Below are 1,153,433 nucleotides of genomic sequence, written 5' to 3' on the forward strand. Positions count from 1 at the left end.
TGCCTAGCTCAGCAGGAAGGAAGATGTCACAGAGGCAGAGGAAAGGAGACGACAGATACTATAGAGAGAGCAGGGAAGGTCTCTTTCAACTGCCCACATCCTGGTCAGCAGAGCCGCAAACATGGTTATCAGTTAGATGTGTAGGTGAGAGATGATGCTAAGTTTTAGCAAGAACATCTGGAAGATCAGAGGAAAGAATTCCCTGCCTAATATTTCCCTGAGTCCCTATTTGTAGTACACAGACGTCAGAGAGAATGAAAGATAGTATGAACATCATGAAGCCAAGGTGATTGTGGTACCCAGATACCAGTGCATGGCCAATCACTTCAACGATGTCCTCATTCACATACTGAACTGCCCTCATCTCCGTTCTGAAAAGGGAAATACAAAAATGTCATATCTCATCATGAAAACTGCAAGCTCATAAATCAAGGTACAGAATGACTGTGATGGGGGATGCAGGCATATTTGCCTTGGTTGTAGGAGGCCATCATCCTGCGCCAAGTTACTCCTATTCCCTGGCAAACCCCAGTGATGACTGGCCCTTGCCTCACTAAGCCAGATAATGGAGCATCCTTACTCCCCAGAAGCCTCACTCAGCAATAAACTCACAGCATCACCTTATCCTTGATCCCTGGGTCTGCCCACATTCTGGCCTCTGAGATGGGGTGGGAGGACCCTCTCCTTATGATGGACAGCGTCTCCCTTACAGAGTACTCAGGGCCCTTGGCTCTTTCCTGCCTTGACGCCGCCTTCCCTTGTCTTCAATCTATCACAGGTTTCTAGAATTTTGATGCTCTGCTTAGAAACATCCAGAAAAAGGGACTTCCAATCCAGTCTCCTCCCCCATAAGATGTCCACAGTGTAGGAATACAGCACCCTTCCCCCTTCTGCTCTCACCTACCTCTTTCTGGCCCCCCCCTGCTGCTCCCCAGTTATGTGTTAGTAGTTGTTCTTTGTCTGTCCCCCTGCCTCCCACCAAACACCCACACTTCTTCATTTTGTTGTGATGCAGAGTGTTGAACCCAGGTCCTTCCTCTTGCCTGTCAGTCAAGTTCTGTGCCACTGAGCTAAATGCCCAGCCCCCCCAGCCCCAACTTTCTCCTGCCACTTTCTGATTTGATTTTCCCCCTAAACTTATGTCAGATTTGTTTTTTTCACCTCGGGCTCCATTACCACCCATAGTTATTCCAGCCTTTGTCCTCTGGGGACCTAAAACATTTAACCACCTTCTCAGTGGCTCCTGGTTCCAGAGTCACCTTACTCTAATCCATCCTGTGTTGGTTGATCATTCCAAGCTACTGACTAGGTAATGGTCTAGTTTGAACAGAGAAATCTAAATTATCAATTTATAAATGGCACTTAAGCTTTTAACTTGATCATGAAAAGAGGTGAGGGGTGTCCTTATTCCTCTACAAAAGTAAGGTTCGTGAAGGCAATGCCTTTTGTGTTTTGTGAAGAGAGAGACAGACAGACAGACAGAATCTATGAGAGTATGAGGAGTTTGTGTGTATGTGAGAATGCATGTGTGTATGTGTGTGTGGATACATGTGTGTGTATGCATATGTATGAGGATACATGGATGCATTTGTGTACGTATGTGTAAGAATGAATGTGTACGCATGCATTTGTGTTTGTATGAGGATGAATGTGTGTGTCTGAGCATGCATGTATGTATGTGTGTGTGCACGTGTGTATGTATGTATCACACCAATGAATTTAATGAACACCACCTGCTTAGTTTTTGCTTGCTAAGCTCAAACCACAACAAAATAATACAGCATAAATTCATCAGCAGAGAATTTGATAAGGACAGGCTTGTTTTGAATTCTATACCGACCCAGGGACTAGGTGCTTGGTAAGCTTGAGTACTAACAAATGCAAAGAAAAATCTGCAACCCTATAGGTGGAACAACATTATGAACTAACCAGTACCCCGGAGCTCTTGACTCTAGCTGCATATGTATCAAAAGATGGCCTAGTCGGCCATCACTGGAAAGAGAGGCCCATTGGACACACAAACTTTATATGCCTCAGTACAGGGGAACACCAGGGCCAAAAAGGGGGAGTGGGTGGGTAGGGGAGTGGGGGTGGGTGGGTATGGGGGACTTTTGGTATAGCATTGGAAATGTAAATGAGCTAAATACCTAATAAAAAATGGGAAAAAAAAAAAAACTCCAGCCTTCCCTGCTATTTGCATGACTACAAACAAACCTCTAGTTTCTGGGCTCTAATCCCCTATGCAAAGGGCAGGCATGGAGGGAGATAGCCCTTAGCCCTTCTTAACTTTTAGCCATTAAAATCTTTATTCCAAACACCCTTCTCCGGCCTGTGCCTGTTTTACAATCGTATAGCTCCCCCAAGTGTCCAAGGAGATGAATGGAACCGGAATGAATGCCCGTGTTTTATGCACTAGTTAATAGTACCAACCCTGTGACGGGCCAGATATCGATAAGCAGCCTGGGTACACTTGTTTGAATTCTTACCCAAACACTACAAGCTGGTAATTGCTTTCATCTGCACCTTATGGGTGAAGAAACAGACACACGGCTCACAACCAAGCAGTCTGAGTGCAGCCTGCGCTCTTCAGTCTCTGTGCACAGGTCAGAGAGAACGAGCGGCCAGTTGGTGTCAGAAGCTGACTTGGAAAGCTGCAGCTGCTGCTACGTGTCAAAGGACCTCCCTTCTCCCGACCTCTGGCCAGAAAGCATTTCAGAAGCCAGTCAGGTCATCTTGAGAAGCCAGTACCTTTACCCATGTTCTCCAGACACTGACTGCTGTGAGGGAGCAGGCAGGCCTCTCAGCTCCAAGGGAAGAAACAGTTTACCTCAGGAAGTTTCCTTGGATCGACCATCTTTGACGGCACAATCCCAAAGTGCACAGAGATTGGCTTGGCTAATCAGAACTACAGTGAGCTTCCACCTCATTCCAGTCAGACAGCTATTCGTAAGAAAACAGCAAAGACGCTGCCTGGGATTTGAAGCGCGGATGCTCTAACAGTGCTGATGGGAATGTGAATTAGTCCAGCTAACATGGAAACGAGGATAAAGGCTCCAAAAAGAACTCAGCAGAACACCTGGGGATATGTCCAGAGAAATCCAAGTATGACTCAGAGACCTCTGCACAGTTGTCCATGTCCCCTGCAGCACTACACACAAGAGCCAAGGCATGCAATCAGCCAAGTCGAACAGGAGATCTTAGAGGACAAGGAATGTAACTGAAATTCATGATATATTTGTAGGAAACCATCCTAACGGAACCCTGCTTTGTCCAATGAATGTACTATTAACAAAAAAACAAACAAAAACCCCAAAATCTTTTAAAGGGCTGGAGAGTTATAGATGGTCATGAGCCATGATGTGGTTGCTGGGAATTGAACTCAGGGCCTCTGGAAGAGCAGTTGGTGCTCTTAACCGCTGGGCCATCTCTCCAGCCACCTGTAATTATCTTTTAAACATATTGTTATGAAATATAATGTGATGAAGGGGTGTCTTTGGCAGGTCCACGCCAAGGTGTACCTCCAAGAAATTATGCTATGCAACAAATCTGCTGTAAGAGGTTTTTTTGGGGGGGGGAGAGGGGGAGAAGGGGAAAGGTGTGAGGTCCTGGGGAAGGTATGGAGGCAGACATGAGGGCAGAGAAATGGGGCAGAGAGGAAGAGAGAAGGAAAGGCTGACTCAGGGAACCATGACAGGGACCACAGAGAACAGAGCTGGGGTGTCTGGTGATCTTTTTTGTCTGCAGCCCACTTGGAGCACCTGGTGGTGGTGGCAGCTGGTAAAGGAAGAAGGAACTGCTAGGTCCCTGAGAGTAGGCCAGTGGCCATGCCTGTACACTCACACACAGTTCAGCAGTATCAAGTATTTCTCATAATACTTATCCATCTCCAGAACTTTCATCTTATGAAGAGAAAACATGACTCAAATGTCCCCATTTCCAGCCCTGAGCAGCCACCATCTGCTTTTGTCTCTCCGAGTTTGACCACTAAAAGTGACTCATGTACGTGGGGCTAGGAAGCACTTGTCTTGTAGGACTGTCTGTTTCACATCATCTAATATCTTCAGAGGTTGTCTCTATTGGAACCTGTGTCAGGACTTCCCTTTCTCTGTAAGGTTGAGTAATAGTTCAGTGGCTGTGTAGCTGATGTTTTATTTATCCATCTATCTGCTGGTGGACACCTACCTGGGTTGCTTCCAAATGAACACATTGCCACCCCCATTGGTGTCCACATTACATTGGTGTCTCTTCAAGACACTATTTTATCCTTGAGATGGGGGTCTCTGTATAGTTCAGGTTGACTTCACCATATAGCTGTAGTTTGAACGAGCAATGTCCCCTCATAGGCTGGAGTATTTGCAAACTTGTTAGCTACGGGTACTGCTTGGGGGAGGTTAAGGTGGTATAGTCTTATATGAGGAAGCATGGCACCAGGGGTGGGCTTTGAGAGTAAAAAGCCTTGAGACACTTCCAGTTTTCTTCCTCTGCTTTGTGCTTGCAGGTGAAGAAGCTGTGAGCTCCCAGCTTCCTGTTCCTGCCGGCAAGCCTGCCACTTCTTCCCATGCCTCCCTGCCAAGGTTTGCTCTCACTTCTCTGGGACTGTGAACCCAAACTCCTCCTGGCCCAGCCTCCTCCGAGTGCTGCGAGAGCAGGTGCAAACCACCACACCTTTCTCTAAAGCATTGCTTCTAATTCCGTTGAATTTATAAGCAGAAGCAGAATCACTGGATCAGAGAACTCTCAACCTGCAGAGACAGGCCAGGCTGCATTCCCCAGCAGCCTCCCCAGTGCACAGGGTTCATCTCCTTGTTGTGCTAAGTCACTATCCTAATTGACTTGCATCTTCTGAATGTTCTTCTAAAGTCTCTTCCCTTTTAATCAAGTTGCTTATCTTATCGCTGTTGAATTTTAATTTTTAAAAAAATATCCTAAATGCTAGTTCTTTAAAAATATTTAAATGTTAACTGTGCATGTGTGTGCACACTCACATGCATGCACACACTTCATTTTGCCTGGAGCTGGAGTTACAGGTTGCTGTGCACCTCCTAGTGTGGGCATTAGGAACAGACCCTGGATCCTCTAAAATAGCAGCAATTTCTTTTAACCGTTGAGCCACCCCTCCAACCACATGTACATATTCTTTGTCATATACATAATTTGAAAATATTTCTCCCATTCTGTAGGATGCCCATCACAGTATCTTGATGTAGATTTTCTTTAATTTGTCCACTTGTCTTGTTGTCTTGCCTGTCTTTGGTATTATATTCAAGAAATTATGGCCAAATCTAGTATTGTAAACCTTTGTCCCATGTTTTCTTCTAAGCTCTTTGTAATTTTAGATCACAGATCTATTCTGAGTTGTTGTGTAGGCTCCATAATTCATATGGCTTTTCCAGCATCATGGGAAAAGCTATCTTCTCTTACTGGTCTTAGAACTCATTAAAAAAAATGTTTCTGGGCTTTCTATACTATTCCATCCATGTATACATGCATTTTCACATCAGTATATACCACACTGTTTTAGATTTTTTTTTCCCTAACCAATTGTTCTGGCTATTCAAGGTCTTTCAAGGCAGAGTTTAGGCTGCATTTTTCTTTTAGGCTCTATCTTCATGTCTGTTGACTATGTATGTGTATGTATGCCTGTGGAGGACAGAAGGCAACAGATCCCTGCAACTGGAGCTATTGGTGGTAGTTGTACGTAGCCTGATGGAAGTGCTGAGACTTGCACTCGGATTCTCTGGGAGAGTAACAAGAGCTCTCAAATGTTGAGCCTTCTCTCTGTAAAGGCTGAAAATTTCTATTTATAAAATCAAGTGCCATTGAGATTTTAGACTGGAGAGATGGTTCAGTAGTTAAGAGCACTATCTGTTCTTCCAGAGGACCTCGATTCAATTCCTAGAACCCACAGGGCAGTTCACAACTGTCTGCAACACTGGTACCAGGGGATCTGACACCCTTGCACACACATACAAGCAGGCAAAACAAAATGCACATAAAGTAAAAATAAATCACTGGGCTGGAGAAATGCCTCAGCGGTTAAGAGCACTGACTGCTCTTTCGAAGGTCCTGAGTTCAATCGCAGCAACCACATGGTTACTCACAACCATCCATAATGAGATCTGACGCCCTCTTCTGGTGTGTCTGAAGACAGCTATAGTGTACTTAAAAATAATAATAAATAAATCTTTAGAGCAGAGTGAGAGGGGCAACTGGAGCGAGCAATCTATATTCCCAGCAACCACATGATGGCTCACAACCATCAGTACAGCTACAGTGTACTCATATACATTACATTACATTACATTAAATAAATAAATAAATAAATGTAAAAATAAATAAATAAATAAATCACTAACAAAAATAGATTTTGATAATGGCATTGAATCTATACTGTCTTGGGGAGTGTTGACTTTATGGATGGAATTCCTTGTATGAAAATAAAGGGAAATAATAATGTTAATAATATAATAAGTGATATTTAGAAGAGTGTCCCTCAAACTGAATTGAGAAAGTGTAATGGGAAATGTCTAGGTTTTGTAAAACTAAGTAGCCCCTGTAAAAGTATGAAGCTACTCTGGACACAGTGGCACTGCCTTTATCCCCAGCTCTTGGGAGGCAGAGGCAGGCAAATGTCTGTGAGATTTAGGTCAGGCTGGTCTACACTCTGTTCTCTCTTCCACCATATGAGTCCTAGGGAATGAAGCCAGGCCACCAGGCTTGGTGGGTGGCCAAGTGCCTTTACTTCTCAACCCATCTCATAGACTCATAACTTATTTATGCACCCCACTAATTTTATAAAATAGGATCACCTTTAATAGCTTCTATTGGTTTGTATATATGATCATATCATTTATAAGAATATACTACTTATTTTCAACACAGTTGCCTTTTCTTCCCCTATTTTCGGTGAATTCCATTATCATACTTATATTAAGAGGAAACATTTTTATTCCTTTTTCTTGGAAAATGACTGTATGCTTTTGCTTGAGACGGGGTCACATGTAACCTAGGCTCATCTCCATCTCCCTATGTCAACAATGATGCTGAGGTCTGGCCCTCCTTCTTCTACCTGGAGTGCTGGCGTTATAGGCATGTGTGAATGCATTGCCCTTTTACTGTGGGCTTTTCTATGTGGTTTTCATACGTTCAATGTTCTCTTCTAGAGAAGTTGCGAGTCTCCTGGTCCCTTGCATCTCTTGATAAATCACTTCAGTGGAGAGAACAGGCTTGCAACTGAGGCAGTTAAGTGTAGGGACATCTCAGTGACCTAAGGCACTGACCCTGAAAAAAACAAAATTCTCCTATGGGTAATTTGTGGTCAGGTATTTCTTGAGAGGAGAGACAGAAAAGGCCGGCTGGGACCAGCATAGGAGGCAAGCACAGAGAAGGCCAATTTTCCTTAAAGTGGCCTGTCTGGAAATTTTCCAACTCATGTGTGCAAGATGTACATCTAAAGTAGAATTTACAATCAGGGTCAGGATCTGCCCCATCCCAGGATAGGCTCTTCCCATTATCTGGTCTCATAACCCTGGGGTCTTGAGCTAGGCGCTGTCCATCTGTATGCTCCCCTCCTATGGAGCACATTCCATGCTTTACTCTTACCTTTAGTAAAGCTATATTTTCACTGTGTCTCTTTCACAATTTTCCCCAAGACACAAAACACCTGGACATCACATCACAGATGAACCTGAGGCCGCTCCAGTGTCTCAACAGTGAAGAAACCGCTTGCTGTGCTTCGCTCCATAGTCAGAAGCAACCAGCGGTGACAGCACTGGAGGGCCCTTTTTGCTCACGTGGCTCCATATCATCCTTCTAATCAATGTGTTACTGCAACCACAGTCAGAGTAACGAGGCAGTATAAGTTAAATTGATAATTAAAGGAGAAAATACAATATTACTTGTAGGTTACTGACCACTTAAATATAAAACTGAAAACTATGAGCCTGTTATTAGAGGTAAAAGAAGACATGAGGGAGGGGCAGTGGCAAAATTAACATCAAAATCCAGCTTCTCTGCACGAAATCACATGACCAGTCATATAAGTGTCTGATAATAATCTTATTTTCTGCTATAACTCCATAGAAAAACTGTAATTGTACTGAGACAGGAAAGATTTCAGAAAACAGAAAGGAGTAATACTGGAACATGCAGATGGAAAGAAAGTAAATTTCCTGAAAATAACCCAACTCATGACTAAAAAGAAACAGGCAACTATCCACTATTTCCAACATTGGGACCTGCATCTGCATGGGAGGGTGGTGTTGCTTGTATGACTGTGTGTGATACTGTGTGTACCATCCAGCAGAAAGGGAAACAGACATATGCAAGTAACCGGGATTTAGTGTAAGCCTGAAATCATTTACATTTAATATGCATACACTAAACCCCTGAGTAGCCACATGAAAACAAGGAATCTAAATATATATTGTGAGAAATCAGTATAGAAATTTAAATGCTACAATAGAATAAATTTGCATAAAGTAAATCGAAACGATGGGAAGAAAAATGCATTTGTGGATAACATTATTTTGTACATAGCTTGAAAGAATCTATTTAAAAACTATTAGCATACATGAATTCAGGAGGGTGACAGGATACAAGATGTATGAGGAAAATGAGTTATAATCCATGGACTTTACAATCAATATTTAAAATTTAGGCTAAGAAGACTTAGTCCTGCTCATAAAACGTAAGAAAATATGCAGAAGTAAATGTAACAAATTGAAAAGTGCCAAACACTGTTTAGAGTGGAAGATCCGAAGAAACTGGAAGGAAACCGTCCCAACTCGTGGAAGATGAAGCCTTAGGAGGTAAACTGACCCCCACACACAACCTGTGGGGCCGTCAGCAGGCTTCTCTACAGAAACTGCAAAGCTGATGCTAACATCTGTAGAGTTAAGGTACAAAGGACCCCTTAAAGGAAAACAGCAACGGGAGTCAAGACAGACTGGGCAGAGGATCCAGATGTCAGTTCAAATGCCTGTGACTAGGGCGTCATCAGCAAGAGCGCTAAGAGTTCTTGATGAGGACAGAATGACCTCAGCAGAGGTGCCAGGACAGAAGGATGTCACAGACCAAATATGAAGTGCTCTCTTCATTCATACCATCTAGAAAAAAGTGGGAAGTGGGCCGGGATGTAAAGATATGACCTATAGCAATCAAACTCTTTAAGTGGGAATACTCAACGATACAGTGCTTTGTAAAAGTCTGGCAGCTACTCAGGCAGTAAGCATAGTACTGAGTGCCTTCAGGAGGCCGGAGATGAAAACATACACACATAAAAATATGCAAGTGAACAGTTAACAAAGGTGGAATACAAACATTAAAATAAACAAAAACAAAAACAAAACAGGTTAACAGGATCTGGCATGCTTGTTTAATGGCCATAAAAAAGGGTATTTACCTAGAAAGGCTCATCTCTTAATTTTCTCCTAAGGAGACCAGGTCTTACTCAATAGACCAGGCTGGCCTTGAACTCAAGAACCTCCCACTTCAGCATCTCCAGTGCTTACATTTTTTCAGATACATTAAAACATATTTATGTTATTTTGTGTGCAGGTATGCACACATGTGGAGGCTGCCAAGGTTGACATAGGGTATCTTCCTCAATCACTCTTCACATTCATCCATCCATTTGTTTGCTTCTAAGTTTCACAGTAAGCTCACAGCTTGTCTGTCTGTCTGTCTGTCAGTAGGTCATACTAAATGTACAGCTCACTGAGTTACCTAGACCAGCAAGGCTCAAGAACCCCATCTACTCCCCTCCAGCATCCCAAGTACAGGTGTGTGCTGCTGCACTTGAGGTTATCATGGTTGTTGTTATTATTAATTTTTTTAGACATGGGAGCTAGAGAGTCAAGCTCAGGTCCTCACGTTTAGCAAGCAAAGGCTTCAATGACTGAGCCATCTCCCCATCACTAATATTGCTGTTTTAAATTGTTGATGAAATGGTCACAGTAATCATAATGTAAACTGCTGGTCTGCCTGTAAAAGTACCTCATACATATATAACAAATGTGGGGCAGGACCTGTAGTTTTTCAGTCCCCTTATAAACAGATGTAATGTTGACACAACTCTGAAGTAGACAGGGAGGGATGGTATTGCTGCCTCAGACTTACACACAGCTTCAGTGTATATAAAAACAAGTGGCTGGTTCATCTGATGTAATACATCAAAAAGGTAACTGGCCAAGAACTAGAAATAAACTCCTTCCAGAAAGGCTGGAGAGCCAGTATTCCAAATGTGCCCTCATAGCCAATGTCTCTATTCTCTATGTTGCAGCTACACATTTGGGCAGTTATCAGTTCAAATTCAAAGGCAGCTTAAAGATTCTCTTGTGCAGTTTGCGAGCCATTCTAGCAACAGGCAATCTCTTAATCCACAGCCCCAAGTGCTGTACTAAATATAAGGACTCAGGGGTCTCGGGTAACCTCATCCTGCCTGTGTAAGCAATGCCAAATCTACTACGTTCCCAGAACTTCCACCTTCAACTCTCATGACAACAGAGCAGGCCTGGTGAGAGTCACAAATACAGGAGATCCAACAACTTCTCAGTCACACACTTCTATTGTTAAAGGTGATGGGGTTTTTATTCTTATTAGTCCTGGGGAGGGGCGTGTGTGCCACCTGTACCACCTGTGGAGGTCAGAGGACAACTTACAGGAGTTGGTTCTCCATTTCTACAATGTGGGTCCTGGGGACTGAACTCAAGTGTTGAGCTCCTCTATCTACTGAGCCACCTTGCCTGCCTTAGATAATGGGTTTTAAATAGCATGTTTTTATAGTTTTGGGTTTGAGTCTTTCAGCCTTTGTGTTCCCTACTAATACCTGAGGCAGAATTTTACTTCTGTAACCTCTTTCTGTTCTCTTATTTAGAAAGAATTTCCTACCCTGTGATTTTGGTGGGGTTGCACTCAGAATCAAATGAGATGAACAGACACAAGATATAGTCCTATGGAACGTGGAGTACACCTGTTCCTCCTGACACTGGCTCAAATGGGATGAGAACCTCTGAGGTACTACTTCCCTCAGCAGGCAACACTTAGCTAAGGAGCAAACACGAGAGGACACAGGACAGTGCTGAACCACTGTGGTATGACCAAGTAGGCATCAATGGCCATGGGAACACAGCAGAAAAACTCAGACTAGGTGGCTTCCCACCATTTCCAGGCTCCTGAGACTTTTGTGTTCACTTCCATTATGTAACCCTCCCACCCCACCCACCCCAAGGAGCTCCTCGGGCATGACCCCTATAGCCCTTTTTAACTGCAGTCTCCTCCTCACCCTGCTCTCCTCTCAGGTAGCAGTAAGAGATCCCATCTGACCTCTCACCCGGGAGTCTCAGCATCAGGAGCCTGGCTGGCCACACCAGGCCTAAGGTCACACCTGTCAACGCTGATACAGGTAGAACTGAACCTGCTTCCTGCAGCATTCTACAACCACAGTAGGTCCAGACACCCAAGTGCGAGCTTGAAAAGACTGCACCACAGCTGCTAAAAGAAAAAAGCAAGCTGTGCCACACTGTTACATCAGGGAAGAAGCAGAGGGAGGGGACGAATAAAGAAAAGAACCAGAAACTTCTGGAAGGAGATAACTCTCCTGTATATGAAATGCACAGATGATTTAATGTCATTTTTTCTTGAATTTCTTTCTCGGGGTATGACTGCAGAAAATCAGATTACAAGACCATCATCACAACCTAGATTTATTACAACTGACCTGCAGGCAAAGGGTAGACTATTCCATAAACATGTGGGCTCCATGGCTATGTCTTAAATAGAGGAAGGATTCAAACAAGAATACAGGATAAAATATTCCAAAGCTCCAAGAAGCAGTTATGTTACTGAGCTACATTTTTACAGACAAATAAGGCAATATCCCTGCACATCAGCTTTTTGATAATTTTTATATACTTTCATATGGTACAAGAGAAAAATAACCAGAGCTCACAATGTACAGTTCTTACACTATTTTCACAGTTTGTGAACACTATACACCCTTTTGTTTTAATAAAGATACATTGTAATAAATTCCTTGCCCTTAAGTTTATAGTTTATAATAATCTATGATTAATACACTAAAATTGCCTTTTTATGTGGCCGCCCACACAGCAGAAAGTGAGATAGCTCCTGGACAGTCAGAATTACTTTGATCTCCATTTGCATAACGGCAGAGTGAGGCTATACTGAGCCAGACAGGAAGCTGACAGCAGAGAAACAAATTCCTCTTGAGTCCTGGGAACAACGGAGGACAATGGCTTGGTGCAGCTTAAGGAAGACATCTCATGATGTCTCCTTGTGGAACACAGAGAATCTAAGGGTAGGGGGCCAGGGGTGGAAAATGGGAAAATTAGGCAAGTGGACCAAAAGATAGATCATTTTTAAATCCTCCAAAGAGAAGGGATGTAACTTCAAACAGCACCATTTTCCTTTTATTGTTTGATAGTACTTTGAGTGCCACTCTGGGGGAGACACAGCAGTGCCCACCAGGAATAGATCCTGGGAGGGCATCACCTGCATAGCAGGCATCCCCTGCACGGCAGACCACTACCAGTGCTGCTTAACTGCTATGCAGAGCCTGACGCTCAGTACCTGGCTAATGGGCTGAAGACAAGCAGCGGCACATAAGATGAAGTGGCTTCTTTTCGTTTTGTCTTTTTTGGGGGGTTTAGGTGGGTAGAATTCCACTTCCAAGGGAGAGAGTGAACTGGTAGAGGCCTCAGCAGGTGTCAGACATGCCTATCTGAAAGGCTGCCATTTAGGATCTTTATCCTGCTCAAGTATGCCTCTCCAACAGACTGCCTCTTTCTCACGTACAACATCAACTGGGCCCAGCTGTCTCAGCTTTCTGAACACCAGAGCACAGGAGAGATTCAGGGTTACAAATTGTGGTAAGTAGCATCCCTGGTAATGTTAGGGTTCCCAATGTGAAAAACAAGGCAGAATACTAGACTGAGCAAAAGCCGCATGGCGACAACGAACTGTGGGGAAGGGAAAGAGTTAGAAACTGAGGACCTGGCCCATGATGTCGAGAAGCAAAGCGTTGTGATTTGGTGTTTTGCTGCCTGCAGGAAATCTTCATCAAGGCACATTGCTACTAGCTAATTCTCCCTGTTAGTGAGTTACGATGGCTCAAGTCCCAGGCTTGGGGCCAAGGGGGAATCTATAGCTGCTACAAGCTGTTCTGGACAAAATGCCAGAATCAAAAACATCTGTAAACTTTGCCCTCAGTACTGTTTCCTTCCTTCAGTCCTGGTGGTTGGTGGCAGGTAGAGCATCAAGTTGGCAGCACCCTTCTATGACAGGTGGCAGACTCCTGTATCTTCCCAGAGAAGAGCAGGGCTGGAAAAGGACAAAGAACACATTCTGTCCTGTCTCAGTATTTTAATGTTGACCTCTCTGAAAGCAACATGGTTTTTGGTAAAGATAAATTCTAATTTAACATGATATTTTGAGTAGGGAATTTGGCTGAGCACATCGCGTGTGACGGTAAAGCAACAGCCTATCAGATGAGGAAATCTATTGCACTTGGTGAAGAAAGGGAATCCTTCCTCTGTCTCCCAGCTGCAGAAGGCAATGTGTCTCACTGGCTGTGCAAGCTCTTCTCACTCAAGCCCGGGTTCTCTATGCTCAGACAGTACATCCATGACTGTGTCTTTCCAGCCTTGGAAGTCTCACAAAACACCATTCCAGTAGCTGCGTCTCCAGGTTTTGAGTCTAGAAATGAATTAAGGTGTGATCTAATCACAGTCAACAACTTGATCGTACTGACTTCCACGCGTCATGAATATGTTCATCACAAAAGAGCAGGATGAGGTCTCTCTGACCAGCACTAACACTGTGATCAGTCAGGTATTACAGGGATGCACAGTCTAGATGACAGAAGTATACAGACATGATGGAAACGAACACCAGTCTTATTGCACATGGTGTCTGGGCGAGCAATAAAAACACTGTGATACAGGATGAAAACTCTTTACGTCTTGCTTCCCCTCAGCCCTTTTTTCTAGAGTCTGATGTAGCAGCGGTATCAGTCGACATACATGGGCGAGCTGGGAGTGGCTGGCATCTGATCCAGGATTTTACAAACATAGCATGCGACCTCTACAGTACGTTCTTCATACATCAAAATAAAGGGATGTTTCTGCGAGAAAATTGAACAGAGAAAGCGTCAAACATTTGTATCAGAGCCCTACGTCAGTGCTTCTCAATGTCTATACAATACAGTACTATAAGCTCCCAATCACACACAGCTTCAATATATCATAAGAACGGCACTCATCGCATGAACATTTCAGTGGATGGATGTGGACACCTTAAATGTGAGGTACTGCATCACCATCTGGAGGTTGCACCCTGGCAGTGAAGTCTCAGAACTGTGTACAGGGAGTATTTGCTAAAGAAGAAAACAGTTGTTTATTCCTTACCACACCACCTGAGATCCAAGGACTACAGGAATCTCAGTTGAGCTTCTTAGGACACTAGAGTAAGCCACTGGTAGCTCAAGGATCTTTGAAAAGGTTCTCAGTTTCAAACCTTCTGATTTCTACTTTTAAAAAAAGGCCAAGAGAGCCCTTCCCTGTGCTCTCCAGAGTCCACAGTCCTCATCACCAAGCCCTCTTTTTGTTCTCTATCACTAAACAACAGTCTTTCCGCAACTTCTCTTACATTACCTGATCCTAAGTTTGGCTTAACAGCCTTAGAAAGCCCTGAATGTGACAAGCAATGCAAACTTTTCGTCAAATGTTTTCACATCATTAGACCACAGACAGTACTTTCTCCTCTGCTCAAAGGATAGCCACACAAAGGAGCTTATCATGGGCTGAATTAAAACGTCTCAAAGGATTGTATTAGCAGAGTGGTGTGCATTACCAGAGGTGTGCATACCAGAAGCATCCTGAATAAAATTTCACTAACTTTGTCCTACAGGAATTAAACAAACTAAGACTGCACAATGAAATGTTTCAGGAGAATTTTCTAACATGATAAGGCCAAATTCCTTTTATGAGAAATGAGCTAGGAAGTTAAAGGTAACCACCGGTTTCTGGTTACAGGGTCCATACTTACCAGAAGCTCTTTATACTTTGGCCTTTTGGATTCATCCTTCGTAAGGCTAAAATAACATAAAAGTAACAGTGTTAAGACGAAGTCATAATGACCCAATTATTTTACTTTTTACAAATGAAAGGCAGACCAGGTCAAGGTCATCTTTGGCTATATAGAAAGTTCAAGGCTAGCCTGGGTTACATAAGGCTTTAAACAAAGCTCTTATGAGGACAGTACAGATATCCTTCAACTGCAGACATAATGATTCAGACAATTTTGACATGCTGAAAAATAAAAAAAGCATGAGACACTTATATTCACCACTGCTACCTGCTGTGACACAAAGAGAAACAAGAAGAAAATGTAACACAGTACTACATGCACACAGTAAAACCACATTGGAGGTCTAGGTATCAAAATAACAGAGCTGGGGAAATGGCTCAATGGGTAAAAGCACTGCCCTGCAAGCCTGTTGCCTTAAATTCAGATCCCTAGAACCCAGGAAAAAAATCTGGATGTAGTGTCTCACACATGTAGTAATCTCTACAATCCCAACATGGGAGTCAGAAGTAGGAGAAACACCCAAAAGTTTACAGACCAGTCAGTATGGAGTACACAGCACGGTGACAAAAACAAGAGGCCCAGCCTCACAACACAAAACAAGTAAAAGGTGAGAACCAACTCCCAAAAGTTGGTCTCTGACCTCCACATGGATGCTGTGGGGCCTGTGTTGTTGCACGCAACACATATAAACACTTTAAAATAAACAGTCTGTGATGTACATTAGATTCTTTTTCGCAAGTATTTCATTAAAATGGATATACAGAATGGCCAATATGGAGCTATGCAACTGCATTTTATATATACAGAACTGTCAGTGAATAGAGGATGCCAGCCAATTGTCACCCAGCAAGCTTTCTTCTACTAGTTCTTGCGGCATTCTGTCCCCTTTCTGAAAGATCACAATAGGCAGAATTTGGTCAGAAAAGATGAAAGAGACCTAAAAACTCCAATCAACAAACATCACAAAAGTGCTGGCGTTACAAGCAGATGATGTGGTCCATGTGGCTTTTAACGGTTTCTGGGGCTCCAGTGGAGTTCCAGGCTTCATATCTGCACAGCAAGTGCTTCACTCACTGAGCCATCTCCCCAGCCCTGCATATATTTGCTCTTAGGTGCCATGTGCATATAAAAAAAATGATGAAGTAGACAACAATAACAGGCATGGAGTCCAACCCTTCTTTGGAAAATGATTACAGAGAGCCGATATATTAATTTTAGCCCATAAATTTAAGCTTTGGACTTGACATTACTACACATACCTATACCCAGCTATGCTCTAGGTTTTAATCAGGCCAGAGACCCATGCCTTACAGTCTGGTCTGGTGAGTTACTTAGTAGTAAAAGCATCCAGGTGATCCTGATACAACCTCACCATGAGAAGGTTACCATTCTAATCCAGACATTTAACCTAGTAACTTTTACTCGGGACTGGAGATCTGGAGGCAGCTGCTTTGACCAACACTGTAGTAGAATACGAGGATGCTGCCTCTCCAAGCTGACTAGAACTTCTACACAGCAGTGACCCATAGTCCTAGCTAGGGGTAATGTAACAAAAGACCCCCTTGGCTCTGTAAAGCGTCTATGTAATTGAGATTAAGTTGCTTAACTGCTCCCCCAATTTGTGTTTGAACCTTGTCAAATACAATACTTACCACAAGTTGACAAAGTTGATGAAACTGGGGGAGAACTCCCTTTCTTCAGAATTACTCAGCTGCGGAGGGTCTCCTTTCACCACTTGTGTTAGCTGATCAAATACACTATTCCACTTTGGATAAGGAAATCGGCCTGTGGCCAACTCGTACTACAGAGAACAAAAAGGAAGCAGAAGACGACACCAGGCATGATTTACTAATCTCTATTGGAAGACTGATGTCAATACAAAGATCCAGCAAAAGTCTTTTAAAGCCATCCCTCAAACTGTCAGGTTAGGGAGGAGGAGTAGATCATGAAATGTGCCTCGACCGAACTCAAGGCCTTGGACTACAGGTGAAAGCAAAGGCTGTCTGGGTCTAGGTTCCACTACACTTCCATAATGCAGGCCCAACCCTTTGTATGAAAGGCTCTGGAAGGTTTAGTCTACAACTTCCACAGAAGACATTTTCACACTCTGTAGTCACCTGCATGGGAGTTCTCAGTCCAAAACAGTGGCCAGATTCCTTTCTAAGGTAAAAAGAACATTTAACAAATGAAAAGCCAGTCTGAATTCAAAGGAAAGAGTATTCAAATCCTGTGGTTACTTCAGCCTCAGTCAGGCTTTATAATTACCAAAGAAACTGAGTTAGGCTTACAGACCCACTAAAGGACTCACAACAGTACCATTAAAGCATACAGTGCGCATTGAAACAGTATAATGGTCTCAAAATATTTGCTAATAACCAGTATATCTAATATTGCCCTAGCTCTGATCTGAAATTCAATGTAGACCAAGGAAGTTGTACTTTCCCCGAAACATGGAGTCATGAGCCCACTATGAGGATGAGGCTCCAAAATGGTACAGAGAAATGGTTTGTTAAGAGTGACCATTCTTAAAAAACCAATTCCACTTCCTCCTTAGAACTGCTGTCTCTCCACGTAGACACAGGTGCACAGGGAAGTAAGAAGGCGTACACGTGCAGGCACGCGCACACACACACACAGGGAGAAGAGGAGCATAGCTTTGGCTTAAGCTTCTTTTCAGTAAAGCCGAAAATGCCTGGAAAGGGTAACTCTTACCCAGTAGGAATAACCTCACCAGCCTTACTCTGGAGGGCAGGTTGGAATAAGAAGGAAAGCCTGAATTATATGGTGAAAAGCTACTTTAAGATTATCCTATGGAAGTCAGCAACCAAGCAGTCCTAAGCATTGAAATACTTGGCTAACACAGCTTAAAGGAACTTACGTAAAATTTTTCTATGTTAAAACTCTTCCCAGGTTTGGGGGTGTGATGCGGTGATAGAATTCTTGTCTACTATGCCTAAGGACTTGGTACAACTGCCTCCCTTCCTCCCTTACAATACAAACCCAACCCAACCCAACTTATTAAACAAAAATTCTCTTTAGTAAGGAATAGCATACTTGCACATAGGTTTGTTTGCATCTCCCCCCCCCCCTCTCTCTCTCTGTGTGTGTGTGTGTGTGTGTGTGTGTGTGTGTGTGTGCGTGTGCATGTGCACATAGGGCTGTAGAGGCTCTAGGACAACTAGGAATGCTGTTCCTCAGGCATCGGCACCTGGTTTGTTTGCTTCCCCTTGGTTGGTTTTGAGACAGGATCTCTCTAAGACCAAGAATTCACCAAGGAGGCTATAGACTGGGCAGCTAGAAAACCCCAAGGATTGCAAGTCCCTGCCTTCCCAACAGTAGCATTACACATGCAGGTCATCATGCCTGGCTTTTTACGGTCTAACAATAACAGCAGGAAGGGAGTAGACAGGGACTTCTGGGTGCTTTATGTGCAATCAGCTAAGTGGGATCAATAGGTCTTCCTACATAGCCTGTGAACTGGTTTGACAATAAGAAATAGAAGAGATATCTGCAGCTTGCAGAAGCAAACTGTTAACCTCCCTATAAGAGAATCAACGCATTAGTCTGTCAAGAGTTTTCACCAAAACTAAGAGATATGTGATTCTCATTACAGAAGAAATTCCACTTTAAAAAATGAGATTGGTAAGCTACAAAAAGCTCATTGCTCTTAATACAAACTAAAGGACCTTGGTTCAACTTGAAAATGGGAGAAAATATAAGAAAAGGAATTTTGTCCCGGTGTGGCCTTTAATCCCAGCACTTGGGAGGAAGAGGCAGGTGGATTTCTGAGTTTGAGGCCAGCCTGGTCTACAGAGTGAGTTCCAGGACAGCCAGGGCTATACAGAGAAACCCTGTCTCAAAAAGACTGGAAAAAAAAAAAAAAGAAAAGAAAAAGAAAAGGAATTTTACATTGTCTACATCCTAGAATCCATATGGGACAGGCACTTCAGATAATACAGAAGCTAAGGACGCTGTTCAAAACAAGAAGCAAACAACAATCAAAGCAAAGGCCTGAGAAAACGCACCTTGGAGAGGAGAAAATGAGTGCATAAATAGGCACTGCTTAAACTGTGTCCCTCAACTCTTCTGGCCTCCAGAGGCAGGGCGTGGGGAAGCGACTAGGTAATCAGAGTGCCTCACAAACAGGGTCAGTAAACTTACGGGGCACCTCTGACGTCCCTAACCCTCTTTGCCATTTGAAAACAACAAAGACAACATCTCATTCTGTACAAAAAAGTCAAACCCTTGTTCTTAGACTTCTTAGTCTCCAAAACTGCAAGAAATAACTACCCAGTCTGACTAAGATACACAACTTATGGTATTTCGCTAAAGCACACAAAACTAAGGCAGATACATTTAAAATGAACCCAAAATTTCAACATAGTCTTTAGGTAAGGGTGAAGAGTTTTGGTTTGTTTGTTACAAATCACAAAGTTTCTCCTTGTCTTTCACTATTTTTTACCTCTTAACCTCTTACTGTTACATAACTATGACAAAGTTTAGCCAACAGAAACATACCAATGTGATCCCCAAACTCCAGACATCAGAGCGGACATCATACCCTTGTCTTGATGCACTTGGGTCTATTCTTTCAGGCTGGAATACAAAGAGAAGTCAACATCATTAGTTATGTGGACTGTGGTAGCATAGCTGGGGAAGAGACAAAACCTCAGCACCGTCCCAGAAGAACTCATGGCCACAGCCAGACCAGGGGTACCAGAGAGACACCATGTATTAGGAACAACTAGCAAAACCTCCACTGACCTCAATGGCTACGTCAGAGGAACTGTGTTAACTTGACACAGAGTTATGAGAGAAAGGGAGCCTCAATTGAGAAAATGCTTCCATAAGATCCATCTGTAAGGCATTTTCTTAATTAGTGATTGATGGGGGAGATACCAGACCATTGTGGGTGGTGCCCTCCCTGGGCTGGTGGTCCTGGGTTCTATAAGAAAGCTGGCTGAGCAAGCCATCGAGGGCAAGCTAGTAAGCAGCACCATTCCATGGCCTCTGCATCGGCTCCTGCCCTGTTTGACTAAGTCCTGACTTTCTTCATGATAAACAGCAACATGGAAATGAAAAAACCCTTTCCTCCCCAACTTTCTGTTGGTCATGGTGTTTCATCATAGCAATAGCAACCCCAAATAACACAAGGACTACATTATAGACCCTCTGAATACTCAAGGCACTGGCAAAGCTAAAGCTGAGAATGGTCAGAGGAGAGCAAAAAGGGGATGGGGACAAAACAAATAATTACAAGAACTGATTCCAGCAAATGCTGGTAAATAGGAAGGGGCAGGGGAAGACAAGAGCTACATTCTGATTTCCCAGCCTTTGCTCTCAATGAGAAGACTGACCACAAGGTACTTGTGACAAAAAAGAAAAACAGGAACTGTCATCACTGTACGACCCCGCCCTTTAATTCTTTTCAATATTCTTTGAATATCCCAATTACTTGTATTGCCTTTAAAGATACATGCCTATGAATCATTTTGGCCAAATTAAAGCACAATGTGTAATATATCACCTTGTCTTATGAACAGCAAAACAAACAGAAAACAAACAAACAGCAACTTTAGTAATTTCCATGAAGGGAATATTTTTGCATTTCCTTGAAATTAGGTACTATTTTTTACAACATATAACATAGATGCAGAGGAACACAGGAGAATATGGCAATGGCGCAGAATTCACAATGGGGTGGATCTTGATGGCCAATTGTAACTGCTACTAAAAAGAAACATCCCAAAAGTGTAATAGTTGTACCACACCACTAATTTGGAGACATTTATTTTAATTTGAAAAATAAGTGCTGTGTTGCACCAATATTCACTGAAAGCTATTTACATTTTGTTACAAATATAATTATATTGCTGAAAATGATACACACTATGTAAAAACACTGACTATTCACCCACAGGAGAAAACACTGTCCCAGCGTCACTAGTACAGACCTGGTGTACTGAGGTACAACATATACCTTCTTATACAGAATGGCAACGATGCCGAGCACATGTGCAGGTGATGAGATAAACTAAAAATCAGGAGTATCTTCAAACCCTAAGGAATATCTCCATATATTTGGAGAGAAAGAAAAAAAAACATAATACCACGTGGATCAAAGGAGTCACTTTACAGGACACAGCTGAGTCTTACTTGGAGGGAAATCATCTCCTTACAGCACATAACTGAAGAGTAGAGATCTCAGATCAATAACCCAGCTGTACGCACTAAGAACAATAAAACCAAAATTCAAAGAAACAAAACACCAACAACAAGCACAGAAGAAGAAATCAGACCCAAGGAACTGAGCACCAGGAAATAACAGAGACAGTAAGTGAAATAAAACAGTAATAGAGAAACAACAGAAAGACGTCAACAAAACCACGGCACTTCCTGGGCAATAACAGAACATACACTGTGGGCCAGCTCTGGTCAGACTAAGAGAACGAGACAGCCTTGACATCCGTACATAAGAATGAAGGCTGGGAATCCCTATTCATCTGAAGGAAACAACTGAAAATCTGTGATATGGAGCTGGGAGAGGTACGCTATGAGCCTTCATCCAGAACTGAGGGCCACTGACAGCTGAGCTTCCTGGAGTGAGAAGGGCAGGCCTTTTTGAAGGGTGTGACCCCTGATAGGTCAACCAAACTCCAGTGGACAGATGGTTGCACATCTAAGAGTATATGGTTAGTATAAAATAGAATTGATGTACCATTTAAGAAAAAAAACACCCACAACAAAACATCTAAAGGGGGGGGGGGGGAGCTGGTCCAGGGAGAGCAAGGGAGAAGAGACAAAGAGGTGAATATGATCTAAAGCACTATGAAGTTCTAAAAGAAATAATATATTTTAAAAGGAAAATGAAAACTTATCAAGACAATATATAAATACAAATACAAAAAACTTTAGAAGTATATTTTTTTAAATGAATTTGCCATTAAAAACTATCCCACAAGCTGTATGTCATGGCTCACAACTATAACTTTGATACTGAGGAGGATGAAACAGGAGGAATATCATGAGTTCAAGGCAAGCTTGGGCTGTATAGCAGGTACCAGGATAGTCTGGGCGACGGTGAAAGACTGTCTAAAAGAAAAATGGAGAAACAATAAGCAAAACCCACCTTCCCCCAAACAGACTCATAGTAAAGTAGGCTCTCGGAGCCTTTTCAAACCTGCAAGGAAGAAATATCAGCCATCTTATATGCATTCTACATCAAAAGACAAAAAAGGAGGGAGGGAGGGAGGGAGGGAGGGAGGGAGGGAGGGAGGAAGGACAAAAAAAGAAGGAAGAAAGAAAGAAAAGAAGAAAAAAATAGAAATGACAGGATGGTTCTCAACTTGTTTCCTAAGTCTCTTAGGAAAACCTGACACAGGCAGCGCAAGACAATGTTCCTGTACAAAACAACACAGAACGCGAGCAATAGGAATCAACCCACAGCACACGCAGAACTAATGCAGCAGAACCAGTGCACTGTCTCAGGGATGCTGCAGGGATGCTGCAGGGATGCAGGCTGCAGGGTTGTAACATGAATGGAGCACATATTCACATATTGGTAAACTCTGTACACGCTAAACCTTCTGACAAAATTCAATCCCAAAAGTACAGCAATAGCAACAAGTCTTAGCACACTATGGAGAGATAAAAGTTCTCACTTCATCAAAGAAATACAAAGTAACCTCGACTTAATTCCAAATACAACACTTCCTTTTTAATTAAGTCACTCAGAACTGAGTTCCAGCTAGTGCAACATGTAACGTACAGGTGTTACTTTTATTCAGAAATTTCTACAACCCTCTACATAGGAATTCTCTATTAAAACTCAGTGAATCTAAGTTAACAAGGTCACCAAAATACAAAGGCAACTTAAGACAACGATTGGTACTTTGACATAATAAAAGTGAGGTGGTTTTTTGTTTTGTTTTAAAGAAAGACTTCATTCCATTCCCAGTAATAGTAATAGTAATATCCAAATTCTTATGTTCTTTTTGTTTTTTTGTGAGACAGGGCCTCACTATGCATCTCTAGCTATCCTGGAACTCACCCTGTAGAACTGGCTAGCTTCAAATCCACAGATATCTGCCTGCCTCTGCCTCCTGAGTACAGAGAGATTGAAGATGTATACCTGTACTGACCAAACCCATGAATTCTGTAGCAATAAATTTAAAATGACTTCACGCTAAAAAACTATGGGCACTGCTAAGAGAGCAAAATATCTAAATGAATTAAGGAACTAAATGAACCAGGAACTAAACCTTGTGTCAACACAAGAATGGACAAGCAAAAATGGTAGAAGAGCTACACAACCCAAGCCTCTCAGCACAACAGCACAGGTACATCTTTAAAATATTCCAGAGAAGGCGGGTGTTAGCTGCCTTAGGCAGGAATGGGGAAACACATAGGACAAAGACAAGAGATAGTCAAACAAGAAGTGTTTTGTATCTTCACTGGTTCTGATGAGTGACTATTTGCCAACACTCCAAGTGTGCACTTAGAACAAGGAGCTACCATTCACAGTTACTGTGCTAAGATCACTCTGAACTCCTTTGTATTTGTCACAAACAAGCTAGAAGTTCTTGCAAGAGTGGACTATGCAAATATATCTCAAATCCGAAGCAGCTAAGCTTAGAGGCATTTGTAAGTCACCTATAAAATGGGTGCTAAGAACTGAAACTTGGGTCCTTTCAAAGAACAACATGCTCTTAACCCTTGAGCCATCTCTCCAGCCCTGAAGTAACTTTTTAGAAGTCACTGTGTTAGAGGGTAACACAAGAATAAGGAATCTTGGGGCTAGAAAGTTGGCTTAGTGGTTAAAAGCACTGACTGCCCTTCCAGAGGCCTGAGTTCAATTCTCAGCAACCATATGGTGGCTCACAACCATCTGTAATGGGACTCGATGCCCTCTTCTGGTATATCTGAAGAGAGCACCAGTATACTCACATACAGAAAATAAATAAATCTTTTAAAAATGAGAAATCTTCTGGAAATTAGACTTTTAAGTATATTCAAACAAAAAGAGAAACTGAGGAAAGGGGACACTATCTTGCAACTGCTCCCACTCTCTTTTAAGTGTTATAAGTCGTCGATATGATGTGCTTTGTCATGTGGTGCAATAGAAGGCAGACATTAGCTATGAAATTGTCATCCCAAAACAATCTATGGTCTGAACCTAATCAGTCTGAACCTAGCCTGGGGTAATGAGACTCAGGAAGAATGTGTGTGCTTGTGGAGAGCCTTCTGGGGTACCGCGTGGCAGGACTCTGACATTAGCCATGACAAGGAAGTAAACTCAGGCGGGAATCTGACTTCAGGGCATGATAGGAAAGTACATTTCAGCAAGACTCTAGCTTTAGGCTGTAAAAGGGAAGTAGGTTCATGAAGGCAGGAATTTTAATCTTAGGGTAGAACAAAGGCATAGGCTTCAGGCAAGAGTTTGAGCTTGATCAAGGAAATGGGCTCACATATTTTGGTCATTCTGACAAGCTCTAGGAAACAACGGTTGAAGGACTTTGCTTACTGCCTTGCTAGTTCCTTATTGTATTGCTCACCCTTAATACTTGCATGTAATTAAGATGGCATAAAAGTGGATTGGGAAAATTAAATTTGCCTTCAGTCCCAGAATTGACTGGGGTCATGCTGCAGCACTGTCTACTTGTCTCTTTCTTTTCAATCCTCAATCATGCGCTGGAGAACCTGTTGACTGAGTGGGTTTGGTCAGATGCTAAAGCTACTTCCAAAAAGGTTAATCCCATGGGAGGGTGGGAGGTCCAGGCCAGTCCAGACTGAAATAATAAATGCAAAAGCTGAAAACAAAGCATCAATTTAAGGTAACTATGTCTTGCACATTTAAGAAATGTAAGCATTGCCTATATAATACTACAAAATTCTTAAGTATTTTATGCATGTTAATGTTACTGTGGTCATGTGACAGAATATCCATCTTGGGAGAGGGACACCCAAGTGTTTGGAATAAAATGATTCAGCAAGCATACACCACACACATGCATGCATGAATACATTTATATATTTGTATGTGAGGGAAGAGAGCTTGCCAAACTATTAAAATTTCCATATAAAAGTATTATATAAAAATTCTATATTTTGGATTTTTTTATGTTCTAGAATTAGAGAGTAATCTCAGCTTCTCTAGATGGAGGAAAAAAATGTAAAAGTCTACTACAAGGGCATTTCTGGTGACTTCAGTACTCTAAGGTGGAAGCAGGAAAAGCTTAAACTTGGAGCTAGCCTGGACTGTGTTTCAAAAACACACACACACAAAGGCATTTCTTATGTGCTACAATATACCAAGGAGACTCAAGCCACCTCAAGGCTCTCAAAATTAATTCTGTATTTCTGTCTATCTCTTAATAGGTCGGCCTCTGTCCACCAGTGGCAGGACTATTTCATTTGATTTAGTCAACATCAGAACTACAGAGGCTATCATTGGCCTGCACATCCCAAAGTAGGATAGAGTCAGAAAGAAAAGTGAATCCTTACACCACTTCTCTTTTGGTAGGTGTGAAACCATATTTCTCCATATTTCTATACAAGAATGAAGTGCCTGTCTCTTTCTTTAAAAGTTATCTGAATAGGATCAGAGGAGAGGAGGACACAACATCTGCCCAACACTGGGGATTAATTGGGACCAGCAGGACCAGTGGGATCAGTGGGACCCAGGCACCCAGGAACTCCACCTGACTAGTGGCATGAGTTCCTTCTGGTCAGGGCCTGTGCCCTGAGCAGACCTTGGGCGCTAACTCCGAAGCCAGTCCCACAACACCCAGAAGAAGCTCCACTCGCAGGTGCTTTCACGCACCTAGGATCCCAGGATCCCAGGAACTTGATCACACCAGGATCTCAGGGTCCCAGAGGCAGCTGAACTCTGAGGAGTTCTGACACAACCAGGATCATAGGAAGGACAGCATCCAGTCAGATATAGCAAGGGCATGTAGCGCTAGAGATAATTAGATGGCGGGAGGCAAGCGTAAGAACCTAAGCAACAGAAAAGGTTACTTGGCATCATCAGATCCCAATCAATTCTCCCACCATAGCAAGTCCTGGATACACCTTCACACCGGAAAAGCAAAACTCTGATCTAAAATCACTTCTCATAATGATGATAGAGGACTTTAAGAAGGACATGAATAACTCCCTTAAAGAATTACAGGAGAACACAAGTAAACACCTAGAAGCCCTTAAAGAAGAAACACAAAAACCCCTAAAGAATTACAGGAAAACACAATCAAATAGGCGAAAGAAAGGAACAACCAAGATCTAAACCATCCAAGATCTAAAAATGGAAATAGAAACAATAACGAAACCTCAAGGGAGATAACCCTGGGATTAGAAAACCTAGGAAAGAGATCAGGAGTCATAGATGCAAGCATCACCTACAGAATTCAAGAGATAGAAGAGAGAATCTCAGGTGCAGAAGATACCATAGAAAACATTGAGACAACAGTCAAAGATAATGCAAAATGCAAAGAGCTCCTAACCCAAAATATCCAGGAAATCCAGGACACAATGAGTAAATGAATCCTAAGAATAATAGGTATAGAAAAGAGCAAAGATTCCCAACTTAAAGGTCAGCAAATATCTTCAACAAAATTATAGAAGAAAACTTCCCTAACCTAAAGAGAGATGCCCATCAACATAAAAGAAGCCTACAGAATTCCAAATAGACTCTACCAGAAAAGAAATTCCTCCCATCACAGAATAATCAAAACACCAAATGCATTAAAGAAAGAAAGAATATTAAAAGCAGTAAGGGAAAAAGGTCAAGTAACATATAAGGACAGACCTATCAGAATTACGCCAGACTTCTCACCAGAGACTATGAAAGCTAGAAGATCCTGGGCAGATCTCATACAGACCCTAAGAGAACACAAATGCCAGCCCAGGCTACTATACCCAGAAAAACTCTCAATTACCATAGATGGAGAAAACAAGCTACTCCATGACAAAACCAAATTTACACAGTATCTTTTTACAAACCTAGCCCTACAAGGGATAATAGATGGAAAACACCAACACAAGGAGGGAAACTACACCCTAGAAAAACCAAGAAAGTAATCTTTCAACAAACCCAAAAGAAGATAGCCACACAAACATAATTCCACCTCTAACAACAAAAATAACAACTATATAAAGAATCAACAAACCCAGGAGCTGGTTCTTTGAAAAAAATCAATAAGATAGATAAAGCCTTAGCCAGACTAACCAGAGGACACAGAGACAGTATCCAAATTAATAAAGTCAGAAATGAAAAGGGAGACATAACAATGAAATGTATTTTAAAATAATTATTCTGTTTGTTGAATATTAACAGTTGAAAATATTAAAATCATGTTCTACAAACATCATGGAAATACTGATAATTTTCCTCACTGTGCTTGAAATTAGCATTTTCATTTTCTAAATGTTTAACCTCAAAGAGTGTTTGCTATTTTGAAGTTTTTAAAATATACTTACTGATAAAATAATTTCTCTCCTAGAAACACTGATAATCTTTTGTAAGAAAACTGTTAGACAATGTACAGAGATATATAATGTGTTTGAAATACTCTCTATCATATCATATAATAGCTTTTGAATGTATTTCTTAAGGACTCATTTTTAATATTTTATGCTCTTTTACTATGCTTAACTACAAATGAATATTTTGTATGTTTTGAAACAATTTAGTATTCAACATTAGATATAGGATCCTCAGTTATGGATAGTATTAAATATTCATTAATAACATTTTTAAGGTATGAAAGGATATGAATATAAAAGTTGAACAGAAATTTTATGTAGTATTTGATTCTCAAAATATTCAATATTATATGTTTGCTGTGGAAAATACATTTAAATAATAAAAAAATAAGAAAAAAATATTATTTGGATTCAAAACAATTTGCTGTATCTAGGCCACAGCTACATTTTTTAGACTTGCATGAATCAAAAGTAATTCTTAAGCAATATCACACAGTGCTAATGTTTGGGCATGTTTTGTTCCTAAGTATTCAGGTACTAGAGGCGTGGTCTAAAGAGGTGTCAGTATTATGACAAGCCAATCATTTAGACAATGGGCCACTAAAAGGTGGGCCCACTAAAGAGGTTAGCTGGTTGATGGAGGACTTGGAAAGGATTGATGATGGGCTCTTAAGTCAGATCTCCTGAAAGTGGATAATTATAAAACAGAGCCCTTCAGCCCTTTCAGCAAGCGGACAACTCCCTTCCCATTTCTCTGCCAAACCGTGGTAAAACCAGAAGGCTCTCAGAAGCAAACAGATGAGAGATACTCAACTGTGAACTTTCAGTTCCTAAAACTACAAGCTAAAGATTCCTTCCCTACAAGTAACCAGCCTCAGGTATTCTGTTACTACACGAACAGCAATAAAATCATATTGTCACAGCTAAAAACATCCAGCTAACCTTAGCATTAAACCATCTCAACACAGGTAATATGCCCTAGGACGTATGGTTACTGAATGTGTCAATTATGCCAACTAACAGAAGTGTGTCTATTGATTTATTTCTTGCCTTTGAATCGGTTATACCATTTATTCCTAATTACCACAATGAAAATAGGATTTTCTGAATTGCATCTACCAAGTGAGGACAAGCAAACACAGTTCTAAAATAAAGTGTCTTTTTATGTACACACACACACACACACACACACACACACGAACAGTTCTAAAATTCTGTCAATAATGAAACATTTCCCACACAATGCTTTCTAAACAGAAAATCCGCCAGACAGTGGTGGCGCACACCTTTAATCCCAGCACTTGGGAGGCAGATTTCTGAGTTCGAGGCCAGTCTGGTCTACAGAGTGAGTTCCAGGACAGCCAGGGCTGCACAGAGAAACCCTGTCTCGAAAAACCATAAATAAATAAATAGATAAATAAATAAATAACAGAAAATCCAAGTATAATATAGCAAGAACAGGTAGTACTGTGTTTCACATGCATCCATACTGAGGTATGGAACAGAACTGATGGCAAACTGACTTCCAAGTGATGTAGGGAATAAAATATATTCAAGGTTTTAAATAAATATGAAATCTGAAGATGCACTGGGCCCATCCATCCAGAGCATGTTAGAAAATCTTGTACTTCTTGTTTGTGACTGATCTGATTTAAAATTTTTATAACACTTATAGAAGCAATCACAAAGGAAACACAGGAGGAAGATGTTTATTCAGCTCTTAGATAATCTTTAAAAAGGTTTGTGAAGGCAAGATAGCTCATTAAATAAGGACACTGAACAAGCCTGGCAACCTGAGTTCAATTCTCGGATTCCAAGTAAAGGTGGTAGGAGTAAAACTGACTCCATAAAGGTGTTCTTTGATCTCCACACATGCACCATGGCGTGATTGACCCAACAATGAGGAGGATCATGATGGTGATTTAAACAGTGTACAGACTGACATAAAAGGCCAAACAATGGCCAACCTTATCATCACTTATAGGAGCATGCTGATCTCTAAAGGACCAGGATATTAAAGGAAGAAACTGGAATCCTGGGTAGAATTAAAACAGACACCAAACACTAATCAAATGCAACTCATAATCCGGGCTGTGGGCCAGGCCATACAAGTAACACTAGGGTAAGGCAAATAGGGAAACTCTGAAAGAACAGCGTCCATCTGTTTTCCTGGAGGGAAGACATTGCTTCCTGCTAAATGCCTAAGGCCTCCAGCTTTGCATTTATTGGTGTGTTTCATCCATTCCTGAAGTGAGAAATTACAATTAAAGCATACCATCAGCTTTTGTAAGACATAGTGCACTCTTCTAGTAACTGTCTTCCTGTAACAACGTACTCATCTGTAACTTGCAACAGCATCTTTCACGAGTCTAGGACATATACCTCTCAACAGATACTATCTATTTTGGCAAGAAAGTATAAGAGATGTAAGAAAGACAAAGACATTGACAATTTAACACATGGTTGATTAGCTAAATTGAAAAAAGAAAATCAGAGAAGACTATAAATGCTAAAAACCAAACAAGAGAATTAATATGAATACAGGAGGGCAATGAAATAACTTAGCAATATTCCAGAACTGACAACTTGAGCTGGGAAATGCTTAGAGAGAGAAACATATTCTAGCACAGTGAAACTACATAGCTAAAGGCAGATCCCTTACACTCAGCACCAAAGGGCACAGGATCTCTATGCAATGACTGCCAAGCAGGAGGCTTGGCTGCATACTTACTGCCATATACGGCCTACACCCAGCATCTCTTGTCTTGGCAATAGAGTCCACAAGCTGTCCACTGATGCCGAAATCACAGAGCTTTATATTTCCACTTCTGTCCAGAAGAATATTGGAAGGTTTGATGTCTGCAAGAGACGCATGTCATTCAGTACGCAACTGATCAATCAAGTGACTCTAAAGTACTACAGTCAAAAATACTGAAAATTTGGAAACCTTAAATTCAGATATATAAGAAACAAACGTTCATTTAGTACATGCAACTATCATTCATGTTTTAAACACGTGTCAACAACTAAGGCCAGAGATGGTGGCTTACATCTATAATCCCAGTACTTGTGACATTGTGCAGGGAGGATTGCTAAGAGTTTGAGACCAGCCTTAGCTACAGAGTAAGACCCTGTCTATAAAAACTAAAAAGAGACTAGAACTATAATGTAACTGTCAAATTCATTTCACTATTACAATTTAACAAGCCGAAACACTTCTCTTAACATCTTCACACATATGAAATACAAATAAAATCATGGTATTCAGCAGTCAGGATAGGGTATGAATTTTATCCAATAATACACTAAGCTTACTTTTAAAAGAAGTCAACAATTATACAACTAAATATAAGGTATACCAGTCATGAACCTACAACTTTAATTTTATTAAGTATAGCTTTAAATTATGAATAGATTATTTTAAAGGAAGAAATTATTTAGTCTCGAAAAATATAATCCATTATTTCTAAGGAATTTCTTTTAAAGATTTATTTGTGTGTGTGTGTGTTAAGTGTAGGTCAAGTGTATGAGGAGACACTCAGAGGCGAAAATAGGACATCAGACCCCCTGGAGCAGGAGTTTTTGATCCCAACCCCCCATCCCCCATGTGGGTGCTGGGGACATGAACTTGAGTCCTCTGGAAAACAGCACACACTTATAACTGCTGAGCCAATGCTCATCCCGAGAGTCTGGTGACCTAAAATGTTCTCTCCAGTTTCTCCCAACCACCTTTCCCTTGGTCTCATTTCTATAGCTTTCAGAATGATTGTGTCTTTGCTCACCACACAGAAAGTCAAAGCTCCTCCTCATTGGCAATCACTACCAACGTGCCAATGAGCTGACTGTCACATTTTCCCCTATGCTCTCCAATTCTCTATTTCTATTATCATCATTCCATCTATTTCATTGTCAGCATCATGGAAAACAATAATTGATACACAGAAAAACATCTATATAGACCCAGAAGTTCCTAATCCCTCCATCCTTTCTAGTGACATCTGCATCTTGTCAAGGCCTCTATCCATATCTCCAAGACATGGCTCCTGGCAGGTTACCTAAGTCTCAGGCTCCTTGGCAGTAGCTACTCTTAGAGAAAGGGACAATTCAAGTAAATGTGACATAGAGTACAAGCATGTAGGAAAGTATGTCCTTGTTGCTAAAAGGGACACATGGGAAGTGAAAGTCCTTTCTTCAGGACATTATTGGATCTAGAAGCAATACTGGGAGCTGAAGCGGTCATTAATGCCATGACAATGATTTCATAAATAGGTCATGTTTTAGAGGAGTTTCAGTTTGTAATGTGAGTTTTAAATTTCTTTTACAAAAACATGTTCTAAAGTAAAGAGGAAACATTTCATAAGAAAAATAGGATGACTTTAAAATGCTTAAGTATAGGGGCTGGGAGTGTAGCTAAGTAGTAGAGATCACTTGTTCAGCTTGCACAAGGACCTGGGTTCAATTCCCAACAATGAAAAAAAGAAAAAAAAGCTTAAGGTGCTATGTGGTCAGATCTTTCTTTGAATAGCCACAGGGCCACTGTGAGGCTTTGACTGTATGCAGTCATCAATGATACTGGGCAATGAGAGATTTATTTTTAGTCATTTGTTTCCCTTTAATTAATTTTATTGGCACCTTTTAACTTTACAAAGAGGCTTTTTACTAATAGTAACTATTTCTAATTAAGATCATTTATTTGAAGGAAAATGTACTTTTTATATCTAATATGCTTACTACATTAGCTGGAAATGTATAGATTCCTGGGGAGGGAAAGCTGAAGTTTCAGAACATATAGCACTCGGATTGTGTGTGTGTTTAGCTAGTTGGGTTTTTTTTTTTTAAATTGGCTACAAACAAATATTTCATGCAAATTTATATAGTGTTATGGTAGTTTTCATTTTAAAAAAAATTTTTTTTTCGTTTTTTGAGACAGGGTTTCTCTGTATAGCCCTGGCTGTCCTGGAACTCACTTTGTAGACCAGGCTGGCCTCGACCTCAGAAATCCACCTGCTTCTGCCTCCCGCGTGCTGGGATTAAAGGTGTGTGCCTCAATGCCTGGCATTTTAAAATGTTTTAACCAACTAAAGGAGAAAAAGTTGATTCCTATGTAGTAGGAGTTTGGTTTTTTGAAAACACAGAAATGAAAGAATGTCTTCATTTTAATCCCAGATAGATGTGGGATATGGGGCTGCTTCAGATTATCCACAGCAGCTGACTATGATTTGCCTTGTGCTCTAGCAGGGGTATGATTTTGTACTATCTGTAGCTTATCTGTAGCTGTGTGACTTTGGAATTCTAGAGACTCTTCAGAGGGTATATAAATCCCAGAGCCTTGACAGAAGCTGCTGTATGTAGTTGGCCAGTTGGTGGCTGGCTATTGTTGGTTGCAGCTTGTGGCAGTTTGTCAAGTAGTTGTGTGCAAAGAGACAGAAAGAAGAAATTAGATATTCTGATGGCAAAGATCAAATTTGTTCGCAAGGAACTCAATGTCCCTAATCAGCAGGAAGGAGTCTAAGCATAACACCGCCCCCTTTCCCCTTTATCCTTTTTTCTCTCCTACCTAGTCTTAGGATGATGAAAGGGTAGAAGGAGAGGGGTGAAGAAGGGTAGAAGAAAAATAACCCACAACATAGCCAAAAGTCAAGCTATATTCCTATTCCATAGAAAGCAATCCATACTCACCTCTGTGAATAATTTTCAAGTTTTCTTTTAAGTGGTTTAGTGCTTTCACAGTCTAGAGAGAAAAAGAAAAAATGGGATAAAGATCTTTATTTAATAAAATAGCCCAACAACCTATCACAAGCAATATCCTTCAAAGCTCTCTGTATGCTTTCTCTATTTAACATATGAAATGCTATCCTTCTGTATATTGAATTATGATGGTATACAATTTTACATCTGACAAGCTGCCTTTTATATGGTCCTCTCTGACAGCTAAGGAAACAGTAATGTGACATATATTAATTCAGTAAAAAGTTGTATTGTTTTTGTACCTCAAACCTGTACAATCATAAAAGCTGGCTCTACTATCCATGATGGTAATAATTTTTATAAGTTCTCAGCTCCTCACAATCATTCACTAAACCCTTGAAGTAAGTTCTGCACAGCTGACATATCTGCTCAGGCTGTAGCAATTTGTCCTGTCCTGGGTCATACTACCCATGATTAGAAACCATAAGCTTCTTCAGAAAGGGAGGAAACAGAGACTTGACAACAGGCCAAGAAATCTGCTGTTTAAAAGAAAAGAAAAAAGATAGTCAAGTCTTTGTTGTCTTCAGAGGAATTATTTGAGGAATGTAGAAAGCACCACCTTGAATTGGTCCATTAATTAGGAGGAGACTTTACAGGAAGCAATTTAAAATGTTGTACTTAATATGTAAGGTGATCACCAAGTTTAAAAATATAAACACAGATGTACTAAGTACATATACCTAAGTATATATACTAAATATATAGTATGTATAGTATGTGCTAAGATATACTAAGTATATATACTAAGTATATACATCATACTCATACATGATAAAGTAACTTTATATTTGTATGCTGTAGGTAAGAGTGAGGTTATAAGATCAGGTTGTGGTGGTTTTAACCATCAATAACTTAAAACCATGTAAATACCAAAGCAAAATAATATTTCAAGTACGGTTTACCATCTGAAACAATAAGATATTACTTACCATAGAGTTACCAGAAAGATTATGTGATAGAATCTTGGATCAACACAAATAATATTCACTCACCATTAACTATTATCATTATTCAATTACTGTAGAGCACTGCAGTACTATTCTACTACAGTATTACTTCACCCCAATACTGTGAACAGTGGCAAGTTCCAAGACAACAGTGGCTTGGTGACTAAACTATTAATGTAAGGCTTACATATTTATCTGAACAATGAATAAGTTTCTAGTTCAGCTCAGTTTCCCTCTATAGAATTATATGAAAGAATATGTATCTCAAAAGTTAGCTAGCTCACAAATGATTTAAATTTAACCATTAATTTGGCAGGGAAAATTTTTTTTAGCAAATTATCAACTTTAAGATAATTTACTAACTACAAATTAATCAAAAGTTGAAAAGTCTACTAGACACACACATCTCTTACAACTGAAAGAGTTCAGGAATTGTTTATTTTCTAAATCGGTTTTATTAGCTTTAGAAATCACCAAATTGGCAACTGACAAAAAAAATTGGGGGAGTTTCTGATTCACAGAAATCATAAGTCTTAAGCAACCATATATGATTTAGTGCTCACATCAACTAACTACATGAGTATCTCTGGCTCAGAGTCTGGGGGGCTCTAAATATCTTAGTACTTTTGCTTTATAAAAAAATAAATTACCTATTCTTTTGTAAAAAAGTTGTACACACTAAAAGATGAGAGCAGAAAAGTGATTGTGAATTCATAACGCATACTCAGAGAACTCTTCCCCTTTTTGGCACTCTGGTAAATGCAAACTGGTCAAATCATAATGCTGGCTACTAACATTACAAGTTAACATCTTAAATGATTTAGACTGAATAATCTTCATTCTTAAACCACAGCAAAACACACTTGTCAAACAGCTTCAAAACGGACTTTTGCCACTCTGATGAGCTTAGGGATATAAACTATACAAACATAGTTAAAACAACAGGGGAACAAATATAAAATAGCATTCCTACTTTTCCTTAACAGTCCGTTACAGTTCTTTGCAATCTGAGTAAGAACAAAATTACAGTATTCACAGACCTTCCTTGTTTTGAAGAATGTTCCTCAGATCCATTATTTTCATTATGGCACAGACATGGCTTTATCTCTTATCCTACCACAAGTGATTTTCTCAGGAAGGCAACAAAAATTCAAAACCATGTGCATTCACAAACACACTAGCAACCAGTAACAGAGTTATACATCAGCAACGTGAAAGTCAGATACTTACTGCTAAAGTGATTTTGCCTAAGATCTCTTCCGGAATAACGTCATCTAACACACTATATACATATTTGTAAAACTTATCGAACGAGGTAGACATGAGCTCCATACAGATCCAACAGTCGCCCTGTAAAACAACAGATACTCGTCACCACTAAAATCCTGCTATTAAAGACTGGCATCTTCCCCTTACTTAGGACAGAAACAGAATGGAGATGGAGAACATCTTCCTCTGCTTTTACAGAGAATTTGTAAAACCTCTGCTGAACCTTTAGCTTGTGATATTTTTTTATTCATTATTAAGGACCAGGAAAGGATGTCCTATCTGAGCTTAAACATAAGTATGTGGTCAAATCCTATTTTATCTAGTCTTTTTTTTTTTATTTTATTCATTTTTTTTTAACGTGTCTCTGTGTGAGAGAGAATGCAATACCTTGGACACCAGGAGAGGGTGTCAGATCCCCTGGGAAATGGAACCTGGATCCTCTCTACAAGAGCACTCAGGGCTTTTAACAACTTAGCCATCTCTTTGATCCCTCTTTTACCCAGTCTTAGTTTACACAGACAACGTATATGCTTTAATAAAAATTTCAAATTCTGCCATAACCAAACATAAAATTAGGAAATAATGGAAGAGCATCCTTTTTCATTGACAAAAGAGCTTATCTGAAGGAAGGAATAGAACTGCTCATTAGAAAGCTTAAAGCAAACAGCAAATGTCATCTTCGGCTCAGAAGCCTCCTCCTCAGTGCGATGAGTCACTTTACTGAGTTCCTTTACCCTGTCTGTTCCCTGTGGTGCTTACTGTAGTCCAGCAGCTCGTCCCTCCTTCTTGCCCCAGCCTACAGCTGCTGTAAGATGCAGCCCCACCCCGCCCCAGGAGCTGTCAAAAATGGCGGCTCCTATCAAAATGGCACCACAACTCAGCCTGCAGCTGTCACAGGAGCTGTCCATGGTGACCACACCTTTCCTACCTCATGAGCACCTGTCCTTGCTGTCCTGCCTCAGTCTACAGCCTTGGTGAAACACCACTGCAGGAAATGTCCCACAGGTGCTGTCCACAATGGCAGCACCTCCTCTCCCGCCTCCCTGAGCAGCCTCAAAAGCAAATGTTGGCTGAATGAAGCTGGGAAGGACTTCCCATCCTAACCCATGGGCCTGATGCAGGGAAAAGGAAGTAAGAAGAGACCCACCAATTCCCGAACAGGAAAACACACCAATCCCTGAGTCCCCCAAGCACAACTTTAAGTCCAACCAATTTCCAATCTGGAAATCTCTGCTCTGAAAAGCTCTGCCCCCTCAGAAATCCTATATAAGCACTGCCCTTTGTCCAATCCCCTGCTGCACACTACTACTAGCAGAGGGCTCCCTGGATTCATCCCCCCTCCTTCTTCTCCTCCTAGATTCTTCGCTTCAGTAAATCTCCTTTATGAGATTTATGGCCTGGAGTGACTTTCTTATTGTAAGAAGCTGAGAAGAAAAGAAGCAAAGAAAAGAAGCGAAGAAGGAGCAGGGCTGAGGCTCCGAAGTTGCTCATCAGTTCAGCTGGAGATACCTGCCCTGGAAGCTGCAACACCTTTGCTGAGTATCCTCAGAGCTGTGTGGTTCCTGTGGGATGCTGTCCCACCTCAGAGCTGTGTGGTTCCTTGGCTTCTGAATCCCAGGATTCCATTGACGCAGAAACACTTACACTTAGCACTGTCTAAAAATGTATAACTGCTCATTTTTATGTTTGTCTCCAATAAATCAATATAATTAAACCAGTGTATGAAAGCAATCTTATCATGAAGACACAACACAGGAAGAAGTCCCTGCTTTCTTGTAGTCGATGTGATCTGATAACAGTACAGTGGTCTAGTGATAAGTCAAACTGTTGTTTATGTGCATAGGTGATAACACCCTGTGATGTCCTACCCCATCCACCACGGGTGTGAGTCATCATTTTATCCTATGTAACACGCTTTCTATAGTACCTGGTATAGGCACCCCATGTAGCCATCTTTCTACAGTAACCAAGTCAGTTATCAGAGTAACTGCCATAGGATCACAGTGCTGCACTTCAAGTATTGCTACGGTATTAGAATTGTTACACCGTATGATTAGTAAAATTATGATTATCATTTACTTTCCCAATATTCTGTTGAATTTTTTCACATGTATATATGCAAGAATAAACCATATATAGATTGGTAGTATGAGAGGTCTCAGGCACCCGCTGGATTTGTTGGGATGTACCTGTTGCAGGTAAGGGGCACCTACTGTAGCCATACTGACATTTGATAGAATCACCCTATTTCTAGGAATATCTTTAATATTCAATAAACACAGATAGAAAAAAACAAAAACTGGAGAACGCTAAGCTCAGAATGGTACACAACACTAAAAAGAGTATCTTAAGTTCCATTTCTGGACACTGAGGTAATAATAGAGGAAAGCAGGAGGGGTGTGAGAAAGTGAAGGCCTCAGCAGGCTCATCTGAACAGGGCACAGAGCACTGACCAAAGTAGAAAAGCTACTACCAGCTAACGACCAAATCATTGTCAACAACTTTTATGCTGTCACTAATTTAGCCCTCACAGCACAAGCATATTTGACTAACAAATGTGACGAGCACACACTGAAGAATGCTGGGATGAATGGCTAGGGCATTTGTCATTAGACAACTGGGGAACATGTCTATGATAAAGTATGTTTACATTTTCTTTCTACAGTGTTCTCGGAGAACAGCTCTCACAGAAAATCAAAACTCTTCACCAAAACACATACTCAATCTTATTTTGATTTCATGACACCAGTAGATTCACTAGAGCTTTTTATTAGAGAAAACTACAGGCCCCCACCAGAAGTAAAGTAATCTCAAAGGTAGAAAGAGCCCTGATGCTGAGATCCTGGGAGGCCAGCACCTTCTGTTTATGGTAATAAAATCTCCCAACAAGGAGAAGCCCAGAATTGGAAGCCTGAATGTTTGAATTCAATCAAGCCTCTACAGAGGAGCCACCACCAGCATCCTCAGACTGTTCCATGAAATAGGAAGGAAGAAACAGCAAACTCATTCTATAAAGCTGCCATTCCAAATGCACCAAACCCACATATACACATAATATTTTCAATAAAATACTTGCAAACTCAATTCAAAAACCCATAAATACCAAGCTGTTTTCAGTCCAGTAATGTAAGGATTGTTTCATACACATATTTATACATACTAGTTACTTTTCTGTTGCTGTTATAAAACTCCATAGCCACTGAATTACAGTTCCAGAGAGAGCCCAGCATGGTGGTAGGCAGCAGAAGCAGGAAACCCAGAGCTTACATCTTTAAGCACAAGCATGAAGCAGAAAGTTTACTTTCAGTAGAGTCTGACTATAGACGTTTAAAGCCTGTTCCCAGTGACATGCTGCCTCTAGAGAGGCCCTACCTTCTAAAACGCTCTGAACAGTGCTGCCAGCTGGAACTGGGGACAAAGCATCCAATGCCTGAGCTTATGCGGGACACTTACCATTCAAGCACTTCATGCAATGAAATACTGCCTATAAATAAGACTCAAGGAGAGAACTACATGATCATCTCAATAGATGCAAACAACCTTTTGACAAGTGCAACATTTCTTCAGGATGAAAGCCCATAAGAAATTAAACTTGGAAGCAACATAGCTGAGCACAGCCTAGGGCATACAGGACAAATTTATAGTCAAAACTATTGTGAATTAAGAGAAACTGGTTGCATTTCCTCTAACATCAGAAAAGAAAGAAGGTTGCCCACTCTCCTTTGATGTAATGCTGAAAGTCTTAGCTGAACACTGAGAGAAAAGAAAGAAAATTAAAAGAAGCAAAACAATCCTTATTTATAGAGGACATGATCCCCCAAGAAATTCTCTCTATAGTCCTGGCTGTCCTAGAAGTAAAACTGTAGATCAGCTTAGCCCCAAACTTAAAAAAAAGCAGCCTGCCTCTGCCTCTCAAGTCCTTGGATTTAAAGGTATGCACCATCATGCCTAGCTGAAATGATCCTATTTTTAAAAGACCTTACAGCGATCCCAGCACTTGGGAGGCAGAGGCAGGGGGATTTCTGAATTCGAGGCCAGCCTGGTCTACAAAGTGAGTTCCAGGAGAGCCAAGGCTACACAGAGAAACCCTGTCTTGAAAACAAAACAAAACAAAACAAAACAAGACCCTACAGATGCCACCAGAAAACCCTAGATGTGATAAACATAGTAAAGTAGCTTCCACTGTTCAAATGAGAGTGACCTCCATAGTCATATATTTGACCACTTGATCCCCAGGTGGTGGAATTATTTGGGAAGGATTAGGTGTGACTTGTTAAAGGAGATGTGTCACTAGGTGTGAGCTTTGAGGTTTGAAAAGGCCATGCCATTCCCAATTAGCTCTCTCTATCTGCTGCATGCTGATAAGGATGTAAGCTCTTACCTCTCAGGCACCATGCTCACACCTAGCTGAATGTTATCATGTTCCCCACCACGATGGTCATGAACTCTAACCCTCTGAAACTATAAGGTACCCAAACCTCTTTCTTCTGTAAGTTGCCTTGGTCATGGTATTTTTTTCCACAGCAATCAAAAAGTAACTAAGACATAAACTGCATTTTGTATTCTTCAATTATACTATATACCAGTAATAAATTTGTCCAGAAAAAAAAAATGGGTGCAACAAAACAAAAAACAAAACCTTATTCATCACAGTTTCTAAAAGTAAATAATAAAATACCTGTGAATAACCCTAATCAAAAGGATAAACGTGAAAGCCTGGAGGAAACTCAAGACTATATTAGAAGGTAGAAAGACCGCTCAAGCACACAGACTGGCAGAATTAACGTTGTGAAGATTAGATATACAGGACCCAAAGCAAATCACAGGCTCAGCATAATCCCTGCTCTGCCTGGCTTTACCTTGGCACATGCTAGCATCATCAGAGAGGAGGGAAGTCTCAATTGAGAAAATGTCTGAAGGGCTTTTTCTTAATAAATGATTTATGGGGGGGGGGGGGGGAGCCAGACCATTATGGGTGAGGCCACCCCATGCTAGTGGTCCTGGGTTCTATAAAAGAGCAGGCTTAGAAATACCATAGGAAGCAAGCCCTCTCCTCCTCATCCCCATGGCCTGCCTCCATCAGCTCCTGCCTCCAGGCTCCTGCCCTGCTTGAGTTCCTGCCCTCACTGCTTTTGATGATGAACTGTTGTATGGAACTGTGAGTGAAATAACCCCATTCCTTCCCAAGTTGCTTTTGGTCATGGTGTTGTTATCACTGCAATAGTAACCCTAACTAAGACAGTCTCCATCTAAAAATGTCAGTGGAATTTCACATAAAACTAGTAAGAAAAGCAAAACAAACAAACTAGTAAGAAAAGCAAAACAAACAAACAAACAAACAGCTAACAAATAGATGAATACTAAGTAATACTATGTAGAACAATGCTAGAGACATCCTAATATCTGACCTAAAACTATACCACAGAGTCTCAATTGACAAAAATAATTGTACTGCACAGACACTAATGGTCTACAAGACAGAACCCAGAAATAAATCCAGAAAGCTACAGCCATCAAATCTTAGATTAAATGTGTTAAAAATGTAATTACAAAAGAACCCTCTTCAACAAATAGTGCCAATAAACTGGATATTCAATGTAAAAGAAAAAAACTTTTCTTCTTCTACATTTTCCATTCTGAACAACAACAAAAAACAAGCAATACAATACAGACAGAATAAAGCAAGGACCTTAATCTAAGACCTGTAGCTGCTAAAGGAAAACAAACAAAATATTCAGAATATTCCAAGCAGAGAGGTGCAGGCAAGGTTTTTTTAAACACAGTCTCCAGCAGCATGTAAGAACTGACAAACGGGGTTACATGAAATTAAAAAGGTTCTACATGCCAAAGCAATCTATGAACAGAGCAAAGAGACCACGTTTTGAATGGGGAAAGTCTGTGTTGGTGATATAACTGACAGGGGAATTGCTATCTAGAATCTATAAAGAACTTCAAAAAAATAAACACTAACAACAAAATAAAAAAAACCACCTAATCCATGAGTAAGCTAATAAATAGTTCTCGAAGGAAGAAATATAAATGGCCAAGAAACATTTAAAAAAGAGTTTTCAAAATGTGTAGCCATCAAGGAAATACAAATTCAAACTGCTTTGAAGTTGTATCTCAACTTGTCAAAATGGCTGTCATCAAGAAAACAAATGCTGATGGCGATGCTGAAACAGAGTAACCCTTATAAACTGTTGGCAACAGTATGGAGGCCCCTCAACACAGAAGCAGTAGAAGCACCAGATGCTCCAGCCATCCCTGCTCTTAGGTCTGAAGATCTAAGTCAGCCTATCAGAGCTGCTAGCATATTCACATCTTTGTTGCACTGTTCACAGTCAAGGTACGGAACCAGCTTTGACGTCTACAAACAGATGAATGGATTTTTAAAAATATGGTACAAACACAAATGGAATTCTTTTGTAAAGAATGAAATTACAGCCTACACAAGAAAAGTGGATAAAACTGGATAATCATATGACGCAAAATGAGCCAGATTCAGAAGGCAAAGGCTGCATATTTTTTGCCACACATAAAAGATAGACAGACAGACACGCGAGCACATGCGCACAGGCACACACACCACACACTAGAAGTAGAAAAGGAACTTAGAGGAGAGGAAGAGGTCGAAAGGTAAGGGTGAAGCGAACAGGACAATGTAATGAGACACTGACAGGAGAACAGAAAGAGGGACCATTAGAAAATGGAAGGTGATCAGCCAGAAGGAGGAAGGGAATGAGGGAAGGACAGGTGGGTGGGACAAAAAAAGAACAAACTGTAATGAAATACACTTATAAAGGAGGCTAGTGGGAGGAAAGGCAAGGGGGAAAGTGACAAAGTCTATTTTAGGAAAAATGTATTTTTTAAAAACCATAACACACATTTCATTACTAACCGCCCCCCCCACCAAATTAAACAAAATAATTCTTAAAAATCTACATTGAAGTACTGACACAGAGCTGTGTCACATCCTTAATAGAAAACATAAAGGAAAAAAAACCAATGGCAGTCAGAAGCAGCAACCACAAAGACACAGAAATATTTACATATGGCTAGATAGATGTTACTATAAGAAGCTTTAAGTCTAAACTTCAGTGGCATTCCAAAACAATCCCAAGCAGAAAGAACCTGCAAGTTAACGAGGATGGTTCTGTACTATAACAAGAGGCAACTTTGTTATTAATGTAGAATTAATCCTACCTCCTCTTACTCATCCAAGTTAGATATGCATTTACCAGCTAAAACCCAAGCCGTTTCCCCATACCTCTCTGAAGAGTGCACCATAGAACTGAACAATGTATGGGCAATCACTACTCCGCATTACTACATCCAAATCCATGAGAAGTTGTTTTTGTTCTTTTTCATCCACAGTTGACCGAATTCTCTGGAAAAGAATAACAACAGATGTCATGCAAACAGAATAGTTTTAGAAACTGGAGTAAAACCTTTTCCGTAGTACTGAAAATTACTAAACCTCACAATATTAACCAGGCTAGAAAATTATCATGTTTCCTTATACTTTATAATTGTAAGTTTGATCACACAACAAAAAAGCACTCAGAAATTCTTTTAAGGGCACAGGACTCTAAGTCACACATTCACTAATGGTGGTGAGGCTTACACAATAACTCTCTGAGGCTCTGAGAATTATGCCCACATGCAAATACAAAGAAAATCAGAGTATAGAAGTTTTCACATGACTAATTGTAGGCTCCTTCACACAAATATATTTTTAACCATCATCTCAGAATTGTATAGGCTCTAGCATGCAATGCAACAACAGCCTTCTTAACTACCTAGCAGCATCTTCATTCACTAGATTGAGATGGGAAACAGTCCAGGACAGAAAAGATGAGGACTGGAATGGGGAGCATACAGATGAGAATTCAAGCCTTTCAAATCCGGACTGCCCTTCCTTCACTGAACTTCCTCTATGTTGAAAACAGGAAGTTTTCCCCACTTTCTATTCATGGTTCTGCATGCAGGTCAGTGTAACCTGGAGGAAATCCTAAAGTGGAGAAACAGAGGACTCCTTTTGTCCACTCCTAAGCTGAAAAGACAGTCCTCTGTATAGTACAGATCTGGAGCAGGGTCCTAACCAAACTATATAAGATTTATAAAATACATAAGATCTTATATGTAAAATCATAAATCTTATAAAATACACATGATTTCAAATGAACATTCCCCACTGTACTAGTAAGTAAGATAGAACAGAATCAAGTTCAGAAAATATATGACATTAATAATGGAAATACAGTTTAACATTAAAGCATGCAAAGTAGTTTTATTCTCATTTAAAAAAAAGTTCACAATGTCACACTGTGTCACTGTACACAACACAAAGCACATACTTACAAGGTAAGTTAGTATCAAAAAATATACAAGGTAGCATTTTGTCCTCCAAGACTTCGAGGTATCTGTCCTCAATGTTCTTGCAAGGAGTGAAGGCAGTCAATTAAATTCTTGAGCCAATTTTACAGAAGAGAAACCAGAGGCAGAGATACAAAAGAGTATTTCATGTGACACGAGAACAAGCAGTTAAAGAACAGAAGTGGGTTCTCTCAGTTTTATGTTTTGACACTACACCAGGCATCAATCCCATATTCTCCAAATATGTACTTTAAAAATGTATTTACTAAAACGCATACCTTGCTATCTAAGGTGTTTCATACCAAATGAAATGTCTTGACTTTAATTTAAAATGTTACACTGAACACCACAGTCATAGAAATAAAGTTAAAAGTAAGAATGGGAGACAGAAAAGATAACTAGTCCCCTCAGAGGTGAGAACCTTTTCTTTCTTTCACTCTTGTGTTCATATTTTCAGTGTGATAAGAATGACTTTGCTTCTAAATCAACATTATTATCTTGCTCCAAAAGAATATTTGTTAAAAGTCTAAGTAAGCAGACAAGTGGTTTATATTTGTTCAAAATATGGCAGAGATCATTTTAATTAATAATTAATAATCAGTAAGTATTTGAATTAACTTTTCTTTCTATTTTAAAATACAAGTTGGTTGGGTGGTTGTAGAAGTAGTCAACATGATTTTTTTTCAAGGAATTTTCTTATTTCCACATATCTGAATTTAAAACAAAGAGTTGATAAATAAAAGAAGAAGAGAAATCTCAAACTACCCTCTGGTTGAGAAAGATTTCTATGCAGTAGTTTATGAATTTTTACTATTCAAGTTTTTTTTCTTAATTATTAATTTTCTATCTTTTTTCTATCTACATGTCTATACTAACACACATGATTAGATACCATGATTGTAAATTTTGTTTTTGTTTTTTTTTATTTTTATAAAGTTTGTCCAAGTCTAAAAAAAGGACATTATAGTAAAAACCACAACAGTTCACATCCATGTCTGACTTCGGGAAGCAGATTTCCCAACTCTGCCATCACTAAAGAAAGAAAACATGCCACTCCTACTCCCGGCATGGGCCCCACTGAGCTTTCTGTCCAGAATGAAGGACAGTTCCTTAACTCTAAGCTTTGGCAGGAGAATCTGCTCATCTGCAATACCATTCTCAGTTCACTTCTGTGCATAAAGGAACACAGCTGCCGGATGGCTTCAGGTCAGCATGACCCTGCTATGCCCGGGACACTCTGCACTAGACTCCTGCCTCCTTCCCATCTCCCATTGTTCAAGTACTGTGGGTAGAGGTGAACAGCCCACTGCTGGGACTCCACCTGAATGATCTGAACTGAGAAAGCATTGCTCAGTAACTACAGTAAAGTTCTGGGGTTGAGTTGTAACATTTATCTCAATGAAAACCTAACAAACTAACCCAATTCAAGAGGCTTACCAGTCCTCCCAAAGGAGAATTACCTACAAGTATAAACCTACATTAACAGCACATTCAAGTTAATGACTCTTAGTTCTTGATAAATAACTCAGGTTAGAGAATATCTAAGGATAATGAGTGTATAAGTCAAGTAGTAAAACAGTTGCTACCGGACACTTGCTTATGGGAAATCAGAACAGTAGCATGGGAAAAGTTTCTACCATTCGCAACAAGTGAGGCCAACATGAGTTGAACTCCCATAAAGCTGAACACATCAGGAAGAACCTTCCTCTCCCTTCAGTCAGTCATTAGCCCCATCCGCAGGAAAAGAGAACTGCAAAGATGAAGCAATGCTCACAAGCTCCGAAGTTGAACCAAGGAACTCATGCATGGTTTCTAAGAAATGTTCGTTTATTTACACCTTAAATATAAGCTGATGGCGAGGATGTGGAGAAAGAGGAACACTCCTCCATTGTTGGTGGGATTACAAGCTTGTACAACCACTCTGGAAATCAGTCTGGCGGTTCCTCAGAAAATTGGACATAGTACTACCGGAAGATCCAGCAATACCTCTTCTGGGCATATATCCAGAAGATGCCCCAACCGGTAAGAAGGACACATGCTCCACTATGTTCATAGCAGCCTTATTTATAATAGCCAGAAGCTGGAAAGAGCCCAGATGCCCCTCAACAGAGGAATGGATACAGAAAATGTGGTACATTTAACAATGGAGTACTACTCAGCTATTAAAAAGAATGAATTTATGAAATTCCTAGGCAAATGGATGGACCTGGAGGGCATCATCCTGAGTGAGGTAACCCAATCACAAAGGAACTCTCACAATATGTACTCACTGATAAGTGGATATTAGCCCAGAAACTTAGGATACCCAAGATATAAGATATAATTTGCTAAAAACATTAAACTCAAGAGAACGAAGACCAAAGTGTGGACACTTTGCCCCTTCTTAGAATAGGAAACAAAACACCATGGAAGGAGTTACAGAGACAAAATTTGGAAGTGTGACGAAAGGATGGACCATCTAGTGATTGTCATATCCAGAGATCCATCCCATGATCAGCTTCCAAACGCTGACACCATTGCATACACTAGCAAGATTTTGCTGAAAGGACCCAGATATAGCTGTCTCTTGTGAGACTATGCCAGGGCCTAGCAAACACAGAAGTGGATGCTCACAGTCAGCTATTGAATGGACCACAGGGCCCCCAATGGAGGAACTAGAGAAAGCACCCAAGGAACTAAAGGGAACTGCAACCCTATAGGTGGAACAACAATATGAACTAAGCAGTACCCCGGAGCTCTTGTCTCTAGCTGCATATGTATCAAAAGATGGCCTAGTCGGTCATCACTGCAAAGAGAGGCCCATTGGACTTGCAAACTTTATATGCCCCAGTACAGGGGAACGCCAGGGCCAAAAAGGGGGAGTGGGTGGGTAGGGGAGTGGGGGTGGGTGGGTATGGGGGACTTTTGGTATAGCACTGGAAATGTAAATGAGCTAAATACCTAATAAAAAATGGAAAAAAAATAAGCTGAATAAGACAAATATTAGATTGGGCAACACAAGCCTTTATCTTTTCTTCTCCCCTTTTTTTAACTCCAAGAATAGGATGAAATGTCTATAAGAGACTATGAAACACTTTAAAAAGTCATTTCATGATTAAAGAAGTTCATTTATAATAAAATATCAGGGAAAATTCGGCCCAATTCCTAAGAAGCTGTTGGAAGCTTACTATCTTTTCTAATATAATGAAGCAACTAGAAGTTACTAATTTAACACTAACACACTGGCCTTGTGCAGAATGCCTTGAGTTTGTTTGGAGGTAGTTAAGGATGGAGAGCCCAGGCTTTGAGTGGGCTGGCCACTCTCACTCAGCCTATATTTAAGGTGTAAATAAAGGAACATTTCTTAGAAACCATGCATGAGCTCCTTGGTTCACATTCTGAGCTTGGTGAGCAGTGCTTCATCCTGCACTGGGTTTCCTGTGGCTGGGATTAGGACTGACTGTGAAGGGAGGGAAGGTTCTTCCTGACGTGGCTGGCCAGTTGCTCTACCACTAAGCCACATTTGCAGCCCCCAGTACCTTGTGTTTCTCCAACCTAGATTTAAATAAAGTACAAATACAACCCTTTTCACTGATATTGAACAATGATAAAACGTCAGAGTAGCAGCTGTCCTCTCAATTTTCACTCAGACCTCTGAGGTGGCTGGCTCTTCCCACAATGTACCATGCTTTTCTAACCCTGCCCCACACCTCCCACATATTTGGCACTCATGAGAAATGAACGGCTAGTGACAAAACAAATAGTAGGAGAATTCTCAAGTAAATTAAGATGCATGCTATCACGGAAAGGAGTGGGAGGAGCTCCTAACCTACAATCACAGGAGGGGCTGGGACTGGAGGCAGAGAAGCAACAGGATGGAGATAAGCAGCATAGGATCCAGAGGAAACTATGGTGACCCCTTCTTACTGGCAAATTTAACCTGATGGAGTCATGAATGTGCCCACTCCCACCCTCCACTTTTGTCTGCATTTATTTCCAGGGCTGAGGACAAAGACAGAGTGCAAGGAAGGAGCAGGATGATAAACCAAACCTCAGTGAGAGTAAAGTTAAAAAGACTTATATGTGACAAAGAAAGTAAGAAGAAAGGTTGACTATGGCTAAGGATGAATATGTAGGGAAAATAAAGTAAGAAAGGCTCACAGGAACTTCCTTTCATCTTATGAGTCTGTGGTAGTTTGAATAATAGCTTCCATAGGCTCATATACTTGAATGCCTAGTCATGGGGAGTAGTATTCTTTAAAAAGGAGGGTTAGCCTTGTTGGAGGAAGTGTGTCACTGGGGGTGGGCTTTGAGGTTTTAAAAGTCTACACCAGGCCCAGAGTCTCTATCTGCAGATCAGGATGTAACTCTCAACTACTTCTCCAGCACTATGCCCGCCAAGGCAGCCATGCATGCTACCATGCTTCCTGCGACTGAAAATAATGGACCCTCTGAAACCTTAAGGAAGCCCTTAATTAAATGCCTTTCTTGTCTTACAAAAGTTGCCATGGTCATAGTGTCTCCCCACAGCAATAAACAGTGACTAAGACAAAGCCTGTCTTTACACAGGGTCACCAGGAAGCATTTTGCTAAATGCTAAATAAACACAAGATGGTTGTAGCCATAACTGACTAAGGCTATTCCTTACATTGACTGAAATCAGGATTCTCAAAAATCTCCGCATTTCAAGAGGCAGCCAGAGCCTGCCTAAATGACTCTTTGTCTGGTGGACAACTACTTGGTCTTACCGTATCAACCCAGTTTTTCTTTCTACTACATTAAGCTATGAGCAAAGGTAAGGCAGAATGACAGCTCTATCTCTTAGATTATGTATGTGTGTGCAGTGGCCTCTGGGTTCCTGATTCCATTCCTGTCTGGAGAGAGGGAATTGGGTTATTACATATTCCAAAGATAACCTAGAGTTAAAAACAAACAAACAAACAAAACCTCCAAAAGATGGCAAGCAGTGTTTGCTATTGATTAGAAACTGTAGCTCCACAGGATGCATGACACATAGAACACTGCAGGCGAGAAGGACATGAGTCAAGAATCATACCAGAATCTAGAGCTGAGAAGATCAAGCACTGACTTCAGTTAAGCAGCCATGCCATGGACTTGGAAACAGCAAGGGGAACAAACACAGAACACGGCTGTCAGTTCTGTCACTTTGTTTTGAAATGAAGAAAATGTACATAGAGAGGCTAAAATAAAGGGGCTCTGGAATGGGGACGGTCACAGCCCTGTCCTCACAGACAAGTCCTAAGTCCTTGTGTGACCAATGTTTGTCAAGTTTCTGTATGGCTCAGCTGAGGGTGCAGAGGACAGTACAGGAAGATATTAAGGTAATTAGATCTCACCCTTGATGCACAGGTCCATCTTTCAGAGGTACTCCAAAGTAAAAAAAGCAGGTTTTCTGGTCAGAAATCGGGGCAAGGACAAGAAAGCTCAGCAAGGCGATAGGCTCAGGAACTGCTGAAGAAACCAGTGCATAAACTTTTCACGTCACCCGGGGCCCAGGTAAAGCAATCTAAGAGAGGATTTAAACAATCCATTGCCCATTAACAAGCAAAATGGTATTTTCAATGTACTGCCAACCAAATGCAGAAAATGGAAGCCATTTCCTCTTTATGTGGCCCATTCCTCTACAAAAGTTCCTACTGCCATGTTATCAAAATATGTGCATTCCATATTTTAAGCAGCTTCCAAATTCAAATTTGTGTGAAGACCAAAAACAACAACAAAAAACTACTCCCATGACAAAAATAAAAAAATCCAGTTATGATAGCTGTTTTACCTTTTGTGTTGACACTGATAATACTACCTATGCAAAATTCTAAAACCAGTTGTTAGATTAAGCAAATATATCACAGAGAAACTCTCCAAAGGGAAGGAGGGAACAAAGAAGGAAGGGTGGGAAGGAGGCAGGGAGGGAGGGAGGAAAAGATAGAATGAGAAAATGGAGAAGGAGGGAAGAGAGAAAGATAGAAACAGAGAAAAGGGGAGGGGAAAAACTCTGAGGGTCAGAGAAGCAAGCAAGCCAGGGAGGGAGGGAAATGTGCCTAGTCCTCGTAATTAACGTGCACCCAGACTCCTGCATATATACACACTGCTGTTTACTAAACATCTGCTGCTAACACCTCTGTCTGCAAAGAAGATGCAAGAGCAGATGCCCGCACCCTGCTCTACCTGTTAGAGCCCCATTACTCCACACAACCTTCCTCTGGACGACACACACACACACAAAATCTTAGGAATTTTTATTTTCTGTCTTCTATTGACTCAGATTTCTGCTGAACAAGTTTATCTTAAGCTGCTCAAGTCTCTACACAGATCACATACTTAACTTTCCAAGACATCTCATAGTGCCATGATCAACAAGAAGAGATGGTGACATCATCCAAAACAGAGAATGTGAGGTACGGAGAGGAGCATGAAATGTAGATCAAAGATCCAACATTTGTTTTCATGTCCAGAAGTAATAAATGGTGTCTACTGAGTATGAAATTACTATGGGTACTTGCATCTACTAAGTTCACAAGAACGTGAATTTTAGCTGAAAGTTCACTGAAGTCTTTTTATAAATGAAATCAATTTATAAACTTCTTGGCTTACTTCACCAAATTGATAAGCTAAAATTGGTATTTCCCATTTTTCTCACTAAAGACACTGGCTGCGCACTGAGAACTTGGGAGAATATGTTGTATCCCACCACAGTAAGGAGAGTAGAATGAAACAAGCTGGATGCGCCTTGATAAAGGGGCTTCTTCCTTCTCACTAAGCACATCATGTACATTCAAGCAGCACAATGTTGGCCAGGGCTAAGGATTCTAGGGTGTAGAGATCATGTCATCGTTCCTGTACCTATGACATTAAAAGAGACAATGAGCCAAATCTATAGGATAATCAGGAGCAAGGTTTAAGACAGCACAAGAGTTAGGAATTACCAAATATTAGTTCAGATATACGCAAGGAGGGAGAGCTATGATAAGCCTAGTATTTCTCCAAATAGCTATGCATGCTGGGATATAATTCAGTACCACAATTCAGATAGGTCTACTAAGCAATGGTCAGTTTTAGAAACTAGATTCAAGTATGATCTGAAACACACAATGGGCTGGTTAAAATTTACCTAGAACAAGCATTTCCAAACTACCTTACTCCAACTCTAATACTGTCTTTGAACTGGTATTCTCTGGGCTTCCAAAACTGGTAGATAAGAGCTATCATGTTTCCCATGGTCCTAGCCCCTTCCCTCATTCTATTTTATCTATCTGCTTGTTTCATGCTGAAGACTGACCCCAGGACTTGAGGCATGCTTAAACACATTCTACTACTTTAGTATATTCTCAGCCTCTTCTAGCCTCTACTGATTTATCTATTTTATTTACTGAGTTTCATGTAAAACTTTTACAAAAAGGAACTCACACTGAAAACCACTGACTTGGAGCTACCAAAAAAAAAAAAAAAAAAAAGCACAGATTTAATTCAAAACCCAGCCTGACAGGAGGCAGCTCTGTCATAACTGTGGAATCCCCACTCTTGGGCAGTCTCAATTTGTACTGTGCATAGGAAATACACCTCTAAGGTAATCATGGATTTCTTAATTTAGTCACATGATCTGGCCAATAAAATGAGATCACAGGATAATAGAGATCTTTCTCAAATCAAGCAACACAGCCATGACTTCTACATCCCATCCAGATTTAAATAATCAAATGTCATCACTATGGTCTTAATTGCTTAACAAAGCACTATATGATATCAAAAGGGAACTTTCTCACCAAAGTCACGTCTGTCACTATCCCATTAAAGGTTTTCAGAGCAATATGTAAGGCATAAATATAAACACTATAAAATAAACACTCTCCTCCCCCAGTGATTACTGACCATCAACCTCCACCAGAACCATTCACTGATGGAACTTCTAACAGAAACAGCCAAAGTGTACTTTTACCATTCCTGACTTCCCACAAGGAAGAAGGGCCACAAGGAGAATAAACTTAAAGACTCAGGATGCTCCTGAAGCTCACAAGATGGATAAGTGCCCCACCTACACACTCCCACCCTAGGGTTATACAAACAGAGCCAGAGAGGAGGTTCCTGCTGGCTCTGTCATACACAGGTTGTGCGGGGAACTCAAGGAATGGAGCTTTCCTGAGTCACCACCCACGCTGAGGTGGGCCTTTCAGTGATATGGATGCCTCGGAGTCACCAAAACTTCTATAAGTAATCCCTCACCTATGCTCCCTGTGAGTAGCACTAAAGAACTCTGGTTCACGGAGCTACACTTGGGTGGAGCTGCTTCTCTGGTCTGCCCCTGGAGTCCTATCTGGGGTAAATAAAGTGTTCTCTTCTCCCTAGGAAAAGTCACGCAAGTCAAGGAGTGAATACTGTTTGCTTGACTTCGCACCCTTTGAGAAGCCAGATGTAGCTAATGCAAAAGCAAGGGCCACCTTGAGCCTGTCAAAGGGAAGCACCAGCTCCAGTCACAGACACAAATGTGGCCTTGCTCCCCCTGAGACTAAGCCAGGCCAACTGGAGCAAGACAGAGACCGTCAGGGACAAAGTAAAAGCCCGGTACCCCATGATGGGTCAGTGGATATGACTCATGGACAAGGACTCCACTAGAAGGTCAAATGGGGTGTTGTTTCTCCTCCACACTGCTGTACTCAACACTGGTTATTTATAGTTTTTTATTTTCTTCATTCTGTATATCTACATTATATTTGCTCTGTGTGTATGTGTTGGGGGTGTACATAAGTCAGAGGAAATGAACTAAGGCCATTAGGTTGGCAGTAGGGGCCTTTCCTGCTGAGCCATCTCACCTGCCCAACACTCAGGAAAGAACTGAGACAAATGAGATCTTTTCATGCTGCTCTGGACGTGGGATAATATTTCTTCCTTTTTAAATACTCTTAGCCAGCCAAGAAACTAGTACTTGCTTAGAATAGGTAGCAGGCTTTCAGGGATCCTGTCTACATTCTGTAAAATGGTTCATTTATATAATGCTAGCTAGCCCTCAAGTGTCTTAAAAGCATCTGGAAGAACAGTAAAGAGTGTAGTTACGGAGCTTAAATGAAAGCGCCTTGTTGAGTGGCAAATGGTACTCTCAGGAGCAATAACGTTGTTGGTTGAAAAATCAGTATTAGGAGTTGGGCTTCCTTTTTGTCAGTTATCAGTCAGGGAGGCCCTGAGCCCCACAAGCCATAAAAGCTACTGCCATTGCTATTGGTTGCATGCCAGAACTAGAACTATGCTGATGACACCACTGCCTTTGCCTCAGACATGAAGGAATCAATCAGACTAGGACTGTAATGGAAGTCCTTTCCCTGCTGGCTTACTGCTGGAGTACAGGAAGGTACTATGTAGTTGTACGTAGGTGGCTAGGGGCTAACTGCCACTGACAGTGTTGCTGAGTTATGGAGCCTGTGACCTATACCAGCAACATGTCAGCTCAGATGTGCTGACTGGTGCAAGACTGCATTCTACAACTGTCATGGGTACAACCAACTGCCTTGTGATTGGATTTAAGGCCCTCTGCACGAGAGGGAACATGTATCTGCTACTATAGCCTACGGCAAAGACACATGAGGTAATAGACCCCAATGACAGGGGCAAAAAGAAAAACCCAACTTGTTTTGTTAAATAGATATGATGTGCCTGTCAATTTGTCTTTATAACATTTGTATTTACAACCACAGGTTACTGCTATTGTCAGCCTAGGTGACTCATGAAGAGAAATTTATTTCTTGCAATGGGCAGTGTTTAGTGCAGACTCACAGCCAGTCAAACTCCTGAGAGTAGATAACTGTTGCTGTAGCACAGTAGCCTAATCTTCAGTGGTAGATGGAAGAAAATAATTAGATATATCAATTATCTCTTCCACAGAGAACATGGCGCTATTAATAGAAAGCAGAAATATTAAGATAGAGAAAAAAGTAGAGCACTGTGTTTTGATTTCCTTCAAACAAGTATTTCCAACTCTGAGAGAGGAGGGAAGGTTAAGATACAGAAAACAAATGAAATGTAAACGGCCCAGAAAACTCCTAAAACTTAGAAGCCCTGGGGGATATACAAACAGTAACAACTGTTCTCCCCAGTAGGCTGAACTGCCTGAAAGAGTATTCAAAGAACACCAGAGATATAGCTTCCCCTAAGTGTTGGGCTGGGGCTTTTTACAATTCCCCAAGTTCTCCTACTCCTCTAAGTCCCTGTAAGTAATTCCAATAAACACACTAGTTCTCTAACCCTGGGCAGGAGCCTTTCTTTGGTCTGTCATTAGTGCTCTACTTAGGGTAAATGTTTATATACCGCTACAGAAGTGTACATACCACGCCAGTATCATCTGCACCAAGGGCAGACCTACCTAACCAGCAGATGGTAGGCAAGGGTTGAGCTGCAGGGAATACTGTCCTTCCCACTAAGTATCTAGGTTCTAGTTCAAGAACACTGAGGTCAACATCCAAATATCAGAGATCAAGTGGCCAGTCCCAAACTGAAAATAGTTAAATTAATAAAACAGAAAAAGCAAAAGAGCAAAGTTGAGGATAGGAAAAAAACTGAGACATATTAGGCAAACCAGCAACAAAAAGAAAATCTCTGAAGCCCTAACATACACTATCACACCATTGGCAGTCTGGTACAAGCATGCAAAGTAAACAAATGGCCTATTTTCCTGATTAGCCCAGAAAGTTCTCCAAGCAGAGGGCAGAGACAACACCATAATCCCCACACTCTCTGGGCATGCAGTACTTACTGTGGACAGGCCTAGCTGGATGATTCATGTCTGTCTTCCTTCTCATAGTAGCAGTGGTGCTGGTCACCATATACAAGTGTCAGTCTGAGTTACTCTATGACACCTAATTTGTTCTTTCTCATCTCCTCCCAAATCCCAGGATATGCCTTGTCTTCTGACTCTGATTACCTACATCCTGCTGGTATTAGGTGTTTCTCCCAGACATCAATTTCTCTAACCTTATAGAGAAATTATAGTCCTAATAGACTGAGTCCAAACCTTGATATTTACCTACTACAAACAACTCTTGTAGACAACTATGCAGAGAAACTGACTTTTCTTAGAGGATAGTGACTTCATGTTTGTTTCAATCTGTGACTACCCTACCATTGAGAAAAATATGCCATTAACCTCAAAATCTGCTGTAGTTCACAACATCCATAGACAAAAACAACTTGCACATCTAATTTCTAAGAGAAGTAGATAAAAAGAATGCTATGCATTCACACTGTGGAATACTACCCATCCGTACAACACAATGGAGTCCTGGTCATGAAGGCTCTGAGTGAGCCACAAGGCAGCCAGCTCTGTAGGCAAACTGCAGCTTCATTTGTGGAGCCTGGAAAACATTTCTCTCAGAAGCTGAGAAGACAGCAGTGGATACTGGAATGGGGGACAAAGAGAGCTATGGGTAAATGATAATAAATAGTTATTACTACAGTTAGAATTTCTCATATGCTATTTTATTACATAAGAATTAATATTTGAATAAAGAGTGTGCTTTATATTTCAAGAAACAAATTTGTATCCACCATAAAAAATGATAAATTTGGGATAATTGATTATTTTTAATTGAATTTTAGTGCTGCACTGTGTGTGTGTGTGTGTGTGTGTGTGCGTGTGTGTGTGTGTGTGTGTGAGAGAGAGAGAGAGAGAGAGAGAGAGAGAGAGAGAATCTCATTATGACTGTTTTGTTTTTATGAATCTGTTCTAGAATTTTTTAATTTAAAAAATATAACGACATTAAATAAATGTCATTTGTAGAGAATACTGATCAAAGTCAAGAATGAAGGAATACTCAGTTAAAAGTTGACAGCTGCCCTCTTTTTACAACACTTTAGGAGACCTCACTGCCGACAAAGACTTCTCTCTACACAGCTATGGCCCAATCATCCTGGCATGGGTTGACAGGCAAATTGTATTACCCACATTCACTAGCAAGCAATTGGTCTTTGCTCACTAAGTGTAATTAAAGCTTAGAGATTAAAAATGTCCACATCTTCCTGTGAACATATTAGAAACTGTCTAAGGACACATTTTATATGTTCCTTGTTGAATCTGATTATATCTTAGTCGATTTTCAAATTTAGTCTTTGAGATACTTATTTCAGGTAACTAAGAAGACACTTTTCATACATCTCCTGTACATAGCTAATGAATCTGAGCAAAAGCTTTTTCAAAAGTAAAAATGAGGAATCAAACCATGAAAAGAAATTCACAGTCCACTTTTGCACAGCTATTTAAAGTACATTTTGAAGATAATTTGTAGGGTAGACTTAACACCCAATACAACCATCCTTCTCCATAGAACTAAAATACATGTTCGGATGCTAGCAAGCACTGGGCTATTTCAGGAAATGTTTCTCAGTTAACAACAATGAAAAGTTACTCACTGTGTGGCTGTCTCTCTTTAACTACAACACACCAAATTTAACTCATCCTCACCCACTCATCCCTTCTAGATAATCATACTTGTCAGGGTGCTCTGGGTGCCTACATGATGACCTGTGACAGAAGACTATGTCTCTCTAAAGGAATACATGTTTAAAATTCCAAAGTAGGTGACATATATCATTCACCAACTGGTATTAAGGCATAATGATCCAAAATGACTTATTCTTCCAGTATTAATGAAGTCATGGAATCCAATGACATTCCCTGATCTGTCAAATTAAGCCTTACTGCTATCTTCTTATGCCCAAGCTGCTATGTGTGCTCAGTTACTTAAAGGAGTACACAAACAGTTCAACTAGAAAGTGTACATTTGACAGCTACAAGTATAGGTTTCATAACTGCCTCTGGCTGAGCACACAAGTCTCGGGATTTACATTAGCACTGCAAACGTCACCCTCAAAAGAGTCATTGGGTTACAATAGTATTTATTTTATATATTTATTATGAGTGTTGAACAACAATACAACATTTTCACTCTCAACACTTGATTAACCATTATACAGCCCCAAATGTGATCAAATTAGTCACCAAGGAATGTCACAATGAAGTGCTTTCTTTTTTCTTAAATCTTTTACTCATTTTAACGCTTATCCACATGACTAAATAACATCTGTGTGCTAAGCACCACAGATGAAGTACACAAAACCTAGGAAAGAAATCAGTAATAATCTTTAAAAGTATTTTCCCTCCTTCGTGGGAGAATGTAAAACTTGTGCAGTCCATGAAGCTTTCCCTCCACCCCTGCAACTGAAGTTGGACGCCCACACAGAGAGACAAGCCCATGAGGACAGCAGGACACTTGGCAGAAGCATCTAAATCCAATCATTTGCTCCCCTTACAGTGCAGGAGCACAAGATAACAATAGAGAAACCATTTCAAATTCTCAGAGGCGCATTTTGTATCATGGATACTCTAGAGCAGAGGTCCTAGTCTGTGCATTTTTAGAGGTCTGTGGGCTATATGCAAAATTTTATGAATGTATACACTTTTTCCTACCAAAAGCACCTTTCTCTCCACATTGTAAAAATATGGTCGAAACCAAGAAACTGGAGAGAAACATAAAATGTTTCCTCAACACTAATTTAGCATTATCCTGACATGACCCATCAGTGAGGAAACACTGAACACTGGAGACCTTCAATATGCTGCTGTAATAGCTCTCAGATAGCATTAAAACTGGGAGACAGACCCACTTCTCAGTGTCATCCCTGCAGGCCATTTTGACAGACAGGATTAAATTAGACTATCTGCAAAGCCACTCTCAACTGTTGTAAACTGAGATGGCATTTGTTCTCATGGGTATTTTGAGACATGAAATACAATATGGCCATATCTTGTTTTTTTCTTGTAAGTTTGCTCCCAAATTGCTAGTGTGCTGTATCTTAAACAGAACATAATGTTTTTTAAACATCTGAACAAACAAAGTACAGTTATGCAAATCCATTAAGAGCAAGATGAACACTGTCAGTTCATCACAGGTACAGAGGCTCGCTGGGTATAATTTAGACCGAATCTCCACTTCTGGCCTTTTTTAGGGGAAGAAGGTAAATGAACAAATCAAATGGCACAACACAATTAGGACAGAGGTGACAGTATTATCACAAGGTACACATTTAGATACAACTTTTAAACCAGGGAACAGGGCAGTACTGAGTAGAGATGGAATAAACCAACAGAAGCCGAGCCGGTCAGGACCGAGTAAGGTTGAGGTTAGTGGCAACAGCATGTGTGTGGTTTCCAGGAAACCGTCAGTAAGACTGCTGTTAGCCCTAGCCCCGCACCTTGCCCAGCCCACTGTGCTGCTTCTTCCTCCAGCTCCCGCCTGGCTCAGAGCAGCACTGCCCTGCTCCCAGGGGTGCAGCGGCCCAGCCTGAACTCACCTTGGCAGTGAAGGGGCCAGAAGTTTAAAACCTGTTAATGTATCACAGCAAAAATGTAATGAGCACACATACTTCACACACTCACATTCCAGAGCAAGAAAACATACAACCAGTAAGACAACCTTTACACAAAACACCCTCAGCAAAAGCAGAGACAGAATTTTTAACACCCATTATTACCACAGAGGTAAGAACAGAGCAGTGGTGTTGCTGTACCACAAAATTTCAGCTAATGGATTAAAGTACCAAAAGTAATCATGGCATCACCTACTTTAACTGCCATTATCTGCCCACTTGGTTTGTGGACCATTTTGTTGACAGAACCATAAGCTCCTCGTCCAATTTCTCCAAGGTCTTTCAAGTCCTCTGCAGTGAAATCCCAGTGTTGTTCAGGGGAGATCTTCAGTTTTCCTGATGACTCAATGCTGTGTGTTCTCAGTCTCTCTCTGTTAAAATATTGGGAAGCAATTTTTCCACATTTTAAATAGGTTTTAACTTTTTTTCTTTTAGCTAGCACTGAGTACGTGTGGGAACACTCATCTGATCACAAGCAGCCTGACCCAGTTCTAGAGCTGTTTGTGACATCTTGCTCTTTACACATTGAAATTTAATAGAATGCATTTAGGTATCCAGAAGGCACAGCTTCAAAGACAATCATACAACCCAGTCTCCTTTTGCTGATGAAACTACCAGTTTTGATTACTCAATTGTAGACCCTTTTCAAGCCTACAGAACTCTATTACCTCAAAAGCCCCAGAACTGAGAATTCACCTCTACAAATGCTTACCCTATCACACCCTCTAGCTGCTTAAGCTGTTTCCAAAATTTGCTGTATCTAAGGATAGCCTGACCTACTGTTTAAACGCCGAAGCCCAGGAGTAGCCTATAGCAATTAAAGCAGAGCATATGGGGTAAGCTGGAAAGCAACATTTCTAGTATCCCCAGTGGTTTTAGCAATACATGGGAGTGAGTACTTTAATACACTGTCCTGTTATTGTTTACACTGCACTAAAGTGGGGAACAGTTAAACAAAAGCCAGCTAACCCAAAGCAATCTGCACTATCTTATTCAAAGCCTTTAGCCTCTGTTCAACAGCAGGAGTAATGAATGGGCTTAAAGGGGAGTTGGTTACTCACAGAAAATGCAGGGATCACTTTGCATTAAATATCACACCCAAATCCCAATACAGAAACCAGACTTCTCTTTCTTCTCTCCCTTTCCCTACATGTGAGAACAAACTATGTCAAACTAGAAAGTGCAACACACATGAAGAAACCAGTGAGTATCAACAAGTTTTCAATTTCATATTAAGTCATAAAACTTGTTTCAAAGTCCAGCCCTGTGATAAGAGCAAAGACAGTTTACAGCTCACTTATCTATTTTGTTCTTGAAGAACTCTGGAATGTCTCCTGAAATTTGTAGAACTGTTTTCTGTGGCTAGTTCTAAGGGCCTCAAACACTTTAGAATGCTAAAATCTCGCTTCCCCCAAGCCCATCTTGATAATAAGTAGGATAATAAGTAGGACTAATGTTGATAATAAGTAGGATTCAAGGGTACAGTTAAAAGCTTAATATATTTTATCTAAATGACTTAGGGAAGCTGTGCTCCAAATAGGAGGTTCTCATGCTGCAAGCTTGAGAGTTCTTAGCAGCTTCCACCCCTGCCTTGGCACATCTACCTTCCAGTGACAGAAGCCCAGCAACCAAGCTCAAGTGACCACTTTAGTCCTGATGAAACCAGCACTGATCTCTGAAGATGGAAAAGGTATTCAGGTGATAGCAAAGAGATTTTTCTCAGTAATCTTTCCCCTGAAATAGAGTAAGCCAGGAAATATTCTAACATAAAGAAATTCCATATCACTAAGTGATACCATCTCCATGGCTCATGTTAATCGATGAAATACTACACTGGCCTAAAAGTGAAGCTATCTAAAATAAGATAAGTGAAATGACTTGTAAATTGGAAGCAATATTTTAAATATTTGCTAATGTGAGGGTTGTAGGGGTCACCACATGGTTCCCACCATCCTCCCCTCCTGGCCTCACACTGTTGGCAGGTTTCTCTTTTTGGAGAGGCAAATCTGTGAATTGCTTTGACAAAACACAGACATGGATCAATCAATGGGACCACTTCATGACTGCATTATGGCTATGCATATGCTACCATCCTTGAGAATGGAAATGAATACAGCACTCTTACATGAAAGCTTTATGTAAAAGCATGGAATAGCAACAGACACAATGCTCTCTAATGTTAAGAGCAAATTTTCGCATTATGGACACTCTCTGCTAATAGTTTAGGTTACTTTAGTCAGCTGCATAGCTTTGAGATTAACCACTATTTTCTTTTTGAAAGTGAACAGTTAAATAGCTAAGAGATACAAAATATCTTATGAAGTAATGAAAATGCCCAAAATTGAGTAAGGCATCAGATCTTCAACTTTGTGAACATAATACAAAGTCACAGAGAACATGTCATGGTTACATCACCACAGCACGTCACGTCACTCATACTGGGCCTCAAACCATTCCAGGAAAACTGAACCACTTTCTCAGCTTCCAGCCTTAAGAGCTTCCAAAGGATGATAAATTATTATAGCACTAGGTAGGAAGCCTGCCTGAACCCAACCATGAATTCTAGCTGCAGTCAATTTCTGGTCTAAACTACTTCAGGGGCTAGGGTAGTCTGAATAAAAACAGCCTCCATAGGCTCCCTGCATTTGCATGTTTGATTCCCAGTTGGTGGGACTTTTAAAGGAGGATTAGAAGATATATGGCCTTGTTGGAATAAGTATGGCCTTATTGGAGAAGTTGTGTCATTAGGAGTGAGGTTTCAAAAGCTCAAACCAGGCTCAGTCTGTCTCCTGCCTATGAATCAAGATGTAAGTAGCTCTTAGCTACATCTCTAGGACCATGTCTGCCTGCCTGCCTGCCTCCATTGCTCCCCACCATGATAGCCATGGACCGACCCTCTAAAGCTGTAAGCAAACCCCCAATTAAATGCCTTACTTTATGAGTTGCTTTGGTCATGGAGTTTTATCACAGCAATGAAATAGTACTAAGACAGGGGCCTAGAAAAGAAAACTTACAAACAACAGAAGACACATCTATCGAAAAGCTTGGCAAAAAGGCTGGCATGAAGGCTCAGTGGGCTGTGAGATTTGCTGCCACGACCAACCATCTGGGTTCAATTCCTAGATCATACATAGGGAGGAGAAAACCGACTCCCACAAGTTGTGTGCTCTGACTTCAAAATGCATGTCATAGCAGGTGTGCATGTATGTGCACACACACATACACACATACACAGTGACAAAAAATGGTATAAGTAAAAGACAAAACAAAACAACAAAGAAATAATAACATAGAAAATGTGTTAAGTTTATACTTTATGACTGTACTCTTGAAGAGAAAAAAAATAGAAGCAACAACCTGTTCTATCAAAAACAAAACAAACAAACATACAAACAAAACCAAAACCAACCAAAAAAAACAAAAACAAAAACAAAACAACAACAACAAAAAACAAACATCTTCCCAATAGCCTTCATTCCTTGTCACCGTTTTCTACAAAATGCCTTCAGTGAATAATGAATAATGTCTAATCGACACATTAGCCAGAGTATGTGGTTGATATAACTACCACGCTGTCCACCACCCTTTCTCCTCTCCATCCTTTCTACATGAGGCAGAAATGCTGTATGTCCTAACTATGTATGTTATGAACTAAATTGTGTTCCATCTCAAATGTCACATACCAAAGATACCTGGTGTGACTACATTATGGCCTTGGACATAATTGAGGTTAAAGGAAGGTTAGTAAAGATGGGACATACTCCAACAAGACTAGTGTTCTTGTAAGAGAACACATTAGAGAGCTTGCTGCTTTACCACATACATGAAGAAAAGAGGTCCTATGACCAGCCAATGAGGTGTTGGTATCAGGAAGCCATAGAAAAAGACCTCAGAATAAAACCTCTCTTCCTAGTAACTAGATCTTGGGCTCTCTAGCCTCCACAATTGTAAGAAATCAGTTTCTGTTGTTTGAATCACACTGTCAATGGTTTGGGTTTAGTTTTCAAACACTCTAGACTTCACCTGTGACAACACTACATGAGCCTATCTCTGTCTGGATGAATATATAGAAAAGGGGAAAGAAGTTACAAGGCTTCTGCCATTGTCTCTGTACTTGATGTTTATATGCACTCAAATTTACCCTGCACTAGCAAAGTCCCTAAGGTTATTGCATTTCCCAGTGATTCTCAAGGGAGGTGAAGTCCTATAGCCCTAGCATCTGGCATAGAAGGAGGCAGGTCAGCAGGGAAGCTCACCCAGCATCAAGTGGCTGGCAAACACTAACCTAAACGTCTTCAAGCCCACAGCAATTCTAGTCAAAAGCTCTGCCTTAGAAGTATCTGATTTCTTAAAGATATAAAGCTTAAATCTAATAAATAATTCTTGGTTCCTAAAGAGAACATGTACATTCACATAGTGAAAAACTGACATAGTACGTGTGCACACAAAAGAAATGTATGTTTATAAAAGTAACCCTGTAGAGCATGTAAGATTTTAAGTAGGACATTTGATATAGGGCTTGAATCCATTTAATACAGGCCTTATTATTAAAGTAGCATCAATGCATAGAGACTAAAATCTGAAATCTTAGACTTACCTTGTCACATGAAAGTCTGCAAACTGGCAAACTGATACATGACGTCTCTTCTGCTTATTTAGCTTTTGGGCAGATATGACCAAATTTTCCATTTACTAGCACTGCATCTATGTTAGCTGTCATATTTTCACTGACCCACACAAATCTATAATTTCCTAACAACTAGAGATTTTAAAAACAAATAACTGTGACATTATGTTCCAGAACATTAATCCAGAGGTAAGTTATATTTCTATTCCACATGTTTGGCAAAGCTGCATGGGGCTTTTTATATGGGTGGGTAAATTCCATGTTGTTTCCTGTGTAGGTAGGTAGACTTTACATTGCTTGTTTTGTTTTAAACAGTGACACAACCAAGGAGGTGACAAATGGCTCCAGCAGTACTCAACTCTTCACATCTGCTCTCTGTTAATACAGTGGTGTCCACTTTGCCAACTCAGCAGCAAACAGGTTCCTGAGCCACTCCTGTCTAACCAGATACCCTAAGCCAACACCCTTTGATAAGGCTCCAAGGGTAGAGAAAAGGAAAAACCTCACTCACAGTTCAGAAAGAAAACACACTTTCTGTTTGCATTTATCTATACTGTATGCATAAATTACAAAAGCTAGTTTACAAATTCCACCAAAGCATTCTAACTCAGCAGTCATTAGTTACAGCTTCATTTTGATCAGGGCTGAAGAACATTGCTTATATAGACTTGGCAGGACCAGCAACACCCACTAGTCAAGAGCCAACTTTTGCCTTGCATTCTAACTTAAATTGATACTAAGATTAAGTAACATTTTCCCTGTCTCTTTTGAGTCAGGTTCTATATAGACTGAGTTTGTCTCAAATTCTTGCCTCAGCCTCACAGGTGCTGGTGTTTCAGTCACACACACACACACACACACACACACACACACACACACACACACACACACGACTCTCTCTAGTTGTATTTTACTGTGCCTGTTGAGTAATAAGAAGCATTTCCTGTTCTCCTGCCTGAAAGAGCAGCACCACTGAGACCTGCTAGTTCAAGCAGTCTGCTTTGTCATTGCTCCTTTGCCCAATAAGTTCTTTAGAGTAGTGGTTCTCAACCTGTGGGTTGCAATTCCTTTGTGGGGTCAAATGACTCTTTCACAGGGGTGGCCTAGAACCATCGGAAATCATATACTTACATTATGATTCATAACAGTAGCAAAATTACAGTTATGAAGTAACAATGATAATAATTTCATGGTTAGGGTCACATGAGGAACTATATTAAAGTGTTGCAGCATTAGGAAGCTTGAAAACCACTCTCTAGAACCATAAATCTTACCCACCAAAAATGTTTCACAGGCTTGTTTACCTTCTCAATGAATTCAAGAATGTAAAAGAATTCAGCTATTTATGTTTTGAAATCAGTTATTTCCCTCCAGTTCTTGGCAACTGCTGTGTGTGAGTGTGCATGCCGCATGTACCATGGTCTCTCACTACTCCTTTGTTTCCAGATTCCAGAGAAGTCGAGCGTCCTCCTGTCCCACGCTCAGTTCAGTAATGAGTACTGCAGCTCATTCAGCCCAGCTCCTTCTTACAAGCTACATTTCACTTAAGAAACGGTTTTGATTGATTTATATTATTTTTTATGAGTTCTTTGGCTGCATGTATTTATGTGCACCACATTCATGTCTGGTGCCTTCAGAAGCCAGAAGAGGCTATCGATCCCCTAAATCTTCAGTTATAGACAGTTACAAGTTATACGTGGGTGCTAGGAACTGAACCCAAGTGTTCTGGAAGAGAAACAAGTGCTGTTAACCACTGAGCCATCTTTCCAACCCCTACAAATTAATTTTTTTTCATTATGAAGAGAATTAGTCCTGGCTAGGGATGGGTGAAAGAAACTATGTGAATCCTGAGAAATGCTGCTAAGAGATAGTCTTCCTAAAATCAGCCAAGATGTTTTCTATTGTTATAAATCCTGTTTCCTTGTGTCTATGTAGCACCAAGTTTCCTATTCTAGAGTATGGAGAGAAGAATGACCTCACAGCAGACAAGACAGACACAAGACACAATCTTAAGACACTAGGCATCAAGCATTGATGGTAGCAGGCCCTGACAGAAAAAATAATGCAACTGTCCCTAGCTCCTGCCTGAAGGGCTCAGACTACTATAAGGACAGAGATCCAGGAAGGTTTGTCAACACCCTTGTGTTGAGGACATGGATCTAGGAGTGTGGATAGATCATGGCAACTGGAATTAACAAGGCAGGGTACACATTAAAAAGCATCCCACAGACATGCAAACCTCCCTCTATTTTGTATCGTTGCATGTGAGAAATGCCACAAGCTGCTGAGGCAGACACCCAGGGCCTAATGTAATAATGCTAATATCCACAGCTCCAGTGCAAACTCTCCCACCCCTAGTCTCCTTGCTCTCTTCTAATAGCCTTTGAGCTGACAGCAGAAGACTCAAAAGCCTAAGTCCTGGTTTACTGCTACCTCAATCTTCTACTTCCATCCATAATGCTTTACTCATGATGACCTCATTTCCTAAATAAGGTGTGCCCCCCCCATCCATTCCTCTTCCCTTAAAGAGAAGAACTGTTGTTTGTTTGTTTACTGATTGATTGATTGATTGATTGATTGGGGAGGAAAGGTAACCTGAAACAGGGCAAGTAAGGCCACCTTTCCACAGGCAGCCTCTGACTAAGGAGAAAACTTGAGTAATTTTTATTTTTGTAGCCTCATAACTAGCATAACTGCCAATGGAAGTCAGCACCCTGGGGGCTGAGGCAGAAGGATCATAGATTCCAAGTCAGTATAGAACATACTGTTAAGACCTGTCAAAGAAGGGTAAAGAGTTCAGCATAACTATGATCTGTGATAAAGCAGCTTAATTTAATCCCAAATATACAATAAGCCTGACATACTCATGATTCCAAACAATACAACTGTTACTGAATTCAAGAAAATGTTAGTATTTCTAGAAAACTGCTTAGGCTTTCACATACAGTTCAACCATATGAACAAAGGTTTTGGTAAAGTGAAGAAAAAAATATTCTCGGGGCCTCCTACATCTCAACTTGGCATCCAATGTGAACATATTTATAGACTAAAGAATTCAACTAGAAAAGAAACAAGATTTCATTTGGTCTTTGCTCTCTGGGAAACTCTCCTTGGAAATCCTGGCCTGGGCTTCATGTTTCTTCACTGCATCTCTGAATGGAATCAGAATACACCAGTCCTTAGCAGAGGCATGACCCACAATCCAACAACACTCTCAGAAAGGATGGAGTGCTTGATTAGTACTTCCTTACTTTTAGTAAATATTAATTTGGATCTACTGCTAGTCGTTTCGGCTTAATTCTTATGATCACCTCTATTTATCAGGGGTTTCATTCTTTAGTATTCAGATGATGCTATGGGCATTAGCCCATCAAATTAAAATGGGGTTTTCTCTTTAAGACAGCATCCACACTGGGACCTCTTGTTTCCTGTTTGATTCTTCACCACACATACATACATCCCTTTTCAAACATGGACCCAAAGGTGGTGACTGAGATTTCTAGGGACTTCCAGGAAAGATATTAATATTATGACAATGGCTCACAAATGTGCCCATACAGGACGAATGAAACACTGCAGTCCTCCCAGCCTCAGCTGGTTCTTTAGATACTAGGGACAGTACCAACATCCCAGCAATAAACAAGCCTCAGGCAACTGTACTGAAGTGTCCCTTCTACGCCGCCATCTACTGTTTGCTTACTTGGTGCTTCTTCTGAATCAGTTTGTTTCCAGTGGCATAGCCATGAGTCTCTTCCCTCATAACTCAGATTCTTGCTTTGGTTCCAATCAATTTCATAAAACTCCAAATGTGTTTGTTACTGTTTGGAGTTTGAAAGCTGAGAGCTGAGGAGAGACATGAAGAGATGAGAAGAGGACGAGATAAAGATCCTAGTGCTGTCTTCCCTGTGAATTCTGGTGCTCTCCCTCTCCAGCATCCTAGTGCTCGTCCCATTGCCTCAACACCACATGGCCATGCTCTGTGGCTTATATGGCCCCATACTTGAAGACTGAGTCCAGTATCTTTCCGAAAAGTCGAAATCTCCAGCAGAATGTGTTCTTCACAAGTTTCCAAAGGAAGCTGGCCAGCAACTGACTAGCCTTAACACAGAATGTGGTTTAAGAAAACCACACCCAGATTTTGAATAATCCCCTGTACTCCCAAAATATACATCTATCCAGAACCACAGAATGTAACTGTATCTTTACAATCTTATTTAAGATTTCAGAAAGGGATCACCTTTGTGAGCTCAGGAGAGCCTGTCTCACCCCTTGACAGCTGCCACAAGCAGGAGAGCTGACTGGTGTGATGACCAACTCGGCCACTACCAAGGCCCAGATCCAGAGCTTTGAGTTGGCCCACCCCAGCATCCACCCCGTTTATGAATTGCTGGAACACACTAAGAGGGCAGGTCCTACAGATCCCAAGCTGCAGGATCTCCAAGGCACAGAGCGACAACAGAGTATCTGAGAGGAGTCCCCATGAAAATCCAGTGCTGATTATGTAGCAGAAGTCAGAGGCCTTGAGCCAAACCAATGACTCATTGCAATGACCATTTGTAAGTAAAGCTGTTTGGGCAAAGGGGATACTGTGAGACACACTGCAGCTTCTACAGCAAGAGTTTTTAAATTTTATTGGTGTGTTTATTTTTTGTTTTCTTTTGGGGAGGTTGAAGGGTAGAGGGTAGATATGGAGGGATAAGTGGGATTGGGGTAAATGATGTGAAATTCACAAAGAATCAATAAAATGTTAAGAAAAGAGAGAGAGAGAGAGAGACTTGATTAAGATAGATCCAAAATAGCAGAATTGCTGGGCGTAGTGGCACTGGGTAGGAACGGGACCTACAGGCTTGAGGCCAGCCTGGTCTACATAACAAGTTCTAGGCCAGCCTAAGGCCCTTTCTTAAATTAAAAAAAAAAAAAAAGGAATCTTACTATTCATACACATGGATGATTTTTCAGACATTTCAAGCATGATGTCTCTCCTTAAAGGAAACACAGAGAGAAAAACAAAAGGTAGTAAAGTGAAGATGAAGAGATTGTAACACCACTAAGACAGGGCCAGAAATGCTCAATATTACCATGAGGAGCAGAGAGGGAGGAGCCTTCTCTAGAGGCTGGAGAAGCAGCACTGCCCAGCCAACACCTTAATTTTCGATTTCTGGCCTCTAGTACTGTGATGGAATAAATTGCTATTGCTGTCACAACAGTTAGTTACAACAGACATAAGAATACATTATGAGTATCAAGCTTTTCTGTACAGCATCAGATAGTAATTACTTCAGGCTTCACAATAAGGTCTTTGCAAACAATCTCCATTGTAAACATGCAGCCAGATCACTGACTGTGTTCCAGTCAAACTTCATTTGCAAGAAGAACCTGCCATGGAGATACAGCGTACTGACAACATGACATAAATGTTGTCTAGTCATCACTTAAGCCTCTAAACCACTATATTTTTTAGATCTCTTTTCTTTTTTAAATTTATTATTTTATACCATAAGAAACCCTAATTATCTACTCAAACCCTACAAATTTATTTCAGAATTCAATCTTAAAATGCACTTGTGTTTTTTCTTAACTATCCTGACCCCCAGATCAACAGGATTAAGGATCTAACAACCTTCTTGAGGCTTTCTTATCATTTAGGCAGGTGCTTGGTGCAGCAAACCTCCTTATTAGCACATTGGGTGCTTCTCTTAGCCACTGTCTTTCAGCAGGTGATAGTAATCACCTTGATGGACTTCTTGCTCAAAATAAAAATCTGATTTCTTAGACATGCTGGTGCCTACCACCTTTCCTTTAAAAAGCAAGAGCCATCTTTTGCCTAGGCCCGCCTTTCCTCAGAATCATTTGATGTCGACTGAAGTAAGTGTACTTTCCTCGTTTCCTTACCACCCCCCCACCCCACCCCCCCAAGAGATGCACTTACCTAATTTTCTCTCAATGGCACCAAGCAGATCCTCCTTTCCAAACAACATTTTCCTTTTTGTCTTTAAGCAAGCTCCAGGTTACCAAGTCAGGATGTATGAAATGCCTCAAAGCTGTTTAACTCTCCCAACGCATGTGTATACACACACACACACACACACACACACACACACACACACACTTGCCAATCTTCCTTAGACAAGAAAATAAACATGCACATATCCCGATAACAATAACACAGCAACTGTTCCTCCCTGCATACCCTGTGAAGATCTCTAGATGAATACTGCTCTATGCATCCTTCTGCAATGCAGCTCTGTTAATTCCGGAAATTTCCACAGTAAACTCAGCCTGTCGGTTACCATGGAAACTGCCTGCTTCCTGGCTCTACTAACAAAATCAGAGTCTTTGCTTAGATCTAAAAAGCCGCAAAAGAAAGAAAGGTCACCAAAAATTTGCTCAAACAATCCAATTAGAAGCACTCACATTCTAATGTTCTTAATCAGAAAGTAGTAAGAAGCTGGTGCAGTGTGGTACCTTTAACCCTAGCATTCAAGAGGCTGGAAGCCCTCGGCCAGGCTGCGCTAAGGAGTCAGAGTCTGTCTCTTGGAAGGATGGGAAGGAAGATGGAGGGACAAAGTAGAGAAATATGCAGTAGTTGAGCCAAAACTGATTTAAGATGGAAAGGTAAATGTTTCCTCGCCAATGAAAAGAGCGATGTTAAAGAGGATGAGGCAAACACTTATGTTTTAATATTGCTGCTACAGCCAATGTATTTGCTAAGAGCTGACCTTCTACCAGCTGTACTCAAAGCTTAGCAATATAATCATTTCCCTGGGCTGTTTCACATAGAGGCACTCTTCAGACTGCCCTAAGCTAACTATGTTTTCACCTCAATCACCACAGCACTTAAAATGCTATCTAAGGAATTCCACTAAAGACTCTTGGCATCACACATTGTTAATCCATTCTTCTCCAACTGCATCTTCGTAAATGCTGGGCTTCTATGACATCACACACAACCTTCCACCCCCCATCCCCCCAAGTATCTTTTCTTTTTCTCTGCCTGCTCCTTCAGCCTCTACAACATTTCTTTGGAATTTGGCCCTATGTACATTTTTCTCATCAAAATAAAGTTCCACCTTAATACACAACTTTTATCATCTAAATCCTAATGATTTAATGCTTTTTTAAATCTCCAATTTTGCACTGACTTCTTTTCAGATGTATGGGTGTGACCAGTTACATCATACTCCTGACCACATGGAGTCACTCTTACCACTCTCTTGGCACAGTTGTAGTAAGACCCTCTGACAGCACAGGCTAAAGTCAGTCCTCCCTCTGAAGTTACTTCTATTACATATTTTGTCACAGTGAAAAGTTGACTATATATTTTTATATCTACTAAGTTTTTCTATAAGAATATATATGTGATAGATAGATAGATAGATAGATAGATAGATAGATAGATAGATAGATAGATAGATAGATATTCTTGTTTTATTAGGCTTGTCTTGGAAAAGAAGTAGTAATTGCACAAAGCTTACTATTTTATAATTTTCTGGATCGATGAATACTCTTATTTTTCCTTTTTCTTTCCACCCCCACACCCTTGGTTTATTGAGACAGGATCTCGCTATGTAGCTCTGGCTGTCCTAGAACTAATTATTTAGACCAGGCTAGCCTCAAACTCACAGAGCTCCACCTGCCTCTGCTTCCCAAGTACTGAGATTAAAGCATGTGCTGCCATGACTGGCCAAACTGAATCCTCTTACCTGAAGCATGTTATTTTTTTAAAGACAATATGTTCAACCTACATGGTAAGATTACACTGACCTCTTTTAAAAGAAAATGTTTGCTTGTTTATTGATTGAGACAGGGCCTCACTATGCTGTCCAGGCTTGCATCTTCCTCTTGGGCACAAGAGAACTACCTCTTTGGCTTTCTTAGTAGCTGGGACTAAGCTCATGATAGCATATCTGAATTCAAAAATATTCTTTTGAAAGCACACTAAAGACAAGTCTCCAATGTTATCTAAAGGAGCCAACTACCCAGATGCACACTATAATTGGCATGATGCAACAAATGTTCCAGAGTAGACTGAGAACCAAATAACACTTGATAACAATTTCTTTAAGTTTTGCTCAGGCTAATGTTCAGTGACTAAGAGTGCTTAATGCTCTTGCACAGAGCCTTTGTTTCAGTCCCAACACCTACATCAGATAGCTACCACCTATAATTCCAGTTCTAGGAGATCCAACACCCTCTTCTGGCCTTCTTAGGCACCAGCGTACACACAGTGCACATAAACTCACACAGGCACTCCTACATATATGCATAAAAATTAACTAAATACATTTTTCACAGACAAATCCCTCTATAGTTGGAGTCTGCCCAAAAATAGAAACCTTACTCTGACAGCAGTTTTAAGGATGAAATCACTAGCACTGCTACATAAATTAATTAAATGAATCATTCTAGGTTTCTTTCAAGCATTCTAGCAAAGGAAAGTGAATGAGCAGAAGTAACATTTGTCACAAACTTCTCCACTGGCATAAGAAGTGAATTTAACCAATACCTGTGTTCATATAATTATCACCAAGTATTATGGCTGCTGAAATGCATGTGTGCTTTGAAAAAAGGACAAAAAAAATCACTATTACTATTGAGAAAGGATAAATAATCTATCCATATAACTTTACTACTCTGTTTCTTTAATACAATATCATTTACACGTAGTGAAATATCCATATCACAACCATTAGGTTTTGGCAAATTCATACACACTCAGTTTTGTAAGATTTAACAAGACAGAAAACCTGATCCCTAGGTTGCTCCTTGTGCCATTCTTGTCAGTCTCCACAAGACAAGACTGTTCTCATCTCAGCCACCCGCATCGACTTCAGCCTTGGTCGCTCTGCAATCTCAGACAGTTGAAGAAACACCATGTGCTCTTCTTGTGCTGGCTGTGTCTCAGCACTTCTGGACTCACATGTGCTTATGTGGATCAGTAATTCCTATTGCATTCTAGTAAGACACAGTTTATTCATGCATTCTCCCATGAATAGACATTTGTGGGTTTGTTTGTTTTTTTTTGTTTTGTTTTGTTTTGTTTTGTTTTGTTAGAACCACGATGAACAGTTTCTATGACTGTTCAAATGCAAATTTTCATAAAAACATTTTCACAACGCTAGATCATGTTTTAACACATAAGAAACTATTAAGGGGCTTTCTAAAGTAGTTGAGCCCTTGTCTATTCCCTCCGCAATATGTGGATTCTGATACCATTATGTATCCTTTTAAGTTTGGGCACTTCTGGCAGGTTAGTAATATCATTATCATTTTTATCTGACTCTGCTTACTAATGTTAAACATGCCTTCCATGCATTTATTGACTATTCCTAAGTTTCTTTGTGAAATGTCCACTTAAATCCAAAACCCATTTAAAAGGATTGTTTGTTCTGAGTTGTTAATAGTTCATTGTATATCTGAAAGTCTTTTGTCAGGTAAATCTAGAGTATTTTCTCACTGCATGACTGGCCTATACAATTTCCTAAGAAACTTCTGATAAGTAGAGACATTAACTTCAATGAAGTCCATTATCTTTGGTAGCAATTAATACTATGTTCTTCTGTACTATCAACTAAGTATTTGTCTATGCCAGATAAATACATTAAGATGGTTTCCTTTACAAGTTAGATGGAATTTCTACTTTACCCTTTAAGGACAATGCTTTATTTCAAGCACATGGTGTGAATTAGGAAATGGGTTCACTCTGTTACAGATCTCACCCCAGTCTGCTCAATCATCATAAAAGGTCGAGCCTGTATGCAAAATTGTACAGGGATCTTAGACAAAAATTAGCAGACTGTACATGTGTGCTCATATGCTACACTTCCTATTCCATCTTATATACCATTCTTCTATAAGACTTTAGCTGTTGTATCTTCATTACTTTATACAAAAGTATTTTTCACTATTCTACTTCCTTTGTATTTCCACATAAATTACACAATCAAAATGTCAGTGTGCATTTGTGTTAGTGTGGTGTGTGTGTGTGTGTGTGTGTGTGTGTGTGTGTGTGCTAAGGTGGCTAAGATATTCCTGAGTTGAATTAATAAATGAGTGAGATAAGAACAGGTACCTTAATCACACTGTACTTTCTAATACAGGAATAAGCCACTGTTTTTGTCATGTGTGCCCGCCCATGGGCTTGAGGGGCTTGGGACACACAAGGGAATTACTCTGTCACTGAGCCACACAGCTTACCCAGAAGAGGACATCTCACTCATGTATTCAAGTCTTTCATGTCCCCCCAGTAATTAATATGTTGGCCTCATCATATTTCCTTTACTGTAGCAATAACTATTTTGTACTTTTTAAGCTACTCTAATGATTCTGGAACTTCATTTTCCAAGAGTTTATTTTTGCTAACAGGTGTTTACAGAAAGAACTGATTTTGTTACCCATATCCTTTGCTAAAGTCACTTAATAATTTTAGTAATTTTTCAAGATCAATATAGATTTTCTACATATGCAATTAAAACACCTGTCTGAAAAAAGGCTGGTTTGCAATCCAATCTTAAGTTTTTCTGATCAGCATCTAGGGTTTCCTGTCTTGTCACCAATCACAGACACAGCACTGAGTCTTTCATCACTAAGTATTATACTATCCATAGTAAAAGCATTTCCTTAGATGCCACCAATGAGTCAGGAACTACCCCTCTTAGTTTAATGGAATGTTTTTGATAATAAATGTTGTCAAATATTATTCTGTACCTACTGAAAGCCCACATATTTTTCTCCCTTACTTTATTAATATAGTGAATTATAAGGATCAAATATTCAACCAAGATTAATCCAAAGTACTGTTCATGAGGATTTCAAAGTGTATGTTTATTAACAATGGAATTCTGTGGTCTCCTTTGCTTTGTAACGTCTTTGTCTAGTTTCTGTCAATGCTATGCTGACTTCAAAGTATGAGTTGAGAAATGTTCCTTACTTCATTGTCTAAAGAGTTCTGTAGACTTAATATTATTTCCTCTTGTCTTTATTTCTATTCCTGCTGTTTGTTTCCCCAGGGGCTGAAACACATTAGGCAGGATCACTACCAGCTACTATACTTTACTATGCCCACAGCTCTTTCCTTTTATATTTGCTATCAGGTACAGAAAAACCACCAAGGTCCCACATTTCCTGTACGAGAATACTAAAATGTAAATTCAACTTTTTATCAGATGAGGAACTTCTTGAGTAAGCTTTTGTTATTTATGCCACAAACTAACTCAATTTGCCAAATTTAATATTAACTATCATATTATTCTCAGTATCTGTTTTACCGTGTAACCATTTGGCTTTAATTCTGTACCTACAACGTAAAAGAAAAAACTACTATTAGTATTCTATTTCATCTGAACTCAAGCTGCCAGAAAAGTTACTTTTAACTTGAAAGAGAACATATACACACACATATGTGTATATGTAGCTCACCGTTCTTTTTTTTTTTTTGGAGGAAGGATTTATTGTGGCTTCTGGTTATAGTGAATCACTGAATCATGTTAAAGAAGACATGCAAGCTAGCAAGGAAGAGGAAGCTGTAGGTACAAGGTCTAGGTGGTCACACTGTCTTCACAATCCATACTCAGAAGGCAGAGTGTTAACAGACGTGGGGCGTGCTTCAAAGCCTAAAGGCCCTCCATAGTGGTTCACTTCATACAAGGAGGCTCCATCTTTAAGAATTCTAAGCTCGTACCAAAAGGCACTACTAGCTCCATAGTACATGTTTAAACACACAAGGCTCTGAGGGCATTTTACATTCAGACTAGAACCCATAATATTTAGTCTATGGGCTCGGATGATTTAACCACATCAGGTCATGAATGTGAAATCTAAACAAAAAATGACACAGTTCCTAATTTATTCCTCCTCTGTTATCTTTTTCCATAGAAAGGAATATAATGTCCAAAGCAAGAAGACAATGTCGTTTACTGTTTGTTATAATTTAGTTCCTTAAATGAAAGCTCATTTTCTCCCATGTCCTTGTCCTGACGGTTTTCAGTATTCTATATTTTAGTCATTTCAATGTGTCACGTTTTGCTGAAACCATAAGGTATAGATTCCAGAGGGAAGGAATCTACGTTACAAACACTGTGGGGATTTGGTCTTTATATGTAATGTCATAGACAATGAAGGTGAAAAATGTTATGTAAAACTATTAGACATTCACACAGAAAGCAATTGTTTCTATCTTTCTTTATGGCCCGGTGTGTCTGTGTGGGTAGCTCAGGAGATACAGAGCTTTCCTTGAAGAACAAACACTTTCCTCTGAGTTGGTAGCTCACCATTCTAATTCAGTCATTTAAGTGCCTGAACATCCTGTATTTATAAAACTATATAAACAAAAAGGTTTAATCTTAAATATACTTTAGAAATCATAGTTTTATATCTATTAAATATGTATGATTTTAAAGTGTGTTTCTATCATTTTTACATATAAATAACTGTAATACATAAAATTATGTATCCCCTCCTATACATATTTTAATAAATTTACAGGGAAGAAATTAAAATTAAGTAGTTATGACTTTATGCAAAGAGAATTGGTGATGATATAAATAAAATTACTGTTTGTATCCATATAGAATTAAGAGAAGTAAATTTGCAAGTAAAGACTCTAGCTCTAGGATACCTGTGAAGATCGGATGACATGTTCCCTGGGTATGCGACTGCCTGTGGTACTGAGTACAATCCTTTTGTTTTGTTTTTTGTTTTGTTGTTGTTAAATGAGAGGGATGTTTCTAATAGTTCTATAATGTAACAAAGATGTCTGAGAACCTAAAAAAAAATACAAGGTATTCAATAAATAATAGTGGCCCTAAATCAAAAACAATAACTGTTTTATAAGTAGATAGTAATTTTTGTAGTAGATAGTAATATTTTTAATCATATTACTTTGTTTCTTTATAATAATAAAGCTAATTGGTATTCTTTAACTGTGTTAGCCAATGTAAAAATGCATTATTATTTTTATTAGTTACTTATGAAGAAAAACACCTGAAATTAAGTATTCCTGTGTAACATTTTGCTAGTAAGCAATTTAAAATAGGCCATGCAAATGTAAAAAATATACCTTATTTAAGAATAAAGATCATTCTAATTTCCTATGTGTTTAAAGTTATAATTTTTATGACTAATATAAGTACCTAGCCATGTTTCTTTAAACTTAATAGTCTAAACTAAGTACTTAAGATATTTTCTTGATTTGGACCTAATCAACTGAGGATCTTCTCAATGTAACCCAACTGATCTCTAAAGTTGTATCTACAGACTCTGCCCTGCTCCACTTTTTATTTGGACTATTACAAGAGTGTCTTAGTTAAGCATGTACATATCCTTAACTATAGTGTGTATGCGTGTGCGTGTGTGTGTGTGTGTGTGTGTGTGTGTGTGTATACACATATATATACATATACATACACACACACACACACACACACACACACACACACACACACACATATATATATATATATATATATATATATATATATATATATATATACACACACATACAATACATACACATATATATGCATGCATATGCCATAGAGCTTGGTTTTTACTACAGAAGATCAAATACAGGAAGCATCAGGGAGGTTCAGGACAGGATCAATCCCAAAACCTATTTAAACCCCTAAGACATCAGAAGTCACAGAGCCCTGGATGATGCCAAGCAAGCATGAGCCCTCTTTGCTTCAGGAAAGGCCTAAGGCTGGAGAAACTATACCAGAGGCACAAGCACAGGGGAGAGAGAAACACAGTAAACGTCTGGGATGGAGATAAAGCTTACCTTTTGCCCAGTTTGACTCCCAAGCATAAACCTTCCTTCCATCCACAACAGAATCTACTCTCTACCTATTAAAGGGGAGGAAGACAGACAGACTAGGGGAGATCAGAGGTGTCCTTGGGCTGCTTGAGGAATGCAGGCAGAGCTTCTCCCACCTCCAGCTAAGAAGTTCTTTGTCTTTCAGACTTTCAACTTTGAACATGAAGTAAAGAAAATACTTCCAAAAGAAATTAATTCTCTCCCTCCTCCCACCAAACTCTTCACCTTTCTCACTCTCTCCCTCAAGTCACCAAATGAAATAGAAAACACTGGTATTCTAAGTCAGGCTTGGACTGCACACACCAGCCAAGCGATTCACAGGCCAGCGTTAGTGATAACAGTGGGTAGAAGCCAGCACTTAGTTTCCACCTACTGCTCATATCTACAGAGAAGGTTAACAACAACAGTTTCCCAGGCATGCCAGCCCATGCCTACAGTCTCAGTACTCAGAGCTGAAGCAGGAGGAATGCTGACATTCAGAGGCCAGTCTGAACTAGAGTGGAAGACAAAGTTTCTACAATTTACTCAGGACTAAATGGCTTTTTCAGTGAAGCTTTACTGAAGAAGTGCATTACAGAATGTAGAATATTGGTGATTAAAATAGGACTTTAAAATGGAATCTTTTTTCCAATATTTCAAACAAAGATAAATGAGGCATTGGTCTCAACAAAGATTCTGAATTTAAAATGTAGCTGCCAGTGCTTAAGCCCCAAACATATCAACTCATTTATTTAAGTTAATATAAAAGTATAGTATGTGTGGTGCATGTGTATTTCATCTGTATGTATGTATGTACACCCAGTACCCACAGAACCCAGATGAGGGTGTCAGATTCCATGGCACTAGAGTCTCAGATGACTATGAAACACCATGTGTATGGTGGGAATTAAGCCAGAGTCCTCTGAAAGAGCAACCTGTGCTCTTAACGGCTGAGCCATCTCTCTTGCCCCATTTCCAAGTTAACTTTTAAACTTGCTCTCTCCCTATTGAATAACCGTACTGTGTTGTAGCAATATCTGTGCTGTGCGCACTTTAAACAGTTTTGTTCCAAGAACATCAACCATTACTCACCATGATAAAGGCACAGAACGTAACAACAGAGTATCTACTTCTACTTCTCTTCAGTTTACACTGAATAGGATTTTAGCACAAGTCTGTTACATTTCCAAGAATAGCCCCTGAAGTATATAATGAACTGGTATAATGAAACTCTGACAGAAATATAGAAAGGGGTCATTTTTCCCCCTTTAACCTATTTTTCTTTACATTCTTTGGGTTTATACAACTTTTCATTTTATGAGCCAAAAATCAAAACATTAACAGCTGTTAAACGTACAAGGGTCTCTAGTATATGGCTAATTTTTCACATGCTAGAAATATATATGGTAATTAAAGCCTAGTATATCCTAAAGAGGTGATCTCTTTATCCTCCAAGGACTCAAATGGGAAAAGGAAAGAAGGGAAGGGAAAAATGAAGGAGGGGAGTAGGTCTTACACTCTCTTGCTTTACATGTCAAGCATGTGGTCAGCTGGTAATGAGAATAGTAAAATGAACTATGCTTATAGATTCACCTTGGATTTATTTTCACCACAATGCTAGAACATGAGGAAAGAACACTGCTTACTGCTAGAGTATTGCCTGGCTAGGTACTGGGTTTTCTCGCTCAATATAAGCCCTGTTTCATGTTTCACAAGGAAAAAGACAAAGACTCACAGCCCTCTCCCTCCTCTCTTCCCAGTCCCACCTTTATAAGTCCCTCCCCCATTGTCCCCTCCCCTTTTCCCGGGGCATTTATTCCCAGAAGAACTAGGCACATCCTCTCCCACTGAGCTCTTATGAAAACTTAACTGTGAGTGGATAGCTTTCCCAGACAAATAAGGTATCCTTAATTCTAAGGTTACTTATGAAACCCTAAATATATATACACACACACATACACTCCTCACATGTACACATTACTACTGCAAAAATAAAGTATTTCGGTCATGCCTGCAAAGGTGACAGCGCACCCACTTGTTACTGTTTGCAAATACAAGGTCTACCTAAGTTCACAAGAGAGGAAGCAATGGCCATGTCTCTTTGACAACACTAGCAATATCTGAAGTCTAATAAAGCCTGAATGCAGGCATTAAGAAATTAGTTTTAAAACATAAGATACTCTGTTCCCAGCTCTGTTCCTATAACATCCACGGCTTGCTCTTCGCATCTCAGTACTAGGACTAGATGAATACACATATGAACAGAAGTCAAGCCACTGGCTGCCATGCTCAGGAAAGTCTGAGGAAAGAGATTACTATTTAATATACCACATCACTTAGACTGAAGGCTTCAGGAAACTATTATTCTCAGGCTATTAGTTAAAATCAACTAACACATTCCTACTATTTTCTGTAAGATACACTATCATAGCTATCTTTTTATTTGAAATATTAATTAATAACAGATGGCATGACGTGTATACTAACTTGAACACAACTTTGATTTGCCACATGAGTTTTCAAGGAAAGAGAATCTACATTCCCGCTAAGTGGACAGTGGTGGCTGAAAGTGAGAAGACAGCTGAATTCCTAGACATAACCTGAACTTTACCTGAAACCTAAAGTTAATTTAAAAAAATATAAGTGAGCCTGGGCCTTTGGCACTATTTTCCCAAGTAGACATTTAAAGAAAAAAATTGTGTTTATCAACTAAGAGTACAGAATCAGTAACTCTCTATTTAAATTCAAATAGTAACATTTTAAAGTATCTTAAGAAAACAGAAATATCAGTCCCTTGCTTTGCATAAAATGGAGCAGCCAGAAAGCCCTGCATTTAGTCACTGGGAGTACTCACATGTGTGGGTTCTGGACTCCTGTAGTATTAGGATTCAGAGTAAACCGTGCTGTCGATTTGACAGGTGGATTTGCAAAATTCAACTTCAGTGCTTTGCGCTTACCTGAGAAACAACAAAGGGAAAGTTTCAAATACTAACTACAGACATGCAAATTGTGGTAATTAAATTTAATTTTTTTTAACACTCAAGCATTATAAAACAGGTATTACTTTGAAAGCATGAGAAATTCAGTGAAAAAGAGAGAAACATGCCTTAATAAATCTTACTCAATATAGAGCAATGCTTGAAAAGGTACCAAATATCTTAAAATTAAAAAAAAAAAGTTATCTTATGCCCACTCCCCACAAATCTGTCTTTGTGCTGTAGAGCATCAGATGATGTTCAGTGCTTCCAGTTTACAGTGTCCAGAAACCTAAGGCTTTGCAGGGAAAGAACCAGTCACTGCGTCACCCATCCCAAGGGAGCTCAAGCACTGCTAAAAGGCAAATATCCTCAGTTTAACAGAAACCCCTTCCTCCAAATGCACTATAAATGCTGAGTGACAGACCTGAAGCATTCTGCAGCAGTTAGAGTGAAATCATCACGGTACAGTCTACTTCAAGTTAGCAACACAGGTATACCAGTAACAACTTTCTTGAAACAATTTCTTTGGGCTTAAAAGCAGGAAAGTATCAGCATTTTTTAATATAAAACTAAATCGTATCCATTATTAAAAAAAAATCAGAAAATTCAAAGAAAATGAGTTTTTTAAATGATAAACATACATGCAATATATACTATTTTCAAAAGATGTATATCCGTTTATCACTCTAATTAACCCCCCCCAAAAAAACGCATTAATTTCTGCTGCAAACTTTCCCTAAATATAGATAGATAGATTGATTGATTGACAGACAGACAAATAGATTATTTATATCAAAATCTCAATCAGGCTATGGTACTGCTTCAACATGTTTTCCTTGATAGCCATATTTCTTTCTGGGTCAATAAATTACATGAATCACTTCTTTAGGGTTTCTACAAAAGATCTGTAACAGAAAGGCTTTTTACTCTTGTATTGGCTAGTTTTGTGTCAACTTGACACAGCTGGAGTTATCACAGAGAAAGGAGCTTCAGTTGAGGAAATGCCTCCATGAGATCCAACTGTAAGGCATTTTCTCAATTAGTGATCAACGGGGAAAGGCCCCTTGTGGGTGGGACCATCTCTGGGCTGGTAGTCTTGGGTTCTATAAGAGAGCAGGCTGAGCAAGCCAGGGGAAGCCAGCCAGTAAGGAACATCCCTCCATGGCCTCTGCATCAGCTCCTGCTTCCTGACCTGCTTGAGTTCCAGTCCTGACTTCCTTTGGTGAGAACAGCAAAGTGGAAGTGTAAGCTGAATAAACCCTTTCCTCCCCAACTTGCTTCTTGGTCATGATGTTTGTGCAGGAATAGAAACCCTGAGTAAGACAACTCATTCTGGTTTTGTGTTCCTATTAGGGATACTGTTTCCAGCACTCCTATCTTCAGAGTGTTTTATACACACTTTTAGCTACTCAGCTAATCTCTGCAATCAATACTTTCCCACCTCAGTAAATTCTAAAGCTATACTCGAGCACACCAACTACAGATATGAGATTGGGGGATGGAGCAAAGGAATGTCCTGAGAATACACATCTGCTGTACAGTCCTGAGAGCAGCTCTGAGGGATGGACCTTTCTAGATTAGGGAGATATTGGGAATAGCCACTTTCAGACATGAGGTTGGTACAGGAATTTCCTCATGGTTTGCTGTTGCACATATCAAAATTTTACTTTTAAAACACTTTCATCTGACTTAACTAGGACATTCAAACTACATGCAAAAGATGCTCTGTGTACAAAAACATCAGATTTAATTTTAAAGCCATGTGTTACTAGGAGGTTGAGGGACAAAATGTTTTTCTTGTTTGTATTTAATATAGGGTCCCATGTATCTGAAAAATAACCTTGATGTGTTAATTTTCCTATCTCTACCTCCTGTGTGAATGCTGGGATTATAGATATGCATTACCATTCACAGTTTAAAACTTTTAAAATTAAAATCAAAATTTGGAGAAATCATTTGGAGAAAGCATCAAGGTATAGAATGGGAAAAGTTTTGTTTTGTTTTTTTAAACCAACTACATATCTAAGAGAAGGCTAATATCCAGACTATATAAAGAACACAAAACAGACATCAAGAAAACAAATAATCTCATTAAAAATGGGGTACATATCTAAACAGAATTCTCAAAAGAGGAACTGCAAAAAGCTAAGAAGCAGCACTTAATAAAATGTTCAACAACCTTGGTCCTCAAGGAAATGAAAATCAAAACTACTTTGAGATTTCAATGATTTGGGTCACTCATCCCAATAAGACTGACTAAGATCAGTGGGAGGAGGGGGAAGGAAGACAGCTCGCGCTGATGAGAATACACATTGCTAGTGGGAGAGTACAGCCACTGTATAAATCAGTGTTCTTCAGAAAAATGGGACTCGATCTACTTCAATCCCCAGCCATACCACTCTTAGGTATATACTCAAAGGATCCTACTACAGACACCTGCTGAATCATGTTCATTGTTGCTCCATATATATAGCCAGAAATTAGAAACACCCTAGATACCTGTCTTTAATGAAGAAAAAAAATGTGGTACTTTTATACAATGGAATATTATTTAGCCATTAAAAAATAAAATCATAAAATCTTCAGATAAATAAATGGAATTTTAAAAAAAATCATCCTGAATGAGGTAACTTAAGACACAAAAGGACAAATATATAGAATTTATTCACTTATATGTAGGTGTTAGTTGTGAAGCCATTGATAAGCAAGCTACAATTCATAGGACAGAGGCTAGGTAGAGTCAGGCACAGATGGAGGGAGGGATCTCTCTAGGAGGATAAACAGGATAGCTAGCTATGGACAGACAAAAGGGAAGATTGTAATAAGAAGACCAGACAGGAAAGGGGATGAAAAAAGGGGCGGGGGAGGGAATAGAGGGACAGACAGGTAAACTAAGAGCCATATGAAAGGTCATATGAAAACCTAATACAGTAGAAGCTAGAGAGAGAGAGAGAGAGAGAGAGAGAGAGAGAGAATGAATCTAAATGAAATGTCCATATAGCAAGGGAAACAGAGCCCCAACTGGACATCTCTCATCACCAAATGGAGCTTCCAACACCAGGAATGGGTTAAAGCTAATCAAGTTCTTGCCTAAAGAGGCTCCCAGAGGACTCACCAAACAATCCAGGCTATCTACAAGGCTACTGGTGGCTATCTAATCTACAAACTAACAGGAAGGTCCTGTGGCTAAAGACAACACCTACACAACTCACTGAAAACAGAGAAGTTGAGCTGGTGTCTACCTAGAGCCTGCATCCCTATGGACTAGTATTCATGATAATGGAAGGTATTCTCGTGCTGTCAAAGGAGAGAAAGGTAAACACCAAATCAGCTACAAACTTTTGATCTACAAGAGGGATCTGCCTCAAGATATACTGGTGTAATAATGACACAAAGTTTGTGAGACCAACCAACCAATACCTGCTTTGAGTTAAGGCCTAGTCCATGAGATAGAACCCATATCCAATGCTTTTGGCGTGGCCAAGAAACTGAGATTAAATAGGCTATGGACCTAAGGAAAAAAAAAACCCAAATACCACTGTTCTGCTAATGGAATGTAAAAATAAAACCACTCCTAATGACATTCACTATACTCATAGATCCATGCCTGGCTCAGCCATCATCAGAGAAGCTTCCTCCTCCAGACAGAAACAAATAGAGAGACCTACAACCAGACAATATACAGAGTGAGCACTCTGGAATACTCAGCCCTGTAAGGAGGTCTCCATCAAATCCCTCCCCTCAGGGAACAGGGGACTCTGTAGAAGAAGAGGCATAAAGAGGGTAAGACCCAGAGGGGATGGAGGACACCAAGGAATTAAAGCCTTCTAGTCACAGCAGGGCTGAGATACACATGAACTCAGAGTCTGGGACAACAGGCACAGGGCCTACACAGGTCTGCACCACATAAGGTCCTAGAGCTGAAATAAGAAGTGGACACACACCTTATCCCTGAGATGCTATCTCCAATTGATAGCTAATTCCAAATGAAAAGTTAGTTTTCTCCAAGGGAATCTCACTGGGGAAACGATTCTAAAGGGTAGGTGCAATGCTTAGCAGTAGATGGTCAGTCAACACAAAAGAGCTCATTCCAAAGAAGGCATCTTTGGAGGTTCTCTGACTTGTAATGTTACAAGCTCTTTGTGTATATATTATATTTTCTGGTTTGGGGTTTTTAAGAGTGTGTGAACATGTGTGTCTCTGCATCTATGGTCACATTCTGATTTTTGATGAATTGTATTGTATTATACTGCACTCCACTGTACTGCACTGTATTATATTGTTATTTCTTAGACGCCTGTTTGTTTTCTAAGGAGAAACAGGAAGGATGTGGATCTGGATGGGAAGGGAGGTGAGGAGAAACTGCAAGTAGGGGAAAGAGAAACCATAATCAGAAAGTATTGTATGAAACAGATACATTTCCAATGAAATATAAAAGTGGTTAAAATGCTTTTTTGGAAGTATGCAATAGGTATAGAGACAATCACAGGGTAACCCTGCCCAAACTGAAACTTAGACCAGGCTAGCCTCAAACTAACAATGATCTCCTCCTGCTTCTGCCTCTTATGTGCTGGAATTACAAGTGTCACAACATATGGCACAGCAAACTGATCCTCAACATTTAGAAACAAAGCAAGAGACAAACATGATGAGTATGGTGGCTCAGGCTAGCACACAGGAAGTGAGGCAAGGAATTAGCACAGGTTTGAGCCCAACCTGGTCAACGTAAGGAAGTTCCCAGCGCCAGGGCTTCATTCTGTGTGTGTGTGTGTGTGTGTGTGTGTCTCAAGCAAAGCAAAACAAAATTGACAAAGAACATAAAGATAAACCAGAAAAACTACATGAAGTGCTGACACCAAAAGCATTCAAGATGTTTTATTTGTTAAAGTCTGGAGAGCTTGTACTAAGTATAAGCTTGGCTAGAGAACATGCTGATCAGGGTGACTGGGTGAATGAATCACTAACAGCAAAACTGCTTTTTAAAAGAATTCAGCAATATAAAAACCCTTTTTAATGAAACACTCTTTTCTCCTTGGAAATCTGTCCTTGTGATTCTCAAAAGCCCCAGTGGGAGCCACTGTACTGGCCTCTAAACAGCAGTGTCTTCTGTGAGTGGGAATGGTGTTCGTGCCACCCTCTCAGCACTCGCCTGTGCTGTCAGGTCATTTGTTTTCCAGTTTCTAGGTCCAAATACAGATTACTGACCCAGGGATGGACAATACACTGAGGCTTAGCACTAACTGACTGAATGGTTCTGAAGACTGTCTGAGTTGATGCCGTAATGTGATAAAACTCTGAGGATATTGAGGTTTTCACATAAGATGTACATGACTAAGATCATAGTGTAGTGGGCTGAATGGTGACACCCCCAAGATAACTAAGACCTAATCCCTGGGAACCTATGAATCTTGCCTTATATAACAAGGGTAGCAGTGACGATTAAAGACTAGCAAGCACACACCTTATGAGCTCAAACCCAACAAAGCCACCATGTTGAAAGCTGAACACCATTTGTCTGTCATATGCTGTTCTTAGAATCATCTAGCACACACATAATGCAAGATCTCCATACACGAAGAAAAATTGGCAAAAGACAGACCAAACACGAGTCAAAGACGGAACAAAGAAATTTTACAAAAGCAAAGCACTAAACAACTTTCCTCAATTTGTGGGTGAGGGGGCAGCAATAGGCAAACTCTGCCTCCCGGGAATACTGAAGCATGGTGCTACCATGAAATCTCACTTGAGCTATTTTCTTGACAATAAAAACATTTAAAGTGCTGGGCAGTGGTGGTGTATGCCTTTAATCCCAGCACTTGGGAGGCACAGACAGGCGGATTTCTGAGTTCGAGGCCAGCCTGGTCTACAGAGTGAGTTCCAGGACAGCCAGGGCTACACAGAGAAACCCTGTCTCAAAAAGAAAACAAAAACAAAAAAAAAAAAAAACAAAACAAAAAAAAAAGAGGAATTCATTTTTAGCTCTAGATCTACAGTTAAATAGCAAATTGGAGAAAGGGACTTTAAAGATAATTGACTTCATAAACAAATGTACACAGTTTAATGCAATGTGATTTATACTAAATTAAATTTACATGCTCTACTCAATCTGCAAACAAGTATAAGTTCCAATCATTTACTAACAAACATATGAAAGAATTCTAAGTTTTCAGATTCCAGACACAAATGTCTCAGCTCCAAGGAGCCTAGGGAAGACACAGTTATCTTGCCAGTTTTCACGAAGACACATCAATCCTGCAAATGACCAACTGAGGATAGACTTAAAACTAGTTTTGTGGAGGAAAAGGAAAGCTACAAAGGCAGGTGTGACTAATGCAAGGGGGAGGTAGCCTTTCAGACCCAACATGCTCTTTGCAAACATCCACAGGCTCACTAGCCCTTCCGTCCCTCAAAGCAGCCCCTCTCCTTCCCATTTGCACCGATTTCTCCTTTCAAGTGCCCCAAAGTCACACCCTCAGATATTTGAAATCACACACACACATACACACACACTCACACATATACACACATGCTATACACGCACGCACAGGACACTACCACATATGCTTTTTAATTAAAAACAACTAAAAACAAAACACCAAAACTGAAATGATTTTTCACTAGTAGAAAAGAGCTGGTGTTATTCTATGGAGGGTTGGAAAGATGGCTCAGCAGTTAGGAGCACTAGCTGCTCTTCGAGAGGACCTGGTTCAATTCCCAGCACCCACATGGCAGCTCACAACCATCTGTCACTCCAGTTCCAGGGGATCTGATACCCTCAGAAGCAGGCAAAACACAAATGCACATAAAATAAAAATAAATAAATTATATTTCTAAGAAAGCCTATATAATAGATTTTAGTTTGAAAGCGATCAAGAGCTATACCACAGAATTGAACATAATGGATAAAAGCCATGTTTGTGACAATACCCTTTTGGTGGTATCACCATGGCCAAGTAGTAACAAGCCAATAGAAATAAAGAGAATTCCCCCTTAAACATGAGAGCTGAAATCAGGAACCATATTATATTTACACAGTAGGGTTTTTCTATGAGAGGACCAGGGCCAGAAGATGAAAATGTTTCCCAAGCTTACTGACGTGAGAACAGACATGACACACACAGCCCTAGATAACTCTTCAGCTGCTCAAGTAACTGTACTGGAAATGTGAGTGTACACTGCACTTGCTAGTGTGTGCATAGACCAGTGTCTGTCCTTCCCAAGAATTGTTCTAGGCACCACCCCTGCTGAAAAAACAATGACTAATTTTTTTTTCTCCTCATGACTCTAGAACGTAAGAACATTTGTTAATACTAAAAAAAATTAAACCATGACTGGCCTATCAGCTGGCCTAGGCAGTTTGGCAGCCCCAGCCCCAGCCCGAAGACCTCACTCTCAAGAGTTTTGTTGTTCAATCTGTGTCAAGAGAATGCCCTAAACTATCTAAAATGAGCTTTTACTCCGCCTACACATAATGTTCTCCTCAAAATTCCCATAAGGCATTGAGGAGTGTAGAGCCGTTAATGTTACAAAGAATCATGAATCTGAAAATTGGAGATCCAGGAGGAATCAGAAAGGGGGGAAGGGGATATGATTAAAATGCATTAAGTGTATTATACAGATATATGAAATTCTCAAAAATGAAAAATATATTGTAAAAAACCCACTGATTCTGAAGATCCAGATTTACCCAAGTGGATCCACAGAAGCATAGAAACGCTCTTCTCTGTAATTCTGAGCAATTACTGAGAACACTGAAGATAGAGGGAAACAAAAGCCATCCTTACTTAGCTTAAGCAAGAGGATAAAGAACCCTAAATAGTCTCCCTAAACTAGCTGCTCAAGCAACACAAGCCTTTAACATCATGTTCACAATTAGCTTCACCTACCTTACTGTTTGGCTTTCCTCAAGACCCCAATGCAGAAGCTCCCAATGGTGATAGTGTCCTACTCATGTACTGAATCTACCGTCCCAGTCATCCAGGCAACTGAAAACAGCTCTCACCCACCTTCTACAGGTGAGGAAAACACTTCTCATGATTCATTAAGAACCAGCATTATGTACAGTTTCAAAGCCACCAAGACTGGCTGGATGGCTGAAGTGCTGGCTGCACAGGCACGCGGCCCTGAGCTGAGATCCCCAGCACTCACAGAAAGGTGCAGAGCTGTCATCCTACAGCCCTAGGATACCTGGGCTCACTGGCTTAGCCAACTAGTGAGTTCCAGGTTCAATGAGAAATCCTGTCTCAACCCTGAGGGAAAGAGCAAGTAAGGAGCACATCTGACATCAACTCTAGCCTCTGCAAATGGACACAAGAGGCGTGAACCTCCACAGCCGGGCACAGACATCATTACCATCAAGTTTTTCCTCATAGAGACTATGCTCACACTGGTCCGCCTGCCTCCCTCTGACTCCCCCACTCCCAAGAGGTTGTTCCTGTGATTTGACTGTAAACCCTCTTAATTTTTAACTATCTTGATTTATCTCTGAAATCTGCAAATATGCTATACATGATAAGTACCTAAAACAAAGGAGTGTTAGCAAGCATTTATTGAATTCAAATTATATTCTTTTACTTGCTGGTATCTCAATATCCTCCAATTCAACCTAACAGGCTTAGTTTTTCTCACTACATCATAAGAAAGAAAACTCTATTATCTATATGATCAGAATTGGGCAATATAAATTCTATCTCTAAAGGCTATTTACAATTTATAAAACATCAGCAAACCCATATATCTTTAACACTACTCATTTCAAAAACTGGGAAAGTCATGGCTAAAATCATACCTATTACAGTTAGAGTTGAGGTCTTCAACGCCTTTAGGGGCATGAGTGGCTTTAACCAGGAGAACACAGCAGAAAGGTTGTTATTACTTCCGAGTTGAACTAGTCTGAGTCTAAATGAAGTATCTCTGCCCACAGGGATGTGGGTTCCAGGCATGCTGTCCACATAAGAGACTTTCTAAATGAATGCATGCTGAATTCCCTTCTCTCTGCCGCCTGTCTGAAAAGAAGTGAAGAATTTTCTCTGCCATATCTTCCCACTGTTATGGTAACTGGCCTGTCCAAAAGCCAAGGGTCAAGCCAACACAGGTTGAACCATCTTAAACCATGAGCCAACATCAATCTTTTCTCTCTTCACTCTTGTTTCTCTCAGGCCATAGCAGTAAGAAAAGTAAAACAAATGAGAACCTTTACTCCCACCATGGATAAATAGATCCTGGTGTCAATATTAGCAAAAGAATGCAGCAGTAGGCATCCTCTTTAAACTTGTCCAATCTGCCATTATCTGAGGAATGAAGTTCCCACCATATCATAACATCTGCCAGGAGTACAAAATGTCATTAGCTTACCTGTCTCAGCACTTGGTATTATGCCAGACATATTAACCTTCAGCACACTGTCACCGTAAGTGTAAACTGGTTCAAACGGCAGCAAGTAGCAGACATCTCAAAATATCCTTGACTAACCTATCACTCCATTTCTACAAATTTATGCTAAGGATATTAAAAATTATGCAAACAAATCGTTCAAAGCAGTGATAGTTACACTGCACTACTTATAAAACGTGTGGCACATCCATAACTGAAATATTGTATTATTGTCAAAAAAAACCCCAGCAATTAAAAAAAACTATTGGGCCAACAAGAGAAACACCTGCTATTAAGCCTAATAAAACTAGTTTAATTCTCAGAAACCACATGGTGGAAAGAGAGACTCCTCTAACCTCCACATGCTCACTATGGGATCCACTGGTGTATGGATGTGCATGTACACACACACACACACACACACCACTCTCCAAAATGTAACAACAATTGAAGGTGCTAGAATTATAAATTCTCCCCCATTTTAACTATTCTACTTCAGAAGGCTGAGAGGATGGCTTGGTCAATACAGCATTTATCATGGAAGCATGAGGGCCTGAGTTTGATCTTGAGAGCCTGTAACAGTCTGGCAAAATGGCACACACTTATATCTCTGGACCAGGGAGGAAGAGAGAGGATGATGCTTGCTAGCCAAGATTGGCCTACTTAGCGCCAGATCAATGAGAAACTCTGGCTTACGAAAGGAAGTAGATGGGACCTGGGAACAAAACCTGAAGTTCACTTCCAGCCTCCACCTGCACAAGTAAACACATGGACACATACATCTACACACATGCACACACATACATATCAAAACCTTGTTTCATATTTTCTATATGCAGCACTTATTGTTTCTATTTTAAATTACAATTTCCTTGTCACTTATTCCAAATCTCTCTAAAAGAAAATAGTTTTCTACAGTCATACTGAAGCCTAGAGAAGAAGATGGGCTTTTAGTGTCTTTAAAAATACAAACATACACATTTTCATATAATTGCTAGAACAGCCTGAATATTCATGCTCTTTTGTTTGTCATATTTCACAGTGTGTCTCTGGTTGGATCTGGTTACACTATAATCATTAATGTAACAGAAACATGTCACCCAACACTAACTGTCAGCCCTAAGGTCAAGCAGGAATGGTTTGTAGCACTGGGGATCAAACCTAGAGCTTTACATAATGGAAAGAGAGGGCTATACCAATGAACTAAACTCTATATATCTCCTCATAAAAAACATGTAGCCACATAACTCTTCATAATGAACACTTAGCACCTTAACCACATTTCTTTTTTTTTATTTTTAATATTTTTTATTACATATTTTCCTCAATTACATTTCCAATGCTATCCCAAAAGTCCCCCATACCCTCCCCCCCCCCACTTCCCTACCCACCCATTCCCATTTTTTTTGGCCCTGGCGTTCCCCTGTTACTGGGGCATATACAGTTTGTCTGTCCAATGGGCCTCTCTTTCCAGTGATGGCCGACTAGGCCATCTTTTGATACATATGCAGCAGAGTCAAGAGCTCCAGGATACTGGTTAGTTCATAATGTTGTTCCACCTATAGGGTTGCAGATCCCTTTAGCTCCTTGGGTACTTTCTCTAGCTCCTCCATTGGGGGCCCTGTGATCCATCCACTAGCTGACTGTGAGCATCCACTTCTGTGTTTGCTAGGCCCCGGCCTAGTCTCACAAAAGACAGCTACATCTGGGTCCTTTCGATAAAATCTTGCTGGTGTATGCAATGGTGTCAGCGTTTGGAAGCTGATTATGGGGTGGATCTCTGGATATGGCAGTCTCTAGATGGTCCATCCTTTCGTCACAGCTCCTAACTTTGTCTCTGTAACTCCTTCCATGGGTGTTTTGTTCCCAATTCTAAGAAAGGGGCACAGTGTCCACACTTTCTTAACCACATTTCTATCAGGACTTTTTTCAATCAACACTGTAAAACTGTATGTGCCATGACTGGATAAAAATATTTGTTCAATGCAATAAAGAAAAAGCACAATGTTCCTAGCTAAAGCACACTGACCTGCAGCTCCACTGAGTCCAGGTAACAGGGCTAAGACCTGCACGCGGCTGGAAGTAAACTATTCACAGCAACATATAAGCTGAGAAGCCACCAAAATCCACCAGGTCTGACTTTTTCCTCCTTAGGACTTTTGCTTAGTATAATATTATTAACCATGTAAGAAAGTCAGATTCTTGTCAAAAGTGAATGTGATCCACTTTACTTATTTACCCAATTACCACAGGGATTCCCACCAGTCATTAAGTAATTAACTCTTCTGGACTTCCCAACTCTACATGAACTTCATTAGCAAACAGACTAGGATAAAGCAAGCTTTACGATGTAGACAATTTCACAGTTAAAGCACCATTTGCTCAAGGAAAGAAAACACAGTCTAATTAAATCAAAATCTAACAGTGCTATTACCAAGGCAAAAGAGAGGGGGAAAGGAGTGGGCTCAACTGTACAAACTTAGTATACTGTGTATGTATAAACAGTTACCACAGTACTGTTCTAGCTCCTTCCACAATGCAAATTGCTTCTTCTGACCCTTATTCAATGCCTCCTGTCTCAGTCACTGTTCTATTTCTGTGGAAAGATACAACAGCCAAGGCAAAAGAAAGCAAGCATTGGGGGCTTGCTGGCAGTTTCAAAGGTTTAGTCCATTATCACTATGACAAGTGCTGGGCAGCACATATGTCCTTGGGGCAGTAACTGACAGTTACATCCTGATCAGATAGATAGATATAGACAGACAGATAGATGGATGGACAGACAAAGAGACAGACTCTGACTAGACCTAGCATGAACTTTTGAAACCTTAAAACTCACCCCCCCAGTGACATATTTCCTCCAGCAAGACCACACCTTTTAGTCCTTCTCAACTAGTGTTCTCCCTGATAAGGAAACATAAACATACTGGCCTACAGAGGCCATTCTTATTCAAATCACTACATCTTCCAAATTTAAAAGATGTAAATAAGACTTTCATTTCTTAGTGGACACAACTGAGCAGTATTTGTTGCCCATAAATGCATTCTAGGAATTAGTGTTTTTGAAGTTTAGACTACATTAAAATAGCAGGGGTAAATGGCACTCAAGAGGCCACACTGCACCCGACCTGCTTCACGTGCACAGTACACAGGGGACCCTGACTGACATGCTTCTTTCTGTCACATACCCACTCAAGGCCCAAGAAGGAAAAGCAAAAGATTAAGGCAATTTTAGAAGACTGTAGGAGACACACTTTATACTTCAAAGTCAGCATGCTGCTCCGATCGAGTATTAAGAAAGAGGCGGCTAACAGTGTTACTGTTGAACAGTTAATGACACCTGCTGGGCACTAGGAAAGGAGAAAATAAGAAAACTGAAAAGGCTAGTCTCTTGAATCAAAAGAACCAGCCTTGTACATGTACTGTTCAACTTGTTCCAGTAATGTCTTTTCACTTTATGTGACTTTTGATTTGATTTAGGAACTAAAAGATTTTGGGTTGGGTTTTTTGTTTGTTTGTTTTGTTTTGTTGCTTTGTTTTGTTTTTAAATTAGGGGACAGAACACCTGATTAAGGAGCAGGCCAGGGTAGTGAGACTGTCTCAATATACATAATTATCATCATCATCATCGACTTCCTTCTTCTTCTTCATCATGTACTCTATCATGTACTCTTTCTATCACCATCATCATCTAGTCTTTCTAGCACATTCCTGTGTATGCATGTTCACTTTCTAAAAATATCTGCTTCTTCAAAGGAAACTCTCGTTTTATTTCAGCTTCAAAGTCTCCAGCACACAGATACGATTACAGACAGGCCTCAATCATGCAGAGAGTAATGTTATGAGGGCCTCTCTAAAGGAGAGATATACTCGTCTACTCTTAGTCCTTACTTTTGGTAATGTCTGCTTGGGAGTCCCACCTGCTAAGAAGATCAATACCAAGACAGCCTACCTCCTTGGAAATGGTTATCTGAATTTGGAAAACACTCAGAAAACCATGTAGTAAGAATTCTAGCATTTACCACACCTTATTTAAAAACCCCATCCTCCATTTGTAAGCAAACATGAAAGCTCTAACTAGGAATGGAGCTGAGACAGGCCTCTAGAGCATCACTTCTATTCTCATCCATCCGGCCACACAAGCGCTGACAGACACCTAGTAATATCAACTGGCACATAAAGAAAAATTCTGAGAGAATCCCACTTACACACTTTCCTTCTTCAAAAATAGCATAGACTTAAATGGAATGAGCATTAGAAATCTTCCTTCTAGCAACAAAAATAATTTTTAGGGAGAGTTCATGTTCTAACAACTTCCAAGGTCACAGATAATTAGGCAACGTCTCTGTGATAGCGTATTACATACAGAGGGAACAAAGAGACCTCACTCTGCCCACAGACCACAAACACTTTGCTGCTGCTTTGTTCCCAGGAGGACTGTACACGGACACCATATCATGGTTCCCAGACAACATGATAAATATACCGGGGATCAGCCTCTATAGCTCATAAGCCAGCTCTACACAAACCTCTTGTCAACTAACTTCATCATCTATATCAATGTAAATAAACTATGCCAATACTCAAAAGCAGTAAATGTGTTCGTTTTGTTTCCCCATTTCTAAATGATAAAAGTTTAGTCATTAGCTGCAAGACTTTTTTTTTTTTTTTTTTTTTTTTTTGGTTTTTTTCGAGACAGGGTTTCTCTGTGTAGCCCTCGCTGTCCTGGAACTCACTCTGTAGACCAGGCTGGCCTCGAACTCAAAAATCCGCCTGCCTCTTCCTCCCGAGTGCTGGGATTAAAGGCATGCACCACTACTGCCTGGCTAGCTGCAAGACTTTTACTACCAAAAAAAAAAAAAAAAAAAACAAATTTAGAAATGTAATCAGCCAGGGCCAGAGAGAGGAATCTGTAGTTAAGAGCACTTACTGCTCTTACATAGGACTATGCTTCAGTTCCTAGCACCCAGTACCTACCCATATCAGGCAACTCACAGTCACCTGTAACTCCAGTTCTAGGGGCTCCAACACCCTCTTCTAGCTTACAGGCTCCTGCATGCATATGGTGCAAAACAGACAAGTAGGTATATATACATATACATAAAACAAAATAAAAATCTTTTTTTAAAGAAATGAGTTTTTAAGCCTTTATTGAAAACATGAAGAACTGGCCCTCCTCCACTACTTTTCCCTGGTTCTCTACATCCCATCAATAAAGCCAAAGCAACACCTTTACAAACACTCTAATCAGGTCAGAAACTATGAAGACTGAAAAGACTGAGCAAACACACTCCCTTTGGTTTCACTGCTATCTTTTTTGTTAGTACCAATTTAAAAACAGTAAGAGTTAATTACTGTAGAAGGCTCCACAATTAAAGGCATAAAGGTGCAGCGTGCTTGTAATCCCAGCACTCAGAAGCTGAGGCAGGAGGATCATAACTTTGAGTTCAAGCCAGCCTACAGTACACTGCAAGATCCTGGCAGAAAGAAAAGAAAAGAAAAGAAAAGAAAAGAAAAGAAAAGAAAAGAAAAGAAAAGAAAAGAAAAGAAAAGGGAAAAGAGAAAGGAAAAGAAAGGAAAGAAAAAGGAAAAGAAAGGAAAGAAAGAAGAGAAAGAAGAGAAAGAAAAGAAGAGAAAAGAAAAGAAAAGAAAAGAAAAGAAAAGAAAAGAAAAGAAAAGAAAAGGAAAGAAAAGAAAAAGAAAGAGAAAGGAAAATAGAAAATACAGTAAGAAGAGTCAGCCACTAGAATGACTCTCTCCTACACATAAACCTTTCCCCAATACATCAATATGTAGTGTCACCAAAAATGACTACCAATGTAGTCTAATTTCACTTAATACCATGAGACAACAGTCACCTCTGTAGCACATAGGTTTCTTAGTAACAGTTTGGTTGGAAACTAAGAGCACTGAACAGGTTTGTAATTCCAGCATCAGACTGCTGAAATGAAAAGGGTGGTTACAAAACCCCAAGGCCAGCTTGAGCTACAAGAAGTCTGGGTTATGGGTGGAGACATAAGTAGTAGGAGTGTGGTAATATTCTATTGCTATGCAAACATTCTCAAGCAAAACACTCTTAAAAGACACAAGAAATTTTTAAAGCAAACCGAAATGTAAAAGGCAAAACTACCAAAATAATACTGCCAAATTTTCCTTAGAGACCAAGAAGTCTTCTGCTATGGGCTGATATGATATAAAACTAAATTATTGGGACTGCCTCCTAAATGCTCCTAATGTGATTAACACAGAATTTCAGGTATTTCCGGAGAAAAATCCTAAGTCCAGGGATCTGTGACAGACATCACTCTTGTCCTCTACCCACCCCAAAGTCAACTGGTTGGCAGACCTTAGGCAAGCTTGATTTCTGTGAAAAAAATAAAAATAAAAAACAAACAAACAAAAAAACAAAACTTTTTCAAGAACATATTTCTAAGTAAACGTTTGCCTTCATTCCCGAGACTTGGTTTTATAAAGCCAGCAGATCATACTGTGAGGTTCATCTATAACGACAATAAATGCATTCAAACTTGGTCATACATTTTAGAAGCATATTTACATGAGCAATGGCAGTCTCTTAACAAGATTAATCAGTAGGCTCTAGCTGAAATTCAGTCTTGGAAATGCAGAAACTATACATCTAGAACTCTCACAAAAGTAAAGGTATTTCTCCTTCAAGTAATTTTAAATTCAAAAAAAAAAATTCAATGATCCAACAGTATTAGCAGAAATGTAACAGAATTATCATAAATTGTTTTTATTGTCTAAAATAAATATATCATCTTATTTATAAAATAAAAATCAGACATGCACAAACTGTAATTTACTTAAAAAACATGAGGTATAAAGTGAATATTCAGACTCTACCAAAATTTGGACCCCAAATTAAAAGTGGAATCTCCTACTACCTGTATATGTAAACACACATATACACATTTCCAGTAAGCTTTCACTAACATAAAGCAGGCAACAACAACAACAGATTTGAATCGTGATGTAGAAACATAAAGAACAAAAAGTGTGCATGTCAAATAATGGGACATTAATATCTCAGAGCTTCCATTAGTCATGGTCAGGTTAGAACACAACGTCCTGGCTGGGATGGGGATTGGGGATTGCTGCTCACCTGCACCTTTAAAATGCCTACTCTTCTGCACTTTGCTGCATCCTGTCCTACAACTACCATGTGGTATATACAGTGGTAATGAAGTAAACGGTTCCCTACCTCGGAAACATCCTTTGGCACTTCTGGAAAAGTATGAATCAACAGAAAACCTACTCAATTGATGTTTTCAAATTCTTAATTTTTTAAGAAATGGTGATCACTTTAACAAACTTAATGTTTGTATTCTAAAGCAAACTAGAAGACTGATGCAAACATCAGAATTTGCACTTTAAATGTTTTATTTTGTAAAATCACAGGAAAAGGTGTTAAGATACAAGTTTATCCTTATCCTAAAATATAAGCAATGATCTGTACAAAAACGAATGCTGCTGGGTGAAGGCTGGCCACCCCAACTCTCCTACTCCCCCTCCTATCCCTGACATGTGCATTTTTTGTCCTGAATCCTCCAGAGTCAGTCAACACAGACAGCTCTGTTTAACTCTGAAATAGGTTAGGCCCATAGCAGGATCCCTGAGCCTCCAGCTCTCAACAGAAAGCAGCAACTGCAAGGGGCATAGTGGAACATACCTACAATCTCAACAATTCAGAAGGATGAGGCAGGGAGACCACTTGAGCACCAAGTTCAAAGACAACTTTTGCAACAAAGTAAGACCCTGCCCCCACCCCCATCTCAAGAAAAATCAAGCAAGCAAGCAAGCAAGCAAGCAAGCAGTGACTATGAGACATACATCCTTAGGCCTATTTGTTCTTGAAGTCAGCAGAAACAAAGGCATCCTGGACACATCAGCTCCTGCTACCATTCTCACTCGGGACATTAATATCAGTTTCTAAGCAGTCTGCACATAGCATCAGTGTTAGATATTGATAATCAGTGGGGAGTCAACTCTGCCCACTACACTGTGAGGCCACAAGGGCAGGTGCCTCTTTCTATTAATTTCTGTACAGGAATCTCACTCACTATACAGTTCTTAGTGTCGATGTGCATCTCATGAAGAAGTAAATATAATGATATTGAATCTCAAAAGGCAGAAAATAAAAGAGGTGGGAAAGATAAAGGGGGAGTTGGGGGAAGGCAGGAGAAAGCAGGGACTTAGGTAAGCAGGAGTTGGAAAAGGTGAGCGTACAAGTGTGCCTGCATGTGCCCTCCGCACACTCAGTTAAGCTCCCATAGTTTTGGGGCCTCGGCCTCTCTTATTGGAGTCACCAGAAACAGTAGAGAATGCAGAGCTGCAGCAACAGGAGAGGGTGGAGCCACTCAGAGCCCCAAGTACTGCTAACCTATCTTAAGAGCTCTTTACAGAACTGCATACGTTAGAGTTAACCCAAACATGTGTCTCTTGTTTTATACACACAGCAGAACTAAAGGCAAAGAAAACAATGAATACAATAATAAATCCTAATTACGTCAGCCTTAAAACATGTAATAAGAGCTTTTAATTGCTAAGTATTAAGTAAGCATTAGTTAAAATGTAGATGGAAACTAAAACTTACTGAGTGTTACTTACTGGGTTTAGTACTTAAGCTAACAGGAAGATAATGAAGTGCCTACTAAAAACCGTTTATACTAGTATATTGCTGGCTCATCTCTAGCAGATAGCACATATCACATCCTGGGTAACCCTTTCAAGAAATAAACTTGTGCTCAATGCATTACAAAGAAAATGTCCTCAATATCCAGCCAATAAAAATTAAGCTTTCTGAACCCTCTCCCCAAACAAACAAAGAAGCTTTAATATATCAGAAATAGTTTAAACTTTCCCTACAAACTAACATATTAAGAATGATACACGCCGGGCGTGGTGGCACACGCCTTTAATCCCAGCACTCAAGAGGCAGAGGCCAGCCTGGTCTACAGAGTGAGTGCCAGGACAGCCAAGGCTACACAGAGAAACCCTGTCTCGAAAAACCAAAAAAAAGAAAAAAAAGAATGATACACATCAAATGGTCATCATTATCCTCAGACACAAAGAAGCAGAAGATAAAAATCATTTTGTAATGTTTTCCTGTAAGCTAGAGCAGTCTCCTTCAGATGAGACTTAAAAAACAAAAATTAAAAAATAAAAAACTGTATTTTATAATGTTTAAAATTCAAAATGTATTTTGTTTTAACTTTATAAATACTTTTTATTTTAAAAACTCTGTTCTATATTCTATGAATCAAAACATCTAGATTGACTGACTGACTGACTGACTGACTGACTGACTGATTGTGGTCCTGGGACTCAAACCCACTGACTGGCACTTATATGGCCAAAGAGCTAAGCCATATCCTAATATCCTAATGCGCTCAGTAAGTTTTAGTTTTCATTTACATTTTAACATAACGTTTGCATAACACTTAGCAAATAAAAGTTCTTATTACATATTTTAAGGCTGACGTACTTAGTCTATAAAGACTAACTTCCCAATAGAGGACAGCGGTGGGTTGGAATAAGATGGAGACAATAAGATTTGTTTTAAAGAGGAAAAAAACGTAAACATTAAGTCCTTTCAAATAAAAGCCTAATCTTTGCATGCAGTATGGGCTTTCTGTTCTACAATCTTAAAGGTGAACTTTCAATTTGTGATTTAAATTACAATTAAATCTGAATAGCTTCTTCTTTTTCTGGGCCCATATGCATCTGAATGTCTATACACATTTTTTTTTCCTATTTGAATTTCAAGTAAAAACAAAAACAATTTATAGTTAAGAATATAACTAAGGGTGGGAAGGAACAGAATGAAAAATGGAAGCTCTTTCAGTGCAAAATCCCCATGGTCTGTTAGTTGAAACAACAGTGGACACATTCCCAATACCAAGATGGATATGAGAAAAAAGTAACAGAATATCAAAATTTTAGCTTACTTTGTGCCTTTTCACAGAAGTTTATCTGAAAGCCTAAAGTAAAAGAGATAAGTTGCAGTTCATTTGCTGTAAGTCAAACAAATCAGAACATGACATTGCATCGTTATATTACACTATGAATAAAACTAATGCAAGAACAGTTCAAATCACTCTCCCCACCACACTGACAAGGAGAGCATAGGGCTCTGTCAGATACACTGCATTGCACTCACAGTTTAAATTATCTTATACCATCTTAGTCGTTATTTTTCCCACATATTCAATAGAAAGTTTTAAAGATGTTTCATCAATTTTTTGGTGTTCTCAACCTACAAATCCAGACTATATTACAAGTTATTTCCCTAGCTAACACTGATTTAGATGTCAACAAGCTAATTATTATCTATGACTAAGACATTTTAGTAATTGACAAGCTATTAAAACTTAAAACACATAAAACAAAATTTTCTAGACAATCTACTAACTTCAAATGTCAAGAGTAAAATCACTAAACAAAAGGCAAAAGTCTTCTATAGTAGGTGGGGTGGAGGAAGTGTGGAGTCCTTGCTGGGGTAATGACGTGCTTTGTAATTTCAGAACTCAGGAGGGCAGAGGTGGAAGGATTAGTTTGAGGCCGGCCTGGCCTGTACAGTAAGTAGGGCCTTATCCCCTCCCCTAAAAAAGGTGTCCTTAGAAATGCTATGAGAGGGGCTTTAGAAATTACAGAAAGAAAACCTGTGAACTCTCCTATAAACCTGTCTCCAGGTCTCATAGGATCTGCTTATACCCTAGGTACACACTGCATCCATGCATCATTATCTGTCAAATGCCCCAGTATAGTCGATCTCTTAAACAGTAAAGCAGCTGCAATCCCAGTACTCCAGGACAAGGCAGGGGATTACAAGTTTGAAGGCAGCTGAAGTCACACAGCAAGAACCTATTTCAAAAATCAAAGTGAAGTCCACTGCCTTTGCAAAACATTATCTACTATTTTACTGACTCTGTCACGTGGTTTTCTTAGCAATCTTCCTACACTTAGATATATTATGGCTTTGGGAAACAAAATGGGAAGAGAGTTAGTTTATAGAAATTCAATTAAAACATGTTTTTTAAAAAAGGTAAAGAGCCATATCTAAAGGAAGAAAAGTTTAACTAGTCTTTCTTTTATCCAGTAGCCAAAATCCTTAAGACTCTAAGAAGATAGCTACATTTTTACATTTAAAATACATAAAGGCTGAAAAACCCACTTACACAGTTACATAGTTACTTTCACACAACTAAGTAACCCAATTGCTGACCATTTAATTTCCCAAATGGCAATCAAAAAGGAAACAGAAATGGAAACTTCATGGTTACAAAGTCCTGGGAAACCTGGGCAGCAGAGCACTTAAGAGCCAAAGTCTACAGGAAGGGTGATGTACATCAGCCATGCAGCAGGAACAGAATACAGGAAGAAAACTAGATATGCATGCTCTTTAAGCTGGAGCTTCTAAAAGCCGGCCAGCCTCCTAGCAGTCAAATTAGAGTACAAGTCAGGAGGAAAGCACTCCCTGGATGCAGCACAGAAACACGCCAATCACCATTGCAGAAAGACTGAGAAACAACAATGTGAAGACAACAGTTAACTTTTTCTTCAAAGCAAATGGCTACTACAGGAAGGACAAAAAAAAGGAGAAGGCTGTGGTGGTACTGGAGATGGAGGAGGAGGGGGAAGAGGAGGAGGAGGAGGGGGAAGAAGTAGTGGTTGTGGTGGTGGTGGTGGTAGAACTAGAGAACAAAAAGAATGTAGCAAGAAAAGTAGTGGTTCAAGCCTTTAATCCTAGCACTGGGGAGGCAGAAACAGAGGCAAAAGCAGGCAGATCTCTGAGATAAAGGCCAGAAGGATCTGCAAAGCAAGGTCCAGGCCAGCCACAGCTACTTAGTGAGACTTTATCTCAAAAAGATCAAATAAATAAATAAACTTGAAACCTGTATATAAAAGTAGGAGTCAAAATGAGTACAAGGAGACACACACAGAGTAGTCTGTGATCAATTTTAAAAAGGGGGTGGGGTGGCTGAAGACTGGCTCAGGGAGGAAGGGAGCTGGGAATGCAAACGTTGAACCGTCATCAGTTATTTCTGTTTACGTTAGAACTAGCATAGTCTGAGTGCTAAGCAAAATTCCACAACTTTAAGGTCTGCCATCAACTCAGACCTGTGTAACTGAAGGTTCAAATGTATAGACACATAGGTATAAGCTTGTTCCTTTTATTTAATTATGGAGGAGGTAACTTAAGTGTCTGAATTCTGAGCCCTCATCTGTTTACTTCCACAAAATACTACTCACTCTGAAAGCAAACGGCAAATTAACCACAACACAGTATTTCACCATTTCCTCGGTAATTCTATTACTCTTCAAAACTTCAATTAAATGTGTTTTTAAAAGAACTATTCTAAGTAAATTATTTTTCCCCCATGTGTCTGTGTGAAAGACCCGTGCAAGTCAGAAAGTTAATGCCCAGTAGTTCACTGGGCTCATTTACACTCAAAGATCTTGTGTAGATGGTTAGAGTAAAACAATGAGGAGACCCACCTTCAACATCTTCACCTTTGTAGCTTGTACAGTACCACTAAATGCACACATTTATACAATTTACAGCTTCTCCCATCTTGTATACTCCACCCTATCATTCACTGACACTAAGTCCCCCTTCTAGGGAGTACTAGGTGTCAGGTTAATCTTTTGATAGTAACTGATCACTGCAAGCCTTACCTTAGTCTTTATATCCTTATCTACCCCTAGGACTCAATTTTATGACCCTCCATTTCAATCTCCCTACGCATACAGTAGAAGTCCTTCTATTTTCCTGGCCCTAGGCAAGTAAATCTCTGCTTCCCCCTAAGCAGAGAGACAGCATGGAGACTCTACTGCACCAAATGCTTATAAGGCCACAAAGGAAATATGAGGATTTCTCTGCCTGGGCTCATCCCAGACTTCCTCCTCATTCTTAACTTTCCCCCTCAATTCTGAGATCTCTTAACTAATCATGACTAGAAATCTATAATTTATGGTAGGGAAATGGTTCATAGTACTTTAAAAGCCTGGTCATACTGTAAGTAAAAATAAAAGCAAAAGCTAAGAGGCATTCAACAAGAAGTAACAAAACAACAGCTATCACACCAGCACTGTAGGCCCTCTATGGAACTTAAGTCATTTCACTTAAGCTCTGAGTGTCTGGGTTAAATATAAAGTTAAAGATGATGCCCAGTAACCTTGGGGTTGAAAGCTGTGGTTAAATCTAGCTTTGGCTGTGTATAGCCCTTCTGAAGTTCTGCATTCTCTCTGCACCTTTTCCTTTGGGTGGGCTGTATAGCACAGTACATGTTCTTCTCATCTGAGCAGTTAGGGGCTTTAAGCTACTGAATGTGTACATGCAGCTACAAAAATGCATCATGAGGCCAACCCTAACTTAAGAAATCAGAGATCCCTTACTGGCTCATGCCACAACTCAGTTACAAATCCTTCCTTCTAGCAGAAGCATAAAGATTATTGTTGTTGGCCACCTTCCCACTTTCACCTCAAAATCCTGGCATGTCTCTGACAGCACAGCTATGCACAGCATTGACACTATAGCTTTAAATCTAGCTAGTGTACTTGGCCAAACTTTCTATTTTCATTGTACTTCAGAGTGACTTTGACAAGACTTCTTTCCTGATCGTTCTATCTCCTTTTGATTATCAAAAGGGATCTTCTGTAAATTAGTAATTCCAGGTTGTCTACATCACTCAAGACAGCAGTCATCAAATTCTTCCCATGTGTTCAAATATGGGATTCTGTAGTCCATTTATGCCAGCTCTTTTTCTCCTTGTGGCCAACTGCCACCACCCTCTCTACTTTCTAGCTGTATAACTGAATACCACATTGTTTCAATGTATCACTGTTCCCAGGAGGAACAACTTAGAATTGTGATATTAAGTAAGGACTAACTTCTATCAGACTCACTAAGACCCAGAGGTGTTCTGGGCTGATTAAAATGTCTAGTGCCAGGAAAGAGCAGGCTTTCATTACTGTAGTCACAGCTGTCCTGGTCACTCCCTTGGATGAGCAACACTGGCAGTGTCTTCTCTGCCTCTGCAGGTGTTCATCAGAGCAGCTTAACCTACACAAAGCCCACCTCCTTTACATTCCCAGGAACCTAACAAGGCAACAAGGAAGCGCTCAGGCCAACCCCATACTCCACATTCTACCACCTTGGTACATATAAGCATGCTATATATGTATTTTGGCTTCCAACTACAATATGTGGCTGGTAACTCCCCCTCAGGTGGGCTATGGAAACAAGATTTTTCTCTTCCCCAACAGGATCTTAGCAGCTGTAATCTTCCCGGCCTTCTCAGTCTTGGCACTGAATCTCTCTGGCTACTGGGCATGCCACTCAGTGAAATACCATCTGCTCAGCATGCTTGAGAACCTGAGTTCAAACCCCACCACCCAAAAACAATGGGATTTTTCTGACCTACCCTTGTCCTACAGTAGACTGTAGAATCTTCCTCATTCCAGAGGAGTTCTGACCCATAACCTGAAGGGAGAAATGCTCCTTGGAGAGGCCACAACTGTAAAGTAGACCAGCCTTGTTGGGTTTCCCTATCTACACAAGTCTCCATATTTAGACCTGGAGAGTGACCCAAAGCTCCAGGCTCCTTCTCCTTATCTTGCTGTAGGTATCTTCTCTGTAGGTATCTTCTCTTGTAATATTCTTTATGATAAACCAGTGAACTTGATTCCTGGACCAGGAACTCCAATTTCTGGCCTTGTGACTAGCATATAAATATGGGGAAGATGACCAAGCTATGCAATCAATCGGTTTTGATCTCCTAACAAAGAACTAAAGTAGAAGTCACCAAGCAAAACAGGCTTGCTAGTAAGGAGAAAGCACACCTAGAAAGCTAGTAAGCACACCTGCTGACACCACAGCAGTCTTCTCTGTCAACATTACGGTGTGTGAACAGAGACAAAAACAGACACTATTTCATCTGTGGCTCTTGCTAGGCAGAGTCTGGTGATCCTCTGACAGTCCCTAAAGTGATTTTTTTCCTTACACATACCTGACCCAGATCCTAAAGAAGCCGCCAAAAGATCAGAGGAGAAGCTGAAGAGATGGTGCTTGCAACCAGCTGCTCTTCCAGGGCACCTGGGTTCAATTCCCAGCACCCACATAGTGGCTCACAACCATCTTCCAGTTCCAGAAGACACAATGCCCTCTTCTAGCCTTTCAGGCACCAGGCATGCCTATAATACACATACATACACACATACATGCAAAATATTCATACACATAAAATAAAAACAATCAGAAGAGACATTTAATAATGTCATTTCTTGGCAAAGTCACACACTCAATACATATAAGGATGCTATTTATTAGTGTGTACAACCCCCACCTCACCCCCAAATGTGTGCACAGACAAATACATGTAGCAACACTTTTCTTATTCTTTTAAAAAAATTGTTCCAGCAATTTTGAGTAAGATGAAATACAATAGAGCTGTAAAAGGTTTGTGCATTATCCACTTCTGTCCTCTTCCCTAGTGGTGGGAACAACGTGCTGTTCCTGAAGAGTCAAGCTGCTCATGTCTGTGCTCTCCTTTGAAAGGCTCACTTGGCAGTGTTAACTACCGGCTGATGCTCCTTTGCAGTGTCACCACAGTTTAGCTGATCTTAGGACTCCTTTCACCATGTCATCTAAGGTACATTAGACAAAAAGTGAGAAAATGTGTATTCTAAAAGATTATTTCTTATTCTTATTAAATATGCTCTCATTTTTAAAGATTCATAAGAGAATTTCAACATGCGCTGTAGGGGAGAACTAATTTACTAATAGTAAAAGAAATGACATTTGGAGCTGGCAGTAAAGTGCATATTAAAGTATTACCCTGTGTGATGGTTAATCTCAGTTGTCAACTTGCTATGATCTAGAACTACTTGGGTAGAGGATTATCTTTATTACATGGTTCTTCTCGGGGGTGAGGAGGGGCACGGTGTTCCTGGGCTAGGATTCTGGACAGAATGTGTAAAAAGAGAAGTGAGCTGACCACAAGCAAGCACCACCACTCTCTCCCTCATGACTGTGAACACAGTGTGGCCAGCAACTTCAAATCCCTGTCTCCATGACTCCTGCAATGATGGGACTGTACCCTGGAACTATGAGACAGAATAAAGCCTTCCTTCCTTGAGTTGCTTTTGTCAAGGTATCTTATCATAGCAACGCAAAAGTAACTATGCCAGTGCAAACACAAGGATCCAAGCTTCATATCTAATATCCACATAAAAGTCCAGGTACAAATGGCATGTGCCTGTAACTCCAGACCAGAGGTAATAGACACAGGGCTCCCTGGAGCTCATTAGCTAACCAGTCTACATTAACTAAAGGTTTCCAGGTTGATTTCCCCACCTGCCTACATCCTTACACACACACACACACACACACACACACACACACACACACTCACACACACACTCATACACATACCTGTGCACACCACATGTACATACAAAGAAACGGTATTCTAAAACAAACAAGCAACTATAAGACTTGGGACTCTTCACTGTCTGCTGTCAGTATCTATTGTTGTTTTAATTTTAAATTTTTTGGTGTGTGTGTGTGTGTGTGAGAGAGAGAGAGAGAGAGAGAGAGAGAGAGAGAGAGAGAGAGAGAGAAGGGGGGCAGAGAGGGGGGGCAGAGAGAGAAAGAGAGAGAGAGAGAGAGAGAGAGAGAGAGAGAGAGAAAGAGAGAAACAATCTTCTATATCCCAAGCTTGCCTTGAACCCACTATTTAGTGGAGGATGATTCCGAGCTTCTATTCGTCCCTTCTGCCTTCACATCCCAGCACTGGATCGCAGCATGTATTACACTCCGTTTACATGGTGCTGGGGCTAGAACCCACGGCTTCTTGCACATCAGGTTGTACTCTACCAACTCAGCTACATGTCCAATCCCAAGTTCGGTTCTTTAGACCACATACTAAATCAAAAACAGGATTTTTTTTTTTTTTGGTATTTGTTTATATATTTAAATATTGCAAGGAAGAGAAAAAGCAGAGTGATTTTAAATCCCCATTTTCTCTTAAAAGACAACCTTCAGGACATTTTAAAGTTTATGTTCTTACTTATATTTTTACTTAAACTGCCATATATAAAATGCTTATCCAAGAATGGGCATTAATCACATGCTATACAGTCATACTTAAGATTTAAGGAGAAGAATTACATTAGATCAATACACTAAGAAAATCAAGCATCCATTTATGCTCTAGCTAACTGTACAGAAAGTACTCTACAAATGGCTCAGCGCTGTTCAAAACCAATGGGATTCTAAGCTGGGTAAGCTGCTACATGCTTGTAGACGCAATCCTTATAAGAATTACACAAGTGCCCCATACAGGGCAAGACCCTATCTATATAAACAAGTAAATACATAAGTAAGTTTAGCTATGCTGATCACTTTGAAAAAAGCACTTTTAAAGAGATATTTCTCGATTACTCAAGTTTAAGGCTCTGGTTTTTTTCACAGCCTTCTTTTTTAATTTATTATGTATGTCCATCTATGCATTCAGATGTAAGTGCATCTATAAACCACAAGGCAATATACACTATCTTCTTCAATTGTTGTCCAACTTATTTTTTGAGACAGCATTTCTCACTGAGCCTGCTGACCAGCAAGCTCCAGAAATCTTTTTGTACTTCACTCCCAGGGTTAGAGCTATAGATGCACTCCGCCAGGCCCTGCTTTTTACGTGGCTGTGGGGACCCAAACTCAGGGGCTCATGCTTATGCAGCAGGCACTTTACAGACTGCGTCATCTCCCCAGTCTCCTTAAGGCTTTATAATAAATTCAATGTATCATATTTTAAGAATCTTTTAAATTCACTACATATTAAATGACCAGCCGCTAAAACAGGTAAATATCATTTCTAATAATCTTTACATTTCATAGTATTTTATGATATAAGACATTTCACATGCACTAATGTGATTTTTAAAACAGTCTCTATATAAGCTATGTATCTTCTCTTTTAATAGATGAGAAATTATGGGAAATTATAAAAAATCTGGTCTTTTCCCAAGGGTGCAGAGTGTGCAAAAGGCACACTCTAAACCTTGGTTTTTCCTAGTGTAAATGCAGCATCCTTTCAACTTTGAACTCTTGTTCCTAAGGCATTGCTCTATGCAGAGGTAAAGCCACTAGCACAGAAGAAATCAGCATGCAGTGTTTTCATTGCTGAAGTTGCTCAACTCTCAGCTGGAACGCTTTCTTCCCCAGAATATTTGCTATTCTCTAACATGCCCATGGTGACTTTATGGAACATTAGGTCTTCGACTTATACCCAGCTCACCTGAGATTGAGCACCTGATATGCTTTCACTAACTTGGCTAAATTCGTGGGCTTTTTCAAGATACCACTAGAAAGTCTCTACCATACCATGCAAGAAACCTCAGTTAAATTTATCTGTGATGACAAATTATCAATGAAGTGGTTTTTCAAACTCTTAATTATTGGGGAAATAATGTTTTCAATTTCTAACTAAATATTAAGAATTAAGGACAATTTAATAATAGCTCATTTGAATATTTTTTCTTACTCAAAAGAAGGCATATCCTAATGTCTAATATATTTTTATAATACTATTTACCCAACTTGCAAGCAGATCTACATTTTGATAGTTTTACTCACCAAATAATCAAAGGAAGAATGGGGGTGGGGATGGGAGAGCATATTCAGCTTGTAAATGTTTATACGTCTCTATATGGACATGAGGAAGTTCAAAAACAAAGTGAGTCAGAATGAATGAAAGCTCAAACATATGAGTAATAGCAAAATCAGCTACTATTCTCTATTAGCTGAGACTCTGTGGGAAGAATGCTTTAACAATAGCCAAATAAGAAGTACAACTGCTCTGTGAAAATGTAACGAAATGAACAAATGATGACTGTTAAGAAGCCAAAGCTGCTATAATTCCCATTCCAGCTACCCACATCCCACAGCCTATTTACAACTACAAGAGTACCTCAAACACAACAAACAGCATTATCATCATTTGAGAATCCCTGATCCAGAAAACAAGGTTTTAAGAGTTTGAAGTTGAACAAACTCTTCTCTGGAATTCTAAAAATTGGGTCCCTTAGTAGTGAAAAATAGTGACATCAACAGGTTAGAAGTGTCCAACCCACACACAATAAAGTCTAGAAAGGAAATGTGTAAGTTGGTCACAAGAGGCTAGGGACACAGGGGTAAAGAAACAGGGTCCAGTGGAAATAACAGATGAGAATGTTGATGGCCAACATGCATGGCATCTTCACGGTATGCCAGGTCCCATGCTTTGTGTACATTATCCTTGTACCTGTGGGATACGCACTATTCTTACTTTCCAAGTAAGAAACAGATGTTTAGAGAGGCTAAACACTATACTCACAAAAACCTTGAGTCCTGGTTGAGTTGGGATGAGGATGACCAAGGTTCTGGCCATTGAGCATTACAATATAATGGAAATAATGTTTCCAACTTTGTATCACAGTTGGGTCACAGATGTCAAGCTGTGCAAAGTACCTATCCTCCTGGATATCAGTCAATGACTGCTGAACTCTAACCCTGTCCTACTCCTGAATCTGCTGGTCAGTAAGACCTGACCATGAACAACTCCAAGAAAGGCAGTCTTTTGGATAGCAAGATTATGAAATGGGAGGCAGCCTGGAAAACACAGGAAGAAGTCATCTCAAAAAGAATAAATAAAAATAAATCCGAAGAAAAACACTGGTAGGGCTGGAGAGATGGCTCAGCGGTTAAGAACACTGACTGCTCTTCCAGAGGTCCTGAGTTCAATTCCTAGCAACCACATGGTGGTTCACAACCATCTGTAATGAGGTCCGATGCCCTCTTCTGGTATGTCTGAAAAGCAGCAGTGTACTCACATACACAAAATGAATAAATCTTTAAAAAAAAATGATGATGATGTGAAGAAGAAAAAAAAGACACCAGTAAAAAAAAGGGGGGGGGGAGGGGTAGTTTAGCTCAAACCTAGAAAAAAATAATTTGCTACTTAAACTCAAGTTTGCTAATTCAGATTATGCTACACAGCACCTTAAACATTTCAAGCATTTCTTTATTCTGAGCAATCAAAACAAGTTCAAAACACAGGATATAACTATCATGTTCCTGCCTCAAGGAAAGATATATCAGTATATATCAGTAAAGATAAAAACAAAAACAAAACAGGGTCTCAAGAAGTGGCTCAGGGCTTAAGAACACTAGTTGCTTTTGCAAGGGAGCCAGGTTTGATTTCCAGCACCCACTTGGTAGCTCAGAGCCATCTGCAAAGCCAGCCCCAGGGGTTTGATGACATCTTCTGACCTTTCCAGCACCAACCATGTGGTGTTCATACATACATACATACATGCAAAACACCCCCCTCTTCCCCTCTCCGCACCCCCACCACCTCTCTCTGGTAGGTCTTTTAAAAATTCAGCAATAATTCTAAGACAGTTTAGGGCCCCTTTAAGTAGAGTTCCAGATATCAAAAAGCAGAGATGGACAGTAAACATCAGAATTCCTGACCATGTGACTCAGAGTTCCTAGATGGTCTGCCCTCTTCACTGTTCTCATTGCCTAGGCCCCATCTCTGTTCTTTCCAGATAGGCTTTCTCTGTCATCTTATCAAGGAGATGGCCCTGTAATCTTCTATCACAAAACCCAGCCCGTTGCCTTCATTTTTCTTAAGCCATTTCTTGTTTACCTCCATGTCTTCCCTCCTGCATCCTCAAAGGGACATGCTCCATCAGAGGTGAGACAGCTAGGTTCACTAGTCTCTACACACTCAAAAGGGAGCTCTACGCTGGCTCTAAGCAGCTCCATCAGAGGTGAGACACTGGGTTCACTAGTCTCTACACACTCAAAAGGGAGCTCTACGCTGGCTCTAAGCAGCTGCTCAAGATTTTCTGAACAAGAAAAAAAAATGTATACAGATTTTTCAAACGGTCAGCCACGTCTCTCAAAACACACACACACATACACACACACCTGAAATATATTCATTGTTTTACTGAGTTATTTATTGTGTATTCAAGGGTAGAGGTCAGAGGACAACTTGAGAAAATCAGTTCTCTCCTGCCATGTATATCCCAGGGATTGAGCTCAAATCAGGCTCTGTCTCTACCCTTAAAATATTTAAACTTTAAGTCACCCACTGTGGACAGGGCAAAAGAGATGAGAACCCCAAATTATCTTAACAAACAGTAAAGGTGTGAGATGAAGAAAATCCATCTTGTATTTTGTATGGAGCATAGCAGGCATCCAATAACTAACTAAATTTGAATTAATTAGCTTAGGACCTGTACAGAATATATCTTCTGAATGAAATGCTCAATCTGTTTATATACTATCCCATAAATGTTTCTTATGGGAAGGGATGTAAATACAGATCGTATTTCTGCTGCCCAAATCATGGTATGCTGGCATAAACACGAAATTTTCAACATATAATCTGTTGAACTTCATTAGACACAAGGAGCGCTTTATGAAGAGTTGGTATCATACTGATACCAAAGATATCCAAACGACTCTAATAATTCAACATAAGTCGTTTGCTAAAGTTGTCAAGAGATTTCTGGGCTTGCCTGTGTCAATCCCCCCAATAAACCTAAGAAATGGACTCGGGCCTGTTATTTTCACAACACCCCCTGTCAAATCCCACACAGAGCTCCTAAGGCCTCCCGGTGAGGAAAGGCCATTACAGGGGAGCTGCCTCAGATGCCCAGACATGATCACTTTGACCTCTGCCATTCGGTTTCCTGAATCTCTCTCCCTTTCAGCCCAACTCGGTCTTCTATTTTTATCTGATTTTTCTTTTCTGCATGCGAGGATAAGACACATCTCGGGCCTGGGTCGAAACGCCTCTCCGGGGCCAATGGCTGTCTCCCCACCTTACAGGTGGCCCAGGGCCTCGCAACCCCCCGCCCCTCCCACGCAGACACCCTGCAAAGTTTTGGGGACGGGGGGACAGCGCAGTGGCCCTATTCCAGCGGCGCACCGTGAAGCGCAAGATGGCCCTGAGCCGGCCCCACTGCAGCGCGCGGGGGCGGCGGGGCCGAGGGCCGGGACGCGGCCGACCTGCGAGCCAGAGGCCCGGCCGCGCGCGTTCCCGGAGCCAGCGGGCGCCAGGTGAGCCGCGGGCGGGGGCGGCCAGGTGGGCCGGAGCGGGCAGAGCCAGAGCCGCCACAGCGTTCACCGAAACCCGGCCCGGGGCGGGGATCCCGGGGCGAGGCCGGGCCCGAGACGCGGAGCTCGGGCGGCTTCCTCAGACAGCCCCGGGGACGCAGCGGCTCCACAGGCCGCGGCTCGGCCGAGCGCCTCGCGAGGGGGCCCCGGGGTCTCTGCGCGCCCACCGTCCTTACCCTGCATGCTGCTGACCGCCGGGTGGCCAGAAGCTGGAGGTCCGATGGGCCCCGGGGTGCCGCCACCGCCCCCGGAGCCGCCGCCGCCGCTCGGGCTCGGAGCCGCCATTGTTGGAAGTGAAGAGCCGAGCGGCGCCGCGGCGGCTGCAATGCAGCAAGCTCGGCCTCTCGCTCCGCTGAGGGCGCGGCGTGCGCCGCCTTGGCCACGCCCCGGGCACGCCTCCGTCACGCCCCCGGGCACACCCCCACTAGCACTGACGCGCAGCCTGCAATACAGGTTGAGCTGCAGCGCCCAGCACTGAGGGCAGGGCCTGAAGTCCTGGATCAGGGTGACTCTCAACCTACCACTCAGGGACCCATAGTGGCTTGCAGAATCAGAAATATATGTGCATTGAGAAAAGGGAAAGACTTACAGCCCCAAAGCTTTAGAACTCCCTTCTCTGAACCTCAGAACCCAAAATCAGAACACGTAGAGTTCTACGAGATCTCAGAAGTCACGCTTCCTGTCCAGTCTCTGATCCATCACTGCAGAAGAGATGACAATAACTGTGGTCTCAACCCAGAGCTCTCTGTTCTGCTGGGGACTAACAGGAGTATTTCACTGACAAAAAAAAAAAAAAAAAAGTATCAGAACCCGAAAGAAAAAGTTCCGGTGTAGGCTTTTCAGTCCAGAATCCATGCCAAATATTTTGTTAATTTATTCTGTGTGGGAAGAAGACAGCAAACAGCAAAAGGTGAGGCTGTGATGGCCTTCAAACGCATCTCTTTTTCAAGCGCAGATCAGAAGGTGGCTTTCTTTGAAGGAAGTTATATTTTAGTTCCAGAAGAAGAATCAAAGAGCATAAAGCTGTCCGTGACGACACATGCCTTTAATCCCAGTGCTTAGGAGGCAGATCTCTCTAAGTTTTCAGTCAACCTGGTTTATGGATGGGTTCCAGAATCTTCTCTAAAAATGGTTTTAAGGATGAAAAACATCAAATAAAATACTTCTTCCAAAACAAATCGCCATTTTAGGAAACATGGGTGGACGCAAAAGAAAAAAAAAACAATATAATATAGTTGCGTTTTTATTTTTATTTTTTATTTTTAGCTTGGGCACTTTAACACCCAGGGGAAAGGCATCAAAGGTTCCATAATTTGCTAGCAATAAAACAAGAATCAGATCCTGTCACTACCAGACTCTGACCCCAGTGTGTCATGGCATTTGACTTGTCAGGAAAGTTTCCCAGCCGGCTCTAGTATCACTATGGTGTGTGAGTGTGGTGTGTGAGTGTCATTTCCACAGTTCCTTGGGGGCTGAAGCAATGCAAAGAAATAGCTTAGAGGAATTTGAATTTCCCTCTTTCCGTAAGCTTCATGAGCGTCCCAATCTCAGTCTTTGGTGTAAATAATAAATATCTCACAGTCTTAGGGAAAGTGCTTTTGTAAATCTCTCACCCCACTTCCAACAAGTTTATAGTTATTTAATAATGTATATTATATTATAATTATATGCATTATTTATATAGTATATAGTATATATTATAAAATATATATTATAAAATATGTATTATACTAGTTATATATATTACAAAATATATAATATGATATATACTTGTATAATATGTTATTATATTACATTATATTTTTTATATATTGTGCATATATATATGTATATATATATATGCACCAATCTCTTAAAGACATCACTGGAGTTTGAATGAATGCTAGAAGATGCATATATTATTGTTTCCAATATTCCCTTAGAAGGTGTATAGGTCATATAAAAGGACTTTAATCAGACTAGGGAAACATTGACCCACCATAGTTAAATGAACATGAAAGAGACAGCAAGTAACAAAGAAACCTGGGGAAAACACTCAACCCAGCAAGTTCATGAAGGTAAGGGTGTGTTCCTGGGGTGTGAACCAGCCAAGCAATTTGTCTAATGTTGGGCTTGTGATAAAGCTGGCCTGGATTTGCATCGCTGTTGGTATTGTAAACTAATAGATAAGGACTGAGAACAAGAACCTCTCATTAAGTCTACAGGTGGGCAGAAACAAGACAGGACTTGGGCTTGTTAAAGCTGATGAAGCTGTGTGCATGCCTTTTGCTTGTTCTTGTGTCCCTATTTTTCTTGTAAGTTTCTGTGTTGTGTTTATTATAGACTGAGTTGGATTCCTCAGAACTTGTTTGTTGAAGTCCTGAGCCCTGGCATTGTGACAAGGGCTGTGTTTGAAGATGGTAGGGTCTTTAAGGAGGTTGGTAAGATAGAAGAGGTCATTGGGGGACCGCTAGCCCACTCACTTGGTGTTCCTAGCGTGAGATGGTGCGTGGACACATAGGGAACGATCCACATGAGGAAACTGGAACATGGGGATCGACGAGCCAAGAAGAGAAACCACTTTGGCCACATCTTGATCTCAGAGCTATGAGCAAACAAATTCCTGTTGCTTGAGCTATCTGCCTGTGGTGCTTTGTTATGGCAGCTACAGCACACTAACATTGTATGTGGCTTTTAAAAATGAATATCTCGAAGGGAGCTTGGAATTTGGGGTAATAATAGTAGTAGCTAGCATAATTTGGGGGGAGAAAGGGAGGACAATTAGACAATGTGTATTAAACCCCAGAAACATCCTGTTTATAAATCAGTGTACCGGATCTCTGCATGGGCCTGGCAGTCTAGACTCTGCTGTGCAACCAGAGGACTGGAGAAGCACTAACACCACTGTCTAGAGTAATGTGGAGTGAGAGCAAGCTGCCTTGGAAGACGCTGCAGAGAAAGAGTCATGTTTGCCTAGCCGGTGATTAGGGAACCTCAGTGGCAAAATCTAGCTTGCTGCTTCTCTATGATTCATGTCTCAGTGGTTAGATTAAGAGTAGAGTTTTCAGGGGCCAGAGATATAACTTAGCAGTGGAAAGCATTAGTTTTTCTTACAAAAATCCTGAGTTTGATTCCCAGCACCAGCGTGGTGCCTCAGAACCATCTGTAGTAGAATCTGACACCCTCTTCTGACCTCTGCTTGCCCCAACCATGCACGTGCTACAAACACATAGGTGCAGGCAAAACACTCATACACAGGAAATAAAATAAATTTTAAACTTTGTAATTTAAAAAAAGAGTACATTTTCACTTTATATCCCAAATGAAATAAAAGTAATTTACAAATGGATTTCACCTTCGGACCCCAATTTCCAAATCTGGAAAAGTAAGAAGAGTAATAGCCCCACCACCACTGCCACCACTGCCACCACTGCCACCACTGCCACCACTGCCACCACTGCCACCACTGCCACCACTGCCACCACTGCCACCACTGCCACCACCGCCACCACCGCCACCACTGCCACCACCGCCACCACCGCCACCACCGCCACCACCGCCACCACTGCCACCACCGCCACCACCGCCACCACCGCCACCACTGCCACCACTGCCACCACTGCCACCACTGCCACCACTGCCACCACTGCCACCACTGCCACCACTGCCACCACTGCCACCACTGCCACCACTGCCATGTGGCTAACAGAGCCAACAGATATTCCCTGTATGTGTTCCATCAACAACTTTCTGAAAACTCATCTCCTTTCTACCCCAAGTCACCAAGGGCTTAGGACCAAGCCATTGCAATGTCTGTTGTGGCCTCTTCAGGCACAATGAACTGTGTGGTTTCTGGGTACCATTTGAGCAGCTTGTCAACTGGAAATATGACATGTGAAAGAGGCTTTGACCCATTCTACCACCAGAAGAGCCAGAGCTTCAGACAGAGTCAGATGGCCATTCAAGTGATATTACTAATGTTGCCAATAACCACGCATCTGTGTAGAACTGCAGGCAAATGTTTATCATGGCACTGTTTGTAACGATAAGAAATGAAACTCTTAAAACTCTAGGTCATTACCACCAAGGGAAAATGTAATATTGGTTGCACTGGCCATAGTCTGACCAGATACAAATATACTTCAAAAGGATGTGGTTTTATTTTACCAGAACTACATCCACACCCAGCACTTATAACCTGTGTCCTATTTCTCTGACTTCACTTTTTAAAAGAGAGGAATGCTAAGTGCTGTCATGCATGCCTGAATCCCAAACTCTGGAAGGGAAGTTAAGGCAGGAAGATTGTGAGTCCCAGCCTGCCTGGGCTAGATAGGGAGAAACTGCTTCAAGCAGAAAGAAGGGGATGGGATATCAAAAAGAAGGGAGAGGGGAGAAAAGACAAGAGGAGGAAGGGAAGGGAAGAGGGAAAGTAGGAAGTGAGGAAGGAAAGAAGAGGGGGAAACAAGAAAAGTCAAGTGAAGTGAAACCCCAGCATGGCAGGTTCCCAGCACTGGGAGGCCAGGGCAGGAAGATCTTAAATTCAAGGCCAGCCTGGGATACATATGAGACACTGTAGAAAAAGGAAGGAAGGGAGGGAAGAGGAGAGGAGAGGAGAGGGGAGGGGAGGGGAGGGGAGGGGAGGGGAGGGGAGGGGAGGGGAGGGGAGGGGAGGGGAGGGGAGGGGAGGGGAGGAGAGGAGAGGAGGAAGGGAAGGGGCGGTATGTAGGGAAGGGAGCAGTATGTGCTGCTTTGGGAGCAGAGAGCTTGGAGATGATAGAGAATTGGGACCATCCAGGGATGATGGTGATACTCTATTTCTTGAAAGGAAGTTCTTGAAGTATACACACATGGCCAAAAAAAAAAAAAAAAAAAGCTATAAATGGATACTTAAGATTTGTGTACTTTTTTACGTATATTATCTTAAAAAAAAACCTAATGAGTATCAAACTCTAATTGATTATATATTAAACTATTTAAGGGGGCCATGTAGTGCCTGAGAATGTGCAATAGTCTTTGAGAAGTGGTTGAGTTGAAGAACACCCCCCTGGGGGGGGGGGTGAGCAGATGCGTGCTACCAGAAGCTTTCTAAAATGTTCTAAAGCTTCTAAACTGGCAACATCTAGAGAAGCATACTGATTTGAACTGTAGTATTTTCAATTTTAATGTCTGAAATTTTCATAATATTACAAAAGTCAAAAGCACAAGACCACTAAAAAGCATTCTAAAGTTAAACATATTGCTACATTATGCTGTTGATAAAATTACAAAAGAATCAATGTAATTGGAAATCCACTTAAAGTTTGTCCTACTGGCTAGCTCTTGTCAATAGAGGTTAGAAATTGCTTAAGGGAGTGTGTGGAATGCTTTTGTTGCTTTCTGGTTGACTGTTTTGGGTTTTTGTTTGTTCATTTTTTTAAATATATAACAGTATGTGGTTTGAATTTAGTAACACTTCTTTGTCTCAATGTACCTTTTGCTTGAAGGCAGTCTTTCCATAAGAGCTCTTGCTGGTCTTATAGTCTCAGGCTCCCACATGCTAGGATTATAGGCATGGGCCCTCTTGCCTGCTGTGAAGGCCAATATTGATTATCAACTGGACAGAATCCCGAATCTCCTAGGAAACAAACCTCAGAGAGAATCTGTAAGAAAATTCCCAGGTTGGGTTAATCCAGGTAAAAAAAAATCTCAGTCTAAAATGTGGGTGGCACTATCTCACAGGCCGGAGTTATGACAAATAAAAAGGGGCCTATGAGGCTACTGGAGAAATGGTTCAGCAATTAAGGGCATTGGCTATTTTTCCAAAGGACCCATGTTCGAATCCCAGCACCTAAATGACAGTTCACAACTGTCTGTGATTCCAGTTCCAGGGGATTCTTACAACCTCTGACACAGACATACATGGAGGCAGAAGACCAAGGTAAATAAAATAAAATAAATAAATAAATAAATAAATAAATAACAAGGTTGGGGGGGGGGAGTGCACTCATCTCTCTCTGCTCCTGACTGCAGATGCTCCTGTCCAGAATCATGCTCCTGCCACTGTGCCTTTCCATCATGACAGATTGACTGCATCCTCACACTGTGAGCCAAATAAACCCTTCGTCCTTTAAGTCAGGCATTTGGTCACAGTAAGAAGAAAATTCTGGATGTACCTGGCCCACTCTGTCTTTCTGGTGAGAGATTGAACATATCCTCTATATACCTATACCATGCAGTTTACCCACCGACCTGGCACTTCTGTGATTTTTAGTATAGTCACAGAAGTCTGCAGCCATCAGAAGAAGCGAGTTTAGAATGTTTTCATCACACCCCCCCAAAAGAAGCCTATCCCTTTTACATCCACTACATGACTACCAGTCACGCCCTCTATATTGGCACAAGCTAGAGTTGTCTGGGAAGAGAAAAATCTTGAGAAAGTGCCTCCATCAGAATGGCCTGTGGGAGGTATTTTCTTGACTGTTGGTCGATGTGGAAGGGCCCAACGTGGGCTGTGTCACGCCTGAGCAGATGATCCTGATGTATGGGAAAGCAAACTAAGGAAACCCGCAGGAAAAAGCCAGGAAGCAGCGCTCCTGTGGTCAGTGCTGTGGTCACTCCTTCAGGTTCCTGTCTTGAGCTCTTGCGCTGACTTCCCTTCATGAGGAACTGTGAGCTGTAAGATGAAGCAGACTCTTTCCTCTCCCAGTTGCTTTCAGTCATGTTTATCGAAGGGATAGACACCCCCAACTCACACACCCTCCCCAGATCTAGGAGAGCAGAAATCCATTTCCTGTCTACACAGATTTGCCTGGCTTTTTGCACGTTGATCTTTTGGAGGACTTAGTAAGGGTACGTTGTATCAACGTGACAGATTTTTGTGTATCCATTTGTCCATTGATGGGCATTTCAGGGTGTTTTCACTTTTAGGTTATTCTCAACAATGTTTCAGTGAAGGTTTGTATATGAGGTTTCCTGTGGGTGTCAATTTTATGATCTCTAGGTATGCATCTAGGAGTGAAACTGAAGGCTCTTAGGGAAACTGTGTGCAAAAAGCCACTTAAAGATTATCAGACTCCTTCCCAAAGTGGCTGAGTCATTTGTATTCTCAGAATACCCGTGGGTTTCGATTTCACCACCTACATACAGATTGTTATCTGTTGCTCTTAGTGCAGCCTCCCTAGCTAGCCTTGTTCTGTTTGGGAGCATTTTGCCTACAATATCCAATGAACTGAGCAGTAACAGGTATTGAGTTTATATATATATATATATATATATAACTAGATAAGGAATATATAAAAATCACAAAGGAAATGTATGTTTTAAGACAGACTACCATGAACTTTGAGGTCATGATCAGTCACTTCTGAATGAATCACATCACAACAGATTCAAGCAGTCAGAGCTTAAGAAAGCCTTCCTCTTCGCATGCTGGAAGCTGGACTGTATACTAATGAGATACCGGTAATTAAAATCTGCCAGTAACTGAAAAAAAAAAAAAAAGACTTTATCATCAGCACAGATTAGCAACAATTATTTCTGGGCTATTTTTGGAATGTGAAAAGGAGTGGAATTCCCCAATTTTGGGGATTAATGAGCAGGAGAGATGTCACAAGAGGAAAAAAAAATCTGAATTGATTTTAAACAATTATATTTGATTGGCTTGGAGTTTTTTTTTCAGATGTAGTCTCAGTACTCAGTGAAAGCCAGCATGACCTCAGTCTCCCAGTTTCCCTACCTCGGCCACCTGACTGCTCAGAGTCCAGGTGTGGATCACTATGTCCAGCTACAGGACACTTTATAATTTTGTTTTGAATAAATAATTCATAGAAAAACTTTTAATTATTTTAATACCCAAAGAGCCCACAAGCCAATATGCTAACAGAGTGCAATAAAAATGAATAAAACATGAATGACTTATTTATATTTCATTATTTATAGCTTATGATTACAACTCTCATGTGTAATTGCAGTAGTGCACATTGAAACAATGATTTATTATAATGCTTTGCTTTAAAAAAAAAAGACAAAGAGGTGTTTGATAACTTTTTTATTGACTCCTCTTTACCGACACCTTTTTTTTTTTTTTTTAGACAAGGTTTCACAATATAGCTGTGGCTGACCTGGAACTTGCTACATAGACCAGTCTAGCTCTGAGCTCTCAGTGGTCTACCTGCCTCTGCCTCCTATTGTGTAGCAATTTCCTCCAAGGTAAAGCTTCCTGTTTTGAAGGGAAGCTCATTGAGCCTCAAGATGCTTTAAAAGTGAGTGGAATATAGGAGTATACAACTCAAAAGCTTCAGGAACTCCTTGAAACTAACCAGATTACTAGGTCCCTGCCTCTCCAAGAATATGTAGGCCCAGAGGATTGCAATCTTAGGCCATCAGAACAACCTGAAAGAGGCACTCTCGAACCTGTAGAGCAGCTTGAGGGATTTCAGTAACCTCTTAGGATTTCAGTAGGTTTATAGGTTTGGGGGCTGCCACCCATGCTGTTTTGGGCTCTGGTGATGTAACCGTCTTTGAGTAATTTCTGTTACAGTAACCCCTCACCTACATTCCTGTAAGTAATCCCAATAAACTCATTGGTTCACTATGGACTTGGATGGTGTTTTCTTGCTTTGGTCTGCTGTCTGTTTCCTATCAGGGCTGAACAGCCATTTGTTTACATCTCCTCAAGAACAGAGTCACGCAAGGCCTCCCATTAGCCATGCTTAAAGGTGTTCACTACCCACCAAATCCCATTTTTGTCGTTGTTGCTTTGTGGTTCTGTTCATGACAGGGTCCCTTTAGGTAACCTGTACCGATCCGGAGCTTTCGGAAATTCGTCTGCCTTAGTCTTTCAGATACTGGGATCAGAGTATTCATTACCGCATCCAACTTCTCTTTGCCTTAGTAGCATATGAGATATCTCAGATATAAGGCCTAGAACTTCACAGACAGTCCATATAACGAAACCCCACTCCTATTCAAAACTCTTCCATTTCTCACTCTATTTCGATTGTTAGCGAGTGGCTGAAAGGACTGATCTGGGTCTGTTTTTCAAAGAAAGAATGCTTGTCTAGCAAATGTGAGGCCTGCTTGCCTAGCAAACTCTCAGCACTGGGAGAAAAAGGAAAGGGGGAAAAGACTCAGACCTCTTCCTGCTGTTCATGCAACACAAGCGCATCTTAATGTCAGCCTGGAACGTCACCGCCTCCAGTTACAGAAAGTAAAGTTTGTTGTAAGGAGTTGAGATTTGGCTGTAGCTCAGGTGGTATGGTGTTTGCCTAGCATACACAATGCCCTAGGTTAGATTCCCAGCACCATGGAAAGCAGTGTGATGACAAACACAAATGCAGTCTCAGCACCAGGCAGGCAGAGGAAGAATCAGATGTTCCGGGTCATCCGCATTCCCCCTCCTACATGGTGAGCTTGGGGCCAGCCTGGGATCCTCATGCATTTCCTACATGGTGAGCTTGGGGCCAGCCTGGGATCCTCATGCATTTCCTACATGGTGAGCTTGGGGCCAGCCTGGGATCCTCATGCATTTCCTACATGGTGAGCTTGGGGCCAGCCTGGGATCCTCATGCATTTCCTACATGGTGAGCTTGGGGCCAGCCTGGGATCCTCATGCATTTCCTACATGGTGAGCTTGGGGCCAGCCTGGGATCCTCATGAATTTCCTACATGGTGAGCTTGGGGCCAGGCTGGGATCCTCATGCATTTCCTACATTGTGAGCTTGGGGCCAGCCTGGGATCCTCATGAATTTCCTACATGGTGAGCTTGGGGCCAGCCTGGGATCCTCATGCATTTCCTACATGGTGAACTTGGGGCCAGCCTGGGATCCTCAAACACCCTCCTACATTGTGAGTTTGGGGCTAGCCTGGGATGTTTTAATACCTAGCACAACTAGAGATTGCTAATGTCAGGTTTTCATCTTTCAGATGTCTAATTTGCCTAGTCTTTCCATATGAACTATACAGTCAGTCCAGGTTTTCACAGACTGTGAATAAAAGAGAATCTCTTTGTGTCTCCTATAAAACATGGCTAACTTATAGAAAGGGGGGAATTGTTGGTCCCTGAGTTGGTTCAGTGGGTAAAAATGATTGCAGTGAGAACAGATGGTCTGAGTTTGATCCACAGAACTCACGTGGAAGGAGAGACCTAGCTCCTGAAAGATGTGCTCTGCTATCCACACAGTGTTAGGGTATGTGAGCACCTGCACACACACACACACACACACACACACACACACACACACACACACTCACTCTCTCTCTCTCTCTCTCTCTCTCACACACACAGAGGCACACACACATGCATATGATAAAATTATTAAAGAAGAAGGAATTGTAAGTCATATTAAATGTGAAAAGTCATTTCATCCATATTATATAGAAATGGCAGCATGACCAATTTCACTCTCTTGGATTAAGGTAGACTGGCAAATGGTCGCTCACCAAATATAGCACGTTAGTAGACAGAGTAACATAACTGATTAGCAAAACCAGAAATAAATTCCAATATGTGCAACAATATAGTTTAATTAAAGATGGGCTCTCAAATCACAAACAGGCATCTGCAAACAGGTAAACTTTGATTTGTAACTCAAACATTAAATCAGGATACGGTACAATGGATCTGAAATACAGGGCTGTCCTCTGAGCCAAACTGCCATCATCTCAGAGCTTGGCCTGGTGACTGCTTACTTTCCTCCTAGAAGGACCCCAAGTGTCTAACCACCTCTCCCAGCCAGTTGTGTATATAGACTCGTATTTCTGAATACTTAGTCCTCATTTGATGGAATTCTTTGGGAAGGATTAGGAGGTGTGGTCTTGCTGCAGGAAGTGGTTTCTGGGGGTGGGCTTTGAGATTTCAAAACTCATTCAAAACTCACCCAATAAATTCATTCTTCTATAAGTTGTGTTGGTCCTTGTGTTTTGTTATAGCAATAGAAAAATAATTAAGACAGGGGTCCCAGTGCACCTTGGTTTGTGACTGAGACCTTAAGAAGAGGGGTAGATATTGTTTACCTCTCTCCAAGGGAAGACATTTTAGCAACAATTTTTTTTTAAAAATGAGCACATACACACAAACAAACCAATAATCAATCAAACAAAGAAAAAACCCCACAGGAAATCAATGCAATAAAGGATAGCACAAAAGTGATAGGGGAGAAAGAAAATGGTGCTTTTTGGCAAAGGGATGGTAAACAAATGGAGACCAAAGGGTAGGTGGGGAAAGTATGCTTCTGTTTATATCAAAGAACTAATCTCACTAGTAAAATATCCTATAGCACTAGTACAGTGCAGGGAGGTACGTGGTTAACATGTGCAAGGTTCTGAGTTAGAGCCCCACTACAAACACACACACACACACACACACACACACACACACACACACAGACACAGACACATACAATACAAAACAAAACAAAACAAAACAAAACAAAACAAAACAAAGGATGAGGAAAGTATTGTGAAGGAATAAAGAAAGAAAAATGGAGGAAAACAGTTTTCTTTTATTAAAAACAAATTTCTGACATACAATATATTCTGGTTATCATTTCCTTTCCCCTTACTCCTCCCAGTTTCTCCCCAACTCCCTTCCCATCCAGATCCACACCCTTTCTATCTCTCATTAGAAAACACATTAGCATCTAAGGAATAATCAGAAAATAAAACATGGTAAATCAAAACCAAACAAATCAGAAGATGACCAAGAACTTATCAAGAAAAAGAACCAAAGAGAAAGCACAGGAAAAGCCAATAGATGCAGAGTCACAAATGTTCACATACACAGAAGCGACATAAGGACTCAGAAGCAGAAACTATAGAATATATGCAAAGAACCTGTAAGGTAAAAACAATAATAAAAATGCCCTGACTTTATTATGAGACAAACCCTCCAAAGATGTCGTCCAGTTCTTTTTGTGTTGGCATCTATTGCTGAGCATTGCGCCTACCCTTTAGAATAGTTTCCCCAGTGAGATTTCCTTGGAGAAAACTAACTTTTCATTTGGAAGTAGCTATCAATTGGAGATAGCTTCTCAGTTAGGGATAAGGTGTGTGTCCACTTCTTATTTCAGCTCTAGGACCTTATGTGGTGCAGACCTGTGTAGGCCCTGTGCCTGTTGTCCCAGACTCTGTGAGTTCATGTGTATCTCAGCCCTGCTGTGACTAGAAAGCTTTGATTCCTTGGTGTCCTCCATCCCCTCTGGGTCTTACCCTCTTTATGCCTCTTCTTCTACAGAGTCCCCTGTTCCCTGAGGGGAGGGATTTGATGGAGACCTCCTTACAGGGCTGAGTATTCCAGAGTGCTCACTCTGTATATTGTCTGGTTGTAGGTCTCTCTATTTGTTTCTGTCTGGAGGAGGAAGCTTCTCTGATGATGGCTGAGCCAGGCATGGATCTATGAGTATAGTGAATGTCATTAGGAGTGGGTTTATTTTTACATTCCATTAGCAGAACAGTGGTATTTGGGATTTTTTTTTCCTTAGGTCCATAGCCTATTTAATCTTAGATTCTTGGCCACACAAAAAGCATTGGATATGGGTTCTATCTCATGGACTAGGCCTTAACTCAAAGCAGGTATTGGTTGGTTGGTCTCACAAACTTTGTGTCATTATTACACCAGTATATCTTGAGGCTGATCCCTCTTATAGATCAAAAGTTTGTAGTTGATTTGGTGTTTACCTTTCTTCTTTGACAGCACGAGAATACCTTCCATTATCATGAATACTAGTCCATAGGGATGCAGGCTCTAGGTAGATACCAGCTCAACTTCTCTGTTTTCAGGGAGCTGTGTGGGTGTTGTCTTCAGCTATAGGGCCTTACTGTCATGATTTCATTTTTAATGGTTGATTGGTATTCCATTGTGTAAATGTATCACATTTTCTTTATCCATTGATTCATTGACAGACAATTTAGATAGTTTCCAACTTCTGGCTATTATATTCTGGCTACAATGAACATGGCTGAGCAAAATCTCTGTAGTAGGATGAAGCATTCTTTACGCTATGCTCAGGAGTGGTATTGCTGAATCAAGTCTGATCTTTGGAATGATCTGCTACACTGATTTCCATAGTGGTTGTACAAGTTTACACTCCTCCCAGCGGTGGAAGGGCGTTGGGGAAAATCTTAGTCATAATAAAATGAATTTCAAATTAGAAAACACAATGAAATATGATGTTTCATAGACAAACTTTATCAACACAATATGTTGATGAGGGCGTGGGCAAGAGGCGTTCTTAGACATAGCTGATGGGGATGAGGTGAGATGGCTCAGTGGTTAAGAACACTTGTTCTTTCAGGGGATCCAGGTTTTGTTCCCAGTACAGTTTGTAACTCCAGTTCCAGGTGATCTGATGATTTCTTTTTGCCTCTGCAGGTACTGTACACATGTTTTGCACAGACATACATGCAGACGACCACTCATATGTATCATATATGGATAAATCTTTAAAAAATATTCATTTGTATTTATGTGTATGTGTCTGCTTCTCTGGTTGTGTGTCTTGTGCATGCAGCGCCAAGGAGGCCAAAAGAGGGCATTGAATCCCTGGACCTGTGAGTTACAAGAGGATGTAAGCTACTCAGTGTGGGTGTTGGGAACTGAACCTGTCTGTATCCTCTACAAGAGCAGCAAGTGCTCTTAATTGCTGACCTACGTCTCTAGTTTAAAATTGTGTGGGCTTTAAAGCATCCAGTCCTTGCTTGCTTGTCGGTATCTAGTGTCCTCCAACATTGGACCTATATTCTGTGCCTTTGATTACACATGTCTCTTCGTGGTCATCACAAAACTCTGCAGCATCTGTTTTTAAGTGTTCCTAAAAACAGACCTCTTCTGCTGATTAGCTTTTTGTTTCTTTCTGTTCTCCTGAAGCACTACATTCGAGAAATAGAAGTTTAAATAGAAGTGCTCTGGAGTCTGCTTAGTCCCAATCTTTTTCCCTCCGTGTGTTCCTGAGGATTCAGACCTGTGTGCTAATTAGCTGTGACAGATAACACAGTCTTGTCATCTCTTCAGGAGGAAGAAAAAAAAAAACTTGTTTCTCCACTGGTCCAGGGGACCTTCAGAAACCACCACATGCTCCTGGAGGCTTCTGTTGAAAAGAGGTAAGTAAATTCAGTCTAAAAACCCAAATCCAGACAGAATTTTAGCCTGGGCAGGCATCCAACCATCCCCAGTACAAGCAGCAGGGACAGATGGGACCGCCCACTGCTCACTGCTAAGAATTTTCAGAGTCCGAGTCATCAAGGTGAGGTTGATGTCACAGCAGGGTAAAATCTGGCTATTCAAAGTTGGCAGATCGGTCCCTTAAAGCCAAGGAAACATCTTAAAGACACTGAGGTGCAGACCCTGGGTTAGGTAATGAGACAAATAATCACACACTGGGCTGGGGTGAAACTAAGAGTACAGCACTGGCCCAGGCTGAGCTGGAGGCTCTGCTTCCATCCACAGTCAGCAAACCTAACAACAACGAAACAAAAGAGAACACAAATAGGAGCCACCAACAGACCTGGCCGCAGTTTCGCCAGTCTGAGTGAAGGCTACCCTTTCCCTAAGTAGAACTAAGGCTTAAAAAGCATTCAGTGTCTACTGACATTTTAAGGGTGAAGCCTTGAGGGCACGTGGGTATCTCGATGTGGTGCAGTGCTCTCATCAGACACATGAGAGCTAAGTCTTCATCGTCTTCTCAGGATGATTTCAAGAATGAAATGAGCAAATGGATGTAAAATTCTGAGGACAAACTGCACCTGGTGCACCATAAAACCTGGTGGTGATTCACAGAATGCCGGTATGGCTTGTTTTAGGAAGTGAGATTCCTGCAGGTGATAATAAAAACTAGAACTGGCGGGGTGGCGGTGGCACACACCTTTAATTGGGAGGCAGAAGCAGGTGGATCTCTGTGAGTTCTAGGCCAGCCTAGTCTATATATATATATAGAGAGAGAGTTCTAGACAGCCAAGTTTACACAGAGAAACCCTGTCTCAAAAAACCCAAAACCAAACACACACACACACACACACAAACTGAGCATAAATATTATTTTACCAAACTTCTTCCCATGGCATTTTAACATGACACCCCCAAAGTAAGATTCATAATGAGCATAAATGCCATGAAAGTCTCTAAAGGAGTGGGGTTATGCACATTGCAATATGTCCCGTACTGCTAGACGAACACCTCCAGGTTGAAACTCACCAGAAGAGTGACTGTTGCTTCATTGAGGAACCAGCTGTTGGTTAATGGGCTTCCATGGTAAGCTCTTTCTTTACTTGCGTTGTGTTCTTTCTGTCTTTTTAGCATCCTACTGCATCTGAGATTGCTATTTTGTTGTTCCAGCTTGTGGGGATTTTCAGAGGCTTTGGAGCTCTGGTTCATTTGTGCTTGTTTGTTGGAACATGCTTGTGCCGCACAGTCTGGCTGGCCTGAAGCTCTCCAAGTCCTTCTGTGGCCTCAACATTCGGAGCACTGGGGGTTCTTAAAAATATCAAGCCCTGGTCTCCCCTCTAAGAAAGGGCTTAGGGTTTTAACCACAGATACCTCTCCAAACCAACCATGACAACACATTCTATAGGTAGGGCTTGGCTCGGGAGGCTGAGGCAGGAGGATGACGATGAGTTCTAGGCCAAAGTGAGTAAAATTTTATTTTATAAGACAAACAATCAAACAAAGAAGTGGTGGCATCACTAGTTAAGGGTCTTTGAATTATTGCAGGCATGATTTTGGCTAATTTTTTTTTTAATGTATGTGCATGAGTGTTTTGCCTGCATATGTGTTTATGCACCATATGCATGTCTGATGCCCTTAGGGGTCAGAAGAGAGCAGTGGAGCCTCTGGAATTCCTTTTCGAGCCACCATGTGGTTGCTGTGAATTGAGCTGGGTCCTCAGGAAGAGCATGGAATTCTCTTAACCACTGAGCCAGCCAACTCTCCAGCCCCTCAGGGGTATGGCTTTGAATAGAAGAGTAGATACCACCGTACTTGTCTTTGGTTTCCGTGACATAAGTAGTGCCTTTATTACCTATACACTTCTGCCATGAAGTGCTAACTTGCCTCAGGATCTGAAGCTAAAAGGACAAACCATGATGGACCAAAATCAACCCAAACTGCAAACCAACTATTTCTTGGGTATTTATTACATTTGCTGAAAACTCACTAATATTGCAAATAATCACACCTATTTGTCTTTTGAAGATCAAGGTGAGGTTTGTTTTTTTTTTTTAAATGTGTTTTATGTATACATATGTGTACATGTCTGTTTATGCATACCATTAAGGGTGGCTTCAGAGTACAGAGCATCAGATCTCCAAGTGAGTCACTCAAGATTGGTGCGAGGATACAAACTCTGGTATTCTGCAAGAGCAGTATGTGTTCTTGACCACTGAGCCATCTCTCCGGCTCTCATGGATGAAGCTTTAAAATCATGAATTGTGGTTTTGTTCCCCAGATCAGTAACAACAGAACTGCGTTAAAACAGTTGTTTAAAAGATCCAGTTGCCGGCATTGCCTCTGAGATACTCTAATTTGGGGAGAGGCATAAATAATATGGCTTTTACATGCTCCCACTCTGTGCTGCGTGGCCAGAATGTAGTTAGAACAAGGTTCTGTACTTCTTCTGTACTTTTTGTTCAAGCACGTCAGTCAGTTAACTATTTTAAAGCTAATCTAGTAATTATCCTGTCCTCTGTGCTTATATATCTATGAAATATGCAAGAAAGCAAAAGGACAAGGTAAGAATGAAAAACACATATTTATTAAATAAAGTTCTTGTTAAAATATAACAGACACTGGATTTGAGCAAATGCTGTTTTGCTATTCTGGAATATGGACACTGTTAAGGCCTCCTTCTAAGTTTAGTTTATTTTTGGTGGTTTTAACCATTGTCAAAGTAAAACACCAAAAAAAAAAAAAAAAAAAAAAACCACTTCACAAAAACTGCAAATGGATAAGTTACATTATTAGCTACATATTTATATTTTAATATCATTTGTTACTATTAACTTCCATAGTCCCTCATATAAGTCAGTAGCTCTTGCAAACGAATTATGCAGTTTTCAAGTTTTAATAATTTTAACCAATAGTCTCACAATGAAAGCATTAAGATGTTTCATATGGAACCTTATATATGTTGATTCTTGCCTATTCAGACCCAAATAGGACCCATTTTCCATTAGGTTTAATAACATTTCATAAAGAACTTCATAGTTTGTATAAGTGCAAACTACAAAAAAGTTTTTTTCATGCTCTAGCACTACACACAAACACCATAATATGCACACATATAATCTTCACATATACCTTACATAGATTATCTGTATGTATAATCTGTATGTATAATTTACATATATATGTAAGCATCACATACATATTTTGCTGGCCTCTTGGTCATATCTGATTGAGTTAGCATTGCTCTTGATTCTACTATATTACACATACAGTATTTGATTACAAATTATGATTAAGAATTTGATTATGAATGTACTCTGGGGTCTGGGGATAGAGCTCCGTTGGTATAGAGTGCTTGATTAGCATGCACTAAATCCTAGGCGCCAAGCTGGCAAGAAGACTCAGTGGTCGACAAAGCTTCAGTTTAATCCTGGAACCTACATGGTGGGAAGACAGAACTGATTTCTAAAGTTGCCTTCTGACCTCCATACACACAGGCCTTGGCACAGGTACACATAATACATATGTGTACACACACGCACATGTATTCTGCCTTGCACCCTCAGTACTCTTACGTGGGAACTATTTGCTGCTGTGGTCCAGAGCTCAGAGCTCAGAGCTCTTTACTTTTTTTTCTTATTGTCTCCAGGCTTAGATGTTTGTTATTTCCTCAGCCTGGAAAACTTGCCCTGTACACTAGGTTTGCTCCTTAACTTCTAGTCTCAATTCAAGGTTGTTTTATCTGTTCGTCCTCCCTCATGGTACATAAACTGTAATACAACTCTAATACCACCTGTCTTACCTCATTAATTTTTTCCTACTTTTCATGACCCAGCATGCTTATTACCTGTGCATTTATTTACCTATTGCTCAGCTTTCTTCACAAAATAGTATTTTAAGGGCCAGAGCATTGCATGTGTAGTTCACTGCTATATCCTTATCGAATGGAATAGTATCCGGCTCCGACAAGGCAGCTGGTAAATATTTATGAAGTAAATGAAAATAGATGGCACTTTTCTATTATCTCCTCCGCTAAGTTAGATGTCTTCCTATTTTTAAAATGTGTTTTGCTTGTTCCGTCTGTTCAAAGAGTGTCATGCTTCTCCTCAATTGCCAGCTTAATTTTTAAAAAGTAGCTAAAGGGACAGTTCTAACTAGAACTGTCAGCTTGAATTTTGTGGATTCCAAGATTGCCTCTATTCTCTCCCTGAATTTCAGAAGGAAATGTGTGTATAGCCATGTCTCCATATTTCCCGTGGGAAAAGCCTCAGCTTCAGTCAGATTCTCAGAGGCTCATTGCACAACTCCAGGGTTTGAGTTACTCTGCTCTCCCTTGAATGTTGTTCAACTAAAGCCCAACACGCTTTACAGGAACCTTATTAGGGTCCCGACCAAACCACCTGATCTTGGAAGTGAAGTTCCTCAGAATTGAAAATAACCCACGAGGCGAGTCTCTAGCTAAATGTCTCTGCTCAATCAGCCAAGCTCTCCTGTGATAGACACTTCCGCCTCTGCCAGACTCGTAACCTGTCAACTACGTTTGTCTCTTGACGTCTGTCTGACTCACCGATTGCTTTAACCGGGATTGTGAAAGGTTTTCTAAGGAACTGCGAGCCTTTCGGCGCCAAGGACTTACTTTGAGTACTCGCTGAGTTCCTTTCCTACTGATCAGTTTTTCAGGCGTGTGCACATACCATGCTCCCCTCGCCCCTGCCGTGTTTCTTCGGAGATGTCCACCCTTCTAACCATGGTCTAGGGGGAGGACGCATCTCTATTCCAAAGCTGTCCTGTCTGTCAGCTACTCATGACTGAATACCTGGATTTGGACAGGAGGCTTCTGTCAACTGGGCTTAGTGATAAGAGGTGACTGCTGTGGCCCAGCGCAGGACGGTCTGAAAATGGGCGAAAAGGCTGTAGGCTCAGCCTGGGTTAGAAAACCCGATCTCGAGGAATGAATGCTGGTGGGAACCCGGAGCTCCCTGCTCCCTGCGAGGGGAGGGGTCAGACTCGGGTCGTGAACTGGGACACTTCTTGGGGAGCCAATAGGAAAGCCGGTCTCAGGTAGTCCCTCACTCGCCCCGCCCCGCCCCGCCCCTCGCTCCGCCCCGGCGCCGCGCGTCGCCAGGGCCGCGGATGCGCGCAGCCGTCCAGCTTCCGGAAGTGCCTCGGTGAGGGTGGTTAGGGCCGAGGTAAGCGCGTAGTTTGGGCGGATCGGAGGGCTAGCCGAGTCCTGGGGTCAAACCTGAAGTCGCTTCAGCTCGCGCACTGTCAGGAGCGAGCTGGGGCGGGGACAGCGGTCTCAGCCCCGTGCCTGTCGCGCTCGCGGACGGCAGGCGCGTGCGGGGGAGGGGACTCGGGGCGGAACGGAAAGTGGACTCTTCCGGGTTGCTCGTCCCAGGAGAGGGATCGGGTCTGTCCGGACTCCGGTTGGACACTGCCAGGTGGCTAACCGCTAGTTACTGGCCCTCAGTGATAACCCCAGCTACCCCTTGCAAACCCCCAGAAGGCTGCCCTAGCTCTTCCTGGGCTTGAAACGTTGCTGCTTGGAAGCCCTGGAGGATCCAGAGCTGTTAACTTTGTTTTTTGTTTTTGTTTTTGTTTTAAAGATTTATTTATTATTATATGTAAGTACACTGTAGCTGTCTTCAGACACCCTAGAAGAGGGGGTCAAGTCTCATTACGGATGGTTGTGAGCCACCATGTGGTTGCTGGGATTTGAGCCATCTCTCCAGCCCACTTTTAATACTTACTTTACAGGGCTGTCAGGAGGGTCATCAATGGCACAAGCAAAGCCTACAGTGGTCTGATAAACAAAGGGCCACCTACATGTGCAACCCTGTGTGCAACCTACGTGTGCATAGAAAAATTGCATTTCACTTCGATTTCTTAAAGCGTCGGTAATACAAATATAACTGATAAATCACGAGTTTCTTCTGTGAGGAGTGAGAGGTAGAGTCTCATCCGGACACAAATCCATACGTCTCTCTATAAGGTAATTTAATTTTGAGTAAATGGACGCCTTGTCACAGATGCCTGGGTGGTAGCCACCAGTTGGCCTCTACTGCATGAAGTAGTAGTATTAATATACAATTTAAATGTGTAAGATTTAGTTTCCCAGAATAGCGCTTCTTGAATAGTCTCCAGATTTGTGTTAGGAACTAATTCTGATCAATCTGACAGGTAGAAATTTTACTGACTGAAATTTTATTATTTTTGTAAAACTCAGGAAATCATTTAGTTAGTGAAGGGGTTTTGTGTATTTCATTTCTAAAAACAGAGCCTTCTTTGAAAGTTGTCCTCCTAAGCCAGTGATTCTCAACCTTCCTAATGCTGAGACTCTTTAATGCAGTTCTTTTCATGGTGGTGACTCCCAACCATAAAATATTTTTTGTTGCTACTTCATAACTGTAATTTTGCTATTGTTACAGATTATAATTTGAATATCTGTGTTTTCCCATGATCCTAGGTAACCCCCCATGAAAGGATCTCAACTCATAGGTTTTGAGCTGCTGTTCTAAGCTCATAACATTTGGTCAACTGTGATTTCAGGATCATTTTGTGTGAAAATATATTGTAATTTCCATTGCGATGTCTTTGACCACTGATTACTAATTTCTACAAGTTGGGATTTCAAGATCCCTTATTGGTGTTGATTTCTCATTTAATTACATTCTGTCCTGGCTAGTTTATGTCAGATTGAGTCATCTGAATGGAGAGAACCTTAGTTGAGAAAATGCCTCCTTAAGATCTGGCTGTAGGGTATATCCTTAATTAGTGATTGATGGGGAAGGGCCCATGGGTTGTGAGTGATAGCATCCTGGGCTGGTGGTCTTGAGAGTTCTCTAAGAAAGCAGGCTGGGAGGAGGAAGCTAGCAAGCAGCACTCCTTCAGGGCCACTGCATCAGCTCCTGCCTCCAGGATCCTGCCCTGGTTGAGTTCCTTCCTGTCCTGACTTCCTTCAGTGATGGACTATGATCTAGAAGTGTAACCTGAATAAACCCTTTCCTCCCAACTTGCTTTTTGGTTGTGATGTCTCATCATCATAATAGTAATAGTAACTCTAATTAGGATATCGTGGTTACAGAATACATACTTGAAGTTTCCAATTGTATGAAATGTGTGTACATGGTTTGTTTTCCTGAATATTTCTTATGGACTTCATTAAGCATACTAGAGCTGTGGGGTTTAGCTTTGGTGGGTACTAGAAGTCAGGACAGCACCTCACTCCTTTAATATCAGCATTGGGGAGGCTGATGCATGCAGTGTGATTGTCTTGAATTCCAGGCTAGACTCTGCTCCAGAGACAGACCCTATCTCAAAACAGCGACAGCCCCAAACACCTATCCTCAAACACATACCAAATAATCAACAAAAAAATTGATACTAGGTGTGTCTACACTTCTATTTCTTGATGTTCTGACCCATCTATTTTAATGACATGCCATCTTTTTTGTTTGTTTGTTTGTTTGTTTGTTTGTTTGTTTTGGTTAGTACTATTGTAGCTACACTATTTATTATTGATGAGCCAACACATTTCTCAAAATGAAATGACAACCCCCTCCTTTGTCTTTGTGTTGGCTAGTTTTATGTCAAGTTGGCACAAGCTATCGTCAACTGAAGGGACCTCAATTGAGAAATTGTCTCCATTAAGATAGGGCTATAGGCAAACCTATAGGGCATTTTCTTAATTAGTAATGAGGGAGGGCCCAGCCCGTTGTGAGGAGTGCAACCCCTAGTGGTACTGGGTTCTTTAAGAAAGCAGGCTGAACAAGCCAGTAAGTAAGGTCTCCATGGTCTCTTCCTGCCTCCCCGGTTCTTTGCCTTTTTTGGGTTCTTATCTTAACCACTTTGGATGCTTAACTGTTAGGTGAAAAGTGTTCCTGAAACCCTTTCCCCCACAAGTTGCTTTTGTTCACAGTATTTCCTCACAGCAGGAGAAACTAACAGATCTTCCAGTCAGCTTGATCACATATACTAATGTAGTCATACCGGTTTTCATATGCTTATGCCACATTCTGTTTTCATATACTATGCCAGCTCCTTGTAGTAGCAATCAAAATTAGGCTCAACATCTGTGGTTTATTCAGTTCAAGCACATAAGAAACACTAATGAAAAAATCGTAGGCACAAGTTTTTATAGAACTGGAAACTTCAAGTATGTATTCTCCAACTACAGTCTAATTTAAATAGAAATGTATTCATGCAGAAATATATTCATTTCCTTAATTTTTATTTTTAAACTATTTCTTCTGCCTAATAAATTAATTTGTGGTGCTGCGCATGGAAACCAGAATTTTACACAGGCCAGTCAAGTGCTTTAATCACCTGGCTACATGTCAGGTTATCGTGTCTTTATATTTACAATGTCTCTTTCAGATAGCATATATCTAGGTCTTGCTCTTTAAATCTGAAAGCTCTGTCTTGTAGTGTGAATGTTTGTCCCGTTTACACTTAATGTAGTTTATAGATGTTGGCTTTTACTCTACTGCATTGTCTTGTTTTCCATCACAATTTTTCTCTTTTCCTGTGATATTTCTGTTTTTTTTTGTTATGTTTTAAGTAAGTTATTTTTTATGTATATATGAGCTTTTTGCTTGCATGCATGTTTGTGCACCTTTGTGTGCTGGGTGCAGCAGAGGAGGCTAGAAGAGGGTGTTGGATCCCTTCAAACTGGAGTTCCAGATAACTGTGGGTCACTTTGTGGGTGCTAGGTACGGAGCCTGGGTCCTGAGTCGTCAGAAGATGAGCCAGTGCTAACACTATGCATCCTTAAGCTTTACGTAGAGTTTAACCTCTCAGGGTCTCTGTCATTGTGCCAGTTTTTATAGCCCAGTTCAGATCTGCCGGTTCTCACCTCTTACTTGACCCTCCCCACTTCCTACCTGGCACCCCTTCACACCCAATTGCTTCAGATTTTCTTTTTCCGATTTGGAAAGTCACATCTATATTAACAAAACGGATTCGTTAAATGTGTCCTCCCCATGCAATTTTAATATCTCTTAGGCTACTATTTTCTGAAAACCTTAAATGACATCATTTTGTATTTGTTTTATACATCAGTACACTTTTGCTCTTTTCAGACACACCAGAAGAGGGCATCAGATCCCATTGCAGATGGTTGTGAGCCACCATGTGGTTGCTGGGAATTGAACTCAGGACCTCTGAAAGAGCAGTCAGTGCTCTTAACCGCTGAGCCATCTCTCCAACCCTGACATGTTTTATTCGTATATGTATGTGGCTGTACACAGTGCACACGTGGAGTCAGAGCACAACAGGAGGAATTCAGTTCTCTCCTACTGTGTGGGTCCCAGAGGCTGAACTCAGGTTGTCAGGCTTAGCAGCAAGTGACTTGGCCTGCTGAGCCATCTCACAAGCCCTCATCTGCCTTTGAAGGAGGTTATCAGAATTAAAAAAATATATAGCATTTGTATTCACCAGACATTGACTGTTTTTGCTTCTTTTTATTCTTTTCTGAAGATAGGAGTTTTCTAGCAGTAGGAGGAATGAATGACCTTTATTCTTGTAGTGGAAATTCACTAGTGACAAATTTTCTGAGTTCTTTTTGAAAAATTTGTTCATGGCTGTGTGTGCATGTGGCATGTATGGTATGTGCAGTATGTGTTTGTGGTGCATGTATGTGTGGTGTATGTGTCTGTATATGCCTTTATATGTGTGCATGGTGTATGTGTGTGTGTGTCTGTGCATGAGTCTGCAGTGTGTGTATGTGTGTGCATGTGTGTCTGTGTGTGTGTGTGGTGTGTGCTTAGTGTGGACTGTGTGTGGTGTGTGAGTGTGTGGTGTGTGTGTGCATGTGTATGCTTTAAGGAGGACTGAGCCCAGAGCCTCATGTATGGTGGACTTGCATTCTACCTAGCTCTTGTAAACTGTGTATTTTAATTGTAGTTGTTAAAGGATGTTTTTGCTGGATTTGGAGGTTTTGTTTGTTTGTTTGTTTTTAAGCCCTTGACCATGTTGAAGTTGGTTTTTGTTGACTGCTGCTTTTTCTTGCCTTAGATTCATATTTCCTATTTATTTGTGTTTCTAGTAATCTCGTGTTACATTCTGACTCTCAGAGTGGGTCCGTGAGTGATGCTGAAGGCCAGTTATGTTCTTGAGGAATGTTGCTGTTTATTGGAGCAGGCAGCTAGGCTTTATCTTACACTTTGGTTAAGCAAATCTTTGGAAGGAGCAGGGTGCTTCCCCATAGCTTTTCACGCTGATGAAATGAAACTGCTATCTGTGGATCTGGTGGCAACTCCGTTTTAGGTTTTGTTAGGGCAGGTGAAAGTGGGTCTTATTGGAAAACCGCTCTTTGGGTTTTTGATACAGGGTTTCTCTGTTTAGCCCTGGCCATCTGGAATGATTATAAAAATTCCAGTGCCACATTCCTGATTGGCCTTTTATTTGTGTTCTGCCCTTTGTTAAACCTTGGTGTTTTATCCTGGTGATAGGCAGCCTCAAGCCTGTCCCGGGGCTTAGGGGACACCCCATACTGACATCTGTCTCTGTTGGCAAGTTCCTCCCTGCTGTGTTCTTCAGAGCAGACTCACTCCAACAGCTTCCAGCTGTGCTCATGTCTCCTCAGCCTATTGAAACATTGTGCTCCACCTGAGCTCAGCATCCTCCCCTCTGGCAGCAAAGTTGTCCCCACATAGCCAGCAGTTATGGCTGTGGGCTTCCCTCACCAGTTTCTCTCAGAACTGCATTCTCACTCGCTCCATGGACTGCTTAAAAATGGCTGTCTCACTCGCTTTCTCCAGTTTGGGAATTGGGTGTAGCTGGCCAACTAGTTTGTTTTATTTCACTTATTTTGCCAGGGCCAGAAATGCAATTCCCCAAATATGTAGTATTCTTTACTTTAGTAATGTTTCCTTAGTACCACTGAGTACTACCTGAGTATGTGAATGAGGTATGTAGGCTCTTTAAAATAACACCCCCCTCCCCCCCATGCATCAATTTAGAGAGGTCCTCATGAAAACCACATGCCATTAAGCTGTTCTTACCTCTCCTTTTTTTGTATCCCTGAAAGAAAATTGCTTTGGTTGGTTTTTGAATGTTACACTTGTCTTTTTTTTCCCCTCCTTTTCCTCCTCCTCTCCATCCTTCCCTCCCTCCCTCCCTTCCCCTCATGTCTGTCCTCCTCTTGTCCTTTTAATTTACTTTATTATTATTATATACATGTATTTGGTGTGTGTGTTTGTGTATGTGTACATGTGTCCACACATGTAGCATTAGTGTTATAGAGAAATGGTGATTGTTAGTATCTTCCTTTATGATGTTTTAAGGGTCAGTCCAGTGACCCACTCTTATGAGCACCTGTGACAGAGTCAGCTATTAACGGGATAAATGATCCTTTGAGAGCATGTTAATAATAACTTTAGCTCTTACTGCTTTCCTTCCCACTGCCTCATGTGCTGTCTTCTGAATCCTGAAGCTGTGTTGGCTAGCTTTGTGTCATTGTACAAATACCTCAGATAAACAACTGTTAAGGAGAGGGTTATTTTGACTTATACTTGGAACTGTAGGTTTTGGTTTATGGTTCCTTGGCTCTATTGCTTTAGTCACTGTGCCAGTGTATAGATACTAGGGATTGAACCTAGGACTTGGCTCATGTGAGGTAGGCACTGTACTCTCTGAGTTATATCCTCAGCCCTGAATAGCGTTATGTAGTAGCTTACAGGTACAGATATACAAAAGTATGTGTTTACTTGGAAACTCATAGTGAAATGATTTTGTGTGCCCATTTCTTTCATGTTTTTCTTTTAAAAAATTTAAAATTTTATTGAGTATGTGGGGATAATAATGCACATACTACAGTGTACACATGGAGGTCAGAGAACAACTTTTGGGAGTGGCTCTCTCTCTCTCTCTCTTTCTCCATGGGCTCAGGGATGAAACCCAAGTTGTTAGGCTTAGATAGCAAATAGTTTTATTTGCTGAGGCATCATGTCAGCTCTTATTTTTCTGTTTTGAAATAGGGTCTTCCTACCTAGCAGAGACATACCTTGAACTTGTTATATAGTCCAGGTTGGCCCCACACTCACCATCTTCTAAGTGCTAAGATTACAAGTGTGTGCCACCATACCTACCTATATGGTACGTTCTGTTCTTCTATAGAGTCTCTGGACATTTGAATACCAATAGAGAATATAAATGTGGGCAGGATAAAGCTGTATACTTTGCTTTGTACCTTCAAGTTTACAGCCTCTCAAAATAGAATTGTATACATGCTGAACAGTTACAGACCTGTGTGTTGTTTCTGACCATGTGTTGTTGTATTGTTCATATACAGCATCGGCTCTCATTCCTCAACATCCTAGAAGACACAGTTCTCTCCAGAGACTGCTCCATCCTGGACGCCTCTCACCTAAAAGATCCCGTGAAGCCAGACAATGCCTGTTGACTTGGGGCAGGCCCTGGGCCCGCTTCCTTTTCTGGCCAAGGCTGAGGATGCCACATTCTCTGCATCAGATGCTACCCAGCAAAGAGAGCTTGCCAACCCTGAGACTGCTCGCCAGCTTTTCAGGCAGTTTCGTTACCAGGTGCTATCGGGGCCCCAGGAGACCCTGAGACAACTCCGGAAGCTCTGTTTCCAGTGGCTGCGGCCAGAGGTTCACACCAAAGAGCAGATCCTGGAGCTGCTCATGCTGGAGCAGTTTCTGACCATCCTCCCCGGGGAGATCCAGATGTGGGTGAGGAAGCAGTGTCCAGGCAGTGGACAGGAGGCAGTGACGCTCGTGGAAAGCTTGAAGGGAGAACCCCAGAAACTGTGGCACTGGGTAAGCACACCATCTTGCCTGTGAGTAATGTCCAGGTCCTCTGGGCTCTCTGGTTCATTGTCTTTTCTTTCTTGACAGTTCTTATGACCCCAATTATATAGGGGTCATAACTGTAATAACTAATAAATAATAACTAAGGGGTCCCAAACTAATAACCAGTCCTTTGATTCTCTGATACAATCCAAGTATCAGCAAGTCAGTCCAGTTCTGATGGCTGTCTACACAGGACCAGAGCCCGGCCCCATTTCAGATGCTACCCACAAATGCCACGACCAGGTGTCTTAGCAAACTGGTTGTCCAGTTTGATGATCGGTGACCTGTAGGACCCAGGAATATGCCTGTATTACTTTACCAGTTTGTTATACAGAGTAAAACTCACAAGCAGATAAGTGGGAGAGAGAGACAGACAGAGTGCTCCCTAGTTCTCTTATAGTCTCTTCCCGCTTTCTCAGAACCTCGGGGAGTTCACCAACTGGAACTCCAGACACCCCATTGTTTATATCTTTTTATTTTCTGGGGGGTCTCACCATTCTGGCACAGTTGCTTAACTCATTTGCTATCAGTGATTGAATAGCCCTCTCCTTTCCCTGGAGTTAGGGGTGGGGTCAGCTGAGAGTTTTAAGCCTGGAATCCCATGATTGCTTCTTCTGGCAATAGGCCCCCTTCCTGAAGCTATTTAAGGGGCACTATGAGTTGGCTGCCCAGCAAGGACTTGGCGGTGGGTGAAAAGTCTGCATTATGCATGATGGAAGATTCCTGTGCTAAAGACAGGGGTTCAAGGAGCTTTCTCCAGAACAGAACACCAAGACCACAGTTTACCCTGAATTTAATTGTTGGAAGCTGTCTAGGAGAACCTAATATTAGCAGTATGATTTGAAGGGCTCTCAGACCTGGTTCAGGCCTCAGTTTCTGGTCTGTTTTTCTGGGTTAAAAGGGGCTTTTCTTTTTCTGTACCTGATAGCCATTAAACTGTCTATCTCATGGTCTGTTGTAGAAGGCCAGTTCCATTAACTCTGAGCAATCTTGACTCTGCATCCTTCGGTAATTAGTGCTGTTTGGTGTCCAGATCAGCACCCAAGTTCTAGGACAAGAGATTCCATTCGAGAAGGAGAATTTGACACACTGCCCTGGGGACAAGTTGGAGCCTGCACTGGAGGTGGAGCCCTCACTGGAAGTGGCACCTCAGGACCTGCCCCTTCAGAATTCATCCTCAGCAACTGGGGAGCTACTGAGCCATGGTGTGAAAGAGGAATCAGACATGGAGCCAGAATTAGGTGAGGGGCAGTTAACTGTTGTGCTATGTGGTAGTCTCTGGGAGAAACTTGGGGGCTGTGGTTAGTACGGCTGAGTGTATGGTGAAACAGTATAATGCCCCTGGAAAGTGTGGAAATGACGAGATCTGTATTTTAAACCATTCATGACTGGGTCGTACCATTTGGGGTTTGGTTCTTTGGAGGGAGCTGGGAGAAACATGGGTGAGACAGGAAGTTTGGAGTAGCGGGTGGTAGTTGTTAGTATGTAATCACAAGTCTTTGAATTTGATTGACACTGCAATCTGTTCTAATTTGTGAGGAATTTCACGGTGTCCCCTGGGGAGTGGTTAAGGGACTCTGAAAGCCTTCTATTCTTTGCCACAGCTCTGGCTGCTTCCCAGCTTCCTGCCAGACCTGAGGAGAGGCCTGTTAGAGACCAAGAGTTGGGAACAGCAGTTCTCCCACCACTACAGGAGGTGAGCAGAGGTCCTCGGCCGGTGTCCCCTGGCCCAGGAGGGTTGGTGGGGACATGGCTGCATAGGAGTTGCATAGCCACTGCTGCTGTCCCATAAAGAGTTGAGTCCCAGCTTCTCTCACCAGACATCTTGACAGATGGATAATGGAATCTGGCCTCTGGGAAGAGATGCAAGTTGCTTTCCCTGGTAGTTTCAGATTTTTTTTTTTTCATTACTTTGAGCTCATGCTAAGAAAGGGCTATTTCATTTCCTAATATAAGCTACCCACACAGGAGTCTGTTAGAAACTTGGAATGGTTATTTTTCATGGGTGACAGGTGAATTTTTTTCTCTCTGATATCGTAGAGACAATGTTGATACTCAAAACATATAGTTTAGTAAGTTCTGGTGTATGTATGCAGCCCTAAAACACAAGCACAATCAGGAATAACTATCTCCCTCACGTGCTTTTCTTTAAAAACATCACATCTTAAGTTTTTCTTTGAAGGTTTTTTTAAAACATATTTTTATTTTTATGAGCTGTTTTGTCTGGGATGTGCCAGGTGCATTTGGTGCCCACGGAGGCCAGGAGAGGGCAGATCCCAGGCGCTAGAGTTACAGATGGTTGTGAATTATCATGTGCATGCTAGGGATTGAACCCAGGTCTTGTGGAAGAGCATCCAGTGCTCTTAACTGCTGAGCTGTCTGGATAGCCCCTTTCTTGCTGTTTGAGTTCTTGTCTTCTGTCACTTGCAGTACCCCAGCCACCTTCTATTACCACATATTTATATTTTCTAGAATTTTATATAAAATGCAATTTTATGAAATAAGTCATCTTCCTTTCCCCTACATATAACATATTATTTCCTCTGTTTTTAAAATGTCTTCTTGCTGGGTTTGGGTTGTCTATCTACCTACATCTCAAGCAATTGCTGGGTTATCTTCGTTTTTATAAATATTCTCAGGATGCGGTTATTTGGACAAAGATTGTTCTATTTTGCTCAGACTTTTAAGGTATGTGGTGTGTGTTCTTTCAAGATGTCTGAAACTATGCATAACATTGTACATCATATGTACAGAGAGACTGGGCTCTTCTGTTATTCCTCTGATAGAGATTGATTTGTAAGTTAGGAAAGGTGAGTGATTTACATTGACATCTAAGAATGGAATAAATCTAGCATGCTCTGTAATGAGAGTTGCATGAGTGTGGAACCCTGTGTCAGTCTGTCTTACTGTAACTCCGTGCTCACCCTTTATGTGCAGATAGCACAGACTTGCATGCTGAGATGGAGTGAGGTGGGTAATAGAACTCTCACCCACCATGGCTATAACTTTGGCAATTCATGGTGTGACAGCAAAACTAGTACTAATGTTTTCTCTCACTCTCTCTCTCTCTCTTTTTTTTTTTTTTTTTTTTTACCATTGTATGGGTAGAAGACTTGTTCTAACTGTAGAACTCAGCAACTTCTGTGCGTGGCTTTTTCCTTAGTGAGTAGAGAATGTTTTCATTTTCCAGTTTATAGTACATACTTCATGACTTCTCTCAGGCATGGCCACCATCTCTTGCACTTCGCAGAGCTTCTCTTAAGTAAAATAAGGGCAGTTGAAGAGAAGCACTGATCATACAACTGTGGGTCTGTCAGCAAGCAGAGCTGCTAAGTAACAAGTGTGTGGGCAGTGTATGCAGAGGGATGTCTTGGTGGGCAGTGAATGCAGGGGCATGCTCTGGTGGGCAGTGTGTTCAGGGGGATGTCCTGGTGAGCAGTATCTGCAGGGTGGAAGTGCTGGTGAACAATGTATGGGTGGATGTGTTGGCTAAATTGACGACTCACATCCTGCTTGAAATTATGTCATCCACTCAGAATGACACACAGTTGCTGGGTGTGGTGGCACACCTGTATTTCTAGCCCTTTTAAAAACAAAGTGGTATGTGTTGTAGATTCAAGGACAATTTAGACTACAAAGTGAGTTTCAAGCCACAGTGAACTGTACTGAAGACACTGTCTCAAAAAACAAGCAGACAGATTATAAATGAAAGAATGTACAACTTAAAGCCTAGGAATTATTTATGAAATATTCCATTTGATGCTCTCAGTCATCAGTTGACAGTGGGTAACCGAAACCTGAGATGTGAAAATAGAGATGGGCAGGATTGTGGCTGAGCACCCGAGAAGTCTGCTACCCAGGGCCAAGGTTCATTTGAAAACTGTCTACTGATTCCTTTTTCTTTGCCAGCAGTCTCATCCCATGGTGTTTACTTTCTGCAGTACTTTGTAAATCCTGGGTGTTATTCCCTGTGTGAAGTGTGGCTCATAGGGATTTCCTCCCATCCTGGGGCTGTGTGTTCTGCTGCGTTGTGTCCTGGCTGTGCAGAGGGTTTGGATTTTTATGAGGTCCATCTGTTGGCACTTGGTCCTTGATTGTTTCTGACAGTTCCTATGCTGGCAGTGTTCTATTCAGAAAGTTCTTGTCTACTCCAGTGTCTTGAAGAGTTGTCCCTGTGGTTTCCTCTACAAGTTTCAGCACTTAGGGTTTTAAATTAAGGTCTTTGGTTCATTTTTTAGTTGATTTTTGTACAAGGTGAAAGATAAGAATTTAATTTCACCCTCAGGTAGATAACTGGTTTTGCCAGCACCATTTATTGAACAGCTATCTTTTTTCCAATGTAACTTTTGGCCTCTGTGGTAAAAAATGAAGTGTACATAGCTTTGTCATCTTACTTTTAGGTCCAGTAGACCTATACCATTGGCGCTAGTTTTATTTTAAAACCAAGCTGTCTCTCTCTTTTTTTTTCAACAATTTATCATTTCATTTATATGAGAACACTGTAGTTGTCTTCAGACACACCAGAAGAGGGCATCGGATCCCGTTACAGATGGTTGTGAGCCACCATGTGGACGCTGGGAATTGAACTCAGGGCCCCCAGAAGAGCAGTCAGTGCTCTTAACCACTGAGCCATCTCCCCAGCCCAAACCAAGCTGTGTCTTAACTTTATGAAAGGACTATTGCTTCTGGAGTATGTAGGGACAGTCCAGAGAATTGGTTAATATATTTAAACATTACAGACAGCATCCGTTACCTGTTCTGGATAACTTGAAAGATCAAGGCCAGGCATGGTGGGCACTTGCCTGTAATTCTAGCACTCAGAAGCCTGAGACAGCAGTATTAGCATTTCAGGCCAGTCACAAAATAAAACAAAGAACAAATATGATGATTACATACACATACACAGTGCCTGTATTAGGTAATTGGTGACTGACTATACACACCGGGTATTTGTATTAGTCAACTGGTGACTATACATATTTACAGCTCCTCGGTTAGCCAATTGACAAGTATAAATATGCACAGTGTCTGTATTACCTGATTAGTAGCTCCACACACACACAGTACCTGTTATGGCTGAATGATGACTCTATATACACACACACACACACACACACACACACACACACACACAGCCCTTATTAGCCGACTGGACTGGCAATTATACACATACACAGTGCCTGTATTAGCTGATCGGTGACTATATACACATGATGTATTAGTTGACAACTGCCTACCAACCACTGAGGTAAATAAGTCATCCTTACATATCCCAATAACTGCCAACCCCAACCATTATCAGCTTTAGCAAAACTTTCATATTTATTTAATGGAGTTCTTTGAAAAATTAAGGGAAATTTAAATAATCCCCTACCTCCAGTTTTGTCTGTTAATTTGAAGTTTCGATAATTGTTTCAGAATGCAGAGGGGATGTGATTATCATAGTATGTCATTATCAGAAGCTCTGACTGGGTAGAGTGCCCCTACTCTATTTGAGTTGACGGTGGCATAGCTGATAAGCCCACAAGATGGTGCTCTTTCCGCTTGGGAACAGGCTTTTCCATCAGAGCACACAGTGGACTTTGGGACTTTGAAAGGGAAAGGTACAGCTGCTGGTACCCTGCATCTAGAGTAGGGTTGCACTCAGGCCTCAGCTTCTTGGCAGTGTTGGAGTGTAGCTTTCAGCCATGGGTGCCATGCTCAGTGACTCTGGACTGTCAGTTGGCTGACGGTGATGTTGGAGCTTCCAGTGCTTGGGCTCTCTTGCTTGCCGCTTCACAGAGCAACAACTGTTGCAGTGCCCTGGGGAATGTCCAGTGTCCAAAAGCTGCCATCATGTCAGGGGCTTGCATGGCATCCTTTTCCCTGACAGCTCTCAAATGAAGGGCTTGTGGGTTCGACCTGAGGACTCCTGTTTCCAGAAGTTTCATTCATGTAACACTAACAAAATAATAAGTTTAAATTTAATTTTGTATTTACAGTATAGTTAAGAATTTTGAACTTTTGAGCATTCTGATGTTTTTCATACCAAAAATTCTCTTCTCCTTTCCCTGACTTCTCTCTCGCACGCTCAGTCTGCTAATTGCAGACTTCCTCTCTCCTGGAGGCCTTGCTGACGCTAGGTGGCAGACTTGCTTTAGGACTCTGGTGAGAAGCTCACGGTGTCCTGTGGTAACAGAGGTGCTTGGATTTCTTCTTTCAAACTTCCCAACACGCTTAGTGCAAACGGCCAGCAGGTGGGGACCAAGACCCCAAAAGGTTAAGTCACTTGCCCACGATCACACAGTAGAAAGTGGTCAATCTGGGACTTGAGGTCTAGTGTGTACACTCCACAGAGTGCTGCCAGTTACTCTGGGTTGCTAATGTCAGCTTCTTTGTGGGGAGAATGAAATTTAATTTTGCAAAGTAGATGGAATTGAGGTGGGTGGCCTTTCCTGTGTTGGGTCTTCAGCCTACAGTTGAAGAGGAGAAAGGCTACTTTGTCTAACAGTGGAGCACTGAGTAAAGCCAGCTTCCCTGAGTAAGCCGTTGAGGGACTCCAGGTGGATGCAGTTGTGACTCCTGATGCCTTTGTCTTGGAATCAGGGCTTACAGCTGTCAACTCTTGGTACCTTTTCGCTCATTTACAATGACCTTTCTCACTAATTTCCCTTTCACTGTTTTCCCTTTCTTTTGGATTTCTAGGTTGCTAATAGTGGGGATAGCTGGCACCCAGTGTCAGAAGAGCTACGGCTCTTGAAAGAGACAAGAGCAAGGGTCAGGGTGTGTGGTATTCTTCACTCCTAATTTGTTTCATAGAACCAAACCAAACCAAAACCCAGAAGTGCGCCCCTAATGTTTTATCAACTGGGCAAGCAATGGGGATCTGAGACCTGTCATCCTCCCATTGTTCTCTTTGTCCTTGACAGGGACTCACTTGCTCCAGTGAGTTCTTAGGTCTCCTGTTGACCAGGGTCCACAGCGCATGCCTTCCTCTCGGCTTTCTGTGGTTTGGAAGCAGGTTTAAGCACCTTCATTGGAATGATACATCTGTGATTTCCCCCAGGAGCAGTGGAGACACCTGGATTCTACTCAGAAGGAACAGTACTGGGATCTCATGCTGGAGACCTATGGGAAAATGGTCTCAGGAGGTGAGGGCATGTTGTCCACCTGATGAGAGGAGATGAAAAGACTGGGAAACTGTTAGGTATTCTCTGTGCATTCCAGGAGGCACCTGTTGAAGGGGTGTGTAACAGAAGGCATTGGTGCTGCTATAGAAAGTTGATGAGTTAGAAACAGCAGGCATATAAGAATGTCCCAGTATTTAAAGTGTTCTGTTCTCCAGGAACTGCGTGATTGTGTTAACTATAGTAATACCTTTCATTTATGAAACACATTAAATGGGCGTGGTGATATTACTATTCCCCACCCTCCAGCCCCATTTTTCCCCTTTTGACACAGGGTCTCACTAGGTAGCCCTGGTTGACCTGGAAATTACTAGATAGATTAGGCTGCCCTTGACCTTACAGAGATCCACCTGTCTTTGCTTCTTGAATGCTGGGATTAAAGGGGTGTGCCACCATGCTCACCCATAGGATTCCCTTTTTAAAGATGTTGGAAGTGAGCATCATCAGATCAAGGACTTGCTCAATCTTCTACAGCTCCCAAGGGCTGAGTTAATGTGGAAGCAGGTGTTACTGGCTTTAGGTCCATATTCTTTTTCCTACTAAACTGAACTGCCTCATGCAAGATACGAGTCCCTGTTTTGATGTTTGCACCAGACTGCCAGTGGTCCCTGGGTCCTTGTCACCTGTCTAGATTCTTGTTTTCATGGCATTCACCATATGTCCTTATCATCTAGTTCTCTGGTGAGTGTATATAAGTGACTCGATGTCTGGGCTTCTCTTTTGAGCTCCCAGACGTCACTGTTTATCTAAGCCCACAAAATTTCTCTCTCTCAGTAGCAGGCATTTCCAACTCCAAACCTGACTTGACTAACTTAGCAGAATATGGGGAAGAGCTGGTGGGCCTGCACCTTCACGGCGCTGAGAAGATGGCAAGACTCCCCTGCAAAGGTCAGTGGTATCATAGTCTCTAGCCATTTCTGACCTCTGCAGATCAAACTGCAGGTGGTGGGTGAAGTAGTTATTGCATTAATTATAGCTAACTGTGATCTTGACTACCTGCAGTTGCTGGCTGCAGGGCTGTAGGTATATTTATTTAACCATGAAAGAAAGAGCACATGTTGGATCTACTGTCAGTCTTGTCTATTTCAATAGTTTGCCTTCTCAGAGAGAACTAATATTCAGACAACATGAGGCCAATATAGGTAGTTAAAATTTCCTCAGAAAGACTCCATGTAATAGCCAGTACATCAGTAAAGAAATTCAGAGAAAATACTTTTTGGATTTGTAAAAAACTTGTATTTGTTAGCCTGTGTTTATGACCTGTGTGAGGGTATGCTGTGCCTTTGCATGTATCCCAAGGCCAGAGCGCAGCCTCATGCGGCCATTTGCATGAGTCCCGAGGCCAGAGCGCAGCCTCATGCGGCCGTCTCCACTGTTGTGGGGGCCGTCAGGCTTGGGTAGAAAGCGCTCCTACCACTGAGCCGTCTTGCTGGCCCAAACCAAACTTTCTCAACCCAATCCCAATCAGTGCTAACCACCTACTTCAGCAAAATAAACAAACAGAAGAGTGTTCTATATGGTCTCTGTGGACCTGGACTTCATTAAACAGCAGCATCAATTGATGCTTAGCATGTTTGAAGACTGGCAATAAATCTGAATTTTTTAAATAGGTCACTCCCATGTGTACACACATGCCCATGTACATGTGTGTTGAATTCTAGAATCCTGGAGAAGGAAAAGGACTCAGATTATCCTTTTCCTAATGGAGTCTAATCATTTTCCTCTGCTAATGTACTACAGACAATAAGAGTTGATAGATATGGCTTTATTATCAATTGTTTTTTTGTTCTGGGAGTCACGTCAGATTTTGTACATGCGAACCACACATTCCACCCAGTTCTGATTTTAATTTGGAGCAGTATATTTACTATTTCACAAGAGTTCCTTTGGAACAATCGATTGACACCTTGTCATGTCATCAGGGAAGACAGGCGAGCAAACTTGGGAGAAGGCGCTTCATGAGTGTTTCCTAGAAAAGGAGCCTGGGAAGACTGGGGCTATCTGCTTCACCTCGTAGGATTAATATTATAAATTTTGAATTTTAAAATTTTTGGTATATGGGTATTTTATCTGCATATATCTACACCACATGCATTGCATGGTGTTCAAGGAGGCCAGAAAAGGCCATCAGATTCCCCAGAACTGGAGTGCACACAGTTAATGAGCTCCCACATGGGTGCTGAGAACAGAACCCAGGTCCTCTGTAAGAACAGTAAGTGGTCTTATACACTGAGCCTGTTATTGTTATTATTATTATTATTACCATTATTATTTTAGAGATGATTTTTTTGACATATTTATATTCCCAGTAAGAGTGAGTAAGAACAGAGCTTGCCTAACCTTTTAGCAGTTGGGTTTTATTTGTGATATTCAGCTCATTATATCCCAGCTGTTTTCTGTTTGGCTTGGGGTTTTGTTGTTTTTTTTTCCATCCATCCTTCTTGCTGACTTGGCCCCATTAGATTCTGCCTTGCATAGCCTGTCTTTATAGCTTGAGATAGAACTGAGAGAAAGCGTAGTAGAAGTAAGTGTGGGAAGATTAATTTGGAGGTCATGAGGACAGATGGGAAGAGAACACTTGGAGAGAGAAGCTTGTACAGGGCCTAGTAGGGGTCCAGGTTTATAGGGAGAGAGACTGAACTGGGGCGGAGGCTACTGCATCAAGGTAAGAGAGGACCAGTTGGAAAATCCAACAGCTGGGCAGACTGCCAGATGTGTGGTAAGGCCAAGTGCAGAAGTCAGAGAGAAAGGCTGTCTTTGACCATGTGAAAGGAGAGTTCACAGTGAAAGCAGATCAGCAGGGTCAGCCTCAAAAAGTTGTAAACTGCATATGTAGTCAGGATACCCAGGGAATAAAACAACAGCAGAAAAGTAAAACAAAACAAAAACCCCAAACCAGTTGCGTGATTCCTAAGTAGATATCTTAACAGCAGAGGAGAACAGGGAGCCGAGTCGGAAGCGATACCTCGGGAAGGAGCCCAGGAAGCTGAGGTTGTCAGGTCGCTTCTGATGAAGGAGGCAGCCGGGATCCCTGGGCAGGAGCTGCTTCTCTGTGCAGGGCTGTGAGGGAGCTGCTGGAGAGCTTTGCCTATGCTGCTTAACAGAATAAGCTAGAAATCAATTTTAAATTTGCAAAAATAATTTGCAAAGTAGACACAAAGAAGAAAAAACATGAGTGGATATTTTATTTGCAGTCTGTTTGGATTGGAAACATTTTTCTAAGCATAGAGGTGAAAAAATCTTTGAGGAAAAGATTAACAGACTTATAATAATAATTTGCCTATAAAGTAAAAATAATTCTATACATCAGAATAACTTCAAACAAAAGTACTGCAACAAAATTGGTGTAAAACATTTTTGTGAATTTGATAGATAAATAATGGTCTGTTTTAATTTTTTTTAAAATAGAGAAAAGTTAAACTAAGTTGATGAGAACAAATTACTTTTTTCAGTAAAATTTGGACATCAGTCTTGGAGTATAAAAAGTAGCTCCCAGATGTGGGAGGAAAAAGATTTATCCTTTTATCACTGAGGAATTAACATTTAAAATAACAAAAATCCGTTTTTCACTGGTCTAAATAGCATACATAGAAAAAGCATTCAGTACTCAAGTATTAGCACCCTCCCATTTCTCCTGCCTAACAGCATAGCAGAAGACGGGAGAGCCCTGCTGAGAAAGTCAGGATGCCAGGAGGTGTTAGGAACTGCGGGGCTGGAGAGATGGCTCAGTGGTATAGGATTCATGTCGAAGAGCTGGGTTTGGTTCCCAGGATCTACATAGCAGCTCACAACCACCTGTAACTCTCACACACACACACACACACACACACACACACACACACACACACACAATAAATCTAAGAACAATTTACCAAACCAAACCAAACCATATTGTTCAAGCCATTAGGTATTGCAGTTGTGCTCTGAGGAATTCCTTTAAGGCATTGATCAGAAAATGGGTAAACACTTATGAAAAGAATTGCTTATTACAGTGATATTTATTGTAGTAAATAACATGACTAAGGGCATAGGTTTCCACAGTGGGGACTTCCTAAATTCACAATATATTTATTATTATTTCCATGGTGGCTGTTAATGCACTCTTCTTTAAAGACAGCAGACAGTACTTTACTTTGAATGGGCTCTGTCTTGGCACTCAGAGAATGAACATGTTTAGTTCTATCTCTGATCGGTGCGTAGGCCTGGCAGTTCAGGTAAGGTGAGAATAAAAAGAGAGAAGAAAACAACCTCTTGTTTGTTTTTGTTCAGTTTGGTTTAACTTTTTGAGGCCGAGTCTGAGGTAGAGCTGCTGGCCTTGAACCTGTAGCTCAGGATGTTTCCTTGTTTTTGTTTTTTGTTTTTAAGGATGAGTCTTGCTCTGTTGCCTGAGCTGCCCTTGAACTTGTGATCTTCCTGCCTCACCTTCCCACCCAGGAATTATAGGTGTATGATGCTATGCCTGGCACTGAATAAAATCTCAGATTTATAAGGATAAGGTAATTTTAAAGAGTTTAAATAAACCTTCCAACCAAAAGAAAAAATTAAAATCTTTACCAGATCAATAATAATCAGAAACCTGCATTATGAGAAAAGGCATAATTGTCTACACAAGTTACTAAAGCATGTATAGCTAGATGCGGTGTCCAGGGCTTGAATTCCCAGCTACCCAAGAGGCTGAGCAGGAGTCTGACCTGAGCTTAAGAGTTTGAGGGTAGCCTGGGCAACATAGCAAAACCAAAACTACTTACATAAAACATATATAAATAGCAAGGCACATAGAACTGCTCTAGTTAGCTGGTGTGGCACAATATAGCCTTATTGCATTGAGCCTACAATAAAATTATGGATACAATAAAACATTAATGAAGTTTATTGACTAAACTAATGAAATTTATTAACTAAATTTTCAATTTCTTGGGCGGTAATGGTACATGCCTTTAGTCTCAGCACAGAGGCATGTAGATCTCTGTGAATTCAAGGCCAGTATGGTCTACAGACCTAGTTCTAGGACAGCCAGGACAACACAAAGAAACCTTGTCTCAACACGTCCCTCCCTGCCCCCCATAGGTTTCTTATATGAGAATTCATGTTAAATATTAAATAGACCAGGGTCAATATTTACTATATAAATGTTATCTAGCCAGATATAGAACTGTGTTCAATATGACATCAGTTTTATCTAAAAGTAGGCTATACATATGTGCATGTAAGTGAAATTAGACTGGAAGTCCAGATACAGTGGCACTTTAATCCAGCACTCAGGGGGCAGAGGCAGGCAGATCCCTTGGAGTCTGAGGCCAGCCTGGCTGATGAAAGTTCCAGGCTAGCTGGGGCTGCATTGTGAGCCCAGTGTCGTATATCCCATAATAATTGGTAATGCTGTTGGGGTTGATTTGGGTTTCTTACATGTGTTTATTTTCTCCTCCTAAATTCTTCCTGTGTTTATCTTTTATATATAATCAAATAAAAATCTTGGGGCTGGATGGCTCAGCATTGAGAGCATGTGTGCTGCTCTTGCAGAGGATCTGAGTTTGGTTCCCAGCACAGATGTCTGTGACTCTAGCTCCTCTGTGGGTACCTGCACTCGTGGATGTACATATGCAAGCATACTTACATACACATAATCACAGATAATAAGAATAAACCTTAGAAAGAAAACCAACCATCTTAAGAAGCACTGACCGTATATAACTTTGGTGGTTGGGCCTTTAAGTGCATACTGTCTGCTTGTAGAGGAATCAGAAAAGCTCACTAGAAGCCAGTGCTCTTCAGAATGAGTGGCTCGGCTTCAGAGCCAATTGATGTAGCCTTGAACCAAGCCCAGGCAGAGTGAGTCTGGAGTGCTCAGGCACCTGGGTGATAGTTTTCTTCCACATTTATTGATACCCTTTCAGTAAAAAGAAACGTGATGCTGGCCTGGCACCATCTTTGCATCATTTGGATAACAGGGCATAGCAGTTACTGCCACTTAAACCTTCTTTTTCCTTTCAGAAGACAGACAAGAAAATGACAAAGAGAACCTAAACTTGGAAAATCACAGGGACCAGGGATGTCTGGATGTTTTCTGTCAGGCATCAGGTGAGGCTCCACCACAGACTGCCTTGAGTGATTTCTTCGGTGAGAGTGAGCCGCATCGCTTTGGAGGAGACAGTGTCCCAGAGGCTCTGGAAAACCATCAGGGTGAGGGAACTGGGGCGCATCTCTTTCCTTATGAAAGGGGCTCTGGGAAACAGCCAGGTCAGCACATACAGAGCTCGTCTTTGGGAGAACTGACTGCCTTGTGGCTAGAGGAGAAGAGAGAGGCCTCTCAGAAGGGACAGGCCAGATCCCCCATGGCCCAGAAACTGCCCACTTGCAGAGAGTGTGGGAAAACCTTCTATAGGAATTCACAGCTTGTTTTTCACCAAAGGACTCACACGGGAGAGACATACTTTCATTGCCACATTTGCAAAAAAGCCTTTCTACGAAGCTCAGACTTTGTGAAACATCAGAGAACTCACACAGGAGAGAAGCCCTGTAAATGTGATTACTGTGGGAAAGGCTTCAGTGACTTCTCAGGCTTGCGCCACCACGAGAAAATCCACACAGGAGAGAAACCCTATAAATGCCCCCTCTGTGAGAAAAGCTTTATTCAGAGGTCAAACTTCAATAGACATCAAAGGGTTCATACGGGTGAGAAACCTTATAAATGTACCCACTGTGGCAAGCAGTTCAGCTGGAGCTCCAGCCTTGACAAGCATCAGAGATCACACTTGGGGAAGATGCCCTGCCCATAGCCACGTCCCCAGGTACTACAGTCCACTGCAAGCCTGCTCACCTCTGCCTGGAAGAGCTTGGACCAGAAACGACCTCCTCCTCTCTGTGTGTTGGAGGGAGAGGAGCTGGGCACTGTTTTGATGTGGAGGGGATGTTGTTCTGAGTTGAGTCTAGTTTTTCTTTTGCACCAGGAAATAAAACAGTTTTTGTTTGTTTCAGCTGGCCTCCTATTTTGGACCCCCTGGGAAAGACATGCAGTGTAGATAATGACTTTAGTAGCTCTCCAATGAGAGCCTGACTGGCTTCTAGAGCAGGCTGTCACAGAAGGGGAGGTAGGGTCGACTGTGAGTGCATGCCATCTTTGTCAGACTGGTGACAGAGTTCCTGTCTAACTGTCCTTTATTTGAAATAAACTGAGCTGAGTTGGTCTCTATCTTCCTTGTAGCTGCCTTGTTCACTGTGTTTTGACTCTCACTTCTGAATATACAGTTTTCATAGAAGAGCCCATGTGGGGACAGAGCTCCAGGACCACCCCCTAGAAACCTATCAGGTTGGTCATGTAGCAGAAAGAAACTAGAAAGCAAAAGCATGGGCCATGCTGGGCAACCTTTACCTCAGGTAAGTCTGCCTGTCACGTGGTCACATGGCTCAACTCTCCTCCTTTCTCCTGGCATCCTTCTTGAACTGTTATTGTTGCCAGAGTGTTTTATGTTTTAAAATGTTCTTTATTACCTCATTTTGCCTGTAGGGTGTTAGGAAGAAATCAATAGTATCGATCTAGTTTTTAATACTGCCCAGGACTTTATTAACATATATATGTCTAACCTGCCCATTTGTCCTTGTAATCACAAGTTGTATATCTCAAAGTTTCCTTCCTTGGTACAGTGAAACTTCTATCAACACTCCCATGTACCCCTCCTGACTCCCATTCAAATTCATGCCCTCTATTTTTATCCATGTTAATGTATGCATGCAGAAATCTCTATCTCTATGTATATTAGAATCTCCTCGAATGACCATTGCTTTACTATGCTGAGTAGTTAGTTAGGTCTCCTTTTTGTTGAGTGGATTAGAGAGCTATTGGTTACTGCCAGGATGATGTGTGCTGCTACTACAGCCTTAGGGTTATTGTGCCATGCTGGTGGCTGATGTGGTTTGGAGGGGCTGTGTTGGGAGGTGGTGTAACTGGGTAGGACTGTTGGTTGCCTCTCATCTTTGGTACCATGAAAGTTACTTCGCAGTTCAGGTCAGATGTAACTCAGGCGTCTTTGAGCCCTATTTCTGACGTGCATAGTATTTGCAGCAATAGGAACCTCTACCTCTGGTGGTAACTAAGAACAACAGCGTAATAGGCTGTATATTTAGATAGCCCTGACCAACAAACTCAAAAGACAGCTTCTCATGTCTGCTGTTGGGGTTTTTGTTAGGTAGTCTTTGACTCTTGGAGGGAATGCTGTCAGTCTAGATAAGAAGAGTTCATTAAAACTGTATGCATATTTATATACGGAATTATGTCTATTATAGTTTTTTTTAAAATAGTATGATCCTTTGTGGCTTTTTCAGCCATCCTTAGTGCTGTTTTATCTACTTCCCTCCATCTTCTGGATTACCACCTTCCTCTTCCCTAAAGAATTCCCCTTTCCCATTTTTTTTTTCTTAAACTTTACCAAGTTGAGTCAAGAATTGTGCAAAGTAGGATTCAAGCTTTGCTCTGATAAGTCCTCCAGGGGCTTCGAGTGCCTGTTGTATTTCATGAAGCACTGTCTGAATGGTAACTAACTACTACTTCAAAGGTATGAAAGACGAGGAAGAGTGATCCCTGCTCATCCTCACCTTCCGTACCAAAGTCATTCACAGAGCTGTGTGAAACCCATCAAAACTGCACACCCATTTAATTTCCAGTGGTCATGTCTACAATGGGGAATCTGGACAGTTTCAGGTGAGTAGCTTTATAGTATAAGCTTCTCCTGGGGGGTGGGGTGGGTGTCTCACGAGTCGTATTCAGACTGTCAAAGCTAATAGGATCTGCTTGCACGGTTACAGTTGTACCCTCAGCAAACAGGGAGTACGAAGGTTATTTAGTAGATGTGTGACTCGATCCCAGGCTACTATGACAGGTGCCATACGACAGCTGCTACAATGGAGGTGATCTTGTTTTTGTGAGTCTTACTGGAGTGCAGCCACACTCACTTGGTTACGTGTCTAGGCTGTAACCCTGTTTGGGCCACAGCGGCCATATAGAAGGTTTCTAGCCAAGAATGTGGCTTGCAAAGCCTTGAGTATGTACTCTGGCTCTTTACAGAGCAATGCTGGTGTTGTAGCACTAATCCTTCTAAACAGGGCAGTGTTTCTCAAGCAGCGATGGCATGCAGATTATGATTGATAGATACTGCCTATGCGTGTGAGGTATCTGGGAGCCAGAGCACAAAGGTCCAGGACTGCACTGTGGAACAAGGTCTGTGGTCATTACCAGCTTGATTGTCTTGGTCTCTTTACCATTATTTATGACAACAGTTCTTAGAAGAGTTGAATAAATCACTTTATTTGAAAAATTTACTACTCAGAATTCTCCCATTATTTCTGGGCTCTCGAGGAACTCAGCCTCACTTGAGGCCCTCCAAGTTCCCTAGAGAAATTCTACAGGGGTTTAATGCTTATGACTTCTTCATAATAATCTATCACCCACCACCCACTTGCCTGTCAGGGAACTGAGAGCGGCCCTCCTTTTTTCTCCCAAGGACTCTTAAAGATGTTAAATCTGGAGAAGCAAGGCAACACCAGCCAGAACCCACTTGGATGGGTTTTCTTTAGTCTTCAGATTGAAAGTCCACACGTAGGTGGGTCCCCGCTGACAAGTCTTGTACACAGGACAAGCATAGACACTTCGACAATCTTGCTTATCTGCTGGAATGGCCTTGAGGAACATCACAGGCATGGGGGGTGTCAGGTCCTTCAGTTTCGCCTCTGCAATGATCCCAGTCTAAGAACAAGAATGTGAAGAGAGCCACCTTAGTCCCAGAGTCCAGCCAGCCCATCTTCCCCAGGTTCTGGCAGAACCCTCCCACTCTTCAGGGTTCTCCCGATAACCCACAGTGTATGAGAAGCTCTCATATTTAAAAATACATTTCTCTGTGCTTAGCATAAATCATCTTTTTTGCTTGTTTATTTATTTGAAAGGGAAGTCTTGCTGTGTAACTGACGCTGTACTTTAAACTCAGGATTTTTCTGCCAGCTTCCTGAATGCTGGGATTCTAAGCATGTGCTATTACACCTGGCTTTAAAGTCAGTTGCTGATACAGAACTCTAAAGTTTATCCATCCTGTACAGATTAATCTATTTTCAGATAGATTCTCCCTCTTTACTTTTTCATATATCCATTTTATCAGGGTATGAAGAGCAAGTTTTTGGCAGATGCCATGTTAAAGCTCTAGTCAGGGAAGGGAGTGCGGTTTCTGCCAGCACATGCCTTTGGGTTTGAGGTTATAGCTGAGCAGAGTTGCTACTTCTTTGAGATTTTGTTATGTGGTCATGTCACCTCTGGGGCATTTCAACTTTTTGCAAGGAAGGACTCCTCCCCTTCCCCCCAACTGGGGACAAGGGCAGGCCTTGGCCATTTTGTAACTTTTCAGATTATGGTTTTCTGGGCTGGCTTAGTAGACTTATCAAAGACCACTGTCTAATTGGCTATAAAGTTTTTACTGATTCTAAGATGTTCTCAGGAGCCAAAGAGTCGTTAGCCAGATAAATTTGGGCTTGCAGCAAACACACTGAAGATGAGATGCTCTCGAGTCTTCAGAAGACAACCTGCTGCGATCCCAGCTCTGCTTCCTTACCACATGTGCTAGATGCTTCCTGAAGCACCCCTTGGAAACTTGGGGAGACACTGATCCCTTTACCACATGCCCCTGGCCTGCTTTTGTTATGAACAGAATAATTTGGTTTGTTTTCATAAATGTATTAAAATGATTTGGCTTTCTAGTTCTCTCAGAGGTTGATGTAAGTTGTGGTGGATGACAGAACTAGTGAACAGAGGGACTGTCATTTGTCCCCAGGACAGAATGTTCAAGCTGAGGAGGAGCAGGGCAAGCTTAGACTGTCCTTAGCATACCATAAAGCCAGCCCTTTAAAAGTATATGGTTCAGTGTTCTTATAATAATATTAGTTTCAAATTATGTTCATTCCACCGGAAAGAAATGCAGTAACCGTTACCAGTTGCCATTCATGTTAGATATTCACACCACTTCGACTGCAGTAAAGACTTTCCCTGCCATGGACCCTCTTTGTAAACTTGTATACATTGTAAACTTTATAAGCCCTCAAGGTGGGAAAGTGGCCAGGGTCCTGCCTGAGGCCCCCTCCTCCACACCTCCCTAACTGTGATAAAGGTCATCTCTAGTCCTTTAACAGGATCCTCCCAAGATTGTGCTAATTTCAGGTGAAAAGTTTGCACAAAACCCACCAATCCCTGAGTTCAGGACTTGAAATCTTACCAGTACTCCTGGAAATCTCTACTGTAGAAAGCTCCACCCTCCAAGAACCCCTGCGCTTTGTCTAGCTCCCTGCTGTCTGCTTGCCCTGGGGAGCATAGGCAACCACTGCAGGATTCATCCCTCCACATCCTGGAGCCTCTGATCTCTTTTGAGATTTGCTGCCTGCTGTGACTCTCATTGGAGGGAAAAGAGAATCAAGGAAGAGAAAGGAAGCAGCCAGAGGGCTTGGGCTCCTGAGCTCCTCCGCTGGGGTTTCCCTCCCCTGGGAGCTGGACTGCCTGTGCTGAGGAGGCTTCCTCAGAGCCATTTGGTCCCTGGGCTCACCTGTCTCAGGATGCCTTTCCATCGGGACACTGTCCCACCTTAGAGCTGTGCGGTTCCTGGGTCTCCGTGACTTGGGATACCTTTCCATTGGGACAGCTTCTCCCCTCAGATCTGTGTGGTTCTTAGGCTTCTGAGTCCCAGAATACCTTCCCATCCAAGCAGAAAGGCCAGCCATCAGCACCATGGCCTCGTCAGCTGTCTTTGTACCAGATGCAGGCCAGTGGCTATTCTCCCATTTTATAGTTTGGTCAGTGGGGCACTTGAGAGGAAACACTAGACCACAGCCACATGATTGGTAAATGATGGTGCTGAGGTTAGATCCAGCTAGTGTGGTTGCACGGGCCTCATCTTAAGCAACCTTCAGAACCTTTGCTCTTGGATGGATTTAAAGAAAAAGGCTCAAGAAGAGAAAGGGCACCTAGGTAACAAGATTCCAGAGCACTGCACCGGGCTGTCAACATGCATGCCATTACTATACCTGTGTGTCCCAGCAGGCACCTTCCATGAAGAGCCCATAGATGTAGGCCCCTTCCCGAGGAGGGCTCCGGAACTCCTCTCTGTTCTTCTTTGTCACATCACACTGCAGGGCCATCTGGTCTAGTGGCCATTCATTCTTGCGGGCCATGGACTGCATGATGGCAGTCAGGAAGGACTGGGGGTTGAAGAAGCCCGTCAGCCACACAGTTGAGGGCATCAAGAAGTCGCCTGTCCAGGACTCCAGCTCTTTGATTCTGTTAAGCAGGTCTAGAAACCAGGCTGCCAGGCCTGCTGTGGAAGGGTAGGCTCGCCTGGCCCAGGACTCTGGGACCACATCTAGATATAGGGCATTCTGTAGGTTTTCCATCTCACTGGTCATGGTCAGCTCCCCCTAAAGACCAATAGGAAGAAAAAGAGTTAAGGAGGCAGAAGTCTCTGGAAGCACTAGTCTTTGTGTCCTTTGACTCATAGATGGGAGCTGACTCCAGCGGTACTGGCTGCTAGTGTGGTTCTGTCTTGTATTTGCTTTGCAGAATTTGTCTTACCAAGGCTGGTGCTTTAGAACATGCCTAGTACCCACAGTTGCCACTTCAGCCGCAGCAGTACAGATGTGAGCTTAATTCCTAGTGCAATTACTGGGCATAGGTACTGAAGGCTCCCATGGTAGTTCTAGCAAAGTCAGAAACTTTTTCATGGGCTAACACTTTCTAAGTCCTGTTGGCAGCATTGCATGTACCCAGTAGCCCTATGTGGCCTGGCAGGCATGGATGTCCCAAGTACCATAGAAGCTTCAACATGCATAGTTTTTTGCTTGGTCTTACATCCTAGTCTGAGTGAGGGTAAAGAAGTCATATGGCATAGCAGGGTAGAGAAAGATGCTGGTCTTCTCATTTGTCAGGGGTTGGGGGGTAAAATTTAAGCTGGCTCTTCTGGATACCAAGAGCATGTGTGACTATGTAATACATCAAGGGGCTGAGGAAATGCAGGAGGACAGGGTAGAGCTGATGTCTTGGTCTGTTCTGTACAGCAGAAATAAACAGAATAATAAGCCTGGGCATTAAATTAGGTTCTCAGAGTGTTCCTACTCTGAGTGGAAAGGCTACATTTCCCATTGATGGAGACTGTAGAATGTATGTACTTTTGCCAGGGCATGCTAAAAATCTTTTATGTTACAGCTTAAAAAAAGTATTATATGACTATAATATTACCATTTGCTTGCCAATCTGGTTAAGAGGATATGTACAAAAGTAATGGATTATTACAAAAAGCAAAGTACCACAGAGCCAACATGAAAGTGTGTGTATGTGTATATGTGTGTGTGTATGAGAGAGAGAGAGAGAGAGAATTCATAACCAAGGCTAGTTTCCAATGCACACTCCTTCTGTCTCAGCCTCCCAAGCGCTGAGTTTGCAGGTGTGCATCACCATGCCTGCCTGGGAAATGGTGCAGTTAAGTTTGCCTTTCCATAAAACTGGTTTGAGCTTTATCAAGTTTGGGTTTATCAATGGGAATTACTTACTGTACATGGGGAAAATTTCTGTCATGTGAGAAGATAGAGAATAACTCCATTCTGGATTTGTCCCAAACTGTAGCCCTACAGGATTCATAAGAAGCCATTAGGGCACAGACTATTGGTGTCACCGAAGTGTGATGAATATGCCCTCCTGGTCCTCAAGTGGCCTACTTAGAGGACTGTGTCAGAGTGAGACAAATCTATAAGTCATTCTGAACTCCAGACAGTGCCTACTGCTGCCCTTTGCTTGTACGGAGAAGTCCTTTGTTTCTGGTTATCTCCTCTGGCCAAGTCAATAAACACTTTGTTACCAGGCCCCTGTGAAGCCTGAAACCAAGGCTTTGAGTTTTAAGAAAAAAATGATGTGCTTACTATTAAAATAAGTATAGTGGGCTGGGGACATGGTTTAGTTGGTAAATGTTTGCCAGGCAAGCATGAGGACTTGCGGTATATTCCCCAGATCCCATGTTAAAACCAAACTAAACCAAACAACTAAACAACAAACAAACAAAAAACCAGGCATGAAGTTGGTGCTTTTGTGTTCCAGTGCTGGAGAGGTAGAGACTCACAGGTGCCTGGGACTCACTGGCCATAACTTTGTCTAATTGTTAAGTTCTAGGCTAATGAGAGTCCCTAACAGGTTGAATGGCTCCTGAGGAACAACATGGTTCAATGTTGACAGAGCTCTGGTCTCCATGTGTGTGTGTGTGTGTGTGTGTGTGTGTGTGTGTGTGTGTGTCTTTGTGTGTGTCTTTGTGTGTCTGTGAATACCTTCCCCAAACACACGCACATACATCCACACAAACTGACTTCCCTTCCACACAAGTGTGACCAGCAGTGAAACCATGCTTTATGGAACCCATAGGAAGGGCAACAACACCATGAGAGATCCCCAAGTGAAACATGAACTCAGTTGTAATAAATACAGACTTTGGGGATGCTAAGAGTATTTTGCGTGGTGGGACAAGGGCCTGATGTGAATCTGTAATTGCTCTGAACTTAAAAACTATGCTAGAAAAAGATAAGGTCTACTTTTTAAAAAATGCAACACTTAATGCTTAACACCCTTCAGAAATCTAACCTCCTTTGACAGCAGAGGTACACAGAGTATGTCACTTAATGCCTTAACAGTTTTCTCACGTCTTCTTGTGATATTATAATGTATTCTGACAGCCATGTGCACTGACTAACCTGAATGCCAAGCAAGAGAAACGGGAAGAATGTCGCGCCTCCCAGGCTTCCCCTTGTTCCCACAGAAGCAGGAACTACTGCGGAATCAGAGGCCCCTCATAGTGTGGTTTCGGAACCCAGATATTTTCATTACTTTGAGCAGAAGTAGAAAGGCTCAATTTTTAGGGAGCTGGGAGGCAACGATGCCCTTTCCCAACTCAAGTGTGCCTGTGTTGGCATCTTAGGCCCAGGGGAGTACAGTTTGTCCTGAAAGGTGTTCAGAACAAACAAAAGGACATTTTCCTAAGATGTTGCCAGGTTGGCGGAGGCTGTCATAGCTGGATAGGAAGAGTCTATGGCCAAACTCTGGGCACCAGGGCCCACTTTCGTCTTTTAAATTGTGTGTAGGTATGAGCAAATGTGTCTATGCCTGCCTGCATTCTCTGCAGGGGCCAAAAGGGGGTGTTAGCTCCCTGGAGCTGAAGTTATAAGCAGTAGTGAGCTACCCACCATAGGTGCTGAGAACCAAACTTTGGTCCTCTATAAGAACATGTGCTGTTAATGGATGGGCCGTCAGCAGCTCCTACTAGAGCTCTTCTTAAAAACTGTGGTACAGTAAAGAAAATGGTTTCCTAGCCTTCCCTAGCCTGGGTCTGAGCAGCACTGATTCCTGTCTAAACGGACTTACTCACATGGGGGTCAGCAAAAAGAAAACTTAGAAATCTGGTTCCTCCATCTCCTCCCAGGCCCGTGACACACTTCCTCGGCTTCCACACTGATGGGAAACTGGGAGACATGGCAGTCCATGTGGCACCTTTTCCAAGTCTGATGGAGGCAGCGTGTCTGTGACCTTATCTATTTTATTCATCCCTATAAATAAATGCTTTCATAATCTTTCTTTGATACAATAGAGTGAAAACTTTATTTTTTTTCCTATCGGCTCTCGTTCTTTTGAGTCACAGTGTGTTAGAAGCTAGATTCATAGGCTGAAGTCAGACCAAAGCAAAGGGAGGAGGTAGGCGGGCCGAGAAACCTCCATTTGGAAGGTCATCCGTAGGCAGGCTGTGTTCACACGGCAGCAGAAGCATTTAATCCAAAGAGGACAGGCTGGCAATGACACTTCTCTTCAGGGCTTCATGCCCCCTCTATCTGAGGGCTCATGGCCAGCTCCCTATCCATTCTTCTCAGGAAAATGGTCTTTGAAGCTAGCTTTCCCTCACCCCATCCCCACGCCATCCTGGGTTTTGAGCCTGATGCTTTCACACATTCTAGGGAAGCACTGCATCCCTGAAGGATCTCTCCTCTCCGTAGTGTTTAGGAATAGAGTTCCATTCCATAGCTCAGACTGGCCTTGAATTTGTAATCTTGCCTCTCAAGGGCTGGGATGGTAGACCTATAGACACATCATCCTCTCTGGGCCTGGCTTTCATTTACACAAGTCACCAGGAAACAGGAGATGGGGAGGAAATAGAATGATAAGGGTCCCACATCTTCCACGGTGGCTTCCAGACGGAGGTGGTCCACTGTCCGGCTCATCTGAATCTCTGGTAGAGAACGAGCTAGCCAAAGTCATCAGGCCTAGGCACGTGCCCAGGGGTGATGATCAAAGGCTCAGAACAAGGTGCTCCTCCCAACTTGATCTGAAGTCAACAATGTGCAGGACTGAAGACCCAACATCAGCCAGCCAGCCTATGCATTTGAACAAGTGCACAGACTTAGAAAAAATAAAACACAGGGGAAAAAAATTAAGGTCATCAATTATTTGAACAATGAGAAGTTCCAGACATGCCCTGGTGCCAGGCTAGCCAAGGGAAATGAGACTCATGGGGATTCCAAGATTTTTCTGGCAGCTGTTTCAAAATGTGAAAGAGGTGAGTCTAATTTTCCGAATGTTTCTTTTAATGCAATATACCTAAAATATCAAATATTTGGATAAATAATCAAATTATTAATGACACATTTTACAGTTTTTGGTCTTTTATCTTTGAAATCTGATATGTCACTTACATTAGTATCTACTGTATTCTATTGGTCAAGTCTAAAAATTTGGATTCTCACTTGTACCTCTGTAGGAAGAGAATTTTCTAGTCTTCTTTTTATCAGAATATGCTCCTTTGAAAATTACTAGTTATAATGGTTAAAAAAAAAAGAATCAGCATTTAGGAATTTTGTAGATCAAGCTTTTGTGCATCTGGCTAATGGGAATCAGGACACCTAGGAAGACTGAGAGCCAGATGTCTGACATTGGTGAATTCCCAAGAGAAATCCTCTCTGAGGGACATGTCGGTGGCCAGCTGGCTTTTCCCCAGATTTCTTCCTCCACCCCCACCATCTGTGTGCTTTGAGCTGCTACAGACCTTCAGGGCTGTATCTCATAGCTCAGCTAGGACTTTCCGGGCCCACGTGGTCTTACAGCCAGTCGGTTCTGATTTACTGGGAACACAAATGTTTTTATCATAAGGCTGAGGGTGTTTGGTGATTAACTCTAAAGGCCGGGCGTTTTGTGACTGTGATGCCTCATTTGGGATGGCAGTTGGCTTGTCTTATGTGCTGGGAGACTGGAGACGCCCGCCCACTTTTTTCCTACACTGAGCCAACATCAGCTTCAAATTGTGAAGTGACTGCGGAGGAGGGGAAGGGCAGCAGCATTGGCTCTTCCTGTCTCTGCTAGATTGTCAGGTCACCTAAGCCCATGCTTAGCTTAGAAGCAGACTTCCAGTGGTCCATCTAGCAGGTTCTGGTACACACCCCTCTGGGAGGCCGTACTGTTGCAGCTGTCCTTTGGGGGTCTCTTTCCTCTGCTGCTCCCTTCTGCTCTGAGCCTAAAGGCTCTCCCTGCTCTGACCTCTGCTTTTTTTTTTTTTTTGTCATGGAGGGCATTCTCTGCCCTTCCTCCTCCATGGAAGCTGCACTCATCTCCAGGGTCATCTGATGCTGCTTACAAGGCCTCACCTTGAAGTCGTCAGGGCAGACAACCAGACTGGTGATACAGATGGAGATGGGAGAGTGTGTTATATGAGTCTGATGGCCAGGCCACTCTGGGGACCATCCTCATGAAACTGTTTCCCAAGAGGATCCTGATTAGAAAATACCTTCCAGGTCATACAGGTTGCTTACTACTTCTACGTGGTTCTTCCATCACATGCTAGAAGTTCACCATATGCTGTTGCTTCTCTGGGTGAAATGTTTGCTTCTGGCGCAGCAGGTGGACTCTCAGCTCCTCTGCTCTGGTCTCTAGCAACCTTGTCATTTTGTCCTTAAATGTGCCTGTTCACCTTTCCTCAAAGGCCTCACTGTTCTTTCTCTGATCTATGGACCTTTTCCTGCTTCCTCCTCTAGCTTTTCTTTACGAACCTTCTATTGGATTATCCTGCAGGGATGACTCCATGTCAGTATCTTTGAATCCTTCCCCACAGAGTGCTGAGTTCTGCCCACAGAGCCCATCAGTCAACATCATGGGAGCTAGACTGAAGGGAGAGAAACTCCACACTGCCTCCCAATCTCTACTCAGGCATTCTTCATGATTGACTACACAGAGGCACAGTGAAAGTTCTTAGAAGAAAAATGACTGAACAAATTGGAAGTCAAATGGGTAAACAGCCTGCGCCAAATTGCACGGCTTCAATAGGCTATGACTGCAGCAAACCCACTCAAGATAATTGCTACTATATACCTGCTTACCCAGGAATAGAGATGCAAAATATGACAGGCAAGGGGTTTGCTTTACATTCGAGACTGCTGCAGAATTTTGCCATTTACCTGATTATATGCTGACATGGAATTTGGAAGCCATCAAATGCTGCCTACCCTCAACAGCCTGGGCTTTTCCATCTCATCTTCCATATTATTTTCCCCTGCCCATATTGTGTATGTGTGTGGGGATGGAAATTAAAGGAAACAAATCAAACAACCCTAGATTTTCTACTGCTTGGTAGTTTGTTTACACACACACACACACACACACACACACACACACACACAGAGCTATCATTGTATAACTTCCAAAACTAGACATGGCAGCATCAGCAGACTCCACGTCTGGAGTCTAGACTTTGGGGGCCTGACTGAACTTTCAATGTAAGCTACAAAAAGTTACTGTATTATATGCATACATACTTCTGAGATACCGGGGATCAAGCCCAGGGCCTTGTGCATGCTGGCCAAGCTCTACCACTGAGCTGGTCTTCCAGCCAGAGATGATAACTCTTTTACTAAAGATGTCAGTGTAGACGCATGCAAGTCATTACCCACGGACATAGAAGACTCCATTGAACAAGAACTGAATACTATGCTCATTCTTTCAGATGTCCCCATAGCCAGTCTGGCTTCTGTGTAGTGATAGCTTTCAGGCATTTGGATGGCTTTGGAAAAATTGCCCTTCAGTGCCCTGGCCCTTGGCTGTCTGTCACTCTGTCCCTGTGGGGTCCAGCCATGTCCTCCCGCAATGTCCCTTTTACTTACCTGTAAGCCAAGATGCAGCTCTCTTAGTGAGCGCTGGATCTCTCTGGTAAGGATGTTCATGCGTTCACACTCCTGGAGGGCAACTACAATGTAGGGGGTGCGTTCCTCCACCTTAGCCATTAGCTCCGCGATGTTAAATTCATCTGTCATCCGATCCAGTATTTCTTCCAGAAAGGTTTTGACCTGTTCCATGGCAGAAAATATAGAGTTAAGAAGGGATTCCATGGAAATACCTGCCTTGTATGGTAAATCTGGCTAAGAACCCCATGGTTGAGAAATTCAAAAGCCCCAGGGGTAGTAGACCCCTACTTTTATTAATTAACTTAAATGGCCACAGTATCAAGCTACCTTCCAAGTTCATGTCTCTGTACCCAAAGGTCAGCGCAGCTCTTCAACCTCCTCAGAGAAGCTGCTTTGTACAGTGGGCAAGGGTTAATGTAGAGTCTGAAGACCAGTCAAAGTGACTGTGGTGTGCTCAGTCACCCACATCTGTATCACTCCACCCCAGGTATCAGGAGCTGGGCAGAACAGGGGTAAAGACTGTAATAGCTGGATGCTGGGGAGAACCTAAGCAAGACAGTGTCAGGACACGGCAGGACGGTTGTATTTTCAAATCCATAGCAGCTATGGTTGCTTGCAAAAGACCTGCAAATGATGAAGCCACTCCACTCCCAGTCCTATGGGAGGTGATTATAAAAACCAACCATGACAAAAAGAACAACAGAAACCATGAATCTGAGGGTACGATAGAGGTGAGGTTCCAAATCTGGGTGGAGTTCGGGGTAAATGTGATCAAAATACATTGTATGAAAATCTCAAAAAAATAATATAATACTTTTTTCTTTTTTTAAATCAAGGGATTCCATCCTCCTGTAATGGACACTAAATGATGGTCACCTACCACCTGCCATCCTTCCTTTCATCACACACTGGCTGGCTTGCTTGGGTCAGCTAAGCCAGGATTGAGGAATGACCTCAGGACACTTCTCTCCAGAGGCTGACCAATCCCCTGTGACTTGTGTGACCAGCCTGAAAAGAATTGTAAGAATTGATGTTGAAAAACTCACAAGCTGACCCAATTAGCTATAGGAACTAAAGTTAGTCTTTGGCCTGAGATGCCCCTTGTAGGCCATGTGGGGCTGAAACACACAAGCACACATTGACAGCCTTCCAAGTCAGTGGTTCTCACATCCTCAGATCCAGACAACCATGGATCAAAGTTCAATCATACCTTGTCATTATTCCTTAAACAACACAGTATAACTATTTGCACAACTTTAGGCATTGTAACTAATCTAGGGGTGGCATAAGGTATATGGAATGGAATGGACTATACCTTACTAAAGCACTTGCCTATCATGCATAAGGCCCAGTACTGTATAAGGTATAAGAGGATGTACATAACTTACATGCAGATGCTAAGCCATTGCCATAAGGCATTTGGGACTTTGGCATCTATAGGGAAGGGCATGGGTACTGGCAGACTCCCTTCACTTCCCTCTGCTCTGTATTTCCATGAGGTGTTACTGTGGTTTTCTATTTGTGAATTCTGAAAGGGGAATGATCATCTATCACTTAAACACCTTCTTCCCGCAATTCCTTTTCTCTTACAAACTATCAGCTAATTAGGCCTGGGGAGCTAGGATAACCCTGGAAAATTGAAACTGAGGGACAAAGACTGTGGGTTATTTGGGGGCAAGCACTCAGAGGCTGAGCCTGCTGTTTTGGAGGAAATGAGCAAGCCTGGGAGGTTCATTAGCAGAGAAAGACAAATGAAGCTGTGCACACATCCGGGCCATATGGCCAGCAGAGTAGAGTGGAGGGAGCAGGAAGGTGTGAGCAGGTGAGCATGAGGCAGTCTTTCTAAGTTGTAAGCACTGAGCTGTAGGGGCCTGTGCCTTACCTGGCCTTTGTTAACTGTGACATCTCCACCCCTTCCTCCAAGAGCAGACCTATTTCTTCTTTGGGGAATACCTTCCCCATCTTTCTGGAGAATCACTTGTGTAAGCTTCTCCTTACTCAAGCAAGAATCCGATTATATTCTCAGGAGCATGAAAGTTTAAAACCTGGGATCCAAGGAGCCAGTGGGAGAAAGGAGAGGCCCTGAAGGGCCCCTCAGGCTTCTTCCACACTGAGACCCTGGAGCCTTTGGTTGTTGCCTTTTCTTTGATTGGTTCATTTGACATAGGAAAGTTAGTTTGTGCTTAGTTTAGCTAGATTGGTATCTGTTGCTTACCGCCAAGGAACCCTGACTGAGTTAACCCAGTTTTCATGGGATGCAAGTAAGTCAGTTAGGCCTCAGGTTTTCTTCTGTGAACATATCCACTCGAGTCTGTCTTGGTTGGCTCCCCTCCCCCAACTCTAAGGGGTTGACTTGAAGATCAAATCAAATGAGCTGATGGGTGTTGGGGCGTCTGAAAGCTTTAAGGGACTATATTCGTGTAAAGGATGATTAAGATTCACCTTGCCTTGAATTGCAAACACACAATCCATTCCCCAGAAAAAGAGCTGATGGTAGGAAAAATAAAAACTAAACCAAAAACCAAGAGCCCATCACCCCACAACAAATAGGTCTCTGGTTGCTATCAGAGCCAAACATGGAATGGAATTTTAATGGTACCTGAAAGCTGCTGCCAGAGCTGGAGACAAATGGCTAAATTTATATTATATTTTTGTCTCTGGAGTGGAATTGAAGAAACAGTCCTGTATCAGTGAACAGCCATTTGGCTGTGACTCACAATGAGATGAAGAGATGGTCTGGAGACATTGCTCCAAAATACACAAGGATGGGGACATTGAGTTCTATCCTGTCTCTTGTCAAGTGTGGAGGCCTGGGAAGGAGCTGTGGGTGAGGAGAAGCTGGGCGGAGATGGAGGAGGACTCTTCTTTGCTCAGGGAGCACCAGGAGTCCTTCAGAGAGAAGGGATGCCTTCCAAGGGATGAATTCAATTTCATTTCCATAAGCAATACCTCTGCTTTTCCTTCTTTTTGAGAAAGTAATATATATTTACCAGAAATATCAGGGAAAAAAGACTTCTAGAATCCTTTCTACCCATAAGAGAAAATACTATAAAGCTGCCAATGTTTGCATATTTTCTTCAATGTACCAAACAGTTCCTCTTCTTAGTCATCAGCCAGCCACATTCACTTACCAGTTATTATTTATGCATTTATCACCCATCCAAACACCACCATGCTTATCAGTTTCTCTCCCTCTGTCTATGCATAACATGTATACAACACACACACACACACACACACACACACACACACACACACACACACACACACACACATTTCTCCTCAGTACTGGGAATTGAATTCAGTACTCCACCACTGATCTACAGGTCTGTCCCCATGCATCCTTTATTATTGATTTACTTATTGAGACAGGGTCCCACTTTGTACATTGGCTGGCCTGGAACTTGCTATGTAGACTAGGTTGGCTTTGAACTTACTAAGATCTGCCTACCTCTGCCTCCCCAGCACTGGAACTAAAGGTATGTGCCATTGTGACTGGCTTCCCTATAAATGTGGATAAAGTCCTCTGTTGCTACTTACAGAATTGCTTTATTTAAAGTGTGTATTATTTCGCTCTTTTGATGTACCTCATTTATTGTTTTATTGGTAATTGTTTTGTTCACCATTCCTACACCATAAAAATTCTGCAATAAGTAAATGTAACTACATCATAAAATCTGTATACTTTGGGTGTTTTCACTGGGTGATTTCTAAGAAATCGAATCATGAATGGAAAACATGAACATTTTGAACTTTGGCAGCTATTGTCATATTGTTCTGTCAATTCGACCTTTGCCAACAGAGATGATCAGGACTTTCATTTTAGGTCTCACAACTGTTATGGAAAATGACATTTTGCTTCCCTTAGATGTCACTGAGATAGTGTCACTTTTCTTATTGCATGTTTATCTTTGATCCCCTGAGACTGGAATTACAGGTGGTTGTGAGCTGTCTGATGTGGGTGCTAGGACTAGAACCCAAGCAACAAGTACTACTCTTAACATCTAAGCCATCTCTCTAGCTCTTAAAATAATTGTCCATCAAAATTATTAATCTTTGTGTTCTTAGATTTTGAGGCTTCTAGAAACCTGAGAAGTACCTTCCTTGTACAACCACAAAGACATCCATGCAAGTGATCTTCCAATGCATTTATAGTTTTCCTGTTTTACATTTAAATACTTGAGAAATTTAAGCTATACTTTTACCAAAAGAGCCAGGGAACGGAAGCTGGTCTACTTTTCTCCAATTGGCTAGCTAGTTTTTCAGCACTAAGAAATCCTGCTTCATCACCACAGAAGGAAGTAAGGCTTACACCGCAGGGTATTACTGGAGGAGACCAGCACTCTGGCTGATCAGAATCCTCTCCAGGTTCAGATGTTGAACCCCAATCCTCAGTGTCTCAGAATATGACTGGATTTGGACATAGACCTTCAGAGAGGAGAGTATATGAAAAGGGAGCTATTGGGGTAGACCCTAATCCAGTCTTATTAGTGACGAGGAGGTATGGAAATACATATGGAATGGTGGAAAAGGATGGTTAGTAAGTATGCTCATTTACGCCACAGCCATCAGTGTACCAACTGCTGGGCATACATAATCCATGTTACGGTTTGAATCTGGAATGTCCCACGTGGGTTCATTTGGGAAGTAGGTAGGGTTTAAGCTGGCAGAAGGTCACCGGGATGTATTCTGCTCACCCCTGCATCAGGCCATGTGCTCTCTGCTTCCTGGTCCATTCCTCTGCAATTTACGCATCTACCTTATGCTCCCGCCTCCATGGATGCTGCTATTCTACACTATCCGCGTCTACCTTATGCTCCCGCCTCCATGGATGCTGCTATTCTACACTATCCGCGTCTACCTTATGCTCCCGCCTCCATGGATGCTGCTATTCTACACTATCCCCTTGAAACCGTCAGCCCAAACAAGCTCCTCCTAAATGGTCTCTGTTGGACTTTCTGATCACAGAGCTGTGACTATAGCCACTTAGCTCAGATGTGAGTCACTGGGTTCCCTTTCCTTTCTTTCCGGTTCTGAAGACTGAATGTAGGGGCCTTGTATTGCCAGGCAGGTGCTCTACTACCGAGATGCACTCATGTCCCTCAGAATTAGACTTTCAAACCTTAAAGCTCATTGCTAGACATAGCAAACCTTTATAACTTCGGTCTGAAGGATATTGTTCCCAACTTTTTACAGAACTCTAGCTCCTCCCCTCAGCGCCAGTCAGTTTGCTCAGAATCAGTTCCTGCAGCATTAATGTTTGGCAAGTGCTCAGCTCTTCTACCCTAACCTTCCAAGGCCGTTTCCTTATGTTTTCTCATGAGCCCCGAGGGGGCTGCAGTTAGGGCAGTGGTTCTCAACCCCCACAGGTGTCGAATGTCAGATACCTGCTATCAGGAAATTTACATCCTATCTGTAGCAGTAGCAAGATTACAGCTATGAAGTAGCAACGAAGTAACTTTATGGGAGTCACCCTGGCATGAACTGTGTTAAAAGGGTCAGAGAGCTAATATCCACTTATCAGTGAGTACATATTGTGAGAGTTCCTTTGTGATTGGGTTACCCCAGAAACTTAGGATACCCAAGATATAAGATATAATTTGCTACAAACATTAAACTCAAGAGAATGAAGACCAAAGTGTGGACACTTTGCCCCTTCTTAGAATAGGAAACAAAACACCCATGGAAGGAGTTACAGAGACAAAATTTGGAAGTGTGACGAAAGGATGGACCATCTAGTGATTGCCATATCCAGAGATCCATCCCATGATCAGCTTCCAAACGCTGACACCATTGCATACACTAGCAAGATTTTGCTGAAAGGACCCAGATATAGCTGTCTCTTGTGAGACTATGCCAGGGCCTAGCAAACACAGAAGTGGATGCTCACAGTCAGCTATTGAATGGACCACAGGGCCCCCAATGGAGGAACTAGAGAAAGCACCCAAGGAACTAAAGGGAACTGCAACCCTATAGGTGGAACAACAATATGAACTAAGCAGTACCCCGGAGCTCTTGTCTCTAGCTGCATATGTATCAAAAGATGGCCTAGTCGGCCATCACTGCAAAGAGAGGCCCATTGGACTTGCAAACTTTATATGCCCCAGTACAGGGGAACGCCAGGGCCAAAAAGGGGGAGTGGGTGGGTAGGGGAGTGGGGGTGGGTGGGTATGGGGGACTTTTGGTATAGCATTGGAAATGTAAATGAGCTAAATACCTAATAAAAAATGGAAAGGAAAAAAAAAGGGTCAGAGAGCATTAGGAAGTTGAGGACCACTCAGTTAAAAGGACTTGGCAGTGCTGTGGGGTGAATATGAGTTGGTGGATGGACAAACATCTCTTCTAAGTACAATCCACTGGTCTTGAAAAAAATTTAGAAGATTCACTCTGGGGGCCCATTCTTCTGTCCTCTGTTTCCCCTAAATCATAGGCCCACCCCAAACCTTTGGTTATCCTCAAATCTGAACCCACCCCAGTTTGCTTTCTACTCTGTAATTTTCTCCCCAGCTTCATGTGATTTCTTGGCCTTGTGCTTGAAGCACTTTGTATCCATTGATACTTGGGCTGGAGGTCGTTCACAGAGAGAGAGAGGTAGCTATCCAGATGGGGTCTGGTTAGTGGCTGAGTGGAGAGGGATTTTGCAGCCAACTCTATAGTGCCATTATTTTCTTTGCCAAAGAATCTGGGAGTGGTTCTCAAAGCTCCTAAGCCCTTCCTGCTCAGCCCTGACCTTCCCTTACTTCATTAGAGAAGCCAAATAAAATCTGACTTTGGACTGGTAAAACCATCTGCCAATCCCAATGGCAAGGACTTCCTCTGATTTAATCAGAGGGTCAGGGATGGGCTGAAGTAGATAGGGAGGGATTGTTGGAGCAGGGGAGCATCTAAGTTGGCTTGTGTATATGTTAGTCACCCTACCACTACTGAAGTTATTTGCAGAAAGGTGACTTCTTGCAAGCCTTGGGTTCCTCAAACTATTTCAAGCCATACTCACCTTTTCTTCCCTTGTGATGCCAGCTCCATCTCCAGCCTGGCTGTCCCGAGGCTGCATCTCCAGCACGGTTCGGAAGAGTTTTTCCGATGTCTGGGTCAGGAAGCCAATCTCGGCGTTTGGATGGAGGCCATATAGGTAGGGAGACTCAGGGGGCAGCTCAGCATCAATATACTGAAACCAAAGGCGAGATTGGTCAAAGAGTAACCAACTTGTCTCCCTTCCTGTGCAAGGGACACAGCACCACTGTCCTGGTGGTGGATTGCTGGATCTTTGCTTACTTCACATACCAGGCACAGTTACTACTCAGCACCATCTTTTTCTCACACTGAACCAGTGCCCCAAACAAACTCCCATACAAAATGAGGGCGAGGCTGGGCTGGAGAAAGCAGCCAGTTTTAAAAAACAGCGCTGCCTAAATGCATCTCTAGTTAATTCTGGTAGTCACGGTTAGTCTGCCTAAGAGTCTTAACCAGCTCATGGAGGCTACTTTCTTCACTGATTGTTTTTTGTACCCCTTCATGGTTCATTTTATAACCCCAAGAAGCTATTTTCCAAGTTAAGCTCCCTGAAGGGGCTTTCAAGATCTATTGGTGTTGTTACCAACTAGTTTAAATACTGCTCACTTTTTCAATCTGTGTTCTTAGCTTTGCATTCCCTCCAGCCTGTTCCTGGATCCTTGGCAGGTGCCCTAGGACCATCTCTGATCTGGTAGACTTAAGGGAAGTAGTAGGAAGGGCTTCCATCTCAGCCCTTTGGAAATGTGTAAGTCCTATTACTGTGGGACTCAAGACCTGAGCAGCATCCTCGAGGATGCTTAGGTCAGTGGTCCACAGACACCAGGGGATGCTCATGTATTGGGATCCTGGGCAAAGCCTTTCAAGGTGTTACAACTTGCTCATTTCTTGTAAGAGTTTCCTCATTTTGAATTCTTTATCACAGGTATGACTCTTCTGGATCAAATGACTTCTATGATTATGATTCTTAAGTTTTATGACTTAAAAACTTAAGTTTCTATGACAATTCTTTCCTCTTAAATTTGCTGTAAACATAGGTAAGTTTTAGTTCTTTCAAGAATGCTTAATAATCTAAAGTATTTTCCTCCCCCAGAATGCCTTTCTCTTATGTGGGTATGCATGCCTCTGTCTACAGCTGTCAACAGGAAATGGGAACAGTAAGTGATCTGGCTACAAGCTCACTTTCAATGAAGATAATGATAAAGTTTATGCAGAGGTCTCTAAGTCCTTACGTGAGAATTACCCCCCTCCCCCCGTTAATATTGTTTTCATCAACATCTTGACTCAAAACAAGTAGATCACTGCCCCAGATGTTATTTGTGGGGAAGATTGACAAGTCCAACTATGGAATTGAGCATCAAGGTTACAGAGGTCTCCAAGCTCAATTTCATCTTTAATTTGAGGCTGGAAATCCTAAGCCTCTTTGGTTGAGCCAAGTAATCTTGGGGCAGAGAGCAAGGTTGAAATATTCTCAGACTTAGCTCTCGGGCATCCTTCCCTGGCTTCCAGAGTGGGCATGTGCATGCTGAGCTGTGCAGGCCAGACAGGAGGAGTTCTTGGTGCCTCCATGACTGTCGTATTGCTGTAAGCAATGCAGTGCCTTACCTGGTGATAGCCACTGTAGTCCATGTTTCCTGGGAGTGGGAACCCCGGGGCCAGGGAGAGCTCTCCTTCTAGCATCTCTGGCCGAATGAATTCCTCTAAATAGGTTCTGCAGAGTCTCCTGTCCCAGTCATCTGTGATATGGCCACCGTACATGATCTCACCGAACAGGTAACGCAAGTCGTCATAGGGTACCTGAGTCAGAGGTGAGAGAGCAAGAATGATCTCCCCACAGGCTTTGGTGCTGGATGCTTCTTGAGATTAAAAGTGATACCCCTTTAAACTTTGTGTCCCCAGAACCTGGAAATATTAAACATGTTTGGGTTATATCAGGCTTTTCTGAAGTCCTTCACATAAGCAATGAATATCAGTTGGAGGATGTGAGGGCCATGAGCCCTTTTAAATTTTTTGTCATTAATTACAGGATCAGTTGTCCCCTCTGAATGTTCAGAGTATATAAAGTATAGTGTAGAAGATTGTGGAGTAAGAGTTAGGGAGGGAAGCCATTTGAGACAAGCCAATCCACAAAGGGGATGGATGAAGCTATGGTGTGGGGCTCCCTTGGACTCAGGGCTATTGGCAGGACTTCTTGTGGCATCTGACCTTGTGGTGCCCTTGCTGATGTTTCAGACAAAAAGATCCTTGATAGTACAAGCAGCCCTTTAGGTGGAAGTTCTTTAGCAGATGTTTCCCTGAAATGGGTCTGACAAAGAGGAGGCTGGCAACACAGTATGAATTTGGCCTTTTCTCCACCTGTGGCAGAACCACATCCACAAGAGGAGATGTGTATATCAATGAAAGCTCTGCTCCTTTGCTTATCAAGTTGGGTTGGGAACTTATATTAGGTGAGAATGGGGTCTCCTTCTGTCAATCCACAAATCCCTGCTGTGGTGTCCACACATATAATCAGTCTGATGGGTCTCTGGATGAATTCTCATGGGGCTGACAGTTTGGATTGCTTTGCTTCTTGGCTCTGATGTCACAGTAGGACTTCTCAGCCTGAGGCTGGTCCTCAGCTTGGAACTTCCTTATCTCCTCTATGTGGGGTCTTAGACCTTCCTCACACCACAGAACCCTTGTGTATGGGAAGTCCATATCATAATGATTCGCAGCCATACCCCTGTGTTTCACCTTTGTGTTAGCCTCCAGGAAATTATATAGCACATTCACAGAGATGGTGAGGTCCCCAGTGTTAAATGGATAGGACCGATTCCAGCCCTGTGGCCCAAACTTCCGTCTCTCGGCAACCACCGCATGAAAGTAGCACAAAGCAAAGAGGATGGTCTTGAACTCTGTCTCCCGGGAACACATCTCCAGAGTGTCCTGGAAGAGAAGCATCATTTACAATACTGACACAGATTGCCTTACCTAGGTAGGCAAGGGTGTGGTGAAGATCGGGGTTCACACCTGGTAAGGTTATGGTAAGTCATGTTTATGGTGTAAGACACAGTGAAAGGACTAGTTATTGTACTGAAGTGAGACAAGGTGGGGGTCCGGGCTGGAGGTAGACATGCAGAAAGATAGGTTTCAGATCAGCATTTGAGTTAAAGTTTATATTCAAGTGATAGTATGTTAATATAGCCTTGTGCATACAGATGAACCATTTAGGTACCTGAGCATAGCTAATATGATGGCAGCAGAGAGTCTGTGGATATGAGTGTTTTATTTATTCTATCCATGTCACTGTGTCCCATGTAGGAGGGGACCCTTACAATCTTGCTTATAAACTGTCCTTTCTTGCCCATCATCGAATAAGAATGTGTTCTCTTGTCTATGTGATAGGGAACCCTTGGCTTCTGTGCTGCAAAGCTTCTGAAAGGAGGGAGGGGTGGGATCCAGACTCACAGCAATGGGAGATGCTGTACATCCATGCACTTCCCTGCTCCTCCCTGCCCCTGCCTCCTGAGAAGGAGTGATCTAACATGAGGCCGAGCAAACAGTATGGAGGGGGTCTCGAGACTGCAGAGCATGGGGAGGGCAGTTATGGGCCCACGACGAAGGGAAGAATAAATTGGTAGAAGAGAAGAAAGAAGCAGGTGCTGGTTCAGAGGAAGTCAGCGAGGTCCTGCTTGGTGGACCTTAAGGAGTATTAGTGATGGGAGGCAGGGGGTAAGCCCGCATTTTAAAGGGATAGTGGGGAGGTTGTCTCTGAATCCTCTTAAGTAAAAAAGAAACAAAAACAAAACACAGTTTCTCTGAATGAGATTCTTTCTGTTCACTTTGGAGCAAGATGTGGCAGCCAGAGCCCAAGAAGGTACTTGCAGGGCTCCTACCACTAAATTTGTTCAGTCTTGATGCTAGTTCTAGGAACCACTGTAGGCTGTGTACACACAGAGCAGGGGCCACAGGGGAAACCAGACTGTGGAAGCTTCTGGTAGTGCTGATGTTCCCATGGAGACACTCCTCCATTCAGGTGCCTCTTTGGTGCCCTCACTGGGTCAGAGGCGGTATGGAGGATAAGATATTGCCTTGTGAAACTTTAACAACTGCTTTATGGGTAGAACAGCTCTCCATAAACTATAGGATGCTTTGTTACTTCCTACACATTTGGAAAAGAAAGATTCTGTGGGAAAATGTCTTTCAGCACAAATAATGTCTTTCATGCCAAGATTGGCTGACAGTGATACAATCACATAAAAGTCAGAATAAAACAACCACCCCCAGATAATGTAACTATCAGGGAAGCAGGGAGTGAAAAGGGGACCAAAGGAATTTATCTCTTACATGGTTAAAATGGGTCTCTTGGGGAATGGGGTGAATTTACACAGCCCTCTGCTGTAAACAATGAACAGCCTCATGAATCTGTCCTCAGAATGAATCTCTCTCGGTGGCTATAAACAGCGAGTGAACCTTTTGAGTCAGGGACAGCATAAGAAGGCAGAGACTATCTCTTCAGCTTTAATCTTTCTTGTGTACCATCCATGACTGGTCATCAGGAGTGCAGGGAGAAAAAACCAGGGACAATGACCTCTCCTAACTGGATGTGAAGAGGAAGCTGGGTGGGTGTGGTTACAGCTGATCAATTTATTATAAGAGGGACCAGTAGGTAAGGATCCACCACCTCTCAATCTAAGACCCTCAAGGCAGGACAGCTGAGAACGGTTTGCAGGCGATACCTTGGGCCTAGAGCCAGCTAAGTACATCCTAATGCTCTCCTCATTTCCCAAGTCCCTACTGCCATTTCCTTCCTTCTCTCCCAACCCCCATCCCTGCCCTTCCTAGCACTGGGGATTGAAGCCAGAGTTCATATCCTCCAACTTCTATGTTAACAACAACAACAACAAAATCATGAAACATGATGCTGTTGTTCACCCAATACTTCTGAGGGCAAGACTTCCTATTGGGGGTGGGGTGTGGACTTGAGCATGCATGTTCTTTATATGAAGAATATTAAAGATAGACATTTAGAGGTTTGTCTTTGTACTTGACATAGTGTACCCAGGAATTTAATGAAGTTTAATACCTGGAAGAAGGTAAAGAAAGTACCTCTGGCTAGGGAAATACCCTAGCTTCTGTCTTCTTTGCAGTGGGCAGAGAATTTCAAGCTAAAATAATTCCACATTTCCTGTAGTGTCCCTCCCTGTCAGATGGCATTAGGTATTGGAGCTAGGCAGGAGAGGACATGCAAAAGGACAACAACAGGCAGGTTTTGTTTCTCAGACCTTTGTGGAAGTTTCCCCTTCAGACCATGTGATTTCCCTGCTGTGAGTGTAACAATGGGGTCGGTAAAATCTTATGAGACTCTGCTATTGCCTTTAGCATATTGTACATTAAACCAGACCCCAAGGGCTAGTACTTCTAGTGGTCAACATGGGCCAGCTGGGGACTTGCTGCGTGGCATGGCCCACTTAAAGTTCCTGGATTGGACATGCATGTTAGCAGGACTGGAAAACAGAGACTTACTGGTGACATCAGAGAGAAAGACCCTTCTGACAGCTCCTAGAAGCTTCTCTGTAAATACCAATAAAGCTCATTGGGGCTTCAAGATTGTCCCTTGGCCTTACCTTCCTGTATTTCCCTTCCCAAGGGAGAGGCCTTCCCAAGAAGATAGGAGAGGTCTGAGCTGTAGATGCTGCACATAAGGGGTCAGCTACCCATGGGCTTGGCTTTGAAGTTGTTTTTTTTTTTTTTAAATAACCTTTGTGGTTAGCAAACAAAATAATGGGTCTTATTATGACATTTTCATGTGCATATATCATTGCAATTTTCTCATATTCTCCTGTTCCGCTGCCTGCACCTATGCCTCTCTGCACTCTTCACAGCCTCTGTCCTTCCTCTGATTTCATGTCACATACAGATACACACAGACACACAAGTATGCACACATGCATAGGTACACACACAGGTATACACACACACACTGCATATGACAGAAAGCATGCCTTATTTTGTCTTTCTTCTTCTATTATCCTCTCTTGTTTTCCCCGTTTCTTTCCCTTTCACCATTGTCCTCCCTTTCTCTCAATATGGCTTCTACTTTTATGTCTCTCTCTCTCTCTCTCTCTCTCTCTCTCTCTCTCTCTCTCTCTCTCTCTATATATATATATATATATATATATATATATATATATATATATATATATATATGACATATGCTATTGTTATTATTATTACTATTATTATTATTTTCCTCTTGGACTAGGCTTTAAATAAGTCCTCCACGCCTTGAATCTTAGATTACCAGTAACGGGAATTGTGGAAATGTCCCTGAGCCCTGAGCCTTGATATTCTGATTCTCTCTAGAACACAGAGTTCTCAGTGTGAGCCTTGTTTTCTGGAGCAGGGCCTGGGGATTTGCATTTTCACCAAGTCCATAAGTACAGTTCCCAATCCAGAGGTCATACTTTATTACTGGAACATTTGCATACAGCCCAAACCCAGCTTCCTTCTACCCAACATCTAGACTATTTCATCTCTTTGGTGTAGCTAGCCAGTGATAATAGCTGAATGAGTGCATCCTCCTCCTACTTGAAGAGAGAAAAGAGAGGGCGCTTAGCCAATAAGTATGTGTTTTCAGGTCAATTAGCAGCACAACAACGTTTCCTTTTTCATTTTGAAATGTTAGTTAACAGACTTGCATGGAATTTTCCCTTCTTGCTAAAGAAAGGCCTACCCTCAGCTCCTTGAGATACACCTAGAAGCTGAGAGCTGGGCAGTACTGAGCGGGCACTGGGTACCGTCAATGTCAGAAGGTACACATTTGTCCACATCAGTCAATGCAGATGATAGCCCCTGGCACACCTTGCTCCCACTGGATTTGAGTTGGCCCTTAGTGGGATAAGGCGCTCCTCACCCCTTCCCTTCCTGGCAGTACCTGAGTGAAGTTGTCCAGGGCTTTGTGTAAGTTGGCGTGCATGCCTGTGGGAGGCTCATTGGTGATCTTAATGGAGTTTTCCAGAATGCCCTGGGGAATGATGTGGCCCTCAGGGGAGGGTGCAGGCTCTGCGCTGATGAAGACCCTGAAGTCTGGGTGACTTTCCTCGCTGAGCTCCTCCAGTTTCTTCTCCAGGGTACTGAGCCACTTGGCCACCAGGTGGATGTTCTGTTGGGAAGGGAAGACCCCCCCCCAAGTAGACATGTGCTTATATCTATTATCAGTAAACAGCTATCAGGTAGGCAGCTAGAGGAGACACTATACCTTTCATTATCTTCATTTTTTGATAATTTTAAAATGTATATGTAATTACATCATTTCATCTTCCCTTTGCACCTCTCAATCCCTCCCATACTCCCTCTCAAATTCGCAGCCTTTACCTATGATTACTGTTCTTATGTACATATACATATACAAATGCACAGATACATAAATATAGCCTGCTGAGTCAGCAGTGCTCCATTACCTAGAGTGTTTGTTTGTTTGTTGTCTAGGGGTGTCAGCATGACTATTGGAATTGCCGTTGTTTGGATTTAGCTTTCAGTATTTTAAAAAAAATTCAATAAAATAGATAGAGTATAATAATTAACCACTTTTGACTGTTCAGTTATTGTTTTTGGTGATGCTAGGGATTAGACTCGGGTCTCATGCATGCCAGGCAAGTACCTTATTACTTAGCTGTGCCCTTGACCTATAACATACATTTTAAAGCATTCAGTAGAGTTATTTACACTTGGACTGCCAGGTAACTCATAGCCTTGAGCAGCATAGACAGAGTTGGGGGTACCCAGTAATGGTGACTCCCCCTCTGTCCTTTGATAATCATAAATCTAGCATTTGTGTTCTCAGACTTGACTGCGTGTGAATCCCCTGGAGGATGTCTTAAAGCACAGCTTGCTGGACCCTCCTTGTAGCTTCTGATTTGACAGTGAGAGTAGAGACTGGGGCTATTGTACTTCCAAGAACCTCCCAGATGGTACCTTATTGTAGTTACAGGGTTATTGTAGTTACTTTGAGTCTAAAACACTATAACATTTTTAATCCAATTCTCTACTGCCTGGATTATTTGAACCCCTGAGAACTAGAAAGGATGAATGAACATGGCTGCAGTACCTGTGAGTAGAATCTCAGGCCCCCTTCAGAGTTACTGACTCTGTGCATTTTAGTGGGACCTGCTAGTCCAGTGTCTGCATGTTCAAGATTCAAACTCTCTCTACCAAACTTTCTGCTCACCAAAACATTCTTCTAATTGTCACCAAAACTACCTCTCTAAGACACAGGGAGACACTGCTGTCAATGGCCCACAAAGGTCCTTACTCTCATCATGGGCTTCTCTGTCTAGCTTTTGAGCCCATCTTTTGATCCCAAATCTGGTCCCTGTCTTTTTTATCGAGACTTAGTTCTTCACACTCATTTGGAGATGGCACCTTTCCTTTAGTAAGTAGGTCCACTGGCTTCAAGGCAATATGTTTCCTAATGATGAACAGACAAAGGCTCCTCAATCAATATTTGAGCAAGTAGGCTTGCAGAGCCTTAAATATACAGATCAACACTGAGCACAGTACAAGGACCACGGTAATCTGGCCTCTGCTGCTTTCGCTTCTATTGAAAGAGAAGTTAACAATTCATGCTCTCTATACTTCATAGTTGTGCAAAGACCCATAGGCAATGAATTTGAAAGGGCTCTTTATCCTGGAAGCTGCTATGTGAGGGTTAGTAACAGATGGTGAAATGAAAAATTGTTAAGGAGTTCACTTAGAATCATACAATTGAAGCAGAGTTTAGTGGGATTTCTGGAGAGTCAGGGTTCCTGTTAGGTGGTAATATGAACAAGCTAGCAGTGAGAGACTGTAGGTGCTACAGAGCTCTAAGTCCCTATAGAAGAAGGCAGAACAGGGTAGGGCTTGGAGGAAGACCGGTTTCCCTTTGGAAGGAACACTGGTGGGTATTCAAGGATCCCTGGGACTTCAAGAACTGGGGCAACTCAACCCACAGCTATCAGCCGGGAAGAATTGAGACCTCCTGAACCTTGGCTGGATCCTCAGGTCCTAGGAATCCAGTGCTCCTGGCAAAGATTACTGATGTTCTTGGTTGCAACTTTAAGCAGCTTTTCCCAGTGTGATGTGAGATGGAACAGTTGTTAGATCCAATGGAGGAACAGCGACTGGAGCAAGAGTTCAGTGTCTTAAGCTCTCAGAAGCACTCGATAATTGATGCCCAACTCTTCTTGAAAGGGTTAATATTGTTCCATGTATTGTTCCATTTTGAAAGAAGAATGATTTCACTGTTGTTTTTCCCTTTCCCAGGAACTTTTTTGGGATGGGATGTTGAGACAGGCTCTCACTATATAGTCCATGCTTGCCTGGAACCTGATAGGTGGCCCAGGTTGGCCTCAAACTCAAGATCCTCCTGCCTCTCCCTCCTGTCTGTTGGTGTTGCATGCAAGTGCCACCATGCTCAGCAACACCAGGTAAATATTAAAACCAGAATGTCTAGGAGTCTCAGAATGTCTAGGAGTTTGAGGGGCCCTTCTCTTCCACCTCCACTCTGCAGTTTAGATATGTCATGTGTAGTCAATACCCATAATGTTTCACTCGAGAGGAAAAAACGGAGCCTTCAGATAGCTCCGTCTTATCCAGAGAACATTTCCCTTGGGGATGCTCTGCCACCAAGGATTAAAGAGGAGGTTTTGAGCTCAGACTCAGAGCTCAGAAACCACACCAACATGTGATGTTGGGAATTCTGGGTACCAAGGAAGGAGAGTCAGCTCCTTGTCTGAGGAACATTGTTGCAGGCAGGACCACAGTTTCAGAAATAAACTCTGATCAGCATAACAGGAGTCTGGGTTCCTTTAGTCTCCAGTGACCAGGAGCAGGTCTCCTGGCAGATGAATCTGCAGATTTGGAGGCTGTATCTCCCAGCACATGGAAGAAGCAGGGACCCCAGCTGTTGTTGCTGTGTCTCCTGGGATTCCTACTGCTCCAGAAAAAGGAGTTTCAGGGAATGGCAGATTTTTCAGCTGCCGGGCTCCCCATAAGTAAAGTTGTAATTAAGGAGAAGTCAGTAGCAAGATGTGGGGGAGTGCGTAATCAGGAGATTGATGAAGTTCTTGGTAATGACGTCAGGATGGGTGGATGACTGGCTTTTGCAGCTAATCTTCTAGTTTCCTCATTAATTGTCACCCAACCCGATTGTAAAAATGCATGTGATATACTTTAATCATATGTACCATCCCATTACTCTCTCCATACCCAATAGGCTTTCAAAATGATCTTATTTTTATGTATGTGTGTGTGTGTGGGGGGGGCTGGTGGAGAGAATATGTCTTCATAGTCTGTGGGACACCTGACATAGGAAGTAAGAATGGAGCTCTGGCCCACTGAATGAACAGCAAGCACTCTTAACGACTGAACCATCTCTCTACCCGCTCCCCCAGAGGTTCTGTTGAACAGTTTAAGGCAGTGATCTTGATGGTAAAGGTAAATAAGAAACATCATTTTCTCTAAGGAAATTTGGCAAGAACATATCCTACCACATCAGGCCAGATAGGACTTTAAGAGAAAAGAATAGTAAGTCTGTTGTTATGACTCAGCTACAGTTACTAAATAAGAAGCATGTGGGGGACACAGGCTTTGGTAGAAGAGTGAATGGCAGATTCTCCCTCTCCCTCTTGTTCCATGGAATCAGGAGGGTTCCTCACTTCCAGATGCCAGCATGAGCTCCCAGGGGAGAGGCTAAGTTTTAGTCTTATGGGTAGGTGACTCAGAACATACAAACACAGTAGGAAAGCACCACAGAGTAAAGCGTAAAGCACCATGGCGTTCAAGGAAGAGGTCAGTAGTTGAAAGTGTCCAGCTGCTACAGACTTTAATCAAATGCTAATTTCTTGAGCATGCAATCAGAGTGGAAATGATTTGCTCTTTTGCGTGGAACTCAGAACTGTTTGGAGACAATGGTTGGGTGGGTGTGGGGAAGAGTTAGTGGAGGAGGCCTCGGGAAGATGATGTGAGACTGAGGAGGTTTAGAGCAGAGTAGGAAGTCAAGGCATGGAGAAGCAGGTGGGTAAGAGTTAGAGGGCTTAGGAAGCCCAGGGTCTATGGAATGCAGCCTGAATAGGCAGGAAGGCACGACTGATCCATATCTGGGCAGAGGGACTATACCTGCAGAATCACCCAGTGACCCTTCTTAGCAGCCAAGTCCAGTGCAGCCTCAGCAACTACCTCTTGTCCTTGCCCTAGGGACACGTTGTGGAAGTTCCGATTGTTGAATGTATATCCAAGTTTCTTTCCTAAAATAAGCATGGAATTTAGTATCATTCCTTGAGTCTAATCATCCGAGCTACTGTTCCTAACAACCACCCTTATTTGTCGTCCCTCAAACGAAGGTATGCTTGGACCCACACTCCAGAATATTTTCCCCCATCAGAGGAAACCAAATCTTTTAGATGTGCAATCTCAGAGAAAAGACAACACTTTTGCACATCCAAATTGTCCCACCCCTGCTTCTTCAGCTAATCCTCATGAAAGATTTGTGATTGTTAGTGCTCCCTTACACGGTTCCTACTTGACGGCTGAGCATTGGCCCACTACCTACAAAGTGCTGATATAAAAAGGTAAAGTTTTTTTTTTTTTTTTTTTTTTTTTTTTTTGTGATTGTGAAATTGAAGAAGAACGAAGACCAAAGTGTGGAAACTTTGCCCTTCTTAGAATTGGAAACAATCACCCATGGAAGGAGTTACAGAGACAAAGTTTGGAGCTGAGACAAAAGGATGGACCATCTAGAGACTGCCATATCCAGGAATCCACCCCATAATTAGCCTCCAAACGATGACACCATTGCATACACTAGCAAGCGTTGGCTGAAAGGACCCTGATATAGCTGTCTCTTGTGAGACTAGGCCGGGGCCTAGCAAACACATAAGTGGATGCTCACAGTCAGCTATTGGATGGAGCACAGGGCCCCCAATGGAGGAGCTAGAGAAAGCATCCACGGAGCTAGAGAGATCTGCAACCCTGTAGGTGCAACAACATTATGAACTAACCAGTACCCCGGAGCTCTTGACTCTATCTGCATATGTATCAAAAGATGGCCTAGTTGGCAATCACTGGAAAGAGAGGCCCATTGGACACGCAAACTTTATATGCCCCAGTACAGGGGAATGCCAGGGCCAAAAAATGGGAATGGGTGGGTAGGGAAGTGGGGGGGGGTGAGGGTATGGGGGACTTTTGGGATAGCATTCTAAATGTCATTGTGGAAAATATGTAATAGTAAAAAATATTTAAAAAAAAAAGGTAAAGGGTAGTCATGTGGGTATTGTCTCTTCTGGGTCTCTTTGTCTTCTGAGTATATCCAGTCTTTGTTGGGACTTCCTAGGAATGTGTGCACAGCATTTAGTCATCAGTCCTGGTTCCTCCTTCCTCAGCCTCCCCCTTCCCTACTCACAATCTATGGGAAGCTTTGTGCCATTCTTTCATATAAGCAAGTGGAGAGAAGAAAGACACAGAACAAGAATGGGGTTGGTGTGAATGTTATACTGTGCTATTAGTGTAAGAAACAAGATACAACAATAATAACAACAAAATATAATAGACATGCCACAGAGGCAAAGACAATGCCATGAAGTTGCTCTTCAAGCCCAAAGAAAAAAGAAGCTAAAAAATGACCTTAATATAAAGAACCAATTCTCTTTATGCATTAGCTGTTAGTGCAACCCAATAAAGTTTGGGAAAGGTATATGTCATTCTTTATATAAAAGGATCATAAAACTGTGTAATATCATGAAGGAATCATTGAACAATTTTTTTTTCTGGGAAGGCAAAATGGAAGATAAGTTAAAAAAGAGAAAAGTAATATGAGTCCATATAAAAATTTCTTTCAGAAGAACTAAAATTACAGATATAACTTGATAACTCATGTGAGAAAGTTTTGAAAAGAAAACAGTAAAGAGTGGATATTTCTTTTAAATACTAAAACGCCTGTGTACCCTTCTTCAACCTTATACAAGTAGGATGATGACATTTTATATTGAGAAATAGTTATCATAGATTAGACTGAGATGAACCCAAGAAATGCCTTTATTAAACTCGATAAATCTTAGCTGGCAAACATTTGATGTCAGCTTTAGAGCCGGGGAGATAAGCAACCAGGCCAAGCAAACACCAGGATAACAGGTGTGGGGATTATTCGATGGTTTCCGTGACGTTTTGCTCACAAAGGAGCCTATTTATTTCCTTTATTTGCTGGAGAAGGATCTAGGGAAAGGGGTGCTTAATAAAGATTAGTGGGAAAACGACAGACTGGAAGGGTCGTGGCAAGGCAAAACCTAGCCGTGCAGAGCCAGCTTGGATCAATCTGCGTTAATCCAGGCTGACAAGAGAGAAATGGATCTTGTAAATGGTAGGAAGGGGGACAATTGATGGGGCTCTGTTTACTCAGGACTCAGCTAACTATGACTCTATCAGACATGAGCCTTGTGGTGTGTGCAAGGTGAACTTGTGGAATCCTTTCATTTGCAGCTGTGAGGCTCATAGACAATGTGGAGGGCATTAGCAAATTCCCCAAGGCATCAATGTGCTTTTGGGGCTCCACATTCATGCTGCTTTGTGGTATGGCTTCCATGTTCTTGCCTTACTGTGTGTGACCCATTTTTCTATTTCCTGATCTGTCTGACTCTCTAGATGGCTGTGTCACATCCAATACTGTAGACCCCACTGAGCTTCTCTGAGGGTACTTCATCTCCCTCCAGGCTCTGTGAGGATCCCACAGTTCCAGCAGCCCACCTTTAGCATTAGGGTTAAGATTAGGTTTTTTTTTTTTGTTTTGTTTTGTTTTTTTGTTTTGTTTTTGTTTTTGTTTTTGTTGTTTTTTTTTGTTTTGTTTTGTTTTTTGAGACAGGGCTTTTCTGTGTAGCCCTGACTGTCCCGGAACTCACTTTGTAGACCAGGCTGGCCTTGAACTCAGAAATCTGCCTGCCTCTGCCTCCTGAGTGGTGGCACCATGCCCGGCTCCCAGCAGCCTACTCTTGCATGCCTCATGTACTGATGGTAGTTCTGAGACAGGAGAATGCTTTTCTACAATTCTCTTGCTACTTGCTATGTGTGCTTTTTGGCTATTAATTTTTATGTTCGGTGCTTCTGCCCAGCTCCCTGATGAGACTGACTTTCATGAAGGGCTTGACCTGGTTCCTGTTTTATCGTTGTAATCAATGTCGGTTTGGACGAGTTGGCTGACGTTTGCCTTTGTGCCTCCTTATTTTCTTTAACCTTAGAGAACTTACTTTATTGCTGCTACCCCTCTCAAGGGTTGCACCCAGGATGTTCCCATCACTGAGAACTCTTGCATGGCTGAGCTATTATTCCCCATCCCTAACTGCTGCCCCGAGGCAGATTATTTCTGTGTAGCCCTGGCTGTCCTGCAATTTACTCTGTTGACCAGGCTGACCTCAACTCACAGAAATCTCCCTGCCTATGATAGGATTAAAGATGCTATGCTTATGTTGCCTCAAGACTATCTCAGTTGACTTCTAAGTTCACTCTGATTCTCTCTCCAATCAAATGTCCAGGTTACTGGGTCCTTCATTTTTTTTTTTTTAATTTTATAATCATCACCTTTTCCATTTGACTTAGTTTACTATAGACCCAATGATGCTAAATTTGAACCATGATCTTATGAAATCTTCATCTCCACTGTTTCTTTCTATGTCTTCCTTATGGGACCTTTAGACACCTTAGTTGCCACGGCACTCTGGTCGAGTCAGCTTGTCAGGCAGTGATGCCTAAAAGTCACTCATGAGGCAAAGAGTTTCAAGGAAGCTCTCCTCCTGGAGTCTGGTGTTCTCTCTGACCCATACATTAATTTTCCATTCCCGCGTTAGTCTAGTGTATGGATCCTCGTGCTCTATATTAGTATTACCCTATTATAAGTGCCTTTTAAGATTGAATTTTGACATAGCTAAAGCCTCCCCCAGTGTTCCAAGATCCCAGAAAATCCTGTGAGAAAGCAGCAAGGAAGTTTAACCTATTCAGTAACTAATTAAGCATTACAATAGACGAAGCCAGTGGCTCAACTGGTCTGCAGAAAGAGCCTGGAAATCTCACTGAGATAGAAATCTTTAGTACAGGCTACATTCCATACCTAAAGCAAGCTGGTATACTCTCCTGACAAATGGAGATTCTCCAGATAAGATAAGAATTAGCAAGGCCTAGAAATTTAGGGGTCCATGACATTGCATTATTCTTGAGGCCTGCCAAGAGTAAAACCCCCTGATGCTATTAAAACTAAAGTATGAAATTCTTGCCTGTCACTAGGCTGATCCTAGGCAGGACTGCTAATCTCTATTGTAAACATTTACTTGGTTCCTGCAATTCCTTTCGAAGTTATTCCTTTGTATCTGGTAAACTTCAATGTACCTTGCCTGATGTGACATGCAACCCCTGGTATTCTCTGTACTATAAAAAAGTCTGAAGCTCGACCTGACATTACATTCAGATTCAACACAACTTCTCCTGTGTGCATCTGTTTGTCAATTCATCTGACGCTTTGCCCACCTGCCCCAGAGACCCGTTCCACGCAGACACAGGGACCCAGAGGGTCTGCGGCACTTAGTGCTATGTGAATCCATTCATTAGTAAAGCAGAAAGTCAAATGATGCCTCTAGTGAATTGGTAGTACCACAAGCTCACGGCCCTCAGCCTCAAAGCTATTGGGAATGCTTTCCATGTATTCTGATGATAACCATGCCAGCCCTTCTCTCCATTTTTAAGCCTCCTTCCTGTTGTCAGCCAAATGTGCCACTTTCTTCTATGCCTTCTGTGGAAAGAACCCCTTCAGTTGTTTGCCACAACATCTCACCTTGTACATTTTCCCCCATAACAGAAGGGGCGCCCCCTTCTGCCCATCAGCCTGTTCTTTAAATACTGTCCTTTTGTATCTCCAGCTTTTCTTTCTCTCTACCCTCCTGCTCTCTGGTAAGACTCATGAGTTCTCTTGCCATGACAAAACACATACTCCATCTGTCCTCACACTGCCTAGAGACTAGTCTAGCAAACACTTTGCTGCCTCCAACAGAAAGAGAATGAGCCTAGGAACATGGATGAGAGGCTTAAGCATCATATTGATAATCTGCCTGCAAAGGGCAAGACTTTCATCTTTGAACTCATCTTGTGGCAGCCTACCCAGAATTTATGTGAGTTTGCCATTCTGAACACACAAGAGGACACAGAAAAAGCCAAAGGTGAGAGAGACTTTCTGATCACAAAATAGAAGCAGCTGGATTCATTTTCTCAACGTCAAGTACTTGGATAAAGGCAAAAGAGGACCAAGCAAGACCATGCTTCGGACATGTGAGAAGAAGGCCAGAGAAGAGCCCTGTGTGAGGATGAAGATGAAGCTGGCTTTGAAAGATGTGACAGGAGGCAGAGCGAGGCGCACACCGCACTGCCTTGGAGGATGGAAGCTGCGTCTCTGGCACTATTGTACTCTACACCCTGCTTCGCTTTTAACTTTTCAAAGTCTTTTTACATCAGAGATTTCATTTTTCATTTTATCTTCACAGTTACCCGAGGGGCTGGGGAGGCATTGTGGGTGATAGAAAACAAGGGGAAAAGAGAAAAAAAATGAATGTGCAAAGAAAGTGGTGAGAAAAGAGAGAGGGAACAGCAAAATCAAAGTGTTGTTAAGGGATTAATCCCAGTACTCAAGGAGAGATGTACGCAGTAGGGGTGGGAGAGTTCATGTTCAAACAGAGACCAAGAAGTGTGGATCCAGTTCTCTCCTCCTGCCAGTCCTTGTTCCCATCCTGCTATTTGTCCTCTTACTCTTCCATTCTCCTCCTCCCCTTCCCTCCTCCTCCTCTTCTTTCTCCTCCTTTTCTTCCTCTTCTTCCTCTTCCTCCTCTTCCTCCTCTTCCTCCTCCTCCTCCTCCTCCTCCTCCTCCTCCTCCTCCTCCTCCTCCTCTCTTCTCTCTCCTGTTCCACAGTGTTCAGGATGAGACATTCTGGAGGAATCTGAGTGGAGCAAAGTACCAGAGAAGAATAGACTCCTAGCCAAGGATTGTAGGTTAAGTTAAGGATCATGTCTGCAAAGCAGACTCATCATTCTGTTAGTACGAGGGCTCATGCATTTCAGCAGAGGAGTGGATGAAGACAAGAAAACCAATCTTTAGTCTTCACTTTCAGGGCTTTAGAAAACCTACCCAGATAGCAACTGCCAGAGTAAAACAAAGGAGAAAAGCAATGAATGAGCCAAGCTGAGCTGCCTAGGGATGTGAGGGGATACTAATATATTAAGAGCCTAAGCAGGGGGATGTAATGAACTACCTGTTACCCATACTGCAAAATGAAGCAAGGAGACAGTATTTAATATGCCAGGACTAAGGGTGATTGTGGAAACTGCTTGGGTCAGCTCTGTGGATTCCAGGTGAGAACAGGGTCTCATCAGGCAAACCGGTTAGAGTCAAGAAATGGGAAACATGTAGTCTCCCAGAGTCTACGTCTAAATGGGACAATTAGAAAATAAAGCAAATAACCAAGAAGAGAGAGGGCACAGGTGCATAAGTGGTCTCCTGTTGACGAACAGCAATACACTTCTAGAAAGTACGCATTCAGATGAAGCCAGGGGCAAGGCTGAGGCAAAGCAGAGACAGACAATGTAGATAAGGGCAGGGGCAGTCTGCCTGAGATGACAGGAAGCTTCCAGTAACGTGGTGGAATAGTTGGAGGTCAATTGGCTAAGAACAAAATTGCTCACGAATGGAGAATATGAAAGCTTTCAAAGGGAAAGTGGTGAGTGAAAATGAGGAAACCAAATGTATTCATTTGAGAGCAGCAAAGCCTGGGTAGATAGAAGGAACACATGCTCTTTAAATGTGGGGAAGTGGACAGAAGGAACACAGGCTCCGTAAATATGTGAACGTGGCTAGAAGGAACATGTGAACACATGAACGACAGGAATACCATAGTTATGATGAATGCTTTGTGATATTCATTAGCTGATTCATTTAACAAATATTTACTGAGTACATTCTCAGTGCTAGTCACATTGTGAGACCCTGGTAAGATGAGGACCAAGATGACATGGTTTCTGACCTCAAGGATCTTAGCAGCAGGCAGGCATGCAAACATAAAATCCGGCAGTGAAAGAATGGTTAACTTAAGATTGTATTAAGTGCTGTGGCACAAATATGCCGAGGGCCACGAGGAGATGTAGTGGGGAACCAAGTAGTCCTGCAGTGATGAGGTCAGGCTAGTCTTTGCAGGATGAGAAAGTGCTGCGCTGCTGAGAATGTTTCAGATGAAAGGAGCCACTTGCTGAAATGTCTAAAATATGGACAGGAACCTAAAAGAGTGAGTCTGGGGCAGGTAAGATCCAAGGCTGGACAGAGAGGCCAGGCCCTGTAGGCTCCATCAATCATGTGAAGGATACTTGACTTAACCTTTAGGATGGTGGGAGTCCACATGAAAGCTTTAGGGAGCATGATGTTACAGGATTTGAGATTTAGCAAGGGAACTCTGGTCACAGAGTAGCAAAGGATTTCACGGGGAGGAGGGCAGAAGGTAATCTTGATAATCCATGTGAGAGATTGGGGATATTCAGCAGAATCCAAACAAAAATTGAGACAATTTGATAGGGAATTTGATAGGTTAGGGGAAAGGCTGTTTAAAATGACTCCTTTTTGGTAACTAATGGTAGCATGTACCAAAAGCAATAGAGTAAAGCTAAGGAAAGACTTGTTGAGAGCCGAGCAGGTGAACAAGAAGGACCTGTAGGGAAACACAGCTCATGAAATAGAAAACAGAGCAGGTGACTTCAGTGTTCCTGGGGGGTAGAAATGGGTCACTGATAAAGAAACATGATACATGCTCACTCACAGGCAAAACTGGCTTCTAGAACACAACAGAGCCATGTAGCCAAAGTTCTCAGTAGAAATCACTTTGTACCCAGAAAAACTATCCTACAAATCTGGGGTCAAACAAGGGTCTAGAAATTTTATTTCTTAGGATTCTTTTCTGATGATGTGTATTAGCAAAATGAAGATGGAAAATAGGAAACAAGTGCTCTCTCTCTCTGTATATATATATCATATATATACACACACATATATAAAACTATGTATGCTTATCTATAACTATCTATATGTAGCTTCTTACTTATTCTATGTATTGAAATTCTAATTCTAGAAGGCATTCTTACTAGAGTTATTACCATCCTATTACAATATAAATCAGTTCTATACAATTTATATAAATACATATGTTTATATGATTAAAGTAGAAGATCAAGAAAATAAACCCAGGGTTATCAGCTTTCTATAAAGCTAAAATAGAATTCATTCATATTGTAATGGAATGCTAATATTTATAGTAAGAATGCCTTCTAGAGTAAAAAGAAAACATCTTTCAATATACAGAATGAGTAAGAAGCTAGTGATAATTATAAATAATATTTATTACTTTTCTCAAGGGAATTTGCAACTCCAGAAAAAACTGGAAACTCTCCAAAAAAATCTTCATTTACATATGAAACAAAGTGGAACTTTATATGATTTGTACCCCTCATTAAAAAAAAAAAAGAACTCTTCTGAGGATAGCTAGAAATCATGACATTGAGCCAGAAAGTAGAGAAGGTGGGTGTGCTGGCTAGTTTTTATGTTGAAAAGATGGAGGTATTTTGGAAGATGGAACCTCATTTGAAAAAATGCCCCTCCCATCAAATTGCCCTATGGAGAAGTGCATTTTCTTGATTGATGACAGATAGGGGTCAGCCCATCCCATAGGAGGTGGTGTCACCCCTGGGAAGCTGGTCCTGAATGGTTTAGGAAGGCACATGGAGAAGCAAGGCATGAAGAACAAGCCAGTAAGCAGCATTCCTCCATAGTCTCTGCTTCAGCTCCTTCCTCCAGGTTCCTGTTCTGACTGCCTTTGCTGATTAACTGTGATATGGGAGAGCAAGCCAAACAGACCTTTTCCTTCCAAAGTTTCTTTTGGTCACGATGTTCCAACATAGGAATAGAAACCCTAAATAAGTAGACCAGTGAGATGGCTTAGTGGGTAAAGACTCCACCCACTCCACGAGTTGTCCTCTGACTTCTACATACACCAGTGGCCCATGTATCCACTCTCCCAAATCATGCTCACATGCTTTGTCCTTTGTCTCAGAGGGGGATTTTTCTATTGACTAGGATAGGGGTATTTATTATTTTCAAGCTGAACTGTGAATGTTTTAGATCAGGCATGTATAGAATTAATGATATTAATGGAGGAAAATAAACATGTACTTGGCCTTGGTTATGTAAAAATAAAATCACAGCTTCACAGCTGAAACATGGAAGCCTTAGGATTATCTAAAATTTATAGAGTATAGCAGTGCTTTGGGGCTGGGGAGATAGCTTTAGGTGATTAAGTGCATGCCAGGTAAGCATGGGGACCAGAGTTCTATTCCTGGAACCCACATAAGAGAGACAGGTGTGTTGGTACATGCTTATAATCCTACTCCTGGGGCTCACTGGCCAGCTAGCCTAGTCTTCAGGCCAATGACAGGCTGTTTTAGCTTCTTTCTATTGTGTGATAAGACACCTTGACCAAGAAAATCTGTAAAAGAATGAGTTTAATTGAGTGACAGTCCCAGAGGCTCAGAGTCTATGATAGTGGAGTGAAGGCAGGACATTAGCTGAGAGTTCACATCTTGGTTCATTAATAGGGGGTAAAGAACATACTAGGAATTGTAGAGAGCACATTGGGGATGGAACACATGTTTTGAAGCGTCAAAACCTACCCCCAGTGACATACCTCCTCCAACTAGGCCACACCTCCAAATCCTTCTCAAATAGTCCTACCAACTGTGGACCAAGTATTCAAACACATGAGTCTGTAGGGTCTATTCTCATCCAATACAAGGACCTTGTCTCAAAAATCAAGATGGATGGCTCCTGAGAAATGGCACCTGAGGTTGACCTCTGACCTCACATTGACACATACCTGGACACACATACACACACACACACACACACACACACACACACACACACACACTTTACCCTAGTTAAGATATATACCATAGAAGACTAAACATTTCAATACATATATCATGTATATGGCTATGATGAAGTAAACAAAGGCCTGGAAAAAAACCAAGTACTGAAACACATGCAGCGAGAAATAGAAACATGGAACAGGCATAAAATGACAAGGGGGTTCAACTTCTAATTTTAGACCTTCCTGTTTAGAAAAGCCCAAAGCTCAATGGATACCTCTCCTAAGATTAGGAACAAGATAATGATACCCACATTTGCCACTTTTATTTAACATCACACTGAAATTCTCATCTGGACAATTAGGAAAGAAAAAAGGAAACAAAGAGCATTAAGATGATAAGAGATATTATCTCTACTTGTGGAGGACATAGTCTCATATCTAGAAATTTGTGTATGTACATGCATATGTATGTATGTACATGTGTGCATATGTGCACATGTGTATGTGTGTATTTGTGTATGTATGTATGTATGTATGTATGTATGTATGTATGTATGTATACAGCATCCAGCACCTAGAAAATCTTAGGCACATCAGTCATAAGAACACTAGAAATAACAGATAAGTTTAGCAACTTTTCTAATGGAAGCTCATATATAAAATTTCACTACTTGTGAAACTATAGTTAAGAAAATAAATTTTATATACAATAGAATCAAGACAAATGCAAGGTATGTGCACTACAAACTATGCAACACTGTCAAAATAAACTAAATTTTTTTTCCTTTTCCATTTTTTATTAGGTATTTAGCTCATTTACATTTCCAATGCTATACCAAAATATGGGAAGATGACCCTTGATCACATGTTAAAGCACTGCATATTGGTGAGATTGCCACATGTCCTTGATCTGCCTACATGGGAATCACAGCCATTCCCACTGAAATCTGAATACACTTTTCTTTAGTTTGCAGAACTTGATAAGCTAGATTTGAAAGTTCTGTGGAAACATAAGAGACTCCAAGAACTTCAAAGAGTCTTAAAGTAAAGAAAAAGCTGGAGGACTCATTTCCTGATTTAAAATTTTACCATAAGGCTCCAAAGTCATTATTGCTGTCAGCATACATAAATATATAGATCAACAGAATAGATTAATAGTCTCCAAACAAGCTCTTACACTTATGATCAATTTAATTTAAAAATTAGAATATTTCTTATTATTTCCATTTATGTATATGTATCTGTGCGGGCATATCCTAAGTGTGGTACCCATGGAGGCCAGAATAGTGCATCAGATCCCCTGAAGTTGGAATTCTAAGTATCTGTGAGCCATCTGAGATGTTTTCCTCCCTTTGGATGATCTTAACTTTGACAAGGGTTCCAAGACAATTCAACCTTTTCAACAGCTTGTCATGAGACAACGTAGCTATCCACCAACGGACAAAATTGGATGCCTTATATTATATGCAAATATCAGTTCAACATGAGTCACAGGGCTAAACAGGATGGCTAAAGAGAAACCCACTCTTCTCTGTGGTACATGATTCTGTGGCTTCGCTTTATCAGCTATCCTGGCTTCTGTCTGTCCTGCAAAGATAGTTTTACACAGTGAACCTTGAATGTAGATAAGGAAAAGCAATAGACCAAAGGATGAAAGGGCACAGGACAACTGCAAACTCATCTTCAAACCAAGCTCTCCTCACCTTGATTTTCCACATCCTTCAGTGGATCCACCCCTGGAGACAGGATGAAAAACATGGGAGTGGCTGGTCCTGACTCTTCAAATGAGGTTACAAAATCGAGTGCTCTTCCCATCACGTATTTGCTTCCCAACTTCTCCTCAACAAAATCTCTGCAGGAGGAGATAAGCATGTGCATCCATCCAAAAAAAAAAAATCATAACATTTGCAAAATGGAAGCTTCTAGAAATGAAAAGGCATGTTCAAGCTCATTGGCGTGACAGTTAAAGAGTTAGGAGTAGTACCAAGTTCACACCTTGCTAACATTTAATGTCTATACTGATAGTTCTAAGCCATGCATCTTAGATCCCGGCTCTTGACCACTCTTGACCCAGACCATTGCTACCTCCCTTTGTAGACCTGGTCTACCTCATCTCACACTTCTGGAGAATAAGGACCAATTTCTTTGAATAGCAAATCTGACCTATGCCATATCCCTGTGATGTGCCATCATGCACAGTGTTTAAGACCCCACTCTTCTTTCATATTCTATTCTTCACTGAGTTCTCTTCCACTTCTGCCTCCAGTGGCCTTTTTCAATCTATCCCATGTTGTGTCAAACAAATCCTTCCAGCTTACTAGATGTCTGACCAACTCCTGACTCTCACTGACCCTTCCACTATCTCTAAGACACAGTCTCTCCTGTGCCATCTTTCTTGGCTGGGCTTATTCTCCTGTACCAGATTGGCATCAGTGTTGGGCAGTGGCCACATCTTACTCATTGTCTAATGGTATCTTCAAGATACCGCCTTCCCACTTGTGTGATTTTGCTTAGACTTGTTTCCTGGCTGTGTCAGCACTAACAGTTCACACCAGTGCCATTTCTCATCCTATTTGGTCACTTTAACCATTCTCTCAACACATGGGCTCTCCTCTCTAGCCTGGGTGACATCAACATCTGTTTGGACAGACCTCACACCTTTATTTTTTTATATGAAAAAGATTATTTACATATTTTAAGTAGATGAGTATACTGTAGCTGTCTTTAGACACACCATAAGAGGACATCAGATTCCATTACAGGCAGTCATGGCCACTGTGTGGTTGCTGGGAATTGAACTCAGGATTACTGGAAGAGCCATCAATGCTCTTAATCACTGATCCATCTCTTCAGCTTCTATACCAATTGATTTTCATTTCTTACCCCTTTCTTTACCTAAATCATGGCCATCCCTCAATCCATGTCATTACTTGGGATTTTGTTTTTATATGTCTGGAAAAAAAATTCCCATTTTCCAACCAAAATCATCAAATCCTTGCAGCCATTGGTACCACACCTTTATCTCAACAAGCCTTTGCTTGACTGAGTGTCATGAAAAGTGCAGGGATTTCAGTTTCCAGGCCCCCTGACGATTTCCCATCAGCCCATTCTTCTTCTCACTCCTTTACCATCTAGTGTAGATTCTGTCTTATAATTCCTTTACTTAAAAAGTAATGTTTTGAGGTATGATAAATAACCCACATGCCTCACTTATGAAAGTGTATTACCCACTGATTTTTTTAAAAAATAAATCTACCAAGTTGTACAATCTTCTTGACAGTCCAGTATTAGAATATTTTCATGGCATCAGTGAGACCTTTCACGTTCAGGTGTTTCCCAAGTGGCTGTTAAGCTGCTTTCTGCTTCTGTAGACTCCCTACCTTTGACTTCTAATTATATCCTCATCTACCTTTCCCAACTCCCTTTTTATCATTTTGAAAGTACTAGAACTTTAGTTTGGGAACCATGTACCTCTGACTCTATATCTTGTGTGTGGGGGAGGATCCCCCAATGGTGATGACTGGTGCCATTACACATGTAGCCTTGGGATTCTTTGAATTTCCTTGGCCATACTTCTTTTTTCTTGCCTTCCATTCATCCAGTAATCTGCTTTCTCTCTCTCTCCTGTCCTCTTTCTCTTTTGAGATAAAGTCTCATGTATCCCTGGCTGGCCTCAAACTTGCTATGAAGCAGAGGATAGCCTTGAATTTCTGATGATCCTCCTGCCTCTGTCTCCTGAGTGCTGGGATTATAGGCTTGTGCCACCACGCCCAGTTTATACGGTGCTGGATTGCATGCTGGGTAGACGAGCATTCTACCAACTGGGCTACATCTCTATTCCCCCTTCTCTCTCATTTTTCACAGATCCATGTTCTCTCTTTTGCATATGTATTATATGTGCTCATGTAGGCATGTTCACATAGATGTAGGTACACATATATGTATAAGTACACATGCACATTTGTACATGTGCTTCTGGAGGGCCAGAATTGATATTAAACATCTTCTTCAATTGCTCCCCACCTTAACTATTGAGACAGGGTCTCTCACTGGTATCTAGACCTTGCTGATTCTGACTAGCTGACTTTGGCTTGCCCTAGGGCAGAGCTCTCAACCTTCCCAATGCTGCCCTTTAATATATTCCTCATGTTATATCGACTCCAACCATAAAATTATTTTCACTGCCACTTTATAAACTGTATTAATCATAATGTACATATCTGACATGCAGGCTATTTGGTGTGTGACTACTGTTGAGAGGGTCTTTTGACCCGTCAAAGGGGTCAGGACCAACAGGATGGGAACTGCTGCTCTAGGAATTCCCTGTCCCTGCCATTCACTGGGGTTACAGAAAGGCTGTCACACTCATTCAGCTTTGAAGTGGGTTCTGAAAATCTAGGTCTGGTCTTTTCACTTGCGTGGTATGATTTACCATCTTTTAAACCACAAGCCCCCTTTCAAACCTTCTCCATTCTCTTTCAGATATTCGGTCTTGCCATTTCCTCTCACACAAAGTCCACTGATGATCATCCAACTTTGCAGAGAAGTTAGAAGTCAAAGGAGAAGTCAAATAGCTAGAATTATAACTATCTCAATTTCTTTGTTTCGGTGATCCTAAATATAGGACTTCTATATGCCTTCTGGATCCCACCATATTTCTTCATATTTTATGTGCCTGGCATAATTTTCAATGTTCATATTGATGGGTATTTCCTCCCACACTTTCTATTAAGATATTAAGACAACAGATGGCATGCCCAAGGTAACTGGTCTCATAGGTTTTAGTCTTAGTACAAATGTGCCCATTACTATGTAAACATGGTCTTGAAGAACAGCTCTGCCAGGCTGCTCTTCCCGAGATTGTCCTGTATACATGCTTTCCCAGAGCCTGTACCCTGATTCCTACCGCATGGCATAGGTCATCCGGTCAGGCCTCATGGCTCTCATCATGCAGAGGCGCTGCAGGGCTGTCTTGTTCTTCCACTCCTGGGGAAACTTCTCCTTCTCGGGACACTCTGACTCCACAAACTTTTTCCAGCTCTTGGCAGAGCCTTCAATGTCTCGGTCCAGATTGCAGAATTCCTCCATTGATGAGAGTGCCTAGAGAATGCCAGAGAATGCTGTTCTAAACTGTAGGTTTTCTAGAAAGTTGTGGCTTGCACTGCATTGGAGGTAGAGGGTGGAAAGGCAAGTGGCATTCTAGACACAAAGCAGACTCACTTGCATGCTAGTCTAGAGTCTTGGATTTTCCTCTATAAGTAATCAAGAAAGTAGAAGAATATACTCAAGCTCACCCCTAATACACTGCTCACAAGTACCATGCAGAGTTGTAAATAAAATGTGAGGATTGGGTCACAGCCAGCAGCACACTGCTACTTATAAAAGGGAGTCGAAGTAGGTGCTGTAGTTTTCTGGTTGCAGAGCCCCAGCACCCAAGTCAAGGCTCTTCGTTATGTTTACACATTCAGTGTACCACCACACTCTGCCCATCTATCCCTCAGATGCTCCGAGGATTCATTTCCATGGTCTGTCTAATATGTAAGGATCAACTTGAAATACAGAATGTGGGAACCACACTTCTTCATTTAATGCCTCCTTCTGAGGTGTCTTGCTCCCTCTCATCCCAGTTGAGCTTTTCCTGCTTCAATCTTGGGTATGTGTCTGACTCCACCAATTCAGCTAAAGTTCTATCCTCTTTCTCTTTCTTAGACTCTTTCCCTTTCTTGTGCTGGTTATGCTAACTATTTGCTAAGGCTCTACAAAGTCCAGTTTGAAGTTGGCAAACACAGCACATCCTCTGTAATTTAGCACATGATGTTCCCGCATCTTTCCGTAGAGCACTTATAGCTATCCGTAGAGCTTAAGTTTCCAATAAACAATCACTCAATTCCTAGATGTTTGATTCCTGATGGCTTATGTCTTATCCCTTCTTCCTCCTCCTATTTGGGAAGGATAGGAAGCAATCTAGGGCACTGCTTCCTCTGAAGCTGGAGGGAACCTATACCATGCAACTTCTGCTCATGCATAGTAGCCCTTACTGTGGCTCAGTCATAGCTCCTATGAATGGTACTCCCAGGGTAGTCTTCATTCCTGGATTTCCAGCCATTTTTGCACTTCTTGGAAGCTTCCCCCTTCCTTCTAGAAAACCTCATTTTCAAAGTAGTATAAATTACTATGATCACACTTACCCCCTTTCCCCAGCATCTCCCAGATCCATCTCCACCTTCCTACTCACCCAATTTTGTTTTATCACTTTCTCTTCCCCTACCCCCAAATTGAGATCATATTTTCCATATACTCTTGGGTATAATAATTGTCCTAGAGTGCGGGTTACATACCAAAAGTCACATCCATAAAGAAAATTGCATCTTCTCCAAGTAGCTATCAAATGGCAATAAATCCTCAGGGAACTAACTCCTACCTCCTTCTGTATATGCTGGGGCTTTGTCTGGCCAAGCCGACATAGGCCTTGTGCATGCTGCCACAGTCGCTGTGAGTTCCTATGCACAGCTGACCTGCTGTGTCCAGAAAACACTATTTGCCATTATTCAACATTTCCCCTGGCCCTTAAGATCTTTCCGTTAATTCTGTTAAGATCCCTGACCATTGAGGTAACGGATGTGCTATAGACAGTCCATTTCAGTGTGAGCTAAGAGTAGTAAATCTTACTATGCCTTCTTAATGTGTCTATGGTATCACTAGTCTTGATATTGAAATATTGGGTGGGTGTTATGGTTTAAATATAGCATTTATTTTTAATGCTTAATCCCCAGCTTGTAGCCATTATTTTGGAAACTTGAGGAAAGGGCTAGCTGGAGAAAGGTCACTAGGAGTGGATATTTATGGGTATATTATCCCTGACCACCTTTGGTCTTGCTTTCTGGTCTACTACACTGAAAATTGAGCTGTCCCTCACACCTTCCCTATCCTGATGACCTGAGTCCTATACCAACATGAACCAAAATTATTCTTGATACCATAAGTTGTGCTGTTAGGTATATCATTGTAGTGACAAAAAGCAAGTGAATTCAGTGGGGATTTGACACCAGACAATGCCCTGATGACACTTCATGATGTGCACTGCTTCTACTCCCCCTTTATGTTTTATTTCTCCAACAGTAGATGGAGGGTCTAAAACACCCAGAGAATGCAATGAATTTTAAAAAGCTCAAAAATTATTATTTGAGCCCATCCATTTCAGTTAATTAATTCATGCATGCATTCATTTATTTATTCATATATTCTTTCAACATGTGTCAAGTTCCTACTATATTCCAAGAACATCAGAATACAATAGTGAAAAAAATAGGTATGTGCCTTCAAGTAGCTTAAATTTTTAAGGAAAAGGGAGATGAAGGAAGTTTGGAAGGCATGGAGGATTCTGTTAGGGAGGCACAGAGGTAGAAAGAATGAGAAAGCATCTTATAGGAAGGATAAAAGTGAGTCAAAACCTTGAGGGTGAGATGGGACCATGAGAAGCACGAGAGCAGCTGAGAATCCTTACTGGGAATGAGGACAAAGAAGGGCTGTGGAAGGGCTGGCTGTGCCTGTGTTCTTCTGTGGTGATGAACACACATCCTCTTCCTTGGGCTCTGTGGATTACTAATTCTACCCTAACCACATAGCATGAAAAACACCTTCTTCCATGACAAGTGATGTGGGGTGCTTTGAGGAAAGGTAGATGAGGGGCCGGGAGACAGAGTTCAGTCCTAGTACCACAATTTACAGATCACTGGATATGACATTTACTTGGGCTTAGGTTTGTTCACGCCAAAAAATGAGGCCAGGTGATCATGTGCCATAGCTTAATATTCTAGCATAGACACAAAGCTTTGAAGAACATAAAAGTTCCTTCCATGGAGCCTTGGCAGCTATTGGATTTCAATTGCTATATTACTCATCTCTAATTCCCATAAGACTGTGAGTTCTCTGTGGGCAAGAACATCCTTGGGCACAGGCAGCTTTTGGGAAATGTTTAAGGAAGTGTGATATCTGCAGGACCAGCAAGAGGGCTGGGCTGGGCTGGGCTGGGCAAAGCTGCACCTGCTGTCATTATTTCTCTCTGTGCTGAGGATCTGACTCTCATCTACTTCCAGGCTCTCTGCACCCCCCCAACCCCCCACCAGCTTGCAGCATCATTAACCCTTTGCCGTCCAATTGCCCTTATTGTGACCACAAAACAGAGCAATGTACACCCTGACCAGAGCTCCCAGCTGCCAGGACTGGGTCTGAAACCACATCCTTGAAGCTCTTTGATGAACACAATTGCAACATTTAATCTCTCAAATGAGGAAAAGGGATTTCTAGCCTTCTAATATGCTAAATGGAAATGACTAATTAACCTAATTACTTTGGACTGTGCAGCAAAATACAACAGTGCTAAATTGACAACCAGAGTGGCAGTCAGGGGCCTTTTCAAAGGCAAACAAAGAAATTCAGCACAGATGAGATTTTCTAATGAAGAACAGAACATGCCCATTACCTGAAAGTTCAGCCTTTGAGGGGACTGAAAACATCCTTACAAAGGATAACAATAAAAGCAGGATTTTATCACAGAAATGTCATTCATTACCTACTTATTAGTTCTTCTAGGGAAGGAAGCAAGGCAATCAACCTCCCTCATTAGATAGAATCCTTTAAAATGTTGTTGTTGTTGTTTTTTTTATTATCTCCTATTCAATTATACTCAGTTTGTTTCTTTAGGCTGCGATCCAAGGGAACACTTTAAAAGCATTCATCAAAAGCCTCCATGATGCATACCACATATTGCTCTGTGCCTCACCTGTGCACATCCCAGGCTGTGCTCCAGTTTGATGGATCAGGAGCTGCTGCTCCACACAACAAACTCAGAGAGAGAGAGAGAGAGAGAGAGAGAGAGAGAGAGAGAGAGAGCTTGAGCTTTGCTCATTTGCAAAAGACTTTAAACAAGCAGATGAGCTCAGTCCACAAAAACAAAACAAAAAGCCAGAATGAAGCTAAGCCATGCCAACAGTGCACTCTGTGAAAGGAGGGAAGGAAAGAATCTGTACCCTGCTGTGAGTGAGCTGAGCTGTGTAAGGTGGAAAACTGTGAATCGTTTCTTCACTTTTGTTGTGGAGGGCATAGTGAGGAAGAATACACGGAAAGACAACGGGATATGGCTCAGTTGGACAGTTCACATGCCTGAACATTTTTTCCCTGTGGACAGATTCTAATAGGTACACCCCCATCAGCCATAGCATGCATGTCCCCTATATTGGCAAAATTGATAATCAGGATTATTTTGAATTGTGTTTCTCAAAAGTTATACTGAAGAATTATCCTCCAGCATTGTTTGTCTTTCAATAAAATTAAATTTAAAAATTAATATGGTCTCTGTAGGTGTGCTCAATTTAAGTGGTTTTATTAGGGTAGGCCCAGGTCCACTGTAACTGGTATATTTACAAGAATGAAAGAGACACACAGAAGGAAGACAGCTTTGGCTGTGCAGGTGGAGCCTGAGCCTATAGGGCCCTGAGGAATGTCACAGGCTCCCAGAAACTGGAAGATGCAAAGACAAGTCCTGCCAAGAGGATTTAGAGAGCCTGGTTCTGCCTATATTGTCACTTCAGATTTCCAGGCTCCACAACTGAACACTTCTGTCCTTTTAGAAAGCTTGGCTTATAGTTCTTGACAACAACAGCCTGTGAAGCAAACACCACAACTATCAGCAGATTCTAACTCCTGAATGTTTACTTTGTGGAAGATGTTATGATGACTATTTTACATATAAGGAAACAAAGGATCCAAGAGTTAGGTAACATCCCAGAGTGCTTCCCCTGCACCCAACACATGCTGCTCAGGCACACAATCATACTCATACTTATATTTATGCACACACACACACACACACACACACACACACACACACACACACACACACATCTGAATCCAAGGACTAAGTCATCTTCATAGTTGCTCTTGTTCTGCACATGGGTTCATTCAGAACTGCTTTCAGATCAGACTTTTCATAAAGGCATCAGACACTTGGGTCAGGATTTCCAAGTCCAGCAAAGTAGCCACTATTATGTGCCATTAAACATTTGTACACTTGGAGAACAAACATGGAAGATCATAAACAGGATTCATCTTACAAATGTGCTATTTCACGTGTGCCCATTGGGTCTGTACTGGGGAGCTGCCTCCATAGAGTGCAGGCTTGGACTCTCTGGATCTAGGAGTCAATCATTCCTCATTTCCTGGTAGATATCAGGTCTGGTTCCAAGTGTGGATTCAGTCCCTACTGAAAGGACTTTCTAGCTTGTGATCTTTCCAACATTCATAAAATCTTAACTAGACTAATCTGCCTAACATGGACTTGTGTTCTGGATTTGCTATTTCTAAATGGTAAAACCTGTGTTTCACATTTTCATGTTAACTGGGAACAAACAAGACCCATTTCTCAAATAAACAAGAGGCTGAAAGGACAAGTAGCGTATCCCAACAAATCCAATATACACGAACTACTCTTAAGCGCTAAGAGTCCCAGGTTGGGAAGGATTCTTTTGCTTGGAGTTTCAGTTCAGACTAATGGACATGCCTAACAGAGCTCCAGCACCGGCCTGACTTCAGGAAGAGATATAGAGCACCTTCACAAAAGTCCCTGGGATTATCTGAGCCACACAGATTCCAGCCCTAAGCCTCTGCAGAGGGAAGGAAGCTTAGCTGACAAACAAACAAAACAAAACACAAAACATCAGAAATTTTGATTCCCTTCCATCCTTAAGGGAGAGCTCTCACCCTAGCATTTACTGGTTGCTTCTTGGCAGCCTGGGATAGGATGAGATTGTTGTGGTGGTGCAAGAAAGGGAACACTCGTGTGTTCAAAATGGCTCCATGTTTCAACTCTGAGAGAGACACACCGATGTCTTGCATTGAAGTCAAACCTTTGGGAGAGCATGACTTTTTCTAGGGATTGGTACTTACCTTGATGCCTCCCCAGGCCTGGTGGGACAGGAACTCCATTGGGCTGGGAGTCCCTGTCTGTACTGGAGCCCTAAGCAAGAAATCCAACTCTGCTGCATTAACTTCCTGGTTCACGAGGAGAATCTGCAATGTAGAACAACAACACTGAGATTCTTCAGCTGTGGTCACAGCAGGCTGGAGATCTTAGGGCTTGTCACTTAGTGTAATTACTGCTGCCTTGAGCTCTAGAGCTTGCCCATCAATTTTGGCTCTTTAAAGAGGGTGGATTAGAAGTGTATATTCATGCAAATTTCTTCTGTGTGCATCTGTTTTCAGCCAAAACACCAGAGCAGCTTAAATGCACACAGAGGATGACTATATATCTTGGTTAGCAAGTATTATATATCAATCATAAGTGCCATGGAGTATGTGCCTGCAATTTAATTGAGCAGATGACACATACAAACGACATGATTTGAAGGAAGTGTCAAAGCGACATATGAATATATGCAAAATAGAAGTGCATATATAAATCAATAAAGAGCTCCGAAGTAGAGGAGTGACTAGCAGGCACAAGAAGGAATGGATTAATCCAACTAAAATTTCTGTCTTGGGGTTTTGGGGAAGGTAAGAGACAGGGATGTTAAAATAGGAAGGGAGAACTTTCCAGGGAAAGGGGATTGAAGGTACAGGGACTTGAGAGGCATGAAGAGAGGTGTGTGCACGGGATGGAAAGCCTTTGTCTTGGCTGTGGAGATGAGTCACATGAGAGGTGGGATCCAGGTTTCTTTGAAGGTTATGCTGTCATCTGGGTCATACAGAGGGTGAGTGGTATAGGTGTGCTAACATGAACACATGAACTCAGACACTGAAACATACAAACAGGACAAATGGATGACAGGTCACTGGACTTTTAGCATTGAAGAGGGTCTTTGAGCTCATATAGCTTGTGCTATGCACTATATATATATATGGAAAAATCCCAATTCTGAGTGGTGAGGAAGGTACATACGAAGAAGGGAAGTTCTAAGGCTTTTTGATGGGATTAAAAGGTTTATTCCTAATGTTAGTTACAGTGACATAGAAAGTCTTAAGTTCTCAAGTTCCCAAGAATCAAAGCTGTTGAAAACTCCCCTAGTGTGTTATGGTGACAGCAATAGAAAGCCCGATCTATTGATTGTGTGCCAATCTATCGCTTGTATGATCAGTGCCAATTTGATTGGCTGGTAGTGGCTTCTAGAGGGACATTTTGAGGATCTCAGATTATCCAGTATCAGCAAGAAGAAAGTACAATGATTGATTAAACATGTCTGCTCTGAGTAGGACAATGGTCAGTTATGAAGGTGTGACCCAGCCATAGCTGGACTATGGTGGGTCAGTGCATGTGCCTACCTGGTTGAGCTCCTTTGAGAAATGCTCTCATTTCTTAAGCAAGCTGACTGAATGGTAAATATTACTCATGGAAAAAATTATTTGATTTGCTTTTACCTGAAAGGTGAGCTGGGCTAGGTAGGTCAGCTTATCACACTCAAAGAGGCCACGTGTGGTATACTGGTACACTGAGAAAGTTATGCTGTCTATTAGATTAGTCACTCGCTCTGTGACACTTTCACTGGGAGCTGCCTTCTCCACAGCTTTCTGGAAGACAATGCTGAAGGCCTGTGGAGAGAAGATGAAGCATAGGTGATTTTTAAAAGCCTCTTCCCTATGAAGAATATTATAATTTTCTAGTTGCTCATTGAAAGCTTTTCCCAGCGCTTCCTGCTAAGAGGAGACACCAGCAAGAAGCTGTGCTATCAAGGACTGGAGAGGTGGCTCAGAGGTTAAGAGCACTGGATGGTCTTTCCAGGGGACCCAGGTTTGATTCCCAGCACCCGCATTGTTGTTCACAACTGTAACACCAGTCTCGGGAGATTTGACACCTCTCTGAGGGCACCAGACATATTATTAGCTCTTAGTTTGTGTTTCCCAAAGCTCATATTGGAATTTGATCCCTACTCTGAGTATTTAAGAGGATGGAAACTTAGTGTGATTATGATATTCCGAGGAGGGGTCTTTCAGAGGTGAAGTCATTAGCAAATAGGGCATAGAAGTATGATCCCTGAATCTTACCAAATGATGTCCTATGCAACTTCTAGACTCTGCCAACAGACAGAATGTCACTATTATAGCCTCTGGAACTTGGACCAACAACTATGTGCCAAGATAAGCTCATCTTTATAACTTACCCAGTGCTATTAGGGACTGGAGAGATGGCTCAGAGGTTATTAGCAACACAGAATGGTTTTAATAAATGTGTGTGTTGAGTGTTGATTAGTGAAATCAATGAAAAACAAATGTGCTGTAGCCGAAGGGCTTGATCTGGTAAGTTTTTAATCGGATAACTACCTAAACACAAAGATGATAATCCAGCCACAAATGACTATTTGACTTAGTGATGTTACTTAATAGATGATGGCATAGAGACCACGTTCTCAACAACTTCCCTTTCTAAAACTGATCCTGACACATAGTAGGTAGTGAGAATGATTTTATTTTCTGACTTTTCCTCTCAACAAGAATCTTGGATGCCACTTGTTTGTTTCTAATAGCTTTGCGTTCATTCTCCTAAGTCCTTGAGAGTATCTTTTAATCTCACTGCCTTTTCCTGCAGTGAAAAGAACACTGCCTCCTTTAAGCTCCATCTCTGAGCTACAAACAGGGCATGGTATGAAATAAAAATGATGCGACTGCAGTGGAGATACCTGGTTGTGTCATGTGATGTAGACTTATGTGATCTTTTGCTGTAGCAGATCTGCGAGAAGACACATGATGTTTGGAAAGAGCATAAGCAGGACCCAACGGACAGTGATGGAACACTTGGATTCCTGGCTGTGCGATGCTTCCTTGGGCTCATGTCTTCTCTGATCTTCACGTCATTGAGAGACGCATGGTAGAGAACTGCTTCTGGCATTCCATCTGATTCTAATCACTCCTGCTGACTTGTGCTGATTTGGCCACTGCTGCTGATTCATGTTTGGTGACACTTTTGAATTGGTCAGTTAGGAACCTGATACTACTGAACTGGACTGCCTACATCTTGACAACAGAGATTGGAACTGCCCCCAAATAACTACTTCTAAACAGGTCCACATCCCCTTGTCCTGTTTATGATCCTTTCTCGCCTATTGTTGGATGGTGGGCTAGAAGTGGGATTGAAGCATTTGGGAACCCTTACTAAAGACAGTTTGAAAAGTCTAAGCCTACATGTGACTAATATTCTATCATTTGAAACTTAGTGATTTCTTATAAAAATAAATACTTGGGCCACTATATTTTAAGTGTAAGATGGATAGAACAAATAATGAAAGGAAATAAAAACCAATATATAAATTGATTTAATCCTTAGTTCTGCAGATGTCTATTTGTTTTCCCATTTTTCTTTTGTGGTTCCAAGAAGTAAAATAAAGACCTTTCAGTCTCTATAACATCAAGTATTTGGGCCTCAGTGGAAGCCATGTAAGGTTTGAGTCTTGGTGTTCTTCATTTAAGAATGGTGAGGGTGTTTCCTGTTAACAAAGTCTTAGGAACTTTCTTCGGTTGCTGGTGATCTCAGTGAGTCTTCTGCCACTGCTTAACCCAACCCATTGTATTTATCTCCCCTTGATAGAGTTTAAATAAAATAGTAGCTCATTAGAGGCTGATAATGTCCCCCGGGGCCACAGGGAGCGACGTGGGAAGCTTTCACTGGCAGAGCAGGTAGGCAGAGGGTCAGGATAGCTCGCCTTCTCATTGCCATTACTGCTATTTCCTCTAAAATGTCCTTCAAAGGCAGTGGTCACTAAATAACCTCGAGATACTGAATTTGAGTAAGGTCATTTATAATCCCAGAAAGTATTCAAAGAAAATATAAATCCTGGCTACATTTAGCATTTATTTTACACTACACATATGTTGGCTGCTAGTACATCTCCCTTTTGTTGTGTCAGTGTCTCTGGGGCTGGGGTTGGGCCCGACCCCACATTTGCAGCTTCCCTAGAAGGGCTCCCCTCCCAGAGGGTTTTTTTTTTTTTCACTGACTTTAGCTACCCTTGAAGATGCTCAAGAGTTGTTCTGAAACTTTTATGGGCAAAATCAAGTTTCTAACATATTAGTATTTAAAGCAATTCTTTCTACTTATGAGAAAATAATATGCACATTCTGAGAGTAGGGTTGGCTCTGGTGCTCATATTTCCCAGAATCCCACCTTTGACTTACTATAGGCACTGGAAAACACAGAGTGGATGACTGTGTCCCACTAATGCCTGAAAATTGTTAGAGAAAATGTAAAGGGGGCTCAAGACCAGGGCTAAAAGTCACCTACATTTATTTACAAGTGCTTTATGGAGCCTGGTATGTACGGAGTCTGGGCCCTATCTGCTAGGACTAAGAGCTAGGCTCAAGTCTCTTTATTATAATTGTAATTATTTTAAAAGATTTATTTATTTAAATTTTTGTGTGTAAGATTTTGTTTTTGCCTGAATGTGTATCTGTACACACCATTTACATACAGTGCCCATGGAACCCCCCTTCTTCCTCTTTTACCTTTCTGCTGTTTTAGATCTTATCACAGTTACTTAATCATTACACATTTAAATTTGTTCTCAAAGATCACATCAGTTTGTGAACAACTGTCCTTGGCATTCTTAACAACAACATCAGGATCCAAAATACTTTTCCCACTCTTCTCTTCTCTTTTTTCTTTCCTTTCCCTTCCTTCCTTTCCCTTCCTTCCTTTCCCTTCCTTCCTTTCCCTTCTTCCCTTTCCCTTCCTTCCCTTCCCTCCCTCCCTTTCCCTTCCTTCCCTTCCCTCCCCCCTTCCCTTTCTCCCCCTTTTCCCCCCTTTTCCCTTTTTCCCTTTCCCCCTCTTTTCCCTCTTTTCCCCTTTCCCCCCTTTCCCCCCTTTCCCCCTTTTCCCCCTTTCCCTCCTTTCCCCCCCTTTCCCCCTTTCCCCCCCTTTCCCCCTTTTCCCTTCCCTTCCCTTCCCTTCCCTTCCCTTCCCTTCCCTTCCCTTCCCTTCCCTTCCCTTCTTCCCTTCCATTCCTTCTTAGACCAATTCAGTATACTAAACTGGTCTTAAACTCATGATCCTTGTACCTCAGCACCACACCTCAAGATTGGCATTACAGGTATGCCACCATGCCAGGTGACTTCTTCATTTTTTGGAAGACATGTTTCAGAGCCTTCTGCATCAGACTGTTATCACCGTAAAACAACTGAAAACAACCCTTTGAAAGCATATTCACAGCTTTCACATGATCTTTTGTTTTCAGAAAGCATCATTGTGGCAGGTTCCTGGTACTGATAGTGAATTTCAACTACTCTTGAACTAGGAACATTGTTCTGTAGTTTGCTTATGCTCATTTTTATGCTGGCTTTTTACTATCTTGTAATTATTTGCATGTTCCTATGGTATAAATATGAACCTATGTTTATTTCTATAACTACAAAATACCATAAACTGAGTCTCTCCATGATGCAGAGTATCATGTAAGAAAGACGTTAGGAAACAGTGACAGGTCATCTCCGATTAAATGAGCCCCAGGGATTGGAAGCCTAAGGGTTTCTCAGCCACTATTACCAACCCTACATGCTGACCTTGACTTCCACTGTTGATTAAGTGGGAAATATTTTATGGAACTAAGGTATGCCTTCTGTGTGCATTCAGGTTTCAGTGTAAGGGAAATGCCCCCTCCCTCTAGTGTATGTGTGTATGTGTGTGTGTGTGTGTGTGTGTGTGTGTGTGTGTGTGTGTGTATACAACCTTTCTGCTTATTGGTTCAAACCAGTGATGTTGTTCAGAACTCCCCCACCCACGACATCTTAACGCCTCTTTAATTATGGTTTTGATGAATGCACTAGGGGATAAGATGTACTTTCATCGAGTCCCAAAAATTTATAGGTCTTTATTTTTTCATGAGTACAATAAGTTTAGTCAGCACTTAAAATGTGCTAAGAACTTTAGTTTTATGGGTATTTCAACAGCCCTAAGTAGTAGCTTTGGGAATATTAGGATAATAAGAAAAGTAATTTAATGCTGGCCTCTCTTAATTGCTAGAGTTGGTCTTTCATCAATAAAAAACAATATACATTTTGGATCTTCTCCATTATCTTTTAAGCTCTTTGGGGAGAGAAAAACTTCTTACACTTCCTTTGTTTCTTGGTACCCTTTGCTATGCATCATCCAGCACTCATGGATGTTCGATCTGCTTGCTGAACAAATGAGGCCAATATTCACAGCAGCATCCTCTTTTGTTATGGTTAAATTATGTAAGATGAAATCAAAGAAGTGAGGACTGTCACATAAGTCTAAAATCAATGTAGCTGCTTCTCTGGCTTAAATCTTGAAAATCTGTCATCATTAATGAAGAAGATGGGTAAATTCTCATAGTGCCCTAGGTTGATTGTGCTATCTTGATATATTATGATTATGGGGGAAAGTCCAAGTGAAACTTACCTTGAGGGAGAACTGATACATTGGATGGATCTTGCTGAGGTCATTCATGATGAAGTAGAGCAGAGATGCCCGGGCAGCTGCTGGCCTATAGTGCTCTCGGGCCTCATTAATTTTTACTTCTGTCAATTTGGCTTCTTGGACCTGGAAACACAGATCATTGTTTAAACCAATCAGGACTTTAGGAACGTATCCTCAACATTTCACCTATCTGAATATGGAGTGCAGAGAACTGGGGTGGGCAGAAGCTCAAAAAAAATTCACTGTGATATTCCTTAGTAGAACTCAAGTGCAAATGAAGATTATACAATCCCAGCTTTGCCTAACAGTGAGTGTGTCAGCTCCTCTAGTTGGGAAATATTGAAAACTCTAAGCACCATGTCTAATGGGATGATTTCTTGGAAAACTAAGAGATACATATCACTCGAAAGTAAGAAGTAGTAGAAGTCTGAGAAGGAGGCATACAATAATTTTCATTCTTGTGAGGGTGTGTGTATATTTGTGTGTGTGTGTGCATGTGTATACATGCATGCATGTGATAATAGGGGTTAATTCCAGAGACCTGTACATGCCAAAAAAGTATCTCATCATTGAGCTATAAACTTAGCTTTTCTTAATTTAAATGGAATAGCTATATACTAAGTCATAATGAAATTCTTTCAGTGGAATATTTTGTTTTCAGAAGTGTTCAAGTCACAGGTATTAAGAGAGTTAAGTATCCAGAATGTATATTTCTGTAAGATTGTGTCTTTACCTATTGACTTCAACTCTTTTTTGTCCTTGTATTCCAATATAGAATTAAAATATTAGGAATTGGAGAGCACATCAGGAAACAGCATGTTCTCAGATCAAATGATTATAATTTACAGTTGGAAATTGTGGAATGAGAATGGCTCCTATACCTCATGTTTGAATATTTGATCTCCAGTTGGTGGAACTATTTGGGAAGGATTAGGAGGTGTGATCTTGCTGCAGGAGGTGTGCCCTTAGGCATGGGCTTTGAGATTTCCAAAGCCCATGCTATTCTTAGTAAGCTCACTCTTCCTTGTGCTTATGGAAAAAGATCTAAGCTCTTGCATACTGCTCCAACACCATACTTAGTTGCTTGCTTCTGTGTTCCCCACCATGGTAGACTCTAACCCTCTGAAACTGTAAATGCTTTATTCTATAAGTTACCTTGGTCATGGTAATTTATCACAGCAGAAGAAAAGTAACTAAGACAGAAATTGGTACCAGGAAAAGGGCTATTGCTGTGACAGGCCTGAGCATGGTGAGTTTTGGAGGACTGTGAAAGACAATGGGACTTTGGACTAGGAAAGTGGTTGAACATTGTAAATAGGACTTAGTGAGCCATTTTAGTAGGAGCATGGAAGACAGTAGTGCTGAGGGCAGTGTCCACTATGAAGGCCAAGCTCAAGAGATGTCAAAGGAGGACAAGACTAGCAACTAGGCTAGAGACCATTCTTGTGATATTTTGGCGAAGTATGTGGCTCCTTTTTACCCTTACACTAAGAATCTGCTTAAGGCTAAATTGAAGATATGGGACAAATTTCATTGACAGAGATTTCAAGACAGCCTAATATTGATTCTGTCACTTGTATATTAGTAACCACTCATGAAGATTTACAATGAACAAGAGCAAGAGTGGAAGAAAATATAAAATGGTAATTTTTTAAAAGAAAGAGAACATCAGGAAATTTAATGTTAGGGCCAATGCTTGTTCTGTAAAGATAAGGAGAGGCCCGATGTGAAATGGAGTAAAGGGAGTGGTGCTATCATTTCAAGACCCAACACATCCTGCAATTACAAAAAGGAAAGCATATGCTTCAGCAAGTCAAAGAATATGCAAATGTCAATCAAGGGAGGGTCCAGGTTCCATCCCATGCAAGCAGCAGAACTTGGCTGCATCAGTCATGTACTTCTGGCTTTAGAGTCATGAGTGATACAAGAGTAAAGGAGCTGTAGAATCTTCTTCTGTTGTTAAAGCAAGCTGCAGAGGCCAAATGAATAGTCTGTAAGTCCTTACATGGAGACCAAGAGTACCCATAGTGTGAATCTGTAAAAGTAAATTGTACTGGGGAATGTCAGGATATTGAAGATGCCAGAGCTGTGGGATACCTGCCAAGGACAGCTGCAGACTGAAGTGGATCTAGAGAAGAGAGAAGTATGTTACAGTCAGCAAAGCTGGAAGGGAAGAGGCATAAAAGCCATTGGTATTAGACATAGAATTACAGGATTTGGTTTGCCCCCTCTGGGTTTCTGTCTTTGATACAGTATTTGCTCACTATGTCCTCTTTCCTCTGTTTTGGAATGTTAATATATATTGTATAATGGAAGTATGTAATTTGCTTTTTGATTTTACAGAGATTACAGTTGAAAGATTGCTGTGAGTCTCAGAAGAAAATTTGGACTTTGGACTTTTAAACTGTGAATGACTCTGGGGGCTTTTTGAATACATTTTACATTATGACATGGCCATAAGCTTTGGGTTCTGGGAAGGGAAATGTGGTGGTTTGAATGAGAATGGCCTTCATAGGCTCATCTGTTGGAAATCTTGGTTCCTCCTTGGTGGGACAGTTGAGAATAGATGCACAGTCTAGTTGGAGGGGATGTGTCACATTGGGAGTGGTTTTGAGCTTTCAAAAGTTCATGCATCTTTGCTTTGTGCTTGTGGATTGAGGTCTAAGCTCTCAGCTATTGCTCCAGCATCATGCCTGTCTGCTGCCTGCCCACCACTATGCTGCCTGCCATGATTGTCATGGGCACAAATGCTCTGGAATTGTGACTTCCAAGTTAAATGCTTTCCTTTTATATGATACCTTGGTCATGGTGTTTCATCATAGCAACCGAAAGTACCTCAGATAGAATCATTACCAAAGGAGAAAATTAGAAGACTTCTTCCATCTAGCACTTGGGAGACTAAGGCAGGAAAATCACAAGGTCAAGGCCAGCCTGGGTCACAGAGTTAGATCTTGTCTCAAAAACAAAGACCTTCTCTCTTCTAAAACAACCTCCTTCCCTAAAAAACATACTTCACAAAGATCAGTACACTAAGAATGGAAGGCAATTAAACAACCCTAAAACAACCATTAAATGAGTCTACTTAGAGCAGTAGATATACCAGAAAGCCTCCAACAAAGGTATTCAAAAAAGGAGCTGGCTTATCTGAAAAGGAACTGATAAGAATGCCTGAAAATAACACAGTTATTTAGATGCAATAGTGAATGAGACAAATAGTGGAATTGAAAATAGAATAAGGAAACTGGAAGATCTGAAGAATGATTAAAATGAACTCAGAAAGATACAAGAATGGAAAGTTGTGAGCATTTATAAGAATTGGCAGGTAGGGTGAGAGAGTCTAAATAAGTTTAACAGAAACATGTAGAGAATAAAGAAAATGAAGGAGAGGTAAGGTCTAAAGCTAATAATTTCCAAAATTAACAAAATATCAGAGCTTTTATTTGAAAGAAGTATATCCCTCTTATGATAAGGGTGCATCTTTATCATACAGTGGAATTTTAGAACATCAATGATGACATTAGAATATTAAAAGCCATCAGAAAGTATAAAGTACCTATAAAAGAATAGTAATTAGATTGAAAGCAGATTCTTAACAGCAATAACAAACCACAGGATACATTATGAAACAATAACAAGGACATGATTAAAATTAAAGTACTCTAAAATTGTTTGGGAAGATGCTAGATATATTGCTTAATTTTATACCTCATTGAAACATATATATTAAAGTCACACCTACAATGAAGTGCATATGATATATAAGCAAAAAAAAACATTTTAAAAGATAATAGAGTGACACCTTCCATATCATCAAAGAAAGAAGAAAATCAGTAAAGAGAAAGGATAATCCCACTTTAGTTTGAATTGCTATTAGCTCAAACTTTGGATGCATGAAAGGGCCATATGTAAACACAGCAGTTAGGATACTCATTTCAAAAATAAAACTTAAAAAACAAAGAGAGTTGGAATGGAATTACTCTGCACAGGTGAATCATGTTGGCCCCAGAAGACATGGGGCATGAGATACTGCCCTCCAAGTTATTTGTTCCAAGATTTCCCTGAGGTTTTTTTCAAACAACAAAGGCTATGACCATTGCCCTTGTTACTTACCACAACTATTGGGCAAGATCCTACTGCTAAAGAGAACACACACTGGCTGCAAGGACATAAAAATATCAGTCTCAAGCCTAACAGGAAAGTTGTCCCTGCTGGCTAGCTGTTATAGAACTGCAAAGTACTACGTGGTTGTTTGGGAGAAAAAACACCAGTGATCTTGCTCAATGTTTGATGATGCACACTGCATTGTTGGCCTGCCAGGTGAGATATTCCCACTCATGCAGTAGTGGGATGGACATTATGGGGTAACTACCTACCTCCTGATTGGATGGGAGGCCTGTTCTCTAGAAGTATATTTACACTTTTTAATTTAATCCTAGTCAAAACCCATGTCCAGGGAGGTCAAAGGGTAAAACCTTGATGTTGTTATTTTGCTGAATGGTTGTAATACTAAAATACTTCTAAATAATTATGTTTATGCCTACAGATCTGGGCTGCTCTCAGTCTTGATTAGAGAAGCAGCTTCTTCTTCTTCTTCCTTCTTCTTCCTTCTTCTTCTTCCTTCTTCTTCTTCCTTCTTCCTTCCTCTTCCTTCTTCTTCCTCTTCCTTCTTCCTTCTTTTTCCTCTTCTTCCCCTTCTTCCTTCTTTCTCCCTTCTCCCGTCTTCCTTCTTCCTTCTTCCTTCTTCCTTCTTCTTCTTCTTCTTCTTCTTCTTCTTCTTCTTCTTCTTCTTCTTCTTCTTCTTCTTCTTTTTTTCTTCTTTTCTTCTTTTCTTCTTTTCTTCTTTTCTTCTTTTCTTCTTTTCTTCTTTTCTTCTTTTCTTCTTCTTCTTCTTTTCTTCTTTTCTTCTTCTTCTTCTTTTCTTCTTTTCTTCTTCTTCTTCTTTTCTTCTTCTTCTTCTTCTTCTTCTTCTTCTTCTTCTTCTTCATCATCATCATCATCATCATCGGTTTTTCAAGGCAGGGTTTCTCTGTATAGCCCTAGCTGTCCTGGAACTCACTCTATATATAGACCAGGCTGGTCTTGAACTCAGAAATCTGCCTCCCTCTGCTTCCCAAGTGCTAGGATTAAAGGCATGTGCCACCCAACACTATCTGACACAATATCCGACAGAGAAGCTTATTTTTTTTCAGTGAATAAAGAGTCAATTGAGAGAAATAAAGATGGCCAAACTGCAGAGAAGAAGATATGGAGTGCTCAGCTCTAAACAAGACATCTCTATTACCTGCCCCACTCATGGTTCTGGGAACATCACAGAGGGAAAGCAGAAAGAATGCAAGTGTCAGAGGATGGGAGGGAGTATTGTGAGTCACTATCTTCTGGACATGACATAGCTATTAGAATCATTAATTCACAGTAACTCTCATTACCTTCATAGAATCTAAAGAATATCAAACCATCATGATCTCGGCATGGATGGAGTAGATGATCTCCAGGTTCCACCCACTTATTGAGGAGCTATTGGCAGTGGATGGTTTCTTGGGAGGGAGAATCATTCTGTATTGAGGATGTAGCCATTGCTAGGTTACCCATATTCCAGTAGATAGATGCATGTTCATGAGCATATGGACAACTCTATCTGGACATATTGGTTATCAAAACATGAAAAGAAATGAAGCTGGAAGGAATTTTATGGAATAGGAAGATTTTGGAGAAGTTTAAGGCGAAATAATGGGGTAAATATGTGCCTTAGTCACTGTCATATTATTAAGATACACCATGACCAAGGCAATGCTTGAAAGAAAGAATTTTCCTGGGGGCTTACAGTTTTTAGTTCCTTACAGTTTTTCTTACAGTTTCAGAGGTTTAGACCATTATCATCATGGACAGGAGCATGGTGGTATGCAGGCAGATATTGGAGCAGTAGCTGAGAGTGGCAACTTGATCAAGAGTGAGTAGGCAGCTGGTGTGGGCCTCTGGAGCCTCAGTGACATATTTCCTTCAAAAAGTCCACACTTCATGATCCGTATAATCCTTTCAAATAATACCACTGCCTGGTGACTATGCATTAAAATAGATGAGCTTATGGGGACCATTCTTGTTCAAACTACCACCAATGATCATATTTTATTGTATACATATATGAAATTCTTATGAACAAAGAAAAAAAACATAAAAATATTCAAGAAAATGGATGTTTTCCTAATGTCAATAAACCTTTTAAAGTTAAAAATGATGAACATTTTGTAGGGGTGTAGAAGGAGGATGCTTATGTACAGCTGATGGGAATGTAACGTACTATAGCTACTTGAAGCTCTTGCAGGGGATACTAGTTCAATCCTTAGCATCTGTGTGGTAGTTTACAAGTATTTATAATTCTAGTTCCAGAGGATCTTATACTGTTTTCTGGGTTCTGCACACACTAGGAACCTAAGTAGTGCACTATGTACATACACATTTTCATGCGCATAAAAATAGATAAATATTTTTAAAATTACTATAGCCAACATAGAAAACAGTAAAAAACAAAATATAAAAGCTAAGCAATCAGCACAATTCATCTTTGATCTACCACTGGACACATATCTAAAGGATGAGCTCCATGTGTCAGGAGATAGTTTATTGCAAACAATATTCTCAGTTCATGATAGTTAAGTCATAGAACCAACCAAGAAGTTCATTGACACATGAATAAATGAAGGAAATGTGATAATGGATTACTATTCAGCTAAAAGGAGGATTGTAGTTCTGATATTGGTAAAGTAGATGAAACTGGAAGGAACTGTGTTAAGTAAAATAAGCCAGGCATAGGAACCCAAGCATTTTGTGATTTTGCTAACTTGGAAAATGGATGACACAGAAGCAGAGATTGGATCGGTGATCGCTAGAAGCAGGACCCGGTGGGGGAGTAACACAACAGGGATTAAATAAGAGACACCCCCTATACAAATGGATTTGACATCCTATAGCCTAGAGTCTACCAGAATTTGTGATCTGTTTCAAACTCACTAGGAGGGGATAAAAGGTTGAAGAATACACAAACAGTAATGCTTGAGATGAAAATGCTAATTAATAAGAAACTCTAAGAAAGATCCAACTACCATATGTCAATGATGCTAATAAAAATAAATTGGTTAAGTTCAGTAGCTGAATCTCAGAAGAGCACTAAAAAATCACATAATATTCAGTCAGTGTCATTACAGATTTAGTTTTCAATGCCCCCCAACTGCTTAGCACTGCTCATTAATCTCTATGCCTCTAGTCAACTCTTGTTCTAATTTTCCATAAATATTATAAATTTTCACCTCTCTCCCAACATCATATCTCAACACTACTCCCTCACTTGTAGCAGATAAGATTGACTCCTGGATTCCCTAAAATATAGTCACAAGGACAGAATGGAGTTCCATATGGTCATACCATCCAGGGACAGCCTAACTAGTAGTGTCTACACAATGACCCTCTGATGTCCTCCAAGTGATACACTTATCAGAACATATCCCTGATTGCTAAGCCCCCATGGCTTTATAGAAATGAATTACCCTCATTTCTGCCTGTTCTTAGTCTCTAGTTATCTGCATCTCTCTCCAAGTTGCACACGTCAACCCATGGACCAGTTGTAGCCTTATGTTTGCCCCCTATGCCTTATGACATTGGCAGCTGATTCTCAATTTTTCCATAGACAAGCTTTTCATCTAGCCTGAATTATACGATCTCACCAGCCCCATTGTATTAAGCATTTCCTATCACTGCTGTGAATTTAAGGCCTTGCTTCAGAAGCCCTCCATCCCTTATAATCCATGCATGCTGCTTGTAGTTCCATGCTGTCATGGGATTTGGAATATGGCAGCTGCCAACTAAATATATATTAGATAGACGAGAAGGGGAAAAAAGAGCCTCTAAAATGGGGGGCAATATAGAGGAGAAAGCTCTGTATGGCATGAGGCAGGCAATGGTTCATTGATGATGAGGCAAGGAAGAGTGATGAGACAGGAGAGATCAGCAAGGCTGGCTCCACCCTCTGACCTACACCCTCTGTATGATCTGGGTCTCTCTAGACTAAAGCTTTGGACTTTCTATACTTTCAGACTTTCATGAGATATAGCTACCAAGATAACAGACAGTAAACCTTTGTCACAGAGCAGCCACTCAGCCAGGTTGGACTTTTCAATGCCATCACTGTTATTTCTTAGCTCAGACCTGGTTGATGGTGATTTGTCACTTGTTCTGTTTTTAACATTTTGGTGGTGTGGAGGACCGAACACAGGGTCTCTTACATACAAGGCTTCTCTTTCTTTTCTTATTTTGGCCCTACATTGAACCAAACCTTTCCTGTTTGGAGGAATCTTAGGAAGCAGGCAATTAGCACACTCATTCAGAGACATGTTTGCTCCTGGTTCCCACTGTAGAGAGTCTCAGAACTGGTCTGATCTGGGCAGGGAGGAAACACAGAAGGGCCCACACATGGCTGGGGTTTTGGTGGGAAGGGTGAAGAGTTGAGTCCTCTTTCTCATCAAGTCATTTTCTTGTCTCCATGTGGAAACAGCCTTCCCAACATGCTCTGCAGGAAAGAAGATATGCACTGGAACTACTTGCCAGGGTGATATTGCTGAGAGCTGAGTTTCCTGCAGTGGTGCTAAGGCTTTCTCATTAAAATCAGACTTGGAGATCTTTTTGTCAGCCCAGAGGATTGTCTTAGGACACAGTCACATCTGAATTATTCAATTTATGCAGCTATGGGATGATTCTACAAACTTAGGCGTTCTCTGTGGGTACCATTCCCTGCTGAAAAAGCAGAGCCCTACTCAGACTGAAGTGTGAACATCAAAAGCCTTTTCTAGAATGTAGTAGCTCTGTAATCTAGGATGGGCAGAGGTCACTCCAGGATCATGCCTGGATTTTTAAAACACCATTAAAAATTTATATTTTTTTATTCTTGAGAAGTTTATACATGTATATAATAAACTTGATCATTATCTACCCCCATTTTCCTCCTCTAATTTCCTCGGTATCACTTTCAACATGTCTACCTCCCAACTTGATCTTTGTGACAACCACAATATCCGAGTAGCACTGCCCACATGTGTGTGGAATTTTTAGAAGAAACTTGGGAAGATGGGAAACAGAAGCCAGATTCAGGTTCTGAGATCAGAGGAAGAGGGAACGAAAGGAGCATCTGGCCTGGGCCTTTAGGCCCTCCAGAGCCATGTACCTTTTCCTCCACATCTGCAGCAGTCTGCTTGGTGACCTCCAGGTTCTCCACCAAGGCTGTTTCTCCCAGGAAGTTCCCCGAGGCTGAAGAGAGGCGAGATAGCAGGTTGTCCTCTAAGGTTTTGAGGGTGATTTTGAACCCGTTCTGCTGCTTTGTGAGATCGGACTGTAAAACATCAAGCGAGAAGTCAGGTAGAGATGCCACAACATCATACTCTAGGACAGACTCGAATAAATAAATATTGGAAGGGGCAGGGTCTCTCCCTGCAGAGACAATGTACCAAGGGTACAACAGCAGAATGCTTTTGACCCTGAGCAGAAGTGAGAAGGTGAGTGGGGTCCCAGCTGTGGTTGTGTGGGGGGCTGCCATGATTCTGGGAGTGAAAATGCAAGTGGTTTAGCCTGAAACCATGGTTAAAGTTTCAGCTGAGTTGAACTTGCCTAGATCTATTCATGTCACTGTTCTCCAAACAGCAGCCTATGAGTAATTACAATGTAGTGGGTATTAGAAGTAACCTAGAGGTGATTGGAAGCATGTGAGAGGATGTGGGCATGTGCTACGCAAGCAGATTTTCTACATAAAAGACTGGGCCATCAGCAGTTTGGTATCTGAGAGGCTCCAGGATACAACTCCCCACAGATTTAGAATGGAGATCATGGGCTGGATTATGCTCTTTCCGTGTCAGTAATCTGCGGCTCCTGCTCCTTACAGTGCTATGCTTAATACAGTGCTGAGGTCACTGAAAAGAACCTGTGAGCAGAGAGTAACAGTTTCATCCTCCAAAGAGTTCTGTCTCCTGCTCTGCTGGCATTAGGTGAACAGTAAAGAAGTACTTAAAAGACAAGCTCATGTGGCTTGTGCAGTTCTAACAAGGTCCTCACCCGTGGCCAAGGTAGGCTTGGAATCCTGGCAACTCGCAGGTCCTCTTTGCTTTGTGATAGTTAGGCTGAGTATCCTAAAGCACTGAGCACTCTTTCTTTCTTTCTTTCTTTCTTTCTTTCTTTCTTTCTTTCTTTCTTTCTTTCTTTCTTTCTTTATTAAAGATTTATTGATTTATTATATGTAAGTACACTGTAGCTGTCTTCAGACACTCCAGAAGAGGGAGTCAGATCTCGTTACGGATGGTTGTGAGCCACCATGTGGTTGCTGGGATTTGAACTCTGGACCTTCGGAAGAGCATTCGGGTGCTCTTACCCACTGAGCCATCTCACCAGCCCGCACTCTTTATTTATTCACTGGCAGACAGGAGTTAGCTCCAGATAGCCCTAGCATCTATGACCTGTGAAACCTTTTTATCCCAGTCAAAAAAACAAGAACAAGAACAACTTACGACAAGTCCCTTCCGCTCGACTCGAGCCCCGGGCTACCTTGCCAGCAGAGTCTTGCCCAACACCCGAAAGGGCCCACACGGGACTCCCCACGGGATCCTAAGACCTCTGGTGAGTGGAACACAGCGCCTGCCCCAATCCAATCGCGCGGAACCTGAGACTGCGGTACATAGGGAAGCAGGCTACCCAGGCCTGATCTGGGGCACAAGTCCTTTCCGCTCTACTCGAGCCCCGGGCTACCTTGCCAGCAGAGTCGCCTGACACCTGCAAGGGCCCACACAGGATTCCACACGAGATCCTAAGACCTCTAGTGAGTGGAACACAACTTCTGCCAGGAGTCTGGTTCGAGCACCAGATATCTGGGTACCTGCCCTGCAAGAAGAGAGCTTGCCTGCAGAGAATACTCTGCCCACTGAAACTAAGGAGAGTGCTACCCTCCAGGTCTGCTTATAGAGGCTAACAGAGTCACCTGAAGAACAAGCTCTTAACAGTGACAACTAAAACAGCTAGCTTCAGAGATTACCAGATGGCGAAAGGCAAACGTAAGAATCCTACTAACAAAAATCAAGACCACTCACCATCATCAGAACGCAGCACTCCCACCCCACCTAGTCCTGGGCACCCCAACACAACCGAAAATCTAGACCCAGATTTAAAAACATTTCTCATGATGATGATAGAGGACATCAAGAAGGACTTTCATAAGTCACTTAAAGAATTACAGGAGAGCACTGCTAAAGAGTTACAGGCCCTTAAAGAAAAGCAGGAAAACACAGCCAAACAGGTAGAAATCATTAAAGAAAAACAGGAAAACACATCCAAACAGGTGATGGAAATGAACAAAACCATACTAGAACTAAAAGGGGAAGTAGACACAATAAAGAAAACCCAAAGCGAGGCAACGCTGGAGATAGAAACCCTAGGAAAGAGATCTGGAACCATAGATGTGAGCATCAGCAACAGAATACAAGAAATGGAAGAGAGAATCTCAGGTGCAGAAGATTCCATAGAGAACATGGGCACAACAATCAAAGAAAATGCAAAATGCAAAAAGATCCTGACTCAAAACATCCAGGAAATCCAGGACACAATGAGAAGACCAAACCTACGGATAATAGGAGTAGATGAGAATGAAGATTTTCAACTTAAAGGGCCAGCAAATATCTTCAACAAAATAATAGAAGAAAACTTCCCAAACCTAAAGAAAGAGATGCCCATGAACATACAAGAAGCCTACAGAACTCCAAATAGACTGGACCAGAAAAGAAATTCCTTCCCACACATAATAATCAGAACAACAAATGCACTAAGTAAAGATAGAATATTAAAAGCAGTAAGGGAGAAAGGTCAAGTAACATATAAAGGAAGGCCTATCAGAATTACACCAGACTTTTCACCAGAGACTATGAAAGCCAGAAGAGCCTGGACAGATGTTATACAGAAACTAAGAGAACACAAATGCCAGCCCAGGCTACTATACCCGGCTAAACTCTCAATTACCATAGATGGAGAAACCAAAGTATTCCACGACAAAAACAAATTCACACAATATCTTTCCACGAATCCAGCCCTTCAAAGGATAATAACAGAAAAGAAGCAATACAAGGATGGAAATCACGCCCTAGAACAACCAAGAAAGTAATCATTCAACAAACCAAAAAGAAGACAGCCACAAGAACAGAATGCCAACTCTAACAACAAAAATAAAAGGAAGCAACAATTACTTTTCCTTAATATCTCTTAATATCAATGGACTCAATTCCCCAATAAAAAGACATAGACTATCAGACTGGCTACACAAACAGGACCCAACATTCTGCTGCTTACAGGAAACCCATCTCAGGGAAAAAGACAGACACTACCTCAGAGTGAAAGGCTGGAAAACAATTTTCCAAGCAAATGGACTGAAGAAACAAGCTGGAGTAGCCATTTTAGTATCGGATAAAATCGACTTCCAACCCAAAGTTATCAAAAAAGACAAGGAGGGACACTTCATACTCATCAAAGGTAAAATCCTCCAAGAGGAACTCTCAATTCTGAATATCTACGCACCAAATGCAAGGGCAGCCACATTCATTAGAGACACTTTAGTAAAGCTCAAAGCATACATTGCACCTCACACAATAATAGTGGGAGACTTCAACACACCACTTTCTTCAAAGGACAGATCGTGGAAACAGAAACTAAACAGGGACACAGTGAAACTAACAGAAGTTATGAAACAAATGGACCTGACAGATATCTACAGAACATTTTATCCTAAAACAAAAGGATATACCTTCTTCTCAGCACCTCACGGGACCTTCTCCAAAATTGACCATATAATTGGTCACAAAACAGGCCTCAATAGATACAAAAATATTGAAATTGTCCCATGTATTCTATCAGACCACCATGGCCTAAGACTGATCTTCAATAACAACATAAATAATAGAAAGCCAACATTCACGTGGAAACTGAATAACACTCTTCTCAATGATACCTTGGTCAAGGAAGGAATAAAGAAAGAAATTAAAGACTTTTTAGAGTTTAATGAAAATGAAGCCACAACGTACCCAAACCTATGGGACACAATGAAAGCATTTCTAAGAGGGAAACTCATAGCTCTGAGTGCCTCCAAGAAGAAACGGGAGACAGCACATACTAGCAGCTTGACAACACATCTAAAAGCCCTAGAAAAAAAGGAAGCAAATTCACCCAAGAGGAGTAGACGGCAGGAAATAATCAAACTCAGGGGTGAAATCAACCAAGTGGAAACAAGAAGAACTATTCAAAGAATTAACCAAACGAGGAGCTGGTTCTTTGAGAAAATCAACAAGATAGATAAACCCTTAGCTAGACTCACTAAAGGGCACAGGGACAAAATCCTAATTAACAAAATCAGAAATGAAAAGGGAGACATAACAACAGATCCTGAAGAAATCCAAAACACCATCAGATCCTTCTACAAAAGGCTATACTCAACAAAACTGGAAAACCTGGACGAAATGGACAAATTTCTGGACAGATACCAGGTACCAAAGTTGAATCAGGATCAAGTTGACCATCTAAACAGTCCCATATCACCTAAAGAAATAGAAGCAGTTATTAATAGTCTCCCAACCAAAAAAAGCCCAGGACCAGATGGGTTTAGTGCAGAGTTCTATCAGACCTTCAAAGAAGATCTAATTCCAGTTCTGCACAAACTATTTCACAAAATAGAAGTAGAAGGTACTCTACCCAACTCATTTTATGAAGCCACTATTACTCTGATACCTAAACCACAGAAAGACCCAACAAAGATAGAGAACTTCAGACCAATTTCTCTTATGAATATCGATGCAAAAATCCTCAATAAAATTCTCGCTAACCGAATCCAAGAACACATTAAAGCAATCATCCATCCTGACCAAGTAGGTTTTATTCCAGGGATGCAGGGATGGTTTAATATACGAAAATCCATCAATGTAATCCATTATATAAACAAACTCAAAGACAAAAACCACATGATCATCTCGTTAGATGCAGAAAAAGCATTTGACAAGATCCAACACCCATTCATGATAAAAGTGTTGGAAAGATCAGGAATTCAAGGCCCATACCTAAACATGATAAAAGCAATCTACAGCAAACCAGTAGCCAACATCAAAGTAAATGGAGAGAAGCTGGAAGCAATCCCACTAAAATCAGGGACTAGACAAGGCTGCCCACTTTCTCCCTACCGTTTCAACATAGTACTTGAAGTATTAGCCAGAGCAATTCGACAACAAAAGGAGATCAAGGGGATACAAATTGGAAAAGAGGAAGTCAAAATATCACTTTTTGCAGATGATATGATAGTATATATGTGACCCTAAAAATTCTACCAGAGAACTCCTAAACCTGATAAACAGCTTCGGTGAAGTAGCTAGATATAAAATAAACTCAAACAAGTCAATGGCCTTTCTCTATACAAAGAATAAACAGGCTGAGAAAGAAATTAGGGAAACAACACCCTTCTCAATAGTCACAAATAATATAAAATATCTTGGCGTGACTCTAACTAAGGAAGTGAAAGATCTGTATGATAAAAACTTCAAATCTCTGAAGAAAGAAATTAAGGAAGATCTCAGAAGATGGAAAGATCTCCCATGCTCATGGGTTGGCAGGATCAACATTGTAAAAATGGCTATCTTGCCAAAAGCAATCTACAGATTCAATGCAATCCCCATCAAAATTCCAACTCAATTCTTCAACGAATTGGAAGGAGCAATTTGCAAATTTGTCTGGAATAACAAAAAACCTAGGATAGCAAAAAGTCTTCTCAAGGATAAAAGAACTTCTGGCGGAATCACCATGCCAGACCTAAATCTTTACTACAGAGCAATTGTGATAAAAACTGCATGGTACTGGTATAGAGACAGACAAGTAGACCAATGGAATAGAATTGAAGACCCAGAAATGAACCTACACACCTATGGTCACTTGATCTTCGACAAGGGAGCTAAAACCATCCAGTGGAAGAAAGACAGCATTTTCAACAATTGGTGCTGGCACAACTGGTTGTTATCGTGTAGAAGAATGCGAATCGATCCATACTTATCTCCTTGTACTAAGGTCAAATCTAAGTGGATCAAGAATCTTCACGTAAAACCAGAGACACTGAAACTTATAGAGGAGAAAGTGGGGAAAAGCCTTGAAGATATGGGCACAGGGGAAAAATTCCTGAACAGAACAGCAATGGCTTGTGCTGTAAGATCGAGAATTGACAAATGGGACCTAATGAAACTCCAAAGTTTCTGCAAGGCAAAAGACACCGTCAATAAGACAAAAAGACCACCAACAGATTGGGAAAGGATCTTTACCTATCCTAAATCAGATAGGGGACTAATATCCAACATATATAAAGAACTCAAGAAGGTGGACTTCAGAAAATCAAATAACCCCATTAAAAAATGGGGCTCAGAACTGAACAAAGAATTCTCACCTGAGGAATACTGAATGGCAGAGAAACACCTGAAAAAATGTTCAACATCCTTAATCATCAGGGAAATGCAAATCAAAACAACCCTGAGATTCCACCTCACACCAGTCAGAATGGCTAAGATCAAAAATTCAGGTGACAGCAGATGCTGGCGTGGATGTGGAGAAAGAGGAACACTCCTCCATTGTTGGTGGGAGTGCAGGCTTGTACAACCACTCTGGAAATCAGTCTGGCGGTTCCTCAGAAAATTGGACATAGTACTACCGGAGGATCCAGCAATACCTCTCCTGGGCATATATCCAGAAGATGCCCCAACTGGTAAGAAGGACACATGCTCCACTATGTTCATAGCAGCCTTATTTATAATAGCCAGAAGCTGGAAAGAACCTAGATGCCCCTCAACAGAGGAATGGATACAGAAAATGTGGTACATCTACACAATGGAGTACTACTCAGCTATTAAAAAGAATGAATTTATGAAATTCCTAGCCAAATGGATGGACCTGGAGGGCATCATCCTGAGTGAGGTAACACATTCACAAAGAAACTCACACAATATGTACTCACTGATAAGTGGATATTAGCCCCAAACCTAGGATACCCAAGATATAAGATATAATTTGCTAAACACATGAAACTCAAGAAGAATGAAGACTGAAGTGTGGACACTATGCCCCTCCTTAGATTTGGGAACAAAACACCCATGGAAGGAGTTACAGAGACAAAGTTTGGAGCTGAGATGAAAGGATGGACCATGTAGAGACTGCCATATCCAGGGATCCACCCCATAATCAGCATCCAAACGCTGACACCATTGCATACACTAGCAAGATTTTATTGAAAGGACCCAGATGTAGCTGTCTCTTGTGAGACTATGCCGGGGCCCAGCAAACACAGAAGTGGATGCTCACAGTCAGCTAATGGATGGATCATAGGGCTCCCAATGGAGGAGCTAGAGAAAGTAGCCAAGGAGCTAAAGGGATCTGCAACCCTATAGGTGGAACAACATTATGAACTAACCAGTACCCCGGAGCTCTTGACTCTAGCTGCATATATATCAAAAGATGGCCTAGTCGGCCATCACTGGAAAGAGAGGCCCATTGGACTTGCAAACTTTATATGCCCCAGTACAGGGGAACACCAGGGCCAAAAAGGGGGAGTGGGTGGGCAGGGGAGTGGGGGTGGGTGGATATGGGGGACTTTTGGTATAGCATTGGAAATGTAAATGAGCTAAATACCTAATAAAAATGGAAAAAAAATAAGATTTTTCTCTTAAAAAATAATGCAGTAGTGTACATTTCATCTAGAAAGAATATTATCATAGTTATTTTTACTAATTCCTTACAATAAATACTAAAATCATAAAAAAAAAAAGAACAACTTACATATTAGGGCTTTCAGCTATGCCATTCTCCCTCACTTTCTCTCTCTCTCTCTCTCTCTCTCTCTCTCTCTCTCTCTCTCTCTCACTCTCTCTCTCCCTCTCCCTCTCCCTCTCCCTCTCCCTCTCCTTCTCTCTCTCTCCCTCTCCCTTTCTCTCTCTGACTTATTAATCATGTATGTTACTTATTATGTGTATATGGTCTATATATACGCATGTATGAAGGTGACCAAAGAGGCTAGAAAGTATCAAATCTCCTGGGACTGGCGTTATAGATGGTTACGAGCTGTCTCCTATGGGTGCTGGAGACACATCTTGGATCCTTTACAAGAGAAGAGGCATTATTAACTACTGAGTCATCGCTCCAACCCCTGTTCATTCTCTTAAAAACACAGATGTTAGTCCAGCCTGAGAGTAGAACTGGCTATTTCCTTTTGGGAACACTGTACCTAGAGGCTTTCAAATTACTTAGGAATTAGCTCAAAGGCCAGTACCACATAGAAACTTTCTGATGACTACTAATTAAATTAGTTCCCTTAAACTGTATCTCTTGCATGAATGCACACAAGCACACACACACACACACACACACACACACACACACACAGATAATTATGAGTTTGAGGCCAGCTTGGCCCTGTAGCTTGCTATATTATCTAGTTTCATTTCCTGAAAATTTTTATTAGTAGCTAAAATGACATTATTTCTCGGGTTTTACTTCTCCTTCCTGTGTTACCCTTTACTTGGCTGTAAGCTCTGTAGACAGCTGTATGGTCTTCCTTGGGCTCTGTTGGGTCTTCACACTCTAATCTTATTTGTTATGGACTTGGGCTCCGGAGTGTGTCTTAAATAGTATACGATGGTCTGGGGAGAGTTCTAGGGAGCCTTGGACTCAATCTCACATGTGCTGTGCAAGATTGGTGAGTGGGGTCCCCTTGGCCTATATTATCTAATCTAATTACATCTAAAGAAAGGAAGGAAAGCATGCTCATGAGATGGACTGAACTGTGTTCCCACAAAGGATTTATATGCTAAGACTAATCCTCCGATTGACTGTACAGGAAAGTACTCAGGTGTCATGGAAGGGAGCCCTAGATAGATGGGATTAATGTTCCTAGAAGAAACATAAGAGAGGGGCTCCTAGATCTATACATGTACAAGAGTTTATGTGAGCAGGCAGCTGCCAGTAAGCCAGAAAAAAAAAAAAAAAAAAAAAAGAAGCCTCATAAGGAACCAGCAATATGGTCTCTAGCTCCCAGCCTTTAGAAGTGATAGGACCCAGGTGCTTGCCTTTTATACTGCCTGATATGTACCTTAAACTAGCTAAGACACAACCCCTGCAAAGATGACCCTGTTTCTGTTACCCATGCATATTTTAATCCTACTTGACTTTGGATGGCTCCACGTGAGTAGTGAGATCAGACATTCTCATATAAGAGCCCCAAGCCAGGCCCTGCTCTTGGGGACAGCAAGGTCACCTCTCCCAGCTTTCCCACTTCTGTTCTTCAGCTAAGCACATTCTTCCTTTCCCAAGTGGGTATTCCCAGGTGACTAGGTAGGGTTGGAACTCAACCAATGTCTTGAAGAACCCACTCAACTGGATTCCAGGAGAAACTTGCCCACTCCTGTTCCCCTAGTGGCTACACTGTAGGACCCAGTGCAGGGCACCCCCCTTCTTTCTTTCCTTGGTGAATCTCTGACACACCTTCAGCTGTTCCAGGTCTGGTCTCTCCATGCTGACCACAGCAGCCAGCAGCTGGTCCTCCAGGCCATCCCTGGTCACCGTGAAGTTGATCAGGGTAGCCTGAGCCTGCAGCTCAGGCTGGTAGTGAGGGTTGGCCAGCTTGGTATGAAGGATGAGCCGGAACTTGGGATTGAATTCACACTCCTTGTCTCCAATCTTGATAAACCTGGAACACAAAGGGTCAGATGAAGGAGGGGGTACCTTTGGTAGAATTTTAGATTGTTTTTAAAGAGGAGCACAGTCAATAGTATTATCATATTCTCACGGATTTTTCCTAATTATGTCTAACAACTTCCTAGGACCTTACTTTCCCTTAATGTCAGGAGCAGGTTGGAAGGATTAAGTTTTGTCTCATGCTTCATTTTATAGTGTGAAACTTTAGGCAGAGCGGTTCCCACTGTCAGTATAGACTTGGATATTATGAAAATGTCCCAGCAGATGGCAGCACAGAATATGGCAGAAGGGGCATCTGCTTGCAGTTGGCAGGAAGATCTTCCTAGGCATGCTAGAGGGCTTCCTTTTTCTGGGCTAGAAAGGGAATGTCTTTGATGGGTGAAAATAACTAAACACAGAAGCAGGTTTAACTTGAAACATAGAAGGGTAACTTGGGGACTCTGCAACCAGTAAGGCTCTTGCTAAGCCTTGGACATGGTTTCTCTCCAAAAATCCATGTACTAGAAACCTGGTCTTCCATATGATAGAATGGTTGTATACAGGCATATGTGTGTGTGTGTGTGTGTGTGTATGTGTGTGTGTGTGTGTGTGTGTGTGTGTGTGTGTGTGTGTGTGTGTGTGTATCTGAGAGGTGAGGTCTGGTGGAAGGAAATTGTAAGGGTTAATGCTGTCTCTTTAGAGGGAGTTGGGTCTAGCAGGAGTGGATTAGATTCTGAAAGACTAAGTGTGGACCCTCCACAATCTCTTGCTTTCTGTCTCATCATGTTAACAACCCACACCCACCTACCATGGACTCCCACCACAATGCTATCTGCCAGTTTATGATATTGCAAAACAGCTCTTATTGGATCCAGTTGCTCAACCTTGGGCTTTCTGTTTCTAAAACTGTGAACTACACATATGAATTTTCTTAAGAAAATACCTAGCCTTGAGTCTTTTGTTAAAGCAACAGAAAATAGGTAAGAATGGCCCCAGAATTAATCACACCTTCATGTTAATTAGCATGTCTATCATATGAGATGGAAGCCCTTCTACTTCCTCCCATTTTCTCATTTATATAAACTTCCTCTCTCTACCCTGTACCTGCTAAGCCTTCAGTCACAAATTGACTGGGAGCTGTGTTCTGAGCCTAATACATTTGGCTTGAATAAACTGTATGTCTTAGAAGTCTGTTGGTTTTGTCCATTTTTCCTTAAGGCTCCCCTCAAATTGTGCATTGTAGCCACTAGAAACAGGGCAAGGAGTTGCAGGCTTCTGGAACCCAAGGGCAATGACATGCCCTGCTGCTAGTGGCGAGGAAGGCAGGCCAGCTGCAGTGAACTCCTTGACCTGAGCCCAGGGGAAAAGGTTCTAGAAGTGAGCTCTCCATAGCTCTAACCAGGGCAGTGGACCCACTCTGAGTACAGGGCAGCTGTGCAGCCAAGTCTCACCGTCCTTTCTTAATGACTTCTCTCCCAAGCAGAGGTCCCAGGACGGGATCAATGGACTCCTCAAGGTTCTCAATCAGTACCACATCTCCAGCTTCCAGGGCTCGCTCTATGGTTTGAAGGCAGCTGAGGAGCAAGTTAGGCAGTGTGAGTCCATACCAATGCATGGATCTGAGGCCATTTAACAAGTCCACTGTGCCTCTGAGGGAAGTGCAGTGCTGGGCAGGGAGGCGTAGCTTCCAGAAATGTCTTCAGCTGCTATGTTTTTCTCTACTTAAAATGACATTTATGCTTTTTTTTTTTTTAATTTTTAGGAGTGGATATGACAAAATAAAAAGGAATATGAAAATTAACCATAAACCCTCTGTCTGTTATTTACAATTCACCGTTTACTGTAGACATCTGCTTATTTGGCTGGTCCTTTAGTACTGGGTGGTGGTGGGGGTTGGCTTGGGGCCCCATAGGAAACAAACCCAACAAGTGCTCAATTTAAAACTACTGGTTAAGTAAAAATGGCTATAGCCAATCTCTGGAGGGATTAGAAGTAGGTGGTCTTGGAGTTATATGGTTGGGGGTTTCAGAGAGTGGGAAGGAGAGAGAGAAAAGGAATGAGAGAGAGAGAGAGAGAGAGAGAGAGAGAGAGAGAGAGAGAGAGAGCAGAAGGAAGGAAGGAAGGAAGGAAGGAAGAAAGGAAGGAAGGAAGGAAGGAAGGAAGGAAGGAGGAGGAGGAGGAGGAGGAGGAGGAGGAAGAGCGGGAAGAAGAGGAGAAGGAAGCCATGAGAGGAGATGAAGGCACATGACCAGGAGAAACAGCAAGTATTTTGGGTACACTGCTGGGGAAGTAGGCAGGCCAGCAGTTAGAAAAGTAGATTGGGGCTACCCCCCCCCCCCCCAGTAACTGTCAAAGACAAATAAAGTAACCATAGTCTGAGTGCCATTCATTCATAAGCTAGACAGGGAAAGGATTAAATGGTTCAACTACATGCTTACATGACATGGTGTCATGTGTGCATATACTCTGCAGCCATCCTTCCATATATTTTTATTTATAATACTTGATCCAGTGAAATGTAGTGGTGGTTGCATAGGATTAAGCATGGGGGTGGTGTGCTTGCACATGCTTTGTACAGACACAGTTGTTCCCAAGTATTTCCGACACAGGGTTGGCTCTTTGTGCAACCTGTAGGTATGAAGAGCTGACCACATTACATTTTCAATTTTAGTTTTTGTGTTATTGGATTCATATGGCGCTTTTGCTTTATAACCTAGTTTTTTTATATATAAAATATAAACATTTCCCCAAGACACTGAATATTCTTCCAAAGTAATTTTTTACACATGTAAAATAAGACATTTATTATACTTAAGAACAGATTTTCATCTATTTTATGAAAACTTTAAAATGGCACATGGTGTATCCCTTTAGCTCACAGTACAAGCTGGTATGCTGCTGCTAGTTAACCCACAAATAGCTGTTTTTAAGTTTCACTTTGGGAGTCCTAGGAAATATATACTATTTATTCTTTAAAATTTGGTTTTTTTATTAGATATTTTCTTTATTTACATTTCAAATGTTAACCCCTTTCCTAGTTTCCCCTCTGAAAAATCCCTTATCCCCTCTCCCCTCCCCCTGCTCCCCAACCCACCCACTCCCATTCCCGGTCCTGCATTCCCCTATACTGGGGCATAGAACCTTCACAGAACCTAGGGCCTCTCCTCCCATAGATGATCGACTAGGCCATCCTCTGCTACATATGCAGCTAGAGCCACAAGTTTCACCATGTGTTTTCTTTGATTGATGGTTTAGTTCCAAGGAGCTCTGGGGGTACTGGTTAGTTCACATTGCTGTTCCTCCTATGGGGCTTCAATCCCCTTCAGCTCCTTGGGTGCTTTCTCTGGCTCCTCCATTGGGGACCCTGTGCTCCATCCAATGGAGGATTTGTTACTTGTATGTTCTGCATGCTTTTGTGTGACTGAAGGCTGTGAGAAGAGGAATCAGATCCCTTGGGACTGGGGTTCCAGATGGTTCCTGAGCCGTCACTGTTCTCTTCTTTTACGGACACTCTTCTAGGCTCATCCCTTCCTGGAGCTGCTGCCAGAACTCAGTTTCTTCCCATCACTTCCTCAGGGTACGGAAGCATTTTGCAGTCACTCTGGGGCAAAAAAACCCCAGCTTTGCTCTGGCCATTTTTCATTTTCAATGACACAACCTTACCTCGTGACTTCTCATTTATCACTGCCAGTCCCATTTGTGGGCAAGGGCTTCCCTTCTGTGATCTTTCCCTAAGGCCACATGATAGTCTGGTCTACTCATTTCCTCCTGAAAATTGTTTTTTTGCCAGGCAGGTCCTTGGGAACTTTCTTTTGTCCATTTATGGCCCTCATGCTTTGTACTCTCTGATGCAGTGAACGTGGAGTGATAACTGTCGGTCAGATGGCCTTCACTGATGTCATGATGAGCCTGCTGGTGCAGGTCTAACATCATGAGAATAGTCATGCTGTAGAGGGGGAACAAGCAGGCAGCAAAACTGAAGAGACCACGAGCCAGGCCAAACAGAGTTAACCTAATCTAGTGACCAGGTTTCCTTCCTCCCTCAAGAGCAGGTCCTGACTTCTGCTCGCCTACATTTAATGTGCCATCAGGCCTTATCTGGCTTAAGGAAAAAAATGTCTATTTTGGCACATGGGTACAGTCCATCAGGGGAAGTCTGGAGGGAGGACCTTGAGGCAGCTGCTTAAGTTCCATCCATAGCCTCAAAGGAGAGGGACTAGACTGTTCATGCTCACCTAGTGTCTTAGTCAATGATATTGCTGTGAAGAGACAGCAGCTTTTATAAAGGAAAGCATTTAATTTTGGCTGGCTTGGAGTTCAGAGGTTTAGTCCATTGTTATCATGATGGGAAGTATGGTGGTCTGAATATGCTTGGCCCGTGGAATAAGACTATTAGGAGGAGTGGTGTTGTTGGAGTAAGTGTGTCACTGTGGGTGTGGGCTTTGAGACCCTCCTCCTAGCTCCCTGGAAGTCAGTCTTCACCTGTTTGCCTTCTGATCAAGATGCAGAACTACTCAGCTATTAAAAACAGTGAATATATGTAATTCTTAAGCAAATGGATGTATTTGGAGGATATCATCCTGAGTGAGGTAACTCAATCACAAAAGAAGTCACTTGATATGCACTCACTGATAAGTGGATATTAGCACAGAAACTTAGAATACCCAAGATACAATTTGCAAAACACAAGAAAATCAAGAAGAAGGAAGACTAACTCGTGGATACCTCATTCCTCCTTAGAATAGGGAACAAAATACCCATGGAAGGAGTTACAGAGACAGTTTGGAGCTGAGGCAAAAGGATGGACCATCCAGAGACTGCCCCACCCGGGGATCCATCCCATAATCAGCCACCAAATGCAGACACTATTGCATATGCCAGCAAGATTTTGCTGAAAGAACCCTGATATAGGGTGTGTGTCTCCTGTGATGCTATGCCAGTGCCTGGCAAATACAGAAGTGGATGCTCACAGTCATATATTGGCTGGAACACAGGGCCCCCAATGGAGGAGCTAGAGAAAGTACCCAAGGAACCGAAGGGGTCTGTAACTTCATAGGTGGAACAACAATATGAACTAACCAGTACCCCCAGAGCTCGTGTCTCTAGCTGCATATGTAGCAGAAGATGGCCTAGTCGGCCATCATTGGGAAGAGAGGCCCCTTGGTCTTGCAAACTTTATATGTCCCAGTGCAGGGGAATGCCAGGGCCAAGAAGTGGGAGTGGGTGGGTAGGGGAGCAGGGTGGGGGGGGAGGATATAGTGGACTTTCGGAATAGCATTTGAAATGTAAATGAAGAAAATAATAAAAAATTGAAAAAAAAAGATGTAGAACTCTTAGTTCTTCACATGCCATGCCCACCTGGATGCTGCCACGCTCTAGCCTTCATGATAATAGAATGACTCTCTGAACCTGTAAGCCAACCCCAATTTAATGTTGTCCTTTATAAGAGTTGCTTTGGTCATGGTGTCTCATCACAGCAATGAAAACCCAATCTATGCAGACACACGGTGCTGGAGAGGTAACTGAAAGTTCTACATCTAGATAGGCAGGCAGCAGGAAGCATAAATGACAACAGACCTGGTTTGAGATTCTTAAAGCTCAAAGTCCACACTCAGTGACACCCTTCCTCCAACAAGGCCACATCCACTCCCACAAAGCCACACTTCCTAATAGTGTCACTCCCTATGAGCCTATGGGGGGCATTTTCATTCAAACTACCAAAGAAGCTTTCTCCTTTTTATATAGTTTGGGACCCAAGCCTAGGGAATAGTGCCACCCATTTTAGGGAGGGGGTCTTCCCACTCCAATCAACCCAATCAAGGGCTGGAAGCTAACCTAGACAATACAATTCCCAACAAGCATCCCAGAGGCTTAACTCCTAGGTGGTTCTGAAACTGTCTATTTGATAACCAATAACTGTCAAAGAGATGAACACCAGAGATGGTGAAAATGTATGCCCAGATAAAATGAGAAGGTACAGCATCCTTTTAACTGGCATGTAGTAGCTGTATGTCCTTGTGAGGTATAGAGTGATAATTTGATATATGTATCCCTTATACAATGGTCATGGTAGCACTGTTTCTGCTTTCTTAAACATTTACTGTTTCTCTGTGTTGGACCTTTGAATTTTTCTCTTCCTATGACACGTATAATAAATTATGAACTATAGTCATCCTATTGACAGTGCATGATTTCTAATGAGAACGAGCACAGAGCTGGTACCCAAGTCTCTCGCTTCAATACTTCTTAAACTGAGAAGGAAACCTGCAAGAAATCAGGATGCTTACCTGATGGAGAGTTCAGAAGAGGAAAAATAAGACACCAGGGTTTATGTTTGCTCCACACAATGTTTTCTTCTTATACAAAAGGCAACAGTGACAACTTGTGTGACCAGCCACTTACCCCTTTTGGCCAATCTGGGTGACCCGGAGTTCTTCTCCATATTTGTTCTTGATCCATTTAATGCCTTGCAGTTGAGGGTCGACCATGAGAGGCCAGCGCTCACAGTTGATGAGGATGGTAGCATTCTCCATGGACATGCGGTCAGCAGGGAGACCCTCATTCTGCCAGGCAGCCACTTCAGCATCATCGGTTAGCATCCTCAGGGGGTCCAGAGTTGGGGTGGTTGGAATGGGAACCTGATGAAGAGGTGACACTCTGAATGGAAAACTATCTCTGTGGGGGAGAATCCACAGTGTCTCATTGCATAATATAATGCCTTTAAAAGCAAGACCAACATCCTCCTGATGTGGGTGGGCTTACTTGGCTATGTTACTGTTGCTGAAATCACCCTGAAGGATGAACAATAGAAATTTTCCCTGTGACCAATTCTTTGTTCTTTAGTATATTCATTTAAGTAACATTCTTTTATATGTTATTTATGTCTTTAAAATAATTATTGCGTGTACATGCATGTATATGTATGTGGGTGGGCGTGCACATGATATGGCATGTGTGTCAATGTCAGAGTATAATTTGGGTGAATAAGTTTTCTCCCTCTACTATGGGTCTCTATGATCTGTCTCATGTAGTTAGGTTTGGAGACTGAGCTATCTTGCCAACCTGATTATTTCTATAATGTCCAAAGCCATATGAGCATTTACTTCTCTGCCATTTTCTGATTTCTCAAGTCAGTTTTCTGGTGACAGTACCAGCTCACATAGACCACTCTCTCCACTCATCTATTTTACCAGCTTGTAAAAGGCTAGGGAAGTTTCCTTTCCCCTAATCCAATCTTCCCTCCTCAAGACTGCTCACAACACCCCCTCCCCGAAAAGCAAGCATACCTTGAGTACATCCTCAGCCCTGAGAACTCCACCCACATCACTCTCAGGGCTGAAGAACCCTTTCTGTTTTTCTATTTTGGCCTCTCTCAGCTCACCTAATTCTTCTATAAACAACCTTTTTCATTGACTTATGAACTTTTAAAAGGAGGTAAACTTTACACAATGTAAAATGAACTACTGTAAGGTGTGCAGGTCGGTGGGGGATAGTACAGTCACAGGGCTATGCAGCTTTCAGCTTGGTCCATTTACTCTCAGGTATTTTCATGGCCCCAAAGGACGTTTTGGGCTCATTAAACAATCCCTCCCTGTGTCTCTCTACTGCAAGCTCCTGGCAATTACTAATATGCTTTCTGTCTCTATAGATTTTCTTACTTTGGATATTTAATAAAAATGGAATCTTATACTATGTGACCTTTTGTGTCTGGCCACTTTCATTTAGAATAATGGTTTTAAGGTTTAGACTTAACACCATTTAAACTCTTTGATTCAACTCCCTTTGTAGTTTGTTTTGCCTAGGTAACTCAGGGAAACTATTTAAACCATCTCCTTTTCCTTTAGGCATGTTCAAGTGGTGGCCCTGTGGCCACATGATATCCAGGATAGCTTTGAATGTGTCCTTCCAAAAATCATCAACTTACTTAAATCATAATGTCATTTGTGTGAGTTTTTTTCAACTCAATTAAATAAATCTAGAGTGTGAAGCTTATAGGTGAGAATATTATGCTACTATGTCATAGGTTAAATGAGTTTAAATGAAGGAAACAGATAGCCCATGATACAGCATCAAACTCATATTCTCTCTCTCCTTCCCTCCATCCCTCTCTTCCCCCCTTCTTTCTACCCCCCTCTCTCTCTCATCATTGAATATGCTTGGACCAGGGAGTGGCACTATTTGGAAGTGTGGCCTTGTTGGAATAGGTGTGCCACTGTGGGTGTGGGCTTTAAAACCTTGGAAGCCAGTCCTCTCCTAGCAGCCTTCAGATGAAGATGTAGAACTCTCAGCTCCTCCTGTACCATGCCTGCCTGGATGCTGCCATGCTCCCACCTTGATGATAATGAACTAAACCTCTGAACCTGTAAGCCAGCCCCAATTAAATATTGCCCTTATAAGAGTTGCGGTAGTCTTGATGTCTCTTCATAGCAATGAAACCCTAACTAAGACACACACTCTCTCTACTCTTTCGTTCTTTTCCTTCCCTACAACATTTTTACTATGTTGCTCATGTTGAGCTTGAACTCAGAATCCTCTCATCTCAGCCTAACTGTTGTAATTACATATATGTCACATATGTATAAGATACTCTACCAAGCTTAAAACTTGTTTCTGATCTGGGATTCATAGACTTTGCCAGACTACTTTATGTGGTTTGAATGTGTTCCCCAAAACTTAGGTGTTAAAAACTTAATCACTAGTGAACAGGCCACTGTGGCTCTGTTCTGTACATGGCTCCCATTGATATCATGGTAGTAAATTAGTTCCTGTGACAGTGGGTCACAAATGTGAATTTGATCCCATCTATCTCCTTGGCTCTCATTCTCTTGCTCTCTTGTCTACTGGCATACAATGTCAACATACTGAGGTCTGCAGCAGACTTACCAGGATGCTGCATCATGAACCAAGTAAACATCAGGTCTTTATTGATTTCCTGCTTTCCAGCACTCTGTTATAGCACCCCAAAACAGGCTAAGGCACTCCCAAAGGAGCCTGTGACACAAAACACTTATGAGTCTCAAACAAACCCAATCCCTCTATGTTGCTAAGGGCCATTCATCATCTATGATTGACAGTTCTTCCTCCATGAGTTCATGATGAATGAAATCACAGTTCAACTAGTGCTGTTCGCTCAAAGATTTAACACAAATAGTGCCACTAGTTACTGCTGAACTAGTATCTGTGCCATTCCTAGAACTGTAACCATTTTAAACCAGTCCATCAAAATGATCAAGTGGGCAGAATTTTATGAGCGGATCTGGGAAAACTTGGCTATCACTATACAAAATGCAGTTTGCATTATCGGGCTATAATCATGAATGGAGTTTGGGATACACCTCAGGGTACCGTGTGAATTGTGCTCACTCTTCCTGCTGAGGAAGTCTGTGGACCTAAGTACCTCCATTGGACTGTGAATGTACTTAAGCCCTCCTGGCCTGGGATGTCTTTTGCATTCCATTGACATGGCATGTTTGGGGAACTGATGAGCCTGAGTGGTAAGACTATACCAAGGGCATGTTGCATGCATGTTCCTACATGCCTGCTGCTCAGGTTGGAGTGGCAGTACATAGACAAGTACAGGAAGGTTTGGGTGATTGGGTTCATATGATCTCAGTGACACACAGAGGACAAATTCAGGCCTTACGTACTTTCAGTTGGCTCAGATAGGGTCTCCAGGTCCCATCCATGAGGCTCTTTCGGTACTTTTTGGTAAAGAAGCCCAAGTAGGAGATGAAAGCTGTAGTAAGCAGAATGTCGCCACATAACGTCCTTTCCTGCTGTCTGAAGTTCTGCACAGCCTCTGCCCACCTTATGTTCTCAGATGCAAGGCCTCCAACCTACCATTTAAAAGGCAGAAAGGAGAGAGAAGCATCAGATGGAGCCCACAGAGCCGGGTACTTAGTCTAGGAGGGTACATGCCATGTGCCCATGGGAGGAAGTCTCAGTAATCATTGTGCATATTCTTTGCCATCCTGCAGCCCTGCCAATCAGCCATGTTCTGGCTGCCAGAGCCAGGTGGCCCCAGCACACAAGCCCCTGCTCTGTGTCATGCATTGCAAGGGCTGTGGAATGAGAACAGGCTCTGAATGCGGGCTGCAGCGGGCTGCCTGTTCTACATGTGGAAACAGCTATATCAACTCTGTGGGATGCTGTGAAACGGGCTCATGTATGTTCCCACTCAGCACAGTGCCTGGTCTGTAAGACATTTTCGAAAACTAGCCTTTTCTTCTTTCTCCTCCCTAAGGGCTGGATATATGAAAATAAAATCACATCCAGGTGCCTTAAAAAGTTTCCCAGTGGATGGAACGATGGGGGTGAATCAAGGGAGCGATAGAAGGTGTATACACGTGAGTGCATACAAAATACCAGGGACTACAGAACACAGCTCAACTGGCCTGGCTCATATTTGGGAGACATCTCTCTTCTTGAGGAGAATATCATATATTGTTAGGGCTGGCAGAGGCAGAAGGGACTAGCCAACCTGACAAAGCTCTGTCATGTTAAACTAGAACAGTGAAGTCCAAGTTTCTCTACAGAATCGCTGTTGGTAGAGCCAGAAATGGCTACGGTGCCTGTACATCCATACACCCAGTCCCACAGCCTTCCATGGAAATATATATGGAGGAGTCCACAGCAATGGAGAAGGCTGTGCTGAGTTTTGAAAGCCAAGTAAAGAGCTAGATGGGAGGCTGACCAGCCAGACCTGGCTGATTTCTCGCATATCTGAGGAGTGCCCTTCTCCAAACCAAAACATTTGATAAAATTGATCATCTGATGGCTGCATAGCAGCTTGTCCTACCTGTAGCTGGGGAGACACATTGTTCTGCCTGTCCTTGCATTAAGCTGATAATATGCTTTGAGACTGTGTAGGTCTATGTACACAACCTGCTATCCTACTATGTGCTAAGCCTGTTTAACTCTAACCTAACCTGCCTTTATGAGAACAATGTAACCAACCTTACTATGCTTTGCCCTTCTTATGGAATCAGCTCTTACAACCTGAGCTAACAAAAGCTTTGATCTTAAATTTTTACTCCTATGCCCCTGACTCAGAATAAAGTGTGTGTGTGTGTGTGTGTGTGTGTGTGTGTGTGTGTGTTGTAGTAATTATTTGCTCAAGGCAGCCAACAGATTGGAAACAACCTTAAAACAAATATCCCCTAAATCATAAATATTGGAAACAACATGCAGATATTGGCTGATACATCTGTGAGGTTTTGGGAGCTATTCTGGGTCAGTCATGGTCAGTAATATAACCTCCTTCTGGTAAAATTTTGTTAAAGATTTCTGTTGAAAAATATCCCTTGTCCCTTTCCCATACCATTGATTTCTGTTCTGTTCAGTAGACAAGGAGCAAAGTCCTTTGTTAAGGACAGACAACATGTACAGACCAGATAAATACAACAGACAGGCCATAGACCAGAAAGTTGAGACAGGGAAGACATAGCGGGAGAAGCAAGAAATCCTACTTATCTCACTCTTGGTCTAAACTACTCCAAAAGGAACCTTCCTATCTTTTATTTTTATTTTCTATGTCTTAATGCAACATCATCACACACAACAACTGGAAAACATGTGGATTAACATCTTCACCAAACAATGGCTCAGTCCAGTGGTGGCTACTACACATGGCTCCTTAAAGGAAATATGGCTGTAGCTGGAATAAGCGAGGATAGTGATTGGTTATATTTCCCTACTTCGGTGAAGGTGGTGCTGCAAAGACTTGAGGCTAAAGGGAAGTCACTCTCAGTAGAAGCTGATCTCTAGTCTTCCGTGCTGGGGGTGCTAGAAATGCAAGCCATGAGGAATTTTAAAAGGCCACAGATTCTGTAACAGCTCATTCAAAGTTAGGTATGGTGGTTCTCATCTGTAATCTCAAGACTCAGGAAGCCACGGCAGGAGGATCATCTAGACTACAAGGTGAGAGTTCATCTCAAAACAAAACAAGACAGACACAAGACAGAAGTTATACTTGTCTATCTCCACATGAATATGGGCATGGGAACCCATAATTCAGGATTAAAGCTTTGCACTAGCTTAGGCTGTAAAAGCTGATTATATAAGAAAGGTAAAGCACGGTAAAGCTGGTTACATTGTTCTCATAAAGGCAGGCTAGAGTTAAATAGGCCAAGCACATAGTAGGATTGCAGGTTGTCTATTTCAAAAGTAACAGTGGTCTCTTTGTAGACACCTGAATTTGTAACTATTTTGGTGGAAGTGATTGGCACTGTGCTAGATTTTGGTTTCAGGTTTTATGAGAGTGATATATGTTTCTTGAAAAGCTGGCTTGTAGAGTCCTGCCTAGCATACACTTTAATAGAATCATCAGAGATGTTCCACCCTATCTGATGACTCTACCAGAGAGATTTCAGAGAAAGAGAGAGAGAGAGAGAGAGAGAGAGAGAGAGAGAGAGAGAGAGAGAGAGAGAGAGAGAGCTCTGAGTCCACTCTACTAGTCGTACCTGTTAAAGTATCTATCAGGTGAAGGAAGTTATTCTGGACTCTTCAACCCAGCCCAGCCCCAGGCCCGAGTAACACTGAATTCCTCAGGCATGAAGACAACACAGAAAGCTAAATTCTACCCAAATCCCTGCCCCCTGTGGTCTTTTGTTTTCTAAAACAGTTCCTATGAAACAAGAAGGGAAATCTTAGTCTTATAAACAGTGTGTGTATTGCAACCCTCCAACACTGGGTAAAAAATTCAGGAGACATGCAATACCACTTAGCCCCTTTTGTATCCTTCCCTGGTCCTTCCCCCATCAGTATCAGCTCTCTCCTACCTCACCCAAGGACAGCATATATACACTTTCCTCTTGGATAATTTGGGGGGGTGGGGTGTTGTTATATAGCAACAGATGCCCTGAAAGAAACATCTTTGTTCTAACATTTAGACTTATTTTCTCAGGAGGGCCAATTTCCCTTTGTGTCCGCATAAGTGTGTATGAATAAGGTCACATTGAGATATGCTAGGGTTAATTATTCCTTTCTGCGTCTTAGTCCCTAATCTTGTATGTGGATACAAACTCTAGGATTGACCCACAATATGATAGCTCCTCTGGCCCATGTTTATCAGAGAAGCATGGCCACGCCTATGCCAGCTGTCTTGTAGATCCAGTGTACCCTTCAGTCTAACTATCACCTTCTGACATCAGCTTTGAACAGAGAAGACTTGAGTACCCATATGTAACAGGTCACAGTCCCAGCATCTCCCCACATTTTAATATACTCTCCCTCCCACGGGTGAGTCAAAGCTGCGCTGAGCTGCGCTGAGCTCATCTATTCACACCTCTGAGGCACTTGACAAGCACCGCTAATGTAATTAGAGTTCACACTCACCAGACGGTTTGCAAGCGAAATGGTGCCTGCGGTCAGTTCAGCTTCTTGCTGACACTTGAGCTTCTCTGCTGTTGCTTTCTCAAACTTGGTGGTGAGCTTCGCCAGGTTTTCATTAAGGTGCTGTTGAGAACGGGACACAGAGCCAGTCAGTCATTTCAAGCTACCTCTAGCCCATCTGAGACAAAGCTTCATGGGGAGAGGATTGAGAAGGGAATGCTGGGTAGGGAAAGGCTAAACAACTAAGGATATTGAGGAAGGGGGACAAAGGAAGCCCAGTGAGGGGGTCATCACAGGGAGTGCCCAGAGGCAACCTCAGCTTCTTCCTGCAGGGGGAGCACGAGATGGAAGCCTAGAGATGTTTAATCAAAGCTGAGCATTCTGACTTGTGTATAGGCAATGAGGTGAGACAAGCATGCAGCAGAGGAGTGGGGTGGGAGTCCCACCTCTTCTTGTGATGGAGGTGGAGAGGGTTTCAGTGAGTTTCCAAAGCACAGCTGTTGCTGTTGGAGGCAAAAGCGCATCCAAGCTGGAGAAACTAGAATATGACTGCAGCCCCCAGGGTGGGCTTGGGAGTGCCACTGACACGATGTGCCAGATGAGGCTGGGCTGGCTGCCTTCTGCTGAAACTGTTACTTATCCCTCATCAATTTTACTCCAGCATCAGGAAGGGCAGGGTGTTTTTTTTTAGAAAAGTCATAGCTTCAAAAAATTTCCCTCAAATTTATCAAGAATTAGGTCACCTTAATGTCACCTTTAGAGTGTACATTCACCTAGGCAAACACACAGAGAAGCACAGCAGATGCTTCTGCACACATCCTGTGTCTGCGCAGTAACTGAAGTCCGGACTGCTTTGTGGGCTCTTGCTATGGTGTAAGATATATAGATGGTTTCTGAGCTTACACAACAGAACACGTTCAAAAGCAGGGGGCAACTCATAGGATTAACAAGAGCAGACTGAGCACACCCATCACCTTTTCTTCCCAAGCTATCACTAAAGTGACTGGGAAGCAATTACACCAGGCATAAGCTCTGTGCCCTCTGTGAGTCAATGGGCATTATTCAGGAGTGAGACGGTTCACTAGGATGGTGGAAGGCCATGATAATGGAGGTGTGGGATGGCTGGAGAAGGACAGAGGAGTCTGTGGCTCCCATAGGTCACCAGGGGTAGTATCTATCTGTACAGTCTTTCAGCAACTGGGGATTTTGGAAGTGTGACAGGGTGGGTAAAAAACAGGAGTCTATTAACAGCCCAAGGAGTATCTCTGCCCATAGGTAGAATTCAGCATCACCATGAAAGAGAGAGAGCCTCTAGTAGTTAGGGTGCATCCAGCATAGATCATCTAATCTTAGAAGTGAATCCTATCAGCTAGAGATGCCTTTATCTGCAGAGATAATACCAGCTTTTTAAAAAAGGTTTTCTTTAAATTGTTGACAGTTTCTGACTTAGGCACAGTGTATTGTGAATCATATTATTTCTACCCCACTATTCTCTCCTATCTTCCTGTTCTCGCTAGCCCCTCTTCCCTCCTAACCCCACCTCTAGCTTTCATGTCTCTGTAGTTTTTTCCACAGGTGATCCCAGATGCCATATGTTCATTACTACAGTGGCCATGGCATCTTCTTAGTTTCTTCCAAGACACAACAGACAGACGATGTTGGCAAAAGCCTAGATTAAGGTAAGCAGTGGCAGGAAGAAAAGATGAGACTCTCAATAGCAGCAAGAACAGCACTAAAGACCTCGTAACCAGTTCTCAGTCAGGTCCAAGATGGTTCAGCTATGACATGAGAACAGAGTTTTATTAAACGGAGGAGAGAACAAAACTGCTACTGGGAATCACCATCATTTTACTGTTATTGTAGTGATTTGAGTATGGGTAATAAAGATGACCTTAGGAACTATGCAAAGCTTCAGAAATCTCCCAGAAATCCTATAGAAACAAACAGTGACAAAAGATGAAGGAAACAGAGGAGGTTAAGAGGTTCAACACCCAATCTACCTGTATTACAGAAGATAAGATTTAAAAAAAGTGGAAGAGAGATTGCCAAGGAACAAAACAAAAATATGTCTGAGCTGAAGACTGTAGGTCTCCATGCCAGCATGAATAATATAAAAGATGTGGGTATTAAAAACAGGCAACATGAAAAAGATGGAGCTGTATTTGAGGAGGAAGGGTTTAAGAGAAGATACAAGTTAAGAGGGGGACAGGGAAGACAAGAAGGTGGGGTAGGGCTTATCTCAAGCTAAGGAGGTATGGAAATCTACTATGTTCCAAGCTTATTAAATCTATAGTTAAAAGAGTTTGGAAGGAGATATCCTGCATTGGGTAAACAATGCTCCTCTCAGAAACCATTGGTGAAAAGTGAAAATCTAAGTGCCAAGGCATGGGATGCCTCCTAAAAGCCATTGGTCAGGGAGGCCCCAGGAGCCATCCAAAACAATGCAGGCTATTGCCATTCTTCTCCATTGTACACCAGAGCTAGATGGTAATACCCTATTGCTGAAGATACCATAAACTTTGGTTTTAGGATAAAGAGCATCAAGCTAGGACTGGAAGCTTCCCTGCTGGCTAGCTTTCACAGTCCTGGGAGGTGTCAAGCAGGCTGCTGGGAGGAAAAAGTCCTTAATATCCTTATCCAGCTGTGAACCCTTCAAACTACAACCTGCTGAATGAAATGTGACTACTGGTGCAATAATGGCATGACTGCTACTGGTATGTGTACGTGCATGTGTGTGTGTGTGTGTGTGTGTGTGTGTGTGTGTATAACCAGCTGCCTTCTGATTGGATTGGAGGCTTGCTCCACAGGAAGAACTCGTACTGTAAACCTAGCCAAAATACCATGACCTGAGGAGACCACAGGCTCTGGGTCAGGGAACCTACTGCTGTGCTAAATGGACATGTTGAACCATCTTCTAAATATTTATACTTATGGGTTATGCTGCTGTCAACCTTGGTCAGAGAAGCTTCTTTTTGTGGTGGGTGGTGATCAGCACAGAGATTCTTAACTGCTCAAAGCACTGAAAGTTAACCTAAAAGAGACATTGACAGGACTTCCTCTGGGACTCAGAGAACATTACAGAAGTTCTCTCTCTCTCTCTTTCCCTCTCCCTCTCCCTCTCCCTCTCCATCTCCCTCCCCCTCTCCCTCTCCCTCTCCCTCTCTCCCTCCCCCTCCGTCTCCCCCTACCCCTCTCCCTCTGTTGATGTAGGAGAACCTAAAAGCTAGAAGATGGGAAATTGTGCTATGACATACTGTCTTTTGGACATGATATAGTTGTTCAACTCAAACTCGTAGCAGTTGTGGTTATTGCACAAGACTGTCTTAGACTGAACTTGTCATCATTTCACTATGGATAAGAGGAGTTGGTGAGGCTCCACCCTTCTCCGAGGGTCTATAGTTCTGGGGGAAGGGGTTTCATTTTCTTCAATGATATAGCTGCTGTAGATAAGTAAACAACCCTATCTATGCTCATGCAATCAACCCTAGTTATAAACACACACACACACACACACACACACACAAGCATGCACACACTGAAGCAGGAACAGGGAGTATGAGTTTCAGTGGGAAAGGAAAGTTCAGAGATATCAATAAGACATGTGTGAAAATGAGCAAGATCTATCACATACGTGCATGAAATTGTCAATACATAATAAATAATGAAAGCTAAATACATCAGTGCAGAGCATCAGATACTATGAATAATAAAGGCAAAGGGCTTCTGGAAAGGTGAGCAGGATGATGGCAGCTAAATTGCTCAGCATTTCAAAGAAGAGAAATGAGCAATTCAGATTTCGATAACTCTACAAAGTCTTAATTTCTTCTTAGCAAAATAAAGACATTCCCAGACTGTAACTGTCCTAAAAATTTACTTCTCACTTAACACAGCACTTTCCTGAGGAAGTGACTTGAGGTGAGGCTACAGCAAAAATAAAATGAGAAGCCAAGAAAGGAGATAGTCTGGGGTACAGACAACATTGAATCCAGCCCAAGAAATGAATCAGCCATTCTTGTTTATCCTCAACACTGACTAAAGCTCTGAACTTGAGAAAGATATTAAAGATAATGACTTGATGAGGATGGTGAATGGAGAATGGATGAATAATGGATGCTACACAAAAGGAAATAATGGATGAAAACGAATAAAGAAAGATAGAAACTGCATGGAGGGAAAAACTGTAAAAAAAAAATTAAGTTAGGACCTAGAGAAAGGTCTCAGTGGTTAAGAGCACTTGTTGCCAATATAGGGGACCCAAAATTCATTTTCTACATGATGGCTCATAGCTAGCTGTAGCTCCAGTTATAGGGGATTTGACACCCTCTTCTGGTCCCTGAGGACAAAGGGAACATGTGTAGTGAAAATATATATGCAAACACATATAACACATAAAATAAAAATATTTTTAAAAAAGAGAATATACCAAACATTGGACAGAGCTTAGAGACACTTATGAAAGAGTTGGAGGAAGGACTGAGGGCCCTAAATGGTTAGGAACTCAATAGAAAGTCCAATTGTCAACTAACCTGGATACTCTTAGGGGCTCTTAGAGACTGAGCCATTAAGCAAAAAGCATACATGGAATGGACCTAGGCCTTTGTACATATCTAACAGATGTACAGTTTGGTTTTCATGTGAGTCCTGAACAACTTCAAGGGGGGTTATCCCTGAAGCTGTTACATATCTGTGGAATCCATTCACCTAACTTAGCTCTCTTGTCTGGCCTCAGTGGGAGAGAATACACCCAGCCCTGCATAGACTTAATGTGCCAGGGTAGGGGGATACTCATGGGCTCCATCCTCTCAGAGGAGTAGAGGATGAGGGATGGGGGAGCGATTGTGGGAGGGGGACTGGGAGAGTATAGCATTTGGAATGTATAGTGAAGAGAGAGAGAGAGAGAGAGAGAGAGAGAGAGAGAGAGAGAGAGAGAGAGAGAGAGAATGAATATAATTATAGTGTATCACTTAGACCTGCTGGGAACAATAAAGACATCCACATAATATAAATGGAAGTTATTGATTTTTATAAAATTTCACAAATCAGTCTATGGACAGTGACAGTTTTGGTTACAGAAGCCAATGGAGATAGTTTTGGCTACAACAATCATAAAACAGAAATAATGTTGTGAGGTCAGAAGTTGGGAGATAGGAAGATGAGAGAAGAGCAGAAGTTAGGGATGATTGACAGTTTTATCCTGAAAGAGAAGGCTTCCAGGAAGCCACCTCCATGCAAAAAAGCAAGAAACAAACATGGTGTCATCTAAAACGGGTTGCCATAAGTTTTCGTGGAAGATGTCAAAATAAACAACTTAGACCCATCAGTTGCACCAGGGAGTAGAAATATAAACCTAGCATATGGAGAGAAGTCAAAGGATCGAGAAGATAACAAGGACCAGCCTGACGTCAATCCAATATCAGTAAACATGCACTGACCAGGCTGATGGCCAGGTACAACATGGTCAGCCATTTGCTCCAACAGGAAGACTGCAGGGCAGTGACTGATTATGGGAAGCTTTTGATTGTTTGTATAATGTCCAGAAATCATACCTCTATGTAAATTTTCTGATATTTTCAATATTAGCAACAGTCTTAATCACTGTTTTACTGATGAGAAAAGAGACCATAACCAAGGCAACTATTACAAAAGAAAGCATTTAACTGAGGGGCTTGCTTTCATAAGAGTTGTCTTGGTCATAGTGTCCTTCACAGCAATAGAATGTTAACTAAGACAGCAAGTTCTTCAGTCATGTGCAGATATGACATACAGACTCAAGGAGATAGTTCAGCTACCATGTAACAGGCTCTGAGATGGCCCTAACTGGTCTAAGCAGATCAAAGAATTAAAAGAGGACTGTTGCATCTAATAAAGACCGTTTTCTACTGTTTGATATTTCCCAATGAAAATGTCCAATCTGCTTTTATTACCACATGCTTTATAAATTGCAATGCCAATATATGCCTATTGTAGAAAAGATGGCCAAACAAAAACCACCCAAAACCTGCCAGTTGGACAAATGCTGTTAACAAAGAGAGCAAGCGTGTGTCTCTGTGTGTGTGTGTGTGGGTGCACGTGTATGGGATTTTGAACTCAAGTTACAGGTTACAGTTACAGTTACAGCTAGAGTTACAGGAGACTATGAGATGAGATGTCTGATATGGGTCTTGGGAACCTCACTTTAGCAAGTACTCTTAACCACTCTCCAGTTCCACAACTTGCTTGTGTGTGTGTGTGTGCACGTGCGCGTGTGTAAATGTAAGACTCTTCTTGGGAGAGTGGAGGAGGCTATGGTGAACAGCATCTGGAGAGGGATCTTTCTGACCCAGGTGGGCCTCCATATAAAGGATGGGTGCTGGCTCTTTTTCTGTGATTCAGTAGCAAGTGGTTGGTCATGTTCTTGGGATGTTAACAGGCCTTTGTATAAGCCTGGGAAGGAAAGGAGGTGGTTAAAAGTAGGAGATGTTTTGGCAGAAAAGGAACACTTGCTATGGTAGCCAAGTGTTCTTTTCAAAGTCTTCTTACATTCCCAGGTTGAGTGGGCCCATCATGTGAATTTGGCTACTGGAAAGGTATAAACATTTCGAAAACATCCCCTCTGTACCAAATGTTCCTTTAGTTAAAATAACTCAAGTAAAAAGTCTTTAAAATCTCAGTTCTTTACACTTTTCTGGGAGAGACAGAACAATATGAAAATTATTAGGAAGTTTTCTCCCCCCCCCAAAAAAAAAAGCTGCAATGGGGATGCTAAGGTTTTTGTACTTGCAGGAGACTGGTTATGATCATCCCCACCTGTTTTAAGTAAATGGTCCATGAATTAATTTCTTCACCCAAGTTATTATTGTTATTAAGATGCTATGGGTTGAGCCCACTTCTTGTTAAGCTACATCTGGTCTCAAGTATTTGTGTTACACAAAGAGACTGGCTGCAGTGGTCGGTCTCCCACCTAGAGATTTTATGTTCAGGTTTTTAGCAGACTCTCAATGAACCCATGCAACACATCACAGTCCGAATTCTCAGTCTGCATCACCTACGTTATCATCACCACGCATTTATAGCAGGAATCTCATGTGTTTGGGATGCATGTGGAGGAACAGGAGATCCTGAACAGTCTCTGGTTTGCACTTGATTGTGGCAGTAACTGAACTCAGACATGTGACTGGGTGTGCATGTGACTGACAGCACAAGAAACAGGTGTGGAGGAGGGAGAGAACAGTGACAGTGATGATCTTGGTCTCTAAGGCCCTTCTTGCTGTTTGCTTTGACACAGGCTGCCTCTGGCTCATGCTCCATGCATGGTTGCCTTCTGTTCTGAGGACAATCCCACAAGGCAGGTACTATTATTCTGTCTAGTTTCCTTCTGGGAGCTGAAGTCTGAGTACTCCAAAGACATAAAAAATAAATATTACAGCTGAAATTAAAGGTCTGTTGAGATGGACAGATTACTTATTTATTTAATTTTTTTCATGTAGTATTTTTTGATCATATTCTCTCTTCTCCCCTAACTCCTCCAAGGTTCTTCTTACCTCCCTGCCCAAACCAACTTCCTATTCTTTCTCTCTCTCTCACATTCTCTTGCAGAAAAAAGCCAAACAGGAAAACCAATAACAAATAAAATAAGACAAAACAAAAAATCAGTAGGATAAAAACAAGCAAAACAAATTTTTAAAAAAAAATTTTTTTTTAAAAAGTGGAAAAAGCCCTCAACACAAACCATAGAGATCATTTTCTGGTCATTTCCTGGGCTTACCACCTGCCCCGGAGTGCAGTTGTTACATCCAGTAGGGAAAACCGATTTTCCCTTTCTCAGAGGTATTCACTGTGAATAGCTTCTTGGTGAGAGGTGGGACTCGTGGAGATAGGCAGTTTTTTTTTTTTTTTTTAAACCTATGCTATCTTAAACCTTCTGATTGCTACCTCTCACTTCACTAATTTTTAATCTTCTTTTTGGCTGAGATTCCAGCCCAGGGCATCATGTGTGCTGTCTGTATAAGAGCTCTACCGAGCTGCCTGTGTTCTACCCAGCCTGATCCTATCCATTATAATAGTAAAAGTGAAATTTAGGTACTCCTCTCTCTAGTAAGTCTGAGCCCAAGGTCATGACAAGCCCTCAAACCTGAGTGAAACAGATTTAATCATGTGTGGTACTTATAAAGGCTAGCAAGCTCTGGATGGAGCAAGGACCATTATAATGCACAGCATACTATTCATTTACTTAATTTTATCTTGCTAAGTAGCTCAGGGTGGCTCAAACTCATGACCCTTCTGCCTGAGCCTCCTGAGTGCTAGCTAGCACTATAGACTTGTGCCATCAACATTCCTTGTTTTTAAGAACGTCCCTGAAACAGTAAAGATCTCACACTGTGCCCACATGGTCACACGGTAAAAAGTGAGACAGCTTCACTAATGGCCAGAACTGGAAATAATAGGTAGAAAAGGTGAAGACAGTTCCAATCTACATGTCAAGGAGGAAAACAGCTCAAAACCTTAACCTTGTAACTGCAACAACATTTAGTTCATATTTGGCTGATGAGGGAGCAGTTGAGACTCCATTGATCCCACTCTCAGTCTGCTAGGTCTGCTATGTGTCTCCAGGGCTCTACTTTCTTAATGGGGGTACAATCTCATCCCCCCTCCATTCTTTTGGCCTAGAATAATAAACCAATTGCACAGTTGGTTTTTCTTGTTTGGCCCATATGTGTTGGAGAAAGAAATGTAGAAAGTTGTCCGTGTTGAAAAGGGATGGATTTCTGCATTAACATTTGGTTTCTCCTTGGGCATTATACTGTCAGGCTCTGGAGATTGCCAGAGAGTGCCATGTGTTTTATCCTTTGGTAGTGTTAGGCAGGAGGGTTCTAGGTTCACTTACTGTGATCTTGGCTTTGATGGCTGCCAGCTTCTCTTGGGCAGTTGTGAGGTCTGAGGTGGCTTTGTTCAAAGCCTGGCGCTTTGGTTCCACATCACAGAAGACCTCATAGAACCTCACAATATTGATTACCCAAGAGCAGAGGCCTGCAGCTGCATAGGACTTGGTGGCCACAAACTCTGGGTTGAATGCAGGATCTTGCAGGTATGGCCTGATGGCTTTGAGGCAATTCTCATGAATGTTCTCCTTGTCGAAGTGGATTAGGGAATCCAGGAAGCTGTCCACCTTGGCCATGGTGATTTTGGCAGCCTTCCAGCTGCGGTCCTTGGGCACCTTGCCCCCTGGGGCCATGAGAACCATCACCGCGGCGCTGACATTGCTGACAGCCAGAGGTGGGGAACCAAATGACTTCAGCTCTGTCAGGTTGGTCTGAGAAAAGAGGAAGAGGTTGTTAGAAGAAAATGGATGAGTTCTCTTTGTCCTGGGCTGCTAATGGAGTTAGACTGTGGAGTGATCAATCTGTAAGAGCTGCTTTGAAGCCTGCAGCAGCCCTCTGAATTTTAAATATCATGACTCATCAAAAGGAAAGCATAGTGACTCCCCTGTGGCTGCAGACTTCCCTGAATGGTTACCCGAGACTCAGCTATGTTCTTTGAGCACTAAGTGACTTACAGCCCATTAGAAACACACCATTATTTCACATCTAGCTGAGAAATAAAAGGATGCCAATATACTCTGAAACATGCAGCCTGACATGAATAAAAGATAAGGTTATTATAAATTAATTTCCATCTTGGATTGAAGAGAATAGCACTGAAACTCAACTAATTTTTTTCTTTTAATTAAACTGCTTTCTTCTCTGAGCTCATTCTAAATACACTTGACTGTCCTGAATGCACGGTGGCAGTTTTTGCCAAGAAATAATTCAGACTGAAAGCTAGGAGTGGCTTGAGAGTCAGCTGCCCCTGACTGGTCTCAGGTGTGCCCTTTGCAGCAGAAAGATGTTGACCTTGATATCTAAGCTTCTCAGTCCTCGGTGTCCTCATCTGTAACCCGGGGCCAGGGCATCACTAATCTGGACATGCAATTGTGGCTGCAGGGATGAACACGTGAAGTTGATTCAAAGGAAAGCTGTGACATTCACAGAGAAAGACCGGAAAGCCTGTTTTTGCATGAGTGATTTTTAAAGTGGGGTGGGAGGACCTTGTTTCAAAGTTTAAGGTGTTCTGCCAATGAACTCAAACTGCGCTAGAGCCTGGAACTCCACAGGGAGGGGGATCAGTTCTAACACCAGGCCAAAGTAGAGGTGGGGGTAAAGCAGGTGGCCAATTTATATTTTTTTTCAGATTTTAAAAGATGTTTTAAATTGGAATAGAATTATATCACCTCTGCCTTCCCTTTTCTCTCTCCAGCCTCTTTCAGTTACCCTCCATTGAACCCATTCATGACTTCACCTCAAATTGATAGCCTCTTTTCCTTTGATTATATTTGGTGTGTGTGTGTGTGTGTGTGTGTGTGTGTGTGTGTGTGTATACATATACATATATATCATGCCTAGAGCTTCCTTGTTGGTTGTCCAGTCCAGAGTGGTCAACGTCGAAACTATCCTCACACAAACACCAATAGTGCACTCAGCAGGTTGCATTTACACTTCTCACATTTGACCACAACACTCTGTCAGGGGCAGGAGTGAAGAACAGTTTATCAACTAGTAAATTAGGCATAGTCAATGATGCAATTAATAGAAAACACGTAAAGATATAGGTGGGCTCTAATCCAGATCTAGCACTGTTACAATTTCAATGAAAAATTTCAACCCTTTTCTTATCCATATACATTGAGAAACCAGTGGAGATTATGTTGATCTAAGAGACAGAAACCTCCACTGGAGTGGACATGGGCTTTCTTTTATGGCTCATTTGTCTAGGAAGGGTGGGACAGAGAAAGGCAAAACCACATGAGTGTCCACAGGGAACTCTGGCCCTTCTCTTGCTTCTGGGTCTTACTGTGGGGTTTCATTTTCCACACTTTTCCTCATGTTGCAAGGCACATGGCTGACTCTCTGCCCTGGGACTCTTTCCCTCTTTCTCTACTTTCAAGTCACACATGCTTCCTGACAGGATTTGGAAAATGCTCCTGAAAGTGCAAAGCTTTGTTTCAAAGGCAGCATTATTTATTACAAGATGCACAGGTTGTTTCGGGAGCCTAGTGGGAAGTATCTGGTTTGTTGAAGCTTGCCAGATTCAGGTTTTTCTTTTCTTCTTGGCTGGAGGGTTAAACACTAGTCCCTACATTGATGCACCATCCTTGACAGAGACCTGATTTTGGTCTTGAGCCATGAGAACCGTAATCCCAAATAAGGCTGTATTTACTATAAGCAGCCAGTGTAAAGTATTTATTATAGTGCTGTGATACTGACTAAGACATTTCTTCTTAGTGGCTTTTGGTTTATGAAGCTCATTTCTATCTCAGGATCCCTATAAAAATATTTGTTCCCAAGACATTTATTTACATGGCTGATACTGCCCCATCCCTCAAGGTCTTAATTCAAGCATTTTCTATTCAGAGAGACTCTCCCCACCCACCTCTGTTTCTTAATCTTTTCCTATCTTAATACCAAGTTTTCTTCAGAAAACTTACTGCAATCCAAAACAATTATCACTGCCTCCTTGTTGACTTCCTGTATTTTTCTTCCTCATGAGAACAAGGACCAATGTTTGTCTAAGAACCTGGTTTCTTTTCTTTAGTGCTGTCTAGCAGACACTCTTCAAATTGGACTTAGAATGGTTGCAAAGCAAAAGGAAAACGTCTTTTCCTCCAACAGAAGCCAATACTTTAAGAAATGCCTAGGAAAAGATCTTGTTTAGTTAGGCATGGGCTTCAAGCCAGCCACTGTAGGGCAGATAGTTCTCATGTAACTAGGAGGAACATAAGGTTGGAAGGAACATTTCTCAGAAGGAAGTAGACACTATTTTCAGTGAACACACATTAGGAGCACTTGGCGTCACTCCACTCCTGTCTCATACGACAGATGAGAGGAATCCATCTCTCTCTGGGGTACTGGGGCAGGAGTCAAATATCATTTCCATACTGTAAATACTGCTAAATCACTGTTAATGTTAATGATGTTAACATTTAATGTTAATGTTAACGGCAGGTCTTTATTGTAATCACCCTCTTTTTCTTTGGGGTGTGTGTGTGTGTGCTTTCAATAAAACTTGGCTGAGTGCTTAGACCTTAATTTTCTTGCCATTTGAATCTTTAAGTCAGTAGGGGAAAAACATATTGCTGCAATCCTTACCACTATGGCATCAGAAGCAGGGCCCTCCATTTGCAGAAATGACTGCTATGACTGATGTGAACCCGCTTGCCACACCCTCTTTATGACTAAGTAAGCTATGCCACCTTCTGTACCACAGAAACCATCTGTCCCCTTCACCTTCATTCCCCAGCTGCCCGCCCCAGTAATCTGCTTCTCTGTTCCACATTTCCCCCTCATAGCATCTGTTATGTTTTAGATAGAGTAGTGATATTTGGCTCATTGTCTCTTGCCTCTGCTAGAATTTAAGCTTCTTAGGGGTAGGGAATATTACTTCATGCTTGCCTGGCACTCAAAGAGCAACCAGTAAGTCTTTCTTAAATGAGTGGATGAATAAATAAACACATAAATAAATGTATATGACCAGCCTTGGGTTAAATAAATACTTATTTTGGATGTGTCAAGTGTGGATTCGAGTGTTTAAAGATAGGGGAGGAGTTAAATAAGAAAACCAAAATCTTGTTACTCGTTTTAAGTGAGTAAAATAATGAAGAGATACATTTGATTATTATATTGTAAAATATTCTTGTACATTTACTTGTTTGTGTATGGGTGCAGGTCCATGTGTAATGGAGCACATATGGATAACATGTGAGAGTGAGTTCTGTCCTTACACCCAAGGATCAAACTTGGGTAATTGTTCTTGGTAGCAAGTGCCTTTACCTACTGAGTCATCTTGCTGGCACTTTTGTAGTGAGAGAAAAGCCACACATGGCAGTGTTGACAAGATGGGGATCACTTGGGACAGGAGGATCCCATTGTAACTAAAGTGATCTAGGGAGGTCTCTTTGAGCATTAACAGTCTAGCCAGGATGAAAGAAGTAGGAAGAAACAGCTTTGCAGAGATCTTTAGGAGACAGTTGTAGGCTGATGAATAAACATATTGGAAGGCCATAGCAAGAACATGTATGACCCAGGAGCTACAGTGCCCTGAAACTAAGACTGGCAATCTTCATCTCTCCTGTCTCACTCCCAGTCCTATAGCAGCCTGCCTGCAGGTGCCCCTTCTTTTATCCTACCTGCATTTCCTTGGGATTCTGCCAGCTCTTGGTGTGTACCAAGCTTAGCTCCACTGTGCTGACCCTCTTGTTCCTCCCTCCTTGACCATCCTCATTTCTTGTGTTAGCCATTGGTATACAGAAACACTTTCTACCAGAGAACCCCATTGGATACACCTGGAAAGGACTATGATAGGTGGTTTTCACTGTCCTTCCTGTCCTCTATTATGACCTCTCCAGTCCCAATCTCAGTTCTGCAGCAGCCTGCTTGCAGGTGCTTCTCTTCTCATATCAAGTCTATTCACTAGAGACTCCAACTCTTGGTAAAAACTTAGAGTCCCCTAGCCCTATCATTCCTGTCTCTCAAGACATATCATTTGTCCTACTGCAGTCCACTTATAGGAGCCTCTCCTCCCACCACACTTCTACTTCCATATCCCGACTTTTGGTATGGAAAGGATCCCCATATCTCTTTCTCATAGCTTCTTCTCAGACTTTTTTCTAGACCATCACTATTCCTCTCTGCCACCCAGTGACCTTCAGAAGTACTCTTTTCCAGGGAACCCACAACTACCACAGTTTCCTAACATTCAAGGAGTATAACATAAATCAAAGAATGGAATATCCACCAAATGAAGACCAGATACCAACACTTAGAATCACTTCAATCATCACAACTCCAGATGGTTAGAGACCAGCACAAAACCACAAACATGAACAAGAAAATATGCTTCCACCAAAATCCTACTACAATTGGCCCTGAGGAATGTAGTATAGATAAGCATAAAACAAGGATTTCAAAATAGCAATTATAAATTGTCAAAGACTTTAAAGAAGAGTGGAATACCTCACTTAATAAAGTCTGTGAAATACACAAAGAAGCAGTAGTATACAATAATGAAAACAGTTTCAGATATTAAATAGAAATAGAATAATTAAAGGAATCCCAAATTGAAGTAAAATATTTTGGAAGCCAAACAAAAACCTCAGAGGTAAACCTCACTAACAGAATATAAGACATCGAAGAGAACATCTCATGTATTTAAGATAAGATGGAAGAAATGGATACCTCAGTCATAGAAAAACCCATTAGACTAAAACCTGATTTTTCAATGGAGACGCTGAAAGCTAGAAAAACCCAGACAGATATTATTAAATGCTCTGAAAGATCAAAGATGTCATACAAGTCTACTATACCCAACAAAACTATCAATCATAATAGATGGAGAAAGAAAACCACTCAACAATATCTACCAATTCAGTTCTACAGTAAGCACAAGAAAGAAAACTTCAGTCTGAAGAGATTACCACACCCAAGAAAATACAAGGAACAAATAATCCCAGAAGAGTAAATCAAATGAAGGGGTGAAAAACCTACACCATAACAATAAAATAACAAGAATCAATAAAATATTCATTGATAACTATTAACATCAATGGTCTCAATTTCCCAATAAAGAGACACTGACTGACAAGATTATGAAACAGAGTCCATTTTTCAGCTGCTTTTAAGAAAATCACTTTACCATCCAGGATAGACATCTCCTTAGGGTAAACAAATGGAAAAAAATTCCAAGTGTGGCTATTTTATATTTGACAAAATAGACTTCAAACTGAAAATAACCAGAAGAGATAGAAAAACATACTACAAACACAAAAGGAAAACTACCAAGAGGATATTTCAATTCTAAATCTTCACATACCAAACAACAGAGCACACAAGTTCATAAAAGAAACAGTGCTACAGCTAAAAAATCACACTACTGACCCCTAAATGGTGATAATGGGTAACTTCAGCTCCCCAGTCTTGCCATTGGACAAAAGCTCAGCAGGGAAATGCTGGAGTTATACAATGTCATAAATCAAATTGACTTAGTAGACATTTACAGATCATACTCAGGACTGAAATTAGTAAAATATAAGAATAAAAAACCAAAAATCAAAACAAAGAATCAATGGGATGAGGAGAAAATGGTTCTCTGAGAAAACCAATTAAGATTGATAAACCTTTAGTCAAATTATCTAAAAGTCCTGAGAGAAGAGCCATATTAATAAAATTAGAGATAAAAAAGGGAGGCACCATAACAGATACCAAGGAAATATGTTTATATTACATAAGTACTTTAAAAATATATACTCCACTAAACTGGAAAACCAAAAAGAAATGGGTGAATTATTTGGTATATATGGCCTAACAAACTAAATCAAGATCAGAAAAGAAAGTTATAAGAATAGAGGAAGAAAAAAAAACTGGTCAAAGGCACAGAAATTACTTTCAACTAAATCACAGAAGAAAATTTCTCCAACCTTGACCAATGCAACTTAAAATAGAAAGCATTTAATCGGAAGCTTGCTTTCAGTTTCAGAGTGTTAGTATATGTGTTAGTTCATGACCATCAAAATGGCAGGCATGGCTCTGGACTAGTATCTGAGAGCTCATAGGATTCACAAGTTGCATGCAAATATATATATTATATATATATATATGAGAGAGAGAGAGTGAGAGAGAGAGCGAGAGAGCGAGTGAGAGAGAGAGAGAGAGAGAGAGAGAGAGAGAGAGAGAGAGAGAGAGAGAGAGTGCATGAGCAAGCAAAAGCAAAAGACTGGATCTGGTGTGGGCTTTTTAAATCTCAATGTCCACCCTCAATGACAGATTCCCTACAACAAGGCCATACCCACTCCAACAAAGCCACACCCATATTCCTAACTGGTCCACTAACTGGGGACCAAATATTTAAATATATGAACCCATGGGGGGGGTCACCCTCATTCAGCCCAGCCCAGACCTATAATCCCTAGTGAAATAGAAGGAGTAGTTAAAAGTCCCTTCCCCATAAAAGCACAGAATCCCATCAGAGCTGGCATGACAGGTTAGGGAGCTTCTAATAGCTACGTTTCTAAGTGGAAAACTGTTGCCTACTTGACTCCATCTTTCTATAATGTGGATTGTGAAAAATGGAGCATTATTTAGAGATAGTGTATGCTGAACTTACTGATGCCTTTACTAAGTGATGGGTAAGTCCCTTTTTATTCTTTTCCAATAAGACTTCTTAGAGGTTTGTATTGTTTGTTCAGCACATGCCCTCTCCTGGTTCCCATATACGTGTGTGCATATGTGCAGATCAGAAGACAACCATCCAGGTATCATGTGCTTTCTGTTTTTGAGACAGGTTCTCTCACTGGCCTAGAACCTTGCTAGACTAGGTTTAGGCTGCCTGACCAGTGAATTGGGGTATTCTATCTTGGCTTCTCCAGCCCTTAAGTAAGTGTGTACCATCATGGCCAGCTTTTTCAAAACGTGGGTTATGGTGAGTGAACTTAGGTCTTTGTGTTTGCAAGACTAGCATGTTATAGACTGAGCTACCTCCCCAGCCACAATACTTTAAAATTATTAGCAGAAATGTTAGTTCCAGCCATGAGTATTTGAAGGAGCCTACATATACCTGGATCCTTCCAACACTGAGTAGTATGTTTTAATTCTCATTTGATAGGTTACAAATGGTATTAAACATTGGCATAATTCCTTTATATAATTATATGTGGGTATGCATATTTACTAGTAATTCTAAACATTTCCTGATCCTTCTCTCCAGCTGCCCTAACCACTTTACTGATTTGTGCAGCCATTTGGATTTCTATTTTTTGTTTTTGTTATTTGCATATTTTTCTAAAGGTTATCAGTTTTTAATGATTACGATATTAGTCAGGGTCTTTGCAGGCAAAAACATGAGAAAACATACCAGCTCTTGTGAGGAAAGTTAACCAAAGGAGTCGACCATGAAAGTGTAGATCTACTTTTTTAAGGTCCTAATCGGCTTTTCTTTGTGCTTCCTAGACTCACATAGTGGTCTGGAACCAAAAGTTCAGAATGTTTTGCTCACTACATAGACAATTTGTATTTGTAGCCAGAGTTGTATAGCCACAGCCTACTCTTGTAAGAAGCAATGAGGTCTTTGGGTTAAATGCCATCTACTACAAAAAAGGCATCCATGATGAGATGTGAGAGATGCTCTAATCTATGAATGTAATGAGAAATCTGTAGGAGTTGGCTTAATAATAAGTTCTATTAGCAGAGTAATAGTAGTAGGTTCTCCTCTAGGGACCATGGCCTGTCTACTCACATGTGCTTGGCCCCAATTACCATGTCAGGAATGGGTTCATCTTGTGGATTGGGCTTTACAGGCAACCAGAAAGTGGTTGGTTACTCCCCTGGCATTGGTGCCACTATTGTGTCAATGGGCATATCTTGCCATCTGGTCATTACTTTATCTCACAGCATTCACATCTAATAAGTTGATGCTTAATTTTCCCTCTGATAGTACAGAACATATTCCAGGCATGGAAAGCTAGCCAGAAGAGATGAAGCGTCTAGGTTAATACCAACTTGACTTCCACGTCCGGTGGCTCAAATATGTGATATCTTCATCAATAGGGTCATACCATCAAGTTCTGGAGGGCAGCCAAGAGCAATGGCAATAGCTTGTAATGTTGTTTTGGGGGGTCTATGGGATCCTACTGTCCAGCAACTTCAATAGAGATAACCTATTCCTTACACTGTTTAAGGTATTGCGAATAATTGACCATGCTCTGTCCTAAATGGAACATCTATATTACACCTATCTCCCAAGGCTCAGGAATCATTTTGGGAGAAGGGGTAGAAATATTATAAGAGCAGAGGTGGTAATGACTATACAAAGTATGCTTGTCAGACACAAAAGGCCAGCTACACATAAGAACTCACAGTGATTATGATGGCATGCACAAGATGCCTACAAACTCAAAATAGGCAACCCCCATATATATATATACACAAAGTACCCCTCCTAGCTTAAGGTAATCAATAGCTCTCAGAAGAGAGAGAGGGAGGGAGGGAGGGAGGGAGAGAGAGGGAGAGAGGAGGAGGAGGAGGAGGAGGAGGAGGAGGAGGAGGAGGAGGAGGAGGAGGAGGAGGAGGAGAATAATAATAATAATAATAAAATAATAATAAAAGAGGGAGGGATGCAAGGAGAGAGGAAGAGGAAAAGACAGAGAGAGACAGAGAGATATTATTCTTTAAGGGTGAGGTCCTGGTAGGTCTAATACATTCAGGTTAATGGCCACACACTGAGTCCATAAACTTCACTAATGGAATTTTGTGGGTTTAGAAAAAGAAGATGAAGACAATGTTGAGTGGCTATGAAATGGAGCGTGGATCTTGGAGGAGATTGCAGAGGGGATGAAAATGTTTACAATACAACTTAGGAAATTCTTAAAGAACTAAGAAATATTTTAACAAAAGCAACTGTGTTTCAGCCAATCACAGCAATTGAATTTCAGCCAACCAGAGGTACCAGCTGCTAATAAAATTAGAGTTTTTCTTTTTTTTTTTTTTTTTTTTTTGGTTTGATGGGAAGCAGTTGGAAGGTTAAGACAGGGAATGAAGTGATGAAATTTTTGATTTGAAAGCTTGATATGGGGTTTGAAAACTTCTAGCAGGGGTGATGGCTATGGAAGTTAGGCAACTAAAGTTGTCTAGGGAAAAGAGGATGGGTTGTCTTAGGGTTTTTGCTAAGTAGATGAATGTGAGGAATCTGGAGGGAGCTGTTACATCCAGCTGTGGATGAGCTGGGACTGAAGGAATGCATGCCTGCATCTTCATGGCTGTTCTTCCTCTGACTTCCTGGACTCACAGGGGCAAACGTCAAAGAAAGGGGAGGACAATGGCACCATTGATACTCACCAGTCTTCTGGGTCATGGGAACAACAGAATGGGAAAACTGATGGGATGAATAATAGAGGGGAGAGATGTCCATGGATGCTTCCCAACACAGTTCTAAAGCTTTTCATATAGAAGGGCTATCTACCTTTTCTCTTACATACTGTGAGTTTCCTGCGGAATTTTATGGTATCTTGTACTCTCCAACAGTTTAAAGGTTTTGTGTTGTGAGATTTAGTACTATTTTTCACACTCACATTGTATTTTGTTTTTAGTCAAAGAAAGCTCTCACGAGTCTAAAACTTGAGCTAAATAACTTATGCCAAGTTTGCTTCTTTTAAACTTCCATTTCTTTCCTATGCATCAGTATTTTATAAGGCAGTGGTGTCTTGTTCTTTCATTAAAGGAGGATACACCATGTAGAATTCAGCAAAGAAAAAAATGAAACCAGACAGCATTCATAACTTCAGTAATAAAAGATATTTATGTCCTGGTGTATTCTATCTAGTAGGGTTTTTGTTTGTTTGTTTTGGATCTATCTTCCTGTTAGTCTTGTACCACACCCTTCTATGTCTTTACCTACATGTGCATATATTTATAGGACTTATGTGTACATGTTAGTCATTCTATTTTTAAACATCTTTTTTTAATTGAAAATATAAAACTTCTTATGCCACTATTTTATAAATCATGATTTAAAACGAACAATGCACTGTTTCTCTCACTTGAATATGTCATAACTTAGCCAGTTTCATGTTATCGAACATTCAGATTATAAAACTGATTAAAAATATAAACTTCTAATGACATTAGAGACAAACCAAAAACCAAATTGGACTTGAATTAGATTTATATGTAACTTATGACAGAGAAAGTAGTCACCACATTCCTAAGCTTCATCTGTGTCTTTTTCTGCACCATTTCTGAATCCTTCAAAAACACGGTACAGCTTTCTTCACAGTTTCAGCAAATTTCCTTACACTTATTTGTATGTTATGTTTTGGTTGTTATTTTGAAATTGTTTTCCAACTGGCTACTGCTGATATTAGAAAAGCTATTAAATCTTATAATTTATTTTCCAATAAGACCCCATCCCTTCCTTTTATTTGTTTTACTCTACTTCTATAACTTTTATGAAAAATAACACATTTATTTGCTATTCCATAGGATGTATGCAGTTAATACTTTTTTATTTATTATTGCATTAGATAAGAATCTAGGACAAATTCTTTTTAGTAAGAGTAGCAAAGGGAGTTTTGTTTTGCTTTTCCTATGCTAATGGGAATGTGTCTTGTGCCCCTTTGGTCTGGTTCTTTTACCTTGGGTTTGGTTAGCTGTCTGCTGTTAGCAATATATCCAAATTCTCTGTCATTCCTACCTTGCTAAGTAATGGTTATTAAATTGTATTAAACACCATTGTTACTGTTTGACTATATAATGTCGTGTTCCCATCTCCCTCCATCCCCAACCACCACAAAGGCTCATGATTTGAAGGCTTAGACCATAGATATTTGTGTTATTTGTCAAAGCTATAGAATCTTAGGAGGTGAAGTCAAGATAGAGATAACAGTCCCCTGTTGGTGGGTCCTTGGGAGTATATTGTCCCTGCTTCTTTATTGTCTTATTCTCTGTTTCTGTTTGACCATAAATCAAATAACTTCCCTCTATCGCATGCTTCTGCTGATATGTCTGTCTACCAGGGGCTATGAGGCTGGGCTTTTCTGAGATGTGAATCATTTGCCTCCCTTCTGCTGTTTCTGTCAGGCATATTGCCACAACAAGAGTGAAGTAGCAAGTACAGTCATTTTGTCATTTCTCAAAGGGACTTCCAGCTTTTCTTCTCAAAATATGATGGATATGGTTATTTAAATGGTTTATTATTGTCTTGTACTCCTTGTTTGCATATGGGTGTTTGATTAGATTCATGTGATTAGCATTTTGCACAGGCTTCATGAGACTGATCATAAATTAATCAGAGGTTTTATTTTCCTTATATAATGTCTGTCACTTTTAAGATTAACGTTATTTCATAATAAGGTTCCTGAGAAGTCCAGTAGGAAAAAAAGAATTCCTAATCCTTTTAAGCTGGAATTCCAAAAGTTATTTGAATATAAAATGTGTTTTAGTATTGCTTATTAATAAGATAGAAAGCCAAATGACAGATTGGAAAAGAGTATCACAATGTATATACCAAGAATTAATAGAAACAATTAAGAACAATACGTGTAAATTAGTAGCAAGAAGAAAAGTTATTTCAAGTGAAAATGGGCCACCTATGCCACAGCCAAGCTCTTGGCTTCCAGCAGGACCTTCCCTTTCTGCAACTACCCATAGGTCCTTTCTAGCCTGTCACTACAACCTCACTAGGTACCCCAATTTCCCACATCCTCCTCCAGGATTACATCTGTGGACCATTCCTTTTCCATGCTTTTTCTACAACTCACTAGATTTAGCCTGGGTACCACAACCAGTGCACTGGCCTAGCTTGGTCTTCTCTGAGCTCATTGAGAAGGAGTTCTAGGCTTAGGTCAAGATCCTCCCCATCTATTCCTCAAACCACAGGACTTTCTCATGTCATATATAACCTTTTAAAACCCAGGCAGACTGTCTTCTGCACTTTATGCTCTGAATATGATGCACTTCCCATATACCAGCCCAGTCCTCTCTGCCTATCTGACTTCAACCTGCCCAAGCCATTTTCAAACTCTAGACACAAGTTGCCCCCACATCTTCCCTTCTTTTCCACCCTACCCTATCCATAACAAATTCTGAACAAATGAAGTCCACATGGCCATATCTCACCACAAAGATATCAACAATATGAAAGATCAAGTCAACATGCTCTCTCTGAAACCTATCAGTACTGTCAAAATACTTGCCAATGAGAATTACTTAGATGAACTTTAGGACACAGAACTTAAAAGAACAATCAAAATCTTTATCAAAGAACTCAAGGAGTTTAAAGAAGATACTTAGCAACAGTTTAGTGAAATCAAGAAAAACGAGCCAGAGAATAAACATCGTGTGATGCCCAAGAAAACACAAACATGAGGGTGACAGAAATGGTGAAGACAACCCAACACTTGAGCATGGGATTCATCCCTGCCTTTACTCCTCTCAGTGATGAGGTGTGATCCTAGAGTTACAAGGTACAATACATATCTACTCTGTCCTCTAGCCCTACAAGTTGCTTTTAGCCATGATATTTATCACAGCAATAGAAACCCTAACTACATAGAGGTCAGTGTTAATTGTCAGTCTGAAAGAATCTAGAATTACTTGGGTGGTGGGTCTCTAGGCATGCCTGTGGAGGATTATCTTGGTTATATTAATAAATATTGGGAAGACCTATCACACTTGTACATAGGACCATTCCCCCAGCAGGGGATTTGGGCTGTATTAAACAAAGAAAACAAGCTAAGTAGCAGGTAGCATTCATTCCTTGCTTGCTGCTATCTTGACTACAGATGCTTTGTGGTCAGCTGTCTCAAGCTCTTGCCCCTGTGACTTCTGCTGAGATGGACTGCAGCATGGGACTGTGAGCTAAAAGAAGCCCTCCACCTTCAAGTTGCTTTCGTCAGGGTTTTGCATCACAGCAATAGGAGAAGAAATTAAGACAAATGCCACACATTCCCCAAGTATGTGAAATGGTTTTGTAAGTGTTCTTGAATAATTATTTCACTATGGACATTAAACCATCATGTTCCATACCTCAAATATGTACAATCAAAAGAGAAATTAAATTAGTAGCATCAAATTGCATTTATATTTATATACTTTTATAACTATGGTTGGGCTGGGACTTTCTATGTAGTCCTGGCCTTAAGTTTTCATCAATATTCCTGCTTCTCCCCCCCCCCAAGTACAGGGATTATTATTATGCAGCACACCTAGCCAAAATATAATATATCTACATGCACGTTCCCAGAAACGTGACTACATAAAGAATTGCTGGTGTGGACACCCTTGGATTGTTACAGAAGTCCTTCTGTGGGAAAACTGTGGCTGGGGGAGAGTTTTATAAATGGGAAGGGTTTTATATTTGACTCTGAAGGTTCTATGCTATTTGAATTATTTAGTGATAAAAGTGCTACTGCATATTTTGTATATAATAAAAATAAATTCACTGTAAAATGCATGGAAAATAGAAAATTACAGGTAACTCTGTGGAGGGAAAAAGGCCATGACATTAAAAGATAAAACACCCCTAAACTAAGGCAGCAAAGTTACACTGGATTTATTTCATCTCAGTAATAAAAGCAAAATAAAACTGCCATGATGGAGACAGAGCATGCAGAGTTACTACTGAGCTCTGACTTACAGGTATTGTTTATGCATCGGCTAAAGATTTATTCTTAACATCAAGAATAATAGGGAAGCAAACAGGGAAATGGTTCTTAAGTGCCAGAGTCCCGAGAATATCAAAGGGTTTGCGAATAATGTCCAGGAGACCTCCAGCTCCTGAAGCAGTGTATGCTCTAACTACACATGGACTGCCTTGACCCATCTTACTCCATCAACATGATCAAAACAAACAAACAAACAAACAAACAAACAAAGAGCCATTTGACCCTTGCCACCTGCGGAGGGTAAACATGCCTTACAGGTATACCTTACATATGCTGGGTTCACCTTTACAATGTCTCCTGTCACATCAGCATCAGACCCACCTACTTCTATACCTGCAGTTCACTCACACCATGTCCCTCATGATTTCATATTCTTTTGCAAATGTTTTTCCTAAGTGGGCTTTCCCTTCCTACCACTGACTCTGTCATAATAATATTTGCAATTTTAATTTAATTTCTTTTCTATTTCCTACATGGCAGGCAGATAGCTCTGCCCTCTTCCAAGCAGTCAAGTCATTGAAAAGGGTTTGTTTCTGTTGTGTATTATCTGTACGTAGCCTATAAACCATTATAGAAGTAGAAGGCTAAGGGCACATGGAAGCCCACAGACACTGACTGTGGCCCCTAGAGGCCACCACACACACTTTTCTTCACTGTTAGTGCCACAGTTGCCTTATCAACAAAGAGCATGCTCATTCATCTATTTTTTTTTCTATTCAGACATTAAGTGATTTTGAGCATAGAATATGATTATTTAACTTTAATGACCTCCATCTCTGAATGATTATATAAAATTTCTGGTTAACACTTGTGTGTATATAGTTATTAACATTGCTTTGGATTATAGATTTTCATGTATACCTTAATTTTCTGAAATTGATGTTTTTATTTGTTACTGTAATTTGAGAAAACACCTGACAGAAGAGCAGAAGAGCAGGGGATGAATATTCTGCACGGTTCTTTCAGAGCTCTTGGCTGCGGCTAGATTTATGAGGCTACAGAGAGAGGTTGGCATGGGCAGAGGAGAGCGGCAATGAAGACATAACAATTGGTGTGGTAGAAGAGGCAGCACAGGGGAAGTTTTATCATGTCGTGTAGTCAGGATGACCATTTTGGACTGTATTCTAGACATAAGGAAAATCAATGGAGGATCAAATGCCTGGTTTAAAAAGACTAGTTATATAAAGGATCATGGGAGACTTCCCTGAACAGTCATACCCCTATGTGGGAAAAGCTAGGAGAAATTGACCATTTTGCACATAGAAGAATGGGCCATGAAGGACTTTCGGGATAACATTTGAAATGTAAATGAAGAAAATACCTAATAAAAATTGGAAAAAAAAAAGAAATAGAGATTCTGAATAGATTGATAATGAGTGAGGAGATTGAATTAGGTATAAAAGTCCTCTTTCAAATAGATACCCAAGCCCAAGAGCTGGTGGGTTCATGGAAGAATCTCATTAAACCTTTAAAGATGACTTATCAAAAATGCACTGTAAATTCTTCTAACAACAATAACAACAACAAACTCAGAAACATAGAGGAAGAAATACTTTCAAGTTCTGTTATGAAGCCAGCATTTCTTTGACACCAAAACCACAAAAGACCTCACGGAAAAAACCATAGCTCAACAGCCCAAGATCTTTGATGAACAAAGATAAAAAAGTCTTCAATAAGGTGGTGGCAAGTTTTATTCCACAATACTTTTGGAAGGACCATTCACGAATATCAAATGGGATTTTTCCCTGGGATGCAAGGATAGTTCAATAATAAAAATGGATTAAAAGACGAAAAAAAGTCATTTTCTTAGACATAGAAAAGTGGTAACAATATTTTAACAATATTCAAGTGTTTTACTACAGAAATACTTGATGAATTAGGTATAGAAGGGATTCACTTCAGGACAACTCAATAAGAAAAAAGGATACACTTCACATAAGGTAAACACACAGCTAACATTATGTGCAATGATGGGAGACTGAAATTATCTCCTCTAAGGTCTGGAAGATGAAAATGATGCCCAACCTTGCCACTTTATTCAACACTGGAGTTCAAGTCTCTGTAGGAAAAATAAAGTAATACACACACACACACACACACACACACACACACACACACACACACTCAAAAAGCATGCAAGTAGGAAAAAGGATACAGTAAACTGTTGCTGTTTGCTGACAATACAATGCTATATATAGAACTTAAACAGTTAAGTTGTAGGAGACAAAAAAAATTGTACACAAAACCCAGCAGCATTTCTCCACATTGACTATGCTGGTTCCAAAACGGAAACAAAGAGAATCATCCTGTCTTAGTTACTATTCTATTGCTGTGAAGAGTCACTATAACCAAGGCAAGTTACAGAAGAAAGCATTTGATTTGGCCTTGCTTAAAGTTTCAGAGGGTTAGTCCATTATCAGCATGGTGGGGAGAGTAGCAGAATGCAGGCATGATGCTGGAGAATTAGTTGAGTGCTACATCCTGATCTATAAACAATAGGTGCAGATGTGCACACATGTGTACACACATGAACACATACATGCATACACACACAGATACACATGCATACTCACAGGCCTGGTATGAGCTTTTGAAACCTCAAAGCCCATCTTCTATGACATATATCTTCCAACAAGGCCACACTGTCTCATCCTTCCCAAACAGTTCCACTAACTGGGGACCAGGCATTCAAGCATATGAGCCTATGAGAGCCATTCTCAGGCCAACCACCACAAATCCCATTTATAATAGGCTCACAAAACACTTAGGAATAAATTTAACCAAGAGGACAAGAGAGCAGAACACTGCAAACTATAAAACAATCTAAGATAAGGGAAAAGATATCATGTGATCCTGGATTAGAAAAACTTACTATTGTTAAAATGTCTGTAAGACTCAAAGGGCTCTACATATTTAGGGTAATCCACTTCAAAATTCAAATGCCATTTTTATAGAAAAAAATCTGAACCTAAAGTACATATGCATTCACAAAAACCCAAATCCCAAAGAATAAAACTAAAGCATCATATTGCCTGAGTTCAAAGTCTACTACAAAGTGGTCTCTGCTTAAGCAGTAGACAAAGTGATCAATAGAATTAAATACCTAGAACTGAGCATCTTAGTCTATGGTCAGTTGATTCTTGATAAAAATGCTAAGAATATCGATCTCATTCAATAAACAGTGTGAGAAAACTGGACCTTCAAATGCAAAGGATTGAAAAGAATACTCATACCACATATGAAAATCACACTTATAATGCATCACAGATTCAAGACTAAGACCTGAAATCGTAAAATCATTAGAGATTAAACTAGGGGAAACCTATGCAACATTGTTTTGGACAATGCTCTTTAGATCCGATCCCTAAGACATGGGAAAAAAAAAACCCAAAATGGATGTTGATTATATAAAAATAAAAAATAATTCTTCATGAAAAAGGAAAGAATAAAGAATAAAAATGTACAGACTGGTAGAAAACACCTACAACCCATACACTGATTTGGAGCTGGTAACTAAAATACACAACATCAAACAACTCCATAGCCAGGAAGCAGTTCATTCATGAAGAGGGGAAGAGATGTAAATAGCTTTAGGTGAAATACCCTGTATGGCTCACAGCTTCAAGAGGCTCAGCATTCTTTAGAGAAACACAAGTTAAAATACTCATCACCCAGGCTTCTTACAGGGTTGATTATCACCAAATATGATGATGTGCCCTCTAACAAGGACACAGATCAGGAGAACCTTTGTATACTTCTGATGAGAATTAAGACTAACACAGACAATATGGAAAACAACACAGAGAGATCTCAGGAAAGCCTCAACATAATCACGAAATGATCCAGTGATCCTGTCTGTAGGTATTTATCCGGATGCTTTAAAAATCAGCATATCAAAGAAATGTTGGCACTTCCATGTTCGTCACCTTTCACAGTAGCCTCAGTAGGGACAAACTCAAGGCTTCAGTAGATGAAGTGGATAATATGAAAATCTGTCACTTGTGAGAAGACAGATGGAATCGAAAACCACTATGTTACACGAAATAAACCAAACAGAGACAAACATCACATGGTGTTATTTATGTGCAGAGTCTAAAATGGCACTTAAACATATAAGCAAAGACTGTAGCAGTAGCTACCAGAAATCTGATGGGTTGGGATAGTAGGTACAGAAGGCTTAAAGTCAAAGCATCAGCTTTGGGGGATCTATCACTGCAGGAAATAGAGTTAAGAGTTAAAGACTATATGATCGATTGTGTAGCATTAAGAGAATAAATTTCAAGTCTTATCAGTACAAAGTTGCTAAGCATTGGGATGATTGATAGGATAACTAGCTTAATTCAATCACTCCACAGAGACATATACATAAAAACCACCTTTATAATTTGTCAGTGTGTATTCAAGGGGAGAGAAAATCTCCTATCACTGTGAAGCAAACTGGAGTCTAGAGGTGTGCACAGCATCAGGACATGAGTGCGGTTCATCAAGCAGATACAGGAGAGGTAATTAAAGCATTTGGATCCTGAATGTATTTTAAAAATAGCATTGACTAAGTTTTCTATTTATTTCTATTTCTATATCTATTTATGTATAATAAAGAGCCCACTAATCCCTGTCATCCCCTTTCTATGTCATTGGGAAATGAAATGGAAGGAAGATCAGGGCCATCCCACACAGCTAGGAGGAGGAAATGACTTGTGCTATCTGCAGCAGGCAGTGAGTAAAGGCACTTCTCACCTCTTCTGAGGCAGAGGGATCCAGTGTGATTTCTGCATCTGATTTCATCACGTCTTGAGTTACTGATTTATACTCTGTATTTTTATCTACCAATCTATCAACTGAACAACCAACCAGAGAGTTTGCAGATTTTCATTGCAGGTTTTATGAAAGCCGAGGTGCTTATCCTGGCTATAACAATGTTGACAGAAACAAAGTTTTTCTTAGTGACTACTATTGATTATCTAGTTTTCATACATTATCTCGCCTAGTCATTATAGCAATGGGGGTGTTTCTATCATCATTGCTTCCTCTTAGCAAACGAGGAGGCAGAGACTCAGCAAAGATAGATGACTCCCAAAGTAACACAGTAAATGTTCCTATATTCGCTTCAGAACATCTTAGGAACTGTAACCCCCGCGTCAAAAGATCTTAACAAAGATGTTAATTTTCTTAGTAAGAAATAATCAGAGGACAAGTCATGGGTATACAAATAAAATATTTCTTTTTTTGGTAATCTAGAAATCAACAACAGAGTGAGGGAAGAGGGAAGGGGGAGGGGGACTAGGAAAATAGGGTAGAGGGGAGTAGGGGAGAGGGGAGTAGGGGAGTAGGGGAGAGGGGAGTAGGGGAGTAGGGGAGAGGGGAGTAGGGGAGTAGGGGAGTAGGGGAGAGGGGAGAGGGGAGTAGGGGAGAGGGGAGAAGGGGAGGGGAGAGGGGGGAGGGGAGAGGGGAGAGGGGAGAGAGGAGAGGGGAGAGAGGAGAGGGGAGAGGTGTGTGGAAGAAAGGCAAGCCTGCCGGACCTTCCTACCTTGTTGAGAGTGTTGAGGGCCGCCTGCGCTGCGGTCAGGGCTGGCTCGGCCTTAGCCAGGTCCTCTTCACAGTCTTTCTGTTTCTGCTGCACCTCCAGCATGATCAGGGCCACCTTCTGCTCCTCCTCGTCAGCAATGGCTTTCTCTCTGCTCACTTTGCTGGTCTCCACACCCACCACCTGAATCAGCTTGTCTGTATCTTCATTCTTGTGCCTCAGCTCCACTTCCTGGGTGGCAAGCTTCGCTTTCAGATCATCCACCTGCATCAGAGAACACAGAGCCCATGAGGAGCAGATCAGAGTCAGGGTGCTCACGGCTCCCTGGAACGAATTCTGTAGAACAGACCCGAGAGCTCACTCAAGAACGCACAGATGGAAAGCTGCATTCTTAAGTGAACCTAAACTCTTGGACTGGGGAAAAAGAAAAGGCATACAGGATATCCTTAGGTCTGGTGGACTATTCTGAAATCCACACATCTTCTCCTTGATGCCCAAATCATGTGGGACGCCTTTCACTTAATTAGCGCTTATGCTTGTTAAAACTCTACAGGGCGGCATCCATGTTTGCTGCTTGTACTAGACACAGTAACCAGGAAACGAAACCAGCTTAGGCATCTATCAACTGAAGAACTGTGAGAGAGGAGGAAGAGACCTTAAGGGAAACGGAAAATAAAGAGGAATAAAATGAATTCACGAGCAGAAACTGGGGGGAGGAAGTAGATTAGCCGGGGATGGTGTCTTGATTTGTTTCTCTGTTTCTGTGAGAAAATATTGACTAAAAGCAACTTGGGGAGAAAAGAGTTTTATCTTACAGGTTTCTGTCCTTCAGAAGGAAATCAGGACAGAAGCTTGAGACAGGAACTGAAGGCGAGGCCACAGAGGACATTGTTTACTGGCTGGCTTTTCATGGCTCATGTTGGGCTACTTTTCTTATTCAGCTCAGAAGCACCTGCCTAGGGTTAGTACCACCCACAGTGGGCTGGACCCTCCACCATCAATTAGCAATTAAGAAAATGCTCCACAGACCTGTCTGAAATTCCTCAGTTGAGATGCTCTCTTACCAGGTGACTCTAGTGTGTGTTAAGTTGACAAAACTACCCAGCACAGTGGCAGTGGGGGAAGGTGAAACATGAGGAAAATGTGTAATGAAATGTGTGAGGAGGCCATGATGAAACTCAACTAACTGTTTTCCATGCAAATACTAAAAATACTATTTTTAATTAAAAAAATAACTTTAAGTGCCATGTAGCCTCCTTCCACTCCTAGAACAAATTTAGAAGGAGCCCACATAAAACTGCCTAATGACTACTTCAGGAAGACAGCCTGCTTCCAGTCAGAGATGTAGGATGTCTGATTGATATCCTGTTGCCACAATTCAGAAAGACATAGTAACTCCTATGTCAGTGTGGCAGTTGCCTTCCTGATTCAATGGCTGGGACCTAATTAACAATAGACAACTAATAGTGGGATTATGTCACTTCCAATGGAGGACCAAAGAAATCCCTAACCTATCCCATAAAATGCTTACTTTGAGGGAAGACTGCCTTCTCTTCCCCAGGTAAACAAAATCTGGTCAGATTCTCTTTCTCAACTATAAAGCCTCCCTACTCCTCCCCCTGGGTCTTGCCTAAAGACAGGCACAGCTGTGGTGCCAGACTCCTGTGCTGTTAATATGCTCTGATTTGGTAGCTTTGGATAGCTTTCACGTGGGTAGGTTTTACTCATTTCCACAATCCTTAATTAATTACAAGTCGGTGACCACGTAAAGATTAGACAACTAGAGTACCAATGGTCATAGTCAGCTAGATTCCCTAGAATGTCTCTGATGTCAAATACCATGGGGAGGCATAATGACATCCTGTAAGTAGACTAGAGAGGGTCTAGTTTTCTGTGTCTCTTCAGATCAGCAGAGTGATGGTTTGAGACTGTGTTTTCTGGGTCAGCCCCAGCCCCAGTCCTAGCCCCAGCATCAGCATCAGCTCCAGCATCAGCATCAGCATCAGCATCAGCATCAGCATCAGCTCCAGCATCAGCATCAGCTCCAGCATCAGCATCAGCATCAACACCAAAATCATAGGTACCAACATCAGATTCAGCATTAGCATCATCATCACTGTCAGCATCAGCATAAGCACCAGCACCAGCAGCATCAACATCAGTATCAGCATTATCATCAACACCAGGACCAGCACCATTACTGTCGTCATCGTCGTCATCATCATCATCGTCACCATCATCATCATCGTCATCATCACAAGAACAAATTGACTATGCAAACACCTAGATCCTACTCCAGTCCCACTGAGTCAGAAACTCTGAGGTGAGGCCTTGAGGGCCCTGTTGATTCTGCTAGCCTAGGTTTGAGACAGGCTGGTCTAGCATAATGGCCTTTTCAAGTGCAAAGGGAAGACAGGCCTATTTATTCTGAAAAGCAAAGAAGCTGTTTGTGTTTGCAGTATGGCTCATAAACCTTGCGCTGCAGGCTGACCTCTTGCCTCTCATTTTCTTGCGGCGTATTGCATGCAACAACCGCAGATGACTCTGGAGCTCCTGGAACACGTCAGACAGATTCAAGAGCTTTATGATGCAAAATGCATAAATCGAAAAATAAAACTGAGGCTTAGACGCACTGATAATTCCCCTTTCATGGCAGATCAAAAGGAAGAAAAGGAAAGGGTGTAAAAAAAAGAATGTTCTTTAATTTGGTGTATTCATGGAAGCCAGAGCCCGTTTTAACCTCAGATAGAGGCTGCTCCTTGGAACAAGTCTTATATTCACGAATTGGAAGGTTAATCTGCTTCCATCTCCCGTTGTTCGGCTGCAGAGTTACTTCTGCAAGGACAAAGATGCAATTGTAAATCAAAATGATTGAGCAGCATAATCAACCCAGCAAACACACCAGTAACTTTTTGTTTCTTTTTAAATCTTGGGAGATTTGAGAAAATTGAAGTGTGTGGGTTTTTTATTTTTTTCTTCTTTTTTCTGTGAGGTTGTGGTTTTTTGCTGATTGCAGATATGGCTGTGACCTCAGGCCCAAGGTAAATAAACCTCTTCACCATGAATAGGATTTTAATAGCTCTTAAGCTGTGATGTGGAGTGACAGCAGGGTCCTGCCAGTCAGAAAGAGTTCACTCCCCAGTCACTACCAAAAAAGCCAGGAGCTCAGGTTCATTTTAGGATTCTTCAACAGAATAACAGATCAGAGAAGGCTGGTTTAAAGCTTTTGTTCTCTTACTAAAACATCCAAGCCACACTTTGCATTTCTCCTTACTTAATTCCACCAAAACAGAGTATTAAGGCAATCTCAGGAACCCAGAAAAGGCTCTTTCCCACAGTAAGGCTGGCTCCATGGATCAGAACCATGCTCTGTCCTCAGGGAAATGCCCAAAGAAAAGGTAAAGGCATGGGGGCTGTGGGCAAATCTTGGGTGTTTAAGGACCAAACACATACTGCCAAAGAGAGAGGCTCCTTCCCAGAAGGAACTACAGACAAGGGCATGAATAATTCCCTAAGCTTAGAAAGTGTTTTGGGAGGGAGAGCAAAACCACCCAGGATCAGCGGACAGTGCAGACATGGGTGAGGCACAGAGACAGGAACCAGCTTTGGAGTTCTGCTGGACAGAATGGAGGGAGAAAATCATAAATAGAACAATATGCAAGATCCCAGAACATAGCCAGGAACACAGTGTCAAACACTGTGTATTCGCTGATTTATTCATGCAACAGCTATTAAATTAGTGTCATTCTGTCCAGTCATTCTTGAGGTATTGCGTTCAAACAGACAAGAATTCCTGTCCTTACAGAGTTTGTAGCCAACTAATAGCAACAGACACAATTGATTATATAACAGCTAAGTAACTTAAAGGGTACGTCAGATAAGGGAGCCTACTATAAAGAAGCCTTAGGGTAGAATAACGAGGGGCAAGAGTAGAGAGAAGTGGCAATCTCTTCTGTAGTCATCAGAGTGGGACTTATTGGGAAGGTGATATGGAACCAAGACATGTATCGTGGAGATTCTAGAGAGATGTCCAGGCATAGGGAACAGTGACACTAAGTCCCAGTATATCTGAGAAGAGGATTCAGTGACAGGATGGCTGTTGACAGTTGCTTCAGAGATGGGTTAGTGGGAGATGAATTCTGGAAGCTAGAGAGGATCTATGAAGCCACTGGGAAGAAGAGAAGGGAACCATAAGATCTTGAGCAGAAAAGACATGGTCTGATTTGTGTTTGAAACCAATCACCTTGGCTGCTCATTTCGTGTCAGACAGCAGAGGGACAAAACCAGAAGCAGATTCGTGAGTTCTGAGGGCGTTATGACTCAACCAGGTCAAGACATCAGGAGCTCAGATGAGCTGGGGGCAGTGTAGGGAGTGACTGGGGAATGTCAATATATTGTGAAGCCTGAACTAGCGGGGCATTTTGATGTCTTGGGAGTGAATACAGAAGGAGAAAGGAATGAGCAGAGTTGAGGATGGCTCCAGGTATTTGGGCTGAGATGGATGATGGGAAATAATAGGAGTGGAAGATAATATGGAATGGAGGAGAGAGTAAGAATTCACTCTATCAGAAACAATCAGGCAGGAAGAGGGTTTTTTTTTTTTTTTTTTTTTTTTTTTTTTTTTTTTTTTTTTTGATAATGAATTGGTGAAATAGCCAAGTGGAAAGATTTTTGAGATAGATAGGAAACACACATAACTTGTGGATTCTTGGATGTGAGAAATTTCCAGTGTGAGTAATATCGGTAGCTAGAAATGGTAATCACAGATGTAGAAAATACAGAAGGAGAGAACTGGTGCTTGGCCATAGCAGATATTGAACCTGAGGCTAAGATTCTCCACTAGGCACACAGAGAGCTAGATTTAGCTAATGGGATAACCTGGCATTTGCTTTTTAAATAGAATTACCTCCACTATGAACATGAATATTGGTGCTTTCTTCATTGTCTATTCAAAGACATCTGAACAAAAGAAATATTAGTGTCTGCCACATGAGGTCAAGACATCATTCACATTCCTCATTCTCTGGTCACTACTCTTTGTACAAATAAACCAGCCATTCCCAGAGAGGAGGAAGCAGGGAGATGGCACAAGTGTTAGAGGAGGTGTGGAGAATGCTCTGAGGGCCTTGAGGTGATGAGGGGAGAAAGATAGTGGGGGGTAAGTGGAAGGTATCAGAAAATCTGGCATCATACTGGTAGTTATACTCTGCTTTTCTCTGGGAATTCAGAGACTGAAAAAAAAAAAAACAACCCAACAAAAAACAGAAGACAATGATTAAAAAAAAAAGCCCTTTCTACAGCACAGAGGCACATGTGGGAAAATGCTCGTGCATTGCCTGGAGTTCCCGTGCTCCAGTTTCCAGCTCTGAGACAGGCTGATGGTCATCACACAGCAACTTGATGACAGACACGGAAGTAATATCAATTTGCCTAGAGGAAAACCAAGAAAAAGAAAGGATGCCAACCCACAGAACAAACAAGGAAATGGTATATTCTAGAAGGCAGAGAATGAAACCATCAGCAGACTAGAGAAAAACGCCCCAAACCTGCTGGATTCAGAGGTTCAAAGAATCCCATGAGCCCATTTGTAAGAAACCAGACAAAGTAAGAAGCAATTGAGTGTACTGATAAGGAGGACACAAGAAAATGCTGTTAGGGCATTAAAGTGCAACAGTGTCATTAAAACTCCTATTGGAAGCACATGAAGCAGAAGCAATATTACATCCATAAAGCTAGTATTGTTGAAATTAACTTGAAGGCCTCTCCTGCAGTACAAAGTAAATGGCCAGCAGGATGACAGCCACGGTGAGAACATGAGCAATTCAGGCACAGGAACCAGTGCCATTCATGGCTCCTTGGGGCCAGCCCAGGCCAGATGAACGGAGCATGCAACAGCTACTGAATTAGTGTAGAAGAAGAGTACAAGAGGAGTTTTCTTTTCAGACTGTAAGAGCTCACTTCATCCCCTGAGTGAACTTAAGTCCCTTAGATACATTGTACTTTGAATCAAGAAACTAAAATGGGAGAAGAAAGAAAGTCCAGAGTGAAAAGCCCAAAAGCAGAATTCCAAAGGCAAAGTTTGTAGACAAGCGTAGGGACAGCTGTCTTCTGTTAATGTGGGTTGCTAATCAAGAGGCCCATGTATCTACAGGAACATATAATATTCTTCAAGAGGCCCATGTACCTATAGGAACATGTGATGTTTATCAATAGGGCAGCTATCTACAGGAACCTGTGATGTTCATGTTTATATGGTGAGTACAATGGCCCCTGAATGGTGCAAATTCACGAAATGCCATCACCCTGTTTAGCAGCTGACTTGGTTACTGCTAAACAAGATAGAAATGGGTCCTTGAGGGAAAGGTGTTCTTTGGTAAACATGGGTGGAGGCAAAGTAGGTACTGAAGCTCTTCCAGTCTGGAAGAATAGAATAGGGAGGAATAGAAGGTTGGAAAAAATAAGCCAGTTCTATTTGAAAGAGTAAATAGAAAGATACAGAAAGGACACAATGAAAATGGCCTTTTTAATAACCAACTACTTATAGAGTAAGAATGAATGAAATAAGACATGATTCATTTAAATAAGCACTTTTAAGGACAATTTAAGAGATACTGCGTGTGTGTCACACACACACACAGACACACACACACTGTTATAACCCTGAACCACTTCTTCCCATCATCTTTTTACTTTGGCTCTGAGTATGGAAGGTGTATGGTTTGGGTGTGACATGTTCCCCAAATGTTCATGGCACTGCAGTCCTTAGTGTGGCGGAAGGCAACTAGATCCTAAGACATCCATACTTACAAATGGATTATGCTGATTTTGTCTTTTGGGACAGGATCATTTTACATGATAATGGGTTGTTATAAAAAGCAAGCCCAGAATTTCCCAATTCCCTCTTCTGTATCCATTGCACATATCTGTGTGTGGTCCTACCACTACCACACAGCCTTCACTAGAGCTTAGCATAGAGTGGTGCTGTGCTTTTCTACCTCCAGAATGGTGAATAAAAAAACCTTTCTGCTCTTTATAAAGTATTGCACCTCAGCTATTTTGTTATAGCAACTCAAATAGACTATAACAGAAGGGCAGTGAATGAAAAGGAAAGAAAAATGGAGGAGAAAGAGAAGATGGCCTTGAGGAAGGGGAGAAAGTCCATTAGAGGATTCCAGCCCCAGTGGGCATGGGCAGACAAGACAGCAGCTGAAGCCATGTGCATCTGCTCTTGACTTTTGATCCTATTTCTGATGCTGTGGTGGCTTTAGATGACCACCGAAGGTTTTCAGACCTCAACTTTCAGTGCAGTGGGGCTGTTCTTCACTGGGCAGATGAGAGAGACATGGCTCACCTGGGCCGAGGTGCTGTGCAGTTTCAACAGCCCGTTCTCCAGCCTCTCCACCTTGGCCTGGAGCTCTTTTCCATTTCTCTCCAGCAAGCTCTGGTACAGTCTGATGAACTCCAGAAAGGACTTGGGTGTTGTGTAGTTGTATCGCTGCTCATTGGTCAGGTATGACTGGGATGTCTTGTTGACACTTATGTGGACAAAGGCCATGAACTTGCTAATTGACTGCTTCACCGCAGGCTAGCACCAGAAATAATGAGATTGAACATGATCACCCAACCCTTGACCATATGGAAAGTTATGTTCCATGGTTCTATCCAACCTCCAACTTTAACCTTGACCCCTGGATGCCTAAGGTGAGGTGGACCCTCAGGGGAGCTCTGTTCCCTCTCACCTCAATGTTCTTTGTATTCTGCAAGAATCGGAGGCTCACAGACTCTAGGGCCTCCTGAGGCCACTCATGGAACCAGTTGATAGCAGTACAGTTCACAATGGCTGGGAACTTCCTGCTTCGAATTCTCAGCTTGTTCCCCACAGGGGAGAAACAGAGAGTCACCTGAGATATTGGAAGTGGAGAGAGGACCAAAAAGTTGATATCAGAAGGGGAGGGACATGCTGAACAGGGTTAGACTTTCCCCATGCCAACCCATATTTATAGCCATATCAATAAGACCTGTTCATAAACTGTATGCTGTCAGTGCTGCTCAGCCAAAAGATCATTGTATCATCACCACATCATCTTGACACAGTCCAGAGGAGCAGTGTCCAATTTATCACATCGTGTAGCCACCTCTGGCAGTGTCCATGACCAACAGTCAGTCTTTCTGTACCTTAAGTTGTCGCTGGACTCTCTCTATGAAGAATTTCCAGCAGTTCTCCCTGCTGTCCATGAGTCCCTGGCTTTTGACCTCATTTCTCACATTGTTTATGATGTTCTCCTCTTCCTCATCAGAGTAGAGATCTGGGATCTCACCTGGGGATAAGTGGGGCACAGACATGTGGCTTTGAATCATGCTAATTGACATAATCACACAAAGAGAGTCATTTGGCATTAAGATATAGGTCGCTTGGTTTTCCACCATGTTCAACCTCATGTACTGGTGAAAGTGGGCATGTACCATATCATACCAAGACAGGGAACAAATGCATTCATGAAAGGAAGGGGTACAGGGTTTCTTTTTGTTATCTTGTGGTAACACCCCAACTAGTTATTTCTTCTTTTCTTCAAGGCATTTATTTACCAGCTACTATTTTATTGACCTTTATGGAAACTGGACCCTTAAGGAATCTTCTTCTTTGAAGGAAATATAAACCATACCTATGCATAAGACTTAGGGAAAAAAAAGGGCCAAAAGTAACATATGACTATGTGCATATGGTTAAGGAGAGGGAGGAACAGTCACTTCCTACAGGACACATGAAGCCAAGAAGGGACCCTGGAATGTAATGTGAAAACATAGTGCTTTAAGTCAACAGAGGTGGGGGGCGGAGTTACCTAAGAATTTAGCAGACTATATTTGCTGAACTAAGACTCACAAAACTCAGTATATGATTCTCATCTTAATTTTACATAGATTAACTGTTTATTAAAAATGGATAAAATGATGAGGAAAAACATTCTTAAGAGCTTTGAGTGAAAAAGAATTTTCTGAATGCAACTTTTAATCAACTTAAAAAAACTCATTTGATGCCCCCAAATGGACACATTTGGCATCTTTAAAAAAAAAAATGGCAAAGCACTAGCATGACCCAGGAACTACAAAGGACAGACAGCAACTCAGATTACTTACTTACTATATAAAGATATGCTTCACAAATGAGGATAGAAAAGGGGACTCCACAGTAAAGGAAATAAACACATGGTTAGGTGCCTACCCTCATTGTAATAACAAAAATGTTGACTAAAACTGCTCACTTTTTTGCTAATATAACTGAGGTTTGCAAATATGAAAAGACTCTATACTCACTCATAGTAACAGAGATATGTGTTGAAAGTATGCCAATTGTTGATTTTTAACCACATTGGCAAGATCTTAAAATGAGATAAAATACTTTACTGAGGCACTATATGGGAATATATTGTATGTTCAATCCCAGATGAATAAAATTTCAAAATCTAACAAATACATAAATTGGTATAGATAATAGGGATTTTTATGGAAATGACAAGATGTTTACATATTGGAAAACTTGATGAAAAGTTTGCTACATTAAAAGATTTAAGAAGCAAAACAGGGGTCAGTGAGATGGCTCAGCAGGTAAAGGCACTTGGTGCCTCTCCTAATGATCAGTGATTGATCTCTGGAACTCACATGGTCTTAAGAGGAGAGAGTTCATGAGTTCACTCCTTCATGTTACCCTCTCACCTTACATGCACTGTGGCACATGCACTTCTTTTTATTAGATATTTTCTTTATTTACATTTCAAATGTTATCCCCTTTCCCAGTTTCCCCTCCAAAAATCCCCTACCCCCAGCCCCTCCCCCTGCTCCCCAACCCACCCACTACCAATCCTTGCCCTGGTACTCCCCTATACTGGGGCATAGAACCTTCACAGGACCAAGGGCCTCTCCTCCCATTGATGACCAACTAGGCCATCCTCTGCTACAAATATAGCTAGAGCCACAAGTTCCACCATGTGTTTTCTTTGATTGGTAGTATAGCTCCAAAGAGCTCTGGGTTAGTTCATATTGATGTTCCTTCCATGGGGCTTCAGTTCCCTTCAGCTCCCTGGATATTTCTCTGGCTCCTTCATTGGGGACCTTGTACTCCGTCCAAAGGATGACTGTGAGCATCCACTTCTGTATTTGCCAGGCACTGGCAGAGCCTCAAAAGACACAGCTACATCAGGCTCCTGTCAGTACGCTCTTGTTGGCATCTGCCTAGTGTCTGGGTTTGGTGGTTGTTTATGGTGTGGATCCCCAAGTGGGGCAGTCTCTGGATGGTCATTCCTTCAGGCTCTGCTCCAAACTTTGTCTCTGTAACTCCTTCCATGGGTATTTTGTTCCCCCTTCTGTAATGGATCAAAGTATCCACACTTTGGTCTTCCTTCTTCTTGAGTTTCATGTATTTTTCAAATTGTATCTTGGGTATTTTAAATTTCTGGGCTACTATCCACTTATCAGTGAGTGCATATCATGTGTGTTCTTTTGTGATTGGGTTACCTCATTCAGGATGATATCCTCCAGATCCATCCATTTGCCTAAAAATTTCATAAATTCATTGTTTTTAATAGTTGAGTAGTACTCCATTGTGTAAATGTATCACATTTTCTCCATCCATTCTTCTGTTGAGGGACATCTGGGTTCTTTCCAGCTTCTGGCTATTATAAATAAGGCTGCTATGAACATAGTGGAGCATGTGTCCTTATTACAAGTTAGCACATCTTCTGGGTATATGCCCAGGAGAGGTATTGCTGGGTCCTCAGGGAGTACTATGTCCAATTTTCTGAGGAACCACCAAAATGATTTTCAGAGTGGTTGTACCAGCTTGCAATCCCACCAGCAATGGAGGAGTGTTCCTCTTTCTCCACATCCTCACCAGCATTTGCTGTCACTTGAATTTTAGATCTTAGCTATTCTGACTAGTGTGAGGTGAAATCTCAGGGTTGTTTTGATTTGCATTTCCCTGATGATTAAGGATGTTGAACATTTTTTCAGGTGCTTCTCAGTCATTCCATATTCCTCAGTTGAGAATTCTTTGTTTAGCTCTGTACCCCATTTTTAAATAGGGTTATTTGATTTTCTGGAGTCCACCTTCTTGGTTTCTTTGTATATATTTGATATTAGTCCTCTATCAGATTTAGGATTGGTAAAGATCCTTTCCCAATCTGTTGGTGACCTTTTTGTCTTATTGACAGTGTCTTTTGCCTTATAGAAGCTTTGTAATTTTATGAGGTCCCATTTGTCAATTCTCGATCTTACAGCACAGGCATTGCTGTTCTGTTCAGGAGAATTTCTCCTGTGCCCATATCTTTGAGGCTTTTCCCCCACTTCTCCTCTATAAGCTTCAGAGTCTCTGGTTTTATGTGGAGTTCCTTGATCCACTTAGACTTGAGCTTTGTACAAGGAGATAAGAATGGATCAATTCACATTCTTCTACATGATAACTGCCAGTTGTGCCAGCACCATTTGTTGAAAATGCTGTCTCTTTTCCACTGGATGGTTTTAGCTCCCTTGTCAAAGATCAAGTGACCATAGGTGTGTGGATTCATTTCTGGGTCTTCAATTCTATTCCATTGATCTACCTGTCTGTCACTGTACCAGTACCATGCAGTTTTTACCACAATTGCTCTGTAGTAAAGCTTTAGGTCAGGCAAGGTGATTCCACCAGAGGTTCTTTTATTGTTGAGAATACTTTTTGCTATCCTGGGTTTTTTGTTATTCCCAATGAATTTGCAAATTGCCCTTTCTAACTTGGTGAAGAATAGAGTTGGAATTTTGATGTGGATTACATTGAATCTGTAGATTGCTTTCAGCAAGGCACATGCACATTTTAATGTCTCACAATAAATAAGTAAATGAAATAAAATATTTTTAGAAGGATTAAAAGGACAAAACCATCAAAATAGAGGCAGAGTTTCTAATGTAAATGTAAAATGTACAAGGTCTGAAGTCTGAGATAGAGTGTTGTTGAAGGAAAGAAATGAAATCCTAGTAAGGAAAAGAGAGACATGTGCACATGGGCATAATACAGTGAATCCCACACCTGTCACAGAGACAAAAACACAGGGCAAAAATTGATCCTAACAGATACATCCCAGGAAAGACCTGGAAAAGCAGAGAATAGCTGGAAGGAGCTGATCACCCTGCCAGAAGCCAAGTCTCCCTGTAAAGCCAAGACTGTTAAAGCAATGTGAAATTGGTCCTGGGGTAAATTAACATAATAAAAGTGATGTATTTATGAGGTGACTCAGATAAAAGGAGTGACAACAGAATCTAATATTGAAGACTGACGTGCCATGGGAGAGACTAATAAGTAAAGATGCTAGGATAATTCAATATCAACACCACAGAGCAGTTAGATTACAGTTTGAAAATACATTCCAGGTAGATTAAAAACATAAATACAAAAAGGGAAGACAGGAGCAATTTAGATACTAAAATATGGGCATTGGGGTGGGACAGAACCCCTGAAAGAGAGAATGAGAAATCTAAGACATTTAAAATACAGTTTAATTTTGTGATGTTACACCCAAATTGATATGATGAATATAGACTTTAAAATGACATTTACCACCCATGCAATAAGGAGAGGTTACTATCCAAAATATAGAAAGAACCTCTATAAAGCCCTAAGAACCATCTAAGAGTCAACAGCAAACCCTGTAAGCACATGACACGTACCGGAGGGGTGGAGTTAATCAAAACAGATTTAGAGCTTGTGGAGGTTAGAAGGTAACTTAAAGGAATGAACTCCCTCTCAACTGGGTGGGTTACACATAGTGAAACAGGTCATCAGGATTGGTCGCAAGTGTTTTTACCCTTTATTTAATCTGTTTGGTCCCGTGAAGGCTCAATGCCCCAGTGTAGGGGAATGCCAGGGTGGGGGGGTGGGATGGGATAGGGGGTTTCTGGAGGGGAAACCAGGAAAGGGGATAGCATTTGAAATGTAAATGAATAAGATATCCAATAAAAGAAAAAAGAAAAAGGAAAAAAAAGCCAAATTAAAATACATACATACATACATTCATACATACTTTGAGTTGCATATAGTTCAAAGTGCCTTGCGCAATGGGAAAGGAAAATGAGATTTCACTCATTCATTGACAACCTAGTGTCAGAAAAATGGAAATTCGTTAAAGGTGGGAGGAAAAGATATGGGGAATACCATAAAGCTCCCCACAGCAGGGCGGCCAATTAGCATTACTACTCTTCTTGGTAAAGATGAAATGCAGATAATCAGACAACCAAGCCAGCCAGCCCCTACTTAAAGAAACTCTCATACACACAGGGGAAAGTTTTAATCTTTCAACATCATTTCCAATCCAAAGAGTGTTCCCCCCCCTGGTTTTGAATGTTCAACTTATTTTGTAAAGAAAATAGTCAACGTGGGGCTGATACTGTGAATATTGTGAATTTTATTCTTCAGATAATTTAGTCTAAGGGATCTAAGACTTGTTTGAATTTCACGTCAGAGGAAAAAAAATGTTTATATTTAGATAAGGAGAGACAGGTTTAGACACGTTTGAAAGCCAGGAAGCAAATGAGGCAGAAATTGAAAGAAGAGATGAGACAGAGAAAAATTCCAACTTGGGTTGTATCCTGCTCAGGTAGAAGGGCTGACTTTAGAAGGGTAGAAGGGAACTGATGAAGGCCAGGGGCACATTGCAATGAAACTCAGACTCTGTGAGGTCTGGGGAGACATGAGACTTGTGTGAGGACTGGGGAGACGTGAGGTTTTTGCTCAGTGGCGAAACTCAGTTGAAAGGAGGAAGGAAGCAGCAGACTAGCTGGAGAGTTGAAGACCATTGTCATGGTGTGAAGGCTTAGGGAGTATCGTGGCGCCAGGGATGCCCTTGTGCATTGCTGGAACAAACCATAAGGTCAGCATAGTGCTATCTGGACCCAGAACCACCCACAAGATCCTGATAGGTCCTTAACTCTTATGAGCTTTCGTTTCTTCTCCCAAACCAGCATGCTAATGTTAGTGTTGCAGCAATGCCAGAGATGGAAAAAGTTCTTAGGGTCACCCTGCTCATTCTCCTCTCCTGAGGACTTGAGGTCTCCAAAGTGGGTAGTTTAGCCAATGGTCTCCAATACTAGCTGCCTGGAATTATGATCTTGTCAATCACCCGACCTACTGCACATCCCTGAACTACTACCTCACCTGGAGGAAGCTTGGCTAATGTCACTAACCCAGGTAGAAGTTTTATGCCAGATAGCCTGAATTATTTAAAAGGTCAAAATGGGGCTGAATAGATGGCTCATCAGTTAAGAGCACTGGCTGCTATTTCAGAGAGGGTCAGGGTTTGAATTCCCAGCAGCCACAGGTGATATGATAGCTCATACCACCTAATTCCATTTTCAAGGCATCTGGCAATGTCTTTTGGCCTCTATGGTAGTAGGCACACATGTGGTGCACAGTTATATGTGCAGGCAAAACAAACACAAAAAATAAAAGTACACAAAAGTGAAAATAAAAATAAAAAAGTAGTTATGCCTATAAATACCTTGTGTTATCATTTGTCAAAATTATGGACTTCCAAATGAAATAATATATTTCAGCTCTCTTGATTAAAAAAAAGGAACCAGAGAAAACTTCTAGAAAAATAAGAGTACTTAGTGTGCTGGGAGTGTTGGGGTTCAGGGCACAGCTTGTGTTGTATTAGACAGATGGAGTTGGCTTGTGCCACCCTCACGGTTTCAGCAGTGGGCTGGGTTTCCAGCTCTGTGGCCTCTGCGCTCCTCTGCACTTCCTTGTGTGTAAGTATGTTATAGCCCTCCAGGTAGGGTATGGATTCCCCTTGATCTAAGACATTTGTAATTGACTGGTTCACATCCTTTTTACCTTTCCTTCATTTGAAAGATGCAAGGTTGATGTACTTTTGATGTTTCTCTAAAAAATGCTGCATATTGAGAATAAGAACTACGGCCTGCAGGCTAAGTTTGTTTGCTGTCTCTTTTTGGTGTGTCCTACAAGCTGAGAATGGAACATTTTTAGGCAATCTTTTATGTTTGAAATAAAGCAATATTTAGTGGCACACAAAACTTATGTGAAATTCAACATTTTATCGCCCATGAATCATTTTATTAGGTACAGCCATGCCCTTACAGTTACATAGAGCTTTGTTTATGCTTATTTTTATACTTCAGAGACAGACTTGAGTGGTTATGACAGAGTCCAGGTGACCTGAAAAGCCTTGTAGAGAAGGTTTGCTGCTCTGAACTTGTGAGCATCCTCAGTGACAAGATGCCCAGAGCTCTGGGGGCATTAGGAACGCATCCAGGTTCATCAGCTCCCCATGATTTCCTCAAGATCCTGAGAACCTAGAAGATCACCGGATGCAATATCTAGCGACATCTAAACTATGAGCAAAGTTCCCAATTTCAGATGCACCCTTCGATTTCTCCTGACAACATTCATGTCATTTATTCTGTGCTATATGTTAATACATGATTTGATAAAAGCTGTGTTATCTGTATAAAGGCAGAAGCTCTTTAAACACCTCAAAACCATCCTTGTAGGGCCTAAAGTTGGGCCTCTCCATCTCTACCCACAGGCACTTACAGGCTAAATGCTATAGCATCTTGCAAACTGGATTAGCAATATGCAATTGGGGTGTTTTGGTGGGACTCTGATACCTGGGTATGGTTCAGTCAGTTCGAGCTTGGGATGAAAGGGAAGTGTTTGATTCAGTATTACACTTGCTTGTCAGATTTGATCCCCACCTAGATCCTGTGGTTAAACAACAAACAAACAAACAAACAAACAAACAAACACACAAAGCCAAAACTGCTTCCTTTGTCCCCGGAAGAAAAATCAGGGGATTGTGATTGCCACTTGACTGCCCATGTTCCTCACTATGTATGGCATGAAAACTTACCAAAACATACTATTCTATAGTCATACCTAATATCTCACAGAATGTCACTTAGAATCCAAGAGGCATTAAGGACTAAGAAGGACATTGAAATAAAAGTTTGCAATGGATCTAGTTTTGTTAGCTTTCCATCCTAAACTAGATAGTAGATATTTAGTCATTATGTTTTTGTGTCCCTAGATTATTTGGCACTGTAAAATTAGCAAACAACTGATAGTATAGTTTTAGTGTCTTTAAAATTATAATCTTGTGTTAATATAGTGGGAATGAGTGTAGCCACCGATCTTTCAATAGGACAAGGCTACTCCTAGTCTTGAGTGTGGAACAGTGAAGGCATATTACCAATAAGACACTTGAGTGTTCAGATATGGGTGAAGAGGATATGATTCACAAGGAACAGTGGAGGCCAGGATTCTGGAATGAGCCTGCTATGTGACATCAAGGAATTAGGGACTGCTAACTCATAATCTGGCAATGAGGGTAGCAATGGGAGAAGGGGCAGCAGAGAGACTGTTTCCCTATACCAAGGGGATTTGGGTTGCATACTGTTCCCAGTTAGGAATTAATATGGGATCCTGGTTTAGACAGGCCCTGCCTCAACTATTATTCCAAGGGGTTGCCTGGGTTGGAAGGACATAAGTTAAGAGGTGTCAGAATTTGTCATAGCAAACATTGACAAAATGGGGTAGTCTGGATAGAAAAGATATGGATTCAGAGACGGATGGAGAGAAAACAGCATCAGTTTGCTATCTCATGGATACAGGTATTAAAGGAAGGGCTAACACTGGGGGCAGGGATCACTGATGAAGAGACTAGAATGCAAGAGAAAACAAGAGGTTGATCATTTAGGCTTTTCTTCTTCTGGTCTTTTTGGGGGGAGGTATTGCTGTCATGGCTTGATTTTGACAGTGATGTCATAATACTAACAAATGAAAATGCACAGGAGAAAACACCATAGCCTAAGGCATGAGGTCACTAGCTCTATGAAGCAGACCTTTGCAGGAGGGTGGAATCAGTAGCACACACTCGTACTTTTACAGCCATCCTGACTTGTAGATAACTACCACGTACTGAGTCATTGGCAGGGACACCCAAGGCCCAGCCTTTCATGGTGGCAGAGTTCTCTCTCTTGTCTAGAACCCAATTTTTCTGATCACAAGGTATAGTTTCCTTTTTCCACTGTAAATTCCAACAACCAAATGATCAGACAATCCAACGGAACTGAAGGATTACTGAGAAATGATTTAGAACCTCCATGGACTTGGTTGGACTTGTATCCAGTGGCTTTCCAGTCTGAAATTATTTATTTGAAGGTGAAAAGTAGAAGATATGCTCTAATCCTCCTTCCTAAGGTTGCTCATTTAAAAGGGAGAACATTATAAGAAGAAAACAAACAAATCCAACTTGCTGCCCCACTTAAACACATAGGCCCAAATCAGGATTTTAGGAAAACCAGCACCTTGAAGGGAAGATTGGGCCAGCAGGCTTGCATTTTATTCAGTGAGACTTCAGAAATTACTCTAATCAGCAGAGTTGTCTTTTAAATGAAATAAATTAAAGATACTTCACTGAGGAATGAAATTTCAATGGGCTAAAATCAAACAATGTTGGAGAAGGTGACCTGGCTGGATTGGCGCCAAGTGAAATCCAGGGTGAAGCAGGCACCATGCCCAACATCTCCAAATCTATAAGTTTTGGAATCTTTGTTTTACTCATTTAGTTTTTCAGAAATTAGGCTTTAAGATAGAGTTATTATAGGAGGAGAATTGGATTCCTATCTCACTCAATACAATAATAATTTTTAAAAAAAGGTTGGTGATGTTGTAGATCAAATATGATGATAAAATGTTAAAGATCACATTTAAGAATGGAAACATTTGTTATTGGGGGCATAAGAGCTAGCAGGAAAATTCTCTAGTATAAAGTTAGTTTAAACAGGATCAATTGGGAAAGATGTAAGTGTAGGCTCAGGGTTGTTCTAGGAGGCAACACAGTGAGGAATCCAGGGCAGAGATCCTCCCTTAGAAACAAGCCATTACAGAACCTGTTAGTGCATGTTCTGGGCCAGAAGCCAGGGCCGCTTCATGGAATGACTGTCAACTGCCATGGGGGGCAATGCTATATGCCATGAAGGAGACAATGACTCTGAAACAGTGACATCATCCTGGAATGTGTTAATGTTCTTTATGACCTGACTGACTTTTCTGATGTCAGACCACTCCTCTACCTTTAAATGACTCCAACTTTGTTAGTGGTAACCAAGGGTAAAGACTTTCTTACCAGATGCCAGGAGGTCATTGATGAGCACCAGGAACCTCTCGTCAGCCACATGGGCATCAGTCATAAGGAACACTGTACTGAGATTTTTTACCCCAGCTTTCAGACAGAGGCTGGCCAGGTCCACCTGCAAGATCATTAATGTCACAGATCCCTCAGAAGAGACAGACAACTCATTCCTCAGGAAAGGAACCATTTTCTTATCTATTTCAGTTGGAAATAAAACAAGATGACAGTGAGAGGCTGGGAAGAACACTGCTTTTCAGCAAGAGGCAGGGGAGATATGTCATGTTTTTAGGTATCAGTTCAATGGAGGTGAACAATTAAGATCACATACTGGGGTTCTTAATTCATACAACTACAGCTGCTGATACACTACAGCTGAGATCCTACAGAAAGTTAATGAAGGTGGTCCTTCCCAATGGTCAGGTGTGGTCCTTGCTCATCTGTTTTACTAATGTCATCAAGTGAGGGAATGACTTGTTCCAGAAGGGGCTACCTGTATGGGAATGAATGCATCCTATATTAGCAATGCCTTCTACTCTTATGACTGGCTCCAGAGAAAGATTTGATTGAAAAAAATGTGCTGGGAGACATAGACGTAGGTGTAAACACAAAACCATGCAGAGGAAACCTAGTCAAATCTGAAGATGGATGAAATCTGAGGAATGGGGACTTGATCTCACCCCAAGGTACAAGCACATCTCTTCCTCTTGTCTTCTTCCAGTGCATAACCAGTTTGAAGACCTATATATGCTTCCCCTTCTCTTTCTCATGAGCATTCTGAGGAAACAGCACCTACTCTCTGAACTTAGCAAATTATCAGACACTTACACACTCTTCTTCCATTGATCAGATCCTATCCAATAAAGATTCTCAAAACTATTCTTGGTCCACAATGAAAATAGACTTTAAGAACCAGTAAGGCTCTAAGCTGTAGCAGTCCTGGAAAGGGTTTCAGCAAATCAACCCTTCACTGTGTTAATGTTCTTTAATTATGGCCTGAATTTGGCCAGTGTATTCGGTCTTGGCTATTTGAACATAACTCTTACAAAGTTGTACATTACACCGTACTATGCTCCTTTCTCTCTAGTGCCCTTCATAATTTATTTCCTAATAACCCTAAACATTCTTTTACTGTAGAATTACTGTAGTGTTCAAATAACACGTCAAAGGCAACCAAGTTCTTTTTTGATTCATGGTTCTTAGCCCTCCTTTTTGCAGACTGATCTAAGATTTCTCAATTTCCATTAGGATCACCCAGAGGATGCTTTGAGCAGTCCCAGTGCCCATGTGGTTCCCCCATGTGAGCTAAATCTGAACAATTTGGGAAGGGAGGCAGGCATCAGCATTATTGGAATATTCCTAGAGATTCTGATCTATAGCCAGGATTATGCCATTCTGTAAATGCCTATTTACCATCCACTAGCTTGTCTTTGGAAATATGACGAAAGACCATGAGCCTGATTTATGACCTTGGATGCAGCTGGTGTTAACAAAGGGCTGTGGCTTCAAAGCAGAAGAGAACATCTGCTCTTATCACTGCCTGAGAGATGATGAGTGCAGGTGGGTAGGGTCTGGCTCAGGACTGGCTGGAGTTCTCTCAAGAATACTAAAGGCAGTTCCTGATGGGATTTATAACATGACTTTCTAAAAGTGACATGGCTCTGGCTTCGGATTCAAAAGACTGCTGGACAAGTGGCCTTTAAAAGTGGTGTATGCTTCCTTTCTTCATTGTCCAGAGCATAGACTATGACTTCTATGTGCCTATACCCTGAAACCAGGAAATATCATAGAAGGTCCCAGAGGCAACGGTTATTCCTGTCTATTACAATATGAATTTCTTATAGAACTTGGACAGAATCTCTGAATCCTTCCCAAGTCTATAAGAGCAGTTAACAAACTGTGTGCTAAATTTGAAACAGATTGGACAAGAGCCAAGCCACACTGATGTAAAAGATGAGGCTCCACAGATGTTGACCCTTGAAAAGACCTGTTCTTCTGCTGAGTCTAGTGAGAAAAGAAACTCATATATTACCAGCATAGGTACTAAAGAGAATATGGTTCTGGGTAGGAAATATGGAGAACCAAGGAAAATGACAAGGATTGTAGGTGGCTGGTGACTGTAGGTGGAGAGAAGCAGGGTGTTGGTGGTTTGAATAGAAATGACCCCCATAGACTCATGTGTTTGAATGTTTGGTCAAGGGAGTAGTACTATTAGGAGGTACGGCCTTGGAGTAGGTATAGTCTTATTGGAGGAAGTGTGTCACTGTGGTTGGGCTCCAATGCTCAAGGCAGGCCTACTGTAACTCTCCTTTCTTGCTGTCTACCAATCCAGATGTAGAACTCTCATCTCAGTTAGCTCTCTAGCACCATGTCTGCCTGTATGTCTTCATGCTTCCCACCATGATAATGAACTAAACTTCTGAACTATAAGCTAGCCACAATGAAATGTTTTCCTTTATAAGAGCTGCCTTTGTTACGATGTTTCATCACAGCAATAGAAACCCTAACTAAGACATAAGTTGGTATCAGAAGTGGGGTATTGCTGTGACAGGCCTGATCATATTTTTGTTTGGAGGAGTGTGGACTTGGAAACTTAGGGTTAGGAAACCAGTGGAATGCCTTAAGCACACTTAATGGACAATTCTATTAGGAACATGAAAGACACTGGGTCCGAGGGTAATTTGAACTGTGGAGGCCTAGCTCAAGTGGTTTAAGATAAGGAGAATATTAGTATGTGGCCTGGATCTTGAGATATTTTGGTGAAGAATGTGGCTGCTTTTGCCCTTGCCTGAGGAATCTGCCTGAGGGTGAATTGAAGAGTTTTGGATAAATTGTATTGGCAGAGGAAATTTCAAAACAGCCTAGTATTGACTTTGTCTTGTGGTTATTAGTGTTCACTCTTATGAAGATCAATAATGAAAAGGAACCAGCTGAGCAAAGAAAAATACAAAATGTACAGATCAAGGATAAAATGGGTACCAAAAATCGGAAGGTAGCTAAATCCCATGTTTAAGGAGATAAATACATTAAAGAAAAGCCTTATGTTAAATGGAATTAAGAGAATAGTAACCTCAGGCAAGCCCCTGCCCAGCTAAGATTACACTTGTGGAAAGGAATTAAAGAACAGCTTAGGACTGGATGTGATGGCACACACCTTTAATCCCAGCACACCAGTAGAAGAGGCAGGTGGATCTCTAAGTTTGAGACCAGTCTGGTCTATTGATCAAGTTTCAGGACAGTCAAGTCTAGGCAGGGAAGGAAACCATCAAAAACAGAAATCCAGTGAAGATACAATTGAATGATGGGGCTATATTCTAGCCCCAGCAGCTTCAGTCATATAGTTCAAGGATAGAAGAAAAAGACTTTTGTGACTAAGGAAAGCTGCTAAGGCCAGGCAGGTATCAGGGGTGTCCCTGTATGGAGGCCTAGAATGACAACTGTGTGAAGATATGAAGGTGAATTATGGATTGTGTTGGGAGACCCCAAATGTTGGAGATCTCAGAGCTTTGGATACATGCTGAGGAAAACTTCAAATAAGGAGTTGATCCAGACCAAGAGAAAAAAGTTTGCTGCAGTCAACAAAGCTTAAAGGAGTTGGAGATTTGAAGAACAGTTTAATATCAGGCACAGAGATGCAGAGCTTGGAGTTTGTCCAGCTGGGTTTTGGTCTTGATTTGGCCCAGTGTTTTCTCACTATGTTCCCTTTTGGAATGGTAAAGTTCATCTTGTGCTACTGTATGTTGGAAGAATGTTGTCTGTTTTTAATTTTGATATTTTTAGGGGATTAGGGCTAGGAGATTGCATGATCTCAGAAGAGACTTTGAACTTGGGACTTTTACACAAGTTTGAGACTGTTAAAGGCTATGGGGACTTTTGAAATTGGACTGACTGCATTTTTGCATTATGTTATGGCTATAAGCATATGGGGGCCAGGGAGTAGGGTTTTGCAGTTTAAATAGGAATGTCCCCCCATACAGAGTGGCACTATGAGGAGGTGTGGTTTTGTTGGAGTAGGTGTGGCCTTTTTTGAAGAGGTGTGTCACTGGAGGTGGGCTTTGAGGTCTCAAATACATAAGCCAGGCTTAGTATGACTATCTCTTCCTGGTGCCTACTATCTAGATGTAGAACTCTCAGCTACCCTTCAGCACCATGGCTGCCTGTGAGTCATTGTGTTTTCCACCATGACGATAATGGACTAAACCTTTTAACTATTAGCTAGCCCCAATTAAATAATTTCCTTAATAAGAGTTGCTGTGGTCATGATATCTCTTCATAGCAATAAAAATCCTAAAGAAGACACAGAGTCTCCTCCTACGCTGGCCAAACTTACCTTGAAGTCAGGGATTTGGTAGCCTTTGCGAAGGGTGATCTGGAATACATCCATGGAACTGATAAAAGCTGCCAGCTTTGTCAGACTCTGCTTACCACTCCCACCTACACCAACTAGCAGGGCATTTCCTCGAGGGGACTCCAGGATTCGGTTGATGTGACAGCTGGAAAAGGGTAAGCAGAGACATATCACAAAGTCCACTGTCCACAGTGAGAAGCACAAGGGGTGTAATGATTGGAGAGGTAATGGGAGCCTCTCCTGGAGGCACAACTGAACTTGGGGAACTTTCAGAGTTTGCCCTCAAACATGGTATCATCTTCTTGCTCAAGTGCACTGAAATTGTCATGGCTTTCCATAAAGCTAGAAGCCTAACTGGCGAGAGTTAGGGGAAATGGCCAGGGAAGGCTGGCAGGACTGAGAGGGTGAGTGGTGGAGTTGGAGATGGACTCAGGTGATTTTCTTCTTCTCTATCACTGGACCTGCTGCTTCCACATTGTCCCCTTTCTCACCTATTTGTGACTTTGGGTAAAAGAAGAAGCATGAAAAAGGAGAAAAGTAGAAAAAAAAAAAACAACACTGCTACTAGGAAAATAATCATAGAAGGCTCAAGCCTTAAAGACAAGGCTAGAAGTATCCATCTCATGAAGAATAAGAACAAATTTAAAGCATAGGAAGAAAGTAGGGAGTTCAGGCTTGAACCTCAGTCCTATAACCCTTCCCGGATGCTGATATTCAAGCAATGGATATTTGCTGGTGGATTCTTTCCCTCAAACATCTTAGAATTCCCAGTATCAGTTTCTCTACCTCAGCAGTGAGAAAGTACTTCAGGTCTCCTCTGGGCTTAGATCAACACCTATGAAGGAAGCCACTACCAACCCAAGAGTCCTTCTTCAAATGATACACCTGCAGCCTCCTTCAGACTTTCTTTCTAATCTTCCATTAATCTTCACCAGCAGTGGATCTTATATAAGGCACCTAATAGCTTCTCATTATACAAAATATATAAAATACAGGAAAACCCCCACAATTCTATTGTCTAGCAATAAATCCTACTGACATTAATTTTATGGCCTTGCGGACTAGTGTGTCTAGATGTCTGTGAATATATATTTGGAAATTACATCTTAAATGTCAATGCATTTCTATCCTGTAGCTTTTAAAATCCAAGGGCAGCTTATATACTGAGCATAATGTTTTGTTTATTTGTTCCAAGTCCTGGTGATTAAACTCAAGTTCTCAGAATGATACATGGTGCTCTACCACCAAGCCAACTCCTAAACATTGGGTACAGTGTCCTGAGACCAGTTTTTCACTTAGCAGTAGATTGTGATGACTTTTCTAAGCCATTAAGCAATTTGCTAGACCATGCCTTTGATGGTACAACACCACCATATAGAATTTCAATATTGTATTGATAATAAAAATACAATAACTTGCTTGTCTGAAATATCCTACGATTGGATACTTAGGCTGTTTCCAATATCTCTAGATTCATATAATGTGTTATAACATTTTGTTTATATCTCTAATCATTTCCTTGGGGTGAGCTTCCTAGATATAAAGTTGCTGAGCCAAACAGCAAGGCAATTTTTAAAAGGCTCAGGAAATTTAACGGGGGGTGGGGGGAAGCTGCTCAGAATGGCGGTGCCCATCTGTGCTCTTTTCAAGTAAAACTGATCCGTAATGCTGAAGGGTGAGAACACACTGGGCTGTATTCACTGAGCTACAGTGTAAGCCAGTACATTCTAATGTTGGTGATCTTGGACAAAAAAGAGTGCCACATAGCTAGCTGGTCTTTGCTACTTTTGTGGATTCTTCATTTCCCCACGCTTTATCCCTCTGGTTTCTCCCACAAACACTAGGTAGGAGAGAAACAAGGATAGAGGAGGAACTATTAAAATCCCTGGACCTAATTTCTTTCCTTTTGTGTCTTCTTTGACCATGGCTACTAGCAAACTGCATCCAACCTCCCTAAACAACCACCAACCACCAACCCTACCTATCGGGGCTCTAGCATTTATATGCCCTTTGGAAAGTTCCCAGAATTCCAAATGCCCCCCAAATCACAGAAACTATCTGCAACTGGCAAAATCATACCACGGCTCGAGCACAAGGTAAATCACAGTCAGCTAAAGCCCCACATCCAACTTCTGGGATTAAAATAATAACACATTCTTATAATATTTCCACGTTTTTGAAGAAACCAAAATTCCAAAATTGTCAGTACAGTGTGAGAATCAGAATTGGGGTGTGACACTTCTGGCTAAGAATCAGAGGATCTACTTGAGTTTGGATCCTGTACCTCTGCATTCCTGCCTGCGGTTAAAGATGCTACAGTAGATGCTCCGTATTCAGTGTAAACAGTGGTGAACACTTAAGGTCTGACTAAACTCAGCACAGAGCTGGTGCTTGTGAGTAGTTTTAGAAGATGTCTGACTCAGCCATAATCAGCATAAGAAATGGTGAGTTGGCAATGCCTCACCCCTGCGTAGTTGCTGTTGGGATGGAAACCCTTGAGTAGGTATTTGTGCATCAACAACCCGGAAATAGCACACTCTTGCCACGACCTTTTCATGTACACATGCACACATATATCTGAAAACTTTAAAAGCTAAATATTATAGTTTTAATGTGATTTTCTAGGGAATCGAATACTTTTCGTGCATACAAATCACAACGTTTTTCATCTGTGCATCTTCTGTTTTTCCCCACAAGGCTCCCTTCTAAGGCCCTTTCATGGGAATTCTAAGCTCCCATCAGTTTTTTACTTCCACCCTTTTGTTTTCTGTCTTAGACATAGAGAAATGGTTAGGACTTAAAACCATACGTCACTGAATTCTGTGTGGCTAAGACTTGTCTGCCTAAAATATCCAGGAGTTACTTATTGGTCTACATTTACATCTTTTATTAGTTCTCCTTTTTACTCCACTTATTTAATTGTGAAACTTATGCTCTGTCATTATCAGCTAGATTTACCCTTCCCTCGCCCTTCTATTAAACTATCATTTCCACATGCCTAAAGAGTGTGCAACATTCACTTTGTGTCCATTACAGAGCAAGCACATTGAAGCTATCCAATACAGTTTTATTACACTGAAACAATATCCAGTGGCTTGTGCTCAGTCTCACATATAAGACACTGTTTGTAATTCTTCATTATGCTCTGTATGGGAGATTGTTTCTTTTCTGTGTCTGAATTGGTGTCTGATGCAAAGAGACACTGGTACCAAGTATCCAGGCTCTATCTTCTCATCCAGGAAAGATGGAGGCTAGACTGGATTCCTGGAGGAGAGATGCAGGCTTGGAGGAAGAATTGGAGTACAATTGGGTTTCTGTGTTGCCTGGTTCACAGTTCTGTTCTTGAAGGCCTGGATTCAGCACAGAATGGGCTATGCTACTCAATATTTAGATGAAAAATGCATCCTTAGTGATGAAGTTTCTGAGTTAGTATGGGTAAGTTTGCAGCCGTCAGCATTAGACTCCAGCTGCAGCTTCATTAACAACCTCTGACAAGGGCAAGGGACTCTGAATTTAAATTACAAAATTTAAAAAGAAGATCAATATTCTAGAGGACTCCTGGGCCAGAAAACCAAGACTGTCTGTGTTAAGCCTATCACTGAATTTCTGAGAGATTAAAAACAAAAGCTGAAGATGCCCCATAGCACAGCTGGAGGAAGCTGAGTCTTTGAAGATCTCTCTCTCTTTCTCTCTCTCTCTCTCTCTCTCTCTCTCTCTCTCTCTCTCTCTCTCTCTCTCTCTCTCTCTCCCTCCCTCCCTCCCTCTCTCCCTCTCTTTCTGGAGGACTAATAAGGCATTTGGAACACAAAAGCAGTATATCCAAGGTTTGTGTGAATTTTAACTATTGTGATTCTAAGAGGGAAAAAGAACATGCTAAAAATACACATGAAGAGAAAAAAAAAATCAAAGAAGAAAAGAAAAAGTTGGATGAAGATTATTCCAAAGTTAAGTGAAAGGTCCAGTATCAAGACTGCAGCAAGGACAGAGCAGAATCTGCTGTTGAAGGGAGTCATCAGAGGGGCAGTCCGTTTCCAGAGAGAGAAGAAGGTACAGAGTGAGGCCAGAGTGCTTCCCGGAAGCTGAGTAGGGTAGCTGTGTAGATATTATGCAGTGCATAAACATATGTTAGATGGAGGGATGGGTGGATGTTAAACAAAGTGGAAAATCAGGAGAGACACAGCTCTTGGTCAAGGAGCATGAGGTGTGGACCTGGTCAGAGCATTTGACCTGAGTGAGTGGTAGGTCCGCCATGGGTACAGTGAGAGCTGCTTTGTTCCTGTGGCAAGAAGAGCCCGTTGAAGAGAGAATAAGAGGCAAGAAAGGGCAACAGGTATAAACTGCCTTTTTGATGGGTTCTGTTGTGCAGAGGTGCAGAGAAATTGGGGTCAGTAAATGAAAATGGAGATCATGCTAATGAATACCTTATTATATTTCTGACAAGTGAGAATGTTTGCATATGCTGATACATGTGACCCAGAAATTAGTGATAGGGTAAAGGGAAAGGAGGAAGGGGAAGGGAAATATCTACAGGAAGAAACAAAGTTACCTTGACAATGAAAGGGGATGGGACGCCATGACAGGTAGTGTGATTGGCCATCAGAAAGAACAGGGTGACTCTTGAGGTGAAACAGGAAGGCTGATTGGCCTTTGTGCGTGGAATGCTTGAGGCAGTGAGGCAGGGGGTTTTCAGGTTGGTGAAATGTGCATCATGGTGAGCATGAGCATTCTATTCTAGTTACTTTATTATCTCAGTAAAATAAGAGATGCACTCTCTCGCTGTAACTGAAGGCAAGGCAGGGATGACAGAGATTGAGGAGAAAGGGCAATCAGATCCATGCAGTTATCTCAGGAAGCTAACAGGAATGGAGTTCCCAGAGTAGGCAGGGAGGATTTCAGGCCACAATTAGGGTCTATCTGATATGTGGCCACAGAGATGAAGCAACATTAACCATCATGTTTGCGGGATTTTCCTCAAAAAATCGGGAGAGGGATGGAATAGGTGACAGTGTGGTTTAATGAGAGTTGTGTTTGGTCCCACACAGACACTCTGAGAGGAGAGTTAGAGAATCCTGGATTGGGATAGCCATCTGTTAACCAAGAAGATGTGACAGGGAAATGGGTCCAGGAGAATGATTAAAGCATCTGGCACATAAATGGAAGTCTTGGTGAAGTTGAAGAACAGCAAGCATTTGGAGGGTAGTAGAAGGGAAAGATGGATGTGGGAGTCACAGAGATGCCTGCAATTTAGACTCTAGAAGAGAGCACATCACTGAGAGTAGCCATGCTGGGGAAGAATATGTGTTTGAGGGGCGGGGAATGTAGCTAAGGTCACAGGAGCCATATTGACTAGGGAATAGAATGGTCAGGGCTGGATGTTGGGAAGGTTAGAAAGAGAAATAGGGGTGGGGCTGGAGAGATGGCTTAGTGGTTAAGAGCACTTACTATTCTTGCAGAGGACCTGGATTTGATTCCTAGTACCCAGTCATGGCTCACAACCACTTGTAACCCCAGTTCCAAGGGGTCTGATGTCCTCTTCTGGCCTCTACAGGCACTGGGCATGCACATAGTACACACATAAACATTCAGGCAGCACCCTTATACACATAACACATAAAAACAAATATCTCCTTTAAAAGGGAGAAATGGCTTAAATTTTGACACTGTAGTGAGGATGAGAGTAAGAGCCATATCCATCTCTGAGCTCTGGGGTTCTTGGGATGGGTGGGAAAGAGAAACTGCCTCCCTGGACTCAGGGGCCAGCCATGTGTCAGTGAGAATTTACCAGTGAAGACCCTGGGAACCTTGGTTAGGGTGGAAGAATATTGTAAGGCACCATGATCACTAAGTAGAACTCTGGACAATGTAAAAGGCTGGATCTGAGCCACATTATGAATATAAATTATCTGAGAGAGCTGGTGACTACTGCCATGATACACTAAATAGAAAGAGTATGCATAATAATATTTAAGTTTTGATGTACACGTGTGTGTGTGTGTGTGTGTGTGTGTGTGTGTGTGTGTGTGTGTGTGAGTGTGTGGAGATAGGGTCCTGGTGCCTGTTGGAGCTGAACCCTGTGTTCTACTGCCCCCTATGTCTATTAGCGAAACTGCAGCTATAGCACTGTCCCCAGCCATCTTGACCCTCACTGAGGGCTAACAGTGGCTGCCTTCAGGCTTTATGGAACTGTATTGTTGAGGGAGAATCTGGCCAAAATACATTGTATGAAATTCTCAAAGAACTAATTTATAAGCTTCAGAAAAAGTGACTTGGAATAACGAAATGAAAGCCCTGACCCTGGGAACGAGAAGCTACCATGGGGGTGGGGTGGGGGGGCAGGGAAGAGATGCACTCACATGTGACGTATGGCATCCTCAAAGAGAACTAGGTCCATCACAGCATTCACTTCATTGTGGCTCTCCAGGGCTTCCACCAGAGTCTGATTCAGAAGGTCCCATGATTGCACAGGCATGTACTTGGGCTCACCAATGCCATTTGCAAAGTGACAATACATGTTCAGGTTCTGGGTCTGCTTCAGCACCTCTTCACTATCCTGGAGAGAAGACACAGGGATGAGGGTCTTCTGTATTCCCATCTGGCACCCTATATGATGGAGATACCAAGATGGCTGCTTTCTCTCTCTACATACTTCAGGAAAATTAAGTATCCGTGCCTCTTTGTAACTTTCTCTTGACACTTCCCCGGGAGGTGGACTTTTACCATGGGTTTGCCAGCTCCAGGGATTCATAAGCATTTGTTATTTCCTATAGATTAGTGGTGGGAAGTAGAACGTCGGGAGCATCCACCTTTAAAGCACTGTAAGAATCTTCTTGTGTTTAGAAGAGCAGATGAGGACATGGCTGGAGTTCTCTGGGCAGGGCCTTCTTTGGTAATGTTGGATACAGTGTCTCACTGTCCAGTGGCCTCAATTACCCATCAGCCATTTCAATGGTTCTTATTCCCTAACCTACAGAAGCCTCATAAAGCATGGCTCTTGTGAAGTTGGTCCATCTAGAGAGAAGACTTGGTTTCTGAAGAACACACTAATAGCTCCCCATCCTTAATTTACTGGTTTGTATGTATGGTTGCTTCCAATATTACAATATTTAGAGTAGAATGAACTGTTTATAACACTTTCATAAGGATTCTGCCTTACTATTTGTCAAACCTTACTCCAGGACAAATATTAGCACATTGTATAATGACTAGTACAATTTAATTAATTAGTTGATGAGATAACTCTTCATCTCTTTATTAACAATTTATTCTCTAAGCATTTTAGAGGCTTCTATTGTTAGTTTGCATAACAGGACAAAGAGTAAATTATTTGCTTGTCAAAATCTAGATAATTAAGATTCCATGTAGGAAGAAATATTATAGAAGTAATGTATCCCAGAAAGGCTTTCTAAAATTCAGATTAGAAAATCCATGTTGGAAACAGGTAACCAGTAGGGGCCATTGCCAAAGCTACATCATGACCATGTTAGTCTTATAAATTCCTTGGGCAAGATCTACCAAACACAAAGGAGAAAAACCAAGCCTGTTGTCTGAGAAAAAGAATAGAGGGCTAAAAGACTGATTTTCAGATGTGCCCTGACTCTTTTGAAGGTCTTTTCAGGGCCATGAAAAATCCTACCCAGAAGGGGAATAGGGGAAGGATTCTGTGTGTGTGTGTGTGTGTGTGTGTGTGTGTGTGTGTGTGTGAGAGAGAGAGAGAGAGAGAGAGAGAGAGCAAGAAAGAGAGCAAGAGAGAGAGAGAGAGAGAGAGAGAGCAAGAAAGAGAGCAAGAGAGAGAGAGAGAGAGAGAGAGAGAGAGACAGTAAGTGGGATGTAATATGAATAAGTAAAAATAAATAAATAAATAGATAAATAAATAAATTTAAATAAAAAACCCTATCATATTGTGGCTTTGTTGATAGGAACGATTGCCCAGACATTTGAATAGGTGGATTGCAATGCAAAAGAGCTACTTTGTCTAGTTTAAGAAGTCATAGTAAGAGTCCTATCCTGGCTAGTTTTATGTCTAACTTGTCTCAAGCTAGAGTCATCAGAAAGGAGAGAAGCCTCAGTTGAGAAAATGATTCCATAAGACTATAGGGAAGCCTTTAGGGAATATTCCTAATTAGTGATTGATGTAAGAGGGCCCAGCCCACGGGGTGGGGCTACTCCTAGATTGGTATTTTTGGGTTCTATAGGAAAACATGAAACCATGAGTGAAATAAATGCTTTTGCCTCAAGTTGGTTTTGGTCATGGTGTCTTATCAGGCTAATCGTTATCTTATATAGGACAGGTCAGGAGAGATGACATGATAGCCGTTCTATAGGGCCCGGCTTTGAGTCCCAGCAACCACACGATGGCTCAAATCACCTATAACTCCAGTTTCAGGGGTCCAATGTCCTCTTCCAGCCTCCCAGGGTAGCAGGCATGCATATGGTAACACACCACACACACACACACACACACACACACACACACACACACACACACACACACCATAGAAATAAATACAGCAAATAAGAAAGCACAGGAAAGGAATGCAGAAATCCAGTTGTTCTTCTTGAGAACAAGCTAACCTACGGGGTTGATCCTGATGGGAGTCAGTTTACACTAAGGATCTATCGGGAGAGAAAGCAAAGTGTAGTTTTGAGAAGCCTGATCTACAAAGATCCTTTGATGAACAAAACAAGTCTACAGTTTAAGGATCAGAGCCATGTTGTATAAAAGAGAGAGAGGAAGCCACCTGATAGGGAATCAAAGCATCCTTAATAGTGATAACGTGTTTCACTGCAAGCTACAAGTCAGAGGGCTCCAGACTTTTAAAAAGGAACTTAATCACTCTGGGAAGAATCAGGCAATTTTGTCCTGATACCAGTGCTAGGATATGTGCAGGCAAGGGGCTTCAGCTGTCTTCACAAGTGTTGTTAGTTAGAATAATGGCTGTGTGAACTATATTTTGGTCTCTGATCAAATGATGTGAGCCTTTTCATCAAACCACATGAAGATCTGTACTTCAAAAACCAAGTGTTGTGACTTTAAAGTCCCAGCGCAGATCAACTCATAAAGACAAGGCTTACTTGCAAAGTTAACTTTAAAGTACACAAATTGGCTAACTCTGCAGTGCTCACAGGGGACCATCTAAGATGTGAGAGATCTGAACGTCAGGCCCCATAAAAATAACAAGGAAAGTAGAAGTGAGGGTGTTTACCTTGACAAGAGCCAGCCAAAAGGAAGCTACTGGGATGGGTTATGTGTAAATTAGAATGGCGTCAGAAGTACTACAGTTAAAAGAACTTTCTAGAGCAGTGGTTCTCAACTTTCCTAACGCTGTCACCCTTTAATAAAATTCCTCATGCTGTGATGACCCCCCCAACCATAAAGTTATCTTCATTGTCCCTTTATGACTGTAATTATGCTACTGTTATGAATCATAATATAAATATTTTTAAAGTTAGAGGTGCCAAAGGGTTTGAGGCCCATAGGTTTAGAATCACTATTTTAGAACATTATGTGCACCATCTTCAGAGGTGCACATCTCAGGAGAAAATATGCAGCTGATCCTGAGAAGGTACTGCAGTAGGAGTGTGGGCTGCTCCCAAAGGTTCACCTGTTGGCAGCTGGATCTCCAGTTAGCCATGTAATAGACAGTGGGCTCTTTAAAAGGTGGGGTCAGACAGAGGTAGTTATATCACTGGGGATACTGCTCTATGAAGCTAATGATTCTAATTTCAGGCAATGAATTGTCAGCTCTTCTGAGAGTATGTTGAAAAGTGAACCTGAGTCATCTTTCAGCATGCTGTCCCAACTACCTCTGTACCTGCCATCACTGGGAGTCCCCTCACAGAGACCAAACAAATGAAGATACCCTATCTTAAACTGTCAGCTTGTAATGTTGTGCTCCAAATACTACACCCATGTCTAAAATGCACAGCCTAAGACATTTTGTTAAAATGACAGAGAACAGGCTTATTCACTGAGTATGTATGTATATATATATATATATACATATATATATATATATATATATATATATATATATATATATATATATATATAGAGAGAGAGAGAGAGAGAGAGAGAGGGAGAATAGCATAATTACAGACAGGGTTTGGTTCTTTCCAGTTCAAGAGAGGATAGAAAACATGGCAGCTCTACAGAACGTTCTATGCTAGTTGCTGGGTAATTTTCTCGTTGGGAATGGCTGTGTTCCAGTGTCAACACTTCTCAAGGCACATTCCACGTGACATTCTCTCTGTGAGTTAGGAGCTCTTGACAAAGGCAAATGAGTTTCAGGGTGCAATGTGTTTGCAAAATGGTGTGTGAATTAGGAGATTCCCGATTTCTGGATTCAAGCATTAAATGCACTGTGAGTTTCCAAGGCAGAGATGCAATATGAAGCCCCTCTCCCCTGTTCCTTTCAAGACTTCTTTCAAGCTATGTAGAAGAGTATATGTTAAGGATCACAGTCACAGAACTATGGGGTATCGGAAAAGAGGATCATATGGTGGTGTATGCTTGCCATCCCACGTGCAAGGAAGTGGAGGCAGGAGAGCCAAGGGTGCAAGGCTAGCTTGGTCTGCATAGTGACACATAGTGATACAGAGTGGATCAAGGACAGTTTAGTTGTATGGCAAAATCTTGTCTCATAGTAAAGGAAGATTGAGGAGAAAAGGGAAGGGGAGAAGAGAAGGAGGAGGAAGAAGAGGAAGAGGAGGAGGAGGAAGAGGAGGAGGAGGAGGAGCTGATGAGAGAACAATCACCAGAAGTCCTTCTCTCTGATTTTTGGACAGGAAAATACAGTTTCAGTCATTAATATAAACACCTACTATCCAGAATAATTATAAATGCTTTGAGTTTCAGAATTATTCCACATTTCCAGTTTTTAACACTTTCAAAATGGCTATCATAAGAGTGATGGGGTCTCACAATCTCAGGGTGCTGAACACCATCCAAGATGTCACCTGGGGAGCTAGAAAGAACCTCAGTATTATAGCCTTTGGATCAGATGCTTTCTAGGGATCCATAGATGTGAAATGGTGTCTTGCCCATCATTTTTTTTTTTTTTGACTAGGCAAAGTCATGATAGAATTTCTTTTTGTAACCCAATCTCTGGCTTTCCCTGACTTCATGGACTAGAGTGGTTTTGGTGATCACCTTCATGGTCCTCATTATTTTTCAAATATAGAAAGAGCACAGGCAATACTTACATCAAAATTTTTCTTGAGGAATTCTGTTTGGATTTTGTCAAAAAGATTGAAATCCTTTTCTTCCACCATCTTATCCCGATAAACCCGACTTGACTCGTGCAGATAGAGTTTCACTAGGTCCTGTGTGGACTTTACACATTCCACGGAGGAGAAAAGAATGCCCTTGACAGGAGAACAGATAGCAAATGATGGTAACAAAATCTCAGAGCTACAACACCTAAAAGAACTTTTTAGATCACTATATCTCGACTTTCCTAATGCTGTGACCTTTTAATACAGTTATTCATGTTGGGGTGAGCACCCAACCATAAAATTATTTTCATTGCTACTTTGTAGCTGTAATTTTGCTATTATTATGAAATGTAACGTAAGTATTTTTGGAGATAGAGGTGTACCAAAGGGATAGGGACCCACAGATATAGAATCACTGTCCTAGAGTATTATGTCTAACCTGGGATGGCACCTCGGAATTATCTCACTAAGAGGTTTGTTACAGTGAGGGGGTAGACTTGAAATGTTGACAAGGAGTTTTGTCAGAAAGACAAGTCATATTTCATTCCTACAAGATTTGCTTTGCAAATTGATTTTGGTAATGATTGAACACATGAAATCAGAACAATGACAGATGATAAGAGAGGAATAGCTATCGTTTACAGGTCAGCAGCCAGTATGTTCATCTCTAATGAGTTATCATCTTATGTGTTACAGAGATGTTAATCTGTCACCTCTCTTTCCTATTATTAGCCTACAAGTAAACATCTGCTTTAAATGAAAAAGCAAATGGAGGCAGAGTTAACAACCTCAGAGGTCCTCTATCTAGCTTTGAACACATCACCTGGTTCACTCTCACTGCCTTCTTGTCCTGCAGGAGATGGGGGTCACTTAATGGTTCCTTACTGTTCATACAGGAATACTCAGATTTACGTACATGATGCAAATATCTGGTTATAACATTGTTATGGTCTACTTCTTCACAAACATCCTCATCATCACGTCCCAAACACCTTTCAGGTTTGTGTTTCTGATCATGTGCACTTTTGTTACCCCATTCTTCCTTCATTGTTCCCCCTGCTCATCTGCCATAATTTCATTCCAATGCCTTTGTGGAAAACTTATAAGCGTCCCCTCCCCTGATAACAGCACCCATGACCTCTAATATGTCCCACATGGTCTTTTCTATATAAATCTCCAAAATTGAGGAATTACTAGCTCTTCAGCTTATTATTTTTTTCTCCAAGTTCTTTTACTGCAAGTCATAACTCTCTCAAAGGGAAGCAGATGGATTTCAGTGATTGCAGTTGACTCTTGTCATTGCATAACCAGTGCCTAGAATGCTGCCTGACAGAGATTTACAATGGGTTCTCCTTTTGAAAGATTTATTTTCAAGTTGCGTGAATGTGTGTATATCTGAGTGTGAGTCTATGGACATAAGTTCAGGTGCCCAGAGTTCAGAGATGCCAAATCCCCTGGATCAGGGTTTATGGAAAGTTGTGAACTCCCTACCATGAGTGCTGGAACCTGAACTCAGGAACAACACATGCTTTTAAACCACTCTTTAGCTCCTCAAAATTATTTCTTATTAAAACAAAGAGTGGGCTAGTATTAAATCTTCTACACATTGTCATATGGCATAGCAAAAAAAACTTTCATCAAGATTTGTTTTAGTAATGACTGACTAGCTGATCACGGCTAAACCCTCTAAAATCGACAAGAAAAGCCAGGCAAGGTATTTTAAAGCTTCCTATTTTCAGTCATTACCTAGAAAATCACCAAGATAATGAAGACTTGAGGGGATAAGATGCCAGAGAAATGAATCAAATAACTAATACCACTTTTCCTCTTGAGACTTCTATCAGTTCACCAACTATGGACATAAGTTAGGTCAAGGAAAAGATGGAGACAGGGAGAGGTTAAAATCTTGCATGATCCTGTCTTATCTCATGGAGTCAGGAGGGGAGGATAAAAACTGGATACAGGTTTACAAATGAGGAGAACCATGCTTAAAATCCATGGGGGTGGGAGCGGGGGGGGGGGGGAGGCAAACGGGTGTGGTCAGGTCTTACAGAGGTGGAAGCTGAGGTGTGATCACTGTGGTCTTCAGTGATGCACAGACAAGCAGAAGTGTGTACCTGCCAAAGAAAACCATCATCATCTAGCCCTTGAAGTATCTGCCCATGGTAAACCAATCAGAACTGCATATCAAAAAAAAACTTATGAGGAACATCAGGACCAATAAGACTGAATGACTGAAACCAAGAAGAAAAGAAAAAGAAGCAGCTGGGTGGTAGTGGCAAATGCTTTTAATCGAAGCATTCAGGAGGCAGTGGCAGATTTCTGAGTTCAAGGCTAACTTGTTCTATAGAGTGAATTCCAGGGTAGCCAGGGCAACCCTGTCTCAAAAAAGTCAGATGACGATGATGATGATGAAGGAAGGGAGAAAGAAAGAAACAGAGAGAAGGAGAGCAAGAGTAGAATAGAGAGAGAAAGAAATAGAGAGAGACACAGGGGCCCAATTCATGAATATCTAGGTATTGGACTGAATAAACGCATTTCACAAAATTGTGATTGATACAGCATTCACTAGAGGAATAGCAAATAAAATGTATATCTTGAAAGAAGGAAAAAATAAAACAGCAGAAATACACAATAATTCCACAGAATTCAAGAAGGGAGGGAAAGGAAACAATGGAGGAAACATATAAAAGTAACATAGGACGCCTCACCCTCAAATGCATGACTGGGTATGACAGCATGAGCAAATGGACAGTATTCTGAAAAGGCACAACTGCCAAGCGTGTTTTCTAAAAGTCGAATGTATAGACAGCACTTACATTTATTCCCAAGCATAAGAGTATAGGAAATCTGAGCATGAAACAAAAAGAAGCGGTTCCTAACGATGGGTTCTCCACCCATGGTCCAGCCAATCTTGGATAACAAATATTCAGAAAGGACTACGTCTGCATCACATGTATACAATTCATCTCTAAATAACAAACAATCACAACTACCTAAGTAACAACTAGATTGTGTTAGGTATTTTGGGTAACCTAAAGATTATCTGAAGGGGGTGATGTGTGCGAGTTACATCAAGTTCCAAAGGAATGGGCAGAGGTTAGAAGATTTGTGTATTATGCTTGAGGCTTTGGCTCAATATCCAGAATTGGATAAAAGATAAAAAAAAAAACAATAAAATTCCTCTGATATTTCATATAAAGGACCTGAGCCTCTCTAGATTTTCATATAGATGAGGGATCATGGTCCAGTGTCTTCTGGACACCAATGGACAAGTAAAACTGAAGACTAAAGGAATATGGGTTAGTCGTGCTATCACCAGACAAAGTTAACTTTAAAGCAAGGGCTATTTTTGGAGGTAAAGAAGTACATTTAACATATGAGCAACAGTTCAAGAAGGTGGGCAGGTTGTAAGTATACTCACATATATGTGAGAAAATAGAGTTGTTTAAATTTCTATTTTTTGTCAACATAACTTTATTAGTATAAAAAAATGAATAGGAAGAAAAGGAGAAGCAGATATGTTCATATGTCCATACCACTTGGGAGATTTTCACAAATCTTTCTCAAAGGCTTATAGAACATACAGATTTTTTTTAAAAAAATCAGTACCAGTAAAATGTATTAAACTTAAGTTACATGATTTAAAAATGTGTACTAATTGATGTATTGATTAAACTATACCTGATGTCTGAGAACACATTTCTCAAAACTGCATGTTAATGGTATTGTTCGAACAATGGCAAATCTCAATAGATTTCACTTGAATGAAATCACATGGAATTTGCTGAAATTAAGTAGTTATCAATTAAAAAAAACCCCAAAACTTCTAAATGTTTGAGAACGAATGCTACACTGAAGATTTTAAGCTATAAACCATGCAACCGGGGAAAGCCTGAATGTTGCAAATGAAGTCGGAGGAAAATGTATAACCATAAAGTGAACACTATAGAAGACTTGGGAGGACAGTTACTGAGGTAAGAAACCCTGTCAATATATGAGAAAATAAACTAAAGGAATCCCATGTCCAAGTTAAATAGGAAAGCAACAAATAAAAGAGTAAATATTAGCAATATATATTTGAAAAAAAACAAGCATCAAACCCAAACAGTCAATAAAGTTGAATGTTGGATTCTTTCAATTTTCATTAAAAAACAAAAACAAGGACTGGCAATGGATAACTCCTTTGCAGAAGTAACACAGAGAAAAATGAATGCCACAGGTAACTGTGGCTGTGGTCATGAAGCCTACTGTATAGGCAGGCTGTCACTACCCAGACGAAGGCTTTTTTGGGGGGAGGGGGGTGGCGAAGACAGTTTCTCGGAGAGCCAGAATTCTGCCTGCAGAAAGCCTTTAAAGACAGTATAAGGTCAACAGGATTTTTTTTTTGCCTATTTTAAAATGATATTGTGGTAAATATATGATATAAAATGTAGTAGTGCTATGTATATCGAAAACTGAATTAATAATTTCAACCTTCTGCAAAGAAAACTCTAGGTGGCTGTCAACCCGGGAGGAAGGTATGATGCTATGTTTCACAAAATCTTCCAGAAGTAGAAAAAAATGGAGGAGCCTCCAAGGCATTTTATTTAGATTTTAGAACTTTAGGTTGGCAAGAAAGGAGATTTAGCAATTCAAATGTAGAGATTATGTAAGTTAGAAAGCTGAATCCTAGGGAAGGGTACAGGTAGTAACCAAGTTACTGCAGGAATACAAGGGTAGTTGACTTATGATTCTAAACTATTAACATAATTTAGCATAGTATCAGCCTAGGGAAAAAAACAAGACTTAATTATTTCAATCAGAAAATGAATTTGTTAAGTTGTTATACTTAGTTGTGAATATAACTCTTAATAAATTATAGAAACATCATCTTAGCACACAGCGAAGAGAACCTTCAGAAACCTAAGGAAAACACTGTATTGCTGAGCTGTTCAAGCGTTTCTCCCTGAGAAAGTAGGAGTGTGAAAGATTCTGCTCTCAGCACTCCTCTTTAAAACTCTACTAGAAGTTGGAGAAAAACACACACAAAACACACACACACACAAGAAAATAAAAATAAAATTAAGGGTTGGAAAGAAATATAAATGTAACTTTTGTTTGTTTGATTTTGAGACAGGGTCTCATTGTAAGGTTCAACTTGTTATGTAGACCTTGCTGGCCTCCAGCTCATAGAGATCTTTGGTGTCTTTGTTCACAATGCTAGACTTGATGGCCTATATACCATCTCATCCTGCCTTGAATGGAACTTTTAAATCCCACAATACAACTAAAGAAACAAACAATGAAAGAAATGTTGAATGAATTAGTAATATTCACTCAAATTTTATTGTTACAAAGTTTAAAACTAGGCCAGAACAATGTATGAAGTTAGAAGTCTGGACAATATTGATGGCTAGAAAGCAGAGGAAAGAGTCAATGAAAACCTTTGCATGGGGCGGTGGTGTGTTCTAGTTCTTGAGCAAGGTGTGATTACAAGGTGTGGTCACTTGTGATAATAACCAAGCCAGATATTTGGGACCTGTGTGCTTTTTTGCCTGCATGTTGTACTTCCATAGAGTATAAAAAAGAATTTAAAGAAAAAAAAATAAAGAAGAGTAAATTCCTGTGGCCCTAACCAGATGTGTACCTTAGCCTCTTTCTCCTCATTAACTCTCAGAGGTATCCACCTCAGATAAATAAAGATGTGGGGTGTGAGATAAAATGCCACTTGGGGGTCCTGGCTTCTGAGGTTTGGCACTTGACAGTGAGGGATATTATTTCTTGACCTTTATAGTTCCTGCTACAGTCATTGTCACACTGACTAGCAATAAAGTTCTCAGCAGCTGTGAACATGTCAAGGGCAAATTGTGTGCTGTCTTAACTTGTTCTATACTGCCCTGAGCAGGGAGAATGGGTTCATGATTTCTGTGACCACAGCCCACCAAATCCTACTGTGATTTCAATGGATAGAGGGAAAAGATATTATAAAGGCTTGAAATGAGCCAGGTTCTACAGGAAGGCTATTTGTCCAATTGGCTGTTCAATTAACCCCCTAATGTCTTGCATCAGGCCTTCAGACAAGCTGCCAAGAAGAAAACAGGAGGCAGTGGTCAAGGTCTGAACTTGAAGCTGTCCTCTGGGGTAACATGGGCAGCTGGAGTCGAAGGAGGCAGCACCCCAATGAGGAATGCACTTCTCAATGCTATGGCAGCTGGCTGACAGCTGATAGGCTGCCGAGAGGCCAGGCTGAGATACAGAACCCAAGGTGTTGTCACTTAGGCTCCTTGAGTTATGCAAAGGCAGACCAGGAGAACACCAGATTCAGCCTCCATTCTGGCATCTCTCCCCTTTCTAACTCTTCTTTGCATCCATTACACAAAGTAAGGTTGAAATAGAGTATCCACTTTCTGGAAGGCATTTTGTGACTCTAAGTTACTTATAGAAACTGACAATTGTATAATTTTTTAATGGAAATAGAGACATCCCTGTGGACTCATGGGGCACTGGCTCTAGGATGCTCTTGAGCTTCATAAACCGTGAAAGCTCAGGTATTTATGTAAAATACAGTAGTCTAAGCACATAGCCTACACAGATCCTTCTGTATACCTTCAACCATGTCTAAATAATCTATAACAGCTAATGAAGTTGATAAAGTCAATAGTTGTTATATAGTATACTATTAGTGGAACACTGATCAGGAAGAAAATAATATGTTGTGTAAAAATCCAAGTTTTCAGGGTATTTTCAACCCATAGTCAGTTGAATCTAGCTCTGTGGAATGCAAGATTAAAGACAGTTGACTGTGGTCAGTATTTTACCTTCTATGGGTGTGGAGAGGATTAAATAAGTTGATGAGTGTAAAGGCTAAGTGCTGTGCTTGGTAAATATTATACACTAAAGTGAAACCTTTTACAAGGGCCTCTCTTCAGGTCTCAAATTATCTTGTAGTCTCACCTTTTGCCTCCTCACTACCTGCCACTGTTCTTCCCACCCACTTCTAACCGTTTTGTCATTCTGTTAGTATCACCTTCTGCTTTTGTCTCTCTGTGCCTGTATTCATTTCCTTATTTCCTAGCTAGTAACTTCATCGAGCCTCTACTGAATTCAGGTAATAATATCTGCCTTGGGGTAGAGTTTCTACTGCTGTGGTAAAATACCATGATCAAAAACAACTCAGGCAGACATGAGTTTATTTTTCCTTGCTGAATGCTTGAGGGAATTAGGGAGGAACTCAAGGAGCAGGAACCAATAAGGAGGCCATAGAGGAATGTTTCTTGCAGGCTTGCTCCCCATGGCTTGTTCATCTTACTTTCTTATACAACCAAGGGATTGCACTACCTATGGTGAGCTGGACTTCCCATATCAATTATTAATCAAGAAAATGCCTCTCAGATTTGCCCACAGGCCAATTTTATGGAGGCATTTTCTTAATTAAATAGTCTCTTTTCCCATATACATTTAGGTTTGTGTCAGACTTGATAAAACCAACTAGAGAAACCATCTATTCCAAAGTATTGAGGTGAGGCATGAGTTTCAAGATATCTAGATGACAAGGCAAATGTCCCATCAAGACCCTAAGCAAGGCTACTTCTGATAAGGGGTGGTTTACCAGTTCTCTTTCAATGCTGCCACTGAAGAACAATATAAGCTGATTTTCATTTAGGAAATGTAGATAGTAATATCTAGGCTCCATCACACTACAGTGAGTTTAAGCATGGGGTTGTGATATAAGCAATGTCTCTCTCAACTACTGTTCAAAAATATAAGAGCTAATTGTGAGTAAGCACATACTTTGCCATGGTCTGGGAACCTCAGCACTTTACAGGGTAGTGGGGTTTTGCTTTCGATATTTTTGAGGTAAGATCTAATTGTGTTGTGTAGTCTGGCCTCCAACTAGCTGGGGCAGGTAGCTCTCAAGTGGGAGACCAGCCTAGACTATCTGAAACAGATTTGATCTGGAAATGAACCTGGACTTGTAGGGCTGAGGCTGTATCAGAAGATGAAAAAGGACTTTTAGGAATATTATAATACGTTTTCTATCTTGTGTGGCTTGGGAGACATTCTTTTTCATCATGAATACGACGAGTACCACAAGTGATGATTACTCTTCTTCTCCCCCCTCTTATTTTTATTTTCTCTTCTTTCCCCTTTCCTCTTTCTCTTAGGACTCCCTTTCATTATCTTTTCTCTTTCTTTCTTGTTGATCTTCTTTCACTTTCTTCTCCATTCACTTTCTACTCCACATTAGGAGTACACTAAATAATATAGCATTGTCTCGCCAGTGTTAAGCCTTGGAACAAAGAAACCAACTGAGGAATGTGTGCTTTTTACTGAGATATAGTATAGTTTCAAAATAAAACTTTGTTTTGTTGAAGTATTCCCCACAGATCCCATGACACTCTGTACCTACTTATGATCCCAACTCCATACACTTCTTGTCTTTGTTGAAAGAGGTTTGTCACTCACCTCTTTATTTGGTTAAGAATAGGAACCTATGAATCATCTTTAATATTTCATAGTATCTCATGAACTTACTTGGAAAATATTGGCAAAATCTCTGAGATTGAAGATGTAGTGAAATTTGATTGCTGTGGGCAGAAACGTGGTGGCAATTTTCTGATGGAAGGTGACAGCCAGGTTTATCAGAGGAGGGATGGATTTCTGCAGGGTGGTGGGAAAGTTTCCAAACTTCAGATGATGGGTCAAGATGGTGCTATAGATGGAAGAGAGGGCATCAGCTCCTGGGAAGCAGAGGGCAAACACGCTGAAGTGGCGCTGCAGGAGAAAACAAGGCATGAGGGAGAGGAGTGAGCTGATGTCTCTTTTCACCCAGTGAAGATCACTGCTCTAGGCTAGGGACAGTGATCAAAGATTCGCCATCAAAGTTTAGATTGAACATGAAGTGACTGGGAGGATAATGGCATTGAAGCTTTGATCAAAGATGGGGAAAGAATTTGAGTCCAAATCTGAGTTGACACTATGTGTCTGTATGCCCTTGGGAAGGTAATTCCATCAACCAGAAGTCTCTTCTATTAAGAATGAGGGAGTTGAGTTGTGCAAACTCTGCAAGCCCCTCTAGCTATAGATCCTTAAGATGCTGAAGTTTCTTTCTTATCTGAGAGATGCAAGTTGGTTTGCTACTTTAGTAGGCTAGCAGAGGGAAGGCCAGTTACCATTAGTAATCAAAGACCATCAGCCCAGACAGATAGCATTAGAACTCAGAGGTAACACCCATTCCTGCCTCCTTCTGTACCTGAAGCCTTGGGTTGATGGTAAAGCTGCCTGCAGTGGGGTTCATACAGGAGATGTATTGTACATTCATGATCTCCTTCAGAGACAGCTTGTTCCGATCATACCTGAAATAGAGGCCTCCAGTGAGCCACCTGTGGTGGTGTGCATCCATAACCCAGGTACTCAGAAGACAGGAAGCTGTGAGTATGAGGGCAGCCTGGGCTACAGAGTGGCATTGTCTCTAAACAAAACAAAACAAAACAAAACAAAACAAAACAAAACAAAACAAAACAAACTTACAGTGAGAGTTGCATGTGAGGGCAAAGGCAAGTAGCACTTCCTCAAGGTGAGGCAGGACAATTTCCATCATTCACAGGTTTGGCTGTGTCTTACCTACTTTCCTGTCACTGTGATAATACACCCACGATCAAGGACATTTATAAAAGAGAGTGTTTTACTTGGCTTATGGGCTCAGATGGTTAGAGTCCGTGATGGCAAAGAGAAGGGAAGGCTGAGAGTTCACATCTTAATCTACCACCTGAGGCAGTGAGTGTGCTGGAGAGTAGCATGTGTATTTTGAAACTGTAAAGCCCAACGTCAGTGACACATTTTCTCCAATGAGGCCACACCTCCTAATCCTTCCTCAAACAGTTCAACCAACTGGGGACTACACATCTAAACATACGAGCCTCTGGGGTTCATTCTCATTCAAAGCACCACAGGCGATTAAATAAAAAAGTTGAAATCGAGATTTACTGAGAGATTAAGAAGAAATAATAGCCCAAGACAAAATCACAAGAATTCCAATATCTACAGAAACAGTCCAGGAGGAGAGCACAGAGAAGAGGACTCACAGAAAAGAAGAAACTCAGGGGGATGTGGCTGCCCAGAAAGCAATGGTAGCCAGCACTCCTACATTAGAACTGCAGAGAAAAGAAAGACCTCTCTCCAATAGCGTCTCTTGGATCCCACAGAAATAGTTAATAGGTTTCTAGGAATAGTTCAGAAATTTGAGGGGTGGGAGAGTAATCAAAGAATGCATTGAGGAGCGAGTTGGAGACTAGGCAAAAAGCAAGAACAGAGAAGGAAATTTAGTTACACACAGAAGAGAGACTAGCCATAGGAAAATGACTTTTAACAAGCAAAACAAAGGTTTCCGTGACACGAGGGAGCCAACAAAGAGATGGGGACTGGCTAGTGCAGAGCTTACAGGAGCAGGAGTTGGTGGAACCATTACATGGGGGTGATGCTTTAGGCGAGATGTCATGGGAGGCTGGGGCACAGGGTTTGCAAGTCAGTGAGCAAGTTGTACAGAGCAAGGGTTGACTTGGCGTTAGTTTCCTCAGAGAAAGCCAAGTCATCAGCTTTGGTACGTTGGGAATTTGAGGAGAGAGAAGAGGGTCTGAAATAGATATTTCAGAGAAAGTACAAAGAGAAAGAGCAACAGGGTAGGGTTTCTGTGAAGTTTCTACTTTCCACTTAAAGTCCTTTCTGTCGCTCTATCTTTTTTATATTGATTAGTAGCTTATATCCTAGTGTGGAGACTGAGGGCAAGATGTTATGGCATTTGACAGAGATTTTAGGAAGGACTGAGAATCAACTCGAGTTGGCATCTTTACTATGACCCCTCTCTCATTTCTCTCTTGAACCCCACCCCATCTTTATAGAAGGAAGAAGGGGAGCCAGGAATGTTTTAGATCACCAACATTTCCTGTAGACTGTGTTCACTGTCTGCCATTAAAAACTAGGCTGTTTCAAGAGAAACTAAGACTCTGAATTGCTCTGAGGACATCAAACCCATGCAAGTCAGCTGGGAGTGTGCCTGTTATTATCAGAACATACCTATAGGAGGCCACAGTGGAGGTAAGTGGGAAGTTTAGCTCCGTGGTTAGAGGAAGTCTCAGAAAATGTAATTTTGGGATGTTTTCATTTTAAAACTGCGTGTCAAAACTTTATATTTGGTATGTTTCCATATATGTCTATAGCATATAGCCAATAAAATCCAAAATTCTCTTTCTAGTTTCTGTTCACTATTCTAATACACCCATCCCTCCCAGTTTCCATAGCACATGAAAATGAGTCCTGCAGAAAACTGTAGCTTCCTTTTTGGGTGAAATCTCAGTACCCCTCTGACCAGAAGGCCTGTCTGAGAGAGATCTCCAAGAAGCACAAAAGCCCCTGAGGAATGATGTTTACTCTGGGTTCCCTTTGTGGTATCAGAGTTAACAGAAGTTTATCATTGCAGCACCTACTGAGTTGAGCGTCCTGAAACCCTTCTGCTGGGGACACTTACCAGTGGCCATAGTCTAGGTGCTGCCTGATGACAGTGTGGGGCTGTACTGTGCCATAGGCATCCACCTCGGGCATATTCATGTCATCGATGAAATAGATGAGTTTCCTGTTGCCTGGAGGGCCATAATTCCTGCCAGCTTTCTTTTCTAGAGGTTTCTCCAAGACAGCTGAGGAGAGATCCAGTTAGTTAGGGAAGAAAGGCAGAACTTCAGAGGTGAATACTGGGGCAGTACAAGTATTCAGGACAAGATGAGGTGCCATCTCATGTATACACAAACAGTAGCGATTGTACTGGTAGGTCGGCCATTCTGTAGGACCAGGAGAGGAATCTGGAGTGACCAGGCAGCAATGGTGGCACCACCTGCCAGGCACTAAGCATTTTATAGTGTGTGTTGTTAGTGTTTATTACCTCATCTAATTCTGATAACATAGGATAATGAAACAAATCATATTTCACTTCGGAACGAGGAGTACAAAGGCACAGAAATGCTAAACAGCATTAATAAGGGAAAGCTAGGATGCAGAACAGAGAAGTTAAGCCACAAAGTCCATGTCCCTGCCATACTGTGGTTCCCCAGTTTTCGTTGTTTATAGGTTAGAAACTGAAGATGCATTCACAATCACCAGGCCAGGTCTTTAACCCCAAGAAATCCACACAAACCTGGACCCCCATAGACCTTTCCACTGTGCCCAAGACACAAAGGGGACTAATGGCCATGGCTCCTGTCCAGAGCTCAGCTGGGGGCCCCTTTTGACCCTGAAAGCTGCAGGAGGAATCACTGGATATTTTGCCAAAAATCTTTGCAGAATTTCCATCTCCTGGGGTTCACGGTGAGGGGGAGTGGAAAACAGCCTCAGAGAATGTCTGAGAGCATCCATCAGTGCCCTTGCCTGCCTTCAGTCCTATGGCCCCCTATTGGTGAAGAGCAGTGACTTTCAGAGAACTAAGTACAGGGCACTCTCCTGGATTCATCTCTTCCATTATCAAGCCAGAGGGAAGGAATCAGGCACACAGCTTCCAGCCTGATGGGACTTGTTGAAAACAAACTTAAGTAATAGGGTAGAGAGCTAGGATTTACTTTTTTTCTAGTAAAGCAATTAAATATTTATGGATCGCAAGAACCAACACTTCCTTATTACAGCTGGGAGCTCTAAGAACCATCTGATTTCTTCTCCTGAAGAACAAGTTTGTAAACAAGGAGAAAGTGTCAACAGACAAGGAAGGTGACAGATAGAAAGACAAGTTCCTTCAAGACGCTTGAATATTCTAATTTCCTGGGCCGAAGTTAATTTAAGTGTTTCAAATAGGAATTACATTTAAATTTAATTAGCATGCAATTAACATACACTATCAACCAATTAATCACCCAACACCTTCTCCCCCCCTGAAAGATATAACAACTATATATGAGATCTGTCAAAATGAAATATAATTAATGGGCTGCCAAGGACATGCTTTGAGGACAGTCCTGCTTAACAGGAAGTTTTTCCTTAGGAGTACTTATTTCTCCAACTTCCCCAGGCAATGGTATTTAAATCAGCCCCTAGAATTAAGCAGACCCTATAATTTGGGTTGATTAAGCTCTTTAGCCATCTCCAAGGCAGTGGAAGAGAAAAGCGCCCCAGCTAGCAAGAAATGGCCTTGGAGAGTGCTGGTTGTCTCAAATGGAATATGTGAAGTTCTCCTGAGGAAGACAGGGGGAGTGAGCCATGGTTCTCAGCCTTTCAAACTGCACTCTGCTTCTGCTCACATCTAAGAGGGAGGGACAGAGTGGTTCTGTATCCAGGTGGGCCTGAGGAGTGGGTGTGGCTAAAGTTGGAGGGAAGCTGTCAGATTCTGATATTGCAAGACAAGAGTGATGAGGCGAGTGAGCCTCTCTGAGCATTTCTGGTTGAGTTCTGACCTGTCACACACAGGTCTGAGCCATGCCCACCGCATTTATGCATTGTTGAACTTCTTGAGACATGCGTAGTATGGCACAGTTTAAGTCTTTGGCTTCAGGGAGCAGTGCTATCTTCTATGTGAAGACCATTTCAGTATTACTGTGGCTGCCATCTTTGTGCTCTGGCTGTCACACAGCAATTACACTACCACAGTCGGTCACCCTGATTTCTTCCTCTAATCTTCTATGCTTTCAGAACAACTGGGGAAGCCCTGTGAAGAGTGACCCAGATCATGCCAGTTCACTGCTTAAGATTTGCATGGCACCTCTCTTCGGGCTGAACAACCTCTTCACTCTCTGCTCCAGTTACCTGTTTCTGATATAATCACTGTTCGTTGCTCCAGAGCCTATCCTCTGGCTGTTTCCTATGCCTCATGTCTGTGTCTTCCAGATGCCAGCCTACTTTGCTTCCTCATTTATTTACCCAGATATGCCCCTTGCCCAGTAAGACTTTCTCGGTACTCTAATTAAGAGACCCTATCTGTGATGGTTTCTATATGCTTGGCCCAGGGAGTGGCACTATTTGGAGGTATGGTCTTGTTGGAGTAGGTGTGGCCTTACTGAAGTAGGTGTGCCACTGTGGGAGTGGGTTTTAGTACCATAGTCCTAGCTGCCTGGAAGCCAGTATTCTGTAAGCAGCCTTCAGAAGATGTAGAAGGCTCGCTTCTCCTGCACCATGCCTGCCTGGATGCCACCATGTTCCCAGTGTGATGATAATGGACTGAACCTCTGAACCTGCAAGCCAGCCCCAATGAAATGTTGTCCTTATAAGTCTTGCCTTGGTCATGGTATCTGTTCACAGCAGTAAAACCCTAAGACCTTATCTTTTCCCTACCTCTTTTTTTTTTTTTTAACACTCGTAACTATTTAGAAATTCCTACCCTCAGGAGCTTAGATTCTCCTATCTAAGAGCGGGTGAGATAACAAACACGAGGACAGAGATTATTTTGCTTTTTTCTAACACATTCTTTAGCACACAGAAGAATGCTTAGGAATTGTTTATTCAGTTGAGGGATGGATGAATATATTATAACAAGCCCTGAGAAACTGCAAATGCAATTGGAGTTAAAGGCACAGGAGTTAAGCAAGGCAGGGTATGCTACTTGTTGAAACCAGAATCTAGATCTTTAGCTATTGATCCCATTTATTTTTCCTCACTGGACATGGGAGTGACTTTTCTGATTACTCTAACAAACTACTTGATGGAAAAGTTTGAGAGTCTAGTCCATCATGGCAAAGGAGGCAGAAAGTAGTTGGTCCATTGCAAGCATTTTCAGGAAGCAGAGAGAGGTGAATTTAGTTTTCCTTTTTATTCAGGTCAAGACCCAAGCCTGAATAAAAAGCGCCTTTCATGTTGAGGGTGGGTTGTCCTACCTAAGTTAACAATTCTAGAAAATACCTCATAGATATGTCTAGATGTTTGTGGTTTTGGTAATTCTATATTTTGTCAATTTCACAATAAATATTAGCTATCACACTGAGTGAGTGAGTGAGACCTTGTGCCTTCATCCCCAGCCTCTCTGGGTTGTTCCTGACCATTCTGGTTCTCCAGTATCTAGATTCAAGAGTGATACATCCACGCATCCATATGGTATGCCAGAGACTTGCTGTGGTGAGCAGTTGACATGCACTGTGTTACTGATTATTCTTAGACCTCCACCCCACGAACTGTCATTACCTCTAAAAATTATTTCAGAAGAGAAGACTGAACTTTAGAAAAATCAAGAGGTTTTTACAAGATCAAATGACTACAAAGAGGCAAAGCAAGGGCTTTACCTCAAGTCTGCTCAGTTGCAGACTCTCAGGAAACCACAGCTGCCAACCAAGACTGTGCAGGCCTCTAATCTGCTTTCTGCCTTTAGAAATTCTCAGCTCATTGCCTGCTCCCTATCTTTTATAGATAGCATCAATAATTAATCATGGCGTTCCTTGCAATCGCATGATTTGTGTACTTGTGTTTGAACTATTTTCCTTTCAGATTATTTAAGTTTTTCATATGTTAAAACTTTTTGGTTGTATCTGTAAGGTCTTTTGATGTATTCTTTCAAGAAATAGCTTGGTTTGCATGACTATAAAAATCATACATATTCATTCTGGAAAGATTAGAATGCATAAAAATTCACAGTGATGAAAGTGACAATTGACCAAAATTTTTTCACCTAGCAGTTAGCAATTCCTTCAAAATTCTTGTGTCCTGTGCTTTATTCGAGATACTAGTTTTTATTAGATTTTTAAATCTCTACAAATCATAATCATTCTGAACATATTGCTTATATATATACATATATATCAGTTCTCATTTAATATATTATATAATTCTTATTATCAGGTTTTTTGGCAACAGAATCTCAGTATAAAATGCAGGTTTGCCTTAAACTAAAAAGCCTCCTGCCTCAACTTCTGGAGGGCTGGGATTGAAAATGTGAGCCATCATGTCTGGTTCCATGGCAAATTTCTCCATCTGATAATAAAGATTTGATTAAAGCATGATTTTAATGGTTGCGTGGCTGTGCTATGCTTCATAATTTATGGGATGACTTTTCTGTTGTCTGAAGGTGGGATTCACAGTTTCACTGTGCTTTCAGTCACCTAAAATTCCAAGCTGAATTCTTGCTCACTAGATGATGAATTGCAGAGGACCTAGCATTAATTTGTGTCATTTTCCCTTTAGGAAGATGTTGAGTAAAGAAAGCCATCTACCTATAGCAGTGTAAGCACAATACTCCTTTGAGCCAGATATTTGTGTAGACCTTTGAAGGTAACCAGTAACCTTAAGTTTTAATGGGCAGGTTACAGAGACTCATCTTACACTTTCAGACAACTGACTTCCTCTTTAATTAGTACAATTAAGCACTAAAGTATTTGTTAAACTAATAATTCAAATCTCAGTCAGACGACAAGGGAATACAGGGTTATCATGAGCACGAGGGTCAGCCAGTCAGCTCCTTCTGAGTCCATCGACCTTCACCAAGTGCTTTCCTCCCCCTTTTCTGTCGTGGTCAGTCTCTGGCTCTTTGCATTATTTTATTATTATTATTTTAAAAACTTATTCACATCTCATCTGAAGCAAAAATGACTACTCTAGTTTCTTTTTGGCTATGGTTAACAAGTGCCACCATGCCCAGTTGAGAGGGTTTGTATTTAAATAACATATAATTAGGTCTTGTTTTTTTTTTAATTTTTTAAATTCATTTTGACAATCTTCTTTTAACTGATATATTTAGAGCACTGACAATTAAAGTGATTATTGATATGGTTTAGAACTAAAAAAAATTAAAAACATATTCACATTTTCAAAAAGAATGAGAAGAGAGCAAATGGGGGAGACAGGGAAACAAATCTATGAAACCAAAGACCAAAAGGGACCACAAAGGGATTTGGAAAGAGAGATATTTGTCACAGTAATCTAAGATGACATAGTTATTATAACCCATGATACTTATCTCACATTTGCCTTTATGAACCACCTTTTTGAAAGCTCTCTGTTTAATTCCAGTAACCACAACTTCTTAGATTAGCAGGATAATCCCACCTCTTCTAAATGAAAACTTGTTTCAGGTGACAAATTCTTGAAGGTATAGGTCATAGTTATTCACAACGGAGATATCAGGCTATACAATGGTCTTCAACAGAGAAGATATTAAAATAAAGCTAAGATGAGCTTTCATCATAGTGACCTGCAACAGACCCCAAGGATAAACCACTTGTTTAGCAAAAGGAGGTAAAACTATACACCTGGTTTGTGAAGAGTCTGGTGGGCTGGAGATCAGAGACCTCAGCGATAGCTGTAGCCTTGCCAGCATGGCTGTGCATGGAAGGGAGAGCAGCTTCTTAAGGGATGAAGGGAGGTCCTGTTATAGTCAGTCAAAGAGGAAGATATGAGCACACTCCAGGCATTCTACTATGAAGATAAAGATGCATGCCTTACAGGGTATCACAATTGAAGGGTTATATAGTTTGATAAAATCAGGCGACTTTGCCATTAACTCTGACAAGAGACACATTTAAAACCCTAAGTCTTATGTGCTCATCTTATGAGAAAGAAAGTCACCATCAGAGCTGTGACTCTTTTAATGGCTCTTTTGATGCTTTCTAGCTGGGGTGACCATAGTGTGAAGAATGAGACACATGTACAAACCTATGATATTCTCGAGTGTTCTGCCCATCTACCTACCCAGCCATGAATCCATTCCACATCTATGCATGTATCCATCTATATTGGGTTGCCCCATAAAGCCCAGTATATAGCCTGTTTTGATTCACTTACTGCAGCTATGTTGCCCTCTTTGGAATGAAAATATAATGGATGAAGCAGAAGTCATTCAGTCATCTTGAATGATAAACCAAGGGAATAACAAATATTTAATACTGGTGTCATTAAACAATGGGTCTAGAGTTTGTAATTGTTTACTTTGTACTTGCTGGTGTGTATGTATTTTCTATGCTACCAACATTAGTTTTTCTGCTACTTACAACCAAAAGCATTACCAATAAAGTAATCCATTACAGGATGGGCTGGGGGATTAAGTAAACTAAAGAGGGAACAGATGGAGTTCTTAGCATAAGGCTGACCACATTAACATTGAATTTGTGCTGTCTATACATCTATGTGAGCTGCGGAAAGGCCTGAAGCACATTCCTCATTTGCATTTCAGTCACTTTGAAGAGGACTCAATGGAGAGTCCAGAACTGGATGCCTTGAGAGAGAAGAGAGGCAGGTACAGTCAGCAGCTGCCTTCTCTATACAAGAGCTTCTGATGTGGAGCAAAAAAGCATTTGCTGGACTAGAACAATGTGTGAGCTGCAAAATGTTCCTGAGATCCCTTGGGATTAGCCTGTGAGGTGGGGTTATTTCTTATTTCAAAGCAAAAACATCTCTTCCAAAAATATTAGCTTTTTTTTTTTAAAACAAGATGTATATTTTTGTTTGGCTTCTTTGTTAAGTAAGAAAAAATCGTTTATGCTCTTTTGATTCTGGCAGCTGTGGCTTATGAAGGATGGTATAATGTAGACTCTTAACTTTGACAGACATTTTTGTTAATATTATTATAATAATAGATTCCCCCTACTAAGCAGTTGTGTGTTAGGAGTCATCTGGAGTGATTTACAAATTTTATTCAAGAGTGAAAAAAATGAAGTATTGACATTGAATAACATGGATTATTCTAAAATGCAGCTGAGTGAGGAGACAAACATAAAAAGGAGCATATATGCTATTTTGGTCTATAAAATAATCGACGATACAAACTCATCAGCTCTGAAGGAAGATTGGTGGATGTCTGGCATAGGGCAGGGTGGAAAGAGAGACAGTAAAGGATTATCAAAGGACATGAGGGAGTCTAGAGGTGGGTGTGTTCAGCATTTCAATAATGACAATGATTTTATGGGTATTTCAAACCCTACCAAGGATTATACTTTTAATATGTAATTTATTATATTTGTTATAACTCAATATAAACCTTTCCCAAGATGAAAACTGTAAATTGGGAAAAATTCTTTACCAACTATACATTTGACAGAGGGTTACTATCCAGAATACACAAAGAACTCAGAAAATGAAACATCAAGAAAATGAACAACCTGATTTAAAAAATGAAACATGAAATTAAACATGGTTCTCAAAAGATGAAACACAAATGGTCGAAAAACAGTTTTTTAAATGTCCAACATCTTTAGTTATCAGAGAAACCAAATTAAAATTACTTTGGAATCTCATCTTACCCCAGTCAGAATGGACAAGGGAAAATGAAAACAAAACAAAACAAATAAACAATAATAAAAATCAATCCACAAATGATGATTAATGCTGACAAGGGTGAAGGGAAAGGGAATATTGAATCATTGCTGGCTGGGAGTACATGGTGGCACAGACACCAAAGAGATTAGAGTGAAGGTTCCCCGAAAACCTAGAAACAGAGCTTCATGGTCCAGATATACCATTCCTTGCACATGTACTTAAAGGAGTATATGCGTCCTTGCACATATACCCTAAGACAGAGGTACTTGCTCATCTGTGTTCCCTGCTGCTGTGTTCACAATAGGTAAGTCATAAGAATAGCCTAGATATCCAAGAACTGAGGAATGGGATGGGAAAATTGACACATTTATACAATGGAATATTATTCAGTTTTTAAGAACAAAGTTATGTAATTCTCAGGTAAATGGATGGAGCTAGAAATGCCCATTCTGATTGAGGTAACCCAACCCAGGAAGACAAACACTGCAGGTTTTTTCCTCTCTTGTAGATGATAACTTTGAACTTTCAGATATGTGTGTTTCATTTAAAATACTCATAAATGCCAAAAAATTAATAAGGGGTCAGTGTGTGTGGGGCATTTAGTTGTATAAAGAGTTAAGGGGTAATAATTTAATAGGGATTTGAGATGGCAGATGGGAGGGCAGGGTAGAAAAAGGAATATGGAGTGATAAATAACACTAAAGACCTTTCAAAAATATATGGAAACCAACTATAGTTGAGACTTCCTAGTATATGGAAATATACTTACATATAATAGATATAAATATGGATATATACTTATATGTAATAGATATAAATAGTTAAAATGGGGCTACCCTAAGAGGCCACAGTGCCCATAGTTGACACCACAGGCTAAGTAACAAAAAAATCTCTTTGGAGTTGTTGACCAGTGAGATCCACAGATTCCCCAAACATTAAAAGCAGTTGTGAATGCTATTACCTACCCTCTGAGACTTGGTGGTAAGACCCTACTGGTAATAACACCACACACTTGAGTCAGAGAGCATGAAGAGATCAAGCTGGTATTGATATGGAGGCTTTATACTACTTGCTCTAACTTCCATAGTTCTGGAAGCTTCCATGTGCAATACTGGAGAAGAAAGGTAATTACTAATCTTATCCATTTGTGAACCCTAAGAGCTACAGTAATAGCTGGCCCTATAAGACATGCTCACTCCTGTATGGATGATGTAGATACCATAGGAGTAACTAATCACTAATAGATTGGAATTAATTCTTCTCCACAAGATTAAACACATACGTGGCACTATTTTCAGGCCAGGAACCTATAGCTATATAGATCATAGGCCTTGGGTAGAATTTATTACTATTATTCTTCTAAATGAATATAATATTCTACTTACGCCCAATGACTTATTATTGTAGGTTAATGTACCTCTCCATCATCAGAGAAGTTTGTTCTTACAATAGATGGCAATCAACACAAAGATGCACAGCTGGTACAGGTACAGAGAGTAAGAGAATGTGGGATGCTTAGTGACAAATGGGACACCTGCATCACACTCTCTTCTCCCAAGACTCAGAGATCATGGTGTAAGATGGTATGGGAGCAATGTAGGAGCCTGAGACAGTGGTTGACTACAAGAATATAGAGTCTTATGACACAGCAAGGCACACATAAATTCACAGCAGTTCTGACAACATGGGCAAGTCTTGTGCAAGCTCCAGCTAGACCAAATCACAAGATGGAGAGAAGAGGCAGACAGAGCTCCATCCACAGTAGAGGAGCTATTGGCAATTGATAGTTACAGGGAGGGACAGAATCAGTTTTCTTTAAGATTGTGGTCCCTGATAAGCTGACCACGTTCCAATGGAAGGCCATACATCTAATATATGGGCAGCACAAATAATACTTGGGTTAAAATAGATAAAAGGAAGACACAAAGTTGGGTGGTCAGGAAAGGGGATAGATCTGAGAGGAGTTGAGTAGGATGCAAATATGACAAGAACACACTGTACATGATTCTTTCTCAAAGAACTAATAAAAATTTTAAAGAAATGTACACTGCTTTTCAGTAGGATGCTGGATAAAGAACTTTGATTTATCCCCACAATAGAAATCCATGCAGGAAGGGAAATAAAAGACATAGATCTGCATGTATCAAAACACTGATTAAAATAAAGTAAGCTGGGGCACGGAGTCGACAGACACCCCGAAGGTCCCCTAGAGGACTCTCCACTAGATCTTTGGACCACCGAGATTACCAGATGGCAAAAGGCGATTGTAAGAATCTTACTAACAGAAGCCCCTGGAGCTGAAGTACATGTTGTTATGAGCCACTTAATATGGGTGTTGGAGACTGAACTTGGGTCCTCTGCAAGAGTAGCACAGGCTCTTAACTCTGAGTCTCCTCTCCAGCCCCATATAATTTACACACACACACACACACACACACACACACACACACACACACACACACACACACATGTATGGATATATACACATATTTATTATATATTCATATATGAAATATAGTATATAATATATGGTAAATATACTATAAAAGAAATATTACATGTATATTTTTTAAATGTAGAGAGTGGTACACACACTGGCCTGTAGCCTGTATCTCCCTTTTTGTCTCTTGACAGTGTTGTGGAAATAATCCCAACTTTACGTTTGTGAAACTTTCTGTCTGTAATTCTGCAAATAACTCCATCATGTGAATAATTAGGTTACATCCATCTCTCCCACCATTGCAAGTTCATTGTAAATACCCATTGTTTTTGCCAATTTGCCACCTGTCTTGTGTAGCAAAGACGAGTACTTTAGTCTTCCTAATCCACAGTGCCTTCCATTCTAGCTGCAGCTGAAACACTGTCAGACTATGGGGTTTACACAGTGCCTGCACTAGTTCCCCTCTTTGTTGAGTGAGCCCAGGTACCTGTGTAGGGAATTCATAGGTGTCATTCAATGCTTCATTTCCCCTTGACACCCAGGTCTCCAGCTTTCCCCTTTCCAATTGTTGGCAGAACCATGCTCCCAGCACTTGGCTGCATGTTCAACAAGACCATTATTTAAAAAGAATAAACTCATATGTAACTATAATAAGAATAATGGAGTAAACCATAAAACTCACACCTTAATGAACTGGATGCCTTTAACCATCATCTTATGCCCTGGAGGTTCTTTCCTTTCTGAGAGGGTATGGAGCAGTGGGCAAGGTGGGGCATCTATTTCCCAATGACTCCATCTCCAACATTGTATTAGTATCTTGCAATGGGCTGTAGTGAGAGTATTCCCTTTATAGGTTTAAGCTTATCACACAAAAAAGTTAAAGTTAACAAGTCCCAAGCAAAATGATAATGACTTAGGTCAGACTATCACTCATTGTCAGATATACAAGCATCTTCTAAGTACCTACACTGTAGTTTTTCATGTCAGTGTTTGTATGTGTGCGTGCATGAGTGAATGTCTGCGTGTTTTATGTGTGTGTGTCTGTTTGTTATGTATGTGTGCATGTGTATGCTTGCATGTGTGTTTTTATGTTTGTGGGTGTTATGTATACATGTGCTTAGTGTGTGTGCATGCATGTATGCATGTGTGTCTGCTTGTAGGTATGCATATGCACGTGTGTGTTTCTGTTTGTTATGTATATGTGCATGTATGTGTCGATGTGTTTGTGTGTGTGTGCGCTATGTGTGCATGTATGTGTGTGGTATGTGTGCACGCGCACGCGCGCGTGTGGTGTGTGTGTGTGTGTGTGTGTGTGTGTGTGTGTGTAAATTATATGGGGCTGGAGAGGAGACTCAGAGTTAAGAGCCTGCAGCTACAATTGTTAGGACAGGGGTGAAGCTGTTCCTCCAGCCCCACTTCTACCTCTATTTTCCTGACGCATTATCTTGGATGGATCTTTGAAAGAAAGTGTGCTTGATTTTCTTTGTTTTCTGAGACTCTGTAGCTCAGACTACTCTGGAACTCATTTCATAGTCCACACTGGTGATGGACTTGGGCTGCCCTTCTTGTATCTGCCTCCAGGTATGGAGATTACAAACCTGTACTACCATTCAAAACTTAGAAATTTTTTTCTTTAATGTGTAGAGTATTTCTTCATAAATTGAGAACTTCTTATAAGAGAGGACCAATGAAAAGTGGTCAGCGTAAGGTGGAGGTCTGCACTGAGCCTACCTCCACTCAGAGCCAGTGAATGAACACCCAGGGTTAGCTCACCACTGACCTCAAGAAAATCCAGAAGATGGGATGCATAATGAGGTTCTTCTTGGTAAGACAGTAAGCAGCCAGCTTCCTAACCTGAGCTTCTGATCCTATCTACCACATTCAAGGGATGGATGAAGTCATATCTGTGGATGCTCCTAGCACTTGAGCCTACAAGCCCATGCAGACCTCCTTATGGTGCTGGGATGACTGCGAAGCCATAAGACTATTCTGATTGAATGTAATGGGTCATAGGGCACAGGGAGAAAGCTAGAAGGAGGAAGTGTTAAGGGATGCTGGGGACAAGGGACATAGGTGTGTGGGGCAAGGGAGGAAGCAGTGCTGTGGGAGATGGAGGTCCAGCCCTGAGAGCTCTGTTGGCCTTTTAGTGGCTCACACTCCAGGCCCTGGGGCTGCTTACCTTGCAGCATTGCTGACGTAGTATAGTAGTTGAAGGGCACATTTTTCACCATGTATTCCTCAGGGTTAAGGCTGGACAGCTTTGCTCCCACCAGCACAGACTTGCCTGAGCCTGCAGGGCCAACCAGCATAACCGGCCGCCTCCATTGCATGAGCCGCTCCATGAAGTAGCACACCCGGATGGTCTCACTTGTGTGTACCAAACAAGCCTGGAACAGAATGTGATAGGCATGTCACACAACATTATGTTCTGGGACACTCAAGAAGAGGAGATTCTGTCATAGGGAAGCCTGCCTAATAAGGATTTGTCTGAGTATCTTTCCTAACATCTACTATGTGTCCACCTTGTAAACCCACTGTTATTGCACCATGGAGTTCAGTAAAGAGTGTTCTCTGACTCTCTAAGGCATCTCCAAAGGGACAACAGTATCATCTGGCCTTACTATCTTCTGTCCTCCGTCCCTAATGATACTCACTGGGTTCTCTATTTGCTTCCTTTCCTACAGGGGACCTTGTGACTTCATTGCACGTATGAGTTGAAAAAAGAATACAACTGGGGACCAACTGGTTTATACAAGGTCAAGCACTCGATACCAACAGGGGTCGCTGCTGAGCACCCTCATGGGCACCATGCCATTGGTTGGCCATTCCCACTTACCTGCAAAGGCATCTCTGGGTCAAATTCAAACTGGGGGATGAGCTTGGCCCAGGGCTCAAATTTCTTGGTCTCTGGGTCTATGTAGTAGTCAAAGACAGTTCCTTGGGAAGGAAACTTGACTGTTTTAAACTCAGTCAGCCACCATTTGCTGAACTCTGCCCGGTAGTCTACAAGCTGCAAAAACAAAGCAGGTCAAGGTACAGGTGTGATAGAGCCCAAGGGGTCTATGTAGGTAGCTCTGGTACTGATAGATGTTGGGGTAGGGGCACAAAGAGTTCTTGTCTATGTATATCTTTAGGATAGAGCAGTTGCCTGGAATGACAGAGCTCCTGGAGCATCAAGCCTGTCCAGGACCAGAAGGCAGGGGATACCCTAAGGCAGAGGTTGCCCTCTGGCAGTTGCTAAGGTTTGTATGTGTCCTAGCACTTATATGCTAGAGAGTTGATGTCTCAAGTCATGTGTAACGGGGTTTCATGGAAAGGAGAATTGAGGTGAGATAAAGCCACATGGGAGGGCCTTCATGGTAGCTTTCAAAGAAGAGAGACTTAAGCTAGCAATTTGCTTTGTCATCCATGGAATGCCCTCTGCCCTATTGTGATACATAAAGAAAGCAGGTGCAGTGCCAGACTCCCAGAATTCTGGCCTCCAAACCAAGAGCTAAACTTATATTCTTTAGAAATAACCTAGCATTTGGTACAAAGAAAATGAAGTAAGAGGACCACATAGAAGTACTTGGGTTGACAATGTGGTTACAACATTGGCACTGGAATGCATCACAGCTCCCCAAGAGCAGAAAGCATTGAAAGGGGGAAGGCATAAGAACACAGAGGGGGTAAGGAACTCCCTTGACAATTGGAAGAACAAGTGTAAACCATTACCTCCTGAAGAAAGAAACTACTTCCAACCTTCCGAGACATCTAGACCTGTGCAATTTCATGACCTAAATTAAGGCTGACAGCAAAAACACAGAGCAATTGAGCAAGAAGAGCCACAGAGGCTAGTTACATTCTTCTGGGTCTCACTTTTGTTCTGTTAAGATGAAGGCTTTAGAAAAGAGCCTTAGAAGAGCTTCCTCCAAGACTTAATAGCATAGGAGAGGAGATAAAGCAGCAGAGGAGATAAAGCATATTGGTCTTTCTGACAGAAATAATAGGCTGTGTGTTACAATTTCAATGCCTTAATATAAAGCACAAACCCCTTAGAGGTAGAGTTGAACATCCATGCACTCCATTGTGTCCAAGTTAAAACCTAGCAACTATCCAGCATGCTGCAAATACCCAGGCATAGGAAATATCAAAGAAAAGATAGACTGACCATTGTTGGAGACACCCAGGGAGGATGGGGCAGAGACAGCATTCTAAGTCTAAATGAGTGATAGGGTTGGTGTGGAGGAATGAATCTGAATCCTGATGGTAGTGGGGTACTTCTCATTTACTGTCTTCTAAGTAATAGAATTCCTTTGTTTCAAAATGAGGATGGAGGCTGAACTGGTGGCACATGTGAGTCCAGTGATCCAGAAGGGGAGGCAGGTAGATCAAGAGTTTAGGGCCAGCCTGGTCTATAGAGTGGAACCCTGTCTCAAAACAATAAGAACCTAACGGCCAAGCAAAATAGAAAAACTAAACCAAAAATAAGAAATGAGAATGGAGACCAGCACGAGGTCACCTTGGGCGCGGAGTCATCAGACACCCCCAAGGTCCCTAGAGGAGTCACCAAGCGATCTTAGGACCTCTGGTGAGTGGAACACAACTTCTGCCAAGAGGCAGGTTCAAAAGCCAGATATCTGGGCACCTTCCCTGCAAGAAGAGAGCTTGCCTGCAGAGAGTGCTCTGACCACTGAAACTCAGGAGAGAGCTAGTCTCCCAGGTCTGCTGATAGAGGCTAACATAATCACTGGAGGAACAAGCTCTAACCAGAGACAACTATAACAACTAATTCCAGAGAATACCAGATGGTGAAAGGCAAATGTAAGAATCTTACTAACAGAAACAAAGACCACTCACCATCATCAGAATACAACACTCCCACCTCACACAGTCCTGGGCACCCCAACACACCCAAAAATCTAGACCTGGATTTAAAAGCATATCTCATGATGATGGTAGAGGACATCAGGAAGGACTTTAATAACTCACTTAAAGAAATACAGGAGAACACTGCTAAAGAGTTACAAGTCCTTAAAGAAAAACATGAAAACACAACCAAACAGGTAGAAGTCCTTAAAGAAAAATAGGAAAACACATCCAAACAGGTGATGGAAATGAACAAAATCATACTAGACCTAAAAAGGGAAGTAGACACAATAAAGAAAACCCAAAGTGAGGCAACGCTGGAGATAGAAACCCTAGGAAAGAAATCTGGAACCATAGATGCCAGCATCAGCAACAGAATACAAGAGATGGAAGAGAGAATCTCAGGTGCAGAAGATTCCATAGAGAACATGGACACAACAATCAAAGAATATGCAAAATGCAAAAAGATCCTGACTCAAAACATCCAGGAAATCCAGGACACCATAAGAAGACCAAACCTGCATATAATAGCAGTAGATGAGAATGAAGATTTTCAACTGAAAGGGCCAGCAAACATCTTCAACAAAATAATAGAAGAAAACTTCCCAAACCTAGAGAAAGAGATGCCCATGAACATACAAGAAGCCTACAGAACTCCAAATAGACTGGACCAGAAAAGAAATTCCTCCTGACACATAATAATCAGAACAACAAACACACTAAATAAAGATATAATATTAAAAGCAGTAAGAGAAAAAGGTCAAGTAACATATAAAGGCAGGCCTATCAGAATTACATCAGACTTTTCACCAGAAAATATGAAAGCCAGAAGATCCTGGAAAGATGTTATACAGATACTAAGAGAACACAAATGCCAGCCCAAGCTACTATACCCAGCTAAACTCTCAATTATCATAGATGGAGAAACAAAGTATTCCACGACAAAACCAGATTCACACATTATCTTTCCATGAATCCAGCCCTTCAAAGTATAACAACAGAAAAAAAATCCAATACAAGGACAGAAACCATGCCCTAGAAAAAGCAAGAAAGTAATCTTTCAAAAAACCAAAAGGAAGACAGCCACAAGAACAGAATGCCAACTCTAACAACAAAAGTAATAGGAAGCAACAATTACTTTTCCTTAATATCTATTAATATCAATGGACTCAATTCCCCAATAAAAAGACATAGACTAACAGATTGGATACACAAACAGGACCCAACATTTTGCTGCTTAAAGGAAACACATCTCAGGGAAAAAGACAGACACTACCTCAGAATGAAGGGCTGGAAAACAATTTTCCAAGCAAATGGTCTGAAGAAACAAGCTGGAGTAGCCATTCTAATATAGAATAAAATCAACTTCCAACCCAAAGTTATCAAAAAAGACAAGGAGGGACAATTCATACTCATCAAAGGTAAAATCCTCCAAGAGGAACTCTTAATTCTCAATATCTATGCTCCAAATGCAAGGGCAGCCACATTCATTAAAGAAACTTTAGTAAAGCTCAAAACACACATTGCACCTCACACAATAATAGTGGGAGACTTCAACACACCACTTTCATCAATGGACAAATCATGGAAAAAGAAACTAAACAGGGACACAGTGAAACTAACAGAAGTTATGAAACAAATGGATTTAACAGATATCTACAGAACATTTTATCCTAAAACAAAAGGATATACCTTCTTCACAGTACCACATGGTACCTTCTCCAAAATTGACCATATAATTGGTGACAAAACAGGCCTCAACAGATACAAAGATATTGAAATTGTCCCATGCATCCTATCAGATCACCATGGACTAAGGTTGATCTTCAATAACAACATAAATAATAGAAAGCCAACATTCAGGTGGAAACTGAACAACACTCTTCTCAATGATACCTTGGTCAAGGAAGGAATAAAGAAAGAAATTAAAGACTTTTAAGAGTTTAAAGAAAATGAAGCCACAACATACCCAAACTTATGGGACACAATGAAAGCATTTCTAAGAGGGAAACTCATAGCTCTGAATGCCTACAAAAAGAAACTAGAGAGAGCACACACTAGCATCTTGACAACACACCTAAAAGCTCTAGAACAAAAGGAAGCAAATTCACCCAAGATGAGTAGTTGGCAGGAAACGATTAAACTCAGGGGCAAAATCAATCAAGTGGAAACAAGAAGTATTCAAAGACACAACCAAATTAGGAGCTGGTTCTTTGAGAAAATCAACAAGATAGATAAACCCTTAGCCAGACTCACTAGAGGGCACAAGGACAGCATCCTAATTAACAAAATCAGAAATGAAAAGGGAGACATAACAACAGATCCTGAAGAAATCACAAACACCATCAGATCCTTCTACAAAAGGCTATACTCAACAAAACTGGAAAACCTGGATGAAATGGACAAATTTCTAGACATATACCAGGTACCAAAGTTAAATCAGGATCAAGTTAATGATCTAAACAGTCCCATATCCCCTAAAGAAATAGAAGCAGTCATTAATAGTCTCCCAACCAAAAAAAAAAAAAAAAAAAAAAAAAGCCTAGGACCAGATGGGTTTAGTGCAAAGTTCTATCAGACCTTCAAAGAAGATCTAATTCCAGTTCTACACAAACTATTCCACAAAATAGAAGCAGAAGGTACTCTACCCAATTCATTCTATGAAGCCACAATTACTCTGATACCTAAACCACAGAAAGACCCAACAAAGATAGAGAACTTCAGACAAATTTCCCTTATGAATATCGATGCAAAAATACTCAATAAAATTCTCGCTAAGCGAATCCAAGAACACATCAAAACAATCATCTATTCTGACCAAGTAGGTTTCATTCCAGGTATGCAGGGATGGTTTAATATATGGAAATCCATCAACGTAATACACTATATAAACAAACTCAAAGACAAAAACCACATGATCATTTTGTTAGACTTGGAGAAAGCATTTGACAAAATCCAACACCCATTCATGATAAAAGTCTTGGAAAGATCAGGAATTCGAGGCCCATACCTAAACATGATAAAAGCAATCTACAGCAAACCAGGAGCCAACATCAAAGTAAATGGTGAGAAGCTAGAAGCAATCCCACTAAAATCAGGGACTAGACAAGGCTGCCCACTTTCTCCATACCTATTCAACATAATAATTGATGTCCTAGCCAGAGCAATTTGACAACAAAAGGAGATCAAGGGGATACAAATGGGAAAAGAAGAAGTCAAAATATCACTTTTTGCAGATGATATGATAGTATATATAAGTGACCCAAAAAATTCCACTAGAGAACTCCTAAACCTGATAAACAGCTTCAGTGATATAAAATTAACTCAAACAAGTCAATGGCCTTTCTCTACACAAAGAATAAACAGGCTGAGAAAGAAATTATTCAACATAGTAATTGAAGTCCTTGCCAGAGCAATTAGACAACAAAAGGAGATCAAGGGGATACAAATTGGAAGAAGTCAAAATATCACTTTTTGCAGATGATATGATAGTATATATAAGTGAGCCTAAAAATTCCACTAGAGAACTCCTAAACCTGATAAACAGCTTCAGTGAAGTAGCTGGATATAAAATTAACTCAAACAAGTCAATGGCCTTTCTCTACACATAGAATATACAGGCTGATAAAGAAATTAGGAAACACCTTTCTCAATAGTCACAAATAATATAAAATACCTTGGCATGACTCTAACTAAAGAAGTGAATGATCTGTATGATAAGATCTTCAAGTCTCTGAAGAAAGAAATTAAAGAAGATCTCAAAAGATGGAAAGATCTCCAATGCTCATGGATTGGCAGGATCAACATTGTAAAAATGGCTATCTTGCCAAAAGCAATCTACAGATTCAATGCAATCCCCATCAAAATTCCAACTCAATTCTTCAACGAATTAGAAAGAGCAATCTGTAAATTCATCTGGAATAACAAAAAACCTAGGATAGTAAAAACTCTTCTCAACAATAAAAGAACCTCTGGTGGAATCATCATGCCTGACCTAAAGTTGTACTACAGAGCAATTGTGATAAAAACTGCATGGTACTGGTATAGTGACAGACAAGTAGACCAATGGAATAGAATTGAAGACCCAGAAATGAACCCACACACCTATGGTCACTTGGTCTTTGACAAGGGAGCTAAAACCATCCAGTGGAAAAAAGACAGCATTTTCAACAAATGGTGCTGGCACAACTGGTGGTTATCATGTAGAAGAATTCGAATTGATCCATTCCTATCTCCTTGTACTAAGGTCAAATCTAAGTGGATTAAGGAACTCCACATAAAACCAGAGACAGTGAAATTTATAGAGGATAAAGTGGGGAAAAGCCTCGAAGATATGGGCATAGGGGAAAAATTCCTGAATAGAACAGCAATGGCTTGTGCCATAAGATCGAGAATTGACAAATGGGACCTCATGAAACTGCAAAGCTTTTGTAAGACAAAAGACACCATCAATAATACAAAAAGTCCACCAACAGATTGGGAAAGTATCTTTACCTATCCTAAATCAGGTAGGGGACTAATATCCAATATATATAAAGAACTCAAGAAGGTGGACTCCAGAAAATCAAATAACCCCATTAAAAAATGGGGCTCAGAGCTAAACAAAGAATTCTCACCTGTGGAATACTGAATGGCTGAGAAGCACCTGAAAAAATGTTCAGCATCCTTAATCATCAGGGAAATGCAAATCTAAACAACCGTGAGATTCCCTCTCATAACAATCAGAATGGCTAAGATCAACAATTCAGGTGACAGCAGATGCTGGCGAGGATTTGGAGAAAGAGAAACATTCCTCCATTTTTGTACAACCACTCTGGAAATCAGTCTGGCGGTTCCTCAGAAAATTGGACATAGTACTACCGGAGGATCCAGCAATACCTCTCCTGGGCATATATCCAGAAGGTCTTCTAACTGGTAAGAAAGATACATGCTTCACTATGTTCATAGCAGCCGTATTTATAATAGCCAGAAGCTGGAAAGATCCCAAATGCCCCTCAACAGAGGAATGGATACAGAAAATGTGGTACATTTACACAATGGAGTACTACTCAGGTATTTAAAAAATGAACATATGAAATTCCTAGGCAAATTGATGGACCTGGAGGGCATCATCCTGAGTGAGGTAACCCAATCAAAACAGAACTCACATGATATGTACTTACTGATAAGTGGATATCAGCCCAGAAACTTAGAATACCCAAGATATAAGATACAATCTACAAAATACATGAAACTCAAAAAGAATGAAGACCAAAATGTAGACACTTTGCCCCTTCTTAGAATGGGGAACAAAACACCTATGGAAGGAGTTACAGAGACAAACTTTGGAGCTGAGACCAAAGGATGGACCATCTAGAGACTGCCATACCCGGGGATCCATCCCATAATCAGCCTCCAAATGCTGACACCATTGCACTCACTAGCAAGATTTTGCTGAAAGGACCCAGATACAGTTGTCTCTTGTGAGACTATCCCGGGTCCTAGCAAACACGTAAGTGGATGCTCACAGTCAGCTATTGGACGGATCACAGGGCCCTCAATGGAGGAGCTAGAGAAAGTACCCAAGGAGCTAAAGGGATCTGCAACCTTATTGGTGGAATAACAATATGAACTAACCAGTACCCCCCTGGAGCTCGTGTCTCTAGCTGCATATGTATCAGAGGATGGCCTAGTCGGCCATCATTGGAAAGAGAGGCCCATTGGTCTTGCAAACTTTATATGCTTCAGTACAAGGGAATGCTAGGGCCAAGAAGTGGGAGTGCCTCAATTCATCCTTGATCTATCTGCTTAGTTCTTGACCAGGCTGGGCTAAGAGCTCTAATTCTTCTTCCTGCCAACCCCATAATCTTGCACTTACTCTAAGCTTCCACTCTAGAGAGTAGGGGAGTGCGGGTGGGGTGGGGACTTTTGGGATATCATTGGAAATGTAAATAAGGAAAATACCTAATAAAAAATTTTTAAATAATATAAAAAAAACCAAATGAGAATGGAAAGAGGCTAAAGATATGAATAGATGTATGTGTAGTTCTGATTCTGATTTCAATTCAGATTAAGGGGATGCTGCTGTTTGCTAACCATAATCCCAGAAAAAAATCCCATTCGAACTCATGGATGAAGTGTTGGAGACACTTTTGGTTAAAAGGGAGATCTCAAGGTGAGGCTGCTTCTGGAAAGCATCCTTTCTGCATCCTGCCTCAATTCATCCTTGATCTATCTGGGTAGTTCTTGACCAGGCTGGGCTAAGAGCTCTAATTCTTCTTCCTGCCAACCCCATAGTCTGGCACTTACTCTAAGCTTCCACTCTAGAGACAGGGTGACCACAGCTGACGGAGCCATTTGGCTCCCTCAGCTCTGTGTGTGTGTGTGGGGGGGGGGTTATTGTAGGAACGCATTTTTATAAAATCTAGTCTCTCATGTGCTTCATGTTCTGCTATAGTCATGCTCTTTACACTACATAACAGTAGCACACATTACTAGCATCCCATTTATAGGGTTTGGGGTATGATTTCACCACATTCAGTCATCAAAATGCTCTGAATTGTCCTGGCTAGTTAGAATGATCCTTGTTTTGTATATATAAATAAGCTCTCACTCCCAGTCTTGTGCTCTCTCTACAATGTCCCTGTGGGAGATCACTTTCTGTGATTATTGCAAAGTATTCACCAGTAATGTGTTGCTATTTTGCTTTTTAAATTGAACCTTCCACACAGGCATAGGCTCCATTTTTGTTTGGTGTGTGGTCTTACTGACAGCTAGTTAATTGAGGCACCATTAGTAGTGCTGATGCAAATATCTGGCCAAATTCCTATTTTCTAATTTATATCACTCTTTGGTATTTGGCTTTAATGTAGGTTATGTGGGATTCCAGGCACTCCCTGGTGCTAAAAGCTTTCTACTGTGTCTCTCTCTGTGGGCCAGCATGGCTGGTCATAGTTCCAAGAGTTTAAAACACCTGGGAGAGTGCTTTCTTCCAGGCTTTTAGAAAGCGTGGAGTAGATTTAAATACCTCTGCTTAGATTGGAAAATTGATCAGTTGTCCTTATCCTGCTACCCCACTGCCAATGTAGCTGAGAAGCCCAGGAGTTGCTACCTGACATCTCAGCAGCTGGAAGGCTAGAGACTATATTTGATAGAAAGCATAGGTCGCTGCATTTTGAAAAAAATTCAAGTCTCATCCAACCTGCACACTCTGTCTTTGAGGGTGTACTGGCTACTTTTGTGTGTCAACTTGACAACAATTAGAGTCATCAGAGAGGAAGGATCCTCAGCTGAGCAAATGCATCCATGTGACACAACATTTTCTTCATTAGTGATCAATGGCAGAGGGCCCATCCCATTGTAGGTGGTGCCATCCCTGGGTTGGTAGCCCTAAATTCTATAACAAGACAGACTGAGAAAGCCAAGGGAAGCAAGCCTGTAAGCAGCACCCCTCCATGGGCCTCTACATCTGCTCCTGTCTCCAGGTTCCTGCCCTGCTTGAACTCCTATCCTGACTTCCTCCAACGAAGTATAAGCCAAATAAAACTTTTCCTTTCCAAGTTGCTTTTTGGTTATAGTGTTTCATGACAGTAATAGAAATCTTAGGAGTGGAACTTCAAAGCAGTCTGAAGACTGCGCAACATGCAACAGTGGATTGGTGCTAGAACAAGAGATTTCCCGTGACCAGACAGTGTTTATTCCTCACTCCTTGCCTTTTCAGAGTTTTCAAATATGGCTTTGTCTGGCAAGTCTGAATGTTTTCAGTTTTCTTGGACAAAAGAGCTCTAGAGGGCTTGGAAGATGTGTTAGTTGGTCAAGTGCTTGCCACACAAACATGGGACTCCAAGTTCAAGATCTCACACTCATTCAAAAGTTGAGCACAGCAGTGCATGCCTATAATCCCAGTACTGGGGGTCTCTAGGGTATACTGGCCAGCTAGTCTATCTAGGTTAGTTGATGAGCCTCAGATCACAGTAAGAAACTATTTCAAAAATAAGTTGAAGGGTAGTTGAGGGGGATATGTGACACTGACTCCTGATGTCTACATATATGTGCATACAGGTACACACACACGTGTTCACACACATATACACACACAGCTGGATCAGAGGGAATAAATCATCACTCTGATAATTACAGCTTGTCTGGCTTCCTGTTGTTAGACAGCACCAAATACTTCTGTAGACCTAAATATTTAGGATAGGAGATTATTGCTAGCAAACATGTATAGATACCAGCACTATTCTTATAACCTTCCAAGTATCCACATTAGGCAATTAGAACAATACCCTCATTAACAACCCAGGAGCTGTCATTATCCTCTGGACACACGAGGGGTGGGTGTGGGGTGGGCAGGGGAGAATAAGGAAGAGACAGGTTGAATATCTCACTCAGTATTCCATGTAGTATTGACAGTTACAATTCAAATACTGTTTTCTCTTTTCCTTTTCTGTTACCCTTCCTTCTTTTTTCCTTCTCATTTTCTTTCTCTTCTTGGTGGTTTACTGTTGAACTCTTTATTAATAAGTGGAGCTACACATATTCAATGGGTACAATTTAGTGTTTGGAGCTAAGCACATACTCATGAAGTCATTACTATAGTCACTGCACAAACCTGTGCAATGCCTCCCAGTCACCTTCCGCTCCTCGGATTTCTACTATGACTGTTGTGTTTTGAGAGAAGCATACCAAGCATACAATCTCTTTATGACAGGGTAAAGTTATCAGGGAGGTGTTATGTGAAATAAGTCCAACATGGAAGAACTGACCCTCCATATACGATGAATGTAAAAGTATTCAAATGCCTAGAAGCAGAGGATGGAATAATATTTGCCAGAGAGTGTGGGGAACAGAAAGTAGTAAGACTTTGCCAAATGTTTCATTCCTACCAGGTGAATAAGTCTACAATGAACAAACCTATATAGAATCGTGCCCATGGTTAATAACAATTTAATGTGGATTTTAAAAGTTGCTCACAATAGTCCATGTTCTTGACATCTTCATAACATTGCACGATAGCTAGACTCAGTGATAAAACACTGGTTTGTATACTCTTGAATATGTTATGTCTAGATAAGATATACTAAAGTAAAGAAAGGGGCTATGAACATGGGAAGGGTTAGGGAATTGAATGCTGGGGTCTAAGTCAATGTCTCTATTCATCAACAACATGAGGCTACAGTGATCAACACCCAATGGCAAATGTTACTTGGTTTCCTACTTACAGTTAAGTTAACATATGGCCTGACCTTCTCTGTGCTTAAGGGATATAGAGACTCTCTGGAGAACTCTGGCTGGCTACAGAGTAGCACATGCTTTTGAAGATTCTAGAAGGGTGAAGATAGTCCTTCCATTTAGATTTCTATAGTACAACATCCTCTGACCCCTCTCTATAAAGTCCAAGTCATCTGGCAGAGCATCCTATATACATCCCTGCAGTTGTCTAAGCCCCAACACTGCACAGCTTTCTACAAAAGCAGAGGTGTGCTCCTCAACTCAGAAAGTAATAGCTCCAAATACACTACGCTCTCCTCTGTCTCAGCCTGGGAGGCCTCTGCCAAGGGATCCATGCCGTTAGTGGCACAATGTGCAAGAAACTACTCGGGTGATTTCAAATAACCGCAAAGTTTAGTAGCCTACCCTCCAAGTCTGTGGGAGTGTCAGTTTTTGCTGCTGTATACTAAAACGTGCTGTTGATCTCAGTGTGCCATCTTACCTGATCTTGGATCACAGCACTGCCAAATGCCCAGATGGCAGCAAACACAAAATAGAGTTCATATATTTCCTTGGGGCAGTCTGCAGGGATATCCTCCTTTGTCAGGAGGCACTCAAGGAGGTAGCACAGCATCTGGATCATACTCTGCTCTGGGACTGGAATTATTTTCTTAAATCTGCAGAGAGAGGGGAGAGGGAGAAAGAGAGAGAGAAGAGCTAAGACTCCACGAGCATTCTGCTCTTGAGATGCAACTATACAGCCATGGAAGCCCATTGGTTTCCATGGAAGCTCATGGCATTTTTTTTATGTTCCTTAGGAGCACAGAGGATCATGTGTGGGCCTTCTCTATCCTCAGATACTCTCGGGTCAGTTTCCTTTTAGAGTTGATCCTGATGGAGCCTTCTGAGATAAGGTTTCTTGTCTCATCTCTCCTCTGATACCTTCTTTTCCTATCTTCTCCTTTGTTTGCATGGCAATTTATTTGGGGAATGCAGGTGTGGAACAAAATGAACCAGTGTCTATGTTTTTGCCCATCATGCAATTTCTTCAAAGCCCCTAAAAATGCTAAATTCTGGGGATTGTAGCTTAGTGGTAGAGAACTTGCTCACTATGCACAAGATCTTGGGTCAATCTCCAGCACCATCTGTGAATGTACATATACACACATGCATGTGCACACACTCATATGGCCATATAGTTAGTTTCTCTCTCTCTCTCTCTCTCTCTCTCTCTCTCTCTCTCTCTCTCTCTCTCCCCCTCTGTCTCTTTCACACACACACACACACACTTCTATTCCTCCTCCAACTGTGTGGACAGTATACATCATGTAAACATATAGCCAGTTCATATTACATTTTGCTATGGGATGCTGTCCTACTAGGCTGTGGGAGGCAGTCACTGTTATCCAGTATTACCAGATGAACAGCACTACCAATAGTCATCTTAAAACTCATTTACTGCCTTTGGGCCTCTAAGTTGACTGGCATCCCCTTTCTCCAACTCTTTTGTTTGCAGCTGCTTGTAATCTGTCTGTAGTTTTTACAACAGCATGCATGTGTGGTCTAATTGTAGACATAACTTCCATGAGTAATGAGGAAGGCAAGCCCTAATGACCCATTCATCACTTGTTCAATACATACTTGTGACAGAATAATAAAATGTCATCATCTCTGTCTCTATATTGGATAAGGCGCCAGAATAAAAGATACCAGTTGCCTCTCTACTACAAAATGCAATTCCAGACAACCCAGGTGGGACCAACTAGCAACTCTGACCTCTGGCCTTCTTAGTGGTATTGAGGGTCAAAGTGATTTCAGTGAGAACTTTGGTTTTCGGCAGATACACTATGTCCCACAGGGAGGCGAGGGTTTTTCCTGAGGGGAAAGCAGGGAACAGGCTTCAGTTGGGTTGCTCTGAGCTGGAAATTCTGATGTCTGAGAAACACAAGGGGCTCGTGGATTTGAGATCATTTGTAGAGAGGTTTCTGCTGAGGCATCCTGCGCTCCAGTTTGTCAAAGCAAGGGAGAGGAAAAGGTTTTGGGGTTTCCAGTGAGATCCACATGTATGCGGGGCTGTTTGTAGGCTATAGAATCACCTTGCAGAATTTTGTGTGACCAATAGCACATCACTAGATAAATGAGTTGGACACATATCTTTCAAGAAGAGTAGACAGGAGATGCTAGTGATGAGGAGGTCTACAAGGAGCTCCCACGTGTCCCAAAGGAAGGAGTTAGATTTTGAGAGCTATAGTTATAGTAGCCATGGCTACACAGTTCCAGCCAAGTGACATGTCCCCTTTCTCTTTGCACTATCTTCTTTCAGCTCCGAGGGATGAGACGGTGCTTTTACAGATGGGAAAGAACCGAAGATGAACACTGCCCTTCCTCACCATGGAGCAGTGCTTCTAAATCAGAAGTCCCCATCGTAAATAAGGTCTGGTTCTTTAAGTTTTCAGTACACTGCTGCATGCACATATGGTGTGTGTGTGTGTGTGTGTGTGTGTGTGTGTGTGTGTGTAACTAGAAGTGAGTATACAAATATTTATTACCAAAGAATGACCTGAAGCCCTGCAACCATTGACTCCAATCTTTTGTAAGTATTTGTTTGTTTGAGGCAGTCATTTTGGCAAGTAACTCAATCTTGTACCAGTCTTGTAACTCAATCTCACCACACCTTCCTCAGTTTCACAATTATACACTTGTGGGACCATACCTATCTCACACCTAGATCTTACTCAAGGGCAGGAGAGGAACCAGCTCTATGAAACAGTTTTGCAGGGATCCTAAAGTTGATTTATAGTTAAACCTTATTGAATGAATTATACCAAAGACCCTTACTACATGAGCTCTCAGATGATCAGTGACACGCAGGCTGCCAGTATCTTCAGGGAATAAACTGGGAGAAGTTTGATAACAGCTCAGAAGAGATGGGTGGCATGCTTCCAATACATATAGCTTTAATAGCAAATCACCTGGGGAAATTTATAAAGCAGGGGAAAGTTACACATTCTCTCAGAGGGATCTTGGCATGTTAGGGAGTTTTCCATCCCCTAGTAAGAGAGAGTGCCAACAGCAGGCAGCAGTAGGCACAGCTTAAGGCGAAGAGCCTCAGGAAGTCTGTACCACACTTTTTGAAACAGATGTTTTAGTGAGTCTACCAGAGTGTGTTGTAATAGCAGGAAGAGGAGCCATACTGGGAGAATCCTCTCTTCTTAGCACTGTAGGGGAGCAGCTGTGAAAAGCCATCTTACAAAGACCCATGCTGAGCTGGTGGTTGGGTGGCACAAGGCCATCTGCAAGCCAGTTCTCGAGAGACTCAGAACAAGTGTCATAGGATGCTATAGTGAACCTGGTCTAGAATTGTTTTAGACTGCTGGGAAGAAACCACAAGTCAGAGACATGCATGGTAGTCAGTGAGGTGGAAACATAATCAGAGCCAGAGACTGCAGAGGAATAAGTGGTGTGGACAACATGAGGAAGGACTGCCTGGGGAAGAGCCAGTGTTACTACCAGATTCTTGAAGCCCACCAAGAGGTGTGGCCAGTGTCTGGGTGCCTGGGAAGGAATACTGAAGGACTTAAGATTTGGAGCCCACAGAGTATAACAGACTAAAATCATGCTCTCTCCCCACCCAGCTATCTCTTCCACATTGATCCCTCCTTTGCTTTATACCTAATGCCAACTTTGCATGTGACCTTGCCAGAAGATGCAAAATCAGCTTTGGACAAAATTCAAGTGTCTTCATAATAAAAGCTTTGAAAACACTGGGAACAAAAGAAATACATCTCCAAATAACAACATCTGCATATCAAAATGCCTATAGCCAACATCACAGTAAGTGGGTAAACCTCAAAGCATTCCTTTTTAAGTCAGGGTTAAGGCAGGTTGGGTGTCCACACTTGCTCAGGATAGCACTTGAAGTCTTAGCTAGAGTAAATGAAAGAAATATGATTGGGAAAAGAAGTCAGAGTATCCTCATGTGTAGATGATATAACAACTCCCTAAGGAAACTCTTGGATATGATTCATATTTTTATAAAAACTAATATACAAAATCAGAATCATACTGGGGCAAAGGATCTGTGACTAGATAGGTCATAGGCCCTAGGAGAAAACCTACTAACATTCTGCTAAACAGACACAGTTTCCAAACAACTCCTATGACTCATTGCTGTACCCATAGATTAGATTAGTGCATCTCTCAATTCTCACTCGAGAAGATTCTTGTGGTAGATGGTGAGTAACCCAGAGCCTCACTCCTGTTCAGTGGCAAAGAATAAGAGACTGTGGTGTGTTAAGCCATAAACTAGAAGTCTGTACATCTCCCTGAAAGGCTAAGGGGTCATAGCATGAGAGGAGCGGGTGTGGCAGCAGTCCCAAGAAGGCGCCAGTGACTGCAGCTAAGTCTTATGACTTGCACCTGACTTCCTCATACACCTGAAAATAAGCCACAACCATCGTGAGAGCTGCACAGGTGCACCATGATGCTGGTGGTTTAAACAAGTCCATATTTGGTGGAGACATGCCCCTGCCGCCCTGATTGGCTGAAGCTGTGTGCCTGGTGAGGTGACGTGGCCTGCTGTGAGTGGATGGGGACTGAGAGTATATAAGAGTGAGAGGCCCGGGGTTCGGGGGAGATAGATGAGGAAAAAGATGAAGTGAGAGAGATGAAGACTGAAGTTTGCTGAATAAACTGTTGTTAGAAGGACTGGTGGTCGTGTTGTTCTTGCAGGTCGAGAGCAAACCCGACAATAGCAGAAGGGGTGGGAGGTGTAGAAAGATTATGAGAGCCAGAGATAGTAGGCAGCTATAAGAAACAAGCATTTGTTTTGTTGTTTGTTTGGTTGTTTGTTTGGTTTTTGATATGCGGGGTGGTTGAAAGTATGAATTTAAAATAACCATGACTACATACACAAGACTAACATGAGCTTAGGCCAGACAAAAACACAGCCTGGAGGAAAGGAGGTTGGAGAAAAGCCCTGACCTGGGTGAGGAGCTATTGGTATTTGGTAGCTGCTGGGAGAGGAAGCATCAGCTTTTGTCAAGTTTATTACCCGTGGCAGATCAGAGACATGGATCTGAGAGGAGTTCAAAGAGGGTGAAATAAATATGATTGGAAAATATTACATGAAATTCTTAAATAAGTATAAAATATTATCAAAACTAATATCCTTTCTAAATACCCATAACCAGCATGCCAAGAAAGAAATATGGGAAACACTTGTGTTCATAATTTCTTCAAAAATAATCCTTAACCTAACCAAACTAAGGAAGCAAAAGACCTCTATAAGGAGAACATGGAATATCTAGGAAAGAAACCAAACAAGATATCAGAAGCTGTAAAGGCTATCAGTACTCATGGATGAAAATAGTTAACATTGTGAATGTGTTACAGAAGTAATCTACTTATTCGGTGTAATATCTATAAACGTTCTAATGACATTTGTCTCAGAACTAGAAAAAATTAAGTCTGTATTGAAACACACAATGTAGAAAACAGTCTACTATGGATATTACTATGTGAACCTCTAAAAATACTAACAACAACCTACCATATGACCCAACAATACTATGCCTGGGTACTTACTGGAAGGTATCCAAGTCTACATATCACAGAGTTGAAGCACTATCCACAATAGCTGAAGTATAGACTCAACCTGTTGTTCAGCAAGGATGGATGGAAAAATGTGATTTTATACACACACACACACACACACACACACACACACACACACATATACATACACATACACATATTTTTTTCTCCTGTCATACAAAGGAATGAAGTTGTGCCATTTGTAGGTAAATGAATGCTATTTGTATTAAGAAATGATTATATTAAGAAAATGAAGCTGGTCACAGAAGGACAACTATAATTTTTCATTTGCAATTCCTAGATTTTATATAAACATGTAAGAGCATGTATGCATTCATGATGGGGAAACAAAAGTGAAACTTTTCCGGGAGAACAAAGAGGACTGATGGGTATGAAGGATATCCACTGAGGGTACAACATATGTAATTGCATGGCAATGTCTTTTTGTGACACAGTATCATGTATAATGAATATATGCAGCAAATCAAACAATTTTTTATATGTGTTGGTACACCTAGGGTCCATGCAGAAACTAAAAGAAGAGGGAACAGCTGTTGTACAGCAGTTTTCTTGGAGACTGAAACATTCTATCCTGTAGGGAAGTTTTTTAAGGTACAAGATAAACAACTCAAGAAACCCCTAGACTGACCATATTCCATAGGTCCCTCCATCTACAATAGTATATAAACAGGAAAGACTGCTGAGAGTCACTGTAAAACAGGCCAAGCTGCAAAGACGACTCTGAGACCAGACTAGCTGCCTGGAAGAAGCAGAAATGAGTCTAGATACCTGGAGAAGGTTTAGACCAACTAAGTCACTTGGAAGGGCCACTCTCCAACCTGTTGAACTGCCTGCAGGCTGGGCAGTGTCCTCAAGGTCCTTCCCAGCTTTTGTGAGCTGTTGCCCATGTTGGGATGGGCTTTGATGATACTGCTGTCTTTGAGTCATTTCTGCTTCTATAAGTAATGTCTCACTCATATTCCTGAAAGTAACCCTAATAAAACTCATTGCTCTGGTGGCATCCATACTTTGGTTTCTTACAGGCTTCCTATCTAGGACATGTGTATTGTGTCTCTCAAGGAAAGCTTGTGTCATACAATACCAGCCCATCTTGCTACCACCTCATTCTCCTTCGGTACTATAGCTGCATAAGGTGTTTGTTTGCTTGCTTGCTTGAGACACTACTGCCCCTCCCAGGGTCTGCTTGCTTCCAGAGATACATCATATATGAAGGATGCAGCACACAGAGCCACCAGAGGCTGAATGCTGAATGCTTTTCAAAGGCTTCAGAAGTGGAAAGTAGTCACGAAGACAACACCCAACAGAAAGTACATCAGAATCAGTATTTAGTTAAATATCTAAAATATACCACTATCTCAACTAGTTGGCTACAGCTCCATTTCTGGGTATAAAGAATGCATTGTTAATGGGGGTGTATGTGCTTTTTTGAGTGGGGGTAGGGTAGGGTATATAGAGTAAGAGTGTCTGGGTTCCCCGTGACTTTGCCTCCTGTTGAAATCTCCCTCCCCACTGCCTCTGTCTTTGTAAGCAACTAGAATCAGGCCACTGATGAAATAGATATTGAGTAGTGGGCCTTATCAATATTGTCTCTGATCGTCATTCTTGGCCAAATTATGGTGATAGGTCCCGGGGCTACAGAATAATGCATCAAATGAAGCATAAATGCATATACCAGCCAATAAATTATAAGTGAGAGAGAAGTAGGCTTTAAACTTGGGAGCCTCTCTGTTGACCTATGTCCTATTCTTGCTTTAATAGTTCTTTGCTTAGTCAAGCATAATTAGTCTTTTGTTTAAGTGACAGGTGGTGCTATAGTTTGGATCTTGAATGTCTCCTAGCACCAATGTGTTAGTAGCTCGGGCTCCAATTTAGTGCAATTGGGAGGAGTGGAGCCTTTAAGAAGAGGGGATTAGTGGGGCCTTTTGGTGACTGCAGATGTGATTTTGCAAAGATATGGCAGTCTGATTTGTTCCTTCTTTCTTTTACTTCCCAGATGTGAGATGAATGCTTTGGCTCTGACACATGCGCTGCCCATGTGTCTCTACAGACACCCTTAAAACAGGGTCAACCGATTATGGACTAAAGCTGCAGATCTGGAGCCAAGGAAAATCTTCCTTCTTCACAAATTAGTTATCTAGGGTGTTTCTCTTTTGCAGGAATGAAAACCTGACTAATGCTGGTGGTTAGAGTAAAAGCAAACTCCCTGAATCTAGCCTTGGCAGGACTGGTCAAGTGACCTATCACATTAGATCCCTCAGGATTACACAGTCATGAACAGGATATAGGTCTACATCCTTGAAAATTTTATCCTTTTCACCTAGTTTAGTTGGAGGGCCAGCTGCCTGCTCTGTAAGTCGAAGGCTCTGGGCCCAGGATGGCTGTCAGCTATTATAGACATTTGTCTCCCATAGACAGAACCATGTGGCTCTTAGGAAAAGCACTTTAAGCCAACCCCCTTCTTCCCTCTCCTCCGTTTCTATCTGGTTGATAACAGGCATCATATGGCCATCCTAATGTGTGTTTCCCTCTGCCAACTGCTGTGTCTAGAGGGCTCTGGTTTTAAGAACAGGACAGAACATCAGCAGGGTTTCAACTGTGAGCCAGAAAGTTCTTTATGACTTTACTGATGTAAATTTTTTTCCTGTTTCTTGACCTACCTGGTTCTGAGGGTGTCCAAGCAGGTAGGAAGATATTTGTCAAACAGGATGGTCAAGTTGGCTCTCTCAGTCTGGACTTCTCTCTGATCAATCCAGCTGCTTACTGGAGGGTTCCATCCCAGGTCTGCAGGGTTTATGTACAGGATCCCTGAGTACACAGGACATGTGGTTAAGTGAATATTCCATGCATGTCAGTAGATTCTTCATACAATAAAGACCACTTCTCAGTATGAAAAATGTGCAGAAGACTGGACGGGGACCTGGGTCTTTGCCTAGGTCAGAGATGCACATGGATTTGCTGCTGAGGACCAATGCCAAATCAAAGGATGAATGGAGAAGAGTGATGGATTAGAACCTGGGGAAAAGTCTAGATATGAGAAAAGAAACCTGGTATTAATCAGTAATGGTTGTCAGAACATGTGAATGGGATGTTGGCCCAGTGAGGGAAGTGGAGGTCCCCTAAGGATATGTCCACATCTTAATTGCTGCACACTCTCAAATTTGCAGTATTTACCAAAGGCCATTTCTGGATATAACAAAGCTGAAGATCTTAAAAGGAGATTGTCAAAGATTATCTAGATGGGACATTTGTCAATGTAACTACAAGGGAGAGAGGGAGAGAGAGAGAGAGAGAGAGAGAGAGAGAGAGAGAGAGAGAGAGAGAGAGAGAGAGAAAGAAAGCTGGAGTGCCAAGTGCATAGGCTAAGGGCTGCCTGAGCTTAGAGATACAAGGGTTAATGCTCCCAAGAGCCTCTGGAGGGAGCCCAGCCTTATTGTCCTTAATTGTGTATGTTTAACTTAATGGAAACATGAGCAAATACACTTTTGCTGTTTCCAAGGCTACCAAGTGTATATAATGTGTTACACCTGTCACAGCCACCCTGGAAAATGAACAGAGAAGGGACGCCACCTGCTCTCCAGCCCCATGTTCACCAACTTCAGTGTGGCTATTCAGAGAACATCTGCCATTATGTCTGAGATCATAAAGTTTGGTTTCTTTGTTATTTATTCTTTTATATTATTTTATAAAAGCTTTGAGTAGTTATAGTGAGATATCCATGATATATAAATTGTCACACATTTAATGTAGACTTCTTGTTAGTTTTGTGAATCCAAGTGTAACCTCTCACCATGATGGCAGCCATCAATATGCCCATCCTTATGGTTCTCATGCTCTGCTCTGTTTTTGTTTGTTTGTTTTTTTGAGACAGGGTTTCTCTGTATAGCCCTGCCTGTCCTAGAACTCACTTTGTAGACCAGGCTGGCCTCGAACTCAGAAATCCACCTGCCTCTGCCTCCTGAGTGCTAGGATTAAAGGCGTGGGCCACTACGCCCGGCTGCTCTGTTTTTCAGTAAGATCCTAGTAACTGTATCTTCCTACCTTCAGCCTGAACATCTCATCAAAAAGGCCCCCTTTTATCCTCTAGTCTCTGCTAATAAATTGAGTGGGTGCAGACAGGGGAGAGGTAGTATCACACTGCCATTTGCCATGAGGAGTTAATGAGAAGCAGCGATGATGCCTGTCTCCACTGACAAGGAGGCCAGACCTGGTCTGGATCTCGTCCAACTCAAGACATTCCCATGTGTGTAGAGTTGTACAGATCAGGGGCTATTCCCCCTTCCTTAGACAAAACACTTTTCCTGAAGGTACAAGGCCACGTGGGTGGCCTAAATCTCATGGTGCCTTTTTGCTCATGTGGGCATGGTTTAAGGGTTGAGAACTTGGCTAGAGTTTGAAGGATCAGGTTTGTAGCTCTTGTCTGGAGCTTCCTTCAACACATGACAAAGCCAATGTGCATCCTTAAGCACATTCCTCAATGGAGCCGTTTGACTTCACAGCTCAGCCATACCTGCTCTGGAGACGGTTGCTGGTGTGGCTGTGCGCAGGTGGCTGATCTCGAAAAGAAGACGCATTGTGGGGTTAAGGGGGATTCTCTCGTTGCTTGCCAGGGTCAGTACCTGCAATCCACAGAAGGGATAATCGCTTAGGAGGAAGCCGTGGTTCTGTCATGGTTTGAAACTAAAATGGCCCATAGGCTCATGGGAACAATAATTGTCAGCTCACAGTGCTGTTGGGAGGTTATGGAACCCTTGGGACTTGGGGTCTACCTGGTGGAGGTGGGTCATTGATGTAACCTGTGAGGGTTACAGTAGGGTGCTATTTCCAGTCCCATGTTCTGCATCCCATCTGCCAAGATGTGAGGCCCCAGCCCCATGTGTTTGCTCTTATTGTGTCTTTCCACCATGATGAAACTGATGCAAATCAGTTCTTTCTCCCTTAAGGTTCTTCTGTCAGGTGTTTAGCCACAGAGAAAAAGAAGTAGCTAATACAAATATAGTGGTAGCTAATGGGGTTTGATGGGCTCTTGTCAGCTGGGGATGTGGATATGCTACACTTTGAATATGTTCCTCAAACGCCCTAAGACGTAGAATTTTAGAGTTGGTTAGACCTGGAGGTTTCCATCTGGGTATATGGATTAATGCTGAAATATGGGCTCAAGTCTGAATTCTACCCTTTGCTTTCTCTTGTCCTTCTCCTGCCATTCAGGCCCAGCTTTCTCACCTGTAGCCCTGTGATCAGACTAAGATGGAGACTGGTAGATCCTGGGAGAGAAAGCAAGGCATGATGGCAGGTAGGTAAGTGATCACAGGCATCAGTGAACATGATGAGAAGAGACTCTTGGGAGGCAGCTTCAGTGAGACAGCTCATTTTAATGGGGGTGGGAGAAACTAAGGCTATTTAAACTTTTGGGGAGTGAGTAGGGGCTTTCAGGGTGAGTGTATAACATTGGACATGGCTAGGGTGCTTCGGGATGCCTCATTAGCACATGGAGGGATTCCAGGGGCTGCTGGGAATTACCTTATGAAGAGAGAAAGTTTAACCTGGCTACTGGGATACATGACATCCTACTGTGAGTAAAGGTGGGGCATAGGCTACACTCAGCAGGATATGCAAGCCATGGGGCAGAGGGGGAGCAATCGTCCTCCTGTCCATCTTAGGGTGAGATTTCCAGGGTTTGGATGCAGCTTGAACCTACTTTTGCTCAAGGCCTGCTCCCCACTGCTCCATGGCTTCCTTACTCCACATTCTTTCTTCTTGGGATTACACAGGATTACCTGGCTAGAAAGCCTCCATGAGGTATGGTCCCTTGATCTTAGACTTCCATTCTCTTAGAATTGTGAGCCAAATAAATATCCTTTTCAGTCTCCAGTATTCTGGCACAGAGCATGAAACATGGACAGGACTGGTTCTCACTACCCTTCTACCCACCATAGTATTACTATGTAGCCCAGGCTGGCCTCAAACTCACTATGTAACCAAGGTGCTCTAGAATTCAAGATCCTCCTGCTTCTGCCTCTTGAGGGTTACAAGTATGTGCTCTCACACACGAATGTTTTCTCTAACAATCCAATCCCCTCTCTCCATTCTTTTGTATCCTTTCTTCCCTCACCCTTGCACCTCAGTGAATCTGAAAAAAAAATGTTATTTAAACACTGCAAATTGATGCTGATGATTTGAATGAACCAGACCATATTGGAATAATAAAACTATAAAAAGAAAGAGACTTCTGCGTTATACTTCTGCTCTTCCTTCTCAGCAGCCCCGCTGGGAAGCTATGCATTTATTCTAATGATTCTATGAATCTGGAGTCATTTGAACATTTCCAATCTGGACATGGTTTTTAAACAAGTGTAGAAGCAGCTCCCAGCATAACAGTCATTTTACTGAGTTGCAGTTAGATTCCACTGTAAGAAATAACATTTACTCTCTGGGGATATGCATTTATCATCCCATAGGGTATTTGACAGACTCGAGATGTTTCTCATATTTAGTTCCCTTATTTATTAAGGGGAAATGAATTACAAAAAAGATTTGAATGGATGACTAACATTTTTCTCAGCTCTAAATATTAAATGAATCCACAGACAGGAGATTCTGAAAGTCATGAGAACCACACCAAAATTGGGGTGGGCACTAGCAAGGCCTCTTAAGCAGGTCAGAGTGGGGACAGGTAAGTGCTGGGGGATTTTACTGAAGACATCGACAGCTGCTTATGCTAGGCTGGCCTTCATGTGGAATCAGGGTTTCCAGGTGTGCTGTCACACTGGAAATTTGGCTTCTCAGGGGAACATTGCATGGGGGTCTCCCCACACCCCAGAGATGACCATGGATAACATGCCGCCCCCAGCATGATACCTTGTTATCATCCATGACTGTGTTCAGAGACTCTATCCACATCGGGTCTATATCGCCATCCAGTAAGATCCACTTGGGCCCATCATGAGAGATGATGGCAAGCTCTCTCATGATGGAAGAGAACAGTCCTGAAAGGAATCACAGACAGCTGCTTTTCCACTCCAGCACCAACCCTCCTTCTCTTAACACAGCTTCCTTGCATCGGCTACTACACTCTGGAGGTGCAAGCCGACGAGACAGGACAGACCCAGCTTTGTATCTTGCTTTACCTGGTACCTGACCCCCATTCCCGAGGCACGTTTTCTGTGTACCAGACTAGTGACAGCTTGGCAGTGAGGACAGATCGGTAGCGGCCTTCTTGATGGTTCAGAGTTTTAAGTTCCAAAGGACCCAGCAAGTCATTTCAGCAAGTGATCACATCACACGAGAGTTACACCACGTTTTTTGAGGTGAAGTTTCTGAGCTTTGTAATCCCAGCCTTAGCAAATCGGGTTCATGATGGGCTTTTGGAGACAATTTCTTTCACTCTCACTACCTCACTCATTACCTGGGGATCTATACATTAGTTTGGGTAGGATTGATTTGTATAGTAAATTCTCCTACTATATAATAGGGTCTCTCTCTAAAAGATTAATTCAGATATTGTCTTATGCACCAATACTAAAATGATATAGTTTAAAACACCTATTGCATTGGCCAAAATATTCCTGAATATTTCATATTTTTGACATTGATTTGAATGGGGTTTTCTTTGTGGTTTTCACTTTTTGCTAGCTATTGCTAGTAGAGAGAAAAGCTACCAAAGTTTACATATTTTATGTTCAATTATGTTTAATAAATTATCTTATTAATTCCAGTGATTTTTTTCCCCCAATAATGTCTTCTGGATTTTTCTTACTGTCAAGCTGCAGAATTAAAAAACTCAAACTTTTTCTCTTTTTATTTTTCGGGTTTGCACCATATGCTTCTTCTCCCCTGCCTCATCGCAGTCTCTGAGCCGCTGGAGCAGGCCTGAATAATGATGAGAAGAGGCTCCCCTGACTGGCTCCCCTCCCTAAGGAGGAGGATATGCATAGTCATCAGGGAGGGCTGCTCTTCCTGAGGGCTTTAGGTACAGTGTGTACCATATTGGGGGAAGGGTCCATCAGATCCCATTTCACTTAGAACTTTCTGCTATGGAAGCAGCTATGGAACTTTTAGTATCTATCAATCAAATTAATTTCTCTTTTACTTTATCAGTGCATTTCATCGCCGTTTTATAAAACCAATTGTCTGGCCTGTACTCGAGAACTCTTTTGAGACTGTTGGATTCTATTTATGGTTACTTGATTTAGAATTTTCACACCTACAGCCATAAGATCATGATTTTTTTTCCTTTAGTTCTACATAAAAGCTGGTATTGAACTTATTCTGGATCCACAAAATGATTTCTGAGCCGTCATCTTATGGTTCAAAAATTATTTGTTCTTGCCTCTCTTCTACCTGTACATGTTAATCTCCACTCATTTACTCAAGCTCCTTACTTGCTATGGGCCGATGGTGGCTAATTTCCATCTTTCTCAGGAGTATCTATCTCAGATCTTATGTCATCTGCCAAAACATTCTTCTTAAATCTTGTTTCTACTGCTTAATAATAGTTTCTAAAATTCTTAGAGCATGTCATACATGTGCAGATGTGTATGGAGAACACAGGAGAGCCTTGGGTCTTCTTCTTAGGTGCTATCCTTTTAGCTTTCCTTGAGACAAGGCCCCTCACAGACCTGGAGCTTCTTTTGTTGTTGTTGTTTTGTTTGTTGTTTGTTGTTGTTGTTGTTTTGTTGTTTTTTTTTTTTTTTTTTCGAGACAGGGTTTCTCTGTGTAGCCCTGATTGTCCTGGAACTCACTTTGTAGACCAAGCTGGCTTTGAACTCAGAAATCTGCTTGTCCCTGCCTCCCAAGTGCTGGGATTAAAGGCGTGTACCACCACTGCCCAGCAGGCCTGGGGCTTCTTAAGTAAGCACGGTTAGGTGATAGTGAGGCCCAGAGCAGTCTCCTTTTCTGCAGCACTAGATTTATAGGCAAGTGACACTGCAAGGCCTTTAAAATGTGGGTTATGAGCTTGGCTCTTGGCATTCACAAGTCAAGTACTTTTAAAGACTGAGCTATTTCCCTAGGCCTGTCGTGCCTCTTTGTGTACACATACACACACCCTCACACAAGCACACAACCTCACACATGCATATACATGCACACATGCACATACAATATACACTGTTTCCCCACCAAGAATGCTCGCAAGAAACTTATTGATATTAAAAAAGCCCCAAAAGCAATACTCAGTGTAATTTTATCTGTTTGTTTTTGATTGTTTGATTTGTTTCCTTCTGAATAATTTCAGATTTTATCTTCATTAGTTTCATTTCCCTCAGGTTTAGGTTAATTGCTCAGCGGGGATAACAATTTCCTTTTTTCCCCCCAGTTTATTTTCTTGATAGAGTTTAATAGGCTTTGGAGCTGAATATTCAAAAGACCCTCTGGATTCTGTGTAAGCTGTCGCACTCAATGGTTCTTTGATGGGTCTCACCTTGATCACCTTCATGATTCATGGTTAGAGAACCTATTTCTTGATTTTCAAGTAGGAGATCGTTTGGGGTTATTTTCTTGCTAGTTAATTATAATTCAGTTGCATTATCAGAGAATGTGGCCTATAACATGAGACTTTGGAATTCAATATGTTTCTCTGAAGTTAGCTGAATTTTAAACTTTTAAAACTATTCCATGAACCTAGCAAGAAAGAAATATTTTCTATTTATGGAATGCAAAGTTGAAAACTATGTATCATTTTTAATTCAGTGATATATTGAGGATTCTTCTGTGTGTACACTTCCTTTTCTCTCTATGGATTTTGAAAAGGGGTATAGAAAATAGCACACTATATTTTTAGCAAATTCTAAAAAAAAAAAAAAAACTCTAAAGGGCTATATGCCATTTGCCTTGAAATTGTCCTATTTACTGATTACAGAATCTTGATTACAATATTGTTTCTGCAAGTTTTCCAAGCATAATGTATAAATTAAATATAGTTTTAATCGGCATTACAGCAATGTTTAAAGTGTTGAATTAACTTATCAAGCTCAAAATTAATACGAAATAAACAAGTGTCTGAGAGCATTCCAAAAATTATAATAGAATTATGAGAGCCAGTTTGCCTCATCAGACTGTAAAATATGCCTCAGAATGGCTGCATCTGACATGGAATGAAACTAGCTTAGGAACAGGAAAAGTTGAGAGTGGACAGACTGGGGAGCCTGGAGTAGGAGGAGCTCAGCGTGCATAGGATTTAATATACACCAAGCTGGCATTTAGACTCAGATAGAAAGAATGGCCTCTTTAATAAATGGTACTGGCAGAATCAATTGCCCATCTGGAAGGAAGTAAAGCTGATTTTTCTACATTGCCTCTTACTAAGCCCCCAGATAAATTCCAGATGGGTTAAAAAACATGAATGTAAAAGAATCCTTATTGACCAAATTTATGATCTTATATGTGCAGCTGAAAATTAGACAGAGTTATAAATGAACAGGAATCCCAGCTGCTAAAAGAGTGAAACACACATAATTTCCTTTAAAAAAATGCATGATAAGTTACAGCATAAAGTTCTATAGAAACATGATAGGAGACAGCATTAGCAAAACACATAATGTATCATAAACAGAGTTGTTTTTAGGGCTTCTGTTATGTGTATACATATGAATATGTGAACTCTTATACACCGATACAGAGTAGCAAAGGGAAACAAAACACAAGAGGCACAGCAGTAATAGCAACAAGAAGAAAAACATCACTAACAGGGAAATAAAACCCAGAGAAGCAGCTCATTAGCTTTCCTTGTTCTGGGCCTTTGGCGAAAACTCCTAAATTAAAGAAATTCAGACAGTTTGACTCTGATGAAGTCAGACATTGAACAATTAGGGGAGAGTGATATCTCCTCACCCAGACCACAGGGTTTGTGAGTTTGGAATTCTCTGCATCTCTATGGAGGACAACATTAGACTACAAGCCCTTCTAGGATAGAGCGGTTATCACCAGGCACTAGATTCAGACACTGTGACACAGCAGGCATCTTTCTATCACTACCAGGGCAGTGGCTGTAGTGGGGAGGGTTCCTTTCTGGGATGCTGGCAGGTACCACTTCTTTGAGAATGAGCCACAAGCTTCCCTTTCTTGCATATCCCTTGAATCTATATGAGGCAATGCAGCCACTCTGGGTTAATTTAAGGACCTTTACAAGATGGGGCTAGAAGAGTTCTTAGGGGAGGGACATCTGGAAAGCCAGGGTTCTCCTCCCAGCCCAAAGTGGCTTCTTCCTTTTTGATGCTCCCCTAATCATCTTTGGTGGTCCCCACAACCAGCTCAGCATCCTCTTCTCTGCAGTTCACCTCTTGACCTTTGAGCCCGACTAGAACTCTATAGACAGAAAAGACTTTGCCTAGGAGTATCTCATTCTTACCATCCTTCCATTCTCGAGTGGCTGGATTGATGATGCCAAAGAGTTCATCATTTGTGACAGCTTTGGGGTTGAGGTCAGTCCACACAGGGCGACGTCTCATGATCTGATAGGTCTTGTGTAAAGACCTCAGTACCTGTGACTTCCCGGTACCAGCACCGCCCACCACGAACACAGAGTGCCTTACAGCTAGCAGCTCCTCCAGCTGGACCACCTGGGAGGGGGAAAAGCAGTGGGAGGGACAGGTTATCACGCCCACTCTGCTGTGAGCAAGGCTGGTGTGTAAAGTGAGGCTCAGAGTAAACCATGGAACAATGGGAGTGTTCATCACCAAATGGAGGAGTGTCACAGTTCCCTCATTTGTGCATGTGAGTATCAGTGGCTAACTTCTAAGAAGCTGCTAGGTGAGGGGCATCCCAATTGCTGCCATAGTCTGATAGGGAAGAAAGTCATATTGGAAAATCATAGTACATAGGGGAAACATAACACAGGTATTTATGAAGTGTGTGGGAATCACTGATCTTGAAGACTACAAGAATAAGGAAAGGTTTAAAGAGAGTAGGGCATTTGAACCAGGGTTCCATACACAAATAGGAGTTTGCCCAGAGGATGCACAGGAAAGATATATTGGGAGACATGGGGTCAGGAGTATAACAGCATACAAAAAGGTTTGCAGTACAATATAGAATATGATGTAGATGGCTGGGTGATTTAGGGAGGATGGAGACAGAAAACACCATGGAGAAAGCGGTAGCATCAAACCACTATGCAGATGACAGTCAGACACTAAATTAAAGTTCAAAAGAACAGACTTGTAGACAGTCACGCTCCTGCCATTGTCTGCTCCTTCAATGGCTACCTAAAATACTGGAGATACAGCCCTAAATCCTTAGACTGGTTTAGAAATCCCTTAGGCAATCTGCCTCAAACCAAACTCCATTCTCATCTCTCATCCCCCAATATGTACATTTCCACCCACACAGACATTCATGCTGCTCACTGATGCTAATTTCCATGTCTCCGCCTTGAGCTTACACGTGCCCTTTCTGTATCCCAGCAATCGACAAGATCAGAGTGGCTACTTTTCTGGCTCACTAATTGGCTGACAGAGGTGCTTAGGTAACTTAGATAGATGCTAGTTATAGGGTTTCTTGTGATACCCTATGAGACCTGGTTCATTCTCATGAGAAGATGGATATAAAAGACTCCTAAAGTTGGCCCTAGCCAAGCCTTTCAAGCTTCCTTCCCAGATGTGATTGCTTGCTTGACGTACTTCTGCCACTGCTGGTTACCATGTTGGCCCTCACAAGGGCTGAGTCAAAGTAGGTGTTATGCCCTTGAACATCGAGGTTCCTGACTCACCCGCACGTCTATCTCCCAGCTAGAAAACTTACCTTCTTTGCTCCTGACCCTTAAAACTCCATGAGAATGTACCTTTGGCTGACTCTACAGCATGCCCTCTGCTCTGTGCTAAGTCCTTTCAGTCTGGACCCAGGACTTGCCAGCTGGAGGATGCTTTTTCCTGAATCTCTGTCTGAAGGTATCCTATCCCACAATCCCCTCTCGTCAGTCAGAGCTGTACTTCTGCCATGTTTTCAGAGAATCACTATGATGTCCATTCCCCACTTTCTATAGTTCTATGAGCTATTTCCTTTGCCTTTAAGCACTTATAATATGAATTTTAAGGGATCACGGGATTCCATGAGGGCTCTATGAGACAGTTTTGGGGGAATTATTTTGCAGAAGTTGAGGTGGAAATGCAAATGTGAAAGTGAGTAGGGGATGCTGTCTTCTGCTTGAAGAACTTTTTAGCAGAGGGCCTCCATCTTATCAGAAGCAGCTATCGAAAAGGAGACAAGAAGAAAGCAGAATGTCAGACAACTGGCAAAAAGAAAGACAAGATACTGGAAGGAAAACTGCTGAAGAACATGGCAGGCATTGGGGTGCTAGATGCCCTGACCAGACTCCAGAAAGTCAGGAAAGACATGACTCTTCCTGATTTTAAAACATCTTTAGTTACAACTGTTGTATGAATCTGGATGAATTTAACTCCTCCTGGAAGAGGGTGCATCCTAGGATTAGCCACTTTAATAAAGGGAACACCCTCAGCCTGGCATTCAGAGCCCTCTCTTTCACAGCCCCATGCTATCTCTCCAGTCTTACTGCAACCCACACCCCAGTTCTCATCACCCCAGTACCTTTTCCTTTGTCACTACTGAGCTCCCTGATGTTGCCTGTATAACCTCTGTGTTTCCTGCACACAGCCCTTTGTTGACCCCTTTTTACCCTAAATAGAAGGCAATCTTGCCATTCCTTACTTCAAAAGTCCATCTATCCACTGAACTTGGAGGGCAGGAGACAGTGAGTGGGGGGGGGGGGCTGGGGGTTGGTGGATCAACTGGGTACAAAGGGCAGGTCATGTTTTCCTTTCTTCTGTAAAATGAAATTCCAGCAAGGAAAACACATACCTCATTGCACTGGGAAGGCTGTGCATCAATTCACTCTGAAATCTGTCTTTGCATAACTGGGGCTTATTCTCTACCAGTGAACATACTGTGTGTTGGAAAATCCTCCCGGAAGATCTTTGCCATGCTTCCCTCTAGGGTGCACACTTCCTCCCTCATAAAAGAAAGGCCTTCCTGTACTTCCTCGTAGCCGTTCATTGTCCCACTTATGAAATGCCTCTGTATCATCTGCCTCGGGTTGTTGGGGAGATCGAATGTGAGACAGACTATAAAACCCGTGTGGGAACTCCAAAGTGATGCACATGTGTTTCTCATACCTATTTTTTGACAGGAAGAACAATGTATGTCTTTGTACTTAGATACCTTGGCTGTACTTTTTAGCAACTGTCTTCTTTATGGCAACAGCCAGTAAACCTGTTTCTATACAAAGCAGTCATTTCTAGCATTTATATTTCATATATACCCTAGAACCATCACATTCTGCAAATTATGTGTGAAAATGACAGACTCATGGAAAACCAGGATGAGTGTAGGCAGGGAGACATGCAGAACACTGTTCTCCAAGCCCTAAAAAAAAAAAAAATCAGCAGTGACTCCTGACCCTAACGGGAAGATCGCACAGTTCATTTTTACTTTGCCTCAATGTCAGTAGGCACGTTGCAGGCTTAAATCAGTTTAAGCACTGGGCTTCCTCATTAGAGAGGCAGGTCCTGTTCTGTTGGAGACTATTTTAATATCAATTAAAGATCAGACCCAGATGGAACCTTCCTCATTAAGCCACTGTTTGAATGTGAGGGAGATGGTTTCCCTGGCTCTCTGTGTGCTCTTGCAGCTTTTGCAGCAGAGCACGAGTACCCTAAATTGGTTTTAAAGATGCCAGCAAGATATAAGGAAGTTTCAGCTTTTCCTCTTAAAGTCTTTACCACTTAAATACTTCATTTTCTATTGATGTTAATGGCAAGAGGATTCTTGTTTCTCTTGTCTTCTCCACTATTATTCCACAATTGTGGTCTCCCACTAAAGAACTAAGTATATTGAGCTGTTTCTAATTGGATATATATCTGTACATCTAAAATTCCATTGGAATGACGGATGGAGTATAGTGTGTGGTCCAAGAAAAGAATTCAGAGACAGAGAAGGCTTGTCAGGGAAAGCCTCACATACCTTGAGCACAAAGTTGTCCTCAGCCTGGAGCTTAAGGTCCACGATTGCTTTCCGAACCACAGCCTCAAAGTCCAGATCTCTCTTCCTGGGGACATCCAAAGCAGGAAAGAGGTCACCTATCAGACCCATGAACACCGGCATGTCATCTGTCACGATCTTTGGGATGTTGAAGTCTCTCAAAGAACGCATCAGGACTTGGTCCTCTGGGCGGTCAGGGTCTCCCCGTTTCAGTGATCCTGCTACCACGAGGACAGACTTAATGGCACGAAGTCCCCAGTCATAGTGATCCTGTGGGAAGACAGCACCACTAAGGCAAGAGTTGCTTGGATGTGGAAGATCATATGCATGGGCTACATAACTCACACAGAATTATAGCATGGTCACTACTGAAGCTCAGGTGGAGGGTGGATGGATAATTCTCTGAACACTGTGCTCTTGGTCTGGCATTGCTTATACTTTTCCATCTAGGATAACACAGCAGACATTGAACATTCAAGGGGATGGGGCCCTGGAGGATGAACAAGGCTCATTTTCAAACTGATCTGGTTGTTCCTCATATATTCAGAGGGCATGAGGGCTGTCAAGAAGACAGCATCTTAGCTGTTAGAGAAGGTACAGGTTGAGCCTGAGATTTCCCTTAGAGGCTTCCAAACTCACCAAGAATAGTTTTCAAAAGGATACTTCCTGAAGCTAGGGGCATAGTGAATGGCAGAAATCTTGCCTAGTACATGCAAGCTCCTAGGTTTGATTCCTAACACTACAAAAAAAAAAATGTAAGCGTTCCACAGTACCACCAGTGCTGATGATTCTGGGGCAAATGGATCATTGGCCCCAGGGTTCCACCGCATGGCAAGGAGAGGAGGTGGTTCAGAGTACAGAGCTTGATTTCATATGAACCTAGGTTCTTGTCCCTGCTTTGCCTCCCACCACATCACAACATGATTAGAGCTGTGATAAATGCCACAAAGGAAAAGGTTCCCATGTGCAATGAAGACAAAAGATGCAATAACTATACCTGGGGGGCTGGGGAACAGAGATGGTCTCCTGAAGGGAAGGCATTACAGAACACTAGAAGGAGCAGAAGTCAGTTAGGCACAGATGAGGGAGCACTGCAGTCAAGAAAACAGGGTTTCCACTGACTCAGGATGAGATGATAATTTATCTCAGGAAACGCCTAGAGGACTCAGGGAGGTAGAACTTGGAATGAGAACCATGAATGTGAGCTGTTGAGGAAGGCAGAGGATGGAGCATTACAGCCTTTAACAGAGGGATCACAATTTGTCTTGATGCTAAGACCAGTGAGGAACATTTGAAAATCACTACTTAGCTGGTATCTCAAGAATGGGTTGAGGAAGCTGACTTGCCAGTAGCAAAGTTATTCTAGAGGCAGGTGCAAGAGTCTAACAGAGAGACATGGCTACTTGCAACTAGAGCAGCTAAAGTGTGCATGGAAAAGTGTTGCTTGTTCTAGTTAGTGCTAGTCAGGATTCTGCTGTGGTAATAAGCATCGTGGCCAAAATGAATTTGGGGAGAAAGGTTTACTTTAGCTTACAAGCTATAATTCATCATTGAGAGAAGCCAGGAGAGATCCTCAAGGAAGGATCTTGAAGCAGAAGCCACTAAGAGCCACTTATTCATTTGTTTCCAGGCTCACAGTGTACCCTCTTTCTTATATAGCTCAGGCCAACTTGCCTAGAGATGGCACTGACCATGGTGATCTGGGCCCTCCTACATCAACTATTAATCAAGAAAATGTCCTCACAGATATGCCCACAGGTCAGAATGATGGAGGCAGTTCCTCCACTGAGGCTCTCACTTCTTAGGAGTGTCAAGTTGACTACCAAGATGAGCCATCACAAGGAGACTCCAGAAAGCATCATCAACATCACTTTGTTAATGATTAGGCTCAGCGAGAAGAAAGTCATGGATGAATCCTTGTGTCCCCCCCCCCATCCTCCCCTGTCCTCCCCATCCTCCCCATTAGCAAGCAGTGCATACTTCACATACTGTATTAGAGACAGCAGGGAAAGAAGGGTTGGTGGGGTTGGCAGGGAGGAACAACTTTGAATGGATGTGCTCTCTAGATGTAGGGAGAATAGTGGGGTACACCACTGACAATTCATGTTTAGACACAAAAGAGAGGTTTGTGACAGGATTATGAGTACAGAAGTCACAGGCCTGAAAGTCAGTGGTTATGGAGAACCTAGAGAGAGGAGGTGATGAAAAGGTATGGAGAAAACAGGATGCCTCTGTCTTGTAAATATGTGTCAGGGTCGATAGAGTCCACAGCAGTGAAGGTGATCAAAGCAAGATGACCCCCAAAGGGAGCATGAAACTTCCTGGGAAACTTTTGTGGTTATCTTCGACACCAAGAAATTCTCCATACAGGGTATGGACCTTGCAGATACTGAGTTCAATTTTATTAAGATGCTATTTCCTGAGTCTACCTTTACTAGAAGATGTTTTAAAGTCACACTACTAGGGAAAAGCACAAAACCACTCTCAGTACACATCCCATCCCATGTCCCTTCAGGAAGAACCTATTTCCTCCAGGGGATGTCACTTACCATTGCCATGTTTTTCGTGGGGCATTTGTCTGAGAAAGGCCATGAAGAATACTATTTAAAAATAATTTGGTGCTCAAAGACTCTGAACAAGTGCAGAGTTGAAAACTGAACAAACTCTTATTGAAGAAGTACTCAGAGCTTCTGTTATTGTATATCAAACCAGACAAGCTGTAAGATCGATCTAATCCATTGGTTCAGAGTTAGGCCTTAGAGCGGTGCTTGGTCAACAGCTTCCACAGAGATCCTACCTGTTTGGAGAGAAGTTCTTTACACAGCCGGTAAAGGGTAATGAACTTCCTGGCCAACAACCGGGCTTCAATGAATCCTTCTGCTACCAGCATAATCTCAGAGATCAGCTCAAAGTCTGGAACTACCATTGCACAGGGCCTGGATGCAGAAAGACAGAGGCTGAGAAACTGAGTTGAAGGAGAGACTGCAGGACAAGAGATGCTTGCTGTGACCATACAAAGAGCTGTCTTCAAGGGCAAAACTTCATGGAAAGACCTTTGCAATCACTCCATCTCGCACTTCTATGTCTGAGATGAGTTAACTAAGGATAAAGGGAGTGACCTCTTACCCCAGAGTGATGGATAATGTTAGTAGGAGTGAGGAAGAGTCAGGGATACAGCTCAGGTCTTGTGTCTTAAGGTCAATGTGCCTCATGCAAAGGCAAGGATTAACACAGCAAGCTGTCTAAAATTGGTTAGGAGCTAAGATCGGGGAACGTAGTCTCTCCCTGGGTGTCTGCTGGAATCAGAGAGTTTCTCATCTCCTTCTCCTCATGGTGAGGATGTCCTCCAGGTGGCCATGACTTATTTTGTATTTATTTGTATAGACATTTATTTAAGTTTCCAAAGCTAAGGACCAGGGTCAAGATTAGCGTCATCTTGACATTAGATAGAGTACACAAGAACACAGGAGAGCTGAGGTTTTCATCTCTATATAAGAATTTACTGTGGTCTTCTTTTCTCTGGCACTAGTGATATATTTTTTTAAAGTTTTAAGTGACTTGTCAAAGCTATTAATTTATTTGGTATGTCATGGGAACTTACAATTATTTAATTGTGTGTGCATGGGTTTGAACTCAGATATGGAGGACAGAAGTCAAGCTTGAATATGTTTCCTCAGAAGCCACCCATCTTGCTGAAACAATGCATTTCACTGGCTTGCAGCTCACTGATTCAGGTATGCTGACTGGCCAGCAAGCTCCAGGGAGATAGATACCTTCATTTTCTTCCTGGGTGCTGGAATGACTGGTACCACTCCCAGCTTTTAAGAAGTAGACCAAACTCAAGCCCTTATGCTTGTAACATGAGCACTTTACTGGCTGAGATATCTCCCTGTCAAGTCTCAATTGCATTTTTTTCCTGTGTTGTTAACATTTATTTTTCAAAGTAATTCAAGTACATATTGTCCTTTGAAATGTTTTGCACTACAGTCGGGATCGAAGAAGCCACCAGATATTTAGGTTCTCAAAATCACTTGGCAGTCTGAACATGAGGACATCAATGGTATTTAATGGGGCTGTGGAAAATTATGCTGCAGAAGGAAGATTAGCAAGTAACATGGGAAAATATTAATTAATGAAAGCAATATATTAAACAACATTGCCAGTTCTCAGCTTTAAAGAATAAATGCTGACACAGTGTGGGAAGAAAAATGACAAGAAATTACAGGATTGCCTCTAGGTAACAGGGCTAGGCTGAGAGGAGCCAAGGCTCTGGGTTCAAACTCCCATTCTGCTGTTATTTACCAGGGAATCCATCAATTTTCTCACAGTACATGGGGGAAATTAATAGTATCGATGTTACAGGGCCTTTGTGAAAATTAATGTAAAATAGATAGATGTTCATCTTACTATTATAAAAAATATCTTTCTCGGGGCTAGAGAGATGGGTTTGTACTTAAGATCATTTGCTATTCTGACAGAGGACCTGGGTTTCATTCCAAGCTCCCACATGGCCAGTAACAACCATCTGTAACTCTACTTCCGGAAGATACAATGTCCTTTATGGCCTTAGTGAGAAGCAGGCATTGTCTCAGAATTTTTATTGCTGCAACAAAACACCCAAAAGTAAGTTAGGGAGAAAAGCGTTTACTCAGCTTACACTTTCCCATTCCACTGCTGTTCATCACCAGAGGAGGTCGGGACAGGAACGCAAATGGCACAGGAACCTGGAGGCAAAGGTGATGCAGAGGCCGTGAAGGCATGCTGCTTATTGGCTTGCTTCTCGTGATTTGCTTGGCTTTCCTTTTTATTGAACCCAGGATAGCTCTACCCACCATGGGCTGGGTCCTCCCCTATTGATCACTAAGAAAATGCCTTATAGCTTTATCTCATGGTAGCATTTCCTCCACTGAGGCTTCTTCCTTTCTGATGATTCTAGCATGGATCAAGTTGACGCAAAAACCCAGCTGGTACAACATGTACGTGGTGCACATACATACATGCAGGCAAGATATTTATACACCTCAGATAAAAATAAATAACTCAAAACTATTGTTCTTATTTTTCTCATCTGTTTTCTATGTATATATTTTAGACTGCCAGAGTCTGAATAATTGTGCCCCCTAAGATTGTTATGGAACCCCTAAGTGTGATGAGATTGGGGAGTAGAGGTCATGAGCCTGAGACCGTTGGTCTGAGAGCAAGTTTGCTGGTTCTCTGCCACAGAGGAATACCTGAGGTGACCATCTCTTGAAACTTGGAAGTGAGCCATCCCAGAACTTGACCATCTGACCCTCTGAGACTTTGGACGTCTGGCTTCAAGCACCCTGTGAAGTGTCTACTGTTTAGGTCAGCTAGTTTACAGCAGCTTGAGATGACTTTAAATTAAAAGAGAAAACACAAAGAACAATTTTGGTTGAACCTGCCTGTATTATTGTTTGTCATACCTACCTTACTTAGTAAATATGGAAATGAACAGCCAACAGTGTAGTGTTCTGGGATGGTGAGTACAGCCTGCTAACATTTCAATGGTTTTTGTTTAAAGTAGGAGTTGCTTGAGTGAAGACACACCCACACTGGTGTGACAGAGAACTGCTACAATGGAGTGAGAGGCTGAGCCAGATGGGTGGTGGCACATAGTTACAATCCCAGCACTCAAGAGGCTGAGGCAAATGAATCACAGGTCCTAGGCCAGCCTGGGCTACACAGTAGGACTATGTCTTAAAGCAAGGAAGCAAGGAAGCAAGGAAGCAAGGAAGCAAGGAAGCAAGGAAGCAAGGAAGCAAGGAAGCAAGGAAGCAAGGAAGCAAGGAAGCAAGGAAGCAAGGAAGCAAGGAAGCAAGGAAGCAAGGAAGCAAGGAAGCAAGGAAGCAAGGAAGCAAGGAAGCAAGGAAGCAAGGAAGCAAGGAAGCAAAGAAGCAAGCAAGCAAGCGAACCCCCAAATCTGGGAGAGACTGGGGCAACTAGTGAGAAGTCTGTCAGGCTGACTGGGTACCATGAGGTGGACTCCACCTCCCCTGGAGAGGGCACTGTCCCCCAGCTGCCAAATGAGACAAACAGATTGTCACACTTCCCACTATCTCTCTAGGAAAAAGTTTAACAGAAGCTCCAAAAGCAGGAAACATCCTTCATTTCTCTCTTTGTCGGGCCAACTTCACTCGTCTGAAGAAAGAATGCAAACTCTAGCTCCTGCTAGCAAGGATCTTTATGTTTTCTTATCGAAATAAAATTAAAAAAAGATGTAAAAACATCGCCATACGCCCAGGCGACAAGGGTAAGGTAAAAGGGGTGTTTCCATGTGTCTTTACCAGGATGTAATTTGACACTGAGCTTTTTAGAAAGTAATTTGGCAATGTGTATCAAAAGCCTTAAAAATGTTCCCGCTCGTTAACTCTGTAATTCCACTCTGGGAAGCTAGCCAAACAAAATAATCATGCATACAGAAAAAAGATTTATATACAAAAAATGTACATTACAGAATTGTGTATGAATTTATTTTAAATGCTAGAAACATTTTTAATATGCAGCCATGAGGGGCCAATTAATTATACCATGAACCACATACTTGATGGAAAAATATGTAGCCATGGGATGAGATTTATTAAAAATACCCAATAGGAGAAAATATTTATGATAGGCTAGGGGATGAAAAATAAAGAATGGAATTGTATACAAGTAGCAAGTGTATATTGCAACTATATAAAATAAAATTAATATTATACATATGTGATATGTACGGGCTGCAATTAAACAAAGAATGATTTTACTAATTATGTCATTATAGTAAAAGTAGATCTTTAAAAATCTACTTTTGTTTTCCCTAATTAATTATTTTCATTAAATATATTTGATCATATTTTCCCTCTCCAACACTATAGGGCTTATGCACATATGAACAGACAGTGGCAGAACACATAAGGCCTGCACAGCTCCAAGCCAGACTAGGTCATAGGATAGAGAGAGGGAAACAGACTCAGGGTCCCACCCCAAACCATGAAGCTATTTGATATCTGAGGGCAAACAGAAGATTAATGGGGTATCAACTGGGGGGAAAGTCTGCTCTCTAAATGTTCCAAATTTTCTCTAATGTATAAACCACATTTTTAGTAGGAAAATGCAAGAAATTCCTCTTTGGGGAGTCCTTGTATAGAGACATACATACCTGAAAAGGGCCTTGAGGTTCTCTGGCAGTTCTGTGCGGCCAGCATAGCCTGGGTTCATGGTAATGAAGATGCCCACTGAAGGGTCAAGGCTAATCTCCTCTCCAAGGAAGCTGAACCTCTGCTTCTTGTCTCTGATTGCATCCTGGATGCTTTTTACCTGGTGGAGGATCAGAGGAAAAATGGATCCTTACATTTTAGTGGTGGTCAGTAACTAAAACTGGAAATCCAGACACACAACACAGGCAATTGTCCTATGGCCCCCCTGCATTGAAGGACAGGCATGGTGCTGGCATCTTGAAGCCTTTGCTGATGGCAGTAAGGAGTCTGGCTATCTACATCAACATTCCAACATTCATTACTTTGTGGTGACTAGAGAGAGAGAGAGAGAGAGAGAGAGAGAGAGAGAGAGAGAGAATGATTGTTCATGTGTGAGTGGAAAAGGCTATGGTGTTCTCAGCAGCACCAGGAGAGGGATCTTTTTGAGCTAGATGAGCCTCCATATATATGTATATGGAGAGAGAGAGGGAGTGACAGGGACAGGGACAGGGAGAGGGGGGCATGAGGGATGGGGTGCTAAGGATCAAACTCAGGGGCTTACACACGCCAGTGTTGTGCCTCCTGGCCTCATTCCTAGCTCTGAGTACTTTTTCTGCACAGAAAGCCATTCAAACATCATCAAGATACTTAGGGGGAACACTTCAACCCAACTCTTCTGCCTCATTATCATAAAGCAGAAGCACAGGGAGGCGAAGTTGTTTCCCACAGTTGCAGAGCCCGTCTGTGGGGCAGCAGGACTTGAATCCATGCCCCTTGTCCCATGGTGAGAATGCAGGTACCTGCCCTGCCCCCAAGGCTTGTTCCAATAGTGATGAAATCTATGTGGAAGAAAACAGCAGCATGTGTGGAATGTTTGAATGTGAACCTTGCTCCTGCAGCTGTGTTGATTATCTCAGCTTAAGCCATCTCTCCCCACATTGCATGTCTAGGGTGACATGATGAGTGAATGAAGTCTGAATGATTTTGTCTTCACAGATTGGAGAGTCTGGACTATGGGGAGGGGTGGCATGAGACAGAATGGCACAGGTTAGCTGAGACCTGATAAGGAGATTCCACTTCCTAATTGCCTCTGATGAAGCCAGGGGACTCTTGGCTGAAGCATTAAAGGGCTAGTAACCCCAAATCTTCAGGTGAGCGGAGAAACTCTGGACAGAAAGGTCAATGTATTGATAGACGTTGTAGGAGGTTAGGATGAGGGTGTTCCTGAGACCAAAGGGGAACCGATCTTCGGATGGAATCCTCCACCCCCAAAAGTTCCCCTTTGCCCTATAAAACCTCCAAGCCCTCCAGCCCCCACACTCCCTGCCCCTGCATCAGCACACACTTAGACTGCTGCCCTTCGTTGTTCTGATTAAAGGTCAACCTGCTTCTATAGACACCTGCCTCCTCTTCCTATTATCACCTCCACTACTCCCCATCTAACAAGTGTGACCTGGTTGGAGCTCCATTCTGGGTAGCTCTTACAGTGAGAAGAGCAACCAATGGAACTCAACTGAGTATGCTCTCCACTCTTCTTTGAAATACAGGCAAAAATCATCAGGAAGAAGATAAAAAGCACAGACCAGCAGGCTGACTTTGCTCAGTCAGAGGTCCCACAGCATCGCCGGGAATTTCTAGCTATGTGTGGGTCTGAGAAGCAAACCCTGAAGCTAAGAATGGGGCAGAGTTTTAAATGGACTTCCAGCATCTCTGTCAAGGATGGCTGCTAGAAAAGTCAAGGGTGTAGCCCTATTCTGCAGAGGGCTATGGAGTGTGTGTGTGTGTGTGTGTGTGTGTGTGTGTGTGTGTGTGCATATGAAGGTGGGAGAGAAAGGGAAGGGGGCACCATTGCCAAGATATATGGCAGTGATAGTTTGGCAATTAGGATTCAGCTCTTCCTCTGCGGTAACGTTCTAATGAGTGAATGTATTTGAGCTCACAGCAATTAGCAGGAACCTGAGGCTTTCCTATGAGCAGAATACCAATGTTACCCAGGCAAACCAACCTCCAGCAGCACCCTGAGCACTGGACACCCAGGCTGAACGCAGCTGATTCACTCTGGGCTCACAGCTCAGCCCTGCTCTACCTTGGAGCTCCTAGCTACCCTCAATATCTGAAAGTTAGGTGGCTGTAAATAAAGGCTGCTCCCTCCCTTCCTTCCTAGTCATTAAATCTATAAAATATACAGAGCACTTTCTTGGCTAGGGACAGGGAGGCAAGTTTAATTAGCGTTTACAAGCTGTTGTGCTACCTTTGGGTGAAGGCCAAGACTAGAGCATGGGACCCTCCTGCTGTTGGCTCTGACTCAGCAATCTCCACCCAAACATTGAAGCCCAGAAAGCCCACACTCAGCAGGAATTTATGACGGACTTTGGATTGGAGGCATCTGTGCTTTTGTGTAAAATGCTGTTGGGGGCTCTTGAGGGAGAAGACTGAGCAGGCTGGTGGATGTGGGTGATCATGCTGGAGCCTCTGTGTTGACAGGTGTTTCTCTTAGCCTGCTTCGTGCCAGGCAGGAGACCATGGCTATGACTTTCCTCACTGCCTCTGCAGCAACTGAGACTTTTAGGACAAATCTCAGGAATGTGACAGTAATCAGGATCCAAGGGGCCTAGATAAAGTCCAGAGGGTTGGGGGTACCAGGGGGGGACACAGTGCACAGGGAAGGTGAGGACTTAATGCAGGCCTTGCTCAGCAGAGGCGGCCAGGCCAACTCTGCACCCACATCTCTAAACTTGCATCACTTCTGGGGATTTTAAAGCCTTGGGAATAATAATAATAATAATAATAATAATAATAATAATAATATGATATTGTGAAGCACTTGAGCAGAACCAGCACTATTCTGAACCATGTACAGAAAGGGTCGCAGTCTCTGGAGATTGAGATGGGTGGTTTTAGACTCTATTTTGTAGGGGTGGAAGAAAGGTGGTTAAAAAACCCCATAAAACCATTCTGCTTTTAAGGTAGCATTGGGGGGATGAATAGAAACTATTATTCTTGGAACTTTTTAAAGCATCTAAAATTGGCTCAAAATAAAAAGTTAACCGGAAAAAAAAAAGATGGTTAATAACGAGCAGTTGCCAAGTGAGATAGATAGGCCAAATCTTAAAACCAAACAAGCTGAAAACAGGATGTATGCTTAGCCACTTCACCCAGAAGGGGCATGACCGGAGTCAAGCATGACCTCATCAGCCTCAGGCTGACATCAGTTAACTGATGATAGGTCCCTACATATTCTGAGACCCTAATAGACAGTCTGGTTGTTACGACTACCACAGAGAGTACTCACTAGGATCCTGTGGTATCACTTAGGTGACAGACTCTTTCTGCAAGTTTATTTGTATCTATTATGTACATGTCATCTGTTTTACTCTGAAAATAATGTCTATGACACATTATGAACATTTCCTATGACCAGGAAAAGATGTTCTTATCACCCATTAAAAACAAAGAAATGTAAATCTGTAAGGTTGATATGGTTCTCTACTGGGGACCATTTTCACCCATCTCCATGGGTGAATCTGGAGACATTCTCACAGCATGGAGGGAAGGACGCTGCAGGCATCTAGGTGGGTGGATATTCTACACTGCCCAGGACAGACTTTGGCAACAGACTGATCCTGGAAGTTGGCATTCTCAGAAGTCTGTCCTGTGTCCTCTGGCTCAGGCCTTGAATCTGTCATAGTGTATGACATATGCAAATTGGCTTATCTTTGAGCATGTGATAGAATTTAGGGAGGTCACAGGCTAACCCACGCTGTGTAAATATTCTCAGCTTTTCTCCCTACTCCTTTACCACACTCCTTCCATTCTAGGGATGTAACTCATTCTCTGGTTACTTTTTTATGAAGCCTTTGTCCAAATTCCATCCATTATTAAAATTCTGGCTGGATTCCACAATGATGGTGGAATGGAGTAGTGATGAAGGATGCCTTCAGGAAGAGCAACGCAGTCACTACTTTGTACATTTTGTCAGAGTTCTGTGTTCCTTTAGGATTAACATCTCTACAGAAGGTGCAACTTGGGGCATTCTCTTGGCTCTGAGGCTGGAGCATTTCTTCTATGCCTGGAGTCCTTGGAACTGTGCTGTAAATCCCTTGATAATAGATCTTCTGGTTTTTATGCATTTGGGGGAAGACAGAGCCTCATCAGCTAACCTTGAACTCAGTGTTAACTGGGATTTGCTGCCAGGCCTGGTTTGGATCTATCAGTTGCTAGGATGCTCCATGCCACAGCCCAGGATCCTATCAGTGCCTGTACCCACAAGTAGTAGGGACATCAGAGAATATGGGGGGAAGTTCAGGGGCTACAGGTTCAAGGTAATAAGTTGGACCTTGGTGGAATGTTTCCCAAGGCTCAGATAATCCAAGGTCTAGAGAACTGGCTGAGCCAGCAATGAGGAGATTCTGAAGAGAATTAAGCAGTATAATGCTTTTATTTTTAAAAAATAGCGAGTAATCTCTCTCGAAATTGCCACAATGAGGATTTTCCCAAATGGATATGCAATTCTGCTTGACCAACCTGACAGAGACATGAAAATATCCGGCAATGTAAACATTGGAGCATAATTACTTCTTCAGAAGTAGCTGGGATGAGGAGCAGAGAGGGGTGAGGAGGGTGGGGACAGCGGAGAACTGTCAGCAGCTGGCGCAGTTTCCAAACCAATATGCCAGCCAGGATGACTGTGTGAATAATTAAGCACAATTTTCTCCTTGGATGCTTATATGATTTTAAGTGTTACCAGCTCCAATTCTGCCTCAGCTGTCGTGAGACCACTTCCTCCTGGCTGTCTTTTAAGGGTGTGTCCCTAGGCTAGAATATGGCAGCATCAGAGAGTTCCAGGTTGAACATATTTTACTTAATTTTAGGAACAAAGGAGGATACTCCCTATACCGACCTTTCAACATAAGGTCATTTTGTTTTCTGGCTTTTGAGAAGTGGACCACAGTTATTGGGCACTCTTCCAATAGCTAGTGAATGGTTAGGGTTGATAAGATCATCTGGACATAGCCCAGCTAAGGATATGTGAGGCTTAGGTAGTATAGGCCTGTTTAAAGCAGGTGTGGACATTTACCCCTGTCCCATGGGTCACAGATATCTATTTCCAACTCTTATCCTCCTGTGTTAAAATGATGAGGACAGCAATCATCCTTACCACCACCACTACCACCATCACCATCATAGTAATCACACACCTTCATAATCATCACCTTCATCTCTAGAACCATAGGAATCATTATCACTATACTACCCTCATCATCATCACCAACCTTTATCAACATCATCAACAACACTTTCTTTACCATCAGCATCACCACTCACATAATCTCCAAAATCATCACCAGATTCATCATTACCTTCATCACTCCTACCACAAATACCACCACCATCACCATCACTAACACTAACACTACCATTGCCATTATCATCAGTTATATCATCATCACCATAGTGATGATGACTACTATCAGGATTATCACACTCATACTTGAGCATCTATGATCTATAGATCTTTCATTTAAATATTTTAGACATCAAATCTCTGAAAAATTATTATGAAAGAACTATGATTGGCTCAGTGAGCTTTCTGTGGGGCATGCTGAGAAGATTGCCTTTGAACACACAGGGAGACAGCCTGTGGCAAGCCACTAGCACTAAGCATCACCTTGAGACAACCATCAATGGAATTAGGCATCATGAGTATTCTGGCCTTAGTGGAATCATGAGTAGCAATGCCTGGCTGGTAAGAGCCAGAGATGTCCTCTAAACACTGTGGCAAGCAGCCAGAGGAGAGGGCACAGAAATCATGAATGCAGAGATGAGAGGAAGACATACAGATGAATGGAAATAGTAGGACGGCAGGCAAAGGGAACAGGAAGACAGATGTCTGCAGTGGGAGAAGTGGGAAGAGAAGCCCCAGGTACATGGGACAACAGAGAAAGTAGAGCCATGTCCAGGGAAAAGAAGAGAAAAGATAGTGTCTCTGCAGGTTTTCAGAGCCACTCAGAAGCTACCCAGGAAAGGGTTAGTACACAGAGAGATTCTACGGCACTGTTTGTGGTTCCAAGTGGTTCCAAAATGACCACCCAAGGGTGGAAACAACCAGAAGACATGCAATTTCTGGTATGATATGGTATGGTATGGATATGGTTTCGATTTGTCTCCAGGGGTTAATATATTGGAATTAAATCTTCATTATGAGACACTGAGAAGGAACTTGATCCAGCTATGGTAACTAGAGATCCAACTGTTAGGAGGTGGTTATGGTTAGACAAGGTTATTAGAGTCAGGGCTCATCATTGAATCTTGTGGTTTTGACAGCAAAAAGTCATTACCAGATGTATGTTCTTGAGAGTCCAGGAATGTGAGCCAAATGAACCCATTTTCTTTATATGCTGCCCAATTTCAGGTATTTCATTATAATCACAGAAAAAGATTAATAGAGTATCTTTCAAAAATATGAATATTCAGTTTCGGTTTAGGTAGTAGCAGGTTTCCATCTATACAAGGCAGAGGTGTGTTGATAAGTAGTTAACCCATTGGCTTCCCAGAGAAACAAGGCCTTCATATATAGAATGAGTTGGTGCCATGTGCTGTAGGTTTTGGAAGAAACAGTTACAGTGGTCACACCTAGGATTTTATGTCTATTAGGCATGCACTCTCCCATTCACCCACATCCTCAGCTCCAGTTTTTTGGTAGAAATACTTCCTTCCTAGGCCCTGTCAAGTCATGCAGAAATTAGTATACCAACTCACCAAGCAATGGCAGATGAGGCTGATGCAAGAGAGCTTTCAGGTCACACTTGGGCCTTGCACCCAGACCTTCACTGACTCCCACTGAGAAGAGCGAATCTAAAGGGAAAGTGCACTGTGCTTTGGGGAAGCCCCACTAAGGGACAGCTGGGGCAGGTGTCAGTGTTTATGGAGTAGCCTTTGGCAGATAAGAGAGCCCAAAGGACTGACTACTACAGAACGGGCAAGTGAAGGGCCTCTGAGGGTCCTGTGATGGCTCATGGCTCCCCGTGGCTGTTGAAGCCCAAGGGTATAGTGTTGTGAAATAGCCACTGGCAGAGGGTTGACCACTCCCCAGCTCTGCAGTTGCTTCAGTTCTCTGCTCAAAGCTCCACAGTTAGCCTCCAGTGACAGAGACAGCATGTTGGATGAGAAAGGTGACAGCTGGAGGTTATGTAGACAGAATCAGGCACTTACTCCGGTAAAGGGAATAGAGCTGCCTTGGCCAGTCCTTCCCATGTGGTTGCTCTGCCTGATGTTCCACCCCCACCCTTGTTCTTCCAACCCTTCTTCCATCCTGTATCCTTGCCAAAAAAGAAAAAAAATAAAAGCTCAGACCAGGTGAGTATTGTTCATATTTACAATTACACAGATCTACAGGGACCAGATCATAAACTTTCTCATAGCTGTAATAGCTGTAGACTCCCTTTCATTCTCTCCCCCACTTCTTTCTTTCTTTACTTTCTACTTCATATTTCCTCCTGTTCCTCTCCTTTCCCCTCCCTTCTTCTCTCTTCTCCTCTTTTATCCTCCTCCTTCTTTTTCTTTGTTTGTTTGTTTGTTTATTTGTTTATTTATTTTTTAGAAATAGTGCTACTTGTGTAATGCCCTAGAAATAAGCCAAAAGGGAGGACATTTCAGCTGTTTGCCTGTTTTGTATGCGGACACAAACCTGGAATTCAGCCTCTGCCTTTCCTCCTGTTTTCCTCTCTTTGTCCATGGGCCCCTAACCCTAATTCACAACCTCTCCAGCCAGCCTTTAGGGATTGGTTTTAAGATGGCATATTTCAGAGTCTTACTCTAAAGTATGGATATTCAGATCCATTCTAGAACACTGAAGTATTCACACCTGTCTCAAGTACTCATTTGGTTTAGAATTGGGTACCACCACTCACTTAAGTGACACTGTAGTCTTATACATAAATGAGTGGTTTGGGCTGAGAGTTGTGGGGCAAGTTGCTTACAGGCTTCTATAACAGATATAAGAGCTGAAACTGAAGCCCTGTTTTTACAGCAGTGTGCATGTTTTCAAGCAGCTGGGATCCACCTCCTTGGCTGATTCTTTATGCCCCTCTTTGAAGCAGGTAGAACAAATAATATCTGTTCCTGCTTTAGACACAGAGCAGGAGACTCTCCTAGTTAGAAATGGACATGCTTTGAGGGGTCATGGAGGGCAACTTGGAGGGAAAGGATGGAGAGAGGGGAATGGAATGGCAAGTAGGAGGAGGAAATGTTGCTGAGGAAGAAGGAAAACAACAGGCTATCAACTTCCATAAGGTCAGGCATGAAAACTGCAAGGCTCCCATTCCCTCCTAGTCCATACCTGGACAGCCACCACCGACAAGACCTCCACAGAGATTCGGTTAAACTCATCAAAACAGCCCCAGGCACCAGTCTGAGCCAGGCCTTTGTAGATGTTGCCACAGGACTGCAAGGAAACAGATAAAAGATTAAATGATGACAACATCTTAGAATCTTGTCCACAGTCATTTTCCAGCCTCTTTAATTATAGACACATCAGTCCCCTGAAACTTCAAGAACAATTACGTTTCTGAAGGTGATGGGTAACAATGCAAGTCATGGTATCAAACAAGCTTTCCACAATGCTGCAGTGAGAAACCCCTTTAAGATGTCATCAGGGTTTCTTCCGAAGCATTCTGGAACATTCAAAGTCCCAGGAAATGAATAAAAGATAGATTTTCTTACACAACATAGACAAATAGACCTGTTTGGGCTTTGGCACAACCTAATGGGAATCCAATGCCTGTATATTCAACCCAGGCCCAGCTGCACTCAGGTTTCCCAGCTGATGTGGAGCTGGGGATGTCAGCAACTGACAACAGTTAGAGGCAACGATGGGAAAATCTTGTCAAATGAGAGCAGGAAAAGAATTTCAAAGGGAAGATTGTATTTCTATCCTAAAATGAAAAGAAACTCTGGCATTAAAGAGGAGCTAGTGGGCAATGTGCCAGTGGTAAGGGAGTGGGTACAGGAGGCCATTGGCTACAGGATGCCTCTAAAATGCCAGGGATATGCAGTCATGGAAGTCCTGACATCTATCAAGAGGTGGTCCCTGCAAGGACTTGAGGGAAGGTGTTGGCAATAAGGTATACAAGTCAAATAGAATTGCTACAGAAGTATTGGTTCCCGTGAAGACTGCAGACTGCACTGTCACTGAGTCACAGAGCCCAGAGAGGAATGGGCCAGAGTACTCCAGTGTGATCAGTGAAGATGAGATGGCAGAACAGCAGCACATTCCAAGATGTGCTTTGTGGAATGCCAGATGTTCCTTGAGAGAAGGATTTTTGTTGTCAAGAAAGTTGGGAAACCACTACATTCCATAATCCACTTTTGCCAAGTTCTAAACATATACTATGGGCTGTGAAGGTAGATCAGTAGGAGAGCATGCATTTGTCTAATCTATAAAAGAATATATATATATATATATATATATATATATATATATACACACACACACACATATGTATATGTATATATATATAGTGTGTGTATGTATGTATGTATATACATATATATGTATATAATATATATATATATATCCCTCTCATCTTCTTTCTCCTTCTACACAAACATGCACACACAAACATACATACCCATACACATATGCATGTATACACTTTAAATTTCTGAAACAAGATTAATTTGTTACATGGCTGCAATTCCTTTTTCCTCGTATAACCCGTGATCTTCTCAGAATATACTCCAACAAAATGGGAGCAGTGAGAAAGCAAAAGGAGGCAGACAGACAGAACCTGAACAACTAGTTCCCGGAAGAAAGGGCTTCAGCATCCACCCTGCAGTGCATACTCGTGTCTGTGTGCTGACGAGAGGGGAAGGCTGTCCAGGAGGATAAAAGATTATGGAAGAAAAACAAGCAAAATAATGATGTGCCCGGAGAAAAGTAAAGGTGCCATTTGGGATGGAAAATTGATTACTAAGGAAAGTCTTAGTAACGGAAAGCCTTGAATTTATTACAAGGAGTCTTTAGAGGTTTGCATGAGAGACGATGATTAAGGCAACATTTTCTCAGAATCAGTCAGACAGTTACCTAGGCAAGGTTAGATGTAGGACAGAGTTTAAAGAGATCAGGAAAATATACCACAAGTCATATTAAACCCCAGGACTCTCAAACTCAGATGGAAAAGGCAAACATAAGAGAACCAAAAAGATCAGCAGTTGCCAGATGTTTTGAGGGAAGGGGTAGGAGGTAGGGGAGAGAATGAGACCCAGGTAGAGCAGAGGTAGAAAAGCTACTTACTGCACATGGTACTGTGACATTGGGTAGATGACATTACACACCTCCCTGAACCTATAGAACTGTATGTTCAATTGTTCTTCCAATCAGTGAATCGCAACATAGTCTTAGACTTCACTTTAGAGCAGTGTATTGACCCTGTTTGTGATACATTAACCTGTTGTCTTAGTTAGGATTATTGTAGGTGTGATGAAACACTGATGAAAAAGCAAGCTGGAGAGGAAAGGGGCTATTTGGCTTACACTTCCACAGCCTTGTTTATCACTGAAGGAAGTCAGGACAGGAACTTAAGCAGGGCAGGATGCTGGAGGCAGGAGCTGATGCAGAGACCATGAGAAATGCTGCTTACTGGCTTGCTCAGGCTGCTTTCTTATAGTACCCAGGATCACCGGCTGAGGCACCACGCACAATGAGCTGGGCCCTTCCACATCAGTTACTAATTGAGAAAATGCCCAATTAGTTTGCCTACAATCTGATCTTACGGAGGGAGGCATATTCTCAATTGAGTCTTCATCCTCTCCAGTGACTTTAGCTGTGCCAGGTTACTACACAAAGCACCTATAATTTAATTTGATATAATTTATAGGGGGCATGTGTGGGGAAGGGAGAGTACATGGGGGTGCTGTGTACCAGTTGTAATCCAAATTCGAAAATGCTCTACAAAGAAAACTACTAATAAAATAAACAAAAACGTGTTGTTCTTCTCATCTATTCATCTAACAAATACTAATTGAGAAGGTACTGTCTGCTAGATAATGCTTTGGGACATGAGGAATCAACAGTTCACAGGATAGAAAAGCAAGGCCTTTCTGGGGCTGACATTCTTGTGAGAAAAAAAGACAATGAACAAGAGCACACACATCAAATGGGGAGAGAGTCAAACTGTAGTCAGAATGAGGATGGCATGACAGCTTTAGAGATAGTAGTTAGAGATGTCTCCAGGAGAAGGAGGGGATATCAGGCATTGAGCATTATTCTCTCTATAGGTTGAGACTGTTACCTATCATCTATGTATTTATGTGTATATGTATGTATGTATGTATGTATGTATGTATCTATCTATCTATCTATACATGCATGTACCTATCTATACACGCATGTATGTATATATGTATGTATTATTTATCTATCTATCTTTCTATCTATCTATCTATCTATCTATCCATCCATCCATCTATTTATCCTTCTATCCACACACCCATCTTTTTATTTACGTAAGTATGTTAAGTATGTATGTATGTATGTATGTATGTATGTATGTATTCATGTAGGTGTATAACTGTATATATCAACCTGAAAAACACCATGGACCCTAAGTTAGAAATTCAGGAACCAAATCATATGCCTAACATAGTGGTTTGAAAGCATTTAAAGTTTTATCCCTTTTATGAACTATAGACAATACATAAAGTCTTAAAGGGATTTCCACAGTGTTCTAATCTCGTTATTCCCTGAGGACCAGCAGCAGAAACCATGTTATTATACCACTTGCTCACTGTACACATCTCTTGGTGTCATTGGTAAGTAGAAGCATCACCTGGCCATGAGGCAACTCTCTTGACCTGGAATCAGGACAGGTCACAGCAAAAGGATGAAAGTGGAGGATGGTGAAGGGGAAATCCATGGTGGTGACTGATTTGCACTGGGGAACTGAGGGTGTAAACGGGCAGGGTGATTGAAGTTTCCATCTGAGTGATGGGGTGAGAAACATGATAGGGAAAAGTGGCAAGCTCCTTCCAAGGTGGGGAAGACCCACTGTACCAGAAACTGTGTGTGTAATTGGAGCCAGGACTAGAATATGGGTGAAGACAGATGTGGAGTCATCAGAAGTTAAAATGGAAATTCTGCAAAAGGACTAGCATATGGGATGGGGAGAACAGGAGAGGTGGAAAAATGGCACTGGGGAAGCAGAGGGAGTCAGAAGTCTTGAGACACAGTCATGACTCTTATAGGAGGCTGGCTCTCCTATGGTTCAGAAATCATTCTAAATATTCTTGTCCTCAAAGACATTGGGTGATTCTGTAGTGGCTTCTGTATTAAGGTCAAAGGGAAATTACTGCTGCTGTAATATGAGGTGTACATGCCGTTCTGAAATAAATGGCCATGCAAGGTTACTTCTGCCTGCAAATAGGACCATTATATCATCAGAAAGAGCTCCTCTTAACAAGTCCTAGGAGCAGAAAGTGAGTACCAGGGTAGGACAGGTGGTTGTGCTGAGCCATTTCTGACTCTGGGTGAGACTATCATTGTCCCAGGGCTAGGCTTTTGCTAACCATGGTAAAGTAAGTCTGACTACAATTATTCCAGGACACTGCATCGTTGAAACACTGCCTGACAGTCCATGTGCAGAACTTGCACATAAAAGCAACTGTTAAATGACTCTGTGCAAAGTTTCTCTTGGATGTTTTACCCATTTGAGCTCTGCTACAGTGTTCTAATAAGCTCTATGACTTGATTCTGATGTCGGTGAATTCATTTATAGCTCATATGTCACCAACTTGTCAAATTTCATCCCTGGGAAGACCAATAGGTCTTCTCAGTGTTAATTGGCAGTGTTTTGGGACTCTGTCTAGCTTTGCAAGTATTCCATTTTCCCTCTCTCCACATTTCCATACTGTTCTAGGACCATCCAGGCCCTGCACTTATGTTCCTGGAGTTGGTGGGCTGGTGTCCTGATGGAATTCCTGCGACAGAAGTGCAGGAGGACACCACCTACAACTCTAGCCCTCCCTTCTAATGCCTTCATCAACCCTTCACCATGATTCTTAGCTCATCATTTGGCTTTGCTTCATTATTTCTTTCCCCTTTCACTGTCTTTGTGTTCAGGTTCTCTTTTTTCCTACACTTGATCTTAGCCAAAAGGCTGAGAAGCGATTCTCTCTCTTCCTGTCTGAAGAACTGCAACTTTCTCTCCAATATCCTCTCCACCTGTCTCTGCTCATGTGGACCCCCACAATGGCTTCCTGGCATGCCTCTCCTTTCCTGCTATTCTGAAGCCCACAGATTTTTCAGTAGCCCACTGCTTGAAGGGCCTATGGTCCTTGACATCCATACTCCATCCCCATGACCCTCTTTACATCCCCCAATGATCTGTAAGACTGCTTGGCTACTACACTATTCTTAATTCTAGTCTCTACTCTGGAGCAATGTAAGCAGACTCTATTATTGTTAGGATCATAACAGACATCAAAATGCATGACAGCTATACCTACCTCTCATTCCTTTCTCTCATCACTCCAGCCAGTCTAGGAGAGAAGCTCAGGAGTGAAGCAGATGAGGGCTGGGGTAGGAATGTTGTCAGCTTACAACTAGATCCTGGTTTTAAAGCTAGCTTTAGACCATGCTATATTAACGTGTTATACCCCAGGACTCAAACAGCCTTGGGTCTCATGAGCTCCTCAATGTGTTTCCTCACCAGCAACCACTGTGTCTGTCCTCTTGTTCTGGAATATTCTGAGGCCTAGAGTTTATAGGTTACTCATTCGTGCCCAGGATTGTGACATTTCAGCATAAACAATTAGTCTTATTATCAATTAGTCCATAAATGTCTTGTTCCTCCAGATAGACTGGGGTATATTCAACCTATGCATATACCTATCATCTTTCAATTATTGATCTGCATGTTCTACCTATCTATTCATCTATATTATCCAAAGGGTCCCCCCAGGGCCCTCCCCTGTTCCTTCTGTGTCCTCACTGAAAATCATAGTTCCATGCCCACTCTTGACTTAGCTGGCTGCGGGTTTTTCCAGCAGGCTTGAGTTTAAACAGGAGTCTTAGTATTCTTAGACACTGGTAAACACATTTAGGTTATTTCTCAAATCTGAAGAAACTGGCTCCAGTAATGAGGAAAATTTCTTAAACATCATAAGAGCCACATCTACTGACCTGCGGCTGAGGAGATTCCTAGACAGAATATCTCAGCCTGTCACAGTTCATCTTCAGAGATACGTCTCAGTACCCTACACATTCCTCTACTAAGTGTTTTGCATGGATCTCCCTGATATCTAGTCTTTCTGCCCTTCCTTTTCTTCCTTTCCCTGATCACCTGACCTCCTCTTCTGCTGGAGATTAAACCCAGAGGTTTATGGGTTTCTGCATGCTAAGTAAGCATTCTCTCACCAAGTGACACCCTAGTCTTTTATCTTTCTTTGGAATCTTAACCAGCCCTATCTTCGGGTGGCCAAGGACACCCCCCGGTGGAAACTCCCTTGTGGCTACTTTTGGAGCATCTCCAGCTGCAGTTCTGCAAGATGAAACCTCATTTGTTTTGGTCTCTTCCCAAATGTCCCACATATTCTCAGCAATGACAGTAACCAATAAACCAACTTACTTTGTTCCTGGAGCGTTCTATGATAAAATTTAGTTTCCAAACAGCTGGACAGTAAAGGAGAAAGGCTTGCAGAAGCAGTTTAGCGAAGCTATCTGATTACAATGATGTTTGATGCATAGGAAATGAACACCTTCATTTTGGGCTATCATTAGTCTCCTATTGATACTGCCCCAGTTCATGTCTGGTCTGGACTCAAAGATTGAAAATTAAGGGACAGCCCAGGTGAGCCAAGGACAAATTTTCTTCTACCCTGTACTTTTAGAGCAATCAGTGGGTTTAGGGACAATTGAATTTGAAATAATTGTGGTAAGTGGCCTTTATGATCCCTGGCCCTGGAGTCAGCTCCTCTCTTTCTGTTTGCTGTGCTTGGTTTGACTTTGAAGAAATCTGCTGATTTTCCGGCATGAAAACACACGCCTTCTACGTTCCAATGAGTGTATCTTCCACAATGCTTCCCTTGGGAGAGTTACTTATATCAGCAATCCTGCCAATAATTAACTATAGAAGAATCTAGAAGCTCAAAATAATCCTTAAGGCTGAGCTTATTTCTTTAAAGAGGAAGAGAAAAACTTCTTCCAGCCTTGAAAAGAAACATTATCTTAATGTATTCATCAATAAAAACAGCTGTGCTCAGATTTAGAGGCAGTGGCTCAGGGAAGGATCAGATGCAGGTCTGGATGCCCCTTCTGTTTGTTTGCTATGAGAAAACATGGCTTTCCAGGACTCTGTAACTTGTACACAGAAAGGGTATATACTAAAGTTAACCATGCCAGTTCCAGAAAGTGAGTGTTGCCTAAAGAATCATGGTTCGGTAACTGCAGTCTCTAAAATTATTTCTACATTAAATGTATTTCAAACATGAAATTTTATGTGATGTATTTCACATAACTATTTTCTACTCTGAAACTTTCACATTATCTGTTTATTCTCTTTACAAGATAAACATAAGGCATCTTATTAAAACATATAGTATGAGAAAACCCCTGTCTAGAGGCAGTGGGGCAAGCTGTTATTATGTATCTTTAAAATGAGTTTTTATTCATTTGCGAGTAGAATGTCTATATTTGAAAGTGACCTCATGGGCCTTTTGTTTCTCTGGCTTTTCTCCAGGACACAAACTAGAACACATTAGTTGTTTGAAGGAAATGAAGTACATAGTCTTTGTACTGCCTTTGGCAGGCTTCTCTTGCAGAGTAGTGGCTGATCTCTTCTGTTTACAGGATTCTCATCTGCCTTTGAATGATATCCTAGGAGAATGCCCCTCTTTACAGAGGAGCTCAAATAAAACCATCACCCAGAGATAGGTGTTTTCATCACAGCTACTCATAAGTCTTTCTGCCCTTCCACCTGATAGTAAATTTAGGACTTTGGGGTGTTGCTTGGTATCATCATTTTACAGACAACAAGAGAAACACCACCTTGTCAAATAATCCATTCGTTCACAAAGTTCATTAGTGGAGTCAGAATGTTTCGAGAGTGGTGCCTCTTGATTGCATAAGAGGTTGACAGGAGGCCAATAAGGGTTAAAGCAACCTTAAGTCTACTATGAAAGAGTCAGGAGAAATCTGTCTGGACTCTGTATCTCATGGGAAAGTAGGACCAACAAAGTATGGATAAACCATGCCCCTGATCTGATCTGCCACCCAAGTCCCAGTCTCTCCATAAGATGAGCAAGCTCATACCTTGTAGTCCATCTGCTCAGAACAGTTAAACACATAGACCATGATGCCGAGTGCTCTGCCCAGGTCCTTGGTGGTCTCTGTCTTGCCTGTGCCTGCAGGTCCTGCTGGAGCCCCACTCATGGTCAAGTGTAGAGACTGGGTGAGAGTGATGTAGCACCTGCAAACATAGGAGGGAGAGTTCTTTTAATTGTGCCATTGATGGCCCTGCTGGGTATCAGAGAGATGGAAGTTCAAGGAGAGGTGGGCCTGACTTACCATCTACAAAGGAAAGAAAGCCCAGAACATCTTCCCTGTCTGTTCCCCACAGAGCCTGAACTTCCCAGGGAACAACCCGATCTCGACTGCCTCCTGTTTGTGCACTGTGTAAAGATTATCTTTGTGTTATTCAAAATTCTAGCTTCTCTGCTAGTTTCTCTCATGTCTTATTGAAATCCAGGCATGGCATTGTAATGCTTATTCCAAATATCTCCTGTTTCAAGTTTGTGTAAACAATGAGTACCATTCTCTGTCTTTTCAATAAAAGCTGATCAGCCAGTGACTAGGCAGAAGAGAGAATTGGGTGGGACTTCTGCCAAACAGGGGAGAGGGAGAGAGAAAAGAGTAAGGGGGAGTTAGCTACTAGGAGGGCAAGAAAATTCAACTGAAGCCCAGAGAGCCAGACCAAAACTAAAATGTAAGTATCTTGGGGACTTTGGCTGGGAGGTAGTCAGATTATCTTAGAGGATTAAAATAGATCAATGACTTCCCAGGTACTGTGCAGTAAAGCTTGATTAAATAAATCTGCCTCAGTCTTAATCATTTGTGACCTTGCAGGGGGTAGAGAAAAACTACTATGTACCTTTTAAAATTACCATCACAACCTTCCTGTAGGGCACTGTGGCCCCTTGCTGGCCCATCTTAACCTTGACCACATCTTCTGCTCTAGCTGCATTCATTTCTCAATGCTTTGATGCTCTCTCCCAAAGTACACCAAGCTTTGTAGAGCAACACTTGCTTTCCAGGTGCTCTGAGACTATGTTGGCCTTCTCCTCCCCAGCCAAGCAACCCATTTGAGCCTACCTATCTGATTTACCATTCCTGTCTGTCTAGGCAATGGCTAGTAACTCCTGGCTAGGGATAGACATTAGTCCATACATTAAATATTCTCAGCCCCCGCAGGACTGTCATGAGTGAGAAGAAGCTGCTTAGCTGAGCTCCTGTTCCCCTTTCTCCACTCTAATGCCCACCATGTAGATCACACAGATTTCTCACATCTGTGTTGGTAAGAGTTATGAAGCACAACTTTCTTGTTCATTGTTTTACCTTCAGAACCCAGCACAGCTCTAGGCACATATAAGCCTTCAGTGACTCTTTAGGAAGAACATTAATGACTCCACCAGTAAACTGATAATCATTCAATTTAGTGTTACTATCTTCACCAATGACAATCAGGTAAAATCAGCTTTAGGATTAATAATACGGTTGGATCTAAGGAGATGGCTCAGTGGGTAAAGTGCTTATGCTGCTCAAGTAAGAGGACCCAAGTACAGATCTTCAGCTCCCATGTGAAATATGGGTGTTGGTGAGACATGCCTATATTCCCAGGACTGGGTAGTATGTGCATGTACATGTGTGTGTTGGGTATAGAGGTGGAGACATAGTATCCTTCATACTCACTGGACAGCCAGTGTGGCTGAAATGGTGTGCTTCAGGTTCATTCAGTAAGAGAGACCTTGTCACAAAAATAAGGGGACAATGTTTACCCAATGACATATGGACCCAAATACACATACACCACATATATACACACACACACATGCACACACACACACAAATACACACATACCCAACATACTACACATTCACACACTATACATGTATACACAACACCACACACACAAATACACACACCCAACATACTGCAAATACACACATTCCCACTTCACACACTATACATGTATGTATACACAATAGTACATACACATACCACACTCCACCTACATACCCACTAATCACACAATTATTTAAGGTATTCCAAGTATTCATAGTTTTCACAGTTCCATTTTGTTGTGCTCATTGGATAAAAAGCCCAGAAAAGATGCATTACCTAGGATGTTTATAATACAGAATATGGCCATAACAAATGTTGGCAAGGATTCAAGAGAAAGGGGAGATTCATATATTGCTGGTAGGAATGTTACATGGTGCAGTCACTTTGAAAGACAGGCTAAAAGTTTCTTCAAAAGAAGGGCTTTTCATATAATTCAGAAATTCCCTTCCTTGTAGATTCCCCACTCATTTATAGAACTCAATCATGGTCACAATATTCATATCAATAAAACTAAGTGAAACCCAAATGCCCATCCACAGTGGATAGATAAATGAAATGCAATATCCATGCATCAGAACACTCCTGGGCAGTAGGAAGGAAATGGAGGTGCAAACATAGCACAAAACAGATGAGTCTTCATTGCCATGCTCCACAAGGGGAAGAAGACAGGGAAAAAGATTGCATGAAACATCTAGAAATGAATGATAGAGATAGCCACCAAATCAGTGGCTGCCAGGGGAGGGGCTGGGGTGGGAGCAGGGATTTACCACAATACCATAAAAGATATGTTCAATTGAATTGCACCCTTTAAGACACTAAAAATATTCCTCAAGAAGTCTGTTAAGTTGTACCAAAGGTCTAACTTTTCCATACCTAGTGAATCAATACAGACTCTACTCATGATCTCAGTCCGATGGAAGCAGTGTCCAGTATTATCTGCTTGATTTGATATCTGATGCTTCAGGGTGACTGAATTCAGGGTAATTTGAATTAAGAATTGGCTTATTATGTAGAAGATAGACAAAACATTTTCATTGGTCTCACTTCTTATTCTATGACAATTTCATACATGTATATAGTACATTCTATTTCCTCCCATTCCATCTTCTCTCTCTCTCTCTCTCTCTCTCTCTCTCTCTCTCTCTCTCTCTCTCTCTCACACACACACACACACACACACACACACACACACACACACACACACCTGTCCCTTTTCCCTCTAGGTCCCCTTATCACAGTCATAGCTTTTTGTTTTGTGACCCACTGGTTTTAACCAGGACTACATTTCTAAACAATTTTAGTAATTAAAAATGATGCTCTATATCCACGAGTATAGGGATAGCACAAAATGGATTGGGGGAAAAAAAAGACACAAAGTTGGTAGTGGGTTAGGGAGGTAAGGAGTGGGTTTTGGAGGAGCTAAAGGGAAGAGTTGGGGTGAATATGATCAAAATATATTGAATGGAATTATTAATAAAATATTAAAAATGATGTGCCAGATATGAAGAAGTTATTCTTCAGAAAAACAAATGCAAAGCTGCCCTCCAATATTTGTGAACACAGTGAACTGGGGGGAATGTAGTTAGAGGACGATCCATATAAAAGGGACAGAGACTTTAACAGGTTCCAATACCTCACCATGAAAGGCAGCATGAAGAGAAAAAAAATGGCATCCACTTCAATCTAGAACAAATTTTCTTTTTTTTTTTATTATAATATTTACATTTTAATGCCTCATATTTACCATAAATACAATTCCGCATCTGTTTAGGTTATAAAGTCCTTTCTGTCTAGGGTGCACTTTCTCTTTGCTTATACAATCTAGGAAGTGTCTCTCTCAAAATAGGATGGGAAGAAATGGCACAAACATCCCAACTATCCCTGAGGCAATCTCTCTAGCCTAACAAGCATCGTGCCGGTAACTAGACTGGAGTGGTAATGACAGAGGCACATGATTTCTGTGTCTCACGTATGAAAAGAAATGCCAGAAGTGACATAGAAAGCCCAAAATACTTGTAACTAAAGTGCATAGAATTTCTAAATCTGGGAATTAAATGGGAAAAATGAAAGATAAATATGTAAAAAGTTCCATACTCACAAAAGAAATTAAGATAATTTAAGTCAAGAAAAAACAACACAAAACAAAACAAGACAAAAAAAAAAAAAACCAAACCAATAATACCCAAGCATCAAGTGTTGATAAAATGATATATTAGACTGCATCAAAATTTGAGACATTTGAACTTCAAAAGATGCTATGAAGAAAATGAAAAGATACACCATAGACTAGGATATCATGTCTGGAAGCATAGACGTAATATTTGCATGCAGAGCCTGCAATGACTTTTCACAGCTCCGTAAGAACACAAACAGATGTTATTGTACTGAAGAAGAAACTTGAACACTACAATGCACATGATAAACGTGGCTTGACATTTTTAAGCAATTGGAAAATGCAAACTATGAGCTGGGTGAGCGAGCCCTCCACACTGACCACCATGGCTGCAAGTCAGTCAACAATGACTACCATCATCAAAGATTCAGAGAAATGGGGATGCTCACTCGGTGATGGTGAGAGTCTAAAATAATACATCCATTTTGGAAAACAATTAGGAAGTTTCTCAAAGTCAAGCAGGAAAGAACATATGACATAATAGGTCCCCATCCAAGCAAAACCCACATCTACAACCCAGACTTGCATGAAAAATGTTCATATTAGTGTTGTGATAATGTCCACAAGTAGAGACAGTCCAAGTGTCTGCCACTGCCCAAATGCACAGACTATTGTGTGTCCATGGGGTTCCAGCCCTGAGGTCTTTTTTGTTTAGGGCTGAGAGATAATCATGCTCCTGCCAGATGGACAGTTTCCAGGTTTGAATAATACTTCCTCTTTCCTTTAAATTTTAATTTGGGCTGCTATTACTTGTAATTAAAAATGTTTTGATGAAACAATATTTTTACTCACTGTTCTCAACAGTCAAAACATTTACCGAAGAACTCAAAGAGGTTAAATAAAAAGCAAAATTAAACAATCTAGTAAAAGATATAAGTAAATATTATCTTTCTTTTTGGATATGGACTTTCTAAACCTAAGAGTAATTTATAAAGAACCTGCATGGTGACAGTTTAACCCTCAGTGGAAGAAAATCCAATCTCCAATCAACACACTACTCTGAAGAAGCTTGGAAGTAATTAAGGCCCAAACCCAAAGGAGATATAGTGTGACCAGCAAAATGAATTGGGACATTAAAGCAATACATAAAGCTATTTAATGTACCCTGCAATGAACACTTTCAGAAACCAGGGAGAGCAGGGACATTAATTTTCAACAAACAAAACCAACAGGGTACTGGAGAAATAGCTCAGTGGCTACAGTAACCTGATGCTCTTCCAGGAGACCGGAAATAGGATCGCAGCATGCATGTTACGTCATAGGACTTACAGCCACTTGTAACTCCAGCTCCAAGGGATCTGACACCCACTTCAGGACTCCATGAGCACTCACCCATACATGTTTGTGCGCCTGCACATGCACAGATGATGAAATGAAAGTTTGTGCCATTTGTTTATTTTCATCGTTATCATCTCAGAACAAATGGTAAGAACCTTGGGAGAACATTCAGAGGTGTTCATGAGACTTTATTGTTATAACTGAATGCTCCCACCACAAGGTTACATTACATAAACTATGGGACACTTGGAAGCAGACTGTGATTGCACTCCTGAAGTATTTTAGAACACCCCAAGAATATACATCCAGTTATTGCATGGATGTCACCTGCGGAGATGTGAACAGATGTCTACCCACCCAGTGACACTCCAGTGACAGACCATACACAGTGTTACTAACATTCCACTCCATAGACCAATGGTGGGTGAAGTGTTACTTACAGAAGTGCCAGAGAGTCTCACCTCAGCATGGATAACAACTTCCAGGAGCTGCATAGATGGACTCTCTCCCCTGGAGTTAAGCTTTCACAATCTATATACTTCATCACCTTAGAGAGCATGTGCAGTTGGGGTCGAACTACAGATATCTGGATCAGAGGTGGAGCAAGGAGGCAGTGACAGCAGACCAGAGCTCAAGGGTGCCTTGCAAGTGGTTAAGCTGCTCTGAGGACAATGGTAAAGGCTGCCATGTTCAGAGAAGAGCTTTTTACAACATGGTGTTAAGAAAAATCAGAAATCCCCCATGTCTCATAACAGCTCACACTATGATCTCATCTTGCGCGCGCCCGACTCGACCAGCAAGGACGACACATGTGGCTTCCCACAATCTCAGTCTCTGTCTTCAGAACCACACACAGAAAGAAGTTGGCCAACAGTGATGGGTCACCTCTGGGTGATTTGGCTTCTCTTCTTTTATGACTAGTGTTTCTTTAACAGACACACTGAAGAAAAACTTCCAGGTACTTGCTGGCTCTGTCCTTGTTCAACAAATCACCTTCAAAGACTCTTGCATCAATTATATCTCACTATGTGCAGTTTTTCCAGGGAAATTAAGAGGTGCTCAAAATTGATAAGCAGCTGATTAAAACTACTTAATATAGTACAGGGCAGAAAGGGGCATTTGTGTGTGAAGGGGAGGGAAGAAAATGGGAGGGGAATGGATGGAGCTCAACCAAGGCTAAGGGACAACCTAGAAGAATTGCTTTTGTTCAGCCTGAGAAAACATTTCCATTTGGTTCTTCAATTTAGTGCTGTACCTAAGTCCCGTGACAGCAACTGAGCCTACTTACATATTCAAGTCCCATGCAGGCAGTAGGAAATTCCAAAGACAGGGGCAGAATCAGTCGGATGTACTGTACTCGGGTGTGCTTTTAATGAATGTGCAAAGGTTGTATGGATCAATTGTTCATTTGATTAATTCTTCTGGCAGGAGTGAATTAAATGTCCTGATGCTACACACAAGTAAGGGCTGAAAGCTTTCTAAAATGTGACTTCCTATGTGGAGACTAATTTTATTTCTCTTCCTCCTCCTCCTCCTCCTCCTCCTCTTCCACCACCACCACCTCCTCCTCCTCCTCCTCCTCCACCACCACCTTCTCCTCCTCCTCCTCCTCCTCCTCCTCCTCCTCCTCCTCCACCACCACCTCCTCCTCCTCCTCCTCCTCCTCCTCCTCCACCACCACCACCACCACCACCACCTCCTCCTCCTCCAACTCCACCACTACCTCCTTCTCCTCCTCCTCCTCCTCTGTGTCCTCCTCCTCCATATTTTCCTTTTTAACTGGGTAAAATATTTCTTGAGATAATAATGAAAGTTAATGAGAAAGGGGAGATCATGTAAATATTCAACCACATAGACTGTCAGAAAGTCATCTAATGTGCAAAATGAGGTCAAGGTTTATACCAAATTCACCAATATTTTCAGCAAATCCTCCTTTCAAGTTGTTATTTGCAATATTCCACAGAAGAGAGAATAAATGAATAAACCCCTGTTTTAGAAACAATTCATTGCCAAATTACTCTTCCCCACTCTCCCAAAGACATTTGGCATGAGGGTACCAGCATCATCTAAACCCAAAGTACTGATTATCTTCTTCAGCTTTCAGGCAAGCACCAAGAGCCATGGATATAGGAGTCTCATACTTCCTATGACTCGAAATGATGTGTCTGATGGGTCAGCAGAAAGGAAGGAAAGTATAACTCTGAATGCTATGGAAAAGCAGCATCCATACCCCAGACCTTGGAACCTATTTCCCTGTATGGCCTCGGGGAGTCCTTCCTGAGTGCCTGTTATGGATAAGCACAGTGTTAAGTTCTGAGAGCAGAGCAGGGCAAACCAAAGTCAAGGCTATCACAGGACATGCCATCTAGAGTAGGAGACAGACATTTATCAAACTGCTCAAACATGTAATGGCTTCATTATACTGTTTCAAGTGATATAATTTCCCTAACTATTAGATCATATTCCATGGCAAGCCAGAAAACTCACAGTAAAAAGAAATGTGCTGCCAGATTTCTTTCTAATGATGGATGTCTTACTGAGAGTCACAATTGTAAAAGAGGTTTGGGAGAATTTAGTTTTACTGTACCTTGAATCAGGAAAACTTCCTTCATCTCACAGTGGAGGAGCCCCAGAGTAACCCAGTCCAAGTAAAACCCCGTCAACTTCTTCTTGATGCTGCCTGTTCTTATGATGGTCAACTTCCACTTTTAGCCTTCATTCATTCATTCATTCAGTCAGTCAGTCAGTCAGTCAGTAAATGCTGCTAGGTGCTGGTGATTTTACACCCAAGGCAGATGCAAGTCCTTGATCTCACAGAGAAAGCAAGCAGGCAAATGGATCATTTCAGAAGGCAGGGGAAGTTAGGAGAAAGATGGCAAGAGGTTTGATTAGGACTGCCTGGTTTATGTGCACATCAGATGGAAGAGGCTGCTTCTTAGAAATGGTGGTCAGGGAAGGATTAGGGACCATGGTGGAACAGACAGACTGGAGGAAGAAACTCCAGGCATGAAATTCCAAGTTAGAATGAACCTCTGGTGATGAGTAGAAAGGAGGTTTTGAACACAGTACAGGGAAAGAGGAGTAGGGGAATTGGCAGGGATTACCATGTTCTGCAAAAACTTTAGGCTTTAGTTGAAGTGCAGCAGGGAGCTACTGAAATCAGGGATGCAGCCTCATGATGATCACACAGAAAAGGAGTCAGGGGAATGAAAAGGAAATGACTTGAATGGGAGTCTGGGTATAAGAGACTTTTCAAACTGGGCTTGAAAATGAATGAAGGATGTGAAAACCTGGAGGCAAACAAGGCAAAAGGGTTTCATTTATAGAGGATGCTGGGTATCTATACTTTCCCAGCTCTATAAATAGTGGTTAGTTTAAGTCACTTGAAAATGTTCCTCAGATATCTGGAAACATGTGTGAGGATTTGACTATAAGACAGATGATACTACTTAAAACAGTAGCTAGGGAGCTGGTGGGATGGCTCAATTGGTAAAATACTGTGGTGGTTTGAATATCCTTGGCCCAATGGGAAGTGGCACTATTAGGAGGTGTGGCCTTATTAGAGGAAGCATGTTACTGCAGAAGTAGGGCTTTGAGGTTATATATAGACTCAAGCTTACTCAGTGTAAAATGCAATAGTCTCCTCCTGGCTGCATTTGGAGCAAGATGTAAAACTCCCAGCTCATCCAGCATCATTCATGCCTGCAGGCTGCCATGCTTCCTGGCATGAAGATAATGGACTGAATCTCTAAAACTGTAAGCCAGCTCCAAATAAATGTTTTCCTTTATAAGAGTTGCCTTAGTCATTGTGTCTCTTCACAACAATAAAACCATAAGACAACTACTTATCTTGCATGCATGAGGACTTGAGTTCAATCCTCAGAATATACCTGAAAAAACCCAAGTATAGTAATATGCACTTGTAACTCTAGCTCTGGGGAGGGAGGAGAAGGTGGATTTCTGGAGCTGCTCAGGCAGATTAGCTGACTGGCAAGTTCCCAGACCAGTGAGAGACCCTGTCCAAACCTAACCAAACCAAACCAAACCAAACCAAACCAAACCAAACCAAACCAAACCAACCCAACCCAACCCAACCCAAAAATCCTCAAATCCAAGACAATAGAAAAAGGTAGAAAATGGCAAAGGATAATATTTAAGGATGTCTTCTATGTGAGCCTACACACACACACACACACACGAAGAGAAAATTAAGGAAAATAAAACCATGGTACACTTCTTTTTAGCTCACAGTCTATGACAATCTCTTGTTACCTTTGTTACTCGGGTGAGCTACTCTTTCCAGAGAAAATCTCATTACATCTCCCCATGCCCTCTTCTCTTCATCCCCACTTCACTGCTGGATAAAATTTTGCCAGGTATTATTTTCATCATTACGTATTGGATAAAGAACACATCTTTTACATTCCTAATCTGACTGTGGTGGTGACTGGCTGCCTTTCCCAAACTCAGGAGTCTGTATTTTCCCAAAGTTCTCTCATTTCTATGACTTTGCTTTGCAAGATTCCAGTCATGATTACATATAGTTTTTTCACTTGGTGTGTGTGTGTGTGGGGGGGGGTGTCTACTTTGACAACCTACAAATGTGCTGTGTGTGGTGGTACGGGCCTGAGGAAGGATTATCACACATTTACAGCCAACCTGAACTATATAGTACATTTCAGGGAGATAGTGTCTTTAAAAATCCAGACAAACAAAGCAGATGCTAGAGTCCCTTTTACCAGAAAGAGTGATACAGACAGAGATTTTGCATGATGGCCACCCTGACAGTCTCCCCTGGGTCCAGCATGCCTTGAAGGTTTTTATTGTTGTTCAACCCTTTCTAGGCATTGCTTTCTTCCTGCTTTGACAGGATCCTCTGTGCTCAGAGGGTACACTCTGTGTCCCATCCCTGGAAATTCACAGCAAATGGCATTGAGTCTTAGTTGAGTCTGAGGTCTAGTACTTTTTCCCTCCTTGTACAATTTAATTTTTATCTGCATGTGTTTAACTTCTCCTGCTAGGATTGGTATTTAAGGACAGGGAATATTTTAGTCATCTGGAAATACCAGTGTGCAGCTCAGTGTGTGGCCTGAGTTCATTCGTGGATGGATCAGGGTAAAGGGTAGAGACTATGTCCTCTTGAAACACTGAAAACACCTTAATAGCTGCACATCTGTCCCTTATAGTATTTTGTAAGGTGATGAATAATGTGTCAGTTGAGAATGCATACGTATGTATTTTCAAACATAAGAAGTGGAGTCTAACTCAGGGTCTCATGTCTGCAGGGTGAGCACTTTCCCACCTCAGATATTTCCCAGCCTCCTCTCGTTAGAATTACTGTCTTATCCTCAGGAGTTGGGTGACTCATGTTAGGTATGCTTGACATTTGGGAAGACCAAATTCAAGGTTGCTTTTGGCATGGGTAAGCAGCTGAGATGTATTGGATCGGGTGTTTTGATGTGCTTCGCAGCCTCAGTGATTCTTCAAGAAAGTCACGGCTCAAAGATCTGCTCTGAAGCTTGTCCTAAGAAGACTGCTTTGCGTTCGTTTTAGTTTTGTTTTACTACTACTATGTGGAGGCAAGATTCCTCCACTCCCACCCCCGAAGCTATGTGAACAGACAGAAAATTATGGTGACCTTGATTCTGGATGACTGCTGGTTACCCTGACCAGAAATAGAGAGACCAATGAGTAGCTGACACCAGCACAAACCTATCAGTCAGAGGCGTGATCACTAGGCGAGGTGTATTTCCCAAGTACTCATAGGAATATAGAAACTGGGCGTCACAGATGTTAGCAAAGCAGTGCTTGGCCTCATCATCCCAACGATGTCGTAGCTGTGACAGCCAGAGGAAAGCCTGGGCATTGTCAACCTAAGAGAGGAATGACAGATCAGGTGGGTGAATTATAGTGCTTTACCGATAGGTAGCCCTGTGCTCATAGGAATGGAGGCCTTTGGGCAGCTTGGATTTTGTCTGATACTTGAGAGTGCAGGATGCTCTGACCCATAGCATAGAAAAGCATAGGCAGTTCTGATTACTGATGCTTCTCTGCTTATATGGGGGTTACATCCTGATAATAAACTCATGACAGATTGAAATGTTTTAAGTAGAAAATGAATTTGATCTATTTTTCCTATTAAACATCATAACTACCTTACACAGTGAAAGTATTTTCATTACTCTTTAGTTGGATAAATCCACTTTACATAATGTCCATTACATGATTGTTTTGAATAGCTCATGTTATTAATTATACCCTTTAATAAAAGTATAGTTACTAATAAGTGCATATTGCTTTTCTACCTCCATAAAGTCAAAACACCATAAGCTGAGCCACCATAAATCAAGTACCACCCCTATACTGTTGTGCTGGAAGGTTTGAAAGGTGGCAGGAACTACCATGCTCCTCACACAGCTGATGTGCACACCCAGGGGTTATATATATATTGGAGCTGGCCAGATGGAGCTTCTGCTTACAAGAGAAACATACCTTGTGATACAATGCCTACCTTTTGAGCAATCATCTTGGCTACCACATCCCGGGCATGCACATCGATGGTGCATATGGTCATGATCTTTTGCCTGTCCCCCTTGGAGAGCGGCCCAATTAGCATGGTGATAAGGGTTTTGAGTTGGGCCACTTGCTTCTTATAGTAGTCCTTCATGGCACTCTCATAGCCTTCCTCCAGCCTGGCAAATGCAATGCCCACCTCTGTCGTCCACCAGATCTGAGTGCAGGTCAGAGCCACCTGTGGTACCAAGAGCTGCTTAGTAAAGCCGTTACCAGGGCTGTTTCCAAGCAACCCACTCACAACGCAGCAAGAGTTCAGGATGTGACTGTGTGGGTGACAGGCCCCTTCCCTCCCTCTTTCCTGATCATTGACTAAGGCAACCATATGCTCCAAGTCCTCAGAGATGTGAACTAATTACAACGCAAATGGGAAGGGCACAGTCTGCTCTTGAAAGCTGGATCACAGTTGAGAACAGCCAAAGGCTTGCTCTGGCTGATGGCTCGGTTTCTAGGAATAGCTACAGGCATAACCTCTCATTTCCCAAAGATGGTACCTCTGCCACATGTGGGAGTACAGCCCACTGACTGAGCATCTTAGTGACGCTCAGCCTTTGATCTTTTCATGACCCAAGTACTCTAATTCAGACCTATATATTTGCTGGTGCTTAATATTTTCACCACATCTTTAATTTCTCAAAATATGCAACCTGAAAATGAGTACTTTTGAAGGTCAGGTGAGTACAACATACAATGTGGTCACTATGCTTGTATTTGTCAGAGATTAAAAATTAACACGGAAAGTGGGCTTTGAATCAACATTTCTTCTGTTGACTGCGAACTTCTACATGGAAAAAAAATACATCCTTTGGAGTATTTATAGTGGAGGATTTAGATGCATTGCTCATCAGTAGTTCCACTGGACTTTGGAGACATCGTTCTAGATAATCTACATTTACTAGCAGGAGGCATGTTTTTTTTTTTTTTTCCTCAAAGTCCTAATTCAGGAAACTATTAGGAACCCTCATGGGAGTTATTCCCTTCATGAAACAGGCATAGTTGTTGTAACTGTTCCATCCATTAGGTGACTTGTGTTTTCTTATGAGATTGCATCATCTGCAATGGTGCTTTGTCAGAAGACCCAATGGAACACATTTCTCTGTACAGCCCTATTTCTCCATGCTCTTTGTACACATCCCACTTCCATGTGGCCTGATCCATTGTTCTCTGCTGAAACAGCCTCATTAATTCATCCATGGATAGACAGACTTCATCCTTGCTTTGTTTGATCTTATAGAAGTAACTGGTAATTTGTTCCTCTGCCACCAACATCTCATTTTTAATTCCATGATGACTGTGACATGGACTTGTCTTTTAAAAAGATTCCTTGCTCCTTTTCTGTATTGGCCCCTCCTGGATTCTTAGGCACTTGGTGATGTTCAGAGATTGATGCTATACCCTCTCCTCCTTCCACCAAATACCCACCATCACTTTAATCTAATTCTATGGTTTCAATTATTTCTACTAGTCCATAACACCCAACTAAATCAATACCAGTACTACCCTATTACTATGATGCAAGAAGAGATGAATACTTAAGCCAGAGTCATTTAAAACTTTCATTTGTTTTTTTAAATGAGACCTTCTGGAGAAACATGGGCAGAATTCAGTAAAAATTTGGGATCAAGACAGTCTCTGTAATGTGGTTCATAAGAACTGGCTTCCAGTTTCCCAGGTGTACTCCATCAGTTGCCTCCTGCTCTCTCCCCTCCAGCTTCAGTCATACCCAGATCTTCTCTATTCCTCTCTGCTTTTTGCTTGTCTTAAATATATCCTCAGGAAGATAGTCTCAGACCTCACTAGCCAGTTGTAGGTGCCCAGAGAGTCCTGAGCCTACCCTGTGATCCCACTAGCCATATTTACAAGTGCCTAGGATCTGCAGAAGCTTGTGAGCACCAGCAGGGCAAGTTGCATCATCTTGTCTCCTGTTGGGCCTCCCCTCATAGTCAGCAAAATCTGGCATATAAGGGTATTCAGACTTTAATTGCTCATACCTTCTTCTTATAAGCAATTATACAGATACATAACCCAAAATTTCCAAAGCAATGATTGAATTCAATCATGGCTGTCAATGTGTCTGCTTGATCTTCTGGTCCTCACAATAGTCTAGGATTCAAGCTTTTCCTATTGTGAAGCACAGGGTGGATAGTTTGAGGTCCTTCACCCTCAGAAGGCTCTCAGAGGTTGTTGGAAGAGAAAGACAGATGAGTACAGAAGCCCAGGAAGGTCCACTTGGTAAAATACCTGAGCCGGGTAATCAAACAGCCACTGATCCCTGGGCTTTTCCTCATAGGCAGTGACCCCCTCTGTCATCTCATGCCTCACAGTGGCTTTCATGTGACGAAGAACACGGTTCAGCCATATTTCAACCTGGAAGAAGAGCTCTGGGTTAGATTTCAAAAGCCTGAGAAGGGTTGCTTGATACTATCTGTTTTCTTTCAGCCAACCTGAAAGAGTGAAGACAACGGAGCTCCAGCATTGTATACAAATCAGATGCCAGAAGGCAAGGGCAGACATTTTTCTATTATAATCGTGGATGTAATGGCTGGGAGCTAGGCTAATGTGCTAATGTGGAACACAGAAGAAAATGGCAATAGGTGGAAGGGGTGGTGGAATGCTAATTAGAGCTATACAAAGAACCCCAACTAAACCTGGATTGAAGCAGGTTTAGTTGATTCTCATGAACCTGTCTATACAGCATAAAGGGGTTAGCTGGGTTTGCATGTCTCAGTTCTTAGTCTATCAAGCGTGCCTATTCTGAATTAGAACTCAAGGTATCCAGCCACTTCCATCTAGCCGAGAACATTGGATTATTTTCTGATGGGAGAATTTCTCTCTGTAGAAACGTCAGAAAGATCTTCTTGTTCAGGCCTTACTCTTCATGGGAAGTGAGCCCCATTCCCTCAGGGACAATGCTTGGCAGTATCACTATAAATAATGAGCAGGGGAAGGAGTTTACTTCAGTGCTGCTGAGGGACAGGATGGGGTATAAGGAAGAAATTGTCCTATGATTCATGTGCCTGCAGTTAGATGTGAGAGGCCTGGAGGTGAAGTGGGACTTTCTTAGAGAAAGGGTGTATAGTGGGCTCTCCGAGGAAAAGAACTATGGGAGGAAGTAATTCTGGGTTCTATTTGCATGGAAGACACATCTCAGAGAAGGACATTTCTTCTTGAAGAATGCATCTGAGTTCCAGATTCCCCCACAAGGTGCTTTAGGGTTGCCATATTAACATGCTCTATACTGTCAATTATCAGAAAATACCCTCATAGCTGACTGCAGTGACTGTATGCATTTTATTTCACTGAGCACTGGTCTCTCCTGAGTGAAGGAACAGAAATGTTAACATATGTTTTTCTCAGAGAGAGGAAGGCATCAGAGGTAGCTCCAGTGTGAACCCCAGTCAAGGAAAGCTGCTCTCCCAGGTCACAAGCTCTGACTTGATGTTCACTGAACTTGGTCTGAATAGGAAGGGGTGGGCAAGGTATGAGGAGGGGAAAGGGCTGCCACTCACCTGCCCACTGCAGTCACAGGCCTCACTGAAGGCCACATATTCCTCCTCTTTGCTGTACATGCCAAGGCTCGTCTTGGTTGGGTTCTGACTGGCATCTAACTGGAACTGCATCTTAGCCATGTTGTCAAAGAGCTTGGAGAGGTGCCGTTGAACCTGAGAAAGGAAGATATGGCAAAGCGTTTGAGGATGCACAGGAAGCTGATTGTGGTTGTCTGGGTCCTGCCAGGGGACAACTCTAGCATAACATAGAAGGGTGAATGGCAAGAGTATGGAAGGAAGGTTACAGCAATTATGCAGGTATGAAGATAGGGACCAAGTGAGCTAGACAGACATGACCAAAAGAATATAAACCTGGTGGGAACCTTGCTACCATTGTGACTCCATCATGGGAGCCAGTGCCCTCTCCTGAGACCAGAGAAGAGCAAACAGGAGTGAAAGTGAGTGAAAACACAGACCTGTTTTAGGTTTTTAACCTAAAGAGAAATAACTATTATTTGGTTTTGCTCTCATTTAAATGAAAGAAACACAGGCACTGTAAAGCACATGATAAAAGATGGGCTGGTAAGAAACAAAGGGAACAAGTTCAAAATCAATTCACAGCAGTCTTAACAACACTCAAGGTTCAACTGACACAAACATTAAATAAAGAAGTTCTGAAGAATGCCAAGGAAGTAGACCAAGAGCTAAGTCTACACTCAAAAAGAAGAGGGTTTTTGTAGTGAAAAGCAGCAGACCTCACTTTACAGATGTTTGGCGAACCCAAAGGGATGGGAGCAGATCAGTATAATAGAAATGCTTTAACACTTAGTGGAAGAAAACTGTCAAGACAACAGAAGCCATGGTTTCCAGGCAGGGTTAAATCTCATCAAGTGTCACAGTAAAATAACAAAATAAAGCAAACACAGAAACAAAACCATATTTTATATATTAATATAAATTTTGATTTCTATAGACATCCAGATCAAAAACAAATTACTGCCACTATGACTTCTAAGTCAATTCATTAAGTTGCTCACCCAGAAGAGGGATCAGGGAATATCTTTATTGTGCTTCTTTTACTAGGGTATGGGAGGAGTGGATTATTTACTAGAACTAAATAAGAAGTGAATACTTAAGAATGAGTACCAAAGTGTGGACACTTTGCCCCTTCTTAGAATTGGGAACAAAACACCCATGGAAGGAGTTACAGAGACAAAGTTTGGAGCTGAGACGAAAGGATAGACCACCTAGAGACTGCTATATCCGGGGATCCATCCCGTAATCAGCTTCCAAACGCTAACACCATTGCACACACTAGGAAGATTTTGCTGAAAGGACCCAGATATGACTGTCTCTTGTGAGACTATGCCGGGGCCTGGCAAACACAGAAGTGGATGCTCACAGTCAGCTATTGGATGGATCACAGGGCCCCCAATGGAGGAGCTAGAGAAAGTATCCAAGGAGCTGAAGGGATCTGTAATCCTATAGGTGGAACAACAATATGAACTAACCAGTACCCCCAGAGCTCTTGTCTCTAGCTGCATATGTATCAGAAGATGGCCTAGTCGGCCATCAGTGGAAAGAGAGGCCCATTGGTCATGCAAACTTTATCTGCCTCAGTACAGGGGAATGCCAGGGCCAAGAAGTAGGAGTGGGTGGGTAGGGGAGTGGGTGGGGGAGCGTGTGGGGGACTTTTGGGATAGCATTGGAAATGTAAATGAAATAAATACCCTCCCAAAAATGTGTAGGTATCCCACATTCATAAATAGGAAAGTGTAAACAAGATCATGATAACTGAATAAATACATAGACTCAATTAAAAAAAAAAGAATGAGTACCATGGGTGCTAAAGCTATAGAAAAGATGAGGATGGTCTGACCCCTTCTACTCATGGATTTAGTACAACTGCAATCAGAATGCTGGTATGACATATAGTTCAACTCCCCTGTTCCTGGGCCACTGGGGAACATCAATCTACAGGCTTAAAACAGAAGGATTATGGATGCAAGGATGTGGCCCTTTAGGACAAACTTCTTACTAACAAGTAGACTGAAGACGGGTTGGATCTGCTTTTGGCTTTGTTGGAGAAACTCTCATGTGTGGTTGGTAGCAATGCCAAGGGGACAGTTCCTGTGAAGTGAAGCACTATGGTGCTAACAAGGCTGCTATGTATTTTCTTTCAGCCATCACTCTCTAGAAATATCCCTAGGTCTAGCAGAGGGGTCTCTAAAGCACAAGATTACCAATGCCACTTCATTTGAGATAGGAAAATAATAGTCATGTAATGGTATGACTATGATATACCAGCATAGAGTAGCATTTGAACGTTGAAATAGGGAGAGAGACAGAGAGAAATGGAGAGAGAAGAGAGACAGAGAGAGAACACTCATAATACTTCCTAAAACCTATAACTAAGTTTTTAAGAAAGGAACAAAATATAAAACCAATACCACATACAGGGATTCTCCATAGGCAGGAGCAGAAGCATCACAAGTTGAAGGTTGGCTTGGACCACAGAGTGACACTCTGCCCTTCCCTCATAAAGACAAAGTGAAAACAGGATTATGCAGCATGCTACCTTTTGTGTGAGGAAGGAGGGGTGATGGGAACTTATCTGAGTAAATCTGAGCATGACCCTTCCAGTTTTGCAAAGATGAACACAAGAAAGCTAAGTCAGGACCCAGTGAAACCAGTGATGGGGAGAATGTAGGGGAGATAGGGATGGTGGGGGACAACAGAGAAGAAGATGCTTCTCAGAGATACGTATCTTTTGAGATGGCTTGGCTCTTGGAATCAAATCAGTGTTCTGTATACTAAATGCATAAAAATAGTGTAGATGATATTTAAAAACCCAAAATCAGAAAAAAAAGGAGAAACAAATAGACCTCTTTGTTCTTCAAATGTATGACAATGTCACCCAGAAGGGAGGAAAGAAATTTAGCCAAGTAATTTCTCAATCAAGTGTTTTGGTTACACATCTTCAGTCTGAGGCAAAATTAAAGATCTATGAACTCATCTGTGCATAGAGGCAGCACCCCCACCATTTAGCAGGAGATGTAGACCGCATAGCCAATGGCACTACCTCTAAAAGTGTGGGTTCACTGAGGAAAACCTGCAAAAGACAAAGCCTACAGCCCCATATGGATCCAGGAAATCAGAAGTTCTGGGGAGAGGCTGAGAGGATGTGCTTGTATCAGACCTTCCACGGGGTTCTGCTACTTCCTCAAGTTGGAGGTCCACTGTCTATTGATGCAAACACCAAGAGAACTTCATCTAATTATTCTAACACCTTAAAACCATGTAATTCAGCAAAGCCTTGCAAAGCAATAACAGGCTATCTGGCCAACAAATGACTAGAATTAAAGGAGAGAGCCCCAAACCTGGGATTTCTCACAGGCTTTTTTGACTAAACCACCCTAAGGCTCAATCAATAAAATCGTTCAACTTATAAGCCTCTTGGAAGTTATAAGCATCATTTTTCTTATTTGTAACTGATACACATGCATATAATAATTGTACAGATTTATGGGGTCTGGTGTGACACTTCAACACATCTATATAACAAATATGATCAGGTCAGGATGGTTGGTATGGCTGTCACTGGTTTGTTCTTATATTGGAATTACTGAACTTCTATTAGCTTTTTTGAAATATGTAAACTGTTGTATGCTATAGGTATCTTGCTATGCTATAAAATTTTGGAAGTTATTCAGTCACGATACACCCAGTGCCTATCACTTACTAGCCATCCCCCCATCCCTCTGGTGACTGCCATTGTTTCTGCTTCAGTGAGATCAACTTCAGCCTCCACGTGTGACATTTGTCTTCCTGTGACTGACTTATCTCATTTCTCATCACCTCCTCTAGCTCCATGCATGCCATCCTGCTTGTGACAGAAGGTCATTCTTCATTATATAGCTGTCACCACTGACCACAATTGACTAGATGTCTTTTCAGAGCCAGATCAAAGGCATTCCTGATGGAGGCTTAACTTCATGCTCCTTTGCAACTCAACTTCTGTTTCAGCTGCTGGGGAAAGGGGTGGACTGTGGAGTGTGTGTGTGTGTGTGTGTGTGTGTGTGTGTGTGTGTGTGTTTATAGAAAGCTGAAGGGAGCAGAGTTATCCAAGGTAACATGGAAGAGGATGCCCCTGTTGGGAGTATCCCAGCCCTTTGGATGATCTTGAAGCTGCTACCCAGATTACCTGTTGTGGAGCTGTGCCATTGGAAAGGATGTCCAGCAGGTCAGAGGAGGACAGGAAGTAAAAGCGAGGGAAGCTGAGCCTCTTGGTGTCTAGATACTCTGCTAGGGCTTTCTCACACAGGCATAATCTGAGGGCACAGAAGACAGGTTCTCACAGTTTAGTATGCTTGTCCCCAGGCTGCACACACATTACCTAAATACAAATAAGGTCAGCCACCAGTGTCTAGGATTCCTCATCTGAAAGTCCAACTACCTACAGGCTGAAATATTTGGGAAATCTTCTCACATTGTTTAGAACACATTCAGTTTTGGTCATTAATCCCTACGCAATACAATATAACCATTACAAAGCATTTATATTGAGTTAGGTATTGTAAATAAGTCAGAGGGAGGTACAACCCATGGGAGGCTTACACGGGTTATATAAAATTATGTTTTTGCATAAGGAACTTGACCAGACGTTGAAATATCTTCAGGCTATCTTGGGAGCATTTTTGAGTGGAAACTGAAGGACAACTATATTCGTAATATGTAAGATATATGCAAACATAAGAAATAAGAATATCTAGGGATATTTGCAAACGGGCACATCTGTTAACACATATATCAAACCCCCTAGTGACATCATACCCTATATTACCCAAAACTGTAGGCAAAGCAAGGGTCAAGCATGCTCTAATTAGCAGGCAGTTAATAAAGGTCAGAGACGGAAAAGGAAAGTTTGCTTCTTCCCCACAGCAGGGGCCGTGAGCGAACCCACCTGCTTTGTATATCCTCCAGCTTTTCATAGAGACCTGACTTATTTGTGGCTTCCACCACATTTGGGGTTTTCTGAGCATCATACGCCAGCTCTCTGAAGTCAGAGTCAATGCCTTCAAATCTCTTAGAGTCCTAAGAATAAAACATACAGAAAATAGGTCTCAGTTTGGCCCTTATGGTCATCTGGAGGCAGAAATCAGTCCAATCCCACGAAGAGACTCGGGTGAGGAAGAGCGGCATTTGGACACGTTCATCTTGGAACCCTTTCTTTCATTTATTCAGGTGATCTGCCAACCTGTACTAGAAGTTGAAGTATTTTTAAAGAAAGTTTTAAATGATTTAATTCATTTCAACAGTACAGGTGATGTTAGGAAGGAGGAAGAAAGGGATATACAATAGGAACAATATAAAATACCAATATTTAAGGGTGTCTTAAAGAGCCGTAGGAATCATATTTTAACTATCTATTCCTAAATACCTATAATACATATAAGTCTGTATATAATATACATATGAAGTTTAAATGAAATTTCCCCATATGGGCTGACAGTGCTCTATGCAGGAGTCATAGACTATCTGACAAGTTCTCAATACCAGGCATGAGAAGCTCTCTTTTGCATTGGTCAGGATTATCCAAGAGACTCCTTAAATATTACAGCCATTGCTGATGCCCCAGACTTCCCCCTTCCCCTGTCAGAGGTAGAAAGTAAGTCCCTATTGCTAGAGACACCATGGAACAGAGCACTTAAATAACCTGCAAGCCTCCTTCCTGAGGACTAGCCTTCATGATACCAGAAGGTGCCACTCAAGTTCCCAAAAAGAAACCAACATTCCTATCAAGCTATTACACCCATGAGCTACAACCGCAACCAGCAAGGCACCACAATCCTGAGGGTACAGAAGTGGCGCTTATACCTTGGCAGTAACCAACAGCTCCCTAATTGGACTTAAGACTCACTCAACAAGAAGGAAGTCATGCTTGGTACTAGAAGCCTAGCCAAAATACTCAGGGCTAGTACTGTCATGAATCACAGGGGAGAACCAATACAGAAGTGGATGCTCACCTTGCTACTAAAACAATACAGTCCATCACTACATTCTAAATACTTATCCTTATACTGCTGATAAGTGTAGTTCTCACCCTTAATCAAGGAAACTTCTCTCTGCAACAAATGCAGACCATTATGAAAAACCACAACGGGCCCAACCAGATACATCTTCATCACAATGTCTGTGTCTGAAGCTCTGAGATTATTGTGACAGAGGAGGGTGAAAAAAGCCAGAGAACAGGGAGTTTGCTCTGAGCTTTCAAAATAAAAATTAAGATGGAACAATAATACATTGATCATGTTAGCATAATACTACATTTTAATATAAAATGTATATATAAAAAAGCTACCCAAACTGCTACAATGAAAACACAAATAGCATCCTTTTGCTTTCCTCTCAACCTCCAAATTGCTGTGCTGCCTGACTGAACAGAACTTGTCCGTGTTCCCTCGTGGGCTTCTGCCTCTGATTGACTTTGCTCTGACAGGCCATGGAACAACACAGGAGCTCATGTGTGCCCATGGAAGAACGGAGGTCAAAATGTCAAATAGCACGCAGGATCACTGAGGTAGTGTGGACCTTGTAGTCTCCTAACAAAGTCTCAGGGACTCGCCACTCTTTTTCTAACTGTCCAGTAAATTATTCCTAAGTCAGGTGGGCAGCAGATTAAACATATATGTTTATATGTGATATATATGTATATAAAGCCATATATATGTATATGTCATATGTCATTTTGGCCTAAATGTGGCACCTGGTAAAAAACATATGGCATTATTGCAAACAGCAATCATATTGCAAACAGCAATCATAATTGGATATGTCATGTGTATTGTTTTAATAGAATTTCTCAAAATAGGTACTATTGCTTGTCCCAACTTACATATGAGAAATCAAGGCATAAAGACATTCAGTAAGTTGCACAATGTGGGAGAGTTAGGGCTGAAGCCTCGACTTGTAAGCCACAGCCATTGCCCAAGAAGATCAAAAGACAAGGGACATGGGTAAAGTACATTATATGCCCCTGTAGATGAAGTGTTTTGCTTTGACTGAGAATGAAATGGTATCAAGGTGACAGAAGTATATGCAAAAATACCTGGCATAAATGTTCCAATGAAAAGAGCCAATCTGAACACTGTAATTACTCCCGAAGCAATTATGTAAAAACTGTGTGTATACATGCAGAAAAGTTGGAAAATAGACATAATGGATGAAAATAGTTACTAGTTAGGGAGTAATGCAACTGAATTCATTTCTGTTATGTTTTTAATAGGAGGGAAATGCAGGCGTTTACATGTTGTGTGCACAAACAGGTGGCACTATCCAGGGACCTAGTTCTTTAATGTTTTTCATAAGGGATTCTCAAAAACCCTCTTAAAATCTCTCACAGAGTCTGCGCCCGTGTCCTTGCCCTTTCTAATTAAGCCTATTCTTCTTCAGTTGCTGGTGTTTAGGATAAATAAAGTCTGGGACTGGCTTCATCACAGGCACCCTACAGAACTGTTCCCTGTTAGTTTCCATTGTGAATGTCAACCTTTAAGCCACCTTATTGCACTAGCATGTGTCACTAGATGTGACGGAGAACTACAGTGTTGGGTGGCATGTGCTTTAAGTTCTTAATAAGGCCTGGACAACTGGTGACATTTTAGAATCAAACTAATTTGTCAGCCAAGAACTGGCTGTGCTGAATGGGTACAGAAGTCTAGGGCCAAAAACGAAGGAATTAGAATCCTCTGAGATAGAGGTGGTTAATGACGCATTCATTAGGGCTAATGAGAAGGGGGGCAGACACGGGGAAGGTAATGATGACCACACCAATTTTAGGGAAATCTGGTGTTAGTCTTTAGCAGAGAGCTGATATCTGGCACCGTAGTGCCAATTAAAGGTTTGCAGCCTGGTTCATTGCCTGGGGAGGATTAGCTTGAACTTGCTTGGCAACAAGACTCAGTTTCTTTGAGTGTTTGTCCTATGAGACCTATACATTGGCCCATAAAGAGAAATTACCAAGCCACAGCAGCAGATATCTTCTACCTTTTTAGAGAGAGAGAGAGAGAGAGAGAGAGAGAGAGAGAGAGAGAGAGAAAACTTAATCATTCCCTTCTTTCTTCTCAAAGGCAACTGTTGCAAACATATTACCTTTTGTTTTGTTTTGTTTTGTTCTGTTTTGTTTTGTTTTGTTTTGTTTTTCATTCCTGGGCCAGGAGTTACCATGAGGTACAGAGAAAGGAAACCCAACACTTATGGGGAAGTGATGGTCTTCCCTTGACCTGGACCAGAGACTAGGTAGGATAGGATTCCCTGAGTGTATTACCTGGGGTAGCTGAGCCCGGATATCTTCTGAGCCAATGAATATGCTCTCTAGGTGAGACCAGGTGCGCTGCACCTCAAACCAGATAGAGATGACCGAGTCAGCCGTGGACAGCTTCTTCTGCCAGCTCGACACTTCTTCCAGGAAGAAAGCAACATATTTGGACATCATCAGGTTCTGAAGTTGCACTTGATTGTCCTCTAGGACCTCAATGAGATCCTCATCTGACTGCAGCAAGGGTACGCGGGTTCTTGCGTGGGACTCGTACTGGAATTCCATGCTGGCCCAGGTAGTCTGCAATTCCTTTAAGGTCTTCTCCATACTCATCTCTTTGACAGCTCTGTCCACAATGCCTCGGACCTCATCCTCGAAGTGGTGGAGCTGAAGCTGCAGGAGATGAGCTAAGGTGGTATCCTGATTCATGGTGAAATTCACCCCGGTGGCCTGCATCAGCTGCCTCCAGTGCCGATCCCGGATGGCAGGATTCTGCAGCTCCGCCACAGCCCTCAGGGACGTCAGGGTGTTCAACACTGTGCTTTCCAGGCCCGTGAATGCATCCCAGGACCTGAACTCCTTATCTAGGTTGCGGATGTGCCGGGCGAACTGCTTGCACTCTGAGTCCATGGCTTCCACACTGATATTCCTCCAGCTGGTGGCCTCCCAGGCACGGATGCTGGAGGTCACCATTCCAATGGTGTCCCAGAGCTCCTTTAACTGGCAGGCCTCCTTCCTGCACTGCCTCAGCTGCTTGTAGTCAGGAACATTGACTTCAAACAAATCAGCCGACTTAGAGATGGTTGCCATGGTGGATTCCATGTGCTGGATCTCCACGTGCCAGGCATCCAGCATTTGGTGTGGATTGATACTATCAAACCTAGAAAACACAACACATTCTCTTGGTAAGCACAGCACACAGGGCTAACTTCTAGAATCACTAAGGTGGCATCAGCTGAAATGTTTAGTATCCATGGCAGAGGAAAGGCTCCTAACATGGATTCTCATCCTGGGCTGAATCGAGTGGGGTGACCACTAGAGGAAGAGCGTTTCAAGAACATCAGAGAAGATGCAGGGAGGAGTGGCACATGTCTCTAATCCTTGCATTTCGAAGACTGAGCCAGGAAGGTCTTGAGCTTGGGGTTCATGTGGGCTTTACAGTGAAAACCCATCTTAAAAGCCAAACAAAATAATCATAAAAGAACAATGTCCTGCTTAGACCTTTTACCAAATCCAAGAAGATAAAAATAGACCTGTCAATGTATACTTCTCAAACGTAACCTCAGGACCCTCATCCAGGCCCACATCAGACTGTTCTGCCTTTGTATCCTACAGGGTCAGTGCTCTCAGCCTTGCCTGAGTGTTAGGACTTTCTGGAAGCTGCAAGCTTCCCCAACACAAACACCTCGCCAGATCTCTTATATCAGTGTCCTAGCTAGGGTTACTATTGTTCTAATGAAACACCATGACCAAAAGCAAGTTGAGGAGGAATGAGTTTCTTTAGATTATACTTCCAAATCACAGTCCATCACTGAAGGAAGCCAGGGCAAGAAATGAAGTAGGACTGGAACCTGGAGGCAGGAGCTGATACAGAGGCCATGTAAAGGTGCTACTTATTGGCTTAGTTCTGATTTACTCAGCCTGTTTTCTTATAGAACCCAGGAGCAACAACCCAGGGGTAAAATCACTCACAATGGGCTGGTCCCTCCCCCATCTAATTAATTAAATGCTCTACAGGCTTGCCTACAGCCCATCTTACAGGGATTTTTTTCTCTACTGAGATTCCCTCTTCTCTGATGATAATAACTTGTGTTAAATAGACTGAACCGTTGTCAATTTGAAACACAATTTGAAAGGGTTGTTAAGCCACAACCCTTTCTTTGCTGTTTATCCCCAAGATCACACACACACACACACACACACACACACACACACACACAAAATCACAATATAAAACATTTTACAAAATTAAAAAGTCCCACATTGTTACAAATTCAAATTTTAAAAGTTACCTCTTAGAGATTCCCCAGCCTGCAACAGCTCCAGATTTCTATTCATTCTCCTGGCCCTCTGGGCCTCTTTCCTCTCTCCCAACACCTGATCCTGACCCCCACCCATGCCCTCCCTTACCCTCCCTCTTCCAGTTCCCTCCCTCCCTCTGTCTCTTATGACTATTTTGTTTCTTCTTCTAAATCTGATTCAAGCATCTTCACTTGGGCCTTCCTTCTTGTTTAATTTCTTTGGGTCTGTGGGGTTTATCGTAGGTATTCTGTACTTTGTGGCTAATATTCACTTATCAGTAAGTACATACTATGCATGTCCTTTTGGGTCCGGGTTACCTCATTCAAGATGATATTTTCCAGTTTCATCCATTTGCCTGCAGATTTTTATGATGTTCTTGTTTTTAATAGCTGAATAGTATTCCATTGGACTTCTCAAGGAACTCCCAGAGACCTGGGATTGGGGAGGCTACTAGAAGTTAATGCAGGTGACTTAAGCCAAGATGCCAAACAGTGAAGACATGGACCCTGAAGAGGCCATTTCTTGTAGCCAAGCAGGGCCTCCAGTGGAGGGATAAGAACACCAACTCACCCACAAAAACTTTCATCCCAAATTTGTCTTGTCTAAAAGAAATGCAGGGATGGGAGATGGAGCAGTGACTGAAGGAATGGCCAAACAATAACTGGCCCAACTTGAGGCCTATGCCATGGGTAAGCACTAATCCCTAACATTATTAAGGATACAGACAGGAGCCGAGCATAACTGTCCTCTGAGAGGTCCTACCCAGCAGTGGACTAAAACAGATACAGATACCCACAGCCAAATATTGGACAGAGGTTGTGAACTCTTTTTTTTTTTCCGAGACAGAGTTTCTCTGTGTAGCTCTGGCTCTCCTGAAATGCTCTCTGTAGACCAGGCTGGCCTACAGAACTCAGAAATCCGCCTGCCTCTGCCTCCCACATGCTGGGATTAAAGGTGTGCACCACCATTGCCTGGCAAGGTTGGGAGCTCATAAGAAAGAGTTGGAAGAAGGATTGAACGTCCTGAAGGGGATGAGAACCCCACAGGAAGAGCAACAGAGTCAACTAACCTAAACTCCTGGCTCTCAAAGACTGTGAGTCACCAACCAAAGAGCATACATAGGCTGGACCAAGGCTGCCAGCATATATGTAGCAGATGTGCAGCTCAGTCTCCATAGCTGCCTTGTCTGGCCTCAATGGGCGAGTATGAGCCTAATATGGCAAAGACTTGATGCTCTAGGGTGGGGAGATACCCATGGGGGATTGAGAATCCCCCTTCTCATAGAAGAAGGAAAGGGAGAGCAGAGTCTGGGATGTAAATAAATAAATAATTGCTTCTTTACAAGTATCTAGTTTTCTTTAAAATGCAAAGTCTCTAAAACTCCAAAACTATTTTTAAAGTTCAAGCTCTCTTAACCGTGGACTCCTGTAAGGCTGAAAATAAATTACTTTCTTACTTCAACAGATAATAACCACAACAAACTCTCAATCTAACCTTCATGCCTTCAACACCAGCATCATCTGGGTGAATTTTACATTACCAAGCTCAGCTGCCAGCACGAGCTATAACCTTGGCTGCCTCTGCAACACAACTTCCGTATGCTGACCTGGAGGAAACCCTGCCCAGAAGAGTTCACCTCAGCGAGGATAGTCTCTTGTCAATCGGATGTGACTCTTCAGCCCCAGAGGACCAGCGTCCATCGTTCCAGCAGAAGAAAAGTTTCACCTGAGTGGTTACTATTGCTATGATGAAACACTCTGACCAAAAGTGAGCTGTAGAGGAAAGGGTTTGTTTGACTTACGCTTCCACATCATCATCCACCACTGAAGTAAGCCAAACAAAAATTCAAGCAACGTTGGATTATCAAGAAGGTAGATATTGGGGGTCTATGACTTAATAGAGAATGAATACACTCTTCCACACTCTGGACAGGGCCTCAGAGGCTCCTCAGGGGAAACGATGAATGGATACAAGAGACTAGAGAACTGGCGATTTCCTTCTCTCTACTACATGAGTGTTTACTGACAGGATACGGAAGAGTGAAATCGGGAAGAGGATGACATGGGGACTCGCTTTCATGAACTGTTCCTTCCTTCAGTTATCTCTAGAAATATCTGCCAGAACAATGGCAAGACATTCTATTTAAAGCCATTGACCTGAACTGCTCACTCTTTACTCCTTACTACTATGCAGCACAGTAATAATCACACACACACACACACACACATACACACATACACACACACACACATACACACACACACACACACACACATACACACACACACACATACACACACACACACACACACACATACACACACACACCACACACACACACACACACATACACACACACACACACACATACACACACACACACACACACACACACATACACACACACACACACACACACATACACACACACACACACACACACATACACACACACACACACACACACACACACACACACCCCATTACATTAGTGCCAGCTTAGCCTGGACACATGTTCTGCCTGCTGCCCACCTGTTCCTTCTGAGTCAGTTTTGGCTGTGGGCCATGACCACCAGGACATGTGGCTGAACTCCATGTACAGGTCAGGGCAAGCCTTTAGCATAGAACTTTGGGGTGGTTTTCAGAGTGGAAACAGTGCACAAGGGGCACAAAGGATTCTTTTGCTTTCTTTTCCTTTCAGAGATGAACTGTTGGTGTGCGTCGACTCTACTTTCTCTGGAGTCTACAGTAACTTAGAATGTGAAATTGACTATTTGGCGTGAGAACAAGATTTATAAAATTCAGACAAATGAAAAACACCTACACCCCCAGTAATTTATTATGGTGCACAATAGAGGAAGAAGTTACTAGACAATATGTGAGTTAGGGGATATTTGCGGGGCACAGAAGATTGTAGTATTATATGCTATTTTCTTTCCTTATCACAGAAACAGCTAGAAACTGACAATCATTTCTTAACTGTGTTTTTGGCATAAATTTGTTTGTTGTTTAAATTTGTGGAAGACCTTTTCCTATATCTGATCATGCACAAGCATCACTTTTGAGCAAGCTTGGAGGGAATCTGAATATGAGAGCAGGTAGCAGTATCTAACATTTAGAGTAAATTAAGCATGGTAGCACATGCCTGTAATCTCACTACTCCTGAGGCTGAGGCAGGAAGATTGTGAGGTCTAACCTGTACTATATAGTGAGACTCTATTTCAAAAAATGTTCCTTTATAACAACTTGTCAAGGTATTCATGAACCTTACTCATGTGCTAACAGCAAAGCATCTTTCCATCCAGGGAAAGAAATGAGTGTAAGAACAATGAACTCAGAGGGAGGGAGGGCAGAGTGGGTCTTTGAAACTGAAATAAAGATGCAATATGAGAGAGAGAGAGAGAGAGAGAGAGAGAGAGAGAGAGAGAGAGAGAGAGAGAGGGAGAGGGAGAGAGAGAGAGAGTGCGCAGGAAGGATGTGTTCTGACTCTTAGGAAGCTAGCCACAACTGGTCAATGCTGACTGCAGCACAGCATCTGTATGCAGGATGAAGAAGGATGTGCACTGCCCAATACTCTACTGGCGCACAAAACTGGAGACGCCCACTCTGAACTGTGATCCCCAGTCCCACACACTCTGTGCTGGCCCATCTCAGGACCAATGTCTACCCATTTGTCCAGTCTAAAAGACGAAGCATCCCATATTCTTCCCCCCCGTTCCTGCTGATTCTCTCTCCTGTTTCTCAAATCCAGTTTTGGACACTGCTTCAGTTCAGGCCTTAGCACTTTGATTCATAGCTGTTATAATGTCTCAGTTGATACCTGGCCTTCAGTTTGTCCTGCTCCATGTGAAAGTAAGAGTTATATTACAGACAAATTTCTAGTATCTGATGCTTCAATGTATGTCTTTTACTCTACAGTGGCAAAAAGGCAGTACTAATTTATTAACACTGTCATTTGGAATGTGGATTTTATTTTCCTTTTGGGCTAGAAATAGGCTTGCAGTTCAATTCTCTGCCACGATGCTAGAAAGCAGGTACCAGAAAACCAGGTATGTGATCATGAGGGACACAACTGACCCTTTGTGTCCTACTGTGCTGTTAGCTGTGGTGTTTGGTAGGTCAGGTATGTCAAATATTGCCAGAAGAAAGTCCATTGTATATCTCAAAGGCTATGTTCTCAGACTAGGTCATCTGGACCTCTCTCTCTACCTTCATGTCCCTGCATCTCAGCTGTGCTCTCTCTGAGCCTTCTACTTTCAGTCATTGTGTCTTTTTGTCCATGACTACTTTCTCTAGAACATCATCGGCATCCATCTTGATTATTAACCCCAAATGGAATTTACTTGCCATTGAATCAATAGACACCCAGAATGTGTGGGCAGTTTCAGTTAAAAATGGTACCAAGAACATGTCTCATTTCTTGTTTTTGAAATTATCCCTAAGGCTACAATTTGTTGATCTCAGGGGATGTATATTTCTGAAAAATTCTAGTGCTCTTATAATTCTTAGGTAACTCCACGGTTGAAGGCAAGTCCCATCTACTCTATGGAAACCTAAATCATACAAGCAAGTCAGGCTAACTGGTAAGTCAGACAAGCTGAACCAATAATATATCTTTATGTTAGTATTTTGCTATGTCTCTGGTACTAATTTAATGACCAATATGGCTCTATTCTCTAGTATTAGAAATGACAACAGGTACTTTGCAAGCAGAATCCACGGCCTCTTTTTCCCTCATGCTCCTGTGTCAGGCCATTAGGACAACTTGTTCTTTCTTGTTGCTGTTGTACACAGCTTCTACTGGAGGGCATCCTCAGGTCAGCTTTGCCAGCTGTCCACAGAATCTGGAGGCCAGTTGAAATCTCATAGGATAGCCTTTCTAGGCTATGAAAATCCTTCTGTTGCCTTGGACTTGAAAAGGTAGGAAGAGTTCTTACTGTGGCACTGTTCTTTAAGGTCAAGAAACCTGTGCTCACAGTCAAAGACTGATCAAGGGACTGACAGAAGCAGGGGACACTGGTTTCAGTACAATTCGTCATAGGTTGAAAAGGCAGTAGAGGGTTGTTGAATTTGAATATGATGACAGTTTAGTCAATTATTGTGGAGAGTGGGAACTCATCTAGGAAATATGCTGAGCTGTCTTAGAAGAACTAAAGGAAGAAGGAACATTCAACTTGGGCATGAAGCGGGAATCTAAATTTTAGAAGCCCAACTTTGTACAGCACCTGTCAGATGGCAAGGGCCTAATGAGACACTCATTTTCTTCTTCTTCTTCTTTTTCTCAAAGACAAGAACATTAGAAGCTGAGCATAGCCCACTGCAGGGACAGAAACTTGTATTGTCAGAGAATGCAGCAGGCTCTGGGGATCTATAAAGAGTCAAGACATATAAGAACAAGCCCACACTTGGCTACACATTTTACACACTCTCACGTGCAAAAGTTAGAAACAAAACAAAACAACACAGGATGCCTGCTAAGCTTCCCTTTAGCAAGTGCCCCACAATTCTGGTAGAGAAATCCATCAAAATTTCAGCAGCATTTGGTTTCTCAGTCTATTGCGAGAGTTCTTTTGGAAGCATTCTTCTCCAAAGATTCATCTGCATGTGAAATTAACAGATGTGAATTTAGAAAGCCAGCTAGGAGTAACACCATCATGGTAGGCACCAAGAAGGAGTGCTAATAAGGAAAAGAAAAACACAGACAGAAAGAAAATAGAATAGCCCAGCTGCTGAACAATACATACATGCTACTTACACATGAGTGATGACTAACACCATTCTTAAGAACCCACAAAAGGACACCATAATTGGTTCCTGTCAAACAGTCACTGTGGGGAGATATTTCTGTAAGCATCTATGGATTCATTTGAAGGATTTTAAGTAGACAGTTGGCATAAAGGCTGTGTATGGCTGCCATTGACAGGATTGTGATGGACACTGACCTCTTTAAATCCCATCCCCATTTGTGTTGCCTCCCTGTATCTGAGTTCAATTTAGAACTTTCACTGTACATGCAAAGGAAGACCCAAAAGATATGTCTTGAACTGTGAAAGAATGGTCCCCTGATGTGTTCCACAAACACTCTTAGCAACACACATTTCTTTGGAATAAAGGTATGACCTCCTAAAATAACTGTTAAGGTGCAGAGTCATTTGAAATTCTAGGTCCCTAGAATTGCATATTTGCTTCAAAGAAAACTAGTTACTGCCCTTCAGGGTAGTGATTCTCAAACTTGGCTACACAGGAATCATTAGAGAAGCCTTACTTGATAGTGGTGTTCAGGTCTTACCCCTAAGGGTCTAGTTTAGTGGGTCTTCAGGACAGGCTGAGCACTGTGTGCTTTCAAAGCTCTGCATGGTGATTGTAGGTGCATCCTGCCATTGAGCGACAAGCTTTATATATTCATATCATGTGTCGTTTAGAATCCTAATTTTGTCTGCCTCTTAGTGACAGCATCCTGTGTTTTGCAGATCCAATGGTGGCTTTAGAAGGTGGCAGCTGCTTGATAAACATTAGATGGTTGAGTGTTGAGAGCAGACCCTCACTGAGACTGAGGTAAAGGGGTTCAGAGATAGACTAGGAGGGAAGCCTGTGGGTGTTCTTTACCCAGAAGGCTGGTTATAGGCATGATTGTATGTGATTGTAAGATATGATTCAAAGCAGCTGGATGAGAGGATGTCCAATCTTTTTCATCACGAAGAAATAAGCAGTGTTTGAGGTGAGGAATATCCTCAATATTCCAAATTGAACTTTATATAAAGTATAAATGGGCCAAAGCATTATACCGTGTCTCGGAAGGTATATAATCTTAAAAAAAAAAAGATGGGACTTTCAGTGTTAAAACTTAAACCGTAGCCCACCAGGACAGCTAGACAACAACACACCGGGCCTAGCAGTCAACACTTTCAGCAATCATCTTGTTAATTCCACTAACAGCCTATGAGGTGACTGCTATTATCATCTGGAGCACAAACAGCCTGATGTGATATAGATGCGGGTAGCAGACCTGAAGAGATTGCTCAGTCTTTCTGTGTGCTTCCTCCATATGGAGATTTCTAAGTCTAAAACCACAAAAACTCAGCCCTGAGAAACAGACCACAGAAACAGAAGGGGTGGAAGGGGAGAGAGGTCCCTAGCTATTCAAACATGGCTTCACCTCCGAGGTAAGACCTGGAGGCTAAGCAGTGCATGGCAAGATGATGCCCCATAGACCTAGTCCCAGGAGTCCTTCACACAAGTGGGACTAAGACTCCTCCCACTTCAGCATTGCTCTGTAACTGAGGGCCTACACAGAGAAGGGAGGACTGTTAATGAGCCTTTTTCTGCTGCAGGAGCCCAAGCATGAGCTCAAGAGGAACATCACGACCCTGGCCCGTACCTGAAAGGGGCCTCTTTGCGGAACCTCTCCTGGAATTGCTGCTGCTCATCATCGAAGGCTGAGCACCGCTGGCGGAGTAGGGCCACTTCATTTGCCTGCAGAGGGGCCACCTGTTGCCTCACAGTGATGGCCATCTTCTTCATGTTCTTCCACTTCTCAGGAAGCTCCTGGGAAGGACACCAGGAAATGCTCACCCCCATACTGTTCGCCCCTGCCCTACTACTTGAGGCTGCACACCATCACCCTCTTGCTTTCACCCCTGCTGTAGGGCTCACTGGGATGTACTAGTTCCATGTTTAACTCTGTGTTGTCCCCCCCCTCTTCCCCCACTTACCTCTCCAGCTATCTTATCTCTCCACACTCATCTGCTTTGAATGCAGCACCCCTCCTGTCCCCTTCAACCTCTGACCTAGTAACCCTTGACCTTTCTTATAGTCCTTAAGGGTGTTTGGTTATTTTCTTGAGTTTTTTTTTTTTTTTTTTAATTCAGACCTTCTTACTATTACTAAGATCTGATTGTTTTCCCCAGATCAAATGCTTGGCTCAAACTTTTGTCAGAGAATGGCGCAGAGCAGGAATGATATCCGAGTTAGATGTTTGTTTGTTTGTTTGTTTGTTTGTTTGTTTTGTCAGCTTGATACAAGCCAACATCATATGTGAAGAGGAAACCTCAACTGAGAAATGCCCCCATCAGGTTGGCATGTAGGCAAGTCTATGAGGTATTTCTTGATTAATTATTTATATGGGATAGCCCCTTGTGGGTTGTGCAAATTATACTGTATAGTATAAGAAAAGCAGGCTGGTTAGCTAGAGGACAACCAATCAGCAGCTCTCTTCTATGGTATCTCTTTCAGCTCCCACTTCAGGTTACTGCCTTGAGTTCCTGCCCTGGCTCAGTGATGCAGTATGCCTTGAGAGTATTAGATGAAATAAACACTAGCCTGGGCTAAATATAAAAATCCTGTTTCAAAACAAGAAGAGTTGAGTTATCTTCAAATCTGGGGATAAAACTGGTATCACCATGAGTTCTGCCGTTACAATTTTCAGTAATTAATGATTTCCCCCCAAATGCTAGACATTACCCATGAATTATAGTTAATCATCCTAAGGCATGTACCTTGTGTCTGGAGTCATCACTGAGCCGTCCTTCATCTACTTTGACCCCACCTAGGTGCCCTCTGAAATCCTAAGACTCTCCTTCTGAGTTGTAAAGGATGGTCAAATGCACTGACCTCCAGTTGCTTAAACACGGTTTCTGGCAGCTCTTGTTCGTAGGACTTCAGCAGTTCAATCGTTTGCTTCAGGGGCTCAAACATGTCATCGGTGCTGCTCTGCCGTTCTTTAAGGGTGACAAGATGTCCCATGATCTCAACCAATCCTTGGAAATCTCCTTTCTCCACCCTCTTGAGCAAACCACTCTCGGTGCTCCTTATGAATGAGTCAAGGTCAGACAGGCTGGAAGAACACAGAGTACAGGGCTGATCTCCTTGTGCTCCTCTGGAGGAAGGCTACTGACATCTCTTACAGGAGCTGTTGTCACAGAAAGCCCACCATGGGCCTGGCACTTGGAGAGTCTAGCCCTGTGATTAATGTGGCTCTCTTCACCAGTGTGTAGCTTGTGAATGACGAGGTTAGCCCCAGCTCTTCAGGGTGTGAGTCACATAAATGCTCCTCAGTATGATCTTGGGCCAGAAAAATGTATGTGAGTGGGGCAACTTGTGTTGTCATGATAACTCTATGGATTAGTTACTACTTCTTCATCAATGATAACTCATGGTGTTTGGTCATGTACTGTGGGTAGACAAGATGGTTGTATTTGGGAAAGTAAGCACAAACAGAAACTCTTCATGCTTTTTCTGTAATTTTTGTTAAGTCTGAAATAATTTTAAATCCTTTAAAAAAGGTAAATATGAGGGCTGGGCATAGTCGTGCACACCTTTAATACTAGCAGTTGAGAGTCTGAGGCAAATAGTCTCTGTGAGTTTAAGGCTAGAGTGGTCTATATAGGGAGATTCAGGACAGGCAGGTCTACACAGAGAGAACATGTCTCAAAAGAAAACAAAGCACAAACAAATACAAAAAATAAATTCTTGCCTCCAAAGTGTTTCTTCTCTGTCTCTCTAACAAACAAGCAAATACATACATACATACATACATACACACATACATACATACATGCATACACACACACACACACACACACACACAGAGAGAGAGAGAGAGAGAGAGAGAGAGAGAGAGAGAGAGAGAGGGAGAGAGAGAATTATTAGAGAATTATTAGACATGTCACTATGGCCAAGACATTTAATCTCTCAGGTCCTTAGTTTCCTTACCTAGAACATTAGAAGACTCATCCTGTCTCACTAGCTGTTATGAGAGTTAAGTGAGGCACATTGTGTAATTAATCAAGTGTTCAGTCCTTGAACCATTAGGAGCCCTACCAAGTTCCCAGGGGTTGAGCGTAGAATGACAGAGAAGATGAGCAAAGTCCCTGCACTTCTGAAGCTTGCATAAAAGCAAGTCAAGGAAGTAGGAAGCAAACGAATAACACGCACTGTACAGCTTCACACAGAGATGAATGGAATTGAAGAAAATCAGGATGAAGGGATGAAGACTCAAGCCAAGACCTGATGTGATAGGAGGAGGGAGTCACCAAAGGTCTTTCTATGAGGGGCATATTGAGCAGAGAAATGAACGAGTAATGGAGTGAGCCAGAGAAAGGCAGGGAGGTAGAAACCCCAGTGGCTGTGGAGGTTGGTTAAATTCTGTGTGATTGAGGAAGGCAAAGTCAAGGTGGCAGAGACATAAGAAGGAAAAGAACCATGGAAGAGTGAAAGGGCCCTTGCAGACCTTAGTGAGCTCAGATCCTATTCTAAATGAAAGACAATACATGGTTTCATTCATGCCTATAGACAGCTCTGCAGATAGACAATAGACTTTGGCTGGAGGTCTACTGCTGGGGATGATGGCCTTGGTGGTAGAGAGACAGGAATGGAAGCAAAGGGGAGTATTCAGGGAAGTTTGTCCATCTGAAAGACAGTACTGCTCTTGACTTGGGTGGTACATAAAAGAAGTGATCAGATTTGGGATAATTCTTCACATGGAGTCCAAGACCAGTCAGTGGGTTGGATGAGACATATATGGGAATGAGAAAAATTCCAAGGAGCTTCTAGCAGTGACTAAAATAATAACACCATTTACAGATGGGAGGGGAAACTAGGTAAGGCCGAGTTATATTATAGGAAACAAGAAAGGAAAATGTCTTGGATGTTTAGCCAACCACAGACACCTAAAGTAGGTATCAGCCAGATTGTGATAGTATCAACTGCCACTTCAGTATGATCTAGTGTCACTAGAGAGACAAGCCTCTGGGCATGTCCATGAGGAAGCCTCTAGATTTCATTACTGAAGTATGAAGGCCCACCTTAAAAGTAGGCAGCACCATTGCACACACTGGGATCCTGGACTGAATATAAAGGTGAGGGCTAGCTGAACACCAGCATTCACCTGACCTGATCTACTTCCTGGCTGCCTCACAGCCACCACAGCTTCTCCACAATGATACTCTGGACCCTTTCTCAAAATGGAAACCAAAAGAAAACCCTTCAGTCAGCATTTCTCAAATTGTGGGCCATGACCTCTTGGGGAGTAGAACCATTCTCACAGAGGGGTCACATGAGACCATTGGAAATATCAGATATTTATATTACAATTCATAACAGTAGCAAAATTAAAAGTTATGAAGTAGCAACAAAAATAATTTTATGGTTAGGGGGTCATCACAAAATGAGGATCTATATCAGAGGGTCGCAGCCTTAGGAAGGTTGAGAACCACCACCTTAGGTAGCTTCTTGTTGAGTCCTTGGACACGGAAATGAGAGGAGTAATTCATGCAGGCAGTTACATATACCCCTGTCTGCAGTTTCTGAGAGATGATGCTTAAATTGTAAACCCAGTGGTTAGCATTTAGTTTCTTTGGGTTTTTTGACACAAGGTTTCAACATGCAGCCTCTGTAGACTTTGAGTTTAGGATTTTCCTGCCTCAGTTTCCCTAATGTGGAGATAACAGGCATGTGATACTGTATCTGGCACATAGATATTTTAAATCAATCAATCAATCAATCAAGTCTGTGAAAGGATGAAACCCAGGGACTCACACATGCTAGGCAAGTGTTCTACACCTGAGTTACAACACCAATTCTATAGACATTTCCTTTTATTTTTTGTTTTTTGTTTTTTTCGAGACAGGGTTTCTCTGTGGAGCCCTAGCTCTCCTGGAACTCACTCTGTAGAATTGGAAATGCCCAAAACAGTGGTGGTAGCAAGAGAAGAAAATCTAGGATAGAGGTTGTAGGAATTCCAATGCTTAGAGGCCTCAGAGATGTGCTGAACCTAGCAAAGGAGACCAGGAAGACATAGCTAGTGAGGTGATAGAGAAACCAGAAGAGAAATAAACTGTGGAAGTTTGAATGAAAACGGCCTCATAAGCTCATAGTGAGTGGCACTATTAGGAGGTGTGACCTTGTTGGAGGAGGTATGTCACTGGAGTGGGCTTTGAGGTCTCAGGTGCTCAAGCCAGGCCCAGTGGGTCACTTGGTTTTCCTGATGCCAATCCAGATATAGAATTCTTATTTACCTCTCCAGCACCATGTCTGCCTGCATGCTACCATGCTCCCCGCCATGATGACAACGGATTAATCTCTGAACTGTAAGGCAGCCCCCAATTAAATGTTTTCTCTATAAGAGTTGCTGTAGGCTGGGCAGTAGTGGCACACTTGGAAGTCAGAGGCAGGCAGATTTCTGAGTTTGAGGCCAGCCTGGTCTACAGAGTGAGTTCCAGGACAGCCAGGCCTATAACAGAGAAACCCTGTCTCGAACACCCCCCCCCAAAAAAAAAAAACCAAACCAAACCAAACAAAACAAAACAAAACAAAAAAACAAAAAACAAAAAAGAGTTGCAGTAGTCATGGTGTTTCTTCACAGCAATGGAAGACTGATTAAGAAAGCAAACATGAAGGCCACATGAGGGCCTCAGAGAAGTGTGTGTGTGGTGGGGAGGATTCGATGCTGATAAGCAGAAGAGAGACAAAGGTGGGAATGTCCCCAGAACTGACCATTTGAAGATTTCTGGTGACTTTGAAAAAAAAAAAAAAAGATCTCAGTGACACAACACAGTGAAGCTGGGTGGGAGAACAAATCAAAGAATCATGGGCTTTTATTTCTTGTGCAGTCCACAGGATGATATGACTACCTTTCTGATGGAAAACACTAAGACATTTGAGGAGATACTTCAGATCGATTAGCAGTGAAGCCAGGTGTGACACCTCAAGCCTGTAATTTCAGTGTTTGAGAGGCCGGGATGGGAGGATCCTTGCTGATTTAAGGTCAGCCTGGGCTGCAGAGTGAGTTCAGGCTCATCTAGGCTGTAGTGAGTTCAGGCTAGTCTGGGTTGCAAATGAGTTTAGGTCAGCCTGGGCTGCAGAGTGAGATACACACACACACACACACACACACACACACACACACACACACTCACACGCCCTCATTAACTGCCTGAACTGTGAATTAAACTGAAGGAGTCAAATTGATCTATGGTAGCTGCAGGAGCTCTCATTTCAGCTGTGGCAGGGCAAAGAAAGCACAGACAATGTCCAAAGCTATGGCAGAGCGCGAGGTTCTTCTTTAAGCACAATGAGAGCTCGAGTGGGAAGAGCAGAGAAAAGAAACCAAAAGAGTAAGATTTGAGGTGAGTTTGGCTACAAGTTCTTCTGAATTCCTGAAAGTCAGTAGACAAGATCAAGAAAGACCAAACCCAAAACAAAACAAAACCAACCAAACACAGTTATAATACATATAAAGAAATCCCCACAAATGTTTCAGTGTGAAACTTCAGAAGAGGGAGAAGAGGCAGGCATGAGGGAGAAGGGGAATATTTATACTTACAGTAACTAGTAGCAAAAGCACAATATATACCAGGGCACTGTGGAATAATATTTCAACAATCTAAAAAGAATGACTTTCTAAAAATCCTTTTCACATTTTTAAGTAACAAGAGCAAAATGAGTGTACTCAGATGAAGAATAGAGTCCCAGCCATAGATCCTTCTAAAGGAACTGCTTCTAAAGGAGCTGCTAGTGGATATACCTGAGGCCTGTGATATGAGTGGATCTAGATAAGAGAGAACAGGACAGTGAGGTCTAGGGCTGTGACTAGGGAAGTACCATAGCACTTGCTGGCATGTACATGCCTGGTCCGATCCCCAGCACTGCATAACAATGTAATACTTCACATAAGATTCGATTTGAGATGGTTAAAGAAATGTTGGAAAGTGATTTAAATGGCCGGGAGTGAAGGATATATTGATATATTCTGGTAGATAAATAATAGAATGGCATTCTTACTGTGTTTGTGTGTGTGTGCGCGCGTGTGTGTGTGTGTGTGTGTGTGTGTGTGATGCTAGAGCATAGATCCTGGTGACTTGCATATGCTAAGTAAGCACTCTAGCTCTATTTCCCACCTTCTGCACTGGTCTTGAGAAGAGTGACAATGCTAATGCATTTACCCATTTAGCAGTGCTGGTTAAAACAGTCTTCATAACTGCACAATAGTATAACAGGTAAGCTAGCAGAGGGGGAAATGGAATACAGAAATGAAAAATAAAATGTTCAACTCAAAAGCAAAGGAGAAAGGATTGTGAAAATAAAACAAATCGTACCCAATAAAATGCTAGAATTAAACTAAAACACAGCCCAGTGAGCAAAGTGAACAAAGCCCACTCTGAAAGGTGAACATGCTAAAAGCACTTTAAACATCCAGTTATGCCAATCCTAAAACTGTCTCCTAATGTAACTGCATGGCAAGGTTGAAAGCTAAAGGATAATGAGATACTCCAAGCAAGTAGCAATCAGAGGCAAGCTGCCTTAGCTATGTTCATGTTCAGCATTGCAGACTTTAACCACAAAGACAGAGCCTGGGTGAAGAAGGCTCTGATAGTCACTTAAAGGTTTAGTTTATAGGATGATATGTATATACATATATATCAAGCCAAGTGCTGCAAAATCATACAATATGGGACAATGGGAATTCCATGGATAGTGCAGATAGGCTACATAGCCTCAAAATGGAAGATGTGAGCAAAGTGAACTCAGCAATTGACATATTAGGCAGAATAAATAAAAAGTCAGCCAAGAGACAGAGATTTCACTAAAATTGTTAAGAAGCTTGAGCAAATAGCAGGGGCGTAGAGCATCATGTCCGTTACAGGATGTTCTCTCTTCATTTGTGCATGCAACAGAAAAAACTGGCGGTAGCGCCTATGATAGACATCAGCATCTTCCTGATGCTTGTCATTATATGCATCACAGTGCAACTCAGAAATAAAGCATAGAGCAACTGGAACAAACACCATTAAGATGAATGTTAACTGTTTAGAAGTAGATCATTATGAAATTATTGCACAGGAAAGGCAGGCGTGTAGGTAAACCTCCACAGAGAAGGGAACTTATGATTTAAAATGTAATCTAAAAGCATTCAAAAAAGGGACTTAAAATAAATGAAGCATTCATCTTAAGTCAGCAAAGAAATGGAAAATAAACCCAAAGGAAGCAATACTTACATGAAGTAATAGATTGTTGAAATAAATGTCAAGCTGTAACAATGGAATCAAGGAATGTATGAGGTAGTTCTTTGTAAGACTAATCAGGAGAGGAGCCAAGGAGAGCAATCAGAAATCAATAGAAATGAAAAAGGCTGGAATAGATGAGATAAGATGACGCTATACACTTCATGACAGTAATACGGTGACTAATGAGTGATGGATACATTTATAGAGTATGACTTCATAATGATGAGAAAATCTTTATATCTTTATAACCATTAAAGAAGCTGTAGTTAAAAACCTTCATGCAGAGAAAATTACAAGCCCCAATTCCTTTATAAAAGATTTAAATCAAACTCCCAAGGACCAAAGAATCCCAACATCACACAGCTCTCTCGTGGACTAAGCAAGGAGAACTGAACCCTAACTTGTTTCATGAAGCTGGCAAAATCTCAGATCCAAAATCAGACAGTATGAAAAGGCAGACAAGAGGATACAATTGTCACACAATTATAGGAAGTGCAGCACCAAAGGAAGACCTGGCAGGCAAACTCAACCCATGGATAGACTGAATCTGACATGTTCTGATGCGTTTACCCCAGCAATACTAGGTTGGCTTGATATCAGAAATCAAACAATGTTCTAGACTGAACATTTTGAGGGATTAAACAGAACTATCCTGGTATTCTTAGAGAAAGCACTTGAAAAAATTATACTTGCACTTGTACTAAATACTCTTAATAAGTTAGGAATATGACAGGACTTTTTGATCAATCAGGAGTATTCACACGTACACACTCACATACATAACCACACACACTCATATACACACCAAACTCACACATACACTTCCACACACACCACACTGCATACCGCATACATACATACAGGTCATATTTATACACACAAACACCCACATAAACATATGCGCCTCCTGTGCAATACACACACACACACAAACACATTTTCATAACAAATATAACTACTGGTAAAATTATTTTCAAAGTCAAGGTCAAAATATGGGTACCTGTCCACAAATCTGTTTCAAACAGAGACAAGAAGCCCTGGCCAGTATGAAAAAATAAGAAATTGAGATAAAAACACAATGATTGAAGAGAAAGAAATTAAAATCATAAAATCTGTAGGTGTGGCTATATACATAGCAAACCCCAAAGAGTCAACAAGTCATTTATTAGGATTATTAAGTTAATTTAGCAGGGTGTCTTGAAAAAACAATTAGTGTATTAAAAGAATTACATTTTCACCTAGATTATGACTTCAAAATATTTTGAACTAGGAGCCAAAAGGTACTGAAGAATAATCTTAACAAAACCACCTGTGAATTAACTGAAGAGTTATACAATTTTCTTGGCTAACAAGAATGGAGGAAAAAAATCACATCCTTACACATCCTTATCTGATGCTGTACAGATAACAATTCCCAAACTCATTTATGGTCAGTAAAGATTTAATAAGCATTTGCAATGGCACCTTTTCCTTTACAAAATGATTGACAAATTTTATATATATATAAAAAGAATGGCTAAGAGCTGTCAAGACATTTTTAATGAAAGTGAACAGGTGGAGATCTGTCCCATTAGATATCAAGATTCACTACAAAGCTACAGTAATTAAGGTTTTGCTGTATCCTTGAAACAATGATCTATTCAATGTGGGAGAATGTTCTAAAACTTTTAGAATATAAGAGAGTACTCTTGGGATCTCCAGGCAGGAAGAGAATTTATTCAACCAGTCAAGAGAAAAAGAACTCAATGCAGAAGAAAGATGTATTTGGCAATGCTGAATCTAGGAATTGTTCACTAAACATTACCATCCTTCTGCCTACATGGTAGGTTGTAGTTTTCAAGATCACTTGTGAATACCAGATGTAGGGGGTAGTTCTGATGCACTGATCATGAATCTGCCTGTGAACCGTAAAGGTCCTGTTCCCCAATTGGTTCTTGATTGATTAATAGGATGTTACTAGCCAATGAACTAGGCAGAATAGACAGGACTTCCAGTTTCTCCCCATTCCCCAACCGCCCAGGCAGGCTAACAGACACAAGGAAGAAGAGAAAGGTTTGCCATGCTTCAGAGGAAAAAAAGAGCCCTTGTATGAGGTAATCATAAATAAACTAGGGAGGGATGATTTGAAGATCCAAGGGAACTTAGGTGGGGCAGGTAGCATGTGCAGGAGCTTAAAGTGGAACTACACACTACAACCAAATTCCTAGACATCCAAATCCCTTCTGTAAAAGAGGGTGGTATTTGCCTCTTCCCTGTGCAAATCTTACCGTGTACTTCAAATCATTCCTCCATAGGTTATTTATGATTACCACATACAACAGTCAACACTATGTACATGGTTGTTATGTTATATTGTTTAGCACACAATCACCAATACTGTACATGTAAAGTTCAAATGCAGTGTTTTGAACATAGTTTTGATGTGAGGTAGTTTGGTTCTACACTGTAAACCATATAAATACAGATGACTGCCTTAAATGGAAGGGACAGATAGGCCACAAGACTAGAGACTGTATTGGCTAGTTGTATATTCATGTTCTATATAAATTAGCAAAATATCACACAGAATATATAAGTAAATTTTAAAAGACTCTATTTTTAATTTATGTGTATATGAATGTTGTACTTATGAGTTTTGTTATGAGTCATGGGTGCCATATTTATACACACACACAAACATGTACCACATGTGCAGTACCCAGTAGAGACAAGAAGAAGGCATCAGATTTCCTGGATCTAAAGTTAGGTAATTCTGAGCCAAAACACTATGTGCATTCTGGAAACCAATCCCTCGTCCTCTACAAGAGTGGACAATTTGGTTATCTCTCCAGTACAAATAGGTAAGTAAATAGCAACAAATTCAAAAATAAAGTCCAATAGAAAAGGGAACATAGGATACAAATTGCACAGAAAGAAAACAGTCGCCAAAGACATGAAAAGATGAGCCATCTATTCCTGATCAAAGTAATGTAAAGTGCTCAGCTACATGAAATACTATGGCACTCCCACAGAAGAGTCCAGAATGAAACAGACCAAGAGGTGCTGTGGATGCTGGGAGAGAATCTTCCATAAGGCTATTCTCTACTACAGAGTAGGGTTACCACAGCTGAGCTGCCCTTGACCCAGAAACTCTGCCCATATGTAGATATCCTAAAGGAATGCTTGCCCATACATATATTGATATGCATGTAACACTTCTTACAGCGTCATGGCTAATATTGGCAAAACCTTCAGAGTTTGTGAAGAATGAAGATAAGGGAGTCTGGAAGAGATGAAAGCATGAAGAACATATGTAGGTATGAGGAGGCACTTCTACCAGCAGATACTTAATGTTTCTGAATATGGGGCTGGTCAGAAGAACAGTTCGTTTCGGCTTCAGCTAGAATAAATGGCTCAGTTGCAGATGCAGAGTTTTAAATAGAGTCTGGATTTTTCAGGGTGGGAGTGGGAAGCTATGGTGAACTGACAGATACTGAGAAGCTGGTGGAATCAATGGGTTGGAAATTCTGATTGGTCTGAAGAATTCTGCACGGTGGGGCTGCCAGATAAGTGAGGCAGAAACATACCAGGTGTGGTCAGAAAATGGAATGCTTATCCCTGAGCTTTTGAGTAGAGAACAATTACTCCCCCATCTTTCTCTCCCATGCTGGGAGCAAAGCATAAAAACAGGTGTAGCTGTGTGGCAGAGAGATGGGGGGCATGGAAGAGTCAACAGAACATATCAGGTGCTCGGAGACTCGAAGGGTATGCGAGGTCACTAGGGTGATGGGAAAGGATGAGCCTGGTGCTGAGGACGAAAAAGTTAGAGCTTAGTAGGTGGCTCCAGCAAGGATGAGTGACAATTGGTACTGTCTGATAGTCACTTCGGTGGCACCAGTGATGTTGGGAGGAAATGGAGGGGAAGTGGCTTGCCAGCATCAGGTAACAGCAGGAAGTGCTTCTATCCTAGGCCCAGTGCTCAGAAAGATACAGAGTCAGCCTCCATCTCAGAGGGCTGTCGTGGCATCAGTTTTCTAATGGGACAACCAGGTTTCAGTTAGGGGTGGAAAGAAGGCAGAGGAACAGGGGGCTTTTGTATTGTATTGTATTGTATTGTATTGTATTGTATTGTATTGTATTGTATTGTGTTGTGTTGTGTTGTGTTGTGTTGTGTTGTGTTGTGTTGTATTGTTTGCTGAAGACCTATTGAAAGGCGCAAGGAGAAGTAAAGTGGACCTCTCCACAGCTGAGTCAGATTAGAGTCATCCCACCTAAGTGAGGTGAGAGTTTAGGTGAGAATAGAGGGCTAGACTTTGGACAGCAAGTGACATGCATAACAAGTAAGGCAAAATGTGGTCCATCCAGGCTACTTAAAAAAGGTAAAAAAATCTCCTATTTCCTAGGTCACAACAGATGCTCACTAATATATGGCTTTTATTCTTTTCTTACTGTTTCTATTTTTATCTGGTTCTCAACGATACAATAAAATACTCTCCTTAAGGCTTAGATAGTAGGCAGAATCACTGACTTGGTGTTTAAGCTGAAACCACTTTGTATTTTTTTATGTTTAAAAATAAGGAAGTAGGGTTGAAGGCAAGCACTCAGATCTCCTAGCTGTTCTGCTGTGGGTTTATCCTGTTAAATCAACCGTAAGGCTCCCTGAATCTATGTGGTGGCAGCCCATGTTAGCTCAATCACCATGCATAACAGCCAGTGTTTTTTATTCTGTCACATATACAAACTTACAGCCCCTGAGGGGACCACTCTGTACAGGAAGAGCCCACTTGAAGAGAGCCTTCTTGACTGACAAGCCCACCTTCCATACACAAACCAACCTCAGAATCTGCCTCTTATACCAGGCCCCTATATTCTGGCCATATTCCCCTGATCCTATCATCCCTGGGAAGGTCCTAGGCTCCAGAACCCAATAAAATAACTCACCAATCCTAGGTGAATTATTTGCCTCACCCTTTTCTTCCCCCAGAAACCACAGTAGGGGCTCTTACCCACTACCTCCCCTTTCCTTGCAAAACATAAATGTTCCCTGCATTGATTCGTGTAACATGCCAGGTGTCTTCCTGCTTGGAAACTACAACAAACACAGTTTGTAACATGCTCTTCTCACCCTAATAAAAAAAAAGCAAACTATACATAAAAAAATGTGTCCAGTGTTTATGGGTTACCAGGCCTACCAATGGAAGACCATAAAGCCTTCCCTTTGTGGTGCTTTTTCTACAGGCATCTATACCAAACCACCCACCAGCAATTCTTTCTCTTGCCTCCAGCTCCTTGGTTAGCAAAACCTTTTCTGAATGTACCAAAACTGGCTGCAGCTTCCTAAGGAACCCTGTTGACCCCATGAAAATCATCCCCATAATACTTTGCAGAGTCTTTGTACAGTGCTGGAGCATCACCCTGGCAGTCTCTTGGATGTCTTTTTGGTAGGTGATGCCTCAGTCTTTCTCTCTCCTTCGTGTTCTAGAGCACTGATTAGAGCTGATTCAGCACTGTGCAGGGTCAGCTCAGAATCCAGGAGTGGGGCCAGGCTGGCTTCCTTGCAAAGTCATCTGGCACACCAAGGGCGAGAATTAGACAGAGGGGCTCTACCTTCTCTGGACATGGACATTTCTCAAGATTTAGAATGGAGACAGATGGTGAGATTCTAGGGACAATGACTAAGATGAAGTGACCAGGGGACTGTGAAGCAGGTAGATCTTCCATGCAGAGAACAGAGCTCCAGATTAGAGGATACAGAGCAAGGTGGTCTGGGTCTCTGGAATGGCCATTCAGATTCTATGTGTGATGCCATTAGCATGGCACAGAGAGGCACACAGGAGCCTGTGGCTCTAATCGCTTCCACATTGCACAGCAGGAGCATCTAGAGCAAGGGTGAAGTGATAGGAAATAAAATCTAAAATGAATTTAGTCCCCCTCTGCCTCCGAGGCTTAGATTCCACCATCAGAGTTGTGAAGGGAATTAGATCTATGTGTATGGTCTCTAATGTTATTTACCACTTACTAGGTGCCTCTTACCCACTGAGCACCACTGTAGAAAACTACACAGACCATTATCTGCTGAACAAAGGAAGTGACAGGGCTGAAATTATCATGCTATCTGGAAGACTAGAGATGCCAACCAGCTGTTTTAATTTAATCAATGAATCAGCGGGTAGCAGGGGAGGGGGTGGTGGAGATATAAAGAGATTTCCAAGCACAGCATCCCTGTAGCCTGGGATGCTAGTAGGTAGCCAGGACAATGATGTTACCTGTTTGTGACAAAGTCAACAAGATGTTGCTTGAACATGAGGCTCCACTTCTTTATTGTGTTCAGCAGAGATGCTTTGAAGGGTCTCACATCCACTCGCATCCAGCCATCAAACACCTTGGTGGGTTCCAGGCTGACCACCTCCTCATAGAGCTTTTCATAGGAGTCTATCTGGTCTTTGAAGTGATGGAGGAGGGGTGGATTTTCTGGAATGCCGTCTTCGGCATGGGCTTCTATCTCTTCAGGTGTGAGGACATGCCCATAGAGCAGAAACTGACCAAGAATCTCCTTCCTATCCTCCACATACAGGTAAGAATACTGGCTGAGGGTATTTCTATAGCCACAGCAGAGGGTCATCATATTCTGTACCCTCTCCATGAGCACACTCCGAAGACCAGCTAAGTCGGCCATGTCCTCTAGGTCACCCTGGGGGAGTGAGATAACAGCAGGGAGGTTACACTGGTGCTTAGTGGGATCATACAGATGTGGAAGAGGGCAGATGTTGTCGTTCCAGTACCTGATAGTGAGGAGAGCCACTGTGTGGGGAAAGCCGTGGCACGAGGGATGGCATAGCAAAAATTCTGGTGACAAGACTCTGGACAATGTCATATAAGCCTCCCTTTACCCCAGAGTCCAGAGAGGGGTGGAAAACTAATTCTGGGGTGACAAGGTTGAGCTGTGCTTCAAATACTGGGGTGAGTCCAGGCTTGCATTCTGGAAAACAAAGCATCAGAATGATGGTGAATGAAGCAAGTGGGCAAGGCACTATTTCCTGAAACCTGGATTCAGACATTTCTTTACAGTGCAGAAAAATACAAATGTAAATTTTGCCTATAGAGGGGAGGGGGCAGTCCTGTAGTGTTTCACCACAGGGAACTGCTGACATTTTGAATGAACTTGTTCTTGTGTGGGGCTCTCCTGGGTGTTACAGAACATTTACTCTTCTTGTCTTGTCCTTGAAGAGCACACTCCAATGACTGACCCACCCGAGCCATAGAGCAGAAAATTCCCTTCTACATTCTTAACACCCTGTCTTGGTGTGATGCTGCTTTTCCTGAAGAAGAGACTGAGTTGCCAACCACCCCACCATCCCAGCATCCATCTCATGAGGGGGGGGGGGTCTGCGCGCACACATTCATACAGGAATGAACAACAAAAAGCTACAATCCTAATTTTTCTGTTCCTTTTCTATAAACATGGGGCTTACTTTAATTCTGTAGTCTTACCATGATAAAAATTTTAAAAACAGCATAAATAATTCACAGGTTCCTGATTACTTGCTAGAGGAAGTTGCCTTGCTAGATTTAAGTCAAAATATAACATGGAGCACGGTGTGCTATGTATAAGGCAAACACTTAACGTTTTATCAGTAACCACTGAGTACCATGCATCTTTTGACAATAGAAATAAGTGGGAGAGGGTTGTGGTTTGGACAGTGTGGGCAAAGGAGTCCCCTGACTGAGCCATTTCCCTCTTATTGCCTGAAAAAGAGCTAAATCTGGGTACATAACTAAATTCTCCAGCTCTTCATGGCATTAGGTATAGTGATGTGATTCCCACTAAGGTAAAGTGGGAAGGTACCTCAGAGGGTCAGGTGAGCCTTTGCTATATACATTCTTCTTCCCTTTCTATAGACTACAGCTTGAATATGATGTGACTCTCTTGACCATAGAATGAGGTCAAGACCTCAGAGAATAGCAGCGCTACAGAATTGGAGCAACCTGCCGCAAAAAAAAAAAAAAAAAAAAAAAAAAAAAAAAAAAAAAAAAAAAGATGGCAATTCTCATGGACTATGACTTGAGGTCGTTGGGTTTCTTTATCCCTTAAGCCACATTTTGGATGGAGATTTGGTTGGCATAGGTTGGCCACTCACGTTAGCTAAAAAAAACACAGGGTCCTCAAAGATGCCATTTAAGACTAAGATCTTATTTTCAAAACCACAGGTATCAAATATTGTGGGACTCAGGAGAGTTTCAACAAGCATATTTTAACCTAAAGGAGACAACTTTACAAACAGCCTTGCAGGTTTGATCTCTGGGGAGAGCTGAAAGAAAAATAATACAAAACAAGACAAACAGCAATAAAATCCTGTGGAATTCATCTTGAATAGGTTGGACATCACTTGTCTGAAATGCCTGGGGCAAGAAGAGCATCGGGCAGCACAGACTGCTTGTGGAGTGTTCCTAATCCAACATCTCAAATGGTCTGAAATCCAAAATGTCCAGAGCTGGGTTAGTATCTCAGAGCATTTCAGATTCCAGATCATTGGTCAGGGGTGCTCAGCGGGCAGTCACAGTGTGTTGCACATCACTGCAAAATAATTTGTTAGTAGATAAATCTGCACGTGGTTTACGACATTTATAAGATTTGAAAGTATATTGGAGGGCTATGGGACTTTTTGTCACATGTGCTGGTCTGAGAACTAAATCTCTACATCAGATATGCAGACATCATTACAACAGGAGGAAAATGGCCTGGCTTCCTCAATGGAGGTACAAGCCAGTCCTTCAGGAGGCAAGTTGTGTGGGTGTTTCTTAGTGTGGTAGGTAGCATGTGACCTGCTTATTATGCAAGATTTCAGCAGATTTGATGAAGAAGCCAGCCAAAAAACATAAACTTGCTCCTACTTAGGGAGACAAAAATGGACCACTTCACTGTCCCTCAGCTAGCCAGTATCTGTAAAATGTGTGTGTGTGTGTGTGTGTGTGTGTGTGTGTGTGTGTGTGTGTGTGTGTGTGTGTGTGTATTTGTTTGTTTGGAGACACGGTCCTTCTATGCAACCCAGCTAGCCTGGGATTTGTTATGTAACCCCTGGTGGCCCCAGACATACATTTCCCCTGCCTCCACTTCCTAATTGCTAAGATTACTGATATGTACCTCCACACCTGCACTTAGATTTTACTCACAATGCTTCATCTCAGGTGGCTATAAAGTCCCTGAGCAGCTACAAAATATTTACCACTCAAAGAATTTGGAAGGGCTATATTTTGAAGAAAAGGTATTCTTCTGTTTTCTGGTCTCCATGGAGGGAGCGTGATGCTGGTGATCTTGAGGAAATATTGCCCATCCTTTTGTTTACAATCTCATCTTCCATCAGAAGGAAAGTGGCACCCCAGGCCATTCCGTATCAAAGTCAGACAGCCACTAGTCAAGGGTGGAGTCACTAATCTGAGATGCCCTCTGTGGACACTGCCTGTAAAATGGCTGTGTCTTGATCCTAGGGCTAGTCGAGGACTGAGTGGGAGGGGGCCCAAAATTTCAACTTCGGAGAAGTCTGTCTAATTCAGTGAGGAGAGAACTGCTATGTTGGTAGCTAAGAGCTACCTCTTGGGTTTCAACATCTGTGGTTCATGCCCCAGGTCCTAGAAACTGATATCCCAGAGTGGATTGCCATGCTTCTTTCATTTGGAGCAGCCCTGATTCCTATAGGAAGTGTTTCCAGCTAATGATACCATGGGGTTGTTTATTGCAGACATACTGAGCTGAGCACAGTTCCTGTGTGCACCTTCAACTTGGGCACCCTCTTTCACAGGCTGGGTAATGGGATTCATGTTGGCCTGCTAATAGTATCTCTGCACTCAATTTCTCTACTTGGTTGGTCTTGACATTAAATGCCCATCTCAATTTGACCCCCTGCCTTCAAAATATTCCTTTTGCTGGTACAGTTTGACTCGTTCTTCAATATGACCCTTGCTAGACAGCCCAGAATCTACCAGAATGTGAAAGTCTAATTTAATTTTCAGTCTTGAACTTTTCTGCCCTTTCTATCTCACCATTCACTAGCCAAGTTGAGCTGCTATAAGAGTTTTGACTTTGGGCACATTACCATAGTTTGTCCAACCTAATTCAAAACCCTTACTTATATCTAATAGCTTCAGAGACACCTCATCACCTCTTAACATTTCTTCTTCTGAGAGCTGCCTTCTCCCTTGCTTCTTGTCTCCTTTTTATACATAATTCTGTTTCCCCCTACTTTACCTGGAAACTTCAAACCTCCTATGTTTCTCAAAGGTCACAGAGATAGAACATGGAGAGCTTGAAGGCACAGAACATCCCCTCTATCTGCCCATGAGTCAAGTGTGGAGGAAGGCATCCTTAGTAACCACTTCCCTCTGCTCCAGCTTCAGCACTCCTCTCCTGGACCTTTATTTTGATAGAGTTCTCATTTTGCTTTTGACATGTGCCTTATAATCTTGCAGCCTGATGTGTCATGTGATGTTTAGAGTCAGGCATCTTTTCTCTTTGAACCACCCTTTGCTCTCTATCACTCATAAAATACCCAGCACTTTGGCCACTCTCAACAAACTTTACTCTAATACAGCACGGATTGTTGCTGCCATCTGCCCCGTCATAGCCTGTAGCCATCAATCGATAGGTACCAGTGTTTTCCAATAGATATTTGAGAGAACACTCAATGGCAAGAAAAAATCCATCCAACAACATGGAATCAATGTAGTTCACGTAAGACTTCCAAATGCTGGATGCTGGGTCTGCTGCAAACAGAACCAGGTTTTCCTACAGAAGAAAGAAGACAGGGTATAAGCCATGTTTAGCAACACGGGAGAACTGGCAAGATCACCACCACTAAGAATGCACAACAAAAGCTTTCTGCAAAGGCTTTGCTCTTACATGTCCTTAGTCTGTTCTGTCAAAGAGGGATCTACATTGATGGACAAGATCATAAGTCCATTCCGTGAAGAAGATGTGGGGTCATATCTGTCCTTGATGGACAGGGTCTGGCTGTCTTCTCAGGGAGAATGCTGAGGAATGTAGCACATTGAGTGCTTTGCCAACTCTCACTGCTCATACTACTGAGGGAGGTGATCAGAGCAGGAGATAGAGTAGGCAGAAGGAAGACTTGGATTCGAGGATGCACAGTATTTCCTGGATAATCCTTTGAAATGGGCTGTGCTCTGTGGTTGGCATCTAATATTAATTAAAGGCCTTTTGTTACACTGAATGATTTACAAAACAAACCATACAAGAAATCTCTCTCTCTCTCTCTCTCTCTCTCTCTCTCTCTCTCTCTGTCTGTCTGTCTCTCTCTGTGTGTCTCTTGCTCTCACTCTCATTCTCTTGTGTACTCTCTCCCTCTCTCTGTGTGTCTCTGTCTCTCCCCTCCATCCTGGATGCTCTTCTCCCTCTTTCCCCCTCACTTCCCCTCTATCTATCTTTCTTCTTGACCTAGGGTACCCTAAGTATCACCATGGTAACAAGGTTTGGACATCAAGGAGAGGGAGCTTAGGTACTCAGTAATTCCTAGCACAGGCAGCCATCTGCTTTTCATCATTTTCATAATTATTAAGACTATACACCTTCTTTCCAGGGAGCTGATGTTTTCAGAGAAGGCAGTAGGTAGCCCGGAGAGGTAACTCTCTAAAGTGATTCATACTTAACCCCTTGAGGAAACACTGCCATGTTACAGATTTCGATGGAGCTTAGTGATTTCACGATTCTGCTTTTAAGTGTCATGGTTCTAAAATTTTTAAGATGCATTACCAATGCCTTTACATCCTAAGTAGATTTAAGGTTTTCTTAATGACTTTAAGCCCATCATTATGCAAATTATACTATGTGATGATGTGCAGTGGCTCGCAGGTGCTAGGATGTATGTTTTACATTAAGTAACTGGAAGGCTTATTTTATGTGACAAACTTCTGTTTCACTACAGAAAAAGTCAGACACAGAAAACAGCAGATTTGGGAGTTATTAGATGAGACCATTGTAGTTGTTAAACAACCAACCAACAAGGAAGCCAAACATGTTTTGCACACACCTGCAATTCTAAATCTCAGTAGGTTGAGTCAGGAAGATCAGGACTTTGAAACCAGTCTGGGTTAAACAGGGAGACCCTCATCTTTGAAACAAAACAACAACAAAGCAAAACAAAACTAAGAAACTAAAATAGCCTCTCAAATCTGGTGAGAAGGAGATCCAAAGAGCTTGCAACCTCCAAATGGGGTGATTGCAGCGAGAATCCACTTAGGCACATCATAGCCAAACTGAAAACTGAGAAAAGATTAAGCATCCATTAAAAGCAACTTGAGAAGAGGCAATACATCACAGAGAAACAAAGACACAATTATGGCTTGCTTCTTTTGGGACATAATGTGGGGGATGAAGACCAAGCAACAATGGATGAAAGAAAACAAGACTGCACAGGGTTCTAGACCCAGTAAAGCTGCCATTCCAAAACCAGGTGAAGTCAGGACACATCCCACCCAAAGCCGAGCCAATGCGTCACCACTATGCCTGAATTCCAGGAGACTAAAGAAGATTCCTTAGGTCTAAGAGGGTATGGATAGAAGCACAAATCTACAGAAAAGAATAAAAAGCACGACTTGACGTGTGTGTGTGTGTGTGTGTGTGTGTGTGTGTAAGAACACTATCAATGTTTCTAAGCTATTTTTACAAAGAAGATGGATGAATCACTTATAATGTAGTCATCAATGCATTTCCCTATTATTTTCTTTAAATTTGTATTTATTTTTGAATATTTCACAAGTACACATGATGCGTTTGAATATACCCACTCCTCATTGCTCTTCCTCATCTTTCTCCCACTACTTTGGACACCTTCTCTTCAATAAGACTTCCATCTACTTTTATCTCTTTCTTCTTTAAGATGTCAATGAGAAAAGTCTAGCAGTATTTAATATATTGGTGACTGGATGTGCTATTTTATTACATTTAATATATTGATATAACATAGATGCCATATAATGAGGGTGTCTTAGTTTTTTTCTTCTATTGCTCTGATAAAATATCCGATCCTTCCCCCCCAAAAAACAAAATAAGCCCTTCCTGAAAAACTACCACCACCAAGAAAAACAAAACAAAATACCCTCCCAAACCAATGCAACACACACATACATACACCCTGGAATGCAGGCGTGTTCATACTCACATACTTACAACCTCCAGTCCATCCTTGTGTGGAAGCCAAGGCAGCAGAAGCCTGAGGCAGAACATGGTGGAAGAGCAAAGAATGTGTGCTTGCATGCTAATGCTCAGGTTACTTCCTAAGGCTCCTGCTATGAACTCAGCCTGTGAAACTTGACCCACCCACATTCAGGGAAGGCCTTCTTCCTACCTCAAATAACCCCATTCACAAAATTCCTCACAGACTTGCTCAGAGGTCAGCCTAATGGAGATCATTGCTCTTTGAAACTCCCTACCTAGGTGAATAAACACTGAGTCAAGTAGAACATCCAAGCTAACCTGCATGACAGGGAGGGGTTAAATGGACCTGCATCCTCCAAGGTCTCTACAGCTCAGGTTAAAACGGAGTGGAAACCTAGATCAGCTTCTAGAAATGGAAAGGCAATAGTGTAAGAGCTGGAGTCTCAACTGAGCTGTCAATAGGATGCTGAAAATTTTGTGTGAACCTACAAGGACATGGACACAGAAAATCAGAGGGGAAGGAAGAATCAAAGCAAGTGGGAACATAACAGAATTAAATTCCATTACCTCTACACTGCACATAATCAGTCCAAACCCTCCGACTAAAAAATAGACTTGTTAGCCCTATGAAAGCATTTCTTGAGGAGATGGAGGGAGAGAGAGAGAGAGAGAGAGAGAGAGAGAGAGAGAGAGAGAGAGAGAGGAGAGAGAGAGATGGTGCAACACTTAAGAGCACATATTGTGCTCTTACAGGACCCCAATTTAGTTCTCAACATATACTTCAGATGGCTCACAACAAAATGGAACTGCAGCATCTGGGGACCCAGTGCCATTTCTACACTCCACAGGCACTGGTGCACATGCCTACACATAATTCTTTTAATATCTATGAAATTTCCAATGCATTTACCATATAATGGTTACAAAGGGAAATTTTTTGACTGTAGAGAAATAAGTAGATTGAAGGTATGAGTTTGGGGAGATGGACAATGCAGATAATACTAGGAACTAGGAGGGAAGGTTACATTATTATCAGAAAAAGGCAGCCTTCAAGATGAAGGAGCATCATTGGAAATCAAGAGAGACTTTCTATTTTTTTGTTGTTGTTGTTTTGTTTTGTTTTTTCGAGACAGGGTTTCTCTGTATAGCCCTGGCTGTCCTGGAACTCACTTTGTAGACCAGGCTGGCCTCAAACTCAGAAATCTGCTTGCCTCTGCCTCCCAAGTGGTGGGATTAAAGGTGTGCACCACCACCGCCTGGCTCAAGAGAGACTTTCACAATGATGGTACATTTAGTTCATCAGGGTGTTATGATGACAGTTATGCCAGCAGAACTCCCATGAAAAAATTTGATAAAACTAAAGTATTAAACAGATAAATCTAAAACCACAGAGATTTTAATATTCTATCTATAACAGTTGGTAGAAAAAAGATAGATATACAAGAACAGAAAGCATCCTAAAGATCCTAACAGAACCATCACATCTCATTTGGAGGATGCCACACCCAAAATGGAAGTACAGACATTTGTTATCAATGTTCCAGTGTCCAAGAAATCCTCTCCAAGTTAGGCTGTGGTCTAAGATATAGAACAAGTTTCAGTTAATTCCAAGTAGCTCTTTGACCATCGAGTTCAATTAGACATCAATTCTATTACAATATGCAGAGAAGCCCCAAAATGAAAGGAAATTAGAAAACACATTCCTAAATGACCATTGAATTAACGAAGTGATGCAAGGAAAATATTTGAAGCCAATGGTGACATGAGGCAGATTAAGACTGTGGCATGAAGGCAAGACAAGGCCAAGAGGGCATCATCAAAGGAAGAAGGAAAGGCCTACTGTCAGGATACCCAGTTTCTATCCTGTGAGTCTAGAAAACAATAGATAAGCAATACATCCTAAAATTACAAGATCTAGGACCAGATGATACTTTTAAAAATAAAGTAAAAGAGTTCTTCATCTTTCAAAGGCAAAATTTAGGAACTTCTTCATGTAATTGGTCATCATTAATATTTATGACGGGGCATCTTAATTGTCCTTCAAACCACACTTGTATAGAATGGTGATTTATTCCTGAGTGCTGGCATGAGTCCATGGCCTTTTCAGTAGTGTTGGGGATGGTGTTCATTTATCTTTCCCACTGTTCACAGTGAAGCTTCAGTTGTTGATTGTGGGATATGGGGCTTCCCTGACCACAGTACAGTACAAAAAGCTTTGCTGTATAACTGTGGCACTGTGATTTCTTTCTTTTGATCAAAGCCAGGGATGCCGTGGCACTCTCTCATCTGTCTGGGCTCTTGAGTGGTAGATCATAAGGATAATGTAGTAGAGCCACACCAGGCTGTATGGGCAGCTGTGGGTGGGTAGTGTAGTGGGTGATTTGGGATTTTTGTTTTGCTTTCTCCTTCTAGTTTGAGGAGTTGCGTGTGAGATGAGTTAATTTGACAGTGTTAGTACTGGCTCCTTGATTTGGGGGTCCTATTATCTATTAGCTTTAGTTATTTTACTATTAGTCTAGAGTTTTATTCTTGCCCACAGAAGACTCAGCAGCTATTGATTATTCTAATGCACAGATTCCCTTTTAATATTCAATTACCCTTCTTGGCACAGTGTCTAAGCGGTCAGTTGTTACCTGAACAAGAGCGTGAATCTTAAGGCCAGATTCCTGGATGAGACTGTAGTATTTTTCCATGTGATCCTGCTGATCATCCAGAGAAAGGGGCCATTCTTTTTTCCCATCTTTTCTCTTGAATATTGGAGACACCCATGTTTTCATGATGTTTTGAATCTCTTCCACATTGTCTTTTGTCTTCTGAATTCTTTGTTCCAGGTCATGAATGCTATTGGTTATTTGCATAGCATAATCCCAAATGCCTGCTCCCCAAAAGAAATAGAATTAACTAAAATGGCATATGGTGGTGGCAAAGCTGAAGGACTGTGTGCTAGGAATGACAGGATTTTATGTCTACGGGCTTTAGGAGACTTTTCTGTATAGATTACTTCTTTATCAGTAAAGTACTCCTTTCCCAGCATATTAAAAAGTCAGCCCCTCCCATAATTCCAATTATACAGGAAGATAAACCAGGAAATACTTAGCTCCTATGGACATAGGGATTTCAATTGTTAGGAAATATCAGATCAATTTAGTATTTTTTTTGATCAATCACATTTTGTTTATAGTAACTTGTAATGTGTTGTATGCTAAAAATGCTATCCTCTTACATATACTGGGTAAAGTCCTAACACATTTAGTGGAATCTTCTGGGACTTTGATGAGTTGACTATGATCTTCTTTTTAAGCTCTTAATTTTCTAAGGACACTAGTGTTAATTTTTTCCCTACTGCATCATTATTTACACTTCATTTTAAACTTTCTGATGGATTTAAAAAAACATAGCCAATCTTACATGATTTGGGTTATACATATCCTTCTGCCCTTCCACACACTCGAACTCTTTGGTGGTAATATACCACATGTCCCATTTTGTCCCTAGGGTCCCTCACAAGCTCACAATCAGCAATAACTAAAGATTACTGAATTTAACTGTAAGATGCCAGAGCAGTAAATGTGCTGTTTTCTTCTTTTCTGTGTTCATATGGTAGTTTAATAACCTAAACAGCAATGATGGCAATTAGAGTTTTCATTTATAAAGTGCCTGGCATATGCAGGAGAACATGGGGGCATATAGAACCTCCAAGGCCCTTGTGGTACAGGTTATAGAAGTTTCTATATTGACAACTTACATCTGGAGAGAAGAAGGGTGAAGATGGACTGTCTGTGTTTCCCAGCTTGGGTATATATCTGAGAAGAGGTTGGTTTTGTGTTTGCGACTCAGATCAGGGTCCAGGTGGATAATGGGGGCCGGGGTGTCTTTTAACTTCACTGGGTCTTTCAGTGTCCATATTCCTATCTGACTACAGATTGTTCTTTCTTACCTTCTGTTTTCCAGCTCAGAGTCTCCTCTGCAGCTCTCAGGCGGAGATCAATATTTTGCAGTTCTTCCTCCACTAGTGGAAATTCCACCTCCAGCAGAATTTTTATAACCTTGTTGTACCAATTTGCCATCAACTCCAAGTTGGCCACAAGCTGACGATAGAATTCCCTGGAGGAGAACATGGCTGCTGCGGTCTCGGGGATGGTTTTCACCTCACTGGGCTGAAGATAGTTCATTTCTTTCAACACTGAAATCAGCTGAGTAAAGAGGCAAACATGAGTAGCATCTGCAAGTAGATCAGCAAGAAAGTAGCTGTGTCCATGAAGGACCCTTAGAATCTTGGGGGCCTAAAGACCTTGAGCCTCTTGATAACCTTTGTTTCCTTGTTCCTTCCATGCAGCATCAGGGTGGATGGTTCAGAAGAGAGAAGATAGCTTGGAGGGAAGCCTAATGGCCAGAAGTATAAAACAGAAGAGCAAGAGGAAGGGATACTGAGAAAGTAGCCTCTGCCCCGAAAGTTCAAATTATCTAGTAACATCATAGTTGTTAGCGCTTGTATACACACACCTTATGATGTTGTACCATGGCAAAGTTGTTTAGCAATGTCTTTCTGAGGAAGTGTTCCTCTCATTATGCAACTCATGTTTGATTCCCTACTGTGCAAAATCAAATACATTGGTCAAGCCTAGAGGAATCATGAACATGAATACAATAAGAAAGTAGTCCAACCTGAGATTCATCCCCCTACAAGAGAGTATGGAGTATAATAAGTTCTTTCAAGTAGTGTTTGAAATTATTTTTAAAAATCTCTAGACCCTTGAAGTCAGTGGAGTGAAGTGACTGTTTCTGAGACCCCAGGGGAAGTTACTATCACCCAGCTGACCTGTGGGTTAAAGTTGACAGAGAGCTGCTTTGTGTTGGGGTCACGATGCAAAAGAGGTAGGGAAAGATTGTACTGTGACTTTTCAGATACCGTCTGACACCAGTCCTCATAAAGTCTTCTCTCATACCTGCAACAACCAGAGACAACAGCCACCTCATAAACAGGTTGTGAACCCCTAGCTTTTGGCCCCACTCTGTAATGAAATAACCTGGAGAAACAGATAGTGTCTGATCCAGCTGGGATGTGCTAGCACTTTTAGGGGCCCACTGATCTTTGAAGGTGGTTGTAGGCATAATGTTATTGTGTACGGTGTAAATCTTACCTTTATATATTATTCAAAGTCTAATTTCTCTATCCCACTATCTGGTTTCCATCTGGACATGGCATTGTAATGCTTATGTTAAGAATCTCTTGTCTCATATTTGTGTAAACAATGTTCTTCACTTATTCTATGCCTTGTCAATAAAAGCTGGAAAAGCCAATAATTAGGCAATAGAAAACATATGCCAGGGCTTCTGCCAGCCAGAGGAGGAGGGAGAGGAAGGAAGAGAGGAGTCACCACAAGGAAGGGGTCCAAAGCGACATTAGCCCAGAGAGCCAGACCATTACAAAAGTGCAAGTATCTCAGTGATCTGGGCTGAGAGGTAGCCATATTATATTAGAGGATAGAATAATGCCTAGTTATTGTGCTTTTAATTTGAAAATAAATCTTGGTCTCTCTGTGTTGTTATTGGGAAGCTAGCCAGGAGAAAGAAAAACAGTCACTGTATTAACTTACTGCATACATTTCTAATAATATACATTCCTTTACAGGTGGTGCCACTGCAATCAGAGAAGAATAGAAAGATTTCAATGATCTTTGGCGGTGGGGATGGAAGCTTTGTCTTACCTCCAGGCACATACAGAAAAAGATATTGATAACTGCTCTCACACTAACCTTTGAGTAGCTCGTGGAATTCATTATTCAGTCATTGCACATTGACTGGGTACATGCCATGTGCTGTGCTGGGAGAATAAATTCATGAATTAATAACCCATGATAAACCCAGCTAGTGGGGAGACCGCAGGAAGACGAGTAGAACACAGTACAGCAAAAATCAGTCTTAGAGAGTTGCCTTGGGTGTCAGGCATCAGATGGCAGGAATAAGGTGATCAAAGAAAGTCTCATGGGAGAGATGATGGAGCAAACCTTGACTCGGTCTCATGGCTGAGCAGAGGCGGTGTGATCAATCCCATTGGAAGCCATGGAGAGGTGTGGAAGTTGGAAACAGCCTGACTGAACTGGGAATAAAGGGTGAATGGTACATTGTAGACTGAAAGGAAGCAAGAACTGGGGAGCAATGGGGACCCCTGAGAGGTTTTCAAATGAGGCTATAGTGACATCATTGGATTTGGCTAGTGTGTGCATCAAGGGATACAAATAAGAAGGGCTGTCAGGAAGCTGCTACAGGTCAGTCCGGAGCAGATGTAGGTTTTTTTTTTTTTTTTTTTTTTTTAAAGAATCCAGTGATGAAGATATGAAAGGGTAAATACATTTAAGATATTTACAGGGTAAAGGGTAGATGTGTGGATCCCTGGCAGGTAGAGGAGCCCAGGAGTCTACTTGTCTAACCCAATGACAAGCAGTATCTGAATTTGAGCTTTTATACCTATACCTTACTCTCTAGAGCCAGGAGAAAGAGCAACAGCAAAAGAAGAAGGCAGAGCCATATTAGAAGAGGTAGCTGTAGACCCAGAACTTCTAAAAGATACACTGGGCTCCAGAGAAGGCACAATTATGAGCCCATGTGAAAATACCATTCTTTCTTATGCTTTCTCTCTAAAAGGATGAAGGACATATTTTGGAACTAAGTTTGCTCCTTGCAGTATAAACTATTGCTTTCTGTTTACTAAGCAGCAACTGCCGATTCTAGGCTTCTCAGAACACCACTCCATCTCACAAGGTTCATAGACCTAGGAAAGTGACACTAGGAACATATTTGTGTCCAGAATACAGCCACATTCTCCCAGAGACTTGTTCTCAAGGCCCTGTAATACTGTACTCACAAGTAGCGGGGCTATACCATACACTACACAATGAGATTTCATAGAGGATATGAAATATGCCCTATGAACAGCAAAAGGCATGGATGTTGGGGTATAGAGGTGAGGGGGTATGGGAATGTGGGGGTAATGGGGACTTGGGGGGGTGGAGTAATCTAAAAGAAGATGCAATCCTAGAAGCTGCTTACTCTTCTAGCAGGGAGAGCAAGTCTTCGTATTTTTGTATCATTCGCTTTCCTTCAGCAGATTGCAAGTACCTATCAATTCACAAGAAAAGGGGAGAAAAAGATATACAATTAGAAAAGGCCAAAATATTACCATCTATCAAGGCTACAGGCTACAGAGAAGGTATTGATAATTGGGGTCCTGAGGCAACAGGATCATGTGTCCCAGGCCTCCCTGGGACAAATACAGGGATCTTGTGCATCTCAAGAAATAAAACAACAATATCAAAAGACAAAGAAACCGGAGATGGAACAGCCTTTTGGGTTAGTTTTCAAAAGGCCTTGAAAGAGATTGCATTCTCCTCCCTGAACATCTTCCACAGGCCACTAGGGGGCAGCCACACTTTCTAAAATTCCGGCAGAACCCCAAAAGGCAAGGGACAGTGTGATGTCTGTTGCTGTGTTTCCACCAACTGCTGTCCTGGCTAAGCCGGTCATATATACACCAGGTAGATGAATTTTCACAAAACATGAATAAAAAGAAAGTTGAGGGACTAAAGAAAAATTCTAGGTGATGTTGTTTTCTGTGTATGAAGAAAAACATCCTTAAAACATTACCTATATGTATATGTGCTTATCACAATGCTTCATATAATAATATATAGGTAATAGATACATGATGACCAGTAGGTAGGTAGATAGACAGGTAGATAGATAGATAGATAGATAGATAGATAGATAGATAGATAGAGACAGACAGACAGACAGACAGACAGACAGACAGACAGACAGAGATCCCCTTTCCCTAGATAGGTACAAACAAAGGGTTTCTAAAATCTAACTAGGAGGACACTTGTTCAGAAACATTGCTATTCTATGACATGTTTGCATGAGGCCTGACCCACCTCTCTCCTTCTAAAATGTGTACACACACACACACACACACACACACACCCCTGCATGCAGAAAGCATCCACAAACACCGTTTTCTCTCACAGGCATGTCAGAGGCTCCTGCCTGGATGCTGAGGACCACAGAAGAGAACAGAGTCGACCCTGCAATACTCTTAGCCAGTGTTCCCCACTGCTTTTGACACTGGCTGCTATCGTAAATAAATGCCCAGTTCCTGGGGAAAACTGGTGAAGTCTCTTTAATTTTCAAATACCTTCACACTAACTGTATGGAGTCTGTTCTTTGTCCTGCTAGCAAAACAAGGCAGCTTATTGCTAAATCCTTAACATCCGTTCTCTCCATATGCCAGCACAGGTCTCTTCATGTGATCCCCAGAGCCGTCCGCAGAACCCTCCTCGCTCCTGCAGAGAAAGCACTGGGTTTCTTTGTTCCCTTTGGTGCTAAATGAGCAGCAGTATCTCAGAGTACTCCGGACCAGGCAGGTGGCTTGTACCTCGTATTCCCGATCTCCCCCACATCCTGCAGGATTTCTATAGACCTCACAATGGCCTCACAAGTCTCAGACTTGGATCTGGAGAGCCTGAGGCAAAGGTGCACACGGTTTACTTCACGAAGTGTCAGGCTACGCTGCCTAGTAGGTCTGAGGGGTCCTCAGACGCAATGCAATGTTGCTTCCATTTCACTTTTTGCTAGAAACCTACAGCATTCTCTCTCTCTCTCTCTTTTTTTTTACATTCTCTTTTTATCATGTTTTTAATTTTATGTGCATGAATGTTTTGCATGTGTACATGCCTGTGCACTGGCGTCAACAGAACCAGACGAGGGCATTGGACCGAGAGCCATCTAGCATATAGTCATGTTCTTTATGGTGAAACCCCAGGGATAAAAATTAGCTGAGGTGGGGACTCCATGCCTGGGTGCTTCTTAGGAGCTGTGCTCCTTGCAGGATGCACTGAAGCCTCTGATACTACCAACCATCAGCTCATTCTACCCACTACTCAGCCAGCCCTATTCCTTCTGTCCTTTAGCTCCCAAGAGCATCCTTTGCTGTCTCTGCTTCTTAAGAACCAGACCTATGACAGCCATGCAGTTCCTATGCCTGGAAGCAACCTTGACTCCTTCTTGCATGTCTTCTGTATTTGGCTCTAAGGCAGTGACTCTCTATCTTCCTAATGCTGTGACCCTTTAATATAGGTCCTCCTGTTGTGGTGATCCCCACACACCCCAAACCATAAAAATATTTTCATGTTTCCTACTTCATTATTGTAATTTTATTGTTGTTATGAATCATAATGTAAATATTTGATATGCAGGATATCTGCTACGTAGGATAACTGATATGCAATTCCTGTAAAAGGGTCATCTAACCTCCCCACCAAGGGTCCTTATTGCTTTACAGGGGGCATGTCTGTGAGGTGTGGGTCCTCAGCCCTACTCCTGGTCAAATTCTCTATGTCTAGGAAGTATTGAAAGGAACTGTAACTGGAAGCTCTCTCAGTTATTTCTTGGCTGTCTCTGGGACAGGGGGATGGGACTCACTTCCCTTCTTTCTCCCTGGTTTCTCCATATGCAACGTGGAAAGCTTACCCAGAACAGAGAAGAGATCAGCTCCTCTCCAATTTCAACTGCTCATGTTGAGACTTCATGTCTGACTCATGACCCAGGAGTGAGGTAGTGACTGAACCCTACAGTCGCCTCTGTCTCACATCTTGAAAGACATTTAATCTTGCTACCTGAGCCCAGGGTCTCTGTGGACATTCCCGACTCTAAGGAAAGCTGCAATGCCAACAGTCAGCTTCCAAATCCTTTGCCTTTGTTGTACTCGCCAATGCCAAGGGCTTTGAACAGGATCGAGGGATCCTACAAAGAGGGATCAGAGGAAGGCTGCCTGCCCCCGGGCAGGAAGCATCCCAAGCCAATGTTTCCTCTCATGCACTGCTAGCAGCCGGGAGTCCTCTAAGACGCTCAGCTTCTAGGACCAGTCACGAAGCAGGCTCATATTTCCCCACCAAGCCAGAGACACAGAGTCCCAGCACAGATTTAGACTTGACTGGGGAGGCCAAGAAGCTACATTTCCAACACAATCTTCACAGCACATTTGAGAAGCAGTCATTATTTCCCAACTGCCTCAGGGATGTAAAGAATTCTTTTCCCAAGAAGTAATGTTGAGGGCCTCCATAGAATGTGAGGCCCCTGATTAGTTGTCCTCTGGAAATCATCTATGGGGCTAAGCTTAAGTTAACCCCAAAGGACCCATATCTCAGCCCACATATATGACTGGGGTGACAGAGCCTACAGAGGGGTTGAACATAAAACAACAGGCAGATCGTGTGTGTGTGTGTGTGTGTGTGTGTGTGTGTGTGTGTGTCTTAGGTGCCTCTCAAGAATCAGATACTCACAGATGTGGTATGTTTTTGAAGTTGCCAAAGGGACCCTTGACGCGCTGCCTCAGTTCCTGTGCCCAGCAGATGCCGCCAGCCATAGTGGGCATGTTCTTGTGCACGGGGGAGAATCCTGGAGACATGAACAACTATCCTGAGGCAAGGGGTGGAGCCCCCAGCTCCCTCCACCTCAGGAGAGCCTTCTCTAGTTAACCCCACATTGCTATATCTATTTCCAGACAGAAGTCAAATGCTCTGCTAAAGAGACCTTTGGGAGAATACAACAGCTCAGAGAACACGGGTGCTCCGCCCAGTCCTCCTGATTGAATTGGTCTAGCGGCTGGTCATAATTATTTTTTAGGACACCTCAAGAGAGTTTTACATGAGCATTGAGGGTCGAGGCAGCAGTCTTAAACAGATAATTTCATCTCTCTGGGACTCACTTTTCTCATTAAAAAAAAACTGGGGTGGCATCTCCCTTGCTTAATAACAGCCAAAGGTTTCTTCGAGAATTCTGTCAGGTCATAAATGGACAAGCCATGTGAATAATGAATTATCCCAGCAGCCTGCGTATTATGATCTTAGTCCACATACTGACTTTACTTCTGTATAAACAGTTAACACAATTTAGCAAAGGTGAGATTTCATCTACAATCAAAACCATCCAGCTTCTCTGGTAAAATTAGAATTGTCCACTCTCTACTGGCATTTCTAACTCTCAGTCGGAGCTGAGAGGGGACAGTCCCTTTACCTCATCATGAGCTCCATTGCAGAGGTGTGACAGCTCCAGATTTTATTAGCTGTACACTCTATCTTACACATTTGAAAGTGGAACATGAGTTTGTTTCTGGCATGTTTCTCATTATACGCATGGCATGTGTGTGGGGATCTGGGTGAAAGGTCAAAGAATCAACATTGAGAAGTGATTGGTTTCAGCATGAGAGCCAGACCCTACCGAAGATGCAAAGAATGGCCACCAAAGGACTGTGGCAAACAGCTCCAAGGCTGGGTAGATGGAGGAGATGGTGCTGAGCCACACACAGATGCCAAGTGATGCCAAGGGATGCCAACTGTCCCTTATCAGCTTCCTACTAGTTTCTCCCTCCAGAGGCATAGTGGCTATGGCAGTGCAAGGGACAGGGAACTTCTTTTGGGGGCTTGTAAAATGTACACTGAGTTATGATGGCAATTAACTGGTGTGGCCACAGATCCATCAACTCACCCATCATGCCAAAGCCACAGCTGACCCCTGGTGGTCAAGATTTCACTGGTCTAGGTCACCCTGGCAATCTCAGCCTCCCACACTGGGAAATGAAATGCACAGTTCAGTGAACTCTACAATCACCCAAGATGATCTGGAATTTCCACCAAATGAACTATGCTGGTGGCTCTCAGAGGACATTGTAGATCCATGTGTGAACAGTTGAATACAAGATGAGTGAGTGCCTATTACCCATCCCAGTCACAGAGCACACCCTGCCCATCCCCCTGGCAACCACCCTACCATGCTCTGCCTCCTTCTGGATGTGCTGACTGTAGATGACCCTCACAGCATCCAGTTCTGTGCTGAACATTCGGATGAGGGCCAGGTATTTTTGTGATACATCCTGTGCTACCAGGGGTCTTTTGATGAGGGTTCCTGTGATGTCCAGTAGCTGTAGAGAGGGAAGATGATAAAGATAGGCACTTTACCTTTCCAAGACAGCAAAAATTCTGCTTCCTGTTTGACCTTCTTCTTCTCCTCCTTCTTATGTCTGAGTACATGAGGGATACACATATTTTATGGTGGGACTGTAGCTGTCCCACCAGCATGTGGATATCTGGAACCTTCCTCCTCTCCTTTCTTGGTTTCTTAGTTGTTTGGGGGAAGGGTAGGAATAGTGTTTTTGTAAAGGAAGTTCTCACTGTGTGGATCAGGCTTGGCCTGGGACTCATGATCCTCCTGCCTTAGCATCCTCAGTTTTAGGATTGCTACCCCTCTGTTTCACTACACCTAGTCTTTCTTTTGTCCTGCCGGGTATCTATCACATGTTCTTCTGTTGCAAGGATCTAAATTAAAGGAAAACCAAGAACACCAGCAAGGTATACTGAACTACACACAGAAGATAGGACACAGGAGAGAGGCGGTGATGGAAAGAGACAGAAGAAGAAAGTTTCAGGAATCAGCTGCCATATCAGTCAGACATGGCAATTTGAGGTATTTTTCTGTATAGTAAAACCAGGGCCAGGTGTCTCCTAAATCAACAGAAAATAGAAATGGTTTAATGATACCTGGGTTGGGATTTTTCAACTGTGATGCTGCCTGAGGCTAAGCCACATAGGAATTCGGCTGTTTTGGTATATGTGCTAGTCTTCCTAAACCCGAATCAATTAAATAAACAATTAAAACTGTGGTTGGCAACCTTCCTAATCCTATGACCCTTTAATACAGCTTCTCATGTGGTGACCCCAACTATAAAATCATTTGCATTGCTACTTCATAGTTGTAATTTTGCTACTGGGATTTGTTGTAATGTAAATATTTTTGGAAAGAGAGGCTTGTTGCCAAGGGGTTGGGGCCCACAGTTTGAGAACCATTGAATTATACTTTCTCATCTCTACTTCATACTTCAAGTCAGAGGGTCACTCAGCAGTGCACAGCCAAACTTGGTGCATGGCTTTGCTTCATGGGACACTTTTCAAATGAGATTTTTGAGAGAGAGAGAGAGGGAGAGGGAGAGAGAGAGAGAGAGAGAGAGAGAGAGAGAGAGAGAGAGAGAGAGAGAGAGAGAGAGAGAGAGAGAGAGAGAGAGGAAGGAATAAAAGAGAGAGAAAGAAAGAAAGAAAGAAAGAAAGAAAGAAAGAAAGAAAGAAAGAAAGAAAGAAAGGAAGAAAGAGAGTGGGGTAACTAAGAAAATATATGCTCTCAGTTGAAAATATTTATTCTCTTGAGTCTTTGCAGAAAATAAAAGCTGCCATGTCTTGCTTTAAGTCAATGAAAATGAAATAGAGATACAATGTTAAGTTCATATCCACAAATCCTAACACTGGAGCAAAATTGGCCCTTGTGTCCAAGACCCCAAAATGTTACCAGCTCATTTTCCACCAAGCCATTCCCTCATTACTCTTTAGCAGTAACCTTTAAATCCTACAGAAGGGGAGAGAGGGCAAATGTCAGGATCTGGTTAGCTTTGTTCAGAATCTCAGGTTGTTCTAAAAAGTCCTGGGTTTCCAAGCCATGCCATGGGTAATAGCTGAGCACAGAGACGATGCAATGGGGGTGAGGCAGATCCTACATCAGCTGTCTCTGCGGACAGATATCTTTAAGTCTCTCCCCAATGACTCCAGGTGCACTCTGAGCCTATATAAAGGTGCTGGCCCTTTTCTAAGGAAGTCTGTAGGGGCAGCCTTTTCTCTATAAGCAGATACAGAACAGAAAGTAGTAGATCTTGTGTGTGTGTGTGTGTGTGTGTGTGTGTGTGTGTGTGTGTGTGTGTGTGTATACAGGCCAGAGGATCAACTCAAGTGTCCTTCCCCCAAGTACCATCTACCATTGTTATTTTAAACAAGATCTCTCATTGGCTTAGAACTCAACAAGTAGGCCAGGTTGGCCAGCTACAAATATTCACTTGACTATATTTTCAGCACTGTGAAAGCAAGTCTGATTTCCTTTTAAAAATTTGATCTCTGGGAACTGAACTCAGGTCCCTGTGTTTGCAAAATAAATATTTTTCTAACTGAGCTATCTTCAGCCTGAGAAAGCCGCTCCCCTTTGACGACTGCATAAGAGAGCAACTGTGTTCTGTGCATTCTCTGCTGTTAGGGACTCAAGCCTCCTGTTAAGAATATGCAGACAAGGTGGCTGATAAATCACTGTGGCCCTCTTGCAGCACCGACTTGAGGACTTGGACTTGCACATCCCCTGACCATGACTTCCCAGCTACATATAATGTTAGATGATTATGGAGTGGTAACAGGAGTTAAGTGATCTCTCTGGCCAGCTCCCCAAATCCTAACAATTACTTATTTGTATTAATTTATATCCACTGGAACATTTGCACTGGGTGAAGAAGAGGGGAAGGTGTTAATTTTTCTATTTGTGAGATGACCAAAAGAGAGACATAGATTGGGCAGGAGGGACTGGCTGGCTGTGGTTTCCCTAGCAGTTTCCAAGAGCTGTTAAGAAGAGTTAGGGCTCGATAAGGGATATGCTTTTATGAAAACACTTTGAGAGTCTGGCCGCAAACAGAGATGTTTGGGACCAGGGCCAAGGCTATGAAGGGTTCATTGCTCTTTTGTCTAGAATCCTTGCTCCATGTTTTCAAGAACTGAACATTCTAAAACCTGTAGATAAGAGATATGCTCCTTGAATAAATATAGATGTTCATTATGGGAGGATCCAAAGAACGTCAGAAAGGCCCTAAACAACTTCCCTGTAGAAGAACTTCTGAAGGCACGCCTAGACACAAAGCCCATGTACCTCTAGACACATGCAACAGTGTCATAGGCAGAGTAAGGGACAAGCACAGTGTGTCACATGAACAAGTCTCAGAATAGCAGGTGCAGAGAAATTCCGAGATTGAAGTGAGTCATGTCAGTTAATGGTATATAGGGTTATTCTATGGACAGCCGTAAACCATTCATGATGTATAAAGAAGGATTGCTGAAATGCTTATTAAATACCCACCCCCCCCCACACACACACAGGACAGTAAATGGAATATGGCACACTTGGGTTATTTAATATTCAAGAAAAGCATAGATTTGCCCAACCAAAGTTTATGCCTCTTTGACAATTGTTCTATACATCATTTAGTCTCTGTTTGGACATTTTTAATAACTAGAAATTTAACTGCTTAAGAAAGTTCATTTTGAACAACATAGATGAAAACATCTCTTCTCTTCTGAACCAAAATGGCCCCCTCCCTGTGACTGTCTCCTAAAACAAGTCCTGAAGGCATCAGGCCTCTGCACAGTTCATTGGAGACCGCTCCCACCCTACTGAATCCCACATCTTACATCAGCATCCCAATTGTGTAGCCACTTATGCTCTCACCATCCTAAACCATCTCTCTACTCTTCTTACCGCCTGATATAGGGCAAACAGGACCAGGGCCAGAGTTATTCCACCTGCCAGTGCCTGAATCCTGCAAACCCCTTCTTCATAGAAGCTGTGCTCAAGGCTAAGTCAACCTAGCCTTAGTAGTTAAGCAGCCTTAATACTTCTGAGCTGTGGTTTCAAGACAGTCACCATACAGCACCTTTTTACTCTTAATGGTGACCCTCATGGAATCTAAAAGGAGCACTGACCTTTTCAAGGCATTTTAAAAACTTTTAAGAAAGCATAAATGATCTGCCTGAGAAGCACAATTATATATGCTCATTGCCCCTCCCCTCGGGTTTGCCGGAAGGAATTAGAAGGGCACACTTACTATCCTCTGATGCAAGATGAGGACACATGGGTGAGACTTCTGCTTCATTTGCACTAACCTTAAAGGCATGTTCCACATCAGGTGCATCATCAAAAGCTTGAATTAAGATAGTCCCCAGTCTCCGGTCAAGATCTTCCACTCTTTTGTTAAACTCACAGACATCATTTTCAAATTCCTGAGGAGACATCGCATGGACGTAAGAAAACCTTGTTTTTCTGCAACCCAATCTCAGCAGAGCCTTGACTGCTAACCTTTGTGCTGAAATCAGTTATACCAAAGATTTATTTAATTCACTAAACGTCACTGCATGTCCTAGTTTGCTCCTTTGTTGCTGTGATAAAACACTGAACAAAACCAACTTGGGGAAGAGAGGGTTTATTTGATTTACACATCCACATGACAGTCCATCATGAAAGGAAATTGGAGCAGGAACTTCAAGCAGAAACCTGGAGGCAGAGACTGAGGGAGAAGCCATGAAGGAAAGCAGTGTATTGGCTTGGTTTTTTTTGGCTTGCTTAGCTGTATAATACAGACAAGACCTTCTTGCTTAGGGCTGGTAGTGCCCACAGTGGGCTGGGCCCTCCTGCACCACCCAATCAAGAAAATGCCCCCAGAGACCTGTTCAGAGGCCAGTGTAATGGAGGCAATTCTCCAACTGAGTTTTCTTCTTCCTAGGAATGAATGTCTAGGTATGCTTGTCAAGTTGACAGAACCTAACTAGAACACCCTGGGAGCATGATGCTCTGGCCACAATGGTACAGTTGAATGAAACATAAAGCTGGCATCTACCAACCTTACTTACTGTGCTCCTTTCTCTCCATTTCTGAGCCCCTTTCTATTCTGCCCAGTGTCAGCTCATATTACCCTACAGATTATTGAAGCAGCAGCAGCCCCAGGGTCAACATCTTCTCTTCCTCCCCCAATTCGAAATGCAGCTCTTTGCCAGAGTCTCCAAATTAATGTAGTCTTTAGAAGGAAAGCAAACTAATTAAAATAATACTATTCCTTCCAAATACACCTTAATTGGCTAAGACGGCAATTAGCCATTGTTCTTAAGTTTCTTAATTTAGCAAATAAAAACACAGGGTACACAGTTAAATCCGAGCTGCAGACAAACAGTTATATTTTAGAAAATACAAGTGTCTCTTAATTATTGTTCTTTATCTGGCAAACCTAAGCATGCCTCACCTCTTAGGATGTAGCAGATTTCAAGAAAACTTTGATGGCTCAATGCTCTAATTTATACAAATACTATTTGTTATTATTGTTGTTTTACAGGAGTAATGCGTGATCTTACTTTATATTTTAGAGATTTAGCTCTTTTTATTTATGTATGAGAAACTGTCTGTGTGGTGTGCATGTGAATGCAGGCACATGCAAAGGCCAGAAGAAGGTGTCAGATCTTGGAATGGAAGTTCCAAGAGGTGGTAAACTGCCCAGTGTGGGCACTGGGAACTGAACTCAGGTTTTGTGTAACAACCATCACTTCAGCCCCCGTGTTTGTATCTTTAAAAAAAAAACAAAGAAAAGTAGGAAAATATAGAACATTTATACCTTTTTTTAAAGCTATATTGGCATTGTGGTATTATGACATGCTTTCATATATGTATTCCATGTGTGTATACACACATATATATGGAATATATCAATGTATATATGTGTGTGTATATAATATATGTATATATTATATATGTGAATATAAATAGATATATAATAAATAGGGTATATGAGATTTTATACAGTTGTAAACCCATCATATATATATATATATATATATATATATATATATATATATATATATATACATATACATTCTCTTTTGTAATCTATCTTCTTCTTTCTTTTATACTTCCAGCTAATAGACTTTGATTAAGTCCTGTCCCCCTGGATCTGGCCAATAACGATCCCTAGAGGCTGAATGTGCTAATAATGAACTCCTGCCCTAATTTCTGCTTTTCCTCCTAGATTATAATTTCTTCTTATGTAATCCTGCCCTTTTTGGGGGGAGGGATTCCCTTTCCCCATCATATCAAGTTCTTTCTTTTCCTCTGGCACTTGACTTTGGGGGAACATAGGTGAAGCCTGGACTCTGTGCCCCATCTTTAGAAAGTTCTTCCTTATCTTTGCTTATCTTGAATGGTCTTCCTCTATCTAATCCTGAACCACCAATAAAATTCTATCAATATGCTTGGTCTCTGTTCGGCAGTCTGTTCTTGAAGCTTGGAGTTTCTTTGCAGCCTTATTGAATATAATTGGTAAAACCATGTGTTTAAGCTTTACAGTGATGTTTTGATACCTGTACAACACTGTGGAATGATCAACACAATGGACTTACCATGAGTGGTAGGCTTAACATGAGTTTTTATTTAAAATCTATGATAACTTATCACCTCATATAACTAAAAGTTGTGTGTGTGTGTGTGTGAGAGAGAGAGAGAGAGAGAGAGAGAGAGAGAGAGAGAGAGAGAGAGAACTATCCCATCAACAGACTTCAGATGCACAATATAGTGTTATTAACTATGATCACCACATTGTACATTACACCTGTAGAAACCACTCACCCTACATCAAGAAACACTTTGTTCTCATTGACCAACTCCTCCCATTTCCCTCTCACTTCTCCAATGGTAAGGTCTATTCTAGTTAGCTCTGCATACCTGACAATTTGACTATCTTAGATCCCAGCTTTAAGTGAGGTTACAAAGTACCTTTGCAAATAGTCTACTTTGCTCAGTTTAAACCTTTGAAACCTTAAAGTAGCCACTACTTCCTTTGCCAATAACCATAGATAGCATTAGTTTAGAACAGTCAATGGCTGGGTCCTTCTGATTTATCTACCTGTATATAGAATAATTAGGATCTTTCTAATGACACAGAAACAACAATTTCTCCTGACAACAATAAAAAATAGCAGAGCCACTAGGACCACAGAGCCATATGGGCTTCTTAAGAAAAACAACAAAGCTTTTAAATGTTTGAGGGCTGCAGCTAGAGGCAGCTGAAGAAGGATCCAGATTTGTGATTTAGCCCCTCCAAATCCTACCGTGCCCTTGGGGTCCAAACAGTCATAGGAGCAGTCCAAGAAGACCTTGTACATCTCCTCAAATTCCTCATGCATGCGTTGGACTTTCTGACTCAGGGAGTTTCCTCTGAGGCCACTGAACTCAAGCTTTTCCAGATTGTTGAGATCCAAGGCTGTCTTCAGAAGATCCTATCACGACAGTTCACAGAACCATTGAAGGAGTCATCACTACCGTCCCCCTCCCCTCCAGATGGAGGAGACTGAAATTATAAGTGTTATGGCTCCTTAGGAAAGTGCAATGTCTGGTTAGGTTATTGTTAGAATGGGTTGTTTAAACTCCGTAACAAACTGAAGGAACAAGACAGAGTGGATTCACACAAGCCAGAATAAAGAAATAAATCATGAAATGTATGCTTCAGCATCTCTGTTCTACTACAAATTACAAAAGATCATCATAACTTGTATGTTTTGAGTGGATTTTTATTCAAAGTGTCAATGTCAAGCTAGACGTGGTGATGCCTGTACTTCAGGCACTGAGGAGACAGAGGCAGGAGGATCAAGGCCAGGCTGTTTGTAATAGTGAATTCAAGGCCTCATGTGTGAGACTATAGAGGTAAAAAGTTACCCCGAAACAGCCCAGATGACCAGTTCAGAAGGTGGCTCTAGCCTTCTTGCAACCCTCTTTATCATATAAGACCCCCATCCCAACACACGTGTAAGTTTTCTTGGCACACCAAACCACATTGCCATCTCAGTGACGGAAGGCAAATACTTACCATCTCTTTCCTGGGTTTCTTCATCTGGTGCAGGGTAGTGGTAACACTTGACACTGTGGTGGAAACTAGCTTGAATTGGTGTAGGCATAGGACTGAAGTGGCTTCCAGGACACCATATGTATTACTGTCATCATTGACATGCCACATCCCAGCTGTGCTCAGAATTAAGTCGCAGATGGATGAGACAGCTCCAAAGCCTTGGGGTGGAGTCCCTCCCAAGCCTATGGAAGCCATGTCATGTCTAATAGTAGGGATGTCTTCTGAGTATGCTGAATAGGGAAGACTGAATTCATCCCTTGTGAAGACACACCTAAAAATCACAAAACCTCCAAACCAAGATCCAAGATGTGTTTGCTGTCAGAGCTCTCAGTCTATATACATGTTACACATACACATTCCCCCACACACATACACAATACACACACACACACACACACACACACACACACACACACACACAGATTATAACTGTTATTTTGGAAACAGTTGATAAGGAGTCTTGAGAAGATCCTTTGACGTCAAGAAGTTGGAATGGCGAAAGCAAATACCTGATCTGTGAGACATCAGGTCCTGTCTCTACCCCAGAACATCCCATGGCCAGTGGTCACCGCCACTACTGACACCAAGTCCAAAAGGAGTGACAGAGACACAGCAGTGAGGAGGAGCCACAAACTCCTTAGACTGCCAGAAAGTCACCCACACAGCCTCTGGCAACCACTCAGAAGTCTGTTCATTCAGCCACGCTGAGGCATAATCAACAGAAAAGCAGGGAGAGCAGAGACAGCAGCAAGAAAGAGACAGAATCATCAGGATCAGAGCTCTTGCTTCCGTGTGTGTGTGTGTGTGTGTGTGTGTGTGTGTGTGCTCGTACGTGTGTGAATCACTACTCTAAAATATTAGGATTTATGTTAGAGAGAGCACACCTCTCTAGCAGAGTGAAACCTCCAGTTCTATCTTCAGTATTAGAGAAGTGGAGAAAGGCTGAGAAGGAAGGAAGAGAAGGAGGGAATGAAAATACTAGAAGGAAACACAGAAACACTTCAAGGCATCAGTATAGGCCATGGCTTTTTGGACAAAACCTCCAAGGCAGAGGACACAGAAGTGAGAACAGATCAGTAGCAGAGAGTAACAGAAGAGATTGCAGGACTTCTGCACAGCAAAGGAAGCAATCTACAGAGTGAGGAGACACGGCAAGGAGTCAGCTGCGGACCCACAAAGTATTTACATGTGATTCCCCTGATGGAAAATTAATACCCAGAGTATATAAGGAACTTGATAACTAAAAGCCAAATAATCCAATTATAAATTGGATAAAGAACATGAATTAGACACTTCTGAAAGAACGAAATTGTATGAAAAATGAAGCGAGGGTTAGACTCAGTGTTGGCTAAAGAGGTTACACATGGTGCAGTAGAATTAAAAATGATATCTTTTGCGTGCTGAAAGAATCCACCTGTCATACCAGAACACATTAGGAAGATAGTTATACTATGTGCAGCTTTTGATAAGTGAATGTTCACACTGTAATTGTTTTATTTGTGTAGTCTCTAACGCATTTACCTGAATGAGAGGAGAGAGTCTGAATCATGGAAGAACACAGAAAGGCATCTGTGTGTTGACAATGTTTTATTCTTGGTCTGTGGTGGTTGTGCGGGTGGGGTAGTTTGTGTGATCATTATTCATTAAAAGTTTGTATTTACATTTTGTTTATAAGTAAAGAAAATCATGAGGCTTTCAAATTCATAAAAAACATTTAACTTTACCAGCTGTTAAGGAAACTTAACTTAAAATCACAATGAGATAGCTAACCACAGTTAGGATGGCTGGATTCTAAAAGACACAAGCTAACAAATATAAAGAGTTTAATAAGCCAACAAGAGAGAACAGTATGGAGGGTCAACTGATCAACTGGAGATGGATCTACCATAGGACAACCCCCACCCATTCCCTTCCACATAAGTATCTGAAGGAAACGATTTTAGCATATTAAAGAGGCACCAGCATTGCCCATACTTGTTGCTGCACTATTCATAATTGGTAAAATATGGAATCACCTTCATGTCCATCAGCTGGTGAATAAGCGAAATTCGTTATAAATAAATAGTGACATGCTAGTATATGTGCCAAAGTATATAGAACTGTAGGACATATATGAGGTGAAATGTCAGATGCAGGAAGACAAATAAGTCATGTTCTGTCATATGTGGATGCTTAAAACAATGCAACCCAACAGTGCAGTGGTGACTCCTAGAGATAAAGAAGGTCACGGCAAAGGTGGGGGTGGAGGCTTCATAATTGGGACACAAACACAATCAGATGGGAGTAAGGTCTAGTACTCCCACATAATGGTGGAGACTGGAATTTCATCATAACACATCTGATAAAGAATAGAAAGGATGAACTCTAAGGAGGAATGAAGTATCTACACTTTGGTCTTCCTTCTTCTTGATTTTCTTGTGTTTTGCAAATTGTATCTTGGGTATTCTAAGTGTCTGGGCTAATATTCATTTATCAGTGAATGCATAGCAAGTGACTTCTTTTGTGATTGGGTTACCTCACTCAGGATGATATCCTCCAGGTACATCCATTTGCCCAAGAATTTCATAAATTCATTGTTTTTAATAGCTGAGTAGTACGTCATTGTATAAATGTACCACATTTTCTGTATCCATTCCTCTGTTGAGGGACATTTGGGTTCTTTCCAGCTTCTGGCTATTATAAATGAGGCTTCTATGAACATGGTGGAGCATGTGTCCTTATTACCAGTTGGAACATAATACCCATGGAAGGAGTTACAGAGACAAAGTTTGGAGCTAAGACAAAATGATGGACCATCCACAGACTACCCCACCTGGGGATCCATCCCATAATCAGCCACCAAACACACACTATGGCATATGCCAGCATGATTTTGCTGACATGACCCCGGTATAGCTGTCTCTTGTGAGGCTATGTCAGTGCCTGGCAAATACAGAAGTGGATGCTCACAGTCATCTATTGGATGCTACACAGGGCCCCCAATGGAGGAGCTAGAGAAAGTACACAAGGAGCTTAAGGGGTCTGCAACCCTATAGGTGGAACAACAATATGAACTAACCAGTACCCCCAGAGCTCATGTCTCTAGCTGCATATGTAGCAGAAGATGGCCTATTTGGCCATCATTGGGAAGAGAGGCCCCTTGGTCTTGCAAACTTTATATGCCCCAGTACAGGGGAATGCCAGGGCCAAGAAGTGGGAGTGGGTGGGTAGGGGAACAGGTCAGGGGGAGGGAATAGGGGACTTTCAGGATAGCATTTGAAATGTAAATGAAGAAAATATCTAGTAAAAAATTGAAGGAAAAAAAAAAAAAGAAAGAAAAGAAAGGAAGAACTCAAAGGCTCCACAGAGTAATGGGAACGTGAAATGCTGATCATCCTAACTTGATAACATGTATTGCATAAAGCATTGAAATATCACAGTGTACTCCATAACATTTCCAGTGCTTACATGTTTACGGACATGCTAACTACTCTGGTTTGACCACCATGCTTATAGACACACGACACATGATCACTAAACGTGCACAATTCAAATAATCATAAGATACTGGCTGGGAATCCTAACACATGTACAACCCTACTACTAGAGAGGCTGAGATAGGAGAACCATGATTTCTAGGCCAGCCTGGGCTACATAGAGAGACTTTGACTCAAAGAAACAACACTATTCAACTTTATATGTTTAGAAGAAAAGAAATGGATCCTATGGAAATGAAAATGACTCCATGGTAATTCATATCTCTTACTAGCTGCTTCATTTTACAGGAGGAAAATATTTGTGCCTTGGAATATTTCCCCAGTAGTCATTCTTCACAATTGTGTGGATGTCGATTTCAATTTGTTGAGAAATCCTCTCTAGCCATTTTAAGAAGACAGATGCATCTTGATATATTTGGTTATAGCAGAAAATGAGATGATAATTTCATTTTACTTTTTTATTCCTCAAGAAGCCTTGATGCATGTTCCTAGGTTGGGGGGGCATTCTATTGATAATCTAAGCAGTAGATCACGGAATCAGAGTGGTAGTTAATTACTGTATTTTCAGAGAAAGTTTAGTTTGTGACTTTCTCCAAAGTTCTTTCTTTGTCTTAAAACACCAAACCCCACACTATTGCTGATGCCATGAAGCGCTTGCTGACAGGAACCTGGTATGGCTGTTGCCTGAGAGGTTCTATCAGCACCTGACCAATACAGATTCAGATATTCACAGCCAACCATTGGACTGAGCCTGGGGACCCCAGTGGATGAGCCAGGGGAAGGACTGAAGAATCTGAAGGGGCAACCCCATAAAAGAACAATATCAACTAACTGGACCACTCAGAATTCCCAGAGACTAAACCACCAACCAAAGAATATACATGGAGGGAGTCATGGCTCCAGATACGTATGTAGCAGAGGATGGCCCTATCTGACATCAATGGGAAATGAGGCTCTTGGTTCTGTGGAGGCTGGATGCCCAGTGTAGGGGGATGCTAGAGTGGTAAGGTGGGAGTTTGTGAGTGGGTGGAGGAGCATCCTTATAGAGGAAAAGGGGAGGGGATAGAAGGGGGATAGGATGGGGGTTTTGTGGAGTGTTAACCATAAAGGGTGATATCATTTGAAATGTAAATGAATAAAATGATTTTTTTTAAAAAGGCCACATTTTCACTGCAGGAACTAGAGACACTACAACAGGCTATCCTGCCAGTTTCTGCTGCCCTCACTGTCACCTATAGAGAACACTGCTTCCCTAAAGTCAGATGTAACCTCCCCCTGGGGTATCTTGTTATTAGAAAATGATAGATATTTATGTTTTATCTAACTTAAACATATAGTGGATGAAGCATTTATTTGGGGCTCATGGGGAAGATTGGGGGGCTTTCCTTCAACTCCTATCAAAAGGGCTGGCTCCCCCTTTCCACCCCTCAACACCACCCCTCTCCTTTCTTTGTTTGAGCTTCTTTTCTGAGATCTTACTGTACTCAGGCATGATAATATTTAACATTATATTGTGTTAATTTCTACCCATCTTTCCCAGGAGTTTACAAATATTCCAAAGGTCTCCCAGATTCCCCTGTGCCTGAGAGAACCCTCAGAGCTGAATCAATATTTGGTGAATGAAGTCATGTTCTTTCTGCTTTGACTTAGCTACCGCACATGCAGCAGAAGGTGACAAAGGGACAGAAAACCTAGCGAGCAGGACTGCTGAGCAGAGAGTGAGAATGTGGAAAGCTAAGGCAGGACAGCCTGCTGTTGAAAGGGTCTTTGACACGTGCAAAGTAGATACTTTTGCAGTCCTACTCTGAGGAAAGAGGCAAATGACTGAATGAGCACAGGAACAGACCATGTAGGTTGAAGTTAGTTAACTGCTGATGTGTAATCATTTTAATCTACAAAAAGTGAGCAATTCCTGGGAAGCCAACAAATAAAGCACATAGCTTTCAGACAGTCCAAACAGACTGGGCTGCCTAGGCAGGCAGTGAGCTCTTTATCCCTGGGAAGATTCTGTTGCAATCCGCAGTGGATTGTGCTGTAGACAAGATCTCTGTAGCTGCAGACACAGACTTTGTACATAAACCACAACACATCTTGGTTTCTTAATTTACACATAGGCTCTTTTTACAGCCCGTTTAAAAGTCCTCGGTGACAGATAAAAGGCAAACTTAAACCAATAGGGTTAAATATTTTTTAAATGTCAATGGTTATTAATCCTTGTAGTAAAACCATGAAATGCAGTGTGCTGTGTACAGGATGTGCATAGGAGCCTTGGAGCTAGGATGCACGTCATAGAAGAGCTGTGACACTCATGCTCATACAACCCTGGTCCTGCTCTTTGCTGGCTTTGTAGCTTGGAGCAAGACACTGAGATTCTAAGGTTCATTTGCCTAATCTTTAGATGGAAACAGTGATATTTAACATACAGTGGGATTAGGGACAGTGATATTTAACATATCATGTGGTTCTGCAGAAGTGGCCAATGTAGGATGTCAGTAAAGTCTCAGCATTATAAATAATTGTGAGCATCCCAATGCATCCTGATGTCATTAGATACTGGATCAGTAAAGCTCTCGGAGACGCTGCCACTCTTTTGTAGGCAGGTATCACAAAGCGCCTGGGGTCTCAGAAGGCTTACTGGGTTGACTGGGACCTATTGTTATGAAAAATGATGCAACATTTAATAGTGGTAGCAGGTGGAGAGATGGGGTTCAATTTGTGCTCTGGCCCATGAGATGGGGAATCAAAACCAGAGGTAGTGGCAAGCTTCACCAACGGCTACTCTATTCCCGAAGGAGAGGTCACGCCGCCCGTCTTGAAAGAAATGTCTTCGGAATTCATTAAGGGAGAGCACAAAGCAGATACTCACAGATGAAAATCTCTAAAGGTCATTTGAAAAAAGGACGGGTTTTCTTTACCTTTCGACTGCCACCGACCTTATGCAGCTAATGGTCTCACACGTGACCATGTGTTCAAGCTGGGCTGAAAAGGAAGCCAGCCCAATTAGGCCAGGAATGAAAAGAGGATGGGCAGAGTGGCTGGAGATGGCAGAGGGACCACAAGGAAATGTGGTGTGTATCAGGTCAGCTTATTACCTCTCTCCCTGCTAATCACTCTGCATAAAGCCCCAGCAGGGAATCATTTTGTCTCCAAGTGAATCACAGCAATTTTATAATGAAAGAAATGAGGGCTCTCTCTAAGCGGCTCCCCACACCATTCGCAGGGAAGAGGCTGCAGGCAGAAACATAAACAAGGACGTTCAGATCCCACAATATTGTGGTAAAATAAGTGAACTGCAAGCATGCGTGTGTGCTTGTGCTGGAGTATGTTGCTCGGGAGTAGGAGGAGCCAAGGAACCCAGAGGCATGAAGAGATGATGGTTTTCTTCAGTTCCTTGGCTTCAAAACTGCAAAGATCTTGCGTACTTTGGATGTACCCCTAGGTCAATGGTTCTTCATGCATGGTTGCAACCCTTTTGGGGGTCAAATGAGCCTTTCATAGGGTTTGTCTAAGACCATCAGAAAACACAGTTATCTGCAGAGTTATGATTCACAACAGTAGCAACATTGCAGTTATGAAGTAGCAATAAAAATAATGTTATGGTTTGGGGTCAGCACAGCATAAGGAGCTGTCGTAAAGGGTCACCGTGTTAGGAAGGCTAACCACTGCCTTATGTGAAGCCATAAAGTCCAATAAAGCCCTTCCTCGGAAAGGAATCTAGAACTATGTGGGCAACTACTTAACTAAAAAGATCTAGAAACGATACCATTAAAAGCAGGGTATTCAAAATAGAAAACAGCAGAAATAACACCACAAAGCCAGTTTTAGCCAAATACGAAGGCAAGGAGGGAAGGAAGGATGGAGAGCAGGAGGAAAAGGAAGGGGAAGGGAGTGAGGGAAGGAGACATTTATGGCACCCTGGAACATATAGAAGTTTAGAGAGAAGATTACATTCTCCTGCAAACAAATCCAAGTTCAGCATTCTGCACTGGGTGGCTGTGCATAAATTAATTGATGTATCGGATTGAACTGGTTATTAAAGATGGGTATTGATGATTGGCTTTTCTGAGGACAGCAATGGTCCATGCTCTAACTGAGTGCCTCATCTCTCTCTGTTTGGAGTCTTCAGTTTCTACGACAAGGATTAGGTCGTGTGGAGCAGAGCATGAGGAAGAAGATTGGTATCCTGCTGTCCTGGGAAGCTGCTGCTCCACGGGCTGCGCATGCTCCGCAGACTGCGCACCTTTTACCAGCGCACACCACATGATCGCACACTGCCTTTCCACCTTGTTTCAGCAAGCACCCAGAAGGGAAGCGTGGACCTGTGCAACAAAATTCTCTTGTACAAAAGAAGCAAAAGGGTAAAGAGCATCACAGATGAGAGGATAGGAGGCTGGGAGCAGTGTGGATATTAGAAGGCAGTTCCTTGCACAAGCAAATAAGAGCTAAGGGTACCAATGTCATTCTATTCATCTCACTTCTATTTATTAGTCGCAGGTGCCAACACCATGGTGGTCATATATTGCATTAGAATAGACGATGAAGAAGGTTAAGTCCATGCTAATTCTTGCTGTGGAGAAACAGATTAATCCCATTTGAAACAGACATTGATCACCGCGATACTCGGAATGTTAACTAAAGGGCTACATGAAATATGCCAGAACACAATCGATAGTCCCTGGTCCTGCTGCACTGAGCTGGAGAGAGAAGAGATGGGGGAGGAAAAAGACAGAAAAGGGCAAGGGGGATGAATCTGAGCCAACACTGGGAAGATAAAAAAATAAGGAACAGGGGCACTGTGCCCAGGAGCAAAGGAGTAAGTAGCCCAACACACAAGACAGACAACTTAGGAAGGACAGAAGCAAAGGGACAGAGAGTAGGGGACATCAAGCTCTCTCCAGTCAAACCAAGGCAACTTCTTTGTATGCATCTGAGCCTTTGATTCAGAAAAAAAGCCCTAGAAGGGAATACTCTGAGATAATGATTCCCAGAGGTCTGTAGCCAGCTATGCTAATATTTACTGATACCCCGTGTACATTAGGAGCCCTTATGTTAGAAAGGTCATACCATTAGTACGTATGTACAGGGCTGAAGCCCCCTCCCAAACAGTCACTGGAGGCTTGTTTTGAGGCTGGAGATTCTGCAAACATGACTGCTACAAAGCCCAGAGTCCAGGGTGTCCATCACCTTGGCTACACAGCAGCAAGGAGTTGATGTGGAGATGAGAGAATAATGAATGGAGGGGAAAGGGACAAGGGGTTGAGCAGCAAGAGCTGTGCTGGAAGCAGCCGAGAGAAAATGAGGCATTTAGGATGATGCTACATGTGAATTATTAATACTCCCCTGATTCTGAGGAAGGGTTTGAGGTAAGTCTTTCATACAATCTAGCTTCTGGCTTTCTCTCATATATTTTTGCCTTTATGAATTTCCTCAGTGAATTATTTTTCTAGTTCAAAATTTATTTCCTCTTGTGTATTTTGCTATTTTTTTTCAAAGTTCTCCCGAGTTTGCCCTCTCCCCCACCTCTCTTTTGCTCCCAGTAATCCACATGTACTTTCATTATGACATTTAATTCACCCCAGTGAAGTTTACCGATCCTACCTCTTCTACCCTGAATGTTCTGTGCTAATTTATCTCTCTTCTCCTATACTATGACTACACGTCCAGACAGTTCTTTAAGCAATATTCTATTGATCTTTGGGTGCAGCACTTACCTCTGTGACTAGAATCTTTAATATGCATTTTTAAAAATTTGACATGAACAGGTTTAGTCTGTTATTGTATTATCTTTGTCATCTAATGGTTTTGTTAGGATCATTACAGAATTTCCACAACACATCTCTCTTGACCCCAAATCTCTGCTACTAATAGCTAGGAGCATAAGTCCAATACCCTTCTCTGTTCCCTCAACTATTGTTCTAATACTGAACTAGATGTCTTCAAGTTATTTCTAACTATGTATTTCTTATTTTGACCCTATCCTTTCCAAAAAAAAATTCAGTCAGGTTTCATGAACTACCTTTATTGGATGATTGTAACTTCCAGCCCTCAGCAAAGAAGCTTCTCTTTACAACACATGGAGACCATCACAGAGAACCATAACTGGGCATAATACAGAGGCCAACGAGTTGTGGGGAGCCCGTCCCTAGTAGATACATCTATACCACATCTCCTGCTGGGGGAAGACATGGGAAGAAGGGCTGGAAAGATTGTAAGAACCAGGAAGTGTGCTGTGGAATGTCTCTCCTAGCAATGATTGCATGAAAAAGCCCAGAACAATGGTCACATCAGTGGATACTTTAACAGGGAAGCATGGGAATTTTATTGGCTCCACAACTAGATGAAGAATTATATATAGCTTCTGGGAAAAGAAAAATTAGAGTCTCCCAGGAATAAGCCTCCTGATTAGTTGTCAAATACAAAGCAGTCATTAAAGACATAAATGACCCAAAACAACAGACTCAGCAGGTTGCATATATATATATATGTATATATATATATATATATATGCTGAGAGTGGCAGGAAGGAGGAAAGAGAAGTAAAGTGATAAAAATATTTTTAAAAAATCAAAATATAATAAGTAAGCTCATAGCTGTAAGACACTAAATTTAAAATTTAAAAACAAAATGTCTCATGTCTTTTCCCTTTAGTACTTAAACTAAAATTCATATTAATGTTTAAATATTTGGAGGCAAAGATGACTAGGAATCATACATGTTCTTTTTGCCCCAGGGATGCACCATTGTTGAGGATTTTGAGCCACCGGGCAATCTAGGGGGAAAGGGAAGTTTGAAGCAGCTGCTCTGTGAGAATGGGCAGCTGTATGTCGACCTGTTCTTTTAGTTTTGCACACTGAACTTTCCAACCTGGGTATGTTTGGAAACAAGCAGAATTCACAGACTGACTTCTGGGGCTCTCATCCTAAATGCCTATGATAAGAGTCTCAGACTTCTGACCGAATCACCCCTGCTTAATAGTAAAGCCAAATGACAACTATTTACTGAAACTTTCTATGATTCCTTCAGTCAACCATGGGTGACTATTGTGTTTGAATCTAAAACGTTACCCATGGGCTCTCATGTTTGGATGCTTCATCACCAGGTGGTGGAGCTGTGTTGGGAGGCTATCGAATGTTTAGGAGATAGACCAGAAGTAGATCAGGCCTTTGAAGTATAAGCTGTAAGGCTTAGCCAGTGGTTCGAGCCTTCCTCTCTGCTGTCAGTTTCGTCTCTACGTGAACAACCACTGCCATGTATTCCTGGTGCTGAAGATGGTGCTTGCTTTCTCGCTGACTTTTGCCTCCATGATAGACTAAAATTCTCTGTAACTGTGAGCCAAGACACATTTTTCTGGCCACCAGGAAGCATCTGAGGTTTTGTGCTTACTCCTGTGTTGGAGCCTGGGGTAAATGAATATACTCACCTCCACCATGTGCACTCGGCCCAGAAAGCCATCCAGTCGCACAAACACCAGAGATGCTTGGAAATCCCACACCCTGACTTCAGAATCCTCCTTGAAGTAAGTGTGGAGGTGCTCCCTTCTGTCCTGGAATGCCTGTTTGAAGAAGCTTAAGGTATCTGAGACCACTTGCAGTTTTTTCTGACTCTCTTCCACCTCACTTCTCAGGAGGTCTTCTGGGCTGAGGTAATTAGAGGCCTGGGAGGTAAATAAATTAGTATCTACAAGTATAATGGCAGCTGCAGGATAGCTCATAACTATGTCAACACTGTCTTAGAACCAAATAATTGCCCATGTAATATTTTTCACAAGTACACCACAGAAAACCTCTGCCCAAGCTTCCAGTTCCACAGGTGACCGTGGGCCAGTGTTTAAATCCAACAATCTACATGTTCCTTCAGTCATGGTATATCTTTGAACCACACTGGGATTTGACAAGTGGTTGGCCAGTCAGATACCAGGAGGCACCATGGCACTTGGCTTGGTCAGACCGACCTGGGCAGATATTAATCCCAACATGCTCTTCTGTGACTTAATGGCTTTAACAGCAGAATACTTCGAATGCAAGAATTTGTTGGGCCATGTCGATTTCTCTCTCTTTAAGAGACTCGATCCTGAGAACTGGGAAACTAGGCTACTGCACAGTTCCTGTCACCAACCCAGGGAGCAGCAGAAAGTACTAGGTTTGGATGGTATCATCTGGAACCACAATGTTAGTCAGCCTTCTCTGGGATTTTCAAAGCATGGGAGCTAATAGTGTTCTCTATTAATGCTCCAGTTTGTTTCCTTATACTTTCAGCTAGAAGTCCACATCAGTAGTGATGGCAACATGCAGATTGGGTGAGGCAAGTCCTGAACCTTGACCAACAGCTTTAAGTAAGTAATAAATTCTAAGACTCTTCTTGCCCCCTCATCTGATGACTGACTAGGATTATCAGTGTATCACCATTTTGTAGCCTCAACATGCTCAGAGGATGCCAGTTACTGTGAGCCATTCGGTGAGCTTGCTCATCGTTTTCTAAGGGTTGACCCAAAGAAGTCAATATGGAGGAAAGGTCACTAAAACCATCTTCTTGTTCCACTTAGAGATGCATTCGTTAAGATTTATACTGTCTTAGTCCTACAGGAATCCCTAAAGGGGAGCAGGAAAGCCAGCCTGGTGGTACATAGCCGTATTCCCATATGTTTGTGAAGATGAGGCAGGAGGATTGAAAGTTTAAGTTTAAAACTAGGCTGGGAAATATCACGAGGTCATGTCTCAAAATAAAATTTAAAAATACAGGCCTTGGGTTTAACCATCAAACAAAACCAAAACCAAAACAAGACAAAACACCACCATCAGCTACAAAAAGCAGGGGAACAATCTGTGCAATCCAAACAGCAGCATCTTGAGAAGTCCACCGTTAAACACTTTGAGCACTCGAAGGACACAGCCCTCATGGACATCATTACCGAAAAGCCTCTTACCAAATCCTATGAAACAGTTCCTTGTCGGCGCACCATTATGAACAGGACAATGAGGCACAGAGCAGGTCAGCCCCTTGTGTTAGAACACATGGCTCACATGTGCTAAGTAAGAAACAGAATCCCTTGACTTCAGAGGCTTCTGTCTTATTTACTAGGCTCCGCTGGTGACATAATACCAGTCCCTCACACAGATCACAAAGGAGGTTGCAATTTACCAGCCCTGCCTCAGGGCTTAGGCAGAAAGGAAGGAGATACTGAGCCACCCCAGTGTTAGCAGTAGGGAAAACCTCTTTATGACGTTCTGGCTTGTGAAAATATAAAATTCAAGTGAGACAAGTCTTTGGGCAGTAATTACTTCCGTGCCTAGGGAAACACACATTTTACTCCTCCAACTGCCTTTGTGCCAAGCAGCCCCTGAGGAGAAGTTCCTGGGATGCTCTGATCAGCTCACCTGCTGGATGAGGAGGTTGCAGATTTCTTGGAGCAGCACTGTGAGCCTCCCAGGGGAACGGTACCATTTGCAGGTGGCCCAAATCAGACAGACCACATGGAGCAGAGGCCGCAGCCTGCCCTTCACCTTGGGAAACTCCACGTTTTCCAGGATGTCCAGGTGTTGCTGGAGAGGTAACAGGTGCACATGGATGTCCTGGGCCTCGGTCAGGGCTGGAAGGAATCAGAGATGGTCAACTGTCCCTGCTGGGGCGCCACCTACCTCATAGAACCCCTGTGTCTGGAGAGCGAAGAGTTGGCAATGCCAAGGCTACAATTTCTTCCTTGCCTGAGAAGACAGCCAGAAGATGGGTTCAGAAAGCTTCTTGTTCCTCTATAGGAAGTCTGAAACTTAGAGCATTCTGAAAAATCTAGAGTGATGGACTAAAATTCTTTGACAACATTCTTGTATCAGGACTTCTTCCTGGCTTTCCCAGCCTGTCTTGATTATGTTTTTTCTTGTGGTGATGAAACACCATGGCCAAAGCAAAGTGGAGAGAAAAGGGTTTATTCAACTTATGCTCCCATATCACAGTTCATGGATGGAGGAAGTCAGGATGGGAACTCAAGCAGGGCAGGAACTGATGCAGAAGCCATGGAGGAGTGCTGTTTACTGGCATGTTCCACATTCCTTGCTCTTTCTGCTTTCTTATGGAATCCAGGACCACCAATCCAAGGATGGCCCCACCCACAATGGGCCCAGGCTTGCCTACAGTCCAATCTTACAGAGGCAATTTCTCAATGAAAGCTCCTTTATCTCTGATAACTAGGTTGTGTTGTTACCATAAAACACAGCCTCAGTCTGCAGCTCCACTTTAGCTGATCCTCTACCTTGATTAATGCCTGCTAATGACTTTGATGCTATCACAAAGATAACACATAGGCAGCTGATGAGACAAATGTAAAAACCAGAAGAGTGTGTCTTCAAACACTGACCAGGCACCTCTCAATTCTATGACTTCCGACACATTTAATATCAGCCTCAAAAGTAGGCTGCTCTAGAAGGTAATTTCACGAGTCCTCATGGGAACAGGAGGCGGTTATAAATGGCCTCTTCCTGGAGAGCAACACAGTGCCAGGACTGTACCCTTTCGTTAATAAACAGCAGCATCTCCTGTGAGAGTTCAATAGAAGCTTTTGTGAGTGAGTGCTTATGAAAGAGAAGTCACAGGGGATGGAGGAGTAGTGTGGCCTAAGGATGGCAAGATGCTTCTGGTTTTCAAAGCCAGAACTGTTCTGCCACCACTCTTGAACACAACTCTGAGGGAGAAGCCTTCAGCAGTTATTCTGTGGTAACTGACAGGGAAATGTGGGAACTCGGGTAGCATTGACATGTTCATAGCAACCCAGAGGAAATGGAAGCCAGACTGAAGGGAATAGCTCAGATGATTCCCTGGGACCGGTGGTGTCTATGAGAGCAGGAAGATAGATTAGGTCATATTATATGGATGAGGCTCCATGTCTACCCTAAAGGAAACTCAAAACATCCCTGATTTAGCTGCAACCTTCAATCTATCTGCAATTTCTCTACCACTAGGTATATGGCATCCTGTAAGACTTACTAATTCCCTAGGCTCACTGTGTAACCCCACCAGCCCTGCTTGCCTGGGCAAGAGGAGTGGTACCCCTGTTAATTCTTCTGAACCTCTGGTTCAATTGCCAAGAGGCCCAAGGGACAGAGGATATATGGGTATGGACACTTGTACTTTCTATCGCAAGTGGTATGAGTCAGTCAAATGACATGGCACTTGGACAAGAGCAGTAATTCTGTGTGGGAGGCTGACAGGGAGTATTAGAGTCATTGATTTGGGCAGAGGACCTTAATATCCAACAACCATTCTAAAGACCGTGGGCCCTGGCTTTGCATGCGTTGTTGAGAGCCAAGGTTGAAACACACACAGATAGGGCAGAAGAGGCTGAGGCATAAGCACAGGTGCCTTGTCTTTGTCAACCTGTATGGAGGGCCTTTAAAACTCAATTTCTTTACACAACTGGACATCTGGACATCCACTTGATTGTTTTAAGACTGTAATATTTGGGAAAGCATGGGTTGCTCCCTAGCTCAAGCAAAGAGTGATCACCTTGACTAGAAAAAAAAAAAAAAAAAAAAAAAAAAAAAAAAAAAAAAAACCAAAACCAAAAGACGATAGATAGAGCTAGGATTATGCCTTGTTTCATTGTTGTTTGTTTTAAATATATCTTTTCCTCGATTTCTGAAGGATATTGGTTGCTAGCTCCACTTGGATCCCCAAAGACAACATTTCTCAGTATGAATTCCTGCCCATGGAATAGGGCTTTCATTCAGTTACACAGCTATCAGTTACCCACCTAAACAAAACTACCATTATCACACCATTGGCGATCTCTTACTGGGCCAGGCTTTACAGTGGATTATTACCAATGGCTCTTCTCCCTTGGCAGCTTGCATAGCACCTTAAGATAACACTAATCCTAAGGGTCAGTTCTAGCTGGATTCTTCCAAACCCTCTGTCCAAACTGTGTCCTGCCTTCAACAATAGGGTCTTACCTTCAAGTTTTAGGAGGTGTACTGGCTGGTTTTGTGTCAACTTGACACAAGCTGAAGTTATCACAGGGAAAGGAGCTGCAGTTGAGAAAATGCCTCCATGAGGTCCAACTGTAAGGCATTCTCTCAATTAGTGATCAAGGTGTGTGTGTGTGGGGGGGGGGCTGTGGGTGGTTCCATCTCTGGGCTGGTAGTCCTGGGTTCTATAAGAAAGCGAGCTGAGCAAACCAGTAGAAGCAAACCATTAAGGAACATCCCTCCATGGCCTCTGCATCAGCTCCTGCTTCCTGGCCTGCTTGAGTTCCAGTCCTGACTTCCTTTGGTGATGAATAGCAACATGGAAGTGTAAGCTGAATAAACCCTTTCCTCCCCAACTTGCTTCTTGACCCAGATGTTTATGTACCTGACTAAGACAGGAGGCAACCAAAGGTAATGGTAAGTCTATATTCTTTGGGGAGTCTCTTGAACCCAACCAACAACTCAGAGATTTCCCATGCCGATTAGATAGTTATAGCTCCTGTGGGGAGAATTATCACCCTATGTGGTTAAAATATATATTTATATCCCTCTCTGGATGACCCTTTCTTTGCTTCTGCACTTGCATCGGGTCATACACTCACATCTAAAGACTCAATAGGAGCTACAATAAGAGAGAACACGCTGAGTTTGTCTTTTTGGGTCCAGGTCAACTTATTCAGTGTATTTTTCAGCCCCACCCATTACCTGCAAACTTTACAACTGACTTTCTTTGCAGATGAATAGGATCCCAGAGTGTATATGCACCGCATTGTCACCAGCTGAAGGACATTTAGGTTCCTTCCATTTCCTAACTACTCGGAACAGAGCAGCAGTGAACATGGCACTTAACTGTGGAGTAGGATGTCAGGTCTTTTGCACATATGACAGACATGGTTTAGCTAAGCCATATAGTCTATTTTTTTTAAGGTTTTTGTTTGTTTGTTTTTGAGACAGGGTTTTTCTCTGTATAGACCTGGCTATCCTGGACTCACTCTGTAGTCCAGGCTGGCCTCAAACTCATAGAGATCTACCTCCCTCTGTCTCTTGGGTGCTGGGATTAAAGGTGTGTGTCATCATTTTTAGTGTGCAGCTATTTTCAGCTCTTTAAAAGAGTTCTCCCCACTAATTGCTGAAGTGGCTTCAACCGTTTGCAACAGGGTTCTCTCCCCACACCCCAGTGCCTTCTGCATTTGCTGTTTTGTTCTTCGCACTCTGACTGGAGGGAAGCTGAATTTCAAAGCAGTTTTACTTTGCATTTCCCTAATGGTTAAGGATGCTGAACACTTTTAAAAATGCTTCTTTTGAGGAGTCTCTGTTCTCTTATAGAGTCCATGTTTCACAGGGTTGTTTGTTTTCTAGATTCTTTGTTCTTTGGAGATCTCGGCATATTCTGGAAATTCATCCTCCCGTGGATGTCTAGTTGATGAAGATTCACCCCCACCCTGTGGGCTTTCTCGTCACTTAATTGCTTTTTTAAAATTTGTTTGTTTGTGTTTATTTTCTGTGCAGAAGGTTTTCAGTGTGATGAGGCTGTACTCCTTAACCAGTCACTTTAATTCCTGAGTGAATGGAGTCCCACTCAGAAAGTCCTGTCCCTACATGCTGGAGGGTAGGTATTGCTTATGTCTTCTGGCTGCTTCAGTGTTTCACGATTCACCCTGAGGCCTCTGATCCATTTGCAGTTGATGCTTGTGCAGAGTAATAGATACGGGCCTCCTTTCGTCCTACTGTGGACATCTGGCTTTCACAGCAATGTTTGTTAACAATGCCTTCTTTTCTCCAATGTGTACTTGGGGCACCTTTGTCAATGTGAGACGGCTGTAGTCATGAGTCCTCATGCTTGTGTTTTCTGATTTGTTCTGTTGTTCTACTTGTATGTTTTTATGCCAGTCTCGTGCTATGTTTATTATTATAGCTTGAAATCTGATATGCCATACTGGTATGTATGTGTGTGTATGTGTGTGTGCATGTATGTGTGTGCCACAGGCAAAGGTACAAGCAAGAGCTGGAAGTCAAATATATTGCTGTATGAATCTCTTCCCCGCTTGAGACAAGGTATCTTACTGGATCAAAAGTTTTCCTTTCAACTAGGATGGCTGACCAGAAACTGTTGGGCTATGGATTCTCTGCCCTGCAATGCTGGGTTAACAGGGACTCATATCTACAGCCAACATTATCTAGGTGCCAGGGTTTGAACTCAGGTCCTCATGTTTGCAGAGAAAGTGATTGTCCTGAGCCATCATTCCACCTGTGCATTCTAGGTTTTGTATAGTTTTATGGTGCTGTATTATATTTATTTATTTAAACCTTGTCAGGCATGTGCAGTATTTTGCTGGTAAACCCTTAATAACAAATTATAAGGGAAATGCTTTTATGTATCCATTTGCTAATTTCTGATATAAATATTCACAATATGTGAACTATGTCTGGTTTTAATCTACTGGCTTATCTGAGTACTTCTCTGGAAATAGGGGTGGGAAATGAAGAGAGATGTACAGAAGAGTGGACCAGCCCTCTGTGGCTCCAGTGCAGCCCAGGGATTTGCCTTTTTCTCAGGCAATCTACCTTCAATTGGTTGGAGCTACGACTTCACTGAGTCCCCCTCCTTCCCCAAAAGTCAGGTGTTGAAAATTAGTGGTCAATGGGAAGAACTAACTAGAGGAGCTGATTAGGCAATGAGGGGTCCTCCCTTGTGGCTAGGATTAAAGGCTTCTTGTACCATTCTGCTAGCTTGCCTTCCACTTCCACATGTGAAGACAGAGCATTTCTCCCCACAATAGGATGTGCAACCAAGTGCCATCCTGCAAGTAGAGAGCAACTCTTACCAGACAACTGAACTCCTGGGTTATAGTCTTGATCGTCTCAGTTTCCAAATTCGTGATAACTAAATGACCCAGTCTGTGGTGGCTGTTAGGGCCGTTGAGGTACACCAAGACAATTGGAAACCAGGTTGTTCTGTGTCAACCGTTCCTGCTAAGGACCAGCAAGAGAACTCCCTAGCTAGATAGTCTTTGCCCTGAGGGGACAGTCATTTCTACTTGCTGTTTTCCAAGCATCTTCAACTTCTAATCAATTCACTTTCCAATCCTTAGTTCTCTGACCTGTGCTCACACCCAGGTACTCCACTTCCTCCCTTGCTCTTTAGTCCCTACAAGCCAATGAACTGGCCAACTGTGGCTAATAAGAATGATGAACTCACTGCACTTACTCAGGATAAAGAAAGCCAGATGTTCTGAAATTAGATTAGACATGATAAAAACCAGCCAATAGCCTTTAACACCTCTTTAGTTGTGTAGGCTCTGCCAAATTCCTGACCAAGGCGCTCCCTAACACCTATAATCTAATTTTCTTTTTCTCCCATCATGGGAATTGAATCACATATTTAAAGGACTTCTGCTGCTGCTGTACTGTATGTTTGATACTATCATAGTGCTGTTTGTTTTTCAAATATCACTCCCAGCGTATAGTAGATTGGAAAGAAAGGGTTGTTTGTTTGTTTGTTTGTTTTAAAGCTGGCCTATAGAAACAAATCTTTTCCAACCACAAATGCATGTGAGCAGTGAGTTTCCTAATGTGCTAGTGTGAGAGATATGTGTGAGCATGGAGTGACCAGTTCAGAGCACACTGTTAGCTGAGCTCTAAACATTAGGCATTTGCACATTGTATGTGTCATATATGTGCTGTGCACCCTATAGCGCTGCTTCCCCAGTGAAAATGCCCACATAAAATAGGTAAAAAACATAATGATTCCTTGAGGTTCATAGGGGGGGATCTATTTCAGGTCCCACTGCCAATACCTAGAGCCATAAATGCTCAATCTCCTTGTATCAAAGGTGTGCTATTTATGTATAATGTAGACACACAATGATGTATATTTGTAGTGTTGGCTTTTTTTCTTTGAGACAAGCATCTCATTGGTCTCAGATTTGAGATCTCCCAGTCTCAGCCTTGTAGACACTAGGATTTATAGGTATGCACGCACCACTATGCCTGGCCTTCCTGCATTCTTGAAATCTGCTCGTACTAACTAGTAGACGATAAATCCTATAGAGAAAGCTGTGCACTGTGGTATTTAGAGAATAATAACAGTAAATAAATCTATGTTTTTGGTATAGAACAAAATGAAAAGCATGGTCACTTGAGTCCATGAAGACCAACCTACAGATATGGAGGGCTGATTGTATATAAAATGAAAACTTATTTCAACCCCGAGTAGAAAAATGGAATAATTTATGGAAATAGGGCATTTTTAAAATCATTTTATAAAATACTTGACCAGTCATTTCTCAAATTCACAATGGTATACCGTAACAAACTCTGGTGATACCTGTGTATTTCAATGGAAGTTCAAATTAGGAGCATACATAATATCCCTGGCACACAGTACCTCTGGAGAAAGAGGGAATTGAAGCTTCAACAAACATCTTGTTCAAAGCAGCCATATCTGCTGGCTCAGGAGCCATTATAACGGCATGGGGAGGGGAGGGGCAGGTAGACTCTACAGACTCAGGACTCTATGGCAGCTCTTCTCTTTTGTATTGATCTCTTTAAAACTTCAGCATTGAAGCTCAGTGTGATTATTCATGCCTATAATTCCAACACTTAGGATTCTGTAGCAGGACACTGGAGTTCAAGGCCAGCCTAGGCTACATACTAACCTCAATGTCTACCTTAGGTAACTAGAAAGATGCTATCTTAACAACAACAACAACAAACAACAACAAAGAGACACACAAAGAAAAGAAGAGAGAAAAAGATACCCTGTCACTGGTTCTTTTATTCCCAAGGGCAGAAGGACAGAGTAAGATGACAGTGTGATCAGCTAGTGAGCTCTGGATATAGGACACCACCCTTGTTATCAGAACAAATAGACCTTGATTAAGTTTATATTTTGTACCTGCATGGAGCAGAGTATTTAAAGAAAGTTATGGGAGAAGAGAGTACTTGAAATTCACTGTTTGGATTAAGTTTAATTCATATGAAATTGAAAATACCTTCTAAAGCACATTTGGCCTTCAATATTAAGAACAAGAAGGGGTTTAGTAGAAAAATGGGGAGTGCAGGGTGGGGAGCAAACACACCAGAAAGGGAAGAGGAAACCCTGGGAAATGCGCCTATGTCTTGTCATAGACCTTTCTAGCTATGCAATTTTGACAAAAGCTGATCTTGTCTGGCACTCAGAGGGACAGGAAATTGCAGTCCCTTCTAAACAGAAAAGCCAGAATGGTGCTAGAAACAGACAGGAGATTTCTCAAGATGCCCAGGGCAGTGCAGAGGGACCTGACCTCCAGAGGTGAGATGTCACCTCTGTCACTGCATGTACTCATAGCTTGGTGCAGCTGATAACATTATCCCATCTAGATTATCTAACAAGCTCTGAGGGAAACAAGGAAGCAGGCACACCAGAGCCAGAGTTCTAAGCTCGGAGAGGATTGCACGGTTTATCTAAGGCCACAGGGCAGCTGACCTACAAACCCAGCTGCTTCCAGATTTGCTATTCCTGCCACCATGCTGTCTCATACCAGATAAGAAGGTAACAAGGAGGTGAACATGCTGACATCACAAAGAAAGAAGTAGACACGGTGCTAATGACAACTTTGAGTCAAATAGATTTGTGGAGACACTTGCCCTTACGGGTCCTCACCTGCTTCAACGTCTCTGAACATGGCTTTGAAAGCTGGCAAGTAGCTGCTCTGAAGTTTGTCCAGGAGTTCAGCCATTCCCTTCACCTTGATTGTCATTAGTTGATTATAAATGTGTTCCAGGTCCTCACACCTGCAATGCCCAGGAGGGGGTTGCAAGTGAGCACAGGAAAATGCTGTCACACTGTGACGTCCCACCCTCCTGCGGGCAGAGAAGAGCCCTGCCTCAGGTGCCTGCACAGAGACTGACCTCCATCCCCAAGAACCGAACTCAGACATCTGTTTCAGAACAGTGAGGACAAAGCCAGAGTCAGAAACAAAGGCTCAAAGCTCCAGCGACACTGCTGTGACCAGACCAGCTGGTGACCCAAAAGTTTGGCAGCTGGAGGTCATTAGTTCTTACAGCAAGGTTGGGGCAGGGAAACAGAATCATTGTTGAAATGGGACATCTAGAGAAGGGCTCCAGCATAGGTCAGGAAATGGTCAGAAACTGGGTGACCATGGGCTTCTCAGCACGGCAGTGCACAGAGGGCTGGAGCCCCACAGGACAGCTGGTCCTACGGATATGACACAGACACTCTGTTCTATGTAGGGTCAGGGACATATGCCTCCAACATCTGCCTGCCTCCTACAGAAAAGACTTACCAGCACAATAATAAATAGGAGTGAAGCCATGGAGGGTAGGAAGAGAAGTAGTCAGAATCAAGAGTTAGGTAATTCTCATCACCTTTTGGGGGAAAACACAGGGGATGGGAATGATGAGCTAAGACCCAGGACAGGCGTTCTGTGGCCAATGTCCAAAATCTCTTCTCCTCCCACTCCGAGCCCAGATCCTTACAGAAGTATACACATCTAACCTTGGATGTCCAAGAAAAGGGGAACAGAAATTAGAGTAAATGTACTAAGAGTCTGGGATGGAGAGATAGCTCAGGGTTTTGGAGTACTGACTACTCTTTCAGAGGACCGAGGTTTGGTTTCCAGCACACACATAATGATCCACAACTATTTTTAACTCCAGTTTCAGGGGACTGTACAACTGTGATGCACATACATACATGCAGGAACAACATTCATTCATAGAAAAAAAATCTTAAAAATCTCACAAAGGAGAAAAAACAATGTTTTCAGTCTCCATTCAATTACATACACATTGATTAAAGATTTCCGATGATCTGACAGTGTCCCAGAAAGGAAGGGTGGCTACTGAGCTTCAGGGAAAGATTGTGCCCCCAGTTTACAGAAAGAAACTGTACTGAGCCAAGGACACCCAGTTGTCAGCCCTAGGGAAGGTGAGAAATAACCGGAGGTGGGACCAGAGTCAATGGAGGCTCCCGAAGACCAGCCCTGGCTTTCTCTTCTGTAACCAGTTCTCTCCCAGCATCTGAGCATGTGCCTCCCTGCCTACCTGCTCTTCCAGAACTCCAGCTCCACCTTGGGGGTGGGATTTTGTCCTTGTATGAGTGCCTGAGAAGACTCCCTCTTGAGTACCACCTGGACTTGGTGGCTCCATTTGATCACTGCAGACTCCACAGCATAGAGAGTTGACTTGTCTATGGCATCTGAGCTACAAAAGACAAGAGAAATCTCCCAGTGTGTGTGAAAAGAATTTAAGCCTGTATTTACCTGTCCTCTGTGGCTATAACAAAATTCCCCAGGCTGGGAAACCTACAGAAAAAGTTCATTTAGCTCATGATTTGGAAGGTCAGAAGTGCATGACGAGGTGCAGGATGTACTGTGGCTGGCACTGTGGTGGTAATGAACACTTGGAGATTCACACAGCAATGAGGAAAGCCAAAAAGAAGTCAGGGGCTAGCTTTACCCTTTTATAACAGGTTCATCTGAGGTCCTCCAGGGCTTACATTAGTCCTCTCTGAGGGAATGCTCTTAACTGCCCTGCACTAAGCTCCAAGTCTTAAGTATCCCACCACCTCCCCACAAAGCAACACTGAAAAAAAATGCCAATGCACAAAACCTTGGGGGAACAAACTTAAGCTAGTTCAAGAAATATTCCTGGGTGTTCTCTAAAAGAGAACCTCCAGTCTTTTTTAAACAGGTGGAAAATCCCACCTAACCTACAAATCTTTTTGTTTTTTAAGTGTGTTTGAGTGTTTGTGTGGCTGTGTATGTATGTATATGTTCACATGGATGTGTATATGTTGGTGCCTTGCCTGTGCACATGAATATGGAGGCCAGAGGTTGCTATCTAATGTCTTTGTCATCTTTCTGCCTTATGTTTTGATACAGAGACTCTCATTGGTTTGGCTAGGCTGCTGGCCAAGGAGCTCCAGGGATCCACTTGTCTCCAACTCATTTATCCTCCAGTGGACACAATTTCATGCTCAGTGTTTTGTGGGTGCTAGGGAGCTAAACTCAGGTCCCATGCTTTTGTACCAGACATTTTACCAACAGAGCCCACTCTGGGGCCTTTAACCTATGATTTCTACCCCCTTTCCCTGTAATAGATTCTTTTAAAGCACATTAACAAACAGTCTAGATCCTTTTCTGAGTAAACATGCTTACTCTTGTGTATATTCAACATTTTCAGTACAGTCAAGGGTCCACTGATATTCTGAAGACGAATTTAAGAACTTTAAATGGCACAAAATCTTGTCAATGAATGAAACATTGAGAAGCCAGCCAAATGTCCATCCCTGCTTTGAATCTCACCCGAGGACAAGGTTCCTGCATAGCACAGAAGCTGATTCCTTGGCCAACTAGCTCTTCCAGGAGACAGTTTGACACATCTACCTCCCCAGCACTTAGCAGAATGATTCTATTCTCTCGTCAGACTTCCAACAAAGAATGGAATTCCTAAGTATTCCCCTTCAAACATGCATACACACACACACACACACACACACACATCACCCCCACACAAGCATGAACACACACTTACATACACATACTCCATGTACACACAAGCATGCACACACACAAACACACATACACACTTCATATACATACCCAGATACCACAATAATTGTAACTGCATTTTCATCTTAAATAAATTAAAATAAATCATGGGCTGGCTCCTCTTCAGGGTCTTAACAGGAAACTGTATGTGCCAGGCAACAGGGACACAGGAATGGAGAAAGGAAATGTATGGATGTATAGGTGATATTTTTACACTGGGAACTACCTCGACTTAATGTGAAATTCATATTTGCTCAGAAATGATACAGCACATGTGATTATGAAAGACATTAAAAGAAAATGCTTTCCTCCCCCAGATGATGCAGCCTGTGTGGAAATTATCTAACGATGACATACGAAGACTCAATGAGGATTGAATACACGAGATGAATGTTATTGAGGTATGGTATAGAAGAGCTAGGGAGAAGGGAAAGATTAATTGTATTTATTTTGAAAATTAGACATTTTTATTAAACTACAGTAAGTTTTCCAGTTAACTAGGATGCTACTTCAAATTATATACAGATATATAATTATTTCCCACATAAAACTACCGAGAAGCATGTTGCAATTGCATGCTTTACTCATTCTTCAGGTACATCAGAGCTCCTGAATCAACACAATGACAGCCAGACCACACTTATGCAGGGAGATGACCTATTATAACAAATGCATAGAAATGCTGGGTAAAAATATAAGAAACTAATATTTACATACATAGCCTGGATTGGAAGGAAAAAAAAAACACCTCTTGGGTACAAAGACAAAGAAAACTCAAATCTGAAAGAGTTGAGAGGAACTAGATGGAAAACATAATGTTGTAATGCAGAAGATCCAGTGTGTTGGCATAGGACTGCTACCCTACCCTTAGGGAGGTTGAGGGAAGAGAATCTTGAGTCTGAGGCCAGTTTGTATTATGTAGAAAACACTAGGATGGCTTAGAACAGAGAATGAGAGCCAGTCTCAAATAAATAGGCAAAACCAACATAAACAATGAAGGCTGTAGTTTTAATCTCCACTCAAGGGCAGGGGGCATTGACTTTCCAGTAGAGCCAGATTTGTCTGGACTTGAGGTTAAAAAACAAACAAAAAATCTCCAGGGTGTGAAAAGTCTGCAGCTGCTGGGAATGGAGGCTGGAATGGCAGTAAGAGCCTGTAAGCCATAACTGTGGCATTGCACACTGGGGAATGCAGGTAAGAGCTGAATAGCCACTGGATTGGCTATCAGCTGGACATCATCCATATCTCAGGAACACCGAAAATGCCATGGTTGATCTGAGCCCTGGAATTATTTGGGTAAAAAAAAAAATGCCACATTGCTAAGAGAACCTTAGGAGACCACAAGCAGTAAGACTGGGCAAGGGGCATAATCAGTGTGAATACATAGTCCAAGGACGTTGGCAGAGTCAATAGTGGGCTTGTTTGTGGACTGAGATATGCAGTCAAGAACAGGAAAAGCCCTGGGGAAGATGGTACAAATGAACCAGTTTCTGAGCCATGGCCAAAGCCTATGGGCTGGTGGTACTTACACTGGCTCACTGTGGCCATCCACAAACTCCAGTTTTTCTGAGCCAACTGGAAGAGGCAGCAAGGTTCTCCCCTTCATGTGCTCAAAGATCACTAGGAGGTCAGACTTCAGGGTGTGGGCATGATGTCTGATGTCTTGACATACCATGTGGGGCCATTCTAAATGGTTCTTTTCATTTGCCAGGACAGGAATAATGACCTGAAAGAGAGAGAGACCAAGAAAGCAAGAGGATTGCAAATTCAAGCCAGCCTGTGCTACATAGTGAGACTTTGTCTCAATAGGAAGAAGAAAAGAACTCAAATGGAATTACATTGCATGGGTAGATAATGCTGTTTTCAGAAGTCATGGGTTATTTAGCCTCCAAATTCTAGTACACCGGATACTTCCCTATGATCTACTGGGGAAAGAGCCTCCAAAGGCTCTCAAAACAATGCATCCTGCTTTTGACTGCTCACTAGAACTAGGCAGTAAGATCCTATTGCTGAAGACAACACACACATTGAATACAGGACATAGGGAAATCAAATGAGAATTGAACTAGATAGTATTGGAAAGTACTAGGCAAACTGTTGGGGAAGAAAAGTTATCAGTAATTTAACCCAGAAGTAGACACTGTGTATTACAATACTGACTTGCCAGACAAAATACACCCATTGATGGAACAGTGACATGACTGTTGTGGGTATAACCAACTGCTTCTTCACTGAAGCTGAGGCCCCCTCCATAGGTGGGAATGCATTGGAATTGTAAACCTGGTGAAATGCCCATGGTTGCTGAGGTTGTTGGCCCTATGGGAGAATCTACTAGTAGTGTTCTGATAAATGGGCATGTTGTTAAGTTGCCTTGTATAGTGGGGGTCTGAAGGAGAATGTCGCCCATAGACTCATGTTTGAGTTCTTTGACCCCACTGGTGGAACTGTTTGAGAAGGATTGGGAGGTGTGGCCTTGTTAGAGGAGGTTTGTCACTCAAGGTGAGCCCTTAGGTTTCCAAGACTTGTACCATTCCTATTATAGTGTCCTATTTCTTCCACCTGCCTGCAGATGATGTAAGCTCTTGGCTGCTGCTCTAGTGCCATGCCTACCTGCTGCTGTACTCTCCACCAGGATGGTCACAGACTACCTATCTGGGACTATGGGCCCCCATAAGCTCTTACATCTATCAGTTGCCTTGTTCATGGTATCACTTCACTGGAGCAGAAAAATAACTACAACACCTTCTAAACACTTGCAGGCTGCTATAGCAATAGGCCTGAGTCAGAAAAGCCTGTTGGCAATGGACAGTGGTTAAATTAGAAAATCATAACCTGTCAAAGTACTCAGAATAAGAGATTGATGAATACTCAGGTCTATATGGAACATCTCTATCACTCAAACCAAGGCCTGGGGGATCCTATAGATGAGGGGAAAGCAGGACTGTGAACATCATAGGATGAGGCAGAGAGCTATAAAATGTTGTCTTCTGGGTGTGGTATGGTTCTGGCAATCATGAACACACAGGAGCTATGATCATTTGAACAAGACAGGCACATAGACATACACACAGACACACAGATACACACAAACACACGCACGGGGGTGGGGCAACTGGTTAGGAAGAAGTGGTCATCAGGTGTAAAAGAAGAACAAGAGAAGGTAATGGAATATATGCTAATAGCAGGTTATATAAATTTAGAACTATCCATAATGAAAAACTAAAGAAGAATGAAAAAACAAAAACAAAGAAAGACTTAGAAAGAAAATATAATTAGAGGAAGAAGAAAGGGAGAAAGGAGGGGGAGGGAGAGGGGAGAGTGGTGAGGAAGCATTTTGGAGCCCCATATATATCATTTTTTCAGGTGGCTGAAGACCTTACATATTGCCTTGATCTTTGGGGAAGTCAGGAAAGTCCCCAACAGTCTTTCTCCCATTTTCTTCTCATCTCCCTCTTGGAAAATATCCCACAAACCAACAGTCCTCACTAAGAGAAATCAGATACACTAACAGCTTAGCCTCTACTGGACGGCTTCGATACCCTGCTAACCCCTGGGATTATTCACACAAGTCAATCACATACTCACACATGAACCAGGGCCACCATTTTGATACTATAAAGTACACCTCCCACAGTTCCCAGTTCACTCTGTTCCCAAAGTCAGCTCCATGTGGTCCTGTGTGGCAGACTGATCTGCTCCTCACACAGCAAAACATGTCAAACACTTTCCATGTCATCTGCTGTGTTGGGGGTCAGATTTTGCTCTCTCCACCACTCCTCCCCCACCAATCCCTCCATCGTCATCAGGGCAAATATGTGTGGACCGAAATCATCACAAAAGACAAAAAGTAAAGACTTTCTTTTCTTAAAAACTTTAGCCATTGTTTTTCTATACCTCAATGTTGAGGTTTGGTAGGTTGCTATGTATTGTAATGCTAAATACTGGCCTCTAAGGTCTGGTTGTCCCAAGAGACAAGGAGATCCTCCCCATACACCAAGTGATGCTATGTAACCTTGCTCTTAAATTTAAAATGACTGATTGAATAAAGATGCCTACAGCCAGTAGCTGGGCAGAAGAGAAGAGTAGCTGGTAGGCAGAGCTTCAGTTCCTGGGCTTGGAGTCTGAGGCAGAGGCCATGAGAGGACGAGAGGAGAAGAAAGAGGAAGATGTAGTGGGGTAGGTGGGTTGTAAGAACATGGCCATGAGGGCCAACCAGTTGGAGTGGGAGCAGCCCAGGCAGAACATGGCAAGTTATATCTTGAGTTTATTGACAGGAACTTAGACAAAATAATATAGAGGGTTGATATCTGCCCAGTTCTAGTGCTTGAAGGCTTATAAAAATTATAAAGTTTCTGTGTCTTTTATTTGGAAACTATTTGATCTAAGGTGGGATAGAAACCCCATTACTATATACCACAATATCACAAGTCCCTACTGAATTCCACTCAAACCTCCCACAACCTTTTTTTCTGTTAGTATACACTTGCCAATCTCTAAGGGATGTGCCAAGATGCCAGATCTTAGGGAAGAATGTGAGTACTTAAGGATCAATTGAGATTCAGTCTCTGCCTTTGAGATCCTAGAAAAGTCCTTTTCTTGTTCAGCTTTCTACCCTGATTCCAATATAAATGTGACTGACTTAGTGTGTGATCCTTTTTTGTTGGTTTTTCTTGAGCTCTCTATTTAATGATTATCTCTGCTCACTACCTATTTCCAGAAAGACCAGGCCAGAACTATCTATTCTGCAGCCACTGAGGCTTATTCATTAGCTCTGAATAATTTTTTCCCTATGACTTCTTGGACCTATTACCAGACAAACACACCCCTGTCTGTCTGGTATTTCCTTGCATTATATTAGTTGTACTGTAATAGAAAGTCTCTCCTTGAAAGCTGTGCTTTGCAACTTGTTAGTAATAGAGCTTTGTTTAAAACAGCCCTGAAACTTCAAGAGCAGCTTGATTCAGGAGCTGAAATGGCCACTAGGTCCTTTTTCCCTTGAAATTTCTCTCTTCTCTAAAGTATTTTGTTCTAAAGCTCCCTCTGGATCTAAGGTGAGTATATCTTATACTCCAAAGATTATACCTTATACACCTTTTAAAGCTCCAGATGAGTGTGAAAGAGATGCTTTCTCTTCTGTGAAAAGTTGGGACAAAGGCTGGACCTCACCCCCATTGTTGCAGATGAGTTCTGCATCCATCTTTCAATGTGGAAAGGAGCCCTAAAGAAAAACTGTGTTGGGAGGCCTTAACCAGCCCATTTTCACATTAAAGAAGGGAATCCTGATAATGCCCCCTCCAAACATTTCTCCCTTATTTCACCCTGAACTAGCACAGTGGGACAGAGAAGATGCTATGATCATAGCTTTTTCCTCTTACCAATGCCCTCTTCCCTGTTCATGCACACACTCTCACAGGTAGGAGTGCTGAGGGTGAAGTATAGGTAAGGCCCAGGCAGAAAGCAGCATGGTTTACAGCAGGTTTACATGAGGTGCATCCATCTACACATAGAGCAGAAGACCACTTTCTGGCTTAAGTGGTGTGCAGTGATGGGGGAGAGTGGGGGAGGAGGTCAGAAGCTAAGTAAGTTACTAAGAAGGAAGGAGAACACAGGCCAAGAGGCCAGCTTTTATAGGGATGTGGAATTAGCTCTGGGGTTCAGGACAGAAGTCGATGGGAAGTCTTAAGGATTCCTGGTACAGGCTTTGAGAAAAAGCCTTTGTGAGTAATGGACCCGAGGTATTTTAAAATTATTTCATTTAAGATTTAAATAGATAAACATTTACATAGTACAAGTACCATGAATCATCTACCCACCCTGTTCCTCAATCATTCAGTTCCCCAAATATAGATTAGTGTTTCCCTGTTCCCCCTGCTCTCTTCCTCCTCTCTTTTTCCCTTCACACCTTTCTCTGTACAGAATCTTTTATGTAGCTCAAGATATTCTGGGACTCACACTATAGTCCTGGCTGTTCCCAAACTCATAATAATCCTCTTATCTCAGTCTTTCGTGTACTTTCATTTCAAGCAGCCATCTCCAGTTTTCCATTCTCTTTAAATTTGTTGGTTTTCTTTTCTTTTTTTTTTTATTTAAAGTGTATGATTACATTGCCTACATATGTCTATGCATTGTGTGTATGTAATGCCCACAGAGGCCAGAAGACGGTGGTGGATCCCTTGGAACTAAGGTTACAGATGACTGTGAGCAGTCATGTGGGTGCTGAGAATCAAACCCAGGTCCTCTGGAAGAGCAGCCAATGCTCTTAACCCCTGAGCTATCTCTCCAATTCTTCATTTCTCTTTCTAACACAAATGACTACATATTATCTACAAATTCTGCACTTAAAAAAACCATATTACCACATTATTTACAATAGAAAATAACTAGAATAAATATTTGCCTTAGTTCGCTTTCCATTGCTGTAATAAATAACACAATCCAAAGCAACTTGGGGAAGGAAAAGGTTTATATTACCTCATACTTCCTAGTCACAGTCCTTTACTGAGACCCTCAATAACTCAAGGAATAACCTGGGAGCAGAAATTAAAGCAAAGGCTAGGGAGAAGTTCTGCTTCCTTGCTTGTTCTTTACGGTGTGCTCAGCCTTTCTTAATATAATCCAGGACCACTTTCCCGGGGATTGCATCACCCACAGTGAACTGGACCCTCCCACATCAACCAGCAATCAAGAAAATACCCCATACATATGCCCACAGGCCAATATGATGGAGATAATTGGGAAAATGTGTTATACAGTATAATATATTTGACATCAAACAAACAAAAGATCTGTTGTATTCCACAATAGGAAGAACCACGAGGGCATTGTTAAGTGAAAGGACCTAGTGGATCCTAATTGGCTAAATAAATTACCCAGTGGATCCTCATTGGCTAAGTGAAATGACCTAGTTAATGATAAGGATGGTGCTGCCTCTTAAGCTGGGCAAGGGACAAATGCACTGTTGTGGCAGAGGAACATTGTAAAGACAATAGATTGAGGTCCCAGTCACATGCAGAGAGTGATTTCAGGATATGGGGTGTGGGGATGGGGGGGTGGTTCAGGAAGTTGAAAAAGCAGAAGCACTGGTCAGAGAGATGGGGGTGCACCCATCACAAAGTGGTGGGGACAGGAGGAGAAAGACTCAAAGAACCCAGAGGCCATGTGACCGGAGCACCTTTTGATTGTTGAAATAATTAAGTGTTAAGTCAAGAGAAACATCGAAAGTCACAAAGAGACAGCTGCTAGGTGACTCCATTCACACAGGTACCTGTAGACTAAAAGAGTCACATTCAGGAAGACAATTTGGAGAATGCTGTTTGGGGAGTGTGAGGACAGGGACATGGGTGTTTTGGGTGAGTGTACTTTCAATCATGTTGGGTAATGGAGGTCTGAAGATGTATCATACTTGGTGTTTATGCCTGACAGCATTGTATTGTGTGGTTAGGAACTCCTGGGTGGAAGGATTTTATGTTGTTGCTTTTTTAAAAAATAAAAATAATACTTTTAAAGAGTATTCTCTATCAGTATTTCACTGTTTAAGTGCCACATCATTCATTCATTTACTCCTTAACTGTATCCTTTTGTCTTCAATCTAAATTACAAAAACAAAAACAAACAAATAAACAAACAAAAACAAAAAACAAAAAACAAAACCCATGGATTTTTGTGCTACATACCTGTACTCTCATCTCTTGGGAGGTGGAGGTGAGAGGATTGGGGGTTAAAGGTCATCCTTACTACATAGCAAGTCAGACCCTGGCCTGGGCTACATGAGGCTACATTATCTATCTCAAAACATAGATAAAGAAAAAAGAAAAAAAGAAAGAGAGAGAGAGAGAGAGAGAGAGAGAGAGAGAGAGAGAGAGAGAGAGAGAGAGAAAGAGAAAATCTCTTAAACTGTCTATTTTATGTATATATGTATGGTCTATGTGCATGTATGCCACATGTGTGTAGGTTTCCATGGGACACAGAAGGTGTCAGATCTCCTAGAGCTGGAGTTGGAGGCTGCTGTGAACTTCCTGACTTGAGTATTGTGAACCAAACTCTGCTCCCATGGAAGTGTGGTTTCATAAGCTGGAAGTCATTTCTCCAGCTCCTAAAGTTACTGTTGATTTCTGGGCTGGATTTCCTTGATTATGTAGTCCTGAGTTGTGCTCAACCCTCTTCACAGACTAGTTTGTGTCTGTCTCTAAGCCTTTAAAAAAATCATTTTATTTTATTTTTATTTTATTTTATTTTTTAAGGCTACATATCCATGTGTGCCTATATAAGTGTATATGTACATATGACTTCAGATAGTCATAGAGTTTAGAAGAGGGCATCAAATCCCCCAGATCTGGAGCTACAGGTGGTTGTGAGCTTCCTGATATGGGTCTTTTGCAAGAACATTATGTACCCTTAACTGCCTCTCCCTTATCAGAACTCAATGTAACACTAAGATTACCGCAGCCCCTGAGACTACATGGATCTGTCTTTCCTCTGAAGCCAAGGACAATTTCCTATCATCCTTTACCAGGGACATGACCTACAGATGGACTTCTGTACAGGTGGTATTCAAACATAACACAGTAATAAGACTATTCAATTTAAAACCATTAAAGCACTTAATGCTAGCCTAGCTTCCCCAGACTCTGAATGCTTGCCCATCCATCCTATTCCTCCTCGGGATTTCCCCTTTCACAGCAACTAGGGAGCTAACATTAGATGTAGCAAGGAAGAGTCATGTCCTGGCTTTACCACTAGGGCCAAAGTTTTAGAGAAGTGTTCACCCTCACTGTCTTCAGTTTCAAATACGTTGAACGCATGATCTGATGAGTGTGTTTGGGAAGCATCTCATGGATGGGAATTTATTTTCCATTTCTGTGCCGTTTCCAGGGCACTAAGCATACAGAACGCCACACAGCTAGTATCTGCACACACTCCTTTCACAACTGGCTAGACCTAGAGAGGGCCAGCCTCTAGAAGCACATGTGCTCAACTCAACTACCAGGAAAGCTTTCTTCCTTTGGGAAGGTCTAATGGGTTCAAGATTCTCATCTAACTACCATTGCGAAAATCCTCTGAGCTCTGAAGGCCCAGAGGCTCCACCTGTATCTCTTTTCCCAGAGGTGGGACAGATTCTTCCCAATGCCTGCTGACCAAAAGATACCCAACTGCTGCCAGCCCAAGGCAGTTCCATAAATGTTTGCATGGTAAATGAAGGACATTAAAATCAAAACCAAATCGCCTCCTTCTAAACTTCTTTGCAAAGGTAGATACTATTTAAAGCAGTGCAGCTCCTTCCCATCCAGCAGACAAACTTTAACTCAAAATTCACCACTTTCTTGTCCTTGGCCCTTGCGTGATGACTTACAAAGCTGCCAGGACTCAGGCATTCTTCACACTATGACTTCCTCTTGAACCAACCCCCTGACCCAAAGCTGGTTCATATTGTGGCCTGGCTTTCACCCAGACTTGTCCCCAGCTGGCACCCAGCAGATCACCAACCAGGGTCTTGGTTTACTGGCAGCCCTGCCCTTCCACTCCCTCCCAGGCTGTGCTCCAATCTCAGCCCTTTTTCTTTCAGACTCCACCACAGACTCCTCCTGTGACCCCGCCCACGTACCAATCCCTCTGCAGCGTCGCCCCACCTCTTTGGTTTTGACCCCGCCCCTCATGCACACGCCCCTCTTCCCCCTTCCCTCCCTTAGACTTCGAGCCTCTGCTAGCAAGGGGCCATCCACCCACCCTCACCTCTGAGAGCAGCGGGGCCAGGTGCTCCAGTGGCACCGCGGGTAGGTCCCCGCAGAGCACCGTGCCGCGGAGGCTGTGATTTCCCGGAGGCTCGGACTTAGTGCGCAAGAAAAAGAGCCCCTTGGCGCGAGCTCGGCTGGGCTCTGGTCCTGCGTCTAGACCGGGTGTCACCACCAGGCCCCCGGGCCCGGACTGAACCACCAGCAGTGGCCGCGGATCCGAGGCAGCGTTGTGATCCAGGAAGGCCTGCAGCAGCCTCCCCGCCTCGGCTGTGCCTGCACAGCGCTCCCAGGTGCCCGCGGCCGGACGCAGGCTCCGAGCCACAAAAGTCCCCAGAAGCCGCAGCCTCGGGTCTCCAGGCTCCTCGTCCCCAGACTCCGCCAGCGCTGCCTGCTCCTTGGCGCCGGGCATCGCGTGTTGCCAGCTGCAGCGTCTGTTTCCCTAGCGACGGGGATGCCAGGCCCTCCTGCCTCTGCTCTCCTTATATTGGGCACTGGACTCTAGCTCCGCCCCACTAAGTTAATAAGGTAGGCAGGGGCTGAGAAGGGGCGGGGTCGCGTCGTTGTTGCTGGGAAACTGGTGGAAGCTCTCACATCCAAGCTGGTCTGGTAGACTAGACGTGCTCTGAAGACTACAGGCACAGGCTTGCGTGGGATTCTTTTGTCTAAGGCCAGATTAAAGTCTTCAGACGCCTCCATACACAAAATGAATAGTTCTCTTACTCTGTCCTAAATATATAATTTAAAAAGTTAATCCCAACGCCAAGGATAATACCATGAATGCAATACAATTTTTTTCCCAAGATAACAACTCAAACACTTTCGGAGAATGCTGTTGGATAGAACTTTTTTTTTTTCCTTCAAATTATGAGCTTCCAGCGACACTCGACCTGTTGGTGACACAGGGCTTAATTGTTTCATTTAAATTTGCAATTAAATAAGCATGCGTGTCTAGCAATCACTTCGAATGTCTCCTCTTCAGACATTTATAATAAATTATTGTAAAAAATAATCTCCAGTACCTTGCTTTGCCTGCACCTTCATTTGCCAAAAGGGCAGCTGTGCTGGACAATGGTCTTCCATGCGAGTGGCCCGAGGTCAATTCTTAAATATACTGAAGTGCTTGTAAATATGCAGCGTGCTCCCCTTCTGACCTGGAAAATTATCACTCCTCATAGGTTTGATCCTTCTCCGTGATCAGAATCAATCACTTGGGTCTTTGTATGCGTGTGTGAACGAAGGAATGGATATGTGTGTGTAAAAAGGAAATGGACACTCAGCCAGAGGCCTTCCGGTCTGCAAGAATCTCCTGTCTGCCCCCCCACCCCCACCCCCGATTGTATTACCTCCCAGGGACTGCGGGATTTCTTAGTAAAGTGAATGTTTACATCAGGCTTCAAGGACTATTAACAGAGTAGCACTTATCAAAGGCAGCTTGGCTTAACAAGAACCACCCCCCCAGCCCCGCCCAGGACAACACCAGTGCCTGGAAGCTGAAATGATTTACTGCTCGATAACTGGGACCCAGGGGTTCTGTGATGAAAATGTTTGCATTAGAAAATGGATCTTTGTGTCTATAAAGAGTGTTTTATCATTGCTGCATTAAACAACAAGTGGAGCAATTAAGAAGAAAGGGGCAAAATGAATCTGATAATTGATATTCCCAAAAAGACGTTGGGGGAAAATAGAAATGTCAGAGGATTCTTACATATCTTAATTCCTTCCTTCCTTCCCTCCTTCCTCCCTTGTTTGCCTCCCTCCTTTCCTCTCTTCTTCCCTTCTTCCTATAAGGAGTAGTCATGCCATTTGGGTGGCAGATCTCCATTGTGTTAATCTGCTTATGTTTTATATATAGAGAGAACTCATCTACATTCTATTGGCTCTTCAAATAAAATTTGTGCCCCTCTCACCCTGGCTTTGTTTCCCCTTTATCTTGTTTGTTCTCATACCCCCAACATATATAAAAACTGGATGAATGATGGAACGGGGAGATGTGTTTGTGGATAGAAAAACTTACTTTGCAAGCACAAGGGCCCGAGTTCAACCTCCTTAGTGCCTGTACTAATGCTTTCCATAGCTGTGCACACTTTGGTGGTCAGGAACAGGTGGATCCTAAGAGCTCCCTGGTTAGTTAGCCAGCAGTGAACTTCTTCTGATCCACTGGAGAAATAGGGCAGAGAGCCATAGAGAAAGATTCCATACATCATACCCTGACTGGCATGGGGCATATCTGCACATATAAGCATGTATGTGAACACATGTGCATGTACCCAGAGAGAATGAATGAGTTCCTGAAGATACCTGCCTAAAGCAAACACCACCATCTGTTTTTGTTTCTCTATAACACAACTGTCCATTTTAGATGCTGATTTTTTCAATTCCTTAACATAGACATTTTGCAGTGGGTGAGGGTTCTGAGAAAAGCTTGTCTTGATGGTTGTGGATTAGGATTTTTACTGATGTTGAAGATAAAATAGCTCCCATTAGGAGCTCCATCAATCATTAGAAGGCTTGAGCAGGCTTGGGGTGTTATGTGCACTCTCCAAATTGGCAGGTCAAGGTTGAATGCTGGCAGGAGGTCTTTTTTCTTTATCCATAGCCTCTTTGCTTTTAATTGGTGTGTGTGTGTGTGTGTGTGTGTGTGTGTGTGTGTGTTCCTACGTACACACCTGCTTAGTCTGAACATTACTTGCCTATATATATTTTAGGGCTGACCATTTGGTTTTGGATAACCTGATGGTTTGCTTCCCTGGGGAAGATAGTTTCTCCTGCTCTCAACAAGTATTTGCCCGTATGCCTGTAGTTCTTTGTCTAGGGTTGAAGTCTTGTGAGCTTTCTTCATTAACATATGTACTGGCGATGCTCTTGTTCAGGTATAGGTTTTATTTTTACCATTCTTCTTTAACTTTACACAAGTTTATTTCCATATATATATATATCTTAGTCAGGGTTTCTATTCCTGCACAAACATCATGGCCAAGAAGCACTTGGGGAGGAAAGGGTTTATTCAGCTTACTCTTCCACATTGCTGTTCATCACCAAAAGAAGTCAGGACTGGTACTCAAACAGATCAGGAAGCAGGAGCTGATGCAGAGGCCATGGAAAGATGTTCCTTACTGGCTGGCTTCCCTGGCTTGCTCAGCCTGCTCTCTTATAGAACCCAAGACTACCAGCTCAGGGATGGTTCCACCCACAAGGGGACCTCCCCCTTGATCACTAATTGAGAAAATGCCTTACAGCTGGATCTTGTGGAGGCATTCCCCCAACTGAAGCTCCTTTCTCTGTGATAACTCTAGCCTGTGTCAAATTGACACAAAACTAGCCAGTACAGTATATGTATATAGTTTATATATATAAAGTATATAGTGTACAATAAAAATAAATAAATAAATATGTTTACAACAGTTGCTCATGCCTATAATTCCAGCATGTGGAAGACTAAGAGTAACCACAACCAAGGCTAAGACTAATCTGATATATATAGTAAGGTCCTATCTCAAATAAATATAAATAAATAAGCACATCAGCCTGGGCTGTGTGCTTGTGACCTCAACACTTAAAGATAGAGGCCAGAGGACCAGTAAGTCATTATCCTTAGCTACATAGTTTCAGCCACATTGTGCTATATGAGAATATATATCAAAAGGTGGGAAAGTTCACTCTATTTCATGGAAATGCTCATTGTTTTATTTGTAAAGTTATAATCAAATATCCTAGACATCAAACATCATAATCAAGTGTCTTTGTTAATAGTGGTGTCTTTGTTAGCCAATCTAGTAGGCTTTGTCTCTTAATGTGCTTATTGACTTTGTTCAGCTCAGTTGATTCATGGATAGGGAAGCATTCATCCTTTGGCTTTATAACAAGTACTCTTCTTTTTTCTCCTTTCCATGTAACCGCTTCTTGTTAGTCTCCTTGACTCTCTCCCCTGTTTCTGTCCCTTCAACGTTAGTATTGGGGTCATCTGCTTAATGCCCTCTCTCTTCTCAATTCCCAACATCTCCTTTCATGAGCTTGTTTATCCAAAACAACAATTCTTCCCTTTAGTCAAATGAGCGTGTGTGTGTGTGTGTGTGTGTGTGTGTGTGTGCGCACACACACACACACACACACACACACACACATTTATATACAGCCCATACTTGGATAAGGGATTGTATATTGAATACATCTTATCCCCTCAAACTGAAGCAGAATAAAAAGGAAAATTCCACTGGATATAGGCAGAGAAAATGAGCCCTTTATATCAGAGATCTGGTTTAAGTCTATCTAAACCATCAATAAAGGAATATAATCTCTTTTCTGAAACACACACACACACACACCACACAAATAATATATTAAACCATATTTAAATTCAAAGTATATATCCCAAATCCTTTGAATTTTTTGACTTTTTATCTTGTTTGCTTGTACAACTATACCATGAATTCCATAAGCCACCTCATAATATTATTTATTAAAGTTGCCTAGGTGAAAATATGTGTGGTGGTTTGAATGAGATTGGCCTCCATAGGTTCACGTGTTTGAATGCTTGGTCCCCAGTTGGTGGAACTGTTTGAGAAAGATTAGCAGGTATGGCCTTGTTGTATTAAAGTGTGGTCTTGTTGGAGGAAGTGTGTCACTGGCAGGTGGGGTTTGAGGTTTCCAAAGCTCATGCCAGTCTCTATCTATCTATCTATCTATCTATCTATCTATCTATCTATCTGTGTTATTAGCATGTAAGCTCTGAGACCCAAGACTGCCTTCCTGCTGCCATGCTTCCTGCCATGAAGATAATGGACTAACCTCTCAAACTTTACTCAAGTTGCTCCCAATTAAATATGACCTTTTTGTTTGTTTCTTTTTTGTTTTTTGTTTTTGTAAGAGTTACCTTGGTCATGGTGTTTCTTCACAGCAATAGAACAGTAACTAAGGAGAAGTTGATACTAGGGACTGGTATTGATGTAATAGGACTGACCATATTGTTTGGAGGAATATGGAAGACTTTTGGACTGGGAGTTAGGGAGCAGTAGAATGTTGTAAACAGGGATGAATAAGCAGTCCTAGTAGGAACATAAAAATAGTAGTGTTGAAATGCAATGTGGATTGTGAAGACCCAACTCAGAGGTTTCAGTGGGGAAGAACATTAGCAACTGGCCTAGAGACAATTTTTATGACATTTTGGTAAAGAATGTGGCTGCTTTCTGCCCTTGTCCTAAAAATTTGCCTGAAGCTAAATTGAAAAGTTTTGGATTAGTGACATTGGAAAAGGAAAATTCAAGACAACCTAGTATTGCTGTGTCACGTGGTCATTAGTAATCACTCTTATGTAGACCTACAATGACAAAGAGCAAGGAGGGCAAAAAGAAACACAAAATGTACAGCTTAAGGAGGAAAGGAGAATCAGGAACTGACTTGTTGGTGCCAAGTCTTGTGCTCAAGGAGACAAAATGTTTGAAGAAAGGTCTGATTCAAAATGGAATAAAGGGAGCACCCTCAAGGCAAGCCCAACCATGCTAAGCTTCCTTTATGAAAAATAAGTGAAGTATCAACGATAGAAAGATGTACAAATGCAATTTGAGGAGGGGGTCTATATTCCAGCTCCTGCAAGTAGGACTTGGTAGCTTCCACCATGTGGTTCTAGCTTTAGAGTCAAGAAGAATATAGGAAATGCAGTGTGAAATCATCCTCCATGGTTAGAGAAAGCCACCAAGGCCAGTACTGTGGCAGGAAGTCTCTGCATGGAGACCCAGAGAAGCCATTGTGTGAAGCTATATGGGTGAAACCTGGTTTATATTGGAGCCCCTGAGATATGGGAGTTGCCAGAGCTGAGGGATACCTTCCAAAGAGAGCTCTATACTGGGTGTAGAGAAACCACAAGAGTTGCAGTAAGAAAAGCTAGAAGAGAAGAACCATCTAAGTCTTTGCCATCATATTAGAGATACAGGATTTCAAGTTTGTCATGTTGAGTTTTGCTCTTACTTTGGTCTGGTATTTCCTTCCTTATCTTTGGAATAATAATGTGTATTCAGTATCATTGTATGTTGGAAACGTGATTTGCATTTTTGCTTTTGTCTTTGTGTGTGGCTACCGTTAAGAGATTGCTTTGAGATCTCAGAAGAGATCTTGGAACAGTTTTGAGATTGTGAAAGACTTTTGAAATTGGACTACATAAATTTTGAATTATGATATGGTTCCAAGCCTATGGGTATCAACAAGTGGGATGTGGTGATTTGAATGAGAATAATCCCCATAGGCTTATATCTTTGAACATTTAATGTATCTTTTTGAGAAGGATTATGAGGAATGGCCTTGTTGGAGTAGGTCTGCCCTTATCAGTGGAAGTGTGTCACTTGGAGTAGGCTTTGAGGTTCCTAAAACCTAAATCAAGCCCAATCCCTCTTTGTCTGTTTGCTTGTGGATCGAGGTATAATCCTTGAGGCTCAAGATTGCCTTCCTGCTGCCATGTTTCCTGCCATGATAATGGATTAATCTTCTAAAACTCTAAGCAAGCTTCTAATGAAATACTTTCTTCTATGAGAGTTGCCTTGTTTATGGTGTCTCTGTACCGCAATATAACAGTACAAAGACAATAAGTAAACCAAATATTTCTACTTAACCTTTTAAAGCCCTGAACAATGTAACTTCAAAGATGTACATATAGCTATTTTTAGACTATGGTTTCATAATTTTCCTCAGACACCTGTGCCCATACTTGGGTATGCACAGCTCTGGTGGCAGGGTGACAACCTAGCACTGCCACCAGAACACTGAAGAGGAGTTACCTGTTTCTTTTGAGACCTCTATTGAAGTATTATTGTCTCTTTGATTAGGTCACAGGGAAGTATTTATTTCAGGACAAACATGTGTGAATGAAAGATAAGTAAATATTTAGAGAAAGAGTTAAGTAGAAAAAGAACAGTTAGTATATGACCCCAAGATGTTGGTGTAGACCTCATGAGAGAATACTTATGTTACAATGGTTAGTGTACAATCTTTGGAATTTTAAAGTTACATTTCTCAAAGGATATGATTTATAACACTGCTCAAAAATCAAGTATTTAAATGAAGATTAGAAGTTTAAAACATGAGTTTGTCTAATGTTTTTAATTTTTTGACCATTTCATAAATATATTTAATGAATTTCAGCTATTTCACCAATCGTTGCTGTAAATGTTAGCTTTAATTGTCAACTTAACACAACCTAGAATGGGAAGAAAGCCTCAATGAAGGATGTCCATATTAAGTGAGCCTAAGGGCGTGTCTGTGGAGAATTTTCTCAGTTAGGTTCATTAAGCTCCTGACTATTGTGGGTAGCACCACTCCCCAGGCAGGGGGTGCCAAACTGCCTAAGAGTGGAGAAATTAAGCAGGATACAAACAATCAAGTGAGTACATATGCATTCATCTCCCTCTCCTCCTAGCTATAGATGCGATGTGCCTAGCTGAAACCCTCACCTTGAGTTCCTCACAGCGATGGACGATAGCCGGGAATTATAAGCTGCAATAATCCCCTCTAAAGATATAGTAAACCAAAACATTTCAGTACAGCCTAAAAGTTAAACATGTGTGAGCATTAGGTTATTTTCTGTCATAGAAACAGAAATCAAAGTAAATCTTTGCCTTCTCTAATACCCTCCAACTCCTGCTGAGTACAAGAAGTCCTCCTTCTATCACCATGGCTGTCGCATTTTTTGTTAGCATGAGTATGGGTGTAGGATTATTTTCTGGCACACAAGTGACTTATGATGGCCAGACCACTGAAGAAAATGACTCCTCTTACCCCACAGCGATTAATGTCCATGGTGGAATGTTGACAGGGACCATCTTGTGCATTCATCATGCAGGTTACCATGACTGCAATGAATTTATGAGTTCAATGTTCATTTGCTGTTCCAGTGTCAACACTATTCTCCAACTCCTAGTTACACATTCTTTTTTAGTCTTCTTTATATATATACCTCCTGTGTCTTGGGGGAGGGGTAATATACATGAGCTGAGCAGCCAACAGTCGAATATTCTCAACATTTTTGACCAATATAGAGTCTGTGCTTCAACCATTATCTACTGAGGATGGAAGCTTCTGTGACCAATGCTGAAATAAGCACTAAGATAAGTATAAACAGACATTTAGAAGGTGATTTGACATCATGTCCTCTTAAGGAAACACAACTAAGTTCTTCATTAAGGCCGATAATTTCACAGCCCTGGATTGTTGACTAGATGTTTAATGCCTTAAGTGGAGCAGGACTCAGATCCAAAGAGAAGGTGGTTGGTTACTCCCTTAACAGCCATTCTACTATTGTACTAGTGGGTATATCATTCCTGGTAGGTTGATATTGTAGTTCACAGGGTTCACTGGTGAATAAGACCACTGAAGTCTTTTCTCTCCAGCAGTGTGGAACATTATGAAAGATATGTAGCAGGGAAGAAGCTCAAGCCCAACTTCATTTCTCTACAGCATACAATTATAGAATGTGGTGTATTTATCTACTAATAGGCAGCTAAGAGGAATGACAATAACCTATTTTCCTTTAGGGGCCTCTGGAACCTCCCTATCCAGCAACTCAGGGAAGGATTACGCACCTGGAACTGGAACTTTATTACAAACATATGAGTTATGGGAACAGTATTACATACCCATGCAGTATACTCCCATTCAAACTATTTAAAATTATATTTTAATTGGATTTAAAATATTAAGTTTTGTACAACTGTTCACTTATCTTTAGTTTCAGTTAATCCTCCCTTTTAGCCCACTTATGCCCCCATTGTCCATCCACCCTTATCTCTGTTTAAACCTTTCCAACCCCACATCTACTTTTGAATCATTGCTGTTCTATGCTCTCCCAATTAAGTGATATTTATTTTTATTCCTTCCTCTAATGACCCTTCTCTAGATTCATAACATCTACCGGCACAACAAAGTAAAGATGCAGATCTAAATATGTGAAGCTTGGATCCACATATGAGCTAGCATACAGTATTTGTCTTTCTGGGCCTGGCTTAATTCACTATGTATATTGTAAGAATATCCTTTTCCAGTTCCATTCATTTCCTGAAAATTTCATTTCACTTCCATTGTAGCTAAATAGAATTCCACTGTGTACATGTACCTCAGAGTCCTGATGTACTTACCTCACTATGAAGTAGCAGTGAACAGAGATATGCAAGTATGTCTGCAGTAGGATACCAGAACAATTGGGCATGTGCTCAGTAGTGATGTTGCTGAGTCATATGATCATTCTTTCCTTTTGAGAAACATACACAGCATAACACAGTGGCTGAACTATTTTACAGTTTAACATCAAAGACATGTTCTCCTTTCTCTATGCCCTCACCAGCGTTTGTATTTCTGATGAGGGTCATTATTCCTGGGGTAAGAAAGAATACAAAAATCATTTTAAGTTGCATTTCTACGATAGATAATGATGTTGAATCATTTAAAAATGTTTGTTAGTTATTTGTATTTCTTTTTTAAAATTCTGTTCATTTCTATAGCCTATTTTGGGTTAGGTTATTTTATTGATGTTTCTTATTTTTGGATTTCTTTGTATAGTCTAGATATTAATCCTTCCTCAGATATATAACTAGTGAAGATTTTCACCCATTCTGTAGGCTGCTTTTTTGGTTGATGGATGGTTTCCTTTTCTATACAGACACTCTGTAATTTGTTATACAGACACTCTGTAATTTCCTGAGGTTCGATTCTGTCAGCTGTTGGTCTGATTTCCTGAACATCCAGAGTTGTATCCAGAAGAGCCTTACCCATGCTTGTGTTTTGAAGTTTTTTCCCTTCTATCAGTTTGTTATAGGTCCTACACTCGTATCTTCCATATACTTGGAATTGATTTTTGTACAGAGTGAGAGATAAATATCTACTTTCATTTTTCTACATCCAGATATTTAATTTTCCCAGTACCATCTGCTGAGAGTCTGTCTGTTTGCCAATGTGTATTTTTAGATTCTTTGTAAACGATCTTTGTAAATGATCTGGCTGTAGCTTTGTGAATTTATATGAGTCCTCTGTTCTATCCCATTGACTTATGTGTCTGTTTTTGTTCCAGTTACATGCTGCTTTTATCACTATGGCTCTGTAATATAACTTGAAAACAATAGGCTACTCTTCCACTCACCAGTGCTTTCGGCTATATAAGGGTCTTTTGTGCTTCCATATGAATTTCAAACTTTCTATTTCTGTAAAGAATTATGTTGGAATTTGGTGGTGGGGGGTTGTATTGAATCTGTACATTGCTTTTGGTAGGACAACTATTTCCACAAAATTACTTGTAATCCATGAACAATAGAGGCATCACTCTCTCTAACATCTGGAACAACAATATGAACTAACCAGTACCCCCAGAGCTCATGTCTCTAGCTGCATATGAAGCAGAAGCTTTCATCAACATTTGAAAGTTTGCTCTCTAGAGATCTTTACTTCCTTGGTAAAGCTTAGTCCCAGGTGTTTTATTTATTTATTTAGAACTATTGGGAATGGCATAACCCCCCCCCCCCCCATTCTTCACCTGTGATTACTGTAGAGAACTGTTATGCCCTCTTGATGGGTTGTATATTTAATCAGCACAGAGTGCCCTTCTTTGACTTACCTAACTACTTTTGTTTTGAAGCTTACATTTGTCAGATACTAGAATAGCAACATATCCTTGCTGCTTAGTTTTTCTGTGCCCGGAATACCTTTCCCATTCTTTTATTTTTTTTCTTTATTTACATTTCAAATGCTACCCCAAAAGTTCCCTATACCCTCCCCCCGCCCTGCTCCCCTACCCACCCACTCCCACTTCTTGGTCCTGGCATTCCCCTGTACTGGGACATATAAAATTTGCAAAACCAAGGGGCCTCTCTTCCCAGTGATGGCCGACTAGGCCATCTTCTGCTACATATGCAGCTAGAGACATGACCTCTGGGGGTACTGGTTAGTTCATATTGTTGTTCCACCTATAGGGTTGCAGACCCCTTCAGCTCCTTGGGTGTTTTCTCTAGCTTCTCCATTGGAGGCCCTGTGTTCCATCTTATAGATGACTGTGAGCATCCACTTCTGTATTTGCCAGGCACTGGCATAGCCTCATATGAGACAGATATACCAGGGTCCCTTCAGCAATATATTGCTGGCATATGCAATAGTGTCTGGGTTTGGTGGATGATTATGGGATGGATTCCTGGGTGGGGTAGTCTCTGGTTAGTCCATCCTTTCGTCTTAGCTCCAAATGTTGCCTCTGTACCTTTCCCATTCTTTTCCCACAAGATAATTAGCATTTGTCTTTGATGGTGAGGTGTGTTTCTTAGAAGCAACAGAGAAATGGATCCAACTTCTTTTTCTTTTTATACATTTATTTTGATTTATGTTTAACACCCCCCCCCGTGTGTGTGTTTGTTTGTGTGTGTGTGTGTGTGTGTGTGTACATTCATGTTGGGTTCTGATGATGCTACTGCAGTACAAATATTTTTGAAATTGCACTTTGTTTCTGATCTGTTGGTTTCCATAGTCAATGGGGATGAGCCTTACCATTTCTATTGCTGTTTAATTGTTGGTTTTCAAACTTCCCCAGATTGTTCCCTGTATACTCCCATTGGTAATACTTGAGTGTTTTCTGCCATCTTGAGTCCTCTTACTTATTGTTTTTCTTTAAGAATGTTCTTCAGGATCTCTGTGTTAATCAATCACTATTTACTGAAAGAAAAAAAAAACTCCTCTTATGCCAGATAACCCAATTTACTAATCTATGGGCATAATGATAAGTTATTAGGAGTCAGTTTAATACTATGCCCGTTTAGTTAAACAGAGAGACCCAAAACTGGACAGAAGGAATAGGAGCTTCAGAATGCTTAGCACTAACTGGCATCTATATTATATATGCTCCACCAGTAGATCATGATGGAAGAGGGCTAGAAAGAAAGTAAGAGTTATAGATAGTGGATGACTATGAGGAACAATGTTCTCTGGACACTACAAGGTACAAATGATCTCACAGTAGTTGCAACAGCATGACTTATGCAACACAAGACTTATGTAGGCTCATTCTAGACAAATGGCAGCATGTAAATTGGTTGGGGGAAATAAAGCCCCATCCTACCCCCATTGGCTAAGGAGCTTAGTAGTTGATAGTTTTTGGAAGAGGGAGAGTCAGTTTTATTTAAGAGTGCAGCTCCAGTGGGTTGACCACACTTCAGTGACAGCAATACATCCAAAAGTAATATGAGCAATACAAACTAAGGTGGATGAGTTAGGTAGGGAGACTGGGTAAGGTTGGATGGGTAGGGAAGAGGGGATAGATCTAGGATGAGTTAAGCAAGGGAGTGAATATAGTTAAATGCATTGTATGAATTTCTCAACTAATAAAATGATAAAAGACAGCTTTCTTTCACAAATGAAATTAGTTTTATGAAGTCATTGTTTAGATTTAGAGATTAAAGAAGGATGCTAAGATAGTAACAGTCAAGGTTAGAAGCATTTCAATCCTAAGGAGGTAGGGTGTGTTTTTAACATCCTTATCTAAGATTTCTTTAGGAAAACATGTATTATTTCTGTAGGCAGTTGAGTATCAGCTGTGTAAAAGTGTATTTGATTGCAGTCAGCAGTAAAGATGAACTAGACTCCATGGTGAGGGCTCTGTCTTCATGTCTTAGGTCCCTTTAGTTTTCTGTTTTCTATTCTCCTTCACAGACAACTGCCTTGTTCATAAGTGTGCCTCGGTTACTGGTGGTCGGGGTCTGGGCAAGGTGATTCCCAGTTCTAGGCTTCTTATTCAAGGAATTGAAATAGAAGCCAACATATTTGTAGAAATAACAAAGACCGTTTAAGAAAAAAGCAAGAAGACTCTGAGAGGGAACACATGCGTAAGATACTCAAAAGTTCTAAGTCACAGTCTGGAGTGTAAAGAAAGAAATGGTCACTAGCTGTGTTGTTTGTGTGTTCTCTGTTTTGACTGACAGGTGTATTAGTTGGCTTTGTATGTCAACTTGACACAAGATGGAGTTATCACAGAGAAAGGATGCTCCTTTGAGGAAATGCCTCCATGAGATCCAGCTGTAAGTCATTTTCTCAATTAATGATTGAGGCGGGAGAGGACCCAGTCGATTGTGGTTGTACCATCCTTGGGCTGGTAGTCCTGGGTTTGATTAGAAAGCAAGCTGAGCAAACCAGAGGAAGCAATCCAGTAAGCAGCACCCCTTCATGGTGTCTGCATCAGCTCCTGCCTCTAACTTCCTACTCTGTGTGAGTTTCTGTCCTGACTTCCTTTGGTGAACAGCAATGTGGAAGTCTAAGCTGAATAAACCCTTTCCTCTTCAACTTGCTTTTTGGCTATGATGTTTTGTGCATGAATACAAACCCTGACTAAGACAATAGGTTAGGTTCCTTCCCATTATGCACCTGGCTTTCGTCCTATGCATGCTCAATTATGTGTAGGCATGAGATGGTAAATAGATTCTCTCTGAAAGTTTGGACTGGGTCAGTCTTCCTTGTTTTTATACCTAGATACATTAGGGATAGATTCAAATAGAATCTGTCTAAGTTGACTTGTTAGAGACAGAGAAACACACACTGTTGACAGACTGGTGATATGACACCTGATGCAGAATTGGGTATAAGGGGATTTGAGATAGCTAGATACACTGTTTTGTAGTAATGCATGTGTATAGTACATACAGGTAAAGAGCTAGATTTCTGAAAAGGCATTATTCCTGTACATAATTAACACTAAGTAGGGTCTTGGGGTAATAAACTGTCTCTACAATATGCCTGCCTCAACTCTACCAGCTATTCATGAAGCTTAGGAGGAGGATCATGAGTTCAAGGATAGCCTGATCTATAGAGTAAGTTAAAAGTCAGCTTGCAACTTAATAAGACTCCTCTCCAAATAAAAGGAAAAGACAGTTGGGGGTACAACTTTTGATCATGTGTGAGATCCCAAGTTCAAATCCCCACTACATACAGAGGTGTGCCAGAGGAAGAGGGGTAGAGTCCCCTTTCATCTCTTAATACTTCAATATTAGGAGTTTCCTAATAAACTCCAAATATACATAATACCAACTGAACCCAAGTTCTTTTCTGTGATATAAGTCAACATCTCACATGAACCATAGGAGAATTTCCCCCAGGCGGCTCCTACACTTCCAGCTTATGCCTCTACTGCAGAGGAAACCCCTATAGAGATGCTGAAGTTAGTTTATGAGAGAAGTTGAAAGCTAGCTTGATATTTGTTTCTTTGTAGGTAATGTGTTGAAATTACCTGAATATTTGAGAGAGAGAGAGAGAGAGAGAGAGAGAGAGAGAGAGAGAGAGAGAGGAGAGAGGAGAGACAGAGAGACAGACAGAGTGGTATACAATATTTTGGGTCAGAAATAAAGTCTGTTTGATGGCTTTTGACCCCAAATTGAAGAGCATACTCAGTTCTCACCTAGCAGTGTTTCTCCTCAGCTGGATAGGTTATTCTATGGGGTGTTTTGTATTTCACATTTTGACTCCCTGCTTTGGTTTTCTGGTAATATAAACCAATAGAATGTGCTGGCAGTTATGTGTAGGGAATACATCGTGTCTCCATGCTGTCCAATGGTTCTCTACCTTGTGAGTTAGCAACAAACTCTGGGGAGCATAGATTCATCCTCAAACATTTCTTTGACTCTGAGTCACTTCTAACACAAATCAGAGACAATAGCTGTGATAGCCACACTATTAATTTTCTTATATTGCAATAGCCAAGCACGGAGAGGGAGAGAAAGCTTTGCATGTGTGTGTGTGTGTGTGTGTGTGTGTGTGTGTGTGTGTGTGTGTTTTAATTCTAAAACTTGGCTCTGAATATACAGGGTACAGTAGGCAGGCTAAGAGATTATCTAAGTAAGCCATAGACACAGACTACACTAAACAGATTTCCTCACAAAGAAGATAGAAGAGCCTTTTTTAAGATACAGAAGGAGTTTGGGGAAACAAAAGAGGAGGCTTGTAATCCCAGTGGTATGGAAGCTAGGGAAAGCTGGGAAGTTTGAGGTCTGTATGGGATATAGACACTTTAATGTCATCTCAAGCGACTCAACAAGAGCCAGTCACAAGCTCTTGTTCTCTTGATCTCTTGCTCCTCTCCTGCCCTTGCTCTCCCCTTCCCTATTCTCTTCCCTTCCCCTTCTCTTCATGTGCTCATGGCCATGGCTGGCCTCTACTTCTCTACTCTCTCCCACTCTCTGCTTCCCTCTGCCTCTACTACCCTCTTAACTCCCCTCCCCATGCCCTGAATAAACTCTATTCCATACAAAAAAGAAAAGAAAAAAGAACCAGTCACAAAAGAAAACATAATTTAAAAGGCACTTGAAATATTGCTCAGTGGTGGGATGCTTGTCTGGAATGCCCAGATCTTTGGTTTGATTGACAGCAGGACAACAAGTAAAGAAACAATAACACCTTGGGCAAAGCTGTGGCATTGTTTCAGGTAGGTCCAGGAGAAAGGAAGGGGCGTCAGAGATGGTGGAAATACCCAGAAGTCCAGAGAAATGTGATTCCTGGGCCATGCTTCCCCAGAAAGTCAGGGAAAGCTCCAGGCCTTTATGGAAACCCAAGCCTTGGTGTGTGAGGCAGCAGCGGCAGGACTAAGGAGAAGGACCAACCGTAAGCATCTTGATGACGCCATGTCCGATCCTGAAACAGTGACAGGAGCTGAAAGCTTTGACAATCTTTGTAGTCAGGAGGAAGAGAGCTAAAACCACTTAGAGGCTAGTTTGGGGTTACACCAAGGAGACAGCATAAGTAGCTATGGTTATTTAGAGGTGTTCCTAGCTGAAAACATATGGTTATAAAGCCTACATAAGGCCAGATACAGTCGCACATGCCTGTGATCCCAGGGTATGGGAGGATGAGGCAGGAGAATTATAAATTCTAGGTTAGTCTGGACTATGCAGAAAGATACTGCCTCAAATCAATAAACAAACAAATAATTAAGTCTATATAAAATGTCTTTTCAGCAAGAACAAAGCACAGTTGTATACCAAGTGACCCTTCACTTAATAGCTTGATCATGTATCAGCTGCCCAGGATCTAGAAGCACACCCACCCACCACACACAGAGTGACTAGTTAATTGGGCCTATGGGCCTGGCAAACTGTTCCCTGTAGCCACTCGATACCGGTGGGAAGGATCGGTGTTATTCTGCTTGAGAAGGAGCTCTGACAAAGAGTTCAGCATAGAAACTAGAATTTATAGGAGTACAGAAAGCTGCAAGGAAAAGGCTGGAGTGGTACCAGATCAGAACAGCAGCACACTGCCCTGGAAGTAGCCTAAATCTGTGGAGGACTGTGGGAAGCCATAGCACCTTGTGTCAGAACACCAGCTCCCAATCAGAGACATTCAAAAGCATGTCTACCAGAAACATGAAGGGAGTTTCTGGAAGTGATCACTCTGTCCTCAGAGAACATGAGCAGAAAAGGCATAAGCTGAATTTCAAATAAGCAATGAATCAAAATATTAGTAATACCCCAACTATTACATAAAATGCATACTGAAGTGGGGGCATACTTAATACAAAAATATCGCTGTTGGAATTTTTTTTTTGGGGGGGGGGTTGGTTTGTTGACTTTTCATTACAAAGTCTCACTGTGAAGTTCTGGCTGGCCTGGAAATTGCTATGTAGATCATGCTGACCTGGAACTCATGGCAGTCTTCCTGTCTAAGCCTCTCAAGTTCTGAGATTGCAGGAATGGGCCACTATGCCTGGCTTGTCCTTTGGTTTTGAGATAAAATTTCACTTAGTGTAACAGATGTGAGCCATCACAGCTGGCCACAGATCCTATGCTCTTCTAGTAACTGTTGGATAGTTTTTGTTTAAGAAACTCTCATTCCCTAGGCCCCGAAGTACACCAGCCCTAACCCATATATTTCCATAAAACTCGGCTCCCAGCTCTGCCTGAAGCAGGTGTCTTGGTTCATTTTTTATGTCTTGTTCCCAATCAACAATGCCTGATGCTCATTTAATCCCATTCGGACGAACAGTAGAGCCACGGTTTGAATGTTTGGTTTGAATGTTGACGTAAATGAGGGATTTCTATTTTCAAGTGGTTTTGAACTTGGGAGTGCAGAGAATAAAGCTTGGCAGCCACCTGGGCTCCAAGCCCAGGTAAGAGGATAAGAACTGTCTGAAGGTGGAACTCAGAGAATAGAAGAGAACTGGGAGATGGAGAAGAGGAAGCGAGTCCACATGACATGGCTTGGCCTCTAGATCTATCAAACACACACACACACACACACACACACACACACACACACACACACACACACACACACACATTTACACGCAGAACTTCTTTGTATCTGTCTGTCCCTCATTAAACGAGAGTAGCGACTAATACATAAAGAAATGAAATCACAGTTGTTTATTGGTAAGCCAGGAAGAGTCCTTCAAGGAAAGAGTTGAGTGAGAACACAGAGGCCACTTCCTGGGTTATTTCTGTAGTAGGAGGGGCTTTAATCCTTTCAGTTAACACATAAGAGCTGCAGATCATAGGCAGGACCCTCAGTTTGCATCCTGCTTTTGAATGAAAGCAGTAAACCAGAAATTAATATGGGCAGATTTTCCTGCATTAACTCTCTGCTCTATGTTTAATTCCCAAAAGCGTGAAAGAAATACTTACTTAATTAAACCTGCTAAACAATAATAGTCCTACTTACTTTCACATACACTTGTCTTGCAGAAATATGCGATGAAGAGTTGATGAAGCTATTTTTAAAACTGAGTTCCACATACTACTTAATTATAATCATCTATAGAGTATAACTTGCATTTTACACCACAGGATACGGGTGGGCAGAATCAGGAATGCCGCAGTGCAAATACACTTTCTTGGCTCTTTCTTTTGACAATTGTGAGAATTCTTTGGCTTGGGGTAAACTTTAGTTCTTAGACATAGCCCCCATGGTTTTAGAGGAAATTAGACTTCTTGCAAATCTATGGAGCCTTTTTTTTTTTTTTCTGTTAGTAGGGAGCTTATAAAGTTATGTGACACATATTCATTTGTAAATGCAATTTGAAAAATTATGTTTAGCTTTGAACTGGTCAGAGTGGATCAAATTATTTCCAGGGCACAGGGGGACAGTGCCCATGGAGAGGAGATATCTACACCCTTACAGGTAAATTCCATTAGTGTGTGTAGCTCTCTCTACCTGGCTGCTCAATGTGGCTGCAGCTTAAATCACCTGGGTATATTTTCATGTGTGACCAGGGGCTGGGGCTGGCAAGAGTTGCACAGCACATGTTTATTCACAAGGCCCTGAGCCTGGAAAATGATCACCCTTCCCTGTCCCAGAATAGCTGAGCCACTATTAGGCCCCAAACCTGGGCACTATTGGAAGATCTCAAGGTGACTCCATTGCTTGCCAAGGCAGAGACCCACTAGTGGATTGAAAAGATCTTTCTCTTCTAGGAAGAAATGGAGGCACTTAGATCCCTTTTCAATGTTTTCTCTTTTCAGCCACATACACAGGGGCTGGAGAAATAGCTCCATTAATAAGAGCACTGGCTGTTCTTCTAAAGGACTCAGGTTTGATTCCCAGCACCCACATGGTGCAAAGCTCATAACTGTATCTCCAGTTCAAGATGATCTTATGCCCTCTTCTGGAATCTGCAGGCATAATCTGCAGTGCATACACATGGTGTACAGACATATATGCAGGCAAAACACCAATTAAACACACACACACACACACACACACAATTTCTATTTGGCGATAAAAATAGGAAAAATGCAAAGAAAAGACAAAAGCAAGAGGCAAGTGATGGCATAAATTCCATTGGGAACACACTCTGCATCCAATTATTAATGATAATAGATGCTTGCCTTGTAACAAGGCAGGAACTACAAAAACTCAGGAAAAACACACCCTCTGCGACACACACACACACACACACACACACACACACACACAGAGCTGGGAGTTTAAAAAAAAAAGGGCCCCATGCATGGTAGACAACCACTGTACCACTGGGATGCTGCCTATCATTCTCTGTTTCCTAACTATTTTTATTTATATGAGCCTAGAGGGGTGACATACATCCAAAGAGAAAGCTAAGCCACTAAGCATAATTCTTATCCCTTTGAGATCTCTTCAGATCCTAGGATCTGTGGTTGTGGGTCAGGGGTAGAGAGGATATCTAGTGAGTACAGTGACCGAGCTTGTTGGCAGATTTGTAATCTCAGCATCTCTGGATGCTGAGAAAGGAAAATCCTGAGCTTAAGGCCTGCATGGGCAACTAAGACCTTATCTCAAAAAAGGAGAAAGAGGCAGAAGAGGAGGAGGAGAAAGAGGAAGAGGGCTGGGATATATCACTCAATGGTGGAGTGGTAACCTATGGTCATGAAAACCTTGGGCTCAGTCCTCAGAGAAGAAGGGGTCCCTTAGGTCCAGAGGCCGTGTCTGAAGTGAAAATTTACACTGAAAGCTTTGAATTAGAGAGCTAAGCATAGCTTTAAAGAGCCTTGGGATAGAATGATTACGTCCACTTTGCTCAAAGATGAGAGTCCTTGTTCCCAGGGTAGTTCTTAGCAGGCATACAGCAACAGAGGCAGGAGGAGCACCCAAAAACTTTATAGAAATGCAAATTCTTGGTCCCCAACTCAGCCCCACTGAGAAGGAAGTTCACATGTTCTCAGGTAATTTTGACGCATGCTGATGACACTTTTTAACCAGGCTCCATGGAGGACTCCCTGGTTCCCTACTCATAGAATTCCTCCTTAGTAAAGCAAGATCTTTAAGCTTATGAGCTCACAACTTGGTGGAGACCAATAGTGAGCCACATAAATAAACCCACCTGCTGCAAGACAACCTTCCCACACCACCACTCCCACCAAGTATATGTGACTTGTGTCTAACTAAAAAAGACAACCTGCATGAAAACCAGCAAAGGCTATGCAGTCAGAGCTTGACCTCCTCGGGGAGCCTGCTTCATAGCTTGTGTTTGGGAGATACTCCAAGGCAGATATAAGAGGGAACCATTTACAATGTTGCATCCTGACCAAAGGGTGCAGGTTTAAAGAAGCTCGAGTTGGGCTGCCTAGTAGTGGACCATCTCTGTGACTGGGTGGAATGCAGAATTGACTTTCTCTGCATTATTTTAAAATTGGGAGTCAGAGAAAAATTAGGGAAACTCAGTTATTGATTGTGATGCTTCATTTTGTACATGTCAACTTGACTGGGTTATAGGATCGTTGCATAAATAGCTAGTAAGACATTATTTCTGGGAGTTTCCAGAGAAATTAGCATTTAAATTGGTGGGCTGATTTTATGAAGCAGATGGCCCTCCCCATGTGGGTGAGTATCATCCAATCTGTTGAGGGCCTGGAGAGAACAAAAGGTAGATGAAGGTTGAGTCAATGCTGCCTAACTGCATGAGCTAAGACATTGGTCATCCAAACCCAGTGCACCCGGTGTCCAGGCCTCAGATCCTGCCAGAATCTATCCCAGTTGCTCTGTGACTCTCAGGCTTTCTAACTATGACAATGGCTTTCTTAGGTCTTCAGATAGCAGATGGTAGATTTGTTTCTCTAGGGAACTCTGACTGATACAGGAATATAAAATAATAGGGGGAATTTTGTCTTGTTCCCTCCCATGACCTATAGTGCTGAAACAGGCAGAGGTAGAAATCTGTGTGGAATTAAGAAGAGATCTGGGAGTACCAGTAGCACCAGTAGAGGAAACTCTAGGCACTATTTATTGAGCTGCAGTTTGAGAAGCTGTCAGTGGGAGTTCTAGAGAGTGAGCTCTGAGAGTTGGGAAGGCTGCCAAAGGCATTCCTGGGGTGTGGGGATGGAGTGAGCACATGACTTGAGAATTTTCTCAGTGGAATTCCTGTCCTTGGCAGGATGGAGGGCTTTGGCGAAATGTCAGTGCTTTGGTGGACAACCCTTAAAACTATGTTTGATAAAGAACAAAAATACTGGGCTGGAGAGATGATTCAGTGATTAAGAACATTTGCTACCCTTGCAGAAGACTCAATGTAGTTCCTAGTACTCACACCAGTGGCTTACAACTACCTATAGCTTCAGCTCCGGGAGTGTCTGATGCCCTCTTCTGGTCTCTATGGCTACTCACACACATAGTATATACTCTCTCATAAACAACATGGATAAGTGAAAATAAAAGTGAATTTTACAAAAAAAAAAATAAGCATACTTTTCTATCCTATGAAAAATGAGTAAACATAGAATTTATATAAAATTGCTTGGTAGGTTTCATCGAGTTATTGCATGTAATTTTTTTTTGTGGTCCTCAGTATTAGAAAAACTTTTTCATCGGGAACAACCTTGTAAGAGGAGTATTATAAATACCCCCATTTTATAGATGGCAAACAACCCTGAGTTGAAGCTACTGCTGGTAAAGTTGAGCTGCTAGTTGGTGCTGTGGACAAGCTGTTTCTCATGTCTAGGTGTCTAAAGGGTTGTATGTGTCTACATTTGGGAAAAATATGGGTATGAGGAAGACTTCTCACACAGTAGGCAGAATTCTTTTGTCTCTGTAGGAAGCACTGTCTTGTCTTTGCTAAAAGTAAGTACAGCCAGGACTGAAGAGCCTTGAGAAGACATGGAACTGCAGGAGACCAAAGAGGATTAGACAGCAAATAGATTCTGGATTTTACTTAAAACAACATATTACCCATATCTAACATATACAATTTGATGATTTCTAGACTGTTTCTATATCCATAAAACCATTTGTATAATAAAAATAGTGCATATCTCAACACCTCACTGTTGATTCCTGTTCCCAGAAACAAGTGTGTGCGTGGTCTGTCTTTCTGGAAGGTTGCCATCTTCTATAATTTAGTGGATAGTGGCATCAAGCACTGTGATGAGTGCCAGCCTCTCTCACTTAGGTCAATGACCTTGAGACTTATCCATGTGATTTGTGTCTCAAAGTCCATCTCTTTGTATTTCTGGGAAGTACAGCATCATTTGGGTTGGACACAGACACTTTTTAGCATTTCTCCATTAACAAACATTTGAGATAGTTCTAGCTCTTAGTTAATGCATGTTTTATAAACAAGTATTAAAAATGACACTTGTTGTGTGTGAGCACATGTGTGCTCCACAGTGTGGAGGTCAGATGACTTGTGATGCAGGTTCTTTGCTTCTATCATGGGGGGGATGAGGATTGAACTTGGGTCTTCAGACTTGGTGGCACACACTTTTGCCTACTGTGCTACCTCAGCAGCCCTGCATAGAAGTTTTTGTGAGAGCACATTTTTACCTCTTCTGTGTATATTCTGAGGAGTAGAATATCTGGATTATAGCATATGTGTGTTTATCAACAAAATACTCTGCATAAATGTCTCCCCAAATGGTATAATCCAGCCAGTAGCAAACAAGAGTTTTAATCAGCTCTGCATCCTTTTCCACGGTTGCTATGGTTCTTTCTTATTTTAGCCATTTTAATACCGTGAAAATCGTGTGAAGTGGTACCTCACCATGGTGCTGATTTATATTTCCTGAAGATTAAATGATCTTAAATTTTATTATTTAAAAAGCTTTATGCATGTATACAACGTGTTGTTGGTTTTTTTTTCTTTTTATCATTTTCCCACAAATTGCTTTCTCTCAATCCTGTCCCATGCCTACTGAATCCTTTCCTTCCTCCCCCTCCTATGCCTTTATGTTTATGATCCAGATGCCTTGCCTGAGCATGGTGGTGTTGTCCTTTTTAAACTGGAGCCTGGGTCACTTCCCAGTGGCAACATCACTGAATTAGCCTCTTAAAGAAAATGACTCCGCCTTCTCCTCTTGCAAGCAATGACTCTTCAAGGATGGGTGGGATCTCACAAGCCTTTCCTCTACTCACTAAGTAGCCCAAGCTCGCCTTGAAATGCCTGCAGTCTTCCTGCCTCACTTCCCAGAGTGTGTACATTGTGGGTGTGTATCACCATGCTCTAAGTGTGATTCAAGTGCTTTATGCAAGGATTGAATTATTTTACACTTACAAAAACGTGATTATGTGCAGTTATAACCCCATTTTACAGATAGGTTGACTAAAACAAAATGAGTGAAAATGTAAGTTCTGAGGGTCCGAGGTGGCCTGGCTTCTGAGTCAGAGTCCTTCTCACCCTCTTTGCTATCTCTGGTTCTTTGCACGGAGGTTCCCCCTAAGTGAGCTTGGTGTTTAGATGTAGAAAAGCTTCTGTGTATTTCTAGTTCCTGAACAAATGTGAAAACGGGAAAGTTTTCTCTTTCTGGAGGGATGAGCGAGGTCCATGCTGTGAAGCTTCAGGGAATGACATTTCAAATCAAAAGTAGCACTTTGCTTAGACCAGGTCACTTTCTGGTACCCATTGTCCAAATCCATCTAGGAATCTAGTTGGGAGTAGAACTGACCTTAGGTTCTGTGGGGGAAAAACAAAACAAACAAAAACAAAAACAGAAAAGAAAGATGGTTGGTCTTCTGCAGCCAGCTTGGAGGGGAGCTAATTTTCACTGTCTTTGATGTTCATATTTCATCTTATCCTGCAACAAAAGCAGACACTCACAACGGTATTGGGGAGCGGCACTGCATTTGCTGGGCCTGAGCTGTACCTGTTTCTTTAGCAAGAGCTTATGCCTTCCCAGTTAAGACTGATGTAATCACCTCTTATTGGACCAAATTGACATAATATCAGGGTAAAATGAAAAGAACCAGCCTATTATGTTTTTCTAAAGGCAATAGTAGTTGCTTTATGGAGGATATAGCAGGGAGTTTAGGGAACTGCATGGCTCTTTCTCAGGGAGGTCACTGCCCACCAGTCTCCTCTGGCCTCTTACTCAACAGTTCCTCACCCACAAAGAAGGCTAATATAGGAAAAGAAGAAGTCAGTCATAGCAGCACTGTCCCAGAAAATGAGGAGGGCCAGTGGTAAAGGCAGATGATGGTTAGACTTGGCTTCTCAACAGCAGTTATCCAAATCAGATCCTTCTTTGTAGAAGGAGTCTCAGCCAAAAATGGCAAGGAACATTTGCTGCTCTTTTGCAAGGGGGGTGAGGTGTTGTAGCTAAAGGAGAGCCTCCTAGTCCCACTCCATTCAAAAATTAAAAGAATAAATATCTTTGTTCCCATTAAAATGTAATATATGTTCATTATAAGACATTGGAAAACACATAAAAGTAAAACTATTTCACAAACTACTTACACTCACTATCATAGTTAGTAACTTGGGGGAATTTTCTTCCCAGTCATTTTGTGATACACACATTTATGTACATTCATATATATACATATATATTTTCAATATTACATATACCAGTCGTTATATGAAAAAAGTAATGTATGTTTGTAGAAAATTAGAAACTATAGAAATTTTTTTAATGAAGTCATACAAATTGGATAGAGTCTCATTACCTAGTGGATATGATAATTGATTTGCTAGTGTTAGCTTTTTTTTTAAACACAAAAACTCTCAGTCTAGATTTTCAAGCATAATACATACCATAATAACCATAATCAGATATGAAAAGGGGATTTTTGAGATCTATTATCTACTGCTACCCATTTTATTAGTCTACATTTGAAACAAAAACAATGATGTAGAGTGTGATGGCTATTCTTGGTTGCCAGCTTGATTACATTTGGAATTAAATAATATACAAATAGCTGAGCATACATGTGAGTGAGTTTTTTCTTATTTAAATAATTTGAAATGAGAAGACCCCCTTTTGATCCAGATCTTTTGAGGTGGGAAGATCCACCTTTAGTCTGGACTACACCTTCCTCTGGCAGCCATATAAAGGACATGGAAGAAGGATGGTGACTCTCTCTCTGCCTGCTTGGTCTCACGCTCAGTGACAAATCCATTCCTTCAATGGCATTAAAGCCTACTTCTTTGACATTCAGCCATATATTGAAGACCAACTGAGACATTCAACCTTGTGGGCTAAACAACTTTTGTATTCTTGAAAGGTTTGTTAGCAGAAATTCACTGTTGAACTAGATGGACCATAGCTTGTAAGCCATTCTTTTTTTTTTTTTTTAAATTAGGTATTTTCCTCGTTTACATTTTCAATGCTATCCCAAAGGTCCCCCATACCCACCCCCCCCAATCCCCTACCTACCCACTCCCCCTTTTTGGCCCTGGTGTTCCCCTGTACTGGGGCATATAACGTTTGCAAGTCCAATGGGCCTCTCTTTGCAGTGATGGCCGACTAGGCCATCTTTTGATACATATGCAGCTAAAGACAAGAGCTCCCGGGTACTAGTTAGTTCATATTGTTGTTCCACCTATAGGGTTGCAGTTCCCCTTAGCTCCTTGGGTAATTTCTCTAGCTCCTCCATTAGGGGCCGTGTGATCCATCCAATAGCTGACTGTGATCATCCACTTCTGTGTTTGCTAGGCCCTGGCATAGTCTCACAAGAGAGAGCTATATCTGGGTCCTTTCAGTGAAATCTTGCTAGTGTATGCAATGGTGTCAGCATTTGGTAGCTGATTATGGGATGGATCCCTGCATATGACAATCACTAGATGGTCCATCCTTTCGTCACAGCTCCAAATTTTGTCTCTGTAACTCCTTCTATGGGTGTTTTGTTCCAATTTCTATGAAAGGGTAAAGTGTCCACACTTTGGTGTTCATTCTTCTTGAATTTCATGCGTTTGGCAAGTTGTATCCTATATCTTGGGTATCCTAGGTTTGGGGCTAATATCCACTTATCAGTGAGTACATATTGTGCGAGTTCCTTTGTGATTGGATTACTTCACTCAGGATGATACCCTCCAGGTCCATCCATTTGCCTAGGAATTTCATAAATTCATTTTTTAATAGCTGAGTAGTACTCCATTGTGTAAATGTACCACATTTTCTGTATCCATTCCTCTGTTGAGGGGCATCTGGGTTCTTTCCAGCTTCTGGCTATTATAAACAAGGCTGCTATGAACATAGTGGAGCATGTGTTCTTCTTACCGGTTGGGACATCTTCTGGATATATGCCCAGGAGAGGTATTGCGGGATCCTCCAGTAGTACTATGTCCAATTTTCTGAGGAACCGCCAGACTGATTTCCAGAGTGGTTGTACAAGCTTGCAATCCCACCAACAATGGAGGAGTGTTCCCCTTTCTCCACATCCTCGCCAGCATCTGCTGTCACCTGAGTTTTTGATCTTTGCCATTCTGACTGTGAGTGAAGTGGAATCTCAGGGTTGTTTTGATTTGCATTTCCCTGATGATTAAGGATGTTGAACATTTTTTCAGGTGCTTCTCTGCCATTCGGTATTCCTCAGGTGAGAATTCTTTGTTCAGCTCTGAGCCCCATTTATTAATGGGGTTATTTGATTTTCTGGAGTCCACCTTCTTGAGTTCTTTATATATATTGGATATTAGTCCCCTGTCCGATTTGGGATAGGTAAAGATCCTTTCCAAATCTGTTGGTGGCCTTTTTGTCTTATTGACGGTGTCTTTTGCTTTGCAGAAGCTTTGCAATTTTATGAGGTCCCATTTATCGATTCTTGATCTTACAGCACAAGCTATTGCTGTTCTATTCAGGAATTTTTCCCCTGTACCCATATCTTTGAGGCTTTTCCCTACTTTCTCCTCTATAAGTTTCAGTGTCTCTGGTTTTATGTGGAGTTCCTTAATCCACTTAGATTTGACCTTAGTACAAGGAGATAGAAATGGATCAATTCACATTCTTCTACATGATAACCGCCAGTTGTGCCAGCACCATTTGTTGAAAATGCTGTCTTTTTTCCACTGGATGGTTTTAGCTCCCTTGTCAAAGATCAAGTGACCATAGGTGTGTGGGTTCATCTCTGGGTCTTCAATTCTGTTCCATTGGTCTACTTGTCTGTCACTATACCAGTACCATGCAGTTTTGATCACAATTGCTCTGTAGTACAGTTTAAGGTCCGGCATGGTGATTCCACCAGAGGTTCTTTTATCCTTGAGAAAAGTTTTTGCTATCCTCGGTTTTTTGTTATTCCAGATGAATCTGCCGATTGCCCTTTCTAATTCGTTGAAGAACTGAGTTGGAATTTTGATGGGGATTGCATTGAATCTGTAGATTGCTTTTGGCAAGATAGCCATTTTTACAATGTTGATCCTGCCAATCCATGAGCATGGGAGATCTTTCCATCTTCTGAGATCTTCTTTAATTTCTTTCTTTAGAGACTTGAAGTTCTTATCATACAGATCTTTCACTTCCTTAGTTAGAGTCACACCAAGGTATTTTATATTATTTGTGACTATTGAGAAGGGTGTTGTTTCCCTAATTTCTTTCTCAGCCTGTTTATCCTTTGTGTACAGAAAGGACATTGACTTGTTTGAGTTAATTTTATATCCAGCTACTTCATCGAAGCTCTTTATCAGGCTTAGGAGTTCTCTGGTGGAATTTTTAGGGTCACTTATATATACAATCATATCATCTTCAAAAAGTGATATTTTGACTTCTTCCTTTCCAATTTGTATCCCTTTGATCTCCTTTTGTTGTCTAATTGCTCTGGCTAGGACTTCAAGTACAATGTTGAATAGGTAGGGCGAGAGTGGACAGCCTTGTCTAGTCCCTGATTTTAGTGGGATTGCTTCCAGCTTCTCACCATTTACTTTGATGTTGGCTATTGGTTTGCTGTAGATTGCTTTTATCATGTTTAGGTATGGGCCTTGAATTCCTGATCTTTCCATACTTTTATCATGAATGGGTGTTGGATTTTGTTGAATGCTTTCTCAGCATCTAACGAGATGATCATGTGGTTTTTGTCTTTGAGTTTGTTTATATACTGGATTACATTGATGGATTTCCGTATAATAAACCATCCCTGCATCCCTGGGATGAAACCTACTTGGTCAGGATGGATGATTGTTTTGATGTGTTCTTGGATTCGGTTAGCAAGAACTTTATTGAGGATTTTTGCATCGACATTCATAAGGGAAATTGGTCTGAAGATCTCTATCTTTGTTGGGTCTTTTTGTGGTTTAGGTATCAGAGTAATTGTGGCTTCATAGAATGAGTTGGGTAGAGTACCTTCCGTTTCTATTTTGTGGAATGGTTTGTGAAGAACTGGAATTAGGTCTTCTTTGAAGGTCTGATAGAACTCTGCACTAAACCCATCTGGTCCTGGGCTTTTTTTGGCTGGGAGACTATTAATAACTGCTTCTATTTCTTTAGGGGGTATGGGACTGTTTAGATGGTCAACTTGATCCTGATTCAACTTTGGTACCTGGTATCTGTCCAGAAATTTGTCCATTTCGTCCAGGTTTTCCAGTTTTGTTGAATATAGCCTTTTGTAGAAGGATCTGATGGTGTTTTGGATTTCTTCAGGATCTGTTGTTATGTCTCCCTTTTCATCTCTGATTTTGTTAATTAGGATTTTGTCCCTGTGCCCTCCAGTGAGTCTAGCCAAGGGTTTATCTATCTTGTTGATTTTCTCAAAGAACCAACTCCTCGTTTGGTTAATTCTTTGAATAGTTCTTCTTGTTTCCACTTGGTTGATTTCACCCCTGAGTTTGATTATTTCCTGCCTTCTACTCATCTTGGGTGAATTTGCTTCCTTTTCTTCTAGACCTTTTAGGTGTGTTGTCAACCTGCTAATGTGTGCTCTCTCTAGTTTCTTTTTGGAGGCATTCAGAGCTATGAGTTTTCCTCTTAGGAATGCTTTCATTGTGTCCCATAAGTTTGGGTATGATGTGGTTTCATTTTCATTAAACTCCAAAAAGTCCTTAATTTCTTTCTTTATTCCTTCCTTGACCAAGGTATCATTGAGAAGAGTGTTGTTCAGTTTCCACATGAATGTTGGCTTTCTATTATTTACTTTGTTATTGAAGATCAGCCTTAGTCCATGGTGATCTGATAGGATGCATGAGACAATTTCAATATTTTTGTATATGTTGAGGCTTGTTTTGTGACCAATTATGTGGTCAATTTTAGAGAAGGTACCATGAGGTGCTGAGAAGAAGGTATATCCTTTTGTTTAGGATAAAATGTTCTGTAGATATCTGTTAAGTCCATTTGTTTCATCACTTCTGTTAGTTTCACTGTGTCCCTGTTTAGTTTCTGTTTCCATGATCTGTCCATTGGTAAAAGTGGTGTGTTGAAGTCTCCCACTATTATTGTGTGAGGTGCAATGTGTGCTTTGAGCTTTACTAAAGTTTCTTTAATGAATGTGGCTGCCCTTGTATTTGGAGCATAGATATTCAGAATTGAGAGTTCCTCTTGGAGGATTTTACCTTTGATGAGTATGAAGTGCCCCTCCTTGTCTTTTTTGATGACTTTGGGTTGGAAGTCAATCTTATCAGATATTAGAATGCCTACTCCAGCTTGTTTCTTCATACCATTTGCTTGGCAAATTGTTTTCCAGCCTTTCATTCTGAGGTAGTGTCTATCTTTTTCTCTGAGATGAGTTTCCTGTAATCAGCAAAATGTTGGGTCTTGTTTGTGTAGCCAGTTTGTTAGTCTATGTCTTTTTATTGGGGAGTTGAGACCATTGATATTAAGAGATATTAAGGAAAAGTAATTGTTGCTTCCTGTTATTTTTGTTGTTAAAGTTGGCATTCTGTTCTTGTGGCTGTCTTCTTTTAGGTTTGTTGAGGGATTATCTTCTTGTTTTTTCTAGGGCGTGGTTCCCGTCCTTGTATTGGTTTTTTTCTGTTATTATCCTTTGAAGGGCTGGATTCGTGGAGAGATAATGGGTGAATTTAGTTTTGTCGTGGAATACTTTGGTTTCTCCATCTATGGTAATTGAGAGTTTGGCTGGGTATAGTAGCCTGGGCTGGAATTTGTGTTCTCTTAGTGTCTGTATAACATCTGTCCAGGCTCTTCTGGCTTTCATAGTCTCTGGTGAAAAATCTCGTGTAATTCTGATTGGCTTGCCTTTATATGTTATTTGACCTTTTTCCCTGACTGCTTTTAGTATTCTATCTTTATTTAGTGCATTCGTTGTTCTGATTATTATGTGTCGGGAGGAATTTCTTTTCTGGTCCAGTCTATTTGGAGTTCTGTAGGCTTCTTGTATGTTCATGGGCATCTCTTTCTTTAGATTTGGGAAGTTTTCTTCAATAATTTTGTTGAAGATGTTTGCTGGTCCTTTGAGTTGAAAATCTTCATTCTCATCCACTCCTATTATCCGTAGGTTTGGTCTTCTCATTGTGTCCTGGATTTCCTGGATGTTTTGAATTAGGATCTTTTTGCATTTTCCATTTTCTTTGATTGTTGTGCTGATGTTCTCTATGGAATCTTCTGCACCTGAGATTCTCTCTTCCATCTCTTGTATTCTGTTGCTGATGCTGGCATCTATGGTTCCAGATTTCTTTCCTAGGGTTTCTATCTCCAGTGTTGCCTCACTTTGGGTTTTCTTTATTGTGTCTACTTCCCTTTTTAGGTCTAGTATGGTTTTGTTCATTTCCATCACCTGTTTGGATGTGTTTTCCTGTTTTTCTATAAGGACTTCTACCTGTTTGGTTGTGTTCTCCTGTTTTTCTTTAAGGACTTGTAACTCTTTAGCAGTGTCCTCCTGTATTTTTTTAAGTGAGTTATTAAATTCCTTCTTTATGTCCTCTACCATCATCATGAGATATGCTTTTAAATCCAGGTCTACCTTTTCAGGTGTGTTAGGGTGCCCTGGACTGGGCGAAGTGGGCGTTCTGTGTTCTGATGATGGTGAGTGGTCCTGGTTTCTGTTAGTAGGATTCTTACGTTTACCTTTCGCCATCTGGCAATCTCTGGAGTTAGTTGTTATAGTTGTCTTTGTTTAGAGATTGTTCCTCTGTTGATTTTGTTACCCTCTAAGCAGACGTGGGAGACTAGCTCTCTCCTCTGAGTTTCAGTGGTCAGAGCAGTCTCTGCAGGCAAGCTCTCCTCTTTCAGGGAAGGTGCACAGTTATCTGTTGTTTGGACCTCCTCCTGGCTGAAGATGAAGGCCCAAAACAGGATCTATCCCAGAAGCTGTGTTGCTTTGGCCAGGAAGGTGGCCGGTTGTCTGGAGCCGAAGATGGCACCGCCTCAGAAGCTTTGTGGCTCTCGCCTGTCCCAGAAATGGCTGGCCTTTGTATTCCACACCCTCACCCGTGCAGCCTGCCCTCCGCGGAGTCCCGGAGCCAAGGAGGCTCCCGACGGGGTCTGAGGCAGAAACCTCTCTGGCCGGGCGGACCCCTGTGCTTTCACCAGGAAGGTGGCTGGTTGTCTGGAGCCAAAGATGACGCCGCCTCAGAAGCTCTGTTTGTAAGCCATTCTAACAATGAATTAAAATATATAGTATAAAAAAATAATTATATGTTATATACAAATATTTAATTTTTATATGACATATATTTTTATTCTTATGATATATGTATAATACTATATACATATATTTATAACATATATTATATAGTATATAAATATAGATTTTTTTCTGAGACAGGGTTTCTCTGTATATCCCTGGCTGTCCTGGAACTCACTTTGTAGACCAGGCTGGCCTCGAACTCAGAAATCCACCTGCCTCTGCCTCCCGAGTGCTGGGATTAAAGGCGTGTGCTACCATGCCCGGCATAAATTAGAATATAGTTTTATGCAACATATTTTATTTTTATATTATGTATTTAATATATGTTAATATATTATATAATATGTATATATAATATATATTATATACATTGTATATAATATATATTATATACTATATCATATATAGTATATAAATGTATATTATATTATTATATATAAATATAATATGTATTTATTGTGTATATTTATGCTGTAATATATTATATATAAATAATATAATTATTATAAAAGATGTATTCAATACATATTATATATCATAATATTTGACACCATTATTTTGTACAATATAGTCATATAAATAAATATTTATGTTTTATGGGATACATATGGATACATATACCTTTTGTGCATTTGTTACTTCTATCAGTTCTATCTCTCTAGAGAACTTTGACTAATACACAAAATATCTAATATATTTCTGTTTGAATTTGAGACAGGGTACCACTCTGTAGTCTAGGCTTGGCTGTATATTAGAGCAACCCCCCGGCACAGTCCCTTTTCTTCTGGGATTACATTGAAAGTTTAAAAAAAAGAAAAGCTGCTGAATCCTGCCTGGCTGTGGAAGGAACAGCATGACACAGTTCCCACCCCTGGATCAGGGTCAGCAGAGCATGGGCCTCCACAAGGTTGATAGCTGTTGTAGGCATAAGGCTTATTTGTATAATAATGTACATGTTTTATGTTCCTCCTTCATGGGGAATGTCTTCTCTGCCAAGATTAGTGTCTCCATACTAATTAGAAACAACATAATTCCAGGAAGCAAGGATGTTGTTTCTGTGATGCTGAGACCTTCAGGACAGCCCTTAAGACTGTGGGAAAGAAGTCTGAAAACCTGACTTCAAGAATACATAAATCAGTGTAACAGCTTTCCTTTATAGGTGTTCTCAGCTATGCAAAATATAAGTATTCAATATGAATTGTATGAGGGGCTTCACAGACCTAAGAGAACAGAGGCAACTGTACTAATGATTCACTAAAGGGAAAAGAATATTAAAAGAAAGAAAAAAGACAAAACACGGCTCATTGTTCAAGTAATAAAGAGGCACAAGGAAGTGAGATTGTTGTTGTCTCAGGGTGTGATCCCACCCAGCTGTCTTAGTCAGGGTTTCTATTCCTACACAAACATCATGACCAAGAAACAAGTTGGCAAGGAAAGGGTTTATTTGGCTTATACTTCCACATTGCTGTTCATTACTGAAGGAAGTCAGGAATGGAACTCAAGCAGGTCAGAAAGCAGGAGCTGATGCAGAGGCCATGGAGGGATGTTTCTTATTGGCTTGCCTCCCCTGGCTTGCTCAGCCTGTTCTCTTATAGAACCAAGACTACCAGCCCAGAGATGGTACCACCCACAAGGGGCCTTTCCCCCTCGATCACTAATTGAGAAAATGCCTTACAGTTGGATCTCATGGAGGCATTTCCTCAACTGAAGCTCCTTTCTCTGTGATAACTCCAGCTGTATCAAGTTGACACAAAATTAGCCAGTACACCAGCCAAACTTATTGTTTGTGATTATAAAGGCAAGCAGATTTCTGAGTTCAAGGTCAGCCCCCAAAAAGCTATTGAGAGAGCTATTACAGCTCTTTTTAAAAAATTAGTAGGTTTTCTGATTTTGTTTGGAAAACCCAAGAGCTATCCTTTTCTTTTTTGTTTTTTGTTTTTTTTTTTAACAATTTTTTAATTTAACTAGGTATTTTCTTTATTTACATTTCAAATGCTATCCCAAAAGTACCCCATACCCCCCCACTCCCCTACCCACCCACTCCCATTTCTTGGCCCTGGCGTTCCCCTGTACTGAGGCATATAAAGTTTGCAAGACCAAGGGGCCTCTCTTCCCAATGATGGCTAACTAGGCCATCTTCTGCTACATATGCAGCTAGAGACACGAGCACTGGGGGTACTGGTTAGTTGTTGTTCCACCTATAGGGTTGCAGACCTCTTTAGCTCCTTGGGCTCCTTGGGAGGATCTCTAGATCCTCCATTGGGGGCCCTGTGTTCCATCCAATAGCTGACTGTGAGCATCCACTTCTGTGTTTGCCAGGCACCAGCATAGCCTCACAAGAGACAGCTATATCAGGGTCCTTTCGCAAAATCTTGCTGGTGTATGCAATGGTGTCAGAGTTTGGAGGATGATTATGGGATGGATCCCTGGGTGTGGCAGTCTCTAGATAGACCATCTTTTCGTCTCAGCTCCAAACTTTGTAACTCCTTCCATGGGTGTTTTGTTCCCAATTCTAAGAAGGGGCAAAGTGACCACACTTTGGTCTTCATTCTTGAGTTTCATGTGTTTTGCAAATTGTATCTTGAACCAAGACTATCTTGAGCAGAGACCTATCTCAAGCAAAGAGCTGCCTTGAGCAGAGACTCATCTAAAAAGCCATCTTGAGCAGACTACAAAGCTGTTAGTTTGTACCCCACCATTGACTTCAAGTTGTTTTTTTCTGCTGCTCCCAAAGACCTCTTTCTTATAACTCTCTCTCCAATCTGAGGTTAGTCCTTGGCAAAAGACCTTGTAAAATGGTTAATCTTGGCTATCAAATGATATACCCCACCCCTCAGGAAAAACCTAAACTGAAGAATTTTCCCCATCAGATTGACCTGGGCTGTATTGTCTTAATTGATTGACTGGTATAGAGAGCTCAGCCCACTGTAGGCAGTGCTATCCTTAGGTAGGTGATCCCTAGTTATAGAAGCAAGCTGGATAAGCACAAGTAGAAGAAGCAAGCCAGTAAGCAATGTTTCTCCATGGTCTCTGCTGTGGTCCCTGCCTGCCTTGAGTTCTTGCCTTGCCTTACTTCAGTATAGTCTTATACTGTAATGTGTAAGCTAAAGGCAAACATTTCCTCTTCAAGTTGCCTTTAGTTATGGTTTTATCTCAGTAACAGAATCCTAACTAGGGCAGCTAGGATTTGGTGGGTACCTCCATATACCTGCATCATGCCCATCTCCCAGTGTGTCTGACCTTTAGCATTGGTTTCTCAACTTTCACACTGTTCAGAGTTCTGGTTGTTCCTCTGAAGCAGCATAGCTTTGCTCTTGCCTCTGTGTGTCCATGGTCGCTTAATGACTTTTCTTTGTCCTTAGGATGAAGTAATGGTCTTTAGTAGTGGGACATGTGGTAATCCTTGCCAATATGAAGTGGTGTAGAGTTCCCTGAATTAGTGTATGCAAAGGCTTTGGAGCAGTGCCAATGTACAGCAAGTATCAAATGCACATAGCCATTATTGTACCCTCTGTTGCCTACACTCTTTCTCCATATGACCCTCCCTGCCCCTGGCGAATCACTGGCTGATATTGCCCACAAGGGCAAATGGAGCAGAGATGACAGACTCTGTGTGTGTGTGTGTGTGTGTGTGTGTGTGCTTTCAGAAGCCCTGTGAGTACATATAATAATAATGACATACCAGGACCAGCTTCAGGGAGACAGATCATCTTTACTTGGGTTAATTCAATGGATGGGGTTAAGGAGGTAGGGCTATCCCAGGGTGGGCAATGGTCATTGGCAGAAGGCTAAGGTCCCAAGATGCCTCATTAGTATGGGGAGGCATTCCAGGAATCTCAGGTCCTAGCTGAATAGGTTCTTATGGGGTAAAAGGAAACTCAGCCTGTAATCTTAACCAAGGCTAAATGACATTCTGCAAGTAGAGGTGTGTGTGGGATTTTTTAACTCACCAGACACAGTTAGGAAAGGAGAAGCCCTGTTAGTAAAGGGGGTTTGCCATTTTGTGTAGAGCCCAGAAAGCTATCCAGACAATGGTAAACTTTGACCTTAATTAGCAGGACAACGTTTCCATATTTTGTGAAATGAAGTTTCGGGTACCCCTGGGTTTATGTAACTAATTAAAGCTTCATTCCCTGAAATGGAAGCTATTTTCTCTTTGTTTCACTTTGGTCTGATCTGAGTCATGCTTCTCCACTGGTAGGCTAAGATCAGAGTGTGTGGCGAGGAGATGCTGGGTGTTCAGATCCAGGAACTGCCTCACAAACCACACACTGACCTCTGTCAGACAGGGGTAGTTTACTGAGCATGTCTCAGGACTGGTTAACCAGGCCCATGGTCCAGATTCAGGAAATGAACTATGACCCCGAGTTAAGATCTTACAGGGTTTTTAAGCCCCAAACCTATAAACATCTGTGCCCAAGTTATTTCACCAATCAAGATTTATGGATAGGGGATTTCCTTAGGAACATGTATTTGCTATACACTTACCCTGCTCCCTTTGTTGTGGTATTCAACTATGGCAGAGGACGTGCCTTGACTAATACTCATGTCTTAACTCGTCTACCAGGATGGGACTTGTCTAACATTCACATCTTAACTTGCCGAACTGGATATTAGTTATCCATGTACATGTCTCTTTCTGCCAAGTAGAATTTTAGTTCCTAGGGAGGTCTTGGGAATTTAAACTTTATTATACCACTACTCAAAATATAAGTCTTATTTTAAAGAGTTTCTTATATTGGTATATGTGTCTCTCTTACGTTTGAGTCCATCTCAAGAGCAGCTTATACAATAAAAGCTTATACACAGGTTCAGGAAGTGCTGTTGGGTGGTTGGTTTGGGTCCAAGCTTATTGTGGGTACAGTTCTACTGACTTCTAACATAATTGGTTCCCAAGGGCACAGGTCATAATATAATATGTCATCTATCTTGGCATTAGAAAGTTTTCTAGTAACAACAGAAACATAAGAAAGTTTTCTTATCATGGCAGGCTAGCCAGGTAACTGTTACCTCAGCCTTAACATTCCATCTAGGCCTTAGTATTTTACATTGGCCTTAATACTGGGGATACTGGGTGGTGGCCAGGACCATGTCTTTTCTTTTCCCATCCTATCCTGATATCTGTGGAAGAGTTGACCTTTAATTTGGGAAAGTCTTATCTTCTTACCCTCTATCAAATAATTTGAAGCAATTTCTTGTTCTGGGAGCAATATGCTCTTCCAGCAAGTTTTCAGCACAAAATTCTTCTCTCCACACAGGTCCTAAGCCACATAATCATACAGCAAGCAAGGAAAACATAGCATCCCACCAATAAACAACTTTATTTCTTCTTCCCATTCTTTGCTTTTTAGACTTTCTGTAGAATAAGAAGCCTCGTGGTAATTTCTCTATGTAATGACTAAATGCAGTCCATGATCGTTAGCTTCCAAATCAGTATAAAGCCCAACTTTCTTCCATACCTTAACTCAGGGTTATCTTAGGCCACAGTGGGAAAGAAGTCATGCCCAGCTCTGTCTCCTCTGTCTGAATACTCTCTCCTGTCTCCATCTTCAGCAAGCTCCTGAGAGATGCACTGTCCGTGATGTTGCAGCTGATTGACCACAGAAGCAACCATCGGAATCTGGTAGTTTTATAGAAAGTCAGACTATCAACCACTTTTAAGAATGTAAAACAATTTCAAACTTCTGGCTAATTTGCTCTTTTGAAATTGTAGTCATTTCCACAAGAATATGGTATTTATGTTAACACATCACTGTTGTGTTGTTATTGCAAAATGAACTAATAAATGTGCTTCCTTTTCACTTATCTTTATTGATAGATGAAAAATCATACATCGTTATGGGGTTTACAGGGTAATGTGTAATGTCGTAGTACATTTACATTTATATAGTGCATGTTGACAAGAGGATGCTTCAGTGTTCCATCATTACAAGCATTATCCATTTCTTTGTGATGAGGACATTTAAAACTGTCTCTTGAAGCTATTTTGAATTATGCATTACAATATTGTTAACTATAATCACACTTCTGTGTAATAGAACACCAGACTTGTTCCTCCCATCTGGCTGTGATTTTTATAAATAAAATTTAAATGTTCTGCATTTTAATCCTGAATATTAATAATTGTATACAGCATGTGCTAAAGAAGCAAAAGCTTGTTATGATCTTTAATACTTTTTAAGAGTGTAACAGGTCCTGAAACGAAACAGTATTACAACTCTTTTTGAAGGACTTTGAGCCTCAGGATATGCACAGAACAGCTTTGGATTAATGCAATTGCACAGGTATGCATGTCCTCATTTCTCTGTGTGGAAGTGCTTGCTGTTATAAGCTCTGAGATGCCTCTGGGGACACGTTGAAAGTCCCAGACAGGAAAATGAGGGCTTAGTGGCAGAGTTGAGGACTATCCCTTTGTATAGTCCTATCTTACAACAATTTACATGTTCCCATCTCTGCCCTGTTTGAACATTGGCCGTCATCAGGAATTTGCTTCCCAGAGGTCCATTCTGCCTACAGATCTTCAAATCTGTCTGGAAAATTTTGTTATCTACTTCCTCCTATTCTCATCATTTACAGCTCACCCTGTGAGGGATGACTATGGTGGGAAGTCCCTAAAAGAGTCCTCTCTAAATATTTTCAATGATTCTCTCCAGACCCTCCAACCCAAGCATAAAAGGGTTTTCTCTTTGTCTTGTATATCTGCGTAAGTTCCTTTCACATCTTATGTGTTCTCTACTCTGTGGCTTATTGTAAAACCTCAAACTTGCCGAGTTTGAATCACTGGTACTCAATAGTCAGCTTTTAAACATTAACAACACACCTTTCTCTTTCCTTTCTGCTGTGTGCCTCTTGAAAGTGCATAGCAGTTTTTGCACTTTGGGCTTGAAATGGTCTATTTTGAAAGTCGAGTTAACAAAGACTTCTTTCTTAGTCTTAGTCTGCCTTTTTTCCAAGGGCAGAGTAAAGGGTGGTTTCTGATAGTTTTGGCCTGGCTTGGAAGGAGATGAACAAAGGGGGGGAAAGGTACTGCTAAAGTTTATAATCATCACCCTGGGGTAGGAAATCTTTTCACATGATCCCACAAAATCTGCTATATGCATGTCACGGTCCCAGTCCTGTCTGGGGTCCTGGGATAGCACTGAAGAGCAGGTGCTCTCTTCTGGGATATTTCCTTAACAATTTAAGGAAGGCCCTCTACCAAGGATCTGTTCAGCATGGCTTCTCACCCTCACATCTCATTTTTCTGAAGCCTCTTCAGGAATATATGTTTGTAGCTATTTTTTTTAAAGTAAGTGATACAAGTCTCCTTTACTAGAGCTGCAGTACTAAGGACAGTCACTTGGCACAAAATGTAGTAGATTTTATTTTCAAAGTCAGCCGTATCAAGTGCTTCCATCAACATACATTCCTTTCGGAATGACCCTGCTATGCTTCCTTCGCACTGTAGCCTGTAGTCTATGACCAAGAACCTAGGCAGAAGCTCACCAATGTGACTCGGGGAGCATATTATATATGTATGACCTCTGAGAGTGCATCCTACAAAGAGACAGATGCACTGTCAGGCTCATTCTCTCAATATGTTTATCTCCTCTACCAGCTCTCTTACTTTCTCTGGACACTTGCTACCACAACCCAGCTACCATCTCCAAGGAAGCCTTTGTGGAGGGAACCCTTGTCGCATACTGAACAGGACGTCTCCGTTGAGGTCTGACAGCTAGCCTTAAGAGCCAGACATGTGCATGAGGAGGCTTTACAATTCTTCCAGTCTCTCACTGTCTGACTGCAGCTGTAAGAGACCCAGTTCAGAACTATCTTACAGAAACCAATTGTTTTTCCAGAATCATGACGCCAATTAATAAGCCACTGCTTATTAATTTTAGAGCATTTAAGGCTGAGAATGTAGCTCAGAGGTGACATTCCTGCCTAGCACGAAGCCTAGGTTCAACCCTCAATATTAGAAAAAATGTTAGGGGCATTTTTTAATGAAATCATGGTAAATGGACATGCAGACACTATTGTGTTTTTTCCATCAATTTCAGAATTTAGAGACAAAATTGAGGCAGTGGGCCGTAAGGGATGGGCAGGGAAGGTTGTTGGGGCTTAATTACTGAAGACATTATCTCAGTTTAGACTTTCTCATTTGAGAAAGCCATATATGAGAAAAAATGGAAGTTTGCAGAGTTGGAGAAAAGAGTGTTAGGCATGAGAGTGGGAGGAAGGATATTGTCATGAGTTGAATGGAGGAAAGTTCTTAGCTTTTGTGAGGCCTTATGTCTTATGAGCACTTTTTACATCTTATGCTAATAATAGATAATGATAAAATTCTCATTGTTTGCCTCAACTAATTTGAGTAATTTTTTTTATTTCTTACCATCAAATGACTACTGAATAAGACATTCAGTAACCAACTTGGAATAAAAGTGGACCAACCTCCAGATGTAGGAAATCAGCTGTAGAGAGCTCTTCCTTCCAAATACTCAAGAGGGTTTTGTTATTGCCATAGAAGGCATCATCTCCTATGTAAATTTCTGGCCTTTATCTCTAAACATAGCATGCCAACCAGGGTGGTTCTCAGTGATACTCCTTCCATGTTTCCCATTCCCTGTCTTTCTGGAAAGAGTAGAATCATACTTCTGGGCTCTGGTATGGTGTGGTAGAGCTAAATCCAGCCAAGAAAGCCTAAGTGCAAATGACATGTGTCACTCTAGACCACTCTTTAATACTCTGTGTTAGCCCTTCTAGTTTTTCCTTTGCCCTGTGACAGGTAACACTGTGGATCATGGCTGCCCCATCTATTTTGGGTCTTTGATTCAGGATGAGAAAGCACTACAGAAGCCCCACAACAATGGGGTAAAAAATAGTTCTATTATGTTTGAAGGAAGTTTACGGGTACCACCTCATCACAGTCAGCCCCTCACACACACTTGGCAGGCTCCTCCTCATGTGCTATGACTGGGATTCTCCAGGAATTCCCCCCTGGACTGCCTTTTCTCCTTCCTTCAAAATGGCTGCCCCTTTATTTCCCATGCCCAGAGTTCCTCCTATTCCTGAATCCACAATCATGTTCTTAGCCCCCTTTCTTTCTGCATCTGACACTCTTCTTCTGTGTGAATGGTCCTGTAGGTTCCTGTCTATCCTCATGAGGCTGTCTTGAAGAGTCCATATAGTTTCCTTGTATAATAAATTTTTATGAGTAATTTGTACACCAAGCCTCACTTTTCTCTTCATTCTCTACATACTTATTTCTTATAAGCTCATTTTTGTTTTAATCTGTTCACAGAAGCTAGTTACCTAAAATCATCGTGCTACAGAAATCATGGCCACTCTGACTACCAGAACTAAAAGCTGTTATTATATGGTCATATACTTTCAAAACTGAAAGGGAAAATTTATAACTGGTATGCTTCTCAATATTTAACATATATAGACTCATGTAGGGATCTTGTTTTAAGCAAATCTTAGGGCCCACCAGCAAGAATGTCAACTGAAAAAGTCTGAGGTATGCTCTGGTTATACATCTTCTCTTGAGGGCCTGGGGGTATTGATGAGTTCCACTTAGAGCTTTTGTTTTCTAAAAGTCTAAAATGGAGACCAGTGTGGGCCAGTGTTCTTTATGGAGAAAGGGAGATTTCTTTTCCCATGGTAGCTATGATGGACTCATGGGAATAGCTTGCTCTATGGCCCATAGGAGAATCTTTAAAAGACACTCAGTTCAGAGTGATACTGTTACTATGTCACAAATACTATTCATTGGTGTGTCTTGGATTTGAAATTGAGTTTAAGGCTCAGGGTTAAATGACAAAAGAAATAGATTCTCTTCTCCTCATGTTTCTAAAATGCAGCTAAGCTCGCTTTCTAAGGTCAGGGCAGTAACCCATGAACAGTCTAGAGCTGTCTGGGGAAATGCAGTCTTTGGAATTTCTGTGACAATCAAGTTGTAGGTTTTGAGAAATCATAACAAGTTAAGTCAACTGGGTGTAGTAGCATATACCTGTGATTCTGGCAACTTTAGGAGGCTGAGGAAGGAAAACCATAAGTTGGATCCTAGGTTGGATGATGGAGTGAGTTCAAGGATAGTCTGGGCAGCTTCAGGAGATACTTTCACAAGATAAAATGAAAAGGGCACGGGAGAATGTGATGTGCTGGTGAACTATTTGATTAACAGGAGACTGTATAACTCACTTTAACTTCCAGAACCATCAATGACAGTGACAATATATTTAAGTGAAATAAAAGATATTTTCCTCAAAATCTTATTCAAAATCCCCTTCCTTGGCAGCCATCTTTTGATACACGGGTAAATTTGCTGGTAGGTACAAAGAGTGTCTCATCAGTGGCACCCTCTCTGTCTCTCTTCCCTCACTAGTCTACCCTTTCACTCTCCTCTTTTCTCCTAGTTCTCCTAATTATTGTTCTCTCTGAAGTTTTAGTTAAGCTATAGGAATAATCGATTAATATGGTGAAGAGGCATTTCAGAGGGATTGCTTGCTTCTTAGATTGCCCTGTATAAGAAAATTGAGCTTTGAAGAAGTTTAGGAAAGTAATCTTAGCACCCAGGAAGCCCAGGCAGGAAGATTGCAAGTTCAATCAGTCGACTCCTGGTGAGATTTGAGACAGTTTGGCCTGGGGCCATAGCATGACACTCTAATGAAAGGAAGAAAGAAAGAAAGAAAGAAAGAAAGAAAGAAACAAACAAACAAAGAAAGAAACAAAGAAAGAAAGGAAGAAAGAAGGAAGGAAGGTAGGTAGGTAGAAGGGAAGGAAGAAGCAAATAAAAGAATGAAGAAAGGATGGACGTAAGAAGGGAAAGAGGAAGAGAAATAAGGAAGGAAGAAAGGTAGAAAGGAGAAATGGAAGGAAGGAAAGAAGGAAGGAAGAAAGGAAGGAAAGGATGAAGGAAAGAAGAAAGAAGAAAGAAAAAGGCAGGCAGCACAGAGAAAGGTAGGGTGGGAGGAAGACAACAAGAAAGGCAGGCCATTTTTGAACGTGCTTTTAAGTTAAGCCTTATTAGTTTTGTACGTTCAACAAGGGAAGTCTCTAGAGTTTCTTTTGAGGACTATTAGTATAATTTAGTCATTATATGTATTTGTAAGCATTAGGATTAAATCCTACTGCTTAAAAAAAATCCTCCAAACAAGAAATTTGTTTTCCCTGCGGTTTCTTTTCACTGATGAATATAGACTACAAGGACTTCTGCATGTGTAAGGTGTCAGTGCATGCGTGCACTTGCTATAAGTTGTTCCACGTTAGAGAGTCTGACTTGGAGAAGAAGAGATAGTGTCATGATGAGGGAATGTGTTCTGAAAATGTGGTACCATGTGCAGAAAAAGCAGCCAATGCTGTGCTGATTTCTGGAAAACCCTTGGGAATAGAGAATAAAAGGATTTCTTTGCAGAATTGAACCTAGGACACCATGCGTGATAACTGAATTCCCTACCACTGAAATAGGTCCTTAACCCATCAAATCAATCAATCAATCAATCAATCAATCACTATTGAGACAGATGTAGCTCAGGTTGACCTTGAGCTCACTTCTGATCCTCTTGTCTGAGCTTTCTGAGTAGTTGAGATTTGAAGATCTATACTACTAGGTCTGACTTGGGATTTAAAAATATCAGAACAATGCCTCTTATGAGGAGGATTTGGTTACAGGTGAATTGGAGGATTGGGAGCCTGGATTCTAGAACTACAAAGACACTGCTTTGTGGGGTAAAATAAATGCACTTCCTGGCAGCATTTTGTTTGTTCAATCTGTTTCGAGGCTTTGCTGATCAACAAGTAACCTTAGCAGCAAATTGAGCATGGGCCAAAGAAAATAATATCACAACCACACACAGAGACAACATCTTGAACAAAACTGCATATCTGAATCAATTTTCATGGGACAAGTTTTTTATGTTCCAGATTAAATGTCATGGGTCTTTGGCCACCTTTAATCTGCTCAGCCATGGTAACTAACTAATACTAAAATAAAACTGAGACCCAATATCTATGAATAATGGTGCTGGAATAGACCTATGTATACATCTCTGAAAAATTCATCTCTGGTCTCAGGTGACACTGTGTCCTGGGCCCAACTTTCTGCTTTCCTCTGTTCTAACTTTTTAAAGCTTGATTAATATAACATAGCATACAGCAATTATAAACATACACTTTTGTGATTTCCATGATCTATGTAGTTCTGTAGGCATCACCACAATGTAGATTTTATTTGTTGCTTTTTGAGACAACATTTTGATATGTAGCCCAGGTTGGCCTCAAACTCATAATCCTTTTGCATCATTCTCTTGAACTCTAGAATTACAGGTATGTACCCCTGAACTTGGCCACATTAGGATTTAGAGGATCTCATTACACCCAAAGTTCCATAGCAACTGTCTGTAGTCAATCTCTGCTTCCTCTCTCAACTACAGTTATCACCCATATCCTTTTTTGCTTTTTCATGACCTTGGTTTTGGCTCTGTAAATATGTGGCTACTTTAAGACACACAGGTTATGTTGAAACAGCTTTATTTTATTTTACTTTTTTTGATCCATAAATATCTGTTACTGACAAAAGTGGAAAAAAATCCTTAAGACTAAATCTTACTGAAGCAATCTCTGTTTACAGTACACATAGGGTGTGCTTTGACAGGAAAGGAGAATGGTGACTTTGTACAGAAGCAGTAATGGAGGCCTGTGAGTGATGGAGAAACTGCAGAGGTACAGATAGAAAGGTACTTTTCATAATACTACCATATAATAAACATAGAATCCATAAATCCAGCTAATGAGTAAAAATGTGCCTTAACCCCCATTAGGAAATTGTGTCCCCAAACTAAAAATGTTACAGTAAGAATTGCCTTTTATTAGAGAATTTCAAGAATTCCTTACTACAAAATATCTAGTTGAGTTTACAGGATAGAGACGTATTTGCCACTATGAAGCAAATGAATGAGTCCTCCTTTGGAGTGGCATTGGAGGGTTGGCAGCAGTGTTGAGCAGGGTCTTCTCCTCCCTTATATGAGGGAGGTTGTTAAGCAAACACACAGCATCATTTTCTTTTCTGAATGATGGAAGGTTAATGTGTTTGCGATTTACAAGATGGGTTTGATGACAGAGACTTGGAATTTCCATTGGTGCTTTGCAAGCCTTCATGGGGAGGGTGATAATAACATGAAGAGGGGCCGAAAAGATACTGGGATGGGGTAGAGACCCGCCTCCCAGTAGCTCTGGTAGTCATGCCTTGTCTTCTCCAGTCAAGGTGGAGCTTCAGCATCCAGATGTGGTCTTTGCGATGCATGCTGTGGCATGGGATATGATGACATCCCTTGCCACACAGAACCTCTGCCAAGCATGCTCCTTTGAGACATGGAACAACTTTCCCATTTGTCCTTAAATACAAATTCCATGCCCAAATGTCATGGTCAGACTTCTGGGCCATCTTTCAGCCTGTCCCCTCATTGAAAGCAGAGTTACCTCCCTCCAGCTATAAGGACAACATCAAAAATGAAAACTCCAAACTCAGAATTTCACAGCGACAGACACCCAGGTATTTTATGTATGTTTATATGAGAAGCTTTTGAGACACGTGATTGGTGACCCGTTGAGCGGTCAGGTTTTAACTTTCAGCTACAATGCCAAACCCATTGGTTCCATCCAAAATCTGGCGAGGAGTCTAGTGATGTTGCCACAGGGCGGGCAGAGTACGATGGGCACAGCTCAGTTGAAATGGGGATGAATTAGAGAAGGGAGCGTGGAGACTGAAAACCCTAGAGCATAAGAGCTGGATGAAACTTTGGGGGCTCATTTATCCAAAGCCTCTCATTTTATAAGTGAGGAAACTGAGGCACTGGAATGTGACTTGCCCATAGTCACATGGCAAGATGGAGACAAATGCCAGAACTAGAAGCCAAGGTTCTAGAGCCTCGGTCCTTTTTTTTTTCTCTCTCTCTTTGATATGCCATCTTCCAAAAACAAAGAGAGGGACCAGAAGGACTTGTCTTTCATGTTTAACCTACCATTAAAATGCACTGCTTATAAAAAATAACACTTAAGCCCTGAAAATACTTTGTTAAAGCATAGCAAGCCTCTTGAAACTATTCGGAAATCCTCCCAGATTCAGAGAGGATGGCAGAGTGGCCAATGTGGCCAATGTGCCTGCTCCTCTCAGAGCAGGTGCCTTCTAGGGTTCAAGTGATAGGCAGCCCTTTCAAACTATGACCTTGGGTTCAGTCCACAGACATCTGTGGAAGGAATGAATGATGAAGCAGGTGGCAGTCAAGAACTCTCCAAAGGCCATGGGTTGAGTTTGGTGGCAGCGATGTTGGGATGACAGCTCCTCATAATTGAAGACTTACAAGGTCCTCAAGTCTTTGGGATGAAGGGAAAGCTCTGATATCTACGAGAGCAAGAGTTGAAGTATAAGCAAGAGCTACAAGCATCAAAGGGGATGAATCTTTGGCCAGAGCAGAAGACTCTGGGCTAGTAGCAGTCTTAGTCAAGAGCTTCTTGAGTCGGGTAGTCTCAGGAGCCAAAGCTGATCTTTTGGCCATGACACCTCTAATCAGGCAGCTCTCTCCCTTCCCTTTTAGAGATCATAGGGATGTGGGGAGCCCAATGATCTCACACCTTGGGACATCATTTCCCATGTGAGGAAGTATAACAAACCAATGAAGCAAACAGAGGACTTGAACACAGAATGCCAGAGTCTTCACAGTTTACACCAAGAACTCTAATTCTTAAAACTAGAGATTTAAGCAGGCCCAGGTAAAAGGAATCAGGGCTGGAGGAAGCTGGATGATTGAAGAAAGAAATGAGAGGAAGGCAAGAGGAAACTGGCATAGGAGGTTAAGACAGAAATAAGAATATAAAGAAGGGGAGAGATTTCAGTAAGGTAAGGACTGGACCTTCTCAAGGGAAACACATTGCCTAAGACACTGGGGAATTCTAACGGTCAAAGTCCACTTAGGAGGTTAAGGAATTATTGGCAAGCTTTTGTGGCTCATGAATATATGCAGCCAAGAGTTCACTGGAGGGGGTAAGAAAGGAGTGGTGATGGATGGGTGTGGTAAGAGATCTTCAGGAAGAATACTTGGGGTAAGTGAGACCTATACATACCTAAGTCCAGGGCAGTGAAGACATGCAGAAGGAAGTCTTGGGTTTCCTTGGGATATGAGTGTTTATCACAAGGGGTCCGTGCCCCTCCTATGTGACAGAGGATACCAGCCTGCTTGGGTTAGAAGCAGTGACCAGGGTTCCAGCCCCAGACACTCTCAAGTGACTTCATATAGCAACAGAGCTAGCTGGTTCTGGAGTGACAGATGAGTTGAGGGGATCTAGTGGTTTTCCCTTATCACTGAGGGATAAGCTCCAACAATCCCATTGGGTGCTCGAAACCACACATAGTCCCACACTCTCTATATAGGTATTGTGTTTTTCTTCGTATACATACAATAAAGTTTAATTTGAAAATTAGGCACAGAAAGAGATTGACAATAATAAAGTAGGGCAAGTTATAAGAATATACTGTAATAAAAGCTATGTAATTGTGGACTCTCTCAAAAGAGTTAAGACAAATATAAATATTTCTGGATCATGGTTGTCTACAGGTAATTGAAATGGAGTCATGCAAAACTGAAGATGGGGGTTGGTTACTGTTTTTTCCATGTCCCAGTTAAGACACAGTTTTCTGGAGTTTGGAGGGGGGACTGGATTAACATAGTTTGTAGAGTTATATTTGTTATTGTTTTCCTTCCAAGGATGAAGCACAAGAAAAGCCTTCAGGAGAAGCAAGCATTACATTAGAATTTTCTGATGTAACTGATGCCAGGTACTTTATACCAGATGGTGATAAGGCAGGGATGAGAAATAGTTTGGAAAACAACTTATCAAACAGCCCCTGAGACAGACAGACAGACAGACAGACAGACAGACAAGAAGCTAGACAGACAGACACATTGTGAGAGCCAAGGCTGGGGGAAGAGCCTGGGATAAGGTCTTGCTCCCCAAAGGCTGCAAAACTTGGTGTCTGAAAGATTTTCCATGGGATGTACAAACACATGGGAGGGGATTCTTGCCCACCACAGTCTTGCCCTTCCCCCTTTGCACCAGCACATGGCCTTCAAAGAGACTGGCTAAGGGTTAAGGAGAGTTACAAGGTGCTGGGCTGGGGGCCAGCTGTCAGACACGCCTTTGCTTCTGAAAGTGAGCCATTCTCTATTTGGATTGAGTTCCTCTCTTCCTGTGAGCCTTACCTTCTGCAACAAATGCTCATAGACCCAATGGGGACCAGCCCTTAAGAAGGTTTGTATTTGCAGGGAGCAAAGCAGAATGGCCACATAGTGCCAGGGACACCCCCTCAGTGGGGAGGCTAAGGACTACCTTTAGAAACCCCAGTTTCAATCCTTCTGGGTTATGCAGAACATAGCTGCTCATGGAGGGGGGGGATTCTGGGAAGGGGCTCAGGAGAACCTACAGCTCTTGAAAGTAGGAAGGGAAAGCAGTCCTCTGGCTTCTCTGTGGCTCTCTAGACTTGGCTGGATTAAAGATGACCAGAGTGAATGCAAGCTTCTCACCATCTCACTTTTAAGGGTTATCCATGCAGAACTGGGGGCAGGGGTATAAAATCTGATGTAAGGGCATTGCTGCTGGAGTCTGGTAAGTGATGGTTTTATCTCTCCACAAGACATTCTGGACTGATTCTCCCCAGTCCCAGAGAGGTGCTCTGGCCCTCAGAAGTGTGTGTGTGTGTGTGTGTGTGTGTGTGTGTGTGTGTGTTTTGTCTCATTGTCTTCTTCCTTCTGATCTTGGATCAGTAGCTGGTTACATCTTGTCCCCCTTCAGGTTGGAGGCAAAGATGGGGCTGAGCTGGGCTGGCAATGGGGTCTTTCACAGAGCTGAAGATGCCTCTGCCATATGCCCAAGCATTCCTGCAAGGAAGAAAGCTCAAAACAGTCCCCAGAGCAACATCCTGGGACACCATTATTTATTTGCATCTGCCAATGGATCTTGGTCCCTTGGATCCACTGACTGAGAAAAGTAATGGAGCTGCAGACAGCAAGGTGGGAGATAGGTCTGGGAGAGAACAGAGGGAGAAAGAAAGGGTTCTAAACAGAAAAGGGGTGGTGGTGTGGGCAAAGATGATGGAAAGGACTGGGAAGGGTCTAGCATGACCACCTCAGAGGGTTCCTGCTTTTTTGAGGGCTAAGCTTCTTCTGTCTGTGTCTGGAAACTTCTGCCTGAGGCTCATGGATGGGGGGACAGGCAGAGCCCTAGAAAATGGAAATGGTGAGCCCCTGAGACCCTGGGCATCACAGTGGTCCTCCCGACCCTAGCTCTCTGCCCACCGCAGGTGCCTCCTGGGAGCAGAGCTCAGGTGAAGAAGGCAGGCCTGAGAGGAGGTCCTAGTTCAGACCTGAGGCCTGGAGGAAGTAAGGAGACAATCAGGCGGTTGCCGAGGCACCTCTAAAGTCCTGGCAACCTGTCGCTACTCCTCTCTGGAGGGCAAGGGCTAATGCCCCCTCTTGGGGGCAAGAGCTTAAACCCCAGAGAGCTTTGAGGAGAAACAGTGAATGCTGGGAGAACAGAGTCCCCACAGCAGAGGCAGGGGCAACCAAGCAGCTGCAGGAAGGGACCCCTCCCCGTTGTTGGGCTGCAGGGCTCAGCGAGGGAAGGGCCACTCGGTAGAGACCAGAGTTCCAGCAGGCGGAAGAGAATCATATTGTGCTTATGGACACAGCAGCTCTCTGGCTGAGAGCGAGCAGGCAGTTTTTAGGCACTAAGAGATTATCTGCGATGCAGTTGTAGATAAAGGAAGAAGACCGAGTAGCCTATTCGGTCAGCCCACTGACTGCACCCTCTAGCCAGCTAGCTGTTCAAACTCAGGCAGCTTCCGATTACCTTCAGGAGAGGGTCCACTGGTTGGCAGAACCCGCAGCTGAGTCCCCAGGAAGGGGCGGGGCAGGGACTGAGGGAGTGGTGTAGGTGTTCGAAAGACTTGAACCTCACTACACTTCTCATCTACAGGGGAAGTCTACTGGGAGAGAAAGAGCTTTAAAGAGCCTAGGTCCGTGCTTGTTGGACCAGGCATTTGGTGCCATCTCCCTGGGGGTATGGCTTTCTGGACAAAGGCAGCCCACCTCCAGCTTTAATGGGGGGATCCAGGGAGGGGAGGAGAGCAAGGCGGGATGCTCCTCGCCCCTGCCCTACTCTGCTCTGTCCTGCCCTGACTCTGCCAAGCAGCCCTGGCCACATTGTTGGTCACACGGTCACTTCAGTCTTGCTGGCTGTGTAGCAGGTGTGATGGCCTGGGATATAGTGTAACTGCTCCACCGTGTTGTGTCTGCGAGAGGCAAAGGCGTGGCGCTTGGCTGCTGTCTGGCTCTGGCCCAGGGTGGCATAGGAGTTATTGGAGGCACTGGGATGGGAGTGCATCTTGGTCATGCGGTAGCGGTCCAGCACTGGCGTGGACACAAAGACGTCCGTATGCGAGATGGCCCGCGACAGCGACTGCTCCGGGAAGGCTGTCCTCTCTGGGGACAGCAACGGGTCCTGGGAGTGCAGGCGCTCTGTGGAGAGCAGCTGTTCATCAGACAAGATGCGGTCATAGGGCATGCCGAATTCATCTGGCAATCCCCGACGTGGAGACAAGACCCTGTCCTGGGACATGGCCCTGATGGGCCTGCGTGGCCGTTCTCGAGGAAGTGGCTTCTGTTGAGACATCTGGATGACATTGAGGGGGAGGGTACCACGGGCTGCAAGGTCTGGCAGGTGCCTCCTTCTCATGTAATACTCATCAGCTTCCTTGTCCGCTGCGAGGAGACAGAGAGAATGCAGTGAGGTGATGGGGCAGCCACAATCCAGGGAGTAAGGTGTTCATGTGTGGTGTATACATGTGCACATGCGCAAGCAAACACCACATACCTGAAAACCTACAAGGATAATGAAGTCAAACTCCTTTAGTTAGTAGAGTATGTGGGGGAGGGGGGGGGCGAGAGACAGACAGGTGACCTTAACTCCCTCCTCTACTGTATACACAAACCAATCCTTGAGCGCTTGTGAAAGATGGGCCCTGATTCAGGGTCACTAACTGCCTTTGTCTCAGACTCCTATCTCCAGTGGGTCCCCCAATGCTGTCCTTCAGGGATCATCTTGGGGGTCAGTTAAATGACTTCCCCATCCGGCTCATAGTGGCACTGATGGCAAGCTCAGGGCATTCTTTTTTTTTTTTTTTTTTTTGGCTTGCCTGCTGTGTCTACTGCATGTGGTTCTGAAGTAGATTGGTTCCTGGTCTTGCTAAAAACAACCCAGGTAGAGCTGACAGCTTTCCTATGATGGATAGAGCACTTCTTTATGGAAACTGGGCACAGAACCAGCTTCTGTCAGAATTAAGTAGGATGCTCATCTAGGAGGCGTTTGTGACTAGCTTCACTGGTAACCTAGGAACCTAGTAACACCTTCTCTGGAGTAGCAACCAATGTACAGGGAACCAACACATGGGTATCCAGCCCCCACACAGCTATATCATCAGCCTACATGTACTCCTCGTGCCCACCAGGCAGCAGGCTGTAGCAATACTGGGTGAGCATTTTGCTCAGATGCATTGGGCTCCTGTCCTAGTCGGTTCTCCCAGAATTGTCCTATGGATCCTTGACCTTTCCCAGGGCATACATGAGGCTGCATTGTCTCAGATTTCAGCAAGGAGGCCTCCTACAAACAGCTTTTTGGACTCTCTGGCTCCTGGTAGGAATGCTGCTTCCTCTTTAGTGGGCTCAGGGTTCAGGCTAGGGTCTATCTTTCATTTCTGGGCACCTCTCTGATGGTTAGAGTTAGTTATTTGTTGCCATAAAAACTCAACCTTTCTCTGAATGTGGCTATGATGGACACGGGCTATACTGCTATCAGAGTGGATCACCCTGGAATTTCAAGTGCATGCTCAGCTGTGGAGCACCTACTAAAGTTGGGTAGCCATCCAAAGAGACCTGTGGAGCTGGGGGTACAGCTCAAGAGTCAGATGCTTGTATAGCTTACACAGGGCTCTGTGTAACATTTCCAACACACACACACACACACACACACACACACACACACACACACACGCATACACAGGTGGGGGTGCAAATAACACAGATCAGGTCAGTAAAGAAAAATGCCCCTTAATGTACTTTCTGACATTTTAGTGTGTTGTCTTAAACCCACCAATGCCAACACCCATTTCAGACTCCAACAGCAGAGGTGGATCCCTGGATAAAGCAGACTTAAATGACATAGTGAATGTCTGTGCATGAGCTGTGTGGAGGTTCAGGTCCTTGAGATGGTCTGGGCTGGGATAGAATGGTTCTTAGGGCCCTTGATGCCTCTATTACAAGATGACACACAGGAAGGCCCATGGTTTGAAGAATACCCCTGGTGAGCTGATACATGAATGGTAAGTGCAACTTATAGAGATAGACAAGGGTTCTCAGGGCCCTACAGCATCATCTTAACTAGGAAAGGGGTGTGCTGAGAACCAACAGAATGAAAGAAAGGCTATCCTCTTCATCCTCTGTACATCTCACTCCTTTGCTCTTGGGATTCCAAACTTAGTCCCTTGGATATCCGATAAGAGAGTGACATGGAAGAGAATAACTTAGAGACCCTTGAGACAGACCTATACTCCAGCCAGCCTTGACTTACTTAGCCTCTTCAGAGACGAGTACTTGCTTGGATTGGTTTTCACTGCAGATTCATATGATGGAGGCAAGTGGGCTAAGTTCTGGTAAGAGCGTGAGAAGGAGAGGTCATAGGGTTCCGTGGCCGACGTCAGAATGTTATTCATCCGTGGCTTCTCTGAAAAAGCAAGGGTATGGCGTTAGGGAACATAAAGGCACTGTGCCCAAATTTTCTCTCATCTTTCTGCTCCATCACTGACTAGAGTCCCCAATTTCCTATGTTAGGATCTAGTGGGGAGGGTCATGACTCAGTTTCCCCCTGCTTAGATCCCTGGGAGAAGGTGTTATCTTAGCTGCCTCTGGCTCCTATGGATATTGATCAGTCCTTGAAGACTCAGTTGGGACACCCAGCAACAGTTTCCTCCTCCAGATGCATCACTGGTCTGTCTGATGAAAATGAACCAGGTGCAATGAAAGAACATTGTCCTAGCCTTTTGGCCATTTGACACAAGGTAGTCATGGGAAGAGGAACTGCAGTTGAGAAGATGCTCCCATCAGATTGCTTGTAGGCAAGTCTGAGGAGGGCATTTTCTTGATTAATGATTGATGTAGGAGTGTCTGTCTCACTGGGAGCAGTTGTCCCCCTTGGGACCGTCACCCTACATGATTTAGGAAAGCAGGCTGAGCAAACAATGAAAGAGCAAGATAGTAAGCCGCACTCTTCCATGGCTTCCTTTCAATTCTTGCTCCAAGTTCTTCCTCTATTTACTGTCCTGACTTCCTTCAACAAGGAGCTGTGATGGGGAAGTGTAAGGTAGATAAACCCTTCCTCCTCAAGCTTTTTAGTTTGTGGGGCTTGCACTGTTTTATCACAGCAATAGAAAGCCTAAGACAAGCATCATAATGTTATCAATGTCAAAAGAGGAAAAAAGAATAAAGAGAGAAGGAAAGAAAGAAGGAAAAAGGAAAAAAGATAAATCTTTAAAAATGGATCTCTGAGTTTGAGGCCAGCCTGGTCTACAGAGTGAGTTCTAGAATAGCCAAGACTACACAGAAAAACCCTACAACAAAGAAATAATGTTACCTGTGTCTGTGTGAATGTGCTGTCTCATCCTAATAGCTAATAGACTGATCTAATTTTGGTACTGGCTAGTCCAGCTTGAGAGCAGCTGTACTGACCATGGAGAATCGGGGTACAGGACCCTAATCCCTTGTAACTGCAATTCACATTCTATCATCTCTATCATCTCTATCATCTCTCTCTCTCTCTCTCTCTCTCTCTCTCTATATATATATATATATATATATATATATATATATATATGTATATATATGCACACATACATGTTATTTTCTTTATTTACATTTCAAATGTTATCCTCCTTCCTGGTTTTCCCTCTGCAGATCCCTTATACTATCCCCCTCCCCCTGCTTCTATGAGGGAGCTCCCCCAACAACCCACCCACTCTTGCCTCAGCACCCTAGCATTTCCTTATGCTGGGGCATCGAGCCTCCACAGGACCAAGGGCAATCCACATTCTCTCCATGGTGCCATGCACCTCCAGGGCAGCTCCCTTAGGCCTTGCTATTTTCCATGTTTGGCAAGCCTCTGTGAGCTACACATTTACCACTGCTTTCTTACTTTAAGTCCTTTCTCAGAGGCTGCCTTAGGAATTTCTAAGCTCCCAGAAAGAGAAACTTGAGCAAAGCCTGCCTATCATACCTTCTTTTCTCCCACTTTCCCTGAGATAGACCCTGAGATTCAAAGTCAGCAGACACACTTTCCAGGCCCAGAGGAAGAGTCAAGAAAGGAATAGAGATGACTAATGGTCACCAGAGTGGATAAACGATGATAACATACTCAGAGTGAGTGGACTCTTGAAGAAAGATTAAGGATAAACACAAGACAGGAGTAAAGGGTAGGTCAGGAAGCAGTGAGCAGTGAGCATGGAGATCTGAAAGGTATGGAGGTTCATGGGAAGGAAACCAAATGCCTCCATGCTTGATTGACATGAGGAGGAGGAGGAGGAGGAGGAGGAGGAGGAGGAGGAGGAGGAGGAGGAGAAGGAACCATAAAAAAGAAGTCAACAGTTGGTTTCCAGGGAGATAGTGATACCATTCCCAGAAATGAGTAGGGAAACAGCAGTCTGGGTGTACCATCTATCCATCTTCTTTGTTTGGAACTCTTCAAAGCCATAGGTCCTGTAAGAGTGGAGCAGGGCCCGGGTTGGGCTAGATGTATAGGTAAATTGTGGTTTCCTATACCTCTTGGCAGAGAGTGTTGCATTACAGAACACAAGAATTCTGTTGTCCCTGGGAGAGAGAGTCACCTTCCTAGGCTGTATCCAAGGATTGCCCCAGGCATGGGAACTCCTGGCTCCTCTCTCCTTCCCTGCCTGCATTATCACCCCCAGAACTGGGGAGCGAGCCAGGGGATTTCAGCCAATAAGCTGGTGTTTGTGCCAGCTTTGTACATATGTGAGGGGGTGAGGGATGCTCTGTATCCCAAGAGATCAGAACATGCTGTACAGAGAAAGCCTCCCTGGCATGGACTAGGACAGATGCCAGGAAGTGGAGTGGGCATGAAGCTGAGAGTGCTGCTCCCTAGACTTGCTTAATAGCCACTAATCCACTACTTCTTGTTTCTTCACTTCTCACCATGCTGGAGAAGAACAGGGTTCCCTCTGAGTCTTGGCATCTTACTGCCAGTGAGGTCATTGCTCAGTTCTCTCTCTTCCAAATGCAGTAGGTTTATATACTATCATCTACCACTTATTCTGAATTTACCACTGATCTAAGGACATTCTGCCTTTTGTCCTGGCTGTGGTTGCTTAAGACCCCCTCAGATCAAGCTTGCCTTTCACTGGGATGCCCTACTTTATTTTTTTCCTTCCCTGATCACGGTCTTCTTTAACTAAAGGCTTGTGACAGTGACCTTGCTACACTTTGTCAGTCTTCAGAGATATCTGCTCTTCCACCTCCCACCCTCGTTCACTCAAGCTTTCCCTGAGCTCTAAGGACTTGACACGAATTGACTTGGGTCATCCCAAATGACTTCAGAGATCTTTGCATCAGTAGACTTGCTTTCTAATTTTCCTGTTTCTCTCCAATAGCATGGTCCAAACTAAGGATCTAATGAATGCTTTCGAGTTGATCAAGTAGATGCAAGTCTTTCCTGCCTCCTTAGTAGTTTCTAATGTTGGTGTTGGGGGAAGAGTACCACCATCCAAGAAAGGATGCAGCCAAGCTCTACTTCAAATATTCTGCAATCTGCTCAAGAACTGACATTGGGGCCCCATCTCTTCCCATTTCCTTGTACCAGCTGGAAGAGAGAAGACAGGAAGAGGTAGGGTACAGAACAGTCCTTCTGTTTGTCCTCTATGGCTGTGTTGGCTCTTCCTGAGGAGGCTTAGCTCAGTAGTTGTTCATTCCAGACTGTTACTGAACAAGTGGAAGCTTTCATTGCCTCCTTTTCTGGCTCTTCTTCCTACTCGCTAATCTGCACAGCATCTCTCAGACTCTCTGCCTCTGCCTTCTATTTCCCCCTTGCAGAATTCTTGCACTGAGGGGCCCCACTTTCAAGCCTCCTGTTACTCTCTTCAAAGATTAATGAAAACATCACTGGCTCCAACCTCAAACGACCTTTAGAACATTTTTTTTTCTTCTACAGCCATAGCCTATTCTATAAGTTCAGATTCAAATTCACTATCTCTAATTCCTGCACGCTGGCTATTTTTCTTATTCCTTAGATGATATCCATAGCCAAGCCTCCATTCTTCCAAATACTCTTGGCTCTCCATTTCAGTTTTCATTGATTCTCATTGAGATAAAAAAATTTTGAATGACAAAACCATCTCAATTCTTAATATGTTCCTGATCTCAGTTTCCTTATTGTCCCCACAATCAACACTATAACTGGCATCTTCCTCTTTGAACTGATCTCAGTTCTATTTTACTTATACCCTACAACCAGAAGCTTCTAAGAGTGTTCCTACTCTCTTAGCATGTGTACACTAGCTCATAGCACTGAAAAAGCATGTCAAAAAGCCCTATTCCCTTTTCCTAATTTAGATGTGCCCTAGCCTCAATGCTAAGGTGCTATACCATATGGCTTGAGAATGGTTATCCCTCTGCTAGGTGCTGACTGGTTTATTTTTCTCTTGCTGTATAGGGATAAACACTGGCCCTAGTACATGCAAGGCAAATGTGCTACCACTGATCTAGCTTTTGTTTTTGTTTTGAGAAAATAGCTAAGTTTCCCAATTTACCCTTGAACTGATTCTCTAGCTCAAACATGCCTTGAAACTGGCAATCCTCCTGCCTCATGTTCCTGATTATCTAAGATTGAACGCCTGCACAATCAGACCTGGCTTTGGATTGATCTATGTTTTGTATATCTCAAGAAACACCTGTTGATCATTATTATTTAATTACTTAAGCTGTCAGAGTGAAAAGACAAGCATGGCGGACAGATCACAGTTTACAGGGCTGTTATGTATTCTACTGAGGTTTGAGAGACTCCAAATTGTTTTTATCTGGGGGATCCAAATGTTAAGTTCTGGTTTTCTGGGAGGAGGTTAAAACCTGACAGGGAAAGATGGTCTTACTATCATTGTCTGTTTGCTAACAGCCCTCTGCTGGGCAACCATCAGCCTCTTCTCTGACAAGAGGATAAAGCTCAACTCAATCTCAAGCTTTGTTAAATATTAATTAGTTTCGGGGATGGTCAAGAAGGTTCAGATAAGTCTTGTTTCACTTCTCAATGGTACCGAAAGGCTTTAAGCAAAAGAGAACATTAATCTCCTTACTATAGATTTATAGAATCTGTGGCCACAAGAAGTGATGAAGATTACAAATATGAATGAATTGAAGAAGGGTCTCCCTTCTCTTTTATGGCAAAAAAAAAATCATTCTATGTCAAAAACACAAACATCCAGGGGACAATGTTCTCAAAGGAAGAGCGAAACTGTGTGGGCTGGGGGAAGGCAGGAACATGGCTACACCTTCTCCCATCCTTGGAATGGAGCCACTTGGCATGCAGATGGGATGCAGGGTGCTCTCAATCAGCTCTCACCATGTGTAGGGGTCTGGGTAGCGCTGCTTAAGATCGGATGATTATACTGACGATCACCTGAAAGTCACAGAAAAGGCATTTTAAAAGAAGTTAGGCATCCTGTTGGTTCTCCAACACAACAGCATTTCTCTTTACTCATCTCTGCAGTTTTTATCTGACTCAAAGGAATTCTTTCCCAGAAAGGCATGCAATAATATACTAGGCTCAACAAACAAACAAACAAACAAACAAACAAACAAACAAACAGCAAACTCATCCTGCTGTTTCTGTCTCTTTCCAAATACATGAACCTTTTTTGGTCACTGTGGTGAGAACCTCCTCCCTGCGCCCCCCACCCCCATCTTTGGATTTGGCTCTCTAGCCATAGAGGCTATATTAGGATATGTGTGAGTGAGGAAGGAATAACCCACTACAAATGGGAAGGAGATTCTTCTCTTTATATACACAGGTCTGACAACACCTGAGATGCAGCTCAGTCACTGTTCCCTGTCTGAGATCAGGAGTCCTGGGTTCTTGGCTTACACAGCCCGATAGTTCAAAAGCATTTTCTCTATTCATAACACAGAAGCCCACTTAGATTGAATGAACAATAAAATCAATAGAGCCAGGCTGCCAATGCTCAGAGTTCATGCCATTCCAAAGATTTCTAAAGTGGTTTGAATGAAGATTTGGCTTGCCTCTAAAGTATACTCCAACACTGTGTTATTACTTTAACACAGCATTATGTTCTTGCTTTTCATTGGTACATGTATCTGATTTTAGCCAAAACAAGGGGAAGAAAAGACATGAGATCTTTGCTCTTTGTTCCCTGAATTATAAGTCATGGCTCTACTGTCTTTGCAGGGCTGGGGGATATTATCTCCATCTCTGTGCATCTTATTGAAAGTGACCTTCCAACCCATGGTCTCACACTCTAGTCCCCTTTTCTCCTAAGTATTGGGCTTTTGTTGGGCCCAGATGTCTTGAACTTCATGATGAGTTGGGCTCTGGTTCATAACTCCATTTGTTGCCTAATCACTTCCAAATCACATGTATGTAGCCTGAATGTTAGCTCTTAAGCCATATATAGATCCCTTTCATCCCTCTGAAATCCATGCCCTTTACAAAATCACTTTGCCATCTTATTCTCCAAGGCTCAAGGTCTGGGCCATGACACTGATGCCCCATGAGCTTGGAATTCCAAACATTAGTCATCTTGGCAATTCTCTTCTTTCATCCCCCGTAGCCAATGAAACATAAAGTCTTTTTTTCGTAATAATCTCCTGAATACAGTCACAAGTAATTTCTTTTAAATCAAGGTTTCTCTTTCACCATTTCTATGACAAATTATTCTCTTTCCTCCAAACACACAATTCTAGAATAGGTGAGTGATGGCTCGTTTCCTTTATTAAAACTGGATCCTTCAAATCGGCCAGCAGAAGGGGAGTTGACTCCATTGTTGAATCCGTTCTGCCTCAGACCTGGTTTTAAGCAATAAGAGAAAATTCCATTTCATATTGTAGAGAAAGCAGGGGTGGGGGAGATAAAAAGAGAGGAGAGAGGTGAGTATGAGAGTGGGGGAGGAGAGTTTGAGACAGGGAGGAGAGAAAGGCAAGAGAGAACCTGTGTTGTGGGGAGGTTCTGTGGTCTCAGAATTCAGGAGGCTGAGGTACGAAGGAGAAGATTTGAGGCCAGCCTAGGCTACCTAATGAAAACCTGCATCCGAAGGGGAGAGGACAGCGGACAGGGTCAACATCTGTTCTTTCTTTGCTTATTTGGTTTGTTTTCCCATTTTAAAACAATGTGGCAAGAATGAAAAAGAGTTTTTTAAAATGGAAGTTAGTGGTGACATTTTGAATCTTCTATCTTAGAGTCCCAGTGACAACAGGAAAAGGTGCTGGACACCTGGCAACTAGGGAATCTTGTCTGGTAGCCAGTTGTACTCCATGACCCATGTTAAACTAGGATATTTTTTTTTCCGTTTTAAATTCTTTCTGTGATTTTAATTATTGTACTTTGTTGGGTGTACAGCATGCTGTGTAAAGACCCATGTACAGCATGAGTTGGTCAAACCGGGGTGATTAACATGCCCATCCTATTGATTTATGTTTGAAAGTTTTAAGCTTATCTCTTCTTATCAGTCATAGAATATAGCCTAGGCATTGCAAACAGCTTCTGCTACCCCCAAACCCATGATGCGAAGCCCTAGAACTTAACCAGCTCTCTCTTGTCTTGCTCCCCCACATGCTTTTCAGTTTCTAGAAATCACTATTCAGTTCTGAGATCAACTATTTTGACATCCACACGCAGAGAGAATATGCTGTAATCTGTCTTTCTCTACTGACATATTTCACCTAACATAATGTCCTCTAGGTTTGTTTGTTCTCACAAGCAACGTTTTTCTTGAATAATCCTTAAAATGGTCTCGACTATGGAGTGGAGTTTAATGAATATATACTATTAGTTTGTCATAGCCAGACACCATGTGAGATTCCCCAGGTACCGGAACTGTAATCTCTACTGCATCTTTAAAAGTTGAAGTCATAACCAGGCAAGTGTATGATATGTGTGGAGTTTTGCTCCTTGTTTGAGACTCACTGAAAGCAATAACAGTTGGCATTATTTTATCTGCTGGCATTAAGGAATCATATTTCAAATGAAGTACAGAAATGGAAATTAAAACTGCCCTATAATAACCACTGTGACATTTTGTTCTATTCTGTCTTATTTCCCTTGTTTCAAAAAGGGCTGTGCATTCTTCTCTCTCTCTCTCTCTCTCTCTCTCTCTCTCTCTCTCTCTCTCTCTCTCTCACGCACACACACACACATACACACACACTTAACATTATAATGGGCAATTGTGTGTGTGTGTATGAGTGTGTGTGTGTTTGTGTGTGTGTGAATTGTTTGTGTGTGTGTGAATTTTCATGCAGACTAATCTGATTTAAAAGAACCAAAACATGATGGTGATTTCATCTTCACATTTGCACAAAATGATAAACATGACAACTACACATTGCATCAATTCTACGTCAGCAAAAGCAAGGAACCAGCTCAATATTCATATTTGCATGTTTGTGTATTTATGTGATTTTATGTATATAGTACACACACATATACATAAATACAGAGATTAACTCTGTTCACCCTACATATTATTTTAATTTTTTTATGTTTAATGAACAACATTGTGAATATATTTTTATACTTTGAAATAATCATTGAAACATTCATTTAATGATTTCACCAAAGTTCTTCCTATAGGATAGTCTATCTTTTATTTCTATATGTCACATAAGCATAGTCTATTTGTTTAAGCACAGTGTAACCTAAGTATATTTGAGAATTCCTGCAGTTTGGGTATTTGGATTGCTTAAGGATTTAATAACGTTACCCCAGATAACCTTGAGCACAGTCTTTGGCTGAGTGTTATTTCCTTAGGCTAATAACTACATTTCTGGGTCAACACATTGTCAATTGCCTCCCAATGTGCCAAAGTAGATGGTAGATTTTCTAATGCTGAGACATTCATCTCCTCCCAGGACATACATGCCTTATTAGATTCTGGTGTTTTATTTTATTACAACTCTGGATTTCGTTTGCTCATATTTAACTTATATATGTATACACACATGCTCATAAAGAATTTGGATTTTCTGTGCTAACATCGTTAAGGTTTTGTATTAAAATCATGATTTTTGCAAAGCAAAGAGGTGCAATCTTTATCTATGGGCTCTTTATCATCTATGCTTCTAAAATACCTAGTATTTGACATACTGGCTACTTAGAGGGTCTGGAGGAGTGTAAGAGTAAAAAAATTGCTTGGTGTGTGTGTGTGTGTGTGTGTGTGTGTGTGTGTGTGGTGTGTATATCACTACATGTGTCTTTTGTGTCTCTGTGGATACAGAGTCCCTCTTTAGCAAAGTTCTAGAGGTTTGGCTTTTGCTTTTTCACTGACAACTTCAGAAGATCCATATCGGTGTCATCATCAATTTAGAAATAAGGCAACTGAGGTTGGAAATGGTTGCTTGAGGATCTATAGCCAGCAGCTGACTCTGGTGCTGGCATGAGCCCCTAAATCCTGACCAGTGTGTGTACTGCCTTCTCATACTTGGGAGTATAGTCCTCACACACTCATTCATTCATTCATTCATTCATTCATTCATTCATTCAATCATTCATTTATTCATGCATTCATTCTAGTTTTACTACTCTAAATTTAATTTGCAGTTTTAATTTTTTTTAAATCAGTGCTGAGGTAGCTCAGCAGTTAGGAATACTTGATACTCTTGCAAAGGACCGAAGCTCTATTCCCAGAACCCACATGGTAGCTTAAAACTGCCTAATAGTTCTGAGAGAGAGAGAGAGAGAGAGAGAGAGAGAGAGAGAGAGAGAGAGAGAGAGAAAGAGAGAGATATTCACATAGATGACATGCAGGCAAAACATTCATACACATAACATAAAAATAATATCTATTGGACATTGTGAAGTCTGTTAGTTTAAAAGTATAGACCCCCCCCAAAAGCTTCTGTTAATAAAGACACACCCCTTTTCTCACTTTGGGGGTTTAGCACGATATTTTTGGTTTAGCAGTTTATTCAGACAGCACATTTTTTTCAGCCTTCAAAATTATTATTTTGTACTTTGGGATTTGCTTATTCCTGCTTTTTCACTGTCTTTGGTTTGGTTTATTATTGTTTTCTAATTTCTGAGCTTGACTCTTCAGTCCACTTATCTTCTGTCTCTTCTGTTAATAATCTCAGGTCTTCAGCACTGAACTTACCTCTGGCACTGCCCCATCAGTGTCAGCACGCAGTGTTCTTCCTGTTGCTGGGACCTAAATGATCTGTAATTGCAGCCTTACTTTCTCATTGGCCAAAGAGTTATTTAGTAGAGTGCTGTTAAATTTCAAAGTGTTTGGGGTTGCTGGTTTGAACTCTTGCCATTAATTTTGTTTTATTGTATCGTGGTCAGAGAACTGAGCCTGTCCAAATTGTACTTTTTGGAACTTACTGGGATTTCCTTTGTGGGCTACTGTAAAATCAGTGCTCATGAATGCTTTACAGGCAGTTCGAGACAAGGTGTATTTTCGTTTCATACAGTACAAACTTGACATCTATCTATTAAGTCAGACACATGAAACATATTATTCAGTCCTTCTACACCCTAATTCATTCTTAACCTACTTAATCTGTCAAAGACTGAGGGAGGTGTGGTAAGGTCTCCCACTATTTCTGCATCCCTGTCATTTCTTCTCTGGATTCTTAACAGAGCTGGCTTTCTACATTGCAGAGCTACACTGTGACATATGAAAGGCTCAGGATGCTATGTCTGTGTTCTGATGCATCACCTTTACCCCCATTTGACAGCACTCTCTGTCCTGTTCAGTGCTTCCTCTGCCCTGGAAGCTCACTTGATTTAATATTTATATTGCCAGTCCTACTTCCTTTTTGTTTGCATTAGCCTGACAAACTTTGCATAATCTGTTATATCGAACCTTTCGGTATCATGTTGTTTTAAGCTTGTCTCTTGAGCATATGAATGTGCGTGTACACACACACACACACACACACACACACACACACACACACACACAGAGAGAGAGAGAGAGAGAGAGAGAGAGAGAGAGAGAGAGAGAGAGAGATTCCTGCCTTGTGGCTTGCCCTGGTAACTAACAGTGGTTCCTCTTTGAACAAGCATCCTGTTTTGGCTGCTATCATTTAGTAACATGATTCTGTACTTATCCTTGTGACCCAAACTCCAGGGACCTTAGCTGCTTTGGCCAGTCACATGTTCTCAATTGTTTCGATTTTTCTCGTTGTTAGCTGTTTTCAATGCCAAGGATTGAACCTCAAGTCCCCTGTTTAGTAGCCTAGTGAGCTGCCATTGAACTACATCCCCAGTTCTTTTTGACACCAAGGATAGGTCATCCCAGTGGACCCTGGCCACCACTATTGCTTTAGGAAAAGAAGACAGTCAGTAATGGTATAGCTGCTTTTCTGGGTTGAGAGGAACAAGCAGGAGTCAGTGAGTCTCTTTAGACTACAGTAGCACAGAGGCCAGTATTCACATTCTACCTAACACTGATTGTACTTCTGCACTGACTGAGGAGAGAAAAAAGTGAGTTCAAGACAAGACTGGCTACAGCTATCTAAGTGCTCAGTGTGACTTCAGCTGTTTTCAAAAGATACAAATTTCTTTCTTCCTTTCCTTTCCTTTCCTTTCCTTTCCTTTCCTTGATTGGTGTTGCCGCTGTTCTTTCTGGAGTCCAGAAGTCAGAGAGGCAGCATATTTAATGTCCAAAGCAGCAGAGAAGCAACAGCCTCTTCTTGAGGAAGAGCGAGATTTGGCTTTGATGTCCACTCTTTCTAGCCTTTTGGATAGGGACCACCAACATGAAATCTGTTCCATTTAGTTAGTTCACCCACTCCCACTTGCTGGTCCCCTCTGAAAATATCACCTCACATGCTAATCAGTGCTTTGTCAGTTCTCCATGCATGTCCTAATCCAACCACATTCACAATTACACTTACCCATCACAGTTAATGTCTGGAGCAATAGAATGGCTGTTGCAATTTTGTGCACTTGTTTCTTACTGAATTACAGGAAAAAATTTGCCAGTCTTCTCATTAAATCATGGAATGCTGTACCTATGTTCTAGAAAATTTCCATCATCCTCCAGATCCCTAGTAGCCTAGAGGCTTTGGTGTTCCATCAAAAGGATACTTGATGGAGGTTGAGCAGTTGTGTCTGTGTGCTTCTCCCCTGAGCAACTTAACAATATTTTCAAAACTTTTGATATTAGTAAAATCAATGAGCATCTGTGCAAGTAGACTATAATCTATGTTTACATTTCAGAATGTGCACCTATTTGAATAGTTGGAATATTGAAGAGTCCACCAGTTTGGAAGACATGTTACAGGATGGCACAATAGGTTTCTGATACATCTTCCATGGCCCTTACCTGCCATGCCCTAAGTGCAAGGCCAGTGACTCTCTGGACCTGTTACAAGAGGAGACACTGGCGACCCTGTCACTACTCTGTGCTCATGTCAGTCTCTGAGTGGCACCTTGAGGACCACGTATTACAATATGCCTTTAGCAAGCTATGTAGGTTTCTTAAAAGGGTTCCATAGGCCACTGTTCATGTCTTCATGTGCTCATGTCAGAGGTCATGTCTTCAGGATTCTGTGTCCTCATTGTCCCTCCTACCCCAGTGCTGCTTTTTTTTTTATTAATCTTCTGAGCTTTGATTTTATCTGAGTTCATTGGAAGAAACATTTCAACTGCCAAGAAGTTGTTTTAAAGCTATTGACTTCTTAGATAAGAAAAGAGGTCCAGAGACATTCAGTGACTGTAGGTGAGGCATGCAGTGACTGTAGATCCTTTTCTTTGATAAATACTTGTTGAAAACTCTTGTGAAACTCAGCCACAAATACCCTGTTTTTTATATTTGACCATGGAGCAAGGTGCATGTAGGAAATGCATATGTATCCATTTGGGTATTTTGGGGCAACTTCAATTTTTGGGCTATATTCAAGGATGTGAGCAGGAAGTCCAGAATGATGGGTCAGTACTCTGGAACGTGTGAGGAGCTTTATCTACCCGAAAGTGTATAGTGTGGGAGGACTTTGTATAATGCCCTCTGACTTTAGAAAGACAACGTACAGGGAAGTACTAAGGGGTTTAAGTATTCCAACTTCACTCTCTGACACTCTTCCATACTTTTTAGAGTATCTATTCATTATGCTCACCCAAAAGCCATGGTACAAGACAGCCCATCCAATGATCCAGAAATGTCAGCATCTGGAGCCAGTGGGTAGACAAGGCATCCACTGATCAAGAACAGAGAGTTAGTCAGAAAACCTTTCCATCCTAGGTCTGATATTTTCACATAGAAGAATTATACTTTACTGTACTCTGAGAACTTCTGGTAGGGTCTAGGGTGACAGTCAGAGGTATGTGAAAAGTAGGCTCTTGTACAGAGTATAGAAAAGCAGAATTCTTGGTGTGTGTGCCACAGGCAAGATGATAGATCCCAGGTTTTGCCAGGAGCTCTTGTTGGGGATGAGTAGACTGTGAATTTTGGCATTCTGTCCCTCCCCAGACATATCAACTGATGTCATCCATGCTCCTTCACTCACCCTGTTCCCCTCCTTTCCTTGCCTTAGTCAGCTCCTGAGTCTTGGCACAATGCCCAGTTGGGGCCACCAGTCTTCCTGATGGATGGAACAGGATAGCATAACAATTAATTAGTGGCCAGGCCTCATTGATTGATAAATTGACTGGGCCATAAAGTGGAAAAACAACCTCCACTTGAGCTCCAAGGCTCCGTGAAGGAAACAGGGAGCAGAGTGAAGAACTTTCCTCTGCCCACCACCAGCAGATGGACCCCTGGCAGAAGGAATAGGCCACTAAGAAACAGAATTTCCATCCTCCCATCAGCCACCAGTGCTGACTGAACTAGACATGAGTGGTCCATCCCTGGTACTGATTTATATACTATACTAAAGGAAATGGCCAGTTTTCTCTGTGAAATGCACTATGTACATATATGTGCCCAAGCATTTGTTTGCTTGTTTGTTAAATGTTTGGAGTAGGAAATGGTAGAAGAGGAGAGAGGTTGAAGCTGAGAGCATGGTAGGTCACGCATGCAATTTCAACACTTGAAAGAGGAAGGGTGCTTTGGTGTTTGGGGGCAGGGTCAGATACCCTTAATGGCAATTCAGTCACAAATATAACAAGTGGAATTCTTCCTCAGTAAGTCACAGAAATCTGGGGAAGGGTACAGATTCAATGCAAATTATAAGTTGTGGCTTTATTATGAGATCCAAGAATGCAGGGCAATACAGCATGCATTGAGTCTGGGCCCTAACACCACATGCTAGAATTGCCATGACAACTTTCTGATCTCTTCTTTCTTTCAGGCCCAGCCCCTTAGGGCCTGCTTGCCTGCCTGCTAGAACAGCATTTTTTTCAAGTCTGGCATAATTTCTCAGATTGCCAATCTGGCCTTGAGTCTTTGAATGCAGCAAACTCCCAAGAGGTTAAGTTTAGTTGATTAAAGCCAAAGAGATTTAATCTCCAGTATAACAGAGTTGTTAGGAAAAAACTATTCTGATCCACTAAGGCAAGTAGCTAGCACCCACGGTTCTGACTCATGTCCTCCCATCCAACATTCCATGGCCTCAGAGGGGATGGGCCTCCCTCTGCTTTGCCTCCTCCTGTTACCTCTGAAATGCTTTCCAACCACATGGGCCTTTTCCTTTCAACTCTTGCCATGTTTGGGAACAAACCTTTACTTTCTCCTCATACATCCATCCATGTTCAGATACTCCCAGGCAGTGGTGCTTCTCATCTTCTGGAAGGGGAGACTGAGTGAGCGCTGGCCACAGAGTCAGATGCTTGGTTATTCTATCGTCTTCCTTATTCACTTTTTCGAAAGTGATTAAATACTTCTCCGTCCAAGTCTCATCTCTCCAACAATTAGTGCACTGAACACTTACACGGACGAGATGAATTACATCTGTAATATTGTATCTTAGCCCTCTTAGGCTCTTGAAGTTCCTCGTGCAGATTTTTGAATGATATAATGAGTAAACAAATCAACGCTTGAGGCAGAAAAACATGGTGATTTTCCCTGCTTGCTGCCTGCTCTCTCCCTTAAGTGCCAAAGTGGGAACTTGTCTGGATCAGTTTTTATAGGTTACAATGCTTTATGTATATCAGGGCATGAGTGTGTATGGAGGAGTGAGGCAACACTCTCTTCCCACCATAAGTACGACACACACTTGGCAGTGATTGAGGATTGGCTGTTATTTTAACACAGTCCGGCACGAGAATTTCTCATCTTGGTATTATGAGATAGGATGAGAGGCAAGCCGTAAGGGTTGGCATCATGAGGGGACTCCTCCAAGGATAGGTGGGCTGCCAATGACATCATAAGCTCATTGATTCTGAAGTTCTCATCCAACCTCCATCCCTCCTTACTACATAGGTTCTTAAACAGAGTTTCTGGAATCTAACCCCCAAGCATCTAGCCTGTGAGCCCCTCCTGAGTAGGCTTGTTTGGCTTTCCTATTCTGGCAAGGATTTTCATTTTTAATACTGCTTGGAAAAGGTGATATTAAATGGGTTGCCATGCCCACATGGGGAAGCAATGTGTGTGTGTGTGTGTCTGTGTGTGTGTTTTCTATCAGATTCATTTTAAAAGGTAAACTTTGGGTCTCCTTGGAAGGGGTGCCTGCCACCTGCTGTGGTCCATTTCCTTAGGGTAGCAGGGCTCCTCTGTATCCAGAGATGCTGAGGCCAGTTTGTTCAGCCTCTGGTTATTGTAATCACTACAAAAGGATCATTTAGCATCCTCTGCTTAGCTCTAGGAAGCCAATCCTCCTCCTGGCACTGAGGCAAGCCCAAGTGTGTCCACTTGAGCTCTTTAAATCTTGCTCGTGAAAGACAAACTTAAAAAGTCTGGCAGTTTCCTGGAAGTGGGATCAGGTGGGAGCCTCAGGAGGTATGGGGTAGAGCTGTGAGAGGGTACATGAGACTTGACCTCTGTCTCTGTACCCTCCTACTGAATTGAAGCTAGCAATTCAATGGGCTCCCTATGGAGGCATAATGTCTAGGCCACTCTCCCAGAACTGGGCTTGTTGTGGAATTCATTTGCAGATTTCATATTCCTTTTTTTTTTACCTGGGCACTCCACCCTCCACCCTCCAGATTTCTAGTCTAGGCCTCCTAACTCTTTTACTGGGTAAATTTCAAAATATAACTCAAAGAAAAATAACTGGGACAGACAATGTCATCTAACATTTCAAGGATGTACAACACTCTGGAAACCCCAGAAATATCCTGGAACAAAGATGGCCATCCCAGGACCTGCATTTATTCTGTAATATTAGAAGTGTATCAGACACACAATGATATTTCCCTCTAGGCAATAAAATATCTGGTATTTACAGCCATGCTTAATTTTCATGCTTATTATATACATTATATTAAGGGAAGAAAGCTCTAAGTATGGGGGCTGACTTAAGAATCTACACACATTACTATTCTAGGATCAGTACAGTTTTGTTGTGATTTAACAAAGATTATCTGCCTGCCAGTCTGTCTGTCTATCAATAACAAGTCTTTTTCATTCATTTATTTATTTATCTATTTATTTACTTTACATCACAAATTATATAATTTTCACTGTTGCCCTTTTCTTCCTGGTACCCCCTTCACATAGCCCCTCCCTGACCCCACTTCCCCTTCTCCTCTGAGAAGAGAGAGTCTTTCCTGGTATTCCCCTACCCTGGCAAATCAAGTCTCTACAGGACTAGCCACATCTTCTCCCACTGAGGCCAGACAAGGCAGCTCAGTTAGGGGAATAGGATCCACAGGCAGGCAAGAGATTTAGGTACTACCCCTGCTTCAGTCATTGGAGGACTCTCATGAAGATAAAGCTGCACAGCTGCATATGGGTTGGGGTGAGGTGGCTAGGTCCAGCCCGTGTATGCTCTTTGGTTGGTGGTTCAGTTTCTGGAAGCCCCTAAGTGTCCAGATTGACTCTGTTGGTCTTCTTGTGGAATTCCTACCTGCTTTGGGTCCCTTAATTCTTCCCCCAACTCTTCCATAAGACTATCCTAGCTCCGTCCAGTGTTTGTCTGTGGGTCTCTGCATCTGTTTCAGCTAGCTGCTGGGTGGAGCCTCTCAGACACATCTATCTGACTTATTCACCATAATCTATCATATTCTCTATTAGAATTGCTTAAAGAATTTCATATATGGGTACTTTGCCTGAATGTATGTCTGTGATCCACATGTGTGCAGTGCCTGTAGAAGCCAGAAGAGGACACTGGATCACTTGAAACTAGAGTTACAGAGCACTGTTAGCTGCCATCGTGAGGCAAGAAGACAACATGCTTTTGATCTGGATCTTTAGGCTGGAAGCACTTTGGATTCCGGTCTTGAGGTGGGATGACACACCTTTAATTTAGATATTGCAGCACACCTTTAGTCTGGGCCATATCTTCTGCTGGAGGCCTACATAAGGACAATATAAATTCTGACATAATGTTTTCACCTCCTGAGCATCTGTTGGATGGATAAATCAGGCTGTTATATGGGGCAACTGGGCAGATGTGAAGATGCATTAGACACAATCCACATTGTCAATAAATATATTTAAGTGGATATATATATATATACACACACACACACACACATATATATATATATATATATATATATATATATAATTATAGAGAGTATAAAATGGTTTGAAATTTGTTGATGCAGTGAGAATGATCAAGGAAAGCGTTAATAAATTAACTGAGGTAATATGAAAGAGTTGTGTGTATAATTGTGTATGTGAGAGAGTGTGTATGTGTGTGAGCATATGTGTGAGTGTGTGTGTATGTGTGTATTTGAGTGTATGTGAGTGTGTAAGAGCATATGAATGTGTTTAAGTGTGTGTGAGTGTGTATGTATGTGAGAGTGTGTGCATGTGTGTGAGTGTTTATGTGTGTTTGAGTGTGTAAGTTTGTGTGTGTATGACTAGCTCTGCTGCTGGGAGAGCTTCAACTTCCAGTCTCTTCTAAAGCTTGCCCCACTTTTATCCCAGTTCCCACCTCCCAGATGATGCTGACCAAGTCCTAACACACATCACTACAAACTTTATTCCCTTCTACATCCTCAGTAGCAGAATTCCTCTTCTATGTCATTGATTCGCCATCCATCTGATTATGAGAATCTCTTCTTATTTCTCCTATTTTCTAACTCCTTCATATTTCTTCTGCTTGAATTTCACCAAGCATTGTTTACTTTAAGTTGGACTTTAGTTATTACAAGTAATGACTGTATGTGATTTTTTTTTCAGTTCAGAGTGATGTATTGATATGTGTTTATATTGTGAGGTGATTTAATTGGGCTAATTTAGACAGTCATTATTTTTGTATAGTTACCAATTTTCTCTAGTTGGAATATTAAGAATCTCATCATCAATTTTGAAACATGCCAGATGGTGTTGACACACACCTTTAATCCCAGCATTTGGGAAGAAGAGGCAGGAGGATCTCTAAGTTCTGGATAGCCTGATATACCTATATGGAGTGAGTTTCAGGACAGCCAAGACTACACAGAGAAACCTTGTCTTCAAAAATCAAATCAAAACAAACAACAAACAAGGAACACCCTGTGCTCTTAGAAAAAAATGGGTGATGGTGGTGGTGGTGGTGGTGGTGGTGGTGGTGGTGGTGGTGGTGATGGTGGTGGTGGTGGTGGTGGTGATGGTGGTGGTGGTGGTGGTGGTGGTGGTGGTGGTGATGGTGGTGGTGGTGGTGATGTTGGTGGTGGTGATGGTGGTGGTGGTGGTGGTGGTGGTGGTGGTGATGGTGGTGATGGTGGTGGTGGTGGTGGTGGTGGTGGTGGTGGTGATGGTGGTGGTGGTGGTGGTGGTGATGGTGGTGATGGTGGTGGTGGTGGTGGTGGTGGTGGTGGTGATGGTGGTGGTGGTGGTGGTGGTGGTGGTGGTGGTGGTGATGGTGGTGATGGTGGTGGTGGTGGTGGTGGTGATGGTGGTGGTGGTGGTGGTGCATACCTTTAATTTTGAAGTATGAATGGACTAGGATCATTATTAATTATAGTCCACATTCTGGGTAATAAGTCCTCAAATCTTACTCAAAGTCTATGGCATTGATTCTATACACAAAATTCTATAGGTGTTAATGTTATCAGTGTAAAAAACCAAATAACATGGTAAATTATGGGGTCTAAATTTTTTATAGACATTACTTGAACAATTACAGCAACTCCAAAGGATAGAAACTGATATCATCCTCATGGCACAGAGAAAAAGACCTGGCCTTGATGTGGCCACTTGCTCAGGTCACATGGCCAGGAAGGGCTTGGCTGGTGCTGCAGACAGTCCCATTGCAGACACTCATGTCACCCACACTAACCACATAAGCATTGTTTCTGTTTGCCAGCCCTGCACTTGATCTTGTCATGGTCACATTCTATTCAAATCAGGTTTTAAGACAACTGGAAAGACTTTATTGGTCTCCTGGGAACCTTGCCCATATGAATACTGTAATAAAATAACAAACTTCAGTTGATATTGTCAGTGAGAAGAAAGAGCAATTACTCAGTTCCCTGCTTGCTGTCCAATTCTACCTTCACTTGTCAGACTGAGAACTGTCTACCAGCATCACAGAGTTCTGCTCCATAGCCATGAAATATCCTTGCATTGGTGAAAAGTTCACACCCTGCTTTCTGCCTTTTCCCCTACCATGGACACAGAAAGCTGTGCACAAAAAAGGGCACCTTAAATAAATGGTCAGCCTTGACAACAGACATGTCAGTGACACTGGTAGAATGCTCTAGTGTGGGACCCTGGGACATTCCTTCCCCTGTAACAAAGCAGGGGGAAAGTGGTGGGAGCCTTCTGCATCTGTCCTCCACTGTCTGACTTCCAGGAACAGCTGAGGATCTCTGGTCTCTGAAAAACAACTCTAGTTGCTACAGGCTTTAATCTTAAATGCTATATAATTAACACATGCAATTGTTGAAACACTAGAAAGCAAAGCTAAGCAAGCAAGCAAACAAATAAATGGTGATTGTGCATTTTGTCCATAAAAATGGAATAATGTTGAGCCAATTATTTCTTGATAACAAAACAGTGACTGTTTTGAAGGGAAGTCATACACACTTCTGGGAGTGTAAATGGCAGCTTAGCCTTCAGCTACATGAGCACAGCACAATCCTTGCAGCAGTGTGTTCTTTAAAGCAGTTTCTTGTGCTAGATATTTACGTTGTTTCTATTGCAATGTGTAATAAAGCAATACTTTGCAGGAGGGCCATTGTTGTTTTCCCTAGAGAAACATCTCTAGATTCTGCATCTCTAAATTATAAAGGTTTCAGATAACTTTCTTGACAGAATTGCTGTGCACATGGATAACTCTTCCTATCTGAATGGAAATTTGATGACTGTTCTCTCCGCCCTGAACATTAGGTCTTTCTTTGAGGGGTTGTTTTCACCCACTTGAAGGACATTTGTGGGTATCCAGTTCTTACTATTGTATATCACTAATCACTAACATGAACATTCATCTTTCCACTTCACCTGTGTTTGGTAGGGGAAGGGTTTATCTATGTTTGAATATGTTTAATACACTCAATACTGTCTTTTGCACACAATACACCTATTAGGGTAATTGCCTTAGTTTTTAATCATCTTATAGAGTTTGATATAAAATGGAAACTGGCTCTTACTCTCCAACAATTAGTTTTCCCCAAACCCCTGCTTTGGTCTGTTATTTTGTTTCTTACACACACTATACATTCAAATGTGGTCAATATTTTATATCTTTGGTCATTTATTAATTTATAATGTGCAAAGTTTTTATTTTTCAGTAATTCTGGGATAATACTCAGGGTCTCATATGAGCCACGGCTCAGCACAAAAAGCAGTTTCTGAGTGCTGTCTCTGGACCTAGGTTAGGGTCTGCTCAGAGAGACTGTCCTGTTCTCAGGAAGACACACATCATTTTTCTATGCTTTTATTAGGGAATCTATTTGTTTTTGTCATGAGATAGGAATTTATTGTGGAATGGCTTAATACTGATTGGAATTCAGCCTTTTCTTTATTTTGCATGTATCTGTCTTAATTCCACACTGAATCATGAGCCATTGTGAAAGATGCCATAATTTGATAGCTCAGTACCTTGAAGAGCAAGTAGGGAAGGCTGTCTAGGCGGAGGAGTGCATAGGAAGAACTCTCAGTTAACCGCATCCAAAGCCACTCACCAATTTTGAGGTTATTACTATTCCACACAGAGACTCACTGTGTGTAGTGCAGGCTGACTTTGACCTTGAGATCCTCCTGTCTCAGCCTGGGGTGGGAGCACTGGGATTATAGTTCTGCTCACCAGGACCAGGGAGAGACCACGTGGATTGCAGAAGAGCAGCTGGAGGAGGGGAACACAGTGACCAGGACCAGCTAATGAAGTAAGCCACAGCAGAATACAAAAGAGCTCTGAATGAGGTCTGCTGAAGCCTGCCTCTTGTGGCTGCTGTCTGTCATCAGGGCTTGCTGCCCAAAGGCATCTCTGTGGGGTTTGAACACCAGCTGATATACTTCTGAATGCCCTTCCTGCTGTCCTGTGGGTGCCCACACTACACACACACACACACACACACACACACACACACACACACACAAAGACAAGCCAGTTCTTTATTATTAAGCGAACATTTATTTCCCCCCAGTGTCTATGCTGTGATGCTTTCCCTGTGGATTAAAATTCCCTCTTCAACTGCATGCTGCCGGGTTTATCTGTGTGCACTTCCAATTTCAATGTTCTGCTCATAAAAATGTACACAGCCTTTGAATGCATAGAAGCACAAACACCTGCCTGTAGTCTTAGATGTGTGCCTTGGCCATTTATTCTCGTGGATGTGTGTTTAATTTCAGATATCAGTTTTGTCATATGAACCAATTCAGAATTTTTGTTTAAAACTGTATTTGTTAATTAATTTGGAAATAGCTGAGAGTCTCCATTCAAACGTATGATATCTTTTTCCATTTAGTTAAATCTTTAACTTTCTATTAATCTTTATCTTTGTGGTGGTAAGAGTAAAGTACAAATTCTCAGGCATGCTATATAAGTGCTGCATCACAGAGCCACACCCCACTTGATCTTAGGCATAATATTTTAATAACTGAGCTTATATGTCATCATATCATAACCTTGTTATAACTGATGTCAGTGCCTAGTTTGAAAATGCTATAAAAGTATCTAAAGATATTATCTAAAAATTGGAAGTAACTCTCTGAGCTCATAGAATACTAAAAGTTCATTATCTTAAGAAAAATAAGAGCAACAATGAGACAAATATGTACTTGCGAGTAATGGAGGCTGATTGGTAGACTTGGCAATGGTACCTGACAAAATGATTTAGTTCAGGGCATACAGTTCTCATGGATACCCACACCCTGGTTATATTGGTTCCAGATAGAAGCCTGGAATGGATAGAAACAGGGAAATTCAATGCTTGGTTATTCTGGGAGCTTGTGAAAATGTCTGTCTGGGTCCATTAGCTTGAGTAATACCAAGAAAGATGTTTGTCTCTAATAGAAAGCTATGGATTGAATATGTAGCTCAGTGCTGAGAGTATATTTAGCACACTCAGAGACTCAGGTTCAATACCCACCATATACAAAGAAGAAGAAATCCTACATCATTCCTGTGATGTTGTTTTATCTTGGAGTCCTTAGAACTCAGCAATGGAGATATATATATATATATATATATATATATATATATATATATATATATATATATATATATGCATGCAGCCAAATCCCAACAAATCAAAGGAGAGCAGAGCAGGGTGTAGCTCTTGAGGAAGTGGCTTGACCTTACAGCTGTGTATAGGCCATTCTGCGTGGTGGTTCATCACAGACTACCAGAACTTACCAAGCACTCCATGTTAACTCCTACCTGCCTAATTCAGGAGGAAAATAGACCTTGCTTTCTGTGATGGTTTATATACGATAGGCCCAGAGAGTGGCACTATTGGAAGGTATGGCCTTATTGGAGTAGGTGTGTCATTGTGGATGTGGGCTTTAGACCCTCATCCTAGCTGCCTGAAAGTCAATATTCTGCTAGGAGTCTTCAGATGAAGGCATAAAACTCTCAATTCCACCAGCATTATGCCTGCCTGGATGCTACCATGTTCCCTCCTTGATAATGGTGAACCTCTGAATCTGTAAGCCAGCCCAATAAATATTGTCCTTATAAGAGTTGCCTTGGTCATTGTGTCTGTTCACAGCAGTAAAACCCTAACTAAGACAAAAGTTGATACCAGGAGTTGGGTATTGCTGTGATAGGCCCGACCATGCTTTCATTTAGAAGAATGTAGATTTGGGGACTTTGGATTTGGAAAGCAATAGAATGCTTTAAATCGAGTTTAATGGGCTATCCTAGTAGGAATATGGAAGACTTTGTTGCTGAGAGTGATTTAAATTGTACAGATCTGGTCCAAGAGGTTTCAGTGGAGAATTTCAGTATGTGACCTAGAGACTGTTTTTGTGGTGTATTTGGCTACTTCTTGCCCTTGTCTGAAGAGTCTGTGTGAGGCTAAGGAGAAGAGACTCAGATTAATTTGCATTGACAAAGGAAGTTTCAGAAACACCCAACATAGTCTTTGTTCTCTGGTTAAGTCTCATGAAGAGTGTTTTGAATAAGCATAGCAAGCTTAGAAAGGAACAAAATATAAAATATATGGTTTGAGTATTCACCAGGAAGTGAAATGGAGCTGAATCCTGTGTTCAATGATATTAAATTGAATTACTCAAGTGGTGAACTTGGGGCAAGATCCTACCTAGCTAAGTTTAGGTTCAGGCATGGTGCTACACATCTTTAATCCCAGTACACAAAGACAAGCAGATCTCTGAATTCAAGGCCAGCCTGGGACAGAGCAAATTTTAGGTGAAGAAACGCTTAAGTCCAGGTGTGATGGTATACACATTCAATCCGGGGAGAAAGACCCATGCATATCTGAGTTCAAGGTCAATCTATAGAGTAAGTTCTTGGACAACCAAGCTTAGGCAATGAGGGAGTAGGAAAAGAAGAAGTTAGTAGTAATGTAATTGAACAAGGGGGCCATGTTCTAGCTCCTGCAAGCAGTAGAACTTTGGTAGCTTCAGCCATGTGTCTCTGGCTTAATAGTAAAGATGAGAAGGAGACAACTGGGACAATTGATGCTGGTTAGGTAGGGCTAAGAAAGTAGCAGTGATTAAGAAGAGACCAGCATCACTGAGGTGAAACTTCTAGGATGTGTTCTCTGTGAACACAAAGAAGCTGTGTTCCAGAGATAGCCAAGGTTATATCTCGTGCTGAAGCTGTACGTTGTAATGTGTAACAATCACCAAGATGGTACTGGTTTTGAAGGCATGAAGGGGTCATGAAGAGCAGCTGAGGGTTGGCACTGTGAAAAGCCATGGAAGGCCATTGGTGAAGGTTGAAGATGATAGCCTAGGACCGAAGGGATCATGCAAAGGACTTTAGGCTTGGCACCATGAAAAGAGCCTATGAGAGGCTATTGATGAAGCCTAGTTGCAATTGAAGATGCTAGTATATTGGAGATGCCAGTATCATGGATGACCACCAAGAATATAAGCATCAGTGGAGTTGATCAACCAGAGCCTAGAGTGCTACAGAGGGCAGAGGTGAAGAAGTGACACAAACCCTTTGAAGGATCCCAGAAGAGCATGTGTGAATCCCATACATTGGAACAAGAAGCTGTGAAGTTGAAGTTGATGTGGAGACCCCAAGATGTTAAAGATGCCAGAACCGTGGGATACCTGTCAAGGACAGCTACTAACAGGGAGTGGATGTTTTCAGCCCAGGAGAAAGAAGTTTGTTGCAGTCAACAAAGAAAAAAAAGGGAGTTGGATATCTGAAGACCACCTTGAAATCAGACATGAAGATGCAGAGTTTGGGGTTTGCCCAGCTGGTTTACTATCTTGCTTTGGGGATTACAGTTAAGTGATTGAATGAAGCTCAGAAGAGACTTTTAACATTATTGAGATTGCTATATAGACTATGGGGACCTTTAGAACTGGAGTGAATGTATTTTGCATTATGCTATGTTTAGGTATGACCCCCATAGTTTCATATGCTTGAACATGCCTATGGGGGCCAGGGAATGGAAGGCAATGAATGGTTTGTATATGGGTGGCCCAGGGAGTGGCACCTATTAGAAGATGTGGCCTTGTGGGAGTAAGTGTGTCACTGCAAATGTGGGCTTTAAGACCCTCATCCTAGCTGCCTGGAAGGCAGTCTTCCACTAGCAGCCTTCAGATGAAGAAGTAGAACTCTCAACTCCATCTGCATCATGCCTGCCTGGATGCTACCATGCTTCCTACTTTGATGATAATGGACTGAACCTCTGAATCTGTAAGCCAGCCCCAATTCAATGTTGTCCTTATAAGAGTTGCCTTGGTCATTGTGTCTGTTCACAGCAGTAAACCCTAATTAAGACACTTTCCAAAAAGACAACTTTTACCCATTCCCAATTGCAGAGCTATTCCTTTCCTAGACATTTTACTCCAATGAATAAGCCACCATCTTGCTTATCAGCAAGAGGTTAGGTCCTCAGGTCAATGTTATTCTCCATTACTATGCAGAATGACAGAACTCAGTCCCTGTTGTTCTATAAGGACCCCTGAAATAACTTCTGTCTTGTGAAGCACTTTTGAGAAAGTGATATATTTGATGGGAGTTATCTTGATAGTATCTTCAAGTGTGTGTAAAATCCCAAGCAAATTCCTTATTCATTCTATGAGCCATTCATTCTTAAGGATGTTATGATGTGTCAACACAACCTGGAAAGTTAATGAGGTGGAGGCATGAGACAAAACATGCTCTAAAACATTGTGGGCTAAGATGACTTTGCCCCTGCTTTGTGGACTACAGTGTGATGTGTTGGCTTTTCCCCAGTACATGTGGGAAATAGATACAAAACAGTAGTATTGGTGGACAGTCTGTGGGTACAAGTTAGATGCAGGTCTTCCATCAAGATAGAGCAGCTTTCTTGCCAGGTTCTTTGGGTTCTGAAGCATACGTGAATTCTTCCCAGAAGCATTACCTGCTACCCACAGGCTGTCTTGCACTGCCGGCAATATGATCTTTACATCTCTCCCCTGTGAATGTGTCAGTAGTATGCTTAAGAGAAATGATGCCCAGGGAGAAGTGGAGAAAGTAAATATAGACAATTTGCTCATGCTGATGTTTAGAGCCACACTGTCCAAATCCAATTAGCAGAGGACAAGGAGCTCCTGGGATCATGTCACACCACCACCATTTATATTTACAGACATTGGCAATCTCTCCCTCCTTTGAAGACTGTGATGTGAAATAGGCCTTTGATGCCAATCGCTTCTAATAGCCTTTTTCGTCATAATACAACATGCTCTGGAAGAAAGCCCTGGGAAAAGGAAACCTGACCCTTATTCCAGTAGTTAGAGACCACCACATGGGTGACTGCTTTCCTCTTAGGGTGGCATAGATCATTTCACCAAGATGATGCCATTCTGTGGCTGGATGTTGGTATGGCCTACTCCAACCCACGGAGAGTGGATGGCAGGGCCATGGAGCTTAGCATGATCCTTGCTTTGTCTTTGTCCCCTCTGCCTCAGTTCTCTTCCTTTCCCTTTTAAGTAAGTCACTCTTTTACAAGGATGATTTCATTCCTTTCTGAAACAAGGTGAAAGATATATGAACAATATCCAAATCAAATTCAAAATAGCAACTGCCAAGTGCTGCTGGTCGTCCACTAGCTAGACTTGAGAATATCCTGGATCCACTGTCCTAGGGTTTCAGCAGGTAAGGGAATAGGATTCTAAAAATAGTCTCTAATTTCTTTTCTTCGAATGGTGATTAATGTTATCTATTTCCTTATTTAACCATGCTGGGAATTGAACTAGGGTCTTGTGAGGGCTGAACAAGTCCTCTACCACTGACCCATAACCCTGAAGCCCTCTTTATTACTGACTTTGAAATCTCAGATTATAGAAGTAATTGATGCTGCAAGGCATTTACAAATTACAGACAAATCGTAAAATGCAGTAAAATGAAATCCACGCCTGGGTCCATTATCCAGAGAAATATCTTACATCTTAAAACATGTCAGGTAATTTGTTATTCCTGAGTTTAGTCTGCTAAATCTGGAACTCTGGAGCAATTCTGGACCATGTCAATCTATAAGAGAAAAGGATCTGCTTGTCGCTGTCCAATACCATTTGTGCCCAACTTGGTCCCAAGACACTCTCTTGTAGTGCTTAACCTGTTGTTTCACCACTGCAGAGGCAGGAGCCAGTCCTTTTCTCAGCAGCTTTGGAGCCTATTTCCATTCAGATGGCATTAGTGTGACCTTGTTATAGGACTCAAACACATATTATTTCCAATGCCTTCAAATCATAGCTCCTTGCATCACTATCCAGGAAAGAGCTGACCATAAAGGAGGTAAACCCAAGCACGTTGGAAAAGAACACACAACAAGCTTTTTCCAAAGCAGGCACATATGCACCCACACAGGCACACTTAAAAATCGACCATGGTTAGCCAGACTCACCCAAGCTTGATGCCAAATTCCCCTGACAACACAAGCTACAAGCTTGACCTCTCTCCCAACGTTTGGGCCAATGTGAGTTTCTTCTCTATCGAGCATGCTCTGCTCTCTGGCTCTTGAGAGAGGCACCTGCCTGCGTCTGCAGTGATACTTCAGCACTTTCATTCAAGTACACTTTCCAGTGTTTTGGCAGATTTCCTTTGCAGAGTCTACTCCACCCACAGACACCAGGAAGAATAAATTGCTCAGAATACAAACAAGAGAAACTGCAACCTTGAGCAGCAGCAGAGACTCCAGCAGGCAGAGTGGGCTTTTCTCTCTTTTGTTCCTTTTGAGTTGGAGACTTGAGCAACTTCCTTGCTCAGCCCAAGAATATGCCTGTCACATGCTCCTGATTTGATTGCTGACAGGCTTCGCTGGTGGTTCCTAGAAAACACAGCGATGGGTCTTTTTAGGGCTCACGGAGTGTTCAGCTAAGTCTGCAGATGAGACGCCTGCCAGGAAATTGGGCTTGAGTGATTTTTTTTTTAATCTTTAAAAAATTATGTTTCAAGCAAAGCATACAAGTTGCTTTGGGAGAAAAGCTCTGAAAACAGCAACCCCAAGGCTGCCTGTGTGCTCAAGGCTTATCTGGAAACTCTACAGAGTAGAGGATTTTCTGGAAGCCTCCATGTAAGTATTAAGGCACCCAACCCAGTATAAAGAAATCCTGCTTGAAAATGCATCACTATATCAGGGAACAATAGAACATAATAAGAATGTAATCTGAAAAAAAAAGAATATAATCTGAAAATATAATGTCATAATGAGAAATACCAGTTAGAAGGCTAATTTTTAACTCCCAATGTAAAACTTCCATATATTTGCAACATGGGTTGTCTCATTAAGAATAAATGGAGAGAGCAGAGTTGAGGTCCAATTAATCACTGCATAGCTGCTACCTGAAAGGCAGTGTGTTGGGTAGTTTTATGTCAACTTGACAAAAGCTGAAGTCATCAGAGAGGAGGGAACCTCGATTAAGAAATTCTTCCATAAGATGGGCCTATAGGGAAGTCTGCAGGGCATTCTTAATTAACAAATAATCTGGGAAGGCAAGCCTATTATGGGTGAGACTATCCCTGGGCTGGTGGTCCTGCATTTCATAAGAAAGCAGGCTGAGCAAACCAGGGGAAGCAAGACAGTAAGCATCACTCTTCTATAGTCTCTGCATCAGCTCCTGCCTCCAGGTTCCTGCCCTGTTTGAATTCCTGCCCTGACTTCCTTCAATGATGAACTATGATATAGAAGTGTAAGCCCAATAAACACTTTCCTCCCTAGCTTGCCTTTTGTAATAATGTTTCATTGTAGAAATAGTGAAGTAAGGTAGGCAGCAACTGTATGAAAGAGTCTCTAAAACATTTAACTAGCAACTGGAAGTGATCCTAGAAGCATAACTGAAGTCAAGTTGATTGAAAGTCCCAAGTCCAAATGATGCTAAAAATGAAGATAAACTGATAGTATGAATTATTTTAAATGATGTCAAATTTTTATTCATTCTTATAAAATCTTTTTGCTTTAAGTACAAAATAAGCATTAAATATTAGCCTCAAACACTTTCAGAAGACAAATAAAATCCACGGGTTAATGAATCTTGATATTATTTACTTTAATGAATTTTTATTAGCTTAAAAAATGTGGGAAATAGGGGATTATAAGCGCTAGAACCTGGCCAATTTTTAAAAATCTCAATATAAACACAAACTTTGTCAAAGGCATTGTGTTTCATGGGGACATTACCTCAATCTGTCAAACAAGGATTTATTGAGGGTACCATGTCCTGGGAAGACACTGTCAGAAAGTTTCTAGAAATACATTACTGAGCCAAACTAATGTGACCTAGGTATGTACTGCATCCAAAGTTTATAGGAAGACACAGGTAATAATACGTTTGTAACAAACACATGAAGAATTGCTTTAGTGACAAAGGCCAAGTCAATGTCAGACATGAGGACTGGATGATAACAGAATGTAGTGTCTACTCCAGTGACCAAGGATGAATTCTTGGAGAAGTGTGAAGAGGTCTTGAGAATGATGACCCGGCTAAGCAACATGGACATAGGCTGAGGAAGAAAGAAGTGTGTGTGTCTAACAATTGTAGAGTTGGGGACAGAACAAAGCTAAGCTTGAGTTGAATACAGAAGTAACATTGAATGACCTATGGAGGTAGAGCTAAGGGCAAGGGGGAGACGGAGAAGAAACAGTTGGGATGCTGGGACAGTAAGGAGACCATGGCAACGGCAGAAGGAAAATGCTAATGGACCAACAAGCTAGAAAGAGCACAAGGTGGCAGATTCAAGGCTTCTTGAAGGCATCAATCAGGGCTGAAGGCAATGCATATGTATAACGTATATATCAAAAGCAAGGACATGAAACTGTAAATATGGGTGTTATAAGGAACTGAGAGACAGAAGGCATGCTATCTGAGCAGTTGAACAATTTCACTTTTGCTGAGATAAGGGAGAATGCTGAATGCATGGTTTGGGCTAGAGTGTAAAGTCCGAGGTTGTATTTGGAACGCATTAAATGTGAGATGCTTTTGAAACACCTGAATGGTGAGGTCAAGTAGGCAGAAGAATTTCAGAGCAAAAGATAAGGGCTGGAGATGCAGCTTCATGAGTCATAAAAGTGTGGATTGCATTAAAACTGTGAAAGTTGATGAGTTGCTCTGGGTGAGGACATTGCCTCACAGGGTGAGAGAAGCAGAGAGTTCTGAAAGAACTGAAAGGACTTGGATGCTCAAAGAACCAATATCTGACCCATGGACCAGATGCAATGGGGTGGAAAGAGTTAGACATAGGAGTGTTTGGTGTAATGGAAACTGGAGGATGGGGGCAAGAATACTGAGAGTTGACAGCAGGTTTCAGTGAGAGGATTATGGGAGGAAGAGAAAGGAGCAGTTTGCTGGGTTTTAAGCATATGTGTCAAGGTGACCTTGGCTAGAAGTTTGCTCGAATAGAGGAAGCAGGAGACAGATCGCTTGTGGGCTGAGAAATAAAGGTGAGGTTCTGGCAGGGAAGCTACTGTTTATAATGCTTATTATTATTATTTAAAGTTTTTTTAATTGTGGTAAAATACAAGATATAAAATGAGCATTGTTGCTGCTTCTGACTGGACACTCCATAGCTGCATATGTATTTCTGATGCTGCCCAGACGTTCCCAACCACCCAGCCCCAGAGTAATCCCCTCAGGGAGTCTGGCCTCTTAAAGGCTGACTGCACATGGGCCTCTGACTATTAACCTATAGATCTTACTGTTATTACCTTTTTTACTGTAGATCATATAAATAGAATCACATATTTGTTTCATGACTGCTCTATCTTAATAAAAGCCCTAGAGATCCATTCCTATTGAAGTGTATGTTACTATCTCATTTATCTTAAAGACTAAATAATATGTAGATGGCCCTATGCACCCATAGTTCATGTACCCACAACTCAACCAATCATGGACCAAGATATCTGGAAAATGTTCACATCTATACCGAACATACACACTCTTGTTATTGTTCTCCCAGGAACACGGCACTACTGGCATAGCACAGATGTCGTGGGCATTGTCTGTGACCAAGGATTGATTTAAGGACTATGAGATGATTTCACGGGTGCTGTGAAAACATGGAGCCATTTTAGAAAAGATGCTTGAGCATCCATCCATCCATAGATTTTGATTCGTCCAGTCCTGTACCCCCTTGTAACACCGTATGCTTGCTTTTTGCCCCCATTGATTCAACCATGGACAATATTTGCTTTCACCCCTTGGCTACTGTGAAAAGTGCTACAGTGATTTTTGGTGCCCAGGACAGCAACTCTTCCTGGCAAGAGCTGGAGGCAATGTACATACAGTCTTGGTTTTGCTCTTGGCCCCAAAGCTGTATGTTTTTATTAATGACTGTAAGGGGAAAAGATAGAAAGACACTGAGCAGAGAGAGAAACAACTACAGGAAGAAATAGTGATGTGAAGGAGGCAGCACTGGGGCAGGGGACAAGTACTGGCTCTGCAGCAGAGAGGAGGATGGCGTGGCCAGAGAAACTGATCCTTTGATAGCATTGACAGGTGTAAAGGAAGAGTCCATCTAATCACTCCAATTGTCTCTGAAGTGTGATGCAAGTCCATTGGCTGGGATTGATGGAGGAGAAGAGATGAGGAAAAGGGAGAAGAGGAGAAGAGGAGATGTCGAAAGAAAGAATGGAATGGTGTGCTACGGGGTGGTTTCTGATTTGACTGTTCCTTATCCTCAAAGCAAAATGTTCATAGTATTCTGTCAGCTGCTGCCTCTACCAGATTTTAATCGTGATTTAACTGGCGTTGGGTGAGGCCAGGGCATTGTAATTTTGAAACTCTCCTGTTTGCTATGTGTTATATGGATTGAGAAGGAGGGGAAGATGAACACTGTGTTCACTCTGTGTGACATCTGGAACAACGTTGAATACACAGTGTAAGGAATAGAAAGAGGGTAACGCCGACCTGGATCGGGAGTTAAAGCATTTACATCCTTACATAGGAACAATAACATTGCTTCTTTTTAAAATTGATTGCATAGCATGGTGAATATAGCTGAGAACTGTACTGCTTATCCCAATAAATCCAAGAGAGGAAATCTCAAACAGTCTCATCACAGAAACAATCAAGCATTTGGGGTGATGGATATGTTAATTAGCTTGATTTAATCATTTCACATCATATTAAGAAAGAACTCAGCATCACTTTGTACTGCACAAAACACCCACAACTATCATTTGCCAATATAAAACAAACAGAGGGCAGCTCCCCAGGTAAGCCTACTAGGTCATGTGGTGGAAACTGACTGTGTTAGAGTAGGAAAGTCAACTTGTCTGAGAGAAGTGGCAGAATTCCCAAGAATGTCAAAGCCCCAATTTGAGATCTGTAATCATAAATTTCAAGTGAAATGAGCCAGTGAAAATTGCAGTGTGTGTGTGTGTGTGTGTGTGTGTGTGTTCCCTGCCCCACGTGTAAAAAGTTCAGCAAGACTCTGCATTAGATTTTTTTTTCTTTTTCAATTGGCTCAATTAAGAGCCCATCTTTTTCTCACCAGTGCCACCATCTATAACAATAACAGTTAATGTCACTACATGCCCAGCATGCTTCTAGACACTGTGCCTAGCAGTCCTCAAGCAGTCCATGTATCTGCTCTGCATAGAAGAAAGTGAGGTTTTAAAAGAAACTCAGGCACATGCTGATGCACATAATTAATGAACCATAGCATAGTACCTGGCACTAGGAAATTTGGAACTAAAGTCTGTGTACATACCACCACCACCACCACCACCACCACCACCACCACCACCACCACCCCGAATGTATGATGGAAACTGGGACCTCCAACCCTGTCCTTGATACACAAATAAGACAGGAGAATTAACAAGAATTCGTTTAGGAAGGGCCCCTCATAGTCCTGGAAGAAATGCCTGGATAAACTGTTGGCACCAAGCTTGATGTGCATACCTGTATTCTGAGCACTGGGGAGGATCAGGAGTTCCAAGCTTGCCTGGGTGGCAGACTGAGATTAGCCTTGGTGACAAAGTGAGATTCTATATCTAGATAGATAGGTAGATAGATAGATAGATAGATAGATAGATAGATAGATAGATAGATAGATAGATAGACAGACAGACAGTAGACAGGCAGGCAGGTGAAAACAGAAAGCAAGCAAACAGAAAATGTTATACAAGACCTTCCAGGACACATGGTTGTAGTGAAAGGTGAAGGTTGGGTCTAGTCAAAGCTGACAGTGCAGTGGCTGAGCAGTGGCCTGCAAGAAATGCAAGCCTAGGGCCGAGCTAAGCTTTTATCTACATACTACAAGAGAAGGCTTCAAAGGCAAGCCAGAGGTCGAGTTGGAACCCCACACCTTCTCCATGGGATCCTGAGCATCCATACAGCTCCATGCTAAAGCCACTGAGGCAGTGAACTGTTTATAAGAAAGGTGGCCATGATGGGGTATAGGCCAGTGCTACAAAGTGGAAAGTACAGACAGAAGTTATTGTACTTGGTTGTGGTTCCAGGCGCAACCTGGACAGTCCCCTGGACATGAGCAATCTTGTGATCCACAGACTCATGAAACAGAGAATTGTCTCCACTTGCTCCCAGTCAGTCCTCTTTCTGCCTTCTAGGCTCCTACCCCCTGTACCGACTTCCCCAATCCCAAATGCTTCAAGTCTCATAACACATTTTGACATGATTTCTATTCCAGAGAGTATTGAAGGTTTATGACCCCTGGTTATAACGAGTGTTAACACATGGAATCCACCAACATGTCTGAAGGTTTGGAGGGACATGACACTAAGATTCTGTTAGCATTATTGCTGAGACCACCCATGGCCAGGGACAGTAGCCTTTCTCAGCCTCCCTTTCTAACTCATTTGTCTCTCTTTGAAGATACGGGGAGACATTATCATGCTGGATTTAGCACACTGCTGATTCTGTGCCTTGTTGCAATCAGGGGCTGCTATGTTCATTTGAAATCTAATCTCTGTTCTGTCCCTGACAATGAGCTCAGCAGGACTGAAGGAGGCAGAGTGAAGGAGGTGAGTTGTCAAGGAGTCCTTGATGGGTGCTCAGCAGAACGGGAATTGAAATCTAGTGTTTTCCACCAAAGTTCTGCACTCTGGAATTGGACTCTGATGTATTGTTATAAGGAGTCATTTTGGCATCTATTACCAATGCTTTACCAGGAGAGTAGTCCCATGACCACGCCCTTCTAGGAGAACAGAGGCTTCACCTTTGAGAAAATGCTTGAGGAACAGCCAACCTTGGGTGTATAGAATGACTCCCTGTGATCAGCGTGGAACACTGCAGAAGTGGTGGCGTTTATGAGCAATTTCATGTTAATGACTAGGATGATGTCATAGCACTTACAAAAAAAATATTCTTCCTCCAGTCTGTGTTTGGGGAGAATCCGTGGTTCTTCACTGCCCTTGCTCAGTTGGTACATTGTTTTGGAAGAAGTTGAAACAGAGGATCCTAAAGATTATATGAGGCTTGTGAGAAATGGGGGAGGGTTCTAGCTCCAGCCAGAGAATGAGTTTCTGCATCAGGAGGAAATTGGTGGGAAAGAGTCTTACCTCTCAGGACCTCCTTACTGAGAGAAATGTAGAAGACACTGATGGTAACTTTCTCATACCCTCCTTCTTCAAGCCCTTTGTCTCCTGCTCAGGTTCCATTGTCTCTTGACCATATCTGCTTTGTCAGTCTCTCTTTCTGTCTCCCTCTGATTCCCTCCATCCTCACTAAACTCACAGTTCCCTCCTGTATCCCATCCAAATACATAAGAACTTAAAGCATTCTGGCCTTGTGCAAGATAGACAAGGACTAAAAGCCTCTCTTGTCCAGTTCTCAGAAAGGTGTCCTGGTCAAAATCTAAGGCATCTGGCTAGGGAAGCATTGAGGGTGGGAGAAGGCTATGTTTGTGTGGCATGACATCTTTTACTTATGCTCTGCTCCAGGGTTCTCTGTAGTATCTAATGTAAAAGCAAGGTCCTCTGCGAAGACCACACTCACTTATCTTTCCACTCCCAGCCCGCTCTTTATTCTCCAACTTCCTTCCTATGAGAACGAGGTCACTCACTTGTCAGAGTTTTACCTCTCAGGCTCAGACTCTAAGAAGCCCAGCTTAAGATAGGAAATTCTTCTGGCTGGGAATTCAAGGGTTAAATGAAGTCTTAGTGGTCATTTGAAACATGTGTTAAGGGTTCTCCTGGCAACATGGTGATACAGTCGTAGAAGGATTTAAAGGATTTAGTGTCCTGAGGTGAAAAACCCTCATGCTGCCTGAAGTAACTGAATTACCCACTGTAGTCTCTGAAGGAGGCTCATGGGGCTCTGTCTGCCACCATATCAGCTCCCTGTGCCTGCAGCAAGACCTTCTTGGCCTCTTTAACACTCAGAGCAGTTAGTGAATGTCTGTCTGTGTGTGTGTGTGTGTGTGTGTGTGTGTGTGTGTGTGTGTGTGTGTGTGTGTGAGTGTGTGTGTGTGTTTGTGTGTGTAGACTGACCTCTGATGTTGGAGTATGAGAAGAACAAAAATCCAATATGTATAGGTAATTCTTTGCTGAGTGAAGTGTAGCATGTGGTGTGTGCATGGGTCTCCTAAGAGAAACACCAGTGCCTCATGACATTGTCACTGGAAGGGAGGCTGGAGTGCTTAGAATCTGGCTCCCACCCTCTACAGGCTGAGAGTCTCCCTGCTTTATTAATTCACTGGAGTTTCTAAGTTTCTGCTACAGTGACAATTGCTCTTGAGTTAAAAGCACAGACATGAACTTAAGATGGAGTGTCATCCGTGTGAAGGAGCCTGAGGTTACACAAAACCGTCCCCTGAAATTAAGCTTGATCGGATGCATGAAGCTAAGCCAGTGATGTGCTTGTATGGGGCCAAAGCATCTTGAAAGAACAGAATGATGAACAGCAAACTGAAGCCAGAAGATATCCTGCCCAAGGTTGTGATCTCATCTACGCCTTTACAGTGCTGACCAGGTAAAAGTGAAGGTGTTGCTGTGTCAGCTGCAGAGCTCAGTGCCCTACTGGCTGTTCCCAGGTAGGCACTGTGCAGGGAGAAAATATGCACAGTGCATTGGGTGTCAGAACATGATGCTACTAAACTTACAAATCCATAACCTGGCCCTTGCTCTGCTCTCCCACCCATAAGCCCTCTTAAGATGTCTGACTGTTTTTGCAACTTGCCTGCCAGGTAAAATATACTGGAGAGCTCAACGATTGTTTGGTCTGCCTGTCAGGTTTTTTGTTTTGTTTTGTTGTGTTGTTGTTGTTTTCTGTTTTTCCTCATCACAATGCATATTTAAGTGATGCACACTCGAGCCCTCCAGTGAGCTGAGTCCCTGTGAATCAGCCTGTGTGAAAACGAATCTGGAACACTGACAAGGTCAAGTTTCCACACATGTCAAGCCTCGGCATGACTTTGAGGTGTGGCGGTTCACTCAGATCTCACCCTGTAGGGCTCCTTTGGTCAGCTCTCTTGCCTTTCCCCAGCAAACTGCTCTCCAAACTCCTGTACTGCATTAATGAAGAGGTTGGAGAAGAAAAGGCTCAGATAGATTGGTAATAAATCCCCAGGTGTGACAATCTCCATGGAGTTGGGGCGGGGGAAGAATTTATGGCAGTGTCTGTCAATCAGAGATGAGGCACAGGCTAATGATGAGGGGGGGCTTAAACGTTAGGGTTCTCGTAAATGACACACATCCTTGTCTAGTCAATACAGGCTCAGAAAGGAAGACATACCATAGGAGTGTTTGGCTCATGATAGGTAATAAATATCGGTTGGATCAATGGCACACACTTGCTTCATACACTTATGAAGAAAAGATGCATCTCGTTGGGCAAATAAATGCCCCGAACAGCAAGACACCATCTCCTCGTCAGACTCATAAGCTTAGGAGATTTGAGATAGACTTAGTGTATGGCAAAGGCATGTGCTCCCTGAGGAACAAACTGTGCTCACGCACTCATTTCCAATTGTACAGAATTAAATGCAGGAATGTGCTCCCCCAAATCTTTAAATTATGTCCTCGGATTATAGTTTCCACTAACACAGGCATCTTATCTCCCACCTCACATATGTGTGCCTGGGAAGCAGGAGTCATGTGGAGTGGGTTCACTGACTGCCCTTAATGAAGGAGACTATGCACAGATATGAGTATTAGGATAACTTTGCTTAATTTACACAGTTTTGAAACTTAAAGTCATGTTGAGGGTTAATAATACCAAGCAAAATAGTATTGGCTAAACCACTTACCAAGTACCAGGTATGAGTCTCAGCCTTGTTCATACACTCTCTGATTTCATAATCTCAATTCTATCAGATGGGAGCTCTCCTTGGGCCCAATTAATAGATGAGAACAATGTGTTATCATGCAGAAGAGAAGTCTCATCCCATGAAGGAGATGGCAATTCCTAGTTTCAGAACACACATTTATTTGGAAGCTAGACCTTCAGTTCCTAATTGCTTAGCACCTTTTGCAGTGGTGGCATGAGTTACTGAGCCTGCCATTGCCTGAGATGTGTTGGCGAGGCACTAAGATCAGTCTATAATGACCTCCTATGACTTGCTTGTAATTTAGAGCGGTATTAGTGATTCAAGTCTAAGCCAGTGTCTTAGTTAGGAAGCTTGGGTGGAGACCCACTTTCATCAATGCCTAAGTTCTTTCTAGCAGGTCAAATACAGAGGAAAAGATACAACAGGGCATCCGATGAACCTTTCTGCACAGGAATTGGGCAGAACAAGAACTTTGCTTACCCATCAGTGGGTTTCAGAATCAGTGTAATCTACATGGGCAGCAGTGGGTATAAGAAGTGTTTTATCACTCACTGTCTACCCCATTTCTGCTTGAGGCTACTACACTATGTAGCCACTCAAATCCCTGTCCATCTCAGGAGCACCCCCACCCCCTACCCCTTGCAGCAAGAGCAGAGGCTGTAGCTCTTTGCCCACTGCTGGGTTCCTCAGCAGCAACATTCCATCTGTGATATTGAGAAACAGTTGGCAATGAGAGTTTGGTGAGGAACCAGAGGGACACAGCTGAGGAACCATCAGGGGACAGGGATGTTATGAAGTCACTGCTGTCAACCTGAGGTGCAGAGCAGTGCGTTATGTATGCCTTCCTGCTCCTCCTCCCCTTAATGCCATTGATCTCTGTGTCTCCTCTCTTGTCAACCACCCCAGATCTACTGTTCTTATCACTCATTTATAAATCCCACTTTCAAGTTGCTCTTCTGTGTGTCATGAATGATCAGTGAGACCACTAACATCCCTCTACCCAGGGCAAGGTACACATGTGCCTATAGTACCACAGAACATCAGGAAGCCAAGTAGCTCTCCTCACCCTTGCCATGGTCTTGTGGGGCAGTGGGCTACACACAGACAGTCTGCTCTCCAGTTGAGCAAAGGTCTGGAACCCTGGAGACCTGATAGGTGGTGATTTCCACCTACATGGGACAGAAGGTGTTCAATCATGTCTCCTGAGCCCCTGGCTCCTGTCAAAGTTACCGCCCCCACAGCCCGCCTCCCAGGAGTGGCTATCAGTGTGTGGCTATCAGCAGCACCAAGCCTTTCCACATGCAAATAAGGTTTCCCCCAAGCCCTCAGTCCCAGCAGATGCGAGGTGCCTGCTGTCAAACCCTGAATAACCCCTAAAACTGTATATAAGCCTGATTCAGGGAATTAAAGGTGTGCGAGAACTACTCCATCGTCTGAGCCTTTTGTTCCAAGAGATGTAACACTTGGGAAGAGATCTTCTCTCCTGAAGCACTCACTGCCTGAGGCTCTGCCACACTCCTCACTGTCTAGTCGGCCTCTCATTGATCCAGCCCAACCAGAATCAGTGCAGAGCAGCTCAGTTACTGAGTGACCTGGAAGGCACAGTGGAGACTTCGCCTCCCTGCCCGCACTTGCTTCCCTTCGCCAGAATCCTCGCACCAGGCCTGGCCAGAGATCTCCTTGGAAAGCCTCCTGTACTCAGATCCACATGGTCTCATTAATTTTTCTCTTTCTCCTCAGTTGGACGTCGACTAGCTCCCTCTGTTCCCTCCAGGCCAAGCCCAGCCTCCCTCCAGCTTTTTGCTGGTGTGTGTGTTTCTTTCTGATCACTCTTAGAAAGGCAGCTCAGAGAAATAGAGAAGCTGAGTGTTCAGTGAAAGAGGCTGCTAAGGGTTACAGTAGCAGCGCGTGTGGATGCTGAGTCACTACTCTCCTGGGTTTACTGGGACATGCTTGCTCCATAGCAACACTACCCACAAGTTGAGGCCCCTCAAGCATTTTTCCCAACCCTGTAAACCCAATCTCCTGTCTACCAATAGAAAGTGAAGTCTAGAACTCCTCACTCTGGACCTAGCCATGTTTGAGCACTGTGAACATCTCTTTGCTCTCATGCTCTGCCTCAAGTCCGCCTGTCATCCTCTCTATCTAGTAGACAGCAGGTCAGGCTGGGGAGCTGTCGCTGTCCTAGGTGCTGAACCCTGGTTTGTAAGCCATGGACTGCTAGTGGACATAAAAGAAAGATGCTCTCTGCTTGACTGGTTTTAGTTTAAAGTTATAAAGATATCCTATCATCTCAGTTCCATTACTGCGTGGTGTGAGACTACTGTTTGTCTAGTCATTCAACATTCTTCCAGGTCAGTGTTCCTCTTACTGTTGACAGTGATTTCAGAGAGCAACGCTGATCTCATCCTTACAACATCAGCTATTGCTCGGCTTGACTTTGTGGGGCCCGATCCTATCTAAGTCCTAATATGATTGTAACTGAGGACTTTTATGGTATTGAATGAGCAAAAATAACATCTTTTATTCCAAAGAAAGAAAGAAGTTATGTGCAAAAGATTTGTCCAACCCTAACTGATTTCTATGTGATGCCCAGAGTCTCTTAACCAGTGTTAGAGACTCTTCTGTTGATTTGTAGCACCTTTCCAAAATGATTCAGATGGGAGTCAAGGAAAGGGGAGAAGGAGAGAGAAAAAGAGGAAATGAAGACAGCTCAAAACAGACAAAGGAAGATGATGCAGAAAGGTCAGACAAGAAACAGAAGTGAGGTATCGGTGTGCTGGGGAATAAGAAGAGGTGGACTCTTCTAAGTATCACTGATGAAATTAATTTTCATCAGCTTCATAAATATCAGCCTTAGAAAGTCTCTCTGTCTGTCTGTCTGTCTCTCTGCTGTCTTTCATACACACACACACACACACATACACACACATACACACACACCCCATATTCCATTTCTGTGGAAATTTTCATTAGGATTTGCGAATTGTCATGTTACAACCACACGTTAGGGATAAAAGATTCCTTTCCAGCTCTATCATATCCAAAGCCTGTGACTATATAACTGCTTCTCACTTATCATCACACTACATGTCTTCCATCATTTAAGAAGTGCTTGGTCATGGAATCCTAGAGTGTGCCTGTCTACTTTCCAAGTCTCACTCCAATTCAACTCCCTTCAGGAAGCTTTCCCATGTCACCATATCTGTAAGAAACATCTTCCCCTAGGTTCTCCATGATTCTTGGACTACACTACTCTTCTAACTTATCTTAGGTTATTTTGTGATATGAAAGAACAGGTCCGAGGCTTTCTTCTTCATTTGAGTTTTGCATAATTTTTGGAAGTCAGGGGTCTATCCTCTCTTTGAGGATCCTGTTTCTTGGAACACCAATCTCATTGGTTTACAAATCAGGTACACCATGGTGCTTACGTGTCTAGAATATCTTTAGAACTTATGTAGGACTCAATTTATAGAGGTGGCATTGCCATGAAAGAGCCTTGAAATGTCTGACTCATGGTCCATTTTCAGAGTGTTGTAGACTACGAATATGGTGATTAAACAAGGAGGACTTAAAGGAGGGAAGATTCTAGACAGACACTATAGTATCCTCCTACACTAACTCAAAGGGCTAAAGTCTGTGGAATCCTACCCTCCACTTCTACAAGGCTAGCAGACAGGAAAATGTCTGCTTTTGCAATATATTCATGAACCCAAGCATGCCCAAGGAAGATATTCCTGGCAAGAACTTTCCTAATTGAATCTGAGTGTGAATTTGGAATTGTGGGAAACAAACCACATTTATTCCTACTCTCTGGAGGAAAGATAACTGCACACTGGAGGAAAAAGTAGTTAATCTGTTGTTTGAAATGTCTGAAAATTTCTCCCAACAACTCAAATAGATAAGACTCCAGCTAGATCTTTCTAGGTTCTAAACAAAAGGCTTTGTTTTGAGAAGCCACTAGTGCTGGAGAAGTAAGCCTCTGGAAATCTAGTTGTAGCAATCCCAGAGTAGGCACCTACAAGCTTCAAGGCAGTATTAGGAACATGTTTATGGAACATTCTCATGAGAACTTGGGTACTCCTGGGAAACAAGTGCTGCGGTAGCCTCCCTCAGATCCAATTTCCTACCCCACGGAAGGTCCAGAAGCATAACTTGTCTGGATTCAGCAGCAATTTTTAAATTCTAGTGTCTCCAAGACCTTGGCTCTTTCTCTTCACCATGAGAATGTGGGGGTGGGTGCGCTCCCCCCCTTCACCATCATGTTATTCATGATATGTCTGAGACTTTTAGCCAGGTTTCTAGATCCCTAGAAAATGGGAGACCAATGTATTAGGTTGTAACCACACATTCTTCTGTTTGCAACACCCCAATCCTCTACCTAGGCTTACCCATGTGATCTGTGACAAGCCACCCTCTTCCTCCGATCTTCACATCTCTGGCTCAGGACAGGAATGCTGAGTTTGTTTGCTTGTTTGTTTAAGAACTGGACTATCTCAAAATCTGAAGCATCCTCTAAATGGGCAGCAGAGAAAGCACTGCAGGAAGGATGGTCCTTCCTGAGATGAAAGAGTGTTTTCAGGGCAAAGGTTTGCACAGTAGTTTAAGCCGTTTTTCTGTCGTTGCTATTAAAGAGTGGGTTCCACGGAGTTTCTACATATACCAGGGAGCACAGTCAGATAATTAGCTGCCTCGTTTCTGCATTGTACTCTAGGATTTCATGCAGAACTCTAGATTATAGTGGTTCACCTGGCAAGCTTGTGGAGGCAGCCATCACTTTTTTCCCCCACATATATGAGCACATTCTTATCTGCCTACATCCACTAAAGGGTCAAGGAGTCTACAAATCCTGCCCAGGTCATTAAAGAGTCATTTATCCAACCCACTGTCTTTTAGTAATAACACATGCATCCATCCCAGATAAAGGAGAATCTCCCAAGGGTTTAAAAATCGCCAGAAGGCGCTGTGTTATTTTGGTTGTTTTATTGCATTATGAACATCAGTACAAGGTTAAATAAACACAGAGACAGACATCAGAAGGCTGCAAAGAGCATACACATCAACATATTTGTACATACAAAAGGGTACAGGGACACTGACAGAGCATACAGGTACACATACAATACAGACAACAGACAGAGGATGTGGCTACATCCTACTGCATTCTACATGAAACAGCATAAGGTACAAAGAGCAGATGAAGGTTGACAAACATCATAATTTAACATAATCAACATCCATTTTCGGTATACATTCAGCAACAGCACACAAAGCATTATTACATCTCTAGGGATTCAGAAGGTTTATGAAACTACAGAGAGCTTGTTGAGGGCCATCTCAGGCTGGGCTTGGAGAGTAGGAGAAGAAACCAACTAACAACACAAGCAAAGCAGTGGGAGGAAAATCCGTGAAGCTAGGTGGGAAAAAGGGGAAGCTGGATACTCAAAGGCACTATGTCCTTCAGAATCTTGATGATAGCAAGATCAAAACTTTGTCTCTGTGGCGCAACTGAGCTTTGTCCAGATCCCAAGTCCACACCCCATCTCTGTCTTCCAGCCTCCTTTGACAAATTTAGGGCTTGAATTTTGCAGTAAACAAAGAGGAACCTGCTCTTATTTTGCCATCTGACTAGGTTCCCAGCACTGAATAGTAGGCAACAGACATGCCTCTCATGTTGAGAACTCCCAATCAAAACCTCCATGTTGTCAGTCTCAGGGTTCCAGCTCTAGCTCGGTCACCGACCAGCTGAACTATCATAGGCAAATCATCTTACCTTTACGATCCTGTTTCTTTACTTGTAATATGACATTCCTAGCTAGGAAATGACCTCTAAGCCTCGTCAAGATCTTATACAGAGAAATTAAATTGAGTTTTAATAGCACCACTTTCTGAGGGAGAAATAAAACAAAACCTGAAATGGTTGATCAAAGGCAATCCAGCCTCCCAGCCCTTCTCCCTCTACCCACACTTATCTCCAGTGAGATTCTTGAGGCATGGTTCTGTGCCTCAACCAACCTCAAAAGGCTACCTCTTGTCCTGTTGAAGGAAGGCGTCTGGAGTTTGGCAGTCCACCGGAGCTTTCACAGTTAGATGTGACTCCAGAACCCCAGCCCAGAGCCTGGCAGACAGAGACTACTTTTACTTTGGATCATCTGCATCTTCACATGTCAGAGTGAATGGATTGAGCTGGAGATGCTCTCCAAGGACTGCAGCCTCATTTGGTGTTTCCAAGGCCCAAGAAAAAGGACCTTTGAAGAACCAAGTGGGAAAAAGGTGATTTGGTATCAAGGAATTATCTACTTCCCAATAGAGCTCTGGTGAGGGAATAACTGGTCCCTCAGCATGCCTATCCATTGTTCTTTCCCTTGTTTCCTCTGACTCTACCACCAAGAGAAAAAATAAAATCCCCTTTCCATTTCCCTGACACCGCTGGAACCTTCCAGGGTGGAGCCAGCCTTGAAGGAGACTACTTTTCTATGGTTATCTCAAGGTATGGTGGCCCACCTCATCTTCTTTTCTTCACACTCAGAAGCATGGCCTGTGAACACCAGAGCTGGCTTTGTTTCATGCCCTTTCTCTCCTTTGGCCTATAGCACCTATAGAGGATGCTACCAGCCCATCAGCCTCCCATTCCTAGAGATGGGATTACATCACCCCTGGGCTTTTCTCTTCAAGTATGCAGCAAGCCTCGTTAATTCCTGTAATTAGCTCCAAGCCCTTTAATTGTCTTTCCCATCTTGAGGATGGCATCTGTTTTCTTGGCTCAATAGCAATGCTGTAGTCTATGTTCTTTAATCCTTAAGTCCTGATCTCTGAAGTCAGACAGACTCAAATCCAAGTCCACTTACAAGTTGTGTAATCATAGTTGGTTACTTAATCCTGCAGCTTCCTCTCTAAGGCAGGATTCAAGGAAACACCCTCAGGCCAGCCCTAGTGATGACTGAAGGCACTTGTGCACGTCAGGACCCACAATTCCTGGCACACAGCTCACCCAAAAGTGTTTCCAGTTTTGCCTCCTGGTTTCTCTGTATACCTAAACATACTCCATAAACCTTCTGAGGTTATAAAAGTTCCAGCCACTCACCACAAGACTGATCACCCCAAACATGGCTGGTATAGCTCAGGAAATAAATTTTTAATTTGATTTCCTTTGAATTAATTTAAAGAGTTGTCTATGATCAATTATTTCTTTATCGGGATATGCAGAGCACTTTCTCTATGGCAATGTCTCTGCTACATACAAGAGGAGCATTGGCCTTATGAACACAATCCAAAAATGTGTTATGAAATACGTCCTGGGCTAGTGATGGACAGTCAACACTTTGATGGAACAAGGAGCAGGTTACTTCACTCTGTGCCTTGGATTCCTCATTCCAAATATTGTTGGCTAGTGTTCCAAGACCGCTTCCTCTGGGGGCTGCTGTATGTAATCCCACAAGCTGGGCATAGAGTTATTGCAGGTAGCTAGTTCTGTTGATAGAGACTACAGTGTGAAGCTCCCTGGAGTTTGAGAGCTGCATAGTCTTTCTAACCTCTTTTGGGCTTAACAAGGCTGCCTTTCCAAGCTGCCTCTGCTGATACCTGCTATTTGTTGGAAAGGATTTCCTCGTGACTTTAGAATGCAGCCTTTGATGTTATAGGACAGACGGAAGAAATGGGAGAAAGCATGCATGTGGCATCAGATCACATTCCCTTAGCCAAATACTTCCTGGAGTAGCCTCAATTGTCTGCTGAGGCCTCACATTCCACTGGCTGAGTGTAAGCTATTGCTCCCTGTTAATGCTCTACGTGTTTACAAGTCTTAGTGTTTATATTTGTTGTCTATTCTAGATAGCTAAGTAGCTGAGAGCTGGTCTGTTAAGGCAGAGATTTTTTAGAGCCTACCAGCTACCTTCTGATGATAGACTTCAGGAAGGTAAGGTTGAGAGTGAAGAACAGCTAACATTTGTGTCTATGTGTTGGTATAATGCACACAGAAGTCCTCCAGATGGGCTGGGAAAGTCTGTAAGAGGGAGCACTATCATGCTTCAAGGGATGCCCCTCTGCCTGGTGCTTGCCCTATACTGGAATGTGTATGTGGGTGTAGCTGTAATGGCCTCACGAGCCTCTCTAAGCCCCCTGCGCCTTCTGAAGTCAGTGATGCTTCAGATTCTAGACATGTGTTGCTCCAAGGTGGACCCTGGCATTGAAACATTCCTTGTACTCTTTTAAGAGATGCTTCTTGGCTGAGTGTTAGGTCCATGTCTTGAGGAAGCCGCTATGTGTTGCTGCTAAAGGAGAGGTGTAGCCTCAATCGTTTCCAGTTCCTCCATGTTTACAGGTCCTGGGATGCTCTGCTGACTGAGGAACATCTGGCAGCATCTTCTACTCCTCTGGACCTCACTCCCTTTCTGTGACTGATAACAACGACAGGAAAGTCACAGGCACACTTACTAAGAGAACACTAGGTCTGGCATTAAAGTAAACAGTGAAGATCCATCATCCCACCAGCTCATTCAGAAAATCTTTGGTGATTAGGGCCCAAGTTCAAAGGAAGCAAGGAGCCACATCAGTTCAGCTACTTATGTGGCTGCATGAGTAATGGATGAGTAGGGGTATGGGCCATATATAAAAGAGGGACTCTGAGAATTCTCTTTGGGAATCCTCTGTACACAGATGGCCTTAATAATTGACACTTCTCTCCCACAGCTTCTAACTGTGTGATTTAAAAGTCTGGTCTGCAGCCAAAACAACACAACTGGTATGCATTCCATAGATAAAGCAGTCTCCTGATGCTAAAAAATGAAGGGGATGGAGAGAGTGTGATCTCTGAACATATGAACTAACATGCCCACTTAGTTCTGAGAAATGACATGGTGGCTGGCCCATGTCAGAAACATGTTCAGCATCTGTCTTTATGTCACTTAATCAGACCATGTATATGAGGTGCAGCTATCACAAGAGGGACTCTGAGAGCGTATCAAGGGCATAGGGCTCCTCTGTGCAACATTCTGGCAACTGGTACAGGAAGGGGGAAGAAGAGAGGATGATACATACTATAGCCAACCAGGACCTGAGGCATGGGCCAGCCTCTCTTCCTCTCATTCTTCCCTGTTCTGTGACATTGAGAGAGTCTGTAGTTCTCCTGGACCCCGTAGAACACATTTTCATTTGGACTTCAGACCAGAAAATATAGCCAGTGACACCCCTCAGTCTACTGGCTCCATAGACAGAGCAGAGGAAGAAGAGAGCAAAGAGAAATGCTGGGTGGAAAGGCAGACTGCCCCAAAGTCACATAGCTGGGTCCTCCCTGACTCCAAGACTCTTTACTCAACGCACATATAAGACAGTTGAGGACAGAAGGGCTTTGTTCTGGGCTTTGGGCTTCTCAGAGTTAAAGCTGTGAAAAGTCTGCAGGAGGCTAGTCAGCACCTTGCCAGTTCCTTACCTGTTTGTAACTTTTGCTTTTATTTTATTCTAGAAGCCTTATCTCTCAGTGAACCATAGACTATGGAGCTCAGAATAGCAGGTCACCTTCACCAGAGGGTTCAGGTCCTCAGCCAGTAACAGTTCGTTGAAGAATGGACATTTTGATGATAGTAATGGCTGGCTTCGGACTGAAGGCCCTTTGACCCAATAGCTTCCAAACGTCTGCCTGTCAATCACATTTTCCAAGTGATTCTGACACACAGGCAGTCCAGGTGCTTCAGAGGAGGTGTCTGATATTATCTCCAGCTTATACAGTACCTGCTCATGTTGTCCCCATCCTCCCTGAGACCACTAATGAACTATCTGTTCACTAAAAGTTTCGTGCATTTGTGGAGTCGAGGAAGTAGCCGGAGATTGAATGTTAGGCAAAATAGTACCTCATTTAATGTAGGTACCCTAGCTAAGTAGACTACTGGTAAACCAGGAAACAGCAGAGCTTTGCTTTATAGAACAGGAGAGTTCTGTTTTGGTATGGGGAGTTTAGAAATGGCCTTGCTTTAGGTCCAGGTAGCCTGAAACTCACTATGTAGTCTAGGCTGACCTCTAGAAGTCCGTCTCCCAAGTTTAGGATTACAGGCATGGTTATGCCAGTAGTTGGTTGTTTGATTTTGCTTTGGTTTTTGTTGTTGTTGTTATTTGTTTTGTTTTGTTTTTAAGATAGAGTTTTGTTGCCTTGTCCAAGCTGATAAAACTCAGGAGATTCTTCTGCCTTTCTTCCCCATGGTGGGGTTACAAGTGTGTGCATCCCAAAGAGACCAGGAACTTAAGGGTTAGGTTGTAGGAGTCAGCCACATGATGGAAAGGGTCTGGACAAAAGGCATTTTACTAAAGACTGAGTGGGACACAGAGACTGTTGCAGGTGGGAAGCAGGCTCTTTGGCCCGGCACCAAGAGGATTAACAGCAGGGAAGAAGCAGGCACCCTGGCTCAGTCCTCACTTCAAACGCCATGTGACTGAGGCCTGCCTTCTGCACGGAGAGCCTGACTTAATTGGTATTTCTTCTAATTATCAGATTTAATCACCACCTCTCCAGTGAGATAATTTTTAACTCAAATGAGAAATTAGTATTATAAAAGAGCAAGTATGAAAAAAAAAGAGCAGAATTCAGTGAGGGACGCGTGTTTAAAGTGACTCTGTGTACTGGCACTTTACTCCCTTTGTCATTCAAGACATCTTACAAGCAGCAAAGGTCTGGGGTCTCTGGGCAGACTCACATCAGCTCTCTCCCATGGTGGGGGGAAGTCCTTAGCTGGCTGTCATGGTAGTCTTTCCACAACACAAGGAAATATCCAACATACACTCATTTGATGAACAAAATTCATTATAACATTTGGGTAGTCTGGGGGCTCATTCAATTTGTCCACTGCACGTGCTCCCAATTAGTTAAGAGATGTTGCAGACCATTGGCCATCCACTGATCAACACAGCATAGGTAGTTCTCTGGTCAAGAAACTATTGCTGGGTCCCAGAAATACCTCACCAACTGTAGGTACTTGTGTTTAGGCCTGGCTTTGATCTCGAGATCCCACAAAGTGGCAGGTGACAATAGGCTTCAAAGAGTGGTTCTGCAGCCTCTGTGTGCATGTGTCATGGTATGCAAGTGCCCCCAACACTAAATAACCTGAACGAATGAATGAGTTGAAGTGGAAGGAGGGTGAATCAGACTTCCACTAGAACACTAGACTGAGCTAGAGGAGACTGATTGCTTTGGAGACTGTTTTTAGCATAAGTGGACACTCGGCATCACATATATCATCCTTCTTTGACAGGACATACTCATAAAATTCCAAGAAAAATGGGGAAGATCAAGGCAGAAGCATCACTGCCCTCACTCCAGGGTCCAATGGCATCAGGCTTCATGTCCAATATCTTCCACAGGTTCCCTGCAGTTCATATACCTTGACACTAATTTTTCAAGTGCGTGCCAAATCCCTGAAACAAGGTTCTCGGGACTCTTTGAGTCCTTTCTTTCCACCATGTTCCTGACACTAGTCAAATGGATGCCTGCTGGTTTGTTTTCCTTATGGTGATCTTTACCTCAAGTCTTTTCCTTCCCAGTTACATCCTCTGATGCTCACAACCACGCATCATTCTTTTTATGAACTCCCCCTGGCCCATTGTGTAGACAGCAGATGTGTTCTCTGGGCCACTGAGAAGGCTGCAGAGCTGGGCTTGTGCCCCAGCTCCCATTTCCACATCTTGAAAACCTTAGCCTCTTAGAGAATATATTCTCAGAGAAGAGGCTGACTGGGGAAGGACCCCAGAAGAGCGTAGGATAGTGGTCCACTCCTCACTCTACACCTCCAGGCTGGTGGAAAGCTCCCCTTCTCTGCCTTGCACCTTCAGTGTATGGAGGAGGCCTACATGCTGAACATTCTCCATGGGTACATGCCTTTTCTTGGGATTCCTATCCCTCTAGGAATCCAAACTGATTGCCCATCCACTCCCAACCCATCAGAAATAGTCATGGCTGATGCTCTGCTCTCATTGAGAGTCTGGGAGACAGCACTGAACCTCTGCAGAGGATGCTGAGCCCAGATGTGGGCTCCTAGTGACTGTAGGAGTGTGTAAATAATGTTTCTGATTAATATCACACTCTCTGAAACTCACAGAGGTAGGGGGAGACCTAATGCAGCTGCCCAGTTAACACTGGATGCCCTCATCCATCTAGGTCCATCATAGGTTAATTCTGCTCTCATTTGTTCCCATCATCCCCTCACTTTCCTGTCTTCTTGTCCCTCCATGTGTCTGACCCCTACTCACTGTCTGTATTTGCACTTCATGTACAGTATAATAGGACTTACCGTCATTCACCTTTCCTTCCCTCTCATCCTTTGACCTCAACCCTCTGAGTACCAACAAGCCAGTGGGAGAACTTGGCTCCATGTCTCCACTGAGGAACTTGAGACACAGGTCAAAGAGTGGGCATCTTTGGCATGTGTGAACTAGACATGGAGGCAGGAGAGGTATCTGTTCTATTAAGTTGTGAATCAGGCCTCCTGTGATCATGAAGAAACCATGGTACTGTCCTGTCTGCTTTTATGGTAGAGGAAGGCTGTGAGGTCTGCATGGGAACTTGAGTTCTCCATAGACAGGTTAACATTTAGGGCTGGCTAATTTCTTGTGTGCATGGTGGGGCATGGTGTTCTTCCCATTGTAGGCTGTTCAGCAGTGTCTCTGACTTCAATCTATTACATGCCAGGAAACGGGCACCAATTCAACCTGAACTAGTTAAAAAAAAATGCCTTCAAACATTATCATATTTTCCCCAGCTAGCAACAAAAGCCCCATCTGAAAACCACTGTGGAAGCCTGGCTTCTCTCTTAAGCATCTAAGAGGCTACATGCCTGGGTGTTCAGGCCCTGTTCACTAGGATGCTTGTTATGCCTGCCCTTTGGCTCTGTCTGCTGCACTTAACTCTCAAGTGTTTCTTTTTTTTCCTTCCCATTTTGCAAATGGGGTCATTGCCTACTTCCCAGGATTAATGAGAAGAACAAATGAGATACAAACTATAAAGTACCACATAATATTACATGAAATATGTTTAATCACTACTCTGTTATTATATGCAAATAAGACTCTGGCTAGATACTCAAGGGAGAGTTAATTTTAAGTGATGAGGAGAGAAGGCAGGATGGGAATCCAGTAGATTGGATTGGGAGGTTTGTGCAAAAGTGTCTAAAGGGAAGAGGCGCTGGACAGTTGGGCTGGGTGAAAATAAGGAGCAAAAGCAGGAGATTTAGGTAGGTACTGGAGTCCTGGAATTGCACTGGGGCCAGGAGGATGAGGGCTGATTTGGGGCTCTTTCCCTAAGTAGAGGGAACGGTTGGGAACGGTTGGAGCCATGAAGGGTTCTGTCTTGGTTTGAAAGATAGGTATAGTGAGATGGGGTATTGGGGAAGACCAGAATATTGCAGATGCCTTGGCCAGCTCAAGAGGGAATGCCAGGAAGGTGGGGCTCACCCTGGTGTAGAAGCCTCTCAGATGAAAACTGGGAGAGCTTTAGAGAAGACACCTGTTCTCCTGGCTGCTCAGGTTCTCCTGCTCTGTCCTCTGGGAATGGTGCCGTGGTTTCCCCTTGGGGACTGTTTGTTTCTTAATTTTCCCTGGGCTGTGAAAATGGATTTAGAAATGAGCACCTAGCTCAAGTGAGGCCAATCACTGCTGATATGCTCCAGCATTGGTGCTCCCCCTAAATCTCAGGACATTAAGATGCTCATGTTTCCTGCTGATACCGTTAACCCAGAAGCATGTTGGGGACCCTTTCTGAGAACAGATTTATTAGTAATGATAATATCTGTTTACCAGGAGTTAGTCATGCCTAAAGTTCAATACTCATCTTCTCATAATGCATATCTAGGTATTTTGGGTTAAAATGAAATAATAGATTCTGTTATAAATTTTTGCTTAGTCCCAATTGAGTTGGTCTTCTTTAGTGATATAAGGGGTTAATGTAGGAAAGCATCCAGAAGGCTGGCAAAGGAATCAGGAGCCAACCTTGGTAGCAGAGGCTATGATACTTCTCCAACCTTCAGCTTGCCCTTTCTATATTGAACAAGTCCATGGTAAACACCTTTCCCAGAAGTAAACAAGACGAGTTATTGCTCTTACAGCCAATCATCCAGGCTTATAAGTATTAGGCACCAAGGTGTCCCCAGATCCAAGAAGGGGCAGTGTGTTGCTACTCAGTGTGTGGCTGGCCCTGTATAATGCTCCATTGTTTCAGTACTCCAGGCTCTTCATCCCAAAGGCCTCCTTACATGTCCCCCTCACTACCCAAACTAATCTGTAATATCAGACTTTCTCCTTTAGTATAGATAACAAATTTGGGCAAATACTGGGTCAGACTCCTTACTGACAGGTTCTTTGTAGCCTGGAGGGAAGCTGGTATGGAAACGAGGTGTCCAGAAAACTCCCACCCTAGCTCTATGGCTAGACTCCAGGTTTTCTGGAGGGGTCAGTACAAGCTAATTTTATTCCAGGATGGAACTAAAAAGTGAATGGCAGACCAGAAAGGACACTGCCAAGAGAGTCCTGGTGTTAGCAAATGGCTGAACTCAACCGCTTCCAATGGGAGACAAAGTACAGGGCATCTGTGTGCTCTGCCTGAGGCTAATCCTAGTGTTGAAAGCTTTTTCAGTGTGCTCTGACTAGAACCTGATGAGGAGCCTGATGATTATGGTAGGGGGCCTCTCTCCATTCCTGTCCCCAGTGTCTTAGCAAGATTTCCTGGGTACCCACATAAAGACAATGCACATTCAGTCCTTCCCTATCCTCCTTCCAAGCACATCCCACACTCATCCTCGGGCGGCTGCTTATGGCTAATTGCAATAAGCTAATGTGAATGAGAAAGTGCTGATGTTCGGTACAGGTTCAAGAGGTCCAAGTATGAAAGGCTACTGGAAAGTGATGGGAGCTCTAAGAGAACTGGGGCCTTCTGGGAAGTCCTTAGGTCACAGGGGTAAGTCCTCAAACGGGAGTGTAGAACTCGAATCTCCCCTTTCTTTTCCTGGCTGATGAAGTGGATGGTTTTGTTCTCCGAAAGGCACCCACCTCAAAGTGCTGTTGCACCACAAGCCCCCATAAGATGAGGGTACTCAATCGTAGACCGAGCCTCCAAAGCTTCTTCTCCTTATGACATAATTATCTCAGGCATTTTGTTAGAGTGAAGGCAAGCCAATGAACACAGAAAGTTCCTCTGTGGATGGTGGAGATCAGTAATGGTAGCCAACCTCTGACCTTGGTGTTCCAGCATTGGATGGTGCATTTCATGGGAGCTCTCCCCACGCCCACCTTGGCTAATAGGAGGGAAGGAGAGACTGTCATAGGGTACTACTTTTTTTCAGTCTCTCTGGGGCTGCTGATGGGGTGGTGATGGCCCACCTGGGCAGAAGCAAGCCAATGCATGTGTAGGGACAGGAATGTCTATAGGTCACAGGTCAGCAAACTCAATGTAAAGGGCCAGAGACTCCATACTTCAGTCTGGAGAGGTTTTGCAACACTGCTATTCACCTTTGGCACTGTGGCTCCACACAGCCATACACAATGCATAAACACACCAGCATGATTGTATCGCACTCAGAGTTGTGTGCAGAGCAGGCAGATCTACAAGGCAGTCACACTAATTGTCTGAATTCCAGGCTTATGAGTGATGTGGTGTACCGTGTCGACATACTAAGACAGTCTATTTTCTCTGCCCTCTTCTTTTGTCAGTGTTGGATTTCTCCTCTCCTTAATGAGTGACAGCAGCTTCTGATGAAGCAGATGACATAGATCCTTGAAATTCCCTCTGGAACCCTGACACCGGGTTTTGGAGTGGATGAAGAGTAAAGAAAACTCTGCCTCAGCATACCCATCTGTGATCATACCTTGGGTAGAGTTTCTACTCTTTATTCTATAGACAATGCAATTTCACAACTACTAACATGGAATTTGCATCAGAATCTAGAGATGATTTAATGTACTGAAGTAAATGAGGGCTTCAAGGAAGCATCCACGCTTGAACAGAATTATTAGAAGATAATAATCACAGGCAAGGTAGGGATAAACAGGTCTACTGATGGACTAAAAAAAACAAGGTGCGCATATACATGCATCTTTTTCTATCTATGTCTACAAGGCCATAAAAACTTAGAATGCAATTCATAAGAATATGGATAGAAACGGAAAACATTATGCGAGCTAAAGTCATGCACAGAAAGCAAATATCACATGATCACACTTACACATAAGAACTGAGGTTAATAGCATAGAAGCAGAGTGAAATAGTGGTTGCCAGATCCTGGGTAGGCTATAGAAGTAGGAGACAGGATGCTTCCTTAGATCAAGGGTGCAGGTATAGGAGAAGTATTGTCTGCTGATCTATAGTGGGGTTGACTTTGTCCATGTCTAACAGATAGTCAAAATGGCTAGTAGAGAGAATATTTTATTTTTGTGATAGCACTTTCTGTGTTTCCCAAGCTGTCCCAAAACTCATGATCCTCTTGTCACACCTTCCCAAAGTTGTGTACCACCACACCTAGCAGCAGACAGAAGTTTGAATGTTTCTCCAATACACAGAAACACTACATGGTGATAAATTCTATAGGAAGGTGTGCCAAGATTCCCATGCTATTTTATACAGGGCATTTGAACATCTGCAGGGCTTGGTGTCTAAGAATCCTGGAGTCTTCCATGGATGGAGAGCAATGCTGATTTATGCATTCAACACCCTGCTTTTCTCTGGTGCAGTGTTTAGGATGCTAAGAGTGGAGGAGTTTCATGATTACTGGTTGAATATCTTCCCATTCTGTGCTAGGCTCTGGGCTAGGCGAAAAAAAAAAAAAGCCCCTATTCTAGGCTCCAGGGAGTTCATAGTGTAGTTAACAGAAAGGAAACAATTACAGTACACTTTGGTAGCCGTGGTGACATTCTCCGTGCAAACAGTTCCATAGATTGACAAGTGGATCCAACGTGTCTTCAAAGGTGGAGAAAGGACACGCAGAGCACAATACTTCAAGAAAGGAATAACTCCAGAGAAGCTTTGGCTACTTTTCACCTGCTCAGAATCCTGGTGAGCCCTGGTCCTGGCCCTCCTAAGCAGGTTTTTATAAATGAAGAGAGGCCCATTCAAGGAAAAAAACCTCCCCCTCTTTGCTTCTTACAGCAGTTTTTGTTTATCTCATTATCTCCCAACCTGAAGAACAGGACCATCTGGCATGCGGGCATGTTAACAAGATCATAAATTAGGAGGAGAAATGAAGCCAGATTTCCATAATGGTCGCAAGACAGAAATCAACAGTGCCGTGCAGCAGCAATGGAGTCGGCTTGGAAGGTAGGGTGGGAGGGAAACAGCAAAATGAAAATGCTTCAGCATACCCAGCCTGAATGAAAAACACAAATCCAGACTCATTTACAAGGAGGGTGTCAAAAATACGAAAAGTGCTGGCCAGGCATCATCTCTCCTCTCTTCTCACCCCCTCACCCTACTTCCTGCCTTCTAGGTCTGCCTCTAGAAACTGGGCCAATCTGTATCCCCCTGTTCTCAGAGGTCGTTATTGTAATAATCATCTGGAACCTCATTTTGCAGGGGAAAAAGATTCACCCGCACATAGGCTGCCTGCCTGGGCCAGAGCCTGGGGCAGTGTTGAACAACTGCTCCATAGTATCACTGGGACTTCCGTGTCTGCAGGAACTCTGCACCTGGGCTGTGGTCAGGACAACCCTGGTTAGTGTGAGAGACCTGGCCCAACAGACAAGTGCATGTAAACATGCCCCCACACAGCTGCACACACACCCAGTTCAGCCTGCAGCATCTTGGTCTCTTGGCTCAGCCATTGCTTTCTTCCCAGTGCTATGTCAAGGGCATGCTAAATACCCCACAAATGGGTGGTAGGCCTGGCCTCCCTATCTGCTCCCTGTCTTTTAATTTCTTTTGCCTCCTTGGGAACACAGAGTATTTCCTTTCTTTCCCAGTAACAAAAATACTACTTCCCGTTAAATATTTTTATTATGTGTTATGTGTGTGGTTATGTCCCCCTGGGGCTAGAAACCCAACTCTGGTCCAGTGCAGAACAGTACACTCTTTCTCCAGCTGCAACTTTCTTCCTTTCAACAGTGGGGAAAATGACAGATGACATTGGTATGCTGGTTCTGCTTACAGAAGGCTGTACAGGAGAAGGGCTCATCCTTTTCAAGAGTCCCAAGTATACATGATAGACTGCACTGGAGAAACCATACGCATGCTGCCTGCTAGGTGAATTCCTCAAGTCTGAAATGAACTCCTTTTTTTCCCCTAGTGGATCACCCCAACACACATCCTTCTGGATACCTGACTTTGGAGAGGTCCCCATCATTTCTGGAGTGCCTGCAAAGCTGATCTCTGTTCAGAGCTTCTTCTGGAGGTAGTACATTGACAGATTCTTCAGTCTCTCCTTTGGGTGTTCCCTATTCAGGCTTTTAAACTTGTTTAAAAGTCAGTTTGATAAGGTCCAGCTTTGCCAGTCCCACAGATAATTGTTCTTCCTTTGGACGTGAAAGGTCCTGAATTTCTGTCTGTGCCTCTCATCCCATTTTGTACATTCAGCTCCCTTTCCCGTTCTTTCTCATTAATGCGGATGCATGCTTTGCCTATTTTATTTGTACTTTGTTTAATCCACAATTCTGGGACTGGCTAATCAATTCTTCTCTGTAATTTATTAATTTCTGCTTTTATCTTTATCAATTATGCACTTCCAGTTTCCCTGGATTTATGTAGCTGTGCTTCCATATCCGTCCATGATGAGGAAATTTATTTGTTTTCATTTGCTTCTTTGATTTTTCCCTCAATTCATGACATTTTCTTTACAGTCTAACTCAAGGTCAGACTTTGTAAATGTCTTCTGGCCCCTAAGAGAGAAAATGATTTCACTTCTCTCAACATTAGTGGCATAAATATTTGCTCATTGAATATTCAGGTAAGTGCAAACTTACCTACCTACCTACCTACCTACCTATCATCTGTCTGTCTGTCTGTCTGTCTGTCTCTCTCTCTCTCTTTCTATCTATCTAACTTGGATTTTGGATTGCTCAGAAAACATTTCCCCTTTAAGTATTTTTGTGAACGTTTTCTTCAATTCTAACCACTTTTGCCTAAAGCATTTGTATGCAACCTCATTGTGTAGTGAAGGGGCTGGTCTGTTATGTCTTCCTAATGGGTGTCACCTTGCATTTCATTGGCCCTAACCATTGTTTAACAACCAGCTTCTACATTTTGGGAGTAGCCTTGCTCTGGTTATAACTCCCACAGATAACATAAAGCCAAACCTTATTTCCTGATCCATTTAAGATTCTGTTATTAAATGCAGGGGCCAGATCACTTTTGTCTTTTTTTCCCACTTTTATATTTTCTTGCTCTTTGCATCACTTTAGAATGTTACTTTTATAAGATCATTGTTTAGTTAATACATGTTTATTTATCTGAAATTGTTTTCCTACTTTTACATGATATAAAGCACCACATATAGTTATTTAAGCTGTACAAATATTAGTGTACCTACTTTTTATAACTATCGAAGTCTATATGAAGCAGTGACTAAGGATACATGGGGACAGAGAATGCAGACTCCATACCTTCACATCTTTTTCTTCCTTTCCCACAAAATGACCCATTTAGTCCTGTCAAATAAAGTAGTTATCTCTGCATTGTGGCTATTGGTTAATTTGTCTGTAGGTTCTAAGAATCACTATATTTGTGTTGCCTTTGTGGAGGGAGGGTCTGTAGGGCAAATCCAGATTCCATTTTTTATTAGCACCGATCACAACTAGACTTTTTTAAGGAACTTTTTAGTTCCACTCTCAAGGTCAGAGTCAATTCTTGTGATTCTGACTCACAATGCAGGTACCACATAGTTTTATTTGCTGTAGGGCTGCAAGTGGAATGTAGAGCCCCTTCCGTTAGTCAAGTGTTCTATCTCTAATTGACAACCCAGCCTCACATAAACTATCTTAGTATCAGGGGGTGGCTGTTTACATTTTCAGAATTCATGCTCATCTGAGAAAGTCTTTGTTTTGTCTTGGAAAGTAAATGGCTTCTTGCCTGGTGCGTGTGTCACCAGATCAAAGCTCTCCACCCCCCCCACTCCCACCCCCTTCCCCCGCACTGGGCATTGCCCCCTTCTGGAATTTACTTGGAATGGCTTCATACTGTGGGAATCAGTGTTGCAAATTCCACTCCCCTGTTGTTCCCCTGTTGGTAGCTTTTTCCTTTGTTAATTCTTTGCCTAGACACTTGTTGAATTATTTTTTATTCACATAAAGAATATAAAAATCTTTATAAAATCTATATAGAATATACATTATATGATGTAATGAGTTGGTTAGTGGCTTGTGCCTTGGAAGTCCATCCCACCGACCTATTCAAGTCTTCCTAATTCCAGGAAAGTTTTCTTCCACTTTGTCCTATGTCGCCCTTTAAACTGGTCAAATTCGTTTGTATTCAAATTCTTGACCTAGATATTACTTTCACCCTGAAAGTCCCGGGGCTTTCCTCTGGCTTCCTTCAAGCTTCTGAAACATCTGCAAGCTGAACTTCACTCCCTGTTGGTTTTAGTTATGGAATGTTTAAGCTCTTCGCTGTTCCTCGCCATTTCTAGTGGCGTTCTCTGTCTCTGCACATGCTTTCCTTGACTCTCCGTGTGCTTAAGCAAGCTTCTATTTATTCTCTTGTCATTCTGTTTCATCCAACATTTTATTAAAGACATGGTCTTCTCCATTTCAATTAAGTAAATGCAATCTAATATGTTTAATACATTGTTCTAGATATTTTCAATAATTTCGTCCTAGTTTCTGTTGATACAAAAACCACATCTCTCATCTTAAAGGGAATAAGAGATCGTTTATTCTGGAGTCTTTTGGCGTGATCATGGGCCAGGACCTCAGATTTAGGTTATCTCAAATTCCAGGTTCCAGCATGGAAGCATTTTCATGAAGTTTTATAGTTTTCCCGTAGGAAGAAATTCATATATCAAAGCAAATTTAAATTATAATGGTGGGTGCATCACAGAGGCAGGCACAGAGAGATGGAGGGAGCTTTTATATAGGCCCAAGATGCTAGCTGAGCTTTTGGGTGGGTCAAAGCTATTGGTCTGCTAGGATAATAGATTCTAAAAGGTTTCTATTTATTAGTTGCATGATGTCAGTGTTGATACCAAGGGAGGCAAATGATGTCTGTTCTGAAAGGGTTAGAACTAGCCCATGGCAAGGTAAGTAGCTTCTGGACCCATAGCATCCAGTCTCCCCATCATGCTGCAGTTCCGACCAGTCGACAAGTGTCTACAGAGATTCCCTTCCTGGAGATCCTGTTCACACTCATTAACACCGATTATCATTTTATATGATTCATGCTTGTAATATAGTTCTCCTTTTTTATCCTTAACTGATTTACCTTGAAATACAACAGCTCTCTTCAACTGAACCACAGCCCTATAAGCAGTAAGTACTAATAGATTCTCCCAAGAGCCCTCCTCTACCATCCTGGATGGGGTTCCCCACTTGGATAATAAGTTGCTATAACTTACTATAACAACTAAGATCATGGATCCAGACAAACATGTGCACAGGTCCAGGATGGGACAATGATTACTGGGATATATCTTTTTGCCCAGGCTAAGCTTTTTGTGTTATGTACTGACAGTGTAGAGTGCTGTCCTATGCTGGCTGCAAAAGCTGCCCATAGCTGGGGTTGAGAGCCAGATGCATGGAGGGGCGTGATATCTGACGATCAATTTCTTGGTGGCTGCCGAGTGTTATGGACGTCACTTAGCTAGCTCCTGTTCATACTTTGGATTTCTGTTTCATTCATTCATTCGCTCATCCATTTATTTGTTCATTTTTTTATTCATTCAACAAGTTCTTCAAATTAATGCCAGACATCAAACTACATTCCCAGGAAGTTCAAAGACCATGGAATAGAATAAATAAAAGGAGGAGGAGAAGGAGGATGGAGAGGAGGAGAAGTAGGAAACTAGATATTTTCAGCCTATAGAACAGTAAAGTTTAAAAAAAAAACTTGAAAGACGTGAAAGTATTAGAGCTTTACCTCCAGAAGAACAGAGGTAACAATTATATCCATTTTTAGAAATAGCTAACAGAAAAATAGTAAAGTGAAATATTTAAGCTATTAAAATAATAAAGTCATCCAAAAATTCTGTATCCTGCAAAACTGTGCCTCAAAAGTAATGGATAAATGAAGACTTCCTTAGCTAAAGAAAAATTGAGATATGTTGCTATCAGTCCTGCATTACGTGGACTTTTTTTATGAGTCTCTTATATATTACATCCAACCACAGTTTCCCCTTGTTTCTGTCCTTCCAACCTTTCCATCTCTCCCATCCTCATCCCATCCCCACCCCCACCCCCACCCCCAACCCCTATCCTCATCCCCTATCCTCAGATTTACACAGAAAGAGGAAGGGGCTGGGTTATCAAAATGGATGATAAAGAGGCTATTTTCAAAGGAGACATGACAGTCCACAATTACTATGTGCCCAAAAAACAGAGCACTAAAGTATGTGTGTATATATATATATATATATATATATATATATATATATATATATATATATACATATATATATACACACACATATATATAAATCAAGACAGAACTGTGAAAAGAAATAGGTGAATCATCTCTTATCGTTGGAAACCTTAATAATTCACCATCAGAAATGGACAAATGAAAAGGCAAAAGAAATGAACAAGAGCACAGTTGAATTAAGTGAAACATAAACATTAACTGGTTGCAATGGGCATCTATAGACCATTTCATTCAGCAACAGCAGAATATACCCGCTCATAAAACTCACGAGAAATACTTGCCAAGACACAACACTTCTGGGCCATGAAATGCACTGTAATAATATTTTCAAGTATGAGAATAACAGTGTCTGCACTCAGAAAACAGTAGAATTAAGTCCAAAATCAACAGCAAAAAGACAACTAGGTTATCCACAAACACACAGGCACTAAACAACTCATTTCTTAATAATATTGAGCCAAACAATTAATTTCAAAATAAACCAGAAGATGTTTTGAAGTAATTGAAAGTGAAAACATGACTTATTAAAATTTGTGTTATTAAACAAAAGCAATTCTCAGAGAGAATTTTATACCATTGAATGTTAAGATTATGAATGAAAAGGGACCAAAATTAGTCACTGTCAGTTTTTACCTCAAAAACCAGACAGAAGGTGGAAGAAATATTTTAAAATTAGGATGGAAGTCACTGCAAATGGGGACAGGAAATCAACAAAATCAAAAGATTATTCTTTGAGAAGATAAATAGAGTTGCTCTCTAGCCAGGCACATGAGAAGAAAACAGACAAAGAACACAAATCACTAATATCAAATCCCAGAAGTATCAAAAAACATTGCTGTATATAATTCTATGCTTTCATATTTGATACTCTAGATGAAATGTATCAACTCCTAGGAAAACATCTGCCAAAATTTACACAAGAAGAAACAGTCAGTCTTAATAATTTTGCCTATGTTAAATAAATTGGAAGTAGTCATTATTCTTACGCAGATGTGAACCCTGAGCCGCATAACAACTGGCCTGGTAAAATATGCCCACTGGTGTAGTAACGGCAGAAATTATGAAAATAACTAATCACTTTTTGATTGGCTCTAAGGGCCATTCCATAAGACATAACTCATACCTAGTACCATTAATTAACCTCAGGGCCAAAAATCTGAAGATAGGTACATCACAGGCCCTAGCGGAGAAGCTATTGCTATTATTCTGCTAGATAGACAACTTATTAAACTAATTCCTAAAGTCTTGTCATTATACCCTTAGGTAAGTTCAAATCTCAACCCTCATCAGGGAAGCTTCATTTGCAGTAGATGGTGAGTAACAGACACACACAAATGGTCAGTGTGCAGAGAGAAAGCAATGTGAGCATGCCCATCCCTAATTATGGCATCTCTATAACACTCACTCTTCTCAAGGTTCAAAGATCATTGCAGAAAAGGGCTGAAGGATAGGGAGAGTGGATGGATACAGAGAAATGGTGTTTCCAGACACAACTGAACAGTTATACAACTGAACTTACAGAGATTGTGGCAGCATATACAAGACTAAGTAAATGGTTAGACAATCCTACCCCTAGCTGATGTGCTGTTGGCATTCGATGGCTGCTGGAGTCTTCACCCAGCAGGTTTTTTTTTTTTTTTTCTGAAATGCACAAATGAGAGGAATACTTATGTTCCAACAGATGACCCTACATCCATGCACATATTGGTAGCACTAATATACTCTATGGGGACAGAGAGCGAGAGGGAGGGGAGAGAAAAGGGAGGGAAGGGGGAGAGAGAGAGACAGAGAGAGACAGAGACAGAGACAGAGAGAGACAGAGAATAAAATTAGGAGGGACTAGTGATAGCAAAGGTAGGAGAGAACTAGAAAGAAAGGGAATGGGGGCATGGATTTGATCCAAACACATTATATACATGTGCTAAATTTTCAATCAATTAAAAAAATAATGAATACATTTCCAAAACAGACCACCAGGCCCAGAAACATCTCTGGGTGAATTATAGTAAGCTTTTAAGGAAGACATTGTAACAATTCTCCCAATTCTCTTTCAGAGGAAAGAAGCAGAAGGAAGATTTCCTATCTCAGTGTTAAACTAATACTCTAAACCCAGAAGAAAATATTATAAGAAAACTACCAATATCTCCCAATAGCACAGGACATCATCTCAAGAATCAATAAATGGAACTACATGAAATAAAATAACTTTTGTACATCAAGGGAAATTATCAGAAGAATGAGCAGCCAGCCTACAGGGATTACTATCTATAAAATGTAAAGAACTGATCAGATTAAACACACACATGCATGCACACACACACACACACACACACACACACACACACAAATTTAAAGAGAAACACATTTGTGTTTCAATAATGTATCTTAATGTTCATAATTTTTAACCATCAGGAAAATGCAAGTTAAACTTACTTTGTAATTCTATATCACTTTAGTCAGAATGACTATGATGAGGGAAAATAAAATGATCAGACAGGAGAGCAAATGATGTTTAATATGCGATATAAAGCAGAATTTATTTCCTTCACTGCTGGTGGAAGTATAAATTAGTCCAGCCATTATAGGAAAATTCCTCAGATATTTAAAATCGAACTACCAAATGACCCAATGATACAATGAAACCACTCCTGGACACATATATAAAAGACTCGTTCCTACCAGAGAGACACATGCACATTCATGTTCACTGCCAATCTGCTCACACTAGCCAGGAAATGGAACAAGCCTAGCTGTCCATCAACAGAACAATAGACAATGGAAATATGCCATAAATATACAATGAAATTTTACTCAGCTGTATTATATGAAATTTACAGGAAAATGAAATACAAAAGTTCCATGTTTTCTTTTGTGTGTGGATCCTGTCTTTTAATGTTGGCATATATGCAAATTATGGGGTGTGAGAGTGGGCAGGAGCTTTGAAAGTAGGTACACAGTTATAAGTGGGGAAAAGAGGTGCTGGGAAATGGGTGAGTGGGCAAAAGTGTGGCAAGAGAGTAGGGTTACAGAGAGACCAGTATCAAGATTAACATATAAAGGAAGCCCACATTATTGGTTAGAAACCCTTTCTTACCTGTTTTACTTATATGAAACACAGTATATGTGAGAAAGACCTCAATATACAAGCATGTGAGAAGGCATGAGAAGAAAAGTGCTATATAAATGACCTATAAGTGTGGTCCAGCACTTTAGAACGGGTACCTTTCCCAGCTCTCTGGTCCTCTCTTATTCTTGTCTTTCTTTCTTAATACACTACCACCTTTATGCAACTGTCCATGGGTTTTTGTACTGTTCATTGTTGGAAGACACAAGAGCCTATAAACTCCAGTGAGTGCTGTCTAAACTCAGATCCACACCTAAAATACAACGTCATGGGTAATCCGAAAGCAGACAGGAAGCTTCATGCATGGCAGGGCCCATGACTGAAGGGCTTTGTTGAGAAGCTGTGGGAAAAAGAAAAAATGAAGCAAATTCTGTTTGAAATGCCATTAGAAAGTCTAATTTTTTGTGTGCTGATAAAAAATAGTTTTAAGGAAAAGAAAACTACAAATATCCTGCCTAAAGTTTTATTTATACATAAAACTTCTCAAAATATTGAATCAAAGCCAATAGCACATAAAATCTTATTATATTCCATGACCAGGTGGGGTTTTTCCCAGTATTCAGGACTTTTTAGCATTCAGGAATTAATGCAAGTTGCCATCCTTTCAATGACTGGACCAAAAAAAAGTCACATGAGCAAAACAATAGATACAGAAAACGTATTTGAAAAAAAAAAATCAATCCCCTGGATTCATGATTTTAAAGTATCCTCTCAGCAAGCCAAGTGAGAACTTCTTTGACTTAATAAACAATATTTACAAAAAACCTACACCTCAAAAATATTTAATAACCAAAACTTGAAGCTTTCCCACTAAGGTCAGGATCAAAACAAGTGTATCCCCACTCATTGTTGCCTTTCAACATTGGAACTATCAACTGATACAATAAGACAAAGAAATAAGGCAGAGACCATATTGATTGTGAAGGAAGAAATAATAACCAGTTTGTTTGCAAACGGCATGATTGTCTTTGTACAGAATCAGAAAGTATCATTAAAAATACTCCTGGAACTAATAAGTGGTTATAACAAGGTCATAAGATACAGGGTTGACATTTGAAAGCCTATCATGACCTGGGGAGATAGCCTAGTGGGTAAAATGTGTGCTATGCAAGCATGAGGACCTGAGCTGAAATCTCCAGCACCCATGTAAATGCAGGGTGGAAAGGATAGCTTGACTGTAACTCCAAACTTTGGGAGCAAGAGATAGAAAATCCCAGGGTAAACTGGCTCACTAGGCTGGCCAGAATTGGTGAGCTCTGGGTTCAGTGAGAGACCTGGCCTCAATAAATAATTTAGAAGGAAATTGAGAAATCACAGAATACACAGTGTAAACTTTAGACAACATGAAATCCCTTACATGAATATACATTCATGCACATGCAAAAAAAAAAAAGACTTTTCCATTCAGTGATAATAAACACATGAAGTTCAAATTGAAAAAAAAAAAACCCCAAAAAACATGAGATGACTTTAATCAGGACTCCAAATTTTAAATAGAATAATTCAAACAGGAAATCTATATGAGAAATTCTGTCAATCTCATGAATAAAATAAAATAGCCAAGTGGAAGAATATTCTGATTTCATTGGTAGGACGATTCAATATTTTGAATCATGTTAGCTTTTACCAACTCTATTTACAAGTGCAGTACAATCTCACATTCACATTATACTATGGATACTGATAAACTGACTCTGAAGTTTATAAGTTCCTTGAGTTTATTATGAAGTTTATTGAGAAACTAAAAATCTGGAAGAGTGAACAAGTTACTGAGGAAGATAAGAGATAGAGAGCTGATACTAGCCCCACTTCAAGACTAAACATGAAGCTGCAGAAATCAAGGCACTGCAGTGTTGGTGAAAGAACAGAGTAACAGTCCAACAGAAAACAGAGATGAGAGAAGGCAGCCTACACAGACATAGTTAACTGAATTTTGACAGAATAACTGAGAAGCACAAAGGAGTCATGACAGCCTTCACCAGGTACAGCTGGAACTTTTGAACATCTCTTGGGATAACGTTTTTCACATTTTGTGTCTCTGTATTTTTAATTGTTCATTCTGTACCCGTAGAATTAAATGTTGGCAAGATTTTGGTATTGACATTTTTATGGCCCTTTTACCATGTTTTCCATTTTGAAAATATTCATCCTTCTTTACCTGCCTAAGGCAATCTTGAATTGTATCAGAGATTGTCTCACTACAGACGAGTTCTAATAAAGAGCTGATGGCCAATAGCTGGGCAGGAAGGAGGGGGCTGGTCCTAGCAGAGAGAATGATGCAGGAGAAGAAAGCAGAAGGAGGAGACCAGAGAGCATTCCGGAAAGCTGGGGAACAGCTATGGATGGACTAACAGAGCAGAGAAGGGTATAGAGCTAGTCATGTGGTGGGTCATAGGCAAGATAGTCATGCTAAGTTAAATAAGGTAGTTGGAGACTGTCTCAGCCAAAGGGCCAAGCTTTAAACTGTACTAGAAGTCTCTGTGTCACTATAATGCTAGCAAGTCCACAGGGAATCCTGCTATAACCATCCACACACCTTTAATCCCAGCACTAGGGAGACAGAGGCAGGCGGATTTCTGAGTTCGAGGCCAGCCTGGTCTACAAAGTGAGTTCCAGGACAGCCAGGGATATACAGAGAAACCCTGTCTTGAAAAACCAAACCAACCAACCAAACAAACAAACAAACCATCCACAAGGATGAACATGTGAGTCTAGACAAGCTTTCACTCTTCACAAACTTAACTCAGAATAAATTAGTGGACTTAACTGACAACCTCAGAACTATCCAACTTCTATGGGATAACGCAGGAGAAAACCTAGATGACCATGGATGACAAAGGCTCTTTAGGTACCATACCAAAAATATGAGCAATCAAAACAAAACAAAGCAAAACAAATTGGTAGGAGAGCCCTCATGAACATTAAAAATCTGTGCAAAAGGCATTTCTATTTATTGAGAAAGACAAGGTATAGACTAGAAGCATGCATGCAGAAAGCATCCCATGAAGGACTGTCAGCCAGAATATACACAGAGGTCTTAACATTCAATAGTTGCGTGGGGGGGGGGACCTACAAAGCAGCTGATTTTGAAAGTGACTAAGGAGACCAGGAGATGGCACAGTAGCTGAGATGGCTGTTCTTGCAAAGGAACTGGGTTCCATTCTCAGAACTTACATGGTGGCTCACAATCTTCCTGAACTCCAGTTCCCATGATTCCTGACAACTTATGGCTTGGTGGACACCAAACACATACAGTGCGCACGCACACACACACACACACACACACACACACACACACACACACACACACGCACACAAGCACACCTTTCATTCACAGAAAATAAATAAGTAAAATTAAAAGGTTACAAATTAAATATTTTAAATGGGCAAAAGATATTAACACTTTCTCACAGCGGTACAATTGGAAATTAGCTCACAAACAGACATGCTTAGGGAAATGCAAACTCAATCCAGGAGATGCCATGATACAGGTTGCAGAAGGGTCACAGTCTGAAAAACTGACATCTCTCATGCTGATGAAGATGTGGAACAAAGGACATTTCACATCACTGGTGGGCACATAACATGAAGGACAAAGTGGTGGTGGCTTCTTTCGAAACAGAAGACACACTTACTATATGATCCAATGATTACAAATTTTCATATTTCCCATAGAGGCTGAAAACTCAATCCCACAATTACTCATAACTATCCAGACTTTGAAGCTCTTTCATTTGGTGAATGTGTACATGAACTATAGAAATCCAGACAATAAAACATTACCCTGGACTAAAAAGAGGTGAACTATTAGCCAGAAAAAGATGCATGGGGACATAAATATATAGTGCTAATCTGAAGATGCTGGTGATATACAATTTCAGCTATCCAGAAATTATAAGATCGTGGAGTCAGTAGAAAACATCAGTGACCATTGAAGGTTTGAAGCAGACAGATGAACAGGAGAAGCACAGGTTTGTAGTACAATGAAAATTTTGCTTTTAGGATATGTCAAAACCACAGAATGGATGTACACTGTCAAGACTGAACCCTAATGCAAACTACATAGTCAATGGTAACGGCCTATCAATGGCATTGCAGCATCTGTAATAAATGTGGCATCTTGTGGGAGATGCTGATAGAGGAAGTCATGCATGTGAGTCGGGAAGAAGTATATGGGTAATCTCTCTACGTTCCTATTGTACAGAGTGTGGTCCAGGCACAATGCTAGTTACACCATATCCCTGTATTCTGCTTTCTCCTTCAGTAGCTCTAAGGGACCATCTTTGAATTATAGACTATACACTATGCTGAATCCTTCAGAAGACAACCAAAAGGGCAAGTACCATTACTTTGGAGAGGACAGAGAGGCTTCCTCTCTGCGGGTGGCATTTGATTTCCTCTCAGCAGGTGATGGACAGGAAGGAGCCTGGGGCATCAGAAAATGAAAAGGGAAGCCAGCATATTTACCTTCCACTGGCTCTCCAGGCAGATACCCACCATCTCCACTCTACCTCCTTGACATTTCATCGCCAAATGAGCTGGCTCACTAGAGAGAACAAGTAAGAGTCTGAAGGATGGACAGAGGTCAATTGGGCTATGTACCTCCAACTGCTATCCTTAGGCACACTCTTTGTGGTCCCTTCTCACCTTGCCTGGGTTCCAGTACTTAGCCCACCCCTGACCTCTTACAGTGCATACAACAACATTGTTGGCTCTTAGGAATTGCACCATCCTTTGTAAAGTCCCTGAAATTAGACTCACTGTTTTATCAAATGCCATTGCTTCCTGCCACAAGGGAGTAAAGCGATAAGGCCTCACACATTTGTTTAGAAGTGGGATGTTCTCTCTGCCCTGAGTTACAATGACCCCAGTGCTTAACACACCGAATTACTATCTCCTGCGCATCTTCCTGTCCTTGTTCTTTTATTCTTGCTGCTGGTGGGGATGTGATGCCCACTGTCTGGAAGCCTGGCTCCTGGCTGCTGCTCAGGAGTGTGTCACCATCCTTATGGGGAGAGAATTAAGACTGATAGGCCCTGTATGACCTTGGTGTCCCCTTCGGAGGGATGCTCATCCTCCGCCAGAACAAGCTGAAGAGCATCAGCAGTCTTCCAAATGTGTCTCCGGGGACTGGTACTATAAGGAACGTTCCCTGGAGAAGCTCCTGACCTCCTTCTCACTGTGTGTACATAATCGGTCATTTGAAATGGGGATGCTAAGAGTGGAAAAATGGCAGCAGTGCTCCAAATTGGCCCAACTGTGTGAACAGAGCCAAGGGTAGTGGAGGCTTCACTCTGAGTCAGAATCAGGATGAGTGCATTTACCTGCTCAGCCTCACTGTCCGAGCAAAGAGACTGTCGCAGACAGTGTGTCCTAAACAATGGTGAGGAACACAGGTCCTCCCATTCTAGATGCTTGAGGTCCAGGATCCAGGTGCCATTAGGCTTGCTTTCTCCGAGATATTTCCCTGTGGCTTGCAGGTAGCTCTTGTTCTCTCTTTGTGGACTCTGTGCTCACAGAGACCACTGTGGTTCCTTCTGTCCCTAGCTCTCCAGGCTGAGAGCCCCATCATAATGGCCTTACTTAACACCAGTTACCTTCTGAGCAGCTTTGCTTTTGAATATAGACATAAGGGAAGGAAATGGTTCAGCGTACGGAGTTTGCAGGGTGATGACCGATTCCATCACTAATGGTGGAGAGATGCAAAGTTGAAAGGCAGTGGCTGAGGACAGGCAGGAGACAGAATAGAGAAATTTGCTTCCTCCTGTCACTATAGTGTAAGATCAAAGCATGCTGGGGAAGGGGAGAATGAGGAGGGAAGAGAAGAGCCTGTGCTTAGAAGATGAGGCCAAGAAAGAAGCTCTGAGGTTGCCCTTTGTGTGGTCCACATAGGCCAGGTAATGGCAGGGACCCCCAACTCCTAGTCGGCCTCCATCTCCTTGGTGAAGGGTGCAGTAACCTGTTTCCTACTGCTGCTATGGCAAAGTAGCATAAATCCAATGTCTTAATACAACACAAGCTTTTACCTGGCAATACTGGAAGGCAGAAGCCCACAGGGGACTCATTGACCTGAAACCAAGGTATCACAAGGCTGGGTTCTCCCTGAAGGCTCTAGGGGCAATTCCCCCTTACCTAGAGCCTTCCTGCATTTTTGGCTCTTGGCCTCTTTCTTCTTTATCACAGCCAGCAGTACAGCATCTCCCACATTCTCTCCCTAACTCATGCTCACTTCCCAATGGATGTGGGCTTAGACAAGCAACCCATGATCACCTTCCAGTGTTATAATTCCTTTGACTTGAGAAAGACCATGTTAGTAAGTCTGGGAAATAGAATGTGAGCAACTTCTGAAGCCATTCCTTTGCTGTTACGATGAGCTAATTCTGCTGTTTACCATAGGCTACCTCCTCTGCTTAGAAAGGCACTGGGTCCCAAAGAAATGGTGGCAACCACATCTCCCAGATCAGGGTGAAGTAGTGATTGAGGATTCTTTCATAACCGTCTCCCCTGCTCAAATATGACTGAAAAGCTAGATAGACAGGAAGAAGTTGGGACAGATGAGCAAGTCCGGCTTCAGCACCTGACTGGGAGAATGTTTGACTCCTCACAGCAAATGCTTTCTGAGCTTGAAAATCCCAAATGGCTCAGAGCTGGGTAGCATGGCTGCCTAAGGACAAGGGTTCTGACTTCAGGGAGATTTTACAGGAAAGTTAGGTCTCTCACAGTTGGCACCAGATATCCCTCATCCAGTCTTTGGCATGTGTCTGGGTAGCACTTTCATGGTGCTCAGCTGGGAGTATTACATTACCCTTTCTCCACAATGTAACAATGCACTTCTGGCTTCTCTCTCATGAGAATCAGGCTCAGTCTAGCCTGCTCAATCCAGGCCCTGTCCTGTGAGAACCCAGAAATAACCCCAGAGAAGCTAGGCCCTCTTTCTCCTAAGATCAAAATTCAGATGAACAGTAGCCTCTAGGCTTCTTCCATTCTCTCTGTCCAATAGGATCAGGCACAGTAACCCACTTTTACAGAGCCCTAGCACGTGGGCTGCGCTTGGAGGTTGCCCTCAGCAGATTCTGTCCTAACTTAAAAATCTGGACTTTGTCATGCACAGCCTGTCTCCTGTGACCCAGCTAAGAATCCTCAAACAGGCAGAAACTCTGGCTGTACCCTAGCTTAAGGTCAGGTCGGTGAACCTATAGGTGGAAAGGCTTCAGAATAGCTAGGGAGACCCAGTGGGAAGCTAGCCTGGGGAGTAGAGGACAGGAAGAAGAGGCGACAGGAAGAAGGCAAGGCAAAGGGGCAATGGATAGAACCAATCAGGGAGCAGGGGGAAGCAGAGCGAATAAACTCGTCTCCCTGAAGTTGTTGAATTAGGAAAATTAAGAATATAAATTAAATACTGCATCTGTTCTCGGAGGTCCCTTCTTGCATTAACATTTTTATGCTTTTATAAGTTTCCAGGGGAAAAGAATAAACCAACCACTAATATCAAGGAGATTTTGAGGGCTTTAATAGGTTTTAGGAGCTGTATCTAACAGGAACAAGGATGTTTGCCGCATATCCCCGAAGGCCCACAGGGAAAAGCATACACTTGATTCTCCGCAGCCTGAGTGGAGGCTTAGCGTGAGCAAACCTGCGTCCAGACACTTATGTTAGATCCGCTCGACAGCACTAAGCCCAGCAGCGGGAAGATGGCTTTCTCCTTATATCACATGAAGAGAGTCCTTAATCCACCACATATCCTCACCTGGGGAGGGGCAAAGTAGTTTTGAGGGACTGGGAAACCTCCCTCTGAACTCTTGATGAGATCTAGTCCAATTGGAAGCTCAGAGGTCCAGAAATGAACCATATTTGGATGTCACAGTGTGTGGGAGTAGGGAGCTCATTTGTCTCACCATCTTCTAACCATCCTTCTTGGATGCAGGAGCTGACTTACCCTACATGGCTTTCTTTTCCATGTAAGAAACAACTGAAGGAACTGGTAAGTGTGCAACATACAATATGTCATACTGATGTGATATGCCCACAGACATTGCCTTCCCATAGACAAGGTAACACATTACAGGTGGTTTTAGAATGTATAAGCTGAAGGTGATTTATCCTTAATATTAAACATGAACTGCCTTTTATCTGAGAGTCCATGTGAGCATGCTCAGCCTTTATTATAGTTTAATTCTGAAATCCTCTTAAAGGTCTATGTATTAAATAAAGGCTGGGTCCAACTTGGTGTCTTTGGAAGAAGGCAGAATCTTTAAGAGGTCTGCCTTGGTGGGAGGTATTTGCATCACTTGAGCTATGCTATTGGAGACAAGCAAGCAAGTGTGAAGGCGCTGCTCTGCTTCCTAGTCATGAAGGAAGTAGCTTTGTTCTGTATGAACTCCTGCCAAGATCCTCCACCACAGGCCCAAAGCAATGGGAACCACCAACCATGAACTCAAACCTCTGTGGACCCAAGTGAACCTTTCACCCTGTATGTTGACTATATGATGTGTTTGTTGTAATAATTACAAACTAAATAACTCACTATTATAAAACCCTGAAGCTAAGGGCACTACTTGGACATAGTAGATACTAATTATATATTAATTGAATTAATGAATATTCAGGACAACAATAAATCCTCAAATCCATAGGAGCCAACTCTGTACAGATTATGAATAAATAAATGTTTCTAGCATCCTCCTAAGCCATTGGCTGTAAATAGTGAGTGTAAAGTTCTATTTTCATGGTTCCTTATATTCCTTTTTGGATTCTGAGATGGAGCCCCAGAGAGATGACATTACTAAATGACATTCAGGACATGGAAATTACTGTTTCCTCCATGGAGAGGTGGCAGTGGATATAGAATCTGATCTGCATAAAAGGTCACAGTAAGCAGAAGAAAAGAAGCGCCAGCCCCTGCAGGGGCCACGGAGAGGACCAGCCTCTACAGAGGCAATGGCCAACTCATTTCTAGAGCACACAGTGGCTGAAATAATTTTTGAAGTGTTTTCTGGTTATTTGTTTATCACTCTATTCTTTTAATCCCAAATTTTCATAATACATGCTTATAACATCATATGTAAGTGCATCTTTGGAGGGTAGGTAGAAAGAAGGGATGACATCTGGACTGGAAGAGAGAGAGAGAGAGAGAGAGAGAGAGAGAGAGAGAGAGAGAGAGAGGGAGAGAGAGAGATCACCTGACCAAAGATCAGTGATAGTAAGTCACACGGAGCAGCTTGCTTTGCTGTGGCCTGAGAATGTGTCCACAGGGGCAGAAGACTGATTCATACACCACCCCTTAAGGATGTCCTTGAAGTGTGTGCATTTGACAGCTTAGGCAATGGGGCTGTGAGGTTGTGGTTAAGAAACTTCAGATAGGAAAAATCACCCTGGGCCATCTGGGTGGGCTGACATAAACGTAAGGTCTTTATCTGAAGGACAGAAGCAGACAGTAGAGTGATGTGGTCATGAGCCGAACAGTGCAATAAACCTCCCTACAGAAAATAAGGAATGAATTTGTTCAAAGAGCACATAGCCGTTGTGACACCCTGACTGGAGCCCAGTGAGGCCTGTCTTGAGAGGTTTCTGACATCTAGCACTGTGGCATAGCTAATATGTGATCTAAGTTTCTAAGTGTACAGATTTTGTTAGCCTCTCACTAGGAAATTGATACATCTTCCACAGAGAATCTGGAAAACCTGCTGACTAGAGAAGGAAGGGCAAAGGCAAAGCACATAGGTGCGTCAGTAGAGGGGTGCAGTGGATCTCACTCCCACCACACCTGGGTTCAGGAATGACTAGCAATAATGTTATGATTCCCATCAAACACCTTCTCGGGAACTCAGCTCTCACAAGTTGCCCCCGTGCATGTTGTCAGGAGCTGACTGGATCATTCTGACTCTTACCTTATCAAAGAATGGACTGAAAACATGGTGGCTCTGGAGGAGGGACTTAATTACATTCTTTGCCTGTCTATCTTAGTCTGTCTGTCTTTCTATCTCTGTCTCTCCACTCCTGATCCCTTTGCCCCCTCCCCTTTCCCTGTCTCTTCAGCTTTTTCAGCAGTCAGATAAGCAGCATCCTCTACTGCACACTCTCCATTGCTGCAGTGCTCTTCCCTCACCTCACTCCCACAGCCGTGGAGCCAGCTTGCTGTGGACTGAAAACACTAAGCCATGCACCAAAATAAACCTTCCCTGTCAGACTGTTTCCCTGGGGTGTTTGTTGTAGAGATGGACACTTGACTGATAAGAATAGTTTGATCTTTTCCTTTACTTTTTCCTTTAGGATATATAATGGAGACCTATCAAAAAGGCCGAGGCATTGTGATATCATAGCAGAGCATTGTGGTCTCATCACAGTGCTCCAAAGTACTACCACACAGCCTCATTTTACATAATAATGCTCAATCTGCCAACACACCCAGGTTGTGCCATCATGGCTCTATTGTGACATGAAATGCTCTAATGTGACATTGCGATGCTCAGTTTTGCAACCACAATACTTCATTTCATCATCACAATGCTCCATTTTCTGCAACAGTATCAAATTGTGCCATCATAATGTGCCATCACAGCTATATTGTGACATCAAAATGCTGTAATGCAGCATCACACCACTCCCCTGTGGCATCAAAATGCACAATTTCACCTTTATAATGCTGCATTGTGATGTTACAATTTCACCATGACATCAAAGTGCTCTCTTGGGACATTACATGGCACTGTAACATCACAATGCTCCACTATGACATGACAATTTTAGCTCCCAATGCCCTACTGGGCCTTCATAGTGCTTGTATTCATTATTTGTGTGTGTGTGTGTGTGTGTGTGTGTGTGTGTGTTTATGTGTGTAACAGGGACTCTGAGCCAACACTATTGTGAACACTACACCAGGAACTTTGTGTGTTGACAACTAGGTGCTAACTGAAGACGTTGTGAACAAAGGTTTTGCAAAAGCAGAAGAATGCGTTATCACGGCACACATTTCCCTATGGTCCCTTGCCTACAACTACACTGTAGGAGACTCTGCTCACCCAGCTTGAGTTCTTAAGGATTGGCTTCAGAATGGAGGTGGCAGGAATGTTTCTGCCATCAGCAGAGTTGTATTTAGAGCAACAAAATGAGCATGGCCATTTACAAACACTAGTCTATAAGAGCTCTTCCAGAACTTGCCAGATAGCCAAGGCAACCACACTGGTAACAGATCTGAAGACAGAATCTGTTGAGCAGAGCATTGTGCTCTTCTGACTGCCATTATCAAGATATCCAGTGTGAAATTCAGCTTGAGAGAGGGTCTTTTCTACGCCACCTAGCACAAAATCTCTGCAGAGAAGACTCTGCAGTGGCCAGGCAATGAAAACTGAAGCAGAAGCGGCCATTGGAAGAGGACAGGAAAAGGAAAATCAGGTAGAAGTGAGCCAGGATTCGAGCAAAGCATGACTCCAACATCAAGAACACCTCATCTCCTGCCTTCACCTTCCAAGGTTAATAGATACAATTTCCTTCAACATGCTAACTTCCTGGCTCTCCCAAATGCTCCTTCTGTCCCTTTAATGGAAGACCAGGAGCTAATAATTCCCTTAATTTGGGCTGTGTCAGCTTTACTGAAGGCTCTAAGGACTGAGCGATATGTCTCATGAGACCCACCTACTCTATCGCTCCTCTACATTCAGATGACAACTCAACAGCCAGACGCTTATTGAATAAACTACAAAAAGAACTGTGGAACTACAAGTCATGCTCCTATGTTAGTGCAGTGGTTTTTAAAACATCCATTAATTAAGTGCTTATTATGTGCAGAGTACACTATATTGTTAAAAATGCCTTATGTGGTCTGGCCCTTGTCCTCTAGGACTTGATAATCTAATGAAGGGCAGAAGCCATATATATGAGAACAGTAACAATGCATGCTGAATATGAAATGCATAATGAATATTGGAAGAACTTAAGAGAGAGGCACTATTGTTATAGCTTCCTGGAGTGATAGCTTTTGTGCTAAGCTCTGAATGCATTGTTTGACTGGGCACAGGAAGGCAGAGGACAGACAGAGCAAACTGAGAAGCCAGAGGAATGTGGCATGTTGAGAACAGGAATGGAGTACTGGGGCAGATTGGGGGACATACAAGGCTGAGATAATCAGTGGAGGTTGAAGATGTTAAGATGTTGGTTTAATTTTTTGGTGGGTAACGTAGAACAAATAAAATTATAGGAGAAAATTAAAAAGATAACCAAAGTTGTAAGTTTTTAATTATTTTGATCAATAGCATGGATCTGGGCTTACACAAGGGGATTCCTTTAGACTCTATGGGCCTTTTCATTTTTATTCTTTTACTTTTTTTTTGGTATTTGCTTGGGGTAGTGGGTTCTACCTCCACTGTGGACTCTGAGACTTTTTCCTGTCTCCTTTCTTCAAGAAGCAGAGCACGGACGTGCCAGCAAGAAAGGAAATCTAGCAGCAGATGGAGGTACAAGCCACTCACAACCTTTACCTTTCCTATGGTGAAAAGACTTGAGAATCACCAGCAAGATGAAAAAATGGATCTTTCTTCCAGCATCCAGAACTCAAGAAGTACATTATTCTTTGGGTGATGAGTAGACATTAAGTCAATTTTATGGTATTAACAATTACAATGAGTTCAAAAAGTTTAATGAGTAAAAATGGTAGTCTACAGAAGAGAAGAAAATTGTTACTAATTGTACAACTAATGGAGTGTGTGTGTGTGTGTGTGTGTGTGTGTGTGTGTGTGTGTGTGTATGTGTTAGACAGACAGACAGACAGACAGACAAACATACAGATAGATAGGTCGATAGATAGAGATAGATAGATAGATAGATAGATAGATAGATAGAATATACAGAGAACTAATAAAATAACAGTTGTTATTTCTTCAAAGAAATAACACGAAATCAAACAATCTAACAAGTAAATGGGTCAATGAAATGAACAGATCTCAAAAGGTGAAAGACAAATGGCAAATAAACATATGAAAAAATGCTGACCCTCACTGGCCATCAGAGAACTACAAATCAAATTAAAATGATATTTAGTCTTGCTGCCATCAGCCATCAAGGAAAGGACAGCATATGCTGGCAAGAATGTGGATGAAGAGAACACTCACACTACTGGTGGGGATAAGCCAGCCCAGCCACTATGGAAATCAGTATGGAGATGTCTCAATAAACTAAAACTAAATCTACAATATGACACAACCATACTGCCCCTGGGTATTTAGTGAAAGTGCTCCAAATTGACATATCACAGAGGTGTCCTTTCATCCATGGTTACCACAGCCCTGTTCACAAGAGCCACACTATAACAGCAGACTAAGTGCCAGCAACAGAGGAATAGATAAGGAAAATGTAATGTATACACAGTGGAAAGATGTTGGTAAACAATCTATTAAGAATGCTTTAGTGAGCGAGATACAGTGGGCTCGAGTTGATAAATGCAGCACTCAAGAAGCTGAGGCAGGATGATCACCAGTTTTAAAGCCATCTGCAGTTACACAGTACTTTCCAGACTACACTGAGCTATTGTGTGAGATCCTCAAAACAAACAAAGGCCAGCTGTGGTGGCACATACCTTCAATCCTAGATCTTGAGTGGCAGACGCAAGAAGATCTGTGAATCCAAGTCTAGCCTGATTTAGGTAGCAAGCTACAGGCTAGCTAGGACTATATATTAAGAACCGGTCTCAAACAAAACAAACCAATAAACCGTGGGTATGGGGAATTATTTTGTCAAGTAATGAACAATGACAACTATTCCTCTTGAGTGTTTGCTACTTAGCAAACCTTATGTGGAGAACTTTATAAAAGTTATATCAGTGACTCAAACCCTTCTTGAATCAGATAATAGTATGAGGTCACTTTAGAAAGAAGTAAACTAAATGGTTTGAGCACCCCCCCCCCATATCAATGCATCATACTGAGATTGTTTTAGAGACTAGAACTCATTGTGTAGCCAAGGGTATCCTTAAACTTGAAATCCACTCACCTTAGTATATCAAGCACTGAGGTACAGACTTATACCCAAATGCCCATCTAAATAGTCTTCTTAAACCCTACATACTCTCTTATTGGTGTTTCCTAAAAGCCAAACTCTTCATTGAATGAATTATAATTGGACTTTACAAATGAGAAAGTGCAGGTGGGGCAAATGATTTGATAGTTTTCCTTTATCCCTCCTGTCCATCTTTCCATCTGTCTAGTCCATCCACCTGTCCCTAAATCCAACCTTTCAGCTCCCTGGCATGTTTCCATCTAGCCATGAATTTAGTAAGGGAGATTTGTTAGGTTCTTTGAACCACATTCAATGATCAGGTAAATCTCAAGGCACTTTTAGAGGAGAGTTTAGCTGCTATGGTGTGGATTCTCGTCTGGATGGGTTGAGAACTGTAAGGAAGCAAAGCAAGCCAGTGACTACCATATCCACTGTGGACACTGAACCCATAAGATTCATCACAGAACTCATAGGATATGAACCCTAAATTACTTACTTCATGGGGTGTCATTCCTTGGCCCTACTGAAGAGGAGAATATGCTGTGAATCGTGTGCCAAAAAGAGAACATCTCTGGGATGGGACTGTGTTAACTTACCATTACTGTGACAAAATGCATGAGATGGGTAAACTAAAAGAAGGAAAGGCTGTTTAGCTCACAGTGTCAGGTTTTTGGTTATGGGAAAGGGGGAATGGAAGGAAGGAAGGAAGGAAGGAAGGAAGGAAGGAAGGAAGGAAGGAAGGGAGGGAGGGAGGGAGGGAGGGAGGGAGGGAGGGAGGGAAGGAAGGAAGGAAGGAAGGGAGGGAAGAGAAGAAGGAAGAGAAGGAATGGAGGGAGGGAGGGAGGGAGGGAGGGAGGGAGGGAGGGAAGAAGGAAGGAAGGAAGGAAGGAGGAAGGGAGGGAGAGTGGGAGGAAAGAAGGAATGAAGGAAAGAAGAAGGACCAGTGTTGAAATACTCATTAAAGAACATCACCAGTGACTTAACTTCCATCTTAGGCCCAGCTTCTAAATCTCTAAAATAGACTCAGACCAGCCAAATTACCTGAAAGAAGCAGAGACAATCCAAACTGTCAGAAAAGAACCAAGTCACAAAGCTTCCTGGAAGAGGCTCAGGTATTGAACTACCTGCAAAAAAACACTCTCCAACATGTTGGGCTACGTGTATGCTATGCCATGTGCTGTAGGTACCCAGGTTTTGTGAACCATTTCACCCAGGGTGGGATGTGCATTGGTAAGTGCAACTATCTTTGAGTCATTTCTACTACTGTAAGTAACCCTTACCTATACATCTGTAAGTAACCTCAACAAAACTCATTGGTTTAAGCTGGAATTCAGTAGAACCTGTACTTGGTTTGCCATCAGTTTCCACTCAGGGGTAAGTAAATGTTTACAGCCCCCAAGGAATAGTATCATATAACACCCAGAAATTGTGGAAGATTATTTAATTCATAAGGCAGGAAGATTAGAATACTGTTGGTATATCTGTCCTAAGTATTTTTGCAAACTTTAATTCTTCTGAGCACCTAACCACTCCTAGAGTAGTTGCTCTCAGGCATGGGGATTTGATCCTCAGCAGATAACTATAGTGACTAGACAACACAACAGTTGTCATAACCAGAGGATTTGATGCCACTGGCCCCAAGAGGTGGTGACTAAAAGCATTGCTAAACACTAATATAATGCACAAGATAGCCTTCAGTGAAAAACTATTTCACCCCAAATGTTAACATTAACATTCTACCCCCATAAGAATTATTTCCCTCTAAATGCCAGCCATTAAAAACCAGTTTTTAATGTTGTGGTGGGTAAACCACTGGCCATGTAAAAATGAGGATCTTGATTCAGATCCACAGAACACATAAATACAAATTCAGTACCCAATGTCTATAAATCCAGAACTCTTGAATTACATGATGGGTGGAAATAAGTGAATCTCCAGAAGTTTGTACATGAGCTTGCACTGTATACACAATGGTGTGCAACAAGAGACTGGCACTTGTGGTTGTCCTTTGACTGCCACCCACAAATCATGGCACATGTAAGTTGCATTCACACATATACACACAACACTTAATACACGTGATTTTACAAAAATCACCAGACTCTGTTCCCCAGTGAAGAGTGAGCGTTGGGTGACATAGGTGACATAGTTTCTGAGATCTGAGTAAGGTGAGCATTACCAGCATTCCTTATGGTTTATGTGAAATGTCTCCCACAGGCTCATGTTTGAACCCCTAGTGGCACTATTTGGGGATGCTGTGGAACCTGTTGAATATAATACATGACTGGAGGAAGACTGGAAGACCATCAGTCTTGAAGATTATATCGCCTTCTGCTTTGTATCTATCACTTCCTTCTTCCTGGTCTGGCTGGGGTGTGACACATTCCACCAAGGACTCCCACTACCATGAAGGTGCTCAACCATCCCTGCTTCAATGGGCTGTGCCTCAACCATGGGCCAAATATTTCCTCCCTTCTCTCTGTCAGCTATTTTAGGACAAGATCAAGAAAAACAACTAATAAAATAGTAATTATGGTGATTATAATGACCATAGGAAAATATTAATTTACTAATGAATGTCTATTCTTCATTTCAAAAATGGCACCAGCTGACCAGTATCCAAAGCCAGAAGCCTGGAGGTTAGCTTTTTCCTCCCTCTGCTCTCCACCTTCACCTTCTTCCATGATCTTTCTCAAGCCACTGCTTCATCACTCCCAAAGTCCATCTTGAATGGATGTGCTGCACAAGACACACACAGTTTCTCTGGATTACTCCACTGCCGTGGCATCCTAACCGATTGTGCTCTTCTTGCCTCCCTGAGACTCAATCTCCATAGAGTTGCCAAAATGATCCCTTAAAACATTAGCTGAATCACATCATGCCCCTGTATTAAAGCCTCCCACTACTCCTGGAATAGATCCAAATTCCTAGATGTTTCTCGGAGTTCAGTTCCTAGAAGAAGTCATATTCTTCTCTCCTTGGGGCCTTTGTTGTTGTTCTGTATGTACCTTGTCACAAGCTGGCTTCCTCTCAGCTTCTGGATCTCCGTTTTTTTCCCTTTAGAGAAGCTAGACTTGATCTTTCTAAATAATGCCTCTTATTATTCTCTTCCACACACCCTTGTTTATTGCTGTCACCGCACTTAGCACAATGTGTAATCAACTAATCTCATTATTTTATTTATGTATTTTCTATCTCCCATTACTAAACAAGGGCAGGACCCATGTTTCTCATGCTCATTGTTATACCTGTTGCATCTAGCACCATGCATAGCAGGTGTTCCACAAACGTGAATGAGTTGCCTCTTAAAATTATATACCGTGTTGCAGTTGACAGACACTGTCAGCCAGAGAAGCGAAGAGAAGTTATCATTAAGGATGGCTTTATGTGTGCAAAGGGCATGGGGTAGAATTGACTGATAGCATCACCACAAGCAAGCCACATAAAATTGTATCCTGGAGTCAGTGGAGAGTGCTCTATCCTATTCCCTGTGACGACATGGAAAACAGCAAGGTGGAGATGGGGATTTGTGGTCTTAAGACACAGTGCAGCTTCCTGGCCATCCTGGGGAGAAGTGGTTACTTTAGTACACACAAAATAGTCACATGCATCCAACCTACAGCATATTCCATGGATCAGGAGTGCACATCAGCTTTGATTAAAGCTTTAATCTCTCCTGTCACTTCACCCACTTTTCTAAGTTGTTTGCTTTCATTCTTAGCCAGCTGTACTTTCACTGGCCATGTATATGGGTTTGTCTGGATATGCATTCACCAATATCTATCATTCAACACCCACAACTGCATTTTCTCACTTTCCATCTCTCCTCTTATATTGGTCTTTAAGACTCTAGACCATACTTTATCTGCCTTAATCACTCCAAGGCCAGGTACCCAATACTCAAGTTAACCCCTATGCTCCAGAGCCCCGCTGAAATGATCTGCTCTGACCCGCCATGAACCTGTATTCTTTCCTTACCTTTACCCTGGAATCACCCACAAGGTTCTGGTCAGGGTTCCTCCTTTTCCTACCAGCTAGGGTTGCTCCTTGTGCTACTTGCCTGCCATGAGGCCCTGCATGGCATGTGGCCTCCTTCTAGGAACTTCTGAACACACAGACTTCTTCCTTCACTCTATGTGGTGGTTTGAATGGGTAGAGCCCCCATAGACTCATGTGTTTGAATTCTTGGTCTTGTTGAAGTAGGTGCGGTCTTATTGGAGGACGTAGGTCATTTGGGGGCAGGTTCTGAGCTCTCCTATGCTCAAGCTATGCCCATTGTGACACACAGTCTCTTGTTGCCTGCAAATCAAAATATAGAACTCTTGGCACCATGTCTGACTGTATGCTGCCATGCTTCCCACCATGATGATAATGGACTAAACCTCTCAAACTGTAAGCCAGTTCCAGTTAAATGTTTTCCTTTATAAGAATTGCCTTGGTCACTGTGTCTGTTTGTAGCAATGAAACCCTAACTAAGACACCCCAGTTGTCCATGAACCTGTTTTCACATAGCTGATATAACAAATCTCAAGGGATGTTTTAAAACAACAGTGTTTGCTATTTGGATGACATTTATATTTATTATAATTAGCATAATTTTTAACAAAGTCGAGTACTTTGAGCAGACTCATACTCTTGGTTGGATGAAAACAGAAAATGGTAGGCAGCTACTCATAATTTAGACTACTAGGTAATACTTATAAATTAAACAATAAAATTCTATTTTAAAAAATCCCACTATATTATATGCACACTTGTCTTCATTGTTACAGCTAGTTATTTACGGCTTTCTGTTAAAAAAGAAATTGTTTTGCCAAATCCAGCCTCCAAGGGCCTCATGCCCTGTCCCCTTTCCCTGCCATCTAGCACACTTTCCGGAGCTCTGGATCTACTCTGAATGGAGATGCGCACAAGCTCATGATGTTCTTTCTCTCTTAGCTTCTGGGTACAAAGACTGTTGGGTTTCTCTAGCCTCAAGTATGTCATTTCCACAAAGCAGATTCTGAGAGACTGAGCTGGTTCTTGGCTGAGCTGTTGCCAGAAAGTGCAAAGTTCTTCCTTCCTACATCTGTCCCAAGTCCCTGGTGTGGCAGGTCATGCCCTTGTCCTCCTATCCTGGCTCTTTGAGCTGGGCACTGCTATCCTTCTTGTAGAAAATTTCCACAGCATTCCACACTGCTATTTGTTCGCCTCCACGATAAATCAAACAGATGGCTTCATCTTTTCCTCACAGGTCCCATTTTCTGGCCTTTAATCATGTTTGTTGCTTAACGTTGGCCAATCCACTCGGCAACCATTTGTCTGAGACCTCTGCAGCCGAGGCTGCCGACGGTCCCTCTTGAATGCATTCTAGTTCTGGAATTTGATGAGCAATTGCTCCTATCAGTGGGCAGGTTATTAAACAGCTGGGACTCTGCAGCCATTTCAGGGACTTGCCCAGAAGACAGAGAAGCAATCTCAGGGACAAGAAGCAATTGTTTCCAAGACTCCATCCCGTTGTTGGGCTAGGCTCTTGTGCCTAAACATTGGAGATGATGGAGGGAAGGAGCTGGGCTTTGTTTCACATACAAACTCTTAATATGTTCCTTGTTTCTCACTTATGTCACCAGCCTGCAGGACTGGGCACTGTCTGCTAGGAGTGTAGAACTTAACATCTCTTGTCCATCTGTAGGTATTGACCAGCATGTAAAATAGATCTGCAGTCTGAGGCTTGGCAGCAAGAAGGCATTGATTCATTTATTAAGCACTTACTGGCCAAGCACTGTGTCTACCTGCCCCAGAGATGGAGTTGGATCAGTAAGCAACAATGCATGGAATAACTAATTGCTATGCAGTGAAGACTTCCTCAAATGCTTTCTAACAGGGGCACATGGTATTACTCATAAGATAGTCTAGATGGGACAGATGCAAGGTTAATTCAGAGTGGAAAAATGAGGAGACGCATCATGGAAAGATGAGACAATTGAAATGAGTCTCTATTCACAGCACTTAAAAAAAACCAATGATTACTTATAATTTTCACAACTATGGAATGGCAGGGACAAATAGAGTTAGGCTTCTTTGCCCAGTGGGATACCAGGGTCACTGAGGATGAATAGCAGAACCACAAAGAGCCTGTCTACACCTGGCATCAGTGTGGTACCATTTTATTGCTGGGAGACACTGTAACCTTGGCCAGTTCTCAGAGCTGAGGACCAGGACACACAAGTGGTTTTGTTTATTACAAAGGGAGGTCTGAGGTTGAGGTGGTTGAGCTTATGAGTTTGATGGAGACCTTCATCCTGGCCTTCAGAACTGTCTGTACCAGGGCTCTATGTCCTCAGAGAAAATTGATCCTTTCTGCTGCCCAGCTCTGTCTGTCCTCATAGTGGTGTGTGCTGCTGATTTGAACATATCCCATCTTCATTATAAGTGCATGTTCATGTACATATGGTGACCTCAGAAACAACTGTTCTTTGGTTGCCTTGGGCTCAGTGCTCACTCCTTGGCATATTTAACTTTCCATTCCCTGACTGTGAAGCCAGAGTATGATAGAGTGGGGCAAAGGTAAAAGTAAACCATTGTTATCTGCCTGTCAACCATCTTTAAAGACATGTCTACCTTCCACACTGAAACAACTGGCTGAAGGGGACAGGCAATAAGAGAACAGAGACTGAGGAAATGTGGCTGTGACTTAGGAGACAGACTTATTTAGCTTAAGACAGATAAGACACCCAGACCCCTCCTCCCATCTACCTCAATGAATTTTACTTCCCCTTTTGAGGGAAATTCAAGCATCCTGGCTTGGGCCCTCATTATTTGGCTTCTTTGGTCTGTGGATTGTGGTGTGGGTATCCTGTATTTTATGGCTGATACCACTTAAAAGTGAGTACATACCATGCATGTCCTTTTGGGTCTGGGTTACCTCACTCAGAATGACACTTTCTAGTTCCATCCATTTGCCTGTAAATTTTATGATGTCCTTGTTTTTAATAGCTGAGTAGTATTCCATTGCATAAATGAACCACATTTTTTTTTACCCATTTCTTTACCACATTTTCTTCTGTTGAGGGACATCTTGGTTGTTTTTATAGTTTCTGACTGTTAGGGATAATGCTGCTAAGAACATAGTAGAGCATGTGTCCATGTGCTATGTTGGAGCATCTTTTGAGAATATGCCCAGGAGTAGAATAGCTGGGTCTTCAGGTGGAATCATTCCTAATTTTCTGAGAAACCATTAGATTGATTTCCAGAGTGGTTGGATAAGTTTGCACTCCTACCAGCAATGAAGGAGTGTTCTCCTTGTTTTACATCTTTGCCAGCATAAGCTGTCACTTGAGTCTTTTTTATCTTAGCCATTCTGATGGGTCTAAGGTGGAATCTCTGTCATTTTGATTTGCATTTTCCTGATGACTAAGGACCTAGCCTCCCTTCCCTGCAAGTATGTACCAGATGTGCAGCTTGGGCTCCCCAGCAACTGGAGTGGGAGCTGTCCCTGAATCTGTTGTCTGACTGTGGATTCTGTTCCCCTAGCTGGGCTGTCTTATCTGGCCTCAGTGGGAGAGGACTTACCCAGTCCTGCAATGATTTGATGTGCGAGGGTGGTTCAGTACCAGAGTGGGGGTGGGGGATCTCTGCCTTCTCAGAGAAGAAGTGAAGGGGCAAGGGGAGAGGATGTGACAGGCTCAGCTGGGAGGAGAGGAGTGGCTTCCATGCAGATGTAAAGTGAATAAATAAATAAACAAATAAATGGACTGAAAATAAAAGAAAGTTAAGACATACAGCATTTACTACAATTCTTATGGTGTACAAATTTCATTAATAACATTATATTTGTCATGTGTTACTATTTCCTCTACTGTCAGGAAATCCAGTACCATTGCCCTATGTACACCCTAACCCCAGGAAGTTCATGAAAGCTTCTATTATGAAAGGAAGACTTCCGAGTACCTTGCAGCCTGTAGTAGTCTATGGGGACTAGGGGTGTAGGCAGAATTCTAAGATGGTAGAGACTGAGGACTGGAGGGCTGGGAGCAACATCAAAGGAATGAAAGTGAAGAGCAGAGAGTGAATGACTGGGCTGGGGGGCAGGGTGTGCAGCAAGAGCAGGGACAGGAGCCACAGCCCTACCAAGGGAGCAAAGGCTGTATGCATTAGAAAGACTGCATGTAGAGAGGAAAGCAGACAGGGCCCTATGGAGCTTTTTGGACAGCATGAATATTCAGTTGGTCAACATGAATATTCAAGGAGGCACAGATTTGCAGATAAGCTTTTGAGAGAGCTGCAACTGACAAAAGGGTCTGACTTCTTTTCAGAATCTTCCAGTATCAAGGGACCATATGCCACTGTGAAGACGGGGATGGGATTGTAGGTGGAGGCAGAGACCTAGGAGTTTAGATGAAGAGAACAGCATGAGTGACAGCCATCAGAGGCAAAGAGCCCCACTGCAAAAATGTGAGAAGCATCCAAGCACACAGTAGGGCATGGGGTCTTATGGTTAGTATTTATGCACAATTTTGCAGTCTCTGGGGGATATGTTCCTGTGTGGCTAGTTCTTATGAAATCATAGGTATAAAGTGCTGGAAAGGAGATTAAGGACAGTCAAGGACTTTGGCTGCTCCTCACTGTGTGTGAAGGTCCATGAGAAGTCCCATAGCCTACAGTACAGCCTCAAGGTCATTTGCTGCTCTCACTAGGTGCAGAGAACAGTTTCAGATAAGGACAAGGCCCTACAACTACAGAATAAAATGTTGAGGAAAACAAACTGTCTTGTCCAAAGTCATTGTTTTATGGATGTGTGTGCACAGAGCTGGAGAAGGGACAAGGCCTGTGTATGCCAGTGACAGAACCCTGGTTGGAATTTAGTAACTCTGTTCACTTTGGCAGCCCAGAAGCATAGCTCTAAGTGACTCTGTCTATGAAGAAGACTGTTCATGGAATCAGAGCTGAGAGCTCATTTGGTGACTTTGAAGGAATTTGGAAAAGGGAGACTCATGGGTGGCCAAAGTTCTATGATCAAAAAGGGACCCCGCATCTGGTCACCTGGGTCAGCCTATAGACCTGATCAATGGGAAGGGAAATGAGGAATTGATTAGCAGGTATTTATAGCACAGTTTGTGCATCTTCCTCCCTTTCTGAGCATCCTTCAGTCTCTATCTCTCTCTGCCTCTCTCTGTCTCTGTCTCTGCCTCTGTCTGCCTCTGTTACTTTTTTAAATGCTTCCATTCAGTAAGCGTTTCCTGCATGCACAGTGGCACCCTTATAAGTATGTATGAAAGGACATACATAGGTTTTGATTCACAAAAGGCTTTTCTGATCATGCCCATCCACATCTCCAAGAGTAAGAGACTGAGAGAGGCGGAGGCACTTAGAGGGAAATGAGTGACAGGAAGTTGCTTTGGAACAATGTAGACTTTCTGTGCATCTGGCTCTGTTGTCAAACCTTAGTCCTTTAGGCTCACTGGAAGAAAATGGCTGACTTTTAACAGAGATGTGACTCGGGGAGAATGAGATAATAACACGGTGTTCCTTACCTTGAGATGTTTGATGCCTAGAAGGATCTGAAAGCAGTACATTCCTTGCACGCTCACAGTGCACTGTGGTGTGGGGTTCCCTTATAAAGCAGAATGCAAACTACAGCAATGCCAAGGAGAGAGAAGCTTTGGTGCAGTGAGAGCTAGCATGCCTGAGCTAGCTTGGAAAAAACTATGAAGAGCCTGCCCCTATAAGCAATTCTTTTGGGTGTGGTGCTTGCATTTGAGTTGGTGACTTAGTCTATACAGAGGCAGCAAATATTCTTAGAGGACCAAAGGGGTGCATTTGCCTAAGAAGGTTGAAAGCTCTTTTCTCATGAGCCTAATATCACCACAATCACCACCACTACCACTACCACTACCACCACCACCACCACCACCACCATCATCATCTTTGAAATAGGTTCTTACTATAATTCTGACTGTTCCTCAACCATGGGTTCAGTTGATCCTGCTACATTGGTCTCCCAAATAAATGGGACAACAGGTAGTACTCACAATTCCTGGCTTATGTTATTATGTGTTTAAAGCCCACCTCATATCATTATTGTGTGCCAGACCTTGGGATAGATGTTTGACATATCTTGACCCATTTGCCCTCTACCTGTGAGGTAGGTGTCATTCTCCCAGAAAAATTTCCATGAACTCCCCTTAGCTTCGAATGGGGTGTAACAGTTCTTTCTGTATCTATCCATTTATCAACTCAATATTTTAGAGTCAAGACTCCCATGCTTGAGGGGCTCTTTCAGGTAGTTGGGATTGGCACGATGAATCCCCTATTCCAAATGGTCTCCTCTTCTAGTTGGGAAAAGATAAATGACAAATGAGTGGGTAAATGCCTATAGCAACAACCAATTTGAGTAGGTGCAATACTGGATAAGAAGACCTGTTGAGAAAGTACCTTAAATGCTCCACAAGCCCGGAGCCAGAGGATAGACTGTCCAGATGTCCATGGGCCTTGAGACCTTGGAAACATTTTGAGAACTCACATGGAGAAGAATGTGAGAAAAGTGGAGATGTAGCATGGGCCAGCCTGTTAAGTGTGCTGAAGGTCAATTGCAATATGGAGTCATACCATGAGATGAGTGCCTAGAAGGAGCTTGTGCAGCTGCCTTAAGGAGAATGACTGTAGCGGGGAAGCAGGAGAGATTGTGGGAGTTAAAGCTTCGATGGGAACCCAAGCAAGAGATACTAATGACCCACTGCTAGAGGAGGGAGGTTGTGGCACTGGAGGAGATGGGCTGTTTGGGCTATTATTTGGACTTTGGATCATGAGGGAATTTTAGATCTATTGAAGGTGGGAGATGTGAGAATAGTGATATCTAAATTTGACTTTAAACACGAAATAGCAACCATTCTGAAAGCTCGTCAGACTTCTTAAGCTTATATCAGCCCGTGTAAATTACTGATTTAGCTCATAAAATTAAATACAAACTTACTGTATGATCCAGAAATCCCACTCTGTGCATTTATGCAGGAGAGAGGAATACTTACGTCCCCAGAAAAACATGTACCACAAATGTCCCCTAGTGGGTAAATCAATATGCACATTATGGTACTCTCTAACCCTTCAACGTTAGGAGCCATTGATCTGCTCTGGTTCCTACAGTCTGACTTTTATTTGAAAATGCCATGAGCATCGTTAGAATGCAGCCCATTGGGACTGGCTTCCTTCCTGGGTACATTGCCTTTGTGGTTTTCATGTTCTACCATGCTATGGGAACCTATTCTCTCTCACTTCTTGGGTAATTTTCCAGTGACATTTCCACAAGAAGCCAATTTCAGTATATGCAAATTCGAAAGTAAAAATGTAAAACATTATAAAATTGGAGTCAGCCTGGCAAAATGACCTTTGTCATCTATCACCAATGTCTGGATACCTGTCTCTGGTCATCGCTAGTATCTCTAGGAGAGTATCACCATGTGTGGGGACTACTTTTTGTATCCCTGAGCTTTGTCCAAAATTGTTAGGATGGATGGCTGAGTCACTCTAAGAGGAGGGGAAGGACTCACAGGAAGTCAATGTAGGTGTCTCAATGTGCTCTTAGTTCAGGGGAAAGTTGCAGGCTGTTGCTAGGGACTTGGATCCAGATGGAAGTGTGGAAGAAAATGGATAAGGAACAGAAATGAGAGGGGAAGAGGAAGGAAATGGGTGGAAGAGAAGGGGAAACAACAAGAGAACGAGGAAAAGGGTAGATAGATGGAAGAAAAAAGGAGGGGAGTAGGAAGAGGAGGTTGGTTCCGCAGTTTTGCTTGAATCACCTCTTTCTGGTGAGAATCTCAGGCCTCTGTTGGCCTTACCACACCTTCCTGAAGGGTAGTGCCACCGGCAAACACCGGGCACAAACTTAACCCCATCTGACTACACAACATAGGAAAGGCTATGTATTCATGGAATATGATGTATGGAGCAAGAGGCTGGGAAGAAAGATGCTAAATTATAAGTAGTTATTTCTGTTTTCATTGGTTAATCCTGAATGGGGATAAAAACCTATCAATGTAAAGAAAGATATTGAGGCCATCGCCCCATGGATTTCCCCAGAGATAGAGCACAGCAGCCATTCAGCCATTGGAGGTTCTTGTCTCTGATCTCCCTTCTCAAGAATTTCTCCTGCATCATGGCATCCTGCCTCTTCCCCAGTATTTTATAGCTTGTAGGATGATGTTATCTATGGGATTATAGGAACGATCTTGTGTAAATTCTAGGAGGTGAGGCATGTCAACTGCATGTTTGTAGTTATTCAAAAGGAATTTGCTCTGTAAAAAGGAAAAAAAAAACTTCAAGTGTCTCACTCAGTTTATAAACAGAAATACAGCACAAGTCCCATGTGCAATGTTAAACATTCTCATAGGAATTTATAAACCAGGTAAAGTTTGATTTAATAATATTAATAATACTTAATTACATATAGCCAAAGTACTAAGATCTCCATCTGCAATCCACAGAGATGTCCAACTGATATTTTACCCAATTGATATTTTCCCCACTTGTTTTATACTAAAGTCTTCAAAATCTTGTTTATATTTTAATGTTACAACACAAGTGAGTATGAAATAGCAACATCTGAAGGGCTCAAAAACTGCATGTGAGAGCCGGATGTGGTCATAGTCATTGTAATTGCATGATTTTAGGACATGAGGCTGGGAGTCTACAGGTTGAAGTCCATTTTGACCTTGTCAGGACAAGCAACATTTCAAGCCCTTCTCTTCCAGTTTTTTTTTTTAAGCTACCTGTGACTTCATTATGGGGCAGCATCTGTCTAGCTCAAGACATGACATGTATCTAGTTCCAAGTATTTTCTGAATGAAATGCCACAAAGCTATGGCTCCATGCCAGGTTCTTAGCCTCATGAGCAGGGATCTGAGTTGCTGGTGGGATTTTCTACCCCACCAGTGACTATGGCACAGAACATAAAGACCTACTGAGTCATTCTTACTCCTTGTACTTGGTGACAAAGCTTGGCTTTGAGTCCTAGCTGAATTCTCTGTACACCACCACCACCATCAGGATTGGGGAAGGATCTGGGCTTGCAGACATATACACAGAACATGCCTGTGTGTGTTGGGGGGGGTGCAGTAGCATTTGTTAATATACATGGAACACAGCTATGAGGATACTCTTGTAAAGGTATAAGAACAAACAGGAATCTCACAAAGAAAACTGTTTACCTAAAAGATGCAGAAGATGGGAAGCTGCTGTCTCCAGACTCATTCCTCTCGTGGAGCCTTCTGGGCTAGTCACCTTCTCTCCTGCAACCTGAACTTAAGTCTTCCCACCATGCATGATTCTGCACAAGAAGTCATTGGCTATCCCTCTAGGGGGGCTATTTCTAACTCCTATGGTCTTGTCTCCCTAGACAAAAGCTCTATTTGCAGGACATCTTTGATAAGAAATCCCCAATTCTCAGAACTCAAGGGCCCTACCACTGAGGATCTATAACCTTCTTTGGCAGTTCTCTCCAATGATGGTTGTTCCTGAACCTTGATCTTATCATCTCTGCAGACAGAGGTCATGGCACCAGAGTCCTCCATGATAGTAGTTATGATAGCCTAATGATCTTTTCCTTTTAAAAATTGTCTTGCCATATTGAGGACAGAAACTAGGGCCTTTCACATCCTAGGCAACCATTCTACCACTGAGTTTCATCTCCAGCCTCTTATACTTTTGTTTTGAGACAGAGTCTCTCCCTAAAATGCTTAGATTGACCCTTAGCCCAAAGCTACAGAAGCCTTGAAATTCTGATCCTCTTTAGCCTTCTAGTAGTTGGATTTCTCCATTTTCATATCTGTTTATTAACTTAATACCATATCACCTGGGTTATAACAATCACCCATTAATTCATCCTTGCCTTAGCTTTAAAGGTGCTCATTCCAGGTCACTCTAGGAGTATGCAGTCCCCACAGACTGGTCTCATATTGTCCTATTGCAGCTCTGAAGTGGTATATCTTCTTACCACTCATCTTCCTATGGCCACAAACATCTTACATGAAAAGGCCTCATCTTTAGGGTGGTTGTCTAACCACCGACCTGAGGTTTGCTTTGTGGAGCAGGATTCTGATAGGGTTGAGTAATAATAATTACACTCCTGGGCTGCAATTGGTTTTAGTGGAGGCTAGGGATACAGGAATAGCTTCAACACTTAAGGCTACCGAAGTAGCTAGAACTTGCCAGATCTTTATCACCTCCTCTTCTGGAAGACCTGGGCCTTTCTGAACTGAAGTGCTTTGGACAGAAATTGGAGGGCAGTTCAAGACATGGACATGGTATATGCACCATGTATCAGTTTGCACCACCAAGTGCAAGAGTCCATGATTTCTTACCAAGGGTGTTGTGCCAGTGGATTATCAATGCTTTTGTCTAGGGAGGTGGCACCAGAGGAATGGGGAAAACTCCACTACAGAGATGGTAATGGCTTCTCATGCACAACCATACATAGTGGTAGGACTTAAGACCAGTTTGCAGACGAGAATGTGGTTAGTCCAGGTGGCTCCACAAGAAGAATGAACGTTGGAGACAAAAGCTCACCACTTTCTCTATCTCCTGGATATGCAGACTCCTTGGGTGCCTATCTTTCTCTTGCTCTTGCTCTATAGAGTCCCTGTTCCATAATAAAACTGTCCCTCTAAGTGACTCTTTGTCTTGTGAGCCTTTTTGGCAATGGGATACTGAAGGCAGTTAGTGTGGTTACTCAAGCTGCTTTGAGATATGCAAAGTACAGCCTGCTCCCTCCCTCCCACCATCTCACACCTAATCTCTAAAGAGGTTTCAAGGTGACCTCCTCCAAGAAGTGTCAGCACAACTTTCTGCTTTGCTGATCATCACAGACTTGGCTGGGCAGGCTTTGGAGAGTGCTGTTAACTTTATTCTCCTGTTCCCTAGATTTGTTTCCTGTTGCTGTTGTAAAGTACCCCGACAAAAGCAGCTTACGGGAGAAAGGGTTTGTTAACTCAGAGTTCCAGGTTACAGTCACCCAATTTGGGAAGTGTAGACAGCAAGGACTTGAAGCAGCTAAACACATGTGAGTCAGAGCTGAGAGAAAAGACGTGTGCCTATGCTTTTGCCACTCTTGCGTAGTCTATCACTCAAACTCGGGATTGATGCTTTCCACTAGGGGCTGGATCTTCCCACTTCAACTGGTGTAATCAGACAGTCCCCGATAGACGTACCCAAAGTCCAACCTGATCTAGACAATCCCTCCTTGAGACCCTTCTCAGGTGACGCAAAGCTGTGTGAAGTTGACAACTCAAACTAGACATCACATCCATTTCTGTAGGTGTCGCTGTGCAATGCGAATTTCAATATGACCACTTATTAGCTAAATAACATGAAGAAACTTTATTTACTTTTCTCTGGTGTTTCTCTCTCCATACTTGGAGATGATAACGCCTATGGTAAGGAGTTATATTAACCGAACAAATTGTAAAAATGTCAAGAAGCAGACAGTAAACCTTGAGCTCTACTATTTTCCTATAATTTCGTTCCCTTTCCAAGGAAATGATAAGCATGAGAGAGAGAGAGAGAGAGAGAGAGAGAGAGAGAGAGAGAGAGAGAGAGAGAGATTTGAAGGAAAATTTACATACCACTCTCCCAAATCATCAAATCACATGGGACATAGACATTACAGCCAGAGAAAAGAATCCCATCAGAAAGCCAGGGGCACCACTAAGCAGGCCTTGGTGCCCTGGGCTGGCTTAAAATAATTTAAGTCTTTGGTGTTCTTTATTTATCTTGTCCACAGGGCCATTAGGCAGACCTAAGAGCACTGTGAGAAACAGGTAAAGTAAATTAGGTCTAGGGCTTGCTGATGACTCTCTCATAGGTTATTTCTACTTCTTCACCTCTGCTCCTACCATCGAGAAGGCTATGGTGGTTCCATTTCATGTTCTATCATCATGCCCCACCGAGAGCTCAAGGCTGCATTAGAAAGCTAATGAAGGGAGTGGGAATGAACATCATAGTGGTACTATTCCTTCATCTTATCCCTCTGCCCTGCATACTGTCAAGTTCCCATTAGTTGGCCTTCCCCTGAACTTCCAGCCCTTCATCTTCTCATCATGCTGCTTCTCACGCATGTGGAGGTATTTCCATTGGCAGCAACATGTCTGTCACCAAGTCTGGGTTCAGAATGGAAACACTCATTGAGGGGAGAGTGAAGCTTGGGAAAACTTGCTGTATGACTTTAACCTAGGCAACCTTCCTATTCTACAGCACCATCATTGAAGGCAAAGTGGGTATTTGTCAAATCAACTGGGAGATTATATACAGGGAAATATGAAATGCCTACCTTTTCCATGAAAAGGTTTAGCTGTAGAGAAAAGAAAACCTGCAGAGGCTGGAGTGGGGTGAGCTGTTAATGAATCTGGCATTAAGAGATTTGTGTTAACCCGAGGGAGGTGGCTGCGTTCCCAGATTTGATTCAGCCCGTTCCGGGAAGCTGTGGGGTATCTTCTGAGAGGTCAGCGGCAGTTAAGTTAAAATATTCAACTGCTCATTATCCCCACAGATTGCACCACTTTCCCCAGGGTATTTTGGGAAGCAGACAATAGGCCCACATTGGGTGCATTAGTCCAGCCCTAGATTTCTTACGATGTTGTCTCTAATTCAGACCCACCTCTTCTTCTTGCTCCCGGCCTCTGAATGCAGATGGGCACAGGCTACTCTGGTTCTGAATGCCACTTCAGTGGCATTCTCTATGCCCAAATGTGTATTGGTTGTGTCACATTTGCCTGTAGCTTTATTTACATCTATAGCTAGTTCGTCGTAACCAAGGAGAGGAAAAGCCTATTTCCTTTGGAAGAAATGAAACACCTTTTGATTGACATGAAGAGAGATCCAGAAGGAACTGGAAAATTACAAAGGAGCCAGACCACAGAGTGAGGATGTTCAGGTAGGCCAAAGCTGAGGAATATGACTGCACAGACTTTGCGTGTGGGTAAATGGACTGAAAGAAATAGGAGACTCTAAAAGTTCAATTTTACTGGCTTCTCCCCCCCCCCCATTAGTGGAAGATGAACACAAGCAGAGAATTTTCCTTTTCAGAAAAGACAGTCTGTAGCTCATCATTTGTACAAGCTCATGAAACCAAAGGCAAGATAAAAGACATTTCCTGGGATCTATGTGATGCTAAATGGATTAGGAGAAGCTGGAGGCTGAGCACAGACATGGGAGAGGAGAACAGTAATTGAAGACCCAGGTTAGCACAGCAGCAAACCACCTGCACTCCATACCTCTGCAGACACGTAGGTTTCATCCTAAACTGTCTGTAGCCATCTCCTTTCAAGGACGTTTTTCAGACATCAGCCTTTATGGACAGGAGACTTGGGGAAGTGGGTTAGGGATGCTCTGTTCTAAAGGCTGAAGACATTGTACAGACACACAAGTGAAAGTAAGTAGCACAAACACACTAACAAAGGATGGGCACAGACAGCTGGCACTGTGTGTCTGTAGCGTCCTGTGCCACTTGAGCTCTGAGAGATAGATATACAGTGTATATGGCAGTATCTCCATTGGTAGTAGAACAATTTGTGGCTCATGACTTGTACAAGTTCACAAAACAAAAGACAGTATAGAAAGAATTTCCTGTGATCTATTTTGTTGGCAAAAGAATGAAAGGAGATATGTACATCAGCAACTATGGAGTAGATTTGCACATACCTAGATAATGTATATCAGTCACTCAAAATGGCTTCTTGATACAGTTAAGAGACATAGTAAAATTAGCAGATGTACATGGTTTTGGGCTGATGCATATTTGTAATTCATTTTTATAGGCAATTTTCTAGTATATAGTAATGTGGCCATGTATGATCATCATCACATACTATGTCCCTTACATAGTTGTGTATTCTGTACTTCCCTAGGACCAGTGGTATAGTTTTGTTTAACCAGCATTGCCACATATATGCCAGCAATGTATAGCAATGTATGCCTCAGGGCAGCTACAACGTCACTAGGTCACAGAGATTCTTCAGCTTCCTTGTAGCACGTCAGGCTACTCTTTTGTCATTAATGAATAATCATGTATGACCAGTGACTATAGTTCCTGAAGCCCTGTTGTTTTGTCCAGTGTGTCTGCATATATGTATAACGCCTGGTGAGCTTTCCTGGTTTTGTTCATATGTAGATTCATGCAATGATCACCATGGCTGTCAAGAGACACACTTATGCAAGTACTGATTGGACTCATACTCTTGCCACACAGTATTCTTTCTTACTTGCTCATACTGTCTTTGGACAACTATTTACATTTCAAAATTTATTGTATATACTGCCAAACAAATGGTCTAAATTGCTAATCTACTTGTGTAGCCCCTTAAGAACAATGTTTGCCATTGGAGGCCTCTTTCCTTATTTACTGTCTTCACTTTTCCTAGTCTGTGAGGTTTTTTTGGCCAAGGACAGAGTCTCCTACGTCTTTGTATCGCCAGTACTTAGCATAGTACTGGAACAAAGTAGGGGTCAGTCATTGTTTGTCAAATATGATCTGATTTTATAAAGGATAAATGTCTTACTGCCTAGGGAAAACTGTACACAAAAAGCTATTATATAATCAACATTTGATATATTTGATTAGCTCAAGCACAATTTTTATGTGAAAGCATATTAATATTTAATTATGGAGAGTTAGTTTGCAAGGATTTGTGCATGGAGTATGCACACTGTGGTCAGATCTCCTCTGTTAGGAACCACAGTGCTATGTGACTATCAACATAATATTTGTTTCCCCATTCCCAGAGTTTATATGTTGAAATTCTCATACCAACGTTATGATGTTAGAAAATGTATCCTTCCTCTCCTGGGCATATATCCAGAAGATGCCCCAACTGGTAAGAAGGACACATGCTCCACTATCTTCATAGCAGCCTTATTTATAATAGCCAGAAGCTGGAAAGAACCTAGATGCCCCTCAACAGAGGAATGGATACAGGAAATGTGGTACATCTACACAATGGAGTACTACTCAGCTATTAAAAAGAATGAATTTATGAAATTCCTAGCCAAATGGATGGACCTGGAGGGCATCATCCTGAGTGAGGTAACACATTCACAAAGAAACTCACACAATATGTACTCACTGATAAGTGGATATTAGCCCCAAACCTAGGATACCCAAGATATAAGATATAATTTGCTAAACACATGAAACTCAAGAAGAATGAAGACTGAAGTGTGGACACTATGTCCCTCCTTAGATTTGGGAACAAAACACCCATGGAAGGAGTTACAGAGACAAAGTTTGGAGCTGAGATGAAAGGATGGACCATGTAGAGACTGCATATCCAGGGATCCACCCCATAATCAGCATCCAAACGCTGACACCATTGCATACACTAGAAAGATTTTATCGAAAGGACCCAGATGTAGCTGTCTCTTGTGAGACTATGCCGGGGCCTAGCAAACACAGAAGTGGATGCTCACAGTCAGCTAATGGATGGATCATAGGGCTCCCAATGGAGGAGCTAGAGAAAGTAGCCAAGGAGCTAAAGGGATCTGCAACCCTATAGGTGGAACAACATTATGAACTAACCAGTACCCCGGAGCTCTTGACTCTAGCTGCATATATATCAAAAGATGGCCTAGTCGGCCATCACTGGAAAGAGAGGCCCATTGGACTTGCAAACTTTATATGCCCCAGTACAGGGGAACACCAGGGCCAAAAAGGGGGAGTGCGTGGGCAGGGGAGTGGGGGTGGGTGGATATGGGGGACTTTTGGTATAGCATTGGAAATGTAAATGAGCTAAATACCTAATAAAAAATGGAAAAAGAAAAGAAAAGAAAAGAAAATGTATCCTTGCAGGGTAATTAGGTCATGAGTCCTGGACCCCACAGGTAGGACTGAAACTCAAGTCTCATTCTGTCATGTGAAGATACTAGGAAAAACTGTCACTCTATGAAATGGAATAGAGCTCTCTGCAGTATACCACCAAACTGGCACTATCATCATGGGCCTTTGGCCTCAAAAACCATAGATGATACAGCCATAGTGTTTCAAAGTATCTGTTTTTATAGGAACCCAAATGGATTAAGGCCCATGCACACATCCTTTCCTAAATATCACTGAGTTGTGCTTTCATGTCATATCTAATTTTATTCCCAAGGACATCCTTAAAAGGTCATACCTAAGACCCCTCTCTGAACCTAAATTTTTCTTTTCTATAAATTCATTAGTACCTTCTACATAACTGTTCTACATATCAAGTATGTTTCTTCTAGAATTTCACATTGAGAAAACATGTCCTCCTGTGGAACTGGTGAGCATTTCTCTTTCTAGTAAACAGATGTCTGTAACTCACTATCATAGCATAGTTTCTAGGAAGAACAAAATTATGTCTCCACTCTCTTTACTGATTCTTAGGTACTATGCTAGCTACTTTCTGACCTCCTCCTATGTCTTGGAAGAATTATAAGACACTATTTATTACTCTGCTAACTACTTTTTGACTTCCTCCTATTTGGGGGGAGGGTTATAATACACTGATTAAATTTTGCATATAAGTTAAATGGTTGGTGCACACTAATCCCAACACTCACAGGCTAAGATAGGAGAACTACAGCAAGTTTGAGGCCAGCCTGATCTACATAGCATGTGTGTGTGTGTGTGTGTGTGTGTGTGTGTGTGTGTGTGTGTGTGTGGTGTATGAGTGGGAAGCAAGAAAGTTGATTTTTAAAAGAGTAGACTAGATTAGTATATACTAAGACAACATTTTTTATAAGAGTCAGTCATTCTTTCTGTGGTGCAAGCTGATGGGCATGGCTGTTTGAGAAACAGGTCCATCTGGATTTGTGCCTTCAGATAGAAGCTTCTCCTTTGGTGATATAGGACTGAAGTTTAGAGTTTTAAAATTGTTATTATTTTTGTATTGTGTGGATCAGAGCACCTGAATCAACAGACCATATCCTGCTGGTGAGTAAGCTCTTGTCGACCTTACTTTGAATTGCTCTGAGAAAACTCCCCTCTCATTATAGTTTTTTTCCCCCCATAATCCAGGTAAAGCCACCTCGAGGTGGTCTGCATAAAGCATGTGACCCACAGACAAAAACTTTAATTTTCTTCTTCCTTTCTTAATCTTGATTTTCGTATTCCTTTGACTTTATTTCATGCTTGTCATTGAAGATAGGATATGTCAAATCCTTTATATCAAGGAAAAGTGACTCTACGCCCAGCTCTGACTGGGAAGTGAATAGCATATTTGTATATATCCAGACACTTGGCATTTATTCTGCAAATAATTAGAATCTTAAGTTATTCAGTGGACACCACGAACTAATAGGAATACTGAAAATCATGGCATCACTGCCGTGTTTGGGAGGGACATCAAGTATGCTTTAAAGGTGGGAACAAGAGAGAGGCATAGGAAATGGTGGTGATGAAGACTGGGTCCAGGATTTTGAATTCTGAGCCATATGCTCTGGGACAAGATGGGCAGTCTTTTTTATTTTATTTTATTTTATTTTATTTTATTTTATTTTATTTTATTTTATTTTATTTTATTTTTGAAGGCATGAAAGCAGCAAGAGAAAGGAAATTCCTTAAATTCCAAGGGTGTTCTTCAAGAATCCTGGAGACAAGGCTTCTTAGGCTAGGTCAAATGCATGTGTCAAAACTGTCAAATGCAGCTTCCATCCAAATACTCCAGACTGGGTGGGAGAGGGGGTTGGGGGGGGGGTGACTCTCTATCACTGGTCCTTCCACTTAGACTTTACTGATATGGAGTTCTTGGCTGATTGTTTTTTTCTAAAAAGTATCAAGATGGACAGGAATTAGTCTCATGCCTCCTTTTGATTCTAAGAAAGTATTAATGAGCAGCAGCTCTGTTATAAAAGACAGGTGAGATATCATTAGACTAAAAGGCTCAATGACAGTCCAGAACCACATTGTCCATAATGCAGCCTCATGCCTACAGGTTCCTTCCCATCATTCTCAAGGGTAGTGGGAGCCTTGCTGGTAGAAGGATGCTATCCCAAGCAAACTGTTATCACTGAATTTATTCGCATAGATTGTGCAAGGCAACCATACAGATCCTTTGCAACTGCATTAAGTGTTTCGTGCATGCTACTTTGCTTAATCCCTGTGGCTGCCCTCTAAGCCAGGAACACCATTAACATCATTTTCAGGTGAGGAAGCCAAAGACTGTTGATCCCATGTTTTATACAGCCATGAGTAATCTCTATTTAGATTTACATACATGGTGTGAATTGGCTTTTGTATAGTTATAGAAGAATACTTAATGCCACAAAGTTAGTGGAAGTCAAGCTAGGATTAGAAGCAAAGGTCTAATTTTCAGAACACAATGTTCCCTCTGCTTGTTCTTAAAACCAGGGCTCTAATGGAGTGAGGACAGGTAGGGTTCTATCTATCTATCTATCTATCTATCTATCTATCTATCTATCCATCCATCCATCCATCCATCTATCAAAAACATGCAGGAAAGAAATGGGTCAATAATTGGAGAGGCTCTATTAGTGGGCAGAGCCAAATAAATCATGTTTATGCTGGTCTCAAGATGATTCGTTGGTGGCCTTGTTTTCACTTAGCATTCATGTGGAGTTTGAGGCTGTTTGGTAGCTATAACAGAAGTATTACAGTGAGAAGACACAATTTATTACATGCCAAAAGGTTGGTGGGATACGTCAAAATATGGTACAAGCCTTATAAGGACAACAACAGTGACAAAGAAGGTTCTATATAGCTAGAAAGGGAGTGATAGAAAGAAGGAACTGCATTCTGTTTCCTAATTCCTGCCTCTGTCCATGACATGCCTTTAGGGAGTTGTTCAGAACACTGTACTACTTAGGCACATAAGGCCTCCAGCATTCTCTCATTATTAAAAGGTGGGATGTCTCAGAGCTGATCACTGCCAGCAGAAGATTCTCCTGGAAGTTTCTACTAACTGACTCCTTAGTGGTGGGTCAGAGCTATTCATCACAGTGCATGGACCATGCACAGGAAGTTAGTGTGAGAGTGGCAGGGTGTGAGATTTATAGCAAGTGAATGTGGCTGAAAGTACCTAATACTATGAGAGGCATGGCGAATCTGAGTCCATTTGGAGTTTGAATCTCAGATTTATGACTAGCCTTTTCCATTATCCAGTGTGTGCACAGTGAAGACTGAGCACACTTGAGGATTCTCAATAGACCAGCAAAATGTTGGGTAATTTGGGTCTTCCTTCTATTGATCATGGATGCTTAAACCAGGAATGACTGAAAACTTTAAGCAGCATCTCTGACAAGCCAGCCTGGGAGCTTCCCTGAGCTTCTGCTCCAGGATGCAGGATAATGACCATTTTAGCCCTTCTCTGCTGGTAGAAGCCATTGGCTTTGCCTGTGGCATCACAAGTAGCTTCATATCTTCCCAGTGCCAAAGAGTCCAGCTATGCCTTATACCTAATGATTTCCCAGGACCCTGATTCTTAGAATATCTGGCCCTTTCTTAAATAGGAACATCCTCATCCTTCCACAGTCTTTCCGATTCTTCTCTTTCAGAGTAGTTTGAAATCTTGTTTGCTTTCCTGCACTTTATATGTGAGGTTGGCCATTCTTGGGCAGACAGCTTTGTCTAAATCAGTTTCTGCAGCCTGGCTTTTTCTAAGCACAAAGACTGAGATGGACTTAGAGGTGGATTTATGAAGAGGAGATGCTCTCATCAAGGATGTTGCTTTATGGACTGATGGCGATAAGGGACTCAGCTTTAGTTTTCCTTCTTCAGTCTGCCGCTTTTCCTATTCCACAGCTGTCCCCTGTACTTCAGCAAGCTTTTCCTCTCTTCCTTTCTCCCATGTGATGTCCCATTTCTCCATCTTGTCACACCTTCTCTCATGTTTACCAAGAGAGCTGTAGAAAGAGCATGATTTGAAGTGTTTGGAGCAGCAGTGGCCAAGTCAAACTCTATAGGGATGAGCTATCTCAGACACTGGAAGCAGGCCAGTAATGGCATCAGAGGCAGCTCTAGAACTGGCAGAAGAAAAAAAAACACTCTCCATCCTTTTGGTAGCTTATGCTATATTGCAAATCCTCTGTCACCTAAGCCGGCTTCTTCATTCATCTGGGGAGTAAGCCTAGGTTGAAAGATATGCATAGGCAAGTGAGGAGAAGAGTGGAGGTGGGATCAATGGAGAATTGGCATGTTTTCTTGTTGCAATCTGGAAATTGTCAATTCTCTCTCCTCTCCAGTAAATCCATAAGAGCTGATGGGTCAATAGTTGTTGAGTAGAGTTTATTGCACACTCGTCACAAACATTTGCATCTGGTTCTCACCAGTCCCATTTATGCATTGTTTTGTTCTTTCTCACAGCCACTGAAGGAGTGAGATCTTCTGCAAAGAAGGTTGCCATCATGGTCAGTCTTTGTGCCTAGGAACCCTGGGCATCAGTGATCAGCACTTAACAGTTTCTTCATGAAAATGACTCTGTTTTTTTGTTTTTTGTTTTTAGCAAAGGGTCTTGAAGAAAGTGTTGTCATCAAGACTATTAAAGTCCTTCACCCACAAATAAGTACAAACTTTCAACCAAAAATGAAGCCAAAAGAGATAGATTTGCACCTAGATGGTTTCAGGAGCTGTGTGAGATTATAGAAGAGGAGCAGAAGATGGGGGTGTAGAGAAAAGCTGGTCTTCCTTAAGTTATAATAAGGGAATGGTAACTTCCTACCTACATAATAAAAGATAATTAAATAGTAAAATGAAATTTTAAGGATACTATAAATTACTCCTGTGCCAAGCAATATAAGCTGGAGCCTAACTCATATTTAGGAATACAAGACATAGGTAATGAGGCAGAAGATGATATTTAGGATTAGCTAGATTCACTGAATGACAGCATCACACAGTTTAATAGGTTGTATGCAAGTCAAAAAATCAAAATTGGTTCCAGTCTACTCAATTTTTAAAGGAGTCATTTGTTTTTAAGATTCCAATAATGACAGGTATGACTCTCCACCAAGAAATACTAGTAACTTCCCTCATCTCTTTGGAAAAAGATATCTAGCAAACACCGCCTTATTTTCAGTCTGGGAAGCATGGCTGGGTCAGGGTGTAAATGAGTGCTTTACAGAGAGTTGCTCTCCACTCCAAGTGTATGCTCCCCTGAAGTCAGGCAGTGTTGGTAATTCATCTCAATTCCTCTTGGCCCCCACACATTCTTAACACCTTTGGCAAGTGTGCTTTTGTATCCAATGGACATACTTGCTACTCTTTGAGTGATTTTTTGGGGGGGAGGGGGTTGAAAGGCATAGAACTCAGTGTCTCCTCTGCAGGTGAGGTCAGCTCTTATGACTTTGCATGCTTGCTTGCTTTATCATTCCCTGCTCTCTTACCAGCTCTGCTTCCTATGAGGCAGTTCAATGGTACACACAACCTCACCTCAGCTAAGCTCAACCCTTCCATGCTCCTGCTACATCACCTATGCCCCGTGTCTGTTAATGCAAGTTTTACTCTAGCTGCATGTAGAGAAGTTTTCCTCTCTTTGCTGTCTCACTCAGAATTGCATCCCTTCAAGTGTACAGTTGCCCACAGAATAGAGAAACATCAGTTCATCACCTGCACCCAAGGTGAAAAGAAATGGAATATATTTCTACAAAATAATGCTGATAATAGAGTATAATTTCCCAGGTGATGTTCACCATGGTAGCATCCCTCCTCTATGCATGCAGTCATGAGAATAATTATTTACCTTGTGACCCCTTCCAATCATAAGCAATGTTTCTTTCTTCTTTGGGATGGAAAGAGTTTTCATCCAGTAGTAGCTGGGAATGATAGACCATGTCCAGCTTTCCATCCTTTGAGTACACAGTTCTATGTACTTCACAGACACTGAAGCTTAACGGAGCCTCAGGCTTAATGGAGCCTTGACAGTGTAACTCTCTCCAATCATTTTTCTCTTTCTCACTTTCATCTTCCTGTCTTCCCTCATAAGTTTCTTTGTATACTGTCACTGCACCAAGAATCAGGTCCCTCCCTAATATTCAGCTCTCAGTAGAACAAAAAGGGGTGCTATTGAGAAACTCATGTATCATACACAAGAGGTTAATGATCTACCAGCCTGACCTTTTGGCTCTAGTTAGGAGTTGGCCATAATGTAAATAATCATTCATTTTTGCTCTTTAGAAGTTCAAAACAGAAGATGTGATAAACAGTCAATCAAAGAAATCACTCATCGCTAATTTCCCTTCTGGATTTATTCACAAACCAATACGTTCAACAACTGTTTCTCAGCATCTGCTCCTCCCAAAAGTCAGAGGAACTCAGGATGGACAGAGCCCCTGTCATCACGGAGCTGAGAGTCTGGCAGTATAATCAGACATTAAGTTGTTAAGTAGAGCAGTATAAATGCAACCAAAGAGAAACCCAGCTGAAAGTGAATGATACCTGATGGTCGGGATTGCTGTGCAGTGATTGATAAATAATTATCTATGGATGTGGGATACTCAGGCAGTTTATAGAAAACCATGTGGATGCAGGAAAAAAGTTTCAGATTAGTAAATATATTTATCTGTTTGAGTTATTATAACAAAATGCTATTGACTGGATTGTTTAAATACAAGGAATTTATCTCTAAGCATTACCAAGACCATGAGGTTCATGATGAAGGCATCTCAAGGTATGTTTCCTTCTGAGGCATCTCACAAACTGTGTTGTCCTTATAATCTGGTCATGTACTTGTATAACCTCTTCTGTATGTATATGAAGGGAGGAGGGAAAAGAAGGAGGGCAGGAGGAGGAAAAAGACGGGAAGGAGACAGGGAATATTGGACATCTATTCTTATCCGGCATTAATACCATCATGCATACCTTGCCCTCGTGGCTCTTTTCCAAGTATTATCACTCTGGGAGTGTGGACTTCAACATATGAATTTGGGGACACAGTGTCCATAACAGTTGCCTTTTTCAACAACCTTTACTTGTGTATCGATCTCTAAAGTCTGTGGAAAATGTCAGGGTAGAAAGAGTAGTCCTTCTCTTTTGCCTTGAGTACTTTCTGTGCATTTCCGATTCAAAGGTCATTTAAATACACCACAGAAGTAGAGACTTGGATGTTTATTGGATTTGAAAAAAATTTAAAACATGAGAGAAAATGCTATGGAGCTAGAAGTATAAAAATGATCAATTTTATTTTAGTTTCTGTGGTATACGGATAAAAACTAGTCATGACATAAGGAACAACTGGAAAAAGCTGAAAACAGGCTTGGGCCTAGCTATGCCTCCTGTTTAATGCTCAGAGGCAAGGGGATGTTAGCCTAAGGAGGGACTTGTAAAGAGAATCGTTTGGGCCAAGGTCAAGGGCTAGTGTGTTCAGGCTAGACCACTTGCACTGGTGTTAGACATCATTCCTATGGCAAAGGAACACTGGCTTTTGAGAGGACTGGGAAGGCAAGGCCAAGTCTGTGGATGTCTGGGCTCAATTGATTGGAGAAAAATAATTCCCCCAAAAGGAACTGTTTGTACAATGAATTTATGGAAGCTGGGCTTCTAACACCAGGTTTTCCTTTTTGGTAATAACATCTTGATTTCCTTATGGCCAACACTTTCTTTCTTATTTGGTGTACCCTACCATGGACAACATCCTCAAGAAAGGTCCGCAGGATGATCTTTCTGGGCTTGGCAACTTGTAGTCAGCAAATACAGACAAAAGAAGCTGAAGGTCTAACTGTGAGCATCCACTTCTGTCTGTGGCAGTCTCTAGATGGTTCGTCTTTTCGTCTCAGCTCCAAACTTTGTCTCTGTAACTCCTTCCATGGGTGTTTTGTTCCCAATTCTTTTTTTTTTAAGATTTATTTATTTTTATTATATGTAAGTACACTGTAGCTGTCTTCAGACACTCCAGAAGAGGGAGTAAGATCTCATTACGGATGGTTGTGAGCCACCATGTGGTTGCTGGGATTTGAACTTTGGACCTTCGGAAGAGCAGTCGGGTGCTCTTACCCACTGAGCCATCTCACCAGCCCTTGTTCCCAATTCTAAGAAGGGGCAAAATGTCCACACTTTGGTCTTCGTTCTTCTTTAGTTTCATGAGTTTCACAAATTGTATCTTATATCTTGGGTATTCTAAGTATCTGGTCACAGGGCCCCCAATGTAGGAGCTAGAGAAAGTACCCAAGGAGCTAAAGGGATCTGCAACCCTATAGGTGGAACAACAATATGAACTAACCAGTACTCCCTGGAGCTCGTGTCTCTAGCTGCATATGTATCAGAAGATGGCCTAGTCAGTTATCAGTGAAAAGAGAGGCCCATTGGTCATGCAAACTTTATATGCCTCAGTATAGGGGAATGCCAGGGCCAAGAAGTGGGAATGGGTGGGTAGGGGAGTGGGTGGGGGAGGGTATGGGGGACTTTTAGGATAGCACTGGAAATGTAAATGAAGAAAATACCTAATTAAAAAAATAATTTTATATATAAAAAAAACAATGAATTCACGAAACTTTTAGGCAAATGGATGGATCAGGAGGATATCATCCTGAGTGAGGAAACCTGGTCACAAAAGAACACACGTGGTATGCACTCACTGATAAGAGGATATTAGCCCAGAAACTTGCAATATCCAAGATACTTTTGCAAAACACATGAAACACAAAAAGAAGGAAGACCAAAGTGTGGATACTTCGTTCCTTCTTAGAATGGGAAACAAAATACCCATGGAAGAAGTTACAGAGATAAAGTTTGGAGCTGAGAAGGAAGGAAAGACCATCCAGAGACTGCCCCACCCATGGATCCATCCCATAAACAACCACTGAAACCAGACACTATTGCATATGCCAGCAAGATTTTGCTGAAAGGACCCTGATATAGCTGTCTCTTGTGAGGCTATGCCAGTGCCTGGCAAATACAGAAGTGGATGCTCACAGTCATCTATTGGATAGAACAGAGGGCCCCCAATGGAGGAGCTAGAGAAAGTACCCAAGGAGTTAAAAGGATCTGCATCCCTACAGGAGGAACAACAATATGAACTAAGCTGTACTTCCAGAGTTTGTGTCTCTAGTTGCATATGTAGCAGAGGATGGCCTAGTTGGTAATCAATGGGAGGAGAGGCCCTTGGTCCTGTGAAGTCACTATGCCCCAGTACAGGGGAATGTCAGGGCCAGGAAGTGGAAGTGGGTGGGTTGCAGAGCAGGGCAGGGGTAGTATATAGGGGACTTTCAGAGAGGAAACTAGGAAAGGGGATAACATTTGAAATGTAAATGAAAAAAATATATCTAATAAAAAATTTAAAATGTATTTAGTTTCATAAAAGAAGGAGAAGAAAAAGAAAAAGAAGAAGAAGAAGAAGAAGAAGAAGAAGAAGAAGAAGAAGAAGAAGAAGAAGAAGAAGAAGAAGAAGAAGAAGCTGCTGAAGGTCACTTTGATGTGTGAAGGAAACCCTTTGAGAAGAGCTCTCTCAAAAGCCCAGAGTTCTCAGTGACACTACTTCGGGTTTTATTTTCTTTTCCATCGTCTTTCTGAATGTAATCGTGTGTGTGTGTGTGTTTGTATGTGTGTACACCCACATGTAATTGAGCTTCGTCGAGATGCAAATTCACATACCATTCCCCAATTTGAAGTGTAAATGGTATTCACGAGATTTGAAGAGCCATGTACTTGGCTCTATAATCAATTTCAGAGCATTTTCAGGCCCCCTCCAGAAAGACACCACACCAAATGTCAGTTACTCTCTGCTTCCTGCAGCTCTCCATCCCTCTACACCTGTTCTTCCTTGGGCTCTCTCACTGTGCCTCTTCTGGGCACTGCACAGAAATGGCCTTGTATTATGGGCCCCTTTTGTTTCACACCATGTGTCTGTCCAAGTTCTGTTCATGCTAACCTGTGGGGCCAGGCTGCTTCCCTTTTTTGACTGTATGGTATTCTATTCTTTGGAGAAAATGTTTTATTTTATATCCGTTCATGGGTACACAAGAATTTGGGCTGTACTCTCTTACTTGTTTTCATAAGTTACTGAATTGCCTTCCCACAAAATGCCTCTTTACTTGCACTAGGTGGGCTATATTTCCATTATGTAAGGGGGGCAATCTATAACAGATGAATTTTTTCTCCACAAGTATCCATATGTAATGTGTATGTCAGGTTTACTGACTGTAGGATTCAGAGCCTAGTCCTGAGCCTCATTTAGCTTTAACCTTTATTCTTGTGACATTCAGGGATTCAGGCTTAGCATAATTATTGATGCAAAAGGTCAAAATGTAGGACTAGGAGAATGTCTTGAGTGTCTACTGCTTTGTTATTACTATTTCAGAGGACTCCTATGTACTCTAAAGGCAATATTCATGGTCAACAGCAGAATCCATCCTAAGTAGACATGCTGAGACAGAATACCATTTTCATTTTTTATTTTTTTTAGCTCCTTCTCAATAATTATTTGTCCACCAATACTTCCAAGTTTTTATACTCTCTCTTCAACAACTTTGTAACTTAACAGTATCATGCTCTATAGGCCTTCAGAGTAAGTTTGGATCTTTTAATTCCCTCTTACAAGACCATTATCTGTATAGGCTTCTATTGTACTTGAAACTCATTCTGTGAGAGGTAAGACATGTGACCTCAGTTTGTTACATCTGCAAAACGGGAAGTGTGGGAGTGTTTGGACAAGTCAATGAGCTTTCAACTTTACTTAGCAACAGAACCAGCTCTTCAAAGGTTCTTGTAGGTGGAAACCTAAAACACAGGTGAGGATGAGCAAGGTTAAGTCGCACATCTTTATTTAGACTTGAAATATCTAGATTACCTTCAGATGTTGTGTCATAGCGTTCTCCAGTGTCTGTAGACTGAGCAACATAGGATTTAGGAAGGTTCTGTCACATGGAGATGAACAGGGAACAAATATCTCTGGAGTGAGATCATCCTCTCTTGTAGGATTTTCTTTAAGGTGGGCATAAATGTATGGGGTGATAGCTTGAAGAAGAAATGGATCAGAAGACAATCTTGGATTTGAAACCAAACAAGCAACATTAGGAGTTGGAGTATCCATGATGTCTTCCCCTCCAGAAAGCGATGTTGTCTTTGGAACATGGGAAGACATGAGTATGCACAGGAAAATGTGAATTCCTGGTTAATGTATTGCAATCATTGTGTTAATTCTGATGCAACCACATAGCACTGTACTATGAGGGACAGAGCCATGAAGGAGAGTGAATACTGACTCCCAGTCCCTTCTGCTACTGCCTGTGTGGAAGGTACCATTGTCTACCAAGGGAATTGTACTCCCTAGGAACAACAACAGTCTTCACTGATGTAGGGGAGACACTTGTGAGAACCAACGTTGAACTGATGAGAAAAGCTAGGAGAATCCAGCCTGTCAAGGGGAGAAGGTGCGGGAATTTACCTCTAACTTGCACCACAAGCTACATTCTAGTTCCTCTTCATATTGCCCAGTCATGACACCCAAGCCTTGTATGAATCCGTTCCCATATCCATAGGAAGATCAGCTTAGCAAATAGCCACAGAGCTTCCTCAGTAACAGCTGAGCAGAACAGATGAAGGATGCTTCTCCACCTAGCCCAGTTCAGAAACCCACATTGTGCATGTCTGAGAGATCCTGGAAGGGATACCATGTCTGCTGTCCCTGTTATTTGCTGTTCTAGGGCAAGGGGAATTCAGAGTGAAATAGTGTGACCATTAAGTGATGCTGGCAGTCTCTATTTTTTTCTCATTATTCTGCCCAGTTGTGTGTAGAAATAAGAGTTGGTCAGTCTGCACACACTTAGATGCTATTCTCCCAGCCTGCCATAATAGTATGATATTGATTGACGAGGCCACCCCATCTCCTTGATCCCATGCTTCTTCATTTACTCTTAAGTGATACATCAAGGAGGATGATTTGGACTATACTGAAGTAGCAAACATCTGGTAGCTCCCAAATCCTAGTGATTCCCAATGATAAAGTTTCCTGTTTACTCTACATGCCTGCTGTACATTGGTGGGCCAGCTCTCCACCATCACTCAGAGATTTAAGTTCTGTTAGTGCCATTCCAATAGCTTTAGAAAGATCTTTCAATGCAATGCTTAGGCCTGGTGTGCGAGACAGACTCTTTTCTTCTGTTCACAATACAAGGGCTGCAGTTATTCTGAAGGTCCCATCCATCACAAGAAGACCAGGAGGCAATCTTCCCATGGGCCAGCAGGAAGGATTGGGGAAATGTGACAAACAGCACTAATGACCAAGACAAGTGGAGAGAATATGGTTTTAGAGGCAGGAAATCCTAAGCTTTTATTTGGGTACTCTATCCTTCCTAGATTTGTATGTTATAATGAGCAAAGTAGTTGAGTCTATGACCTTCAGTTTTGTCATCTGAGAAATAAGAACCTCACAGATTCCTAGGATATGCTAGGAATTCCTAGTATTGGGTGCATAAAACAGGGTCCCCCCACCCAAATTAGTTTTTTCCTGCTAAATATCTTACTACAGGTAGATATGTTGATTTATATTTCGAGTCAGGTTCTCTCTGTGTAGCTGAGGTTGACCTTGAACTCACTATATACTGGGACTGACTCTAACTCACATCAAATTTTCTGCCTCTGGCTCCCAAGTACTATGATTACAGGAACGTGTAAGCACATGGTTTTCAGGTAATTATCATGCTAGTTACTTTCAACCTGAAGGTTAAATGCATATAATGAGTTCACTGGGTTTTATTTTCCAAATCCCACAAGGGATATTTGTAGCTTGATGGGCAAAGTTCAATTGAACAGACAGGCTTTGAATACTGTGGAGTGAAGCCCCACAAATATTTACCAGGACTTCTACTCCCTAATATTAATGTGGTTTTGGAATTTCCACCTTCTGACTGTTGGCTATACCTAGTGAAGGAGTATCACCTTTTATTTATTTTGTAAAACACAGGGATTTCCATCTTTCTGCTAATGTCCCTTGGTTGCCTTGCCTCCAGACTACTCTGCAGACATACTGACATATTGGAGAGGTCCATGTTGTAAAAAGCTGAAGTCAGCATATAGACAGTAGCTATAGAGGAACTGAGAGATCCTTTCCTAAAGCCTGCATTGAAATGAATCTCATCACAGGGACCATGGTAATGGACCCTTCCCCTAACCTTCAGATGATGGGAAACCATGAGCCAGAATCACAAAGCTATACACCTAATTTCCAACTCACAGAATCCAAATTAACAGTTTAATGCCACCAAGCTTTGGGATAACTTGATATGTAGCAATACAAATACATAGCTGATAGAAATACAACTATATACCAAGCCTTGTCCTAAGTACAGAAGTCAAGATGGATGGAGCTTAGTACTTTTCTTCAAGAGTCAATCATGATGTCCCCTCACAGTACCCACTAAGTCTTTCTTTTATGTCAAGGCAACTCCTGCTCTGAATATATTAGAGTAAACTATCTGAAAACACACATGTATCTTTTTTGACTTTTGATTTTCTTTGTCTCTGCTTTGTTAAGAGACTGAACACATCTTTTTTTTTCCCAATCCTTATTGAAGTTCTTTTATTGAAGGACAGTATGGTATGGTTGTAAAAAATCATAGATTCTGAAGGTTGATGCAATCTCATTCATAAAGGGATTTTAGGGGGAAGGCATCTGGACTGAGATCTTCTTGTGTGTTGTCATGGAATAAATAGCACTTGCGCTGTGTGAAGGCCAAATGAGCACACCGGGTGCAAGCCTTTGCTTGCCTTTGCAGCCTACAGCATAGCCTTTGGCTGACAATGGGGCATTGTGGATGCTAGGCATCGTTCATCTCAGACTCAAGCCTCACACTACAGGCAGTTTATAGCAAGCATCCATACATCTTGATGCTGTTCTGAACTCATCTAATGAGCTCACTCTGAATTAGTAAACTATGGACACCTAGAAACACAGATGACCACAAATTCAGCTCTTGCCTTCATCTATAAACCCTTGCTGTAAGAAGGTTTTGTTTTCTTCATTTATGAACAGATTTGGGGTTTCTGTCATTTTCATCCCCCACTGGCCTTTACATGCCACTCAGTTCTGGTGGGAAGAAAGTTCTCTATCATAATTCTTAAAACTTAGGTAATTAACGCCAACACCTTATGACATGTACACAACCCATAAAAGGCAAAACCACACAGAAAATATCTTAAGAGAATTGATGAGATTATTAACTTGAGGATGTTTTTATTTTCATGAATATCTCTGGTTTGTGGTAAAACAGGACTTATTAAGGCACCCCTGGAGGGGTTGGGGGGGGGGGACTTACAATGAAAGCCAGTGCAATAATGCCATAGGCAGAAGGGAACAGAAACAGAAAGGGAAGGACATGAGAAAAGAGGAGCTGCTGGGTGTCTCTAATTAAAAGGCAGCCAGATAATAACTTTAAGAAACTTTTGCGTTATCCTCAGGACTCTGGTGCATTCACAATTTACATTAATGGGTAATGCTAGGTTGTTTGGGCTGTATCTTTTCAGCCTGCACAGTGGTTGATAGGAAGTAGCATGTAACTTTTGTTCGTTGGGGGACAGAAGAATTGATGAAGGGAAGCTGGAGAAAATAAGGTGAGGTAAATCAAGAACAGCTGGATTAGTGTAAGAGGTAGGGAAATGGCCCCCCTTAGGGTACTGCCCCCCACTTCCAGAATTATCTACCTCTCTGGGAATTGTATCTGGCAAATATTTACTGCTCACTATTATGTAAACATCTATGTTATTTTAAATGTATTACAACATTTATTTAGATTTATTGTGTTTTCAGAGTGGTTCAGAAATAAATGTAATTTTCTCTTGCAGTTCTGTGAAGATAAATGACTTACAGAATCTCATGTTCTATTTCTGGCAGAGGTGCCATCGGCACAGTTGATGCTTGCCGTATGCAGCACCATCTCTGTAAGTCTCCTCTGTGCCAGCAAGACTTGTGCTCCACAATCTGCAAATCTATGTAACCCCAACTTAAACTAAATACTCCTCATTTTCACTCTTTGGAAAGAGCAATATGATACACACTTCCCATAACTGTATCTTTCATTCCCATTAGAACTGAATTTGACTGATGTTTCAACAGCATCTTTTGAGATAAACAGCTCTCTGCCTGGTTGTTTTGATGGAATTGTGTTGTTGCTTGGGTACTTTCTATGCTTAGAATGCCCCTCACTCTTAAGGTCTTTCCATCACCTCGAATACTTCTTTCATTCTATACAACATGAGAATAAAATTATTAGGCTGTCCCTACTTAGCCTTCATTCCTGTAATTTTGTAGAGTGCTGGACATTTGTCACTTACCATCAACTCATCCCCTCACTGACATCTACATCCCAGTGTTCCTCTGGGGAGAAAAAGTGCTTTTCCATACTCATCGTCTATATGACTGAGATGAAGTTGTGTTCTGCTCTAGTACCCAAAGGCCTGTGTATCAAAGTGTGGGTTCCAGGGTGCTGTTGGTGGGAAATGTGGCCTGTAGAATGGAGATCTTTTAGTCGTTATGAGCATGATGCCTAAAGAGGACTGTGGGCTCAGTAGTCATTTTCTTTGCTTTATGGCCTGTGATGTCAACAGTCTACCTCTAGCATTCGACCTGTCATGATGCCTAAAGATTGGGACTAGCCAATCTTGGACTGAAACTTCCAAAATTATGAGCAAAAATAAACCCCTTTCTTTGATTAAGTTGTGATGGAATGCTGACTGACGCATGCTCATTAAGAGCATGGGCAAAGTGCAGGCTGAGCAGTACATTACCTGGCCCCATCTACAGTGAGTGACTCGATGGTGGCCTGAGTACATTCTCAAAGCTAATGAGACATGATAAATATTTTGCTGAGACTTGATTGAAAGAGACTTTGCTGTTCTTATTGCTGTAGAGACTCAAGAGGATTTAAGGGCTGGAGGGGTACCTCCACCCGGCTTATCACACGATGAAGACGAAAGCCAGCATGCCTGAATGCACAGGACAGAGATCAAGAATAAAGGTATCTGGAGGGCAGAATGTTGTTTCAGAAGCCTAAAGCCCATGAAGCTTAAAGTTGGACTGAGTTTGGAAGGTATTATATTGCAAAAAGAAGTACTCCACACAATTCTGATAAAAACTGCATGGTACTGGTATACTGACAGACAAGTAGACTAATGGAATAGAATTGAAGACCCAGAAATGAACCCACACACCTATGGTCACTTGATCTTTGACAAGGGAGCTAAAAGCATCCAGTGGAAGAAAGGCAGCATTTTCAACAAATGGTGCTGGCACAACTGGTTGTTATCATGTAGAAGAATGCGAATCGATCCATACTTATCTCCTTGTACTAAGGTCAAATCTAAGTGGATCAAGGAACTTCACATAAAACCAGAGACACTGAAACTTATAGAGGAGAAAGTGGGGAAAAGCCTTGAAGATATGGGCACAGGGGAAAATTCCTGAACAGAACAGCAATGGCTTGTGCTGTAAGATCGAGAATTGACAAATGGGACCTAATGAAACTCCAAAGTTTCTGCAAGGCAAAAGACACCGTCAATAAGACAAAAAGACCACCAACAGATTGGGAAAGGATCTTTACCTATCCTAAATCAGATAGGGGACTAATATCCAACATATATAAAGAACTCAAGAAGGTGGACTTCAGAAAATCAAATAACCCCATTTAAAAATGGGGCTCAGAACTGAACAAAGAATTCTCACCTGAGGAATACCGAATGGCAGAGAAGCACCTGAAAAAATGTTCAACATCCTTAATCACCAGGGAAATGCAAATCAAAACAACCCTGAGATTCCACCTCACACCAGTCAGAATGGCTAAGATCAAAAATTCAGGTGACAGCAGATGCTGGCGAGGATGTGGAGAAAGAGGAACACTCCTCCATTGTTGGTGGGATTGCAGGCTTGTACAACCACTCTGGAAATCAGTCTGGCCATTCCTCAGAAAATTGGACATAGTACTACTGGAGGATCGAGCAATGCCACTCCTGGGCATATATCCAGAAGATGTCCCAACCGGTAATAAGGACACATGCTCCACTATGTTCATAGCAGCCTTATTTATAATAGCCAGAAGCTGGAAAGAACCCAGATGCCCCTCAACAGAGGAATGGATACAGAAAATGTGGTACATCTACACAATGGAGTACTACTCAGCTATTAAAAAGAACGAATTTATGAAATTCCTAGCCAAATGGATGGACCTGGAGGGCATCATCCTGAGTGAGGTAACACATTCACAAAGGAACTCACACAATATGTACTCACTGATAAGTGGATATTAGCCTAAAACCTAGGATACCCAAGATATAAGATACAATTTGCTAAACACATGAAACTCAAGAAAAATGAAGACTGAAGTGTGGACACTATGCCCCTCCTTAGAAGTGGGAACAAAACGCCCTTGGAAGGAGTTACAGAGACAAAGTTTGGAGCTGAGATGAAAGGATGGACCATGTAGAGACTGCCATATCCAGGGATCCACCCCATAATCAGCATCCAAACGCTGACACCATTGCATACACTAGCAAGATTTTATCGAAAGGGCCCAGATGTAGCTGTCTCTTGTGAGACTATGCCGGGGCCTAGCAAACACAGAAGTGGATGCTCACAGTCAGCTAATGGATGGATCACAGGGCTCCCAATGGAGGAGCTAGAGAAAGTACCCAAGGAGCTAAAGGGATCTGAAACCCTATAGGTGGAACAACATTATAAACTAACCAGTACCCCAGACCTCTTGACTCTAGCTGCATATGTATCAAAAGATGGCCTAGTCGACCATCACTGGAAAGAGAGGCCCATTGGACACGCAAACTGTATATGCCCCAGTACAGGAGAACGCCAGGGCCAAAAAAATGGGAATGAGTGGGTAGGGAAGTGGGGGGGGTATGGGGGACTTTTGGGATAGAATTGGAAATGTAATTGAGGAAAATATGTAACAAAAAATATTTTTTAAAAAGTAAATAAAAAAAAGAAGAAGAAGTACTCCACATTAATCAAGATAATCTGAAGGAATTTTTCTGTCACTTGACGCAGGGAAATCTTTGCTACCATGTTTGTGGGAATATTCTTTTATGGCCAAATCTATAGCCATTTAAAACTCAAGGGAAGTGAAAAACAGTGCAAATGAGAGTCTTTCTGATTGGCCCTGGTTCCACTAATTAAAAGATGAGGAAGCTACAAGTCTGGTTAGGCAGCTGGTACATACATTCACATAGTTGCTAGGGTCAAAGTTATGGACATAGTCTACATTGAACATCTTTTGTCACCTCATTCCATCCAGACTGGAATGGGCTCTCCTTTTCCAGGAAAGTGAGAGTCCTTCAGGCTTCTTTCCAATTACTCTGGAGTACCCACCATGCTGAGCAACCTTCCTCCATATTTTCTTTCATTATTTCTATCCAGTGTAGATTAATTTCTGTAATTACTTTCTTTTAAAGTATTCCAAGGATTCATAAAAACACAAAATCATGGACATTGTATGCCTTCATTTAAGTTAAACAAATGCTAATGTTTTTGATATTTCTCCTGGATCTTTCTTTTATATTAAAAGCAAAAGGCAGTCCTAGAGGTTATACCTGAATCCTGATTAACAGCTTTTCCCTTGTTTTCACCGGATTCCCATTTTACACAGTGGCACAGCCTTAAGTGTGGTTGTGTTTTTCTTTCGACCACCTTGTACATTCAGCACTTGAATAGTATGTGCTTTAGTGCTGTGCTTCACAGTTTTCCAACATTAGCACTGTGCACATCCTGTTTGGAGCTTGCTTTTCTCACTCAGTGTGATGTCTTGGGATTGGTTGAGACTGAGTGATAGTTTAGCTAGCTACAGAAGGCTAGTATGATGGCTCTCTTACTGCCTTGGCATGGCACCATTCACCAATACTGTGCATGTTAAGAAGCCAACTTCAAGTTCAAATTCTTTCCCAGGCAAGGCCTTTGTCATTAGTTTCTATCTGTTTTAAAATAAAAGTGTATGGGGTGTTGTTTTGTCTTGTTTGGGTTTGGGTTTTGATTCTGAATGTCTTTGATTGTTTAGAGTATTTGGAAATTCTGGGTAATTATTTCACATCCATCCCAGGAGTTACCATGTTTCTTGAATTCATAGATTCATTAGTGCTGAGGGTACCATGACCTACACAGCATTGTTTCTTCCTTGTTCTTACATCAATTCTTCCTGGGGATGCTGTTGGATACCTGTAGTTTACAAATTTCACACTTTTTAGCTTACTATAGGCTTTATGTGACATCACCTCTGCTATCTCCTGTCCTCTACATGTTTTCCAACTCACTGATCCTTTCTTAAGTGATGCTTGAACTATTAATTTGTCTGCTCACTGAGTTTTTGTCTGCTCCTTTTTTCCACATTTAGAAGATGTTTAATGTGTTTCTTCATGGTTGCCTTTTCTGTGTTTAATAAGATTTTAATCTCTTTATTGGCTTAAATACTTCTATTTATATTTTCAATAATTCTCAATACACTGTTTACATTTTTTTCTTCACATGCTTCAACTTACAGAAGTCTAACTGCCATGAGATGTGCTTGGCCCACCTTTGGCAGATGTTCTCACTTACTTTAGAAACCCTATGGCTTCCCTTTTTAATACAGTTCTGATTTACCTCCACTGTGCATCCTAGGTGTGTAACTGTTGGAGAATCAATTTTTATGATGGATTTTATGATATATTTTCATTTCATGGTTCCCTATACCTCTCTAGAAATATAAAATTAGACTTCAACCCCTCAGGACATGTTTGCTTCTTAAACTGTATGTCCTGTAATAACAGGTGCTATAGCAGGCTCTGTGTCAATATCACAGGCTAGAACTATATTGCAATACTGTTCATCACAATTCATTTCACTACTAAGAAACCTTTTATTTTATTCTTGTAACTCCAGGTGCTAGAATGTGGCTTATCCATTAGCGACATCTTTGGATCAGGAATACATGTTTTGCACAGGTGCTCCAATGAGAGAAACAAATTTTGATCCTCAGTGCAATTTGCTTGAGAGTCTCATGCCCTCTTGCTTATAACAGAGAAAAAACTTTAAATTGTTCTGGAGACATTTTGCTCACACAGATCTGAGAGGGTGGGTGCTGTAGGCAGTGTGGGACTGGGATGGTACAGTGAGCACAGATGGGAAGACTCAAGTCTGACAGACAAGGTGTTCTGCACTAATATGGTGCTTTTATCCAAGGTTAAGAGGATTTATAATTCTTATAATTAAAAAAAATATATATTTGTGCTGCTAACTTAGCAAAAGAAAGAAATGTCAACAACTGTTACTTTTTTCAATGATGAAGAGGAGGCTGGGGAAGGAGAAGGGAGTGGGAGAGAAGGAGGGGAGGGAGGGAGGAGGGGAGGGAAGGAGAGGAGGAGAGGAGAGGAGAGGAGAGGAGAGGAGAGGAGAGGAGAGGAGAGGAGAGGAGAGGAGAGGAGAGGAGAGGAGAGGAGAGGAGAGAAAATTACAACTCTGTAAGCTTTGGATGGCAGACTCCCTGGACTTTAGCTCTAAAACCTGTTGTTCAGCATTTGGGCTAGACTATAGCCAGAAGATTCACCTGTCTCTGCCTCCCAGGCCATGGGTTACAGAGATATGAACTCATTTCCTCACGCTTTAAACACAAACACATCTCCTCAGTCCTCTATGTCTAATTATGCAACAGTTGGGGCTGATAGCCCAGAAAAGACTCTCAATCCTCTATGCTTCTGCCCCATGGTCACATTGTATCTTGGTGCCAAGTGGAGGTAAAGTGGCAATGGTTAACGGAAATGACATACAATACAAGAGCTAGGCAGTGCTGCGGGAGCCAGCGCCTATATTCCTGTTATAACCTTCAAGTCCTTGAACCACATGACCTACTGTTAGGCCTGCATAATAAACTTTAGCAGTGGCCATTGCTGGGGCCCAGAATCCTCCCTCCCCCACCTCCATGCTGTTATTTCCTCTTTCCTTTTTGTTGAACAAATTACCTTTCCCAGAAATGCCTCTCTGCTGAATCTGCAGGATGTGCCTGATAGTAATCTTCGTTTTAAATTTAAAGCTCTCTAAAATTTCATTGTGAAAACAATGTTCTCCGCATGGTGCTTTATCACCAGAAAAAAATGTTACATGGATACACAGCCTCTTAAAGCCTCAGACCAGGAGAGCCATAAGAATGTGCGCGCGCGCGCGCACACACACACACACACACACACACACACACACACACACACACACACACACATATATATATATGGGAGAGGCAGCATTTAAAAGACTTAGCACCCTCTGATGAAGACACACAAAGGGATGATGAGGGCCTGGGGACTTGGATGGAGTAGACATGGGACTCAGAATTGATAGTAATAAATTGGAGCCCCAAAAAACTAATTTAACCCACATGGTCCTGGAGGAGCTCTCTCCCTGCCCTTCCTATTCGGGAAGGAATTGTAAGAAAGGTTAAAGATGTTTGCCTCCTAATATTTAAACAGAGGAGGGTCAGATAGGCCACAATCTGGTTGTGCTGGCAACCTGAATGTAGTCAGATGATCTAATCTTAGCCAACTGACTGATCTCACCCAAGACTTCAACATAAAGCAGATGATGTTACATGACATGGCTACTTGGAAACTGTTTGGTCATCCCACTTTGAGGATCAGTGCTGTGGCCAGAAGCGGTGGCAATAGCAATGACCAACTACAAATTCTAGTACTTTGTGACATGTTGGTTCCTGTATAGCTTTTATTACAATGTATTCATTGGATTCAGTGTGATATGTCAGCAAGTACTGATAAAATACGGTTTCCTGTCTCCTTGTTTCCATCCTTCTTTATGGCTGAATAATATTTCATTGTGTATACAAATCACATTTCCTTTATATTCATCTGCTGCAGGAATCTGTGGTTTTATATCCTAAGCACTGTGAGTAGTAAAGCAATAAGTATGAGTGTGCAGCTATCCCTTTGATATACTAGTAGCATTTCTTTGAATATGTACCCAAGAATGCGATGAGTGGATTCTATGTTAGCTATATTTTGAATATTCAGCCTCTCTGTGAGGCCTCTGATATTGGTACATTTCTATTTCACTACTGTTTCTGTAGTTTTTAACCATCAAATCCCCAAAGCAGAAGGTCTAAAATTCCCATTAAAACCCCACAAATTGCTGTGTGCAAGGACATTTTATACATAGTCTCATTGTCCTCTGAACAGACACCCCTGAGATGGGGATTCCTCATTAACTATGCTGCCCAAATGAGAACAAATGAGTAGACAGGGATGGACAACAAGTGGATCTGGGCCGGAGCTTGTGTTTTCTTTGCCACCAGCTGCTGTGGTGTCTGGGCTCAAACTGAGATCATGATCTTGAAATGAAGAAAACTAAGTGCTGGTATTACAGTTCCAGGTCACTGGGAAAGCAGGTGGAAGTGATCTTCACTCTAAAACAGTGTCATTCCATTATCTATACCCTCTCCTTCCAAAGGATTTCTTTAATTAAATCTATTTGCTGCTTGGTTTGATGCTTATTTCTACGTGTGACATAGAAGTATAGAAATAGAATTTTTATGAGCCATGTTAAAAGAATTCAGAGTTTTTGAGTGCTGCACACACAAAAACAAGCCATCAGTCCTGCCTTTAAATTCTAATGATCTATTCAAGTTATAGCACCTACTGAAACAGTAGCCATGATTTAAACATCTCATAGTATGTGAATTAATGGTGGTACTGGAGACTCTCTACAACCTCCACACCCTCTCAATGTTCTTTCCTCAGTTCCCATCTCACCTGCCCTCTGCCCTTCTTGAGCCCTGTGATGTAATCACATCCTTTAACATTCTTGGCAGCCTCTCAATTCTTGGTACAGAAGAAAGCCAGGCAAGCAGGGGAATGGGGAAACAGACAGAGAGGAATTAGTAGTGATCATTGAGCAGGTAAAATGCAGTAAGAAAGAACAGATCTCCGTGGACTGTACAAGTAGTCAAGGGTAAGGAGAAAAAAATCCATCACGTATTCCAGAGTGTGACAGCAAGGATAGATGGATGGGATCATCAGGAGGTATTTCATTTCCTATCATCCTTTTCATTAAGCAAAATGATTAATACCTCCAATCAAGGTCATGTTCATGTCAATACAGACATGGGAGTTTAGGTTTAAACAGGACACAAACTTATATTTAGATAGCACTCTACAGTTTGTGAAGTGAAGTGGCTAGAGCAGTCAATCACTTCCTTTTACATATAGGCCAAACATCTCAGTACCATAATAAGAAATAGATCTTATGCTCCATTTTAGTATGGGGTGTTTTTAAAGCCTGCCAGTGGAGCAGGACCTAATAGGATCCTGTCTTCCTTAGCTGTCAGATAGTGTCTGCTTGCTTAGAAGCTCTCAGTTTATTCTAGGGTTGAAAAGTTACAGTGTGCTATGTGACTGATTCCAGGTATGTATGTATATATGTATGTATGTACGTATGTATGTTTGTATGCATGTATGTAAAAATAAATACATAAATAAATAGGCAAAAGAAAGATAGATAAATACAGAGGAAGGGAGGGAGGGAGGAAGGAAGGGAGGGAGGAAAGAAGGAAGGAAGGAAGGAAGGAAGGAAGGAAGGAAGGAAGGAAGGAAGGAAGGAAGGAAGGAAGGGAAGGAAGGGAGAAAGAGAGAATCTTTAGCCCCAGGATATATACTCATCTGAGCCAATAGAATGGAGAAATTTGGGAGAGGACAATACTAGACACTTCAGTTTTTCACTCAGCCAAAGAGAAACATAAAGGCCACAAACATGACCAGGAACATAACAGACACTGTTAGTGAGAAATCAGCACCCTGTAGATATCATCTCTTGTCCAAGCTGATGCCCAGCTCCTGCCAAACTGAAATCTTGCTTCACTTTCCTTATTCTGAGTCTCAGGTATATAACTCCTTATTCTGAAGTGAGGGTCACTGCTTCTCAGGGCCATTAATTAGTAGCATCAGGAATCAGGCTAATGTGATACAGAAGGAAGACAGGCTAGAAAAGAAGGAATGGGACAAGGAAAAAAGGAGAGATGCTATATAGGAAACTCTTCAAATCTGGTGAAAGGACCACGATGATAAAAATCCTCCTCTGCATATGATTCTATACCAAAGTGGAGTTCCAGCCAAGGAGAGGTGCATCACACACTCAGGCAAGCTAGTCACAGACTTCAAAACCCAATGCAGAGCCTAAAGGACTGTGACTGAGGTGTCACCCTTAATCATGAGACTCAAGACATGCTTTTCTTGTTTCCCCATGTGGAAGGCTTTTGCCTGTTGTGAGACTTGAGGTTTGGATAATGTAGGCTGGATTTATTTGGATGGAGCTGTACATTCTGAATTATATCCTATTTGCTTTGTTTCCCTGAGTCTCAGGTCCTCAGAAGCTGCCTTCCCTCCCTGACCACAATATCCATAGTGACTTAATTCAGAAAATTAACTGGCAAAGCCATCAGAAGATTATGTCCCTCAAGTGTCATACAGTCTACATCTGTACCAGCATCCCAACCTATAACTTCACATCATCCTAGAATGGTTCTGCAATTTCCATGGAACTAAACTGAACGTTCAGCTGGTCACCTAGCAGCAACAAGGCATGCATTTATTGTGAGCAAGCAGGTTTATCCTACATGACTCGGAGAGAACAGATTCAGATAGGGCTCCAACAGTTGTAGAGATCTTGCCTACCATGAATGTAGACCTAGGATCCAACCCAGAACTGATACAAATACAGAGGCTGCTTTGCTGGGGAGCACTGTCCTCTCACTTGGGCACAAACAGTAAGTGGAGATGTATGAAAGGCTGACATCTGTGCCTGTATCTCGTGTCTATGTCCCTCCTCAGCTGAACACAGAGAAGAGTCATTGATCTTTACTTTTCATATTGAACCATGCTGGATCCTTAGAGTCTGGGGAAAGAGCAAAACATTCTTCAGATTGCCCATGGGGCAAGACTCCACCTCCTCAGAGCTACTCTGTCCTCTCAAGTACCAGGGAGTTCTTTTCCTGCTTCCCCTTCTTCAGGTCTCCTATAACCTACGCTGGCCTCAATTTCCCCACATGGCTAAAGATGACCTTGAATTTATGATCCCCTTGTCTCCACTTTCGGAGTTCTGGAATAGGAGGCATATGCCATCTGTCTGGTTTTTTTATACAGGGCTGAGGATTGAACTCAAGGCTTTGTGAATGCTAGGTAAGCACCCAGCTAACTGAGCCACATCCTTAACTCCTGGTTGGTTTCTTAATCACCATCTCTGTTTAGCAGAAATGGATTCTACCCCATTTTAGAATTTCTGTCTCAAGAAAGTAATAACATTGTTATTATAATTATAAGCATTATTGCTGTTTCATCATCTGGGAATGGAATCCAGGACCATGCACATGCTTGGCAAGTGAGTCACCTCCAAGTCACAGACAGCCCTATGCTCCATGCCACTGTTATCATTACTTTATCAATCAAATTTGTATTCAAATGGTGGGTTTCTTATGGCTTCATTCTCAACATCCTTTGGTTGATTTACTCACTGTAAGTAGAGCATGGATTCTAGAATCATGCTATTTGGGGGTTCAAATCCTATTTCCTCTGCTTTATTACTTGTGTAGACTTAAATGGTTTGCTTTTTCTAGTATGTGGGTTTTATCTTTGAAACCTGGAAGTACACTTTCTTTAAATGGCTGTGAAAGACTTAACTCAGACATAGACATGACTTCCACATGGGAAATATTCCACATGTGATGCCCTCCAACTCAGTTTTATTACATGTTGAATCTGGTACCAGAAATATAGAGTAATACTCGAATATATCTGGGTATACACTATGCTTTTGTAATCTGCACAAAGAATATGGTGAATGAGTTTTGATATTGGAAAGCCAACATAAAAGTCATGTTTTTGTTCATTTTTAGCTAAGCCAACACAGGAAGCAAAAACATCACTAGAATGTAAACAATTTTCATTCAAAATGAAAGATTGCTTGGAAGGATAAGGAGAAGCTAATTTTGCTATACATTAAAATGATTGCATTCATGAAGGAAAACAGTAGCCCATGCATTTCTGTGGATATTTATGAAGCCCAAGCAACATCACTGACATCAAACTGACCAGCAAATGAACAGTGTGGTCAATTGCTCACTACTAAGTGATTATAGCCAACAATACAAACTACCAAATTCAGGAAATACATAGCACAGACTGTATGCTTCCAAGGCTCTGGCCAGCCTTGCCCTAAACAAACACAATGGATACAGTTGGAGCCTATACATTATGAGCTTTTTACCATGAGAACCATTGTTTCACACACACACACACACACACACGTACACATACATATATGAAATATATATTATGTATATCCCTGTATATGTATACATATACATACACACATATGTACACATTATATACTATATATACATAACATATAGGCCTCAACTGTATTCATTATGTTTCTTTAGGGAAAGGATGGTCAGACCCTTGGAAGCATTTGTGTGTGTGTGTGTGTGTGTGTGTGTGTGTGTGTGTGTGTGTGTGTGTGTGTATTTATGTATGTATGTTTCAAACAAACAAATGTGTGTGTGTGTGTGTGTATATATATATAATATATATATTAATGTTAAAGTTATAGAATGTTCATGTCCTCACCTCTCAAATTCACAAGTTAAAGACTAAATCCACAGCATGATGGTAGTTAGGGAACGTAATTAACTCACAAGTATAGAGTTCACATGAATGTGACTGGTGCTTTTACAAGAAATTTGAGAGGGAAGCTCCCCTCTCTCTGCTTACCTCTCTCTTCCCTCTTTTCTCTCCTCTGCTCTTTTTATCCCCCTCTCCTTCATCCTTCTCTCTTTTCTCCCCTCTCCTTTCTCCTTTTTTTATTTTCCTTTGTTCTTGTCTCCTTTCCTCCCCCTCCCCTCTCTCCCTTACCTTTCTTTTCTCCCGTTTACAGATGATGCAGATAAGGTAAGAGAGATCACCTCTCTGTAAACCAGAAAGCTGACCTTACCAGACATTGGACCTGCTGGCACTGTGTCTTGGACTTCCAGCTTCCAGAACTATTAGACATCATGTCTGCTGTCTAAACCTCCTAATCTATATATTTTGTTACAGATGTTCAAGATGACTACAGTCCACATATAACAGAGGTTACTAATCTCCTGTAGTAGTCAGTATTCTACTCCCTGTCCAAATATCTGACAGAAACAACTTAAGGGAAAAACCACCATTTCCTCTTGGTTTCAGATCATCTTGTTGGGGAAGGCACAGGGAGTAGCTTACATCATGGCCAATAAGAAGCATGGTGGAACAGTAATAAGAGGTGGGGGCAAGGCAGAGCCATCCAATGGATGCTCCACCAGGCCTTGCTTTGCACAATTTCAACCCACCTTTCCCAGTCATCCATCTCAAATTTGAATCCATCCACAAATTAAATCATTCATCATGTCCAATCTTCAAGACCAAATTCTCCCTGGAAACAACCTCAAAGACACACCCAGAGGCTGTCTGAACCAATCACTTCAGCAAGTCAAACCCAATCAAGTTGACAACAGAAACTAATCATCAGCTCTCCTAAGGAAAATCTTGAGAAATTCCAATCTGCCAGGTGACACCGAAATCCTGTGGTCCAAAACCAAAAAAAAAAAGTAAACAATAATCAGAAATGGTAAAACTCACAGCAAATTCCAGGCTAGTTAACGCCATTTAATACAGTAATACATAAATGACAGAGCTAATGAACAACATCATTAATAAAGATCATGTTTACAACTTTTTAGAACTATCAGTAATCATCTGGCTTGAGGAATACATTCTACTTCATTAAGGAAAGCCGTGGCTATTAGAGTCTGTGAATAACTGCAGATTAATCTGTGTTCCAATTGTCTTGGCTCTCAAACGAGGATAGCAGCCCAGTTACGATCATCTGGTGATGTCTATGACACATTAATTATTTTCTGTTTATTCACAATTCACTTTGCACGTGAATTACAACTTAGTGGGAAGTGGTGAATTCTGGTGGATTCAGGGTATGGAAACCCAGAGGTGACTTGAATACTGACGTTCCATGTGTCAATACTTTCCCTATCTGTGACTCAGTTTCCCCCATATCCAAAACGGGAATGCTTTTACTTTATTAGAGTCTGTGAAAAATGAGGTCATATGAAAATACTCATCACAGTGCTAGTTTTGAAAGTGCTTAATAAATGCTATCATTTTATGAACTTCAGATCAGCAGTTTATCATTTTCGTCCTTTTGCGAATAAGTACCCTCTTTATCCTTAGAATATATACAGCCACTGGAATGCCAAGACAGCCAGCACAACTCTGCAAACAGACTGGTATTTACCTAGGCACCATTTACAAATCATTTGGCTTTTAAGGGAAACTCCTCATGGAGGGTTATTATTACATGCCGATGTCTGAAGGCATCCTTTTATACCTTGTCATAGATGTGCTTCTGAGGAGAGCTGTGCTAATGCCAGGCAAGTCAAGCAGCCTTTCCACGCTCAGGAGTGCTTTTTAAGAGTTCCCGGTGACTGGCATTTCAATGAAAGGGAGGGGCAAAGGAAGAAAAGCAGCATAGTTTCTGATCACTTAAACACCTTCAGTGCCTCAACAGGAAGCTAATGCCTTTCTGAGGGCTGCCTGAGTCACAAAGAGTGCTTCCAGTGATTGGCCAACAGGAAGGGAAGAAGTCTGGGCTGCAGTTCTAACTGGCAGTTCACAAGCTGACAGAACAGGGAGGCTGGTCTAAGAACTGTCTTAGCCAAGTTACCAGGGAGGGATAAGGGTTACGATAGATACTGCAATGCATTTCAGTCTCCTCCAGTTTATCTTTATTCTAGGGTCTCATGGAGCTTACAGAAAGAAAGGAAAAGAGGATGAGAAAGGGAAAGAGAAGGTGGAGGAGAGAGGGAAGGAGGTGTAGAAAAGAGGGGAGGAGAGGATAACACAGCATGGAAGGAAAAAGGGAGGGAGGGAAAGGAGGAGGGAGGAAGGGAGGGAGAAAGAGAGGGAAGGAGGACAGATGGGCATGGGAAAAAAGTTTCTCCTCCCAGTGTGGTAGACTAATGGCCCAACTCCAGCCCTCCCTGTATGTACATCTCTATGTGGTGTGACTTTCAGCAACTCCTGTCCCAGAGCAGAGTCTTATTATCCCACTTTTTGAAAGCTGAGCTATCTTTGTGACTTGCTGAGGTCAACAAAATGAGACTAAGTGATATCACACAGATTCTGGGGCCAAAAAGCTGTGCAGGACTCTGCTATCCCCTGGAAATGCTGCTGAGCTGAGGTCCAGATAAGCCTGTGGCCCAACCTCCCATTCAAAGGGCTTGTTCCACGCTGCTGACTTGGGCTCACCAAGTACAGATACACATCCAGGGCATGTTGTCTGTCCATTTCCATGTCAGCGAAGTCAACAGCAGTTCCATCATGCCAGTTTGGCATGGTCTGTTAAGCACAAACAGTGATGCAATGCACGGGTGGATGTATCTGCTGATGTTGCCGGTTCTGCTCTTGCCCTTCCTGTCTGAGTAACTACATCTGGAGTAGCACTGGAGGCTGAACCATGTCACACCCAGAGCTTTCTGGCCATCAAGCAGTGCTGAAAGACCAGCACAGGCTTCTTGGTTTGTGAGTCAGGTAAAATCTTGGTAGCTGTATCAAGATGATCTGTGACTTATAGCTCCAAGGAATCGCTACTGAAACAAGTCAATGGACTGGCATGGTTGACAATGGCAGGTACAGAATGGAGCACTTTGAAGGAGCTGATGGTCTGAGAGGTGTGATCAGAATGACATCATTCATTCGCTCTGTCCTCTTAAAAATAATTCGTTTAGTTTTTGAGATTATACGTGACTACATTAATTCCCCCTTCCTCATGGACGCCCGCTTACTCTCATTCAAATTCATGGCTTTTTTTCTTTAACTGTTACATAGACTGTATGTATGAATTCACACACACACACACACACACACACACATATGTACCTAACATATGTATCTATGTACAGATATATTCTTAAGGATATCAATATAATATGCTCAGGCTGTATAATGTTTACTTATCTATATATGTTTTCTGGGCTATTTGGTATTGGACAACCAATGGGTGTGCTCATCTCCAGGGAAGACTATTTTTCATGCTCTCAGCATTCCTTAGCTGCCTGTAGCTCTTTGTCTAGGATTGAGGCCTCATAAGAGTTCCCCTTCACCCCACTCCACAGTAACATGTTTTATTGGTGTTGTCTTTGTCTTATTTTGGGCAGTCATATTAATAAGACTTCATAAGTATAATTTCTCTTACATGCTAAAAGACAAATTCTGACAACAAAATTACTATTTCTCTCAGTCTTACATTGTTTCTCTCCTCACTTCCTCAATTGTCCCCCAGCCTTAGGATATATATATATATATATATATATATATATATATATATATATGTATATATATATGTATATATATATATATATATACACACACACACATACATACACACACACAAACACACACGCATATATTGTGAACAGATGAACAGATGTTTTCTTGTTGAGGAGTGAGGACTATGCTTGTCTGTGAGTATAATAATAAATGTGTATAATTTGTTGTTAGGGATTGTGCTGTTTTAGTAAAGAGATGGTGTTCAGTTCACCTCTAAGCTCCATGACTTCACTAGCCCTGTGTAGTTGGATAGGTTTCTAGTATGAGGTATAATTTCCTTTGTTCTGAATGAAAACTAAGTCAAATTAGAGAGCTGTTGGTTACTGTCAAGGTATGTGTACCACTACTTCACCCTAGGGTTATGGTGTCTTCCCAGTTGTTGTAATTTGTAAGAATTATAGCTAAGCAGTCTGCTGCTTCCCTCCTCTGGAATCTTTCATGAAGCCCCTGATGCCAGGAAAGCTTTAGGTAAGCTCCAGTTCAGGGGACTCAGGACCCTGTGTCTGAAGTGCATGTTTGTATTCACTAATAGGGACTTAACTCCCACTTCTGGGGATGGGGGGAAGGAGCAACCAAAGGCAATAGCTATAGCCTATAATGTTTTGGGAGTATCTTGTACAACCCTGAAAAAGGATGCAAAAGAAGGCCTCTCATTGCCTAGTATTGGGGTTTTTCTTAGATAATATATAGCTCTTGGTGGAGCACTGTCATCCTAAATAGGGAATTTTCATTTAAACTATGTGTGTATATTATATATACAGACTTACACAAATTATAGGTATTTTAGGGATGTAATTAATAATCTGATACATTATGACTTTGTCAGGCATGCTTATTGTTATTTTACCCTCCTCCTACCTTCTGTATATATCTCCCTCTTCTGAATTACCCTCCCGTTTTTCTCATTTCTCCTCCATTTTTATTGTCTCTTTTACTCGGTTGTTTAAAAATGCACCGAGTGTCTATCTTCAGGCTTTTGCCTGTGGAGAGCCAGGTGGCTATGAATCATACACTATAGTCTGTCCCATCATTAGAAAGAAGATAAGGACCAGTTGACCTCTCTTTATTCCCTATTGTCCCATTTATGACCCTTCTAGTAGATGGTTCCTCCCTACATTGTAATCCTTTCTCTACTTGCTGGAAAGTGACTTTTCCTACGCCATCATCTGCCTATTCACTATACTGACACACTGGCCACAATCCTGCTATTTAGTGTTTCAGGATTGATCCTGAACTGTGCCCAAGGGAACACAAACAATACCTAGGGCCCAGGATGATGATTAAGGAGGAAATAGAGAGAGATCAAGGCAAAAAGCACGTTAGTAGAAGTCTCAGCTTTCTTTAATATCACTCATGCTTTATCTCAAAAATTAAAACCAAAGCTTGATTCATTTTAAAAAGGAAATCATATTTTGTATCTCATACTGTGAAATAACTGTGGTCTTTGAAGGACAAATTCCATCTTTATCTCGTGGCTTCTCTATATCTATTCTCTCAAGGAGCCCAGACCAGCCTATTCTCTATAGTAAGAAGTCAGCTGTTACTTTAACACCTACAACATGTTAATAATTGAACTAGACACTTCGCTCTCATAGGTCATATAACTTTCATTACAGCCCATGTCTTATTATTTGTTCCTTATTAAAGATGGAAAAAAATAAAATTTGGAGACTTAAAATCATTTTTCCCAAGGCCTCAGAACTGATGAAGTGGAAATGATACTTAAGCTCAGCACTGAAGATCTTCAAAGCTCATTTCTTACACAACGACTTGCTGTTAATAAGCAGCAGCCGCAGATACACACTCTTTTTCTTATCTTCTTCAAATATCCTTGAGGGAAAAGGAAGCTGAAGCAAAATAATGTTCCCTTGCCAAAAGCAAAGCATAGCTTGGTTGGCATTCATTAATTAGAGAAAACGGAAGGGCCAGGCAGTGTCTTGGAGCTTGCTTTTTCTTAAGTCACTGTATCCTGGGGATCTTAGAGACCATTTGAACTCACCTGTGGGGTATACATACAGTGAACAAAATTCTGAGGCAATCTTTGATACTTGATAAAGTCATAGTTAAGATGCAGGTGATGTCCTTGCAAAATGAAGAGGCTCTTCAGCCAGCCTTTGGATGCCTATGTTGTCATCAGTAAATTAAAGGTGATTTTGAAAAGTCAAGAAACAAAAGCAGCAAAGTAACTCTAGCAGTGTTTTAAAAGATATGGAAAGCAGAGAATTATAAAGAAAGAGAGTAGGAGAGACTCATTGGGGTGAATTTGGTACCTGTCAGTGTTTAGGATCTTCCAAGGCATGTCTTGGATGGCACGTCTAAGATCAGGCTCATATATCAAAATCAGTGCATATTACTTGTACAAGTGTAGATTAGGTAGACCATTCCCTATATTTTTGTCATTTAGTTTATCTGAAATTTTCTAATGTGTTCATGGTTGATACTTTATGGCAAGGTCCAGGAGTCATCCTTTGACCTCCATGAACTCCAAAACTATTCACAGATCTAGCCTGGAAGATTAGATGGTTGGAGAATCCTGGACCTAATGGATGGATGGATTGGTGAGTGTTCACAGACCATAATTCCATGTCATCGCTTGGCACGGTTATAAGAGTTCAGTTTATCAGTGTGCCCTACTTTTATAAGTAGGGCCAAGTGAAACAATGTGTGTCTGGCTGTTCATTGCTTTGCTTCCAACTCCCTAGAATCCTTTCGACTCAGTACCCTTGGATCAAGGAGAAGAAACTAGCTGAAGATATGGTTATCAGCTTGCTCAATCATAATGCTGGTCCATCTGGGTGAAGTATCAGTGGTACCTAAGCCAGGGGGTGTTTCTGGAATTCAGGGCCTCTGTAATTTTACCTGTATGTTATTGGAAAGTGGTCCCCAGAACAGTTCTTCAACCAAACACAACCCATCATCTCACAGAAGCAACCACACAGAGACCCCCCAGTTACCCTGACACTCAGGGTTCCCCAACATTTAGTGACCTTCTGTTTTATTCTTATTCACATGAACCCACATCTAATTTCTCTCTTGAGAGGATAGTTACAACCACTGCTCTCTCCAGAAAAAAAAAGATCAGAAAGGCAAGTGAGGTACTGTCTGACCTAGTTAGGTATGTAACTTCTAAAATGCACACGGGCTCCTTCAAAGAGAAGAGCCAAGTTATTTCAGACACTGGAACTGTAATGACACAACGGTGCATGGATCTAATGAGTAATTTTATCAAATTAATTATTTCTGAAAGGATACATTTTTATGCTCAGAACAAAAAATTCACTCCAGCTTTTCTGTATTTTGATCTCTGTAGCCAATTTTAAATATCCCACTGTGTGGGTTCCACGGGCTCTCTAAGTCTCTTCAGCTGCCCCAGTCAGAACCAATAACATTCACATTTGCCCCAGTCTTCACAGCCTCCCAGTGTGTCTTCTCATCCTGAGTGATTAAAGTTAGTTGGATAAATTAGCTTTCAGTACTACTCAGCTATTAAAAAGAATGAATTTATGAAATTCCTAGCCAAATGGATGGACCTGGAGGGCATCATCCTGAGTGAGGTAACACATTCACAAAGGAACTCACACAATATGTACTCACTGATAAGTGGATATTAGCCCAAAACCTAAGATACCCAAGATATAAGATACAATTTCCTAAACACATGAAACTCAAGAAAAATGAAGACTGAAGTGTGAACACTATGCCCCTCCTTAGAAGTGGGAACAAAACACCCTTGGAAGGAGTTACAGAGACAAAGTTTGGAGCTGAGATAAAAGGATGGACCATGTAGACACTAGCATATCCGGGGATCCATCCCATAATCAGCTTCCAAATGCTGACACCATTGCATACACTAGCAAGATTATGCTGAAAGGACCCTGATATAGCTGTCTCTTGTCAGAGTATGCCTGGGCCTAGCAAACATAGAAGTGGATGCTCACAGTCGGCTATTGGATGGATCACATGGCCCCCAATGAAGGAGCTAGAGAAAGTACCAAAGAAGCTAAAGGGATCTGCAACCCTATAGGTGGAACAACATTATGAACTAACCAGTACCCCGGAGCTCTTGACTCTAGCTGCATATGCATTAAAAGATGGCCTAGTTGGCCATCACTGGAAAGAGAGGCCCATTGGACTTGCAAACTTTATATGCCCCAGTACAGGGGAACGCCAGGGCCATAAAAGGGGAGTGGGTGGGTAGGGGAGAGGGGGTGGGTGGCTATGGGGGACTTTTGGTATAGCATTGCAAATGTAAATGAGCGAAATACCTAATAAAAAATGGAAAAAAAAATTAGCTTTCAGGATTCTCACAATTTTAATAACAGCACTACAGTAAGGCATCTGTGAGCAAGGAAGACAGTTGAGCTGCCCCAAGTAGGAAACCCCTGAAATAATAACCCAACTCCAGCCACACTTCCTACCTCCACCTTTAGGTCATGTGACAGTTTGTATACCACAAAATTAGTTTCTTGGGTCAGTAATGAGTCAATAGCTTCTATTTCTCAAAAGTTTCCATCTAGATCTTGGCCATTTAATGGAAACTTTACGCTTGGTATAGGATTACATTCCTAGGTAGCAAAGCTAACATACCATTTGAAGATACCACACCATAATGACAAATCCTCTGTGCCCCTATGCTTGCATTGCCAACTACTCCCATGTGACTCTAGTTACATGGCAAGCATTATTTCCATGCTTGACCAAATATATTAGTTCTTTAAGTCTTGGGATCTTAAATTTCAGCATGCATCAAACTCTTAGAGGATGAATTAGACATTGTGTGGCTGACCTCTACCCTCAGAGTTTCTGAGTCAGTAAATCCAGCCTGAGAATTTGCACTTCCCACAAGTTTCTAAGATATTCTGTGCTGCTGGTGTGGGACACACTTAGAGAAATAACATCTTACAAGTGCTGACTACAACATCAAGTTAAATGGAGAGAAACTCAAAGCAATTCCACTAGAATCAGGAACAAGACAATATTGTCCACTCTCTCAATATCTATTCAACATAGTACTTCACATCTTAGCTAGAGCTATAAGACAACAGAAGGAGATCAAAGGGAACACAAATTGGAAAGAAGTCAAACTATCATTATTTGCAGGTTATATGATAACATACATAAATGATCCTAAAATTTTCACTCTGGAATCCTATAGCTGATAGACACTTTCAATGAAGTAGATGTATACAAAATTAACTCACAAAAAATCAGTAGTCCATTTACAAATGACAATGGACTGAGAAAGGAATAAGAAAAACAACACCTTTAACTGTAGCCTAAAATAATATAAAATATCTTGGTATAACTCTAACCAAGCAAGTGAAAGACTTATATGATAAAAACTTTAATTCTTTGAATTAAAAAAATGGAAGAAGGTATTAGAAGATGAAAAGATCTCCATGCTCATGTGTCTGTAAAATTAACATGGGAAAATGATCACCTTACCAAAAGTAATCTACAGATTTAATCCAATTGCCATTAAAATTCGAATATAACTCTTCACAGACCTTGAAAGAAAAATTCTCAACTTCATATGAAAAATCAAAAAGCATAGTATGGTTAAAAACAATCCTGAATAATAAAAGAACTGCTGTAATTCTTACCACTCGTGATTTCTATTTGTAAAATAGAGCCATGTAATAAAAACAGCCAGCTTTAGCATAAAAAGAGACTTGTAGGTTCATTTAATTAAATTGAAGACCCATACATTAAACCACACTAATAGGGACATCTGATTTTTGATAAAGTCAGAATATGCACTGGGAAAAAAAAAGTCAGCATCTTCAACAAATAGTGCTTTTAAAGCTGGATGTCTGCATATAGAAGAATGCAAATACATCCATATGTATTACACTACACAAAACTCAAGTCCAAGTTCTCAACATAAAATCAGATATGCTGAACCAGATAGAAGATACATTGGAAACAGCCTTGAACTCATTGGCACAAGATAAGAATCTGAACAGAACAGTGATGGCTCGGGCACTAAGATGAACAATCAATAAATGGGACCTTATGGGACTGAAAAGATTCTTTAAGGCAAAGGACACCATCATCCTGACAAAGTGGAAAAGATATTTTTACCAACTCCACATCCAACAAAGGACTAATATCCAAAGTATATAAAGAATTCAAGAAAATAGGTAACAAAAATCAAGAAATCCAATTCAAAATGGAGTACAGATTTAAACAGAGATTTCTCAATAGAAGAAACTCAAATGGTTGAGAAATATTTAAAGAAAGAATCAACACCCTTCACCATCAGGGAAATCCAAATCAAAACTACCTTGACATTTCATCTTACACCTGTCAAAAAGGCTAAGATCAGAAACGCAAATGGCAGATCATGTTGATAAGGAGGTAGAGTAAGGGGAACACTCCTCCATTCCTGGTGGGAGTGTTTAACCTTGTTCATTGTGGGTTTGCTCATAATAGCCAGAAACTGAAACAACTTAGAGATTCCTCAACAAAAGAATGGATAAAGAAAATTTGGTATACTTACACAATGAATTATATAGCTTTTTTGAAAATGTGAATGGAAACACTAGAAAGAAACATCCTGAGATAACCTAGACTCAGAAAGTAAAATACTATATATATTTAATTATAAGTGGATATTAGCCATTAAGTAAATGATAAATAAGTTACAATCTACAGACCCAGAGAGGTTAGATATAGAGGAAGGATTGGGGGAGGGACAAATAAATATCCTTGGGAAGGGGAAATAGTTCGGGGACAGGTGGAGACAAGAGCAAGTGGATCAGGTAGGTTACAGGAAGAAAAATAGGGTAGAGGGAGAAAATGTGGAGAAAGGGCCAGAGTTGAAGGGCATTTGAGGGATGATATGGAAACCTGGTGGAGTGGAAGAATTCTAAATTTTATGCTGATGATCTTAAATGAGGTCTCCTAGTATTGGGAGATACGGAGTCTCAGCTGTCCATCTCTCATCATCAAATGAGGCCTGCGATAACCAGACTTTGTTACATTCAATTGAATTGTTGGCCAAGTGTGGTGGGGTCCCATGGAAATCCCCAGACAAGCCAGCCTGATGCTAAGACAATGTGTTACACTCTGCACACTGATAGTGGTACCAAGTACCAAGGATAACACCCACACAAGTCACTGAACGTGGAGAAGTCGGGCAAGTGCCTACATGAAGCTCACACCCCTGTGCTCTAGTAGTGTCTTTGGTGCAGGAAGGTACTCAACAGACTACCAAGCGAGGAACCTAAACACCAACCATCTGGAAGACCTTTGGCCCATAATCTTTCCTGACTATAAGATATTCTAGGTGATGCAGGGATAAGTTTTGTCAACTAATGTCTGGTTTGACTTAAGGTTCACTTCATGAGACAAAACCCATACTCGGCTACTCACTTAGGGTAACTAAGAATCAGAGACTAAATAGCCCAAAGACCTAGAGTAAAATCAAACACTACTCATCTGAGTAGATAGGTAGTGAGGGAGAGAGAGAGAGAGAGAGAGAGAGAGAGAGAGAGAGAGAGAGAGAGAGAGAGAGAGAGAGAGAGATTGCTATACTCTTAGGTCAGTGCCAGCCATCAGAGAAGGGTCCTCTGGCAGCAGATGGGAACAGATACAAAGACACACAGCCAGACATTTCACAGAAAGAGTCTAAATGTGATGCTTCTATCAAATCCTTTCCTTCAGTGCTCAGGGAGCCTTTCAAAATGGGAAGAAGCAGAAAATCTAGTCAAGCCAGGCACCTATGAGGTCACAGAGACAGCAGCAGCAAGCATGGGGCCTTCATGGGTCTGGAGCAGATCCTTTGCCTGTGAATTGTAGCTTTATCCTAGTGTTTTAATGGGACTTGCCAATGTAAGAACAAGTGGGTCTTTGATTCTAGTGCGTGTCTTTGGGACTCTTGTCCTCCAGATGGGTTGTTGTGTCTGGATGTGATGGTTTTTGCTTTATCTTGCCATATTTTATCTTGTCATGCTTGGTTGTTATCTCTTAGAAGCCTGTTGTTTTCTAATTGGAGAAAGAAAAGGGTTTAAATTCAGAGGCAAGGGGACATAGGGAGGAGCTTGAGTTTGGGGGAATTAGGGAGAAGCTTGAGGGAAGTAGGGAGGAGCATGGGGGAAGTAGGGAGGAGCTTGGAGGAAGTAGGGAGGAGCTTGAGTTTGGGGGAAGTAGGGAGGAGCTTGAGTTTGGGGGAAGTAGGGAGGAGCTTGGAGGAAGTAGGGAGAGGGGAAACTACAATGAGGAAATAGTGTTTGAGAAAAGAATATATTTTCAATAAAGGAATAAAGAAAAAAAGAACATTGAACAAAAAAGTACTTCCTACATTTCTTTTAAAATTTTAACTGTGTGTATGTGTATATGTATTAATGAGAATACTGTGCCAGGGCGACTGTATATGTTCATGTGGTGGTTGTGTATATACCTATGCAGATAGTCATACTTTGTGCAGTGAGGTCAGAGGTGGGCAGTGGTTCTTTTCCTTTATCACTCCCTGCCTGCTTCATTCCTATAAGGCAGAATCACTCCCTGAACTTAGAGGCTCACTTAAAAAAAAAAAAAAAACTAGGATAGAAGTTAGCAAGGGTCAGCCATCCTGTCTCTGCCCTTCACAGCATTGGGTTCAAGGAATGCATGGAACCATGCTATGTTTGTGTCAGAGGTGCTGGGACCAAAACTCAGGATTGGTAGGTGTTGCTCTTTGCCTTATTGCCTTAAGGTCAGGGTCCCTCAGTGAACTGGAAGCTACGCTAGCTATAAATAAATAAATAAATAAATAAATAAATAAATAAATAAATAAATCAAGCTTTATTTATTTGGTATCCGTCTGTCTCCCCTCCGTCCCCCATCAATGCTGAGGTTGCTGGTTTGTGCAGTCATGCCAGTGTTTTAAGAGGCTGCTGAGAATTTGAATTCATGTCCTAATGCCCACAGAGTAGGTGCCCTTACCCACCATCTCCCCAGCCCCAACATTATGTTCTAAAGTAAGTTTTAGTGATTTCCCATGTAACATAAGGGCTGATAAGGTAAGAAATTATGTCATACCCTTCTATCCCTTTCCAAGAAAAGTCTGGAATTGATGTTGGGTGAACAGATATGATCAAAACACATGTACCTGTAGCCAGCAAAATTCAGTACAGAACTGCCCATAGTTTACATCTAACATGTAATAAACTACCAAAAAGTTTCTATATTGGCACGGAATTTTCTAGGCTATCCTATATATTACGACTTATTAGTATATGTAGCAACTCAAGATGGATACAAGTTATTTGAAAAGTGAAAAATAATACATTGTATAAATGTATGAAAATTTCAACAAATAAACAAAATATATTGTTAATAAAAAAAGGATCAGAGGTGGAAAAGGTCGGTGCTCCCACTAGTTTCTGGCTGTTACCATGGAGATGGAAGAAGACCCTGTGTCTTCCTGGTCCAAGCATAGCATATTGCATTTGTTTATAGTCTGTATCTTGGAAGAAGTGGAGACATCATAGTACTACTCCATGTCTTAGTGTATCCAATGTGTGGCCCCCAGTGGAGAAGGCAAACACTTCATTGAGGACAGAATACCTTCTCAAGAGCATCTCCAAATGTGGGCAGAGGCTCCATCTCTCTAGTTGTATTTCAGCAAAGAACTGGAACCCCACACTGGAGGACACAGGGTAGCCTCAGGTTCTTGATGGGCTTGGGGAAGAATCATCAAGAAACAGCTGAGAGTAAAGTCATTAGTAGATGTGTTTTGGATTCAGAAGCATCAACCACACCCCCATTTCAGTACTTGGGTATTGTCTCCAGAGGCAAATGAAAGCCAGAAGGAAGACACAGCTATTCCCACTCCAAATGATCTTATTGAGGTTTTGTAGACAGGATGTCCCTTGAAAGTCTCTGCATCTATGTCCTAAGGAAGCAGGGTTTATGTGCATGTGTGCATGCATGTGTGCATGTGTATTTCAAAATGATTTAAAAGGAAATGGAAGTAGATGTACTTACCATTTGATGTTTGCCATAACAATAAGAAGGGGAATGCTGAAATGCCATCCTATATTCAAGGATCAAGTTTGGTCTGTTACTTGATAACACATGAACTATTTTATTAATACATTGGCTGCAGGAAATATGAAAAGTTCTATTGAGAATATTGGTTAATGTTTCTTTGGAGAAACCTAGTTTCCCAGTGTAGTATAACAATGAGGTAAAGACCATAACCCTGGCAGAGCTGGTCTCCTTGGTCCCAGTAGTGACACTGTTACTGACTAGCTGCCATCTTAAGTAAGTTCCAGCTCTGAGCCTTGGCTTCCTCACCTATTCAAATCAGATACAAACGGTTCTTACCTCTGTGGGGTGCAGTGTTGAGTAGATGAGTTAATATATGTAAAGTACTTAGCGAGTGAACACAGAACATGCTAGGTAAGTATTGGTCATTCTATTTATGGCCAAATATTGTGCTGTACTTTTTCTCTAGTTCTACTCAAATCTCTCATGCTAATGTTATTTAAATTGGCTAACGACCAACACTGCCATAATGATCTGCATAGAGCAGCACGATAGTTCTATAACCACCCTAATGACTTTGATTAGAACCAGTCACCAATGCCTGTTTACATACAGTTGCTTGGCAGGCTTTTGAAAGGACTGGGAATCCCAACCATCTCTTTGTAGGGATGAACTGGTTTAAGCGAGTATGCCAGTACAAAATGATCTACGATAAAACAGATAGTTCTCTGTATGCATGTATACTACCTAACATAAATCACAGAGACGAGGAATAAAAGCAGAAGGACAGTTAATAGCTTCAGTGAGTGTTGTCTGAGCATCTGGGCTGAGCTCAGACTGAAGCATGAGGATGCAGACTGAGAAGTGGATGAGGCATTCATTCCTACCGGAGAGGAGCTCACAGTCAAGTGGGAAAGGCAGAATAGAAAATCAATCACACTGCACAGTGCATTAAGGACTGGTGAAGGCATTCCCTTAGAATGCACAGGAGTGGCCTATAATTGTATTTCACTTGTTGGCCTGAGAAGAGAGGTGAGAGAGGGTGAATCAAAAGACAAGTAAGAGCCAGTCTGGCCACAATGTACACGAGAGCATTCCAAGTTGAGCTGTGTAAAAAAAGTTCAGAGATATTGGATAACACTGACAAGACTGTAAGCTGCAGTGAGGCAAAGCATCTCTTCCTCGGGGTTCTTGAAAGACTGAGAAGTATAAAATGATGGGAAAGATGAAGGGCCCGTGCAAGTGGGAGGCTCACTTCATGCGTGTGCTGTGGTTAAGTATTTATTCCTCGGTACAAATATACTATGTAGATTGCCCCAGGAGAGAAGAGAAGCCAAGAAGCCATAACCAACAATTGAGAATTAATTTTCTGTGTAAAAGGAATAAAGTAGAAGTACAGACTGCTGATACCACTATTGGTTATCTATGGAAATAGGTTTCATCGAGCTCTTCTGTGACAATAATATGTGCTGCCTACCTGCCTAGAAAATGTATGCAGTGCCCAGCTGCCTGGAAGACAGGCTTGGAGAGTAGCTGGTAAGGCTATGGTTGGAATGGGAGTTGAGCAATGGGTCCTAGACCCAGCCCTGTGAAAACAGCTCCCAGATCAATGGCTCTTTTTGGGAGTTGAACAATGTTATCATCTGGAGAGCTTTCCATCTGACTCATGTCTGAGCTGCCCCTCCAGAACTGTGGTATAGCTGATTAGGGTTATAACCTCAGAGCAGAGAATTTTCAAACTTTCTTAGATGATCTTTCAAATGGGGTTGAGAATTCAAACTCTATACGTTTGCTACCTAATATTTGTTTGTAGACCAGAAGCTGAGTGGAAATGTCACATCTCTTAGTTCAAAATCTGCCTGGTGTGTGTGTGTGTGTGTGTGTGTGATGTGTAGGAGTCCTTACCTAAGCTGGTATTTACAGAGGTCAGAGGTCAGTACTGTGTTCCTCAATGGCTTCTCACTGTCCTTTCTAAACTGGGGTCTCTCACTGAACTTAGAACTCATCACTTCATCTAGGCTGGCTGGAGAGCAAGCCTCCAGAACCTAACTGTCACTACACTTTAGTGCTTGGTTTACAGGTGTACATGCCATTGGAACTGACTTCTATTGAGTGCTGGGGACCCGAATTTGGATACTCACATTTGCTCAGTAAGCATTTTAGCCACCAGAATCTATATTTTAACATCTTCAGCTGATTCAGATGTACACAACCATTTGGCAAGACCACAGTTATTCATCAGAATTATATATGAAGCTTATTAAAGATGGATTCCCAGTTGGCATTGCAGATTATGATCCAGGCAATATTGGGTAGGGCCTTTAATGTACATATCTTCTAAAGTGCTGATGAGTCTGATATACATTTGTAATCATATTCCATTATCCTAGCTGGTTTTGTGGTGCATGCTTGTAATCCCAGCACTTGAGAGTCCCATGATCCTCTGGGATAACTAACTGTTGTTGTTTTTCTATTGCATAGTAAGTTATCTGGGGAAAGGCAGAGCATCCACCTCATGTACAGAAAGCTCTATTTAGAGAAAAGCTTTTATTGGAAATCTATGCAGGCCCTGATAGAAGAGCAGAGAGGCCAAGGTACAGATGAAGGGTCGAACATGTCCCCCATACCCATTGTTGAAATTATAACCTCAAAGTCTTAGGTTGACATTTAAAAGGTGGGACTTTTGGGAGGTGGCTGTACCATGTGGGTTTTGCCCTCATAGACCACCACAGAATTATTGAGTTATGCCAGAAAACGGTTCTAAGATTAACCTCTTTCTCTCTCTTCCTCTCCCCATCCCCTCTTTCTGGCTTGTTTTATCTATTTCACTTTGTGATAATCACTGTAACATCAGGTTCTAGCAAGGAGGCCCTTATTAAATACCAGAAGACATTAGCACGACATGGATCTCCTAACCTCCGGAACTGTGAGCTAGGATAGACCTCTTTGCTTAATAACTTAACTGGTCTCATGCATTTGATACAATAATAGAAAGTACACTGGGACATGAGTCATACCTGCACTATAAAATGACTCACAATTCCAATGTGGTCTTCTAGAAAAAAAAAAAAAAGCAAAAGTCAAAGAGTTTAAATGTCTTTGTGTTTCATGTATGGGGAGGAGGGAGACAGAGGGTGTGTGTGTTTGGCATCTCTCCATGCTTACAAAAATGTCTAGCCAGCTCAAGGATCTCCATGATTCATCCATCTCACTGACCTTCCCCATCTGGCCCACAATTGGTAGAAGGTTCCAGAGCTTTCTGAAGAGTGAGAGGGCAAATAAGGGAGACAGCCAAACACGAATAGCCATGGCAGTTAGCCACAGCCAGAAAGTGTCTAGTCTTCCCTTAAGACATTGCTGGGGCACCTTGGTGCTGGGATATGCAGATGGGAATCCCAGCACTGGCTTCCTCCTCATGCCACCTTTGTCTACACTGTCATTCTCTATCCCATAGATTCTCACTGACAGACCTTGCTAGCCTTCTGCAGGATCAAATGTACACAAGAGATGAATGGAGAAGAAGCATTCAGCTCCCCTTGCAATGGATCCTTTTATTCAATGGGGCAATGGTGCCAGTCTCAGCCTAACCTGGTTCCAGAGCTACTACTGAGACCAGCTTTCAACTCCCTAGAAGTTACCTGATATTTTCATTTATTTTCTTTTTACAGGAAAACTACCTCTTTAACCAAGGTATATAATTTCCCGTTGGTTCTTGGCTAATACCTTAGGCCCTGTTTTCAGATGTAAAAAAGCAGTGGGGAGAGCTCTCTGTGCCTGAAGTATGGCCTGGGAGGTTGAGAGCTTACTCTTCCCTGATTTCTATCCTTGGTGGTTTCCAGCCTCTGTGTTCTGGAGTGGCCCCAGGGGGACCTGCCTGGGACTCTAGGGTTGATTGACAGGAAGCCTCTGGGAATATCATCTAACTCTTCTTTTTGTCTGCTTCCAATTACTGAGGGAGGAAGCCGACTGAGAACATATTTAGAAAAACGTTTTCATTGTTGCTTTTAAAAATCTCCTCTGTAATTAGGTACTCAGGGGGTAGTCAACCACGAAAAGCCACAACCACCACTGTCAAGTTCCATAAAACAAAGGAGAAACCAATTAATCAAAAGTAAGAAGAGACAAGCTGAGCATGAGCACCTGTCTCAGTCACCCACTGCCCACTCACACTCATACCCACCCCTACCCATATCCACTCCCACTCATGTGGCAGGCTCCACGATCAGGCCAGCCCCACACATTGGGAGTGTTTTCAGGCCCTGTATGGCGAGGTCCTTGAGCCTTGGACTTTTGTTTTACAGACCCATCTTATCCACAACAAGGCTAACAGTATTACTGTGCTCTGGGTGTGACCATTTCAAAACCCAGAAAGAAAGGAGTCAATAAAGCAGTGAGAGTCCAAACACATTTTGAGGTGCCCTGGCTCTTACTGCTTGCATCCTTCAGAAGCGATGGAGTACAAAGCCCTGCTCAGATTCCAGCGTACTCCCTGATGGCTTTTGAACTTCCAACCAACGAGCCTTAGAACACCTTGGAAGCAATTGCCATCCAGCACATTGAATAATTCTAGTGAACTGGGCTCACAAGAGTGGGTCTCACTAATGAGTGTGTGTCATTCAACACTGCTGTTTCCTGTGGTCTTAGACTCCTCTTGCTATATCAACACAGACATTACAAAAAGTGCGCTTGCAGGGACATTCTTGTGTGGATTCCTGAAACTCGTGGGAGTTAGTTCCCACCCCGTATTTTTTTCTTTGAAAGTTGTTCCAAGGTATTAAGATCAGTGCAGCTGAAGAGGACCAGGGTTTTTCTAGAGTGTGCCAGGACTGTCTGTTTGTCTATCCTTGGCCTGAAAGGAGAAGCCATACCTCCTATAACCTTTTGGTCAACACCACTGTTTGTTCTTTTGCTGCAACCTGCTGGACTGTGCCTCCTAATTAGAAGCCCAAGTGTCCTCTTGAAATTGAAGCACCCTATACTATTCAGTGGCCATGCTGTTTCTGTATCTTCTTCCTATCCTAGTGCGCATGTGCATACATTACTTTGCTGGCTTGAAGTGTGTGTCAGGCCTATATGACTAGCTTTAGTCAATGGCATTGATAGGGACATCACAGAAAATGGAAACACTGAAGAACCTTTTCCTATGCTGCTCTTCCACAGCTACAGCAACTAAGAAGATTGGCGTTTGCATTGGGAAAGCAAATACCAAGGGCTGCAGGGCAACAGACTTAGGACACTTCCCATGACGTGGGGATGGAGGTTGTAGGCGTTCTGAGGGCTAGATGTGTACATATTTACTAGCATGTGGAATAAGCTGGAGGCAAAAAGGAGAGAAACTTCAGAACTGCATAATTGTCATAACAAAGGAACAGGAGCTCTCAGACTCTTAAGGATGCCAAGCAAGCCAGGACCTATAATTCTCTATGGGAAGCTGAGGAAGCCATGGGGTTTTAGTCATGTCGCATATAACTGAGGGAAGTAGAGAAAACAGAAAGCCTTTCCAGAGAACACCTGTAGAGCCTGGCACCATGGCACCCAATAGGCAAGGAAGCCCCATTCACTGAGAAAGACTGAATAAAGGAAACTTCTCTGTCCTGATTGTCAGACACTAACAGTGTCTGATCATAGCAATTTCAAAATTGCTAATGGCCGGTGGTCAGAAAGCATCTGTTTCTTTTTTCTCCTTTTCTCTTCTCTTCTTTTCTTCTGTAGTATGTGTGTGTATATGTGTGTATATGTGTGTGTGTGTGTGTGTGTGTGTGTGTGTGTGTGTATACACTCAGAGGGAGTATGTCTTTTGTTTCTCACACTTATAGAGTTGTAGGGGTATGAAGAGGAGACCTTGTAGACCAGATACAGACACTATCATGTATCACTCAGTGATCAGAGATTCTAAATTCTATACTATAACATTGGGCATTTAAGGTTTAGTGGGGGGATAGTATATTTTGTGTCCAAGAGAGAGCCATCTGTACATTCAAATCCCAGGCTACAATAGCATCACTTGAACTCACCATTGGAGATTATGGTCCTCTACTCCTAAAAGAGTGAAAGCATTGCAGTTCCTTGACAGGCTGCATTCCTCCTCCTCCTCCTCCTCCTCCTCCTCCCTCCCCCTCCCCCTCCTCCTCCCCCTCCTCCCTCCCCCTCCCCCTCCTCCTCCTCCTCTTCAGTGATCTGCATGATCTATGACCTGCAGCTACTGATGAGAGCTGACATGAGATGACAGTTCAGGGGACATGTTTTCAAGAAGCAGTGTCTATGTTTCTTCTTCTTTTACTGCATCAACAAAGAGGATGCTTGCTCCAGGCAGCTACATGATCCTACAGCCCTCAATGGTCTAGATTTCTGAGGCCATCCTGAAACAAAATGGCTTCAAAGGATTATTCAAATGTAGAGCAAAACTTGTGTGAGGTGGGGGAAAAAAAGTAGACCTTTGCTAGGATTTGCCAAGTCTCTCTATTGCAGTATCTCACCGCAGGCTGTTTGATGACTATAGAGATCCACCACATAAACGTGGGCCCAAGGTGATTTATTCTGAACATTCCATAAAATACGTTGGAAGCTATTTACAGAGTTAAAACATTTACCCAACCGAGACAAGGCCAGTGTCAGCCTTGGAAATACATATTAGATACAGAGGCCTCCAGGTAAGACTTGGTTTCTTTGCTCTGTACTATTGCCCTAAGTCTGGTTTAATCAAAGGGATCAGAGTTCCACTAAACACACATGGCATATGGATACACAGAGACAGTTAAGTAACGTTATGAGTCAACAAATGCTTTAAAGATTGGTATGCCAGTATAACAACTGCTCCAGGCTGCATATATGGGAAACCCTTTAGAGGTTGAAATGCATGGGGAAAAAATAGAGCTGAGATTTGTCTAGAGCAATAAAGTAAGTGAAGAATTAAAAGTCATTGAAAATGTAGGGAGAAAACATGTCTGACTGTATGGTTGCAGAAAGAATATATGTACCCAGTGAATGGCATGGCGCCCATGGGTGGCTTGAACCAATCAAAAGGACAGTCAGCATGACTGGGAAGTTGGAGAACCTGATAGTCCTAGGTAGCAGACTGGGAGCCCTGCTAGGACTGCAAGCAGAAGTCAGATGTACAGAAAATGGCATTAAAGGAAGTTTCATTTGCAATGGGCTGTGGGGAAGTGGAGAGCAAAGAGAGGGTTGGTAGGAACTTCAGGCAGGCAGCTATTCAATTAAATTAGATACGTGCCACTGCATGGTTCTGCTGAGGGACTAGATCAATGTGAAAGAACTCAAGGATACTTTGGAGGGGAATATATGCAATGAGGATGACATAAGAAATGGGCATCAACAGAATTGTGCAAAATGATATCATGATTTCTGCCTGGGAAAATGGAGGGGACTGTCAATGAACTTTCATTTAAGACAGCTGGGCCCCGAGGGAAGGAGTATGAGCCTCTGTTTGGGGTGAGGCAGAAAATGCAGGTAGCATTCTCTCTATCTATGCCTAATAACAGTTTGCTGCTAAAAGGCTTTGTGGGTATCTCACAAAGGGGTCTGGGCTCAGAGAGTGGGAATTTGGATGTCTGGCCTAGGAAGGATGGCAAGCAAATGTCTTAGTAAAACTAACAGGCTTAAAACAAAACAAAACAACAACCCAAACCACAAGAACCAAAGCAGAATTAAAAAAAAATTAAAGAAGATCAAATAACTTAGAAGAGTAGAAGACTTAATCTGCTATCAGACTTTTAAATATATATACAAAGCAATGCAACGGCAAGGAGCAATGCTTGCAAAAATCAGAAGTATGATCCTAGAATTTTATTACTGGATGAACTTTCCTTCACATACCAAGTCTATAGAGCACTGGTTTAAGATACAAGAATTTCAGGAACTCTGTACCCATAAGCCCTTCTTAAACAATGTGTCACAAGACGAATTTTACCCAACCAACAGACCAGTGAGTAAACTATAGAGGAAAAGTGATGGCACAGAATGTGAGTGTACATGTACATAAAATCATATAGTCATATATATATACACACACACACACACACACACACACACACACACACACACACACACATATAGTCATGGATGAAGACAGTGTTAGTAAACCAACTGCTGTATATACAATGTTGATAGAACTAAGAAAGGAAGTGTACATATAAAGCTTTCAAAAGAATTCACTGCTCAGGGTTGGAGAGATGGCTCGGTGGCTAAGAGCACTGATTACTCTTCCAGAGGTCCTAAGTTCAATTCCCAGCAACCACATGATGGCTCACAATAATCTGTAATGGGGTCCTATACCCCCTTCTGCTGTGTCTGAAGACAGTGACAGTGCACTCAAGTACATAAAACAGAGAAATAAATCTGGATAGATATTTTTACAAGTCCCATAAAATAGGAGTGAAGGAACACTTCTTTAATGAAAATTTATGTCTCTCCACAACTGTATATTTGCTTACCTATCTGCCTGTTCTCTCTAACTATGCACTTTTCTACCTAGCTGTCTTATTCCTAAGGAGAGTGATTTAGGAATAGTCTAGGGGTACTGCCCCTGGACTAGACACAGAGCAGAAGTGCCCCTCTGCACTGTTATCACCCGACACGCAGTTGGTGACATTAAGCTTATGCCAGCAGACAAGTGAGATTAATTAGGTATAAAGTAGAGAAGTTGTCTCGGTGTGCATATGATATGATACACTACCAAGAATGTCAATGATAAAAGTAGCCCTCGCAATGAAAGAAATCACCAGAGAGTCAGAATGTACAGCGAACAGAATCAATAATCTTCATCCACACAAATGCAATCGGTTACAGAGCATAAACAGTGCATGAACCCAATTTACAAATAGCAACAAATGCAGTCAGATATTTTGAAATAAACCTAATAACTTGTGAGCTTGGTTCAGGAACAGCAGTGACATATTTGTGTAAAAACTAGCTTGATACAGCTGCCTATCAGTGCCAATTTTCTGACTCTGATAATTACAGTGTGGTTATGAAAGGAAGAGTTAATTTTATGGGATATTCACTTGAGTATTTGAGACTAAGTGGCCATTATACCTGCAATTTATTTTTGATAATGCAGGAAAATTTCACATATGCTTAGAAAACCATATGTAATGCATCTATGTATATGTTTGCATGAGTGCACATAAGGAGACAGAGATAGAAAAGGCAAGAGAATGATGAAGCAAAAGTGAGCAAATGTTAAAATTTGGAAAACTGAGGAATATAAAATTATTTGAACTATTTTTATTATTTTCATGTATGTTGGAAACTATTTCTAAATAGCAACATAAAAAGCCTGGTACTGGCTATATAAACAATGGCAGGGTGTTTTGGTTTTTGTTTTGTTTTTTTTTTTTCTTCTCATTTTTGCTATCTTTTTAGTATATGTGAGTGTTTTTCTGCATGCATGTATTGTATGTACACAGTGTGTATGCCTGGTGCCCAGAGAAGCCAGAAGTGGGTGTTAGAGCCTTTGGAACTGGAGTTAAGGATGGTTGTAAGCCACCATATGCATTCTGGGAATCACACCCAGTTCTAGCTGAAGAGCAGCAAATGCTTTTAACCATTGCACCATCCCTCTGACTCCAAACAAGAGGGACCACTGCAGCCATTGAGGATAGAAATGTTGCGAGTTAAATTTATATGTGCAGTTATCAAGGTTCTATCCTCAAGAGAGGATTAATGTGTTCATTGTGATGGTGGTGTCTTTAGTGCAAGAATTTACTTGCTGATGATCTCTCTCAATTTCGGATTTCCTACCCTCAAAAATGTGAGCAAAATAAACCTCTGATAAATTACTTAGCAGTGCAGAATGAGTTAGGACAAAAGGAGTAAGAAAAGAAAATTCAAGTAGAGTTCTGTGTACTGGTCTGCCAGTCCAGTAAGGCTATTACATCCCCGGGAAAGGATGCTCATAAAAAAAGTCAGAGTTTGCCTGAGTGGGTGTACCAATAAGGAACCTTGAACAGCAAGCTAGACAGTGCAGGGCCTTGACGTTTTGTTTTTGGGTCATGCCAACCAATGAACATGGATAGAGAGGAGGAGAGTGTATATATTGATATTTAAGGGATTTTAACTCAGTCAGTACTTTTATGATGGATGTATGCTGTTCCAAGCTTCCAATAAAGAGCCTTTGAGAGTCCATAAAAATCAACATTCACAACAGATGTGAGTTTCTGGCTAAGTAGGTGAGGCAGGTAAAGTCGCATTAAATTGGGGTAGAGTAAGATCATTCTGGTTGCATAGAACAGCGTAGAATTTGGGAGAGTGCTTTAAAGAATGCTTCAAGAGATTTTGCAGATTATCTGGACAGGAAGCAAGAGAAGTGCAAACTGTAATACTGGCTAAGGGTCTTTGGCAGCCTTGAGTAAGACCAGATGATGGCAGCTGGTCAAAGGGGCCTTAGCTCTAGGGCCTTTTTCCTTAAAGCCAGACAGTCTAAAGCTCCACCTATTTCTGGACCAGTGTCTCACGTTTGGCTTCATGTTCTTTGCTCACACTGGGACCCTTCTCTTCATCAGCAGGCACACAAGCCTCTGCGAGATCTGCCCTCCTCCCCCAGTCTGTGCATAGCTGGCTCCTGTGTGGTGGCCCTGCACTTTAACACTGAATGGATTCCAGGCATCTGCGTTCAATTGCTCTTAGTGAAAAACCAGAAAAGCATTATGCTTCCCCAGAATTACTCCCCCAGGGCAAGAGAACAAATGATTCACTGGGAAGCAATGGAGAACACAAGCGCTAACATTCATCCGATCCAGGACTGAATACTTCATAAGCTCAGGGCCCTGTGAAGCCAGGCTGCATGTTTAAGAGCAGTTGGCAGAAGGACCTTCAGGGCTTAAGGATGAACTCCTGCTGTGAACCCTGGGGGCACCACCCTTATCTGTCATCGTGCTTGCAAGGATAAGGGCTTCTCATCACTACTTTTCAGAGCTGGCAAACAAGTCACGCTGACTACTCCGTGTTCTGCCTCTCAGGTCGCCTCCGAGGTAAAGCTCCCTGTTTCATTTGATGCAGCATCTTTATGTTCAGTAGTATATAAAGGATCCCAGAATATCAAAGGACCACGGTCTCATGAATCTCTAATTAGTTAGAGGAAACTGAAACCTGGCATGATGAAACATTTTTTAACAGAGGCTGTAGTTAGTCTCTATGGACCACAGGTCCATGCGCTTATTCAGCTCCTTCTAGCATTCTGCTGCCTGAGCTGCTGCAGGATAGATTCATGCAAAAGAGAGCACTTCCTAGGAAGAGACCAAGGGAGTTGCATGTCACTGCTATGTCCACATCTGCTCAGGGAGGAGTTACCTGACAATAGAGGCCCCTTTGGAGTGATTGTGTTGCTTTATAATTTGGTTTAAGAGTAAAAAGGAAGAGGGATGACAGGGAAGTGGTATCTAGAATATTTTATATTAAGTAAGTTCTTAATTGATACATGAAAACACACAAATATGTTTATGAGGTACAATGGTCACAATGTGGTTATCATATTTGTACCTTTAAATATTCAAATACCCTTCCTTCAGTTCATTCAAGATGGAAGCACAATACTGTTACCCAGAGTCACTTTGCCATGCAACCGCACAGGAGAATTCCTAGTCCCATCCAACAGTTCCTTAATGTCCACTCAGCACCCTCCCCCATCGCCCCATCTCTATTCTTCCAAACTCCCAGTAAATTTCAGTTCCTTAAATGTCTACTCAGCACCCTCCCCCATCACCCCATCTCTGTTCTTCCAAACACCCAGGAAATTTCTTAACTCAACCTAAACTTTGTGCCTGGAATGATTTGGGACTTGGCTTTCAGCCTATCTTTCTAGCTCCGATTCCTGTGCTCTCCCTGCAGGTGTTCTCTGCTCTGGCCACTTTCCTGCTCTGCCCCTAATAATGTCCTAAACTCTCAACTCACTGCCATCTCCACATCCATAGCTCTGTGGGTGCTCATGTGCCAGAAATGTATGTTCCATCCAACCCTTAGCTAGCCCCCTTTCTGTCCTACAGTGACCATCTCAGCTCTGGTGTCCTACAGAAGGCCACTTGGGATACTTCAGGTAGCGGCCAGGTTTCCTTTCTTTAACACCCTGTGTTCTTTTTGGGATCTCCTGCACAGAACTTTCTTCTTACATGCTAGATATTATCAAATTTCTCAAAGGCTGATAGTGTTTTTGATCATTTTATTCAACTTATAGATAAATATAAACAAAATAGGCCCATGTCTTGGTTCCATTTTTTTTTTTTACCTCCTATCTAGGATAAGGTGTTATAATACTAGGAAATAGCTCTGTATCCCCAGTCCCAGTTCAAGTACTCCTCATTTTTCAATTGTCTTCCTTCCCAGCTAGGGAATCTGGCTTCTGATGCACATGGTATGACAGACAAATCTCAGAAATGGATGTGACCTTCATATCCCTCGGGAGAATTTACTCAGGATTTTAAAAGGGAAATTGCTTTGTGTTGGTGTTCCTTAAGTCTTCGTGTGTATGTGAATGATCTGCAATCTTCTGAAAACAATGTTTCCCTGTCAGCCTGAACTAGAGCCCGAGAGCCTGCCCTCCTCGCTAGCTCCAGAGATGCCCTGCTGGGTGCCTTGTGTTACTCTACAGCACCATGACAGGGGAGCATAGAAGGCTAACCTTCCTTGAGTCCTTAGCATGCTGGTGCACATGTTTCTTCTTCAGTCTTCATATCAGCCCATATCACCCATATCAGTGGGTGGCGTCGTGATGTTATCTTACCAATAGATGTCATAGAAGTCCAAGCCACACAGGAGTGGAGACAGGCTTAAGCATGTATTCCTCTAGTGACACTCTTCTTTCTGCTATTCTTTAAAAAAATCATTGATCACATAATGAGGGGAGTTTATATTAGTATTTAGAAGGAAACATGACAAATCCTGGAGGCCATAGCTCTAGGCAGAAAGGCCTGGAGCTTATTTATTTCTCCATGCTATTAGCATGTGTAGGGAACAAGCTCCAGGATAACATGACTACGGTTCATGAGGTGAGGCTCTGGGAACATGTGTCCCACTTTTAGGCCACCCGTGAAATTCAGACAACTGTTTGTAGAAAGGAAACCCTCTCCTGGCCACAGACCTCAGTGACTTGGATGTAGTCTCACTGCTTGGCTGTTGTGACATGGCAGAGGACAAGGGAGGCAACTGCCAAGACTAGCTCATGGCAGGGGAGATTCCCAACTTGGATGACCAGTCAGCACCAAGGTCAGTGCTACGCAGATAGAATATCTGCCACAAACCTATTCTCCAAGCCAAGGCTCAGGGAAAGAGAGCATAAACATAGCTAGCAAGAAAATAGAAGGCTAACAGGCCAACGGTTGGTAGAGCAAGCATCCAGAAAAAACAAACAAACAAACAAACAAACAAAAAACCTGAAGAACCTGATGCTCTCGTCTCTCCCAAAGAGACCTGAGGACAGCACTGCACTCCAAGGTATAACAGGCTTTGTGCAAGCCTCCCTCCCATCTCAGAGGAAGTGGTTAGAATGAAAGGCATTGTAAAATAAGGAGTGAACTCATCATTCCAAAGTTGCCACAGCCTTCTCTCATATCCCACTACTGGAGACCATGAGGGATCTAGTAGTATCCAAGTTGTTCTGCTTTTAAAACAGGTATCCACACTTAGAGGGGAGAATTGACATTTCCTGAAGCAGGGAGCCTTTGCAGTACATCCTGATGCTTAGCCTACTTCCTCCACTAGCCTTTATTTCCGACAGAATATTTTACAAGCCTGGCCCAGATAGCCACATGGGCCAATGATGGAAGTCTGCAAATAAGCATTATCCAGGGACATGTGTGTCCCAGGACTCAGAAAGTAGATTAAGTTTCAAGGACACCATTCATCAAACCAGTGAGGGATAGAGTTCAGCTCAGATATCACGCCAGGGTTTCAGGTAATGCGTCATTTCAACCCAATCGGTTCTCAGAATGACTTGAGCCAAGGAGGGGTGAGATCTATTTCCTTGGCCAGCTTGTAATCTGACTTCTTCCATGCACAGTAGCCCATTTCCTCAAGTAGGTGCTACAGAGGCCAACAGGGTTGTATTAACCCACAGGTGGGCTTTGAGTGGCTAAGGAAATGTATGTAGGAATCCATGATCTTCACATAGCCCCCCATGGTTAAATTGCACTGGCACTGCTCTAGATAAGGACAGAGTTCTGGCCAGTTGAGTGTCGGCATTCTTTGCGTTTTCTACAGGGTAGGGGATATTCTTTTATTTATTTTTTTTAATTAGGTATTTTTTTCATTTACATTTCAAATGCTATCCCAAAAGTCCCCCAGACCCTCCCTCCACTCCCATTTTTTGGCCCTGGCATTCCCCTATACTGAGGCATATAAAGTTTGCAAGACCAAGGGGCCTCTTCTGATACATATGCAGCTAGAGACATGAGCTCCAGGGGTACTGGTTAGTTCATATTGTTGTTCCACCTATAGGGTTGCAGACCCCTTTAGCTCCTTGGGTACTTTCTCTAGCTCCTCCATTGGGGTCCCTGTGTTCTATTATATTATTAACAGGCCTATATCACATGAAGAGCTTTGTAGAGTAGCCACTGTTGAGCAAAATGGACGAGCTTGCAAACAGAAGAATCCAACTAAGACTCTCAAAGGTACTGTGGTGGGTTTTGTTTGTCTGGTTATCTTTTTTTTTTCTTTCTAAAAAGCAGCTATATCAGGAGATGGATTCACTGCATGAAGGCAGCATTCTCCATTAGTTCAGGAGCACCTTTGACTGAAACACATCAGTTTTAACAACCACATATCATGTGAGATAACTCAGTTATAATAAAACAGCACCACGTGATTGGCATGTGCTTTACTAACCACAGGATTTAGAGAATACCCTGTGTGTTTTCTAGGATCATGTGAAATACCCTTGAAAAACTCTGGATATTCCCAGCCAATGGCTGATTCTTGGTATTCAGTCACATGGACCATACATGAAAGTTGTCCTATGTATACAGATCAGGCAGCAAATGGTGGCAGCATAAGGTCATGATGCTTTTGGTTATAAATCCAAGAGTACCTCCTACTCTGTATCCATGGGCCCATACACTCCTCGCTCATAGAAAACTACATTACAGAATGGTCCTATGTAGTACTAGCTTCACACAGGCCATTTTCAGGCAAGCTGGTTGAACCTTCTCTCTTTCTTGCTGTTCATCCTGCTTCACTGTTGCCATGGAGACTAGGACGCCTTCTGAGCTCAGTGCTTTATCTGGAGTCCAGCCTTCAAATACCTTAGTACAGTTCAACCCACTCACTCCCCTGGCTCCTGTGAAAGTATGTCAGCTCAATTCCTTCAGTCAAATGTCTCAGGAGTCTCTTGCTACAATCTACTGAGATTCCAACGTGTGCATGGCAGCCTATGGTTTCACAGAGACCCATGTATACACATCTCTTATTTCTAGGAGAAAATACCTGATTTTAATCCTCACAGAAAACAGAACTACTATGGCATTTAACTAATGTACAGGTGGGAGATGTCAGCATGCCCCCAGAGTGATGTGGATCAAACTAGTGGATGAGCCTGATGAAGGCCTACAGGGAGACAGCATTGAGCTCAGACATAGAAAAGAGTGCTTAGTGAATGTCTCCTCAGTTGCTGTAGTACTGAAGTGTAGAATTGGATCTCTGAAAACAATCTTAACATCTCTCCTTCCTCCAGCCTTTCAATAGCACAAGTAGTCACTTGGCCCTGATCATCACCCAAAGCTATGAAGAAATACAAATAGAAAACTTCATACTTCTGTTTTCTTCTCTCCCATCCCAAACAAATGCAGCAAATGGTGGGTCTATGGGCATTGGTTTCCACCATACTGCCTTTTCAAATGTCCCTCTTAAAATATAATATCCCCGTCTCATCTCATTGACCATGTATTCTCTGATACTCTTATTATTGTTAGGCCATTTGCCCAGAATCACTGTTGGCTAAAATCTATGCATTTTATTAATTTTAAAGCCAAATTCTGGCTTCATTCCCTTCTCAGGGAGTCAGAGTTAAATTGGATGTTATTTGTGCAGTCTTTAGAATGTCCACAGCCCTAACACAGCTCTGGAGAGACATATAGCAACTTCCTTTGCTGCTGAGATTATTAACTTAGCATAAGAGCTGTGGGCCTTCCAGCTTGAAAATCTCAGCATCGTCCTTATGTTTCCTGCCTCGGACCTCATGATGTGTCTTACTAGACATCAAAGTTGATCGCATCCAGTCTCTTCTCTGGCAAGTATCACTTAGAGAAAGTTATTGATTCAGGAACCCTTCATGGGATCTAGAAAGATCTTTACTGTGCACAAGCTCTGATAGTCTCACCATGTCTCCATCTCCCAGGTAACCTTGGAACAATCCCAACACCTCCTACAGCCTTGTAGCTCTTCTGCTCCATAGACCAGAAACACTTCCTTCTCGTTTCTAATATGCAAGAAAGCTTTTACTTCAAGCCTTTCCCTTTCTAGGGTGTTGCTCTCTGTTCACCTGACCCCAGTACTCATCCATGGCAGGAATAACTCCCTCCCTCCCACATCATTTCTAGACCCTCCTCCACTGCCGTTCTCTTACATGCACTCAAGACCTGACTTTGCTTCCCAAGTGCAAATTGTACAACACAAGAAGACCTTGTATTTTGCCTCCTATTTTCTTCCTGTTCAATACAAAGAGTTCACAGCTTGGTGTTATGGCTTGAACCATCTTCAAGGGATTGGGATAAGAGTAGGAACCTACACAGTTGAGAAGTCTTGGTAAGTTGTTGGGTTACATTTGAAAAGCAGATTTCCACCTTCACTCCATGAGGTATAGATAATAGAAAGTCACCCTTCCAAATGGTGCTCAATGTCCTGACTTTCCTGATAATTCCTGCCTCTGGATAGCCATCTCCTATTCTGAAAAGAACTCACATGTACAAGATACTGTGAAAATCATGCTGTGTATAACCAAACATCTGGTCATAAAAGACACTGTGTCTTGTGTCTTTTTCTTCTGTGAATCAACCACTCCAACGATATCCAGCCAACACATTATGAAATCACTCAAGTAGATCACAGAGAGTGTGATGGGGTGAGACGGAGGCCTCCTGCCAATATAGTACCATGGAAGTTTGACATCTTGAAATTATATCTGCCAACAGCGGTCAATACTTTAGAAGATCCTGCCCTACCTAACATGGTCACTGAAAACTCCCAAGAGATCCTCCCAATTCCATAGCTCCCAAATCCCCAACCTCCAGAAACCATGGGAGATAATAAGTGTTTGTTTTACTTTAAAATGTTGAGTTTTAAAGCCTCTGTTTTGTAGCAATTGGTAATTACCACTAAGTGGAGATGTAGGTGCTAAATCCATGTTTCAGTTGGTGCAAGTGTCTCTGGGGTAGTTCGGTTGAGTTTAACTGTGTAGCCCATCCCCCATTCTGCAACAGCTGCAACTCTTAATAGCCACAAATGCCACCTGTATCCTCAATAAACTTTATTTAGACACAAATAGACAACAGAAAATACATACACAGATACAGTTATCGTTTTCTCTATAGGATAAACACACATCACAGGGAATTTAAAAAGTAGGAACACAGAAGGTAAGAAAATGTGAAGTCCTTGTTCACTCACACTTGAAACAGACAAATATTTCAGAGGAAGACAAAAATGGAACATCCCAACAACAGGGTTCACATTTGGTCTATAACAGCACACAGGTGTCAGGAAGGTAATCAAAGGAGTCAGGGATCCAGTGACAGAATGCTCACAACACTAGTAGGACTATTTAAACAAAAGACAGAATCAGGGAGGATTTCATACCCCTGCGCAGATGCTCTGCAAGCTGTCAGCTAGGTCGTAAAGCAGCTTGGCAGAAACGCTAGCTTAGCTTTCATCTTGCAGCTTGAAGGTCTGAATAACCTCTACCTTTGTGCCCACATCACAGAGTTTTACAGAGACACACCGAGGAAGCCGGAGCTGTCCACATACACACTGGCTTAGAAACTTAGTACAGAACATTGACATTGGGTATAAGATAGGACTTTGGAAAGGGAAGGGAATAACAGCCCAGAGGCAAACACAAACTTTACAAATACTGCATCCATTGGTAGCATTTCCCACCATGCTGCCTGTGGTCCCTTCCCACAGGGAGCCACCATCCTTTGTGTCCCATCATGTACAGAGCAGGATGGATGTGTCTTGGAGGTCTTTTGCCTTCTAAAGTCATAAATGTGACCACCTGGTCATATCTGTGCCCAGGGCATGCTGCCATGGAACCACCCCACTTATTCCAGATCCTGGGTAAGACTCAGGACTCTACACCATCTTCACATTTCAGATTGGGGTTCCCTAGGCAACCTCTGTATTTTAGTAAAAAATGGTTTCCACTGTACCCTTCGTGTGTCCTCTTCCTAATGTGACAAATCCAGATGAGATGAAGTTATGGAGATCTGGTCCTCCACTTCGGTAAGCATCCTTCCCATAATGCCCTGCAAGAAGATGGGCAGAATTACCTGACGCATTCACAAAAGCAACACAGAAGACAGTCACAGCTCCATCTTGCCCAACAATGATGGTGTGCTTATATTCAAACCAGCAGCTAAGCCACAAGGTCAAGGAAAATATTATATATATTATAATAAATATAATATATACACACATATATATATTACTGAGAATATATTGCTATATATAGACATATATACACATATGTTATGCACACAGCTTATATACATTATATATATAATATATGTGATATATATATATATGCATATAACTATGTGACAAAGATAATGCTACACTGGAAACAGAAGAAGAAAGGGCAAAAGGCAGTTTGACTGTGGCATTTCAGCGTGACCACTAAGTACACTAGAATGTTGCTTTATAGATGTTCTTCGAATTATAGTAGAGTTGTACCCTGATTAACTTATGGCAAGTTGAAACATCTAAAGTTGAAAAAGATTGCTGAACATTGTAGTTTGGCAACATGGCACACGAGAGTATCAGCTGTTTCGCCTGTGCTCCATGGTGGTTATCATTGCACATGAACACTAACCAGCATCACCAGCAATGACTGCAACACATCTTAAAAGCCCAAGAAGAGAACGAAAATCCCAGTTGTAAAAGCATAGCTACTTGTGACTGCATTTGTGCCATCCTGAAGAACAAGTCAGACAGAGAACCAAGCTAAGTGAGGACCCATGACTTTTTCCGACCATCCTTTCTTAAAGTTAGCAAGTGTGGACGATGTGATGCATTAAATACAATAACAGAGTTGTAAAATTTCAGGTGAGTATCTTACAAAAAGACATTAAAAGGTTGAAATAGGACGCACAGATTGAGACTGCAAAGATGGCTTAGTGCTGCACCCACACACCTCACAAACATCTCTAATTCTGAGAGTCCAACACCCTTTCTGGGACTCTGGGTACATGCGGTGCACTGGCAAGACATGTAAGCAAAATACCTAGACACATAAAAATAGGAAACCAAGTCTTCAAAAGTGTTTTAAAAACAGAGGATATGCAGCTACTTTGGAAAGATTGGCCCATGAGTGCTGCTTTTCTGTACACCCAAGATCTTGTCTACAGTTACTAGATGGTTTTCTTTTTTTCCTTTTTACCTTTGTTTTCTTCTCTTCTAAAGCAGGAAGAAATGGACCTAATAGTAGTCCCTTCCTCCTCCTCTTCCTCCTCCTCCTCCCCCTCCTCCTCCTCCTCCTCCTCCTCCCCCCTCTCTCTCCCTCCCTCCCTCCTTCCCTCTTCTCTTCCCTCTCCCTCTCTGCCTCTTCTCTCTGTGTGTTTGTGTGTATGTATGTGTGTGTGTGTGTGTGTGTGTGTGTGTGTGTGTGTGTGGGCACTCAAGCACATGTATATCCATGAATCATACACAACCCGTGGGACCACAGACTAGCAAGTTAAAAAGAAACACAGCAACAGCTGAGCTGGCAGGTGGAATGGTGGCTATAAAACACTGGCAACATCTTTCTGTTTTCCTTTCTCGACTTCATGCAATAAAGCTCTATCCTCTAACTGGCAAGGTACAGACATCTTCATATGCATTGAGGTAAGGAAAAGACAAGGGCAGGTTAAGGACCATGAAAGAAGAAATTTAGAGAGAAAAACGTTAATATTAGACTTCTGACATTCAAATGGGAATCTATGATGTGCTTGAAACACAGGCCTTGTAAACTGCGAAGAATTAACTCTACCAAGAAACACCCTCAGTATATACACACAGATATGAAGTAGAGTTACTAAGCATTCATATTGCCACCGTGTGTTTTACAAATTGAACTTGCAATATATAAATTTAAAAGGTTTTTGAAAATGAGATATTAATTATGATAACAACAGTATCAATCCAGTGCATTAAAAAAACACAGAGAAAAGTGATTGAAAGAAAATTTTGTCATTTAAGAGCTAATTATTTCTCTTTTTAGCTATTTATTATTTTGTAATTTCTTTCTATAGTGAATGCCAAATTCTCTAATATAAATACAAAAATAAATATCCAGAAAAAAATACATCTCATGCCAATAAAACAAAATTGTTTTTTCTTAGCAAAACATGTTCTGGAGACTTCAACACAGGGTAACTTTGGAATCACGTGGAATTCTGAAAAGTTCAGATGCTCAGACAAGCTTCACACATTCTGACTCAGAAAGAGTCCAGTGAATTGGACGTATTTTAAAATCAGCTCCTTTGGCCAGTACTGACACCCACTGCCCTCCTTAAGACAAATAGAAACAACCCAAGGTCAAACACTTATGTGAACAGGGAAAGTCACTGACCATTTTCTGGGGCCCCTGCAGGTGCTGTATATATTCAGGGCCCTGACACACTTCCTCTGGAAAGGAAACCCTGTCCTCAGCCCCTTCCTTCTTATCCCAGTTCGTAAACCTGAGCATGATCAGAATACTGGAAACAATTTAAATAGATGGATTCAGCAGACACGAGATAGAAATTAGGATCTTGCAATTCTATCAGGGTTCCTGGTTCCGGATTAACAAAGTCATGGGAATCCTGCATGAGGTCCATTGGCTCTGAAACATATTACGTCATTCACTCTTCAGCTTTTCACAGGGGACATTCTTGTTGGAGAACTGTAGTAAGGATTCATACCTGCATAGCCCTGCCTGCACTTAAGTGAAGTCTTCTGCCCAAATCTCAAGCTGTGTGACAGCTGCTAGCAGCTGGACAAGCCATCTTTCTCAAGAGGAGAAGGGAGGCATGGAAAAGGTCCATGCAACCAACCAAAGGCGCACCGGGACCCTCTCTTCCGTAACAAGCACAATTGTTCCCTTATTCCATCGTAGACAGGAGGAAACAATCCAGAGCCCTCATAAATTTGGACCTCATTAATTCAGAACCTGTGAGGCATCCTGCAGAATTTGGGCTGCTTTATTTTTGTGCTCCTTATAAATAAAAATTTTGATAAACAAATCAATACTAAGGAAGATGGAACATAAAACAGAGCCTGTGCTGTTTACAAATCACTCTCACCTGTCAGAAGAACAAGGTCCCTCAGGACTAAGCATTACTCTGGTGCTCTGGGGCTCTGCCTGTCTGAGAGAGAACAGCCGCTTCTGGATCTGCAGGCCAGGCAGAGAGATGGAGACTCCCTGCAAGCATGGGTTTTGACATAACAACAGATGACCTTTTATAGGACTTGATAGAATACACAAAATTTTTTTAGATACACTACTTTATTAACCTTTTAATCGATACTGCTTACAAGTCATTTATTTTGTTATTATTTTAATATCGCCTCCAATTTCATTGGTGTAAAAACTGAGGCTAACAGGGCAAATCTGGGAGACGCCTACATTTGTACTTGTATTACCCACCTGACTGTAAATACTGCACTCATTTCATTATGGGTACATGGCTTTTCCAACACCTCATAAAAACCCACGTTCCTAGAGCTAGTCAACAGTACATCCTCCATCCCACACAGGTCTGCTGTTTTCCAAATGAGGGCATCCCAGTGGCCTGAGAAGAACAGCTGTGACTCTGCTCCAAGACTGAACCCAAGGTAAATAGTAGAAACCCAAGGAGGAGAATTCTAGGTGACAACATCCAAGTTCATGGAAATTAATTCTGAATGGGAGAAAAAGAATAAATGGTATTGATAGCTAATGAGGCAGGACCAGGAGCATGGTAGAGGTTGGAAGAATTCTGGGGTCAATTCAGTTTGCAGAATTTTGAGTTAAACAATTTGAAAAGCTATGTGGAAACCTATCCTATAGAATCCTTCTTTGTTTGTCTTAACACAGGGTCTCATGATGGAGCCCATTTTGACCTCAAAGTCCCTAAACTCACACACTGGCCTACCAAGTGCTGGAAATAAAGGTATGCACCAACCCCACCCCCAGCTCCTATGTGATCCTCAAAGGCATCTCTAAAGGTGGTTTTCTAGAATTGGCTTCTGCGGTTCACATGGAAAGCACAGTGACCACCTCAACCTTGGTTTGCTCAGTGGTCCTCAAACTTGAGCAACCACCCAACTCCCCTGGATGGCATGAACATCACTGGGCTCCAGAATCTCCTGGGTGTGAGGTTACCCCTGATTACTATAGTTCTAATAAGTTCTTGACTATGATAATTAATCCTCTCGATCAACTAGACTGTATGTAGAATAACCCTAAAGATTAATGGGGCATGCCTGTGGGTGTGACCATGAGGATGTGTCCACAGAGAACTGAGTTACAGGAAAGACTCACCCTGACTGTGAGTCGTTCCACACCATAGGGCAAGTATCTGAAAATACTGGACATGGTAAGAGGAGAAAGCAAGCAGAACTGCACTGCCCTCTCCTCCCTGGCTCAGATCCACTCTGTCATGCCTTACCCACTATGGACTGAATCCTCTAGAGTCTGAGCTAGATCAAACACTTTGACTTTGAATTTGTTTCTGGCAGGTGTCTGGTCACAGCAACAGGACCAACATCCAGACGCCAGGGGAAACATGATACAGAATCCTCAAAAGCCACATCTTGTTGGGACTAGTGACATGTTAGTCTTCAGTCGGACCCAGACACAAGAATGATGTAAAATACCTCTGCACAAACAAGGGAAGACAGACTTTTACTAAAAAGAGAATCCCTACACAGGTGGCCAATCAGAAGAGAGAAGTCGGCATCTCTTCTGTTTCCTGATGATGCACCAAGTTGATGGACTGATGAGAAGGATATGAGCAGGTACCACTAATTCCACTGTATGTCACTCAAACAACCATTTTATTCTCCATCCAGTAGAAACTGCCATCAATCTATGCCTATCTGTCAGCTACCAGGGCCAGAGGAAAAGGAAGAACAGGTTTCTCTCTAAGCAAACTGGAATTAGAGAAACAACCATCAATGTGCCAGGGCTGTAGGTAGAAGTAAGCAAGTATGTTGGCAAAGAAGCTCTAGAGTCTCCACACCACAGGAGAAAAAAACATACAGTCCACACTAGGAGCAAAGTGGCTCCAGGCTTTAGAGCATGCATGCCACAATCTGCTGAATACAACTGGGTGGAAGACCACTGAGATGACATCTATTCTCCGTGATACCACCATGCCCTCATTGGAACTATTGACAGCTCTTTAGAAAACACTAAAGTTTGGTTCTGTCTCGGTTTCCACCCAGGCCATCTTGACTCCCTGTCTGAATTCTACGTCCTTCCAAAATCTCTTCAGGAGCCACAAGTCAGAGATAGTACCAAGGGGTAGCTGTTCCCAAATAGGAAGGTACTAAAGAAGAGAGGTCAAGACTAGGCTATTGCAGTTGGGTTGTGCTCCTGGCTCTGAAAAGAAAAGGCTAGAAAAACCTCTTCCTGTAAAGGAGAGTTGCCTTAAGAAACAGACGGGGGAAATGGGATTGTATCCGAATGGCAAAAGACTCAACAAAATTTTGCATCTGTGAAGTTATATTAGCAGTCATGAGACAGAAACAAACTAATCAAGTATGGATGCCTGCTACATTCCTGGACAACAGACTGGATGAGGAGGGAAACTGGTGATGTTGTGTCCAAGGAGAGATGCAGCTGCACATGAAGTGAGAAGGACAAAGAGATAAACAGTGGTAGGACACGGCAGACACTCTAGGATTCGAAATCCATTTCAAATAAGACTCCCTGAGGAGGGACAGAAGGGACAGTTCAGAAGCAATAATTAAAAGTTAATTGTCTGTTGTTTTCCTGTGCAGATAGAAGATTTCAGTCTTTAGATCCAGAGAAAGAAGCAAGTCTTCCAGCTATTCATCAGAAGGGATCAATATCTAAATATAGCCTCACAGAAGATGCTGTGGTGGTTTGAATATGCTTGGCCCAGGGAATAGCACTATTTGGAGGTGTAACCTTCTTGGAGTAGGTATGGCCTTGTTGGAGGAAGCGAGTCACTGTGGGGTTGGACTTTGGGACCCTCCTTCTAGCTGCCTGGAAACAATTTGCTCCTGGCTTCCTTTGGGTGAAGATGCAGAATTCTCGGCTCTTCAAGCACCATGTCTCCCTGGATTCTGCCATGCTTACTGCCATGATGATAATCAACTGAAACTCTGCAACTGTAAGTCAGCCCCAACTAAATGTCCTTTATAAGAGTTGCCTTGTTCATGGTGTCTCTTCACAACAGTGGGGACCATAACTAAGACAAATGCCATTTAAAATTAAGAAAAGAGATCAATCTAACCTCATAAAATGTGAAATCTATAGGAAATGAAACCACCCTCTTAATAATGTTGGAGAGGCTGAAAAGATGGCTGAGTGGTTTAAAAGCATCCACAAAGGACCAGTGCTTCCAGCACTCACAAGCACCTCTACCTTCAGCTCCAGGGCCTCCAGAACCCTCCTCTGGCCTCCATGGCACCTGTACTCACATACACATATAAACACATACATAAAGTTTTGGTTTGTAAAAAATGTCAGGACTACTCCTTTGTTCTTGGGACAAACATCCTTGCAGAGACACGCTTAAACCTAGAATTCAGTTGACACCCCATTTCAAATCTAGCCAAGCCAAATAGACATAATAATGTTACCCATGTCCTGGGTCTTTGAGAAGGTTAAATATGTTAATACACACAATCTATATTACTCAGCCCTCAGAAAGTTAGTGTTAGGCCTTTTTAAAGAATTTGTTAATACTTTAGAATAAAAATGTTTTACTTTCCTTTGCCTACTTTAAAATTCACTGGAAATAATGAAAAAGAGAATAGTAAAATTAATATAAAAAAGTGTAGTTTTTTGTTAAACAGTTAGGACAGTTGGGAAAATAGACCACCACAGTTAAATGCATAGATAAAAATACACAGAAAAATCAATTTGAAGAGGACTATAAGCCTAAATATACTACATCAACCCTAAAAGTTCTTAGAAGAGAATATAGGGCAATGAGTATAGAATTTTAAATCAGAGAAGAAACTATTGAGAAACTTTTAACCATGATACATCAAAAGCAATCATAATATATATATTATATATATATATATATGTATATATATTCAAGGCTAGAAAATACACAGATATTAATATCAAGAGATCATCAACATCTTCAAAGCAATCAAAGGGAAAACAAGCCAGATTGGTAAAACAAAACAAAAACCAAATAGGCAGCTTATAGAGGAGAAAACCCGATGGGCCACTACACAGAAAGTGGTGCTCGGTCTCACAAGCAATCAGGGAAACTCAAATTAAAACCATAATGAAGCAGCATTTCACACCCAGTAGACTGGCAAACTTATAAATGTCCAAGATTTCTGACTAGAATCCTGGGGGAAGGATAATTGCTAAAGCTGCCTTGAAAAGCCTCGTGCCAGTGGCTGACAGATTTGAGTATGGCTATCATAGAAGCCACACTCAGTGACTTTGTGTGTAGCTGTCCACACCAGACCATCCCTCAAGAGGTCATGAGGAGCTATGCATAAGCAAGTTCAATGCAACGCTGTTTGTAATCAAGACAGACAGGAGCTCTACAATCTCCTAAAATCTTATCCAGAAAAAAGGGGATAAACCATGGTGCAGTCATCAAATGTAGTTCTGCAACAGGGCAAAATGAAATGTAAGGAGTGGGAAGCAAAGTGACACTCCAAGTGTCAACATGGATGCTCTGAGCTCTAATGCTGAGCATACAAAGCAAACTGGAGAAAAACAGGGTGGCGTGATAGAGAAGGAGTTTTGAAATATGCAATACAGTATTTGATATTGTCTGAGCACATGGCCATGCATAATGTTACACAAATATAAAGACATTTGGCAAAATTTTAAATATACATTTCAAGGTAACAGTTGCTTCTGCAGTAAGGACACAAACGTAGTTAAGAAAGGCTATTGGGAATTGATCCTGTGTTCTGTTTCTTACACTGGAAAACTGGAGATGTGTTAGACTATTAAATAACTCTTTTATGTCTATTTATTTGTTCGTTTGTTTTAAAATACTTGCTATGCATCCTAGGATGGCTTAAAGTCATGATCTTTTTATCTCAACCTCCCCAGTGCTATAATTGAAGGCTATACTACCATGTGCAGCTAGAGGTCTGTTTGGCTGGTTGATTTAGTTTGTTTCTTTAGTTTCAGTGCTGGCAAGGGAATGTAAGACCTTGTACATAATAAGTGCTCTACCGCTGGCTTACCTCTCACCAATATATAAGCTGAGGACATAAGCACTCGGAGGTATGCTTATGAAGAAAGGTTTTATTGTAGATATGAGGGAGAGTACAGCCAGAGGCATCAGCAAGAGTCTGGAGCAGAGGGAGAAAGTAGTACACTGGATATGGCCAGAAGACTGGACTGGGTCATGAAAGGATCGGGGAGGGAGAGATAAAAAGAGAGGGACAAAAGAGGGGGGACCAAGAGAGAAAAATAAAAGAAAGTGCATGGCCGGAACACTAGGGGTGTATGGGAATAAAAAGCTGGGGGAGGAAAGCCCATGAGCTAGAGAAGTTTAGCAGGGTGGGAAGAGGTGAGAAAAACCTTCGGACTATGAAATAGGAACTTGCTGAGAGAGCCTAGAAGTCAGATGCACAAATGGCACCACAGATAGACATTTATTCTGTGTAGTTTCTTTTAGACCTGACAACCTCTAAATACTTTATTTATTTGCTGATAGATGTAATAAGTTTATAAGTACTGGATAGATGAATGGTTAGATGGATAATAGATAAAAGGGACACAGAGAGACAGGTATTGCTATGAGTAGGTGGTTTGATGATTAATAGGTTTGTTTGGATTGGTTAAGCTATTCTCCCTCGAGAATTTCATACATCGTCAGTGATTTCAAAAACAAAGACATTAAAGAGCCTCTACTTTTCAGACTACCCATGAGCACCTGCTGGGACTAATGTGCCAACAAGAGGCAAGCCATAGGCTTTCTGAAATCATGGTTGCTGCATGTGTTTCTAATCATCAACCAGCCTTGGAATCCTAACATTCCCCAAGGAAAGGTTGGTAAAGCAGACTGCACAGTTTTAAACACTTGCAGAATTATCTTTATGGACCGCAGTGGGACTAAAGGCTCCTGGAGCTGCCCTAGTGAAGGTGGTATGCAAACAGAGTGAGAAAAGCAAGGGTGGAATAAACCAGAAAGCCGCTCCAGGGACAGAGCTACAGCTCTCCAGCTTCGGAGCCTGCTTGCAATGCAGAACATGCGCTTAGAGCTCACATGGAGTGGGGCAATGAGCAGCTGAGAGACAGCTCGAAGGACACTGAGGGCCAGAGTCACACACATACACACACACACACACACACACACACACACACACACACACACACACACGAGAGAGAGAGAGAGAGAGAGAGAGAGAGAGAGAGAGAGAGAGAGAGAGAGAGCTGAATTACCCTGTGCAAAAATATGTCCCAGAAAAGTGAGGGAACACATTTAAAACCCCAGTGGGAGACTTCATTGCCTGGGATAAAGGGATGCCCCTGGCTTACACACAGTTGAATCATGTTACTGACACACCAACTGCAAAAAGTGTGCATCAACTAGAAACAGACAATTGCTCCCACTCGCAGCTGACTCCACCTGAGAACACCAGTGGATATATAAAATTATAACCAAACTTAACTCTTAATTAAGAAAATGAAATAAACATTTTTTTGGTTGGTTGATTGGTTTTGTTTTTGTTTTTTTGGGTTTTTTTTGTTTGTTTTTGTTTTTGTTTTTGTTTTTTCTTTTTACTCCAGTTCTCTCTACATAGCCCTGGCTGTCCTGGAATTGGTTATATAGACCAGGATGCTCTCAAATGCACAGAGATCTGCCTGCTTCTGCCACCCAAGTTCTGGAATGAAAGGTGTGCACCTTATAATATGCCTTTAAAAAACTAATCAATTTCACAAAAATCTAAGCATTCCATGATACCCAGTACCAAGGTGATAACACCTCTGTTACTTTGTGGAATAGTACCTATTTGGCTTGTCATCCTACGGCTGGGAAATTTCCCCTACTTACTTTCCAATTTTTCCTCAAGATATGAACCAGAGTAAACAGTACTGGGTTGATTGCAATTTGTTTTTAACCAGTGAGGAACAGCTACGCAAAAGATTGAGGCAGAGCAGTGTGTGCTGGTTGTGATGATTTCCAAGGCATGGGATAATGAGGAAGAGGAGGAGGGAAGTAAGAGGAAGAAAGGGGGAAGGAAAAAGAGGTAGCAGTACAAAGCAATGTCTCAGTATGATCCCTTTTATAGAAAGAATAATTAGAAGTCATACAAAGAGGGTATCTGCAGGCCCACTGCAAGTATGATGTCTTATGCAAGCAACATGCTTTTCCGGTAATAAACTTGCTTACAATATTCATTCCCTTGGGAGAGAGCTTAGGATGAAAGGAAAGAGCTGTTTGACTTTGATTTTTCACTAACTTACTGTTTGAAATTTTAAACATGTGCATGCGCTCTGCTTACTTTTCACAATATTTATAGAGTATCTGGGAACAGGAAGAGGGATTAGGCTCGGTGTTTGCCCCTCTTCTGTAACAATAAAAAATAAAATAAAATTTCCCAATACATGGCATTTTATGAACAGAAGGTGGTCCAGGAAGTTAGCCACTTTTCCTTGTGTAAATGACAGTACCTGACACCCACCTCACAGATATTTCAAGGGCTTCCTAGGATGCTCCAGGCTAATAATCCCCCCATAAATGACCAATGCTCTTGTTTGTTAAGCCCACTCGTTCCTCTTTCCCATTCAGGGAGCTCCTGAGGGCCTCTCACTTTGTATGAATTCTAAGCTGACCTTGACCAGAAAGAGGCCCAGTCAGAAAGAGATTGAGAGCCCCAGCTTTTGCATCCAGGCTGGGACCTCTTTCCCCTAGTGGACCAGTGGAGCTCCTTCTATTTGCCATGAACTTCAGCCTAGCTATATAAGGAGGCAGTGGCTGAGAACTAGGAGAGAGAGTTTCCCCAGGTAGCCTCTTTCTGGTAAGCAAACCAGGTGATTTCCAAGCTGATTCTAACAAAGGAGATTGAAGGACTACTGCTTTCTTTGCCTGTGGCCAATCCATAGTTTAAAACTCTAACAAGTAGCTACTAGAAATGCCCTGTTTATTTCATGTGAGGATTCAGGTACTTGCTCACACAAGCCTATGGTGACCTTATACTCCAGTGCCCAGGATGAAATACTCCACTGTGAACAACCTCCTTCTGAGGTCTTCCTTCTGCCTACGCCGTATGTAGCTTTGGAAGACAACAAGGACCAGGACCAGACATCAGTCCCCAAACCTCCATGGAGATGAGTACCCACAGCCGTGCGGACTCTGAATGAACAACCCTGGCTTGCAAGACTCAATCATGGACAGAGCAGCGAGCAGGGAGCATGCTCAAGGTCACAGAAAGCCTTGGACTTAACCTCACCGGGATAGAACTCTTCATCCTACAGTGCAGTTCTGGAAAGACGTCATTAGGTATAGAAGAATGAAGAGCCCAGATAAGGTGAGAGTAGAGACCAAGATGTTAAAACCCAGCTTGATAACCACCCAACAAGAAAGCTTCCTCCGGAAAGGAACTCACATACTTTTAGTTCAAATAAATGCTTTCTGTTTTCTTGGTATAGATGTTTTAAATTTTGAAACAAAATTTGAATAAACAAAAACATACATTTTTTTTTCCTATACACACCTCAAAGCTGTGGCAAAAGGCAAAGAAAGCTCATGGTTGATGGAAAATTCTAGGTCACTTTCATCCACTTAATGGGAGATTTTTTTCAGTGTGTCTTGAATATTATATATTCTTGGGGATAAATTGTGTTTGGAGGAGGGTCGTAGTTATTAATGTATTATGCAATTTAACTAAGTGTGGCAGCACAATCTCAATTATTCCATTGATGAAGGCAAGAGGGAGACAAATTCAAAGCCTGAGCTATATAAAAGCAAGTTCAAGTTCAGCACAGACAATCTGCTAACACTGTGTCACTGGACACATAGATCCCGCTAGCATATGCAAGGCCCTGTGTTCAATCTCTAGCACCAGAGAGTGGAGAGAAGAGAACAGAAAAAAATAAATAAAAAATTACACGCTATAGAGATAAAACTGTCCAAGTCATACCTTTTGTGCAGTCTAACGATTTGCCAAGGAGAAGGGTGAGAGAGCCCTTTGGAGGTGGTAATATCAAACTTCAGAAATTAGAGATGATCTAAACCCTTTGTCTAGTTCCTGCCTTGAAGTCAGAATCCAGGGAAGGTGAACAATAACTAGAGGTGTGTCTGAGGTCACCCTTTTTAAGCTCTGTATTGACAGATGAGAAAAATGATGTCGGGAGGGGTTGGCAGCCCAAAGCCATGGAGATATGACTTTTGGCCTCTGCCTTCCCAGGCCAACATTCTTCCCAATGTCCCTAAAAGCATACAGCCTGCCTTGTGGAGGAGGAAATGACACTAAAGCTTATTTCTACTCCAAGGGACCCCAGTGCACCATTTATTTTCTCTTCAGTTATTTTCTCTTCAGTTATGTTGGCTGCGATCCCCTTGGAAGGTAGCCCAGCCAAACCAAATCCCTGTCTTTGACTCTAATCAGAATCTCAGAGCTGTCTCATTGTCTTAAGCAGGACTCTGGCCAAGAGCAGTCCTGAAGAGGACCAGCAGAGGAGGTAGAAGATGCAGGAGCTCTCTGCAGGGAGAACAGTTCGTTCTCTAACTGCTCCAAATGTCTTGCAAGGTCATGGAGGTTAGGGTAGACCGCTGAGCCCTGAGAACTGAGTGATTTGAAGAGGCCCCTCTTGTTACCACTTGCTGATGTGCACTTCCTCAGTCCTGGGGAGGCTAAGACCTGTTTTTATCTGTTTCTACAAAACTACTGTGCTTCCTACAAGTGCAACCAAATTAACAGGCTTAGTGAAGGGATCCTGAGAAACTGCCACCACTTTGTTCAATTCAGACCACATGCCATGGTGCTAAGGCAGAGAAAACCTCTGATTATCTACAGGACAAATTGTGTCGGTTTTTCCTATTTTAAAGATGAGGAAATAGTCTTGGAGAAGTTAAAAAATCATCAAAGTCGGGATGGCTATGCAGTGATTTAGGACAGAGGCTCGTATCCATGCTCCGGGTCTCTACACTGAGGGCTCTTGCCATTTACCATGGTCCCAGGGAAGCTGAGCTTGAGGTGCCAACTAACTCCAGAGAGAGGATAAGAACACAAGCTTCCAATAAATCAGTCTGGCTCTGACACCACCTCAGCAGCTCTGAGCAAAGCCCTCGTGCTTTCTGAGCCTCAGCTATTCTCCTTGGTGAATGGGAGTGTGCCTACCTCATAAGACAGCCGTAAAGATTAAGGTAAATGCATCCATGCATATAATACACAGAACACTTATTCATTAAACATGATTATCGTCCCTAATACCACAGGAAGGTGTTGTTGAAGAACACTCGACATTTCAAAGTGCTTCAGGAGAAACACAAGAAGACTGCAATGATCCAAGGAACTCATGCTTCTAGGTTCATACTGGTGATCTCTTTATCCCTTCTTGGTTTAAAGAACTCGCTAAAATGCACGTGGAAATTATTTGGAAAAGAGAAACTAAGAAAATGCTGAATCCTGGTTCATATCTCATATAAAAGGCAATGGTGTGTCTCACACCTGCCTGCCCTGGAATTGTGTTCTTGAGTCCTTCATCTTGGTCATGAGATGCTGTGTGGATTGGGCCACCATTCTGGGAATAGGTCATTGCTCAGAAGTTACCAGAGACTGACATTGTTTGATCTACATGGCATCTTTATGTGGAAAATTTATCTTGACATCACCTACTGCTTCTAGTTCCTTGGAAAAATGGGTCATATGAGAGTCTTAGAGTTCAATTCAAGAGGCCCTTCTCTGATCTACTTCTATTTGAAATACTCCATCTCTTCTGAAATATTTAGTAGAGACTATCCTGCTGTAAACAGAACAGAGCAGGAACCAGAGAGAACAACTTAGGAACTATAGCTATTCTAGACTTAAACTCCTGGGAGAGACTAATTTGAGTTATGGACCATTAGACTTGAAGCACCTTCTTCCCCTGTCCATTTGAATGGCAATGGTCTATGCTGATAACCACCCATGCCTACATCATTCTATCACAACTGACCAGGAGAAACACCAGTGACAAAGCCCTATTATCATCTGCACTGAGGAGCCATGGGACTTCAAGGCAGTTATTGTTATGATCTGTAAAAGGATATGAGTTATACAACTTAATCACACTTGTTTTAACTAAATTAATCAACTCATATAAAATGGTTAAGACCCTAACTAGACATGTTAACTCAATAAGTGGTTGTCATTGTCATTCAAATCTAAGCAAGTGAGTCTGGCAGTGGAAAATGATACCTAGTACTAAGGACTGTCATATATAACAAGTGTATATGTGTGTGGGGGGTATCCTCTGTCAGCGGTGGGAGTAGGGGTTGGGGAGGTTACATTGACCATCTGGATTAAAATCTCAGTTCCAGCCGGGCAGTGGTGGTGCACACCTTTAATCCCAGTACTTGGGAGGCAGGCAGATTTCTGAGTTCGAGGCTAGCCTGGTCTACAGAGTGAGTTCTAGGACAGCCAGGGCTACACAGAGAAACCCTGTCTAAAAAAAAAAAAAAATCAGTTTCATTTTTTATTAGCTGTGTGATTTAAGACAAATTACTTAAAATTTCTAGTTCATTCATCAGTTATACATTTAAAAGAAAGAGAAAACTACTAGACTCTTCTTCATTGGCTGACTGAAAGATATTTAATGAATAGATAGACAAAAAAAAAAGCATGTATAGACAAAGGGTGTGTCTAGATCTGTAAAGGCCTGTATTCTTTCAATCAACTCTGCGTCTTTTTGGCATTTTCTAGAGGTAAGAACCACAAGTCAGGCCCCATCACCATCACACAATACAGTTCCCAGACTTTTTATGGAGTGTAACCTGGTGTGCTGACTGGTTTTATGTCAGCTTGACACAGCTAGAGTCACTGGAGAGGAAGGAGTCTCCTCTTTGATTTGAGGAGTGGCAATAGGCAAGCCTGTAGAACAATTTCTTAGTTAGCGATTGCTGTCAGAGGGTCTAGATCATTGTGGGTGGGGTCACCTGGGGTGGGAGACCCTGGGTGGGAAGCCCTAGGTTCTATAGGAAAGCAGGCTGAGCAAGCCATGTAGAGCAATCTAGGAAGCAGCACATGACCCCCCCCCCCCCCACACACACACACACACCATGGCCTCTGCATCAGCTCTTACCTCCATGTTCAGGCCCAGTTTGAGTACCTGTCCTGATTTCCATACATGGTAAACAATCATATGAAAGCGTAAGCCAAATAAACCTTTTCCTTCCCAAGTTTCCGTTGGTCACTCTGTCTCATCACTGCAACAGTAACCCTAACCAGGGCACCTGAGAGCTCCAGCATTTTCTGCTTTCTGTACCCTTCCGTTTCTGACTTTGCCCTTCTCCTGCCTAGAGAAGTCTGAGTGGGAAGGAATGCAAGAGGGCACTTGCATTCATCTCCTCTGTGTCTTTCCTGCGTTTTTGGTAAGTGAACTGTCTGCCCCTGTCACTGTTGCAGCCTAACATCCACCTCCGTTCATCTCCAGCTTATCCCTCTCCTCCTCGAAGCACCGATTTCTTTCCTCAATAAACTCATCCACAGCGGAACTTATCCCAATGCTCACAACCTTAAATGCAACTTCCCCTTTACCCCGCAGCCCCCTCCCCAGCCACTGCTTCATATCTTTACCAGCCTTCACAGTGAAATTTGACCAAAGCCATCCTGATAGTAACTTTCTCCACCCCAACAGTTCTCTTTGTGCTTGTAAATCCCTCCGTTCACCTCTCCATTTGTTAGCATAAGCCTTTGTGGGACTGGATTAAGAACCTCTGTAATTACATCAGCAAAAGTCCTGTTTACAAGTGAGATCAGACTCATAGGTGTGGAGGCTGGGATTTCAACATACTCTTCAGAGAGATGCTTAGTCTTGAATATGTCCCCAAAGACTCAAGCATTGGAAATTTAATCTCTGAATTCGTACAGTGATATACAGAGTGGGACCTTTGGCAGATAACAAGGGTAAGATGATGGTCCTTCCCTCCCCATGCAGAGCCCTCAGCCTTGATGACATGGTACAAAGGCTCCTGCTAGATGCGGTCCTGTGATCTTGATTCCAAGATTCCCCATCTCTAGAACCACAGAGAGAAAGCTTCTTTATAAATTATTCAGCTGGAGGCATTTTGATACAGGAACACAAAATAGACCAAGTCAAAAGGAAGTTTCATCATTTCAACAGTCCCCAAAGAGTTTCTCCCAAAGCCTTTCTCATAAGCATCACTCCACCCAAGATCCTTATCATCCCCATTTCTGATCCCCAACCCTTGAAGTTAGCAAATACTGCCATGACTCTCTGTAAATTCAACTCAGAGCCATTCTCTTCTACCTCATCAGCCAGCTACCGGTTAAAACCACAAGCAGTGTCCATCTGACCTGCAACAGTTGAACCAAGCTTTGTACTTCAGCTGAACTCACTGCCATCTGCTCATGATGTAACGCATGTAAAGTCACCTAAATAAGGGCATCAGATCATGCTTTGACTCTCAAAATCTTTCAGGGCTGCATATTCCTAACAGTAGAACACTATTCGCTATATGCTATTGCCCTGCTGGCTTCCCTCACTTATACCAACTTCCTCATTCCTCAGTGCAGGCACATCAAAAGATCTGCTCTCCCAGCATGCCCTGTTCAGATCTGACTCACAATCTTTTGCATTTGCAATCGCCTCTACCTGGAGCTAACACACATCCTCTCTCTGAAATTAGGTCTTTGAGAGTTTCAAACATACAACATGTTTCCATCATATTCAACATCTCCAGTCCTTGCTGAGTTATTTCCTTATCTGGCCAATGTCATGATGCCCCCTTTTAAACTCCCCGGGATCAGTGTTTGCTGCACCACATATTCTTGAGTGTATAATCTTTTACTGGAGAGTACCTGTCTTACCAAGGGGCTACATTAGAGAAAGCTGGCCCATTCTCTCCCAGGAGCTAACAATTGCAAATCTATTCAGGCTTGGGATGGGACTCTGTACCCAACCCCCTCTCCTGCTTGAGATTTGGTCTGGTTTGGGTTTACACAGGTCTTGTGAGTGCTGTAAAGGTTTGTACATGTAGCTACTTCACTATGTCCAGAGATGTCCTTACAGTCATCCACTGCCTCTGGCTTTTACCTTCCTCCTATACCCTCTTCTAAAATGCTTTTAACCACAGTGAAATATTACTACACATACAGAAATACCAAATGTTGCTGGGGATATGGAGCAAATGAAAGCCTTAGCACACTGCTGGTGCGAGGATAAAATCATCAACCTGTTGCAAAGTCTTGTAGATGAAATATGCCTGCTCTAGACCCCAACAATTCCACACCAAGGTATCTACCCAAGAAACATGAGTACACGTTCAGTCAGGTACAAGAATATTTATTACAGCCTTATTTATAACAGTGAAAATGGAAACATTGGAGTTCTCAAAAAAATACAGATTGAATAAATACATTCAAGCACGTGTAGAAAATACAGTTCTGTGCAAATAAAAACTATTAGCAAATACCGTAACATAAATGACTCACAAGCTGAAAATCCAAAGACAAAAGAATACATACTCTAAGATCCCATTCATATAGTGGCTAAAGCAAGCTCTTTTGAAAAGAGCCCAAAAGAAAGGCAAGACTATCTGATGATGACAGAAGTCAGAATAGTGGTTATCTTACATGTAGACTATAACTGGCCACAGAAGAATCTTATGGAGTGGTAGAAATGTCCTGTAATATTTTTTCTAGTGGTTCAATAAGAGGGAGATGTATGGACAGAAAGACAGATGACAGATATAGGTAAATATTCTGTTCAATACTTAGGTTTAATATTTTACATTAAAAATATTTTTCTGTATTTCTGTAGTTTCTTAAGTTCTATTGAAGTGAAGTATAGTATTCTTAGTATTCCAGCTCCCCAAATGTCTATATTTAGCTAGGTTTATAAACCACAGGCCCTCAAAACTACAAAGGTTCTTCACCTCCTCATTAGTAGGGGTGGGGTCAGGACAGAGGAAGTGAATTATAAAACATGGTGTTCAGAGGAAACTGGGTGAGGGTGAAGCAGCCCACTGCCTCTATTCTGCTCAGAGGGCCCACATTCGCAATTCTCCTGCTCAGAGAGTTAGGGTGTGACCATTGAGAGTTAATTCCCTGACAATGAACAGCTCAGGAAGCCTCCTTCCTTTTTTTTTTTTTTTTTTTTTTTTTTTTTTTTTTTTTTTTTTTTTGGTTTTTTTGAAACAGGGTTTCTCTGTGTCGTCTTGGCTGTCCTGGAACTCACGCTGTAGACCAGGCGGGCCTCGAACTCAGAAATTCGCCTGCCTCTGCCTCCCAAGTGCTGGGATTAAAGGCATGTGCCGCCGTCGATCGTCGAGGAAGCCTCCTTCTTAAGAAAGAGAGGTAACGGTGAAGGCAGCCAGAGGCAGAGGCAGAAGGGATTCCATGCAGGAGAAATGTCAGGATGATGGGGCCCTGAGCAAAGGCACCAACCAGCTCTGCCTCTAATAAAGCCATAGTTGCTGTGGTGATGAGTGGGTGAGACATGAGAGAGAAACTCCTAGAAAGTGTGGACCGTACAAGTCAGGAAGCAGAGAGTAGTCATCTCAGCAGCTGGCTTGAAGACATTTATTCTCCCAAGAAACTCCGTGCAACGGGTGACAAGGCATTTAAGGCTCAGAACTCCTTCAAATACTTAAGTAAAAAGTGTTCTCAGTGAAGGATAAAGTCGGACTGAAACCAGACGATATGTAATAAGTCTCTGGGTTTAGGAGACCTCTGATCCACAGGGAAGGACCTCATATTAAGAAATGGTAATCACTCTGTTTGTGCACTTGACTACGAGCATCATATAAAATCTCATTTAATTGAAATGCTGAAACCACCTCAAATCGCATGCATTAATTATCCCCATGTGGCACATAAGAAAGTAAAGTCCTTCTCGGTTTAGATCATTTGTCTAAAACCACACAGTGAGTAAGGTAAGGCTTGGGGATTTGAGCAAAGCTTGCTTTACTCCAAAGCCTGTGGCTTTTCAGACTGTCAGGAGAAATAAAGATGTACTATATTGCAGGAAAGTGAGATTAGTGAAGCCACAAGGCAGGAAGCCGATCGAGGTCAGGTTCCAAAAAAGTGGGCCCAGGAAGAAGAATGTGAGGCCAAGACTTAAGCTCAATAGTGCAAAGCAGAAAGATGACAGCACGTGAAGGTACACCAAAGCCTGGGCTGGAGCAACTGCTGACAATCCCCAGGGAGCTAAGGCATATGGCTAACAGTCTGTTCCTGTTAGAGGGTAGACAGAGAAACATCCCCGGATCCAGAGACTGTGAAAGCTCATCTCTATGCATACCTGCAGCACATGTCGTCTTCTTCAGGGCAGTGGTAGGATCCTGCTTCCCGGCTCTTTGGGTCTCACACTCTGGATGTACAAGAAAGAATGCTTCTCACCCTTTCAGCTACCCTGCATGTAGCCTAACACCCTGCACAGGCTGATCATCAGCTTTTCATGTTGAGTTAATTAATTAACAATTTCAGTTTGCTCGTTCACGGTCTATCTGAGGCTGAGTCAAGGCAGTGCCTCTTTATCTGCAGCAGGCAGATGCCTCCCCTTAAGCCACCCACGTAATTATCTCGGGTCTCTAAGCCCCTTTGAATTCCACAGCCATTATGCTAGGGGGAGAGCTTAGTGGTAGAGAGTGCGCTTCTCATGCATGAGGCTATGGGTTCGAGGCCCCAGCGCTGTGAAGCCTGTATTCAGGGATACAAGCCAAATAGTCCTTTATTCACTTGCTTAGCAAAATGCTGAGTGGAGATTAACTTTGTATGTCCTTTGTTTAATAACAAAGAGGCTCAAGTTTTCAGAGCCCATGCTATTTTTATAAAGAAAATGTCAGGGGGTGGAGAGACAGCTCAGAAGTTTAACTCACTTTTTGCCAAGTTTGACTCCTGGCATCATCAAGGTAGCTCACAACCATCCCTAACTTCAAATTTCCAGGGAACCAGATGCACTCTTCTCTCCTCCTCATGTATCAGGCATGCGTGTAGCACACATACATACATACATACATACATACATACATACATACAGGCAAAACATTCAAATGCATAAAATAAAATAACCTTAAAATAGAAAACTTTAAAATGACTTTTTATTCAAAAATAAATAGAAAGAAAGTTTATAAGTTGTAATTTTCCTTAAAAACTAATGAAACTTTGATTAATTTCAAGACAATTCTTATAAGAAAAATGTATATGAACTGAAGGATAAAAAGACTCCATCAAAAGTTGAAGTGGAATGAGGCTGGAGAGGTGACTCTATAGTTAAGAGTACTGGCTGTTCTGCCAAAGAACCAGTGTTCAATTCCAGCACCCAAATGGAGTTCACAACTACCTAGAACTCCAGTCCCAAGGGATTTGACATTCTCTTCTGACCACTGCACACGCAGGGTGAACAGACATATGTACTGAGCACTCTCACACAGAAAAATAATAGTCTTTTAAGTTGTTGTGAAAAACAAACCAAAACCAACCAGCCAACCAAACACCTGGGTGTCAGAAAGAAGTAAGTAATTTGGAAGAGAATGTAATCAGGTCTTGCACCAGGGAACATGAATTATAAAAAGCAGAGTGGTATGGGTGCAATAATAGGTAAATGGAAGAAAACAGATAAGGCAGGGAAGAGATGTTAGTAAGCTTAAGGAGTGAACATAGAGTAAAGATATCACTGAGGTCAAAGATAGAGGGAAAAAATGGATAAGAGCTAACTGATTAGGCCATAAAAATCAAACAGGCACAAGGGAAACTTAGCCTTGAATTGTGCTAAACCTTATATTATTTTTCCCTCAAGATTTGAAACTAAGAGTTTAAGTATTGTGCATGTAAAATGATACATAACTCCAGAGTCCCTATTAAGACACTTCAAAGTCATATGAAATTGACAAGTCTGTGATATTATAAATCGTGTGAAGGCCAAAAGCCTTGGACCAGAGAGGAAAGTGGCTATCTTCCTGATCTTTGGTAAGAGGTGCCCACTCTGAGATCAAATGAGGAAGAAATAAAAAATATATATAGTAGGTCACATTTGACAAAAATAGTTTTAGAAGATTAAAAGTCACCACAAACATGAGCCCATGTTCATAGCATTGTTCATATTGCAATGGTCAAAGAGTGGACCAGCCAAGGTGCTCATTCACTCAAGGATGAGTGAATAAGTAAGATGTGGTATCCATGTGCAATGGAATATTATTCTGTCTTATAGGGAACTTGTCACATGTTACAACACAGACGAAAGTTGAGGACATTATGGTAAATGAAATAAGCTTAAATCAATCAACCAAACAAACAAACAAAACCACATACTATATTGATTTCACATAGCTATTCAGAAAGGTCTAATGTATAGAGACATAAAGTTGAATGGTGGTAGCCAGGAGAGGAGTCACTGTTTAATGGGTACAAAGTTGTAGTTTTTTCAGGGTTTAAAAAAAATCCTGGAGATCCGTCCTATACCAATTAGAATAGATTATTACTGAACAATGTATACCTGCGGTGTTCAAGATGGTAAATTGAGTTACATGTACTTCCTCAAAATTGTTCATTTAAAAGCAAATCTGTTTACTGTATATTTTAAAAGTCCCTACAAATAAGAGCTGAGCTTCCTTGGGAACATTTGAAATATGGACAGGAAGGCAGATAAGTCACACAGTATCTCTTTAGGGCAATAGATGGATGAGTTATTAGAGTGTTAAAACATGCACACCCTTTGACTCAGTAATTCCACTTGTAGCAAGGGAATTCCCTTTCATCCAAGGGAAATAATTACAGACCTAGCAGAGATTTGTGTGCAGTGATTGTCATCACAGCATTATTTATAATAATGGAAAAGTACACCAACCTCAATTTGTTCAACGAGAGGATGGCTGAATAAATTAAGCTATATTCAAAGGGTGGATGCCACACAGTCATTTGCTGGGAGATTTTCTAGACTATTTTAATGTTAGGAGAAAGATTCACCAAGTACTATTAGGTAAACAAAATGTTTACAACGAATATATAATGTGATTACATCTTTGAAAATATAGAGAGAGGTACACCTAGACCAGGAGGAAGGTATAACAGTTACTCTCAAGAGGGTTGCTGCATGGGATACGATTTCCAGGTGCTTCTCAACAAACAAATATTTCTTCTATATTGAGAATCACTCCATTTTGGAAATAGGGTGTGTTTTGATGGGAAAGGGTAATCAACCACAGAGCAAAATGAAGTGGTGGCTTGTGTAAGAGCCACCAGAGCAAGGCCTCCTCTTACCACAGTAGGGTTGCTAATGGGTATTGCCTCCCTGCTGGCTTTCTGAAGTCATCTCTTGGCATAGAAAGCATAATGATGTGTGTACGAGGTTTGAGGACTTGCTCTCTGCCCCAATTCCCCTTGTCTGGGAAAGTCAGGAAAGCCATTCTTTTGCTAGCATACAGGTCCTCTGATGACACTGAGATAACATTAGACTCCAATTCACCTTGCAGAGACCTCACTGAAAGGGACACCATGGGACCTGGGTTCTGGGAGTGAGGGTTGGTGTCCTGAATCAACAAGTAATGTTGCACTGTTGACAGTTGACAATGTATTATCCACCTAGAGTCAGAGCCAAGACCAGCAGAAACAGACAGAAAGGCACACAGACTGCTGGAGTCAGCCATCAAGAAAAAGCCTCCCGGTTCTCTTGTTCATTTAGGAGAGACTAAGCCATTAACATGCTCATCTATTCGGTGTGAACTTTAAATAAGATGTTCCAGTGATGGGGATAGAGGAAGCTGCTTTGCTGCAACTGGGAAGAGAGTAATTGTGTAGGATGTTTGCATCTGCTGAATGGCAGCTCTGGGAGCTGGCTTCATGCAAGTGAGACAGACCATCCCAGAGAGTCCCAAGGAGACTAGCTGAAGGCAGCTGCCTTCGCATGGGCAGATTGCATGCGATCTCTAATTCAGACTGTCTAGACTGGTGCTTGAGGCTCTAAGTACCCAACTGGGGTGGGAAGTGTTGTATATCAACAAGGAAGATGGGATATTGCTGTTGATCTGCTCATTAATCCAGCCCTACAGCACATGGGAACAGCATATCCTATAGTTCATCTGTGGGTCTTATGTCTATAGAAAAATTCTCCACGTACAGAAAAACTTCACACCAGCTAATGTACACACATATCATATCATCGATGTTCACATCCTGTCTGAACACTGACGACAGCTGGTGTGATGTTTACTCCTCTGCTCTTTGCTGCCATGTTGCTCCTTGGACAGCATGGTAGAGTCTATACTGAGTGCAAGTGCCATTGGGGCATTTAAGTGCTGGCCATCATGCAGATCATCTTGGAGATGAAAAGGGATATATGCTGATCCCTGTGCCTATGTCTCTGACTGACCAGTTCCAAAGACTTGCTATCAGCTTCCTGTCTCTGCTCTGGGCCCTAGGGAGCTGTCTCTCTGGATTATAGGTCTTGGCCTCCATTTTCACCCAGATGTCAATCCTAGCATGAGTTTATGGAATGATGGGAGAAAAAAAAAAAGATTGCACTTTTGGTTTTCTTCTATTTGTTTTCTTTTCTTTTGGGCAGTTATTACATCCCTCCATGGGGCAGGCTCTAAATGCACTCTAGTAATGCAATACCCTGCTTCATAAGGCATTGGTGAATAGTAACAGTTTCCAACTACAAGGTATTAGAATAATACCTGGTGTGTGTGTGTGTGTGTGTGTGCGCGCGCGTGTGTGAGTGCACACACTGCCATGAATGCATGACAACACACACACACACACACACACACACACACAGAGAGAGAGAGAGAGAGAGAGAAAGAGAGAGAGAGAGACTGCAGAACTCAGAATAGAACTCCAGGGTTCATGCATTCTATTATTTTGCCCTTCCTACCCTTAATCCTAAAGTGATTCTTCTAGATAAAGAGCAAATTACATGTGGAGGAACAGTGGAGAACTATGTACTACAGCGGGATCCCTTAAGGAAGTCAGAAAGCAGGCTACAAGGAAGAAGGTTGGACATATGCTCACCACAGATGGCAGTCAGCAACACAGGCAGCACAGTCTTCAGGGTGTGTCAATAACAGTTGCCTATTGCCACTGTAATGTTAGTACCTTAGGGACCTACAGAACTGAAAGGCTGAACTGGTAAGAAGGCTGCCTGAAGACTTCATCACTAGCCCTAAAAGATAGACAGAGATATACAGGGTTCAGTGGTACACAATTTAGAGTTCCTTACCACCACCAACTTGGGAAGTCCACAATGTCGAGGGGCACAGAAGACTTCATTTTCAATATGCCCAAATAAAAGTAGTGAAAGGAAATCAGGCCCTGGCTTTAGAGCTTGGGGTTCCCATTTGGTAAAGGCACTTCTCAGAGTGGTGAGCTAGAACACTTCCCTGTTACCCAAGAACTGAGGGTAGGCAGAGTTGGCCCAGGCCATGGACTCTGCTTTTTCTCAGGTCCTAGGTGCAAGTATGGAATATGATACTCAGTTGGCTTTCTGGGTTGGGTGGGGGTGTTCATAATACGTTTTACCTATTATGTGCAGAGCAACGTTTGAAGTCAAGGAATAATCAGGAAGAATTAGTTTATCCTTAGTAATGACAGCTGCCTAGCCATCCCACTCTAGTAACTGGGACCAGAGGGGCATCTTCTCCTTCCCATTCTGCTCCACACCATGACCTTGCTTGCTTCTCAGAAAGCTGGCTGCTAGGACTTTTGAAGCCAGTTCGATGATTGAACATATTCACATCTGAGAGCTCAGTGGCATGCAAACAGAGAAGAAGCAAGCTTCCAGTCCTGTTTCATTTAAAAATGGCCATTCTGTTTCCGGAGAGAGAACAAATGGGGAAATCACTGTGTGAGTATGGTGGGGGTGCAGACCCATGCTCGAAAACAAGGCTCAGACCATCTGGTCCCATTAGCGGCTGTACCCTCTGAACTACACCCAGTGGACAGAGACACAGCTGCCTGAGCTGATGTGTGAGCTCCTCCAGGCCTCTCTGGTCTCTAGATGCCTGAGGCTTTCCGTGTGACCTCGAAGGCATTGCCAGCACAGCTCAAATGTGCCTCATTAATTCACTCCCATCTGCTTTACAAAGCCCCCAACGGACAGCGTGGAAAAAGGGTTAGGAGGTGGGTGGGTCCCTGCTTGGTGGGCATCCTTGTTAACAAGAGAAGGGGCCCAGGTAACTTCTCCTGTCACTCACACACTATTCCAGGATGTGTAGATTTCAGTGTTCTTCCAAGTGGGCTTCTTGGAGCAACAGCTTGAAAAATCACAGGTCTTCATTGGAAACCTACCTTCGTCCCAATAAAATCTGCATCAGGATAAGGGTCTCTGGTGATTTTTCTGTGCACTGGGATTTAAAAAGCATTAGTAGAGGGTGTTAATTCTATACTGGGAGTGATTGTGCACTCACAGGGGACATCTGTCAATATCTGGAAGCATTTTGAGTTGTTGCACTGGCAAGGGAGGAGGTATATGATGTCCTAAAATAGAAGTTGGAGTGATTTACCAACATCTGAAAAATGATCAGTCAGCCCCTTACAAAACAAAAGATCATTCAGTTCAAAACTCCCGGAGTGCTGAGGCAGAGACTTCCCCCAGTAGAAAGAAAAGGAAGAGTTTACTGGGATCCATCCCCAATGCCTCTGCACCTCATAGTTCAACTGAAATTATTTAAACATGAATTTCTACAGCACGTCCAGAACGACTCTGTAAACAGATGCCTTCTAGTATGTAATCCCAGAAGGCAGGGATGATGGCTTCCATTTCAGAACAACATTAAAATCTAAATTACAAACAGAAAAATTATGTTTCTTCTATTCCTCAAAGCATCCCTCATTTTGTCCCATTTACCAAGGTGCCCTCTGTGTCCACCACGGGGTAGCAACATTCCCTGGGACTATGGGCATACCGGTCAGTCTTTCCAGAGCTGGAAGGAGACTGCCTTCCTCTCATCTAGCTGTCTTGAAATGGACAGTTTAATACTACAGTCACACTCCTATGCAACAGAATGCCAGAAAGTGTTCATCTGAACTACAATTTTGCACCTGTTGTCTAACCTTTCCATCCCCCATCCTTCCCTCTCTTTGATAATCATGAATCTATTCTATCCTTCTTAGAGATCAGCTTGTTAGATTCCACAAACAAGACAGATCATATGGTATTTGTCATTGCACAATTGGCTTATTGCACCACAAATAATGCCCATCCATTTATCCGCATGGCTGCCAACGAAAGGTGTGCATCTGTTTTTAGAGATAAATACTATTCCAGTGTCTATACACACTGCATCTGTTTCCTTTATCCATTCATCTGTTGATAAACTGTAGTTTTATCTCACTAAGTCTTGCTGATTCTTCCATCTCATAGCTCAGCCCCATCCCTTCCTTAACTCCACTGTCAATCTTCTCTTACAGGACGATTCAAATCCCCTGCTTGCTATTTCTCAGCTTTTGTTCTATTATTCTCTTCACTCAATCACTGTAGACGATCAAAGCAATCTTTCTAGTACATAAATGAGGTCATGTCACTCTCTAACTCCAAATCCCTTAATGGTTTCTTGCTGACTGAAGGGTCGATGGCGAACTCCTTAACATAATATTAAATATCCTGCCTTTTTCTCCTGACATGCCTGACTTTGGATTTCTAAATATCAAATTATGTTAGGTTTCCTGAAATCATTTTTCTTGGATGTCTCTGCATATTGCTATATACCTTTTCCTGGTAGACCCAGTCCGCCAAGTGCTTATTCAGTAAAACCCTGCCTGTCACTCAAGCTTCACCTCCAGCACTTACCTTCTCCCCAGTCATCCCACAAATAGAATTTTGCTGTTTCTGTCATTTCCTAAGCATCTCCATTACAACTTTGATCAAAGTTCATTACAGTTGTCTGCACAGCTCTATTTCTTTTAGACTGTGTGATTCATAAGGACAAGAAATGTGACTCTTCTTTTCTGTGCCTCTGCACCCTGGCACAGATCCAAATGCATAGCAGTAGCCTAATGTATACTCATTGAATGAAAACGATTATGTCAGGTAGAAGAAGGGGACCAAACAGGCTTATTCCCATGGCCATACAACAAAGTTCCATTGATGAACTGTGTAGCACAAGGGATCCATGATGGTTCATGGTATTTTGAACATAGAGTTGGGATATTAAGTGGGAGAAGTCAAAAGAGGTAAGTCAAAGTTAAATGTTCAAGGTGGCAGATACATTAAAGTCCTCAGTAGATTATTGTATATTCTATCCATCAGTCAGACTGGAGGGAGTAAGGGGGGAGTAGAAAATCAGAAGTGAGGTAGCAGAATTTTCAAAAATGATTTATTTTATTTTCATTTAACATGAATGGGTGTTTTGCCTACGTGTATATCTTTGAATCAGTGTGGTGTCCGTGGAAGCCAGGAGAGAATTTCTGGAATTTCACCTACAAATGGCTGTCACGTGGTTACTGGGAATTGAAGACCCATATCCCGTGTCCTGGTCCTCTGAAAGAGCAGACAGTGTTCTGAACCACTGAGCCATCTCTCTAGCCACAGAAGTAGATTTACCAACCATTTCCTTGGAGATCAAAAGTGAGAGGCCTAAAGTCAGGAGAGAAAGATATAGGGGGAGGATAAATGTTGAAGAAAAGAAACTTCATAAAAAATATGATTTCAGAAGTTAGACAAAGAAGGGAACCCCAGAAAAGTGGGATCTGCTGGAAGATCAGGATAAAATGGACAGGATGCTCAGGGTGTTCCAGCTGGGGGATCAAGGAGAATGTCAACAAAAGGAACATGGTCAACAGTATCAAATATAAGAGGACAAATAGATCAGAAGAAAGCCAGTTTAAGTTTGTAGCTATGTGTTCATTGGTGCTCAAAAGCTGAGGAATGGGGCATAAGCATTTTGTTCCCTGGTTGACTTTTACAGCCTGAGTTTTTAGCATTGGTGGAAGCCTTGCTGCTGTGGACATGAAGAACATATGAAGCTGCTGGGTGAGAGTCCCCGAGCTATGAAGAATGAATAGCCAAGACACCAGATCACTAATGGCAAAAGAAGCCTGTTCAAAGAGGCTGAGCTTCCTGAAAGTGTTGTTCTTTTAGTGCAGGTAAGATCAGGGTAGGCTGAGATGGGTCAGAACTGTGGTACCTCTAGATAGTTTCTCCATCCATGCTATTCTTTACCTTCTGTAATGCTAGGAATTGAATAGGGCATCACATACAGGCTAAGAATACACAGAACCACTGAGCTATATCCCCAGCCCATTGATGAAGCAATTCCCATCAACTGTCCTCTCTAAACTACTACCGTATCTCTGAATGATGGTGAATTCTGTTTTTATATTTCCATACACATTGGCATTTGGAGCAATAGATGGTCTTATTTACATGAACTTCACTATTCAACTCCTGAACTTGTCGCCCCACTGCTGTCAAAGAAAAGACACAAGTTCCATGTTTCTGTTGCCATTCTGCATCCCACCCATTTTCTTGAGTTTCTTTGTAAATGACATGAGTTTTATCACTTTATTCTCTGCATGAGAGAGAGGGAGAGACACAGAGACAGAAAGACAGACAGGACCAGAGGGGCTGGGGATTCAACCCTGTGTATGATATGCAAACATCCTGCCACTGAGCATCACTCATAACCCTAGCACTTCTTTCTGGACATGTGATAACCAGAGATAAACGGAGATTTCCATCTGGCACTGAAAAATAGAGAGAAAGGAGGACACTAGTTTGGGCCGTAAGTATCACCATACTGGAAAGCAGAAGAAATGATAAAGGCAGTGGTTAGTTAGACATGGGCAAGGTGTCTCCATAGCCCTCTTTTATGTCTCTGGTTTGTAAGGCCTTGTGCAGGGAACTTTAAGGTAGGGTCAGTCATATTGACTCTCTATATACTGGATTTCTGCCTGACTCAAACCCATTGATTTGAATTTTTGAATCTGAATGTAGGACCTCTTACTTTTCTGGGTGAACACTCCACCACTGAGTTACATCCCAAGCCACTCTTTTTGTTTAACCTTCCTTCCTATCCGACAGTTATCAGACTAAGGAGACAATTGATGCTGACTGACAGGAAGGATACTGCAGACATTTGGAAAGCACTGGATCTTTGTAAACAAAGCCCTTGCCCTTAGCACAAGACTTAAGCATTATCCTAGGCTGCCGGGCTAGAGGCTGAGTCACTGGCATTTACAGTTTTCCTTCCAAATATTGAGCCATAAAATCCATATAAGAAATATCTGCTACTGTTACTCCTACCGTGGGTGCTGGGAGCAAAAATCTTACTCAGAGAACTTTATGTAAAGCAAGCATGCAGGGACACACACACACACACACACACACACACACACACACACACACACACACACCAAGAACCCTACATTGGTACATTTACTTCAAAACAGAAATCACAGAGTCTAGAGGTGTTAACCTAAAAAGCCATGAGCATGAGTCACCAGATGATAGACAGCTTCCTTCTGACCCAGAGGGAAAGCTGCGATATGAACACAATAATATGATGCCAACAGGTGATCAGGTCGTGCACTCTTCCATTGATGATATATGACAGAGAGGTGAAGTGGCAACCCGACAGGCTAGTAGCTCTACTTAAATGTTACGGCTAGCCAAGGTTTTATACTTCTTTCTAAGACAGAGATGGATGTGTCTATCTGATTGTGTGACATAAAACTTAGCCTGAGGTTTTTGTGCCACACAGAGCTATTAGTGTGTATTATACCCTGGCCAGAGGCCTCTTCTTTATGTATGCTCCAGGCTGTAGGAATTACACCTATGCTCTTTTGCATTAGTGAAATCGGAGCTGTATGAGTGGGAATTAAAAAATGAAGGCCAAGTTCCCAAATTCCAGTGCTGATATTTGTTTCTGTTTGTTCAACTCTTTGCATCAGTGTAAAGACTAAGCTGTTCATCAGATAATTACGTGGTTTGGAAATGAGAAATCTTGATACAAACATGAAATATATATTCCATTTTACTACTTAGGATCTTGCACATTAAAATATACAGATCGAGTAGACTGCTTAATACAGGCTCAAAAGAAAGCTATTTTTCTCTTTAAAAAGAAAGAAAAGAGAAAAAGAAAGAAGGGAAGAAGTCAGGCACAGATGAAGACCCACTGAATAAAAAGAAGAAAATTTAATTTACCAGCTCACACACTGGAAATCATGGCAGTATTTTTAAAGAAATTATGATTATATACTACTTAAATTTCTGTGTTAAGTAATTACTTTAAACACAGAGAGTACCAAGTATCATTTTACCAACAACTGTCCACCAAGTCATTGAATCCTGCTTTAGTAAGAGTCAAAACATGGGCCATGCCTAGCGGCCAGATGCATGTAATATCAGCCATAGCAGCTAAAAGACGAAAAGTTTAAGGCCAGCTGGAGCCACATGAGATTCAAATAAAGAATTAAACTATTATTTCCAGTCAGGATGCTCATGACTACAGGTATGAGGCCATTATTCTGTTCTCTAGAACTGTTAAGTTTTTGAGGAGACAGAACCACTTATCTTAGTTTACATAAGCAAATAATGAACAAATTCTTTTTTAGTCCTACAAATAAGAGCAATGATCAGCTTCTGCCTAGCTCCTGACTAGACCATCACAAATTTCAAAGCAACAGGGCCCAATTAAATGCTGTATCTCCATATGCGCTATCAACATGTGGAGGAGAGGGGGCTCATTAATTCAGGAGGACACATTTCTGATGGTGCCATTATGCCTCACGGAACCACTATATTCTGTAAACAAAGTAGACTTTCACATTCTGTTATGGATCACCAATTAGCTCTGTCAGTCTGAAAACAAAACAAAACAAAACAAAAAAAACCTGTTTACTGTCAGCCCAGCTCTGAGCTTTGGCTTCTGTGTCCTCAAGAGTCTTTATTTCTAGGTCAAGTCGGCTCATGGAAGTGGAGTAGAGGAGACAATGTGGGGGAAATCCCAAGAGATTTGGGGCAAAGGCAGCACTGGTGTTCTCCAATGGCACCCAGGCAGAGTCCCTAGGAGAAGAGTAGACAGTCTTACCCTTGAGCATAACTTTCTCCTCTAATGACAATTTCTGTGGTCTGGAATGTTCTAGACTCCTCAGGTGCCTGTCCCAGGATGCCTTGTCTTCATCAGATGTTCACCCACTTCTTTCTCTTTAGGGTTAGACTGGGGTTGCATCCCAACTTTGAAGCTGATGTTTACTTTGAACTTAGTCGAGTTAATCACCATTGCTATGATTGTGACTTCTCATCTGTGGGATCAGAACAGAGATCTACCTCCTGAGGTAAGACAAGAAGTGTGGACTACATAGCCTAGGTTCTGGTACACATTTGATTCCCTGATAAATATGATATGTAAAGTGTAATGCAGTATGTTCTCTACTAAGTTACCAAATAGCTTTACCACATGAAAACCTGAAGGAAGTCTGCTCTCTGCCAGGGAGACATCTAAGTTGCTCACTTACTGACCTCGCCATACTTTCTCTGTTTCCCTAGTCCTTCTCACTGCCACCATCTGCCCACTCCTGCTTTATCATCCATGCTTGGTTTCTAATCCTTCCTACCTGCTAATGTGGAGATCTACTCTCTGTGATTCCCCATTTTTCCCTCATAAGACAACACTAATCCTAGTGCTAGCTCCAATCTCTGTCTTCAGATGAGTTTCTGCTATCTACTTTCCCTGTGACCACTGGTTTGTGGAGTACAAGACATGTCCCTGTCACTCAGTGGGCTCAGTACAATGTATTATGCATTGTATCTAAAGGGAAAAACAATCCAAATGTATAGAAGTAACCACTAAATCATACAAGAAGATTGTGTTATCAAGCAAACAATCCTTTCCTACTAACTAGCATTCTATTTTAGATCCCATACCTGGCAACATAACCATTAAAACATCTGGGGACTCTGAGCATCACTACAGAATCGGACACAGGATGGAACCAGTTTCAGCTATAAAGGGTGCCATGTTGGACTAGAATTCATCTGTGCAGCCACCATTCATTATTGTTTTATTCTTATACATTCTAGTAACATCCTCTCTTGCCTTAGTTACTTTTCTATTGCCATGATAAGACACCATGATCAAGGCAACTTATAGAAGAAAGAGTTGATTCTGGAGTAATTATTTCAGGATGTTAGAGTCTATGATCATCATGATGCAGAGAGCATCAACATGGCAGCAAGCAGTTGGACAGGTAGTCATGGTTCTTGACAGTAGCTGAAAACTTATATCTGATCTACAAGCATTTGGGGAGCGAGAGAGAGAGAGAGAGAGAGAGAGAGAGAGAGAGAGAGAGAGAGAGAGAGAGGGAGAGAGAGAGAGAGGAGTGACATTTGTTTTTAAAGTCCCAGAACCCCCATTAGTGGGGGCACACCTGCTCCAAGGAAGGCCACACCTCTTAATCCTTCCCAAACAGTTCTACCAACTGGGGAAAATGGTCTAAATATGACATTATTGAGGCCATTCTCATTCAGTTGATCACATTCTATTTCTTGAGGCTTGAGGCCATATCATAATGCATAATGCATTTAGTCCAACTTTAAATGTCCCCATAGTTTTTCAGTCTCTTAACTGTCTAAAAGTCCAAAGGCTCTTCTGAGATTCATTACAATTTCCTAACTATTACTCACTGTGTACTCAAAATCAATAAATGTATTACATACTTCCAACATATAATAGCACAGAATACACATGACTACTCCAAAAATGAGGAAAGGGATACACATCAGCAATGCCAGACCGAAGCAAGATTGAAGCCCAACAGGATGAACTCCACATTCTGTAGCTCTATGTCTGAATTTTTAAGGCATAAAATGGTTCCATCTTTCCTTCTTTGCGCTCTCTCTTTCTCTCTCTCTCTCTTTCTCTCTCTCTCTCTCTCTTTCTCTCTCTCTCTTTCTCTCTTTCTCCCCCTCTCCCTCTCTCTCTCTCTCTCTCTCTCTCTCTCTCTCTCTCTCTCTCTCTCTCTCTCCACTCATTGTTTACAGCAATCCCTGTCAGACCTCTCATTGCTCTGGCACCTCTGACAATATCCTGGGGTCTATAACACAATCCAGGCTCCACTTTTACAACTTCACACGGTGGCCTCTCAGGTCCTCCAATCATAGACTCCCCTGTCACCTCACACACCTGGCCTCTGTAGCTTTCTTACCTGCAGAGGAAAATTCCATAGCCTCTTTACATTGTAGCCTTTAAGACTAAGACCAGAACCAAGTGTCCATTACTGCCAAGTTCAGCTGCCTACTTCAGATGGAGCCTGCCCCTTCCTTGAATTACATTTGCATGAGATTTGACTTGTTGTTGCTTTTTAGGACCAGAATCTTTCTCAAGTTGCAGGATTAGTTCTGTGTGTCCCCCTGCCCCATCCCCCAATCACCAATCCCTTTATTTCCTTTCACACCAAGCCTTTCCTTATCTCTTTTAGTATAAACCTTGGCACTGAAAGAAAATAAGATTTTGTATCTTGTGATTCATGTAAAAGAATTGTCTATGAGCCTCCGGCCAGGGGCCGAGAACAAAGCAGAACAGACAGGGCTGTTGTTAAGACATTCCTAAGAACAGCTTGATTATACAAGCAGGGCTATCTTATCTGGGTCAACACCACCTGGCCGGAACCTCCCCTCTGTCTACTGCTCGTTGACACCGGGTAGTCATACATCAACTGGTTGCTATGTGAACAAAGATAAGCCCCCCCCCCCCAGCCCACAGGAACAAAGTCCTGATGCCCTGTAATCTTTCTGTTAATGTTTAAATAAGCCAATAGTGTGTTGCTATGCTGAATTCCACACCCCTAATCCCCTTACCCCATAAGAAACCCCTAGCTTTCGAGCCTTGTGGCCGACATCCGTTATCTCCTGTGTGGGATGCATGTCGGTCCGGAGCTCCATCATTAAACGTCCTCATGTAATTACATCAAGAGATGGTCCTTTGTGATTTTTTGCGTGCACACCGAATCGGGAATTGGGTGGGGGTTTCCCCACTAGGTCTAACAGCACCAACATTAAAATTCTTTATGATCTTTTACTCCCCTGATGTAATTATACATTGTGAACTTCTCTTTTGCCTCACTTACTCTTCTTGAATGTAGATCTGCATAAGAGTGTTTATTAGTAACCAAGTGACAGAGTTGATACTAGGCTGTCTTGAAATTTCTGACAACAAAATTAGTCCAACACTTTTCAATTTAGCCTTAGGTTCTTAGTTACTTGGAGCAAAGGCAAAAACAAGATACATTTCTTGTCAAAATATCACAAAAATGGTCTCTAGCCCAGTGGCTAAATTTTTCCACCTCTGAAACTTCTTAAGCTGGCTCTTGGCAGTCCACATAACTCTTGCCACTACTGTTTCCCAAGCCTTTTCTAGAATGGCACATTAAACTCCACTTAAAGTTTCTAACCACTTTCCCAATGGAAAGTTCCAAAGTCTCCCACATTCCTCCAAAGAACACTATGGTCAGACCTGTCACAACAATAGCCTATACCCTGGTACTAACTATCCCTTGGTTAGTTTTGTTTTGCTGTGTAAACCCCATGACCAAAGAAACTTATAGAAGAAAGAGTTCATATGAGGCTTATAGTTTAAGAGGCTGAGTCCATGACCATCACAGCAGGGAGCATGGCAGCAGGCAGGCAGGCAGGCAGGCAGGCAAGCACAGTACTGAGCAGTAGCTGAGAGTTTCTATCTGATTCATAAGCATGAGGCAGATAGAGAGACAGAGACAGAGAAGAAGAGGAGGAGGGGGAAGAGGAGAAGGAGGGGGAGGAGGAGGGGAAGGGGAGGAGGAGGAAGAGGAAGAAGAAGAAGAAGAAGAAGAAGAAGAAGAAGAAGAAGAAGAAGAAGAAGAAGAAGAAGAAGAAGAAGAAGAAGAAGAAGAAGAAAAGGAAGAGGGGGATAAGAGGAGAGGGAGAGGGAGGGGAGAGGGGGAGGGAGAGGGGGAGGGGGAGGGGAGGGGGGGAGTACACTAACAAGAAATGGTACAGGCTTTTGAAACATCAAAGCCCACCAGTTAGTTCCATCAACTGAAGACCAAACATTCAAATATATGAACCTATGAGGACTGTTTTCATTCAAACCATCACACCACCAAACAGTGGCATCTAGTCTGGCTTGGTTCTGGCCTAGATGAACCTCATTATATAAAAACAAAAGGAAGGACCCCCCCCACCTCAAAACACTCTGAGTTTGAGACACATGGCAACACCCAGTGGATTCATCTGATGCCTCCAGACTCAGTCTGGGAACATTATCTGGAGACTTCTTGGGTCCACAAGATTAGAGTATCTGAAAGTATGAGATGATGCTTCATAGCATAGTGAGTTATAGGCCCTCAAGGGAGTTCTGAAGCAAGGTCAAGTTTGAGCTCAGGTATAATAGAGTAGGATCTCCCAGTTACTTGGGAGGGAAAGGGAATAAAAAAGATAGTGTCATTCCCACCTACCAGTCATTCATGGTTGATGCCCATTTCATACCCTCTGCCCTTCATTTTTGCCTTGGTGGTTGTTATGGTGACAACTGGCTGTGCACACAAGAGCTGCCTCAGAAGCTCTTTTCTCTATGTTTTCTGCCCCTGGTGGTGGTGGTGGTGGGGGGTCTCTGCTGGAATTCTGTTGGAATTGGCTCTACTATCCTACAGTACAGGAAAATCTGGGGCAAGGAGCTTCAGCCACCTCTGATCAAAGGGACAGAGATAAGTACTTATGGATAAAAACTCTGCTCTGAGCCTCCCTGAAGATATTTTTGAATTATCACATGCCTGCATAGCCCCCATGTTCTCATGTGTATAATGGCTTTACAGTGGCAGCAGTGACTTTGAAGGACTGACTGGAGCAAATCCGTAGGTAAAGGCTGTCATTGTTACCATCATTGTTACTGCTAATACCACAAGACCACCATGGTAGAAGAGTGGTCAGATTATGGGCCTAAGCTACAACCATCACCGAGCTCTCTGGAACTGTCTCGCCCTTGCTGCTAATACTAGGAGGATCGGTGTCTCAGCCAGAAAGCTGCCTCATGAAGTCTTCCTTGGAGGGCACAGTAGTATAGCTGTCAAGATCCACCAATTGCTAATCCATGAAGGGCCTTCAAAGAAGTCTCCAGACAGCTCCTTAGCTGGTGAGCATCATTTCTGCAGATGTAGCTGATCAGCAGAGCTTTAAAGGAGAGGCCAGTACAATCCTCCCCTTCTTAGACTCAACCTGCCCTGTTTGTTACCTCCCACTCTTGTGGGAACAAGCTGGGACATAGTGTTGCTTAAGAACACCTTCCAGAGGTCACTCTATGGTGCCCATGATTACAGTTCATAGCCCCAAGAACACCACTCATAATCATAGCCTCATTAAGGAGCATTTTGTATAATGGGGTATCATTTCTTTAGAAGAGAAATTATCCTGGAGGCACCAGCCTAGTAGGCTACTGGACTAAGCTGTCTGCAGATGATCCCCCAATAACCCTCATATTTCTCAGTGTTCATGTAGACACTCCTTCAGAAGGTCAAGCTTGCTTTCTGTCCCCTTGGTTCTGATCCTGCAACTCATTTGCCAAGCATTAGAAAACAGAAGCAAAGTGAGCCCATGTCTGGAGCTAGGCTGTCGTAGGTGTCTGCCTTTGACCTCTTGGAACACATAAGAACAAGAGCCTAGAAAACTGAATGTCAGAAAGTGCAAGAGAGAGAAGCCTAGCCCTCTGAGATAGAGATGACCTCAGGCCCCAGTTGCCCCAGCTAAATCAGCCACAGGAGCTATCTCTCCAATGCTAGAAGAAACCTAGCCATCCCCAGGACTACAGGACATCATAAAGTGTTATTTAATTCACTTACTCTTGGGATAACCTGTTATGCAGCAATAGAACCAATAGACTCTCGGATCTGCAAACAAAGCCCACATTGTACCCAGGTTCACTCCTTTTAACTGTAGGCTCTGGGCTGAGTTTCCCACTAGCAGTTGCTCCTTGGCCAATCACTTTAGGGCTAGAGACTTAAACTGCCCTGTAACAGGGGAAGACAGAGAGGTGATGCTAGCATGATCATGTCTTCAGTACCTCATGGCTTCCAAGGTCCTATCTAGGCTGTGTGCTGCCGAATCTAGAAAATTCATGAGCTCTCTGCTTTTAAAATGGTTGAGGGAACACTTATAGGAAGGCGAAGCTCAGGTACCCAAGGTCATCACACCTTAATTAGGTTGCCACAATTAGAACAGCAATTAGCCTTTAACTGTTTGTCCCTCTGTTTTCTCCTGGGTTATCCAGGGCTCTTCTTTAGCATTAACCTCTGAGTGCCTCTAACTTTCCGAGCTTGCCTTACTTTTGTCTCAGCTGCAGGTTAGGTGTTGTTATCTACTTTCTGGACCCTCAAAATCATGTCAGTTTGGATCCCATATCCACAGACTCAGGTTGTGTCCTTCCCTCCCTTCCTCCCTCCCTCACCTCCCCTCTTAATCTATCTCAAATAACTATCTCTCTATCCCTGTCTGTCTGTCTGACTCTGGTTATCAAATATTCAAAATGGAAATATTTCCACCTGCTTCCTCATGTCCTAGTGGCAGAGCTCTTCGGCTCCCTTCACTTCTCCCTGCAGACTCATTGCTCGCAATGCCACTCTGCTGGGAGAGGTGAGAAAGAGAAGGAAAGGACTAATCATCTCCCTCCATGGGCACTGCTGTGCACACAAAGGGAACGTGGCCCTTGTAAAAAACACCAGACATCACAAACCGAAAAGGGGGTGCTGATGGGTAAAACACTCAATCTTCCCACTTAAGCATTTGGAGATTTATTGTTCCTGAACTTTTCACTCATATTAAAATAATTCCAGTAAAAAAAAAAATCTTAACCATAAATACACACTGATTTTTAATTTGCTTACTTCACTTAGCATATTATAAACATATCTTCATGCCAACAGATACACATCAGTGATAGCATCTTTAATAAGCTACGGGCAATTTAGTGGCCTCGGGGTTTAATAATCCTCTCTTGCTATATATTTAAATTATCATTAGTTTTTTTTTACAATATTATAAGCAACATTGCATACTATTCACATACATTCATGGGTTCCATAGTGTGTGTGTGTGTGTGTGTGTGTGTGTGTGTGTGTGTGCATGCACACATACACGTGTGAGGGTATACATACACCTACATATATGTACATATATGTGAAGACCAGATGTCTACATCTGGTATCATCATTTATCACTCTCCACATTATTTTTTGAGACAAGGTCTCTTACTGTGGTGGTTTGAATAAGAGTGGCCCCCATAGGCTCATCTAGATGTGGCCTTGTTGGAGTGGGTGTGGCCTTATTGGAGGAAGTGTGTCACTGGAGGTGGGCTTTGAGGTTTCAAAACCCCATCTCGGGCCTAGTATCAGCCAGTGCACTCCCCTCTCTCCCTGCATACCAGGATACAGTTCATACAGTTCTCAGCTACTTCTCCAGCACAACACTTGCATGCCAACATGCTCTCTGCAATGATGGTAATGAACTAAGCCTCTGAAAATATAAGCAAGGACCGCAATTAAATGCTTTCTTTTCTAAGAGTTGCCTTGGTCATGGTGTACCTTCACAGAACAGGACACTTATTGAAACTGGACCTTGCAGTTTTAATTAGCCTGCCTGGTCAGTAAGCCAGGGCCCTCAGTGCTGGAATTATAGTTCCATCCTGTATCATTTACATTGGTGCTAAAGACCTAGTGATCTTTGGGGATTCCAGAGCTATGCTGGGAGAGATAATTTATGAGCTGATTCTCAGAGGAAAGAGACCCCTGCTTCTTTGGGCCTAGATGGAACCCTAGCTGTTACTAATAGATGAAAATGACCCATCACATCACATCTGCCCTGAGCGTGACCTCAGCAAAGCTGCAATGCACAGCTCTATGCAAGTTATAACTTTCCCATATCCTGTATGTCACGTGCCAGCTCTCAGCCAAGGTGCAAGCCAGAAGTAGAGGCAATTGATCCTTCAGGGTGGTGGGGACAGGTGGCTAATTGCAGCTCCAGTGTCCTAACCCCAAGGCTGGTGCTACAGTATGCTGCTAAGAGTCTGAAGAAGGGTTGGCTTCCTGATGCAATTCACAGTTCAACCACATGGCCTTCGATGAGCTCTTCCTGCTATCCTGTCAAACATTTCACTCCTTCACTTCTGCTCCTCAGATGTATTCCAAAACAAACTACCTAGAGTCAAGCTCTCGTCCTAGACCCTATATTTGAGAAAATCTAAACTAAGATATGTCCAAGTTTTTTGTAGTTGTGGGATCATAAGGAGGATTTGGATCCATATTAGATCAAAGTAATCAAAAAGAAAAGAAAACAAGTCTGTTTGAGGCTTAAGTCCCCTTCTGTTCATCCTTGTATGACTTTACGGTCTCAGTTAGTACTGCCTGCGACTACCTTGAACTTGAGGAATCCTGGTGTGTGTTCTCACCACCTCTGTGCTGCCTGCCCTAGAGGGCTTTACAGACACTGAAGCAGCTCACACACAGGTCTGCTTAATGACTTTCTGGAAAAAAATCGGAGGTGACATGAGCAATGTTGAGTATCGAAATGTGCCAGCTCTGAATCCTTGTGCCCTGGGCGACTGGGGAAGGACAGGACAGATGGCAACTGTCAGCCCTTTAATTGCATGATGTTCCTTGGAGATGGTCAGGGGACGGCTGTGTTTGTGGCTGGAGGGGAGGAGGGGGATTGTGGCTTCTCCCTCCATTTACCCCAAATCTTCTTTGTCAGCCTTTGCAAACCCCAGGCAAGTGAGGTTGAAGAACTGCATCTTGGGTTCAGAATGACTGTGGACTAACCTGGGTGTCAAATGGGGTAGTGAATAACATGTTCTATGAGCCCAATAAAGAAGGTTCTGGGGAAGGGTCCATCCAAGGCTGTGCTGATGACATCAGCATTACCTTTGATGATGTGTGCCCTCTCTTCACTCTCTCATAGAATGGCTCTTTTTGTTCCTGGTTTTGCTCTCAGCACCCCTCTTCATCCCACACTCACAGAAAGATTGTTTAGAAAAGCAAGCATTTGTAAGGTTAGAGCCATAAGGTATCTGTGGGGTTACCTGACACGTCACAGTTTCATAAGGTGTCATTTTCTGATGTCACTTGAACTTCTAAGCCAACATATTGTAACCCTTCCTTTATTCTACAAATGAGGAAGGGTAAGTTTAGAGATAGCATGTCATGCACAGGCTCCTCAGCAATGCATGGTGTCATCAGAGAAAGAACCCACTTGGTCTCATTCTCTCTTTTGTTTGTTGAACTCCTGGGCATCTGATAAACTTTCGGGAAATATTTCATGCTCATTAGAACAATGGCTCTCAACCTTTCTAGAGCTACAACACTTTAATACAGTTCTCCATGTTGTTGTGACCCCCCAACCATAAATTACTCCTTTTCTACTTCACAACTGTAATTTTCCTACTGTTATGAATCATAATGTAAATGTCTAACATGTGATATGAGACCCATATTTTGACCCACAGGTTGGCAACCACTGTCTTAGAGGGTAGTTCATTGAGAATCAAAGTCCTTGCCACAAGATCCCATGATAGAAGAATCAAAATATTTATGAACATTGTACTTTGCTGCTCTCTTCTTACCTTAAAGTCCTGCAGCCCCAGAGATCACGACAGCACACCGGTTCAAGGCTCCACTGCTCTAAGTTCCAAGTGCTCCCCATGCAATCACAGGGAGGAGCCCATCCATTCAGCATCATTCTAGCTCTCTTGCTCACCAGCATCCATTGGTCAGAGACTTTATGCAGCTGGTACTCAGAGGGAGGACTGAGCATCTGAATAAACACGTGCAATGAAGCATGTGTTCTAGCAAAGAGCTGGGCAAAGCTGTTAGATCCCAGGACCAAAGCCAAACTCCAAGGTCAAAGGTAGATAGGGTTTTGCAAAAGGGAAGAAAGCCCTAGCTTTATACTTACGTCTCTGAGTTATAAAACTGTCATTGTTTCTGAGTTGCTGAGGGCAGGCTCTTCCCTGCAGTCTTAGAGGAGATATTAAAGTGCCACCTGTCAACATGCACAGAGTGTTTAAGGAATCTGTAGCCCGCCATGAAGAGGCCAGCATTTCATCATCACCTGCTCTGAGCACTGGGGACAGAAATGATGCTGTAAGATCCAAGGGCTTCTAGGAAGGTATCCCTGTATCCCTATGGCACAAGCACACGCACACATGCTCCTCTCCTACATCTTCAAGAACAACCTGTCCTGGCTAGAATAGCAGCTTGCCTTTGGCATGAAACCTAAACCTAAAACCATTGCTCTTCTGGGAGTGCAGACAGAGTCGATTAAGCTGCTCCTGTATTGCTACAAGATCTTACAGTGTCAAGATTAGGGAGAGTGAACACACACACTGTGAGGCCAAAACAACAGAATTTCAGGTCCCAGGATCTGATATTTTAACCAAACTTTAAAAAATACTTTATTACATCTGTCTGTCTGTCTGTCTGTCTGTCTGTCTATCTATCTATCTATCTATCTATCTATCTATCTATCTATCTATCTATCTATCATCTGTCTACTTATGTACCTACTCTCTCATTCTGTCTCTCGCTGTCTCCTCTCTCTCTTTCTCTCTCTCTCTCTCTCTCTCTCTCTCTCTGTGTGTGTGTGTGTGAGAGAGAGAGAGAGAGGGGGGGGAGAGGAGAGAGAGGAGAGAGAGGAGAGAGAGACACATTTTTTCAACTCTCTAGGCACCAACTGGATTTTTAACAATCCAATTCACTTCTTATATTAATGGACTGGAGTTAGGGCAAACCTCACAGTTTAAAACCCCAATCCCACAGGATAGCTCCCTTTTTGAGACTCCGGTTTCAAGTTTCAGGCTCCTCTAATTTTGACTTCACTATAAATGGGGTGCTCCCAAAGGACCCCTCTGCAGGCTCAGTGATTTTCTAGAATGGCTTACTGAACTCAGGGATGCTTTTTACTAAATGTGCCAGTTTGTTATAAAAGACAGTCCTCGGGAACAGCCAGATGGAGAGATATACTGGACAAGGTGAGGGCTGGGGTGTGGGCCCCTCCCCCCCAACACTTCTGTGTGTTTCCCAGCCAGAAGCTTACCAAGCCCCACAGTGCAAGGGTTTAAAGAGGTGTTCTCAGGTGTGAAGACAGATTGTCCACTCAATTCTCAATCTATTCCTGGAGGGGAGGGCAGGAGCTGAAATCTCCAGGGTTCCGATCAGGCTTGGTCTCCCTGAGGACTCGCCTCCTGCTGGAGTTCTCTAGAAGCTCACCAGAACAAGAAATGCCCTTACCACCCAGGACACTCTGAAGGAGTTAATTCTGGGTCAGGAAGCAAGGACAGAGACCAAAGAGTAGAACACGCAATATTCCTGTCAGTCATGAAATGACAAGATTTTAGGATCTCTATGTCGTGAACCAAGGACAAAGACCAAATATGTATTTCTTATTGTGCCTTACCCACCAACTCCTTGGCTTTCACAAGTCTGCTCTCTATACGGCCTAGAAGAACTCACTCATTCTCACATTCTGAGCTTCAAAGACGTAGGCATAAACATCCCTTATATTACAAAACCAGGTCCTGTTTTTGAACACCCTGAAAGGGAGACTTTCGACTATGTATTCATCACATGGCAAAAATGTGGTACACTAGGAAGCAAACCATCTCCCGAAGATGTCTACATGCTGACCCTACTGATCAGTGAGGGTGTCTCTGTTCCCATCAGTTCTTCTGAGCATGGGTAGCTCCAATGGTGTGAGGGTTCTACCACTCAAGGACAGTAGCACTAAAACTTCCTATGAGTTTTGGAGCTAGAGATTGAAAAAGCTTCCCAAGGAAGGGCATGTGATGGGCAGCTCTCTTGAGTCCCACCATTAACTTATCCATAGTTTTTCCAAAATATTAGGAGTGAGCTGGTAACTGATCTGGTAATGTGGGAGTATTTTATAGCTCTGTGTGTAGCCTACCCACTTCTGCTTAGTCTTGTCAACTGGGAAGAGCTCACTGCCAGCCAGTTCCCAGGGAGCTGCATCTGTCTCAGCAAACAAAGAGAGCAAACTCAACTAAGAGTGAGGGTGGCAAATCAAATATGGCCAACATCTACTCTGCATTATGGGAAGTAGGAGGTGCCAGGGATGTGTTTATTTTACAGCTGACAACTAACAAAGGAGCTTTTTCAAAAGTTTTGGGAGTCCATGGATTGCAGCCAAGCCCTGATTCAGTCCATGATTATTCCAAAGTGTCCAGACAAAGAATTTATCATTTTACCCGGAGGGGTAGACAAAAAGCAAATTGTCCCCAGTCTATGCTATGCCCAGAGTGGCAGAGAGCTGGTGTTAAAGCAGAGAGCCCACGAATGACTCGTCCAGCTAAGGGAAGGTAGATGGGCTCTTGTCTTTCCATTTTGTTTCCCAGCTCCGTGCTACTGTCTGTTTGCTCCAATGAGACGGGTAACGTTTTAATTAGGAGGCTCACTTGTCCTCACTTTTCAAGCAACGTGGGGAGAGGGCGGCAGAGTTGAGATAATTGAATCCATAACTCCTATGGTTGTAAGTGCGCACAACTCATCATCGGGAGTGTGTGCTTTGCAAGGGAGAAGCAGGAGGAGGCAGAAGGGGAGGGCAGGAGGGAAGCTAGGAAGATGGATGAGAACCCAGGGAAGAGAAAGCAAGAGACTGAGGTCTGACTGACAGCGAGTGTGTCTGTGAATGAAAGACACAGAGTCAGGGAAGTAGTCTCTGAGACTCGTGTTTGGGTATGGAGCTGGGTCAGGAAGAGGCTGAGGGATGACAAGACTGGGTGTCTCTGTGAGAGATGCAGCTGAGTGGGGAGAGATGGGAACAAGAAAGTGAGGAGAGAGAGAGGGGAGAGAGGAGAAAAGAGAGAAAGAGACAGAAATGGAAAGAGAAACCCAGAGCAAATGAAGTGTGTGCCTGTGAATGGTGTAACACTGAGCAGAGAAGGGCGAGAACAGAAAGAATGTGAGCGCTGTGATCCGTGTACAGCTTAATGCATGCCATCTTTTCTATTTTAACTGTGCATTTTTATTTAAAAAAGAAATAAAGTGCATAGTCATTAAAAGTAGGAATAGATAGAAAGCTGCAAAGAGGGAATCACCCATAGACCCACTTTTCAAGAACAAAGAAAGCGGGCTCTGCCTTTCTTACTTTAAATGTCATTGTAAATCCTACTTAATTGGTCTTGCAAACTCCGTGGTGAAATTCACCTGAGATAACTTACATGAAGCATTTTGCAAAGCCCAGTTGACAGAAAGCCAGTTCAAAGAGAGGGCTGCAGCTGGTTCTGTCATCTTTTGGCCGGCAGTTTCCAAGAGAAGAAGCTTTGCAAAGGAATAGCTTATGTTCAATTAGAGAGTCAGCCCGATAATGATGGATAATAAGGAACTAGACAGTCTCAGCCTGGTAGGCTTCCTGCAGACGCCATGGGATGGAGAGCCATTCCAAGGTCCATGGGGGTGGTCAGTTCAGCCCAGTGAGGGGCAGGGATCACATGGGATTTGATGGTGGGGCTTCTGACACCCACCTCAGAGACTGCCAGTTAGGTCTGTTAGCAAAACATCTCCTCCCTTCCTAACTTCACACATCTCTGAACTGCACAGGAATTCCAATGTGTTATCTTCCAAAACTAGACTTACCTAGGGATAACTTTCCTGTAGTCTGCGTGTAGAGTTTGTGCTCTGACCTGAAAGTACTCAAAAGCAGCAAACCATATCCCAGCACCATCATGCAGCCTGACATCATTACTCAATATGAAACAACTGTCAGCTATTTTCAATGACGGGGTGTTTTCTGGGTTTTATCCCTGTGCATTTATGCTGACAAGTCAGACAAGCTGCACCAGACCTGACAACTTTCTTCCAGTTCTTTTGAGACCAGGTCTTATTCCTCTATAGTCCAGGCTAGCCTTGAACTCACACCAATCATCTGGTCTCTGTGTCCCTTTACACACTTCCAGGATGACAAGTTTATTCCACCATGCCCACTTAAGGATGTGGGGCTCTCCTCTCTGTGTTTGTGCCTGTAATGAAGAGCTTCCTTCATTTGGCAAAGCAGGAAAAGTGATCTGCGCTTTGTGCTTTTGACCACAAATACCCTAAGACTGATGTAGGCTTTCTTAAAGAAATTTTCTTAGAAAAGAACACCTCTAATTTTATATCTTTCCTTAACTTTTCTATCTCAGATCTTCCCCCTTACCTCGAAAATATCACTCTCAGAAGGGCAGAGAGAGTCGCAGTGAGCTACCCCGGCCACTGTCTGGATACTAGTAGATGCCAGTCCTCCTCATTCCCACTGGCATCTCGTGTAGACCAGGTGGAAGGATGAGTCTTAATTTTAGGGGATCATGTCAGACTCTATTCACAGCAATACTGCTTATTGCTCTTGGCTCAGAAGGGGTGTTTCCTCCACTCTGGAGCTCTTGAGTGACAACTGGAGGACTGTAGTCTGACCAATAAGAGTATCCTATCTCCCAATGCTGGTGTAGTTCTTGGCCAGATGAGCCACAGTCTCAGAACACTTGCTGGCAATACAACAAAAGGGAAACTTTTCCTTGGGCCTATTGAGCAGTAGGGAACATATAAGATGGATGGTACTGGACAGAGGCCACATACCTCTGGTGGGTTGAGCAAGATAATGAGGCCAGAGATGGTAGTGAAGGGAGAGGACCGCAGAGGCAGAGGCAGAGGCAGAGGCAGAGGCAGAGGCAGAGGCAGAGGCAGAGGCAGAGGCAGAGGCAGAGGCAGAGGCAGAGGCAGAGGCAGAGGCAGAGGCAGAGGCAGAGGCAGAGGCAGAGGCAGAGGCAGAGGCAGAGGCAGAGGCAGAGGCAGAGGCAGAGGCAGAGGCAGAGGCAGAGGCAGAGGCAGAGCCAGAGGCAGAGGCAGAGGCAGAGGCAGAGGCAGAGGCAGAGCCAGAGGCAGAGCCAGAGGCAGAGCCAGAGCCAGAGGCAGAGGCAGAGGCAGAGGCAGAGGCAGAGGCAGAGGCAGAGCCAGAGCCAGAGCCAGAGCCAGAGCCAGAGCCAGAGCCAGAGCCAGAGCCAGAGCCAGAGCGAGAAACACCCTGGAAGCCTCGGATAGCACAGTCTCTGCTTGGTGTAGGTAGTTGCACAGATTTACACCTTGATTATTAAGTACCCCAGCTAACTGTGCCTGGACACAATCTCTATAATAGGTGTGAATGCATTATCTTCCAAATGAGTTGGGTTGATTTTCTCTGTCCTACAGCAGCTATCCTCTATACAGCAGACTTTCTGACTCTGCTGGAGCATGGTACGATTTTTCTCCTGTTTCTACTGAATGGGTCACTTCGATCTCTTAATGAAAACACGTAAGAAGAGTTGTAGCCAGCGTATTCATTCCCAGGACCTTTTCTAGCTGTTTTCTGAGTGAAAACTTCATATATGTGTGTATGCCCTGTGCTGCTGCTCACTTCTCTGCTCTCACCCTTTCCTACTCTCTACACTTAGCAGACAAGAAGCAGGATGGGTGAATAAGGATGTCACTTAGAAAGGCTACAAGCTGAGTTGTCTCTCAAGGGCTAATCACTTAGACAACAGAGATGGGTGCCCCTGCACACATTAACTCCACAGACCAGATGCCAATTTGTAGTTTTTGAAATCCAGTTGAGTCAGCATTGGAGTGAAATACCCCAAAGCTTTGGATAGCTGACTGACTCACAGGATATGATCTGTGGGCCATAGACAATGGTACTGCATTCAAGCTTCTTGGGTTCATTAATAGACTTCTGAAGAGGCTACACTAGTGACTACTTGCTAGTCAGATAACATTTAAAGTGAGAACCCTGTCCTCTTTTCTATGTTCCGTCTTTGAATATCATCCACACTGATTTAAAACACATGCCCAGTACAGTAAGGTAAGGGAGGAGAGAGCATGCCTGGGTTGTGTCCTTAAAACAAAACAAAAACTCTCAAGCACTCTTTATTAAGCAATGTTTTAAATTCTCATTGTTGCCATTATAATCACTATTTGTAGCAGGAACACAACTGAGCAGGGGGAAGGAAGCCTTTACATTCACTTTGCCAGGAACACTGGCCAGGATGGTGGAGGATTCTCCCCTCTCCTCGGTGAGGGTTGTATGGAGGATCGCTCTCCCTACAATTCCTGCTGGCCACTCCTGGGCCTTTTCTCCTTGTCCACTACACATTTCTCTCCCTTTTCTCCCCATGCTGATTTTTCATCTGTATGTTGTCTCTTCTTCAAAAACAAACTGAGAGAAACTTGGTTGTTTTATCATCGATGGTTTTTACTGAAGTTTTTGTCAAAGGATTCTTGTTATCTGTTTCATGATTTTTACACAAAAATTCTCTCTCTCTCTCTCTCTCTCTCTCAACTGAGTGGTTAATATATTCTTACTCCTCAAGAAATATCCATGAGTTTTCATTCCCATTTTGAGATGAAGAAGCAAAGAATGCATGTGTTGGTCAAGCCTGGGACTATGCTGCTATCTGGGTTCTGGATCCTTTCAAGTCTAACCTCAGAGCTATGTCCTTCCTACCTCATCACAGGAGAAATAATGCCTTAACATGGTTCTGCAAGATCAAAGATGTGAGGGAGCCTGCATAAATATGGCTAAAGTCTAGAACACCATGCCTTGCCAACATGCCCTCACATCCTTTGTTGGTCATCAGCCCTTTAACACAGTTCATTATCTTCACTTGGAAACTGAAGAAAGTTTGGTACCAACCAAATGATGGCGGGATTTGGGAAGGTAGTAGAAATTTGGGAGGTGGAACCTAGCTGGAAGCAGGACACAGGGGTGGTGGGGACTGCCCTTGAAGGTGGTCCCAGGTCCTCTTTTCATCTTTCTCTGCCTCCTGGCCAGAATGAACCAGGTAGCTTTTGATTTTATATAAATATTTTTTATTTTGATTTTATATATATATATATGTGTGTGTGTGTGTGTGTGTGTGTGTGTGTGTGTGTGTGTGTGTGTATCATGATGTTCTGCTTCCCCATGGCTGAAACCTTTGAAACTGTGAGTTAAAATACCTCCTTTTGAACTGTTCATGTCAGAAATAGAAACATAGCTGGATGGTTCAGAGTAATAACTGCCTTTGCAGAGGACACTGTTTCAATTCCTAGTGCCCACATGACTGCTCATAAATGTTTGTAACTCCAGTTCTAGGAGATCTGAAGTGCCCTTCTGACCTCTATGGGCCCTAGACATACACATGGTGTACAAACATTCATACAGGTAAAATACTTATATACATAAAATAAATAAGCCTAAATAATTTAATCATTAATATCTGGTATTCCATCCCAATAATGGCAAGGCTAGCAAATCTGTCTCCAAAATCATGTATGTGAACAGTTCCTTGTCGCATGGCCTCTACAGAGGATTTAGGTGGATCTCAACACCAGGCTACCACTTATTTCCATCCAGAAACCTAAAATGAGCAGAGTTCTGTGGCCAGGACACAATTGGGAACTGATTCTAATAAATTTAACATTTGGGGATAAATAATAAGGTTGACGCTTTTATGGCAAGAAGTCTTTGTACATCTGATTTGCTATTTGTAATTCCAGCATTCAGGAGGTTGAGACTGGAAGATCAAAAATTCCAGGCTGAGCTACAAAACAAGACCTTGTGTTGAAAACAAGACATACACATGCACTCAGACACACCATTGCCCTAGGTTATTTCTTTATAATCTTCTTGCCTTGCTAGAGACATGGGGGCTGGGTATAAGACAACGACAGTTTGCCTCTCAGAGAAGGCTCCTTCAGGAACACTGGGAGCTGAATGGGTGGCCCTAGAAGAAAGGCCTTCCTGATGCATTCTTAGCAATGGGTAGTCAGGGCAAGCCTCCAAGGTGAACAGGGTGCTGTTCAATTTTTTCGCACAGAAGTTTGAATACCTGGAGTCCCTTATGCCCAACGGGCACTAGCTGAAATGTACTCTGGGCACCTTTCCCTTTGGAGCCAAACTATATCTACAGACAGACTACAGAAGTCAACAGGTCAGTCTCAAGTGAATATGCTTAGTCCTACCACCACCAACCATAAAACGGCTTTGTTGGTAATTAACCATAACATTCTCTGACTATAGTCTCTACCTTCTTGTCTAATTCTCTAGGCGTTTAGAAAGCACAATATTACCCTTTACACAAACTACACATATGAGGACTCAAAGATCTGGAAGGAAGAGTGAACTCATGAGAGGACACACGGCTCAGGGGAAAAGGAGAAGGCACTGCTGTCGAGTCTGGAATGCTCAATATTTGGTAGGATCTTGAAACACACAAGGTTGCCAGGCAGGCACTCAGGTATGGAACAGGGACAGAGCATCCTAAGATAGTGACTGTGCTTCTTATTGTTTTTAGCAATGCTAACTAGACAGCATGTATAAAACTAGGCGTTCAGAGCATAAAAGAGAATCAGAGACCATCTAAGCCAATCCATTCATTGTCCCACTGAGAAAGTCAGGCCCAGAGAGGAAGTAATTTCTCCAAGTTTAGTGACCCAAATTGATGTCTCTTGATTTCAAGGCTTTTTTTTTTTTTTTTTTCAACATGGCACACTTTTTTCTACAATCACTGTGCTTCTCTGGACTATAAAACAAAGTAGATGGGGGAAGATTTATTGCTACTTTACTTCCTAATTCTGCCTTTTTTTTAAAAAAGGACAGCCTATGCCTCTCCCTCTTTATTGTTTGGGATAAGCTTCCTGAAATAAGAATGGACTTGATTCCATTTGATGTTGTCAAGCTTCCTTCCACCTAGAGCTGTCAGTACTAGGGAATTGGGGGCTAGAATTCCAGATGGAGCTGGACAAGAAGATGACCATTTCTGGGTCACCCAGCTGCCCAATGCCCTCGGGTAGCTGCAGCAGCGGGGAGGGTAACCTAGTTTGCTTAGGAAATATTGTGGATGTCCCAGTTTATCAGTTACAGTCCTAGAAAAGTATTGGCACTGTCCTGTTTCTGCAGCTTGGCCTGCAGTTCCACCTGCCAGTCCCCTGCTGCCCCTTCAGCCTGAGAAACCAAAGCACAGAGCCCAGATATTCTGCTCCACATTTGGGTCTTGGTTTGCCCCCCAGTCTCTCATTTCCCTTTGGGGGGGTTCCTAGCCTGGATCAAGGGTAGGCTGGCATGCTAGGGTGGTATGTGAGAATGAGGACATGTTTCTATTTCCAGGGACATTTGGCCTTTGCATAAGAAGCTAGAGACACACATTATACTAGAAATTCAGAGGCTGATCAGTTTGCTTGACTGTGAGGACCAAGCAGGCAGGATGAAGATGCTGAAGAGAGTCACCAATGTAGAGAAGGTACTAGAAATTGAAGAGACAGGAGACTGGAGAGCCTGCCCTAGCTGCACTACAAACTGGCCACTTCCCTTCGGGCAGCTTCATCCTCTCTTGAGTGTTCTTTATCCTCTCATCTGAACTGATGATGTTCAACCATAATGGAGGTTGTGGGAGTGACTTGACATAATCATTTTGAGCTTTCGAAGTCAACCTAGAGTGCATACATTGCTGATCTCTAGAGTTTAGTTCTGGGTTCTCCAACTCAGTCTTTCAGATGTTCACAGAAAAACGCCCAGGTAAAGTGTGAAAACACAGTATGGAAGGGTAGAGCAAAAGGTGACACAATCAACCACGCTCCAATCCCTAGGGAGAGGCACAGGTGTGTCCCCAGCACATCCTCCTCACCAACCAACCAAAGACACAACAGACTTTCAGGACAGGAAAATCTTGTCATCATCGGGAAGGTGGACATTTCATTCACTGTGAGCTCTAGGGCAGAGCCCCTAACCAACAACTTGCCTTGCGTGGCACAGCAACCAGGAGAAATTCAAGAATGATTTGCCAGGTGGACAAGAAAATATGAGTTTCTTCTTTTTCCTTTCATGCCAAATTCACAGATCATTCTCCCTGTGGGTGTGATGTTACAGGGGAAAAGAACGGTGTCGCAGACAGGAAAGAAGCCCCCCCTTGCGTATGGGCATCATCTCTGACAGCCTACAGGTGCCAGTCTGACACACTTACATGAATCTCAGATAGGACAAAAACCCACACCAAAGCTGAGAAGAGCTGCAGATGGGTGGGAAAGATTCCCAAGAGAGTTTGGGCCAGAGATTTAGAACTGTGGGTGTTCTTGCGTTGTTACTGCCTAGAAATAGAGATGCCTGTACCAGTGGGAAGACAGGTGTCAGGACTCCCTCCGTCATCTTATTTGGAATAGCCCTCTTCTAAACTTGACAGTTTGTGAACTGGGATGCAGACTTAAGGTTGTGGCGAAAGTATAGGAAAGTTGAGGTTTGGTGGTACTTGTTTATGTAAGCCCTATATTCTGAAAACGTAAGCAAGGGAAATACCGTGAGTTTGTCATCCTGGACTACAGAGTAAGGCTCTGTGAAAGAAAGAAAGAAAGAAAGGAAGGAAGAAAGAAAGAAAGAAAGAAAGAAAGAAAGAAAGAAAGAAAGAAAGAAAGAAAGAGAGAGAGAGAGAGACAGAGGGAGGGAGGGAGGGAGGGAGGGAGGGAGGGGGGGAGGGAGAAAAAAGGAAAGAAAATATAAAATAAGAAAAATGGATTCTTTGTCAGATATATAAACTAAAGTTAAGTTGTTTTTCTTTTTTTTTAATGAAGCTCAGTGACAGTTGGGATAGTAGATCAGGGGCTATGTTCTCACTGGGGGCAGCAAAATGTATTACACACACACACACACACACACACACACACACACACACACACACACACAAGAAGGGTTGATAAGCTCAGCCTCAAGAGACCTAGAATAGGAGCACAAAGTATCCAAGTTCAGGGTGTCACCTTAGCCAGGCCCAGCATTGTGTTCCTTAGTAATACTTCCTCTCTGTCTCAGGCTCCCCTTTTCTAACACAAAGGTAGCAGAACCTGATGGGAGCCATCTCTCATTATTTCCTGGTTTGGGAATTATTTTAAGATAAGCTACTCAAATCCAGGCAAAATTAGAACTAGAACAGTGTTAGTTTTGAAGAATTCACCCTGTTCTCATTGACAGATCAAGGAATTCCATGTTCCATTGTGACTTTGGATAAGGATTTATAAAATGTTTGTTCCTGTGGGCATACAGTAAAAAAGGCTGGTGCACCTGATCTGTAATCACTTTCCACAGAGCATAATAAGTGAGACCCACTGCTGTCAACCCCTGACCCAACTCTCTTTCCTTTTCTCCCTTGAACCTTAAGAATTTCTACCACACAGGGACATAGTTCAATGTAATAAAGGCAATATACAGAAACCTACAGACAACACCATCCAAAGAAAAACTCAAAGCATTTCCACTAAAATCAGCAATAAGACCACTTGTCCACTCTCTCCATGTTTATTCAACACAGCACTTGAGTCTGAGCTAGAGTAATAAGACAACTAAGGACATCAAGTGGATACACATAGGAAGAAAGTGGTTAAAGTAGGTTTACTTGCAAATAATGGGATTTTCTATATTAAAGACCATAAAGACTACATTGAGAAAGTTGTACAGCAGATAAACACCTTCAGCAAAGTAGCAGGATACAAAATTAACATACAAAAATTAGTAGCGTTACTATACACAGATGACAAAAGACTGAAAAAGAAATCAGAGAAACAATACTTTTCACAGTACCTCAAAGGAAAAAAAAAATCCCACACAATAAAATATCTTGGGATACCTCTAACCAAGTAAGTGAAAGATTTGTATAATGAAAACTTTATGACACTGAAGAAAATTAAAGACACCAGAAGATGGAAAGATCTCCCACATGTGTAGATAAGTAGGACCAATATTGTAAAAATGGCCATTGTACCAAAAATCAATCTTCAGATTCAATACCATACCCATCAAAATTTCAACAATTCTTTACAGTAATTTAGGAATACGATTTTGAACTTCATATGGAAATGAAAAATTCCAAGACAGCTAAAACAATCCTAAATAATAATTAAAAAAAAAAAACTCGAGGTATCATCATCCCAGATTTCAAGTCATACTGCAGTGGTATAGAAATAGAAGCAGCATGTTATTGGCAGAAGAACAGACATGTTGATCAACATAGTAAATAGACCTAGACATAAATATACACATCTATGGACACCTGTTTGTTTGTCTGTTCATTTTTACAAAGAAGACCAAAATACACACTGAAATAAAGAGAGCTGGTACTGGTCACACTGGATGGCTACATGTAGAAGAAAATGGAAAGCTTCTCTGTGTTCCAAAAGACAGATTCAGTTGAGTAAAGTAGCAGCTACAGAATGCAGAAAAAAAAAATCTCTGCCAATAACTCGATTGAGGGTTAGTATCTAAACTACATAAAGAACTAAAAAATAAAACAAACAAAAACGAACCCATAACAACAACAACAACAACAAATCCTGAGCATCAAGGAAACAACCCAATTTAAAAATGGGGCAGAGTACTAAATAGAGAGTTCTCAAAGGATGAAACACAGTGGTTGAGGAACTCTTTTTTAAAAATGTGCAACATCCTTAGTCATCAGGGAAATGCAAATTAAAACTACTTTGAAATTTCATCTTACCCCAGTCAGAACGATAAAATAGATGACAGCACATGTTAGCAGCAATGTAGGGAAGGGCAACACGTACTTGTTACTGGTGGGAGTGCAAACTCCTGCAGCCCCTATGGGAATTAGTGTGGAGGTTCTTAAAAGGGGATAGAAATTGATCTAAAACAAGATCCAGCTCTGCCACCCTCGTGCATATACTCAAAGGACGTTGTGTCCTACTACAGAAATGTTTGCTCCTCGATGTCCATTGCTGCTTTATTCATAATGACCAGAAATCAAAAACGTCTAGATACCCATCCAATGATGATTAAATAATGAAACTATTGTAGATTTATTCAGTGGAACATTATTCAGCTCTCAACAGAAAGGAAATTTGTAGTAAGTGGATAGAGTTAAATCAGTCATCCAGAGTGAGGTAACCTAGACCCAAAAGACAAGTATTCTATTTTTTCTTATATGTGAATATTAGCTTTTAAGCATTAGACACCTCTGTTCCAATATAAATAACCACATATATTAGTTAACTACTAAGGAACCAGTGTGGAGGGAGGGACCTTTTAAGGATGGGAAATAGAGTACAGTGTTACAGAGAAATAAAGAGGAAAACTAGGGTTAGATGAGGGGAGGGAATGGGAAGGAAGGATAAAGGAGGGGATATGGAGAGGAACAACTAACACTAAAGAACCTTTAAAAAAACATATGGAAACCTACTACAATAGAAGCTTCCTAAATTGTATACATATATGAAAGAAATATAAATGGAGTCACCACATACCAGGGGAGACATTATCCCATCTAGACATCTTATGCCAGCAAATAAAATCTTTAGTATCATAAATAGGTTACAACTTATTGAGTTATTGGCCAAAGAGGCCACATAGACTCCCTACACAGGCTTTTGCTAAGACTATTAGTTATTCTTCATAACCTGTTGGTAAGACCATATTGCTGAAGACACAACTTATTTATGTCGTCAAACTTGGAGAAATCAAGCTGGTGCCTAACTAAAAGCTTCACATCCACAGATTAGTGTCCATGGTTCTAGAAGGCACTAGTACCCCAGTCAAGGAGAAAGGTAATCACACATCTACAAACTCTGTGGCCTACCACAAAACTCTACCCACAGGATATGCTGGTGTACTAGTGGCACGGGTGTTATGAGAGTAGCCAACCACTTTTAAGATGGATTTAAGACCCATTCTATGAGATGGAACCTATACCTGACACTGCTAATGTGGTCAAGAACCTGATCCTAGATGCGTTATGGACCCTTACTATAAGGGAAGTAAGTAAGGGAGAACATACTATTACTCTGCTAAAGGAACATGGCAATAAAATAACTCCTAGTGGTCTATTGCTATACCCATAGAGCAGAGCATCACTAATCCTCATCAGCAAAGCTTCTTTTCGTGGTACATGGTTTTTAGAACAGAGGTCCACAATCAGTGTGCAGAGAGTGAGAAATGTTGGAGCACTCAGTTCTCAATGAGACGTATTTATTAAAACTCTCCTCTCAAGACTATGCAGAAAAGGAGAGTTAAAAGATCATACATGACCTAGACCAAAGCCAGACAAAATCCCCAGCTTGGAGAAGAAAAAGTAGACACAAAGTCCCATTGCTAAAGAAGCTATTTGTAATTAATACCTCCTAGAAAAAGAAAATCATTTTTCTCCAGTGGAGTATAACTGGGAATATTAACTACACATCAGGGTAGGCCCTATGCCCAGTAGTTGTTGGCCAGCACAATACGGACTCCATATTTTTTGTGTCTGCATGACTGTTGTTTTGATATTTACCATGTTAATGGTTTTCCTTTTCAGTTTGTCTATTTCTATTTTCTTTTTTTTTTCATTATTATTATTCTTTTTCTTCCTTTTTAGGGGAAAAAAGACACAAAGTAGGGAAGTGGGAGAATTTGGGAAGAGTTAGGGGAGGGAAAAGAATGTGGTCAAAATATATTGCATGAATTTTTTTCAAATAAATGACTTTTAAAAAAATGTCTCCCCCCCAAAAAGAAAAAAACACTTCAAAATTAACTTCTAAAACAAGAATCTCATAGACATCTATACCAGATTCACTCTGTAAGAATAGACATAACTCAAATTTTTGCTAGGATCCTGTCTTAACATTCTTTGTGTAGAAGACTTGAGTATGTTAAATTCATATGGAAAAAAAAAACTTATTCTGCCCCAGTTATAGAGGCTGAGAAATTCAAGTCCACAGACCTGGCATCTGCTGTAGCCTCCATAGTTTGCATATGGTAGAAAGCAGAGGCCAAGAGAGAAACTCAGTTCTTAGCAGAGGAAAACACACCTATTCCTACAGGCCCCAGTGACAGCAGCTCAGCTAAAGCCACTTTCAAAGGTGGAGCCCCCACATATCCCACCTCTCAGCACTCTTACACTGGGAATTCATTTTCTAACGTATGCATTTTGAGAGAGCCACACTAGGACAGTAACAGTGACTCCAGCAGACTCCATGTATCTTTAGGTAAAGTACTCGATGAACAAACTCAAAAAGAAACCTGCCATTTTGCACTTGAATCAATACATTTATAAATAAGTCAAATTCATTTATAGTGAACCAAATATATTGAGCTGGCATTTTTCAGAAAAGAAGAACGTATTGAACTTTAATTAATAAAACTAAGTTTTTAATTCTAGTGTTATTGTAGAGGGATAACAGGTCAGTATCTTTAGTCCTAACAATGATTTCTATTGGGCTAACTACCTGGAGGTTACTATAACTTCTAGACAAACATAGTAAAATAAAAGTTAAATTATTTGAAAACAGTATATAGGGAAAGATCAAAAGTAGGCAGAAACTGGAAGGGTCAACTCTTGAATAAAGAGAACCATATCTGGTTAAATATGAATTTATATAGTGTGTCTCAACAGAAAAATCATACAACACGTTTCTGTGAGTTGCACAATGCACATGGATGGGAACATTTAGAATTCAATCTTGGTGCCAAAGTATCATTCCTGAATCAGATGAGGGAGTCTGCTGCTTTTAGAAGGGCTAAAAAACAAAAAGAAATTTCTGGAAATGAGGGGATCATGTGAGGTGAAAACCTCAAAACCTGTACTTACACTCCTTCAAACGCTCCATTGACTTCTGAGAGTGGGAGAGAGAAGCAAGAATTACAAAGCGAAAGAGTCAAGAAGAGATGCCAGTGGCTACAACCTTGAGTCCCAGGTTAGATAAACTCAACACACAAATTAAAGTTTTAAACACAGATCAAGGAGATCATACCTTAGAAACAGAACACATCTCAGAACCAAGGAGCTTACTCTGATATTTAAGGCTAGTCCCCAAAGAGACCTCTCCATCCAAAGAGAACAAAATCAAGCACTTGAGAAGTCATAATCCATCAGTCATCTAAGCAACTGCTAACAAAAGTCGCAACACCCTTCCAAATGTAAAAACACAACACAAAATCTCTACACAATAAATATGACACATATTGAAGAGAAGCACATGACTTGATTTTTGGAATAATATAAAGAGAACTTTAAACTATGTTGAAGAAACATCACGATAGGTTGTATGGAATAGGCAACGAAATGAGAAATTTCAGAAGACATATGGAAACTTCCAGAAAAAAAAACACAGAAGTTTAAGCTAGAACCATAGAAGTTTTAAATTTTAAATTTTAAATCAGGACTGGAGAGATAGCTCAGTGGTTACAGGTCCATGCTGCTTTTTCTGAAGACCTGAGGTCAAGTCCTAATATCCTCATGACCTTTCAGAACCCTCAATAATTCTAGTTCAAGGGAGTCTAATGACCTCTTCTAGCCTCTCTGAGTATCAGGACCACACACAGTATACATTCACACATGCAGGCCAAACACTCATCTATCTTTTTCAAAAGCATACAGACACAGAGACATAACACTTAAAATCCACAATAAGGCCTCAGAATGCAAAGGGGAGAGCCATCATGGAAGAGCTACTAGTAGAGTGTCCTTCCGTCTATGAACACATATGAAACTGGACAGAATGTAGGAGGTTTCAGGTTTGAATTATAGAGGAAAAGCACAAGACATGGCTTATAATCACCCAAATGGAACCCAGCCAGCTCCATAGTTATTAAAGGACTTTTGCAAAATAGAGAAAACAGTATAATGAGTCTCTATGGTTGACAGGGGCTGGCTCTACAACTTGATAAAAACTACAGAGATGTATGTGAGCAGAGTTCAGGTGTGAAGCAGAGCATAGGTGCTTGGAGGTGGTGTGCTTAACAGAGACTCCAAAATTCTCTCAGTAACTGGCGACTACAGCCCTGGTTGGACAATCAGAGCTAAAGAGGCCACAGCAAAAGAGTGAAGTACTCTATCCCTAAGGTACCATCTACAACCTGAAACTATACTAACAAAGGTTAGAAGGGGTTTGCAGTCCCATTGGAGGAACAATAGGAACTAATCAATACCCCCAGAGCTCCCAGGGACTAAAACACCAACCAAAGAGTACACATGGAGGGACTCATGGCTCCAGCTGCATATGTAGCAGAGGATGACATAGTTGGTCATCACTGGAAGGAGAGGCCCTTGGTCCTGTAAAGGCTCTATGCCCCAGTATAGGGGACTTCCAGGGCCAGGAAGCAGGAGTGGGTGGGTTGGTGAGCAGCGGGAGGGGACAAAGGGAGGGGAAACCAGAAAAGGGGATAACATTTGAAATGTAAATAAAGGAAATATCTAATAAAAAACAGAAACAAAAAAAGAAACTCGAAGAATCATCTACCTGACTGGTCATAAAACTATTTGCTATACAAACATGGATGATATCCAAAGGAAATTACACATCCAAACCTTCAGCTACATGTCACCCATATTGTCTAACACACAAATAAAGAATAACTGGACATAAAAAGCAGCAGAAACTCAAGAAGGGTGAGGCACGAGGGATAGAGTATTTGAAAGCTGCTCAGGCTTCCCAGAGTTTCAGGCCAGCTTGATGCTATAGTGTAAGGTCCCAGGCTCAAACAAATCAACCAGCTGATAAACAAGCAGCAGCAGGGGCAGGTGGCTCATGGCCAAGGAAAATACCATGTAGATAATAGAATTATAAACAAGGATCTTGGCACAATAGTTTCAAATATGTTCAAGTGTCATATGGAAAAATGTTATTAATAAGTGAAAGACAGGAAATGGGAACAGAAAAAAAAAACATAGAAGTCCTAAAACCAGAGTTGAGTGGGATCCTGCAGGTGGAAAAGAACAGTTACTGAAAAATGAAGTAAATTCAAAGATGTCTGAAGGGGTCAGTGAGCTTGGGAACAATTATCCAATCTAAGAAATAGGAAAAGCATCTATGTTTAAATGTCAAGAGCCTATAAGGTATGCATCATTGGAATGGAGGTAGAAGAAGAGGAAATAATGCAAAAAATAATTGTATCTGAACAAATTATTGGCTAAATTTCCCCAAATTTGATGCTTTTTATACAGTAACCACATATATAAAAAGATCAAAACTCTCAAGCAGGTTAAAGAGGAAGAAAGGATTTGTAAAGTAAATATTCTTCAATGTACTGCGGTGAAAAAAAGCAGAGTATGGTGCTGGGAATATGCATGAATATAAGGCTTGTATTAGCAATAAGCAAAAAATAGAGTGATACAGATGGGGTGAAACTCATATTGTGCACGAAGCATATGATATGAATGTGTGGTGATGAGGAATCCTCAAAAGTTAAAGACACAGTAGTTCCTAGAGTGGTCACAAAATTACTGAGAGAAAAAAAAGTCTATCTAAATATACACCACAGGAAAGAAAATCCAGGGAAAGGGCAGAACAATAACAAAACCATCACTGGATAATGTGGCTGGACAGAGGGACGAAACACAGAAGAAGCAGATTGAAAACAAAGCGTGTGTGCACATTTGCACATACGTGTGCATCTGAATGCAGTGCCCATGGAGGCCTCTTGGCACAGGATCCCCTGGAGCAGGAATTACTATTTTGAGTCACTTTACTTCTGTGCTGGGAACCTAACTTGGGTTCTCTACAGGAACAGTACTTGGGACATGCTCACCAGCTGAGCCATGTCTCCAGCCCCAAGGCAGGAAATTTGCACCCAACTCTATAGGTACATCTGTCCTGCAGTATCCAGTGGAATCTGATTTGGATGGCTCACTGATAGCAAAGTCTACAGGTGCTCAAGTCTCTTCTATGACGTAGTGTGGTATTTACATATTATCTAACGTCCCACCATTTACATCTTATAATTATGTATAATACTGAATACAAATAGAATGCTTTTTTTAAAGTCATGATTGTGTATCACTTAGGGATAAAAACCCAAATGTACACTTTTCAGGGGAGTGCAATTTTTAAAATGATATATCTAATTGGTGGTTTCCTGAGCCCACAGATGTGAGACCCAGAGATATGGAGGGCCAAGCATAATCACATTAAATATGTTGTGTAAACACTACGATTACAAGCCAGAGCTTGCCATGCTATCGATAAAAACAAGATGTGCTCTCGTGTTTGTTATAGATGTCCTTTAAATGCAAAGTGAGAGACTGAGATGAAGGGGACAAATAGAGTCACCATGCCAAACCTCAAATCCTTGCCTGAAATGGGCTACAAATATAAAACTTATTTTCTCTTTTGTGTGCCTGAGTTCCCCAAAGAAGCTGGAAATGTCAGCTATTCCCTTCCCTAAACTTCTTCATATAGGTGTCCATAGTATCTAATCCCAGGATATAAAACATAAATAGAAATTGCCTCAGACTGCCTTAGCTTTCTTGATAAATAAAGACTTAAACAGAAATGCAAAATCATCCTTTATCTTCACTGCCCTGCTTTGAATGTTAATGAGACACATGGCTCTATGGCAGCCACCTTGTGACATGGGAGAAAAGATGACAAAAAATGACAGAAGTGTCAGCTAATATATCACTCCAGGCCTCCCATTTTGAGGAGAAAATAGATCTCAATTTGTTCCTGCTGTATCAACTGGGGATCTGTCTCTCCTCTGCCCTATACCACCCCAGCCCTCACACAGGATCACTAGAGAAGCAAGGACCAGAAGACCAGAGCCCATTATTTTCCTGAAAGCAGAATGCCTGTCTTTTAACTGATAAGCATCAAGGGTATCTAGCAAGCATCCCAAAGAGAGTTAAAACATAGCTATACCAATTGGGATTGCTTTCTTCAACATGTCTAGATCAGTGACATCAATCCAACCCATGGTAATTCTTTCACTGTCTGGACACAAGTTCTTGACTACAGAATGAAATCAAGTAGTAGCTTTATCCCAGAACATGAGAGAAAACAATTATTTACTCTCTCTCTCTCTCTCTCTCTCTCTCTCTCTCTCTCTCTCTCTCTCTCTCTCTCTCTCTCTCTCTTACAAATACTTTTGTGCTTTCATTTTTTGATGCCAGAGATCAAAGCCAGGGTCTTATATGTACCCAGTGAGCACACTAACACATGGCAATACCTTCAGGGACTCAAAAATTTGCTCTCTACATTTTCGGTATTTAATTACCATGATCACTATAGCCCTGCAGTTTGTAACCTACCTGTTTACTTCCATCACACAATTCACTTAATTGAATTGACAAGGGAAAACCCAGACCACTCTTATTTTAGTCTCCAATGCCTAACAATTGTAGTATAATCTCAGTGATTGTCAGCTAAACACTTTGATGAATCAGTGAACATATTTTGAATAATCCTTACATCTCATGCATAGAGAAACAGAATAATTTGAATAATCATAAAGCTATCATGCCATTCATTTCCCTCCAGCGTGTAAAAAGGGGTAGGCCCATGTTGCCTTATTCAGACGAAGAGAACATTCACTTCAGAAGGAGGTAATCCCTAATTTTCAGTTCTTCGAGGAAATCCAGGAGCATGGAAAAGAAGGACTAAACAGAACCAACTGAAGAACCCCTAAAGAGAATTGACTCAAAAAGCAGAAAAGATCTTTAAAATAAAATTAGTTCCTTCAGCGATATCTGAAAAGGTTATACCTAAAAAATAAGAATATCTTCTCACTAAAAAGAAATATAGCTCTTGGGAAATAACACATCAGGAAAATGCAAACCCCTGTGAAGTGCCGAAGAACACAGGAGACAAGCCTGAGTACAGATTAGCAATCCCTAAGTAAAATGACAGGTTAGAATCATGACAATGACATAAAGAGCCATTGAAGACAGCTTGAGAGAAAAATATCTAATAAAAAGAGGCGATCACCTTTTTCTTTGGTTGTCTCCCGGTAAACCTCTATTGCTGAAGCCAACACCCACTTTGAACATAGGTCTCGAAGGAACTGCCCTGGAAGCTCCTCCCTGAGAACGAGGTCTTGTAGTTCCAGATCCAGAAGGTGCTATGCCAGCCGCTAACGGAGAAAAGCAAGCAATAGCCCTACCCAGCTGTAAAACCTATGGACCACAAGAACAACCAACATGGCAAGATATCGCTAAGCACGCAACCAAAGCACTTACACCTGATACTGACCAACAGCCCTCTAGTTGTACTTAGGGCCTTCTCAGTAGGAAGGAATCCATGCCTGGCACGGCAAACCTAGCCAACTACCTATGGTTGGTGAGGTCACGGACTCTAGAGCATAACCTACAAAAGCCACTTTTCTAAACAGTGTACGTTCTAGATTCATTTTAAATTCTTCTTCTCCTCCTCCTCCTCCTCCTCCTCCTCTTCTTTTTTTTTTTTTTTTTTTTTTTTTTTTTTTTTTTTGGTTTTTTGAGACAGGGTTTCTCTGTATAGCCCTGGCTGTCCTGGAACTCACTTTGTAGACCAGGCTGACCTCGAAGTCAGAAATCCGCCTGCCTCTGCCTCCCAAGTGCTGGGATTAAAGGCGTGTGCCACCTCCATCCGGCTTAAATTCTTCTTTTAGGAATAACTTAAAATACAAATTAAAAAATTTAAATACAGAGAAGCATAGCTCTTACTTTCCATCCAAGAAGTCTCTTTTGGCAGCAGACTGACACAACTGTAGTAATCTACAACTGGTCAAAACGCAGAGAATAACTGACCATCTGGTATTCACACCTAATTGATCAATCCAACGCACCACACCTACATCTGAGGCTCAGAGAACATCATGGAAGAGGGGGTGGGAAGACTGTACGAGCCAGAGGACAGGATATCTTCTGCAGACAGTGTCTTCTACATATGACACGGAAGCATCATCCCCTATGAGATCTTAAGAACATGGTCATCTGAACAAGACCTGCACAATCTCAACAGGGCCCACTTCTGGATGAGCAAATAATTGATGGCTGCTCAAAGAGGAAGAGGTGGTCTTTTCTGGAGATGGGCACCCAGATCTGTTATACAATCCCAAATGGTCAGCTCTACATGAGCAATACTAATTAGATTCAGCAGGTTGTGTGTGTGTGTGTGTGTGTGTGTGTGTGTGTGTGTACGTGTATGTATATATGCCCATGTGTGTGCCTGCATGCATCTCTCTCTCTCTCTCTCTCTCTCTCTCTCTCTCTGTGTGTGTGTGTGTGTGTGTGTGTGTGTGTGTGTGTGTACGTGTATGTATATATGCCCATGTGTGTGCCTGCATGCATCTCTCTCTCTCTGTGTGTGTGTGTGTGTGTACGTATATATGCCCATGTGTGTGCCTGCATGCATCTCTTTCTCTCTCTCTCTCTCTCTCTCTCTCTCTGTGTGTGTGTGTGTGTGTGTACATGTATGTATATATGCCCATGTGTGTGCCTGCATGCATCTCTCTCTCTCTTTCTCTCTCTCTCTCTCTCTTTCTCTCTCTCTCTCTCTCTCTCTCTCTCTCTCTGTGTGTGTGTACATGTATGTATATATGCCCATGTGTGTGCCTGCATGCATCTCTCTCTCTTTCTCTCTCTCTCTCTCTCTCTCTCTCTCTCTCTCTCTCTCTCTCTCTCTGTGTGTGTGTGTGTGTGTGTGTAAAACAATAATAAATCAAAGAAAACACATGGTGGAACTTGTGGCTCTAGCTGTATATGTAGCATAGGATGGCCTAGTCGGTCATCAATGGGAGGAGAGGGCCTTGGTCCTATGAAGGCTCTATGCCCGAGTATAGGGGAATGCCAGGACCAGGAATGGGAGTGGGTGGTTTGGAGAGTGGGGGGAGGGGATGGGGATTTTCAGAGGGGAAACCAGGAAAGGGGATAACATTTGAAATGTAAATAAAGAAAATATCTAATAAAAAATATATATATTGGACCAATTGATGCTGGTTAGCTGGAGCTAAGAAATTCATGGTAATTAAGAAGCCAGCATCACTGAGGCAAAATCTTCTGGGAAGTGTTTTCAGAGAGCACCAGACTGCTTTGGGACTTCCTTTGTCAAAGCAATTAATAAAAATCTCTTCACCTTAGCACCAGGAAAAAAAACAATAATAATAAATAGATCATACCTTTGGGAAGGAATTAGGGAACTTGGAAGAAGTTATAAGGTGGGGGGAGGGTAGAAATGATGCAAACACAGGACTCATATATAAAATTCTCAAAAAACAAATTTAAAATTAAAAGGACTAAAGTGAGAAATACTTAAAAAGGAAAGAATATCAAAAGGACAGGCCAGTTATGGTGGTACAGGCTGGAATACTGGTTAATTGGGAAGATTGTGGTAAGAAAAGTGGGAATTCAAAGCCAGCCTGAGTTTCAGAGACAACAAAGACTCTGGTTCAAAAAAAAAATTAAATCCAATTCTTTTAGTTTACCCAGATCAGAACAATAAATTCACTTACATAAATAAGTGGGTATTACACATAACAAATACACAAATGGATGTCAGAAAAAGAAGTTCGGTGTGATGATGATAATGTAATCTAATTTTAATATAAAAGATTATTTTAGGGTAATAATGGTCTTGTTATATTCAAGAAGGATGTCTTAATCCCCTTCACACAGAGAAAGAGAAGAGAGGTGTGAATCTGAATGAGAAGGAGGGATGAATGAAGGGAGTGGTGGCAAGGAAATTAGAGGGAAATAAAGCAGAAAAGCACACCATAGCTGTAAAACACATCTGATTATTTTTGCAAATATTCTCTTTTTAGATTAGCTTTCTGTTTTTTAAGTATATGTGCCCTTGTGTGAGTATATGCAGGTGAGTTCAGGTGTCCGTAGATGGTAGAACTGTCAGAGTTCCAGGAGCTAAAATTACAGGTGGTTTTGAGCCACTCACAGTGGTTGCTGTGAAGTAAGGTCGGGTCCTAGATCTCTTTACCCACTATCTTGTGATATAGCTGTCTCCTGAGAGGCTCTACCAGTGACTGGCAAATACAGAAGTGGATGCTCACAGTCATCCATTGGACAGAGCACAGGGTCACCAATGGAGGAGCTAGAGAAAATGCCCAAGGAGCTGAAGGGGCTTGCAGCCCCATAGGAGGAACAACAATATGAACTAACCAGTACTCCCAGAGCTCCCAGGAGATAAACCACCAACCAAAGAGTACACAAGGAGGGACTCAAGGCTTTAGCCGTATATGTAGCAGAGGATGGCCTTGTGGGACATCAATTAGAAGAGAGGCCCTTGGTCCTGTAAAGGCTTGATGCCCCAGTATACAGGAATGCCAGGACAGGGAGCAGGGGGAGAGGGGTTTGGATGGGAGGTTTTTGGAAGGGAAAGGAGGAAAGGGGATAACATTTGAAATGTAAATAAAGAAAATATCTAATAAAAAAAGAAGTAAAAACAAATAATAACAGGTAATCATGTATACACATGCCAACACCATCACTACCACCATTTAATGATGGGCATATGTTCTGAGAAATGATTCTTCAGCTGATTTTGTTACTATGCCAACACCAGCGTGTACTCTTATACAAAGGAAGACAGCTATGATGTCACTAAGTAATATAATCTCATGAAACCACCATCATGGGTACCACTGGCCACAAATGCCAATACTCAATATTTGACTGTATATGTATCTTTAGTGTGCACATATACATAAATATTGTCTATTATATACATGCTGTAAACAGAAGGATATGAAAAGGCAGAAAATAAATAAAACTATTTTTATTATTATTAAGAAATCAATACTGGAAATGTTAGGGAATTAGGCAAAGCAACAAAACTATCCAAAGTGATAAAAAGACAATATTATGTTTGGTAGAACCACTGGAGAAAAGTATTAGTCACGTTGATTATTTTTAAACAATAACAAAATACAATGGAGAAACAGAACTACTTGAAGAAATAGAAGCAAGCTAGACAATACTAGTTACAATGTAACAACACTGATTCCCTAGGCTATTTAAAGCATTAAGCATATGCTTACATAGGATGTATATGTTTTACACAACAAAGTGTACAAATACCAATATGTAGCTGAAAAAACATAAAATGCCTTTTTAAGCATCTATAAAACATTTAGACGGATTAATCACTTAGCCACACAAAGAGCTCAGTAAATCTCTCAAGGTGAAAAATCTTTAAAAGACATCGACCTCAAATCAAAAGTAAATATTTGTAAATGAACAATGGCCAAAATGATGGCCATCTGGAAGATTTTTCAGCTGTTAGCATGAGAACTTTTGAATAATCATAGTGTAAAACAGATACTCGTGCTGAAATTACACATCGTTTGGAACAGATACTATATTTCAAAATTAGGAAGGCGTGATCAAAATCTTGCTTGGAGGAGAAATCATACCCTTAAATTCAATTGTAAGTAAATAAAAAGTGAATAAAACCAATAATCCTAAATAAACAGATGGATGGAATTAACTAACCCACATAGAAGAAATCCACCAGATGTGGCAAGACAGAGCAGGTTGTGAGGCCATGCCCACCCTACTGCAAAATCCAGCAGACAAAAGGTCAGAAAGGATGGTCCTAGCTAGATGAGGGACCATCTAAAAGCACCAAGAGCGGATGATCCTAGCTAGATGAGGGGACGTCTAAAAGCACCAAGAGCAGTAACAGAGGGGTAACAGGAGCGATGGCAGAAACTCCCTGGTGGTGTTTCTAAAATACCATGTTCATCATTATGCCACCAAGTTTAAAACATTAATTTTTGCTTAAGTTGGCACAAGATATAATAAAAATTCCCATATACGTAACAACCAAGTTCAAGAACAAACATGGAGCTATTTCCCTTACAGTCAGGGAAGCTCAGATCATTTCAGGCCTGAATTTGGTCAAATTTTAAGAAAATATGGGACTTCTTTGATATATAAACCACTTCACAGCATTAAAGGAAGTATTGGGGGAGTGGGGTTCTGACATTCTTTGAGTTTAAATGATCAAATGTCTTTCAACAAATAAAAGAGAAGTGTCAGAATTCTCTGTTCAGCTTCTCATGACCAAACCCAGGAGGGTTGTCAGGAGAAGGGAAGGTCCAAAGCGAGCTTATTTATAAATCTTGATACAAGGATTTAAATGAACTCCAAGGACACAAATTCCCAGTGCAATATTAGAATAAAATGCCAAGGCAAAGGAGAATTTGTTCTAGGGTGGAGGTGAGATTCAACGGGAGAAAAATCAAAACAAGTTACATAATACTCATTGTTTAAAAAGAAGATAAACACAATTGTAACAGTAGGTATAAAAATTCATTTTAAAAATATTTAAAAGATAATTTTTAGTAACCTGCAATAAAATCTCATAAAATCCCACCTTTGGTTAACTCGAAATTGTTATCTTACTGATGAAGCCGAAAAGATATTTCTATAAGTACCTGTTACCAGGCATTTTCTTATGGAGCTCACAATAAATATATTGAGATTTTTAAAAGCAAGATTAAGCAATATTGAAATAGATAACATAAATCTGTCATTATTGTAGATGATAGGACAGTTATAAAATTCATGGATGTCAATATGATTAAAACTCTGAGTAAAATTCAATAAAGAGAGCAGATATAAGTAAAACACAGAAATCGATTTTTTTCACACAATGGCAAAATCCAATGAAAAGTAACTCCAGTTATTTAATAAGAAAAATGATGATAAACTCGTGAGAAGTATTAGATAAAACTCTGGGAACTTTGCTAAAGGGGATAAAGCATGAGCAACTGCAAACAGGAGCGGTGGACGGGAAAACCCAAGACAGCTGACGTGTCAGCTCTCCCCAGCAGAGACAAAGGCTTCATTCAACCACTGTTAAAGTGAAGGGGGGGGGGGCGTTTCTGACAAGCCAACTCTATAAGTCATATAGGGAAATGAATACACATGAATATTCACCAGAATGCATATTTGTATGAAAGAGGAGCATGAGAGATTTACATTTCCAGACCCAAAATGTATTTAGAGCTCCAGTTTAAAAATACCATGTAAAGATATAAAGGTGCATAGTAAATGACATATATAAATTTAGTCTCCTTTATTTATAGACCAAAGTAATTTTAAGATTCATTTTAAAATTCAATTATCCACCCATCTAAATATTGGAAGAAAAATAATAAAATCACATATAAGAAAAGGGAGATCGTCCTAACTACAACATGTAAAGTCAGCACCAATAAAGAAAAAAGAACAAATCTAACTTTGCTCTTGTGAGTGTGTGTGTGTGTGTGTGTGCACGTGCATGCACGCGTACATACTCACCATAGAGTCTTATGCACAAATGATAGTCAGAGAACAACTTGAAGGTGTTGGTCTCTCCTTCCAGAATGTCAATTTCAGTATTGAATTCAAGTTGCCAAGCTTGTCAGCAGTGCCTTTACTAGCTGAGCCATATCACTGGTCTTAGAAGATTTAAAATTTTAGTACTTACATAATGAAATCTGCTATAATGACTGATGGGAAAATATTTGTTAAATGCATAGTAACATAGTAACTCAGCAGTAAATCTATATACCTCCCTCAAAATCATCTACACCCAAAAGGAAAAATAGTTGCCTTTTCGGTCCTCAGATCCCAGCATCCAGTTCTAACACTACTGTGAAATGGATCACTAGGATTAGAGCACTCTCAGATCCTTTGCAGAGGTCACGCTGCCATTTGGAAAACCTGAGAGGTGTGTATCAATCCCCCAGCCTCTGCACACATACCCCTTTCCTCCACCACCTCAAGTCCCAGACAGAGTATGCAAAGGAGGGTCACTTATATTTATTAGATTAGCTCTCAGATAACTTGTTTCAAACTTTTAATAACTGTAACTGCCTGGTTGGTTACTTGCTTCTGGTCATTTTATTCCTTAAAATATAAGCTTTCTAGGGCTGGGACTAGGATCTGCATGGTTCATTTTGGCAGCCTTTGCAGCTAAAAGAATTTCTGATACGTAGAAAGTGCTAAATTAAAATGTTTAAAAACTTAAGGAGTGAGGGTAATATTAGGCTATTCACAGAAGTATCAGTGGCAGTTAACACATGAAAAAATGAAAGTAAATAAGAGTGAAATACAACTTTAATACTCCATATGGGAAAACAGAATCTTAATATTCAGGATTACTGGAGCAATAGGAAGATGTGCCCTGCCTTACTCTGAGGGCATGTATCAATTCAATCATTTGGAAGCAATTCGGCTTTTCCCAGGGGTGTTCTGAAATCAGTTTAAATTGATTGGTACCAGCTTACAAGGGTATGTAGTTAATTATTGAAGACTTTTTTAGAGCAGTCGGTGGCCTGAAATCCCCCCACGGAGGCAATATTTGCACCATGGAAACAGACACATGATAGATAGATGGCTGACGGTGCTGGTTAGACACTCTGTTTAAATCATATCTACGTCTCCAAAAGCAAAATGTGTGTAATTTTGGTCTGATAGTCTGCAAAAAGTATTTCCCAAGAAAAATATAAATTAAAAAACTGCAGGCAATCTAGATGTTCATTTCCAGGGAAATAATTTAGCAAACGTATCCCAAGTAAGGAGAGACTCATTTAAGAAGGAGCCAGGTCTGGTGATTCAGCCATAGCTTACTGCTGAATAAGGAAAGGAATCGGGAAAATGTCTATACTATTATGTTAGCAGAAGTAACAGCATTTACAATGTTTCGTATGTGTTTGCATGAGGTCTATTTGGACTCACTATCTCTAGGACTGACACAGAGATGCAAAGGAGGTGGGTAGACTTTGCTTTTTAATTGATCTATAAATAAATGGTGTGCGTTTTCAAAACAACAGCAGATGGTGTTTCCAAAAAAGTGTAATCTGAAATAACTTTGGGATTGAGGAGATAATCAAATTGTAATTACAGACTCTTTAAGAATCACAACGATGAGCATAATATAAAGCAAATGCGATAGCAAGTGGCAAAAGCTGTAATAAAGAGAAAATTCATAGCTTTACATAATTTCATCATTAAAAAAACACATGGTAATACATTAACAACGCTCATAACTCAGAATTTTAGAAGATAAAATCCAAGGAAATCAAGGATAAAAGAGCAATTTTCTCAGGCAAACACTTGTAGGATTCCTCTCTACACAGCAGCCAGGCAAGACCTTTGCCCAGCAGAAACAAGACTTGTTTCTTCTGCTCCGGATATTTCCCACCTCACTAGGTGAAGCACAGAGCTGGCCTGTGTTCAACACCCTTCTCCGAACCAAGGTCCCAGCACTTCCTTTCGTCTTTTGACTCACGCTTCTTCCATCCAAGCTATTTAAGACTCCTGATGTTCTCCCAACAACCAAGTTTCAGCCCAGTCTTGGGGCCTTGCCTTCTCCATCTTGGATGTTCTGGAACACTGCATTTAAGGGGCAAGATTGGTCATCCCATATCCCTTCGCCTGCCTCAGAGAGTTTGCATTAGGTTATTTGCTGTCAATCTCCTTGAGATGACAGCAGTACCACAAGTAGGACATGGGCTCTTGGGGTCTCAGATCTAAAACAATGCCTGACCCAAGGTTATGATTGAAGTTGTATTGTGAACAAACAAACTTGGTGCCCATGGCACATGTAATGTGCACTGCCTCTTGCAGCCTCTCCATTTTCCACGGCACAACTACAACCTGATTCTTGGACCACACACGCTCCACACCCTCACCTTCCTTGCCCTTACATTTGACCTCCCCATATGACCTTAGGGTATGACATCACCTACAGAAAATCAGAGTCCTGTGTGCCACTTCCCAGTTGAGACTGAAAGACAATGAACCTGTGCCCCCAATCCCATGTCCTTCTTCCTTTAAACTGAAAAGATAACTCTGGAGTGTGTAGGCTAGGGCTAAGGCTTAGAGTGCTTAGAAGAATGAATAAATGCTAGGCTTTTGTCTGTAAGTATAACAGAGTATTATTAATAGTGTCAGGGATTAATGCTTGCTTATGGGATAGGACTCAAGTTACTGGTTGGCCATTCTCTCAGTCTCTGCTCTGTCTTTGCCCTTGCATTTCTTACAGGGAAAAAATTTCGGTCTAAAGTTTTGGGATGTGTTGGTGTCTTTATCCTTCCACGGGGGGGGGGGGGGTGTCCTGCCTGGCTCCAGGAAGTGGCCACTTCAGGATCCATATTCCCACTGCTAAAGTCACCCCCATAGACTCCTGGGAGCCTCCAGCATCCCAGATCTCTGATGCTTCCTACCCACACCCACCCATTCATTTCCTGGGCTCTCTGGCCCTCTCTCTTGCCTCTTCCCCACACCTGGAATCTAAACTTTCTCCTTCCCACCCCCATCTCCTTCCCCCACCCAGTTCTCTTCCTCAGTCTGCCTCCTGTGACTTGTATTCCCCCTTTTATGTGAGACTAGCATTAACAGCCCTCTGAGACACCCAGCAGCTGATTGAAACAGATACAGAGACCCTCATCCAAACATTGGACAGAGCTCAGGGGGTCTTGTGGAAGAGTTGGGGGAAGGAGTGGAGGACTTGGAGGAAATAGGAACTCCACAGGAAGACCAACAAAGACAACTAACCTGGACCCTTGGGGGCTCTCAGAGACTGAACCACGAATGAAAGACCATACACAGGCTGGACATAAACCTCCCCCCACCCTGCACATACATAACAGATATGAAGCTTGATCCTCATTCACGTCCCCCAACAACTAGAGGAGGGTCTGTTCCTAAATCTGCCTGTGGATCCCATTCCCCTAACTGGGCAGCCTTGTCTAGTCTCAGTGGGAGAGGATGTGCCTGACCCTGCAGAGACTTGATGTGCCAGAGTACGGGGATAAGGGAGGGGGCATCCATCTTCTCAGAGAAGGGGAGAAGGAGAGGGGAGATAAGGGAAGGACTTTGTGAGGGGCGGACCAGGAGAAGGGAGGGCTGTGATCAGGATATAAAGTAAGTTAATTAATTAATTAAGAAAAAAGACTAAAAAAGAATGAATAGATGAATGTGTGAAAAAAAATGAATCCCATTCTGAACATTTCTACTCCAAATTTGGGGAATAGAAGCCAAAGGAATACAAACAAACCAAAAGATTATTCTTGAGACACTCTGCACAGGAAAAACTCTAAGAGGAGCACTATTTGTTCAATGTGCTAAGCAAGACTTCACAGGATGCCAGGGCAGAACAATGCCTGTGTGGGGAATATCAACATGCTTGATTTAATGAAGAGCCAAAGTTATTGACAAACCACTCTGTAAATTATTGATGATGCTTTAGAGTATGGCCACTTAACACAATTCAGTTATCACTCACAAGAGGGGGAGAAAATCTAATATCAAAAGTTTAAAACAAAAAGTATCAGAGACTCAAAGCCCAAACAAAAACAGCAACGAAAGAGGTGGGGGGGATTATTTACTCAGTGACATCACTGCTCGGGCATCTCCTTGTGCCCCAAAGAAAAAACTCAGCAGGCAGATCACTTTATGAGAAGTGTCCCTGGTAAGATGGATACAGTCCTAATACACAAAAAGTCTAATCAATGCAGTTATTGCAGAAAACAATTGTGATTAGACCTGGGAAGCATCTGATTCTTCCCACAGGATGAGAGAAAGTTCTGCCAAACCTCAAGCAGCACACACAGACATACATTTCCAGAATGTCTGGGAGATGCAAGCGAGTTCCAGCAGTCATGCTGATTCTTCAAGACCTAAGCATTGGCCGATGCATGAGACTGAGACCCTACTGTTTACAGATAGTCTTGCCACTGTGCCTGCAGGTCCAGTCTGAAAGGCTGTCTGGTCTCTAGTTCACATAACGAAGTATTATCTTTACAGCTGTTGCCTGCTTCTCATCGCCACCAGGGCAGGAGAGAGTCCCTTGTGGATACTTACCAAACAGAACTACAGTACTGGCTGCAGCCTGAGCCCTGGGCAAAGATCAGCTATGAGATCACGGAGTTTCTTTATTAAAGAACAAATCACACTGGACAAACTTGATTGCCTTTTGGATCAGGTGGTGCAATGAGAGGCTTAGCGAGTGTGGTGGAGTTCAGTATCTGGGGGGTATTCAGTGCGTTCTGGACATTTCCCAGGGAAGCCTCAGATGCCTCGCTCTCAGTAGAGGAGACTAAGAAAACGCTCTGGGTCTTTTTGGATGCAGAAGGCATAACACAGCACTTGTACTAGGTACAGACAGATCTGCTACATTCATTAACACTCCTGAGGATGGAAGGGATGACCCACCGTAAGCAGGTATTGTATGTTCAGGGATCCGTGGTCACACTGAAGAAGTTCTGTAGATATCTCTCACTGTACATCTACCCAAGCATCTGCTTCCTACGCAGAGCCATCACCCAGATGGAAAAGCAGGAAGAGGCAAGACACCTGATGGAAATTTAGGACAGAACATTCTTCCCTCTGGGCCTCAGATTTCTCATGTGTAACAGTGGTGGCTTGATGAGGAGGTCTTAGGGCCCTTCTATGCCTGGTTGGTCGTAATTAACTTTCATGATGCAGGCTTCGAGTCCCTGGTACCCATTTCTTTACCCTACTCCGAGTCACACTGTCAGAGTGATAGCTGTGACATCAAGCCCCATGGTATTATTTAAAGGCACCAGAACAGTCAACCTCTTCTCAATTCCTTCATTTGCTTAAGCATTCTTATCTATGAAACAAACTGTTTTCTAAAATTTCTCTAAACTTATTTAAACAATAGTTCTGGTCATTGAAAAGCCCTTAACACTATTTTTCTACACAGCATGTGCCATTATGTGAAATTATGTGAAGAATCTGAATACTTTTTGTGACCTCAGGTCAGGATAGACTTCATGATTCTATAGACTTCCTGCCCATGGCATGGATGATGGAGACGGCTCACTGATCTCCAAGGCAAGAGAACCACAGCCTGATGCCCAAGGGCCAGCAGTTGTCCACACACATCTCCCTTTCTCTTAGGGGTGATCATGTGTCCATTGCCTCACCAACAGAATGTGACAGCCCCCAGTGCCACTTCCAGCTGAACCTGACCTGAGGTTGACTGCCTCCTCTCTCTTACCTTCCTTTTTCTTTTATGTGGAAAGCTGATGCCAGATTAAATCAGGACCATGCAGATTGATAAAGGCAAAGAAACAATAGGGAAAGAACCTGGGTTTCCAACATACAGCACTTCATAAGGCTTATTTGAAAGTAGGCTGTGTTGGCAGCAGTTGTCTTGCTGGGGTCTCTGAATTTGCCATCTCTGCATTAGTGCAGGTTACCCCCTTTGTGATACCAGAGAGGAATGTTACTCCTTTGGCACTCTGCAAACAGATACGAAAAGAAAATTAAATTTTACACCTTTGGGGAAGCAGAGTTGAAAAGGCTGCCAGCTGCTGTGTCTTGAACGGCAAAGGGTAGAAACGTTTGCTTCAAATCTTTCCTCAAAAGCTTGCCAGTCATTTCAGTGAAACCAATCCATGCATCTTTCCGCTCAATATCAACTAAAGGCTTTACAAACTAAGGTTTAAAATGGCCTTAAATATAGCCACTGAGAAGACAAAGGGGGGCAGGCACAGAGCCATAGAAGCAAAAGATAAAGCCATGTTTGAGAAATGCACTAAGACAGGAATCATGAGTCTGATTCCTCCACTATAGCCCCATACTAGCAGGAAGTCCAACAGAGCTGAAACTGTACATCAGATGCCTAAGAAAGACTGAGAAAGTTCTGGAAATACCTGTGACTATTTAATGCTTCAAACAACCATGTTAAGAATAATGGTTTTATTGTGGACAAGACGAAAGCAGAAGGAAGTTTGCCCTCCATGATGGTGTTCCCACCAATGCCTACCCGAGCATAGTCAAAGGGGACAAAGAATGTATAGGAGACAAATAGGGTCATGTAGCATAGTGGTGATGGACAATGACCCTCCCTAGGAGTCAGGATCAAGGTCTCTTTTACTGTCAAGTCAAGACTCCCTTCCAGTAGAACCTGTAACTGCAGTGGGTAAGTGCTAACTGCTCTGCTTTTCTGAAGCCAATATTATGGAATTTCTGTCTCTGCATCACCATTGCATGTTATAGGATGAGGTATGGAAGAGACAACTGGAGGGAAACAGTGAAGGACACCTGTCTTAGTTTCTAGACATTCAGAACTGTGAGGAGATTCATCCAGACCTCACGGAAAGAGAACTGCATGAGATTTGGGAGTCCTGACCTCTGGCCTTAATGTAATAATGGAAGGAGTATGGGGTCATTTTCCTTATGGATTCCTGTCAGAAAGAAATATGCACAAGCAATTGGTGTCCAGAAGGGCAAGGTATGAGGTCTGGACTGTCAGATGCTCACTAACAATGACTTCTTCCCTCTCTCATAGCTAGACACAGAGAGCAACAATGCATGCTCAGGGCAAAGGCTGTGGGACTGGAAGCCTCCTCTAAGCTCTCTCTCCATGGGGACAAGAGTACAAGTGGCTAGAGCTTAGCTCTGACTCTCCAGATAATGCTACTGGCTTGGGGAATGGCAGAGATGAAGGGAGGGAGGCAGGAAGGAAGGGAGGGAGGGAAGAGAGAGAGAGAGAGAGAGACAAAGTCATAGACAGAGAGACAGAGACAGGGAGACAGAGAGAGGGGAAGGGAATGGAAGATTGTTTCATTCAATTCCTGAATTGCATGTTATATCTCTCTCTTAGAACATTTTAATGAGTCATTCAAGGGGCCTTGAGAGCCCAGACAACTGTGTGTCTGTTCATTGGGAAAGGACCTAGACTCTGCAGCATGGCCCTGGGTCTTCCTCCTCATCTCAGAGCTCTGAAGCAGAAGCCAAGTTTAGTGTCTATTAACATTGTTCCTCTTCCTCCTCCTCCTTCTCCTTTTCCTCCCCATTCTCCCCTTCTCCTCCTCCTGTGTTGCTAATGGCTTTTGGAAATGTATTTAACTCACTGAATCTCGATTTCTGTAAAATATGATTATCAATTCATAACCAGTAGAATTATACAGAGGTCCATAAATAGCTAATTTTACCAAACACAAGCAATATACTAAGTGCTTTATAAAGGCTCTTGCTTATTCAATACAAACAATATACTCCCAATGAGGTTGATCTTGGAAATCCTGCTTTCCAAATGAGGATACTGAGGCACAAAGGATGTTAAATAACTCATGAGAAGATACACTACGGGCATTGCTTTGCTTAGCCAAGAGAGAGATGTGCTGTACATGGACATGCCTCCAAATCCCCAACACCACAAGTCAAAGTGACCTTGAAGCCCATCACTGCTAAATGACTCTGAAACACAGAAAATCTAAACACGGCTGTTGGCAGAGGTAGAGGTCAGAGGAAGCCCATTAGCAGACCATCCTTAGCTCCCTTCGGTCTTCTTTCTCCAACCAGTCACCCAGCAGTTTGGTAGGGAAAAGTCTCACTTGGCTACAGCCAAGGGGTATGGGACTTGATTGCACTGTCCTCAGAACCACCTCTACATGGGCAGTTTTATCAAGATCAGGGATGGGTCCCAAGAATTACATCAGATTTTCTCTCCTTACTCTTTCCTCAGTAGCTGCCCTGCCTGTGTTACCGTTCAGCATTGAAAACTCCATCATATCCTCTCCTGACACTAGCTCATCACCAACCACTTCCTCTCCAAGAATCTCAAAATGCTGCTGAAAACTGCCCTTCACACTTCCTTTGTACCCTGTGCTCTCTGCTTCTTTCTGGAGATCCCCTATATGACCTTAGCAATTAAATTATTCCTTTCTGCCTCACAGGATCTGCAAACTCAAGCTCAACCTAAGCAACAACAGCCCTTCTCTTGATTATAGGTGTTGGGACCCAGGCTCCCAGGAGAAGGTAGGTCTTCAATCCAGGGCATCAGCTATCAAGATGAGATTTTTGACACCAGCTCAGGCTTTCTCATCGAGCCTCTGTCTTCTTGTTCCATCACTTCATGGTACCACTCATCTTCCCACTCATCTTCCTGGAGTGCTTGGCTAGTTCCTACCACTGATACCCTTGGGCCATATTACTCAGTTGGTTTCTGTTACTCTATCAGGGAATCAGGAAAAGTGCAAACTTTCCAGGGTCTTCAAGGTAAGTGTTCCTATCTTCAGGGGGCCTCTGATACCACCTTCTTATCTCCATTCTGCTCTTCACAAGTAGAGAGTCTGAGGTATTAATTTATTAGCTTCTTCACATTTAACATCTCCCTGCCCTTCTGGGAACTTATCTGTAATCAGCTGAAAGATGGCCTTCCTTGGGTCTTCTGCCTAGTGTTCCTGTCTTAGCAACTTTTCTATTGCTGTGATAAAAGACCACACCCAAGACAACTCAAAAATAAAATGTTTAGTTGGGCTTATGGTTTCAGAGAACTATATCCCATGACAGTGAAGTAAAGGCATGGTGGCAGAACAGCTGAGGGCCAACATCTTGATCTGCAAGTAGGACGCTAACAGAGCATAGGGAAAGTCAAAGATTGCCTCGCTGGCAGCAAGGCCACACCTCCTAATCCTTTTCAAACTGTTCCATCAACTGGAGACCATGTATTCCAACATGAATGTATTGGGAGAGGGGCATTACATTCAAACCACAATACTCCCAAAGCCACTTCACTCTCCTAGAATGCAACTACATGGTACAGGCCCAGGAGGACAGCCTGTCCCTGGCCCCACTCCTACACTTGTATTAAGTGTCCTACTCCAGTACAGGAAACTCGGAGATTGTCCACATAGCCTTGTTTCTACTCTCATCAGTGCTATGGCTATTTAAGGACAAGAAAGCATGGTGACAGCTGGGGCTGGGGCTCTTGAGCAGAACATGTATATGTATGTGTATGTGCATGTGCATATGGATATGATGTATATGTATATGCATATGTGTATGCATATGATGTATATGTATATAATGATTATGCCTACATCTGTGTACATATATATATATATATATATATATATATATATATATATATATATAGAGAGAGAGAGAGAGAGAGAGAGAATAATTACATCATTTCGCTCCTTCCCTTTCTTCCCTCCAGCCTCTCCCAGACCAGAGATTCTTAAACATTGGTCATGATACAATCTGTGGTCTCAAAACCAAAGGTGGGAAGTCATGAAAATTTGGCAATAGTGAAAAGCTTGGGAACAAAACACCCATGGAAGGAGTTACAGAGACAAAGTTTGGAGCTGAGATGAAAGGATATACCATGTAGAGACTGCCATATCCAGGGATCCACCCCATAATCAGCATCCAAACGCTGACACCATTGCATACCCTAGCAAGATTTTATTGAAAGGACCCAGATGTAGCTATCTCTTGTGAGACTATGCCGGGGCCTAGCAAACACAGAAGTGGATGCTCACAGTCAGCTAATGGATGGATCACAGGGCTCCCAATGGAGGAGCTAGAGAAAGAACCCAAGGAGCTAAAGGGAGCTGCAACCCTATAGGTGGAACAACATTATGAACTAACCAGTACCCCGGAGCTCTTGACTCTAGCTGCATTTGTAACAAAAGATGGCCTAGTCGGCCATCACTGGAAAGAGAGGCCCATTGGACACGTAAACTTTGTATGCCCCAGTACAGGGGAACGCCAGGGCCAATAAGGGGGAGTGGGTGGGTAGGGGAGTGGGGGTGGGTGGGTATGGGGGACTTTTGGTATAGCATTGGAAATGTAAATGAGCTAAATACCTAATAAAAAATGGAAAAAAAAAGAAAAGCTTCTAAATGTGCAATGATCAAAATTAACTCAAAACCAAGTGCATAACGAACCTGGAGTTGTGTACAGCCACGCCTGCCCCTGACAGAGCATATGACATAGCAGCAGCTTTGGTTCCGAAGACATCAAATGTACAGTTCACACCTCATGTACTCTCACACCACACAATGTCAATGAGCACCGCCTGCAGCAGCAGCTCACACTCAAGACTATTAGCTGTTATCAATTGCAGGGTTTTAACTGTGCATACAAAGTTTTTTGCTCTTAGAGAAATATAATGGTTTAATTATAGAAAACAACGACTTTTTAAAATTTTTCTCTCTCATTCCTCAACATCTATCAAATTAGTGCATCTTTTGATTATATTGTGCTAGACCAAACAAGCACATACATCTCATTAGAATGCAAATTGGCTACCATCTTGCATAAATAAAACTATATGTATTTCAAAGAATTGTTTTAAAATAAGTTGATGATTTACTGCCAGCAAATGTTTAGTTTGTACAGCTAGTTAGTATACCTATATAAAAGGGTTGCGTTAAAACTTCCTTGGGTGAAAGAGGTCATAAAAGAAATCCTACTGGAGAAGACTAAATCTGACAGCCCATTGCATCTTGGAAGGTTCTCTGGCTCAGGCCCAGGGTAAATCTCTCCTATGTACTCTTAGACAGGGGAGATTTCTGATTAACTTTTGGTGGAGTAAGATGAGTTCAAACACCACACAAATTATTCATGGGCACCCATACACAACTACACACACAATCATGCAATCATGTATGCAGACTGACATATATACACTTCAAAATAAAATCATACACACACACACAGAGCCAAGCAATCACAAAGAATCCCAATTCCTACCACATAATCTCACAACTACACTCTGAGTCACACACGCATCCACAGTCATGCACTCAGTCCTATACTAATACACCCCTCCACCACCACACGAACATACACACACACACACACACACACACACACACAAGCATAAAGATCTCAGTAATGCATGGAAGTAGGAAATTATCACCTTCCCAGTCACACTCATCTTCTTTCTCAGGAGGCCTTCAGACATACAAGGAACCACTGTAGCAGCACATGTGCATGAGTGGTGATAGTCACTATCCTACAAGACCTAGGAGAACTTTATTTCCATCAAGAAGCCTCAAACTTCAGACACTGCTCCCCACTCCACCTGGATTAATCTCTGCATCATTCATTACGCCCATATCGTCTCTATAGCAACCTACTGTCCCTGGGTATTGCTGCCATTACTGTTGCTGTTGCTGCTGCTGCTGCTGCTGTTGAGAGAGCTATGACACTATATGTAAAACTACCAATTTGGGAGCTGTCTTCTCTCCAGAAGTGGAGCTATTCATGCTGGAAGCAACTACATGCTTGGACCAGTCCAGATGTTCTAGGGGCTGCTAGCTAAAACTCTCCAGCTACCTCCCACAATACATTTTTCTTGTTCTTCTCCCCCTCACGAACCCCCCTGCTTTTCCCTGTGCTCCCTCCCTCCTCCCAAATACGCCTAGCCAGGAATTGCTTGCCTATTTTAGATACTTTAATACAGAGATACATAGGTAGTCAAGTAGAGAATGATCAGAGAAAAATATCTGCACGCTCAGAACCTAGGTTCTTCCCATTGGTCTGCCACTTCCAGACGGCTGAATGCTGGACAAATTCCTCATCTGCACAATGAAGACTTTGTGCTTGATGAATTTGGGTGATTCCTTCTAGCACAGCATTCTATGGGCTCTACGGGCTTTTCATTCTCTCTCCTCCCCTCCTTTCCCCTCCCCTCCCCTCCCCTCTCTCCTCTCCTCTCCTCTCCTCTCCTCTCCTCTCCTCTCCTCTCCTCTCCTCTCCTCTCCTCTCCTCTCCTCTCCTCTCCTCTCCTCTCTTCCTCCCCTCCAGTTTTGCTGTCAGGAAACCAAACCTGTAAAACATTTTCATTCTTTCAGAAAGTTCCTGGCACAAGCCTAAAACTATACTCCAGGCCACTAACTCCAAGATTATGCAAACAAGAACCTTTTAGCTTGTAGTCTACCTTACAGGGAATCTTTCCTTGAAGCTGCCATGCCTATAATCGAATTTTTTTTTCTACCTGTGTGACATTCACTTAGGTTTTCTCAAGGACTCATCCTGCTTGGAGGAGCCTCCATGGGAACGCACCAAGTGTGGGATGGTGTTCTGACACCCTGACACTGCCTCTGGCTGTAGGAGGCCTGGAAGGCAGTAGTAATGAGAACAACTGAAGGACAAAAGCCTTGTACACGTGATGTATTGGGTACTGTATTCCCCACCCTTACACAACTCTCTGTCCAGCACCTCTGCAAAGGGGTTATTTAGGGGACATATTGACCCAAACTTCTACAATCATTTAGACCTGCTCATTAGGCCTTAGTTGAGCCTGGAGGTAGGTGGCAAAGAAGTAGAAAACCAGACACAAATAAAGGTCAACATTCCATGCCTTCTGGACGCAATGGGATTTTTACCCACCTGGGATACCCTGGAGAATGTGTGGAAAATGGTCATAGATAGTGCAGCGAAGCCCAGGGGATCAACAGTCTAGCTGTGGGCTAAAAATCCACATCTCATTATCCAGCATCAGCATTCCACTGCAGGAAAGAGCACCAATGTGTGTCTTGCATGAGTGGAAGGGTCTGATGAAGGCTTCCAGTGATTTTCTGACACTCAGATACGATAAGGCCTAGATGAAGCTGGGGATGGAATGACAGGTAGCCCTAGTAAGAACTTCCTTTGGCTTTGAGACTTCCAAAAACCCATCAGAAGTGTTACCCTTGACTGATATTGAAGGCTGCTTGCTTTCATTCTGTATGAACATGCTGTGAGTTTTCTCTCTCTCCCCGACTATACACAGGACTCAGGAATCATAGTCTGTTTTTGAAGCCAGGGCAGACAGTGAGGGAAGGCAGAGTTATGTTGCCCAGCCACGGGGTGTCCTGCATCCTTTTCCTACTGTCTAATCTCCGAAATGATCCGCAACCCTCACAAGGACTCAGAGTAAGATGCTTGATGGACTTCTAGTTACCACATTACAAAGAACATCATTAATTCCCCTAAACGGAACTCATTAAGGCCACTAAAAGGTCACTGGAACCACAGTGTAAGTCTTGAGTGTCATATCTAAGTGGAATCTTAGGAGTCAGAACGGAACAGGACGGGAGGTTGTGCATGCTCATTCAGATTCAGATCAACTGATTGAACCAATAAAGATATTGCCAAGAAGGACTCAGAAGCTTCATCTGGACTCCAAGAGACACAGGGGCTCTTCTTGGCCAGTTGCTGATGCTCCACTGACAGCAGAAGAGAGGCAGTTTTCATCCACATATATCTCCATCCTGGTCAATGCAGTATGGGAATGCCAAGAGCTTACATCTGTAGTGGTTGAAAGCTTGTGCTTCAGATATGTGTAAAAGACAAAGTAATATATCCTAAACATATTTATCTTCTAATTTCTAAGCCTGTGACTGTGTCCTTTTACAGAAAAAGGAATTATGTATATAGAACCATGTAAAAGATCTTGAGATGGGGTACATTGCTAGGTGATGTGTGTGGGCTGACCGAATTTTAAAATCCTTGCTAGTGGAAACTGGTAAGACAGTCATAAATTGCAGAGAAAGTGCTAAGTGAATGGTGGCAACAGAGACCTGATGGAGGCTCTCTGAAGATGGAGGAAGAGGCCATAAGTCAAGGAGGATAGGCAACCTCCAGACACATTGACAAGATACGAATTCTCTCACCTACAGCTTCTAGAAAGGACCAGCTATTACAAGCTCCTGATGCTAGCCCACTGAAACTTATTTTGGACTTCAGAGTTATAAGAGAATAAATTTGTGTCATTTTAATCACTGGGAGTAAATTTGTGCTGTTTAAGTCTGTAGTAATTTGTCACAGCAGCGATAGGAAATGAATATGGCATGTTGCTTATTCTCTGTGTCTATGTTCTTTCATCGAGAAAAACAGAAATAATGATATCTACCTCAGATGGAGCTGTCAGGACAATTAAATGTAATATAATATATGTAAATCACCTAGAATACCATCTGGCACTGAGTGATTCTCGATAAATATTAGCTATGATTATACTGATCCGATCACTTTATTTTATAGGGGAGAACATTAAAGTCCAGACAGAGACTATAATGTGTTAGAGGGCACAGTGACACCAGAAGGAACTTTGGTCATTCCTCATTTGCTGCCACTGATGTAGCCATCTTATTTAATATGAAAGGACCATGGTAACTACAGAAAATTCAGCTGCTCCAAAGTCACAGAAGGAAGAGGGATTCAGAAGTCAAGTATACCTTTTGGTTGACATCAATTTTCTACTGCCCCTGGACAAGTCAACACATCCAAGAACATGGGTGCAGAATCAAAGTTCTCCCATCCCCTCAACCCAGTAATAAGCTTTGTCTGGCTGATCGGCAGCTGTAAATAGATCTGGCACATAGTTTGCTCATGGGAGCTATTTGTCAGAGCCCTTGGATATCCCTGGGTCTTTTCCCAGACGTCCAACTCCAGACTCCCATCTTGGGTCTTGGATTACCAGAATCTATAAAATTCTCCAAACTCTCCCTTGAATGTCACCACTATATCACTCCCTAGCACATTCACATCTTCAGTTTGCCTACTGTGATATACCTAGGCTCTTTCTTGTCCTCCTACCCAGCACCACATTCCTTTTGGGTCCTAAGGTCTATCATGCTAATGTTGGTATTTCACAGTCTCCAGCTCCTACCTAAATATGTTGTTGCTACCAGTGTGTAGCACTGATTAAACCTGTGTGTCTCTTTCTCTGTTCCAACTCTCAGCAGCTGAACTTGAACTTTGATGGTGACAACTGAGCAACTGAACTCATTCCTATCACCTTAAACTTGTGCTTGAAATTTCTTGCCCTGTCAAGTGGGAAACATCCTACTCCAGCCTTATTTCTCTGATCTCAGAGTAGTAGCAGTTGATACAAGGAGTAAGGAAAAGGGGTGGAGCCAGTCAAGCTCAAGCCCCAGTTGGGGTTTAGCATTTATGGGGTAAAATCAAGTACCCAGATCCCCCTGAACTTCCACATTCTCTTTTCTTCTTTGAATGGCCATGTAAATGAGTGGGCAAAGGAATTTTAGAGTCAAGATCCGTGCAGAACACTCCTGAGTGCAAGCAGTTACTCTGCTAAGCTTAGTTAGAACTCTCAGGCATCCCAGCATCTATCTGATAACCTCACCTTCAATACAACAGAAAACAGAAGCCACTAACGGGCTGGGAATATTCTTGTTTCTCACCACCTGACCTGGAAACCCTCCATCATCAACATCTATTTTCTTTCTTCTTGGTAGCACAAAGGATTAAATTGTTCTCTTCTTTTGCTTAAGGCCAATCTCTCCTTACCCTACCTGGGGATTCCATTCTTTCTGGCTGTCAGAATCTGCTGAAGAGAGCTCAAATTTGATCAGAACTGAAGACTAATGACTGCTCTTCTACACTGAGAGAAACTGATGTTCGGCCAGTCACAAGAACAGTAGAGGTTAAATATTACAGATCCTGCTCTATTCTGCAGCTAGGCATGACCATGTGAACAAGTTCTGACTCTCTAGACATAAAGAGAAGTGACACCTGAGACCTCCCAAATCACAGTCTAAAGAGTCCAGCTGGCTCCTTTAGTGCTCTGCTTTCACCATGAAACCTGCAATGTGGATCCAGCGACAGCTTAGTCTGAGACTCTGAACAAGGACTCTGGAGTTGGTGGGAGCAAGCTGTATGAAGGAGCTGGGTCTGTGAATGGCTTTATAAAGAAGGAGGAGGAGGAGAAGAAGAGGAAGAAGAGGAAGAAGAGGAAGAAGAGGAGAAGGAGGAAGAGGAGAAGGAGGAGGAGAAGCAGGAAGAGGAAGAAGAAGAAGAAGCATAACATCCCAACCCTGGAAACCATTTTGTAAAGAAAATAACTAACTTTCTGTGTTATCTGAGCTACCACCGATGAAGGTTTCCCTTATGCAACTGCAAACTCACATGCACACTAATTGGCTCAACTTTTCTTGGATGTAACTCCTCTATGTGTTCTTTCTCTGTAGTTGGTGTTGTACTATCTTTTGGATAGAGCTCAATGGCAGATGCATATCTGAGATCTCACTGAAAGAGGATGCATTCTTAACTGCATGTCCCCTTCAGCACCCTTCTTCATTTCCTTTCCAAGCAAGAGTTCCCAAAATGTCACCTGTATGTTCAGTGACATTTCTGCTTCCCCAGCTCCACCTCTTTATCCCACCAAAATTGGCAAAGCACCGTAGAGACTTGTTTTCCAGGGTTTCTGAAGGCTCTCATGTTACAGTCCTTTAGAGTGTCTTTCCGTTCTAAGCTGCCTAGCATCTACACAGCCATGGATAGGACAAGTTATTCCCCTCCTCCAAATACACTTTCTTCTTACTTCTGGAGCAATGCAACCCCTGGGCTTTCTTCTTCCTCCTTCCTTGTCAGCTTCCTTCTCTTTTAACTAATCTCAAGCTACAAGATGTCAGCAAGGCAAGTTTTGTGTTCACCTTTGTACTGATTCAATATTCCCTTCCCAGGAGACATTACGCTATCACTTCCATCATTAGAGGCAGACAACTCACACCTTTATGCCTCAGCCCAAGCTGTTCCTCAGCACTCCAGATATTAATCCCAGGTGCTTATGGATACTTTCAAATGTTAATTTTTAGCCTCCAGTTTCTGACTGTTGGCTACTAACTAATCTTTGGGTTCATTAAGTGGTTTTGATAGTTTCATACTGTGATCTATCACTATTACTTTTTCTATTTCCACATGCAATGCATAAACAAACTAAGCCCACTAGTGGCGAGAGTGATCATTCCTTTACTTCATCTCAAAACTCATTAAACACACAACTATTCTCTGTGTGTCTCTGTCTACAGCCTGGACTAAGCCGTCCTACCTGAACTATTTAACCTTTTGTGATGGCTGTTTGTGGTTGTCAACTTGACTATATCTGGAATAAACTACTATCCAAAAATGGAGAGCACACCTATTAAAGATTTCCTGCTTGGTTTAAAGCGGCATAAATCAGCTTCTAGGGGTCGCCATCTTGGTTCCGTGACTCAGCAGAACTTAGGAAATTAGTCTGAACAGGTTAGAGAGTGCGCCAGAGAACCGGACAGCTTCTGGGACGGGCGGAAGCACAGAGCCGCTGAGGCAGCAGCCTGGGCGGGCCGCAGACAACCAGCCACCATCCGGACCAGAGGACAGGTGTCCGCCTGGCTTGGGAGGCGGCCTCAGCCTCAGCAGCAGCTGTCGCCATCTTGGTTCCGGGACTCAGCAGAACTTAGGAAATTAGTCTGAACAGGTTAGAGGGTGCGCCAGAGAACCGGACAGCTTCTGGGACGGGCAGAAGCACAGAGCCGCTGAGGCAGCACTCTTGGCGGGCCGCAGACAGCCGGCCACCGTCCGGACCAGAGGACAGGTGTCCGCCTGGCTCGGGAGACGGCCTCAGCCTCAAGAGCAGCGGTCACCATCTTGGTTCCAGGACTCCCTGGAACTTAGGATTTTTGTCTGCACAGGTGAGAGTCTCCACCACAGAAGCTGACATCTTCTAGGAACTGCCAAAGCAACACAGCTTCTGAGAGAGGCCCTGTTTTGGGCCTTCTTCTTCGACCAGGAGGAGGTCCAAAAACAAGATATCTGCGCACCTTCCCTGTAAGAGAGCTTGCCAGCAGAGAGTGCTCTGAGCACAGAAACTCAGAGGAGAGAATCTGTCTCCCAGGTCTGCTGAGAGACGGTAACAGAATCACCAGAAGAACAATCTCTAAACAGAGTCAACTATAACTACTAACTCCAGAGATTACCAGATGGCGAAAGGTAAACGTAGGAATCCTACTAACAGGAACCAAGACCACTCACCATCATCAGAACCCAGCACTCCCACTTCGTCCAGTCCAGGGCACCCCAACACACCCGAAAACCTAGACCTAGATTTAAAAGCATATCTCATGATGATGGTAGAGGACATCAAGAAGGACTTTAATAAATCACTTAAAGAAATACAGGAGAACACTGCTAAAGAGTTACAAGTCCTTAAAGAAAAACAGGAAAACACAATCAAACAGGTAGAAGTACTTACAGAAAAAGAGGAAAAAACATACAAACAGGTGATGGAAATGAACAAAACCATACTAGACCTAAAAAGGGAAGTAGAAACAATAAAGAAAACTCAAAGTGAGGCAACACTGGAGATAGAAACCCTAGGAAAGAAATCTGGAACCATAGATTTGAGCATCAGCAACAGAATACAAGAGATGGAAGAGAGAATCTCAGGTGCAGAAGATTCCATAGAGAACATCGGCACAACAATCAAAGAAAATGGAAAATGCAAAAAGATCCTAACTCAAAATATCCAGGAAATCCAGGACACAATGAGAAGACCAAACCTACGGATAATAGGAGTGGATGAGAATGAAGATTTTCAACTCAAAGGACCAGCAAACATTTTCAACAAAATTATTGAAGAAAACTTCCCAAATATAAAGAAAGAGATACCTATGAACATACAAGAAGCCTACAGAACTCCAAATAGACTGGACCAGAAAAGAAATTCCTCCCGACACATAATAATCAGAACAACAAATGCACTAAATAAAGATAGAATACTAAAAGCGGTAAGGGAAAAAGGTCAAGTAACATACAAAGGCAAGCCTATCAGAATTACACCAGATTTTTCACCAGAGACTATGAAAGCCAGAAGAGCCTGGACAGATGTTATACAGACACTAAGAGAACACAAATTCCAGCCCAGGCTACTATATCCAGCCAAACTCTCAATTACCATAGATGGAGAAACCAAAGTATTCCACGACAAAACCAAATTCACACATTATCTCTCCACGAATCCAGCCCTTCAAAGGTTAATAACAGAAAAAAACCAATACAAGAACGGGAACAATGCCCTAGAAAAAACAAGAAGGTAATCCCTCAACAAACCTAAAAGAAGACAGCCACAAGAACAGAATGCCAACTTTAACAACAAAAATAACAGGAAGCAACAATTACTTTTCCTTAATATCTCTTAACATCAATGGTCTCAACTCCCCAATAAAAAGACATAGACTAACAAACTGGCTACACAAACAAGACCCAACATTTTGCTGTTTACAGGAGACACATCTCAGAGAAAAAGATAGACACTACCTCAGAATAAAAGGCTGGAAAACAATTTTCCAAGCAAATGGTATGAAGAAACAAGCTGGAGTAGCCATCCTAATATCTGATAAGATTGACTTCCAATCCAAAGTCATCAAAAAAGACAAGGAGGGGCACTTTGTTCTCATCAAAGGTAAAATCCTCCAAGAGGAACTCTCAATTCTGAATATCTATGCTCCAAATACAAGGGCAGCCACATTCATTAAAGAAACTTTAGTAAAGCTCAAAGCACACATTGCACCTCACACAATAATAGTGGGAGACTTCAACACACCACTTTCACCAATGGACAGATCATGGAAACAGAAACTAAACAGGGACACACTGAAACTAACAGAAGTGATGAAACAAAGGGATCTGACAGATATCTACAGAACATTTTATCCTAAAACAAAAGGATATACCTTCTTCTCAGCACCTCATGGTACCTTCTCCAAAATTGACCACATAATAGGTCACAAAACAGGCCTCAACAGATTCAAAAATATTGAAATTGTCCTATGTCTCCTATCAGATCACCATGCACTAAGGCTGATCTTCAATAACAAAAAAAAAATAACAGAAAGCCAACACTCACGTGGAAACTGAACAACACTCTTCTCAATGATACCTTGGTCAAGGAAGGAATAAAGAAAGAAATTAAAGACTTTTTAGAGTTTAATGAAAATGAAGCCACAACGTACCCAAACCTTTGGGACACAATGAAAGCATTTCTAAGAGGGAAACTCATAGCTCTGAGTGCCTCCATGAAGAAACGGGAGAGAGCACATACTAGCAGCTTGACAACACATCTAAAAGCTCTAGAAGAAAAGGAAGCAAATTCACCCAAGAGGAGTAGACGGCAGGAAATAATCAAACTCAGGGGTGAAATCAACCAAGTGGAAACAAGAAGAACTATTCAAAGAATTAACCAAACGAGGAGTTGGTTCTTTGAGAAAATCAACAAGATAGATAAACCCTTAGCTAGACTCACTAGAGGGCACAGAGACAAAATCCTAATTAACAAAATCAGAACTGAAAAGGGAGACATAACAACAGATCCTGAAGAAATCCAAAACACCATCAGATCCTTCTACAAAAGGCTATACTCAACAAAACTGGAAAACCTGGACGAAATGGACAAATTTCTGGACAGATACCAGGTACCAAAGTTGAATCAGGATCAAGTTGACCTTCTAAACAGTCCCATATCCCCTAAAGAAATAGAAGCAGTTATAAATAGTCTCCCAGCCAAAAAAAGCCCAGGACCAGACGGGTTTAGTGCAGAGTTCTATCAGACCTTCAAAGAAGATCTAATTCCAGTTCTGCACAAACTTTTTCACAAGATAGAAGTAGAAAGTACTCTACCCAACTCATTTTATGAAGCCACTATTACTCTGATACCTAAACCATAGAAAGATGCAACAAAGATAGAGAACTTCAGACCAATTTCTCTTATGAATATCGATGCAAAAATCCTCAATAAAATTCTCGCTAACCGAATCCAAGAACACATTAAAGCAATCATCCATCCTGACCAAGTAGGTTTTATTCCAGGAATGCAGGGATGGTTTAATATACAAAAATCCATCAATGTAATCCACTATATAAACAAACTCAAAGACAAAAACCACATGATCATCTCGTTGGATGCAGAAAAAGCATTTGACAAGATCCAACACCCATTCATGATAAAAGTGTTGGAAAGATCAGGAATTCAAGGCCCATACCTAAACATGATAAAAGCAATCTACAGCAAACCAGTAGCCAACATCAAAGTAAATGGAGAGAAGCTGGAAGCAATCCCACTAAAATCAGGGACTAGACAAGGCTGCCCACTTTCTCCCTACCTTTTCAACATAGTACTTGAAGTATTAGCCAGAGCAATTCGACAACAAAAGGAGATCAAGGGGATACAAATTGGAAAGGAGGAAGTCAAAATATCACTTTTTGCAGATGATATGACAGTATATATAAGTGACCCTAAAAATTCCACCAGAGAACTCCTAAACCTGATAAACAGCTTCGGTGAAGTAGCTGGATATAAAATTAACTCAAACAAGTCAATGGCCTTTCTCTACACAAAGAATAAACAGGCTGAGAAAGAAATTAGGGAAACAACACCCTTCTCAATAGTCACAAATAATATAAAATATCTCGGCGTGACTCTAACTAAGGAAGTGAAAGATCTGTATGATAAAAACTTCAAGTCTCTGAAGAAAGAAATTAAAGAAGATCTCAGAAGATGGAAAGATCTCCCATGCTCATGGATTGGCAGGATCAATATTGTAAAAATGGCTATCTTGCCAAAAGCAATCTACAGATTCAATGCAATCCCCATCAAAATTCCAACTCAATTCTTCAACGAATTAGAAGGAGCAATTTGCAAATTCATCTGGAATAACAAAAAACCTAGGATAGCAAAAAGTCTTCTCAAGGATAAAAGAACTTCTGGCGGAATCACCATGCCAGACCTAAAGCTTTACTACAGAGCAATTGTGGTAAAAACTGCATGGTACTGGTATAGAGACAGACAAGTAGACCAATGGAATAGAATTGAAGACCCAGAAATGAACCCACACACCTATGGTCACTTGATCTTCGACACGGGAGCTAAAACCATCCAGTGGAAGAAAGACAGCATTTTCAACAAATGGTGCTGGCACAACTGGTTGTTATCATGTAGAAGAATGCGAATCGATCCATACTTATCTCCTTGTACTAAGGTCAAATCTAAATGGATCAAAGAACTTCACATAAAACCAGAGACACTGAAACTTATAGAGGAGAAAGTGGGGAAAAGCCTTGAAGATATGGGCACAGGGGAAAAATTCCTGAACAGAACAGCAATGGCTTGTGCTGTAAGATCGAGAATTGACAAATGGGACCTAATGAAACTCCAAAGTTTCTGCAAGGCAAAAGACACCGTCAATAAGACAAAGAGACCACCAACAGATTGGGAAAGGATCTTTACCTATCCTAAATCAGATAGGGGACTAATATCCAACATATATAAAGAACTCAAGAAGGTAGACTTCAGAAAATCAAACAACCCCATTAAAAAATGGGGCTCAGAACTGAACAAAGAATTCTCACCTGAGGAATACCGAATGGCAGAGAAGCACCTGAAAAAATGTTCAACATCCTTAATCATCAGGGAAATGCAAATCAAAACAACCCTGAGATTCCACCTCACACCAGTCAGAATGTCTAAGATCAAAAATTCAGGTGACAGCAGATGCTGGTGAGGATGTGGAGAAACAGGAACACTCCTCCATTGTTGGTGGGATTGCAGGCTTGTACAACCACTCTGGAAATCCGTCTGGCGGTTCCTCAGAAAATTGGACATAGTACTACCAGAGGATCCAGCAATACCTCTCCTGGGCATATATCCAGAAGATGCCCCAACTGGTAAGAAGGACACATGCTCCACTATGTTCATAGCAGCCTTATTTATAATAGCCAGAAGCTGGAAAGAACCCAGATGCCCCTCAACAGAGGAATGGATACAGAAAATGTGGTACATCTACACAATGGAGTACTACTCAGCTATTAAAAAGAATGAATTTATGAAATTCCTAGCCAAATGGATGGACCTGGAGGGCATCATCCTGAGTGAGGTAACACATTCACAAAGGAACTCACACAATATGTACTCACTGATAAGTGGATATTAGCCCAAAACCTAGGATACCCAAGATATAAGATACAATTTCCTAAACACATGAAAATCAAGAAAAATGAAGACTGAAGTGTGGACACTATGCCCCTCCTTAGAAGTGGGAACAAAACACCCTTGGAAGGAGTTACAGAGACAAAGTTTGGAGCTGAGATGAAAGGATGGACCATGTAGAGACTGCCTTATCCAGGGATCCACCCCATAATCAGCATCCAAACGCTGACACCATTGCATACACTAGCAAGATTTTATCGAAAGGACCCAGATGTAGCTGTCTCTTGTGAGACTATGCCGGGGCCTAGCAAACACAGAAGTGGATGCCCACAGTCAGCTAATGGATGGATCACAGGGCTCCCAATGGAGGAGCTAGAGAAAGCACCCAAGGAGCTAAAGGGATCTGCAACCCTATAGGTGGATCAACATTATGAACTAACCAGTACCCCGGAGCTCTTGACTCTAGCTGCATATGTATCAAAAGATGGCCTAGTCGGCCATCACTGGAAAGAGAGGCCCATTGGACACACAAACTTTATATGCCCCAGAACAGGGGAACGCCAGGGCCAAAAAGGGGGAGTGGGCGGGTAGGGGAGTGGGGGTGGGTGGGTATGGGGGACTTTTGGTATAGCATTGGAAATGTAAATGAGCTAAATACCTAATAAAAAACGGAAAGAAAAAAAAATCAGCTTCTAGTTCTAACTTTTGAGATGGGAAGACATACACTTTTGATCCAGATCTGAGGCAGGAATACAGTTGCCTTTGATCTGGATCTGAAGGCTAGAAGATGCAGGCCTTCAGTTTGGATCTTGAGGCGGGAAGAAATACCTTTTATACGGGCCATACCTTCTGCCGGAAGTCTATATAAGGACATAGAAGAAGGAAACTTTTGCTCTTTGCCTGTTTATCCTTGCCTTGCCAGCACATCCATTCCTTCATTGCCGAGGGAGCCTGCTTCTTCAGGGTTCCAGAATGCACAGAAGAACAGCTGAGACATCCAGCCGTGTGGGACTGAACAACTACAAGGTTCTTGGGATTTTTGTTCACAGCTAGCCATTGTTAGATTAGTTGCACTGCAGCCTGTTACTCATTCTAATAAATCGTGTGTGTGTGTGTGTGTGTGTGTGTGTGTGTGTGTGTGTGTGTGTGTGTGGAGAGAGAGGGGGAGGGAAGGAGGGAGGGGAGAGGGAGAAGGAGAGGGAGGGAGGGAGGGAGGGAGAGAGAGAGAGAGAGAGAGAGAGAGAGAGAGAGAGAGAGAGAGAGAGAGAGAGAGAGAGATTCACTCCATAAGTTCTGTGACTCTAGAGAGCCCTGACTAACACATCTCCCCTTCTCCCCTTTGAGGTGGTTTGCCAGGATTGCCTCCAATCACATGTTATACCATCTATTCATTTATATCAATTTCTCATCATTGATACCATGGTTTGGCTTTAAGATACTTGTGGTTACACCTTTAGTCCTAGTATTCTGGAGGCAAAGGCAGGTATATCTCTGTGAGTTTGAGGACAGCCTGATCTAGCTACATAGTGAGTTCAAAAACAACCAGAGCTACAGAGTGAGAGCCTGTTTCAGAAAGAAAGAGAGAGAGAGAGAGAGAGAGAGAGAGAGAGAGAGAGAGAGAGAGAGAGAGAGAGAGAGAGAGAGAAGGAGGGAGGGAGGGAGGAAGGAAGGAAGGAAGGAAGGAAGGAAGGAAGGAAGGAAGGAAGGAAGGAAGGAAGGAAAGAAGGAAGGAAGGAAAAATGAAAAGAAAAAAGAAGTTTACAGTGAATTTTGTGTTTGAATTCTACTCTGGAATGGAAGCATATTTGCTATATACTGCCTGTCTCTCTCTTACTAACACTAGCCTTAGAGTTTTTGACATTAGAATCTTGTCTCCAGCTACATCCCTAAATCTTCATGTACTTAAGACATTTTAGAGACTCAGTATACATTAGTAGAATGAATGACTACACATTCATTTAGACCCCATGGCTGTGATTTTGGTACATGGAGAGAGAAACTTGTGAATTTCTCTTGTTGGCTGTCAATAGTAAGAAAATCCAGCTGTGAGCCAGATGTATCATCCCACTTGGGAATGATGTGAATCCAGGTCTACAGCTTTACCCAAAGGCCCAGTTGGTAGATGGAGTAATCCTTCCTTTCTGGACACAGCCTTGTCATTGGTCACAGCTTCTGACTGACTAAAAACAAAACAAAAGTAAAAGTAAAAAAAAAAAAACAAAAAACAACCCTCTATCTCACTCTCTGTGCCCCCCAAACCCAAGTGGATAAGTCACAGCTCCTTAGACTCACCCTGTTCCTTCCCATATCAGGGATGGCTCTCTGCCTAATTCCTCTCCATGGTCTTTTTATTCTGTTTTCTCATGGTTACATTGGTGTGGCATGCATCACCAGAAATTTTTAAAATATTTAAATTAAAAAATTTAAATATTTTTAAACTCTTGTTTTGATTTGAGGTTTGCAGCACAATGCTATAGATGTATAGGGATGGTAAGTGATTACTTAATGAAACAAATGAGCATATCTGTCATGATGCATGCCACACCTCAGCATAAAGTTGCTTCTTGAGGCTGCTGCAGGCTGCAATATGTCTCCCCAAAAGTTGTACGTGGAATCCCCACGCCTCAGTGCCCTAGAATGTAACCATAACTGCATATAAGGTGTTAAAGAAGTGACTAAGTTCAAACGAGGTCACTAGAGTGATGGAGGGTTGTGGGACATTAGTTCCAGGATACAGACTTAATTTGACAGGAAGAATAAAGTCAAGAGATCTATTGTGCAACTTGGTCACTGTAGCTATTAATCATGTGCTGTGTACTTGAATGTTGCCAAGAGTAGATTTTAAGTGTCCTCGGTACAAAAATAAGTATGGAAAGCAATGCTTATATCAAGTAGCTTGCTTTAGCCATTCCACAGTGTTAGACGCCTCAAAACATTATATTATTAGCTATTGGGATTTATAATTATTGTTTTATTTAAATAATGTATTTATGGTGGGCCCTACACCAATTTGACTGATGTCCTATAAAAAGAAAGGTTTAGTACACACAAGTACAGCCGTTGAGAGAAGACCATGGAGGGATACATGCAGAAATGGATCACAAGCCCTGTGATAGAGAGGGTCATGTGGGGATACATAGAAAAGGTGGTTCATGCAGCCAGTGACTGAGAGAACCATGTGGGGACTATAATGGATACCAGAGACATTGTTACATAAGATTTCAGCCATTCTTCACAAGGGGCATCTGTGTGAGATGACAGATATGCTCATTTGTTTCATTAAGTAACCACTTACCAGCCCTATACATCTACAGCATTGTGCTGCAAGCCTCAAATCAAGAGTTTAAAAATATTTAAATTTTTAATTTAAATATTTTTAAAATTTCTGGTGATTCATGCCTTTAATCTCAGCGCATGCCTTTAATCCCAGCACTTGGGAGACAGAGGCAAACAGATCTCTGCAAGATCAAGGACAGGCTGGTCTACAGAATGAGTTCCAGGACAGCCAGGACAGGGCTGTTACTCAGAGAAACTTCATCTTGAAAAACCAAGACAAAGAAAGTTTAGCTAAAATTCAAAAGTTACTCTTAATACCTTTTAATGAGTCACTGTTTTAAAATAAGAACAACTTTAACACACATTACGGGAACAATGCTGCTAGAATATGTGTGTGAGAGAGAGAGAAAGACAGAGACAGACAGACAGACAGACAGGCAGGCAGGCAGGCAGGCAGGCAGGCAGGCAGGCTATTAGCAAACTGAGAGATAAGGAAAGGCCTCAGAGGAAAGCAACCTCCTGGCACCTTCCTCATATAGGAGGAAATAAATTTCTGTTTCTTAAGCCCCTAGACATTTTGTTATAGAACCTTAAATAGGCTCAATAAAGGCATTCCCAGGATCCAGGACTTCCTAGCACATTCTCCTCTGGAATTCTGACTGCTGCCTTGCCTGTTGACTGTCCACCTCCTTGCACCTGCAGTACGGAAGGAGTCCCTTGGCAGACAGCTTCTAGATGAAGGAATAAACAACACCCCTCCCCTAGGTTATTCTAAAGAAAGCTGGAAAAGACAAGACATGGAGAAAGGAGAGGGGGAGTAGTTACCAACAGAATAAAAATAAACTGGCTATCTTCCAAACCACTGGAGAATAAAAGAGGCAAAAAATAGCAAAATAGTTGAAGGAAAATAGTAGGGAAGAGATTTTTTTTAATGAAGAGTAAAAAAATAAAATATATGAACTAAGTACAACAGCTATCAAATAAATATACATTAGAATATAGCATAGTCTTAAGTGCGTCTCCCTTAGAGACACAAAGGGGAACGTTCCTCTATACTGCAGCCAAGAGATGCACCTAAAACAGGAGGGTATGGGAAGATGAACCAAGAGGAAGGAGCAAAAGTACACCATAAGGATTCTACAAATAAGCAAGGTCAGGGCTGATGATACTCATGTGAGTCCATAATTGTTTATAACACTTACATACACAAGTATTATGCACAGATTCACACACACACACACACACACACACACACACACAGAATGAGAGGGAAAGTTGGGGACATCCATTGTGATGTGAACTCTCATAATATTATAAATTGAGCCAGGTTCATGTATTTCCAGTACTCAGGGAGCTGAGATAGAAGGAGCACAAGTTAGAGGACAGCCTGGGCTACATAGAGAATTGAAGCTGAGATAGAAGGACCACAAGTCAGAGGACAGCCTGGGCTACATAGAGAATTGGAAGCCAGCCCAAGATTCATGAGGAACTTTATCCCAACACATGCAAACATGTTTACATACGCAGAATTTACAATATTTAATGGTCTGTGCAATAGTAATTAATTATGTGCATACCAAAAAAGAAAAACATAATTACAATGCAAACATTGGTCCCTCTTTCAACTTTGATCAAATGAACCAAAAAAGGACAGAATAGCTGATAACATGGTTAGTTATTTTCTTTTATGTAATTTACATTAGTCATAAGTAATGTCCTTTTAAATTTCCATATAATATCTTCCAAAAGTGGATCATATCCTATTCCATATATACACACAAAACTTCAAATTGTCCATGGCTGGACATAGCATACTTCACATGCTATATCTAAAATGAATTGAAATTACACATTAATATCAAAATATGAACAGATTTCCTTACCATTTAAGGAAAAAACCTTCAGGTATTTTAATTACTGTGCATGCACATGTGCACGTGAAATGTGTGCATGTGTGTGCACACATATATGTGTGTAAGTGTGTATGGGGATGCAAATGTGAATGTGTGCATGTGTGGGTGGGTGGAGGTTGGGGTATGATGTGTGTGTGTGGTGTATATGCCATGCATATGCTACACACACCTGGGGAGATCAGAGAACAATTTGTGAAAGTCATTTATATTCTACCATGTGGGTCCAAGACATTGAGTTCAGGTCCTCAGGTTCAAGGAAAGTACCGCTCCTCACTGAGCCATCTCTCCAGAGCTTTGGGTAAAATTGTAACTCAGAACAGCAACCCTAGATGCTAAGGACACTCTAGTAACAGAAATAGTATATATAAAAAAAAAAACCTTTATATTCAATTATAGCTGCTTTTCTCAACTAATTCACAGTGTTAACCTCTCTTATAATTAGGCAGCAACCAGCAACGATAAAATTAAAAGAATTAGAATCCAATTCTAATACATTCTATGAAACGACTAATTAAATCTCTGGCAACTGCAGTCAGAAGGGTTCGGGAGCATAGTGTTCAGTGATACAAAAGAGGAACTGGTCCCTGATGAGCCAGAGAGCTGTTTTAAATGGTAGGGAGCTGCCTGCATCTCCAGGGCAAGATGCTCAGCGGATCAGGGTGATTTCCTTTGAAAGTATAAATTGCCAGAATTAATTCAAAAAATGAGGGAAAAAATGGCAATGACCATGGAAGAAATTAACACACTGTCAAGAAATGTGTGTGAATACACATTTATCTATGAGTGCAAATTTAATAGGATTCCTGCTTAATGGAATAACATAGGGATAAGCCTTTAAATTTTTCCAGACCATGGCAAGAGAGACATCTCACCAATAAAAATCATTCTTATTCTTTTATGGATCCAGGCCTGGTTCCCATCACCCACATGGTGCCTCACAGTTGACTATCTGTAACTCCAATTCCAGGGGGATCAGATGCTCTCTTCTGATCTCTGAAGGCACCAGGCATGCGTGTGATATATAGACATATATGCAGGCAAAACACTCACGCATAAAAGAAAACAAGTAAGTCTTTTAAAAGAAAACTCTTTCCAGAACAAGAGTACTGGGTTGAGAGACAGGAATGATGTTAAGAGCGAGGGAGAACCTAAGAAAGAATTGATGGAGGTGAGAAGAAGGAAGAGAGGTGAGAGTCTTGCCCAACACCCGCAAGGGCCCACACGGGACTCCCCACGGGATCCTAAGACCTCTGGTGAGTGGAACACAGCGCCTGCCCCAATCCAATCGCGCGGAACCTGAGACTGGGGTACATAGGGAAGCAGGCTACCCGGGCCTGATCTGGGGCACAAGTCCCTTCCGCTCGACTCGAGCCCCGAGCTACCTTGCCAGCAGAGTCTTGCCCAACACCCGCAAGGGCCCACACGGGACTCCCCACGGGATCCTAAGACCTCTGGTGAGTGGAACATAACTTCTGCCAGGAGTCTGGTTCGAACACCAGATATCTGGGTACCTGCCCTGCAAGAAGAGAGCTTGCCTGCAGAGAATACTCTGCCCACTGAAACTAAGGAGAGTGCTACCCTCCAGGTCTGCCTATAGAGGCTAACAGAGTCACCTGAAGAACAAGCTCTTAACAGTGACAACTAAAACAGCTAGCTTCAGAGATTACCAGATGGTGAAAGGCAAACGTAAGAATCCTACTAACAGAAATCAAAACCACTCACCATCATCAGAACGCAGCACTCCCACCCCACCTAGTCCTGGGCACCCCAACACAACTGAAAATCTAGACCCAGATTTAAAAACATTTCTCATGATGATGATAGAGGACATCAAGAAGGACTTTCATAAGTCACTTAAAGAATTACAGGAGAGCACTGCTAAAGAGTTACAGGCCCTTACAGAAAAGCAGGAAAACACAGCCAAACAGGTAGAAATCATTAAAGAAAAACAGGAAAACACATCCAAACAGGTGATGGAAATGAACAAAGCCATATTAGAACTAAAAGGGGAAGTAGACACAATTAAGAAAACCCAAAGCGAGGCAACGCTGGAGATAGAAACCCTAGGAAAGAGATCTGGAACCATAGATGCGAGCATCAGCAACATAATACAAGAAATGGAAGAGAGAATCTCAGGTGCAGAAGATTCCATAGAGAACATCGACACAACAGTCAAAGAAAATACAAAATGCAAAAGGATCCTAACTCAAAACATCCAGGTAATGCAGGACACAATGAGAAGACCAAACCTACGGATAATAGGAATTGATGAGAATGAAGATTTTCAATTTAAAGGGCCAGCTAATATCTTCAACAAAATAATAGAAGAAAACTTCCCAAACATAAAAAAAGAGATGCCCATGATCATACAAGAAGCCTACAGAACTCCAAATAGACTGGACCAGAAAAGAAATTCCTCCCGACACATAATAATCAGAACAACAAATGCACTTAATAAAGATAGAATATTAAAAGCAGTAAGGGAGAAAGGTCAAGTAACATATAAAGGAAGGCCTATCAGAATTACACCAGACTTTTCACCAGAGACTATGAAAGCCAGAAGAGCCTGGACAGATGTTATACAGACACTAAGAGAACACAAATGCCAGCCCAGGCTACTATACCCGGCCAAACTCTCAATTACCATAGATGGAGAAACCAAAGTATTCCATGACAAAAACAAATTCACACAATATCTTTCCACGAATCCAGCCCTTCAAAGGATAATAACAGAAAAGAAGCAATACAAGGACAGAAATCACGCCCTAGAACAACCAAGAAAGTAATCATTCAACAAACCAAAAAGAAGACAGCCACAAGAACAGAATGCCAACTCTAACAACAAAAATAAAAGGAAGCAACAATTACTTTTCCTTAATATCTCTTAATATCAATGGACTCAATTCCCCAATAAAAAGACATAGACTTACAGACTGGCTACACAAACAGGACCCAACATTCTGCTGCTTACAGGAAACCCATCTCAGGGAAAAAGACAGACACTACCTCAGAGTGAAAGGCTGGAAAACAATTTTCCAAGCAAATGCTCTGAAGAAACAAGCTGGAGTAGCCATTTTAATATCGGATAAAATCGACTTCCAACCCAAAGTTATCAAAAAAGACAAGGAGGGACACTTCATACTCATCAAAGGTAAAATCCTCCAAGAGGAACTCTCAATTCTGAATATCTACGCACCAAATGCAAGGGCAGCCACATTCATTAGAGACACTTTAGTAAAGCTCAAAACATACATTGCACCTCACACAATAATAGTGGGAGACTTCAACACACCACTTTCTTCAAAGGACAGATCGTGGAAACAGAAACTAAACAGGGACACAGTGAAACTAACAGAAGTTATGAAACAAATGGACCTGACAGATATCTACAGAACATTTTATCCTAAAACAAAAGGATATACCTTCTTCTCAGCACCTCACGGGACCTTCTCCAAAATTGACCATATAATTGGTCACAAAACAGGCCTCAACAGATACAAAAATATTGAACTTGTCCCATGTATCCTATCAGACCACCATGGCCTAAGACTGATCTTCAATAACAACATAAATAATGGAAAGCCAACATTCACGTGGAAACTGAATAACACTCTTCTCAATGATACCTTGGTCAAGGAAGGAATAAAGAAAGAAATTAAAGACTTTTTAGAGTTTAATGAAAATGAAGCCACAACGTACCCAAACCTATGGGACACAATGAAAGCATTTCTAAGAGGGAAACTCATAGCTCTGAGTGCCTCCAAGAAGAAACGGGAGAGAGCACATACTAGCAGCTTGACAACACATCTAAAAGCTCTAGAAGAAAAGGAAGCAAATTCACCCAAGAGGAGTAGACGGCAGGAAATAATCAAACTCAGGGGTGAAATCAACCAAGTGGAAACAAGAAGAACTATTCAAAGAATTAACCAAACGAGGAGTTGGTTCTTTGAGAAAATCAACAAGATAGATAAACCCTTAGCTAGACTCACTAAAGGGCACAGGGACAAAATCCTAATTAACAAAATCAGAACTGAAAAGGGAGACATAACAACAGATCCTGAAGAAATCCAAAACACCATCAGATCCTTCTACAAAAGGCTATACTCAACAAAACTGGAAAACCTGGACGAAATGGACAAATTTCTGGACAGATACCAGGTACCAAAGTTGAATCAGGATCAAGATGACCATCTAAACAGTCCCATATCACCTAAAGAAATAGAAGCAGTTATTAATAGTCTCCCAACCAAAAAAAGCCCAGGACCAGATGGGTTTAGTGCAGAGTTCTATCAGACCTTCAAAGAAGATCTAATTCCAGTTCTGCACAAACGATTTCACAAAATAGAAGTAGAAGGTACTCTACCCAACTCATTTTATGAAGCCACTATTACTCTGATACCTAAACCACAGAAAGACCCAACAAAGATAGAGAACTTCAGACCAATTTCTCTTATGAATATCGATGCAAAAATCCTCAATAAAATTCTCGCTAACCGAATCCAAGAACACATTAAAGCAATCATCCATCCTGACCAAGTAGGTTTTATTCCAGGGATGCAGGGATGGTTTAATATACGAAAATCCATCAATGTAATCCATTATATTAACAAACTCAAAGACAAAAACCACATGATCATCTCATTAGATGCAGAAAAAGCATTTGACAAGATCCAACACCCATTCATGATAAAAGTTTTGGAAAGATCAGGAATTCAAGGCCCATACCTAAACATGATAAAAGCAATCTACAGCAAACCAGTAGCCAACATCAAAGTAAATGGAGAGAAGCTGGAAGCAATCCCACTAAAATCAGGGACTAGACAAGGCTGCCCACTTTCTCCCTACCTTTTCAACATAGTACTTGAAGTATTAGCCAGAGCAATTCGACAACAAAAGGAGATCAAGGGGATACAAATTGGAAAAGAGGAAGTCAAAATACCACTTTTTGCAGATGATATGATAGTATATATAAGTGACCCTAAAAATTCTACCAGAGAACTCCTAAACCTGATAAACAGCTTCGGTGAAGTAGCTGGATATAAAATAAACTCAAACAAGTCAATGGCCTTTCTCTATACAAAGAATAAACAGGCTGAGAAAGAAATTAGGGAAACAACACCCTTCTCAATAGTCACAAATAATATAAAATATCTTGGCGTGACTCTAACTAAGGAAGTGAAAGATCTGTATGATAAAAACTTCAAATCTCTGAAGAAAGAAATTAAGGAAGATCTCAGAAGATGGAAAGATCTCCCATGCTCATGGATTGGCAGGATCAACATTGTAAAAATGGCTATCTTGCCAAAAGCAATCTACAGATTCAATGCAATTCCCATCAAAATTCCAACTCAATTCTTCAACGAATTGGAAGGAGCAATTTGCAAATTTGTCTGGAATAACAAAAAACCTAGGATAGCAAAAAGTCTTCTCAAGGATAAAAGAACTTCTGGCGGAATCACCATGCCAGACCTAAAGCTTTACTACAGAGCAATTGTGATAAAAACTGCATGGTACTGGTATAGAGACAGACAAGTAGACCAATGGAATAGAATTGAAGACCCAGAAATGAACCCACACACCTATGGTCACTTGATCTTCGACAAGGGAGCTAAAACCATCCAGTGGAAGAAAGACAGCATTTTCAACAATTGGTGCTGGCACAACTGGTTGTTATCATGTAGAAGAATGCGAATCGATCCATACTTATCTCCTTGTACTAAAGTCAAATCTAAATGGATCAAAGAACTTCACGTAAAACCAGAGACACTGAAACTTATAGAGGAGAAAGTGGGGAAAAGCCTTGAAGATATGGGCACAGGGGAAAAATTCCTGAACAGAACAGCAATGGCTTGTGCTGTAAGATCGAGAATTGACAAATGGGACCTAATGAAACTCCAAAGTTTCTGCAAGGCAAAAGACACCGTCAATAAGACAAAAAGACCACCAACATTTGGGAAAGGATCTTTACCTATCCTAAATCAGATAGGGGACTAATATCCAACATATATAAAGAACTCAAGAAGGTGGACTTCAGAAAATCAAATAACCCCATTAAAAAATGGGGCTCAGAACTGAACAAAGAATTCTCACCTGAGGAATACCGAATGGCAGAGAAGCACCTGAAAAAATGTTCAACATCCTTAATCATCAGGAAAATGCAAATCAAAACAACCCTGAGATTCCACCTCACACCAGTCAGAATGGCTAAGATCAAAAATTCAGGTGACAGCAGATGCTGGCGTGGATGTGGAGAAAGAGGAACACTCCTCCATTGTTGGTGGGAGTGCAGGCTTGTACAACCACTCTGGAAATCAGTCTGGCGGTTCCTCAGAAAACTGGACATAGTACTACCAGAGGATCCAGCAATACCTCTCCTGGGCATATATCCAGAAGATGCCCCAACTGGTAAGAAGGACACATGCTCCACTATGTTCATAGCAGCCTTATTTATAATAGCCAGAAGCTGGAAAGAACCTAGATGCTCCTCAACAGAGGAATGGATACAGAAAATGTGGTACATCTACACAATGGAGTACTACTCAGCTATTAAAAAGAATGAATTTATGAAATTCCTAGCCAAATGGATAGACCTGGAGGGCATCATCCTGAGTGAGGTAACACATTCACAAAGAAATTCACACAATATGTACTCACTGATAAGTGGATATTAGCCCCAAACCTAGGATACCCAAGATATAAGATATAATTTGCTAAACACATGAAACTCAAGAAGAATGAAGACTGAAGTGTGGACACTATGCCCCTCCTTAGATTTGGGAACAAAACACCCATGGAAGGAGTTACAGAGACAAAGTTTGGAGCTGAGATGAAAGGATGGACCATGTAGAGACTGCCATATCCAGGGATCCACCCCATAATCAGCATCCAAACGCTGACACCATTGCATACACTAGCAAGATTTTATTGAAAGGACCCAGATGTAGCTGTCTCTTGTGAGACTATGCCGGGGCCTAGCAAACACAGAAGTGGATGCTCACAGTCAGCTAATGGATGGATCATAGGGCTCCCAATGGAGGAGCTAGAGAAAGTAGCCAAGGAGCTAAAGGGATCTGCAACCCTATAGGTGGAACAACATTATGAACTAACCAGTACCCCGGAGCTCTTGACTCTAGCTGCATATATATCAAAAGATGGCCTAGTCGGCCATCACTGGAAAGAGAGGCCCATTGGACTTGCAAACTTTATATGCCCCAGTACAGGGGAACACCAGGGCCAAAAAGGGGGAGTGGGTGGGCAGGGGAGTGGGGGTGGGTGGATATGGGGGACTTTTGGTATAGCATTGGAAATGTAAATGAGCTAAAAACCTAATAAAAATGGAAAAAAAAATAAAGCAAAAAAAAAAAAAAAAGAAGGAAGAGAGGTAAGGAGAGAGCTAATGGGGGCAGTTTTAATTCACTCTGCAAATTTGCATAACCTAACCTCCAGTCTAAGATACTGACAGACACCAGTTTAAATCATGAAGACAGATGCACAGACTCTGAGTAAATAGTAAAAAATAGCAGCCAGCGTTATTTTAAAAGAATGACAAACTTTGGGCAAACTTGCTTTGCATTCCAAGACTAGAGGACTAGAGAGATGGCTCAGCAGTTAAGACTGCTTGCTGCTCTCCCAGAAGACCTGAGTTTGGTTCCTAGTAGCCAGGCTGGGTGGCTTAGAACTTCCTGTAACTCCAGCCCAGGGAATCCAATATCTTCTTCTGGCCTCAGAGGGCACTTACACATATGGGGCACACAGAAATACACATACAAATACATACACATAAGTAAAAATATATCCCAAGAATAAAGCATCTATTAGTATTAATTTATAATATTAAAGGGACACTAAACTGGATCCCCCTATGATCCCCTTCACATTAATTTTTAATTCATAAATATATCTGATGGTGAGTTTATATTACAATGAAAATATAGCAAATACATAGTCTGCATGTTTACCCTGTGGAAGACCCTAGGCTGGCTATTTGATGCCATTTGCTAAAGAGTAAGATGGAGCACAAACCAACAGTGTCTTTGAGGTAAAAATAAACCATAAACAGCCGTTTCCACTCAAGTGTTGACAAATGCCTGACCATCATTTAGCCTTCTCTGGGAAAGCTAGCTGCTGGAAGTGAACATGAAATGAGTAACACTCAAAAGCACTATGTTAGCATTCGTACCAACCGATGGCAATATAGAGCATAGACTTTTAAAATCCAAAGAAATTAATAGAAGAACATACCGCATTTCGTGTCTTTCAGAAAGTTTGACAATGGCAGCATCAGACAGAAACATGAAGCTTTTTGGTGCTGCTCCTGCTGAGATTACTACTGCTGCACTCCACCCCAGCCCTGAAAACTTATCTTAGAAAAGGTTGTGTATTTATTTATTTATCTATCTCTTCATTTATTTGTGTGTTTGCATACACATGTTGTGTGAGCTAGTTTTATGCCAACTTGACACAAGCTAGGTTCATCAGAGAGGAAAAAAACGTCGACTTTAAAAAAAAAAAAAACTGCCTTCATACGATCAAGCTGTAGGAAACCTGTAGGACATTGTCTTCATTAGTGATTAATGTGGAGGGGCCCAGCCCATTGTGGCTGGTGGTCCTGGGTTTGATAAGAAAGCAGACTGAAAAAATGAACAAACAAGTAATAAAAGCTAGAGGGGGGTGGGGTGGAGCAGGCTGAACAAGTGAACAAGTCATACTTGGGGAGCAAGCCAGTAAGCAGCACTCCTCCATGGCCTTGACATCAGCTCCTGCCTCCAGGTTGCTGCCCTGTATGAGTTCCTGTCCTGATTTCCTCCAATGCTGAACAGCGATATGAAAGTGTAATAAGGCCGGGCATGGTGGCGCACACCTTTAATCCCAGCACTTGGGAGGCAGAGGCAGGCGAATTTCTGAGTTTGAGGCCAGCCTGGTCTACAGAGTGAGTTCCAGAACAGCCAGGGCTACACAGAGAAACCCTGTCTCAAAAAAAAAAAAAAAAAAAAAAAAAGTGTAGTAATCCCTTTCTTCCCCAACCTGCTTTTGATCATGGCTCTTCATTACAGAGATAGAAACACTAGGACACATGTCTCATGATGTTGATGTGGAGGTCAGAGGACAACTTGCAGGAGTTCTTTTTTTTTCTCCCAACCCCCAGCTGCATGGATCCTGGGGAATTCAGGTTGTCTAGCTTTGAGACAAATGCCTTTACCCATTGAACCATCTGACCAACCCAAAGCTAATCATTTAATATCAGCAATGAACAGCTATTTGTGGCAGAGACGAAAGAAAGAGAGGAGAACAACATCTTTCACCAAAAGATTCAGTATTTTAACAAAAATAAAATGAAATAAAATAAAATAAAATAAAATAAAATAGGAGAGTTTGAGTAAATCATATCTACTCATATACATTAGAATACCTGTGCAGAGATAGCAAATTTTTGGTATTATAATATAAAAAGCCTTTTAAAATTAACCTATCACATAAATACACACTAACAAAATAAAATCTAGCCCTGTTACAAATTTATTTTGACAAACCAATTCTAAAGTTTACACAGAAGAATAAAAATAAAATGGCAAGAATAATTGGGAGCTGGCCTAGCATTTGCGAACTGCAGGAGTGTAACCAGGAGAAGGGAGACTTGGGGGTTTGGATTAAGAGCTGCTGGAACAGCTGACACTCTTGAAGCTTATCCTGAGAACATAATTAGACAGATATTTACAAATTTTTGTAGATGCCATTTACCGTAGAACAGTTTTTAAGAGTGGTTAGCAGAGTATGAGTGAGTTTCTGTTGTCAGGATTGAGGCACTGGTAAATAAGTCATGCTCCAACAGGAAGAGAAAGACAAGGGGCAACAGAGGAGATCTCAGCTAGGTGTGGAGGCTCCCAACTGCAATCCTAGCACTCAAGAGGCTGAATCAGGGGGATTGTCATGAGTTCAAAGCCAGCCTTGGATACACATTGAGTTCTAGGCCAGTCTAAGACTGGCAGCCAGGGCCCAATATCAAGTCATATCAGGGGGATGCTGATGGCTTCCCACTGAGAAAACAGCATCATGAATGGGCTTTTTTCAGAGTCCCTTTTAGAGACTGGACCCTGAGCAGTCAGTGATGAGCCTTATAGTGCTTGCTTGCAAAAGCTGAGTCCCAGTGTTGTGTGTGTGGTTGCATGATGATTGGATGCCAGGATGAGCTCCGAGTTGACAATCTAAAGCCCCTGAGTGACAGAACCCAGGAGTTTGTTCATTAGGCACACATATTCCATCTGTTTTAAGTGATGGTTGAAATTGTCTATAAAAGAAGAGAGTTGCCAATCACAGTGCTTTCTGGGCGTTCCCTGAGGTGTAGAGAGAGCTCCAATCCATTAAACAAAAGACAGCAAGTTTGGAAATACCATGGAAAGTTGAATTCCATTCTAAATTTCAGATATGTGTGCATAAAGACCAAATGTCAGCCGGCAATTTTGAGTGTGATTATTAGGAAGGGGGAAGTCCTTGGTGTATTTTCACTGATTTCTGAAAAGGAAAGGGGTTTTCATAGAGTCATTTCCAACAGGAGCATAGGACAGTCATCTTTCTAGTGACACCCCTCCTTCCTCACAGCAGCAACCCAAGCCTGAACACCTGTGGCAGGCACTGGGGAGGACACTCGCTCCCCTCCTCTATTATTCCCACAGCACTAAGAGTCCCTTTCCTGTGCTCTCCTTCCCAGGCTGCATGCAGAAGCTTGCATCTGTGAGCTTCCTGAAAGGTTGGTCAGCAAAAGAAGTATATGGACTTTTGGGTTTCCTGTCAATTCTCTGGCCCAATGGGTAGGCGTCAAAATACATGGTCTATCCCATACAAGACCTGCGACCAGGCTGCAGTTCCCTGTCAGGGAAGCGGGAGTAAATCTTAAGCCAAAAGAGAAAAGTTTCCCCTCCCTTCTAGCACTGTTCCCTTCCAGTGACAAGCCATGAGATTCCTTGGCTGTGTTTCAAGAGCATCCAGATGCTCGACTTCACTAAAGGGCAGGAGGAGTGGGAGCCAGCCTAGAGGCACCAGACAGAGCTGTAGCTGTAGCTGTAGAAGGCAGGGGTGGGCGGTGTGTGCCGAGGAAGACTTTCAGAAGCCTTGGAGTGTGACTGACTGGGACTCCACAGGTGGCAATGGGATGTTGAGGCAATTCCTAGAGCAGAGAATATCAAAACCAAAGACTAGGAGCCGAGCAGACTAAGAAAACTGTGCAGGACTGTGTGCCCATCTCCCAGTGGACCTCCATGTATTCACAAAGCCTCGTCCCAACAAGCTCTGGTCTGGGAGATACTATAAAAGATGGATGGGAAACTGAGATATATGGGTATGGGTGGCCACAGGACCCCCAAGTCTTCCTCACAGGCCACTTTTATTCCTGATTCAGTGGCAAGTGTCCCAGTTGAAGCATCTTCTAGGTAGGGCCTCACCTCCATTTGTGTGTGAAATGCACACTTACACTCAAGGATGGTTCTTCCTCCTATGCCTCCCATACAGCCACCAGTTTCTACAAAGTGTCACAGGGCCATTTGTCCTCTAATGCAGTGCTTGGGCATGTTTTTGTTTTGTTTTGTTTTGTTTTGTTTTGTTTTGTTTTGTTTTGATTTGATTTGATTTAACAGAAAGCAAATCCTATGGGACTCTGTATTCTGCACAGGTGCCACACATACTCAGCAAAGAACAGGGAGAGAGAAAGACCCATCCCATAAGCACCCTGTGCAAATAAAGCTCTCATTAGCATCTATTGTATTAAACTGGATCACTTTGCCTCTGAGAATCAGTAGGATGTATTTTTTACAAAGCTGTCACTATTCCAACCCTACAAATGGCACCCTTCACCTACCTCTTTAAGAAGCAAGCTTTCCCAACAGCACAGAAGGGATTGCTCCTTACAGAGAATGGAGGGGGTGGGATCTTCTCCCCAACTGTGTTATTTGCAACAGCATGCAGGGAAGGAAGAGAATGCAAGGTAACAACACCTCCAAGACTCAAGATGAGGAATCAGTCTCTGGCTGTCAGACACACCAAATGGGACATGAGAGTCTAATCCTAACTCAGACTTCTAACAATGCATCTGAAGTTCTTCAGATCAAACCAAAGCCAGCAGAGAATGCCGAGCTTGAGAGTCTCTACAGATATATTGTATATTTGAGCTAGTGGATCAGTTGAAGATGAGATTCCATGAATAGTCCCATGCTGACTTCCCATGTGTGAAAGGCATCCCGTGTTAACAAAGTAGTAGGTACCAAGGCCAACAGCTCAGTATGCTGCTGAGCAGCAGCCTGCCTATAGGAGAGGCTCAGTTAAAAGACCCGAGATATAAGGTACAATATACAAAACATATGAAACTGAAGAAGAATGAAGACCAAAGTGTGGACACTTTGCTCATTCTTAGAATTGGAAACAATCACCCATGGAAGGAGTTACAGAGACAAAGTTTGGAGCTGAGACAAAAGGATGGCCCATCTAGAGACTGTCATATCCAGGGATCCATCCCATAATTAGCCTCCAAACGATGACACCATTGCATACACTAGCAAGCCTTTGTTGCAAGGACAGTGATATAGCTGTCCCTTGTGAGACTAGGCCGGGGCCTAGCAAACACAGAAGTGGATGCTCACAGTCAACTATTGGATGGATCACAGGGCCCCCAATGGAGGAGCTGGAGAAAGTATCCAAGGAGCTAAAGAGATCTGCAACCCTATCGGTGGAACAACATTATGAACTAACCAGTACCTCAGAGCTCTTGACTCTAGCTGCATATGTATCAAAAGATGGCCTAGTCGGCCATCACTGGAAAGAGAGGCCCATTGGACATGCAAACTTTATATGCCCCAGTACAGGGGAACGCCAGGGCCAAAAAATGGGAATGGGTGGGTAGGGGAGTGGGGGGGGGGGGGAATTTTGGGAAAGCATTGGAAATGTAATTGAAGAAAATACGTAATAAAAAAAAAAGAAACATAACTGAAAAAAAAAAAAGAGAGACCAAGACACTTAGGTCTTCTTGACCACGCATTTGTCTCATGACAAACATTGTACATTATCCAGACAAGAGTCAAGAATCTATCAGCTGTGGAAAGGAGAGCTAGAGAATGTGGCAGACCTTCAATGAGGAAGACCTGCCCTGAAACCATCACCAAATTTCTCTCTTGCAAGATGAAAGTCTTGCCACCTGATCCAGAGACTGGGTTGAGTTTAAATAGGATCATGTCAATGCAAACATAAGTGCTTGGAAGACCTAAGTCACTAACAGAGTCATAGAAAACAGTAAATTGTCCAAAAGTCGCCCCAATTATTTTATTATGGGGAATTTGATTAATGTTAATTAATTTTATATAAGCAGAAGCCCCTTTTCATAGAGGACATCTAATGCAAACTCAGAACAAAGACAAAATGACACCCCAAAGTTGTGGCAAGCACCATACATTGTCCAGACAGAGGTTAATTTAGCTTGTTCCTTTTGGACAAACAACAATTATTTGGGGTAGCAATATGTCCTGCTAAATAAGGGTCATAGGCACTGTCTTTCACTGATTGCCTGGAAAGTAGCTACCAAGCCTGGAGGTAGGGCAGCTATCCTGAGGTCATGAAGTATCAAGCATAAGGAGGGAGGCCAACTCAGTAAGGATGATGGAAGAAGAGAGGGACAAGTAGAGTTCTCGGAAGCCACTGCTGAGCAGCTGAATCATTCCAGAAATGGCCTGACCTTTAGAACTGATTAGCAAAGAGAGCAGTCTTCATTTGCTAATCACTAACCGGTCAGTTGTCTGTTACTTGAAGTTGAACATGACCACAAGTAATAATATAAATTATTTCACTCAGTATTTACAGGCCAATGGGAATGTGCATGGGGAAGGGAGTGCATGCAAGTGTATGGGTACTATGGCTTCAATACAGAGCTTTTTTGCAAAACAAAAAACAAATGTATTAGTGATTGAGCACGTAAAATGTAGGAGGATTTAAAAGGGACTTAAAAGAAACACGTCCCCCAAACCACAGGGAAGCATCCATGCACCTTTACTCGATGTGATCTACATTCTTGGTGCTCTGAGTCAAAGGGTTCAGCAACAAGTTCAAGTGCTTTTTAGTCAAGCATCCTTGTTTACATGACTCAAATAGCTGTATGACTAGCAAAGAAATGAATGTACCGTTAACAGCATACACACAACTCCAGCTTTGCTATAGACTGTTTTGCAGTATGCCTCCATAATGACATTAGAAATCAGAGGAGAAAGTTCCCCTAAAGAACAGGCAAACAGGACCGTCAACCCCTGAGGGTCTGTGTTACTGAAATGTGGCAGGTTTCTTATTTTGATTATGGCCACCTTTTGTTGGTCTTACCGGGCTCGGCGACTGTACTTTTCCAGCATCTATGCATTCTGAACCCATACCTGGGTTCACAGAGCCCAGTGTAAGGGCTGCATGCTTTGTGTGGCATGAGCTAACACCACTTCAGTGTGACTAGGTCCGCTTACCTAATTCAGAATGGAAGGATTAACATGAACAGTGATCATTCATTCAGCATTAGGCTTCAGATTCACTGGTAAGTTCTGCAACAGACAACCCAGTAGGTGAGGTATAACTTGGACTAAATAGAGATGGAGAAAGACAAATGAATCCTGAGTCTGGAGACTGAAGTTCAATTCTTGGATGTATTATCTAATGGCTGCCCGATGGCCAGAAAAATCACATAGAGTTCTGAGATCAGGATGAGCAATTAAACATAAACCATATCTTTTTTTCTCCATAGATGGATATGAGGAACTTAGACTTGCATACTCATTTGTGCTAAATGCTGAATAAAAGTGTGTATGTACTATGCATGCACTGAGGTCTTCCTTGTCTAAAAGGATAGCAAACATCAGTCAACCTTTTGTAGGGTCCCTTGTCAGTTTGTAGCTCTGAGAAACAGAAAAATCTATCTTTAGTTGCTAAATGAAAATTCTGAAGATTAATTTGATTGTCTGACTGTAACTGTATCAGCTCAGCAAGCTGAAGCCATCCAGCTCTGAGTGAACTACACTCAGAGGATGTTCAGGGTCAGAGGGTTCAAATGTTTTTTTAAGTTATGCTTTCTTGGTTAAATTTGTTTGGATAACCTAATAGCTGTGTGCCTGTGAAAGAAATTAAGGCAAAGGTAAAAATTCTTCTATTTAAATATCTCCAGGCTTAAGTGGATTCACTGGCCAATTCTACAAGCAACCTGCAATACAGAAAGGATGAAGAAACACTCCACACATAGCATGAGGTCAGCGTTACTCCAACAACATATAAAATGACTAGAAAACAGAATGGCACAAGGCTTAAGAACACAATTGTAAACAGCACTCAACATTTTACATTTAACAATATCCAACATAATAATAAATCCAATAAAGCGTTATGACTACGTAAAGTCTACCCCAGGAATCCAAGAACAGTCTAATATTTAAAATGAGTCAACATATTCACTCTGTTAAGTGACTGTAAGGGAAAGCTATGTGCCATCTCTGTGAATAGAGGAGGGGGGGTGGAAACTTTTACTGAACCCAACATCAATTACTGTCCAAAAACCCTACCCAAACTAGTAATAAAAGAAAACTTCCTCATCACGATAAAAACATCTCTGAAAAACACAGAATGAAGCAACAATCACAAAATGAAAGATGGTTCCCTGGTAAGACCAGAAATAAAGCGGTGACCACTTTGATCCAGCATTGTACAGGCAGCCCTTGCCAGTGAAATAAGGCAAGAAAAACCAATGAAAGGTTCCTGGATATGAAAGGACAAAGTCAATTAGCTTCGGTTACAGGCAACATGATTTCTCTGAACAGAATCCCAAGGACTCTATGAAGCAGCTAAAACACACACACACACACACACACACAGAGAGAGAGAGAGAGAGAGAGAGAGAGAGAGAGAGAGAGCACAACAGCTAGAAATGTGAATGGTCAATTGTTTGTAGAAGGTGAGTGTAAAAGTGAATTTTAAAACTATTCTCATTCTGATACTCTCTGAGCCCTGGCATTCAAGGCCTCAACAAGCCTGTTTCCAATTCTCTTCTCCATTATCTCTCTCTCCTTCCCACCCCCAATAAGCACAATGATTCTAAAAGGCAGATCTGCACACTCCTGTATGAAGCCTTATGTTTCTATCCTGGTGAGGTTTTCTCAATTCATTCCAGTCCTATCTTGCCCAATGTCTCCAAAGCTCTGTGACGCCTAAGCCTTATCTACCCTTCAAGGTCACTGTCAATACCCAACACCTCTCAGACTGCCAATTTGGACCATTCCAGACTCTTGGCCCAGTGCCTGCTATGCAGAAGGCCCTCCACAAGGCCTTGGAGAATAAATGAACTCACAGCATGCTTGCTGTTCAAATGGATTCACATGTTAGAACTCTGATCCGTGGGATGCGTGAATCTCATTTGTGCCCACCACCCACATCATGCACACTGGCTCAGGCAGGTTCTGCAACCTCGTCTTCCAGACAACTGAGTGTGTAATGATAGAAATCAGGGACCACGTCTACAGGCACAGTCACCTATAGCATCAGCACAAACATGGCTCAACTGGGACTGCAAATTCTTTCTGACCAAGATGCCCGTCATCTGTTCCATTTATTTGCACTACATATTTTTTCAGAATCCACAGAACAACCAATAAATATAATAGCTGATCTTGGATCCATGAATCTTAATCTACATGGAGTAAATTTTACTCTTAGCAAATCCAATACCCAGAAGCAACTGAGAATAAATTAAAAAGTGCTCTAACAAATCTTTTTGTGATAAAAGCAGAAGCAAAAATGCCATGGAGGCTTATATATTCTGAGGGTCCTGTGCAAGGTTGTACATGCAAAAGAAACTCTTCCTCCTGCATATAGAAGGCCCACCCAGTCTCTCGGGCCTAGCTACCCCTCCAGCCTCCCAAACTCACAGAGAGTTTCTCTCACAAGAAAAGCAAGGAAGCCAGGTATTTTCCCAGAGAGCCAGAGTCTTCTAAAGAGAGCAAATGAGAATGCAGGTCACTGCCCTTACCACAATCCCCTCCTCCTATCCTCTATACAGTTCTTGGTCACAGTGACCTTAGATCTGTGAATGGAAATAATAATAATAATAATAATAATAATAATAATAATAATAATAATAATAGCAGGGAGCTTGAAATCAGGGCCCAGCCAGGGGAGTGTAGGGAACCTTTCTAACAAGCTAAAAACACTGCCAAGACAAATGATTTGACCTTGACCTTGAAAAGAATCCAACCGTTGTACATTTTGCCCATGGCTGAGGTAATGCCATTACTGACTTCCTAGAAGCGTCACCCCAGGATGCTCCCCAGCTTCCTGGACCACAGTCATAGAGGGAGAACCTCCATCCATGTACAGTACATTGCCCATCTAGACTCTGGAATGATGAGACATAGGCATAGTCACTCAGTGTTTATGGGCAACACTCCACCAGTTTCCAGCAAGTCAATGCTAGAGTTCTCACACAGAGAGAAACCAGTCGAGCTGGACCTTCAAAAACCTCTCTGCCCAGTGTTAAAGGCCTCTCCTTTGATAGTCACAGGCCCTGTGACACTGCTGCCTTGGCATTCTCACAGGGAACCTTCCCACATGAATGTGCTCAAGGAACAGGGACAACATTCAAGCCAAGAATTCAAATGCATCTCTTAGGGGAGGGGTATCCACCAAGTAGCAAGGTCTGCTGGTTTGGGTTTCTTTCCATAGAAATTGGGAGGGTGCTTCATTGCCAAGAGCTGTGCCATACCTCTACAAACGGCCCCCTCCCCAAGCTATGGGCAGGTGGCATTTCCTGCCTACCTCAGCCACGAGCTTGGCCTTTCCACCTTGCCAGCCTCCACTAAAGCCCCATTTCCTTTTATCTAATTCTTAAGGGAAAGAAACGGCACGTTTATTAAAGCACTGGCTTATCTAGTTTATCCTGGATCTAAGCTGCTGTGATAAGTCCCTGAGCTACGTGCACACAGAGAGAAAGGCAAAGCTCGAGTCCTGATCAGAAGGAAGAGGTAAGGGCTGGAATGGGGTCTCAGCCTGCAGGTGTGGGTTCCACCCCAGGGAAGGCTCTTCCCCTCCCCTCTTTAGGGAGTGGGCTAGGGCTGAGGCAAATGCCCACATCCATATACCTTCTAGATCTGTGGTTCTAAACTTTCCTCATGCTGCAATTCTTTAATACAATTTCCTCGTGGTGTGATGATCCCCCAACCACTAGATTGTTTTCATTGTTACATCATAACTGTAATTTTGCTATTGTTGTGAATCATGATGTAAGTATCTGTGTTTCCAGTGGTCTTCGGTCATCCCTGTGAAAGAGTCGTTTGACTCCCCACTGAGGGGTCTTGACTCACAGGTTGAGAATACTGCTCTAAGTAGTTCTGTTCAAACCTCTACACATTTCATTCACAGTATGTGGCTTCTTGCATGTTTCTGAGTTTCTCTCCATTCAGCATCTGAGGCTCTGAGACCCCAGACCTCCTAATAGACTCACTGATGAAAATAGCAGCCTCTGATTGGAGGGACATGGGGATAGGGACTCTCCTGACAAGCATCCTCTGGTATTATGGCATTCCTGTAGAGCACCTCTCTGTGGGATCCATGTCACCATCTACAGTTAAAAAGAGCAAGGAGCTGTTGTGTTTACCTAGCAGTGGCCTGTGGCCTGGCCTGGCCTAGCATCTAAGTCCTTTCAAGGATATAGCCATCTGAAAGGATTGTGGGAAATAGAGGTAGACACAAATGTTCGTCATACCTGGTGGCTTTTTACACCATGCTTTCTAGTATGAAAGGCCACATGGTCCTCTTCCAGACACCTGTGACACAAACCATTAACTGTCTCCCAGGAGCTATTTTTCACTATACAAGATACCCCCATTTTACCTTTCATGCGTCATTTAAAGACCATTGGGTATATTGACTATAGGACTCGTGGGCTACTTTAAGCAAGGATCTGGTCTGATCTGATCTGTAGAGAAATAGGACATGGAAGAATCTGGAAGGGGGACTTGGGAAGGCCTACAGGGAGGGAAGTGATCTAACTATATTTTAATTAAAGAGGAAATAGTACTAGGCAGCCCTGATGATGTAAACCTTTGAGCCTAGCTATATGGTAGGCTGATACGGGAAGATACAAATCCTGACCTACTTGGGCTATACAGTGAGTGAAGTTGGGGCTGGAAAGAATAGTTCAGTGGTTGAGAGCACTGGCTGCTCTCCCAGAGGATCAGGGTTCAATTTCCTACACCCACATGGCAGCACAGAACTGTCTGGAATCTGACACCCTCACATAGTCAAGAACCCAGACAAAAATACCAATACACATGAAGTTAAGCTAATTATTTTTTAAAAGATTAACTTGGTCAACTTTGTGGAACCCTGTTTCAGAATTTAAAAACAAGTAAGAAGAGGAATGGGAATAATGTGTAAGGCTAGAGTGCTCATCTAAAACTGTCAAGATAAAAAGGAAAGCAAGGAGCGCCATTTCGTTTTCCATTTCTTGTTGATGCCTGAAAGACACACATAATGGCATGAGTTTGGGCAGCCATCTTGGGCCATGACACAAAACTGCATGCTTAGCATACCAGAGTGACCAGATAGAAGGAGTCTGGTCCTCTACACTGTGAAAAGTGCTATTCCTAGATTGATTCCATCTAAAGCAGAGAGGTAGACGTCTTCGTTGCATAAACAACTGTTATTTTAGGTGTTCTGTCATTGCCAAGCACATGTCATAATCATCGGTGCAGCAAACGAATGTACTAAATATGGGCAATTTATTCTGTCCTTTATTTAATCAAAAAATAGTTACCTAGGATTTACTGAGTGCCAAGACCTGTGCAGAGACCTCTGCAGATTGTATTACACCCTGGGAATAGAGTGAGTAACTTAGGACTGGCCCTGTGTTCAAAGCACTTAGAATTGAGTGAATGATTCTGGGTCTGTTTTGTAGGATGAGTAGAAGAGATGTAGATGGATACAGTCAGGTCCAGATCCCAGAAGGAGGACATTCTGTATTTACACATAGCAGAGTGTAGAGGAGACTCTCTTGATAGTTCTGGCAATAGCTTAGAGGACCAACTTTGCTCGCCTGCTCACATATGGTTCTTCAGGGAAAGACCTCTCAGCTATTTACTTCAAGTCCTTCCACAGATCTGACTAATTCCATTAACTATTCGATTTGGTCCAAGTAGTTCAGCCATCTTTATCCCCTCTGCTCCCTGATGCCCCTCATGTGATCTTCAGCAAATGCTGTCATTTCTAGCATAAGATAAATCTCAAGCTCTTTATCAATATTGACCATTGAGAGTCAGTTTTATAAATCTGATCATTCTATTATGGTTACACAAGGGAACCATCTTGAACTAAGATGGTTACATGGTAAGGCAGTTTAGGAAGGAAGAGTCATGATCCAAGCCACTGATGCTCACATGGTTCAGTGATGATGGTGGTGATGGTGGTAACCAATAACGGTAGTGATAATAGTGATGATGACAACAGTGATATTGATAGAGATGGTACTGGTGATGATGATAGAAATACAGTTGCTGCTTCTGCTGCTGCTGGTGGTGAAGATGATGCAATCATAATGATGATGGCAATAAAATGACGATAAAGAAGAGGACTGAGAACAGAAACAGAGTAGAATGATCAGAACTGCTAAGATGACACTGCTAGGCATTGCATCTTTCTGACAAATTCCCCATTGGTTGGAAATTGCTCAAAATAATAAGTTGAAAACAAGTAAATAAGTAAGGAATTGTGTTCTTCTCAGTCCCTCCACTATGAACATCCTAGTAGAACTCTCCACCTCTCTCCCCTCACCCAGATGACACTCCTTCCAGCACATCCACCCCCCCTTTGCCACTTGTGAGTCCATTGTCAAGATGCCAACATTCCTCTTCTGAGACCCTAACAATGGAATCCCATTATATCCAAAAAGAGCCCTCAAGACTCTGATGGGATACACAAGGCCCTACCTTTCTGACCTCCATCCCTGATCTTTACTGGCCACATTGGGTCTCTACATAATTTCTGCAACAGTCACAGGCATCTCCATCATTTGGGTTCATGCTTTAGCATCTTTCCCACAGACAAGACTCCTTCCTGCCTCCCATCATTCTCTACTGCCTCCAACCCAGTTACTCTTCAAAATATTTGTCATGACTTGGCTTTAGGTTACATGTTTGTGAGTTTAGTTTTTGTCTTGGGGTAAATGTCAGGGACTCAGGTCTTTTGTTCATGCCCACCCAACACCCAGAAAGGCACCCAAATTACTTCAGAATGAACAAAGATATCAAAGTCCCTCAAATCCCTCCCTCTCCTTGATCTGGGTGTCAATGTGAAGCTAATGAAGATGCAGTCCTTAGGTCACCTCCTCTAGCCTGTCACCATAGGTCATCACAAACTTCTCCTTTACATCCCCTTGGAAGGTACAACCTCACTTGTCCACATTGTCCTACACCACATGCTCATGTGTCTCCCCCACATAGGGGACAACCCACGAATTTAATGAAGGAAAAAATACTCCCCTGCTCAAGACAGCTTTCTCCGTAAGTACACAAAGTTCCATTTCCTTCCTGAACTTTGTCCTACTTCTTCAATCACTGCTGTCTGTTGACAGAAAATGACAGCCAATCTCTCCAGAGGAATCAGTCACTGCTTCTTTTCCTGGTCTTTAGGCCCATAAGCATCCCTCCCCTCTAGGATTTTGCCCTTAGTTCAGCATCATCCATGGATTCCTCCTGCATCCTCCTGCCCATTCGGTCCTTCTGCTGCTCTTGCTCCTAATGAAGTCAATGGTGGTATTGATGATAGTGACAATGCCCACTCTTTCTCAGAATGCTTGGAGCTAATAGCTTGTGATTCTAATGGAGTACCAGTATGGCTGATGACATATTTGGTTTGAGTAAGGTCTTAAGCTTACATTTAAGCTTCTGAGCTAAAATGTGATATGTATCTTCTCATGCCCGTGACAGTTAATGCATGCTCAACATACCATGAATGACTCCTGTCTGGATTCAGGTGGCTGTCTCTATCATCTTCGAGTTCCAAATATCCTTTACTCTGCATGTGATAGGCCTTGCAAGGAAAGACCTCTAAAGGCCACTGGGCTAGAAGCTGGGCTCTCCCTGCTCAAGAACACTGACCACTGTGATGTTGTGAGTATGCATCCCAAGTACAAATCTTAGATGTCTACCTCCTCTGGGTGGCTTTTTGAAAGGTGGTGTCCAGTGGGAGGTGTCTGGGTCTAAATATCTGAATGACTTCCTTGTGGGACTGGGCTAGCTCTCACTGGATTCTGTCCTCTCTTCCATATACATCTGTTCATCCTTGTTTTTCTGCAATAAGTTAAAAGGGTAACAAGAACACACCAGACCATAAAGATGTTTGCACTGCTCTCTTGAACCTCCCAATCTCCAGACCGTGAGCTATAGGAGCTTCTTTTCTTAGTAAGTTACTCAGTCTTTGGTATTCTGTTACAGCAACATACACAGACTGAGAGTCCCAGAGCCCCAGAAGTTGCCATCCTTCCTGTGCCTTCTACACCTCACTTCCTTGCCTGGGTTCCCAACTTTCATCATGACATCACATTCTGTTGGTCTCTTGGTTTAGCCAACTCATGGAGGTGCCTAGAATTCTAACTCTGTCCTTGGTGCTTAGGCATGTCCTTGGACCCACACTTCTTTGGGGGGATATCTGGGCCATATTTAAATCTACCTGCTTCAAGAGTCACTGATGGACATCTCACGGAGCATTCTCTTTCTCAGGGATACAGAATGAGGCCTGTTATGCCCGCCTCCACTCAGTGTACTCTTTGGTGAAAAGATCAGGGGTCTAGCATACATACTCCTGGCCAAGCAGCCAAGTCTGTGCAGCAGCCAAGCAGGGTGACATTCCTGGAAAGGAAGACACATGGGCATGGTTGGCCTAGCCAGCTGCTGGAAGGAACAGCTCCTGGGCACCAATGTTCCAAAGATACGTTGTACTGGGTAAGGCTATTTGTGGTAGCTAATCCTAGCTGTCAACTTAATATACTTAGGAGACAGGAACCTAAAGAGAGGAATCACCTCTATCAGATTGACTTGTGGGCATGTCTGTGAGGCATTTTCTTGATTACTGATTGATGTGCAAAGGGCCCAGCCTACTGTGGTTTTTGTCACCTTTGGGCAGGGTAGCCTGCATTGTGTAAGACCAGTGGTCAAGCAAGCAAAGGGAAGCAAGCCAGCAAGTAGCACTCCTCCATGGCCTCTGCTTCAGTTCCTGCCTCCAGGTTTCTGCCTTGAGTTTCTGCCCTCAAGGATGGACTGTAATCTGTAAGCCAAATGAAGCTGTTTCTCCCCAAGTTGCTTTTGGTCCTGGTGTTTATCACAATAGAGGAATAAACTAGAACAATGTTCCCTCCCTGGTATTGCCATACAAATCCAGCTTCTGGGCAACATGAAAATATAAAGTAGGAATCCACTTGCCACTCACCACACTAAGGATAGGGATGGGGGTTTTGGTTCTGCCTGAGCCCCCAGGATCATAAGGAAGTGTGACTGGGGAGAGTGAGCTCCAGACATTACTGTCCAGATAGAACTTAGATCCTATCTAGATCCTGGGCACTATGGATGGGAGACCCTATGCCTTTATGCTCTTACAGTTCATCTCCCAGGAAGATAGCATTCACATAAACACTTCAGTACAGCAACTACAAATAGATAGGGCTCCAGGGTCACCAACGCCTAGGTTACTCCTTGTACTGGTTAGTTTTGTGTCAACTTGACACAGCTGGAGTTATCACAGAGAAAGGAGCTTCAGTTGAGGAAATGCCTCCATGAGATCCAACTGTAAGGCATTTTCTCAATTAGTGATCAAGGGGGAAAGGCCCTTGTGGGTGGGACCATCTCAGGGCTGGTAGTCTTGGAAAGCAGGCTGAGCATGCCAGGTGAGGCAAGCCAGTAAAGAACATCCCTCCATGGCCTCTGCATCGGCTCCTGCTTTCTGACCTGCTTGAGTTCCAGTCCTGACTTCCTTGGTGATGAACAGCAGTATGGAAGTGTAAGCCGAATAAACCCTGTCCTCCTCAACTTGCTTCTTGGTCATGATGTTTGTGCAGGAATAGAAACCCTGACTAAGACACTCCTCTACCTGCTTAAGGCCTTCACAGAGCTGCTTTAGGGATCACTGAGAACACCATCCTAGGCAGAGCAAACAGTAACCCCCTTGAATATCCTCCCAACAGCCCCAGGCCCATGCACAAGGCCACCAGGATCAGCACAGATTCTCAGCCACAAGACAAGCTTCCCACTACTGGAATGGGCTCCAATGCCCTGTCTGTAATTCCTCGGAGACTATATTCTAGGGTCAGTCTGTCTCTGTTTATATAGGACAGTGAAGCCTCCTCTTGTGTATGTGATCACAGACAAGTAAGAGCTTTTACTATCCCAAGCCTCCATTTCTTCCCCTATGAAGTTAGCATGATAGTGTTTGGCTCATAGGGTTCTTTCAAGATTAAAATAAGTCAGCCAGTGGGGGGTGCTTTAAAAATTCCTCATGCTTTCCAGGCCAGGCAGGAGGATGAATGTTTGAAGTAGTACATTGTAACTCGTGGCCAGGAGAAAAGGAACATACCTCGTTTCCAAAAGCACTCATGTGCCTGTTCCTCGGCACCATCCTGGGACTCACAGTTTACCTGCTGCTGTGCCCGGGGACCTGGTAGATTTTCAGACACAAGGGTAGGAGTTTTGCTCTCCTACTTAGTTCCCAAATGGTCAGTACAAAGCTCACGGATGCTGGGCTCTGAGCCAGGCCAGGAGATTGAGGGATGTGCTAGAGGTCAGGAAAGCACCCGAGCCTCAGGACACACGTAGAGTGGGTTCTGCTGTCGTAGTTTACAGAACAGGAAACTGAAACACGGAATGTAAAAGAAAGCCAGGAGCTTGGCTCTGAACTGAGCCAACAATCCTCACTGGGGTGTCCACTACTTCTCTTTAGGATCCTGAAACCCAGATGCCACAGGGAAGAAGAAGGACTTAGAGTCAGAGGCCTGAGATGATGCCTGGAAATAGAGGTGGCATTCAGGGAAGTTGACAAGAAGAGAATGCTCCAGACAGAGCAGAAAACAGGATACTGCTGAGAAGCAGAGGCCACTGGGAACGCAACCCCACTAGAACCAATTTGTTCAGGACTCCAGAGCTTTGGTCCCTGAGGGAGTGGCCTGGGACACTTACATATCCAATATGAACCAGCTCCAGGGATACTCCCTATACCCAAAGCTGTACCAAGGGGGTATGCTGGCCCTGATCCAATGTCTAGGTTGATGCCATCTAGGCTGTCATTGTTAGATGGGACTTGAACCTTGGCTATAGGAACTACTGTATCACTCTGACCCTTCTGCCAGAGAGCAATACCTCTCCTCCCAGGTAGTGGGAGGGGCTTTTCTTTGTTCACTGCCAATACTTGAACTCAGGTGGAGGTAAGGTACTGGTGACCTTTGTATCAGCTCTTTGAATGGAATAAAATGTGAATCACTAGGATACAATTGCCTTTGAACACTTTAATAACTGCAAAATAAAAAGAGGCAAGAAAAAAGTCAACTTTAATACTTAATGCGCACCAGCCTAGTCTAAGGGTACCAACACCCTGGCCATAGCATCCTCTTCACACGAAAAGCTATCCTACCACACTGGACATTGGTATTCAAATTGACACTGACGTTGCCTCCCACCCAAGTGACCCCTATGGGCCTCCATTTTCACTCTGGCCAAGAGCAGGTTGGGATAACCAATCTCAGTCACCCCAAAATGTCTGAAGCTGACAACTCAGAACTAAACATTCTTGCTCCTTCATATGACTGATATAAAAAAAAGAGCCTACCTCCCACCAAGATAAGAGGTGGAGTGTACCCAGATGTTCCCCAGAGTTCGAGGGCATAGCACATCTTTCTACTTCTACAGTCAGTCCTAAACTTGTCCCAGACAAGAGACTTTGGGACATCTCCCATGGGAAAAGGGTGAGCAGGGTAGGTGGGTGGCCTGGGTTACAGTCTCTCTGAGCCCAGCCAAAGATGCAAAGCTCTCAGCCTATGGGTGTGTCAGCCTGGGGGCATGGGGGAATGAGGACTGTGAATACTTGGGTCCTGGAAATCAGGGCCTAGAATCAGCTAGCTCCCTGTGACTAGCCTTAGGTCAGCCACAGAGGCCAAGGAGCTCACAGCCCTTCAGAGAGAGCAGAGTCACCCAGTGAGTGTTCAAGTTGAGTAGCCGATCCTATTCCCCAGGTCCCTCCAGTGAAAGACCCCATTGTTTGGAGTGTAGTTTCTACCAAACAGGCACCAAGCTTCTAGGAGCTTCCTGGTGGTATTCTTGGCTTGAGGAGCCCAGAGCAGTGACGAAGAGATAAAGTCTTTGTCTATACAGAGTGTAACTTACATTCTGATGGAGACAGAGGCTGCAAACAAATGAGCACATAAGTGATCCTAGCTGGGGCAGACCGTGTGAACAGGTGAGGAGTCCACACAGGCTTCTGTGAACATTGATGTCACCTCCCAGATGTCTGCTGCTAGGAAATTCAGAGCCATGCCACAGAGAGGGACAATACCTTGAGGTCAGAATATACAGAACAAGGGCTGGGGCAGGGGTGGGGGATAGGGAAGTCAATGAAGTGCTTACCTTGCAAGTGTGAGGACCTAAGTTCCATGTCAGCACTCATGGAAAACAAACAAAAAAACTGGGCATGGAGGTGGATAAGCAGATCCATGGGACTTGCTGGACAGCAGCCTAACCGACCCGGGAGGCTCCAAGACAGTGAAAGATGATCTCAATAAAACAAACTAAGCAAACAACAAAATCCATGGACAGCAGCTGGAAAATGATGATACCCAAATCCCTCTCTCAATCTCTCTCCTCTCACCCCCCCCCCTCTCTCTCTCTCACACACACACACACACACACACACACACACACACACACACACAAACACACACACAGACAACCTGGCTTATCTTATAGTGCAAGAACAAGCTAGCAGTAAAAGCTAGTAGCCACAGTCGCTTACAAGGAAATCAGAAGGGCATGATCACAAACGGTACTCAGAGGTACTCCAAGCATACCCATGCTTCTCCTTGCTTCTCAAACTCAAATTGCTAAGCTTTCCACCAACATACAGGGCCTTTTTCTGCAGGTGAGATTCTGGGGTATTGCAGGTCCTGCAGGGTTTCTGAATTCCTAGCTGATGCCAGCCAGGCACCTGGTTCCAGGACAGCATGTTGAATAGTAGAACCACTCCATGCTCTGATGCCTGCCCCCTTAATATCCCCCTAGGACCTCAGCCACTCTACTACAATTGGTGAGTGGTTGATCTAACGAGTGGGAATATCACAGTAAATTTCCACTTTGAACGTGTGCCCAAAAGTTCGGTTTAAACGGCGGCTGCTCAAATTGCAACACTGTGTGGCAAAGGACCGGCGCTATTTGGAAAAGTATCCTGTTTGATACCAGCTATAGAAGATGAAGCTTGTTGTGAAATCGCTTGTACATTGCAGCTCCACTACTGAGAATGCTTCCCAGGCATTCTCGTCCCAGAAAAAAAAAAAAAAAAAGCTAAGTGGAGAGTTGTAATTTGAGAAATATGAGGAGGGATTCTTGAGACAGAACTGAGTCATGTAAGCAGTGCCTTTCCCTCTCAACTCACCAGAAGAATGTATATAAAAAAAAAAAAAAAAACCAGAAGAGATGAGAAAGCTCCCTGCCCAGTGAAGGATATTTAAGGGCAAACCAAGACTGTTCATTGAATCCATCTGTAAATGAGACAGAACAAAATTTGAACAGAAAGGTGAGAATCAGCACTCAGGGGCACTTTGATGCCTTGGGTGGCCAGAAATTCCAGAGTCACAAGCACAGTTCTTCGGGGAGACTGGCTTCAAATGATAAATATTCAGATAAATAAAAATACACATAGCTGCCAAGAACATTAAAGTTAGGAACCATTTTCAATGGGCAATCCCCAGAGCCAACTGATTCCAAACTTTGCACTAGGGGATACTTTAGACACCCGCCACATCAATTAAGCCATGATAGCTGAGGATGGGGCTTAGCTAGCCTTAATTTTTATGGCTTCCTACAGGATTCCAACATGTAGCCAAATTGGGGTGTTGGGAATTGCAGGCTGGTCTCCAGTCGAGCTGAGGTCTGAACCCTGATGGTCATAATTCACCTACATGATACAGTAGGTGTTCCCTCATGCTCCTGGAACTCCGGGCCCTGCCTAAGGTACCACCTCCCACAGCCCTCACAAGAGAAGCATGGTCAGTAGTCACATAAGCAATGGCTCAAGCTCCTGACCTTCAGGTTAAACTCCTCCCCAGTTACCTAGCAACAGTGAAGACTATAAAAGGGGTGCTCAGCCCCCACCTTGCTCTCTTACCCTCTCATTCCTTTGTCCTCTCACTTCTTACACTTCTCTCTCCTCTTCCCTTTCTCTTTGTCTTCTCTCCTCTCTCCTTTCTCTTTGTCCCCTCCCCTCCCCCTCTCCCCTCCCTCTGCCTCCCCCTCCCCCCCTCTCCCTCTCTCTCTGCCTTCTCTCTTTCCCCTTGCATTTCTATAATAAAGCTCTTAAACCATAGAGTGTCTCTGCTCCTTCAAGTTCTGCTGCGCACTCTGGTTAGTGTTGGGAACTTCTTCCCCTATTCCCTCTCTCCTGCAACACAGTCAGGGGCTGCCCCTTTTCCACCCCCCCCCCGCTGCATGGGTCAGGCATGCCACCCGGGGCCCTGTGGGAAAGTGTCTGGCAGCTCTGCCTGCATCCACCTGCCCAGAGCACAGGCACTCTGGCCAGACGTTAGGCACCTTTTCCTCCCCTACTTTTCCCCAGCACCCCCCCTTTATTTTGTTCCCAACATTGGGGGATTTGGGCATTTCGTGTCTTTGCTCACAACAGTGACAGAATCCAACTAGACCACTGACTCTTCACTCTGGTTACATGCCAAGATCACTTTGTGGAGGATTTTGAAACACTATGTTTGCCTCGTCTGTAGAGATTCTGCCCACACTATGGCTCTTGGACACCAGCATTTTTTAACATGTTCCTAGGTGTTTCTAATGTGTACATAGCCTGACCGGTGGTCAGATGCTTCTACCAAGATTCCCTCTACTGTTCCCATATTAAGGATCAAGTGTATTCCAGCTGAAAATGCACTGGAGGAGTTTTCTGCCCAGCAAATTCACTCATCTTTGTATGTGAAGCAGGGACACCTAGCTTTGGAGGGGTATATGGACCCCTTTAATCCTCCACAAACTATTAACTAGGTGTATATGTATCTGTACTCATAGGCATACATATTCAGAGAATACCTTTAGCTTTGATCAGATGCTCAAAATAGTTAAAACTATTATCTTAAAGGCAAGCACAACTTGATAAACTCAAGAGAATTAAAGCATAAGCAGGATAATTTGATCTCAGCTACAATTAGGATTTGGGCACACCTGCTGCCGCCTGGTGGTTTTACATCTTTATTGCAGGCTTAGTTCAGACCTGAATAAAATGACAGATGTTAAGGTAACAGATGTGAAGACTCTAGATCCAAAGCAGAAATCGTGTGTCTGGGAGTGAGATCAGTACTAAGCTAGCTGACAATCTTGTAGGGTTATAACCTTCCAAACATACTGGTACATGGGACACCCATTCAGAGAGTTTACATTGCTGTCCCTAACTGGGGAAGGATAGACTAGTTTGGGAGTTTTTTGTTTGCTTGGGTTTTTTTGTTGTTGTTGTTTTTTGTTTTTTGGTTTTTTTTTTTTAATCTTTTTATCCTGATTTTTTTTGTCTTGGTTTGAATCCTGATGTTCTCTTACTAACCATGTAACCTTAGGAAGTGTTATTTAACTTTTACATTCCTCATATAAAGTAGGAGATAAATATTTACAAGATTGCTACAAAGAATAAATAATAACACACCTATAAAAGCCTCTGAATAATATTTAGATCAATATGCCAATATATTACTGGCATTTACAGGTTTTTCTTTTCTTCTTGGTACAGCCTACTGATCTTGTCCAAGTTACTGAGTTCCCTAAACTAATCCATCAGAAAAGTAAAGCCAAGCCTGCCCAGTTTCCTTTACAGTGTTAACATGACAATGAAACAAAACAGCAGAAGGCAGCTCAGTCCACCACATCTGCAGTTATGAATGCAACTCCAAGATCCACCCAGCCACACAAATCAACCCAATGGCATTCAACCCACCATGAATCAAAGCTATTAGCCCAAATTCAGCCTTACTGAACAGCGATACACTTTTTCTCATCATTATTTCCTAAAGCCCTTGGCAGAGTGAGCAAGTTTCCTAGTGTTGGTATTGTATTAGATACTCTTAGGAATCTGGAAACCACTAGACAAGAGGATTTGGGGGAATTATGCCAATAGCAGGCCATTCATATATAATTATATAAGGGGCTTGAGCATCTGTAGAATTTGGTATCCTCCGTTATCTCAGATCCACTTCCCTACTTATGTAGAAGGATATTTCATCCTAAATACAGGGAACCTATATCTCACAGGAAAGGATCGTCCTAAAAATACAGATACCATTCCTGTCTTTCTGAGTTCCAATAGCTGAGCAGCTTCTGCATCCAAATACAGCCTTTCTTTTTACACATCTGGCATTCTGGACAGGGCCAGTCCTTCCTGTCACTTGTATAAATGGGCAACCATAGCCCACCGTGGCAGCTGCAAGCTCTATTTCACATTAGAGAATTACACCAGCCACTAGAGAAATCACAGATGGGCCATCAGACCTTGTCCGTCCCAGAGCTGGTCTCTCTCATACCAAACCTTCCCAAAAAGATAATCCCCAAATGCTTCCACAAGCCTTCCCTATCAGGATATCCACCACTGCACAGTGCTCCATAACCTGTCCAGCCAGAGCAGAAACATCACTAGAACCTCTCAGCATCATCAGTAAAACTTTGAGATGAGCAACTCTCACTTACCTGGAGTCTGCTTGGCTGTGCGCACAGGGGTGTAGTGGTTTTTGGAGGTTGATCGGACCGGCGTGTTCTCTTTGGGAGAGGTATCGATGGCCGAGATGGTTTCTCTTTCACAGTGTGCTATGGGGATTGGTCCCTGTTGTCTTAGAATGTCAGCCAGAGCCCTAAAGAAGGAGAATACACAGTGAGCCTCACTGAGCAGGTGCACAGAACCACAAAGAGGCAAACTTACAGTCATAGGCACTCAGTTTTGAAACCATATGGAAGGAGCCAGAGATAAGGAAGGAGCCATGAGCACTCAAAAGACAGTTTCATCTTTTGCTGGCCTCAGGAGTGAGGTCAGCATAACCCTGAAAGGCTGTGAGCATAGTATCTTGTTCTGTAATTCATTCTACACCTGTAAACAATAAGCTCTCTCCAAATATTAGTTTTCCTGATACCCATATATGCCCCCAAAGCACCCTCAGTGTCTCAATGACCCTACAGGAAAAAGCAGACGCTACTGGCCTTACATTGAACAAGAGGTTACTATCAATCAGGTGGCCCAACCTCTCTATCCCCAAAAATATGTCATGTAGCATGTGTTAGAAATTATTGACTTGCAGAAGGGCATCATACAACCTACAGCCACTGCTGCTAGAGGAAACTTGTTTCAAGTGCCAAGACAGAAAGGACGGATTTTTAAAAGTTAAGCATCAGGATTCACGGATGAGAGCAGACAGTGAGGGTAAACACATTTTTGAGGAGGAGGAGGCATGTACGAATGGGAAGGGACACAAAGAAACTGCCAGAGTGGAGACTCGGGAACAAGAGCTCTGGCTTGACTGATTCACACCAAGCTTCAGCTTCCAAACGTGCATGTAGTGGGGACTCAGCAGGCATCAGTCGCTCCAGGGATGAGTGGAAAGGTGCCTAGTCCTGTCCTCTGGTGACTCACAAATTAAAGCAAGTTCCTCTGCCACCAGGTTTTACAGATGAATGCCTCATTATGTGTGACACGAGCTACCCACTGGCTCTAGGAAAGAGAGACATTGGGGAATGATCAAAGGGAGCAGCAGAAGAGTGTGGCAAGCCACCACAGAGCACCCCTTCTCAGTGTCACACCCGTTCCTGGTAAAGCTCTATGCCTCAAGTTTTGCACAAAGGGGGCATAAACCCTTCTGTTTTCTCAGCATCTCCCTAAGGCACCAGCCTTCAAAGTCTCTTCCATTTGAGATATCCCAGCCTTCCCATAGCTTCCATTATCCCAATGTCCAGCTCCAGAGCTCCATCTTCCTGGAAAGTGACAACCACGGCCCCTTAGATGTACCTAAGCAAATCGTTCCCTTCTGCTGTGCTGCCGTTGACACAGTGAACCTGCCTTGAAGAGCACCAAGTTGGCAATCTTATCAATTAGTGGCACATATACAGCAAGTTCACATTTTCAAGAGCTTTCCCCTAGCTGACCTTCTGTTCTCTCAGCCTGTCAAAGGAAGAGCAGACACTTGCCACCCACCACACTCACTCTGCTGAACTGGCAGCAGGAACCAAAGCTAAGTACCCTGTGAAGGAAGCTCAGCTAGCCTAAGATCCAGGGCCAATCTGGAGAGCCATCATTTGTGGCCTGAGAAGAAGGAAGGCAATGTCCCAGAAAGTCACAGAAAAGGTCTCTCAGCTCTGCCACTGACCAGTCACAGACTTTCAGCAGATCTTAATCTTTGACACAGAATTTTAATAATTTTCCCCATCAGTGAAGCACTAGGTTTATACAAAGACAAGCTTTAAGATCTCTCCTGATTCTAAAACTGAATTCTTTCATGCATCCTTTTCAACCCCACATCCATGTGTGGTAGCTTCATTTCTTCACCCTTATAATTATTAGAAACATCTTCCTATCATCTTTCCATAGTTTAAAAGGCTCAATTATGAATTATGGTAGGCATAGAGACCAAAGAAATATAATTGAAAACTCAAGCACAAACTTCTACATTTATAGTCAATTCGGTTTAGTTTCCAGAACCCAGGTTGAGTTGCTCATAGCTGTCTTTAACTCCAATTCCAAGCAATCCAACACCCTCTTCTGGTCTCCTTGGGCACATATATGGTTCATATAAATTCATGCAGTCACACACATGTGCATACAAATTAAAAAACACATCTTTGACTTTTTAATTAAATTTTTTAAAATACCAAATATCAGTGGAGAAAGATCATTTTTAAAAATGGCTAAGAGTTACTAGTTAGATCCCTGATAGATCTTAATTGCACACTATACATACAAATCAATTCAAAAGGGATCCTACACATAAACACTGATCCAAGCACTAAAAAGACTTAAAATAAGTCATTGTGGATTTTTGATCTGGAGATGATTTCTTACATGTGACACTGAAAGTCTAAGCAACATAGTGATGTAAGAACAAGTGGAGATATTAAAACCATCACTGGCTCAGAGGAAGCCTTCACAAAAGCTGATGCAATCCGAAAAATGGGAGAAAATGCTGTAAAACATCTGATAGGCAGCTGGAGAGGCGGTTCAGCGTTTAGGAGAACACTTGTTGCTCTTGTAAAGGACCCAAGTTCAGTTCCTAGCACCCAGATGGAGGCTCACAACTATTCAGAACCCCAGTTTCAGGGACCCAGTGGATCCTTCTGACCTCTGCAGGCACCAGGCACACGCAAGGTTCACACACACACATTTGAACAAAACACTTATATACATAAAATAGGTCTTTAAAGAAAAACCAACAGAAAGAATCTTAAATTTCAATAAAACACTCTTCAATTTTATAACGAATACAAGATTCAAACAGGCATTTCTCCAAAGTGTCCGCACCATTAATCCTTAGGGAAACTGTCTATCAAAATCACATTGTGGTGCCCATGCATACGTATGAAGATAGCCAAAACCAAACAGGAAGTTCATAACAGGTGCCAGCAAGGACACAAATGTGGCTTCTCCACACTTTGCTGTTGGGGATGTAAGAAAAAAAAAAAAAAGCACAGCTCCTCTGGTAAACAGTTTAACAGTTCCTCAAAATGCTAAGAACACAGCAAATACGTGGCCCAGCCTACTCCTAGGAGAAATGAAAAAGATCTGCTTAGAACTTATGTATGAAGAAGGTTAAAGGCACCATGAAAAACAGCCAAGGGGTAGGTACAAGCCAAATGTTCATTGGTTGATGAAAGGATAAACAAAATGTGTTGTACCCACATAATAGAGTATGAGTTGGTCATAAAAAGGAAAGAGAAATGATAGACCTCTTAGCATGGAAGAGCCTTGAAACATCACTCCAAGTGAAAGGAGACATCACCAAAGCCTAGACTTATATAAAGCACCAGGCTGAGTAAGCCCATGGACAAGAGGACTGCTATAGGTGTGGGCTTTCCCTTGCGGGTGATAATAATGCACAAAGTTTAAATAATGGTGACAGCTGCACAAGACAGAATAAAACAAAAACCCACAAACTTATACATTAGGAAAGGTAAGGATGAACAATCCATTGGGGAAATTTCAACTCATTAAAGCTCACACTGAGGAAACATCTTACAAAGACTCCACCCTACTTCTCTGATGTCCATGAAGAAGAATAGACTTCACATGGTTCAACTCTTGGGTCAGGAGGACTCACTCTACTCTTATGTGGGAAAATTTTTGTCCCCTCCTTTCTAACTTGGGACAACTGTCCATATATGGAGACATCTTGGTTGTCATGACAAACAAGGAGGGAGGTACTATTGGCATCCGGTGTGTGGAACTCAGGGATAGGGCTCAACATCCTATAGTAGGCAGGACAGGCAGCCCATCATGAAAAAGTTATCAAGTATCAACAGGGGTGAGGTAAGGGGCCCCTGTGGAAAATCTGCTCTGCACTGTGTGAACTAGGTGGCTAACTCCACAAACATCCAATCAAGACTGAATGCCAGCAGGTTCTGGGGACACAACGGGTCTAAGAGACCCAAAATTGAGTGTCTTTTCTGTTGGATACTCCATGGTCCCTCAAGTCTTAGTACTTGCTTGGATGTGACAGAGAAAGGAATAAGATACTGGGGCGCCATAGTTTTGTCAACAGAGACAGTTTAAGTGGGATTTCATGAGTGTTTTAACCTTACTGTCTATCCCAGGACAGTGAGGCTCCTGGGACCCATCCCTCAAGAAGACTTGCTTAAATGGCCACCTTCTTAAAAAGCAGCAGGCCCAGTAGATTTCAATGAGTGAGGTCTGGCTAAAACTTGGCAATGAGTTATAACTCTGGGATTCAGCTGAGCTGTGGCCTCTAGTTCCTAGGCCATTTGATTGATTACAGGAAACTGGTTCAGTGTGATCTTCTATGGTCCAATGAACTGGGATGAGCTAGGGTCCCAGCCAAGTTAAAAAGGTGAGTTTACTGGTGTATATATTTCTCAAACCTCCTGTATAGTAGCATATGACCTCTTGAACATCTGCTATTTCCACAAGGGAATGCTGACCAGCCATAGGCTCCTAGTCTCTACCAGGTCTTTAACATTCTCCAGAATTCAACTTTTCCCACATCCATCCCCACCCACTATCACTTTTAGGAGGTCCGAGGGTACATCTGCCAGCTCCCCTTCCTGCCCTTCCCCTCAGCTCAGTGACCTGCCTCTTTGCTCTGCTTCCTCTCCACCTTCCACCCCTCAACTCTCCAGGGTGTTTGATAAATATTATTCTAATTCTGAAATGTGTGATCCTGGTCTCACCTAATTAATTTGGATATGCCAGAGGAAATGGGTTAAGGACTGAGCTACTTTCTAACCACAGGAAAGAAACTTGGTCGCTGAGGAATAATTGAAGAAGCTTTGAAAGAGTGGGCAGCAACTTTCAGGGTCTGGGGGACCAAGGCGGGGCAAAGCAAGAACAAAGAAACCAGTCAGGTAAGAGAGAACATAGGATAGTAGGGAACAGGAGGGGAGGAGAAAGGAGGGGAGGGAAGGAGAACATGGACTCAGACCAGAAGCCAGGGCAGGAGAGAGGAGGGAGGGAGGGAGAGAGGGGGGAGAGAGAGAGAGAGAGAGAGAGAGAGAGAGAGAGAGAGAGAGAGAGAGAGAGAGAGAGAGAGAGAGAGAGAAGCGCAAGAGAAAAATGGGAACCAGAAGAGAGGAAGGGAAAGAGAAAGAGAGGGAGAGAGCCATTCAGAGCTGCTTCCTGCTCTCTCCAGCTGGCCCTGCTAATTTGGCAAATGCCAGGTGATATCTGGGCACGCAGAAACAATTAGCAAATGAGTGATTTGGGTCAAGACCAGTTTATTTATTTGCTTAAAATCTTGAGTAATATTGTCAATGGTCTCAAGGAAATGTGGATAGAAAGCTGTTACAGAAGAGAGAACTAGGGGAGACTATTAGAGAAAAGGAAACCCAGAGAGGGAGAGACAGAGAACGGGTCATGTGAGGGAGCAAGGGCAAGGCTCCACCCCACCAGGAACCTGGTGCCCACCACAAATGAGGGCAACAAATGTACCTCATTTAGGAAGTTGCGGAACACCATCACCCCAGCCCTCTTCCATGTCCGTCATGCTGGCTGCACTATCTAACGTATCAAGTCAAGAAACTCTTTTGCCTGAAAAAAATCTGTTTTCTTGCTGATTTCACTGTTCCCGCCTCTTCTATGGTTTCCTGTGGCACACGCTTCATGGGGGAGAGTCAATTAATTGGGAAAGAAATCCAATTCTGATCACTCAGACCAGGAACCGTGGGCCCTCTTCAGTCCCAGGCATTGCTTTAGTCATCAGGAGGATGGAAATGCCAGCTTACCTTTGAACAGCACTTGGTCTCCCAGGGTGCTTTCCTGCCTAGCCCACTGCCTTTGCTTCTAGCACTGTGACATTTACAGCTATAGTACCCTACATTTTACTATGGATTTAAGACCCACACTTAGCTCACTATTTAAACAAATGAAACAGAAATTCAATGTTGTGCTTCTGTCTTGAGCCTAGGCATCTTCTTTTGCAGAGACCACCTCTTACATATATCCCACTTTCCTCTTGATTCTTTCTGCTCTCCCCAAATGTGCGTGTTATTATTATTTGTTTGTTTGTTTTTATGTTGTTACTGTTTTTTTATTTTGTTTTCTGTGATAAACACCATGACCCAAAAGCAACTTGGGAAAGAAAGGGTTTATTAGTTTATATATTCCAATCACAATTCGTCATTGAGAGAAATGAGGGCAAGAACCTGGAGACAGGAATGGAAGCAGAGACCATGGAAGGATGCTGCTCACTGGCTTGCTCCCTATAGCTTGCTCAGCTTATTGTCTTATACAACCTAGGACCACCTGCCCAGAGGTGACACCATCTAGAGTGGGCTGGGCCCTCTCACATCAATCATTAGACAAGAAAATGTTCCCATAGACTTGCCTATAAGCCAATCAGATGAAGGCATTTAAAAAACAAAAAAACAAAAACTGAGGTTCCCCCATCCCAGATGACTTTAGGCCTTTTAAGTTGACAAACAGGAATCACTGTGACATTGCAGGATATTTGATACATGAACCCTGAGATGGTGTTGTTTACTAGAAAAAAATCCTGTTTCTAGTTGCAGTGTGGCTCACCCTCTTGGCACACACCTTTAATCCCTCTGACTGGAATACAGACATGCCCTTAGTACACACCTTTAATCCCAAACAATGAAGGTAAAGTTAGCTCGTAGAAGGAAGCACTCATGGTTAAAAGTGATGTCTAATTGAGTGGCAGACAAAGTGACAAATCAGAGAAAGATCTGACAGAATAGAATATGCTCAACTTTTTTTAGAAGAGAGAGGAAGGGGATGCTACTTGAGGGGTAGTTCAGAAAGGAAGGAAGGAAACAATTTTACCTGGACAGTTATAGAGAGCAGGGGCAGAGAGAAGGAGAAGGCAGTTTTACTGGGAGAGATTTACAGAGAGGTTGAAGCAAGATCAAGCTAGACACAGGTGAAGACAAAACAAGTCAGAAAGGGAGAAGAAGCCATATCAGAACAGATTGCCAGAGTTCGTTTGAGGCCAGAGTAATTTCATCAGAGGCCAAGAGGGAAACCAGGTTGAATCATTCAGCTTTGTGAGAAGTTTGAACCAGAACTGAGTTGAATCAGTCAGCCAGAGATCAGAAAGAACAAGAAAGGGTGAACTTACTTAGCAGTAAGTCTCAGAAGCTGAAAACCCTCTAGACCTAGATTAGATAGTATAGAGTCTAGAAGTTTCCAGGACTGGCCTAGGTTAGTTGCCTAGGCAGTAAGCCTCTGAGATGACAATTACATCAGATGAATAAAAATTACTTTTCCACTATGGCCTTCAAGTTTAGCAAATGCCAAGTGATAGGTGGGCATGCAGATGCAACTGGTAAATGACTGAGTTAAGACCAAATATTCACTAGCTTAAATTTTAGCTGTACTCACTTATTCATTCATCTACATCCATCCATTCACCTTCCAAGCCATCCATCCACTCTACCTATCCATCTAACCATTGGTCCATCCATCCATTCTCTCATTCAAGTACCCACTTATTCTTCCATGCACCCATCTATTCATCTTTGTTCCACGAGTCTACCTAACCATCCGGTGCATTTACCCACCCACTCATCTATCTCCCCACGTAACCATTCATTCATTCCCTCACTCACATTTTCGTTAATCTTGTTCCCTCACTGATCTATCCATTCTTCCTTCTAGCCTCGCAATCACAGTTTTAGCCCTCTATGACCCTACCATGGTCTTTGAACAATAGAGCTTTACAGAGTGTTCGATCCTTAGTGGACCTCTGACCTCAGCTGCAGCTCATCTTCTCGGTTCTATTTGTCACTGGGAGTCATTAACACTGTCCACTTCGAAACATCACAGATTTTAGCAGCTAACCTTTTGGTCAAATGAAATCCTACCCAGGTGCCACTATACCTCATTAGATCACTGCTCTGCAGGAGGCCAGAATGGGAAACTAAGTACTGCTTTGCCAAGTTCTGGTCTCCTGGTATACTGGCTGGTTTTGTGTGTCAACTTGACACAAGCTGGAGTTATCACAGAGAAAGGAGCTTCAGATGAGGAAATGCCTCTATGAGATCCAACTGTAAGGCATTTTCTCAATTAGTGATCAAGGGTGCAAGGGCTCATTGTGGGTGGTGCCATCCCTGAGCTGGTCGTCTTGGGTTCTATAAGAAAGCAAGCTGAGCAAGCCAGGGGAAGCAAGCCAGTAGATAACATCCCTCCATGTCCTCTGCATCAGCTCCTGCTTCCTGACCTGCTTGAGTTCCAGTCTTGACTTCCTTTGGTGATAAATAACAAATCTGTAAGTATAATAAACCCTTTCCTCTCCAACTTGCTTCTTGGTCATGATGTTAGTGCAGGAATAGAAACCCTGACTAAGACACCTGGCCTTCATGAATTTCCAAGCTTAAAAACAACTGTGGCAACAGAACACAAAATGAAACTTTAGATTTTTGATATACGGAGAAACTTGGGACACCCCCCCATCTCATCGTATAAATCTTTGGTCTATTAATACCCTGTTGATGGGGACGTGGAAATAACCCACGTGGCCTCTAGTAGCAGCTACATTCCCAGCTGAGCCACATAAATGCTTAAGTCACATAAAGGAAGAAAATATGTTCGGCTACCGTCCAGTAAGTTGGCTCACATCAAGAGCAAGGCTAGCTGGACAGGCAGCCCCCAGTCATGTCCTTTCTCCTTTGGGGAGAGAATGAGAAGAAACTGATGGTGTGGTGGAGGAGTGATAAAATGCCAAAGCTAGTCTACAAATAAACTATTGCAGCAAATGTTCTTAGTCCTGAGGACTCGTTAGAACTCTCCTGATTTTTGAAAATTTTTCTCAAGACATCCCTGCCTCTGTAAAAGAATACAACTAATTCTTTTATATTATTACTAAGAATTTTGGTTCTTGATGAGAGGGACCATCTCGCATCACTTTGGTCCTTCTCACAGAGAAAGCAAAGTAAAGTGTACAGTTCAGGAAAGGGAACTCATTGTCAAAACTGCAAGGCAGAGTATGGAAGCTGGCTTTTATTTTCCCTGTGAATCTCTCATAGCTGCTTCTTTTACATTTCCCTAGTAGTGACGTACAGGTATTCTAGTCTAGCTAGATAAAGGATTCCAGTTATTTGAGTTCCAGATAACTGAGCTCTTACTGGCACTAAACTTAAGGACAAGCTGGCGTCCTCTTTGACCTCTCCTTTGACGTTCTCTTCTGGGCAGTCAGAGTGTTTTTATCCTCCAAAATCTGCAGTCAGGACAACTGAAATGAACATATTTTTAATAACCTCAGACCAAGGAGAATGGCTTAATTTATTTTTCCCTATTCCCAGTTCTCGCACAGTCCACTTGAAAAACACAGCTGCTGGCTTTGTGTGTGCACAAGACCGCTCTTCTCACACAGAGGCATAGAATGGATGCGGGATCTCATTTGTTGGTTAACAATGTCTATGCATCTGCATTGAGCTGTTCTGCAGGTCTGAGTTGTCCCCAGCACAATTGGAATTCATCACGGCCAGTAAACATCTCTGCAAGGAAAGGGCGGCCTGCTTGTTATGTTTTTCAAGTAAGTAGGGCCAGTTGCTGCTGCTCGATGTATGCCCGTTCTGAGGCTCTTAACAGGTGACCAGCCAAGAATCTGCAGAATCTGAAAACCCATTTCCAATAGCATCATCTCCATGCACTGCTTCCAGACTTCAGAAATCATAATGCAAATTTACCCATGTCTAAGAAATACAGAAGCATCAAGACCAAACAGACTTTCCAGCAATCTTTGGATGATTTGAGAATGAATCAGATTTGAGTGTGTCAAGTCTTGCTACTGGATAATTGAAAATAGGGGCCTGGAGACTAGAGGGTTGGGGCGGGAGACTAGAGGGTTGGGGCGGGAGAACTGTTACCAAGATGTGTTAGCATAACCACACAGCCAACCACATGACAGGTGAGTTTATAAAAGCACCTGTGTGTAAGGTACAAATTTATTGTATATTCGGTTTATTTTGTTTGGCTTTGATGTTCTGTTTTGCTCTTTGCTTCTGCTAAAAGACCTCTGTTTTGCCTTGCTAAAGTCTCTAGGTGAGCAAAACACAGACAAGATAGCCTGGTGACTAAATACTGGGATTCTAAATATGGAGCCTTTGTTGGGACAGTGGCCATTTCATACACTAATGCTCATCAGCCAGCTACTTATTATACTCCCATGGCTCTGTTTCCTCATTAAAAAATTAAGCCAAGGTAATAGGGCAAAAAAATAATATTGCCTACCTCTTAGGAATGTCATGAAGATTAATAAATTAGTTACTATTAGTGAAACACTGGTGCCTAGTAAGCACTAAATAAATACTTGACTAAATAAATCTTAAATGGGCTCAGCCTAGAGAAACACAAGCATAGGACAGGTGGAAGAGGGAAATCATAGAGAACGATCCAACAAAGCTGACATAACAAAACTCTCAAATCACACAGTTTAGCTACATGCACGTACAGCAAGTGTTTCTGAACCCTGTACTTGGACCTGGAGAGGCAGGTGCAAAGACAGTGTGTGTTCTTTTGCACTAGGCCATTGCAGATCAGAGCATGTTTTGTCTGTCATACAAGGAAGCATCAAGATAAAGGCCCCTAGAGAGCCAGAGGACCCACAACAGGAGCCATCCATAGATTTCATCAGGGACTTGGTTGGACAAGCATATCAACCTGACTAAGCAAGTATTTCCTATAAAGTATTTGGTTCCTTTTCCTTCTCTCTCTTTTTCTTCCTTTTTGCTTCTATCTATTCATCTTTTCCTTCTTTACGTATAAACATTATCATCATGTTCATGCTCTAGTAAATAATTACTTGTAAATGTTACTCAGTCAGTCAGTGGTTGGCATTATGCTGGGTACTCTTCTGGTTTAACCAAATGAGGCTGACACTTCCTGACTAGCCCTATTGATGGGACTTGCAAACAAGGAAAGTTGCTTCCTTGAGCCTCTTTCTTCCACTAACTTCCCTAAAGAACTCTTTGGATCTTTAAGCTGCGTTTGAGTGGCTAGGATCCATGTGTGGTTGTTGTGGTAGACAGATGACCTCAGCATAGCTAGACAGACTTAAAGTCACGGTCCATGGGAAGACTCACAAATATGGATATTGATTCAAACGATGGATTCTGAAGAGATGATGGCGTGACTGCTGGCTAGGAGATGTTTTGCAGTCTTGTGAAGGTGAAGACTCAGTTTGGGTTCCCCATGAACGTTAACTAAAAATGCATTCCAAGAGTAGACCAGACTGTCTGCAGAATAGATAAATGAATGAACACTTACACTCTAAGACGAGAGGAGCTGATGACCAGAGAGAAGAGACTAACAGGGCATTCTGAGTCCCTTTCTGCCAAGAGTATCTATAAGATAAACACGCTAAAGCCAAGCATGCTTATGAGGCCATTTGCAGAGGACATTTTTGTCCTTCAACAAGGACCATAAGGTACAAATACAGGAATGTATAAGGAAAAGTGCATTCTCCTCCATCCCCAGGGATGCTACGCTTTTAGCTGAAGATGTCACCTGGACCTGTTGTCCTGACTTTCCAGGTGTACTGGGGTCAGAATGAGCCAGAGAAGCCCATTACCACTACAGTGTATTCTCCCTTATCGCACTTCCAGCTAATAGACCAGAGGGGCAAAAGGACTCACCAAGATCATGGAGATGGAGTGATGGAAGTGGCTCCTTATCTTGACATTTAGAAAATGTTCCACAGCAGGAGAAGATGGATGACAACCCCCAAATTAAGAGAAAAGAGCTCTGTTATCTGTCCCTGGAGAGCACATAAGCAGATGAAGGGGAGGATGTCAAAGTCCTTTATCTAGAAGAGGCAAGGATGCCTGCTGACGGCTTTCAGAAGCCGTGAAGCTGCCTCCTCTGAACAGTGGTGTTGGGACAGCGATTTATGTACCCAAGGCCACTGAGCAAGACCCTCAAATGGAACAAAGCTCCTCTGTCCCCCATAAGTAGGGCAAGCTGTCCTAAGTAGGTCCCAGTCTGAAAGCTTGGGACCCTTTCCTCGAAGGGTCAGCTGGCCATCCTGCAGCTATGACAGCGTAAACAAACACTACTTCTCAAAGCTGAAAAAGTTGTGGATTCTAAGAACATGAGAAAATGAAATGAAAAAAGAAGCAATAGAGAAAAATCTGCAAGAGTTCCTGGAGGGAATTCCAACAGCGTTTGAAGAGAGTTGAGCAACACTCATTCCATAGCAATTTGGGAAGGTGATACGGGAGAGAATTGGCAGACACATACAGGGTAGAACTGTGTGTGTGTGCACACAGCTGGGCACAATACTGAAGATTCTACCTAGGACAGTGCGTGGGAAGCAAGTACTTCATTACAGGCCATCTTTGACTTTTTTAGTTTGAGATAGGGTCTCAAACTAAATTGCTCAAGTCCAGGTAGGCCTTGAACTTGTGGTCTTCTGGTTTCTGCTTCCAGAGTAGACGAAAATGGGCCTAAGGCGGGAAATAACATGTTTACTGTTCCTTGAGCCATTGTGCTGTTTTAAATGAGATTTTAAAATAATAAAATAAAACTGATCTTTAGAAGCTACTTTATTGAGTAGAGATGAACAATTGGTCCTTAGCATGCCAATTGTCTACCTGGCTGGCTCAGACAATCTGTCCTTCTCTGTAGCGTATGTGCCCTGCACAGAGTTTGCAGTCTTGTCTGAGCGATTAATCGGCTCATCGTAGTTTTCTATCAAACAGAGAAAGGAAAAAACAACTTTGTCCAGGTCCAATTTGGATAAATTTTGAATTAGTGGCATCTGAATCAATGCTATTTAATGAAGTCACAGCTGAATGGATTCAAGAAGAAGAGCTGGAGGAGGTTAGAGTTAGAAAGACAAGAGAGAAGTGACCAGGAATCAAGAGAAGGAGAAATGGGAAAGCAGTGGTGGCAGAGGAGACATGGAAAATCACAAAAAGATACATTTTAATGATGTGACTTGAAAGACAAGAAAGAAACATGATGGATTCTTTGCTTAAATGCTCCAGGTTACAGAGAAGAGATACTCACTGCATGGACATGTGTCCTGGCTGTGAGTCATCTAAGCACAAATGACCTGTACTGGCTCCTGAAGCCTATGGGCTGTTAATCCCAGGACACTTCAGGCAGCTTTCTTGCCATGGGAATAAGTCAGAGACAGGCGACTAGGAGCATAGCAGGAGAGCAGTGCTCCGTGGTCCTCCTCCGGTTCTGAAGCAACATTGGCATCTGGACTAGCAGCCTGCCAATCATTCCGTGGATGGCTTGGTGTGAACCTCATTCATCCTCCAAAAGAACAGTCAGTGTGAAGTCACAACTCTCTCCTGCTGACATCTGACCCTGACTCCAGAACTGGGAAAACAAACAAACAAGCAAACAACAAAAGCTTCCCAACAACTGTCTCTTCCCCAACCCCTCTCCCCTGAACCCATCTACTAAACCCAACAAAGGTTTTAAGGCTCAGGACCTAGGAAAGGAGGGGATGGGAGCATTAGAGAGGCTCTCTCAGATTGTACCTAATGAATAGCCCATCCCAGGGTCCACGTTCCTCTTCGGGGAGCAGCTGGAATGCAGGAAGAGGGAGAAGGGTGGACACCACATTTCCCAGAAGAGGACATTTGGCTTAGAGAACAACAAACATGTCCGGAGGACAGGTGTTCTGAGTAATGAGACTTTAATGCAGAAGCTAATAGGAACAAGACATGAAACCAAATGCCGAAAGCCCAGGGGATAATGAGCACGTTTGAGAAGGCTACAGGAAGCAAAGACTCTTGTACCAACTTTAGGGAACAGGGCCAAGATTCTAGCCACCTAAAGCCTTGCTGGGGCTTTAGCTCTCAGGCACTGGAGACAGGAATAGTGGTTCTATTAGGCAAGGAGGATCCTGGAAGAGCAAAAGGCTGGAAGCAAGCAAGAGGACCAAACCAGTGCTGTGCAGAGCTAGGTTTCTGGAGGCTACTGAAACAGCTTCCTTGGTTAGAGACTCTGCTCCCATACCCCTGCTATGGTAGTACAGACCAAAGATGTCAAGGATATGGGCCCTGCCACACTGGCACTTAGGCACAACAGCTGGAGGCCACACCCCGCTGTGGCTGTTAGGATGTCTCAGGATTCTTTCCTCCTCCTGTGCATTCTGACCTGAGAAGGAAGGAAGGAAGGAAGGAAGGAAGGAAGGAAGGAAGGAAGGAAGGAAGGAAGCAGAGACTGTAGAAGGAGCCTAGTATGGAGTTGGCCTGGTTAGTGGGACAGGAGTGAGAGGGGATAGCTCAAGTGGGCATGAGAGAGTTGGCTGCAGCTCTCTTTTGCATGTGCAGCACCTGGGTGTTATAAATGGGGAAGTGGGGTGGAGAGGGACTATGATAAATGGACCTGTTAGCAAGCTACGAGCCTCAGTAATTAAAACTGGGGGTGCCCTGAGGTCCATTCTCCGTGGACCTCATCTTTCCTCCACTTCCTAGCTCCTCTCGTCTCTCTCCGAGACTATGACTCATGTGCACTTGCCCAGGGCTTCCTTCTGAACCACACAGGGGACTGGGTTCTTTTTGTTTTTCCTTCAATGAACTTCAAGATTTTGTCTTGCTTTTTACATCTTTGTAAGCCTTCACCATCTCAGCCAACAGTATTCACCCTTGAAACAAAACCCTCTCACTGTTCTGGGCACCTCTGTACCCCACTTGCAGTCTAAGCAGGGGTGTTACTAGCCCTGGATAAGAGGTCACTGACCCTGCTGTCCTTTATGGTGACATCTCATCCCAGGGGCAGGTAGAGGGGCTGCTTTCTTGTGCATTATGTGGTATCTCTGATTCTGTCAGGAAGGGGGAAGACAGCTATTTTTCTAGACCCTAAAGGAAGATGGAGATGAGCGACATACTGGTAGCCTGGCCTTGGGCAAGTCATTATGGTTCTCCGAGTAGGTTTCCTCATCTGTAAAATAGGGCTTTATACTCTGGGGGTGGGGGGAGTTTGAAGGGAGAGGAGCAGTGAGACTTGGCTTGGCAAATGCAGAACAGGACTTCTGGTGCACAGTAAGTTTTCAAGGCCAGGCACTATTGCTTGAGACCTCATCCAACCGAAACCTCAGGGCCTCGTAGTTTTTCCGGGTGTTTCAGATGATGGAAGAGTGGAAGTTCCTCACAGGAAGACACCCACTGACTTGTTCATAGTGGAACGGACTCCCTCAAGAGTATTTCAAAGAGGCCTCCACATAAATTGGAGGGGCTGTGGGAGTGATACATACGTCCAGGCCCCACTTTCCCTAAGCCCTGACTGAAATGGGGAGGAATTACTTATCTCCAACAGCCCAGTCACGACTGTCCCCAACTTCATAGACAAGAGTGGGTGCCCCCCTGCCCCTTTTTCTTCATTCAGTCAGCCCACTCTGGCACCAACTAATCCTATCCCATAAATATTTATGGGGGGGGGCATGGGAAGAAGGCAGCCATGAGGAATGGTTTCTATGAATCTCCTAGAAATGCTGTGGCAGCCTCATCTTCAGGGATCTGCTAATACCTGTGCTGTCTGACCCAAGTGGTAACCCTATCTGAATACAGAACTGCAGAGGCAGTGGCCCTGTGACAGCGAGCAGAGGGCGGTGAACAGGGGCTCTGATCCCAGGTTTCCTCTCCGCATGCATCCCAAAGAAACTGGGTCCCTTTACCCTCAGTATCAAAGCAGGAAGCTAAATTGAGCGATCTGTCTACTATTTTATGCAGAAATGTGGGACATTCTTTTTTTCCACCCTTTCTGAGCAGTTATCTGAAATGTTTGATGCATATTCAACTCCTTCCTTTTGTCTTCTTTCCCAACTGTCCCACAGCTTGCCCAGCACACGGCTGTCACTTGAAACTGGTCTAGCCTAAGAGGCACTTCTCTGCCCACGTGAGGAGCAGCCCAGTCCCACATGGTCATGGCAGGTGAGGGGCTCTTTCTCCTCTGGTCCTTCCTACCTTTCCAGCTCATAGAAACGCTCCTCCTAGCAGCTCTTGTTAGTGAAGGCACTGTGGTTTCCCATCACCTGGTCCATTCGTCAACCTGACCCATGACTTATTACAGCTTAAACGAACCAGATCTCCCTGGGAGGGTGAAAATATGTTGTGGTTCTGAAAAGTCAATGTGACGGGACATAGAGTCTCAAAGGATTTCCAAGAGAGGTACTAGGGAGCCATTTGCAGAAGAAGAAACAGCACGGGGTCTCTCAAGGAGACTGCTTGGAAAGAGAATTCAATGTACACAGACACTCCACTTCTTTCAAAGGGAGGATCTGGCATATCAAACGTAAAGTCCCCAAGCATCATGCCATACAGATTCATCTCATATAATGATGGGCCCAAACTTCCAGCTCTGTTGGCTGATGGTTTCTTGATCCAGGGCAGGGAACTGTGTTCTTGTGTCTCAAAGGGTGATCTTACACATACCTAGAGGGTAATTCTGGACAGGCAGACAGACAGACAGACAGACAGGCATGTGCATGTGTGTGTGGGCACACGTGCATGTGCCCACACACACACCCTGAGGATCTTCACTGACATGATGAATCTCAGCAACGTTCCCCACCTCCAGGTGAGAGCTGAAGCATCCAGAGCCACATTTTTTATTTCAAACTTGTACCCACACTGTTATTCAGTGTTTCCTTGCCCTGGTCCACCCTCCTTTGGCATATGCTGTATTTCCCTTCTTCAACAGTCTGCATTACTCACAGCTTATTAAAGGATTATGCTTAGATCAGGTTATTGCCCTTTAGAAAAGAACGCGGAGAAACTGTATAAAAAGACCGGTCGGGGATGGTCGCGAGAAATCCTGTTGGTGGATGGAAATACAGAGGCCAGCCAGCAAGACTCAAGAGCTAGGACAGAGGGAAGGGAGTGTGTGTGGGGGAGGGGGGGACCCTGTCATATCTCCAGCTATCTAAAAGTTATTTGCTGACGACTAAGAACCAAGCCTAAAGCAATGCTCTGATAAAGAGGAGAAGGAGACTGAGCCTGGACCTAGGGTCCGGACACCGGGGCTTTCAGCCAAAGCTAACTCAACTAGCAGCTGGGACATGTGTCATTGTGACCTATGCTCTGTTGATTTCAAGTGGCTCACTTATAAAATTACAGAGTTAAATTGCCTGTAGGAATAAGCCCATGATTCTGTACCTAGTGGAAAAATAATAGAACCTGTTAGTCTGCCTTTTCCTAAGACTTTGATTTCACTTGCAGAAAAATTTCAAATTAAATTAAATTAAATTTAAAAATACAGTTAACAATCTGCCTTGACTGCTTTTACAATAAACCTACTAGAGGCTCAAGGTCATGGGCCTTGGACCCTGTGAGGGTTTGATGGTAAACTCTCCATGCCCAGCCTTCTTCCCCTTCTAAATACCTGCCAACAAGAACAACACAAATAGGAGGTCATGAATGTAAGTCAGGGAAAAATAATAAACTTGAGCTTCTCAAAGTAAAGTGAAGAGGGACAGACTCACCAGAGAAGGTATATCTGCGAGGAAGGTAGCCGTTGTGTATACCCCTGTGAATCCCTCCCCACCTCTGAGACCTCTTACGCAGCCATAGCGGCAAACCATGATTTTGTAATTTCACAAAACATACATTGCCAAGGAACGTGACAAAACTGTAAGGCAAAGCGTCACTTGAGTCTGACGATTTCAGACACAGGCTATTTAGAAATTTGAGTAGACAGGATGGACATAGGAAAGAAGGAAGCTGGCAACTGTCAGAGACAGGAGCAGAGAGCTAACTCCAACATGCAGTAGATAGAGGCTCTCGGGCTATAAAGACTAAGACCTAAATAACAGCTTTCCAGGCCCTTGAGAGAAAAAAAAAAATCAGCCAATGGAACTAGATAGGGAACGTTCTTTTAGGTAACACTGTCTTTTTATTCCAGATATGTAGGCATGTCTGTCTGCCTGGGATCATTGATGGCTTTCAATCACTGCACATTTCAGATATCTTAAACTGTGGCTTTCTGCGCAGTTGATCTAAACCAACAACAACCCAGTCCACGCAATCTCTCCTTCAAGTCAGCTGAAAACAGTGAATTTCATTTCGTCTTCTACAGGTGCCTTAGGAGACTAGAACTATGGGAAAGCTCTGGGTTTCTTAGCAGCAGACTCTCTGAGGTGAGTGTACTCTGAAACGGGGCAGGGTGGGGCAGATGTGCAAGTTTTCTGAGCTTGGGGGCAGTGCAGAAAAGAACCATGAAGACAGTGAGCAGCACGACGATTGTTGAGGAGTGTTTGCATGGCTGTGCTGCTAAAAGCAAGAAGGGAACCTGTTAGCCTGAGTGTCAAGGGTGTGTGCTTAGGAGTTTGAACCATTGCTTGCCCTCCTAAGGCGAGCAGGCTCACTCGCCTGGTGTCCACATATTTCCAAGAACCATAACAAAACCACGCCTGCGGGAGGATCTATAGTGTGACTCCACCCCTCCTGTGATAACTTTTTGTCCAATCTCTTTCTCTCTTTCTTAGTTTTGTTATCTTCTTTCTGCCTTCCTGGGGTCCTGGCCCTAATCTTCCTTCATAAAACTTCTGTAATTTCCTAGCTTTCCCTATGTGCACTTTTTTTTTTTAAACTCACAGGGAAAGGGAAACATAAAAAAGGATAAAGAATTCCAGTCCAAGGCAAGATTTGTTTTTCCCCCTTTCCTTTCAACTTTCTGAATTTGGAGGAAAAAAAAACAAAAACAAAAAAACAAGTTGGCTCTGTTTAGATCAATTCATTATGGAGAGCTCACTTCAAAAACTGGAGTATTTAGGGGCTGGTGAGATGGCTCAGTGGGTAGGAGCACCCGACTGCTCTTCCGAAGGTCCGGAGTTCAGGTCCCAGCAACCACATGGTGGCTCACAACCATCCGTGACAAGATCTGACGCCCTCTTCTGGAGTGTCTGAAGACAGCTGCAGTGTACTTACATATAATAAATAAATAAATCTTTGAAAAAAAAAAAAAAAACTGGAGTATTTGAGAGGATTTGACAGTTTGTCTCCTGGTATTCAGAAAGAGTTCTTCACTTGCTCAGCTCTGGAGTGGTCCTGTTACAGCAGTGTTGACCTGAAACAGAAAGCAGGGCTCTCCTGGCTTGTAATTGACTTCCAGACAGAGCAAAGGCAAAGGAAAGTTTTCCCTGGCCTACTCTAAAAATCAGAAAGTTAATTTGAAGATGGACTCTGTAGATGAGTTACCTCTTAATACCCTCCTCTTCTCCTGATACCCAGGCTCTGCTTCTCTGAGCATCCTCCCATCTCCCCTGCCCACCTTCCATCATACCCACAGCCCTGTACAGGTACCTCTGACTTTGCCAACTGTGTCTAAGCATCTTAATACCTCCCTAACCCATCTGTTATTTAGCCACTTAAAAAGGGAGCCACACGGCTCCTCCTTAGAGCAGATTCCCATCTCCAAGACATTGATGAATCAGCTCATGGTGAGGAGGAAGAATAGGTTTGGATATGTTGGATGTGAGACAGCTAAGGGCAGAATAGAATGTCAAAGGGGGCCAGCCTCCTAGGCTGGATGCTGGACAGAGCCCATACTCCTGGAGCACATGGTCATCATTCTCTGAGCAAACAGCCCAGGTAACAACCTCAGGGACACTCAGGAAACTATGACAATCGGGGGATGCCTGTGGTTCCGGCCTTAACCGGAGACGTTCTAAAGCAGAAATAAGAAAAGAATATACCTTCTAATAGAACTGGGGTTCCAGCCTGGAAGGTGGGACACCCTCATCCAGCTCTAACATCGCCTTCTCCTCCCCGGAGCCCAACCAGCTGGATATGGGTGTGCTCGCTGCTAGAATTCCCCAGAGAGCTGGCTATCTCTACTCCAGACACTGACTTCTCACTCAGAAACACGCTAGGGAGGGCTAATCACTTCTTGAAAAAAAGCAAAATCTGTTCTTCCCTGCAAGGGAGGGAGAGATGCAAGAGCCATGAGGAATACACATGCGTATGGCAAGCAGAGGGCTGCCCAGCCTGCGAGCACCAAGGCAGAGCAGATGGCCTATCTCTCTTCCATCTTTTCTCAAACTCCCACAATATCCCTTTGCAGTGAGGCTTTCCTCACTGAAACTCCCTCAGACACAGGACCACTTGCCCCAGGGCAGGAAGGGCCCAAGTCTGTCTATCATCAGGGAGGCTCACACACTGCAGCAGCTCTGCTCTCCCTTGCAGTAAAGACACATCACATCTCGGCTGCACTACTTCAAAAGAGCAGGAAACTGAAGCACATCCTATCTCCCTACCTGACCTCTGACCATGACCATTCTTGTTTCTCCCCACTTTCCCTAGGAAAAACTCATTACTGTGAATACATATCTCCTACAACCTTGCCTCTCTAACAACACAGACTACACAGCCCCCAACCCCACCTGGGTGGGGTAAGCAGTGACTTCTGAGGTCTAAGCAGAAGAAGATGAGCCCCCTCCCGCTCCTGCCCAGAGGAGCATGTGAGAGCGATGTGGGCACGCATCCTGACACACTTGGAAGGAAGACGTCCGGGTGATATGCTGTCTTGCCAGAACTAAAAAACGAAGTTCCCTAACCTACTCAAGGTCACTCCTGGTGTCCTCCTATCCCCAGCCCCCACCTGCTCACAAACACTGATAAGTATTGTCCCCTACACACCCAGTACCAGAGTGATGGTTTCCGTAGCACCCACCAGGCGAGGCTGCAGCTGCTGGAGAGGTGCTGTGAACTGAATGAAATCAGGGGGTGAATTTGAGGGAGAAACATTGCCTATTTCCATAATGATCTGAGGCCTGAAATTCAGCTCTTTCCCCCAGGGTTCACTCTCTCCTTCTCCCAACCCTAGAAACTGCCCCCTCCATGTGGGACAGAGACACTATGTGGGGAAGAAGAGAGGAACATCAAGAACCTCTTCAAAACCACATGGCAATGTCCAGTTTTCACAGGGATTCAATCTCAGACTTTAATCTCTGAGACTACAACCTTATCAACGTAGGCTGTCATGAACAAACTGAATAAGGAAGAAAGGGGGAGGGAGAGTGCGGGGATGGGGGAGGAGAAGGGGAGGAGTGGAGGAGGCAGGGAGAAACCCCAAGAGATGTTCGTGAGAATCAACTAGAAAGTGGTGAGAGCCAACGTGGGCTTACTGAGTCGAGACAGGAAAGAGGAGATGAGTCCCCGAGTCCTGGGTCAGAGGTAACACACGAGAAACAATGCACATCTGTTTCAGAAAGGCACCTGCCTCTAAGCCATTCTTTGCTTTGCAAACTGAGCCAAGCGAGAATTCACTGCCAGACCAAACAAACTCCTAAAAAGTGGTGTCTTGCTCTTAGTTTGTTCACAGTGCCCATCTTCTACATAGCAAGGCATGGAGACCACAGACTGTTGCTCACAAGCCTAGTCCAGTTCAAAGGGATGCTGAGTAAGCCCATGCTGGGAATAGCTACAGGAAGACTGTGGTGGCAAGGTCAGGTAATGAAGGGTTAAGAAGGGATGTTCCCTCTAGAGTGCATCCAAGTCTAGTCCTTGACATCTCCTCTCAACACCCACCAGATCAGGGTGGGAGAGGCAGGCAGAATCAGCTCTTCCAGCATGCCTAGAAATTTCTGCCTGCCTTCCTCTTTTCAGCAAGGTAGGGGTGATTAATGTTCAGAGCAGTGACAGGAGGAGGTTTAAGCCACGGAGATAATAAGCAATGTGCAGATATGAGCTAAAAGGTGGAGGGACCAGGCCAGCCTTGGTGGGTCAACTCACAAGCAGTGGGCTGGGGGCTGGGCCTGGGAACTAGGGCAGTGCCCACTCTGTGTGCCAGAAATGGAAGTGTTTCCTGGGGCAGGGCTTTTCATTGGAACCACATCCAACCATTCATCTTCATGGGGACGCTGGAAGCACAGCTGATTTCGCATCCTCTGCCTGTGCAGTTCCGAAAGGAGAGGCTGGGCTCCTGTTGTCCCTTTGGCTTTGACTTTCCAATGATCTCCCTGGGGAGCCAGAGACACGGGTGGGAGGAAATCAGAGTGGGACTGTGACTATCAGGTTTTCAACTCCTGTTACACATTTTGGAAGGGGACAGTAGACACTGTCTTTACCATGTGTGCAGTACAAGATGGCCTGAACATTACAGAAGCATGAACTCAGGGAGGTCTGCCTTGGGAGAAGTCCTCCAGTCTCATCAGGAAAGACAAGCACCCCACTGGGAGACCTACCCTCTGTGCTCTGTCAACACGCAATGGGGAACATTCTTCCAGGCAGAGGCAATTGCCCTTTCCATACCATCCTGCACTTAACACCTGGGAACACCCCCAGCTCACACTAACCCGCTTGCTGTTCTTTTCAGTGAGGTGCCCACACTGCTCTGCTCTTTATATTAAAGTGGCACGCCAGTTTTTAAAATAAATTCAAAAACAAAAAAACAAAACAAAAAACCTAAGCATGGTACAGCCCATAGTAAAGTGTCCACGAACCATGAAATACAGCCTGGGGATTATTGGTGAGATTCTTATCCTTGAACATCAGGAACTCCGTAGACTGGTACTTTGTGTTGCCATTCTTTCTAAAACCAAAAGCACACCTAGCTGCTTCCTACGGAATGCGGGAGAGCCTACTGCTCCTAAAGGAAGCGACTGTGGAAGTGACTTAGAAGGGGAGAGGTAGTACGCGCGAAGAGGACAGGGCCAGGCCCGTTAAGGGGGGCGCGAGGCCTGGGAACCCAAGGCAGGCACCCAGTAGCGCCTCTCACCTGTGGATGTTCATCTCTCGCGGAGGGCGGTGGGCCTTGTCATAGGAGACCTTGGCGAAGACGCCCGCCACGATGACGAAGGCGATCACCCCGCAAGTGATGTAGACGGTGAAGTTGGTCTTGTCCTTCTCCGGGTCGTACTTGTTCTCGGGCCCCGGCGACACTACCTTGGTGCTGGGCGTCTGCACCCATACGGGGCTTTGGTAGTTGGTGCACTGGCGCTGGTCCAGCTTCTCGTGGCGCTTCTTGCAGCAGAAGCGATAGTAGCAGGTGCCGCAGCAGTACAGGTAGCCGCTCTCGCTGTTGTTGCACTCGAACTCCTTGTCGTACTGGCCGCTCACGTCGTAGTAGCCCCAGCACGTCTCGTAAGTAACAGTCGCGCTGGCCGCCGCCGCCGCCGCCGCTGCCGCTGCTGCGGACTGTCCCCGCCGGCTGCCCGCCTCCGGGACGCCGGACGCTCGGGCGGTGCTGTTTAGTTCGCGGCCGCCTCGGGCCAGGGCGCCCCCAGCACGCCGACCTCCGACGGCTCCCGCGTTCAGGGTCCGGTTCCCGGAGCGGCCGCGGGCGGCGTCTGCGCCGGGCGGCAGGTGCAGGGACGCGAGCGACAGCAGCAGCGACAGCAGCAGAGGCGGCAGCAGGAGGCGGCGCAGCGCCATGGCGGGGCCGGGCGGGAGGGCGCGGGCGGACGCGGGCTGCAGGCCGCTGCCCCGGCGGCTGGCCGGGCTCCGAGGGCGGCCGGGCGGGCTGGAAAGGCGAGACGGACCGGTCAGCGGCGGGGAGATGGCGCCATCGAGGCGCGGGCGGCGGCGGGAGCGCACGGAGCGGCGGGGCGCGGGCTGCGCGGGGCTCTCAGGCTGCGCGCCGGCTCCGCGCTCCCCCTGCGGGCTCCGCGCGCCTAGCGGGCAGCCCCATCCCCCGCCCGCGGCAGCGGCGGCTCCGCGCGACTCGGCTCAGGCCGGCCCCGAAGCGCGGCTCCCGGAGGCGGCGGCAGCGGCGGCGTGGTCCCGTCCGGGCAGGTCCTGCGGGACGAGACGGGGCAGCGGTCACGGGGTGCGGAGAGCGGCGAGCAGCCGGGCGGAGAAGGAGCGCTCAGCCCTCGAGGAGTGCGTCCCGACTGGGACAGTGGCCCGAGGACGCGTGGAGAACCCCTGGGGAAGCCACCGGGCCGCCGAGCCCGGGGACGGTGCTGCCGACTGAGGCTGGGGTCCGGCGGGCAGCCGGGGTGCGCGGCGGCTGCACCTCAGTCACTCACCATGCCGGGCTGCGACTGCAGCGGCGGCGGCGGCTAGGCGGGAGCGCAGCGACCGGAGCGAGTGAGCGGAGCCGGGAACCGCCTGCACTAGTGCCGGAGCGTGTGCGATAGGAGAGAGGGAGACACACGCACTCACACAGCCGCACACGCGGGAGCGCCGCGCGGGGAGGGCGGGGAGGGAGGCCAGCCGCTCGCCGCCGCCCACGTTTCCACGCCTGGGCGCCCGGTTGGGGGACGGCAGGACTTCTCTTTGCCTCTTCCTCTCCCTCCTCCCCACCCCCCGCCTCGAAGCTTCGCGTCACCAACGCCGGGACACCAGTTAAGCGACTAAGATGGCAAAGAGGGAGCTCACCCCCACTACCTTCACCCCGGAGCAAGGCCAGAGTGAGCCCTCTGGAGCCGGCCAGCGGCAGGGTTAAACCTACTCTGACATTGCCCTTCTAGCCCTCTGGTCAAGTATTTCTAACCCTCCCTCACTCCCCCGCTTTACTTCAGCCTGGTCTTTGCGCTACCAGAAAGCAAGTTGGGGTTTCTGCAAGCCTCTGCCTCTCCCTAGTGGTGATGTTCACAGCCAAGATAAGAGGTCAAGCCCATTGCTACAGGTTCCTACACTGAGGCCAGGGGTCAAGTGGCTGTTGGGCCACCTAGTGTGATGAACTTAGGCTCCTTTCTCCTCCATCGCTCGTGCAGGAGTGAGATAGCTCCAGCTCTGGGTGACACCTCGAATTCCCTCTTTCTCCAACTTTTTTTCTAGCATTGAGACGAGAGTTAAAAAATAAATAAAAAGAAATAAATAAATAAAACTACCTGGGTTTTAAAGATTTCTTTGGAAAGCCCTACATTCCTGTCGTTGCTGCTGGAGGAGACAGATTAGAGAGTCCCTTGTGACCAGAGTGAGACCAGGCTGGCTGAAAGGAGACCCACGAGTCTGGCTTTCTAAGCTATGTGGCCACCCCAAGGGGGAGTCAGAGTCTTAGTTTGCTGTGTGTTGTGTGGAGAAGGTGGGAGACCCGAGAAGAGGAGCAACAGCCAGCCCCAGACCGTAGTCCTGAGAACTTTGGTGGGAGACAGAGGCAGGCTGTTAGAATGATAGTAACAGAGAATTTCCCTGAAGTGGTCTACTCAGTCCTGCTCACGATGTGCCTCAAACAAACTCTCAGCATTCAGGGAGTCTGGTGTTAAATGGATGGACTGAATTGGAGCTGAAACCCAGAACCCACGGCACAGAGGGACATTTTTACCTGAGATGGGAAGAGGGGGACTTCTCTGGCCGACCGTTCTAGAAACTCTCCGTGTGCTGCTCATTCTCTATCCCCTCCTCCTTCCTCTTCTTCCTCGGCACTTCCTCCGATTTCCTCGGCTTCGTCTCTTAATGGCTCTGTTAACAATCGTTTTTAGTGCCAATCCTGCCAAGCACACTGGTAAGTGCTAAGATAAGGAATGACAGTCCCTTCTCTCAGGAGTTCCTTTACAGAGGAGACAGTCAAATGACTTCTGCGTGGCATGTTTGTGTCATGACCGAGATGGGCACAGCCTATTCTGCGAGCAGGATACAGGCTTCTAGCATCACCCACGAGGGGAGCAGTGAGGGTCAAATACAGTTCTTGGGGTGCTAATGAAATGCCTGGTGAAGAATGGTTAGGAGTTAGAAAAACAAGACAGAATAAAGATGCTTCCAGCAGAGGCAGGGAAACTGGGAGAAAGAGGGTGGGTGAGCTAAGCATACACAATGGTGAAAGCCATAGGGGGGTTTCTAAACAAGGGCAGCCAGGAGGCACTGTATTCCTGCCAAAGAATTTGTGTTTAACAATGGCTGGGAAAATATTGGTAGGTTTGAATAGAAGATGCCATCAGATTTATAGGTTTGTTTCATCTTCAAGTCTATTGGAAGAGTGAACACTGACTGACCTGGACACAGAGAAAGCAGTCTGGAAGCTGTTGTACCCAGGCACAACATAAGGAAGCCTATGGGGCAGACATGTGAGAGGTGATACCTACTATGGAGATAATATTCTTACATCATCCAGAGCAGGCTCAAGGCAGTTCACAGTGGTCAGGCAAAGTGCCTTTGAGAGGTCTGCCCAGGGCAAGAGCAGAAGACTCGGGGGGCCGGGTAGGGGGGAATAGGCACACTCACTTGGTACTCAGGAAAGTATATTTGAAGAAAACACACACACACACACACACACACACAAACACACACACCTTTCCACCTTCTAATGTAAATACTGTGTGTGGTTTCTAAGCCAGTCTCTTCCTGTCCTCTGGTGTTTCCATCTCCTTCATTAATCCAGAAACCCCATTTGTGCATCTGGCTGCTCTCCGAGGTAGAAGAGTAACTCGTTCTCCCGAAAGACTCTAATGAGATTTTATCAATGACACAGAGAGAAACTGACTAGGTTCCATAGGGGCAATTATGTTGTGAATTCCTAGGTTCTCAGCGACATCAACAGAGTCACAGAAGTAATGTTTAGGTTGGCAAACAAGTTCAAAGTTATTTATTCCAACCCTTTTTGTAATGCATTTGGTTTTTATTGACTTTATTGATAAGCTGCCTGTTCCTTCTTTAGGGTTGACCAGGCGACTTAGCCCCCACCATGCTCCCTCCTAATCCCATCCCATTTTTCCGTTTTGTTTCGACATTAGATTTTTTGACAGTATTTGAAACCTCCTTTATTTGTGGATCTGACCCATTTAAATGTTCCAGAGATGAAGCGTCTTTCCCTAAACCACGCCAACTTTCCTGAGCCCCAAGGCTGTGGGGAAAGTGCCCCAATCCTTATTTTTAAAAAGTGTGTTCCAATTGGTCTGAGCCAGCTTTTCTAACAAGGAGTAGTTAGTTAGCAGTGGTTATATGATTTAGTTCTAGCTTGTGTAAATAAAGGTATTCTGTTGGGGGAGGGCGTTTGGGTGGATTTCCTTGATGTTAAAAATAGGGATAATTTACCTCTTCTAAGCATGCTTACTCTGGATGGCAGGGGGTAAGTTGGAGGTGATTTCCAGTTGGCTTGATATTATTCATTGGTACTGCTTACTGGATGTCTCTGCCCTTCTAGCATGCAGTGGAGTTGCAACCAGAAGTCCTCTTGTAAAAGGCCAGTGCCCTGCCTCTTTTTTTGTTTGCTTGTTTGTTTATTTGTTTTTGTTTTATTAACACAAGCTAGAGGAAACCACAACGAAGCAAAATGCTTTGATAAGGCTGGCCTATAGGCAAGCCTGTGGAGCATTTTCTTAATTTAGTGATTGATATGGAAAAACCAACCCATTATGGGTGATGCTACGCTTGGGCAGACAGTCATGGTCTATGACAAAGCAGACTAGGCAAGATGTGGGGAGCAAAACAGTGAGCAGCACTTCCCTGTAGCCTCTGCTTCTGTTTCTGCCCTGACTTCCTTTGAGGAGGGACTCAGATGTATAAGGGTAAGATAAAATAAACTCTATCCTATGCCAACTTGCTTTTAGGCATGGTGGCTTTTTTTTTTCCTCATAGCAAGAGAAACCCTAAGACAGTAAGATAAATAGACAAGTAGTGCTCGTTCAGTGGGTTGTGACTAGAAATTGTCTGTGGTGTTTTTGAAGCAGAGCATCAAATTGCAGTGGCACCACATCACACAGTCCCTGTTTCCTTCTGACACAAAAAGACTAGCAAGCTTCTGTATGACAGTGCTTTTGCTACCCGAGGTCCTTAACTGACCTAAGCAGACATAGCATGAATGATAAAATACATACTTTAGCTTTGTTTTTCATTTTTCGTCCTTTCCTTTTCTTCCCTCCAACCTCCAAGACAGGGTTTCTCTGTGTAGCCCTGGCTGTCCTGGAAACCACTCTGTAGACCAGGCTGGCCTTGAATTCACAGAGATCCACCTGCCTCTGCCTCCCAAGTGCTGGGATTAAAGGTATGCCCATGCATTTCTGCTTTTTACAAGGTTCTAGAATTAAAGTCTGTGAACTTTGTATATCTTAATTCATCCTGGCTGATGTTCTGAGGATGATGGATGGAGTGATATAGCTACCCATGGACTTATGCCCAGAGCCCTTTCACCTCTGCTTTCTTTGTCTCTCTCTGTGTCTCTCTGTTTTCTCTCTGTGTCTCTCTCTGTGTCTCTCTGTCTCTCTCTCTGTGTCTCTGTCTCTGTCTGTCTCTCTCTCTGTCTCTCTCTCTGTCTCTCTCTCTCTCTCTCTCTCTCTCTCTCTCTCTCTCTCTCTCCTCTCTCTCTCTCACCAAACCTGTTTGAATGTGGATTTTCTATTAAGTGTATCCAATAGAATTCCTAATCTATGAATTATATCTCATCATTATTTTATCCTGATTTTCTCTAAGATTTTGTATTAGCTATGCAATGTTGCACTGACCTATCAGTTCTATTGGCTTTGCTTTTCACCTTTATAAAAGAGGATCTGAGCATAGCATAGGGATTATATCCAAGAAGACTTATCTACTGTCTTTTTTCATTATAACTCACTAGAAACTTCACCATGGCCTCTACACATGAACTGGGCCCTTAAGCCCAGTGTAAGCTGGTTCTTAACTGTCCTAAGCCCCTTTCCTTCTAGTATTTCTTGATGTACTCCCTCCAACCACACTGGCACCCTTCTTCTCCCCGAGAGCCTTTGTATAAGATGTACTCTTTGCCCATTATCCCCTCCTTGCAGGCAATTGTGGGATTCTTTCTTCCACCCTGTGGACTCTGCTTAAGTAATGATGAATGGAAAGGGAGCAGTGCCCATACCCAGAGCCTCTTCCACTGCCTTGGGCTTGCACATCCTTCTGCTACATTTTCCATCACATCATTTATGAGTAGTAGACTTTAGACAATTCTGTTCTGTTCTTCCAGCTAGAATGCCCGCTTTTGATTCTGCTTTGTTGACTGCTGTATTCTAGGTGCCTACAACCATGACAGACATCCAGTAATCTATGACAGACACTGAAAGACTTTCTTCCAGCTAGCTGTCAGGTCCTCTGGGATCTTCTTCAGTTTCAGCAGTCAACTCTTCTGGGAGCACACAAGCTTCCCTAAGAAGCCTACATGCAGTGACTAATCACAGTGGAGGTACCAAGGCATAGCCATTTCAATTCCCAACAAAAATTCTGGTAAACTTATTTTATCTAAGGTCCCAGGGCACCCTGGAACCTTGGTTTTATTGGGTCTATATCACAGCTAAACACAGTCCTGTTCTCCCCCTCCCCCCTCATTCTCACTGGTGTTATTCTTTTAGAAAAGCCTGCATGCCAAACATCAACTTCAGGAAGTTATGATCTTGTACCACAGGCATTCAGAAATATGCATTGAATGAATGTGCCTGAGTCCCTCATTTCTTTCAGCGCTGTTCTTGTTAGCAACCACATGGCTTTTGCTCTGTTCCTTAGAGTGACAAGTTAGAAACTATCTCCCAAGGCCATCCGTTCTGATGTTAAACATAACAGTTGGGAAATTAGAGTGCATTGTCTTTTGTTAATGTTGCTGATGGGCAAATCAATCTATTGGCCCATACATAGCAAGCATGTAATTTAGAATGGTCCTCATATTAAGATGACATTTTTGCATTCATGTGAAATTCAGCCTACACATTTTAGCTCAATTGAAAAATTCAAGCCCATTACTTGAGAATTGTGTGCCTTTGAGGAACTTCTTGTGCGGTATAATGTTTCAGGGCACCATTGTCCCTTGTCTTTACTTTAGAGGTTTGTTTTCCATTGTTCCCAAGGGATGCATGGTGTCCTGTATGTCCCACAGTGAAGCAAAGCACACATTAGTCAACCTGGATATTCAGAGTGAGGTGGTGACAGAACCTCATCCAGTGAGATAAGTGACAGGATATGAGCAGGGCAGGAAAGAGGCTTACTCCCCTCCCCCCCCCACATACACACACACACACACACACACACACACACACACACACACACACACACACACGAAATGGTCTGTGGCTGCTGAGGTCCTCACAGGAAACCCAAGGAAAGTACTGGTCTGGGACTAGGCTAAGCCAAGAAATGCAGAGAAACATGATCCACCATGTTAGCACCGTTTGAGTCTTGAGTGTTAGCATCATCTGAAGTCTGCCTGCAGGTATACTTTTAAATTTGCATTTATTCAGGGTGTGTGCACTCGAGCATGCATGCACACCACAGCATGCCTGTGGAGGCCAAGGGATGGCTTTGGGAGTTGAGTTTCCACCATGTGAGTGAGGGGAATCAAACTCAGGTCATCAGGCTTGGTGGCAAGTGCCATTACTATCACCCATCTAACCAGCCTGACCACCCTGTACTTCTATGTTACCTGAGAAAATACATCCCTGCTTTATTTAGCTTCTACTTTCTGGGATTATCTGGAACCCAAAGGGTCTTACATAATACAGCCTCACAGCTTGTCGGCCTGAGTTCAAGCTGGGAGATGTAGCATAGCTGTCCTTTGAGTGGGCAGGCATACCCTCTGCTCTGTTTACAGCAAGTGAGCACTACAGCTGAAGACGAAAGGAGCAGGTCACATCAGTATGTGGGAGCAAGGCCTAGTGAGGGCCCTAGAATGTCAAATGACAAGAGATCCCATAAAGAGATATCCTGGAATTCCACAAAACAGCTTGAACATTTTATTACCAAGCAAGCTCCCAAAGGAATATAGCCCTGCACTGAGCCAATGTGAAACCAAAACAACCAACCAGCTGAGCCCCAACCAAAAGTGATAGATCTCAGGAATGCCAGGTGTTTTAAGCCATTCAGTCCTGGTGTGCTGTCATGTCACGGTTGCCAGCTACGTCAAATCCAAGAGTTCAGGTTAAAAACAGATATGGCTTAGAGGTAACTTATGTCCACATAGATTGCTGAACCCATTTTTGTCAGGTAATGGAATGTTGTCCTAGGCTGAATAACAGAGTACCACAAAGTGAGAGGTTTAAATAACTGAAATGTGTTCATGGTTCAAAAAATTGGCAGCTTCTGAGGACAGAGAGGGTAAACTCTGTCCAGGCCTTTGTCCTTGGGGAAGCCTGTGGCTGGCTGGCTTCTTGTTCTTAGGATGCTCTTTCCGCTTATAGATATCTGTCTCCAAATCCCCTTGTGCACTCTCTGGCTCCCTCTCTTTCTTTCTCTCTTTCTCTCTTTCTCTCTCTCTCTCTCTTTCTTTCTTTCTTTCTTTCTTTCTTTCTTTCTTTCTTTCTTTCTTTCTTTCTTTCTTTCTGGAACCCAGATACCAACCTGGGAATGGTTGAAAGCCCTATAGCTTCAAAGAACATGGATTCTTTCCATTAGGTCAGCACTACAGGATGAGAAAGATGTCTTTGAAGATTCAAACCACCTCATTAGATGCCCTAGAAACATAACTGAATGGTCTAATACATAGGTCAATTATTCCCTCAATATCCTAGCAGCTTGTAGACATATGATCCCTCTAAGGAACTGCTTTGCTGTTGGTACAATCTAGAACCATCCAATGTCATTTTCTTACTGTTTGGTGCAGTGATACTAAAGTGCTTAGAGTCCTGCTGGTTAGAGTTGATACAGATCTTAAGAATAAGATGAGATGAGAGCATCCAACAAATAAAAGTTTTGTGTTTTCTTTTAACATACACACATACACACACACACACATATATACTATATACATATATATGTGTGTGTATATATACATACATATATATGTATTATAAATGAGTCTTTTATCTGCACACATGTTTTGGGTCATAAGACAATTTGAGTTATGTATTTCCTCGGTGAGTTTTTAAAGAACTATTTTCAACACACATTTAACTGGGTCTGTGGAATGTGATCTTTCTACTTAATATTTCAGTTCACCCCTGTTCCATACTATAAGTCCCCCGCACCGTGCCCACAGCAGACATCACTAATCAATTATAGAACCCCTTCCTGCTGAGACCAGTTATAGCCTCAGAAAACCTGACAACATACAGAGCTTCAAATAGCCAGCAGGCATTAACTATAGTTGGAATTAGCACACAGAGTTAATCCTATTTGCCTAACAGCTCAGTGAGAGATGGCAGTCAGAATAGTTCAAGCATGGCTTTATTATTTTATGTTGACATGGATTTCAGAATTCCGTTCTAACTCTGCAGCTTTATTGTCTGAAACAGAAACACTTGTGAAAGGAAGGGGTAATCCCGCAAGGGACACCAACAACATGTACTAAACGATGCCACTGCTGTCCAGCTCCAGGAGATGCACAGTTGGATTAGTTCTTCCAGAAAGGGGTGGTAACAAAGAATGTGCCAAATGAGTGCTGGAAAAAAAGTCATGTCACCACCCCCATATATGCCTGCGTAGATTCTGGGCCTTGCTGTCACACTTGCCCTTTGGTTGGAATTTATTCACACTTTATTCGAAACCACAATGAATTAATAATTCAAAACATATTCCCTCATAAAAATAAGAAGAGCCCTCTTACAAGTGCATTATACATAGATGAGGTATTTCCTTGGCCTGAGAATCCTATCAATCATGTCCCATTCTAGAACGTGCATTTTATGTCATTCAGCTCACCTTGAGCTCCATTCTGACAACTGTGGAACATACCACACAAAGTAATATTTTTAGTAGCAAAGTGCATATGATCTTTTGAAAAATGTTCTTTAATGTCCTTTAAAGAGAAAAAAAATCAGCTTGTAATTACATCTCACCCACTGATCTAATCCTATTGACTAGGTACAAACTTGCCATTAATATACTCAAATGAATGAAGAGCAGTTCCCGATTCTCTGTCAGGAAGTAGACACCAGCTCCCAGACCATCTGCTGGGTCAGTGCCAGGAAAGGGTGAATTACTCAACAGGCAAGTACCATCATTAAAAGAACTGAGGTCACTCAGCTGAAAGGGGCCAATTTTGTTATTGTTACCTAGCATCAGATTTCAAAATTGCTAATTGGATCCTGGAATTGTTTCAGAGGACAGATGTCTAGTCTGACATTGAAGACCCTGAACAAGACACCGCAGAACAGCGTCATGGTGTTGAGGCAGGTTTTGTTAGAGCCCGGTATCAATTAAAAGAGGGATATCTTATTCAAAGCTGCTCGGTGGGGAAATTAATAGATGACCTGAGGACCTTTGAAAAGAACTTTTAAGGATCTAGCTGCCTAACCTATTTTTACAAGTATAAGCCCATTTCACATTTTAGTTCATTCTGCAGCCCCTGCTACAACTCTATTACCTACAGACAAGTCTTGGGAACAGTAGATGAACTTCCTACAAATTCTCTACCAGGAGGACTCACCTAATAGCAAAAAATACCAAGGGCTGAAGGCGAAGGTTGTAGTCAGATTGGTGTGGTGACCGAGACAGCTACTGGCTTGTGAAGAGTCATAGATCTAAGTGAGAAACTGAGCCTGGGATAATCCTGAGCCGTGTAACAGCAGACCTGTGCTGGAGTCACTTGAAGTAGGCAATCGTCAGTGAAAGCGCATGTGGAAAAAGGAACAGAAGACGCATTTGGAACCAGGCAGTCAGCCCAGACAGTTTACACCGAAGAAAGAGGTCAAGGCAGGGCAGTGAATTAAACTCGGCAGACAGGAAGACCTCGGAGCAAGAAAGATGATTCAATGTCCATCTAGCAGCTGGGAATAAGGACATCCACAAGAACTGACAAAGCAGGGCAAGACATCGTCACTGACCGGGTCAAGTTACAGGGACAATGACCCTGGCTATGAAATGCCTTGCAAACTCTCAGCACAGAAAATACTAGTTGCAAGCCATGGATTCTCTACTTCTTGCAGAACCTGGAGGTACAGCTGCAGTGCTGGAGAAATCCAAGTGTCGAGAGAACCTAGCCCTCAACCAGTGGGCCTCAACCTTCCTAAAACTGTGACCCTTTAAGACAGATTCTCATGTTGTAGTGACCCCAACCATAAAATTATTTTCATTGCTACTTCATAGCTGTAATTTTTCTGCTGTTATGAATCATACTGTAAATATTTTGGGAGATGGAGGTTTGCCAAAGAAGTTAAGAGCCACTGGTCTACATCATCTCTACCCCAAACCTGTCTGAAGGTCTCCCACCCACCCCAAGTGCATGCCTCAAGTAGACATGATATGGTGCTTGCATAGCGCCATGATTGAAAGCTCCTAGTTGACCATTGTTGATTTTTGTCATAACAAGCTTCATCCCAAGTTTTTGGCCTGATAACTTCTCAAAGTTTTGGGGTTTTTTCCTATTCATATATTTCCATTGTTTTCACATATCCCACCTGGATATGGTTAAGACAATTAATTTCAGAATATACAAAATATATATGACTTCTAAGAAAGAAAATTTGGCAAAGGAATAAAGGACTTGGTCTTAATTCTTATCTCTGTTTTCTGTGTCCCATTTCAAAACCACAGACAGTACTTCTTTTTTTTAAGATTTATTTATTTTATTTATATGAGTATACCAGAGCTGTCTTCAGACACATACCAGAAGAGGGCATCAGATCTTATTACAGATGGTTGTGAGCCACCATGTGGTTGCTGGGAATTGAACTCAGGACCTCTGGAAGAGCAATCAGTGCTCTTAACCACTGAGCCATCTCTCCAGTACTTCTTAACCTAGGATTGGCAATAAAGCAGCAAGACTTCATTGTACAAGTGTCTGTGTTTAGAAGCTCTTTCATCAACCAAACAAATGAATTCAAAACCTTATCAAAGAATATATGTGTAAATATAATGTACTATGGTGGCTAGTGTTGTCAAATTGGCAATCTAGAATCATCTGGGAGTGGGGCCTTCCTTTTGACATATCTGTGGGTGTTATGTGTGATGCCCTGTAGCTCAATTTTCTTTGCTATAGAGTTTGCTGTAGTTTAAATATGAATTGTCACCTCATCATGTGTTTGAAGACTTGGTGTCCAAGTGGTGATGTTGCTTTGGAAGGTGGCAGAATGTACAGGGTGTGGCCTAATAGATGGGACTTGAAGGTGATAATCACTTCTTGCAGCCTAAACTCTCTGCTTTTCTGTCTGCCACATGGCTCCACAGCACTCAACCCCTCATGCTTTCCCTACTAAGACAGATGAAAACCCTTAGGTAAAGCAAATCTTAGCTAGTAGAGAGGGATGCTGACTTGTGTGGCAAGCCCTGGCTTGTGCGTTCAAATGGTATCCTAAATGTGAAATCAATTGGGAAACTCAGAAGTCCAGTAACAGTCTTAGCTTTTTTATTCTGTCAAACCTCTCAGTCCCATCAAAGCAGGGTCAAAAGTCAAGCTGAACCAGTTCTGGCAGCAAGGGACATGCAGTTTTAGAAACACAGGACACATCCTCCATGACATTAAAATCTCACCCAATTCCTCATTAGCTTTGTGTACGAGTAGAGAGGGGATGGAAGCAATGTGGCAGTTATTCACTTTATTAAATTAATTATCCAGATATTTAGACAAATGCAATTATAAAGCCTTGCTGCTCTGTTCCTATCTAGAAACCCAACTCTCTACTGCCACAGAAACATTACCAAGGGCACATTCCTTGTGTGAACAGCTGTCCCATGGAGAACAACTGTTCTATGAGGTTACCACAATTATCCCTGTATGACATTGACTTTATTACCAGTCCTACTGACAGCAGACTTCCAAGTAAAGGGATGAATAGTTCAACAGTTTCACTTCAACCAATAATGGTTGGGGCCCAAACAGATCCCCCCCCCCAACCCACAAAGGATGCAGGAAATTAAGACCCAAGTGATCCCAAGCTAGCAAATTAAACAATAAACTTAGGGAACCAGGCCACACTTTATTACCAAGAGAGTAACACCTTTTAATTGCTTAACACAACAAATAGAGAGGTGGCAGCTCTGGGAAGCGGGCTTTGGATCCATCAGCTTAGCCATTAGGCCGGTTTAAGAAAACAAAACCCCTTCCTTACTTAATTTGGAAACTGTGATTTTGATTATGAAACAAGGGGTCACTGAGGAATAGGGCAGCAACAGCAAGAAACAGAAGGCAACTTTCCAGCTGCTAAGAACTAAATTTATTAGGACAACCTCGTAAAGGTATGTGTAATTGAGTGAAAATATAACTTCATCAGTTTAACCTTACAAGGGAAACTTCACTCATAGAAAATCAAGGAAAGGCAAAACTCTGTTTCTTCGGATGCATATAAAAGACTTGAGTTGTGTGAGAATTTAAGTGTGAATGATGCATAAATCAACTTCATGGATCCACCCCTGAATGTGCTTCCTTGCCTCAGTTATCCTACTCTGTCAATAAGGCTATACAAATGTATTAGGTAGCTGAAAATACTGGTCTTACTTCTAATGAAGACCATCTGTACTTACAAGCATTAGGCAGTATTGTATTTTAAAAGTATTGTTGTGACTCTTATAATGAAAAGATTGGCTGTGGAGGTGGCTCTAATGACCATTGTCAAGGGTCTTCTTTTTTTGAAACCTGGTTCCAGTTCCACACTGTAGTAGTTGTTCACAGGGGCAAGAAACAACCCTGGCACATCCACTGCAGTCCATACTTCATTCTGGTATCTCAAGTGCTCTCTAATATCCCTTTTCCACTTCAACATCCCACTTAGACTTCTGTATTTTGTTTAGTTCTTGTAGCTTAGATTCCCCGAGAGCAGTGGTTTTCAACCTTCCTAATGCTATAGCCCTTTAATACAATTCCTCATTTGGTGGTGACCTCAACCAGAAGATTAATTCATTGCTACTTCATAGCTATAATTTTGCCACTGTTATGAATCATAAATAACTGATATGCAGGATATCTGATATGTGATCTCAGTGGAAGGGTCATTTGATTGAGAAGTCTAAGTGGGATGTCTAGCATGAAGAGAAATCTTAAGAGTTTGAAAAGCACCACTGGGGTGTTTTGTTAAAGATCCTAGAATTTGGGTTTGTCTGACAGTTTTGTTTCCATAACTAAGAAGTTTAGAAAGGAAGACTACCAATGTGATATCGTACGGACAAAGGATACATGCTGTTAAGGATGGTGCTGATCTTGACCAGTTCTAGCAAGACATTATTGATGACAATTTTCTCCATTGTAGTTAGCTAGTTATACTTATTCATAACATTCATGATTCATTTTCTTCCTCAAATTCTTGCAGCTTTGTCCACTGAGTGCTTCATTAAGTGGCTTGTGTATCAATTAGACACATCCGTCTAGGTTTTAAATTCCCGTCTTGATTGCTTTCTGAGCACTGCCTTCCTCCCTAGAACCACAGGGCTCTCCAGTCTGTGTGTTTCTCATACTAGCCCTGGACCTGGCCTTTCTCAAAGCCCTCCTGATTCACCTGGTTGGAGAATACCATTATTTCTCTTAATTGTCTTTACCACGATCTCCCTGTCCTTCCATGTCATGTCAGGATCACAGTTACTTTCCCTTGCCTCTTAGAAATCCTTGGAGCACCTTTAAAGATGGCCTCACAGATGTGTGGAAGATGGGCAAACTTCATGGCACTGGGACCCCCTTCTTTCACATCTCTTGCTTCTCTGCTTCTACTAACATTGACATTTTCCCCTCCCTGCACCAATGAGTGCCAGTAGTAAATTTTTTTACAAACTTTTTACAAAGCATAGAGTGGCTATTAGGAGAAGTGAGCTCCAACTATCTCAAGTGACATATTTTTTTAAATTAATGCTGCTCCCATTTTCTCGCTTTCTCAGACACATTAATGCAACAAGAATCATGTTGGCGTCTGAGGAAACAAATGGAGAGAACAGCAATTTAAGGGGAGGAGGTGATCGCCTCCATTCCCAATCTGGGTACACTCCGGGGCAGTTCACAATACGCATGCAGAATGTCAGAGCGCAGCATGGAAGTCTAGTTGGAGTTCCAACTGCTGCAAGAACACGTTTCCTCTGTGACTGGCACCGATGCTTATTTTCCATCACTCTGGAAGCCTTTGAAGAAGATGCTCTGCTGATGGGTTCCCTGCAACGACACACAGGGCCAGATTACAGGGATCACGGAGATGACGGTGAGCTGATAAGTGCTCCATGCACAAGACCCTGGTGCTCATTTCCAGATAGACAGACATGAAAGGACATGAAAGGACATGCCCCCTCCCTTTTTGTTACCTCAGCTCAGTATTCAGTCTTCACCACTTTTCTTTGTCTGGAGGATTGATTTTGTGCTATCTCTAAGAAAGTCGGCCATTCACCAAATATTTTTCAGCGTTCAGGGTTAACATAGCCAATTCATTAAGGAACAGAATATTCCAGAAACAGAAAGACATGCATTATTGATATATTGCACAATGTCAGTTATGTGTTATCTTATATTCTATATATGTAGACTCTGGATTCATGCACTTTTTAAAAATATTTTTATAAAGCTAGGCATAGTGGTGCATGCCTATATTTTTAGCAACTGGGAGGCAGAAGCAGGAGGATTGCAAGTTCAAGGCTAGCAAGGCCAAGGCCAGCTTGAGCTATCTAGTGATTTGAAGAACATGTTCATGACCAGTCTAAGCTATATAGAAGAAAGACCTGTCACAGCAAGACAGAAACAACACTGACAAAATCTACCTTTTGTTTTCAGACATGTGTACTTATTTACCACCTCCTAATTTCATAGGCAATATATAAATGCATTCTTATATTTTAAAATAAAACATCATAGATGAAGCCAAAGTTCCCTTCAACAGACACACTGTACCCCTACTTTCTCCCACAATGCACCTAGGCCACTTTTCTTCCCAGTCCCTCAGGCAAATATTGTTTAGAGTTTTGTGCATATCTTCCCAGAAAAAAAAAAGGCCAAAGTTCCCTTCAACAGGCACACTGTACCCCTACTTTCTCCCACAATGCACCTAGGCCACTTTTCTTCCCAGTCCCTCAGGCAAATATTGTTTAGAGTGTTGTGCATATCTTCCCAGAAAAAAAAAGGAGTATTAAAAAATAGATGCTTGACTTCAGGGCTGTCTAATTCAAAACAGTACAGCTGACAGTCACTGCCTTGCTTCGTCCTTCTCTCTTTCACATTCTTCTGTCACTTAGCCAGAGTTGGTGATAACATTCCAAACAGTGCTCAGAATGTGGATGAGATAAGATGGCTTGTGTTAAAATGGAATCATCAGAACTATAGAGAAATCCTGGGGTTGACCAGGGAGTACAAAAGTTCTTGCTAATTAATCCAGACTGGTCTAGGTCAAGGAAGCTAGACCCAGAAATGAGCAAGGATGCAAATATCACCAAAGGATGCTGTTAGGAAAAGATGCAAAACTGTAACCCAGGCACCGGGCAACAGATAGTCTAGGTCTCAGTCCAGGTGTTACTCTCCAAAGCAAACCAAACACACAGACTGGCTGGCAGCTGAGCAGATCAAGGGTCAAAGATGCCTTTCCCCTGGAGAAGCATTTCCTTCCGTCCAGGGCGCGCTACCATGGATAGCTTATCACACCTTTTGTGACACTGCAACCCAGAAGCTACTGTTGTCCCCCCCTAAAAGACTCAAAGATTTTTCTGGGTAACCCTTTTCAAGGTTTTCTGTGTTGGTCCCAAAGATTCCTGCAGGACAGGACAGGTTGGGGAAAGGTCATGTTTATGTGTTTGCCAAAGGGAGTTCTTCCTATTGTAGAAAACAGAAACAAGATTTTTTTTTTTAAAGCTTTCATGTGTTTTTCTTGCTTGTCCTATGTGCATGCCCTTCTCCCTCACAGACCCACAGCATTAGGGAAGAGAAGCAGCTGCATTGATAAGGAGCAGATGCATAAAGTCTGTTTTGGAAAGGAAGTGAAGAAGAACTTCTGACCTTCAAAATCCAGTGCCGTGTGTACAACACAGCATAGAGCCAGGCATTATGGGGAAGCAGCTATTGTCTAATTCTCCAGTTCCCTGTTCACATATCTCTAGCAACAGACAAGCCCTGAGAGCTCCAAGTACAAAAGTCTGGGAAAAAAGAAGAAGTTAAAATTGGTCTCCGTTTTTAACCATTGGAGTGTACCAGAGCTGAAGGCAAACAGAAGGTAAGTAGAGGAGAGGAGGAGAGATGATTAGATGTGCAGCTGGCCCCATTTGCTCTTGTTCTTTAAAAGGTTGATGGAGATGTAGTAAACTTTAGGATGTCTAAGTAAGAAGCAATTGTGAGCCGGGCATGGTGGTGCACGCCTTTAATCCCAGCACTTGGGAGGCAGAGGCAGGCAAATTTCTGAGTTTGAGGCCAACCTGGTGTACAGAGTGAGTTCCAGGATAGCCAAGGCTACACAGAGAAACCCTGTCTCGAAAAAAACAAAAACAAAAACAAAAAGAAGAAGCAATTGTATAGGCCAGGCTGGCCTCCAAACATGTGATCCTCCTGCCTTCACCTCCTTCAGCAAATCCCACCAGCCTGTGCCACCATAACCAGCAGGCAGTCATATGGAGGAGTTGGGGTATGGATTGAGGAACCCAGAGGAGATAAGGACTCCACAAGAAAACCAAGAGAGTTAATTAACCTGGACCCTTGGGCCTCCCTGAGACTGAACCATCAACCAAAGAACATACAAGGGCTGGACCTAGCCCCCGCCATACATATATAGCAGATGTGAAGCTTGGTCTTCATTCAGGTCCTCTACCAACTGGATCTGGGGCTTAACCTGACTCTGTTGCTTGCCTATGGATCCTGTCTCCCTAACTGTGCTGTCTTATCTGGCCTCAATGGAAAATGATGTGCCTAGCCCTACAGTGACTTGAGGTGCTAGGGTAGGTTGGTACCCAGGAGCAATCTCCCCTTCTCAGAGCTGAAGGAGAGGTAGGGAAGGGTAGTAGCCATGTGAGGGGGGACTGAGAGAAGAGGGGATGTGATCAAGATGTAAAATTAATTAATTAATTAGTTAATTAATTAGAGAAAAGAAGCAATTGTAAATTAGAGGACATCATGACAAAGCTTCAAACAAGTGCTTTCTGAGGATAGAAATAAAGGAAAGGCAAGTGGAAGTTCATTAGTTGTGAATCAAGTGTTAGCTACTTTTCATTGGATGAAATTGGGTTGTATTTTCTTCTATGTTAACATTTATAAGGAAAAGTTAATTTTACTTGCTTACAAATCAAGCAATTTAAATAAACTCTGAGGCTTCACTGGGTTTGTATGCTGGGAAATTCTTTGGACTTGGTATCCATTTTAAATTACATTTGTAGTATCTAACTATAGGTATTATACACAGTGATAGATAGATACATAGATAGATAGATACATAGATAGATAGATAGATAGATAGATAGATAGATAGATAGATAGAAACAGATGATAGATGATAAATAGATGATAGAGATAGAAACAGATAGATGATAGATAAATAGATGCAGATAGATGATTGATAGATGATGATAAATGATAGCTACAGATAGATAAATAGATGATAGATAAATAGATGATAAATACACATAGATACATAGATGATAAATAGATGACAGAGATAAACAGATGATAGATTCAGATAGATCAATATATGATAGATAAGTAGATAATAGATGATAGATAATAGATATATCTACCTATACTTTATAATATAAAAGTCACAACAATGTACAACATCCATGCAGTTAAGCAGCAGAAGCTTTGACTGGGTCCAAGTCTGGCTTGTTCCTCTGAGCTGCTCTTGGACTCTTGGGTGTATGAAACCATTTAGTCCCCAGAGACCTACTGGAAGGAAGAGTCAATGACCACATAGCAGACACTGGGAGAGAGAAGGCTTGAGCATGAGAGCAGCACCAGCCAAGACATAGAGGAAGCTGAGCTGGTAGAGATGGACTTTAGGTCGTGAACCAAACAAGGAAGAGAGGGCCAAAGAGTTGTAACTACAGACATCAGCACCAAACAGTAGTAATGAATCCAGTGACAGGACAGTACCTCAAGCTACATAGATACCTATTGAAGGTATTCTAGCCAGTCTGAGTATGGCAAACAGGACTCTGGCAGGCCTTCTCTTCCATTCCTTCTCCCTTGCTTAAAACAAAACAAAACTAAACTACACAAACAAACAAACAAACAAAACATTAGATTACATCAAAGTCCGTTCCCTTATTCAGCCACTTTTTCCTCCTGAGGCTGACTACCAAGGTCCAGCTATCAAAGCATTGAAGTCCAGCAAAGTACTCAAAGTATTGAGTCCCCTTTTAGCTCATCCAACTAACACTGGTTTCCCAATTTACTTTTATAAACCTTCATTTGCCTGTGGGCTACATCTGTCTCTGCTTTATCCAGTGGCAATCCTTTCTTCCCCCACAGAACAAATACCCTTGCCTCCTCTCCCATGTTCCCTTCCTCTTCTCCCTTTTCCTCTATCTCTTGAATTTGTCTCTTATTCCCTGCCCTTCATCTCTCTGGAGCAAATAAATCTCCTTAGTGCTAAGAACTTGGTCCTGGACACCCTGCATGCACCCTACCAATTTTGAAACAAGGGGAGGGATTTGTAAAACCAGGCAGCCATCTCTGAGAGACGAAAAGTTACAGAAACTGTGAAAAGGTGAGCTAGAGTTTAACTTCCTTGTACAAAGCCACAAGTCCACCTTTTCCTCAGCTACCTCTAATTTTGCTTTGAAGAAATGATGGTCTGGCTCTAGACAATGAAGACTATGGCAAAACATCAGTTGCCATGTATACAGTTAGTCATGTCATGATATTGATCCTGTGAGTGTCTTAGTTCTTACTTAAGAATAAGAGTATGTCTAATTTCCTTGGGGAGAGAAGAAAAAGGAATGGGGAGGGAGGGAGACAGACAGGCAAACAAACAGGCAGGTGGGTAGACAGACAGACAGTATTAGTATCTCCTCTTAGTAACTCCTGCTTGAATTTTTCCCTTTTATCACAGAAATAGGACCAAAGGACCCATGAATTTCCATCTGATGCCACCATGCATATGTAATGGAAGTCATATTTCCTCTCACATCCTCCTGCTAGAAGGAGCTACTGACATTCTTGGCCCTTGCTTCTCTAAGAGCACCACACTCCCTGGGCCTTCTGGCTGGCATTTTTGACAACTGCCTCTCTGTGTATTGGGTATTCCAACTTTGCAGGGTAGCTTAGCTGAAAGCCAAGCCCTAAAATCTACTCGTCCTTTGTCATTCTTGTTTCAGGGAAGAGTAAGTATCCTGTGTGTTTCCTGACAAGGCTCCTTGTACAGCTATTACCAGTGGTAGTGAGGAAAGGAGCTTGAGATGGCTCACAGAGACCACCGTCTGCCTGCCTGTCTTCCAGGATCAGCTAAGTAGGCAGCCTGCTTCTGCAAGAGCTAACTTAATAACCATGGCCGTGAGGGGAGCATTATGTTCCAAGAAGCTACCTCCTACACAGTCTTCTCAGATCCCAGGCATGGAGAAGCAAGGACTTCGACTTCGGAGACTGGCTTCCCTCCTGAGGCAAGAGCCAACTTAGATCAGTCTAGAAACAAAAGGAGCAATGTTAAACCTTGATCACAGGGCCGTAGCTGAGGAGAACAGCAAGCAGGTTCAGGACTCCACTAAGGTCTCCAGACAGCACAAAGGATGCAAGATTATCCTGGTCCACATGTTGGTCTCTTCATCAACAGAGTTTTAAAATCACAAGTGACAAACCCATGCATGGATCTCAAAACACAGCCCCTTTCTATCCATAGCATTTGAGCTGAGACAGGCACCAAACTGGCCTGATGGCCTGAAGTGGAAACTTAAGGGTTCTTTGTATTGGATGGTGTTTTGCTGGGGCAAACATGTGAAGGAGTGTTTTCCTAAAGTGGACATAGGTAATAGACTAAGGCAGACTCTTGAAGGAACCTTTAGCTGAAGCAGACACAGGCAAAAGCGTGTTCTGCTAAAGCAAGCACAGGAAGGGACATGTGATGAAGGATTCTTTGCTAACAACACACATGTATTGGTCTGCCTTACATAGCAGAGTTGAACTGCATTTGTCGGGACTCCATAGGGAGAAATGCAACAAAAACTTCTGGTGGTGTGCTGCAGTTTCTTGCTGCTTCCGTGGGCTCCAGCTGATTTGCAGAATGTTGTCAGCCGAGGCAAGACATGTAGAGGACACGTGATATTTGGAGTGTGTAAATAGGACACAACAGACAGTGACAGAGGCTAAGCTAGGCTTGCCTATAGGGCTAGCTGTGCAACACTTGTGGGTCTCGTTTCTGCTGATCTTCGCTTCTCTGAGAGAGGCACAGCTGAGAACTTCTCCTGGTCCCTCCTCATCCTTTCTGCTGACTGGTGCTGAGGCTGGGGACTGACTGTCTCTGCTAGGTAGTGCCACCACTGCTGATTCATGTTTGCTATGCCGACTCTAGTGAAATGGATTGCTGGTGTATCCATGAAACGTTTGCAAGTAGATCGAGCTGCCACTACTAACGTGTGAACTGAACTGCCAATTTCCAGACAACACAAACAGGAGTTGCTCTAAAGAACCTTTCTAAATAGGTCCACTTCCCTGTATCCTTTCTTTTCCACTACCTCTGGTGGGTGGTGGGCTAAAGAGTAGGTTAAATCATTTAAGAACCATCATTAAAAATAAGTTTTGGAAAAAAGTCCATGTTTGCCACAACACATCATAAGACCTTTAATGTGAGGCTGGATAGATGGCTCCACAGTTAAGAGGTCTAAGAGCACTTGCTCTTCTCAAAGAAGACCCACATTATTGGCTTGAACCCACCAATAATTCCAGTCCCAGGGGGATCTTCTCTTTGGTCTCCTTTGGCATCCACAAGTATGCACATATTCACAAACACATACACACACTTTACCTATAAATATAAGCAATTTTTTAATGCAAGAGTTTAAGAACTACATAAAAAGATATTCAAAGTGGTATATGGGCCCAAAGGTGGTTTTTGAAAAATGTCATTGGATGGAAGCTAGGGAAATCTTCCACTTGTCACTTAAGTGATAAAAGACTTCTATGGCTTGTATGATTACAGATTACAAGCCATTGCCCAAAAGCACACAGAGAAACAGAATCACTCTGGGGGAACAGAAAGGTCTATGAACCAAACTCCTAGCAGCTGAATACTTCACTGTGTTTAATTAAATCACTTTCCTAGTACAAGTTTTTACTGCCCTTATTCTGTAAAGTGATTAAGAATATTATAGTCTAATGTTCTATTTGTAAGCCACCTTTCCCGTGTTCAGAGAACACCTTTGCAGCTGACATGCTTAAACAGTATGTATACTATGTTCCTTGTTTTCTCCTGAACAAAGTAAAGCTTAGCTCATTTGGACTTCATAAAAATTAACTTCTATTCTCTACAAACAACTGTTAAGAAACTAGAACAAAAAGCTACAGGCTGGAAGATTATATTTTAAAACTACATGTCTAACCAAAGGCTATTATTTAGAATAAAGAAAGAAAGGTCAAGAGTGAATATTTTTTAAAAACAAAGAAGGCAAAGGAGAAGCAGGAGCAGGAAGAGACAATGAACAAAAAGCCCATCTAACTAACGGGTGCTACAGAGATGAAACACAGGCTTACGAAAATGTGTTGAATAGCAAGCTGTGGTCAGGAGGGAAGGGAAACCTGAAATGATAACGAGAAACCGGTCTACTCCCATCAGAATGGCTAAAATGAAGAACAGTGGCTTCTCCGAGTGCCCATGAGAGGACACAGAAATGGAGTCACTCCTGTTCTGTCAGTGGGAATATAAAAGGTGCAGCCATTCTGGAAAACTCTGTCTGTTTCTTAGAAAAGTAGATGATGTGAGTTCATGACTCAGTACCTGTACTCTCAGACATGTGTCCCCTGAGAAATAAGAGCAGGGTTTTGCATTCAGACATGAGCATGCTTTACTTGTTAAAAACCCAAAATTAGGAAAAGAAAAAGTCTTTCAATAATGAACAGCTACGCAGGGACATACATGCATCTTATAACACTGAGAAAGAAAGCCAAACCCCAAAATGCTTCATGTATCTGTCAGCCTCGACTTACTACAACAAAGTGCCTGAGACCATTCACTTACAGAGGAAAGGTCTCTTGGACTTCAAAGGTCTCTTGGAAGGCTTGATTACAAGTTTGGACAACCTGGTCGGAGCACCCAGTGGAGTGAGGGGGTCACATTACAAGGTAGAAGGAAGAAAGAGAAGGTGCAAGAAAAAAAGAAGAGACATGAAGATAGATGAAGGAGAAAAGGAGTAGGGAGAATGGGTGAGGGTCATGTGGTTCCCTTTGAGGGCACACCCTAAAAAAACATAAAGACCTCCCACTAGGTATAAGTCTTAAAGCCCCATAGTACCTCCTAATGCCTCTACCCTGGGGATCAAGTTTTACAAATGGACCTTTGAGGTACACTCTTCCAAGCCATAGCACTATTTTCTATTTCCATAATGTTTCTTGAAATAACAAAGGGATAAGGGTAGAGAACAGACTCATGGTTGCCAGGGTTTGGGGGTTGAAAGTCGAGTAGGAAGAAAGTGACTGTTTTTGTTAGAGGACAGTGTAAGGGACCCTGGTGGTGATCCTGCTCTACTGTTTCTGTGGCAGTAGATATAAAGAGCCACACCTGACCATACTCAGAACTCAGGGCACACAGCATATGCTTGCTCCAAGCTAGTGGTACCTGCTGGATGTTGACAGAGCCTATCGATCGATGCAAATTTTGTGCTAGTGATGCTGCTGTTAGACTTCGAGAAAAGTAGAGTGAACAGGATTCAGAATTATGTCCCCACAAGTACGGGACCAACATTTCCTAGAAGAGATTGTTGAGATTTTAGGTAAAGAAAATTAACAATACAAGTTCTGAATGGGAGGGATGGCCTACAGAGTCAGGTCAAAGACAAACAGCAAACTGACAAAAGACCTGTGGTTCCCTCCAGATGATGTGTTATCTTTTCTGATACCTGGGGAGCTCCTGCCTCACATTTAGGACAGACATAGATGAAAGACTGCTCATTGAAAAGGATGAGATGACTTAAACCCCACATGTTCAGATATAGATTTCAGTTATAAGTGGAAACTGAAACCATACCATCATATGCTGTATCCCTTCCTTCCCTCTCCTTGCCCCCCACCCCCTCCCTTCCCATTTCTTTCCCTCTATTCAGTCCTGAGGATAGAACTCAGGGCCATTTGCATGCTGGGCAAGTTTTCCACCACTAAGTTGTATCCCCCACTATCATAACTCTTTTTGTAAGTACTCAAACTGACAATAATCAAAAAGAGCCCCATCCTGGTGGCTATGCAGGGGGAGAGGCAGATGGGTAGAATTCAAAGGGCTTAACTTCATATGGAGAACAGGGAGACATCTCTCAGAATCACAAGCATGCACTTTCTGTCGACTCAGCAGCTCCATTTCTGCCAGTGTATTCTTCATGTAAAGTCATACGCATGCAGAGTGGCACATGGATGAGATTATTTATGGAGGCACTGGATGGAACAGGAAGATCAACAATGTGTGTGCAGATCCTTTGGAGAGTCTTTGAAGAAATAATGCCATAAAAGCGTAAGAAAGCTTTTTAGAAGTGGATATGAACTTATCTCCATGAACAGGGATGAGAAGAGCCAAGGTTAGTATAACATGCATCATCTGCTACTGCTTGGATGATGATGGAAAGATACATGTCCTTTCCCTGCCTGTAATGCTTAAAGTGTAGGCAGAAATGGGGCCACTGAGATGGCTCAGTGGGCATGGGCACTTGCTTAGCAAACCTGGTGATCTGAGTCCATTCCCTGAAACCCATGTCAAGGTGGAAGGAGAGAATACACATGTATATGTGTACAAACACAAACATGAGAACACACAGGTATGTGTGCACAAACACAAATGTGCACGCACGAGCACACACACACACACACACACACACACACACGACAATAGTAAATACATTTTTAAAGAAATGGCTCAGGAGGCAAAGGTGATACCACCTGATAATTCGCGCCTGATACCTGTGTTTGATCCCTAAAGGCTTCATGAAGTTGGAAGGAGAAAACTGATTCCTCAAACTGGCCTCTGATAGTATACCTTGGAGTGTGAGCACACACACACACACACACACACACACACACACACACACACACAGAGCATACACATACACAATAATACTAATTAAATTTTAGAAGAATGTAGAAAATCACTTGGTATGGTTTTGGAGAGAACTTTTGTGATGTGAGTTGAGAGTATCAGGGAGACCATTTTTGTCTATGTACATGGTATATTGATATTTAGATGTTAAGCTCTGCATCTTAATGATACACCCACCAAAAGACAAATGACTAGGCTGAGGGTGTATACTCAGTGTCATGGTGCACAAGGCTCTGGCTTTGATCTTTACCACCACCAAATAAAAATTCAATTAAAAAGTGATATTTTTAAAAGGAGAGACACTAAAATTTAAGAAAAACCCATTCTGTATCCTCAAAATTGAAAGCAAGCTGAGCCATTGTCATTACATGCGATGGGAGTTGGGGTGTGTGTGTGAGATGATCATTAGGGAAGTGCATGGGGACAAGTAGAAGGTGACACAGTCACCCAGTGTCTGGTGGTGGCACCTGCCTCAGTACTATGTTGATAAGAAAACCCAAAGGACATGTTTATGCCCTGACTGATATTTCGTTTTTAATGCGAAGTTATTCCTATATGACCTGATTTCACTAAATGCATTTATGAGATACCTCCTGTTTTTTAACTTACCAATAGAGTGTCCAAGCAGCCTGGGGCAATTCCAAGAAAAGGTGCTTCCAAAGCTCAAGGGTTGCTTTATCCTCTCTGCAAGACAAGCCTAGATCAACTGGTGCCTTTGTAGTTCCTCTGGATGCATCAGATGCTACAAAGCCACAGCCGAACCTCTGCCCTGAATCTGAGCCTTGACCACAGTGTCTAAGCAATGACATCACTAAAGTGAGCAAGGGAGATTGCCAACCAGCATACTGCTGCCTACCCCATCCATTCTCTTGTAAAACATTTTATGCCTCTTGCCCTTTGAAGAGCCTCTTTCCTACACTGTCATGGGAGATCCTGCTATGTTTTCTCCTTCGACTGCAAATGGAGTTCCTAAGGTTACATTACATGGAAGGTTATCACATCCATTTTCAATTTCTCTCTATAAAGCTAGCTGGGTAGACTCCTCTCTGCATCCCCTTCTCATGTGTAAAAATCAGTGGCGCCATTTTATCCTCCACTTATTCTTTGAGCAACTATGCAGTTACTTTGGTATAAGTGGACAGCGGCAATGCTAGCTTGTATTCAAAGAAGGGAGAATAAACTGTGGCCCAGGTGGTTCACAGAAAGTGTCTGTACAGGCGGCAGGTTAAACACACAAATCCTAACTAGAGTTTCAGCTTACTTGCTTAATATATTTAAAAAATGACTCAATTTATTGCAAACTAAGGTTTAGGAAGCTCAGCTTCCAGGATGACAAACTGATGCTTGTCTCCACATATCTCACTATTTTGCATAATTAATTCTTCCCCATAGTACACAAACATCTCCATCTACAACCCCTCCCTCTCTCTTTCTCTCTCTCATTCCCTTCCTGTTCTCATTCTATAAATAGTGTTGATTCAGAAGATGCAGATGATTCTCCAGGAACTAAGAGGAAGATTGCCAGCAGTCATTCTCAGGTGTCCACAGCCCTGCTTTCTAAAGTCTCACTCAAGAGAAAACAGGGAAAGGAGAACTTGAGTCATAGGGAACAATGCAGTGCTGATGCAATGGGTTTTCCCAGTTCAGATGAGACGAGGTGCTGCAGCTTGCACTCCAAAGAGGAGGAAGGAACTGACTAAGACTGGATTCAGCAGTAGAGAAATTTACTGACTCATTTGCCTGAAAACTCCACAGGTGGTCTTGGATGTGGATTTCTCTTTCTTTTTGTAGCAGTTCATCAAAAAAAGGTTGTTTTCCCTAAGTCCGACTCTTCATTCCAATATGCCTTGCAGAAGTTTCAAGGGCTTAGATGGTTCCAACAAGACACTGGCTATATTTGTTCCCAGCAAAAGTTCAAAGTGTCCCTGTAACTGGATTGACTAAGGCTGAATGAGCCAATTGCTACAGCCAAGCTTCGCAAATGCACAACTTGTTAAAATGGGTGGGGTCCGCATTTCCAGAACAGCCTGAAAGACTAGGGACTGTTAGGAAAAGAAAAGTGTTTTGGGGGAGGGGGTGGGGAAGGGAGAACAAAAAAAGCAAACAAACATGTAGTACTGGCTAGTTTTATGTCAACTTGATACAAGCTAATGAATGTCATCAGAGAGGAGAAAGCCTCAAATGTGAAAGTGCCTCCATAAGATCAGGCTGTAGGCAAGCCTGTAGGGCATTTTCATAATTAGTGATGGATGGGCAAGGGCCCAGCCCATTATAGGTGGTGCCATCCCTGGGCTGGTGGACCTGGATTCTACAGCAGGCTGAGCAAGCCATGAGGAGTAAGAAGCACACCTTCATGGCCTCTACATCAGCTCCGTGGTTGAGTTACTGTCCTGACTTCTTTTGATGATGAACCGTGATGTGGAAACATAAGCTGAATAAACCCTTTCCTCCCCGAGTTGCTTGGTTTTGGTCATGATGTTTCATCACAGGAGTAGTAACCCTAAGTAAAACATGTATTGATTGCAGTTGAAGAAGATGAAGCAGAACTGAAGAGAAAGAAAATCTAATTATTGAGGACATTCAACATATATTTCCTTAAAAACATCATATATTATATTTATATTTCTTTCACATATATATGCCTTAACTCAAATGAGGTCTGCAAAGTGCTGACAGGTACTCCCTTGAATGAAGAGATTTGATTGATTGGCAATTAGCCTCTCAATTATATGTACTTTATTTTTTTCAAATAGGTACCTTAAAGGAGGCTGCTCTTTGAAGAAAACCATACTCAACCACCCACTCATGAAATACAGCTCATTTTTATGTTTTGAAACCAGGAGATCACTGGGGTAAGAACGGGCAATGCCTAGTAATTAAGGACTTGAAAGATCACTCAAAGTGACCAGCTTACATGTGTTTCTTCATAGAATTGAGAGAATGAGGGAGGATGGAAGGCCATGCTGGAAGAGTCTGGTGAAGGACAGTGGATGAGGACAGAGGGTCTAGATGTCTACCAGATAACACTTGATAGTTTCTTAGCATGGCTGCCATCTTTAACAATGGAAACACAATCTCAATGATTGTTCTCGAGCCAATTCTCTTATGCAGAGATTGAAAAAAAAACAAACAAACAAAAGGCGGGGGAGGGAAGGAGAGAGAGACAGAGAGAGACATGGAGGTGATTGATTCTTCCTGATATGGTGAAACCCCAGGAATATTATAAATAGAGATGGTAAGGAAGGACACACCTGATTGTCCTTCTGCTTGCCCAAAGCAGTGATAGCTAATCAATCCATGTTTATTTACTCTTCTGCTAAGCTTAGAAATGAATTGACAATCTTTCTTAACAAACTGCCCCCTGGGAGCCGTAGTCATTGATCAGACCTGAAAGTTAGGATAAAACCATCTTGACATAACACATCTCAGCTGACTCTTTCTCATGTTCATTTCCTGGAATGTTTTCTCCTAAGAACAAATTTGATGGCTGAACTAAATGTCCTCTATAAACCTTTCTTTTGAGGTAATTGTCTTTCTTCCTGGCTCTTAGGTGTCTCTCGTGAAATTGTTTATCCCAAGGACTAAAAGTTGTTTCCTTTATATGTTTGATTACATTTATTCATTGTGTGTTCGTGTGTGTGAGTGTGTGTGTGTGTGTGTGTGTGTGTGTGTGTGTGTGTGAGTGTGTGTGTGAGTGTGTACATGCATGCATGTGTTCAGTGCTATGGTATATGGGTCAATATCTGAGGAAAACGTGCAGTAGTCCATTCTCTTCTACCATGAGGGTCCCTGGGATTAAACTCAGCCCTCAGGCTTGGCAGCAGGTACTATTACCCATCCCATCAGCCTCTCAAGGATTATTCTTGAGCATACCCATCTATTCTCTAGACTCTCCTTATGTCGAGTCTACGTGGAACTTCCAATGATGACTTAATTTGAACTTCTTCTCAGTATCTACCTCATTCTCTTTTGATGGGAAGGTCCTTGCTCCTGACCTCTATAAAAGAATAGGTGCACAGCATTTCCTTCAGAAGACCTTCCTCATATTAAATAAGTGCGTCCAACTTTGCATGCTGTGCAAAGCTTACTCTATTTAATGTGTTCTTATCATTTCTCAGCATGGAGTCAGTGTTCCACCTGCATCAACATTTGCTAATGTGTGGGTGGGTGGGGTGTCCTTATTAAAAAATGCCATTTCCAGCCCTTTCTCTGGAACCATGAATCAGAATTTCTCATCTGATTTTTTAATTGATTTCCCAAGGTAATTTCATGAATCTATTCAAGTTTGAAAATATCTGCTCTAAAAGAAAAGTTAGAAGGAAATTGTGGCGAATCTATCTATACAGGAGTCTTAAAAGATTTTAACAATGGTGTTCTCCCAAGCTCTATTGATTTTGGGGGAAGGAAATGCAGCTGTGTTCTTTCTTAAGCCATCTCTGACTCCTGTTTTGTTGTTCTTTTCTTCAGAAAGTCAGGAGATTACATGGGAAGAGTGAGAGGCAGGTCCAAGGAAAGTTCCATGCCAGACAACAGCCCAACATGGCCACTGAGCCATCACTAAAAACAATACAAGGCCAGAGAATGGAACCCAGAAAGGAACATGTGTGAATTGGAAGGAACAACTTGTTGACCTGCTCGAGAAGAAAACATCTAAGAAGCTCATCTGAATATTAGCAAAAACAACAGTAAAGCTCCAGGGCCTTCTATAAAAAGTAGATGTGTGAATTATGTAACTTTGTCCTTTCTACATGGAATGTCTAAGATTCCGGCCAAAATTCAATTATCCCGAAGTGAACATTGGGTCCCTAGTGCCTATGGCATGGCCTTCCTTGACTGCTTAACTACTGGTATAGCCAAGTGTTCTTCTGAGTTAATAGATCAACTAATACACATCAGTTTAAAGAGAGAGCAACATTTTGACCCTCTCAGGAACTGGACTATGTCTGGTCCTGTCAAAGCCGTCTGACCTCTTGCTTTTACATTGTCAGTCTTGATCATTTTTTCTACTTGGTCTGAATGCCCTTCCATCAAACCTTAGCCAGGACTTTAGAGACCAGAGCATTGATGCATTAAAAATAGAAAAAGAACCAATTAAGCCCCTACACTCTAAATCAGAGCTATTTGCATCTGTGAGGGAACTCTGACAAGCGTGACAAGCAGCCAGAGCTAATGAAAGTCTCAGCTCTCCCAGAAGTCACATCAGGTCATTTGCTGACACCTCTCGATACTAGCTGGGGCCTTTGAACTGAGTCTAGAGCCAGGTAGGGGCCCTTGCCCAGTTCCTTTCACATTCCAAAGATATATCTCTTGTCTTCAATATATTCAAGCAAAAAGACAGCTAATATACTAGCTTTTTCTTCTTTTACTCAAAGGGCCTACACTATGCAACACAAATTCTTCATTGAAGACTTAGCTCTAGAACTTTTCATGCTAATGGAAAAACCATATGTTATAGTTCCCTCCCACTATATGATGGTGTCTCTTCTGCTACTCAAGTCTGTGAGAATCAGGGCCAGATTCAACTTTTTTTAGAAAATGTAACGCTTTCTCCTAGAAATTTTCATTGCAGTACACTTACTGGATGAATTCCCCTAAATAATTATTTTTATAAAATATTAGTAGATGAGAGACAGTCTTTGTTTTCTCAGTGCTCCTAACACTATCTAAAATGAAGATGGAAATAAAATGAAATGAACAAATGCACAGCAATCCTTTTTACCATTGTGTTCTGTTTCAGAATTTAACAGGCTTCTGATTCAAAATGGCAGCAGTCTGAGCTGAGCCTATACTTTCACTTCAAATTTTCCCAGAATTACCTGAATCTCAATCTCTCTCTCTCTCTCTCTCTCTCTCTCACACACACACACACACACACACACACACACACACACACATACATACACACACACACACACACACACACACACTCACTCACAAAACACATGTATGTACATATATAGTCACAGGTACATGCGCAAGGTCATGAGAGGTGGATAGGTACCACTAATAACTCTTAAATTCTGGAGTACGTCTGATTTTACCTAATGGACAAAGATGAAGTAGAATACATAACAGTCAGAGCACCAAAGCCAAGCTTGGGACTTTTCAAAGATGAAAGGGGGGGGTCAAGTTAAAGCTTTTAAATGGAAGAACAGACTCAGCGTTCATCTTAAAGCTTTTTTATAGGACTACGTTTTATCCCTACCAAGGCTCAATAGAGTTTATGACACTATTTTATCCTGGAGAAATTAGCTTGAAAAGTCTCCATGATGAAAGTTGTCTTTCTGCTGCAATGAAAAATATGAAATGAGTAATCATTGCTTTGGAAATTATCACTCTAAAAGGTAATGCCGATGATGATGGTTTATTATCACTCATGCCTTTCTGTGGGTTGACTGAGTTCAGATGAATGATCTCTCTATCAGGTGCATGCAGAGAGATGAGATGAGGTTGGCAGGGTCAGCCGAAGGCTTCCTCATCCATGTGCCTGGGAGCAAGCCATTCACATATATAGGAAAATTTTCACCTCTGTACAACTCCCTGAGGCTTCTTGGGCTTCCTCACACTATGTTGGTCTCTGGATACTTGAATGATTTACATGTCAAATAGATCTTCCATAGTTAAGTGTTCTAAGAGACAGGAAGGGAAAGTTGACTCAGGCCAGAACTGATAGAATTACTTCAATTGTACTCTGAGCTAATATGCTTACAGACCCTCCCTAACTCAAGGAAGGAGGCACCAAAAGCTGCTCTTCAGTGAGAAAAACCAACAAATGGTTATTATAGAGTGATTTATACTTAGGAAGCTTCTAAAAAGGAATTCAAAGAAAGAAAGATAAATACCAAAGGTGAGGCTCACAGGACTCCCTTCCCCAAAATAATCTTGGCACTGGCAGTTATGGGGATCCTTAACCTTTTCCTTGTTCCTGCTCTTCAAACATTCCAGGGCACATCTGTCAAATCTGCTGACTGTGGTCTCTTCTAGTCTTTCTTTTTAAGAGAAGCATGGACAATGGCTGGGAAGATAAACATCAGCTACCTATCTGTGTCATTAAATTAAAAGAAGGACTTGCTAACAAAGATTGAAAGCATAAAAATTTAAGCATAAAGTACCAGGAAAAAGAAATTGAATGATCAGTGGAAACTCACTAATCTCAGAAGAAAAGAAAAAATGTAATCTGTAGGAAGAAGATTAGGACTATTTAAAAATATTTCTGCTGATTGGCTCAAAAATATATTGTAACAACACATTAGGATTAATGCCTTTTGAAAAGAATATTTTAAACTTGACCAAAGTTTGGTAGGAAGGAATTTGGAGGTTAAGTGTGTATGGAATGAAGATTTTTACAAGATTGAGAAACAAACTGAACAAGTCAAGAATCTCAGAACTTGGAGCAAAAGGGAAAGTGAAGTGTACAAATGAAAAATGGGGAGATGTGTGGCAAATCTCAGAGACCAAGGAATAATCCTAAAAGACTTTCTGTCAGAAACAGAGGAATCAAAAAAAATTGTAAATGGCTGGAAAAATGAAACATAACAACAACCTCCTGGAGCTGAGGGCAGACTCCTAAGAGAGGGGAATGCTGAGAATAACGTAGCTTAACCTACAGGATAAAATGAATGTCCTCAAAGCTTCTAGATACCCAAAGAGGAAGTAACTCATAGAAAGACAAGCAGACAGCCATTTCTGGTCAGGATCTCTGAATTCTAGGCAGAAAAGTAATAATATACTCAAACTTCCAAGGAGGAATTGTTCTGGATTCTATACCAGGCTATCATCAACAGTTAAAGACAAGAACAGCAAAGGCCTTACATTGACAAATGTATCCAACATGTTTGTCTTTTTATTTCTTATATATAAAGAATCAGTTCACCAAAGTCCTCAAATAAAACAAAGAACAAATATGGGAGAAAGGTTGGCAAGGGCAATACACAGTCAGGGTCAGATGAGGATTGGAAGAATCCTTTAAAAGAGGCTTTAAAAAATAGTGTGCTTGGGAATTACAGAGAAGAGATTGACAAGTGAGAGGACCCTGGCTTTTAGAGACTTACAGTCACAAAAATAAGGCTGAGAAGTGAATTAGCAAACCAGAAGAAAAACAGTATTTGTGTCATATATGACAAAGACTGTACAGCATGTGGAGTATTTTTATAAAACAGTTTTCAAACTAGAAATGGAAAGATGGACAACTATCACAAAAAGGGGGGGTGGCAAATTGCAAAAGTAAACTGTAAATGGAATCGGATAAACAGTGACATTCTCTGTTTTTCTTCCCTAGAGATTCAGTCTGAATATTTTTTTTTTTTGAGACAGGATTTCCCTGTGTAGTTCTTGGTGCCCTCTGTAGACCAGCTGTAGAACTCACTCTGTAGACCAGGCTGGCCTTGAACTCGGCGACCTGCCTGCCTCTACCTCCTGAGAAAGATTAAAGGTATGTGCTACCAGGGTCTGGTTTAATATATACTTTATATGTGCTGCTGGGAAAGAAAAGTTGGGCTACAGAGAATTGTTAATACGCTTGAGTGTGCCTTCTGTGTGTGTTTACTAATAAATAATCAAATGTGTTCCTTACATCCTGATGATATCGTAACTTCCAGAAAGTAGCACTCAGAACTCTTACCACTTGACTTTTTCATCAACATCTTCAGCCATATTCTGTCCAATCTTCTTTGCATTCCTATTGTTACAACCTGGACAAATAAATTGTTTAACTTTCTATTCACTCTTGATTCAAAACTTAAGGCAGCCTAAGGTTTTAATCCGACATCCCATTTTAAATTCTCTATCTCCTCTAATCAACTTTGGGAGTTCATGGCTTTATACTGGGAGAGTCTTCTTTTTCTGTCCTCTCTTTGAGGGTTGATAGGGTCACGACCTCATCTTACTTTGTCCTCATTTGTTTCCCTCCTCCACTGCTCTTCCCTATACTCCCTGCCCTATATAGATTTCTTCAAACCACCTTGCAGAATAAGTACTGGGGGATTGACCAACCAGACCACACCTTAATCAAAACTCCTTAATCATGCATACCTCTGCCCCTGGCTAGTTCTTTTAAATCCAAGGTCCCACTGAAGATAGACTTGGGTTTCCTGAACCCTTTTATACATCTTTCCAAAGGTGGCCACATTGATTAAATCTCAGTTTTGTTTTTTGTTTTTTGTTTTTTTTTTTTCCATAAGGTACCTCCTGAATCAATTACTTGGGATGGGTAGCCTTGCCTAATTGGTTTAAGTTTTCTCCCAAAAGTGCTTATAATAGCTCCCCTGAAACCTCCCATTTCTAATGCCCTTCTTGTCTGCCTTAGGACCAACTGTCTCTGTGTCTTCAAACTGTTCCTGGCTATTAGTGTATGCACCTGGCTGAGGTATAAGCATATCTCTTCTAACTCTGTTGTTTTTTTCTAACTCCCATAATCCTCCACATAACATTCTGAGTTTCACTAAATTCTTCTTACTCTTGAGCGCTCCTAGAGTGATGCTTCTCTAGTCTCCGTCTGGCATCTTTCACGCTCGAGGGCTAAGGGCTGTGCCTTTAGGAGTCTCCGAGGAAGGGCTGCCTGTCAAATGCACAGCCCTCTCCAACAACTGGGTCAGATCCTCCTGAGAATTATCCCGTGGTACCTTGCTGTAAGGATACCAATAAAGTAGCCTTTGGTCTCCCAAGTAAACAACAGCAGAGTGACATACCCATCTCTCCTTCCAGCAGGAACTCAAAATTTCTCTCTCAGACATTCTTGGAAGCATTCCTGTCCCACTCTTGGATTTTGCTAATGGTTTGCTTAGTTGAAGAATAAGCTTCCATGCTCTCATACTCTGTAGAGAAGAGCCTCAACTTTGGGTGTCTCCACCCTTAGGATGGGGCAAACGTAATAGGCATTCTGTAGGAAAACTACTTCAGATTTTGAATTTGCTCTGCTCCCAGGCTATCTAGAGGTAGGAATAAACCCCTTATAATATTGGGCAGCAGCGGCAGTGGCAGCAGCAACCACAACCCCCAAGCAGCCATGTGATCATACTGTCAGGCTGGGATGCTTGGAAAGTGAGATCTACACACCGAGTTTTCTACTTAGGATATTTAAGATAGCCTCAGTGTAGGACCAGCTTATCTGGACATATCCCATTGCATGCTGAACAGAACCTAGGCTTTAAGCCTCTTGTGATTTTCCGGTCCATGCTTTCGTGGTAACATTCTACACCTGTGCCATTCACTGAAGCAGACAGCTTCCCAGCTTCCATCTGTGCTCCCAAATCGAAGGACTTAGTTCCACTCATAGACTGGGCCCTACTTACATTTGTCCCTTGGCTTTGGAGGTGACTTCTAAGGCAGTCTGTCTCTCTGTGGAAAAGGAAAGCCCAAGCCTGCATCTGAAACATGAGGCTATTTCTTGAAGACGGCCACTCATATATCAAAAACAATTCATCCTGACTTGGTTTTTGTCTCTTTCCATCTGAAAAGACAAGAGCATTAATTAACATCCGACTTGATGTGAAAACACAACTAGAAATCACAACAGAAGTTTAACCTTTAAAGAGTTTGCATTTAAATTTTCTGAGAGAGAAAGCAAGTGTGTATTCTATTGATGCATTTTCTCTACCAACTCTCAAAACCTGCAGGTGTTAAATTAGCTGCAAGAACTGCTCCAGGCTTCCAAGTCTGTAGGAGAAACATGCTAATGAGGACTGAAGGAAATTAATGGAAGAGAGTCCAGGACGCTGGGAGAGAAGTTCAGCAATGCTTCCTATGTGCGGGATCTTCAGAGAAGCAGCTTCAAGCAGCCAAGAGCTCCTGAGTGAAATAGACTGTTCTGCTCTTCACACTTAAGCACTTCCTTCTGATGCTCGGGTCTGAAATCTCCTGAAGGTAACATGAGCATCTGAGGTTCTAATACAGGAATGGGGGAGAGTAAGAAGAGGCCCTCAACACCCCTAAACCTGTACCCCTTAAGACTATATAATAAGAAGAAAGACATGTGTTATTATATAAATTCTGACTTGAGTACAGAAGATGAGTCAAATGTCAAGTTTTCAACAATCCCCACCGTCTACCCAGATCAAATGTCTCACTTTATACGTGAAAAACTAAGGCACAGAAAGACTAAGGATGATCTCTGAACACAAGCATCCTGGTTTGTGACTCTCTTGAGACTTGAATTTGTGCCTAGGCATATTGATGGCAACGAAGAGGCTCACAGGGGTTTGACATGGATGCTCATGCTATTCCAGTGGTGCCTGTGACCAGAGGGTAGTAATTTCAATGAGAGTGACCCGGGGACCATGAATCATGCCTTTATTTGTATTATTGTATCCAGTCAATTGGGTCTGATAGACATCTATTGAATGCCTGCTATCCAAGAGCCTTGGAGATGTCATGGTTGATCAAGGGAGACAAATGACCGATACGCAAACAAATAAATGTTATCCAGGGTAATAAATGTTGAGCAAAGTGCTAAGGGAACAGTGACAGGGGACAGTTTATTCTGCCCAGGCACAGGAAAGTGAGGAGGCATTCTTCAGACAGTGGGGAAGCATGCCAAGTTTGTTTGTTTGGTGAGATGTGTTTCTATTTGAGTTGCCTCTTTGAATGATAGAGTATCTATGAAGAAAAAAGATGGTGTGATATCGTAAACAAAAACAGGCCCCAGAAGGAGCTCAGTGAGTCTGGAGAATGATGAGTGAGAGTCAGAAAAAAAAAAAACTGGCTGTAGTTCCACTGGGTTGATAAACCTCCAGGTCACGGAGGATTCTGTTCTACACATTACAGCAGTGGCAAGATAATGGAGGACTTTTAGGATGCCCTGGACCAGATCAGATTTCAGTCTTGGAAAACAATTCCACGGGTGGTTCAGGGGATGGATGTATAAAGGAGCCCAGAGAGTCCAAAAGCATAAAAATCAATAAAACAACTATAATAATATACAGGGAAATAAATGCTTGGCTAGAGTTGTTCCAGGGTGGGTGCAGAGGAGAATGAGTCTGGGAGCGAGATGGAGTCAGAACTGACAAGGTTCAGTGCTGATTGCGTGTGACAGCTGGATTCCTCCAACTCCTACCCCGGAGTAAAGCTGATGTAATGTTCACTGTGGTTACGAAGCTAATACTCCAACCTGCCAGTCATGGACCACTGGTCTCTTCTTGGCTGCCTAATGGGTTTAATTTCTACTTCTGCCACGTTCACAGTCTGCCATTATTATATCACTGGACGTTTATCTTCCAAAGCTAATTAAGAATTAAATTGTGTCCCTTCTCATCAAAATCCACATGCAGGAGTCCTAACCCGATAACCCAGAATATATGCTTGCCCCAATATAGAGTCATGATTGAAGGATTCAAGCAAGATAAGGTCCTATATGAAAAGGAGAATTGAAGATCTAGATGTCCATACAGGAAGAGTTCCAAGTGAGGAAGGCAAAGGTCAGGGAGATTCCCCCTCCAATCTACACTGGTAGCCAGCAAGTCTCCAGGAATATAAATTAACACATTGCTGCCCGGAAAGGGAAGCCACAGCAAAGTAAACACTGGGCTGCACTCAAGCACTTCCCATAAGAGGTTATTGCTGTTCTCTGTGAGCCCCTCAAACCCAGTCAGCTTTTCACAGCAACAGGTTTTTACTGATCACTTAACCTACATCAGAGCTTCCCAGTTACAAGACTTTGTTCTCTTGTCTTCACAGTGTTTAATGCTACCTTATGATCACTATTAATGTAATGTAATATTTGATATACCCCTCCCCCACCTCTCACCCCAGACACAGCTTACCCTGCTGCCCTTAGAATATACATTCCAGGACACTGAGATGCTTCTTGGTATTTGCTATATCTTTAAATACTTGGAGCAGTAGTTCTCAACCTGTGGCTTGTTGAACCTTTGGGAATCAAATGACCCTTTCACGGCAGGGGGTGGGGGTGGGGGGAAGTCTCATCTCATATCAGATATCTTGCATATCAGATGTTTATGTTATGGTTCATAATACTAGCAAAATCACAGTTATGAAATAGCAACAAAAGTAATTTCATGGATGGGGGTCACCACAGCATGAGGAACTATATAAAAGGGTCGCAGCATTAGGATGGTGGAAAACATTGCTTTAGTCTCTGCTCTCCCCTGTTCCAGAGGCAGCCACATCTTTTCATACAGTGCCAGCCTCTTCCCTTAGACATGATGGTGAAGGTCAGAGTGAACAGATTTGGCTGTATTGGCTGCCTGGTTACCCGGGCTCTCACCTCATCTAATAAAGTAGAGATTGTTATCATCAACGACCCCTTCACTGACCTCAACTACATGATGTACATGTTCCAGCATGGCTCTACTCATGGCACACTCAGTGGCACAGTCAAGACTGAGAATGGGAAGCTTGTCATCAACGGGAAACCCATCACCATCTTCCAGGAGCAAGATCCCACTAACATCAAATGGAGTGATGTTGGTGCTGAGTATGTCCTGGAGCTTACTGGTGTCTTTACCACCATTGAGGAGGCTGGGGCCCACTTCTGCCAACTCCCCCAGGTTTGTGAACCAAGTGTGTTGTGAATCATGTGTGAACCACAAGAAGTATGACAACTCACTCAAGATTGTCAGCAATGTTTCCTCCACCACCAATTATTTAGTCTGCCTGGCAAAAATCATTCATGACAACTTCGCCATCATGGTAGGACTCACAACCTCAGTCCTTGCCATCACTTCCATTCAGAAGACTGTGGATGGCCCCTTTGGAAAGCTGTAGCATGATGCCCATGGGGTTGCCCAGAACTTCATCCCTGCATCCACTGATGTTGCCAAGCAAGGCTGAAGGCAAGGCCATCCCAGAGCTGAACAGGATGTTCACTGGCATCTTTCCTATGCCTAGTGTGTCTGTCATGGATCTGACATGCCACCTGGAGAAAGATTCAAAGTATGATGATATCCAGAAAATGGTGAAGTGGGCATCTGAGGGCTCACTAACGGACATCCTGAGCCACACTGAGGACCAAATTGTCTCCTGCATATTTTAATAGTGACTCCCAATCTTTCACCTTTGATGATGGGACTGACATTGCTCTCAATGACAAATTTGTAAAGCTCATTCCCTGGTATGACAAATGAATAGAGCTATGACAACAGGGTGGTATACCTCATGGCCTACATGGTCTCCAAGGACTAAGAAGCCCTGGATCACCCATCCCAGAAAGGACACACGAGCAAGAGAGAAGCCCTCAACTACTGAGGAGTCCCATTTGCTACTTAGCCCCTTACAGTTTCCATCCCAGACCCCCATAACAACAGGAGGGACCTGGGGAGACCTACTCTCTTGAATACTATCAATAAAGTTCACTGCACCCACAAGAAAAAAAAAAGGAAGAAAAACACTGTGTTACAGGAATATGGCAATAATAGATCATCAAAAATAGTTCTTCAAGTTAACGGAGAAACTAAATTATTAAGGCTAACATCAATGTCATTTCAACTTAAATGTCAGTATTTCTTTCTACTTTATAATATTTGGGAGGGTCTACCTTTTTGAATAGAATCATCTGGGACCCTCTTACTCAAGTATCTGGAATGACTTGAAGTTTGGATGTCTCTACTAGAATTCTAGAGGATCTCTTCTGTTACCTTCCCACATACTAGCTATGTGGTCTAACTGAATTCCTACCATGACTCATTCAACTTGGAGGACAGGCTGCCTGAAGCCAAATATCTTTCAAGATGTACTGGAGCTAGTTGGGTCTAAGGTGTCTGCCAGAGTGACTATAACTTCCTTATAGTTCTATGTTCATTCTAAATGGCATGCCCTCTCCTCACTGTCTGTTGTTGATTCCCATGGCTTGAAAGAACCATGGGAAGAGTATGGGGTTAGAGCACAGTTCTTTTCCCATTCTCAGTAAAAAATAAACAAACAAACAAACAAAAAAAAAAACCGGTGAACATTCTTCCCTTTTACTAGTCCAGCACACACACACACACACACACACACATCACACACACATATTCTACAGTTAGTGTTTGAGAATCTTGTGAGTGCTTATCTCTTGTCCAAGCCTAAAAAAATCTCAGACTGCTCAGTTGGTCCTTGCTTTTATCATGGGTGGATTTATGGAAGCTCAGGACTCCAAGTAGGAGGGCTGTTGAGAAGAAAGTGGAAAGAGCATTGCTCTTATGAGCTTCAGAAGCTACATGGTGTCACTTCCATAATGCGTTGTTGATGCAAACAATCCTGTCTGTATGCAGATTAAAGGAGTGGGGTCACAGCCTATGTCCCGATGGCACAGCCACAAAGATCCCCAACAGACGATGGTTCGGAATGGGAAAATTTTCATCTAGCTTTAGAAAATAGTTACCATTGATTTATATTCCAAATCTGATTCTTAGTTCTGATTCCTGGGCCTCAGTCCAAGATGAGAAGACCTTTCTGGGCTCCTGGGAATCAATACTGTCAGCAAACATTCTGGGTGTTTTTTAATGCTAAGGCACATGACCCCTTGTATGAGAACCATTCTAGTACCTGCTTAACACTCCCTGGCAGGCAGTGCTCAATTCTGAACAAGGCAATTTGTTACTGCGTTCTTTCTAAGAAAATAAAGCTGAGGCTATGGGTGGGTGGAGGGAGAGATATCTTGGCAGTTAAAGAGCACTGACCATTCTTGCAGAGGACCCAGGTTTAGTTTCTAGCACCCACATGTTAGCCCATAACCATAGGTAACTCCAGTTTCAGGGGATCCAAGATTCGAGGTACTCTTCTGACTTCTGTGGGCAACAAGCTCACATATGTGCATGCAAGCAAAAGCTTCACATATTAAATAAATCTTTTTCTAAAGTTTAAAAGAAAGACAAATGTAGAGAACAAGGAGCCAAATGCCAGGGCTCCTTACTCCATGACAATGTATGGTGATAAAAATTGCTATATTTATGTTTTAAAGTATGATGAAGCAATTATACAAAATGAAAACAAAAACCCAGAAACCAAAATTTAGGTCCTCTATAAATGTAATTGTTTTCAGTGTCTACCTAAAGAAATTGCTAGCATTCTCTTGAGTGCTAACTGGTAAGTTTATTGTAAGTCCCTTCTAAGTTTATAGACTTTCTTGGGGGGGGGGGCATTTGCATACTATCTATAACCAGAGAACTGCTTTAAACCCCCCCCCCCCCCCTCCTCTCCACACACACACAGTTCTTGCAAGAGATTTGGTCTGGTTTCTCCTCTGCGTTTCTGAATTACACTGCTTTTTCTTTCTCATTGTTCTCCGATTTGCATCCACCTTGCTCTTCAGTCAACATCACGATGCCACATGCTGATATGATTGTATTAATCTAAATCACTAGGATTAGCTTATTCTGAATTTGGATTTCCTTACAATATTTTTACCATTTTTTTTTTTACAAGCAATCACATATGACTTGCAGGCCTTGGTAAAAAATTACGTGGCTTTTTTTTTTTTTTTTAAAGCTTGTCAATTCTTTGCAAAGGTTGAAATCTGTCTTTGCAGCGATTGTCCCTCAGTGGGTTACACAACCCCAGCACCAACGTTCCAGATTCTGTAGCATACTCTAAATAAAGCAGACCCGTCCTTAGGCGAGGATGGCCCGGCATTTCCTGTGTTTGGTGAGTGCGGGCTGTTCTGGACCTCCTGTGAACTACAAGAGAAACAGTTAAGGGATTTGTTCAGTCTGCTGAAGGTATTCCTCCCAGAGTGCTAAATCCTACAAAGTAGAAATTTAGACCCAACAACCCCTGCAGGGCAGAACTGGGAGGAAAAGAGGCCAGGCTGATGCTGAGAAAAAACGATGAGTCAAAAACTCAGGGGTCCGAAGGAGTCAGGTGAGCTGATGGTAAACTCAGCAGCACCCCTGGAAAGTGATCAAACAGAGTAGAGAAGCAGGAAAGTCTTCCGCGAACAAGTAAACTAGTCCATTCATAGCCTTCGGGCTTACGGAAGCCCCCTCAGACTGAGCAGTGTAGAAGCCTCAGAATAGAGTGAGTGATTGCTCAGGAACCTTCTCTGAAGTGTAGCCTCAGATCCCCTGAATTGTTCCACACTGAGTCTCCCAAGGCCGTCTTTCTAGCTTCTTAGGCCCTTTACTTGAGCACTTCCCCTTTCTTCCCTGAGCTCCCGAAAGCAAGGGTCTCTGGAGTGAAGAAACTGTGCACTCACTCACAAGGGAGGCATCATTGTGGTTTCCGGAGCAAAAAGTGGGTGGGAGGCGGGGCATCTCTGAGCCATCCGCAGGATGCTGCCCTTTACAACGTTAATTAGGATTTCACTTGTTTATGATAATGACGGTAATCATGATTACTTTCGAGAATTTAGCTCTCTGCGAAGAATACCTTCCGCAGATCTGTGTGGTTGTTTTCTTTGTTGTTGGAGAAGCTTTCCTTCTCCATCCTTTTTGCCCCTTGGCTTGATCGAATGCTCACGCGCCCGCTGCCCACCTTCTCCTATCCCATTTCCTCTCTCACATCTTCCGGGCTTAGAGCAACTAAGCTTAGAAAGTTAGAGAAACATAAGGAAGTCTACTAGGACTTCCTTGTCTACCTTCATCCACCTGGACCATCTGCATCCAGAGAGCAGTGACAGCTCTGGTTGTTGTCTGGCATGTGGAGGATCTGAGACAGATAGCTGCACTCCTGGGGCCACCTGAGGTTCTATTTGATGCTTTATACAGCTGTCTCTTCCGCTTGCTATTTTTCCGTTGCCTGCCAATCCTCCCTCTCCTCTTTCTGCCTCCAGGAGAGATGGGCAGGCTCCTGAGAGCTCCTCAAACCACAAAGGTGATGTGTTTGTGGTGTGAAGAGCTTGCAAGTGGCAAGAACTGCAGGCCAGAAACAGCCATCAGAAGCCCTGTGGACACTCTGCCCAAACCTGCCCCAACAGACACCCACACTCCCCTCCCACTCCAGCACCTAGCTCCCAGGGTCATTCTGACTTGCAAAGTGAAAATTACTTGTGTGGTGGTGGCTCGCTCCAGGAGCCACTGATTCCCAACTGTCAGTGGCTGACATTATTACACATAGCAACTTTTCTACTGCAAATGAAGCTGCAAATGAAATGCTAGTTTCCAGCAGAGTGCCCCCCCCCTCCAACCCCAACTGTGTGGAATTGTTGGCAGGCATGCAAGTTCGCAATGCCAGCCCTCTTCTAATCCCCCCTTGTTTTGCATTGGCCAGGGTTGTGGATGCTAGGGAACCTCCTGGAATTCACCCCTACAGACCAAAGTGACTGAAGCCCCAGCTTCTGCCGCTTCCTCTCACGGTGGTGCATCTATTATGATAATGGACTCCTGAGAGGCTTGAGCTAAACTGAAGCTCAAGTCATCACCTCCTACCCTTCGCCTTGCCTTGTCTAGGACATAACTCAAACCCAGGTGAATTAATATGCAATGAGTTAGAGAAACTTGAAAAGCAGAAGATAGGAAGGGGGTGGTACTTCTTGTGCTCTTACTGATAGGTCAGATTTAAAATTTGGGATCTCAGCTGGGCGTGGTGTCGCACGCAGTTAATCCCAGCGCTTGGGAGGCAGAGGTAGGCGGATTTCTGAGTTCCAGACCAGCCTGGTCTACAGAGTGAGTTCCAGGACAGCCAGGGCTACACAGAGAAACCCTGTCTCGAAAAACAAACAAACAAACTTGGGATCTCTTTAGTTTTCAAGGGGGCGGGGATTTAAAAGAAAGAGAACTAAGACTCCACATGGTGTGGAAAATGCTTTGTGGTCTCTTTCCAAAGCCACATGCCAGCTTTAAAAGAAGTAGCAGTTAGTCTCCTCATGCCTCATAGAATGAAGAATACCAGTGCTAATGGTCCACACAACATAGCCTGTGGTTCCAGGAGCAGGGTGGGCGATGGTGACAGAACCATGTGCTTGATTCTTTGTTTCACAGCTGGTAGAATCTAGGCAGTACAAGCTGGCGTTGTACACAGAAACGGCAGAGGATGTAAGACCTTCACTCAGCTTGGCACTGGCTAACCAGTCTGCCCCATCTTAGGCTTAGAAGCCATCTTATAGCAAAGGCAAACTAGTTTCATTCCTGTTTATGATTAAACTTCTGTTTCTAAAGGATTGGGATATGCTCACATGTAACCTTAGTGACAACTGGTTCTGTACTGCCTGTCCCAGAAACAACACCCATGTCTTTGTTTCAAAAAGTTATAACCACCTTGCAATCCGACTTTTATTTCAAAAGGTTGTTATGACTACTTGTTGTTATGACTACCTGTTGTTATGACTACCTGTTGTAATGACTACCTTATGACCATCTTGCAGTCATATCTTTGTTTCGGGAAATCCTTATGCCTAACTTGTTCTGCTCTTGTTCTTCTGTAACCCTGCTGACTTTGCTCACCAATCCCCTACTTGGAAATCCCCTACCCCAAAGCTATTAAAAAAAAAAAAACTTGTCTTCCTCAGGTCCAAAGATGACCTCTGGAACCCTGCGTTAGTGGGAGGCAACCTATGTATATGAATAAAAAAGCTTCTTTAATCAATTGCTTGCTTGAATCCATTTGGCCATGATGACTGTGATTGGTGGTCTTTCTCTTTGATTCTTTGGGGCTAACATTATGGACTTTACTTTGTGCCCTGCTCATCAATGGCTTCTTTTGTTCTGAGTTATCTTCCAGGAGCTAAAATGTCTCCTATAAACATCAAACAAACCACGGAGTAAAGAGGTCCCCCACATGCCTGCCTACTGTCTCAGAGGTAAAATTCAACTCAGGTTTCCCTGTATACTTGTTTGTTTCTACAATAATAACTTCACGACTAAAGCTGGTAAGAGCTTCATTTGGGTTTTCCATGTAGGAAATTATTTCAAAACCAATCTTATATACCCTCAAGTTACATACACCCTAGAGCCCTTTTCAAGACATGACAGATATTGATATTATCATTTCTATTACCACTTCTCTGACAAGTGGCATTCCTCGGTGACTTTCATAGTCTTTGTCAACTTGACACAAACCCAGACATATGTGGGAGGAGGAATCTCAATTGAGGAATTGCTGCCATCAGATTGGCATGTCTGTGGGGCATTTTCTTAATTGTTAATTGATATAGGAGAGGTCGGTCCACTGAGGGCTGTATCATTCCTGAGCAGGTGGTCCTGCGTTGTGTAGGAAGGCAGGTTGAGCAAGCAATGGGGAGCAAGTCAGTAAGCAGCATTGTTCCGCGGCCTCTCTTTCAGTTCCTGCCCTGACTTTCTGCTTTGGCTTCTCTTGATACTGCCCTATTACCTGTAAGCCAATAAATTTTTTTCCTTGAGTTTTTTTGTTTCGTTTTGTTGTTGTTTTGTGTTTTTGTTTGCTTGGTTGGTTGGTTTTTCAAGACAGGGTTTCTCTGTATAGCCCTGGCTGTCCTGGAATTCACTTTGTAGACCAGGCTGACCTCGAACTCAGAAATCCACCTGCCTCTACCTCCTGAGTGCTGAGATGAAAGGCGTGCGCCACTACAGCCCAGCCCTTGAGTTGTTTTTGGTCAGCATTTTATCACAACAGAAAACAAACAAGAATAGTCACAAAAATCATCTTGTTTTTAAGGTCTTTTAATTCTTTGGAACACAGATCACTATCAGCTTTGTTTAGTTATTATATGTCTGCTTTCTTTGCCTATATGGGTCTAATACTTATATACTTTGTTAGAATACTTTGTTAGAATCAACTCAGTAATATTTATTTATGTGATTATTTTGATAGCATCAAGATGATGGGATAATACCAAATTTTCCACTAAACTCCAAGCCCGCATCGAGTGACTGTTACATAGCAGATGCTCAGTAAATGAAAGAATGAATAAATTAGCACTTTGCTTTTTATCAGACCAAATGGGAAGGCTAGAAAGCCTTCAATTTTACAATTCTTTTAGAATGATAAAACATGTATAATAAAGTGCTCTTGCTTGGGCCTTTGCTTCGTTCTCTACAAAAAGCATTTTGACAATTAGTATCCCATCCTGAGATTTCTAAGGGGAAGGACCTTTAAAAGGTGATTAGGACTCAGCCTAAAGAATGGATAAATCTCTTTAAAGAGGTTGGTAGATCCATGGGTTCATAGATCTTCTCAAGAGTATGTCTATTATAGAAGGGTACTACCTCTGTTCTTTGCATTACAATAGCCTGGCCTGCTGTAGGACTGTGCCACAGGTAGCCTTTAACTTACTTAAGAACTTGTGTCAAAACAAACCTTTCTTGCAGCTTACCTACTCTCTGGTTTTATGTTGTGGGCAACAGAGAACAGACTAAGACAATCTTTTTAAAATGATTTGTTTATTTTTATTTTATGCGTATGGATGCTTTGCTTGCCTGTATATTCCTGCTACAAGAGGCTAGAAGAGGGTAGTGCAGCCCATGGAACTGGAGTTGGAGATGGATGTGAGCTGCCATGTGGGTGCTGAGAATGGAATCCAGGTCCTCTGGAAGAGTAGCCAGTGATCTTACCCACTGAGCAATCTATTCAGGCCTGGGCTGAGACATCCTTTAATCTAGATATTTTTGTAATCATTTGCTAGTTTTCATTATCTAGCATGAAAAGCATGGGAGATCTGGGTTCCAGACTTAGTGCAGCCTCCCTGGGTACTCCATCTACAGCTGCTTTACCACTCAGGCTTAACTATCCCTGCCTCTAACTGTGCTGGTATCAGGGAGCCTCTTATCCCCTTCATGTCTCATTCTCTGAATTTTACAAGAAACTAGTAACTATGTCAGACCAAGGCTGCTCTGACATAATAGAATTTACTCAGATATTGTAACTAGTTTTTTTTTGTTTGTTTGTTTGTTTTGTTTTTTTCCTAAACTCTATGTTCATGGAATGAAGGATGTGGAGACTTTCTTATATCTGAACATCTTTCTGTTACTGAATGTATCTTTCCCTTTCTTTGCTGGTTTGCTGTGGATGATTGGCACCACTGATACCTGGGTGTCTGATACACACATCCAGTCCTGGCTTGTGTGCTTCCCTGTAACACTATAGGGTTTTCTACCTAGTCCTATGGAGTTAATGCCCTGTGACTAGTTTGCCATGCTAAGCTTCTCACTTATTTGTGTGGGCAGAGAAAAGCTTAGATGAGTGAGAAAGAGAATTGTACAGAAATTAGAACATTATTTCTCACAGTGTCTTCCAGGAAATATTTGACAAGTGAGTCCCTGAAAATGTTTATCGCTGACAGTGAAGTCTGGAGATTACTGCCTGATAGGCCCAGCCAGTTTCTAGAAACCCACAGTGAACTCAAAATATCTGAGCATTTGAGTATTGACACAGTAAACATACCTATTCAAAGTTATATGACCCTGATTCTGAAATAGATTGTGCCATAGATGCCTTTTTCTCCCCTCACTATTCTTAGTCATAATTCACAAATTTTCCCTATCGCATATATATGGGAAATACTGAGGTCCAGTAGGATGGGAAGCAGTCAGAAATTATTTGCAAAGAAAGTAACCTGTGCTTAAAATATGTACCAATTTCACTTTCTGTACTCAGCTCTTCCCCCAAAACCAAATAAGACTTAGATATAAACACCGCCCTTCAAACTCAAGGGCAAAGCATTAGGGAATTATGCTGGACTTCTCATTAGAGTGTGTAAGTCATTACTTTCTGGTGTGTAATGAAATATATACTCATGCAGAGAAAGTCCTAAGTGGAAAGACAGGGTGTGGCATCAGTGCAGAGGAAGGATGTGGCAATGACATTTAGAGACAGTTGAAAATGAGAACTGACCCTGCAAGGAAAAGAAAAATGTACAAGCAACATATGGACAAATTATAGCAGTTGTCCAAAGGACATAAGCAAAGGGGAGGTAACTCTAGCTAGAGACATAGCAGATAATGTGAGCAGTGGCTGCGAAATCAGCATAAAAGTATCATGCTTACAGTAGACGACAGAGCATCTTAACTAAACAGCAACACTCCAACATCCGCTAGAAGAAGATGTTCCTCAGGTGAAGAAGGGCTTCTATGTATACAGAAAATATCAATTGATGCCCCAAATCTGTATCCCTTCTTTTGAAGGATCTAGCGAAAAAAATTAGCTACAAACATGCAATGCAGCATTTTAGATTTAAGCAGTTTCCTTTCTGTTGCATCCTTTCTGGGTTTGATCTTGTTTATATGACCATGGTATGGCTTAAAATGGAGAAATTTTTCTAAAAACTCTGTTCTGTGAGGAAATATAAAGGTAAATATTTTTATTTATGCTTGAACCACTTATGAAAGCAGGTGATTTGCACCAGCATGGGAGGGGCAATGACCTTTTGGGAGAGAGATTCAGAAAGACCAGGTGCCTGATGATGTGGGAATTTAACCTGCTAGCTCTTCTTACCCTATACTCTACCTGCTTCTTTTCAAATACCAAGGTTTTCCTTCAGTATCAAGGTTTTGTTTTAGAAAATACTGGCTCACAATATTACCTATTTTTGTTTACAAAAGAAAAGAGATATGCCACATATCGGGCTACTTGTTGAATTGTGGGCCAACTTTTTTGTAGGAAGCTTTTATATGTTTCCTGGGTCATCTTCAGCAAAGGCACCAGTAATTGTGCATGACTCAGAAATCTACTTGCGTTAAGTAAGGTAGGAGGACACAATAGACCCAATACTGTTGGGTTAGGCTGTCTCCATGGTACCATTGGCTCTGCTTCTAGCCATTCACTCCAGTACTTTATCACCATAATTAACATTGTTGCATGGAAATAGCAAGTATGAAAGAAACCTGGGGAGAGAGCTTAGGTGCTAATGAGCACATCAATTATAATAATGACGAATCTACTGTCATTCCAACCATTGATCTTCAAATCACTCAGCTGTTGATTGCAAATGAGGAGAGGAAGGAAAACTCTCCTCTAATCCTGCCACCCATTTAATTACCATTAGCTTTTACTTGTAAGTCTTTTGAGACTTTATGCTGTGCATGGTTTTTTCTTCTTTCCACATGATTTTTGACCATATGCTACATTTTAAATTGCACATAATTATTTAAAAATTCACCTACTTTTTGACTTGAAAAGGAGAAGATATTCATGGTAGATAACTTTTAAAGTACAAAAGGCACAAAAAAAAATATTTAAAATCATTTAAATTCCCAGCAATCAGGCATAACATTGCTAGCATTTGGAGCGTCTTCTAAATTATTTAAAAACCCTTTATTGTCTTTCTGTATTCCAACAGCTTTCAAAACATATTGTAAAAATTCAGACTGAACAAAAATATGTAAAGTAGAAAGTAGCATTCTCTGTCACCACACTGTCCCCAAATAAGGGTTTTCTGCAGGATTGTTCCACTGTTTAAGCCCAGACAAGTGTTTGTTTGTCTTACAGAATTAGTTACACTGTGCCCTTTCTTCCCCTCCCTTATTTTCACATTGAATGAGTTGATGCGGCAGCACTGTTATTTATTCTTAAGTTTCCGCTTGATTCATGTTTACATTCTTTTCCATTTTTCTGTATGAGCGAACCTGCAAGGAGTATCCTTTTATCTGTGTCTTTTCACACGTTCACACTCCGTAGGAGCCACAGCATCGAAAGCTTATAAATGAATGTGTGGAGAAAAATGGACATTTTAAAGATGAAAAATTTGTCGCTGACTAAATGGGATGTTCTGGCCCTATTCTCACCAACAATGTATGAAATTGCCTGTTTGGGTAATATCCCGTGTCTTTAATATTTTGGAGATTAAGAATATTCATTTGAACTAACTCCCACCATTCATGGGAACATTCTCTTGACTTTGGAGAGATTATACTCTCTGGATGTTTTTCTTCCATCTGGTAATTTCTGAAGATTTTTGTAGCTTTATTTAGATGTGTGTACTCCGTATGCAGACAATCACATGTGTGTAAGGCCTGGAACCTGATGAGCTTCAACACTTGTGTAGAACCATGATACCATCACCACAATAAATTTAATAAGCATATTTATCACTTTGAAAATTTTCCTGTGTCCCTTTGGAAGACGAAGAATATCTATTACGAGCAGTGAACAATATTTGCATTGGAAACAACAGATTCTACAATGTAATGGATATTTCTGGACTTTTAATTTTGTATAATATTAACTCATTAAGTCACAGCATCCACTTCTGTCTACTGGTAGCCACTCTTCTATTATTAGCTACTGTAAGTATGGTGACTTTATTATCTATCTATCTATCTATCTATCTATCTAGTCTGTCTGCCTTTATCTTCTGATTATCTGTCTATTCTGTCTATCTATCATCTATCTATCTGTCTACCTATCTATCCATCTATCTATCTACACACACAGACACACACACACAGACACACACACACACACACACACACACACACACACACAGTGTGCTAGGGGCTGAACACAGAGATTTGCATATACCAAGTAAGCACTATTCCATTGTACTGCATCCCAGTTAGGCTGCTTTAGATACCTCACATCAGAGTATCAGATCAATAGTTTGCTTTGTGTGACTCATTTTATTCAGCTTAATTTCTTCAAGGGCCATCTATGTTGTCACAAATTCAATTGTTTCCACCCTCGGGTAAAATGTTGAATAATCTACCCATTCATGTATTTGCATATTCCATGTTTTCTTTGCCCTTGTATCTTTGGGTAGACATTTGGATTGTTTCCACACATAAGATATTGTAAACATCATAGCAGTAATGATAGAAGGGTGCAGCTATGACTTGGAGATCCTGGTTTTGATTCTTTAGGGTAAATAAACTAGAAAATTGCTGGATCAAAAAACAGATGGAAGTAAATATAATCAAAATACACCGTGTGTGTTTGGGAAATTCTTAAAGATTTAATAAAACAGTATATTGAAACCAAAGAATCTTAATTTAATTCGCATTTATTTCACAAGTGATAAAGCTGTCAATCCTTTTTACATCTATCATCATTTTCAGTTTTCCTATTTATTCTTGTTACAATTCTTTCTTTTTGTAGGAAGATCATTCCTTGCTTTTTTGCCTTTTTAAAATTTTTCTTTCTTGTAGAGCCCTTCACACTGCATATGTATATGTATATGTGTATGTGTATGTGTATGTGTATGTGTATGTGTATGTGTATGTGTATATGTATATGTATATATCTGCTTTAGTATAAGTTTTAAGTAAACAGAACATTTCTACTCAAGTCCTTTGACAATGAAAATCATCACATATTCCTTTTGGAAATTTTTCTTAAAACAAAAATAAAGACATTTGATTAGTAATTCTCCTGGGGTTGCATGCCAAACATGTCAATAATTTGAGCTGTTCCTAACAAATGGCACAGACAGCAATACCAGATAGCATTTGAAATGATCAACAAGCTTGACAAGAATTGTGAGGTGGATAACATGGTATGAGACAGCATACACTGTGGGAAATATATTTCTAAGAATGAACAAGACGTCACAGAGAAAGACCTACAGAGCTAGACTGACTGCTGCAGTGGCTAAAATATCCTCCTGAACCTACATAAGAATTGGATTCTTAATTTAGCACCAACGCTAACAGAAATGCTTTCAATGTTAGGGTGAGATCAAGGGTGGGAGAAAGGGAGAGGTCCCTGCCTGTCTGCCCCTGTGCAACCACAGGCCTTCATTTCCACTTCAGAGCCAACTTTGAGATTCCTATATCTATTTATATATACAATATTGTTAATTCTTCGAGAATTTTATACAACATATCTCAGTCATGTATACCCCCACTCCTCCTAGACCCACTCTGGCCTCCTTCTACGTTATTATTAGAAGACACTATATCACAGCAAGCATCCTGGTCCTCATACAATCCTTTTACCATCTCCGTTTTGATGTTCCCTGAGCCTTAAGGGTTTGTGTTGTAAATGTATTCATTGGGGATGGGCACCCCGTGGTCATTTGATCTCTGCAGTTTGACAGATTTTGGATTTCTGTATTGATCTGTCTGCTCAAAAGGAAGCTTCTTTGGTGAGGGATTTGAGCTAAAATTAGCTGTGGATATAAAGATAATGTTTAAAATTCAGTTACAGATTATACTGGTTTAGGAGATTGTCTATAGTAGATTCTCCTTTAGAGTTCATAGCCTCACCCCACCCCATGCCCTACCAGCCATAGGTACTTGGTTAACTTTAGTGTGCCAAGCATGAATTCCCTCCTATTGATTGGGCCAAAAGTCCTGTTAGGTGTCTGTTGGTTACCCCAGGATGGAAGTACCACCATTGCAACTTTAGGAATAGCTTGTCATTATTGTGGTCTGTTGTCATTGTGAATAAATAGGACTATTAATTGCTTTCCCCTACTGGCAGTTTGCATGGCTCCCTGTGAAACTGTGAGAAGTGGCCCTCAGGCTTCCAGGTTGGATCTAGACAGATCTTACCAGCCCTGTGTGCCAAGTATGTGATGTCTTAAGCAATAGGGGTCTTACTCTTTTTAAAAAAAATCTTTTGCAGTAGGGCAATGTTATCCTATGTATGTATGTTATCCAATGTAACTTTTATTGAAAAAAAAAAGTGAAAAGGGTATGGGTGGGGATGGGGGTGTTGAGTACTTCAGTGTACAACCATGATCTCAGCATGTGCAAAGACTTGAGTCTGATCTCTAGTTTTGTCCCATTGTTCTGGGAAAAGAGGAGGAGCCTTCTCCATATTTTAAAAGGCAAACTTGCCTGTAGCATTGCTCAGGCAGTCTGCTAAGATTGTTTGCAATCCTGGATCAGCAGTCTTGAGAGGCACATAAAGTTCCCTCCAGTGCTAGACACGGATTTGACTGCTGAACTTGGAGTGCCGTACGTTTGCATCTTTTAAAAATCTTACAATTTTAATAGGCATTCCTGTGGGGAACTTAGATTTCTCAGGAGCTGCTAAGGGGAGCCTAATTACTTCTTTGAAAGGCAAAGGCTGAAGCATGTATATGTGTCTCTGTGTGTATGTAAGTGCACACACTTAATTACTGCATACAACAGATTCGGAAAGGTGCACAACACCGCCTAACAATTTTGGCAAACTATGTATAGTTGTGTCAACAGCTCTCAAGAGTCAGAACATTACATGACCTCTGATGTCTATATTTTATCAACTTTCATGATTTATGACATCATAGAATAATTGTCCTAGTTTGGGTTTCTATGCTATGATGAAACGTCATGACCAAAAGTTAGGAAGAAAGGGGTTTATCTGGCTTACACTTTTACATCATAGTTCAGAACTGAAGGTAGTTAGCACAGGAACTGAAGCGCTCAGGAACCTGGATGCAGGAGCTGATGCAAAGGTCGTAGAGGGGTGTTGCTGACTGGCTTCTTCCTTATGTCTTACTCATCCTGCTTTCTTATAGAACCCAAAACCATCAACCCTACTACCTACAATGGGTTGGACTCTCCCACATTAATCATTAATGCCCTACAGGCTTTCATAAGCCAGATCTTTGGGAAGCATTTTTCTCAATTGAGGTTTCCTTCTTTCTGATGACTATAGATCGTGTCAAGTTGACATAAAACTAGCCAGCACAACTGACCCCTTGTCAATTTGACACACAAACACACCGCTGTTGAGCCACAACCTTTCCTTTCTTGTTCTTCCCTAAGACAACATCAGTATAAATATCACAATATAAAACCATTTTATAAAGTTTAAAAGTATCATAGTCTTTACAAATTCAAACACCTTAAAATTCCTTCTATTTAAAAATCCAAAGTCTCTTTTAAAATCAAAAATCTTTTCCTTTTAATTCAGTATATCAACTGTGGGCTCCTGTAAAATCAAAAATAAATTAAACACTTTCTCTTCAAGAGAGCAAAACTAGGGCACAATCACAATCAGATCAAAGCAAAACCAAGCTTCAGTCATGTGAATAACTCAATGTCTAATGTCTGGGATTCACTCCTGATCTTCTGGCCTCCTGCAAATGGCTTACTTAGGTCACATCTCTTGCTTCACCTTCTAGAGCACAAGCAGTTCGTTTTCTAGACTCAGGCCAGCTCAGTTTCATGGAGGCTGCTACACTTGGCAGCTGTCTCATGGTGCTGCCACGTCCAAAGTGCTGGGGTCTTCTGCTGCAACTGGACTGCACGTTTACTGGTAGTGTCTTATGGACCCTCTACACAGTGCAAAGCATCATCTTTCTCCATGATCCCTTCAAGCCTGGGACTTTCACTGGTACTCTGGTTGTACCTTTACCAATGGTCTCTCCTGACTTCTCACAGTGCCCAGCCTCAGCTCTTTTTCACAATCACTTCGTGCCTTCAAAAACAAAACAAAACAAAAAAATACAAAAAACAAAAACAAAAACAAAACAAAAATAATAGCACCAGGGTAACCCTTACTACACATTATCAAGTTAGGCTCCCAACAAAATACAACCTTAGCTGCCTCTGGAACATAGCTTCTTTGTGCTGACTCCGAAGAAACACTTGCCAGATTTCACCTCGGTGATACTAGTCTCTTAATCACCACTACTTTCTCAGCCCCAGCTAACCAGCATCAATTATCTCAGCAAAGCAAAGGCTTAACTTTAATGGTTCTGGTATCTTGTCTGTCACAGCCAGTTCTTCAGGTCCATCTTGACCACACCAACTGATTTTCACACAAAACACCTGGTAGATGTTTGCTTCGCTCTGAAACTTCACAAGCCGGGCCTCCGTTGTTTTCACTACTTTTAACATTCTTATCTTTCAAGCTCTTACAGAATAACCCACTCAGCTCTCAACATTCGGAGGCTTTTCTAGCCCAAAGTCCCAAAGTCCTTCTGTAATCCTCCCCAAAACATGGTCAGGTCTGTGACAGCATTGCCCTATTATGCTGGAACCAATTTCTGACCTAGTTAGGATTAATATTTCTGTGATAAAATACCATGAAGAAAAGCAAGTTGTGGAGGAAAGGGTTTATTTTATTTGCCTTACACTTCCCCATCATTAAAGGAAGTCAGGACAGTCAGGAAGTCCAGCAGGGCTGGATTTGGAGGCAAGAGATGAAGCAGAGACCATAGAAGGGTGCTGCTTATGGGCTTTTCTCCTCATGGCTTGCTCAGACTGCTTTCTTATGGAACCCAGGATCACTTGCCCATGGATGGCACCACCCACAATGGGCTGCACCCTCTCCCATTAATTACTAATTAAGAAAGTACCCTACATGTTTGTTTGCAGTCAGACTTTATGGAGGCATTTCTCTCTCTAATGACTATAGCTTGTGTTAAGTTGACATAAAACTAGCTAGCACAGTAAATTTTGCCTGCTCAGAATCTTTATAAAGGTAAACCTGTATATTGAGTATTATATTTATATGGTGTTACTTCTTTAACTCAACATTCATCTTGTGAGAGTCATCTGGACTGTGGTGTTCAGTCACAGTTTGTGTACTGCTGTATAGTATGTCATATGTGATTATATCATATCTATTTACCCATTTATGACCGCTGAACATTTGGGAAGTTTCAGTTTATGGTCCACAATGAGCAGTCTATTACATATTTTTTTTATACCCATACATACACTTATAAGTAGACTAACTGTTATAACATACACACCTATTCACCCATAGTAAAGTCGTATCATTTTTCAAGGTGATACTCCTGTCTGATGCCATGATCAGCAGCCTATGAGAGCCCCAGATGCTCTGAAGCTGTGTGTTTTCATCCTTTTCAGGTAAGCAAGTGGCCATAGGAGCAGATAAATAGGAGTTTGATCAGATTTTTGCCATTATATATCAACTTCATAAGATATTGACTCAACAATTTTGCCGTAAAAGTTGAGTTTTGTTCAGACACTCTCTTACTCATCAGTTTTCAACTTGTAAAAGGTTCACATTTGTTCTCTCAATGAACCTCACAACCATGGAACCACAAAGAAGGAGGTAAATACATCTGCTCTGCAGATGGGAAAGTGAAATACAGTCAATGAAGATGACCAATGTTGATAGCCAACTTGACAGAATCTAACTTCACTCCAGGTATGGGCCTCTGGTTCTGCTTGGAGGGGCTGAACATTATCTTGATTGGAGTTTAGTTGAGGTGTGAAGACCTGCCCACTGTGGGTGGAACCATTCCCGGGGCAAGGGAATCCTAGGTTTTATAATAGCAGAGAAGGTAAGTTGAAGATGTATCGTTGCTTACAATTCTTTACTAGAGATACAACATGACTAGCTGCTTCAGGTTCCTAGTGCTTTGATTTCCCCAGTGAAGGAAGATGAGCTAAAATACTTTCTCCATTAAGAAAAGACACCTTCAATAAGACAAAAAGACCACCAACATATTGGGAAAGGATCTTTACCTATCCTAAATCAGATAGGGGACTAATATCCAACATATATAAAGAACTCAAGAAGGTGGACTTCAGAAAATCAAATAACCCCATTAAAAAATGGGGCTCAGAACTGAACAAAGAATTCTCACCTGAGGAATACCGAATGGCAGAGAAGCACCTGAAAAAATGTTCAACATCCTTAATCATCAGGGAAATGCAAATCAAAACAACCCTGAGATTCCACCTCACACCAGTCAGAATGGCTAAGATCAAAAATTCAGGTGACAGCAGATGCTGGCGTGGATGTGGAGAAAGAGGAACACTCCTCCATTGTTGGTGGGAGTGCAGGCTTGTACAACCACTCTGGAAATCAGTCTGGCGGTTCCTCAGAAAATTGGACATAGTACTACCGGAGGATCCAGCAATACCTCTCCTGGGCATATATCCAGAAGATGCCCCAACTGGTAAGAAGGACACATGCTCCACTATGTCCATAGAAGCCTTATTTATAATAGCCAGAAGCTGGAAAGAACCCAGATGCCCCTCAACAGAGGAATGGATACAGAAAATGTGGTACATCTACACAATGGAGTACTACTCAGCTATTAAAAAGAATGAATTTATGAAATTCCTAGCCAAATGGATGGACCTGGAGGGCATCATCCTGAGTGAGGTAACACATTCACAAAGGAACTCACACAATATGTACTCACTGATAAGTGGATATTAGCCCAAAACCTAGGATACCCAAGATATAAGATACAATTTCCTAAACACATGAAACTCAAGAAAAATGAAGACTGAAGTGTGGACACTATGCCCCTCCTTAGAAGTGGGAACAAAACACCCTTGGAAGGAGTTACAGAGACAAAGTTTGGAGCTGAGATGAAAGGATGGACCATGTAGAGACTGCATATCCAGGGATCCACCCCATAATCAGCATCCAAACGCTGACACCATTGCATACACTAGCAAGATTTTATTGAAAGGACCCAGATGTAGCTGTCTCTTGTGAGACTATGCCGGGGCCTAGCAAACACAGAAGTGGATGCTCAGTTAGCTAATGGATGGATCACAGGGCTCCCAATGGAGGAGCTAGAGAAAGTACCCAAGGAACTAAAGGGATCTGCAACCCTATAGGTGGAACAACATTATGAACTAACCAGTACCCCGGAGCTCTTGACTCTAGCTGCATATGTATCAAAAGATGGCCTAGTCGGCCATCACTGGAAAGAGAGGCCCATTGGACACTCAAACTTTATATGCCCCAGTACAGGGGAACGCCAAGGCCAAAAAGGGGGAGTGGGTGGGTAGGGGAGTGGGGGTGGGTGGCTATGGGGGACTTTTGGTATAGCATTGGAAATGTAAATGAGCTAAATACCTAATAAAAAATGGAAAAGAAAAAAAAAAAGATGCTGTTGTCAGAGATTTTATCACAGGCCCCAGGAAAAGAAACAAGACACCCTACCAGATCTTTATCTTTGTTAGATACACCAAGATCTTGTGGCTTTCACTCAACTGTCTATTCTCTGTCACATCAATAGTCATAGTTAGTGTTACTATGAAGCACCAGCTGTGACTTCCAGAGTTTGTGATGGATCCAGAGCATTGGATAACAGTTAAGACAAGAAGGACAGTGCTAGTATTACCATTACCATAGACTGACCAAATCCATGGCTGCAGCATGTGCCGAAAGACACAGGACCCAGGCACTGATTTATCACACCTGGAGAGTGATGAAATCTCAGAAGAATTTGAAGATGGCTTAAGAGCAAACTATTAGGAGTTATATCACTTCTTGCCTTGTCGATTGGGTTCAAATCCCAGCTATGCCACTCAGTACCAATAATCTTAGGTTACTCTTAGGTCTAAACTTACTTTTATTTTCTGTTCAGTCCTTTCCCTCCCCTTTCCTTTCTCCCTCTTTCCCTCCTTTCCTTCTCTTTTCTTTTCTTTTTTAATGGAATAATCATAGTTTCTAATTCATGAAATTGTCTGGGTGATTTACTGAATCAATATATATAATAAATTTTCAGGAGATCATCTGGCACATGGTAAGCACTATGTTATGCTCATCAATAAATTATTAACTGGAAATATTTTATCTTTATAGTCTGTCTGGTCTCCACCAGCAGAGACCTTATGATTCTTATATGAAATTCTTGGAGTACCAAGATCACCCATAAATCCTTCCTTTATCTTCTTATCCTCTTCTTTCTGTTTCATCCCATTGTCTCCACATCTTTTCTTTTCAAGTCAAATTTGTGTTCTGCCTACAGCCTCTGATAGGCAGGTACATTTTAACAGTACACCTTCTACCTCTGCATTTAGCCAAGGTGGTATGACCATTAGCTAATCAGTATGATTTAAAGTGAACACTTTCCAAAAACAAAACAAACAAACAAACAAAAAACAGAAACAAACACACAGAAGACACAATAACCTAGAAGTCTTTTGTATCCATCTAAAGTCTCCGGGAAATTCTGAGAATACTTCAACATAGTATTAATCAGCTTTAATGCATCTATAACCATTTAAATATATAAATAAATAATAACTCAAGAGGCCCGACATGTAAGTCTGGACCAGGAAGTGAGTTTCTTCAGTGATCTCCTTATTCCAGTTGCTCTCCATATACCAAATTACCACAGACCAGGCAGTTTATAAAGACGAGTCTTATTTAGCTCATGTACTAGTGGCTGGAATGTTCGTGCCATGCTGCTAATGGGGACTTTGTACTGTTCATGGTGTGGTGCAATTCAGAAGAATACAGTAGCATGCAAGAAAGAGGCAAGCTCAGGTTTCCCTTACAACAACCCGTGCTTACTGTAACTGATGCAAGCAGCCCTGAAAGAGGTAACACAGCACCCCCAAGATGGAGAGGGCTCTCTCTCCATGACTGAATCACCTTCTCAAGATCCCACCCTCTACACTACACAATGTCAGTCAGATTTCAGTGTGAGTTTCAAGGTAAAACATCCAACCATAACAGTATCTGATAACAGTGCCTCATAGGTATACAATTGCTTCTTATATGATAATTCCATTTGAGAAAGCAAAACCTGTGTTGCTTAAATCTAGTCTATGAGCTAATTAAAAGTAAAGCTGTAAAATATATATTGGTCCAGTAAAACATGATTGGGTCAGGGGCATGGTGGAAGTGTTTGTACTGGACTTGAGTCTTCAAGAGTGGAAGATCAACCTCCATGGCCAATGAGAGTGGGACTTTGCTCCCTGAAGAGGAAGCACCATGCTTTTAGAGAACAAACAAATGGCAGTAAACTTGACTCTAAGAATTAAATATATTTGACTTTGGTGGCTCAAGTTACCTACATTTTAACCTTGAAGAAATGAATAACCTCTGTAGCTTCTATCACCTGCTGATCCAATGGACTGACTCCTCTCTAATTAGATTAGATAATGCATGGGTTTTAATGTGTGGTTCATGGTAGGCATTCAATAAATATGGTCAATTTAAGAGAATGTCACATCAGGGGGGGTCACATTTATCTACTCAGGGATAAAGTTGCAGATGTGTCTGTATCTTTGGTTTTGGTCATTAAGGTTTCCATGTTAGAAAGATGGGTACATCATTCCTACTTTTAATTTCTCATTCTTCAAAGCCTAGTCTTTGTTTCCAAGAGGATCTAATCTGAGCTTTAGCACAAAGACCTGGGCATAATACTAAATTGAGTTTATAATGACAGTGACAACTATTGGGTGGATAGGTATATTCTGATCATTTCCATAAGTCATTGATTAATTAATTGTCCAGGAGACCTCAGATAGGCCATTAAAATTCACAGAGGGTGCACATCTACATATTTGTTTAGTGATAGAATCCAAAGAAGTCTTTAAAGTTATTAAAAGAGACACACAATATATTACTGTCTAGTTAAGCTTCTTCTTTCTGTGTGTGTATTTGTAAATTTTTCTTTTATTTTAGATAGAAGAATTATTGAGTAGGAGAGATGGTTATGTTGTGGGTAGTCCCTCCATTCTGCCCTCTTTGCACATTCTAATGACATGATGCCTCTGCTTTCTGAAGTCATAGTCTCCATGACATCCCCATTGCCACTCTTGTTATGTCTTCATGGAGGAGTGAATTCCCACTCTATCATATTAGATGAAGAGTGTAGAGGGATGCCCACAGCTGTCCATGTTCCCAGTTCCCCATCTGGAGAAAGAGGAGGAATACCTGGTTAACAAACATGCTTGGAAGAAGAAATGGAACTTGCTTAGCTTAAGCTCTTCTCTCTTCTGCATCAATTCCAATCCTGAGGACCAGCAGCACAAGTGCTCTGTGTGTCCATACTTCACCATATGAGACAGTCTCCATTCCTGTGGTTGACAACCTGTGGCTGTACAATCTGATCAGGAGGGGAGACATTAGAAAGGTCTTTGTACCCTAGCCAATCACACATGTGTATCCTATATCTTGAGAGGGGGTCATTAATGAAGTAACTAAATAGCAGAGACAGATTTCTTTAAACTTGGGAACTTATAAATCCAGGAACAATGAACCATAATCTTAGAAGAATATAAAAAATAGTTTTACTTATTCACAAACCCAGTAAAGATACTGTGCAAGAACCCACATGTATAGCAGCCCACTCTACCACAAGATCCCTGTGTGCCAATGGATCCCAGTTGTGTGGCCTGAAAACATTTTTCTTCTAACCAAAGGAGCAGGTCAAATTCTGACTCTTTGCCATGCCCTAAGAACTTCCACAGGCAGCTTCCAGAATCCCGTCTATTGACTAAGAGCCATAGCCACTTGTTTTTTGCACTGTGCACTGCCCCTCCCCAATCTCCTCCTAGAATCTAGGAAGCTCTATAAGAAGAAGATAGTTGGCACTTTAGACAAATATTGGAATACTTGTGGTACAGAAGCAACACCCTGTGTCATAGTTTAAGTGAAATTGAATTGGGCCAGCCTGTTTCACCCATATTTGGACAAGAAAGAAAGTTGTTCCGCACCTTGCTATACTCCTATGTCTCCTATCAATCATACGCATAGGAAATGCCTTCATTATGTTCCATCTCTGCTGAACTTAAAGGAGTTCATCTGAAATTAGCAATGCTTGCCAATGAAGTCACTGGGTTGGACCTCAGTGTGTATTGTGTTTCAGACACTGAGCTCCTAAGTCAACACTACAAAGGGATAATGTAACAGATGTGCCCATATCTTTGGTATTGGTCTTGAAGGTCAAACAGAGGCATAGGGAAGGAAAAACATAGGCAATTCTCTAAAGGAAAAACCCAAGGTTTAGAAATTCTCCATAGTCTAGTCACTGCGGGGATAGTGACAGGAAATGACAGGTTCCTTTTATTTCCTAGATTATGGTGTGTTGATAAGTTGAAAGTTGTGGACGTGTTAATACGATCAAATAATGCAGTTACTGAAAAAAAACTCTGACTGACATTTGTCAAATGTAGACATTACAACTCACTGCTTGAAGAACTTCCAGTAAGCTGTTACCTTCCCTATGTCTCTGTTCTTCATTTGTGCAACACTCTTAAGGTTCCCACTACTCAGAGTCATTCTGAAATTCAGTGAGATAATGTCTTCTATCTTGGTTTGGTTTTCATTCAGTTCAACAAAAGCTAGCATCAAATGGGAAGAGGAACTTCAGTTGAAAAATGCCTCCATCAGATGGCTTGTAGGCAAGTCTGGATTTTGTTTGTTTTTGTTGTTGTTCTTGTTTTTGTTTGTTTGTTTGTTTGTTTTTTCATTTGGTTTATTGGTTTGTATTTGCTTGTTTTGGTATTTTGTTTGGTTAGTGATAGATATAGGAAGGTCCATTCCACTGTGGGCAGTGCCATCCCTAGGCAGATGGTTCTAGGCTGAATAAGAAAAGCAAACTGAGCAAGTCATGGGAAGTAAGCCAGCTGAACAGTTTTCCTCCACAGCCTCAGTTCCTGCTTCCAGGTTTCTCCCCTGTTTGAGTTCCTGCCTTGGTGTCCCAAAATGGTAGACTGTGATCAGGATGTAAGCTGAATAAACCTTTCCTTTCTCAAGAGGCTTTTGGTTATGGTGTCTTTATCAAAACAATAGCAAGCAAATTAGAACAATAACAAAACCTTAGAAAGGCCTCTAGCACAGAGAAAGTAGTTAATAAATTTACTCACCATTTGGGGGAGTTAAGTCACATTATAACTTTCTACATATGAATTATCATCACTGATTCAATCAAAGTTCTGAGGGTCTGTTTGGATAGAAAACTACAGTGTTCAATTCTTATAGTACAGGGATTCCTCTCAGAGGCTAGAAAACTAGAGGGTACAATGAGCTGAGAGAAGATTGCACCATGGGTCAGAATCTCCATGTGAATTTCAGCTTCCCTTTGAGGGACACAGCAAGCCTGGACCATGTTTAGCAAGTCCCAGCCTGCAGTGGTGATTATTGCCTTCAAAGCACCACCATTTTGGGCATCCAATGAGATGATGTGCCACAGGCCACCACACACCCTGGCACTTGATGCGGAAGAGATCGGTGACCTGTTACCAACAGAGAGAAACTGTCAATGTGCAGGCTAAAGAAATAGCTTGAGTCACTTCAGACTCATTAACACCATCTGCTATGCCATCTAGACTTGGTCAGCTGGAGAGGACGCCTAGGTTATTGGCACCATGGGGACCTTTCAGGGATTTATTTTCCTGCTGTTACACCATGGATACTCTTTGGGAAGGACATCTAAGTGTGCCCATTACATGCCAGGATAGGAAACACACTCATTTATGGCTTGTAATTTAAGGCCTGTCTTGACTCTCTATCCCCCAAAGCCTTGTTTTTTCTAATACCTCACCACCCACCACTCTATCTGCTCCTATCTGTCTGGTGTTTCTAATAATTCTGTCACCACTTCTGCAAAAGAATAGAGGTAGCCTTGCTCTCAGAGGTCACTCTAAAGTAAGCTGTGATGCAATTTCTTGACCTGGGAGTAACTACCTCTAACCTTTCTTCACACATACTTTCTCTTTTCCAACCTTCTGCTCATTCATTCATTTGGAAGTATTTCCCAGGTGCCTACTGTATGCCAGGCTCTGTTGGGTGTTGAGGATATGGTTGTGAGCAGAAGAGGCACAAAGAAAACATACACTCTGATATAAAGTTTGGAACATGAAAACAATGAGATTGGTTCTGACTGAGATGGGTGGCATAGGGTGGGGAGATGAGCCAGGTCTATTGACACACACTGCCTTAGCTTAACTCTTAGCAGCTTCTCTTGTTAGTTGTATGGCCTTGGGCAAGTCATTGAATGGTCATAGAATGTGTCCTGGCTTTCATAATGAGGATTCCAATAGCATTCTATTGTAGAGCATGTTGAGGTTTGTTCTGTTGCTATGTATTGTAATGCTAGGTGCAAGCTCCAACACCTGGTTCCCCCTTACAAAAGACAGTCCGGATGTAGATGCACATGACACTATGTGACCTTGCCCACAAGTTATTTCTGATTGGTGAATAAAGATGTTGATAGCCAATAATTGGGCAGAAGAGACATAGGTGGAGTTTAGGGTTCCTGGGCTTGGGGTAGGAGGAGAACACAATGGGAAGGAGAAGAAGGTGAATGGAGGAGGAAGCCACCATGGTTAGATGAGTCATAAAATAATGGCCATGTGGGTTGGCTAATTGGAGTTAAGAGCAGCCCAGATGAAACATGGCAAATTATATAATGGGACTATTGCCTGGGAAATAGATATAATAGCATAAAGGATAGGTATCTGCCCAGCTCTTGTGTTGATCAGGCTTGTGATAAATATAAAGGTTGTGTGTGTCTTTTATCCTGGAACCAAATGGTCAAAGGCAGGGTAGAAACCCTGGGTGTGACTAAATTTTTCCACAGCAGAGCATGAGATTAGTCTTAGATTATGGGAGCCAGCTGAAGAACCAGAAAAGGAATGTTCTACTCGGAGGAATAAGTAACGACAAATGTCTTACAATGGAAATAGTCTTAAAGGATTCTGTGTAGGAGAAGGCCCTTCACTTGCATACTGGGGGGTTCTAGTTTGCTTTCTCTGATAGTGAGGAACTACTCTGATCAAAAGCAACCTGGGGAGGAAAGGGTTTATTTCAGCTTAGAGGTTAGTCCATCATCCAAGGAAGTCAAAGCAGGAGGTTAAGGCAAGGGCTTGAAGCAGAAAACAGAGAGGACAGCTGCTTACTGGCTTGATTCTAGGGTCATGTTCAGTACCTTTCTTATACAACCCAGGCCACCTGCCTAGAGAGCATCATTTATAGTAGGCTGGCCCCTCCCTTATTAATGCGAAATCAAGAAAATGCCACCCCATAAAAATGCTCACAGGCAAATCTGACCCTGACAATCCCCCAGCTGCTTCAGATAACTCTGGGTTGTGTCAAGTTAACGGCTGGCGCTGATGAAGGGAAGGGATAATGATGATAAGAAGAGGGTAGAGTGAGCAGAGAGGCTCTAGGTCATGGTGACCATAGACCAGTGGTTCTCAGCCTTCCTAATACCTTTAATACAGTTCTTCAGGTTGTGGTGACCCCTGCCCCCCCCCACCCCCGAAAACCATAAAGCTATTTTGTTGCTAGTTCCTAACTGTAACTTTGTTGCTGTTATAAATGAGAATGTAAGTCTCTGTGTTTTCTTTGGCCACCCCTGTGAAAGGCCAAAGGGGTCTCAATCCATAGGTTGAAAACTACTGCCTTAGAAGCTATGCTGAGAATCCTGGATTGATTCTTTCTGATTAGGCTTTAACATCCTAAATGTACAGCCTGGCCCCTGATCTGTCACTTATGGAAATCTTGATCACAATCCCAGTACCTCATATTAATTATGAGTGTAAATAGCTCACCAGTTGATGAGCTCCACTCATTCCAGAATCATGTGAAGTGTTTTGCATAGAAGATGTACCTACCCTTTGAATGGTAGATGGATGGATAGATAGATGGGTGGATGGGTGCTTGACCATTATCAGTTTCAGAGTGATAGTCAGATCTGCAAGTCAGAACATCAACAGACAAGAATAATAGATAGAGAAACTATCACTTGAAGCAAAATGTAAACCAGAAAGTACCAGGGAAAATGGGAGGGCACAAAGACTAAACAAGTGGAACAGAACTTAGTGTTTTGATAGACTTAAGACTTCTTTTTCTTTGTTTTGGCTGTAGCTATTATTATATGAACTTGGGAAGATTACTCAAAAAAATATTCACAGTGTTTTACTTATCCAGATGTTTGACTTTCAGCAACCTCAATCTCTAACTTGCATAAAGCAAAACAACCCAGAAAAATAGAAGCCCTCAGAAAACAAAAAGACACTCTAAACCCCCAAAGAAAGAAACAAATAATTAATTGGAGGGAAAACTCTTTTACTTGAACCTGAGATTGTGAGTATAAAACAGACTCCAGAATGAGATTGTCTTCAGTGCACATATTCTGTTCCTCTCTCCACCTTCACTTCCCCTTCTTTACATATTGACTAAGCATCCATTGGGCATCAAAAACAGAGCTGATACTGTTGATGAAGCAGTGAAGAATATGATTGTGTCCTATTTTCCCTGAAGGTCATAGATTTCCCATTTGCTTTTGCTTTCCTATGCTCTGACTCTGACGCCCTTCCTTGTCAAAATCATTAGATTTGAAGCCAAAGTTTCAGGGGTCAAATTTCTGTCTGTTTCACTTAATAATCTCTCTCTTCTTCAAGCATCAGAAGCCATTATAAGGGAAAACTGAAGCCTGGGCTGGAATCTGATTCTCATGCCTTTGAGCAGGTGCCATGTTTTCTCTGGCCCCCAGTTTCTTCGTGGACATAAAGGGTAGATACTTTGCTGGTATTCTAGGACTCTGGGCGGTACCTCTACAAATGACAACTATTCCCCCATCCCCGATAGTCACATGCTGTGGCATTTGATGAAATCATCACAAGCCACATCTGCCAGCCCGTTACAACACCTGTCTGGGGGAGAGCTTTAAAGATCTTAACAAAAAACGGGTCTTTTTTCATTTCTCTGATGAAGACGCTGACTTTAAAGCTGAGAAGAGACAACGATGTGCCATTTGATAGGATTCAGAACATTAAAGGCGGGCAAGTTGGTGTTTGGAACAATCTCTCAGGTCAAATCTAATTTTATCTGAGCTGATGTTTCCAAACTCTGGTAATTGCTCCCAGCACAACCATGGATGCCTTGCTATGCGTTTGTAAAGGCAACTGCTGCAGGGGACTCCAGGGGAGGGTCTGGCAGATGGCTTTTGTCTTTATTGCTGTTAGGCCTGGGACACTGAGGAGCTGGCTGCGAGCTGTGGGTTGTAGCTGACCTGCAGAAAAAGACACCGAGTCTGGACCTGGGATCCTTTGCTTCAGTGTGTGGCTCTACCACAGACTTTCAATGTACTCCTCTTTAGATTCGCGGGACTGAACTTGTTGATTTTGTGTCCCAGCTTCCAGAAAGACTTTACTACTGAGGATTGATGGGGAGAAGGTTGGGCTTTTTTCAGCAGAGAGCTATCTAACCTACTGAGCCTAATAGAAACGTTGCACAGGAAAGAACACTGGAATATATTTCTAAAAGAATCAGGAGGCTATCAAGCGAGAAAGACTTCTGCACACTTCTAGATAATTCCTGTAGTATGGTTGGCCCCACCCATAGAACATCTGGCATCTGGAGTTACAGGAGAGGGTATCCTGATAATTCCACCATGCCCTAGGCTTACGGTGTACAATAGAAGATTATCAGAGTTTTGTTTTATGGAACTTCCATTTATTTATTTATTTATTTATTTATTTATTTATTTATTTATTTATGCTTGCCACCCTTGATAACACCTCTCCATCCTTTTCAACCTGCAAAGTCTCCTAGAAACTCCTACTCTACCTGCTTTGAACCTGTGTCTCAAAAATAATTCCTAATGCCTAAATAAAGGGATATTTTGCTTTTTCCATTTTTGAGGGTGAGCTGGTTGCTAGGCCATGGGAAAGGCAAAGTCAAGAGATAGAAGCCCAAGATGGCACAAGGACTCTGTCCATGGCTGCTTCAGTGACTTGGGAAAAATGTATTAGTCTAATGTTAGGAGTCATTTGGAATTGCGGGAGGATAAAACAGTTGGGCAATATGGCCTTATGTCTTCAACAGACTCTTGCATTCAACAAGGGAAGTTGAAGAACTAGAAAGATGGTTCAGTAGTTCAAGCACTTGGTTTACTTTTTCAAAGGACCCTGGCTCAATTCCCAGAACCAAGGTTGGACTCCAGCACCAGGTGTTCCAATGCATATGGCCTCCTTGGGTCCCTGCACTCACTCCTGTGCACACACTCACATACAAACAAACACACCTAAACATAATTAAAGGTATTAAAAAACAAATCTTAAAAAAATAAACCAAGGGAAGTTGGATAGAGAAATGTATTTGTAATAACACAACCATGGTCCTGAACAATCCCTCTGGTTGAGTCTGTCCCTAGCCCTTGCCAGAACACATAGAAATAATTCTATTAGCCAAGTATAGCAGGAAGGCCTTTAAATTTGGGAAGATTTCCTAATATAGGGAGAGGGGGGCATTGCGCTCCCATTACTATGCCCACTCCACTCTCACAAGTTTGGAAATAAGAATAGCTGCTGTCCCTCTTTCTGCCTTCTCGTTTTGTGAACATTCTAGATTGAGGGACTTTTGTCCTGAACATGGCTTGTTGAGGAAGAGCACCATAGTACACATGGGGACTGGGGACAATTACCTAAAGTGTCTCTGGCAGAAATTGTGTGCAGGAACAAGTTAGATGTCACTGACTCTAGTTTAACATTATATCTTTCTTTTTATAATTAAAGAAGAATATTCATATGCACCTCCTATAGACTAAGACAGCACAAAGTGAATAAAGGAGCCCAGTTTAAGACTTTTAAAGTTTGTATTTAATCTCTTTGTGGTAAATCTATAGCAGAGACCATAACCTTGATTCTTATAAACAGGCATGTAGAAGGGTAAAGGTAAAATAAATATTTTGAACTTCAGGAAGCTTGTTCAGAATATCAAGAAGTAGTGCCTAAAGAAAGAGGGTGAATTTTATTTTATAGACAAGAGGTTACAGAGAGGAATTTTGAAGAAGGGCTAAATCCTGTTCTGTAGAAAGTGAAAAGCAGCATGTTTTGACACATAAGTCATCAATGTTTCCAAACCATGAAACTGTGCATATGTCTTGGAAGTCTTGGGAGAGAGATGGGTGATGACAAGCCATGGGCATGACAAGAAGTCATGCAGAATCAGGAGCAGATGTCCACAGCTTGAGGATATCAGCCACACCTTGCTTCAGTTACCCCAATAGCTGTCTCTGTTCATAACAGGTACGTAGGGACACACCATCACTAGTCCACTTTCTATTGTTGAGATAATCCCCTTGATCAAAAGCAACTTGAAGAGGAAAGGATGTGTTTCATCTTACAGTTTACAATCCACCATGAAGGGAACTCGGAGCAGAAACTCCAGGCAGGAACTGATGTGGAAGCCATGAAGGAGTGCTGCTTCCTGGCTTTTCCCACATGACTTGCTCAGTTTGCTTTCTTATAGAACCCAGGATCACCTGCCCAGGGGTGGCTCCACCCACAATGGGTTGACCCTCCCACATCAATCATTAACTTAAAAAAAAAAAAAAAAAACCTCCCTACAAGCTTGTCTACAGGCTAACCTGAGGGAGGGATCTTCTCAACTGAGGTTTCCTCTTCCCAGATGATCCCAGCTTGTGTCCTGTTGACCAAAGCCTACCCAGCTCAGTGCCTCAACCCCTATTCCATCTCATAAACTTGGCATTTTCCTATCTAGAAGGATGGCAAGGGATGAGGAGACTCCCTAACATGAATGGAGAGCTCACCTAAATGAAAACAAGCTTTGAACAGCAGCAAATGAGTCACCCTGAACCAGTAAGGTCTATTTATTTATTTATTGTTATTACTATTATTATCATTGTTTTTATTATTAATATCAATAAGCACGGTAGTTTGACACTAAAATCAAGAATTTCATAGGTGAAGTTCTGTCTTTCTAACCCTAATTTTTTTCTGTCTATGATATTATTCATATTTTTAAAAGTATTTATTCTACCATGTATTTATGTGTGTCTGTGTGTCTGTCTGTCTGTCTGTGTTTATGTATACATGCATGCTAGTGCTAGAGGAGTCCAGAAGAGGAACAAGAGTTACAGGCATTTGTAAACTTCTCAACATGGGTACTGGCAGCTAAACTTGAGTCTTCTGAAAGAACAGCAAGTGCTCCTAACTGCTGAGCTATCCAGCCAGCCTCCATTCATATCTTGATGCCACTGGTGGAAATAGACCAGGTATGCTGGCCTGCATGTATACATGGATCACAGCTCTGGGATGCTATGGACAATCTTGGTAAGGAAGCTGGTTGAAAAAACTATGCAGAGCTGAGGCTGTTCTTGGCATATATTATGTTGGCTACAGCTTGGCATATATTATTTTTCTTCCTATCCTTCATGTTAAGATTAATTTAATACCAGTTACTAATCATTGATAATCTAGCCCTTGTGCCAAGCACTTCAGTTATTTTGTTTAGGGTGCATCATATTGGGTTGAAGTTGATGATATCTAAGGTTTTATGAATGAGAACACTGAGGGTGGGAATAGTGGCAGAACTTAAACTCTTTCCTACCTAATTCCCTTTTCATATATGAACCATTTTAATCAAATCTATCTGAAGAACATGAACACAGAACAGAATAGTCTGAAGGACCCTCCTCCCTGGATCATTTTAATTATTAGGAATTTAAAGTATTGACCTTTACTTTGGTTGCCCACCATCTCATCTTTTTCCTGTGCTTGAGAGATTTCTGTGTTGTGGTTTGGATGGGAAAACTGTTTGTACGGGGTTTAGGTTAGCTCCAGCAAACATTGCTTGTGATGCCTGGACATTCCAGGGCAAAGTTCAGCGCAGCTTTCCATATTACCTGTTCTCCCATCACCTCAGCGCTCAGCACTGAGACCCATGCAAGACCTGAGGGCTTGCCATGGGACTGTGCACCAGATAAGGGTCCTCACCTCTTGCTTATTCCAGTTTTACAGAACAAACATGGAGTGATTTTTGCAAGTAGCTAATATACCGTATGGATCTGGGAATGTCATCTAACCTTAGCTGCCCTAAACATGCAAGGAGGTAACAAAAAATGCCAGCTACCTGACACCTGGAGACTCGGGGGCTAGTTGAGATCATTTGCAAACTTTCCCCTTGCAGAGAGGATGGCATCCCAGCATTGGCTAGCTCCTTGCCAGGCAACTGAGTTTCACAGATTGGTTAGGTAATTCTGCTGTCTCTCCAAGTCTACAGGCTCTGCAGTTTCAAAGTCTTTCTTTTAGGAGAAATGATGGGCTCATATATAAAACATGAAGAAAGAAAGCATTATTCAACCTCCATTTCTATCCATTTCCTGCTACAAGAAAAGATAATGTGCGGCCTTAGGCAACATCTCTAACCCAGCTTTTGCTCATTCAGGTGATTTCAATTCAAGCAATGAGACCCATTCATTTCCAGCTCCCGAACCTGCTCCGAAGAAACCCATTTGCTCACATGTTCCTAGCTGCCAGGCTCAATACAGGCAAGCAGTGGCATTTACTGATAGATGACATGGGCCTGATGGAGATGAATACATTCAAGAAAGAAGTCATGTCCCCTCTTTTCTTCTCCCTCACAACCCAGGTGATGTGGCTTGTATGTATAATATGCCCCAGAGACTAGTATATTTAAAATCTTGGTCCCCAGCTGACAGTGATGTTTGGGAAAGTTGTTATGCCTTTTAGGAAGTGGACTCTTCTGGAGGAAGAGGATCCTGAAGGGTAGGCCTTGAGGTATTTTAATAGATGGATCCTACTACCTGTTTGCTCTCTTCGTCCTGACTACAGGCCTCATGTTCCAGTGACTATACTTTCCCACCATAATGGAACCAACATAAACTCTTCTTTATTGAGTTGTCTTCATCAGGTTGTTTTGTCCCCGTGATGAGAACAACAGTTAATACTCCAGGTATCTTGTGGTGGCTACCTCAGTGCCTCAGTTCGTGCTTCACTCTGTACTGTCCCAGCAAGGGTTTAAAAGGACAGACAGACTCCACTAGGGTTGACAGAGCTCTGAGGATACTAGCTTCCACATCCAGGTCTACCTCGAATGTTATTTGCACACTACGCTTCAGCCACCCGTGGGTTGAGGACCAGGAGCATGATAGAGATGTGCAGCTGTGATTGTTCATTAGGTGAGGTCTTCCCTCTGAGATGCAGGTTGCTTATTTCTTAGGAACTTGATCTTAATAAGCATCTCTGCTGAACCTACCTGGAGTGGTGCTGTCACAGCTTGTAGGTAATGCAGGAAGAGCTGTCTCTTTCTGTCTCACAGGTTTGACCATTTGAGTCTACGAAGCACCTGGCAGTTGGAATATTAGAGACAAGGTGCATAACAGTGTGAATATGCAAACACATGAATGCTATGTACAATATACTATAAAAGGAGGGTCAGAGCATTGAAAGATGAGTTCCATTTTCATTGGAAGAAGTGAAGTGGGAATGTAAGCAACTTTGGAAGAATTGTGATTCCTTTCTTCCCTTTGTTCTTTCTTTCTCTTTTTCTCTCTTTCCTTCCTTTCTGGCTTTTTGTTTGTTTGTTTGTTTGTTTAGACAAGTTCTCACTATGTAGCTCTGTCTGGTCTTGCTACATAGACCAGGCTGGCCTGGAACTCAGAGACCTGCCTGCCTCTGCCTCCCGAAAAATAAAGCCGTGTGCCAGCACTCCGGAAGTAATGGTTTTTAAAGTTGATGCCCTATCTTTGGGTCTTTGGATATTTGCCTGTTCTCTGGGTATGCCATGAACTCTTAGTTGTTCTTCCTGCAAGTCAGTCCTCCAGAGAGCAGGGACTTCAGGTAGATGGGGGAACTTCAAAGGAGGCTCCCTTTTCTGCCTTAGAAGGGAGGAAAGGGGAGAGAGTCAGAGTGGAGGTGGGTGCAGGAGAATGTCCTTTTGTTTGACCTGTCTGTCTGACTTTGCAGAGGTCTTATACTTTGAGGTACCTTTTTTTTCTAAACCCCAAACACTTATAATGAAGGTCTCTGAAGCTACTAGCATCATTTTCATGATCATAAAATCTTACTTTTCTCTTCGTTCTTTCTTTCTTTCTTTCTTTCTTTCTTTCTTTCTTTCTTCCTTCCTTCCTTCCTTCCTTCCTTCCTTCCTTCCTTCCTTCCTTCCTTCTGTTCTTTCTGTTGTTGTTGCTGTTGTTGTTGTTTTGGAACTCAGAAATCTTCCTGCCTCTGCCTTCCAAGTGTTGGGATTAAAGGCGTGCACCACCACCACTGCCCGGCAAATGTTACTTTTCTTAAGGAGCATCATACATGTCAGGTATTCTCTGGAGTGTAAGAAATACAGAGTTGAAACTACTTCGTTTTGCTTTAGAGGTGATCGCCGTTTACAAAGGCATATAGGATTCCAGTATGTAGAAATGTTAGGAAACACAAGGGGACCCATGCCAAGAACCAGGCCAGTGGAAACAGGATGCTCCCATGTTCAGGGAGGGACATTTTCCTGAGTCCTGGAACACTCTTATAAAGTTTGTTAAAGATACAGAACTAAAGATGCACTTTGAAGAACATCTCATTTTCTTTAAGGAATGTTCAGTAGGTACACAGAAAATGAACTCCACAGGATATTGTACATTCACTAAAGTTATAACAGAAAAAAAACTGGATAACTGGAAAAATGACTTATGCCACTAAGTGGCCCAGTGATAACTTTTTAAAGCAACAAACGTCGGGAGGTAGAAGAGTACCTCCCACCGTGTGGGTGCGGTTTATTTCTGGGCTAGTTTCTGCACTTGAGTCTGTTGAATAATTGCTCAGACAGAGTTATTAACTCAGAAATCAGGGCTGTTTTGACTGAATGTGCCAGACAGGCATAGTTAAAGCAAGATACCCAGCCAGCTCTTGGTTTAGGCAAAATACCAGCAACCTTTCAAGTCTTTTCTACCTAAGGTGACAGAAGAAGGGCTTTTAGACTCAGAGCAGGACGGGCTTGGGGGCAATGGAAGAATATCACCCCCTCTCAGGCTTCACTGCCAGTAGCCACACCTCTTGTCCAGCCTGCCTACTCAGTGGCACTTTCCCCAAAGTCAGCCGCTCATGAGAATCTCCATTCCCAGCTGCTAAACAAACTGTTTTCATGTCTCCTTTAATAGGCTTAAACCTCTTCCAGCACAGGTGTGGAGTGCCTCCCTCTCTTAACATCCCTAGGTTTCTGACTAGCAGCAATCAATGGTCCCCAGCAGGGTCCCCAGTGTGGGAGCAGTTCAAACAGAAGGGCCTAGCTGCCATACAGATCAAAGAGATAAGCCACTTGTTTCCAGATGAATTATTGGCCCCAGTAGGTTGCAAGACATTCTCATTTTTCTTACAGAGAACAACCTTGGAAAGGTGTGTGGAGGGGCAAGAGGGTATGGAAATTCGAGAGATCTCAGCATTTAAGTTGTCAGAGCTTCCCTGGCTAAGGCATCTGAGCCAAGCTTGAATGGAATATCATCCAAACTTTCTCAATAAATTATTCTGTCCTTAGGCTCAATCTGGGGTTTAAGAAAAGGGTGTGTTAAAGAGAACTGGATACCCCCATGTGGCTGGCTTCAGCTTTCTCCTGCTTTCTGAAAATTTCCCCCAAGTCCCACTCTTCATGCAGGACTTCCCTGAGTATTTATGGATAGTCCTCTTAAGTTCTTCCCTAAGCTTCTCATCTGTGTCTGTGGCAATGTGGCAGCTTGGCTGAAGCCCTACAGCTGAGGATGCTGGGATGAATTTCCATGCAAAACCCCACTATTTTGCTCTTATGGCTGTTTCCTGGCTCAGCCCCAGCTGCAGGGCACCAAAGCAGCAATCTCACTCTTTCACTGGCCCTCAGTGCATTGATCTTCAGGCTGATTACAAGAATGGCGTCTCAGACCTCTGCTTAGACACGAAGCATGGGAGCATGTTTTCACATCCCTAATTATGTTTCTTTTTATTTGAGCTTCAAAACCACCTTAACAGTATCCCACATTACTTCTGTTTGTACGTTCAGTCCTTTTGTTCCCCACAAGGTGGTCCACAGCCTGCCTTCTGTCATGTTGCCTTTCAAGAAGGTCATTCTATCTCCTGAATCTCACTATGGTTTGAATCTGGTTTGTTTTCTCCATGATTGATGTTGGAGTTTGATCCCCACTGTGAAGCATTAGTTGGGTGAGATCTTCCATCCAACAGTGGTTCATACAGTTATCAAGCTGTGACTCCCACAGTTGCATCTGGTGACTTTATCCGAAGAGGGAGAGAGACCATCGGATACACATGCAGACTCCCTGCCTCTCATCTCTCTACCAGCAGGGTCATCACCAAAGGCAGCCTTTGACCTTGGCCAGAACCAGGAGTCCAGTTGAACCTCTTTGCTTTGTGGCTTATTAGGTTGAGAGTATTGTGATATTAGCAGCAGAACATGGACCAAGACAAGCTGGTTTCAAGCAATTTATGCTAAGACACACTCAAGTACCTGTTTTAGACTGCTTTTGCTTCTCTGTTGCTGTGATAAAACATTGATAAAACCAACTTGGGGAGGAAAGGTTTGAGTTCATTTCTCAACTCTCAGCTTCCACTCCATCACTGAGGAAAGGACAAGGCTGGAACTGAAGCAATGGAGGAGCACTACTTACTGGTTTTCTCGACATGACTTACTCACCTTGCTTTTTAATATAATTTAGGACCACCTGTCTGGGGTGGCGCTGCCCACAGTGGACTGAGCCCTCCCACATTACTCATTGGTTAGAAAATCATTTAATGGAGGTGCTTTCCTCAATTCAGGTTTCTTCTTCCAGCAACACTCTAGGTATGTCAAGTTGACAAAGGAATTAACCAGCACAGTAGCACAGGCATGATGCTTGCCTGTCTGTAAGACTCATGCAGACTTCTCTTCTCTATGGCCTCAGGTTTCTTGAATTCAGACCTTTCCCCAAGAGTAGATGCTGGGAAATACTATAGCACAGTCTACCACTCTCTTCTCTTCACGGTGCTTCTCCGCTGGTACCGCAGAGCACAGCATCCCTAGTTTTGATCATTGCTCTCAACTTACGTATGTCTAAGACCAATGGAATTCTGAGTTCATTTCCTGAGCTTCAGAGAATTACAAATGAAACACTTCGTCAATTAGAGAGGGTCTCTGATTAGATAAGGTTAAACACATACCCAAAATTTGTTCTAATCAAGTAGGGAGAGATATGTACACATTGAATGAACTGGTTTGAAAGAAAAACAAGTTTTATATGTACAGTCCATAGAATTAGGAGGCAGGGTACCTCACAGGAGGCCATGTTTACAGAGGGCAGTCAGGAGAAGAGTTTAAGAGAAGGGGCTCGCACTGTGGTTTCCATCGAGAGAAATGGAAACATTAGGTCAGAAGCATAGAACTGATTAATTTAACAACTTTTTTAGGCTTTAGAACATAGAAGCTGTCCCTTGTCTGATATCCCATATATGATATGACACTTGAATAAAGGATTAGGGAAGGTAGATGGTGCCTTGGTGGGTAAGCACTTGAAAGAGGAGGTGCTTGGTGTGTAGCATATGGACTCATTGAGTTGTCTGTGGAAGTCAGATTTGCAGATGTCCCTTCTACTATCTTCAGGGCTTGCCCAATCCTATGAGGAAATTTATTCCAGGAACAGCAAGACTTCAGCTGCCAGAGCACCAGAATGGGAGAAAATACTCACTGCGAACTATCACATAACTTTATTACGATTATGTTCTGTTGAAAAACTTTAAGTCTCAGCTCTGTATTCTGTGTGTTTACAGTTACAAGGGGATCAAAACTAAGAAGGAAAACTGAGTGTAATGATTCCTGCATAGCCGGAGGCAGGAGGATCACACTCAGTGACTTACAGCCCAGCCTGGGCTTCACAGTGATTTTGCAGTCAACAGAGGCTGTAAGATTAAATTCTGTCTCAAATAAAATAAAATAACAGAACTGACTGGAGAGATGGCTCAGTGGTTAAGAGCACTTGCCACTCTTGCAGGGACCTGCATTCAGTTCCCAGCATCCATATAGTGACTCACAACCATGCATAACTTTGAATCTAGGGGCCAAGATACACTCTCTGACATTCTAGGGCATCAGGCATACATGTGGTATACATAAATACATTCATGTACATACGCATATGCAGTCAAAACACTCATACACATAAAATAAGTAACTTAAAATATAAATAGCAAAGCAATACAAATCTAAGGAGAGGGTAGAGATTCAAAGAGCAGAGACCCTCCCTGGCAATCACATAGCATCACGGTAGCTTAATAGAAGGGAAGACACTAGTAAAGGGCACCCTGGTGTAGTCTCCCCTCCATCAGCAGCTCGTAGCGAACAGTTTAACTGAGATGGCAACTTGGGCTGTAAGAGAGGAACTAGACGGGCGGAAGAAAGAATGGAGGCAAGTCAAAGTCACTCTGATCAAAGCTCAATTTTTACTGTTCTGACACTCAGTTATGAAGGAAGGGGGAGGGGACCCGATTCCCGCTAAATAATCTCTGAATCCAGTAGCAGGGTGAGCACGTGTGTGGCTCCAAACAGCAAAGCAGCATGGTCCAGCAGTGGGCATGGCAGAATGAATGAGCAGGAAGCTCCACCCCTGAACAAGCAGGTTTCAGGCTGGGGGAGGGGAGGCTAGCCCTGGATGTGAGTGTAGAGAGGAAAGATGCAGTTCACACCACAGGATATGCACAGAAGGCTGCAAAGCAGCATCCTTTCCTCTGTTGTCTGAACTGTAGGATACTAACTGGAAGCAGACAACACAAATGCAGGCTTCAGTTAGCCACATTCTTCTCCAGCTAGACAACTAGCACCACTTGTCTCACCATATTTTGCTTTGTGGTGAATTTGGTAAGGGGGGAGAACTCTGTTGTAATTGAACTGCAATCCATTGAAAAGCAGCCTCTTAACTCAGTTTTAGACCAAAGTCACAGATGTATTCAACTGATTGACGGCAAGTCTATTTCAATTGCTTGTTATTATTGTGATTGACTTTATGTCATTGTCCTTTTAAAACCAATACATCTTCTGTCAGAGACTCTGGGAACAATGTAAAAACTCACCATAATTCTTGCATTTAACCTCTGTGAGTACCCCAGGATCAAGTATTGTCCCAAGGTTTATTCTACCATTATTGTATCTTTCTTTTACGAATCTCTTCATTTCTGGTACCATACATTGAGTGTTCTTACTATGCCAAGCCTGTCCTGTGGACGATCTCTTTTTAAAACTGCCAACTGAAGCTTTGAGGAGGAGTTGACGATGGTTGAGCAAAATTCTATCCACCAAAATTGTGTTTGCCAACTTTTTGTCACCATAAAAACATGACTGGGATAAGTAACTTACACAGAAAAAAAATTATTTGGCTCTCAGTTTCCAAGCTTTCAGTCTATGACCGATTGGGCCCTTCACTTCAAGACCAACAACAGGGCAATGACATCACAGTAGGAGTGTGAGGTAAGCAAAGGCACTCACCCCACGTTCAGACAAAAAAAAAAGAGGGGCCTAGAAGAACCACAATTTCCTTTAAGGACAACTAAAGGCCTAATGATCTTCTACTAAACCCTGCATCCTAAAGGAGATACCAATGGCACATTGGTGATCTTCACCTCTTAGAAACACCACGGGCTTTTAGAGAACATTTAGATGAAATCCTGCCATTTCCCTAACACTTATGAACTGCCAGGACCTGTACAGCTTTAGGGGTTGACCTGACTGGGACAATCAGGAAGTGAGGAAAGGACAGACTGTTCAGGCAAACCTTGAAAGAGGTGGCACCGTGCTGGTTAATGAAAGGTTAAGCTCCAGCCAGTGTGCTGCCACATGCTGGGAATCAAGGCTTTTGGGTTTTGGGTACCCAAGGCAGTGTTAGCACAAGGGTCTCTGGTGGCAGAGAGAACAAGTGGGGGGAGGAACAAATGGCTACAAAGGAGGGGAGAAGAAATGGCCAGCAGAGAGACTTTTAAGGTTTTTAGGATTATGTCTCTTGGGGGTAGCAAAAATATTAATGCGTTCCTGTGTGCCTGTGAGGAATGCCTGGATATCTAAGTTTGCTTCTGTGGACTCTGTTCCCATCATGGTACCGAGAAAGGCCTTCTGATCACCTTCTACCCTATGCTGTGTTTAGCACTAGCAACTCACTTGCGCCCACACTCTTTTAAAGATCTGAGCACAGGAAACACAGTAAAGGTCACAGAAATCCCATTTAATGATATTTCCAGTCTTCAAATGAGCTTTTTAATTTGATAGCAAATATTTTATGCCAGAAAATGAGAGAAGATGTCTTTGAGTCCCTTGCCATAAAAGCCCCCTTCAGATACATTTTTATATGTAAACATGTATTTATAAATGTTAGGCTGTGCAACTTCCAGTCGGCCAAGTTGATGGATTGTTGTGTGTGCCTTCCACCGTGTTTGCTTGTATGTAGGCACATATGTAGACCATAGACTGTTATTATGAAATGGTGATACTGTTTCAAGTGACATGACTGTTAAAATGACAAGAAAGGTGGGTACCCAGGGCAGTGATGCTCAACCAGGTTTGGTTTTGTTCCACAGGGGACATTTGGTGAGATGCTTACAAACATTTTCAGTTGTCACACCAGACTTGAACTGCTGCTGGGTACCTGAAAAACAGATGTCAGGTGTGCTGTCAAACAAGCTGCAAGGAATGGTCCCCATACAAAGGTCCCAAAGTGCCAACAGTGTCAAGGTTGAAAATCTGTTTGGGGGGCAGGAAGATTGACACACTCTTGCTTGATCAAAGCTTATAAAACTGCAATATGCAAGCATCTAATTTAGTCAGGGTTCAGAAGCAAGCATCTGTTTGTTTGTTTGTTTTCTAGATTCAGTTTATTTATAGTATTGTAAGGGAGTACCAGAATAAGCTTCAACAGGGAACATTTGGTGTACAAAGAGCAAGACACTCCTAGGGACCAATGTAGGAGAAGCTCAAGCGCTAGTGTGGTTCTCTGAGCTAGTAGCTGACCCTACAGTATTGAGGCCCAAGTGGCTACTAGGATTAGGAAGGAATTGAGATCTCACTGTTGGTGACTTGAATCTGTAAGCTTTTGTTTCCTCTCAGAGGGAACTAAAGGACTGAGCATCCTAACCTATTTGCTACCCCCCCCCCCGAAAAAGTGCCTTGTGGGCCAAAACCAGCTGAAGTCTGGAGTCTGCTAGTACTATGCTTGCAGCTCAGCATCCTCTTGTAAGAAGGCAGGGTGAGGAGGAGTGGAAGTGGACAGGGATGAGGTGGAGGGAAGTAGAGGCAACAATAGTACCTGTCCAAAATAACTCATCTTAAACAAAAGTTGCTAAGTTTCATAAGGGAGCCCCAGAGGAAGGGCTCTGGATTTCCGAGGTACGGGGGAGGAGGTTCTCTCTAGTGTGAACCAGCCCCTGGAAAACTTAGTAAAGCATGTGACATTTGAGAAAATGGCCTCAAGGATTGAGCAGAGTAACCCACACACCAGCCTCTTTCCATTTCAAAAGATCACGTTATTCTCACATGTGCACGACGAGGAAGGTGTAGTTCACACACCTCCCCGGACTCCACCACCACCACCACCTCCTTCCTACAGCTCCAGCTCTGGCCTTGGACTGTTTTTCTAGGAGGCAATTTCTCTCCAGGATGCTTTTTTTCTTCGGCATAGACACCCACAGGAAGGTAAATTAGGCAGATCCAAGTTTTCTTCATTCCACATATTCTGTCTGTCCTTTTGGTCTTCCTAGCTAACTATGTTTCTATCCATCTGTCTGTCATCTGTCTATTAGCCTAGCTATCCTCTATCCATCTTAGCGTTTCCTGCCTGCTGCTTGTCTCTTGCATTGGTTATTTTTGCTGTTACAGTGTTAAAACACCATGACCAAAGCAACCTAGAGAAAAAGAGTTGCTTTCACGTTATCGTTCCAGAGATATCATTCATGACAAAGAAGTCTGTCATGGTGGGAAGCATGGTGGCCGAGCAGCAGGCTGAGAGGTCACAGCTTGACCACCAAGCAGAAAGAAGAGCATGAATGGCGAGTAGTGAACAGCTGGGAATTTAAACTCTGAAAGTTCACCTTCAGTGACATACTTCCTTCAAAGAGACTGGTCCTCCCAGCATCTCCTAGACAGCTTCATAAGCTGGGAATCAAACATTCGATTTCCAAAGACTGTGGGGGGACATTTTCAATCTAAACCACCACACCTCCCTATCACCCAGTCAGTCATCTTCATATTTATCCCTTCATCCATTTTCCTGTCTGTTTTCAGCTTAGTGCTTCTGTAAGACTAGTCGGCCATGGGCACTGTACTAAAGGAGCAGATACTTGACACTCTGTACCTGACATGCCTTTGCTGCAGCCCCAGGGGAAAGCATATGCAACATAGAGCTTATGGGATACACCCTCCAGGCTCTAGGCTAGTCCCTAGTCTTCTCCTGAAGAATGGCAAGCAGCCATTCCTCATACCCTCCCTCTTATACCCTTCAACTCATTCAAGAAGGTCTTGCTGTCTTTCCTACAGAGCCTCATCTCAGTGCAGTCAGCACCTCCCTCCATACAACCCCCGGTTATTTATGATAATATCCCAGGGAGGACAGTGGTAAGGTTAGCATCTCATGTCCCACTAAGCCTCTGGGGTGTAGGAGGATGCGCTTCATCACCTCCCCTGCAAGTCTCCACACTGCAAGGTGTTGTATACAATTCTCGTAGTGTATTGATTACTCACTGGAGAGCTAGGAAATTTGTTATGAATACACACACACACACACACACACACACACACACACACACACACAGAGGCATGCACCCCTCCCAAGAACCAATATTAATTATCAAAGATATTACATTCTACATCCATAAAGGCAGAAGAGGTGTATTTCCTTAATGTGCCTGTAGTTGTCAATGCCTCCCATCTGTGTGTAATTAACACTTCATATAATGTATCTTTGAACAGGGCAAGAGCCCTCACCCTCTCTGAGGGAGACCCCTAGGGTCTGTTGGAAATAAGAAATGGGCCCATTTTCCAGCTTTATATCTCTTAAGAACCGCTCTCATGACTGCACAAAGGCCGAGCAGAGGCTTTATAATTACTTCTTGAAAGCACTAGATTAAATTCTTAGCCAAGGGCCGTTCTCTTCTCCGGTGTCAGAGGGGAAGGATCTTTTTGTTTTCCTAGTAATGTAAGATTTTAAATTGAGAGACTAGAGCCGCAGTGGGAGGATTGATACTGGAGGTGGAAAGAACAATGGGAGCACGAGTAGAGGGTGGAGGTGACAGACGTAGCCTAAACAAACCTTGTTTAAAAATGGGAAAGTGAGTAATTGTGTGGGGGAGGGGAGTCAAATGACAGGCGCTTAATCCGTTCCTTTGAAATGGTTTTGCATCAAGAAGAAAATAACTCTACCCAGGTGATTTAAAAGACAAAACTTCCTAGAACAGAAACACAAAGCCATCTTGTTTTTTGAATTCCTGCTATTACTTTGATAGTCAGCTAGCCACCACTATCCATAGAGGTTCTTCATGGTGCTTAGGTGAACTCCATGACTGTTCACTTTTACTTATTACATCCATATTACACTCTTTCCCTTAGGTACAGTCCTATGTTATATTTTCAGCCATTTTATATTTTGGCACAATTCAAAGGAGGTGCATATATGATGCATGTTATGAAGTAAATAAAATTTAAATGATATTATTTCAATTTTAATAGTCATATGCAAAAGACTCACTGAGTCCATTCCATTGAAAATCTTTTAAAGATTCACTATATTAATACTCACACCTATCTCTGAATATATAAAATCACCAAACTGTACATTTTGAGCTATATATGATATATGAACTATACTTCAATAAAACTTTTTGGAAAAACCAACTTGACTTTTATAACCAGCTTTCTGTTTAGGGCAATTCTGATTTGGACTCCTAAGAAAAAGTAGTAATCCAGAGACTGGATCCACAGAGCAGGACTAAGGAAAAGATTGACTTCCAAGGGCTGATGGTAAAGACCAGGAAGGCTTGGGCCTAGCCACAGTTGTTCCCCAGTTGCAGAACAAGAATAAACATTAAGTTATATGACACATTCAAATGAAATTGACCTCTATTCTGTTCTCCCTTGATCATTAAGCCAGCACCGTCAAATGGCCTCTTCATCTCTGCCTGAAGCAGTAACAGCTACGTCCAACAGGTATGCCTGGAAAGGAAGATAGACTCAAGGAATGGAAAACTTTATGGAGAAAAGCACTCCCATGAGACCGTGGCTCAAGTAGAACAGAGAGATCATGTGCGTGCCCAGAGTTGACACTTCAGAGCCGAGGCCTGCTGAGGGATGAGCTTAAGTATGCAGTGAAGGCTCACAAAACCACCCAGACTCAATCAATCAAAAGTGATTCTAGAAAAGAAAATTTATCCATAGCATTTATTGTATTACCCAGATCTCTCCTTGGGAGCATCTTTCTTTTTCCTCTTTGATCATAGAAATAGTGTTAGCAGTGTTCTCCAAAAACAGTTCCGGAATGTTCTAGAAGCTAATGTTATCCAGGACTTTATAAGGGCCTTCTGCTACTCCTTCCTCCCTCATCCACCAAATACACTCCCTACATACTTCTGCAAATTCTCTGTGAGCCATAGGAGGATCAAATCCAAAGTGATTGTCTGGGCTGTCAGGAAGAGGCAGTGTCTAGCCAACTCACACAGCCTCTGCAGCTCTGGTCGTCTCTTCTTCAGCCTTGCAGTCTACCTGAACCTAAGAAGAAGCACTACCGCCTGTCTCTTCTTGCCCTCTGTTGTTTATTTTAGATACCTAACTTTTTGACCCGTCCAGCAGGTCCAGTTATTCGAGGGTCTCGAGGGGACCTCCTCCTAATAACCAAATGGGGGGGGGGGTAGAGAGAGACGAGAGCCTTGTGCGAATAACGACACAGAAACCGTTCTGGAATGCATCAAAGCCCCAAATGTATTAACCAGGCCCGAGGTTTAAATGCACAAGAAGAAGGGGAAGTGCCTTTCAGCAGGAGGAATGGGGCAGAGGAAATGCACCTCAGCAGGAGGGATGGGGCTGCGGAAAGAGAGGAAGTACTTCTCAGCAGGAGGGATGGGGCAGTGGAAATTTTTCTTTTGGCCACTACAAGGGGAAGCAGGAACTTGGTGGTATCAGGGTACATCTTGAAGTCAGGACATCCGGCGCTGACTTTCTCAGCACTTTTGACCCCCTTTTCTTCTCGGGGGAAGAGGCCCAATTCAGAGATCAGGACAATAGCGTTGCCTTAATAGCTCCCAACAACTTTTGAGTCATTTAAAATTCCTCTCTGTTATGGAAGCTATCTCTACCCTAATACAAAGGACAAGCTTGGACTAGTGGTTTGGAACACATTCAGTGGAGGGAGGGGAACAGCATGTATCTCATTAATGTCTGTCATTTTTTCATTTCTTCTATAATACTGAGTAGCCAGAAGATATGATTCTCTCTGTATGCTGTTTCCAGACCCTGTCAGGCTTTTAAGAATGATGGCTTGCTTGCTTTCTGTCTGTCTTTTTTTTTTCTTTTTTAATTTCTTCTTCTTCTTCTTCTTCTTCTTCTTCTTCTTCTTCTTCTTCTTCTTCTTCTTCTTCTTCTTCTTCTTCTTCTTCTTCTTTTTCTTCTTCTTCTTCTTCCTCCTCCTCCTCCTCCTCCTCCTCCTTCTTCTTCTTCTTCCTTCTTCTCTCTCTCCTCTCTCTCTCTCTCTCTCTCTCTCTCTCTCTCTCTCTCTCTCTCTCCCTCTCCTTTTTCTCTCCACCCGCCTCTACCTCTCCCCACTGCCCTCTTTTTCTTTGAGACAGGTCCTTTCTATGTAGCCCTGGCTGTCTTGAAACACACTATGTAGACCAGGCAGGCCTTAAATTCAGAGAGTTCCACCGGCCTCTGCCTTCCAAGTTCTGGGATTAAAGGTGTTCACTACTATGATGCCTGGCTAGAATGCTGGTTATTTCACAGTGGGTATTTACTAGTGTTTTTAAAAGGAATGACCCCACTGTACATTACTCTGGATTAACAGATATACTACCTTAGGACCCATGAATGCTATCTGCCCATCATATCTTGCTGTGGAGTCCTGCTGACCAGGAAGAGTCCCCCATGAACTGAAGTAGCTTCCTGATACTCAGGCACTGATCACACTAGAGTTAAATCTCTTGATGGCTCCCTCCCTTCACACTGGAGAGAAAAGAAAAGATGTGCTTTTTGCGAACATGACATTCCTCTAAAATGCCACCTCCTCTCTCTCTCTCTCTCTCAGGCTTCTTTTATGTTACAGCACTGTGTGGGGAGTAGGTAGGTAGTGCTAGCTTTGCTGAGTGTCATCCTGCTCATACTCCAAAGGAAGGGAAATGACAGCAGAGCCAGTGATCCCCTCAAGTGAGAAGGTGGGTGTTGGCAATGTTTAGTCTCCATTGTCAGCTCCTGGCGCACACACTGGTTGGCCTGTGAGGAGACAGTAAGGGCTTTGACTCAATGGTTGGTTTAACCTTTGTAGAGAGGATTTTTCATGAGAAATACCTGTCAATAAAAAAACTCTATGGCCAATGAGTTGAGGCAGGAAATAGGGGGTGGGACATTGGAAGGAAGAGAGGATTCTGGGAAATAGTGAAAGAATAAAAGGGAGAGATTTGAGCAAGACCTGGAGGGAGATGTTGAGGGAGACTCTGAGAGAGATACCGAGGGAGAAGCTGAGGGAGATGCTGAGGGAGACTCTGAGAGAGATACTGAGGGAGAAGCTGAGGGAGATGCCGAGGATGACTTTTGAGAAAAGAAGCAGGCTGGGACTGAAGGAGAGGTAACTAACCAAGTGGTAGACATAGAATAGTTTGAATAAGTTACCAGCTAGTCAAGAAATGAGCCAAAGCTCATTATTATTATGTTATTAAATGCCAGGCATCATTTAATAACAAATAATTAGTCTCAAAGTTGCCATTCCAAGAGTGGGGGAGAAAAGAAAAAAGGCTTTATCATCATCATCATCATCATCATCATCATCATCATTTTTATAAACCTTCTGATGGATTCCAAGTCTAAATAGGTCATTAAGAGGCCCTGGGACTTCTGGCCTATTTGAAGCAGAGATCACTGGAGGCACCATCCAGAAGGCCATGCCTTGTGCTATCTCGTCCCTGGCTACCACTGAACCGTTCTGTTCTGCCATGCTCCTGACTGCATCGACTGGCACCTTACCCTCTTGTTTCTTTGAGGTACTTTGCCACAGTATGGAGAGAGGACGTTTCTTCCTCACTGTGGTCATAAGTGGCAATCACAGACAGAGGATCCCTACAAGTGCACCTATGGGACCAAACTCCCAAGTGCATCTATGGACCAAACTCCCAGCGAGATGTGTTACCTCTTGGGAGAGACTTGGAGTTAGATGAGCCAACGGGAGCAGGGCACCTGTGGTGGGATTTGTGTCCTTATAAGAACAAGAGCGGTCACAGCACGGTCTTCTTCCCCCACCTCTTCCTTCTCTCTCACAGTACAGAGGTCTGGTGAGAAAGCCATAAGACAGAAGCCAAAGAAAGCTTTCATTAAGAACCGTGTTTGCCCTCGGCAGGCACTGTGATTTCAGGCTTCCTCTAGAAACGTGAGCATCTGCTGCAGGAGCCCGGCAACGTGGCATTTTGTTACAGCAGCTGAGGGTGAGAGGATCCTCACCAGTTCCGAAGCTAGGCCGCTTGCTTCTCAGACTTGCCTCAGATTCTGACGGATCTTCTGCTCCGACTGAAAATGGAAAGTGACTCACTTGCATGCTGCAAGAGCTCAAACCAGGCCCCAAATGGTCCTCGGTGTTTGCAAACTGGGCTCAGGTTTCAGTTTTGGTGGAGAGGTAGCTCCAGGGCAGTTCATTGATAGGGGCTTTGTGGAATTCGAACTTCCTAGTGTTTCCATGGAAGAAGCACCCGGTATTTTTCTGTTCCCCAGAATGAAAAGGATTGAGGCCTAAAAATATCAACAAGGAAGAGTAGAGAAATGGAGGCCGACTCTAATATACCTACATGACTAATGGAGCAAGCGAAAACTCTTGACATTGGTGAATTTGCCCATGGTAGAAAACTGAACCAGATTCTGCAAGAAGTAAAAATTGAGATGGGACTAAAGGCATAGGATCTTTTGGGGGAAATACCTGGGCAAAATAATAATAACAATAACAGCAACAACAATAAAGAAGCCAGACATGCTAGGAGAACCACCAAACCATGAAATAAGTTTGACCTTATAAAGAGAGAGGAAAAGAAGGTTTGGTGGAAACGTCTCAGACTTTCCTGTAATCTTTCATTGTTTTGGAAATCTTGGGGTGTCTGAGGAGACCTAAGGTGGCCCTGCTGGGAATGAATCATTCCTGATGTCCCTGACACACTTGGCTGTGACTCTGGAGCAGTCAGCCTGGCCTCCATATGCTCAGACCTCAGAGCTCAGCAGTGGGACACCAGCCACTGTTCTTCTAGGAGGACTGTCAAGTACAGTGGTTCTCAGCCTTCCTAATGCTGCTATCCTTTAACACATTTCCTCATGGAGTGCTGACCCAAACCATAAAATTAGAATTTCATTGCTACTTCATAACTGTAATTTTTGACACTGTTGTAAATCGTAATATAAACATCTGATATGCAGGATTTCTGATATTCGACGCCAAAGAGGTTTTGACCCACAGGTTGAGAACCGCTGGCAAAGACCTGACTTATGGTCCTGCACACATGTTAAATGTAAATGATTTTTTTCATTGATGAAAATCTTTTCGCATTTCTTTTCAAGAAAACTTCTTCACAGAATGGTATAGAAGCAACAAAAGAAGGTATAAGAAAATTTGATGGCTTCCAAAATGATTCTTTATTCTGAACCAAAAATAGCACAAAACAGCCTGACCACCTATCACAAAACTTATCAGCATTCACTTTGGTTCTAAAAAAAAAAAAAGGAATCTGCACGTAACTGATAAAATTGCCACTATGAATGGTATTTCAAGGAATATTCTATAGGACCTGAGGCCAACTCCAAGAATCAAGTCTACATATTCTGAGCAGCAGTAACATTATAGGAGTTAAATATATAGCTTTCAGCTTTCCAAGGTGACTTTATTCCCATTGGGAATAGAATTCCAGGAGTAATATTAAGAATTAAACTAAGCTCCAGCTTCCACCATCTCTTCCCTGTGTGTGCACAAGCAGATGGCTATGTGGGAAGATTATTCACTTTGTAGCTGTCGGGGAGAGCCCTTACAAGGCTCTGCACCTCATTTTATATTTGTACTTTTGTATAGCATTTATCAAAAGGGGGTTCAGATGTTATTAACACACCCCTTGGGTTCGTGATACCCTTCCTCTCTCAGAAGTGTGTGGAGTTGTGCGTGCGCACCTCAGTGTGCTGAGCACTTGCTCTGTGCCTCTTCCTGAGCTTGGGCCTGGGTGCATATGTTTCTCCATCTGGGCAAAGCTTTGCTGCACTGGTTGTTTTAAATGTCTTTGGGTTGCTGAATAAAAAGAAGTTAAAGGGTGTGTCTGCAGAGAAAATAAAATAAAATAAAATAAAATAAAATAAAATAAAAAGACCTGTCTAGACAAACCTCTGAAGCAGGGGGTAGGATGGGGGATGGGCAATTCCTCACTTCCTTCCTGGGAACTCAATCTTGGACGTTTCTTGTAGGGAAGTGGGGGTGTTGGGGGGGGGAGCGCTTTCTTCATACCACTAGAGGGCATCAGTGTGCAGACAATGGTGATTCAGACAGGGTGCTGAATTAACTCCAGGGAGTAAGAAAGATGACCCACATTCCTGCGCCCTCTAACTCCCGCCTTGCCATGGCAATACATCCTGCGCAGCCAGGATGCTTCGTTCTGGCTTCAAATCATGCTAGCATTTCCTCCCAGCAGCACAGCTCCCAAAGACACTCTGTCTATTCTTCTTCCAAAGTATTTGCTGTGGAGCCATTGGGCCTATAAATAAATGAAGGTCAGATAAGCTCATTGTCCTGGGGCAACAGACCATGGATACACAAAGACCTTGGGGGGGATACTGAACTGACTTGGTAGTCTTGGACTCAGGCTCTGGGTCTGTCATTGTCTAAGTGATGTTGAGAAAGTCACTTGACCTTCCTGAATTTAGGCATCTTTATTTGTAAAACAGGAGGGAGGATCCTGTAACTTCTATAGGTATGTAAGAGCAGATTTGGCTCTCATCGAACACCCTCATGGCAAGAGTCTAGTTCTTACTGTCGTGATTGTAAGCAAGAGAAAAGAGTGGTTAAGAGCTTTCATTCTAAAGTTCTAAAATCCAAAGAAAGTTTATAAACTCCCAGGAATGGAATTCCAAATGAAGGTCCTATTTAGTTTTTAGCACATCGCATAAGGAGCTTTGAAGTCATTTCTCCCTCACATACCAGGAGAAAAAGCTGACCAAACTAAAAACCAACAGCTCTTCCCAGATCATCAGAAAGTTGCTGTCTCCCAGGTGAAGAGACCAATAGGCAGATGCAGTGAGCAGTCTTTACTGGGGCAAAGCAGTGAGAATTAGTACGCCTTCTACACAGTATACCTTGTCTGGCTTACAATAAAAAAAATGACAAGATTAAGGGCCTAGAGGCATAGCTCAGGGGTAGGACACTTACCTAGTATGTAAAATGTCCTGAATTTAATCCATAGTATTTCAGTTGGAAAAAGAAAATTCAAGACTTACTGAAAAATAAAAACACCATGTAAAGAGAAAAGGCAGGCCCCAGAATCAAATATGGCAGAGATGCTGGAATTAGACTGGGGATTTGAAACAACCGTGATTAACATGCTAAGGGCTCTAATGAAGAAGCAGACGATGTGAAAGAACAGATGGGTCATAAGAGAGAGAGAGAGAGAGAGATGGAAATTCCAGAAAAATCAAAAGTAAAACCGGAACCAAAAAGCATAATAATAGTCCTTAGGAACTTAGAAGAGGAGAAAAGAATGAATGAACTTGGAGAAATGTCACTCAACACTTCCACAAGTTAAACACTAAAGGAAATAAAGAGTGAAGAGAAATAGAATAGCTAAGCTCCATGGGAAGATGGTAAGGATGTCTCATGGGTGCAGTGGGAAAATCAAGCCTCATTAAGAACTTCCATACCACCTGGCTGCTGACTGCTGCTCAGCCATTCTGCTCATGCTGAACATAACACTCTAGTGTGCAAAGCTCAGCCATAGGATGGATAAAGGACCATTGCCTATCCATCAATGAACTGTTACAAATGATTTCCACTTGAGAAAAATGAAAGACTTTATAAGGGCCAGGAGAGACTCTGAGGAATAATGGGGCTTACCTGAGAGACGTCACTTACATGGATTTGAAAGCACCTGTACCATCTCACGTTCTCTGACAGTGGACTTCATCCCCAAACCAAATCCAATCTGTGGCCAGTGACCTCAGAGCTATTTCTTCACCATATCATTTCTAGTGGGACTTGATTTTAAGCAAGAAACACAGCGGACAGGTTTGGAGTAGCTCCTCAAGAGGTTCCCCTGTCTGTCCAAAGAAACTGTCCAGAGGTGTCCACCTTCTGCTTCTTTCCCTCTTGCTGGTTCTTCACTTCAATCGTTTTTATTATAAATGTCCAAAGTACTATTCAGAGCTTGCCATGTGTCCATCCTCAGCCTTAACCCTCATCCTCTTGCATTCACATCCTTCTCATAAATCTCCAGCAGGAGCTTTCTTCAGCGTGACTTTCAGGGTCAGTCTTAACCTCATGGAATGGCCCACCTTATCCCTCTGCCCCTCTTGTTTTCATACCAGGAGCCAGGTCCCTGCAACACTGAGTTGTTTGTATTTCCTCTTGCTCTGGCTTTACATATTCTTCTCTATGATGGTGTCCAGTTTTTAGACAAAGAATCAACACAGTGCCCACCTTCACCACTGCCAGGACATCTTTCTTAGAAACCTGTACAGGTTGGTGTGTCTTCAATACTTTCCCCATTACACATTCCCTGGACATTCCCCTGCCTATCTCCTTCTGGGACCACAGAGCTTCCTCTGATTGGTTTCAGATGCCTAGAAAGCAGGACAAAGATTCTCCCTAGAATACTCTGAGCAATACTGTCCTGCCATCCAGGACAGATATGGAGCAGGCTTGGTTATGTGGACGGAAGTACAGTCACCGACCTCATAGCCACAGGTTCAGCATCTGTAAAATCAACCAACTGTGTGATAAAAATACTTGAAGAAAAATTGTGTTTGCATTGAATGTGAACCAATCTTTTGTTTTTGTCATGATTCTCTAAATACCACCTGAGTCTTCTATATAGCAACTCCACTTTATTATGTACCGTGAGTAATCCAGACAGAATTTTAAGTATACAGGAGCACATATGTAGGTTTCTGAGAATATTACAGTCTCTTATATTTTGGTATTTTTGGGAAGATCCAGGTGGCAGTCTCCACTGAAAACAAATAAAGGAGTAAATAAATGAGTTGACAAAGTGGGAAATCTCAAAAAGTAAGTTGTGAGCTACACAGAGATTTGCACTAAATATGTAAGACCCATAAAGCTCAAAACAAACAAGACCCCCAGCATGGAGCAGGGTGTGAGCCTGAAGGCCCAACCCCTAGCTCAGGAGATATTGGTAAATGATAGCCACCAGGAGAAGAATTAGTTCTCTTTAAAAGTGTGAACTCTGGCAGGTCTAACAAATTCCACTGATGGCCACACACCGAAGTATATACATAGTACTAGCTGGACTAAACGGAGTTCTTAAAAAATAAGGACATAAGTTGGTAGGGTATGGAGTAGGAGGATCTGAGATGAGGTGAAGAGAAGGGGACTATTACTGAATTATAATGTATGAAATTCTCAAAGAGTTAGTAAAAATATATAAAACATAAGTGTTGAAAAGAAAGTGCACATAGACCCTGACTGAAGAGAAGGTCACAGAATGAAGTCAGACAGCACAAGCCACACTTTGTTTTGAATGTGCAAATTAGATTTGTGTTTCAATTCTGATTCTGATAATTAAGGAGATATGTTTCAAGAAATTGTTTCTAAAAGGCATTTTAAAAGAAAATTAGTGATGAAAATCAGTAAGACTAAAAGATGGCATGCCCCTCAAAATGCTAAATACTTTTTATCAAAAATCCAAAAGCAAATCAAATATAAAAGATATACAAGCATGGAAAGATAACAGAAGAAAGATCAAACATAATGTTCCTATCAGTAGCACAAACATACCATGCTTCCTGGGGAAAAGGCAGATTAGGTCAAACCATAAACATATGTGTGTCCTATCTGATATTTATAGACATAACACAAAAGTATCTAAGGAGATTAAGCTAAAAGTAGAGGCAAAGATGCAGCTGAAGTGTTCAGAAGAAAACTATAAAATATAGAGATTATATTAAGAGAACACAATGTATAAATTCAAAGTTAAAGGCATCATATGAGCCAAAAGTCTGTTTCTTCAACACAGGCTAATGCCAAGGCCATGTTAATTGCTCTTCAAAACCTAATAGTAAGGCCTGAAGACAATATTTACTTGTTTCCTCAAATTCAGAGAGATTAAACTGGTGCCTCATAAGAAGCTTCACCCCCTATTAAATAGTGTTCATGGCACTTGAAGACATTCTACACACTCCTGGAGGAGAAAGACAACAATTAATCTCCCCAGATACACCCTGTGTCCTGCAACAGTGACATGCCTGTAAAATAGGACAGTACAATAGTGCTACAAATGTTACAGGAGAAACCAACTACTTCCTGATAGAATTTTAGCTCACTGAAGGAGATAGAATCTATATCAGTCATTGTTAAAGTGGCCAAGAACCTAAGACTAAATAGGCCATGGCTCTAGAGGCCCAACACTTTTATTCTGTTGAAGGAATCCAGCAATAAAATGACTGAAAATGACATATTACTTATAGTGGGACTTTCCTGGACCCACCAGCAGTATGAATAATGACACAGAGGCTTTTTTCCCCATTTTTTATTAGGTATTTAGCTCATTTACATTTCCAATGCTATACCAAAAGTCCCCCATACCCCTCCTACTCCCCTACCCACCCACTCCCCCTTTTGGCCCTGGCATTCCCCTGTACTGGGGCATATAAAGTTTGCAAGTCCAATGGGCCTCTCTTTGCAGTGATGGCCGACTAGGCCATCTTCTGATACATATGCAGCTAGAGACACGAGCTCCGGGGTACTGCTTCGTTCATATTGTTGTTCCACCTATAGGGTTGCAGTTCCCTTTAGTTCCTTGGGTGCTTTCTCTAGCTCCTCCATTGGGGGCCCTGTGGTCCATTCAATAGCTGACTGTGAGCATCCACTTCTGTGTTTGCTAGGCCCTGGCATAGTCTCACAAGAGACAGCTATATCTGGGTCCTTTCAGCAATATCTTGCTAGTGTATACAATGGTGTCAGCGTTTGGAAGCTGATCATGGGATGGATCTCTGGATATGGCAATCACTAGATGACACAGAGGCTTTTTAATATTTTAAAGTTTAGGCCTTTTGGCGAGGGCTGTCTCCCAGCCAGCTATCTAGCTTAACCTGACTAATCCTGGCATGATGTCCTGCCACATGGCTAGCTCTATCTCTCTGCTCTGCTCTGGTCTAACTATTCACTTCCATGTCTGCTGGCAAGTCTTTTGCATCTCATTTCTTTTTCTTCTTCTTCTTCTTCTTCTTCTTCTTCTTCTTCTTCTTCTTCTTCTTCTTCTTCTTCTTCTTCTTCTTCTTCTTCTTCTTCTTTCTTTTGCATCTCATTTCTTCTTCTTCTTCTTCTTCTTCTTCTTCTTCTTCTTCTTCTTCTTCTTCTTCTTCTTCTTCTTCTTCTTCTTCTTTCTTTTGCATCTCATTTCTTCTTCTTCTTCTTCTTCTTCTTCTTCTTCTTTCTTTTGCATCTCATTTCTTCTTCTTCTTCTTCTTCTTCTTCTTCTTCTTCTTCTTCTTCTTCTTTCTTTTGCATCTCATTTCTTCTTCTTCTTCTTCTTCTTCTTCTTCTTCTTCTTCTTCTTCTTCTTCTTCTTCCTCTTCTTCTCCTCCTCCTCCTTCTCCCCCTCTTCCTCCTTCCTCCTCCTCCTCCTTCTTCTCCTCCCCCTCTTCCTCCTTCCTCCTCCTCCTCCTCTTCTGCTTCTTCCTTTTCTTCCTTTCCTTCCTCTTCTTCCTCCTCTTCTTCTCCTTCTTCCTTCCTCCTGCCCCCTCTCACCCCCGCCATTCACTTCCTGTCCTATTATTGGCCAGCAGGTCTTTATTACAGCCAATGAGATACAATTCTAGAGTGCTTCTAGGTTAGTGAGGAAAGACGAATATTTACAAAATATGAGACCAGTGATGGTCCATAGAAATAACAAGACCAAGATCTTGCAGGCGTTTAGCCAGGACTGAATTAACACTTGAAGATACAGAGACACACCTCCGCACAGTGTACCACAACAATCACTATTCCTGTAGATCCATGCCTTGCTCAGCCATCAGCAGATATGCTTCTCTTAGCAGTAGATGAGAATCAACCCACAGCTGAACAATGGGCAGAGAATGAGACTCTAAAGCACTCACTTCTAAATGGGATGTCTTTATCAAGACTCTCTCCTCGAGGATGAAGGATGCACATGGAAGAAGAGATGAAAAGATTGCAAAAGCCATAGACCATAGAAGATGAAGAGGAAATAAATGGTGGCTTTCAGATACAACAAAACTGGTGCACATATGGACTCAAAAAGACTGTGGCAGCAGACCCAGAACCTGCATAATATTCAACGCAGACAGAGTTCCAGCACCTAGAGTGGGGAATGGACATGGTTAAGCTCCTACCCATAACCAAGAAGTTGTCTGCAGCTAATACCCACTGACAAAGGAGAAATCTGTTTTCTCCAATGAAGTTTCATTGGGTATATCAATCACACTTCAGGGCAGGCCCCATGACCAGGAGTAGTTGGCCAATACAAAACAAAGTCATGGGTATTTTTGTAGACCTTTTCTCCCATTTTGTTTTGTTTTGGACATTTGTTTTGTTTTGTTGATCTTTAGCTTGCTTATTTTTATTTGTTTGTTTATTTGTTTGATATGCTTGTGGTTCTTGGGGTTTTGTCTTTGCATTTTAGTTTGTTTTAGAGAGAGAGAGAGAGAGAGACAGAGAGAGACAGAGAATGTAAAGATGAGCGGGTAGACAAAAAGGCAGAAGAGGTGTAATAAGGAGAAAAATTTAAAAAATAAATAAAACTTTCCCAGAAGCCCTGAGTGTGACTCTCATCAGTAGGCACTGTGTCATAGGGTCACCCCTAACTGCCAGGCAATGTAACAGCACATACATGTTTAAACAGAGGTGTGCTGCCTGAATAAAATTGAGGTTTGGATAATAAGGCAGAAAGAGAAGCAGACATTGGAAAACCTAATCGATAGTGTCTGTCACTGGTGTTTTTAATTGTCATTACTGTGTAAAGAGTGTCAATAGAACACATTAGGAACACTTCCTTCTGTGTACACCTTCCCCTGTAGTCAATGCCTGCCCCATTCATTTGTACTTCCTTCAGGTTGTTTGATTCATTCTTGAGCTGGTGGGATCTCTCAATATAAGACCTATGCACTGAAGTATGTCAAATATTCTATCATTTCATTTTCAGGAGGGTTGTGACACACATTCTCCCTGGTGCTGCTATTGGCAAGGATTTAACTGTTGCCCCTCTCTCTGTCACTCTGTCTCTCTGTCTCTTGTTGTGTCCGGCCAGCAGACCACAACCTGGGTTCTAGCCTGGAAAGGCATTTTGGAAACCTGGAAGAGAAGAGGGGCTAGGTGGCGAGAGAAAAGAATGTAGCCAAGACAGTTATTCTGATCAAGGCTCAAATTTTATTGTTGCGACACTAGTTATGAAGGAAGGGGGAGGGGACCCGATTCCCGCCGAATAATCTCTGGTCCAGTAGAAAGGTGCACGTGTGTGGCTCCGCAGGTTCCAGCAGTGGGCGTGGCAGAACGAATGAGCAGGAAGCTCCACCCCTGAGCAAGCAGGTTTCAGGCTGGGGGAGGGGAGACTACAGTCTCTCTCTGTGTCTCTCTGTCTCTGTGCCTCTCTGTGTCTCTCTGTCTGTCTGTCTCTCTGTCTGTCTCTGTCTGTCTCTGTCTGTCTCTGTCTCTTTGTCTCTCTCTCTCTGTCTCTCTCTCTCTGTCTCTCTCTCTCTCTCTCTCTGTCTCTCCCCGTGTGTGTGTGTGTGTGTGTGTGTGTGTGTGTGTGTGTGTGTGTGTGTGTGTAACTACTCAGATTAGTTTGGAACACATCCCTTGGATTTTAACTTTTTTCTAGAAAGAAAAAAAGGCAGCGGGGGTGGGGTGGGAGTAGGGGTGGGTGGGTCTGGAGTATTTGGAAGCTTTTCCCCAGCATCAGTTTCTTGCTTTATTTCCTGTCCTTCCCAATTCCAGTCTTATTCTTATTATGCATTCTTGGTGACCTGCTTCCCACCATGCCTTGTGTAATTTTAGGATCTGTATTGGTAGGCGTTTTCCTGAAAATGGGATCCAATAGGATCTAGGACCAGATAGACACCAAAGAGAAAATGTAGACAGGAGCCCACTGACCGAGAGACCCTAGGACATACTACCCGAGAGGTGGAGAGCCAGGAGCATCTGTGTCTGAGGACAGGAAAAGATGGACATGACATCTGCACAAGGAAAAGGAGTGAAAGCCCCCCAGCCCACTATGCTTTTTGTTCTACTGGGGCTCAGCAAATTGGAGCATGGCTCCCAATGGTGGAGGGGTTTTCTTCATTAGTACTGATTAGTGATGACTGGCTCACAGCCTCGGAGAATTCAGCACACACATCACAGAGAGGAACAAGAGGAGGATGCTGTTCTCCTTTTGACCAGTGTGGGGCCAGAAAACCCTGATATTGAGAAAACCAATCAGGAGCAAGAGTGAGGTCGAGACTGTCCAAACCCCCAAAATCTCTTCCTGTGACTGGCAGGAGTAGGACTGCTTCCTTCCTGCTCTGGGCATGCATGTCCCAGCACACATAGTCTTAGAACCCCTGCCATCCTTGAGCTAGTCACATAGCCTGGTGGCCAGTTTACAGGTCAGACTTACTTTCTCCTTATAAGGACATGTCCAACAAGCACCGGGAATTCCTCTTCATGCATACCCAGGACCTCAGCATCCCCTGAAAACCCTACCTACTCTTAGGGTTTATATAACCCTTGTTACCTCCAGTAAAGGATACTGTTTTGCTGGAAAACATCTCCAGAGAAGGCTATTTCTCCTGGACTTGTGCTGACCAAGATCCTGCTAACCCACCCGCCTTCCAGTCCAGCCTGATGTGCAATGGTGCCTGGATGTATATAGGGGAAAAGCAGACCCAGCCAGCAGACCAGGACATAAACAAAGCCCAGGAGAGGAAAGACAATCCCACAATCCTCCATTATATCACAATGACTCAAAGACATGAATTGGACTTTCTAATCCATCAAAAAGTTCTCTCTCTTTCCAGAAGCACCAAGCTAGGACCTAGCCTTTAACACTTGGGCAAGAAACAAGGTCACACTGTCTGTGTGGGCATCTCATAGACCAATGAAATGAATATATAAAGTGACCATTCAAGATCTGGCCTCCAGGACCAGCAGCTTTGCTAACATGTGTAGTGATGTACACACTAGGCTCTGGGTTAACACCTCAACTAGAGCCTTGTGTCATTCAACTAAGTAGAATTTATACCTCTGCATTCTCCCATATCCCCTTAATTTGAGATTTCTATAACTAAGATGAACTTAACAGATGGAGTCTACCCTCAAAATAATAAAGAAATAAAATTTCTTTATTATTTTGTTATAATTTCTTAAAGATTTGCAACTGTGACTTCCAAAATCTTGTTGCACTATGAATTATGGCAATTTAGTTTTTAATTTTCAAATCTGTTTCCTGATCTTATGTTTGTTTCTCAGATGAATTGCATTCTATTATTCCCAAGGATATTAATTATACTTTCTTTAAAGTTTATCCTCCCCTCCGCATTTTCCCTATTATTTCTTTGCTTTTATTCTTCAAATAGGAAGTTCTCTTAATTAGTGTATTATTGTCATGATGAAATACTATGACCAAAAGCATGCTGGGGACAAAAGGGTTTATTTGGCTTACATATCCCAAGTGATAGCCTACTGAAGGAGCCCAAGACAGGAACTCAAGCAGGAGTAAAATCTGAAGACAGAAGCTGGTGCAGAGGCTGTGGAGGAGTGCTGCATGCTGGCCCCATGACTTACCTCTCGTGACCTGCTCAGCCTGCTTTTTTATATAGCCCCAGACTACCAACTCAGCGTGGTTAGAAGACACAATAGGCTGGACCCTCACACACATCAATCACCAATTAAGAAAATGCTCTACAGGGTTGCCTACCAGTCAGTTTTACGATCTTTCAGAGGCATCTTCTCAATTGAGGTTCCCTTCTCTCAGATGACTGTAACTTATGTCAGATGGACATACAACTAACCTGCACAGGTTTCTTCAGAGACATAATATTGGCTCTCAGTTCATATGATTTCATTCACCTTTAAGAATCAAAAGCTACAGTCAGACTTGGTGAACTTCACTATATGACAAACGTGAACTCATGCCAGTGCTGGTAGATTTTCTATCTAGGGGGGTGGGGAGGGGAGGCAATGTTAATTTTGTCCAGCTTTTCACCAAGAGCTGTGAAGTAGGTCAGTTTTCTCATTACTTGACATGTACTCTTTTGGGTGATTCCTCTGATTTATGTCCTATATCTCATGTTAACCTTATTCAACTATTAGTGTCCATTTCAAGGCACTCTGGTTTCAGTATTTTACAGTGTTTTGTCTCTTATATTGCCAGTCATTTCCCAGCTATTTCAGATAGTGAGGGCAGTGCAGAGGGCACTGTCTGTGGGTTTGTGGGTTTTGTGTCATCTTCCTTGATTTCTACTCTTCTGAGAGAGCGTGCAGTTGGACACAGGGTTCACTCTGGACACGTCCTTTGTGGTAAATGACTTTGAACTTCTCCCATCACTAAGCCATTTAATATTCATATGTTTGCCTGTCTCTCCTCTAACTGCATCTAAGAGCTGTAGAAGCCTTCTGATTTAGTTACAGATAGAATTCAGATGCCAGTTTCCCTCCGGAGTTATGAGATGACTCTGAGATGAGACAGAAACCAAAGCTACCTTTTCTTTACAATTTTCAAAACCAAAAGCTTCATTTTGTTTTGCTAAAACTTACAGTTTGCAGTGAGCATTAACTGACACAAACTTTTATCTGAATAAAGAAATGTTACATCAAAAATCTGTAAAAGCAAAATATTTGATATTCATAGAGAAATTGACAGAATTAGAATGTGCTGAGAAACCCATTATACCTCTTTAAACCTTTGGCAGATGAATAGTGGAAAAAATAAGGAAGTTGAAGATCTGAATAGTGTAATTAATTAGTTTGATTTGAAAGATATGTTTCAAACTCTGTACTTCATAGAGAATTAAAAAGAACTGAGTACAAAGCCCAGTAATGGATCCAAGAACACATAAGGCCAGATGCCATCAGGAAGCTGGCATTCAGAATCAGTAGTTAAAAGGTAGGTTATTCAACACACGGTGTTGGAGAAATGGGCAAATGATGTGGAAATAGAGAGACAGAAACCAATGCTTTCCATCTTTTACTTATTGCTGCCAATTCTTGGCAGAGTTTGATGACTGGGGCCTTTCCCAAAGAATTCCTGTTTCCAGGCCTTGACTGCTCTGAGAGGCCACTTTCTAGGAACTCTGAACAGCACTCAGCGTCAAGCCGTTTGGCTTCAATAGAGCAGTTTCATGTCTGCAATATTAGAAAGCCAAGGAGCCTTTGTGCTGCAAACCTCCATGCTTTTGACTTGGTCACTGGGTCCACAACTCTTTCACCTTAAAGATTGAGAACATCGGGAAGACCGCCATTGTGAAAAGGATGAGTGTGGATTGCCACAGCTTCCTAGAGCCTGGTAACACTGCCTGAGCAGCAGGGCCTCCTCCAGTGTCTAAATCACCCCCAAATATTCACAGCTCAGCAGAAAACTCCCAGGTACTCTGAATTCTGTCTGAATATGCATCCTCTTCTTTCAAATGGGTGTTCAAAACATTCAACTCCCATTCCTTGCATCGTTGGCACCAATCTATCTCAACAAGGCCATGTTTTTAGTGGAGAAATAAGAACCAGACCAAGACTCTTTCTAAGAGTTGATACCCACCAAGGGAGTGCCCTGTAGTTCTCTTCACATCCTTGCTCCCAAACTTCATCCTGTTACAGCATTATACTCACTCTGAATTTTTACATTCTCTCGAGTTGGAATGCATTCTATTCTTTAGGATACCCTTAAATTCTTCAGCCAAGCTGTGTAAGGATTTTAAAGATCATTCTCGATTTCTCTCTAGAGGACAAAGACCATCTTTTCTCTTCAGCCTCTGTCATGTTGTCTTTCAGATAAATAATTTTCCTGGTCAATCATGGAAATCTCTGGAGAAGGTGCACTTCCTATGTGAGACCTAAGTGGGGACAGATACAACCACGGACACACTAGGGAGGGACATGTTTGAGTGTTACAGTCTGGATATTTTTGCTCTTATAAAATCCATATGTGGAAATCTCATCCCCAGTGTAATAGTGTCAGGAGGTGGGTCCTTTGGGACATAACGAGGTCATGTGGATGGGGTGCCTCGTGGAATTTGTGTCTCTATAAAAGAGAACTGAGGAGCTCATCTGATCTTTCTATCATTCGAGAACACACAAAGAACACCCACGATAGAGATCAGTGATGGCCACACAAAGAATATGCCAGTGTCTTGACCTTGGACTTGATGGCCTCCAACATTGTGAGCAACGCATTGCTTTTGCTTTCAATAAGTGGTTCTCAACCTGTGAAGGGGTCACACGTCAGATACCCTGCATATCAGATACATTACAATTCATAACAGTAGCAAGGTCACAGCTATGAAGTATCAGTGAAATAATTTTATGGTTGCGGGTCACCACAACATGAGGAACTGTATTAAGATTGCAGCATTAGGAAGATTTTGAGCCACTGCTTCAGATGATTGGCATTTCATTATAGAAGCTCAACTGTCTGAGACATGAAACATACCCCAGATGGCTCGTCCATATTGGAACATCTTGCTTTTCACGTGGTAGCAGTTTTGGTAAAGAAGTCTTTCCCTCTTCTCAGCGACTCAAACTCTCTCTCTACTTGAGCTTCCCTTATGCTGCATGAAGGAGCCAGTGACTCTGGGTGCTCAGGGTCTGAGAGCTAAGTGGTAAAAAAAAATCCTTTCCTACAGGTAGTGCTGGGGATAAAACTCAGAGCCTTTCTCTCTCTCTCTCTCTCTCTCTCTCTCTCTCTCTCTCTCTCTCTCTCCCCCTCTCCCTCTCTCTCTCCTTATTTGAGTGGCTTAAAAGCTATAGCCTGGGTAGTCTAACCATGACTGTCTCCTGATGGAAAGGCCAAGAACCTGGTATTTGTTTAATCGATGAGACTGATTGTCTCAGCAGTCCCAATCTTGTGCTAGAATGTCGGAGGACTCTTAAAGGGCTTCTGGCCTTTAGTCTACTTTTAGAATCCTGAAGAAGCAGCTTCTAATCCTAGCAAAGTAATGGCCCAGATACAGCATAGAAGAACTTACTAGAAAAAGTGAGGGAAAGCATGTAAAAAGCAGAAGCTTCATTTTTCCATAGCTGGTCATGTGGGCTGCCACCAGAAGGTGTGGTCCTGTGGGCTGCCACTAGAAGGTGTGGCCCAGATTTAAGGTGTTCTTTCCCACCTCAAATGATCCACTCAAAAAAAGTTCACAGGCATGCCCAGCTACTTGGGTTTTCATCCATTCCAGATATATGTCATGTTGACAACCAGACGTCACCCTCAAAATAAGCAAAGATAACTTAGGAAGAAAAGAGTTTATTCTGGTTTGTGGCTTCAGAGGGCTAAGAGTCCATCATGTCAGGAAGGCATGATAGCAAGCATTAGGCATGGCAGCAGGAGCAGGAAGCTGAGAGCTTACATCTTCAACTGCAAACACCAAAGCAGAGTGAACTGGAAGTAAGGTGAGCCTGTGAACTTTCAAAGCCTACCCCCGGTTATGTACTTACCACAGAAAGGCTGCATGACTTCCTCATACAGCACTACCCACTGGGCACCAAGTCTTCAAACACCTGAACCTGTGGGGGACATTCCTCATGGAAACCACCACAAAGAGGAACAGTGTGTAGGTTCCCAAAGGCATATTAGGAGCCAAGCTCAGAGGCAGCAAATTTATTTTCTACCTGTACTTCACTGGCCCTAACTCAGTAGCATGTCCTTCAATCATAACCAAAAGTTGGGGAATGAAATTCAGTTTGTTTTCAGACAGAGGAGATGGGTTTATGAGATTCTAGGTAGACCTTTTCCTACTTCATTACAGCTTTTCTAAATTGGTGACAAATCTGCAATTACTCTTAATCTTTTAGGTAAAAGGACATTTCCATCATAGTTGTGTTTGCCCCTTTGGGCAGTTTTTCTTAAGTCTTGGTATTTCCTGAAATTGGTGGGAGGGCTCGTTCAGTTGTAGACTCCTGGCCCCACTTCTAGGAGTTCTGATTCAGTGGAGCCAAGTGCACACAGGGCACTCAGTTTTAAACCAGAGACTGAATTGAAACTGACACAAGTGTTCTACAATTCATAAGTTGAAAATACGGACTTACAAGTTCAAGTTATTAAAACAAACCAGATGAAATTTCTTCAGAGAGAAATTTCTCTATAGATGTTCAAGTAGATACAAGAGGCCAAATCTGGCTTGGAGTCAAGAAAGTCAGAAGTCAAATGCAAAAAAGACCTTATTTTCCCTCCGTGAGAGAGACAATCTCAAAGGCATGCCCACATACAGCTCAGTACAACGCTCACTTAGCCTACAGTGAAGGTGTTTGGAGTTTACTTTTAAGTATATCTTCAATTTGAAGACTATCACTCTCACACTTTAATATTTTAGATGCCTGATGTATCTTATAATCTGTAGTGTTGATACTTCTCACAAGAAAAATGCTATAAGCAGTAGTGTACCCTAAAACCTTCACACCCTATGTTCATAAAGTGGGGTGTCCCGGCATAGATGGTTTTGGCTATACATGTGCTTGATTTTACCTTGAAAGCTCAATGCTTTCAACAAGAATTCATACTGCTACAGAGGCAAGCTGGCATTGATGGAAAAGCCCAGGGTCCAGAAGTGGCTACTAGAAGTGCTTTGCTTATCTTCAGCTTTGCAAGATCTTTAATCAATATCCATCAGTGTCACAAATGCTGGGAACAGATTTTCATGGGTGAATAATGGGTGCAGAGGAAATATGACATGCTGACTGGATAGCCCAATGGGAGAGGCCTTGCTCAGCCTGTGCAAAATTGTGAGTTCAGTTCCCAGCATCACAAAACAAACAAAACAAAAGGAATGCTGCTGAAATGGCTCAACATAAGCAGCTAATAAAGGTTTTAGATAGTATCTCAATGCATGCATCAGAAATGGTTAATGAAAGACCATCGTTCTGGGGAACTTTGGCTACTGGATGTTAGCTGAAAAGTCAATTGAAGCCCACTGAGTTCTGTTGACTTAAGCCTGTTGTACAGAGTAGGCAGAGAGCGGGACTCCCCTGAGCTCACTTGACATGTTACATGAATTGCCTTTGTACTTTCCTGTTAAATGCTTTTGTCTAAAAACATCTAATAAGAGATCTTGGAGAGAGCTTCTGAGGCGGCGCCATCTTCAGCTCCAGACAACCTGCCAAATTCCTGGTGAGAGCACAGGGGTCCGCCCGGCCCGAGAGGTTTCTGCCTCAGGCCCCAGCGGCGGGAGCCTCCTTGGCTCCAGGACTCCACTGAGGGCAGGCTGCACGGGTGAGGGTGTGGAATACAGAGGCCAGCCATTTCTGGGACAGGAAAGAGCCAGAGAGCTTCTGAGGCAGCGCCATCTTCGGCTCCAGACAACTGGCCACCTTCCTGGCCAAAGCAACACAGATCCTGGGAAAGATCCTGTTTTGGACCTTCATCTTCAGCTAGGAGGAGGTCCAAACACCAGATAACTGTGCACCTTCCCTGAAAGAGGAGAGCTTGCCTGCAGACACTGGTCTGACCACTGAAACTCAGAGGAGAGAGCTAGTCTCCCACGTCTGCTGATAGAGGGTAACAAAATTAACAGAGGAACAATCTCTAAACAAAGACAACTATAACAACTAACTCCAGAGATTGCCAGATGGCAAAAGGTAAACGTAAGAATCCTACTAACAGAAACCAGGACCACTCACCATCATCAGAACCCAGAACGCCCACTTCGCCCAGTCCAGGGCACCCTAACACACCTGAAAAGGTAGACCTGGATTTAAAAGCATATCTCATGATGATGGTAGGGGACATAAAGAAGGAATTTAATAACTCACTTAAAGAAATACAGGAGAACACTGCTAAAGAGTTACAAGTCCTTAAAGAAAAACAGGAAAACACAACCAAACAGGTAGAAGTCCTTATAGAAAAACAGGAAAACACATCCAAACAGATGATGGAAATGAACAAAACCATACTAGACCTAAAAAGGGAAGTAGACACAATGAAGAAAACCCAAAGTGAGGCAACGTTGGAGAGAGAAACCCTAGGAAAGAAATCTGGAACCATAGATGCCAGCATCAGCAACAGAATACAAGAGATGGAAGAGAGAATCTCAGGTGCAGAAGATTCCATAGAGAACATCGGCACAACAATCAAAGACAATGGAAAATGCAAAAAGATCCTAACTCAAAACATCCAGGAAATCCAGGACACAATGAGAAGACCAAACCTACGGATAATAGGAGTGGATGAGAATGAAGATTTTCAACTCAAAGGACCAGCAAACATCTTCAACAAAATTATTGAAGAAAACTTCCCAAATCTAAAGAAAGAGATGCCTATGAACATACAAGAAGCCTACAGAACTCCAAATAGACTGGACCAGAAAAGAAATTCCTCCCGACACATAATAATCAGAACATCAAATGCACTAAATAAAGATAGAATACTAAAAGCAATAAGGGAAAAAGGTCAAGTAACATATAAAGGCAAGCCTATCAGAATTACACCAGATTTTTCACCAGAGACTATGAAAGCCAGAAGAGCCTGGACAGATGTTATACAGACACTAAGAGAACACAAATTCCAGCCCAGGCTACTATACCCAGCCAAACTCTCAATTATCATAGATGGAGAAACCAAAGTATTCCACGACAAAACTAAATTCACGCATTATCTCTCCACGAATCCAGCCCTTCAAAGGATAATAACAGAAAAAAACCAATACAAGGACGGGAACCACTCCCTAGAAAAAATAAGAAGATAATCCCTCAACAAAACTAAAAGAAGACAGCCACAAGAACAGAATGCCAACTTTAACAACAAAAATAACAAGAAGCAACAATTAATTTTCCTTAATATCTCTTAATATCAATGGTCTCAACACCCCAATAAAAAGACATAGACTAACAAACTGGCTACACAAACAAGACCCAACATTTTGCTGCTTACAGGAAACTCATCTCAGAGAAAAAGATAGACACTACCTCAGAAGGAAAGGCGGGAAAACAATTTTCCAAGCAAATGGTATGAAGAAACAAGCTGGAGTAGCCATCCTAATATCTGATAAGATTGACTTCCAACCCAAAGTCATCAAAAAAGACAAGGAGGGGCACTTCATACTCATCAAAGGTAAAATCCTCCAAGAGGAACTCTCAATTCTGAATATCTATGCTCCAAATACAAGGGCAGCCACATTCATTAAAGAAACTTTAGTAAAGTTCAAAACACACATTGCACCTCACACAATAATAGTGGGAGACTTCAACACACCACTTTCACCAATGGACAGATCATGGAAACAGAAACTAAACAGGGACACAGTGAAACTAACAGAAGTGATGAAACAAATGGACTTAACAGATATCTACAGAACATTTTATCCTAAAACAAAAGGATATACCTTCTTCTCAGCACCTCATGGTACCTTCTCTAAAATTGACCACATAATTGGTCACAAAACAAACCTCAACATATACAAAAATATTGAAATTGTCCCATGAATCCTATCAGACCACCATGGTCTAAGGCTGATCTTCAATAACAAAATAAATAATAGAAAGCCAACATTCACGTGAAAACTGAACAACACTCTTCTCAATGATACCTTGGTCAAGGAAGGAATAAAGAAAGAAATTAAGGACTTTTTGGAGTTTAATGAAAATGAAGCCACAACATACCCAAACTTATGGGACACAATGAAAGCATTCCTAAGAGGAAAACTCATAGCTCTGAGTGCCTCCAAAAAGAAACTAGAGAGAGCACACATTAGCAGCTTGACAACACACCTAAAACGTCTAGAAGAAAAGGAAGCAAATTCACCCAAGAGGAGTAGAAGGCAGGAAATAATCAAACTCGGGTGAAATCAACCAAGTGGAAACAAGAAGAACTGTTCAAAGAATCAACCAATCAAGGAGCTGGTTCTTTGAGAAAATCAACAAGATAGATAAACCCTTAGCCAGACTCACTAGAGGGCACAGGGAAAGCATCCTAATTAACAAAATCAGAGATGAAAGGGGAGACATAACAACAGATCCTGAAGAAATCCAAAACACCATCAGATCCTTCTACAAAAGGCTGTACTCAACAAAACTGGAAAACCTGGACGAAATGGACAAATTTCTGGACAGATATCAGGTACCAAGGTTGAATCAGGATCAAGTTGACCATCTAAACAGTCCCATATCCCCTAAGGAAATAGAAGCGGTTATTAATAGTCTCCCAGCCAAAAAAAGCCCAGGACCAGACGGGTTTAGTACAGAGTTCTATCAGACCTTCAAAGAAGATCTAATTCCAGTTCTTCACAAACTATTCCACAAGATATAAGTAGAAGGTACTCTACCCAACTCATTTTATGAAGCCACTATTACTCTGATACCTAAACCACAAAAAGACCCAGCAAAGATAGAGAACTTCAGACCAATTTCCCTTATGAATATCGATGCAAAAATCCTCAATAAAGTTCTTGCTAACCGAATCCAAGAACACATCAAAACAATCATCCATCCTGACCAAGTAGGTTTCATCCCAGGGATGCAGGAATGGTTCAATATACGAAAATCCATCAATGTAATCCAGTATATAAACAAACTCAAAGACAAAAACCACATGATCGTCTCGTTAGATGCTGAGAAAGCATTTGACAAAATCCAACATCCATTCATGGTAAAAGTCTTGGAAAGATCAGGAATTCAAGTCCCATACCTAAACATGATAAAAGCAATCTACAGCAAACCAGTAGCCATCATCAAAGTAAATGGTGAGAAACTGGAAGCAATCCCACTAAAATCAGGGACTAGACAAGGCTGTCCACTCTCACCCTACCTATTCAACATTGTACTTGAAGTCCTAGCCAGAGCAATTAGACAACAAAAGGAGATCAAGGGGATACAAATTGGAAAGGAAGAAGTCAAAATATCACTTTTTGCAGATGATATGATAGTATATATAAGTGACCCTAAAAATTCCACCAGAGAACTCCTAAGCCTGATAAACAGCTTCGGTGAAGTAGCTGGATATAAAATAAACTCAAACAAGTCGATGGCCTTTCTCTATACAAAGAATAAACAGGCTGAGAAAGAAATTAGGGAAGCAACACCCTTCTCAATAGTCACAAATAATATAAAATACCTAGGTGTGACTCTAACTAAGGAAGTGAAAGATCTGTATGATAAGAACTTCAAGTCTCTAAAGAAAGAAATTAAAGAAGATCTCAGAAGATGGAAAGATCTCCCATGCTCATGGATTGGCAGGGTCAACATTGTAAAAATGGCCATCTTGCCAAAAGCAATCTACAGATTCAATGCAATCCCCATCAAAATTCTAACTCAATTCTTCAACGAATTAGAAAGGGCAATCGGCAGATTCATCTGGAATAACAAAAAACCAAGGATAGCAAAAACTCTTCTCAAGGATAAAAGAACCTCTGGTGGAATCACCATGCCGGACCTAAAACTGTACTACAGAGCAATTGTGATCAAAACTGCATGGTACTGGTATAGTGACAGACAAGTAGACCAATGGAACAGAATTGAAGACCCAGAGATGAATCCACACACCTATGGTCACTTGATCTTTGACAAGGGAGCTAAAACCATCCAGTGGAAGAAAGACAGCATTTTCAACAATTGGTGCTGGCACAACTGGTTGTTATCATGTAGAAGAATGCGAATCGATCCATACTTATCTCCTTGTACTAAGGTCAAATCTAAGTGGATCAAGGAACTCCACATAAAACCAGAGACACTGAAACTTATAGAGGAGAAAGTAGGGCAAAGCCTTGAAGATATGGGTACAGGGGAAAAATTCCTGAATAGAACAGCAATGGCTTGTGCTGTAAGATCAAGAATCGATAAATGGGACCTCATAAAATTGCAAAGCTTCTGCAAAGCAAAAGACACCGTCAATAAGACAAAAAGGCCACCAACAGATTGGGACAGGATCTTTACCTATCCCAAATCGGATAGGGGACTAATATCCAATATATATAAAGAACTCAAGAAGGTGGACTCCAGAAAATCAAATAATCCCATTAAAAAATGGGGCTCAGAGCTGAACAAAGAATTCTCACCTGAGGAATACCGAATGGCAGAGAAGCACCTGAAAAAATGTTCAACATCCTTAATCATCAGGGAAATGCAAATCAAAACAACCCTGAGATTCCACTTCACTCCAGTCAGAATGGCTAAGATCAAAAACTCAGGTGACAGCAGATGCTGGCGAGGATGTGGAGAAAGGGGAACACTCCTCCATTGTTGGTGGGATTGCAAGCTTGTACAACCACTCTGGAAATCAGTCTGGCGGTTCCTCAGAAAATTGGACATAGTACTACTGGAGGATCCCGCAATACCTCTCCTGGGCATATATCCAGAAGATGTCCCAACTGGTAAGAAGAACACATGCTCCACTATGTTCATAGCAGCCTTATTTATAATAGCCAGAAGCTGGAAAGAACCCAGATGCCCCTCAACAGAGGAATGGATACAGAAAATGTGGTACATTTACACAATGGAATACTACTCAGCTATTAAAAAAAATGAATTTATGAAATTCCTAGGCAAATGGATGGACCTGGAGGGTATCAACCTGAGTGAAGTAACCCAATCACAAAGGAACTCACACAATATGTACTCACTGATAAGTGGATATTAGCCCAGAAACTTAGGATACCCAAGATATAAGATACAACTTGCCAAACGCATGAAATTCAAGAAGAACGAAGACCAAAGTGTGGACACTCTACCCTTTCCTAGAAATGGGAACAAAACACCCATAGAAGGAGTTACAGAGACAAAATTTGGAGCTGTGACGAAAGGATGGACCATATAGTGATTGCCATATGCAGGGATCCATCCCATAATCAGCTTCCAAATGCTGACACCATTGCATACACTAGCAAGATTTTGCTGAAAGGACCCAGATATAGCTCTCTCTTGTGAGACTATGCCGGGGCCTAGCAAACACAGAAGTGGATGATCACAGTCAGCTATTGGATGGGTCACACGGTCCCTTATGGAGGAGCTAGAGAAAGTACCCAAGGAGCTAAAGGGAACTGCAACCCTATAGGTGGAACAACAATATGAACTAACCAGTACCCGGGAGCTCTTGTCTTTAGCTGCATATGTATCAAAAGATGGCCTAGTCGGTCATCACTGCAAAGAGAGGCCCATTGGACTTGCAAACTTTATATCCCCCAGTACAAGGGAACACCAGGGCCAAAAGGGGGCAATGGGTGGGTAGGGGGTTGGGGGGGTGGGTATGGGGGACCTTTGGGATAGCATTGAAAATGTAAACGAGGAAAATACCTAATTAAAAAAAAAAGATCTTGGTTGGATTTTTTTTCCCTTAGACCCTAGTTATTTCCAACAACTACTTCCCCACTTCCAACGACTGGATGCCACTAAGCTGCCTAGAAGAACTGAATGCTTATATATAATCACCTTGCTGTGTTCACAACACATGAGCAGAGATCTGATTCTGCAGGACTGGAAGGCATGGGAGGATCTGCCCGAGCCCTTAAAGGTCAGTAGGCAGAAACATCAGCCTCTGATTCTGCCTGTCACAGCAATGTGAGCAGGGCAGGGTGGGGGGAGTAGTGAATGAATTAAGGGGAAGAAAAGGGAGGAGAGGAGGGCTTGCTCTGCAGATTTAGCGGGGAGAGGTGCCATGCTTTTGTTTAGCAATGGAGGCACCAGCTGCAACCTCGCCCTTATTTAAGTATCACTAAGATCACAACTGGGGAGGATCCCCAGATCCAGACAGCACCATAGATAAGATCTTATTCTAGCAAAGAGACAAGAATGACCATAGCTCTTTGGATATGAATAGCACCTCTTTGGAGATTCCTCAGAGGTGAGCAGGGGAAAACACTGTGTGGAACATTAGCTGGATAGATGAGGAAAGGTGAGAACAGATTTCATCATCATTTGAGTCAAAGTTTCAATGAGTTGCATTTTGGGATATTAAAGTTGAATGAATTTATCTGAGATGAATACTGGAGAAATAGGACTGTGTGTATTTGGACTGAAGTAATGCAAGCAAGCCATTAGAGTGTGTGTGTGTGTATGTGTGTGTGTGTGTGAATTTGATAGCTGCTATAGGTGAAAGACAGGGAGAATTATGTCTTTGACTGGTTCTTGAAGCTCACTATGTGGTGACATAGCAATAAAACCAGGCTCCAGATCAAATTCTACAGACTGCTTGGTTATAAAAAAGATGCAAGTGCACAACCTTTCCTTGGCTGTTTGCTTTTTTCACACCATAAAATACCTCTACCAACACTTTGCCTGGGTTTTAGAATAAGCCAGTTAGTTCTCCAGGCATCCTTGGTGTGGGATTCAGGGCATTAATGTTTTCCATGATGGAGAAAAAAACTGCTGATAGTAGCTGTTTGATTCCCACAGAGCAGTGGTGCTGTAAACTGTTCCTAGCTAGTCAGTGGTACTGATCAAATCTACTTTATTCTAAACCTATTCTCATATATGTGAATATATATGAATATATACACATATACATATATATTTATATATATCGTAAGGATATCCCTTATAATTTTTATTCTTTAACAATTTTATACATGCATATAATGTATCTTGATCCTCTCCACCTCCAACTCTTGATAACAAAAAGTCGGGAAGGTTGTGTGTGTGTGTATGTGTGTATGTGTATGTATGTATGTATGTATGTATGTATGTATGTATGTATGTATGTCAGCTGTTAGAATATCACATAAAATTGAATTCTGATAAGATTTTAAAGCCTAAAGCAATGAGTTGTGACTAATATGTCAAAAGGGAGATAAAATAATCCAAAATAGAATCCCAAAATAGTAAGGCGAACAAATGGAAAACAGATAACAAAAGGATAGATTTAAGTACAACTATGACTGTATTAATATTAAATGTAAATGGTTTAAAGCATCCAATTAAAAGCTGGTGATATCATTCATTTGGTAGAGTGCTTGCCTAGTGTTCTCCAAGCCCTGCTCTTGGATTTCAGTACCACATAAACTGGGTAAAGAGGTATATACCTATAACCCCAGTACTCAAGAGATGAACTCAGAATCAGAAAGTTCAAGGTCACCCTTGGCTACATAGTTTGAGGCTAGTTTGAGCTAAATGAAATATTACCTCAAAAAGGTGTGGAGTTGGAGGGATGGCTCAGTGATTAAGAGCACTGGTGGCTCTTCTAGAGGTCCTGGGTTTGATTCCTAGCACCCACATAGCAGTTCACAACTCTCTGTAACTCCAGTTCCAGAGGATTTACCATTTTTCTGGCCTTTACATGAACTGCAAGGATGTGTTACAGAGACATGCATGCAGACAAAAACACCAATACAAATAAAATGAAGACAGCTGTAAAAAGTAAAACTCCAGCTGAGTAGTGTGGTCTTTGATCCCAGCTCTCAGGAGGCATATTCTAAACAGATTCTAATGGTCCTCATCTGATCAGTTGCTTCCCATCAAGACATTTCATATGCAATTTTTGACCCAAGCCCAATATATGGGCTTGTGCTAGTTTATTCTCATTTATATCCGTCTGGTCATACTGAAAGATATTTTAGGTAAATCAACTCAAACAACACATTAGGCAATAAGAGCATAAGGCAGTTTCTACAGTTAGGAAACAGAGAGAGATGAATGATGGTTCTTTTGATTTCTCCTTTTTCTATTTTATTCAGCACAGGAAGGCTCCCCCAGGAAATGATGTCACCCAGTTTCAGAGAGGGATTACGTATCAGTTAAACCTCCTTGGAAACACTCATAAGCACCCAGTGGTATTTCTTCTAATTTATAATAAATCTAGCCAAGTTGATAATGAATGCTAAATATTAAAAGTCCACTACCTACCAACTTGACACTCAGTCATATTACTGTATATATTAATATCCTACCCCCTGATCCACAAATCATGTCCATCTCATGATGCAAAATTCATGTAATTAATTCCCAAGAATCAACTAAGTATTAACATTCTTAACATTTCTCAGAAGCCCAAAGTCTCTTCCAAGACCTAAAGAAATGTCTTCATTGTGAGCCTCATAAGAAAATAATAAAGTTGCATACAGCCGGCAATCAGTGGCACGGAGTTAATATTCCCATCCCAAAGGGGGGTGCATGGGGGATAACAGAGAGAGTGGACAGAAACAAGATGCAAACCCAGACAAACAACAAACCCAGCAACTCTGCGTCCAACATCTAGAGCTTGTGCTGGCAGCATCTGTGCTGCCTTAAGTTGGATCTGTCTGTCCTTCTCAAGCTCTGCCGCCTACAATACACACAGCCTCGCTCTCAATATGGCCCCTCTCAGCACATGCAGCTTTGCTTCTCAGACATCCTACAGTCCTGGCATCTCCAGGGTCTCAAATTGCAACTTGGGCTTAACTTTCCCAACTTAATGTGATAGTGTCTTGGGATCTCTTTGCAAGGACTTAGATTCTGCCACTCATTTCCTGACCTCAGAGGCTTTGTGGAACCTTGATTCAATCCTTTAAGACTCTAACTCTTGAACTTTGAATTTGTACAAAACCAGATGGATGCTTCTGCTAAGTTCTACTAAGAGCTTAAGGTATAGCCTGGCCCCCTTCCACCATCGCTTCAGTGGCAGAGTACCTTGAGAGTTCCATCAAGAGAAACACCTTCTGAAGGGAGTTAGCAGTTTTTGAGCAGGGAACCCTTTCAACAGCATTCCTCAGTTTCTCTCCTTTGAATGAATTTACATTTCTCACTTCAGATCCATCACTGGATAGCATCTTGTCCTCAGAACCATTCCTTTTGTCTTAGCAAAGGGTGGAGATTTCTTTATAGCTCTAATCCACTTACCAGGTTTAGTTGCTTTCTCTGCACTCACTTCATTTGCACGATTAAACTCACACCCCTTTCCTTGCCATTCTGTAGATTTTTTCATCTTTTTCTGGTCTCTCCCTGAATATTTAATGGAGAGCAGTGAGGAGACTACCACAGCCTAAAGAATGTGTCTGTAGAAACATCTACGAAACAACTTGTTCCCACAAAGTCCTTCTTGCCTTCTGATACCTTGTGACCCATTTACCATTGGTCCAAGCTTCTATAAGAATGGCTCATAAAACTCAGCTTGTAGAATTCTGGGACTTTACAAACATTCAGTGCCAATCCCTTGTCTAGTCCTGCCACAAGGGCTCTGACTACTTGATTAGATTCATCACAGAAATTTGGCATGTTTTTCTGTATTACATACTTTTCTCATTATAGTGACCATATACCTAACAAAATCAACATAAGGAAAGAAGAACTTATTTGGGATCATAGATTAAGGGTACAGTCCATCGGGGTGGGCACAATATGTGACAGTAGGGGTGTAAGGCCTCTGGTCACATTGTTTCTGCAGTAGAAAGAGATGAAGGCTGTTGTTCTGCTCACTTCTCTTTCTAGCATTTGTATTCAGTAAATAAAGCTAGAATGATAGGTACCATTCATTTTAGAGTAAGTCTTCCCCATCAGTTAAATCTTTCTGGAAACACTCTCAATTAGATAACACCTAGAACTGTGTCTCCTAGTGATTTAAAATCCAGTCAAGTAAACAATGAAGATTGATCATCACAACTGGGTTGAGATATCAATGTCTCCTTTATACCTAAAACCTTTCCAGGCCTATATCATGGGCAAAGGAGTAGTTACCAAGACAGCTGGTCTTGTCTTAAAATAATCTACTCTTAAAGTAACCAATGAAGTCTTGAAAAAGCCAAAACCTAATCCCAGAAGGAAAGTACCAATTGCACTAAAAAACCATAAGCACTTCTCTTAACAGCTTCATAACCACAGAATTACCATGCTGGAGAATTAACTTTCAATGTGAGTGTTGGTAGAGGAAGCCACTTTAAATGATGGTGTTTGTCATAATGGGTTACTATAATGGTTCCCATGTTGTAACTGCATTGGTAATTCACTCCTTACTGCCAAGTAGAATTCTACTATGTGGCTGTGTCACATTTTGTTTTTCCAGCTTATTGGCCTTTGTCTTTGTCTTAGGGCTTCAATTATTATGATAAAAATACCACACCAGCTCCCTTGCTCTCGTGCTCCCCCTCTCTCCCCATTCCCTTCCCCCCTCTCTCTCCATGTGCTCATGGCCAACCTCTGTTCTTCTCTTCTACACCTCTCTCTCTCTCTCTCTCTGTCTGTCTCTCTCTCTCTCTCTCTCTCCCTTTCTCTACTACCCTCTTAACTCTCCTCCCCATGCCCTAAATAAACTCTATTCTATACAAAAAAAAAAAAAAAAAAAAAGACCAAAAAAGGGTTTGTTTCAATTAAACTCCCAGGTCACCTCTCCATCACTGAGAGTACTCAGGGCAGGATCCTATACAGGAACATAGAAGCAGGAATTAAAACAGAAGCCATGGAGGAATGCTGCTTATTGGCTTGCTCCTTGTGACTTGTTCAGATATTTTTCTTATGCAACACAAGACCACCTGCCGTATAGTGGTTCTACCCAAGGTGAGCTAGGCCCTCCCACATCTATCATTAATCAAGAAAGTATCTCCCACCATGCAAATCTATCAGGGGCATTTTCTCAATTAAAGTTCCTTCTCCCCAAATGACTCTAGCTTGTGGGAAGTTGGCAAAAAACAAAAATTCACTAAGACAATCTTGGTTGCATGAATAATGCTGCTAATAAGCATGTTTCTGTGTAGACATAGCTTTTTCTTTCTCTTAGGAAAATAGATAAGAGTGTAATTGATGTACTTTGGTTAGTTGGTTTTAACTTAAAAAAAACACAAAATTATTTTCTGAATGATGTACTGTTACAATCCAATGAGCAGTTGCATTAGGCTTTCAAATTCTCCATAGGCTCTTCAACACTCAGAATAATTAACTTGTTGGGTATGGACTTTTGTATTTGGTACATATTTGTATTTCATGACACTCCCAATTGAAATGCTCTAACTGCTTTTATTATTCTTTCATGTATTTAGCAGCCCTTCATATATCTCCATACAATGTCTGTTTAATTTTCTCTTCCATTTGTAATTGTACCTTTCCCATATTTTTATTGAGATAGAATATCTTTTAAGAAAGGAAAACTTTTATATTCTCAGCATAAATTCCTCTTTTTATATTTAAATTTAGAAAACATTTCCTCCTTTTTTCCCATTTGCTTAGGGCACCAATCTTGGATTATCCTTCCCTTGTCACTTACACTCATACTCTCATCTAATTTATAAGATAAACTTATATAAGAAAACAGATTGAATTGGGAGCTTGCTTACATTTTCAGAGGATTAGTCCATGATCATCACAGTGGGAAGAAGACAGGCATGGCACTGTGGCAGTAGGCAAGAGCTTTACATCCTGACATGAGAGCAGCAAGCAGAGGGAGAGAGACTGGGCTTGCCATAGGCTTTTGAATCCTCAAAGCATCCCCGGTAACATACCTTCTTAAACAATACCACACCTGCTCCAAGAAGGGCACACCTCCTAATCCTCCCAACAGTTCCACTTCTTAGTAGCTGAGCATTCAAATATACGAGCTTATGAGGGCCGCTTTCATTCAAAACACCATAATGACCAAAGCAGCTTATAGAAGAAATTTAAAGCTCCAGAAGGAAATGAGTCTGTCATGGCAGAAAGCATGGTAAACAGCAAGCCTGGTGGCTACAGCAGGAAAGTGAGGGTTTACACCTTGAACTATAAGTCCAAAGCAGAGAGACTGAATTTTAAAATGGCATGAGTTTTTAAATTCTCAAAATCTGCCTCCAGTGACACACTACATCTTAAAGAGAAGAAACTGCATATGAACCAAAACATACCAATGGCTCATGTATGGAAAGCTCTTTCTTTGTGAGTGACCTCTTCAGGATTCCCTTGAAAACATCCTGTCTGCAGCTAGCCTTGCTTGACAGCCATACAAGGTCCCTTTGTAGGTGCTTCTCCATGATGTCAGAGTCTGGCTAGGACTCTACTTCATCACCTACTTCAGAAATACCAGGGCAGCTTACTCTCTTGTGTCAGGCTATGGGCCTTGCTTAGACTGATTTCTCAGCTATGTTTTCTGCCGGCCAATCTTTCCTGGTATATGCCTATTGAAACACTTTGTCTCAAACCTTTGCATTGCTCAGTACTTACCCATCTCAACCCCCTGTAAAAGCAGATACATCCCAGACAGCAGCCATCTGCCAACTCCTCCAAACCTCCAACAGCTTCATTTGCTACTTTTTGTTTTGTCCAGTGGGTATCTTCTATCATCCAGGCTGTCTCTCCAGATGGATCCTGGTTGGAATCAACCAATGAGACTGTGAGCAAGAGATCTAGACCAGAGAGCATGGCCAGGATGTGCTTTCCTCTCTCCCACTGAGCTCTGACTTCCCTCTGTGGCTGTTACTCCTACTGTGTGACCTTGACCATCCTGTCCCATCTCCCATGTGTCTCCATGAATACTCCTTTCTTCCTGTATTCCTTCAGCTAATATCACAGGGAATGTGATAACTTCCACCTGTGGCTAGTCTCCGTGTAAGATTTTTGCATCCTGAATCCTACCTACATTTTGGCAGCCATCCCTTCACACGATTCTCTTTGTTTAAAGCAGTTGTACTGAATTCCCTTACCTGCTGAGACTTAGATGAAATGAAACATAATTTCAGGAAATAGGGTGTGTCATTGTGTATGGATTGTGGTGCCTCCCACCATGCTGAACATCAGTGATGCTGTGGTAGTTACAGGATGGCACTCGCGCTCCTGTTGAGACCATAGGCTTTCTTGTTATATTCTCTTAAAAATATATTCACATACATGTGAGTCTACGTGAGTTGGACAATCTCCTGGAGGCTAGTGGAGTAGGGTGTGGTATGGCTTTTCATAATTTCCCTTTCAAATGTTAGGTGCATCTTTTTTGCACCACCTCAGTTCACTCTTAGTGTCATCTATCGTGTCATCAAAAATTTAATGACCAGGTAGGGACACAGCAGTTTCCTCATGCTCTAAACTGTTCAGAGAAATTTTCTATGTATAGCTCAAACATCAAATGATACCCCTCAGCCTGAGCAAATGAATGAGTTACCCAGATTCTGATTCTGTGGTTAGAATAGTGTGAGACAGGATCTACTAGGAAAGCCTTCCAATTTGCAAAGGGTAAATCAAGTTTTACAAATAGATTGAAAGTCCCTCTCACTCTACTCAGCTTTCCTCAACCAGAGACACAAGGATACTGAAAGAAGAGTCAGGACATAGGTCCTTTACCTTTTCCATAAGCATATATGAGCCCCAACATTTCAGGAGTCTACAGATTTCAGGGAACCCTCAGGAGCGACAAACCGTGAGGTGCTGTTCCTTGCTTTGGCAGAGAAAAGCAGACTCTTCCACATGGTCTCATACCATTTGCTACTAGCTCCACAGCATGAAGATGAAAAGACACGAGGAGAATAGAGTTTCTACCTCCCCGAACCCACTCTTTCCAGCAGCCTGCTGTTTTGGGCAAAAGTCAGCAATATGCCAGAGAAGCTTACAGACAGGCTGGTGGTACCCAGAATAGTAAGAGGAGACACCATTCTCCTGGAAAGATCTTGTAGGTCTAGTGAATGGCAGACCTGGTTAGTAATAACTACATATGCATTAGTTTTCTTCTTCATCAAATGTCCAGGATCCTATCTGAAACACCAAATTTGATCTGTCTAAGGAATCTACACTAGCCTGTTCTGGTTCTTGGTCATTGGCTTGGATTTCAATACTACTTTCTAAGGCTATTACCATACATTTAACTTGGATGAAGTCTCGGTCTTTTTACCTACAAATCAAGCCTAGCTGCTAACATCTGTTGAGCATTGACTGGTCAATGTCCCTGACAAATCTCTCATGTGTTTGATTCCCAAGTGGTGATTATCTTTTGGGTGCTTTTAGAAGCTTTAGAAAGTGGCAAGCAAGTCACCAGGCCCTGCTTTTAAAGGCTATATCCGGTCTCTTCCTCTCACCTCTGTCTACTATGAGATGAACAGTCTTACCCTCTATATTCCTGTTACCTTGATACTCTTCCCAAGGGTATGTGACTGAGCAAACAAGCATTTCCCTTCTGAAGCTAAAAACCAAAATCAATCTTTCCTTTTCTTCAGTTGCTTATGTTAGACATTCTGTCACAGCAATGTAGAATTAACTAACATAATTTCAATTTATAATATATGTTCAAAATAAATTAATTAAATTCTTAATGGATTTTCTCTTTCTTTCTGATGATTTTTCTTCCCCAGTATAAAACAGATATGGTATAAACTACCAACCAGTGATGTTATATGGTAATGCCTATGTTACTCAAAGATTACATAGGTGGATATTTAAGCAATTTGATATGTTTGTTAATAAATAAAATTAATAGGAGGATAAGATAAATTCTTAGAAAGACATGAAATACAAGCTTTCAATTATCTGAAGTCATATTTCCTCAGACGACAAGCTTAGCACTAAGAAGTTAGTTGAGAAGCACATTAAAATAATATTTTGATAAATGTATGCAATGACACATATTTATAATTAATTATTTGCTTTAATTATTGTTGTAATTTATGTGATTCTACTACATTTCAACTTAGTGATATAAAACGGCATCTTATTTTTATATTTACCATAGAACCTAGCATAATGGTTTGCATGCACATAGTGCTCCTGAGTTAAATTAATAAGTAATGAATAAATAAATAAATCACCAAAACCCCGTGGAGTCATTCTACTGGGCTTTAAAACGTGATGAATGAGGAGCTCCTTCCCTCTATTTTACCTTCCTCACAGTGCTGGAAAGTTCTCCAAACTAAATTGTCTTCTTTAAATATCTGCGATGAGCTGGGCAGTATGGCGCACACCTTCAGTCTCAGCATTTGGGAAACAGAGGTAGGTAGATCTCTATGAGTTCAAGGCCAGCCAGCTCTTCTCCAGGACAATCAGGGCTACATAAGGAAACCCTGTCTATATTTGTGTGTGTGTGTGTGTGTGTGTGTGTGTGTGTGATAAAATTGTAACCTAACTCATATAGCCAAACACTTAATGTCACTGGACATTTAGGGATAAACACAAAAGATTTCATTTCACCATTATATAAAGTTCAGTATGGATCCTAACAACCAGGTGGCTCTTCCCTGTGCTCTGACTGCCAGGATTCTACTGTGCTGAGATTTCTATCATTGTCACGTGTAACTGCCAAGGATCCATGTGAATAGAAGGACTTCAAATTAGGATTGCAGTTTATTTAGGGATGCAGTGTGGATGTAGTGGTCATCACACCATTGGCAGATGTGCTCATAATGATGATAAAATATTCTGAAGATTATAGTGTGGTCCTGTCTCTGTGTGTAGATGTCAAAGACGTATCCCATCTCCATAAAGTAGAACTTTAAAAACAACAGAAAGTAGTAGAAGACAGAATAATATGTACCTTTACAGCGAAGGCTTTGGATTTACATTGCCAGTTCAGATTTCTCTGCTGCACCTCACATATACACAACTGTACTCTAAGGCTTTCAAACCACCATTCCTCCAACCTTCAAACTATCTTGAGGTTCTTTCCAAAAAATATTAATTATCACTAGAGGTTCCTTCTAATAAGAATGACATTATTTGTTGGAGATTCTTATGTATTTTGAGTACCATACTATGGTTGATGATTTTCTCCAAAGTTTCATGTATTGAGATCCCATTTCCCAGAAGAATGAGACTAGATGTGAATGGGGCCTTGAGTTGATTGGGTTATTAGAAAATTGAGTGTCATTCTCCCAGGAGTAGATTTCGCTCTCATATGCCAAAGTTGCTAGCTGGGTATTGCAAGCAGAGGTTGCTGGATGGTGAAGCTGCCTCCTGTGTTTTTCTTCTGTCCATGCAACTTGTCCTTCTCCTTTCTGCCAGGAGATGAGGCAGCATGAGCCTACTACATGAAGTCATGCAGAAGCCTTCAGAACTCTGATCTATTCACCTTAAAACTAATAGAAGTAGTCCTTGTGTTCCATTTTCTAGCCCACTCCTCTGGCTGCATTCTCAGAAGTCTGATAGTACCAGGGACAACCAGCTAAGATCCAGCACCAGCCCCACTCCTCTGCCTGCCAAGTCTCCCTAAAGCACATCCAACAGCAGTAAACTGCGCCCTGCTCTCTGAGCTCCATTTTCCAGCCCACAACTCTGCCTGCATTCACAGAGGCTTGTTAGCACCAGGGACAAACAAATGGCTAAAGGCCAGTGTAAGAACACAATCAATAGGAGCCAGGGCAACAGAGTACCACCAGAGCCTAGGTATCTACTATAGCAAGCCCTTCATATCCTAACACAGCTGAAACACAAAAACATCACTTTATATCCAATCTTATAAAGATGATAGAGTCCTTTGAAGAAGAAATGAATAAATCCCTTAAACAAATACAGGAAAATACAATCAAACAGGTGAAGGAAATGAATAAAACTGTTCAAGACCTGAAAAATGAAAATAGAAGCAAAAAAGAAAACACAAACTGAGGAAACCCTGAAGATGGAAAATCTACATAAGAGAACAGAAACTACAGACACAAGCATCATCAACAGAATACAAGAGCTGAGAGAATCTCAGGTATAGAAGACACTATAGAAGACATAGATGCATCAGTCAAAGAAAACGTTACATCTAAAAAGTTTCGGACACAAAACATCCAGAAAATTTTAGACACTATGAAAAGACTAAATCTAAGATCAATAGAAAGAGGAGGAGGAGGAGGAGGAGGAGGAGGAGGAGGAGGAGGAGGAGGAGGAGGAGAAAGAGGAGGAGGAGGAGGAGGAGGAGGAGAAAGAGGAGGAGGAGGAGGAGGAGAAAGAGAAGGAGGAGGAGGAGGAGGAGGAGGAGGAGGAGGAGGAGGAGGAGGAGAAAAGGAGAAGGAGAAGGAGAAGGAGAAGGAGAAGGAGAAGGAGAAGGAGAAGGAGAAGGAGAAGGAGAAGGAGAAGGAGAAGGAGAAGGAGAAGGAGAAGGAGAAGGAGAAGGAGAAGAAGAAGAAGAAGAAGAAGAAGAAGAAGAAGAAGAAGAAGAAGAAGAAGAAGAAGAAGAAGAAGAAGAAGAAGAAAAGAAGAAGAAAGAGAAGAATCCCAGCTTAAAGGTCCAGAAAATATTTTCAACAAAATCATAGAAGAAAATTTTCTTAGCCTAAAAGAGCAGATGTCTAAAAAAGAAGGTTACAGAACATCAAATAGATTAGAATAAAAAAGAAAATTCTCCTGCTATGTTATAATCAAAACACTAAATGTACAGAACAAAGAAATAATATTAAAAGCTGCAAGATAAAAAGGCCAAGTAACATATAAAGGCAGGCATGATAGAATTACACCCAGTTTCTCTTCCTTTCCTCCTTCTCCTCCTCCTTCCTCCTCCTCCTCTTCCTCCTCCTCCTCCTTTTCTATTAAAAGCCAGAAGGGCCCGAGCAGATAGATGTCTTGCAGTTTCTAAGAGATCACAGATGCCAGCTCAGACTACTATACCAGCAAAACTTTCAATCACCATAGATGTACAAAACAAAATATTACATGGCAAAATTAAATTTAAACAGTAACTATTAAAAAAAACCCAGCCCAACAGAAGGTACTAGAAGGAAATTCAAACCTAAGGAGGGTAACTACACCCATGAAACACAAGAAATAAATAATCTCACACCAGCAAAACCAAAAGAAGAGAAACACACACATATAAAAATGTATAAACACACACACACACACACACACACACACATACACAGACACACTCACACACAAACTACCGACAACAACATCAAAATAACATGAACTAACAACCATTGGTCTTTAATATGTCTCAGCATCAATGGACTCAATTTTCCAATAAAAAGACACAGATCATCAAGATAGATGTAAAAACAGGATCCATTCATCATTCTGTAGCATTCAAGAAAATTTTTATCTAAACATCAAAGAAAGACATTATCTCAGAGTAATGGGCTGGAAAAATATTTCCAAGCAAATGGACCCAAGAAGTAAGTTAGAGTAGCCATCTAATAACTAATAAAATAGACTTCCACCAAAATTAATAAAAAAAGATAGAGATGAATATTTCATACTAACCAAAGGAAAAGTTCACCAAGATGATGGGTCAGTTCTGAATATCTATGCCCCAGGTGCAAGGGCACCCACATTTGTGAAAGAAACATTACTAAATCTTAAATTACACATTGAACCACACTTATTAATAGTGGGAAACTTCAACACACCATTCTCATCAATGGACAGTACATCAAGGCAAAAACTAAATGGGGGAATAATGAAACTAACAAAGGTTATGACTCAAGGTTATGACATAACAGATATTTGTAGACCATTTTACCCAAACACAAAAGAATATACCTTCTTCTCAGCACCCCACGAAGCCTTCTCCAAAACTGACCATATAGTTTGTTACAAAGCAAACCTCAACAGATAGAATAAACATGAGATAACATCTTGTATCTTATTAGACCACCAACAATTAAAGTTGGACTTCAACAACAATAGAAACATCAGAAAGCCTACAAATTCAGGGAAACTGAAAAACTTTCCACTCAATGACCACTGGGTAAAGGAAGAAATTGAACACTTTCTAGAATTCAATGAAAATGAAGCCACAACATACCAAAACATATAAGACACTATGAAAGTAATAATAAGAGGACCGTTCAAAACATTAAGTGCCTTTATAAAGAAATTAGTGAGATTTTATACTATTGACCTAACAGCACACCTGGAAGCTCTAGAACAAAAAGAAGCAACATATTCAAGAAGAGTAGATGGCAGAAACTAATCAAACTCAGGGCTCAAAGCAATAAAATAGAAACAAAGAGATCAATGCAAAGAATAAAGGAAACAAAGAGTTGGTTCTTTGAGAAAATCAAAAAGATAGACAAACCCTTAGCCAAATTAACTAAAAGGTAGAGGGAGAATATTCAAATTAACAAAATCAGAAATGAAAGGGGATATAACAGCAGACACTGAGGAAATCCAAGGAATCATTAGATATCACTTCAAAAATCTGTACTTCAAAAAATTGGATAATCTAAACAAAAATGATGTTTTTCTTAATAGATGCCACTTATCAAAGCTAAATCAAAATCAGGAAAATAATCTAAATAGACCTATAACCTCTAAGGAATGGAAGTAGTCATTAAAAGCCCCCCAACCAAAAAAAAAAAAAAAAAAGCCCAGGGCCAGAGATTTTAGTGCAGAGTTCTATGAGAGCTTCAAAGAAGAGGTAGTACCAATTGCTGCACAAAAAAGAAACAGAAGGAGCACTGCCAACTTTATTTTATGAGGCCATGGTCAACCTGACTACACAAAGAGTCAATCAAGAAAGAGAATTTCAGACCAATTTCCCTTATGAACATTAATGGAAAAATACTCATAGACTGAATCCAAGAACACATATAAAACCATGATCAAGTAGTCTTCATCCCAGAGATGCAGGGATGATTCAACATACAAAAATCCAGCAATATAATCACCATATAAACAAATGGAAAGAAGAAAAGTACATGATCATTAGATGCCAAAAAAGTCTTTAACAAAACATATCACCTCTTCATGATAAAAGTCTTGGAGAGGTTAGGGATGCAAGGCACATACCTAAACACTATAAAGGCAATAAATAGCAAGCCAATGTCCAATATCAAATTAAATGGAGAGACACTCAAAGCAATTTCACTAAAATCAGGGACAAGGCAAGGCTGTCCACCTTTTCTATTCAATTGAAGTATCTATTAAATATAATGCTTAGAATTTAGCTAGAGCAGTGTAAAAACTAAAGAATATTAAGGGTATACAAATTAGAAAGAAAGAACTCAAAGTATCTATATTCATATGTGTGTGTGTGTCTTCAAAAAAATCTACTAGGGAACTTCTACAGCTGATAAACACCTTCAGTAAAGTGGCTGGAGATTAAAAAAATAATAACTAAAAAAATCAATAGCCTTCCTATATGGAAACAACAAACAGGCTGAGAAAAATTAACTTTTCATAACTGCCACAAATAATATTGAATATCTTGATGATATTTAACTAAGCAGGCAGAAGATCTGTATGACAAGAAGTTCACGTCTTTGAAGAAAGAAATGGAAGAAGATATTAGAAGATGAAAGATTTCCTATGCTCACGAAACTATATGATTAACATTGTAAAACTGGGCATCCTACAAAAAACAATCTACAAATTCAACACAATTTCGATCTTAATTCCAACACAATTCCTTTCAGAACTTGAGAGAACAATATTCAACTCCATATGGAAAAATGAAAAACCCAATATAGCTAAAAACAATCCTGTACAATAAAAGAAATTCTGGAGGTATCACATTCCTGGTTTCATTCTGTACTACAGTAATAAAAACCACATGATACTAACATAAAAACAGACATGTTGATCAATGGAATATTACTGAAAAACCAGAAGTAAATTTACATGCCTATGGACACTTGATTTTTGACAAAGAAGCCAAATAATACAATAGAAAAAAGAAAGCATCTTCAATAAATGGTGCTGGTCTAACTGGATGCATGCATGTAGGAGAATACAAGTAGATCCATGTTTATCACCTGCACAAAACTCAAGTCCAAATGTATCAAATACCTCAACATAAAACCATATACTCTAAATCTGATAGAAGAGAAAGTGGGGAATAGCTTTGAACACACTGGTACAGGAGATACCTTCCTAAGCAGAACACCAGCAGCTTAAGCATAAAGATCAACAATTAATAAATGAGACCTCATGGAACTGAAAAGCCTCTGTAAGGCAAAGAACACTGTCAAAAGGACAAAATGACAGCCTACAGAATGGGAAAAGATTTTCAACAACTCCACATCTAACAGAAGGTTGATATGCAAAATATATAAAGAACTCAAGAAATTAGACATCAACAAACAAAATAAGCCAATTTTAAAAGGCTGTGCAAAAGCTGAATAGAGAATTCTCAACAGAGGACCTCTAATGAATGACAAAGAAGTACTTAAAGAAATGTTCAAAAAAACAAAAAAGGAAGAAAGAGAGAGAGAGAGAGAGAGAGAGAGAGAGAGAGAGAGAGAGAGAGAGAGAGAGAGAGAGATTCAACATCCTTAGTCATCAGGGAAATGCAAGTCAAAACAACTCTGAGATTCCATCTTATACCTGTCAGAATGACTAGAATCAAAAACTCAAATGACAACCCATGCTGGCAAGGATGTTTAGCAAGGGGAACTCTCCTCCATTTCTGGTGGGAGAGCAAAGTTGTACCGTTACTTTAAAAATCAATTTGGCAGTTTCTCAGAAAACTGGAAATAGTTCTATCTTAACACCCAGCTACACCACTCCTGAGCTCCACCATACCACAAGGATACTTGCTCAACTGTGTTCATAGCAGCTTTATTTGTAATAGCCTGAATCTAGAAACAACATAGATGTCCCTCAACTGAAGAATGGATAAAGAAAATGTAGCACACTTATTTAATGCAGTCATTAAAAACAATGACATCTTGAGATTTTTTTTCAGGCAAATGGTGGAACTAGAACATATCATCCTGAGTGTGGTAACCCAGATCCAGACAGACAAACATGATATGTACTCAGTTATAAATGGGTATTAGTCATAGATTACAAGGTAACCATAGTACAATCTATAGACCTAGTGAAGATAAGTAACAAGGAGGGCCCAAAGGAGGAACACTTTAATCTCAATAGATTAAATGTCCTAGGTGGATGTAAGGAGGTTACTGAGTGGGGAAGGGAGCAGTGATGAATACAGCAGGAATAAGGTGGGAGAAGACAGAGGGAGAGAGAACTTGGAGAGACAACTGGTTTAGGGGACTTTTGTGAAAAGAGCTACAAACCTAGAACAATGGAAACACCCAGGAATCTATGAGGGTGACTCTACTATGACTCCCAGAAATGGTGAGTAGGGAGCCTAAACTGGCCATCTCCTGTAACCAGACAAGTCTTCCAATGGAATGACTGGGACACCAACCCAGCCACAAAACTTTAGACCCTCAACTTATCCTGCTTAAAGGATATGTAGGGTTGGAAGATGGAGCAGAATTTGAAGGAAGGCCTAACCATTGACTAGCCCAGCCTGAGACCTGTACCATTAGATGGAGCCCACCCATGATACTATTGATATTTTCCTATATCGCAGACAGGAGTCTAGCATAAATGTCATCAGAGGGACTTATCCCAGTAACTGTTGGAACCTGATGCAGAGACCCACAGCCAAACATTGAGTGGAGCTTGGGAAATCCTGTGGGAGAGGGGGAGGAAGGATTGAGGGAGTCAGAGAGGTCAAGGGAACCACAAGAAAACCTGCAGAGTCAACTAAACTGGGCTCCTGGAGGCTCAAAGAGACGGAACTTCCGACCAGAGAGCAGGAATGGGACAGACCAAGGCCTTCTGCACATATGTAGCCGTTAAGCAGCTGGGTCCTCATATGGTCTCCCAAAGCAGAAACAGGCACTGTCTCCAACTGCATTGCCTTCCTTTGGATCCCTTTCTTCTAACCTTGTCTGCCTTGGCTACCTCTGTGGAAGAGGATGCACCTAGACTTGTCGAGCGAGGCTTGATATGCTGGGACTGGTTGATGCTCATGGGAAGTATCCACTTTTCTAAGCAGAAAGTGAGGAGGGGTGGATAGAAGGGAAGAGGAGATAAGAAGGAAGGAGTGGGAGGAGAGAAGGGAGGGGAAGCTTGGATCAGGATGTAAAGTGAATAAATAACTTAATCAATAAAAAATGAACAAAAATAAAATTATATATTAATTGTACAGAATCTCGGGTATCACTATGACATTTTTCCATGTGCCAACGATGCTTGATGGTGCTTATCTCCTTGGCCCAGTTATCATCTGACACTTGTCTTCTTCCTTTTGTATGACAGCTCCCTCCTACTTTCATGGCTTCTGGTGTTTATTCATTAGGAAGAACAAAATCATTTCCTTTGCAGAAAAATGTATCAATTTTTTATACTCATCATTTTTAACTGAAACTAGTCAGACTCTGAAATACAAGGGTCATATATTTTTCTCTCATGTGTGAAATATGACATAAATAAATCACTGAGGAATGAGTAAACTAACAAACTTCTTTCTAAATCACTCCAGCCTAACATATTCTTGTATAGCAATAGAAAATGAACCAGATACATCATGGTGGTGTTAAGTATGCAAGTTTTACATCAGATGCTGACCACACATTAAATTTATTTTAGCAGAGGTAGAGTGCAGTGTTTCCTTTGAGGAAAGTTTATGACCTCCAGAAGAATTAAGCTTTGTCAGCCAAGAGGGGCGAAAAGAAGGGCAAGTACAAAACACAAAAACTCCTTCCACGTGTGGGTGGTATAAGGTTTAATAGAACAGAAATATGTTAAAATGGTTTAAATTTGTTTATTGTGATGTGAATAATGTAACTCCTCATCTACATAATCTTTAGTAATGCCTTGTTCAGTAAAGCCTTTGAGAGAATAAATTATTTTATATAGAAAAAAAACCCTCTAATTCTTATCTTACTCAATACCATGAAGAACAAAGACAACATGCAAGGTTGAAAGAACTAGAAAATAGAAAAGGGTGTGTCCCCTAAGTAATCGTGTAAATTGTGAGGATTGTATGATGGCTCCTCTTGGTTGTCAACTTGGCCCTCCTGGGAATAGGATATCTCAACTGAGGAACTGCATCCATCAGATTATTCTGTGGGCAAAATTTTGAGGCATTTTCTCAAATAATGGTAAGTATGGGGTGGTCTAAGCCACTGTGAGCAGTACCATCACTAGGCAGATGAACCTATACTGCATAAGAAAGGGAGTTAAACAAACCAGAGGGAGCAAGCCAGTAAGCAGCATCCCTCCATGGTTCCTGCTTCAAGCTCCTACCTTGAAGACCTGCTCTGTCTTCCTCAATGGTGAACTTTAAATAAACTCTTTTATGGACACTTTGTTTTTGATTATGGTGTTTATTGCAAACACAATAAACTAAACTAGAACAGCGTCCTTAGAAATCCCTCATGCAACGAGGTGGATAGAAGTGGAAATAAAGGGGAAAGATGGCTACTGTCTGGCTGCAGAGATATGTCAGACTCGGTGAATGACAACAAGGCACCCACAAAGTTCTTCAAACCCTACTGAGTGACACTGACCACAGAGACATCTGTAACAGTTTCTTCCTGGGGTGATGGTGTAGCTGAGCCATAGAGCACCTACCTAATAAACACAAAGCCCCGACTTCAATCCCTAGCACAGAAACAGGACTAGAAAAGTTTTCACACACATACATATACAAATGCCAAGTGTCCTTGTCAGCATTCACTCTATTAACTATCAGTTTAATACAGCCTAGAATTACCTGGGAGGTGGAGGGGAGCTATCAGTTGAATAATTGTTTTAAGTTGATCTGTGGGTATGTCTGTGAGGAATTGCCCTGATTTTTAACTGATGTAGGAGGACCTAACCCAATGTGGATGGTACCATCTCCAGGTTGGTAGTCCTGGGCTGTATAGAAAAATTAGCTGAGCATGAACTTGTGAACCAGTCAGAGAGTGAGCCAACAGGCAGTGTTCCTCCAAGTATTGTGCTTTGAGTTACTGCTCAACTTCCTATCCTGACTTCCCTTGATGATGGCATGTGACCTAGAATTGTAAGCCAAAACTAACCCATTCCTCTCAAGTTGCTTCTGGTTGTGTTTTATCACACCATCAGAATGCAGGGCACCACCAGCAAATCCTTTATAAATTGTTGAGTTCTGATTCTTCTCTGCCTTATTCAGATAAGACCTAATTCAGTTTCTAATTAGTCGTGCTTCCAACACTTGGGCTCTTTCTGTACCTCTTATGCCCTAATTTATGTCATTAATATCTCTCATGTGAACATATAGGACAATTCCAGATATCGTCTCCTTGACTCCACCTTCCACTCATGCAAATTGGGTGAAATATAAATGACTCTGAATAGCCATTCTTCCTCTCTTCTTTTCCACATGAATCGCATATCTGCTAGTGTACCTCATCTATGAGGCAGTATGTCTTGTCTTCCCTAAATAAAGTTCATGGTTCACTCTTCTGCGGCTCCACTGAAGCCTGGATTTATTTTATCCTTCAGGTTCACTTGTCCATGTCCTTTGTGAGAATCATGTGACAAGGTCTGTGGGACTTTTCTCTATTTTTTTTTTATCTGTCATGGTTTACTGAGAAAACAACTTAAACCAGTCATTTTGATGGAAGAAATTGAATGCAAGGCATTGAATGAATTGAGTGAACTGGCTGAAAGGGCAAAGACGAAAACTTTTGCTTAGAAACAAGAATGAGTCACTAGGGCTGGGAAATGAAAGACGGAGATAAGAGATAGTGAATCTCAAAGTAAATCTTCATCTACATCTATGGGTCTACAAACTGTAGCCTTGTAGGGTCACAAAGGGCATAAGGTTTACAATCAGCAAAGGCAATGTATGTCAACACAGCCCAGTGTCCCATGCCTGGAACCATTCAACATCTGGGAAATATCTACCAGATGAATGACACCATTAAAATGAGAATCTGTGCTCTGTACCAGGAACTGACTAGAATAGCTAGGAATATGTATGACAAGGCACAGAGAAAGGAATGACACCAAGGATGGAGCTGCTATCTTTCAAGCAGTGCCCAGTTACTTCTGGACAAGGGCAGGTCTCAGCAAATTCTGTGAAGACACATCTTATCAGAGTGTAGGTCCCATGACTGGGAAGGCTCTTCAGCATTTGGAGAAATTGAGGAGGAAATTCTAGCAGTTCGAACTGATATTGCTGATTCAGAGGTTACAGGGATGAAATGGCATCATCCCATCATGTTAGTAGCATGTCAAGGCCATTTGCTAGGCTAGGGGAAAAAAAGTTCACAGTATGGCTGGCCTTCAGCATGGGCAAGGATGTTTCTGCAGGGTGTGGATGGAGAGTGAGGGAGGAGGCTGAACAACCCTCTTACTCTTCTGGGTAAAGGTCTGAAGAAAGCAGAAACTAGGAAATCATGGGGGAATTACTCTATTAGCTATTTCTCACCCTGTAGACTTTTAGCTAAAGGAACTGGGTCATTTCATGTTCAAATAGTGTTTTCAAATCACAGGGACAAGAATAGCCCCCAAGGAGCAGAGAGGAGACAAATCTGTCTGGCTTGTGCATATGGATCCTGTTGAAATTGAAAAGCTGATGAAGAAAACGTGATCCTGTGGTGCAGTTCCAGTGAGCACAAAGAGAAGAAAAGATGAAAGTGAGCTCTCCTCCCAGGCCTCAGCTCCCTTCTTCACCCACCACACACACCCCACCTCAGCCCTGGTCAGGACATGGAACCATTGAGCTGCTGAGTTAGACTGATGCTAGCGAGAACCAGATAAATATATGGTGGCCCACAAGGGCATCCACCATTCAGCTATGATTCCTCTACTTTGATATGGCAGTAAAAAGTGAAGGAGCAGTAGAGATCAGAACAAATATAAAATAACACGAAACACAGCTTAGAACACACACTATTCAAAAAGAAAATTCATGCAAATAGGAAATGAAGAATCAGGGACACATTCATTATAAGCAATCAAAAATACTGACCGTATAGCAATATGGAATGATTAAAGGAGTATGCTCAGTAAACAGAAGATGTCAAGTTAATATATGAGAAATAAATGTGGTATGGGATCATGGACAGAAAAGGTAAAAGAGAAATCCCTTCAGAGTTTATAGCAGCAGTTAGAAGCAAGGAGGAGAATGGCAAGAGCTGCAAAATCGAATTGTGCAATGTGCACAGTTTTGATTTTAAAAAATCACCTATAATCACCATAGAGGGAGAGAACAAGAGGATGGATGCAATCAGACATTAATTAGAAGATGAAAGGAAGACAGAGGAAATTTAATAATATAGATAACCATTTCCTGGCGAAAAGAACAAGATAAAAGAAACAAAAATATTTCCAAAGATATATGAAAAAGAAGATGCCTAGAGTTGAGAGTTCTGAGTTTGTGCATCCAAAGAATTCATTGATTCTTAGGCAAACATAACAAAAGGAAACAGGTTAATTATATTCTACACAGCTGCTACACTCACATGATGACATTTCATCTGCTGATCATACTCTGGTGAAAAAGAATTAAGCAGTAAAGAATCCCACCGTCATTTAGGTAGAATGATCCAATCTTCTGCAAAGAAAAAGAACCCAGAAGAACCTCTGGGATCCTTCAATGTTAAATGACAGAAATTTTTTTAAAAAGCACTTAGAAAATTCTGAGAGGAAAATATTTAGCCTTATGAATGCCATCTCTTACAAAAGTACTATTTTTCAAGTTTAGGAAAAGATACACACCAGTTTGGGAAGTGTGTGGCCCTTGTCCTTAAGAATCTCTTGTAGAAAGGGTGACGTCCAAGCTTTGGAGAGAGAAATAGCAACGCAAAGTGGGTAAGCATGGCCGTGATAAAGAACCAACCATTGGGAACTACTATAACAAAATGCCTTAGACTGGGTGGTTTAAAATTCTCCTAATAGAATGCCAACAGTAAGATGGGAGAGCATTGGGTGATTATTAAGAGGCACTTCCTGGCTTACAGGTGGCATCTTCTCACTATGTCCTCACATTGTAAAAGAACTCTGGTGTCCTTGGCCCCTGATCATGCGGCCTCTAGCCCAAAACGCCCACCTCCTAAAGCAATCACACAGGGAATGATTAAGAATTGATTTTTGCATTTTGCAAGGATACTGGTATTCAGAACACAGCTAGACCAAATTCACATGCATATGGAACAGGGTCTAAAATACATGTAGTAAATGTAGTTATAAGATAATAAAAATAATACGAATTGCTGCCTGCTGCGAAAGCCAAACAGAGATTATGACATGACACCAGAACAAGTCAGAGACTTCTTCAGCCTTGGTAGAGAGAGGAGAGGGAGGAGGCGGGTGGAAAGCAAGGAAAGGTGTTAAATTCTCCTGGCAAGGAGCTAAGAGTAACTGTTACATTATTGAAGAGCAAACCTCAGTAAATCCAGATTTTTCAACATATTTTTTTAAAGATTTAGAAGAAACTCCTAGCAGAACAAAAATAGCATACTCTCACATGACCCAAGAGGTGATAAATTAAATGGACTGTACCCAGATAAACTGGAGACTTCTTTAAAGGCAGGTTCAGAGAGGGGCCAGGACTCTTCATCTCTGAGTAGCTGTGCTGTTGTCCCTCTTGGCCATAGCTACACTTGTAGAAGGACCCCGACGATAGCCATAGACATGTATATCCATAAATTCTGAGAGCCCTATTTATAGAAAGTTACAACACACCAGACATCTCACAGTACTTAAATATGTGGCAGGTTTTTTTTTTTTTTTTTGCATCTACACCTTTAGCCACATGGGGTCTCCTGTCAGAAATACTTTCCTTTCTCCCCTGTTACCATGAGCATTCTATCCAGAACCTAAGCCAAGGTCTACTTCCATCATTTTGGCTCCATTATGCTCCCTGCATCCCTTGGCCAATTCATCAGCCCTTTTGCTTAATTAACCCTTATTCTATAGAACTGCCATGGAACTGTGCACAACCTGCCGGTGTCTGTGTCCTAGCTCCCATGTAGAAATGCAAAGATTCCAGGCGAGAGAACTTACTTTACTCGACAGCCATTACTTGTAACACAAAACAACTGCTTCCATTTCCACTCAGTATTGAATATCTTCAGTTGAGGTAAGTTGGTTGGGAAATAAACACTGACTCGTAAGGCCATGAAACTACATGTAAGTGCTTTCTTCAGAAAGGCCTTTACTGATAGTTTGATCTGTTGTTATGTCTGGAGTGTCTGAACATTACTGCGGAGTACTGACTAATTAAGGTGGCAAATCTATAAATGCAGGCAAGTTTGTTCTGTGTACCAACCAAAAAATCACTCAACGCCATCAATAGGGAGCATGTAGAAGAGCAGGCTGTTCATTAACTGAGCTCTTCATCTCTAAACCATTTGTTTTGACTTGATACAGATCTACTAAAAATTTCAGTCCCCAAAGTACTAATTCTCTAAAAATTCACAAGTAATTTCTTCCATCCCCTTAATAACACATTCCATTTCTCTTCAGCCAATTTCGGTGACAAATCGAAGCTTATATTTAGAAATAAAACATACAGTCAAAAAGATAAAGATCATGAGAATGATTTCAACCTTTGTTTTAATTACATTTAATCGGACTGCATAGAGAGCGATCCTATTACATTAACAGATGACAAAGAAATACTGTTCAATTTCTGTTTTGTCCTACTGCATCGGGAAAATTATTTTTTGTAGGGAAAGCTACATGTATCATGACCAGGAGGCATTTAATGCTCAGATAGCAGCATCTCCGTAGAGAATTCCTTTTTGAGTTAAAACAAGAGTCCCAGGTTTTATACACTCCAGTCTTCAAAATACCAATTTTTGTTTTGTTTTTTGTTGTTGTTGTTGTTGTTGTTGTTGTTGTTGTTTGGAGACAGGATTTTCCTTAATGTAGCCCTGGCTATCCTGGAACTCACTCTGTAGACCAGGCTGGCCTCAAACTCAGAAAGATCTGCCTGCCTCTGCCTCCCAAGTGCTGGAATTAAAGGTGTGCATCACCACCACCTGGCTACCAAGGACATTTTAATCTCCCTCTTCTCTTGGCTCCTGCTTCATATGTTCAATCTGCAGCTGGAGGCAACATTTGGGGAGATTGTGGAAACATTAGAAGGGGACCTATTGGGGGAAAGCATATGACTGGAGATGGCTGTCTGTCTGGGAATGTACTGCCCTGGCCACTTCCTTTCTTGAGTGCTGCTTCCTGCTTACTCAGAAAGACCTTTCCTTCACCAAATTCTTCCACCATCAAGATGTGTACAAATACATGGGACCCACAGACCATGGAATGGTGATATTCAAAACATAAGCCAAAATAAATTCCTCTTCTCTTAGCTGCTTCTCTCAGGTATTTTGGTGACAGCAATGAGAAAGTAACACATACACACACCTGTAGGTGACCAAAAGCACAATGTCTTTCCTGCAGAACTCAGGGAGAGTGTCACCAAAATACTCTTGAGAGAAACCCAGAATGGACAAACATACCTGACTTCTTCCCCCAACATAATATTTTTATTAATTATTTAGGAATGTCATACAACACATCACTCCTCATTCCTCCCAGACCCACCTCTCACCCTCGTGACCTCACTGCCCACAAAAAAAAAAAAAAAAAAAAAAAGAAGAGGAGGAGGAGAGGTAGGATGAGAAAGAGAGAGGAGGAGGAGGAGGAGGAGGAAGAAGTGAAGGTGGAGGAAGAGGAAGAGGAGGAGGAGGAGAAGGAAAAAGAGGAAGAAGAAGATGAAGAAGAAGGAGGAGGAGGAGGAGGAGAAGAAGAAGAAGCAACAAGTTCAATTTGTGTTGCCTATATATTCCTCACTAAAGCATGGTCAAACGGCCAGTGTTCCAGTGGCCAGTACCTTAAAGATAACCTAGTTCTTTCCAACCTCCCCACCCCCAGCCCTGACTGCTAGAAGACTTGAACTGTGAGGTACTTACACTTCAGCATCTTTTGTTTGTTTGTTTGTTTGTTTGTTTGTTTGTTTTTCAAGACAGGGTTTCTCTTTGTAGCCCTGGCTGTCCTGGAACTCACTCTGTAGACCAGGCTGGCCTCAAACTCAGAAATCCACCTGCCTCTGCCTCCCAAGTGCTGGGATTAAAGGCATGCGCCACCACTGCCCGGCGTCTTTTTTTTTTTTTTTCACTTCAGTATCTTTATCACAATTTTTAAAGGACTGTCTTCAATGGCTTCCTGTCTCTCTCCTCTCCTCTCCTCTCCTCTCCTCTCCTCTCCTCTCCTCTCCTCTCCTCTCCTCTCCTCTCCTCTCCTCTCCTCTCCTCTCCTCTCCTCTCCTCTCCCCTCCCCTCCCCTTTCCCCTCCCCTCCCCTCCCCTCCCCTCCCCTCTCCTCTCCTCCCTTCCCTCCCCTTCTCTCCTCTCCTCTCCCCCTCTCTTTCTTTGTTTCTTTTTAGAGGGTGTGGGTATAGGTCATCGCTGAGGCCTTCAATATCTCTCATTCCCAAATATGAGTCTGCAGTCACCAACACCACTACAAAAAAAGTTTCCCTGTCCACAACAACCAGCAGCAGTATGAATCATGGACTCCTACATGGCCTCTGACAATAGAGATTACCACAGACATTGGCATGGTCCCCAGTTGCAGGATGGACCATGGATCTCATCATGGCCTCTGGCAGCAGCACAGCACAGATCATAAGCATCCATATGGCCTCTGCCAGCAGTAGGTACTACAAACATCAACATGGGCTCTGACAGCACTGTAGACCATGGCCTCTGGTAGCAAAATGATCCTTGAGCATTGACCCGGCCTTTTGCAGCAGCATGCACCATAGAGATTTTTCAAGTAGGCCCAATCCAGAAATGAACCATTCTCTATCTTGGACATCCTACCATCCACCATGTTGCCTACCTTTCCATTGAATATTTGTTATTAGAAGTGGCTGCAAAGTGCAGGGTGTCACACAGTGTGTGTGTGTGTGTGTGTGTGTGTGTGTGTGTGTGTGTGTGTGTGTGTATTTTACACAAATAGCTTTACATGCAGATACTTATTGCAAGGAGTCATTCTGGTTCAAGGTTTCTGGTTTCTGAAGCACCGTAAATACTGGACTATCACTGAGATTCATCTCAACGACAGGATATCCTGTTGTTGTCCTGAGTCTGGGTGATTTTGGGGCTGGGCAGTGTGTCAGGGGCAGGATCCATGAGAGTTCCAGGCTACTGCAGACTTCTCTGTTTTCTGTGAAGGGTGTCCCAACACATCTTAGTTGCCTTTCATCAGCCCAGGCTTGCCCAGCCCCAAGTAGGATGAGGAGCATGGGAGCTGCAGTAATAGTAGCCCCTTGCTGAGGGCCAGGGCTGCTGGCCCTAGCCTCCTGGGGGACAATGGACCTGTCCTATGAGCTGCTCTATTGCCCCTTGGGTGCTGGAAGCCACCACCAACTTGAATCAATCCACATGCTTGATTTTTTAAATGTGAATAATGTGGACTTTTTTATTTGTCTGTCTGTCTGCCTGCCTGCCTAACTGCCTGCCTGCCTGTCTGACTGTCTGTTTAGATAGGGTTTCAGTATATAACTCCAGGCAGTCTGGAACCTGCTATATAGACCAGACTGGCCCTGAGCTCATAAAGATGTGTTCCTTATCTATCACATTAAGATTTTATTGATCACACTAAAACTACTCGAGTATTTGTAAAGAATCAGAGATCTGTAGTAATTGGGATAGAGACACTAGAATTATACAGAACATTTACATTTTCCTTTAAGTAGAAACACTGGCCTGGGAACTGAATAAGCCAATAAATAGATCACACACCTTAGCCCAATGGGAGATGCAGCAGGAGTTTTGCCGCATTATTTTGGTTCTGGTCCACAGTAGCCCGAGATGTACCTTAGTAGAGTAACACCCAGGTGGAAACTTCTGGAAGCCTGCCACCAGGATCTGATTTTTAAGCTCTTCTGCTGGTCATATACCAAAAAGGTGAATTTGAGAATGTCATGCAGTGTCTTATTGTTCTTCATTTTGTCCATTAATTTTAAAGTTTCAAGTCACTAGTGAACTTTAATTCTCCCCAGGTTTGTGGAAGCACCTGGGCAGACATTGCCACTGTGTCAGGCAATATATGGAGAACCTTGAACTTGCAGACTTTCCTCGGTTTTGAAGACTCCTCTTCTTTGTCAAATGATTTTAACTACATCTTAGAAACCCCTCCAACATTTGACAAAGGCAAGAGCAAGTGTTCTAATTTGCTCAGGACTGGTTGGGGTCACCAAGATATAAGGCATTCAGTAATAAATAAAATGGGAAGTCTCTGTATTCACTGAGGCAATTGCATGGCCCTGATATAAAAAACTCCTTCCGTCTTCTTTGCCACCACTCAGAAGTTTGTACATCCCTTTCTCATGACCATGAGCAGCCATGAATGGGGTGGGTAGCTTATTACATTGTTGGGTATAGGAGAATTTGCTTCCAATGTGATATATATTAAAACAAGAACCCTATCTTTTTAAAAAAAAGTATATGTGGTATTGGGCTTCATTAAAGCAAACATTACCTAGAAATTATTTAAAATGGCAACGGTGGATATCAGGGTATATTTGTATTAGCCATTATAATCTAAAGAATGAGAATTCATGAAACTTCTAATTGCATTAGGAGACCCCCAAACCTAGAAAGCATTGTTCTGCCCACTCCCAACCCCTCTCCATAGTTGTGCTATGTTACCCAGGCTGGTCCTGAACTCTAGAGCACTTGAGCTTATGAACGCCATTTCAGACTTCCTTCTAAGCACTGGGCTTACAGATGTGTGTGAGAACAGACAGCTCTGCGATGCCTACCACCCTGGCTTTACTCTCCAATTCGTACATGTAAATCAATAGTCTCAAATCAGAACTGATTCACATAGCATCTCACAAAGACAGTGGGAAGAGATCCCTCTCCTGCTGCCTGTACAAGAGAAAGGTGATGTCTCCAACACCCAGTAAGCTTAAAGAAGTGCAAGTTCTCCTTCTGGGAAAGCTCTATTCTAGGACTGTTGCCAGGACAGAGGATTTGAGAACTGGGATAGGGAAGAAAAGTAGCTCAATTTAACATTGAAGCACGACAGTTAAAGGTGAATCTGCTATAGGTACAAACCAGGAAGAAGGCAGAGGCCAGCCTGGACACTCTGACCAGAAGACTTGGGCCAAAGAAGGTACACAAAGAACTCCTGGAAGAAAGATGTTTGGCCTGGAGTTAGGGTGTCCATACCCATTCTACAGAGACATAAGCTGGTATTAATATTGCCTCTTATGGGGTCACCTTTTAAAAGTAAAGCAGCATAAGGAGGATGCCCCACACTCTGAGGATCAACTTGAGGTTGGGAAGAAGGCAGCACATGGTTAGTTAAGACTAATCTACTGTGTTGCCTTCATCACTGTTTCTAAGTATCATACACAGAACCAAAGACTTGTAAGAGGAAGTTAATCAGGAGACAGGGTGAAGAGAGAAACATGTGGTCATGCTAAGTCAGGACTAATATACATTAGAAGATCTAAGAAGGTCTGGTAGGCTAAGCAGCAACAACCCACCAAGAAATCTATGTTCTGACAACAGACTCCTATGGACAGCTTGTTAAATGCAGACATTTTAGCTGTACAGGTGGTCTAATTTTGCAGACGCACCACATGAGATGCAAAGTAAGGGAATAAGGAGACAGGTTGATGTGGGGCCTCGGAGTGTCAACACAGTTTATTTTTAAAACATCTAAAGCCTGCGACAAAATGTTAACATCTGTCAAATATCAGTGTGTGTTATACTATTGCTGCAATCTTTTGTGTGTTTGAAATATCGCATAAGGAACTATTTTTAAAAGTTGAAAACAAAAAGCACATGCCCCATGGAGTTGTCCCTGTCCGTTGAAACCTGGGGGATCCAGTCCTGGCCACAGATGGTAACCACCTTCTTCTTCCTGTTCCGTGCCAGCTGTCAGGAAAATGAACTGCAGAACTCTTGCAAGGAGTAGGCTAAATTGCCAGCTCTTTGACACCCTGAACTTGCTTCATTCATTCAATATTTTTTTTGTCTTGTTTTGACTTAATTACTGAAAGAGTTGATGAAACTTATCTTCACATTCACATTCCCTTGTTAGTGTGAACTTGCCAGGCCTGGATTCTTCATCTTGTCTTAGGACCATGGAAACTTTGCAGGGCCTGGAGAGATGGCACAGCGGTTAAGAGCACTGACTGCTTTTGCAGATGACCTGGGTTCAGTTCCCACATCAAGAAGCTCACAGCCATATGAAACACTAGTTCTAGGGACTCAGCACCCTCTTCTTGCCTCTGTGGGCACACGTGTGGGGATCTGCCAGATGAGGAGGCACTCAGACATACATGTAAAATAAAAACAAATCTTTAAACACCTTCATGTCTTCTGATTTTTTTTCCACACAAGAACCTATTATGTGTTGGAAGCAGATTGTCACATTGAGTCGCAGATCTCAGAGTCGCTGAAGAATGAAGTATTTGCTTCTCTGCATGACAAGTACAGGACCCATATGACAAATACGCAATATTCCTGACAAGGGAATGTGAATGTGAAGATAAGTTTCATCAACTCTTTCAGTAATTAAGTCAAAACAAGACAAAAAAAATATTGAATGAATGAAGCAAGTTCAGGGTGTCAAAAAAAAAAAAAAAAAAAAGAGGACTCGAGATATACTTTGAAGGATCTGAATCCGGCATTTCAAACTAGTGAAATGGGATTCTACACTGCGCTCACCCAATCCATGAGTCTGGAAAGTCAGGTTAGAGTGGCTCTTGTTAGGAATGGAACCCTGCCTTGCAAAGTCCTAAACCTAAACTTTTCTCACCCAGCACCAAGTGGCTTCAGCTGTCCAGCCAGCCCTCTCCACCAGACCCACATTGTTCCTAGCCTTCTGCTCCTCCGGCCCCAGTCTGGCAGCTTGACATTTCATGGTTGTTCTGTAGTTGATTCAGCAATGAACCCCCAGCTGCTTTCAAACACGGGAGGCAGAGACTGAGAGATGGGGCAGGAGGTACAGCAGGAGAAACAAAACAAGGAAGCACAAAGGCACTCTCCTCCTGTAGCTTTCTTAACAACAAAGAAATAACTTTGATAAGAGCCCTCCAGACAAACTTCTTAATTCATAAATTGGTGACCCAGGCTTGGGGCATTGCAACTCCAAGAGAATTTGAGAAAAACCAAGTGTGAAGGAAGAAGATTGTTTTACAAGAAAGGGAGCCTTTCATAGGCATGCTACCTTCGGCAACTGTGAGCTAAGCAGAGAGCATTAAACATTGCATGTCCTGGGCTCTCTTCTGACTGTAAAAAGACATTAGCTTTTGGGAGCTGATATGTAAAACCCACATTGAACAAAACAAAGGCAAATTTGAAAATGAAATTTCCAAACCCTCTGCAAACACAAACTGCAATGCTCATTGGCTTCCCCAATCTATTGTACGTGACTAGAAGTATGTACATTTTGTTCTATTGGCGAAACAAGCAAACCTCCACTCTCCTTAAATTACACTTACTTTGCATTTGATTTATCATACAATCTACCAATATTGAGCTTTGGTGATTGCTCAACAAATGGTCAATATGAGTTGTCCAGTCAAAGGTTTTCAAGTGCTATAGGAAAGTCTGCAAAATACATATTGCAGGAGCAGTTTCAATCTACCATCCCTTGTTTGGGTAACCAAAACATAGTAGATTATTGATATGAAATATAGGGATCAATTGTTCTTAACATGTGGCTTTGGAGGGGGAGGTAGGGTGAGTGATCATGTAAGTAGGCTGAGCTACAACTCAGGCACTGTTTCTCCTGAATAACCCATTAGGATGGCCATGGTGGGTGACTAATTTCCTGGTGAGGGAAGTTCAATCATGGACTCTTCTCCAAGTTTTGTGATTGACAAGTGAAAAATTGTGTTTGTGTTTGTGTGGTACACTGCCATGTTTTGATGTATGAGCACACTGGGAGATGATTAAATCAAGCCAATTAGCTTATCTTTCACCTCAATACCTCTCATTTTTTGGAGAACATTTAAAATCTCTCTCAGCAATTTTCAGGAATATGACACATTTATTATCAACTGCAGTTGCCGAGTTATATGATGCATCTGTAAAACTTGCTCCTTGTAACTGCTTCTTTACAGACTCTGGCAAATACTTCACCACTCTCCAGCCTTTCTCTGGGACATTTTGTGGCTTCTATTCTAGTTGTTGCCCATGTGTATTTAATTCTTTCACATTCTATGGTAATACTGTCAGGCATGGTGGCTCATGCTTTTAATTCTGAAACTTGGAAGGATGAGGCAGGAACATTGCCATTAATTGGAAGCCAGCCTGGTCTACAGAGTGTATTCTAGGCTAACTTTGGCTACAGAGTGAGACTTGTCTTAAACATGGAAAGTGAGAACATGCATATCTGTACATGGTTTGTGTCACCTAGTAAAATGATCTCTCAGTTTCTTCATGTGCAGCAAAAAAATTTCTTCCTATGCTAAGACTGCATAATACTCCATTGTATATCTATACATGTCTTTATTTTGTACTGTATAATATTCTTTCAAGAATACTTATGCTGTGCTGTTATATATCTAGGACTATGCTAGTTGTGGAAAGTCTTTTGGAAATTTTCAGTGTAAGTCGGGGCTATAATTGGTCTTATTTCTTTTCAGTTTGCTTCTGCCTTCTCTAACATCACTGTTGTTATTTCAACCAGGAATCAACTGTAGAAGCAGAAAACCTTGACAGGGGTATAGGTACGTAGGTTGGCATACATGCAGAGAGATAAGGTATAATCATATTTATACTTGACATTTGACCTTGGGGAGGCTAAACTGACTCTACATGATTCTTCACCTTTGATTCTGGAGCTTTGGGTTCAAGGGTAGATAGTTGAAGAGCAAAGACTGGCAGAGGAACCTAAAAAGTTTTGGAACCCAAACACATAATCTGGACTCATGGAGTACACCAGAACATCCTTCATCTCTCAGAGCATCTATGACCTTGGCCTCAGGGTGCTGTAGAAGCTATGATGTTCCATCACATTACTGAACAAATGTGGCTAGTTGAGGAAAAGATGGAGGGAGATGCGGAGGATGTAGAGCAGGTGTAGGCACTGCTGCTTCCCACACTATCAAGGTATTTTGGGACGGCATTGAAAGCATGTGTGAGCTATAGAGCCTTGATACCAGCCAGCCCTTGGTGCTTATCACAGGCTGTGTTCTCATCCTGACCATCAAAATCAGGAGGGATAGAACTGGCCCTGTGCTGGTTCTGCACTGCAAAGGAGAAGAATGGTAAGGTTTGATTTTCCCCAACACAAAACCATTTCTAGTTCTCAACACATCCGTCTCCTTAGAAGCTTCTCCTACCATGGAAAGAAGGACCATAGATTAACAGCTCAAGCTAATTAATACTTGGTGAATGTTTGCTCTTCACTAGACACTGAATATATTAAGCCTCTATCGTATAACTTCCTACCAAGTGTCCCTACAGTCTCCCTTTCATTCTGCTCCATCATGCAACTCCATAGCCTAGAACCCCTGTGGCCTCTATTTATGTGTGGGATAGAGCCTAAGTCTCTAGGCCTGGCACCATGAGCCCGTGTCCACCTGGTACTTTGTACCCCACCTTCATTGCTCTAGTGACATACTAGCTACTTCTTAGCACATGATTCACTTTGACATTCTCTGGTCTTTTGACTCGTCTTTAACACCTTCTGTCTGTTTCTCAGATTCCTTTTGAAATGGTCTTTCCAAAGTTGTGTTCCCTAATCAATACATCACTATCTCTTTCTCAATGACAAATAACTGGGCACATTTTTGTAAATTTCTGTAAACATACATGAAAACAATGTGTAATGATCAAATTAACTTATTAATACCATCACCTCAAACATTTACTATTTCTTTATTGCTGAGAACATAAAAAAAAATTCTGCCCTCCATTTTTTTTCTCACTACGTAGTGCTGGATGTCCTGGAACTCACTGTGTAGACCACGCTGGATTAAAACTTATAGAGGTCTGCTTGCCTCTGTTTTCCCAATGCTGGAATTAAATGTACACATCACAATGCTGGGATCTGTCCTCAGTGTACTGTTGCTGACTCTAGTCACCTGCTAAGTGACACCAGAGATATTCTGACTATAGGAATCTACAACTTGTACTCTCTTTCTACTCCCTATTGGTCCCAGATTCAAGCCATTCAACTCCCCAGTTCTACAATCTTAACATTTCTTTGATTCCCAAATGAGTGGGATCATATGGTATTGTCTTTGTGCATCTGTTTTATCTCATGAAACAGCACGTTTTTAATAGTGCATGCTTACACACACCATTTACTTCAGTCCCAGAACATACACTATTTTCTTTTTTTTTTTTTTTTTTTTTTTTATTTTCTTTCTTTCTTTATTTTTTTTTAATTAGGTATTTAGCTCATTTACATTTCCAATGCTATACCAAAAGTCCCCCTTACCCACCCACCCCCACTCCCCTACCCACCCACTCCCCCCCTTTGGCCCTGGCATTCCCCTGTACCGGGGCACACAAAGTCTGCGTGTCCAATGGGCCTCTCTTTCCAGTGATGGCCGACTAGGCCATCTTTTGATACATATGCAGCTAGAGTCAAGAGCTCAGGGGTACTGGTTAGTTCATAATGTTGTTCCACCTATAGGGTTGAAGATCCCTTTAGCTCCTTGGGTACTTTCTCTAGCTCCTCCATTGGGAGCCCTGTGATCCATCCATTAGCTGACTGTGAGCATCCACTTCTGTGTTTGCTAGGCCCCGGCATAGTCTCACAAGAGACAGCTACATCTGGGTCCTTTCAGTAAAATCTTGCTAGTGTATGCAATGGTGTCAGCATTTGGAAGCTGATTATGGGGTGGATCCCTGGATATGGCAGTCTCTACATGGTCCATCCTTTCATCTCAGCTCCATACTTTGTTTCTGTAACTCCTTCCATGGGTGTTTTGTTCCCACTTCTAAGGAGGGGCATAGTGTCCACACTTCAGTCTTCATTTTTCTTGAGTTTCATGTGTTTAGGAAATTGTATCTTATATCGTGGGTATCCTAGGTTTTGGGCTAGTATCCACTTATCAGTGAGTACATATTGTGTGAGTTCCTTTGTGATTGTGTTACCTCACTCAGGATGATGCTCTCCAGGTCCATCCATTTGGCTAGGAATTTCATAAATTCATTCTTTTTAATAGCTGAGTAGTACTCCATTGTGTAGATGTACCACATTTTCTGTATCCATTCCTCTGTTGAGGGGCATCTGGGTTCTTTCCAGTTTCTGGCTATTATAAATAAGGCTGCTATGAACATAGTGGAGCATGTGTCCTTCTTACCAGTTGGGGCTTCTTCTGGATATATGCCCAGGAGAGGTATTGCTGGATCCTCCGGTAGTACTATGTCCAATTTTCTGAGGAACCGCCAGACTGATTTCCAGAGTGGTTGTACAAGCCTGCAATCCCACCAACAATGGAGGAGTGTTCCTCTTTCTCCACATCCTCGCCAGCATCTGCTGTCACCTGAATTTTTGATCTTAGCCATTCTCACTGGTGTGAGGTGGAATCTCAGGGTTGTTTTGATTTGCATTTCCCTGATGATTAAGGATGTTGAACATTTTTTCAGGTGCTTCTCTGCCATTCGGTATTCCTCAGGTGAGAATTCTTTGTTCAGTTCTGAGCCCCATTTTTTAAGGGGGTTATTTGATTTTCTGAGGTCCACCTTCTTGAGTTCTTTATATATGTTGGATATTAGTCCCCTATCTGATTTAGGATAGGTAAAGATCCTTTCCCAGTCTGTTGGTGGTCTTTTTGTCTTATAGACAGCATACACTATTTTCTTTGTAATTTTTAAAAATTTAAAATATAACTGTATCATTTCCTCCTTCCTTTCCTATCTCCAACCTCTTCCATGCCCCCATGCCCTCCACCCAACCCGTTCAAATTCATGGCTTCTTCTTCTTCTTTTTTTTTTTTTAACTTGCTGCTATGTACATTCCTAAAGTTATTGATGAAACTGGCTCAGTCCATATAATGGTGTGTGTGTGCTTGTGTTTGTGTGTGTGTGTGTGTGTGTGTGTGTGTGTGTGTGCACGCGCATGCGCATGCATGCATGCATGCATGCATGTGATTTCAGGACTGATCACTTGATATTTGATAACTACTGGGGGCTCTACCCAGAGTAAGACTATTTTTCTTGAGGACTAACTTTTGTGGTACCAGAACATGCCATGCAAACTTCCAAAGGAGGGAAGCACCAACACTCATACCCATCTATGATGCTTATGAACCAAAACCATGATTAGAATGGCATGATATCCTTAAGAGTGTAATATTGGCATGTATGCTTTGGTAGCAACAATTATCTCTCTAATTGAACCCAAGATCTACTCAACAAGAGAGAAACCATCCCTTGCCACTAGAAATCCAGTCAACTACTCAGCACAGGTGAGGTCATGAATCTTGGAGGAGACTCTACAGCCACAGTGGTCCTTAACTACTTCTCTAAGTATTTATCCTTGCATCTACAGATAAGTTTTCTCCCCTTAACAAGGAAACTTCCCTTTGCAACAGACAGAGACCATTACAGAAAAGTATAACTGATCAAAATGCCCAGTCCCTGAGGAATATATCTACAACACAACTCCCTGAGAGTTAGGGATAATAACAGAAGAGAGGATGGAAAGACTCTCAGAGGCAGGGGAAAGGGAAGTTTGCTGTGAGATTTCTAGAAGTCGGAGAAACAATACTCATGAAGTTTTAACAACATAACCACATAAACACATCATTTACTCAATGCCGTCGTCTCTATCTGAAGTGATACCCCATGTTCCTCTCTCTCTTCCCCCACTATAATCAAGAATAGAGGACATCGCTAGGCTTGTCTAAGCATAAGTGCTTTCAATAAATATCCTTTACATGTGTCTATCTACAGTAAATAGTTAGCCAGACAATAAGGAACCTATTTCCTGCCCGCCATTTTACAAAGGATGAGATACAGAGTCAGAAAGATGGGGTCATTTTCTCAGGACTTGGAGGAGTGGAGCTATAGGCAAGCCCATCATTCTGTCACCACTATTCACAGATGAAAAGCTCCGCAGTACTGTAACTAAATTAAGCAATGCCCCTAAAGTGAAAGTATCAATTTTATAGGCATCTCATAAACTGGCTGCACTGTTTGAAAACTATTTTTCTTGTAATAGACAACTTTATTTGGCCACCTGGCTGTCTACTCTCCTGATGATCCTTAAGGTTACCCTTCCCAACCAAAGCATCCACTAAATATCATCATCCAAAGCTAAATGTTCTGCCTATAAGCCTTATCAAGCTTTTTTTCCCCCTGCCTTAAAGATCCTTGGCAAAACCCTATTTTTAGCCTGTTTCTTTCTTTTAATATTTAGCTTCAAGTGTGTTCTATCTCGTTACATTTGATGTGTCTTTTCAGGTAGCTTTAAATCTTCCCCAGGACAAGGTTAAGCATAAATAATTAAATGAGAATACCTGTGGGGCACATTCCAGTTGCAACCCTCCGAGTAGCACTAACATTTAATGTAGATAAAATCATGAGATAAAATTTGAGTTTCAGTATTAAGAAGCCAGAGGGTAGCCATTAAAAGTGATGATCCCAAAGACTGCTAAGTTGCTTACAGGATAACATGATGAGAAGCGGGATCTAAAATGTGCATTAGCTCTGGCTTCAGAGATTGGAAGCACTAGACTAACAGGGAACACAAGCACCCTCCATTTTGTGCTGATTTGAACTGTATAAACAGAAAATGGTGTAAGACAAAAATACAATATCCCATACCATAAATCAAACTCCGTGCACGTTTCCCCCTGAACTCTTTATTAACAGAGAGTTAAAAATGTACACAATACAGAATTACAAGACCCATGCCCAGCACCCAACTTCAACAGTCACAGGCTCCCTGCTACTCTCATCGCCTCTCCAAGTCCACCTACTCGAAATTATTTTGACAATGTGTTAAATTTATGGATATTGTAATTCAAAACATACACGGACTGTCTTAGCACCTCTGAAACTCACCCCTACTACTCCATAAGAATTGTTGGTGTCTTTTCCCACTTTTTAAAGGTCACTATAATAAATTTTTTTTATTTTGTATATTTATGGGCTTCATTTAAAAGGAATCACAAAGCATGAACTTTTTGGCTCCATGGGAAGCCTATGATATTAGTCCAGCATATCACCTCTGCACTGACGTAGCCAGGTCCTCTGTCCTCTCAAGTAGCTCATGTTGACCTATTAATTTTTTTTCTTTCTTGAAACTTGAGAAGGGTGTGGGGAGCAAAAGAAAATCAGGAAGGACAGGTTTAGTTGAGAGGCAGATTCAAGGCCACCTTGTGTCACTTGTGGCAGGTTGAGTTTTTCAAAGACCGAGCTGAGGTGCCTTCAATCACAGAGGCACTTGTAACTGTTTGAGTAGTTTTGCATCCGATAATGATCGTTTCCTGTTCATTGGTAACACTGACAATTTTGCAATTTCTCTTTTTGGTCTGAACCAACCTTGTGACATATCAGACTCCTGATCTTTTCAGAACTAACTTTTCAGTCTCCTGTGGTAGAAAACACTCACAATTGCATCTCTTGGGAGGCAGGGGCAGGGGGGAATCCATGCAAATTTGAGGCCAACTAGATCTGGATATCAAGACCTTATCTCCAACAAACCAAACCAAACCAACCAACCAACCAACCAACCAAACAAACAAACAAACAAACAAACAAACAAATAAACTCCAGACAAAACCTCCCTACTTTTGGCCTTATTGATTTTTGTTGTTGTTGGTAGTGGTTTGGTTGACTTTGGGTTTGTATTGTTTTTTATTCTCTTCTTGCTCAATTGTTTCTTCCCACTTTCTCTGGGGATCCATCCCAACCATCATTTGTGTTTCTGAGATTCAATCCAAGCTCCTCACACATACCAGACACATGTCCCACCACTGAGCCACATCATGCCCTTAGGGATAGCTCAACCATACCTTTGTCATCAGGGCCAGCTCCACTGCGTTGCCCAGTCAAGATACAGAGCCCATTCTCCTGAGCTCCTATAGCTGTTGATAGCTCTCTCACGATTTCAAGACCAGCTCTCTGACTATCACAGGTGGTAGTAGTGATGGCATGATCCATCCCCTCTGCTCCCAAGCTACCTCAGGGCGTAGAAATGGTGGGGCCAGTACTCCTGCTCTCTCACTCTCAGAGAGGCTAGCGTGCACCCACACCACCAGGGCAAGCTCTGTTGTGATGTCCAGGTGAGGTACAGTCCTCTCTCTCTGTAGTCCTGTAGCTGGCAAGGGGTAGTGTCACCTTTCCAGCTTCCATGATCCCGGGGCCAGCTGGAGTCAGTTTGCACAGAGCATCACCTCTACACTCTGCACCTCAGAGCAGACAAGTGGTGGGGCCAGCTCTCCCTCATTCATTATCATAGGGCAGCTTACCTGAGCTTCTGCCTCGAAGCCAACTCTACTGTACTGCCCAGATGAGGTGCAAGGCCAGCTCCCCTGCTCTCATACTCCTGTGGCCAGATCCCCCAATTGCCGCAAGTGGCCAGGGGCAAGTGAGGGAGAGAATCACCTCTGAGTCCACACCACCTCACGGCAGAGTGGCAGAGTAGCAGGTGAAGCACTCCAATGTGGTGAGGAGCACCTGTACCCTCACCACCAGGGCCAACTCTACTGTGTTGTCCAATCAAGGGACAGGGCCTGCTCACCACCACTCTGGGGTCATTTTCCCAACTGAAGTTCCATCTTCAGAGATGACAAAGGGTCAGGGAGGAAAAGTAAGTTATATTATAGTTTTGGAAGTCAGTAATCCAAAGCAAGAATAGAATTAAGGGGTCATCAGGGCAATGTTCCTTTGGAGTGTAAGGAAGAGTCTGTTTTCTTGCCTTCTTAACTTCTAGAGATAGCCCACCTTAGCTGTGTCCCTTTCCTCCGTCTTCAAAGCTAGCTGTTTCTCTTGTGCTGATCTTTCTCCCAAGATTCCCTGGATGAAATTAGTAGGTCAGAAGTAGAGCCTAGGATTTACACTTATAACCACCTTCTAAGGGACTCACTCCTCTCCTGTTATGCTCTGGCTTCAAAAATTCTGTGAATCAAAGGCATATGTTTGCTGTATGTTCCTTGTGATTTTATTTTTGAGTCAAAGCACATCTTAAATCCCAGCTAATTTTTGGACTATGTAACCTTTCTGTTGCCAAATCTCTCCCTGTGTAAAGTAGACATCTTACACTTCATAGAGAAAGTTGTGGCTATCCAGTGACTTAATAACATAAAGACTTCTTAATGCTATAAAATACCAAGAAAGGAGAAGAAAAACCTGTCTTCAAAGCAGAGGGAGGGGACTGGAGAGATGGCTCAGAGATTCAGAGCCGTTATTGCTGTGCCAGAGAAATGGAATTTCGTTTCTAGCACCATATTCAGTCAATTTACAATGACCTGTAACCTCAGATCTCTTGGAGCCTCCACAGGCAACTTCATGCACATCACACACGTACATACATACATACATACATACATACATACATACATACATAGAGAGACAGAGACAGAGACAGAAACAAACAGAGACAGACAGAATTTAAAATAAAATGAATCTTCAAAGAGTGGTTTTTTTTTTTTCATACATGGACTTGGTTATACAGATAGTGTCAATAAAAAGCAATGGCGAAGCAACAGTTAGAAGACACAGCCACCTGAGGAGCAGAGGCCATGGGAGATATTTCTGGTGTTCAGCCTGAAACACTGTGAGGACCACCAAGTGGGAGCAGAGTAGGAGAAAGATCTCCGAAAAAGTACTAGTCAACTGGCCCCAAACTAACTCATAAATCTTAGGAATAAAAAGAGCAAACGGATTCCTTCCGAATCCTTAATCCGGTTCATTGATTTGTCTCAGCTAAAGGGTGGTTCAGGCAATCCCCATTCATTTCCCTGTCTTGGAACACTGAACTCGGAAGCAACCTTTCAAGCAGGCACAGAGAGAACATCTCCTCCCACAGACAATCTGTGCTGGTGTGCAGTTCTGCACAAGGAGTCTTGTTAATTCCTGAATGCTGTAAGTGTGTAGTGGAGCAGCCCTTTCCATACTCAGGGGAGGCCAGAAAGTACTCAGTAAGATGTGCCCAAGAGAACAACCCCCCAAGAACATGGCTAGAAGCAGCTCCTGAGTGTAGCTTCGGTTTGAGGATTGCAGTGTCTGTCTAGATTTCCCTGACTATGCTTCTGTGTCTCCCAAAATGACTTTGCCATATTGCATGAGGCAGGTGGCTCAACATGTTGGAATGTGCAGCAGCCAGAGACTGTGCAGTATCTTCTATGTAGACTACAAACTCCTGTATAGGAACAGCTAAGAAAACAGCCACTCCTTTGGGGGGGGGAGGGGGTAGGAATGGAGAAAAGATAATGGCATTACAGTGCTGTCCTAACCCAGTGCTGGTTGGTGGGAGCTGCCAGATGAACCTGAACAAGCTGGACATTAAATGAGCCAGAGCAGACTGAGTAATCAGAACAGGGAAGGTGTGAAGCTCATATACCTGGATGAGCACACCTCTGAGAAAGTGGGAGCACCTTCCTCTTGGGCTTCCTGAGGAAATATAGGAAAATTTAGTAGGCTGCTTTGCTCTAATGGACCTAGCACCACTATCCCCCCCGCCAACCCTCCACAGTGCTGGGAATGGAACACAGGACTTTTGTAAATGCTACATAATTGTTCTACTGTTTACAGCCCTGTCCTGAGGGTAGGGGGTAGCATTTTGAGATTAACAGGTAGGTAACACACTATCTTGTGTGACCTGCTTCTCTGGGGAATCTCTAAACTTCTTCTGTCCTATGACCTACTAAGAAAGCCATTCTCCATTCCATAAATGCTGGACAACAGCACTGTCCCTAGATGCAAAGAACTGAGGACAACTCTCCCTTTGATTTCTCTGGAGCCCAGCTGCTTTGTTCTGTGCTCTCTGGAGCTCCTGCAGCTCTTGAAGGGTCTGAATTTGCTGTACCCGAGCCCCTGTCTCTCTCCATACTGCCTTTGTCCACAGTAGACAGTACATCCCACGACACTCTGGATCTCAGGTGGTCGTTCACCCTGTCTGCTCTGAAGCTGAGCTCAGATGTTCAAGGCTAGAACCAACATCTAGTCCATACTCTCTGCTGGTCCCATTTCTTCACTGACTTCCCAGGTTGAGAACTGTTTCTTCCCGTGCCACTGTGATTCATGCTTTGATTTACTTCTTTCTTCCCTCCCACCCTCCCTCCTTTCCTACTTCCCTCTCTCCATCCCTCCCTTCCTACTTCCCTATCCATTCATCCATTCCTCTTCTTTCTTCCTTCCTTTCTCCTTCCTCCTCCCTTCCCTCCCATCTCTCCCTCCCTCTCTCCTTCCTTTCTTGCTTCTATCACTAAATAACGACTATCTTATCAGTGAGATTTAACTTTTGATACTGATCCAATAAATGTATATTGTCTGATAATAAATGTCTGAAGATGACATGTGATTTCATACCATAGTCATGCAAGTCCTTTTGGTACCAGAAAAGTGTGATAAGTTCCTATTGGAAGCAAGGTGACTCCTCAGTTACAGCAATGGACTGACACAAAGAGATGAAGGCTACCATCAGCCTTGGAAGGAGCTGTTCTCAACAAATGACTTCAGACTAAAACTTGTGCCCTAGTCTCATCATGACTGCCATTGAGTGAGAATTTTATGGGACAGCCATGACTTAGGACCACCGAGTCTGGCTTTCTTTTTCATAAATCTTCAAATTCCTTAGGCATTAATAAGGTCTGGAGTCCACATTTTTAAGCCACACCTCAAATGATCATAACTAATAAGACGCAGAACCTTTAATAGACACTAGCTGTCGAGATTGTCCCCGTGTTTATTGTGAGCCACAAAATATCAGACCAGAGACTTCTGAAGAGCACAGCTATCTCATAGCTTCCTTCCTTCTAAAAGGGGTTTAAGCCAATTAGCTTTACACTATAGAAAGAAAGCCCAAGATTGCATTAGCGAAGATAGTAAAGTGGAAACCAGGTCACTGTTGTTATTTCTGACAGCCTCTAGACACAGTATAACTTCTCTGGCCTTTCACAGGTCTGTGTGACTAAGGAAAAAAATACAGAATTATAGATTGTCTATTTTCTACTCATTCAAAATAAAAAAATCAGGCAGCCGTACTTGATTGACTGGGCAGCAACAGTGGTAAGGAGGGAAGAAAGAGATATAACATAGACTCACGTATCTATCTTCTCTATACCCTAGACTGAAGTCTTACCTCAGTCCCCAGAATTACCTTTCCAGTCCTACCTAGAACTGGCTCCTGTGTGACTCACAGTGATTGAAACAAAAAGAGTGGGGTGGGCATTGTGGGTGAGTTCCTCCTAGCACGTTCTCCCTAGCTAGGCAACTTTTCCTGTACAAGTGTTATTCCACCACCCCAAGGTCTGGGGCTCCTGGGGAAGCAGGAAAGCTGCAGGCTCTGGAACCACTCTTGTTTTTGTGCAGCCCTCTCTGAAGCCAGCAATTTGTGAGAAAGACAAAGCAAATAGATATATTGAGTTGGAGTGTAGAAAATAACACCTCTCCTCTCACACTCTTAGTGACTTCAGGATCCGCACTGGCTTTTATGCCTGCTAAAAGGTGGTATTTTTCAGCCCCATGGGGGCTCCTTTCATCAGGTTGACTGAGTTGTTTCCACAAAGACCATAGAGCCTAGTAACCAGATCTTGAACCCATGTGGAAACTGGAGTCAGGAGTGGCTTCTATAGTGAGTTCCTGCTACTATGCTGGGCCTCTTAGAACATTTAGGAGAAGAGGAAAATTGACAGCAGAGAGAAGAAAGAAACAGAGGCAGAGAGACAGAGAAAGTCAGAGAGAGATGGAGAGAGAGCAAGAGAGAGCCTAACTGTTGCATATAGAACACTGAAGACTGGCATTACCCCTGGATGAGTCTGTGGAAGTTGCTAGAAAGGTAACAAAGCCTCTGTCTGGCACAGGGTAAACCTCAGAGAGTGGCAGTGTCTGGCAACCAACAGGATGATTCTCACAAGTCTCCAGGATACCATTTCCTGTCCTTACTGCCTTCCAGGGATGAATGGGTAATTGGAACAGTAAACCTTAAACAAAGCCTCCTATCTGAGATTCTTATGCGTTAGAGGCAGCCATTGAGTTATGACTGTCTCTGAGTATATAAAATTCAGAATACTTCCAAGTCTAAAACTTTTTGAGGTATGTTGCTATTTGTTATGTTTCTCCTTTTGGAACATTTCAGGTTTTTTTTTGTTTTTGTTTTTAATTTTGAAGATGCCCAATCTGAAATAATATTGTGTGGTGGTTAGACTAAGAGTGGCCCCCGTGGGCTCATATTTGAGTTTAGTCACCAGGCAGTGGCAATATTTGAAAGGATTAGAAGGACTAGAAGGTATGACTTGGTGAGAGGACATCTGTGACAGGGGATGGGCCCATGCAAAGACTCTCTCTCTCTCTCTCTCCCTGAAGATCAGGAGTTACCTCTCAGCTACTGCTCCCGCACCCACATGCCACATTGCTCCCCACCATAATAATGGACTAAACCGCTGGAATTGTATGTAAGCCCCCAATGAATACTCTCTTGTATAAAAGTTGCCTTGGTCATGATGTCTCTTCACAGCAATAGATCAATGACTAGAACATACTGTCCTTCAAAACATACAAGTACTATGTTAGGAAAAATAAGTAAAATAAAGGGCTGAGGTGTGGTGAGTCCTAGAACACTTCCTTGCCAAGAATGTCCATGGCCTTGACTTTGATCCTTAGCAACTGCAAAATTAATTAATTTTAAATGCTTTATAAGAGCACATTTCTTTTCTCCTCAGATGGTACTACTTTTTTTTTTTAATGAGTCTGGAAACAAAGCCAAATGTATTAAGTTTCCAGTCAATTCTTATCTCCCCTCAAGAAATGGTGCCCAGGGAATCCCACCTGTTGAAAAGGTTTGAAACTAAGGTGGAAGTTGTAGGCTAGGGGTCAAATCCACTGAGCTCAGAGCTTTAAGGTGTGTCTTGGAATTGGAGAGGTGCTGGCCTTGAGAAATTTGAGGGAGATCAAAGAAAAAATGGATGGCCACAAAGGCAGAGCCATATGCAATTTGTCTAAGCAGAACTTGACTAGGGCTGCACAAAATCGGAGTCCCTACAGCTGGGGGAAGTCCAGAGACTCTGAAGGAGGATCTGCATCCAGAAAGAGGAGAAAGAGGGAACCCTCAGGATGTCACAGATGAGGCTTATCCCAGGCTAGACTGATCAGGAGCAATGCGTGGAAACTGACCCTGGGAGTGCCAGAGACAAAGGTCTTCATTTGCTGGATGCAAATGAGACAGCATTCTTGATGGCTATAGATCTGCTTGTCTGGGCCATATCTAAAAGAATTGAATTTATGAAAATTGACACCTTCCTTTTTGAATGAGAAAAACCTAGGGATCATTGTGGAGATGCTATCTTTGGGTTTTACAAAACAGGAAGAGATAACAATTTCCAACCTAGATGACTGTCAAAGTGTCTTTAATGCCTCTGGACAGTGTTAACTCTATCCAGGAAAACGATGGAACTACTCCAAGGATTTATTCAAATTTAGCCCTTTCATGGCTACTATTCATTTGTATGTTTTGTAAAATTTTTTTCATTTAAGAAAATGAAGCAGCAGGTGCTTCTTAGCTGGGAAGTTTTAAAATGAAAGAACAATACCTTAGCCACATCCCCGACCCCCACCTACTATGTGTCTTCAGGCACTGTCAGATGCCCTTTTGGTGTAGCGAAGTGGCCAACTGTGTTCCCGGTTGAGAACCATTGCCTTATTGGAACTTCTGTCCTGTTGTTTTGCTTCTGTTTTGTTTTCCAAAATAAAACCATATCAGAACAACAGAAGACAAAGTCTCCTTGCAAGAAGAGCATCCCGTAACATCTCCAACGTACCTAAGTACTAGATAAGGGCCATGCCTCAGTGATGCTGTCTTGAAAGCTCTTGCTAGAAGTCATCCCTTGTTCCCCTCACAGCTTCCCTCTCTGTTAAAGTGGAAGTTCCTACAGCATAAGCATCAATATCATTGATCTTTATGTTCCTAGAGAGCCCCGCACAGCACTTGAAGCACCATCACACTGTGGATGACCGTTTGTTGATTTGGACCCATATTGATTCTGACCCCAACCTTATGTTCACACTGCTTATACTAGAAATTGGCCTCTTGGAGGGAGCAGCCCAGGTGAGTGTCAACCACCAACACGTCTCGCAGAGCTGCTGCCCAGACATAATGCTCTGTAACAGTTTCCTGAATCAATGTGTCTCTCAGAATCAATGTGTCTCTAAGGTGCTGTAGCTCCCAGTGATGTCTCATTTTCCCTCCATGGCTCCCCCAGACCTCCATAAAGTCTCCACCTGCCAGAGGAAAGCAGCTGTCTCTCTCCAGAGCCAGAATCTGGCCATTTCTCAGAAGTCTGCTTTGCTTTGTGGGAAAGCCAGCACCAATTATTAAAACTCATTTTTCAGCAAAATCTGGAGCACTGAGGTTCCCAGCCCACTGGCAGGGCTTCCTCACAACAGAGCCTTCCTATTGGCAGGGGAGATGAAATGAGAAACATGGAAATTTAATATCTTCACATTATGCAGATCTGATTTAATCAGGGACGAGGGTGAGACGCAATAAAAACTATAGTTTCATTAAGTTTATGACTTTCAGACTGGATGTCAATTATTCTGTTGCCATGGTCACAACTGTTACAGCCGCTTTAGAACTGTTTCCCCATGGCAACTAATAGGGGAAGGGAGAGATAAGGGGCTAGACTGTATTTCCCATCTTACAGCCTCTTGGGTTGGAGGGTTTGAGAAAGGGTAAATCAAGATGCAAGATTCTCCTCAGGAAACGCCTGAACACAAAGTGGGACATGAAGTCTGTGCTTTGGGTTTACTTATTCCAAGATAACTCATGGATGCATCCTCCCTCTCCCCCATCCCCACCCCCAACCCCATGAGCAGTTCTGCCTAGTAGTACAGCCATGCATCAGATAGCCAGGTCTCCAGAGTTTGAGGGTTTACCCAGCCTGTCTTTCAGTCACCAACACTATGAGAACATTTAGAGAATGTATTGTATGGAGCATACCACTAGCCACGCAATATCCATTCCCAATCATTCCCACAGGCTGTTCTCTGATTCTCTGCAGGTTAACCCTTACCATTGGGCCTTTAGTGTGAAGTGTTCCCCCTATGTGTGTATGTTTGGTTCTTAGCTGTTGGTGGTTGTTTTGGAAGTTCTAGAACTTTTGGAACATGGAACCTAGCTGACAAATGTAGGCCACTGGGATAGGTCTCAAAAGTTAAGGACGTCCACTTCTGTATTTGCCAGGCACTGGCAGAGCCTCACAAGAGACAGCTATATCAGGGTCCTATCAGCAAAATCTTGCTGGCATATGCAATAGTGTCTGGGTTTGGTGGTTGTTTATGGGATGGATCTCCAGATGGGGCAGTCTCTGGATGCTCTTTCCTTCCGTCTCAGCTCCGAACTTTGTCTCTGCAACTCCTTCCATGGGTATTTTGTTCCTTATTCTAAGAAGGAACAAAGTATCCACACTTTGGTCTTCCTTCTTCTTGAGTTTCATGTGTTTTGCAATTGTATCTTGGGTATTCTAAGTTTCTGGGCTAATATCCACTTTTCAGTGAGTGCATATCAAGTGAGTTCTTTTGTGATTGGGTTACCTCACTCAGGATGATATCCTCCAGATGTATCCATTTGCCTAAGAATTTCATAAATTCATTGTTTTTAGTAGCTGAGTAGTACTCCATTGTGTAAATGTATCACATTGGATGTTCACAGTCATCTATTGGATGGAACACAGGGCCCCCAATGAAGGACCAAGAGAACGTACCCAAGGAGCTAAAGGGGTCTGCAACTCTATAGGAGGAACAACAATATGAACTAACCAATACTCCCCAGAGCTTGTGTCTCTAGTTGCATATGTAGCAAAGGATGGCCTAGTAGGCCATCATTGGGAAGAGAGGCCCCTTGGTCTTGCAAACTTTATATGCCCCAGTACAGGGGAATGCCAGGGCCAGGAAGCAGGAGTGGGTGGGTTGGGGAGCAGGGTGGGGGTAGGGTATAGGGGACTTTCGGGATAACATTTGAAATGTAAATGAAAAAAATCTTTAAAAAAGTTAAGGCCACAGGAAGCTTTTGATCTCTCTGTGCCCTGGTCCACTAAGATATGAGCTGTGCCTCTCTGCTATACCCTCCCCCATCTAGACAGAGTAGCTCTTATATAAATTAAATTAAATTATTTCTTTGTTAAGTTGCTTCTGTCAGTTATTGGTCACAGTGATAAGAGAAGTAACTAACGCACTTGGGAACTGCTCCCTTATTTATAAGTTGGCTCACCAAAACAGCTCAATGTCCAATAGTCTCATTCAGTAGAGGGCACTGTTGGGACATTTCTGGCCAATGATAATTAAACAAAGGGTACCAGAAGACACCTGAGTCTGTCAGAAAGGACCAGGCATTGATGTTTCTCAGGTTAATGTTCAGCCCGTAGAGCCTGAAAACCAGCCGAGTGATGTCACTCCTGTTCTCCAGAAAGGGAGATTTAGGAAGTAGTTTGCATGAAGCTCCAAGACACCGAAGGACCTGAGTTCTCTACAGCACTGATTGCAGTGATGCATCCTTTGTTGGCTCCTCCTGCCCTGTCTTACTGTAGTCCTCCTCATACAATTGTGTACTGGGCTTTTGTCTTCAATAAACTCAAGACATAGACATCTACATCTTTCGATTTACTTTTTTTTAAATCTAAATAAACACACAAAGAGTACAATCCAAACTTGACCATCATGAATAGATGCAAATCTCTTCCCTTCTACTAATTCATTCTTCCCCCACTATCTCTGCACTCATAGCAAATATACTAAGGTCCTCTGCCTAAGCTTATGGCCAGTAAGCAATTTACCTGCACATATCCTGCAGAGGATTCTCTGGGTGAGACTTTCTCTACAAATAAATGTAAACTTTTCTAGGGTATGGGCAATGAACATATGTTTCTAGGTACATTCTACTACTTGGTGTGCTGTAAGTAAATGCCCACTGACTCTCTGTGATTATTAAATGGTTTGGATATGCATCTGTAAAGCCATGTATTAGTTACACCATGGGTAATGGGGTAATACTAGGAAAACAAACATGGGTGCTATTTAAAATGCTTTTGGTTGTAGGGTATTTCCTACTCACACACACACACACACACACACACACACACACACACACACACACACACACACCCTGAGACTGGCTAGGCTTCAAATTGGCAGTTCAGGAGACTAGGCCTAAATCTCTGTTTCCAAGAACAGTACAAGTTCAGGCAAATCCAGATCTCAGAAGCTGCCCCACCACCTGGCCTGAGACAAGGACAATGGATCAGCAGCAGTTTCCAGACCTCCTTAGCAACAGTTTCCAGCCCTCCAGGCCCCAGAAATGGTTTTGGAATGTCCCTAGAGATAGAGCCAAGATTAAGATAGAGGTCACCTACACCCCCCCCACCCCCAGTAATTCCTCTAATGTGCTTTAAATCAGGTCTTTGAGCTCAGTTTCAGGTCTCTCCATCTTTGTAGACTACAGTATGCTGAACTTTTGCAGACTAAAAGACTCTTTGTGTTTACATAGTGTTTGAGTCCAGGATATATAGCATTCTTCAGCGAATCATGGACCATACATACATACATACATACATACATACACACATCATATATCTATACATCATATATCTATACATATATACATATACATATGCCTTGCCTAGAAAGATGCTCATTGTATGCAAGAATTCAGTTTAAAAATATATAAAACAAAAACTGCCGATGTGACTTTTCCATAATAGGGGAAGGTCTTTTTATAAATATGAAAGAAAGAACAGCCAGAGGCATCTGGAGGAATCCAGAGTAGAGCAAAGTAGACTGAACATGACCAGCAGACTGGACATGGTCAGGGCTATTTGTGAGAGGGTAGAATAGCAGGGAATAGAGAATAGAGAGCATAATGATAGAGAGAATAGCCTGGCTATAACAAGACTAACCAGCTGTGAGGAGGAGATTCCATGAGCTGGGAGGAGTTTAGGGTAGAGAAGGAGACAAGAGAACCACGATTTCAAGGTATGAACCTTGAAATGCTTAGAGGAACCCCAGGTACATGTTAGTGAAGAGCCATATGTCCCTTTTGCCAGAGGAAAGAGGAACGACTTCTTGGGGCAGATGGGAACCATATTCCCAAATTCCTGAGGAATGCTGGCTTTTACCTAATGGCAGGAAATCCCCCTATAGTCTAGGTCAAGCTAGGCCTAGACTCAGTTTTAGATAAATCAATGGGTCTGCCCTTTAGACTTGACACTCATAAATCAAGTTTTCTCTATCACTTTTCCTTCTTTAGTTTTCCTTGCCTTTAAGAAAACAAAACAGTGTCTTAGAAAAAGATAAACCCACTGAGCTTAACAGAAATGGATCCAGTTGCTGACCCGATATGGTCCATACCCTGAGCATTTTTTTTTCCTTTTTCTCACTCTCAGATTTTATCCTGCTGTTGAGTTCAGCAGCAGGCTAGCTGGGTAGTGATCTCTCTTATCTGCAGCAGCTTGCTTTACAATTCTAACTCCAGGCCTCTTGCCTCTCTTTTATGCCTCTTGCTCCTCATTTTCAGCTACAGGCTAGAGCTCCCCTGACGTCATTCTCACTTCACGAAAGGAGCTTCCATTCACTCTTATTTACTCACTGTGCACAGGAATCACACACAGAAAGATCGTTTTGATTTCACTTCTGAGACTTTGGGCAAATAATTTAATTACTCTGAGTCTCATCATTAGATATGATGGGAGAATTATGGTAGTAGCTTAATGGGAAGCGCCAGGGGCAATGATGTTCCCCTTACTTTGTTATTATTTGCTTTTCCATGGACATCAAACATAGTGGACTCTTTTGGGATGTGTTCATTAGGGAGGCAATATCCCGGAATGGCCAAGCATCCAGCTTAACAAAACACAGACCCGTGAATAGTAACTATTAATTGTAGGCCTGAAGGAGCTAGAGGCACCAAGGAAATGGGCTTCTGGTTTTGCCCGTGGGAAATTATCTTGATTATGTTAATCGATGTTGGAAGACCCACCCACTGTGGGTGATGTTATTTCCTGATGAGGAATCTGGGCTGTGCAAAAGGAGAAAGAAAACTGAGCCGCTATTGTAAGGTTATGGTGTGACTTCTGGGATTAGGTTATAAAGAAACTATAGCTTCCATCTCTCTCTCTCTCTCTCTCTCTCTCTCTCTCTCTCTGTGTGTGTGTGTGTGTGTGTGTGTGTCTCTCTCTCTCTCTCTCTCTCTCTCTCTCCCTGAAAAACAAACAAACAAACAAAAGAACAAAACATAATGTAAGTTTGTAAAACATTAGTAGGATATACAAGAGAGGCTCAGTAGTATGAAACAGGGACTTCCTTCCTCTGTTTCAGTAGTACCAATTAGCTTGCTCACTCTGGTCAAGTTTTGGGGTGATGCTGACAGACATTTTGCCACATGAGGATAGACGCTGGCCTGGAAGCATCCAATGAAGAAGCTCCTGGATTTCTGCTTTGGAAATTCTATGAGATAGTAAATGGCTCTCTTAAGCCTCTAAACACGGTTGTAATGTGTATGGGGACAACACATAGCAAGTGTGTGCCTATGTTGTTATGATGAGAAGTATACAGGAACTTAATTTACTTATCTGCATAACAAGAAAGTTGATAGTATTTATTTCAAAGTGTTAAGAGGCTGGGTTCTGAGCTGGGTATAGTGTTTCTTAACTGCAATCCCAGTACTCAGGAGGCTGAAGCAGTAGAATTTGGAGTTTGAGGTCCATCTGAGCTATGGAATAAGACCCTTTCAAAAAAAGAAAGAAAGAAAGAAAGAAAGAAAGAAAGAAAGAAAGAAAGAAAGAAAGAAAGAAAGAAAGAAAGAAAGAAAACAAACCACCACCAACAAAAACTGACAGTAAAAAATAAATGAGCTAATGTAATGTGTCAATTTGAATGCTCCTAAACACAGCAGTGTTTAGAAGTAACACTTATACTGATGAGAAGTATTCCCTGACTTTACAGTGCTTATGACATTGGCCTGAAATGTGTTAAGAAGCTGATTTCTGACTCTCATCCAATTATGTTTACAACAGGAGGAACATAACTCTAAAGGGACATGTGATTGTCTGATTGAGGAATCATCTGGCCTCTAATGATCAGAGATCTCCCAGACCAAGGGACAGTGGGCCAATGTAATTTAGAAGCCAAAGTACTTGATGTTTCTTAGCCTTATGTCTTAATTACTTTTCTAATGCTGTGATAAACCATCATGGCCAAAGCAACTTATAAAAGAGAGTGTTTAATTTGGGGACTTGTTGTTTCAGAGGGTTAGAATCCACGACCCTAGGGTAAGAAGCATGGCAAAGAGCACGTAGGTAAGACATAGGAACAGTAACTGAGAGTTTACATCCTTGTCTACAGTATGAAGCAGAGAGAGAGGGAGAGAGGTATAGGGAGAAGAAAAGAAACAGAGACAGGGAGAGAGAGAGAGACAGAGACAGAGACAGAGACAGAGAGAGCACTAACTGGGAATGGTATGAGTATAGAGGCTTGTGTTCTCATGTCAATTATGTTACCCAAAAAAAAAAAAAAAAAAAAAAAAAAACCCTGTTTACAGTGTCCTGCACATAGGCTAAAGGAAGCTTGCCTCCAGTTGGTTTTGATTGGGAAATAAAGGTGCCAATGTCCAATGGCTGAGCAGGAAGACAGAGGCAGGATTTTTAGATTTCCCAGCAAAGGACTAAGAGGGAGAAGCAGAAAGGTTAGACTTAAAGGCTCACTGACAGAAAAGAATCTGGGAAAGTGGTCCCAGGGGCCACTCCCACGATCATGTCTGGGGTAGAAGATATAAAATGTAGATTTAGTAAATATTAATTTGAGAATACCAGAGGGAGTGTGTGCTGGCTGTGGGGAGGTTTGAAAGTGCCCAGCCTTTGAGCTAGTCAAGGCATACTAAAAATATCACTGCATGTGTGTGTCTTGATAAATCCAAAGCTCTTGGGCAGGTGCAGTGAGCTCATGAGCCACCAGGAGCTCAAGTGGTTTAAAAATTCATCACTACATGTGAGTTTATGAAACCTCAGACCCCACCCCAGTGACACACTTTCTCTATAGGCCATACATCCTAATCCTTCCCAAACAGTTCCACCACTCTGGGACCAAGTTTTCAAACATATGAGCCTATAGAGCCATTCTTATCCCAACCATCATACCTACTAATGTACTTACAGAGTTAGTATCCTTTTCATTATTCTGTGTTGAATCTTAGCTGTGCCTAGTGTTAAACAAGTAATGATTGTTTGTATTAAAATCTAAGACTATAGAATCATTCTGGCCTCCACAGTTCTATAAATCAGAATCTTGTGATGATGGATTAATTTCCAAGGGACTCCACCAGATGAAGACCTAGAGTAGCCCAGACAAAGAACTGTGTTTTCTTTAGGCTTAGTGAACTGCAGAAAGCAGAGGGACCCCTAGAGTCTTCATTCCATGTTTAATAAATAAAGACAGACGTTTTGCTTAACACTGAACATGGCTAATACATAAATTAAGTTTTTTATACAAGACAGTAGGCTAGTGGGAACATGTGTAGCAAGTGTCACATGGGACTCCTCTATACTGGTAATCAATCTGCAGTGGACGATTAACAGGTGGTGTTTGGGCAGATCCCCAGTGACCTTGAGGTATAGCTTGTCTGTGCTGGTTGCTTCATTGACTTCCAGCACTGAATACCTTGAGATTTTCAGAGTGCCTAGAAGTTCCTGCCTCTCTCCCATCTGTTAGAACATGGGAAATGGACTTTCAGTCCTATGACTACTTCTCTCGGATATCTTCTCCATAACGTTTCAATTCATGAAAATATACAAAAGTTTTATACACACACTGTTATGAGATGATGATGAATATTCAAAAGTAGCCCCCACAGATTAGGCCAGATCCTCTGCTCACCACGGACTGATTCATGCTGATGTGAGGACAGAGGGATGGAAAGATGGACAAGGAGATTGTTGTTCTAGGTCATGGTGATGATCAGCTCACTGTAGACCTGAAGCCTGGTACCTCTTCAAGGAGCAAAACCCAACTTTCTTCATCATTACAACACAGAGGGAACTGGGTATGACTAAGCCTCATGCTCCTTGTGGATACCATGTACCTTAAAAAACATCCACTGTAGTGGCGGACCTATTTCCTCTAGGCTCTGCCAGTCATACTGAGGGAGTAATTTACCTCTGGGGTTTCTGGTTGTTGTTTTCTAACCTGGAAAAAATGGAAACATCTACTTGATGTAATTTCCAGGCTTCTGATGTGAGTCAGAGGAAGGAGAAAAGCATCCAAATTTAAATGCCACTGTATGCCTGTCTTTCTTTTTATAGATACCATTTTATTTCCTTCGTGTGCAACCTGTGAGGTGAATGTTTAGTCACTGCGTCATAAATGAGAAAGCAGGAGTCCAGCCACTTGACGCAACCCTCCTTCTCCAGAGCACACACCTCCATCTGTCATCTGGCCTCCCACAGCTAAGAACATGTACATGCTGCCTTGGTGTTCCCATCTCATGCTATGCACTTCTGTTATCACACCATATTATGTTGTATTGTTCCATGTGGGTTCACACATCTCTTTGGAAATCCTTCGGAGCAGAAGCTGTCTCTAGACTGTTCCATGGTCAGGCTTGGCATTCTGTCTGATACATGGCGGGGACTCAGTAAATATCTTCAAGCTGTGTTTGTAGCATTATATGTTTTTATTTGTTTTATCCTGGAAAATATGAAGGAAATGTAAATCACTGTCCTGCCGTCACCCAGGGCAGTGTTCAACAAATGAATGTGTCATATGAACAATGTAAAAAGCGTCCACATGGAACCCAAATGGATAAGGAATATTTTTCTTCCTTAGATTCACTAAGTTCTGTAAAGAGTTACTGTGTCTCCCCTTAAAAATCCTGAAGATTCTTGCATACCCATATCCTTATCATATTGGTCTGTTCTTCTGTCCTTGTATCAAGATTTCACTCCTGTTGCAAAAGTGTAGGGGGAGGAAGGGTCTTTTTCTCTATACCAAGCAATCTTCTGGTGGATCACTAGGGGGGTGTAGTTCATCTTAGCTCTAAAAGTACCCCCCCCCCAACACACACACATACACAAGGGAAGTGCTTAAAGGGCTGATTCATCAGACCGCCCCTCTCCAGAACTCAGGTGTCAATCAAATCCAAGACTATTCTCTGTGCTTCTCATTGAGTCTATATGGATGATTCCAGAACCCACCACTCAAGTTAGAGTGTCTGTTGAGGTGGGTTACAGGATCCAGGAAGCATGGAATTGATTTTATTGTCCATTGATTATCAAGGACAGTACTTAAGGACAGCCATTTTGAAGTATGCCTAGACCAGGGCACAGAGATACCTATCGTGCACATTGCTTTCTCAGGACCTCCAGATGTTGACTATGGAGCATGATCGTTTCATGCTTCTTAGAAGAACTCATTACAAAGATATGAATGATTGAATCACTGATCATTGATCTTCAACTAACTTCAACTCTTCCCAGTCATGAGGCTGGAAATTTTCTGTACTCAAATCACATTTCTGGTTCTTTTAGAAACTAGTTTCAATCCTTAGGGGTATATTCAACAGATTATATACTCAGGAGTGGTTCAACATGGCTTATTATAAACAACAAAGAAGTATCCTTTTGTTTCTCAGAACCCTTATCACCTAGACAATTATAAGACATTTAAAAGAACATTAGATGAATAGGTTGTTGAATAGGTAGATTGAAATTATAGATAGTATAATTTACAATAATAATTACATATCATTATAAATTACAATATCACACAGAGATGCTGTTTCATCATGCTGTGTTGGGTGTGAAGTCAAATGTCCATAAACTAACCTTCCATTCACCTGCTCTATGACAATTGTCTCTCCTCTCCCAAGGTTAAACCTCAATAAATCCCAAAGACCCTTTCCTCACTGATATTATCAGCCTTTTCCCCACTTAAGTTTGTGATTTATCTTGACAATCTCTCCAGCCCCCATACACTTCCCTTATGCCACCATACACTACTAGTTCACCCATAGATCTGGCCAAAACATTCCTTACCTGACAATGTGGTGCTAAACATGTTTGAAATGAAGCACTCAGCCAAACTGACTGGTCACATTAATTAATTAATTATTCTTAGCATTGCTCAGGCCTTAGTTGTAGGCTTGCTAATACCTTATTTTCTTTGTTCACTACATCATCTTTTGCATTTGTCTATTTGCTCTTGATATTGTTTTCTATTTCATGGAGGATTTCCATATATTATTGCCACCTACATAGCTTTGGGCCTCTGTGATCATTGGTTTTTTTTTTTATGATGGCAGGGTGTTTTTTGTCAGCTAAGGTCAACTCTATCATCTCAGACTTTACTACATACTTAAAATATGACTACATTTCATCATCACTATCTCTGTCAATCTGGACCACACAACAGAATGATGCATCCCATAGTTTCTCCTTTATGACCAGAAATGATGATGCAAAACTGAGCTATAAATAAATGTAGTAGAACATACGTTAAGTCCCTAGCTCTTGGGATATGGACAAAAGAAGATCATAAATTCAAAACTAGACTGAATTACCCAGGTGAATTCCAGGCCAGCATCTCTACACAGTAAGACCGTGTCTCAAACAAATCAATCAATCAAACAAACAAACACCTAAAACTAAGTTACTATAATTGTGTTTATTATGGAACATGATATAATGCATTGTGTTGATCTATGTATACGATGTAGAGAGATTTGGTACCTTTAATTAACATGATAGAGATCAGCTTTCTTTTACTTGACTTTTTAAAATTCACTCAAACCCATCTCCCATGGCTTCATCTGCTCACCCCAGCAGGCTGGCCTCTGGCTATTCCTAGAACACACTGGCAGCCCCATTCACAGTGTCCCCTCCATAGCTACTCTTTCCCCTTCTACACCATTCACTTCCACTAGTTCATTGAGATTAACCCCTACCTCTGTGCATTCTTTGTACAATTGAAAAGCTCTTGGGTCATCTCAGCCTAAATATTTATTCCTATTAATAATTAAATTTAGCTTTCACTATATAAAAGCTTAAATTGAGCTCAATTGTCTTCTTATCTCATAGAATTTCTCTTGTTTTCTGGATTGAGAGTGGGGTTAGTACTGTATGCACAGAGGTTCCTTCAGTTTACAAGGGCCCATAGCTGGTCACTGTTCCCTCGGAGACTCCATGGCTTCTCTTCCTCCTCACCCTCCTGTTTTCCTTAGAGGATTTTGTTTGTGTATTTCCTGTGTCCTCTATTTTCCTGAATCCTTGTTTCTTCCTGATGATAATTACCTCCCCCTGATTACAATTACTCCACTGTTCCTGGATGTGTTTCCTGTCTCTAACAAGACCATGGTGATGGAGAAGTTTCAGTCTGGATTTAGGCACCTATACACTCTAGAGGCTCCAGTGCTCTTGATGTAACCCTCCCCAACTTGAGGACAATCCATGGGATCTGGTAAGACTCTGTCACATATACGTGCTTCTAAGAGTGATGCCAAGGGCTCCAGTAGAAACAGAGACTCTGCAACTGGCACTTTTTAAAGGCCTTGGTCTTAAATTGTTCTGCTTCCTTTTGTTATCAGTGGAGTTGCCATTTTAAATTTTAGTTTGCTCATCCATTACATGTTTGGTCTATGATGGTGGTTTTAATAAGAATAGCCCCCATAGGTTCATATATTTGAATGCTTAGTCCCCAGTTGATGAACTGTTTGAGAAGGATTAGGAAATTTGGCCTTGTTGGAATAGGTGTGGTATTGTTGGATGGAACATGTTGCTAGGGGTGGGCTTTGAGGTTTCATAAGCCCACATCAGTCTCTCTCTCTCTCTCTCTCTCTCTCTCTCTCTCTGTGTGTGTGTGTGTGTGTGTGTGTGTGTGTGTGTGTGTTTCTCTGTCTCTCTCTCTTTCTCTCTCTCTCTCAACTGCTGCCTATAGATCAAGATGTAAATCTCTCAGCTAAAGATCCTGTACCTTGCATGTCTGCTTCTCATCATGATAATAAAGAATTAACCCTCTAAAATTGTAAGCAAGCCCCCAATTCTAATAGTTGCCTTAGTCATGGTGTCTATTCACAGCAGTACTACAGAAACTAAGACAGTGTGGGTAGAATTTAGTATTATCTCCCCCTGGCTCTTAAACTTTGCTCTTTGACATGAAAGAAAATGTGCATATTTCAGAGGAGGGGACAGAGTGTGATAGAGCATCTAGTCAACCATATGACCTTACGTGTTAGACCAGGGACAAAAGGACTGCCAGGTACTTCACTTTGCTCACCCATTCAGCTTCAGCCTCTTGTACAAAGCAAGAGACTTGTCCCTTTACTTGTATTGCATTAATTATTAATTTGTGAAAACATCAGCATGGCTCTCCTTTCAACTTACAGAAGTTGGAAAAGCTGAGACAGTGGCAGAGAGAACACAAGCAGAGTCGAAACTGATTCAACATAGTCAATGTTTTAATCCATTGCTTGATAAAAACTTAGTGTCAGACCCAGTGAGACCATCTAAGCAAGGCTGGAATTGTTTCCAAGGTGTGGGTTTTGCCTGATGATGGTATCTGCAAACTGAGGTCAGTCGTGGATGCTTTGTACAGAAAGCTGCCTAGTAAATCCTCCCAGAGACAGCATCCAGACACAAAGTATGAACCATCTTGCAAAGTTGACCAGCTGCTCCTGTATGGGCCTTTGAATAGCAGAAAAGTTATTAGGAGGAAAAGTTTCACATTCCCTTTAATATGCATTATTATTTTGAAAAGTCAAGCACCTACCATTCGAAGCTCCTTATGATGTTGGGAAGCCAACTGTTTTGCGGTCAGTCTTCCCCACAAGGGTTATCTTGGCATGGGTCCCATAACCTGAAGGAACCAGTTCCTTTGCTCTAGAAGCTAGCCCGTGCTTCACCGCCTTTTCTCTTGTCTACACTGAGTCTTCTTAATTTAACAAAGCCCTGCATTTGACCTTCTGAAACGTTATTTTACTTGGCTATGTGGACTGAAAGGTATTTTGTATTATAGCTCCCCTAACTCATGTTAATGCCTTAACCTGCAACATGATGATTGCATTTGGAATGGGGCCTTTGGGAGGTAATTAGCTTTATCGGAGGTCTTGTAGGTAGAATTCTTTTTTTTTTTTCTTTTTTTTTTTCCATTTTTTATTAGGTATTTAACTCATTTACATTTCCAATGCTATACCAAAAGTCCCCCATATCCACCCACCCGGTAGAATTCTTAAGATGGGATTCTATAAGTAGATAAAAGGAGAGAAAACTTCTATATACTCCTGAGGGGAAAATGTAAGCTCACAGTGAGGAGGAAGCCCTGCAAGCCTAGGGCAGACCCCCTCCCCTTAGAGCTCACCACTCTGACCCCCTATGTCTCCAGGCATGTAAAAACTATATTTCTGCTATTTTAGTCACTCACCCTGAGGTATTTTGTAATACCACCCAAAGAAGACTAAGACTCATGTAGCATTTATTACCAAAACTTTCAAACATATTTGCATAACCAACCACATCACTTTTGTTCTGGATGCACTTTATTTTTAAGTCTGTGCTTTATTTGTTATTTTCACCCCTCTACTCTTTATTGATAGAAAGATTTTTGTATCAATTTATAAATCTTTTACCTAGCTATAGCTTAATAAAATAAATCTTCTAGATATTTCTATCAAGTCTTTGTCTCCAGAGAATCAAGCACTGAAATTTTGGTGGACTCAGTTCAAGACGCTCCATCGGCTATGTGTTATTTGTAGAAAACAAGTAGATTGACTTGCAAACATGTTCAAAGCTTTGTAAATCTTTTCAATGGTTTAATCTTTGACAGTTTCATCCATGGATACAATGTATCTATTCAATGTATGGAATGAATGAGTTAACCCCATTATCCTATTTGATCCTCCTCCCTTCTCTTGCTAAAACATTTCTCACCCCCAAGATCCCATCCTACTTTCATGTCTTTCTTGTGTGTATTGGCCACTGGTTTAAAAAGAGCTTCCGGTGCCGCCTTGAGTTGGGGTTAGTCGCTGCAGCATGGGCAACTGATGAGTGGTCACACCACCGCCACCACCGTGGAGCATGGCAGGCCTTCATCCAGCTGCCAGTCACTGTCAACAGTCCTTCCGAGAGGGGTTATATGAGTTGACTTTTTTAAAAGGCAGAAAATAAGGGTTTCTGTTCATCCTCCTTATACTTCATTTGTTTATTAATTATTTTCCTGTATGTAAATTTCAAGTTCCATTGTTGTAACACTTCTTTCATTTTTCTCAAAGTTGGTCAGAACTGCCCCCTTAAGGAGGGGGAAAGGTCCCTAAACAACCAGTGACCCCCACAGTCTGAGAGAAGTGCAGCCCTAAACTGAGAGCGAGCGCTAATGCTCACCTGCTGGAGAAGGTAGCAGTTGATGATAGGTTCATGCTAAGCCATGCAATCAAGCATCCTGTTCCAGGTACCACGTTCCAAGTCTACTTTGTGCCCTGAAATTCCACCACAATGTGCTCAAGTTACTTACAGCCTGAAAACATGGCTTGCAGACTGATGTTCTCTGCCACCATAGAGGGAACTAGATGCTTCAATCCGGGCTGCCCAGAAAATGTAGAAAACAGGAATACCTAATCTGCCCAGATTTTTGGACTAGTCCAGTTGTGACCTTGTATAAGTGAAAAGACATTTTAGAGCATTAATCATTTTGATTTGAACAATTAAGACTTCCATTAAGTCCCCTCCAGTCGTCACATTCTAGGTACAAGAAGTACAAGCATCCCAAAGGTAAGTTGAGTTCAAGGATGCTAGCTTGGTCCCTGCCTGGTGTGCTGCTCCCTGCAAGGGGTAAACAGAGCAGGGAACAGGTAATCAGAGACACAGGTAAACAGAGAAAGTTCTTCTGTATGTGCAGTCCTTCCCAGCATGAGCAAACTTGAAGAGAAAATAGCTAGTGATTGGCAGAGAGCAGCCCCGCCTTCCCTCTCCCTGTGCCACCTGAGTCAGTTCCTGTTGCTGCCAACACATCCCAGTGGGTACCCTCGTATTTCTAGGGGATGTAAAAGAGACATGCATACATTCCAGCCCCTTTCTGCTGACTCTGGGATTGCACAGCAAGCTGCAGCCATTATTTTTATTGCTGATGCCACTTCCTATCGAAACAATTTGGTGCTAATAAGCCCCTATAATAGTAAGCAATGGTTTGGCTGAATAATTGTCACTAAATACCATTCAAGGCTTTGTTGCTTCTTGGGCATATTGCTAATTATTCTGCATCTGAAATAACACCCAGCGGCCTACTGAATGCTGGTAAATAGGGTTTCTTCATGCTCCTGGAGCCTGAGCCTGGGTGTGACTAGGAATGCCTAAACTCTAATCCAGGAAACAATGGATGCTGCACAGTCTCAACTCCCACAAAATCACAGCCTTTTGCAAACTGTACCCTAGCTCAGACAAACCAAAGCATCCGCCTGGAGCTGGAATTGGCGGAGGAGAGTGATGGGGGTGGAGGTCTCCTTGGGGCTGCCCAGGCGAGCTTCTGGGGTGAACAGAGGACTGGTGCTACAAAGAGTAAGCTCCGTGGTCTAGATAGTTCCCTGCAAAACTCAGTCTATGTCATTAATACTAAGTAATAACTGAGAAGTCAAAGGCTGGTAATACAAAAGGAGGGAGGTGGGTTGGGAGAGTTACACTCCCTTCATCAAACTCAGCCCTACGTAAGTGTGCACAGACTTCATGTTCCCCTAAGAAATACAGTAGATGATTCTGTCTTCTATCTTCTGGAATTGAGCCTCAAGGAGAATACCCCCTATGACTTGTATGCCACCCTCAGGATGCTTCTGTTACCCAAAGGTGACACTGCATTCACAGGATTCTGCAGAGGGACAAAGGACTTTAGACGAACCACATGCTGGTATATGCATATAGCAATTTGGAAAGAATGTGGGAGAAAGAGTGATACTCTGTCACAGGAGGGAGATCAGGAAACTGAGGCATAGGGGTGGAGTAGAGAAACACCTTGTACACCATTTTGTGATCTCTGAAACTACAAAGCATGGTTGGAAAGAAGTCTCCATGGGTGAAACACTTGCCACACAAACATGAGGACCTGATTTCAAAACACAGAACCCACTTAAACCCACACGCTATGGTATGCATTGGTAACTCTGGTGCCAGTGCTGTTACCTCAGGATGAGAGGCAGATGCAAGAGGACCCCCAGAAGCTCATGGACCAGCCAGCCTGGCATACACAGCAGTGGACAAAAGACCCAGTCACAAACTAGGTGGAAAGTGAGGACCTTCACACAGGCTGCACATGCATACTCATACAATAAAAAACTATAAAGTGATAATATATAATATATATAGTGTATAGTGTATGTGACAAAAGGTTTCAAGCATTATGGCACAGACATCACTCTGAGTTACTAAGGTAAGTGTGGACATGGGCAGGTGAAAGGGGACACAGTGGGTAGGTTTTCACCTAATTCCTCATCTATCTATCTATCTATCTATCTATCTATCTATCTATCTATCTATCTATCTATCCATTCTTTATCTCTACAGGCAAATTCAAGGCTCCACATTAGAAGTTATTCTTATGCTAAAGCTTCTAATTCTCAGAAATTAATACTGAGTGGAGGGTCTGGAGAGATGGCCAGGTGGTTAAAAGCACTTGCTACTCTTCCAGGGGACCCTGGTTCGTTTCCTAACACACCAATGACATTCTTCTGGCCCATGTTAGCCTAGTCATGCATGTAGTGTATAACATAAAGGCAAGTACTCATATGCAGAAAATTAATATAAATAAATCTTAAGTGCCACTCATTGAAGGAAAGATGAAAAAAATTATGAACAAGTGTAAGACAATTTGATTTTACACTCACTTGTAAGATACAAAGGGCTCTGGAAACCTAAGGCAAGGTAAGGGCTAAGAAAACCTTCTAGAAGGCAGGAAGGGGCTTTGGGGTGTGGAGATTTGTAAAGACTATAGTGTAACTATGTAACCTATAATGTATCTTTGGGCATAAAAACACCTTCTGTGATTAGAAGAGATACTATTCCATTCAAATCTAAGGGCATTTGGAAACTGATGGAGATTTAAAGAATGGCATGCAGTAGTACACCTTCATGCTTGTTATTCAGATGAAGGAGCACATTCTTGCATCCTAATCAGGCCTGTGGTCTGACTGGTGATGTGGAAGTCAAAGAGGGCAGTGGGTGGAGTGAGAAACACTAGCCACTCAGAGGCAGATGTCAAGAGCAATTGTAGCTACCTGGAGGTAGCTGTCATTGGTTTCCTTGCCTGGAAGACAGCAAGCACATATGAAGGAGAAGAGCACAGGAAGGAGCACCTGGGGTGGAGAGGCAGAAAGAGGAATTGTTCTGCGTGGGTCCAGAGAATGATCTACAATAGCCATGCTTTAGGTTTGAAACAGATTCCTTTATTAAGCACGTAGCAGACAAAAGTAAATGAGCAAATAGCAACTATCAGAGAGATTGAGTCCACACAGAGAGAGCAAACCAACTGGAGCCTCCTGGAGCCAGTCTTTTGCTATTTTGTGGGTTCTTCTTTTCTCTTCCCTTTATCAGCCCCCACTCCCAGTTCTATCCTCCCCCAATCACTAGATAGGAGAGAGAGAAGGATAGAGAGGAGAGAGAAATAGAGATCTCTGAACTATTTTCTTTCTCCTTGTTTCTTCCTTGAGCCTGACTACTAATGAAAAAGTAAAACATAAAAACAAAATTCTAGGCCTTTAGGCCCAGGCTTGGGAATGTGACCTTTGTGACTCAATGCTCCAAGGTATGCTAATCATAAAACAGATAGCAACATTCCTCCACCCACCTGCTTCCTGGGTTCAAAGAGTGTTCATTCAAAGAATGTGCTATTGTTAGGGGCTCTTAGAAACTGTCTTGAGAGATAACCTGAACAATTACCAGGTATTCCTTGTGACACTTGTGACTTTGCACTTCCTTGTGACTCTTAACTGGTATCTTTGGTATTTTCCAACAATGCCCTCCCCACTTCCTTGAGTTGTGGTTTCTTCCTTTAAATGCCCCCTTACCCAGCTACTCAAGGCGCCACAGTCCTCTACCCCTGCGTGGTGTATGACTGTGGGCCCGAGAGCGCTCTTGAATAAAAATCATCTTGCAGTTTGGAGCAAGACCGTTTCTTGTGGGTGATTTTGGGGTGTCGCCTCTCCTGAGTCAGAACGTTGTGGGTCTTTCACTAACAAACCACAACCAACCCCCTGAATGACAAACAATCATCAACCTCACTTATTAGGGCTCTAGGATTTATAAACTCCCTGAAACTTTTTGAGATTTCCAAATATCGCATAATCGCAGAAATTATCTGCAGCTGGAAAAACCATGCCTCTGTTAGAGCACGAGGAAAATCAGAGTCAGCTGATATGAAGCAGCTCCATATTCCCACACCTGGGATTAAAATGAAATAATGTTCTTATAATATTCCTCTATTTTTTAAAGAACCCAAAATTTTAGAATTCTCACCATAGTATTGTAACTGAGAGAGCAAATCAAAGATAACATCATCAAATTTACATATATCCAGCAGGAATAGGTTGGGGAAGTCGTGTTTAGGGACTCAACTGGAGTTTCTGATGAAGAGAGTCAGGCACAGTAGAGTGTCCTTTTAGATGAGCTATCAAGTGAAGAACAATTAACAACAGCTATAAATGATATCATCAAACTTTGCCTTTATACCATCGAGCTATGACTGGGGAGTCCCTACTTAATCAATTGCACTGGACTTCCTAAACAAGAGCTCTAGACAGGGCAAAAAATTTTCTCCCTGGGTGAGTTTTCCACTTCCTGTTCCCAGGCATTTTTATATTGAGGGATAAGCTATAGTAACTTCTGGGCATGATTCACCTTCTAGCTATTCTCAAGAATATCCTGTTCTCGTGCTGGTGAGATGGCTCAGTGGGTAAGAGCACCTGACTGCTCTTCCGAAGGTTAGGAGTTCAAATCCCAGCAACCACATGATGGCTCACAACCATCCGCAACGAGATCTGACTCCCTCTTCTGGAGTGTCTGAGGACAGCTACAGTGTACTTACATTAAATAAATAAACTTTTTTTAAAAAAAGAATATCCTGCTCTCATCCTCAGGCAGTATTGCCATTATCATCCATTCTTGTCACAGAATTAGGAGTGCCAGTCTTTCCCTGGACAACAGGCCTGGGATGACTCCTGAAATTATTGTTAGCCATCAACTGCTAATAGCTCCAGTTGTTGGTAAGATGATTTTTGATTGTTTTAATTTTGATTTGTCAATCCCACATAAGCTAGAGTCATCTGGGAAGAAGGAACCTCACCAGAGAAAATGCATGTATTAGATTGCCTGTAAGTAAGGTTGTAGGATATGATTTTTGATTGACAATTGATGTGAGAAGGTCCTGCCCACTGAGGGTAGTTTTACTCTTGAGCAGCTGGAGCTGGCTTGTGGAAGAAAGCAGGTTAAGTAAGCCACGAGGAGCAAGCCAATAAGCAGCATTCCTCCATGGCCTTTGCTTCAGTTCGCGCTTCCAAGCACCTGCTTTGATTTCCCTTCCTGATGGGCTATAAATGTCAGCTGTTCAATGAAACAAATCCTTTCCATTCCAATTGCTTTGTGTCATGGTTCACATCACAGGACTAAAAGGCAAACTCAGATGGCTCTTCAGCTTAGAGTGGAGACTTGGAAGACACAACCTCTTTCATGATGTAACTTTTAACTGGCTTAAACTTGTATAGGTACTGTGCAGGTGAAAATAACTGCTGTAAGTTTGTATGTACAATCAGCACATCATGTCCACTGGGCAGCACTTCACAGTGCTCTTCCCCATTCTCAGGCTCTTTCATTCTCTCTATCCCTATGATGCTCCTTGAGCCTGGGATAGTGTGACGGGATTGATGCCCTATCTATGACTGAACACTCAAAGTCTATTATTCTCAGCACTCTGAACAGCAATGAATCTCTTCATTAATTACTACCCAGTGCAATAAGAAGATTTTTTGATGAAGGTTGAAGGCAGTACAAATCTATGGCTATAAACATAATATTTAGAAGGCAGTTTAATAATATGACCATTTAATGAAACATTAATTGGCTCTCCCCTTGGGCTTCTGGCTTTCCTAACCATGGGTTTTGACCATGTTTATAATACAAGGGGAAGATCCCTGATTGTGAAGTAGATTTCAAATTCAACATTCCATGATGCTATTTCACCAGTGAGCACATCTCGCCTGGTAGATTGGTATTGCAGCATGCTGGATCCAGTGCTAGGTAATACTAGCTTCCAGACTAGTTTTCCAGCTAGAAAAGACACTGAAATCTTTTCTTCTTCCATAGCATACACATAGCATCTTCTTGAACTATAAAAGCTAAGGACCAAAGCTTTAACATTTTTATGTTTATTTTAACATGAATATTTATTTTTATTATAACAGCCCCCCTTCAGTGATTCAGGATTCAATTCTTTGGAGAATGGTGTAGTAACTACTCTTGGCTACTTCTGAGCTAAGTAGAACTGTGTGTATCCCTCCCTTCACACTAAGGAGAGGCAGGATATAAGGCATTAGTTGGGATAGCCCAGAAGACCTTAGTAGAAGGAGGTTGTAGTGGTTTGAATGAGAGATTTCCCTCAAATGCTCATATTAATAGGTATTTGAACACCTGACCTCTAGTTGGTAGGTCTTTTGGAGGACATGATGGAACCTTCAGGATGTGATGGCTTTCTTGTACAACACTGGTGTTGGACTTTGAAGGATAATAGCTGCTCCCTACTTCCTGCTTTCATTCTCTGTATGCTGACAAAATGTAACCAGTCTCTCATCATTATAGATGCTATCCCTCTGGAATTGTAAGCCAAAATAAACTCCTCCTTCCTTAAGCTGTCTTTTGATCATGATATTTTATCACAGCACCAGAAAAATAACTAATACAGAGGTAGTCATGTTAGTCAAGGGTTAGCATCCCTTAGTATCATTTGAATTTTGAGGTCTGGAATTTGGAATCTATTAATAATAAATGAACAAGGGCCAAAGACATGGTAGAATTAGAACAATATGGTTTCATATGAGAGGATGGTGTCTTGTGATCCAATCTAGGGGAGATGGGCCAATATTGATGTTGTATTATAATCTGTTTTATTCTGAAAGAAAGAAACCAAATCAGACATTTAAGAGGACAAGAAAGACTTGGCTTGGAGGGCATGGAAATTTATCTGAATTTAACCCTTGGGGTTCCTTTTGAAGAGAAAGTGTAAGTCTTAAGTTTGCTTCTTGTTTTTGTGGGTCTCCTTTGATTATCAGTTTGAATACTTTGTGGGAAAATGGTGTTTAATCTTGTCCAAGTGAAGCCAGTTAGTCATTTTATGAAACGTTACAGATTGTCCATTTTAAAGTCAGTCAAAGCTGGAAGAATTACTTTATGGTTTTTGTTAAACTTTCCTCTTGGCTATGTAAAACCTTGTAGGTTGCCCTAGATTAATTTCTTGTTTTCGTTTTTAGTCAGCCAAGAGATATTTCATAGCTAAACCTTAAAAACTACCAATTTAAATGTAGGCATAGCAAGTGCTCCTACCACTTAAGAATCTATTCTGTAAAACATTTCACTTATACACGGCATCTAAAGCAGGAGAACTGATAGAAAAGGGGAACAGAGTTGTAGATTCCTACAGAGTTGCAAGGGAAGTACGGGGAGATCTCGTTCAATATATAAGGTTTCAGTTATACACAATGAGTACATTCTAGAGACCTGTTTTACCACATAGTACCATCACTGGAGAAGTGATACTGCACACCTCAAAGCATGTCGAGGAAGTAACCTTTATATTAAGCATTCTTATCACAAAAGCAAAACAAGATGAAGAGATTCTAGGCAACTTTGGGAATCATGGACATGCTTAATGACATAGCTGTCATTATAGATTCAAAGGTGTATAGATATAATCAAACATCAAATTGTATTGCCCAGATTGTCTAGCAATAAAACATTAATAATATTTCTTCACAAACTGAGTAGGGCGAAAATAACAGTCTCAGGTTGACCAGCTTTCAACTCAGAGCATGACGGGAACACTGGAGAGACTCTCCTTTTCTATTGGGAGACTATACTAAAAATCATGTCCATGGCTTCATTGTAAGAGTGGCAGAGTTACAGAGGATGCTAAGTATGAAGCTAGTCAGGTGTCCCATGCTGGTTATTGAATACACCAAAGCAAGAGATTCCTCTGAGTTCTGAAAGCCAACAGAGGCAGCCATATCCTGCTTGCTAGATCTCAGTCTTATTGCCTGTACATCTTTAAAACCTAGCTCCTGTGGAGCAAGCCTTGAAAAACCAAGCTCATCTTTCTCTCAAGCTCTCTTCATGGTTTCAATAACAATAAAGGTCAAGATTCGGTGGGACTCCAGCAAAGGGATACTCTCCACTCTTTGAAAATAAAGTGATTATTCTGCAAAAGATCTTCAGGGCATGGTTAGCAAGCACTGCAAAGGTTTCAGAAAATGTAACTGGGCTCTAGAGAGTGATGGACTAAAGAAGTTGAAATCTAAGGCTGAGAAGTGGAAAGTTGATTGATTCAGGCAAACTCTCCGGTGGCTGTGTGTTTAATAACCTGGCAAGGATAGCAAGAGCCGGGGAAATATTCTGCTGAAAATGCTTCTTCTTGACACATAGAAACAATGATGTTGTGCAGAACTAATAAAGAAGAGGTGTGGGGTTGCCATGGTAGACATCTGAGGAAACTCTCAGAAGTCTCTGAGGTGTATGCATGTTAGTACGGATTTTCATATAAGACAAGACAGCTCACCAGCTATGCTTCTTAGGAAAGCCCCAAGTGCTAGAAAAAAAAAAGAAGGAAAGAGAGAAAGAGAGAAAGAGAGAAAGAGAGAGAGAAAGAGAGAAAGGAAGGAAGGAAGGAAGGAAGGAAGGAAGGAAGGAAGGAAGGAAGGAAGATGTGCTAGCAAAGAGGACTGTGATCTTATCAAATAGCTCAGTGACTTAGACCTCTATAGTCTAAGGTTGATAGCTCCATTGTCATGATAGTAGTGTCCTAATATGTTAGAATTCTAGGAAGTTACAGAAGTCTAGAACATCAGAGGCATGATATTGGTTCTTAATCATCAGTGATAAAATGGATTCACTGACTGTAATCAACAGTAAGGTTGGGTTGGAAGCTTGGAACTGCCGGGCTCTGTAGTCAAGACAACTAGACAACAGCACAACCATTTGAGGGACATCAAGGGTACTGCCTGGCTTGTATAATTATAATAGAGCAAGGTCAGCTGATCGCACTGTTGGTGTAGCCCAATCTAGAGGGTGAAATGCTTCCTCTTTGATGTCCAGATCTGAGCTAGTTCCCACATCTAGAATGCAGTCCTACCAGTGGGGGATATGGTAGGAACTCTAGAAGAAATTCCAACAAAGCCTCAGCAATAATATATGGTACTAATCCACTAATCCTCCTCAAAGGGACATGCACGAAACAGAAAGGAAAACACCCCACAGTACACACTTCATGGCTTGTTACAGTATGCCCCACCCCAGATATGTGAATATGGTTAGAACAAAGTCTTAGCTGACACCATCATGATACCCTTGTTAGAACAGGGCTGTGAAAAACAGGTGACAAATGAACTCTTGGCCCACGTCCATTTCATAAACATGCAATGAGTCTGCCAACCCACACTGAGATAATTTTCATGGTTTCCGAGCACTTAATTGGGTTGGATACACTTAGCAGCTGGAAGACCCTTCACATTGGTTCCTGACCTGCAGAGAAAGAGCCATTATAGTATAAAAGGCCAAGTGGAAACTCCTGAAATTGTTCACTATCTCAGCCAAGAGAGTAAATTAAAAATAATAACTCATCCCAACTGAAATGGCAGCCTCTAGCATTGATCTCAAAACCTTGATTACAAAGGGAGCTGTCCTCACAATCTCATTTAATTCTCTGATATGACACTTGCAAAACACCAAGTGGATTATAGAAAACCACTGTAAATCTAAACAAACACTAGATCCAACTGCACCTCTTTTGTTCAGCATCCGGGTATCTTACTGTTAGTGATCACCCACAGCTTGAAGCTCTTGGTATATATGCCTATTGATCTGGTAATACCCATCACAGAGAAGAACAAAATTAGTTTTCATTCACTTAGGATGGTAACAATGTACATAATAGTTTCTGCTTAGAACTAAATGTTACCTTTCATTTCCTCTGCCCCATATAATCCACAATGACTTTGGAACTGCAGGGAATTCAGTAGAACACTGTGGTGGTCCACTTTATTGATGTTGCATAAATATTCATGAGTTCCCAGCAAACAATGGTTCATTCTTGTCATGATCCTGACAGAAGTAATGTTACCTGGTAATATGATACATACTACTAACCTATCTAACCTATCATCTATCTGTCTATTTATCTATTTATCAATCTAGTACCTCTCATTCTATACACACACAAGCACACAAATATACATAATATACACACACACACATATGCACCCGTGCACATGCATAGAAAATAAGCACAGTAAAGGCTCATAGTCTAGACAGTGGTAAACATTACAGAAATCCATTGTTTTCAACTGTTTCCATGTGTGGTCCGCAGAGTAGATGCATCACCATTACTTTGGAGCTGATTAAGAATGTACACGCACATATTTCACTCCAGACCTAATGAATCAAATGTGGGTGACAGGCCTGGAATTCTGAGTTTTAAAGTCTTGGGATGGCTACCTTTATTCATCAGCTTGACATGACTGACAATCACCTGCAAACAGAGTCTCAATGAGAGATGGTTTTATGGTTTAACATTGGTTTAACCTCTGGTATGTCTTTATGGGATTGTTGTAATTTAGGTAATCAATATGGGAAGAACCAGTTCATTGTGGGCAGCACCGCTCCATAGAAAGGGCTCATGAGCTGTATGAGTTGAAAGATCAAGCCAAGCTCAAGGAAGCATGTGTGTGTGTGTGTGTTTTCATTTCTTGCTGTCTTGGCAGTAGATGTGTAGGACCAGATCTCTCAAACTCCTGCTGTGAGGGAACTGTGAATTAAAATTAACCTGTTCTCCTCTAAGTTGATTTTTCAGAATATTTTATCATAGTAAACAGAAAAGGAGCCTCAGACTAACACCCCTGATACCTTTCTCCTTCAAGGAATACTTCTTAGGCATGTTCCATGCCACTTCTCAGACATCAGATGAGTCTGGTCCTGGTTATCCTGTCTCTGTGCTCCTTCTGTCGCGTCTTACCACTGATTCCCATATGCCTGTGCTCAAACCCGTGTCCAAGTATCTTATTCTGGGCAAATCAAGCCAAAGACTCATCTTTTTTATAATGCTAATTTTATTTCATATTTGCGATTACAATTACAATGCTTTTCTTTCCCTTTTCTCTTTCAAAACCCTCCCATATATTCCTTCATACTTTCATTTAAATCAATGGCCTCATTTTCACTAATTATTATTGCTCACACACATTCTTAAATATGTTGAGTCCATAAAATGTTTCTTGTATGTATGTTTTCAGGGCTGATCTTTCAGTACTGGACAACCAATTGTGTGCTCTTGCCTGAGGAAACCCACTTCTCCCATTCTCAACTTTCCTCAGATGCTAGTTCTTTGTGTAGGATTGAGACCTCGTGGGCTTTCCCCATAAACTTTGATGTGTCCACTGGTGTCATCTTTATTCAGCTCACATTTAGGCAATCATGTTAGCGACACTTTATGGGTGTGGCTTCTGATACTACTAAAAGACACAGTCTCACAGCAAACTGGTTTTTACAATCTTTACAACCCCTCTTACATAATGTTCCCTGAGCCATGAGTGCTGGAGTGTTTTGTATGTGTATACATTAGTACTTGGCTCCAGGACCCTACATTTTTGTTTAGTTTCCTATAGTAGTTTCTGTCTATTGCAAAGTTTCCTTGATGAGAGATCAAGACCACACATATCTATGAGTAGAAGGACAAATGTTTATAGATTGTTACTAGAGATTATTCTGGTTTAGTAAATTAGTGGTAGTAGATTCTCCTCCAATAAGAAAGAATTTACTAGCATTGAGAGGGTACCTAGGGTTCCTGTACCTGGCATGGTTTTCCTTTTGTTGAGCAGGTCTCAAGTTCAATTAGGAATCAGTTGACTACCACCAAGGTATGTGTGACATTACTGCATCATTAGGGATACGGTGCTATGCTTGTTGTTCATGTAGTTCATAGGTGTCATAGCTAGGTAAGATGTTGGTTGCTTCCTTCCTTTGGAAGCCAGAATGTCACCCCCAGCAACCATAAAGCCAGGTCCCCAGAAGTGGGTCATTTAAGTCAGTTCCTACTCAGGGGCCTTTGGGTCCTGCTTCTGAAGTGTGGGATATCTTTAGAAATTAGAACTTGGGGCACAAGTCCCTTCCGCTCGACTCGAGACTCGAGCCCCGGGCTACCTTGCCAGCAGAGTCTTGCCCAACACCCGCAAGGGCCCACACGGGACTCCCCACGGGACCCTGAGACCTCTGATGAGTGGAACACAGCGCCTGCCCCAATCCAATCACGCAGAACTTGAGACTGCAGTACATAGGGAAGCAGGCTACCCGGGCTTGATCTGGGGCACAAACCCCTTCCACTCCACTCGAGCCCCGGGCTACCTTGCCAGCTGAGTCGCCTGACACCCGCAAGGGCCCACACAGGATTCCACACGTGATCCTAAGACCTCTAGTGAGTGGAACACAACTTCTGCCAGGAGTCTGGTTCGAACACCAGATATCTGGGTACCTGCCTTGCAAGAAGAGAGCTTGCCTGCAGAGAATACTCTGCCCACTGAAACTAAGGAGAGTGCTACCCTCCAGGTCTGCTCATAGAGGCTAACAGAGTCACCTGAAGAACAAGCTCTTAACAGTGACAACTAAAACAGCTAGCTTCAGAGATTACCAGATGGCGAAAGGCAAACGTAAGAATCCTACTAACAGAAATCAAGACCACTCACCATCATCAGAACGCAGCACTCCCACCCCACCTAGTCCTGGGCACCCCAACACAACCGAAAATCTAGACCCAGATTTAAAAACATTTCTCATGATGATGATGGAGGACATCAAGAAGGACTTTCATAAGTCACTTAAAGAATTACAGGAGAGCACTGCTAAAGAGTTACAGGCCCTTAAAGAAAAGCAGGAAAACACAGCCAAACAGGTAGAAATCATTAAAGAAAAACAGGAAAACACATCCAAACAGGTGATGGAAATGAACAAAACCATACTAGAACTAAAAGGGGAAGTAGACACAATAAAGAAAACCCAAAGCGAGGCAACGCTGGAGATAGAAACCCTAGGAAAGAGATCTGGAACCATAGATGCGAGCATCAGCAACAGAATACAAGAAATGGAAGAGAGAATCTCAGGTGCAGAAGATTCCATAGAGAACATCGACACAACAGTCAAAGAAAATACAAAATGCAAAAGGATCCTAACTCAAAACATCCAGGTAATCCAGGACACAATGAGAAGACCAAACCTACGGATAATAGGAATTGATGAGAATGAAGATTTTCAACTTAAAGGGCCAGCTAATATCTTCAACAAAATAATAGAAGAAAACTTCCCAAACATAAAAAAAGAGATGCCCATGATCATACAAGAAGCCTACAGAACTCCAAATAGACTGGACCAGAAAAGAAATTCCTCCCGACACATAATAATCAGAACAACAAATGCACTAAATAAAGATAGAATATTAAAAGCAGTAAGGGAGAAAGGTCAAGTAACATATAAAGGAAGGCCTATCAGAATTACACCAGACTTTTCACCAGAGACTATGAAAGCCAGAAGAGCCTGGACAGATGTTATACAGACACTAAGAGAACACAAATGCCAGCCCAGGCTACTATACCCGGCCAAACTCTCAATTACCATAGATGGAGAAACCAAAGTATTCCACGACAAAACCAAATTCACACAATATCTTTCCACGAATCCAGCCCTTCAAAGGATAATAACAGAAAAGAAGCAATACAAGGACGGAAATCACGCCCTAGAACAACTAAGAAAGTAATCATTCAACAAACCAAAAAGAAGACAGCCACAAGAACAGAATGCCAACTCTAACAACAAAAATAAAAGGAAGCAACAATTACTTTTCCTTAATATCTATTAATATCAATGGACTCAATTCCCCAATAAAAAGACATAGACTAACAGACTGGCTACACAAACAGGACCCAACATTCTGCTGCTTACAGGAAACCCATCTCAGGGAAAAAGACAGACACTACCTCAGAGTGAAAGGCTGGAAAACAATTTTCCAAGCAAATGGACTGAAGAAACAAGCTGGAGTAGCCATTTTAATATCGGATAAAATCGACTTCCAACCCAAAGTTATCAAAAAAGACAAGGAGGGACACTTCATACTCATCAAAGGTAAAATCCTCCAAGAGGAACTCTCAATTCTGAATATCTACGCACCAAATGCAAGGGCAGCCACATTCATTAGAGACACTTTAGTAAAGCTCAAAGCATACATTGCACCTCACACAATAATAGTGGGAGACTTCAACACACCACTTTCTTCAAAGGACAGATCGTGGAAACAGAAACTAAACAGGGACACAGTGAAACTAACAGAAGTTATGAAACAAATGGACCTGACAGATATCTACAGAACATTTTATCCTAAAACAAAAGGATATGCCTTCTTCTCAGCACCTCACGGGACCTTCTCCAAAATTGACCATATAATTGGTCACAAAACAGGCCTCAATAGATACAAAAATATTGAAATTGTCCCATGTATCCTATCAGACCACCATGGCCTAAGACTGATCTTCAATAACAACATAAATAATGGAAAGCCAACATTCACGTGGAAACTGAATAACACTCTTCTCAATGATACCTTGGTCAAGGAAGGAATAAAGAAAGAAATTAAAGACTTTTTAGAGTTTAATGAAAATGAAGCCACAACGTACCCAAACCTATGGGACACAATGAAAGCATTTCTAAGAGGGAAACTCATAGCTCTGAGTGCCTCCAAGAAGAAACGGGAGACAGCACATACTAGCAGCTTGACAACACATCTAAAAGCCCTAGAAAAAAAGGAAGCAAATTCACCCAAGAGGAGTAGACGGCAGGAAATAATCAAACTCAGGGGTGAAATCAACCAAGTGGAAACAAGAAGAACTATTCAAAGAATTAACCAAACGAGGAGTTGGCTCTTTGAGAAAATCAACAAGATAGATAAACCCTTAGCTAGACTCACTAAAGGGCACAGGGACAAAATCCTAATTAACAAAATCAGAAATGAAAAGGGAGACATAACAACAGATCCTGAAGAAATCCAAAACACCATCAGATCCTTCTATAAAAGGCTATACTCAACAAAACTGGAAAACCTGGATGAAATGGACAAATTTCTGGACAGATACCAGGTACCAAAGTTGAATCAGGATCAAGTTGACCATCTAAACAGTCCCATATCACCTAAAGAAATAGAAGCAGTTATTAATAGTCTCCCAGCCAAAAAAAGCCCAGGACCAGATGGGTTTAGTGCAGAGTTCTATCAGACCTTCAAAGAAGATCTAATTCCAATTCTGCACAAACTATTTCACAAAATAGAAGTAGAAGGTACTCTACCCAACTCATTTTATGAAGCCACTATTACTCTGATACCTAAACCACAGAAAGATCCAACAAAGATAGAGAACTTCAGACCAATTTCTCTTATGAATATCGATGCAAAAATCCTCAATAAAATTCTCGCTAACCGAATCCAAGAACACATTAAAGCAATCATCCATCCTGACCAAGTAGGTTTTATTCCAGGGATGCAGGGATGGTTTAATATACGAAAATCCATCAATGTAATCCATTATATAAACAAACTCAAAGACAAAAACCACATGATCATCTCGTTGGATGCAGAAAAAGCATTTGACAAGATCCAACACCCACTCATGATAAAAGTTTTGGAAAGATCAGGAATTCAAGGCCCATACCTAAACATGATAAAAGCAATCTACAGCAAACCAGTAGCCAACATCAAAGTAAATGGAGAGAAGCTGGAAGCAATCCCACTAAAATCAGGGACTAGACAAGGCTGCCCACTTTCTCCCTACCTTTTCAACATAGTACTTGAAGTATTAGCCAGAGCAATTCGACAACAAAAGGAGATCAAGGGGATACAAATTGGAAAAGAGGAAGTCAAAATATCACTTTTTGCAGATGATATGATAGTATATATAAGTGACCCTAAAAATTCTACCAGAGAACTCCTAAACCTGATAAACAGCTTCGGTGAAGTAGCTGGATATAAAATTAACTCAAACAAGTCAATGGCCTTTCTCTATACAAAGAATAAACAGGCTGAGAAAGAAATTAGGGAAACAACACCCTTCTCAATAGTCACAAATAATATAAAATATCTTGGCGTGACTCTAACTAAGGAAGTGAAAGATCTGTATGATAAAAACTTCAAATCTCTGAAGAAAGAAATTAAGGAAGATCTCAGAAGATGGAAAGATCTCCCATGCTCATGGATTGGCAGGATCAACATTGTAAAAATGGCTATCTTGCCAAAAGCAATCTACAGATTCAATGCAATCCCCATCAAAATTCCAACTCAATTCTTCAACGAATTGGAAGGAGCAATTTGCAAATTTGTCTGGAATAACAAAAAACCTAGGATAGCAAAAAGTCTTCTCAAGGATAAAAGAACTTCTGGCGGAATCACCATGCCAGACCTAAAGCTTTACTACAGAGCAATTGTGATAAAAACTGCATGGTACTGGTATAGAGACAGACAAGTAGACCAATGGAATAGAATTGAAGACCCAGAAATGAACCCACACATCTATGGTTACTTGATCTTCGACAAGGGAGCTAAAACCATCCGGTGGAAGAAAGACAGCATTTTCAACAATTGGTGCTGGCACAACTGGTTGTTATCGTGTAGAAGAATGCGAATCGATCCATACTTATCTCCTTGTACTAAGGTCAAATCTAAGTGGATCAAGGAACTTCACATAAAACCAGAGACACTGAAACTTATAGAGGAGAAAGTGGGGAAAAGCCTTGAAGATATGGGCACAGGGGAAAAATTCCTGAACAGAACAGCAATGGCTTGTGCTGTAAGATCGAGAATTGACAAATGGGACCTAATGAAACTCCAAAGTTTCTGCAAGGCAAAAGACACCGTCAATAAGACAAAAAGACCACCAACAGATTGGGAAAGGATCTTTACCTATCCTAAATCAGATAGGGGACTAATATCCAACATATATAAAGAACTCAAGAAGGTGGACTTCAGAAAATCAAATAACCCCATTAAAAAATGGGGCTCAGAACTGAACAAAGAATTCTCACCTGAGGAATACCGAATGGCAGAGAAGCACTTGAAAAAATGTTCAACATCCTTAATCATCAGGGAAATGCAAATCAAAACAACCCTGAGATTCCACCTCACACCAGTCAGAATGGCTAAGATCAAAAATTCAGGTGACAGCAGATGCTGGCGTGGATGTGGAGAAAGAGGAACACTCATCCATTGTTGGTGGGAGTGCAGGCTTGTACAACCACTCTGGAAATCAGTCTGGCGGTTCCTCAGAAAACTGGACATAGTACTACCGGAGGATCCAGCAATACCTCTCCTGGGCATATATCCAGAAGATGCCCCAACAGGTAAGAAGGACACATGCTCCACTATGTTCATAGCAGCCTTATTTATAATAGCCAGAAGCTGGAAAGAACCCAGATGCCCCTCAACAGAGGAATGGATACAGAAAATGTGGTACATCTACACAATGGAGTACTACTCAGCTATTAAAAAGAATGAATTTATGAAGTTCCTAGCCAAATGGATGGACCTGGAGGGCATCATCCTGAGTGAGGTAACACATTCACAAAGAAACTCACACAATATGTATTCACTGATAAGTGGATATTAGCCCCAAACCTAGGATACCCAAGATATAAGATATAATTTGTTAAACACATGAAACTCAAGAAGAATGAAGACTGAAGTGTGGACACTATGCCCCTCCTTAGATTTGGGAACAAAACACCCATGGAAGGAGTTACAGAGCCAAAGTTTGGAGCTGAGATGAAAGGATGGACCATGTAGAGACTGCCATATCCAGGGATCCACCCCATAATCAGCATCCAAACGCTGACACCATTGCATACACTAGAAAGATTTTATTGAAAGGACCCAGATGTAGCTGTCTCTTGTGAGACTATGCCGGGGCCTAGCAAACACAGAAGTGGATGCTCACAGTCAGCTAATGGATGGATCATAGGGCTCCCAATGGAGGAGCTAGAGAAAGTAGCCAAGGAACTAAAGGGATCTGCAACCCTATAGGTGGAACAACATTATGAACTAACCAGTACCCCGGAGCTCTTGACTCTAGCTGCATATATATCAAAAGATGGCCTAGTCGGCCATCACTGGAAAGAGAGGCCCATTGGACTTGCAAACTTTATATGCCCCAGTACAGGGGAACACCAGGGCCAAAAAGGGGGAGTGGGTGGGCAGGGGAGTGGGGGTGGGTGGATATGGGGGACTTTTGGTATAGCATTGGAAATGTAAATGAGTTAAATACCTAATAAAAAATGGAAAAAAAAAAGAAATTAGAACTTACCTTCCTTCTCTGGGTGACAACTAAAAGCAATTCCAATTGGTTGTTTGTTTTGGGAGTCTCTCTGACAGCCCTGGTAAACAACTCAAACAAGAACTTCTTGCATCTGCTATTGAGTTTTTTGTTAGACAATCTCTGGCTCTCAGAGAGAGGAGCATCAGCTCAGATGAGAAAAGTTTATTAAAACTATACATGTATATTATACATGGAATTACTAAGTGTACTATGAGTTTTGTTTTAGGTAAATAATTAATAGTATGATTCATTGTAACTTTTTCATATAGTCTTACTGTTATTTTAACTACTTCTCCCATTTTTTTCTGTATTTACCTCTAATACCCTCACAAAAGTGTCCCCCTTCCCATTTCCTCCTATTATTTATTCCTCTGTTATTATCCTGCTCTTCATCTTTACCCTCTTCCCACCTCCTTCTGTATTTATATCCCTCCTACTCCTTAAAGAGCCCTCATTTTCCATTTTCTTGATTAAATAATTTATATTTGGCTATATAATAATTTATATTCTCTCTATTGCTCCACAGCCTCCTCTCCTGGCAGAGTCCATTTTACTTTCCTGATTTCTGTATTTACTACAGAGTACATACTCAAGTCTGAAGATTTGGAGACACACACATGGGGTATTTGTCTTTTTGAGTCTTGGTAATCTAACTCAGTATGATGTTTCCTAGTTCCATCCATTTACCAGCACAGCTTATGATTTCATTTTTCTTTACAGGTGAGTAATATTCCATTGAGTCTATGTACCACATATTTGTTACCCATTTATAGCTTGCAGGACACTTATTTTTTTTTCCATTTCTTAGTTATTGTGAACACAGCAGCAATAAACATGGCAGAGCAAGCCTGTGAAGAGGGGTGTTGAGTGCTTTAGTAATATGCCGGGAAGTGGTATCTGACATATGCTAGGTTTATTGTTAGCCTTTGGAGAATCCTGATTTCCATAGTAACTGTACTAGTTTGCAATGCCATCAACAGTGGATGAGGCTTCCCTTTCCCCACAGACCCTGGCACTCGTCAGTTGTTCTGTTGATCTGACCAGGTTACGTTCTTCTGATTTGCAGTTCTTCTAACTACTAGGGGTAAGGAACAGCTTTTGAGATATTTGTTAGCCACTTTTTTTCTTCTTCTTTTGAGAGCTCTCTACTCAGGCCCCAGGATCATTTTTCAAATGGATCATTTGGGATTTTTTTTTTTATTTTGGCTCTGTGGTATTTTTTGTTGTTGTTCTTTGTACATTGTGGATATTCATCTTCTGTCAGATGTACAGCTGGCAAAGATTTCCATTCTGTGGGCTTTCCAACCACCTGTTGGTTATTTATTTAGCTGTGCAAAATCTTTTTCATTTTATGAAGTCCCACTTGCCAGACTCATATCTTTTAAAGTGCGCTGAGGGAGCCCTGATGGGTAAGTGCGAGGTTCAAGTCATAATTACTTCCCATTGAAAACAGTATGCATCCTCTCACTGTTCTGAGTCACGTGGAATTGTCTTCCTTGTAGTGTTTGAGGGAGCACAGTAGACTGAGCAGTTTATCTGTAAGTGCCTGGGCATGCTTCGAGGAGATACTGAGTTCCTCATAGAATTACTCACTGGTGTGTGTGCTCCTTTTTATCTGTCACTATTTCCCATGAAATAGCTTTGACCCAAGTGTCTGAACAAGGCCATGTGGGAAAGCCAGCTGCAAAGATGCTAGGAAAGGCAGACAGTACAGCAGTATGGCCTCTAAGCAAGCATCAAGGCACCTGCAGCCACCTTAATAGAGATTGGAAGGAATTGTGGGCATCAGAGTGGTTTAGGATTTAGCAAGAGATTAGAGGCTGCTGGACATGGCCTGACATTCTGAGAGTATTATGAACATAATTGTGGACTCTGCAGTCAGAGTCATGCCTTGGCTTTGGGGAATGAAAACAGCTTTGCGGTGGACTGAGTATTCTAGACATTTGTAGACGTTTGGATAAGAGCCTGTGCTGTAGTGATCTTGAGAAATGAGGACTCAGTGAGGGCTTGCATTTTTAGAAATATGCCTACTGCACCAAATGGGGGAGGGGGGGAGAGTGGGAGGACAACATTTTGCATATGATAATGTGAAATGTCTAATATACGTGTGTGTCCATTAAAAGCAAATTTGCTTTTAAAATAGTAACTCCATGCACAAGAGATTAGTATTCTGTGTTACTATGTGCAGAGATGGGTTGTAAAGTTTACCTTTCCTCTCTCTCTCTCTCTCTCTCTCTCTCTCTCTCTCTCTCTCTGTGTGTGTGTGTGTGTGTGTGTGTGTGTGTGTGTCTGTCTGTCTGTCTGTCTGTCTGTCTCTGCCTCTGCCTCTCTAAATTTTTTATAATAAATAAAAATTTTTCTTATCAGGAATAAAAAAACAATCTCTGCTCCTTTTACTTTCTTGAAAGTTAATGAAAAGGCAAGGAGAAGAACCCATGGAGAGTCTCTCAAATTTGATGAGATTGTGAAACACACTTAAAGTTTAAAACAGAGCTGATGAGGAAGGGCTAAGGTGCTCAAAATTGAAATGGGGTGAGCCACGATACAGTTGAGAGAGAACTCTTGCCTCTGAGGTTTTGAACGGAGGCAGCAGGACACAAAATCCTCAGGAATATTGTTTCTGAGCTTCTTCAGCTGGAAAGGTTCGAGGTTCATGGCAATTGATGTTTTTCTTTTTTCTTTCTTTTTTTTTTTTTTTTTCTGAAAGCTCATAACTCAGAATGGTGTGCTAGGGATGTGGGGCTGACATGAGGTTATATAAATTCTCACCTTAATAAAAGGAAGTCTTTGCAGAGGAGAAATGAGAGATAGATGTGTACTTAAAGTTGTCAAATCAGAGGTCAAATCACCCCACCACGAATAACCCTGACATGTGAAGCTTCCCCATGGCCAAGAAGAATTTAGCAAAACAGAAGTGAGTGAAAGTCCTATTGAGAGACAGTGGACCACAGTTCAAGTTGCTCATCACCATGCTCAACTTAGTCTTTCAATCACTCACTACGTGTCCTAACGAACTCAGGCAAGAAATATGAATTCTGTGAGGACAAGAGCACTGACCCCAGGAAAAGCAAGACAATGGGGACTGGAGGGAGAGGAAAGAAGGATCACCTGGCAAAGGACAGAGGGCGGGACTGTTGGAAAAGAAGCCAGGTAAAGATCATGGCCAGAATTCTGAAGGAAATGAAAGCATAAAGTGTTAACACGGAGGATCCCGCAATACCTCTCCTGGGCATATATCCAGAAGATGTCCCAACCGGTAAGAAGGATACATGCTCCACTGTGTTCATAGCAGCCTTATTTGTAATAGCCAGAAGCTGGAAAGAACCCAGATGCCTCTCAACATAGGAATGGATACAAAAAATGTGGTACATTTACACAATGGAGTACTACTCAGCTATTAAAAGGAATGAATTTATGAAATTCCTAGGCAAATGGTTGGACCTGGAGGGCATCATCCTGAGTGAGGTAACACAATCACAAAAGAACTCAAATGATATGTACTCACTGATAAGTGGATATTAGCCCAGAAACTTAGTATACCCCAGATATAAGATACAATTTGCAAAACACATGAAACTGAAGAAGAACGAAGACCAAAGTGTGGACACTTTGCCCCTTCTTAGAATTGGAAACAATCACCCATGGAAGGAGTTACAGAGACAAAGTAAAGTTTGGAGCTGAGACAAAAGGATGGACCATCTAGAGACTGCCATATCCAGGGATCCATCCCATAATTAGCCTCCAAACGATGACACCATTGCATACACTAGCAAGCATTTGCTGAAAGGACCCTGATATTGCTGCCTCTTGTGAGACTAGGCCAGGGCCTAGCAAACACATAAGTGGATGCTCACAGTCAGCTATTGGATGGATCACAGGGCCCCCAATGGAGGAGCTAGAGAAAGTATCCAAGGAGCTAAAGAAATCTGCAACCCTGTAGGTGCAACAACATTATGAACTAACCAGTACCCCGGAGCTCTTGACTCTAGCTGCATATGTATCAAAAGATGGCCTATTCGGCCATCACTGGAAAGAGAGTCCCACTGGACATGCAAACTTTATATGCCCCAGTACAGGGGAACGCCAGGGCCAAAAGTGGGAATGGGTGGGTAGGGGAGTTGGGGGGGGGGGTATAAGGGACTTTTGGGATAGCATTAGAAATGTAATTGAGGAAAATACATAATAAAAAATATTTTTTAAAAAAAAGAGCAATAAAGAACAGTGTTGGAAAAGCTCGCAGAAAAAAATTGAGGCCAGTTCAGAAGTGAAGGCAGCAGCGGAAGGTATAAAATGAAAACTAAATAATGCAGAAATCCTACTTGCAGTAAGGCAATGGGACTTGAGACATTGAGAATTTGAGAATAACAAAGAATTTAAAAGAAAACAGAAAACTTGGGGAGAGAGAGATGAGGAAAACTATTGAAAGATGCTAAAGCTATGAGACCTGTAGTGTTCTTTGACAAAAACAAAGAGAATGATTAATAAGTACTAGGAACTAAAATTGCTGTTTTGAAAAAGATTCATTTCATATATCATTGTTTGAATTATATAAATGTATAGCAAGCGGTACAATAAACTTTTGGATATAGATAGTTAAAACAATAATCTCCTTAAACATTTTAAAAAGTTTTAGCTAACAAGTAACACTTGTATATTCTGTGCAGTGCATGGCACACTTTATACTATACACAGCACATGAAGGTCTGTCAAAGCCTATCCCATGACCATCCAGTAGACTGAGGAGGCCAGCAAAGACGTGTAGTTGAGCAGTCTCTCAGGTCACCTACATTTGTTGCCAATAAGGTGGAGTTTATGACTGCAAAGCAATGGAAAGCATAAAACAATGAGATAAAAATCTGAAGTAAAAATGCTATGCCATTAGAAACCATCTTTTTTTCTTAATTTGTTTTGGGTTGGGGGAAACAAAATTGCTATGTGTCTAGAAAGTAAAGAAAAATTTACCACACTATACTGATCTTTAGCAATAAAAAGGAAAGTCATGGGCCAGTGAGATTGATCAGGGGTTAAAGCTGATGGCCTAAGGTTAACCTCTGGAGTCTACATAAAGGTTCAAGGAGAGAATCAAATCTACAAAGTTACCTGTTCACCTCCACATGAATCCCAGGCACCCTCACATACCCTCCCACTCACACACACACACACACACACACACACGGGGGGGGGGGGGACAGAAACAGAGAGACAGAGAGAGACAGTGAGAGATACTCAGAGAGAGACAGTGAGAGATACTCAGAGAGACACAGAGAGAGACAGTGAGAGATACTCAGAGAGACACAGAGAGACAGAGAGAGAGACTCAGAGAGACACAGACAGAGAGACAGAGAGAGATAGTGAGAGAGACACAGAGAGACAGAGATACACAGAGAGACAATGAGAGAGAGAGAGAAGAGAAGAGGGGTGCAGAAGGGAGGCAGGCAGGAAGGAAAAGAAATAAAATACTATTAAAATTAATGTATTTAAAAAGACATATATAGATAGATAATGTGTAGGCATGGGAAGTTGGGTCTGTAAGTGGTATATACATGTTCATATGTGTGCGTGAATATAGAACACAGAGGTTAACTCTCTGGCTGTTACTCTCTACCTTATTTTTTGAGACAGATGTCTCGCTGAACCTGGAGTTTATCAATTGGGCTAGTCTGGCTAGCTAATGAGCCTCTGAGGTCCTCTTGCCTTTGCTTTTCTCCTCAGCACTGAGTTTACAGATGTGTGACTTGTGCCTCCATGCCTAGCTTCAAATGCTTTTCAGCTTTGCTATGTACCTTCCCTGAGTTCCTTGATTACTAAGTCCACAAACTGAATGAACTTGGGGGATTTGCCTCTGGAGGGCATGCTTTTAAGGACTAGATGGCAGGAAGAGATAGATGAACGGGTATAAGTTTTCTTTAGAGGGTGAAGCAAAACTTCTAAAATAGCTTAGTGTCCATGATTGTACCACCTTGCAAATGCACCAAGAGTAGTGCAGTTGGACATTTAAAGTGAGAAAAATAATGAGCTGTGCTTTGCAAATTCACATCAATTAAATGAAACACAACAGAAATCAACGCTTTATAGAATTCCGTGGAAACGGAATGAGTTAATATCTGAGCAGACTGTGGTGAATAGTAAGTGCCAGATTATGTTAATAACAGCCTACTGCCAGAACCCAGAACTGCAAGGAGATGAATGTGCCTAGGAGGTGTGAGGGGAGACAAGACTTCAAGCAGGGACAACTCTTGCCACCAGCTTCCTCTGAGTTGCTCTCAACCAAGAATCCAAGTTTCTTTCCTCATCAGTTTGCTTAGATGATAAACCCAGGTCTCTCCAAATGCCACTTGGATCTTTCCAGAGCTACTGCTCTGCTTGTCAATCAGAAGTCCTTACCTGGGTCTTCCCTAGATGAGTTTAAGAAGACACTGGCACCTTTATGACTCTCATGTCTCCTTTCACCATTCCAGGGTTCTGCCTTTTCCTTCAACTCTTTCTCAAGGGAGCATTTGTGGCTTGTTTCTCCTGACAGTGAGTACTGCTGTGTGGCAGATTGTCTCCAAAGGAACTGAGCTCTGAAGGGTTTAACCAGAAAACAGCCAGGAATATTTGAAATATTTTGGAGCCATTGGGCTGCAAAAAAAAAAAAAAAAAAAAAAAAGCTGGCAGAAATCTCCCAAGAAGAAGTTAATTGTATAGCCTTGGGCTTCTTCTGAGACTTACAGAAATTCTTACGATTTTTAGCCTTATATGCTCTTCCTAAGAACTTCCTAAGCCTTCTCATCAGAAAAAAAAGAGACATCTATGTGCCTCTCTTCTTTGCCACCCTCACATTGCCAACTCTTCCAGGCTTGGTTTATTCACTCACCAGGGACAGGATACATATCTCCTTCTCTCCTCTTTTCTGGCTTCTTGTCCCTAGAAACATGACTTCTGGAGAGAAGAGTAAGTCCCAGGCATTTGGGCTTTGTGATGAGTTTTTCCTGCTCTTCCCCTCCAGGGAGAAGCCTGCTTTTCCACTCACATTTATGAAACCAATGACTTCCACCCTTGAAATATCTCTGTATCCTGGCCCCAAACCATGAGCCTACTGTTCTGCACTGAGGTCCAGAACAAGCTTCAGGGAGATCAATTACTGACTTCTTTCACGGTCTCATTGTTGCTCTTATTTTTTTATGAGACAGGGTCTTAACCCATCTTGGCTGTGAACTTGCTGTGCCACCATTTCATAGCCAGTGCTCACCGTCACAGCCTAAGCCTGGCCTAACTCTTGAACCTTGTCTAGATCTTCCTTCTTTCTGAGAAGTATTTTACCCCTAGATCTTCACTTCTGTTCATCTTCCTGCTTAGTTCTGTACCAGGCACCAGCCATGGATGATTTATGGTAGTTTTTTTTTCATGTTGTTACCTCCAGATCCTGTAAATGTTGAGGGACCTACACTAGGTATGCAGGACAATTACAGTAAAAGTACTTACTGCCCAGTGGATTTCAAAGACCTGGTTTGCAACCATTAGACTTTTCCAACTACTCTTAACAGTGGTGTGGTAAAGAGTTCTTACTTCCCCCTTCCCCAAGTTTAGCATGACTGAATTTCACAGCAGACCCTAAATTACCCACCCAATTATGAATACACTGTAAGTGGGTCCAAGACGTTGGTCAGGCCCGCTGCATGCCCTCTCTGCTTGCCACATACATTCTGGAAGACTCAACTCATAACTGCTCAGCTCTTAACTCACAATAATTGCCTTATCAGTACAAAAACTAAGATACAAAGTGTTGACTTTCATTGCCAAGGTTAAGCCAGTGAGTAAGCTACACACATTCTAAGCAGCTTACCTCAACTGGAGTCAATGACTGCACGTATTTTATGGGTACAGTTTGCAACTGGCCATGGGGCAACCTAGAGCACAGTAACTCAAGTAGAGACATAGAAACAGCTAGCTTGGCAGGCCTTGCCTCAAAGTCTCCTTGTGCTCTTTCATCCTTTAAGGGTTACACTTGCTGTTTATCTTAAAAATAAATGGAAATTTATTTTGTATGTATACATATGTATACCTATGGGTGCACACTTGCCTCAACAAGTGTGTAAAGGTGAATGGACAACACATGAACGTTCTCTCTCTCCCTTACATGGGCCCAAGGATGAGAGCCAGTTTTCAGGCTTTATCTCCCCCATTTGAGTTTGTCGTTTGTTTTGTTTTGTTTGTCATTGACCTTCCTTTCAGAAGTTATGGGCATACAGTATCTCATGTTTAATTACCAATAATACTACAGAGAAAATTTCTAGAAGTTACTTATATAACATAACTGAAACTCTATTCTCATTGCTACACCCCAATTTTCTCCCAACTCCCTGCCCCAGGTAAGTTGGGAAATACCCAACATACTATCGTGTAATTAACACATATTTCTAATGTTTTTAAAAAGACTTAAGTCTGGGGTTGGTTGACTCTTTGGATATGGGACATATGAACATATCCAGGTGGATAGACAGACAACAGTCTTGGCTTGAGTGGTTTCCTCTCTTTACCAATATTCTGTGATTTCTCTAGGATCCTAGTGTCAAAAAACAAAACAAAACAAAGCAAAGCAAAGCAAAGCAAAACAAAACAAAAAACAAAAACAAAAACAAAAAACAGGGCAAACATGGCTAGTAGAGTTATGTCAGGAGCAAACTATAACTCAGTCTTTTAGCATCTACTCTGGAGTAGGCTTTCCACTGTCTGGCCACAGGGCTTGGAGGGGGAGTCTCTACAGAAAGATCAGCATCTTCACCTTGCATTGAAGTTCTTGTGCTCAGAAAAATGAAGCAGTACCCCCATGGCTGTGAAGTCACAGAAAGTTGGAGCCAGGCTCCTAACTCAGAACTTCTCACTCTGTTTTCTTTATGATATGAGATGTTTCATCCCACAGCTGGGCCCTGGAGCTGACTTGTGAAGTTTAATAGTAATGACACAGGTTGGAAGAGCTAGAGGTCAGAGTTGGCCCATAGCCAGAGGCTCTGGATGCTCCTAAACAATTACAGCAAGAAGTGATATGGATGCTTGTCAATTGGAACAGTTTTCCAAAGGCACTGACAGTGACAGAGAAATGGAGGTGAGACCTAGGAGACACACTCAATCACTAGTATGCGGTGACTGGGAGGAGTCAGGTGACAGTGGCTCCTTCAGCCACTTCTGATGAGCAAATCCTGACAAGGGAGAAAAAAACTAAGGCAGCTTGTGAAAACTCCTGAGGCTGGGGACCTAGAGTCTTTCTCCTTTATGCTGTGGCTGTAATGAGAATAAGAAATCTGTCCAATGCCAGAGTGTTTTCCCATCTTTTCCTTTAATAGCTTCAGAGTTTCAGGTTTCAATTGGAAGCCTTGCTCCATTTGGAGTTGATCATTTGTTGCTGAATTATTTTTACCTCTCAGATCATCCAGTTACCATGCAGACCTATCAGGAGAAGGGTCACCCACTGGACCTAAGTACGCGTTGAAATGCGGCTATCTACCAATTTTCTTTTTCTCATATCTTCGTCTATATATTCCCTTTTGATGCATGTTCTTGACTTCTGCTGACAGCTCCTAGTTCTTTCTTCTTTCATTTTTTTCATTGATTTGTTGATTAAGCCATTCTTTGGACACTATCCTGGGTCTCATTATCATCCAGGACTCATGCTAGAACTAAAAAGACAAATCAAAGGTACTTCAATGAATTGAGGACAATGGGAGTCACTTTATCAGTGGTCTTACTTTCTACTAGACAAACATGACTGTGACTGGCAAAAGCTATATTGTTTATCATGTAAAGATAATGTCACTTTGTGCTGGATTTCAATCACTAAATTCACTTTTGGTTGCAAAAACGCTATACATAATTGTGCATGTGTCTATCACACACACCATACTTTTTTAACCTCAAGCACAGGCATACTCCCAAATACGGATGAGGATGCCCAGTCTCCTTTGAAATTAATTAAAAATACTTGTAATTAAGTAAGTTGGACCGACAGCAATATTTTTATTAACTTTTATGAACCTTGAGTGCTTGTCTCTTCTTCCTTTCATTTTGTTTTATTTTATTTCAGCATTATTTGATGCCTAGAGGCTTTGGAATGACTGAAAACCCAGAACCCATAGCCAACACTTGTAAGAAGTGCGCAACTTGGGGAAAGCATGATTCTCCATCCCTCTGCAAGAACTGCTTTATCTAATCCTCAGAAGCATCCTAACAGGTGCTTACTTCTATTGCCTTTGTTGAGTGGATGAGGAACCTGGGGAATCAGGAAATTTAATTAGTTCAAGGTCATGCAGCTAGTAATTTTGAGGAGGTGGGATTCCAAACTACATCTCCTGCACCCAGAGCCCATTTCTATTACTATGCTACATGGCATTGCAAGGCAAAACCAACTATTGCCAATAGATATAGTGAAGGAAAAAGCAGTCCCTAGATAGGCAGAATGAAAAAAAAAATCTTCTTAACATTAGTAGAAAGCCAAAATTAGAGTAATTTGACAGGACTGCAGCTTAGTGTGAAGTAACTTTTCTTTTCAAAAGAAATTGCTTCCCTGCCTACAAGCATGCAGACTGCTGTTAAACACACTATGTAGATTTATGTGTAGTTCCACATTGTAAGTCTTTTACAATGATACGATTTAGAATCAGATAGCAATAAAATATGCAACTAATAAACTCAAATTACTAATGCAAGTTCCATGGGCCAAGGAACAGTCTTGATGAATTTAAATTGCAGAAACCTGTGAGACCATGACCTCAGTTGCTACAAGAAGGCCTCCTTTAGCTCCAGTACGTCTAATGCCAATATGTTCAATACAGCTTCTTACCAATTCTCGTCATTAGAACTGGGAGGAAACTTTTGTTTGTGCAGAGAACCAAGCCAGTAGGCACCACATAACCTTGCTTGCTGAAAATGCCTCCACTCTGCCTGGAAGCACACTGTGAGTCTTAGTAACACACACAATGGAAGAAACACTCCTGAAATTGCACTGCTCTTAAGAAAGGGGAAATTACAACAAAATGAGTTTGACTTAGGTTTCATTGGGGCCTGTTTTTATTGTGCACGGGGCACAGTTTTAACAAGCTTAGTTATCTGATTTCTCAATCTATAGCAGATAAAAGCAGAAAATTAGAAGGGGCAATACCACCATTGGTAAGAAGAATGAAAATCACAAGAAATGCCAGCTGAGAGAAAGAAGAATAATATCAATCATGGGGCCATTTAGTGTCAGATCAAATTGCCCCAAACACAACTGGTCCCATTATAGAACATTACAATAACTGGCATCCAAGTGACAACTCTGCATCATAAAGGAAAGCTTAAATAGTCCCTGTCATGGAATATAAGATGCTAGAAAGTATAAAATGTACGGATGACAAATGTGCATTGAACACAATTAAAAGAAGAAGGGTTTGGTATTTGGGTAGATGGGAGTGGGTGGGTGGGTGGGTGGGAGCACCCTCATAGAGACAGGGGGAGAAGGGGAGGGAATGGAGGCTTCCAAAGGGGAGACCTGGAAAGGGGAAAACATTTGAAATGTAAATAAAGAAAGTACCAAAAAAAAAAGAACTATTTCTATTAAGTCATTAAGAAATAGCTATTGCTAATATCTCCCAATAGGTCAGAAAATAAAGAAGTGTTCTAATACTTAAAGGTCAAGAGCCCCAAACTTATCCATCAGAACAAAATAATCACTGAGATGCCATCCTCGTGGACAGTTGATAAAAATTCAATGCCTCGTCTGCGGATTTTTTTTTTTTCTCACATTCGAGTGTTAAAAAACCTGAGCTGGAGAGCTTATCATCTCAGCCTCTTCTGTTCTTAGATGACTGTTCATATTGGGACCCACATGTGAACAATGTCATAATGGCAATGAATAGTCATAGGTGCTTCTTTAATCCAGCCCTCATAACACACATGCAGAGTGGCCAGGCTGTTAGCTTCATGTGGCTGCTTTGCCAGGCAACCTCTCAGACAGGCTGAACTGCGAATCTCAGAATCCTCTTGGCAGCACCATTCTGGTTGTGCACAGAAGAGATCTCAGTAGATTGGGAGGTTGGGAGGGAATTTTAGTCATTTGGTTTCTGGGCTCCTGCTCTTGTTGCTGACCTACAGCTTATCTGTATTTCGGGCCCTTGTCCAGATCCTCCTTCAGTTTTGCTGCTCCCTGGGTTCTGTAAGGAGGGATACCAACTTCTCCAGCCACCAGAGGAGCCATAGGACATGAAGCATCAGTTTTGATTTGTCCCCGGGTCCTCAACTTGTCTTTTTTCTTTTACATTCATCTCTCCTCCCTAACTGTCTGTATTTAACATTTCAAATACCAGTATCAAGCTCGGAGGTCACCAATACCAGAACTCTATTCTGGACACCAGTTTATAAGCTGGCACCACAGACACTTTAAACCCATCCATGCTAAACAGCTACCAGTTACATCTAGATAGGGCTACAAGCGCAGCTTCTTCCTCCTTTGAAAACACTTTTAGAAGCATCCTCACAGACCCAACTGTCTAGTAGAATGCGAAGGCAGAGACAAACATGCATACATTAGTGTCAGAAAGGGCTCTAGGGCAGCGATTTTATTTTCCATTCAATGTGTTTTAGTTAGTTAAATAGATGACTAGTCATTTCTACTTAACGTAACAATAAGGAAAATTAATCCCGACATGCCATATCTTCTGAATAGAGGCATGCAATTTGCATATACCAATGTTGCTAAACTATAAAAAACATCTTGACATTTACTTTTCTTTAAGAGTTTTAAATGGAGATGTGCCTCGTTCATCCTGCTTTGGGGGATTTCTAATGTGATGGTAAGTGCTCAGGGAAAAGAGGCTGGAGACCAGACTGCAATCTTGGATCACTTCTCTAAGTCTTTGCTGGAGAATCTGCAAAGAAAAAGGCTGGACCACAGACTCCCTCTAACAGCTCCCAGGTTGAAGACACGTTAGCCTTTGCTTTCCAGGAATAGGAATAGATTGTGTTCACCTTAGTTGTATGGAATATATCCAAATATATCCAAATAAAAATGATTTACCCACACATACATCCATTTTCAAAGCAGTAAGAATACTGAAGTTTCACAGGGGTCTGAATCTTTTAAGAAGAGTATTTCCATGAACTCTGTATAAGTCCCTCTGGAGAACTGAGTAAGATCCCATCTGATGCTTTAATTTCAAGAAAGGCTCTTCAAGGGCTGAAAATACAGGAAATGTGTTTGAATACGTGATTTGAATATGAGATCTCAAACCTCTTGAGATCCTCTGAGATAAGACCTTTATTCACAGGTTGTTTTTCATTATTTTTTGTTTTGTTTTGTTTTTAAATATAACAAGCCACAAAGTTATGTTCCAATGATATGAAGGGTGATCATTGTTCTTAAGAAATTTGGGGTTGTGTAGAATTTGTCTCAATGAAGAAGAACCTTACTTCAGTGGCTTTCAAGCTTTCAATCCTATATCAGAATTTTTGGATTTCTTACTAAATCAGAGTTAGAGCCCAACAGCTAAGTCTCTGATTTAGTTTTGAAGGCTAAGAATTTTCACTTCTAATAGTTCCCCTTGGAGTACTGATGCCATGTCAGAGGTGTTACTGTAAGAACCGCTATTCTTGGGACCTTCCACCAGTATTTATGAGCCTCAACTAGAGACCATGAACACCCTGTTAGTCACTCATACTTTTCCAGTCTGTCCATAAACTCTTGAGAGTTTTACAAGAAGCCACTCATTGGGAATCAGAAGTAAAATGTAAGTTTTAGTAACACATGTACCATACAGGTTTTAATTTTCTAAGGTGTGTGTCCTTAAATTTCCAATTTGGTTGAACCAAGACTAATATGGTTCCTAAAGAGCTATCAACGTTGACTCATGTGTATCAAATATAGACGTTAGATAAGATTGAACTACCATATTTTCCATCTTATGAATATTTTCAGTCTCATACAGGTAAATATTTTCTGCCATGCTTAAACAGTGAATCAAAATCCAAAGTACATTCTATACTGAGATAACTCTTTGTGAAGCTTATCCCAAAACACTTTACCTCTGTCCCTAGAGTTCTCTTTGGAATATTCCAGGTAAAGTTTCCCTCCCCCGATGCTTAGTAATTGTTTCCATAGCCAAAGGCAGTATCATAATCTCTCCTAATTACATCAATCCCTTTGTTCTAGGTTTATCTCCCATGGTTATGTTTTCAAGCCTTTTCCTGAACTCATAGGAGTTTGATAATCAACTCAGATTAAGATTAATTTTTTTCCTCTGTAGAAAAGCATTAACTGAACACATCCAACATGCCAAGAATTAGGCAAGCTTCAGATAAAGTAAATGACAGACTGTCTCTATCTCCCTGGGGTTCCCATCTCATGAGCAGAGCTGTTCCACACTGTCATTGGTGTTTTCTGTCTTCTTGCAGAACATGCTGCATTTTACTATTGGCTTTTGCCATCTTAAAAATCAAATTTCTCCAACATTATAATGACGCTTTTATCTAGAAAGTCCTTGCCCTCTTATATCAACAGCCATGTGTATTTATTCAGCATCTCCTTGTGCTATGTTGAGATTTATTCAGGAGTGGCATGGCTGTAAATGGTAAGATGCTTGGAAGAATCCTTCAAATCCTGAGTAGGGTGGGTATAATAATCTATAAAATCTCTTATGGTTTGAAAGTATGTCAACAGTACTCTTCATCACCTTTCTCATCAATAAATGGACTGTGTCCCCACTTTGAAACTCCCAAAGCTATCACAAATTGGATCAAGAATATAGAAGATTCTTTTTGTGTTTTGCAAAGTGACATCATAAAAATCAGCACAGCTTCCACCTTGTTCATGAGAACGTTCATATAAAAGACTTTAAATGGTAACACAAAGTGAGAAGTCAGTGCCCTAGGGCTGTGAGGAAGTTTAAGCCTCGTGGTAGAGCAGTGCACTCATTCCAGATGAGTTAGTACCAGCTGAGCCCTCACTCATAGACATCAGCAGCTCCAGATGACTCCAGATCTTGAGTTTTCCAACCTGCGTCTTCAGAGTTTTTCTAAAAACAAAACAAGCCATCCCATCCAGAGCTGGGCCCCCACAATGTGTGTTTTATATTAAAGCTGCTTTATGATATTGAATTTTAGTTTGTTATTAAGCAACAGTAAGGGCCAAAATGGGTTCTAATTCTAGCTGGGGAGCTTTTGACTCTTGGTGGCTACTGGAGGAGAAAGAGTAGTGTTGCTTTGGGTATGTGGCCACTGGTAGGTTGCCTAACTTCCAGAAGATATCCCATACCAATACATGTAGGGACAATACATCAAGCTGTGAAGGAGATTTATTTAGGGACCCACAGGGAATTGGAGGGGTAAGTGAAGGGTGGATGTAATAAAAATATATTGTATATGTGTATACACATATTAATAAAGATTATTAAATTAAAATATTATTTTAAATGTATAAGCATGCTCATGCCATCCATCTTAATCCCTAGAAACTAAAATCAAAGGTTCCTCCAATCTATATCAAAACCCCTGGTATCAGACCTTTTCTACAATCTTACTCTTAGTCTTCTTCGCTGTATTAGCTACTTTTGGGTCACTATGATGACAATATATGACAGAAGCGGCTTAAGAGACCCATTTGGCTCATGGTTCTAGAGGATCTCAGTCCATTGTGGTGAGTGTGTTTCCATGGTGATGAAAGAGGCTGTTCCTAACACTGTGGAGCAGGAAGCATAATACAAAACCAGAAGTGAGTAAGGACGGTGTGCTCCTATGAGATGGCCACCCGTGGCCCACTTCCTCCAGAAAGTCTCCTCCTTCCAATTTCCAGAACCTCCCAAAATCTCAGGGCCTTGCTGAGAGCCAAGTACTTAAATCATGAGGCTGTAGGGAAATTCCCTATTCAAACTACAACACTAATCAATCACCTTTATCTAGTTCTCCCTGAGCTTTAAAAGATCTTATTGCTTCTTCCAACCTCTGCATAATGTGGTGGACAGTGAATACACCACAGGAATAAAAAGAAAGTAAATCACATTATAATTATCACACCTATGAGAGTCTCTCATGGCAGAAAGATTTCCAGGCCCCAGTGGACGACCTGCTTGTTACAAAGTATTTGTAAAACACATTTTATAGTCCTGTGGAGACATGACTCTGTCCTATTTATCAAACAAGTGTCCACAATGCAATTTAGAGACTATGAATGTAGCATAACTTCTAATATGTTGTCAGGGAAAATGGAAATAAATTACTCCCCTCCCCTCTCTCTCTCTCTCTCTCTCTCTCTCTCTCTCTCTCTCTCTCTCTCTCTGTGTGTGTGTGTGTGTGTGTGTGTGTGTGTATAGGGGTGTGTATGTGTAGGGGGGTGTTGGGGAGATAACATTCTCAATGACAACTTCCTGTTCCAATTTGAGATGCCTCAAATTATTCCTGAAATGGTCTGAAGTAATCCAAATTACTGTTTTCCTTTGCTTTCTGGGCAACACTATATCCAATCCCAGTGTATAACCAAAGAGTAGAAACCCTATGTTAAACCAAGAGCCTCTCTAAAGACCTTCCTGTGAGTTATGGAAAACAGAAGCTTCTGCGGTTACCACTGACTGGTTGGTTAGTGGAGAAACTGCATAAGGGGAAAGCCATCTCTTTGTCAACATGAACCAAGGGTCACGATGCTATGAATTATTGCAGATAGAGTGAAGAGGCAGCAGAACCATGCACTATAGAAATTTGAGTTGAAATTATACACCACAATTATGTGCTACATTTCTTCTGATGATTATACCACCTTAAAACTCAAAACAGAAAGTCAAGAACCCACAAATTATACCCTATTGAGTATAGTCAAAAGAGCTATTGAGCTTACTGACTTGTTGCATCTAAGGGCATAATAGCATGCAGCTCTATCTGCTGATAGGTTCTAGGAAAACCAGACTGTAGTTCTCACCTTGCCCAATCTCAACCTCGACTTCAGAACCATTAGGCAAGGTGTCCTTAAGAGAAGACATGTTCTTGTCTCATTGACATTTAGCTGAAATACTGAAAATAACGGGAACCAAGCAGGGATTGACATCTTACGTCCCACATTTCTGTCAGGAAAGAGACAGGCACCTTGCTGCAGAGGTAGTGTGATTCCAAACAGCAAAAACATGACGAAGTATAGGTTGTCTTCTTTAAAGTTAAAAGTGTCTCCCAATTAGCAGTTAACAGAGATTGTTTTTGAAGAGTTGGGCATGGTTGAAAATACTTGTACCTGTTAAGCAGCAAAGACAATGTGTTTGGAGCTCTGGGCTGTTCTGTGCTTATACAAGATAGGAGACTTGTCAGAGATAAGACAAAGCCAGGAGAACTGCACCTTTAACATCCAGTCACAATTGAATTCCTATCTGAACGACCGATTTCTCTCTCAAACCAAATAAAAACAGCAAATGCTTTCAGATTTCAGATTGAAGACCCTGTTTGCTGGCATATTAAGCCTCTTCACTCAGTTCACAAGCATTAGCTGAACTGTCTGTTAGATGCCAAGAACAAAGAGGGAAAATAAAGATGATTAAAGCACAGCCTTGACAACTCAGACCATCTATGCAAACTTGGGAGACAGAAGAAGCAATTAAGATGCAACTTACCCAATGTAAAGTGCAGTTGTGTAGAAGGAACAAGAGATGTGACTCCAGCTGAAGATTTTACAAGTACCTTCAGTAAAAAGGAACACTAGGTGAGATGTCCAAAGAGGAAAAAGCTTTGAAACGGAGACAATGTATGTTGGTGTACTCTGAGCATAGAAACAAACATAATAGTTCATGTGAGAGGCTAGTTATATAAGTTCACCGGTAACAGAGATTGATTTGGGAAATACTAAGAAGTCTTGTGTGATAAGTATTGCAGCTATAATGGGGAGTTTCTTCTTGAGAAGCAGAGATACCAGAAGGGACAATCGGGAAGTTCAAGGGCAACACATGGGTAAATCATAGGATAGGAATCAGCTCTCAATAGCAAATGGGGTGGGGGTGGAGTACTACAAACATCACTGACTATTTCACATAATAGGGCAATGTTAATTGCTTTTCTCACTGTTGTGACTAAAGCAACTTAAGGGGACCAGAGAGATGGCTTGCTCTGTTGGTAAGGAGATCTAGCCACCGGGCCAAGCTTATCAACATAAACTTGATTCCTGAAGCTCCATGGTAGTTTTCAACAAAGGTAAATTAAGGAAGGAAAGTTTATTTGGGCTCACAGTCTGAGGGTACAGACCATCGTGTGCACTGGGGCTTGAAGCAGCTAGTCAGGTCCCATCTGCAGTGAGAAAGCAGAGAACAATTAATGTTCTTCCAGTACATTTTCTCCTTTTCCTACACCCCAGGATCTCAACCCCTGGAGGGTATCATAGATACATAATAAGCATGGGTCTGGATGGTACCATAGATACACACTTAGCATGGGTCTTCCAAACTCAACCCAGTCTAGGAGCTCCCTCACAAACATACCCAGAGGCTTGTCTCCATAGTTACTTCAAATCCCATCATATTGACAGTTAAGATTAGCCATCGAAGTGAGTCTTCCCAATGTGCTATGCCAAAAGGCAGGGAGGATATTTGACAATGAAGGTGAGTGTCCCCAGTCTATAGCCTTGCCTCAGGAAACATACCATCCAGTCACAGATTTCTCTATCCTCAGGCAACCTCCAAGCTTTAAAAATGCCTTTGAAATGATCTCAGAAGACTCCACCCATCCAGTTTGAAAATTCCAGACCCAGAAAGACACTTCATTGTTGTCAGACAGGAAAACGCAGAAGCAAAATAATATGGAGCCCACGAAGGGATTCTAAACACAGATGGAGAGGGCAATCTGGAGGAGCAATGGAAGTGAGTTCTTTCTCAAAAGGTTTGCTGCAGGAAACAGACATAAATTGTAGACATTCATCTCGTATTGTCAACAATATTAGAACAAAAGACAACAGAGGGAGATCAAAAGGCAGCTGCTGAGAAGGAGTTACAGAAAGGGAACTAGATGGAATTAGCAGAGAGAGTTACTATTAAACACTTGAAAAGAACTGTTTTAAATGCATGAGAAGAGAAGAGAAAAAAGAATCAACAGCCAGAGGGAGAGAGAAAATCACATCAGCACTGTGGAGGACGGTTTTGATGAACCCACCCAAAATAAGAGGAGACAGAGAAGTAAAGTCATGAGAGAAATGATGTTGCAAACAGATAGTTCACAAAGGTCCAAAATACGTATCAATGGTGTGCTTGATGGGGGAGAGTGAGGTGCAAGAAACAGACAAAGTAACTGAATGAAAAAGAAATATCCTTAAACCAAAGACCTAAACCTGCCCATTAAAAAGGCTTCAATGGATATTAAACTGAATTCCCAGTAGAAATATATCTTCAACTTGAGGGTAGAAGATTGAACAAGTTCCCTCTTGTCCTCCTTTCTAGAAACAGATCAATTTCAAGATTGTTTTCTTCTTGGAGATGAAGAGACGGCTCAGTGTTTGAATGTCTTTTTCCTTTAGACCCCCTGAGTTCAGTTCCTCGCATCTTTGTCAGGCAGTGCACGTCCTGTGACTCCACCACCAGGAGATCCAACACCCTCTTCTGGCTCCATGGCACAAGGCATGCATGTAGTGTCCTGACATATATTCAGGCAAAATGCCCATATTCTCTTAGTTGGGTTTGTAATTGCTATAATAAAATATTGAGCCAAAGAAGCTTGGGAAGAAAAGGGCTTATTTGGCTTACCTGTCCCCTTTTTTTCTTTCTGAGGCAGGGGGTTACTTTGTGTATCCTTGGCTGTCCTTGAACTAGCTCTCTAGACCAGGTTGCCCTTGATCCCACAGATATCCACCTGCCTCTGCCTCCCAAGAGCTGGGATAAAGGTGTCATTGTTGAAGGAAGGTAAGGCAGGAACCCAAGCAGGAACCTAAAAGCAGGAAGTGAAGCAAGGACCATGAAACATCACCACTGTTTCTGGCATGTTTCCTATGGTCTGTTCAGCCTACTTGTTTTTTCTTATTCACTTTATATCTTACTCACTGCCCCTTTCCTGACCACCTCCTCCCACAATCCCTCCCCCATCTCCTTCCTCTTCTCTGAGCAGTTGCCTCCCCCCAGGCCAGGTATCAACTCTATGGCACATTAACTCCCTGTTAGGCTACAGCCTACTTTCTTATATCACCCAGAACCACCTTCCTGGGAATGGCAATGGCCCCAGTGGGCCTGGCCATCTTACATCAATCATTCATCAAAAAAAAAAAAAAAAAATGTCTTTCAGACTCACCTACCAGCCAATCTGATGGAGGCATTTTCTCAAGCAAGGTTTCCTAGCTTGTATCAACTTGAAAAGAATAAACAAGAAAGACATATGTAAAATAAAAATAAGTTTAAAAAATTATATCTTCTTTTAGAATATCTTTTATTTGTCTTTTGATAGTCTAATGCATATATACAATGTAGTTGATTACCTCCAGCGGCCCTCTTCTACAGACTATCTTCTATTCCATTAAATGGCAAAGATAATTAGTAAAGTTTGTAAGGGGAATACATGAGACCATACTTCTTTCCCATCAATTCGTTTGAATTCAGACGTTTCTCATAGCAAGTGTCAGCATCCCTGGAACAGTGAGGGGTAAGCAGATAGCTGAGGTCACACACCTCACCAGCTCCCAGAAAATAGGACAGAAGAGCCCCTGCAAGGAATAGAAGAGAAGACGAAGGCACACCAGAAGGATCATGCCCACTGCTGCCAAAGTCTACTCTATTCTGCCCAGTGATCTCATACTTAAATGCCCTTCTTCCTTTGTATTCATTTCTACAAAATGTTCCCAGCGAACAGGATGCTGCCATCTGCAATATAACCATAACACCCACGTAGCTTTACAAAGGAAGTCAACTCAGCATCTCAGCCATGTCCTGTATTCACAGGCAGGTCCACTGAGACCGGAAAATATGCATCCATCTGACTCAAGCTCACATGTGGGTCTCCTGGCTCATGCACCTGGAGGCTAATGCTAGGTGTCATTTCTGAGACCAAATGTCACAATGATAGAGAGAAGACAACAGTGGAAGGTGAGAGAGGGGAAGTGACTTCAGTGTTCCTTGTTGGCCCTTCAGTAAACAGAAAGGTCTCGTGCCTACAGTGGGACAGGTCCTCTTCATTTGTGTTTTCTCTTGACTTAGGCACCATCTTCTGCATCTGAGTATGGACAAAGGACTTTTAGACCATACTTGCTTAGTCAATGATTCCCTAAAGGCTAGACAACATGGGCCTAGAAGTTCTAAGGGGATTTAAAAAAATGCATGGCCCTTCTTCCTAGTTACTGTGAATCCACCTGGCTTCTGACACTGTTCAAGTAACATTCACTCCTCTAACTGCTGTGTGCTCTGCTGGGTCCTACTCACACTGTTCCATGTCCACCGCCATCCTTTTCTCATACAGCCTAGGGACTAAGCTTTGAAGATTTCCTCTCAACTGATGCCTCGATCATCACCAACTAAGAGGTAGAAGTAATATACCCTCTGAGCCCAGGTATTGGGACCCTTTGACCTTTGAAGCAGAAGCAGAAGGCATTGGAGGAAGGGCTGGTGTCACTTCAAATGTGACCACTGTATTTCCTAATAAATTCCTGTGCTAAGCAGATGCTAAGATGTCTCCAACAATTGCCACCTGCTTTACTCACATCTACCCTCTTGCATGGCCTGAGCATGGAGACTGGTTTCTGACAGGTTGGGTGTAAATATACAGCACCGTACCTTGGGTGTTTTCTCTCTTCCCCTCTTCTCAGTCCTTAACCTTGGAGGAAGCCAGATACCACACTACAAGGCACCCCAGTGAATAGTCCCATGTGGTAAAGTTTTCTATCTGTCAACAGGTATGAGAGAGCTAGGATACAAACGCTCACTCTACCCAAATTAGATTTTCAGGCAGCCAACAGCTCTAGCCTTGACTGTAGCTATGTGAAATGTTCTAAGTCAGAGGTATTCGTCAATGCTGTGCTGAAATTTCAGCCCACAAACACTAAATGGTAATAAGTATGCATCATCTCCTCCATTAGTGGTAGGATAAGTATTTTTTGTGATACTGGGAATTGATCCCAGGGCTTCATTTAGGCTGGACAAGCACTCTACTACTGAGATATATTCCCCGTCCCTGTAAAACAATCCTTATGCATTACGAGATCATTGGTGCAATTCTTCAACCTCTTAGCTTGCCTTGCATGAACTCAGTTTTGAGCTTGTCAGGATACATCGTGATCTCACTGCTTCCCTTAGACGGCTGACATGGCAGACCTCACAGGCGCAATATTCCTTTCCTGCTTCCGAGTAGATAACTGGCATGAAGACTTGTCCTTTATCAATATTTCGTAGCTCAACACAATAACAATTTGAAAAAAAAGAGGAGAAAGATCCAACCTCCTGACCTCTTTCTAAAGTTCCAGTTTTAATAAAAACTTTGAATCAAATCCCAACATAGGAGCACAAAAAATACAGCGATGACTAAAATACTGAGAACAAATCCACCATAGAATCCAACTATCTCACTTCTTGGCGTATATCCAATGGAAACGAAATCGGCTCATCAACCAGACACCTGATAATCCTACATCATCACATTATTTCAAACAGCTATGATACAGTGCCAACCAAGGTGTCCATTAGTGGATAAGTGGGTAAGAATATGTGATATATATACACAATGGGATATTGTTCAGCTGTAAAAAGAATCAGATGCTGTCTTTCTGTGGCAAAATAAACAGATCTGGAGGATATTCACTGAAATAAGTCAGGGACAGAATGTCCTCTCGTGCGTTCTCTTTCATACGTTGAAATAAAAAAGTTGACCTTGTAATGGAGGAAATAGACTAGGGATCACTAAATGTCACAAAGAGGAGGTGGGAAAGGAGAATGAAAGCTGCAAAAAGAATGTGTTCTGATATCCCACAGCACAGTGGGGTGATTACAGTTTGCAAAGAAACCTATGAAACATTTTGAGAACTGGAAAAGAGGAACTCAGAGGCATGAAGCATAAGCAAATATAAGGAAAGGGAGATGCTAAGTGCCTTGAATTTTATCTTTGCTTCTTCTATGCTGCATTGAGGCATAGGCATGTGCAGTGTCCACCTGCAGAGGTCTGCTTCTACAGGCAAACTTAGTCACTTCCCTCTTTATTGTGTAAGAAACTTTGCAGTTCTCAACCAGCATTGGAGGCATGCCCACCACCTTGGAAATTGCCTCTAAGCAGTTCACTACTGGGATTTGTAGCATGCATGGACCAGACTGGAGGAAGATACTCACTGGCATGGGAACTCTGAGATAAATCTTTAGGTATGGCTAACCCCGGAAGCCCAAGTGACGGTATCAGATGTCATAACTTTCTATCTGGGTGTCAGCTTGACTCTGCTTAGCTTTAGCAGGCAGAATATCACCAGATAGCAGTCTAGGTGTCTCCTGATTGACTCTACAATCACACTTTTCAGTGTAACAGTATAATTATGAAGCTATCATGGTAGAACAGCAAGGTAAATTCCTGAAAGGCATTTGAAAAAAAAAGAGGTGGAATGTCTAGTGGAAATAACAGAGGCTGTACCACTCTAATTTACTCTTGATACTCAAATTGTGCTACCATAACCACCACCACCACCACCAGCAGCAGCATTCTAAGAGCCTCTTAGAAAACTCTTAGCTCCACTCTGAGCTTCTCAATCAGAAAGTTAACCAACTCCCCAGAAGAGTCACATACACAGCACAGTCCAGACATGCCAGGCAGACACAACCTAAGGGGCATCCAAGAGAACCCAGTGGAAAAACATCTCTATACCAGGATTTAGGAAGTGTAGCACCACCCATCCCTTCTGAAAGAAGAAATTCAAACACATCTAAACATGTGAGAGGTAAGTAAAAACTGCTAAGACTGGCTTTAAAAGAAAAACACATTGTCGCTGGAAAGATGGTTCAGTGGTTGCAAGAACTTGTTGCTATTGCAGAAGACCTGGGTTCAGTTCCTGGCACCCACATGGAAGTGAATAACCATTCATAACTCCAGTGCTAGGAGAGCTGATGCCCTCTTCTGCCCTCTGCTGGCACCAAGCACACATACATTGCACATACAGACACACAGGCCAAACACGCATGCACATATAATAAAACAAATCATTTTTAAAAAATGAAGTGACAACTCTTTTCTGAAATGAATTGGAGAAGCAGTGGATGAGGGGAAAGGTTTAAAGAGTGTGGGAGGAGGGGAGAGCAGGGAGGCTGCAGTCAGGACGTACTATATGAGAGAAGAAGAAATTTTTAAAAAATGAAACTACAAACTATGGGTTTTCCATCTATTTAAAAGTAGGATTGTGAATAATGAGATGTCTACTGAGTCTTGGTTTTCTTGTTTCTATCAGAGTTCCTGAGCCCTGTTTGCATATTACAATCCCTATTACAGGCACAGAGGATCCCATTGCCAGATCTCTGAGGGCATTGAGTCTCCAGGTGCAACAGCTCCCGTCACTGCCTTGCATTCTTTTAGTTGGCATCTCCTAAAATGGGATTGTTGGAAGGATACAGACTCCAAGCCTAATGATGAGGACAGAGATGAAGAGCCATCTTAGTGTTCAATGTATGATGATAAACAGAGGCAATTGCCAGGGAGAGTAGCTTGGCTGTATGAGAAAATATAATAAGAAGCGCCATAATAGACAAAGTGATGGTGAAAGACGCACCAAATGAAAGACCCACAACATGAGGACTCCCCCACGTTCTGATTCAGGAGAGGCGACACCCCAAAATCACCCACAAGAAACGGTCTTGCTGCAAATTTTAAGAGGATTTTTATTCAAGAGCGCTCTCGGGCCCACGGTCATACACCACGCAGGGGTAGAGGACCATGGCGCTCTGAGTAGCTGGATAAGGGGGTATTTAAAGAAAGAAACCACAACTCAAGGAGGTGGGAAGGGCGTTGTTGGAAAATACCAAAAATACCAGTTAAGAGTCACAAGGAAGTGTAAAGTCACAAATGTCACAAGGAATACCTGGTAATTGTGAGGGTTATTTCTCAAAACAGTTTCTAAGAACCCCTAACAATAGCACCTTTACATAGCGGGTTCCAGCAATGGTCAGGGTGGGTCAGGGTGACTTTCTTTGAATGAATACTCCTTGAACCCAGGAAGTGGGTGGGTGGAGGAATGTCACTATCTGTTTTATGATTAGCATACCTTGGAGCACTGAGTTTACTACTTGTACTGGCTAGTTTTGTGTCAACTTGACACAGCTGGAGTTATCACAGAGAAAGGAGCTTCAGTTAAGGAAATGCCTCCATGAGATCCAACTGTAAGGCATTTTCTCAATTAGTGATCAAGGGGGAAAGGCCCCTTGTGAGTGGGACCATCTCAGGGCTGGTAGTCTTGGTTCTATAAGAAAGCAGGCTGAGCAAGCCAGGTGAGGCAAGCCAGTAAAGAACATCCCTCCATGGCCTCTGCATCAGCTCCTGCTTCCTGACCTGCTTGAGTTCCAGTCCTGACTTCCTTGGTGATGAACAGCAGCATGGAAATGTAAGCTGAATAAACCCTTTCCTCCCCAACTTGCTTCTTGGTCATGATGTTTGTGCAGGAATAGAAACCCTGACACTACTCTTTCAATGGGAGAAGCTCTCCATGAGAAAATGTTCTCCTGTGTGTCAGAGGAAGTGGGTGGTTGGGGAGCGTTCTGTGGAATGTGGTCTTCATCACAAGGTCAGTGGGAAGCCCCCATCTTTTGACAGCACCAATATGTCAATCAGACTCACGCATGAGGGGTTTTAGGAGAGGGAGGACTAAGAGTATTTCATATTCAAACTAAATCTAAAGTATTCTAGTTTCCTTTCTGTTGCTGTGATGAAGCTCTCAAACCAAAACAACTTAAAGGGTTTATTTCAGCCTACAATTAGAGACTGTAGTCTACACCTGAAAATAATCGGGACAGGGATACAAAGCAGGCCTTCTTGCCACCTCACACTGACACTCACTTCACAACCCAAAGCACAGCGGAGCCATGGGAGGATGTTGCTTCTGGCTGGCTCACAGGTTCCTGCTGACTTCACTTTCCTACCTGCCTAGGGATGGTACACCACTGAGCTCTGCAGGATTGTTGTCCTCTCTGCGGAAACCATCCTCAAACGTTGGCAATGTTATTTAAGGCAAAGAGCACTGGAGTGTAGCCCTAAGCGGGCTCCTCCCCCCTGTGGTTTGTACTCATTTAGAAACAAATCCTCCTTAAAGCACTGATTTATCAGTTTCCTTATCTGCAAAGGGGACAAGGCATTTGGGCCTGAGATTTCACTGAGAGTACAGAAGAGCTGACCTCATCCATCCTGTTCTCCTTGAAAGATTTCCTCTCCTGGCTTCAGGGAGCCATTACTCTGTTGCTCTCCCCTCTCCATCACAGGCTGTGGCCTCTAAATCTTCTCTGCTGATCCCCACTTTTCTTCTTAACCTTTAAAAGTCTGACTTTCCCCAAGGCCAACTCCTCAGGCCACTTTCCTCTCCCTCCTTGCTTATTCTCTGGTGATCCTGTCAAGTCCAATGACTCTAAGCAGTATTTATATGCTGATCCACATCTATAGGATCTCCACTCATTCTCTGGTTGCTTCTTTGCTCTCTCTAACACAGTCCTAAACTCAAGCCTTTGATCTCCTATGGTTCATCTTTCATTCTCCTGCCTTATCCGTGGTGACACTTAGCACAGTTTCAGTGAATTCAAAAGCTTAGAGGTGATACAAGGTCTTCTCCTTGACTGAGAGCAACCCATGAGCATTAATACCCTCTTCCCTCAAAACACACATTAAATGCAGTCGCTTCTGGCCTCCATCAGGACTATATTATCTAAAGGACCACTACCTGCTTTGGGTTTCTACTGTGGCATCCTAAATGAGCTCTCTACTTCCTTCCTACAAATTCTCCAGCCTTCACCTGAAAATCAGAGGTTTCATTATTTCACATGAGACAGCTTACCCCTTCCCTTCTCTCTTTGATGCATTCCCTCCTACCACATTTAATTCCAGACATTAAGTGTGATCTTGAAGCCCAGCTTGACAACCACCCCTTATCTCCCTCTATACTCCTTCACTGAGCTTAGCTGCATCAGCCACTTCGATGTCCCTTGAAGGTCCAGTGTCCTTTGAGCACCCAACAACTTCCTCCTGCAAGGCACAACTGCCTCTACATTTTATACAGGTCTCTGCTCCAGCATCATTCCTCCAGGCACTAAGCCCTACTCTTATTTATCACCTTACCCTGCTTCATCTTCCTCAGAGTGTGTATCACTACCTGGAATGAAGATTCTTAATTACTTAAATCTTGGTTTGGCTTCCTATACAAGTATAAGATCACGAGAACAGGGCCTAGACATGGAATGTCACCAATGCCTGGGACAGTATTCAACACATAGCAGGTGTTCAATAAACATTGGTGCAAAGGCTAAATAAAGGGGTAAATGATGAATTAGTTCTGTTTGAAGAACACCAAGGGAGGAAGCTCTTGTAGGAATCACAGAGGTTAGAGAGGAGAACACGCACTACAGGAAAATGCTGTCGGAGTTCTGGATCAAGTTAAGGAATGACAGGAGTAAAGAGAAGACAGGGCAGAAAAAGGAAGCTGTGGTTAAAAAGCTGACACGTGAAAGCACTTACGGTGGTACATTGATACAGAAGATGGAAAAACAAAAGTAAAGAATGGGGGATATTGGGCATAAGTACTTCCTAAGACCACAGAAAGCCTGAAGTATGAATGTATGTAATATAAGCAAGAGAGGGACATTCTAAAAGACCAAAGCACATTATAGCAAAACAGAGAGACAGCAGAGATGAAAATGAATGAAACTCGGACTCTATTGTGCTTACAAAGAGGTACAATGTCCTTAACTGAATGCTTGCGTAAATGGCTTTGGCTTTCCTGATGGGGAGAAAAGAGCCACAAATAGCATGTGTTCACTGCTGTTATTCATGCTGTGAGTTTTGAGAAGCCCACGAGAAGAGAATTCAATAATGGATGTGGAAGTCTAAAGAGTTCCATAAATGAAGGTTATTGTCATAAGAATACAAAGTGAATCTGCTAGGATGTGAGTTAGTTTTTGGGAGGATGCTCAGAATCCTAAGTGGCTATATTAAGTCAGGGTTCTCCAGAAAAATGGAACTGAAAGAATGAAACACACACACACACACACACACACACACACACACACACACACACAGAATTTGTTAAATCGGATTGTGTTGGAATACCAACAGCATTTGTCCCATACCTGAAAGGATAAGAACTGGGTAGCTGCTTGGTCCTTGAACCTCAGTGCCTCGGCACCTGGAGGGGCCCTGCAGTGTCTGCCTTACCCTGGAGAGGCAGAAAACCTGGTAGTTGTTCAGTTTCTGGGGTTAGACACCTCAGCAGTCACAAGTCTAGTGTAAAAGCTGGGAGCTTCCTGGGGAGCAGGTGGTCCTTAGCCAGTGATGGAAGCCTTGGAAGGCTAGTTCTGATATTAGGAAAGGGGTCAGTAGCAGCAGCAATAGACTAAATCAACTCAGGGCAAGAGGGAAGGCCAGGTAAGCAAAGGGTGAGTGACCCTTTTCTTCCAGAAGGTGCCTCTCATACTTCCCATACCAATTAAAGTAATCAGGACAGCTCATCGGATGAGAGGCTCCATACTCTGGTGATTCAAATCTGTGCCAAATTGATATTGAAACAGGTTAATCAGCACAGTGGTCCAGAATCCAGGGCTGTGACCAAATCCAGAGCTCCTAAGGCCAGATAAGTGAGACAACCAAAGATGAGTGGCAGATATAGCTATTGATGATATGAAGCAAGCATAGCAAGGAGGAGGGAGGGGTATGGGTCCATCCCTTCTTATCCACAAGCTAATGCAGATTGAAAGGGTAGATTTTTAGACACCATCACACTTATCTGGAAGATACATCTTTAACGTATAAGTTCCTTTACTTCTGCACATTCATTTGTAATGTCCCTCTCAATTTGGTCTGTGACATGCTCTGTTTATATTCACTGTCCTTTAGGACATTAGATGCCACCCTTGCATTCTGTAGAGATATGACTAAGCAAAGATGCTGACACTGCCCTTCATAAGCAGTCAATGACCCTAGACCTTATCCTGATGTTAAAATAACTCCCGCCAGAAAAGTTGCTCTGGCTTTCACCTGCATGCCCCCTTCTTAGATGATAAGAGAAAGTGGTACTTCCCACTTTCTCCTCCAACACCTGGCATTGAACTCTGAAAGGCATAGCCTACAATCCTGCTGAAAATGAGGTTTGAGAGCACAACAGAAATGGGCAGATGATTTGAAGAAGGGATCCCAGAGCTCAACTCTGAGTTCCTGCAATGAAGTCAGCAATGGCATGTGTTGAAAGTTATGCCCTGGGTATCCTCTCACACTCCCATATCTCCTGACACTCATGCTCATTTTTTTCTTGTACCTGCATGAACTTAACCTCTCACCTGCCAGCAGAGCCTGAGACTGCTTTTCAGAGGACCATTGGACTACCTCTCCTCACTCCAACTCTTTGGACCAATGTTGCAGGTCCAGCATCACCATATGGCATTTTCTCAGGCCCCATACCTTTTCAGATACATTTCCTGGAAAACAAATGAAATGGCAGCCACATCTCCACTTGCTTCTGCAATATTTATAATTTCTCCTGTGCTCTCTGCCCTGTGCATTCCTTGCTTATGAACGGAGAACAAATGGCCCCGGGAAGATGTTCCCTGTGTCTGTGAACTGAGGACATCCAAGCACAGGGAGACCAGGAACAGCAACACTACCAAGCTCCAGAAATACAAAGAAGCAGGTGCACTTGGGAAGCAGCACTAATGATAGCCACTGAGGCCCACAGCCAGGAAAACTTTTAAGTACCCAGCCATGCAGGAAAATCATAGAATACTCTTCATTTCCACCCCCAAAAGAAACTCCTGGTCCCTTCTCATTAAATCAAAAGGTATTTTGGATTATTTCTTTTTTTAATATTTTTATTACATATTTTCCTCAATTACATTTCCAATGCTATCCCAAAAGTCCCCCATACACCCCCCCCCACTTCCCTACCCACCCATTCCCATTTTTTGGCCCTGGCGTTCCCCTGTACTGGGGCATATAAAGTTTGCGTGTCCAATGGGCCTCTCTTTCCAGTGATGGCCGAATAGGCCATCTTTTGATACATATGCAGCTAGAGTCAAGAGCCCCGGAGTACTGGTTAGTTCATAATGTTGCACCTACAGGGTTGCAGATTTCTTTAGCTCCTTGGATACTTTCTCTAGCTCCTCCATTGGGGGTCCTGTGATCCATCCAATAGCTGACTGTGAGCATCCACTTCTATGGAAGGGTCAAAAGGCCATATAACCTTCTGGTGATATTTTCCATGATAATAGCTCCTGGAAGCATGACATTTAAATGTTCAAGGATTTCATAGAGTACAGAACAGGACCTAGGGGATGCTCATAGCAGGCAGAACAATTGTGTTGTATAAAGTGGGGCTACGTGTGCCTTAGAGCCCAGCCAAGTAAGAGCACAGCACCTTGTGCATCCCTGCAAGACACATGTACAGTCTTAAAATTCAAGTCTCTCTCAATAAAGACCAAGCTATGTCAACCCTATTACTAGATCTCCTCTTGTTGTTGATGGTGGTGGTGGTGGTATTTGATGTGTGATGTGTATGTGGTGGCACATGCATCGTGTGTACCAATATACTCCCCCATATATGTGCATGTGGAAGCTACAGGTTAATGCCAAGTATCTTCCTCTATCACACTCTATTTTTTTATTTGAGATGAAATCTCTCATTGAACCTGGAGTCTACCTTTTCTGCTAGTCTGGCAACTAGCAAACCCCTCAAGATCCACCTATCTCTGTTGTGCCCAAGGCTAGGGTCACAGACATGTGTGCCCATGCCCAGGTTTTCTATGAGTGCTGAGAGCCCTAAGCTGAGGTCCTCATGCTTGCACAAAGCACTTTACCAACAGAGCTCACTTTCTTTTCTTCCTATTTTCTCCAAGATTTTCTCTGCATTCCTGCTTTTTAGATGGACAATGAAAATGTCCATGCAGTAGATGCCCCTACTAGGACATACTGCCTGAGACCAGTCTCATTCCAACTAGCTCAGATTCTCCACTGGAACCTAACTGGGGCCAGAAATCCAACCCCAGAATATGTTCTGTGTGGGATTCTTTTTCTTCCTTCAGACTCAGGGCCAAAGACTGAGAGAAACAAAAGGCAAGAACAAAAATGCAGTAATTAAACAGATAAAATCTGGGATTGTAGGGGGTCCCAGTAAGGCTACACTCATTTCAAGAGTGGGGAAATGGAGTTCCGGAGAGACCTGGCTGCAGTGTGGTGAGACTAGAGAAGGCACAACCCATTGGGTCAGTGCACACCTGCCTGGGCTCCTAGGAAGAATCGGGCCATCATCAGACCTGCAATCAGAGAAATGTCCATGAGCAAGGCATCTGAGAGGTCGCTGCCCAAATTCTCCAGGACTCCAGAGAAAGGAGCTACTGGTATCTCAAGACTCCCATGAAGAAACAAAGCAAGTTCTTCCAGATTAGCTGCACCTTGATTAATCATCCAGGCTCTTGATGGAGTTTCAATTGAAATTCAAGCTTCACTTTGCATATGGTTGACCATATATAGTTAATACATATTTTTTTTAGCCCTGAAAGCATATTTCTCTAATAGGACTCCAAGGAATAAGTAATAAGCACAATATACATTGAGGAAAAGGTAAATTATTGGTTCCATTGCTATGACAAAATACCTAGGGCTGGTGAGGCTCCCTCTCACTGTGACATACTGATAGCATTGAGATATAAGCACATACAGGAGAGAAAGACTGCAGCAGGAGATGGGAAATCTGAGGTCAGGGATTTGGTCTTTTGTAACAACCTTTTTTTTTTGTTAGAACAAAGCAATTTCATGAAAACTACATTAATCTCTTCTAAGAGCAATGCTTTCAATGACCTAATCATTGGCTAGGCCTTTTTTTTTTTTTTTTTTTTTTAAGATTCCAACTTGTCCTAACGTCCACACTGGAGAACAAGCTGCCAACACACAAACCCCTAGGGGATACACTCAACTGTATCCAAATCATAGCCTTGGTCAATAACTAAATGATAAAAGCATAGCTGGAGCAGGTTTCAACTACTGGTATCAAACATCTCCCTCATCGTGTCCCTCTGCTTTGTTTTGCCTTTTCCTCATGTTCATGGAGCTGCCGACTCTTCTCCTTAAGTTTTAACATGGCTGCTAGAATGGACAAGCACTCATTTATATAATCTAGCCCCACGAGTCCCAACATAGGTGCCGAAAAATGTAAAATCGCCATGATTCTCTTTGACTTGTCATAGCTCATAATCCCATTCTAAGCCAGGAACTGTTTATAGACAATGAAGCAGAACTAGCCAGTTTCTATGTCCTAAGCAGAAAAAAAGATGAGGCTCATCTTCCCACAGAAAGCAAAAACTAAGAAGGCAAGGAAATGACTATGTTACTGTGCTGCTCTGTACACTAGAATGTGTATCTTCCTGCGGAGTGACAAAAAACCCCGATTCCCACAAGATTCTGCTCAGTACGCATTGATACCTACTCACTGGCATCAAGACCAGGGCATCTCTCAGTGACAAACCACTGCAGGCTTACCAGCACATTGCTGCTGCCCTCAATGTACCACTTCCAATGATATCTTTTGACTCAGGGCTCCTGCTTCTTCCACTTATCTATGCAGTTTACTCTTCAAGCTCTCACTTCAAAGGGGCCTTGCCAACGTAGTCTCTGATTCATCTAATCGTCTGGATCAGCTCATCTCCCTTTTCCTCTGACCCTGTATTCTGCCATCAAAATTGTCTGTATGCCATCCTGCCTTTCAAAAGCGCCGTAGGTGTCTTGTCAGTGTCTTGAAGACTGAGATATCTTTGTGTCCCTTCTATTCCCAATGCAGCTCTTGCTCAAGTTCAAAATGGAGTCAAAGTATGAGGAAGTCCCAAAAAGCTAAGCTCCCTGCATTGACAGAAACTCATGTTCGTCACCCCTCCTCCTCACCTTCTTTCCCGTGCTGTAAGATAGTCAGAATACCTAGCTTAGAGAAGAGACAAGATTTAACAATGTTAGTGAGATGTTGCCCTGGGACAGAAAGGACCAGATCTCTCTGGTGGGTTTCTCTCCCAAGCCCTGGTCTCCTTCACACTTCTAAATCCCTTCTCCACACTTCCTCTGAGGGGACCTGAGTTAATTTCAAGGGCTTTCAATGACCATTTGCAATTAACTGTAGGGAAAATATCTCCAGCCAATTAGTGTTGGCACATTTCCAGGGCTGTCACCGACCTGCTCTGGAGTAATCAGACTTAATTATCTTGTTGTCTTTCTTTTTTTTTTTTTTTGTGAATGCTAATCTCATTTGTGTGAATATCTGTAAACAATTAAGTAAGCAGAAAGTTCTCATTTGAACTGAGCAAACTTGGACAAAGCAACTTCACTTCACAAACAGATCTCAATACGCATCCGAGTTCACCTCCTACTCAGGCCTGGCCTCCAAGAAGTACCTGAGTCAGACTCCAGGGGCAGATATTTGAGCATCTGAAAGTGAGGAATAGGGAGGGGTCACACTATCTGGGTTCAACCTCTTCAAACTCAACAATAACCTCCTAGAATTAAGCTAAAGAGCTACTTATCAGCAGTAGCTAATGGCTGCACAGGGAGACAGCAAGGTGCATGCCACTCCGAATAGCTAGCTACATGGGAGATTAAGGGATGTTTGAGTGAGTGGTGGCCAATTCTGCCTGTTTTACTGTTGAGCCCCACTCTTCGAACTGTACCCCTAATGAGTCTGTGCTCTGTTGATCCCCTAGTGCAATAGCTGATAATATGATTCAACTATCCTCTCTCTGAGATACATACCACAAGATTTCGAGTGCACACACACACACACACACACACACACAGAGAGAGAGAGAGAGAGAGAGAGAGAGAGAGAGAGAGAGAGATTTTCAGCACATTCTCCTGCCCCAAGAGAGTTGTGTATCACCTCTTAATCAGCAAGTTCTTTGTAATCAACTTTTAATATTTTTAAAAAGAAAATATAAATTAAATTTACACACAATGTATTATAGTTACTCCTAGTACATCAGACAGTTATCTGAACAAGAAAATAGCTAAATCCAGAAAAGATTCTTCAAATCTTACCTCAGCATCCCAGAAATATCTCTGATGCTTGGAGTCACCCATTTTCCCACAGAATCCAGCTCTTGGAAAAACCACCTGTCCTGGACCCGGAGGATGTCTCACTCTTGGAAACTAGATAATGAAGTGAGCTTCTGGGCCACCACCAGAGCTCACTCTACCCAAAACCGCAGTGCTTCCCAATGAACTGACCAATCAGTATCCATTGGTGACTTTCAGATGATCAGTGGGCCTAAGAATTTCATAAATTCATTGTTTTTAACAGCTGAGTAGTACTCCATTGTGTAAATGTACCACATTTTCTGTATCCATTTCTCTGTTGAGGGACATCTGGGTTCTTTCCAGTTTCTGGCTATAATAAATAAGGCTGCTATGAAATTGGATCTGGAGGATAACATCCTGAGTGAGGTAACCCAATCACAAAAGAATGCACATGATATGCACACACTGATAAGTGGATATTAGCCCAGAAGCTCGGAATACCCAAGATACAATTTACAAACCACATGAAACTCAAGAAGGAAGACCAAAGTATGGATACTTCGATCCTTCTTAGAAAGGGGAACAAAACACCCATGGTAGGAGTTACAGAAACAAAGTGTGGAGCAGAAACTGAAGGTATGACCATCCAGAGACTGCCTCACCTGGGACTCCATCCCATACTGGCAATCTGAGCTATATGCCTGCTGGACATTTTTTAGCCGGTCAACTTAACTAGCCACCATAAAAATATAAATCAAAGGAGTAATTCATACTCTATCACCACTGGGGAAAGAGGAGATTTTTAGTAAGCAATATGAGGATGTGGCACAATCCAAGATCTCAAGCACTGATGTGTGGCTCTCACATAACCATATTGGATCACTGTTGGCAATACAATGATTTAGAATTTGTTTATTCCATAAACCAGAAATCCTATTCCCATCCATGTATCCCAAAAATAATGTAAAAATAGCTACCAAAAATATAATAGTAGAATAATTTGTAGTAGTCCCAAATGGAAATTACCCAAATATATGTTAATTGTTGAGTGGATAGTAGTATGCCACATATAATAGTCTACAGCAATAATACGCCACAAAATAACTGCACTCTGTATGAAAGAATTGCTCTAAAAAACACTGAGCAAAAAAAAAGCGCAAAAATATAGTCATGCATTTTTTTAAAAAGACATTTTGTTCAGCAGCTACAATGGTCTGTTGTAGCAAATTCCTGAGTTGTAACAGTTCATCCTGGATGGAGGTTCACTCAGGAAGTTCTAAAGGGAGGCTCCTAAGACTCAGGAAGTAAGCAACTCCCAAGTCTCAGGAAGTTCCTGAAACTTATCAGATGTACAAGGTCTTTTTCCCAAGGTTATATAAGCAATAAGGACTGCTGAAGAGACTCTAACCTGTGAAGTTGCTTAAAAGCTGGGCAAATGTTCCAGGGCTCTATTGTTCATGAATTGTTACCCATATTATCCACTTGAAGTGGTCATTCTGTGGTACAGCTGTTTTAAACTATCCATATTCCTATAAGTAACCCTTCATCTCAACTCCTATAAGTAACCCGGATAAACTCATTGGCTCATCAAGTTGGACTTTGGTCATATCATTACTTTCAATGACCATTAGTTCCCTCTCTAGGGTAAATAAATTATTTAATCATATCCCCTGAGAAATAATGTGATACAATGTGGTCCCATAAGATGATAATAGGACCAAGATTTCCTACTTCCTAGTGACTGTAGTTATTATTATAGGATAGCCCATGATTTGCTTGTTCATGTTGATAGAAACAGATTTGCTACTCACCAGTCAGCAAAAACACACACACAAAGGACAGTACATGGATCTGAGTAAAGATAACACTTGTGGATTTGCTACATTCTGCCTTTATCCTTATTTTAGAGCATGTTCCTTCTACTCAGAAAAGGAAGTTACAGTGAAACATTATGCAGAGTTATGCCAACTGCAGCCTTATCCATCTCATGCTTACTGTGCCTCCTTAACATTAAGGGCCCACACCAAGCAATTTCTACCACGTCGGTCTTACAGCCACACTGCTATGACCACACAGTAATAAAGCAATACAGTACATTTTTTTCAGAATTTGTCCCCATCATTAGGTGGGCACTTAGAACATAAGTGAATAAGAAGGCAGACAAACCAGGATCTTAGAAGTTGGAACAGTGGCCACTTTGAAGGGAATAACTAAAATGGAATTTGAATAATGCCTAGTAGTTTCTAGATATAGGCAGTGGCCTCATGGTGTTCTGGTTTGGATCTAAGACGGTCCTCTCAGGCTTGTGTTCTTGACATTTGTAGAACCTTTAGGAGGTGACCTATTGAGTGAAGGTGGGCCACTAGAGGTAGGACTTTAAAGGTTATAGCTTAGCCCTGCTTCTGGCTGTTCTCTCCTTCATGTTTCAACTATGATGTCAATAGATGTCCTCTGTGACATGTTCCCATCTCTGTAATTTTCTGCCTCAGAAAAATTAGGGCCAATTATCTTTGGCCTGAAATCCCTCTGAAACCATAAGACAAATATAACTGATACATTTGCATATTTTCAATTTGTGAAAATTCATCATGTATAGGTGTGTGTGTGTGTGTGTGTGTGTGTGTGTGTGTGTGTGTGTGTGTGTGTTCATTTTGACAAAAACACCTGATAAACAATTTACAAAGAGGGAGGATTTATTCTGAATCATGGTTCCAGAGGGGGTCAATCCATCATAATGGAAGATAAGGGTAATTCACATGATGCAGCCTGGAAGAAAAAAGGGATGCCAGAAAGGGATAGGGCAACATACAGCCACAATGACACCCATGCAGTGATCTACTTCCTTCAAGTAGCCCCCACCTGATATGTTTTGTCACATCTCCATATATCAGAACCCATATGAGCTGTCTGTGGCAAGGCCTAATAGGCATACCACACATTGACTAATTACTGAAGTATCTCTTAGTCCACCCAAGTGGACAAAGATAATGAAACATCACAATGCACTGATGCTTCAGTCAAATACTTATGAAATATCTCTACCATACAGATATTCTATAGTTTTCACTGAACTGGCTGCCCTGAGGTTACCACACAGACTTTCTCAGCCAGTGTGCAGGTGGATGTTGGGAACTTTCTCTGGTCTTCTTATTAAATCAGTTCAGAAAAAAATCCCCAGTTGCCTGCTGTAAGGTGACCAACACACTCTTCCTGAAGGCAGTTTCCAAGAATGCTCTGAGCTGACTTCAAATGTTTCAAATGTCTTATCTTACTCTGGATACATGAAGAGAGAATTCTGCAGTTTGATTAACCGCCCTCATCCTGCCTGTCAGCAAGCTTCCTTTCTTTATTTAGACAAGAAATTTTCTTCATGATGAGAGAGTCAGAAGGAAGGCAGCAAGGACTCTTTCTGTGCCTTGGCTCTGCACCGTGGCATCCACTCTCCAACCCCGACATGCACACAGATCAAAGGCTGAAAAGAAGCTGATGTGTTCTGCAGGAAACCTGTCTTAACTGTGATGTATCCTAATTCAAATCTGAATTATTTATTCTTTATCATTTGAATTGCCAATATTTAAAAATCACATTTCACATAAAACTGTACATTGGTTGGTTTTGGGGAGGAAACGTCAGCCCCACACATCTCCCACAGCACAGTCAGCACGTGCTCCTTATGAGAAAGGGCTCTTGGCCTCTGGAAATGTGGGGTTGCACTATTTACACCGGTCAGTTTTTGTTGCCTTGACATAAACTAGAGTCATCCAGAAAGCACAAATCTCAACTAAGGAACTGCCTTGATAGGCTAGGCCTATGGGCATGTCTGTGGGGGCATTTTCTTAACTGCTAACTGATGGAAAAAGGCACAGCCAGCTGGAGATGGGCCTGGGCTGTATAAGCAAAGGTGGTAAGTGAGCTGGGGGTAGCAAGCCAGTAAAGAGCAATTCTCCATGACCTCTGCTTCAGTTCCTGCCTCCAGGTTCCTGGTTTGAGCTTCTTCTACCCTGATGCGATGGACTGTGATATAAGTATAAGCCAAAGAAACCTTTTCCTTCCTCTGTTGATTTCTGATTATGGTGTTTTTCACAGCAACAGAAATCAGTCCAAAACAATTCTCAGTGGAGAATATTTTTAAAAAATAAATAACAAAAAGTCCCTTATTCTGATGGGTTTTGTAAAATACAATACTGATTAACCCAGCCAATATTGATGGGTCATGCTGTATTTGATGCTAGGCCAGTAATAGTTTCATTCAATTAATAGGTTGATTGATTGATTGACTGACTGATTGATGATTGATTGATTGATTGATTGATGCAGTCCTGAGGTGCAAACCCAAACTTTACACAAGCCAAGAAACCCCTGTACCACTCAGCTATCCCTCTGCTGCCTTCACTGTCATTAAATACAAGAACTAGCTTCCTTGCCAGTTTGATCTCTCTGGAATCATTCTATCCTTCCAGGATCGTTCCAATCCCTATAAAACAATACATGGATGGCCCATGCCTGGCATGGTTCCTGGCATGGTACCTGGCATCTCTCTATCTGTTTTTTCTCCACATGACAAGTTAAGTTTAAGAGGCATATTTTAGTGGGTCCATGGAAAGAGGAACCATCAGAACTTTAGAAACTAGCAGAACAAAGGAATTATCAGAATTTTATCTAAAGAAGTCAGAAATGATTTTACTCTAGAAGAATCAAGGAATGTCCTCCTTTTGCACAGCGGTGCCTAGAAGTCTCCAATTAGCCTTAGTAAACCTGCAGCACTAGAATGGACATGCTGACAAGCTCCCTGGGTGATGTGGAGACATGCTGCTTTGAAAGACTCCCTGTTAGTTGCTGCTTCCTGGATACTTTGAGAGAGTCTACAGTGCTCTATTCTGATCTCTGCTGCACCAGCCCACGGCAGGAGTTGGGGTATCATTGGCAATTTTCCTCTCTATCCTCCTTCAGGAAGGACATATGACATTCATACTTATGTCCATAGGCACAGTAGCTCAGTTCTCCGTGGCTCCACTTTTTTTCTTTCCAGTTCAAAAAACCAAAACAAACAAACAAACAAAAAAAAACATGTTAGAACTCCGTGAGAGTTGGAAAAGGTGACTCTTCCAATTTATCATTAGTTTTCAGAAGCAAATAAATGCATGATTTCTTCCTATGGCCTCCATTGAGCAAGGTGTTGCTGTATCCCTATCACAAGAGTTCACAATACCAATGGAAGGAGACACTGGCTGGAAACTACCACAGTGGAGCCTGGGGAAGAAAAAGAGAGTAAGTCTACCTGGTCTCCTTCCAGCAAGATACTAATGAGCCTCTCTGGATGGCAGCATCCCTGTCTGAGAAACAAACTGGAAATACGATGAGCTGCTATGGTTCACTGTAGGGACATCTGAGTTGCCTTGAGGTGTCCACAGCCAGCAGCAGGACTATGGGCTATGATATGGGATAGAAGGTATATAGGGAATAAAGAACAACCCATCCCCATATCACCTTCCTGCCTGCTGGCAGTTTCTCCTCCACAAGAATCAATGCCTATGCCTACCTGGCTGCTATACTCTGTGGGCCCATATGCAAGGACCTGCATAGGAGCCAACAAGAATAATGAATCTGGAGGTATCCAATTGGATCAGAAGCTCCAAGGCACACACTACAGCAAAGAAGACAGAATAAGAATCTGTATAGAGGAATAATCAGGTATTTCTGGATTCTATATTGGTCCATGTAAATTAGAGGTCTTGTGCCCTGGCCTCAGGTGACACAGTTCAGATCCTGGAGCTGCAACTGGATGAAACTACAAGATTCCATGTGTTGTAGATCTGTGTTATCAGGAATACAGTCATGATCCCATCTTCATGAACTCAGGTCCCACGGGTTTGAATAAAGTAAGTTCATTAGACCAAGACTATGACAAAGAGAAGAGTGTGGGCTCTGGGCATTTCTGCCTTCTAATGTTGGCTGTTTCCATAGTTTGGAGGAGACTGAAGTAGCAGTGTAGTGTCCAAAAAGAGAGGGTCAAGTTGAGTACATATCGAAGATTGCTGTGTTCGTCTCTGGAATCCAACTTCACTCCCTCTGCCCAGGCAAAAATCTCTTTCCCCAGGAAGCCTTTCCAGACCCCACTCATCTGTCCACCCCACCCCACCCCCACAATGAACTTCTGTGTATCCTACAAGCAGCCTTTGAGAGTCAATTCAGAGTCCTGAGACTCTGTCCACAATGCTGAGAATATCACATGTCCTCATGAGACTGTGGGGTTTTGAGGTAAATACTCTGCTTCACATGCCCCGAAGAGTCCAGTGGATATAGCCATGCATTGACTCTGAATCACTCAGCAATTGCCCTACGGTCTTTAAGCAAAAGCAGTCCAGGTAAGAGTAAGATAGAGGGAACTTACAAGGGCTCATTTCCAGAACTAATTCTTAATGCCTCCCTAAAAAGAAAAGGGGGTACGTTTCATGTGCCTGCACCTGAAGAGATGTTGCCGTTGTTCTTGTTTCTCCCTTGTTTCCTAGCTCTAGTGTAATTCCTGGTACAAGTGTAGGTATTCATTGACTGCATCAATGGGAGGGATGATATCTGATGGTTCATTTTTCAAAGTGACCAGAGTCATCGTAAGACAGATAACCAGGAAACGCCAGACCCTGCCAGAGTCTGCTAGTGTAGCCAGCTGAGCTATCTCCAGCACCTGCTACAATCTGCTAGCCTAGCCAGCTGAGTTACCTCTACCACATCTCCAAGTTCAGAGTAGAAAATGATGCCATCAAGCTTCTCTCACAAGCTTCTGACATACCCAGGTCACTGTCCCAAAAAAACTTTAAAATAAACAGAATGTAAAACATTAAATATAGAGATGAAGCTGCCCATAACTTTTGTTGAGGAAATGAAAAGAACAGAGAGAAAGATAATACCTAGATGAGTATAAGATTGGACCCTCCTGATTACTCAGCCAAAGAGGAGGGGCTAGAGGGGTTTGCTATGTTGGGGGTTAAAACCTGTTCTCTGCACTCATTGAACACAGCAGCCATTCTAGCCTGGTGAATGTCTTTGCAAGGACATAAACTGCTTTGTGTTTACTACTTTAATTCTCTAATGCCTTTTGTAAAGTAAGTGTCTTTGTTCCTCATAGTCTGGAAAAGAGAAAAAAAAAGCAAAAGACTCAAAGAAGGTAGGATTGAACGATGGAGTATGGAAGAACCTGCCAATCGTTGCCTTCTTATCCTTCACACCTTTCTTGCCCTCTCTTGCTCTGGTGTGTTCTAACAAGGGTTGCAGTATGTGATGGCCAGAGGGACCAGCGCCTGCAGAATGCAAGGTCTCAGCAGTGGCAGCAGCTGGCAGCTGTATCCTCCAATAGACTCTTTCCTTCTGCAGTGTTCCAGTGAGTCTGAGTAACCACAGCCCCCGGCACTGTCAAGTACCATGAGCTGCTGAGCTGGGGACTTCTGCTTAGGTTTCTTTGGCCATTACCCAGTGTTAGCTTCCTGCTGTTCCAAAACTGTAGAGTAGCTCATTTTCCTCTTTGTGCATCTCTCAGCCCATCCAGTGCCTTTGCAATGTATTCCAACCGGGGTTTCTCTATGTTTAGAATATTTAGCATGATTTTTGATATTTCTGCCTAAACTTAGACTGACCCAAGAAAAGAGACCAAAACAAGAGAGCATGGAACAGAGGAACAGTAAAAAGGATGGAGAGATGTGTGCTATGTACAAAAGCACTGAACGTGGGAGTAATTTCAGAAGCTCCTGACTCTGCTTCCAGAGCACTGTTCCTGAGATAAGCAAGAGAATCCTTTCTAGAGGGATACCTTAGGGCTTCAACCTTCCAGCTTCTTCATCTCTACTTTCGGGGCGTCCTGCAATCTCACACACAGCCAAACAATGTGTTCTCAGTAGTACAACCACAAATTTTCATATCTATTCCTCCTGCTTAAAAATGAGATTGCCCATTGCCCTGAGCATTTTCAACTCTGAGCATCCTCAACTCTGAGGTCTTGACTTGTTGAGTGTGTACTGCAAAGTGTCAGGAGTTACCACAGTCTCTTCACAGGTAGAGTTGAGATCACTTGTTTGTCTATAAATAAAAGTTAGTGATGAAACAGTTAGCTTTAGTTTGAAGATAGCTCCAGCTATCTTCTTCATTGCCAACTTAATCAGAGAGGGGTTGAGTTAATGGACCTGACAGAAAGCAAGGGGTTTGGGGAGGCTCCACAGGGCTGGTATGGGCAGTTGCTAAATGCTGAGGACTCTCAGCATCTTCAAACATGGAGAGTTTTTAGCATCTCTTCTATCCCTGTTGCCTCACCTCTTCTGAGACTGCCAATGTCACCATTTCCTCTGTAGGCTCTCGTTAAATCTTTCCTGTTCATCGTTGTTTCTTTGCCTTTATCCCCTACCTTACACAAGATATCTTCATCTTGACAGAACCAAAGATCTGATCCAGGGCTGAGGGTGTTCAGGTGGGGATAAAACCAGTGATTAGACATATGAGGGGCAAAATTTTTATTAGAATATAAGACCTTGTGGGTATAAGGCCTGACTCCATTCAAAGCCAGTAGCAAAGATCTGTAAGTGATCTGACAGTTTCCTAACTTATAGAAATTTCTCTAAAGATCAAGCCAAGAGTTGGAGACCAAATGTGAATGTATTTTCTTCAGAGCAATGGTGTGGCAGAGCATATGGCCATGGGGATGAAAAGGTCAATAGAAATCCAATAAACAGCGCCCAAAAGGTGGATCATGCAGTTAGGACTTATCAAGGAACAATAGTTTCTTCTGGAATCTCTACCACTCCCTACTACAGGCATACCACCCATGCATCCCCAGATACACAGTCCCAAATGACATCTAAAAATAGCCACAGCTTGGAAATTTACTAAGATGTACAGGGTGTTGTCCTGTTTGATTTTATCCTGTAGAATGTAGAAGAGCATCATGCAGATTCCCAAACTCTTGACTGTTACAAAAGAGATTCCTTGTCTCCTCCCATCATACTCTCTATCCCAAGGAGGTGTGATGACTTGCCTTAGTAGGTCTTTCAGACTGCTCATGGGACTGTCATGAATATACCTCTGAGCTATACTCCATTCACTCCATGTCCCCTCCCTCTGTTCAGATCCTCCTACAGAGAGTCATCAACTTCAAGTACTCTCATAGTCTCCAGAGAAAGCTCAGCCAGAGAACAAGTATGTCTATGTATGTATATGTTGGGACTCTGGGTCCTGCCACACCCTGAACCAGGACAGGATGGCACATTCTGGAAGCACAAAGATGGGAGTCCAACTGGGAAGAAGGGGGCTGACAAATACTGAAACTGCTTTCTAAATATAAGAGATGAGTTTCCAGTTTTGATGTTTCTGGAAGCACTTTAGTTTATATTTAAAAGCAAACACTAGATATTTGCTGTAGCAAGATGCAACTATAGAGACCTAGACAAGCAAGGCCAAAAGCTCAGAAATCATGGGGTTCTGGGCTACAGAAGCCAGAATCAAGGCTGCTGGTCTTCCCCTCTTCATGAAAAAGGGCGGGAAATAGACAGCTCTCTCTAGCTAAATGGCATGGCTTTGGTTTCCTAGAGTGTAAATCTTCGGTGAGGGGAGGTGTCTGGGCAAATGGGACTGGATGGGATGGACAGATGGCACAATGCAATGGGAAAATAGCAATGCATGGTGAGTTTACACGGTAAGATAGAACAGCTTGAGGAAATCTTGTTTGCGATGAAACAAAATATTGTTTATTGTATGGAAAGGACTTAAGCATGGTGATGTCTAGGAGACTTCATGAGAAGGAAGTTAGAGAGCCTAGACCTTCCTTGTCTCTGAACTGCTTCTGTAGTTAGTGATTGGACCTATGTGAGCAGTGTACACTAAAGATGAATCTCCTTTAGAGCACTCTCGCTGACAGAGTAGTAGAAAAAGAGTTGGTTTAGATTAAGGCAAAAATAAATGAGTATAAATTATGTGTCAGATAGTTTATCAGTTTGAGTGGGAGAATTAATCTACAATATGTTTGTCTCAGAGTGGAAAGTACAGACTGTAGCAGTGGCAGCAAGGCAGCACTGGGGTTGAGAAATGGTTCAATTAAAAGAGTCAAGAATCACCTCTGTGAAGGCTCCTGCATCATCATTAATTCAGCCACATTACCTTCTGCAAACATTGCACAAGGTCCTGTTTGCAGCCTCCAACAACTCAGAGAAGAGGGCCAGCTGCCAGCAAGACTGTTGCAGCTCCTTAGGGAAATTAGTGATTTTCCTACTTGACCAGATCCTAATTTAACCAAGTCCTGCCCAGAGCAGCTGTAACTGTTTATGTTATATAATCCTGAAAGAGTTTGATGGGAAAGATGAAGACACCACAACAAAACAAACAGGACGGGACAGCAATTAGCTACCCATGAGAAGTCAACATTTCCCTGTGAATCTGGGATGGGCCCCTGACACTACGCATTTATAGGAGTTCCTGGACTGCACTGACATGGTTTGCCTCTGGACCACCTTTCAGTAGTACTGATCCAGACTCTTCACTTATGAAACTCATGTGTATCACCTGAAAGCTCATTAGAAATGAGGACCCCAGGCCTCCTAGATCAGTCTTTACATTTTAATAGTATTCCCTGGTGGTTTGAAGGCTTGTTTACAGCTAAGACATGCTCTAATGGTGCTTCTACTTGGTTTTCTTAGAAATCCTCCTTCCCCTTCCATGTGTGCCTACTGTTGTCCAGGGTATAAGTAAGTAGTCAGAGAGTACCTGAGTTCTGGCATGAACCTCCTTACTTCTGGTTCTCCTGTGAAAGAGAGATCATCAAACGATAGTAGTCGGGTTGGAGACTCAACACAGAAAAAAAGAGAAGAGAGGAAAGAGGACAAAGGTGTAAAATTAGAGAAATTAAGACAGAGAACAGAAGGTGTAAGCCAGGATTGTTGAGCCAGTACCCAATACTTTCCAGACCAGAACTCTAATGATGCTGGCTGGTGAAACAGACCCTGAGCCTGGCAAGTCCTCCTCACAGAATGTCTAGGCAAGTATGAGCAATGAGGGCCATTCTGCTTCATTCTTCTACACACAGAAATAATAACCCAACAGACACATGTTACTTACAGCACCTGACAGCCCTTCCAAAGAGCCAGGTGAGCCTTACGAATGCATCGTTTCTGAGTATGGGGATGGAAGGGAACCTACTATTTTAATCCCTGTTCTATTGCTGAAGAGAGACCATGACCAAATCAACTCTTAAAAATGAAAGTATTTGTTTGGAAGCTTGCTTACAAGTTCAGAGGGTTAGTCCATTACTGTCATGGTACCATGCATGACACTGGAGCAGTATCTGAGAGCCACTTCCTGACTTGACTTCCAGGCTAAGAGAGAGAATCAGACCTGGCATGAGCTTTTGAAACCTCAAAGCACACCCACAGTGATACACTTCCTCCAACAAAGCCACACCTACTCTGAAAAGCCACACCTCCTAATCCTTCTCAAATAATATCACTCTCCATAGCTAAGTATTTAAATATGAAGACCTTTCCTATTCAAACCACCACACCTAATAAGATAAGTGCCAGAAAGGAGGAGACTTTGGTTCTTATCATAAAGACATTAAGTACACAAAAGAATGCAGATCACTCAGAGCAGTCGTTTCTCTTGGCTTTCTGGAAAACTGGTATGTAGAGTTGATATGGAGAAAATGTTCCACAGCCTGAACTTACTTGAGATGGGCAAAGGGAACAGAAGTCTCTAGTTCTTCTAGGCAGGAGGATTGCATTGCAAGAAAATGAAGATACGTTTGTATGCTCTAGGAAATTCACACACAAAATAGGTTTACCAAGTTCTATTCTCTTTTTAAAGATTTATTTATTTTATTTATATGAGAACACCATAACTATCTTCAGACACACCAGAAGAGGGCATCAGATCCTATTACAGATGATTGTGAACTACCATGTGGTTGCTGGGAATTGAACTCAGGTCCTCTGGAAAAGCAGTCAGTGCTCTTAACCGCTGAGCTATCTCTCCAGCCCCACCAAGCTCTATTTTTGAGTCTTGCCTTCCTGGCCATCTCTTGGTAGCTGTATGAAAGAGATGTGAGTGATGTAGAAAATACTTTTGGCCAGCTCAGACTGCTAGTCCATAAGGATCTTGAGCAGAGGTAACTAACCTGTCAGTATGCAGTTATCAAACAGTAGCCACTGGAGCTTCCTCTTCTACATTCTAAAGATGCACACCACACACACACACACACACCACACACCACACACCACACACCACACACCACACACCACACACCACACACCACAGAGAGAGAGAGAGACAGACAGACAGACAGACACACACACACACACACATACACACACACACCAATTTATAAGATTGCATTTTTCTTTATGTGTAGAAAGTGATGGGTTTCATAATGACATTTGCATTCAGAATTTATGTGAGGATTAAATGATGTTATACACAGGGCAACTCCTTATAAATTCTAATTGTCAGCTCTTTGTCAAGCTAGCCAGCCCTCATACTGTGAGTCTATCATCAATGAAAATGCAAGCACGGTGCAGAAATTCTGGTACATTTGGGGTGTGATTTTTCTCACCTAACCTCATCCAGTCATTCTATGCAATGGTCCCAGCAGAAGATTGATGGCATGGTCACTCTTGGTTTTGACACTGGAAATATTTGGTCTCAGGAAGAAGAGAAGTACACAAGCTATGTCAACGTATGAAACCTCTGTCCCTCACCCATAGCACAGGGGCAGAGAGAAAAGACAGAAGCAGCATTCTAGATAACATCTACAAGCAGGAAGTTCTATAGTTAACATAAGAAGGTCTGCAGTCTTCACCCTATGCCACACAGAAAGTTCTCGTTATTGCTAGGACTCAGAACACAGCACAGAAGCCAGCTGAGTCCCTGAAGCCCAGCTGGTCTTTGTGTGAGCACTATGGAGAAATTCTGTTGCTTCCTTGCATTTGGGCATTTGGCAGCTTGCACCGGTCATTTGATGACTGTCTTGCAGAAACGACATATGCTGTGCTTTTGTGCTTTTTAAAAAAATCATCTAGCTTACTCCACTTGAACTCCTTTGACACTGCAAGACATCTCTAAAACCATCAACCCAGGCAGAGGGATCATGGGTACAGAGGTGGGTTAGAGTGTGCCTATGTGTCAGTTAGGCTTCTTAGACCCAGCATGGCATCTGCCTTGGAATAAATACAGACAGAAGGTAAGGACCAATAGCTCACTGAGTCCAGGGAAGAAAATGGGGACATGAAGCTTAAAGAATGGAGTCCAGAAGAAATATAAAGCCAAAGGATACATCAGTGCGAATTGCTCTAGTTACAAAAGAGATTGTGTTTGGAGACTGATTCCAATCCTCTCTCTCTGAAAAATGTAGTAAAATATTTTCCTCTGTTCCTCTTTTTCTACAAAAAAAAAAAAAAAAAAGCATAAGACTCATCTAGTGATCATGCCTGACCCCATCTGCTCCCAATACCTCTGCATTGATCCCACCCCAAGTTAGAGACACTGGAACTTGCTGGTGAGCTTCAGCGTTAAAGTGAGAGGCAAGGATCAAACTGGACATCAAGCTTTTGGTCTCAACAGCCATCAAATGGTTGTACGACCTATAGAGGTGTGGAAAGGACCAAGGGGGCTGGCACAAATTGGTGTGCCTAGCCAACTGTCCATCATTTTCTAACTTGAACTCCACGAAAACTGAGATATCTTTCCTTTGTATCATGGTTTTAGCATCCACCAGGACAATGCTTAGAATAAAGGTAATAGTAAATACACAATGAATGGCTGAATTATGAGAGATAAAGGCATGTGCCAGAGGAAAGAAGGAAAGAAGTGTGTTTGGGATAGAAAGGTTGCAGTTGTCGGGCAGTGGTGGCGCACGCCTTTAATCCCAGCACTTGGGAGGCAGAGGCAGGCAGATTTCTGAGTTCGAGGCCAGCCTGTTCTACAGAGTGAGTTCCAGGACAGCCAGGGCTACACAGAGAAACCCTGTCTTGAAACAAACAAACAAACAAACAAACAAAAGGTTGCAGCTCAGTTTGGGAAACCTTGCGTTTATAAGACCCAGGAAACATTAAACTGAAAAGGCAGAGTAGATTATTGGAGTCCAGAACTTAGAGAAGTGGTCAAAGATAAATTCTTGTCCTTGGACAAAAGGCCTGTGTGCAGCATCCCAAGCTGTTCCTCAGCTGTACCAGGTAAAGAATTACCCAACACTGTGCTGAGGCCTTTCATCTCTGCTGGTGGGCTATCGAGGGCCATAGCTGGAGAAGCAACGGTCAATATTTGATATTTGTCTTTTTTCCAGAAAGAAACAGACAGTTGCATTAGTTGCATTTGTTTTTTTTTTTTTTAAGAATGACAAGGGTCCTTTGCTCTAACTCTTAAAAGATCCAGAGATGTTCATTATGGAGTGGGTTGGAACAAAGTGGGTCCAGGACTGCCCCCCTGGGCATCATTCCTCTCAACTATGCATGCAATTCACTGAACAACATGATCTAACTTTTTCTCAGTCCTCAAATATTGGGAATCTCTTCTATATTATGTCAGAGAATAAATAAAGAACTATAAGTAGAGGTTACAGTGATAGTTAGATTCAGCCTAGCATTAGAGATAGAAAACCAAATGGAATGCATGAACGAGGTTTGGAGTTAATCAGGTATGTTACCTTTGAAGTGTAATTTGACTTTCTGTACTTCAACTTGCTCCTCTAGAAAGTGTTCAGTGCTTTACCAGGCTGTACATGTTGATAGTCTAGACTAGTCTGACAGTAGGTGTGGCCTTGAGCTCAGAGGTTAGCCTCAATCTCAGTGGAAGAACTTGATAATGGATCATCAGATAAGGAAGAAAGCTCTCAGGGTAGAGATGGGCTGTGTCTCATTTCAGGACCTGAAAAACACTATTTTCTGTGACTCTGCCCCCACAAGTCCCCTCCCCGTTACCCATACTCCCAGAATAGAAGTCTAAGTTTGCTTTACTTTACTTTGTGGCTCATAAGAGATAAAGAGAGCAAAAAATATACAACACTGTAATAAGTTATTCTTCATGGATCTTCATGAGAGCAGTACCAAAGATAATGCCACCAACCCTATAGACTATAATTGCTGAGTTCAATGCCTCCTCCTCCAGCCAGGAGTGATGGATAGCCTCTCTCCACATACTTGTCTAAATACACTTATTATTTTCATAATAAGAGGGGTGCTAAGAATCCAGAATTTGGATTCTGGCTTTAGAAAACAGAAGCATTTCTTTGGTACCAAGTTAAATTTATAACCCAATTCTGCTCGTTCCAAGTGCCCTACATTATAGTGTTGGGTTAAAGGGGATTATATAACTTCTTGTGTGTATCTCTTTGGGAAGGAAGAGGTGATCAGAAAATCAGAATTTGAATAGTGTTGAGGTCCTTGACCATAGCAATATCAAAACCTGCTTTTGACTTAATGACATGCTATTCAGAGATGAAGAGATGTCATATGGGAAAATTCTCAAAAGATGAATAAAAATTCGATAGGCAAATAAACAGATTCATTCCTCAAGTTCCTGGGATGTGTGGGGAGAGGGCCATTTGGGACAAGTTTGCCCAAGAAATCAGAGAGCATTGCTATGTGCATGAAGGCAGACTCTGCCTCCTTGATGTTTGCACCATCTAATTGGAGTTGTCTCCTTGATGGATGGGCTAGGATAGCTGTTTCTTGGCTGGTAAGGGATTCAGAGTCTGCTTGGTCCGCACGTTTTTTGGCAGGCTGTCTGTCTTGATTTGTGGCTTTGAAGGGCCATTGCTCAGAAAGCTTTTGTTATCAGAGGAGCCTAGGGCTATTGGGTCCTGTCTGTTTCTGTACTCTGTAGACATTCCTCTCCAGGCTCAACACTTTGCTATCTTCATTATCCTAGCTGGGAGGACAGCCCAGCTGATGGCTGGGCAAACCTGTCCATCCACTGCTTGTCAGCAGGTGATTCTGAGATGGGTTGGAATCTTGCCATTCAGTGCTTAGGACTTGAGTTGTCAATGAACTTAGGTGAAACTGGAGACAAGAATAGACTGACTGCCACGCAGGACAGCATATCATACATTATTCATAGAGCAAGTATTTCTTGAGCTCCTGGTTTGTTTCAGGTGCTGGGAAGAGATACAGGATGGTGCTTGTTTTCCCTAAGAATAAACCAATGAGCAGAGCAGCATGTCAATGAGTCACATCAGAGGGGAGCACCAGAGTGTTTGGAGCCTTGGAAGAGCATCCTTCACAGGGCTATTCTGTACTAGCCTAGGGGTAGAGGGCAGTGCATGCTGTGATAAGGTTAAAGGAAGACTCGACCTGGAAACCCTCACCCCATCACATATTATTGTTGTGAGAACCAAATGACAATGTCAAGGTTGAAGGAGGATTATGTAAGTAGAAAAATCAAAGAGGCAGGGAACTGGGTTGTTTTAACTGTCAATCCCTGATGATGCCACACAACAGAGTTCTCAGGTAGGTATGCAAAGATTTGATTCAGTGTGATCCCTCTTAATCCCTGTGGGTGGCATTTCCCTGCACTATATCATCTTTATAGAATATCTTTCTCTCAAGTTCCTTGTCAATCCCCAAATGACATGTGTTTGTTTGTTTGCTTGCTTGCTTGCTTGCTTGCTTGTTGAGTAGTAAGTAGCCTTGCTCCATCCTCACACAGAATCCTCTCCAAGGGAGCCTGAGTATAATGCCCCCCGTGGCCTGACCAGGTAGGTGATATAAAGTGAGGGAGAAATGCTACTCTTTTGGACCTTAAGCCCACAGCTCAAGCCTACAGTGTACATGGCATTTGGACAGCCTTAACTTTGCCCTCAGCCTATTTCATGCATGAAAAGCTTATATTTTCAACTGTACCATAAGTTCCTCAAGGACAAGGCCAGTGCCCTTTGGGTGCTTTTCTTTACTCTTTATTGGCTAGCATTATGTGAAGCACCATGCCTGTCACTGTTTTACCAGTGAGGCTGATCAAAATGAGACTGCTAATTTCATCTGTGGAGTTTCATTTGCAATTAAATGAATAGTGATGCCTTGGTTATGGCTTAATTAATAAATTCAATAAACATGAATTAAGAATCTATGATGAGGCAGACTCTGTGTTAAGCACTGGCTCTCCAGAGATGAATGACAGGTCTTGGCTCTCAAAAAGTTCATAGTCTAGTAAGAGACAAATAAACAAGTGTGAATGCATAGTTATAAGGAAGGGGGTAATTGCCAGAGAATAGATTTGTTTAAAGAACTGTGAAAACCCAGAGGGAGGAGTGAGAAATGATGCTTGCTGACATGATGGATCATTTTGGTTTTGAAGGATGCAAACAGAATTTTTGAGGAGGAGAAGGAAAGTATCAGAGGCAAAAGTAACAAGGGTAGCAAGGGCACAGCTGTGTGACAAATCAGGAAGCCATATTTGAGGGACTAGGTCCTGGGTCATGTGGTGAGGAATGGATTCAATGGGCACGGGTGGGGTCTTTCCAATCAGTTCAAGAATTTAAGTTTCATGCAGTTCTGGAAAAAAAGCCAAAGGAGATGCTTAGTGTGTGGGACACCGTATGTTATCCTATCTGTGAATATTCTTTGATTTGGTTTTACTTGGAATGCTAAGGAAAGCTCCACAGAGCTGAAGAATGGCTAGCCTACTGAGTACACTAAAGGGCAGATATGACAGAGACCGGTTTATAAAGGAGACGTGTTAAGTCAGACATGACAACTCAAGCCTGTAATCTCAGGAAGGTAGAGATAGAGGGATCAGAAATTCAGGCTGGTCTTGAACTCACTATGTAGTTATAAGTGACCCCCCCCTCTCAAAAATTTGATGAGATGTGATATCATGTGAGATCATGTGAGATCATGTGATATCATGTGAGATTATGCTGACAGCAGAGAGAACCCTTCAAGTAAAAGGAGAGAGATAGGGGACGGTGGATGATCCAAGAGTGACACACGTTTGCTAACTACTAAGACTTTTTATACAAGCACAGCAACAGGTCTGTAAAACAGGTCAACCTGCACATTAATTAGGTCAATTACAGATCCAAACAAAATACAGTTTTTGAGTGTGCAGAAAATACAAGTGACTAGATACAATGGAGAGCATGCCTGCTAACCTGTGACCATAGCAAATCTTTGCCCAAGTCAAATTGGTCTCCTTCCAGGCACTTTCAAATTTTGTTGCATCAAAACCTGTAGAAAAATGTTGTTGGAAGATCTTCAATGGCATTTCATGTACAGTATCACCTCCTCCCCTTCTATCTCAGACATACTCCATCCAATACTTCCCCATCCAGTACTTCCCCATCCAGTACTTCCAATAGGAAATCCTAATTCTCTGGCATTAGAGAAAGAGACTAAATAGAGGACATCACAAGCATAAAGCATTCCAAGAAGGCTCAAATGGTGACAGCTCCTCACAGGAGTCACTGAAGTCCACAGACTCCTCCTCCCCCATCCTTCACATTCCCATTGCTATTCTCCTCCATGTTTCATAGTTAATTGAGAAAAGCTGAGCCAACAAAACACAGCCAATTCATTCATTACCACCAGCAACATAACGTTAGATGGATCACACACTCCTGTCCTCTAGCCCTCAAATAGCATCTTTGCTCTGTGTTGACATTTCTAGGAGAAGCTGAATTGCAAGTGAGCGAGAACTCTCAGCTGTGAAAGATGGAGGTATGAAGAAATAATTGATGGCAGTAGGTACAAGCTGTCTGTTGCCGTCATCTTCCCCTCAAAGGGTTCTCCCGCCCAAACTCCCATGAGCATCTGGGAACTATTTATTTCAAGCGTAGACAAAGTGTTTAAGAGAAAATGCAGGAAGAGATGTTATTTAGGTGGGAAATTAAAAGTAGCTGGTAATATTAAGGTTTAGAATTAAAGTTGCAGAAGATTGTTTTGTGCATGGGTTTATTAAACAGTCATCCAATGCGCATCTGGGTTTTCCTGTGCCAGGTCTCAGTGCAGATCCATCAGCAAGCAAAGCAAGGGCTCTGCCATCAGCAGGCTCAGAATCAGTAGGGTATAGATGTGATAACCAGACACTACAATCCAGGATATAGTAACATTGCATTGAGTCATTGTTCTAGATACGGCAGGAGAGAGAAGTAAAGAGCTCTGATACTCCTGACATCAGGGAAGGCTAGACAGGGGGTTAAGTAGTTGACTTAACTCCCAAAATTAAAGAAACTGAAAGAAAGAAGAAAGGGGGGAGGGAAGAAAGGGGGGAGGGAAGAAAGAAGAAGGAAGGGAAGGAAGGAGGGGAAATGCATTTTTATGGTTGTACATTTACTGATAGTACAATCATTCAGGGAAATACTACTGACCTTGTGGATCAATTTGATTTCTTCTACATGATAACCGCCAGTTGAGCCAGCACCATTTGTTGAAAATGCTGTCTTTTTTCCACTGGGTGGTTTTAGCTCCTTTGTCAAAGATCAAGTAACCATAGGTGTGTGGGTTCATTTCTGGGTCTTCAATTCTATTCCATTGATCTACCTGTACCAGTACCATGCAGTTTTTATCACAATTGCTCTGTAGTGCAGCTTGAGGCCAGGCATGGTGATTCCACCACAGGTTCTTTTATTGTTAAAAATAGGTTTTGCTATCCTAGGTTTTTTGTTTTCCAGATGAATTTGCAAACTCGGTGAAAAATTGATTTGGAATTTTGATGGGGATTGCATTGAATCTATAGATTGCCTTCGGCAAGATGGCCATTTTTACTATATTGATCCTGCCAATCCATGAGCATCAGAGATCTTTCCATCTTCTGAGATCTTCAGTTTTTTCTTCTGAGTTCTTATCATACAGATCTTTTGCTTCCTTAGTTAGAGTCACACAAAGGTATTTACTATTTTTGTGACTATTTTGAAGGGTGTTGTCTCCATAATTTCTTTCTCAGCCTGTTTATCCTTTGAGTAGAGAAAGGCCACTGATTTGTTTGAGTTAATTTTATATCCAGCTACTTCACTGAAGTTGTTTATCAGGTTTAGGAGTTCTCTGGTGGGATTTTTGGAGTCACTTATATACACTATCATATCATCTGCAAATGTCACTTGATATTCTAATTGTCTGGCTATATCATAATTTATCTAACTGAAACCCCACTGCTGAATGTTTAATTTATATTTACTTAAAATTATTAAGTTATTATCATATTATAATAAACATTACTAATACTAATTTACATGAGTTCTTTATTATTATAATTAAATTGAGAGGATTTTTGTAATGGCAGTAACTCCGTGATGTACATGGATGTTAGAATCCAGTATCTCCTGCAGATACCTGCCCCACAGATGTGCAAGTACTTTGCACAGATGCCGTAGCATATGCTAATGATCTTCAAGCATCCTCCTGTATACTTTGCCACCTCCAGATTACTTACACCACTTCATAGAATGTCAATTGTTGTTAGGCCATTCTGTTTAAGGAGTGGTTGCAATAAGAGTGTCTGTGCTTGCTCATTATAGGTGCAAGTTTTTAAAAATATTTTGGATGCACAGGTGTTTAAATGCACAAACATGAAATCCAAAAAATAGGAGTCTGAGTATAATATATATATATATATACATATATATATATATATAATCTTTCACTTCATAAATGATGAAACAGGCCTCCAATGAGTTTAAGTATGATTTTCCCCAAAGCATGTGAATGACTAATTAGAGGCCTTGGTTTATAAACCTGACAACACTCACTAGGGAAGAGGAGCAGAAGAGGCTTATCTAAGATCTGAGTAACATAGAAGGCCCTGGAAGGATGTGATGATCAGTAGGAACTGAGCAACTAAAAGTAAACAGGACAGAGGAGTCATGGGGTCTTGATGTCATGCATACATGTGAGATCTTTCTATCTAGGGAAATGACCCTAGCCAATCAGCCTTCAGGGGTGACAGTTGGGAGATTGGGGAGGGGGGAGGGGGGAAATGTGACCTTTTGCACAGTATCTGACTGCATCAGGAAACTTTCAAAAACTTCACTTACCCTGGCTCAGAAAACCCACTACAGAAGATCTGACCAAGGCAGTTGGTACTAGAAAGAAGTAAAATACTACTTGGGGAGTGGGGCTGGAGAGGTAGCTCATATCTGGTCACTCACAACCATCTTTCACTTCAGGTCCAAGGAATGTGAGACCCTCTTCAGGCTTCTATGGGTACCCACACTCATGTACACATACACAATTAAAAAATGAAACGTTTTTTTAAAGAAAAGTACTCTTTTCTTATGCACAGGGATCCTCATATCTAAAGATTAGCTACTTTTCTCACTGCCACAATAAAGCAACTGACAGAGTTAACTTAAGGGAAGAAGAGGTCAGTTTGGCTCACAGTTCTAAGGACAACAGTACATCGCAGGAAGTCATGGCATTGCTCACATTGTGCTCACAGTCAGAAGACAAGAGAAAACTAGTGCTTACACTCAGATACCGTTCTCTTTTATGTTCTCTCTGAGGCTGAATGGAATGGTACTGCCCACAGTTTGGTCCGTCTTCTCACCTCTTTTAACTGTTGATGGTCAAGATGAGCATCACAGCTCTCTATGGCTAAAACCAGATTCTTAAGAAGAAGCACAAGAATGAATTACTATGTTTTATAATGACATCAAGCCTTCAGAGATGATGCTACATCTGATGAAGAGTGGACAGGCATATTGAACTTTGGCTGGAAGAAATGTATGTGATCTACTCAGAATAAACAGAGGTGGATTTACTGTGGGCTGTTTCAATTCCTCTGCGTTGGTGTCTTTAGAGAGAAGGATTCTCAGGAAGACCATATAGACTGCCTCAGAGGACACCAGCTGGGATGGATGCGAAGAGAGTTCCTGTGATTTTCTTAAATACCACAGGCTGTATTCTGTACTCATCCTAAGGCTTAGCAACATACATATGGCTACTAATAAAAGCATAGCTTATAATATGAACAAGGGAATTCAATGTCAGGGAAGAGCTGAGCATGCCATGGTACCTTCAAGGGCCAAAGTTGAGTTCTGTGATGACTTCTTATCTCGTTCTGCTTTTCTGGGAATTGTTTCTTTCTCTCCTTTTCATAGTCTCCTTTGACATGATAGCTGTATTTTCCTCTTCTGTTTTAGAGATTGTGACACAGCACGATTTAGTACTATACAACTACCCCCATCTTATGACACACATTCTTTTCTTTATTGTTCACTTTATGGTGGTGTGAACGCAAGACATGTTCAGCAGAAATTGTACTTCAGATTTAGAATTTTCATATTGTCCTGGGCCCCTGGTATGCAATACAATCCTATCTCGGGCTAGACAATGGCAGAGAGTGGCAATACCCAGGAAGACACAGGACCACAATGTAAAATCATCCACATGCCAGTAAGCTCTGATTTGCTAAGAAGAGATGTTTGGTAGTTTAAGTGTGTGAACCTGTTCCCTTTATGATGGGTTGATCCAGACTCAACTTCTTCATAAACCAAGAGTGTCTATAATACTGTGAGTGGGCCATCAGTTGGGGGATTTTGGGGTGTATCTCCTACAAGTGATATTGGCTGGGGGCACTTGGTAGTTGATAATCACTCTCTCAGGCTGGGTTGAAGGATTCCAGAAGCTTCCTTACATTTTTAGAGCCATGGTGGGGATGGCTGAAGAGCAGACTCGGCTGCCCCTTTCCTGACTACTCATACTCTAAGGCTCACCATGCCGTCTCCTTGGCAAGTCTCAGGTTATAATTCGGTCTAATTTAGGCCTTCCAAATATATCCTGTGCTCTTTGTTTTCTTCCACATTTTTTAAAAACTCAGGAAAAAAAAGTGGGGGTGGGTGGGTATGGGGGACTTTTGGTATAGCATTGGAAATGTAAATGAGCTAAATACCTAATAAAAATGGAAAAAAAAACTCAAGAAAAGGAAAGCATAAATATATGTGGTCAGTCTTCTATATCGGTTGCAAAATCACCACTTTGTAAATAAGTGAAAGGGAGGTGAAGAATAGATATGAGACAGGAGACAGGCAGCTAGGAGCTTCCAAATGTACCCATGTGCAGAGAAGCAAATGCCTTCAGAACACTGTTTCAAGAAGTATCTGAACCCTGGTTAGAACTTACCGAGACTCCTCCTTTTTTTTTTTTTTTTTTTTTTTAGTCCAGCCTCAGACACTGGTATTGCTCACCCTTCCATTTGCCAGCTATGGAATATCAGACAACTCCACTTTGTTTCTTTGACCCTTAGGATTGGCAAAATGCCTCAAAGGGTTAATGTGCTTGCCACCAACTCTGATGATCTGAGTTCAATCTCCAGGACCCACGAGGTGGAAGGACAAAACCAACCCACTCCTGAAAGTGGTCCAGTTGTCCTCTGACCTCCACACAAGTGCAGGATGTGTGTGCCTACATGTATACAAAATAAATGGATGTAATAGAAGAATTTTAAAACAAAATTTCACTTTTCTTTGATGTTTTCTTCTGAAAATGGAAATTAAGATGCACTCAGGTGAGGGATGGCTGGAGAGATGCCACAGCTGGTAAAAGCACATGCTGCCAAGCCAGAAGACCTGAGTTTGGTCACACAGAACCCAAATGGTGAAAGGGAAAAACTGAATGCCCCAAGCTGTCCTCTGATCTCCACACATATGCAGAGGTATTCACAAATCCTCATCCATGCACACAAAATAAATAAATAAGGTACTATTTTTAAATCAGGAGGAGGAGGAGATGAAGTCAGGCTGTTATGAAAGGCCCGTGATCCCAGCACTCAAGGAACTGAGGCTGGAGGATTATAAGTACTGTCTGAGCTCCATATTAAGACTCTATTTCAGATAAACAACAAAACAAGAATAAGTTGAGTCATAAACATCTTCATACCCTTCAACCTAGTAATCTTATTTAGTGTAACAGACTTAAAAACAAAAACAAATAAGAGCTAAAATCGTCAATATTAGTACAATGTAAACCTGGCAGCAGGTTAAGTGGCCACAGAAAGGATTAATCTAAAATCCAGTGAGTGCATAAAAAGATAAGGTTGGGTAGCATTCTTTTAAGCTTTAAATGATAAGACTAAATTTCCCAAGGGTAATTTCTTATTATAACTCTAAGCAAAAAGACTAGTTACAGCTTTGTGGGGAAAAAAAAGTAGAAGCATGGGGGAAAAGAGCAAGAATAAAAATAAATTCTAGAAATTGTGTCTGAGTGGTGATATTTCACACGAAGTTTCTTGTGTTTAAAAAATGTTCTCTAATGTTATCACACTGGTTTTTAAAATATATATATATATATATCAACACCCCTCCATGGCATCATGATTATTTTGGCATACTGGGACATTTAACAAAACGATGTTGGATGTTTGGATTGGAGGCCAAGAAGGCTTGTCCTGCTTCTGGCTTGATGCTCTGCTCTGGGAACATCTGCCCATGTGCTGGCAGCTGGGGTGTCTGAGAGACTGAGCAGATAGTGTTAGTTTGTGCCTGTGAGGTGCTGCTTCAGAATACGTTGTACTTTGCACCTTTGTGCCTCCCACCATCAAGAGACACACAGTTCCTTCCTGTGAAGTTTGCCCAAGAGTCTTGTTGTTGTTTTCTTCTAAGTATGGATTTTCAGCCCCAAATGGAGCATTTCTCATAGTTCAAAGGACTACAGAAAGCTATGCTCAGAGTGTGCACCAAGGGGAAACTGTTAGCATAGTTGTTTAAATCACACTCAAATTTTTGAAGACTTAGTGCAGATGCAGCTCACCCCACAGACTGCATCCCATTATATAGTTAAAGCATTTAGAAACATAATACCACCATAGCTGTCGATATGAGAAGTAGCTCCAGGCAACAACGAGCAGTGGCTTTCAGCATAGAAGACCGAAAGCCAGCTCTAAGAGTCCACTAACACAATTCAAGACTACATATTTCAACCCTGAGTCTTGCCAGTGAACACAGAAAGACTGGACATCCTTAGTCACACCTGCTGCAGTTTCTACATATTCCTCCCCATGTAGCTATTTGGTTTTGGTGACTCTGGAATGACAGAGTTTCAGAGTCACTTATTAGACCTACCCTCTTTATTCTGCCCTGAGATGCACTTCTCTGTAATTCATCAATGAATATCTACTGTATGCCTGTTATATTCTAAATGCTATTTGCATCTCAAAATAACTGTGATGATGGTGAAGTGGATGCTGTTAGCCCAACTCATAGCTTAAGCAACTTGTCCAAGGTCAAAGTACACTGCTCATAAATAGCTACAGCACAATCAATCATAGGGCATCTGACTTTAGACTGGGGCTGTGAGCTACTTTTGCTGTCTTTTGAATACAGAACAATCGACATGACCTGCTTCTGCCTTCAGTAGCCAGAATGGACAAGAAGAGTGAACAAATGTGAGCTTGGTCTTCCCACATCAGTTAATAAGCAAGACAATCCCCTACAGACATGTTCACAGGTGAACCTGATAAAGATAAGTACTCAACTGAGACTCTTCCCAAGTGATTCTAAGATGTGGCAAGTTGATACTTAAAAACTAACCATCACAACCCCAAGTACAACAATGGTCCTGTGAGACCATAATGGAGCTGAAAATCCTCTACCTTCCAGTGATGTCATAATGTCCCAATGCATGACTCATGTGCCTGCTGTGATGTCATTATGAAGAACCTAAAGCATCAACAGTCATATGAATGTCTAGCATGTACAACTATGCACCATGCATAGCAATAGAAACAAGCACATGTGCTACCAATATTCATAATTATTGAACTATACTTTATATTATCATTGTGGAGTTTGTTTCTCCTTGCCATAAAAATTATAACCATCATTCCAACAACATCCATCTCATTATTCATAATAACTTCAAGAGGCCAAGTCCAGCAATTGACACATACCATGTAGATATGTGTAAATATACTCTATGATGTTTCTTACTATGCATTTCATAGAACATAAGCCCATCATTAAATGGTACATAACTGCATCAACAATAAACTTTCATTTAATGATGCAAGATAGTACTGGTTGCAATCTTGGTTGAGCTATTGGTATCCATCTCAATGGCAATTTGTTTCTTGGACTTATTTTAAAATAACACATGTCTTTAATCCTTTTTCACAGTCTAGTAGTTATCCTCCTCCTGTTCTACCCTACAATGGTTCCCTATCCCATTCCTCCTCCCTCATCTCCAAGAGAATGTCCTCACACCCCAAAATATACCCCGTACCCCGCCAGGCCTCCCCATTCCCTGGGGACTCAAGTCTTTCAAAGGTTAGGTGCATCTTCTCTCATTCAGGCCAGACCAGGCAGTTCTCTGCTGTGTTTGTGCTGGGGGCCTCAGACCAGCTAGTTTATGCTATCTGGTTGGTGACTCAGTGTCTGAGAGATCTCAGGGGTTTGGGTTGGTTGAAACTACTGGTCCTCCTATGGGGTTGGTCTCCTCCTTAGCTTCATCCAGCCTTTCAAACTCTGACTCAGAATTGTCCCTATCTAAAAGAACTGCAGGAATGGAGAAGAGACTACGGGAAAGGAGGTCCAGTGACCAGCCCAAATTGGGACCCATCTCAAGGGGAGGCTCCAAGGCCTGAGACTATTACTGATGCTATGATGTACTTACAGATAGGAGCCTCGCATGGTTACCCTCCAAGAGTCCAAGAGTCCCAAAACAAGCAGCTGACTGAGACAGAAGCAGATACTTACACACAACCAATGGGCAGAAAACAGGGACCCCCGTGATTGAATTAGGGGAAGGCTAAACACATCATTTCTTCTGAGTCATATAGCATTAATCCTCAGTGAATGGCAAGGACCAAGGTTTCCTTGTTGTGAGGAAATTAGAAGATGTGTTCCTGAAAACTGCCTGATACATTCAAGTAAGACACCAAGACAACAGAGTCCAAACCAAAAGACTGAGGGTCTCAGCCCAAGAGTTCCTGTCTGTTCTTTATCTGGCCTAATCTCTGTATTTATGCATGCTGTAGCCCCTGTATATGAATTTACAGAATGCATCACTGCATTTTCTTCTGACAAGAAAATTGCAAAGGAAGTCACAATTGATGGAAAAGAGTCATTTTTCAATGAGTGAACTTTTTGTATTGTCGGGTCTGTTTGTAAAATCCTCATATCTGACTATTCAACCTTAAAATTGTGATATTCTATGCCTGAGATTGATAGTTTAAGCCACTTAAGATTTAAATAGATCCTTGAAAAGTACCTCTTCAGGAACACCTCTTAAAATGACCAAAATACACCAATTTTTCCACTAGTAAAATTCCTTCATCCCATTCATTTTCCCTTGCTTATTTACATATCAATTTGTTTATTGTTGAAAAAAAGTTTTCTGTGGCTTAAATTATAATATGTCCTTAATTCCAATTTCTTAGAGGCATCAGCTTTCAATTTCTCCAGTTACATATTCATTCCCTTCTATTTACCCCCACCTTCCTAGAGACCGTGCCTGAGTGTTGAATTTTTCAGGCACTGGGTTTTGCTTCTTAGTTATTAATGTAAGCAATGAGAATTCAGTTCCCACTGCAGCTATTCCTGCCACTTTAGAAACATGGCACCCCCCTTCCATCCTTTCAGTGTAGACTCAACACGGCTTGTTTAGACACATATGTATTACTTACCTTGTTTTATTTTTAACTGGTCCATTGTCTTAGTCAGGATTTTGTTGCTGTGAAGAAACACCATGACCAAGGCAACTCTTATAATGGCAACTCTTATGACTCTTATAACATTTAATTGAGGCTGGCTTTCAGTTTCAGAGATTCAGTCCATGATCATCATGCCAGGAAGCATGGCAGCATGCAGGCAGACATGGTGTTGGAGGAGCCAAGAATTCTACATCTTGATTAGAAGACAATCAGGAAAGACTGTCTTCCTCAGGTAGCCAGGAGGATGGTCTCTTCTGCACTGGGCACAGCTTGAGCATAAGAGCTCAAAGCCCACCCCCACAGTGATGCACTTCCTCAAACAAGGCCATGCCTACTCCAAAAGACCACACCTCCTAATAGAAGCACTTCCCATGGGCTAAGCATATTGAACCCACCACATCCATGTAGTCTCTTACTGCTTTATTTTTCTGACTTTCTTACTTCCTTTGTTTTCTGAGTATCTGTGACTTATTTATTGCCTAACTCTCTTACCAATGTGACTATCTTCTCATGGTGCACTTGGTCCCACTGTACTTGAATTTCTAATGTGATAACAAAACACAGATTGGATAATGTATATAACACAGAAATTTCCTTCTCTTGGAGTTCTGAAAGCTGGAAATCCAAGGATATGGCGATGGCATGTATGTCTCTGGTATGTGATGAGCACCTTCCTGCTGCATAATGTGACAGAGAGGCACACATGGTAAGGCATAGCACATCATCTAGCATGCATCTATCTTTCTCTTACATAATCACTAATGCCAATATGGAGACCTGTGCACACTTGATGCTAACTAATTACTTCATGACACCTCTATCTCCAATGATACCTAGACAAGTATGTCAAGGTTGTTTCTAGCACATAGATGTGAGGGAGGGATTTTTTTTGAGACCACAGTGAACAGTCTATGTTTCTAAGTAACTTCTATATTTATTTGTCTTTGCCCTACTACTCAAACCCAAGTGGAGAATGAACTTGCTGCCTTCCTGTCCCTGGAGTCACTATCCACCTTGCAGGACTTTCATCCCCTTAGGTGCCATTGCTTTCCTGGATCTGATGTTTGAATCTTTCTCTGTTTACTTTTTTTCGACAGTCAATCTTCCATTAACTTTCAAACAGATGGACAAACGGACATTGATGACAACATTCATGAGAACTCTAAGATCTAAAACATACTAATTTTGCATTCACATCTGAATAATAATTTGACTGATTGTAGAAGCTGGGAGTAGAAAATCCATCACAGAACTCTGACCACAGTGGATCACGGTAAGTCACAGGGCTCACTGAATAAATGGATGCATTTGATCAAGGTTCTCAAAGAGGTACCTCTCTTCACTTCTTTTCCTCTCTCCATCCCTCCCTTCCTCCCTCTCCCATCTCATTATCTCCTTCTCATGTGTTCTAAAGTTAAGGGGATCTATCTTTTTTCTTCTTTTGAGGAATTCTGTTTTGACACACACCTGATTTCCTTGGCAATCTAGGAACTCATAATCACAAAAATGGAGAATTTATTAAGATGCTCTTCAAAACATTCTTCTACCTGCTTATCCTTCCACTCCTATTCTTTAGCTGTCAAACCTGCCAAACTGGTCTATTATTGTTGTTATTGTTGTTGTACCACCTGTGAAGGATTCTCTCAACATTATCCTCCAGAAATGTGTATTGAATATTTCATCTCGCATCATATTCTTTTTTTTCCATTTTTTATTAGGTATTTAGCTCATTTACATTTCCAATGCTATACCAAAAGTCCCCCATACCCACCCACCCCCACTCCCCTACCCACCCACTCCCCCTTTTTGGCCCTGGCGTTCCCCTGTACTGGGGCATATAAAGTTTGCAAGTCCAATGGGCCTCTCTTTCCAGTGATGGCCGACTAGGCCATCTTTTGATACATATGCAGCTAGAGTCAAGAGCTCCGGGGTACTGGTTAGTTCATAATGTTGTTCCACCTATAGGGTTTCAGATCCCTTTAGCTCCTTGGTTACTTTCTCTAGCTCCTCCATTGGGAGCCCTGTGATCCATCCATTAGCTGACTGTGAGCATCCACTTCTGTGTTTGCTAGGCCCCGGCATAGTCTCACAAGAGACAGCTACATCTGGGTCCTTTCGATAAAATCTTGCTAGTGTATGCAATGGTGTCAGTGTTTGGAAGCTGATTATGGGGTGGATCCCTGGATATGGCAGTCTCTACATGGTCCATCCTTTTGTCTCAGCTCCAAACTTTGTCTCTGTAACTCCTTCCATGGGTGCTTTGTTCCCACTTCTAGCATCATATTCTTAACTAAGTGTTTTTTTCCATCACATCCAGTATTCCTGTCCTGTTCTGTTTCTCCCGTGTGTCTTTGGAGATTAACCTTTTGGAAGTAAAAGATTTTTGCAAGCTTCACTTCTGCTCCTGGTATCTCTGCTTCCTCTGAAACTCTTGTCTGCCTTGCCTGGCATAACAGAGGGTTTCCACTGGTGATTGGTAATCCCCAGCAGTAAAGGAATCTTCATATAAATGATGCAAGATAGTTTAATTTTTTAACTTATGATTTATCAGGATATATCAACTTTTATATAGTAATATGCTTCATTATATCATTTCATATGTGTATATAATGTGTATAATAATTGTACTAATTCCCCATTCCCCACTCTTCTTCCCATACCTGTTAATCCCCTCTTCTTCTATTCCAAATTAGTGTTTCTCCTACTTTCATGCCATGTGTGTGTGTGTGTGTGTGTGTGTGTGTGTGTGTGTGTGAGAGAGAGAGAGAGAGAGAGAGAGAGAGAGAGAGAGAGAGAGAGAGAGCACTCTGAGGCGGAAGGTATCCTGACAATCAGGAGTCAAGGAATACTACAAAGTCACACTGTATACCAAAACTCACAAGAGGTTTATTGAGAAGGAAAAACCCAGAAGTCCAGAAGTGTAGCTGTGTCTACTTGGGCAAGAAACAGCAGAGAACTGAGCAGAAGACAAGGTTTATATAGGGTTTCTTGAGGGGTGGAGCTGTCCACAGCAAAGATTTCCATGGTGGGAACTGGTAGGATTTCAAGCCCAGAGGTTGATGGGTTTTCAATTTCTGAGCTTTTTACTGTAGAGCAGAGCTTGGCTGCCTGTGTCTGGAGGGACTGGGTCCAGCTGATATGGTTGTTTGAGTGTTTTGTGGCTAGAGCCTGGTGGTTGAAGATGCTCAGAAGCAGGGCCTTGCCACCAGTGCACCTCTAGGGGCTTACATTCTACAGAGAGAGAGAGAGAGAGAGAGAGAATGGGGGGGAGGGAGAGGGAGAGGGAGAGGGAGAGGGAGAGGGAGAGGGAGAGGGAGAGGGAGAGGGAGAGGGAGAGGGAGAGGGAGAGGGAGAGGGAGAGGGAGAGGGAGAGGGAGAGGGAGAGGGAGAGGGAGAGGGAGAGGGAGAGGGAGAGGGAGAGGGAGAAACCCTGCAAGCTACATCAGGGTTGTTTACAAGAGCACAGGTGAGATATTACTTAAGGAACATGGGCACCACACCAATGGTGAAAGTATCTTCCTACTGCAGAAACCATTACCTACCTACAGATCCTTGGAGAAAGAGGGATTAAGGACCTCAAGCTGTTCCATCCATACGAATCTGCACCCTCCCCCATGAATCACTAATCAAGAAAATGTCCTACAACCGGATCTTAAGGAGACATTTTTTTTTCAATCACGATTCTCTCCATTCAGATGACTCTAGCTTCTGACATGCTGACATGAAACTATCCAGCACATGGAGTACCTCTATGGTCTTTCCCAGGTCATTGGTATTGCTTCTGTCTGCTCCATTCTTCAGAGCTAAATTCTTCAGCACCAGACTCTTCTAGCCAAGTCCTCAGTAAGGAACTCTTTTGATGAGGTGACCAGGTAGAGACATTTTTGTGAAGACTTTCCCAGCTTTAGCATATCTTTTCTCTTACTTGATTCATATTCCAGAGATACTGAGATACCTAGTTCTAGTTCCTCCATGGAGATGTGCCCTGGTAGCCTTCCAGAAGCAAGGGGAGAATGAAAGCCAAGTGATCTAATTATTTATGGATTCATGCTTCCCCTCTCTTTCCATTTAATGCACCTATGATGGCTAATCTTGTCCATTTTATTACATTAAGAAATGTCTTAGAGATTAATTAAGTATGTCTCTGTGAGCCTTTCTAATGGTTCTTCCAGAAACAATTAGATCATGAGGGCAATGACCTAATGAATGAATTAATCCCTTGATGGATTCATACTCTGACGACATTATTAGGAGGGGTGAAAGGTAGGTGGTGGGGCCTCATAAGAAGAAGTGTATCACTGGTACACGTCCTTGAGGGCCCTCTATTCCACTGAGTTCTTTTTGTGTATCCCTTTCTCTGTATATGATTGCCACAAAATGAGCGGCTCTGCTCTGATGCACTGTCTTCATCATGATGGACTAATACCTCTGAAACTAAGAAGCTAGCTGATCCCTCCTCCCTTAAGTAGTTTATTGTGTACCTGGGCCATAACAATAAAAAACTAACACAGCACTATGCCCATAGCTCTGCCCTTGAGTTTCTCCAATTCAACTTTCCAAGGACTTAGAACAGAGACTTGGGAGGGTGAGTCTGGTCTACCCACATCCTATACACCTTGTTTCCCATTTCCACTTTTTCTGCAATACCATCTCTAGATGGCCCTGGTACTTACATTTCTAAGAAGTCTCACTTCTAGTTTTCTTCCACTATCAACTAAAGAAAGCTTCAAATTTCCCTGTCCTGACAAATTCACCGATAGCCATGTGCTTGCTCTCTGGGTTTCCAGTCTCTGTTGTTCCCTTTCTAGTTCTTTTTGCCTCTTGGCTCCATGTTCCATTTTCATATCTGGGAAATTTTGGTAGGAAGTTATAGCAAAATCAGATGTTCCATCTAATATATTTAATAAAAAGTCACATGTACTGAGTTTTTATTTCATTTTTCATGTCAACAATTTATAGGAAGAAAGTGGTAGCAGTCACTGCTGGCAGGAAAGGGAGACTAAAGTGAAAAAACGTCCATATTTTGGGTAAGGCAGGCCCCTTCTTATCCAGGGTTTCACTTTTCATAGTTTCAATAATCTGCAGTCTGAAAATATTAAGCAGAAAATTGCAGAAATAAATCATTCATAAGCTTTAAATTGTGTGTTATCCGCAGTGGTGTGATGAAATCTCACTCCTGCCTGCTTTGCCTCTCCTGGAATGGAGTCAGCCCTTGGTCTAGCATACCCACACCTTCTGTGGTACCTGCTCATGTCACCTAGCAGCCATCTTGGTTGTCAGTTATCATTGTATCATATTGTTTGTTTTCATGTAACCTTTGTTTTACTTCATTATGATCCCAAAGCACAAGGGTAGTGATGCTGGTACTTCAGATACGTTAAAGAGAAAACACAAAATACCTCCGTTAGGTGAAAACGTGAGAGTGGTCAAAGAGAGGAAAGACATCACGTGCCTCTGTTGCTAAACCCTATGATAGGAATGAGTTTTCCATCTAGGAAACTGTAAGAAATGAAAAGATATTTGTGTTGGTCTGCTGTTACACTTCAACCTGTAAAGGCTATGGTCAGATTGTGCACTTAGCAAAAACGGAAAAGGGCATTAAAGTTTTGCATGTAGAAAACATAGGTCATAGAAGCTTCCATCTGCTCCACAATTTCAGGTTCCCACTAACCATCCTGTAGATGAAAAGATTAATATTCATCTCGGGGGTATGAACTTTGTAACACGTATAATGCAATGATCATCTTTTGAAGAGTAATTCATGCATATAACAAAACCAGCAATACCTGCAGTGGCTACAGTGCAGGTGCACAAAGCCTCTGGATTCAATCCCCAGTACTACAAGTCCTGCATATGGTGACAGACACATGGGATCTCAGCACTTGGAAGGGAGGGGCAAGAGGAGCAGAAGCTCAAGGATATCCTTAGCTACACAGTGAGTTTCGGGCCAACTGGGGCTACATGAGAACTGTCTCAAAACAACAAAACAAACCCATGGCCTATGAGTGTCAGTTACTCTATGGGTAGTACAGGAATAGCTACGGACAACTTAAGGGAAGTGTTCATTTCAGCTCATGGTGGTGGTCCATTGGTTTTGCTCCATTGTTTCTCGGCCCATGGAGAGTCATAATTTCACAGTAGGGCAATTGTCTTCCAAAGGCACTCTCACCTTATAGCAGACAGGGAGCAGTGAGCCAGAGACGGGTCTGGGACAGATATAGCCCCTACTGACCTACTTCCAATCACCTACATCTTCTATCTAGGCCTCACCTTCTAAACTTCCCAACACGCGCTCCCTACCCCCAGACACCTCTATCTGGACACTAAGCCGACAGTATGTGAACACACAACTATGACATCAAAGCTTCTGTGATTTCACTGCATGCAAACATTTCATCACTTTTTTTCATTCTTGATCAAAACTGGGGGTTATGTTACTTATTGCTGATTTCTATCATTGGCTAACGCAATGAGTTGATATCCAGGTATGAGCATCTGGGTAGTTAAGGACCAATGCCCAATTGTCTGCATTCACTGATACCTCCTTGGTATTGATTCTAACATGCTCTGCAGTCTCTGACAGGGCTTGAAAATAAATTTAAAATTGTATCTTCTAGGAGATGGAGATGTGGCTCATTGGTTAAGAGTGCTTACTGCTCTTGCAGAAGCCCCAAATTTACTTCCTAGAAGCCACACTGGGTAGTTCACAAATGCTTGTAACTCCAGCATTCATGTGCACACACATCCACATACAAACATAGACACAAATCTAAAAATAAATAAAATAAGGTTTTGAAAAATCTACCTTTCATGGCATGGGATTTAGTAATTAACAGGAAAAAATTTTCAATATGTTGAACACATATGTCTTCTTCAAATCTATCTAGATATATGTGCATATATATATATATATATATATATATATATATATATATATATTACCAAAAATGAATTCAATTGCAGCATATTAATGGTCATGTACAATTTAAATGCAGATGACTTAAAGTGAGATCATAGCAGTGACTACTTATGGAATCCACTGAGAACCTCAAAGCCAGGAGTACCTGCCAATGAAGGAATCTGGCCAATGACATGTCCTCCTTTCCATTGTACCATAATACTTGTCATTATTTTGAAGTTGACTTTAGAATGTCCTCAGCAATGATGTGACTTGGACCCATTCTTGCTATCAGAGATGTAACCTTGAATGCTGCCTCTACAATTTTAGCCTTCTCTCCCTCCTCCACCCCTGCTATTTTGTCTTTGGGAAAGCATACTACATACTCTAAACTGGAAAGCAGGCTTGTGCTTCAAAACTTCAATTAATTTAATGAAAAGCAATGGGCTTTGTTTGCAAGTAACATGGAAACATTGATGGATTGATGGCTTCCCACTCACCCTGTAATAGACAGCTGATAACATAGGGGTTGGAACCCAAGGAGGTATGGATCCAATTAAAATCAGTACTTGGTCACCTCTGAACTCACCCTTTCTTCTTTGGGCTGCTTATTTAAAATCACTGGACTCAATAGGTCTTGTTTTCTGTTCTTAAGACAGTATTTGGAATTGTAATATTACTATTACTATTATTATTATTATTATTATTATTTTAATTTCTCTTTTTACTAACCTTTCCTAAGAATAATTTCTGATTCATAAGGAAGTTAAGAGAAGACTGAGTGCCACTCCTAAATTTTTCATTGACTGCTGTGTTATATCACAAGTTCTCATCAGCGACAACTAAGGAATCAACACCAGTTCGCTATTAGCAACTCATGCCTATACACTGCCTCAGTTCCCTTCATTTTTTTGCCTCTCATTCTTTGGTTCAAATGGGGACCCCGCCCAGCTTACCACCACTTCTCATCTGGCATTGTGTCTCCATAGGCCCACTGGTCTGTGGCAGTTTATTGGACTTAGCTTATCTTGAGTAACTCTGACACTTCTGTAGTGTTTTGAATTTTTTTTTCTCTTGTGGTTTGACTAATGTGTCTCATGATTACTCCAGAGTCTAGAAATTTCAAGAAGGCCACAGAGGTGTGTCACATCATATTGTGAACATATGACATTAGCTAGCATGGATTGTCACTGTTTTTGCCAGGGCTGATCATTTAAGGAGGGAAGCATTTGTTGTGTTTTTCCCACTCAAGAGTCAATCCTTTTTCTCTTTTTATGGTACATATTTTAGGGAGCACAGCACCATCCAGAGCCCATATTTTGGATGTGGGCTCCTATGTTCCACCTCCTCAAATGTATAGAAACTACATAAATGGCTTAAAATCCCTCTACACAAGGGAGCTTTCTTTTTAAATAGTGCCTCACTGCATAGCCCAGGCTACCCTCAATTTCTGTATGTATACAAGTCAGTACATATAATTGCATTAAACTAACTCTGATATGTATGCATTTATGATATGTATGTATTAGTGTGCTTTCTGCCTTGGCATTCTTCATATTTGTCCAAAAATATGTGCTATCCGTTTTTCATCCTTCAAGAAATATTTCACCACTCTAAAAAAGGGCTTATATTCCACTTTCCAATGTGGCCCCTCCCCAATTCCTTGTCATAATCTGTTCGCTGCCTCATATATTCTTCTTTTCATAAGCTTTATAGGATTTTCAGACAGGTTTCCCTATCACTCATTCATTCATGTTTTTTCAGGACTCAGTGCCCCATTTCTTTTAATCAGTCAATAATATCACAATGTACACATGTACAATGTTATCCCATTCAATAACCTATTGGAAGGCATCTTCCTTCTAATATTTGTTGATTGTGAGTAGAGATGCTATAAGTGCACATGTAGGCATAAGATTTGCATCAGGTTGGTAAATACCTAGGGAAGCAGTTGGTGCATACAGTAAAATTGTTTTTAGCTTTATGAGAACTTGTCTTTCAAAGTAACTATGCCATTTAGTATTCCCACAAGCACTGAATTAGAATTCTCATTTCTAAACAGCTTCCAGAAATTACTATTTCTAAAGCTGTGGAGCTTAGCTACCCTCATTGTTGGTTTGATGGTATCTTGTTGTGATTTTAATTTGCAATTTCATGGTGACTAATGATGTTATGCATCTTTTCATTTGTTTATTTGCTATCTACAATCCTTTTGACTAAATGTCTCTTAGATTATTTTTCCCATTTTTCAATTGAGTTCTTTTTATATACCCCTCTTATATAGATGAGTTAAGACTTTTACGAGAAAAAAATCATCTTTGAAGTGTTTTTTTTTTCATATGTGGCTAATCCACACAGTAAAACCCATCATAAAGTATAGGTTGCCTCAACTTTCTCTTATATTTTCTTCCCGATGCTTTATAGTTTCTACTTATATCTATAATCTATTTTGAACTAGTTTTTGTAAGATATAAAGGCTTAGGTTTATGATTCAGTGGTTTCACATATGAATAGTCATTTGCTTCAGTACCGTTTGTTGAAACGTTTGTACATCCTCTTTGAGTTGACTTAGCACTTTTGTCAAAAATTCAGTTTCCTCTCTCTCTCTCTCTCTCTCTCTCTCTCTCTCTCTCTCTCTCTCTCTCTCTCGTGTGTGTGTGCATTTCTATATCTGGATAGTTGTATTTCTGTGAGTTTCTAGTCACTTCCATTAATGTATGTGTCTTTACATTGAACAATACTATATTGTCTTGAATATGATAACTTTATATTAAGTCTTGAATAGGTCATGTGAGTCCCTTAACTTTGTTTGTCTGCTCTATGGTGCCTTTGCTGTGTTCCTTTTTCCCCCTTGGTTCTAGTTTTGATTTGGTTTTCTTTGGTTTGGATATAATGTCTCACTCTGTAACCCAGGTTTGGTTTGGTTTGGTTTGGTTTGGTTTGGTTTGGTTTGGTTTGGTTTGGTTTGGTTTGGTTTGGTTTGGTTTGCTTCTGATACAGTGATATAACCCAGGATGTCCTATTATCTACATGTAAACCAAGCTGACATCAATCTTCCTTTTTTTTTTTTTCTTTCCATTTTTTATTAGGTATTTAGCTCATTTACATTTCCAATGCTATACCAAAAGTCCCCCATACCCACCCACCCCCACTCCCCTACCCGCCCACTCCCCCTTTTTGGCCCTGTCGTTCCCCTGTTCTGGGGCATATAAAGTTTGTGTGTCCAATGGGCCTCTCTTTCCAGTGATGGCCGACTAGGCCATCTTTTGATACATATGCAGCTAGAGTCAAGAGCTCCGGGGTACTGGTTAGTTCATAATGTTGATCCACCTATAGGGTTGCAGATCCCTTTAACTCCTTGGGTACTTTCTCTAGCTCCTCCATTGGGAGCCCTGTGATCCATCCATTAGCTGACTGTGGGCATCCACTTCTGTGTTTGCTAGGCCCCGGCATAGTCTCACAAGAGACAGCTACATCTGGGTCCTTTCGATAAAATCTTGCTAGTGTATGCAATGGTGTCAGCGTTTGGATGCTGATTATGGGGTGGATCCCTGGATAAGGCAGTCTCTACATGGTCCATCCTTTCATCTCAGCTACAAACTTTGTCTCTGTAACTCCTTCCAAGGGTGTTTTGTTCCCACTTCTAAGGAGGGGCATAGTGTCCACACTTCAGTCTTCATTTTTCTTGAGTTTCATGTGTTTAGCAAATTGTATCTTATATCTTGGGTATCCTAGGTTTTGGGCTAATATCCAATTATCAGTGAGTACATATTGTGTGAGTTCCTTTGTGAATGTGTTACCTCACTCAGGATGATGCCCTCCAGGTCCATCCATTTGGCTAGGAATTTCATAAATTCATTCTTTTTAATAGCTGAGTAGTACTCCATTGTGTAGATGTACCACATTTTCTGTATCCATTCCTCTGTTGAGGGGCATCTGGGTTCTTTCCAGCTTCTGGCTATTATAAATAAGGCTGCTATGAACATAGTGGAGCATGTGTCCTTCTTACCAGTTGGGGCATCTTCTGGATATATGCCCAGGAGAGGTATTGCTGGATCCTCCGGTAGTACTATGTCCAATTTTCTGAGGAACCGCCAGACGGATTTCCAGAGTGGTTGTACAAGCCTGCAATCCCACCAACAATGGAGGAGTGTTCCTCTTTCTCCACATCCTCGCCAGCATCTGCTGTCACCTGAATTTTTGATCTTAGACATTCTGACTGGTGTGAGGTGGAATCTCAGGGTTGTTTTGATTTGCATTTCCCTGATGATTAAGGATGTTGAACATTTTTTCAGGTGCTTCTCTGCCATTCGGTATTCCTCAGGTGAGAATTCTTTGTTCAGTTCTGAGCCCCATTTTTTAATGGGGTTATTTGTTTTTCTGAAGTCCACCTTCTTGAGTTCTTTATATATGTTGGATATTAGTCCCCTATCTGATTTAGGATAGGTAAAGATCCTTTCCCAATCTGTTGGTGGTCTCTTTGTCTTATTGACGGTGTCTTTTGCCTTGCAGAAACTTTGGAGTTTCATTAGGTCCCATTTGTCAATTCTCGATCTTACAGCACAAGCCATTGCTGTTCTGTTCAGGAATTTTTCCCCTGTGCCCATATCTTCAAGGCTTTTCCCCACTTTCTCCTCTATAAGTTTCAGTGTGTCTGGTTTTATGTGAAGTTCTTTGATCCATTTAGATTTGACCTTAGTACAAGGAGATAAGTATGGATCGATTCGCATTCTTCTACATGATAACAACCAGTTGTGCCAGCACCATTTGTTGAAAATGCTGTCTTTCTTCCACTGGATGGTTTTAGCTCCCTTGTCGAAGATCAAGTGACCATAGGTGTGTGGGTTCATTTCTGGGTCTTCAATTCTATTCCATTGGTCTACTTGTCTGTCTCTATACCAGTACCATGCAGTTTTTACCACAATTGCTCTGTAGTAAAGCTTTAGGTCAGGCATGGTGATTCCACATGATCATCTCGTTGGATGCAGAAAAAGCATTTGACAAGATCCAACACCCATTCATGATAAAAGTTCTGGAAAGATCAGGAATTCAAGGCCCATACCTAAACATGATAAAAGCAATCTACAGCAAACCAGTAGCCAACATCAAAGTAAATGGAGAGAAGCTGGAAGCAATCCCACTAAAATCAGGGACTAGACAAGGCTGCCCACTTTCTCCCTACCTTTTCAACATAGTACTTGAAGTATTAGCCAGAGCAATTCGACAACAAAAGGAGATCAAGGGGATACAAATTGGAAAGGAGGAAGTCAAAATATCACTTTTTGCAGATGATATGATAGTATATATAAGTGACCCTAAAAATTCCACCAGAGAACTCCTAAACCTGATAAACAGCTTCGGTGAAGTAGCTGGATATAAAATTAACTCAAACAAGTCAATGGCCTTTCTCTACACAAAGAATAAACAGGCTGAGAAAGAAATTAGGGAAACAACACCCTTCTCAATAGTCACAAATAATATAAAATATCTCGGCGTGACTCTAACTAAGGAAGTGAAAGATCTGTATGATAAAAACTTCAAGTCTCTGAAGAAAGAAATTAAAGAAGATCTCAGAAGATGGAAAGATCTCCCATGCTCATGGATTGGCAGGATCAATATTGTAAAAATGGCTATCTTGCCAAAAGCAATCTACAGATTCAATGCAATCCCCATCAAAATTCCAACTAAATTCTTCAACGAATTAGAAGGAGCAATTTGCAAATTCATCTGGAATAACAAAAAACCTAGGATAGCAAAAACTCTTCTCAAGGATAAAAGAACCTCTGGTGGACATCAATCTTCCTAACACAGCCACTGAGTGCTAGAATTGCAAGAATGAGCCACCATACCAGATTTCTAAGGACTTTGAGGAGGACTTTTACCTTTCCATGTGTATTTGAGTTTAAGTTTGTCAATATCATCAAATAACTTTCTAGGTTTTGACCAATGTTGCCATTTAATTGTACATGAAGTTAGAAAAATTTGTATCTTGACAATACAACCATCAGACAGTGGAGTTGTACCAGGACCACCTCCCCACTGTAGTGAGAATTTTGGTTTCTTTAAAAACCCAATTATGTTTTGTGAATATGTTTTGTTTTAATTCTGGGCTTCACAGCAGGTGATTATGATTTGCCTCATGCACTAGCAGGGGCGTGATTTTTGTCAGCTGCAGATAGTTTAATTCTGAAAACTCTGGAGTGAATATAAATGGGAGAGGCCTGAGAGGGCCTGTTGCAGCTGCTGCTAGTTTCTATTGTTGCAGTTTGTCAAGCAGTTGTGAGTAAAGAGAGAAGAAATTAGACATCCTGACAACGAAGATTGAACTTGCCCCAAGGAACCCAATGCCCCTAATCAGAAGGAACTAATCTAAAGAGATCTGTGCCCCATTTCCACGACCTAGTGTTGGTGGGTTAGAAGGGACTAAAGTGGAATAAGGGTAAGAAGGATGATAGGCATAAGAACCCAATAAAATTGCTTTAAAAAAATACACCTACACACCACTGTGATCGGCCAGAGCTCTTTCATCAGTGTTTTATATTTTTCTTCATAGATTGCCCTGAGTCCCTGAATACATTCTATTAGATCTATAGTGAATGTGTCATTTTCCCACTATAGCCTTTTAAAATTCATATTTCTATTGATAATTTCCTAGTGTACAGGGAAGCAGTATATTTTATGTGTTTACTATGGGCTCTGTTCCCTTGACACCTTCATTAACTAGTTCCAGCAGATGCTTTGTCATTTTTTTTTAAGTGTTCCATTTAGGCAGTTAGATTATTTGAAAATAAAAGCAGTTTTATTGCTTTCTTCATCATCTGTAAACCTTCTATTTCTTTTTATGATTCTATTGCACTAAGTAGGTCCTCCAGGAAGATGTTGACTTGGGGTGTTGAAAAGAACACGTTTTCCTTATTCCAGAGCCTAAGGGAAAACACAAAGGTTCTTAGAGTCAATCCTGGTATTAATTGTACATGTTTCCTATGCTTTCTCTATTCACTAAAGTAAACTCACTTCATTTCTAGCATCATATGAGTTTGGTCTGAAACTACTGTTAAGTTCTGTCAAGAAGCTTTTCTGCATTTACTGCTCTGTCCATCAAGTCTTTCTTTTTTTTATGGTCTTTATGTTTTGGTTTGATTTGTTTTTTTGTTGTTGTTGATATTTGGTTTTTTGTTTTGTTTTGTCATTTTGTTTTGTTTTGTTTTTTGTGGAATGAATTGCCTTTACTAACATACAAGCATCAAACTAACCTTCCATTCCTGTGGCAAACTACACCTGGTAATTTGTTGTCCTTTGTATACTTTGCTAGATTTGGCTTATTTTAAACTATTTTGAGTTGAGATATATAATAGAGTTGACGTAAGTACAATGATAGTCTTATAGAATGATATCTATATGGAAGGAGTTGGGAACTTGCTGTTATTTTTTTTTCTTTCATTGTTTGATAGAACTCTGGGACTGGTATAAGTGTATTTTTCAGTGGAAGATTTTAAGTATGGATTTCACTCCCTTAATAGAGATATGTTTACTTAGATTATCCATTTTTTTCTTCAGTGAGATTTTGTGGTCTGTATCTATAAGACATTATTTCATCTGAGTACTGCATTTCTGATCAGAATGATCATAAGTTGTTTGTAATTTTCTTATCTTTCTGTTTTCTTTTGTTTTTGTTTTGTTTTGTGGAACACGATGTCACTCATAGCCCAGGATAGCTTAGAGTTTACTATGTGACTCAAGGTCTGCTCAAGTTGAAGTCATCTTTCCTCGGGCTTCCAAGCTACGGGGAATACAAGCATGAGCCACCATGCAATGCCCCTTATTGACTTCCTTACTCTCTGTAGGGTTAGAAGGATGACTCTTCTCTCATCTCTAATGTTAGCATATGTGTTTGCTACCTCTTTTCTCATCCTATTATATATTGCTTGATTACTATTAGTTTTGATGGGTTATTTTGGAAGCAAGGTTTTATCATGGTAGCCTCAAAAATCTGAGATAAGTAATACATATGACTCAGACTCCCAAGTAGCTGGCTTTACAAAGTCCATTCTACCATGCTTGGCTGCCCTTCAGCTTCCCTAAAAGCTAGTTCTACTGTGTTGGGCAGTAGTAAACAAGGCAAGTAGGTCTTTAGTATAGGGTTTAATGTGAATTTTATAGAGTTTAGGATATATTCAGGGATTAAAATTCCTCTGGTGTCCTTATTACTATCTCTTCTTTTTGGTTTTATTTCCCAAGTGTAGTATTCATTGTACAGAGACTCTATGTCTTGCAACTGTTTGTGTTGGGGAACAGAAAAATGACATTTTATGATTTTTTTTCTATATAAGTCTCTGCTTTGCTCACAAATTTTCCTGTGCAGTTCCCAATGATATGGCATTTCTTTCTCCTACTGACCCTCTCTTCTCACCAAATTCCTATTCCAACTTCTTTCCTTGGGGCACTTTAAACCAATTCCTTCAGGGTCCTGTCCTTTCTAAAGTAGTATTTTCTTAGGACACTGGAATGGGGACAAATAGCTTGCTTAAAGTAGGAAACGTTTTCAGAATTGTGCAGAGGCCAAGTGAGCCATCCATGGAGTGAGGATTCCGACCATGTTTTTAAATGGTTGGCTTCAAGAGGGACCAGATTTGGAGGGTACAGTCACTGGGGAAAACAATAAAATAAAATGATAAAATGGTTAGCATGTTCACCAATTAGTTGGGGTCAGCAAGTCATCTTTGTTGGGTTTGCACCTTAGGAAGCTTGTTGGAGCTCCTAAAGGGGAGGTAACCAAGCTTAGGACCCTCGGACTAAAGCATGTCCAACCTCCAAAGACAACGGTTGGAGCAACCTGGTACTTGGATGGTTACACCCATTTCCGTGGCCAGTGGCTTCTGATGCAGATCAACAGGTCTCGTATGTGACATTCCTGAATGCACCTAATGCTTTATTTCCACAGCTGCCCACATTCAGCAATTATTCCTGTGATTTAAGCTTTTGATGAATCAAAAACTGGCGGGGGGGGGGGGGGAGATTGATTGTTTTCATTTGCCTAGCCTTTTCTTACTTTAAACATGGCAGTAACATTTCCATACTTGATGCTGGAAATAGTCCCTTTGTACTATTTCCATACCTCAATGAGTCACTGTGATTTGTTGGTCGATTTCTGTGTACCACAATGTGACCACAGAAAGGCAAGCCCAATAAGCAATAACAAGGACAAACATGAGTCACTCGTGGCAGGATAAGTGTATTCTGTAAATGGTTTCTTAGTACAAAAGCACTGATGAGAGCCTCCTGGGGAGCCCTGCAGTCTTCAAGGTGTTCTGATTGAAAAGTGATAGTATTTCCAAGAAGAAGAAAAAAAAAAGTGTGATGAGCTCATTTCCCTATTGTGAAATTTGTTTCTCACAAAGAAAGAAGTCACATCTTGCCAATTTTTCCTCCAAAACTGCTGAAATATCTATGGATTACTTGATAAAAATATAGAAAAATTGCATTTGCTGAAAGTCCTTCCTGAGTGGGTTTTGCAGTTTTCACTGAATATGTGGCATCCTGTAAGAAAAGACAATATTAATGGTGAGCCCAAGATAAAATTAGGTTTCACATACTCGTGTATTAAGCTATCATTAAATATAATTGATCTCAAATACTTCAGAATATAAACTTTATTCCCTTGGAGCTGTGCCTTGGTCCTGTTATGATGTTACAAGACTACCATATAGTGAGAAGCATATTGCAACACAAACATTATTCACAGTTCTAGAGGATCAAAATATTCTGGCCCAGGGGCTGGCAGATATAGTGAGGGCCTGCCTTCTGGTGCAGAGACTTCAACTCCTCACAGCATTGTGGAAGGGTCTGGATAGAAGTCTATGGGTCTCTTTCGTGAATGGCATTAATTCCACTTCATTAAAAGTGGAATCCTCATGACTGCATCAATTCCACAGAGGTCAAGCTTTTAATACTATCACATTATGGTTAAGATTTCAATGTACACATATTTAGGAACACATGTAGACTATAGCAAGAGCTACTGTGCATTCCTGTGAGTATAGCCATCTATATATGCTTGAAACTTGCTGTAGGGAAAGGATTTGTTCTTCAAGGACCAAATAAGCTTTCCCTCTCCTTTCAACTGGATCCCCTCTTTGGATAAATACCAACAAGCCATGATAATTGTGCCAGCACTGGAAAAATAATTCATCATTGGTGCCTCAGCTAGCACCCCTGACCAGTACTGTTCTCACCCCTGCATGCAAAACTCATATGTAATATAAAGTGCTTGACACCTCTGTTCCATGCCTAACCTCATAGGAGGAAGGGCTATGTATTTCACAAAACAGGCTTCAAGTGTCTAATAAGAGACTCTTACTCTTAGATAGTGTGTTGGCTAGCCCCTATTCCCTGGAGAAAAGAACATTGTTCTTTCAAGGGTGTTAGATCAGTGAAAGAAAATGCCTTCTGAGACCTGATTTGTCAATTGTAGATTTCTCTAGGCCAGACATGCTGTCACATATCTGTAATTCTAGCACAAAAAAAGCTAAGGATCATGAGTGTGGGGCCAGCCTGGGCTACATAGAAAGTTCCAGGCCAGCTTGAGCTACCTAGCAATGTGAAAGAGAAGGTCAGTGGAAGAGGGAAGAGAAGAGTTCTAACTCATAAAAAAAAATCATTTGACATCAAACTGTATTTTTATTGTATTTATGTATGTGAGTATATGTGTCTATTGGGGGAGGCATGCACAGGTGTGTATGTGTGGAGTAGATCAATACCAGGTGTCTTCCTTACTTGATCTACACTTTATTTGAGACAGAGTCTCTCACAGAACTCAAATCTCTCTTCTTCAGCCAGACTGGCTGGCCTGTGAGCCTCAGGGATCCCTCAGTCTCTGCCTCCCCAGTACAAGGGGCACACACATGCACCACTACACCTAGCTTTTTTATATTAATCTTGAAGTTGAACTCATGATCTCATGCTCACATGGCAAGCACTTTCTTGACTAAGCTACAGCCTCGGTTCCCAAAACTGTGTGTTAAAAAGAAGTAGGCTATATGAGAAAATGTTTCAATACACATGCTTCTTTTTGAAGAGAATGTGTTTTATTGTGATAAACTATATATGACATAAAAAAAATACAGTTCAGTGAACTTGGAAAAAGTTTAAAATTCTTGGAAACTGTCACCACTTCGAAGTCCTTCTCAAACTTTCTCATCTGCCTTAGATGAAACATTGTATCCACTATATTCTTCGTGCCCGTGCACGTGCGCGCACCAGCATCTGCCAAATGCTAATCTACTAGCATACTATGAATTTGACTACTCTAACATAAATGAAAGTATGCAATATATCCATTTCAGACCTACTTTCTTTAACATTATATTTTCAAAGTTTATTCATACTGTAATGCCAGAACTTCCTTCTTTTCACTACTGGCTAATCCTCTTAGTGTGGGAATGCTAAGTTTCATTCAGCCTTTCGTATGTCAGTGGACCATTAGACCATTTTCATTTTTGACTACTGTGAGCATGCCTTGAGTATGGTTGTATAAATGTGTATTCAATTCCCAGCTTCTATCTTAGGGCTAGGAAATCTGAGTTAGAATTTCTGGATCATATGGAAATCATATGTCCTACTGAAGAACCACTGTACTGGCTCTGCAGTGCCTGTACCAGGTGCAAAGTGACATTTTCCTGAAATCTTCACGTGCATTTCTTTGTGGATTGACAGTTTGCCCCTTTCAAGTGCTTCCTGGCCTTTCATGTTTCTTCCTTTGGAGAAATGTCTTTCTATTCAAATTCTTTGCCTGTTTTTAAGTAGGACTTTCATAGACTTCCTCTTCATTGTTGTTCAAATATAGGAGTTCTTTATATATTGTGGCTATTATTAGTCCTTTGTTTGACAAGAGATTTGGAAAATGCTTCCTCCCATAACATTCTATTTTTTAAAAAAAAGATTTCTTAACTGATTTAGAACACACTTTGGTGTAGAATTCCGCAATCTGTTATTAGGTCAGACATGTGGAATAAAAATCCCAACTGCCCCAGTGGAAGAGCTGCTGGAAAGGTTAGCTTCCAGGATGGTAGACACTTGACAAAACCTTTCCCTGAACAAAATGCTTTAAGGAAAGTCTATGGCAGTTGTATTTTTAGAAAATTCATGCAAATCAAAGTTATAATGAATATTTTATATTTTAATTTAGAGTAGCTATTTTATAGATACTATTAATTACAAATCAGTTTTTCATCTGAATACCTGGCATAGCGCTTCAACGTCTCACAAGACCTCAGGATACATCTTTCCAGTGAGAGTTTCACACCCCACAAGACACTGGCTTTTCTTGATCTCAATTTATACCATAATCACAGAAACATAAAACAAACAAAGAAATAAAAACATTACCCCATTGCTTTATTTTTTAAAAAGTCACTATTTTAGAAAAGCTCTTAAACATTCCCACCAGAATTTTCAGAGTGGCATTGTTGTAGTAGCAAAATGTTTAAATAACCAAAGTAGACAGATTATAACAGGGGAAAGCCTACTGCTACTTTTCTGCTAGTGGACATATTTTTAAGCTAACTCCGAATGAGTTGGGTTTTTTTTTCCTTTCTTTTATTGGATATTTTCTTTATTTCTTCATTCATATTTGCTTCTATGAGGGTGCTCCCCCACCCATCCACCCACTCTAGTTCCATCCATTTGCCTAAGAATTTTATGAAGTCAATGTTTTTAATAGCTGAGTAGTACTCCATTGTGTAAATATACCACATTTTCTGTATCCATTCCTCTACTGAAGGACATCTGGGTTCTTTCCAGCTTCTGGCTATTATATATAAGGCTGCTATGAACATAACATGTGTCCTTGTTATATGTTGGAGCATCTTTTACGTATGGACCCAGGAATAGCACGGTCCTCAGGTAGTACTCTGTCCAGTTTTCTGAGGAAACACCAGACTAATTTCCAGAGTAGTTGTACAAGTTTGCAATCTCACCAACAATGGAGGAGTATTGCTCTTTTGCCACAGCCTTGCCAGCATCTGCTGTCACCTGAGTTTTTGATCTTAGCCATTCTGACTGGTCTGAGGTGAAATCTAAGGGTTGTTTTGATTTGCAGTTCCCTGATGATTAAGGATGTTGAACATTTTTAAGGTTCTTCTTGGCCACTTGATATTCCTCAGTTGAAAATTCTTTGTTTAGCTCTGTACCTCATTTTCTATTTTTTTTTTTAGAATTTTTTTCATTTTTAATTAGATATTTTCTTCATTTACACTTCAAATGCTATCCCCAAAGCCCCCTATACTCTCCCCACCCCCGCCCTGCTCCCCAAACCACCACTCCTGCTTCCTGGCCCTGGCATTCCCCTGCACTGGGGCATATGATCTTCGCAATACCAAGGGCCTCTCCTCCCATTGATGGCCAACTAGGCCATCCTCTGCTACATATACAACTAGAGACACAGCTCTGGGGGATACTGGTTAGTTCATAGTGTTGTTCCTCCATAGGGTTGCAGGCCCCTTTAGCTCCTTGGGTACTTTCTCTAGCTCCTTCATTAGGGGCCCTCTGTTCCATCCAATAGATGACTGTGAGTATCCAATTCTGTATTTGCCAGGGGTTGGCATAGCCTCACAAGAGAGAGCTATGTCAGGGTCCTGTCAGCTAAATCTCTCTGACATATACAATAGTGTCTGGGTTTGGTGGTTGTTTATGGGATGGATCCCCAGGTGGGGCAGTCTCTAGATGGTCTTTCCTTCCATCTCAGCTCTGAACTTTGTCTCTGTAACTCCTTCCATGGGTATTTTGTTCCCCATTCTAAGAAGGAGCGAAGTATCCACACTTTGGTCTTCCTTCTTCTTGAGTTTCATGTGTTTTGCAAACTGTATCTTGGATATTCTTTTTTTGGGCTAATATCTGCTTATCGGTGAGTGCATATCATGTGAGTTCTTTTGTGATTGGGTTACCTCTCTCAGGATTATATCCTCCAGATCCATCCATTTGCCTAGGAATTTCATGAAATCATTGTTTTTAATTGCTGAGTAGTACTCCATTGTGTAAATGTACCACATTTTTAATAGGGTTATTTGATTCTTTGGAGTCTTAACTTCTTGAGTTCTTTGTATGTATTGGATATTAGCCCTCTATCAGATGTAGGCTTGGTAAAGATCTTTTCCCAATATGTTGGTTGCCATTTTGTCCTATTTACAGTGCCCTCTGCCTTACAGAAGCTTTGCAATTTTGTGAGATCTCATTTGTCTATTGTTAATCTTAGAGCATAAGCTCTAAGATTCTGTTCAAAGATTTTCCCCTGTGTCCATGTGTTTTTCACCACTTTCTCTTCTATTAGTTTCAGTGTATCTGATTTTATGAGGAGGTCCTTGATCCACTTGGACTTGAGTTTTGTACAAGGAGATAAGAATGGATCAATTTGCATTCTTCTACTTTCTGACCACCAGTTGAACCAGCACCATTTGTTGAAAATGCTGTCTTTTTTTCCACTGGATGGTTTTAGGTCCTTTGTCTAAGATCAAGTGACCATAGGTGTGTGGGTTCATTTCTGGGTCTTCAGTTCTATTCCATTGATCTACCTGCCTGTCTCTGTACCAATACCATACCATTTTTATCACGATTGCTCTGTAATACAGTGTGATGTCAGGGATAGTGATTCCCCAGAAGTTCTTTTATTGCTGAGAATAGTTTCGCTATCCTGGGTTTTTGTTATTACAAATGAATTTGCAAATTGCTCTTTCCAACTATGAAGAATTCAGTTGGAATTTTGATGGGGATTGCATTGTATCTGTAGATTGCTTTTGACAAGATGATCATTTTTACTATATTAATCCTGCCAATCCATGAGCATGGGAGATCTTTCCATTTTCTGAGCTCTTCTTCAATTTCTTTCTTCAGAGACTTGAAGTTCTTGCCATATAGATCTTTCACTTGCTTGGTTAGAGTCAGACCAAGGTATTTTATATTATTTGTGACTATTATAAAGGGTATCATTTCCCTAATTTCTTTCTCAGCCTGTTTATCCTTTGAGTAGAGGAAGGCTACTGATGTGTTTGAGTTAATTTTATATCCAGACACTTTGCTGAAGTTGTTTATAAACTTTAGGAGTTCTCTGGTGGAATTTTTGGGTTACTTAAGTATACTATCATATCATCTGCAAATAGTGATATTTTGACTTCTTCCTTTTCAGTTTCTATCCCTTTGACCTCCTTTTTGAGCATCTGGCTAGGACTTCAAGTACTATATTGAATAGGTAGGGAGAGAGTGGGCAACCTGTCTACTCCCTGATTTTAGTGGGATTGCTTCAAGTTTCTCTCCATTTTGTTTGATGTTGGCTACTGGCTTGCTGTATATTGCTTTTACTATGTTTAGGTATGGGCCTTGAATTCCTGATATTTCAAAGTCATTTACCATGAAGGGGTGTTGAATTGTGTCAAATGCTTTTTCGGCATCTAATGAGATGATTATTTTTTCTTTGAGTTTGTTTATATAGTGGATTACGTTGATGAATTTCCATATGTTGAACCATCCCTGCATCCCTGGGAGGAAGACTAATTGATCGTGGTGAATAATCGTTTCAATGTGTTCTTGAATTCAGTTTGCAATAATTTTACTGAGAATTTTTGCATTGATATTAATAAGGGAAATTGGTCTGAAGTTCTCTTTTTTTTGTTGAGTCTTTGTGTGGTTTAAGCATATTTGTATAAGCGTATAGGTATAAGTGTAATTGTGGTTTCATAGAAGGAATTGGGTAGTATTCCTTCCGTTTCTATTTTGTGGAGTAGTTTGAAGGGTATTGGTATTAGGTCTTCTTGAAGAAGGTCTGTTAGAATTCTGCACAAAATCCATCTGGTCCCGGACTTTTTTTTTTTTTTTTTGGTTGGGAGACTTTTAATGACTGCTTCTATTTCTTTGGGGTTTATGGGACTGTTTAGATGGCTTATATAATCATGATTTAACTTTGGTATTTGGTGTCTGCCTAGAAAATTGTCCATTTCATCCAGATTTTCCAGTTTTGGTGAATATGGGCTTTTGTAGTAGGATCTAATGATTGTTTGAATTTCCTTGGTTTCTGTTGTTAGGTCTCTCTTTTCATTTTCCATTTTTCTCTTTTCATTTTCCACTTTGTTACTTTGGATACTGTCTCTCTGCCCTCTAGTTAGTCTGGCTAAGGGTTTACCTATCTTGTTGATTTTCTCAAAGAACCAGCTCCTGGTTTTGTTGATTCTTTATATAGATCTTTTTGTTTCTATTTGATTGATTTCAGCCCTGAGTTTGATTATTTCCTGCTATCTACTCCTCTTGGGTCTATTTGCTTATTTTTATTCTTGGGCTTCCAGGTGTGCTGTCAAGCTGCTCGTGTATGACCTCTCTAGTTTCTTTTTGGAGGTACTCAGAGCTTTGAGTTTTTCTCTTAGCAATGCTTTCATTGTATCCCATAAGTTTTGGTATGTGGTGCCTTCATTTTCACTAAATTCTAAAAAGTCTTAAATTTCATTCTTTATTTCTTCTTTGACCAAGTTATTGTGGAGTAGAGCATTATTCAGCTTCCATGTGTATGTGGGCTTTCTGTTGTTTTTGTTGTTAATGAAGACCAACCTTAGTCATGGTGATCTGATAGGATGCATGGGATTATTTCAATCTTCTTCTATCTGTTGAGGCCTGTTTTGTGACCAATTATATGGTCAGTTTTGGAGAAGGTACCATGAGGTGCTGAGAAGAAGATATATTCTTTTGTTTTAGGATGAAATGTTCTATAGATATCTGTTAAATCCATTTGGTTTATAACTTCTGTTAGTTTCACTGTGTCTCTGTTTAGTTTTTGTTTCCATGATATGTCCATTGATGGGAGTGGGATGTTAAAGTCTCCCACTATTACTGTGTGAGGTGCAATGTATGCTTTGAGCTTTAGTAAAGTTTCTTTTATGAATGTGGGTACCCATGCATTTGGAGCACAGATGTTCAGAACTGAGTAGATTTTTCCTTTGACCAGTATGAATTGTCCTTCCTTATCTTTTTTGATAACCTTTGGTTGAAAGTCAATTTCATTCGATATTAGAATGACTACTTCAGCTTGTTTCTTGGGACCATTTGCTTGAAGAGTATTTTTTCCAGCCTTTTACTCTGAGCTAGTGTCTGTCTTTGTCACTGTAGTGTGTTTCCTGTATGCAGCAAAATGCTGGTTCCTGTTTAAGTATACAGTCTGTTAGACTATGTCTTTTATTGGGGAATTGAATCAATTGATGTTAAGAAATATTAAGGAAAAGTGATTGTTACTTCCTGTTATTTTTGTTGCTAGAGGTGAAATTATGTTTGTGTGGCTATCTTCTTTTGGGTTTGTCAAAAGATGTTTACCTTTTTGCTTTTTCTAGGGTGTGGTTTCCCACCTTGTGTTGGAGTTTTAGATCTATTATCTTTAGTAGGGCTGGATTTGTGGAAAGATATTATGTAAAAATTTTTTTGTCATGGAATATCTTGGTTTCTCCATCTATGGTAATTGAGAGTTTTCCTGGGTATAGTAACCTGGGCTGGCATTTGTGTTCTCCTAGGGTCTGTATGACATCTGCCCAGGATCTTCTGGCTTTCATAGTCTCTGGTGAGAAGTCTGGTATAGTTCTGATAGGTCTGCCTTTATATGTTACTTGACATTTCCCCCTTACTGCTTTTAAAATTCTTTCTTTGTTTTGACAATTTGGTGTTTTGACTATTATGTGAAGGGAGGAATTTCTTTTCTGGTCCAGTCTATTTGGAGTTCTGTAGGCTTCTTGTATGTTCATGGGCATCTCTTTCCTTAGGTTAGGGAAGTTTTCTCCTATAATTTTGTTGAAGATATCTACTGACACTTTAAGTTGGTAATCTTCTCTCTCTTCAATACCTATTATCCTTAGGTTTTGTTTTCTCATTGTGTCCTGGATTTCCTGGATGTTTTGGGTTAGGAGATTTTTGCATTTTTTTATTTTCTTTGATGGTTGTGTCGATGTTTTTTATGGTATCTTCTGTGCCTGAGATTCTATCTCTTGTATTCTGTTGGTTATGCTTGCATCTATGATTCTTGATCTCTCTCCTAGGTTTTCTATCTCCAGGGTTGTCTCCCTTTGTGATTTCTTTATTGTTTCTATTTCTGGTTTGTTGGTTTGTTTGTTTGTTTTTTGTTTGTTGGTTTGTTTGTTTGTTTTTAATCCTGGATGGTTTTGTTCAACTCCTTCACCTGTTTAGTCGTGTTTTCCTGTAATTCTTTAAGGGATTTTTGTGTTTCCTGTTTAAGGACGTTTACCTGTTTACCTGTTTTCTCCTGTATTTCTTTAAGGGAGTTATTTATATCCTTCTTAAAGTCCTCTATCATCATCATGAGATGTGATTTTAAATCTGAATCTTGTTGTTCCAGTGTGATGGAATATCCAGGACTTACTGTAGTGGGAGAACTGGTTTCTGATGATGCCAAATAGCCCTGGTTTCTGTTGATTATGTTCTTGTCCTTGCCTCTCAACATCTGGTTATCTCTAGTCCTATTTGCCCTTGTTGTCTCTGACTTGAGCCTGTCCCTCCTGTGATCCTAGTTGTGTCAGAACTCCTCAGAATCCAGCTGTCTCTGTGATCCTCTGATTCTGAGATCTGGGTGTGTCAGAGCTCCTAGGAGTCAAGGTTCTGGGATCCTGAAATCCTGGTGTGAACTGTGATTATTTCAGAGTTCCTGGAAGTCAAGCTTTCTCTGGATGTTGTATGGGTGGGTGGGGAGCCAGAGTCCTGATTTGCAGTCAGAGCACAGGTGCAAGCTGGAAGGAACCCATGCCTCTGACTGAGCAGCAGTTTGTGTTTCCCTAGTTCCTGTGGTGTATTGGGAAAGATGTTGTGGTCTCAACTGTGATCTTGAGTATGTCAGAGGTCCAGTGCTCATGGGTGTGTCTGATCTCCTGGGACTCAAGCTTCCTCTGTGATCCTGTGATCCTATGATTCTGTGATCTTAGGCCTCAGAGGGATGCTAATGGATTGTAGTGCTAAAGAATGACTATTGGGGGAAGAGTTTGAAAGGGAGTAGAAGACTCTGCACTGCTCTCTGTTCTCTTTTGCTTCCAAGCTAATACCTTTCCACATACTTCCATCATGAAGATGCACATCCTTACCAACCAACCATAGACTGGAGCCTCCAAAACCATGAGCCCAAATAAATCTGTTTCCTTTTATATACAACTTAGCCCAGGTATTCTGTTTAATAATATAAAACTAACAGGGATTGTACCAATCAAGAAGTATAGCCATCCCTGAATAGAGAAGGGCAAGAAAAGAATGAAATCAAGAACATGAGAAGAGGATAAACTCTGCCCCACATCCTTCATGGTATAAACTCGGCAACAAGAACACACTCAGTATAGAATACCTTATTTTACAGTGAGGCATTTGAAATAGACAAAACCAAGGTAGCATGCAGTTTCTGAGTCCAGAGACAGCTGTTTTAGGAAAGCGTTTCCATTATCCGCAAGCTTTCAGGCCACAGATGTCTCCAAATGCTATTTTGCTTCCCATAAAATGGTGGGGAAAATAGAAGGCAGAGGTGACAGGCTGAATTTAAAGATTTTAGCACATCTTCATGTCAAGGGAAAATGGCCTCTATTCAAACACACCTCCCATCGCCTTCATGCTTCTTTAAATAAACACTCTTATCCTGCCATCTTCCTTCGCTGTTGTCAATGTGTTTCAGCCCCTCATAGAAACAGGGAATAGATGTGTTCTAGTTTCTTCAGATGGCTCTGCTGTCCATATCCTACAAAGATCATGTTTTTGAGACTAGATACTCACCAAGGATTATCTGAAGGAATACTATTCATCTATTTTCTGGAAATCATAAATTTTCCTGCTGGTTCAACTCCCACCATCTGACTGCTGCTGCTCGTCTCAATGGCCTCGTTCTGACTGCTGTCATGTTTACTTGACAGAGCTGAACCTCGCTGTTCTGTATTGACTTGCATTGAGGGATGCTGAACGAAGCAGCTGAGCAAACTTTGCTCTTGAATTTATTACTGAGTGGAGTCAGGGATGCTTTCTGCTGAATCAAAAAGTGTTTTGGTTGTTTGTTTGCTTTTTTTATTTTTCTGAAGACCCAAGAGAGGCATTTTTCTCAACTCAGCAAGATGGAAACTTTAAACAACTAGATTGTCTTTGCAAGGAGACCATTGATCACATTTTCCTACTTCCTCTAGTTTTTAGAAAATGCACACTTTGGTCTGTACCCATATCCAGTACATCTATAAGATAATTTGGTACATGTTCCTGAGAGTCTAGTATATTGACTCCTGAAATGGTATCTTCTCCATGTTATCTCTTCACTCCAATGTTTTTGATACTTTATTTCCCAAGTAACTTTAAAAACTGACTCAAATCTTTTATGAAAGAAAGTAGGGAGAAAGAGGACCATGAGGATAGAGCAAAAATAAGCATGACATAGAAAGAACTAAGTCAACAAAACTATGCCTGGTCTCTTTTTTATCACCCAAAGCATTGTATGCTCAGCACGTGATTGGTCAATATTTGTTACAATAATGATAAAGAAAATGAGCATCTCAGCCTGAAACCATTGTGTGTCTGCTCATTCATGGTCTTATGGTTGAAGAGCAAATGAGAAAGGCCCAATGTGCCACTGAAAAGCAAAAGCGAATACTTTGATGCTCTGATTAATAATAAACAGTTTCCAAAAGGAAATGGCCACTATTCGATCCCACTCAAATGTCATCTGCCTTCTTTGTGAAAGTCCCAGATGGTAATCAAATGTCTCCCTGAGTACGGTCACTCACTCACGATTTGTCTCATGCTAATATATCTTGAAATACAAACACAAAGACAGATTAGGGAAAAAGATCTGGAATCAGGGGAACCTATAACTATGCATATAATTTAGTATTCATAAGCATATTAACAATTATGTTTGATGTGTTCAATAAATATTTTGACTCATTTTATAAGTTCATGCACGTACACAATGTATTTTGATCACATACACTCCATCTCCCTCCAACTCTCTCTCAACCCACACCCACCCCAGCTATGTCCCCTCATGTCCCTTTTTCATAGCTCACTTGATCCAACTATCTACTGAGTGCAGGGCTAGCCACAGGAGAAGTATGAGCATATTACCAGGGTCCTCCTCCCTGAAGGACACGCTTCACCTATTAAAATATTTTAAGTTCTATGTTAGCTTTCTGTTACTGTTACAAATACCTAAGATCGTCAAATTCTAAGAGAAAATCTTTCCATTTTGGAGGTTCTTCTGTGAACCTGAGCATGTGCAGCTAAACCCAAGTCTATGAGGAGTCTACAGCAGGGGTACAGAGCAGTACAAAATTACTCCAGAGCAAAATAAAAAAAAATGAAGAGAACATAATTCCTCTCAAGGCCATATCCCCATGACCTAAAGACCTTAGACTATGGCCTTCTAAAGGTCCCATCACCACCCAACAGCAGGGTTAGGAAGTAAATGTTCAACGCAAAGAGCTTAGGGAATGTTTCTGATCCCAGCCTTAGCCAGTTGGCAAGCCTTTTGCACTAATTTATTCCTTTTTTTTTTCATTTATTTATTTATTCATTCATTCATTCACTTTACATCCTGGTCACTACCATTCCCCTTCAGTTCTCCTCTGAGAAAGTGGAGGTCCCCTTGGTATCCCCCACCCTGGCACCTCAAGTCTCTTCAGGGCTAGGTGTATTCTCTCCTCTTCCACTGAGAACAGACCAGGCAGCCCAGCCAGAGGAACAGATTCCATAAACAGGCAACAGCTTTAGGGACAGCCCCACTTCAGTTGCTTGGGGACCCACAAGACACAGAGCTGCACATCAGCTACATGTGTGGGGTGTTGGTCTAGGTCCATCCCATGTATGCTCTTTGGTTAGTGGTTCAATCTCTGGGAGCCGCTAAGGGTTCAGGTTAGTTGACTCTGTTGGTCTTTCTGTGGAGTTCCTATCCCATTGATTCATATCTTGATAAACGTTGTGTTGAAACTGTTCTCATAGACTAAAATATACAACTGTCAAACACAATGCATTGAGTAGAAGAAGACAGACTCAGAGCATGCTTTTGGTTCTTGGAAGAGCACAACTATCAGTATAGAAAACAAGTTAGCTGGGATGAAGGAATGCAAAAAAATGGTACAGGAAAACTGATAGGGGAGAACAAAATTCATCTAAGCCTTGGTTGGGTGGGCAGTTACCTTTGCCAAAGTGCAGAACTCTAAACAAGTGTAGATCTTACTTTCTGGAAATAATGTGCATGTTACAAAACAGTAGGGAAAAGGCAAGATTCACTCAGGGCTTGTTGGAAATATGGAGACTTTCCATCTTCCCTTAGCTAGTAAATGAACCCACCACTAAGACAGGGCAGTGGGAGGAAGCTTGGGCACACACTGATGCAGCTTGCGGTGCCCAAAATAGATGTTGCCAACTAACGACAACACCATTTTACTTTAAGTCAGGCAGAGCCCCATGAAGGACCTTCAGCAGCATGCTCTTGGCAGCCACTACTGCATAAGAACTGGCATGAGATAAAACCTATTTTATCCGTGAGAACCAGTTCAACTCAAACACGAACTTTGTTTATTATATTGCCCTAGGCTAAGAGTAGACAGTGTTGACAGTTGCTTCACTTTCCACTGCTCTTGTTTTTATTCGCCCCGGTGAAAGATATACACATTTAAAGTAGGGGAATTGTAAATACCAGCACACGCTGCTGTTTTGCAAACTTCTTCCACCAACACTTTGCAGATAATATGTTTTGAACCACACAAGTAGACAAAGAAGAAATCTCAGGATGTAACTATGGTTGACACATGGAAACTGGAGTCGAATAACAGAACAGTAAATTGGGGACCAGAAGACCTGGTTTGAGACTCTCTAGAACTTGGAATCACTGAGTATGGAGATGATGTACAGGAAAGATTAAAGGCATATCTCACCAGATTCTCATTTCCTGTGGACTCTGTTCTGGGCATAGGCTACTAAGCTAAAGATCCACCTGGGTCTGTGGATCAAAATTCACTTGGAAAAGTAGATGTTAAAAAAGCTCCCATACAAATACATAGACATGACCCATAATGAGAGGAAGCACAGGGTGTTTTAAGAGCATAAAGAACAGCAAATATCTAAGATGAGCTCAGGGGATTCCCAGTGACTCCCTTTGAAAGAAGTGGAGCCTTTTTCAGAAAGCCGGAGAAAGTGAGGCATTGGCCAGGTGCAATAGACAAGCTGATGCCCAGCCCTTGGAATGGGGAGGACTTAAGTTGAAGCAGGGGCCTTGGCAGGGCCAGGTCACACAGCCCAACTAACCGACTATCCACACTGAGATTTTAAATACATTCTAGGAATACTGCAAAGGTATAAAGTCAAGTGAAATCATCACAGCCATGCTGAAGCAGTGGAGAGAAAGGAGACAGAGAGACTCCAAGGTACTCTCTAAAATTAAACAAAATTCAGAGGGTCACATCCTGAGATTCATGCCATTCCAAGCCTTCTCAGCCTGTCCCTTCTCCTGGAACAAAAGCTCCTACAGATCGCCAGCCACATCTTATGAACCCTTTTATGCCCAGTATTTGGAGCACAGTAGGTACTCAGGATATATTCAGTGAATTGAAATGAATGCAGACTATCTAAGCATGCCAATACAGAGAATCCCAAAAGCAATTTCATACATGTATTCTATGTCCTGTCCAAAAATTGCTTGATCTCTAAAGCTGGGAGCCAGCAGTTCTGAGATGTGTAAAGTTACAGATGTGTCTGCCTTAAGAGACAATAACCTTTACAGATGTCATGAATGTATGCTGATTGGACATAACGCTAAGAATCCTCTGTCATATATCCAGCAGTGTGCAGCACAACAAAAGACAACATAGAGATACAATTACAGGTTACTGGGGAAATTTTCTGGAATTCTTTCAAAAACCAAGGCAAACACAGTAACTACAGGAGAACAGCCAACTAGTAACATTTCCCCTCAGTGGATCAGGAAGTGGAATGACAGCCCAAAGCAGGGACTAAATTGAACAACATGTTTGAGACTGGAAACTGGATGTGTGGCAGGTGGCAGAGTCTTATGGGGAATCTGAAGAGCTCTCAAGCTGAGGAGCCCTCACATAGAAGACAGCAGCAGAGAGGAATTACAACAAGGTAACTGCTACAGAATGAATTCTTCCTCACCTCAGAAAATACACAATTTGAGGTGGTAACCCTGCATATTTCAGAAGGAGACCTTATTTGAAGACAGGGTCTTCACAAAGATACCAAAGTTAAAATGGGATCATTGAAATGGACTTGAATATGATATGACTCACGGCCTTTCAACAAGGGGAAGTTAGACACAAAGATCTACACGAGAGGAAGGTGTCATATGAAAACACACAGAAGCCTAAGACAAGGACCTGGAGCAGAGTCTCTCTCACAGTCCTCGAAAGGAGACCAGTCTACAGACTGGTTTTATCTTGAACCTGATTACAAGCTTTGTACTTCTGGAACTTCAGCAAAACCATTCAGTTTGTTATACTCTATTTGGACAGGCCAGCAAGCAAGCATAAGTGACCTGAACAGCAACAACAACAAAATTTCATTTGCTGGAAGAATAAAAAGTTAAAGGAAAGGAATAATTAAGTTTGGATGAAGAAGGGAAAGCAGGTGTCCTTGGGCTTGTATTTATATAAAGTAGTTTATTTTGGTAAAAATCTATTCATCAAAAACTTCCCAAAGTTGAGCCTATGGACATTGGCTAGTAATAAACAATAGTTTACTTAGTACACTGGCCATAACACCACTCATTTGAGATAAAACATCTTACTTTAGCCATACAAAATAAGTTCAAATACTTTACTGGTATGGATTTGAGTTTCAGAGATTTCAGAGACTGATCAGTGCTCAAGAGCAGTTGTTGAACAATCATGAGGACCAGAGTTCAGATGCCAGCACCTACACAGAAATCCAGGTATCGAGTGCACACCCATAAGCCCAGCTCTGAGTGAAGCAGAAACCAGAGAATCACTGGGGCTTGCTGGCCTCGAGGCTAGCTGGGGGAAAATAAAAAACAGAAAAAAGAAAACATAAGCCCCAGGGAGAGACACTGACTCAAAGGAGTAGATATGAATACAAGAGGCCATTGGAAACCATCTTCTCTCCTCTTTGCATGCATATATGGGTGCAATCCACTCACTCATAGAGACACATACACAAATAGATACATAGACAGACAGACAGACAGACAGATAAAAGATAGATAGATAGATAGATAGATAGATAGATAGATAGATAGATAGATAGATAGATAGATAGGGCTGGAGAGATGGCTCAAAGGTTAAGAGCACTGGCTACTCTTCCAGAAGACCTGGGGTCAATTCCCAGCACCTACATGGCATCTCACAACTCTTCATAACAGTTTCAGGGTATCAGACATCCCATAGAAAAACACGCAGACAAAACTCCAATGCACATAAAATAAAACTATATTATAAATAAATAAATACATCTTTGTTAAAATAGAAGATGAGTCTCAGAGATGCTTGGTTACTTGCCTAAGATCAGAGGTTGATAAGAAATGGATCCAGAATAAAAACTCCATCATCTCCTCTCCCACGCCACTTCCATTTTCTGAAAAGCTGAGTGCAGAGCACACAGAAAATCTCTATTAAGCATCAGAGGTTCATGTAAATTGAGAAGGATGGAAATTAGAATCTCTTCCTTGAGCTAGGAGGCAGTATATTACAAGAGCTAAAGGTGTTGTCTTCTGTTTCTTCTGCTTCTGCCCCTCTTCCTTCTCATTCTCCTCCTCCTCCAACTCTTTCTCCTCTTCTTCTTTATAGTCCCCACGTCTTTTGCCTGCCAGTCACAGAGCCAGAACTAATCTCCATGTAACTACATGACTGTGCTCTGCATAGTCAGCTGAATTATATGAAAGAAATTACCCATTTACATGTGAAGGTTTGCAAGGAGAACACAGGAAATGGTGGCCAATGGGATGGAATACAAAGTGAAAGTAACTGAGCTGGAGCAAGCTGTCACAGCCTACCAGCGATCAGATAGCCGGCAAGTCAGGCACCAACGGAAGATCAGGCTTGAATTTTAACCAACGTAACTTCATCGTGGGTCTAACTACCCATTGATATTTTAAAGTATAAATGAGGTGACTTCTGTTTCAGCTCTAACATCAAAAATTCTTAGAAATACTCACACCTCCTCCTTGCAAAAATAAAAGATGAATAATTCAAGGATGTTTCCCAGAGACTGCACTGAGAACTGCCATCTTAGAATAGTAAGTGACAAGGGCATCCGGAAAGTCAGAGCTGAGACCTGCTTACCTGAGCAGAGGTTGAAGGAACCTAAACTAGTAAGGACACTAAAACAGTCACTCGCATGAATTGCCAGAGGGGATGGAGTAACTTGAGAGGAGAAAGAAAATGCTGGGGACTAGCCAGGGTTCAGACAATACCAGAAAAAAATGGAAGAGGCAGAGGAAGTGTGCTGTGCGTGCGTGTGTGTGTGTGTGTGTGTGTGTGTGTGTGTGTGTGTGTGCGCGTGCAAAATGATAACTTCTGGGCATGGCATGACTGTTGTACTCCTGAGCACAAAGCAACTCTAATTGCCTGCACAAGATCTCCACAAGATTGATCCTATCAATACCCGATGTAGGGGAAAGAGCTCCTGGGATCCCAGAATATCCTAAGGATATAGATGTAGCTAATGCTTGGTGAGGGAGGAAGATTTTCTTCAGCGGTACAGCTACCAGCTAAGTGCCCATGCATCTGTAAATAACCTCTCACCCAAGATCCTGTCAACAGTCCTAATGAAACTCATTGCATCTCAAGAGAGGTTGAACATGACTGAAATACATTAGGCACATGTCTGAAAATATTATAACAAACTCATTATCACATAGGATTAATATATGTGAATATAAATGTTTAAAAGAAACTCCTGGGAGTTTCTAAAGGAAGAAGCACGATTGCCTAGCTTTATCCCCAAGAATTTCACCAGGTTCTCACAGTGAACATGGTTCCTCTGGCTGTGCCATTGTGGTAAGAAGAGTAGCTGTGTGAAACACAAGCAATCCTATACCACAAGCCACAGGATGAAGACCAGCCCAGAGCCTCAATCCCACCTCTCCCCAGAAAATATCTCCAATTGCACCCTCCTATGCTCATCCCCTGTTACCCAGAAAAAATAAAAAAGCCTGAGAACACCCATTGAGTCCACAGCCTATGGACACTCTACTACACATATACCTTACTACACATATACCCTACCACACATATAACTTACCACACATATACCCTACCACACATATACCTTACTACACATAAACCTTACTACACATATACCTTACTACACATATACCCTACCACACATATAACTTACTACACATAAACCTTACTACACATAAACCTTACTACACATATACCTTACTACACATATAGTTTACTCATTTATTTTCATAATCTTTCCTAATAGTCTCCATCTAGTTTTTGTTGGTAGTAATACTGCAGTTTTAAAGGTGTGTGTGTGTATGTGAGAGAGAGAGAGAGAGAGAGAGAGAGAGAGAGAGAGAGAGAGAGAGAGAGAGAGAGATGAGCATTTGCCTGATGAGGCCAGAAGGGGGTACCTGTTCTCTCTGGAACTAGAGTTACAAGTGGTTTCAAGCCACCCAGTATGGATGCTCTGGTCCTCTGGAAGAACAGCAAACATTCTTAACTGCTGGGTCATGTCTCTGGTCCTCCAGCCCCCACTTTCTGAAATTTTTAAGGAAATGAAAAGATGTCTGTGACTACAGAAACTATGTGTCATCATGAAGGAGTGAGCTGCCCCGCGGTCATTATTTTTTTCATAAAATACATCTACCCCCAAGTCCCCCATCTAGATCTCAAGCTGCTGTGTGTCATCCACTCTCACAATGTGGTTCGGTGAGTAATTGGTTCATCTCCCTCCTCAATTTTCCTCTGGCATTCTTACTAGTAAGGAATGTTTTGGCTTCAAACGATAGAGCCCCACTGTGATGATTAATTTTGGTTGTCAACTCGATTGGATTGATTGATTGATTGAATGTTAGCAAGGACCAACTCTGTGTGCAATGGCATTTCCAGAGACACAGACTTCAGGAATAGATTAACTCTCTGCTAGATTCATAGTAGGGCATAATATGGTGGAATTATTGGGAAATTATTAAAAATAGGAGAGGCATACTTAGAAAAATTCACTGGAAGTGTTCTCAGCTGCTATACCTTACCACAGTTGCTTCCTGTTGTGAATTTCTACTTCCTGTGCACCAAGACTAGTGAAAAATAATCTCCACCACACATTCCAACCGCTAAATAGCTGCCGAAAATGAATTCTTAGTGAAGCCAACTCTCTAGGAGGTCTCACAGGAAATAAAGCAAGCTAACAAACAAAGTTGGCAAGAAAAAAGTAATAATAAAAAGTTAAAACTAGAAGACATATTCATTCCAGCAGAGGAAATAAAATATAACAAAAAAACACAAAGATAAAAAGTCTATGACCCACCATGGTTCACTACCAATTCCCCAGCTCCCCTTCACCCAAGATAGGCGAAGTATCTTATTTTTTAAAAAATGCAGATTTCTGCTTTTAAAAAGAATCAATGACCATATAACAGACTCAAACTAAGGATATCTACTCAAGACCTCAACAAGCCAGTCTCTGAAATAAACTAAACAGTTGGTACACTGAAGAAAAAGTTTAAAATATGGAAGAAAGATTCAGCGAGAAAATTAGAACACTGAAAAACAACCAAACTGAAATTCTAGAAATCACAAAAACAACTGATCAAATAAAATGATTTAAAAAAACAAAACAAAACACACCAGGAAGTGTCACCAGAATGAGGTTCATGCAGAACAAAATTGAGAAAATGACACACTCAGACATATATAAAGGAAAACAATACTGAATGTGACCAATATGTCCAAGAAGTCTGGGATACAACCAAAAGACCAAACTTGAGAATCCACAGAGTAGAAGAAAATTGAGATAAAGTCAAAAGGAAAAAAAATAAACTCTTTAGTAAGGTTATAGAAGAAAGATTCCCAAATCTAAAGCAAGAAATCAACATCAAAATACAAGAGATTTTAGACCTTTCCACAAACATGAATAGAAAAGATTCTGTCTCCAACACATCACTCTCATGTTTTCTCCATAAACCAATCACTGTGGTTAGAAAAATAAAAATATGCTCTGATTGGCTGGATCAATTCACTTTGCCCAGCCCTTGAGCCAAGAGTAGCATTCTTCCATATCTAGGTGGAAACGAAACGTGACAGGGAATGTTCCTTGAGAGGAAACTAACCTAAGGCTATCAAAATAAAGAGAAATATACTATGCCAACTACCACCAGCAAAGACCAGTACAGCTGGTCCCCTTGAGAGTAGAAACCTCTTTTTTATTGTCCTGTATCTCCATCTCTTGACCTGCAGTGCATCCACATGTGGCTTAACAGCCTAGCCACTTTCTGAAAAAGGTATCACTAACTAACTTTATCACTGTATGAACACAACCCTAGGTGGTTTAGGACACTGCTCAACATGGCTTTTTCTTTAGCTGAGAGACACTAACACAACAACACAGCATAGTATTTTACAGTCAGTTATAATTAGAAACAGTAGACTCTAATAGTAATAATAGTAATAGTAATAATAATAATATAAAGTAACATGATTTATCATCATTACCAAGCATACAAATGTGTCTTTCTATGACTGGCAATGTAGTAGGAGTGTTTCTACCAGCAACAGCACAAACACATGGGCTGCTTTGGGCTATGGTATTGCAATGGGTACAATATCATTGGGTGATGGGAATTTTTAGCTTCATTATAATTGCATGGGACTTCTGTGTATGGGGCCTGCTGTTGGAAAACAGGTTGATAACAGCAAGAATGTAGAAAGAATTCCAGTTTAATAAGTTACTCATTTAAACAAATTACAACAGTTAGGGCTATCATTAAAATCACTCACTGACACCTTGTACCCCAATCAATGCATGATGTCAGATGACAGGCATAAGGTACTAGTCAAAAACACATGCCCATGGTTCCCTGGATGTTAATGATGCTACTGTATGGAATATGGACCTCTGGGACATATCTTAAGCTTCTACTTCTTTATTTTCTTTTTAAATGATACAGCTCTCAGCTCCAAACATAGCCATTGGTAAAACATTGCCATCTTTTTAATTAGATATCTCAGGAGATCAGACCCAGGATGCTGCAGGAAGACAAATCTAACAGGAAGGAAATGGAAATGTCACCCTCATTAACACAGCCACTCACAGGAAGAAGGGCCAACTCAGGGTCCTGGTGAGTGTCAGACACCGGGCTACTGGTTGGAAGCTGAAAGGAGTATCAGCGAGAACTGACAGAGTCAGGCTCTGGTACTTCCTGAACCAAGAAATAAGGGAGAAAGGGCATCAGGGGGCACACTCCAGCTCTGCCTCACTCTATGGTCCCCTGGGGGATTCTAAGGACATTTGCAAGGTGATTGTGAAATGTGCATATTGTGGCTATTGCTTATTTATTTCCCATTTATATTAATGTGCCCTTATTATATGCAACTTCTAACCATGATAGACAGGAGTCTTCCAACCAAGCAAGAGGGCAGATGAAGGTGCTTTCTAAAATGTGCTTCTCTTCTGTCTTTCCAAGCCCTGCCAGTTCTCTTTACTCTATCCTTTGTACTTCTCTGTCTCTGTCTCTGTCTCTGCTTCTGTCTCTACCTCTGCCTCTACATATGCATACACACACACACACACACACACACACACACACACACACACACACTGCAGAAAAGTCTAAATTAATACCCTTGGTGGATCCTCTTATTGCTCCATCACAAAACAATGCTGGCCAGAATGCTGACCAGATGTCCACACCGAGGAAGCCCTGACTCGCAGCGGGAAGTACAGCAGACTTTGCAGAAGTTCTGAGTTTAAGTAACATGCTGGGAACTCAGGCACAGCAGTCCTCCTAGTCTTTCATTTCATTACCTGTTAAAAATAAAAGCAAGATCATACAGAGTCTATTAGTGATGAAGTCTCTGTCTTGGCATTAATTTTAAAAATAAGAAATAATAACCCTTTGACAGCATGACCAAAAACAAACAAAAAAATGTGCAAACCCAAGTCAGACCAAATCCCAGTATGGAGAGGGGAGTGAGACATGCAATCCCACCCTGCCTGAGGGCTATTAGCAGTCATTAATGTTGGAATAGTGAGGGACAGTTTTCTCAATGAATGAAGCCCTGGTAAGTTGGCCAATCCCTAGTGGAGGACCATGCATGACAGAATCTTTAGGCATCACAAATTGGTATTAAAGGGAAATAACAAACACAAAGTTGAGTAGATGGGGAGGGGGTATGGATCTGGGTGAAGTTGGGTAAATACAACTAAAACAGATTGCACAAAATTCTCAGAGTGAATAAAATTTTTAAAAATTAAACAAAAAATAATTTATAGAAGGAAAAAAGAAACAAAAGTTCCTGTCAACAGGGGCAAATCACTAGTATCCTTGAGTTCTCAGGTTGCAGCTCTCAAGTAAAAGACAGAAGACATTGGGGACCAGGAGACTGGAAATTTGGGGGATGCCAGGCTTGGGAATGGCAGGACCCAAAGTCGACCTGGAAAAGCACAGGAGCGAGACAGCATCCTGAGATTCACAACAGTTATGTGGCTGGAAAGGAGTTCTGGCATGTCATGGTGGTAGCTGCCTCTGCTCCATTTTGCCCTCTTCTTCCCAACCAATTCATGTCTAAGTGTTTCCCACAGCAGGACCTACCACTGGGATGCACTATGACCAGAGCCATAACAGAGGCCTTGTCTCTGATAAGGAAAGATAACTACTTGTCTCAAACCAGGCCATAGATGGCTAGATCATCATAAAGTTTTCATGATACTATGTTTAACAAGGAACACAGAACAAAACAAAACAAACATATGCCTCAAAGGCAACTGTAAGGACCTTTTGAGTGAAAGCAGATGCTAGGAATAAAAAGAGAATTGATGAAAGATTGAAGACAAATGTCATTATAGCTTCTACCACAAGCCTAAAATCCCAACAGGCCAACATATACATCCACAGACAATGCCAAGGTCACCAGAGACCACATGTGCACCCACAGACAATGTCACGGCAATGCCACGTTGACTCAGCCCTAAAGCAATTGTTCTCACTCCAGCTGGTTCTCCACTTTCCTCACCATGACCACCAAGAACTTGAATAGAATCTCACCACGCAATGAGCTCTAACAAGTACACATTGCACACAATACTGTGGTTTGAAATCTTTTACCAAATTGCAGTAAGAGAGTGATCGCTGTTGACCCAGGACACCCTTTGGAGAATTTACAAATGGGGTACGGGGTGTAAGGTCAAGAAGTAAATCTGATTCCTCACTGCAAGCATCTGCTGTTTCACACCCAAGCTAGACAGTTGGCTTGACATCCCCTGACAGCTGCGCTCCATATTCCCAGCCCCACCAATATATCTTCACCTTCCTCCAAAGCTGACAGCCTCTGTGACTGAACGAAGTCACATCCTTGAGACTGAGCCAAAGCCTGAATCCCTGTTTGATAATAGAGAACAGGCTCTTCCCACCTCCCCTTCTCTGCATACTCTCCCTATCTCACCCCACCCTCGTCTCTGATGTTGCCCATAGCCCCTGCAGGTTAAGCAGAGGGGAGATTAGAAATTATCTAAATCACAACAATTCCCTGGCAGCTTTGTATGATTGCAGGCTCTGGTGAACTAAACTGTCCAGCTGGGTAATTGAAGGAAACATATTTATTGAAATTCGCATGCTTACAGTTATACTTAGCCCCCAGATATCAGCAAAGCTGACCTGAAAGGGAATAAAAAGGCCCTTGCAGCATTTGAGTAATCACTCTGTTCAGGCCCTCGGGGGCTTAACTCTCTGGTGTCAAGAGAGAGCTTTGATTTTCCACTCTCCTGGTGCCACTCTCCTGGTGCCAGCTGCCGGGACTCAAGAAAGATATGAAAGTGGGACCCACCAGTGTGACATTTCCCCCTCATAAAAGGCTTTGCCCGAAAGGTGTCAGAAACATAGCCTTGTTGTTCAGACTTCCTTTCAGGTTCAGAAAGAGCGTGGCTTTGATCAGCTGGGGAGTCTGTGCTGAGTGACAGCTACAAAAAGTCACAGATGACTTTCTAGATGGAGCACCTAAGACAGAAGCATGCCAATCTGGGCAAGGTCACCCTGACCCTGTATATCTCCACCGAAACAGCTAGAAATGCTATTGGGCTAAGATAAAGTGTGTGTGTGTGTGTGTGTGTGTGTGTGTGTGTGTGTGAGAGAGAGAGAGAGAGAGAGAGAGAGAGAGAGAGAGAGAGAGAGAGATCCTTTTAGCAGCACACTAATGTTGTTGCCCAGCTATTTGTGTAAAATATCCCACGTCATCAGAACCCATATCCTGCCAGCTGTCAGAATCCTTTCCCTAGACTCTGTTATCTTAACCAGGATTCTGGTCAATTTCAGTCCATCCGTACGAGCATGAGGTTCCTTGGCTTAGGGTTTGGAAAATCACACACTTGAGTTCATGGGGAAATATGCCATGTGACAGTTGATGAGGGCCCTGGCAGGCGTGCTAGCATCCTTTCTGCAGGTATTTACTGCCTGCATCCAGCTGTCAGAAAGGCTTCTGGTAATGAGATCTCTTTCTACTAAATGGGCCTGACCCTGTCACCTCTGGGATGACATACGACAGGCAGAAACCAGGTTGAATGAAACTTGTTAAAGCGTTATTGGTCCCCTGGCTAGCAATGTGCATATAGGTAATGAGACCCCATAGCTCAAGTCATAAGAAATAATTTTTTGACAAAGGTTTCTGTTGGATCTGCACCCCCCAGATCTGAAGATCTTTTCCTTGGGAATTGCCTTACTAAAATATCACTTACTGTAGTATTTCTTTTTTGATCTTTTTTATCATTTGAGAGTCTCATATATGCATTCAATGTTTCCATCACATTCTCCCCCCCATTCCCTCCTTTCCAATCCCCCTACTGATCCCACCACTTTCCCTTCAAACCTCCTGTGCTTTTTCCCCACTGAGTCTACATAGTGGTGCCTGTATGTGCACTGTGCAGGACTATGCTGCAGATGTATAGGGAGATAGGCAGACACTGCATGCTTGAAGAAAACTTATTCATTCCCCCAGTTACCATCAACCGAAGAACTACTAGTGGCTAAGAAATGTGATTTGGGGGGCGGGGGGTGGTTGGTTAGTTTTGTCTTTTTGTTTTGTGTTCAACATTCTTAGCCATCAGAGAAATGGAGATTAAAACTACTTTTAGACTTTATATTACCCCATTCAAAACAGCTAAAATAGAAGAAGAAGAAAACAAACAAAAAATGCTGGCGTGGATGCCTGCAAAAGGGAACGCTTTATTTATTGCTAGTAACAGTGCAAACCGGTGCTGATACCTTAGAAATCACTGTGGGAGTTTATCAAGAAACTAAAAATAGATATCGTACATAGTATTTCTTTTAAATTCATTGAGATATATGAAAGTTCCCAAATAATAAGATTTAGACATGTCTTAATGGACCCAGGATTTTTATTTGTTAGCTTGGTTTTCTGAGGGTTGCTTTGGTGGCATTTGTTGTTGTTGTTGTTGTTGTTGTTGTTGTTGTTGTAGTAACCAACACTGACCTCAAAGACTGACTTTCCACTCTGAATCCTCCTGCCTCCATCTCAGAAGTGATGGGGTTATTGACATGCACCGCCATGTTGGCTTGGACTGGGGAATCTTGGTGTTGAGACTATTTCCTGGAGCCATAACAAGACAATTGGAAAATGACACCAACCCTGTGGACTGCAGGTGACAAACTGTGACATCAAAGAGGAATGTACACTAGAGCTCAAAACTCTTCCGTGTGAGGAGTTGCAAAAAGCAAACAGGCACTGAGGTTGGGCTTTCAAGCTCAAGCCCTTCTTTCCTAGGCCAGCCGGGTGACTCCGACCCTTCTGGTCGAGGAGTCTCCAGCATGAGGAGCATCTCGACTTTGCTGTTTGAAAATCCGCCGTGTGTTGTTTAAGCCCTCTGTGCTGGGAGTGAAGCTTATGGTTTCATTTCCCAACAAAGGGATTTGTTAGGTACAATGGACTACATGAATCATATTTAAGGGAGTTAGGAGGACAGACTGAGTTCAAGGATTTTAGCACATCAGCTGCTGAAATAAAGATGGATATAACCAATTACAGTCGCTTTCCAAAGCAGTCTTCCGGGGCCTCTCAGCCAGAACACCTTGTCAGCAACTAGTGGTGATGCAGGCGTCTAAAATCACCTGTGATAAGGGAACAGTTGTTTGAAAAAGTAGATTCACTGACCCTCCCTCCAAAGGGAGAGTTTGTTCTGCTTTAAGCCGGTAAAATCTACAGTGTAAACCTAGATTTATAAATTACAAGCTACAAAGAAATTTTCTGGATTTACAAGATGGCTCACGGGGTAAAGTGTTTGCTGTACAAGCACTAGAATCCAAGTTCAGATCCCCAGAGCTGACAAAAAAAAAGGAAACCATGTTTGTAAGAGGAGTGAGTCAGCATGTTCCGACTAGCAGGCCGCAATGGCCCACGCATGCGTAGTAGGCACTACCACATTCGCTAACCCTGGACTGGACAAACAAAGACAAGAGAGTGTTACTGAGGCAGCCAATCAGCTGGCGCCAGCTTCAAGGGACAAGCAGTTAGAGTGGGCAGAGGGTATAAAGGCACTTTCCACTCTAACAATAAATCTGCTTCTGCTTCTCATCAGGCTCCTGGAATCTGTGTCGTTGATTCTGCACTGTCTTACCCCTTACTCTCAAGGACCATCTTGGGGGGCCGAGGGCTAGGGCAATACATGGTGACATGTAACCCTGTAACCCCAAACCTGGGGTCCAAATGTGTGAGGACAAGCAGAGCCCAGGGTCACAAACAGCCAGACAGTTCTAGACAAGTCATTTAGAGGCTGTGTCTCAAAAATTAAAGCCAGGCATAGAAGTGCACATCTTTGATCTGAACACTGAAAGACAGAGGCAGATAGACCTCTGTGTTTGAGGCCACCTTGGTCTACAAAACAAGTTCCAGGACAGCCAGGGCTACACAGAAAAATGTTGTCTCAAACAATTTATATATTTATTTGGTTTGTATATATATATATATATATATATATATTCACATATATATTCATATATATATTCATTCAATACTTGAATTAAATTTGAATATATATGTATATATATTCAAAATCAATCAAGGAAACATACCAAATATAAACCTATGGCATCTACATGGACCTATACATGTGTACACATGTGCTCACATCCATTCTAACAATCACATATACCACACACAAAACAATATATGCAAAAATTTACTATTGTATATCTATACAGAGAAAATTCTTTACTGAATTTAAATGTGTCCTGATCCAAAAACATATTCTTTAAGATAATCTTGGAAGAATTCAGTGACAAAAAAATAACCTTTATTTTTGGTGTGTATATATATATATATATATATATATATATATATATATATATATATATATTAATACATTCTTTCATAGGATCACCCTCCATGTAAGGATAAAGACAAAATTTTCATGAGCTGTGTTGCCTGGCTTGATGGCTACAAGAACTTCTACTAAGTGTTAATCTGTTTGAAGTGCTTGGAGTATTGATCCTTCCGTGGATCCAATGAGCTTGTGCTAAGCACCTCTTATGCCCCAACTATATCCACACATAGGTGAGACATGTGGCATGAACCTTCAGAAATGGCTGACAATGGAATTTAGCTGATATTTGCTATTATCACAAACTTTTACTTCCTCAAGTCCCTCAGTTTCTGCTCAAAGAACCCCCTCTGTCTTCGTGGACTCATTAGGCTGTTGTGGGACTTGGGTACCCATTGTCTCCTGGACAATTATTGAACATCTTCATTCAGTGCTCGCTCACCCCCTCCCTCCATGAATTCATCTGAGTGCTGTTGATTCTAGACTTGTGAGTGTACTGTTTGACCATGGTGTTCATACTACATCATGAAAGCTGTGCATCTGCTCCAAATCTTGTGTTGGAAAGCCAGCTTTCCAGCCTGATCTCCTTCTGCGACTAACCACTTTACCACACATTCACTGTTACCTAAGTCAGCGCCCGTCATTTGCTGTTACTCATAACTAAGTTAGCATAGGGTCTAGTATAGACCTTAGGACTTTACATGGAGCCTTAAAAACCTTCTATCAAAGAGGCTAACAAAGCTTTGCTAACAAAGATTTGGAAAATCTGCACATTTTCCAACTGCTTCCAAGTCACTTGATTTGGGGATAGTATCCTGCATCCTTTAGTTTGATGCACTCACTATAAGTAACTAATTCATCTAGATTTGCCTGTTGCTTATCCATTTTTAGCAATTCAAGTTCCAGATCCTGGCAACTCTTTCACACACAGTAAACTGACATGGCAAATACTATAGTTTGAATGCGACTGTCTTTCAAAACTGCATGACTTAAAGGTTTGGTCCCCAACAAGACAGTATTAAGAGATAATGCACCTTTATTTGTTTGATTGGTTGGTTGGTTGGTTTTGTTGTTTTGTTTTGTTTTGTTTTGTTTTGTTTAATTAATCGTTTTATTTATTTACATCCCAAATGTTTCCCCCTTCTGGGTCCCCCATCACTGAGTTCTTCCCTTATGACCCCACCCCTTTGCCTCTGAGAGGGTGCACACACACACGCGCACGCACACGTGTATCTCCCACTCTGGGCATCAAGTCTCTACAGGATTAGGCACATCCTCTCCCACTGAGGCCAGACAAGGTAGCCCTCTGCTACATATGTGCCACAGTCTTGGTCCAGCACATGTATACTCTTTGGTTGGTTGCTCAGTCTCTGGGAGCCCTGAAGGGCCCTGGTTAGTTGACACTGCTGTTCTTCCTGTGAAGTTACCATCCCTTTCTCTTCCATAGGGGTCCCTGACCCCAGTCCAATGCTTGACTATGGGTATCTGCATCTGTCTCAGTCAGATGCTGGGTAAAGCCTCTCAGAGGACAGCTGTGCTAGGCTTCTGTCTGCAAGCACAGTATAGCATCAGTAATAGTGTCAGGTTTTGGTGCCCATCCACGGGATAGATTCCAAGTTGGGCTGGTCACTGGGCAGCCATTACTTCAGTCTCTGCTTCACTTTTATCCCTGCATTTCTTTCAGACAGGAGCAATTTTGGGTCAAAAGTTTTGTAGGTGGGTTGGTGTCCCCATCGTTCCACTGGAAGTCGTGTCTGTCAACTGAAGGTGGTCTCTTCAGGTTCCATATGTCTACTGTTGAGCATTTTGGCTAAGATCACCCACACTGAGTCCTAGAAGCCTCCCCCATCCTAGGTCTCTGAGACTTCCTAGAGATTCCCCCCACCCTACCCCCAGCCCAACCTTGGTAGCTACATATTTCCATTCATGTTCTCTCCTGCTCTCCCCATACTTGATCCTGCCCCTTACTTCCCTCCCCCTCCCCTTTCCCACCCAGATCTCTCCCCCTCTGCCTTTCATGACTATTTTGTTTCCCCTTCTAAGTGGGATTTAAGCATCATCACTTGGGCCTTCCTTCTTGTTTAACTTCTTTTGGGTCTATAGGTATGTCATGGGTATTCTGTACTTTTGGATAATATCCACTTATCAGTGAGTATATACCACATATGTCATTTGGATCTGGGTTACCACACTCAGGATGATATTTTCTAGTTCCATCCATTTGCCTGCAAAATTTATGATGTCCTTGTTTTTAATAGCTGAACAGTATTCCATTTTCTGTATCCATTCTTCAGTTGAGAGACATCTGGGTTATTTCCAGTTTCTACCTATTATAAATAAAGCTGCTATGAACATAGTGGAGTACCTATCCTTGTATGGTAGAGCACCTGTCCTTGTATGGTAAAGCATCCTTTGGTTATATTCTTAGGGTCGGTATTGGCACAGGAGAAAATTTCCTGAACAGAACAACAATAGCTCAAGCTCTAAGATCAATGATTAATAAATGGGACTTCCTGAAACTGAAAAGCTTCTGTAAGGCAAAGAAAACTGTCAATAGGATAAAATGTCAGCCTACAGATTAGAAAAAGATTTTCACTCACCCTATATCCAACAGAGGGATAATATCCAAAACACATAAAGAACTCAAGAAGTTAGACTCCAACAAACTAAATAACCCAATTAAAAAATTGGGTACAGAGCAAAACAGAGAATTCTCAACAGAGAAATCTCAAATGGCTGGGAAGCACTTATAGTCGGCCATCACTGCAAAGAGAGGCCCATTGGACTTGCAAACTTTATATGCCCCAGTACAGGGGAACGCCAGGGCCAAAAAGGGGGAGTGGGTGGGTAGGGGATTGGGGGGTAGGTATGGGGGACCTTTGGGATAGCATTGAAAATGTAAATGAGGAAAATGCCTAATTAAAAAAAAAATGTTCTGCAGCCTTAGTCATCAAGGAAATGCAAATCAAAATGACCCTGAGATTCCAGCTTACATCAACCAGAATGGCTAAGAATAAGAAATAAAAAATAAAAAAATAAAATTTTTTAAAAAATCTCTAGCAATAGCACATGATGGCTAGGATGTGGAGAAAGAGAAACACTCCTCCATTGATGTAAACTTGTACAACCACTCTGGAAATCAATCTGTCAGTTTCTCAGAAAATTGGAACTAGTTCTACATGAGGACTCAGCTATGTGGCCCCTGGGAATACACCCAAAAGACAATGGGCCTTTAAAATGTGGGTCTTCATGGACAGTAACTAGGCAATCAGGTGAATTGCCCTTGATCTATAGGACTGAGTGGTGATAAGAGCTAACCAGCCTCTGAATCTCTCTCAAACTTCCTTTCGCTGCTTGATTTCATCTGCCATGTGGCTTTTGCCAGCGGCCAAACAAATAGGATGGCTGTATTTGTTTTACTGTATGGATTGCTATGACAAAATATCTGGTGGAAACAAGGGAGGAAGGTTTATTCTGTCTTATTGTATCCAAGAAAGTTTGATCCATTACTGCAGAGAACACTCAGCAGGATTGAGGCTCTGTCCATGGTGATGGATGCCTATGGCCAACTCCTCACAAAGGAAACAAAGAACATAGATCAGAACTAGAGGAGGAATAACCATTGCCCTCATGACCTAGCTGCCATCAAGCACCTATATCCCAAATGCCCTGGGACCTCCCAAAACAGCTCCATCAACCAAGGACATTTAAGATTCAAACCTTGCCTGGACTTCTAACATCCAAATCTGTGAGCAAATCAAACCTCTCTTCTTGAGTCAATGGTTTTGTTAAAGCAATAGAAAGAGAAACATAGTCATACCCAAAGAGCTGTGCCCCCATCTTCCTTTGCGTGATTATAGTTTTCTCTACCTTGACCAATCACTTATTCTTTCGTTCTGAACATCTACTCTTATCCCATCTTCTCATACCCTCTGAGAACTTATGGAGGCATCAACATAAATCCATATCTCTACTCTTCACCTATATACCCCACAGATACCAATGCTCGGTGTAGGTATTCACTATCACTTTGGAGACAACATATCTCAAAGGATTGAAAATAAATACTGGATGCCACCTTTAGCCTGGAGAAACACTTCCATATGCATGAATCAAGCAGGCCAAAAAAACACTCCTTGAAGTATTAATTTCAAAGGCAAAACTAAGGAAAGTGAATGAAAGATAACATGCAAATGAATTTTGTTAGATCTTTACTGTAGACTCCTATTCAGCCATGAAGAAGAACTGTTAAAACCTAACTTGTCTTGTTGGGGGTCTGGTCAAAGCTCTCAGGTATTAGTTACTTTTCCCATCGCTTTGACCACATACCTAAAAGGTTCAAATGAAGGGGAAAAGGTTTTATTTTGTCTTAGGGTTCAAGACAGGTCAGTAGTACATCATGACAAGGAACGCATGAAGATGAAAGTGGCTATCCAACTGTAGCTGCAGGAGCTTGTCCATATGTGGAAAATTAAAAACCAGGGAGCAGGCTAGAACTATGGCCAAGCTATAAATTCTCAAGACTCACCCTTAAGTGACCTACTTCTTCCACCTATGCCATCCTATGGCACAAGTGATGGTATCACAAAACTGTCAGTCATGAAAGAGGACCAAGCTGGAAAGCTGGCCTTCCCACAGCAGCAGCAGCAGCAGTAGCAGCAGCAGCAGCAGGAGCAGCACAGCTCCCACAAGGTGATACAAACACTGAGATCCAATGGTATACACAGAAGCCTAGACTCGCTAGCACTTCCAGATAAATTCAGGGAGAGAGCACCGAATAAACCTAGTTCAATACCTGCCCAGGAGAGAGCTGGTGCTTAAATTACAGCCCAAGATACAAAAGCTCCACAGCTTCCTCACACACCACTGCCCACTAAGGACCAAACACTGAAACTCATGAACCCAAGGGAGACATTTCACGCTCAAATTGTAACAACTGTACAGAGAAAGGTCAGATAAATCACATATCAAATAACAAGTGTGTCTCAAAGAAAGGAATCGGGTTTATTGAGAAGTAATCAATAATAATGAATGTTTCATTTGGGGCAAGTGTTTGAATAATAAATATTTCTTTGAAATAATATGATTCTCCTGATCAATTCCTTGTCTACCAATACTGTCATCCTATTTGAATAGCTCAGACTCGCATCCATAATATTAGTCCCTGACACTGCCCTCCCACCTCTTTTTGTCTAATCAATGAGTCTTCAAACACTATCAAATCCTTCTTGAGATTAGATGTTCAGATCAATGTTCTGGAAATCGCTGTTAATAGGCAAATGTTACCTGAAAGGAGTAGCAGATTAGATGTGCAAGCATTAAAGTCAGAAACAGATACTTGGGCTTGATTGGTGTGTCCCATCTGACTCTGCAGTGGCATGAAAGGAAATCTGTAGGTGGGCCACAGAAAGAACAGTGCTCTCCAGGAATCTGGTGGGGCTGGGGTGATGCTTCAGGAGGAGCAGGAATAAGGGATGAAGACTAACCACAACTTTTGTTAGGTACATCAACAGGGGAGACTAAAGTAGAAGAGATTCTATTGGAAACTCTTGGGAAGAGTTTTAAACTGAGAACAAAGCGTCATCACCTATGAAGTCCTCTGAGACTGTATCCTCTAATCCACCCGAGCATGCTGTGTGCTTTAAAGGAAAGAGAACTGCCACGAAGTGGGGCTCCACAAACATGGCTTGAATAGGTGAGCTACACAGATAGGGAAACTGAGTCAGAAGAGATGTGATTATCCACCTCCACTCAGGAACAAAGGATGGCCATGCTGAGTTTTTCCCTACCTATGTTGCTCACACACCATCCCCAATATTCAGGAGCTTTCACCCTAGCTTCTTCTTACAAACCAGGGCAGTTTTTGTTCCACTCCACTGTCTCGGGATCCATTTGCAAAGCAAGAGTGTTCTCTGCTCCTCTCAGTAGATAAAAACCAGAGCCCAGCTGCTTCACACTATTTCTAGCAGAGAGGAAAGGCTGATAGGGGCTGCTCTACTTTATCATGGAGCTTGTAACACTTCCAAAATCCATAGAACTCCCCCTGGCTGTTCCCAATGTTCTTCAGGAGTCTCAAGGCGACGGGAAATTTGAAAGAGTATCCATTCAATGATATAACACCATCTCTCTCCTACCTTCCCTGTGTTCAAATCTCCAAGCAGAAAATAGAATAGAAGCTGTTGTTGGACAGCAGAGGCTCTGGCTGTAGTTCAAAAGTTACACAGATACCCAACAAAATAGTGTGTTTGATTGGTCTCTGTTGTGGAACCCAAGATGTCTCTATTTGGTGAGACCCAGGGCTCTTGTGCCATTCTCACTTAGTCTTCAACACTCCTCTCCTGCAAAAGTAATGTTCCTTGTTGCTCCTCAGTGCCCATGTAACGGAAGTGTCTGAACCAGGCTGAAGGAAACCTAGCTCTCAGGGTGGGAGATGCAACAATTCCATTAGTATCTTCATGAGGTGCAAGTAGACATGTATTTAATGCTGCCATGAAAACAGAGTAGAAAACACTTTATACTTACTGGTGGACACATGAATCATAGTGTAGTGTGATTGGATAGTTCCTGCTTAGACCTGAGAATCTGGGCCCAAATACTCCTCATTTTGTCCCTAAGGAGGCAACACCTACTCCTAAAGGCAAAGTGAGAGATTTGAGCCCCATCTTTTTTGGAAATGAGCCTTTAGGTTCTAACCTGACTCATTTTTTGAAAACATACAAGTTCTACTTCTTGTGGTGCTTGGGGTCAAACTCAGAGTTCAGAATATGCTAGGTAGACACTCGCCAACCAGGCTGAATCCCCAGCTCCCAATGTGAGTTTTAAAATTAAATGCAGAATCCATAACTCTTTTCAAAGTTAGTTTTAGCCTTATAATGCCTTATTCTTCTCTATAATCCCTTCTTTTCTCCAGCCAGCTCCAATTTCCAGAGGCAATGCAGATCCATCAAAGGCCAGTGGCTTTTGTGAATGGCCCAACTCCAGTAGGGGAAATACTACCTTGATATCTCATGAGCCAATCCTGAACTGGCATGTCACCCAAGCCCTCTGTCTATGTCCTCAGTGCTGGCTAGCTCTCTCCATCAGACATCCTCTCTTGTCTGGTGGTAATGGGATGACAGAAACATTGAGGAAATGTAGTTGAAGATGAGTTAGAAATACAGCTTGGAGTTAATGAGACACATTTATATCATTCACGATTACTTCCATGTATAATAAAGATACTGCTGACTCTCTTGACATAGGAATGGCTTCCAGGAAGTCTTATCCACTCTGCCAATCACAACTCTTTGACTTGTACAACATGGTGCTGAGCCAGAGTTATATCACCATAAATATGCCCTACAACACTCAGCAGAGGAATAGAAAAGGCCTATGGAGTTAAAGCAAGATTTGAGAAGATCAAAGCAATATGCTAATATGAAAACAGTCTTTCTATCCCACAGATACAGTAGCTTTGTGTGTGTGAGGTTTATCATGTGTAATTTCTCCAAAATAAATGCCATCTATTCATACACTGTCAGAGTAAAGGAAAGACATTGCCTGGAAGAAACAGGTATTCTTTCTCTTAAAGTCATGCCCACTTCTGGACCTTGGGTCTGTGCCTGTTTCCTACTGTGTTTTCTTTCTCTTATTTCTTCCATCTCTTTTATCCAAAATTTCTTTTTCTCTCTTTCTCTCTTCTTTACTTTACCCATCACCTCTCTTCTTGCCCATCACCTCTCTTCCTGCACAATATCTGAGCCTTGATCTGTTGACATTTAGGACCAGATCTTCATTTGAGAGGTGACCATCCTATGCATGAAGAATGGCTGTCAAGATCACTGGTTTCTGTCTACCACATGTTCATATCACCCATTCTCTAGCATTCACAACCAAAAAAAAAATGTTTAGCTATTTCCAAATATTCTCTACAGGGAGAAACAAAATTGTCACCTGGTGACAGCCACTGACCTAGACTATCAGGAGGAAAAAGCAGATGATCTAAACTCATGTCCATTTTCAAATCTCTGGCCTGGTAATACACTCCCCAGTTCTTGATTATCAATGGTGTTGTAACCTAGGTTACAATGGCTCTAAAATACTACGTTGGGTACTCCAATGTGCCATGTTCTGAAAATGAAGGAATAAACACAAGGACACAGGGTTTGGTACCTCAACAGAGTTAGAGGAAAATAGTTAAACTCTTATGTCAACCACTCCAAAGTGCTGGGACTCTTATGAAAGAAGGGGTGGAAAGGATGTAGGAGCTAGAGGAAGGAGTGGAGTCCTGTGTAGAAGTTTCTTCCAAGATGAAACATCTCATCCTTCAGGGAAATTTGGTAGTTCTCTAGATGTTAAATGGAGACTCCTTTAGGCTCAGGAAATAAACAACTCAAAAGTTTCAGGAAGTCCCTAAAACTGATCAGATGTACTATGCTATAAAGCTCTTCCCAAGCTTCATTATAAGCAGCAAATAGTGCTGAGAGATATTCTCAAACAACTAAATTGTCTAGAACACACCCAGGCTAGTCAAATTGCCTGAAACTCAGAGAACCCAGATGAGCTACCTAGAAGAGACACTCTATGATCTATTAAGTTGCCTTCAAGTCATACAGAGGACTCCAGGATTTCAGCTTTTATGAATTATCACCCATGATGAATTATTTTAATGACATAGCTATCTTTGAGTTGTTTCTGCTTCTTAAGTAACCCCTCACACATACTCTTGTACCAAGTCCCAATACTATTTATTGGTTTACCTAGTTGGACTTTGGTAGTATCCTTACTTTGGTCTGTCATTAATTCCTTCTATGGGCTGACTAGGTACTTGTTCACATCTCCCCAGGAATAGTGTCACATAACAACTTATGTATGCATCAATACATATGTATGCACTCAATTATTTGGAAATACATAAATAGCTGTATACCACAAACACAAATATATTCTCATAGTCATGCATACATATGTGTATACACAGACAAGCACGTGTGTATACACATTCATAAGAATATGTATATGCACATGTACATGCATACATTGTGACCCAGTTTCCTCTGAGCTGAAACAATTCATCCTGTGGGGGAGGCACATCAAGACTCTGAAAGTTCTAAAAGAAGGCTCTCTGATACTTAAAATGTAAGCAATGCACAAGTCTCAGAAAATCACCAAGACAGACAAGATGCACAAGATTCCTCCTCCCAAAGCCTGTAGCAGCAGAAAGAACTTCTGAGGAAGGAGACTTTCTAATATATCAATCTGTCAACAGAGAGCCCAGAGTTTCAACTTTTATGAGTTGTTACCAATGCTGAGGGCAGAGGTCTTGATCCATCAATAAAGATGCTAGCAGCCAATGAGCTGGGAGAAATAGGCAGGATTTATGGGTCCCCCAGGCAAACTGGCAAATTCAAGGAGAAGAGAGAGGGAGTTCACAATGCCTGGGAGGGAGAAAAGCCAATCAGCCACAGAGATCTCCAATAGAGCAACCACAGGCTGCTTCTACAGGCTGGAGGTTGGGGATGTAGACTGGGACTGAAGGTGGCAGAGCAACTGAACGTGAGTGCAAAGTTGGGAATTCTGGAAAGGGCATGCTAGCCGAGGTAGAATGGGGATGCCCAGCAATTGTGCTAATAATGCAAGATAAAATTGAACAACTGTGTGCGTCTGAGTTTTTCATCCACGGGCCCAATATTCTCTGGGTGGGGGTTGGTAGTGTGGTCAGTTCATGGAGCTTAGGCAGAGTATCAAAAGCTACATGCACTACAGGGGAACTTTTGGTGATGCAGCTGGCTTTGAGTCATCCCTGCTTCTGTGCGTAAGCTCAATAAACTCACTGGATCACCAAGGTGGACTTTGTCTGTTGGTTCCCTGTCTAAATGCTTGCATCATGTCTCTGCAGGAAAAATCTCATACAAACATAAATAAAGACATACAAACATGCAGAGATGTATATACATATTTAAACACACAAACTCATGCTTTGAATAAGGAAGCATGTACACATACACATAGGGGCATCCACACAAAGAAAAGGATAAGTATGCTTTCATGTATGTACATGTAAACAAACATATATTCACATGTACAAATATACACTAATTACTATGTGTACTAATACATGTACACAGAACACATAAATGCACACCTACAAACACTCACATACTGATACAGATGCACAAACATATACACAATCACACCAATGTTCATGTATATACAAATAAACACATGTGTACAAGTGTTGTGTCCGGCCAGCAGACCACAACCTGGGTTCTAGCCTGGAAAGGCATTTTGGAAACCTGGAAGAGAAGAGGGGCTAGGTGGCGAGAGAAAGAAATGTAGCCAAGACAGTTATTCTGATCAAAGCTCAAATTTTATTGTTGCGACACTAGTTATGAAGGAAGGGGGAGGGGACCCGATTCCCGCCGAATAATCTCTGGTCCAGTAGAAAGGTGCACGTGTGTGGCTCCGCAGGTTCCAGCAGTGGGCATGGCAGAACGAATGAGCAGGAAGCTCCACCCCTAAGCAAGCAGGTTTCAGGCTGGGGGAGGGGAGACTACATACAAGAACTGGTACAAATGCATGCTTGTATCTACAAGCACATATGTACACAAAAGCATACACAAATATGCGTGCACACTCTCAAACATGCACACATACATATGATCACACATAAATACATACATACACAGAAATACACACTCAGAAACATATGACTACACACATGACAACACATACACACATACAAACATGCACACTTACACAAACTTATGCACCCCCACATGCACACAAATATACATACATACACATGTACAAATATACCAATGTGTATGCACACATATATGTAACACTTGTACATGTATAGAGAGACATTTACTTGCTTGCATTGGCACACATCAGTGAAACCCAGTTTCACACATGCCAATCACTTATTGTATAGTTTTCAAGTGTTTATCTATGAAATATAGATAATACATATGCTAATAGGCTGAAACACTAAACTGTGGGAGACAACCACCCGAGCACATTCTGGGGATGAGGTTGAGATTCCAGAAACAGGAGAAAGGGACAGAAATTGTCCATACATTTCCTCTTATCGAGAAAAATATTAACTAAAGCAGGAAGCTCAGTTTCCATTGTTAGGAGCAGCAGGGACTATTAGGGGATATGTGTGCTGAAAATAGTTTTTGTGTATGATTTTGTAAAGAGTGGCACATTTGGCTTCATAGCAGTGAGATCAAGCATAGCAAATTTCCTTAAATTCTTGGAGTGCATTACTGCTGCACACAGTTTTTCTGTGTAGTTCACCCGTAGAAAAGGGTTTAATGACCTCCCTGTTGCATTCTTTGTCTGGGTAAAAAGCAAAGGGGAAGGAGCTGATTGGATGTGATGAATTACAACCTGGGCTTGAAAGCAGGACAAAGCTCATTTGGTTGTTGAAAAGGCAGAAAATTGATGGGTGATAAAAGCTGGTGTATCCAGGAAAACAGAGCATTTATCATCTTACCTGTGAAGCCTTAAGGACACTGCCCCAGGGGTCCAGTGCCTTAAGGGGACAAGTGCTCACAGGACTGCAGAGTCTTGTGTGAGCATGAGTAAGGATTCCTGTCTGTAGAGTCCAGGTGGGGTACAGCCCATTTACAGAGAACATCTCTGTGGCTCGTAAGAGTTTCAAACTAGTTAAGCTGTACTTATAATGATGAACCTCAAAATTACCTCCTAGTATAGCACACAGATTCTCAGCTCCAAGCATACCACCATTCACATCTGACCAGATGAAGGCATGTCCAAGAACATGGTATCTGGAACCAGGCTACCTAGAATAGTGGCACCAGTGGGCTGTCCAGAATGGTGTGAAATGATTCTAGTCTCCTGGGACTTAAGCTCCCAAAGCATGCTGAAATCTCCACCCTGTGCTCTTTGGATATATGCACTGTCCTTATTAGGAGGAGCACCTGCCATGTAGCCAGAGGTTAATGGGAGCCCAGAAAACAAGCATGGGCATTGTCCCAGCCCTCCTTGAGTTTATCCAAGCCATAGAGAAGCCATTGGTTTATCTCACAGCTGGAAAATTCCATGAGAAAAAAAAATCACTCTCTCTCTCTCTCTCTCTCTATATATATATATATATATATATAAAACACTATTGACAACCCTTCCAAATTAAGAAGATTTTCCCTTTGCAGAAGGTCTGTTGTTTAACTTGGTAAAGGTTAATGACTCCTGGGGTTTGAGTCTGCCTGGATCAGTAGTTTACAATTCTGACCATCCATTAGAAACTCCTAGGGGAGCTTTTTAAAAATGTCAATGTTCCATCACCAAGATCCTAGTATAGAGGCGGCGGGGCGCGGGGAGCGGGGGGGGGCGCGCACAGAGCTACCATAGTATCTAAAATCTCCCTGCCTGCCTCTGATGAGTATTGGCTAGAGAGAGTACAAAATGGACTGCCTGGATGGGCGGGAGAAGGGGTCATTGCATACCATATGTATACACACAGAGACATGGTTAGCCAAGTATTTCTTAGAGGTTGTCATGGTTAGCAT

At 42.0% G+C, this 1,153,433-nt stretch overlaps 4 protein-coding genes, 5 long non-coding RNA genes, 1 other non-coding gene and 1 pseudogene across 39 annotated transcripts in view; 7 read left to right on the forward strand and 4 right to left on the reverse strand.

The window, feature by feature from the left end:
* The window catches only part of Gm40026, a 31,858-nt gene extending 26,027 nt beyond the window's left edge, over window positions 1-5,831 (forward strand). For both annotated transcript variants that reach the window (XR_879936.2, XR_879935.2), the window contains exon 3: window positions 4,499-5,831. This is a non-coding gene — a long non-coding RNA (predicted gene, 40026). The remainder of the gene's footprint in view (window positions 1-4,498) is intronic.
* Window positions 5,832-11,582: 5,751 nt separating this feature from the next.
* On the reverse strand, window positions 11,583-111,698 carry Map2k4 (mitogen-activated protein kinase kinase 4). 8 transcript variants are annotated; one of them, XM_011249033.3, is made up of 13 exons: window positions 111,475-111,652; window positions 99,072-99,104; window positions 79,608-79,710; window positions 66,662-66,804; window positions 58,531-58,705; window positions 42,823-42,942; window positions 35,517-35,636; window positions 33,271-33,322; window positions 30,323-30,450; window positions 19,627-19,704; window positions 16,761-16,909; window positions 15,067-15,112; window positions 11,607-14,143 (listed from the first exon to the last, which is right to left on the reverse strand). In XM_011249033.3, exons 5-13 carry the CDS (start codon window positions 58,567-58,569, stop codon window positions 14,030-14,032), a joined length of 846 nt encoding a protein of 281 aa, XP_011247335.1. In that variant the 5' UTR covers window positions 58,570-58,705; window positions 66,662-66,804; window positions 79,608-79,710; window positions 99,072-99,104; window positions 111,475-111,652; the 3' UTR covers window positions 11,607-14,029. The 8 variants fall into 8 exon arrangements, with proteins under 8 accessions (NP_001303296.1, NP_033183.1, NP_001303297.1 ...); NM_001316367.1 differs by lacking the exon at window positions 66,662-66,804 and having other exon boundaries at window positions 11,583-14,143; window positions 111,475-111,698; NM_009157.5 differs by lacking the exons at window positions 66,662-66,804; window positions 99,072-99,104 and having other exon boundaries at window positions 11,583-14,143; window positions 111,475-111,698.
* Mir744 (microRNA 744) lies at window positions 58,072-58,171 on the reverse strand. The gene has a single exon (NR_030417.1). It is a non-coding gene; the product is annotated as a microRNA 744 (primary transcript).
* Window positions 111,699-130,492: 18,794 nt separating the features above from the next.
* On the forward strand, window positions 130,493-152,578 carry Zkscan6 (zinc finger with KRAB and SCAN domains 6). Of its 7 annotated transcripts, NM_026107.3 has the most exons (8): window positions 130,514-130,600; window positions 131,304-131,403; window positions 137,704-138,190; window positions 139,257-139,464; window positions 139,828-139,919; window positions 145,269-145,353; window positions 146,164-146,277; window positions 151,381-152,578. In NM_026107.3, the coding sequence occupies exons 3-8, from the start codon at window positions 137,804-137,806 to the stop codon at window positions 152,163-152,165; spliced, it is 1,671 nt and encodes a 556-aa protein (NP_080383.2). In that variant the 5' UTR covers window positions 130,514-130,600; window positions 131,304-131,403; window positions 137,704-137,803; the 3' UTR covers window positions 152,166-152,578. The 7 variants fall into 7 exon arrangements, with proteins under 7 accessions (XP_030101989.1, XP_006533780.1, NP_080383.2 ...); XM_030246129.1 differs by lacking the exon at window positions 131,304-131,403 and having other exon boundaries at window positions 130,493-130,600; window positions 139,240-139,464; window positions 146,167-146,277; XM_006533717.4 differs by having other exon boundaries at window positions 130,503-131,403.
* Window positions 152,579-154,662: 2,084 nt separating this feature from the next.
* Window positions 154,663-491,920, reverse strand: Dnah9 (dynein, axonemal, heavy chain 9). Of its 11 annotated transcripts, none has more exons than NM_001099633.1 (69): window positions 491,396-491,890; window positions 483,196-483,392; window positions 480,159-480,317; window positions 478,756-478,886; window positions 470,532-470,743; window positions 468,578-468,811; window positions 456,888-457,055; window positions 453,903-454,019; window positions 449,938-450,088; window positions 448,452-448,566; window positions 445,165-445,233; window positions 442,934-443,060; window positions 442,052-442,307; window positions 440,748-440,989; window positions 435,591-435,726; window positions 431,729-431,925; window positions 431,213-431,637; window positions 418,576-418,798; window positions 417,344-417,510; window positions 407,953-408,823; window positions 404,593-404,723; window positions 403,834-403,960; window positions 399,651-399,803; window positions 398,383-398,508; window positions 396,080-396,319; window positions 395,281-395,441; window positions 384,308-384,464; window positions 376,340-376,444; window positions 367,965-368,122; window positions 363,603-363,741; window positions 360,788-361,075; window positions 357,162-357,372; window positions 352,673-352,800; window positions 350,325-350,433; window positions 348,475-348,622; window positions 340,704-340,878; window positions 328,998-329,171; window positions 328,341-328,548; window positions 316,043-316,208; window positions 313,772-313,874; window positions 313,054-313,293; window positions 304,525-304,686; window positions 299,676-299,872; window positions 293,305-293,467; window positions 288,972-289,095; window positions 278,980-279,122; window positions 278,544-278,705; window positions 278,156-278,389; window positions 270,808-271,068; window positions 250,923-251,348; window positions 242,063-242,182; window positions 238,375-238,563; window positions 235,130-235,365; window positions 230,179-230,301; window positions 228,536-228,740; window positions 219,180-219,344; window positions 209,954-210,094; window positions 204,967-205,137; window positions 203,500-203,622; window positions 197,462-197,655; window positions 194,259-194,407; window positions 182,746-182,873; window positions 178,526-178,753; window positions 174,343-174,534; window positions 173,215-173,406; window positions 171,596-171,766; window positions 164,581-164,763; window positions 157,438-157,827; window positions 154,663-155,125 (listed from the first exon to the last, which is right to left on the reverse strand). In NM_001099633.1, exons 1-69 carry the CDS (start codon window positions 491,804-491,806, stop codon window positions 154,898-154,900), a joined length of 13,455 nt encoding a protein of 4,484 aa, NP_001093103.1. In that variant the 5' UTR covers window positions 491,807-491,890; the 3' UTR covers window positions 154,663-154,897. The 11 variants fall into 11 exon arrangements, 10 of the variants coding, with proteins under 10 accessions (NP_001093103.1, XP_006533277.1, XP_006533275.1 ...); XM_006533214.3 differs by having other exon boundaries at window positions 480,159-480,312; window positions 491,396-491,807; XM_006533212.4 differs by lacking the exon at window positions 278,156-278,389 and having other exon boundaries at window positions 491,396-491,902.
* Gm40027 lies at window positions 469,382-483,416 on the forward strand. The gene is made up of 4 exons (XR_879948.2): window positions 469,382-469,489; window positions 474,621-474,720; window positions 481,984-482,067; window positions 483,378-483,416. It is a non-coding gene; the product is annotated as a predicted gene, 40027 (long non-coding RNA).
* Window positions 491,374-624,576, forward strand: Gm12296 (predicted gene 12296). Its single transcript, NR_153847.1, has 3 exons — window positions 491,374-491,922; window positions 618,256-618,407; window positions 622,058-624,576. It is a non-coding gene; the product is annotated as a predicted gene 12296 (long non-coding RNA).
* Shisa6 (shisa family member 6) lies at window positions 535,064-851,323 on the reverse strand. Of its 5 annotated transcripts, none has more exons than XM_030246098.1 (7): window positions 851,141-851,323; window positions 848,648-849,666; window positions 825,991-826,151; window positions 698,498-698,593; window positions 548,275-548,331; window positions 543,226-543,378; window positions 535,064-541,361 (listed from the first exon to the last, which is right to left on the reverse strand). In XM_030246098.1, exons 2-7 carry the CDS (start codon window positions 849,301-849,303, stop codon window positions 540,811-540,813), a joined length of 1,674 nt encoding a protein of 557 aa, XP_030101958.1. In that variant the 5' UTR covers window positions 849,304-849,666; window positions 851,141-851,323; the 3' UTR covers window positions 535,064-540,810. The 5 variants fall into 5 exon arrangements, with proteins under 5 accessions (XP_030101958.1, XP_006533682.1, NP_001030046.1 ...); XM_006533619.4 differs by lacking the exon at window positions 851,141-851,323 and adding an exon at window positions 849,900-850,122; NM_001034874.3 differs by lacking the exons at window positions 698,498-698,593; window positions 851,141-851,323 and having other exon boundaries at window positions 848,648-849,465.
* Window positions 597,031-602,512, forward strand: Gm45945. 2 transcript variants are annotated; one of them, XR_003949569.1, is made up of 4 exons: window positions 597,031-597,225; window positions 597,355-597,486; window positions 598,451-598,555; window positions 599,001-602,512. It is a non-coding gene; the product is annotated as a predicted gene, 45945 (long non-coding RNA). The 2 variants fall into 2 exon arrangements; XR_388758.3 differs by having other exon boundaries at window positions 598,451-602,512.
* An 18,964-nt stretch (window positions 851,324-870,287) lies between the features above and the next one.
* Gm40028 lies at window positions 870,288-879,651 on the forward strand. The gene is made up of 3 exons (XR_879950.3): window positions 870,288-873,273; window positions 876,542-876,640; window positions 878,256-879,651. It is a non-coding gene; the product is annotated as a predicted gene, 40028 (long non-coding RNA).
* Window positions 886,928-888,106, forward strand: Gm12297 (predicted gene 12297; annotated as a pseudogene).

Source organism: Mus musculus, chromosome 11 (genome assembly GCF_000001635.26).
Source record: "Mus musculus strain C57BL/6J chromosome 11, GRCm38.p6 C57BL/6J".
In the NCBI taxonomy this organism is placed as follows: domain Eukaryota; kingdom Metazoa; phylum Chordata; class Mammalia; order Rodentia; family Muridae; genus Mus; species Mus musculus.

Coding starts and splice junctions, on each gene's coding strand:
- Map2k4 (NM_001316367.1), bottom strand. CDS start 111,583: ATGGCGGCTCCGAGCCCGAGCGGCGGCGGCGGCTCCGGGGGCGGTGGC. Junction 99,105..111,474: donor GGCGGTCAGCAGCATGCAGG/GTAAGGACGGTG, acceptor CTTTTACTTTAG/GCTTTCAGATAAACTTCTGT. Junction 16,910..19,626: donor GGAGTTTGGGGATCACATTG/GTATGTTTCTGT, acceptor TGTTCTCTGTAG/TACGAGTTGGCCACAGGCCG.
- Zkscan6 (XM_006533717.4), top strand. CDS start 137,804: ATGCCTGTTGACTTGGGGCAGGCCCTGGGCCCGCTTCCTTTTCTGGCC. Junction 138,191..139,256: donor CCCAGAAACTGTGGCACTGG/GTAAGCACACCA, acceptor TTTGGTGTCCAG/ATCAGCACCCAAGTTCTAGG. Junction 139,465..139,827: donor AGACATGGAGCCAGAATTAG/GTGAGGGGCAGT, acceptor TCTTTGCCACAG/CTCTGGCTGCTTCCCAGCTT.
- Dnah9 (NM_001099633.1), bottom strand. CDS start 491,806: ATGCCCGGCGCCAAGGAGCAGGCAGCGCTGGCGGAGTCTGGGGACGAG. Junction 242,183..250,922: donor CCATCAAAGCCAAGATCACA/GTAAGTGAACCT, acceptor CGTTCTCAACAG/CACCTTAATGAAAACCTGGC. Junction 197,656..203,499: donor AGGCCTGGGGAGGCATCAAG/GTAAGTACCAAT, acceptor GGCATTCTCTAG/GCACTCTCATCAATGGAGGA.
- Shisa6 (XM_030246098.1), bottom strand. CDS start 849,303: ATGGCGCTGCGCCGCCTCCTGCTGCCGCCTCTGCTGCTGTCGCTGCTG. Junction 698,594..825,990: donor CACAGCCAAGCAGACTCCAG/GTAAGTGAGAGT, acceptor ATCTTCTTGCAG/GGCATTATGGGAAGGATGCT. Junction 541,362..543,225: donor CTCGTCTCTGAAGAGGCTAA/GTAAGTCAAGGC, acceptor GTCTCCTCGCAG/CGGACAAGGAAGCTGATGAG.